This window comes from Elephas maximus, chromosome 23 (genome assembly GCF_024166365.1).
Source record: "Elephas maximus indicus isolate mEleMax1 chromosome 23, mEleMax1 primary haplotype, whole genome shotgun sequence".
NCBI classification, from domain to species: Eukaryota; Metazoa; Chordata; class Mammalia; order Proboscidea; family Elephantidae; genus Elephas; species Elephas maximus.
This window is the reverse complement of record NC_064841.1, coordinates 18,826,955-19,980,387: the sequence shown is the minus strand read 5'-3', so window position 1 is coordinate 19,980,387 and position 1,153,433 is coordinate 18,826,955. Positions and strand designations below refer to the sequence as shown.

At 43.6% G+C, this 1,153,433-nt stretch overlaps 2 protein-coding genes and 1 pseudogene across 2 annotated transcripts; all 3 read left to right on the top strand.

Moving 5' to 3' along the window:
* Window positions 1-234,814: 234,814 nt before the first annotated feature.
* CLSTN2 (calsyntenin 2) lies at window positions 234,815-947,208 on the top strand. Its single transcript, XM_049867339.1, has 17 exons — window positions 234,815-235,080; window positions 522,740-522,862; window positions 799,960-800,155; window positions 801,182-801,390; window positions 808,810-808,959; window positions 834,122-834,307; window positions 846,600-846,848; window positions 853,152-853,273; window positions 898,171-898,333; window positions 916,281-916,447; window positions 928,214-928,362; window positions 930,677-930,894; window positions 942,003-942,173; window positions 942,665-942,810; window positions 942,940-943,063; window positions 943,819-944,003; window positions 945,883-947,208. The coding sequence occupies exons 1-17, from the start codon at window positions 234,969-234,971 to the stop codon at window positions 946,075-946,077; spliced, it is 2,865 nt and encodes a 954-aa protein (XP_049723296.1). The 5' UTR covers window positions 234,815-234,968; the 3' UTR covers window positions 946,078-947,208.
* LOC126066210 (eukaryotic translation initiation factor 4E type 1B-like) lies at window positions 839,851-841,769 on the top strand (annotated as a pseudogene).
* A 98,461-nt stretch (window positions 947,209-1,045,669) lies between the features above and the next one.
* On the top strand, window positions 1,045,670-1,071,580 carry TRIM42 (tripartite motif containing 42). Its single transcript, XM_049867340.1, has 5 exons — window positions 1,045,670-1,046,010; window positions 1,049,101-1,049,801; window positions 1,055,049-1,055,869; window positions 1,060,635-1,060,859; window positions 1,071,494-1,071,580. The coding sequence occupies exons 1-5, from the start codon at window positions 1,045,670-1,045,672 to the stop codon at window positions 1,071,578-1,071,580; spliced, it is 2,175 nt and encodes a 724-aa protein (XP_049723297.1).
* Window positions 1,071,581-1,153,433: the final 81,853 nt, after the last annotated feature.

Sequence of the window (1,153,433 nt, the reverse complement as noted above, 5' to 3'; positions counted from 1 at the left end):
AGAGACCAGTGAAGTAACCTGCTCATGGTCAAACCTATTAAGTGGCAAGACCAGGATTAGAAAGCAGGCAGTCTTGCCAGAGAGCCAATGCTGGTTCACTGGCTGTTGCCAGTGTGCTCTCTCTCCTTTGTGCTTTCCTCCCCTCCTCCTCTGATAGGACCTCGGGTCTTTCTTCTCCATCACCATCAATCCATGCAGAGCCTCCAGAGGTCTATCTGCTGCTCCCTTGTTCCTCCATCTCTGATCTCCTTGCTCACTCCCGCTCCCCTGCAGGCCCTTACTCTAATAAGTTTTATATAAAAACTTAAATTGCATGCCTCCTTATAAAATATCTGGAGTTGCTTTATGCATGCTTGGGTTTTAATTTATATAAAAAGTACTACGCCATAAAAACCACTCTCTTTCTTACTTTTCCCACTCAGATATATGCTTTTAAGATCTATCCTTGTTGATTTGTGTACATCTACTCCCAGCTTCTCACTGCTGCCTGGTCTTTTATTCTCCAGCACATTTCACTTAATTATCCCTCTAGTGATGGACCCGCAAGTTTAACTCCCTGCTATTACAAATAATAACACTGTTGACAAACATCCTCATACTGGTTCCCTTATTAGATCTGTGAGAAATCACTGGGTTATATAAACGGAGGTGGAATTGTTGGATCACAGGACATAAATACCCATAATTTTACTAAATTCTGCTAAATTGCTTTCCAGAACAGCTGTACCAACTTAAAACTCCCACCAAGCAGTGCACAAGAGTTCTCATCTTCTCATGTCCTCACCTGAACTACAAATCACCCACTTTTTTAAATTCTGCTACTCTGATGGGTATAAAGTACTGTCTCATTCAGGATTTGGTTTGCATATCTTTGATTACTAAGGAGTAAGAGTATCAACTCATTATTCATTTGGCTTCCCATTCTGTGAATTGCCTATTTATATTGGGTTTCCCATCTTTTTCTCGATGACTCAGAGGGGTTCCTGGTAGAGCCTAGACTAGATATTAATCCATTACTGGCATTTGATATGCAATATCTTCTTCCAGTCGGTCATTGGTCTATTGACTGTCTGTGGTACTCTTGGAACCCTGGTGGTGCAGTGGTTAAGATTTAGGCTGCTAGCCAAAAAGTCAGCAGTTCAAACCCACCAGCTGTTCCTTGGAAACTCTATAGGGCAGTTCTACTCTGCCCTATAGGGTCACTAAGAGTTGGAATCAATTCAATGGCAATGGGTTTGGTGTTTTTGGTTTTTGGTGGTACTCTTCGTTGGACCTCATGACTACCAAGTTGTGAGAGCTACCTCTTCCTTCCTTCCTTCCTTCCTTCCTTCCTTCCTTCCTTCCTTCCTTCCTTCCTTCCTTCCTTCCTTCCTTCCTTCCTTCCTTCCTTCCTTCCTTCCTTCCTTCCTTCCTTCCTTCCTTCCTTCCTTCCTTCCTTCCTTCCTTCCTTCCTTCCTTCCTTCCTTCCTTCCTTCCTCCCTCCCTCCCTCCCTCCCTCCCTCCCTCCCTCCCTCCCTCCCTCCCTCCCTCCCTCCCTCCCTCCCTCCCTCCCTCCCTCCTTCCTTCCTTTCTTTTGTTTCTTATGGCTTGTGCTTTCGGGTACTTGTTTATAGATATTTGACTACGTTTTCTTCTATGTGGTTTAGTTTTATTTCCCATGCTTAGGTGTTTATTCCATTGGGGATTTTTGGCATAAAGTGGGCATGCAGCTTTATTTTTTACCTTATATGAATCAGTTTCCAAACATTACTGGCTAAACAATGTTTCCTTTTCCTTGCTCTGTGGTACCACCTTGACTATAAAGCTCCTTTATGCACAAGTACATTGCTTTATTGGGTAACGCTGGTCTGTTTCTGCTCCTGTGCCAGTGCCATACTGTTGTTGCTACTATTTATTTGTAGTATGTTTTACTATCCTAGGGTGAGTCTCCCTTCTTTGGTCTTTTTCGTTTTTTTACTTAGCTATTCAGGGTCCTTTATTTCCCCTTATAAATTTTGGAATGGGTTTGTCATATTGGTCTAAAATCCAAGTGCAATTTTGATCAGCATTGCTTTGAAATTTTTATATTCATTTGGGAGAATTAACTTACTGTATTTTTAATCAAGTAACACATGCCTTCTACATTTGTATGCCTACTGCTTCCTTCCCCTGTGAGGTATTTTTGTAAGCACTGCTATGCCAATTTTTTTTTTACATGTTGCTGTAAAAAAATATTAGCTTAGTGGTCTTACGAAATTACTTCAAGGGGAGGGAGCGGTTGGCAAACAAACGCAGAAGGCGCACGTTATTTGCATAAAAATACAGTATTTATTATACTCAACTGTCTCAACCATAATATTGTTTACCTCTTCAACTATACATATCTTCGTGTATAGAGTAAAAAAAAAACTCTATACAGGTCTTATTGAATTCAGAGATACTTGAAAGTTTTTGATCTTATCCTGTACAATGTCCTATTTTTTGAATTATGTTTCATAATTGATTATTGCTGATGTGGATTGGGATGCTGTTGATTTTTGTGTGATTATCTTATACTAGTCACCTTGCTAGGTTCTCTTAAAGTTATAATGGCTAACTAGTTTTTTTGTTGTTTTTGGCTACTTCTATAACAGGTATATTATCTTTACAAAGTGGCAGCCATATATTTTTCTTTTTTATTATTATTCATATTCTTTTCCTTTTTATTTCTGGTCTTTAGCATAGGCCAGGACCTTCAGTGCATGGTTAAACAGTACTGGACAGCAGCCTACACACTTTTCTCTCTGCACAGAAAGCTGTAATGGCATTGGCCCTTGGGCTTCTTTTCAAGTCTACGGCTGAAAGCTTACAAGATCACAAGCTGCCCCTCCCTCCCCTAAGATTTATTTGCAACTTATGAAATCTTAGTGTTTTTTACTGGGAAAATGGATCTCACTTTATTCTTGATTTTTAAACTTTGGCCTTTTATCTAAGCTGCACAAAGTGTCCAGCAAGTAGCCAATGGGAGAAGGAAAAGATGAAGGAGGTATAGGAAAGAGCAAAGGACAACAAGAAGCACTGTTGTTGCCCCTAGAGAACTCTGTCTCCATCCCTGCTTGTCCAGAAAGCTTTATCTCAAGTTTTGATTTTTCTGGGCTGGGGGGGGGGGTGGCGGGGAAAGACTCAGAGTAGAATTCTGGTATTAAAAACGTCTTTGGATGCATTTGCATATTTAAGCATCATTAATTCATTCAACACTTACTGTGCTAGGCACTGGATCTGATTTATGTCAAGAAGTTTTCACTGGAGTCACTTGTTTCCATAAGAAAAAACACATGCTTACAACACCGAAAGTTTAAGCAATACAAGCATGGCTTTGAGGAAGTGAGCCATGGAAAGTACAAGAGCCTACTTGAAATAGGACAGACCACACCAGCAAATATACTGCCCAGTGACAGTAATCTCATATGAGGTAGAGATAGTGAAAGCTTTTTAATACTTTGGCCCTACTTCTTCTGAGCTCACACTCTAGTTAGGAGCACAGCAGGCACAACAACACAGTTTCTGCACAGCATGGTTGATACCCAACTAGAGGTATGAGCAAGGCACATGGACACATGGAGGAGAGGATGGTTGGCTGTGGCTAAAGTGAGGAGGGAGAGGCAGGGATGGCCTTGCTGGGGAACAGACTCAAGTTGGGCCTGGAAGGGTAAGTAGGAGGCTTAGAGAACACATGTGCATTGAGTCAAGGAATTTCATAAAGGGCTTAGGGTTTATTTATTTATTTATACTATCATTGTTGATTTCTTTATTTTTTTTTTATAATTTTTGTTGTGCTTTAGGTGAAAGTTTGCAAATCAGGTCAGTCTCTCACACAAAAACCCATATACACCTTGCTACATACTCCCAATTACTCTACCCCTAATGAGACAACCTGCTCTCTCCCTCCACTCTCTCTTTTCATGTCCATTTCACCACCTTCTAACTCCCTCCACCCTCTCATCTCCCCTCCAGGCAGGAGATGCCAACATAGTCTCAAGTGTCCACCTGATCCAAGAAGCTCACTCCTCACCAGCATCCCTCTCCAACCCATTGCCCAGACCAATCCATGTCTGAAGAGTTGGCTTTGGGAATGGTTCCTGTCCTGGGCCAATAGAAGGTCTGGGGGCCATGACCACTGGAGTCCTTCTGGTCTCAGTCAGACCATTAAGTCTGGTCTTATGAGAATTTGGAGTCTGCTTCCCACTGCTCTCCTGTGCCCTCAGGGGTTCTGTTGTGTTCCCTGTCAGGGCAGTCATCGGTTGTAGCCAGGCACCATCTAGTTCTTCTGGTCTTAGGATGATGTAGTCTCTGGTTCATATGGCCCTTTCTGTCTCTTGGGCTTGTAATCATCTTGTGTCCTTGGTGTTCTTCATTCTCCTTTGATCCAGGTGGGTTGAGACCCATCAATGCATTTTAGATGGCTGCTTGCTAGTGTTTAAGACCCCAGACGCCACTCTTCAAAGTGGGATGCAGAATGTTTTCTTAATAGATTTTAGAATGCCAATTGACTTAGATGTCCCCTGAAACCATGGTCCCCAGACCCCTGCCCCTGCTACGATGGCCTTCGAAGCATTCAGTTTATTCAGGAAACTTCTTTGCTTTTTGTTTAGTCCAATTGTGCTCACCTCCCCTGTATTGTGTGCTGTCTTTCCCTTCACCTAGAGTAGTTCTTATCTACTGTCTAATTAGTGAATGCCCCTCTCCCACCTGCCCTCCCTTCCCCCTCTCGTAACCACAAAAGAATGTTTTCTTCTCAGTTTAAACTATTTCTCAAGTTCTTATAATAGTGTTCTTATACAATATTTGTCCTTTTGCAACTGACTAACTTCACTCAGCATAATGCCTTCCAGGTTCCTCCATGTTATGAAATGTTTCACAGATTCCTCACTGTTCCTTATCGATGCATAGTATTCCATTGTGTGAATATAACATAATTTATTTATCCATTCATCCGTTGATGGGCACCTTGGTTGCTTCCATCTTTTTCCTATTGTAAACAGTGCTGCAATAAACATGGGTGAGCATGTATCTGTTTGTGTAAAGGCTCTTATTTTTCTAGGATATATTCCAAGGAGTGGGATTGCTGGATCATATGGTAGTTCTATTTCTAGCTTTTTAAGAAAGTGCCAAATCAATTTCCAAAGTGGTTGTACCATTTGACATTCCTACCAGCAGTGTAGAGGTGTTCCAATCTCTCCACAGCCTCTCCAACATTTATTTTGTGTTTTTTGGATTAATGGCAGCCTTGTTGGAGTGAGATGAAATCTCATTGTAGTTTTGATCTGCATTTCTCTAATGTCCAATGATCGTGAGCATTTCCTCATGTATCTGTTAGCTACCTGCATGTCTTCTTTAGTGAAGTGTCTATTCATTTCTTTTGCCCATTTTTTAATTGGATTATTTGTCTTTTTGCAGTTGAGTTTTTGCAGTATCATATAGATTTTAGAGATCAGGTGCTGATCAGAAATGTCATAGCTAAAAACTTTTTCCCAGTCTGAAGGTAGTCTTTTTACTCTTTTGGTGAAGTCTTTCGATGAGCAAAGGTGTTTGATTTTTAGGAGCTCCTAGTTATCCAGTTTTTCTTCTGCATTCTTTGTAATGTTTTGTATACTGTTTATGCCATGTATTAGGGCTCCTAACATTGTCCCTATTTTTTCTTCCATGATCTTTATCGTTTTAGATTTTATATTTAGGTCTTTGATCCATTTTGAGTTAGTTTTTGTGCATGGAGTGAGGTATGGGTCTTGTTTCATTTTTTTGCAGATGGGTATCCAGTTATGCCAGCACCATAAAGACAGTTAAAAAGACTGTCTTTTCCCCATTTAACTGTTTGGGGGCCTTTGTCAAATATCAACTGCTCATACGTGGATGGATTTATGTCTGGATTCTCAATTCTGTTCCTTTGGTCCATGTATCTGTTGCTGTACCAGTACCAGGCTGTTTTGACTACTGTGGTGGTATAATAGGTTCTAAAATCAGGTAGAGTAAGGGCTCCCACTTTGTTCTTCTTTTTCAGTAATACCTTATTTATCCAGGGCCTCTTTCACTTCCATATGAAGTTGGTGATTTGTTTCTCCATCTCATTAAAGGATGTCATTGGGATTTGGATCGGAATTGCATTAAATGTATAGATCGCTTTTGGTAGAATAGACATTTTTACAATGTTAAGTCTTCCTATCCAAGAGCAAGGTATGCTCTTCCACTTATGTAGGTATCTTTTGGTTTCTTGCAGATGTGTACTGTAGTTTTCTTCGTATAAGTCTTTTACATCTCTGGTAAGATTTATTCCTAAGTATTTTATCTTCTTGGGGGCTACCTTAATGGTATTGATTTGGTGATTTCCTCTTCGATGTTTTTTTTGTTGGTGTAGAGGAATCCAACTGATTTTTTTTATGTTTATCTTTTATCCTGATAGTCTGCTGAACTCTTCTATTAGTTTCAGTAGTTTTCTGGAGGATTCCTTAGGGTTTTCTGTGTATAAGATAATGTCATCTGCAAATAGAGATACTTTGACTTCTTCCTTGCCAACCTGGATGCCCTTTATTTCTTTATCTAGCCTAATTGCTCTGGCTAGGACCTCCAGTGCAATACTGAATAAGAGCAGTGATAAAGGGCATCGTTGTCTGGTTCCTGATGTCAATGGGAACGTTTTCAGGCTCTCTCCATTTAGAGTGATGTTGGCTGTTGGCTTTGTATAAAAAAATGCCCTTTATTATGTTGAGGAATTTTCCTTCTATTCCTATTTTGCTGAGAGTTTTTATCATGAGTGAGTGTTGAACTTTGTCCAATGCCTTTTCTGCATCAATTGATAAAATCATGTGATTCATGTCTTTTGTTTTATTTATGTGGTGGATTACATTAATTGTTTTTCTAATGTTGAACCATCCCTGCATACCTGGTACGAATCCCACTTGGTCATGGTGAATTATTTTTTTGAAATGTTGTTGAATTCTATTGGCTAGAATTTTGTTGAGGATTTTTGCATCTACATTCATGAGGGATATAGGTCTGCAATTTTCTTTTCTTGTGGTGTCTTTACCTGGTTTTGGTGTCAGGGATATGGTGGATTCATAGAATGAGTTTGGTAGTATTCCATCCTTTTCTATGCTCTGAAGAACCCTTAGTAGTAGTGGTGTTAACTCTTCTCTGAATGTTTGGTAGAACTCTGCAGTGAAGCTGTCCAGACCAGGGCTTTTTTTTTGTTGGGAGTTTTTTGATTACTTTTTCAATCTCTCCATTTGTTATGGGTCTATTTAGTTGTTCTACCTCTGTTCATGTTAGTTTAGGTAGGTAGTGTGTTTCCAGGAATTCATCCATTTCTTCTAGGTTTTCAAATTTGTTTAAGTATAGTTTTTCATAGTAATCTGATATGATTCTTTTAATTTCGGTTGCATCTGTTGCAATATCGCTCATCCCATTTCTTATTTGGGTTATTTGCTTCCTCTCCTGTTTTTCTTTTTTCACTTTGGCCAATGGTTTATCAATTTTGTTGATTTTTAAAAAAAATCAGCTTTTGTTCTTGTTAATTCTTTCAATTGTTTTTCTGTTTTCTATTTCATTTAGTTCAGCTCTAATTTTTATTATTTGTTTTCTTCTGGTGTCTGAGGGTTTCTTTTGTTGCTCTCTTTCTATTTGTTCAAGTTGTAGGGATAATTCTTTGATTTTTGTCCCTTTCTTCTTTTTGAATGTGTGCATTTATTGATATAAATTTGCCTCGGAGCACCACTTTTGCTGTGTCCCAAAGGTTCTGATAGGAAGTGTTTTCATTCTCATTGGATTCCATGAATTTCTTTATTCCATCCTTAATGTATTCTATAATCCAGTCTTTTTTGAGCAGGGTATTGTTCAGTTTCCAAGTATTCGATTTCTTTTCCCTGCTTTCGTGTTATTGATTTCCACTTCTATGGCCTTATGGTCAGAGAGGATGATTTGTAATATTTCAATGTTTTGGATTCTGCTAAGGCTTGCTTTATGACTTAATATGTGGTCTATTCTAGAGAATGTTCCTTGTGCACTAGAAAAGAAAGAATACTTGGTTGCTGTTGGGTGGAGTGTTCTGTATATGTCTACGAGGTCAAGTTGGTTGATTGTGGCATTTAGATCTTCCGTGTCTTTATTGAGCTTCTTTCTGAATGTCCTGTCGTTCACTGAAAGTGGTGTGTTGAAGTCTCCTACTATTATTGTGGAGCTGTGTATCTCACTTTTCTATTTGTTTTATGTATCCTGCAGCCCTGTCATTGGGTGCATAAATATTTAATATGGTTATATCTTCTTGGTGTATTGTCCCTTTAATCATTATGTAGTGTCCTTCATTATCCTTTCTGATGGATTTAACTTTAAAGTCTATTTTGTCTGTAATTAATATTTCCACTCCTGCTCTTTTTTGATTATTGTTGGCTTGATATATTTTTTCCAACCTTTGAGTTTTAGTTTGTGTCTCTAAGTCTAAGGTGTGTCTCTCGTAGACAGCATATAGACGGATCTTGCTTTTTGATCCATTCTGCCACTCTCTGTCTCTCTATTGGTGCATTTAGTCCATTTATAAAAAAAAAAAAAAAAAGTCCATTTATATTCAGGGTAATTATGGATAGGTATGAATTTAGTGCCATCATTTTGATGCCCTTTTTTTTTTTTTTATAATTTTTATTGTGCTTTAAGAGAAATTTATGTCTTTTTTTTTTGGGTTGTTGACAGTTTCTTTTTCCCACTTGATTTTATATGCTGAGTAGATTTTCTTTATATATTGTCCTTTCCTCATATTTGCTGTTGTTGATTTTGTTTCTGCTGAGTCTGTATTTTTCCCTTGTATTTTATTTCGATGAGTAGGATAGTTTGTCTCCTTTGTGGTTACCTTATTATTTACCCCTATTTTTCTAAATTTAAAAGTAACTTTTATTTCTTTGTATTGCCATATCTTCCTCTCCATATGGAAGGTGTAGGATTACTTTTCTTAGTCCCTCTTTTTTATTTTAATGTTGTCTTCTTTTATATAATAACATCACCGTTACCCTGTTTTGGGCTTTTTTTTTTTTCTATAATCTTGCTGTGTTTTTTTGGGTTTCCCTGCCTGGGCGGACTTCTGGTTGCCCTGTCCAGTGTTCTAGTCTTGGGTTGATACCTGATATTATTGATTTTATAACCAAAGAACTCCCTTTAGTATTTCTTGTAGTTTTGGTTTGGTTTTTATGAATTCCGTCAACTTGTGTTTATCTGGAAATGTCTTAATTTCACCTTCATGTTTAAGAGACAGTTTTGATGGATATATGATTCTTGGCAGGCAATTTTTTTCCTCCAGTTTTTTAAATATGTCATCCCATTGCCTTCTTGCCTGAAAGGTTTCTGCCGAGTAGTCTGAGCTTATTCTTATTGGCTCTCCTTTATAGGTGACTTTTCATTTATCCCTCGCTGCTCTTATAATTCTCTCTTTATCTTTGGTTTTGACAAGCTTGATTATAATATGTCTTGGTGACTTTCTTTTAAGATATACCTTATGTGGAATTCGTTGAGCATCTTGGCTAGATATCTTCTCATCTTTCACAATATCAGGTAAGTTTTCTGCCAACAAATCTTCAACAATTTTCTCTGTGTTTTCTGTTATCCCTCCCTGTCCTGGTACTCCAATTACTCATAGGTTATTTCTCTTGATAGAGTCCCACATGATTCTTAAGGTTTCTTCATTTTTTAAAATTCTTTTATCTGATTTTTCTTCAAATATATTAGTGCCAAGTGATTTATCTTTGAGTTCAGAAATTCTAGCTTCTACTTGCTCAATTCTGCTCCTCTGACTTTCTATTGGTTATCTAATTCTGTAATTTTATTGTTAATCTTCTGAATTTCTGATTGCTGTCTGTCTATGGATTTTTCCAGCTTATTAAACTTTTCATTATGTTCCTGAATAATCTTTCTAATTTCTTCAGTTGCTTTATCTGTGTGTTCCTTGGCTTGTTCTGCATATTGCCTCATTTCCTTCCTGATGTCTTGAAGCTTTCTATATATTAAACTTTTGTATTCTGTATCTGGTAATTCCAGGAATGCGCTTTCCTCTAGAAGATCCCTGGATTCTTTGTTATGAGAGCCTATTGAGGTGATCATGGTCTGTTTCTTTATGTGACTTGATATTGACTGTTGTCTCCAAGTCATCTATAAGTTATTGTATTCGTTTATGCTTGCCTACTGTGTCATAGCTGCTTGTTTTGTTTTGTTATACCCCTATGGGTTGCTTGAGTGAGCCAGCTTGATTATTTTCACCTTTGGAGCTCTGATGTCCTGTCCCCAGCTGGCTAGAGCTGTTATCAGGTATATTAGTCTAGGAGTCCATTCAGTTTTCTTGTATGAATTCAGCTCAGATTTCCAGGCAGCTGATCATCAAGTGTGTGGTACAGGCTCTGTTCTACAGTCTTAGAGGGTCAGGGGTGATTGGCATATTTACCGGTATCTGATTGCAGCAGGGCTCATGCTCTGAATAAGGCAGGGGGCTGAGAACCGACCCCCAAGTGTCTCTGAGGATAACGTGCCTCTGTTCCCTAGAGTGTGTTGGTGGGTGGGTTTTGAAGAGGGGCCATGGGCACCCAAAGTTTTTGGTTGTAAGGACTGGGAGGTACCAGTTACCTTTGAACCCCTGTCGCGGGTGGCTGGGTGACCTGAGTGGAGCTACCAGTCCTTAGGTGCCTCTTGTGGGTAGGTGAGGACCTTGTTTAATAGGCAAAGCAATGTCAAACATCAAACACCCACCTCTCCACCGCACTGCTGAAATGGTTGGAGTTTGCCAGCAAGGGCCTAGCCTCCCAAAATAGGACCACACAGGTCCGTGCAGAAGGGAAAGGTACTCAAGGTCCATGGATGGTTTATGCCTGGACAGGAGCTACTTCTGTCCTGAGCTCCCCCAGCTAGTGGAGCTAGCAAATTATCTTTTCCCCCAGTTGCAAAACTTTTCCTTCCCCAAGGCCAGGAGGATGGCTCCAGGTGCTCACCAGGGTCTATCTCAGGCCTAGGTATTCAGGCACTGAAGCTGGCTGGGGGCGGGGGGGGTGCGGTAAAATATATGCAAGTGCTTAGCTTTTGTCGAGAGCACCATTCTCCTCAGGCTCTGGGGATGTGAGCAGGCTGTGTGGCTGACTGCTTCTTCCTGAGGAAACTGCAGCCGAACGCTAGTACCAGCCCACTGCTGCTGCCGCAGCCCCAGGAATGGTGCCTGAGGGCTCCCTGTGATTCAGGTCCCGTAACTCCTCTCCACTTCTGAATGGTCTCTTCCTTCCCCTGCCTCTCAGTTCTTTGTCTAAGCCTGCCTTTGATGCTCAGGGCTCCCAGCTTGTCACAAATATACTCATTTCACTTGTTTTTTTGGGTCTTTATTGTAAAGAGGGCTCTCCGGAAGTGTCTGTCTATCCTGCCATCTTGGCTCTGCCTCCTGAAGGGCTTAGGGTTTTGAGTCAGGCAGAACAACATGTGAGTCAACTCTTCACTTATAAATTATGTAGCCTTGTTGAGCTTCTATAAAGTAGTGTTAACACTACGAACAATCAGGGTTTTTAAGACCTATTAGAGATAATGTATGTAAAGCACTCAGTAATGGGCATAAAAGAAGTTCAGATGGCTGTAAGTGAACAAGATGGAGATGGGTACAGCATTGTAAGGTTCTAATTGTGTCTTGGAAAACCAAGGCAAGGAAATATGGCCTTGTCCATTTCCTGGTGCCAAAAGAAAAGACTAAATGCTTGCCTCCCACCTCCCAACTTTGGGGTTTAGGAGCTTGTGATCATTAAGGTTGTGTGTCAGCTTGGCTGGGCCATGATTCTCAGCAGTTTGGCAGTTATGATGTAGTTTGGTAGTCATATGAAGATCTGGTCACCTCCATGATGAGATTTGATATAATGTGATCACCTCCATGATGGGATCTGCTGTGAGTAGTTAATCAATTGAAAGGGAGTTTCCTTGGGGGTGTGGCCTGCATCCCATATAGGTGGACTCTCTGGCAAAGCTCACAGGCTTTGATTGCTCTGGATCCTGCTGCTGGCTTCTGTTCATCTGACCTCTGGTTCTTGGGACTTGAGCTAGCAGCTTGCCTGTGGTCTTGCCTGCTGATCTTGGGATTTGTCAGCCTTTGTGGCCTGTGAGGAAGAGCCCTGCTGTCTGACTTGCTGATCTTAGGTTTGCCAGCTCCTGTGGCTATGTGAATCAGGAGAAGCCTCTCTCCTGACCCACAGACTGGGGACATTCCAGCCTCTGCAACTGCGTGAGACATTTCCTTGATACAAATCTCTTTCTCTGTTTTTTTTTTTACACTTTACTGGCTTTGCTTCTCTAGGGAATCCAGCCTAAGACAGAACTCTCGAGCCTTGCCAGAGAGTCCACCTATATTGGTACAGGCCATACACTGAACTGATTGGGTGGTGGGGCTTAAACCTAGGTCTTGTCCTCCTTATAGGCAGGAGGAATGGCTGAAGTCAGGAGTTACTCTAGGGTACCTGGAGACTAAGAACTTCTGACAAGCAGGAGCTATCTTTTGCAGAGTGTCCCTCCTGATGCAGACCAGCACTTCTGTATCTTGCCCAGCAGTGCAGGAGAGATCTGGACACTGATGGGTGATGGGTGCCATGCTTAGAAAGGATTGCTCTCCAGTGGGGTTGCTCACCTCCAGAGTGCTGAAGAACACATTGGGATAAGGACCCCTGGGCAGCCTTAGTCCCTGGCTCAAACCTGGCTTCAGAGGAGCAGTCTCTATGGTATATATGAGTATGTGTAGAGGCTGACTTTGATTACATTGGTCTGAGTTTGAAGTCCAGTTGAACCACCTCTAAGTTGGGTGACCTTGGGAAAATCACTTCATTTCTCTGAGCCTTAGTTTTCTCACTTGCAAATGGGACTAACAGTACCCATGTCATAGAGCTGTCAAGAGAATCAAATAAAGTATGAAGTTCCATGCACATTTCCTGGAAACTTAGTGAATGTTTCCCAGAACATAGTGAGTGCTTAATAAATGGTAGCTACCTGGGTGTCAAAAAAAGCCTCACAGAAAAGGTGGTGCTTGAAAGATGAATGGACGCTTGCTAGGCAGCTATGCTGACAGGGCTTCCAGGTGGGAGGGAGTAGTCCAACAAAAGGCCCTGAGGCGTGAAATAGCCTGACATTTCAGGAAGCTGTAAGTGGTTTGGTTTGGCTGGAGCATAATGTAGAGGAGAGGAGGAACAGCATAGTCTGTGGCATACACACAGAAAGTTAATTATACAGATGGTCTTAGGTGGTTCTCTAATTGCTTTGTGTGTGTCTGGTCATCTGGAGCAGATGGCTATTTCCTTGGTGCTGGGAGCTCCTCTCTGGGGCCCTGCTTGGTGGCTGAAAGAGGCCGTGCATCCTTGAGAAGGGCTGCCTCTTCAGATTCTGGGTTTAGCTCTCAGCTCATTGAGTCGTGCTGGTGGGGAGACTGGAGACATCTTGGTCTGGGGTTGTTGTTGTTAGCTGGTGTTGAGTTGGCTCCTGATTCATGGAGATCCCATGCACAATGGAATGAAATTCCATTGTCCTGCCTGTCCTGCTCCACCCCCCATGATCAGTTGTAATCCCTGACCTGAAGAGACTCCAGCCCACCCCCAGCCAGAGCCCTCTGCTGTCTCTCTGCAGGCTGGAGGTAGGTTGCACTTCTGGGCATCCTCTCTGCTCAGCTGTCACAGCCCTATGGCTCCTTCTAGTCTGTTGCTGCAGCTGGCCTCCCCTGACCCCACTACTTCTCCAGCTGCCTCCTGCCACATGGTCCCAAAGCCAATGGCACTTATTTTTATTTTGTTTTGTTTTCACAGCATCATCTCACTTCTAGTACCAATTTCTATACTGAGGTTCAGTCAGAACTGTGTATTCACTGTGTGTATTATGGTATTATGGGATAAGGGGTGTATTATAAGAAACAGAGCTTTTGCAATTGTGGGAGAAGCCGGGAATGGAGGTCTGGAGGGGAAGTCGGTGGATCAGAAAGAGTCACTAACATTCTTCTGAAGCCCTGACATGGGTGGGCACGGTGGAGCTTGCAGGGAAAATCTAAGCGGCCAGGCAGGTCCAACCACTGAAGGGGAAATATGGAGGGGGAATTCATGAAGAGGTCTATAGGAAGCTGTTACTTCTGTGTAGTTACCACCTCTGTGGTAATCAAGAGTATGGTGGTAGGCTTGGGGCTAGAGCTAGAAATTAGAAAGAAGAGCTAGACACAGAGTGACGGAGAACAAGAATAAGTTGGAACCCAACAGGCACCTCTGTGTCTGTCCGTCATCCTATGTGACCTTGGAGACCTTCAGAGTGAAATGGTCACTTCTTCAATTCCACTTGTCAAATCTCACACAAGTTCCACTTTTGGCTAACTTGGACTTGGGACCACACAGAGAGGAGGATTCTAGGAAACACAGCTTTCAACTTGACCCAGTCGCCATTAGAACAGGACAGCTTATTAACCCTTTGAGATACTCTGGGCAAAAAGGGAGATCTGAGAGCTAAAATATTGTCTAAATATTACGTTTTCTAACCTTCTAGGAAGTCTTACTGAAAAGAAACCAAATTAATTTTGACCAAGCATTTCCCAAACTTCTTTGACCACTCAACCTTCTTTCTCCCAGTCACAGCAACTATTAATGACCTTCAAGTCTCAGCACAGATTTTGCGAATTGCTACCAGGGCAGCTCTGTCAATCAGCTATCCAGCTTCTGCTTAACCGCCTTTCTGTCTATGCCTTACCTCCTAGACAGCAACTCCTCCTTCAGACAGCTCTTCCACCCCAAATCCTCCTTCACTTCCCCTGCTAGTTCCTGCCTTGCCCCTTGGGTCACACAGCACTAATCTCCAGCATCAAGTCCATCATGTTCTCCTCTCACTCACCATTAGCATGTTGAATGGGGCAGGAGGGTGGAGTGGCAGTGGTGGGTGGTCAGACAGAGTGTGGTGATGAAGGGACTCTGGAGGTACTTGGCCAGTGAGTTCCTTGCTATCCACTCTTCATACAGTCTCTTTCTAGTAATTGTTATTTGTGGTTGATTCACTTTTTGAACAAATTAGAGTAGATTTCTTGCTATCCTCATAACTGCATCATGCTTACCCCCTTGCATGACAAAAATGCTTCCTTGAGGGACAGAGAACAGCTTGGAATGGAGTTAGGAGAGGACTCATGCACAGCCCAGGGAAGGCCCATGGGAGTGTGGCACATACGTGACTATCCTTTGTCACGTATGTCCAAGTGCATACATTAAGCCCAGCTGTTTCAGACAAATGATAGGGATTATTATCCAGATGTTTCCAAATCTATTATCTCCAGATCCAGGCTATTGTGATGCTTACACTTTGTCCTACCAGACCTGCTGGATCTGAGGAAATACATCTCCAATATTGGAAATACCAGAAATACCGTCTGTCAGCCCAGAGAGAAACCAGAAGAGAGGTGGGCATTGCACTGTGTGTTGATGCTCCTTTTCTTTCTTTCTTTCTTTTTTTGGCCAATTTAAGAATTCATTGAAGACTGTAAAGCTAAGTTTTACTCAAATCTAATTAGGTTTCAGTATTGGAAAAATAAAAATAAAAAGATGGACATATTTCTGACAAGAGTGCAGCAATTGGTTAGCTTGACAGGGTTTTAAATAGCTATTACTGGGAAAGAGCTAAAGAGTCTAAAAAGAGCGCATTCCATTTCTTGCCTCCTGAGCCCCCACTCCCTGAGGTCAGTGGGCAGAGGAGCTATAATTACTCCTCAAGTGGTTTTAATGACATGGGAGAGAATTCTGAAGCCCTAGGTTGGAAAAAAAGCAGGGGCCTATGATCAGATGGGCATAGCTCACAAATCTCCTAGCTTTCTCCAGATAAAAACAGGCCTGAGAATTCCCAAGAGACAGAATTCCCTGGAGGGGGCCCAGAGATGGAAATAGATGCATTTATTTCCAGCAGCTCGTAACCCGGGCATCAAAGGCCATCTCTTCTCCACTCTTCAACTCTATGCAAGTTAGGGGTCTATTGGGTAATTTCCCATAGTAGTCTTTGGGAAAACTGCTCTGTAAGTGAAAATTCCCAGTCTCTCCCTGAGGAACCAGGATGTTCAGAAATGTCCCCTGTGCACGTGTGTGTGTGCGTGTACATGTGTGTGTGTGTGTATGGTGGTGGTGGGGTCGAGGCAGTGTATCAAAATGGTCACCCTGGATCAAAACTACACCTCCTGCTTCCCTCAGCCTTCTGCCTCTCTTGCTGGGGCATTGACCCGGAAATCTGTGAAGGTCACCCAGGGGACCCCATGGGAGAGCTGGAAAAGAAAGAAGACATTGTGAAAGCTAGTTTTTCTAACATGGAATGCTTTCCGCCAGGCCATTTCAGTCCTAGCATAGATACTGGCCAAGTAGACATATTTTCCAAAGAACCAGCAGAGGGAGCTTGGAGTGGCAGCCAAGAGCCTCCAAGAGCATCAGACAAGAGTATTAGCAATTCTGATTTCCATCTGTTTCCCTCTGCTTATGACACCAAACGAATAACAAAGAGCCCCTCCTCAAAGTTGTAGGTGGATTTATGTTCCTCTGCTGATCAGAGGCGCTGGGTCCCCCACTTTGGGCAGTGGGCTTCCAGCAGAGAATCTGCAGCCTTGATGAAGAGCAATCTGTTCACCCCCGTCCTTGCTGTGAGATTCCTCTGCCTGCGGAAGTGGGGGCAGCTACCCTCACCACAGTGGAGGGATGTGACGCACTGTCACAGTCAGACACCTGGGGGACAAGGTGGCCTCTCAATAAGGAGGTTGCTCCGGTAGAAATATTTTCCAGGACCAATCTGAACAGAGCAAGGTGAGAAAGGCTCAGACCCTCATGGGAAGGACGACAACTTAGACAACAGGATGGGCTTTCTGGCTAGTGATCATGGGTCATAATGGAGAGAAGTTTGGGAAAACATTCACGTGGGAGTTTTATGTTATTATTACTTTTTTTCCTTTTTAAGGTGTGATATAAAAAAGGTGTGATATACAGACTGTAAAATACATAGAATGCAGTCCTTGGACGGTAAAAATGGTCAGCGCACTAGGCTGCTAATCAAAAGATTGGAGGTTTGAGTCCAACCAGAGGTGTCTTAGAAGAAAGACCTGGTGATCTTACAAACTATAAGTCACTGAAAACTCTGTGGAGTGCACTTCTGCTCTGTCACACATGGGGTTGCCGTGAGTCTGAATCAACTCCATGGCAACGGGTATAAATCTTGAGTGTACAGCTCGATGACTTTTTACACATGTGCATACCAGGCAGCTAACTGAAGGGTTGGTGGTTGGAATACACCGGGGGCTCCACGGGAGGAAAGATCTGGCCATCTGCTCCTGTAAAGATTACAGCCTAGGAAATCCTATGGGACAGTTCTCCTCTGTCCTATAGGGTCGCTGTGAGTTGGAATTGACTCTACGGCACACAATAACAACAACACACCCATGTAATACCACCCATATCAAGATATTGAACGTTTCTAGCACCCCCAAAGGTTCTTTTGTGCCTCTTCCCAGTCAGTATCTACCTTCCCAAAGTAAGCGCTATTTTGACTTATCACCACTGATAAATTGTGCCAGTTGATGGACTCGTATAGTGTGTTTGGTTTTGCTCAGGACTGCTTTTTCTCAGAATAGCATCTGTGTGATTTGTCCACGTGGGTTTGGGTGCCAGGGATTCATTCATTTAAATTCCAGAGTGGTATTCCATTGTGTGAATATACCACACATTGCTTATCCATTCACCTAACAATGGACATTTTAGTTGTGATCAGGTTTTGGCTACTGCAGATAAAGCTGCTATGAAAATACATTCTAGTACAAGCCTTTGTGTGGACATATGCATTCGCTTCTGTTAGGGATATATCGAGAAATGGAATTGCTAGTTACAGTGGAGGTTTATGTTTAGCCTTAGTAGATACTGCCTAACGGTTTTGTTGAAGCAATTGACTCTCCTGTCAGCAGTGAGGAGAGTTACACCAGAAAGCTTTTAAACAAAGATTGTCACTGCCACACCTCTAGCCTGACTCCACAGGTTTGCACGTTCTCCTGTGGGCTCCACTTGGGGCAACACCCTACACTGGTAATGACTATGGTTATGACTAGGGTTATGGCTAGGGGGCCATCTGAGTGACTCTTAGGGGTCAGTCATTGGCCAAGGGGTCAGCCTGTGGCCGAAGACAGGACAAGACCATCTTCTGATTCAGGGACGGAAGCAGGATTTTTCTTGATGCTAGGTTGTCTTCACTCTCGTGTTGTTGATCGTGATGGTTGTGACTGTGAACAGCACTTATTGAGCCCCTCGCATGGGCCACTGTCTCCTCCAATCCTTACAATAATCTGACGTGGTAGATAACATTATTTATGTTGAGAGAACAACGACACCATGGTTCAGCGAGGTTAGACAGCCTACTCCAGGTCACACAGCTAATAGGTTCATGCCCTCGTCTGACTATAAAACCCTTGCTTTTCTTTCCTTTTGTAATAGTATTTATTCTTTGAAATATAAATTTGACATGAATTCAAAAGGTTAAAAACAGGAAACACAAAGGAGAACAAGCTGTCCTTCTACCTCCTATTCCACCTAATTCTTCCCAGAACCAACCACTGGTACCAACCTGTGGTGTGCCCTTCTGGAGACCATCCAAGCCTTTATAAACAGACAGATACTCAGTACAACCTTTCCCCCCACACTGTCCTGCTCTTTGCTTTCTTCATTTAACAAAATGTGTTGGCTAGTTTTTCCTCTCAGTACACACAATGACTTCTTCTTAACAGCTATACTATAATTTATTGAACCATTCCATTTTTGATGGATGCTCGATTGTTTCCAAGTATTTGCTATTATGAACAATGCTGCCACAAATATCCTGGTGCATATGCCACTTTGCCCATGTGCAAGCATATCTGTATGATAAATATCTAGAAGTAAGATAGCTGGGTTAACGGGTGTGTGCATCTTAAGTTCCAGAGATATTGCCAACTTGCTCTCCATAAATGAAAACCAGAGCATCAACCCCAGAGAGTCCAGGAGACATCAGATCTTACAGCATTTGAGTATTCATCATACAGCCACTGGGCAGGCTTGGTACACACTGTTTGCTGAATGTGTGAATGAAAGAACCCATCCTTTGGCAAAGCATTGCAAGTGGTTCTGGGAGCTTCTTGTGGTTCCAGTCACCATGGCAGCTGGCAGCCTCCCTGTGCACTCCTCTGCACTGTGGCTATTCCTAAGTTCTCTCTACTGGCTGTGCCGTTGTGGGGTTGTCTTCCAGATTAGACAGGAAGATCTAAGCCTGAGACCTCTTTTCCACCTTCCACTGTTACATTTCCTCTATGACAGTTAGAGGCTGGGGTTTTTTTGGTCCATGTGTGACTGTTGTTTAATTATTAAGTAGGACCATGTCAAAAAATCAACTTTTCCAGGCTCTCAGAAGAATGCGAAAGCACTTGGTGCTTTTTCCATTCCCCCCCTGCCCCGCCAGAAAAAAAACCTTCTTAAATTCTCCCAAACTAGGGACTGAATGCAAAGGCATTCGACTGTGTGGATCGTAACAAATTATGGATAATCTTGCAAATAATTGGAATTCCAGAGCACTTAATGGTGCTCATGAGGAACGTGTACATAGACCAAGAGGCAGCCGTTCGAACAGAACAAGGGGATACTGCGTGATTTAAAGTCAAGAAAGGTGTGCATTAGGGTTGTAACTTTTCACCATACTTATTCTATCCGTATGCTGGGCAAATAATACCAGAGGCTGGACTAAATGAAGTAGAATGTGGCATCAGGATTGGCAGAAGACTCATTATCAACCTGCGTTATGCAGATGACGCAACCTTGCTTGCTGAAAGTAAAGAGAACTTGAAGCATTTACTGATGAAGATCAAAGATCACAGCCTTCAGCATGGATTACACCTCAACATAAAGAAAACAAAAATCTTCACAACTGGACCAATAAGCAGCATCATGATAAATGGAGAAAAGACTGAAGTTATAAAAGATTTAATTTTTCTGGGATCCACAATCAACAAAGGACGCATTGCACTGGGCAAATCTGTTGCAAAAGACCTCTTTAAAGTGTAAAGAAGCAAAGGTGTTATTTCAAGGACTAAGATATGCCTGGCCCAAATCATGGTATTTTCAATGGTTTCACATGCGTGTGAAATCTGGAGAATGAATAAGGAAGTCCAAAGAAGAATTGATGCCTTTGAATTACGGTGTTGGTGAAGAATATTGAATATACCAGGAACTGGCAGAAGAAAGAACAAATCTGTCTTGGAGGAAGCACAGCCAGAATGGTCATTAGAAGCCAAGATGGTGAGACTTTATCTCAGATACTTTGGACATGTTATCAGGATGGACCAGTCCTTGGAGGAGGACATCATGCTTGGTAAAGTAGAGGGTCAGCTAAAAAGAGGAAGACCCTCAATGAGGTGGATTGACATGGTGGGTACAAAAATGGGCTCAAGTATAACAATGATTATGACAGTGGCGCAGGCCAGGGTAGGGTTTCATTCTGTTGTACATAGGGTTGCTATGAGCTGAAACCAATTCAATGGGACCTAACAACAACAAAGGGGCTAACTAAGTCTCAAAGGCAGGGTTAGGTGTGAACCCTGAGGGAGGAGCCAGCTGAGGATAGGAATGGATTGAGCCATTAATAGTGAGATATCAGGCACTGTATCAGATGACTATAAGAGATATTGGGATGTGAGGGCTTCTCAGTGCCCCTCAGACGTCACCTGCAGATGGCTGTCTATGTATAGACCCAGTGGGTTCATCCCTTCCTCCATCCTGAGCCTGTCCCTAAATAGAGCAGGCTGCAGGTGGAAGAGATGCCTCCTTTTCCAGGACAAAAGGCTCCTGCCAACTCAGTCTTCATTTACATTTTGTTGACTTATTAAAATGAAATCCAAATGTTTCATTGCCCTCAATTACATTTATTAATGGAATCTAAAAACTTCTGAGTGTGAAGCTTATTGGAACATATGGTCAACCTCCCATTTCTGAGAGCCTGGGGGGCTGGAGCACAGGAAGGCAAGAGGCTGGGATTATAATAACCATTTGTTTTTTTCTCCCCCTCCAACTATTAAATAAAAAGAGCTCTCATTCTTACTCTCTGAGGGAGGATTGACCAGTTCAATGCCAAACAAAAAGAAAATAAACTTGCTGCTGTCAAGTTGATTCTTACTCATGGCGACCCCATGTGTTACATAGAAGAACTGCTCCATAAGTTTTCTTGGCTGTAATCTTTACAGAAGCAGGTCACCAGGATTTTCTTCTGGGAGCACTGCTGGGTGTGTTTGAACTGCCAACTTTCAGGTTAGTAGTTGAGCACAAACCATTTGTGCCATGAAACTGAAAAGAAAGTTTAAGCTAAGAGATGAACTTAAATATTATTAATAACTTCTAAGGATGCAGACTTACGAGTTATTTCTGAAACTTTGCCTTCATTCTGAATAGTTTTAATACTTGGTGGGAAAAGTGTTGTGGATACTGGGCTCCATAAAAAGACTGCATCAGTGCTAGGTTCACAGATGAAGAGGCCAAGGCTCAGAAAGATAAGCCCAGGGTGATCGTGTCTAGAGGGAAAACTCAAACTGTAAGGGGTGAAGAGAGAGAGAGAAGCTGATGGATTGGCATCATCAGGGAAGGCTTTTTGGGAGAAGGTAGGTTTTGGGCTTTGATGTGAAGGGTGGATAGTGTTTGGTCTTGTGGAAAGCAGGGAGAAGGTACCGAGGTAGGGGAGGCTAAGGGACAAAAGATGCAAAAGCAAGAATAGATCAAATGTACTTTGTAGAGAGTGAGCAAGATAGTTTGGCTTAAAAGAAAGGGCCAGATAAGGTGGTAGGAAATGAAGCTAGAAGGGAAGGTTGAGATTTTGAGGAGATGGCTAAGATATTTGTACTTTATGTTTGAAGAATCCTTTGGGATGAATGCCTTGAAGAGTATGGGACAGAGTGGTGTTTAGGAAAGATTACCTAGGAGATTAGAAAGGCATGGAGCTTGATCTGGTCCAACAAACATTCACTGGGCACCCACCATGTGCCAGGCATTAAGATTGGTGCTGAAGACACATTTAGGAAAATGCCAAGTCCTGGCCATGAGGAGCTCACAATCACTTGGGTGAGTTTTGGGAGCCAAGGAACATCAGTTAGAAGATAGGAAGAAGGTCCCAGATGTAAAAAGATGCGAGCCTGAATCAGAGTATTTGCAATGCAATGGGAGGAAGAACAGATGGGGAAATGATTTTGAAAAAAGAAGCTAAGGCCAAGGGGAATGATGGAATTTTGATGATTAGGTGGGGGAAATGCTAATATTTATTGAGGGCTCTACAATAGCCCTGTGAGCAGAATCTGTCAACCATGGCAATATTCACATTTGGAACTGGATAATTCTTTGTTGTGGGGGGGGGGGCTATCCTGTGGATTTTAGGATGCTTAGCAGCATCCCTGGTCTCTACTTGCTGTCATTAGCTATCCTTACCATCAGTGGGACAACCAAAAATGTCTCTAGACATTGCCAAGTATTCCCTGGGGAGCAAAATGGCCCCTGGTTGAGAACCATTGCCCTATAACGTAGGTATATTATAATCCCCATTTTATAAGTGAGGAAATTGAGGTTCAGGAAAGTTAAGTAACTTCCCCAGAATTCCTCAGCTAGGAAGCGTTAGAACCAGGCTTTGTACGCAGGCAGTCAATCTGTGGAGCCTGCATTCTTAACCACAGGTGAGGCTGGATGAGCCAGGGAAAGAGAACCGATTTCAGCTAGGAGATGAGGAGAGATGGCTGCAGAGCCTGGCGCCTCCTGGAAACAATTCCTTGTCAGTGCTCTGGGAATGGGGCTGGGTGCCAGTAGGAAGTGGCAACAGTTTAACTGAAATTCTCTCAAGCCAATAACTCTCTGAATATTAAAAAGCCAAAGAGGGAATTTTTTTTTTTCCCCTATAAAGCTGTGCTCTCAGGCTACAGGGACCCTATTACTGATATGTTGCAATATTTCAGAAGTGATTACCCAGCCTTGGATTAAAATGCATTTTGTGGTTAAAAAGTTGATAGGCTAAAAAAAAAAAAAAAAAAAGTCTAAATCTGGAGACGTTTGTTTCTCCCCAAATCTAATTCGGGCCCCACACTGCCAGTGTAGAATCTATTGTTCTGTCAGTTCATCTCACATTGGAATAATGTAAAGCGAATTTATAAACTCTAGCACCTGGTGAATCGGTTAAAAAACACATTGCTTCTCAGAGCATCTTCCCTGTCTCTTTCAGCTTGTCTGATGCTGCCTCTTAACGTTCCTTCATTTATTTAGCAAATGTAATATTGTGAAATGTGATAGCATTCAGATTGGAGCTGGGGATATGAGGATAAAGATAAGATGCAGCTTCTGACCTCAAGGAGCTCACACTCTGGGTACAAGCGTGTGCATCGTAGAGGGCTTCCAAGAACAGCTTTGAAGCATGGTAGGAACTGGGTATAGGAAGGGCTGTGAGGCACTCTGGGTAGTGGAAACAGCATATGCAAAGGATGGGGCATGGGGTTTTAGAGGAATTGCAACTTGGTTTGGATAGCTACCAAGTGGAGTATAGGTAAGGATGTGGTGTGGATTCCAGGCAAGTTGCACCCCCTGTTGTTGTTAGGTGCCATTGAGTCAATTCCAACTCATAGTGACATGAACCGCCCCATAGGGTTTCCTAGGCTGCAACCTTATGGGAGCGGATCACCAGGTCTTTTCTCCCACAGAGTGGCTGGTGGGTTTGAACCACCAACCTTTAGGTTAGCAGCTGAGCACTTAACCACTGTGCCATCAGGTCTCCTTTTGCACCCCCTACAGACCTTGTTTCTTTTCATTCTGGCCTCTGCTTCTGTTTTGTGGGCCTCCTCCAATCTACCTCCTAGCCCTTGACACCTTAAAAATGCCAAGTTCCTTCTCCACAAAGCCTTCCGTAAGTACTGCCCTGTTCCCTGCTTTCTCTCTGCCCCTCACATCTCTCAGGGTCCATTTCCCTCATTTTAGTAATAACAAAATTTTTATCAATAGACTGAGGTGCTTTGAGGGCAGGTGTTGTGTCTTGATAATTCTGTGGTTCTTCTGCTGACATTTGAGAAGGGGCTGGTACTCAACGATCATTCCGTTGTTCATTTCTTCCAGGATTTCAGAGCTTTTGTTGAAGAGCTGACGTTGCTCATTCTGGGTAAATCTGACTGAATGCCAACCTCTGGGGACTTCAGCTCTCCTGTGCATCACTTGACACTGGTCTGTCCTGGGTTTCCTCCCATGTCTTTGGTTGATCCTTCATGATCTCCTGTGAGACTTTCTCTGCCTCTCTGTGCCTGGTATCCTCCAGGTTTGCCCTTGGATCTTTGATCTCCTCACTGTCTACGTGACACTCGGCCAAGCTCCCACCCTGTGGTCTTAACTACCACCTAGTTGCTGACAACTCAATCCAGATGAGAGCGCCACTGTGTCCCAGACCTATCTCTACCAGGAGATGACTGCCCACCCACTGCCTTCCAAACTCCCCATATCCCAAACAGAATCAAGATCCTCACCTCTCTCTCCCCCAAAGCCTGCTCCTCCTTCTGTATTTTGTAGTCTAGCGAATGAAACCAAGCTTGATTCAGATGCCAATCAGAAATCTAGGCAACGTTCTAGAATCCCAGTTCCCTTCCCAATCCTATCAGACACTAAGCCCAGTAGACAGTTCCATCAAATTACTTATGAAATCTACTCTTTCCTCTCCATACCTCTTTCACTATTATTTCAGGCTTCATTCTCTCTTGCTGAGATATCTTTCCTTAACTACTCTCTCTATCTCATGGGGAGCCCCACTATCTTTCTGAAAACCAAGTCAGATCATGTCATTCTATTTAAATTCTTGAGGCAAGTTTTAGGGATGATATTTTAACCCTCAGGTGAAAGCTCAAGACCCTTCATAACCTCACTCCTGCCAACCCACTCCAACAAGTTCCTTGACGGCAGAGACTACAGAACAGAGGGACTCTATAGTGTCTGTCAAACGAATAGCAGTGTTTTGACTCTACTGGATGTGATGGGGTATGTTTTAAGCTTTAAGTTAGATAAACAGTTTCCTACCCAGTGTGATCTCTGGGGCCTGTTGTTCAGATTAACAGGGTCTGGCCTAAGAAATTGCTGCATGTCCTGGCACATCACTACCTGACCCAGAGAAGGCAAGTTCCCTGCCCTGTCATTAGGTCATTGTTAATGTCTTACCTTATCACTTAAGATGTACCAGGGATGAATGTTCTTAAAAGGGAGTTGTCCTTTTTATTAATAGGCTTCACTAATTCCACAAAAAGAGGACTTAGATCTTTATACAACAGTTATTTGTAAGAGAATCAGAACTCTAAGAGATTTTTATTTGGTAGGAATAAATCTGCCTAAGTTGACAATGCTTACTGAGCTATTTATTACTTTACTGGCAATAACAATATCTTATGTGTTAATGCTTTCATGAAACCAGAATGCTTTTTTATGCAGTCTCTGGTTTTTAGTCTTAATCTCCGTGAGATTGGAATGGCAGGGATTACTACCTAAGGAGCAGAACTGGATTTGGACTCAAGTTCAGTGGACTACCAGTTCAGTGCTCATCAGACCATGGCCACAATGTCTTCTTTGGAAATCAAGCCACCTTTGTGTCATTTTTGTTTCCAAAGTGGTCTTGTGTATGTTTTTTCCAGTTTATTTTATTTAAGTAAAACTTTCTGTTTTCTGCCTCTAGCCCCTTGCTTCCCGTATCACTTTCAGATGGCCAAACTACCATTTGGCCACGGGTAAGCTAGTTGAATAATACGATATCTAAGGTTCTCTTTTCGATTTAACATTTCTGATGACTGACGAGAAACTACTGCTCTGGGTATTAGTATTTCAGCACCCTGGACAGCACCCTCACCCACTGCTGGGAACTCAAGTCTCTGTCTTAAAGTTACCCTTCAAAGCACTTAAGGGTATCCCTGTTATATTTGGAGACCAAAAAATCATTGTAACCCAGAGAACCAGGACAGGGACTACACTAGCTTTAGAAGACACTACTGCACTTTCCAATGACAAAAGTGAGGTCTGCTGGAGAGCTTACAAAGCAAGAGTCAGGCTGCACCAATGGTGGGCACATCTGATCACATGGGGCTTGGGTTCATGGGGCTTTGTAATACAGGCATAGCCATGTAATGATGAGAAAAACATTGCCTGGTGTACATAGCCAGAGAGAATACCAGAGTAACCACTTATTCTTCTCTGGTGGCTCCTTCCACCTTGAAAGCTTTCTTTGTCTTCCAGCTCTGCTTACAGAACCTGTACTTCCCCCTAAGGATGCAGCTCTGATGTCTTCTTTGGGAAGATCATGCTTATCCCTTGGAGTGAACCGTTCATGCCTAGGTGCTCCCATAATACTTCGTAAACTCTTTGTTTTGCCTTCTAGAAGGAGACAGTGTAGGGTAGGCTAAAAAACCTGGACTCTGCAATCATACTGCTGGGTTTAAATCCTGAATCTACCACTCACTAACTGTGTGACCTTGGGCAAGTTACTTAGCCTCTCTAGTTTTCTATCTATGAAATGTGGAGGTTGATGAAGGTGATGATGAAGAAGTAGATCATGATGATAACACCTACCACACAGAGCTGTTGCAATGAACAGTGCTTGCCATATAGCTATCACCATTATTGTGATCAGCATAGTTTGGCCATAGTTAGAGTTACCTATCTGTATTCTTCTGCACTGGGCACATAATCAGTTTGGTAGGTATCCATTGAGTTCCACACTGTAGATAATAAGTGCTCAATAGATATTTGTTGAATTGTTTATTGAATTGAAGTAAATCAAGACTTATACAGGAAAAACAGTATTGAATTAGTCAACCAATCAATGAAAATTTTGTTAAGTGCTGACCATAGGACCAGCCTGTACTAAGATTCATGGGCCTTAATATAGTATACAACATAGCACTTTCTGTAATATAATATTGGTGTTTACTATAATTATAATGCAATAAATTCCTTTAAATATCAAACTACAGAGTCTAGCATAGAGCAGAATCCTTAGTGGATATTGAACAAATGTCTAGTGAATCAAATTTCCTTCTTGAATCTAAACTAAAAGGATTAGTTTACACAAACCCAAATTACCTCAACCTTTTCAGGAATAGGTTCTCTATGGAAGGTGATGACATCCCCATCCCATAATGTGCCATTCACAGCTCAGAGAGTACCCTTCAAGATTCAGTGTCTCCCTCTGAAGTTTTTAAACCTTTTATTTGGTAATAGTTATAGATTCAAAGGAAATTGCAAAGATGGTACAGACCCATCCCTGTACTCTCTGCCCAGCTTCCCCCAATAGTTATATCTTACATAAGCGTAGTTATGGTTGTCTTTAGGTACCCTCAAGTCACCTCCAATGCGTAATAATCTTACGTATAACAGAACGAAATGTTACCTGATCCTGTGCCATCCTCACAATCGTTGCTATGTTTGAACCCATTTTTGTAGCCACTGTGTCAATCCATTTCATTGAGGGTCCTCCTCTTTTTTGACGACCCTGTAATTTACCAAGCATGATGTCTTTCTCCAGCAATTGGTCCCTCCTAATGCCTTGTCCAAAGTAAATGATACGAAGTCTTGCCATCCTCGCTTCTAAGGAGCATCCTGGCTGTACTTCCTTCAAGACTGATTTGTTTGTTCTGCTGGCAGTCCATGATATATTCAATATTCTTTGCCAACACCACAATTCAAATGCATCAATTCTTCTTCAGTCTTCCTTTTTCAATGTCCAACTTTTGCATATATATGAAAAAGAAAAAAAAAAAAGAAAAACCAAACTTCTTGCCTTTGAGTCAATTCCGACTCATAGCAACCCTACAGGATAGAGTAGAACTGCCCCATATGATGTCCAAGGAGCAGCTGGTGGATTTGAACTGCTGACCTTTTGGTTGGTAGCCTGAGCTCTTAAGCACCGTACCAAAAGGGCTCCTAAATGCCATGGTTTGGATCAGGTGTACCTTAGTCATCAAAGTGACATCTTTGCTTTTTAAGATCTTAAAGAGGTTTTTTTTGCCACGGATTTTCCCAGTGCAAAACATTGTTTGATTTCTTGACTGCTGCTTCCATGGGCATCAATCGTTGATCTAAGTAGAATGAAATCCTTGACAACTTTAATTTATTCACCATTTATCACGATGTTTTTTACTGTCCCAGGTTGAGGATTTTTGTTTTCTTCATGTTCAGGTGTAGCACAATATAAAAACTCAGACATTCATAATATACGTGTGCAGTTCTCCCTCTGAATTTTAACTTCGCATCTCTGTGAGAAAGCCAGGAAAAGGGCTTCAGTGCAGAGAGTTCAAAGGCCTCCTGAGTAGCCAAGGGCCCAAAGGCAGATGGAGTAGGGGTGTCTTAGCCCTTCCCATCCACAAGAGGCCCCTGCAGGAGACATGTGAGGGAGTCCATAGGTTGTCCAGGCTCTCCACCACCAGGTAAGCAGACATGTGGATTTGGAAGAGGAAGGAGTTTTTAGACCTTGAGATTTATATGCAGGTATTCCTAAATCCTGTCTCAATTTGCTTTTTTCCCTAGCTGAGAGATTACCCCTACTCTAGGACAAAATTCTTCAGTGGATCCCCAGTCCTAGGCTGGGTCTAGTACCTTCTGCTAGACTCATAAACACAGTGTTCCAAGGGTCCAATCCACATTTATGAGAAGAAATAGAGGTAGAATAGCCAAATGTGGCAAAAACACCCACCATGTAGCCCTGTTTATGAAGCTGCAAATAACTCGCTTACCAAGGTTTCGTGATGGTGTTTTACGGGGGTTTAGAGCACCTCATAAAGGCCTTTTATTCAGCATGCTTAATTTTAAATAGGTCCTTAAATTGTAGGGCATCTAAATGTCAGTGTTCTTTGAATATTTATACACCTTCTCTGAGGAGAAAAACAGCAGAAATGGCCATGACAGAGGGAAAGTCCAGGTCACCATACCCAGCTGCTTCAAAGGGAAAGGTTTCAGAATAAGTGGAGGGAGGGTGCTCTCTTATTAGCAGGGCTAGGAGAGAGATGTGGCAATTAAGATTTCTCTGGCAGCTGTGTGCTGAGACTGTAGTAGACAAGCCTTGCCGTGTAAATAACATGGCAGACCTGGGTGAGCAGGCCAGCCCACAGACTACGCAACAAAATTAATACAAAAGAGCCAGTGTGTATTGAGGGCTTACTATATGACAGGTTCCTTTCAGAACTTTATTGGATCCTCACTACCCAAATTTTTTTTTTAACCCAGTTAGGCAAATATTTTAATTACTAGTCTTTTTTAGTCAGTACAAGATGAAACTGAGGCTCAGTCAGTTGAGACTCAAAGGCATGGGGCTAGTATGCAGTGAGCCCAGAATTCAATTTCTCTTTGACCTTGGGGAATCACTCCAAGCTTGTTCATCAACATAAGCACAGCCCAGTGCCAGGCGCATAATAAGTGTTTGATTAACGTTCACACTCATTTTCTTAGACTGGATTCTCTAGAGAAGCAAAACCAGTAAAGAGTATAAATATATACAGAGAGGGATTTATATCAAGGAAATAGCTCACTTGGTTGTAGAGACTGGAATGTCCGAAGTCCGTGGGTCAGGTTGGAGTCTTCTGATTCATGTAGCTGCAGGGGCTGGCGAACCCAAGATCAGCAAGTCAGAAAGCAGGGCTGTTGTTTACAGGCTTTGAAGATGGATAAATCCCAAGACTAGCAGGTAAGACCACATGTAGGCTGCTAGCTCAAGTCCCGAAAACCAGAGGTCAGATGAACAGGAGCCAGCAGTAGGATCCAGAGCAAGTAAAAGCCCACGAGCCTTGCCAGAATGTCCACTTGTATTTGATGCAGGCCGCACGTCCAAGGAAGCTCCCTTTCAACTGACTGGCTGCTTACAGCAGGTTTCATCATGGGGGTTATCACGTTATACAAATGTCAGCATGGAAGTGATCACATTATACGACTGCCAGACTATTGAGAATCATAGCTCAGCCAAGGTGATACCCATTCTTAACCATCACACCTATCATTTTTTATTTTGACTAGCAAACACTTATAGAGCACTTACTATATGCTAGGCATGCTTCCAAACACTTTAGAAATCTCAATGCATTTGATCATCAGAACAACCCTATGAGGTGTGATTCTTATCATCTTACTGATGGGGTGTGGAAGTTTAGTATAGAACCAAAACCAAAAACCAAACCCATTGCCGTCAAGTCGCTTCTGACTCATAGCGATCCTATAGGACAGAGTAGAACTGCCCCATAGAGTTTCCAAGGAATGTCTGGTGGATTCGAACTGCCAACTTTTCGGTTAGCAGCCATAGCTGTTAACCACTAGACGACCAGTGGTTCCGTAGTATAGAAAGGTGAAGGTCCATAAGTCTGAGTCAAGGTTCCAACTGGGAATCCCTTGGAATAGAATGTAATGCACACTCCTCACATGGTCCATTTTCTCATTCATACATTCATTTATTCATTCATTCAACAAACTTTTACTGAATAATGATGAGATTTAGGAGCAGGGGATTGGAGATGATAAGACAAAACCCCTCACACAGAAGGATTGGGGCAGGTAAGACAATTGACAACTAGACAATAGTGTGGTGACTGCTATAATATCCCTATAGTATAGGGATAGGGATAGCAGGAAGCAGGGAGTGGTGTGTTCAGCCCTCACATCTGCCATCCTTCCCTCTGTAAAAATCACCGGTGCTACCAGAGGAGTCACTGTATGCCGATCATCTATAGGGGAAAGGGAAAGTGCGTCCTTGGACCAGGCAGAGTCAGTCCCCCGGGTTCTCACGGGCTCAGCGGCCTCAGCCTGCTCTCAGACTATTCCACAGCCTCTCCTCCTTTTTCCTGTGAGTAGATGAAGAACAGGAAGAAGAGCATCACTAGAAAATTGCTTTCCTGAGAAGAGCGTAAGCTAGCCTTCCCTTCCGAGTAAAAGATGATGGCACCCTTACAAGAAAGTCCAGGAAGTTTTGCTCCCAGGTGAGACCCAGCCTGAGAAGGTTATGGACCTCCTCTCCATGCAAAAAACAGAGAAAGGCAGGGGACTCTATCCTAGACTCTCTTTTCTCCAAAAGTCATTCATAAGAGTCATTCTTTAAATATGGTGTGCGTTCAAGCAGCTAAAGTGAACTTATCGTTATAAAAATATATACACCTGTTAATTCTTAAATAGAAAAAAAATTTCTAAGTAAAAACTTGGATATGGAGAAGCTGATTTAAAACAAAAGAATGGACTGTGTGTTTAAGCTCTATGGCTAAGTCTCAGCATTAGTCAGCTGTAAACATTAGCCCCCAGCTCTCAGGAGTTTAACACAATGGAAGCTTATTCCTCCCATGGGTAACCCAAATCCAGTGCTGTCAAGTCGATTCCGACTCATAGCGACCCTATCCATGGGTAGGTTACAGTTCAAAATTGGTGCTCAGGGTGGAGGTGGGGAACCTTTCTAGAGGCCCCTTTGCTGGGTCAGCTGCCTCTACACAGCAGATGGGACGAGGAGGGTTACATAGGCTTGGCCTAGAAATGATGTGTGTCATGGCCATATGTCACTCAGGGACAGGGCCTTTCACCTAAATAAAGGAGGGTGGGACTCATGGCCCAGCTGTGTGCCCAGCGCAACCATCAGCCAGCCTCTGCCACAGGTACCTTATGTCCTGGGAGGTTGCCATACCCATAAAAAAAAAAAAGTGCAGGAAAATTGTCCAAGTGAAAATTGGTAGCCTTTTGAGTATAAAGCTTGGAAATTCAAAGAGTGTGTCAGGGACTGTAACGATGAGAGAACAATGTCTCACTCTTGGAAGAATGTGTCTTAGTTCCCGTTGCCTTTTGCATGTGGTAAGACTTTGGCTGCCTTTGTCGCCCGTTAATTAGCTCATTTGAAAACACTGCACTGAATACTTACAGATGTGTCAGGACTTTTTGCAAGTGCCCGGGGCTATAGCCAGGCCCCTGGGCCCTTTGCTGCCTTGAGCAGCTCACAGGCCAGTGGGGAGTCGGAGCATAGGTGCCGTGAGGTATTTCACATGCTCTGCTAGAAGTCTGCCTGAAGTGCCAGGGCGGGGCCACCAAGGAGCCAGAGAAGCTTCTAGTAGGGAGCATAGAGGCCCTGAAAGACCTCAGAGAGGAGGGGGAGCGTGAAATGAATCCTGACAGAGAGAGAGCCGGGCACTGAAGTGACAAGTTTTTCCGAGCATTACATATTTAGCGAAAGAGATCTCAGGTCAAACTCCTAGCTCGGCCCCTTACTAGCTATGTGACCTTGTGACCTTGGACAAGGTACTCAATTTTTCTAAACTTTGGTTTCTCATCTGTAAAACAGGCACCCTAAACCATCCTCTGCAGTAATATAATACAGGTTTTCCATACGTGGTATCTAATGTGATAATTCGCGGGGAGGGGATGGGGCAGGGCTGGCATCCTAGATGTGGGAGCAGTGTGGCACAGGTGAGCAGTAGTGAAACAATTGGATGTTGTCAACTGCGAATGCTTCAGTGTGGCTGGATCGTTTGGAGTAGAGATGAGGGGTAAGGTGGGGTGGAAGGGAAGGAAGTGGACAGGAGGGTGCTCTTACAGGACCCTTGGGACAGGGGGTCTTCGAGGGATTTTAAACAAAGGGGTGGCAGGATGGCACGAAGCAGTGCCACCTCTCTGTGCTAAAATCTTATCCCTTTTGGGACCTTGTGTCCTGGCAGCTGTAGCTGTAGTGAGAGGTTGAAGTGAGGGGAAGTGCTGCATCTTTCCCTCTCTGCTGCCATTGGCTTTTCACACTCCTCTCTCTGGGTAGCACTTGGCAGCCACTTGGCACATCCCCGGAAGGGCAAATGGCATTACAGCATTGACACGTATACCAGGAAAACTCTCTAATGGAACCACTTAGTTAAAATTGAGCCAAGAGCTGGCACAGAAAGAGAAGCCAAGCCCAGTTCCCTAATTATACTAACTTCAAAACAAACAGAGGATACAGGCTCAGCAAACAGCATGGGGAACCATCAACATGCATAAACATGAAGGCATAGGAGCCATATGTTGGCCACACTCCACCCACACAGCTTCTCCAGACACTGTCCATTCATCCAGTGCCATCTGAGAATGACTGGCAGGGACATGGAATTACAGATTAGAGGCTCGTGGGGCAGCAGAGTAAGGAAGGGACGGCAGGGGTGGCAAGGCTGCAAGCTGTGAGATCAGTTAGGAGGTATCAGTGGACCCTATTCTGTGGAAGGTTCTGTGCACAGTGCTATGGGGAAATAGGTTTAGAATGTCTTGGTCCTACCCTCAGAGAGCTGTGAACCAAACCATGGTGATCCCACATGTGTCAGGGTAGAGATGTGATCCACAGGGTTTTCAGTGGCTGATTTTTTGGAAGTAGATCACCTGGCCTTTTTTCCCAGAAGCCTCTGGGTGGAATCAAAACTTCGAACTTTCAGTTAGGAGCTGAGAGTGTTAACTGTTTACACCCTGGATGGTACAAAATCCCTGCTAGATGCTCTAATATAGTTTGTTAGATTAGTCAGGGGAGAGGTAAGAAGAGACATGCAAATGCAGATGAGAGACAGCATATATGATCTGGGAGACTTCATGAAGGAGTGAGCATTCACACTGAGTGCTGAAGGAAGGCTTTGGTAAATCGACATGGGTAAGGTGAAGCAGGGCAGGACAAAGCTACATGGAAGGGCAAGGCGCAGGGGTAAGCTATGTCTAAGATTATCAAGGCTTTCTCTTTGGCCTGAGGAAAGCCAATGGAAATGAAGCTGGAGAGGAGCCTGGGCATGGGTGTGAGAACTGAGCCTCAGGAAGGCACTGAGCACTATGGGTGTGTTATGGGAGAAGGAGCTGACAGAGGTGGCCAGGTGGTGGGCACTGGATCAGACTGAGTGCTGTATGCAGATTGTCCAGACAGACTACACCACATAGTTTGGTGGTGCAAATTTAACATGGTAGAGCCATTAGCAGGTTTCCTGGGTGACACTTAAGTGCTCGACTTCTAGCTGAAAGGGGTTAGCAGTTTGAGACCACCCAGGGGTGCCTCAGAAATAGGCCTGATGATCCGCTTCCAAAAGGCCACAGCCTTGAAAACTCTACAAAGCAGTTCTACTCTGCACGCTTGGGGTCACCGTGAGTTGGAATCCACTCCACGGCAACTCACGACGACAACACTATTAGCAGCAGCAGGCAGCCACAGGCACTGGCTACTGGGTAGTGGGGGCGGAGGGACGAAGAGAAGTTTGCGAGAGCCTAACTCAGGGCTTCCCACCGGGCTTCTAAACCACAGAAATTAGGCTGCCATTGCTGGAGATGCTACCTGAAGCAGAGAGCCAAACCAAACCCATTGCCATTGAGTTGGTTTCGGCTCACAGCAACCCTATAGGACTGAGTAGAACTGCCCCATAGGGTTTCCAAGGCTGTGATCTTTACAGAAGCAGATTGCCACATCTTTCTCCTGCAGAGCGGCTGGTGGATTCCACGCTGACCTTTTGGTTAGCAGCTGAGAGCTTAACCACAGCGCTACCAGAGCTCCTTGAAGCAGAGAGAGCAGGGAATATATACCCTGGCTTCTCCATTCCTCCTGCCCTCCTCATTGGCCGAGCCAGCCAGAAGCCAGCTGCAGTGTGATGGATCGCTTTTTTTGTGGCCTTTCTTGCCATGGTCTTGTAACTCCCATCCAGGTGACTGGGCAGGACTGTGTGATAGGGTAATCGTGGCCCACCAAAGGGATTGCCATCCCACTGGGCTTGTAAAGAGCCGCCCCAGAGGCAGGAAAAAGACGGGATCCCACCACCACCAAGAAAGAACACCCAGGGGTGGAGAGCACATCCTTTGGATCTGGGGTACCTGTGCTGAGAAGCCCCTGAAACTAGGAGGCTGAGAGAGAGAGAGAGAGAGAGAGAGCTGTAACCCTATAGGCAGCGAGAAGTGGCAGCAAAGACTTGGCAGCCGAGACCGAGCAGCAGGAGGTGGCGTGGTGGGTTTCTCGGCCCACAGAGGGAGAAAGCTGAGTGCCTTTGGGCACAAGCCTGGGGCCAGAGAGAGGCGTGCCTGTGAGCACAGCTGAGAAGAGTCTGTCCTGATGGAAGAACTGTACCCTGAGTGTTCCTGAGTCTGAGCTGTAACCTGTTACTTCCCTGGTAAACGCCATAATCGTCAGTATGGTCTGTGAGTTCTGTGTGACCATTGCAATGAATTATTGAACCCAGCAGAGAAATCGTGCTGTGGGAGGGATGGTTGGTGTCAGAATTAGTAAAGATGGCAGAGAGAAGAGGCTTGTCTGACCTCCACCTCTTAGGAATCAGCCTTGGGATGTTGATCTTGATTCTCCCTCTCTCTTGTGAAGTTAGAGGAGGTCAGACACCCTCCCTCCCCCCGCCATGTTGCTTTTACACCAGCAGATCTAGGAGCTTTGGAAATGCTGCCCACAGGGGTCAGCCTCTCTGTTCTACAGAGCAGAGGGAGGGCAAGTAATGGACCTGAGGGAGAACAGTCTGGGGCCAACAGGACCAGAGAGGGGTGTTTTGTGACCCCTCCTCCCAGCTGCTACCTGTAGCTCAAGGCTGTCCATATGACAGGTCCTCTAGGGATATGTGGACTGAGGGCTATCTTGACTCTGGTCTTTGTGTGCTGTCTTTGAGGGCCATGGATCCTGGGGGGCAGGTTCAGCAGCTGGGTGGTAACAAAGGGCATGGGGGACGGCTTCTGGGGCAGGACGATCGATGAGAGCCCTCCTGTGGGCTCCTGGCTTCACCTCCCCACCGCCTTCGGGCTCCTTGCTCCACACCTCTCACTAACTTTTTGCCCAGTCAGCATTTCTCTGCTCCTTCATGGTAATCACCATTGACAGCTATTGACTGGAGGTGACAGGGATGAAAGCCGAAGGTGAAGGAGTGAAGAATTTCCTCCTGTTCTGGTGGTGCTGCAAGGTGGGAGATTATCTTTAGCCCAAAGTCTTCGTCATAAAGCCTAGCACTGCCATGCTCCCTGTTTCTCCTCCAACTAAATGGGAGCTCTCTGAAGTCCACATAGGAAACACCTTCCTCCAGAAAGGCTTCCCTGACTGCTCCAGCCCATGGTGGCATTTGTACCTGCCTGGTCCTGAAGCTGGAGCCCTGGTGGCGCAGTAGTTAAGAGCTACGGCTGCTAACCAAAAGGTGGCAGTTTGGATCCACCAGTTGCTCCTCAGAAACCCAATGGAGCAGTTCTACTCTGTCCTACAGGGTTGCTATGAGTTGGAATGCACTCTACAGCAACGGATTTTGGTCTGATAGCAGGTATGATTGGTATCAAATATTTGATGCCAAAACTAGGATAGCTTAAAGCTGAAATTGTCAAACTCAAGTGTCACATGAGAATTACCTGGAGCGCTTGTTGAAACACAGACTGTCTATTCTCCCCATGAGTTTCTGATTCCTAGGTCCCGGGGGGGACCTGATAATTAGCATTTCTAACAAATACTGACACTGATGCTGATAGAACTATTGTCTAAAATGATAATTATGGCTTAGTGGGTCAATGCCCTATTTTCCTCATGATCCGATAAGATCCTGTAGGAAGGGACCTTACTTAACAAGTGCCTTCCTGTGCTTTGGTAAAAGCAGGTGCTTAATAAACGTTCTTGTTCTTAGTTCCTGTTGAGTCAGCTCTGACTCTGGGTTACTCCATGTATAACAGAATGGAGCATTGCCCAGTCCTGTACCATCCTCCAGTTCATTGTTGCAGCCACGGTGGTTTTTGAATGCCTTCTAACCTAGAGGGCTTATGTTCCAGCACTAAACTGAACAATGTTCTGTCATGATCCACAAGGTTTTCGTTGGCTAATTTTCAAAAGGAAACTGCCAACTGTTTCTTCCTAGTGTGTCTTAGTCTGGAAGCGCTGCTAAAACCTGCCTGCTGTGGGTGACCCTACTGGATTGTGGAATACTGGTGGCATAGCTTCCAGTGTAATAGCAGCACCCAAGCCACCACAGTACCTCTAACTGACAGAAGGATAGCAGGCTTAATAAATAGTAGCTCAATTATTAACTAAAAAAAGAAAAACTAATTATTATTTTTGGAGTGGCAAGGTTATTGGGCTGAATTTTCATGATGCTGTAGCATCTCTGGAAACCCTGGTGGCGTAGTGGTTAAGTGCTATGGCTGCTAACCAAAAGGTCGACAGTTCGAATCCTCCAGGTGCTCCTTGGAAACTCTATGGGTCAGTTCTACTCTGTCCTATAGGGTTGCTATGAGTTGGAATCGACTCGACGGCAGTGGGTTTGGTTTTTTTTGGGTAGCATCTTCAAATTTGCCATATTTAATTGGCTCTTAAGTGAGCTAATGTGTAAAGTGTTTAGAATAATGCTGCAACATGTTAATGCTACAAAATGCTTGTTATTATTCATTATTATTCTGTGTGTTGGGGGAACATTGGAATTCTGCTGGACCACTTGTCCTGAGGTATAATCTCTGTACCAGGACATGTGAAGAGAAGGCAAGTGCCACTTCCAGCCTTGGGCTACTCAAGGCTTTCTCTTTCCTGGGAAGAAATACACTCAAGTTTCAGCAATGGCTGCCTTTTTAGGAGAGATTGTTGGTGACTTTTCATAGCTTGTGTGAATCCTGTGCTTGGATTCCAAGATACAAAGGGAGTGTAGCAAGCAGGTAAGGGCATGGCTGTGGCGTCAGCAAGGCCCAGGGTCAGACCCAGGGTCTGCCACCAGCTTTCTGTGTAATTAGACAATTTACTTCCCCATGGCACGCATCAGTGTCCTCATCTGTAAAATGGGGATGGTGATGCTACCCTTCCTTACATTGTCTCTGTGAGGGTAAATCGGGGGAAAGCCCAGTGCCTGGCATGTGGCCAGCACTCGTTGGATGTGGCTGTTATCGTTGTTGTTGTAGTTCTAAGACATAGTTCCTGTCCTGGTGGTGTGGTAACATCAGCAATCACAGGACATCCACATGGATGGTCTTCTCCGCTCTCACCACCCTAGGTTTGGTAGAGATTTATCATTCTCATCTTTGAGATGGGGAATGTAACATACAGAGGATTAAGGGAGAGACTCAGAGTGCCACACAAGCCCCCAAACTCCTGACCTGATGGGACCTCTGTGTCACACCTCTGTGCTTGTAGGAAGACACAGCATGACCAACCTTCCCAACTAATGGCTTGGTTTTGTGCTTTGGATTAAGGAGCTGAGTCAATTTTGCTCCCATTGGTGCACATTCTCCAGCTCCAGTGTCCACTATACTCAGGAAGACCTTCTTTTCTAAGGACTGAAGGCCAGGAGGGTGGTTCTAACTCAGCCCACAAAATGGGGACATGTGACATGTGCCGTGGTAGCTTTGAGGCCCCATGGTGTTGTATTAAGTAAGGCAAGCTGCAACAAGACCCTTAGGAGCTGAAAGCTGCCACCTGCAACTCAATATTTCTATCTAGGGAGAACACAGAAACCTAAAACACAAATGAAAACATCCTTCAACATTAATAATGTGATTAGGATAAATTGGATAGTGATGGCATGCTGAATGAGAGAGTGGGTGCCTGGGGAATGTGAGTCGATGAATTCTGGGAGGTCTGCTTGCTTCATGCGTAACAGGCTGTTTGGGAGATGATAGAGAGACCTGGTGAGTCCATCAGAGGCCATTGGTGTCCTTCCCAATGAGGAACCATCATGGATAGAAGGAAATCCAGCCTTTCTGCAGGGGAGGTGGGAGACCCAGGCTGTGGTCCAACCTCCCTCCAGCTCTGTGACCTTAGATAAATCACTTAGCCTCTCTGAGATGCAGCATTTTCATATGAAAAATGAGAATAATAGTGGTCTCTTCACAGAGCTCTTGGGAATAACAAATTAGAGAAAATGTAGAAAAGTTTCTTGAAAGCTAGGAAGTGCTATATTAATGTGATTTTTGTTTTTAACGATAAATAAAGAAATGGAAATTTAGTGAAGCTCTATTTGTAGTGATGTTGGGGGTAAAGTCCTTTAGAAATGAAAAGTTTTAGATAGGTGGAACTTGTGTGGGTTTTGTGGTTCAGGTTTTTATTGAGAAGGCTCTTTTTACAGTCCGTTACGTACCTGTGCCTTCTTAGACACACTGTACTGCTTTTTGCCTTTTTTTTTTTTCCTGCCTCTCTTCACTCTCAGGTGGTCAGCTGCAATTTTTTTTCCTTTATTTTTTATTACGGAATATTTCCAACATACATAAAAGTAGAAAACGTAGTATAATGTACCCCCATTTACCCATCATCCAGCTTGAATAATTATCAATTCCGAGCTAGTCATGGAAACCCTGGTGGCGTAGTGGTTAAGAGCTATGGCCCCTCTCAGAAAGGTCGGCAGTTCGAATCCGCCAGGTGCTCCTTGGAAGCCCTATGACTTGTTATGTTTCCTCTGTACTTTCTATCTACTTCCTTCCCACTCTGCTCCTGGGCTTTTCAAGCGAATGCCACGTATTGTATCATTTTATCCCTAAATATTTCAGGCTATGTCTCTTTAAGATAAAGACCCTTAAAAAAATCATAACCACAATACAATTATCACATCCAAAAAATTGGCTGTAATTTCTTAATTTCACCAAATAACAAATCTGTGTTCCAATTTTCCTGAATGCCCCATGCTTTTTTTTTTTTTTTACAGGTTGTTTGAGTCAAAATATAAATAATGTCCATGCGTTTGGATGGATTGATATAACTCTTAACCAAACCAAACCCATTGCCGTTGAGTTGACCTGACTCATAGCTACCCTATAGGACACAGTAGAACTACCCCATAGGGTTTCCAAGGAGGGCCTGGTGGATTTGAACTGCCGACCTTTTGGTTAGCAGCCAAACTCTTAACCATTATACTACCGGGATTCCTGATATAACTCTTAAGCCTCCTTTAATCTATAAGTTCCGCCTTTATCTTTTTTTTCTCCCCTTGCAATTTATTTGGTGGACAGTCTGAGTCATTTGTCCTGGAGAGTTTACCACATGTTGGATTTTGCTGATTGTATAGTTTTTTTTTTTTTTTTAATAGTATAAGGAGCTGTAGTGGCACAGCGGTTAAAGCACTTGACTGCTAAGCAAAAAGTTGGCTGTTCAAACCCACCAGCCACTTCGTGGGAGAAAAGACCTGGTAATCTGCTCCCGTAAAGATGACAGCCTAGGAAACCCCATGGGGCAGTTCTACTCGCATAGGGTTGCTATGAGCTGGAAACTGCCTGATGGCATCTAACAACAACATACCCATAGTTTAGTTTAACAAGTCCCTCTGTCCTCTACACTTCTTGTAAACTGGTAGTTAGACTAAGAGGCTTGATCATATTTAGGTTAGTTTTTTTTTTTCGTAGACTACTTCGTAGGTGGTACTGTGTACTGCCATCAGGAGGTTGTCTCTCTTCTTGTGATGTTGGCAGACACTGATGCTCATTGCCTAGATCTATGGCTTCACTGGGGGAGGCAGACTGTTGATACGCTGGTTTTATCCTGCCTCCTTTGTCTATTAGCTAGAATACTTCTATGAATAGCTGCTTCTCTTCACCAACTCTGCAGTTACTCTGAGGAACAGCTCATTTAGGAAGAGCAGAATAAAGGCTTGATTGTTTCTCCTCTTCACCAGCTTTCAAGGTAATTAGTTGGTTCATTTGTGCCCTCCAATGATGACTACATGGCTTTATTTTGATTTTTATGAACTCATGGATTTCAACATATTTGATGTGCCTTAATCTATTACAGTTACTATCAATATTAAAGCTTAAATGGTCTCCCCCTGGTCAATGGGAGCCTCTTGAAGTTTGCTCCAAGTCCTTTTTGGCATGACCTGGGAAGCCTTTAATAGTTTCCCTTCTTCTGCGGGTGACAAGATGTCCCAGATTCATCTATGCAATTCCTGCCCCGGACTTGTAATCAGATATTTCTTTGAGGAACACTGATTTCTTTGAACAGGACTCAGGCATTGGGGAGCTCACTGTCACTGGGTTAGGCATGGATTCTAGGCCTTTTCAGTACATAGAGATAGAAAAGAGAAAAAATATATATATACATGTGTGTATGTGTGTGTAGGAGACCATGGGTGATGCAAGTGGTTAAGTGTTGGACTACTAACTGAAAGGTTGGTGGTTTGAACCCACCCAGAGGTACGTTGGAACAAAGGCCTGCCAGTGTACTTCTGAAAAGTCACAGCCATGAAAACCATATGGAGCTGTTGTACTGTGCACACATGAGATCACCATGAGTCGGAATCGGCTAGATGGCAACTAACAACAACAACATACGTGTGTGTGTATATATGGATCCTTGAGTAGTGCAAACAGTTAACGCGCTCCGCTGCTAAGCTAAAGGTTGGAGGCTTGAGTCCAACCAGATGTGCCTCGGAAGAAAGGCCTGGAGCTCTACTTCCAAAAAAGCAGCCGTTGGAAAACCCCACGGAGCACAGTTCTATTCTGACACCTATGAGGTCACCACGAGTTGGAATAGACTTGACAGCAACTGGTTTTTGGAAGACAGGTATGCGCATGTATCTGTCTATATACGTGCAAACAGGCGTATATTTAAGATGAAATACATTGTGAGTTAATACTCCTGCTTCCAGTTCAGATTTAGGATTATAGAAGTTTACTTAACCTCATCGATCTTTTATCTATATACCTTTTCTCCCTTGCTGAACATATTATTTCTCAATGTTACCAGATAATAACTCATTTGCCTTATTGCACAACACACACAGAGCAGTCTAAGAATAACAATAAAAAAAATACAAATACTATTATGGACCTTATGATTTAAACATTAACCATGGGTTTAGGAATATTTTGCAGTTCTTTTTATCCTTAGAATACAGATCTCTAGCGAATAAAAGTTAAATTACTGCATTTTCAAATTGCTTTGCATAATTCCTCTCTGTGTGGCTGTGCTATCACATGAACACACTTCATTTTGCTTTTGATTTTAAAGAGTTGCTTTTCTAAAAATTAATTGTTTTATACTTATGTAAAATATTTACATGGGTCCAAAACTCAATCTATAAAACAAGGTATATTTAAAGAAGTCTAGCTTTGATCTACTTTTAATATAAACAATTAAGTTTTTATATATATTATAAATCTTCCTTTCATAGATAATTGGTGCCATGCCATATATTCTCTCCACTTTGTGTTTTACACTTAATATATCCTAGGGAAGAGGTCCCTGGGTGGCACAAATGGTTTGCACTCGGCTGCTAACTGAAGGGTTAATGGTTTGAATCCACCCAGTGGTGCCTTGGAAGAAAGGCCAGGCGATCTACCGCTGTAAGATTACAGCTATTGAAAACCTTGCGGAGCACAATGCTACTCTGACACACATAGGGCTGCCATGAATCAAAATCAACTCGAGGGTGATGGGTTTGGTCTTCTTTTTTTTTTTTCTCAATAGCTTAAGGATTCCTACATAGTAGGATATAGATTTATTCCTCCATCCTTCTTACATCTGGCAGCATATCACATTGATATCACTACCTCTGCCTCTAGCAAGCTACCTTCCAGTTTAAAGCAGTGAGGCTCTGTGTAGAGACCTCCCAGCTAACAAGCATTGTGTGTAAATAAGAGTCGGAAGTTCTGAGCAAGGCCCCGAGGAGCTCTCCAGGGAGGAACAGATCTGGTCTTTTTGGCAGGTACCATGACTTTTGAACGTGGAGCACAGGCTTGTTAGTCAAAAAAAAAAATTAGCTGAATCCAACTGCTTCCAAATGTTTTAGACATCTTCATGCTGATCGGAACAGTCACGACGGCAATGGAAACCACTACATCCATACCAGATATATCCGTGGCATTTGGTTCTTACAATTGAATCCTTGTGGCTGGCAAAGACAGTGGTGTCTGAAAATCATTACTTTGCTATTTGGAATTTCTTCTGAAAACCTGTAATTTCTGGGGAGCATGCAGGCTCAAACAGAACAAGGGATACCATGCTGTTTACATCAGGAAAGGTGTGCTTCAGGGTTGTATCCATTCACCATACTTATTCAATCTGCATGCTGAGCAAACAATCCGAGAAGCTGGGCTGTGTGAAGAAGAATGCAGCACCAGGATTGGAGGAAGACTCATTAACAACCTTGCTTGCTGAAAGTGAAGAGGACTTGAAGCACTTACTGATGAAGCTCAAAGACTACAGCCTTCAGTATGGATTATACCTCAACTTAAAACAAAAGTCCTCATGACTAGACCAATAAGCAGCATCATGACAAATGGTGAAAATATTGAAATTGTCAAGGATTTCATTTTACTTGGATCCACAATCAATGCCCAGGGAAGCAGCTGTCAAGAAATCAAATGATGTATTGCATTGGGCAAATGTACTGCGAACGACCTCATTAAAATGTTAAAAAGCAAAGATGTCACTTTGAGGACTAAGGTGCACCTGACCCAAGCCATGGTATTTTCAATCGCCTCATATGGACGAGAAAGCCAGACAATGAATAAGGAAGGCAGAAGAAGAATTGATGTCTTTAAATTGTGGCGTTGGTGAAGAATATTGAATATACCATGGACTGCCAGAAGAACAAACAAATTGGTCTTGGAAGATGTACAGTCAAAATGCTCCTTAGAAGCAAGGATGGTAAGACTTCATCTCATGTGCTTTGGACATGTTGTCAAGAGAGACCAGTTCCTGAAGAAGGACATCATGCATGGCAAAGTAGAGGGTCAGTGAAAGAGAGTAAGACCCTCAACGAGATGACACAGTGGCTGCAACGATGGTCTTAAGCATAGCGACGATTGTGTGGATGGTGAAGGACCAGGAAATGCTTCGTTCTGTTGTACATAGGGTCGCTCTGAGTTGGAACCAACTGGACGGCACCTAACAACAACAACAACAGGTAGGCTTAAGGATGAAAAACATCATTGGGTAGGATTCATCTTAATGAGAGGTTATTCTGTAAACCAGGATGGGGCTTATCACTTTTCTTCATTAACATTATTTGGTTGGTTGGTTGATTCATTCATTCATCCATTCATGTGTTCACTTTATAAAATAAACAGCTTTCGAGCACCTACTTATTCTCAGTCCCAGAATACCGAATTCTTCTTCCTGAGAGGCATGTTTGAACCCAGGCAGGGGTGAGGACGGGGCCTGTGTCTACAAACATTTGTTCAGATGTAAAGAGAACACGGGATGTTTTCATTTGTGTGCCCTTGGTTCATCCTGCTGAAAGCATCAGTGTTTGATAGTTAAATCTGGAATGGAGTCAGGTCAAATATATTCAGGTCTTCATAAAGTACTTCTGCAATTTTTTTTTTAAATGGAAGCTTTTATTGGTTGAGCATTAATAATGTAGTTGTGGAATAGAAATAATTGGCCCCTTTTCTAAATATAAACTTGGCTCTGTTTTCTCACAGCTGACAGGTCTTCAGCTCCGTTAGCTGGGGGCCACGGTTTCCTTCTCTGCAGAAGCTGCCTTTCCCTGGGCAGAATACGAGCAGGTTAGGCGTAGTACTGCGGCCTGATGCGGCAGTCCTCTGCTTAAAACAATTTGCTTTTAAAGGCTGTTATGAGTTGCTCCACATACACTGTCAACCTGCCATTAAGCTACCACTTGGGGTTACTCTGAGGATTGTGCCAAGGAGCTAATGTAAACGACAGCCCCTGAAGGAGTGGACAGGCAGGAGGCAAAGCGCACTTAGGACAGTGTGACACGCAGGACACCTCAAAAATAGTACACAGAATGCTTGCACCAGCACAGACATGCACGCCTGCTCTCATGTGCACACAGCTGTATGGGAACTCGTACCCAGGTACACTTACACCTATGTACACACACTCACATGCATACGCGTATCCATGCACCTCACATATACACATGCATACACACATACTCACACTTCTCTCCACCCAGGCATACACACTTACACACTTATACACACAAACTCTCACAGGCACATACTCCTATACAAGCTCCCATAGCTACTTATAAGTGTGCTTGCAGACAGACACAAAATCTCACACACATCCACCCACTCACATCCACATTCTCACATATTCACACACACACTTACAAAAAAGACTCACAAAACACACACTCATATATACATACACACACATTCCCATAGGCATGCACTCACACACACACACACACACACACACAGGCTCAGATAGACGCATACACTTTTGCCATTTTCTATCATTGAAGAAAGTTTAAGCGGCCATTTAAGGTGAAAGCCTTTCCATTTTTCCACCGCTACCCTCTCCACTGTGTTCAGAAACCAGACATCTGGTTGGAACGTCACCTATTGCCATTATTTTCCCCTGAGCGTCCTACTAGGCGAATAGGCTCTCAATGGCTCAGACCCAAGGGAGTGAATTTGGGGGCAAACCTTAACCCCAGAACCAATGTCAAGACTCAATGGGGCAGGTGTAATAATCTCTGCTCCCCAAGTTGGGACAAAGAGGCAGAAAGAGGGGCTGGGATTACCCAGGGTCACCCAGGGAAATGACAGGTGACTGAATGCTGCCTGGAAGCTGGCTCCCCCAGATAACTTGGCCCACTTAGGCTTTAAGCTGGGTTGACTCATGAGATACCACCAGGAAAAGATGCTTGTTTTTGGTTTCTAAACAATTTCCACCATTAATGAATTCCTTAATCACACTCATTAGTTGTGTTTTTCATTATCCAGAATGACCCCAGGAATAAGTCTCCCTACATTGTTCAGAGGAAGGAGCTGTGTATTTTGCATCTCATTTTTCAAACTTTTATGAAGCAGCAATTATGTGAATGCTTCATGAGCCAGGCACACTCTGAAATTGCTAGGAATGTAATTTTTCTGAGCACTATTTCATTGCTGCCTCTCCGAGTGACAGAAAATGAAGCTGATTTTAAAAGTGAGACTCTGTCTTCAGAGAAGAAATTAAAAAATTGCTCTGTTAACGCAGGCCTTTTCCCTGGAAGACGCAATTTACAGTGAGGTTTTTCTCTGGACGACCTGTTGCTGTCGAGTCAATTCTGACTCATAGAGACCCTGTAGGACAGAGTAGGACTGCCCCATAGGGTTTCCAAGGCTGTAATTTTTATGGAAGTAGACTGCCACGTCTTCCTCCCGCAGAGCTGCTGGTGGGTTCAAACCACTTCGAGTTAGCAGCCGAGCACTTAACCATTGTGCCATCAGGACTCCTTTTCTCTGGACAAAAAAAAAAAAAAAACAAAGGGGACCTAAAATTCAGACCCTCAAACCCTGTGACTGCCTACCTTCCTGTGTCAGGTCGTGAGCCATGGCCAAATCAGACTGCTTGACCGCCTGACATCCTTCATGTGGAGCCTCTCTTTTCAGCCTCTCCTCGTGGGCCTTCAAGGATTAAACTGTTGTCCTCTGAACTTTTTTTTTTTTTATTATTGTTATGGTGAAAATATACTCTTTGTCTTCGTCATCTAGTGCTGCTATAACAGAAATACCACAAGTGGATGGCTTTAACAAAGAAAAGTTTATTCTCTCACAATCCAGTAGGTTATAATTCCGAATTTGGGCATCAGCTCTAGGGGAGGTCTTTCTCTCTCTGTCAGCTCTGGAGGAAGGTCCTTGTCATCAGTTTCCCCTTGGTCTGGGAGCATCTCAGCGCAGGAACCTCAGGTCCAAAAGACCTGCTCCTGGCACTGCTTTCTTGGTGGTTTGAGGCTCCCAACTCTCTGCTTGCTTACCTTCCTTTTTATCTCTTGAGAGATAAATGGTGGTGCAGACCACACCCCAGGGAAACTCCCTTTACATTGGATCAGAAATGTGGCCTGAGCAAGGGTGTTACATCTCACCCTAATCCTCTTTAACCACAGGCAGAGATTATGGTCTATAACACATAGGAAAATCACAAAATGGAGGACAGCCACACATGCCCTAACCAAGCAGACACGTATTCTGGGGGGACACAATTCAAGCCATTACACTCATCAAACATTCACCAACACAACAACTTCCCCCTTCATGATTCAATGACATTGATGACATTTTTCATGTGGTGCCACTGCTATTGCTAGCCTTTTCCAAAATATTCTCACGCCATTAACATAAACTCAATGCCCCTCCCCCAACAAAAACTCCACCTCTCCCACTCCCTCCCACCCCTAGTAACTGCTAATAGTCTTTGGTTTCTACATATTAGCTTATTTATATAAATGAGATCATATAGTATTTGTGCATCGGTGACTTATTTTGCTCAGTATGATGTTTGCAAGCTTCATCCATGTTGTGGCCTGCGTCAGGACTTTGTTTCTCTTTCTGGCTGAGTAATATTCCATTGTATGTATATGCCACATTTAATCCATTCTCCTGTTAACGAGCATTCTGGTTGTTTTGGCCTGTTAACGTTTTGTTAAGCCATCTCCGTTCCTTCCTTCATGAACGATGCTTCTCAAAGTGTGACGCCTCTACCAGCTGCAGCCTCACCTGGGAACATTTAGAAACACAAATTCTTGGGCCCGTGTTAGACTTGAATCAGAAACTCTGTGGGGTGGGGCCTAGTGATTTTTTTTTTTTTTAATTAAAATTGTATTTATTTTGTTGTTGTTAAGAACCAGTGTTTTAACAAATCATGGAGGCGATTCTAATGCTTGCTCTAGTTTGTGAACCACTGCTGCGGAAAAATTCTCTTGAAGTGGAAGTTGAGGGGGTGAATGCCAGCCCAATGAGTGTCTTTAGAGCTGGCCTCCGCTCAGTGACGAAGGAGAAACAGCGTTGTGAGCTGCCCTGGGCAGGCAAGAAAAAAGTCCACAAGCTGAACCATGCTGGGGGTGCCAGGTAGGGGGAGAATGACAGAGAGGAGGAAGGTAAAGCCCTCCGCCCACCATGGGGGCATGGCACTCTTCACGGTAAGAGGGGCCAGAAGGGTGAGCAATGCCTAACCCAGTGGCCTCGGTGGTCAGAGTTAACCACAACAAATGCACCAAGCTCATCCATTATAAACATAGCTTTTAGTGGCAGGAAGAGGAGGCAGAAAAAATGCTTCTGCTTGCGAGGTTAGGGAAGTATCAAGTCACCTGGAGAGATCCTGGCACGAGGCAGGGCACCTGCGTGCACCCCTTGTCTTGGTTTTCAGTGTTACCATAACAAAATGCCTCAAGTGGGCGGGTTTAAAGAACAGACGTTTGTTCTTTCACAGTTCCAGAGGCTAAAAGTTCAAATCAGGGTCTGGTCTCTGTCGATTCCTCCTGTAGGTCTCTCTCCTAGTTTCTAGTGTCTGCTGGCTATCCTCAGCATTTCTTTGCTGACAGACAGGTCCTGACATGGTGTCTGTCTTCCCCTGTGGGTGTGTCTCTGTGGCCATCCTGCTGTTTTGATAAGACACCACTCAGGAGTGATTAGGTTTAGGACCCACCCTACCGTGGTGTGACTTCATTAACAGAGAAAAAGAAAACTCCTTTTTCCAAATAGAGGCATATTTACAGGTACAGGGGCTAGGATTTTCACACATCTTTTTGAGAAACACTGTTCAATCCATAACACCCCTGTCATAGGACAGCTACAATTGTCCCCAGATGGTCCCAATTATTTGTTTTCTATCAAATATCCCCAGTGGTGCTGTGGTAGCTTGTGAAGATTGAAGGCTCTGGGGTCTCTCAGATGCAGGCACCCACCCTGCTGCTTCGCTTCCCTGAGCTGCATGGCAGACATGAGGATAATAAGGCCCCCTTGTGAGGAACCCCGGTGGTGCAGTGGTTAAGAGCCCAGGCTGGTAACCAAAAGGCCAGCAGTTCAAATCTACGAGCTGTTCCTTAGAAACCCTGTGGGGCAATTCTATTCTGCTCCGTAAGGTTGCTGTGAGTTGGAATCAACATGACAGCTAGGAGTTTGGTTTTGGTTTTTGGTTTGTGTGTCTGTTGTAAGGATGAGTGTGAGGCTCCATGATATCTACAGGGCACCTGGCCAGCTCCTCCACACCTGTGTGCCATCCCCTTGCTCTAAGACTGTGCTTACCTGAGAAGCTAATTGTCACCAAGATGTTGGTGTGAGAGCTATCATCCTTAGCTGCACATGGCAAGTGCATGGGAAGTTGAAAACCCTTCTATGCCTGAGTCCTTACCCCAGAGATTCTGATGTAATTGACCTGATGTGGCCTGGTGCTGGATTTAAAAAAGTCTCCCGAGGTGTTTTTACTGCACGGTCAATGGTAAGTATTCTTGAGCTACTAGAATGTAGTGACTTCCCCTGGTGGGCTCCACTGTAATGTCTGAATAAGGACCCTGGGAACCTTTGCTCAGAGGGGTAAATAAGGGCAGCGTCAAGCTCTGAGGCAGGCTGGGGGCCTTCCTGGTGTACCCTTACCCCACCTTCGATCCCAAAGGCTTCCCAGAAGGCCAGCCTTGGCTGAAGTATCGCTGGTTTGAAGCCCGATTCTATGCCCACTCTCACATTCCTCAGCTGCCATGGATATATTATCTCAGCAGCCTCAGCAGCCAGCTTTTCACAGGGCACCGTTTCTGGTGGGTGGGAGGTGCTGGCACACCTCCATCCACCAGAATTCCCATGGCCTTGCCAAGTCTCCTCTTCCCAGCTGTCCAGCCATACTCTTCCCTGGGGAGAGAGGTATTGCTCCCTTTATTTCTCCGTTTCAGACTTCACCATGATGGTTCATTTTTGGTTCTAAAAGAATTGAGCTTGTTTAGACCAGGTGATAAAAGACTACGGAATGGCATGAGGAAGGACAGTGATTTAGACACTTTCCAATAATAAGATTACTTGGATGAAGTCAGCACTGGATAAGAGCGGTAACCAGCTGCAGCCGAATTGATTCTAACTCATGGCAACCCCATGTGTGTCAGAGTAGAACTGTGCTCCAGGGGGTTTTCAACAATTGATTTTTCAAATGTAAATCACCAAGCCTTTCTTCTGAGGCACCTCTCTCTGGGTGGTCGTGATCCTCCAGCTTTTTGGTTAGCAGCTGAGCATGTTAACCATTTGCACCACCCAGGGACTCCTATTATTCATTCTTTGGAGCACTGGTAGTGTAGGGCAACTTCAAAGTATAGTTATAATAACTTTAAAATCATTGTTAAGCAGGAAGAATCTTGGGAAACTTTTTTAGCACTTGGAACTGGGTATACCACAGATGTCAAACGAGTCCTAGTCCAAGCCTAACACAGAGGATCTTACCAAGTTGTTATGAGCCAAACTTGCTGGTTCTCTCCCAACCTCACCCCCTTCCCAGCACTACCACAGATCTGCCCAAGACGTCCTCACTTTATGACAGGGAGTGTGGAGGAGTGGAGGAGGGAGCAAGATTGGGGGCTGATTCATTACCTTGCCATAATCCTGCCCTTCCCTAGGTGGGGCTCAAAGGTTGGGTATCTTCTAACCTTTGAAATTCCAAAGAGGTTGTGTTTGAAGGCCTTGGTGCCTGCAAATAAAACATCTACATCCTGCATGAGCCATAAAGATGTGCACCAGATAGGGGAGGCTGAGCCTATGGCCCCCGCCCCTTTCTCTTGTTCACAGGGGCCTATAACTGGCCCCTGGGTCTGGGATGTGCTTGCCTAACAAGAGTGTGAACCCTCAGTCCATTAGCAGGGGAGGGAAGGACAGAGAGACCATGAAGATACCTGGCTCTTCCAAGAGAGTCTGCACAGAGACAGTAGAAATTTTCTGATTTGTTAAACTTCCTAATAATGACCCGCTGACTTTTGTATGAATGGGAACGTTATGCCAGCACTGTATAGATTTGGAGCCCTGGTGGCGCAGTGGTTAAGAACTTGGCTGCTAACCAAAAGGTTGGCAGTTTGAATCTACCAGCTGCATCTTGGAAACCCTGTAGGGCAGTTCTACTCTATCTTATTGAGTTGCTATGAGTTGGAATTGACTCAATGGCAGTGGGTTTGGTTGTTTTTGTTGTGTTTTTTTTGGTATAGACTTAAATTTTTTTCTTTTTGAAATAATTTCAAACTTACAGAAAAGATGTGAGAATAATACAAAGAACTTCTTTTCTTCCAGAACCATTTGTTATGTTGCCAACGTGATATCGTGTCACTCTTCGGTGTGCATTTCCTGCAGACAAGGACATGCTCCTACACAACCACAACATGATGAGCAAAATCAGGACGTTAACAATGACGCACCACAACTATCCAATCCTCTCGTCCCATTCAAGTTTTTTCAGTTGAGCCAATAATGTCATTTACAGCCAAAGGATCCAGTTCAGTGCCAAGTGTTGCTGTTAGTTGTCAGGTCTCTTTAGTCTCCTCCACTCTGGGACAGGTCCTCTGTCTTTTCTTGATGCTTCTGACTTTGACACTTTTGATGATTACAGTTCAGATATTTTTCAGACTGTCCTTCAATTTGTGTGTGTGTGTGTGTGTGTTTGGTATTTCCTTATGATTAGATATTTGTCAGGAGTATGTCCCGGAAGTGATACTATGTTCTTCTCATTGCATCCTATTAGACCGTACAAGGTTTTGATTTGCTGCTTCATGGGCCTATTCACTTTGATCACTTGATTAAGGTGGTATCTCTCATCTTTTCTCCATCGTCAACTTACTCTTTTCACCTTTATAATTAATAAATATTTTGGAAGTAGGTACTTCAAAGCTACATAAACATCCTATTACTCGTCTGACTTTCACCACTAATTTTAGCATCTGCTGATTCTTCTTGGCTCTGTTAATTATTACTATTATGGTTGCCAAATGGTGGTTTTTCTAATTTCAACATTGCTTTCTCCATTTATCTGCTGGTTTTCCTCAATAAGGAAAATCTTCCTTTCCTCCCCATTTATTTATTTATATCAGTATCAACTCACAGATTCCTATTTTAATTCAACAAGTTATAATACATTACTATCCTGATCAGTGGGAGCTCTTTCAAGTTGGCTTCTGTGTCCTTTTGGGCCTGCCCCCAACATGCTTTGAGCACTTGCTTACTCTCTGCCACAGAAAAGATGTTCTAGGATCATCTTTTACTTTCCTGCCCCTGCCGTGGAATCAGTCATTTCTCCAAGGAGGCCTGGTTCCTTTCAGTGGAGAACGGCATTTAGAAATGTAGATGAGGATGCGAAATATACACTTTGACCCTGAGGTGTTGCTGATCCCAGGCCCTCTCAGTGGGTAGAACTACGGATTGTGTATGTGTGTGTGTGACATATATGTATACACACACACACACACAAAGACACTCATTTATATCTCTATTTATTCCTATGTTTATCTCCCTAGAGTGAAAACCATGAGTTCACTCTGATACTTTGGATTCCAACCCAATAGCACAAGGCTTATTCTAGTTTTTTCTCTTTCAATATTCATGACCCCCTTTTCCAACAGTGAGAAACCTGGCTCCCATTCTCCTTAATAGTTTAACTTATCTGAGCAATCCCTTGTGACCAATGTCTTATTGACAATGCCCCCCTCCACCCCCGTGTGAGTTCCCTTCTCACTTCTGTCTCTGACACCTTATTCTAGCCACTGTCTCCCCATTGCCAGGCCACTGTCACCCAGTCATGTGGGTGGCTTCTCACCCTACTCGGGCCCAGGCACCCTGCCCCAAGATGCAGTCACCCCCTTCCATCGCCCCCCACACATGAGATGTCCTCCCCACCCTATTAAGGCTCTGTCACCCATGCCAGGCCACTGCCACTTTTGTGGTTCCCTCCCCTGAGTGCATGCTGTTCTAACCACACTCAGGCTCTGACACACAGTGCTGGGCTCTGTACCTCCTGCACCCCTCAAGTATGGATCCTTATCTTACCTAATGATTTTTGGATTGAATTAGGAAAGGAGGAAGACATTGTATAGTTAACTCTGTATAAACCAGTAACGTTGAAACCCTGGTGGCGTAGTGGTTAAGTGCTACAGCTGCTAACCAAAGGGTCAGCAGTTCGAATCCACCAGGCGCTCCTTGGAAACTCTATGGGGCAGTTCTACTCTGTCCTATAGGGTCGCTATGAGTCGGAATCGACTCGATGGCACTGGGTTTTATAAACCAGTAGGGAGCCCTGGTGGCACAAAGGTTAAGCACTCCACTGCTAAATGCAAGGTTGGCAGTTCAAATCCATCCAGTGGGTCCGTGGGAGAAAGACCTGGTGATCTGCTTCCATAAAGATTGCAGCCTAGAAAACACTATGGGGCAGTTCAGCTTTGTCACATTGGGTCACTATGGGTTGAAATCAACTTGACAGCATCCAACAACAGCTATGTATACCCAGTAGCCCCCTTGATGCCCACAGTGCTGACATAAGGTTGGTAGGGAACCTAGATCTTGAGAGGGTGAGTGGGTTGGCAGCAGGCCGCCAGCTTGCTACTGACATGGCTGGGACCTCAGCCTAGGTCTCCTGACAGGCAGCCTGACCTTCTCTCCACTAATACAGCACACTTGTCAGACAATGCTGCTGGAAGGTATGTAGATGGCTATGGAGTGCTAGGAGGCGGGATTCCCTGGAAGAGTTCAGATTTCCCCCATTGGCCTGTTAAAATGTGGTTTTCATGAATACAGAAAATGAAAAGCAGGAATGTTATTGTTGTTTGTTGCCATCAGATCAGTTCTGACCCATGGTGAGTTTATGAAAAACTTTTTGCAATGGTTAATCTTTCGTGTCAATTATACTATGCTGTAGAGTCAGAACTGACTTTGCCGCAACTAACAACGACAACAACAGTTAGGCTAAGGTCTCTGGGTGGTGCAAACCGTTGGCTGTTTGAACCTACCTAGTGGTGCCACAGAAGACAGGCCTGGTGATCTGCTTCCACAAAGACTAAAAACAAGGACAACAACAACAACCCCATTGCCGTCAAGTCAATTCTGACACATAGCAACCCTATATAAAAAAAAAAAAAAAAAAGAGTAATACTCCACCATACAGTTTCCAAGGAGCGGCTGGTGGATTTGAATTGCTGACTTTTGGTTAGCAGCTTGGCCTCTTAACCACTGTGCCACCAGGGCTCCACACAGCCAAGAAAACCCCATGGAGCAGTTCTATTCTGTAATGCATGGAGGCGCCATAAGTCAGAATCACCTTGATGGCAATGTGTGGGGGATGGGGTATGGCTATGTTATAAAACTTGTTGCTAATCTCATTAAAAAAAAAATGTAAATTAATTTCATCGACCCATGTCTAGCTATTAGCCCTGCCAGTGGTAAAGGCAGCGCTGATGGCTCTCAGAGTTCTGTTTTCCACCCTCTTCTTATCATGGTCTAATGCAACATCTGTACAAGGGAATTTCACATCCTGGGAGACCTTATATCCTGTCAGTCAGACCACCAGAAACAGCCTTTCCAAGATCTGGGATGGATGAGAAGGTACAGATAGGAACAAGCAGGTGTGGAGCACTGCCTTTCCTTAACCATGAATCTAGGAGACATCAGGTTTAGAAGATAGGGAAGGTTAGGAAAGAAGAGAAAAAGAATATTGGCAGCTGGGGGTAGTAAGTGGAAAACCACTGGGGTCAGATAGATCTGGATCCAAATCCTAGCTTCGTGCCTTACTAGCTACATAACCTTCAACAATTCATGTAACTTTTCTGAGTCTCAGTTTTCTGCTGTAAAATTCTGTACGGTGGGGTAATATTTGCCCTGTAGAGAAGAACCTGTGCTGTTGTATGTGTGATGCCTGATGTAAAGTGGGTTCTCAGTGGCAGCTTGTGCTATCTTTCTGGCTCAAACTCTCCCCGTGGGTTTTGCCTTTCCTATCTGGCTGCTCACACTGCTGGCAAAGCCGTTGATTCTGAGTGGCAGGGCTACAAGTTTCCCTTGATCATGGGTTAGAAGATGAGGCTCCAACCTCATGGAGAATGGCTGCTTGTTTTGGTATCTCTGAAGTCTATTCAGTTCACGTGAGCCAGCGCTCTGGGTCCTGCATTGCTGGAAGTCCTCAGATTCCTTCTTCATTTCCCCTACAATCCACTCAGGAGAGAAGAACACCATGACGGAATGAGGCCAGATGGTTGGTCCCACTCTCCTGCCCCACAGTCTGCAGCAGCTGCTCTCCAATTAAGTATCTTGGTTCAGACGAGGCCACTGACCCTCAGTTCACCTAAGTAAATGTATTTCTTCAGGAATGCACACAGGCCTCATCAGGTTTCCACTGGGGCATCTGAGCTTTAGAGGCTTTTTATGATCACATACTGGCAGCGTTGGGCATTAGGAGCAACTATACCCCAGAGCTGTGAAAGTGGGAGGGCACACAGGTATTTCCCCAACAGTTGAACTATGGCAGACTATGAGTGAAACTTCTTCATCAAGAGTGGGTTATCCTCTGGAGGGTTGTTCTGACCTGCCTTTCTGACAACCTGCTTCTTCATGCTAAGTATCTGGAGGCCTCTCTTCCCAGCCTGAGATGCCAATGAAAAGAAATGTCCTACACCAGGGGTTAGCAAACTACTGCCTACTGGCCAAATGTGACCTACTGCCTCTTTTTGTAAGCAAAGTTTTATTGAAACAAAGCCATGCCCGTTTGTTTACATATTGTGCATGGGTGCTTTCACACTAAAACAGCTGAGCTGAGTAGTTGCCACAGAGATCATATGGCTTGCAAAACCTAAAATATATACTATCTGGCTCTTTCTTAAAAAAAAAAAAAAGAAAAGTTTACATACCCCTACCCTACACCATCTAAGTAGGCTTAAGACCAGACCCTGTGGTAGGACTTGGATAGACAGAGATTGGTTCAGGGTAGGACCGGGCCGGGGCTTCCCTTCTACCAAAAGCCCCCTTTTCTGGAACATATTCATAAATATGGCAGTCTGAGGCTATATAATGCATGTTTCCAAGGCATATTCCATGGGATTCTATTCCTGAAATATGCCCCCAGGTAAAGGGTCCGGAAGTCACAGATGCTTGAGACACACATTCCTTGACCTTCTCTTGAAGATTCATAACATTAGTATATTAAAGGCTCTGAGAAGTCCTGTGGATAACAAATCTATTTACTTTGTCTATCAATGTTGCGCTAATGGAACTTGATCACAGAGTGCCTTTTACATCTGTACCCCATCCACAGCCCACAAAATCCAGACAGATTTGGGAAACAATAGGCTTACAGAAAGCCAGTTTCATGAATTTTAGAAATTATTTATTTGATAACCTTAGTTCTAGAAGAGGGTAGGAAGACCACGAGTCAGGCTTTCCCTGCAGAGAGGCACCTTTGTGAGTGCTGCAGAATCTGGGGTGCCAAGAGTTCCCCTTCCCATCTCCTAATGATCTGGGCCATTGAGATGTGGGTTGTACAGGAGCTAGAGAGGGACCCAGACATCAGCATAGTGGAGAGTGAAGTTGGATGGAGGAAGAGGCCTATACCTGAGGACATTCTGGGCCTTCCTGGTGTGCTGAAGTTGGCATCAGTCAAGAGGGAAGCCTGCCTCAGTGGGTTTACCTTGTAGCCTCAGGCCCTGAGAAGGATGGGCATGTAGAGGACAGGCACCCCTAATAGAGAGAGCCTGACAGTATGTCTTCAGCTGTGGATGTGCCCAGTTCTTGCCAACCACTCTCATCTCACCTATGGGAAGGGAGAGTGGATGGGTACTGGGTTAACTGGTGCTTCTGACGGGAGTAGGGAGCCCAGGCTCATTAACACAGAGAAAGAAAGGGAACATTCTGTCCTACAGTGAGATCTAATGGATGCAGTTCCTCAAACAGCTGACTGTCGAGCTGGAGAAAAAGACTTATAAACCATCAAAATACACTGCCCTGGCTGCCAAGCCCTGATGTGAGGATGCTGTCGTGAAAGCCTATGAAGACCCTGAGTCTGCAAAGGAAAAGTTAGACTCAGCCACAGGACAGTGGGCCATGGCAGGAAAGTGACAGGAACATATTGCAACATTTGCAACATGTGCCAGAGACAAAGGGATTATGGTTCAGTTCACCATTGTGGGTTCAGGCTTTGTCTCTTAGGAGGTTAGATATAAAATATGGGTTTATGAGATGGAAAACAAGCAAATATATCTGCAAGGCAGAATTAAACCCACTACAAAAATAAGCAGAACACCTAACAAGTAATCAAGGAAACAACAATGAGAATCTATTTTATCTGGTTCAAAATAGCAAGATTTTTTAAAAGGAAAATAATTAAAGGATAGAAAGACTGTGGGAGGTTGGCCCTGTCCCACACTGCTGATGGGAATGAAAATTGCTGTGACATTTCTATATGCCACCAGAGCCTCAAAATCTTGCTACCCTTTTGACCAGATGGTTTCACTTCTAGAAATCTGTCTAAGGCAATGATCAGAGATGGAGAATAAAAAACCTTCACGAACAAAGATTATTTATGTAACACGTATCAACACATTGGAAGCCTTCTAAATGTTTAACAGTAGGAGACAAGTAAACAGATCAACCACTGCATGTTGTTGTTGTTAGGTGCCAATGAGTCAATTCCAACTCATAACAACTCTACGTACAACAGAACAAAACGCTGCCCTCTCCTGTGCCATCCTCACAATAGTTGCTATGCTTGAGCCAATTGTTGTAGCCACTGTGTCATTCTGTCTCATTGAGGGTCTACCTCTTTGTCATTGACGCACTACTTTACCAAGAATGATGTCCTTCTTCAGGGGTTAGTCCCTCCTGATAACATGTCCAATGTACATGAGACAAAGTCTCTTCATCTTTGCGTCTAATGAGCATTCTGGCTGTACTTCTTTCAACATATTTGTTTGTTTTTCTAGCAGACCATGGTATATTCAATATTCTTCACCAGCACCATAATTCAAAGGCATCAATTCTTCTTTGGTCTTCCTTATTTGCTGTCTAGCTTTCGCATGCTTACAAGCCAACTGAAAATATCATGTCTTGAGTCAGGAGCACCTTAGTCCTCAAAGTGACATCTTTGCTTTATAATGCATGAAAGAGGTCTTTTGCAGCAGATTTGCCGAATGCAATATGTCTTTTGACTTCTTGATTGCTGCTTCCATGGATGTTGATTTGGATTCAAGTAAAATAAAATCCTTGACAACATTAATATTTTCTCTGTTTATCATGATGTTGCTTAGTGGTCCAGTTGTAAAGGTTTTTGTTTTCTTTATGTTGAGGTGTAAACCATACTGAAGGCTTCAGGTCCTTTTCACTTTCAGCAAGGCTGTGTCATCTGGTATATCGCAGGTTGTTAATGAGTCTTCCTCAAATCCTGATGCCGTGTTCTTCATATAGTCCAGTTTCTCAGATTATTTGCTCAGCTACAGTCTGAATAAGTATGGTGAAAAGATACAACCCTGATGCACACCTTTCCTGACTGTAAACCATGCGGTATCCATTTGTTCTGTTCGAACGACTACCTCTTGGTCTATGTACAGGCTCCTCATGAGCGCAATTAAGTGTTCTGAAATTCCCATTCTTCAAAATGTTACCCATAATTTGTTATGATCTGCACAGTTGAATGCCTTTGCATAGTCAATAAAACACAAGCAAACATCTTTCTGGTATTCTCTGCTTTCAGCCGAGATCCATCTGACATCAACAATGGTATCCCTGTTCTATGTCCTCTTCTGTATCCAGTCTGAATTTCTGGCAGTTCCTTATCAATGTATTGCTGCAACTGTTTTTGAATTATTTCCAGCAAAATTTTACTTATATGTGATATTAATGATATTGTTCGATAATTTCTTTGTTTTGTTGGATCGCCTTTCTTTGGAATGCGCACAAACATGGATCTCGTCCAGTTGGTTGGCCAGATATAGGTGTTTTCCAAATTTCTTGGCATAGAGAATTGAGCACTTTCAGCGTTGCATCCATTTGTTGAAACATTTCAGTTGGTATTCTGTCAATTCCTGGAGCCTTGTTTCTCATTGACGTCTTCAGTACAGCTTGGACTTCTTCCTTTAATACCATTGGTTCTTCATCATATTCTACCTTCTCAAATGGCTGAACATCAACCGATTCTTTTTGGTAAAGTGACTCTGTATATTCCTTCCATTTTCTTTCGATGCCTCCTGCATCCTTTATCATTTTGCCCATGTAGTCGTTCAGTATTGCAACTTCAGGTTTGAATTTTTTCTTTAGATCTTCCAGCTTGAGAAATGCCGAGCAAGTTTTTCCCTTTTGGTTTTCTAACTCCAGGTCTTTTCATATTTCATTATAATACTTTCCTCAGTCTTCTTGAGCCACTCTTTGAAATCTTCCGTTCGGCTCTTTTACTTCATCATTTCTTCCTTTTGCTTTAGCTACTCATCATTCGAGAGCAAGTTTCAGAGTCTCTTCTGACATTCATTTTTGTCTTTTCTTTCTTTCCTGTCTTTTTAGTGACCTTTTGCTTTATTCATGTGTGAAGTCCTCGATGTCATTTCACAGTTTGTCTAGTCTTTGGTCCTTAGTGTTCAATGTGTCAAATCTATTCTTGAGATGATCTCTAAATTCAGGTATGAGTTGGAATCAACTCAGTGACAACAGGTTTTTTTTTTTCTTTTTTTTATACTCGAGCCTGTACTTTGGCTCTCATGGGCTTGTTTTAATTTTCTTCAACTTCAACTTGAACTTACTTATGAGGAATTGATGATCTGTTTTGCAGTTGGCCCCTGGCCTTGCTCCGACTGATGATATTGAGCTTCTCCATTGTCTCTTTCTGCATGTGTAGTCGATTTGATTCTTGTCTATTCCATCTGGTGAGGTCCATGTGTATAGTCACCATTTATGTTGTTGAAAAAAGGTATTTCCAGTGAAGAAGTTGTTGGTCTTGCAAAATTCTATCATGTGATCTCCAGCGTCGTTTCTATCACTAAGGCCATATTTCCCAACTACTGATCCTTCTTTTTTGTTTCCAACTTTCGCATTCCAATTGCCAATAATTATCAATGAATCTTGATTGCATGTTTGATCAATTTCATACTGCAGAAGTTGGTAAAAATCTCCAATTTTCTTCATCATTGGCTTTAGTGGTTGGTGAGTAAATTTGAATAATAGTTGTATTAATTGGCCTTTCTTGTAGGTGTATGAATATTATCCTATCACTGACAGCGTTATACTTCAGGATAGATCTTGAAATGTTGTTTTTGATAATGGATGTGATGCCACCCCTCTTTTATTTGTCATTCCCGACATAATAGACCGTATGATTGTTCTACTGAAATTGGCCAATACCAGTCCTTTCAGCTCACTAATGCCAAGGATATGAATTTTCAAGTGTTCCATTTCATTTTTGACAATTTCCAATTTCCCTAGAGTCATACTTTGTACATTCCATGTTGTGATTATCAATGGATGTTTACAGCTGTTTCTTCTCATTTTGTGTCGTGCCACATCAACAAGTGAAGGTCCTGAAAACTTTACTCCATCCACATCAGTAAGATCAACTCTACTTTGAGGAGGCAGCTCTTCCCCTTTCGTATTTTGAGTGCCTTCCAACCTTGGGCGCTCATCTTCCAGCCCCAGTATCAGACAACATTTCATAGCTATTCATATGGTTTTCACTGGCCATTATTTTTTAGAAGTAGATCTCCAGGTCCTTCTTCCTATTCTGTCTTAGACTGGAAGCTCCACTGAAACCTGTCCACCATGGTGACCCTGCTGGTATTTGCAATATCGGTGGCATAGCTTTCAGCATCATAGCAACATGCAAGCCACCACAGTAGGACAAACTGACAGATGAGTGGTGGAAACTTTGCATACAATAGAATAGTTTACAGACCGTAAAAATGCTATTTATGAAGACATCTATAACGACATGAAATTCTTTTCACATAGTATTAATGAAAAAGAAAATGAAAAACTGTAAAGAATTATCTTAACTGTGTGTGTATATGATGATAGATAAAAAAACGTTAAAGTATGTGTTTATAAATGGTGAGATTATGAGGAATTTTGATTTCTTAAACTTTTATGTATTTTCCTAATTTTCTACACTGACCATGTATTATATTTATAACTAGAATATTTGAGAAAATTCTTTACAAGTTCAGAGATAGAAGAGAACATTGGCCTGGGGTAATCAAAAGATGCTTCCTGGAAGAGCTGAGAATTCAAAAAGGCACTTTTAAAAAGGACCAGTCTTGTGTGTGAGGTCAGCTGGATGGGTCTTACTATTCCACTAGACAGCTGGGGAGGGAGCATGTGACCTGGAGGGTCAATGCCATGCTCAAGGTCACACTGTGAGCATTAGCAGTCAGAATGAGCACTGACCTCCCAAGTCAATGCACTTTGGTTTTTCCTCAGGCCCAGCAGCCTGGTGACCGGAGGCACCTGTGGGTATCTGCTTGCTATTTCTTAGCCTTCATTCTCTGGTTATTTATCTGGAGTGACTCTGCAGAAGCAAGCCTGGGACACTTGCCCCAACCAGGCTGCCTCATTCCCAGTTTGTTGTACATCTCAGATTCACTGGTGAAGCCTCTCGGAGCTGGTAGCCTCAGGGAGTCCATCACCACTGCTCCTGGGTTTACTGAGATGAAATCACCACCATGGAGTGAGCACAGAAACAGGCAATGTCTGCTCCCACTCAGGTGTCTCGTGCTGGGAATTGCTTCACAGGCCCTAGGACGCCTTCCAAAAGCAAATATTTAAGCCACACTTGATCAGAATATTCATTCTGGATTCTTTACAGGTTTCTTGGGGGAGAATAGCAGCAGGAACTACAATCAGGAAGCGGAATGTGCGGTAAAAGAGGGCACAGAGAAACAGTAGGTGATTGGGTATGGAGCACAGGCTATAAGGTCAGGTAGACTTGGGTTCAAATCCTACCACTCTCACCTTCCAGCTGAGATTCCTTGGCCAAGTCACTGAATCTTTTTGAGCCTTGATTTTCCTCATATGTCAAATGGGCAAGATGATACCAATCTCACAGGGTTGTTGGGAGAATTAAACAATATGACAAGGATGTGCCATGATGTACTAGTAACAATGATGGCTTTATTAAAAAACAAAGACAAAAGAATGTTGCTATTTATTATTAAATATAATTACGTAATATGTTATTAAATTTTAAACATGCTCTAGCCAAAAAGCCCAACGTGGGACATGGAGGAGCAGTTGGAAACTGTTGGAGGTGTTTGCCTGAGAGACTAGAAGAAGGATGAGCACATTGCAGTGGCTTTTAGGAGGACAGCATTGTGAGGTAGTTGTTAAACCCAACACCCACCGTTGTCAAGTCGAGGTGCTGTCAAGTCGATTTTGACTCATAGAGACCCCATGTGACAGAGTCGAACTGCCCTATAGGGTTTTCTAATCTGTAATCTTTATGGGAGCAGATTGCCAGGTTTTTTGCCTTTGGAGCCACTGGGTGAATTCAAACCTCCAAACTTTTGTTTGGCAGCTGAGCACTTAACCTTTTCACCACCAGGGCTCCTTACCATCCTTCTAGATCTGCTCAGAGCTACTCTTCGCCCACCTACTGCTGGAGCCACCATCAGGAGTCACCAAGTCGGTCATCACTGTTTCCTCCACTCTCTGTACCACTCTTCCTTGCACCTCTGTCTGTGAGGTTGTGCGGAGTAGTGGGAGAGTGGTGGTCCCGGACAGAGCTGAATATGAGCTCTGTTTCTGCCACGCATCAGTTCTGTGGCCAAGGACAAGTTGTAACTGCTCTGAGCATCAGTTTCATCATATGAAAATGTGAATCATAATTATAGTTGTCAACTTTTGAGCATTCATGTGTTCTAGGAGTCCCTGGGTGGGGCAAACAGTTAAGCACTTGGCTGTTAACTGAAAGGTTGGTGGTTTGAGTCCACCTCGAGGTGCCTTGAAAGAAAGGCCTGGTGATCTACTTCCAAAAAAATCGCCAATTGGAAACCCTATGGAGCACATTTCTACTCTGACACACACCACGAGTCAGAGTCGATTGATGACAATTTTTTTTTGTTTTGTTTTATTTTGTTTATTATGTTCTAGGCACTGTGCAAAGAGCTGTAAAGACATTATTTTCCTTAGTGTCTATATCTATGAGGTAGACAGTGGTTTGCTGGTGAATATTTAACAAGTAGTTCTCCAAAAAAAGATAAGCTCTAATTTTTAGTGTTTGCCCATTCCTATGGTGTAAATATTTTTGCCATGGTTAATTTCAGCCTGCCAAGGTGACACCACCGAATGCAGAGTTGGAAAGTGGTACACACAATCATTTTGCACAAACCATGAGAGCTGGCGTAAGTTGGCTCCAACATACCATTGGTGATAGGTGCCATCGTCCCTTCTCTACGGGCAAGGAAACTGAGCCTCAGAGGGGTTAATCAACCTGCCTAAGCTCAGCCAGACGTTAAGAGGAAGAGCAGCAGCTCCAGCTCAGCTGTCTTCCTCCACAGCCTCCGTTCTTTCTGCTTCACCCAATGTGGGGTTGTTATGAGGACCACACATAACGACGGTGCTGTTAATGTGGCACAGTGCTTGGTACACAGTAGGTGTTGGATACATTATGGCTGTTGCTGAAATTATTGTCAAGATAATGCCACCGGAACTGGGGTGGAGGATTCTGAGGTGGCTCCTTCCATTTCCATCTCTTTCCTGTGAGCAATTCACATCTTCCCCTATTTCCTTGGTGAGAACATTTGAAAAATGCCTTCTCTGTTAAATGATGACCTCTGCCATTGCCAGAGGGCAGGTTGTTATTCCACACCATTTAGGACAAGGTTTCAGAAACACCTTCAAGATTGTCCACGTCCAAAGGCAAAGAGTGGTCAGTAATCTTGAGCTGATCACTGTCTAGTGGAGAGCAGAGTTCATGTTTCTTTGGGGTCATTGGCTAGGGATAGAAGCTTCTAGAGAATCTGTGTGATCTGCAATCACCCTTGGTCACTTAAAAAAATCTGTCTCCTTAGCCAGGTTTATGCTTGTGTGTGCACATAAACACACACACACACACGGTCCCATTTTCCAGAGTCAGGAATGCCAATTGCAATATAGACAAGAAGAGGGTTATAAATATGGGCTGAGGGTTACTTTTCTGGTGGTGCAGTGGTTCAAGCGCTTGGCTGCTAACCAAAAGATTCAAAAGGTTGAACCCACCTGCCACTCCACGGGAGAAAGTTATGCAGCCTGCTTTCATAAAGACTACAGCCTCGGGAGCCCTATGGGGCAGTTCTTCTCTGTCCTATAAGGTCGCTATGAGTTGGAACTGACTCAATGGCAATGGGTTTGGTTTTTGGTTTGAAGGGTTCCTTTGGGTATCACCAAAGGGAATATTGCAGGATATGTTTATATGTTTTCGTATATGGAGGTGTAGATAGATGGACACAGCTACCTTCAGGGCACTGGACAGGAGGTGGAGTTCTCTCCACCGTTAGGGTCAGCCCCTGTTCTAGTATCTCAGTGGGAGCAGCTTCATCATGGAGAGCAGTCCTGAGTCTAGGTGTCCAAGCAATGGTGAGAACATCAACAATAAGCACACCAGGTACTTACCATGTGGATCACCTGCTTTAATCCTCACAGCAATGCTGTAACGTAGGGGTTAATTTATCCCTACTTCATGGCTGAGGGGACTAAGGCTGAGGGAGGTTAAGCAACTTGCTCAAGGCCAGGAACTCAGCTAAGATTTTTACAGAATAATATCTCATTTTATTTACCCAGCCATCCATGCTGTTGGTGCTGTTGTTTTTCTCTTGATAGAAATAGGGGCTCAGAGAGGTTTGGTAAACTACTCAGAGTCACAGAGCTAATAGTGATAGAGTGAATGGGGACTCAAAAGAGCCCTTGGCTCTGGAGTCTGGGATCACAGCCACTAGACAGTAGCCCTCCCTGGATACTTGAGGTTATTAACCCCACCTGAGACCTGGACCCCAGTCTGTTCTGGAGGGGCAGCCCTGGAGCTGCCTGTTCAGTATCCAACCTCTAGCACTGGGGAGAAGTTTTTTTTGTTTTTTCATTTATCAGTGTTAAACCTCAAATGCCTTCTCATTGCTTACAGGTATGGTTCCTTCTTTCTCTCTCCCAATGAATGCCCAGTGGGTAAGAACTATCTTCTCTTGCTTGGAAGTATATTTCAGCTCAGTTAGCTGGAGACCATGCATTTCTTCTGCCTCTGGACCCCTTGTCTGAGTCCACCTAGGATTGTACCGGACCCACCACAATCAACTTTTTGCAGCCCCAGCTCCTGTTCCTAAATGGAGGGTGCATAGGACTTTGGGGAGCTGGAGAAGTACCGGGTAGTGCTTTCCCAGTGAGAAAGGTGATCCCTCTGTTCTCGGTGCCACTACCCTGGTTTAATCTCTTACTATCTCTCATCCAGGATCAGCTACATAATTGTGGGGCCCAGTTCAAAATGAAAATACAGGGCCCTTTGTTCAACAATTATTCAGATTTCAAGACTGTGACAGTACAGCATCAAACCAAGTGCCAACCCCGTCTAAGTGTTGGGCCCTGGGTAGTTGTACAGGTTGCATGCCCATGATGCCAGCCCCACTCTCACCTATACTACGCCAACTGCTTCCTAATTGGTTTCCATGTCTCTCTTCTCTTGCCTTTCTTCAAGCCGTTCTCTGCACTGCAGCCCCAGTGACTTTTCTTAATTGTAATTCCATGTAAGTCAATGCATGGATTTATACTCCATTTTTGGCTGCCTTACAGAGTGAAGCCTAAGTGACCATGGTAGGTGCTCCAGAACTCTACTCTGGAGTTTCTCAGTTGCACCACTATTGACATTTGGGACCTGATAATCCTTTGTTGTAGGCGTCTGTCCTGTTCATTGTAAGATACTTAACAACAGCCTTAGCCTCTACCCACAAATGCCAGTAGCGCCCTCCCATGGTGACAATCAAAAATGTCTCCAGACATTGCCAGATGTCCTCTGGTGGGACAAAATTGTCCTCAGTTGAAAACCACTGCTCCAGGCCCAGTCTCTAAGAGGTGCTGAGCCAGGGGCAGAGCCCATGGGATGCATGAGCAGCAGGTGTGTTGGGAACCACACACTATTTGGTCCTAGGAGTCGGACCGTGCAGGCTGGACGTGGCTCTCTGGGGGTTTGGAGGCAGAGTATGGTTGTCCTTCCTGACACCTTTCTCTCTCTCCCTCTTCCCTGAGACCTAAACACATCCAGGTAAAACATCAGGTATGACTCACTAAAACTTTAAAAAAAAAAAAATCCATTTTACTTTTCAGCTTAGGTCAATCTTCAGGTATTTTAAGGGATTTTAAAGATCACCCAGACTGGGAAATCACCTGCAATATAGATGAGAAAACCAAGCCCCAAGGAGGTTTGGTCATTTGTCCAACATGGTGGACCTCTGTTGCTCTGTTGGCCTAGTCCCCACCTCCTTTTATAAGGTACATTGCTCTAATTTTCTTCAAGGAAACACTCCTCCAAACTCTCATTCCATGTGATAGGCTTGAGCTGACCCTGTCTTCCTGCTTTGGGGGGCCATCACATGACCCCAAAGTGGCCAACCAGGTCTTGGGATTTGTGCTGCAACTCTTAAGAGAGAGGTCCTTTCTTTTCTTCTGGAGTTTCTGGGTTTATAGGGCGGAGGCCTGGATTCTTGAGGCCTCCTCATGCAGGGAGGTGGGATGAAAGCTCAGGCAACATGGAAGATGCCAAGCTGAGGGATGGGGAGCCTGAGTCCCAAAGGCCTCCTTTGAGTTCCTGATTCTAGTCAGGTCTGCTGACAGACACATCCCCGAACATTCCAATTTTGTGAGCCCATAAAGTCTTTTTTGTAGTTCAGCCAGTTTGATTTGGGTTCTTGACACTTGTACCCAGACGAGTTGTGACACATTTGGAGTTGTGAGTGCATGAAGGCCTCGTGTCCAGATCTCTCCTGACTCCAAGCTCAGGGCTTATTTGCAGTAAGATGCTGCTCTTAAAGGTTTGTGCCAGAGTTTTGACAGGGCTGATTTTGTACTGGAGGACCCCAGGAATCAGCCCCCATCCCTGGCAAGGGTCACGATGGGACAGCTTTCTGGTCCCTGGTGGCACATACTCACCATGCCAGTGTGAGGTTTCTTTACTGCTCATTAATGCTTTCATACGGAACAGCTACCCAGAGATGCAGTGAGAGGCAGACCTCATAAATCTTTTAAACTGATATGAAAGCCAGGCTTTGATTTTTTTCCAAATCCAGGCTAGAAAGGGTAGCTTCTCTGTTTCAAAAATATTTATCTTTTAAGCATCTTCAGGCCCAGGGTTCATCAAGTGAATCTTTCTTTTAGCCATTAAAGTGAACAGTTAAAAGCAGCCAGAATGGAGATCTATTTCTCTTTTACTTCACTACCCCATGGCTACCAATCTTACAATGGGGTCCCTCCTTTACCGGGCACCCAGGACTTTGCACAAACTTGAAGGTTGCAGAGCAGGTCATATTCAGTGGGAGACTGACTAGTGAAGAGGAAATGATAAGACAGGGTGCTGAATGTGTGACAGAGAGAAGCATGGGGGCCGTGTGGGCACAGCGAAAGGGGACCCAGTTCAGCTTGGGGATCTAGAAACTTCCTGGAGGATGTGATCTCTGACTTGAGTCTTTGTGAATGAGTAGAGATGAAGTAACTGAAGGGGGAGGGAGTGTTTCAGACAAAATAAATGTTAGAATAGCATTAAGTGGTGTGAGGAATTTGTGGCACTGTGAGCTATTTGATATGGTTGGAGCTCATTGTGTAGCCAGCTCATATGTCACTTCCTCAGAGAAGCCTTCCCAGATCGCCCTATGGAAGGAGCCTGTCCTACCCAGCCACCCATTTATACGCCAACATATCGACCTATTATTTCCTTACAGTATTTGTCACACTCTGAAATCATCTTAGTTTTTGGAGGTTTTTTTTTTTTTTTTTTTAATTTTTATTGTGCTTTAAGTGAAAGTTTACAAATCAAGTCAGTCTCTCATACAAAAATTTATATACACCTTGCTATATATTCCTAGTTGCTCTCCCTCTAATGAGACAGTATGTTCCCTCCCTCCACTTTCTATTTTCGTGTCCATTTGGCCAGCTTCTGACACCCTCTGCCCTCTCCTCTCCTCTCCAGACAGGAGCTGCCCACATAGTCTCATGTGTCTCGGAGGGTTTATTTTTAATTATACGTCTTGCTACTGCTGTATCCCCAGCACCAAACACAATACATGGAATAAACTGGGCCTTCAATAAATACTGTTGAATGAATGAGGAGAGTGTGTGTGTGCATGTGTACACATGCATGGGTTGTGGGGCTGGAGATGAGGCTGAAGAGACAGAGAGAGTTCCCATCATAAAGGCTCTTGAAATAGCAGTGGTTAAAACTCTATGGAACAACATTAAAGGTTAAAGCAGAGTTGAGGGTCATTTGTGTCGTTTTGTCAACGCATCCAGCCCTTGATCTCACGCCGTCTTTCCCACCAGACCAGGGGGTAGCAAAGTGTAGCCCCTACTAGAGAAGGAGGCTGAGCCTTGTCCAGGAGACGTTTGCATTAGAGGCCATTGGGAGCAGAGCTAAGCTAGGTTGAGGGGTGGGTGTGGGGTCCGAATTGAAACTAAGGAGAGAAAAGCTCAGCAAGGAAAGTGGAGCCATATATTGGGTAAGCAGGATGGGACAAGGCTGTAACCATGGCAAGAGATTAAAGAAAAATCTCTCCCTGACCCCTGTCCCCCAGAGGTATTTTATGTATTATACAAGCAAATGTGTGGTATGTATATTTATGCATATCTAGACACACACACACACACACGCAAAATCATCCCCTCCTCATACAAACGTAGCATAGTATATGCTCTATTCTAAGCCTTTTTGCCACTTAATAATACATAATGTATTCTGAAGATCTTTCTATATCATTACATCAAAAGTTTCATACAAGTCCTTTACATGTGTCTTAATTTATTTAGTTCAGTCTACTGTTGATTTTTTTACTGTTGATGGGTATTTAAATTCTCTAATTTTCTGCTATTACAAACAAAGATATATACATATATACATACCAAACCTGTTGCTGTTGAGTGGATTCCAACTCATAGCAACTGTATAGGACAGAGTAGAACTGCCGCATAGGGTTTTCAAGGAGCTGCTGGTGGATTCGAGCTGCTGACCTTCTGGTTAGCTGCCAAGCTCTTAACCACTGTGCCACCGGGGCTCGCTCTCTCTCTCTACATATGTAGATCTGAACTGGCTTTCATTATGAGTGTACCAATTTCTGCTCCTACCTGTAGTGCGTGCAAGCGTCTATTCCTCACACCCTCATCAACACAATGTGTGATCAAACTTTGCGTTCTTTGTCAGGCCAACAGGTAAAAATCGGTATTACGTTCTGATTTTCAATTTCCGGTTCTTTTAATATAAGTGAGATTGAGCATCATTTTAAGATTTAATAGCCATTATCTTTAAACCATTCCTAGACATTTCTTCTTTTTAACCTTTTTGTCTTTTTTTCTCACTGACTTTGCGGGGCTCATTATATGCTAGGAGCCTCAGTGGTGCAGTGGATAAGAGCTCGGCTGCTAACCAAAAAGTTGTCAGTTTGAAACCACTGGAGTTCCTTGGGAACCCTATGGGGCAGTTCTACTCCATCCTATAGGGTTGCTATGAGTCAGAATTGACTCAACGGCAACAGGTTTGAGTTTTTTTGGTTTATTATATACTAGGAAATTAGCCCCTTATCTGTAAATAAATTGCAAATATTTTTCCCAGTTTGCACTTTGTCTGCTGACTTTGTTCTTGGTAAGCCCCATGCCTTGCTCATCATAGTACCTGCTGTGGTGCTGGGTCCTCACCCACACTCAGATGAGGAGGAGAAAGCCATAAGAGTTTGGAGGCTTAGACTGAGCCAAAAACCCAAGTAGGTGCCTTCCTGTTAATAGATCCCAGGATGCCCTGGGAGCTGCCCACCACATGAATGTTGCAGAGACAGATCAGAGGTGAATATGTATTTGGAAGAGGGTGGGAAGGAAGAGCTTTGTTTCTTCAGCCTCTTACAGAAAACACCCTTGTCCAAAATGCTTGGAGCCAAGTGAAATCAATATTTTTGAGGTCATAGCCTCAGGCCCTGGGCCAGAAATAGCAGGTTACAGCATTAAGACAAATCTGATGGGGCAGAGGGTACATGCAAAATGGGCAGGTGACAGCTGGAGGTACAGGCGGGTGGCAGGTGGTTCATTTGTGACCGCTGCCAGCCCACATTTGTCACAGTTCACCCTGAGCTGGTCCCTCGCTGGGCCCTGAGGACACAGAGTCCCTGCTTTCTAGGAATTCTCAGACCAGATGGGTAAACAGATGATCCAGCACTGTGTGGTGAGGACTCTGGTAGAGAAAGCACAAGGAGTTGTGAGAGCCACAACAAAAACACCCCAATCTGCCTGGAGAAGTCTAGGAAGGCTTCCTGGAAGAGGTGGGGTCTAAACTGAATCCTGAAAGACAAATAGGAGTTACCTAGTCTAAGAATAGTGCACAGAGGGAAACTTAAAAGATGGAAGGGACATGGAGGGTAAAGTCCTGGAGAGGAGAGAGAAAACTCTTCCTTCAGGAAATTAAAAATGGCTCAGTATAGATAGCAAGAAAAAATTAGAGTTGTTGATGATTTCATTCTACTTGGATCAACAATCAACATGCATGGAAGCAGCAGTCAGGAAATCAAATGGCATATTGCACTGGGAAAAATCTGCTGCAAAAGATGTCTTTAAAGTTGTAAAAAGATGTCACTTCAATGGCTAAAGTATGCCTGACCCAAGCCATGGTCTCTTTCCAGTTGCCTCATAAGCATGCAAAAGCTGGACAATGAAAAAAGAAGACCAGAGAAGAACTGATACATTTGAACTGTGGTGTTGCTGAAGAATGTTGAATATACTGTGGATTGCCAGAAGAACAAATAAATCAGTCTTAGAAGAAATACAACCAGAACGCTCCTTAGGAGCAAGGATGGTGAGATTTCTGCTCACTTACTTTTGACACATCATCAGGAAAGACCAATCACTAGAAAAGGACATCATGGTGGGTAAAATAGGTCAGCAAAAAATAAGCGAAACACTCAATGAGGTGGGTTGACACAGTGGCCAACACAGTGGACTCAAACATAGCAATGATAATGAAGATGGGGCAGTACCAGGTAAGTTTCACACTATTATAATAAGGTCTCTTTAAGTTGGAGCTGACTCAACAACTAAAAACAACAACAAGAGAATAGCTGGAGGGAAGGGTCCATGTGATGGGTGGGGTGGTAAGATGTTGCCAGTGGGGAAATAGGCCGGGACAGATCATGAAAGACTTTGTAGGAGCAGAGATGGGGAGAAGGATTGAGAAATGCTACACTGGTAAAATTGCAGGGCTAGGTGGAATATATTTGATTGTGGGGAGAGGGCCTTGTTGAGAGCGAGAAATAAACCAAAGGTTTCTATGCTTGATAATAAGGAGGGGGAGGTAGGAGGAGCAAGTATGGGGAAAAGCTGATAAAGTCAGTATCATCATGTTGAGCCTAAGATGCCTGTGGGATATCCCACAGGGGTGGTTGGATCTGTGGGTCTGAAGCTCTGTGGGGAGACCAGGGCTGGTTCGAGAAGTACGTGAGTCATTGGCAGGCAGTGGAGGTTGAAGGTGTGTGGTCAGCTCTGCTCCCTGGGCTGAAGGTGGGTGTCATGGATTGAACTGTGTCAGCCAAAATATCTTTCAACGTGCCTAGGTCATGATTCCCTTGTATGATTGTCTACCATTTTATCTTCTGATGTGATTTCCCTGTATGTTGCAAATCCTATTACTATTATGTAATAAGACGGATTAGCGGCAATTATATTGATGAGGTCTACAAGAGTAGGTAGTGTCTTAAGCCAATCTCTTTTGAGATATAAAAGAGAGAAGCCAGCAGAGAGACATGGGGACCTCATACCATCAAGAAAGCAACACCAGGAACAGAGCTGAGATGCTCCCAGACCAAGGGAAGACTGATGCGTCACAAGGACCTTCCTTCGGAGCTAACAGAAAGAGAAAGCCTTTCGCTGGAGCTGGAACCCTGAATTCGGACGTTTAGCCTACTGGACTGTGAGAGAATAAACTTCTCTTTGTTAAAGCCATCCATTTGTGGTATCTTTGTTATAGCAGCACTAGATGACTAGGACAGTGGGGGTACATAGGAGGGGGCCGCTGGCCTGGCAACAGATCTCTGCCATCAGCAATAGTGAAGGGCTGGCTCAAGAAGATCAACCAGAGAGAAAGAGAGAGGTAAAGAAGCAGGAGCAGGGTGACAGAGGCCCAAAGAGGCTATGTTCTGCAGTGTCCACAACCACAGAGAAAGGGACTGTGGGGTTTGGGTTGAGTAGCATGCGTTTGCTTGGCAGACAGACTGGCATCTGGGGTCTAGCGACAGGAGAAGGGAACCTGCATCACAGCATGGAGCTTGGACGCAAGATGAGATCCAATTTCTAAAATATGTGCAAAGATAGGCAGTTAGCTGAGTAAGAGCTGAGTCACTGTGGCACCTGGGGGGGGGGGGATAGGGAGTGTGTTGAGGGGGAGCATTTATGCTTTTTCACTCTTTCCATTGCTCTTCTCCCACATCAGGGCATCCAGGGTGGATTGCATCTCTCTTTATACTTCGTTCATTGGATTCCTCACCTGTAAAGTGGGGATAGTAAGAGTACCTGCCTATACCTTTGTTGGCAGATTAAACGGAATCATGCATGTGGAGGGCTTAGAACAATGCCTGGCACATAGTAAGGGCTCGATACATGTTAGCATTGTTATTATTTGTCATTCAGAATTGTTGGTGATTGTGGCAGACACACCCTGAGTGACTCTCTATGAGTCACTTGTATAAGCCCCCTCCCCCTGGGTTCGGGGGGAACCTTATGTTACATAAGATTCCATCTTAGCCAACTAGAGAGAGAGAGACATATTCTCCTGCTGGTCTTGAAGATGCATCTGCTATGATGTTGACTACTTAACCTGGCAGACAAACGCGAGTGGCCTCTAGGAGCTGAGTCCCTCGGTCTGACGACTGCATGAGCTCAATCTCTCTGCCAACAACCACATCAGCTTGGTGCAGGACCCCGGCTCCAGACAGGAACACAGCCTGGCTGACGACTTAACTGGAGCCTCACGGGACCATGTGCCAAGGATTCATCTAAACTGTGCCCAGACTCCTGACCCACAGAAAATGAGCTAATAAATAGGTGTTGCTTTAAGCTGCCAAAGTTGTGGTTATTTGTTATGCAGCTATAGAAAATGAATACATTGATATTCACTCATTTAACAATTATTGAGTGCCAACTGGCACAGTGTTAAGCTCTGTGTAGGGGAGTAGATACAGTCTGTCCTTATCTTCAAGGGCTCCCAATGAGTTCTCAACGCAGAACTTGCATGGTAGGGGGAACAATGAGGGGGAACTTCTAGACAGAGGGAACAGCATGTGGCAAGGCTCAGACACCTGTAAGGGGGGAGCATCCTGGTAGGTGAGAAAGTCAAAGGAGAAAACTCGGTACTGGGAGTAGAGGCGAGTGGATGTCACACAGGAGATGCTGAGAATTCTGAGTAGGGGGATAACCACAGGGAACTGCTCTTGGCCCGAGGGTAGGTTTACCAGACTGTGTTAATGGCAAGGCTTTGAAAATGCCAAGGGTTTGAACTGGTTCATTCTCCCTTCTGAGAATTTGCATTTCTAACAAGTTCCCTGCTGAAAGTTTGCAGGAAGTTACACGAAAGAGTCACCTGTGGATCTTGTCAGAATGTAGATTCTGATTCAGTATATCTGGGGTGGAATTGCAAATTCTCAGCAGGGAACTTGTTAGAAATGCAAATACTCAGCAGGGGGTTGAACCAGAAGGAACCCAGTTGGAAGCCCTGGAATGCCAACAGGGCATTGATGTGCTTTTCCTAGGAGCCTGCTGGGCAGGAGGTAGCTGAGGTCAGCTGGAGGCTGGAGTACTACCTGTCAGGGTACTCAGTCTCAGATGGTGCCTCCTCCCAGAGCTTAGCCTACGGACTTTGTGTGGTTTCAGAGCACTCTCACTTGCTGGAGAAAAATGCCTTGCTCCATGGTACAGAGGGGAGGGAGGGGAGTTCAAAAAAGCTTTCTAGAAGAGGTGACATGGAGTCATCACTCTGCCGGAGCCATGTCTTGGGACCTTCTCCCTTTTCTCCCATCAGCCACCCACAAGTCCAGAAACCAGAGACACCCAGGCTAACTTCTGAACTCAGTGTTTCTTCTCTACCCAAACCTTCCCTGCAAAGATGAAACACTGACACCGGTGTTTTGAATTCGGCACCCGCTGAGTTCTCCTACAAGGAAATGGTTTACTTTATCTCAGGACAGGAATGGAGCAGGGCAATGGGTTGTCATGGGTTTTTCCTGGGAAGGTGGTGGGTGTGGGCTCCACACTTAGATCAGATGCCCTTCTTGGCCTCTCCAACAGCAGCTGTGCCGGGTGGTACCTGGTGGATCAGGCAACCCCGGAATGCGAGCAGAAGGGCCTGGCCGCATGGCCGTGGCCTCATCAGCCCAGAGACCTGACAGGCAGTTGTTATTTTCGTTCAGGCAGGCAGTTGTTATTTTCATTCAGGGGCCTCAGCGCAGTCCTCCTTGCCTTGCATCTCAGCATGAGCCCTGGGAATCACGTGCTCGGTGGCAGCTGTGTTGCTGTGGATGTGACAGTAAATATCCAGAAAATTGAGTGTTTTCTGGTCCTCAATTTAAGAAGCCATTTGCTGGCTGGTGCTAATGACCAGCAGTCATTAAACTTGGGAGCACACTCTTCTGCCTCACTCCTTAATTAAAGGGAGAAGGAACAAGGCCCTGCCTTTGCGGAGCCCCAGGCTCTGAGCTGAATGCCAGCTAGGGAGGAGACTCAAAGGGATGGTGGTGTGGTTTCTTTCACATGTGTGTGCCTGTGGGCATGGGGAGGGAGTGGCCATACACACCCAGAGACCTGAATGCACCATCATTTCCTTCCAGGAATCAAAAGGCAGGGGTGGGATGGGAAGGGGCTGTTAAGAAAGACTGGAAGAAGCAGCTGGCCAACCCTGATGTCAGCGTAGGTAGGGAAGCCGGTGGGAGGGCAAAGTTCAGAGGCTCAGACCAGTAAGGCTCCCTCACCCCATCGCTCCATCCGGTGGAGGAGGATAAAGGCTTAGGTAGCAGGAATGGAGCTTTTGTTGTGATGGGCACAGGCTTTTATGGCTCTAATTTGCAGGAGGTATTGCTCAGCTTGGATTTCCCTCACTTGAGTAAGTCTTCTTTTTGGGCCTGCCTTCTTTTGGATGCTCTCCTCTGGCTTAGCTAGTGTGTAAGAAGAGACCAGGGCCCTTTCTGCTTGGCAGCACAGATTTCCCCCTTGCTTCCCTCTGGAAAGCCAGGAGGAACCAATTCAGGCAACACCTGTGCAAGCTGGCCTGGGTACGTGTCTTAGGTCAGTGGCCCTAGGCTGATGGGAGAGTAAGAAGGCCCTGAATGTCGATATTGAGCCATGAGTTTGAGGAAAGGGGTGATGGACTGCTGGAGCTGGTTCATGTCTGTTTGACTTAGGCCTATCCCCAGTCCAGGTAGAAGGAATCCAGCTCCATGGGGCCAGGCCACATAGGGGCTTAAGGCCAAAACTCTAGCATGATAAACAATGTGAGTTTGCCTAGAGTGTCCTCTCTGCCCATCTCCCTCAGGAACCCTTGGAAGTGGTGGGCAGCTGGGGAGGACACGGGTTACCTGTCCTAGCCATGTCTACTTCTTTCTAACGTACAGTTGTGCTTAATAGTCTTGGTTGTTAGTTACTGCTGGGGTCAACTCTGGCTCATGGCAACTGTATTTACAACAGAATGAAATGCTGCCCAGCCCCAAGTCATCTTCAAGATCATTGGTGTGCTCAAGAGTCCACTGTTGTGGCTACTGCGTATTTTAAGTGCCTACCAACCTAGAAGGCTCATCTTCTAGCACTATATTGGACAATGAGCTGTTGTGATCCATAGGGTTTTCATTGGCTAATTTTTGGAAGTACATTGCCAGGCCTTTCTTTCTAGTTTGTCTTAGTCTGGAAGCTCCACTGGAACCTGTCCATCATGGGTAATTCTGCTAGTATTTGAAATGGTGGTATAGTTTCCAGCATTATAGCAATACACAAGCTGGTTTGAAAACAGTTTCTGCCAGATGGCATCTTGACAAATACTGTGAACTTGGGCATTTTCTTAACCTTGTCTGGTCCTCAAAATGAGGATAATGCAGTTTACCTCAGAGAGATGTTGTTGTTGTTAGCTGGCATCGAGTTGGCCTCTGACTCAGAGTGACCCCATGCACAACGGGACAAAATGCTACCTGCCCTTTCGCCATCCCCATGGCCGGTTGCAGATTGGACAATTTTTTTTTTTTATTGTGTTTTAAATGAAAGTTTACAAATTAAGTCAGTCTCTCACACAAAAACTTATATACACCTTGCTACATACTCTCAATTGCTCTCCCATAATGAGACAGCCCGCTCCCTCCCTCCACTCTCTCTTTTCATGTCCATTCTGCCAGCTTCTAACCCCATCTACCCTCTCATCTCCCCTCCAGGCAGGAGATGCCAACCTAGTCTCAAGTGCCCACCTGATCCAAGAAGCTCACTCCTCACCAGCATCCCTCTCCATCCCGTTGTCCAGTCCAATCCTTGTCTGAACAGTTGGCTTTGGGAATGGTTCCTGTCCTGGGCCAACGGAAGGTCTGGGGGCCATGACACTCGGGTCCATCTAGTCTCAGTTAGACCATTAAGTCTGGTCTTTCTATGGGAATTTGGGGTCTGCGTCCCACCGCTCTCCTGCTCCCTCAGGGATTCTTTGTTATGTTCCCTGTCAGGGCAGCCATCGGTTGTAGCCAGGCACCATCTAGTTCTTCTGGTTTCAGGCTGATGCAGTCTCTGGTTTATGTGGCCCTTTCTGTCTCTTGGGCTCGTAATTACCTTGTGTCCTTGGTGTTCTTCATTCTTCTTTGGTCCAGGTGGGTTGAGACCAATTGATGAATCTTAGATTGGACAATTTTGATGCTTAGGTTTTTGTTGGCTCATTTTCAGAAGTAGATTGCCAGGTCTTCCTTCCTAATCCATCTTAGCCTGGAAGCGCTGCTGAAGCCTCAGAGCAACACGCAAGTCTCCACTGACAGAAGAGTAGTGGTAGTACATGAGGTGCGTTGGCTGGTAATTGAACCTGAGTCTCCTGCGTGGAAGGCAAAAAGTCCACCAGTGAACCACTACTGTCCCCTCAGATAGGGTGTGGTGGGGATTAGATGAGCTGGGACATGTCAGTTCATAGTCCCTGGGGCTGAGTAAGTGCTCAAGTGGTGAGTCTGCCGTGATTATTATTAATATTGCTGTACCCACAGAGCCATGTTTATGTTCAGCATGTCTCTCTGTCTTTTCTGATCTCTCTGGCATTTGTAATTGGCCGTGGTATCAGTTCTCCCTGGATCTACTTACTACATCTTTGACATCACTGCATCACACACAGAGGGGTCCAGCAGGGAGCTCAAGTGCTGACCCTCTTTCCATTCCTGCTCTCCACTGCCCACCGCTCTAACCATCCACGCCCATCTTACCTGGCCTCCCCAGCCTCCTAAACCCCTCAGAGGGACCGAAATCCTTCTTTCTTACGTCCATCATGTCCCTGAAAGACCTGTTCGCTTTACTATTTGGATATGTTCTTCTCAGCAGAGAATCCATTATTCCAACGTGTTTAAACAGGTTCAGTGTTCTGTTTTAAACTGTATTGTGTAAAAAATTTTTAGGTAATAATCTGTGGACCAATGAACACTACAAATTGAGTGTTAAGTCTTTAGAAGTGAATTTTGTGCTTCTTGATAATAAGCTTTGGGTAATAAAATGAAAGTTTTCAAAAAATTAAAGCAATAAACCCAAAACCCAAACCCATTGCCATTGTTAATTCTGACTCGTAGCAACCCTATGGGACAGAGTAGAACTGCACCATATTGTTTCCAAGGAGTACCTGGTAGATTCGAACCTCCGACCTTTTGGTTAACAGTCATAGCTCTTAACCACTATGCCACCAGGGTTTCCACATTAAAGTAATAGGTATATATTTATGGGTGAAATGTCTTGATATCTGCAGCTCACTTTCAAATAGTTTAGCCAAGCTATTACAAAGAGAGAGAGAGAGAGAGAGAAAGAGAGTGCAAATATATGAAATTATGTGGCAAAATATACCCTAGGTATCAATGGAGGGTATTGGGTGCTTTTAATGCTATTTGTTTTATATTCTTTAGGATTAACACTTTCTAAATAAAATGTTGGGAGAAAAAAAAAAAGAATGGGTAAAAACCATACAGTGTGACACAAAGTAAAAGTGGGTAATGTTAACTGTCAATAAACATCCTAAATCAGGTGTACATATATTTTGAAATTGACACATTTTTTATTAGGCATTTCAGGTATTTTTGTCAGAACCATCTGGCATCTTTAGTCACATTCTCAGTGTTCATAACTTTTGTTCTAAACAGTTTGCCCTGACCCATTTCCACACCTGCTGTTTCCTGCCTTATCAAACCCCTGGCCATGATCTGACGGTTCATCCTTCTCTTTCTATCCTTTCCCTCCAGGACCCTGAAGCTGGGTCGTTGGGAGAACGGATCTAGCTGTCCGGCTGACCACGCTGTCTCTGGCAGCCTTGGGTAAACCTCCCTCCTGGTGGTGGAAATTCCCCTGTTCCAGGGGGGCCTCCTTATGCTCGGACAGAAATTGCACTGGAATTTATATAAATAAAACCACGTTTCTCTGTGCTTATCTGTTACTGCAAAACATAAAAGTGGTTGGTTTGGTTTTTCACAAAGCTTAGCAAGTAGGTTTAGGATGGCTTGGCTCAAAGTACAGGCCATGTGGCCTCTGTGGATGCCTGGGCAGTCCCGGAGGGTACACAGACAAGCTGAAATGAGGTACAAGGAGAGCCCTGGGGATTTTCACCCGGAAGACACACACCGTGCATATTAACACATTGTGGGCCCGGAAAGCAAACATAAGGTCCAAATAAAAAGGTACCCCAAATAAAGAAATCCCAAGTACAGATCTTTTCAGTACACAGTTTGATTTGCAGTTGGCCTTGTTCCCACATGGTCAACTTTATGCAGCATGCCCCTAGGTCAGTAGCAGAAGAGGTTTAATTATTTAAATTTGTGGGTGAGTCATAAACGGAACTGGGTAAAGGCTGGAGAGAAATAAATAGCTAACCTGGGCATTCTACAGCACCTCCTCTCAAAACTTAGCTTTCAGGCCCAGCTGAGGTTCTCCTGTTCCCCAGAATCCTTGTCTGCCTTGTCAGCCCACACGGAGCCATTATCAGGGTCCCTTGCTTCTGTCACTCATGTGGCCTTTCCCTGTGCCCTGCCTTGTATAGAATGACTTATCTGTGGTTTTCTATCTGTTTCAAGCCTGTTGGTTGAGCAAGCTTCCCTGGATGTCTCTGAGAAGTTGACTTGTCCGTGACAGGGCCTTCACTTTGCACAACTTCCGGGGGTTCCGTTGACACAGAATACAATGTTAGGAAGCAAAAAAGAATAGGCAAAAGCCACATGCAACATGGCATGTGCAATCTGGTAGCCCTAGTGCTTGACGTATAACATCTTACCTCCCAAACGTGGTGTACAATATTGAAATCTTCAACTGGTGGCAGTGGAGGTCTCACATTGGTTGGCTGATCTATCTTCAATATCTACTCATCAGCAAAGCCTAAACTCAATTAGACCAGAACCAAAGCAAAATCTTCAAATGGAGCCAGGGGAGAGGACCTCAACCCTGGAGGAGGTCATGAAGCCTAGACCTGCAAGGCTCCATTCTTCTCCCCAGCATGGACCTACTTGAGCCTGGCTGGGGACCCACTCTGTGGAGCCAGCTGCCTCTCCAAGGCAGGTAGCCTTGGGTTGGAATTGCCTGTGGAGGATCACCCAGTGTCATGGTGAAGGCCATTCATCCATGTGGGTGGGTACTCTCTCCTCACCAGAGCTTCTGAGACTAGAAAAGACACATGTGGATGACTCTGGAGAGAGGAGTCCAGGACTGGGATTGTTCTCTCAGTAGCCATATTTTGGAGGGAACTATGAGCTTTGCTCAGAAAACAAGGATTGGGAGAAGATTCTCCTCCAGCATCCTGCACAGTATAGAAAATTAATCTGACCCACCAGGGCAGACTTAAACTCCTCTAGATCTGCCCTCAGGAGGGGACTCTTGGGTCCTTCACTGGCTGAGAAGAGAAGCCTGGAAAGGGATCCCTGGCCCTGGCACCCAGAAACCCCCCAGCAAGGCTAACTAGGACATTTCCTTTATTAGGTGGTATACTAGTATCTTGTGGCTGCTGAAAAAATTACCACAAACTGGGTGGCTTAAAACCACAGAAATTTATTCTCTCACAGTTCTGGAGGGCAAACCCAACCCAACCTAACCCGACCCAAATCAACCTGACCTGACCCGACCCGACCCAACCCAACCCACTGCTGTCGAGTCGATTTCAACTCATAACAGCCTGAAATGAAGGTGTCAGCAGGACTGTGCTTTTTCCAAAGGCTCTAGGGGAGTTCTGGAGGCTCTAAGCATTTCTTGGCTTGTGGTCACATCCCTCCAATCTCTGCCTCTGGTCTCATTGCCTCCTCTTCTCTGTGTGCCGCTCTTAGAAGGACATATGTGACTGCATCTAGCAACCACCCTATAATCTAGGATAACCTTCCCATCTCAAGGTTCTTAACTTAATCACAGCCATTTGTCATATAAAGTAATATTCACTCCTTTGCCATGTAAAGTAATATTCACAGGTTCTGGGGATTAGGACATGGACATATCTCTTGGGGGTTGACCACTCAGCTCACTACAGGTGCTAAGCTGCTGGAGGAGTCTGCATCTTATAGTCTGCAAGAGTGAGCACGAGACCTGCCACATCAGGAGTGCTCACTCAATGCTGTCAAAAGGAGGGATGGAATGGCTGCACGGATGGAATGCACACACGGTGGCCGTGAATCTTAAGAGGTGTCAGTGGCTGGAAGGGAGATTGTGTAAATTTCATTCCTGTTCCTGTCCCTGGAAAAATAGCCTTTTCTCCAGGTAACAGATTTTGAGACAAAACTTAGCTTGCATCTCTCAGAGCTATGCCAGAGCAGGGCAGCTGTATTGCATTCCACAGGTCATAGATATTTTGGGAGTACGATCGATTCCTGCGGCAGTGGTGGAGGGACAGTCAGCTGGGCATTTGACTTTTATTCATTTGGCTCAATCAAGAGGATGGGCATGTGTTAGAATGGAATGTTTCTGTTTTTTTCCCAGCAGGGTGATTGTTATTCTTTGATACAAGCCAACTACCTTATGGCCACCTGAGGGGGATCAAAGCCTAGCCAGGAGGCAGGGCTTCAACCCTGGCCATGTAGCTCCCGGGTGGATAGAGATGGACCGCTGTGAGAGCTACTGGCCCTGCCAGCCAATGGCCATCAGGGAGGACACCCCAGGTCTGAGGTAGTTATGACCAGGAAATCTGGGGTGGAAGTGGGTTTCCCCTTGGTGCTCTAAGGGTAGGTAAAGCCTGAGGAAATGAGGGTAGAACCAGAGGCGAGACAGCCATATCCTGCGAGGCAGAGGCCAGTGGGAAGATAACGCCCACAGGAACAATTCCTGCAAAGCCCTGTGGCCCAAGAATAAAGTTTACCCCCTCACTGAGCCTTGCTGGGTCTCTCCTCTGCACACAGCAGCTGGGTGTGATGGGGAGTGCTAATTCAGGGGCTCTCCCTGCAGCCACGCTGAGCTGCCACTTGGGATCTACGGTGGCCTCCCCTAGTTGGTGCATGACCGCCTGAGCCCTGAACAGGAGGCTGTCCCCTTAGCCTATGTGAAATTCCTCCCTGTCCCTGGAGGGGATTCAGAACAGGCTCTCACCATAAACCTCTTCTTCCTCTGTCTCCCTTTCCCTTTTCTCTTATCCATGGAGGATAGGAAGGTATGGGATTTCTCCTTGGTTTTTCTGTCTTGGGCAGGTTAACTGTTCTGTGTCCAGTTTCCTTCTGTGTAACATAAGAGTAAAAACAATAGTCCCGAGATCACTTTTTCATACGCCATTTTCCCTCCCTCCTATCCTGGCACTGTAAAGGCTGGCTGGATCCTGGCTACTGAGAAACATAACTTATGTGGGAGAGGGTGAAACATGTGAGTTTCAGGCTTTCAAAAATATTAATTCTATTTTTCTTATTTTATGTACAAGCAGGTGTGACTGTGCGGTTTGCAGGGGCGTAGTGAGGGTAAGGAGTGCCCAGAGACAATCTCTAAGTTGTGCATCCCCCCATTTCAAGATAAGTAGATGTTGACAGGATCAACAAGTCAGCAGAAACACCTTTCCCCCCTCTTGTCCGGTGCGGTGACCTTAGTCAGGTGCCTTTCATATTTGTGGCACCTTGGAAACTCATTCCACCCCTTGTCTGGCACTCCCTTCGACTTGTGCTGGGAGGCCAGTGCTCCCTTCTTACACTGCCCCTCGCTACGCCTCTGGTGGTTTGCATAGAGTTGTGTTAATAATGATTTCTTTCCTTGAGGAGATCACACTTATGAAGGAAGAACTTTCAATTAAAAAATATGAAAAATTACTAAACTTGTAAGAAAAACCAACAGCAAGAGCCAAGCATGCTGAACAAGGAGGAAAGCAGAGCTTCTGGCTTAGAAGAGCAGCACTCTTCTCATATCCCTGGAGCAGGGGACTTTCCATGTGGGATAGACCTCGTGGTAAGAGTTGAAAAAAGATGGTGGCTTCTGGGCTGAAGGTCACACTAAATGTTTACCATATGAAAGCACAATAACTAAGACCGTGTACTATGGGATTACTCTCGTGTGTGGCCTTTCTAGCCATGGTCTTGTAACTCCCACCCAGGTGATTGTGTGATAGGGTAATTGTGGCCTACCAAGGGGATGAGTCAGTTTTGCCTTAAAAGAGATCCAATTCCAGAGCAGAACGGAGGAGCCCACCACCACCAATGAAGGAGAAACCAGTAGGAGAGACCCAGAAGCAGATACCCAGCAGGAGGAGACAAAACAGTGGGCTTCTTGGCCTACAGAGAGAGAAAGGTGAGACTGAGGGCCAGGGAGAGGTGTGCCTGCGGGCATGGTTGGGAAGAGGCTGTCCTGATGAAAGAACTGTATCCTGAGTGTTCCTGACCCTAAGTTATAACTGCTACTTTCCTAATATACCCCATAATAGTGAGTATTGTCTGTGAGTTCTGTGTGGCCATTGCAATAAACCCAGTAGAGAGTGCTGTGGGAGGGACAGTTGGAGTCAGAATTGGTAGAGATGGCAGAGAGAGGAGGCATGTCTGACCTCTGCCTCATAAGAATCAGCCTTGGACTGTTGATTTTGGTTCTCATCCGCCCTCATGGGGTTGGAGGAGGTCAGACACTGCCCCCGAGCTGTCTTTACAGGGTTAAATTGTGTCCCTTCAAAGTATGTGGAAGTCTAACACCTGTACCTGTGAATGTGGTCTGGTTTGAAAATAGGGTTTTCTTCTGTTATGCTAATGAGGGTATACAAGAATAATGTGGGTCCTAAACTAATCCCTCTTGAGTTTTATAAAGGGGAGTACAGACACAGAGAAGGTCCCTTGGTCCAAAGAATTTGCACTCAAGTAACCAAAAGATTGTGGGTTCGAACCCACCCAATGGCACCGTAGAAGAATGGCCTCATGATATGCTTCTGTAAAGGTGACAGTCAAGAAAACCCTATGGCGCTCAGTTCTACTCTGTAACACATGGGGTCACCATGAGTCAGATGATGGCAACGTGACCTGATGGCAATGAGCTTGATTTTGATTAGACACAGAGCTAGACACTCAAGGGGGAAGACAGATGCCATGTGATGATGAGGCAAATACGTCTAAAGCCCAGGAAGGCCAAGGATTGCTGGCAGCTACTAGAAGCTGAAAGAGACAAAGAAGGACCTGCCTCTACAGCTGACCCCCTAAATTTGGACCTCTAGCCTCCCGAACTGTGAGAAGATAAATTTCCATTCTTTAGAACCACCCACTTTGTCATATTTTTGTTATGGCAGTACTAGGTAACTAAGACACCATGTGTTGGGGTTCTTCGCTATTCTGTTTTCACGGGGAATCATTTTTTCCCATTGTGTTCATTAAATGCATCATTGCCAATATATATTTAATAATGCATTTGTCTTTCCTAGCAAAGATTCAAGTTCAGCCTGCATTTTCCTGTGGTACAAAATTTGAGGTCTTACTTAACCTGATAAATATCTGACCTTCCTAAGGAAAGTATTAAAAAATTCTGACTTCTCAGTATCACGATTCTTGCTGGAGACATGAATTTGACCAGCATACCAACCTTGACTATTAGAATCTTCTGGCACCACCAGGAGAGCTGGTTTTCAGGTAATTCAGCCAGTTATGAATTCTTAATAAGCAAGGTTTGAGCTTTTAATCTGCTGCCATATCCATCTCCTGCAGTTTTAAGATGGTCCACTGATTTCACTACCTTAAAAGTTGCACATATTTGATTGATAACTCAGAGCTCAAATGTTTCCAAAAGGGAAAAAAAAGTCATTTCATGAATTTCCTCAACCGTTCAATTTTTTTTTTTTGTCATGAGTTCTCAATTCCACTACCAGAGTTGAATCATTTTCTAAAAATTTATTCTCAGATTACAACATCTGAGAAACCAAGCGTACTCCTGAAAATAAATGTCAAAATAGCCTTTTCATGTTTCTAATTATTTGCATTTATTTTAATAAGTTTTTCTGATTAAAAGGGCAAGTTAAGTATTAAAAAAAAGTTGCATTGAGTTGGTTCCAACTCATAGCTGCCCTGTAGGACAGAGTAGATCTGCCCCAAGGGTTTCCAAGGAGCAGCTGATGGATTTGAACTGCCAACCTTTTGGTTAGCAGCCATAGCTCTTAACCACTGAACCACAAGGGCTTCAAGGTATATATATCATGGACAATTTTTAACCATACAAAACACAAACAATAAGGGGAAAATCCTTTCAAAATCACAATGAATAGATATCCACAAGAAACATTTTTTTAAATAATTTTTATTGTGCTTTAAGTGAAAGTTTACAAATCAAGTCAGTCTCTCACACAAAAACCCATATACACCTTACTACGTACTCCCAATTACTCTCCCCCTAAGGAGACAGTCTGCTCTCTCCCTCCGCTCTCTCTTTTCTTGTCCATGTCACCGGCTTCTACCCTCTCATCTCCTCTCCAGGCAGGAGATGCCAGCATAGTCTCAAGTGTCCACCTGATCCAAGGAGCTCACTCCTCACCAGCATCCCTCTCCAACCCATTGTCCAGTCCTATCCATGTCTGAAGAGTTGGCTTCAGGAATGGTTCCTGTCCTGGGCCAAGAGAAGGTCTGGGGGACATGACCACTGGGGTCCTTCTAGTCTCAGTCACACCATTAAGTCTGGTCTTATGAGAATCACAAGAAATATTTTGATGTACACCCATTGGGGCCTCTTCCCCCCCCCCATTAGGTTGTACCATATGGAATTGCCAATATTCACTTATTTTCGGCCTACAAAATAGCAGTTTCATATGGTTGAGCCTAATATATATATACATACACATATAAGCGTCTACTTTATTTCAAAATTTGGTTTATTTTTTTGCCTAATGTATTTGAAACAATGCCTCATGTTAAACATAACTTATAAAATATGTTGTTGTTAGGTGCTGTCTAGTCAATTATGACTCATAATGACCCCATGTGACAGTAGAACTGCCCCATAGGGTTTTCTGGGCTATAATCTTTGTGGGACCAGGTCTTTCTCCTGCAGAGCAGCTGTGTGAATTCGAACCACCGACTTTTGGTTAGCAGCTGGGTGCTTAATTGTTGTATCACTAGGGTTCCTTACATTATGTGGATTTTATTAAATAAGTCTATTGCAATTTTTTTTTTTTAAAGCCCTGGTGGCATAGTGGAAACCCTGGTGGAATAGGTGGGATAGTGATTAAGAGCTATGGCTGCTAACTGAAAGGTTGGCAGTTCCAATCCACCAGGTGCTCCTTGGAAACCGTACGGGTAGTTCTACTCCTGTAGGACAGGGTTGCTATGAGTTGTAATTGACTCAACAGCAGCGCATTTCCCCTGTTATTAGACTTTAAGCTGTTCTTTCCCCACACTTTTTTTTTTTTTTTGTAATATTTTGTTGTGTTTTAGGTGAAAGTTTACACAGCAAATTAGGTTCCCCTTTAACAATTTTCTATACAAATTGTTCCACGCCATTGATTACATTTTTACAATGGGTTAGTGTTCTCACTATTTTTATTCCGTTTGTTCTGTTTCCATTGATCTAGCTTTTCTTTGCCTCCTTGCCGTATTACCATGGAGCCCAGGTGGTGCAGTGGTTAAGAGCTCGGCTGCTAACCAACCAAAACATTGACAGTTTGAATCCATCAGCTGCTCCTTGAAAACCCTATGAGGCAGTTTTACTCTGTAAAAAAAAAAAAAAAAAATGTTTTTTTTATAAGGTTACTATGAGTTGGAATCCACTCGAAAGTAAGATGATAAAGTCTTTTGATGAGCATAAGTATTTAATTTTTAGGAGGCTCCAGTTATCTGATTTATCTGTCATCATTTGTGCTTTTTTAGTTTTGTTTAATAGACTATGCCAAAAATCAGGTCCCCTAGTCTTACCCTATGTTATCTTCCAGGCACTTTATAATTTTAGATTTAACATTTAGGTCTTTGATCCATTTGTGAGTTACTTTTTGTGCATGGTGTGAGGTATGGATCCTGATTCATTTTTATGCAGATGGATATTCAGTTTTGCCAGTACCATTTGTTAAAGAGATTTGTTTCTTCCCCATTGAATGGAATTTGATCCTTTGTTGAAGATCAGCTGCCCATAGATGGGTGTATTCACTTCTGGGTCCTTAATTCTATTCCATTGGTCTATTGAACCAGTGCCAGGCTGTTCTGATTGCTGTGTGAGGTCTCCTACTTTGTTCTTCTCCATTATTGCTTTAACTTTTTGGGACCTCCTTAGTGGCATAGTGGTTAAGTGCTACGGCTGCTAACCAAAAGGTCGGCAGTTCGAATCCACCAGGCGCTCCTTGGAAACTCTATTGGGCTTTCTACTCTGTCCCATAGGGTTGCCATGAGTCAGAATCAACTTGACAGCACTGGGTTTGGCCTTTTGGTTTCCTTTCCGTATAAAGTTGGAGATTAGTGTTCCCATTTCATTGAAGAATATTATTGGAATTTGGATCGGGGTTGCATTGTATCTGTAGATTGCTTTTGGCAGTACTGACATTTTCACAGTGCTTTTTAAGTCTTCCAATCCATTTGCACGGAATGTTTTTCCATTTATGTGGATCTCTTTTAGTTTCTTGCAGTAGTGTTTTATAGTTTTCCTCGTATAAGTCTTTTATGTCCCTGGTTAGATTTATCCCTAGGTCTTTTATCCTTTTGGGGGGTATTGTAAATGGTATTGATTTCTTGATTTCCTTTTCAGAGTCCTCCTTGTTAGTGTAGAGGAACTCAACTGATTTTTGTGTCTTGACCTTGTACCCTGCCAGTTTGCTAAATCCTTCTATACCTTCCAATAACGTTCTTGTGAAATCTCTGGGATTTTCTATGTAGAGGATCATGTCATCTGCAAATAAGGATAGTTTTATTTCTTTCTTCCTCCCTCGACTTTTAAAGTTTGGTATTGTAAATAAGACTACAATAAACATTCTTGTGCTTATCTGATTATTTTCTTAGAAATCTTTTTTGAAGTAGATTTCCTGGGTTAACAGTTTCGCATGTTTTAAGTAATATTGATGATGCAGACTAAAAAGGTCATGAAAAGAGCACTAGACAGGGCTTCTAGCAGGGCTGGATTTGAATCCTGCCTCATACTGTAGCTTAATCCAACTTCATCCTTTGGTAAATGGAGTTATATTGACTTTAAAGAGTTGATATAAAGATTAAATAAGATACCTTATATAAAGTGCCCATTCCTGACATCTAAAAGAAACTCAGGAGTGCTTTTCTGCTAACTAAGAAGTCAGCAGTATGAAACCTCAGGAGAAAGACGTGGCACCCTGCTTCCATAAAGATTACAGCCTTGGAAACCCTATGGGGTTGCTATGAGTCGGAATCAACTTGACAGCAATGGGTTTTTTGGAAAAGAAGCTCAAAAGAGCTTAGCTCCACTCACACTAAGGCTACATAACATAGACTGAGAAAGTTTTTCTCCAAAGGAATATAACTTAATGGTTGGGACTTCAGGCATTATGGAAGCCAGTAGGGGTCTTAATGCCTTTCCTCTTCCTTCTCATTTCAATTTCTCTCTCTTATCTCCCAATCCACAAATCCCAGGGGCCAAAGAGTTCATCTCTTTCTGCTCTACCTCTTGGAAGGCTTCCTCCTAAATTCTCCACCATCAGAATCGATTCAACAGCATACAACAACAACAACAATGTGAGGAAGAGCCAAGAAGCAATTCAGTGTAGGATTCACAGCACAGGGATGCCTGGGACCAAGTTCCGGTCCACCCACTTACAAGCTTTGCAATCTTGGGCTGGTTAATCTACTCTTCTGTGCTTAGTTTTTCCCTTTGTAAAGTAGAAATAAAAACAACTGTCCCAGATCACAAGGAGAAATTGATATAGGTAAAGCACTTAGAACAGTGCCTGGCATACAACACTCAAAAAATATTAGCTATTCCCACCCGCTCCACCAGAAGTCTTTATAAGAGCAAGATTCTGACTGTCTTGTTGACCGCCGATTCTCCAGTGCCTAAAACATTGCCTGGCATGTAGCAGGCAGTCAGTCAATAATTGTTCAATGAATGACTATTTTTCTCAACTCCTCCATTAATAAACATGGCTACGGATGTTGTTTGTGCCACTTCTTCATTTTGTTTTTTCTCTCATGGGAGAGCCATTCTAGAGTTTGCTCCTAACTTCTTTCTCTGTGGGATAAAATGCTACAGTTTCTTGGGCATAAATATTTAATGCGACTTCAGCTGCAGAGGCATGTTCCTTTAGTGCATTTGGAGTCCCTCCTGTGTTGACACGATCCACCAGGCACTTGCTCTATGCAACAATGCTCTATGCAACACATATTTATGGATCTGAATCACACTAGGCAATGGCTCAGGCATTCTACCATGTAGCACCATGTGGGAGGGCATTCTCCAGCCATCAGCTGCTTGGTTTCCAGCACGGCAGTCATGCACATACATACACTGCTCAGATTCCCCATCTTCAACTGGGGCTCTAGGCTAGTGAGACACATTTCTCATCTGAACCATAAGTAGATGTTGAGATCAGGAAGACAGCAGTAGAGAGAATTTAGAAGAAGGCGCTGATGCTAGGCAACATCTCAGATCACTTCAGCTCAACAAACTCTTTACTGAACACGTGCCATCCACTAGACATGGGGCTGGATATCAAGAAAACGATATGAATGAGGCGCAAGGACAATAAATAAACTGTAAACTTCTCAAGGGAAGAAACTCTGTATCCCCAGGGCTGTTGCAGGGTCCAGCACAAAGCAGTCAGTAAATGTTGAATAAATGTTCCAATGGAAAATTAGTGCTCAGCTGCAGCTGAATTTTATGTGCTCCCTAGGGTGTTGGAGTGGAAGGAGCAGCTGTTTCTAAGGGGATAGAGATGGAAGATACCCATGGATATGCCTACAAAGCAAGGCTTGAAAAGAAAAGTATCTTTGGGTTACAAAGAGTTGTTTTTCTAAACCCAAAATAATTGGGGTGGATGGTTTCCCTCAAGAATAGAAAATCTGAATCTGAGATGTCTTGGAAAGTCTGAACATAACATTTTTTTTTTTTTATATATGTGTCATACAAACTGTTTCACCCAAAGAATAGGTCTGCTAAGGAAGGGCTCCCATGAAGTTGGGATATCTAAGCTCAGCTACATAGGCTAGGTTGGTTTTCAAAGGACAAAGATTGAGAGATGAGGGGGAGGAGGATTTTTGAAATGGCAGAGAAGGAGAGGAGGGAAGAAGCCAACAATATTGAGAGAAGTACTAGCCTTTCATTACTCAGATGCAGGGATCTTGCTGGGGAGAACTGAGAGATGGAACTGGAGAGATGGGTTGAGAATCATTACTGAGAACAATAGATGCTGGGCCAGTATTGAGGAGTTCGTTATAACAACAACCTCTCATTCTCTCCAAAGTTAACCCCAATTGGACTGTCTTTCCCACCATTCCACCAAACGGCTCTTATCCAGATTACCAATGACTTCCGTGTTGCCAGGTCCACTCATTAATTCTTTTCTATCTTGAGCTATCAGCCTATCAGCAGCATTTGGCCCAATGGATCATCACCTTCTTGAAACTCTTTATCCACTTGATATCTGGGACACCCCACTTTCTTGGGTTTCCACCTACTCCCTGCATGATCCTTCTCATTTCTTTTTACCAGTTTCTCCTTACCCTGATGATGTCCCAGGACCTGGGTCCTAGTCCTCTCTTCTGTCTTCACTCACAACCTAAGTGATCTCACCCAGTTCCATGATTTAACTACCTGCTGATGACTTTCAAATTTTCATCTTTATCTAAGACCTCTACCATGAAGTTCTGGTTCAAGTGCCCAACTGCCTACTGGATGCCTCTACTTAGACATCCAGAAGACATTTTAAAATTAAAATGCCTCCACCAAACTCTATTCCTACCCTAAACCTCTTCTCAGTCTTTCCCATCTCAGCGAAGTCCAACTCGATTATTCCAATTACTCTGTTCAAAAATCTAGGAGACAGCGTTGGCTCTCTTTCTCACATCCTACATCCAATTCATCAAAAATGTTTACAACTCTGCCTTTAAAATACATCCCAGAATTTTATGACTTAGAAAAAAAATTTTTTTTTTATTGTGCTTTAGGTGAAAGTTTACAGCTCAGGTTAATCTCTCATTCAAAAATTTATACACATATTGTTTTGTAACATTGGTTGCAATCCCCACAATGTGGCAGCACATTCCCCCTTTCCACCTCAGGTTCCCTGTGCCCATTCTTTCTATTCCCATCCCTCTCTGCCTTCTTGTCTTGTTTTTGGACAGGAGTTGCCCCTTTGGTTTTGTATATTTGATTATATCAAGAAGCACATTCCTCATGTGTGCTATTTTTTGTTTTATAGGCCTGTTTAATATTTGACTGAAAAGTAGGATTTGGGGATGGTTTCAGCTCTGGGTTAGCAGAATGTCCGGGGGCTATGAGTGTTGGGGGTTCCTCCAGGCTCTGTCAGACCAGTAAGCCTGGTCTTTTTTTCATGAATTTGAGTTCTGTTCTGCATTTTTCTTCCATTCCATCTGGGATTCTCTGCTGTGATCCCTGTCAGAGCAGTTGGTGGTAGCCAGCCAGAAGAACTGGTCTCAGGCTGGTGGAGTCTCTGGTTCATGTGATCCTTTAGTCTTTGGGCTAATATTTTCCTTGTGTTTTTCAGTTTTCTTCATTCTCTTTTGCCTCAGATGGGATGGGACCAAGAGGTGTATCTTAGATGGTCACTTGCAAGCTTTTGAGACCTCAGATGCTACTCACCAAAGTGAAATGTAGAACATTTTCTTCATGAACTATGTTATGCCAATTGACCTAGATGTCCCCTAAGACTATAGTCCCCAGCCCCAGCTACTTGGTCCCTCACAGTGTCTGGATGTGTCTAGGAAACTTCTGTGCTTTTGCTTTGGTCCAGTTGTACTGACTTCCTATATAGTGTATGTTGTCCTTCCCTTCACCGAAGTTGACACTTAACTAGATAGTAGACAAGTGTCAACTTCGGTGAAAGAATTCTATAACTTTTAATGATCTTCCCTCCTACTGTTGTAGTCCAACCTACCATGCTTCCCCCCTCCTCCCGGGCTATCATAAAGACTCCTAGTTGTTATCCCTGCTTCTAAGCCTCTTCTTCACACAACAGCTAGAGCAATTCTTCCAAAACAAGAAGCAGATCCGTGAGCGCTTTGCTCAAAATCTTCCAACCTCTGCCATTTCTTACCCAAAATGGCATATAATGTACTACATGAACCGGTCCCCACTAGTTCCCTGCTCTCACCTCTCAGCTCTCCCCGGCTTACTCTGCTGCAACCACACAGCCTCCATGTTCTTGCTCAGACACACCAATATTTTAGGTTTCGAGTAATGTCCCTCTGTCTGGCATATTCTTCCTCCAGCCATCTACCTGACTTTTTCTTTTCTTCGTTTAGTGTAAGCTCAAAGGTCACCTTCTCTGGCCTCCTGAATAAAATAGCACTCCCCTGTCATTTCCTATTTCCTTATTGTGCTTAATTGTTTTCTTCATAGCACTATTGTCATCTGATATTTATTTGTGTACTTACTATTTTCTCTTTGCACTCTATATAAACTTCATGAGAACAGAGACTTTGGCTCACTCCTTATCTCTAGCTCTAGACACAGTAAAATATTTAAAAAAGTGAATAAATGAGTGATGTTAATAATAGTGGCCATTCATCCACCATCTTCAGTTTGCCAGGCAAAGTGTTAGGTCCTTTGGCATAATTTCATTTTCTTATTTTATCCTCACATCAAGTCTGAATAAATAGGTAATAATGATCCTATTTTGTATGTGAGGAGAAATTTCATAGGAAATGGGGAGCCACCAAAGGTTTTTGTGCAGAGAAGTGATACTTTAGGACAAGGCAATTGAAACTGACAGACAGAGGGAGTAGGTCTGGGCACAAGGAGTACTGTGGTCAAGTCATCCCCATAATCTGGCCATGGAGGACAAGGCCCTGAATTGGTCCCTGTGAATGAGAAGACGGGGTGGAAATCCAAGTCATCCCAAAGTGAGATTAATAGGGTTTAGAAATACAGAGATCAGAAGATGTTTCTGTGAGGGGGAGGAAGGGGGCTCTGACTGCTGACAGAAACAGGGAACCTCAGAGGGAAAACTGATTTGAGCTTGGATTGAGGTAGGTTGAGTCTGAGGGGCCTGAGGGCCATCCAGGAAGACATGGGTAAAACACAGAGGACAATGAGGCTCTGATGCTCAAGGAAGGGGTCGGGGCTAGAGGTATAGGTTTGGGGAGTTTCTGTGTATGCAGGAGGCGAGCAGCTCTGTGGAGCTGTGGTGGGGGCAGTTGGGAGTGGTAAGGAAGAGGTGAGGTGGTGAGATCAGTCTAACCAGGCTGAGGTTGTCCTGTCCTCTTGATCAGGAATTTGGGCTTCAATCCTGGGCCATGAGAGCATTAGAAACAACATCTCTCCAGATGCTGCTGGAAGGACCACGGGAGGGGTGAGAGCCAAGGCCAGGAGACCAGCAAGGAGGTTGCTGCAGAGACCCAGGCTGTGAAGTGCAGAAGCAGGACTGTCTGAGGGAGTGATAAGATGTGGTTTCCTTGCAGATCCATCCTCCAGATGGCCGTCCCTGTGAACACCTGCTATAAATAAACTCCCTCTGAGCACAGTGATTAACAAGTCTTCTTAACTAAGGATGGGCAGGCAGCAGCCAGGTGAGGATCAGGTAGCATCTGAGCATGCTGGGGTTCTGGGACTCTGGGATCCAAGCAGCAGCTGGAATTGGGCTCAGATCTGCCTAGAGGTCTGGGCAGGACACTTGGGGCCCATTCTGAGGATGGGCTACATCTTGCATCCAGCTGTGTTATCTTTGTATCTGCATCTTCAATCCATAGCAGCCGGAGGTGAGCTAAGGTATTGTTTCAGAAGCTAGCAGAGGTGCAATGGGTACAAAAATCTCCTCCCACTTTGGTCCATCAGTGGCTGGTAAAGAAAAGAAGTAAGAGCAAGAGGGAAGGAGGAAACCAGCAACCCTCCCAGGAAAGGGCTGGGTCATTAGATGCAGCTGTGCTAGGGAGGGACTTCTGATGAGGTAAAATGGAGTCTGAGTGAGTGATCCTACAATGTCAGAAAAGAGAAACCAGGTTTTCCAAAAGCCACTCAAATCCTAGAGAGGCCATTGAGGCTAGAGGAGAGTGCACTAGGCTTGGTGTAATAGACCTTCACTCTAGTACTGACTCCTCACTAGCTGGCCTACACCATCTAGTCATTCATCAGAGGCAAGTGGATGGCCCACTGTGTATCAGAAAAGGAAGGAAAACAAAGGTAAGGCCTGGACACTGCCCTAAAGCATCTCCCAGTCTAGTGGAGGAGAAAAGCATGTAAAGCGAAAACTGCATTATGGGAGGTATCATCAGAAGGTGCTCTGAGGACAAACCTGGACATCTAACCACCTGGGTATGACCAGTGATAGTTTCCTGTAGGAGATTATTGCTGACCAGAGTCCTGAAGGATACCTTAGGAAGAGTGTATTAGGTATCCATTATTGTGTCACAAGTTCCCTCAAAATATAGCGGATTAAAACAACAAAACACATTTATTATATCACACAGTTTCTGTGGGTCAAGAATTTGGAAGCCACTTAGCCAAATAGTTCTGACTTGGGGCCTCTCATGAGGGTGTAGTCAAGATGTCACCCAGGCCTGCAGTCATCTGAGAGACTTGGCTGGGGCTAGAGGATCTGCTTCCAAGATACTCACTCACATGGTTGCTGGCAGGGGGCCGCAGCACATTGCCAACTGTACCTCTCCATAGGACTGCTTGAGTGTCCTCATAACATGACAACTGACTTCCCCCAGAAAGAGTGATAAAAGAGAAAGCAAGGCAGAATGTACAATATCTTTATGACTTACCCTCAGAAATCACATACTGTCATGTTCATAATATCCTATTGGTTTTATACAAGTTAACTCTATTCGGTAAGGGAGTGGACTATAGAAGATTATGAATATCAGGAGACAGGAATTATTGGGAACCATCTTGGAGGCTGACTACTATGAAGAGCATTCCAGGCAAGGGTAACAGTGTAAGCAAAGTCATGAGGCTGAGGCACAGTGAGGATTAGGTGAGGAACGAGATGCAGCCTGCTTTTGGAACAAAACATACAATTAGGGTAGATGGAGATGCAGGTAAGTTTGGCCCAGGGAGGGGCACAGTGTGCTCAATGAAAGAGCTTACTGCATCCTGTAGGTGACAGGGAGGGACCAACAGAGTGACATTTGTGATTGGGAAAATCATTCTGACTGTCCTATAGAAGGAGCCCAGCTGGAGACAGGGGGACCTTGGTAGAGTTTGAGGGGGTGGACACAGGCATCATATTTAGTAGGGAGAAGTGACAGAGTTTGGGGGCTAATTGAGCATGGAATCAGAAGGATGGGGGAGACAAAGAAGGTCTTCTTTTCTCTAGAGGGCTATCTGGGTAGATGGAAGTGTCATTAACTGAGACTGAGTATCCATGGAGGAGCAGGGCAGGGAGCAGAAGAAGTGGAGATGGCGTATCTGTTATTTTGTTGTCGTTGAGAATATAGACAGCAAAACGTACACCAATTCAACCATTTCTACATGTACAGTTCAGTGACATTGATTACATTCTTTGAGTTGTGCCATCATTCTCACCCTCCTTTTCGGACACATTCCTCCCCCATTAACATAAAATCACTGTCCCCTAAGGTTCCTGTCCAATCTTTCGAGTTGCCGTTATCACTTTTAGCCCGTGTAGACAGTTCTTAAAAGAGCATAATGCTCAAGGCAGATACTTTTTACTTGTTCACTAAACTATTGTTTGGTTTTAAGAACACTTCAGGGGATATTTTTGGTTTAAGGTTTAAAGATTATCTTGGGAAAATATTTTCAGGGGTTCATCCAGCTACCGTGGCTCCAGAAAATCTGAAGTCCTTGAGAATTTTAAATTCTGTTCTGCACTTTCCTCTTTTTGATCAGGATCCTTCTGTAGAATCTTTGATAAAACGCTCAGTAAAAAAAAAAAAATTTTTTTTTTTAATGGTAGCCAGACACCATCCAGTTCTGGTTTCATGGCCAAGGAGGCAGTTGTTTATGAAGACAATTAGCCACACATTCCATATCCTCCTTCTATTCCTGACTCTTCTTCTTCCTCTGTTGCTCCAGGTGAATAGAGATCAGTTGTTGTGACTTGGATAAAGGCTTGCAAGCTTTTTTGACCCCAGGCATTATGTAACAAACTAGATGATAGAACAGAAGCACTAAACACATTGTTAGGCCAATTAACTGGTATGCCCCAAGAAACCATGACCCTGAATCCCCAAACCAAGGAACCAAATCTTTATCTTAGCTATTCTAAAACAACAACAATACAAACCCATCGCCTTCAAGTTGATTCTGACTCATAGCGACCCTACAGGACAAAGTAGAACTGCCCCAAAGGGTTTTCAAGGAGTGGCAGGTAGATTCAAACTGCCAACCTATTGGTTAGCAGCCAAGTTCTCACAGGTATAGGGGAGCCCTGATGGCACAGTGCCCAGCTCAGTCATCCTAGTGTTAGTGAATTCGATCTCATTGTGTTTTTGATTTGCATCTCTTTGGTGGCTGATGACCGTTGGGCATCTTTTCATGTGTTTGGCGTCCATTTGGCTGTCCTCTTTGGTGAAATGTCTATTCAAGCCTTTGCCCATTTTATGATTGGGTTATTTGACTTTGCGTTGTTAAGTTGTTGAAGTTTTATATATATATTTGTTTATTAGATTCTTGTCAGATATATGCTTTCTGAAAATATTCTCCCAGTTGGTACTTTGTCTTTTCACTTTTTTAGTAAAGTCTTTTGAAGAACAAAAGTTTTTAATTTTTACAAGGTCTCACTTGTTTATCTTGTTATTTTGTCATATTCGTTCTTTTTAAACACTTTATTTTGCTTTAGGTGAAAGTTTACATAGCAAATTAGTTTTTCATTCATAGTTCATACACAAATTGTTCAGAGACAATGTTTGCAATCCCCATCTCCACCCTGGATTCTCCATTTACATTCGTCCAGTTTCCCTGCCCCCGACCCCCCGCCTTCTCATCTTTGCATTTGGACAGATACTGTCCTTTTGGTCTCATAGTTGATGGTTCTAAGGAGCACATTCCTCACAGGTGTTATTCGTTATTTTGTAGGCCAGTCTATTTGGCTGAAAGGTTACCTCTGGGAGTGGCTTCTGTTACAAGTTAGAAGGTTGTCTTAGGTCAATAGTCTTAGGGATTCCTCCAGTCTCTATTAGACCAGTAAGTCTGGTCTTTTTTTATAAATTTGAATTTTGTTCTATGTTTTTCACCCACTCTAACTGGAACCTTCTATTATGTCCCTGGTAAGAGCTGTTGGTAGTGGTAGCCGGGCACCATCTAGTTCTTCTGGTCTCAGATTATAGGAAAGTGTAGTTCATGAGGACCATTTGTCCTTTGGACTAATTGCTTCCTTGAGTCTTCAGTTTTCTTCCTTCTCCCTTGCTCTAGATGGGAAGAGACCAACAGTTGTATCTTAGATGGTCTCTCACAAGATTTTAAGGCCTCAAACGCTACTCTCCAAGCAAGGATGCAGAACATTGTCTTTATGAACTATGTTATGCCAGTTGACTTAGATGTCCCCCGAGACTATGGTCTTTAGCCTTCAAACTCAGTAGCTCAGTTCCCACGAGGTGTTTGATTATGTCTAAGAGGTTTCCATAACTGTGACCCCTATGTGCTCTATTATACATACGAATATACATGCAGTACTTACAAATATGTATGTAGAGATATCCACAACCACATCTATATATGCACACAGGTGTACTCACGTATGACCTCCCACATCTATTTAGAATACATATCTATCTTTGTATCCACTCACAAATTATTGCTTGCTATTACTGTTTTTTTTTTTTATTACTGTAGTTGCAGGGTTGGGTATGTTACAGAATTTAGCCTAATTGCTCTTTATTTTGTGTCTTCGTTTGCCTTTGTCATGTTGTGCTGACTTTCCCATATTGTATATTGCCTTTTACTCCAAGGCTGCTAACCAAAAGGTCAGTAGTTCAAATTCACCAGCTGATCTTTGGAAATCCCATGGGGAAATTTTACTTTTTCCTATAGGGTCACTATGAGTTGGAATCAGCTTGAAGGCAACAGGTTTGGTTTTCTTGTTTGTTCGTTTACTGTCTAGTTAGTGATTTACCCTCCCTCTCCCATCCCTGGTAACCATCAAAGAATGTTTCTTTCTCTTTGTAAACCTGTTCTTGACTTTTTATAATAGTGGTCTCAGGCAATATTTGTCCTTTTGTGATTGACTTGTTCCACTCAGCATACTGTCTTCCAGATTCATCTATGTTGTAAGATGTTTTGTGAATTCGTTGTTCTTTATCGTTGCATAATATTCCATTGTATGTATGTATCACATTTTGTTTATCCATTCATCCGCTGATGGGCACTTAGACTGTTTCCATCTTTTTGCTATTGTGAATAATACTGAATAATAATGAACATGGGTGTACATATGTCTATTCATCATGGCTCTTATTTCTTTAGGATATATACCTAGGAGTGGGATTGCTGGATCACATGGTATTTATATTTCTAACTTTTTAAAGAAGTGCCATACTGTTTTCAGTAGTGGTTGTACCATTTTACAGTTCCACCACCAGTGTATAAGAGTTCCAGTCCACCCCCAACCTTGCCAGCATTTGTTCTTTTCTGTTTCTTGATCAGTGCCATTATTGCTGGCATGAGATTGTATCTCATTGCAGCTATCTAATGGTTAATGATCATGAGCAACTTTTCATGTGTGAGCTGCCTGAATGTCTTCTTTGGTGAACTGTCTGTTCATGTTGTTTGGCCATTATTTAATTGGATTGTTTGTCTGTTTGTTGTTAGAGATCTAAGTTTTCTATAAATTTTAGAGATTGGACTCTTATCAGATGTCATTGCCAAAGATTTTTTCCAAGTCTGTAGTTTCTCTTTTTACTCTTTTGGCAAAGTATTTTGATGAGCTTGTTGTTGTTTAATATTGTAATATTTATTAATATTTAACATTAATTACATTAAATATTAATTAGTATTAATTAACTAAAATATTTTCCCTGTAGAACCCTTCACTATTGCAACTTGAGGCTTGGATTTTTTCTTCATTTCTCTCAGCTTGAGAAATGCTGAGTATGTTCTTCCCTTTTGGTTTTCTATCTCCAGCTCTTTGCACATGTCTTTATAATACTTTATCTTCTTGAGCTGCCCTTTGAAATCTCCTGTTCAGTTCTTTTACTTCATCATTTCTTCCTTTTGTTTTAGCTACTCGACTTTCAAGAGCAAGTTTCAGAGTCTCTTTTGACATCCATTTTGGTCTTTTCTTTCTTTCCTGTCTTTTTAAAGACCTCTTGCTTTTTTCTTGTACAATGTCCTTGGTGTCATTCAACTACTCGTCTGGTCTTCAGTCATTAGGGTTACAACATATCTAATTTATTCTCGAGGTGGTCTCTAAATTCCATGGGATATACTCATGGTTATACTTTGGCTCTCATGGACTTGCATTAATTTTCTTCAGTTTCAACTTGAACATGCACATGAACAATTGATGGTCTGTTCCACAGTTGGCCCCTGGAATCCAGAAAAATTGGAATTGTCAAAAAAGGAAATGGAACCCACAAACATCGATATCCTAGGCATTAGTGAGCTGAAATGCACTGGTATTAGCCATTTTGAATCAGACAATCATATGGTCTACTATGCCGGAAATGACAACTCGAAGAGGAATGACATTGCTTTCATTGTCAAAAAGAACATTTTAAGATCTATCCTGCAGTACAACACTGACAGTGATAGGATAATATCCATACGCCTACAAGGAAGACCAGTTAATGTGACTGTTATTCAAATTTACACACCAACCACTAATGCCAAAGATAAAGAAATTAACGATTTTTACCAACTTCGGCAGTCTGAAACTGATCAAACATGCAATCAACATGCATTGATAATTACTGGTGATTTGAATGGGTAAGTTGGAAACAAAGAAGAAGGATGGGTAGTTGGAAACTAATGGCCTTGGTAATAGAAATGATGCCAGAGATTGCATGATAGAATTTTGCAAGACCAATGATTTCTTCATTGCAAATACCTTTTTTCACCAACATAAATGCAACAGTACGCGTGGACCTAACCGGATGGAACACACAAGGATCAAATTGACTACACCTGTGGAAAGAGATGATGGAAAAGCTCAATATCATCAGTCAGATCTTGATGAGCATTTGTAATTTTTAGGAGGTCTCAGTTGTCAAGTTTATCTTCTGTCATTTGTACATTTTTAGCTGTGTTCGGTAGTCTATTTATGCCATAAAATTAGGGTCCCTAGCTTTGTCCCTATGTTTTCTTACATGAACTTAATAGTTTTAAGTTTTACATTTAGGCCTTTGATCCATTTTGTGTTAGTTTTTGTGTGTGGTGTGAGGTATGAATTTTGTTTCATTTTTCTGCAGATGTTGTTAGGTGCCATTGAGTCATTTTGACTCATAGTGACCCTATGTACAACAAAACGAAACACTAGTCAGTCCTGCACCATCCTCACAATCATTGCGACCACTGTTGCAGCCACTGTGTAAATCCATCTCATTGAAGGTCTTCCTCTTTTTCGCTGACCTTACCAAGCATGATATCCTTCTCCAGGGACTGTTCCCACTTGAAAACATGTCCAAAGCACATGAGATAAAATCTCTCCATCCTAGTTTCCAAGGAGCACTCTGGCTGTACTTCTTCCAAGACAGACTTGTTTATTCTTCTGGCAGTCCATTCACTATTCTTTGCCAACACCATAATTCAAATGTGTCAATTCCTATTCAGTCTTCCTTATTCAATGTCCAGCTTTCACACGCATATGAAGTGGTTGAAAATATTATGGCTTGGGTCAGGTGCACCTTAGTGTTCAAGACGATGCTTTGCTTTTCAACTATAAAGAGGTCCTTTGTAGCCGATTTGCCCAATACAATACTTCATTTGATTTTTTGACTGTCTCTTCTGTGGGTGTTGATTGGGGATCCAAGTAAAATGAAATCCTTGAGAGCTTCAATATTTTCTCTGCTTATCATGATGTTGCTTACTGGTCTAGTTGTGAGGACTTCTGTTTTCTTTATGCTGAGGTGAAATCCATACTTTAGGCTGTAGTCTTTGATCTTCATCAGTAAGTGCTTCAAGTACTCAAGTTCACTTTCAGCAAGCAAAGCTGTGCCATCTGTATATCACAGGTTGTTAATGAGGATTCCTCCAAATGTGAGGCCATATTCTTCTTCATACAGTCCAGTTTTTTGGGCTATTTTGTTCAGCATACAAATTGAATAAGTATGGTGAAAGGATACAAAACTGACACACACCTTTCCTGATTTTACACCATGTAGTACCTCTTTGTTCTGTTCAAATGACTGCCTCTTGGTCTATGTACAGGTTCCACATGAGCACAATTAAATGTTCTGGAATTCCCATTCTTTGCAAAGATATCCATAATCTGTGTGATTCACACAGTTGAATGCGTTTGCATAGTCAATAAAACACAAGTAAACATCTTTTTGATATTCTCTGCTCTCAGTCAAGATCTACCTGACATCATTAATGTTATTCTTCATGCCATGTCCTCTTCTGAATCCAGCTTGAATTTCTGGCAGATCCCCGTCAACGTACTGCTGCAACATTTTTTGAATTATCTTCAGCAAAACTTTACTTACATGTGATACTAATTTCGGTAATTTGAAATTGTTCAATAGTTGCTGCATCCTGTTGGATCACCTTTCTTTGGAATGGGCAAAAATATGGATCTCTTCCAGTCATTTGGCTGGGTAACTGTCTTCCAAGTTACTTGGCATAGACAAGTGAGCACCGCTAGCGTTATATCTATTGGTTGAAACACCTCATTTGGTATTCTGTCATTTCCCGGGGCCTTGTTTTTTGCTAATGCCTTCAATTCAGCTTGGACTTCTTCCTTCATTACCATTGGTTCTTGATCATATGCTTCCTCCTGAAATGTTTGAACATTGACCAATTCTTTTTGGTACAGAGAATCTGTGTATTCCTCCCACCATGCATCTGTCAATTCGTCATACAGTGGTGGCTTAAATATTGTGGTGGTGCTGGAAGCTATGCCCCAGGTATTTCAAATACCAGCAACCTGGCTGATGGACAAGTATCAATGGAGCTTCCAGACTAAGACAGATGAGGAAGAAGGACCTGGCAGTCTAACTCAGAAAAAAAATTGACCAGTGAAAACCTTATGAATAGCAATAGAACATTGTCTGGTATAGTGACAGAAGATAAGCCTCTCAGGTTGAAAGGCACTCAAAATACCACTGGGGAAGAGCTGCCTCCTCAAAGTAGAGTTGACCTTAATGATGTTGATGGAGTTAAGCTTTTGAAACCCTTCATTTGCTGATGTGGCACAACTCAAGATGAGATTTCTGCAGCTGGATGTCTGGTTTGCCAACACCGTTTAATGGACTTCGACGCTTTTTTTTTTTTTTGAAGATCAGCTGCCCATAGCTGAATGGATTTCTGTCTGGAATCTCAATTCTGTTCCACTGGTCTATATGTCTATCATTGTACCAGTACCAGGCTGTTTTGACAAGCATGACCATGATTGTCAAAACAGCCTGGTACTGGAACCAAGTAGGTTCTTAGATCAAGAAGTGGGTTGCCTACTAGTTTGTTGTTCTTCTTCAATAATGCTTTAGCTGTCCAGGCCTCTTTCCTTTCCATATAAAGTTGGGGATTAGTGTTTCCATTTTGTTAAATTATGTTGTTGGAATTTGGATTGGAATTCATGATTGCACTGTATCTACAGATTGCTTTGGGTAGTATTGACATTTTCACAATGTTAAGTCTTCCAATCCACGACCGTGGTATGTTTTTCCATTTACCTAAGTCTCTTTTGTTTTCTTGCAGTAGTGTTTTGTAGTTTTTTTTGTATAAATCGTTTACACCCCTAGTTAGATTTATTCCTATGTATTTTATCCTTTTGGTGGCTATTGTAAGTGGCATTGTTTTCCTGATCTACTTCTTGGAGTTCTCTTTGTTAGTGTAGAGGAATCCAACTGATTTTCATTTGTTGATCTTGTAATCTGCCACTTTGCTGAACGCTTCTATTAGTTCCAGTAACTTTTTTGTAGAATCTCTGGGGTTTTCTATGTATAGGATCATGTTGTCTGCAAATAAGTATAGTTTTAATTCTTCCTTGACAGTTTGGATGCCCTTTATTTCTGTTTCTTGCCTTATTGCTGTAGTTAGGACTTCCAGTACAATATTCAATAAAAGTGGTGATAAAGGGGATTTTTGCCTGGTTCCTGTTCTCAAGGGAAATGCTTTCAGTCTCTCTCCATTGAAAATAATGTTAGCTGCTAGTTTTGTATATGTCCTTAACTATGTTGAGGAATTTCCCTTCTATTCCTATGTTGGTGAGAGTTTTTATTAGGAAAGAGTGTTGGATTTTTTTTAAATACCTTTCTGCATAGATTCAGATGATCAAGTGATTTTTTTTCCTTTGTTTTATTTATGTGGTGAATCACATTTTTGATTTGCTGATGTTGAACCACACTTGCATCCGTGGTATGAATCCCACTTGATCATGATGTATTATTATTATAATTTTTTAATGTGCTGTTGAATTCTATTGGCTAGAATTTTGTTGAGAATTTTTATGTCTTGTCATGGATTGAATTGTGTCTTTCAAAAATATGTGTATCAATTTGGCTGGTCCACCATTCCCAGTATTATGTGATTGCCACCATTTTGTCATCTGATGTGATTTTCCTATGTGTTGTAAATCCTAATCTCTGCCTGTGGTTAATGAGGCAAGATTAGATTAGCTCTACTCTGTGCTGTAGGGTCGCTAAGGGTCAGAATCGACTTGACAGCAACAGGTTTCGTTTTTTGTTTTTATTGATCTGTAGTTTTCTGTTTTGGTGGCTTCTTTGCCTGGTTTTGATATCAGGATTATTCTGGCTTCATAGAATGAACTGAAGAATATTCCTTCCTTTTCTATATTCTGGAATAGTTTGAGTAGAATTAATGTCAACTCTTCTCTGAATGTTTGGTAGAATTCTCCAGTTGAGCCGTCTGGGCTGGGACTTTTTTTTGTTGAGTGTTATTTTTTTAATGATCTCTTCATTTTCTCCTTTTGTTAGGAGTTTGTTCAAATTTTTGACTTCAGCTTGCGTTAGTTTAAGTTGGTAGTGTGTTTCTAGAAATTTGTCCATTTCTTCTAGGTTTTTTGATTTGTTGGAGTATAATTTTTCATAGTACTGTGTTATGATTAAATGAATAAGATCATATTCGATCTTATTCATTTAACCCACATTTATTGAACTGACTTCAACACCATAGACACAATGATAACTAGGGCAGACATGATCTCTGTTTTGAGGAACTCCCAAAGCCCTAGGACGTAGGTTGAACAGACACATAATCACATTAATAAATACAACATCTGAGATGAGCCAAGAATGACAAGCAGAAGGTACAAAAAAAGAGTATAACTGGGAGGTCAGATTTCACCTGGGGAGCGTGGTCAGAGAAAGCTTGTGGAGGACCAGATGGAGATGTGGGGAAGTGCCTTCTAGAGTACAGGGAGCAATGTGTATAGGACATGAGGAGCTGAGCAAAGGGCTATATGGTAGGCGGGCAGGTAGTTTGAGAAAGGGAAGGAGAACAAACTTCTGTAGTATGGGCAGGGACCTGTTCACCCTGTACCTTGGAGAATGTGGGAGGGTTTAAGCAGGGAGCAACCTGATATGATCGATGCGTCCCAAAGGCCACTATGGTGCTGAGTGTGGAGATCCCTGTGGAGGAAACAGGAGCAGGTGGGGGGTGGCTACTACAGTGGCAGTTGCAATCATTTAATGAGAGAGGATAGGAGCAGGAGAAGGAAAAAAGAAGTTAAGATGTATTTGGTGGTAAAATCAACTGGACACTCTGATTTTTGTTTCCATTAAATATTATTACTTGGGATAAGCCAAGAATTACTTCCTGCTCCTGGCCACAAAGTCCACAGTTAGACTGGATCTGGACTGAAAGTGATCATTTACTCTTCAATATCCCAACTGTTGTGGATCATTTTGCATTTCTGGGAGAATCCCTCTGACCTTGCTGCACCCAGAAGTCTCATGAAAGGTAGCCTGATTGTATACAAGTTAACATTTGCTTTTCTTAGCCAAGTGGTTCTCAAGCACTTAAGACCTCTTTCCCCAAGGTTGAGTCCTGGGTGGGGGGACACAACAGAGACTCTCTACTCATGAGTCCTAGGAGAGTAGTGATAGTACCTAGCTTATAAAGTGCTTGGCACTGTTCTAAGTGCTTTGCATAAAGTTAACCAATTTAATCCTCACAACCACTCTACGAGGATGGTACTATTATTATCCCCATTTTGCAGATGATGAAATTGAGGCACGTAGAGCTTAAGTAACTTGCTTTAGGCAAGCATGCATGTAGCAAACACCAGTGTGGGGAATGGAGCTCAAGGAGTCCCTTCCAAAGTCCATTCACTGAAGAACTGTTCTATCATGTGAGCACAGCAGAGTGGGTTTCAGGTAGAGGGGTGCATCTACGCTTCATTCTGCATTTCTGTGAAAGACTGGTGAAATGACTTAGCCCATAGTATCTCCATCAGTCCCCACAGCAATGCTTTGAGAGAGCATTTGTCCTGGACATATTTGCTTGGTGTCTGCATGCCCAGAGTCCTTCTCCAGCCATGGGTGCTCTGCCCTAAACACTGGTTCAAAGAATCAAGTTTTACCTGTTCACATGACCCAGGGACAACCAACAAGCATCTACTGGTGACTGTTACAGGCTATGTGCTAGGTACTGGGGCCACAGAGAACTTCAGACTCAGGTCCTATTCTCAGGGAGCTCAGCTGAGTAGGTGAGACAAGAAAGAGCACAGGGAGGGGTCCTCAGGCCAACAAGGTACAGTCAAAGCTTACAGAAGGAGGTAGTGTACCTGAGTCTCTGATAACAAACAGTATCACAACCAAACAGGGGCCCAAGCCATACTGGGAATATGATGGGTAATTAATATACATTGTTGCAGGATGGACTGAGCTCCATACTCAATGTAGTAAGTGCTTAACCATCACTTTCTAGTTTAAGGGGGAAAAAACTATGGATTTTGGTTTCAGCAAAAGCACCTTTAACGATTAAACTATAGACATTTTTCAGGCTCATTGCCTTTGTCATTGAGAAACCAGCGATTTGGAAGAGCCACTGAAGACCCCTACACAAAACTTACTGACCTGTTTCTGACTTCACTGGAGCATGTGGAGTTGATGCTGCCAAGGGCCATGTTAGAGTGGACTGGATGGAGAGCCTGGCACAAACACGTCTGTCTACCATTGCAGAAAGTGAGCAGATGGAGGGAGAGGCTTATGTTTTCTGGACAGTTGTTGATAAACCACTTAGAAACTGTCTCAATTCTCTCTGAAAAGAATCAATTTCCTTCAAGTGTGCAGGACAACATTTAATATTTCTTGACACCTACTGTGTGCCTTGAAAACCCTGGTGGCATAGTGATTAAGAGCTACAGCTGTTAACCAAAAGGTTGGCAGTTTGAATCTACCAGGCGTTGCTTGGAAACTCTATGGGGCAGTTCTACTCTGTCCTATAGGGTTGTTATGAGTCAGAATTGACTCGATGGCAATAGGTTTGGTTTTTTTGGTTTTACTATGTGCCTTTACCAAATATGATGTCAAACAAAAAGCACAATCCATCATGTTTGGTAAAGGGTCAACAAAAATGAGGAAAACCTTTAATGACGTAGATTGGCACAACACCCACATGAAGATGGTGCAGGACCGGGTAGCATTTTGTTCCGTTATAAAGAGGCTGCCAAGAGTCAGAGCTGACTCATGGTAACTTACTAACAACAACAATGACACTGTGTGGCTAGCACAGTGTTAGATGTTTTCATGCAAATTATCTCATTTAATCTTCCTAAAGATTCTATGGAGAATGGGATATTATGTTCATTTTGCTTATGAAAAAACTGAGGTTTGGAGGATTAGTGATCTGCAAGGGGTGTGGCTAGGATTCACACTGAGGAACATTTGAGGGCAGGTCCAAATTCACCACACTATTTTAGTGTCTCCTCATGATATGAAGCCCCAGTAGCACAGTGGTTAAAGTGCTCACCTGCTAACCAAAAGGTCAGTGGTTTGAATCCACCACTGGCTCAGTGGGAGAAAGATGTGGCAGTCCGCTTCCATAAAGATTTATAGCCTTGGAGACCATATGGGGCAGCTCTACTCTGTCCTGTAGGGTTGCTATGAATTGGAATCGACTTGATGGCAGTGGGTTTGGCTTTTTTTTGGTTATTGTTTTTGTTTCCCCATGATATGGGGATGTGAGGGCCGCCACAGATAAAACTCTGACCCATACTTCCCTGAAGATGTGGACCAGGTCTACAGTGCTCCTGTCTCTGCCAAACATCCTGAGTCCTGAAAGCCCAGGGCACAGACTCTAATTTCTCACCCACTCATGAATGTTCCATTATGACAAAGAAGAATGTCTCCTTGTCCCTACCATGATTCTTACCAAATTTCACCTTGACCTGTGAGGAGATTCCTTCTCCCAAAGTCCCTCTAGACATCAAAAGACCATCTTCCTCAACTGTGGGGTGACTGTTTTATTAGTATTTAGTGGAGAATGTAGAACCTATTAGAGCCCTTTCCACAGCTCTCTTCTTATTTACCATCTCTGGAAGGCGAGTGGTGTACCTTTATATTTAGCATGCTATTAAAACTAATTACACCTCTGAATCAAAGACGATCATTCAAATTAAATGGGAAATGATTAAGTGCAGCGGAGTCTGATTTTCTAGTGAGATGGGGCCCAAAAGAAACCTAAATGTAGAATTGGACTTCGCTTCAGCTGGAGAGAGGCAGGGCCAGCCCACTCCCTGCCAGGCATTCCTTTGGGTGAGCAGAGCTGTGAGCACTGTCCTTGGTGCTGAAACATCTTTTCCGTGGTGAAGACTGTCGGGTGAGGAAACCAGGTCATGGCTCTAGCACCATCCATGAGTTTGGGTCCTTATTTCTCCTCTAAAGCCACAGGCTCAGTTCCTTCTGATCTCAATGCATTATTCCAGGATCCATCAGCATAGCTGAATGGCAGGAACAAGGAGGCTCTGAGTGATTCTGGGACTACAAGGGATCACTCTCCATCAGTGAACTGCCTCTGTACTTCCAATATGGAGTCACGAACTCTGAGAAGCAGATCCCACACTAGGAGCATTCTTTTTGTAGGTTATTATGTGCAGACTCTGTTCTCCTCAGCAATTCTCTGAGCAGTCATTGCTGCTACTGCTTCACAAACTCTAGTTTACCACACAGGAATAGAACTTTCCCCATCATACATTTCCAGAGGGCACAGACTCTGAGATAGAGTTTCCTGGTTTAATATTTTCTGTTTGTGTTTAGATGCAGAATATTTTATTGAAAATCTTCAGTGGATTGCCAAGATGTATAATAGATTAAAGGTCACTGCTCTGGTTGAAGTAGAAGCGTATGAAATGAAGCCCGTCCTGAGTCTATGTGGGGTCCGTGGTGCAAAACTGAAAACCATTAATTTCAGTCCAACTGTTTCCTGGCCCTTGATGACTTCTTTCATTTCTATTTTTCCTTTGAAATTCAGCTTAGGTCACCTCCTGCAAGAAGTCTTCCACAACCCCTGGACTGAGTCAGGAGCTGTGTTTCCAGGAGCTGTGTTTCCAACACTGATCACTATGTTGGATAGTTGTGTGTCTCCTCCACTGGACCCAGAGGTCTTTGAGGGCCGGGATCATATGCCTGGAACATTGTAGGTACAAAACGAATACTTAGAGAATGATTTTAATGAGCTTCCCACTCAAGAAAAAGCAAGACATCATTTACAATGTTCTTAAGAAATAACTGCATAGGCCCTGCATCAACACATCTGAGAACTGAGGAACTCACTCACACTGAGCCAGTCCATTTCACGTTGAGACTACTGTGATAGTAAGAGAATTCCTCTTCATTTCGAACCAAAACATTTCTCCCTGGAGCTTCCACTTTCCAGAGCTATATAGAATGTCTTACCCTTCTTCTACAGTTGGGCCTTCAAGTTCTTGAGGAAAGACAAAAGCCTCTTTTGTAGGCTAAACTTACCCAGTTCCTTTATCCATCCCTCATGGGACATTATCTTTGAGTTCTTTTACCTGTTTGTTTTTTTCTCTTTACAGGAAAATTTGTATATATCCCTCTTAAAACCTGGGGCTGGGTTTTGAAGGCTATGTAAGTGGCCCACATTTAACCCTCTTAGCTTGTTAAATTATTCTTGAGTTTCATCCCATTGCTCCAGTTTGGCCTCCATCCTAGGTTTTCTTCTCCACACTTCTAGAATCCATCTCCAGCTCATACTGGGGGGTTTTTAAACTCAAAGGCAAGTAGATGCCCCAGAGCCCTTTCACTCTTATTTTAGCAAAGTGACTTTTGGTGTAAATATAATATTTCTTTTAGCTAAATCACCTTGGGCTAGAATTAAAAAGCAGACTACATGAGGGCAGGGAGTTTTGTCTGTTTTGCTCACCGCTGTATCCCAGCACATAGAAGAATTCTGATTATTGTTGTTGTTGTTAGTTGCCATTGAGTTGGCTCCAATTCCTGATGACCTTATGGATAACAGAACAAAATATTACCCAGTCCAGCACCATTATCATGACTATGGTAGGTGCTTAACATATGTTTGTTGAAAAAATGAAAGATGCCAGACTAATGCTGGCATTTCCTAGACCAAGACACAATGGAGATGACATCAGAACCGGTGACAGAAGAGTAAACTGATTACCACTTGAGGGTCCTCATATTTCAATAGACGAGGTACATTGCCCTCCACCCTGTGCTCATGATTGTAGGTGGAAGATGACAGGGGCAAAGTTAATTTATTTCTAGTAAATGCTGTCTAATAGCACAGGAAAGCCAAATGGAGCCTTACAAGGGGAAATAAAATGGGCAGGAATGTTAATAAAGATATCAATAATAGTTTATATTTATTGAAGGCTCACTATGTACTTAGCACTTTACAAATATTATCTCTCTTGAATCCTCACAACAACCTTATTATTTTAGATCAATTCTAATCCACAAGCTTATAAATGGCACAGATTTCCTCAATTCCTGTCAGTGATATAGGTTCTCAAAGTGCCTGTCAAACATTAAGTTCCCTGCAGGCACTTAATTCCCAGGCTGAGTTGCTGCTGTGTCTATGCATAAAACAGAACTTGGGGAAGATCCGTCTGCCTGAGACAGAGAAGATTGATGGGAGCAGGGGCAACCAGAGACAGTGACCAGCTGAGAAGCTATTCATATTCCTGATGTGGAGAATGGCATGTTAACATGGCAATGGAGAAGATATATACATATATTTAATAATGAATGCAATGTGGTTTCTTAAAAAAACTGGTTTTAAATAAACTGAAGTTTAATGGTTTGAAAGCCAGAATTTTCTTCTTTGTTCTTTTTTTTTAAAGTCAGGGTTACTTAGGTATAATTTAATACAGTAAAATTCACCTCTTCTAAATGCGTAGTTCAATAAATTCAGGCAAATGTATACAGTCACAACCACCACTACAATCAATTTACAGAAGAGTTTCATCACTCTTTTGCATTCAATCTCCTCCCCACGCACTCAGCCTGTGGTAAATACAAATTTGATTTCTGTCCCTATAATTTTGTCTCTCCAGAATGTCATATAAATGAAATCATACAGTATGAAGCCTTTTGTGTCTGTCCTCTTTCTCTTAGCATAATGTTTTTGAGAGTTATCCACGTTATTGCATGTATCAGAACTTTTATTACTGCCTCTTCTATTTTCTAGACGAGTTTGTGTAATTGATATTATCTATTAAAAAAAATTTTTTTTTTTTTTTATTCCTTAAATCTTTGGTAGAATTCTCCAGTAAAGCCATCTGGGCCAGAAAGATCTATTATAAACAGCAGGATGTCGTTGGATATTTTAGATACTTTGACCTTGGGTGCAGGGATCAATCCCCCTTTCTTCCCTCACTGGGGGGGGGGGGGGCGGGCACTGGATTGTCCACACGTGTCAGGAGACTCTCGACTGGCTGTTGGGTGGGTGTAGATCAGAATGTGACAGAGTGGGGGCTGGGAAAGAGGGAAGGACAAGGAGCCAGCAGTGAGCAAGGGAGGAAACTGGTGGGGGGAGTGAAGCATCAAAGATATGGCGTCTGGGGGTTCTAGGACAGAGCCTAGGAAATAGGAAAACGATGGTGCCTCCATCCTCCTTGTGGACTATTTATTTAGGAGAAAATCACATCATCAAGGTCTCTTTTGTTGTTTGTTTGTTTCCAACATCCTTAGAAACAGAGAAAAAACAAGCTTCAGAAACAGGCTGCTTCTCAGGAGATTTCCAGCCTTGTGTCCAGACCAAAGTGGTTTGGACAAGCTTAAGACAGAGATCTGATTTCTTTTGCAAGCTTGGTGAAGCAGAACTTCCAGATGCTTTGAAGTGTCCCTGGTGCTACTGAAAATTCTCAGAATTTACCACCCCAGAATCTTCCCAATGGGAGCAGTATCAATTTGATCATCGGTAGTCTCACATCCTAAGGAAGAATCTTCGTGGTTGTCTTCAGGCAAGTTTACTAGGCCACTGTGAAGCCTTTCTTCAGCTAGAACTTGGGAGGACATGGATTTTAAAGGATGCAAAACTTGAGGGCTCACACACAACACACATTATTGGTGTGAACTAAAGCATGGCTGTCACTGACAGTCCAATTATAGTACACTACTCTGGATGGCTGGGGCTTTATCCTGTAAACCAACAAAGAGGGGTCTGGACATAGAGGAAGTCAGCTACTAGGAGTAGTGCTACAGGGGGCACGTTGGGTGCCAAGGGCCAGGTGTCTTAGAAGGTTTTCCAGGGAGCCTGCCCCACCCCGACCTCATACCCCATCCCTTACTTTAGAGCCCCACCTCCTGCCATCAGCCTCCCACACACTCCACCTTCCCAGCTTTTCAGTGTGTCCAGTCTGGGTTTCACATTTTTCTGATTTTCAGCTCACCTCAAATAAGTTGCTTACTCATGCATTCTTTTAACAAAGTTTTGTGAAGCAGCCCCTATTTGTCCTACCCACAGTCAGTAAGGGGCCTCATCTTTATGCTCTCACATCATCTTCAGCTGATATCTAAGGTTGACCTCTCCCAGGTGTACCCGCTGGCTGGAGGATGGACTATTAATGGTGAAAAATCAATACACACAATCATCCTCTCCTCCCTACACAAGATAGAGTAAAGGCAGGCTTCCCAGGCAGCTTCTAGATGTTTGTTGGGAGCATCAATAAAGGTAATAAGTGGGATGGATTAAAACATGTCAAATATATTTAAATCTATTAGTTCACAATAGTACAAACAACCAAACAAACAAAAACCCCACTAATGCTTATTGGTCACCATTGGAGTTGTGGTGACTTAAAGATAGTTGGAAACTTCTTGGCATTCGTCAAGAGAGATCGAGTATATCTCCTTTCCAAGAATCTGGACAGGCCATGGGCTAGTTTTTACCAGCAGGATGTGGTAGAAGTGACACAGTTTAAGCTCTGATACTGGGACTTAAGGGCTCCCCAGATTTCAACACTTGGATCTCCCGTCTCAGAACTTAGCTGTCATGTCAAAAGCCTGACTACCTCAAGACAACCATTCTGTGAGGAAGATCAAAATAGCCACATGTGGAGAAAGAGATCCCAGCAAGCTCCCAGGATCCTAGCCATCCCAGCTGAGATATCAGCCAAGTGAGCGAAGAAGCCATCTGGGATGTTCCAGCCCCAGCAAACACCACATGAAATAGAAGAACGACTCAACTGAACACAGGCCAGATTGCAGAATTGTGAGGGATAATAAGTGGTTGTTGTTTTAAGATGCTAAATTTTAGGGTGAGTTGATACATAGCAATACATAACTGAAACACTTGGGAACCAACTCATTATTTTGACAACTGAAAATTAAAGAGAAAGAATCAAGTGTTTATCTTGTATTTCGCTTATGAAATGTACTACTGGGTAATCAAATAGTAGGTGAGGGTAAATTACTCTTCATTAGTAAATTCCAACAAATAAATGAAGAAAAAATGATAGAAATAAAATGTGATCATTTGCAACCCCTATTTTTTTTTTTAATGAATGAATGGATCTAGGCATGGAGCATTAGTAGCTGCTAACATTCCAAAAGATAGATTATCAGATATATGTGGTTCCTAAAGAAAGAATACAAAACCAGCCATGAAGTAACCTTGCCAAAAAAAAAAAAAAAAAAATCAAACCTGAATCTGATTAGGTCAGTAGATCCAGTTACCATTTAACAAGGAATACAGAGAACAGGGAAACAAGTCATGCTAACCCAGTACCGTTGAGTCAATTCCAACTCATAGCAACCCTACAGGACAGAGTAGAACTGCCCCGTAGAGTTTCCAAAGAACACCTGGCAGATTCGAACTACCAACCCTTCAGTTAGCAGCTGTAGCACTTAACCACTACGCCACCAGAATTTCCAAGCCATGCTAGATAATACAATTAGACAAATCTAGACCATGGCAAACTTCGCAGGAAAATGACCCAGTTTCTTTAATGATTAAATTTCAGGAGGCAAAAAAGGAGAGAGAGGGAGGAGGAACCTACAAATCAAGTGAGATCTTAAAAACATATCAATCGATTATAATATTCAAACTAACGTGGATCTTATTTGGATGCTGATTCAAATAAACAGTATGTAAAACTAGTGTGAAATTTATGAGACAAATGGACCTTTAAACATGGATTGGATATGTGATGATATTAAAGAATTATTGCTTTTTTTTCAAGGTGTGGTAATGGAATTGTGATTATGTTTTTAAAAATATTCATGTATTTTAGGAATTAATACTGATGTGTTTATGGATGAAACAATGTGAAGTCTAGGATTGGCCTTTCAATAAGGGAGGGGAAATTGGCGGGGGTGGGTAAGGCAGGATTGGCCAAGAGTTTGTTGAGGTTGGGTGCTGGCTATATGGGAGTTCATTATTCTATTATGTCTAGGATATGGCTAAACTTTTTTGTAGTAAAAGTTTTTCAGAGTTATGTAAGTAGCCTTAACCAGTGTGCTCTAGCCCCCTTCCTCTCACGGCAGGCCACCTATGTCTTTCTTCTCACACACTGCCTGTAGTGTTGACTGTTTAACGGGTATGTAAGTATACGGGGACACATAACAGCCATGTTCCTGAGGCCACATCAGACTGAAGTGTGGTTGCTTGACTCTGCTCCACCCACTCTGCAGGAACTTCAGCCACTTCCAATTCTTCTGCTTTCTTCTCTCCTGTTCTGATTGTGCTGCCATCTCCTTTGGTTGGAGTGGTAGGGACATATGTCTGAAATCTGCTGTGGCTGTCCCCGCTGTGCCACCCACTACTGTGTGTGTCCATGGGACTGGAGCCCGGCTTCTGTACCCAGCAGACTCTCTTCCTCAACACCCACAGCTACTGCTAAAGTGGTGCCTTCCCCTTGGCTCAGCCCCCATGTTTCTGATGCCTTCTGCGTACAGTGGGCTCATGTCAGGCAAAGTAGAGGATAGCTTTTGGGATGCCTGCTCAGCTCGCTCCAGCTGCCCTGATTGTACCATGCAACCTGCCCCAGGTGGGGTCCAGGGCCATCATGCTGCTACAGTGTGACCCCTCCCCTTGGCCACTGATGATTGGATCAGGAGTAGGCTTCTGACACAACCTGAGCCAGAAAGCTTCCATGGAAAGACAGAAATGAGAAAAAGAGAGAGTTTGTATGGTTGGAATTATACCGTGTGACCTTGGACATCCATTTAACCTGCAGCCACATGGACGGAGTAGCAGAAATTATCTAGTTTTCTGAGAAACAGTGTCTCCTATGTGCTGAGAGAAGAGAGATGGAGAGACAGTATACTCTTAGTCTCCTGCTAGTTTTTCATTCCTGGTTATAGACCTTTCTTGGCTCCAACTGCATTCTTCTCCTTAATCCTTCATCCTTTAAATAAATTCTCCTTTTCTGCTTATTTCAGCCTCAGCTAGTTTCTGTTACATGCAACCAGTGGGTCCTAAAGAACATGGTAGAGCCTCTCCTTGAATTTCTGCTCACTCTTTTATTGCACTTTCCTCTGCCTGGGCTTCTGAGTGAGCTCTCTCCACAATAGGAACCACGCTATGGAACCAGGCTTTGCTAAGAACCTCTCACTACCCCCTGTCCTGTCCTGGTCACTGTCCTAAAACCACACTTGTGGGCTTTAACTTGACCCTTCTTTTGGATGGGTTGTTTCCTAGGAGGCTTCCAGGCCCTCAAGTAAACATGACCCTGCTGGGAAGTGACCAACTGCCCTCCTTACAAGCTTAAGGGGAGCATGTTTTAGGATCAAGTTGTGGCCCTAACTAACCATGTCTCCCCAGTTCTGTGGTAAACCCAGAGAATACAGGGCCTGAACCAGCCGCTTTCTGCCACCTGATAGGGCCTAGCATGGGGTAAAGGCTTACAACGGTATTTAGAGACTGATAAATTGATTGATGGTTGGAGAGACAATGTTACATTTCTTATTCTTTCTTTACAAAATAGATCCCTTGACATGATAAGAAGTTATATTAATTTAAAGTAATTGCTTACGTTGTTCAAATTGCTCTGCTTAATTGCTTCTAAAAGTGAATAGAACTCGAGAAGGGAAGAGCTATAAAATCTGAATCTGTTCTCCAGCTGCATCCTGATATGAGTGGCTTCTCCTTTACAAGAAGCTGAATGATAAAGCACAGCCTGCATTACTGGCCCTGAGGATAATGGAAAAAGGGAGGTGTCTTGGCATAAAATAAACTTGTGGTTGCTTTGTCTCTTATTATTAAACTAAATTCTCCAACCCACTGGTGATACCTCCCACCAAAACCAAAACCAAAACCAAAAACCAATATTATATTTGCATATTACCCACCCTTCTGTTGTTTCTTTATATCCCTCCGGAGTTAGAATCTAGGGGAAGCTGGCCTTCAAAAATATTATCTATCTATGTATCTGTCTGTTTCTCTGCCTGTCTATCTATCTATTTATCACCTATTTTAATGTTTAATCATCTGAAGTAAATTAAGTCATCCCACTGAGAGGTGAGGCATTGGGCATTCTAGAAGAGAATGAACATGCAAATTAGGAAAAGAGTGAGGAATTTTTGTGTTTTTAGTTCAAGGACTCTTGATCTCAAGATGTAATAAAGATGAGAAATGTATCTAGGAATACATGAGAAAACAATAATTATCTCCTATAATTGGAGAGAGCTGAGGCATAGACAGGACCTCCCAGAAATCAGCCTTCATCAGTTTTTGATGTCATTACGTTGGAAGGATATTAAGAAAATTGGTGGCGATGGTTGGTGGGGGTGGTAGGAAGACAATGTTGAGAAGCATTAGGACAGAGGAGAGTGGGGAAGGCAATTTCACAGGCTTTTCTGTGCAGTCTGAATGCACCTCCTGTTTTCTCTGCGTGATGATCAAAGAGAAGATTCAGGGAAAAAAAGACCTAACTTTTCATCAAGGGCTCTAGGCTGGTGATAAAAGATTCAGTGGCCAGAAAATGGCAGAGGTGGTCAGCCCAAGTCCTTTTTATCAAAGTCACAACATAGACGTTCAAGAGAAAAGGATAGGATAGAGACCTCATCAGAGGATACAGATCCCATACCTCATCAACCATCTACTGGTCATGGACATGCTTTCATTTTCAGAGAGAAGCTGGGGCTGGGGGTTCACCAGCCAGAACCACTCTCCCCTTTAGCTGATGGAGTGGCCAGAGAATGCCTGCAGCCATACACAAGGAGAATCTGATGGGGCTGTAATTTTGGATGGGTCTGTTAGAGATTGAATTGTGTCCCCCTAAAAGTCCTAACCCCTGGTGCCTGTGAAAGTGACCTTGTCGGAAATAAGATATTTTAAGATGGAGTATGGTAGATCCTAATCCCATCAGAGTGGTGTCTTATAAAAGAGGAGAGCAGACACAGATACAGACAAAGATATGATGATGAAGGCAGATGTAGCTATAAGACAAGAAATGCCACAGATTGCCAGGAGCTACCAGAAGCTAGAAGAGAGGCATGGAACAGTTTCTCAGAGACCTTAGAAGGAATTCAATATGCTAATTGGACTTCCAGTCTCCAGAACTGTGAGACAATACATTCCTGCTCTTTAAAGCCATCCACATTGTGGTATTTGTTACCACAGCCCTAGAAAACTAAGATGGGGTCTAACAACAATCATGTAAGCTTGGAAGGAGGTGCCTGCCACAGAAGCATGAAAGACAGTATTATGGGGCACAGGGTTTTGGGGGCTGACTCAGAATCTTTCAGAATTACCTAGCCACTCCCAAATTAGAAATATTTCCTGAGAATAACAGGACTCCAACTTTGAATGTAAGCCTCAGTTTCTGTCATCTGTAAAATCAGGGTAACAATTGTGCCTACTTCATAAAGTGAGGAGTAAATGAGACAATGAATCTAACACCCTTAGCACAGTGATTGACGTATAGTAAGAGCTCAGCAAATTTTAGGTACCAGTATTATTAATGTTAGTATAAGTATTTAGAGGCTCCCTATCAGGCATTAAAACAGAAATCACACTAGATATTTCAAAGAGATGAATTTAACACAGGGAAATTGGTCACACAAATAACGAAAGAGCTGAGAAGCTAAGCCATGAAATAATGAGGAAATCCAGAGATTAGCAATGACAGGGAACTGCTCTCACTTCTAGTGCTGTAAGAAAAAAAGGGGGAGGGAGAGCCCAGAGGTTAGGACCAGAAACCGAGTAGGACCTGTCCAGTGGGAACTGGGACCACAAAGGAAGGGTCTGATTGCCCAGAGCTAGAATCACATGAGAAAAGTAGCCATTGCTCTATCCCTTGCTGAGATACCACCAGAGGTAATACAGGAAGAAATGCTCTGGTTTCTCCACTCTTTCCACAACATAGGATATCTCTCCATTTTTCATGTTCTTTGGTAAAGTTTTATGGCTTTATTCAAGTAGGTCTTGCACATTTCTTGTCAGATTTATTCCTAGACTTATTATAGTTTGGTTGCTGACATAAGGTACTTCCTCCCATGGCATTTTGTAATTGGTTATTTCTGATGTGGAGCCCTGGTGGTGCAGTGCCTAAGCTCTTGGCTGCTAACCAAAAGGTCAGCAGTTCGAACCCACCAGCTGCTCCACAAGAGAAAGATGCGGCAGTCTGCCTCTTTGAAGATTTACGGCAGTAGATCTACTCTGTTCTATAGGGTCACTATGAGTCAGAATCCACTCTACAGCAGTGAGTTTTTTTTTTTTTTTTTTTTGCTTTAGTTCACTCTCCTGAATTTTCTAGGCAGGGAATCAGATTGCCTGTCTTCCCTACCATGCTTAAGCTGTTCTTCCTTTTATGCCTTATTCCTCCACAAGCACTCTATAGCTTATCTCATTGCCTTTATATTCTGTCTTGAGCTGTAGTAATTCTGTGTGTTTTATTGTCTTTAGTAGGCTGTCTGAGAGTAGGACTTGTCTTATTTATCTTTATTCCATCTCTTCCCATTCCCCAAAGACCGTAGCATATTACCTGGCATACAGTGTGTAGTAGATTCTCAATAAATGTTTCTGTAATAATTAGGCATGTCTTTTAAAGTAGTAAATTATGTATATTAAATTGAGATTAGATTGGGTGGTAAATTAACATTTCGTTCTAAACAATTTATCTTAACCTGACTTCCTTGTATCCTAGGGCATTTTCCCCAGCCCTGGCAACTACTGTAAGTTGGAATTATCACTACCCTGGGGAGGGAGGGCCTCAGAGTACAACAGCAAACAAAGATACCAAGTTTTTGGTTTTGGAGTTCAAAAATGTCAGGCTCAAGCGTATGCAGGCAAGCTTTGTGGTCTAATGGAGCCCATTTCCCTTCTCATCCACCCCAACACATACACACACACAAGCACATGCACGCACAGACCACTAAGATTAGATAAAGATTCCACCAAGACAGAAGCGGAAGGACTGTGAAGTTGCAGTCAAATCAGTGGGAAGAACCCCATCCCTGGAGTTCCATCTGAGCAGGGCCCACCAGTGGCTCAGTGGAAGCTGAGTCAGTTTTCTCCGCAGGAACACAGTACATTGTCCCAGCTGAAAAGCCATGTTAGCTGTCCTTTAAGATGTCAGCCAAAGGTGACCACCCTCCCTGCACCCTCCCTGTGGATGAGCTAGTAGGAGTGATACCTTCAGAGGTCCTGAGACTTTTCTGTGCCTCCATTCTACTTCCCCCTCCTCAGGCCAACACTCTGCTCTAAATGGGCCAGGGCACTCCTAAGCCCCCAGAGACGAGAGAGGACCTTGAGTGGTGGTGGTTGGCTAGGAAGAAAAGCCCTTCCCTCTTGTACCCACCCAACCCTTGGCAAGGTAGGCCCGGAAGAAACCTGCTTCAGGTTTCCCACCAAGTAGAAGCAGAGAAAGAATATCACTTGGTTACAGTAATTCCCTTGAGGGCAGAGATTGGCTGATGCAAGTGTGACTCCTCCTCAGCCCCCACCCACCACCCCATTGACTGTCAAAGAGCCCAGGATCGAAGGATGTTCAGTAGATGTTTGCTAGATGAAGGTGGAAATTCAGGCCGGGGGGTTGTCCAGAGATGCTGGCAGAGGCATCTCTTAGAGCAGCAGGACTGGAGGAGGTGCCTCCCTCTCAGCCGTCTCAGACCAGCCACCAGCCCCTCACTCCCACCTACGAGGGACCCGTCAGAGAAGGAGGCTGCTGGCTGTCTGCTGGAAAGGCCTTCCTGGGGAGACTGCTGCAGTAACGGTTCCAAACCTCAACCTACTAATCTCCTCAGCCCTGTGGAGGAATCACCACAGAGTACTGCGCCTGGGTTTCCAGGCAACAGAAGTGCTTCAAGGCTGATGTCCAAGGCTTGATAGCCCAGAGAGGCTGCCTTTTGTGCATGTCCACATCTAGGATTCAGAAGCAGAGGAGGTGCCATGTCACGCAGTCTGGAGAAGTGAGTTGGCGTCATCAGGGTGTTTCCAGCTGGTCCACAGCTCTGAGTAGGGTGACTTCAGAAAACCTGAGAACGTCTAAACTGGGAGGACCTAGGGATGCTAAATCCAACTTCCTTCTTGTACTGCTGAGGCCTCAAGAGGGGCATTGGCCGGCCCGTGGGCCCAGCTGGTTGCTATTACCTCTATGTGTCACCCCCCAGGCACTACGATTCCTTCCCATCCCTTTGTCCACAAAAGAGCTTTGACTGCTTATCTTTTCATCCAATCCACATGTGTTACATATCCATTGCTACCTTCAAAGTGGTCATTCATGAGAGTAGGGATGTCTTCCCCTCTCTCCCGGAATCCCTGGCATGTGGGCTGGTGAACAGCTGGCTGGTGGTCCATAGCAGTTTGTTGAGTGACTATATGAACACCACCTGCTCACTGCTGAGTCAAAACAGACGGCTGAAAGATGAAAACAGAGCCATTCTCCCACCCCCCCCAGCTCTGTCCCCACAGGTGTGTGCCCTGGAGTAAGCCAGGTCACCCCTCGAAGCCTCATCTGCTCGATGGGAGGACTAATGGACGATATGAGAGCCTAGTAGGATCATGTACTTGGAAGTACTTTGGAGCTGCAAAGTCCTCCACAAGGTCAGTGTGCACTTCCTTCCCTTTGCTAATTCCCTTGGCGCTCCTGAATTTGTATTCGTTTCCTGGGGCTGCCATAACAAAGGACTATAGATTGGGTATCTTAAAACAGTAGAAATTGAGTTTTCATGGTTCCTCATGAAAGCGCCAAGTGAGAATCTGTTCTGTGCCTTTCTGCTAGTGTCTGGTGGTTGGTCGCTGGCAACCTTTGGTTCCTTGGCTTGGAACTGCATCACTCTGAACTGCCTCCATCTTCCCATTGTCGTCTTCTCTGTGTCTCTGTATGTCCTTTTCTGTTTCTTGTAAGGACAAGCTTACTGGATTAGGGCTCACCCTAATCCAGTATGTTCTTGTGCTGATACTTAATTACTTCTGGAAAGACTCTCTTTCCAAATGAAGTTACATTCTGAGGTTCCAGGTGCACATGAATTTTGGGGGGGACACTATTCCACCCACTACAGATCTGTATTCCATTAACGAGATTTGGTTCTTTGTTCCAGTTCATTCAGCCACTACCATTGAGTGATAATGGCTCACAGGTAACAGTACCAAATCCTGCAAAGGAGCAGAAGGGGGAAGAGAGAGGCCACCGTTTGCTGAGGCCCCACTAGGCCCTGTACAGTCCTGACATCATTTACTCTTCCTAATAGCCCCTATGAGATATCATTTGTCCTCACCATCCCAAAAAGAAAACCACAGATCTGGAGGAGTTCAAAGGCTTACCTGAGATCGTGAAGGGCACGAAAGGGTTCAAACCCAGGACTGTCTGATCCAAAGTCCATTTCTTTCTGTTGCACTTGTTATACATGAGTGAACACTGGGCACTGGGGAGACAGCAGTGAACAGGACCCCATACTTTAGACCTTGATTGCTGGCTGGGGAGATAGACAATAAATACACAGGACAATATTAGGAAGTGTTCTGATGAAGATAAACTAGGGTGATGTGACAGGGGCCTAAGAGGGTGGTGATCAGACGAAGCCTCAGTCTAAGAAGAAGCCAGCCGTGGGCACTGCCCTTGTGGGGTGAATGCGAAGTGCAAAGGCCCTGAGGTAGGAATGGATTTGGCAGGTTAAAAGAATAGACAAGCCAGCAGAGCTGGGGTAAAGCAGAAGTGGGGATGTGCCTTAGTTTTCTAATGCTTCCCTAAGAAAAAATAGCACAAGTATATGACTTTAAAGAGCAAGAATTGATTGTCTTATAGTTTTGGAGGCTAGAGATCCAAGTTAGGGTATTGGCTCTAGAGGCAGGTTCTTCCTTGTTGGTAGCTCTGGGCATTCCTTGGCATTGGTTGGTATGTAGAAGGATCTTCACATGATGTCTGTCTTCCCCTGTGTGTGTCTGTATCTAGTCTGCTCTTTTAAAGAGCCCTGGCTTGGGTAAAAAAAAAAAAAAAAAAAATTTTACCTCATTAATATAACAAAAGCAAACCCCTATTTCTAAACAGGACCATTCTTACAGGTACAGGAATTATAGCTTCGACTTGACTTTTGGGGGGACACAACTAAATCCATAACAGGGTGGTATGAGATCAGAGAAGTAGACAGGGGCTAGATCAAGCAGGGCCTTACAAGGCTGGGTAAAGTTCTTCCATTTTCTTTGAGGTATGGTGGGCAGCCTTAGGAGGGACTTGATCAGGGGATATGATGTGCTCTGATGTGTGCTTTTAAAAGATCGCTCACATTCTTGTAAAGAACTGATTGTACTAGGCCAAGGGGGAAGCCGGAGACCCATTAGAGGCTATTACAAATTTCCAGGAGTGGGATGATGGAGACTCAAATCAGGATGGAGACTGTGGAAATGGATAGAAGAGGGTGGAGTGAGGGAGTTTTGGGATAAAGCTGGGTTTGGTGATGGATTAGATGTGAGCTTTGATGGGAAGGGGGAAGCAAAGGTGGTTTCCCTGTCTTTGACTTGAGCAACCTGATAGAAGGAGATGCTCCTTACCAAGCAGAAGTGGGGTATGTCTTTGTTTGCTATGCTTCCATAACAAAAACTGCTTAGTGAGAGTAAAAATGTCATTGTGTATTGTGTAGGTGGGATGAGAATGGGGAAGGGAGCCATTCTGCCACCCCTCCATACTTGTCTATCCACTCAGGTAGCAGGATGTTAGTCACCTTTCACTTCCAAGTGAGCATTAGGCTATCACATTATGTTTCTTTCTGTCAGATTCCTGAAAGTAGAGCCCAGGGGGAAAATCCAAGATGGTGTTGAATGGAAGGAGCAGAGAGGGAGAATTCTGGAGCCTGGCACAGCCACAGAAAGTAGCTTGAGGAAAGCAGGGACACTACCGGGGCAGCTTGAGGGCAGGCACTGGGGCCTGGAAAACTGACGAGAGGGGCCCACAAAGAAGAAATTGAGATGGGAACGGGCAACAGTCCCCAAGTGAACAGTGGCAGGAATGGCAGCCTGAGCAATGGCATCAGGTCTGGGAGGGCACAGAGCAGGCTGGAGGTGGTGAAGAAGGTGTTGGAACCAAGTCCAGAACCAACACTGTGGTTATGGAAAAGCAAGGCAGTGCTCTTTGGTGTGAGGCTAAGCCAAAGGACCACTCAAGGCTGCCACAGCCCCTACAAACCCAGGCCCCTGAAGAAGGATCTGATGAACAAAGAAAGGCAGAAGGTGGGCATGTCAGAAACCAGCTTTGACATGGTGTGGCACATTCTTTTATCCACCTTTCATATTTCCTGAGGGACTTCGAGTTTAATGAGTAACAAATACCTTAAGCTAAACGGGTGAAATTCTCACAGTGGTATAGTAGGTGTCACCCAGGAGTAGAGAAGTATCATCTCGGACACGTCAGGCTACTACACGCCCTTCAGATCACACCATGGGCACTGCCAGCCTCCTATTCTACTTGCAAGTAGGGCCTGCTCATCTCTCAAACCACCAGAATATTCCATTAATCAGAATATCTCACTCCCCAACAGCACATTTTCCATATTAGGGTGCCTTGTAGACAGGATCTAAGTTTAAATACAAATATTTAATCTTTGCTATTTGTTCTCTATCTACTCCAAAAAAAATATTTGAGGTAGCTTACCCATGAATTAGGGCAGTTAAGACAAAAGATTTTTTAGAAGAGCTCACTGAAAGTAGAGTAGAGGAAATTACATCAGGAAATCAGAATAAGAGAGAGAGAAAAAAGGAAGCATGCTGTTTCACTCTCTATGGCTGGAAAATGCAAGCTCCACGGAAATAAGCATCTGGTGATGCGACATGGCACACTGGAAGGGGAAGAAGTGCCTTAGCGACAGACAAAAGGCTAAGGTCCGGGCTGGGCAAGGCATTGATTATTTTGAGCACCAGATTTCTTATCTGTAAAATGAAGGTGGTTATTTTAAGTGGGGAATCCCTGGGTGGTGCAAACAGTTTATGTCCTTGGCTACTAACTGGCAGGTTGGAGGTTCAAGTCAACCCAGAGGAACCTTGAAAGAAAGGCTTGGAAACTACTTCCCCCAAATCAGCCATTGAAAAACCCTGTGGAGTACAGTTCTACTCGGACACACATGGGGTTGCTATGAGTCAGAATTGACTTGATCACCGCTGGTTTATTGTAAGCAGGGTGCCTAGCAGGCAGTCTCCCCATTCCTGGCTCACAATCCTGAGGAAATGTGTCATCAGACCTTATATAATAACCAGTGTCTAACAGAAGAGACAGTGCCATCTGGTTAAATCTGGCTCTGCTCTGGCCTCATGGCCCAGCTTTCTCTTGGAAGAACACTCTTTCAAAGGAAAGAAGAATACCCCCTGATCCCTGGAAGTACAAACAGACAGGCTCTCCTCTGCCTGGGACTGACATATCGGGGACCCAACTCCTGTAGTAGGTGATACTGTCTGCATTTGTGACTTGTCTGAGAGCAAAAAGCTGGCAGTACCATAGGCTGCTGAAGGTGGCCACATGCCTTAGAAAGCTCAAAGGGAACTGTACTGCTCTGAAGCTGGCTGAGTTTCTCTCGTCTGGGCCATCCCACCATGTTCTGTGAAATGCTGCTCTCTCTGGCACCTCTTCAATGGAACCAGTGTCCTCATGGGACCCCTCTCCCGTTCCCTGTCCCATGTCAGCCCTCCCAGGGCAGAAACACAGACTGAAAACTTATTTCTCCCTGCTTACTCCTCATTACAGACATGTGGTGGAGGGACCAGTCCCTGGAGAAGGACATCACGCTTGGTAAAGTGGAGAGTCAGAGAAAGAGAGGAAGACCCTCAAAGAGATGGATTGGACACAGTGGCTGCATTAGTGGGCTCAAGCTTAACAACGATTGTGAGGATGGCACAGGACCGGGCAGTGTTTTGTTCTGTTGTACATAGTGTCACTATGAGTCAGAACTGACTCAACGGCACCTAACAACAATAAAAACTACCCCTCATTAAAACTTCAAGGTCTTGTTCTCTGCTAAGGGCAGTGAGAAAAGGAACAGAAATAAATTCTCAATGAGGGTTACCCTAGCAATAATAATAACGACAGCAGCCAACACTTACTGAATATTCCTGGTGTACCAAGCCCTTTACAGAGATTGTCTATTGCCTTGTTTAATACTCAGGACAATTCTATTCATCTCCATTTTACATAGAAGGAAATTGAGGCTCAGAGCAACTTGCCACCCAGCTGACATGTGGTAAGGATTTGCGCAAATTCTTAAGCCTTATCAAAAAATCTCTCAACTTTTATCCTGTAAAGGGATGGGCCGATGGTAAAATTAGCTATTAGCAGAAGAGATATTTTGAGTTAAGAAGTACCTTCCTAGAGCCCTTTGGGTGACATCATGGGTATTTCACTTACCTGTGCCTCAGTCTTTTCATCTATAAAATAGGCATATGAATATATATGTTAGCATTGTGTATATTACTCAACTTTAAGCACTACTGAGAATGATCAAAGACTACAGCCTTCAGTATGGATTACACCTCAACATAAAAGAAAAATCCTCACAGCTGCATAAGCAATATGATAAACAGAAAAGCAACATCATGATAAATGGAGAAAAGATTGAAGTTGTCAAGGATTTCATTTTACTTGGATCCACAATCAATGTCTACGGAAGCAGCAGTCTAGAAATCAAACTGCATTGGGCAAGTCTGCTGCAAAAGACCTCTTTAAAGTGTTTAAAAGCAAAGATGTCACTTTGAGGACTAAGGTGTGCCTAACCTATGGCATGGTATTTTCAACTGTCTTATATGCATATGAAAGCTGGACAATAAATAAAGAAGACTGAAGAAGAATTGAAGCTTTTGAATTATAGTGTTGGTGAAGACTACTGAATATACCATGGACTGCCAGAAGAATGAACAAATATGTCTCGGAAGTACAGCCAGAATGCTCCTTAGAAGCAAGGAGGGAGAGAATTTGTCTCACTTACTTTGGACATGTTATCAGGAGGGACCAGTCCTTGGAGAAGGACATCATGCTTGGTAAAGTAGAGGGTCAGTGAAAGAGAGGGAGACCCTCATAGCAATGATTGTGAGGATGGAGCAGGACCAGGCAGTGTTTCATGCCGTTGTACGTAAGGTGGCTATGAGTCGGAACCAACTCCACGATATACATATATACTTCAGAGGTTGTCATGAGGCTTAGATGAGTTACTGTGTGTAAAGCGCTTAGAACAGTGCCTGGCCCAGGGGTAGGTGCTACATGAGTGAATGATTTTCACAGTTTTTATTATCAGGGCAGTAGTTTCCCCCTCCATCTATCTCTGCCTAAAGATGGTTGTCCTACAGGGGGGAGCAGGTGGGCTCCTGGAGAGGGAGATCAGCAGGCACCATCTGCGTGCCCCTGTTCTGTGAAGTCAGCTCCTCCGCGCAACCAGACTTTGGCTGCTGAAGAGAGGGACCAAGGATTCCGGCCAAGCACAGGTGAGATAGCTTCTCCCAGTCAGGGAAGAGGAGAGGAATCCCTACCCACATCATGTTTCTTAGCATCCTGGGCTGCAGGCCTCTTGTGGTGATGATGTTGGACCAGCTGGACCAGGCTGGGTGTTGTTACTTTCTTTAGGAAGAGGAGAGATGGGTTCTCCAACATTCCATGTGTGTGAGGGGGAAAGGATCAGACTGTTCACAGAGCTAGCCTCAGCAGACTGCCAAGTGTTGCCTCTTGGGTGCCAGCTTAAAATGCTGCCTGAGATCTGTCTCCTCTCATCCGTCTGTTCTTAGTTGGGTTGTTTGTTGCCTTGTAGACAGAGAATGTGGCCAGAAAGCATGGAGAAAGGAGAGTTTGTTCTTGGTGTAGTAGCATGCACCCTACCACTTGGGTCTACGAGTTTTCCAGTTGTGGCTTCCTTCCATGCTGAGCAGGGGTCCCACACAGGTGCAGCCCTTCTGTGATATTCTCGGGGAGGCTTCTGCATTCACTTACATCTACAAACAGACCATCAGCTTCTGGAGGGCAGCAGTTATATATCTGATTCCCACCCTGTGTACAACCTGTGCCAAACACCTAGCATTACAGGATGTAGAGAACTTGTAGAAGGCCAGGACTGCAGTGACCATCAGCATTTCACCTCCTGGGGAGGCTTGACAGTTCTCACTGAATCATAAAATCAAAGGCCTAAGAAAATGCATAGTCATTCAGTGGGCACAGATTAAAAAAAAAAAAAAAAAGCATGTCACAATTTCCAGATACTCCTAATTGACCTAACTAGTGAGCTCAATTCAGGTCAACCAACCACTATGCCAGCTCTTTACTTGTATTGTTTAACTCAGGGAGTGCTTACTGAGCATCCACTCTATGCCAAGCACTGTGCTAGGTGTCTACAATACAGAGAAGAATCAAAGAAGTGTGGACCCTGTCTCCAAGAGACTGAGACCCAGAGGAGTGAAATTTAATGGAAAGATAGTAGTGTTCTCAAATAAAGACAGAAAAGTGAGGTGAAGGTGAGACAGGGCCATGTGCAAGGCAGGCACAGTGGTTAGTGCAGGCGCTTTGGGCTCATGTCAACTGAGAGATGAGTCCAAGCTCGTCGAGTAGCTAAGTGGTCTTGTCAAGTGAGACGTCCTCTCTAAGCACCTGTATCTCACCTGTAAACCTGAGCTGATGCTCCCTGTGTCATAGCATTGTCGTAGGGATTCTGCAAGGGGATGTACTTATAAGCATTAGCTGACTTAAATATCACAACAGACCTATGGCCCAGGTACTGTTACACACTTTGTTATACACTGTAAGTGCTTGACAAATTTTAGTTGCTTTTTTTTTTAATTGTAGTTATTATTATTGTCAAAGTGGCTCAAATTATCAGTTGCCATCCAGTTAATTCTTTCAGTCTGTGTGTATCAGAGTAGAACTGTGTTCCACGGGGTTTTCAATGGCTGATTTTTCAGAAATAGATCATCCAGTCTTTCTTCTGAGGTGCCTCTGGGTGGACTTGAACTGCCAACCTTTTGATTATCAGCAAACCACGTTAACCGTTTCACCACCCAGCGACTTAGCTCAAATTAAGAAATGACTAATTTTGCTGGCAGATGGCCAGGAAAGATTACGCAGAAGAGGTGACATCTTTGCAGGGTATGGAAGGGTGAAAAGATGTTCACCAGGCAGTCGACAGGGAGAGGGGCATTGAGGCATTGAGATTAACATGTGCTAAAAGTATGGAGGTGTGACTCAGTATGGCATGTCCAAGAATCTAGGCAGTACCATGTTAGCCCGAGTAGAAGATAGGATACCCGACTGCTCCCGTGAGCACTGTAGTCCTTCTCCTCAGGCTTGTGGAATGGGAATGTGGAAATATCCTCCTCTCCCCCTCCTACAGGAGATGTTACATTCACCTTATCCTACATCAGCTCCAGCAAAGGTGGGCTGATGGGTCACCATACTCGTGACATTTCAGTCCCATGTGTGGCTCTGGCTCCCCCAGCCTGGAGAACCCACTCAGCTAGTGTGGGAGAGCTAATTGACTGTTGAGGCCTTTCAGGAGGCCCGTCCTTGCCCCTGGCTGTCCCTGACACTGCAGCAGATGGCCTGCCTTCCCCAGTGCTTCAGAGACACCCTCTTGCAGTTACTGCTCCGCAGCTGCCATGTGCGAAGGTTAGCTTGGTGCTTCCAGTGCGTGCCTGGAAGATTATGTAACCCACTGACAGAAGAAAGCCACCACACTTGGCGAGTTTAGCAAGATTAAAAGTGTCAACAGTCGGCTTTGAATATGAAATAATGCAAATGTTTCTTTAGTCCCATTTGAATTAAAAAAAGTCAAGATTTGTTTAGTTTTTTTCTGAAGTGCTGTACATTGGGAATATGTTTAACTCATTCATTCATTTATTCAACAAATATTTATTGAAGACTTACTAGGTGCCAGACCTATGTGATATATTGGAGATCAAAGAAAGATTCCAGCCCTCAAGAAGTTTATCTTCTAGTAGGGCAAGACAGGCAATAAATAATAGACACAAAAAGTACATAAGTTATATAGTATGACAGAAGCTGGAAAACATCACAGAACAAATAAAAAGAGTAGAGTGGAGGGAGGAGATCAGAAGTGTGGGAGGGTGATGTTACATATTAAATGGGTGGTCAGACAGGTTTTCAACAAGAAAGTAGATTTGAACATGGACTTGTATGGAGGTACATTTTCACTCTTTTGGTTGACAAGGCAGGTCTGCCTGGAGTGGGTGAAGTTGCTCTGGAGTGCCTTAAAGGATCTTCCCAGCTCCTCATGGGAAGCCTCCTTGGGGAGGGCTGGAGAAGCCCATCCTCCCCATGTGGGGTGACTGTCTCGGTCTGTCCAGGACTGAGGGAGTTCCTGGAATGTAGGGACACTCAGAGCCAAAACGAGGAAAGTATCCCGCAAACCTGGGCTAATTAGTCTCTCTGTCCCCATACCAGTGTCTCAGTAGATTCTTATTATTGATCAAGCCTGGGTAATTCACCAGCCTGTTCACACAGAGTAGGCACTGGCTGTCCAAGGCCTGAGTCTTATCTCTCAAAACCAGAAAAACCAAACCCGTTGCCGTTGAGTTGAATTCCAACTCCTAGTGACCCTATGGGACAGAGTAGAACCGCCCCATAGAGTTTCTAAGGGTCTTGATGGAAGCAGACTGCCACATCTTTCTCCCACAGAGTGGCTGGTGTGTTTGACCTGCCAACCTTTCGGTTAGCAGCTGAGCGTTTAACAACTGTGTTACCAGGGCTCCTATAGTCTTGACTTACCCATCTTTAAAATCTTCCTGGTGCCTAGTTAAAAAGCATTTCTTCATTTAGATGCTATCATTTCATTTCATAGATAAAGAGACTAAGACTAAGAGAGTTTATGAATTTTGTCAAGATCAAATAGCACAAGTGCCCAGGCCCCAGGTCCCTGCTTTCTCCTTTCCTTTTGTGATTTTTTATCCCACCTTTGAGGGCTAGAGGAAGGGGAAATGAGCACCCATTTCCTGTGCTCTTTTGGAGGTTTCCAGGGAAATTTTGTGTGGTGCCACTGTAAAATTGGTAACATTTGCCTCAAGTAAGATTAGAAATTCCCCAAAGATTTTGGCTGTTGAGACGCCTCTGGAATCACAGGCATTCATAGACTGGTTGAATTCCAAGCTCCTCCAATACAGGGAATACCTTATTTAGCCAAGTGTTCCTGGCACTGAGCAGAGGGCTTGGCCTCTGGTATGATGTCAGTTGATGCCTCAGTGGTGTTACCTTCCTGCCTATCACCCAGGTACCTCAAACTCAGCTCGAGGAGAACCAAACTCACAATCTCCAGCTTGCCCAGACACAAATGTGTTCCTTCTCCCAAGCTCCCACTTTCTTCATGGTCCTACCATCCTCTAATCAAACAAGCCAGAAAAAGCTGGCAGACTCTTCTCTTTCTCTCTCTCACTCTCATGACCTATGACTTACCCAGCTTTACCTCTTCACTAACTCCCAATCCAGTCACCGTGTTCTTATCCCCATGGCTACAGCTGTTGCTCTAGCCACCACTGTCTGGCAGTTGGATGACTGCAAAGCCTTCTCATTGGACTCCCTACTTCTCCCCAAACTTTCTTCCATACCAAGAGAGGGGTCTTTTAAACTCACTCACCTGATTCTATCACTCTATTCCATCCATGGTTTTCTATTATTTTTTGGACAAAGTCCAAGCTCCTTACCATGGCATGTTGAGGCCTTCAGGATCTGGTCCCTGCTTACCTGTCTAGTCTCAACCCTTTTGACATGCCCCACTCCCTCCCCCAGCCCCTGTTTCCTACCATTCCAAGCTCCGATTGTTCTCAGTAACGTGACATTCCTTAGAAGGCTTTGTCACTCTGTATTTGCTCACGCCACTCTCTCTGGAGGACTCTTCTCATTTCCTATCTTATTTCAAGACTCAACTGATACGTCAGGCTGATAACCAATGCCCTTCCTGTCCGTCTAAGCTTGCCTCTGTGTCACCAAAGGCTAGAAGTCTAGGAACTGCATTGTCATTATTATTACTTAATATTCCCTTAACCAACAGAGTTCCAGTTTAAATTCTTCAAATGAGAGGCTTGTGCATGAGATTTGGAAGTATCGAATCTCTTGCAATACATCTTTCTCATCTTGACATATGTAGAGTGGTACTGATATGTGCGCCCTCTGTTTTCCCAGGTATAATTTGTCTTTGTATACCTAGCACCTAGCCCAAGGTCTAACACTTAGTAAGTACTAATCAAGTGTTGTTGTTAAATTAAGCTGAGTGATGAAAAGAAATATCTATACTGTGGGTGGTTTCATTCACCAAGGCAACTCCAGGCAGCATGGGTTTTTGTTCATCTTGTTGCATCTGTTTCTCTCCATCCTTCTTCTCCATATTTGTAATGTCAGGTTATGTATGAAATGAAATGCAATGAAAAGAGAAAGAACCTTTGGAGTGTGACAGTTTGGGGTTCAAATACCACATCCACTACTTACTATCTGTGTTGATCGTGAGCAAGTTATTAATGTCTCTAAGCTTCCATTTTCCAATCTGTAGAGTGAGAACAATTTTGGTTTCTGGAGTATTTGTGAAAACAGATAATAAATTAGCTCCTTTTCCCTTCAAGGTAGAAAAAACACAGAATTTTTGAGGTGCAAGTGGCCTTAGAGATTATTTAGACCCTGATTCCCTCACTTTACAGATGAGAAAACTGAGGCCAAGAGGGAAAATGGCTGGTACAAAATCATATAGTCATTAGGTGGTGGAGCCAGAACCAAGATAAAGTCTTTTGGCTCCAAGTACAGTTCATTTTTCTATTATAGGCACAAATAATAATAATGTCAATAGTAATTGCAAGGGTGAGCCATTATATCTTCCTGTCCATATTTTCAGTTCTACTCTGTTCTATAGTGTCGCTGTGAGTTGGAATGGACTCAACAACATCCAACAACAACAACATAAATATGGGTGTACACAAAGGAGGAAATGGAACCTCAAGAAAGACCTGGAGGCAGGGGGCTGCTGTCTAGAAGAATGCCAGTCTTCTTGGCAATTCTAGTGAGTCTAAAACCTGGAATATTTTCTTTCTACGGCTCCCATTTGTTTTCCCCACCTTCCTTCCCCCAGATGTCACCAACCATCTGCTCCATCCCATGGCTGGCAACAGAAACAGGGGTGGCAAGAACACAATGTCGCTTGGGCTAAATGTGGTGGGTATGGGGCCGAGGCTGGGATATTTTCGTGTGCTCTATTGACTTTTTCACTCTTTGAAAAACAGGAAACACCGGGGATTTGGGATTGGATAAATCCGACCTCGGGAGCCACACCCATTCCGGGTAGACAACTCAGAGAGCAGCTGCTCCTGGAGGAGACGACTACGAGACTCCATCTGGGGAAGCTCCACTGCTAAGACGGCCGTGAAATGCAAATCTGGGGGGAGGGTTTTCATTTCTTTGGATTTTAATTTGCAGAAGGAAGGAAATTCCAATTTTGAACTTTGTTTTCTCTCTAGAATTTAATAATGGGGAGGGGTCCATAGGGCTCAAATCCAGGGTATTTTCAGGTTGCTGACATTGTGCTACTTGAGGTATTTTTATGCTGTCATGTGGTGTTTGTGTTACAACTTCCTGGTGAGCTATATTGGTCAGTGTGGCTTGTAATTTGAGATGGGGAATACAATCAGGGTGAATTTTTGGCCTAGGGTGTGATTTTACTTAATGCCCTGTTCTGGCCATTTCAGAGGCTTCTGGGGGTGACAGCTGAGCTGCTCCCACAGGGCCCCGGGTAGTAAGGACAGGCATGGCCGCCAACTGCGGGGGAGGGCTCCTCTGCTGGCCTCTGGAGGACAGAAGTACCCTGGCTGACCAGAGGTTTGGCTCTTTAGCCCAAATTGGACAAATTGATAAAACCTGGGTAGAGCTAGGTTGACCCTTTATCCCACCTGCCTTCTATTTCCACAGAGAAAAGGTTTGTCCTTCTCTACCATCTGCTAACTCAGTCCTCTCAAGGTCGTGGAGCTGTGAACATTCAGGAGGCCACATGTGACCAGGAAGCAAGATGTTAAAGGTACTGTTCACAGACAGCAAATTAACCTAGAAGGTGCTCTCTCTGGCCGGCAGGCACAGGGTTGGTGAGTAGATGACATACTCGTGCAAAGACGAATGTACGCTTTTTGCTTCAGGATATTTGGTGAGTGGAGCTCAGGTGGAGTTTTTGCGCAGTGCACAAACCGCACAGCCATACACAGCAGCCCTGCAGACCCTTTCTTGCTCCTGCACTGGCTAACCCCCAGTCACCAGGACCAGGTCCACTTGCACCTACCTGGAAGTCTCCACTCAGCAGGGAAGCAGTAGGCAAGGCCTGCCTTTGGGAGGCCCAGCCCTCAGACATCTGCTCTCTCCATTCAGCTTCTCAGGCCTGTGACCTTTGAGTGGGGTGAGGGTGGTGAAGGAGAGTCCTCTTCAGTCCAGCTTGGTTAGGAGACTTGTTCTTGTGCTTTGGGGGGTTGCTGGGCACCTGTCTGAGCCATGAGTAAAACTGATCATCAGGTCCTTTTCTACCTAGCATGTCTTATCCCTTATGGCATCGTCTGTGTACCAGAACTTTCAGGGGCATGAGGAGTGAGGGGAAGAATGGATGATACTCCACCCCAACCCCTAATGATAATAATAATACTGTAATATTTGTGAGCCGCCATCTAAGATACCCCACTGGTCCCACCCCATCTGGAGCAAGGGAGAATGAAGAAAATCAAAGACATAAGGGAGAGATTAGTCCAAAGGATTAATGGACTACAACTACCACAGCCTCCACCAGACTGAGTCCAGCACAACTAGATGGTGCCCAGGTACCACCATTGACTGCTCTGACAGGGATCACAGTAGAGAGTCCTGGACAGAGCTGGAGAAAAATGTAGAACAAAATTCTAACTCACAAAAAAAGACCAAACTTACGGTCTGACAGGGACTGGAGAAACCCTGAGAGTATGGCCTCCCGACACCTTTCTAGCTCAGTAATGAAGTCACTCCTGAGGTTCACCCTTCAGCCAAAGATTAGAGACTAAAGGAGCTAGGACTAGAAGGCAGGAGGGGACAGGAAAACTGGTAACTGGGAACCCAAGGTCAAGAAGGGGAGAATGTTCATGTATTGTGGGGTTGGTAACCAATGTTACAAAACAATGTGTGTATTAATTGTTTAATGAGAAACTAATGTGCTCTGTAAACCTTCATCTAAAATACAATAAAAAAATATACTATAATATTTATTCCTTATATAGACATCCCCTGCTTTCCAAAAGTTCACTTTATGCCACTTTGCTTTACGAAAGACCTATATTAATACCTGTTTTCACTAAGGAAGGATTTCTGCTTTTTATGAAAAAGGCGCAAAGCGGAAATAGCATTCAGCGTTTGTTTTGCGGCAAACCTTTAAAGAGGCAGTGCGCACCAGGAGCAGCGGGCATCGCCAACTCCTTCCCAGGGAACTACACTCCGTGCCTCAGCATCAAGCTGCCATAGCTTTGAGCTGTGTCTGTGAGCATCTGTGCTTTATTTTGATTTATTTTGTACATCCATTAGCAAGATGTGTCCCTAAGGTATCAGAAAAGCCTAAGAGAGCTCGGGAGGGTTTTGTGTGTTATTTGGTAGGTTATTTTATGGGCCTGGGAATGCTCAAAAAATTTTCCCACATAAACTAATGGTAATGCTTCTTCACTTTACGCCATTTCTGCTTGTGAAAAATTTCACAGGAATGCTGTACTTTTGGTTAGCAGGGGAAACCTGTATAGGAACAGGAGCTCCTAGGTGGTGCAAATGGGTAATGTGCTCAGCCGCCAACCAAGAGGTTGGTGGTTCGACTCCACCCAGAGGTACCTTGGAAGAAAGATCTGAAAAACCAGCCATTGAAAACCCTACGGAGCACAGTTCTACTCTGACACACATGGAGCCGCCAGGAGTCTGAATCGACTCCATGGCCACTGGTGATATGATAACAACATGGAGTCTTGTGGTGGTCAATAAGCTTTTTTTTTAAAGTTAATTTTACATTGTGGCTGAATGTTTCACACTGTGGCCTCTGTTAGGAGCGAATGATGTATAAACTCACCTTTTTATCTGTTAGAGGAATCACTCTTGCCTCTCCCTGAATCCCATCATTCTGCCCGGGGCTGTGAAATCCTACTTGGATAATAAGGAACACACCTGGACTGCATCAGTCTTGTTAAGATGGAACTCTGTAAGGGAGGTTGGGGGGGGGGGTTGGTGTAATTAACATAGAATTTTAACTGGGAATGGTTACTCCAATAGCCGGGCACGCCATCTCCAACCAGGTAGTCATCTATATCATGACCAAGAAGGCTCCTTTAAGGACTTTGTGAAGTAGGCAAAAGAATGTATTGAACATGACGGAGCCCAGCTCACACATAGACAGCAGAAATAAATGCACTTGGGATAGTTCTGTGCATAAACTCTGAGAGATACTTAGTGGGTTCTGATCACCATTTCCAAGTCCTGCAAGGAACTTAGTGGAATCAGTGTGCCAGCCCAGGCACATCTTTTTCCAGCCTCTGCCTGTGCCCGTCTATGGGTCTCTGTGGTCCAGGGCTGCCTGCAATGGGAAGTCCACTTTCCCTCAAGACATTCAGGGTCAAGACCTTGGCCTTTGCATCTGCAAATCCTCAATCTTCATTGTAAGCACTGCCTCTGGAGAGGCTTTCCCTTTCCTTGAGCTTTGTGTGATTCTGCCTCTCTGGCTTGTTTAATTCAGGAATGGTTTTGAGGCTGCAGCTTTCTGCTTCTCTCTAAATTGAGTGCCCCGTTGCTAGTAGCTTTGCTTCAGATGTGGGCTTTCAGTTGATAACACTTGGGAAGTTCCAGGCAAACTGGGGTGAGTTGTTCATCCTGCCTAGTGTCCTAATTCTCCCTCCTTTCTAGCCTCTGTCTTATCTCTGTCCTGATGGGAATTCTCTGTTTGTTCTAATGCCACCCTTTTTACCTTCTCACCTTCCCCACCAGCCAGCAGCTGAGGCCTGAGCATACTGCAAACTGAGCTTACCCAGGAGAATTGGGTATGAACCTAAGTTACAATAGACAAACTGAGCTTTTCGTTTCTTTGAGTTTGGAGTCTGTAGAAGAGTCCCTAGGTGATGTAAATGGTTAGTGAGTTCAGCTGCTAACTGAAAGATTGGCAGTTCAAGTCCACCCAGAGGCACCTCAGAAGAAAAGCCATTGAAAACCCTATGGAGCACAGTTCTAATGTGACACATATGGGGTTACCATGAGTCAAAACTGACTCCACGGCAGCTGGTTGGTTTGGCTGGAGTCTCTCGGTAGAGAGCGCCTCACAGAGACAGGCATTCTGTATTGTCTGCAGGGCTTTGCCCGAAGGCCTCATTCCAGTGTGTCCTGGGTCTCAGCTGAGCACCCAGCTCCAGGATACGCAGAAGTTTGCTGTTTCTTTGGGTTAAAATAGCATCTCCATTTCTCCTATGTCGTTGTTGTTAGGTGCCATGGAGTGGGTGCTGACTCATAGCAACTCTGTGTACAACAGAATGAACACTGCCTGGTCCTACACCATCCTCACAGTAGTTGTTATGCTTGAGCCCATTGTTGCAGCCACTGTGTCAATCCATCTCCTTGCGGGTCTTCCTCTTTTTTGCTGACCCTCTACTTTACCAAGCATGATGTCCTTCTCCAGGAACTGATCTCTCCTGATAACATGTCCGAAGTATGTGAGACATAATTTCACCATCCTTGTTTCTAAGGATGAAAACATTGTGACTGAATAAATACACTTGGGATAGTTCTATACATAAACTCTGAGAGCCAGAAAGATGTTTACTTGTTTCTCCTATAGAAAACTGCATTTGTTTCAGATTTATTGCATGCCAAACATTCTGAAGTTTGCCGAGGAGTTGTGTCAGCTTCCCCAGTTTCTCTTGTTTCCATGGTGCTCACATGGCCAGCACCAGATCAGTAGAATGTTTTCAGTTATTGTTTTGGTTAGAAGATTCTGGAGTGTTGCCACGGCACCTACAGCCATAGGGAGCCCTCCAGCAGTAACCATGTGAATCAACGAGGTTGCCAAAGTGCAATTATGGAACAGTCTAGAAAAGTCACCTGGCAAATCCACGCATACAGGTTTGGCTAGGGTGGGTGATGTGCTGATACCACAGACCCCAGGCAGAGGTAATCTGTTTGCAGTTTCAAACTCATGATTTCTTTATTTGCACTCAGTATCGAAAAGCCATTCACGAGAAACGCATTGTTACTATAAGATTTGTTAAACTGAGTGTAAACTATCAGCCGTACGGTCTGGGGAGTTTTTTTTTTTTTTTTTCCTCTTTCTTTTTTTTGGGTTTTTGCTTTTTGACTGCAACATTATTTCACAGCTCCCTGGCTCCTGGGTTGGGTCGCCAGTTAATAATGCCTACCTTGGAATGAGGCTCCTGGGTTGGGTCGCCAGTTAATAATGCCTACCTTGGAATGAGGCTCCTGGGTTGGGTCGCCAGTTAATAATGCCTACCTTGGAATGAGGCTCCTGGGTTGGGTCGCCAGTTAATAATGCCTACCTTGGAATGAGGTTGGGCTGCTGCCGGCTGTTTTGTGAAGAATTAGGCTGCAGTGACTTTTTCAGTCCTCATGGCTGTGGCAGTAAGCAGTGTATCACCATTCTGAAGCTCTCTTTTTTACTTTATCTTGTGCTATCAAGTGTAATCAGAGGAGCAGAAGGGCCTGTGTTCCTTGGAAGGAGATCTCAGGCACAAAAACATTTGGTTTACCGGTCTCGGGGGAGCCCTGGTGTTTCTTACACAAGAGAGATAGCTTGGCACAGATATTACCCATATAGCAGAGATGCTCTTGCAAAGAAGGACCTTTCAAAGGATAGAAACAGATTCCTGTTTGGCTGACAGCATCCTGAAGTTAAAATGGCTTTGACCTTTGACGTCATTCTGACGTTGTAACTTTTTTAAGTTTAGATAAACAAGCTTAGGATTCAAAGATGAGTTTGATTTTTTTTCCCAGGCGTGTCCTTTGCAAGTGGCATACAGACCATCACCAGAGAAAAAGAAATGGCTTGTGTTCAGAACAACTAAGTATTTACAAGTAAGTTTGGTTAAAAGAGAGGAGCAACCTGTTATCCATTAGGCTCATCTGAGTTTGAATTCTTTTTTTTTTTTTTAATTGTGTTTTAGGTGAAGGTTTACAGCTCAAGCTAATTTCTCATTCAAAGATATATATACATATTGGTTTGTGACATTGGTTGTAATCCCCACACTGTGACAGCATGCTCCCCCTTTCCACCCTGGGTTCACTGTGTCCATTCGTCCAGTTCCTGTTCCTTCCTGTCTTCTCATCTTGCTTTTGGCTGCATCTAGGTGTCTGACCTTAGACAAACTACTCAGCTTCCTGGCTTCATTTTCCTTATTTCCAAAATAAGACACTAATGCTTACCTTAAGGAGCCCTGGTGGCACAACAGTGCTCAACTGCTAACTGAAAGATCGATGGTTTGAATCTACCCAGCAGCTTCAGGAGAGAAAAGACCTGGTGATCTGCTCCTGGAAAGATCACAGCCAAGAAAACCCTGTGAGGCAGCTCTACTCTGTCACAGGGAATCGCTTATGAGTAGGAATCGACCCCACAGCACCCAGCAACAGCAACGATTACCTTAGAGAGTCATTGTATAGATTAAAAGATAGACCATATATAAAGTTCAGTAGAGGTTATTTGTTAGTATTATTACTATTTTAGCTGTTTCTAAAGCTGTTACCTTTGAGGAGACTCAGAGTGTTTGTGGCTTTGCTGTGGAGATCAGTGTGTAGTTAGCCAGAAGAGCAGGGCTGTGAGGACCATTAATATTCCCTACTGATGACACAGAAACCGTGGTGGTGTAGTGGTTAAGTGTTACAGCTACTAACCAAAAGGTCAGCAGTTCAAATCTACCAGGTGCTCCTTGGAAATTCTATGGGGCAGTTCTACTCTGTCCTATGGTGTCACTATGAGTCAGAATCAACTTGACTGCAATGTTTTTTTTTTTTTTTTGGTATTGATGACACAACTGCCTCATCGAGCCTACTCTTTATCTTGTACCATCTAATAACCACAAAAGGGTATTAAAAACCTGTTTTGCCATCAAGTTGATTCCACCTCATAGTGACCCAATAGGACAGAGTAGAAATGCCCCATAGGATTTCCAAGGAGCAGCTGGTAGATTTGAACTGTCAACCTTTTGGTTAGCAGTCATCCTCTTAAGCACTGCCAAAGAGTATTAGTCTATCTTAATTTTTGGTATAAGCATTCAAATGAATATTTCTAAACACAAATGTCTCTGCCTCCAGCCCTGTGAGTAGGCCAGAACTGGTTATCCACATAGGCATAAAGAGAAAACATCACTTTGGGGAGGGAGGTAGATTTTATAGGTCATTTGGAAAGCAGTTACAGCCAGATAACAACTAGCTTTACTTTTTGCCTGCAGTTTGAGGAAGGGCCCTTGAGGAGAGCATTCTTTACGCTCATGATCTTCAAGGAGTTCAGAAATGGAACGCTGGCATTTCTGCTGTCTGTGGGTTGGTGGGAGGTGGTGAGGGGCTCCAGACTTAGCTATAATTGCCAGCCCTTTGTGGAGACTGGCATCACTCCAGGATTCGCATCTTCTAGTTCTTCTCTACCTCCAGCAGGAAGGCAACTGAAACTCATTTGAGTAGAGGCAAATCATAGTCCCAGGGTCAGTGTTTGGGTTCTAGGCAGGCTCATAGGTTGGCTGAATCTTTTTTTTTTTTTTTAAGTAAATACTGAACTTCTGTTCCCAGGACCTTGGTTGCAACACCATCTCCCAGTCAGTATACATCCTGAGACTTGCCTATGATGTGGTAGTTGTTGTGCAAACTACTAGGGGACCATGGTCCCTGCCGTCAAAGAATTCATGATCTGGTGGAGGAGACATGCACATAGATATATAATTAGCATGCAGTATGGCAAATGCTCTCATAGAGGGCATGTTATATTATGAAGGCACCCAAAGAGGTCCTGAGAGATGAGAACAAGCCTTTTAGAAAACAAGGTTTCTGAAAGGTAAGTAGGAGTTTCCTAAGAGAACGTAAAGGTGTCATGAAAGGGAAACAGTACATGCAAGTTTCAGGAAGTGGAAGAAAGCATGGTGTCTTTGAGTGATTGAAATGAATTTGCTGCAGTCAAAGCATAAGTGCTTGCTGGGGTTTGGAGTGGTGAAGTCGCAAGGATATGTTACGGAGAGGAAAGTTAAGGTCAGATCATGTATGACCTAGTAACACAGAGAAAGCAGCTTGGAGTTTATTCTGAAGATGGTGGGGATCCACTGAAGGATTTTATGAAGAGGAATGATACAATCAAACGTACAGTACAGAGAGTTCAGGTATTCTGTGGTGTGGAACATGAAGCTAGGAGAGACATGAAGTTGGCCTGAATTACAGAATGGCAGCAAGTACTGGATAGTGAAGTGGCAGTGTATCAATGGGCTAAGGAAGATGAAGGAACCAAAGACAAAATTGGTTTCTAGACTGAGCTACCGAGAGAAGGAGGTTAACAGGATTCTCATTTGAACATTTCTTTTTGTTAAGATTCTAATTCTCTGGTAAAATGCTTATTTTTATATCTATTTTCTTGAAAATAATAATTATAGTTAAAGTACATGTCTGATAACTCCCATATCTGGATCACCTGTACATCTAGTGATATTGACTCTGCTTTTCTTTTGGGTTTTAGTGATATGGTCTTGTTTCCTGGCATGCCTAGTAATTTTTTCTTCAATTCTGGACATTGTGTTTAAAAAGTCAAAGAGGCTTGACATGATATTTTCTTTCTCCAGAGAGGGGTATATTTTATTCTTGAAAACAGATGGGATATGGGAAGATTAGTTGGCTTTTCTATTTTTGGTCTGCCCTAATTTCCAAGACAGAGCCCTGCTGGGGTTTCAACTGAAACCCTGGGTGTTTATCAAGGCCTTACTTGGAGACAGCCCTGAACTACAATTTTTGTCTTTCCAGAATTGCGAGGCTACAAAATTCCATGCTTACATTTTTCCCAAGCTTCTTTCTGGTTGGCATCTCATCCAGGACGTAGCTTAGAAATCATGCAATGACTCAAGAGGAAATTAGAGGTGGAATATCAGCTTTACCTCTCTGTTGTTTCTTTGTTTCCAGGATCTTGAGCCTCAAATCTTGCCTTCATTGTAGCCTGAACTCCAGTTTTTTTCTGTCCATACCAGTGAAACAGCTGAAAGCTCTAGACCACTGCTTTCTCTTTGGCCTTTTTGCTCCTTGACTGGAATTCATAAATGGCTCAAGGAGGAAAAAGCAATATTGAATGAAGGATTTACCCCCAAAGCAATTCCATTCTTTCTGGGACTTCAGCCCTGTAGTTCTCGTATGCTTTGATTGTTTTCTGATGCCATCAGACAACTTTTTTGGGGAACATTATCGAGCTCTTATAGTTTTTCTTAACAAGAGAGATAGTCTGATATCATCTACACTGTTTTAACTGGAAGTGAAAGCCTGGACTTAATTTTAGTATATTTCTTAAATATGTATAAACATAAAACTAGATTCCAATTTTTATATTTATAGCCTTATGTAAACAAATAAAAATAAAATACAAACAAAAGCAATAGCATTCAAATTGTCATTAATTTAATTTTATGGATGATGGACTGAGATATGCAACTATATCCTAATTTCAGATTCTTATTGCCTTGTGTTGTGTGATGATTCAACTCTCTTTTCTCTATTCCAGCAACTAAAGAAAAATTTCAATTCATACCATGTGCCATGACATTATTTGTCCTTTGTGTAAATGTATTTATGCATAGGATTCAAATATGTTCTTTTCTGTTTGGCTCTGAGCACTTAAAATTGTGTTCTTTGGTACCAACGCAATGACAGAAATGAACACAAACATGGGCACTGAAATGGCATGGCACTTCCGTGTCTGGGTGGTCATCCTAATGTTTCAGAACGTTAATATTCTTAAATTACAATTGAAATAAAATCACAAATTTAGAAAGTAACCCTTATTCAGGCTTTCAAGGCTCTATGAATATGGCGTGGAACCTAGTTGTTAAAACTGCCCAGCCATGGGACCCAAAAGAGTGTAGGTCCCAATGCTCCCACCCAGTTCTTCTCAGCCTTTTCTCAGCCACAAGTGAGAAATCAGACCCGAGAACCTCTCCTTGAAATCTCCAGGATCCCTTGGCAGCCCTTTATACTCGTGGACAACTTCCCCCAACCTTTAGTCAGCACCAGTCACTCCTCCCTCTTACTACTAAGGAGCAGGTGGCCGAGACACTGTGTTTCTCTTCCTGAGGACACCTGGGACACAGGGATCCCCAGTGACATAGGTGTAGCCTCAGCCACAGCCTCAACCTTTTTTTGGGTAGATGTATGTTTGTGTGTGTGGTGGAGGGGTGGGGGGAGAGAAAGAAAATGAAAGAGAGGAGGAGGAGAGAGACAGCTCAAGCATGCAGATTTTATCAAGGTGGTAGATGGGCATAGGCAGTAGAGGGCAAGGCTGAGGGCACATGTCAGTCTAGCTGTTTCCCACTCCTTAAGGGTCTGTGGTTTCAAAGAAAACAAGACACTGTCTAGAGGGCTGGATTTGTATTCTGGGATCTGTAATACAACAACAGCAAAGAGCAGCAGGCAACCTTGCTTTCTCTTAGCTCAAGTTCTCCTTCCTGGGCCTCGCTGACCCTGGGATTGAACAGGCAGAATGGAAAAGCCAAAAATTCATAATTTGACCAGGAAGGAGAAGGGAGAGAGTCTGTCTTTCAGACCAGGGGGCTGAAAGAAAGCAGACTTGATCCAAATCCAAGTACCATTAGCAAAATCTTAACACACACACACACACACACGCAAAGTTTCCACAAGTTAGCAATCAGTGTGGGATAGTGGAAAGCATGTTGGACTTAGAGTCAAAGAAACTTGAATTTAAATCCCAGCTCTATCACTTACTTGCTGTATAAACTTGGGCGAGACACATGAACTCTCCAAACCTGTGTTTTTGCGTTTGTAAAATGGAGAAGCTCACATGTGCTTCACCACACTGTTAGAGAATTAAATGAGGAAATACATGGGAAGGGACTTGACCTAGTGTCTGGTACATTGTAAGACTCAACAGACATCATTTTTTCCTTCAAGCAGAAATGAAGCCTTTCTTTTCACCATACAAGTGCAGAGTCTAAAGAAGAAAGAGAAGTCTGGGAAGGTTGACTTCATCTTGTGATTTAGAACAGCCCCCAAAGGGGTTTGCAATTCAGAGAGGGAGCGAAGACCAAGAGGTCCTTTGAGACTCCTGCAGAAATGCCACAGGGCATCTCTGGAGGTGGAGCAGGCTGTGGTGAGTCAGGTATCTCCACCTGGGCCACTGAAGGAGAAATTTCTGGGTAAGGAGCTAAGGTGAGCTCAAGCATTAACTGTTCAGTACAGGTAGCGGGCATGATCTGGGGGGACAGGCTGTTCTCTTCATGTGGTTTCTGAGACCTGGTGAAATGCTAAAACCAAGAGAGACAGACCCTCTCTATAAAAGCCTGGGCATAGAGACCAGGCAATGTTTCCTCTCTGTCTTAGTTACTGTTTCTCACCAGCTAATCGCAAACACAAACATTAACTAAAGGAAACACCATATGCAGGCAAAAACATTTAAGGCTTTTGAATATCACAATTGTCAGTGTAAGAAGAAATCCATATTAGTTTACTGTGGCTACTGTAACAAATTACCACAAAATGGGCGGCTTAAAACAATAGAAATTTATTCTCACAATTCTGGAGGCCAGTAGTTCAGATTCAGGGTGTCAACTGGAACACCTTCTCTCTGAAGGCTCTAGGGAAGATCCTTCCTTGTCTTTTCCAAGTAACCCCAGGTGTTCATTGGCTTGTGGCAGCCAAACTCAAATCTGTCTTTATTGTCACACGACACCTGTGGCATGATAAACCCTTACGTACATTTGCTATCTTCTTCAAGTGTTCTGTTTTACAATAAGGGAGGCTGAAAATGGTGAAGTCACCAGAACGAGGCCACACACTGTTGATTTTAAAGTGGGAACAACCTCAGGTTATGAATGTAAGACCCTCAAGCATGGGTAGGTTTGGTGTCTACTCCGGTGTACATCAGTGTGGTGTTTCTGTCCTGCTGTCCTAAATGAGAAGACCTCACACTGTGATCAGTTAGAATTGCTTCTAGTGTGGGGGTGGGTGCGGGTGGGGGGGTGCGGGGGGTTGGGCATGGGGACCATAACATCCTTTAATGCTATTGTGTCTTCCCTGTTGCCTAGCCTAGGACCAGGAACTTGGTACATGTTCAACACACAACGGTTGAAGAAAGAAAGGCGGGGGAGGTAAGGAAGTAAGAAAGGAAGGAAAGAAAGAAAAAAGAAGGAAGGAAGGAAGGAAAACGAAAGAAGAGAGCGAGGAAAAGGAAGGGAGGAGGGGGAAGGAAGGCATAAGAACGGAAGGACCAAAAAAGAGACATCATTAGAATAATTAAGATTTACATAGTGCTTACTATGTATGATGTTTTCCCAAGAGTTTTCTGTTTACTAACTCATTCAGTCCTCCTGTCATATGCATGAGGTAGTTGTTATTATTATCCCCATTTTAGAAAAGAGAAAACAGAGGCATAGGGAAATTAAGTGATTTGCCTAAGACCTAGAGTTGCCAGTAAAATACAGGACACCTAGTTACATTTGAATGTCAGGTAAACAGTGAAAATTTTTTAGTGTAAGTATGTCTGAAATATTGTATGGAAACATTTGTACTGACAAATTATTTGCTGTTTGTCTGACATTCAAATTTTAGCTGGATGTCCCATATTTGTACTCAGGAAATCTGACAGCAATACTAAGACCATACAAGTAATGAAGGGCAGAACAAGGAGGGAACCTAGAGTTTCTAAACTACTACATTACACATTTCAAATGTGCCAAATATCTTTTTTCAGAGATATATCTTTGGCTACTTAACTTTTTCTGTGGTTCTTGGTCTGTTTAGGTTTTCTGTTTCTTTTTGAGCCAATTTTGATAATTTATGTTTCCTTAGAAAATCATCCATTGCATGCAGACTTTCAAGGTACTTGGCCATGGTGTAATGTCTTAAAACTTTTTTAATTTTCTCAGTGTAATTTTGTCTCTTTTGTCATTCCTCATGGAATGTCTTTTCTCTTGAGAAGGGTTAGCCTTCTTATTACTTTAAACCATTTCCCAAGAATAAAGTTTTTATTGTATTATGTATAATTAAAAGGTTTTTTTTTAATTTTCTATTTTGACTTCTGCATTTATTGTTATTACCTTCTATCTCGTTTAGGTTTATTCTGTACCTTTTTTATTATCTTTTTAAATTGGATGATTAGTTTATCATTTGAAATTATGCTTGTTTCCCAATAAACCAAATTCCTTTTGTTTACCTTACTAATAAACAAAATTAAGGCTACAGTTTTTTTTTTTTTAACCCATTATTACTCTTTGGCTGATTCTTTCAGATTTTAATCTGTAGTAGTCTTAATTTCTTCCTAATTAAAATTTCAGTTTTGATTTCTTCATTAATTCATAGATTATTTAGAAAAAGACTTTTCAAAATTTCCAAGCAGATACAGTTTTGTGTTTTGATTTGTTTTCTTTTCTTGGATTAACCTTTTCTTGATGTTTTCTGGTTTTATCGTATGATTTCTATTTGTTTTGGAAATGACGTTGTATTTGTGCCCTAATACATGGTCAAGGTTTTAAGGGTGTATGAAAAGAATGTGTGTTTTCACTTCGCTGAGTATTAAGTTACGTGTATATGTGTGTGTGTGTATTAAGCCAAGTTTGTATTATTCAAGTCTTCTAAGTTTACTTCGTATTTATCTACTAGATCTGATAATTGCTGGGAGAAATACATTAAGGTACATTAGCATTTGTTCTTATTATTGTGTCTTCGCCCATCTGTTGTATTTCTAGAAGTTATTGCTCTGCACATTTTGAAGTTATGTATTGGTGTATTAAAGCTTTTTGACTATGAGAACATCTTCATGGATTTTACCTTTTATCATTACAAAATACCTGTATTGTTTTGCAGCACTTTTAGCTTCCAAGTCCCTTATATTGCCACTCTTATTTTTATTCATTTGCACTTTCCCGATTTGAGTTTTCTATTCCCCCTTTTCAGACTTTTTAATGTCATTTTTAGATGCATGTATAGGGCATATGATTGGAGTTTGCTTTCTCACCAAATCTTAGAATCTTTTTTTTTTTTTAACAGCTTTATTGAGGTACAATTAATGCACAATAAACTGAACATATTTAAAGTTCACAGTTGTGCACCCGTGAAAACATCACCACGATGGTCATTTTTAATGATTGCCTTAAGGATTTAATTTTTTAATGATTGTTTAATGGCTTTTTTTCATCATTGTTAATAAATTAATAGGAACATTAAATACAATCACAACAATTGAAATGCAGGACCTTATTTTGTGTTTTTTGTACTATTATGTGTCATTTGTTCCTGATTTTTCTCTTGCCCTTTTTTACTGCTTTGATTGAGTTTTCATTTTTAATTATTATTTTTACCCTAGGTGATTTGGAAGTTTTTCTAAATGTTTCTATTTTTTAGTGGGTATGTATTTTTTTTTATGTATATTTTGAAGAGATATTTAAGCTTATTTCTCTGCACTGATACATTAAATTTAAGGTAATAATTATATCCGCTAAGTGCTGTATGTAGGTAAGCCTTTGGCTGCTAACCAAAAGGTCACTAGTTCAAATCCACTAGCCACTGCTTGGGAACCCTATGGGGCAGTTCTGCTTTGTCTTGTAGGCTTGATAGGGTCAGAATCAACTCAATGGCAATGGGCATGTTCCAAGAAGAGAATTTTTATTCAATTTCAGCCACATACCCCACGCCAAAATGAAGAAGCTGTTAGAATGCTGTTACTTCTGTATTCCCTCCAGCCTTCCTCATTCAATTCTTAGGTTTTGTTGAAATCCTTTGGAATATTGGTTTACCCCATTTTTTTTTTTTCACAGAATGTCCTGTCCGTTTAAAAATCTCTCTTAATCCGTTATACTGGAGTTGACAGTCCTCTTTGCTGTTGTTTTTGTTGTTGTTAGCTGTTGTCTTGTCGGCCACGACTCACGGAGACCCCATGCACAATGGAATGAAATGCTGCTGAGCACGCCATTCCCACACTTGGTTGTGGAACAAACTGTTGTGATCCACAGGGTTTTCATTGGCTGATCTCGGAAGTAAATTGCCACGCCTGATGGATGTTTCTGTGACAGAATTCTTGCCTTCCATGTGGGAGACCAGGTCAGCCTGTTTAGATTTAATTATAACTTTAATTTGTTCAGTCCTTCTAATTACTGTCCTGACCCCTTGGTCCCGCCGCTCACTCACTGATGCCTCTGGCACCTGATTGACTGTCACCATCTCCCAACCGACTCCTGTCATCATTTGGACAGTTTCATCATCCATGTTTAAGACAGAATCTCAAACAGCTCTGCATTAAAATCCTGTTTCCTTTGTTTGGCCTCCTCCCCCACAGCTTTGCCTTAAAAATCCTACTTTCTTTGCTTGAAAGTTATATGTAAACCCCATTTGTACCTTTGTAGTATGATTAAGAATGTTGCTGACATAATTTGTATGAATTTCCTACTTGTAAACCCCTTAAAAGTACTTTCTCCTCTCACCATCTGGGAGCAGTCTTGGTGGCAGCAGCTCCGACTGACTCCTTTTCCTTGTACACTGAAATAAAGGTGCCTTTCCTGCTCTCGCACCTTGGTGTCTCATTTACTGGCCAATATGAGTCATGCGGAGCAAGAACCTCCCCCTAAGACTATGCCAATGGCCTCTTGATTGATAAGGAGTCCTGCCCTTAAATCCTAAAGTATAAGTCTGTTCATGTCACTTCTTCCCTGAACTTCCCCTTACTCTCCACAAGCACCCAGCACTTCTCATTGCACATGGAGTAAAATTCAGACTTTGAACTATGAGTCCACAAGTCCCTGCCTACCTGTAATGGTCAGAGCAAGCTAACTGCTGTAACAAATATACCCAATAATCACAATGGCTCAAATGGTGGAGATTTTTAATTTCTTGCTTGTGTAACAGCACTGAGGTAGGTGAACAGGTTGGTGAAGTTGTTCTCTACACACAATCGTTCAGTGACCCAAGCTAACAGTCATCTTTAACATGTCATTTTCTTTCAAGATCATCTTGAGGCTTTTCTCCATTCTAAGCAGCAGAAAGGGGGAATTGAGTGTGTAGGAGTGCAAATAGGTGGTGTTCATGGGGTAGAAGTGAATATCACTTCTGCTAATATTGCAGTGGCTGAAAGTCTCATGATCACACCCAATGTCTTGGAAAGCCAGGAAATGGGGTCCAGCTATAGGCCCTGGAATAAGAGAAGAACCCGGATTTCAGGAGTTGATAGTGGTCTTTGCCACATTGCCTTCTTGACCTTATCTTCCTCCACACCTGTCCAAGTTCCCTATGCCCAGCCACTGTAGCTTTCTTTCTGAATGAGCTGAACGTTCCAAGCTTATTTCCTTCTCGGAGGCTGTGTTCATATTTGTTTCTGAATGTTCTTCCATAAGAATGCAAGGTTGCCTCTCTCTTATAGTCAAGTCTCAAGTAGCATCCCCAACTCTGCCCTCAACACCAGTATATCAGTCCCTCTCCTCCTCATTACCCCCAGGTAATCTGCTTCATAACGCTTCCTACCTAATACAGTATCAGCTTCTGGAGGGCAGGGGCTCTGTCTTGTTCACTACTACTGGGACATAACAGGGGCTTAATATTTTTCGGACTGACACCTGCTCTTTGAATATTGTGTTCCAACAGGTCAGGTACTGTGAGATTTTGGTTCTGTTTTTTTTTTTTGTTTTTTTAATTAGAATACTGGGGTCACTATGAGTCAGAATTGACTCGATTGCAACAACATTCCCTTAAGTAACTTAGAAAGTATACTTGGGTGGTGTACGTTATGAATCTCCTCGGAGTGAATGGATAGTGTAAGATTCTTGGATCACAACGCTTTTCTCTCAAACAGCTAAATATCTATTGTTCCATTGTCTTCTAGTTTCTAGAGGTGCAGCTGAGAAATCTTTGTTAGTCTGATTTTCTTGCCTTGAAATTAACTTGTTCTTTTTTTTTTTTTTTTCTGTGTTTGGAGCCTGTAAGCAAATCTCTTTATCCTCAGAGTTCAGACATTTTACCAAGTGTATCTTTTTTTCATATTCCTGCCTGTTATCATATGTGCCTTTTCAATCTGAAAATGTATGTCTTGATTTAACTCCAAGTTTTTTCCTTCTTTTTACATTGTTGTTTCTTCTAGGTTTGTTGTTTATCTCCTTCTGAAACGACTGCATTTTGCATTCTTAGATCTCCTGAATCTGTCCTCTCTGTCTCTTATTCTTTTCACTGTTTTTTTTTTCTGTGTGTTTTTTGCTCTTATGTAGTAAGTAGTTCTTTTACTTGATGTTTTAGATTACTAATTCAGTTTCTAGTTGAATCAATTTTATTTTTCAGATCTTCAACTGAGTTTCCAATTCAGAAATCATGTTTCTTTTTTTTTTTTCCTTTTTAAAAATTTATCTAAGCTCCTTTTTTTCTTCTCCAATTGCATAGCTTTAAGCATTTTCTTGTGTCCCTGGGTGGTGCAAATGGATAAAACACCCGGCTGCTAACTGAGAGGTTGGAGGTTCAGGTCCACCCAGAGGTACTTTGGAAGAAAGATCTGGTGATCTATGTCTGAAAAATCAGCCATTGAAAACATTATGGAGCATAATTCTACCCTAACACACATGGGTCACCATGAGTTGGAATTGGCTTGACAACAGCTTTTTTTTAAAAGCAATTTCTCTGGATTTTGTTTTAATTTCCTTCTGTTTCAGTCACTAAAGCTCCCTCATTAGGAATATGTCTGGATCTTTGCTCTTCTCCCTTCATGCTACGAAGTCTCTTGCCTTGTGATTGTTTATTCCACGTCCGTGTCAGTAGTATGGCTTCCACTAGCACATGTCCAGGTCAGGCTGATGTGTCTCTCAGACAGTGGCGGATTGAAGCCAGCAAGAAGAAGGAGGCAATGAAGAACCTGTGGTTTCTTTCAGTGATGCGAGCAGTGATAGGTAGAGCAGCAACTCCCTTCTATGCCTAGAGCTGCTAGCAGCTCAATGTTTTCATGGTCACATGGCTTTATGACAGGAAAGAATTCCTATTCCATTACCACTGGGTCCACAGAACAGAAGTTGCCTATTCTCCAAACCTTCCCAGACCCCTTGGAAACTGAAGCCACAGGTGTGTGTTGGCATCTCTTTAGAATTTAGCATCAGATCTATCTCCTACCTCTGCTGTTTATTTTACTTTCTTGTTCAGTCACCCTTGCAGCAAGTTGGGTGATAGAGGGTATCAGAAATATGGGCTAAGGCATCCATCTTCTCGGAACATCTTCTTGACCTTGATTTATAAATCACTAGTCTGTGACCCAGTGATTAAGCACCTGGCTGCTAACCAAAATGTTGTCAGTTTGAACCTACGAGCTGTCCTGTGTGAGATAGATGTGACAGTCTGCTTTTGATAAAACCTAAGGGCCAGTTCTATTCTGTCCTATAGGGTCACCATAAGTTGGAGTCGACTCGATGACGTGGATTTTTTTTTTTTTTATTATGGGAGCTAAGGTATGGATCAAGGGCCCATGTAGAACAAGGGCTCCAAGGAACTATAACCTTCTTCCCCAGGAAGGTGGAGTGGGGTTAAGGGCAAAAATGGAAAGGGGGAGAGATAGGCAACATCTATTTTCTACCTCCTAGGGGCACTTGGTGGCTCAGTGGTTAAGTATTTGCCTGCTAACCAAAAGGTCAGGAGTTTGAATCCACCAACTGCTCTTTGGAAACCCTGGAACCCTCTGGGAAGTGAACTGCCTACCTTGTGGTAAAGGAAACTGTGATATTATCTTTATGTCAGAAAACAATATGCTGAAGAGACTATGGTCAGTGTTTGAATCCTGGTGGACCAGGGCTAGGGCAATGTACTCCTGGGTGACCAGGAGTGGTGGGCCAGAAGACAAAGGATAGAGAATAAAAATCCAACTGCACCCAGCAGGTCTAGACAGCAGGAGTAGGGCTGGAATGAGAGATAGAACCAAGGTTTCAGGGCTGGGGGTTTGAAGGGGAGCAGATTGGGGCAGAGATGGGAGCATCTACAATGACAGCTAGTATGAAACTGAGAAGCCACACTCTCTAGGTATGCAGCAGTCCAGCTGGGAAGATGACTGGGTCTGAGCAAAGAAGGAAGAGTGGGCTGGGTGGTAGTTCCATTAAAAACTCGAAGGGGAAGGGTCACCCCCAGGAAACAAAGGGTTTCCAAACATCAATTTTAATAAAATTCCTTAAACTTAAAAGACTGCCTAGAAGACCTTATGTATCCCTGGCTTCACAATAAGATTTTCCAAGTTTCAGAAAATATTCCCAAACTTCAGAACTTTTGTCAATATCCTGGGGGGTACTTGTCACAGGGAAGAGTCACTGAGTATGGGGCTCCTCCTCCTTCTCTCGTATTGTTTTGTTGGGGTATAATTGACATACAATAAACTGACATGTTTAATGTGTCAAAGTTAATTCATTTTGCCATATGTATACACCCATGAAATCAGCACCAAAGTTTCATGATACCCTTTTATGATGCCTCCCTCCCGCCCCGTCCGTCTCCAGACTACCACCATTGATCTGCTTCCTGTCACTCCACATTAGTTTTCATTTCCTAGAATTTTATATAAATGAAATCATCTAATATGTATTCCTTTTTGTCTGGCTTATTTGACTCAGAATAATTATTTTGAGAGTCGTCTATCCATGTTGCATTTATCAATAATTCATTCTGTTTTATCACTGGGTAGCATTATGTTGTATGGAGATACAGTTTGTTATCAATTCATCTGTTGATGGACATTTGGGGTGTTTCTAGTTTGGGGCTATTACAAATAAAGCAGCTATAGCCGTTAATGTGCAAGTCTTTGTATGAACACATGCTTCCTTTTCTCTTGGACAAATAGCTAGGAATGTAATGGCCCATGTGGTAAGTATAAGTTTGATATTTTAAGAAACTTCCAAGTGGATCTACCATTTTACATTCCCATCAGCAGTGTATGAGGGTTCTGATTCCTTACCAACACTTGCTATGGTCAAGCTTTCTCATTTTAGCCTTTCTAGTAAGTGCGTAGTGTTTTTAACATGTATTTCCCTAATAACATTCCCTAATAATGAATGATGTCGAGTACCCTTTCTATGTGTTTCTTAGTCGTAGGTATATCTTATTTGATGAAGGATCTGTTCAACTCTTTTGCCTGTTTTTATAGTTGGGTTGTTTATTTTCTACTTAATGAGTTTTAAGAATTCTTTTTATATTATAGATACAAGTCCTTTATCAGACAAATGATTTGCGAGTATCTTATCCCCATCTTTGGTTTGAATTTTCTTTCTCTTAACCACGTCATTTGATGATCAGAAGCTTTTAATCTTGATGAAGTCCAATTTATCAACGTTTTTTCTTTTGTGGACTGTGCTTTTGGTGTCATATCTGAGAAATATTTGGCTAACCTAAGGCATAAGTCTTATTTGAAGGAGTTTTTGGTGTTCTAGTCCTGTACAAAAATTGAAGCTCAAATGCATTATTCAAGGAAAACCCCAAGTCTCTGATTTATTCTTATTTTCTCTGAAACAATTACATTCTCTCGAGACTTGCTTCACAGTCTATGCCAGCCTATGGAGCTGTCACCCAGAGTTATTGCCTCCCAGAGGCTCTGTTCTATTCCAGGTTGTCAAAGGAAAATGTTCTTTCATAAGGGCCAGAATGGGGGCCTCCCTGGGCACTGCTCCTGCCTTCCTCTATCCTGTCCACGCCCAGGGCTCCGATCGGCAGGAAAAGTCTCATATAGCAGGGGATGACTCAAGGTCTGGTTGCTGTGCCTTGGGTGTTCCAGGTAAGGGCTTTCTTCAGATCCCAGAGAGAAGAATAGGCAAAGTATGCTCCCAGCATTACTAAGGCTTCTGTCCCAAATCATTCACAGAAAGGGAAAAGGGAACCACATTACTAAGTACCTACTCTGTGCGTTGGCTCACTGAATCCTTGCTACAACCTGTGAGGGTAAGCGTTACTGTCCCCGCTTCACAACTAAGTATGTAGGCCCAGAGGCATGACATGATCTGTCCAAATTACCCTGAAATTAAGTGGCAGAGCTGGGACTTGAACCTGTGTCATGCTAACTAGAAAGCCTCCTTCTGGACCCACCAAGCTTCCTCTAGAGAGCACTAGTTGGTTTGCACTTGATTCATTCAAAGTATTTATTTAAAATCGCCCTCAGGGGTAGGCCTGTGGTTCCTACAGTGTGGGTTTTGTCTCTGACGGGTCTTTAGGCACAGTATGGAGAGGGATCACTCCCTGCCATCTTCCTTTAGAGAAGCTGAGTGCAGTATGATTAGTTACTTTTGTATGTAGCCTTTCTAGCCATGGTCTTGTAACTCCCACCCAGGTGACTGGGCAGGACTGTGTGATAGGGTAATTATGCCCTACCAAGGGGACTGGTCAGTATTGCCTTGAAAGACAATTCCAGAGTAGAGAGGAGGATCCCGCCACCACCAAGGAAGAACAGCCAGAAGCAGAGAGCGGGTCCTTTGGACCCAGGATCCCTGTGCTCAGAAGCTCCAGAAACCAGGAGACAGAGAAAGAAAGCAAGCTATAACCCTGAAGATGGTGAGAAGCAGTTGCAGGAGAGACCCAGCCAGCAAAGTCTCGCAGCAGGAGATGGAGAGAAGATGCATGTCTGACCCCTGCCTCATAGGAATCAGCCTTGGGCTATTGGTCTTGGTTCTCCCTCCCCCTTACGAAGTTAGAGGGGGTCTGACAATTCCCAGAAGCCATTTTTACACTGAGAATACTGGGAAGAGCCATTGGTTGGAACAGTGGCTAATGTGTAGCTGCCTCACAGTGGAGGTGAAGTGCTGAGAAACAGGGAGGGGCTAGGCCAAGCTGCCTGATAGCTTGAAAATATCCAAAATATTGCTATTGGACAAGGACTGTGAGAAGCCAATGTGAGCCCTGGCCTGGACAGGAGGTGAGTTCAGAAAGAGAGGTTAAAAAACAAATGAACAAACAAAACCTCTTCTGTTCAAGGTGAGCCTGTGAATGAAATTTCCAAAGCCTAAGAGAAAATCTCGTGCTTAGAAGGATTGACGAGTGTTAGCTCCTTCCGGGTGAAATAAAAATAACAAACAATGTGAAAATTACTTTTAGAAAGGTATATTTAGGATCCTCAAAGAGATAAAGAAATGACATTCATGGAAAAATAGGAATTTATGAAATAAAAATAAGCAAAAAGGAAACAGGACCTGTGAATATGAAAAAGAGCAATTTAAAATCCTGGAAATATAAACAAATATATTAAAATGAAAATATTAGTGGGATAGATTTTAGGTTGGACTCTGTTAAAGAAGAAATTCATTAGTTGGAAATTACTAGACATGAATTCATTCAGTACATAGCAAAATAATAACAATAAGTTGCATTTAATAGATGTGAAGAGAATTTGAAGGGTGCCAAATATTTCAGAAGAAGAGATTAAAGGAAATGGTGGAAAAATTAAGTATATATGTTAAAAAAATTTAAAAAGCTCAAGAAAACATCGGCATACAAATCTTCATGCTTTTGGATTAAGCAATGTTTTCTTAGATATGATACAAAAAGCAGAAGCAATAAAAGAGAAAATAGATAAATTGTAAGTCATAGAAATTTAAAATGTGCTTCAAAGGACACCAATAAGAAAGTAAAAGACACCTCACAGCAAGAAGGGAAATTTTTGCAGATCATGTATCTAGAATATATGTATGTATATGTATAAAACTCGTATGGCACAAAAATAAAAAGAAAAATTACCCAATTTAAAAATGGGCAGGGATCTGAATAGACATTTCTCCAAAAGAAGATACATGAATGGTCAAAAGCACCTAAAAAGATATTAGCCATTCCAAACCAAAGCTTAACCTGTTGCCATCGAGTTGATTCTGACTCATAGTGACCCTATAGGACAGAGTAGAACTGCCTCACAGGGTTTCCAAGGAGCACCTGGTGGATTCTAACTGCCAACTTTTTAGTTAGCAGCCAAGCTCTTAACCACTGAGCCACCAGGGCTCCTGATTAGCCATTCCAAACAAAACCAAACCCACTGCTGTCGAGTCGATTCCGACTCATTGAGACCCTATAGGACAGAGTAGAACTGCCCCATAGAGTTTCCAAGGAGTGACTGGTGGATTTGAACTGCCAACCTCTTGGTTAACAGCTGTAGTAATTAACCACTACGCCACCAGGGTTTCCATTAAATCAAAGCCACAATGAGATACCACTTCACCCACATTAGGATTGCTACGATTAAAAAGACAGATAATAACAAGTGTTGGTGAGGCTGTGGAAAAACTGGAACCCTCATACACTACAGATGGGAATGGAAAATGGCATAGCAATTTCCCAACAAGTTAAACATAGAGTTACCAGATATCCCAGCAATTCTACTTCTAGGTATTTACCCAAGAGAAATGAAAACATATGTCCACATAAATAACTTGTACATGAAAGTTCATAGCAGCATTACTTATTCCCAAAGTGGAAATCACCAAATATCCATCAACTGATGAATAGATGGAATGTAATACATCCATACAAAGGAATATTATCTGGCAAAAAAAGTGCTGATACATACTGCAACATCAATGAACCTTAAAAACATTGTACTGAGTGAAAGAATCCAGTTATAAAAGGCCACGTATCATATGATTCCATTTATATAAAATGTCCAGAATGGGCACATCCATCTGCGACAGACAGTAGATTGGGTTTGCCTGGCATAGGGTCGCTATGGGTCGGAATCGACTCGGTGGCAGCGGGTTTAGGGGGGTTGAAGGGAAAGGGAGAGTGACTGCTAATGGGTGTGGTGTTTCTTCGGCGGGAGGTGATGAAAATGTTCTAATATTGACCGAGATGTTGGTTTCACAACCCTGTGAATACACTAAAAACCATTGGATTGTATACTTTAAATGAGTGAATTATATGTGATTTATATCTCAATAAAGCCTTTTAACTTAAAAAAAAAAGAAAAGTAAGGGCAAATAGAATAAAAATTAGTCTATAGCTTCCAAACCAGCTGAGGGAAAGAAGAGAAGACTAAAAAAACCTTAGTAATTCAATAGAAAGAAAGGAGAATAAGATAAAGAAAGAAGCAAGAACAGGGAAAATGACCCACTAAAAAGAAGGTTAATTATGTCAGAATTCCTGTTTAAAATCACGTATTGAAATACAGAGACAATTGGATTGATCACAAAAAATGAAAATCAAGCTTATTGTCATTCATTAAAGACATTCCTAATGCAAAATTACATAGAATATTTGCAAATACAGAGATGGGCAAGATATGCCTTTCAAATACAAACTGAAAGAAAGCGGCATAGAATTTCTAATATAAAAGACAACTGATTTTAATGGAGAGAGTATTAATAGGAACAAAAAGGGACATTACTTAATGATCAGATATCCTACCAAGACCTATAACACTCATGAATATAAAAGCCATGATCTATTTTTACAATGGAGTAAGTAACAATGATTAAAATGAATGAGCTATATCCTGAATGTATCAACATGGATAAATATGAAAAGTACTTTATTCAGTGAAAAAAGCAAGATCTATTCTGAAACAAAGAATGACACTTTTATGTACACTTACATAAGTTCTAGAAATAGAATAATGTATATTGTGTATGGCTAAATAGATAGTACTTGTTTTTATAATTTTATGAGAGTTTGAAGGAATGCTTGAATCCAATTATTCTGCCCCTTTAATGGAGGAATTGAAGGAAGAAGAGTTTTTTTCTCCAGGGAATCTGAATTTGTATAAATTTTATGAATAACCTAGTTAAATCCACACTTCAAATTCGTATGGAATGTCTCCCAAGATCCCTGGCCTGCTGTTCTACCCTGGGGAATGGAGGATGAATGACTGTGAATGATGAATGAATGACCATAGCTCCTGCCCTGAGGGACCTCCCAGCCATCATGGGTGAAAGAAAGGTAAACAACCGTACAGTATGATAAATGGAGGGCTGCTAGTCAAAAGAAACCCACCTATTCCTCTCTGTAGTTCAGGGAAGTCTTTCTGGAAGAGGTGCCCCCTGCAAAGAGTCTTAAAGGATGAGTGTAGCCCTCCAGGGGCAGGAGGTGGGGGGGCTAGCATCAACTAAGACATGCGGCTGGAACAGCATGGTTTGGTGCCCCTGGGTTAGGGATGCAATATAAAGTGCAGGTACCAGAGACGGGGAACACCTGGCCAGAGAGGTATGCAGGGGCAGATCACTGAGGATCATGTGGGCAGGCCAAAGAACTAGACTTGAACTTATGTGTGAAGGGAGCAGCCACATGGCTTTTAAGCAGGCCAGGGCCAAGGCCAGATGTGTGTTTTAGATATCTTGCTCAGGCAGCTGTGTGGAAGGGCAAGACCCAGAGACAGGTGGTAACTTAAAGAGGTGGAAAGGGTCTGAAACAGTGCAAGAAATTTTGGAGAAGTAGGTAAACTTGGTAGGATTAGGTAGACTGGCTAAGAAGAGAAGGAGGAATCTGGAAACACAGTCAATTTGGGGCTTGAGTGGCTGCTCGAGGGTGTTCACAGGGTTTGGAGGTGGGTGATGACCATGAGATCATTTTCTGATACTTCACAGTCCTGAAGGCCATTGAGGAGTGCAATCAACCCCCTTCCTACCGTGGCTGCTGATTGTGCAGTGTACACAGGTCAGTGACAAAACACACGGGAGAAGTGATTTGAAACGTATTATCAGCTTGAGGCTTTTTGATGTTTCCTTGTAATAATTATCTTGAATTCGCATTATCCCCTTTATGACAAGGAACACTGACACAAGAATGGCAGTGCAAATTTAGGCAACACTGTATGGCATTGAAATAAGGTTGTTAGTGTGTGTTCCTGACATTTTTGCAGTATCAAATCTGATTTTGTTACATTTCCCAGGTACCGTGAGCTGAGATCCAGAGGCGGTGTGTTATCACCGCCTAACATAGTGTTCCTTAATTATCAGCGCTCTCACACTTCCTGCAGAGCAGATTGGAATTGCTCAAAATAGCACAAACTTGAAAATTAGCGTTTTTCTCTTAAATAATCAGGATGTTCTATTTATAGTGTTCATGAGGTTGTGTCTTAACGAAGGTAAACTAATTTCACACTCAAAGGTGAGGTCTTTTTTTTTTTTTCTCTCCTCTCTTACTGTGTGATTCCCCCCTTTCCTAGGGTTTATTTTTTTCATAGTCTCTCAGAATTTCCATAGCATGAATAATCCTCTGCATTTTCCCTCTCCCCAAAGAGGTGTTTCTCCACTTGGCTTGCCCTTGTGATAACTTACCATGTTGGCGAGAAGCCCATGATAGAATGGAAGGTTTTATTTTTCTTTACGGTTACCAGTCTGTGACATTAGCAACACTTGATCACATGAACTGCACGATTTTTAAACTTAAACAAAAGTCCAAATGCCTTGTCTAGGTCACTGAGCTCTAAATCACCTGTAAACCACTGCCCATCAACTGGAAATTGAGTCAGAGAAGAAAAGAAAGGAGGAAGGAAGTTGAACAAGGGAAAATGGATGAGTGGAACTCTGAGTGGTCCTTGGCACAGACATGAAATATACACAGCTCTTGGGGGGTTCTTCCCCAGCTGGGTCCTCATTTCTCCTCTGGGCCCACGTTATCCTGCCACACAGGCACACCGTACTCTCTGGGAAGCCCCATGCAGGCCTACCTCCCACAATGGATGCCAGTGCCTGAATCCCTCCCCACACTTCAAAACTGCCATCTCACACCTAGGTTGATGCTACCTGTCTTAAGAAGAATGTGAGCTTTTTGAACTAGTTCATCTTCCAATATAAATGCTGAAAAGATGCTAAGTCCCTTAGTGTTCGGGATCCTAGTGATTCTCAAATTATGGGAATTTCAGGGAGTGTGAAGAAGTACAGCGAAGAATTTCAAGCCCTGGGAAGAGCAAGGTATTCTGGGGCTTGGGTGCTTTTCTGGTGTTACAGAAGCTTTCAGCTACGCTGTCTGTGCACAAGGCCAGCCTGGGGGGAATGCATAACCTGTACCACCAGCATCACTCATACTGCACTTACGTGTTAGATTTTGTGGTAAGCTTTGCAATGAATGATTAGTTTTTCTTGGCAAAGAGATTGTCAACTTAAGGGAAGGGATTGTAGCTAATGCATCTTTGTTTTTGCAATGTTATAGCTGTGCACAATGCCTGACTTTGTGTGGGTGTTCTGTAAATGGCTGCTGACAACAGAAAGGGAGAGAGAGAGGGAGACAGAGAGAGCCAAAGAGCTAGAGAGAGACAGAATGCCAGACAGACCCAGAGAAACAGAACAGGGAAGGGTTCTGTCTTTAGAATGAGAAGGTTAGAGGAATGTTAAAATAGAGAATTGCTGAAAAGAAGGAATGGGAGACTAAAAAGAAACACAAGGAAACATAAAACAGGAATTTACAATTCTAGGTTCCTAGGGCGAAGGGTTAGCAGTTCAAATCCGCCAGGCGCTCCTTGGAAACTCTACGGGGCAGTTCTACTCTGGCCTATGGGGTCGCTATGAGTCGGAATCGACTCAAGGGCACTGGGTTTTACTGGGTAGGGCTGGAAGGGATCTGAGAGGCCACTGAAATCTGATTCCACCTGAAGCAGAAATCACGGGAAGCTTTGTCTGGTCATCTGTCTGGCATCATTAAGAACTCAGCAAGGCCAAGTGGTCAGATGTGGTCTCTCTGTAGGTGGTAGACATTGTAGGTGCTTGTCTGCAGATGACATGGGGGCTTCACTCAAGCAATCACAACCCTAATGGAATCCTGTAGTGAATATTGGCCATCTTTTCCAACTGCTATCATATCCCTTTCCAGGAAAATTACCCCAACTAACTTCTGGAGACCCACTCCTCTCTATTCTCAGCCTCAGTCCTCTGGCAGCAGACTTTCTTCTCAGATGCTGAGGGGAGGCACTGGAGCTCAGGCTTGGCCAATCACAGCATTACAATGCTGCTGGCCACGGTGAGACCCAGTCAGAGACAATAAACTCCAAATTGTTCTGAGCACAGAATAGAAACAGGCCTAGTGACTTCTTATTTGGCTGAGTAAAGAGAGGGGCAAATCTCCTCAAAATACAATGATAAAACTGGAAAAAAAATTGTCAAAAGAAACCCATTTCAGAGCTCTAGAAGTTGACCAGAAGCCATCAACATAAGTATGTATTCACGTAAAAAGTGCTGAACTTTAGGTAAGAACATTGGGAGCCTGTGGTGGTCTTGCTTAGAACTATCCTTATTCTTCACCTTCCTCCCCGCAAAGTCAGTTGCCACAGTAGTTTTGTGCAGTAGTGCAGAGCGGAGTAGGGCATGAACACTAGCAGCCTTATCTTAACTGGGAGAAAATATATGCAAATTGTATCTACGGTAAAGGGTTTGTATCCAAAATATATAAAGAACTCTTACACTAAATAATAAGAAGGGCAGCAACCCAATTAAGAAATGGACGAAAGATTTGAATAGACATTTCACCAAAGGATATATACAAATGACTAATAAGCCCACGAAAAGATGTTCAACATCATTAGGAAATGCAAGTCAAAATCACAATGAGATATTACCACAAAAACCCACTAGAATAACTACAAACAAAATGATAAAACCAAGTACTGGCAAAGATGTGGAGAAATAGGAATCCTCAAACATTGCTTGCGGAAATGTAGGTTAGCATAGCCACTTTGGAAAACAGCTGGACACTTTCTTAAAAAGTTAAACATAAACTTCCCATATGACTCTGCAATTCCACTCTTAGGTATCTCCCCAAGAGAAATGAAAATATGTGTTCACCCAAAGACTTGCACACAAATTTTCATAGCAGCATTATAACAGTCCGTGGTAGAAACAATCCAAATGCCTATCAACTGGTGAATGAGTACACAAAATGTAGTATATCCATCCAGTGGAATATTCTCCAGCCATAAAAAGGAGCAAACTACTGATGCATGCTGCGACCTGAATGAACCTTGAAGACATTGTGATAAATAAAAGAAGCCAAGCACAAAATCATACAAGCATATTGTATGATTCCATTTATATAAAAGGTCTTAGAAGCGAAAATCTAGAGAGACAGAAAACAGATCAATGGTTACTTGGAGTTGGGGTTGAAAGCAGGGATTGATTACAAACAGGTCTGAACGAACTTTTTGAAGTGAGGGAAATGTGCTAAAATTGGATTGTGGTAATGGCTATACATCTTTAAGAATTCACTAAAAAACCTTTCAATTGGGTCAGTGTTGTGGTATATAAATTTACCTGCAGAAAAGGAAAAAAAAAAAACTCAGCTTCATTAGTGATCATATACACAAAAAGAAAGTCCTAAGAAATAACATTAGTCATTTATAAGATTGGCAAAAATACTAAAGAGGTAAATTATGAATCACTAAATATGCAGGAAAAAGAATGGGAATAATTGCTTTAGGTTTTTTTTCTTTTTGGTAAAGAAAGATGGAAATAATTATTAAAATCAAGAACACCTATATACTCGCGCTTTGCAGTCCCACACCTAGAAACCTATACTGTAGGAATAAAGACACAGCATTTCAGTATATATTTTAAAGGGTTTTGTTGCAACATTACATTTAGTAGGAGGGAGGGAAAAAAACTGGAAACAAAATGAATGTCTACCAACGTAAAATAAATGAATAAAGTGTGATACCTCCATATAGTATGCAGAGTTCCATTACAGTAAATTAGAGGAGAAAGTGAGCTGCTATGGGGGATCAGGTAGAACACAATCCCTGGAAGGACTGGAGGAGCTGGATCTAGGTTGAGTTTCCAGGAATGACTCTCAGGACACCACACAGAACTTGCCCACCAAGGTTGTTGCTCTCACTGGCACAGTAAGGGGGCACACAATGGCAGATCGTATTATTGTTCTCAATAATTTGCTCCCTTTCCCTGTAAGAGGGTTATATTCTCCACCCCATTAATATAAAGCCTGGCCATGCCATTCGTTTAGACCAGCAAAACGTGAATTGGAGTGATATATGCCAGTCCCAAATAAAATCTTTAAGTACTTTTGCATGGTTCCAGCATCTCTCTTTTCCCTTTGTCATGAGAATGGTATGCCCCAGAAAAAGGTTGCTCCTTCATCCTGGATCCCAGAAGAATGAAGGTGCAAGGAGTAGATTCAAACCAAACCCATAACTAATATGCAAAATCAGGGAGAAACTGCCCTTTGTCATTATCCACTAAGTTTTTTTTTTTTTTTACAGCAGAATAACCTAACAAAAGCCAACTTAGTAAGGCTACGATGCAGAAAGTTGCTGCCCCAATTACTGGATCCAAGATACACTGCATCGGTCATTATCTAAAGCAGCAAAGCAATGGCCTTGCAGCCTGGTTCTTGATACCCAGGCAGCTAGGCACTGGGGTTCCTGCTACAGCTCCCAGAGAGCAGCTGCTATGACTGCAGTGGAGATGAGAGAAGCAGCTAAAGCAAATTCTTCCACATGTCTGACTTCAAATCTGAAATGCTTTTTGGGCAGAAACCAGGTCAAATGAGGAATTGTAGGTCTAGGAGAGGCAGGAGCAGGCAGCCTGTAGCAGGCAGCAAAACACGCTCCAACAGGAATAGAGTGCAATTAAGTGAGTGTGCCTGCAGTATCCACCGCTCATACATATCGTGAAATATTCAGGCTTTAAAAAAGAGTGAATTAACCTCTGTCACTTAGGTTGTGGTCTCCAAATGGCATTTCATGCTGAAAGGAGGCAGTCAAGGGTAATGTGGCTAGTCAAGATAACATAGGCCCCAACTCATAGGGACACCCATTGGCTAAAGTTGGGGAAACTTGAGCAATAAGATAGTAATAATTGAAAAGGATGAAAACATATGTGCCTTTAGTCATCTAGTGCTGCTATAACAGAAATACCACAAGTGGGTGGCTTTAACAAAGAGAAGTTTATTCTGTCACAGTCCAGTAGGCTAGAAGTCTGAATTCAGGGCATTGGCTCCAGGGGAAGGCCTTCTTTCTCTGTTGGCTCTGGAAGGTCCTTGTCATCAGTCTTCCCTTGGTCTGGGAGCATCTCAGCACAGGAACCTCAGGTCCAAAGGATGTGCTCTGCTCCTGGCACTGCTTTCTTGGTGGTATGAGGTCCCCAGCTTTCTGCTTACTTCACTTTCCTTTTATCCCTCAAGAGATAAAAGGTGGTGCAGGCCACACCCCAGGGAAACTTCCTTTACGTTGGATCAGGGATGTGACCTGGTAAGGGTGTTAAAATCCCACCCTAATCCTCTTTAACATAAAACTATAATCACAAAATGGAGGACAACCACAGAATACTGGGAATTATGGCCTAACCAAGTTAACAAACACATTTTGGGGGGACATAATCCAATCCACGACAATATGCAAGTGAGTTTTAATGATACCTTGAAACGTGTTCATGAAATAATGATGTTAGGCTAATTGACTCCAAATATCATCAGGTGAAAGGCTTTTGGAAATCTTTACGAGGATATGTGGGCTGACAACACCTTAACCAGCAATCAATGTCAATCTCACTGGAAGTAGACCAACCCGATGTAATGCAATAGGAAGCCAAAAGATTTTAATCTAAATTGTATCAAGCCTCTAGATACAACAGCCAGTTTATAGGAAATACAGAGGATAGAGGGACATGTTAATTGACACCACGAGACTATAGTCAGCTAAATTCAGAATGTAGTCAATTCTACCAGGCAAATGACCTGGGTTCTTCACGAATAAATGGCCTGTTTAAAAGAGGAGAAACTCTTATGAATTAGAAGTAACCAAAGAGAAATAGCAATCAAATGTAACTTGAGGGCTTTCTTTGAACCTGGTTAAACAAACCAAAAGTAAAAAAAAAAAAAAAAGGAATTCTCATTATTGGATGATATTAAACAATTATTGTTTGTTTTGTAAGGTGTGATAGGCTTTGTGATTATTTTTTAAGCTTTCATCTGTTAAAAATATAAAAAGAAAGTATTTATGTATAAAATGCTACCATAGCTGAATTTCACCGTAAAATGCTTTAGCTCCCACTAGAAAGAGAACTACAGAGTGAGGGGAAGAGGAAGGAAGAGAGTTGTATTAGTTTCCTACTGCTGCTACAAAATAAATTACCACAAACTTCCAAAAAAACCAAAACCAAACCCACTGCCATCGAGTCGATTCTGACCCTTAGTGACCCTATAGGACAGAGTAGAACTGCCCCATAGAGTTTCCAAGGAGCACCTGGTGGATTCGAACTGCCGAGCTTTTGGTTAGCAGTTGTAGCACTTACCCACTACACCACCAGGGTTTCTACCACAAACTTAGTGGCCTAAAAAAAACACATTTGTTATCTTGCAGTTCTGTAGATTAGAAATCTCTGACACGGGCCTTCTTTGACTAGAATCAAGGTGTTGACAGGGCCGCATTCCTTTCTGAAAGCTCTAAAGGAGAATCCATTCCCTTGTCTTTTCCAGCTTCTAAAGGCTGTGGTTCATGGCCCCCTTCCTCCATCTTCAAAGGTGGCAATGGAGCATTTTCCTGACCATTCTTCCATAGTTACAGCTCTCCATCTTTAACTAACTACAGCTGGGAGAGGTGTTCTAATTTTAAGGGGTCACATGATTAGATTGAGCTAGTCTGGATAATCCAACATGATTTCCCCATCCCAAGGTACTTAACCTTAATCATATCTGCAAAGTCATTGTCATGTTAGGCAAAATATTCACAGGGGATTAAAAGGTGGATATTTTGCGGGGGGTAGGCAGTATTCTGTTTACTGCAGGAGATATTAAGGAAACAGGATTGGTAAAGCTAAATATTCATCATTGTTGAAGCTGGATGATAATTACGTGGGTGATCACATTTATTCACTCACTTCCTTTGTATATGTATAAAAAGTTCCACAATAAAACTTAAAAAGATTATATACATGCTTTCAATTAAACAAATAATACAAGTTCATTGTAGAAAAATGGGAAAATATGTATGAGCAAGATGAAAAAATATCCCATAACTCCCCACCCAGATAGGAATAATTGCTGTTGATATTTTGGTATTTCCATTCAGACTTTCTTCCCCAATGAACACATACACATATTTTAGACCAGAGACAGATGAAGGAATATTTCATTCTGAAAACGAAGGATTGAAAAAAAACATTAACATGACTGATGCGTACCATGTGCTGTCTCAATAATCCTTGTGAGTGAAACTCAAACAATACAGAGTGATTACTCACTCCACAAACAGCTCGTTGGCTTTGCAAAACAGTTTTCCACGGTGCCTTTGAGTAATGAGCCCCTTAGTGAATTCTGCACAGGGCACCTGTTCCAAGGTGTAGCTGGCATCTGCTCTGGGCCAGGAATTCCTCAGGGGAAGGCACCCCTAGCTTGACAAGCTTTGCTTCTTACAGAATGCAGCTAAGTTAGTTGCCTGTAGCTGGTGATGGAACCCCAGCTCTTGGCAGGCATTGTCACCAGGCTGTACACTCCAGGTGCCACTAGGGAACCAGGGGCTACTGGCACCCCTCAGTTTGCTCCCTGAACTGCTTGGTTATAGGGTTGTTAACCCACTGCTGGAGCATTTGCAGTAATGGAACCGGAGAGGGTTATGGTTATGATGCTAGCCTTGGCGGGTGGCACCTGGCAATGAGGGGGAGGCCTTTAGAGTCCCCTGTGGGCAAAACACTATAAGCTAGAGAGAACTTCTGCAGAGTGGAGAAAGCTACACAACCAGACACGTTTTAACAGGGTTTCAATTAAATAACACAGGTTCACTGTAGAAAAATAGGAAAATAATGATAAGCAAAAAGAAGGAAAATATCCCGTAATTCCCTACATAGAGATCATTGCTTTTAATATTTTGATATTTTCATTCAGACTTTTTTTTCTTTTTTTAATGAATCTATGTATATACGTATAGGTGTGTCGTTTCTTAACAGAAGTAGAATCATACAATCAGCTGTTTTTCACCTAACTGGAGGAAGTATATATTTTTTGTTTACACACACACACACACACACACACACACACACACACACACACACACACAATATTCCATCGTACGGAAGCAGTGTACTTTGTTTCATCTGTCTCGTCATATTGGAATTTAACTTGATTCCAATTTTACCTATTGCGCTGGGTGTACTTGTTTGACCATCTTGGCATACTCTTCTGACTGTTTGCTTAGGATAAATCCAGAAGTGTTATGTCCAGGTCATAGGGACGGCGTATTTGCCAAATTGCCATATGGAGAGATTTGCCGATTGATCCTCTCTCCAGCAAGTATGAGAACACTCCATTCCGTTTCACCAGCCCTGTGCCTCAACATTTGCTTAATCTTTCCAGGTTGATAAGTGTAAAAGGTATCTGATATTTGCTTTCGTTTGGATTTATTTGATGACGAGTGAGACTGTGCATTTGCTCATTGGTTCATTTCCATACGGAGTGCTGTGGAGGAAAAGAACAGGGTGTTAGAGAGAGAGATGCAGGGGAAACAAATTCTAACTGGATAGCTTGAAAAGACTAACCTGAGAAAGCGAAGTTGAGGCTGAGACCGGCAGCATGAGTAGGACATGCAAGGAGACAAGTGGGGAAAAGTGTTCCAGGCTAGGGCGGGCAGAGTGAGTGATGACCCTGAGGTGAGAAAGAGCCTGGCACACATACGTGGAATGAAGGGGAGACCAGTTCTTTGAGGGAAAGCCCAGCATGTGGATTAAGAGCTAGACTCTTGACTTCTGGCTCTGCCACTTACTAGCGTGTGATCTTTGGGAAGAAACTTCTCTGTACCTCAATTTCCTCGCATAGGAAATAAAATCATTATTTTTTTATGTGTTGGGGTTGCTGTGAGGATCAAATTTGTTAATATTTATAAAGTACTTAAAACAGTATCTGGTAAAAAATAAGCAGCATAAAAATAATTGTTAAATAAGTAAGGGTGAGCAGAGAGGTACACAGAATTCCTGTACACCGTATTGATTTAATCCTCATAGCAGTCCTTGTGGGGTACGTGTTATCATTCACCCTTCAGAGATGAACTCAGAGATCAAGCAGGAAAGTATTGGATGTTCTGAGCTCTTAAGACTCGTGCTTTTGCCGTTGCTGAAGTGTGGAGATGTGCGGCTTGGTGAGGAGATAAGGGAACACCGGAGGCTTTCATAGTCTTCAGGCTAAGTTTTGTGGGAACAGAGATCCTAGGTGATCTCCCCAAAGGTAGTGTCTGTGGGTGAGTTCAGAAGGTGAGAACCAGGCCTTGGATTTGTCGATGTGCAACAAAATGAAACTGAATCCAGCTGGTAATAAACCTTATGTAGAGCAGTGGGTGTTGAGTGGTAGAATTCTCACCTTCCATGCGGGAGACCTGGGTTCAATTCTTGGCCAGTGCACCTCATGAGCAGCCACCACTCATTTGTCAGTGGATGCTTGTGTGTTGCTATGATGCTGAACTGGTTTCGGTAGAGCTTTCAAACCAAGATGTACTAGGAAGAAAGGCTTAGCTATCTGCTTCCTAAAATCAGCCACTGAAAGCCCTGTGGATCACAACAATCTGACCTGCAACTGATCATGGACTGGATAGTGTTTTGTTCCATTGTGCGTGACTCGATGGCAGCTAACAACGGCAGCTAACATGACTTGATGGCTAGCTCTTTTCTAGTTTCTGAAGTGACTATGGAAGTAAAATCCCATCCAAGCACTCAGCCCTTGTATGATGATGGTGCTTTGTGTTTGAGTCAGGAATAAGACTCCAGTTTCTTAAATAGGCAGCTGCCCCCAAAGCAGAAACATGACCCAGCCTCCATTTTTTTCCACATCCCCTTTGTCTGGGCTCCCACTCAGTCCTGAGGAGACTCTGCAGTTTACTCAGTCTGAAGGGTGGAGAATTGTCACCTCCACCCTGAAGGTGAGGGTAACTAGAGAAGGTGCAATGTGAGGAAAGATGCAGGGCCAGGCCTGATTCTGAGGCAGAGGCAAGTGTGGGCAGGACGCTTAAGGGGCTGTCCCTTTAACTGAACTCTCCATTAGAGGTGGGATGGATCACTGCCTGGCCTCCTTCTCCACGGGCACCACAGGAGGCTGGTACCACAGACAACACCCAATTCTTGAGAAGTAACACCCTGTTGCTCAAATTTTGCTGGCTTTGGTATGAACTCTTATTTCTTGTTTTCATAAAACCTTAATTTGGGAACTAACAACATATAATTACTTACAGTACTTGATTTTCTCTAATAAAGAGGATAATTTGACTTCTCATTCCACCAGTCTCATGGTCTTAGGAGACAGGTGAGATTGCCCCATATCTCTCAAGTCTCCTAGTTTTTTCTAAGTGTGTCTTGATAAGCAGAATTGTACCACCCCTGACCTACTTCTGCTCTTCCTCTCACCCCTATGTGAAGCATTCTTTTCTTCCATATAATCCCCTCCACTAGACTACTAGAGGACAGGAGATAGTCACTGGGTACCTGACTTCAGGTTCCAGAAGCAAGAAGCCATCCGGAGGAGAGGAAGGTGAGAGGATGCTAAAGAAGAATATGTCAAAGAGCAGCTTCTCAAACTTTAGCAAGCATCGGAAGCACCTGGAGGGGAATCCTTTAGACACAAGTTGCCAAGTCCCACCCCCAGAGGTTCTAATTTAGTAGATCGGGGTAGCAAATTGAATTTTTAACATGGTCCCAGGTGGTGCTGATGTTTCTGGCCCAAGGACCACCGTTTGAGAACTATTACCTAGACCTAGCCCTTCCTTCAGGCAGTCCTAGAAGCAGCAGGCATTGGGTTGTCCATAGTAATGGGATGAAGTAGCAGGTATGTTTAGATACAATATGGCTGGGTTGTTGAAAATTAAATATCTGGACTTATTTATTTCCCAGCTACTTGGTCTAGCATGAAGGTCATTCCTGAGGAAGGAGGGACAGGGCATGAGGGCAAATGAAACTAAGTGCGTCATCAAATTTAGTATACTTTCTCAGTACACCATTACCCTCTCATAGATACTTCTTATCTCCTACTTACTATTTGTGTGTTTTTCCCCTTCCTACCCTAATTGTGAACTCAATGAGGACAGAACTTGGCTTTATTATTTATTTATTTATTCATAAAAATATTAACAAAACACCTACCTCATCCATTATGTGTCTGATACTGTGCCTAACTTCAATTAGTTAACCCTGTAACATAGAGTGACATTCTTAGGCAGGCTCTATCCCCAGGGTGGCAATATGGTTGCCAGAAGCTCTGGACTTATATCCTCACAATTTCAAGTGCCTAAGAAAAGAGAGCTTTACACTTCCTCTTCTGCCAATTGCAGACTAGCTTGTTTCAGAGTCAGAGGTGTAAATTAGGTATGGCAGGTATTGCACTGGCCCTGGACACACGGCATCACTGAGTAGTTTCTGTTAACCTAGTACAGCCAGCAGTGAATCTACAGAAAACGGTGCCTATAGCAAACACTGACGTCACACCCTTGTCCAAACCTCTGAAACCCCTCTTTTAGATAACTTTACCATAATATCAGCTCAAAAATACAAGCCAAGGTCATTAATTTTTTAATTAACACATTACCATTCTTAAGAAAGGATGTTGGGCCATAGCAGGTTAGTAGAAACTGCTCAGTGGCACCACACAACCAGAGCCAGTGCAGTACCATAGATATGCCACTGTTCAGAGTTAAAAAACTGAATAAATATATATTTTAAAAATTTGTTTGAAAGTACTGAAAAGTTATTAAGCCAATGAGGACTTGAAGGGCCAAGATTCTAGAGAAATGCGAAGTCCAGAAATGTAAACCTGATATCTGGCACTGTTTTTCTCCTGGACATGTTTGGCAATTTGAAAGGTCATATAAAGACAGAGAAGATAAGCAAAGCTTTAGTCACTCTCATAAGGATGAATGTGAGGGACAAAAATATAAGTTCAGAGCCCACCAAGGGGGAAGGTGCTGGTAAACATTCAAGGCTTTCCATGAGGAATCCTAAAAGTTTACACGCTATGAATAAGAGTAAAGTGAAAGTAGACCATACTTAACAAAGATGTGAGCCTAGCTGTGAATCATTTTAATTTCTGACTAGATTGAGGTAATCTGGGCCCTTACAAAATACCTGATAGAAGAAAGTCCTAAATTTTTTTTGGAGGAATATAACATCATCCAGTGCCTCAAATTATTTCTTCAACTTTTCAGATATATCTGGAAAAATAAAACAAAAATACACATGCAAAAAAGACAAAAATGAAAAGACTGAAGATCAGGATAAAAAAAACGATAATGCAAAAGGCCTATAGGAGACCCAGTTATTGCAGACTTTAAACTATGATTTGTATGTTTTAGAAAATAAAGAAGAGTAATAATTAGAGCTAAGCCCATGCCCAAGCCCAATGCTGTCAAGTCGATTCCAACTCATAGCGACCCTATAGGACAGAGTAGAACTGCCCCACAGAGTTTCCAAGGAGCACCTGGTGGATTCGAACTGCCAACCCTTTGGTTAGCAGCCATAGCACTTAACCATTACATCACCAGGGTTTCCAATAATTACAGCAGACAACTTAAAAGTATATGTAAAATTCTCACTTGCTTTTTTATATATATACTTTTAAGTTGTCTGCTTCCAATAATTACAGCAGACAAAAGAATATATAAAAAGCAAGTGAAAATTCTAAAACTGAAAAATATAATAAATTAAGAACTCAGTAGTTGAACTTAGCATCAGATTAGATCAGGCAAAGAGAGGAAATCAGTGAACTAGGAAATATCTTAGAAGAAGATAAGTGAACTGGAGCATGGAGAGACAAAAGGATGAAAAATTAAAATTAAAAAATTAAAAGGGCATAAAACATATGCAGGACATAATGAAAAGGTCTAACATATATGATATTAGAATCTAAATATGAGAAATAACAGACAATAGGAAGAGGTAACATCTAAAGCTATAATGACTGAGAACTTTTCAAAGTGATGAAAAATATCAAGCCACAGATCTGAGAAGTTCTAAACTTAAGCAACATAAACACAAAGAAAACTACACCTAGATACATCATAATAAACTGATGGAAACCATAGACAAAAGAAAAAATCCTGAAGCATTCAGAGGGTGAGATGAAACTGAAAGCTGACTTCTCAACAGAAACTATCAAAGCCAGAAGATAATGGAATGGCATCTTTAAAACACTGAAAGAAAATAAATGGCAATCTAGAATTTCATACCCTATGAAAAATATCTTCAAAAAGGAAGGTGAAAAGAGGACATTTTGAGACAAACTACTAAAAGAATTAATCACTATCAAATGACATACACCTAAAGAAATACTAAAGGGCATTCCTGAGGCAGAAGGAAAATTACCCGAATGAAAACATCTAGATATGTGGAATATGGCCTAATAAGGTCCTACCAGACCTAACTCTTTCTCAGATAATAACTATAAACTCTGGAAAATAATACAATAAAATTACATACATAAACAAACAAATGCAGTGACCTGGTAATGAATAGTGAACAAAAGTAGGCAGATTCTAGAGAGTTGAAACATGGAAGAAGGGGCTAGTATGGGATTCATAGAAGCTCAGTGAAAAATAAAATAAAATAATAAACTGAGATTTGAACTACCCAAGGGACAGAGTTTTCAGTTTGAGTCTAAAAACTTTTCTATTAAAATAAAAACATGACCATTCTTCAGAAGAATATAATAGAATACACAGACTCCATATTATATCATTCACAGTGTCTAGGATATTACCCAAAAGTACTCAACATCTGAAGAGAAAGGAAATGTGGCTTAGTCTCAAGAGAAAAGACTGTTAACCGAGACTGATGCTGAGATAATCTAGGTGTTTGAATTAGCAGACAAGAATTTTAAAGCAGCCAACTCTGGTCAATGAAATAAATGAAAATATGTTCTCAATGAATAAAAAGATAGGACAATCTTATCAGGGAAAAAAAAACCACAAAAAAGAACCAAAGGAAAAATTTAGAACTAAAAAAAAAAACAATATCTGATATTAAGAATTTAGTAGGTGGGCTTAACAGTAGAATAGAGTTGAGGAAAAAAGTGAACTTGAGGATATATAAATAAGAATTATTCAATGAAGAATTACTCATTCAAATCTAAATGAATAGTGACTGTAATTAAATAAAAATGATGCATTATTGACTTAAAATATCTAGAATTAAAATATAAGACAATGATAGCATAAAAGTATTCCAAGTTCCTTGTTGGAAACCCTGGTGGCATAGTGGTTAAGTGCTACGGCTGCTAACCAAAGGGTCAGCATTTCAAATCTGCCAGGCGCTCCTTGGAAAGTCTTTGGGGCAGTTCTACTCTATCCTATAGGGTCACTATGAGTTGGAATCGAAGGCACTGGGTTTGGTTTTAAGTTCCTTGTGTTGTTTAGGAGTGACAGAAATGCTAATTAATCAGACTTAAATAAATCAAGGCTGCATGTTGTAATCTCTTGGGTAACAATAGAAGAGAAAGGATTGAACAAAAGTCCCTGTGGCTCTCTTTGGCTTAAACAATAGCTGAAAGAATGCCTGTGGCTGGAGGGGAGAGGTAGGCTAAGCTCTCATTGGCTAGTCCTGAGTTACATGCACATTCTAGAGGAGGAATGGGGCCAGTCGTTCCTGAACCACTTGAACTGCATGGTAGATTGTAAAAGCGGCCCCAGTTCTTTACCCCTCTCTGTATCCATATCTTTTGCTATATAACTTAGTAGTATCCTCCCACTATAACTTTGGACTTGACCATGTGACTTTCTCTGACCAATAGAAAGAGGCAGAAATGACAGTGTGTCATTTCTGAGCCTACAACTCAAGAGATTTGTGTGTTTTTGCATCTCTGCAATCAGCATGAGCACATATCCTGGCTAACCTGCTAATGGACAGACAAATGAAATGGTCAAATCACCCCAGCTGCCCTCGCAGAGGGTGGCTTAGATTAGCAGTCACCTGGCCACAGAAATGTAATTTTAGTCAAGATCAACCCATAGGTATATGAACAACGAATGCTTATTGCTGTGCACGCTAAGGTTTTGTGATTGTTTGTTATGCAGCATTATTACAGCAAAAAGCTATTAGATACAGACTACAATAGTTACCACAAGAAAATAAGGATGTGTGTGTGTGAGAGATATGGAGTTACAAGAGGGGTGACTGAACACATGCAGGAAAAGCAACAGATGCCCATTACACTGTGGCATTAAGAACTTGTATCTCTCACATTCAACTTTCACATTTTAAATGCAGACCTCGAAAAGGGCAATGTTTAACTTAAAGAAATGAGTCTATGAGGATGGCATTTCAAGGGTGCTGGAGGGTAAATAGCTCAGTCTTCTTTTGCAGGCCAGAATGGGTTTGTGGTCAGGCCAGAGTTCTTCCAGGGCTCCTAATAACACCATTTAGTGGGGATGAAAATGAATAGTGGGTGCGCTTTCAGTAGAAGGGCCATAAATTGTCTGAAAAAAGAATTGCTCTCCTTCCTACCAAGGGCTCTCTCCTCTTAGTGGTCCTGTCAATAGTGTCTCTTTGGGGAGACATTCAGTAAGTGTCATTTTTATGGAAGCTGATTGCCGAACTCAGCCCTAAAAGCTAGGTTCTGAGAACTAGTTGGGATTAACAAGAGAGATCCAATTACAATCCAGGGTAAAATCACCTATTCAAGTTGAGTAAATGATGGTGGATTTTCATAGCACTTTACTCCCTGTTTATTTCTTGATTATATAGTACATTTCTCTGAGGAAACGGGTTGAAATTGCAGCAAGAGAAATTTACGCCTACAATAAGGATGGATTTTTTTTTTTTACTGTGATGGTTGTCAGACTTGGGAAAGGAATTTTGCAGGGCATGGTGATATCTCTCTCCCCTGAGGGTCATTAGAACAGTTTCAGGCACTGGCTGATCAGGGAGCAGGGAAACTGGTTGGACAGTTTGTTTTCCATCTTTTCTGGGGACAGAAACAGAAAGGTCAAAGAGACTTGACTGTAAAGTCTCAGGGCCTGCTGCTTCCTCTGTGTGACTCCCACGTGGTTCAGCCCCCTTAGGTTCTGAGATTTCTCTCTCTGACCTTCACACCTGCTTCCTAGTCAAGGGTCACATTCATTGGCATTGTCCCCATTTGCCCCATGCCCACATCCTCCAGTTTTGTTTGGGAGCCATGGGTGGTACCACTGAGAAAAGAACGTGGGCTCCAGGCTCAGGCATCCAAACCCTCACCCACATACATTGAATGGGGGCTCTCCACAGGCCAGGCATTGTGCAGAGAGTCTGAATTAAAGCAGTGCCCTGTCCCCATTCTCATGTGAGAGACAAAAGTATAGGTAATGTGCAGTCAGGTAGGGAAAAGTGGTAGAAACAAAGCAGGGTAGGGAATAAAAAATGACTGGGGTGAAAAATGGTGCATTAGAGATAGGTGGTCAGGGATGATCTTTCTTCAGAGGTAAGGTCTGGGCAGAGCCCTGAGTGAAATGATGTAGAAAGCTGTGTGAAATTGGGTGAAAAGGAAGGCTAGTGCCAAGGCCCTGAGGCTGGAATGTCCTGGGAGTGATTAAGAAACAGCAAGGCGGTCAATATGACTGAGCTGAAAAAGCTAGATGGAGAGTGACCAGAGATGAGACTGGAAAGCTAGACAGATGCCAGGCCATATGGGTACTTGTAGGACATGGTAAGCATTTTGGATTTCATTCTGAATGATATGGGACTAGAACAGCCTTGGAGGGTTTTGAGAAGGGAAAGGACATTGATTTTTAAGGGTCGCTCTAGCTGTTGTGTGGAACAGATTGTAGAGGGCGCGGGTGGGAGCAGGGACGCCAATGCAGATGCTATTTAAACAGTCCAGGTGAGAGAGGATGTCGGCTTGGGCCAGGGTGGTAGCAGTCAAGTGATGACTCATTTCGACACTGAGTCGGAATTCTGGCACTGTTTCTTACAAACCATGACCTTGGGCAAGTTGTTTCACTTCCCTGAGCTTCAATTTCTTCTCTAAAAAATTGAGGATGCAGATACTTTCTTTGTAATTACTTGGTGCATTGTTGAGCCCCAATAACTTACTGACTTCCACAGCTCGCATTATCCTTTCTGGAATTGTTTCTCCTCTGTCCCCCTGAAGGGATCCCAAATGCCAGTTTTTTAGCCTTGGGTGCAGAGGGTTGAGTTAGATCTCTTCATCAGTTTGATCACTGGGAACCATGACCAAGACAGAAACTTCATCACTGGTCCATGCGCTGTTCCCCTCCTATTTTATTTATTTCTTTCTTCTCCTTTCCCTACTCCCGTTGCCCTCTCTCTTCCACCCCAGGCAATCATTCTACAGGGCTTAACATATATCCTTTTGCAAATGGCGTATTGTTGTTCTGTGTGTGTATTTTAAATTTATCTGAATAGTATGTATTTCATTCTTTTTTATTTTATTTTACTGAGCTCGTGTTTTTCAGATCCATCCTTGTTGCCATGCACATATTTGGTTCATTGCTTTTAACTGATACCTAGTACATACTCCATGGTATATACCTAGCCACTTTCCCAGTGAGGAGTACCAGATTGCTTCCAACCTACTGCAGCCTGAGACAACTGAGCATCCTCATGCTTGTGCCCTTTGGACCTGCGTGAGAATATCTTGGGGTTATGTACCCAGGAGCATTGTAGCTGGGTCATAGTATGCAGATACCTGATTTAACTGAGTATCACCAGACTGCTTTCCTGAATGGCTGCTCCACTCCCACTAGCAGGATGTGGAAATTTTCATGTCTCCATGTACCCACCAGCACTTGGCTTTATCCAGTTTTCCAAATTTACCAGCTTAATAAATGTAAAGAAATGGTCATTATTAGATAACTACCATTCTTTCATTACTACCGAGTTTGAGCATCTCTTCATATGGTTATTAGCCTTTTGGGTTTCCTTTTTTCTAAATTGCTTACTCGTATCCTTTGAACATTTTAATTTGGTGTTGCTATCTATTTTCCTTTTGATTCATAAGAGTTCCTCGTGTAGTCTAAATAATAAAATTCTTGTCAGTATTAAATACAGCAAATATATTCTTTTACTCTGTCATCTTTTTTTTTTTTTCAAAATGTCTTTCATTAAACCAAAAAATATTTAGCTTTGGTAAGATCAAATTTATCTATTTTTTTGCTATGTAGCTTTCACTTTTGAAATGTTGTTTAGGAAGTTATTCCCTCCCTCTATGTCAGAGTATTCTTCTACATTTTATTCAATCCAAATTCCAGGAGACTGTTTAAAAGAAATTGAACAGGTGATTCTAAAATTCGTTTTAGATATTAATCTTACACACTTAGATCTTTAATCCATTTGAAATTCTCCTTTTAAAATGGTATTATATAGGAATCCAGTTTATTTTTCTAACACTGTCTATTAAATACTATTTCCTTTTATTTGTAATGTTATTTTACCATATACCTGTAAAGTACATACGTGTACATATACACATGTGTACAGATATGGCTCTCTATTCTCTTCTATGGGTCTATGTTCTGTTTGTGTACCAATACAATACTGTTTTTATTACTACAGCTTTATCGTATATTTTATTACATGATAAAGCAAGTTTCTGCTATTTACTCATCTTTTTTTTTAATTAACTTTTATTAAGCTTCAAGTGAACGTTTACAAGTCCAATCAGTCTGTCACATATAAGTTTACATACATCTTTCTCCCTACTCCCACTTGCTCTTCCCCTATTGAGTCAGCCCTTTCAGTCTCTCCTTTCGTGACAATTTTGCCAGCTTCCCTCTCTCTCTATCCTCCCATCCCCCCTCCAGACAAGAGTCGCCAACACACTCTCAAGTGTCCACCTGATATAATTAGCTCACTCTTCATCAGCATCTCTCTCCCACCCACTGACCAGTCCCTTTCATGTCTGATGAGTTGTCTTCGGGGATGGTTCCTGTCCTGTGTCAACAGAAGGTCTGGGGAGCATGGCCGCCGGGATTCCTCTAGTCTCAGTCAGACCATTAAGTATGGTCTTTTCATGAGAATTTGGGGTCTGCATCCCACTGATCTCCTGTTCCCTCAGGAGTTCTCTGTTGTGCTCCCTGTCAGGGCAGTCATCGATTGTGGCCGGGCACCAACTAGTTCTTCTGGTCTCAGGATGATGTAGGTCTCTGGTTCATGTGGCCCTTTCTGTCTCTTGGGCTCTTAGTTGTCGTGTGATCTTGGTGTTCTTCATTTTCCTTTGCTCCAGGTGGGTTGAGACCAATTGCTGCATCTTAGATGGCCGCTTGTTAGCATTTAAGACCCCAGACGCCACATTTCAAAGTGGGATGCAGAATGTTTTCATAATAGAATTATTTTGCCAATTGACTTAGAAGTCCCCTCAAACCATGTTCCCCAGACCCCCGCCCCTGCTCTGCTGACCTTTGAAGCATTCATTTTATCCCGGAAACTTCTTTGCTTTTGGTCCATTCCAATTGAGCTGACCTTCCACGTATTGAGTGTTGTCTTTCCCTTCACCCAAAGCAGTTCTTATCTACTGATTAATCAATAAAAAACCCTCTCCCTCTCTCCCTCCCTCCCCCCTCGTAACCACAAAAGTATGTGTTCTTCTCAGTTTTTACTATTTCTCAAGATCTTATAATAGTGGTCTTATACAATATTTGTCCTTTTGCCTCTGACTAATTTTGCTCAGCATAATGCCTTCCAGGTTCCTCCACGTTGTGAAATGTTTGACAGATTCGTCACTGTTCTTTATCGATGCGTAGTATTCCATTGTGTGAATATACCACAATTTATTTACCCATTCATCTGTTGATGGACACCTTGGTTGCTTCCAGCTTTTTGCTATTGTAAACAGAGCTGCAATAAACATGGGTGTGCATATATCTGTTTGTGTGAAGGCTCTTGTATCTCTAGGGTATATTCCGAGGAGTGGGATTTCTGGGTTGTATGGTAGTTCTATTTCTAACTGTTTAAGATAACGCCAGATAGATTTCCAAAGTGGTTGTACCATTTTACACTCCCACCAGCAGTGTATAAGAGTTCCAATCTCTCCGCAGCCTCTCCAACATTTATTACTTTGTGTGTTTTGGATTAATGCCAGCCTTGTTGGTGTGAGATGGAATCTCATCGTAGTTTTAATTTGCATTTCTCTAATGGCTAATGATCGAGAGCATTTTCTCATGTATCTGTTGGCTGCCTGAATATCTTCTTTAGTGAAATGTGTGTTCATATCCTTTGCCCACTTCTTGATTGGGTTGTTTGTCTTTTTGTGGTTGAGTTTTGACAGAATCATGTAGATTTTAGAGATCAGGTGCTGGTCGGAGATGTCATAGCTGAAAATTCTTTCCCAGTCTGTAGGTGGTCTTTTTACTCTTTTGGTGAAGTCTTTAGATGAGTACAGGTGTTTGATTTTTAGGAGCTCCCAGTTATCTGGTTTCTCTTCATCATTTTTGGTAATGTTTTGTATTCTGTTTATGCCTTGTATTAGGGCTCCTAGGGTTGTCCCTATTTTTTCTTCCATGATCTTTATTGTTTTAGTCTTTATGTTTAGGTCTTTGATCCACTTGGAGTTAGTTTTTGTGCATGGTGTGAGGTATGGGTCCTGTTTCATTCTTTTGCAAATGGATATCCAGTTATGCCAGCACCATTTGTTAAAAAGACTATCTTTTCCCCCATTAACTGACACTGGTCCTTTGTCAAATATCAGCTGCTCATACGTGGATGGCTTTATATCTGGGTTCTCAATTCTGTTCCATGGTCTATGTGCCTGTTGTTGTACCAGTACCAGGCTGTTTTGACTACTGTGGCTGTATAATAGGTTCTGAAATCAGGTAGAGTGAGGCCTCCCACTTTCTTCTTCTTTTTTCAGTAATGCTTTGCTTATCCGGGGCTTCTTTCCCTTCCATATGAAATTGGTGATTTGTTTCTCTATCCCCTTAAAATATGACATTGGAATTTGGATCGGAAGTGCGTTATATGTATAGATAGCTTTTGGTAGAATAGATATTTTTACTATGTTAAGTCTTCCTATCCATGAGCAAGGTATGTTTTTCCACTTAAGTATGTCCTTTTGAATTTCTTGTAGTACAGCTTTGTAGTTTTCTTTGTATAGGTCTTTTACATCCTTGGTAAGATTTATTCCTAAGTATTTTATCTTCTTGGGGGCTACTGTGAATGGTATTGATTTGGTGATTTCCTCTTCGGTGTTCTTTTTGTTGATGTAGAGGAATCCAAGCGATTTTTGTATGTTTATTTTATAATCTGAGACTCTGCCCAACTCTTCTATTAGTTTCAGTAGTTTTCTGGAGGATTCCTTAGGGTTTTCTGTGTATAAGATCATGTCATCTGCAAATAGTGATAACTTTACTTCCTCCTTGCCAATCCGGATACCCTTTATTTCTTTGTCTATCCTAATTGCCCTGGCTAGGACTTCCAGCACGATGTTGAATAAGAGCGGTGATAAAGGGCATCCTTGTCTGGTTCCCATTCTCAAGGGAAATGCTTTCAGGTTCTCTCCATTTAGAGTGATACTGGCTGTTGGCTTTGCATAGATGCCCTTTATTATGTTGAGGAATTTTCCTTCAATTCCTATTTTGGTAAGAGTTTTTATCATAAATGGGTATTGGACTTTGTCAAATGCCTTTTCTGCATCAATTGATAAGATCATGTGGTTTTTATCTTTTGTTTTATTTATGTGATGGATTACATTAATGGTTTTTCTGATATTAAACCAGCCTTGCATACCCGGTAGAAATCCCACTTGATCATGGTGAATTATTTTTTTGAGGTGTTGTTGGATTCTATTGGCTAGAATTTTGTTGAGGATTTTTGCATCTATGCTCATGAGGGCTATAGGTCTATAATTTTCTTTTTTTGTAATGTCTTTACCTGGTTTTGGTACCAGGGAGATGGTGGCTTCATAGAATGAGTTGGGTAGTATTCCGTCATTTTCTATGCTTTGAAATACCTTCAGTAGTAGTGGTGTTAAGTCTTCTCTGAAGGTTTGGTAGAACTCTGCAGTGAAGCCGTCCGGGCCAGGGCTTTTTTTTGTTGGGAGTTTTTTGATTACTGTTTCAATCTCTTTTTTTGTTATGGGTCTATTTAGTTGTTCTACTTCTGAATGTGTTAGTTTAGGTAGGTAGTGTTTTTCCAAGAATTCATCCATTTCTTCTAGGTTTTCAAATTTGTTAGAGTACAATTTTTTGTAGTAATCTGAAATGATTCTTTTAATTTCAGTTGGTTCTGTTGTGATGTGGTCCTTCTCGTTTCTTATTCGGGTTATTTGTTTCCTTTCCTGTATTTCTTTAGTCAGTCTAGCCAATGGTTTATCAATTTTGTTAATTTTTTCAAAGAACCAGCTTTTGGCTTTGTTAATTCTTTCAATTGTTTTTCTGTTCTCTAATTCATTTATTTCAGCTCTAATTTTTATTATTTGTTTTCTTCTGGTGCCTGATGGGTTCTTTTGTTGCTCACTTTCTATTTGTTCAAGTTGTAGGGACAGTTCTCTGATTTTGGCTCTTTCTTCTTTTTGTATGTGTGCATTTATCGATATAAATTGGCCTCTGAGCACTGCTTTTGCTGTGTCCCAGAGGTTTTGATAGGAAGTATTTTCATTCTCGTTGCATTCTATGAATTTCCTTATTCCCTCCTTGATGTCTTCTATAACCCAGTCTTTTTTCAGGAGGGTATTGTTCATTTTCCAAGTATTTGATTTCTTTTCCCTAGTTTTTCTGTTATTGATCTCTAGTTTTATTGCCTTGTGGTCTGAGAAGATGCTTTATAATATTTCGATGTTTTGGACTCTGCAAAGGTTTGTTTTATGACCTAATATGCGGTCTATTCTAGAGAATGTTCCATGTGCGCTAGAAAAAAAAGTATATTTTGCAGCAGTTGGGTGGAGAGTTCTGTATAAGTCAATGAGGTCAAGTTGGTTGATTGTTGTAAGTAGGTCTTCCGTGTCTCTATTGAGCTTCTTACTGGATATCCTGTCCTTCTCCGAAAGTGGTGTGTTGAAGTCTCCTACTATAATTGTGGAGGTGTCTATCTCACTTTTCAATTCTGTTAAAATTTGATTTATGTATCTTGCAGCCCTGTCATTGGGTGCATAAATATTTAGTATGGTTATGTCTTCCTGATCAATTGTCCCTTTAATCATTATATAGTGTCCTTCTTTATCCTTTGTGGTAGATTTAAGTCTAAAGTCTATTTTGTCAGAAATTAATATTGCTACTCCTCTTCTTTTTTGCTTATTGTTTGCTTGATATATTTTTTTGCATCCTTTGAGTTTTAGTTTGTTTGTGTCTCTAAGTCTAAGGTGTGTCTCTTGTAGGCAGCATATAGATGGATCGTGTTTCTTTATCCAGTCCGTGACTCTCTGTCTCTTTATTGGTGCATTTAGTCCATTTACATTCAGCGTAATTATAGATAAATAAGTTTTTAGTGCTGTCATTTTGATGCCTTTTCATGTGTGTTGTTGGCAATTTCATTTTTCCACATACTTTTTTGTGCCAAGACGTTTTTCTTGGTAAATTGTGAGATCCTCATTTTCATAGTGTTTGACTTTATGTTAGTTGAGTCGTTACGTTTTTCTTGGCTTTTATCTTGAGTTTTGGAGTTGTTATACCTTTTTGTGGTTACCGTATTATTTACCCCTATTTTTCTAGGTAAAAACCTAACTTGTATCATTCTATATCGCCTTGTATCACTCTCCATATGGCAGTTCAATGCCTCCTGTATTTAGTCCCTCTTTTTGATTATTGTGATCTTTTACCTGTTGACTTCCATGATTCCCTGTTATGTGTATTATTATAATTTTTTAATTAATCTTAATTTGTTTGTTTTTGTGACTTCCCTATTTGAGTTGACATCAGGATGTTCTGTTTTGTGACCTTGTATTGTGCTGGTATCTGATATTATTGGTTTTCTGACCAAACAATATCCTTTAGTATTTCTTGTAGCTTTGGTTTGGTTTTTGCAAATTCTCTAAACTTGTGTTTATCTGTAAATATCTTAATTTCGCCTTCATATTTCAGAGAGAGTTTTGCCGGATATATGATCCTTGGGTGGCAGTTTTTCTCCTTCAGTGCTCTGTATATGTCGTCCCATTCCCTTCTTGCCTGCATGGTTTCTGCTAAGTAGTCTGAACTTATTCTTATTGATTCTCCCTTGAAGGAAACCTTTCTTTTCTCCCTGGCTGCTTTTAAAATTTTCTGTTTATCTTTGGTTTTGGCGAGTTTGATGATAATATGTCTTGGTGTTTTTCTTTTTGGATCAATCTTAAATGGGGTTCGATGAGCATCTTGGATAGCTATCCTTTCGTCTTTCATGATGTCAGGGAAGTTTTGTGTCAGGAGTTCTTCAACTATCTTCTCTGTGTTTTCTGTCCCCCCTCCCTGTTCTGGGACTCCAATCACCTGCAAGTTATCCGTCTTGATAGAGTCCCACATGATTCTTAGGGTTTCTTCATTTTTTTTAATTCTTTTATCTGATTTTTTTTCAGCTATGTTGGTGTTGATTCCCTGGTCCTCCAGATGTCCCAGTCTACACTGTAATTGCTCGAGTCTGCTCCTCTGACTTCCTATTGCGTTGTCTAATTCTGTAATTTTATTGTTAATCTTTTGGATTTCTACATGCTGTCTCTCTATGGATTCTTGCAACTTATTAATTTTTCCACTATGTTCTTGAATAATCTTTTTGAGTTCTTCAACAGTTTTATCAGTGTGTTCCTTGGCTTTTTCTGCAGTTTGCCTTATTTTGTTTGTGATGTCTTTAAGCATTCTGTAAATTAGTTTTTTATATTCTGTATCTGATAATTCCAGGATTGTGTCTTCATTTGGTAAAGATTTTGATTCTTTTGTTTGGGGGGTTGGAGAAGCTGTCATGGTCTGCTTCTTTATGTGGTTTGATATGGACTGCTGTCTCCGAGTCATCACTGGGAAACTAGTTTTTCCAGAAAATCCGCTAAAAAAAAAATGCAGTCAGATCCCTATCAGAGTTCTCCCTCTGGCTCAGGCTATTCAGATGTTAATGAAGCTGCCTGGGGAGGGTGGGGGAGAAGTCAGAGAGATAGGAGAGTAGCACCTCAGAATATAGCCAGAGTTGCTTGTCTTACTTGGAATGACTGTTATATCTGAGATTTCCGCAGGGCACGTCGCCTATGTGTGCTGGCTGTGTGGAGATTGCCCCCGGGGGGTCTGGCCCGCTGGAGTCACGGTCAGATCCTCCGCTGCCAGCCCCACGTCCATCATCAAGGTTCCCCTACTGGGACGGTGCACTCCCGACTCCAAAATTTGTCGCTGCCTCCCAGGGACTCCCCGACCCGCCAGCCGCGTCGCCGCGCCGCCTCCACGAATTGGCTGGGCTCCCCCCCCCGGGGTCAGCTCAGGCGAGCGGAGCAGCTCCCCGCGCCTGAGCCGCGACCGCGCGTCCCGGCTGGGATGCCGCTCTCCCCGCTCCAAGACCAGTCGCTGCACCCCAGGGACCTCCCCCACCAGCTGCGTCGCCACGCCGCTGGTGAGAACCGGTTGGGCCCCCCCCGGGGCTAGTTCAGGGGGATGGAGCAGCTCACCGCGCCTATGCCGTGCCTGTGCCCAGTCAAAATTCCGGCGGGATGGTTCACCGGCTGGGACGCGGCTCTCCCTGCTCCAAGACCTGTCACTGTCTCCCAGGGACTTCTCCCACCGGCTGTGTCGCCACACCACCCACGCGAACCGGCTGGGCCCCTCCCCGGGTCAGTTCAGAGGGCTGGAGCAGCTCCCTGTGCTTGTGCCGTGCCGTGCCCCACCAAAATCCCGGCGGGATGTCTCCCCAGCTGGGATGCTGCTCTCCCCGCTCCAAGACCAGTCGCTGCCTCCCGGGGACTTCTCCCACCGGCTGCGTCGCCACGCTGCCTGCGCGAACCAGCTGGGCCCCGCCAGGGTCAGTTCAGGGGGGTGGAGCAGCTCCCCGCGCTTGTGCTGTGCCCGTGCCCCACCAAAATTCCAGCGGGACAGCTCTCCGGCTGGGACACTGCTCTCCCTGCTCCAAGACCAGTCACTGCCTCCCGGGGACTTCTCCCACCAGCTGCGCCACCACGCCACCTGCGTGAACCGGCTCGGCCCCCTCCCGGAATGATTTCGGGGGCCAGGGCTGGGCCCCCTGTTTGTGCCGTCTGCCCCCCTGGGCTCTGCCCCAAATCGGGCTCCGAAGGTCACCTGGCTGGTACGCTGGCTCCAGGCTCTGAAAACAATCGCTGCCTCCCCGTATTTGTTCGTTCTCCGTCTCTAAATCTGTGTTTGTTGTTCAGGGTTCGTATATTGTTATGTATGTGATTGATTCACTTGTTTTTCCGAGTCTTTGTTGCAAGAGGGATCGGTGGTAGCGTCCACCTAGTCTGTCATCTTGACCCCGCCTCTCTATTTACTCGTCTTTTTTAAGGTTGTTGTAGTTAACTATGGACTTTTAGCCTACCATATAAATTATTTAGGTATAATTTAGTATATCAAAAATTTATATATGTGATTTTCAAATTCATCAAGCTGAATATTTATGTTCCATTTTGCTGTGTGTAAATTATATCTCAATAGCTTATATGAAAAAATTAAAAATCCAGAATTAGTTAAGACAATCTTAAAATGTGGGATATTTTCATTATCCCTAAAATTTTCCTTACACCCTCCCATTAATCCCACTCCCCAAGATTATACTTGACCATATGTATGGGTATATTTCTGGATTTTCTATTCTGTTCCATTGAGCTATTCATTCATCTTTATGTCAATAACACACTTTCTTACTTACTGTAACTCTACACTAAGTCTTGACATCATATATTCTTTAAGTTCTATAACTGTTCTTTTTCGAAAATTGTTTAGGGTATTCTAGATCCTTTCCATTTCCATTTAAATTTTAGAATCACCTGTTCAATTTCTTTTAAACAGTCTCCTGGGATTTTGATTGGGATTGCATTAAATCTATAGGTCAATTTAGGGAGAATGGGCAATTTATTAACTTTGAATTTTCTAATCCTTGACAATGGTGGCATATCTTTCCATTTATTTGTGCCTCTGTGCCTTAATTTTTCCTAGAACTATTCTATAATTTCTTGGATTGAGGTCTTACATATTTACTGTTAGATTATCCTAGGTGTTTGATTTTCATGACACTATTGTGCATGCTTTTTAACATTTTATTTTCTAATTGTTCATTGCTAGTATACAAAACTACAATTAATTTTTTAAATACTGACTTTGTATCTTGTAACCTTGCTAAAGTCACTTACTAAATTTAGGAGATTCCACACAAAATTATGAATAAATTGTATCCATAATACATTTTATCCATTATGAATAAAAATAATTTTTCTGACTTATTTCCAGTTTTTATTCCTTTTAAAATATTTTATGCCTTATTATACCAAGGAGGATTTCCAGTATAGTGTTATATAGAAGTAGTGAGAAAGAAGATGTTTTTGAACTGTTTCCAATCTTAGGGAAAAGTGTTTGATATTTCCCTATTAAGTAAGATTTTAGTTGTATGTTTTTCACATATCACTTATTAAATCAAGAAAGTTCCTCTCTGTGGAATAATGGCCCTCCAAAGCTAGCTACATCCTAATCCAAAGAGCCTGTGAATATGTTAGGTTATTTGGCAAAAGATAATTAAGGTTGCAGGTAGAATTGTTTGCTAACTAGGTGATTTTATGATAGGGAGGTTACCCTGGATTGTTTGGGTGGGTGTAACAGGATCCTTGAAGGTGGAAGAGAGGCAAAAGCAAAGAGTCAGAGGAAGATGTGACTATGGAACAATGGTCAGAGAGATACATCGCTGTTGACTTTTGTGTTGGAAGAAGGAACCCATGACTCAATGACTGGGGTAAGGTTCAGGGTGCTTCAAATGCTCCCTGCTCTCCTGCCTTGTACCCAGCTGACAGTACCACTCTTGTATAGTTTGTGAAGTCCTGAAGTGCCTCAGAGGAAATTCTCCCAGTTCTCCTGTTTCCAACGTAAATTATAAAGGATGTCTATAAAATTTCTTTAAAACACCATTTGGAAAATTGATTGGAATTGCATTAAATTTGTAGACTAATTTGGGGACAATTGACATTCTTATAATATTAAATTGTCCCATTTGTGAGTTTGGAATAGATCTACATTTATTCAAATCATCTTATGTATTTTTTATTAGAATTTTAAATTTTACCCTCTATAACCAAACCCATTGCCATCAAGTCAATTCCAACTCATAGTGACCCTATAGGTCTTTTTAATTACAGTATATTTTATGATTTTATTGTTGTTGTCAATTGTATCCTTTTTAAAAATTACATTTGCTGGCTTTTTATTATTGGTGTAAAGAAATATTGATTTTTGAGTTTTCTCTTAAATTCAGCAGCTTTGCTAAGCTCTCTTAGTCTACTAGCTCTGTTCTGCTGGTTTTTCTAGGTACATGTTTATAATGTTTCCAACTAATGAGGGTTTGCCATGAATTGAATTATGTCCTCCAAAAAATACATGTCAATGTGGCTAGGCCATGATTCCCAGTATTGTGTGGTTGTCCACCATTTTGTCATCTGATGTGATTTTCCTATGGGTTGTAAATCTTATCTCTATGATGTTAATGTGATGGGATTAGTGGCAGTTATGCTAATGAGGTAGGACTCAATCTACAAAATTAGATTTTGTCTTAAGCCAATCTCTTTTGAGATATAAAAGAGAGAAGCAAGCTGAGAGACATACCATGAAGAAAGAAGAACCAGGAGCATAGCAAGTCCTTTGGACCTGGGGTCCCTGAGCTGAGAAGCTCCTTGACCAGGGGAAGATTGAGCTGACAGAGAGAAAAACCTGGAGCTGGACCCTGGATTCAGACTTCTAGCCTTCTAGACTGTGAGAGAATAAATCTGTCTTTGTTAAAACCACCCATTTGTGGTATTTCTGTTATAGCAGCACTAGATGACTCAGCTGGGGTTTTATCATTTTTCCAAGTCCTTTCGCCTCTTTTTTTTTTTTTTCTTCTTCCTATTGGCCAGGACTCTGTTGATCAGTAGTACACAATCATTTTAATACCACTTAATACTAACCACCCCCATGCCTTTCTGACCACAGTTGAATTGAACTGAATTGAGTTGAACACCTGATCCAAGTTATGCCAATCAGACACTCTCCCCCAAAAAAACCAGAAAAGAAATTCAGAGTTGGCGTTTAGTTAGGCAGGTGAGTTGAGAAATGTTGTAATGGCTGGAGGGTGACAGCCAAATATAGCCACTTGCACAGAGAAAAGGGGGGGGAGCAAATGTGTCAAGAAAGACTATTTAAGAGACAGTGCAGACAGAGAAAGAGAGAGAGAGACAGAGACACACAGATCATCCAAAACAAACGAGGAGAAAGAAAGAGAAATCATCATGGAAACAGAAGACACGAGATGTACGCCCCCCCACACACCAGCACACGTTCAGAATGAGAAAGAGACACACACAGGGAGAAAGGCACGGAAAGAAATACAGAGACAGACACAGAGGAAGACAGACAGATGTGGAGTCCCTGACTCAGAGAGAGGCCTTGTGACACTATCACATCAGCGGTGGAAAGGCTGCCTCAGGTCCTGGGGTCTCCAGGGCTTCCAGATGTAGCTCCTTGGAAGGCCTGGCTGTGATTTCTCTCCTCAGGTTTGGTGACATTCCTCTGAATCCTCATAACAAATCCCATTTTACTTAAACCTACTCAAGGGGCTTCTCCTTGACGTTAAATCTATAATTCAGTCCAGAGCTCTCTTCTGTTCTCTAGTGTTGCACATAACTGACTGTACCTAGAAAGTTCAAAAACATCAGGCATCTAACCCTCCCAAAGTGGAATTCTTAGTTGCTCTCAACAGAACGTGCCTCCTCATCCCCTTCTTGCATTCCCCAGAGATGTGAGAGCCACCTTTGATTCCTCCCTTTCCCTCGGACTCCACAGCCAATTCAACACTTTCTTCGGTTAGTTGTGTCTCTAATCTGTCCGTGTTTCTCCATTTCTGTGGTCACCATCTAAGTCTAGCCACCATCATCTCTCACCTGGATTACCACAGCAGCCTCCTAACTAGTTTTCCTGCTCTCACTTTTGGCCCCTCCCATCCTTTCTTCACACAGCTTCTGGAAGATCCCTCTTAACGTTTAAATTAGCTTATAACATGCCCCTGACTTAAGCCCTTCCAAGGCTTCCTATTTCACTTGGCACAAAATCCAGCACCCACTGCAGCTTCACAGGCCTGTGTGATTTGCCCCTGCCCATCTTGTTCTCACCTTGCATTTCCCTCCATTAGTCACTGGGTTCCACCTCGACATGCCAAGCTCATGCTTACCTCAAGGCCTTAGCACATGCTGTGCCCTCTACCTGAAAGGACACTTCCTGTGGCCAGTTTATTATCGTTTAAATCTCACCTTGATTGTTACCTCCTCAGAGAGTTGGAATCGACTCAATGGCAATGGGTTTGGTTTTGGATTGCAGTGAGAAGGGAGGGACAACTAACTAACTGCTGCTTCTCCTGGGCACTCCTGCAGCCAGCTCAGGAGGAGGCTGGTCACCTCCCAAGCAAAATTTAAGACTATCTAAAGTAGATCCTGCCCCTTTCTTCTTGTGCCTTAATAATTTCTCTTACAGTACTTTTATATCTTAACCTTTCTGGTATACTTACTGTGTGTGTGTGTCTGTGTTTCTGCTCTCATCACATATGAACGCCATGAGGAGAGGAACCATCCAGCTATCTATTTTGACCTTACGGTCCTAGTTCAGTGCTGACACATAGTAGTAGTACAACAAATATTTGATGAAGGAATGGGTGAAGTCAGGGAGGAAAGAATGAAGGAAGGAGCCTTTACTAAGGTGAAAAGTGGGAAGGTGAATGAGGATCGAATGGCAGTGGCCAATCAAGCATCGCCTCCTACAGACCTTGATCCCAGGCTGCCACCAAGCACCTTCACAGCTATAGAAGATCAGTTCCAGCAAGGCTAGTCATGGAGGTAGTGAGCGTGGTTGAAGGAGTACTGGGCAAGGAGTGTGAAAGCCCTGCCCCATGTGACCACCCTCAGGTTTCTGTAGTTCGACTGGAAGATGTCTACAGTTTCTTCTGGGTTCCAGCCTGCAACAAGCTTTAAGATAGCTTCAGTCAGTGAATACATGATCCATCCTTTTGGAATTAAAGGCCATGGAGTCAGTTTAACATTATAGCTTCCTTTCCTCTATGCTGGGGCCTGCATTCTTTACAAGCTCCTGGGAAAAACGAGGTCTTAATAGTGGTCCAGTAGGTCCAAGGTGGACCCTCTGGGGGCAGCAACAAGTCTTAGGGCCCTCCTGCAGATGGCTTAGGTAGAGCTGGATCATCTCCCAAGCAAAGTGTTACAACAGGATGCCTTGTGCTGTGGGCCATGGACCCAGCTCATTCTGACTTTGCTCTTTAGACATTTTTCTCTTTTTTTCACCCAGTGGAATGATGCAAAGAGCCTGGTGTCGTATAACTTATGAAGTCATTTTCTGGTTTTAGTCTTTTCAATTTATTTGTGGAAATTAGCAGCCCGCACATGAACAGAACAACATTTCAGTTGTTTATGAAGAGAGAAAGCTATAACCATTGGATGTAGTGTAAGTTCTTCCCTTACCAATCCATCTTTGCCAACGGGTGTTTTCCCCTCATTTGGGATGCACTGTCACATAGCTGAAATTTTAAAGCCTGTGATCTTTGATGCTACAGCACAAAGCCCCTCCCTTCAAGGAGGGTTCCAAGAGCTCCCCAGCTGTGATAGATTTTATCCTCCTCTTGTCTCCGAGATCACTTTCTGTCTAAACTCTTAAGATCACATTGGCAAGGAAGATATGTTTTGGAGCACCTGTCCACCTCACATTTGTCTCCTGTATCAACAGACTGCCACCCCATAGCCACAAGGGAAGCCTCCAGTACCTATGTTTATACCATATAACCCATCTCCACACACTTCCTACCACCATCACAGTTGATTGGACAAGGATAGACAGCTGACTCAAGCTGGGCCAGTTGGATTTTCTGTCCTAGAAATTTCACTTTGGGCTTGAGAGGCACTGATTTCATGTAGTGTTTTGGAGTGTGGCTGAAACTAAGGCATTGTGGGTCAGCATGTGACATGTGCAGTAGAGAATGCTGGCCAAGAGAGAGGAATGAGGCAGAAAGAAGAAAGGGCAGGGGAGAGCTTCTAGTCTCTTATGCCAGCCCTTGGGGAGGGCCCAGATGCTTTCTGCTCTATCCAAGGGTTCCTTGAGTCACATCTGTACCTTTAGAGTAGAAACTTCCATGGTTTGTGTCTGTAGCCAGTGTTGGCTAGTTTGAGTAGGTTTCTGTTGTTTAGCATCACAAGAGTCTTTGTGGTAGTGTATTACAGTTACCTGGTCTTTCTTCTGAGCTTTATGTTTCTGGAGGGCAGGAACCTGATTCCACACATTTTTGTACCCTCCTAGTGCCTTTTTTTTTTTTTTTTTTAGTGCCTAGTGCTATGCAATTTATGAATCAGTAGGGATTCAACAACAGATTTGTTGAACGAATGGACTATTCCCGCTAGAAAATACATCCAGATGACCTCATTTATATTATCTGTGGAATAGATAATACAAATTCAGTAACAGATTTTTCAAGAAACAGTGGTTTATCTTAAAACCTCTCAGTATTCAAACAATAGATACTGAACAAAGCTATAAATTTAGTGCAGACTTGGGCAACTATGTCTTGTGAGTAACAATTTTTGTCAGAATCCTCCTGTGCTCCAGAACCTTCATTCAAAACCTCCCCCCCACCCCAGAATATGGTCTTATATTCCTTTCTGTTAGCACTCCTACCCCAACGAAAAAACCAAACCTATTGCCATCAAGTCAATTCTGACTCATAGTGACCACATAGGACAGATTAAAACTGCCCCCATAGGATTTCTGAGGAGTGGGGTGGTGCATTTGAACAGCCAACCTTTTGGTTAGCAGCCTGAACTCTCCACCACTGTGCCACCAGGGTTCCCTCCTACCCCATAAAAAAATAAAATTTTTTTTTCATACTTCTGTCAAATAAGACCACCTCCTTTCTATTCCTTTCTCTCACCCTTTTGCCAGATTTCCTCTGCCATTTACAATGCCCACCCCTACTCTTCTAAAAATCTTTACTTCCATCCCTTAATAAAGCCTTTTGTGATTTTCATCAACTCAACCTGCTTTCTTTTTTCCTAGAACGTCTTGGAGCTGTGGGCAAAGGAGCATGGTAGGGAGGGAAGGACACATACACAGAGGCCTGAACTCAGAACCAAGGAGGCAAGAGGTAACTCCGACTAGAAATAAAATCAGTGAATTAATCAAATAATTCTAGCAAACTTCCCGAATCCTTGTAATTTGCCGTTCCTGTGCCAATTGCAATTAACCTTCCAATCAGCTCCCTTTCTAAGCAAATAATTGTTGGCATGAGCACTTGGTATTTCCTCAATCCATTGTAAAGGCGTAGGGAACTGTAGCTTCCAGTAGTCCTTACCCACCAGATTGACACCCATTAACCCAATTTTGCAGCCTTCAGTAAATAAGAGCTTAAAGGGTTTAAGCACTGAAGGCTGTGGGAACACAGAGAAGAGGACCCTCCTAAGACTAGGGTTGTCAGGGAGAACTTGTTTGAGGAGGCACCTAGTTATGTTTGAAAAGTATGGGTGTGCTCGCTAAACTGCTGTTGTGGTCTTCTGAATCCATTCTCCTTCCAGACCTGGAAAGGTAGCTGAAGTTTGGCTGGTTCTCCTGCATACCCTTTAGATATACCAAAAATACAACAGCTACTTAAATACCCCCAAACCCTAAAAAAAAAAAAAAAAAAAAAAATTTTTTTTACCCTTCTGCACCTTATTTGACAAAGAGCAGCATCATCCCCTCATTTATTTCTGGTGCTAATTCAAATTTTCAGAAATCGAGTTTGCCGAAGGTGAGGGGTCGCCAGACACAGGGTGACAGTTGGTCCATATCAGCATTTGCTGTTTTCTATATTCAGCATCTTATCGCGGCTGGCAAAAATCCATACTGCGCGGCTCGCGCTTGCTGCACAAGTCTCTTTGGGTCATAGAAAACTCTATAATGTTCATTTTTCAGAAATCGAAGGTTTCCTTTCAGGTAACACATCAAGCTTTACAGTTCCTTGGACAAAATTAGGGCATTGGATTAGGAATTCAATGCACGAGAATCTATCTTCCTTCCAGGAAGATATTGTTGCACAAATCAGAAAATTACAGCCTGGCTGTATAATCAACAACATTTCATTCCAGAAACCATATTATAGCTGGAGTGATAAGGCCTGTTGAAGCCGTGATGGCATTTCTTGAGGTTTCTGAAAAGCCACGCTGTCTGGAAACCCTAGTGACTTTTCCAAACACATTCATGAGTTTTCAAGGCAGCTCTGTTCTTTATAACAGGAGCTGACATGGTCAAGGTCGTGGGTTCATTTCAACAAAGGGCAGCTTTCCTCACTTCCTACAGTTATATCTTCAATCTTGAGACATGCTCCAGTGAATCTACTCCATGTTAACAACAACAAAAAAAAAAAATCCACTTCCCATCTTATTTTTCAAACCCTTGTAACTAAATAAAAATAAAAATAATAAATATCATATTTGCTATGATTACCATTTCTTATACACTGACTATTTGTCAAACAAACAATGTTTTACTTAATTATACTTAATTACAACAACCCTATAGGATTAGGTTGAAGAACGGAGGTCCAGAGAGGTCAAGTATGCTGTTCAAGGTGCTACAGCAAGGAAGTGGCAAAGTGGGGATGAGTTTTTCCACTTCTTTCCACTTACTCTTCAACCGACTGCAGCCTGGCTTCCTTTCCCATGGAGCCACTGCAATGGCTCTCACCAAGGTCACCAGTGGCTCTTGATTGCTAACTCCAATGGAAAGTTTTCAGTCCTTGCCTTAGCTGACCTCTCTGCAGCAACCAACATGGTTTTTTTCTCTCAGCATCCAACACACCATGTCCTTGAGCATTCCTTCATCTCCTCTGGATCCTCCTTCTGTCTCCTGTGTGGATTTTCTAATCTTGGCCATTTTTATTATTGATATTCCTTGGAATTCTGTGCCAGGTCCTCTTCTCTTCTCACAGTGCCCCTGACCTTGGATGGTCTCATGCATCTCTATGGCTTCATTGACCATCTGTAGGCAGCCATCTCCCAGGTCTGTATCTCCAGCTGGTTCTGTGGCTCCTACCTCCTACTGGACCTCAACATCCTGGATACCCTGTAACACCTCAAGGTCAGTACACTTCAAACAGAACAGATGACACACCAGTGCTTAGGGACAATCAGGATTAATTCCATCAGGCCTTACATCACTATGGGCCTCAGTCACTAGTCTCTTACCTTATCCACACAGCTCTGTACAGCTGTGTGGCTCATGTTCTTCATTGGCCAACCTCTATACACTTTTCTTGTGCCCTCTGGAATGCATCTCTGCAATGCATATACTTTTTCCCAGAATGATCCTTCCATATTGTTGCTCTAACTGAAACCTGATTTTCCACTAAGGACACGGCTTTCTCAGCAGCGTTCTCAAGTGGAGATGGTCTTTTCTCCTTCAGGACCTAGACTTGAGGTAGGTGTCCTTCTTGCACCTTATTACTATTTTCTGATGATCATTTCTTCCTTCTCCCTAAACAAGCCTCCAGCCTAGTTTTTTTTTTTTTTGATGTGCATGTCATGAGGTTGTATACTCCCTGTTTTCTGTATTTATATATTATATTATATAAATATATCATATAAACATATAAAGTATTTATGTACTGTCTTTTTACTCATTCTTCTTCAGTTATCAGTCATCAAAGATTTTAATACCTGGCTTATTGTATTTCCCTCCTCCATTACTCTTGCCATCAATTTTAGCGACTTCAGCATCCATGGAGATGATTTATTCAACATCCTGGCCCCTCAGTTGTTTAACCTAACTTCCAATGATGTCTTCCTCCATTCAGCCTCAGCTACCTCTCCCAAGGTCATGCCCAAGATCTTCTCATTACTAATTACCGAAACTCTGTAAGTCTTAACTTTAAGCAGGCCAAACTCTGGCCTTCGCCAGCTTTCTAACTTACTTCCCCTAGTGCCTCTGCCTTCATGATACTTTGACTCTCCGGAATGTCTAACATTGAGCTTGCCACATTTTTACTATCTACCACTCCTATTTCTCTTACTTTCAAGCTTATATTTCATAACTATATTCACCGTCTTGTATACACACTTGTTTCTCTCTCCTTCTGCTGTACTCTCCTGGAAAAACTTTACTGCTGGTTAAACTCAATTTTCCATTCATTCTACACCTGAACCTAAGAAGCTAAACATAAAAAAAAAAAAAAAAAAAAATGGCTGGAGAAAAACATCAGGTCTCATTTTAAATTAGTCACCAAAGATCTCAAGTAGGTCCTCAGCTCTGGACAACTAGTTTGTACTTCTCCTCTTAGAATCTACTTACTCTATGCTCATGACCTTGCTTCTTCTTTCGCTAAGACAATAGAAGAAATAAGAAAACTTCTCAGCTTCCACCAGCAGATCCATCAACCTACCTGCATTTGTGTCCAATGCTCAGCCTCCCCCTTTATCCCTAACTCTCCCTGCTCCTAAGGCCAACTTTGTACTGGCTTCCCTAAAGGTTTTTGTCCTATAGTTTTCCATTTTCTCTTCCTATAACATTAAAATTTCCTTCTCTATCTTATCTCATTCTCATCAGCATACAAACATGCTTTAATTATCTACCATCTTAAATATAAAACCTTCCTCGGCCCTATATTCCTCTCTACTGCCCTATTTCTTTGCAGAAATGTTGGGAAAATTATACGAAAACTCTTTGAGTTTATATTCACTGTCTTCACTTCTGTACCTTCCATTTTTTTAGCCCACCACAAATAGACTTTTGTCTCTGCTACTTTATTGAAACCATTCTTGTGAGATCACCAACCTCCATGTTGCCAAATCCAATGATCTATTCAAGGTCCTTTTTTTAATCTGTCAGCAGCATCTGCTAGTTCATTACATCTTCTTTCTGGAAACCGTTTCTTCACTTGGCTTCCAGGACACCAGAGTTGACTTCTCCCTTGAAATTTAGACTCTAAGTATCTATTCAATATTTCCATTTGTATGCCTAAGAAGCATTTCAAACTTAACAGCATTGTTAACTTCTACTTAACCCAATGTTTGAATCTTGGCTCAGCTACTCACTGTTGTGGTTGTTGTTTGCTGTTGTTGAGTCAGCCCTGACTCACGGTGACCCAAGCAGAAAGGAACAAAACATTGCTCAGTCCTTTGCCATGCCCATGATCGGTTTCAGATTGAATGGTTGTAATCCATAGGGATTTCATAGGCTGACTTTTGGAAGTAGATCACCAAACTTTTCTTCCTAGTCCATTTGCTCAGCTACTCACTGGTTTTAGGAAAAAATATTTTGTATCTCTGTTACTCAATATCTTATTTGTAAAGCGGGCATAATTACATCAAATTTATAAAGTAGTGAGGAGTAAATGAAGTTGTGGTTAGGTGCCATTGAGTGGCTGCTGACTCACAGTGATCCTACATACAACAGAAGGAAACACTGCCCAGTCCTGCGCCATCCTCACAACTGTTGCCATATTTGCGCCAACTGTTGCAGCCACTGCATCAATCCATCTTGTTGAGGGTCTCCCTCTTTTTTTCCAACCCTCTGCTTTACCAAGCATGATGTCCTTCTCCAGGCACTGGCCCCTTCTGATGACATGTCCAAAGTAAGTAAGATGAAGTCTCATCATTCTCCTCTCTAAGGAGCATTTTGGCTGTATGTCTTCCAAGACAGATCTGTTTGTTCTTCTGGCAGTCCATGGTATAGTCAATATTCTTCACCAACACAAAAATTCACCAAAGGCATCAATTCTTATTTGGTCTGTCTTATTCATTGTCCAGCTTTCACATACTTATGAGGCAATTGAAAATATCATGGCTTGGGTCAAGCACACCTTAGTCCTCACAGTGATATCTTTGCTTTTTCACACCTTAAAGAGATCTTTTGCAGCCCATTTGCCCAATGCAATGCGTTGTTTGATTTCTTGACTGCTGCTTCCATGGGTGTTGATTGTGGATGAAATCCTTGATAACTTAAATATTTTCTCCCTGTATCATGATGTTTCCTATTGATTCAGTTGTTAGGATTTTTGTTTCCTTTATGTTGAGGTGTAATCCATACTGGAGGCTGTTGTCTTTGATCTTCATCAGTAAATGGTTCAAGTCTTTTCTTTCAGCAAACAAGGTTGTGTCATCTGCATATCACAGGTTGTAATGAGTCTTCCTCCATTCCTGATGCCATGTTCTTCAGATAGGCCAACTTCACAGATTATTTGATCAGAATACAGACTGAATAAGTATGGTGAAAGGATATAACCCTGACACACACCTTTCCTGATTTTAAACCACGCAGTATCCCCTTGTTTTGTTCAAACGATTGCCTCTCGTTCTATGTGTAGGTTCCACATAAACAAACTTAAATATTCTGGAATTCCCTTCTTTGTGTTGTTATCCATAATTTGTTATGATCCACACAGTTGAACACTTTTGCATAGTAAATAAAACACAGGTAAACATCTTTCTGGTATCCTCTACTTTCAGCCATGATCCATCTGACATTAGCAATGCTATCTCTCCTTCTGGGTCCTCTTTTGAATCTGGCTTGAATTTTTGGCAGTTCCTGGTCAAAGTACTGCTGCAACTATTTTGAATAATGTTCAGCAAAGTTCTACTTGGATGTGATATTGTTCGATAATTTCAATATTCTGTTGGATCACCTTTCTTTGGAATGGACACAAATCAGGATCTCTTCCAGTCAGTTAGCCAGGTAGCTGTCTTCCAAATTTCTTGGTTTAGATGAGTGCGTGCTTTCAGCGTTGTATCCTGTTGTTGATACATCTCAACTGGTATTCTGTCAATTCCTGAAGCCTTGTTTTTCACCAATGACTTCAGTGCAATTTAGACTTCTTTCTTCAGTGCCATGGGTTTTTGATCACATGCTACCTCCTGAAATGGTTGAAAGCTGACCAATTCTTTTTGGTACAGTGACTCTCTGTATTCCTTCTATCTTCTTTTGATGCTTTCTGTATCACTTAATATTTCCCTGTAGCATTCTTCAATATTGCAACTCAAGGCATGATTTTTTTTCTTCAATCCTTTCAGCTTAAGAAATACCAACTGTCTTCTTCCTTTTTGGTTTTCTAACTCTAGGTCTTGCACATTTCATTATAATACTTTGTCTTTTTGAGCTGCCCTTTGAGATCTTCTGCTCAGCTATTTTTCTTCATCATTTCTCCTGTTTGCTTTAGCCACTCTATGTTCAAGGGCAAGTTTCAGAGTCTGCCTGACAACCATTTTGGTCTTTTCTTTCTTTCCTGTCTTTTTAATGACATTTTGGTTTCTTAATATATGATGTCCTTGATAGCACTCCACAACTTGACTCTGGTCTTCAGTCATTAGTGTTCAAAGTGTCAAATCTATTCTTGAGACAGTCTCTAAATTCAGGTGGGATGTAATCAAGGTTGTATTTTGGCTCTTGTGAACTTGTTTTAATTTTCTTCAGCTTCCACTTCAACTTGCATATGAGCAATTGATGGTCTGTTCCATAGTCAGCCCCCGACTTTGTCTGGCCAATGATACTGAGCTTCTCCATTGTCTCTTTCCACAGATGTAGTCAATTTAATTCCTGTGTATTCCATTTGGTGAGGTCCACATGTATAGTCACCATTTACATTGTTGAAAAAGGTATTTTCATTGAATAGGTCATTGGTCCTGCAAAATTTTATCATCTTTTGCATCATTTTTATCACTGAGGCCATATTTTCCAACTACTGATCCTTCTTTGACAACTTTTGAATCCCACTCATCAGTAATTATCAATGCACCTTGATTGCAGTTTGATCAGTGTCAGACTGCAGAAGTTGGTAAATTTCTTTATCTTTGGCATTAGTGGTTGGTGTGTAAATTTGAACAACAGTCATATTGACTTGTCTTACTTGTAGGCATATGGATATTATCCCATCACTGGTAGCACTGTACTTCAGGATAGTTCTTGAAATATTCTTTTTGATGACGAATGCGACACCATTCCTGTATAATGTCTCACTTCCAGCATTATAAACTATATGTTTATAGAATTCAAAATGGCCAATACCAGTCCATTTCAGCTCACCAATGCCTAAGACATCGATCTTCAAAAGTTCCATTTCATTTTTGACAGCTTCCTATTTTCCTAGATTCATACTTTGTACATTCCATGTTCCAATTACTAATGGATATTTGCAGCTGTTCCTTCTAATTTTGAGTCATGTCACTTTAGCAGATGAAGATCCATGTCACTGAGGTCAATTCTATTTTGAGGAGGTGACTCTTCCCTAGTTGTACTTTGAGTGTCTTCCAGCCTGGGGGGCTCATCTTCTGGCACTATATTAGACAATGTTTTGTTGATGTTCGTAAAGTTTCCACTGGCCAGCTTTTCAGAAGCAGATCACCAGGTCCTTCTTCCTAGTCTGTCTTAGCCTGGAAGATCCACCGAAGCCTATACACTATGGATGACTCTGCTGGTATTTGAAATACCAGTGATATAGCTTTCAGCATTACAGCAACATACAAGTCACCACAGTATGACAAACTGACAGATGAGTGGTATTAAATAAGGTAATGACATGAAAATCATTGATCTTAATGCCTGGTGTATAGTAGGTGCTCAATAGATGATATTTCTTACTGTGTCCCTATCCCATACTGGTGCCTTTTCTTGGGTGTTCTCAGTTTTGGTGAACGCATCACCCAGTCACCTAAGTAAGAACCTGCTATCACCTTTGACTCCTTCCTATTTGTAAACTTCTACATCAATCTGTAACCAAAAACTTCAAAGTGTATCTTTTAAATATTTCTCAAAATTCTTCTGTTTTTCTCCATTCCTGTTGCCCCTATTGAAGTTCGTCTCTTGCATGGATGACTGCTGTAGCTTCTATGGTTTCTCCTGTCCCTCTCCCTGCTCCAGACACAGTGATCACTTTAAAATATGTATCTGATCATGTCACTCCCCTTCTATTTCTCCTCACTGACCTCAGGAAAAGGTATGAATTCCTTCGCATAGTATACAAGACACTTAGAAATTTGTTCTTATCTCTCCTTTCTAGTTACCCCTCTTATTGCTCCCCACCCTATCCCTAAATCCATTTTCTGAACCACCTGCCATCTCATCTTTTCCATGAGCTTCTAACTTATGGCTTTTTTATATGTGTTTTTTTTTTTTTTTACTGTAGGACACTACCCACTCATTGCCCACCCTCTTTACCTAGCTACCCACCCTCTTTACCTGGCTAAGCCATACCTGATGTCTCAGTCTAGTTCTTTATCTCTCCAAAAGACTGAGGCTTATTCCCCATGTTCTGAGTTAGCTGCCCCTTCCCACTAGTGTTCACATAGCTTCTTGTACTTTTCCTAGGGTTGTCCATTTAAGCAACCTGTTCCCCCCACCCCCCCAGATTGTGAGCTACTGGGAGGAGGGAACTCATGCCCAAAATTCTTGGGAGAATGCATTTTTAATCCCTTAATCTTCTTAGAATATTCTTAGTTCTTGATATTTTAGGTGTGCACCTAATTGGATGCAGCACGCAGTTAAACGGACCATTAGTTTTCTGATCTCTGAAATGAGGTCTCTAAGATTCTTTATCATTCTGAAATGCCAGTACATTCTGTATTGGGCTCCACGGGGCTGGCATGTCACCTACTAGACTGGAAGGGCTGAAGATGTTGGAGGATTCCAAGTCCATCTCTACCTAGTCTAAAAAAGCTGGGCAATTTTCTTACTTTCTGCTTTTCCATCTGGTTGTTAGGAACCATATAGACACTGTCAAAAAGGAAAGCTATTCAAGTGTTTTCTTGGGGGAATGACTCAACAGTTTTATATTCATTTTCTGCCCCAGTATCTTAGAATAATAGAGACAGCAAGATATAACAATTAAATGGTGTTATTCCCCAAAGGCCACTTGCTCCAGTTTATAATTCTGTTCCTGCCACACTATAGCAAATAGTCTTTCCTATGGTGACTTTTCCCCTTGGTGTGTTAATTAATCCTCATGCTTGGACGCCAATGCTATTGCAGGCCTCGTTGACTCTTTGGAGGACGCAAGAGTTGAACAGTTCTCTAGCATCTAGATGAACCCAATAACAAGGAAACAAATGCAGTCATGGGTTTTTAGAGAAATTAGCTTACCCATTATGGAGTACCTGCTCCACAGTGAGTCTCTGTGCTAAGTAGTAGGGACATAAAGATGTGTAAAATGCAGTGCTTGGTTTTAAGGAACTCACAATCTACAGAAGGAGACCCAAACCAAACCAAACCCAGGGCTGTCGAGTCGATTCTGACTCATAGTGACCCTGTAGGACAGAGTAGAACTGCCCCATAGAGTTTCCAAGGAGCGCCTGGTGGATTAGAACTGCCAACCCTTTGGTTAGCAGCTGTAGCACTTAACCACTATACCACCAGGGTTTCCAGAGAAGGAGACAGCAAGGATAATACAGAGTGGGACATGCTATGAGAGAGGGAAGGAAGCACAGGTGTGGGAGCTCAGAGGAGAGATACCCAGCCTGAGGCATCGGAGAAGGTTTCTGGAACATTCTGGAAGATGTGACTTTTAAGATAAGTCTTAAAGAATGAGTAATTAATCTAGTAGTCTCTTGATAGTGGAAATGGTTAAGTGCTCCACTACTGGCCAAAAGGTTAGTGTTTCAAACCCACGCAGAGGTGCCTCTGAAAACAGGCCTGGTGATCTGCTTCCTAGAGGTCACAGCCTTGAAAATCCAAAGGAGCAGTTCTACTTTGTACATATGGGGTTGCCATGAGTCAGAATCAACTCGACAGCAACTAACAACAACAGTAGTTAGTCTGGGGGGAAAAAAGATGGAAGGGCATATGGGGTAGAGGAAATGCATAGATAAAAGTCCAGCGATGTGAGCAAAGATGGCATCGGAGACCTGAGTTCATTTTGCAGTTCTCTGAGGAATGGGAGTGGGGTGTGATGAGCTATGAGATTAAAAAGAGAAGCAGGGACCACACTATGAAGGCCTTGCATGAGGCAGGGGATTGGTTCTCTGGTGTCTAAGAGCTTTTCCATTTGTGAAATTCTAGAACATTCTGGTGCATGGTAATCTATGGGGCTAAGGTATCACCCAATAGAAAGGAGGGACTGAAGATACAGAAGGATTCTGAGACCCTCTCTTCCTATTCTAAAACATCATGTAGTTGACTTTACATCTTCCTTTTCTGTTCAGTTATTTGGGAACCATGTAGACACTATATGAACCGAAAGTTATTAATACCCCACTGAGGAGATTTATTTGAATCCTGAACACAATGGGGAGCCACTGAAGATTACTAAGCAAGGAAGCAACCTGGTTTGCATAGCCTTTTAGAAAGGTCAGTCTACAGGAGCAGGAAGGAAGATGGATTTGAGGGCAGGGGCAGGGGGTGGGGAAGCCAGTTATGAGGTTGTTTTCAATGGCACAGGGTCATCTCAGGCCTGGGAAAGTCGTGATGCCATCACATTATTGCAGGCATCCAAAGCCAGAGCCTTTGCAGCTGGCAGAGGGCCAGGCATGCCTTAGGAGTCCTGAGAGAAGGCAGACTTCTGCCCTTCCTGCTTGGGCACTCTGTCTGCCCAGCTATCCTCTGTAGCCCCCATTGCTGTGGCCACCTCACCCTGTTTCCTGACTGCTTCACTTCCAGGCCTTTAAGCTCAACCCAACTTGTCCCAGACTCAAGCTCCTTACCTTTCTTCCCAAACCTGCCCTCCTTCTGCTTGCTCTATTTCGGGGACTGGTACCACCATCCATACAGCCTCCAAATCTAAAAACCCAGCCTGAATTTCCTCCTCCACAGTCCACATTCAGCCAGCCTCTGAGTTCCGCCAATTTTCCTTCCTAAATATTGCCGGATTCTACTCCCCTCAGTCCAGCCTCCTTCCCTCTTGCCTGGATTACTGCCTTGGTAGGCCCTCTCCCTCTGGTGGGGGCTTGTCACCAATACCAAAGAGTCCCTCTAGGATGCAGATTCCACCCTTGACTCCCTGCTGCCCCCAGGGGGCAGTACCAGTCACTTAGTGCTCCTATAAAACTCCAGCCCCAGCCCAGCTCACAGCTCAACCATTCATACTCCATGCCTCACTTGTAACATCCCCACGGCCATCAGCTTGTTGTCTTTCTTCTCCAAATGCTGTCTTGCTTATCATTTCCCACTCTTGCTCTTGCTGGGTCCTGTTTCTGAGAGATACCTTTCTGATCCTCTTTCTCTTCACCAAGTCAGTTTCCACTCTCCTTTTAAGACAAATTAGGAATTGTTATGGATGGAACTGTGTCCCCCCAAAAGATATGTTGACGTCTTAGCCCCTGTGTCTGTGAATGTGACCTTGTTTGAAAACAAGGTTTTTCTTTTATTAAATTAACAGGGTCATACAGGAGTAGGGTGGGTCTTAATCATAATCCCTTCTGAGTGGTGTCTTATAAAAGAGAACAGACATGGAAACAGAAGCACATGGGGTAGACACCATGTGAAGATACATCCACAAGCCAGGAAATGCCCAGGGCTACCAGTAGGTGGAGGAGACAAGGAAGGATCTTTCTTTTAAGCCAACAGAGAGCACATAAGCTCTGCTGACTAGTTGAATTTGGACTTCTAGCCTCCAGAACTGTGAGAAAGTAAATTGTGCTCTTGAAAGACACCCACTTGAAGATGCTTTGTTATGAAAGCACTAGGAGACTAAGACAGGGATCAAACCCTCTGAGAAGACTTGCCTGTTCCCAGGCCGGGTCAGGCGACCTTCCTCCACAGTCCACCACCTTCTAGGCTTCCTGTCTCGCAGCATTCACCCTGCTGTATTATAATTGTCATCTACTCACTTGGCTCTTTCTCCCACTGATTTACATGTCCCCACAGGACAGAGATTCTATTGAGTTTATTTCTGTGACACAGAGCTTGACACATGCTTAAACCAAAAACCAAGCCAATTGCAATCAAGTCAATTCCCACTCATGACGATCCCATGTGTGTCAGTGCAGAACTGTGCCCCACAGGGTTTTCAGTGGCTGATTTTTGGAAGTAGATCACTAGGCCTTTATCGAACTTTCAATCCTTCAGTTAGCAGCTGATGATGTTAAACGTTTGTACCACCCAGGGACTCCTGGCATAGACTTAGTAAGCACTTAATACATATTTATTGAAGAAACGAATAAGTAACATATATTCGGTGCTTCTCATGTGCCAGGACCTCTGCTTACTTGTCTTCAATGACCTCATTTGGTCTTCCACCACCCCTATTCCAAAAACCAAACCGAACCTGTTGCTGTCAAGTCGGGTCTGACTCATAGTGACCCTGTAGGACAGAGTAGAACGGCCCCATAGATTTTCCAAGGAGCACCTGGTAGATTTGAACTGCCAACCTTTTGGCTAGCAGCCATAGCGTTTAACCACTACACCACCAGGGTTTCCTCACCCCTATTGAAAAAAAAAAAAAAAAACCCACTGCCGTTGAGTCGATTTTTAGTACATCCTCCTTTACAGATGAGGAAATAGAGGTTTAGATGTATAAGTGGTAAAAAAAAAAAAAAGTATAAATGGTAAAAAAAAAAAAAATTTTTTTTTTTTTTTGTAGAGAAGAATTAATCCCAGGTTGGTGCATATACTCCAGAGCTTGCGCTCTTTATCACAAACGCAATTCTTCCGCTATGACAACAAAGAGTGGTGACCCTCAGGTCATTATTCCTGTGGAGAAAATGCCCTGGGAAGGAGCCACGGATGAGCTGAAGGGGAAGTTGCTTTCTCTACTTGGCCTTCAACAGCTGGATGACAGTATTTCTAACTCCCCCTCTCTGACTCCCAGGCTACAAGCCTGACTGCTCAGACCAGGTTCTGCCACGTCTCACCCCTTCACTTCCCTCTGCCTCTGGACTGGGGTTCTGAATGTGGTCACTCCTTCTCTGTTGCCTCCTCTTAAGGCCTCTGATGTAACTGGCCACAGATGCTGGTTGGATACTGGATGGTTCTCACCTGGGAAAATAAACTCTAAATAAAGGCTGACATCCCAAAGCCAACCCCTGCAGCTTACGGCGGAGCACTCCCCGCAGCCTGGACCATCCTACTTTCTAGCTGGAGCCATCAGTCCAGCATGACCGGGGTCGGGGGGACGATGGCTCATCTCCATCTTTCATCTTATCCCTGGCTTTGTCTTGCTCAGACCTGGGGCACAGCAAGGAGTTCAATGAATACTTGCTGCATTCCTTTGAAAGCCATCCTGCAACCAGGGACCTGTGATTTGCTGCCCAGCCTGCTGGGGGATGTTCCGGCCACTCTCAGAAGGAGGGTTTTGTGTAAGACATCCACTGGCTCTGCCTTCCAGAGTCCAGGCAGAAAAACTCCCTGTGAGACCCAGAAGATTAACCTGCAAGAACAAATCATCACGATACCTTTTTTTGTGTTCCTATGGAAGCCATTTTCACATGCGGTAGTCTATTAAGAAGCAGGATTGAGTCGTGTTTATTTCCACATCAGTGAATCAAATCTTAGTTTTTATAAGACCTGGGTATCCTGGAAAAAATAGTTTGAGTGTGTGTGCATGTGTGTGTGTGTGTGTGATATTTTAAGGCTAAAGGGATTAGCTTCTCTGGGAGCTCAAAATTCTTTGGAGGTTTTGTGTATATAAGTCTAAGATTCCACAATATCTGGAGCCCTGGTGGCTCAGGGATTAAGAGTCTGGCTGCTAACCAAAGGTCAGCAGTTTGAATCCACCAGCCATTCCTTGGAAACCCTATGGGGCAGTTCTATTCTGTCCTATAGGGTCACTGTGAGTCAGAATCAAATGTGATTTTCTCTTCAATACCTAATCAGTGGTCTTTGTACTATCTCCTATCTCAGACGTTTGTAATTCAGTCCCCTTAATTTCAAATTTCTTTTGAAAAGCAAAAGCCTTCTAATTGAGAGAGATTTCCTATATATGTTGTCTTCAGCCCCCTTTGGAGTGACATGCATTAGCCATGACTTCTTTTTAGGTATAGGAAAAGGCCAGCTGTCCACACTGCCGATTGGTGTGCTTCCATTTGTTTCCAAGCTGCCAAATGGCGTGGGTAGAGAGCTTTGAACACAAGGCCAGGCCAGGGCTTCTCATTTGGGAGAGCAGAGAGCCTGATGCTTGGCAACGTGCTTTCTTATGGACTTGTCCAGGCTGGCAAGGCACAGAGTACTCGGCTTGGCCAGGCCAGGAGGCACTGGGTGAACAGAGAATTTGATGCTTGGCAAAGCACATTATGGTCTGAGACAGACCCACAGTGTACATTCCAAGCTGCCCACTACCAAAGGCTTGGGTAGAAATGGCCAAATCAGACATTTCCTCAAACATGGCCAGCATCTGGTCAGTTTAATTTGGGGATCTTTGTTCATGCCACAAGAGCACAGCTTGTCCATATCTTTTCTGAGTTATCAGTTTTTACAGGATGTAGACATGTGCCCTGTTCTACAAGAGCTATTTGGACCATGTTCTATTGGTCAGAACCCCTGAACTCATCCTTTTTCACAAGTCTATTTTCATTTTGATCATTGGCAGTTCCATTTTATTTTTATGAGGAGTGAAAATTATGTGCTTCTTTTGAGCCCATTTCTTATGCATTGAAGCGTGTTTTCCTCTTTACTAAGATATAGAGTTTCTCCCCAGCTGGGGCTATCTTCACTCCACCTTTAGTAGATTTGGTCTGGAGGTAGGGGCTTGGGCAGGAATTGAGTCAAGACTTTCTCTGCACCCACTCTATTCTACTTAACCTTCATCTCCTCAAACACTTCAGGAGAGGCTTCCATCTTTCCCTGACCAATCTGGTCTTGCCTGTGCAAATATACCAAAACCCATTTCGGTCAATTCCAACTCATAGTGACCCTATGGGGCAGAGTAGAGCTGCCTACGCAGTTTCTGAGACTGTAATCCTTAGCTAATCTGCTGCTAACCAGAAGGCTGGAGACTCTAGTCCACACAGAGATGCCTCAGAAGAAAGGCTTGGCAATCTACTTCTGAAAAACCAGTCATTGAAGCCCCTGTGGAGCACAACAGGTCTACTGTGACACAAATGGGGTCACCATGAGTAGGACAGAGTCAACTAAATGGCAACTTTTTTTTTTTTTTAAGCATAACTTCAATTACAGTTTTCAAAACAATGTGCCAGTTTGGATATTTCCAGATTTATAAGACCATCTCTCCCAACCATTTCATTTTCCTAAAATCCCACTTTGTAGTTGGCTAAGATGCACATGGAGAGGCAGTGCTTGCAGGGATAATCTGGGACTGGAATCCCAATGCTGTGTTGTCATTTTTTGGATTGAAAATCCAGCTGGCAGGAGGAGATCTAGGATCAGTAACGGAACCACACTTGATAAGCTTTTGGCTCTGCAGTGATGGCAGCAACCTACCTCCAAATGGCATGTGGCTGCTCTCCTTGGTATTTTAAGAAGCTTCCTGTCCTGGGCTCTATTTAATCATTATTTTCCTACAATGTAAATTAAACTGGCAGGAAAAGATGATGTCTTCTTTCATAACCTTGATTGCATGTTGAGCCTGATTCCAGGACATTGGCCCCTGGACTGTGGAATCAGAGTCTGGAAAAGGAAACGTTCTTCCTCTGAGCCCACCTAAGCTACGGAAGGCCCCAGGTTCATATCTGAGTTGTTTGTTGTTGCCCCTATAACCTAATCCAGAAGCTCAGCTTACCCCCTGTTCTTTGGGGAGTCCTGCTTGGCTGGAAGTCTCTCTTCTATGAACTGGTTGAAAGCCACACAGTGCACAGCTGTGACAACACAGCAGCAGGATCTGTTAGTCTTAGAAAATCTCTCCCTCAGAAAGCGACAAGGCAGAGACTAAATCCGAACATGCCCACACTTGCTCCCTGACCTGAGAGTGACAAATTAGGCCTCAGAGGGAGGTTGGCTTTTCAGACAGTTCTCGCCCCCTGTCTCCACATCTGTGTCCCCTGGAGCCACCAGCAGTTGTCTCAAATACCCTTTGAGATATATTTGGACAAGAGATCTTTACAGGCCCCATCTGTCCTGCTGAAAAAAGCATTCTCTTCGATTGTGACCACCCAGTATGCAACTTACTGGATATCTCCAACTTCTTCCTGCTTGCTAGGGAAATGCAGTCTCCTAGGAGCCCTGGTGGCACAGTGGTTAAGAGCTCGGCTGCTAACCAAAAGGTCAGCAACTCAAAACTACCAGCTCCTTCTTGGAAACCCTATGGGGCAGTTCTACTCTGTCCTATAGGGTTGCTATGAGTCAGAATCAACTCCATGGCAACGGGCTAAGTTCCCTGGGTGGTGCAGTTAATGCACTTGGCTATTAACTGAGAGGTTGGAGGATGAGTCCGCTCAAAGTTGTCTTGGAAGAAAGACCTGGCAATCTACTTTTGAAAAATCAGCCATTGAAAATCCTATGAAGCACAGTTGTACTCTGCACACATGCGGTCACCACGAGTCGATGGCAACTGGTTTAGTGATAAACAGAATATCCCTCAGCCATGCTATACTGGCCCAAATGGAAAGCAAAGCCAGCTGTCCAGGCAAGGCAGAACCTGCTGACTGTGTAAGAGAACCAAGCTAGGGCTGGTCAGGTTGGCAGAGGAAGGAGATGCTTTTCAAGGGTTGGGGTGGGTGACTGGGCTTTGTTGCCTTGAGTCCCATTCTTTTTTATTTTTATTTTTTATTGTGCTTTGGTGAAAGTTTACAGCTCAAGTTAGTTTCTCATTCAAAAATTTATACACATATTGTTTTGTGACATTGGTTGCAATTGCCACCATGTGACAGCACTCTCTTCCCTTCTACCCTGAGTTCTCTGTGTCCATTTGTCCAGTTTTCCTGTCCCTTCCTGCCTTCTTGTCTTGCTTTTGAACAGAAGCTGCCCATTTGGTCTCGTATATTTGATTGAACTAAGAAGCACGTTCTTCATGTGTGTTGTTTGTTTTATAGGCCTGTTTAGTCTTTGAAAAGTGGGCTTTAGGAGTGGTTTCATGTCTAAGTTAGTGGAGTGTCCAGGGGCCATAGTCTCTGGGGTTCCTCCAGTCTCTGTTAGTCTAGCAAGTCTGGTCTTAGTCTTGAGTCCCATCTTCTGATGCCCAGCTTCCCCTAGGAGACCCCTGGCAAGTCATTGCTGCCATCACCACAGTGACCTTATGGAATGAAACTCTCCTAAATCCTAATGACCTACAGCTCTTTGCTTATTTCCCTGTGGGTAGCAGCTGGCAATAGGCAGGAACATTTAACCAAGACTCGACTGTAAGCAATCTCCTGGATAACACAAGGGAAGTAAATGCAGGTGATAACTTGCAGCTCAATCCATTTGGGACCCCAGTGGGAGGCCTCCCGGACCATCACCGATAGCCAGAGGTCTCCTCCTACCTCTCTGGATAGCTCATCACATCTTTCGAATCCAGGCCCCTCGGGGATACCTTTACTCATCAGACCCAAGTCCTCCTTCCAGGGTACAATTCTTGTCAGAGGGCCATCACCTCTATGGACGATCCCCCTCAGTCTTTCCTCAGGATGCCTGGCCCCCTACCCACATTATCAGAACCCCACACAACTTTCCCAGCTTTGCCTGTTTCTACTAACTAGTGGTGCTGGGAGAGGGGGTAAAGGGCAGGTGAAGTCAGCACGTTTAGAACTAGTAAGATTTAAGAATTCCAGAAAATCTCTCCTCCCTTCCCCTATCACTGACCAAACGATCTCTTACAAACCTTCTCTGATGAGTGCCTGGCTAAAGGGCTGAAGACTCTTGTTGAAAATAATTCATTTTCGTTAGTGATTTGACATATTCAGTCATTAACGGTGTGCCATAAATCATTCCATCCAATTGTCAGGCACTTAGCAGGATTCTGAAGAAATGGGACTTGGGACTCATAGGTTTTGAGGGAGAAAGTGCTCTAGCTAGTGCATGGGGCAGCGTCTGGGGGAGGAGGTACTTGGGTGGGAAGGTATTGTGGGACCAGGGGCCCACAGGTGGAGAGACTGGGAATGCAGGACTGCAGAGCGAGGTGGCTACACCACAGTGGGCTGAGGAGCTGGGGAGCCTTTGCAGGACGGTGTGCGAGGCAGGCATTGCCCTTGGAGGCAGAGTCTGGACCCTGACCTTGCGTGGCCATGAACCGCCAGTAACCCAAGGAGGTAATTTCTCCTTTCTAAATTTTCCTCATCTGTAAAGTGAGGTTTCTTGAATAAAAAAAGGGAGTCCCTCTTCTTTTAGAAAGATGGTTTCTGGGGTCTCCTGTGGCTCTGGTGGCCTTAAACAAGCCATAGTTTTATTTGTAAGCCCCTTGCCTGGGTTGAACTCTGCCCAAGCTCTGTGGTCAGGCCAGGTAGACTCTCTGCCTTGAGCACCAGCAAGCCGCCCAATTCTGCTCTCTTTACCTGTGCGGGTCCTGACTACAGGGTGTCACCAATAGGACTCAGACTCGCAGGAAGCTGCAGACCCCTCAGCACCCCCCAGGCCCAGGCCAAGGACGTTGAGTGCTGCCAGAGCTCACCAAGCTGGTCTACTCATAGGCCTGGGCCCACCTCAGCCCAGCCTCCTCCTCCTCTGTGGCAGTCTGAGACCGAGGGCTGCCTTCATCACTTCCTCTGAAGAGTCAACAGCCTTTGGCCAAGTGACTGTTTCTTTCCCCCTCCCCAAAGCTGTAAAAGAGTAGCCAGCTTGCTCCATTTCTGAATATTTTAGCAGAAATTAAGGCATGTGAAGTGCAAGGGCTGCCTTCCTGTTGGGGCTTTTCATTGCTAAATCTGCCAATTTTCCTACTGTTTTTTTTTTGGGGGGGGGGCTTTAAAGAACCTTTAGCCTTCTGTGCCTTGTTCTTTTTCTCCTTCACTGGGACCTTTCTGGAGACACGTCTTCTGCCCTTCGGCAATGTTTCCTAGCCAGGAATAGGTTCTGCTTGGCTGGCAGCTGCCAACTGGAGGGATGTAGGAAGCAAGGCCCATCTGGTGGATTGAGTCTGGGCTACTTAGTAGGTCTGCTGTTTAGCAAGCAAATACAGATATTCTCCTATATTAGCTTCTAAAACCTTTATAGTTTGGCCTTTCCCATAGCTGCTAACCAAAAGGTTGGCAGTTCCAATCCACTAGCTGCTCCTTGGAAATCCTATGGGGCAGTTCTACTGTGTCCTATAGGGTCACTGTGGGTCAGAATTGACTTGACGGCAACAGGTTTGGCTGTGGTTTTTGAAACTGATTTATGTGCACGGTGTGAGGTAGAGATGGGATTTCCTTTTTTGTTTTTCCTTACAGAGATCCAAAATTGGCTCAATACAATTTATTGAAAAGGCTTTATGCCCTCTTGGTATCCCGTGCCTCTTCTGACGAATGTATATGGGTCTGTCTCTTTATACTCTATTCCGCTCCACTGGGATGTTTGTATGTCTTGGAGCAAACGGCATTCTGTGTTAATTACTACAGTGTTTTGAATCCTGATCCAAAGTACAGCAAGGTCTCCCACCTTGTTCTTCAAGAGTGCTTTGACTTTTTTTGGCTCTTTATGCCCATCTGTCGGTTCATCAGAATATGGTTGCTTGTGTGTTGCTAGGATGCTGGAAATTATGCTACCAGTATTTCAAATACCAAAAGGTTAATTAGACTTTTAATCCAATTACTTGGTATCTCTAGTCATTTATTTAGGTTTTGTGTCTTAATAATATTTTATAATATTATCTATAGGAGTTTTTTTTTTTTTTGGTTAGGTTTATATTTTCCTAGATTTATTCCAGGTTATTTTGTATTTTTTGATGTTTTTAAAAATTTTTTAAAATTGTTTCTGCCTGGTATATAGAAAGGCAAATGATTTTTGCATATTGTTTTTGTATCTGATATTCTTGCTAAAGGCTCATATTGACTCTAATGATTTAGCTGTAGTTTTTTTTTTCTACATTCACAGTCATATAATAAGCAAACAATAATTTTTGTTTCTTTTATTTCCCATCCTTTTTTTTTTTATGAAAGATCCTGTGAAGCAGATGGTTTTTTAAAAAATTTATTGTGTTGTTATTGAGAGTGTACACAGCAAACCATATACCAGTGCAACAGTTTCTACATGTACAATACAGTCATTCTTTTGAGTTGTGCAACCTTTCTCATCCTCCTCTTCTGAGTTGCTCCTCATTAACATAAACCCGCTCCTCCCTAAAGTTCCTATCTAGTCTTTTAAGAGTTGCTGTTGTCAGTTTGATCCCATATAGACAATTCTTAAAAGAGCATAATGCTCAAGGCAGACCTTTTTTTACTAGTTAAGCTGTTATTTTATTTATTTATTTTTTTAAATAACTTTTATTAAGCTTCAAGTGAACGTTTACAAATCCAATCAGTCTGTCACATATAAGTTTACATACATCTCACTCCCTACTCCCACTTGCTCTCCCCCTCTTGCGTCAGCCCTTTCACTCTCTCCTTTCTTGACAATTTTGCTGGCTTCCCTCTCTCTCTATCCTCCCATCCCCCCTCCAGACCAGAGTTGCCAACACAATCTCAAGTGTCCACCTGATATAATTAGCTCACTCTTCATCAGCATCTCTCTCCCACCCGCTGACCAGTCCCTTTCATTTCTGATGAGTTGTCTTCGGGGATGGTTCCTGTACTGTGTCAACTGAAGGTCTGGGAAGCATGGCCGCCGGGATTCCTCCAGTCTCAGTCAGACCATTAAGTTTGGTCTTTTTATGAGAATTTGGGGTCTGTATCCCACTGATCTCCTGCTCCCTGAGGGGTCCTCTGCTGTGCTCCCTGTCAGGGCAGTCATTGATTGTGGCCGGGCACCAACTAGTTCTTCTGGTCTCAGGATGATGTAGGTCTCTGGTTCATGTGGCCCTTTCTGTCTCTTGGGCTCTTAGTTGTCGTGTGGCCTTGGTGTTCTTCATTTTCCTTTGCTCCAGGTGGGTTGAGACCAATTGCTGCATCTTAGATGGCCGCTTGTTAGCATTTAAGACCCCAGACGCCACATTTCAAAGTGGGATGCAGAATGATTTCATAATAGAATTATTTTGCCAATTGACTTAGAAGTCCCCGCAAACCATGTTCCCCAGACCCCCACCCTTGCTCCGCTGACCTTTGAAGCATTCGTTTTATCCCGGAAACTTCTTTGCTTTTGGTCCAGTCCAACTGAGCTGACCTTCCATGTATTGAGTGTTGTCTTTCCCTTCACCTAAAGCAGTTCTTATCTACTGATTAATCAATAAAAAACCCTCTCCCACCCTCCCTCCCTCCCCCCTTCGTAACCACAAAAGTATGTGTTCTTCTCAGGTTTACTATTTCTCAAGATCTTATAATAGTGGTCTTATACAATATTTGTCCTTTTGCCTCTGACTCATTTCGCTCAGCATAATGCCTTCCAGATTCCTCCATGTTATGAAATGTTTCAGAGATTCGTCACTGTTCTTTATCGATGTGTAGTATTCCATTGTGTGAATATACCACAATTTATTTACCCATTCATCCGTTGATGGACACCTTGGTTGCTTCCAACTTTTTGCTATTGTAAACAGAGCTGCAATAAACATGGGTGTGCATATATCTGTTTGTATGAAGGCTCTTGTATCTCTAGGGTATATTCCTAGGAGTGGGATTTCTGGGTTGTATGGTAGTTCTATTTCTAACTGTTTAAGATAACGCCAGATAGATTTCCAAAGTGGTTGTACCATTTTACATTCCCACCAGCAGTGTATGAGAGTTCCAATCTCTCCGCAGCCTCTCCAACATTTGTTATTTTGTGTTTTTTGGATTAATGCCAGCCTTGCTGGTGTGAGATGGAATCTCATCGTAGTTTTAATTTGCATTTCTCTAATGGCTAATGATCGACAGCATTTTCTCATGTATCTGTTGGCTGCCTGAATATCTTCTTTAGTGAAATGTGTGTTCATATCCTTTGCCCACTTCTTGATTGGGTTGTTTGTCTTTTTGTGGTTGAGTTTTGACAGAATCATGTAGATTTTAGAGATCAGGTGCTGGTCGGAGATGTCATAGCTGAAAATTCTTTCCCAGTCTGTAGGTGGTCTTTTTACTCTTTTGGAGAAGTCTTTAGATGAGCATAGGTGTTTGATTTTTAGGAGCTCCCAGTTATCGGGTTTCTCTTCATCATTTTTGGTAATGTTTTGTATTCTGTTTATACCTTGTATTAGGGCTCCTAGGGTTGTCCCTATTTTTTTTCCATGATCTTTATCGTTTTAGTCTTTATGTTTAGGTCTTTGATCCACTTGGAGTTAGTTTTTGTGCGTGGTGTGAGGTATGGGTCCTGTTTCATTTTTTTGCAAAGGGATATCCAGTTATGCCAGCACCATTTGTCAAAAAGGCTATCTTTTCCCCAGTTAATTGACACTGGTCCTTTGTCAAATATCAGCTGCTCATACGTGGATGGATCTATGTCTGGGTTCTCAATTCTGTTCCATTGGTCTATGTGCCTGTTGTTGTACCAATACCAGGCTGTTTTGACTACTGTGGCTGTATAAGAGGTTCTGAAGTCAGGTAAGGTGAGGCCTCCCACTTTCTTCTTCTTTTTCAGTAGTGCTTTGCTTATCCGGGGCTTCTTTCCCTTCCATATGAAACTGGTGATTTGTTTCTCTATCCCCTTAAAATATGACATTGGAATTTGGATTGGAAGTGCATTAAATGTATAGATGGCTTTTGGTAGAATAGACATTTTTACTATGTTAAGTCTTCCTATCCATGAGCAAGGTATGTTTTTCCACTTAAGTATATCCTTTTGAATTTCTTGTAGTAGAGCTTTGTAGTTTTCTTTGTATAGGTCTTTTACATCCTTGGTAAGATTTATTCCTAAGTATCTTATCTTCTTGGGGGCTACTGTGAATGGTATTGATTTGGTTATTTCCTCTTCGGTGTTCTTTTTGTTGATGTAGAGGAATCCAAGTGATTTTTGTATGTTTATTTTATAACCTGAGACTCTTCCAAACTTTTCTATTAGTTTCAGTAGTTTTCTGGAGGATTCCTTAGGGTTTTCCATGTATACGATCATGTCATCTGCAAATAGTGATAGCTTTACTTCCTCCTTACCAATCTGGATACGCTTTATTTCTTTGTCTAGCCTAATTGCCCTGGCTAAGACTTCCAGCACGATGTTGAATAAGAGCGGTGATAAAGGGCATCCTTGTCTGGTTCCCGTTCTCAAGGGAAATGCTTTCAGGTTCTCTCCATTTAGAGTGATATTGGCTGTTGGCTATGCATAGATGCCCTTTATTATGTTGAGGAATTTTCCTTCAATTCCTATTTTGGTAAGAGTTTTTATCATAAATGGGTGTTGGACTTTGTCAAATGCCTTTTCTGCATCAATTGATAAGATCCTGTGGTTTTTGTCTTTTGTTTTATTTATGTGATGGATTACATTAATGGTTTTTCTGATATTAAACCAGCCTTGCATACCTGGTATAAATCCCACTTGATCAGGGTGAATTATTTTTTTGATGTGTTGTTGGATTCTATTGGCTAGAATTTTGTTGAGGATTTTTGCATCAATGTTCATGAGGGATATAGGTCTATAATTCTCTTTTTTTGTAATGTCTTTACCTGGTTTTGGTATCAGGGAGATGGTGGCTTCATAGAATGAGTTGGGTAGTATTCCGTCATTTTCTATGCTTTGAAATACCTTTAGTAGTAGTGGTGTTAACTCTTCTCTGAAAGTTTGGTAGAACTCTGCTGTGAAGCCATCCGGGCCAGGGCTTTTTTTTGTTGGGAGTTTTTTGATTACCGTTTTCAATCTCTTTTTTTGTTATGGGTCTATTTAGTTGTTCTACTTCTGAATGTGTTAGTTTAGGTAGGTAGTGTTTGTCCAGGAATTCATCCATTTCTTCTAGGTTTTCAAATTTGTTAGAGTACAATTTTTCATAATAATCTGAAATGATTCTTTTAATTTCATTTGGTTCTGTTGTGATGTGGTCCTTCTCATTTCTTATTCGGGTTATTTGTTTCCTTTCCTGTATTTCTTTAGTCAGTCTAGCCAATGGTTTATCAATTTTGTTAATTTTTTCAAAGAACCAGCTTTTGGCTGTGTTAATTCTTTCGATTGTTTTTCTGTTCTCTAATTCATTTAGTTCAGCTCTAATTTTTATTATTTGTTTTCTTCTGGTGCCTGATGGATTCTTTTGTTGCTCAGTTTCTATTTGTTCATGTTGTCGGGACAGTTCTCTGCTTTTGGCTCTTTCTTCTTTTTGTATGTGTGCATTTATTGATATAAATTGGCCTCTGAGCACTGCTTTTGCTGTGTCCCAGAGGTTTTGATAGGAAGTATTTTCATTCTCGTTGCTTTCTATGAATTTCCTTATTCCCTCCTTAATGTCTTCTATAACCCAGTCTTTTTTCAGAAGGGTGGTGTTCATTTTCCAAGTATTTGATTTCTTTTCCCTAGTTTTTCTGTTATTGATCTCTAGTTTTATTGCCTTGTGGTCTGAGAAGATGCTTTGTAATATTTCGATGTTTTGGACTCTGCAAAGGTTTGTTTTATGACCTAATATGTGGTCTATTCTAGAGAATGTTCCATGTGCGCTAGAAAAAAAAGTATATTTTGCAGCAGTTGGGTGGAGAGTTCTGTATAAGTCAATGAGGTCAAGTTGGTTGATTGTTGTAAGTAGGTCTTCCGTGTCTCTGTTGAGCTTCTTACTGCATGTCCTGTCCTTCTCCGAAAGTGGTGTGTTGAAGTCTCCTACTATAATTGTGGAGGTGTCTATCTCGCTTTTCAATTCTGTTAAAATTTGATTTATGTATCTTGCAGCCCTGTCATTGGGTGCATAAATATTTAATATGGTTATGTCTTCCTGATCAATTGTCCCTTTTATCATTATGTAGTGTCCTTCTTTATCCTTTGTGGTGGATTTAAGTCTAAAGTCTATTTTGTCAGAAATTAATATTGCTACTCCTCTTCTTTTTTGCTTATTGTTTGCTTGATATACTTTTTTCCATCCTTTGAGTTTTAGTTTGTTTGTGTCTCTAAGTCTAAGGTGTGTCTCTTGTAGGCAGCATATAGATGGATCGTGTTTCTTTATCCAGTCTGTGACTCTCTGTCTCTTTATTGGTGCATTTAGTCCATTTACATTCAGGGTAATTATAGATAAATAAGTTTTTAGTGCTGTCATTTTGATGCCTTTTTATGTGTGTTGTTGAGAATTTCATTTTTCCACATACTTTTTTGTGCCGAGACGTTTTTCTTGGTAAATTGTGAGATCCTCATTTTCATAGTGCTTGACTTTATGTTAGTTGAGTCGTTACGTTTTTCTTGGTTTTTATCTTGAGTTATAGAGTTGTTATACCTTTTTGTGGTTACCTTATTATTTACCCCTATTTTTCTAAGTAAAAACCTAACTTGTATTGTTCTATATTGCCTTGTATCACTCTCCATATGGCAGTTCAATGCCTCCTGTATTTAGTCCCTCTTTTTGATTATTGTGATCTTTTACCTATTGCCTTCCATGATTCCCTGTTATGTGTATTTTTTTTTTTAATTAATCTTAATTTGTTTGTTTTTGTGATTTCCCTATTTGAGTTGATATCAGGACGTTCTGTTTTGTGACCTTGTGTTGTGCTGATATCTGATATTATTGGTTCTCTGACCAAACAATATCCTTTAGTATTTCTTGTAGCTTTGGTTTGGTTTTTGCAAATTCTCTAAACTTGTGTTTGTCTGTAAATATCTTAATTTCGCCTTCATATTTCAGAGAGAGTTTTGCCGGATATATGATCCTTGGGTGGCAGTTTTTCTCCTTCAGTGTTCTGTATATGTCATCCCATTCCCTTCTTGCCTGCATGGTTTCTGCTGAGTAGTCAGAACATATTCTTACTGATTCTCCCTTGAAGGAAACCTTTCTTTTCTCCCTGGCTGCTTTTAAAATTTTCTGTTTATCTTTGGTTTTGGCGAGTTTGATGATAATATGTCTTGGTGTTTTTCTTTTTGGATCAATCTTAAATGGGGTTCGATGAGCATCTTGGATAGATATCCTTTCGTCTTTCATGATGTCAGGGAAGTTTTCTGTCAGGAGTTCTTCAACTATTTTCTCTGTGTGTTCTGTCCCCCCTCCCTGTTCTGGGACTCCAATCACCCGCAGGTTATCCTTCTTGATAGAGTCCCACATAATTCTTAGGGTTTCTTCATTTTTTTTAATTCTTTTATCTGATTTTTTTTCAGCTATGTTGGTGTTGATTCCCTGGTCCTCCAGATGTCCCAGTCTGCATTCTAATAGCTCGAGTCTGCTCCTCTGACTTCCTAGTGCGTTGTCTAATTCTGTTATTTTATTGTTAATCTTTTGGATTTCTACATGTTGTCTCTCTATGGATTCTTGCAACTTATTAATTTTTCCACTATGTTCTTGAATAATCTTTTTGAGTTCTTCAGCAGTTTTATCGGTGTGTTCCTTGGCTTTTTCTGCCGTTATCCTAATTTCATTTGTGATGTCTTTAAGCATTCTGTAAATTAGTTTTTTATATTCTGTATCTGATAATTCCAGGATTGTATCTTCATTTGGGAAAGATTTTGATTCTTTTGTTTGGGGGGTTGGAGAAGCTGTCATGGTCTGCTTCTTTAAGTGGTTTGATATGGATTGTTGTCTCTGAGCCATCACTGGGAAACTAGTTTTTCCAGAAAATCCGCTAAAAAAAAATGCAGTCAGATCCCTATCAGAGTTCTCCCTCTGGCTCAGGCTATTCAGATGTTAATGAAGCCACCTGGGGAGCGTGGGGGAGGGGTCAGAGAGATAGGAGAGTAGCACCTCAGAATATAGCCAGAGTTGCTTGTCTTACTTGGAATGACTATTATATCTGAGACTCCCGGGGGGGCGCGTCACCTATGTGTGCTGGCTGTGTGGAGATTGCCCCCCGGGGGGTCTGGCCCGCTGGAGTCACGGTCAGATCCTTCGCTGCCAGCCCCACGCCCAGCGTCAAGGCTCCCCTACTGGGATGGTGCACTCTCGACTCCAAAATCAGTCGCTGCCTCCCGGGGACTTCTCGTCCCTCCAGCCGCGTGGCCGTGCCGCCTCCGAGAACCAGTTGGGCCTGCTCCCGGGGTTAGTTCAGATGGGTGGAGCAGGTCCCCGTGCTTGTGCCGTGACCGAGTGTCCCGGCTGGGATGCTGTTCTCCCTGCTCCAATACCAGTCGCTGCCTCCCAGGGACTTCTCCTACCGGCTGCGTCCCACGCCGCCCGCGCGACCCGGCTGGTCCCCTTCCCGGGGTTAGTTCAGGGGGGTGGAGCAACTCTCCGTGTTTATGCCATACCTGCGTCCAGTCCAAATCCCTGCGGGACGGTTCCCCGGCTCGGACGCTGCTCTTTCTGCTCCAAGACCAGTCACTGCCTCCCGGGGACTTCTCCTACCGGCTGCGTCCCACACCGCCCGTGGAACCGGCTGGTCCCCCTCCCGGGGTTAGTTCAGGGGGGTGGAGCCGCTCTCTGTGCTTGTGCCGTACCTGACTGGTACGCTGGCTCCAGGCTCTGGAAACAATCGCTGCTTCCCCGTATTAGTTCGTTCTCCGTCTCTAAATCTGTGTTTGTTGTTCAGGGTTCGTAGATTGTTATGTATGTGATCGATTCACTTGTTTTTCCGTGTCTTTGTTGTAAGAGGGATCCGAGGTAGCGTCTGCCTAGTCCGCCATCTTGGCTCCGCCCCCTTATTTCCCATCCTTTTACTTTTTTTTTTTTACCATGCTCATTAAGTCCTCTAGTTCGAGGCTGAATGAAAGTGGTGAAAGCCGCAACTTTGCCTGATTCTCAGTCACAGCACCGAAAGCTTTCAGTGTTTCACAATTAAACATGATATTTGACACAAATCTAAATATATCTATATCTTTATCTACGTGTATATATACATATAAAACACCCAATGCCGTGGCATCGATTCTAACTCTTAGCAACCCTATGGAACAGGGTAGAACTGCCCCACAGGGTTTCCAAGGCTGTAAATCTTTACAGAAGCAGACTGCCACACCTTTCTCCTGCATATATATACACATATAGTTTATTTATAAGGTTGGGGAAGTTTTTTTTCTAGTCAGAGTTTGATGAGATTTTTAAAAAATCATGAATATGTCTTAAATTTCAAAGATACCTTTCTGCATCTTTAAATTGGCATACCACTTATTTCTTTTGATCTGTTAATGTGGTGAATTATATTACTATATTTTCTGAAAGTAAATGAATCTTGCATTTTTGAAATCAACCCCAATTTTTAATATTCTGTTAGATCAGCTTACTAATTTTTTTTTTTCTGGGAAAAGAAGATATTTATATCTATGTTCATAAGTGAATTTGCCCTGTCATTTTCTTCTTTCTGGATTGTCCTTGTCAGATTTTGTTATCAAGATTATGCAACCTCACATAATCAATTTGGAACAATCCTTGCTTTTTCTATGCTTTAGAAAATTTTGCATAAGATTGAAATGATCTGTTTCTTTAAAATTTATTAGAATTTTCAAGGAAAATCTTTTGAGCCTGGTGTTTTTATGAGGAAAAATTTTTGATTACTGGATCAATTCTTACATTTTTTTAAGTCAAAAAACCAAACAAACCAAACCCAGCGCTGTCAAGTCGATTCCGACTCATAGCTACCCTATAGGACAGAGTAGAACTGCCCAATAGAGTTTCCAAGGAGCGCCTGGTGGATTCGAACTGCCGACCCTTTGGTTAGCAGCAGTAGCACTTAACCACTATGCCACCAGGGTTTCTTTTAAGTCAATATTTTTAATTCTGTTTTTATTGTATTGGTAATATTTATTGGGTTAATTAGGATTTAAGTTGTTATTTTGAAACTTTTCAAACTTTCTGAGTGGTTTCAAGAATAGTTCAATGAGTACTCATATACCTTTCACCCAGATTCACCAGTTGTTAACATTTTCCCATATCTGCGCCCTTCCGCTCACTTTTGTCTGCTCTCTCTCTCTTCCTCTCTCTCTCTCACATACACATACAAACACGCCTAACTATATATACACATATTCTTTGCTCTATGAGTGTTTAGTTGTTTATCTTTAAATTTCCAAACACATAAAAATTTAAAGCCATTTGTTTTCTTATATTATTGCTTTTGTTTTGTAACTTGATTACATTATGGAGAGAGAATATGGTGTATATGGTATCAATCTTTTTAATTAAATTGAGACTACCTGTATGACTTAATGGAAACCCTGGTGGCATAATGGTTATGGACGCTAACCAAGAGGTCAGCAGTTCAAATCTTCTAGGTGCTCCTTGGAATCTCTGTGGGGGAATCGACTTGATGGCAGTGGGTTTGGGTTTTTTATATGACTTAACATAAATGATTCCTGTGTGCTTGAAAAGAATACGTATTCTCCAATTGTTGGGTGCAATGTGCTATAAAATCAATCAGAAAACCAAACTCGTTGTCACAGAGTTGATTTCGCCTCATAGTGAACCTGTAGGATAGAGCAGAACTGCCCTATAAGGTTTCCGAGGAGTGGCTGGTGGATTCAAACTGCTGACCTTTTGGTTAACAGTCCAGCTTTTTACCACTGTGCCATTCCCTAAAAATCCATTGCTGTCAAGTCGATTCTGACTCATAGCGACCCTATACGACAGGGTAGAACTGCCCCATATGGTTTCCAAGGAGTGCTTGGTGGATTCAAACTGCTGACCTTTCGGTTAGCAGCTGTAGCTCTTAACCACTACACCACCAGGGTTCCCATTGTGCCACAATATCCTTTATATTCAGCTTATTAATTTTGCTACTCAAATCTTATATATCTTTACTTATCTTTTGGCTACTTAATGTCAGTTACTAAAAGGATTGGCAAAATTCCTCAGGAAAAAAGCAATCTTTGTTGCTCACATACTTCCCAGATTCTCTGGTTTTATTTCATTTTGTGTTTTTCAGAATCTTTAATTTTCTGTCAGCTCAGCAATATGTTTATTACTATCGAATTTTGTCTACTATTTTAATATCTAATCCATCATACCGTTGAAAATGGAAACTTCCAACCGGTATTGAGTACTCATTATCATGTGTTTTGGTTTTCCCGTTTGGTATGAGCAGTTCTATTTGATTTAATTAACTGGTATGTAATATTCTATTGTATGACTATATCATAATAAACTCATCTTCAGTTGAAGGATATTTATGTTCTTCTATAATTACAAAAAATACTGCAATGAGCATTTATATACATGTTTTCATGTTCTTCTGTGGAAAATACGTAACTAATAATTAGGTCATCTCTCTACTTTGAGGAGGCAGCTCTTTCCCAGTCATCTTTTGAGTGTCTTCCAACCTGAGGGGCTCATCTTCTGGTACGGTATCAGAAAATATTCCAACACTATTCATAAGGTTTTCACTGGCTTTTTTTTTTTTAACTGTCTTCATCGAAGTAGAGTCAACCTTAATGACATGGATGGAGTCAAATTTTCAGGACCTGGGAACTTCATTTGCTGATGTTGCATCTCAAAATGAGAAGCAACAGCTGCAACCATCCATTAATAATCAGAACCTGCAATGCATGAAGTACGAATCTAGGAAAATTGGAAGTTGTCAAAAGTAAAATGGAATGCATAAACATTGATATCCTAGGCATTAGTGAGCTGAAATGGACTAGTATTGGCCATTTTGAATCAGACAATCATGCAATCAAGATGCATTGATAATCACTGGTAATTGGAATTCGAAAACTGGAAACGAAGAAAAAGGATTGGTAGTTAGAAAATATGGCCTGGGTGATAGACATGATGCCAGAGATCGCATGATGGAATTTTGTAAGACCAATGACTTCATTGCAAATACCTTTTTTTCACCAACATAAACAGCAACAATACACATGGGACCTGGCCAGATGGAATACAGAGGGATCAAATCACTACATCTGTGGGAAGAGACGATAGAAAAGCTCAATATCATCAGACAGAACAAGGCCAGGGGCTGACTGCAGATCAGACCATCAATTGCTCATATGCAAGTTCAAGTTGAAGTTGAAGAAAATTAGAACAAGTTGACAAGCGCCAAAGTACTAATTTGAGTATATCCCACCTGAATTTAGAGTCCATCTCAAGAATAGATTTGACACAATGAACACTAGTGACTGAAGACCAGACGAGTTGTGGAATGACATCAAGGACATCATACCTGAAGAAAGCAAGAGGTCATTAAAAAGACAGGAAAGAAAGAAAAGACCAAAATGGATGTCAGAAGAGACTCTGAAACTTGTTCTTGAACCTAAAGTAGGTTAGTGAAAGGAAGAAATGATGAAGTAAAAGAGCTGAATGGAAGATTTCAAAGGGCGGCTCCAGAAGACAGTCTATTATAATGAAATGTGCAAAGACCTGGAGATAGAAAACCAAAAGAGAAGAACATGCTCAGCATTTCTCAAGCTGAAAAAACTCAAGAAAACATTCAAGCCTTGAGTTGCAATATTGAAGGATTCTCTGGGGGAAAATACTGAACAATGAAGGGAGCATCAAAAGAAGATGGGAGGAATACACAGAGTCACTGTATCAAAAAGAATTGGTCTACATTCAATCATTTCAGGAGGTAGTGTATGATCAAGAACTGATGATACTGGAGGAAGAAGTCCGAGCTGCACTGAAGGCATTGGCAAAAAACAATGCTCCAGGAATACCAATTGAGATGTTTTGACAAATGGATGCAGCGCTGGAAGTGCTCACTTGTCTATGCCAAGAAATATGGCAGACAGCTACCTGGCCAACTGGCTGGAAGGGATCATATTTTCACCCATTCCAAAGGAATGTAGAAAGTATCGAAAAATATCATTAATACCACACACAGGTAAAATTTTGCTGAAGATCATTCAAAAGCAGTTGCAGCAGTACATTCACAGGGAATGGGCAGAAGTTCAGGAGAGGTTCAGAAGAGGGCATGGAATGAGGGATATTATCGCAGATGTCAAATGGATCATGGCTGAAAGCAGAGAATATCAGAAAGATGTTTACCTGTATTTTATTGACTATGCAAAGGCATTCGACTGTGTCAATCATAACAAATTACTGATAACATTGAGAAGAATGGAAATTCCAGAACACTTAATTGCACTCATGGGGAACCTGTACTTAGACCAAGAGGCAGTCATTTGAACAGAACAAGGGGATACGGTGTGGTTTAAAGTTAGGTTGTATGCTGAGCAGATAACCCAAGAAGCTGGATTATGCGAAGAAGAATGTGGCATCAAGATAGGAGGAAGACTCATTAACAACATGAGAATGTGGATGATGCAACCTCGTTTGGTGAAAGTGAAGAGGCCTTGAAATACTGACCACAGCCTTTGACTTGGGTTACACCTCAACATATAAAATAAAAAAAAATTCAACATACAGAAAACAAAAATCCTCAAAGCTGGACCGATAAGCAGCATCATGATAAACAGAGAAAATACTGAAGTTGAAAAGGGTTTCATTTTGCTTGGATCCATAATCAACAGCCATGGAAGCAGCAGTCAAGAAATCAAATGACACATTGCATTGGGCAAATCTGCTGCTGCAAAAGACCTCTTTAAAGTGTTAAAAAGCAAAGATGTACTTTAAGGGCTAAGGTGCACCTGACCTAAGCCATGGTGTTTTCAAATGCCTCATGTACATGTGAAAGCTGGACAACCAATAAGGAAGACTGAAGAAGAATCGATGCCTTTGAATTACGGTGTTGGTGAAGAATATTGAATACACCATGGACTGCCAGAAGAACAAACAAACCTGTCTTGGAAGAAGTACAGCCAGAATGCTCATGAGAAGCGAGGATGGGGAGACTTTGTTTCACATACTTTGGACATGTTATCTGGAAGGACCATTCCCTAGAGAAGTATGTCATGCTTTATAAAGTAGAGGGTAGATGAAAAGAGGAAGACCATCAACGATTATGAGGATGGAGCAGGACAGGGCAGCGTTTTATTCTATCGTACATGGGATTGCTGTGAGTCGGAACCAACTCAATGGCATCTAACAACAATAATTATGGCTGCTCAGTTTTAGTATATTCTACCTAATTTAAATAAAATTAAATTACATTCACACTAGCAGTGTATTAACATTCCCATTGCTCTTTATTCTCATCAATGTATGGTATTATTAGACTCCTAAAAGTTTTCTGATTTGAAAAGGGTGAAATAATATCTTGTTTTTAATTTCTTTTGCTATTGTAATTTCTATTTCCTTGACTGCCTGTGATATTGAAACTTGTGTGTGTGTAAACTTGTCTTTCAGGGTCACTTTTCTGTGAATCACCAGTTCATAAAAATTTTTCTTCTTAACTGCTTAGTTTATTCTTCTTGGTTTGTAGGAATTCTTTATATATTCTGGTAGCAATCTTTTGTTAGTTACAAGGGTTGAAAATGTCAATTATGACCTCATGGCTTCACATTTCACTTTGTTTATGGTGTCTTTTGATGGATAAAAGTTCTTAATTTTCATGTGCTGTATATATTAATACCTTTCTTCACGATTTTTGTTTTTTGTTTTATGTTTAAGAAATTCTTCCCTACTTTGAGGTCATAAAAACGTTCTCCTAAATTTTCTTCTGAAATTCATAATCTTGCATTTTTCAGATTAAGTATTTGTGCCATCTGGGATGTTTTTAGTACCATTGATTGAATAGGCCAACCTTTTCCCCACTGACTTACAAGCATATATTAATTTTCTATACATGTGTTGACCTACTTCTGGTCTATTTTGTTCCATTTCTCAGTTTGTTGCTGCCCCAGTATCCCATTGTCATAAGTACTATTGTTCGTTTTCTAACTTCTTCTGTTGGATGCTCAACTGAAAAACCTTCAGACTTCTGTCTTTTTCAAGATAAGCATGAGAGGCTATTATTTCTAAATAACATTTTAGTTTCATTCCATAAGTGTTGATATGTAGTCTTTGCGTGATAGTTCAATTCTGTTTTCTAATTTTTATTCTAATTTTATCTTTGATCCCTCAATCATTTAGATGTTTTTTCCCTTCAATTTTTACATATGTGAGCTTTTTAAAAGAATTTTATTGCTTTTAATTGTATTTTAATGGAATGATGGTAAGAATATACTGTTTATATGATGTGAATTCTTTTGTGTTTCTTGAGACTTGCTTTATAAATATCTAGTTTTGTGACTAAAATAAGTTGTATTATTTAATTGTGGGTTGCTGGGTATGAATTTGTCCATTATTTTTTTTTTTGGGTATGAATTTGTCCATTAGGACAGAATTGTTAACAGTGTTGCTCAAATTTACTTTATTCTTACTATGTTTTATTGGTTTGATCTACAAATTACTCAAAGAAGTATACTAACATTTCTCATTATGACTGTGAATTTGTGACTTTCTTGTAATTCTGTAAATTTTTGTTTTTTTGAGATTATGTTACTAAGTGCATGGAAGATTAGACCTGTTTTAACTTCTTGGCAAATTGAACATGTTATCTCTATATAGTGACCCTCATTATTTATAATAATATATACATCTTTTTTGCCATAAATTGTTTATCTGGAAAAAAAAACAAAACACAAAACATCTAGGAAATACACACACACACCCAGAGGAGCTTCCAAAAGGTCACAGCCTTGCGAACTCTATGGAACAGTTCTACTCTGCACACAAGAGGTTGCCATGAGTCGGAATTGAGTTGACTGAAACTAACAATATGTTTTTAGGCATGTCATTTGTTAATCATACGTGGCAGGGCTTTAAAAAAATCTAACTTTAGAATTTCTATTTTTAGTAGATAAGTTTGTCTTCTCATATTTAGTAATAATATATCTGGATTTATATATTGATTTGTTTTGTTCTAGTTAGTCTCCCTTTTCTATGCCTCTTTTTTTATTCTTGTATCATTGGTTATTGGATTGATCAAGTTTTCCTCCATCTGCCTTTTCTCCTTAATTATTTGTTCTATATCTAGTCTTTTACTGCTTACTCTTAAAATTTTAACGAGAACACTTGGATAAACAAAGCATAAAAGCAGTCTATATTTCTACTCCCCTTTTGAAAAATACTGGGAACCTGGAACATTTTAATTTTGATCGCACCGTTCCACTTTGCATGTTATTTTTGGCCAATATTTTGCTGCTATTTTGTTAATATGCTGCTCAAATTGCTCATTATTTTAACTATTATCTTTATCTTATACAGTCAATGCTTATTTAGATCTATCCACATATTTTTATTATTCATTATTTCTTCTTTCGTCTTAGGGTGTTTTCCACGAGGGCCTGTTGGTGGTAAACCAACTCTGGGTGTCTGAAAATATCTTTATTTCATATTCACTTTCAAATAACATCTTAGCTATTTAACTAATGTACTAATTATGGGTCTATTTTTAAGCACTTGGAAGATAGTGCTCTCTCATCAGTTTCTGTGAAGAGTTTAAAAGAAGCCTTAATCTCTGTTTGTAAAGTACAACGTTTCATATTCATGTATATTAATTGTATCATATAATCCACAAAATCCTTATTCATTGTTTGCTTAGTTACTCTTTGAAAAAAATCTCTCTCTGCTCTCTCTTCTTTCTCTCTCTTTCTCCCAGGTAGCCACAGTATTAAATCAACCTTTAAATCAATTTTAGGAAAATGGATTTAGTTTGGATTTTAGTAGTAAAGAGTATTCATCCTCAAACGCTAACTTCAAAAAAAAAAAAAAGCTCAATATTTTTTACAATAAAGTCAGCCTCAAAGATTCAGTCACTCATGGACTAAAGCAGGAGCAGAGCCACACTTTGCCATTTAGCCAGAACGTCAGGTTTTTCATGTCCTTCAATCCCTCCACTGGCAAATACACACCATTTATCATGTGCCGTTCACTCTGCGCTGCTTTTGACATTCCCCAATGTTGTAGAAGGTAGTGTGAAGGTGATACAATATATCCTGTTCTCTTTGGACACATGATTCACTACACATAACCATGCCAACCTGGACAAAAATTTCTTAAATACTCAGAAATCGAAAGACATAAAACTTTAAAATGACCTAGGTGAAATGATTTCCTCAGAGCAGTCTAGCAAGTCACCTCACCACCCTTAAACTGGAAGGCTGTTAAAGAGGGAAGAGCAGGCAGTGATAGACTCTTCCTTTGAACTGGGAAAGCAAATGAATGTTTATTCCTGAGCTTTTTTTTTCCACAGAGACCTCAATGGGATGTTTTCTGTGGAAGGCATGTCCTAGTCCAGTCAGTTCCAGGCATTTTAAAAGTAATGCTGGTGTTTGTATGCATATTGACTCTCATTATGTACCTTGCCGGATGTATTCCAGACTCCGTGGAGAAAGAGTTCTTGACCAGGACTCAAGAGAACTAGAATCTAGCTGAGGCTGTGTGACCTTAAGCCAGTGATGCTAGCTTTGTTGGTTTCCTCCCCTTCCTCAATAAATCATAGGTTCCTTTCCATCTCCCTTGGTGGAACAAAGCCCTGAAATGACACAGCAGATAGATTTAGGTTCTCACACCAAATATGAACTGCTCTGACCTGTGATGTGGGAAGGTGCTTCCTGTGTAGTGCTGGCAAAGGTGCTGGTGAGGCTGGGGCTGGTGTGGCTTTCTGTATGTCCATGTCTGTCCACAATCCGCCTGCAGAGAAAACACCAGATACTAGGCTAAGATTCAGGGAAAAGTCCACCGGCAACTTGTGTGGTGCTGGGTGAGTTTCCACTATCACTATTGTGCCTCTATTTACTATGTTGCCACCATATGCAGGGGATAGGATTCAGCTCTTTGCTTTTCATTTACTGCTAAAACAGACTTGTTTCACAAGTCCAAGTTTATACATGAGGAAACTGAGGTTCAGAGTAAGTAGCTTTCTTAAGTCACGTTAGCTGGCATGGAGTTGACTCTAACTCATAGCGACCCTATGTACAACAGAACAAAACACTACTGGGACCTGCTGCGCCATCCGCACAATTGTTGCTATATTTGAGCCCATTGTTGTGGTCACTGTGTGAATCCATCTCATTAAGGGTCTTCCTCTTTTTTGCTGACCATCTACTTTACCAATCATGATGTCCTTCTCCAGGAAGTAGTCCCACCTGATAACATGTCCAAAGTATGTGAGACAGTCTCACCATCCTTGCTTCCAAGGAACACTCTGGCTGTACTTCTAAAACAGATTTGTTTGAATAATACTTATATTAACTGGTCTTCTTTGTAGGCATATGGATATTATCCTATTACTGACAACATCTTACTTCAGGATAGATCTTGAAATGTCCTTTTTTCAATTTGTTGTTCTCGCATAAAACCAAAATAACAAAGCCAAACTCGTTGCTTTTGAGTCGATTCTGACTCGTAGCAACCCTATAGGACAGAGTAGAACTGCCCAATAGAGTTTTCAAGGAGCAGCTGGTGGATTCGAACTGCCGACCTTTTGGTTAGCAACCAAACGCTTAACCACTGGCTCCACCAGGGCTCCATTCCCGGCATAGTAGACCATATATTTGCCTGATTCAAAACGGCCAATACCGGTCCATTTCAGCTCGCTAATGCATAGGATATCTATCTTTAAGGATTCCATTTCATTTTTGACAACTTCCAGTTTTCTTAGATTCGTACTTTGTACATTCCATGTTCCAAATATAAATGGATGTTTGCAGCTCTTTCTTCTCATTTTGAGTCATGCCACATCAGCAAATGAAGGTCCCAAAAGCTTTACTCCATCTTCATCATTAAGGCCAACCCTGCTTTGTGGAGGCAGATCTTCCCCAGTTGTATTTTGAGTGAGTTCCAACCTAAGGGGCTCAACTTCCGGCACTAAATCAATGTTCCGCTACTATTTGTAAAGTTTTCGCTGGCCAGTTTTTTCAGAGGTAGATCACCGGGTCCTTCTTCCTCACCTGTCTTAGCCTGCAAGCTCTGCCGAAACCTCTCCACCATAGGTGACCCTGCTGGTATTTGCAATATCGGTAGTATAGCTTTCAGCATCACAGCAACATGCAAGCCACCACAGTATGACAAACTGATGGATGAGCAGTGGTCTTGAGTCATACATAATTAGAAAATGATAGAACTGGGTTTGGAAGCTAGACCTGTCTGATTCTAGAAGCCATTCTCTTTCCAGGAAGCACTATTGATCTTCTTTCTTGGCCTCAACTAGCCTCAACACTTGAGCTTCAATATGGGACTAATTATGTATACCTTACCTCACCAATAGGAGCTCTGGTGGTGCAGTGGTTAAGAGCATGGCTGCTAACTAAAAGTCATTAGTTTGAACCCATCAGCCATACTGTAGGAGAAAGATGTGGCAGTCTGCTTCTCTAAAGATTACAGCCTTGAAAACCCTATGGAGAAGCTCTGTGTCCCATAGGTTTGCTACGAGCTGGAACTGACTCCACGGCCACTGGTTTAGTTTTTGATTTTGGCACCTCATCATACTTCCTTTTCCCCAGGCTTTGTTGTAGGGAGCAAATGAGAGTAAGTGTGTTCCAGTTACTCTTCATGTGCTATAAACCACCCCAAAACTTGGTGGCATGAACAACCATTTTACTACACTCATGGATTCTGTAGGTGAGGAATTTAGGCAGGGCATAGAAGGAATGGCTTGTCTCTGCAGGCCTCAGCTAGAAAGATCCAAACACTGAGGGTGACTCCTCAGCCATGAACTGGAGTCATCGAGATGTTCCTCATTCATGTCTTGTACCTGAACTGGAATGACTCAAACATTAGGCTCAGCTGGAGCCTTCAACGACACCTACAATGTGACTTTTCACATGGCTTGTGCTCATAGCAACATGCAGTAAGGTTGTCAGCCTTACTACCAAGAGGCTCCAGGCTCCAAAAGTGAGCAAGGTGGACGTTGCATCGCCTTTACAACCTAGTCTGGAAAGTCACATAGCATCACTTCTGCCAAATTCTGTTGGTAGAAGCAGTCAGAAGTCTGCTCAAATACAGAAGATGTAGATCCCATCTCTTAATGGGAAGAGCACAGCTCTGAATTTTATGACTGTTTTGTTAAAAAGCCACCACGAGGTATAAAGGTCTGTCCTGGTTATATAGTGCTGCTATAACAGAAGAGCCATAAATGGATGGCTTTAACAAAGAGAAGTTTATTTCCTCACAGTAAAAGAGGCTAAAAGTCCAAATTCGGGGCGTCAGCTCCAAGGGAAGTCTTTCTCTCTCTGCCGGCCTTCTCATCAATGTTCCCCCAGAATAGGCGCTTCTCCGCACAGGGAACCCTAGGTCCAAAGGACATGCTTTGCTCCCAGCACTGTTCTCTTGGTGGTGTGAGGTCCCCATGTCTCTCTGCTCGCTTCTCTCTTTTATATCTCAAAAGAGATTGATTTAAGACACTACCTAATCTTGTAGACCTCATCAATATAACTGCTGCTAACCCATTTTATTAACATCATAGTGATAGGATTTACAACACATAGGAAAATCTCATCAAATGACAAAATGGTGGACAATCACACAATACTGGGAATCACGGCCTAATCAAGTTGACACATATTTTTTGGGTACACAATTCAATCCATGACAAGGTCCAAGGAAAATCTAGGACAGTGCGGAGGAATAATAACTTGCCGTGATCAATGGAGGAGCTGTAGCAGTTAACCACACAGCTGCTAGCCTAAAGGTGAATGGTTCAAACCCACCAGCTGCTCCAAGGAAGAAAGATGTGGCAGTCTGCTTCTGTAAAGATTTACAGCCCTGGGAGCCCAAGGAGCAGTTCTACTCTGTCCTACAGGGGCACTGTGAGTTGGAATCAACTCGTTGGCAATGGGTTTGGTTGGGTTTTGGATAATCAATGGCATCTTTGTTTTCAGTCAGGGCACTCCACTTTGCCAAGCATAAAACACCCATGTCCAAAGGATGTTGAACACAAATTGGATTTGGTTGTGAACAAGCTTTTCTTGCTTTTCCTTGAAGACAAATGCCTAAATTTAATAAAAGCTCCTTTGGTCCCAACAGAACAACATCTACACTGGCACCAAAACATCTGAAAGCAGCACGGAAGATTCTATAACCTGTCCTGACACTCGTGGGTCATGAAGACCCAGCTTCAGAAGCCAAGGTGGCTGAGGGGCAACGAATGCCTCTAGTTCTTCAAGGATTAACTTTTCAACCTTTCTTTTAAAGTTAAGTACTTTTAGATGAATTATATGTGCGTCATATAGAAAGCCTTGGTTTCATTTTCTTTTTTAAAATAAATTTCCATAAGCAGGTATAATTTGTTTATTTTCTTCGCTTACCCAGTTTAAACTCTTTAGGGGCTATGTTTTGGTGCTTAATTTGGCGAGACATGAAGACCCCTGGTGAGAATGAGAGGAATGGTTGTGTTTATGGGAGAGCTAATCCTGTTAGATTCTATTCTCTGGAACAGGGGAGTTATTTATTTATTAAAAACTATAATAATATTATTATTATATTGACCCAGATAAATTCCCCAAGATTTATTATGGTGTTACCAGGTGGGGCCCAGGCCTTGGGATTTAAAGTGACAAAGGTCTCCCATCATCTTGCTCACCACTTTTTGACCAAGTTCTTCAAAGGACTATGCCTCAATAGAAAACCAAGAATAAGGGGTATAGCCTCAACAAATTCAGAGATTTGTATCACCACCTTGGTGACAACTGGTTACTTAAATGGCCATTATTCAGTTATTCAGAGGAGATGATAAATTAAAAAAAAAAAAACAAAAACTTAAATTCCCAAAGCTACCTTGCCTGACTTGAAACTATTTTTTGTCACTGACTTACTTATCCTACATGCCTCTCCCAACACATGATGTGTGGGAGAAAGATGGAATTTGGAATTAGGCAGGTATGAATTCGAATTCTGCACCATTATGTGAACGTAGACAAGTTACTCAAACCTTCTGAGTCACTTGCTTGACTTTAATAAGACAGAGACAATAACACCTATTATTGTAAGGGTTAAGGAGCCCTGGTGTTGCAGTGGTTAAAGCACTCAGCTGCTAACCAAAAGGTTGTCGGTTTGAACCCACCAGCTGCTCCTCAGGAGAAAAATGCGGTAATCTGCTCCCATAAAGATATACATCCTTGGAAACCCTATGGGACAATTCTACTCTGTCCTGTATGGTCACTAGGAGTTGGAATTAACTCTACAGCAGAGGGTTTTTTTTTTTTAATATTTTATCTTTTAAATTTTATCGTGTTTTAGCTGAAAGCTTACAGCACAAATTAGTGTCTCATGGTGCAGTAGTTAAAAGCTTGGCTGCCAACCAAAAGATCAGCAGTTCGAATCCACCAGCCACTCCTTGGAAACTCTATGAGGCATCTCTACTCTGACCTATAGGGTCACTATGAGTTGAAATCAACTCGACAGCAATGGGTTTGGTTTGGGTTTTTTGTGACATTGGTTGCAGTCCCCTCCCCACAATGTGTCAGTGCTCTCCCTCTTTCCCTTTATGCCCTGGGTTCCCCATGTCCAGGTTTTTTTTTTTTTTTTTTTGGCTTTATTGTAAGGGTTAAGGAAGGTATGGAATGTAAAAGCCTGGTATCAAGTTAACCCATTAACTGTTGGGTTGCTTTGCCCACTTTTTGCACCTGCAATGGCCCAGCAGAGGCAGAGAACTCAGCAATGTTCCATACAAATAGCATGGACTTGTGGCCCGAGTATTTCCAAGGCTGAACTTACTACCTTCATGCCCTCTAAGCCAGATTGTTGGCATTGTGACTGGCATTTCAGAGACTTGGGAAGTAGGGATAAGTGGAAGGCATTTTTACATTTCTTAAATGTTGATTACGTGTCAGGGCACATACTGAACATTTCGCACCCGTTTTCCCACTTATTTCTTATAATGACCTTATGAAGTATGTGTAATGCTGCTTAGTCAACCACCCCAAAATCTAGTGGCTTAAAGCAACAACCATTTACTATTATTCATGAATCAGTTGGGCAGTTCTGATGTGGGACAGGCTTGGCTCATTTTGGCTGAGCTTGCTCACGTGTCTGTGGTCAGCTGAGGGTCTGCTGGGGCTGACTAGCCTAGGACAGCCATGGCTGGCTGGGATAGCTCAGCTCTGCTCCACAGGGTCTCTCACCCTCCCACAGTTAACCTGGGCTCCTTCTCATGGTGGTGGGCTGGGGCACAAAGGAATGAGTGGAAATGTGTGTTTTCAATCATCTGCTTGCATCCAATTTGCTACTGTCTCACTGCCCAGAGCAAATCATATGGCCAGGCCCGAGTTGGTGCAAGAAGGCCAAAGAGAACAGATTCAGGGAGGTGTGAACACATTGGGGCTATTGATGCACTCAGTCTAGCACAGGAGACATGTCATTATCCCCATTTGTGGAGGAGGAAATGGAGGCTAGAGATGTTGGGTTGCTTGGTCACTGGCCTGCCCCCTGGTGTCTCTCTCTGCTGTGTTCTTTCCTGGGAGCTGCTATGGGTAGGTGCTTTTCAGTTAGCTATATTCCTCCCACCCCTTCATCATTCTTTGGTCTGCATTTGAAATTTTGGAGACCAAGCAACTAGACTTTAATAAAACCCAGTAGAATGACAATAAGGGACAATGCAGAATAAATAGGGCATCAGAGAAGCCAGTGTTAGAGGAAATGGGGGTGGCAAATATATAATTGGATGGGGCATAAATAGAAAAGGAGCCAAATTTACATTTCTCTTCTATTTGCTGGTTTCCCTGATTTTGCCTGGGTCATCCCCACCCCCACTCCTGCCATCCTTTCTGGATCTTGATACCAAGGTAGGCCATGGCCAACTTATCAGATCTGGGAAAGGCAAGGTCTTGGCATTGGCCTGAGGCATTTATGAGTCTGTGACCTTGGGCAAGGAAGTTACCTAACTTCTCTGAGCCTCTATGTCCATGTCCTCAACTGTGAAATGAGAATAATAGGATCTGGTCTTGTGCTGGTTAATGGAGACCTCTAGGTGAAGTGTCAGCCTGGTCTGAACCTGGGGCAGCCACCATGATTCACAGCTGTGCCCCAAAGCACCTCTTGGCATCTGGAAATGCAGCCGTGTTGGCTTTCACAACTGCAGAGGCTCTGGGTGAGCTGCCAGCGTGGCTCAGGGAGGCTGAGCAACATGAGGGCTGTTAATGGATTTTATGGCTTTGTTGAGTACCCCGAACTACAGTTATTAATTATAGGATGCTGTTTAGACACTGTTGCAATATATACATTTTGTTAATTGATTTGTATAGGCTCGTATCTAGCAACATAAAGAATGTGCAAGACCATAATGCTTACAAGGGATTGTAATTGCCTTTTACCGCCCTCTCTCGCTTCCCAGGCAGGGAACAAAGACCCTGAGGATGGAACTGAAAAGTCTCCTCTGTCTCCAGTGCCTGATCCAGTGCCCAGTGGCAGGGTTACGCACCAAGTGTAGGTGCTCAATAAATGTGTTGAGTCTATGAGTGAATGAATAAATAATTCGTTTGTTTCTATATTTCTCTATCTGTCCTTTATTCCTTATGAACTCTGAATTGTGTGTGACATTGGCACCCTATACATGCAATTAAGGTTAAGGATTTATTCTGCACCCTAGTTAATGTTTATAGGGTACCTGTATGATCCTTGTGTGATATTTGGGGTGGTGGGGATGTCAAGATGTGCATGGCCCCTGCACTCTGGGAACTGACAGTTACTCAATGGCATGGGATTTTACAATGCATGTCAGGTGGCCTGGTTGTAGAGATGTGGATTGTCAAGATAAAGTTGGTAACGTTTTGCCTGGGCACCATACAGCAAGGAAGCTTAAGTGTGGACCCTTATGCAGCCTCAGGAGCCCGAAATCCCAAGTTTGCTTTTTCTGATCCTGCTGTTCCATAAGTCCCTGACAGCCGTGAACTGCCCCTGCCCTCTCTGAGAAGGCGCGGAGCCTGGGCATTGCCCTCCAGGTGCACGGCTATCTACCCAGCCCTACAACTCAGCAGCACTTGCGCTTGCCAGCACGAGTGTGAGCCGGGCGCCCTCCCCAGACCAGGCGTCAAAGAGCGCCCAGAGACTGGGCAAGGGCAGGACCCACAGCGGCGCGCGCCTGCTCGCCCCCTCCTCTCAGATGCTAGCTCAAAGGGCGTGGCACGGCAGGGCCCCCTGCGCCCCTGCAGTCGAGGCTCAGGCACCAGGTGACCGCTGTCTTTGGGCACCCGCTGTCCCCTGCGGCAGCTGTTTAGAGAGCCGGAGCTGGGGCGACCCGTCGGAGGGCTCCCCGGAGCCACCCACCAGGGTCCTCTGGGAGTCAGGTCTCGACAGGGGCAGGAGCACCCGGAGAGCCCGGGAGAACATTGAGACCCTGGAGGAAAGTTGGGGTCCGGCGCCGTGGGGCGGGGAGCTGGTGTCCGCGTCTCATGAATATGCACGAGTCCCTCCCTCCCTCCGTGACGTCACGGGCCGTCCCGGGGTGAGCGCCGGAGCCGCTCCGGGTCCGCGCCAGTGAGCGCCGTGCTGCCGGCGAGTCAGCGAGCGGCGGCGGACACCGGAAGCCGAGCGCGGCGGCGGCGGCGGCGCCCGAAGCGCACCCAGCAGGCACAGCGAGGCGGTCCGAGGCGCGGCGGGCACCGGGAGGCGAGAGCCGGCGCGGGCGGCGGAGGCGGCGGCTCGTTGGCGGCGAGGATGCTGCCTGGGAGGCTGTGCTGGGTGCCGCTCCTGCTGGCTCTGGGCGTGGGGAGCGGCCTCGGCGGCAGCGGCGGGGACAGCCGGCGGCGCCGCCTTCTCGCGGCTAAAGGTGGGTGCTGGGGAAGTTGCATCCTCCCTGGGGAGAGAGGCAGGGCAAGCTTGAGGGTGCAAGCGGCGGGGACCCTGGCTCACGCTGAATATACCCCCCTTCCCCTGCCGCAGCTCCTCTGGCCTCTGTGCGCCCCGACTCCCCGAAGTGAGAGCCCTGCGCCCTGGACCGAATGGGTTCCATCCGTGGGCGCCGGCCCTACCCCTAGGCGGGAGCCAGGGACTTGGGGAGTCCGGACAACTTTGGGGGTTGTCTGTGCCCCAGTGGGAGCATAGTGGGTGAGTCGTGAGCTCTGGTCCAGGAAGAGCTCGGGTCAGGGCGTTGGCACGGGGAGGAGAGGCAGGTGTCTGCTCCTGCCCCGGGGGGTAGGAATTGGCGGCGGTGCCTTCAAAAAGGGAGCTGAGCTGTGATTTGTCTCCCAGCTCAGGGGTGGGGTGGAAACTTGTAGGCTTCAGGGAAGCACAGTTTGAGCTCCCCCAGCGCGGCTCTGGCTCCCCTGGGAACGCGCTCCCTCTGGGTGGGCCACGGGGTCCGGAAGGAGAAGTGCGGGATGTGATGCCCCCCCCCCCGCCCCGCCTCTCCGGCTCCTGCGGCCAGAATGTCGGAGCCTGGCGCCCCGCCCCCGCCCACTCTCTGTGTCTGAAGATCTTGACCTCCCCACTCTTGCCCCAAAGTAGCAAGATCCTATTGAACGCCTGACCCTGTCAGAGGATTCTGGAGCCTGGCGAACCCCGGACTTTTATAGCTGCTGTGGAGCGCTGGGTGGGGGCGCCTGGAGGGCGGGACTGAAACAAAAGGTCACATGCTGGCGGGGTGGGGGGGAGGCAAGGGAGGCAGGGCAGGGCGAGGTGGGGAGGGGGGTGTGGGCGCCCAGGAGGCAGTGGCAGATACTGGCTGGAGTGCCCAGCTTAGGGATGGATAACTTGTTGATTCTCCGCGCTGTTCACAAGGCGAGTGTGCGCCTGGTTTGAGGGCTGTGGCGAAATCGGCCAGGTGACAATGAGAAGGGCACCTGATGGTCATCAAGCAATGGTCATTGGAATCTCGCCTGGCGATCATCAGAAGGCGGAGGTGTTTGAGGCTGTCAGAAAAGAGGCTGCCTATTAGAGGCAACCCGATTTGGAAGCAGGCTTTGAACCGTAGCTTACAACAGTGACTCAGGGAAGGGAAGAGTGTATCATATCAGGTAATCATTACTCTCCGTAGGTGGGGAGAGCTAGAGGCAGGCAGTTCACCTTGTCTGGGCTTTAGGGAACTGCCCCTCCCACAGCTTGGGGGAGAGAAATGTGAGAATAGGGGGTTTCTGTTTATCCTGTAATCTTTTATGTTTTTGGTGACATGGTTTCTTATAAGCAGGCATCCTGTTTTTACCTATTTTATTTCAGCGATTTTTTTCCCTAGTGTATCCATGAGAGGCAGTTTCTTTTTTAGGAAGATGAAGAAAAAATCATTATGACAATGTCTCAGGCGTGTTGTGATAAAGGAGATGCTGGTAGGAAGGGGTCATTCAGAAAGACTGTTGTTTGGGTGAAAACATGAATAAAATGCAATGAACTTCCAAACCTTTCACCCTCCTTCCCAAACATACACACTTCGTTAGGCAGGCAAATGACATTATTTTGAAGGTTTTTCATCACGCTGTAGCTAAGCAAATGGTGTATTTATAAGCAGATGTCTGCACGCAGGGAGCTCGCAGCAAGTGAAGACCAGAAATCGTTTAGGAAGAAGACTGGGTGTCTTTTACTCCATCTGTGTGTGCATTGCTGAGTTCTTAGGTTAGGATGTAAAGCTTTGTAGAGATAAGAAAGGGACAGAAGTAAAATAGAAAAATTTAAACAAAACAAACTTTCAGTTATTCACACTTAATGTGAATCAATTGTGTTCATTTTAACCAACAGCCTTTATCTTTCCCATTTATCAACATGTCCATTTGGTGGTTAAAACAAGTCGTTTGTCTTTCAGTGTTAAAAGTTTATTGGCCCTGCAGAGTGAGAGTTGCTGTCTGAATCTCTCCCTCTCCCCCTCCCCTTTCTTTCCACTTCCATCCACTAGAGGTCTGCAAAGCACATGTTTGCTGCATTTTTTTTTTTTAGACACATGTATAATATTTGACCAAAACAGAGACGTTTATTATGACACTTTAGTTGTTATTTACAGGACTGACTTTCCTTATTACAGTGGACGTGCATTTTACATTTCCAAATCTCAGATAATCCCTGAAGGTGTGAGATAATAAAGCTATATTTCATATATAATGCACCCTGCCCTGACTTTGGCATTTTTAAGGTTCATAGCATTATTATTTCCATCACTAAAAAAGAGTAAACTCAGGAAGGCATGGGAAGAAGAGTGAACGAAAAATAGCTTTCTTCTTGCATGCAATTCTGTATTCACATGTAGAAGAAAATAGGGAGTGTGGTGCCTGGCAGAGTTGAATGCACCCTCTGGACAACTGTCTGGAAGTGCACACTCCCAGCTTCGGGCCCGTGTAAGATGTCACGTCTGTGGTGCACACCTTGTTCTACCTTTGTGTTCCTCACTTCTTGCCGTAGGAAATCGAGCAGCTAATCCCCGACAACTATTTGGAGTTTTCATAGGATCACTGCGCTTGTGGTACAAATGTATTCCTGATTTCAAAAATAATACAGTGGCCAGCCAGTTATTATAACCAATTCCCTTTACCCTCCTGTACCTTGGCTATTCAAAAAAGACTCCTCTTGGATTCCTTGACAAGACCAGCTCAGGTGCACGTGGTTTATGAGCAAAGCTGGGAGGGTATTACAGACCCAGGGAGGCTCAGGGGCAGAGAAAGGCATGTCTTATCCAGGGAAAAGAAGAAAATGTGATCTAGACAAATGTCTCGTGGTTTGTGCTACATTTAGGGAAATATCAGTGGTTTCAAGGACGAGGTACACAGTGTCTTTTCGGTTCTCAATATCCAGGCCTAGAGGTCACTGGGGACTATGCTCGAGTGTGGATCGTCAGCTGTTTTAGTGCTCATCTGTGTACCCAGAGCCTGGCTCAGTGCTCTAGAAGATTCTGGCAGGTAACCCAAGACCAGCCCCCTTCCCAGCCCACCTCCACCTTTCTTTGAGAAACTTTTAATCTAGCGGGAGAGAAAATATATTTACGTGGGAATTTTAAGAGAATGCCAGCAGACAATCTGTCTGAACTGTAGCACTGTCTATATGATAGAGGTGCAGACAGGGGTGATGGGGTAGGGAAAGGGCTGGCAAAAGTAGCATTTGGTAAAATAGCACAGAACAGAATTGGGCGTAAACCGGCTAAGCACTTCACTACTAGCCAGAAGGTTGGTGGTTGAAACCCACCCAGAGGCACCTCAGAAGACAGGCCTGGCAATCTGCTTCCAAAAGGTCATAGCGTTGAAAGCCCTATGGAGCCTCCTACTGTGTACACAGTGGGTTGCCATTAGTTGGAATTGGCTTGATGGCAACTAACAGCAACAACAAGCAGTATAATAGTAGTAATTAAAGTTTATTGAGCTCTTCCTGGGTATGTAGCAGGCACTGTACTAATCCCTTTTTGTTGGCTGTCTCTAATCCTTACGACCCATGCAGGGATGGTGTTAGCCAGTCTCACAAATGAAGAACCTGAGTCTGACACAGGGTAAATGACTCATCAAGACCAACAGCTAGATGCTGTGGTGTTGGGGTGAGAATAAGAAGGGTTACCAGGCCCAGCATCTTCGGACTATTAGTCAGATAGTCTCCCCTGTTCCCCCTTGGGTTTTAAAAGCAGATCTTGGGACAACAGGGAAGCTCCACAGATTGTATCTCTGAGTTACCCAGGAGCCCATGGGTCTTCTCACAGCCGAGTGAGAGTCCAGGGCTGTTGTTGAAAAGGGGCCTGGTGGTGAGGTCAGGGCAGTGGGTCTTGCTCTTATCTGTGGAAACCAGTCTTCTCCTGGCTTGGAGCAGCAGCCTCATCCTCCGTCCCGTGGATTCAAAAACCGTCCTTGAATATTCCAGATTGCACACTGCAGAGCTTCCAGCAGGGGTGAAGGTGGTGTGGAGTTTTTAGGATGAAATGCCCGAAATCAACTTTGGGCAGGTAGCATGTGTCTCCCAGGGGTGTGGCAGAGTGACTTCCTCAACCACCGAAACAAACAGCAGCCGGCCCTCTCAGCAGCGCAGCAGAGGCTGCACCCTGGCCTGCTGTCATCTGTAGCACCTGTACGTCCTGGACCAGGTAGTGCTTTTGCCCTGCCCGGGCCCTCTGCTCTGTGTCTGCAGGCTAGAAGGTCTCTATCCTCAGCCCTTCTTACTAACTCGAGACACAGTCAGGCTTGGACGTTTGTCCTCCCGGGGAGTCTTCCCTGCCTGGCCCCCAGGCTGGTCACCCCAGGACTGTGCCTCTGACTCTGGCATGTCTGTGACCCTTGTATGACTCCAGCACTGGGCTGTGATTCCGACGGGGCAGGTCTCTCACCTGGACTCTCCGGGGGTCCCCAGGGCCACCCCTCTGCCTGGCCTCAGGATATGAGATGAGCAGTAAATAGTGATTGGCTTACTGAATGCACCTGTTTGTAATCCCAACAGCTACCATTTCTTGACATAAACATTTTGGGTGTTTTCTCCTTGCCTATGTAAAGTAATATTTGGTCTTTGAAGCCAGAGAAACTCGGGTTCCAGTCCTGGCCCTACTGCTTTAGCTAGGAAATCTTGGGCAAGTTAGCTAGGTAACCCTTCAGGGCCTCTGTTTCCTCCTCTGTAAAGTGAGGATCCACTTTGCAAGGAGATTGTCAGGATGGCACTTACATGCTCAATTTATGGCATGTAGACGGCACTAAATACACAGTGAGTGTAATTACTGATCACTTAAACACTTAGCTGTAGTGTCTGGGATTTCGTGAAATTCCCCCTTCTATCCTTTTGGAAATTCAAGAGCTTTGTTCTTACCCACATTTAGCCCAAATTATTTTCTCTCTCTCTCTCTCTGTGTACACATATATATTTGGCTTGAGTTGTTTGTGAAAACGTGTTTCTTTCACTAGTCTGTGAATGCCTTTGAAGTCAGAGCCTCTGTCTTGTTCATCTCAAAAGGCCTGACACTTAATGCAGGACCGGCTCAGAGTAACGATCCAGTGATGTTTGCTATGAAAATAAACAAACATGTCTACACGTGCCAGCCCCACAGGCCTGGAGGAAGAGCTTATGTGGGTGATTTGGGTGGTAAGGAAAGGTCCCCTGCCCAGCTAGTTCTTTCTCCCACAGGCCTGGAGGAAGAGCTTATGTGGCTTATTTGGGTGGTAAGGAAAGGTCCCCTGCCCAGCTAGTTCTTTCCTCCCAGCCCTGCTGTCCCAGAAAACAGAAGCGTCCTTTTGTGTTTAAGACATAAGCCACTGACAACCTTTATGATGATGTGTGTTTACAGGGAAGGGAGTGACTGGAGCCATGATAGCCAGATAACAACTTGGAACAGGTTATTATTTCCTTATTTGGTTATCTAGCCCACCACTAATTGGACTCAGTGGAAACGGTTCCATTGGACCTTTCGGTTCTGAGGGTGGACCTGTGAAGGACTGAGTTGGGGGAAGAGTGGTGAGATGCAGATGCTGGCACTGAGTAGGAAGAGGGTCATGCTGTGAGCTTTGGGGGAGAAACAGGCAGAAGGCAGGAGGAGGGATTGGTCAGAGGAGGATTCAAGGGTGAGAGGCCAATCCAAACATGCCTTGGGCCCTGTTCTTTAGCTCTATCAACCAGTAGCTGCTTCTGAGCCTCCAGTTATTCTCGTTAAGGGGGAAAAAGATAAAGTTCCAGATATCAGAGAGCTCACACTCTGTCTCGGGGAACCCCTCACATGACACAAACTTTTGGGGAACTAGATAACTTGTGAGAAAATGGTAGATCCTGCAGGGCAGATTCCAAATAAGGTCTTGTAGGAAAGGAAGAAATTGCCAAGGGTAGGAGAGGTCACATCTTTCTCCCATGGAGCGGCTGGTGGGTTTGAACCACCAACGTTTTGGTTAGCGTCTGACCGCTTAACCACTGCACCACCAGGGCTCCTCTCTTTTAGCCAGGCAGGGTTCGTTAAGGACACACACACACCTTCATGTATCTTAGATGACTGGACCCTGGGGAGATGGGGAGGGGATGCTGAAAGGTGTGTGCTGAGGGTGGGAGGAGATGCTATGGAAGGAGCAGCAGGCACCTGACCTGCTCGTCGAGACTGCCTTTTCTCTTAATGTCAGTGCAGAATTTTATGCAGTCCAGTTGTTTCACAGATACCCACTTCTGTTGTTGTTGTTAGTTGCTGTCAAGTCATCTCCAACAGAACAAGACATTGCTTGGTCCTGTGCCATCTTCATCGTTGGTATGCCTGAGTCCATTGTTGCAGGCGCTGTGTATTTTGAGTGCTTGCCAACCTAGGGGACTCATCCGCCAGCACTGTATCAGACAATGTGTGGTGATACATAAGGCTTTCATTGCCTAGTTTTCAGAAATAGATTTCCAGGCCTTTCTTCCTAGTCTGTCTTACTCTGGAAGCTCTGCTGAAGCCTATCTACCATGGGTGCTCCTGCTGGTATCTGAAATACCGGTGGCATAGTTTCCTGTATCAAAGCAACATACAAGCCACCACCGTACTACTAACTAACAGACGGGTTGGCAAATGGACCCCACAGAGCATGTAGCGGTAGGGTCAGGAATCAGGCCAAGGGGTCAGACTTGCAGCTGGTTGTAGTTCAGCACCAAGGAGCTAGTGTGGTGGGCCAGGCGACATCATGGACATTGGTCACCAAAGCCCACTTTTTCTGCTTCCTAGCAGTTTTCTAATTTTTGGAACAGACCTTTGTGTCCAGCAGTTCCTCAGGATCTTGATTGTCCCCAGCCCAGCGCCCTCTGCTCACAGCAGTCTTACCTGATTTTTCCGCTAGCTGGTCTCCAGCTCCCTTCTCAGAGGCTTACTCGATGTCATCCTCTCTAGGTTGTCCAGGGACACCACCAGCTCCATGAGTCCCAACCCAAGCCTTCATCTTCCCTCAAGAACCTGCTGCTTCCTCTGTGGTATCTGTTTGGGTGACAGGTATACCATATGCCCACTCACCCAAGCCAGAGCCCTGGAGCCTTCTGCCATGCTTACTCTCCCTGCCCAACATACCCGATCCATCGTGTCCAGTTGATTCTATCCATAAAGACTCCAGAACCTGCCTCCTCTCCTCTATGTCCATTACTGCTTTGTTTGGTGTCTCTTGTGAATGAAAGCACTAGATTCTAATTTTGACCCCCTGCCTCCCCTTCCATCCCACTGCTGCCAGGATAGTAGCATGAACTACAGTCCCAACAGGCCTGTGAGAAATCCCATCCCCGTCATCAGTGAGCTCCATCTGTTCTCACTACCCATTCTGGGGTCTGGAAGGGCCCCATTTTTCTGTGAATAGCTTAACACTCTTGGAATTGCCTCAGGCTTTTGGTCCTCACAGGTTACCACTTGTGATGCCCATTGTTATAAAGACCATAAACAGCATGATCTTTTGTGGTTCAGGGCTCTCTACTTCCACAGGCACCAGAATCTTTGCCACCACTGTGGGTCCCAGCACCTGGAGTCCATTGCTTATGTCACTTTCCACAGCCATTGCCCCAAGGGTTCTGCCACTCTCTGGGAATAGGAGAGGAACAGGCCACCAGACCCATCCTGGAGGAAACCAGCCTTCCCAGACTTAAGACGCATGTGCCAGTGCCTCCCATTTTCCATGTCTCCCCTCCCTGCAGTGACCCTGTCAAGGAGCTCAGACATCCATACAGCAAAGACCAGGACAGGAGGTGTCTACAGAAAACTTCTGCCTTTACCCTGGCAACCCAAACCTCCCCTACAGCAAGGGTGGGCAGGGGCCCGCTGCCTTTGTAGGACAGAGAGCCACACCCCTGCTTACACGCCTCCAGGGAAGCCTCAGTCCTCCCAAGAGAGTCTGGTGACTGTTCTGCCCCCTAGCTTCTTAAAGGCATCCTCTTGTTGCAGTGAGCTTTCTAGCAATTTCCAGATAGTAAATACTGCCATCTATCAAAAGCTAACTGTGTACCAGGCGCTGTTCTGAGTGCTTTACGGGTATTAATTCCTTCAGCCCTCACAGCTACCAGGTCACCAATGAGGTGGATACTCTGATTATTCTCATGGGTGAGGAAACAGAGGCAAGGAAAGGTTAAGCTACTTAGCCTCTTCTCCAATTAGTAAAACAGTTCTTGTTATTAGCTGCCCTTGAGTTGGCTTTGACTCATGGCGACTCCTTGTACAACAAAACAAAACATTGCCAGGTTCTGGGCCACCCTCACTATCGTTGGAATGCTGGAGTCCCTTGTTGCAGCCACTGTGTATTTTGAATGCCTTCCAACCTTTGGGGCTTACCTTCTAGCACTATATCAGATAATATTCTGTTGTGATCCATAGGGTTTTCATTGGCTAATTTTGGAAGTAGACTGCCAGGTCTTTCTTCCTAGTCTTAGTCTGGAAGTTCTACTGAAACCTGTCCACCGTGGGTGACCCTGCTGGTATTTGAAATACCAGTATCATAGCAACACACAAGCTACTGCAATATGACAAACTGACAGGTGGTGGAATAAACACAGTAGAGCTGAAATTTGAATCTGCAAAGTCTATTTTCTGAGCCTACCGTCTTACCCATGAGCCAGTAACTCTCAACCCTGGATGCATGGTGGACCCACTTGAAAGAGTTTTAAAATAACACCAGTGCCCAGAACCTACCCCCGAAGATTCTGATGTAATTGGTCTGGAGTAATGCCTGGGATGTTTTTCTAAAGCTCTCTGATGACTCTAATGCCCAGCCAAGGTTGAGAAGTGCTCCACCATACTGTGCTGCTTTTCCAGGTTGCTAACAGTTCCCCAGGGAACCCTCTGTTCCTTTGCATGGCTGCTGCTCCCAGATGGGGGCAATGGTCCCTGAATTTCCACTCACTCCTCGCTTCCCCCATCAAGGTGCCTTCCTGTCCCCCTGGCAGACCGTGAGCCCCTTGGGGGGAAGTGTCCTGTCCACCTCTGTGTGCCCAGTGCCCAGCACTGTCCAAGGCCCAGAGTGAATGCTGAGTGTTGAGGGAGGGACTGTATGCAAGGTGGTGCCACCCACCCTGGCTGCACATCTGTCAGGACACTGCATCCATGCACACTTCGGGTCAACACCACCTTCTGCACTGGTGCACTGGTAAGAATTTTGGAAGTAGACCTTTCTCCTTTAGTTACCTGCCAGCCTGCTCACACCAGCTTGCAGCATTCATTGTTAAGGCTTAAAGTATTCAGCTCTGCAGATGAGTGAGGAGAACACTAACAACTCGAAAATGGATTAGGGCGTCAGGCCAGCAGATGCTGCTGGGATGCTCACTGGGAAAGGTGGCGAAAGCCTAGCTCATTGTTTTCAATACTACTTAATTGGCTGAAATTTACCTTTTCTGTATGGAACCACTGTATCAGCTTGTTACCTGAAGATTGCCGATTTTTAAAGAACACATCATTTTTGTGACTTCTGCCACTCTGTATGTCTGTTGTTTTATACAGTAAAACAAATCTGCAGTCTTCAAGTTTGAGTAGAAAATCACTATGCAGCTATCAGGGAAGAGACGTGGTATCCCAGCCATGCAAGGTGGTCCATGGGTCTGCAGGTCAGCTGTGAGCCTTGGGCCCACACTCGGAATCTCAAGGGAGCTACTTTTCCGTATGCAGAGACGGTACAAGTGCACCCCCTTCTCAACCTGAGAAAGTTGGGAGTTTCCGAATAGGAGTGACTCTGAAAACCCTGTGAAGGGATAAAATGCCGAAGGAAACAAGGTGATGAAATTTAGAAAATTGGGTTTGGGACTCAAAAATAGAAAAAACAAACTCCCCCCAGCCCTAAACCAGACCCTACCTATTTCTGCCTTTATGCGGTTTTATACATTTAGTTAATTATGTTTTCAGGAGAAGTTTGAATTTACCCTAAGTCCCTTCCCGGTTCTTTGATGTACAGCCTGCATCTGTCACACAGCTGGTGGTCACCATGGTTACGCAAAGCATGCAGCAGTTGCAGGCCCATACATTTTCAGGGAAGAAACAGTCAAAACTGTTACTATTGTGTCAAGTTGATGTGTCGTTTTCCAATTTGCGTGGGTAACTGCATTGCAGCAAATTAATTAAAACAGATAAATGTTAATCTAATGCATGTCTCCTTGTAATTAATGAAAGATAGCCATTACCGGGGTGTTGGATTTATTATTTTAATTTGTAAAATGCTGAATTCTCCTATAAAGTTAGATATGGGACTAGGAGAAGCTGACCCATACATCGCATTAGGAAAAATAATCGCATTTGTATAAATTAATCACTCTCTAAAAGGATATAGTTCATTAACACCATGAACTGAAAGTGTTAGATGTAAATTAGATTAACCTTTTTAGTGACACTTCCATTTATATTGCGCATTTTCTTCAAACTCAAAGCACTTTACGTATATTAATTCAATTAACCCTCCCCAGACCCTTGTTAAGTAAGTACATATATCAGAGTTGGAGGGGAGGAGAAATGAAACCCTTCAAGAATATTGAAGTCCCGGTATTAGGATGCATTATTTATGACTCCCTCTGCAGCGGTACCATTTATCCTCACTTAGGAAGCCCGAGAACATGGGTGGGTATTCAGGCCTTCTCTCTTGCTGCCCAGAAACACTTAGCGTATCACTCCATACCTGAAGCCAGAGAGGCTCTACCTGATGCTTAGGTCAGATGCTGTAAGGACACTTGTACCTTTTTAAGGAATATGCACCCCAGCTCCTCTGGGTTTGGCTGTGGAAAGGGCATCACCACGCAGGTCCTGGTGGCTGGGCTTTAGTGTCCCACTTAGGCATCCAGAGAGTGGTGTTCCCTTGGGCAAGCGGCTGCGTCACCTTTAACCCTCGTCACTTGACACCGTGGAGCACTGAGGATACTGGACACATCAAACAAGGCCTTTGGATGATAATGGGGAATAAACAAGGGTGGCAGGAAGGTGGGAACAGGGCTATCTTGTTTACCTAGTGCTACTGTAACACAAATACCACAAGTGGGTGGCTTCAAAGAACTCAAACCAAAAAACCAAACCCGTTGCCATTGTTACAGTTCTGACTCATGGTGACACTATAGGACAGACTAGAACTGCCCCATAGGTTTTCCAAGGTTGTAATCTTTACGGAAGCAGATCAACAGATCTTTTCTCCCACGGAGCCACTGGTGGGTTTGAACTTTTGACCCTTCAGTTAGCAGCTGAGTGCTTAAACATTGTGCCACTGGGGCTCCCTTTAAAGAACAGAAATTTATGTCCTCACAGTTATGGAGGTTGAAAGTTCCCAATCAGGGTCTCAACTGTGTCAATTTCTTCCTTGTAGGTAGTCCTGGGCATTTCTTGGTTCTTTGGTTCCTTGGCTTGTACACATTCCTTAACAAGTTGTCTGTCTTCCCTGCACCACCCCCGACCCCCGACCTGTGTGCATATCTCTCTGTCTTATCTGATCTCTTTATAACTCAGAAGTGATTAGATTTAGAACTGCCCTACTCCAGTATGATTTAATTAACTTAACAAGGAAAACTGTATTTCCAAACAGGATTACAGCTACAGGTACACAATTTAATTCATAACAGGGGCTTAAACCTGTTCAGCTGGGGCCTTCCTTCAGGCCTGCCTTGGTGAAGGGCAAGGGCCGCTGTTCTCTTACCTCTTGGGCGTACTTTTGGAGAGTGAGATGGAGAACAAGGGCTGGAGAGAGGAAGGATTCACCACCCCTTTGTCAAAGAGCTTGTCTTTCAAGGGCGGTTTCCTGAGTGAGGCTCTGGGTCTTCTGCTATAGCTTGCCACTGGGAATGCTCCCTCTCATCTTCAGTGGGGTCGTACCTCTACGCAGGACTTACTGTCATTGCCCAGTCCTCCTGGAGATATACATACGAGAGGAAGGGGCTGAAGGGGGGACTTGCATTATAAAAACTTACGAAGACTCAGGCGAGGAAACTCTGCAAGCATTTCCTTAGCTTGACTGCACAAGTTTTTGATGACTTGAGGTTCTGAAGGTTCATTTTCCAACTCTTCGTGCTCCTTCAATTTCTCAAACCCACAAATGCTCTCCTAGGGGCATGTTTTCAAGATATTCCACAAACCAGGCCCCTTTGAAATGCATGTTTCTGGATATCAGTCTGCCTTGTAGCTAATGATTTCCAATTTACCAAGGGTTAAAGGGGCCTTGGTGGTGCAGTGGTTAAGTGCTCGGCTGTTAACCGAAAGGCCAGCAATTTGAACCCCCCAGCCGCTCTGCAGGAGAAAGATGCGGCAGTCTGCTTCCATAAAGATGACAGCCTTGGAAACCCTATGGGACAGTTCTACTCTGTCATTTCGGGTCACTGTGAGTACCGGTTAACAAAAAGAATGATTCACTAATGGTTAGGCATGAAATCGTGTGTAGGAGAAACGTTTTGGTGTGTGGGTTAATTCTCTTTGCCTCTGGAATTAGAAAATCACTACTCTTCAAGCCAAGCATGCTGAGGACAGTTTAAGCCCACGTAACCCTCTAGAATCTCAGTTCACCGTGCTGTGCCAATGATTTTTAGCGTTCATCTCTTTGCTGCAAAATGGTCCCAGCTTCTCCCCTCTCGACACTGCCTGGGAGGGACTAAGAATCAGGCCTTGGAACCAAGAACCAAAAGACGAGTCACCACTCAGGAAAGTCACAGCGATGCTGGAGAAAGTGAGGAAGTATTGAGTTTGCAGTTCATGGTATTTTAAGAGTTTTCTCCTTTTTGTTTTTGGTGGGGTATTTTTTTTTTTTTTTTTAGATTCTGTAGTTTTTTTGTTTTTTTCATTTTTTTTTAATTGTGATTTAGGTGAAAGTTTACAGAACAAATTTGTTTCTCATTAAACAGTTAATACAGAGATTGTTTTGTGACATTGGTTGTCAACCCTGCAACGTATCAACATTCTCCCCTTCTCCACTCCAGGTTCCCTGTTTCCATTCGTGTAGTTTTCCTGTCTCTTCCTGCCTTCTTTGCTTTTGGGCTGGTGTACCCATTAGTCTCGTATACGTGATTGAACTATGAAGCACGTCCCTCATGTGTGTTATTGTTGGCCCTATAGACCTGTCTCATCTTTGCCTGAAGGGTGAACCTCAGGAGTGACTTCAGTACTGAATTAAAAGGGTATCAGGGGCCATACTCTTGGGGTTTCCCCAGTCTCTGTGAGATTTTTGGTGGAGTTTTTGTTTGCGGGGTGGTGGATGGTCACTTGGAGCAGGAAAGGAGGCAAAAGCCATCATAATCAGAGTAAAAAGAATTTCACATTCAAGGCCTGATTTCACCTTCTTAGTTTCTCCTTGTTGGTACCCTCCCCAGCTCAAAGGAAGTCAATTATTTTAGCTTTACTGTACCATCATCAGAAATGTCAAGGTGGTTGTATCTTGTTTGATTACTAATTTTAAATTACATTTAAGACTTTTTAGTGATTTACACTTCTTTTAATTAGATGTCACAACTAAGGCACCTTTTATTACACTTGTGTTTTTTTCCTCTTTGCACAGTCTTCTCCTTCCCCTTAACCCCTATTGTCCAAAGGTTAAATTCTAGCCCTTCTGAGGAGAGGAACTCCAGTTGGGGGCTGCCCAAGAATTCTTTGCTTGAAGCTGCAGCTTTTCCTGGAGTTTTACTTTCAGACATGTCCTACCACAGTCTCGTCCCAGAGCTCACTGCGGGGACAAAGAAGAGGGCTGCGGGAACTGTCAATTATGCTTTAGCACATCTCACATCCCACTGTCCCCTGTCCTGCCATCTTTCTCCCCACCCCCTTCTCCTCATGACCTCTCTCACCTTTTTCTTGGTGGCACCAAAGACTGATTTTGGAGATGGGGTTTGGGTGCTCTCCAGAAGCCACCCTTAAAATGCTACCAGTAATGATGATAATAATAAGTATTCTAATCTTACAGTTTGTGTGTCTTCAATCCAGTGGAAAATGTGAGTAAAAGCATTTTTAGGAAACGTTCCTGTTTGTGTTGATCAGAACCCCAAGTCTCACTGAAGGCAGAGGGCTTGTAATACAGCCACTGCTTCAAAACGAGTTGCCTGGTTCATGCTTCCAAACAAGTGTGGCCTCCTCTGTAGGAAGTTTGGGGCTGTACAAGATGCTGAGGCTCTAAAGCTCAACTTACATCCTCTTATCAGGGAACAAATATCTCTGACTTTCGCACAAACTAGGTAATGAGGATACGATGCCATGATCCCATCTAGCAGTGTTTGCGTTTATAAAGAGAGTGCTACCCAGCCCACAGGGCTAGGCGTTCTCACATGGTGCCAGTTCAGGCAGCGTGGCAGGGTGTTTGGGGGGAAGATGTGTGTGGATGTGTGAGGCAGATGTGCCTCTGTTGTGATGCTCAAATCATATTAGAGTGACATCAGCTCTTGTGCCCAAATTGTGAGGAGCACAGCCTATGCTGACTGACAGCTCTGTTGGGTCTGATTGTCTTGATCAGCTTGAGCCCTGGTATGAGACAACCTGGTGCCTGGCCTGGGCAGCACCTGTGACCGTGGGTGAAGATGTATGCTTTGGTGTCCTCTCCTCCCCTGATTGAGGCAGTCTCAATTTCCTGGGGTCCTTGAACCGTGCCAATCCCCTGTCCACCCACCTGAACACCTAATGCAGGTACACTTCAAGAGGCCAGGAAGGGCATGGCCATTTGTTGTGGTATAAGAGTGTCAGATGGGCAGGCTGGTGGTGCTCAGACCCAACGAGAGAAGCATCACCTGGATACAGGACCTCCAGCTGATTCTCCTCCCTTGTTTAACCACAGGGACTCACGTGGTTCATCAAATTAACTGCTTGAAGGTGGGACAAGGCTTCTTTGGGGACCCGTGGTACTTCACACCTGACTCAGCAGTTTCTAGAACACTGATCCTTCTGTATTCTGTATGTGTTCTTCAGTGTGTTGGGAAGTTCCTGTTTTTTGTCTTTGCTTCTTGTGGGCACAGGCTGTGTATCTGATTCCTGCCTTTCCTGAGCCATTCAGCCAGCTGGGGACAACTGGGTTGCCCCTCAGGCAAGGGGTAGCACGTATAGCAAGGGTGCTGTGTGGGGGTCCCTCTGCTCAGAGTGCTCTTAGTAACTTGGATTCTCCTTGTCTCTGCCTGAGGGTCTTATATCCCATCAGCTTCTTGAATGATCCCCCTTCAACCTAATTCTACACAATCCTTGTTGGATCTTCACACACGCTCCCAGCCAGTTACTCCCTTGCTCAAAATTCCTGTTTCTTCATCACTTTCCGGACAGAGTTCACATTTATTGGTTTATCTCAGTAGGCTCTTAATTGGCGCTCACATATTCCATGACTAGAAGGTAAGCTTCTTGTAAGCAGTGCCTGCGGGAGAGAAAGAGTGAATCCTGTCTTCACACTGTCTCCTCATGCTTTAACTCCAGCCTGTGGAAGTCTCCAGTCCCCTGCCTCATGGGGCTTTCTTGTGCCTCTGTGCTTTTCCCCTGCCTGACAACATCGCAGCACCACTTACAATGCTGGTGCCTCTTTTGGGAATCCATCCTAGGGCAAACCCTGGCAGAGGGAGGTACCTTTTCCCCCATTACGTAGCTGCCCCTACAGACCTCCACTGTGGCACTTACCAGGTTGTGTCACCATTGCCCACCTGCCTGCACCTTACTAGGCTGTGAGTTTCTTGAGGGCAGGGTCCGTGACTTTCTCATTCTTGTGTCCTCAGAAATTTAGGGTCTAGCACAGAGTTGGTGGATGAGTGATGGATGGAGGTCCCTGAAACCTAGCTCTTTACCTTTTGGGGGATGCAAGGCTGGGATGAGGTTTTCCTTGATTCATCATTCTCCATCATCCCCCAGGACCCCAAAAGCCCATCTTCCCAGTGCAAGCACACCAGAGTGGCACTGGCAGAGCAGGAGGGTTTGGTTGGGAGAGGTCAGCATCCAGACAGGACACTGCTGGCTTGCTGGCATGAGCTGGTGCATTCAAGGATGGGGAGATGTGGCCAGGGGACCTGTGCGATATGAGACTAGGTTAGAGAGTGGGGAACTAGACCCTCTAAGGCTGATGATTCTGGGGGCATTTCTGACCACGGCTTCTGGATATGCATCTTTCTTGGGTGACTAATGTAAACTAAGTTTCCCATCAGTGAAATAGCTTCAGCTATGAGCTTCCCCTTAATATGTAGCGTTGAATACCTGCACATTTTGGGTGAACGTCTTCTGTCACTGTACTGATAAGAATTGAGTTGTAACCTTCACTCCTGCAGGCCTGACACTGTCCCCAGCACACTGTCTCCTGTGCGCCTTGGATCCTCCTTGCTCCTGTCAGTCTTCTGTTGAACAGACTGTAGAAGTCCTAAATGTGTAAAGCATGCTTTAACAAGTTGTTAAAGCTTTATGGTTTCTGATAGCAGATGCATGTGGGGATAGGGATGAGGTTTTCAGCTGGAAAAGCTTCGTCATCAATTACAGTGAGGTGGCCCCATGTGATGGTCTACGGAGCTCTGCACGCATGACTAAGAGCATGGGAGCGGGAAGAGGTACAGAATTCGGGCTGGACTGAGATTTCTAGCCCCTATTGTCTGCAGAAGAAATGGAGCAAACAGGGAACCTCCCTGAAGTCAAAACATTTACTTCTGGATCTCAGGGTAGAGTAGTTCACTTCTAAGCATTAAAGCTTTGACACTATGCACAGGGAAACACCGCCTTCCTCAACCAAACCAAAATCTCCTGGGAGATTGGGAATCTCCTTGGGGAGGGTCATCAGGGGCTCAGGCCATGAGGTGGGGCTGGAGGGCAGGTTGCTGAGAGCCCTGACTCTGTCCCTGAAATTCCCCTTCTCCTAGGGGCAGGGATTTTGCTGTAAATGCTGCTGCCACCCACATAGGCTGAAGCAGGGGCAAGACAGGATAGACCTACCGGTACTTTGCTTCCTGTAACCCTAGCTCAGGTGGAACAGTATTTTCCTTTAGATATCAAGGATGCAACTTGGACTAAGTAGAGTTTTACTAAAGTCTCAGGGTGGATAACAGGGAAACAAACAGAAAGGATCGTGACTCTAGACTACTGATTTTCAATCTTATGAGAACCAATGGCTCCTTTTTACAATAAATAATATAGTGTTCCATTGTTATCTTAAAATGAAATTTACTGATAATATTCCTTACTTATATACATAATTTAACAGATCAATAGAATGTCTTCTGTATACATTTATCCTCTATAATGGAATAATATGTATTTCAACATGTAAATAAATGCTTGGGCCCAACTATTCTAGAGGAGATAGAAAATTAGATCCTCGCTAATGAATTCAACAGCAGCAGATGTGAACATACCCAGGTGTGTTGTATCGGCAATTCAAATATCACCAGCTGTGTTGTGGTGATGTGACTTTCAGAAATGGTGAAAGACTCCTGGTAAAGTTCTAAATAAGACAAAGTACTCTCTGACCTCAAATTCATACCATGGTTGTAGTCCTGAAAATCCTGGGTTTATTAAAGCTATGCAAAGACTATTTAGCCAACCCACTGCAGTACTGATGATATAAGGAAGAGACGGGGAGCTTTAGATAATGTGCTGGGGTGGTTCAGGCAGAGCAGTGCCTGGTCACCCCCCACTATACACACAAACGCACATACGTACTCTCATGAGTTCCTGGTTCTAAGAGGGTGGATCTCAAAAATGGATCTTATATGTACTTGCAGGCCTGAAATTGCCTTAGAGATAGATAACTTCTGGAACTTTAGTCTTTCTAGTGATGTCACCAGCTGGTGGTCAACTGATGGTAGTCTGATGGTAGTATTGGTGGTAGTCTGACTTCCTAAGAAGAGCCTCGTCAGTGGGACACGTTGGAAACGTATCTGCCCACACCGAGCCCATAAACCATGTGTTAGGACATCATTTGTTGTTGTTAGGTGCCATCCAGTCAGTTCCAACACATAGCGACAGCGTGCACAACTGAATGAAACACTGCCTGGTCCTGCGCCATCTCAGTCATTGCCACATTTGAGCCCATTGTTACAGCCACTGTGTCAATCCATCTCCTAAGGGTCTTCATCTTTTTCTCTGACCCTTCACTTTACCAAGCATAATGTCCTTTTCCAGGGGCTGGTCCCTCCTGATAACATGTCCAAAGTACATGAGACAGTCTCACCATCCTCGCTTCTAAGCACTCTGGCTGTACTTCTTCCAAGACAGATTTATTCTTTCCTCTGGCAGTCCATGGTATATTCAGTATTCTTCGCCAACACCATAATTCAAAGGCGTCCATTCTTCAGTCTTCCTTATTCATTGTCCAGCTTTAGCATGCATATAGGCGATCGAAAACACCATGGCTTGAGTCAGGTGCACCTTAGTCCTAAAGGTGACATCTTTGCTCTTCAAGACTTTAAAGAGACCTTTTGGAGCAGATTTGCCCAATGCAGTAGCTTGACTGCTGCTTCCATGGGTGTTGACTGTGGATTCGAGTAAAATGAGATCCTTGACAACTTCAGCATTTTCTCCATTTATCATGATGTTGCTTACTGGATTTTTATGAGAATTTCTGTTTCTTCATGTTGAGGTGTAATCCATACCAAACTCTTTGACTGTCCTCAGTAAGTGCTTCAGGTTCTCTTCATTTTCAGCAGGCGAGGTTGTATCCTCTGCATATTGCAGGTTGTTAAGGTGCCTTCCTCCAACCCTGATGCTTATATCTCCAATGAATTAGACTCGTCAACAAACTGGCTAGAGGATTTATTATTGTTAGTACTGATATTTTAGAGATAAAACACTATTCTCTTGGATGGAAAATTACACCTTAGTGTTCTCATTTTTAATTTAGAGGGATAATAAGGTTTTGCTTTTTTTTTTTTTTATCCCTAAGTGCCCTTTCTCGTCTGCTTCACCTGTGCTCGAGGCTCTGCTAAGAGTGAGGCTGGGCTGCCAAAGAGAGTTTCTATAACTTTGGGATGAAAGCACGTTTTAATATTTTGGTTTAATGGGGTATGGTATGGTATATCCCATTAATAAGTAGTTCAGTGACATTTGGTGGTTTTGTAATATTTGACTTGGAGTTGAGTTTATGAAAATTTCAGCCCAACGGTAACTTCAGGGTACTAAGGGATGTATGAATTTCTGAAATGAGAAGACCTGGTTGACATTCTGATGCTAAAATCAACATCATCTCTTATGCGTCACCATATTTTCAGTTATAATGGACAATGGGCTGTGAATTTAAAAGCGGCTTTCCTGCCAGCACCCGCACAGCCTTGGCTTGTGTGGAATAAAGAGAACAGCTTGGGTGGGAAGGGAGATTTCTCACGCCCACTCTTCCGACTTCGCTTACTAAAATGCATCCTTCGCCGAGACCACGTTTTGTTTTTCCATGTTAGCTCCTTGGTATTATTTAGAAAGCGGAGTCTTTTCTAACTTTGTGAGCATTTTGCATACTGGTTCACTTGAAATGGTTGAGCTTGGGAAAGGTAAAATCATCGCATTAAAAGCTTGAGATTGTGTGAAATCTTTCTGACAGCCAGACATAAGGGTTTCTAAGAAAAATTTGCGGCGTGAAATAGATGCCTGGGTGTAGATGTTCTGTCATGACTTTAGCATTTCAGGATAAATTCCGGCCTTCTGTACCTGTTCATTTCCCATTTTACCATCATCCCATTCTCCATGTAAAAGATATCCTAACTGGATTGTATTGAGTTCCTGATATGGCACTCTTGGGTAAAGATTGAGATCACACAGTGGTCTTGTAAGGTGCTGTTTACCTATTCATCTATCCGTCTTTCCATCTGTCAATTCATCTATCCATCCATCTACCTACCTGCCTACTTACCTACCTTCCTCCCTCCCTCACACCCACTCACCCTCTTACCCATCTACCTACTAACCTACTTACCTGCCTACCTACTACCTATCTGCCAGTGTGCTCAGGAGCAGACCTCCCTATACCACAGGCTGGTCACAAAACTAGCTTTGAGGTAGACCCGTATTCTACCCATAGCCAGGTCAGAATGGAGAAGGGCTGACCCTAACACCACGCTCCCACCTCCCCTCAGTTAGGTAGGGCTGGAGGAGAGGAATGTCTGTTGAGTTGGGTGGAACCTTCTAACTACGACTTAGAATTAGGGGCCTCCTTTTTTTCTTTTTTTCCACAAAGGGAATGTAAACTCCGGGCTGGGCTTATAGCCGGTCTTGACCCGTTCTCTGGGATGTGTTTTAATTAGGCTGAGTAGGTTGGATAAAGGCTAGATAGTCACAAGGATGTGTGTGTGGGTATGTGTGTATGGGAGGTGATTGTAACAAGGGCTGTAGGTTCCCTACTCGTATCCTCTCTGCTTTTACCACTTTCACACATGCAAACGCAACTTCTTCTGTCAGCACCAGCAGCTTTTTTGCCTGTGGGCCCTCTCTGGCCAATAGAGCCCTCCCTGCCCATGTGTGTGGCAGGCCAGAAGTACAGGGAATTAACTCCCCCAGGGGCAGTCCTTAACTAATAACCAACAGCAGTTGATGGATCAGTGTTCCAGCTCCCTCTTCCCTCAAGTGGAAGAACATATGAGGTATTTTACAGTCTCCCAGAATCCCCCAGGAATTAAACTCTAGTTGCCTATGGTGGCAGCTTGCTTCTACCTTTTTCTGGCTTCCTTCCCTTCCTGAGTCACTTCTCTAACCCCTATAGTTCTTTCCTGGGATCACCTCCCAAATAAACTTTCTAGTAGCTGTCAAGTCCATTCTGACTCATGGCGACCCCATGCGTGTCAGAGTAGAACAGTGGTCCATACGGTTTTCAGTGGCTGATTTTTTGGAAGTAGATGGCCAGGCCTTTCTTATGAGGTACCTCTGTGTAGATTAAAACCTGCAACCTTTCGATTAGCAGCCAAGTGCATTAACCATTTGCTCTGCCCAGTAAACTACTTGCACTCAAATCCTTGTCTCAGGAACTCGTTCTCAGGGAACTGAATCTAAGGCAGGGAGAGAACCAGGGCTGGTGCTTTACAGACAGGACTTGGTGTTTATCTTCTGCGCAGAAGTCTTATATTTCATGATTTTAATGCTGGGATTCCTTTGGATTAGTTTTTTTTTTAGTTGCCATCAAGTTGATTCCAAATGCATAGCGACCCCAGGTGTTGGCAGAGTAGAACTGAGCGCCAAAGGGTTTTCACAGCTGTGACCTTTTCAGAAACAGATTGCCAGGCCTTTCTTCTGAGATGCCTCTGGATGGGTTCGAAAGGCCAACGTTTTGATTAGTAGCCAAGCACTTAAATCATTTGCACCATCCAGGGACTCCTGCTGGGATTCCTTTGGATGTGCCGTCAGACTGACTTGGCAGTTTTGAGGTTTTGTGGAACAGTTGGAGCCCTCTGGGTACCCTGACAGCATCTTTCTTCATTGAACTGAGTGTCCATGTGCAGTACTTACACTGGCCTCCACAGCCACCCTGAGGTCAGGAGGTTTTGTTGCCCAATGTTCTGCAGCCAGGGTGGGCACTGGTCCTGGCAGTAGTGGCAGTATGTACTCTGGTCCCAGGACTCTGATGGCTCCTTGAAGGCCGGGTTGCACCAGCTCCTTTCCAGAGATCTGGGCTAAAGCAGGAATTCACTCTCCCGAGGTGAAATGAGTTGAATTCGGCTGAGTGCCTGAAACCCACATAATCCAAGTGTCTGGGGGAACACCTGGCACCTCTGATTGTATCCAGATTTCTCGTGTGTCTATTTGTGGCATTTTCCCAGTGCACCTAGAAGGGAATTTGCAGAGCAGTTACCTCTGTCTGGAGCGCTTCCGTTGCTAGCATGGGATAGCTGGAGCACTAAAAATCTCTCCGACACCCACCCCAGCTTGTCCGTGGGTCTGACTTACTGTGGTCGTTCAGTTATTTCAGGTGACGCATTGGCAAATCTGACGGATACAAATTCTACCCTTTCTCTGAGAGACTGAATTCACTGAGCCATTGTCACCTAAATAGTTTGCTGTGAATTAGCCCATCGGCTTAGTAGTCACATGGCCCAGCTCAAGTGGATAGGATTTAGCGTTTCTTTATTTTTGTTGACAGCCAAATGACTTTATTTCACAAGTGAGTGCTATCAGCATATAGAATATATGTAAATAGGCAATTGCAGGTGCAGAGTACAGCATCTGATTTATGTTAAAACTTCCCTTAATTCGGGATTGCTGGTTGATGGTAAACACGAGCGGCGGTGGATGAATCTTGATTATGCCACTTAGAAGGTGTGGGATAACTTTCCTGAGACTCAGATTTCTCATCTCTAGAATGGGTATGGAAACTCTGGTGGTGTAGTGGTTAAGTGATGCTCCTTGGAAACTCTACGGGGCAGTTTTACTCTGTCCTATAGGGTCACTATGTGTCAGAATCGACTCGACGGCACTGGGGTTCTGGGTAGAATGGGTATATTAAGTCCTAGTTCAAGAGAGTGTTGTCCAGATAAAGTAAACCCAACGAGGTACTTAACTTGGCATACAAGAGGCCCGGGTTTTGGTTATAGATTGCTGCCTAACAAACCACCTCAACACTTAGTGATGTAAAACAGCAACCATTTTATTATGCTCATAGATCCTGTGGCTCAGGAGTGCAGACGGGGTGTAGAGGGGATAGCTTGTCTCTGCTCCATGGTGTCTGTGGCCTCAGCTGGGCAGACTGGAATGGCTGGGGGTTGGAATCGTCTGGAGGTTTCTTCAGTCACATATCTGCACCTGGGCTGCGATGACTCAAAGGCTGAGCTCAGATGGGGCTATTAACTAAGAGTACCTGCACATGGCCTCCCCATGGGGCCTGGGTTCCTCAGTGCATGAACACCTTATACTTGATACTTAGCAGCTGAGGGCTTCATGAGTGATGGCCTGGTGCACAGCCTCATGAATCCTGCTGGATAGATCCCTCTCTTAAGTCACCTGGATCCAGGCCCTTCTCAGCTCAAGTATTTCTCTCCTAGCTGTTCGCAGACATTTTCTCCTTGGTTCTATTTGTTCCTGATCTTGGCCTTAGCTAGAGTGGTGCCTACACTCTCATGCTCCAAGAGAGGAAGGGCAGGGACACTCATTTCCTGGGCAGCAGGACTGGAGCTTACCTTATGAAGTGGGTGACATGCACATTGGGAACTCCAGAAAAAAATAGGTCCCTGTAGATTAGACCCAAAGGCTGGAAGGAAGTGGGGCCCTGAGAATCGTTGTTCAACTTCACGAAGTTGCATTCACCCAGCCGCAAGGCTAGGCCTTAATGAGCACTTACTAGGGACTGCCCTGCTCTAGGTACTTTACACGCTCATGTCATCATCATAAGGACTCTGTGAGGCGGGGCTTGTCATTTGACCCACTTTATAGTTTTTATAGTTGAGGAAGCTGAGTCTCAGAGAGGTTAAGTCCGTATATAATGGCTCCAGGGCTTGACCCCAGATCTTGCTGGCTTCAAAGCCCCTGCTCTTAATATTGCTGTGATATACTGCCTCCCACTTGCTGACACCTTTTTGTATTTTGTTCTCTATTGTACATTAATCTTTTACGCCAACTCCATTCTATACTCATTGAGGGCAAGGGTGTGTCCTCTCCTCTTGTATCCCCCTCCCGCACACGTGGGAGTCCTCAGAATATAGGTTTGGGGTTTGACAGAGAGGCCACCATCCCTTTCAGGGATCTACATGGTAACTGTTTTGCCAGCCACACCAGGTGGGCCTTGGGTCAATTGTGAACAGGGAGAGCATTGTTGCTCATAGTCTAGTCTCCAAAAGAAATTTTGTTCTAGCTTATTGTTGCAGTATTGGTTTTGAAATTGAAACACAAAAGGTTTATTAAAGGGATATCCCATTTGGAACGAGCTGTCTTCTTTCCTGTTTTCATGTTAAAAGCAATAACCATGAAGCAAAGAGAAAAACCCTCCAAAGAATGTTGTGAATGGCTCTGACAGGTTAAAGCTGCTGAATAAATACAGAATTTACATGACAAAACCCCTGAGCACAAAGCTGATTGTCATTCTCTAGTAATAGGATTCTCTGAAAAGCTAAAAATCTCAATTAAAAAAAATACATAATTTATTTTTTGCTGGCCAATGTCCTTTTGCCTCATGAACTACTCAGGCTAGAGTGCTGCTTTCCCGGAACTAAACTTGACCAAGCCTATGTCTACTTCATTCTTAATCCTCCACGATTAGCACCTCTTCTTGAGTTTAGCAGGTTGCATGGGGCATAGAAAGAGCCAGTGAAAGTTGTCAGACTGAAAGACAATTTTAATATTTCAATTAACTTATTTTCCATTGTAGTAAAGTACATACAAGAAAACATTTGCCATTTTAGCCATCTTTTCGTGTAAAATTCTGTGTCATTAATTACATTCACTGTGTTGTACAACCAGTACTACTATCCATTTTTAAATGATTTTCAACTCCCTAAACAGAAGCTGACTCCCTGGGGCTGTAGTGGGTCAGAGTTCTACTGCTAACCAAAGATGTAGGCAGTTCGAATCACCAGCTGCTCCTTGAAAACCCTATGGGGTATTCCTACTCTGTCCTGGGGGGTTACTATGAGTCAGAATCAGCAATAAATTTTTTTTAAACAGAAACCCACTACCCCTTAAGTAATAACTCCCCATTTTTCCCTACTCCTGGCCCCTGGTAACCACTAATAAACTTTGTCTCTGTGCATTTGTTTTAGCTATTTCATATAAGGAGGGTCATGCAGTGTTTGGTCTTTTGTGTCTGATATATTTAGCTCCGAGTCCTGGTGGCACAGTGGTTAAGCATTCGGCTGCTAAACCAAAAAGTCAGCAGTCTGAATCCGCCAGGCACTCCTTGGTAACTCTATGGGCAGTTCTACTCTGTCCTATAGGGTCGCTATGAGTTGGAATCGACTTGACAGCAACGGGTTTCGTTTTGGTTATTTAGCTGAACGTAATGTTTTCAAGGTTTATCCATGTTGTAGCCTAAGTGAGAAGATAGTACTTTGCTCTCAAGAAGATATAAGTTTTGATGGGGAAACTAACAAACTGACAGATGGAAAGATTAAACTGGGCAGGAGGAGTAACAAAGATACCCAGTGGGGTTAGAGCACCAGGTTGGTGGAGGAGAGGAGAGGTGATGACCACCTCAGCAGGAGGCCCTCCATGCACTAGCCACACCTGGCATTGAGAGCCTGGGGAAGGATCCAGGCAGTTCACCCCTCCAGGCAGGACCATCCCTCTACCTGCAGCACCTGGACTGCTGTCATCTCCTCCTACCTACAACCTCCAGCCCCAGAGCTCCAATCGGTGGTGAGAGATTAAGTCTCCTCTCACCACTTACCTCACCAGTGATGTTTCCTATGAAGCTTTACCTTCCTGCTGTCAATGTAGGTGGAAATGAGACCTCCCACAATTGTGTCTTGACTCTAATCTGCGTATACCTCAAATATAGTTCATGCAGACTTTACCTTTTGTCTCAGGCTGGGTACACCAGAGAAGCAAAACCAGTGAAGTGTGTGTGTGTGTGTGTGTGTATGGAAACTCTGGTGGTATAGTGGTTAAGAGCTATGTCTGCCAGCCAAAAGTTTGGCAGTTCGAATCTACCAGGTGCTCCTTGGAAACTCTATAGGGCAGTTCTACTCTGTCCTGTAGAGTTGTTGTAAGTCAGGGTTGACTCCATGGCAGTGGGTTTTTATATGTGTGTTTGTGTGTGTGTGTGTAGAGAGAGAGAGAGAGGGGAGAGAGATTTATCTCAAGGAAATGGCTCACACAGTTGTGAAGGCAAGCAAGTCTCAAGTCTGTGGGTCAGGCATTAGTCTGGAGGCGTCTCTTGACTCCTGTAGCTGCAGGAGCTGATGAACCCAAGACTGGCAGGTAAGAAGACAGCAGGCTGCTGGCTTGCAGGCCGCCAAGGCTGACGAATCCCAAGATAGGTAGGCAATAAGGCAGGAAGCCGGCTCAAGTCGCAAGAACTGAAAATCAGATGATGATGAGTGGGATGCAGGATCCAGAGCAAGTAGGTGAGTTTTGCTAGAACGTCTATATAAGTTATTAGCTACAGGCCACACCCCTGAAGAAACTCCCCTTGCAACTGGTTGGCTGATCGCATCGTGGAGGATGACTACATAGTTACATAACTTCTGTATTACTTCATTACATAACTGCCAAACCACTGAGAATCACGGCTCAGCCAAGTTGGCACACAACCTTAACCATCACACTTTTTTTTTTTTTTCCAGTTTGTAGGGCCCACTTAGCTTACTAGATCATGAGCTCTGTGAAGGTCATGTCTTAATTCATCCCTGTTTCCCAGCACCTAGTAACTGTTGATTATATAGGTAGACAAAGAGGTGAATGACTGCCTTGGAGGACTCTGATGGGCCCTGAAGTTGGAGAGGGCTCTGGAGAGGGAAAATGATATTGGTTAAGGACTCAAAGGAGAGGAGGGCTTGTGCTGTGTGGGGTACACATTGAGACCAGCCTGCTTATCACGGGCTTCCATTGAAAGCCTGGGGAGGGCAGGGACCCCCTCTGTTTTAATGCAGGACCCTCTGGTCTTGTGCTGGAGGGGCTGGGCTAGCATAGGATAAGTTTTCAAGGGCTTGCAGCCTCAGGATCACCACAGGATTCCCACGTGTCAAACTTGCCAAAGGCAAGCACTTGCCCTTGTTTTTCTGGTTATTTTTTCCTGCTGAGTTCCTGCCTGTGTGAAAGCAGCTGTTGATCCCCCAGTGAGGGAATCCCTTGTTTGATATTGATCCACAGTGCAGATGAAGCCAGGGCTGTACAGAGCAGGGCTTAGGCAGGGCACCCAGGCTGCCTGCTCTCCTTCACCAGGAGGGTCTGGGGCCAACTCATACTTAGAGGCAGGTCAGAGCAGATCCCTGTACTTTCTTGATCTACAGCAGTCAGTCTGGGTAGATTGTGGCCCTGGTTATGGTCACCAGAACCTTTGCCCCCATAGTGATGTCTCCTGGGAGCCTGGCGGTGTGAGACTGTTAGTAAGGACCAAGAATATTGCTGGTCCATTCACGGTTCTTAAGAAGGCTTATCAGCCCCCTGGTGTGTACATGCCCCACCTCCAGCACTTCTCCAGGCAGTACGTGGGGAGAGTTATATGTGTTCGTTTTTTCCCTAGCTTTATCTTTCTGCTGCCCATCTTTAGCCTGCCTCAATGATTATTTTTCTCCTTTTGCAGAGCCTGGATTTCTGTACAAACAACTCAATTCAATTGTGGAATGTGTTGCGGCATCAATGAGTAAAATAACAAATTAGATTTCTGTGCAGGTGACATGATGAACATGAAGATGTGGCTGGCTGTGATGTTCCACCTGGGCTGGGGGAACAAGCACTGGGGAAGGGAGATCAACTAGGATCCTGCAGAGAAACAGAACCTTCCAAGGGGTCACTGTGTGTCTCTGTAGTGTCAGGACTACAACTGTCTAGATGCAAGGGAAACCCAATTTGTCTAGGAAAATGATATAACACCAGGCATTGTGCCATCTGATCGTGCCTCCACAGGTATACCTTATTTCATCAGTTCTAGGATGGCTGTTTTTCAAATGGTAGTATCTTTGAAATCATGATGGGACTTATAATCGATGATATCCCAGATGTGATGAAATGTGATCAATGACTGTCATTCATTGGCCTGTTGGCTGTCAGGTTTATTCCCACCCTTCTCTTGCTTTGCCCTGTACGTAGGGAACTATATGTATGCTCCAGCTCCCTTGCCAACTTGGTTCTGGCTCATTATAACCAATGGGAGGCACTGGTGGAAGACCAGATGCTGGGAGGAAGGGAGAAGCCAAGGTGTTTCTCCCGGTCCTTCTCTGCCCTGGGCGATCTCACTGTCCTTGGCTGCATGTCCTCCTCTGTATCTCTAGCTACTGCCGCACATCTCCTGCCTCTTATTCCCCTCCTGTAGGCAGCTTGCCAAGGTTCCAGTTTCTTTACATGTGACTCCACCTACTGGGATCTGAGAAACCCTGCTCTTCCTCTTGTCCCTCCAGACCTGTGGTAGTAGTAGCTTCCTGCCTTGCCATTGCTGTTTAGCTTTCCAGTTCTCCATCACTTGGATAACCAATTATTAGTATTAAATTTCCTGCCTTGGAAGTACCTAGTTGCTGTTTTCCTAATTGGATTCTGACTGATACAAGGATATATCATCACCAAATTAAACTGATATTTTTAGTTGCTGTCAAGTTGGCTTCAACTCATGGTGACCCTATATACAACATAAAATGTTACTGGTCCTGCACCATCTTCATGATCATTGACATGTTTGAATCCAATTTTGTGGCCATTGTGTAGTGCCTTCCAACCTGGGGGACTCATCTTCCAGCACTGTATCAACCTATATTCTGCTGTGATCCGTAGGGCTTTCATTGGCTAATTTTCGTAAGTAGATTCCTGAGACTTTCTTCCTAGTCTTAGTTTGGAAGCTCTGCTGAAACCTGTCCACAGTGAGTAACCCTGCTGTTACAAATTGGAAATACTGTTGGCATAACTTTCAGCATCACAGCAACATATGAGTCACCATCATATGACAAACTGACAGATGGATGTTGGAACTGATGTTGAAGAGGCATTATTCCTCTTTCCCTGTTCTTCACATTCCACTGAACCTGGTCTAGACACCAAAAACAAAAACAAATCTACCACCGTTGAGTTGATTCCAACTTATAGCGACCCCATAGAACAGAGTAGAACTGCCCCATAGGGTTTCCAAAGCTGTAAATCTTCATGGAAGCAGACTGCCATCTTTCTCCCGTCAAGTGGCTTGCAGGTTCAAACTGTCGACCTTTTGGTTAGCAGCCAAGCACTTTAACCACTGCACCACCAGGGCCCCAAACTCATAGCCATTGAGTCAATTCCAACTTATACTGACCCTGTATGAGTATGATGGTCTAGACAAGGTCACCAATAATCCCTTTGATGCCAAGATCAGAGAATTCTTTGAGGTCTGTAGTATCTGACAGTGTAGTTATCTCCTTTTGCTAAATCCCCCTTTCCTTGTTTCCTGGGATGCCACCCTTTCTCTCCTTTGGATTCTTGAATGTTTGGTAGTCTCCTTTGCCAAGTCATCTCTTCTACAGGTCCCTTCAATGTTGAGTTCTGAAGTCCCGGAATCAGCCCTCTGCCCATTTTTTAATCCTACCTGTGCACACCCATGGCTTTAAATGCCAACTCTCTCTACAGCACAGAACTCTCTCTGAAGCTTCAGACACAGAATTCCTCTGCCCCCAAGCCACGTCCTTCAAGTTGTGTTACAGACCCCTTACACTGAAAATGTCCTTGTGTAAGGATCAATTCAATTCCATTCAGGTCCTAATCAATCTTACTTCTGTTCCTTTTCTGTTCTGACACCAGCTGTACATGCAGCACTTCTTCCTCTGACCCTAACTGCTCAGAGCTAGATCAGAGCTCACAAGTCAAAGGACACAGTCCTGCAGACTGCCAAGCCTGCCCAAGATTCAGACACCAGGTACAAGCTTGGAAATCCCCACAATACCCTCACTTCTGACCTGCTGGCTACAAATTCAAGGTTTTCTCATTACCCTTTCAGGATACCAGACAAAAGCTCAGGGGCCCCCAGCCCCTCTTACTTCGGAGCTGCTGGCCCCCACTACTCTCTCAGGTTCTCTAATTCACTAGAGTGACTCACAGAACTCATGGGAATTGCCATACTTAACGTTTAAAGCTTCATTCTAAATGATACAAATCAGGGTCAGGACAGAGGTGAGACACTTAGGGTGAGGTCTGGGAGGGTTCCCAATGTGACATTTCCTTGTCCCAAAGGGGGCACATCACCCTCCCAAGAGCAGATGTCTTTTCCCAGCCAGGAAGCCCATGGAGCTTCTGTGTCCAGAGCTTTTATTAGAGGTCTTATTGTTTAATTCAAACTCCAGCCCCTCTCCCCTAAGGTCGGTCAGTATCACCAGATGATTACAAGGTTGCTGTCCTGTGGTAGGCCTTTCTGGCCTAGCCAGCTCCCACCCAAGAGTAACCTATTAGCTTAGGTGTGGTCTAGAGCCCTCATGAAAGACATTTATGATTACTGGGGAAATTCCAAGGTTTTAGAGGTTATCTCTCAGGAACCAAGGACAAAAACCAAATTCTTTGAGTTACAGTAATGTAAACCCCACACCTTGATTAGACTCACCTTTTCTACTCTTGACTCCAGACTTGATCACTGTTCTGTGTTCCGCATATGAAGGGATGAAACCTCATCCATCCGAGACCAAGACTGGACACATCAGGGGGTCATTCTGGACTCTTCCTTCTATTTCCCTCCCTAATCCAACTGGTTTCTAAGCTGTATATCCAGGGATGTGCATAAATGTTTAACAACCAGCTTTCCAAGGGGGAAAAATCCTCTGATACGTAGCACTTGCCAATTTCCATGGTGTAAATACTCCCATCATGGCTGATTTCAAGCTACTAATGTGACATCACTGAAAATAGACTTGGGAAAATTTGTGTTCAGCCAGCCCTTGTGAGCTGATACCAGCCAACTCCGGCCACCACTGCCTTATGTGCGTTCTCTTTTTCCTATCCTTTCTGTCTCATCCTAGTTCAGACCCCACCGTTTCCCTCTTGGACTATTGAGATGTGCCCTCACTATACTTTTAGTCTCTTCATCCTTCCAGGTATTTTTGACCAGATCTGAGCATATCAGCTCCTGATCAAAAAGCCTCAGTGGCTTCCCATTGCTTAGAAGATAGAGTCCAGAAGATATAACCTTCTTGGTATTGATTCAAGAGAGCACAGGCCATATCATTTCTCTTCTCTTATCTTTACTCCTGGGCCTAACACTGAGCTTGAGTCACCAGGGAGCCAGAATCTGCTTGCTGACTTTCCTGACATTTGGCCTTTATTTTTCTTCTGTACCTTCTATCATTTCAGCCATCTTAAGCTGAAATAAATTATATTTTAGAATGTCCTATCTTTGGGATATGACAGTCAGGAAATTATTAAATTTTGAGAAGTGTAAGATTCTCTTGGATATAGGTCACATTACAGAAAGTGGATTCAAGTGCATAACCATCTCTTTGCCTAATTGCTAACCCTTACTTAGAGAAATCATTCAACGAGAATTTACCAACCGCCTGCCTGGTTTGGGCACCCGAGATACAGAGATAAGCAGGACATGGCTGAAGACCATAGAGTCCAAGTACTTCTGTCTGCTGTTCATATAAAGAAGTCAAGAGAAGTCTTCCTAAGTTAGTCTCAGCCAAACTGAGTACTTTGGGCTCATTTTTCTCTTTATAAAGTGGGGCGAAAATCCCAACAACCCAGTCATTCACCTCCCAGGACTGTTGTTTTTTTTTTTTTTGGGTTTTGATCAAAAAGGGAGATGACTCTGGAAAGATGACTGTGTTATAAGAACATGAGACGTCATTACTATTCATTTATGGTATTACTGTATGTGAGTGTGTGTGTGTGTGAGCGCCATCAGGTCTTTCCTGGTCACTGGGTGGGCGGGGGAAGGAATGGAGGGGAAAGCATAAATGAAGGCAAAGATCCAGCTTTCGCCTTCAGGGAGCTTACACTCAAAATGTGGGCAGAAGTGACGTTTTAACAAAATGTAGAATAGAATTAGGCGACAATTACGCTTCTCAAGATTTGCTCAGCCAGTTTTCTCGGTGGCCTAAAACTAGAGAAAGAAATGTGAGCGTAAGTTATAGAGTTGCGGTATATAGTAAAGACATTCCTACATTCTCACAGATGCAAGAATTAGAGAAATGCAATCTGGTCCTTACTTTTATTGCAGTGCTTGCTTTTTCAAGAAACCAGAAAGCCCAGAGGATTTACTTGAGTATCGTTTATTTTATAACTTAAAAAATACATTCGCATTGTATAAAATTAAGGAAATACATAAAAAATAGTAACAAGATTTTAAGAATTTGCATTAAAAGATTAAAAATCACCCGTACCTCCATCAATCACAGATAATCCTAGAGGTATTTCAGAGATTTTTCTATGCATATTTTTCCATAATTTAGTTCATACCATATATACAGTTTATACTTTGCTTTTTTTTAAACTCAGCCTTATTGCGTAAGTATTTTTCCAGGTTATTAAAAACTCCTCATAAGCGTTGCTTTTAATGGCTACACAATAACTCAATATGAGAGCGTACCGTAATTTGGTCTGTTTCTGTCAGTTGTATCAGTGGTTTCCTTGTTGTTGTTGTTGTTGTTATAAATAATCCTGCAGTAAATATTTTGCATTTTATTTTATGTCCTTAGGTTATAGGTCTAATGGAGGTATAAAAGGAAAAGAACATTTTAAGCTTCCTGATACGTTTTGCTAAACTGCATTCCTGAAGGGATCTATTAGTTTATATTCCCATTTATAGCCCTCTCGAACATGTGGTATTATCATTTTCTTAACAACTATAATTAACATACAATAAACTTCCCATATTTAAATTATACAATTTTATAAGTTTTAACATATCTATACTCGACAGCACTGGGTATATCTGTATATACATCTGCGAAACCATCATTATAATAGTCAAGATAATGAACATGATATCTGTGTCCCTTTGTAGCCCTTCTCTGCTGCTGTTTCTTAGCTCATCCCCTGCCTCCGCCACCACTGTTTACTTTCTGTCACTGTAGACGAGTTTGCATTTCCTGGAATTTTATCTAAATGGAAATAGACAATATGCATTCTTTTGTTTTGTCTGGTTTCGACTTGTCTTCCTTGCTTACTGTCCTTGGCATAAGTAGTCATTCAATAAGTAATTGGTGAATGAATGAATGGACATAGTAATCAGTGATCAGAGGAGTGAGTAATCAAACCTGCCTACCTTGGGCCATCAGGAGTCTTCCTGGAGTATGTGGCACACTTGTGAGTAACTGAATCATTAAACAATGCAAGATAAAATATAAAATGTTGGATTGTGTGGTTTGTAGAGTGGGAGTAGAGGAAGGGAGCCAAATTTGCTGAGGGCCCCGTTGTAAAAACTCTCCGGGTACCATAACACTGAGTGTTCATAACAAACGCGTGAGGCTAGAATTATATTTGGTTACCGGCTGGAGGCCCCTCAGCTAATAGGGGCTGGGCTATTAGAACATACACCCTCTTTGAATGACTGGTGTGGGCCTAAAATGGCAGGGAAGGGATCAAATTTTGGTCTCTGAATGGTGTGAGCACCACAGGTTATTTCATGGGCCCTACAAACACAAACCCTTGTGTCCCGCAAAGAAGCTTGCTGTGGCTAAGAGACTCTGATCCCCCTCTTCCCCTCTTCCTGGGTGTGCATTACCTGCCTAGACGTGGGCTGTCACCATCCCCTCTGTTTACAACCCAGCACCTTCACCCAGTGAGCTGAGCTCTGCTAGCAGAGGCAGCCAAGGGTGCCCACCTCACGCTGACATCCTAGGGCCCTGCATCCGCCATCTCTGTAATTATGTAGGAGCCAAGATAATGGGCAGAGTTTGGTATTGTCTCCGTACTAGTCTTCCCTCATTTTTCTGAGTTGTCTTCTGCTTGGAGTCACTCACCATATCAATCCTAAAGAGACACATTTCTGATACATCCGATAAGGTCTTTTTTCAGTTCTACGGACTGTTGTTTGCTTGCTTGTTTGATTTCAAACTGCAGTCAAGCCCAGAAGGCCATGATCCCTGGCCTCACATTCTGGGACGTGAGCAGATAATGGAGCTGTGACTGATGAGTCTCTCAGTAATGTTTGTTAAGGAATACTTCTGGGGCAGCATCTTGCATAGTCGCTGGGCCAGGTGTTGGAGGCAGGCTCTTGTCAAGAAGGCATTCTGCGTGGGTCCAGCGCACATAGTAGGCGCTCAGTGTGCTGGACTGAATCAGGCAGGGCAGACACCTAGCACTGGAGGTGGGCTTGGCCAGAGGCAGACTGGAAGTTGTTCTCCCCAGTCCTACACTCGCCTCACATTAGGACAGAGATTCCCCAACTTTCTCAGCTCACAGCATCCTTGATGCGTCTCTGTAAATTTTCTCATGCCCCGAGACCAAAGGAAATACCTAATAGTTCTGTTTGTTAAATAGTTTGGTCCAGAGAACTTAGTAAGTACTTACGTTCTAACAACTTAGCACCTGTAGGGCACCGTGCAGCTTCTCAAATCTCGGAATCAGATTGGACAGTGCCGCCCTTGTTTCTTGTTCCACATTGATTTTCAGGCATGACTTGACTTTTATGACTGTGATGCTGAAAACCAGAGCTTGCAAAGATAAGGCATCATTGAGGAGAATGCAGCAATCTCCTGTGGAAACCGTATACTACCTCGAGCCAGTGGTTTGCACAGCATCAGACAAACAGCGCTGGATTTCCCTTGAAAATTGAAAATATCCTATGGCACCTCTGTGAGTTTGCTGTGGCTCCCTGGGCTGCCTCAGCACCCTGTTTGGGAACCGCAGCTCACCCTGGGTTCATTGAGTGTTGACAGTGACTTCTGTCACAGGATAGAGACATGCAGAAAGTGCACTAAGCTTCTCCTGGTCTAGTGGGCGAGAGGGAGGTACCAACAGTCCAGTCCAGGCAAGTCTGGGCCGCACTGGAGGTGGGTGTAGGGTGCCGCGTGTCAGGTGTGATGACATCATTTCCTCTAACAGGGTACATGATGAGGTGAGGTAAGGATGAAACATGGGGCAAGCTCTAATCCAGCCTGGGGAGTCAGGGAAAGCTGCAGGGAGGAGGTGGTACCCAGGGTTGATCTCAAAGTTCGAGCTGCAGGAGGAAGAGGAGAAAGGGCATTCAGGTTCACGGTCATGGCCAAGGAAGCTGCTGCTGTGCTGTGTCTCCTCTCAGATGGGACCCGGCCTCCCGGGGTGAGGTCAGGGAAGGGCTGAAGCTCTGCCTCTTTGGGCCTGGGCTGCCTTTTGACAAGGGAGAGAGGCAGGTTCATACCCAGAAGGGCTGAGTCTGTGTCTTCTCCCAGGAACCCAGAGCTACCCAATCCCAAACCTTTTCTGTGATGCTTGTTGTCTCTTTATTTTTATTTTAAACAAAACAGAGACCCTTTTGCCAGTGCTATGAAATGCTATTTCCAGCAAGTTTAATCGCTCCTCCCAGCCACACATCTCTGGCTCCTCTGCAGTTGCTTCGCTTCTCTTTGATTGGGAAATGACCTGCTTTGTCCTTCAGAGCAGCGAGTTGACAAATACCATGTGATGTTTCTGCCCGGCACCCCCATTCATCTTGATGTCAGGCTTTAGACAACACCGCTGCGGCTGATATTTTATACTTTGGGAGTTTTCTTCAGTGATTTCACTTAATGTGCTTTTGATTTTCCTGCTACCCTCCCTTGGTCCCTAGGAAGTTTCCACGATGTCATTTGGCAAAGAAAATGCTTTTCCGCAATTCTATTCACAAGCTGTTTAAAAGAATTAACCAGAGGCTCTGTCATTTACCCAAGACTGGTTGGAGGCGGAGGTTCTGCAGGTGAGGGGATGGTGTTGATTGATCCTTTGACAACAGAGCCGTCAGAAGCACCCCCTCTGCCCTGGTGTATCAGGCTGTCACCCTTTGTAGTGACTTACAAGAAAGACAAAGGGGCAGGAAGGGGGCATTTGTACTTCTGAGCAAGCCACGTCATCCTGTGGAGCTCTGGGGGCTGAGAGCTGGCTGATCTGCCCTGACTCTCCTGCTCCTTCCGGCTGTGGAGTGGGCATGGCATGGCATTGTCCACACCTGGGGCCTGGGCTTCTGGGCTGTGGTGAAGAAGGAGGACAGGTAATACCCCCTCCAGACATGAGGTGGGGTGGTCACCGAAAACCACACCAAACTCTTTGCCTTGAAGTCAATTCTGACATACAGTAAAGCCATGTGTTACAGAGTAGAACTGCTCGATAGGATTTTCTTGGCTGTAATCTTTAAGTGAGCAGATCACAAGGCTTTCTTCCATGACTCTCCTGGGTGGGTGCAAGCCGCCAGCCTTCAGGTTAGCAGATAAGTGCAAACTTTGTGCCACCCAGGGATGCAAGTGGGTCAAGAGACCCTCAGAGGACAGGGAGGCAAACATATTTCTCTCTCAGGGTGTGGACCTCAGGCGGGCTTAGGCCTGTTGAGAATCAAGTGAGGTGTCAGAACTGCCTGGCCTACCTTTAGCCTAGATTTCTTTCACTCTGGGCCCCCCCCCCTCGCTCTTACAGGGGTCCAGGGCCCACACATAGTCTCTTGGCTTCTCCAGTATCCTCCAGCATCCTCCACTGGCCTGTGCTCCTAAAGGCCCAGCGTGTTCTGAAGCATGCCCTCTAACTAGCTACCCGGTAAACCCAGGCCTTCTGTCTCACTCCTCTTTCAACTTGCCCTGTCAGCTTGTTTGCGGGCAGTTTGATGACTGGCCCACTGAGATCGTGTTCTTCTCTTTGCCCTTGGAGTATGCTGGAACTACATCAGCACTGGCCAGTGAAGGGCAGGAGGGGGCTGGAAGAGCTGCAGCCAGGGCCAGGAGAACTGACCAGCTAGGTGAAGGATGCTCTGGGGTCTGACTCACTGTGACCAAGGGACAGAGGAGGAGCTGGGCTCTGCAGGGCCAGGTCTTAGCTGTGGGTGGGGAGGACACAAGCTCCTGGGGTGACTGCAACCTAACCAGCTCTGGCTGTTTCCCTACAATCTACAACCTACAACCCGCCATCCCCTCTTGTTCTCAAACCCAGATCTGACCAGATGACCCTCTGGTGTAAATGCCTTCAGTTGTTGTGATCACATTAAGGATATAGTCAAAGCTGCTTAACATGTATCAGCGCTTCTTCATGATCAAGTCCCAGCTTAATACTTTACCCTGCAGTTGTCACTCATTTGTGGTTCCCACATGTGCACCATGTGGTTTGTCATCCTGCCCTTGCCAATGCTGTTTCCTCTGCCTTGGATGGCCATTTGTTCCCTTCCGCCTCCCACCCTGAATTGCCTGATAATCCTTATCCATCTTTTCAGACTTGGCTCAGGCTGTTCCCCCACTTCTCTCCTGGATGCTGTGGTCTGGATTCTGAGTCTCCTCTCTGAACCCCCATGACACTGTGTTGTGTCCCTGGGAGCAGGCACCACACTGCATTCTCATTGCCTATTTATGTATTTGTCACCCTCACGGGAACATAGATAGTTGAGGTCAACTAATGCCATCTTCATAGGCACATAAGTGATTGTTGATGGACTAAGTGAGTGAAGGGAACGTGCTCAAAGTCAGGCCTGTGGCTGAATTGTTTTTAGGTCTGTTTGTGTGAAGGACCCAAGCTAGAGGCAGGGGGATCAAGGGCAGGTGTCACCAGCAAGGATGAGGCAGGATGTCAGTACTCCACCATGCAGCCAGGGTTCCAGGCTGTTCCTACTGGGAAACCAGAGTGTAAACTGGGAGAGTAAAGCCAAAGCATATGTCTGTAGACACAGTGGGGGTAGAGGAAGCCTGCATCTTGACGAATTGCTGTCATCCCTGGCACAGGATCTTGGTGGGGCTGGGCCTGAGGCCAACGCTTTTATGGCCCTGCCCCCTAGTCATGGCAGGAGAAGTTAAAGACTGACCTGGAAGCCACAGGGATAATGGATGAATAGGGTGGATTTTAGGAGCAGGGGCACAAGGGCTAGTTTGTAGGGACATTTGTGAGTGGGAGGCCTTCTGCTCTCCCTTCTCTGCCTTCTTCATGACTGGCCAAACAGCAGCGTGCAAGACGGCCTTGGGTTTTAAACATTGTACCCATTAGGGTATGATTAATTTAGTTGGTTATGCCTCCCCCCTACCACCTGGGGAATGAGGTCAGATAAAAAGTTGTCAGTGGGCACTGTCATCATCCAGCAGCACCTCAGCAATGTCCAGGCTTCCCAGGAGGACAACCAGACAGTGGCTATGGCTGGCAGCACTGTGTGTCCTTCAGGAACAACCCAAGGGAATTTGTTATGTGGGACTCAAGGGGGCTATAGGAAAAAGTCTCATACATTCCCTGGGAGCTGATCCCGTTCTGTCTTCCCTCCTGCTTTAGAAAAGACTGTTTTGTTATTAAAAATGGCTGCCAATTTATTCTTTTCCTGAAACTTGAGAACTCTCAGCTTCCAAGAGAAAAATATTCCAATTGTGTGTTGGGTGTTTGAAGTCACAGCTAATAGCTGTTTAAAAATGATGGAACAGCTCCCCGTTTTTATATAGCCACACCAATGTTTACACGTGATTATGTGAACACAGATACCACCCGTTAGCCAGCCTTCTAAGTGGTCCTGATGGTTGTGTTGGAGTGAAGAGACCCACACAAGATGGTTCACACTTCTTACGCCCTATAGTCCCCAATTCAGGTTCTCTGCATGTGGAAAAAGGAATCGGGGTGCTGTTGGGTATGCTAAAATATTTTGAAACATAGAATCCATTCTGTGTGACCCTTGGCGAGTTATGTAACCCCCCTTCTGAAAAATGGGTGATAATTTTAGTTTGTTGTGAAGATAAAATGAGTGTAAACTTATGCATATATACATACATAGCTGTGTAACCACAAACATAATTTAACATTTGGCATAATCAAAATACTGAATACAGTTCTTCGGTTGAGAAAAGGTTGAGAAACCCAAATGAGACTTTCCACTTGAATAGCATATACCTCTTATTGAACATGGAAAGTCCTTGTAGAATTGAACACTCACACTGGGACCAGAGACTTAAGTAGTGGCCACAGAGCGAGCTGAAGTCCAGCGTTAACTAGAATTCCACATTTCCAAGCACTGGTCTCCTTGGTGCTGTGGAACACTTGTTAATGGTATTCTGGGGCTAACTGAGGATTAATCATCCAACCTGTTCTCTTCTGTGATCCCTATTGTGTATTACTAAAATTTCAAGAAATATAATTAATTGATTGAAAACCCAGGGCCTATGCATTATGAACCTCATGGCCACCATCTTCCCAAAGCCCCAATAACGAGTTGGGGCAGAAGGTAACTTTTTCATGACTTTGAGCGTTCTGGTTGGTTTGCATCTTAAAGTATTCCGGAAACTCAATAAGTAGAATATATTGCTGTATAAAATAAGGGGGGTGGGGGGAGGAGTATAAAAAGAAATTAAGTGTATTTTAAGAAACTCAACCCCCAAAATATTGACATTTTAATTCAAATTCATGTTGGTTTGTGAGTCCCCCAGAAGCAGCAAAAGACATAAACTCTTTTTATTTGTTCATAACTTTGAGCTATAAAAGACATCATTATTAACATTTTTCTCATATGGTAGCACAGCCTTCAAGTTTAAAAGCTTGGAAAAGCATAGAGAACATGCAGAGTATTAATAACGTGGTGAAATTGTGTAGGACTTTGTACGTATAATGCTTGTACTCCCCCCATAGGTGTTCACCTGCAGTATCTTATTTGAGACTCACAGCCAATCTCCTAGATAGGCAGGGAGCATTTTGTTATTCCAGATTTTTAGAGCGGAAAACTGGGGCATGGAGAGTTAAGTGACTTGCTTAAGGTTGTGCAGCTAGTAAATCTCAGAGCTGGTACCCAAAGCAAGGCCTCCCACATTGTCAGTCACTGTTAAGTCTTATCCATTTCTGCCATCCCCGTGGCTCTTACTCCTTGGAATTTTGCCGCATTAGCCCTGGGTCAGTTCTTAATTCCTGGCAAGGTTGACTCATCCTCCTAATTGATCTCACATCCTAATCCATTTGATCTCTCAATCATTTAATTTTTCTATAATAGACCATGTTAGGGATTGAATTGTGTCCCCCCAAAAGATATATTGAAGCCTTGATCTTCAATACCTGTGAATATGACCTTGTTTGGAAATAAGGTCTTGAAAGATCTTTTCAGTTATTATGAGGTCATACCGGAGTAGGATGGGTTCTACTCCAATATGCTAGTGTCATTAAAAAAAAAGGAGAAGAAACCTGGAAAGACGTATAGGAAGATTGCCACATGACGACCAAGGCAGAAGTTAGCCAAGAAATGCCTGACCACCAGCAACTGGAGGAGACACGGAAGGAATTCTACCTCCAAACTCTGACGTGGAAATTCTGCTGCACTTCCAGCCTGCCTGCCTGATGGGTTTTGAACTTGCAAGCCCACACAATCACACAAGCCAGTTCCTTAAATAACTCTGTTCTGTCTTTCCTCTCTCTCTCTCTGTTGTTAGGTGCCATCGAGTTGTTTCTGACTTATAGCGACCCTATGTACATCAGAGCGAAACACCGCCTGGTCCTGTTCCATCCTCACAATTGCTGCTGTTTGAGCCCGTCGTTGTAGCCACCATGTCAATCCATCTCATTGAGGGTCTTCCTCTTTTTCACTGACACCCTACCAAAGATGATGCCCTTTTTCAGGGACCGGTCCCTCCTGATAACATGTCCAACGTATGTGAGACAAAGTCTTGCCCTCCTTGCTTCTAAGGAGTATTTTAACTGTATTTTTTCCAAGACAGATTTGTTCATTCTGTGGCAATCCGTGGTATATTCAATATATATTCTGTAGACATATTTGTATAGACACATGTATATACATATATAATATACACACACACATATATATGTACACACACATATATTCTGTTTCTCTAGAAACAGAAACGCTGACTGGTACAGATTGCAGCTGCCTCCCCTGTGCCACACCAGATGATGTTTTCCAGAGTATACCCACAGCCACAGCATTGCCGGTTGGACAATCTCCAAGGTTTCCTGTTGCCAGCCACATTAATCGCCACCTCCTCAGTCTGACTCTTAGGCCCTTTCAGTGCCACACCCACCTGTCCTACCTGTGCCTCCTCCCAGTCCCTGGTGGTCTTCTCACCTGAGGGGTTGCCTTCACTTAGAACCGGCCTGCTCTCCTGCGTTCCTGCTTTGCATATGAGATGGTATGTGTGAAGCGACTGGTGTGGTATGCTTCCTATATGCTGCCAGTATATGGTGGTCATCATAATTATGCTTCAATTTTATAACCTCCACGACAACACCTGACACAGTGTCCTGAGCTCAAAGCCTAGCTCCAAAATATTACATATAGGGAATGTGCTTTGGTGACAGAAGTGAGATCTGGGGATAACCTCTGGGAACTATTTCAGTGACTACTCTTGTCACAAGTGGTCTTTGCACTGACCATCCTGCACACAGCAGCAGTGAGCCTCAGTGGGCTCCCGTCCCTGTAGAGGCATTCAGGATTTCCCCATGAGGCAGCGTCCTGCAGTCCTGTTCAGAAGGAGCTGACTTGGTGCTGACACTGTTGTTTCCAAGGGGAACTGTGGCCTCTTTTGTCACCAAGTTGTGATGGGCCAGTGGCTGGGAGAAGACACACAGTTTAGAGATAGCTCTTAAACGTAATGACGGGGTTTAGCTTCCAGGAAAGCTAAAGGAATGATGATGGGACCCTTGTATGCCTGCCCTTTGCCCAGGGTCAGCTGCATCATGTAACGTTATGGAGGGCTGATGGTCTTTGCAAAAACTTGGGTAGGCAATGCTGCCTTTAATGGCGAATTTTTGCCTTGAGGAAATTAGTCGAAGGGAAGATTATGGTTTAGAATCATCAGACTTTCTTCTTTGCATTCATTTGCTCTTCTCAGGACCGAATAGCTATTAGTAGTCTTTTCTGATGCCAGAGAAAAGAAATGACCACTGAAGATTTGGGATTTTAGTGCTGTTAAATGAAATGCTTATAGAATAAATAGTACCTCTGATTATGAGGGATATTGAAGAGCTTCAGTGCTCTGCAGGGCTGGAGAGAAATGAGATGAGAGACCTCATAAAAGACCAGTCAATTATTTTAAAGATGAGTTGGCATTTTTTCATTCCTCGCCAGATAATGAAATATCTATCTGAGCCCGAAGCTGTTGTATCATTTCTGGTGTATTCAACAAAATTTATTCAACAATCATTTATTGAGCGCTCCTCTGTGCCCGGCCCTGGGCTGGGGGCTGGAGAGACACAGGCATGAGCTCCCATTGATGCTGTCCTTGGGAGAGAAGTTCAGGATGGAGCCCAGTGTGGACTCCCTGGAGGAGGTGTGGCCAGAGCCAGGCTTGGAGGAAGGGAGGAAGAGTGGGATGAGTTGTTAAATAGGGCAGTCGCCTGCATCCATGTGAGCCAGGACCACACAGCTCCTTCGTGGACAGGGAGTTGCCCTGAATTCTGAGCCCACCCACTGCTGCAGAGAGCAGACCAGGCCCGAGCCACAGTGAGAGAGGGAAGGGTGATAAGACTGAGGCTCCATGGTCAGCTAGATAGCAGAGTAGAGTATGGAAGACAGAAGACCTGGAATCTAGCCCAGCTCCCTGTCATGTCTAGGTATGACTCAGCCATCCTGGGCCACCGGACTCTGGTGTCTCCAGGTGCAAAATGCACTTCTGATGCTCTCTAAGGAGTCCCTGGATGGTGCAATTGGTTAAGTGCTCAGGTACTAACCGAAAGGTTGGTGGTTCGAACTCACCCAGAGACACCTGGGAAGAAAGGTCTGGTAATATACTTCGGAAAGATTACAGCCGTTGAGAACCCTGTGGAAGATTTAAAGGGCATCTTTTATGTGTTAAGTGCAATGAGCATTAGTATAGAGACCTTATGCATCCATTTTTTGGTTATTCTGGGGCTGATTTTGCTTATTTCTTTGTTCTTAGTTGTTTTCTGGATAGTTGATAATTTGCAAGTAAATGTATACTGTGGCAAAAAAAAGATATTGGTGTATCGCAATTATAATATGAAAATTAAAATCGATGATAAATAAAAAAAACCTGGAGCAGTTCTACTCTGACCCACATCGGGTCTTCAGGAGTCGGAGTCAACTCCACAGCACCCGGTTTGGGTTTTTGGTCGGTACTCTCTGAATCCGGGACCATAGGTACCGAGGGGAGTTGGGAGGCTGCCAGAGACTACAGTGTCCCAGGTAGAAGGGCTTGAGGGGTCCTGGGGGACATAGGTTTCCCAAGTTGGTAGGTTCTCATTTATTCTTCGTCAGCCTTTATAGAAGCATTCAGTCCTCGGCCCTTCCCCCAGGCTGCAGGCTGAGGTTGCAGGGACGAGGAAATGATGATGTGATTATGAGCATCTCTCTGAGGAGATGAGTTCTTTGTAAGTTCCAAGTCTGGTGCAGAGGAAACAGCAGGAGTGGTGGAAGCTGACCTGGGGCTGTGCTGACAGCATCACTGGCTTCTCGGAGCCTTGGTTTCCTCATCGATAAATGAGGGTCAGTGCAGTTACTTGCTGGCTTGTGGGGGCTCCATGAGAGCATCTCTGAAAGCCCTTAGCAGAAGGCTTGGCTATTCTAGGTGCTCTGTAAGTGGTAGTCAGCAACATCCATCACAACGTGACCATTCCCTCAGTGAAGGGGTGCATGATGAGGAACGCGAGGGCCGGTGCTGGAGACACCCAGCCATCTCCATCCAGGACCAAGGGTGTGTGGACTGTAGACGGTTGCTTTCTCCTGCCTGGCCCACAGTCATTTCTCAGTAATGTTTATTGAATGGATGATTGGATGGATGGATGAATGAGAAACAAGAACTAGCCTTCAGGTATTTTTTGCTAGGAATTTTGTCTGCATGTCTGTATTGTTAAAAATGAATTGTTTCTTTAATCCACCTTGGAAAACAAAGAATTTCTGGAAAGTTTTATATAGGGTGAGATGTAAGATAATCGGGTTCTTGACCAGCCCATCAGAGAAGGTGTCCACTGCGAGCTGGGCACTCATTCTGAGTAAGGGCTTTCCTGATGGATGCTTGGTGTGAGATCTTGAAGCCGAGACTCCTGTCTGTGTCTGGCAGGGGTATGGTCTGCCAAGAGCCCTCCCCACACCCATCAGTTTTCCCTCCTTACTGAGGAGCCACATTTCTGTGGCCAGCTAGGGTTCAAGAGAAGCACGTGGCTGAGAATTAAAGCAGAATGTCTGATCCTCCCAAGCTTAGAGTTCTAGCTCTTGTCTCATTTGTGCCTGGCTCAGGTTAGCGGTGAAGTCCCTGGGTGGCACAAACCCTTAAGTGCTCAGCTACTTACTGAAGGTTGGTGGTTCGAGTCCACCCAGATGTGCCTGAGAAGAAAGACCTGGTGACGATCCGTTTCTGAAAAATCAGACACTGAAAACCATATGGAGAACAGTTCTGCTCTGACACACGTGAGGTCACCATGCGTTGGAGTCAACTCAGAGGCAGCTGGTTTAGTTTTGGTTAGGTTGGTGGCCTGAGCTTAGAAACTCAGCAGAGGACAAGAGAGCCCATCTCAGATTATGTCTTCTAGAGCTGGACTTGCTTGGCCTAAATGTGTGTTGCTGGAGGTAGAGGACCGAAAGACTTGTCCTCAGGCATAAGGGGCCATCAGCTGGTCTGCAGCGCCTGGCATTGGGGTGAGTGTGGGCAGAACGGGGCAGGAACTTGGGGTTCTTTCTGAGCCTGCCTGACTGGGGATGAACGGAATTTTCAGGAAGCTGGTTTAGCCCAGTCTGGCAGAGTTCTATTCGATATCAACATCCTGGGAGAATATTGCAGTGACAGGGTGGAGCTGTAGGCTTTGGGGCCTCAAGATGGTACTGCATGTCTGTGGGAACCAGTCTGGGAATGGGAGCCATGGGGCAGGACTGGACTCTCCAGTCCTCGACTCAACCAAGACACCATATACCTTCAGCCATAAGAATCTCTCTCTCCAGTTCTGCCTACGTCTAGACATGGTCCTGCCCAGAGGGAGGTGATATATTGGGGTTACTTTGGGCTGCCTCTCTCCACTTCCCTGGAGGTCTCCCCAAAACTCTGTGAAGGAGGAATGGGGTGTCCACAGGAGAGCGGCAGCGTCCTCCAGGGAGCTGCATTGGTTGGATTTATGCTCTTTCTAAATGTTTTACAGCGTGTGTCTCACTGAGTAAATTGAAATTGGGCAGGAAGGTTTTTAACCAATTCATCAGCCCAAGTAAATCCCTGTTAAGAGGTAGAAATGAGCTCTTATGGGGATAATAGCCATAGGAAAACAAAGTACAATAATATTCTTCTCTTTCCAAATTATTTATAAAATCAATTGCTGATTCCCTGCTAAAGAGCCTAATGTCTTGTGCTATAACTTATTTTGGGAGATCAGGCCCAAGGGGTATTGGCAGCTGGTGGCCCTCTCTCCAGCAGGGTGGTCTAAGATACTCATCTTAGAGATACGAGCTGAGAAGGATTTGCTGGACTCAGGGGTTCCACAGGGCTGGTAGCATATGACTCAGGAATGAAGAGCTCTAAGGAGCAGGTGGGGGCGCTACCCCTCACCCCACCAGTCACTGCCAAGGCACCATGCATGCCTTATCTCCCTTCATTCTAGGGACAGCCCTGCAGAGGAGCTCTTGTGTCCCTGCAGACACTGAAGCTGAGGTCCACATGAGGATGTACATTCTGAAATGCCTCACAGCTGGGTTACAGGCGGAGCTGGGAGTGGAAACCTCCGCCCGGACCGGGCTGTGAGTGCTCCTGCTTCCTAGCCCTAAGGAGAAGAGTGAGCAGGCACATCCTGAAGAAGCTTAGGAGGTAGGGCTGAGGACGTCTGTTAAGGCCACACCTTGGGCAAAGGAGAAAGGCCAGATGGGGCAGGTGGGGGGTGCAGTGGCAGGACTTGTGCTGGGTTCTGCACCCCTGCAGAGCAGAGGCCACATCTGTCATGGGTCCACATCTCTGTAGTGCCAGTGGCACAGTGTTGTTCTTGGTTGCCATCGAGTCAGCTCTGACTCATGGTGACACTGTGTACAACAGAATGGGACGCAGCCATCCTGGGTCATCATTGTATGCATGAATCCATTGTTGTGGCCACTGTGTATTTTGAGTGCCTTCCGACCTAGGAGCTTCGTCTTCTAGCAATATCGGACAATATTTTGTTGTGATCCATAGGGTTTTCGTTGGCTAATTTTCAGTGGTAGGTTGACAGGTCTTTCTCCATAGTCTCTCTCAGTCTGGAAGCTCCACTGAAACTGTCCACCATGGGTCACCCTGCTGGTATTGAAATGCTGGTGGCATAGCTTCTGGGATCATAGCAACATGCAACCCATTACAGTACAACAAACTGACAGGGGGGATGTGTTGGCACAGAGCAGGTGCTCATGAATGGATAAATTATGCTCATTAAGTGTTATGAATGAATGAGTAATATTATTCCTGATATTAATTGCAAATATAAAACAGGCCTATGGGTAGAGGTCCTTCTACTTAATTGGGGTTTTAAGAGACTGATGGAGACATCGCAAAATAAGTTTCAGGAGGTCTTGATTCTAAGAAGGAGCCTGTGATGTCTGACCTTCAGACACGTGGTGATGGGAGTGAAATGCCTCAGGCATCTGAAAATACAATTTCATGAAGACTGTGAGCTCCTCGCAAGGGCAGAGACTAGTTCCTGCTCATGGTGTGCCCCAGCATCCAGGCCAGGCAGACAGACATGTACATAGTGGGGGCCACTGAGCATCTGTTGAATGAATGAGTGAACACACAATTCCCCATCACCTTTCTTCAGAGAGTACATCAGCAGATGAGTCAGAATGGCCCTGACCACTATGAGTGGAGACTCTTTACCACAGCCTCTGGGGACACAGCTGAGTTATGACCACAGCCAACGCAACAGCAGCCGCAGCACGAGAGCTCCCATGAAAACAGTGCTGTTAGGGATAGGCTGAAGTTTGGGCATAGCATTAAACTGACTTTCCCGTGGAGTGAGTTCATATCAAAAGGCTGAAAAATGCCATCTCACCAAATTCCCATGACTCCTATGGGCAGATGGTGGCAGTGTGCAAACTGTTGAAGTTTCAGAACCTGTGTAAGAGTCTGTCCCCAAACATGTTGGCAGAGCCATCATCGTGGGCAGCCCAGCCTGTAAACTTCAGGAAAAGTCTGCTCTGCTAGCCTGGGATCAGGTGCCTCCTCATGGGATGCACCCTGGTCTCTCCCTGGTGCACCCTGACCCCTCCCCTTAGCCTACCCAGGAATGAAGGCTCTTCCAGGATGGATAGAGAAATCTAAACATGCCACACATTTGAATATTAAGTCTAGAATTACCAACATCTGCCATTCAAGGGAGGAGCCCTGGTGGCACAGTGTTTAAAGGCTCAGCTGCTAACTGAAAGTTTGGAGGTTTGAACCCACCAGTTACTCCATGGGAGAAAGATGTGGCAGTCTGCTTCTTTAAAGATTTACAGCCTTGGAAACTCTGTGGGGCAGTTCTACTCTGTCCTACAGGGTTGCTGTGAGTCAAATCAACTCAAGGACAGTGGGTTTGGTTTTGGTTTGGGCATTCCAGGGAGCAGCTGCTGTGTGTGAGGCAGCGGGCCAGGTGCTGCATGTACGGGATTGCAGAGAATCTTTAATACTGGGAAGTGGTACTATTCTCTGCAGCCTAAAGACGAGGGAAACTGAGGATCCGAGGGCAAGGGCATCCAGCAAATAAGAGGTAGAGCCAGGATTCAGAGTCTGCCTGAGGCCAAAGTCCCCATCTTTCTCACTGTGCCCAGAGTGCCAGTCAACACTACGTGGAATGTATTCACAGGGGATTTCATGGGTCAGAAGAAAGAACCACATTTTAGGGGTCCTTGCTCAGAACCTAGCTTGTGGCATGTTCGTGGACAAGCCATCTTACTGCTCCAAGCTTCCACCACCGTGTCTGTAAAATAAAGGCACTGAACATGCTGGAGGTTGATGACTCTGGATGCGTTTGGGTACTGCTAGGAGCTAGTGGCACAGTGGTTAAGAGGTCTGCTGCTAACCAAAAGGTCGGCAGTTTGAATCTACCAGCCTCTCCTTGAAAACCATGTGGGGCAGTTCTACCCTGTCCTATAGGCTTGCTATGAGTTGGAATGGACTCGAGAGCAATGGGCTTATGTGTGTGTTATTGTGAATGTGTCTGTGTGTGTGTTGGCAAGTTAGAGACCTCCAGCTGACAACAATGTATATATTGACATGACTGCGTGTGTATGTTGGCGAGTTGGAGACCTGCAGCTCTCCCTGGCAGTCATGCTCCCTAGAAGGCAAATACGCAGTCTGCTTCTTTGTAGACCTCCAATAATGAAATGCCCGCCCCTTCCACCTGCCTCCTATTCCTGCTCCAGTCAGTTGCCACCTGGGCCCAGGGCCTGGTGAGGACCAGCAGCCACTCAACTTGCAAATAGGAATCAGTGGGGGAGAAGGGACAGAACCTCAAACCCCAAGGCCCTGCCTTACAGTGCTAACGTTTGATTTGCAGGTGAGAATTCGAATCTGTGCTACTTCTGCTGCTTACTGTCTCCACCATATCTCTTTCTCCACAGGGCAGGGCAGTGCACTGAGCCCCACAGGCAAACAGACTGGAGGCATGGACAGGAAGACAGAACGGATAAAGGAGGAAGGGACAGGGAAGGGAGAAAGGAGGGGTGTCAGAGAAAATCAGCTACGGTGGGGAGATACCATGAGCGGGGGCACCTCTTGCCCAGCACCCTTGGACCCAGGCCACCACCAGACCTAACCATGCTGCCTGTGTTCTTTTGTTCCTTCCAGAACCCCAGACTGGGCATGAGGAAAATGAAGGTGTTAGCCATAACCAGTGTCAACTAGTGTGAGTTTTTATACGTACACATTTTTTCCCTCACCCAGGAATCTCCAAGGAGGTTAAGTATTTTGACGTCAGGATTACTGGATCTGGGTCAGCAGCTGTTCTAATTCACATGCTTTGCAGCATTTTGGGGACCCTCACTCCTTTTCCTTGTGCTGACTTTCCCCAGGTCTCTTTGGCCTGGAGGCTGGGGCACTGCCCCTGACTGAGTAGCACGGACACTGGCAGGAGGGAACTGCCACTGCTTCTGCACACACTGGCAAGGGCAGAGGTCAACTGCATTATTTTTTTATTTTTATTCTTCACCTGCTGAGAAAAATATAGCTTTGGAATTGGGGTTATCTCCCCATGTTCTCTGCTCAGCAGGCTATTAATATGTTCTTGCTGGTCCATTTCCCTGACACATGGTGACCTGGGAGAGAATGGAGAGTTCTAATTTTGACAGTGGGAGGCGGCTGGTTCTGAGGAAGCCCTCCCCCGACAGCAGCAGCTTCTGGGGAGCCCTGTGTCAAGTACCAGTACGGAGAAAGGGCTTGTGCAAAGTTGTGGGAAGACCAAAAGGGGCATTTTGTCTCAATACAACCAGAGCTGGATACAGAGAAAAGCAAGGGATCTTTTGAGATTATCTGTTCAGTAGGTCAAGAGTTGAGTTCAACAGCACCAAATAACTGCAGTTGCCAGGTCCTGTGCTAGGCAGAGAACGTGGAACTGAGTGAGAAATGATTGAATTTTGTTCACCATGCCTGAAAATTGGCAGCAGGATGAGCAAATCTTCTATAGAAAATTTATTGAAGCTATCTTTCTAAGCATCTATTCATTTATTCATGCTGTCTCAGTTTGAGTTCACCCCAAACCAGACCCTGAGACAAGGGTTTGGGAGCAAGTGTGTGCCTTAGGAGGTGATCTCGGCAAACACAATGAGAGATTGAGGAGGTGAGACAGGAAAGGAGATAAGTCAGTAAAAGGGTGCACTAATGAGAGGGTTACCTCTGTAGGCAAACCCACTGGGGACCCTCTGGGGGACTTTGTAGAGTGTGCTTCAGAACTGTCTCTCCAGGAGTGAGAAAGCAGGAGTATTTAGCAACTCCCATCCCTCACTGGTTGAGGGCCGCTCCTGGGCCGTTTAACCTCTGAGCTGCCCTGCATGCACACAAGTAGGCTCTATGGCTACAGAATGTCCGTAGGGTGTATGAGACCTTAGGGCGTAGGTGACCTCAGGTAGGGCCTAGGGCGTATGGGCAGGAGCCCAGAAGCATCTGCTCTACACACATTTACATGTTCCTTAGTGTATTCATTTATTAAATACTCTGCTAATTTTCTCCGTCAGTCAGTCATTTATTCAATCATCAGAAGCACAAGAAACATTGGCTAAACAGGAGTGAGTAGATAGGACCTCGGAGAGCATGGATATTTAACAGTCAGATGTAGGTGCTAGTGGTGGAGTGGTTAAGAGCTTGACTGCTTACCAAAGGGTCAACCCTTCAAATACACCAGCCGCTCCTTGGAAACCCGATTGGGGCAGTTCTACTCTGTCCTATAAAGTTGCTATGAGTTTGGTTTGGGTTTAGATGTTGGCAAGGTAGCAGGTCAGCAGTCCAGCAGAGAAATCAGGGCCTGCGACACTCCCAGGAACCTTAGGAGGCCGGGATTCAGCATCCAGTCCTGGCACCCAGATATTGCCAGAAGGTTCACTATAAGCCTTGACTTATACATGTTTTCTGCTAAGACAGAGCCCGATCTTAGGCACTGGGCAGCCTGAAGCCTGCCCTGGAAGCGGCAGAGAAGCCCTGGTGCCTGGGGCTAGCATTTGGAGCTACAACCTGACTTTTAGAGCTCCAGGCCAGTTTCCCCTAGTGTGCCGTCTAGAGGACTGGGACATAGTAGGACAGGAAGCAGCAGATTATGACCAGGGTAGACAGGCAGACTCACCAGCCTGTGCCAGCCAACCACCCCCCCCCCGCCAGGTGCCAATGCTGTCGGGATTTGCTGAGCACTACCAGTGTGCCAAGGCCTCTGCCAGATGCATGCCAGTGACCTGGACACAGCCTCTGCCTTCAGTAAGTTTCCAGTCTGATGGGGGAGACAGATAGACAGACAAAGTTGATCACAGGGACTTGTGGGCGCTAGGCCTCTAACCCAGCCTGGGGTTGGGAATTGTGTTAGATGGTCACTTTTAGAAACGCCAGATGGGCAGAAGGGAATGCTATCCTCAGAGTATTTTTATTCTCTAGAGAGCTATTGGAAACCCTGGTGGCATAGTGGTTAAGAGCTACAACTGCTAACCAAAAGGTCAGCAGTTCGAATCTACCAGGTAGTCCTTGGAAATCGTATGGAGCAGTTCTACTCTGTCCTATAGGGTCACTATGAGCTGGAATCAGCTCAACAGCAATAGGTTTTTTTTTTTTTTTTTGGTTTAGGGAGTTACTGGAGCCCTGGTGGCACAGTGGTTAAGAACTTGGCTGCTAAGCAAAAGATCAGCAGTTCAAATCTACCAGGCACTCCCTGGAAACCGTATGGGGCAGTTCTACTCTGTCCTATAGGGTCATTATGAGTCAAAATTGACTAGATGGCAACAGCTTTGGTTTTTTTTTTTTGGGGGGGGAGCTGATAATAGGTTTTCTGGGAACAAAAATCTCTATGACCAGTTGCAGTTAAGCTACAGCTGCATGCTGAATTCACAACACACATCTGCCGAGTAGAGGCTCTGACAAGTCCTACAGTGGTGGAATCTGCTTCGCTTTGGTGAAACCATCCTTTTCCAATCCTATTGATTTTAAAACCCTTTTCTCATAAGATACCTGTAAACTTGGTTTTGAAATCCTCCCTCCCTGAAGAGAATATCTCTTTTCTCCTAAAACCTCCCTGATGTCAGTGTGTGGGAGAGAGCGAGAGGGAGCATGTGTGCGAGAGGGTGTATAAACTTCAAGTCGAGGTTGAGCTGCTGCTTCATCAGTTGTATCGTTTTGCATAGGAAGTAGGTAGAAAACAAGCAAGACACAAATTGAGGTAGTTATTAAGTTTTAGAAGCAGAAAATGTTGTGTTTCCAAACATACAATGCGTGGAACCCAGAATGTTGTACACAAAAGGGAATGTGATTAGAGGCAGTTGGGTGCCCTAGCTGTGAATGGTGTTGACAGAATCACAACCATATAAACACTGAATATTGAACTAACCAAAGTGTAACATAATAACTGTTTTGAAGGATAGGAGATTGTGTGTGTGTGTGTGTGTGTGTGTGTGTGTGTGTGTACAGAAGTGAGAGAACAAGAGCAAAACTCTCGTCTTCCGAAGTGGAAAGTCAATAGACAATGCCTGGAGGTGAAAAATGAGGTAGAAACATGGGACTGTTATTTAGAGATATGGAAGGTAAACAGTGAAAGAATCAGCTAAAATAGTTAAACACAGTTGCCTCTGGGAAGCGGGAAATGGGGCGGGGAAGGCGCAGGATAACTGACGTTTTTTGTAACAAGCCCTGTAAAACTATTTGACTCTTTATATGCACGTAGAACTTTGATATATATATAAAAAAAACTATTCAAAATTAAAAAAAAAAAAAAACTATTCAAAAGTGGGCATGTAATACCTAGTGGATCTCTTGGCTGTATCTCGGGGTCCATGCACCCACCTTGGAGGTGGCAGGCCTGGAGAATTGTGAGCACCTGACCCTCTCATTTCTGAGGCCCCCACAGCAGTGGCCCCCTCTCCATGATCAATGACCAGAGTTCCAGGCCAGCCTGTGACACCTGCCCAAGGCTCCTGCCATTCCACACTGGTATCCCTGCCTGCCTGTGAGGGCTCCATGAACACTGACCACCACCCAGCACAGCAAAGCCCTTGGAATTTGTCACTTGGTCACGAGGGTGTCCAGGGTAAAGCTGGAACAATTTTGTTGTCATTCACCATTTCTATTTCTTAGTTCACAGAACACAAAATGACCTTGGCTCATTTCTTTCCCTTCTTGTGTATTAGTTTCCTGGGGCTGCCGTACGTAGCGTATACCACAAATTGGGTGACTGACAACAATAGAAACATATTGTCTCTCACAGTTCTGGAGGCTAAAAGTCCATATTAGGGTATCTACTGCCTTGATTCCTTCCAAGTCTTTGAGGGAGGATCTGTTCTGTGCCTCTCTCCCAGCTTCTGGTAGCTCTTGTAGTTCCTTGGCTTGCAACTGCAGTGCCACAGAGTGTCCTTCCTCTGACTGCCTGTCTCTGTGTGTCTTCTCTATTATAAGGGCACCAGTCATGGAGAACTAGGACCTAGTATGACTTTGTGTTAACCTAACTGATAACGTCTTCAGAGACTCTATTTCCAAACAGGGTCACATTCACAGGTACAGAGAATGTATCTTTTTGGAAGGTTGATCCATAGTACCATGCAAGTAGCTGAAGTTTCTACAGAGAGCTCAGGAAGGAGTTGCTTGCTGGTCTGTGAATACTACTTTTAATATTTGAAACTCAAAATGGGTTCCTCACTCTGTCTTCAATATTTATTTTCCAAATATTGAACTCTTGTTTTTAGCCCCAAATCCCTTCCTCCCCCAGTGTTCCACATCTCAGTAAATGGCATTTCCATTCACCTACTTGTTCAGGCCATAAACCTTGCAGTCCTCTTTGGCTCTTGCCTTTCTCTCTCATGCCACATAGCATCCATTAGGAATTCTGTGAGTGAGCTCTACTTTCAGAATACATCCAGAGCCTGTCTACTTCTCTGCCTGTAGTCACCACCCTAGTCCAGCCCACCACCATCTCTCTGTCTGCAGTAGTCTCTAGACATCATCTCTGCTCTTACCCTGGTCCCCCATGATCTGAAAATGCAAATCGTGTCATGCTCTGGATTAAAACTCTAATGCTTTCCTGGGGCACCTAGAGCAGCATCCAGAATCCTCATGATGCTTAACAAGGCTCTACGTGATCTGACCCTCACCTGTTTCTCCAGCTTCATTTCCAGTCATTCTGTCTCCAGTTCTCTCATCTTTGACCACACTGCCCTTATATTACATTTCCTCAAGCATTTCAAGTTTGCTCCTGCCTCAAGGCCTTCATACTTACTTTCCCTGAAAGACTTTTCCCCCAGATATCCATGTCTTGCTCACTCAATTCATTTAGGAATCTGCTTAAATGTCAGCTTATCAGAAAGGCCTTCCATGACTATCTCATGTAAAATTGTACCCCCTTCCCCTGCACAGCGCAGTCTATCCCCTTCTCCTGCTTTGCAGTTCTTCACAACACTTGCCGTTTCCACACCATATTATTTGCTTATTTGCGGTCTTCCTCAGTATGTTATCCTGGAGAGCAAGGATTCTATCATTTTTGGGGGAAGGGACTGTTCAGCTTATCTTTTTATTAATTTTTTTATTGAGATATAATTCACATGTAATAAAATTCTCCCCTTTAAAGCGCACATTTCAGATGTCTTTAGTATATTCACAAAGCTGAGAAACCATCACCATTATGTAATTCCAGAACATTTTTATCACCCCAGAAAGAAACCCAGTACCCATTAGCAGTCACTCCTTATTTTTCCCTTCCTCCACTCCCCTAGCAACCACTAATCTACTTTCTATCTGGATTGATTTTCGTGTTCTGGACATTTCACATAAATGAAATTACATAACACACGGCCTTTTGTGTCTGACTTCCTTCACTTAGCATAATTCATCCATGTTGTAGCATGTATCTGTACTTCTGGCTGAATGGTGATGGTTGAACGTAATTAATGCCACTGCATTGTGCGTGCAAAGGATGTTGAAATGGCAAATGTTTTGTTCCATACACAGTTACCACAATGAAAAGAATAAATAGATATACAAGGGACTTTGTCATTTTGATCCCCCAGATATACCTGCAGCCCCTGAACAGTGCCTGGCACACAATAGGTACTTGGTAGATATTTGTTGAAAGTCCAAGTGGATGAAATGTGCCCCATTGTGGGCAGAGCACCGTGTTAGGCAACACAGGACACAGAGGCATCAACCTGTACCTGCATCAGGTTCATCATGCCCATGGGTAGTTACATGACCACAGGGCTTGGCCCACACTGACTTCCAGCAGGAGTTGCCGAGCTCCACTGCTGCCCTCTTAACACTGTCTTGTAACTCTTGCCTAGATGGTTAGAATGAATGGTGCCTGGTGGTATGGAGGATGGGGCAGAGAATGGAGCAGAGGGGTGCCTGCAGTTAGGAAGCCTTCATATGTGGGTTTGATTGGGAAAATCAAAGCATCACAGCACATTTGGGTCTTACTGATGTATCACAGAAGCATCATCTCTTTTCTCTTAGCATTTTGGAAAGTGTTATGCCTGCAGCTGACATTTTGAGAAAGTTTGGTCGTGCGCTTGGGGACTGTGTTGCCCCCGCTCCCAAGTTGTCCCATTTGTGAACGTGTAGTGATACTTAACAAATATTTTTGAGCATCCACTGCATTCTCAGCTCTGTTCTAGGCAGTGGGCATACAGATGGGATATCGCCCTGGGTTTTCATCCTATTCAGAGGGGCAAGAGTAACCCACCGGAAATTGACAAGAGCATAACTCTACTTTGCTGTTGTAGCGTTAGCGTCTGTCTTAGTTATCTAGTGCTGCTATAACAAATACCACAAGTGGATGGCTTTAGCAAACAAGTTTATTTTTTCACAGTAAAGTAGGCTAGAAGTCCAAATTTGGGATGTCAGCTCCAGGGGAAGACTTTCTCTCTCTGTCAGCCTTCTCATCAATCTTCCCCCGGACTAGGAGCTTCTCTGCACAGGGACCAAGGATACGCTGTGCTCCGGGCACTGCTTTCTAGGTGGTATGAGGTCGCTCCTCTCTGCTCGCTTCCCTTTCCTTAATATCTCTTGAGAGATAAAAGGTGGTGCAGGCCATACCCCAAGGAAACTCCCTTTATATTGGATCAGGAATGTGACCTGGTAAGGGTGTTACAATTCCACCCTAATCCTCTTTAACACAAAATTACCATCACAAAATGGAGGACAACCATAGAATACTGGGAGTCATGGCCTAACCACGTTGATACACACATTTTTGGGGGAGCATAATTCACAACAGTGTCCTTTGGCAGTATAGGCCCCAGTGTAACTTTTATCATTGAGTACAATTCAAGATGGCTCTGCTAGGTTTCCATTACTTAGACTTTCTTCTTCGACAAATGGAATGCCAGACGTTAATTAAATGTCAATGACTGTTCCTGCCAACTCAATTTTCTGGCTCTATCTAATTAGAATTAAATGGTTAGAGAGGTTAGGCAGACCAAATCAAAGGAACAAAAAGAGTTCCAAAGTGTGTTCCTGCATTTGCTAAATCAATTTCAATTAGCTGTATAAAGCCGTTTGGCTGCTTTGTGAAGCAAGATGGCTACCTTTTCCGAGGGAGCCTTCGCTCTTCCCAGTAATCCACACTGACTTGGGGCCACTGTTTGGCCCTGGGAATCCCTGTCTCCCTTGGCCTTATGTTTCAAGGTAAGCAAGTGAAAAGGTGGATTAAAGTCTGGGAATCAGGTGGAGAGGGCTGTGTCTCTGGCCCGCCCCTCCCTCTTTGGCTAGTCTCCTGCCTCAGTGTGCACACAGCTGGGTGGGAGGGTTACCATGATTTGTGCATTCGCCTGCCCCTATTGGCAGAGCAAGGAAGAATAGACTTGAGAGATGAGGAGCTTGCTAATTCAGCTAATAATAGTTTATTTGCTGTTCAGGAGAAGCCAAATGCACTGTGGACGAATGAACTGAATTAAGTGTTCATTAGCAAATTAAGACATGCTGCCGATTGCTTGTCTATTTGCGTGTTTGTTTTTGGTTGAATTTTTACATTTTCAGGTATTACTATTAATTTATTTCTAGACTGCAATTGGCCAGGTGACTTACCATATGTTCCAGTTATATTTTGGAGGGGTCGTCTTGTTTTTCTTTTTTATGTTTGTACTTGTAAATGATAGCTACATTTACAAGGTAGTGCATCATATTAATATTAAAAAAGTCTTAACATGTTTTAGTTACAGAATTTTCCTAGGCTTTCTTAAACTAATGTAAAATCCTTGATATTAAAATGCTTCTGTGGGACTTAATTTCTGCTGAATGTGGATAGTTGGGAACACTAGAAGGTCTTATGCTCAGAGAGGTTTCTTTATTTGGCATCTGTCAACTTATAAACTTTCATGGATCTGAGAAAGTTGTGCAACTGGGCAAAAGTATGCCAACTCCGCCCCCCACCACTAGGGGGTAGTATTCAGAACATCGCTTGTTTATGAGTAGAGGTCCCCTCTATAGTTTCACTGTATTGCTGCTAAAAGCCCTTCTGGGGGGTATTCACACCATGTCGAAAGGTGGTACAAATGATTAACATGCTTGGCTGCTAATCGAAAGGTTGGCAGTTCAAGTCTACCCAGAGGTGCCTCAGAAGAACCACCTGGTGATCTACTTCTGAAAAACTGGCCATTGAAAACCGTACGGAGCACAGTTTTACTCTGACACAGGGTTGCCATGAGTTGAAGTTGACTCGGCATCAACTGGTAAAGTCTACAACTGGCTTTTGGTGGGTCATGTGAGGAAAAAATGTGCGTGCAACAATTAAAAAAATTAAGGACTTGATAAAAATTAATAGAAACTAGATGTGACTAGATGATATTGAGATAAGTTGGCTTATATGGACAGATTCCCTACACATCGGTTTAAACAAAACTATTTTTGTGTGACTTTATGGCTGAGTATGAGGGTTGCATATATGAGCAGTACTCCAAAGCGTTCACTGATATCTCAGAAACAAAAGCAGCAAATAAAACCCTCAGAGATTATCTTTTTCGAAGTCTGCCGCTAATCTAGTCTTTTTCTCTCTATTACTGAGGCTGGTTTTGTCATATTATATCCATGTGTTTTGATTGGTGAGCCTTGATTATGTAGGTGTTACTTAACCTTTAATAAACAGCCACTCATGTGGAAATCTGAGTAGACTAGGGAGGAAAAAAAGATGGGAAAGATGGTTTTTATCTGATTTAATATAATCTAACCACGTTATGTTTTTAAGCCGTGGGTCACAGCTGGAGAAGTATGCCTGAAAACACTCCTAAGAGAGAAATGAGCTTTTACCTTAATTTACTATCATAACTTAGTCCATGTATTTATTCCAAGGCCTTAAAATAATCCCCTGTTTTAACTTCACAGCCCTGTAAATCCATATGTCATTATATTATGAACTTTGGGGACTAGAGAAGTAATTTCATATTGCTAAGATGGCTATCTATTGAGTTTCTGAAAGTAAAATTATATGTGTAAAGCCCGTTTTTATTAAATCTGAAAATACCCACATGACTTAAATTTCTTGGAGAATCAAAACGCCACTTTCCTTTCACTGTGTTATAGTTCTAAACTGCATTATAGTTTAATATGTAATTTTGAGTATAGCTTAAAAATCTAATTTCATATTATTTAGAAGACATTGTATATCTTATTTTGTTTTGTGTCAAGTGTTTTACATTGTAAATGGGCATGTATCAGATCAATAGTATATTATTAACTTTGCATATTTGTAATAACATGAAATTAAAACCCAGGAGTCCAATGCCTTCTAAAAAATGAATATATAAAGACTATCATTTCTTAATTATTTGTTATTTGACTCAGCTACCCAAAATGTTCTCCTTTCATTGCTTTTTTTTTTTTTCTCTTGGTTCTCATAACCAAAAGTAAAACTTACTGGAGTCACAAAATTGATTCATTTCTTTAATCAGTCAAGCAATTATTTGTAACAATGGTGTGGTTGAAAATACTCAGAATGAGAGCAGAGAGGGAGCGTGAGAGGGGACTTGGGGAGAAACGTGTTTGAGGAATCAGTGGAGATGTGGAGTTTCAAGAGTCCATTTCTTGGTGACTCCTGGTGGCGCAATGGTTAAGTGCTAGGCTGCTAACTTAAAGGTCAGTGGTTTGACCCCATCAGCTACTCTCCATGAGAGAAGAGACCTGGCAGTAAAGATTTACAACCCTAGGGCAGTTCTCCTTTGTCCTATAGGGTCACTGTGAGTCAGAATCAACTCAATGGCACACAACAACAACAAGGAGACTAACAAATTCTAATCTTAGCCAAGTATTGGCTTCTTACATTAGTAACTGTTCTCTAGGACAATCCATGGTCATGGAGGCTGAAGGTGGTCAGTGTCCTCACAAGCAATGAGTGTCCAAGGGAGTAAAACACTACCAGAAAGATGTGCTCCCGTAGCCACATACCATGACACTTTCTTAACTCATACCCAATCCAGTGGCCCCTTCTCCCTTACATTAGTGGATCTCTCAGCAACGTTTAATGTAGTGACCGCACTAAAACACTGCCTTCTCTTAGCTTCTAGAACCCCAGATTCTGTATTCCTCTTACCTTCCTCACCACTCCTTCATGGCCTTTCCTCTTTCCTACTCCTTTGACTTTTTACTTTGGAATTTCCTTGGGCTCTGTCCAAGGTGCTTTTTTCAGCTCACCTTCCTCCCTCCCTCGGTGGTCCCATCCACTCCTGTGATGAGATGTTTTAAATACTGTGAATAAGATGAAAACTTCCAAAAGTTACCCCTCTAACTCCAGCCATGTATATCCAACTACCTTCTTGGTATTTCCACTTGGTTCCCAGTTGAATATCTCAAAGGTCAAAACAGAGCTTGTGTTCCCCTTTTGCCCATCCCAATCCCCAGAAAACCTGTTCTGCTTCAAATCTTCACCACCCCATTGCTCTAGCCAAAAAAGTTTCTTCACCCATTACGTCTTAACCAGCTGTGTTTCTATCAGCTTCCCCTCCAAGATATGTCTAGGTCTTCCCACTTCTCCCCGTCTCCACTGCTACGATTGAGTGCAAGGCAAAAACCAAACCAGACTCATTGCTGTCAAGTCAATTCTGACTCATACTGACTGCACAGGACAGAGTAGAACTGCCCATAGTGTTGCCAAGGCTGTAAATCCTTAGGGAAGCAGACTGCCACATCTTTCTCCCATGGAGTGGCTGGTGGATTTGAACCGCCGACCTTTTGGTTAGTGACCAAGCAGTTAACCACTGTACCACCAGGGCTCTTCAACCAAGTATAAGGCATTGTTATCTGTCACCTTCTCCTGAAATAACCTGTTTTCTGGTCTCTTGACTTCTGCTTTCAATATCCTCTCAACAATTTGTTCTCCAGAGCCAATTCTTCATTTAACTTTTTTTTTTTTTAAAGCAGATAAGATCATATAATCTCCCTGCTTTAAACCTTCCAGTGGCTGCCCATTGTCCTCTACCTGAAATCCAAACTCAGTTGTGATCTACAAGGCTCACTAGTCAAGGTGGAATGGATTGGGGCTGGCAGTATGGAGTTTTATCTAAGTAGGGGGTAAGGAAAGCCCAAAATAAAGTGATGTAGATTAGAAATAGGAAAGTTTTTTGAGCTTTGTTTACTCATAAAACCCCTTAGCTATTCCTTCCAGCTTTATACCAGTCAACCATCAGAAAAACAGGCCTTTTGGGCTGTTATCCAGATTGAGGTTCCTAATCGGGGGTCTTTGGGTGTGTACATCCTGGAACTCTCACATGTATGCGAAATTGTGTGTGTGTGTTCTTGTGTACGTTATCTTTCCTGGAGAGAGGATCCATTGCTTTCCTCAGCTTCTCAGATCTGTAATTACTACTAAAAATAGGTTATTAGAATACAAAGATTTGGGGATAAAACCAAGAAAAGAAAAGCAGTGGAATCTTGGTTGCTCTGAGATTCCTTTGGCATCTGTGTTTAGGGCCTGGTTTTTACAAGGTCTGGTTTGTGTTACCTAGACTACAGCACTGTCCAGTGTGTTGATGGAAATCATGACCAAAGACTACCCAGTTGAGCAGTGCACATCAAAGCCTCCTTGTCCAAGTGTAGCTGGATATCCATCCATTAATTATTCCTGACGTTGTTTAGCACTTTAGGTCTTTCCAAACTCCTCAATAACTCTTCTCTCTTGCCTTCCTCACCCTGGGAGAGAGGTTGGACGTATTTTCTTCTATAAAATTGTTGGGTCGTGATTACATGATTTGTCTGAGTTTCTAGGGATAACCCTGAAGTTTTGTGGAGTAAGCTCCAAAATATGTTGAGAAATTTAAATTATTATATGTACATAAAGGTTTTTGTTGTGAATTGTTACTGAAATTATTAATAAGAACAGCTAACCTTCATTGTGTGCTTTCGTTGCATGCCTTCTGCTGCACAAGGTATTTTCCTCTGCTATTTCATTAGTTTTCATGGCAGCCCCTTGAGGAAGGTATAATCTGAGCTCAGAGAGGCTTGGCATTTTGCCCAGTGTAAATGGCAGAGCCGGGCTCCTCACCTCCCGCAGGTGTTCCCAGCCCCCACTGTCCTTCGCTTGACAAGGGATCAGCAGACTGTGGGGAAGGGGTTTGTTCAGTCCATCCCTGCTGCCGCCCTCTTGGGAAGGATGTTAAACTTCCCATCATGTCCAGTAGCAGGGACTCCGGTTTGCCCTCTCTTTCAGTCCTGAAGCTCCAGAGCTTAGATTAAGCTTGCTCTGTTGCTCTGGTGGGAAAATGAAAGCACCAGGCCCTGCTTTTTCTTATGGACTTGTGCATCCTTGTATTGTTTTTTGTGCTCAGCTAGGCTGTTTGGCAGGCAATGTCTTATGTGCTTTTCCCTGGCTGTACGGAGGGCTCTTCTCAGTTGCACTTCAGTGGGTTAACTCCACTCCAGCACCAGAGCTCAGAGCACTAGAGAGAGAGAGAGAGCTGAGTTTGTCAGCAGCATTCATTGGCACACTGGGGAAGTGGCCATGGATGGTATTACTGGGTCATATTTGAAAGGTGCCTGTGATGCCTGAGAGACAGGGTTGGTATGAAGGCAGAGTATCTACAAAGAAGAGTACATTTTTTTCTTAACAACCTCAGGACTGTCCTTATCTACCCTTTCTGGCGTAAGAATGTATTGTACCTGCCTATTATCTAGCTTGAGGTTGGCAGTTCGAATCCACCAGGCGCTCCTTGGAAACTCTGTTGGGCAGTTCTACTCTGTCCTATAAAAAAAAAAAAAGGGTCGCTATAATTCGGAATCGACGATGGCAGTGTGTTTTTTTAGTGGGTATCACTCCTAAGATGATGAATGCCCCTCAGTGACTTCAGTTCTTGTGTCTTTTGGAGAGTCAGGTATTTTTGATAATCTAATTGCCGCAAACTGAAAGTATAAGACCCTTTTCCTTTCTGCTTACACACTTTTAGAAGATATTGGATAATGGCCAGGTCCAATGTGGGTCCTTATAAACTGCTGATGGCAGGATGCTTTGGCAGTATGTGTCAGACGTCTTAAAAATCTTTATACTCCTGGATTCAGTAACTAGAGTCATAGGAGTTTACACTAAGGAAAGATTATGAGAAATGGGCAAAAATTTACATTTAAAATGTTCATTATACATTGTTTATAATAGGAAAAACTGGATAGACCTAAACATCCCTACAGCCCAGTCCCAGCTCAGTGCCTAGCAGTGTGCAAATGATTAACCGATGATATACATATATGATGGGGTGTTGTACAGCCACTGAATAATCAAGTTTTCAAAGAAAATATTAATGTGGGAAAATGCTCATGATTTTAATGTTGGTTAAAAAAAGCAAGATGACAAATGGTATAAACAATATCCCATTTTTTAAAAGAAAACATTTATACATCTATAAGGAAGTAGATCTACATGTTAAATGTTAACCATTATTTGTGAATGGCTAGATTCTGGGTGATTTTTACTTTATTTTATATATGTTTTTCCTACTTGTTCCAGTGTACCTGTGTTATGTATATTATTAGAAATAAACTTTATGTTTTAAAGAGAAAGTGAGCCAAGCCTCTGAAGTTGGTCATGCTCTGGCCATCAGCAACGATCTCCTTGCCTACCTCAGCCTGAGGCCCACCTTTCTGGGCCATGTGGCCTTGGCTTATGATGCCAGGACTCAACCTAGTATGTGCTACTCACCTTTTGTGTTTTTCATAGCACCTGGTTTAGCCCCCAAGGCCCGGTCTGTGTCTTGCTCGCTATTCCCCATGCCTCGTATAGTGGATCACACAGAATAGGTGCCTAATAGGTACTTGCTGGATGGGTGGGGGGGGGGGGTTGGGTAGGAGGATGGATGGATGGATGGATGAGTGGATGGGTGAGTGGGTGGGTGGGTGGGTAGGTGGATGGGTGGGTGGGTGGTTGAATGGATGAGTGGATGGATGTTCTCAAGTTAGCTCTGCTCACATACAGACATGTTAGTTGATATAGTATGTACATGTATGGGGCTGGAAAAGAGGTGAACATTCATGGCCTTGGCCTTACAGCGAGGGCTTCATGTGCATAAACCCAGGGTTGCTCTGTCATTAGTACGCTGTCCCATTTTTAAGTGCCTGTTGAAATGACTGGTTTTCCTTGTGCTGGAGCTCGAAATAGGTAAAGTCATAGAAACTACATTCATTTGTACTTGCTCATTGATTGCTACTTTATTTTAAGATAGTAGACTGATGCGCTAGCAAACTTGAAGTGTATCTTGACACCCTGATATTGGCAGAATTTGCTTATAACTTGTCGATCACGGATTGATCCAAAATACTATGGAGTCGTGGATTGACTCATTAAACCCCATCAGTGTCTGAGGAAGGTTAGATTCTCATCCACATTTTACAGAGGTGGAGCTTGTGACACAGAGAGGTGAAGTTTTTCATCCAAGGCCACCCCTCTGGTCAGGCGGGAGCTGGGATTCGACTTAGATGGAAGGATTGCAGACATTGCCACTTAACATCATGCAGAAGCCAGAGTCCCAGGGGAATGATCTGTGCTGCCTCTCTCTCTGCCTTCACAGGGGCTGTAGAGTCTTACACGTTGTGTCCTGCATAAGGTGGGTACTTGGGAGCTGAAATCTAGCCATACTCTGCTTACCTTGGCTGGCGGAGCATCTACCTGGAATGTGTACTTTTTCCTAATTGCATGAAGGTACCTGGTGGACTAGCAGCAGGCCCTGACTGGAAGCCCCCCATTTATTGGTTGGTGGCTATCTGTTTGCATTTGCTGAAAGCCTGGGAAGAGCAGCCCAGACCCCTCAGATGACTTTTGGTGGTTGGTGAATACCATGATGTGGGCCTTCTTGCTCATCTGAGCAAAATGCAGAGTGAAAACAGAGTCCCAAAAAGAGGCAGCTCCAAAGCACGCTGAGCTCATCAGTTCCAACTTTCAACTTGACCCCCAAGTAGGCCCACCTTTCTCCCTGGCCATTAAGCCACTGGTTTGGCCTTCTGTCTTATAGGTAAGAGAGATGTTAACTGGAAAAATAAAAGCACTTCCTTGAAGCTACTTTTCGGTAAACCAATGAACAGCTCAGGGCTGTTGCTACTGGCAGTGGGATTTAGCCCGCCTTGGTGGTACGTTTCTAGGTCTCTTATATCCAGTGTCCCTGACCCTCCTGGCAAGGATTTGTTGAGGTGTCAGGCACACTAAAAACCACACTGCACACCTTGAGGGCAATATGTTAGTCACCATAACCCTGATGGTTCAGCCTCTGAGCTGCAGAAACTGGAATAATTTAAATAGGTTGCCTTCGATTTTGTTCTTGGAAACATCATCACCTCTAGAGCAGCTGCAGTTACTACTCTGAACTGCAGTGAAAGTTGGTTCTCACAGGGATTGAGAACAGTCCATCCAGACTCTCAGAAATAGATAATGCACTGGGAGAGCAGAGTTATTTTCCAGCCTCTCTGATTTTACTAGTGTGGTAAAATGGGCACTTTCTAAATACAGCTTAATGGGAATACTGCTTTTCAGACTTAGTGGCATTTGCTGAGCAGGGAATGGAGCTGACTTAGCTCCTGTCTTCACTTCCTTGCATTTTCCATCTCAAGAAAGCTCTGAATTAGAGCCACCGGCGAGGACTGTAAAACATTTCCTTCATCTGTTTGGGCCCAATTAGACTCTCTCTTTAAATTCATGCAATTAAAAACAAATAGTATTTCTGTTTGTGGCAGAGTAATATTCCATTGTATGTATGTACCACATTTGTTTTCATCTGTTGATTGATGAACACGTAGTTTGTTTCCACTTTTTGGTCATTGTGAACAGTGCTGCGATGAACACTGGCGGACATGTATCTGTGTTTCTGTGTTCGCTTCTTCGTATATATACCTAGGAGTTGAACTGCTAGATCATATGGTAGTTCTGGGCTCAGCTTCTTGAGGAAGTGTCCGAACTTTTCCAAACTTATCCAGACTGTACCATTTTACAACCCCACCAACAATGGATAAATGTTCCAATTTCTCCATATCTTTGTCAACATCTATTGTTTTCTGTTTTTTTGATCATAACCATCTTAGTGGGAGTGAAATGATATCTCATTGTGGTTTTGATTTGTATTTCCCTGATGACTAATTATTTTAAGTATCTTTTCATGTGCTTCTTAACTATTTGTTTATCTTCTTGGTGAAGTGTCTATTCAAGTCTTTTGCTCATTTTTAATTGGTTTGTCTTTTTGTTGAATTGTTGATGTTCTTTATCTATTCTGGATATTAAACCCTTATCTGGTATATATCCTCCCCGCCAATCTGTAGGCTGCCTCTTCGCTTTGTTGACAGTCATTTGATGAAGCAAAGTTTTTCATTTTGATGAACTCCCCAACCTTGAAAACATTATGCTGAGTGAAATAAATCAGTCACAAAATATTGTATGGTCTCATTTATGTGAAATAGGCATGAGGAAAATGTATAGAGACCAATGTTTGTTCGTGGTTGCTAGAGGTGAGGAAGGGAGGAAGTCATTGTTTAGGGGGCCCTGAGCTTCTGTTTGGAGCCCTGGTGGTGCAGTGGTTAAGTGTTCAACTGCTAACCAAAAGGCTGGCAGTTCGAATCCACCAGCTGCTCCCTTGAAGCCCTATGGGGAAGTTCTACTCTGTCCTATAGTGTTGCAATGAGTTGGGTTTGGTTTTTTTGGTCTGAGCTCCTGTTAAGGGGAAAATTTTGAAAACAGATAGTGGTCATAGTTGCACAATATAATGAAGATATTTAATGTCACTGAATTGTATATGTAAAAAATATTGAAATGACAAACGCTTTGTTTTATATACACACACACCACAATAAATATTTAATTTAGAAACAAAGAAAACAAATGAAACAAACAAATAAAAGGAAGATTTCCACCAATGACTTGAAACAGATTCTGCTCCCTTTGAAAGCATTCATTTTGCTACAACTATTAGAAACATTGCTGTATGCTGCACCGAAAGCAGCAATAAAGTTTCAAAATCATTTGAACAAAGCATGTGCCTAAACCACCATGAGATGAAACAGCACAATGCGTGTTGCCTTTCTAATATGAATACCCTTACCCAAAACCCTTAGGTATCACTTAAAACAAAACAACCAAACCCAGTGCCGTCGAGTCGATTCCAACTTATAGTGACCCAACAGGGCAGAGCAGAACTGCCCCATAGAGTTTCCAAGGAGTGCCTGGCGGCTTCGAACTACTGACCCTTTGGTTAGCAGCCATAGCACTTAACCACTACGCCACCAGGGTTTCCTAGGTATCGCTTAATAGTTTTAAAATACTGTGGTTTAGTAAAGTTGATACCTGGTTATAAATATTGCGCCTTTGTTTTTGGTTAGAAGAAGAAGTATTTTTAGCCTCATTCTTGCTATTGCCATTCTCTTACCTGACTGAAGGGATTCAGAGCTGTATCAAATGCTTTGCATTGAAACTTGTTTTTAAATGTTAACTGGCACTGTGGATTCTACTGTAAAACAATGGTAACTTACCCAGGTTTGCAGCTTGTACTGCCTGGTATGTCTGTGTAAGATCCCAGCTTTTGTGTATTGTTATGATATAGGTTATTTATACTTGATGTTTTGTAAAACTCAAATGGGCCTATAAGATACTATACTGGAACCAAATAAATGACAGCTGCTTCCTTGTTAAAAATAAATAATGAAGAAACAAGAAGAATTTTTAAAAAGGCAACAAACCATGCCCCCTTCAGTGAGACAGGAAACCTTCAGCTGGTTGGAATTTTTAAGGCACAGTATTGAGAGCAAAGCACCAACGTAATGAAGTGAATCCCCCAGATACGGTGACTCCTGGGTCCATAACCCACAGCATTTGTGGAGCATCAGTTTTGTATCCAGTTTCCATTTATTAAATGTTTATTGAGCACCTACTGTGTGCTAGTTGTTTAAGAACTGTGGCTGCTAACCAAAAGGTCAGCAGTTCAAATCGACCAGGCATTCCTTGGAAACTCTATAGGGCAGTTCTACTCCGTCCTATAGGGTCGCTGTGAGTTGAAATTGACTTGATGGCAGTGGGTTTTTTATGTGCTAGTTGTTTTGTAAGATAGTGAGCTACAAGGTGAATAAGATGCAGTCCTTGCCCCTAAAGATTCCACAGTTGTCGGGAAGAGACTAAGAAGTAGACAGACCCCTGGAGGCGTTGAGAACACCAGGAGAAGCATCTACCCTGGTCTGTAGGGTTAGACAGGCTTCCTGAAGAGGCCAGGTGTGGGGTGAGAGATGGGAGAATGTCTAAGCAGAAAAAGTTGCGTGGAGTCTTTAGAGAGCACGGAAGGGCGTGAGCACTGGGGAGCTAAGTATTGTCCCTGTGCCAATAAAAGTCCACTGCTGGTTACTGGGGCTTGCTTGGATTCGGAATTTTTTCTTTTTTTAATGGATAATATCCTATCAGGGGTCTGCTTCCCTGAGGCTTGTAAAGGAGATGAATTTGCATGGTGGTTACTTGGTCACACCTGGTAAGATCAAGAGTGGAATGCGGAAAGCATGTGTCATCTCACGTCTGTGATATAGACAGGAGTCCCGCCACAGTCCCCCCTCAGCAGGTGCAGGAAAGCCTCCACCTGGGGACAGTGCTTCCCATCGGCTTTTCACTTTGCAGAATACACAGTAGCCTTTGAAAGCAGAACGACAACCAGCCCAGGTTGCAAGGGCGAAAAGTGATTGAGTTGGGTCTGGCTTCCTCTTTGAAACCCCTATCAGTACCCTCCTCCTCTGCCCATCTTAGGCGTGGTGTGGGCCTCGAAGTCACGTTTGCAGCCACCTAGGGCCCTACCTTACCACTGCAGGGTTGGGACGCCCCTTTTCCACAGCCCATCACAGACCCACGCTTTGTATGCTGCTCCCTTTTCCCCCATGGCCTGGGCTGCAGTTTTCCTCTCCCCCTGCCATTCTGAGGGCTCTCACCCCAGTGTAGTTTTCTGCTGCCCACTTTCAGAGAGCCCCAGCCCTCTGCACACAGCTGTGCTCCTTACCTCCCTGTGGCCTGCTGCTAAGTCTTCCCATTCTTCATCCCTCTCTGTCTTGCGTGGCCCTTTGCTCTGGCTGCCTCATTTCCGCATGCCTGAGGTAAAGGATTCTCTGAGTGGTACAAGCAGTTAACACATTTGGTTGCTAACCAAGAGATTGGAAATTCAAGTCCACCCGGAGGCACCATGGAAGAAATGCCTGGTGATCTCCTTCCAAAAAAATCAGCCACTGAAAACCCTGTGGAGCACAGTTCTACTCTGACACACAGTTCTACTCACCGTGAGTTGGAATTGACTCGATGGCAACTGATTACTGGCTTTTTTGAAGTTAAAGCTGTCTTTTCCTGGGGTTGGGGCTTTGGAACCTGCACAGGTGGACAGGTTTCTTAACTCTAAAAGCAGATGTGAAAATTAAGGGAGATAATGTATCCAACAGGCCCTCACTGAGCCTTACTGCATCTTGGGTGCTGACAAATGGCAAGCTCCTTCCCTTGATCCAGCCCTCTGCAAACCTCCTATAAAACACAACCTCAAGGCTTCTTCCCTCTCCACTGCCCGTCCATGGTACTTCCCAGTTTTCCCTCTTCTAAAAAGTCTTGGCCAGCAACAGCGTACTCACCTGCAGTTGAATTAGCAGATTTGAAAGATGCGATATGAAAGTTTTAAAACAGTGTGATTTTATGCATAAATTAGGAAATATTTCGACCCTCTCATTTTTTTTCTTATAAGTTGCATGATTTCAAAGCCAGATGACTGAACCATAAACTGCTCACCCTTTAACTGATAAAGAGAAATACTCCATCCTTTGTCCATATCCTGTGAACCCTTCTGTGCTTGCATTCGCTGGAAGTCTGTGAGCCGTTTGGTAACTACTGTGCTGTTATTTCACCGTTCACTGTTATGATAATTGGAAATCCTTTTTTATACCCTATAACAATGTCATCTAAGCATTCATTAAGGAGCACTGCTAGTGCTAAAAATTGTACCCGAATGTCAATAGATGTGCTCCAGATGTTAGACGTGACAAAATGCCACGAAGACCAGCTGACCGCCATGATACAGTACAGAGTAATGTAGCAGCAAGCAGTCTGTGCAGCATTAGGGCCAATGCTGAGAAAAGAAAAAAACAACTTTAAAATATGCACAAGTGCTTGAGGATTTCCGTGCTTCTAGGGTACATACTCCTTGCCTCACATTTGTCCTGAGGTCTCGAATTGTACCTGTTTAAATTGTCTGAGACCTTCAGAAGCGCATCCTTTGCTTTACAGTGCAATTGCCTGGCAAGATCACAGCGTCATCCACCACGTAAAGATGATTTGAACTTTTATATCCAAGTCTCTGATCTTTCAACGAATAAGTAAATGCTTATAATGAAGAGGAGAAGGCTCACTACAGGGAGGTTCAAGGTGGAGGCCCACATGAGTTATGTTCTAGCTTACCTGGTAGGTGCCATGTGTCACAGGTAGACTTAGGAAGGGACTGGGTGGGTGACTTTGGAGTTCTCATTGGAATTGTTTAACTCACATGGTTTCCCCAGATGGTCCATGTCTATAGTTGTTGGCCTGCAGAATGGCATTAGATGGATACAAAGAACAAACAATTTTGTGTTAATAGTTATATCTTTATTTTAACATTACCTTAAAGCATAACTAGCATATCAAAATCATGATATAAAGGGTCCTTTATAAAATAACATTATTTAAATGAACAAAATGGGCCTAAAGAAACATTATAAGTAGTAATACAGGTGTTACACGGCTGTAACAGAACTCATGAAAATATTATGCGAATTACTGAAATTTGGAAAATGTGGGTTTTAGCTTATTTAGGTAATTATGGGTGTCCCGTTGATGAAAATCCTGCCAAGCATGTATTGTTCTTTTGGGGCAATATATTGCATTATTGGTTGCAGTCCTATTTTATATGCAGCTAATTTCAGAAGCGAAAAAAACCATATCTATTAAATGCTATTTTATTTGATTAATAAAAATGCTAGATTGTTTTAGGATTGGATAAATATAAAATGCTAATTGGATATAAAAATACTTATTTATGTGATCATGGGCATTGCCATAAAACTATAAGACAGCTATTACTGTTTAATATTGCTTTAATTGAAATGCTCTTCCAAAAGTTAGAAGACAATAGGTTTCTCTCTGTAGCAGTTTCTGAGGAGCCGAAGTGATGTTGCAGTGATATCAGGGGTTAAAATAGGACAGGGAGATTTTTTGTTCCCAAGAAGGCATAAGGTGAGGTTAAGTTGTGCTTTTGGAGGCCAGAGCTTTAATAGACTTCCACATCATTGTTGAATTTAAAATTTATTGAGTGTCTACTATGTGCCATGCTCTGTTTAGGCCCCTGGGGATATGGTGATGTGTATATTTGCCAGGACTTTTTCAGGTGCAAGTGGTAGAAAACCTGACTCAAACCGGCTTAAATGGAGAATTCATAGATTCACATAATGAACAGTCTAGGAGTGGATTTCAGGCATGGCTGCATCCAGGTGCTCAGGCAGCATTATCAACTCATTTGTTGTTGTTGTTAAGTGCCATTGAGTCGGTTCCAACTCGTAGAGACCCTGTGTGCAACAGAAAAAACACTGCCTAGTCCTGCACAATCCTCGGGATCATTGCTATGCTTGAACCCACTGTTGCAGCCGCTGTGTCAATCCATTTCGTTGAGGGGCGTCCTCTTTTTTGCTGACCCTCTACCAAGCATGATGTCCTCCTCCATAGACTGGTCCCTTCAAATAACATGTCCAAAATATATGAGATGAAGTCTCACCATCCTTGCATCTAAGGAACATTCAGACATTCTGGCTCTACTTCTTCCAAGACAGATTTGTTCATTCTTTTGGCAGTCCAGGGTGTATTCAATATTCTTCGCCAGCACCACAAATCAAAGGCATCAATTCTTCTTCAGTCTTTCTTATTCGTCATCTACCTTTCATATACATATGAGGCCATTTTTAACACTTTAAAGAGGTCTTTTGCAGCAGATTTGCCCAATGCAATGTGCCTTTTGATTTTTTGACTGCTGCTTCCATGGGTTGATCATGGATCCAAATAAAATGAAATCCTTGACGACTTCAATCTTTTGTCTGTTTATCTTGATGTTGCTTATTGGTCTAGTTGTGAGGATTTTTATTTTATGTTGAGGTGTAATCCATACTGAAAGCTGTAATCTTTGGGCTTCATCAGTAAGTACTTCAAGTCATTTTGACTTTCAGCAAACAAGGTTGTGTCATCTGCATATCGCAGGTTGTTAATGAGTCTTCCTCCAATCCTGATGCTGAGTTCTTCTTCATATAGTCCAGCTTTTCAGATTATTTGTGCAGCATACAGATTAAATAAGTATGGTGAAAGGATACAACTCTGACAAACACCTTTCCTGTCTTTAAACCATGCAGTATCCCCTTGTTCTGTTTGAATGGCTGCCTCTTGATCTGTGTACAGTCTATGTATCAACTCATGGACACCTCTATTTCTCAGCTCTGCTTTTTTTCTTCTCTATGATATCACCTGGAAGTTTGAGGTCAACATGCATCCAGCTTTAAGTCTAATAAAAGAAGAGCTTTACAATAGTTTGAACATCAATCTTGGAATTGAGACTCAGTGATCTGGCCTGCTTGCTCTGACTTAGGCTGGTTGCTTGAGTGGACTGAGGGTGGAGACAAAGTGGTTTTCCAAAGGAAAACAGGGCACCTGCTACCAGAAGTAGGAGCTGTGGTGGCACACTGGTTAAGTGCTTGGCTGCTAATGGGAAGGTTGGCAGTTGGAATCCACCAGTGGCTCCATGCGAGAGAAGACCTGGAGATCTGCACCAGTAAAAATTGCAGCCTAGGAAATCCTATGGGGCAGTTCTACTCTGTCACATAGAGTCATTATGAGTTGGAATCGACTGAGGGCATACGACACCTGCTTCCAGAAAAATGTAAAAGGACAACAAATGTTCTACCCTCAAGGGGTTCACTGGCAATTGCAAGATACCCTTTAGCAAGACTTTTCCTAAGTGGACAAGCATGGAGAGGGCATTTTAGAAAGGGGATCATGAAGGTATGAGTGAGAATGGAGTATTTGGGTAACTATAAGAATCAGAGTTGCCGGTACAGTGACTCTCAAGGATGGGAGGTGTGAGCGAAAGGTCATATCACAAATTTCTGGGGATTAAAAGAATGTACCTTCCTGTTATTTCATAGCCCCCACACTCTTAACTTGAGAGATAGTGGGAGTGGTGGGCAAGGAACCTCAGCAGGAGGCCTTAAGTCTTCCTATAAAAAGCTCAGAGGAGAGGACTCACCAGAGCCAACACCCTCCTGCAGCAGTGCCAGTCTTTTATACTATTATCCCTGTGTGCAAAATAGAGAGCCTCAGTCATTCATTCAACATGTACTTATTGAGCACTTACTATGTGTCAGGCACTGTGCCAGACACGTTAATCAAAACAGAGCTTTGCTGACACTCATCTGCCGCACCAAGTATTTACTGAGCACCCCTTGGATACCAAGGATTCTATGAGGCACCATGGAAGGATCAACCTACACAATCAGGGGATCTGCTCTCAAGAAGAAGTGGGCAGTGAAGATACACAAGGGACTGTGAGGAGCTGTGGAGAGGAGAAGGGGGCTCCTGGAAGACTCAGAAAATTGGGGAATAGAAGGGCTGGAGAGTTGAAGGCTTCTCTCCTCTGGACATCCTTGTCTCCTGTTCTGGTTGCTCCTCTCCTACACTTCCCTGGAGAAGACCAGGCTACACTTGAAAGAGGTCGTTCAGAGACACACTAGCATCTGTAAGGGCTCAAGACAGTTGTGGCCCAGGAAGGTTCTCATGTTACTCCTCTGCACCTTCTCTTCAGGGCGCTCATCACCGTTGCTTGCATCAACAGGAACAGGAAATGAGTACTTTATTTTTATACAAATAATGCGTACCTTCTTTTTCCTATGTTTGTTTGCCAGCATCGCTCTCCCCCCACGAGGTATTTTCCTAAGCACTACTATGCCAATGCTTTTTTTACATGTTGCTGTAAAAAAAAAAAAAAAAAATTAGCATAGTGCACTTACCAAACTATCTTGGGAGGGGGCGTGGTTGGCAAACAAACATAGAAGGTATGTGTTACTTTTGTAAAAATATGGTAATTTTATGTTCTCTTTTTGTAGCCCTTCCCCTCTTCCCAAGCCCATGTTTAGCTCCCCTATAAAAAAAAAAAAAAAAAAAAAAAAAAAATTTTTTTTTTTATAAGGGAGGAGGACTGATTGGTCTGTGTCTGAGACCTGAATTGGGCACAATTTATAGTGTGTCTGTGGATGGGGCAGTCACTGTTAAAAAACTGGGACCCAGGTCTTCTTTCTCTCTTATGCTCCCATAGAGGGAGGTCCAGCCTGGTTCCTCTTTCTCTTCTAGTCCAAGAGTACCTCTTGGTGGATAATTTGAGCCAAGCTCTTCTTCTTAGGTCTGGTGTTCTCTCTCTTTCTACCTGCAGAGGTTTTACAACGCACTGGTCCCAAGATACAGATTCATGTGGCTCTAGTGGCCAAAGTCCCATGTCCCAATTCAGCCTGCACCACAGAGCTCTGTACTGGGGGATACTGAGTGAGCCTTTGTTTCCCCTGCTGACTGCTTCTTCCATCAGAATCTGCCAAGAGGAGAGGCTAATGGATGGCCAGTGTCCAGTTAATCCTGAGCCTGGGGTTTAAAAAAGATTAAATGAGCACCAAAACTTTAACTCCCACTACACAGTCTCTTAAAGTGCCCTTTTCCTTAAAGGTGTGCCTTTTCCCGCCACCCCACCGCCTCCTCCCCCCCCACCAAAAAAGGAAGAGAAACTCATAAATTGAGCTGCATGTGCCTAGGTATTGATCTGATTAATTTCTCAACCCTAATGTTCAATACAGTGTACAGAAGTATGGCCTTTGTGGACAAGCAGATCTTGGTTTAAATCCTGACTTTGCCATGAAGAGTTGTGTGGGATTGGGCCAGTTTGAGTCTCAGTTTCCTCATCTGTCAAATGGGGATAAAAATGGAGGGGCTGGGAGAGATCGAAGTGTGTGAAAATCGAATGGGATGCTGCAGAAATAACAACTGTGACTGAATGAATCTGTGGAAGTAAGGGCTGGTCCCTGGGAGCTGCTTGCTGGGGGCTTCCGGGGAGAGGGGGTGGCTATTATTAGCTGTTGCCCAACCCACTGGACACCTGGGACAGGATCTTCCCAAGGACTTAGGGATGGTCTTCCAGTCCCCAGGTGGCTTTTCTGCCCTTCACACCTGCCAAGGTGGTGGGTGGAGTGAAGCCCACTCACCAAGGTCAGGCAACCCAGCCTTTTTCTGCAGTAACTGAACCAGTCTAGGTTTTGGGTTTCAGCATTGTGTCTTCCTGGGCGAAAGTGCATTTGTCTTCAAGAGATTTCAACCTACCTATACCCAGTCTGGGTTATACCCAGTCACGCTTTGAGTTGAATTAGCAACCACCAGTAACCTTCCCTTGTATTTCCGTGATGTTTCATACCTTTCATCATACTTTCTCATCCATATTGCTTCATCTTTATACAACATTGGTAAGCATTATACCCATTTGATAGATAAAGAAACTGAGGCATGGAACCTTTTTTAGCTCTCCTAATCTCTAATCTCGTGCTCACTCCACTGCTGTGTGCCACCACATCTGTAATTCTCCTTTATTATCTCTACATGGAGACAGTTTATTGCGGGGTCTTAATGCTTTTATTCTTCCCTCCTAGTTGATATTCTGGGCCTCAAGCAAACCTTCCAGGATGCCCTAGTTCTCTTGAGAGGGTTACTCCCCTTTGCCTCCACCTTGACTACCACACCCCCTGCCTCTGCTCCTGTTCAATATTACATGATAATATAACGCCAAGTGCATCCTTCCTTCGAATATTTCCTATTGCTTATTTCCTGGTCCCCTTGGATTGGAGAAACTGATTAGAAAATCAACAGCATTTATTGAGAATATACTCTGTCCCATATAGGATGCTGAACAGGCTTCGGCAGAGCTTCCAGACTAATATGGACTAGGAAGAAGGACCTGGTGATCCACTTCTGAAAATTAGCCAGTGAAAACCCTACAGATCATAGTAGGGATGGCATAGGACCGAGTGGCATTTCCTTCTGTTGTGCATGAGGTTGTCATGAGTTGGGGGCTGACACAACGGTAGCTAACAACATGCATTGTTAGGCAGTGAAGGTGAAGTAAAGAATTACGAACAATTTCCCTCGCCACTTAGGAGTTTACAAGGGAGAGATGGTCTCCCTCCTCATAATCTCTTCCTTTCCTTACTTAGAATCCTAATATCCTTCCTGAATGACTTAGATCTCAGGCTCCAAAGACTTTGCCTTTGAGCCAAAAGGAAGACTTAAGTGTCCCTAGCATCTTCATCTCACTAACATTTGTTCAGGTGCCTGTTCTGAGCTGCGGCATTGGCTTGGAGGTGCTGTGGGGGGCATTTGGAGAGTTGAAGGCAGCTCATGTCAGCCACGGCCCTGGGTCCATCTTGGTATCCATCCATCCAGGTGAAGGCTTTGCTTGCAGTGAGCATTCAGGGATGCATTGAAGGAATCATATTTCTTTCCTGAGTTCTCAGCATCCAGTTTTCCCTCAGGGACCCCAAATGACCCAGTCACCCATGAATAGAAATATTTCTTTGGAAATTGGTTTTCATTTCCAGCCTCCACACCTCACTGCATAGCATATTTCCCATGTGTCAAGTGAAGTATGCTGTTGTCCCTCCTGATTTTGTCTCTCAGGACCCAAGGAAGGCAGAGGGCTTGTGCCCAGCATTTTGTCTATCAGGGGAGCCACATAGCAGCTTTCTGGACTTTTCATCCAAGTCCATCAGCAGACTTTTGTCCTCTCCCCTTCCCTGTGACCCCTTAAATATTTGTTTTCTAAATCGTCTGCAGTTCTGTAATCCTTATTGAGCGTCTGTGCATAGAACTCACCCACCGCTCCACATGCTTCATCTCAGGCGACTATTGAGAAGGAGTTTGAAGCCTTAGCAGGTTGATTATTGATGTCTGCCATGGCCATGACAAAGGAAAGTGGTTGTATGGTTAAAAGGCTGCACGTTTCTCTACTATCCATGTTCAGGTGTTGTCTTAACCATCTACTGCTGCTATAACAAATACCACTAGTGGATGGCTTTAACAAAGAGAAGTTTATTCTCTCACTGTCTAGTAGGCTACAAGTCCAAATTCAGGGCATTAACTCTAGGGCAAGGCTTTCTTTCTCTGTCAGCTCTGGAGGAAGGTCCTTGTCACCAATCTTCCCTTGGTCTGGGAGCATCTCAGCACAGGAACCTCGGGTCCTAGCACTGCTCCTAGCACTGCTTTCTTGGCAGTATGAGGTCCCCAACTGCATGCTTGCTTCCCTTTCCTTTTACCTCTTGTAAGATAAAAGGTGGTGCAGGCCACACCCTAAGGAAACTCCCTTTATGTTGAATGAGGGCTATGACCTTAGTAAGGGTGTTACAATCCCACCCAAATCCTTTTTAACCATAGGCAGAAATTGTGATTTATAACTTATAGGAACGTCACAGTATGGAGGACAGCCACACACGGTCTAACCAAGTTGACATATATTTTTTGGGGACACAATCCAATCCATTACAGGTGTAAAGGGAGAATGTGGAGGCTTCTGACTACAAGTCCTTGGTCTGCAGCTGTGTGGACTGTACCCAGGTGTTCTTATAAGTGCTTTTTATAGATGGCAGTGTCTGAACAATTGGCAGCATTCAATTGCACCTGTATCACAGATTATTATTATTTTTATTGGACCTCAGATACACAAAATTGGATTAATGATAATTCTTTTCATGACACACTATTATCATTGTCCCTCTTTTATCTATTTAAAAATATTATAATAAACACTCAGGAATTCGCAAGCTACATAGTATACTTACAACTGAAGAATAATATATTAGCAGTAACTTATATCTACCTCCATCCCATCTGTCTGCATCTCCCGCTCCACAGAGATGACCAGGATATTTTGTCTTTTTAGATTTTTTAATCATGTGTATATAAGTACCTATACTACAAATTGTTTAGTTTTACTTCTTTTGAATTTTATAATAAGGTATCTTACTTTGGACAGGAACCCTGGTGGTGCAGTGGTTAAGAGCTTGGCTGCTATACAAAAGGTCAGCAGTTCAAATCCACCAGCTGCTACCTAGAGACCCTATGGGGCAATTCTACTCTGTCCTGTAGTGTCGTTATGAGGCAGAATCAACTTGACAGCAATGGGTTTTGGGTTTTGGTACTTTGGACATGTGGAGGGACCAGTCCCTGGAGAAAGACATCATTGCATGGTAAAGTAGAGGGTCAGAGAAAAAGAAGACCGTCAATGAGTTGGATTGACCCAGTGGCTGCAACAGTGGGCTCAAGCATAATAACAATTGTGAGGATGGCGCAGGACCGGGCATTGCTTCATTTGTTGTCTATAGGGTTGCCATCAGTCAGAACAGACTTGATGGCAGCTAGCAAGAACAAGTGGATTGTTACCTTTTGGGATTTTTTTTTTGTCAATATTAAGATGTTAATATTAAGATGTGTATATCTGTATCATATTCCAGTGTGTGAAATATCCACTTTATTTGTCCATTCTGCTACTGATGGGTCTCTGGAAAGATGACTGCTCAAATTTACAAGAAAATGCCAAATTGTTCTTCAAAATAGTTTTATTAGTTTACATTTCTATAGCAATGCATAAAATATTCACATTAAATCATATCCTCCAGAACATAGTACCATCAGACTTTTTACTTTTACAGTTGAATGACTATACAGTGAAATATCATGGTCTTGATTTTCAATTTCCTGGTTCCTACTAAGGCTTAGCATTTCTTCATATGTTATTGGCTTTAAGTGTTTCCTCTGCTGTGAAAATGCCTGGTCATATCTGTTGTTAATTTTTTTATTGGATTGTTCGCACTTTTCTTATTTTTTGTAGGTGCCTTTTATAGCTTCTTTATACTAACTCTTTCTTGGTCATACATTTTGGAGATATCTTTCCTGAGTTGTAGTTTGTTCTTTCTCTCTCTCTCTTTTTTGAGTTATCTTTTGATGAATAAAAGTTTTTAATGAATTCAAAGGTACCCATCTTTTCTTTTATGACTAGAATTTTGAGTCTTGTTTAAGAAATCTTTTCCTATCCCAAGATCAGAAAGAAATGCACACACATATTTTAAGTTTTAGAATTTTGCTTTTGTCATTTATACTCTTAATTCATCTGGAGTTGATTTTTTTGTGTGAATGATGTAAGATAGAGATCCGCTTTCAATTTTTACACATGGAGAACCAGATTTTCCAACTCCGTTGGTTGAATTGTACCTCATTTCCTCTGTAATGATCATACCTCCTCTTTCATATTTTAAAGTTCCCTACATGAAAATCTCTTTCTGGGTTCTCTATTCTAGATTGTTTGGCAATTTTCTACTTCTGTGCCAACACCATTCTATTTTAATCAAAGTAACCACCAGCCAGTTGCCGTTGAATTGATACCAATTCATGGCAATCTCATATGTTGCAGAATAGAACTGCACTCCATAGGTTTTTCAATGACTGTAATCTTTTGACCTAGCCCATAGTATTTTCGGTTGCCTCATGTCATGGATAGAGTTGTGTCCCCCCAAAGTATGTGTCAACTTGGTTAGGCCACGATTCCCAGTATTCTGAGGTTGTCCTCCATTTTGTGATTATAACTTTCATATGTGTTATAAATCCTAATCTCTGCCTATAGTTAATGAGGAAAGATTAGATTATATTAAAGAGGATTAGGGTGGGATGTAACACCTCAGGTCACATCCCTGATCCAATGTAAAGGGAGTTTCCCTGATATGTTACCTGCACCACCTTTTATCTTAGAAGAGATAAAAGGAAAGGAAAGCAAACAGAGAATTGGGGACCTTATACCACCAAGAAAGCAGCATGGGGAGCATACCACATACTTTTGGCCTGGGGTCCCTATGCCTGAGAAGCTCCTTGACCAGGGGAAGATTGATGACAAGAACCTTCCTGCAGAGACAACAGAGAGAGAAAACCTTCCCCTGGAGATGACACCCTGAATTTGGACTTGTAGCCTACTAGACTGTGAGAGAATAAATTTCTCTTTGTTGAAGCCATCCACTTGTGGTATTTCTGTTACAGCAGCACTAGATAAGTAAGATACCTTATATGTGTGCAAAAGCTGGACAATGAATAAGGAAGACCAAAGAAGAATTAATGCATCTGAATTATGGTGGTCATGAAGAATTTGAATATATATCATGGACAGGCAAAAGTTGAACAAACCTGTCTTGGAAGAAGTACAGCCAAAATGCTCCTTAGAAGAAAGGATGACAAGACTTTGTCTGACTTTGTTTGGACATGTTATCAGAAGGACATCATGCTTGGTAAAGTAGAGGGTCAGCAAAAAAGTAGAAGGCCTTCAATGAGATGGATTGACACAGTGGATGTAACAATGGGCTCAATCATAGCCATGATTGTGAGGATGGCGCAGGACCAGACAACGTTTCGTTCTGTCGTACATAGGGTTGCTATGATTCGGAGCTGACTCAACTGCACCTAACAACAACAAACTCATGGATCAGTTTGGAGAACATCAACATTTTTTTATTATTAAAACTTGTTTTTGTGTGAATATGGTATATTTCTCCATTAGTAACAGAGTTTATAGTTTTCTTAAACCACCCAACCTATTGCCGTCGAGTCGATTCCAGCTCATAGTGACCCTATAGGACAGAGTAGAACTGCCCCATAGAGTTTCCAAGTAGCGCCTGGCAGATTCAAACTGCTGACCTCTTGGCTAGCAGCTGTAGTACTTAACCACTATGCCACCAGGGTTTCCATAGTTTTCAGAGAGAAAGAGAGAGTTTTCTTAGGACCTTGGAATTACAGGAAACATCCTTGCCAGTCAGAGGTTTGTAGAGTTGTTGATTTAAAACAGAACGAAATAAAACAAAAAGCCTTAATGGACATCTGGTCTAGCAAAAGTTTTCTTTCCCACTCAGAGGGAAGTTATGAGAATTAGGGTGAAGTAATGTCTATGAGCATCTAGTGCAGTGTCTCGTTCAGGGCACTGCCTCAGTAGTTGGAACAGAGTAGAAAGTGTAAGGAAACGAACATTCCTAAGCTTAGGAATCAGGCAGACCTGCTTTGCATCCTTCCACCTACCAACTCGGAGCCCAGAGCAGTGACTCTGCATCTCCCAACCTCTTCAGGAACTGCATGAGCCCTTCGCATCAGAATCCCATCGCCTGCCCCGGCCTGGCATAGAGCAGACTCTGAGACAGACAGCCCCATTCCCTCAGCAGATTTCCTGACTTACATTTTAATCACACACAGAGCCTGCCCAAGATCTAAAGAGGTTTCTGGAAGCCTTGAGGCCAAGTTTAAAATAAGATTTACCTCTCGTGGGAAGACAGGAGCTTCAGACTCAGCTTTCTTCTGCTTGGACTTTATGACTTTTTTGTTTCAAGTCCTCCAATGATCCCATTATGTTTGGCTGTCCCCAAGGCCTTCTCTGCCTGAGGGCAGACACTCTGCTGGTGCTAGGCTTCTGGAGAGGTGCTGTCTCCAGGCAGCATCCACTTGGGGCAGTCTCTGTGGTGATGGCCTGAGGTGTCCCAAAGCATTCTAGTCCTGACTCCAGGGGACCTGGGGATGGGGAATAAAGCCAGCATCCCATACCTGCCTGCCTCAGGCCCCAGGGCTGTTCTTTCACCTGTGCGGTGGTTTCAGGATCAATCTGAGACTACATTGGGGCTCCTGTGGCTTCCTACTTGGTCGTAAGGGGCAGCTTTCCTGGGGCCTTGAATCAACCTCACATGGGCTTGACAGGGTTGGGGCCTACTGAGATCATGGTTCTGATTGTCTATGTCCCAGTAAGCTCTAAAGTTCTAGCTTGCAACCCTAAACCTAAATGGAGACAGGCACATTTATTATTTATTTAGTATCCATTAAATACATTAAAAACCTATAACAGAAAAAGTAAATGTTCTCAAGTTTCATTCTCTGTGTGAATTATATGTATGGAACATTTTAAATTTCAGATCTTTCCTTTTTTTTCTGAGATCTTGGTTGTCATACAAATGAAAAGAAGTGATGGCTTGTTTAATGAGCGTTGACAATGTGCTGATCACTGTGATGGGTACTTTATTTAATCATTTTCTTCAAGCTTCATAGCAACCCTGTGGGGTAGCAATGGTTAAGAATATAATTACGTTTGTAAATGAAGAAGCTGAGCCTCAGAGGTTGCTGCCTGGATTCAATTAGACAAGTATAAAAAGCTCCTAATGTACAGTGGGCGCTCAACAGATATTACTCCTATCCCATGGATACCACTTTAGAATCAATGAAGAACTTGGCTGGTGGCCTTGAGAAAGATGTTTAGCTAGTAGTTACTGTAGAAAGTTGTCATGATAAATAAGTTAGTATACATATGAATGTTTAAGACCAGTGCCTGCACATAGTAAGCACTCAATAAATATTAGTATCAGTGTAATAATATATATAACAAGTCAAAGAATTAATGCAATTATGAATAATAATGAGTATTGTAGTTACAGGTAGCCCCCGACTTAGGACAGGGTTCTGTTCTGACCAATCGGCGGTAAGTCGGTTTTGACGTAATTCAAATACCTCCTTTTTTTTTAGTGAGTGAACGTCTGAGAATCATAACATCGGCAAATTACACACTGCAACATTGTGTGTAGTACATATTACTAACAATAAGATGCACACACACTCACAAAACCCCAGATGGTCATTAGCGTGGTTCATTGTAACTTGAATGCGTCGTAAGTCAAGGACTACCTGTGTTACCTTATTTTTTCCATGGCTTGAGCCATGAAACGAAGGTTGCCTTAGTGAAGAGGGTCAGGTGGGGGACTCGACAAAGTGTTGGGGCCTAGCTGAGCATTGTTCCTGCCAGTCCGTAGGTTGTCTTATCTCAGTGGTCATCACTGGGTATGTCAACAAGAAGCATCCCTAATAGCTGAGCTATTTTCATGTGATTCTAGGTACCGGCAGGTAATGATGCCTGCTAAGGTAAAGAAGTACAGGTTTCTTACCTTGCTCTTCCCTGGCCTACATTATCTCTTCTTTCTTCAGTTCCGCATATTGTACTGCCTCTCGTCTTGCCTGGGAGACAGGAAAAGCCACTCCCAAGTCTAGATCCTTATCTTTGCATTGACCAAAGTTTTGTGAACCTGAGAGTCTAGTATCAGAGGCTTGTATTCCAAGTTCCTATAGTATGTGTCTTGATTTTGGGGCTATGAAGTGAAAGGACTTGTTGGGCTACAGGGGTGGCTGGGAGAAGCACGTGGATAATAGTTCAAAATACCCTGCCTCACTTAAAAAAGCCTATAATGTTGGCATATTTGTTCCCATTTCGCACATGCAGAAGCTGAAACTGAGAGGAGTTAGGTCGTTTACCAAGCACACCACTCACTCATTCAGTAACTGAAGAGGCTAGGGTTGAATCTAGGTCTGTGTGATGTTAAAATACTGCGTGATTATAATTACATGTATGTTAGAACTTTTGGTTGTATCCCACATATCTCTTGTGCTCTTTTCTTCCCTGCCTTCCCCTCCCCCTGCACTGTAGTATAGCTATTAACTAATCTTGTCTTCTTGTATTTCCAGTTTGCTGTTAAATACACTTGTGGAATTCTTAATTTGACATATACCTACTCCTCCTTATTGACTATCTTCTCTAACATTTTGCATTTTTGACAATAGTAAAAGTCTGTCTGACTATTTTGCATACTAACAACATATATTTGGCAATAATGAGTGCTGAGGCGTGAGGCGAGGGTAAGGCTGACTGTGATGGTTATGTGTCAGTTTGGGTGGGCTGTGATTCTCAGTGGTTAGGCAGCTATGTAATGATGTAATTTGGCAGCTGTGTAATTATGTAGCCATCCTCCATTTTGTGATCTGTTGTGGTCATCCTCCATTTTTGCATAATGCCTATTTTCATGTAACGATCTGGTCTTTGGAATCTAACTATGTCAATAAGTGAGGAGTTGGGTGTATTACATATTTCAATTCTAAATGCTTCTTAAAATTATTTTGTACGTTCCAATTTCTGTTGCAATTTTCCATGTTTTTATTCATTTTTGTTCATTTTTTTCTTTTTAAATATCAGTCACAATTATTTTTGTGAATCCTTGTCTGCTAACTCCTATATCTGGATCATCTGCAGATCTGTTTCTATTATGTTTCTTCCCTTAACTATTGGTGACATTTTCTTGCCTCTTCCACATGTCTGGTAATTTTTTTTATTAGATACTGGTGATTGTATATAAAAATAACTTTAAAGGCTGTAGATATTATTTTCTACTAAGGGCTTGTGAACTAGAGAGGGCCCCCTTTCCCTCAGTAGTGCAGATAGGATGAGGAAATGATTACCTCAATTCAATAAAAAATACTCATACCTTGTAAACAACTCAGTGCTCATTGCATCTTTGTGATTTCCATAGTTATACAGCCTTCCTCATGGCAAGGATGAAGCTGCAGTTCCTCTTACCTCAGTTAATTAAAGGAAAGTTACATCCATTAATATGCAGTCCTCTTGTTTATTCATGGAATTAAAACCAAAGAGAGCGAGAGAGAGGTAGTTAATCATTTGGAAGGTGGCTTTCTTAATGTAAACAGAGGGCTCTGCTAACCCTGGTTTTACTTATAACCGGTGCCATCTAGAGAACCCTCCACGGGAGGTACAGGTATGATGCCATAGGTTGTGGTAAACGCCAGTGCATGTCTACCTCTGCCCATTTGGATCCTAACAAGGAAACCACATGCAACAGTTAGCACCAAGAGCCATGGGGCAGCAAGGAGGGTGAATCCCTAAGTATATTTTAGAGGTCCTTCTTTAGGAACCTTCTCTGTTGCAGGGTCCCTCTCAGGGACTTAGTTCCTTGCCTCTCCACTAATTTACTTACACAGTATAGCTCTTCATCTGGAAGCAAAGGTTTGGGGCAGATGTGTGAGTTGGGAAAAAGAGGCCAATTTCTAGTCAGGAAGATCTGACTGGATTATTTAGTTAAGTGCTAAATGCTGCAGCACTGACCCGTGCTAGAGAGTGTCTGTTAAGAGAAGAGTTAATGTGAAGTGGGAGAACTAGATCTTGACCTGGAATGTGTATTCTAGCCCTACTTCTGGACTTTGGTCACTGTTCCTCATCAACCGGTGGGGATGTCTGTTAAACAAAAACAACAAAATGAAATGATATTCAGAGCTGTAGAAAGGTACCAACCCACACAAAACAGAATGGTGATAACTAATGGTCTCTAATGTTGACAGCTTAGTCTGAACAATATTGCATATTTGACCTAGTCTAAGATTTAACAAATCCAAGTTCACTGATGCAACTGCTAGTATTAGTAAAATTATGGTTCGGGAGCCAGAGTTGGTATAGTGATATTTAATAGAACTTACACATTCTTGAAAAAAGAGCTCCCGGTTAAATCCGTGTTGAGATTTTGTGGTTTCTCAGTGGGGTTTCCATGGTGTTAATAAGAATGTGATATTCATGAGCAGATGAAGAAGGCTGACCCATGGCTTTAAATCAAATGAGGCTTTTTTTTTTCTTTGAGATATTTTATTTCTGAAAAAAATTAAGTTGCAAGAGAAATACTTTTGGCCAAAGATTTCATAATTTTCTTCCTCCCACAAATCTAAAATAATCTTATGAAAAATTCAAAGCCTGGATTTTAAAATGGCTTCAAAACTGGTTGGTTCTGATTCAAACCCCTGCTGAGAATTTACATTTCTAACAAGTTCCCAGGCAATGCTAATGATGCTGGTTAGGGACCATTTCTGAGGACCCCTAGTACAGCAGCGGTTCTCAAAATTTATTATACATAAGAATCACTGGGAGATCTTGTTAAGCTGTATATTCTGATTCTGTATCTTTGGGGTGGAAATGCAAATTCTCATCAGGGGTTTGAACCGGTTTGAAGCCCTGTTTTAAAATACCTATCAGGCTTTCTTCTGTGTGTGAATCATCTAGCAGGTAAGCCTTTCCTTAGTCTTTATGCAAATATCCATGGAAGCAGTGGCCTACATAGCCCTCTCCAAGTCCCTTGGAACCTCTGCAGGCACCATGGGATCCATTCTAAGTCTAATCTTCGTGTAGCTGTGGAGTGCTTCACCATGCTTTCCTCTCATCATCTCTTACCTGAAGAGGACACACAGTAGACTGGTGTTTTCTAATCAAAGCTGGCCGTCCTCACTGAATTTCTATTTGCCACTACCTTTCACCAGCTGGGTGATACTTGATTTGTTATTTACTTTTCATGCCTCAGTTTTTTCATTTGTCAAATGGGAACACTCCTAACTACTTATAAGAGTATTGGAAATCCTGGTGGGATAGTGGTTAAGTTTTATAAGAGTATTGTGAAGGTTTTATATATATACTTTTTAAAAATGCATTGTCTAGTATATTGTTAAAAAAAAAAATTGGCACTCAATAAATTAGTACATAAATAGGGGGAATCAGTCCCTGAGCGGTGCGAACAGTTAACGCGCTTAGTGGCTAACTGAAAGGTTGGAGGTTCGAGTCCATCAAGGGATACCTGGGAAGAAAGTGACCTACTTCTGAAAAATCAGCTGTTGAAAAACCTGTGGGGCACAGTTTTCCTCTGACACACATGCAGTTGCTGTGAGTTGGTATTGACTTGATGGCAACTTTTTTTTTTTTTAAACACACACTCACACACATATAGGGTGAGGTACTCATCTCAGGTGCAGAATTTAAGAGGGGACTAACAAAACTCAAATCAAGATAAATATTTTAATACAGTATTTTTTAAAAAAGAATGCAAAAAAATCCGTGATGAAGAAAATGTCAAAATTTTAAATAAAGACAGGATCACTATTAATGATTTTTCCTTTTGCGTTGGGCTACAGTATGGCTCGACCCTGCAAGAAGGGCAATATATAACCACACCAATCCTGACTCCACCTTTTTATTCCTGCTTGGCCCACGAAGAAGTCCTTTCTCTGTTATCCACTAGGGATCTAAAAGTAAGATGGAATGGGGTGAGGAGGTGTCTATCTCGCAGGGGTGCTTTCACTGAGCTGTTGGGGTCACTGAAGAAGTAGCCTTCAGAAAGCTGTGGATGTGTCCAGGAGTGGGCAGGCCTGAGTTGAGACCGAATAAGTAGGAGCATGAGCCTAGGCCAGGGGCCCATTAGATGGCCATGGGAAGAAGATGCAGAGGAGCAGGAGAGGCAGGTGTGCTTACGGCTGGTGTGGCTAGCGAAGGCATGCATGATGTCAGTGAAGGCTTGCTGGCCAGGGCTATGTTTTAATAGGGCAGCCTTTTCCTTCCCCTATCCCTGTTTCTTTCCGAGCTTAAGGTAACCCAATTAGAGGAGCAAAGTTGAGTCTCATCAGATATTAATTTAACTTATTCATTTATATGTGCTACCAGCAATTTCGAAAGGAGAGAAAAAGAACGGTTTAAATAGTGATGGGGATTCTACCCACCATTCTGCTCACGGGGGTGGGGCTGAGTCAGAGTGAACATGTAAAGGGTGATGGGAGGCTTGGCCTGGCTCCCAGTGGGCCTTGCTTCCCTGTACCCTCCAAGGTGTGAGGACCTAGCAAGTTCAAGCATGCTCCTTGTGTTTGGGCACTTGGGGTGTGTGTGTGAGACTGTGCATCATGGGAGCACTATGTGAGCCGGTTAAACATGTCCTCTGGTTCTCAACAGAACCAGTGACCTGGTCCAGTGATGAATAAAAGACACTGGCTGGTTCTGTATGTACCTTCTGGACAACTCAAGAAACCTCTTGCAGGTAACTGTAACCATCCATGATTTTCACAACACATGTTGACTTAGAACCTAGCCTTTGTGTAAGCTGCAACTGTATAAGATATAATTTTATTATTTTATGCATTCATCTTACTTCACTTATTTAACTGCCATTAGTTACTGAGTGAAGACGATTGGTCAGACCATTGTGCTAGCTGCAGGGATGCTAAGCCTGGTAGGAGATGGTCCCAGCTTTAGGGGTTCATGTTCCAGAGGAGTGATGGCCCTTCTTCTGTCTTGAGTCCTTGAGTTTGTCCCATAAGTGAATTTGTCCTATGCTTCTTCAAGGGAACATCTGCGAACTGTCCTGCTGTCCTCAGGAGCTACCATTTAGGACTTTGCAGTGGCCAGCACAGCCATGCCCCAGCTGGTGTCCTTGCCTCTTTGGTCAGTACTCCAAGGCTCAGGCCACCTCTTGCTCCTGTAGGGTCTTTGCTGACCTTTTCAGCCAACTGTGACTGCCTTCCATGCCATGCTGAGTGAGAGGGCCGTGGCCTGGTGGGTGAGGCGACCCCAAGATGGTGGGAGCCGTACTGCTTGTGTGGGGCCTGGGAGGCCATGTAGGGTATGCGTAGCTGTTCTTGCAATTTGTGGGGTCCCCAGGGGCCCAGAGCCCACCATTTGGCCAGGTCACCTGTTATCTGCTCTCCCTTCAAAGCTGCCAGGATCAGAGCCAACACTTCGCCTCCATCAGCGCTTCCAGAGTTTCAGAGTTAACAGAATTTTCCTAATGATATGAACAATCAGAGGGTTATAATTTGGCTGCAAAAGCATGTCTGAGAGTCAGTAGTGCTATTTGCCCAGCACTTGCTTTTAGTGATGGCGACGGCGTAGCTGGCTGTGTTTCTGCCCAGCCACTGGCTTGGTTGTCTGAGGCCGCATTCTCTATTATGCTAAAACATCTGGGAGAAACACGGACCAGGCAGTCAATCACTCCAGAAATTGATCCAGATGGCCTGCGTTTTGCAGATTTTCCCAAATATTTAGATGTTTGGCATACGTAGACTATTTTTTAATGCAGTTTTTTTTTTTTTTTGGCATCATGCAAGTACAAGCCTAGTTGACTTCATTTTTGCATCAATGTAAATGTTTTTCTTTACTAATATGTAACTCATGTGCTGTGTTACTGTAGTTGAATAAATATGAAACATGGAATGAGCTCGTGCTAACCTGATTTTGGCTGTGACACTGAAGAAAAGTTTCTCTCTCTTCAATATTGGTAGAAGGAGTATTTCCTTGTCCATGACACTCACCCAGCCGTGCTGTTTTCTGTTCTTTCCTGGGGTCCCATTTCTAATTATAAGTACCTATCCTTTTTTTTTTTTATATCCTTAAAACTGACCTTGGTAAGTCATTGGCTGATTTTGATAGATTTTCCTATTTATTCCTTTTTACTGCACAAGTAATTCCTGTGCCTTGCAGAAAAAATTAGATAATCAGATAAGCAGATATAGAAAAGAATCTAAAATCACCAATAATCGCATCATCCAGAAATAATGACTGTGAACATTTTGTTTGGTGTTTGTTCAGATATATTTATTTGCCATTCATTCAGTAAATATTTATTGAATTATTTTGTACTCAATACATGAATCATCCTGTACATATATTTTGAGACCTGCTTATTTCTTCTAGTCATGTACGTTTTGCCGAGTCAATAAATATGTGTTTATGTTATCTTTTGAAAGGCTTTTCCATTTATGGGTATACATTGACATATCTTGTTATTTTTAAGGTTCTATTGTAAACATTGCCACAACAAAAGTCCTTGTATATATTTCTTTGAATGATTATCTGATTAGTTTGGGAGGATTTTTTTTTTTCTGTATTTACATCCAAACTACAAAAGAAGATGTAGAATTCATTTGTTTTCCACTCTCCTAAATGCACCAGTATCCGTGGGTCACTGGTAATGAAATGTGCTTTCTTGGCAACGGCTTTCCCCCTGTGTGGTTGTCTCTCCCCCCAGACCTCGCTTCATGAAGTTTGTGCTTGACTGTCTTCTAGTGTTCAATTTAAATGTGATATTCTGAGGAAATCTTTTCTGACCTTCCTGGGACTAAGTTTGTGTTATTACTGTGGCTGCCCCCAAACCTCCCATAGTGCCCCTCACTTCTCTGGTTCTATTAAGATCACTGAAGACAGAGATTCCGTCTCTTTGGCTCACCTTTGTCCTTGTAACCCTTAGCGCAGTGTTGCCCCATGGTCCTTGACCCATAAATATTTGTCAAATGAGTAAAAGTAATTGTTGAGTGGGTCTAGAGTTGGAAACATATGCTTATCCTTGATTTTCACCTCTGTCTTTTGAGAGATTTCTGTGCCCTGCCATCAATGAGGGGGCCTTGATTTGATTCTCTGTGTTGGTCTAGATCCTTGAAGAAGGCAAAGGCTACTGTGACTTGGCACGGATTGATTAAGATATGTGAGGCAGAGACTCTTTCTGGCTTCATTAACCCAGTGCCGCTGAGTCGATTCCAACTCGTAGTGACCCTATAGGACAGAGTAGAACTGCCCCATAGAGTTTCCAAGGAGCGCCTGGTGGATTCGAACTGCTGACCCTTTGGTTAGCAGCCATAGCACTTAACCACTATGCCATTAAAAAGAGAAAATATTAACTCATGTAAGTGAAAATGCCCGTGGTAGGACTGCTTCAGGCAAGGCTGGATCTGCGTGCTCCATGGTGTTACCAGGAATCCATCTTTCCATTTCTAGTGTAGGTTTTTCTCTAAGCTAACGCATGCTCTGGGACACATTCTTCGGCAGGGAAAGAGATGGCCCCCATTTGTTCCAGGCATTTATCTTGTTTTCTCTTGATCATTCCATCAAACACTTGAGGATTCTGAATGGCCTGACGAGTGTCACAGGCCCTTCTCTTTACCTTTTACTATGCCCAAGGAGATGGCCTTCTCTGCACACTCGGGTCACTTGAACCTCAGGAGATGGGGTTTCCCAGAGGAAACCAGAAGGAAGGAGAGGATGGCAAACTTGATTGGCATCCCGTCAGCTGTACTCTAATATTGCTGTGAGGTCTTCAGCATGTCAGACCCCTTGGAGCCTTGCTTTTCTATTGTGTTTGATAATGTCCGTGTATAAAAATAGGAAAGTAATACTGGCTTTACTGTTGTGAGGACCCAATGAAATAATGGATATGAAAGCACTTTAGCAATTATAAAACAGTTTGAAAAAAGAAGGGCTCTTCATATTCTATATCTGGAAATCCTTATGTCTTTACCCTTCAGGTGCAGCTGAGCAGCCTGGGTGCCCTGGGGGTCTCTGGAAAGTGTCAGCTAGAGGGGTGGAGTTTGAACACAGGCTGAAGCCAGGTTCCCCTACCACCTGTGGAGGGCGCGTCACTTCAGGTAGCAAGTGGGCTGACCACCACAGGCTGGCTGCTTTAGCAGGACCACACAGGGACAGACCCTGGGAACCTGTCCCCAGTGACTCTGGACTTGAGCTTGGTGCTGTTAACTTGGCACTTGTGAGAAAGCAGATGTTTCCAGGAATCTATAATCCCTTGACTGGTGTTTTGTTTACAAAGTAACAACCCTGGCAGTATTAGAGTCAGATCTGTTCTGGGTTCTCTGCTGTGTTTGGGGGGTGCCTGGCTTTAGGAAGGGGCCTTAGCAGAGCTGGGGAGCCAGTAACAGAGTACAGGGGGAGAGGGCTACCCTCTGCTCCAGGGCATGCCTGCTTACAGTCTTGAGCTGCAGAAACAGCTCCTTCAACCCCATTTCTCAGTTCTTAACCTCTAGTGAATGACCTGCCCATTATTGGCTGTGTGACTTCAGATCCACTGCTGAATCCCTCTGAACTTCAAAATCCATTCTCTGTAAAACTCTTCTAAATTTACACTTTAAAATGAGATAATACATGGAAGCCACCTGGCTCAGGGCTTAGTACCTAAATCAGCTGCCATCTAGTCGATTCTGACTCATAGTGTCAGAGTAGAACTGTGCTCCATAGGGTTTTCAATGGCTGACTTTCAGAAGCAGATTGCCAGGCCTTACCTCCAAGGTGCGAGGTCCCTCTAGGTGGATTCAAACTTCCATCCTTTTGGTTAGCAGCTGAGGGTGTTAACCATTTGTATCACCCAGGGACTCTAGGGCTTAGTGTATATATATGAAATCTGAAAACCCTGGTAGCATAGTGGTTAAGAGTTCGGCTGCTAACCAAAAGGTTGGCAGTTTGAATCCACCAGGTGCTCCTTGAAACCCCTATGGGGTAGCCCTACTCTGTCCTGTAGGGTCACTATGAGTTGGAATTAACTCTACGACAACAGGTATGTGTGTGTATACATATATATGTGTGTGTATTTTTATATATATATATATATATATATATATATATGGAAACGCTAGTGGTGTAGTGGTTAAGAGCTATGGCTGCTAACCAAAAAGGTCAGCAGTTCAAATCTACCAGATGCTCCTTGGAAACCCCGTGGGGCAGTTCTACGCTGTCCTGTAGGGTCACTATGAGTTGGAATTGACTCTACTGCAACAGGTATGTGTGTGTGTGTATATATGTGTGTGTGTGTGTGTGTGTGTATGGAAATGCTAGTGGTGTAGTGGTTAAGAGCTACGGCTGCTAATCAAAATGGTCGGCAGTTCAAATCCACCAGGTGTTCCTTGGAAACCCTGTGGGGCAGTTCTACTCTGTCCTATAGGGTCACTAGGAGTTGGAATCGACTCGATGGCAATGAGTTTATATAGTGCTTCTCATCACTCCCCACAGAGTTGCTTGGCTGTGGATGGTATACCAGAACTTAAGCCTGGTCTTTCCTAAGTCTTTGCCTGCTGGGTCCCTGGCAATTGGCCACTCTTGTAGCAGAGTTTCACTGAGTCCCTGCAGGAGTTAATGTCTGGGGAAGTGGAATTTAAGCACTGAACCCAGGATCCAGTGGCTAGAGCAGTGGGGTTAGTTTAAGAACTGGTACTGTGAAAGCGAGGACCCCAGCTCTGGGGTGCAGAATGGTCTTAGTTTGGAGAGTGAGGCCAGAGAACCCTCTGTGAGACTTCAGAGTCACTGCAATGCTCAATGGAGAAAACCTGAGATTCTAATTTTGCTAGGGGTTGTAGGAGACCCTTTGTCGTGAATTGAATTGTGTTCCCCCTCCCCAACCACCAAATATCTGTCAACTTGGCTAAGTCATGAGTCCAAGTATTGTGTGATGGTCTACCATTTTGTCATCTGATGTGATTTCCCTATGTGTTGTAAATCCTATCACTATGAGGGAATGAGATGGATTAGTGGCAGTTATATTGATGAGATCTACAAAATTAGTGTTTTAAGCCAATCTCTTTTGAGATATAAAAGAGAGAAGAGAGCAGAGAGAAATGGGGACATCATGCCACCAAGAAAGCAGCACTGGGAACAGAGCACGTCCTTTGGACCTGAGGTTCCTGTGCTGAGATGCTCCCAGATAAGGTGAGATTGATGCACCACGAGGACCTTCCTCCAGAGCTGACAAAGAAAGAAAGCCTTTTCCTGGAGCTGATGCCCTCAGTTTGGACTTGTAGCCTACTAGACTGTGAGAGAATAAACTTCTCTGTGTTAAAGCCATCCATTTGTGGTATTTCTATTACAGTGGCACTAGATGACCAAGACACCCTTGAAGAAGGCAAAGGAAACTGTGAGACTTACCAGGCTTGGCATTGACTAAGGTGTGCAAGGTGGAGGGAGGAGGTGAAACCTAGGCTGGAAGCTCCCCGTGGTTGGCTATGTGAATGGTTCATCTTTTCTCTCCAGTATGCAGTATGGAGCCTGCCCAGAGTAGGTGCCCAAAAAGTATTTGCTAAAAAAAAAAAAAAAGTGACAGGAGGAGGGAGAAAGGAAGGGAGAGAAGAAGAGGAGAGAGCAATTGAGTAAGAAGATCTATGTGTGAGAGTGAGGAAAAGTGGAGGGAAGAAAAAATAAAAAATGAATTGAGCGCATCAGTAAGGATGCCTTCACTGCCAGTAGCAGGAAATATAATAAAATTGTGTATTTATCTTACGAAGAGCCCTGGTAGCACCAAAAGGTCAGTGGTTCAAACCCATCAGGAGCTCCACGGGAAGAAGATGTGGCAGTCTGTTTCCATAAAGATTTACAGCCTTGGAAACCCTACCGTACAATTCTAGTCTGTCCTGTAGGGTCACTATGAGTCAGAATTGACTTAATGGCGATAGGTTTGATTTTTATTTATCTCACTGTCTAGCTGTCTGGAGGTAGGCTGTGCAGAGCTTGAGTGGCAACTCAAAGTCCCCGGATTTTCTCTTCTTCCTCCCTTCCACTCTTAGCCCATATGCTTGCCTTCCCCAGTTGTCCCAGGTCTGCTGCAGTGGCTCTAGGGAGCACATCAGTGTGCGGGGGAAGAAAGCCAGAAAGGGAGAAAGAGTCACCAGCTGCATCTGCCCGTATTTTCAGGAAAGCACAAGCTTGCCCAGAAGTCCTCGGCAAACTTGTGTTTCCAATGAATTGAAAGAATTGTGTCTTATGACCACTCCCAGTGGCCAGGAAGGCGCGTCATTAGCTTTTGCAGCCTATATAGTGAGGCAGGCAAGTGAGGGTTGGCAGTAGGTGTGGGATGAGCCCCAGTAAGTTCCACTGATCCCATGGGGTTAAGCCTGGGTAAATGAGGGGCTGACGGTTGAATTAACACCATGAGTGAGGTTAGGAGGCAGGAGGGACTTTAGAGGGAAACTGATGAGCCCAGAAGTCCCCTCCCTGCCAAAAAATAAAGTTGCTGTCTAAGTCAGTTTTGATTCATGGCAACCCCATGTGTGTCAGAGCAGAACTGTGCTCCGTAAGGTTTTCAATGGCTGATTTTTCAGAAGTAGATTGCCAGGCCTTTCTTCTGAGGTACTTCTGGGTAGACTCAAACCTCCAACCTTTTGGTTAGCAGCTGAGTGCCATAACCATTTGCACCATCCAGGGACTCCCAGAAATTCCAAGGCACATCTAAATGGAAGCACAGCTGGCGTTGGGAATGCAGACTGGAGGTGGAGCTAGAGTATGAGGCAAGGAGGTTGCAGGTACAACCATTGGATGAAAGCTACAGCCATGTGAGCAAGAGTGTTATCCTGGTTGCAGGCAGGAGGAGGGAGGGTAGCTGGAGGGGCTGTCAGGACAGCAGCATGATGGAGGCCAAGGGTGGGTTTGGGGGTGGGGGCAGCCCCAGGATAGTGGTCAGGGTCACCGCACTGGGGGTGAGTGTGTGGGACCATGGAGGCAGCAGGAAAACCAGGTCAGTTCAGGCAAAGATGTAATGTAGCTTCTCTATGCTAGGAATTAAATCCAGAAATGGTTTAGAGAGAGCCTTGTTGGAAATTGATGAGTCTAATCCTGGGTGCTACCACCTGTCTGTCAGTTTGTCGTACCGTGGTAGCTTACATGCTGCTATGATGCGGAAAGCTATGTCGCCGTATTTCAAATACCAACAGCGTCATCCGTGGTGGACAGGTTTCAGTGGAGCTTCCAGACTAAGACAGATAGGAAGAATGGCCTGCTATCTGCTTCTGAGAATCAGCCAATGAAAACCTTGTGGATCACACCGAAGTATCGTCTGATATAATACTGGAAGATGAGCCCCCTGGGTTGGAAGGCACCCCACAATAGCTGCAGCATACCAGCGATCACGAAGGTGGCTCAGGACAGTAACGTTTAGTTCTGTTGTATATAAAGTCGCCATAAGCCGGAGCAGCCTAGATAGCAGCTAAGAGCAACAACAATTCTGGGTGAGGGAAAATCAGTAGAAGTATCTGCAGCTCTGGAGGTCTGGGGCTAGGGCCAGAGTCTGCTGAGGCCGGCGTCTGCTGGAGGCCGGAGTCTGCTGAGGCCGGAGTCTGCTGGAGGCCGGAGTCTGCTGAGGCCAGCGTCTGCTGAGGCCGGAGTCTGCTGAGGCCGGAGTCTGCTGGAGGCCGGAGTCTGCTGAGGCCGGAGTCTGCTGAGGCCGGAGTCTGCTGAGGCCAGAGTCTGCTGGAGGCATGATCCTGGGCCCATGTGAGGCTGAGACATGGGAAACTACAGCCGTGCTCTGTCTTTGAAGGAAGTCTTTACCTCTCCCAGAGATTTGTTTTGGCTTTCAGCGATCTGGGGGAGGGGGGTGTCTCTGAGAATGCAGGAATAGAAAGAAGTGCATGACAGCGTGTGGGTGATATGGAAACAAGGGTGTTTGGGTGCCAAATATTGAAATATCTCTTTTCTGAGGCTTTTGCAATCCAAATATAAAAACAGCATATATGAACACACCACGGTGCATTACAGCTAATCTAATACTTAGGTCTGAAGTTTGCATTTAAGAAAATTTAATTGCAAAACACTAAAAACAATCAGAAACATGAATAGCAGGCCAGACCTGTCATAATTGCCAAGCTCAAAATCAAAACTTAAAAGAGTATAAGATTCTGTAGAAAATGTACCAGCTGAAAATCACCTGACTTTTCCAGATGTCACTCACCTGTGGTGTAGAGGTTAGGGAAAGAGTCCAGGTGCACTTTGAATGTCTAAATCACTCTAGTCTGAGCCTCCTTCCAACCTGACTGCTAGGAGCTCAGCCCTGTGCCATGCCTCCCTCCCCAAGTATTTCTGCAGCTCCCCAGGGAATGCTGACATTTATACCGACCAGTGCCAGTCACCCCTGCCAGCTCTACCAGCCACGAGGACCATGCCCACTGCTTTGGTCTTTTGCTGAACAGGAGGCTACTTCCTTCTAACTGTTGCCATGTTCCCTGGTGCCGTTGTCCCATTCCACAGCTAAGAGAACCTTAGTGTCTATGTATGGCTGTGACCAGGTCAGTTTTGCTGTTGTTTTGGGTGACGGTGAGACTTGTTGAACTGACAGAAGAAGACCACCAGATGATGAGCACGTGGCCCTTTGGGAATACAAAGGCTAGGGGAGGTGGTGTTGAGGGCCTTTGATGGCAGGATGGTTGCAGTTTTAAATAGTAAGCTTAGCTGGTCTCACAGAGAAGGTGACATTTCTCCCCATATCTACAGGGCTCAGTTGGCTACCTCCTCAAAGACCTGAGGAGGTGAGCAACTGAACCCTGTAGATATGGGGGAAAAGCAGCCAGGCAAATGGAACCGCAAATATAAAGACCCTTAGTCAGGCATGTGCCCAATGTGTCTGAGGAAGAGTGAGGAGGCCAGTGTGGCTGGAGCAGAGTGAAGGATGGTGAGGGGAGCAGGAGGTGAGGTCGGAGAAGTAACGGGATGGGGGCTGGGGATCATGCAGGGCTTTGAGACCCTTGTAAGTACTTTGGATTTTGCTTTGGGTGAGATGAAGCCATTACAGGGTTTGAAGTAGAGGAGCAAGATGATCTGACCTAGGTATTGAGTGATCACTTTGGCTGCTGTGTGTCAAAAACTGTGAAGGGTCTACTTACAAACTAATAAGTTTTCCTGCCATAGTTTCATAGATGCGAGCAGAGACATGAAACTCCTGGTCAGAGACAAAGGACTTTATTCCTCACAGCACAGCAGGCAGCATGGGCTTCTTGTTGCCATCAGTCCCCTTTCCTGCAAAGCTCATGGGGGTGATGCTGTGCACACAGTGAGTCTTTATCATAGCTTGGGAACCCTGAGCTTAGGAAAGCCCCAATCTTATAAAGGGCTATTAGAAAATCTGCCAAAACTTTGCACTGGATTAAGAAATTATCTTTATTATCGCATCAAGGAAACAAATCTGTCCTCTTCCCCAAAAGGAGATGATGTCTCTGTCTGCCAAGGCTGTTGTGTATAGAAACATCCTTGAAAAGATAGAGCAGGACAAACACTGTCACAAGATGGGCAGAAATGCCGTGAAGAACTCCTCCAGTGCTGTGATGACAACAGTCTGGGAGAAGAGGGAAGAAGCAACATGACTCATCAGGAGGCTGTGCAGTGACCTGAGATCGAGATAATGGTGCTTGGAGGCAGGTTGCAGCAGTGACATTGTTGGAAAACAAAAGCCAAATTCAGGGCATTGAAAGTAAAGCTGACGGGATTGCCTGAAAGAATGGATGAGGGTGTGTTATGGATTGAGTTGTGTCTTACAAAAAGATATGTTGAAGTCCTGACTCCTGTACCTGCAAATGTGACCTCGTTTGGGGAAATAGGGTTTTTTTTTTTTTGTCAGATGTTATCAGTTAACACCATCATGCTGGAATAGGGTTGGTCCTAATCCCATCTGAGTGGTGTCTTAGAAAAAGGGAGAACAGACATTGAGACAGTCTCACAGAGGGAAGACAGATGCCATGTGAAGATACATCTAAAAGGGAAGGAACATCAGGAGTCAACTGGGGCTACAGAAGCTGAAAGAAACAAGGAAGGATCTTTCCGTAGAGCAGACAGAGAGCATAGCCCAACTGATGCCCTGAATTTGGACTTCTACCTTCAGAACCAAGAGAAAATAACTTTCTGTCATTTAAAGGCCTCCACTTGGTGTATTTTGTTATGGCAGCTCTCAGAAACTAAGACAAGGTGTGAGAGAAGAAAGGAGCGAGGACTCCAAGGTATACAGTCTGAGCAATGGAAGGATGGAATTTCTGTCAACCAAACTGTGGAACATGGTGGGAGGATCAGGTTTGTTGGAGGAGCAGGATGAGTTTGATTTGTTGTTAGGTCATTGAGTTGGTTCCAACTCATAGTGACCCTGTGTACAACAGACGGAAATAACTGCCCAGTCCCACACTATCCTCACAATCGTTGTTGTGTTTGAGCCCATTGCTACAGCCACTGTGTCAATCCATTTTGTTGAGGATTTTCTTCTTTTTCATTGACCCTTTACCATGCCTGATGTCTTTCTTCAGAGACTGGTCCTTCCTGATAAAATGTCCAAAGTACGTAAAATGAAGTCTTGCCGTCCTCCCTTCTAAGGAGCATTCTGGCTGTACTTCTTTCCAAGATGTATTTGTTCATTCTTCTGGCAGTCAGTATTCTTTGCCAACACCATAATTCAAATGTATCAATTCTTCTTCGGTTTTCCTTATTCATTGTCCAGCTTTCACATGCATATGAGATGATTGAAAATACCATGGTTTGGGTCAGGCACACACGTTAGTCCTCCAAGTGACATCTTTGCTTTTGAACACTTTAAAGAGGTCTTTTACAGCAGATTTGCCCAATGCAGTACATCATTGGATTTCTTGACTCCTGCTTCCATGGGTGTTGATTGTGGATCCAACAACTTCAGTATTTTCTCTGTTTATCACGATGTTGCTTATTGATCCAGTTGTGATGTGAGGATTTTTGTTTTCTTTATGTTAAGGTGTGATCCATACTGAAGGCTATAGTCTTTGATCTTCATCAGTAAGTGCTTCGAGTACTCTTCACTTTCAGCAAGCAAGGTTGCGTCGTCTACATACTGCAGATTGTTAACGAATCTTCCTCCAATCCTGATGTCGAGTTCTTCTTCATGTAGTCCAGCTTCTCGGGTTATTTGCTCAGCATACAGATTGAATAAGTATGGTGAACGGATACAACCCTGACACATATCTTTCCTGATTTTAAACCACGCAATATCCGCTTGCTCTGTTTGACTGATTGCATCTTAGTCTGTGTATAGGTTCTGTGTGAGCACAATTAAGTGTTCTGGAGTTCCCATTCTTCACAATATTATTCATAATTTGTTACGGTCCACACAGTCGAATGCCTTTGCATAGTCAATAAAACACAGGTAAATATCTTTCTGGTATCCCCCGCTTTTAGCCAAGATCCATCTGACGTCAGCAATGATAGACATCCCTCGTTCCACATCCTCTCTGAATCTGTTTGAATTTCTGACAGTTCCCTGTTGATATACTGTTAAATTTGTTTATGAATTATTGTCAGCAAAATTTTACTTGCACATGATGTTAACGATAGTTTGAAAATTCCTGCATTCTGTTCGATCTCCTTTTTCGGGAGTGGGCACAAATATGGATCTCTTCTAGTCAGTTAAAAAAAAAAAAAAATTTTTTTTTTTTTCTAGTCAGTTGGCCAGGTAGCTGTCTTTGAAATTTTCTTAGCATAAGCGAGTTAAGTGCCTCCAGTGCTGCATCTGTTTGTTGAAACGTCTCAGTTGGTAGTCTGTCAATTCCCGGAGCCTTGTTTTTCTGCAGTGACTTCAGCACAGCTTGGACTTCTTCCCTTAACTACCATCAGTTCTCGATCATATGCTACCTCTTAAATGGTTGAATGTCAACTAATTATTTTTGGCACAGTGACTGCATTCCTTTTGTCTTCTTTTGATGCTTCCTGTGTTGAGTATTTTGCCTGTAGATATTTTGCGGTCCTTCACTGTTGCAACTGGAGGCTTGAATTTTTTTCCTTCAGTTCTTTCACCTTGACAAATGCTAAGCATGTTCTTCCCTTTTGGTTTTCTAACTCCAGTTCTTCACACATTTTATTATAATACTTTAGTTGTCTTTTTGAGCTGCCATTTGAAATCCTCAGCTCTTTTACTTCACCGTTTCTTCCATTCACTTTAGCTACTGTACCTTCAGGAGCAAGTGTCAGAATCTCTCCTGACATCCATTTTGGTCTTTTCTTTCTTTCCTGTTTTTTAATGACCTTTTGCTTTCTTCATGTATGATGTCATTCCACAACTCATCTGATCATTACTACCAGAATTATTAGTGTTTGTTGTGTCAAATCTATTTTTGAGATGGTCTCTAAATTCATGTGGGATATACTCAAGGTTTGATTTTGGCTCTTGTGAGCTTGCTTTAATTTTCTTCAGCTTCAGCTTTTGCATATGAGCGATTGATGGTCTATTCCACAGTTGGCCCCTGGCCTCGTTCTGTGATGATGCAGAGCTGCTCTTTTGTCTCTTGCCACAGATGTAGTTGATCTGATTCCTTTGATGCCATTGTAACTTATCTTGCTTTCCAGTTCCCTGTTTGACACCTAAGCCCCAGCACCTGTCCCAGGAAGGCCCTTTTGGGGCACAGAGTTGAGGAAGACATGGTCACAGCTCCCAAAAGGCCCCCAGGCCAGACAAGCCCTTGGCAGTCACCATACAGTGTGATAAGGGCTGTGCCCAAGGTGAGGTACACAGTGCCAGGAGGTACAGAGTGGGGGCCTTGCCAGAACTGGAGGTCACAATGGCTAGAAAAATCATCCTGATGATGTGGTGGGTCTGGAGGATTTAGGCTGTTACCCATGGGGAGTGGTGAGGAGGACTCCCAGACCACGTGCCTTGTTCAAATCCTTGGAGGGAAATGAGGGTTAATCCATTCAAGAGCTTAGGGAGTAGTGAAGTAAACCAGGTTTGGCAAGAAATGAGGAGGCTGGGGTTCGCCTCGGGATCTCTCAGTATGCCTTGCCAAGACTTTTAGAGTTTATTTGGTGGCCCAATGATTTTTAAATTGTGGCTCAAGATTCTTTGATGGGTTATACATTCGAAGTAATGGGATATAGCCAGCAATTTTTAAAGGAGAGGATAGAATAGAATAGGCTATCAGACAGCATTATATATAGTTAGGGTACTCTTTCATGAAAGTTGTCTTTCAGTAATGTAGGTGGGCTGTGTACTGGTCCCCACGTCATTGTGTGGCTCTCTGCGAGGCCTCTTAAATGTTTATTTAACAGTCGAATCCTGTTAAAGCCCTGTTAGCATGCTCTCAAACAATAACAGATGTGCTGATGTTGACTTCGCAGCCCTGGGGAGGGCTGAGCCTCCAGCTGTGGGTAGCCTTCTCTGTTTAAGCTGCTGCCCCATACAGATGTCATTGTCTTCCCTGAGCAGCCTGAGTGGGAAGGTTGGGAAGCACTGAGGAAGAGGGGCAGGCACTGAAGCGCTTTGAGGGCAAGAAAGCTGGGGATGGATAGGAACAGTTTAAAGATGACTGTAGCTGTAGGATAGAAGCTGGCCTGGAAAAGGATGGATCTGGAGACAGGGAGGCCAAGATATACTCCCATCATTGACCTCCTAGGAGCACTGACCATGTGGCTATTTAACATTCATCCAGCATCTCTATCCCATACTGGGGAGATCCTTGAGGGCCTGTGCTGGCCACTTTGCCCTCCATCTCCCAGGGACTTGTCTAGGGTTGTGTGTGCAGTGAGGTTCCACTATCCCGAGGCACTGTGCAGGACTGCAAGGTGGCAGTGACTCCCATTGGCCTCTAGATCCACAGGGTGGACACAACTCCTTCCCAGGATGAGGGGCTGTTGTTGCCAGTTGCCCCTGAGTCAACTCCAGCTCATGGCGACCTTATATATAAGAGAACAAAACATTGCCTGGTCCTAGGCAGTCTTCATGATCCTTGGTATGTTCAAGTCTATTGTTGTAGCTAATGTATCAGTCCATCTCACTGGGGTTTCTGGAGGGAGGTGGTATCCCAGGGACAAGAAAGTGGAGAGGAGACCCAAACTGTGATTTTCATTATTGCTGGAGCCTCCTGCAACAACAGAGACTGGCCACAGGTATGACTCAGGCCTTTGCTTTCACCTGAGAGCAACAGAGACAAGTGCCCCTGTAGGAGCCCGACCGGTGTCTGGGGAGCTGCTTTCCTGCCTAATCCTGGAGTATTTACGAGCACACAGCCCACGCCAGAGGTGGTTCTTCCTAAGTAACTCCAAGTGTGGTGCAAGATGCTCGTCTTGGTGCCTCTGCAGAACTGCCGGAGTACAGTCTATTTTTGCTCTTTTTGTTTTTTAAGGAAGAATGGAGTAGAGCTGACTCAGTCTTAAGAAACTGAAAAAAAATGGACCTAAAATTATAAACTGTAACTCCAGGGCATCCGTTTCCTCTATGTTTTTAAAGAAAAGAAGTTATCTTTCTTTCCTTGCATCCCATTATGGTAGCTGAGTGATTCGCTGTGGTTTCTGCATGTGTAAGACTGGAAGATGCTTTTAATCTGGCAGAATGCTCCATTTATTTTTACCTAGTTGCTAGATAAAAACCCGCCTGCAGATGCAATGTGACACTCCTCTAAAAGAGTCCCCAGGTCTGAGGAGACACATTCTGCCATAACTACGGGAACGGTAGTATATTTAGCAGTCCTTGCTGATGCAGACGCTGGGAAGAGGTTTGATCTGAGTAGGTTAAATACATGCCCTTTTCTAGGCCTGCAGCCTGCTCTGTAGGGCAGCGTGTGAAACCCTTAAGAGGCTGTGGGTACTAGGGAACTGTGTGCTTTTGTGGCTTCTGTGAGGGAAGGGTAGACTACAGAAGGCAGTCTGTGGATCTTCTCGGGTTCGAGGCTGTGCTTCCCACCTACCTCCTGTGTGCCCTTGACCATCTGTGCCTGGTGTTCTTCATCTGTGGAGTAAGACCTAGTTTTTGTGTAGATAGTGGCAGGTTCAGGCTCGAAGGGGTCTTAAAGCCAAACCAAACCTTTTGCCATCGAGTCAATACCAACTCATAGCGGCACTATAGGACAGAGTAGAACTGCCCCATAGGGTTTCTGAGGAACAATTGGTGGATTCGAACTGCTAACCTTTTGGTTACCAGCCAAACACTTAACCACAGCACCATCAGGGAGTCTTATGGGCGGACAAATGAAGATTAGAAAGGGAGTCCCTAAGACTCCTCCCCTGCCTGAACCTGTCACTATTTACACATAAACTAGGTCTTACCCCACAGATGAAGACTACCAGACACAGGTAAGCAAACAGCATAAGTAGAAATTGTGTGCTAACTATGGAAACACACCTTTAAGACACATCTCCAGCTACCTCCATTCCCATACCCTTCCTACTGAATCACTGCCCTTAGCCCCCTCTGCCTTGTAGGCACTCTGCTTCTCCTCCCTGCCCGACTCTGTGTCAGGTGGAGGGCACAGGGCCTGACATTCAGGCTCAGTAGGTGTTGTGTTCTGCTCAGTGACAAGTACTGCCAGTAAGGAATTAGGGCATAGGAACTCCAGCTTTTTTTTTTTTCATTTCTTACTGAGGTGAGATTCACATAACATAAAATTAGCCATTTTAAAGCGAACACGTTAGTGGCATTTAGTACATTCACGATGTTATGCGACCACCGTCTCTATGTAGTTCCAAAACATTTTCATTGCTCCCTAAAGAAACCCTATCCTATTGAGCGGTTGCTTCATTCTCCTTCCCCCTGCTCCTGGTAGCCACTAATCTGCATTCTGACTCTTCACTTGCTCTAGACATTACATATAAATGGAATCATCCAATATGTGACCTTTTGTGTCTGGCCTCTTTCGCTTGGGCCCTGGGCTTTTATCTTGACTTGTATTTTAAATCCTTGCCAAGCTGAGGGAAGACACACCTCCCCTTCCCGATTAATGGTTACATGTCTAGGGGCTCAGGTCAGACGATCCTGGGGGTCTTTGCAGCTCTGAGGGTCTGGTTTCCTCTGCTTGAAGCCACTCAGAGGTGTCTGCACTTGTCTCAAGCAGGACACAGAGAAGTGCTTGCTTCTTCCACCTGCTACTATGGAAGAGAGATGGCAGTCATTCCCAGGCAAGGCAACTTGAGTGTCTTTCTGATTTTGGTGAGAGTCACTGGAGAGTTTTAAACTGAGGAAGGACGTGACTGAATTGGCAGTTTAGAAGAATGCTGTGGAGGGTCAGACAGTGGGGAAACGGGGCTGGGGACCAGTGTACTTATCCAGGTGGGAAATGATGATCGGTGGCAGATGTGGGATGGAGAGGGGGAGCCCGAGTGGGGAGGGATGTAGGCAGAGTAACCTATGGGAATTGGGACCCATTGTATGCGGGGTGAGGGGGGAGCCAGGGGGAGTCTGGCCCCTGGCTCTGGGACCTAGGGCATGCCATCCCTGATGACAGTCAGGAAGGAGAATTAGGTTGGGCAGAAGGTGGGGAAAGGTGAGTTTTCTGTGGGGTTTGTCATTTTTGAGGAGCCTCTGGAACGTCCTGAGGGAGACGCTGCAGGGAGCATAGCTTTGGGAGATGTCAGTAACCAGGAGGCATTTGAAACTTGTGGAGTGTGTAGGGGTTTGTCCGTGTTTTCACTAGAGTGTGCGTCTCGTGGAACCGCTTTTGGGAGTGCCTCACCCACGTGTCCCTCAGCCAGAGGCTGTCACCCAAGAGCTCACAGACACGAAAAGCAGGCTGATCATACTGAGGAGGGAACGTTCAGTACCTGTCACCAGAATTCAGCAAAGGTGTTAAACATCAGCTGGAGCCAGACAAGAAAAACAAATAGGAAAGACTGGGAAAAGATCCTGCACTAAAGGGGAGAAGGCTTAGTGCTTCTGTAAGAGGGGATGGCAGAGGGGGTTCCCATGTGTGTGTATGTGTGTGTGCCTGTGTTTACATGTTCACACGTATGTGTGCACGTGTATATGTGTACATGTATATGTGCGTGTCTGCACGTGTGTGTGTGTACTGAGGCAGAACCCTCATGCAGGTATACGCATACATTAATGAATACTTAAATCACTATAAACCTACCATCATGTATCACGTTTAACTTCACGATACCCTGTGGGGCAGCCCAGACAGCCACGTGATTCCTATTGACAGGAGAGTGAGGGAGACGCCTGCAGGTAGGCTTAGCGTGCTGCAGAAGGAGGCAGGCATAGCTCTGGCCCAAGTCTTCCCTTTGGATGAGTGTGGGGCCCTATTCTGGGGGGACAGACCCAAGGCTGGATGAGCTCTGACCAGGAAGATGTCCCCCCGTCCCCAGGCTGACTGGCCTCTGACACCAGGTTTTAAATGCATCTGTCTGAGCACATTATCTAAATTGTTATGTATCACCCTGGGTAACGGCAAAAGTAAAAACCGCTGTTAGGTCAGTGTATAAATCCTCGGTGTTGATCAATCATTGCACGGCGCAGACCCTTTTAACAGGCACAATTTACGCGGAGGCTTGGCAGACTGCTCCATCTTCTAATTGCAGATGGAAAACGGATGCCAATCTCTGCTGCGCCGTAAAAACGTAAACTATAAATGACTTAAATGCCTGCATGCTCCCTTCTCCACCCAGCACTCATTTTCACCTCGTGTTTAGACACAAATCAGAGGAAAAAATGACTCTCCTGCGAGATAATAACTTTTATGATGTGGGGTTCAATGCTTCTCCCATCTGATGCCCCAGATGCTTCCTGGAGCCGCTGTTTCCCCAGGTCTCTGTCCACGGGGGAAACATCGTTGGTAGCTGTAGACAGTCCCCAGCCTCTTAAGTGCCATGATGTTACTACATAACTCTTAAATACTTGGAGTTACTGCCCCCTCTGCTCATTAATGCTCCTGTGGGCTAGAGGGACCTGGCTCACCAGCCTCCAGAAGAACTTGACTCCAGCACAGAGCTCTGGAGAAAGTGGATTCCAATGTCAGGTGTGTGCCAATGATGGGCTCAAAACAGGTCAGCATCACCACCAGGTCAACACAGGTGACTCAGCGCAGTGGTCTGCCTGCAGCATTGTGATGAGCCAGTTTGCTTCACTCTAGGCTTAGCTCTCAGATACTGGCAGGCCCTGTTCAGTTGGAAAGTGCCCCCATCACGGGTAGCGCCATGGGTGTGTACCTGACATGATAATATGATCTTGGTGGGTTGCATGCATGTGTGTGTCTCTGTACATTGGGGGTGGTTTTCACTCATGTACCAGGAACATAAAGGAAGTACATGTGACTACTATAGGATGGTTTGGGGAGATATCATAAAGTCCTTTCTTCATGGGTCCAAAAATTTTTATTCACCTTTTTTTTTTTTTCCAGGCACTGTTTCTGATATTCCACTAATAAGAGACACGTCTCTCTTTTTTTTAAATATGATTTTAGTTGTTGAGAATATACACAGTTGAACATACACAAATTCAGCAGTTTCTACAATACAGTAATATTGATGACATTCTTTGACTTGTGCAACCATTCTCACCCTCCTTTTCTGAGCTCTTCTCCCATCAATATAAACTCACTTCCCCCTAAGTTCCTATCAAATCTCTTGAGTTGCTGCTGTCAATTTGATCCCGTATAGATAAGTCTTAAAAGAGCCCCATGCTCAAGGCAGACATTCTGTACTAGTTAAGCTAAACTGTTGTTTGCTTTTAAGAAGACTTCAGGAAATATTTTTGGTTTAAGGTTTAAAGATTATCTCAGGTCAATAGTTTCAGGGATCCATCCAGCCTCTGTGACTCCAGGAAGTCTGGAGTCCGTGAGAATTTGAAATGCTGTTCTGCATTTTCTCACTTTTGATCTGGATTCTTCTGTAGATTCTTTGATCAAAATGTTCAGTAATGGCTGCCGGGCACCATCCAGTTCTTCTGGTCTAATGACAAAGGAGGCAGTTGTTCACGGAGGCAGTTAGCCACACATTCCGTTTCCTCCTCCTATTCCTGACTCTGCTTCTTCATCTGTTGCTCCAGGTGAATAAGGACCAATTGTTGGAAGTTGGATGGCCGCTTATAAGTTTTTAAGGCCCCAGCCACTACACAACAAACTAGGAGGCAGAACACAAGCACTAAATACAATATTAGGCCAATTAATGGCATGTCCCATGAAACCATGACCCTAAACCTCTAAACCAAAGAACCAAATCCCATAAGGTATTTGGTTGTATGTAAGGAGCCTCAGCAGCTTTTTTGTTGTTGTTGTTGTCATTATTATAAATAAGTCTATCACACAGCTTTTGCCAGTTCAACTTTTTACGGGTGTATACTTTATTGACTGCAATTATATTAATTGGCTATGTAATCCTACGCTTAATGTGATTTTTCCATCACAGTGAACTGAAACTCAGTATTCCATAAGCAATAATCCTCCCCCTACCTTCCTTCCCGCCTCCCACCCCTGGGAACCACTAATAAACTTTGGTCTGTATATATTTGCCTATTCTTGTCTTTTTAGATAAATAAGGTCATGCAATATTTGTCCTTTCGTGATTGACTTATTTCACTCAGCATAGTATCTTCAAGCTCTGTTCATATTGTGGCATGTATCAAGACATCAAGGAGCCCTGATGGTACAGTGCTTAAAGTACATGACTACTGACCAAAGGGTTGTCAGTTCAAACCCACTGGTCACTGTTCGGGAGAAGGATGTGACAGTCTACTTCTGTAAAGATTTACAGCCTTGGAAACCCTATGGGGTAGTTCTACTTTGTGCTGTAGGGTTGCTATGAGTCAGAATTGACTGGACGGCAGTGGTTTTTGTGTTTGTTTTTTGGTATGAAGACTTCATTTCTCTTACTGGCTGAGTAGAATTCCAGTGTATGTATGTATCACATTTTATTTATCCTTTCATTCCGTGATGGGCATTTAGGTTGTTTCTACCTTTAGGCTATTGTGAATAGTGCTGCAATGAACATTGGTGTACAAATGTTTGTCTGAGTTTCTGCTTTCAATTCTTTTGGTTATATACCTTTAGGGTTGCGATGAGTTGGAATCCACTTGAAGGCAATGAGGTTTTGGTTTTATATGCCTAGGAGTGGAATTCCTGGGTCGTATGGTAGCCCTACTTTTAGTTTTTTGAGAAACTGCCACACTTTTCCTCAATGGCTCTGCCATTTTACATTCCCACCAGCAGTGGGTAAGGGTTCCAATTTTCCCATATCTTCACCAACATTTGTTATTGTCTTTTTTCCCTTAATTACTCTGTCCTACAGGGCCACTGGGAACCCTGATGAAATAGTGGTTAAGTGCTATGGCTGCTAACCAAAAGGTTGGCAGTTTGAATCCACCAGGTGCACCTTGGAAACTCTATGGGGCAGTTCTACTCTGTCCTATAGGGTTGCTGTAAGTCAGAATTGACTCGATGGCAATGGGTTTGGTTTGTGTTTTATAGGGTCACTATGAGTAAGAATTAACTTGATGGCAGTGGGTATCTTAGTGGGAGTAAAATAGTATCTCCTGGTTTTGATTTGAAATACCCATTCAAGCCTTTACCTGTTTTTGATAGGGTTATTTGTGTTTTTGTTGTTAAGTAGTCGAAGTTTTATGTATATTTTGGTTACTAGAGTCTCATCGGATATATGGTTTCCAAAGATATTCTCCCCGTCGGTAGCTTGCATTTTTACTTTTTTTGGTAAAGTTTTTCAGTGAACAATGGTTTTTAATTTTATGAGGCCCCATTTATTTATTTTGTCTTTTGCTTTTTGTGCGTTTCTTAGAATATTAGATAATTCATTGTTAAAAACTAGGCCAGACAGCCTTCTCCTGCATTTTCTTCTAAGAATTTTATAGTTTTCGTTTTCACTGTTAGGTTTTTAATCCATTTTGAATTTGTTTTTGTGTATGGCGTGAGGCATGGATCCTGTTTCATTTTTCTGCATGTGGAAATCCAATTTTCCGAAGAGCATTTATTGAAAAGACTCTTTTTTCCCCTTCAAATAGACTTAACACCCTTATCAAATAGCAGTTGACCATAGATGTGTGAGTTTATTCCTGTACTGTCAATTCTGTTCCTTTGGTCTATGTGTCTATTGTTATGCAGTAGTCTGTTTTGATTACTGTAACTATATAATATGTTTTAAAATCAGGATGTGTGAGCCCTACTTTGTTTTTCTCTTTCAACATTGCTTTACTGTTCCGTATAAAGTTGAGGATTGGTTTTTCCATTTCTGTAAAGAAGGCTGTTAGAATTTTGATCAGAATTGCATTGAATCCATACATTGCTTTGGGTGGTGTTGACATCTTAACAGTATCAGGTCTTCCTATTCATCAGCGCGGACCGTCTTTCCATTTATCGAAGTCTTCTTTAATCTCTCTCAGCATCGTTTTATAATTTTCATTGTTTAAGCCCTTCACATCCCTGGCTAGGTTTATCCCTAGGTATTTTATTCTTTTAGATGCTATTGTAAATGGAATTGTTTCCCTAATTTCCCTTTCAAATTTCTCATTGCTGGTATTTAGAAACCCAGCTGATTTTTGTTTGTTGACCTTGTATCCTGCAACTTTGCCAAATTCCTCTGTTATCTATAGAAGCTTTCTTGTGGTTTCTTTGGGTCTTGTGGTTTTAAGGCGAGGAGATCTTTTATAAAATCCAGATGAGAGGACTACTCCATAAACCATTCTCCATTTTTAACATAGTAGTTCAGATTAGAAGCCAGGTCACTGAATGCTGAAAATGAGTTAACTCCAGTGACAGACTCATTTCTGTGGTAAGAAGACCACAAACCAGAGTGGGTGTGAGGAGTGCCAAGCCAGTCAGTAGGCAGAGCTGGGACCTGGGCACAACTCCTCTGACGGGAAGTCACCTGGAAATGTGCTAAAGGAGTGTGGCTCATGCCAGGGCTGCTTTGATGGAGAAAGCAGAGGGAAATATTGGGAGCTCTGGGCCCAGGTAGGTTGGAGTGGTCACTGGTTAGCAGTGGGAATGGGGAGTAGCTTGTGGCTGGGGTAGCAGCCCAAATGCCCAAGAGAGTACTGAAGGAGGAGAGAGGGCATGGAGGTGCTGGGGGACCCTGCAGCTCTATACATGGCCCCTCAATATTCCAGTGATTCAGAAGGAGCCTGGCAGCCCTCTGGGCTAAGATGGGAAGGAGCCCAGGCTGAGAGGGCCTGAGTCACCCATGTGCAGATGAGAGGGGCTGAGAGGGAACTGTGCCTTCTATATAAATAATGATCTGGCCCTTCTGTCTCCCTCAAACTGTGTCCATGCATCACATTGGTTCCAAACATTCTTTCTAGTGGCTTCTAGCTCCTGCTAGGTACAGTCCTCAGTGAAGCAGGACAAGTAGGTGGGAAGAGAGCAGACCTCAGTGGACTGATCACCTTTTGTGGGCCATTGGGTTGTTTTACCTAGACTGATGTAATGGTCCATGGGTGATCTGTCAGCAAAAATAGCTCCAAGTCATTTTTAAGAAAGATTTTCTAGTACATCAGATGATTAAACGTAGACATAATTGAGGAGCTTCATTAGAGAAATACAATTGATTTTCTTGTGTGTTTTATATGTTTCTGTAAAGCCCCCAAATGTTTGTCAAGCTCAGTTTGTCCTTGGGCCCAAGCCTCTCTGATAGTCTCAGAGCTGAACTGGGCTCAGGCTCCATCTTCAGAGAGCTGACTGTAGGGAGGGACAGACAGCCAGGCAGAGTCAGCAGCATCACCAGGTAGGTACCAGGACAATTGTACACACAATGTCTCCAGGAAAGAGGGATGGACCTCACCCTGGAGATGGAAGCAGGTAAACCAGAAGAGGTGACAGCTGAGCAGGACAGCAAGGGGAAGGAGCAGCCCAGGCCGAGGGAACTGCATGTGCAAGGGCCCAGTAGCTGGAAGCAGCGTGGCAGTGTGGACAACCACATGCGTCATAAGGCTTAAATGTAGGGTACGAGACACAAGCGTTAGAATATTAAACCTGTAAAACCAGCTGCCGTTGAGTCGACTCTGACACACAGTAACCCACGTGTGTCAGAGTAGAACTATGCTCCGTGGGGTTTTTAATGGCTGATATACCAGAAGTAGATTGCCAGGCCTTTCTACTGAGGCACCTCGGGGTCGATTTAAGCCTCCAACCTTTTGGTTAGCAGCTGTGTGTGTTAACTGTACCACCCAGAGAGGTAAGGTGAGGGCTGTTCGGTAAAGGCTGTAGTTGGCTGTGCTGAGTAACATGAGTTTTATCCTGGAGGTGGTGGGGAGAGTGTGGGGAGGATCTTAGGTAGGGAGTGATAGCATTTTAAAAAGATAATAAACGGCACTGCTGCATGGAGAATGGTTTGGAAAAGGGAGGGGGCGTGGCAGCCAAGTGTTACCTAACAGTGCAAAACCCCTTTGTAAAATAAGATAAATGTCTGTGTGGCTTGTAGAGTCTTAAAAGATTTTATCGCTACCATGATGCTACCCCTTGGGCAGGCCAGAAAAATACCGTCTGAACAAGACATATGAAAAGCAGAAGAGCCCCTTTCTCCCTCTTTTAGCACCTCAAGACCCCACTGTCACATCCCTAATGTAGGAAAGGTGTTGGGTGGGTGAGGAATGGATTGCATAATTGGGAGAAAAGGCTCAGCCTTCCATGGTGACCTCTGGCTTTCAGTGGGAGATTCTCATGTCCTAGGAGGCTCCTGCCCCCCGGTCCCACTGACTACCTTATCTTGGCTCCTGGGCACCACCACTCACCCAACGTCAACCGGCCAATGGGCAAACATCTGGAATTTCACAGATCTCACCCAGGCCGGGGGCAGGGAAACCACACCCAGGTCAGCGAGAGGAGAGGTTGTCACCAAGGTAGGTTGTCACCTTCAGGGGCAGGAGACCTTGTATAGGATGGCTGCTGCTGCAGTCCAGGTGTGTGACACGGGTAGCATGAATGAGGGGGTGTGACCCAGGAAATCGGTCCCTGAGGGGAACTCCAGGCTATGGTAAGCATCACTAGAGTAAGTGTACAATCTCACAATGGGTCCCCTTTGTAGAACCACTCATTTGTGAGATGATTTTCTGGTATGGTTATGAAAAGGTTGTCTCAAAAAATATTTGTTGGCTGTCTACCACGTGCCAGCACTGTAGGCACTGGGGAAACGCCTGGGGATATGACAGACCTTCCGTGGCCTTCCTGGAGCTAACAGCATGGTGGGGAAGATGGAGGGTAAACACGTCCCACAGAGTGATCTCCTGGTCACCCTGATACGCACCGTGAAGGAGAATCCTACAGTCTCATTATTTCTAAGTCTTATTAAGTTTCTTCCTCATTTCTTGCCAAAACAGGGAGTCAGGGAGGTGGTGCATAGACAGAGTAGGCCCCAGAGTTGAGAGTGAGGAGCCCAAAACCAGGCTCTAGGGTGGCCACTCCCTCCCACGCAGGAACTGGGCTGGGTCCTATCCCTAGTCTGTCCCCTGCAACTCATTACTGAAATGCAAACACATTGAGGAGAACAAGCGGAAATTTCTCCGAGGAAACTTGGCTTGTTTTTCTCAAGTCTTAAAAAAGTCACTGCTGCTAGGCCCTGGACCGGGCTGGTGCTCTTTCTGAGCCTGTTTCCCCATTTGTAAAACCAGAGATGGTCCTCCAAGTGTGGACCTGCCCCAAGTCTGACTCACCTGCACTGCTACTCACCTCCTCCATTCCTGGAACAGGGTCCTGTGCCTACACCTACAACCTCTGCCCAAGAACAGCTGGGTCGGGGGGTCGGCTGCTCTGTCCCGAGGGTCCCAGCCCGGTCTTCACAGGGCTGAGAAGGAGCCTGTTGGTCCAGCCTTCAGTGTGTGAGCTGAATCTGCTGCCCCATGAGGTTCTCACAAGCTGGGTGCCTTCATGGTGGCAAGGATCCCAGGGGAGCTCCGAGCAGACTCCTTGTTTACTAGGCAGCTGTCCCTGAACGTTGTAGGTCTCATTGCCACCTCCTTGCCCTGCTCACCTCATGAGTCTGATCCCAAGAAAACAAGCGCAGGCTGGAAGCACTAAGCCTAGGTGTGACCTCCATCTGACACCAGGCAGGGGGTTCTGGGCTATGCTCCAGGCCTCAGCACCATCCTCTTCTCGGTCTCCCAGCAGCAATGGCGGGTCCGTAGGGGACTGCAGTTGTCTCCAGGCAGTCAGCAGGAGGTTAATCACTCAGCTTCTGAAGCCTGACTGCCTGGGTGTGAACCCAGCTTTGCTAATTGTGTAACATAACCAATCTGGGTTTCAGTTTCCTCATCTGCAAAATGGGGATAAATAACGATATCAAGTTTGTAGAGTGGTGGGTATTCAATGTGGGAGTATATATAAAGCCCTTAGCACACATCCTGATACATTGTTACCTGTAAACCAATCTCATTGCCCTCAAGTTGATTCTGACTCATAACGACCCTATAGGACAGAGTAGAACTGCTCCTTAGGGGTTCCAAGGCTGTAATCTTTACAGAAGCAGACTGCCACATCTTTCTCCTGAGGAACGGCTGGTAGTTTCGAACTGCAGACCTTGGGGTTAGCAGCGGAATGTTTTAACTGCTGTGCTGCCATCATAAGCAATCATAAATGCCACTTGCTTTGTGCCAATTAACTAAGAAGGCATTATAAAGGCTTTGCATGGAGGCGGAAGGGCTCCGCAGTGCACCCACCTTTTGTCTTCCCTCTCTCGCTCCCTTACACATGTGGCAGTCTGGGGAGTATATTGCCCTGCCCAAGGGAGCCCCTGGGCTGAGCCATGAACCGAGCCATGTCAGCTGGGTTCCTTTTTTCCTGTGAAACAAGATTTTCTTTTCCTTGGAGAGCACCAAGGGCATTTAATGAGCTTTTCTGTGCCCCTCTGGGCCTGGCCCCGGTGGCAGGTTGGTACCTGTGGCTCAGACTTGAAGGCTAGAGCTGGGCAGCACACATACCACATAGAGCTGGCTCTATGTGATGACTTGTTTTGGTACAGGACTATTGGTTTTCAGTCTCATAGTGGTCCTTCTGGTGGAAGAGACATAAACTGTGGACTTAGATAGAAGCCCAGATATCTGCTGTGCAGCTTAGAGGCAGCCACTTAGACTTTTTGAACCTCAGGTTTGTCTGAGGACACAACACAGCTGCATTCTGTGCCAGGCAGATGGAAATTCCTGCCGTGTCCCGAGTGGGCCATGCTGTTATTGCCACAGTGCCTTTGCGTGTGCTGCTCTCTTTGCCCTGAACTCCGTTTGCTCCTGCAGTTCTTCAAGACTCAGCTAAAGAGTCAGTTCTTATAGGAGCCCTTGAAGCTCTCGAGCTTCTAACATTGATCACATAGTACAGGTAGTCCCCAAACCACGATGGGGTTCTGTTCCAAGGACTCTGTCGTAAGTCAGTTCTGATGTAAGTCGAATACCTCATTTTTTTTTAGTTTTCGTTATTGTTGCCTTTCAGTATCTTTATAAATCCAATTTTCATTTGTCTTCAGAGGTTGGAAACACTATATATAAACTTACAGATCTACTTTAATACATACATTAAAAAAATACACAAATACATAAAAAATACGATGAAGCAGAGTTGGACAATATCGGCATGTTGTCAGTTGTGATAATAACTCTGCTTGTGGAAGGATCATCCGGATTGACCCTGGGAATGGAAGGTTCTGGATTATCCCTGGAAGTGGGGATGGCATTTCTAGTCAGAAAATTAATGAGAGTTATCTGTTCAGTCTTTCTTTTTTTTCCTTTATATGTTTCGTGGTAACATTTCACTGCTTCCCAAGTCTGCGTATCAGATTTAGCAAAGCGATCAGCATTTGGGTCCATGTTTTCGAACAACTGAAGCCCCAATTCAGTTTAGAAAACTAAATCAATATGACAGCGTTTTGAACAGTGAATCATAAAATTGAACATCTGCGAGTGAACATCTCAGAATGGTAACATCCCCAAATTGCGCGCTGCAACGTTTTAGGTAGTGTGTATTACCAATGATAAGATGTACCAAAAAAGACAGTCACTAGTGCGGGTCGTAGTAACTGGAATATTGTAAGTCGGGGACTCCTGTATTTAAAATGGCTGCTTATGTGGCAACCTCCCTTACAGATAGAAGATTCCCGCCTCCTAGCAGCACCCAGACTGTAGGAATTGCTGCCTGATTATTATTATTTTTTACCAGTTGCTGTCAAGTTCATTCTGATTCATGGTGACCCCACGTGTGCCACAGTAGAACTGCGCTTCATAGGTTTTCAATGGCTGAGTTTTTGGATGTAGCTCACCAGGCCTTTCTTCCAAGGTGCCTCTGGGTAGACTCAAACCTCCAAACTTTTGGTTAGCCTTAACTGTTTGCACCACCAGGGACTGCCAATAAATAGTAGGTGCTGCTGTTTTTGTTGAATTAATATACTCCATGCCAGAGATTTGACCCTTTAAGGACAAACCTTAAAGATGACTAGACCCTAAGAATTTGAAGGAATTCTGGTGGTGCAGTGGTTAAGAGCTACTGCTGCTAACCAAAAGGTTGGCAGTTTGAATCTTCCAGGTGCTCTTTGGAAACCCTGTGGGGCAGTTCTACTCTGTCCTATAAGGTTGCTATGAGTCAGAATCGACTTGATGGCAAAGGTTTTTTTTTTTATTTTTTTAAGAATTTCAGAGCTAGAAAATACCATAGTCAAATTCTTCCATTTCACAGATAAGAAATAAAGGTCCGTGGGGAGCTGGTAATTTGTCCAGGGTCTCACTGGTCAGGAACCTTGCTGTTTCTCAGATCCTTTCCTTTCAGCTCTCATTTATTTATAAACAGGAACTTTGAAAGCAATTGCAATTTTGTTCCCCAAGTAGTTTTGTTTCTATTATTTACTATCTTGGATACACTGAAATTTTTTCTTGGCAAAACTTAATTCATGGGTGTGTGGTACCCAAAAAAACAAGTTTTTTTGTTGCCACTGAGTCGGATTCCTAGTGGCCCTATAGGACAGAGTAGAACTGCGCCATAGGGTTTCCAAAGAGTGGCTGGTGGATTCGAACTGCTGACCTTTTGGTTAGCAGCCCTAACTCTTAACCATTGCACCACCAGGACTCCCATCTAGTGGTAGGTCTTAAATAAACAAAATAAATGGAGGAGAGATCTTGACTCTGCTATTTGTCTAGCTGTGTGACCTTCAGCAAGTTATCCATCCTGTCTGCGCCTCAGCTTTCTTGCCTATAGAGGTGAAAACAAATCAATAGCACAACCAAAACATACAGGGTTTTTACTACTGTTAATATTACAGAGCAGCCCCTGGGCAGCGCAAGCAGTTGACGTGCTTCACTGCTAAGTGAAAGGTTAGAGATTCGAGTCCACCTCAGAAGAAAGGCCTGGTGATCTCCTTCTGAAAAATCAGCCACTGAAAACCCCGCGGAGCACAGTTCTACCCTGACACGCACGGAGTCACTATGAGTTGGAGTCAACTCAACGGCAGCTGGTTTTACCATTTTAGATGGTTATGTCTCATCTCCCACTGCCTCCCAGTGGCAGCTCTTGTGGATGATGGTCAGGGAGTCATATCGCCCTTTATACACAAAATAGGAGAGGGAAGAGAGAGAGAGATAAGGCAGCTGATGGCCAGAGAGATGTCTGAGAAGGATTTAAGAAAAGCTTTCAGTGTGATGGGTGATACAGTCCTCTCCAAAATCTTCAGTAAGGTCTCTCTTACTGGGTGTACTATGTGAGGCTGGATTTCCTTTAGGGGATCAGGATAGAATTGAGTCCTACTTCAAGATGGTCATGGGATGGGGACAGAGGTAGCTCATGGGGACCATGTAAGGATTTCAAGATTGGCACAGAGCTGGGTGCTAGTGGAAAGTGAGGAAGTAGTGTATGCCCAGAGGCGTGTGTGGTCAAGGGCCAGCATTTACTGATAGTAATAGGGAAAGTGACCGCTCACGCCCACCGTGCCTGCGGCTCAGTTCCTGCCAGTTCCTAGAGATGGGAGTGAGGGGAGGTGTTAGCAGGTCCATCTTCTCTCATGGCTCACCCCTTCAGCCCCTGCATCTGTCCAGTGAAGTGGCAGTAGATTAAGTTCCTAACCCCACTCACAGGGTATTGAAGAGTTTTCTTTGATGAATTCAAGCCTCAGCCCTTCAGTATTCTTGACACGAGGATAGATTTCTATGGAAAATATTGGAGTTGGGAACTATTAAAGTGTTTTCTGAAGTCAGGCTGTGGACCGCAGATTTATAGGGATGGGCTTTGTTACGAAGAAAGTGCCGAGAGCAGGAAAGCCAACCATACCCAATATCTTTCCCAGACAGAAATGATATTTCTGTAGGTAAAATAAATAGTCTGCAGAAGTGCTGGCAAATACATCACCAATCCCTTTATGTACCATGTGGGGTGTGGACGTGCTAAACATGTCCCAAGGCTTGGGAAGCAGAAGAAATGTAAATGGACACAAAAATTTGCCTTCACATAGAGGACCATCTTTTCTGTGCTTCCTCTCTCTGTCATGGAATTCTGTGGGGTTTGGGGAATTAAATTGCCACTCAGTGCTTATTGGATTGGTCACAGGGACAGGAAGGGGAGGTAACTGGAGTCCAGGCCTAAAGTGGACCAGGCGCTGCCTCTCTCTTAGTTCATTGTTCCAACAGTGGCCAGGTTTCCACAGTGACCAGGGCTTGGTGTGGCCATTTCCACAGGCAGGCCATACCTGAGATCCAAGAACTGGCTCCTCATTTTACAAATGTGAACAGGGGCCTATGGAGGGAGGGGGGAGGCCCCTCCTCCACATCTCATAGGCTCCAGCATCACTTGACACAGCTTGTGCCTTGGGTGGCCACACTTCCTCCCAGCTGAGAGCCCTGACTCCTCAGTGAAGGAGCCCTGACTCCTCAGTGAAGGTGTAAGAGTGACCCCTGGAGCTCCTCCATGCAGCCATCAGGGCTGAGTGCCTTCCTTTGGCTGAATGGAGCTCCGAGAATTTCCGCCAATGCAATCCCAAATTAGATCCCTGGCTGGTGCTAAGACTTCCCTTTAAGCTACGTATTTGGTAGAACTTGAAAAGACAAGCATCAGCCCTTCTTCTGCAGTTATGCTTCATCGGGGCTAGAGGAACAGCTTTGCCTCTGACCCCACGACTGGCTTTCACTCCCTCTGTCAGTGTGGCGCGTCATCCAGAGAACTTGGGTTCACGTTTGGTATCTGCGCTGGTGGTCTCTGTGGCTGCGTCAACCTTCAGGTCCCAGTGTCATCCATGGTGAAAGAAGCTGCCACAGATGATGTTCTCTTAATACAAACCCTTGGGTTATAGGAATTTTGCTTCCACAATGATCGTTGCTCTAGAAGGGAAGGGAAGGGACACAGCGGGAACAGCTCACCCAGTGGTCACAGGTGGGGGCTGTGGCATCACTACTCACTGTGAGTCCTGGCCCCATCACTGACTTGCTAGGCAACTCTGGGGCAAGTAATTTCCCCTCTCTGCACCGTGGTTTCCTCACCTGTAAAGTGGAACAGTGCTGTCACCTTCCTGGGTGTGCCGTGAAGAGGTAATGCTGTGCTTGGGCCGGAGCAGACGTGGGAGATGACAGCCATCACTCTTAAGGAGAACATCCCACCTCTGCGGACTCCACGTCAACCATGGTAACGATCCTCAGGATGCCCTGGTTTCCCAGCATGTTGGGAGCGAGGCAGCAGCCTGGTGGGGAGGTTGTGTTTCTTAGGTGGGAGTTTGTACTGGTTGCAAGGTCATGCTCTCCATTCCCAGCAAGAAGCAGGTGTGCATGAGGGAGAAGATGCAGGTAGACACACCGCCAGGCTCTGGAAGACAGGAGGCACCTCTCCTCACTGATTCTGGAGCTCTCATGCACAAGAATGCTTGGCTGTCTTTCCCTTTGTGCAAACTTCCAAACTCCAGGGCACTTCCCTGAATGTTCAGTGTGGACACGTGACCTGAGCGCCTCTGGTTGGAAAGGCGGTACTGTGAGAGGATGGGGAGAGGTTCCTGGGTTAGGTAGGATACCTGCAGAGCTACTGCACAGTATTTTGCTAAGATTATCTTATATTTCAAATACAAAGACAGAAATGGAAAGTGGAGGTAGGAAATTTGTGTGGCTACCAGTGTGGGTGAGGGAATCATAAGATTGGACTGAGTGGACAGGTGCCCGGGGGTATGAACTGAGGGGTCGTAGAAAGCCCCCCTCCCCCACCCAACACTGTGATGGTGCTTGAGTGTCCTCCATTAGTGCGTCTCTAGGTTTTCTTATTAAAGATCAGGCACCATGGGAGAAGTAGGCAAGGATTAGCATTCCATTAAGATGAATGTCAGAAGGACAGGATCAGGGCAAACCAGACTGCCCTGTGAAGACTGACCTTTTGACTTTGACCACAAACTAACGCTCTGATCCCTGGCCACAGACCAGGCCACACTCCCCACTGACAGCCATGGAACAGCTCAACGATAGTGTAGCTCAGCAAGAAACCTGTTGCGTGTGCCATGTAGAGAGGAATTGGTTCTGGGCCAGCCTCCTTGACGGGGGCAGGTGGCAACCTGGGGAACTAGTAAGAAGATTGAGTTTGAGAAAACAGTGTTCTAAACTGCATTTTCCATCTCAGCTATTCTCGAAAAGCATGTAACTCCTACAAAGTGAATGACAAAGCTTCAGTGTTACATTGAAAAATACCACTGATTATGGTGGGGTAGCTTGTGAAGAATACCAAGGCCTTCATCCTGGACTTACGCGATGGGCTCTGGGGGCACATCTGTATTCATGCTGATGTTTTGTCTTAAATTTCTTACCATTTCCTCTTCTCTCTCCCTCTTCTCAACACTCTCCTAGGGTCTGGAACATTCCCACTCTGACAATCCAGTAAAACCAAAAGAAAAAAAAAAAATCCAAACCCACTGCCATCAAGTTGATTCAGTACACTCTTCTAAATTTCTCTCAGATTGTCGGGGGTTGGAGGGGTGGGAGGATTTGTCTGGAATAAATGGGAAAAGGAAGAACTGACTTTTGAAGAGAAATGAGTCCCATCCTTTGTTGATTCTTTTCTTACATTTTAAGGATGTCAAAAATGATGAGTTTTGTAACTAGAAGTCAAGTACACATATGGTATGTGTGTTTTCTTAAACACACACTTGACTTTAGATCTGTAAAGGATGCTGGGGGGGCAAAACAACAGAACAACTGATGGCGGTGTCTGGCCCATATGTTACAAGGCTTGCACCCCACATGTTGATTTTTAAATTTATTGTTTGAAATTTCAAGTCATTTCTCATAAAAGCACTGTAAAGCCTTCAGAGCAGTCTCCCTGAAACTATTTTGACTCAATGAATTAAGAACTTGGTAGGGAATTTGGGTTTGGGGACTACCTATAGCTAAGAAATACATAGGAGCAAACATACGCAGTGGTGAGAGGTATCTATACTACAGATGTCTAAAATTTTGTAAATTTTAAAATTAGATTTTCCCCAAAGCTTTAGAGCTTGGGGGTGTTTTTCATTTCCTTCACTGGGCAATTATCCTTCCCCAGGTCCCTCTAGGGTTGCTTCTCATTTCCAGTCCCTGTCTGGTGATCTCTATGCATCACTTGGTTAGTCAAACACTAAGACCTCTGAAGAGTCAAGTTGGTGACATCACTGAATTTCAAAGTTTCAAGGGCAGAGCAGATGCCACATAGAGCCCCTGGAGGCTGAGTTTGGGGAACCCAAAACTACATCCGGGAGGTCGTGGTTTCAGCTGATTCTCTCAGCATTCCACCTGGGCCCACATTTTCGGTTTTTTGTTCAGTGGTTAAACAAACTGTCCACCACTACATTTAACTGCATCCAGTCATTTAGGAGCTATGTGCAGGCAAGAGTGGAGGACTTGGTGGGAGTAGGGGGCAGGAACAAGCACCATGGAGAAGAAATAGCTGTTTTCTCTCTGGAGGGCCTACTATATACCAGGCACAGTACTAGGCGCCTCACATACCCTATGGTACCTCATCCTTTGTGACCATCTTGTGAGGCAGATAATAGTATGCCCATTTTACAGACATGGAAATGAGATTTGAACAGTTAGCCAACTTCCCTCAATGTTGTACCCCTGGGGCAAGGTAGAATACACCCATCCCAGGCTGGCTGGCCCCAAAGCCCCCGCTCTTTCTTTTTTCCCTGATACTGACTCTTTCAAAACTGGGTATATGGTCAGCTGTATCCTTGGGAGGCTAAAAAGCAAAGGGGAAGAAAGTTAGGGGGTTCACACAGGCAGCCTCTGTTTTCCTTGGCTTCTAATGAGACCAGGTGGCCCACTCTAGACCACTCACTAGCCAGGTGGATGACTCAGGGAACATCAGGGCTGGAAGGGACTGTGGAGAACTTGTGGTCCCCCCACATTTTACCACTGAGGAAACAGAAGCCCAGGGTGGGGAGGACATAAGGCTAGTCAGGTACCCTAACTCAGCTCAGCATTTTTCCACAGCCCTCCTCAGTCCCTTAATGAGAAAAATGGTTAACCTACCTCACTGGAGATACTTTCACTGAAGTCAATATTCATTAATATATTAATACTTTCAGAGTCATTAATTAAAAAAAGAACGGCCCGCCCAACAACATTTTCACTAAGTACTCAAATGGCAGATAAATTGCATCTTCTGCCTTGAATTCCCTTCGGTGGGACACAGTATGAAAGCCAGGGAAACAGTGTAACAGCTCTGCAGTGTGAATTAGGATGAAGGAAAGAGAAGCCACAGACGATGGGTGTATGGGTGCTTTCCCGTCCCTTTTTCATGCTGGGCTTTCTGTTGGGAGATTTATCTGCTGTGACTCGGCCTCCTCTGGACTTTATTCCCCTTGGAAAATCTTGATGGTGCCATGTCAAAAGTTTAGGATGTCCTGCCCAAGACCTCAACATACACTCCTACTTTTATTAAAGATGTTAAATAAATCCAGTTAAAATACTGGCAGCAGCGTTCCAAGGGAGCCAGTGTGGAGCCATGTTTTGGTTGTCTGGTTATATTGCAAATGCAAACTAGATTTCACATGTGGCACATGGTAGGAAGACATCCTTGGACTGTGAAGAGCCTTGTTCAGCCATCCTTGGTTCTTTCTTTCTTTTTTTTGAGAAAAGACATGAAATTCTCAAGTGGTAGGGGAAAGTAATAACCACATCCCTAGAGAGGTTGAGATATTGGCTGTCTAAATCCTGGAGAGGAGTCCCTGGATGGTGCAAATATTTAAGCACTTGGCTACTCACTGAAAGTTTGGTGGTTCGAATCTACACAGAGATGCTTTGGAAGAAAGGCCTGGTGATTTCCTTCCTGAAAATCAGCCATCGAAACCCCTCTGAAGCACAGTTCTCCTCTGACACACATGGGGTCGCAATGAGTTGGAATCAGGTCCATGGCAACCTTTTTTTTTTAAGTCTTGGAGGTCACTTGGAGGGATCCCGGGGGGCATCCTTCACTCTCCGCGCTCTCACTGCCCAAATTGAGGAGATTAAAAGATTTAGATGAATGTTTTGAGTTTGGGCTGGTATCCGTCACTATCCAAATTCTTGCTACTTTGCTATCCAACTTTCAGGAGCTAAGTGGATTCATATGATGAAGTATCTTTCTATATTTGGAAGACGCATCCAAGCTCTCACCATCCAACGGTGTAGATTGTTATAGTTTCCTTATCCAGGTGTTTCTCAACAACAGAATAATGTGCATGAGTTGGAACTGGGGAGAATGGAGAGGACAGAAGCTGGTTGTTTGAGTTTGTACCCCACTAGGGCAGCAGAACGGGGTGATGCTGTCCAAAGCCAGCCTTAGGGAGAAATCCGGTGGCTGGAGTCTCATGCGATTTGCGATGTGCTGGGGAAAATTCCTGTGTCTGTGAGTTGTCTTGCACTAGTTAGTAAGAGGTAAAGCTGCTGACCAGGCAGTCTGGCTCCACTGCACCATGGACTTTGTGACCTTGGGCAAATGCGTCCCCGCCTTGGACCTCAGCATCCCTCTGTAAAATGGGGAGGTTGGACTTCAAGACTCCAAACCACTCAGTTCTGTGACATGCTGCCTTGTACCCAGAGGAAGCACAACTAGAGATGGGGGGATCCCTGCTCCTTCTTTCCCCCCAGACAAAAAGAGGGAGCTTCCCCTGGACATACTGCATTGCTCTTGTTGTGAAAATTATATCTGCTCAAGATGAACAGGCTTACTGGGAGAACGGGCCCATAAATTTACTCACAAAAATTAATTTGTTAAAAATATATTTCACATGTAGCCTTTTTATGAGCCTGTCTAAAATTTATTCTTATTCTGCTCTCTCTTTACTCCCACAAAGCCTAGGTTCTAGGGCCAGTGTCTTCACTGGGTGGACCCAAGCTGTTGAAGGCTTGCAGAGATATGGGTGTGTCTTCCTGCTGGCTGGTCAGCAGGTGTGCTTCAGGGGTCTCAGCGGCCCAGGAGTCAGGAAAGCTACCTTGGCAAGTCACTAGGACTCACTGCCCTGACCCTCAGGTTTCCCATCTACAAATGGCAATGGAGGGTAGCACAGTGCTCCCCTGGATTCGTTTGTGAAAAATAAGTCAGTGTGTCAGCAAAGTGAAAAGTGCCGTGAGATGGGAGAGGCAGCCTGTCACCTGGGGGAGAGCAGGGATGTTGTGGTCAGACAGTCCCGTGTTGCATCCGCCTGTACCTATTACTAGCCGGTAAGCCAGTATGAGTCCCTTCGCCTTTCCAAGCCTCAGTTTTCATATTTGTAAAATGGGGGTAGTGACACCTACTGCAGAGAGTTTTTTCAAGATTAAAAGTGAAATAGGCTTAGCACATAGTACTCATTGCTGTCAAGTTGATTCCAACTCATAGCAACCCTGTAGGACGGAACAGAACTGCCCCATAGGATTTCTAAGGCTATAATCTTCACAGACGCAGACTGCCATGTCTTTCTCCCATGGGGTGACTGGTGAGTTTGAACTGCTGACCTTTCAGTTACCAGCTGAGTGTTTATCCACTGGGCCACCAGGGCTCCTTGGCATATAGTAGGTTCAAGAAAATTGTGATATGCTCTGAGACACATCTTAAGAGAACACTAATACTGCACAGGCCTCCTGCGTAGACTAAAGGGATATAAGCATGGGGGCAGTGTCAATCTAGCTGCCTTAAGAGGACCAGGCAGGAGTCAGTCTGTGCCCTGAAGACAGTAGCTTCATACTCATCGTCTAGACGTTGTTATTGAACACTTGCCTTGTGCCAGGCACTGAGCCTTGGAGAATAGCCTTCCTCTTCATTGTTCTTCACCTTGATGCCAGGCATGACTTTTTATTTTCCATTGCAATGCTGCATTTATCTAACTATCCTTTCCAAAGGCTGATAGCACATTTAAAAAGTGTGTGCCAAACACCTGATAATTGAGCTTGGGAGCAGAAAAGTGAATATAAATACCGCTTAATATTCTGCAAGCCTCCTTTATTCAATATCAATACCACTAATGAAGCAAGCAGCTGCCAGTTTAATAAACAAATTGGTAGAGAGAAGAAGAGAAGTGGCATATTCTTCAGGGTCCCTAGGCTCTCATGGGGTCCAGGATAGATCTGACATTGTGTCTTATGTAAGTGCAAAATTATCTTTTTTGTGTATATGGTATGCATGCGTGGGTACATTTATGCATTTCCCTGGGGAGAGAGTCCGTAGCATTCTTTGTATACTTAAAGGGTGAGGATCAAAAGGGTGCAGCTTACTCATTTACTGAGTTATTATTTTTTTTAGACAGAAGAAGGTTGAAATAATTAGTTTTCCCATAATATATGGGAGAAAATGTCTCTGGTCAGCCCGTTTAAGAACTTGAAAGGGTGCAAGCTTTTAAGACTTCCCCAATGAGCATTTTCAATTAATAGCGGGTAAATTTGCATTTTGTAAATGTGACCCAGTGTGTATGACTGTATATTAGAAGCCTCTCTAGAATCTGGGAGGAAGCACAAAGCCAGAGCACAGGGTTAGCACTGACAATCCCGAGTCAGCTCTCTATTTGTTTTAAAGACGGCTCTGCAGCGCATAGAAATTAATAAGTAATTTTCTTGGTGACAGCCTGAGGCAACTGAATGAATGCTTAAATCCAAGTCATATGCAGTGCAGAGAGGAACAAATGATGCTCAAGGAGGGCATCTATGGCCGTGGGGGGAGGGCGGCGATGTCGGGAGGCATCTAATGGGAATTCTCATGTTTCAGTCATTAACCTAGAACCAGGATGTCATCATCCTGTCAGAGGAAATGGGAATAACAATCCCAGAGCAGGAGTCTGTAATGCCAAATTGGAATCAGGGTTTGAAATGGGTTTGCTCTCTGCACAGGGAAAGCCTGTGCTGTTGCCTGGGGGCAGATCCCACCCGCTCACAGCTTTCCAACCTGGGCAGCATCCCGGCCAAAGCTGGACTTGGCCACACAGGGCCTGTACACCTAGAGGAGCATATACAGCCTCCCTCTCCTTCACCTGAGCAGCTGCTTCACCTGAAAGTTCAGCCTGAAGTGCCAAGGGAGTGAGGAGCGTGGAGAGGGGCAGGATATGGTTTGGAGTTTGATATCAGCGTCCTCTTTTCCTCCGACCCCCTCATTCAGTAGTGTGAGGACGTGACTCTTAAGTCAGATAGACTTAGATCCTATGCGAATTCCTCACCCATAAACTGGGATCACAGTGCCTACCTCACGAGGTGGCTAGAGGACATACTGCTTATGCAAAGCCCAGGGTACATAGTAGGTACAGAATAATAGTTAGGAGTAAGGCGTTTTTATCCCGTTCTGGGCAAGAGGCAATGTATCCACACACAGAAATCTCTCCTAGACTTTAGTGTCCTGTTCTTGAAGACCCTCTTGTGCCCTTAGGAATTCCTTGGAGGCTACCTTTAGCTGGTTTAGGGATGACTGGAACACCACAGGAAACCCTGGTGGCGTAGTGGTTAACAGCTACAGCTGTTAACAAAAAGTTTGGCAGTTCAAATCCACCAGGCTCTCGTGGGAAACCCTATGGGGCAGTTCTACTCTGTCCTATAGGGTCACTATGAGTTGGAATCGAGTCTACAGCAACGAGTTTGGTTTGGGTTTGGCACACCACAAACATTGGTTTCTACCTAATAATACGTGTTGGAACTCTTCTGAAATAAATGCTTTCCTTGCACAGTTTTAAATTCTGGCCTGCCAGGTGCCAGCCCCATGGTCTATATCAGCTAAGGAACTTTTACTGAATGTCTGCATCCTTAGGAATTCTCAACAGCCCCATGATGGGAAGAGGGCTTGTGGATCCCAGTGGTACCTTGTCAAGGGAAGCACTGAGTGTGTAACCATGGCATGTGAGTTGGAATGTCTTTTTTCCTCGTGCAGTAAACTTTTAATAAAGCATGTAGGGCAATAGGAGTCCCTGGATGCTGCAAATGATTAACTTGGCTGCTAACCAAAAGATTGGCCATTATAGTCTATCCAGAGGCACCTTGGAAGAAAGGCCTGGCGATCTACTTCCAAAAACTCAGCCACTGAAAATCCTATGGAGCACAGTTCTATGCTGACACACTTGGGGTTGCCTTAAGTTGGAGTCAACTCAATGGCAACCATTTTTTTTTTTTTTAATAGGACAATAGGAAACGGTGAACACAGTATCCTCCTAGATGGTCTTCCTGCCCCACGCCCCAGCAATCCACACAGTGCCAGTGCGACTACAGAGAGGTGACATAGCAGTGTAGTCAGAGGGTGGACTTTGGAATCAACCACCTGGGTTTGAAGCCCAGCCCCATTTCTTACAACCTGTGGGAACTTGTCAACGCTATCTGCCTCCCTCTGCCTCAGTTGTTCCATCTAGGATACTACTACTATTGACCTTCTAGGGTTCTTATGCAGATTAAGTGAGAGACTCCTTGTAAACCCCAGAATGGTACCTGATGCCTGCATGTGCTCCGGGATGGGAGCAATTATTACTATTTTGTCACTTGTCTGCCTCAAACACTTCACTGACTCCCGTCTATCCTTAGAAGTGAGAACAAAACTTGTAGCCTTTAAGTCCTGCAAGATCTGCCCTCTGCCTGCCTTTCCTGAGCCGTGGTTTGTGATCCAGTCAGACTTGTTTTCTTTTTGTCCCTGGGAAGTACCACCTCTTGCTTTCGGGACATTGCACAGCTGTCTTCTGCCTGGTGCGTTTTTGTCGCCAGCTCACATCCCTAGTTGCGTGAGTGATATCCCACTACTTTGACAACATTCTCATCTCAGCTTGAAGAGTCTGCTCTGAGCACCAGCCCTGGGCAGGGGCCTCTGCCACGTGCTCGCTCATAAAGGAGCCTGTTCTCGTGCTTCATGGTGCCTATCACCATTTGTAATTATATGTTTGTATCTTTATTTGATTAAAACCTGTCTCTCGACATGGTGAATGCAATTAATGTCACTGAATTGTACACTTAAAATGATTAAAACAGCAATTTTTGTTGTTGTTTATATTTTACCACAATTAAAAAACAAAAGTCCTTCCCAGTAAAACCATGAGCTCTACAAGGACAGGGACAGTGCACTCTTGCCTGCCCTTATTTCCCAGGTGCCTTGCCTGGCATTTGACACCAACCAGATGCCGCTAGATTGTATTTGCTGTTTGTGGCTGGATATTTACCTTTTGAAGCAGTGGCAAAACAACAACAACGACAACGAAAACCAAACCAGTTGCTGTCAAGTCAATTCTAACTCACAGTGCCCCTGTGTACAGAGTAGAACTGTGCTCTGTAGGGTTTCCAATGGCTGATATTTTAGAAGTAGATCACCGGGCCCCTCTTCCGAGATGCTTCTGGGTAGGCTCGAACTTCTAGCCTTTCAGTTAACAACTGAGCGTGTTAACCATTTGCGCCACCTGACGGCCCCTGGCAATAATATACATCCTACTTATGTTCAATTTCACCTTTTAAAACAGTTTCCATTCCAGTATCTAAAATAATGATAGCGCAGCCCCAAATCCATAGAGTGAGACACTGCTTTAATTAGCACTAGCTCTGAGACAGCTGGGCTCAAGCCTGGTAGAAGCCCATGGCCTTGTTGGGCGTTTGCTCTAAAGAATCAGATAGCCTTGTTCCTTGCTACCTTTGCTGGATGATTCTTTTGTTTGAAGTAAGTGGGAGGTAATGATATCCTACAGGCACTGTCTCATAAAACAGATGTGTAGGTTAAAAAGCCCCAAATCTGGGCACAGCTCAGACATTTGGCTTTTCACTTTAAGATTCCACGTTTCTTCAGATTGTGCACGAAGTGAAGGGCATGAATATCCAAATGACATCACCATGTTGAATGCCTGGCTGGCAAGCAGCATCTCCATCCCCACGCCCGTTATTCTGAGCAAGTCAGTGCAGACGCTAAATCTGTTTTTGCAGAAGGCTGAAGATCAGATATAATGCAAGGCATTCTGTCAGTCATCCGAATGTTCCCACTACTTGGCCTGCTGTCATTAATTTCTGACCTACATTTCACGTTATATTTCTTTAGGGCTGGGGCACACATAATCCAATTCTTCGACCTTCTGTTTACTGTTAGATTTACAAAGCAATAATGCATGTTTGACTGAAATATATGTGATAATTATAAAGAATGCGTAGAATACAGAAACGTATAAAGAAAATAAAAATCTTCCACAATTCCTGTACCCTGAGATGATCACCGTTAGTGTTTTGGAGTGTATAATTTCAGGCTTGTGCTATGTGTACAACTGTATTTATATACCAAATTGGAATCACAGAGTACCTGCTATTTTGTACCATCCATTTTCTAAAAACAAATACATCAGTGATACCTTTCAATGTTCTTAATTATTATTTTCAAACTTTAAAAAAAACCTTTTGAGCCTGGAACTTTCCAAACATATCTGAAAAGAAACCAGACCCTACAATAACCTCTGTGTATCTGTCACCCTGTATCAACACTATCACCTCATCCGCCGCTGTGGAGCCATACTGAGGCAATTCTTATGCCGTCATATCGTTTCCTTTATGAATATGTGAGCCCGAATCTCTAAAAGATAAGAGCTTCTTTTATTGAATACACAACCACAGTGTGGCATTATCTCACCTAAAAAAAACTAATAGTAATTTTTACCATCATGAAACATTCAATTGCTGTTCACATTTCTCCAATTTTTCTTATAAAAGTGTTTTTTTTTTTTTTTAAAGTAATTATTCGACTCAGGATCCAGATAAAAGTCTGTAAATCACAATTGGCTGATATATCTCTTAAGTGTTTTTTTTTTTTAATTTTTTTTTATTAACTTTTATTGAACTTCAAGTGAACGTTTACAAATCAAGTCAGTCTGTCACATATAAGTTTATATACACCTTACTCTGTACTCCCACTTGCTCTCCCCCTAATGAGTCAGCCATTCCAGTCTCTCCTTTCGTGACAATTTTGCCAGCTTCCAACTCTCGCTATCCTCCCATCCCCGCTCCAGACAGGGGATGCCAACACAGTCTCAAGTGTCCACCTGATATAATTAGCTCACTCTTCTTCAGCATCTCTCTCCTACCCACTGTCCAGTCCCTTTCATGTCTGATGAGTTGTCTTCGGGAATGGTTCCTGTCCTGGGCCAATAGAAGGTTTGGGGACCGTGACTGCCGGGATTCCTCTAGTCTCAGTCAGACCATTAAGTATGGTCTTTTTGTGAGAATTTGGGGTCTGCATCCCACTGATCTCCTGCTCCCTCAGGGGTTCTCTGTTGTGCCCCCTGTCTGGGCAGTCATTGGTTGTGGCCGGGCTCCAACTAGTTCTTCTGGTCTCAGGATGATGTAGGTCTCTGGTTCATGTGGCCCTTTCTGTCTCTTGGGCTCTCACTTATCATGTGACCTTGGTGTTCTTCATTCTCCTTTGATCCAGGTGGGTTGAGACCAGTTGATGCATCTTAGATGGCCGCTTGTTAGCATTTAAGACCCCAGATGCTACATTTCAAAGTGGGATGCAGAATGTTTTCATAATAGAGTTATTTTGCCAATTGACTTAGAAGTCCTCTTAAACCATGGTCCCCAAACCCCTGCCCTTGCTCCGCTGACCTTTGGAGCATTCAGTTTATCCTGGAAACTTCTTTGCTTTTGGTCCAGTCCAGTCGAGCTGACCTTCCATGTATTGAGTATTGTCCTTCCCTTTACCTAAAGCAGTTCTTATCTACTAATTAATCAGTAAAAAACCCTCTCCCACCCTCCCTCCCTCCCCTCCTCGTAACCACAAAAGTATCTGTTCTTCTCAGTTTAAACTATTTCTCAAGATCTTATAATAGTGGTCTTATACAATATTTGTCCTTTTGCCTCTGACTAATTTCGCTCAGCATAATGCCTTCCAGGTTCCTCCATGTTATGAAATGTTTCACAGATACGTCACTGTTCTTTATCGATGCGTAGTATTCCATTGTGTGAATATACCACAATTTATTTAGCCATTCCTCCGTTGATGGACACCTTGGTTGCTTCCAACTTTTTGCTATTGTAAACAGAGCTGCAATAAACATGGGTGTGCATATATCTGTTTGTATGAAGGCTCTTGTATCTCTAGGGTATATTCCTAGGAGTGGGATTTCTGGGTTGTATGGTAGTTCTATTTCTAACTGTTTAAGATAACGCCAGATAGATTTCCAAAGTGGTTGTACCATTTTACATTCCCACCAGCAGTATATAAGAGTTCCAATCTCTCCGCAGGCTCTCCAGTGTTTCTTATTTTGTGTCTTTCGGATTAATGCCAGCCTTGTTGGAGTGAGATGGAATCTCATCGTAGTTTTAATTTGCATTTCTCTAATGGCTAATGATCGAGAGCATTTTCTCATGTATCTGTTAGCTGCCTGAATGTCTTCTTTAGTGAAGTGTGTGTTCATATCCTTTGCCCACTTCTTGATTGGGTTGTTTGTCTTTTTGTGGTTGAGTTTTGTCAGAATCATATAAACTTTAGAGATCAGGCGCTGGTTGGAGATGTCATAGCTGAAAATTCTTTCCCAGTCTGTAGGTGGTCTTTTTACTGTTTTGGTGAAGTCTTTAGATGAGCATAGGTGTTGATTTTTAGGAGCTCCCAGTTATCTGGTTTCTCTTCGTCATTTTTGGTAATGTTTTGTATTCTGTTTATGCCTTGTATTAGGGCTCCTAGGGTTGTCCCTATTTTTTCTTCCATGATCTTTATCATTTTAGTCTTTATGTTTAGGTCTTTGATCCACTTGGAGTTAGTTTTTTTTTTTTTTTTTAATTTAAAAGTTCTCCCCTACATTCCTTTTCTTTTTGTTCTGTATGGTTTCCCACAATCTGAAATTGTGTAGTTTACTCTTAGTGACCCTGTAGAACAGAGTAAAACTGCCCGATAGGGTTTCCAAGGAGTGGCTGGTGGATTTGAACTGCTGACCTTTTGGTTCGCAGCCAAGCTCTTAAGCACTGCATCACCAGGGCTCCCAGCTCTACGGCAGTGGGTTTGGTTTTTTTGGTTTATTGTAGTTTAACATGTTCCTGTCTCTTCTGTATTTCTATAAATTACTAGGTTCTGGTTTGAAGTTTTGGCAGGATGACCTCACTCGTGGTATAGCACATTTTCGTCAGATTATATGTAATGCCTCATTGTCCCTGCTTTTGTGATGTTGGCAGCCATTGATGATCATGGTCTAATCCCTTGGTGATATTCAAATTCTATCATTCCTTCTATACTCATTAGCGGAAATGCTTCTAGAAAGATAAACTTAATCAACTATTTGTTAGCAGTCTTCAAAATAATGAGTTGGTCCCTTAATGTGTATCTTTCAAAAGTAACTAAACATATTTGATAGCTTTCAGTTCCTTTCTGTTAATACTTCTATTGATTCTCAAATTGTCCTGTCTTCAGTCAGCGGAAACCTCTTCAGGCTGGGACATGCTTTCTCTGAGACACAATCCCAGTAGTCTTTGATGACATCCTTTCTAGCATGGCAAGATATTTTAGACTATTGTACATTTTCTGTCCCAGACCTAGAATTAGCCATTTCTCCAGAGTCTTTATTCCTTTTATTGGAATTTTTAGGGGTGCTCATTGCTGCTGGATTTTTCATTGTTTCTAGCCTTCTCATGGAGCTTTGGTGGCACAATGGTTAAGAGCTTGGCTGTGAACCAAAAGGTCAGAAGTTCAAATCCACCAGCTGCTCCTTGGAAACCCTGTGGGCCAGTTCTACTCTGCCCCACAGAGTTGCTATGAGTCAGAATCGACTCAATGGCAATTTTTTTTTTTTTTTGGCTTTTCATTGGCTAAAGCTAAGGACTATTATAGGTTAAACTATAGGAAGTAAAAAAAAAAAAAAAGTAGCCATGTTTAATTGTTAAAATGGCCCAATATTGGCAATGTCACATGGTTTAACTCATTTTTAAGAGGAAACACATTTGAGCCCAAACTGATATATCCGATTTAGTTTGTTTTTACATAACTTTATAATCTTACAAGTACAAGTGTACCTCCTTTTTGTATTCCAAAAATAGTGGTTCTCAGTGATACCAACATGATTAGTCATTTGCTAAATGCCATAATAAACATAAAATGGTCTTAGAATAAAAATACCAACATTACCAACAACAATATGATTACTAAAATAAATGTTTTAGGTTTTTTTTTTTTTTCCCCTTGCTATTCTTCATTGTCTTCAGGCCACATTCCACAAGAGATGGATAGTCAAGTAACTGTGTTTTAATGGCATTTAGAATACAGATTCCTCTCTGTGTGGTTATACCATTATACCATCAACTCAGTACAGTTCAGTTCATTTGATTCATCATGCTTTCGATTTTTACAGATTGCCTTTGAAAATTAAATTTTGTTTTATAATTATCCAAAACATTTGTATGGTTTCAAAGTCACTTCTGGGCAGTTATACTCAAAGTGCGACTTGCAGACCAGTGCTGATCCACACATTATTTGTTACTGGTCTGCGAGGAGATAAGAACAGACGTTGAAAGCAAGCATTTGAATCCTTCAATGGCAATTTGAACACCCATGCACATGGATTTACTTTATGAAAGTTTTAGTCAGCAATGGATTAGGAATTAAAAATACAAGACTTTCAGCATAAATAGTTTGAGAAGCCCTGTTCTAGAGAGCCCTGCTTCCATTAGTGGTAGACTAGTTGTAGCTGACTAAATCTCCCCCTCCCTCACCTCTACGTCCATTGTGAACAACTAGAAAAGCTGGATTAAAGAATATCTTTGAAGGTACTGGGGAATTACTAAGTCAGTCAATACCTAGAGACCCAAGATCCTGAGATGAGTGAGAAAAATCTACCTACTTTTCTTCTTGAAACTTTGGCCAATTCAAAAGTTTTGTGGTAGAAGGGCTGAAAAACCAAGTAGAAAGTGTCTGCTGAGAGGCAGAAGAACTGTGCAGAGCACTTTCCAACTTCCCAGGGCTGGAGAGAGGAAACATGGAGTTTAGGGCTACTGTAACAACTAGGGAAAGGCAGACAAATAAGCCTCCATCTAAACCACTTATCCTAGAAATCTGGTGGGGCTAGTCCCCTCTTAGTAGCCTGGGTGGTGCAAATGGTTAAGCGCTTGTCTGTTAACCAAAAGGTTGGCTGTTTGAGTCTACCCAGAGCTACCTTGGAAGAAAGGCCTGGCGATCAACTTCTGAGAAATCTTCCATTGGAAACCCTACGATGTACAGTTCTACTCAGATGCATAGCATCACCGTCAGAGTTCACTGAATGGCAACTGTTTTTGTTTCATTTTGTCTTGTTTTAGTCCCCTCTCATCACTCTTATTCTCCTAAGGGTTTCCTGGCTATTTTTGATTTGGGACTCATTCATTCATTCATTGAACCCTGGTGGCACAGTGGTTAAAGCATTTGGCTGCTAGCCTAAAGGTCAGTGGCTCAAAGCCATCAGCGGCTTCATGGAAGAAAGGTGGGCAGTCTGCTTCTATAAAGATTTACAGCTTCAGAAACCCTATGGGGCAGTTTTACTCTGTCTTATAGGGTCACTGGAAACTCTGGTGGCATAGTGGTTAAGCGCGACAGCTGCTAACCAAAAGGCCAGCAGTTCAAATTCACCGGGCACTCCTTAGAAACTCTATGAGGCAGTTCTACTCTGTTCTGTAGGGCCGCTGTGAGTTGGAATTGACTCGATGGCAGTGGGTTTGGTTGAATAGGGTCACTATGATTCAAAATCGACTTGAGGGCATCGGGTTTGGTTTTTGGGTTTTCGTTCATTCGTTAGTTGTGGGTCATCATTTATTTGCATGTAACATCATTTACTTCACCATTTCCTTTTCCAGAATATTTTGATGCCAGTTTTTCTCTATCATAAATATGACTGTGGTGAACATACTTGTATATACGTTTTCGTTGTAAATCTCTGATCATCTCCTCAAGATAAACTCCTAAGATGGGGTATTTCCGGGTGAAGGGGTAGAGACCCTTGTAAGGCTTTTGGTACGTGTTGCCAAATTGCTTTCTTCCCCTGCTTCTACCACTAATTATTGTTCTCTTTTTCATCTAATTCTCTACTCCTCGTCATATGGCTATTTCCAGTTTGAACTGCCATCTGTTGCATGTTAGCATTTGTGTTATTAATACCAGTAATATTAAAAGCATGCTGTACTGGGTTAAATAGCACCCCCCTCCCCAAATTCCTGTCCACCTGGAATCTGTGAATGTGACCTTAATTAGAAATAGGGTCTTTGCAGATGTAATTAAGTTAAAATGATATGTTTAGGTGGGCCCTAAATCCAATATGCAGTTCTGCTCCGTACTATAGGGTCACTATGAGTTGGAATCGACTTGACAGCAACAGGTTTGATTTATTCATTTTTTTTTAATCCAATATGGCTAGTGTCCCTATGAGAAGAGGGAAATTTGGGCACATAGGCACAGGCTCACTGGGGGAACACCACGTGACAACAGCAGTGGAGATTAGAGTAACGCAGCTGTAAGCCAGGGAACCCTGGGGATTATGGGCAAACACCAGAAACAGAGAGAGGCATGGAGCAGATTCTCCCTCAAAACATGCAGAAGAGGCCAGCCTTGCTGACACCTTGATTGTGGACTTCTGGCCTCCAGAACTGTAAGAGAATGTATTTCTGTTTATTTAAGTCTCCTGACTTGTGGTAGTTTGTCACAGCAGGCCTAGGAGATTAATATACTTGCTGAACTATTTGTAAATAAATTAGGGCTTTTATTTTATTTTATAACAATGTGTAGCATTCCTTTAGCTAATTCAGATTTAGGGCTTGTCCTAAAAACACTATTGATTTCATTCTCCACAGCCATGCCTGATGTTTCTCTACTGCCACCGGGGAATTTGTGGGGTGAAACAACCTGAGGGTGGGATCCTAAGATCTGGGTGAAAGTCCTGTTTTACGTACGTATTATATGTGTATGTGTGTGCACACGCGTGTGTGTGTGAGCACAAGTGTATAGACTATAAAATAATTAACTTATTAAACAAGTATTAACAGATGAATTAAATAAAATCAACTGGATTAAAAACAATAACAATTTGTTTTGCATTAGATAAGTTGGACCTTTTCTTCCCTTATTTTATGCTGTTTTAGGAAACCAAGGCTCCAATATTACCATTTTGCAAATTAAAACTCATTGTTCATATTCTCCAGAACAGGCACTGACAGATGAGCTTACAGTTTATAACAGTTTTGCTAAATTGCCAAAGCCACAATATTTTAAATTCGCTTGGTCCAATTCACCCATGTTTGGCACATTGGTCATGTTTGGCAGTGTGCCTTTCATTCCTAGGCACCATCCCTTTTGGTGTCTTTCTTCAGCAGTGGTCCCCTACATGTAACTGAATCAATTCTCATGCTGAAACAGACCCCGCTACTCAAGTCGTGTACTCTTTTGCTTTTCTTTGCCAGTTATCATAGATAAATCACTCAAGTTTTAGTCAACACTCTTCGGGTGCTAATGTGCAAAAAAAAAGGGAAAAGCTTGAACTTTTTCAGGAGTCAGACCATGCATTACAGAGGTACAGTGTCACCAAATTATGTAACAGAAATGTTTCGAAGTGTGTTACAGACAGGAGCAGATTTTCCCATCCCAGTAGCATCCTTATATGCTGTGTCTCTGCCTGGGAGGTAGAATGAAGAAGGCCAGTGACTAATGTCTCCCACATGTGCCCCTGTTAGTATTCCTGGTCTGACCTCAGCCAGATTCTACCAGGAGTCTAAATGTTTTATTCAGCAGTTTTCCCATCAGTGCAAAGAAAGTACCAGTAGCCAAGCAATTTGAAGAGATTAAAGAAAATGGAACACTTCCTTAGAAATGTTCCTCTACTTCTTATTTGATGTGAACCCAATGGCAAGAGAGAAAAAAGAATAAAGCCTTGGCATGGAGGCCGTCGATAATACAGTGCAAGTGACAGCCCGCATTGAAGGCGAGAGAGTATTTTTCACGATTACAGGGTGGAGCATGCTGGGTCTGGCTGTCAGTCGGGCTCAGCAATGAATCAGTCATGTCTAGCATGATGGCGGGATGAGGAAAGAAAATGGGGCTTTGACATCCAACTCATGTTGCTGATGGCAGTGATAAATGAAGGAAATAAGCGCCCTCCAAATCAGGTGGCTGAAGTGAAGGAGAGACGCCATAATAAAGATTGGGGATGCCTTCCACCAGCGCTCGCTTGAGCTCTCCCTACAATATATTACCCCTTCCATTTATCACATTAAAGCCAGAGAACGGGGGAGACACAGCTGCTTACTGTTATCAACTTGAGATATCGAAGCTGTGATGGTGACTTTAACTGATTCAAAGCAAGTTTATTTAGAGTTTCTTCCCAAGGCCGTATGACGGTCACTTGGCCATGGAAAGCCACCAGCTCGTGGTTGAGAGCACAACTAGCCATTTGGTTCACCTACACAGGGTGTTTATCATCCAGAGGCAGCAGCAGAAGAGGCTTCTAAGCAGGCCCTGGTCTCTCCATGTGTAGGAAGTCAGGAGTCACCAGGAGAACACAGCTCCGCCTTAGAAAAAGCCTGTGCAGAGGACAGTCTCAAAGGCAGTGCAGATTATTCCCTTTATAGGTTATGGGAGAGGGTAGTTGGTGCAGGAGAAGGGATGGGAAGGTCCATGCCTTTTCATGCCCCTGTTGCTTCAGACTCATGTCCTTTCACCCCTTACATGATGCACAAACCTATTGCAGTTCCCCAAAACCTCCATCTCTCTGGCCTCCAAACTTCTGTACGTGTTGTTCCTTATGAACACCTGAAAGACATTCCCCCACCTTCTGGACCTGACCAGCTCCTGTGAAGCTTTTGAGGCATCTCTGTGTCATTTTAAATCATCAGTGTTATTGTTTCTCTAACCCACCAGGCAAGAACCTGCACAGAGATGAGGACCATGTCTACCTGGTCCTCAAGGTGACTGCAGCATCCCAAGGAATAGCTTCCACAGAGTGGGTGCCATAAACCTGGGGGGTGGAGAGGGGCTTAAGCTGCACTCCTTCATGAGCTCTCTCCCCTGCTCCATCCGTACCCCAGACCTGAGTCTTTTTTTTTTTTTAATAATAGCTGTACTGAGGTACCATTCACATGCCATACAGTTCACTCATTTAAAGTACACAATTCCATGTTTTTAAGTATATTCAGAGTAGTGCAATCATTACCACAGTCAATTTTAGAACATTTAATAAAATCCTGGACCCACTAGCAGTCAATTCACACAGAAAAAAACCAACCCATTGCTGTTGAGTCGATTACAACTCATAGCGACCCTATAGGACAGAGTAGAACTGCTCCGTTGGGTTTCTAAAGCTGTCATCTTCGTGGAAGCAGACTGCCACACGTTTCTCCTTCAAGTGGCTGGTGCGTTTGAACCACCAACCTTTCGGTTAGCAGCCAAGGCCTTAACCAATGCACACCAGAGCTTCTAGTTAATACATGGTAAGGCACATTTGATTCACATGCTTTTGAAACCATAAAGAAACATCGTACCCACTGGCAGTCACTCCCCATTCCCCTGACCTCACTCCTCCAAGCTCCTGGCAACCATTAATCTTTCTGTCTCTGGATTTGCCCATTCTGGGCATTTTGTGTTAACGGAATCATACTATAAGTGGTCTTTTGTGACTGGCTGCTTTCACTTAGCGTAATGTTTTCAAGGTTCATTTATATTGTAGCACGTATGAGTATTTCATTCCTTTTCATTGCTAAGTAATATCCTATTGTATGCATATACCACCTTTTATTCATCCATTCATCAGCTGATGGATCCCAGTTTCAATTCTTAGTGACAGCTCTGGTGTCACCTCCTCTAGTAGGCCTTTCCTGACTCTGTCACAGAATTGTCAGATTCCACCACTCAGGCATGACCACTGAGGGCAGGGACATGTCTTTCCTTTCTGCGTATCTGCACTTGGCAAGCACCCTAGCTTGGTGTTGCCCATTTTCAGCTGCCCCCTCTGTGTGGTTTTTGCCACATCTGTATACTATCTGTATTGCCATTTCTGTCAAAAGGTTTATAACAATAAAAGTAAGAGGGGGCATTGAGTTTATGTTAAAAGGGGAAGGGAAGAACAATTCAGAAAAAGAGGGTGAGAATGGGTGCACAACTTGAAGAATGTAATCAATGGCACTGAATAGTACATGTAGAAATTGTTGAATTGGTGTGTGTTTTGATGTGTATATTCTCAACAACAAAAAATCAGTTATTAAAAATAATAAAAGGACAAGAATAATTTAGTAAACATCCATGTTGCTTCCATTGAGATTCCTTACAGTGAGTCATTTTTCCATCTAGTCACTTCCTTTCTTTAAAAAAAAAAAAAAATTTATACTTTTAGATATGTTTGTGTCTCGTTTGATTACCAGTCTTAGCCATAGTTTCTCCTCTTTTTCTCTTTTACCTTCTATTGGAAACAGTATCCTTCTAGTCAGTTTTTTATACTTTCATAGATACATACATGTAGTCAAGAAGAATATCAGTGGTAGGATTGGAGGTACATTCCAAGTGCTTTATAAACGGTACCACAATATGTATGTTGCTCTACAACTTTCTTTTTTATTCAGCTGTATGTCTTAAATATCTATCTGTCTGGATATATAGATCTAGTTCATTTCTTCTAACTGCCAGAATATTCCACTTGTGCTTTTTAGTTATGTGTTTTTCTTTTAACTCACTTCTTATGTAAATTAATTTAAGAAAGAAACTTTATGTCAACACTATAATAGGAAATGAATATAACTTCCCTTAAATATTGATACAAAGAAATAAACACATGGCTATTAAAAGTAAAGTATAAAGAAGAGAAAAACGACCAGGAAAATATTGTTCCCATGGTGACTGAGAGGAGATAGGAGGAGGAAGGAACATGGCTAAAATGTTGATCAAAAGGGACATAAGTTTTATTTGAAATTGCCATTATTTAGTTTACCTGTGCTATCTCGTTTCATCTTCTCAGCCTCTCTCTGATGGGGGATGATTACCTCATGGGAGGACATTGAAGTGTAAGGAGACCAAGTCAGGTGTCCAAGGTGTGGAGTTAGAAGGTGCTAGAGCTCAGGCCCAGTCTATCTGGATCCAAAGCTTCCTGTCTACCACATATTGTTGTTAGGTGCTGTCAAGTAGGTTTTCAACTCATTGTAACCCAATGTGACAGAATAGAACTGCCCTATAGGGTCTTCTATAGGGTCTTCTAGGATGTAATCTTTAGAGGAGAAGATTGCCAGGTCTTTTCTGCTCCAGAGCTGCTGGGTGGTTTTAAACCACCAACCTTTCTGTTAGCAGCTGAGCGTTTAGCCATTTTGCTACCAGGGCTCCTTGTCTACTACATAAAATAGAAAACCACATTGAGGCCCAAGTGGCTGGACGTGATTTTAACAGGGTGAAGGGATAGAGAGGTAGGCTGTGCCCCGTGCAAAGCCTCAAGGCAGTGGTGACCCCTCGAAAGGTGACCCCTGTCCAGCAGTCCAACCACCTCACTTGACATCGTCCAGGCCTAACCACTCTAAACTGTTGCACTATTGCCTCCTAAAGGTTCATTTATTTACCACTGATTATGGACCCAATCAGGGGACAGCAGTGGTTCAGTGGTAGCATTCTTTCCTTCCATGGAGGAGACCCAGGTTCAATTCTAGGCCAGTGCACCTTGTGCACATCCACCACCCACTGTCAGCAGAGGCTTGTGTGTTGCTCTGATGCTCAACAGGTTTCAGCAGAGCTTCCAGACTAAGACAGACTAGGAAAAAAGGCCTGGTGATCTGTTTCTGAAAATCAGCCAACGAAAACCCTATGGATCAGAACAGTCCAGTCCTCAACCAATCGTGGGGATGGTGCAGGACTGGGCAGTGTTTCATTCTGTTGAGCTTGGGATTGCCAGGAGTCAGGAACTGATGTGATGGCAGCTAACAACAGTAACATGGGCCTAATCTTGTACTTAATTTGTCAGGGCCAGCTGGGGGAGCGAGCAGGCAGGATGAAAATAGCAGCGTTATTATTTCTTAGTGAAAGGCAGTGCAGTACTGGGTAAAAGAACATGGGCAGAAGAAGCAAACAGACTTGGGGATAACTGGGGCTTTGGTTAAGAGTTTGCAGTCCAACAACCTGCCCAGTTAGCACCCGGGCAGTGCTGGGCCCTTGTAGGTGATCTTATTTTATCTTAACCAAAGCACGTGGGCTTGTTACTCCCCTTGTCCCTCCAGACCCTTTAGCCACCTTTCCTGTTTCATATGTGCCTGGGGGACTGACCTTTACGAATTGCTTACTTCAACTCATTCCCCTGTTTGCTTCTGGCTGGGTTTGACCAAAGGAAGATCCCAAGGTCAGGTACCAGGGGAAGGTTACTCTGAGCCTACCCAGGCCTCGGTTCCCTTATTGTCAAAATGGTATAATAACAGTTCCTATCTCAGGGTTTTGAGGATTAAATGAGCAAAACTGTATAAATGGCTTAGCCACAGTGCCTGACACACAGTAAACTCTCAAAAAAAATACTTGTCTGTATTTTCTCTAGCACACCCTGGATGACCTTGGGCAAGTCAATGAAGCTCTTTGAGTCCCTCTGTTTCCTTATGTGTGAACAGAGAACAGTAACATCTCATCATGCCTGCTGTATTGGTTGGGCAGAAAAAGGGAGACCCACTCAGAGGAGGTAATTGAAGAGAGTTTAAGGAAGGGATTATTTTTAAGGTTGAATTCTAAGTAATTGCCAGTATTTGTCCTTTTTTGACCTATCAATACAGCAGTTTCACATGGATCAAGGTAAGGGACACAAGCAAGGAATAGTGAAGCACCCAGTTCTTGCAACATGGAAGCTATTACCTCCGCTAGGCTACAGAGGAGGGGTAGGAGCTATTGCCAGGAACAGTTACTGGGCCCTGCCTAGGGCTGTAGTTCAGAAGAGGGGCCAGCCTACAGGAGCCGTGGTCCTCTATCGGGGAACACAGCCAGTGCCAAGCTGGGGACCAGCAGGGATGGAGCAGAGGAACAAATAACCCAGCCTCTCTCTCCTTCTGCTTTTCAGTTTTCACTATGGTCAAACCCAGCGAGAAGCAAGATGCCAAGTGAGATTCACTGAAGCAGATTATAGAGGTCAGCCCTATGCCCTCCCCCAGTGTACCCCCACCCCCCACTCCCGGGCACAGGCAGAGCAGAGAAGGGTGGAGGAAGGGTCTGGCCATACAAGGGGGAAGTAACAAGTCCACGTGCTTTGGTTTAGATAAAAGGAGGTGTCCTACAAGGGCCCAACTCTAGGCCTGGTGCCAAATGAGTACTTCTTTGCTGTTATTGCTATTATGGGGAGGTTTGGAAGGCCAAGTAGGGGTGCAAAGTTCAGGAAAATCAAAGACAGAAGGAAACGGCACTGAAACAACCACGACAAGAGCACACAGAGAGGGCATCTTTGCTGGCTGTCCCTGGCCGGGACTGAGGCTGTCCTGCCCTCTCCTTCTCCCTGGGCCCCCACCAAGCCTCCTTCAGCTCCAAGGGAACAGGAAGCAGCCTCAGATGCCTGTTCACAGCCCAGGCTCCGCCGATGGTGTGAACAGCCTCGAGGTCTTTGGAAGAACTGGGGTTTAAATGGCAGATTACATCAGGGAGAGGCTGCTGGGAGAAGCCATCAATTTTGTGGCATGTGCAATTTGCACAAGTTTGCAGACCTTTGGGACTTTTTCTGATGAATGAAAAACAATCAGAGCTGGATGAAATATCACGGACTTTTATGAAGCCCATTAAACCAAACTTGAAAACCCTCTGTGCCTTCTGTCCATTCTGCGATCTATCCTCGGTGCGGCCACAGTACGTCTTCCCCAGCAGCTTTCATCATTCATTTGTACACCTCCATCACTCATTCATTCTTTCCTGCCTGCATACCTCCTGGGCCTGCTCAACAGGCAAGAGGACTAAGGCCAGTCTGCTGCCTGCAAGGGACAGCAGAGGGACCGTTTACGTGGGTTTCCCACCAGTGGTCTTGTTTCTGGCTCTCCACTCCCTCTGAGGCCTTATCATCTCCATGGAGCAGTGGCTTTCACCTTGCTGCACCTGGCGTCACCTGGGAGGCTTCAAGAAAGAAACTTATGAAGGTCTGAGTCTGACCTCAATAAATTGGTCTGTGTGGCCTGGGTTCTGGGATTATTAGAAAGGCTGTCCAGGTGATTCTAAGTGCAGCCAGATGTGGGTACTACCGGCTCAGAGCGCGATCTCAACCTTGAGCTGCACCAGAATCCCCTGGAAGGCTTGTAAAACAGAGATCACTGGTCCCTACTTCCAGAGTTTCCGATTCACAGGGTCTGGGTTGGGTCCCAAGAATTTGCATTTCTAACAAGTTCCCAGGGATGCCGATGCTGCAGGTCCAGGGACCACACTTTGAGACCTGCTGCCTTAGTGGAAACTGAGGCTCCAAGAGTTTAAATGACTTGCTTAAGATCAAACAGCTCTCCCTTGGTGGATAGTGAATTGAAGACCATTTATCCCTCTCCAAGCCTGGTTGCAGAGAGACAATGTTTTCAAATATTTCTGGTGTCACATTATCAAGAGGGTCTGAACCTGCTCCTCACTCCCATTCTAGGTTTAACCTTATAGGTATGTGTTTACTAGACCTGCCAGGTCGTAAGTACCCCAGGGCAGGGTGAGGAGGCCCTTGTTTAAAATATTTATTTCTAGTCAGTTGTATCTCCCACCTGAAAATGGGCTTGGGTTTAGAAATACCCGCCAAGGTAAGTGTTGGCCTCCTGAGCTTCTCTTTTGAAGCATTGCCTCCATCTACCCCTTGTAAAGCCATCCCTGCCTAGCTGGTCAGCATGAGAAAACCCATCGCCCGACATGGGCTTTGGAGCCCAGCAAACCCAGCAAACCTGGGCTCCAACACAGCTTGATACATTCACAGGCTGTGTGGCCTTGGACACATTACTTAACCTCTTTGTGCCCTGTTTTCCTCTCTGGAAGCTCCACATCTATAAAATGAAGATTTTCACATTCTCTTGGAGGGATTTTGAGAGAGTTCAATAACATACCTTGGTTGTGGGCATAGCACGTTGTTTCTTCCTCCCTGGCACAGAGTGGAAGAAGGCTGTGAGGTAGAGACAGACATGGAGCAGCCACCAAGAAAGCATGGGCAGCATGGGCCTGCAGGGGTGAACACTGACCCCTCCCGGGGTTGGGGGTTGGCAGTCAGGACCACAGTGCATCCATCCAAAGGGCCAGAACCCTTGGGCTCCCTGTCACTCCTGGATGCAGGGAGGATGTGGGGCATGAACACAAGTGGGCCGCCGCTCACAGTGGGCAGCTCCTGCTGTGTTCCTGCCATCCGCTGGGTGCCAGGCAGGAGGTAATTTCATGCCCCTGGCTCTCTGTACCCTGATGATGGATGTGTGTAAGTGACCTTGGCCCCTCCAGTCAATTACAGCACACGATGATGTAATTGAATTTGTATACACTGTAAATTTTATTAGAGGAAAGCAATCTAGTTCCAATTCTGGCTCTCCAGAGTTACTGGATTGTATCTCAGGATAAACGCCCTGGTTAGCTGGGTGGGGACAGAGGTCAAGGCCACAGTTACTCTCACTAGCTTTCACTGGGAGTGATAAATGAAGGTGTGTAACCAGTCCCGAGCATCCAGGCACCTCCAGCGTGGTGGTGAGCCCTAGGGAAGGAGTGCAGAGGCCGGTAGAGGGGCCTGCTCAGGCATAATAGGAGCTCTTCATAGAGCAGAGATTAGTTCTGTCTTCCTTTTTGTCTCTGTTGCTCTGTCTTCCCCACTCTTCCATCTCCTTCGATCCCTCCCTCCCTCCCTCCATGGTTCCTTTTTCATTTCTGCCCCTCCAAGCTATGAAGTTTTGAGAAAGCTACTTACTTCGATGAACCTCAGTTTCATCTGTGAAATGGAATCAATAATACCTATAACCTAGGGTTGTCCTGGGTGTGGAATGAGATGATTTATGTAAAGTGCTTGACACTTAGTTGAGACTCAGCAAGTGAGTAACCTTTCCTTTGGGTGCTTGAATGTTTGTAGACACATATTTAATAATTCTGTACTCTGAATAAAGTATGGGATCCAACACTATGGGGGTCCCCCATAGTCAGCATACATAGGCAGCTACGGCCCGACCTGGAAGTGCTGGCATACAGTACATATTTATCTCACAGGATGAGGCTGTGAATAGCCACTGACTTGAGGTTGATGGTAACCAATAATACCATAGAGCTCGGGGTGAGGGGGGGGCCTTTGGGGACCCATATGGTCAGGGATGGCTTCCTGGAGGAAGTGAGGTTGAGCTGGGCCTTCAAGAATGGGCTGTATTTGGGGAGGGTGAGCAGAGCGAGGAGGCCAGGCATTATCAAGTGCTTCTCTATGCCAGGAACTTTGCACTGTCATTTTATTTAATCCTTATCCTAAAATAGGCATTCTTTTACCTCTTTGATAGACACTGAGACATCAGTAATAGAGAGGGTAAGTGCTTTGTTCAAACCAGGGCTCCGATCCAGTTCAAACAGGTTCAGTCATGGCCGATGAAGGGAAACCAGAAAAGACGTGAATTTTTAAAATTTGGATGATCTGGAATCATAATTGGAGCAGGAAAAATTATAGGTTGAGCCCCTGGAATGGGAAACTCAGAAGAGGCTCAGTGAGCCCTTTCAGGATCCTCATGAGTGAGACCTGATTACTGTCAGGACTGAGGAGAGCAACACATACTCAAAGTGGTGCCGTCGGGCGCCATCTTTGAGTGGGGCGCTGCTGTTTATGACTGCTCAAAATCCAAGGGGCAAGAGATTTGGTTGTTAAGCAACACGTATGCTGCCCTTATTTTCTAAGAGGGGGGTTAAGTTTGTAGCAGGGCTTTGACTTGTAATTCTTTTGTGTTCCGGTTATGGTTCTGATTCACCCAATTTTTTAAAAAATTGGGCATGTTCTGGTGTTGCTTCTTCAGCCATGATTGAACTGAGAAGAATCGGTTCGAAGCCCTAGTCCACACCTATGCATCCAGGAAGTGGTTTCAAACTTAGGTCTGTCTGACCTCAAAGCCTTTGTTCATAACCACCTCTCCTACTTCTTATACTTCCAACGGCCTCCCCATTTCGGCCAGAGGCCCTTAGCCTGGTGAGGAGACCAAAGTCCCACTAACCCAAATGACTAACAGAACATGGTGAGTTCATCTATAGGAAAAGCCATCATACAAGAGTCTGCTCTGTGTGTGTGTGTGTGTGCGTGCGTGTTTGTTCATGGATGAATTTATTAGAGGAATTCAGTTCACTGAGTGTTCCCCCATGCTGTTAAGAGTCTGTTGACTACTATTGACTGCCAATCAAGGGTGGCCTTGTATGGGGTGGGGAGGAGGGGAAAGAGGGAGGTTTAGGAGGAAAACCTAAGGCTGAGACCTAAGAAGCACGATTCCTGTTCGGCCCCTCAGCGACAAAGGCAGCTAGCTCTCCCTTGCCCAGGTAGTGGGAGCTGGTTCACCCTAAGTTTGATTTCCACCTGCCTTCTCAGAAATGTGGCTATTTCTGGAACACACCTGGGAAACACCTGTAAGTTTATGTACTGTTGTTACTGAACTTGACAGAAAAATTGGCTTTGATTTTGTTGAAGGTTTTCTGTTTTATTAATGTTGGGTTTTCCCTCTAGATAGGAAGGCAGGTCAGTGATGTGTAAAACCTCCATTTTCATCTTTTTTTTTTTTTTCCTCTGAATTTCATTCCATTTCATTGCCTGCTGTTCCCTATCTGAGGCTTCCCGGAGATGGATGGCAGTGTCCAGAAACCATTTTCTTAGTCCACTTATCTTGTTTGCTTAAACCCCAGCTTGGAGGGGTCTACCTCTCCCTTGAGGAAGCCCAGGATTTTCACCAGATTCTGAGCCACCATCACATAGCAAACAAGCTCTGTTTATCTTTCCAGATTGCAGCATTTAAACAGGTCTTAGAAAAGGGCCTGTGTCCTTGGTGAAAAGCTTGGTGGAAGAAGACCTTAGATTTCAGAATCACATAGCTTTGTGTTTAGATCCCTGTTTGGCCACCTACTAGCTGTGAGACGGTGGACAAGTTAATGAAGCTTTTTACACATTGGTTTCCATACATGCCACATGGAAATAAAAATGCTCACTTTATTGGGTTGTGGTGGGGCTAACAGAATAGGCTAAAGTATCCAGCACAGTCCTTAACATATAGTAAGTATTCAGAAAGTGCTTTCTTTTATCTTCTGTCTGCTTGTACGAGAAACAAAATGTGCCCTGGCTGAGCTCCAGTCTAAGAAAGGTGGTAATAAGGAGGAGGAAACATCCCACTTTCAGAGCCTAGTTTGTCAGCCTCCCAGACTCCTCGCTGTTTAGAGTTGTCCTTGACACAATAAGGTATGAAAGAAGAAGGAAACAGGGTCCCAGCTCAAAGATACTTAGAGTCCAAGTAGGAATATAAGATGTATGGAAGAGAAATAGCTGGGGTCCCTGTCATGTTGGCCCCATCAAGAGCTGATATGCAGAGTGGCACTGTCATCAATATAAAGAGAACTAGCAATGGTTGTGCTAAAGTCTTGGAAGAGGCTCAACCTGAGGGTGCCAAGGGCTTAGAGTCGGATATGAGGGCGTGCCTAGAATGGAGGGGGCATTCTGAGGAAAAAGATGGCTTGTCCACTGGCGGGATTGGGAGCATATTGGGGAAGTCATGTCAGCGCAGCAGAAGAGTTTAGAATAGACACTAGAGTTAGTGGCTAGAGAGAGCCATTGTGGGTTCATGAGTAGGCAGTGCCATTCAAGTGATGTAACCTCAGTGTCTAGCATAATGCCTGGTACATAGTAGGTGCTCAATAAATAGTTGCCTGACTACTGGCTGGATGAATGTCTGGTTGGATGACCAAGACGCAGCTCAAGCATCACCTCCCCCAGGAAGCCTTCTGTAACCCTCCTGCCACCCTCCACACTGGGTTAAGTGACCCCTCTCAGTGCCTCCAGGCCCCTAGGTGATTGTCATAGACTGTGCCTCATCATAGAACTTGGCCTTGTCTGTTTCTGGTTTTGACCCCCCACTTGACTGCAAGCTTCCTAAAGCTTGAGTTGGGAACGCGTGGGTTGGAGGAATGACCACAGGCATGGTTGGAAGACCAGGGACCAGTTCTTGGGTGGGAACTGAGAGTAAGAGGAGACAGGACATTTTCAAAACTCAGAAGCGTTTCAAGGGTATAAGTTGACGTTTTAATTGCGGTATAATTATGGGTACCTAGACCTGTGGACCTAAACACAAATCAGTTGACAGTATGTCCTATTTGGAAAAATTCAGGCTATTTAGTAAGAAAATATTTGAAAATAAATATGAAATATTTTGTAGCATTAGATTTTGAATCTAGAACAATACCTGAGAAATCATTTAGGGAAATGCTGCCATTTTACAGATGTTAAAAGCATGACACCAGTGCCCAAGATCCCAAGGCTTGAACTCACAGGCCAGCATCCTGGTTCTTGAATCTCCCTTGCTAGGGCCCCCTGTTTCATACCAGGCCCTCCCATCCTGAAGCCGTAATGGCTATTTCTCCAGCACACACTGGCCTGCTCTTCTCTATACCAGGCACTTTACATGCATTAGCTCATTCAGTCTTCATAATCCGTGAGGCAGGTGTCATTATTTCCATTTTAAAGATGAAGAAACTGAGGCCCAGAGCAAGGGCATGACAGATCCAAGGTCATTCAGCTGGCACTGGTGGAACTGAAACGTGAACGAGTTAGTGCCATTCTAGCTGTGCTATGCTGAAAAGAATTGCTTGATTCTCTTGCAGCAGTCACTGCTGGGAACATTGGCAAGAGCAGATGTTTCATAGCTGGGCAGATCCAGCTGGAAAGAAATGGGCACCTTTCATGGCTCCCTCTGCCCTCCTTGATTTTTCTTAACAATAGAAATGTCTTTTCTTCCCAGATCCCTTCAGGCACTGATGCCACCAAACTGAATTTCTTAGCATGTAAATTATTCCTTCCCAGGGATCAATATTCCTGCATAAGATTTCTAGAAAAGTCAGTTGCCTCACTAGTCATATTTACATTCTGTTTTAATTGTATTCTTGAGAGCAAATATATTCCTTTTTCTCTTATGTGATAGTTCTCACTTTAACAACCTCTTAACAATGCAGAGATACGATGAGAGCACATGAAAGTTACCTTGCTTTCTTAAAATACGCCACCTCCCAAAAAGGTAGATCCAATTATCGCTGCGGTTATAAGCTAATTATACAAAATATGGATCAGAACTAATTATCAGGTCTGACCTTATTTCAAAGCTATAGATTCCTATAAACTAGGTTAACATTACTAAAGAAATAGAATTCTGAGTAGGGACTCAAAAACTATAGTAATGAGTGGGTATGAATGTCTGTGTTTCTAACAAGTGGCATTGGCAAGAGATGGCTTATGTCTGGTGAAATATTCAATGAGTCCACTTTCTGCAAGGTCTTATTAGTGGGGCATAGGTGATTAGAAATCCATTTCATTAGCATCCTAGAATCTTCTATTTGGGAATAAAAATGGCTCCTTCCACCTCTCAGTTTTTCAAAAACTGCACACTGAATTCTGCTGTATGCAGAGCTCTGTGCTAGGTGGTGTGATTGTGCGATGACTAAACCAGTATTCCTGCCCTCAAAGGGTCAAATTGAGTGGCTGGAAATGAGACATGGTCCCAAATTCCAGGCAGCAGGACACGGACATCCATGTGGGTAGCCGTGAGTGAAAGGCCTCAAGGAAAGGTTCTTGTCTGGTCTAGTGACATTGGGAGTGGGTCACTAGGATCTCATTAGGTAGATGGAAGAAATGGCATGAGAAAATGTTGAGAGGGAGGAAGAGAGATTCATCCTTTATCTAAGGAAGTAAGCAATAGTAGTAAGGCTGTGTGTTTATAGCAAGGGTTTTCATGGTGACATCATGAGAGAGCTGGTAAAGCCCAGAAAGGGTCTGCCAATGCCCTGGATAGTATAATCGGTTAATGTGCTTGGCTGATAACAAAAGGTTGCTGGTTTGCGCCCACACAGAGGTGCCTAGGAAGCATGGCCTGGTGATCTACTTCAGAAGAAGCAGCCATTGAAAACCCTATGGAGCACAGTTCTACTCTGACACACGCTGGGGCACCATGAGTCAAAATCAACTCCACGGGAACAGGTGAAAAAAGGAAAAAACTTTGGGAAGAGCTTACACAGGTTTTATTTTCCTGGGGAGGGATGGTGTATAGCTTTTATTAGCTTCTCAAAAGAGCCAGTGGTTCCCTAAAAGTTTAGACCTACTGGCCTAGAGAATGATTTTGTGAACTGGGCATTGAGAAATGGCGGATAGGGCCGAAATGCACTTTAGGCTGGAGAATAGAGGGCTTTGAAAGCGAGGGTTACATGTTTAGATGTCATTTGGAATTCAGCTGGTGAGAGACATGTGGGGTGGGATGCAGGACGAAGTGGAGGTAAGAGAGGCTGGGTGGGAATAGGGTCACCTGCTGTAGGAGGTAGAAGGCCAGAGGGAGGCTGCTGTGTTTGTAGAAGAGAAGGAATGAGAGCCTGAACCAGAGGGAGGGGAGCTAACAGCAGAGAGCAAGAGAAGACTTGGAGAGGCTGTGGAGGAAAAGTAAAATGTTTTGGCAGCTAATAGCAGTGGGGAAGGGGGTAAAGACAAGCGGCAGCAGGGTAATACAGGGGTGTGGGCTATGGCGCAGACTTCTGGGTTCAAACCCTGATCCCTGCCTAATAAATGTTGGAAGAGTTCCCTAAACATCGTTATGCCTTGGTTTTCTTATCTATAATACTAACCCCTGCCTCAGAGTTTTGTGGGGAGGATTAAGTGACCAAATACTCTAGCAGTGTTAGCTGTTGTTCCCACAAGACTTGATGTTGTGTGTACTGCTGTCTTCCCAGGGCTTAAAACCATGCTTAGCACATAACATACCAAACCAGTTGCCCAGTTGCCATCAAGTTGACCCTGATTCATGGCAACCCCATTAATGACCTGACCTCCATATGACCTCGCTCTGACTGGTGGGCCACAGCGACATTTTGGGTCCCCTGGAATTAATGTCAGTTCAGAACCCGTATCCAGTTATTCCCCAAAAGTCTGATTATTGTCATTGTCCCCAGTGAACACTCTCATAAAGGCCGTAGATCCCTTTGGGGAAGGCTTGGTGAAAGGTTAACAGTATAAATTTTTGGCAGTGCAGTGTGGTCCTTCCTCAGGGAGAACCAGGCTCCCCTTCATTCGAGGTGTTGTGGGGTGTTTTGGTTAGCAGCTGAGCACTTAATCAGCATGTGAATTCCAGAAAAAAGCCTCAGGGTGGGTCCCAGCTCCGCCACTCCCTGGCTATCTGAGCTGTCTGAGGCTGGGTGATGGGAGACCAGGTGGGATGACTGGCATAATAGGGCAAAATGGAAGCCTGGTCCAAAAGATGTGTCCTGTCTGATTGTTAGGGCAAAGCCCTTCAGTGCTTGGGTCCATCACCAGTGCGGCTTCCCTGTGTGGGACGTGGAGTCATAAGGCCTGCACTTAACCCGGATCACTGGTGTTAACCACAGCGGCGGGCGGTGCAGGGAAGCATTTGGGCTTCTTGACATAGACACCGACTTCTCAATCTGAGTTTCATGTGTGTGGCATTTCTTTCATTCATCACTACTGAGCATGTCTGAGGGCCAGGCCCTGTGCTAAGCCAAGGGAGCCTGGGGAAGGATGAGTTGTGATCAGGGACGCATTAGGATTACCCAGTAAGCAAGGTAAGCACGTGTTTACGGCATCAATGAAACAGATGCACCAGTTGTCCAAAGCAAAGACTCATAGATGCCAAGCAGAGAGGACACAAGGAGAAGTGAGCCTTGCAGTGGACAGGAACTGGCAGGGCGCTAAATGAAACCGATATCAGCTCCAGTGCGTGAGAACGTGCAGCCAGATATAAAGTTCGCACAGGGTCATGAGGGCGCCCACACACAAGGCTGTTTAAGCTATGAGGCCCCTAACACTTCAACATTTTCATTGACATCTGTCTCCTATGGTCCCCTCCTGTGTAATAGAAACTCCTTATCTCATCAGGTCTCTTGGGAGTATACTATTTCTTTCTAATAAACAACAGGTGGGGTGGGGCTGTCCAGTCTAACTGTTGCTACACTCTCCCATTAAAAATCTTCTAATCCAATTCATCTCGTTCCGCTAAAATGGCATACCCCACTTCTGCATTCAGTCCCTAATATTGTAGTCACATTTAAAAAAGTCATCTCATGGATAGCTGAGACACACACACACATATATATACAGGCATATGTATAATTTACATATCCTGTTCAACTTTGTGAGTAAGCAGAGGAGGGAGTACCACAGGTCATCAGCGTTTAGGGCCCTCACATACCTTAATCTGGCCCTGGTTGTGAACCTTAGTGAGTTCCCAGCCTGGAGGAGGAGCCGAAGGAGTATTAGGCCAGGCAGACCCTGAGATCAGTGCTGTGAAGGAGGAAGCAACCCTTACCCAGCTGGGAAGGAAGATTTCCCAAGGCTTTTGTTATTTGTCTTAAACCCCAAGACTCTAACCTCAATTCACATGGCAACAGTACTGCTGATCATTTTCTTAAAGTGAGCTTTTCTGGATCAAATTCTATCTTGCCACCAGTGTGGTAGGTAAACCTTCAAAGAGTGGAATTAAAAGGCAGGTAGATGAGTGAATGTGAATGGAGACCTTTCCTTTACCTGGAGCATTAGTCAGTTGCTACAGGCTGCATCCCCCACGTGTCTGTCAGTTTGTCGTACTGTGGAGGCTTGTGTGTTGCTGTGATGCTGGAAACTATGTCACTGGTATTCAGATACCAGCAGGATCACCCACGGAGGACAAGTTTCAGCTGAGCTTCTAGACTAAGACAGACTAGGAAGAAGGGCCCAGCAGTCTACTTCTGAAAAGCATTAGCCAGTGAAAACCTTATGAATAGCAGCGGAACATTGTCTGATAATAGTGCAGGAAGATGAGCCCCCCAGGTTGGAAGGCACTCAAAAGATGACTGGGGAAGAGCTGCCTCCTCAACGTAGAGTCGACCTTAATGACGTGGATGGAGTAAAGCTTTTGGGACCTTCATTTGCTGATGTGGCACGACTCAAAATGAGAAGAAACAGCTGCAAACATCCATTAATAATCGCAACCTGGAATGTACGAAGTGTGAATCTAGGAAAATTGGAAATCATCAAAAATGAAATGGAATGCATAAACATCGATATCCTAGGCGTTAGTGAGCTGAAATGGACTGGTATTGGCCATTTTGAGTCGGACAATCATATAGTCTACTATACTGGGAATGACAACTTGAAGAGGAGTGGTGTTGCATTCATCGTCAAAAAGAACGTTTCAAGATCTATCCTGAAGTACAATGCTGTCAGTGATAGGATAATATCCATACGCCTACCAGGAAGACCAGTTAATACAACTGTTATTCAAATTTATGCACCAACCACTAGGACCAAAGATGAAGAAATAGAAGATTTTTATCAGCTGCTGCAGTCTGAAATTGATCAAACATGCAATCAAGATGCATTGGTAATTACTGGCGATTGGAATGCGAAAGTTGGAAACAAAGAAGAAGGATCCGTAGTTGGAAAATATGGCCTCGGTGATAGAAACAATGCCGGAGATTGAATGATAGAATTTTGCGAGACCAACAACTTCTTCATTGCAAATACCTTCTTTCACCAACGTAAACAGCGACTATACACATGGGCCTTGCCAGAGGGAACACACAGAAATCAAATTGACTACATCTGTGGGAAGAGATGATGGAAAAGCTCAATATCATCAGTCAGAACAAGGCCAGGGGCTGACTGTGGAACAGGCCATCAATTGCTCATATGCAAGTTCAAGCTGAAACTGAAGAAAATCAGAGCAAGTCCACGAGAGCCAAAATATGACCTTGAGCACATCCCGCCTGAATTTAGAGACCATCTCAAGAATAGATTTGACGCATTGAACGCTAGTGACCGAAGACTACACGAGTTGTGGAATGACTTCAAGAACATCATCCGTGAAGAAAGCAAGAGGTCACTGAAAAGACAGGAAGGAAAGAAAAGATCAAGATGGATGTCAGAGAAGACTCTGAAACTTGCTCTCAAGCGTCGAGCAACTGAAGCAAAAGGAAGAATTGATGAAGTAAAAGAACTGAACAGAAGATTTCAAAGGGCCTCTCAGGAAGACAAAATAAAGTATTATAATGGCATGTGCAAAGAGCTGGAGATGGAAAACCAAAAGGGAAGAACACACTCGGCGTTTCTCAAGCTGAAAGAACTGAAGAAAAAATTCAAGCCTTGAGTTGCAATAGTGAAGGATTCCATGGGGAAAATGTTAAACGACGCATGAAGCATTGAAAGAAGATGGAAGGAATACACAAAGTCATTATACCAAAAAGAATTAGCTGATATTCAGCCATTTCAAGAGGTGGCATATGATCAGGAACTGATGGTACTGAAGGAAGAAGTCCAAGCTTCTCTGAAGGCATTGACAAAAAACAAGGCTCCAGGAATTGATGGAACATCAATTGAGATGTTTCAACAAACAGATACAGTGCTGGAGGTGCTCACTCGTCTATGCCAAGAAATATGGAAGACAGCTTCCTGGCCAACTGATTGGAAGAGATCCATATTTATGCCTATTCCCAAGAAAGGTGATCCAACCAAATGTGGAAATTATAGAACAATATCATTAATATCACACGCAAGCAAATTTCTGCTGAAGATCATTCAAAAACGGCTGCAGCAGTATATCGACGGGGAACTGCCAGAAATTTCGGCTGGTTTCAGAAGAGGACGTGGAACCAGCGATATCATTGCTGATGTCAGATGAATCCTGGCTGAAAGCAGAGAATACCAGAAGGATGTTTACCTGTGTTTTATTGATTATGCAAAGACATTTGACTCTGTAGATCATAACAAACTATGGATAACACTGAAGAATGGTAATTGCAGAACACTCAGTTGTGCTCATGAGGAACCTTTACGTAGATCAAGAGGCAGTTGTTCGGACAGAACAAGGGGATACTGATTGGTTTAAAGTCAGGAAAGGTGTGCGTCAGGATTGTATTCTTTCACCATACCTATTTAATCTGTATGCTGAACAAATAATACGAGACGGTGGACTATATGAAGAAGAATGGGGCATCAAGATTGGAGGAAGACTTATTAACCACCTGCGTTATGCAGATGACACAACCTTGCTTGCTGAAAGTGAAGAGGACTTGAAGCACTTACTAATGAAGATCAAAGACCATAGCCTTCAGTATGGATTGCACCTCAACATAAAGAAAACAAAAATCCTCACAACTGGACCAACGAGCAACATCATGATAAACGGAGAAAAGATTGAAGTTATCAAGGATTTCATTTTACTTGGATCCACAATCAACAGCCATGGAAGCACAGTCAAGAAATCAAAAGACGCATTGCATTGGGCAAATCTGCTGCAAAGATGTCACTCTGAAGACTAAGGTGCGCCTGACCCAAGCCATGGTATTTTCACTCACATCATATGCATGTGAAAGCTGGGCAATGAATACGGAAGACCAAAGAAGAGTTGATGCCTTTGAATTGTGGTGCTGGCGAAGAATATTGAATATACCATGGACTGCCAAAAGAACGAACGTATCTGTCTTGGAAGAAGTGCGGCCAGAATGCTCCTTAGAGGCAAGGATGGCGAGATTGCGTCTTACATACTTTGGACATGTTGTCAGGAGGGATCAGTCCCTGGAGAAGGACATCATGCTTGGCAGAGTACAGGGTCGGGGGAAAAGAGGAAGACCCTCAACGAGGTGGATTGACACAGTGGCTGCAACAATGGGCTCAAGCATAACAACGATTGTGAGGATGGCACGGGCCTGGGCAGTGTTTCATTCTGTTGTGCATAGGGTTGCTATGAGTCGGAACCGACAGGACGGCATCTAACAACAACAACACAGGCTGCATGCTTCCAGATGCTGTGTGTTAAGAAGAGAAGCCAAACCAAACAGCCCATGATGCAAAATCTCAGTGAATGCCCCTCCTGCCCAATGTCCCTGACTTTGGGGTAGAGCATCTCCACAGGTCGCCCTGGGGGCCACATGGCTGAGGATAACACCCAGATACCTGTGCGTACTACACTCTCCACCCACCAGCCCCGCTTCTCCCCAGCTTGGGGGCAGGCCTTCTCTACCAGCTGGAGGTGGGAAGTCCCTGTACTGCTCTCTCTGGTCTGGAGCCCCTATAGGAATACTCTCTCCACTTTTCCTCACCTATCAGAACCCTTGCCATGCTTTAAGACCAGAGAAGTCCCACCTCTCCGAAAAAATCCCACCCAGACTGTTAAAGCCTACTGAGGAGACACACAGTTGCATTCAGCACTGTTGTTGTGTGCCATTGAGCTGATTCCAACTCATCATGACCCCACAGGACAGAGGAGAACTGCCCCATAGGGTTTCCTAGGCTGCAGTCTTTATGGGAGCAGATCACCAGGTCTTTTCTCCTCTGGAGTCACTGGTGAGTTTGAACCTCCAACCTTAAGCCGAGCCTTTAACCATTGCACCACCAGGGTTTCTTGCATTCTGCACTAGACAGATGGAAATTCCTGCCGTATCCCGAATGGGCTGTGCTGTTATTGCCACAGTGCCTTTGCATGTGCTGTTCTCTTTGTCTTGAGCTCCTTTTGCTCCTGTACTTTTTCTTCAAGACTCAGCTAAGGAATCAATTCTTGTACCTGCCCTAGAAGCTTAGGCTTACCTCTCTTGTAACATCGCTTCAAACCAGTTAGTTCCAGCTCAAACCTCTGCTGAGAATTTACATTTCTAACAAGTTCCCTGCTGAGAATTTGCATTTCCACCCCAGATATACTGAAGCAGAATCTACATTTTAACAAGATCCCCAGGTGATTCTTATGTGTAACTTCCTGGGAACTTGTACTTGAGTAGACTTCAGGAAAACAAGTAATAAATATTTGTAATTGCTGCACTGAGACCTCCCTGGCTGAGCTCACAGGACTGCAGACCACCTCTGCTGGCTGTCCCCTTGCCCTGGTCCCCCCTTGGCTGCACCCCACCCCACTCCCACAGCTATTGGGGATCATTGAATGACTGAGTTGCGTGTTCACTACCCATACCCCAGCCTCCGTGCCCCTCACTTTTTATAAGCTCATGATATGCTGGTAGGGTCGGAAGACTTCAGTTCTGGTCCCAACTCTGCTGTGTCATCTTGGGTGACTCACTCCTTCTCTCTGGACCTATTTCCTCATCTTAATTGTGTTTTTACATGAACCTTTGTAGCAGTCTTATGAAGTCTACAGACTCCTCAGAATTTTTTTCCACCTCAGAATGTTTTTTAATGAGTAAAATAAAATACATTGGATAATAAGGGAAACTAATATAGAGTTATCAAAATATTTAAGAACTATGATATTTGAATACATAGGCTTATTTATTACCACAGTAAATAATAAGATCTAGCTGCGAGTATAATGACTCTCATAATTCTGTAGTAGTGATGAATGTAAGCTATATGTTGAGGTATCTGTGATAGCTGTAATGTGCCGTGCAAACCCATGGGATCCGACTGGTCACAAAGTCCCAGGTCCACAGTCTACAGCTAGGACTGCTGTGGTGTGTTGCCTCCCTGCATAGTGCAGGAAATCGTAAATTGCTGTGATGTTCATGAAGATAAAGATGTAATTGTTTTCTATCCAAATTTCAGAACCCCATGAATTCTAGCTGTGAACCCCAGTGGTGAAACCCTGGAAAATATGGTCTCTCTGGGCTCTTCCAGCCCTGGCACTGTACTGATAGCTGCTTCTGCAACAGGTCAGCCACCATGTCCCACATCAAGACCCAACTGCCTAAGGGAGAGAGAGAGGAAGGAAAACTTCCACCCCCACCACATTACTGGATCCCCAGTATTATAGTATTACAGTCCCAGAGCTTGCAACCACTCTGTGGGGTAGGTAGAATCACTCCTCATTTTAGAGACAGAAAGCATACTTGAAAAGAGTGTTGACAATAAATTGTTTAAAAGTTAAACATGTAAATGGAAGTTCAGAACCCTGGAAGGTCTGAAGCTTAAACAGTCCCTCTGAAATTGTGTTTTTTGCTGAAATAGATGAGGACCCCTGGTGGCACAGTGGTTAAGGCACTCAGCTGCTAACCAAAAGGTTGGTGGTTCGAACCCACCAGCTGCTCCGTGGCAGAAAGATGTGACAGTTTGCTTCCATAAAGATTACACCTTGTGGGTCAGCTGTATTCTGTCTCATAGGGTTGCTATGCGTAGGAATCAACTGGATGGCAACAGTTTTAGCTTTGATTTGGTTTCTGAACTAGATATTTCTGAATCTTCATTTTCCACTGTTTTTTACTCCGTATTAATGCTACATCATGTCCTTCTACAATATCTTTTCACCTTTTTGTAGGAAGTGTTATTCACCATGAGCATTGACCTAAAGTAAGTTCCTTCATCTTTCCGAGCCTCTGTTTCTTCATCTGTAAAGGAGGCTGATAACTATTTCATAGGATTAAATAAGTCAAGCATAAAACTCACCATTGAGTTTTATGTCTATCACCTGGCACAATGTGGACACTTGGCTCCCTTTGGACAACTCTATCCCTGACCTCTGAATGCTGGATCTTACTGTGTAGCATCTGGAGAGTTTGTGTCTAGTCACAGAGGACCCCACCAGGGCCTTCAGTCTTGCTACTCTGGCCTTGGTTTGAAAGATGGAGCATTAACCATTTGCTCCCTGCCCAGTGAACAGGCATGAACAGGAGCAAAGCACTCTGGGGAGGCATTCTCTTACTGTAATTCAGGAAGGCCTCCCAGACCTCCCTCTGCCTGCTGAAAATCCTTCTAAAACACCCAAATTCCTGCCCTCCCACACACCCCTTGAAATGGCCACCAAGAGTCTCGTGATCTCTTTTGCTGAATAAAGATCTTGGGGGAGTATCTACTCATATAAGGGTTTTGCTTCTCATTACCCCTTTTCTGATTTCTTTGCTAATTATCCCTAAAGTTTTGGGTGGGTCATTAACCTCAGGATGTTTCAGGTTCTTTCTGTCTAAAAAGTAGAGTGAGAATGTGTTCTGCTTCGGAGAATCATGTTTTGGCACTTAAAATTAACATCAAAGCAAGATAAAACCTAATCACTTAGGGGGAAAAATAGCTTTTTTAAATGACGTTGGGTACAAGCAAAAATCAAAACTACGATTACCAAGTATTAATAGAGCACAACTACCAAAACTTACGGGATGTGACCAAAGCTGTACTTAGAAGCAAATCCATAGCCTTAAATGCTCTCATAATCAGTGAGAAAGAATGAAAATAAATAAAGCATATAACACAAGAAATTAAAAAAGAGAAATCTGAGGAAATTAAGAAGAAATAAACTATAAATAGGGTAAAAATTAATGTATTAGAAAATAGAAAAACATTAGGATTTATTAGTGAATCTAAAAGCCAGTTCTTGGAAGAAACCAGTAAAATAGACATGTTTTTCTCAGATATAACCAAGAAAACAAGTGAGAAAGCACAAATACACAAGATTAGGCATAAGAAAGGGCATAAAATCATAGATATGGAGTAGATTAAACCAAATTACAACAGGATAATACATACAGCTCTATGTTAAGATATTGGAAAGCCTCTGAAATTTCTGGCATTCTGAGAAAATAGACATTATCAGATTTGACTCAGAAGCTTAACTTGGCTAACAGCCATGGAAGCAATTTAAAATGATATTAGAAGAATCCTCAAAAAAAAAAAAAAAAAAAAAGAAATGTGTTTCAGAGAAGGGTCAGAAGAGATTTAGTCAGAGTTTTACTGGAGCAGGTGAATGGATGGGGCAAGATGATCAGCAAAGCGAGGTCCAGCGGCACAGGGGGATCAGAATTGAAGTCAGAAGATCAGGGCCAAGGGGAGGGTGTGTGAGAATGAGACCATGTGGGCCGAGGACCTGGGACCAGCAGAGGCCTGGAGGCCAGTCCACAGAGCCTGTTATTCTCGTAATGGCCTTCTTTTAAGACTCATGTTTGGCCTCCTGGGCCCTGCGGTTCTCTGTTTTCCTGGTCAGCCAGGGACATGGCCCCTCATCCGCTACTTACCGTTGAGTTTTGCGAAGATCAACGGGAAAGCGTTTTGGGAAGCCTGAGAGCTCGTAACATGCTGTTTGAGTAGTAACTTGAGGGAAGGATTATCATCACTGTCAGGATGTTGATCCCTGGATTGTTTTGATAACTCTGAAACTTCAGGTCCTTCCTCTGGCTTGAATGCATTACCCTGAGAGAAGAGGCCAAGGGGGTGGGGAAGAGGGAAATACCTTGAGAGGACAATCCTACCTTTCTTTCTGGGTCATCACTCAGCCTTAACTGGCCTCCCAGACTCTTTATAGGCTCCCTGGAACCAGAAGGTCAGAAGATGTGATCATAAAATGCACCATCATTCATTGCTTCCTTCATTTAAAGGACGAAGTTGGCAAATATACCCTTGGGAGTGAGGGGCACCAGGCCCAATGAGCCATAAAATGCTGGCTGGGGATATTAAACCTCAGTTGGCTGCTTTTATCATCCCATGGAAGAATTAATCTTATATGATCTTCTCAACTCGTGGTAGGGAAAGAAGGGCACTGACAGTTATCAAGTTCTCAGGATTTGCCACACATTTAACAATCACTACTCCATATAACTCTCAGCATCACTGGTTGATATTCAGGTCCTGCTATCCCCATTTAATAGACTAGATAACTGAAGCTTTAAGAAATTAAATAACTTGCCAGAAGTCTTTCAGCTAGAGAGTTGCAGATACAAGAGACCTTGATTCTATGGTCTTCGATTTTTCCACTCTACCATCCTACTATTTTTCAGGCTATTTTCCAGGCAGGCACAAGCCCACACGGAATGTTTTCTGAAATGTTTCACCCTGTCCTCCACGGTTTCTGTCTAGGAGCCCCCCAGCAGCCTGTCTGGAGATGCTGCCTCCCACTTTCTCTTCCTCCTGGGGAGGTGACACAGCCTCCGCTCTGGTGTTTGTCCAAAGTGCTTGTCTTAGTCATCTAGTGCTGCTATAACAGAAATACCACAAGTGGATGGCTTTATCAAAGAGAAGTTTGTTCTCTCATTGTCCAGTAGGCTGGAAGTCCGAATTCAAGGTACTGGCTCCAGGGGAAGCCTTTCCGTCTCTGTCGGCGCTGGAGGAAGGTCCTTGTCATCAGTCTTCCCTTGGTCTGGGAGCAACTCAGCACAGGAACTTCAGGTCCAAAGGATGCACTCTGTTCCCTGTGCTGCTTTCTTGGTGGTATGAGGTCCCCAACTGTCTGCTTGGTTCCCTTTCCTTTTGTCTCTTGAGAGATGAAAGGTGGTGCAGGCCATGCCCCAGGGAAACTCCCTTTTCATTGGATCAGGGATGTGACTTGCTAAGGGTGTTGCAATTCCACCCTAATCCTCTTTAACATAAAATTACAATCACAAAATGGAGGACCACTACAGAATACTGGAAATCACGGCCTAACCAAGTTGATACACATGTTTTTGGGGGACACACAATTCAATCCATGACAGCACTCTTCCTAATCTCTCTGTGATGCCTGAAATTCTGCTTGCAGGCACCAAACCTTCTGTCCCATGAGAGAAGAGGCCTTAAAGGTAAATACCTCTGGGAGAGAAGACAAGTGGCTTTATATTCATATGAAAGTTATATTGATATGAAAACATGACTAATTTTTTTTTAATGTGCCTTAAATGAAAATTTACAAATCAAGTCAGTCTCTCATACAAAAACTTATACACACCTTGCTATGTACTCCTAGTTACTCTTCCTAATGAGACAGCACACTCCACCCTGTATTCCTCAAGTCCATTCAGCCAGCTCCTGTCCCCCTCTGCCTTCTCATCTGAGCTCCAGACAGGAGCTGCCCACATAGTCTCATGTGACTACTTGAGCTAAGAAGCTCACTCCTCAGCAGTATCATTTTCTGTCTTACGGTCCAGTCCAATCCCTGTCTGAAGAGTTGGCTTCAGGAATGGTTCCAGTCTTGGGCTAACAGAGGGCCCGGGGACCATGACTTCCTGGGTCCCTATGGTCTCAGTGAAAGTGTGAGTTATTTCTAAGAGCTGCTCCTTGGGAGTAGGTCTAGGCAGGGAGAGGGTTAGAGCTGAAGTTACCAAATCTTTTGTACATGAATGTTTCAGTCAGAAAGGAAGAGGCACAAAGAGGAGATGCTGGTGATTATAAAAGACTGGCTGTAACCATTTTACAGCTTTGCCACCTCGGGAGAAAAAAGAACCAACCAAAAAACCTCTACTCAGGCTCCTGGTATATTAAGCCAAAGCAGCTGGTTGTTGGCTTACTTGTGACCACTGTGATCTTCAGATCCTCTTCTAATGCCTCAGGTGCATTGCCCTTTACCCACAAGTACCCACAGATGTTTAGTAGTCATAAAATGATGGCAAGGAGGCAGACTGTGCATCACTGTTCTTCCGCCCACCTTCCGTGATGATCACCCTGGACCAGTTGTCAGTAGCATTCCTGTCACTCACATCTCCATGTCAAGGAGTTTGGTCATTTATCATCAGTGTATTTTAATCAGAGCAAGAGATGCCTGAAGTGGATTTCATCAGTCTTGAAGGAGGAGAGGCTTCACCCCTGACCTTCCCTCCACCCCCTAGTCTATGTGACTCCATGATGGGTTAAATACAGAGTAGTGGGGTAATGGGGAAGGCATCTTACCAGGTGAAAGTGGGACGTGGTAATGTTGTACCAGCTCTCAGGGCCCCGGTCTCCTCTCTGAAACATTGGGACCATCTTGGCAAGACTGTTCTGCCGGTCACGTGTGCACAGCTCCAAGTGTAGTGCCAGCACGCGGTTGGGGCTCAGCGGGGTTTGGTTCCCTTCCTCTCTCATTTTGAAAATAGCTATTGCCATTAGTCTGTGAAACTATAAAATTCCTGCTCAGTTATGCAGCTTTATCGATAGGGTGATTGACAGCCTTCATCTGCTTTGTGCAATTGCCAGACAGATCCTTTCCCACTGATCTCTGCAGTTCTCTGTCCACAATGCCACTTCAGCTCAGAGCAGGGGACTGTCATACCGAGAACCTGCTTTGTGCTAAGCATGTTACACACGGGATCTAACTTAAACCTCAAGAAAGTCCTATAAGATAGGCAGTACACCCGTTTTAGAGGGAAGAAGATGGAGTCCCAGAAGGTTCAAGGAGTTCTCAGAGATCACCCTGTTAAAGAGGTGGGTGGGGTCGAGATTTAAACTAGAGTGTGTCTGATGATTAAGTGCTTGGGTCTTAGGACCTGTCCCCACTCTGATCACAAGGGCTCCCTTGTCAGGGGCCATTTAAGGAAGGGCAGTTTCCTGGGAGGAATGGGGCTTCTCTGTCACTTTGATGTTGGTGTCTTTGTCTCGTTGGCGCCAGGTAATAGGTTTCGTGAAATTGCCAGTCTCTTCACCTCATCCTATGTCTTCCCTAAAAGGGTAAAAACTAGTGATGTGTGTTAACTTGCCTTCCCTCTGATTGGCATGAAGTTGTGTCTGCGCAATGCTGACACCATTTGTATGAGACTCTTTCAGTTCTGTTCCAAACTCTGTGCTGGGCGCTGAGAAAATAGCTGTATTCTTCAAGGACTCCCAACCCCAGGGGGAGTGGCAGACAGGTAAACTCACGATACTCCTTGGGGGATTATTGAAAGGACAATGAAAGAGTCTGCTCCAGAGCAGGGCTTAGCAGAGCAGAAAGTCTACCAACTTAGGTAGACTACCCTGAGACCCCACAAGGGCTCTTTGTGTTGAGAACATGCCTTTGCTTTCTTTCTCCCATCCAGATGGACCTGAAGAATCCCTGAGTACTTGGGTAGGGAATTTGAAAAACTGATACTAGGTTTCATTCAGAACAGAGATCTGGCAAAGTATGGGTCAACCAAATCCAGCTCACTGCCTGTTTCTGTAAGTAAGATTTTATTGGAACATAGCCACCCTCATTTGTTGATGTATGGTCTATGGGGGCTTTGAATTACAAAGGCAGAGTTGTATAGTTGCTAAAGCGATCATATGGCTTACAATAGCCGAAAATATTTACTATAAGTCCCTTTAAGAAGTAAGTTTGCAAACCTCTGGTGCAGAAAATTAAAAACATGACAATATCCAGGAAAATACAAAGAAAAGATTGATAGGGACAGACTAGCCTTACAAAATTTCAAAATGTTTTATAAATACACACTACTTAAATCAGTTTGGTGCTAGCACTGGAATAACAAATAGTTCAAGGCAACTGAAGAATCCAGAAATAGGCCCAAATATTGAGAGAATGTACATCTAGTATATGATAACGTGGCATTTTGAATCAGCAGGGAAAAATGGATCATTCAATAAGCTAAGTTGATATTTGGAAAAGAGAGGAAAAAAAAAAAAAACCTCAATACTTTCCTGTTCTTTGTATGAAATTCTAGATGAATATAATATTTAATAGTAATCAGTGATTTCATAAAAAGGCTAAAAAATAAAAGCTGCTAAGAAAAGAGGGTTTCCATATTTTACTTAAAAAAATTTTTTAAAGCCTACTCAGTACATGTAATATAGCAAAGCCAAAAGACACATGAAAAACAAGATAAATTATCTTCCATAGGAGAAACAAAGAAATGGGATATAAAGCGTGCAACAAATCAATGAGAAAATAATAAAACAATCCAATAGAAAATGAGCAAAGGGCATCAACAGGCAATTCACACATACATACAAAAAGGACATGAAACACCTCAAATATATGGAAAATGCTCATTCTTCTCAGAGAAGTATAAATGTAACTAAGATCTTTACCTGTCAGATTAAAAGATTAGCAGAGATTTAAAAGGTGACAAGGGTGTGTGAAAACGGACGTTCGCGTGTAATTTGGAAAGAATATGTTGCAAACTTGTAGGAAGGTAATTTGACACGCACTTATGAACATTGTAAATTCATCTACACTTTGACCCAGAATTGCCATATTTAAATATTTACTCTTCGGGCATGCTCAGATACACAAAGATACTTTCTCAAATAAGTGCAGCCATTAACCTAAGTATAAACCTCATGGGTGTATGAGAAAAAAAATTTTTTTTTTTTGTATAGTTCTTATAATTCTGTAAATCAATAACGAATATATAAATTACATGCAAGTTAATCAAAAACCAGTAAAATTCAAGTTGTTGTTAGCTGCTCTTGCATCTGCCCCTGACTCCTGGTGAGCCCATGTACAACAGAAGGAAACACTGCCCAGTCCTGCGCCGTCCCTGGATGGCTTGTGGGTTACACTGTTGTGACCCACAGGGTTGTCTTCGGGTAATTAGCCAGAGCCTTCTTTCAAAATTCAGTTACCAGTATTAATTTTATAAGATGTATGGTATGTTCTGCTGAAGCTAAAGGGTAGATGTATCAAGAATGGGATTGTATTAGATACAGACTCAATTTCACGTATAAAATCTATACCTTCAGTGCTAACGAAGGGAAGATTGGTTTATATAAATATGCTTTAAAAATTAGATTAATACATTTAGTCTTTGCTTGTTAGCTCAAGATGTTCAGATTTGTGATTAATCGAAACCCTCAAATGCCGGTTTTAATGAGCTGCCATTATAATTGTGTGAAGCTACCCGGTTTATTTGAAAATGAGGTTAGCATTGTGGCTTATTGAAACGTGTGTTAAATAGTATTTAATCTAATTATCACCGGAATTGAGAACAGAAACATTCTTCCTGGTGTATTTAGCGCCATACTTATTGCTAATGAGCTGCGGCACATTGTACAAACACCAAGGCATGGACTGCTGCAGAGGAGGTTGACTTCCCTGTCTTTCCTTTTCTACTAAGAGGATTGGATTTCCTTCCTCACTCGTCTCTCTTCAGATTACTTTGAAACCACAGACTGCCATGTCATTTGGTCTTGCTTTGCAGTGGATATCCTGGTAAACACCAATACAGATGGTAGTGTTGAAACCCTAGGCAGTGCTTGGTTAAAAGATGGTCATCCAGATGGCCCAAAATATGACTTTGTTACTCTTTTGCTTAGGAGATAGCAGCTAAGGTCTTGCCAGGCTATGCTGCTTCATGGTGTCATTTGAAAGTTACAGAAAAGGAATTGGAAGAAGGGGGGAAAAAAAAAAGCTCAACTCTGAAAACATAGCCACAGTTACAAGTTGGGTGTGCTTTCTGGGTAGACTGTGTGGTGTGCCTGTTGAAAAAGTGCCTGAGCTTTGGAACCAGGAGAAAATGTATTGGAATCTGGGCTGAACTACTTAATCCCCAGCTGATTGATTGGGGCTTGCAGAATGGTGAGAACTAGAGCCAGCACTGCGGGCAATTGGGCCCTCAGCTCAGCCTCTCCCCTCCACCTCCCTCTGCCAGTCCTAATTGCCCTCCACTCTGCCCCTGCAAAGCCCCTATCTGTGGGCCAAGGATGTGCCAGGCTTCATGGGGCATTGGGCAGGGGCAGGGGGCAGGTGCATCACGGCCCTCCTGCAAGACCGCAGCTTTGGGTGGTTAAATAGACGTTGGCAGAAAACATTTAAAATCCTTACATCAGATGTGTTCATGCACTCCCCTGCCAAGAAGTGCAAAGGGTGCTTGGTTTAACTGTGGTTATTTACAGCCAGAAGAAAGTGGCTGGCAGTTCACAGGAAGCCAAGGGTTTTATTTCTCGCTCCTGTTTTCCATTTCCGTGATTTATGGTCCTTGGGGCTGGCAGAACTTGCTTGAAAAGCTCTGAACTCAGTCCACTCCTGCCCTGCCCCCGTGGAAAGCAGGCCTGCTGTCTAACTGCCTGGGGCAGGCATAAGGGGTGTGCTTTTGGGGCGAGGCGGCCCACACGCTGGTCCTGCTGCTGCTGGCTGGTCAGCCAGGCTGCCCTCCACCAGGAGCCCTGGGTGCACCAGCACCATAGTTCTTGGCATGAACGCTGAGGTCAAAGCTACAATGCGCTGTTATTTTTTCCCATCTGCCATCTGACCTCTGATTTTCCTTAGGTAAAATGTTTATTTTTGAAAAATCGCCCACTTCTGCTCAGGGTTATTGTTATCCATTTTTGTTTTGATCTTTAAGCTCTTTAGTATCTGAGGGGTATTTCCTCACTTCACTCCCCTTATGATGGGAGGCCCAGCTTGGAGAGTGCATTGATCTGGGCATTGGCCAAAGTTGCCCACTGTCTAGGTCTCTCCACAGAAGCATGGTGCCCCTTGCCTGCCCAAGTTGGCACACTGAACCATGTCAATAGAAGTATAAGATAACGATAGTACTCATAATACAACTGAAAATGTACTATGTGCAAGGTATGATGCTAAAAACGTACACAATCTCTTTTCATGCTCACAATAACCTTATAAGAGAGTTACTATTACTACTACCATTTTACAGATAAGGACATAGAGGCACAGAGAGGTTTGCACAAGTTCACAAAACTAGTTACTTGCAGAGATGGGATGCTAACTCAGTTCCATTTGACTCCCAGCCTGCTCTTGTGACCACTCGGAGATGCAGTCTTCTCTCAGGGCATCTGGGTCCCCTGGGCCATTAAAGGCTGTCATCGTAGGAACCGGCAGGGGTTCTACCCCCACAGAAGTACCTTCCCTGACTTACCCAGACAGAACTCTCTCCTCTGAACCTTGCGCGTGGGCATTCACTTGACCCAAGTTGCTTCCTGATATTTTTCATCAACGCATGTCTTGTCTCTTCCCCTGCATTTTCAGCATCACGAAGCTGGGGCCAAGGCTTCACATCTCAAAGCACTGATTGTGCCTGTCAAAATGCCTTCAGCAGTAACCCCTGGGACTGGTTATTTGGTCCTCCCCTTTTTGTCAGCTTCGCCAGAAACTTAGCAATTTTATTAGCCTTTTCAAAAGACCTGCTATTGGCTTTCTTGACCTTTTGTATGTTACATTGGTTTTACTGGAAACACTGGTGCCGTAGTGGTTAAGTGTTACGGCTGCTAACCAAAGGGTCGGCAGTTCGAATCCGCCAGGCGCCCTTTGGAAACTCTATGGGGCAGTCCTGCTCTGTCCTATAGGGTCGCTATGAGTCAGAATCCATTTGACGGCACTAGATTTGGTTTTTTATTGGTTTTACTGTCTTATTAAGGAACTCTGGTGGCACAGTGGCTAATTGCTTAGCTACTAACCTAAAGGTTGGTGATTTGAACCCACCAACCTCTCCCAGGAAGAAAAATGTGGCAGTCTGCTTCCACAAAGATTACAGCCTTGGGAACCCTATGGGATAGTTCTACTCTGTCCTCTAGGGTCACTATAAGTTGGAATTGACTTGATGGCAACAGGTCACTATATTATTACTAGCTACTCTAATCTTTATTATTCTTCTTTTATCTACTGTCTACAGATTCGTTTTACTCCTCTTTTTCCAGCTTAGGAAGATGGTTGCCTTTATTATTCTTCTTTTATCTACTGTCTACAGATTCGTTTTACTCCTCTTTTTCCAGCTTAGGAAGATGGTTGCCTTAGCTCAGTAATGTTTGTTCTTTTTTTTAGTATGTGCATTTAAGGCTCTGCATTTTTCTCTAAGTGCTGCTTTAGCTGCATCCTACACATTTGAGTAGGTAGTATTTTTTATATTATTCAGTTCAAAATATTTTCCTTTTTATTATAGTTTTTTTTGACTCATGGGTTATTTAGATGTGTGTTTTTAAATTGCCAAACATATGGGAATTTTTTTGGTTTATTATTTTGATTATTGATTTCTTCTTACATCAAAATAGAAACAGTCTCCCAATTATCACTCCAGACCCTGTGGCAGGAACTTAATTCTAATTATCACAACTCATTAAATGTTAGTACCTCCATTTCACAGATGCAAAAAATTTAGGTTAATGATTTCACTCAATGTCACTTAGCTAATATGTATGAATTGGAGTTGTGAGAGGACCAATCAAACCCATCTCTTTCCGGTTCCAAATGTCAGCTGTTTCACAGTCATTGGAACTATGAGCAAAGTGTGAACTTAGTGTTGGTGGAGGAAATATGAGGGGTCCATGTCCTCATCACTCAGACAGATACCAGCTTCTCCCACCCTGCAGTTTCTCTTTTGCTTTCTGTCTCATGATCATTTTTACTCATTAAAAGCCTCCTCCTAAAATTTCTAAGGAGCCCTGGTGCCGGACTGGTTAAACTGCCAGCCGAAAGGTTGATAATTCAAACCCACTAGCAGCTTGGTGGGGGAAAAAAGTAAAAACAAAAACTGGCAGTCTTCTCCCATAAAGATTAAAACCCGTTGCTGTCTAGTCGATTGTGACTCATAAAGACCCTATAGGACAGAGTGGAACCTAAAGATTACATCCTAGGAAGCCCTATGGGGCAGTTCTGCTCTGTCCTATAGGGCTTCTAGGAGTTGGAATCAAATCAACGGCACCCAACAACAACAACAACAAACTTCTTGAGTGATCCTTGACAAACTCCAGACTCTGGTCACCAGCTCCCCTCATTTCAGCCACCCATAGCAAGAAGCAATTCTCCTACAGTCAAAGCAGCACAAAATGAGTTATAAAAATGCAAAAATAGCTTGGCTGAAAAGGCCTGTCTTGGGATGTGAGTGACATCTCATCTGAGCTGCTGATGGGTGTCAGCGCCAGCCTCCCACACTTTGCCTGATGGGCAGACCTGTCTGCGAGCAGCACCTTGATGATTCCCATCATAAAACAAGCCCCATTCAGTGGTTCATCCTGAGCAAATATTAAGGAGAAAAATGAGGACTCTGGTCGTTATTTGGTACACAGGTTTTCATTATCGTGTTGTCCCTCAGCATGTTTTTATCTGCTCTCCGGCAGGTAATCTCTTTGCTGTCAAATTACTCAAGGCAGGCAGAGAGAGAATTTGCTCTAGCACATGTCCTTTCCAGAGATTATCAATAAATAATAAGTAAACTTGGGGGCTCCTGGAGCCTTCTGTTTCATAATGAGGTCATTTGAGTTTGATGTGGCAGGAGAGAGAGAGGAGATGGCCCAGATATTTTGAGCGTTAGAGGTCTAAGCTGCCTGGTGTCAGTTCTTTAAAAGACTATAAATGATGTAGTTTAATGCTGAATCCACAACTAGCCAAGGGTTGGGGAAGGCTTGGGGCAGGTGAACCCAGCAGCAGGGGTCTCTCCAGGCAAGATGGCCCTAATGACCTTGAGTCTTCACTGGCTCCACATGAGCCAGGTGGGCAGAACGTTTTGTGGTGTTTGTTCAGTGTGAATTTGAGGGTGAAGGGACTATTTTTTATTAAAATAACACTTATTTTTCCTACACAAAAGCCATGCATGTTCATCCTGGTTATGTTCCAGTTAAGGAAAAGAAGAAGCCTTCCTGTAATTTCAGCATTTATAGATAATCGCTTTAACTTTGAGTGTATTTTTTCAGATATTTTTTAAGGAAAATATATATTGGTGCAAAAATGGGATCATATTGTGTGCATTTTCTTTTGACTCCTGCTTCTTCAGGTAACTGTACATTGGAGACGTATTTCCATGTCGATAAGTATTCTGGCATAGTGTGTTAATGACTGCATTGTATTTCGTTGTATGGGTGCACCATGATTTGTTTAACCAATATTGTATTGTTAGGCCTCTTTACTTTTTCTTTTTTTCAATTTTTCCTTGCTGTTATAAACAGTGCTGCAATAAACAACCTCAGTGTTAATTTACTCTTTGCTTCTTAGGATAAATCCCTAGAAGAATTGTGAGGTCCAAAGATACGTCCTTCTTTTTAATGCTTTTGATCTGTAATGCCAAATGGAGGTACACTGGAACTGAACCATCTATGTTGTCACTCACATGGTTCGAATGTGAAGGGTCTCTGTGTCTTCTGTTCCCAATATATGATATGACAAGCTGGATGGATATTCCCAGGTCTGGCAGCTGTGCACATCTGGAACACAGCTTCATTTTAGCACCTGGTACCCTGAATTAAAATCATCTGCTTACTCTTCTGTCTCTCCCACTGGACCGGAAGCTACTTGAGGCAATGGATTCTTATTTATCTTTGCATTTCCAATACCTAGTGCATAGTAGGGAAACCCTGGTGGCATAGTGGTTAAGTGCTACAGCTGCTAACCAAGAGGTCGGCAGTTCGAATCCGCCAGGCGCTCCTTGGAAACTCTGTGGGGCAGTTCTACTCTGTCCTATAGGGTCTCTATGAGTTGGAATCGACTTGACGTCAGTGGGTGGTGGTGGTAGTGCATAGTAGGAACTCAGTAAATATTATTTGACTCATTCAGTTAATAAATATTTATTGAGTGCCTACTGTATGCAAGACACTCTTCTAGGTAGGCCCTGAGAACACTGCAGTAAACCAAACCCAGAAAACAGTTGCTGTTGAGTAGATTCCAACTCATGGTGGCCTCCTGTGTAGCAGAGTAGAGCTGTGCCCTACAGGGTTTTCCATGGCTGATTTTTTGGAAGTAGATCTCCAGGCCTTTCTTCTGAGAAATCTTGGGGTAGACTTGAACCTCCAATCTTTTGGTTAGCAGTATGTTAACTGTTTGCACCACCCAGGGCCTCCGTTGTAGTGTACACAGCAGATGAAACAGCTTACTCTCCCAGCAGTGATTTTTCCGTACTTCAAGGCCCAGCGGCTCTCTGAAGTCTTCACCTGACCACCCCAAGCCGGACTGTGTTGCCTGTAAGCTCTGTGGCAGCTAAGGCCTTCACTATTTATTTGGCACTTAGCCTGTGCAGTGCGAATTGTTTTCTATATTTTTATAGCTCGCTCTCTGACCTCCCTGTGTGACAGAGGACACCTTGAAGGGTGAGAACACCATGAAAACCAAGACCACGTTTTCTGTGTATGGGTGCATAGCTCCGAAGGCTGCTTTGCTCTGAGCTGGCTTATGCAGCGGTGCTCTGCACACCAACCAGGCCCTGCCATGAGCCGTTCTTTGACGCTGCCAGTTACCTATCTCCTGTCCTCTAGTTCCCCCAGCATTGATGCCTGAAGGACTTTTTCCACCGCTCAGTTTATAAAGATGGGGGCAGCACTGGTTCAGTGGTAGAATTCTCACCCTCCATGCAGGAGACCTGTGTTCGATTCCTAGCCAGTGGACCTCATGCACAAGCACTGCCCACCTGTCAGTGGGAGATTGCGTGTTGCCATGACGTTAAACAGGCTTCAGCAGAGCTTCCAGACTAGGACATACTAAGAAGAAAGGACTGGCAGTCTATTTCTGAAAATCAGCCAGTGAAAACCCTATGAATCGTAACAGTCCAAGCTCCAACTGATCACAGGGATGGGGCAGGACTGGGCAGTGTTTTGCTCCATTGTGCATGGGCCTGCCATGAATCAGGGACCGACTCAGCGGCCGCCAACAGCAACTCATAAAAACAACTAACTCCGAGATAAGTGGAAAAGTCCATATCCTCTCAATGAAATGAAAAGCATGTAGAACTCACTAAAAGCAAACTTAAACAAAAAAATGCATTCTGGTCAACTACACATGATGTCTAAGAGAGCCTCAGTGTGAACCTGAAGTTCTATTAGAAATTTGTAACTAAGAGAACTTCAGGCCAATTAAAGCTGAACTCGAGGTCCTACCTCTCCTCCTGACGTTTTCTGCCCTAGCAGTTCTCTGCCAACCACTGCCTCCTCCTTTGTTCTTTGCCAGGGTACACTCCCCTCCGATCTATCCCAGGCCAAGTAGGGTGATTAGTTTCATATCACACAGCTCTCATACACATCGCAGGCCTCTCAGCCTGTCAGCACTTGTTCAAAATTTACTCCTTAAAGTTGGGCTTTTGAAGAGTCTGAGAGATCTACTGATGTTTCTAGTGCTCCAATTATTTCCATTCCTATTGGTACCATGCAGGTGTTTGCAAATGTAAGAGATGTGGAAAAGACCTTCTCAGTGGGAAGGGGCTGTGCCGGTGTCCCCCCATAGTAGGGTCTGCTCTACACAGTTGGTGGGGGTTTCCTACAAAACTCCATTGTGCCTGGAGTGGAAGGAGTTTGGTCAGCCTCCCCTCCATTTAGTGGGAAGAAAAAAAAATTCAAACCTTATGATACTCAGACCTAGAATGCTCTTCCTCCTACTGCCTGCATGGCCCTTTCTTGTGTCCTTCCATTTGCTATCAAATGCCCACCTGGCTGTAGTTACCAGCATTTGGAATGGCTCCCTCCTCCCCTCTAGGGGTTTAGCTGTTTCATGATTTACATGTGAACTCTCCTGGAATCCAATTCAGATTTGATTGTGATTATTAAAGCTTTGCAGCTCCATCTCACAGGAAGTTGTTGGAACTGGAGGGGAAAGAATCAACCATGAGAAGCTGCTGGGATTGGCAGAGAAATGTCCAAACAAAAGGTCAATGGGAAAGCTTAATTTTGGGCAGCAGGAGTAGAGAGACAGGATGGAAAATGGAAGGGGAAAGCAGGGGACTACATGTGTGCTGATGGCATGGGGGCTCTCTCCAGCCCACTTGAGCTCCATTTTGGGGGTCACAGAACACTCGCTTCCCACCCTTCTTCGGCTCAAGCTTAGGAGGTGCCTGCATCTGGTCTTCTGTGACAGCGCTTTTTCTGGACTTTGCATCTGTGCTTGCCTTGTGTCTGCAACCAGGTGGTAAGTACAGAGACACTTAACTAACATCTGTGGGTTGATTGGTTGATTGACAAATTGGGAATTAGAGTCTGGAGCTGCTGTCTGTCCTAAATCACAGCTGTCTGGTCACTGTGGTTTAGGAGAGATGATTTGGATGAACTAAGCCATATTTTTGCCAACGTGGAACCAAAGCGTGATGTACTAGACTGCTGAGAGCATTACCAACCTAAAGGTGGCTTTTTAATTGGGAACTGCAAGCCGACAGCAGCCTGTCTCAGGAGCTCCACGTAATGAGTCTATTGTCTCCAATAGGAGGCCTGGATGACTGATAGGTGAAGAGCTGCACCACAGCCTGGAATTATTATTCTCACACACAGAAGAGCATGACAGTGACAGCATGGCAATCTATTAGTACTGTCTGTGGGGTTAGTGGTAAGCATGCCTGCTGCTAGTGGTCTATAAAGACAACAAAGAAAAAGGAAATGGTGTGGAGGGAAAATCAATAGCATTAATAGAGTCATGGTAATAAATGCGGTCGTTTAGGATGGTTTTTACTGAACTTTTTATGAACTTGATACTTTTTAGTTTATAAGTTGGTGAAAATGAGACTTTGGGGGGAAAAAAATTCCATTTTCCGGTAGACACAGCAGCCATGTTGAGTTGACTAAAGCTAGGGACTTCACAGTCTTTGAAAAGGAAAATCAAGAGATGACTGTACATCCAGAAGCAGGAGACCATGGGAATGTGAGCTGTGATGTCAGGAAGACCTGTTTTTGAATCCTGCTTCTGCTTGTTGTTAGCTGCATGGTCATTGCCAATTTCTTCATCCATTAAAGAGTATATCTCCCTGGCCAGGGTTGTTATGAGACTCAATGACATCATGTATATTTGTAAAGGTGTCCAACATGGTACTGGGTACAAAACAGCTTCACATTAAGCCGTGGCTATGGCTGGCTGATGGCATTACCATCTTAGCTTTTTAAACTTCATTATAGTTTCCCAGTTCAATGACCTCTGAGCCACAGGCCAAGAAAGAGTGTTGTGAGGCAGGTGGCCTTTTGAATCTGTCAGTTAGCAAAAATGACAATAGTATCAACATTTTAAGGAGAGAACTTATGTCTCTAATAGGCACAGAAAGTTCATTCAAAGATGACAATAAAAACAAAACAAAATTAAACTAGCTGTCATCGAGTTGATTCTGACTCATGGTGATCCCACATGTGTTAGAATAGAATTCCCTCCATAAGGTTATCAGTGGCTGTGGCCTTTTGGAAGTAGATCACCAGGCCTTTTTTCCAAGGCACCTCTGGGTGGATTTAAACTGCCAACCTTTTGGTTGGTAGCTGAGCGCTTAACTCTTTGCATCCCTCAAGGACTCCTAAAGATGGCAATAAAAACCAAAAAAACCAAACCCAGTGCTGTCGAGTCGATTCCGACTCATAACGACCCTATAGGACAGAGTAGAACTGCCCCCATGAAGTTTCCAAGGAGCGCCTGGTGGATTTGAACTGCCGACCCTTTGGTTAGCAGCCGTAGCATTTAACCACTATGCCACCAGGGTTTCCAAAGATGGCAATAAGCCCTGTGAATACCCAGGCAGACATTGTAGGGTCATATATCATACACACTGTAGAAAAGATTACCGGGGCCAAATATATTGTTTACTCCAAAATCAGTTTCAAATAGTTCTTTTTTAAAAATTACAGACGTTTTGAGGACAAATGCGCTGGTTTTCATGTTTAGCTTTTCAGATCACCCCGTGCACGTAAGTCTGACTATCTGTGGGTAATTGGCAGGGAGGAATTAACATATACCTGTTTTGAAGCAGTGGTACTGATATGCATTATTTTTAAAAATTCAGTAATACAAGGCATTTTATCCACATTTTAAAAATGAGGGGACTGAGAACAAAACATTTAATGTAGACTCAAGTTGTATAGCTGGAGTGAAGCTAGAATTTACAACATTTCAGCCTCAAGATCTTCCTGCCATCTTCTGGTAGAGAGAATATTGGCACCTGGGAAGCCTTCCCTGAGCCTCTTTCCCCTCTGAGGCTCATTGGATTTGCTTCCTCTAGGCTCCAGCAACGGTTGGGCTTCCCACTGTCACCCCACTTGCTTGTCTGCTCGCTAGTCTTTATTTCTAGAGTGAACTCCAAAATGCAAAAACTGTCCTCTCCATCTTTGAGCCTCCAAGACCTTAGTAGAGGTGGCTGGAATATACTAGGTGCCTGAGGAGTATTCTTGGAATGACTATTGGAAGATGGCACCCTGGTGTCTGCCTCTCTGCTTGGGACCTTTCCTTTGAACCATTCTAGCACCCAAGCTCATCTAATCATAGTCATATTTGGGCTCATATACATCCCAAGCCAACCTTCTTTTCCTGGTCCATGAATCTCTATTCATCAAGACTGGTGCTTTCCTAGACCATGACTCCTACTGTCTTCTAGGATCCTCAGCACATGCCCCCTCCCCACCCATGCTTCCCACCAGCTTCCCTCTGGTGTTCTGCTCTGTCCAAGGTGCTACCTTCACAGGCTTCCACAGTCCCATCTACAGGTCCAGCTTCTTGGCTGTCTCTGCTCAGTCTCCACCACTGAGTACTCGAGGAAGCCATCATTCCAGACCCCATCTAACCTGTACTCTCCCACTCTGTAAGCCCACACAGGCTAGGCAGGGTCTCAGATTTGCTAAGGATAAGACAGGTTCAAGATGTGCAATAAGAATAAGTACAGTGATGTAACGGTGGCGATTTCAACCCCACTTATGCGTTATGGGACACATAACCCCTCTCAGTCTCTGTTTCCTTATCTCTACAATAGACCTAATGATAGGTATCATGTGGCAAGCTTGCCAACACACAAATTTGGCCCCACCACAATGAGGATGTTATGCCCTAGTGAGTCACTAAGGTGAGATGATGGCTAGCCGACCTCCTAATATCCTCAACTCCGCAACATACACAGTGACTCTAGTGATGTGGTAAACCCTCTATTGTGGAAATTGGACCTCCAAAAGAAAGGAAGATTCTGCTCTTGATGACAACATGCAACAATAGGTGACAATGTGTAAGAAAGTGGTAGTTTTCAGTAAGAAAAGATATTCAGTGAGGGAAATTCTGTACTATGGTGGCATTTGTCAATTCGGTTGTTTTTTCCTCGGGGTAAATCTCTCAAGAATGTCAAGAGACTACTAAAAATGAACAATAGAGAAAAGATAGAGAAGACGAAAGTATTGAAAGCATTGAGAATTTTCATTTGTTCCTTTGTTCGGAAAGATGGATTTCTTTGTGCCAAGGTTGACGTTTCTCCTCTTTTCCTCTTTTGCATGTTTGTCATTAATATTCTGTGTGAAAAGTTAGACACTTGAAACGGATAAAGATTACCTGCCAATGCTTTCCCCATGAATCAGATTGAAAATGCAAACCACGACATGAGGCAGAGACATTTATTTTATTTAGTAGGGAGTCTAGAGAGGAAATTGCTTGATTTCTGTGCTGCAGCCCCAGGCACTGGTAGGTCACACTGCATAGTTCCCATCCTCCACCCACCACTTATGTCCTCCACTTCCTACTCCCTTCTCTCCTTCCCTTTCCCTTTTCCAAGCCGCGCCCCCATATCATACAGGTGCCAGTTGCTGTCCAATAAATTCCAACTCATGGCGACTCTGTGTGTGTCACAGTAGACTGTACTCCATAGGGCTTTCAATGGCTGAATTTTTGGAAGTAGATCTTCAGGCTTTTCTTCCCAGACACCTCTAGGTGAACTTGGACCTTCAACCTTTCAATTAGCAGCTGAGAGTGTTAACCATTTGCATCCAGGGATTCCAATATCATACCAAAAAAAAAAAAAAAAACTTTGCCATCAGGTCAATTCCAACTCATAGCGACCCTGTAGAACAGAGTAGAATTGCCCCATAGAGTTTCCAAGGAGTGGCTGGTGGATTTGAACTAATAACCTTTTGGTTAACAGCTAAGCTCTTAGTCACTGTGCCACCAGGGCCCTAAATCATTTAGTAGCACTTCTGAGCTCCCCAAAGAGAAAAACTACGAGAATCTGTCTGGCATAAGGGGTAGAGCCTTGCTGATTCTCATCTGCTGGACTGAGCCAGCATTCTGTCCTAGTGATCAGAGAGAGCTTGGAGTTGAATTCCCAAGGTCTGAACTTCATATCTTTTTGGCTGTCAGCACGTTGCTAAACCTCTTGGGATTTAGATTTTTTTTTTTTTTTAGATCAAATGCAGATATAACCACCTGTTGGCTGATTTATTTCACCAATGCTTGCAGCCCCTTACTCACTTGCTCACCCTCTTCCTTGCTCACCATCCTGTCCCTCACTAAAGTTAGTGTCAGTCAGGGCATTTCTCCCCAGCTGTTTGGAGACAACAAGCCTATTAGGAGTGCTGCAATGACTAATACACCTTAAATTGAACAGCAGGTGTACAGCTCCTGAGTCACAGCAGGTGGATGCCCAGTGAGAGGATTTGATGGCGTTATGTGAGTGTTGGTCTGTGCTCCAGGGCAGGAGACTGATGCGGGAATGCAATCTGTTCTGCTCCACTCTGTGATCTTTCTCCTAAGTATCTGAGTGCTCTGGGCCCCTCTCTGTGGCTGGCTGGTTTTGTTTTCTCTGTAAATCCTTGACCTCAGAGGACTGTGTGCTGTATCTGGAGACTTGGCAGAGGGTGATGATGGGACTGCATGGTGCTTTTTGAATTGGGGTTTACTTATTGAGAAACTGTGAGTTAGGCCACTTGTAGGCCCCAGTCCAATCCTTCTAGGCTTTGTTTTGCAGGTGGCAGGCAGAGGAGGCTGGGAAATGCATCTTACAATAGACATGTCTCTGCTGTGCCTCATTTCTGGGATCAACTCCACCTAAGTTTGTCCTGAATTTTAAGAGCCTCCATAACCTGTCCCCTGCTTACTTCTACAAGCCCCTCACTACAGTCTAATGCTTCCAACCCTCACCTCTTCCACACACCCTGAAGCAGAGAAATTGCCTCCTTGTCCCTCTCCACCCCACACTTGTGCCTACCTTCAAGCGTTGCTCCTGCCACCATCCCCTTTCTGGAATGCCTTCACCACTTTTCTTATACCACTTCAAATCTCTGAGCTCAATCCATGAACCTCCCCATGATCGAGCATAGTGCCCTTATCACTTATGCTGGAGCTTGACCTCATTCAGTTCTGTACTGTTTATTCCATGTTGTTTCTGGGTCTTGACTACCCTCATATCCCCTTGGGCAGTAACCAAGTAACATAGTCACTAATGATTCCTCATCTGTTTCTCTGAGAACCTACTTTGCCAGGAGCTGTGTTAGGTGCTGGGGAGAAGGCGAAGAATTGGACATGGCCTCTGGCTGCAAAGAACTCGCATCCAGGATGTATCTTTTATATAATTCCCCATCTTTGTCTCAGTAGCAAGCACAGGGCTTGACCTCCAGGAGCATGCAGAAAATGTGTGCCCTTTCCAAATGGAAGCAGCTATTGATATCATTCTTGTTCCCACTAGAGGGCTGTTGCGTATGATATTCCCTCTGCTCTGCTGTGATCGGTCTTTTCACTCCCTTGGACTAATGAACTCCATTGTGTCCTAGCTGAAATGTTACTCCCTCAGGAAAGCCTTTCAACTGCTAAACACTATATAGGGTCATTTTTATAAGCATTCATTGCTTCTTAAACTTTTAGTTCATAGCATTTATTACAGTTTTTAATGATATGTTTGTGTGATGATTTGATTATGCATCCCTCTCAAGATTGTAAGCTCTATGAAGTCAAGATGATCTGATTTGCTAACCACACTAGGCTCAGTACATCAAACAGTGGCAAATCTACTATGTTGGTATTTGATTAATTTGTATTGTCTAAATGGATGGCTGGACGGATGGATGGCTGAAAGGGTGAATGGATGGATGGATGGATGGATGGATGGGTGGGTGGGAGGGTGGATGGACGGACGGACGGAAAGACGGACAGACGGATGGATGGGTGGGTAGATGGATGGATGCGTGGATGGGTAGATGAATGAATGAACAGGAAGTTGGGTGAATGAATGATTAAAAGAATAAAGCTGGGCCTTCCAAAGCATTGGCCTCTGGCCATTCAGAGACATCCAGATGTTTACCCTGCTCCTTTTTTTCCCATCCAACCTCTGGTCCATACTTTGTCCCTCCAGTCTTTCATCATCCATGGATCCCTTATTCCTGTGTGTCTTTGCATTTCCAGAAGCAGAACCTGGTGCTCATACCTAGTGTTGCATGACGAGTTTGTATTTTCAGTGTAGAATTTCCCGTTCTCTGGCTTTTAAGCCAGCTGTGCCTGGGGAGCCCTCAGCACTGTGATACTACACCTTTCTGATGGTAACACGCCTATGGGGCATCTGTGGGCAGGACACAGCCCTGAGTAATAAGATAGGAGTGAAACCATCAGCATCCGTGGGTCTTAAGATCAGCTCTCTTTTTGAGGGTTTTTTCTTTCTTTTTTTAATGGTTTACTTTGATCCTCTGCCTCCATTCAGTAAGCATCAAAGGTGATCCTTATATTTTTGATATGATACATGAACCACAGAGATCAGTGGAAAACAGTCCTCATTGCCTTTAGAGGGTTCTCACAGAAAAGGAGTAATAGGTTCTCTTGATCTGGGAATGTAGGCTTTTCATGCTGCTGTATATGACCCCAGAGGAACGGGAGGTCAGATCTCAATGAATCAGCATTTTCTGCTGTTCTCTTTGCCTTGCTTGTGGCAAACCAGGACCACGTGCCTCTCCTACCTGCCTTCCTGAGGGGCATGGATGCACGCTTGTAGCATCAGTGCCCTGTGCTGGTGACCAAAAGCCAAAAAGGTTTGTAAGTGGGGTTACAATTGAGGATGTGACTTCATTAAATAAACACAGCCTCCTTTTTTTTTTAATTGTGCTTTAATTAAAAATTTGCAGTTCAAGTGATTCATACAAAAATTTATACACGCATTGTTATGTGACCCTAGTTGCTCTCCCTATAATGTGACAGCACACTCCTCCTTTCCACCCTGGATTTCCTGCGTGCATTCAACCAGCTCCTATCCCTTTCTGCCTTCTCATCTTGCCTCCGAACAGGAGCTGCCCATTTAGTCTCATGTATCTACTTGAGGTAAGAAGCACAGTCTTAATGATTATCATTTTATGTCTTATAGTCCAGTCTAATCTTTGTCTGAAGAGTTGGCTTCAGGAATGATTTCGGTTTTGAGCTAAAAGAGAGTCAGGGGGCCATGGCTTCCAGGGTCCCTCCAGTGTCACGCAGACCATTAAGTCTGGTCGTTTTACTAGAATTTGAGTTTTGCACCCCACTTTTCTCCTGCTCCGTCAGGGACTCTCTGTTGTGTTCCCTGTCAGGGTGGTCATTGCTGGTAGCCGGGTACCATCTAGTTCTTCTGGTCTCAGTTCTTCAGCTTCTGGTTTATGTGGCCCTTTCAGTGTCTTGGGCTTATATTTTTCTTGTGTCTTTGGTGGTCTTCATCCTTATTTGTTCCAGGTAGGTTGGGACCAATTGATGCATCTTAGATGGCCGCTTGCTAGCTTTTAAGACCCCAGACACCACTCACCAAAGTGGGATGCAGAACATTTTCTTACTAAGTATCATTAAGCCAATTGACCTAGATGTCCCCTGAAACCGTGGCCCCCAGATCCCCGTCCCTGCTACTTTTTCCCTTGAAGTGTTTGGTTGTATTCAGGAAACTTCTTAGCTTTTGATTTGTGCTGACTTCCCTTGTATTTTGTGTTGTTCTTCCCTTCACTTAAGATAATTCTTGTGTACTATCTAGTTAGTGAATACCCCTCTCTCTTCCTTCCACCCTCATAATCATCAAAAAATGTTTTCTTCTATGTTTAAACCTTTTCTTGAGTTCTTATAATAATGGTCTCATACAGTATTTGTCCTTTTGTGACTGACTAATTTCACTCAGCATAATGCCTCCCAGATTCCTCCATGTTATGAGATGTTTCGCAAATGCATCGTTGTTGTTTATTGTTGCATAGTATTCCATTGTGTGAATATACTGTAATTTGTTTATCCATTCTCCCATCCGTGGGCACCTGGGTTGTTTCCATCTTTTTGCTATTGGAACATACCCTCCTTTCTTACTAGCCCAAACAAGTGGAGGGAGTACCAGGCAGGGAATGGGAAGATGGGGTTTCTGCTCAAGAAAAGCCCTTAACCCACTATGTAACCTCGGGCAAGTCATTAACATCTGTGGGGTTTAACTGAGATGAGGAGTAGGGACATGTACAGAAATATGTGCATTCGTATGTATTCCATCTGCCTGACAAAACTGAATTTCCTACTTTAGCTGAGGGTCTATTAAGTCTGTCACAAACCAAGTCCACAAAAAACTGCAATAGGCACATGCTGCTGTTTTTATGGTTATTTTACGCAGGTTCAAGGAGACAATCTTCAAGGGTTCTTTTACACACTGCACTGTGTAGAATACAATCCATTGCTGAACGTTAGCGAATTCCAGAATCACAAATTCTAGGGATCTGAGGGAAGCCTAAAGGCGACCGTCCCATCAGATACTTGTGTCTTCCTTCCAATATCTGCAAAAAGCATTTTCTAGTCCTGCATATTCACTTCCAGTGACAGGGAACTCAGTACCTTCCTAAGGAAGCTCAGTTGCTCTTGGAACTGAGACTCAACCAGTGTGTATGTATGTGTGTGTGTGAGAGAGTGTGAGTATGTGTGAGAGAGAGCATGTGAGCATGCCTGCGAGTGTGTGTGAGCATGACTGTGTCAGCATGAGTGTGTGTGTGCACGTGCGTGTATATGTGTGAGTGTGAGGGTGGTGTGTACACAGAATGTGTAACCCAGGAATTTGTTTCCAGTGCCTGTGGCTGAATCTTCCACTATTTAATTTACCTCTCCAACATTTCTAAAGAGAAATAGAATTTTCTGAGGATTGTCAGATATTTTGGATTTTTGCAACCTACCTCCACCAATACAGTTAATTGAGGGCTAATTTTGTTTGCAAATACTATGCATTATTCATCCAGCGTCTCTGTGGATACCTTATTTCCTGCCTTACAAAAGAAATCAGCAAGCAGATGGGTATCATTGCTGTTGCATTGTTGTGCTAAAAGAGAGAAGGTGGGTTGGAGCCTTTTGTTCCCCTGCTTGCCCACGGAGCCTTTTCCTCTCAGTGCTGGAAGGCTGTTCTGCCTCTCAGTAGCACTCTCTCTGACTAGTGCTAGACCTTTTTACTTTCCTCATTACATGGATACAGGTAGGATTGTCATATAAGATAATCTTGCTCACACTAGGGACATTGACCCAAGCCTTCTGCTCAGAGGCACCCTCCTGGGGATCATCCTTACCTTGAAGCAGGGAGAGGTCAGTTAGGCTATAGATACCTTTCATTAGAATCTAAGTGCTCTCAAGGCAACTTAATATGTCCAGAGGGCTGATACAACTAATTGTCTATGGCTAGGTGGTGGGCTCCATCTGGTGGGCCTTAGGTGTCATCTTTGGTCCATTTGCCTGGCTTTCTACATCCTGGCCCTGGCTCTGCCTCCTCTTGTGCCCCTCCCTGCTTTGCTGCCCCCAGGAGCTCATGCGAACCTGGGTGAATAGAGGCTCAATAAAACCACGTCTAGAGACTGCAAACTTGGCCTTTGGAGACTCCCTGGGATCAGTAACGTCTCGGGAGGTTTGAACTGCAGTCCGCTCGGTGCCACAGCTGTGCATTCACCAGCTCCTGTGCTTTCGCCCTTTATCCTCGCCCTTGATAGCAACCCCGTGCCCAGCAGAACAAAACACTGCCTGGTCCTGTGCTGTCCTCGCTGTGACTGCTATGTTTGAGCCCATTGTTAAGCCAGTGTGTCAGTCCATCTCATCGAGGGTCTTCCTCTTTTTCGTTGACCCTCTGCTTTACCAAGCATGATGTCCTTCTCCAGGGACTGTTCCCTCCTGACAACATGTCCGAAGTATGTGAGAACATTCTGATTGTACTTCTTCCAAGACAGATTTGTCCATTCTTTTGGCAGTCCGTGGTATATTCAGTATTCTTCGGTAACCCAACTCAAGGTGTCACTTCTTCTTTGGTCTTCCTTACTCATTGCCCAGCTTTCACATGCATATGAGGTCATTGAAAGCACCATGGCTTGGGTCAGGCACACCTTAGTCCTCAAGGTGACGGTCTTTGCTTCCAACACTTTTAAAGAGATCTCTTGCAGCTGATTTGCCCAGTGCAGTGCTTCTTTTGATTTCTTGACTGTTGCTTCCATGGGTGTTGATTATGGATCTAAGTAAAATGAAATCCTTGACAACCTCAATCTTTCTCCATTTATCACGATGTTGCTCATTGGTCCAGTTGTGAGGGCGTTTTCTTTATGTTGAGGTGCAATCCATACTGAAGGCTGTGGTCTTTGATCTTTGTCAGTAAGTACTTCAAGTCCCTAGAACCAGCTAAAGTACCGATCACTTGGGGCCACTTTTGGAGACCCCCTCCAGATGGTCATTGATCCATTACTGAGAAGTATGAAGATTTTGGTACCTGTCTTCAACCAATTACAAATCTCATCTCGAGGCTTTTTACCCCACCTAATTCGTGAGTCTAGCGTAATCTAAAATGAAAACAAAACAAAAAACAGTTGCTGTTGAGTTGATTCAAACTCATGGAGACCCCGTGTGTGTCAGGGTAGAACTGCGCTCCACAGGCTTTTCAATGGCTGATTTTTTGGAGGTAGATCACCAGGTCTTTTTGCGAGGCACCTCTGGGTAGACTTGAACTGCCAACCTTTTGGTTAGCAGCCAAGCATGTTAATCATTTGGATATCTCTTGCCATTGGTAGAAATAGCAAAGGGATTTTCTATGGCATGACAATGGGAATAGATTAGGTATAGTCCTTTTGAAGTGTTATCTTGAGAAGAATGTTGAGGCTGCTCAGTGACGATGTCTGCTGGGAACGATTAGCAGTGTCTGCTGTGGAAATGGGATAGCAGGGTTTAGTGTAGTGTTTGAAACACAGGTTCTGGAGTCCGACTTCTTAAGTTCAAGTTCTGACTCTGACACTTCCTGTAGTTGTGTCACCTTAGTAATTTACTTAAACTTTCTGTGCCTCCGTATCTTCATCTGTAAATTTAGGATAGTGCCTGCCTCCTAGGGCTTTTCTGTGGATGGAATTGTCTACTATGCATAAAGTGTTCAGAATGGTACCTGGCACATAGTAGGTGCAATATAAGTATTTGCTATTATTCTAATTGTTAACGCATACCCTTGACCTTCAATCCAAGAAAAGAATTGAGGTTAACCTGGTGTATTTGCCATTAATAAGGCCATTTTGGGTCCTCAGGCTCACCAGTTTATTTTCTAAGTGTTCATAAACCATCTCTTTTAGTTTCGTTTGTTTGTTTCTTTTGTTTTTATAATCTTCCTGGGCATCACTGAGTATCTCACAGGCATGCATTTTTTTGGATCCCTGTTTTCTCATTTCTTAAGAATCAGGGCTTTTGGCATTTTCTAAGCTTCAGGCATTGCTCTCATTCTGTTATTCGACAGCTGTCTTTGAGAGATCCTGGTGACATGTTTGAGCACTCACCGTGTGTCGGGGTGGTTCCAAGAACTTCTCACTCATTTTCTCATTTACTCCCCACAATAGCCTGTTTAAGTCTGCACTATAATCACCTCTAATTTATAAATAAGGAGACTAAAGTTTAGAGAATGTACATAACTTGCCTGGGATTACTCAGCATTAAGTAACAGAGCCTGAATTTGAATCCAGGTAATCGCTCACATGAAAGTTGGAATGAAGACCTTTTGTCCTGGGAAGAAGGTTTTAAAATGGAAGGAAGAGGATCCCAGCTGATATACGATTCAGGATTTGTGAGCTGGGGTGGAGAGTGGATCAGGAACTGGTTTTATTATAGACCAAGAAGACAGTTATGTCCATTTTGCGTTCGTTGAACTTAAGGAAAGGGGATAGAAAGAAGACCCTGATACTGGATTAAGTTTACTTAGTAGGTCAAGGGGTAGGTTATTGAGATATCAGCACACGCTCCAGGTAGAACTGTGGGTCGAGGATTAGAAAAATGAGTTAAACACTAAAAGTATAAATTGTAGCTATCCTTCTCCTTGAATTTATATTTTAAGATCCTAGATAAATTTATAATACCCACTGTCTTAGCTGATTCTTAGTGTTTTGAGGTTGGAAGAGTCCAGTTTCTATGCTTCAGCATCGTTCTATTGGTATGATTTCATCCTTCCACCCAACTATCCACCCATTTATCCAACTACCCATCTGCTCATCCATCTGCCCATCCATCCACCCATCCACACCTTTGTCCATTCAATCATACCTGTACTACATATTATAAAATCCCCTGTTTTTGAGAAATACATTTTTTAAGTCAAGCAGGGAAAACAGAAAACTAAATACACCTAAACAGGGAGATTGAGGCCCGTATAGAGATAATGGTGACCCTCTATGGGGTCCCCCAACCCAGCCTGAGATGGGAGAGGACTATCACTGAAGGCTTCTCAGAGGAGATCAGTAACCAGGTGAAGTAAGTGGGTTTGTAGTGGGGGAGGCGTTGAGGTAAGGAATTTTGGGCAGAGGAAACCATACTGTGGCAAGGCAGGGAGATATGATAGTGTTTGGAACATTTGGGAAACTTGAAGATGTTTGTATGCTCATAGTTAAGTCTCATGGGTAATCGTGCTGTGGGGCAAGAATCAGGGCATATCCCCATCGGTCTTGGGGATCAGGTTAAAGAGTCTTGATATTAAGGAGTTTGGAGCCACTGAGCTCAGTAGGCTGGGCAGAAGGCTAAAGGCAGGAAAGTTTGGTGCCTCATCAGCCCTTCATTATGTCAAGAGATCTTTAACATGTTGGATTCTTTTGTGGCCCATTATTCTTTTCCCTGTAAGAAATCCAGATGCAAATACAGTCACTTGGTTAAAATAAGATTTAGAACACTTTTATCATAGAAGAGATGGTGCTATCATAAAAGTCTCTGTCCCACAGGTGACATTTTCTATTAACAGTGTAAGATTTAACAGATGTCCATTATTGGAGAATGGGATTTGTTCTGGTAATGGCCAGACAATGAGTTCCAGACACAGTTTATAATCCAGAGTCTCCTTTATTCTTGTGCAGAACACATCTATCAAGGTTGACTTTTATGTGACATCTGGACATGCCATAACTTGTTGGGGGAGGCATTTTCCTGAAAGTCTTGTATTTTTAATCTAGAATCCAGCTGAGCCACAATCCCTCCACTCCCCACCCCATCCCATGTTCATGGCCACCAAGTTTACATTGACATTCAAGGTCATTTGAGCTGACCTTCACAGAATTATAACCGTGGAAAAACAAAGAAGGCAGTTCTCCATGGCAGCTGTCAGTCTACCTCTGCTCCCTTCAAGTACACCTCCCCACCCAAAGTCTACCACCCCGGTGTCCTGGAGGGTCCCAGGAGACCTTCTAATACCAGGATGTTTTGGCTTGACGATGAGTGTGGTGACATCATGCATACTCCCTGGATCTCTTCCTGGGCTCTTTGGGAAAGGCCTTCAGAGTTTGCAGTAGGGTATCAGGCAGACTCCGCAAGTCAAACTTCATGAGGCTTGTCCCAGTCTCATATTTTCTCAGTCTCTCTTGTCTTTGTCCCAGCTTCCTAGAGACCCATCAGCTTTGAGGCCACTCCTGCATGACAAAGCGAGAACTCAGTTAAACAAGTCAGCTGGCCTGGTCTTTGCTCACCCGTCTCATCTTGTGTCCCACTTGCCCAGATCTCTTGGGATTCTGACTTGGGGTTGGTTTTCCTGTGTGTGGCCTTGGGCACCCTGCAGAAACCAGGCTTGGCTGTTCTGTTCCTTTGTGGCTGATGTCTGGCTTCCCTTCTTGGCCAAGGTTCAGATTCGCCCTTTGATCCTGTGGCTTCTGAGTGCCCTAATTGAACACCTGAGATGGTTTCCCTCAGCGCGGGCCCTTGACTCTGTGCCCCAGTGGGGATCCTCCTGCAGAGCACTAGTCCAGGGCCAGCTCTTCTGAGGTGGCCAAATTGTTGTCCTTTATCCAAGAGAAAGTAACGTATTTGTTTCCAAAAACCCATTGCCGTAGAGTCGATTCTGACTCATAGTAACCCTATAGGGCAGAGTAGAACTGCCCCATAGGGTTTCCAAGGAGCAGCTGGTAGATTTGGACTGCCGACTTTTTGGTTAGCAGCCAAGCTCTTAACCACTGCACCACCAGGGCCCCAAACCACACCCGTTGCCATTGAGTTGATTCCGACTCATTGCAACCCTATAGGACAGAATAGAACTGCCCCTTAGGGTTTCCAAGGAGCAGCTGATGGATTCGAACTGCGGCCTTTCTGCTTAGCAGCTGAGTTCTTAACCACCCAAAGCATTGAAGGAGAAGTGAAGTCCTGTATTTTCAAGGCTGCTCTCTTTCCATGGTCTTCCTCTTCAGCTTCTTTATTTGATTACTCTTCTCCATCTGGGATGCATGAGAAAAAACAAAGGAACTATCAATGGATGAAAAAATACAGGTCACATGCCTCCCGGTGACCTGTAGTGTAGTGTCAGGTGATGTGGAGAAGTACAATGAAGGCATGACTCCTACGCTCTGGGAACTTCAGTCCTGTTGGAGACACAGCACTAATGCAGAGAAATGTATTAGGGAACAAAGCATTCTCACAGAAGGAGCTGGCTAAAGCAGCCAGGGAAGGCTTCCTGGAGGAGAAGAGGCTGGATGTGATCCTTGAAGGATAGGGCAAACTTAGTCTAGGAAGAAGGGTGAAGTATTCTGAAGAGGGAAAGGTAGGCTTAGAGGCAAACTGGGCATAATATAAGCAAGAAAGACAGGTAGGGAGGTGGAGGGAATACAGGACGCTGATCAGGTTGATGGCACAGAGCTTCGTGGTAGGAAGTTGTTACGTGCCATTGGAATTGACTTGGGAAGACTTTTGCCTTCCAAGGAGCTATGCCAGTGAATAGGTTTTCATATTTTTCACCCCCTGGCTAGTGGCAGCTTCCAAGTTTCCTTGGGGGAAGGAATTCTTAGAAAACATTAGAGCCTGCCTGGGCAGGCATGTGGCAGTCGGAGAAGCTGAGAGCATTTCATTACCAAAATCTGTTTACATTTTGAAGACATTTTGAAAACGTTTATGGTGAGTTGCTGCACTTCTCTTTGAAATCATTTTCTGAAATCACCTAGTAAATGAAAACGTTTCCTCATCTTCTGATGTTGAAATGCAGCAAGCATGGGCCATCCATAGCTCTGGGCCTTCTGTGGTTCCTTGGAGCCCAACACAAAGCCCTAGAAACAAACACAAGAAGGAACAATGTCCCGTTAGGGATTCTGTTGATGATGTGCTTAGAAGTTATAGTGTGTTTTTTAAAGTTCTATTATGAATGGGAACACTGGCCCCCAGTGTTCACCTTTATTACCTCACCACACAATAAAGCAGTTTCCACTGGCTTTGTCTGAATCCTTCCATCCTTTTAGCTTTCCCAGTCCCCAGTCAGGGCCCAGGACCTAGTAGATGCTCAGTAAGTATTTTTTAATAAACAAAACAAAAACAAACAAACCCCTTGCTTTGGAGTTGGTTCTGACTCATGGCCACCCCATGTGTTACAGAGTAGACCTGCTCCATAGGGTTTTCCTGGCTGTAATATTTACAGAAGCAGTTGGCCAGGCCTTTCTTCTGCTGTGCCACCGGGCAAGTTTAAACCGCCAACCTTGTATCTCAAAATCACTCAGGGAGCTTTTACGGAGAACATGCTCTGGGCCCCCCTTCCAGCCTTCTGGATGAACAGCACCCTTGAAGCCTGTCTGCAGAGGCTACTGTGAGAGTGATTCAGAACTGGCATCACTGATGAGGCTTTGAGGCTTCTGGGCAGTACAGAGTGTGCCCCTCATACCTCCTGGCCCTATTTGAAAATGTTGAAACCAGGGATGCTCTGTAGCTTTTCAGTTCACTGAGGAATCTTCCTAGCATCATCCCCTGGGAACATGCTTTTGGACAAGCTGGGTAATCTGTCAGGAAAAAAAGCTGAACCTGGATAAGAAGCTAAAGATAACACTGATGCCCTGTTTTGCTCAGAGTTCCCGCTGGACACGGAGCACTGAACGGTTCATGGCAAGAAGCTGGTGTTCACTGAGCAGGTGCTCACTGCTTCGTAGCGTTCATCTCCTCTGTAGGAGCCAGAGAGGGAGGTATTATTATTTTTTCTCCTGGGGAGTCAAGCCCCAGTGAGACTGAGGGGTCCTTGAGCTGGGAGGCAGAACCAAGCCTGAGGTCGTAGACATGCAGTGTACTCCAGGCTGGCAAGGTTGGGAAACCATCAGATGAAGTCACTTTACTGAGAGCAGTGAATGGACTGGGAATCCAAGGACCTGTGCTTGATTCCTGCCTCTGTGGCCCAATCAAGCTAACTACAACATGAGGGATTATGCTGATAACTGGTTTCCTGTTAGCTCATTCAGCAGCGCTCACCGCACTGCGGCACAAAGGGAAAGAGAAGGGACAGAGCCCCAGAGAGGACAGTCCTTATGAAGGCCTCCTCCCCACCTGGCCTTCCACAATGTGTCTCTGATGATTTCCAGAGAGATGCAGGTGGGTGCTGCCTGGCAGGTGAGGGCCTCCTAGCTCATGGGTTCTCCTCTCTGAGCCAAAGGGTAAAGAACCAGCAATGAGGGGTGGCTGGCGCCACTTCTCTGCTTTTCTGAAAGCCCCTAGAGCCATCCTTCTCCACAGTCTGCACACACCACCAGGGTTCCTATGAGAATTTAAGCCCCATTTTACCCAAGGTGGCACAGTGGTTAAGTGCTACGGCTGCTAACCAAGAGGTCAGCAGTTCAAATCCTCCAGGTGCTCCTTGGAAACTCTATCAGGCAGTTCTACTCTGTCCTATAGGGTCGCTATGAGTTGGAATCGACTCGACGGCAGTGGATTTGGGTTTTACCCAAGGTGTTCAGATGTGAGCTACAGAGTTGGACAGAGGGCAGAGGGACAGAAAGAGGAGAGAAGGCTGGAGATAGGGGCTAGAAGTCACTGAGAGGGTCCAGCATTGGGCCTGTTTGGCTACTGACTCCAACAACATCACCATCCAGCCTTCCCCAAATGGAGGCAGGGTTCCTGCCCTGTATGGTTGCTTCCCCAACCATTATTTCACAGACATTATACCTTAAAATAAGGCTAAATGAAAAACCTGAGTCTATTTAAGGTCAAGTAAAGGATAGTTTTTTTTTTTTCTCTTAAATGATAGTTGCAATAATAAATAATGGTACAACTTCAGCCAGCCAGGAGGTGGCCGAGCTGAGCTACGTTCCATACCCTCTTAGCCTGAAGGTGTGTTCACTTCCTCTTCCTTTAACCTCTCTCACACCTGTACCGTGAGTCCTTTCCCTCCTCTTTCCCTCTCATCTGTAAATAATGGAGTCCAGTTTCCCCTTGATCCTCTCTGGGTCATGCACATTTCTTCTGTGTTGAATCTTCATGCCCTGACGACCAGTGGCTGAGACTTGGCAGAGGGTGTGGTGGGCTCTGCCTCAGTGTTCTTCAACGGGGAGGGTGCACATAGGTCTGATCATTTTAAAAAGGGGGGTGGGAAGAAACACTGATGGTCTTTCACTCTAACTCTTCCCTAGAGAAGTTATTACCAGTGAACAGTGGGGCATGACATCAGATGGCAAATTGGAGTCCCTGGGTAGTGTGAACGGTTAACACATTAACACACCCAGCTGCTAACTTAATGATTGGTGGTTCAAGGCCACCTAGAAGCACCTCAGAAGACAGACCTGGCAATTTACTTTCAAAAAATCAGCCATGGAAAACCCTGTGAGGAGTTTCTACTTTAAAATGTATGGTGTTGCCTTGGGTCAGAGTCAAGTTGATGGCAACTGGTTTTACTGGTATTTAGCATGTCAAATCCATTATTCCTCAGATATAAGTAATAATATCTTAAGACAAGAATACATCAATAAACTGAGTTTATTTAAAGTCAAGTAAATGATAAAAACATGTAGTGAATAGAAGTACTAGCAGTGCCTAGATAGGGCAAGAACTAGTGAAGGGAATATATGGGAACGAATAAAGTATTGGAAACACTGCCCTAGGGCATATAAAATAAAGGATATCACCACTGAGTGGATGCACTTCCTTCTGAAACCAGCCCATCTATTCCATATGAGAAATCAGATTCTTCTCATTAACGGAGCTTTGACTCAATTTTCTATCACAGATACTAAGCTGCAGCAATGGACTGAAACATGCCAGTGATCCCGAGGGTGACGTAGGACCAGGCAATGTTTCGTTCTATTGACAGAACGTTGTCAGGAGTCGGAGCCAACCCAGTGGCAACTAACAGCTCGACAACGTTAAGTCTTCTCATTTTAAAAGAGACACCAACCCGTATCACCAACACTGAGCTAAAGCAGAAGAAAATGCTGCTTGAATTTGACAGTCAGACCTTCCAGCTAACAGAACATCTTCCTAAGCCAGTGGCGGTGGTGGGTTTATCCTCCACAGGAGTACTTTTCCTTGTCTGAGGTCACAGATGCAGGAAGGGCAGAGTGCTGCATCAGACCTCATCTGTCCGACTTCAGAGCCAAGGCCCTTTCTCTTACTTTCTTAAAGGAACCGTAAAGTCTCTTCAAACTCTAAGGAATCTATGACTTGAATTAAGGGTATTTTAATTTCTCTCCATGAGCTTTGAAAAATAAAACTGACCTTACGTTTTCCTGGGGCTATCTGATTCCTTTAACTCTCTCAGGCATTTTAATTAGCATCAATTCCATGCATTCAAGGAAATGAATTTCTATTTCAAATGGTACAGGAGCCTCTGGAGGGAAGAAAGGAAAAGAAAAAAAAATTAGCAAATGAAATTTTCAGCGCCCAGAACTCTTTCTCATTTAAAAATGCAACATCCTAAGTGCCTAAATTAAGAGGCTGGAACACTGCGCAATATTAATACTGTATCCTTCAGTCTGCAGCTGCGTCGGCAGACAAATGTTGGGAAAAAGCAGACAAAAGCTTCCCTCCCAATGTCTATGCCCCCAAGTTACTCTGTTTGGAGGCTCTTTTTGAATATGGAAATTGGCAATTTTCTGAGGTCTCTTGAGCGTGCTGTCTTCCACTTATGGCAGGTTTCACTTGGAGCAAACTAACTTTCCATGAATGAATTTCTATTGTGTTAACGATCCCACTGCAGCCAGGACCTCATAGTCATTGCTAGAACCAGCCGGTCTATCAGTGCCTTTTTGACGTATTGAAGTGACTTAAATTAAAACCAAGACTGTTTACAGGATGTTAAAGAGATTTTATTGACAGCACCATGCCCCCGTGTTATAGGAGGCAGGGGGTACCCTTAGTGCTATGACACAGACTTTCACAAAGATGTTATGAGCTAGATTTCTCTGTCCTTGTTCTATTAGTTCTGCCCCCCTCACAACACCACCCAATAACTGCTCATATATCAAGGGTGGCTGGGGGTTGGAGCCGTGGTGGCGCAGTGGTTAAGAGTTCAGCTGCTAACGAAAAGGTCAGCAGGTGGAATCCACCAAAGCTGCTCCTTGGAAACCCTATGGAGCAGTTCTACCCTGTCCTATAAGGTCGCTATGAGTTGGAATCAACTCGATGGCAACCGGTTTGCTTTTTGGGTTGGGGGATGGGCAATGACAATGGAGAGGATATTAATGGGAGTGACAGAATAAATTAACTTGCAACGCTGACTTTTGTTCTAAAAGTTCTCCACAATTTACCTCTACATGGGAAGGACAGTCTTTGAAACTGTCTTGTCATGAAGACATGTTCCTTGTTTTGATATTCCAGATTGCTTGACCATATTCCTTGATGCTCTCAGGCCAGACATTCCAACTTGGAAATTATATATCTTTTGTCTACAGAACATTCTATATGGAATCCCTAGGTGATGTAAACAGTGAATGCACTTATCTGCTAACTGAAAGGTTGGCAGTTCAGATCCATTCAGAGACCTTGGAAGAAAGGCCTGGCAATCTACTTCCAAAGAAATCAGCCAATGAGAACCCTATGGAGCTTAGTTTCACTCTGACACTCATGGGGTCACCATGAGTCAGAATTGACTTGATGGCAACTTTTTTATTTTTTGGCTTGTATGTGAACGTTTAACACAGGAATCCCAGTGCCACTAGTGGAGAAATGGAGGAACCAGTTGTTGTTCACAGATATTCCACTCCTGATAATGGCAGCTAACGAAGGGCAAGTGGTCTGTGTTTTCTGCCTTGTATAATTAGCATTAGGCCTTGGCATGGTGGTTAATATTATCCTATTTCAGTGTCACTATGAGTTGGACTCGACTCAATGGGAGTGGGTTTTCAGCTACAAACACCCCCAATTCTCATAAAGCATACTGAGAATACTGCCTGGTATCCTGAAGATGAGTGCTCTATCAGTCACACTACCCTATAATTTCTGCACACCATAGGAAAGGAGGAGTGAGAAGCTGGAAGCAAACACTGAGGGAATGGGACCATGTCAGTGACCAGTGACAAACATCTGTGTCTCTTTAGTGCTCTATGTTTTCCAAGGACAGCAATAGCCACTCCAAACCCCATAAATTAGCTTTAGGACTTGAAGTAATTGAGTTACAAGCTGCAACCGCACTGTTGGTGAGTGGGTTGCTGTTTACTTATCTGGGGATGGACTCTTCTTTCTAATGGTTGTGCAGTTGTGTGAAATTGCTCTCCTAGGAGATAAAGCACAAGGGGTAGATGAAGACATTTAAGGACACTGGATGATGATGTAGCCAGCTTCCTGGGGACGGGGACAGGGGAAGGAGCTTTCCTGGAGAAAAGATTCCAAGGGAAAGCAATTTGATGGGAGCTTTGATGGCACAGTGGTTAAAGTGATTGACTGCTAACCAAAAGGCTGGTGGTTCAAAACCACCAGTGGCTCCTCAGGAGAAAAATAAGGCAGTCTGCTTCCATAGAGATTTACAGCCTTGGAAACCCTATGGGTTGCTACGCACTGGAATCAAATCAACGGCAGTGGGTCGTTTTTTGTTTGTGCCATTATATATCTTCTAGTACCAACTACATCATTATCTTCACTTTATACGTAGAGAGTCTGCGTGTCAGAGGGGTTAGGTCGCTTATCGAAGATCACAAAGTAGAAGTCCTGGGGCTCCAGTGTGCCTGGCTCCAAGTGCAAGGATCCTTTCCACTTGTCACGCCATCTTTGAACTGGAGAGATCCAGCCACCCGGTTTAGACTGGGGCTTCGAACCGGTGCATTCCAGTTCAAACCCCTGCTGAGAATTCACGTTTCCACCCCAGATATCCTGAATCAGATACTATGGTTTAATAAGAGCCCCAGGTGATTTTTACGTATAATAACGTTTTAGAACCACTGCTCTACTAGTGGTGCTCAGACCTGGTCCTTAACCAGCATCATTAGCATTGCCTGGGGGACTTGTTAGAAATACAAATTATCGGCAGGGTTTCCAACTGGAATGAACCAGTTTGAAGCCCTGGTTTAGATTTTCTACTTCTCTGCCAAAGTACTTACAACCTTACTTAGGGACTACAGTTTCTTTTGGGATCACCATCATAATCACCCAAAAACCCATTGCTGTCGAGTCGATTCCAACTCATAGTGACCCTATAGGACAGAGCAGAACTGCCGCCTAGAGTTTCCAAGGAGCGCCTGGCAGATTCGAACTGCCAACCTCTTGGTTAGCAGCTGTAGCACTTAACCGCTACGCCACCAGGGTTTCCATCATAACCACAGCAGCTAATATTCTTCAGCCCTTACTATGAGGAGCTTGCAGTTAACTTTAGGAGATGAGGCATATTTATATGAAACATTTAGGTCAAGATTCACAAGTTATTCAAATGAATACATAGTTGCATGTTAAGCCATGTTGGTCCCATGCCCTATGCTTGCAAATTTTAGAGAAGCAATGGATGGGGTGGTCCAGAGAGTGCACACGTGCCCCGCCCTTTCCCATTGTCCTCAATTCCAGTGCAGTTATGGGACTGGAAGTCTCTGGCATTAAAATCTACAAATGGGCTCCATTCAGTAATTTGTGTGGTTATACATTTTCAATGTCCCAGGTGTTTGGGATTTTCAGGAAGTGATTTAAGATCAGGAGATAAAAAATGTAATTATTTCTCCAAAATGCAAATGGCGGCTTTGATTACATTGGATGTGAGTCCTCACATTTTTTGTTTCCATCTAAAATATGATGAAACTTCATGTGCTGTTATTTCTCTGGGAGAAAATGAATCTCTTAAAGGCTTAGCACAATGCAGTGATAGAAGACATTGGGCAGAATATTCCAGAAAACAGCATTGAGAAGATAATAGAAGCTGAATAATTTTGTCTATTCAGCTTAAAGGCCAGTGATGGTGAGAGTGTAAAATGAAGAAACAGAGATCATGGAGAAGAGTGTGAGCCAACTGGAGGTTTTGAGAAAACTGCAAAGGAAAACACATTAAGTGTTTCAGCTCTGGTGCATACCTAGTTCTGCAAACTCTCGTCATTTTTACAATTGCTCTGGGCCTTCCTCAGTCCAAGTTGGTATTTTCTACCAACTTCCACAAAGATGTTACAATTCAAAAACTTAGAATAAGCCTTTTCCACACCATTAAATTTTAACATTTCACATTTCCAAGTATTTGGCTACTAACACAGCATTACTTTTAATGAGAAATCTCAAAGCTGATTTCTCGCCAGCTGTCACCATTGAATGGTTTGGTGTTAAATCCTTCAGCAAGAGGGAGGGAGAGGGAGAGAGTACTATAAAGTGATATTAATGACTTAATAAAAGTATGTTTGTTTGGAAATGTATAGACACTACATATTTACCATTTTGAAGGTAGTACATTACTTTTTTTTCTGAAAATTTTATTTATTCCCCAGGCTTAGGAGACAATTACTAAATACTAGAAAACATGTAATCTTCCCTGAATGTAGTTTCCTGCTTTATAATACACATGAAGTCCCTTGTCTTCCTCCCACTGGGCTTCCAAACATCTTGTTCTAGAGGCCCTGAATTACTGAACTTCAGACTTTGTGCTTCTAAATGTATAACTATTCTTTTTGTCATATGAAAAGGAGCCCCTGTAGTGCAATGGTTAAGCACTGAAAGGTGAGTGGTTCAAACCCACCCATTGGGAAAAAAGACTTGGCAATCTGTCCCTGTAGAAATTATAGCCTAAGAAACCCGATGGACAGTTCTACTCTGGCCTACGGCATCTCTATGAGTTGGAATCAACTCTACGGCACACAGCAGAGACACCATATGAAAACATTAGGAGCTTGAGTGGCCCCCAGTAGCAAGATGAGAGGTACATTTCCTTGGACTTTCATGTTAAAAAGAGAAGAGCAGACACTTCCCAGGCCAGACCAGAGATCCAAAAGCACAGATTCAGGCCATACTTAAAGAGGTGTGATTGTACATGGACACCTGAAGTGAAGAGAGTTGAGTGCTGGGACAGACAGAGATGAGTGATGGGTGTGTCAAACACCACAGCCCAGAGAAAAACTCAGAAATCTCTTGGTCCACCTACAACCCAGGCAATCTTGTCCAATAACAACTTTCTCGCTAAGGAAGATTTTAATGAACAGAAGGGTAAAAGAGTGCTCGTCAACTTTTAAGAGTTCTCCCAAAGGTCCCACTGTATTAGTTTCACGTGACTGCTGTGAAATATTAACAACAGAAATTTATCCTCTCGCAATTCTGGAGGTCAGATATCCAAAATCAAGGTGTTAGCAGGGCTGCACTACATCCAAAGGCTCCAGGGGACTGTCCTACCTTGACCCTTGCAGCTTCTGGTGGTCCACGCATCCCTGGCCTGTGATTGCGTAGCTCCAATCTCTGCCTCCATCTTCACATGGTCTTCTCTTCTGCATGTGTCTCTCCTCTGTGTGTCTCTTAAAAGGACACTTCACATTGGACTTAAGACCACCTAGACAATTCAGGATGATCTCATCTCAAGATCCTTAGCTTAATTACATGCAAAGACTCTCTTTCCAAATGGGTGTGGACATACCTTTTCTTTTTTTTTTTGGAGGGGGTGGACATTATTCAACCCATTGCACCCACCAAACCACTACTTCCATCTCATTGGCAAGAACTGGGTCCACGGCCATCCCTGTCTACATGGGAGGTTGAGAGAGATGTGCATTTTAGCTGGGTGCATGTCTGCTGCAGAATTTCTCTCAGTGTGATACTGCAGGTTCAGTTAAAGCTGGCAGAGCAGATGAAACGTGTTTGCTAATCCTGAGGAAAATATCTGTCACTGTTTAATAGTAAGACGAACATAGAGCCAAAGGTGTATTTAGAAGGCTGGGTCAGTCTCTGTTGGCCAGGCTCTGGGTCACTCTGTAAGGAGATGCTCCTGAGGCAGTAGCAAACTGCTCTCTGCCTAATTTACTTGACAATTGATAATCACATCTTGCAGAGACATGTGTAAAGGCTGGCAGTGTTGACTTTTCCAGTCCCTTTTCTCCTTCCTCCTCCTTATAGGAGGTTGCACAGATGGCTTTCCTTCCTATTTCCCGTAGAAAGACTTGCTTGCATACACATACAGTCATCCTTTCTACAATCCCATTTTCCTTCTAGATCATCATCTTCTGTAGGCAAATTGGATTTTATTTTTCTTTTTATAACTGCTTAACTTCTGTGAACTCTTTTTTGGGAAGTCCTTGTCGTTGGTTGTTGCCAGCAAGTTGGCTCTGACTCGTGGCAACCAACAGAACAAAGCATTGCCCAGTCCTGCGTCATTTGTTGTCTTTACAACTGTTGGTATACCCGAGTCCATTGTTGCAGCCACTGTGTGTTTTGAGTGCCTTCTAACCAGGGCTTTGAACCGGTTTTAACCGGTTCACTATGGCCAACAAAGCAAAACCAGAACAGACTTCAGTTTTTAAAATTTGGATGATCCTGGAACCATAACTGGAATGGGAAAAATTACAGGTCAAAGCTCTAGGATGGGAGACTCAGAAGAGTCATGGTGAGCTTTTTGCAGAGCCTGATGCATGAGATTGGGTTATTGCCAGGACCAAGGAGAGCAACACACATTCAGAGTGGCACAGTTGGCCGACATCTTTGAGTGGGGCACCGCTGTTTCCAACTCTGCACAAAATCTTTCGGGCAAGAGATTTTGCTGCAATGAAACATGTTTGCTGCCCTTGTTTTCTAAGAGAGAGGTTAAGTTTCTAGTAGGGCTTCGGCCCATAATTTTTGTTGTTTCAGTTATAGTTACTAGTTCACCCAGATTTTAAAAGTTCAGGTCTGTTCCAGTGTCCCGTTCTCAGCCATGACTGAACTGGGAAAGACAGTATGAAGCCCTGCTTCCAACCTTATCTTCTAGCACTATATTGGGCAGTATTCTGTTGTGATCCATAGGGTTTTCATTAGCTTATTTTAGTAGATTACCAGGCCTTTCCTCATGGTCTGTTTCAGTCTGGAAGCTCTGCTGAAACTTTTCCACAATGAGTGACTCTGCTAGTATTTAAAATATCGGTGGCATAGCTTCCAGCATTATAGCAACACAAAGCCACCACAGAACGACAAACTGACAGACAGGTGGTGGTGGAAAGTTCTAGGTTTTTTTGATTTACCCTGTTGCTTCCTCTCACCCTTGCTTTAGCCTCATTTCCCTTCTTGACTTGGCATGGAACCATTTTCTGTTATATCCGTCCTCCACCCATGTGATGTGGAGTTGGCTCCCTGCTGAAGACACCTGGCTATCTGTAAACTGTACCAAGGCATTAACATTACTGTCTGCATCTCTAAGGCAGTGCCACCTCACACTCCACTTATTAACATCAGGTAGTGATGAGACTGGGCACTTTTTTCTTAAGCAAAGGAAAAAGATTCAAGGTATTGCTTTCAAAATTTACTTTTAAACTCTGAAGATGAAAGGAGGGAGTAGAAATTGTGATTCTTCTTTAGTTCTGTTCAAAACATGACCTTGTGATAGGAAAATACACATTTTCAATCACTAATGGTTTTCCTTTTTGAATATTTTTCTAATTACCCAGCCTCCCACTCAGCCGACCCAGACACAGTATAGGAACACAGGCACAGTCCTGTCTGTGGGTAGAGGGTAAATCTATGCACATACACAGCAGAGGTGAGCTGTGAGACCCACATTCTAACAAGATGGAAATCGCATCTTTGGCCAACGAGTTGCCGTAGAGAGCTGTGAGACTAATAGAAACCCTGAAGTGATACTTCTTGGTACATCGATGACCATGTGTGATTTCAGTTCCCCCCTTCTACCCTCATCTGGGGCCCTTGTGGCTCAGTAATTAAGTGCTCGGCAGCTAACCAAAAAGTCAGCAATTCAAATCCACCAGGCGCTCCTTGGAAAACTTATGGGGCAGTTCTACTCTGTCCTATAGGGTCGCTATGAGTCAGAATCAACTCGATGGCAACAGGTTTGTTTTTGTTTTTTACTGTCATCTAGTACCCTTGATGCTCCTAGAGAGGAAATCACGACAGCCTTTACTGGGAGCTTTTTTTGTGGTACCCCTTGTGGTCAGGCTGTATCACTGCAGGCTCTGTGCAAGGCAAGGTTGGTAGGAAAAGGGCAGCAGGTACACTGGGGTCAAACCTGGGTTTCACTTCTGATGTTGTTTCATTTCCGATGTTGAGGACTGTTGATCACATGTCCTTGAACCCCTCTGTCAGTTTTTCACTTGTAAAATGAGGTTGATATTATCTGTTTTATTATGAGGATAGTTACAAGAATTAAACAAGGGAAAAAAGAATTAAATGAAAAAGTGTTCTTGGCACATAGTAGACACTCGGCAAGTATAAGTTTCTGTTCCTCCCTCAAGGACTGTATGGCTTCATACTGGCCATGGTCTGACCTTGGTTTGCCATTTTGTCCTTCAGTCCCCAAACAGCAATAGTGGTATTAATCTTAGTGATCTTTGCATTTGGTAACTCCTGAATGTACCAGTGTACATGTGCAGTAAAAGCTTTTTAAAACAATTATTTTGGTGAAAATATACAGAACAAATCATATGTCATCTTAACAATTTTTACATGTACAATTCAGTGGCATTGGTTACATTTTTAAAGTTGTATAACCATTCTTGCTATCCTTTTCTGAATCATTCTGCCACTGTTAGTATAAACTCACTGCCCACCAAACAAAATCCCCCTTTCCTCCTCCCTCTTACCAAGGGTAAAAAAAAAAAAAAATTTTTTTTTCTTACCTTTGGTAACCACTAATAATCTTTAGTTTCTATATAATCGCTTATTTCACATAAGTGGAATCATACAGTATTTGTCTTCTTGTGACTAACTTATTTTCCTCAGCATAATGTGTTCAAGACTCATCCATGTTGTGGCACGCGTCAGGAATTCATTTCTCTTTATGATTGAGTAGTATGCCTTTGTGTATATATACCACGTCTTGTTTATCCATTCGTTTGTCAATGGACATTTTGGATGCTTCTGCTTTTTGGCCATTGTGAAAAGTGCTGCATTGAATATTGGTGTATGGCTTATGTTAAGAGCTTTATATGCACCAATTCATTTAATCCTCACCCCAACCCTGTAAAGTAAGTACTTTCATGATCCCCTTTCACAGATGAGGAAACTGAGTTCCAGAGAGTTTAAGACATATATTCAAGGCAGTAGAGATAGTAATGCAAACCTGATTATCTAACTGTGAACCTCATACTTTTTCTTTCAATAAATTTTATTGTGCTATAAGTGAAAGTTTACAAATCAAGTCAGTCTCTCACACAAAAACCCATGTACACCTTGCTACACACTCCCAGTTACTCTCCCTTTAAATGAGACAGCCCTCTCCCTCCCTCCACTCTCTTTTTTCGTGTCCATTTCTCCAGCTTCTAACCCCCTCCACCCTCTCGTCCCCCCTCCAGGCAGGAGATGCCAACATAGTCTCAAGTGTCCACCTGATCCAAGAAGCTCACTCCTCACCAGCATCCCTCTCCAACCCATTGTCCAGTCCAATCCATATGTCTGAAGAGTTGGCTTCAGGAATGGTTCCTGTCCTGGGCCAACAGAAGGTCTGGGGGCCATGACCACCGGGGTCCTTCTAGTCTCAGTCAGACCATTAAGTGTGGTCTTATGACAATTTGGGGTCTGCATCCCACTGCTCTCTGGTCCCTCAGGGGTTCTCTGTTGTGTTCCCTGTCAGGGCAGTCATCGGTTGTAGCTGGGCACCATCTAGTTCTTCTGGTCTCAGGATGATGTAGTCGCTGGTTCATGTGGTCCTTTCTGTCTCTTGGGCTCATAATCGCCTAGTGTCCTTGGTGTTCTTCATTCACCTTTGATCCAGCTGGGCTGAGAGCAATTGATGCATCTTAGATGGCTGCTTGCTAGCAATAAACCTCATACTTTTAACCACTGAGCCATTTGCTCTGCAAAAGGTACTGAGGAAGGGCCAAAATAAATAAGAGTTTGTTTCTGCCTATTGTGCTCAAGAAGCTTGACATCTTTGTGAAGAGACAGAACGCTGACCTCTGAAGAGTTTCACGTAACCCTGCCTGAATCAAATTCCCTAGGAGATGAAGCAACATGGAAATGCATAAATGCATGAAATGTAAGTTAAATGGCAACATGAAGCCTGGCACAGAGGGTCTGGGCTGCATAGCCAACCCATTGCTAATGGACTGGTGGACCATGTTGATCGTGGCGGGAATAGAGCCAGAGTGAGGACTGACACCACACCCTGATTCCCAGTGATGGGAGAGAAGGCATCTTGGGGCACAGACAGTGGCCTTTTGTGATCCTAATTTTTTTTTTTAGTTTTGGAACCAAAGCAAGATATCCAGTCAGTGGCAGTGGCCTGAAAATTATCTGATCGCTGGAAAAATACAAAGCTTGTCCTCCTTTCTCTTTTCATTTCTAGCTTATTTCTTCATCAGCAAGCCAGCTTAGTATGTTGTTGACTATTAGATAGATTGTGTTTGTGACACCCACCCCCACTGAGCTCTCTTCAGATTAAGGACAATCCTTTCTCTCCATGAAGCCCTGGTGGCATAGTGGTTAAGAGCTCGGCTGCTAACCAAAAGGTCAGCAGTTCGAATCCACCAGCTGCTCCTTGGAAACCCTATGAGGTAGTTCTACTCTGTCCTACAGGGTTGCTTTGCTATGAGTTGGAATCGACGGGACAGTAACAGGTTTTGTTTTGTTTTTGTTTTTTCTCTCCATGAAGAGTTGTGTTGTGGCTCACATTCAGGATTGGCAGCCAGTAGACCCAAGAAACCACATGCCAATGAGTACATGCTGTTTTCTAGCCCATTGAGCATTATCCTGACAATGACTTGAGATTAACATTATTTGGGGGATTACAAATACTGGGAGAAATATCTGAGAACTCTTGGCACTTCTGATACATGTGGGTAGAAGTTCTATAAACTTGAGTTTAGAAAAGGAGCAGTTCGTTTCCTTGGGTGTTGGGATGGCATGGGAAAGGCAACTCCTAGAGTGGAGGGACGCCACCTCTGCTGAGACATGAGTGACCTCATCCCAGTCCTGTGCTTCTGCTAACTCGCCAGGTGATTGTAGACAAGGTTGGCCTTCTCTTTTCTGGATCTTTGTATGCTCTTGTTTGGAAGATTAATTAGGGGGTTTTAATTAGGGCTTTTCTGTTGTAAGGAAAGAAACCTACTTACTGCTGGGAAGGTGTACAAACATAAGAATTCAGGAAAAGCTGAGTCACCACCAGACATTAGATGGACAGATCATGAGTTTGCTTAATACTTATGCCACTTTCAGATGCCTATCTTTTTCTCGTGGTTTCTAAAATTCTCTTCGTGTACCTGTGTCTTTCTCCTTTTTCTCCGAATTGGCTTTCTTGTATGGGGCCCCTAATGACCTGGGCCCTGTGTGTTAGTCAGGTTAGACTAATTTATGCTGTATGACGATCAAATTCTCAAATATCAGTGGCTATAATTAATAAAAGTTAACTCTTCACTCTTACAAAGTTTTGCATGGGTTGGTGGTTTTCCAAGACAGCTCTCTCCTAAAGAATGATTCAGGAATACAGACTGTTTCCATCTTATAGCTGTGCCATCTGAAATATGTGGTCAAAGAAGGTGATAGAATGGAAAAGACACAACTGTCTTTAACTGCCTTGTCCTAGAAGTCACACAGCTCAGTTCTACTCACAGTCCATGGGAAGGAACTAGTCATGCAGCTTCAAATTAACTGCAAGGGAGCCTGGAACATGTAGGAAAGCACGAGCATATTTGGTAAAGTCTATCTCCACCACACTCTGGGTCTACAAAGTCTTTCAGATTTGGGGTTCACAGCTCAGTGTTAACTTTTCTGAGTATTTCTTAGTTCAAATTCTTGATAAAGAGGCTATTGTTCCAGGTCATCATTTCAAGCCAGACTGCATATGTCATGTACAGGTTGCTGGTCACTCACTGAGCTCCCTACAAATAGCCATCTGCCCTTGGGCCAGTCACGTCACCTGCTGCCTCCTTTGGCAGGTGCTATGGTTAGGAGCATGTTCTCCATCAAGAAGATGCTGATGGAGTTGCCTTCCTAAAGGGAAGTCATGTCAGGAGCCTTGGTCTGATCTCCTCAGGATGATCTAGGACCAACAGTCTATGATTTGGGGACAAAAAGCTTGTGCGTAGGACCATTTCTGCAAACCAAAATTTCCATATCCATTGCTTTGGGTCTCTAGAATGACTGAGCAGGCTACTTCAGGGCAGGGGGCAGACAGAGTGACACATTTCAGAGAATCTTGCCTCTGATTCCAAGTAGAAACTTTCAAAATCTTACTGTAGGTTACCAAACAAATTTCCCATAAGTAGGAAGTAATTTCTCTGTGTAGACAACAAAAACTCACAACTGAAAGTCAGCCTCTTCCCTTTACCCTTACAGAGCTCAGGGATTATTTAACATTCTTAAAGATATTGATATTAAGGACAAGGAAGCACAGAAACCTCAACTCTACCCAACAGGTAGTGATGGAATTACCCTGGAAAGAAAATTGCGATGTATCTCTTCAAAATGGCATATGCAATAAAGCAAGAATGAATAGAATAGTTACAGGATGACCAGTAATTGAGAGTTAGGTTGAGGTCCAATATCTTGGATCCAAAATTTACTGCGTGATGAACATTTATTCAACCCCTCTGAGCCTAAGCTTTCTCACCTGTCAAGTGAGAAATCTATGTTTGTTGTGTACATTTTTTAAAATAATATTTTATTGTGTTGTGGTGAAAGCTGACACAGCAAATTAGGTTCCCATTTGAAATTTTCTGTACAAATTATTCAGTGACATTAGTTATATTTTTCACAATGTGAATTTTTCACATTTTCTAACTGCATTTTGGTTGTTCCACTTCCAGCTCCAGTTTCCCTGCCCCCTTATCTTCTCATCTTTGCTGACCTCATATAGATGGTTTTTTAATGGAGCACCATACTCATGGGTAATATAATTTATTTTGTGTGCCAATCAGTTATTTCGCTAAAAAGTGACATCAGAGGATAGTTTTGGTTCAAGGTTTAAAGAATATCTCAGGGTGATAGTCTCAAAGAGTCTTCTAGTCTCAACTGGTCCAGCAAGTCTGGACTTTTTAAGAATTTGAGTTCTGTTCTGAATTTTTTTCCCACTCTGTCAGGGTCCATCTATTGTGGCCCTTATCAGAATGGTCAGTAGCATTAGCTGTGCACCATCTTGTTCTTCTGGTTTCTGGGCAGATAAGGCCGTGGCTCGTGTAGGCTATTGGCCTGGTTGACTAGTTTCTTCTCTGAAACTTTGGTTTCCTTCTTTCTCTTTTGCTCCTAATGAATAGAAACCAATAGTTGTATCTTAGATGGCTGCTCACAAGCTTTTAAGACCCCAGACACTACTCACCTCACTAGGATGCAGAACATGAACTTTGTGAACTACATTATGCCAATTGACTGAGTTGTCCCATGAGACCAAGGTCCTAAGCTGTCCAACCCAGAAAACCAATCTCACAAGGTGTTTGCTTATATCGAAGAAGTATCTGTAACTGTGTCCTCTATGCATATATATGTGTGCACACACATATGCTATCTGTATGTACATGTACATATAGCTACTTCTGTCTTTGCACACTTATGTACACACCTATAACTACCCATACACATACATATATGCCTATACACATAAATAAGTGACCATACACTTGTTTTTTCATTATTGTTGGTGTTGTTGCCAAATTATATATGTCATATTCTTTAGCACATTATTGTCTCTTGTGCCCTTCTTAGTGGCATTGGTTACTTTGGTCAAGCTGTCCTCATTGCACCCACATTCGGTGCTACTTTTCCTGTCACCAAAAATAACAAGTATTTATGATCTAGAGAGTGATTTCCCCTCCCCCTCACCCATCCCTGTTAACCGATCTTCTCTGTGTATGTATCTCTTCTTGACTTCTCATAAAACTGGGATAGTACGATATTTTTCCTTACGTAACTGACTTATTTAAGTTAGCATTGTGTCCTCCAGATCCACCTATGTCGTAATATGTTTTGCAGACTCATCCTCATTCTCTGTGGTTGTGTAGTATTCCATTGTATGACAATTGTGAGGATACCGCAGGACCAGGCAGTGTATCGTTCTGACTCGACGGCACCTAGCAACAGTATTCCATTGTGTATACATACCACATTCTGCTTATCTGTTCGTCAGTTGAAGGGCACTTAGGCTATTTCTTCTTTTTTTGTCATTGTTTTACGATTGTGAATAGTGCTGCAGTGAACTTAGGTGTGCATACGTCTGTATTGTGAATATTTTAAAATATAGAATTCACCTAGCTCAATGCCTGAAAGTGAATAGCTGCTCAGTTAAAGGTAGCAATTAGCATTGTTATTTTAACAGTCCTTTCAAGGCAGACCTCTCCAGGACCCAAGCACACTCACAGTGCTGGCCCTTAGATATTGCTTAGTCTGTGCAGTTGGCAGCAGCTGGATGGAACACCTTCTGGAGATCTCTTCTTTCGATGAGATGCTGATCTATAACCTCAGGCAAACCAGGGGTTGCTAACATCTGTGCCGCCTTCACTGTCTTCTGCACTGTCTGCTGCAGAGATGAATGAAGGTGCACAGCTGTGCTACTGTGTGGCCTCGGGGAAGCCGGGAAAACCCTGTCCAGTTTTCTCCCAACCTCTCACAGCTGCCACAGTGCCTCTAATTCCATCCTCATGGGGTCTTTTTGGCTTTATTAGAGAGCCTACATTCATCTCTCCATCAGCAGCATGAGTTTAATACATTGATATGTTTTCCAGGGTCCTTGAAGAGAGTGTTTTTGCTGTGATCTCTGAATCCTAGTCATGATACATCAAATTAACTCCAGAATGTCCAAGTTAAAACACAGTGTAGATTTCAGGGGGGATATATTATTTTCCCTTATTCTCCAGGCTTTGCCAAAGCCCTGGAGAATCATATCCAATGTGACAGGCATTTATAGAATACCTTTTTTTTACTGTGTACCCAGCCCCACTTGGGCTCTCAAGGAGTTTCTGGACCAGCTGGGGAGAAAATAAAAACACTTGAAAAAAAGGATTCATAGTTCAAGGATTGTTCAACAATAGGGAACAATACCTGTCAGTAATTGAAAAACGGGTATTCTGATCTCCAGAGAACTAGGGCATGATTGACGGAGAAGGTAGAGGGAACTGTGAGAGCTGATTAGAACTTTATCTTCACCTTGTTCTTATCAGGGAACAAGGAAATACTTGTTCACATTAAAGGCTGGTAAATTTAGCTGGAATAGAGGGACTTGTATAGCTTTAATCACAATATTGCCAACTGGTCTGATTCAGTATCATGAGATTAGTAAGGATATCTTCCCCCTGTGCTGACTCCAATGGTAATAAGGGTCGAATGGCACCCTTCAAAGGATGACCTGAATTCTTCCAAAGATGGTCCCTCTCTCCTGCCCTCTTATTCACAGAGCAGCAGGCTAGGGGCACTGGAAGAAGAGAGAAAACCTCTGAAATACACACTTGGAAGATCATGGTTCTTCTCTAAGCAAGAGCTGTCAGCAGCGGAAGTTTCTATTCTGTTCCCAGCACAAACATCAGAAAAGACGCAAGTGTTTTTATCTGATGCCAACTAAGCAGCTCCCAGCTGAGAGGCGCTCCCACTTTTCTTGCTTCCCACCCCCAAGTCCACTGACCTGACAGTATGATCGAGTTCTTGGGGCTGACTATACAGTTAGGAAACTGTGCAAAAGATAAAAAAAAAAAAAATACACTTCTAGCTCACGCCAAATGCCCACTGAGTTACCACAGAAAAAGTGGTAATAGAAGTGGAAAAAGAAAAAGTTGCTCATAACTAAGGCAAAACACAAAGTCAGGACAGGAGAAAAAGAGAAACTATTGCTGAGATCGAAAACCAAGAGCCAAAGCTGATTTTCTGCTGCTAACATGGAAGGAGTCTTATTTCAGTGCAAAGATTTAGGGTGGCTTAGAAAGAAGCATTCTAACGAGTCTTAAGATATTTCCAGGTTTGGATTAAGTAGTGACTAATAGTTAAGTTCTACTCTGTCCTACAGGGTCGCTATGAGTCAGAATCGACTCGACGGCAGTGAGTGGTTTTTTTTTTTTAATAGTTAAGAATTAATGAAATAAGTACTATCTCAGGGTTCTCTTGAGAAACAGTGTATATATAGTTCTGTTTCTCTAGAGAATCCCAACTAAGACAGTAGTTACATATCTATACGAAGAAAGAAAGAGAGATGAGATTGAAATTGACTTCTAGGAATTGGCTCACACAATTGTGGGAGGCTGACAGGTCCAAAATTCATACATCAGGCAACAGGGTGCAGGCTTGCAACCCAAGATCTGTAGGATAGATGACAGGACTAGTGCAGAGTGATGCCTAAATATCTGTTTATAGTCTGGAGGCAGAACCCACCATAGGGAACTCCCTCTTCAACTGATTGGTTGCATCATGTTAGATTACGTTATGGAATATGATCACATTATGTTACAGTAAGGTCATTACATTACATCACACTATAGAATGTAATCTGCTGTACCCAAAGCCAACTGATTTAATCACATGTAACTACTTCTTGACAGCAACTAGACTAGTGTTTAGCCAAACCCCTGGGAATCATAGCCTAACCAAATTGACACATACAAATTAACCATCACAAGTACCAAGTTTATCCAGAGCTTATTTCTTTCAATTCATCCTCTTAAGTTGTATCATCTTCAAGTGCTTGGTTTTCTCTGAGTTTGGTAGTTTTACTAAATATTAATGGCAAAGTGAACTCATGTGGCTATTAATAGCCATGCTTATGACAAACCTTGGTTGAGCATCAAGGCTTTTGCAAGGCTTATGTCCCAAGTACATGCATAGTACCTGAAGTGAAGGCATTATACCCTAAGTCAGCCCTAAACTCTCAACCCAAACATTTAAAGGGACATCTATAACATGGCATACATTTTGGTAGTTTTAACAATAACAGGGTCACTATGAATTGGAATTGACTTGATGGCACACAACAGTAATAAGTAGGAGTTGGACAGTAGCCTCTATTCCTCCTCTGCTAGGCCTGAAGTCTGTCACTGAAGGATTAAAAAAAAACCAAAAAAACAAACCTGTTGCCTTCGAGTCGCTTCCGACTCATAGTGACCCTATAGGACATAGTAGAACTGTTCCATATGGTTTCCAAGAAGCACTTGGTAGATTCGAACTGCTGACCTCTTGGTTAGCAGCTGTAGAACTTAACCACTATGCCACCAGGGTTTCTCATTGAAAGATAGCACATGTCTATTTTCTCCCAATTGCTTGGCTTTGTATCCTCCTCCCTCTTCAAAGAATGAAGAATTTGACCACCAACTCCCCAGCCCTGAGTATCTGGGCCAGGCAACTTTTTAGAGTCATTTGTCGGATAAATATTCATTGAGCAGCTAGTCTGTGTCAGGCATCTTTGATGATGTAGGTGTGTTACCTGGGAATATGAGGCAATGTGGAACGTGATTTCATCAGACCCTCAGGTACCCTGGGCCCCAGCTTGCTTGAGACTGTAAAATACAGCCAGCCTCGTCTACACCTGGGAGGATATGCCCTGTGTCTGGGGACAAGCACCTCAGCCTCAAGGACCTGCTTTTGCCTCGCTCCCTAACTTCTGAACCATCCCTGAGGGGGCTGCCATGGGTTGGTTTGCTTCCATCCAACACAAAGGGCTTCCCTTGAGCAGAAGCCATGCTCAGTGACCTAAGAAGTAGTGGTGGCCACTGAGTCCAGTCTCCTTCAGTATGGGAATCACCCTGATTCAGCTGCAAGGGCTGAGATGGTGGGTCTGGCTTTACCTGCAAATTACCCACAGAAGCATGGTAACGTCTGCAGAAAAGACAGGGTGGGAGGGGGCCTTCTTTCTTTTCAAATAGCCATGTATATGGTTGGTATGTGAAAGTGCCTCATATTGTCAGATCTGATTTTAAAGTTCCCGCTTGTTCTTCTACTTCCTTTTACAGTCCAAATCTAAGTGACTCACCTTCCACATATACAGATCCTTTGAGTAATAGGTGACAAGGACCCATTTCTGTTCTAGAGAGATCCTCCCTAAGTGACCTACATCTTCCTTAATATGTGCTTTCCCCAAGGGCCAACCCCAGGAAACCTCCCAGAACTTGTGGTAACTCTTCCAGGAAGGGGCAGAGCCCATCAAAAAGGGCTTTCTTCCTGTCTTAGTTATCTAGTGCTGCTGTAACAGAAATATCACAAGTGGATGGCTTTAACAAACAGAAATTTATTCTTTCACAGTCTGGGAGGCTAGAAGTCCAAATTCAGAGCACCAGCTCTAAGGGAAGGCTTTCTCTCTCTGTCAGTTCTGGAGGAAGGTCCTTGTCACCAGTCTTCCCTTAGTCTAGGAGCTTCTCCTCGCAGGAGCCTCAGGTCCAAAGGACATACTCTGCTTCTGGTGCTGCTTTCTTGGTGGTATGAGGTCCCTGACTCTCTGCTCACTTCCCTTTCCTTTTATCTCTTGTAAGATAAAAGGAGGTGCAGGCCACACCCCAGGCAAACTCCCCTTTCATTGGATCAGGAATTCGACCTGAGCAAGGGTGTTATATCCCACCGTAATCCCTCTTAACGTAATCTAACCTTGCTCATTAACCGCAGGCTGAGATTAGGATTTATAGCACATAGGAAAATTATATCCATCACAAAACAAAGGACAACCACACAATACTGGGAATCATGACCTAATCAAGTTGACACATATTTTGGGGCAACACAATTCAATCCATGACACTTCCCATTGGCGAGGCCAGCATCGTGGCAAGGTCCTAGCTTGGGTCCTGCAGACCAGATGTCCACGCCTCCCCCTCAGAGGTGACTTCCTGACACACAGAACTGGGGAGAAGGTAGAGTCTCACCTTCATCCCCAGCATCCCACATCCCTCCCTGTCCCCCTGGGTGGGGGGCAGTACTCACAGCCCCACACAGCCAGTTTCTGCCCAGAATTTTAGGCAGTGGCTGATCCCAACAGACAAGGTCCTTCTCCATGATGGCCTGTAAGGAGATGGAAGGGTCACTTAAGTCTTCCCAAAACCACCACACCAGGCAGGACAGCATGCAAGGCCCTCACTCTTCTAACATAGTTTTTATAGAAGAACGACCACTTACAAAGCGAATCTCCATAAAAGCAAGATAGCGGAATTTCATGGTAGATCATTGGAACACTGTCATGAAAAATAAAATAAAAAATGTTGAAAGCATGTTAATTTTATCTTACATTTAAAAAAATTTATGTGTTAATTGCACCTATATGCTACTTATGTTGAGTGGAGTGTTGATAATTTTGTCCCAAACTAGAGGTAAGCAGCAAGGGGTACATTTGAGTGGGAACTCACTTTATAACAGATCATTCAACTATATACTGTTGCCTTCCAGAGAGGGAAACCCTTCAACCCAAGGGACCAGCATTCGTTGTGCCATTACCAGGTGCCAGTCACTGGGAGAGTGTCACTTATGCAGTCTCATAATGTTGGGAGTCGTGATCCCATGCTATAAGCTGGGAAAGTGTACCTCAGGGGCATCAAGTAACTTGCTCCAGCCAGGCATCAATGAAGTGATAGAGCTCAGATCTGGATATAAGAGACCATGACACGTGAAACTCTTATGGTGGAATCCCAGGTCCTGTGGTTCGTGCCTTAAGGTGTTAGTTCTGGGCATTGGGTCTTTCTTGGGTCTCAGCGTGTCACTTTGTGAAAATGACTTCTTTCTTTACCTTTCCCAAATATAACAGGAAAAGACCACCTGTACCATTGTCCCTTCCCAAGCCTGAGGCTGCTGACCCCAGGCCTACTTTCTCTTCCAGAAGTCCAGGTGTTACCATGGAGGATACCATTCACCTCTTGGCAGGGCCATTTACTGTCTCTGCGTTGCTCCTCGGGAAAGTCTGAGACTCCTGCTTGGGGGAAGCCTTAGTTGGACCTTTTACCCCAGGAGCCTTGGTTTGCTCTAACTGGCGGAGGTGTGCTTCTTGACTGAGGAATAGTTGCCCCAGGCTTGGGTAAAAGTGAAGGGAGTCTTCCTTCTTGCTGGCTCTGGAGGCTAGCGATGGATATGGTGGGAGCATGAACTTTTTCTGGAAGGACTACTCTTAGATCTTTTCAAGTCTACTTGAGTTTAGGGAAGCCCTGCTCAGAGACCTTTGGAAGGGCTTAGAGAACTCTTAAAGAATTGAGAATTTCCCAGGGTTGGTAGAGAGGCTCATTATATCCAGCAGAAGAATTTTAAGGCAGCACAGAGAAGGGACCAGAGAATCAGTAGAGCAAAACTGACCAGGAGGACTTGGGTTTCATGTGACCTAGTCAGGAGGCCACGGCTCAAGTTCTGGTTTTGCAATCTATATCTTTGTGGCTGAAGGGAAGTCATGCTTCTCTTTGGAGGTGACTTTCCTCATCGGTAAATTGAAAGGAAATTGTTAGAGATCTCCACGTTTCTTCCTAGTTCGACCATTTCATCATGGTTACCTCTCCAATTTTGTCATCATGCTAACCCTCATCAGTCTGTCCAGAACCATGATTCTCAGAATGGTTTGCCTAGATTTTGGTAAAATATTTCTTTATTTTAAAGGGCTGTCAATTTCACCACTCACCTAAAATCTGCAAATACTGGAGCACTTCCATCTTAATATTCAGGTTTTACCTTGAACTTCTCAAAGCTTTTATTTTGAGCAACATGCTATTTAGATGAATCAGCACTTCCTCGGGCTTTTTAATCAGAGTGAACTTCTTGATTTCCAAATTGCTGTTATAGTGGCCTGTATCTTCCTTATAGAACTTCCCACTCCCAGATCTTTAATACAGGAAACTTTCGGGGACTGGGGGCCCCTGTAAGAGAAAACTCCTAGCATGTTTACATGCTAATATTTTGGTAACAACAGAGAAGGAAATGTAAATTTAAACACCATATGGTGTCTTTTTATCAAATTAGGAAATTAATTTCTACCCTTCTGTAGAGAAGATACAACTTTGATTCTAACGTCAAGGCTTGTCACTTTGCTGTTGCTTCAAAAGCTTTTATTCATTCTTTATTATTAGAGTAAAATCAAAGAGCTGACTGTGGATGTTCTAAAATAATTCCCTTGAGAGGTAGATATGTTGCTATAATTGGTGTCAAGTTTATCTTTATTTCTCTTATAGGTATAGGAGTCCCTCAGGTTCAATGACCTCATGATCAGGTGGGAGTAGTGGCTTTCTAAATCTCAGTTCTGGGTCCTCTTGTCACACCTCCACCTCCAGTGTGACTCATACCTGCTCTTCTGGGAGCCCTGCCTCCCTAGCCAGGCGGTCAGCCTCTAGAAGGCTGGATAATGATTTCTCTCTCCTCTCACTCCCCTTATGTCTCCCCTCCTACTCTGGAATTTCCAGTCAGCTCCCAGGGAAGAGGAGTAGGCCAGTTGGATTCCAGCGTCGTTGTCTAATTTCTGGTTGTGCTTCTGAAGGGATCTGGTGGCTCCTCGACTCTGTTCTCCTCGTGTTCATAGGGGAGGAAGCTGCACATCATGGAGTCTAATGTTTGAGGTCACTATTCCAAGGAGGGACAGTGGTTCCGTCACACAGATAGTCTCTAGTAGTCCTATTCCTGGTGGTGACACCTGTTTTCAGCTTCGATAGCCCCTTTCCTGTTCTGTGGGTCCATTCTGCCTTACCCTGTCCTCTCCAACTGAAATTATGTTTCATCGTTCATATCTTTTGCCCAGGTCTCCCAGTTTATGCTGAAGAGCTCATGGGTATGGGCTCAGAGGGTAACTATCTTTGTCACCTAGTCACCTAAGCCAGAGAGGTGATCTCTCCAGTGGAAACCTGGGCCACCAGGGAAAGCTACCTGGGGAGAGCCCTTTAAACAGGGGCTATCCTGAGACAACTCCTGAAGCCATGTGGTAGAGGAGCAGGGTCCCTGTTGAGGCCTGAGCCAGCAAAGCACCTCACCTCCACAGAGGAGATACCTCTGCCCTCCATGGGGCTTTCTTCTTGTCATGGGGCACAGTCTTTGCTTTTATGCCCATGTCATGATTCCAGAGTACATCCATCCACAAGACCTTGCTTAGTACATATTCCCCATGTGTTCATGGAACCTACAAGAGGAGAAAACATGACCCACTGGTCCAGTGTTTGGAGCAGCTCGAGAACGTCATCACCAGCATTAACATTTATTGGTGCCCACTCTGCACCAGCCCGTGCTGAGAGCTTTGTGTGCGCTATCCCGTTCAGTCCTTAGAACTTCCCTGGAAGACATGCTAACACTACAGATGAGAAAAAACACGGCTTAGAGGGTACTCGTGATTTGCTCAAAGCCGTACAGCTAATGCACAGCGGAACTGGGCTTCAAACCCCAAGTCTGACTCCAGGGCCTGTGTTCTTAATCCCATACTCCACCCCTCTGAGAATATAGAAGTATGCTCTACGTGTGGGACTGTAGATGCCACTTATCCCTGGTATGACTCAGCTCAACAACCCCGTGAGAAAAGTGGAAAGGATTCTTTCATTTTGTTGAAGCCAACACCTTTCTTCAAAATAGAGCCTGCTTTTATTTCCTGCTTAATAAGAAAAGAAAAAGACATCTTAGACAGAATTTTCATTTCTTTTCTGTGAGGAAACGGCAAAGAGAAATCATCTTTTGATGCCATGTCTTATAAGCGATTTCAGGAACATTATTATTTTTGGATCTTACTTAGCCTTTGAAAGTACAGATGAAATGTGGTAACAGGGAAGAGGAGCTCATTTTACATGTGTTTTTCACTACATTCTGACTACTTTTACCCTAAATTTCCAGGCATAACATAAATTTTTAAAGCCTGTAATAAGGAACCTTTATAATTCCTAGTGTGTCCCTTGGTGGCACCAACAGTTAAGCACTTGATTGCTAACTAGAAGATTGGAGGTTTGACTCCACCGAGAGGTGCCTCAGAAGAAAGACCTGCTGATCTTCTGAAAAATCAGCCATTGAAAACCCTGTGGAGCACAGTTCTGCTGTGACACTCATGGGGTCCCCATGAGTCAGAACTGCCTTAATGGCAACTAGGCTGGTTTGGGTTATAATTCCCAGGAGTGCGTCTTCATGGGGAAATCCCATGAGCACGTGTGTAGATGCAGACAGCTACATGTTGTATGTTATACATGGTGCCATAGTTTCCTTCATAAACTCAATAAACGGGAAAGGATTATTCACCCCCCTGTCCAATTTGTATGCATCCGAAGGTGGGAATCGCTCTCACTGCTGGCCCCTCATAGATGCATACGGTCTAGGAGAAATGTTAGGTTTCAAACAAAGACAAGATGAGGCCACGCTAAGACTGCACGTCTGACCCGGAGAAAGTGCGGAGACCCTGCCCTTTGGAGCTCTAGGCAAACCCTGCTTATTGACGCTACGGAAAGGTAAAATTAGAGAACTTCTCTCTGCTTTGCAAACGCCTTTGGAGACAGAGCAAGAGAAAAACACCATAAAAATCCCTTAGCGGCTGATTTTCATTTAACCAAACTAAAGTGCAAATGCTTATTATAGAAAATGGCTTGTATCTGTTTGTAGTAATTTCCCGGAGAGGCCCTAAGATGCTAAGGCCATCCTCATGGCTGCTCCGTGTTGTGCAGGAGCCAGCTCCTGCCAGCTCCTGGGGCCCGACTGTTAAATATTCAGGAATTTTTGGAGCCAATTGTTAAGTCTTTAGTGGCTTGGAATTGGCCATGGTGGGAGTTTTTACAGCAGGGAAACTGGCAAACGCCACAGAGTTTGTTTCTTTTCCCCCTATCGCAGAGTCTGTTTACCAGCTCACTGCTGTGCCCAATTGATGTCAAATTCATAACATTCAGCAGCACCTGTGCTGTGCTTCTCAGGCATCTTTAGGGACCCTCTGAGTGCAGGGGGTCCAGCCACAGAGGACCTGCAGGCAGGGCGCAGGCCCTACCTTACGCGGTTATGCTTACAGGGCTCTGGGGTCCTCACCACAGCTGCCAGGAAGGGAGCCGCTCCCGAATAGGCAAGGCCGCTTGTCACACAGCACTCGCCTGAGAGCACACCTCATGGCCTCCGCTCCTCCTGGTGTCCTTGCTGGAAAGCCCTTCCTCCCACCTGGCCTAGCTCAGCAGTAGCATGTTCCTCTCCACTCCCTTTCCTACCATGTGCCTGTCCCTTTCACGTGGGGGGAGTGGAGCTGTGGGGTTTAGGGTTCTAGTCACATAATTCCATTGCCTATGGTTATATTGGAAACCCTGGTGGCGTAGTGGTTAAGTGCTACAGCTGCTAACCAAAGGGTGGGCAGTTCAAATCTGCCAGGCGCTCCTTGGAAACTCTATGGGGCAGTTCTACTCTGTCCTATAGGGTCGCTACGAGTCGGAATCAACTCGATGGCACTGGGTGGTGGTGGCGGATGGTTATATTTCTCAAAGGTGCCTGAGTATCACCTTCTTTACCTCTGTAATAACCCTCCATGTTAAGTTGGGCATGATCACTCCTATTTCACAGATAAGAAAACTGAGGCAGGAAGCAGTTGGGTAAATTGTGCAGATTTATAAAACTCATTGGTGGGTGGGTAGAACTATTGTCAGCTGCCATTGGGTAGGCTCCGAGTCGTGGAAGCCCTTTGTACAACACAGCAAAACATTGCCTGGTCTTGGGTTATCCTCGCCATCGTTGGCATGTCTGAGTCCCTTGTTGTGGCCGTTGTGTAGCATCTTCCACCCTAGGGGGCTCGTCTTGCAGCACTGTATTTCACGGTATTCTGTTGCGATCCATAAGATTTTCAGAAGTAGGTTGTCAGGCCTTTCTTTCTAGTCTATCTTAGTCTGGAAGCTCTGCTGAAACTTGTCCACCACAAGTGACCGCGCTGGTGTTGGAAATACGGGCAACATAGCTTCCGGCATCATAGTAACGTGCTAGCCACTACAGGAAGACAACCTCGCAGCCGGGTAGTACAGGGAACTATTAGGCTGAGCAAAAATATTTTTTAAATAAGAAAGTGAATAAAGCAAATGTGTAGGAATAAATGACTTGAAATGTGGAGTTATTTGGAACTGTGGAGAAGTCACCAGTTCCATGGGATAACTGTGACCTAGATTTTCAAGCTCTGGGGGTCTGTGATGGCCTGCGATGACTTACCAGCTGTCTCCGAGTAGACATCACTAGTTAAAATCGGTCAAAGTCTCGTCACTGCCTTTAGGCTAAGGTCCAGACTCTGCCCCTGCCAACAAGGCCTCCACCCCACCCTTCCAGCCAGATCTCAGTCCCTCTCCCTGGCCTTTGGAGTTCCCATGTCAGTAGCCGGGCTTCCCATTCCTCCTGGCCACTGTCCAGTCATATTGAACTAATCTGAGTCCTCAGGATGTGTCTTGTTCTTCCCACCTTAGTGCTTTGCATATATTGGTTTCTGTGCTAAGGATGCCACACCCCCTCCTACCTGATCTAACCCTGGGGCTGGGTTATAGCTGCCCTGTGGTGCTCCCACTACCCCTGCACTAATCCCCCTCGTGGTCCTGATCACATGGCCTCCTGTCTTAGCTGTCTTCCATTGTCTCCCTCACTAGCCTGGGAGCTCTTGGAGAGGGGGTTTGTGTGAGGCTGGCCTCTGAGGCTGTATCACCCAGCCCCAGCTTCTCAGTAAGTGTGCACAGGAAGAATGCAGGGATGGTCTTAGACAAAGGGATCATTGCTGTCACTGTGAGATCTAACTGGTTGCCACAGTGGAACGTGTGCGTTCACATGAGGGCTTTCCTTCAAAGGGGCCACTACACACCTGTTGCAGATGGATCCTAAGGGTCTTGGAGACAGGGGTTATTTCTATCATTTCTGTTGCGGGCTCCTGACATACAGTGGGCACACAGTAAATATTCGCTGAATGAACAAAGAAATAATAACAAACTAATTGGTATTGCACAACCACCTTCATTCCCTGCTGCATTTCTCCCCTGCTGACATGGCTAATGTTCGCAGATGCCTGATGTCAGCTTTTCCAGGAGGCGTTCTTGGAACCTTCTCTGTAGCAGCTCCAATCTCCTTGACCCCACCCACCCTAATGTGACTCACACCTCAACTTTTCCAAACCCACACCCTTTCTAGTATGCTTTTTGATGACTGCTTGAGTTTGAGTTGGTCCCTGAATGTGTAAAATGGGAGCATTAGCCCACTTTACAGTTGAGGAAACTGAGGCTCCCAGATTTTCAAGGCTTATTCTGAGTCACTTGTCATGAGAAGAGGATCTGGGAGCTGTACCACGTTCTTCTGCCTGAAGCCTAATGACTCTCTGCCCATGATTCTGCCTTTGCCTTCCCTACCATCAACATTGTCGTGGGGAGCACAAAATTTCCTTAAAATATACCCAGCTTTTCTTTGTGTGTGTTTTCACAGTGGTCAGAGTTATAAAATCATGACACTCTGTGCAGCTTCTTTCCTGGCTTGGTGGGGGAGGGGAGTCACATATTTCCGGTCCCTCATCCCTTCCCCTGGTTCAACAGGGTCAGAAAGAGACCTCCCCACTCTGCTCCTCATGGGCACAGGGTCTGAGCCGGGAAATGTGAGCAAAAGGTTGCCTGCAAAGGGTAAGCAGAAAAAGTCCCTGTATCTGATCTGATTTTCTCCCTGAGCCAGCTCTTCCCCTTCTGAACTTTGCACCTCTGCAGGGCAGTCTGGGCCGAAAGCTTTTGAGTTTGGAAATCTTTTGAAGTGAAGCCATCAGAGGCAGATTGCCGTGGGTCAGCAAGGAGTCATGCCACACAAGATGGGTTGAAACATGAAGGAAGTTTTTCCCAAGGAATCTTCCCCACCCTGTTCTGCCTGCAAATTGGCATGTCAGATTCTCTCATTCTTCTGGACATAAAAAGTGGCTACTTGGTTTGATCAGAAATCTTCCGTGTACAGGAGCATGGCATCCCAGAGAGGGCTCAGTTGTTACAGTGAGAAATTCTGGGAAGCAGCCAGCACCGTGCCCGTGCTAGATCGTCAGTTTGGAGCCTCCCAGCCTGAATGTGACATGTGAGCCTGGTGTCTCTGCTGGAAACGAGAGCTCTGTCCTCTGTCCTGGGCAGGAGGAATGGTGTCTGGGATCGGTGAACAGAATGTTTGTTGGGTTGTGGCCCTCTGCACAGCCCTGGTGCTTCATGCCGAGGGAGATGCTCTTTTTCCTTCTTTCTCTCAGACTAACCATGTCACAGTCAAGAGCAGTTGAAATAGAAATGTCTAGAGCTTCTCCACCTCAGTCCTGCACAGCCCATGGTCACAGTGTTCGCCTCACCTGCGCCTTAACCTATTCTATTATTTTCTTGATATTTTTCTTCAGTGAAGCTTATGGTTTTTCACTCAGTTAAATTTATTTTAAAAGTCAACCTTATGTTTCTACCACCAATGGAAAAGTAATATCACTGGCTATAAAATCTGTGAAAGTAAATACAGCAAAATAAGAAAGTCAAAGTAATGTTATTAAATTCTATGTAGACACTGTTGCCTGTAGGAGGCTCTGAGCTCGAGGCTGGCTTCCGGCTGCAGGGGGCACAGCCAGGTTTGAAGACATATTAGCCTTCTCCTTTTTTTTTTTTTTATAGAACTCATAGGGATTTGACCTTGAGTGAAAAGGGACTGACTTTCACCCCATGAACAGGGCCAGGATTAGAATGAGACAGGGAAGCTCCTAGATCGCAGAAGTTAAGGAGGCCGACTGTGAACTTGCACCCCATTTGTACCACCTTTTTTACTGTGAGCACCTCAATTGTCTTACCGTACGCTCAGCCCACTCAGCCCTCCATGAGTCAGTGTCATTCTTGACCAGGTCCCTGCACTGTCTAAATTCACCCGAGGAGCACCAGGTGCAGCCTTGGGAAGCACCAATTTTTTTCAACTCCCCCCCGCTCCCCGCCCTGGTGGTGTAGTGATTCAGAACTTGGCTGCTAACCAAAAAGTCAGTAATTTGAATCTACCAGCCACTCCTTGGAAGCCCTATGGTCCAGTTCTGTTCTGTCCTATAGGATCATTATGTGTCAGAATCAACTCAACGGCAGTGGGTTTGGTTTGGTTTTTGGTTACCCAATTGGAAAAGAGCCCTAGTGGCATAGTGGTTAAGCGCTTGGCTGCTAACCAAAAGGTTGTTGGTTTGAACCCACCAAGTGCTCCATGGAAAAGAGATGTGGGCAGTCTGCTTCCATAAAGATTACATCCTTGGAAGCCCTACGAGGCAGTTCTACTCTGTCCTGTAGGGTAGCTATGAGTTGGAATCAACTTGACGGCAATGGGTTTCTGCTTTTTTACCCAACTGGAAGAGAAGCTCAATTTGAGTTGGCGTGTTCATGCTCAGGTAGACTTTAGTGATGACTGAACCTTCTTCTAAGTGGGCACTCTCCATCTACTTACTATTCTACTAGCAAGTGAGCTAAGAATTTTTGTCAAGTTTTCTGTGCTCTGGTTTCCGGAATCTGCCACCCTGCCCTTTTGAAACCTGAGTACCATTTGCTTTTGGTCTGTTTTCTGAAATGGTTCCTGCTGATTCCCCCTCTTTCACCTGCTCTGGTGTTCCATACTGGCAGGGAAATAGTTTTGTTAGAATAACCCTGAACACACCATGCTGTTTTCTCTGTCTGCCTTCTTACTCAGCTTTCAGAGCCCTGTTTAGGGGTCCCCACTCCCTTGCTGAGTGTCCCTCTTTCCACGCATCATAAAGAATGAAAGGAATGACCCCTGTTCTCTCAGTTTCTTCTCTCCCTTATTGTGCATCACACCTTGGTCGCCTCTCTGTACCCTGCCCCCACTTGAAGCCTGTGACCTCCTTGAAGGCCAGGATGTGACTTACACAGCTTATTAATCAGTGTTTGGTCCAGCACAAGGCAAAGGCACAGGCTCTGGAATCAGACAGACTGGGTGTCTTACTTTCCTTCTGTTGCCATAATGAAACATCACAAATTGGATGGCTTTAAAGAAGAAAAATTTATCATCTCATAGTTTTAGAGTGTAGAAGCCTGAACTCAGGGTGCTGCAGATGTTGGCAGGGCTGTGCTCCCTCTCTTTGGCTTTTGGGGAAATCCTTCTGTGTCCCTTTCAGCTTCTGGTAGTCCTGGGAGTTTCTTGGTGTTCCTTGGTTTTTAGATGGACTCCCACCCCCTTGTGTGACTCTCTGTGTCTGGTCTTCCCTTTTATAAGACACAACTCAGAAGGGATTAGGGCTAGGACCCGCTCCACTCTAGTATGACTTAACTAGTATTATCTTCAAAGAAAGACCCCCAACAAGGTCACATTCATATGGGGGTTAGGACATAAACGTATCTTCTCGAGGGATACAATTCAATCCTTAACACTGGAGTTCTGCATTCCCAATCCATCAGTGAACCTCCTGGAGCCTGCTTTTCCCCATACAATCAGAATTCTCCTTAGAAATGAGGATAGAGAGACTTTGGTTTGCTTACTACAAACACATCATCAGGCAAGACCAATAGCTAGAAAAGAACATAATGTTTGGTAAAGTAGAGGGTCAGTGAAAATGAGGAAAGCCCTCAGTGGGATGGGTTGACACAATGGCCACAATAATGGAGTCAAACATACCAGTGATCATAAGGATGGTAAAGGATCAGGCAACGTTTCTTTCTGTTATATATAAGGTGGCCATGAGTTGGAGATGACTTCATGACAACTAACAACAACAAGACAAAGCTAACAGTACCTTCCTCACAGGGTAATGGTGAGGATATCATGAGGTAAAGTGAACAAGCAAATCCTTTGACCAAGAGCCAGCTGGAGACCTGCCCCCATGACTGCCAGCCACATGGAAGGGAGCTAACTGAAGAGCCAGGTCTCTAGTTGAGGCAGGGGAAGCAGAAATCAATTTTCTGTAAACAGCACTTATCACTTTCTGCCCCTTTACCTGTTAATGAGAATTTTAACAGTCTCCAAGAACTTTCACAGCCATAGACATAGGATTAGCAGAACAACCCTGGGGCAGAAGGGAAAAATGTAGTTATGCCCGTTTTACAAATGGAAAATCAGGAAAGTAAAGTGACTTGCCAAGGTCACAAGGAGAGTTCAAGGCAGAGTCAGGCCTGGGACCCAGGCCCTCAACTGGACCCCATATTTGTCATATTTAGTCCCCTTTGCCGCTCAGTAACCTTGCCATCAGGACACCCTGCTGTTAAATGCCTCCTTCTTAGGCCACAGATTGGAATTGAAAGACAAGGGGGGAAAAAAAAAAGAGAGAGAGAGATAGGTGGATGAGGAGAATAATAGAAAAATGTCCCAATTCCAAGAAAACCAACTCATTGTCATGACTGCTGGGACTTGCTGAGGAGTTTTAATACCGGGTGCTCTGAGCACCTTGGAAATGCTGAGCGTTGAGAAGGAAGCTATGAATTATGTCGTATTGTGGGCATAATTCAGTGTGGAGGAATCTGGGCCCTCTCTTAGAAGTTAGGGTTAAGTAAAAGGACTGAGGGGTAGCAGAATTTGGAGTGAGTTCTGTTTGCATTAGGAAGGCACATGGTTCAATGTCAGATACTCCTGGGTTTCAATTTCAGACACTGGACAAGTTACTTAATCTCTCTGAGCGTTAGTGTCTGTCCTGGCTTGAATTGTATCCCACAAAAATATGTGTTGAAGTCTTCATTTCTGTTGTTGTTAGGCGATGTCGGGTTGGTTCCGACTCATAGTGGCCCTATATAAAGCAGAACGAAACACTGCCCAGTCCGGCGACATCCTTAAAGTTGTTGCTGTGTTTGAGCCCATTGTTGCAGCCACTGTGTCAATCCATTGCATTGAGGGTCTTCCTCTTTTTGGCCGATCCTCTATTTTACCAAGCATTGATGTCCTTCTCCAGAGACTAGCCCCTGCTGGTAACATGTCCAAAGTACATGAGATGAAGCCTCACCATCCTCCCTTCTAAGGAGCATTCTGGCTGTACTTTTTTCAAGACAGATTTGTTTGTTCTTCTGGCAGTCCATGGTATAGTCAATAGTCTTCATCAACACCATAATGCAAATGGATGAATTCTTCTTCAGTCTTCCTTATTGATTGTCCAGCTTTCACATGCATGTGAGGTGATTGAAAATACCATGGCTTGGGCCAGGAGCACTATGATAGTTAAGGTTGTATGTCAGCTTGGCTGGGCTGTGATTCTCAGTGGTTTAGCAGTTATGTAATTATATAGTTTGGCAGTTGTATAATATAATTTGGCAGTTATATAATGATGTAGTCATCCTCCATCATGTGACCTGATGTGATCAGCCAATCAATTGTAAGCGGAGTTTCCCTGAAGGTGTGGCCTCCATCCAATATATATGGATGTTCTGGCAAAGCTCGCTTGCTTGCTGTGGATCCTGCATTTGGCTCATCATTATTTGACCTCTGGTTCTTAGGACTTGAGCTAGGTGCCTGCTGTATTGCCTGCCAATCTTAGGATTCATCAGCCTACACAGCCTGAGAGCCAGTGGTCTGCTGTCTTACCTCCTGAACTTGGATTCGTCAGCCTCAGCAACCTGTGAGCTGGCGGCCTACCGTCTGACCTGCCGATCTTTGGTTCATCAGCCCCTGCAGCTACTTGGGACTTGCCAGACTCTACAGCTTGGAACTTGGAACTTGCCAGACCCTACAGCTGTGTGAGCCATTTCCTTGAGATAAATCTCTCTCTCTCTCTCTCTCTAGAGAACCTAGCCTAATACATGCACCTTAGTCCTGAAAGTGACATCTTTGCTTTTTAACACTTTAAAGAGGTCTTTTGCAACAGATTTGCCCAATGCAATGGGTCATTTGATTTATTGACTGCACTTCTATGGGTGTTGATTGTGAAACCAAGTAAAATGAAATCCTTGACAACTTCAATCTTTTCTCCATTTATTCTGATGTTGCTTACTGGTCTAGTTGTGAGGATTTTTGTTTTCTTTATGTTGAGGCGTAACCCATACCGAAGGCTGTAGTCTTTGACCTTCAACAGTAAGTGCTTCAAGTTCTCTTCACTTTCAGCAAGCAAGGTTGTATCATCTGCATAATGCAGGTTGTTAATGAGTCGTCCTCCAATCCTGATGATATGTTCTTCATATAGTCCAGTTTCTCAGATTATTTGCTCAGCATACAGATTGAATTAGTGTGTTGAAAGGATACAACCCTGACAAACACCTTTCCTGATTTTAAACCACACATTATCCCCCAGTTCTGTTCAAACAACTGGGTGGACCCTAATTCAATATGACTAGTGTCTTTATAAAAAAAGAGGAGATACAGACACAGAGGGAAGACAGCCTTGTGGAGCTGGAGGCAGGTGTTGGAGGGATGCATCTATATGTCATGGAGCACCAAAGCTAGGAGGAGGCAAGGAAGAATCTTCCCCTGGAGCCTTCAGAGAGAGCATGGCGCTGCAGACACTTGATTTCAGAATTCTAGCTTCCAGAACTGTGAGAGAATAAATTTCTGTTTGTGGTAATTTGTTACAACAGCCTTAATAAATTAATATGGTATCCTCATCTTTAGAAAACGATAGTACATTTTCTGCTAAGGCATAAACAGAGGTATCATGCTGGGATATAGAAGGGGCTTTCTAAGTGTTGCTTGCAATTATTATTATCACCTTTTTACTTACAAGTCCTCTGGTAGTGGTCTGCACTCCCAGGACATAGAGCAGGAGAGGTAGGGCTGAAGGTGGGGAAGAAGTCCCAGAGGTTGAACAAACAGGCAGGTAGTAGCCAAGTAAGGCATAAGGAAGAGAGAGAGGACCTAGCTCCCTTCTAGCTATGGGACCCAGAAGGGGCAAAATGCTTGCTCAGGAAGTAGAGGTATCAGAGCTCAAAGTTCTAGCAGGTCATGATCATGTTTCTTCCCCTTCCAGCTACTGCCTGCCTTTCTGAACTGCTTTCCCCTGGATTAGAAATAGATAAGACTTGGTAGGACTCCATGGCCCCCATGCAGTAGAATCCCAGAATAAGTCAACCCAGGGCCCATCAGTAATTTGTAATGAACCCCCGATGTGTGCACAGCCTTGAGCTAGAAACGAAAGGATGGAAGGAAGGAGACATCTTAGTTTCTGCCGTTACCCTGTCTAGACTGGTAAGATGTACGGACATGACACAGTACGGACATGACACAATTAAATGAACAATTGGACGCAAATCACCCAGCACATAGTAGATGTTCAGTGATTGTAAACCATTAATTAAAAAACAAAACCCAGCTGCTGTCAAGTTGATTCTGACTCATGTCAATCCCATGTGTGTCAGCGTAGAACTGTGCTCCGTAGGGTGTTCAATGGCTGATTTTTCAGAAGTAGATCTCCAGACCTTTCTTCTGAGGCTCCTTTAGATGGACTGCCAACCTGTACCTTTTGGTTAGCAGCTGAGCACTTACCATTTGCCTCACCCAGGGACTACAAGCCATTAGTTAGAGCACAGTTAATTGCTAAAATGTGTGGGAGAAAGCAGGGAGAATTAGAGAGAGCACTGACTTTGGGGTCGTCAGACTAGAGTTGGCGTTCTTGGTGGCTACTTAGGTGCCGAGTAGAGGCTCCCTGAGATTTGATTTCCTCTTAGATGCAGTGGGTGGCATCAGAGCTTCCTCACTGGGCTGTGAAGTATCCTCAGTGAGAATGTTACTGGCCTCTGGACACAATTCCTCCTTGCAGGGGATGGTCCTATGCCTTATAGATCCTTTGGCATCCCTGTGCTCTGACCACTAAATACCCCTGGTGGACCCTAATCTTTGTGACTATATTAGTTTCCTGTGGCTGCTGTAACTGGATGGCTTAAAACAAGAAAAATTTATTCTCTCACAGCTCTGGAGGCCAGAAGTTCAAAATCAAGGTATTGGCAGGGCTGCACTCCCTCGGGGGTTCTTTGAATCACTTACTTGCCTCTTCCAGCTTTTGGTGGCTGCCAGCATTCCTTGGCTTGTGGCTGCATCACTCTAATATCTGCCTCCGTGGTCACATTGCCTCCTCCTCTTCTGTTCCTGTGTCAACTCTCTGTCTGCCTCTCTTACAAGGATGCTTTTGATGGCATTTAGGGCCCACCAGGATATCCTTATCAAGATCCATGACTTGATCACATCTGCCAAAATCCTTTTACTAAATAAGGTAACATGCACAAGTGCCAGGGATTAGGAGCTGGTATCTGTTGCTTGTTATTCAGGCCACTGCAGTGACACATACAAGATCCAAGTGTCCCTTAAAGGTTTTGGAATCACCACTTGGAAACTGAGATAAAGCACTGAGTCAATCAGAGTGGTGAACAGAGAGCACACTCATATGAGTTCATCTGAGGGGAGTTTCATAAAAGGGCTCTTCAAATGTATGGGTGGGGCTAGAGGAACCCAAGAAATAGTGCAATATCTCAGGGCTGGTAATGGTAGCTGTTAACTGCTCCTGAGCCAAGAGTGATAAGGGGATGAGGATGAGGTTACAGGGAACTCAGAGAGGGCTCTTGACAGAGCTGTGGCCGTTGGTGGAGGTAGGCAGCCAGCCCAGAGTGTGCCACAGGGAGAGAGCTGAAGACATAATACCCAACCTCCTCCTTCTTCTGCTCAAACCCAAGAGAAGCAAGAGGCAAAGAAGGCTGCTTATGCAGCCCAGGGAGATGTACCTGGGGGCCTAGAGCAGGTGGATCTGGGCAGAGAGAGGTTCTGAGGGTCAAAGTGAAGATGCCCAGTGCAGACATTCAGCACTGTGCCTGATGCCTAGTGTAGACACAACAAGCATGAAGTGTCCTCTCCCATTAAGGAGAAAACCTTGCAGGGATTCAGAAAAAAGAGACCACAAAAGCAGAAGTTTAAGAATAAACTAAGTGGAGCCTCGAATCTCCGAAGCAAAGGTCATGAGGTGCTGGGACCTTCTGCTCCATCAGAGCCGTTGGTCTGCTCCTCAGCACGACAGGGGTGTAAGCGGATGCTACTGCAGCGGGTGTCTGTGGACAGAGAGAAGCAGCACAGGGATTTGCTCGGCCGTGAGAGGGAGCACATCTCTTGCCATTGGGACTGTCTACAGCAGGGGACAATCAGCACAGCCCCAGGAAGAGCAAGGTGCGGAAGAGGGCAGTGCTGTCAACACGGTTATTCTGAGGAGTGGGCAAGCCTGGGAAACCTGAGGCTTGGACTTCCCTTCCTTCCTGAGAAAACCAATTCCAACCAAGTCTGAATTGAATTTGTGGGGAAAAGCACAACCTTGCTGTGTGAAGTTGATACCAGCAATAGCTTTGGGAGGGTGAGGAAGGGTAAACAAGCAACTAATGGAGGGATCATGCATTACATATATTTTTAATTGCTGTCAAAATATAAGCACACATTTGGCAATTCAACATTTTTTTACGTGTACAATTCAGTGAAACGATGACATCGACCATGTGTGCAACCATCACCAATATCTGTTGCCAAATTTTCCATCCCCATGAACAGAAACTCAGTGCTTTCTAAAAAATGCTTCCCCCCCCCCCCCACTTCCGCCCCGGTAACCACTGTGAAAGGCTCATCTCTGTACATTTGCCTACTCTGGGTATTTCATATTAGTGAGAGCAGATGATATTTGTCCTTTAGTTTTGATCCAATCAGGAGCACAGACAGGAAAGCTGAACACCTCAGCATCTCCCCATGTTCTCTCACCACTTGTTCTGCCCCGTGAAAACACTCAGGTTTTCCTACGAGTCTGCCTCTGATGGGAGCACACAGGCTTTCAGCACACATTTTGAGGTGGGAGGACGCCCCTCGCCACTGCCCAACCTTGTCAATGTCTCTTTAACAGTATAAATCTATTAGCTGCGCAGCTTTTCATTTATGAGGAGGCAAGCCTGGATGGTTCCTCTTAACTTCAAAGCCAGCAAAATGCAGTGGGTGGATGTGAGGGGAAGAACATCTTGGTACACCGCAGAGGCTAAACAATGAGGAGTGGCGGCAACTGCTAATGGAATCGCCTCAGCTGAATCGTGGACTCCGGGTTCGCAATATAACTATTTTATTAGATAATAAAGAATGTCTTTACTCTCAAGAAATGGATTCTTAGAAAATCCCCGTGAAGAAACCTCTTGAGCACTCTGCTATGTACCACATTAGCTCCGCTAACGGGCTAGAAACCTGGTATTAATGGTGCAGGAAGCCTGCACGCCAGTCAGGGTCCTATGGGGTGGGAGTTGTCCCTTTGAGGGTGCCAAAGCAGCGAATCACAGCACCCTCTCCCCGGACCCCCAAGGGTCCACACTGCCTCCTGTCTTCTGGGTGTTCTAGAGCAGGGGCTGCAGACTTTTTCTGTGAAGGGCCGGATCATAAACGTTTTAGGCTTTGGGGGTTATACAGTTGCACAGTCCCTCCCTCCTTCCCTCCCTTCCTCCCTTCCTTCCTCCCTCCATTCCTCCCTTCCTCCCTCCCCCTCCCCTCCCCTCCCTCTTCCCTCCCCTCCCCCTCCTTCCCTCCCTTCTCCCTCCCTCCTTCCCTCCTCCCCACCATCTCTTTCTTGCTCTCTATTTTTCTCTCTCTCCTTCCCTTCCTCCCCTTCCCTCTCCCTTCCTTCCTTCCTTTTTCTCTTTTTCCTTCCTCCCTCCTTTCCTTCTTCCATTCCTTTCTCCTTTCCTTCTTCCCTTCCTTTCTCCTTTCCTCCCCCCTCTTTCTTCCTTCCTTCCATCCTTCCTCTCTCCCTCCCTCCCTCCCTCCTTCCCTCCCTGCGCTTTAAAAATGTATGTAAATTTCAGGAAATAGAAACTAACCTACAGTGATGGAAAGATTAGTGGTTGCTTAGGGTCAGGGTGGATGGGAGTGTTCTCAGGAAACTTTTAAGTATGCTGAATATGTTCCTTTTCTTGATTGTGGTGATAATTTTATGGTTGTATACATATGTCAAAACATTAAATTTTATACTTCAAATAGGTGTAGTTTTTTGCATGTCAATTATACCTCAATAGTTCTGGTTTAATAAAATTCTTAAAAATGTAGAAACCATCCTTAGCCCTTGAGCTATACAAAAACCCAGGCTGGGTTTGGCCAGGGGGCCGTAGTTTGCTGACCTTTACCTTAGAGTCTTAGAGAGGCAATTGGTTCATAACCCTTGAAGACAGAGAACACTGGACACAGGAGTTTGGCTTGAAGGTCAGTCACACGGAGTAGGTCCCCACTGAGCGCCTTCGCAGGCCAGGCACTGAGAGGCCATGCTTATGAAGAGACCATTTATTCCCATGGACACCCAAAACGAAGATAAGAATGGTGATGGGCAGGAAGACAGGGAGCCAGGTCTGAAGTCATCGGTGAATGGCGGCGTGGAGAGTGACTGGGAAGTTGAGAGATGGCAGCAGTGCGATGATGTGCTTCAAAAGAGCTAGAACTTTCGAATGAGAAAGACAAGGAAAGGGTTTGAAAGTGGCAGTGGAGATCCAGGAAGACACCTGCCCACCTCTAGACCCTGAGCTATGAAAAATCAGCCTCTTCTACTTAGAAAAAAAAACTTAGAAAGGACTGTATGAAATACCCTAAGAGACTTCCGGTTTCTGGTAGAACAAAAAGGCAAAGAAGCTGTTCAAAGCTGAGACTGGAGATAGAGCTAAGTATGCTTTTGACAGTCTCTGAGTTCCAGAGGACCCAGATGATGGGTTTGGAGACCAGAAAAGGGTATTGGGTCATCTAAGGGAAGGCAGTTCAAACCTACCCAGAGGTACTGCAGAAGAAAAGACTTGGTAACCTGCTTCTGTTAAGATTACAGCCAAGAAAACCCTATGGAGCAGTTCAGCACATGGGGTTGCCAGGAGTTGGAATCAACTCGACAGCAATGAATCACAACAAGGGGAGGCTAGTATGGTCTTCATCATGAACATGTCACTGCTGTCTTCCCCAACCCTTTTGCCAAAATTTTTTCTAATTATCTGGGTTTTTAAGACTTGAGGTCATCCCTCCCAACTTCATTCATTTATGCACCCTTCCATGCCATCACTTAAAAGTTCACTGAGAGCCTGCTCTGGGTCAAAGTGTAGGCTGGGTGATGGTCAGATCTGGCCCCTGCCAACCATTGCAGGCCCCTGTCACTGCGTATAGGCACACCAGTGGACTGTAATCCATCAGGAACTGGGTCGCAAGCACTATTTTCCTGACAACAGTTAGTTAAAATGAATTAGCAAATTACTGACTTCAAAAAAAATTAGAGAATGTTCAAAGTTACCACTATCATGTCATTCCGTAACACGTGCATGCCGGAATGCATTCTTACATGGAAGAGAATGCAGTGATCTTAAGGCCATGAGGTTGGAATTTGTGAGAGCATCTCACAGCATCATCTTAGCCCTTGAAGGCACTACCATCTAGGAGTGTTATGGTTTGAATCATATCCTCCAAAATATATGTTGAAGTTCTAACCTAATTGTGAATGTGATTCTGTTTGGAAATAAGGCTTTTCTTTCATTATGTTAGTGAGGACAGCCAAAGTTGGGTGGGTCCTAAACCTAATCCCTTCTGAATGATGTTTTATAAAGGGATTTACCAACACAGAGAGATAGACACACAGGGGAAGACAGAAGTTTATGCTTGAATAAGCCCAGGAACTCCAAGGATTGTAGGCAGCTACTAAAAGCTGAAAGAGACGAAGAAGAACCTTCCCCTAAAGCCAACACCCTGAATTCAGGCTTCTAGCTACCAGACTGTGAGAAAATAAATTTCTGTTCTTTAAAGCTACTCACTCAAGGTATTTTGCTATGGCAGCCCTAGGAAACTAGAATCAGGGGCAGTTTTTCAGTGTTCACATTCTAGGTCCACTGTTTATCAGCCATTTTATCTTGGGCAAGTTGTTTAACCTCTCGAAGCCTCGAGTAATCTCATTCCTGGTAATAGAATTGTCACGAGGATTACCTGAATTATAACGCCCATAAAGCTCTTAGACAGGGCCAGTCCAGTATATCAAAAAACAAAAAACAAAAGCTCTCAATAAAATTTAGATTTAGATATTATTACAGATATGCTGCAGTCTGTTATATCTCTGGTGGCGCAGCGGTTTAAGCTATCAACTGCCAACCAAAAGGTTGGCGGTTCCAAACCATCAGTGGCAACTAGGGAGAAATGTGTCAGTCTGCTTCCTTAGAGGTTTACAGCCTTGGAAGCTCTATGGGGTCGCTATGAGTTGGAATCAACTCCACACAGTGAGGTTTCTGTGTTTTTATTGTATCTTCTGTGTCAAGTGTGTCACAGGGGCAAGAAGTTGAAACCACTGGTGTGGTGCCAGAGGCTGTGCACAAACAAGTAGCATATGGCAGACAGCTGGGGAATGGCAGTGCCAAGGCAAGGTGCTGTGGAAGTGGGAATGAGAGGGCTGTCAGGAGCCACAGCTCACTCAGACTCTTCCTCAGTGTCATTTCCTAGTCAAGAGGGATTTCCCTGACCCTTACCGATGGACAGAAAGAGCCAGGCTAACCTCAGGAGGAGACTGAAGAGTGTAGGTAGAATAAGAATAGGACTGACTTCATGGGTGCGTTGTGGGTGTTAAGTGAATTAATATTTGCAAGACACAGAGTAAGGGCTACATAAGTATTCCTGTTATAATTTTTCTTTTCTGTCATTTAGGATCCTTTACAATTTTTGTGTATCACACCAGATCCTGGCAATACCACACTGAATTGTGAACCCAAGTGCCTTTTCCATTTAAATAATAACAAAGCCATTAGAGTTGAATGTCTTAGCTTTAGGAAGGAAATAACGTGCACCTTCTGCATTTGTTTTCTGCCCCTGCCCCCCCCTCAGGTATTTTTGTAAGCAGGCTATGCAAAGTTATTTTTTTTTAAGGCAACATGTGGAAGAGGATTGGCATAGTGGGTCTTCTGAGCATGCCTCACCGGGGTGGGAGAGGCCACAGCTGGCAAACAAGCACAGAAAGGCACGTGTTATTTGAGTAAAAATACATCACTTCCATTATAATAGGAGTCTGTGCTTTAATAAATAATGGATGCATTGCAGGGGTTCTTAACCTACAGTTTATGAACTGCCTGAAAATTTATGCAAAATTTTACGAAAACATGCATTTGTGTATTTTTCTAGGTTGAGGGTCTGTAGCCTTCATTAGATTTCCTTAGAGATCTGTGCCCCCAAAATAGGTTAAGAAACATTGAGCTCCACCAATTAGAATAGAATTCCATTTGCAAATTAAAAAAAAAGCCATTTAACTGAATTTACCATAAGCCCAACTCTTGGATGAGCTAGGAGTTATCCAAGCAGGCAGTTTCCACCCACTGTGGGCCTGACTCTGCTCTGCGGTAGATACCATAGATGATGAAACAATACATTAAAGGTGGTTTCCGCTCTTAAAGATGGTATTCAGTCTCCTGGCAGGAAACAGATGGCACATTCAAATTAGGTAGTTTGAAGAGAGGTTAATGAGGGAATTGTTTACAAAAGTGTAGGCAGGACGTTGGAAACCGCAAGAGGTAGTATAGCAGCTTGGAGCTGAAATGGCAGGACACAGTGACAGTATTAGTTTGCTAGGGCTGCTATAACAGAAATACCGCACGTTGGTGGCTTAAAGAACAGAAATTTATTTTCTCACAGTTCAGGAGGCTAGAAGTCCGAATTTAGTGTGGTTTATATGGAGAGGTACTTGTTTGTCCATTGTGCTTCTGTAGCTCTGGCATTCCTTGGCAATCAGCACGCAGCATCTGTCTTCCCCCTGTTGGTGCTTGCTTGTCTCTGTGTTTAGGCTGATCTTTATATCGCTTAGATGCGATTAGGTTCAGCACACACCCTATACCCGTATGCCCTCATTAACATAACAAAGAAAACCCTGTTTCCAAATGGGATTACACCTACAGGTATAAGGGTCAGGTCTCCAACACATATTTTTTAGGGACACAATTCAATCCATAACTGTGACCATCCCTATACCTGAAGGGGGAGAGAATGATTACAGGAACCTGAAGGCATGGCTGATTGCCTCCACAAACAACTACCTCCTTTATCATCAGACCAGGAGAACTGGATGGTGCTCAGCTACCATTGCTGAATGTTTTGATCTAAGATGCTGTATATGCATCCTGATCAAAAGGGGGAAAAAAAAAACAGAACAAAATTTCAAATTCTCAATGGAAAACCCGGACCTTCTGGAGCCATTGAGGCTGGATGAGCACCCAAAACCATTGCCCTGAGATAATCTCTAAACCTTAAACCTCAGACTGAAACTATCACCTGAGGTCTGCTGGGATCAAACAAAAGTTTAGGTTCATTAGTAAAGGATGTCTGCCTTGAGCATTGGGATCTTTGAAAGAATTGTCTATGTGTGACCAAATTGACAACAGCATCTCAAAAGGTTAGGTGAAAAGGTTAAGGGGCAGTGAGCTTATGTTAATGGAGGATACTGAGAGTGATACATGGCTTGAAGGATGTAAACAGTGTCACTGAATGGTTCATGTAAAATATGTTGAAATGGTGCGTATTTTGCTGTGTATATTTTCACCAAAAATAAAACTTAAAAAAATGTTCCAAGTAACGGTAATGCTTTTATGAGTTATGACTTATTTTTCTAATGGGCAAAGGGAAGCATCAAAATATGTTCCAAATCTGCAAATCCTGGGAACGCATGCCACTTAAACATTGATTTTTTTTTAGCAATAAAATTAGCTACATCTCTGGCGTCTGTGGTCTTAAATGCTAACAAGCAGCCATCTAAGATGAGTCAATTGGTCTCAACCCACCTGGATCAAAGGAGAATGAAGAACACCAAGGTCACACGATAACTATGAGCCCAAGAGACAGAAAGGGCCACATGAACCAGAGACTTACATCATCTTGAGACCAGAAGAACTAGATGGTGCCCGGCCACAACCAATGACTGCCCAGACAGGGAGCACAACAGAGAACCCCTGAGGGAGCAGGAGAATAGTGGGATGCAGACCCCAAATTCTCATAAAAAGACCGGACTTAATGGTCCAACTGAGACTAGAGGAGTACCGGTGGTCACGGTCCCCAAACCTTCTGTTGGCCCAGGACAGGAACCATTCCCGAAGACAACTCGTCAGACATGGAAGGGACTGGACAATGGGTTGGAGAGAGATGCTGATGAAGAGTGAGCTACTTGTATCAGGTGGACACTTGAGACTGTGTTGGCATCTCCTGTCTGGAGGGGAGATAGGAGGGTAGAGAGGGTTAGAAACTGGCAAAATTGTCACGAAAGGAGAGACTGGAAGGGTTGACTCATTAGGGGGAGAGCAAGTGGGAGTATGGAGCAAGGTATATATAAGCTTATATGTGACGGCCTGACTTGCTTTGTAAACGTTCACTTAAAGCTCAATAAAAATTATTAAAAAAAAAAATTAGCTACATCTTTTAAAAAAAAAAAAAACTGGTAGGGAGGGCCACCTGACAGGAACTGTGACCTTTCTTTCGGTGGAGGGACTCAGTCATGCTACGGTGACCCTATAGGAATGAGTTGGGGCAGTAAATACCCAGACCTCTTTCTCCTCCCTTCAGCCCCCTGCAGTGTTCCCCATTGCTGAGCCCAGCCAGAACAGGGAGGGCAAGAGAGGTCATTGGTGTGGTCCATATGGCCACAATAGAAAAGGGTAGACAAGGAGAAAGTCCCTCTCATGAGGCAAATGGAAGGTGTCCAGTTCAGAGACCTTGGCAGGGGACAGGGATGGAGCTGTGTGGCTCATATGAGATTAACACACAAGATAATCAGAAATGCAGACATGGCGCATAATTAAATTCTCAACTGGAAAAAGTAGATAGTGTTTGATAGCAAGCAGGTTTGAGAGCTTGGAGTCATCACATTTTAGCAGATGTGAATCTTGGTATATCTAAAAACCTGTAACCCTGAGCTCCTGGAGACTGAGAAACCATCTCAGTTTCTCCTGACAGTCACAGAGTTGAGCCCAATTTGTTGTTCAGCAAGTCTTTGTCAAACTGAGTTGATTCTACTGTTTTGTTTTTTTTTTTGGTAACTTATTTCGAACCAATTATGGACTAAGTTGGAATCGCCTCAATGGCAATGGGAATGGAAAATGGGAATGAACTCATAAGAACTTATGAAAACAGCACAGAGAAGTCCCGCTTACCTCTCTCCCTAGCCTCAGTAATGACATCTTATACAACTACAAGTGCTGTCAAAACCAGATTCTGACCACCGTTGACGGTGTAACTTCTGCCATGCATGAGGGTCACGTTTGGTGAGGGTGTTTACTTTGTACATCGAAGGCCTCCCCTTGGCACTCCCTTGGTAACCTAGTGGGGGTCTTGGGAGAATTTATGATGTTCAACGTATAGTTTCCAATCTCTGAAAAAGTTGTGTGTCCTTAGTAAAATCCTTAACCTCTCTGGACTTCCTCATTTGGAACGGTTTCCTCATTTGAAAAATTAGGAAAATAATACCTACCTTATGAAGTTGTTGTGAGGATGAAGACAAAGTATGTAGAATGTCTGGCACATGGTAGGTACCCCTTGTCAGTAGCTATCTTTATCCATATAGCTGCAGAAGCCTTAATATCAGGGACTCTGGGATCAGATTAACCTAAATAGAAATCCAGGTTCTTTTACAAATTAGCTCTGATGAGCTCAGGATTATACCTACCCCATAGGAAAGTTGTGGAGATTCAATGAGAAGATGCATGTAAAGTGTCTGGTACACAGAAGTGCTCAATAATTGATGCTCTGCTCATTAGATGGTAGACGATACCTACCTTCTGTATCTGCAGCATGTAGCAAGCACCTGGCTCCAAAAAGGTGCTCAGTAAATTGTTGACAAATGAGTGAATGTATGAGTGACTAGATCTTGAATGAGTTTGTGTTCTTGAACCCCTAATCGGGCACTAGATCAGCCGGGCCCATGTGCTGAAGCTTGGCGCCATCCGGGGCCCTTCCTCTTGGAGCCCCATTCATCACTCTTGGCTTCTGCATGCCGACACAGGGAGTGATGTATCGCTGAGCCCCTTATCATGCTTAGGAAGCCTGCCCTCCAGTCCCTCTTGCATGTAAATGCAGCTGGGACCCCATTCATCAAGGGGACACACCGTTCTTCTGGTAAACTAAACTGCCTAATGGACAGTGAACGCGGGCTCCCTTCCCAGCATACTGAGCAACCTTGGCCAGGCGCCAGGTGGAATGGCTGCTGCATTTGGCCCGCTGACATTCAGGAGATAAAACCCCCGTGTGTCATAATATGGTTGTGTCTCCCCCAGGTTTCCAGACTTGGGAGAGGGTGAGGGCCAGAAAGCAGAGGCAGAGCCTAAGCTTGACAGTCAGAAGGACCTAGTCAAGCTCTAGCTTTACTCCTTTTCATGGAAACTTGGAAACATCATGCTACCTTTGTGAGCATCAGGTTCCCCATTTGCCTCATGGGAGTGGCAATAAACTCTCAGAGTGGCTGTGAGCACCGCAGCACTTAGTAGCCATTGCACTATTACACAGCTGCTAGGCAGCTTGCCTGGTAATGCACAAACAACTGTTTTTCGCTTTGTTTTGTTTGTTGTTTACAGGAGACATTTAGGGAAGCTCTGAGGATGCTCAGTTGTTGCTGACACTGCTGCCACGTGTGAGCTGTGCTTTTCTGTGTGTAGATTCAGGTCCTATATTTTACATCTCAGTTTTCAAGAAGTTTTGGCATTACAATTTTATAACCCAACTCAAAGTGAAACTTGTACCGTGTTTAACTGGTTCCAACACGGATAGTCCTTTTACACCCTAGTTTCCTATTTCTGAACTCATAGTATTTTACTTATTTTATTTTTTTTTGGTGAAAGTATGCATAGTCAACGATACACCAATTCAACAATTTCTGCTTTCACAATTCAGTGACATTGGATACATTCTTCAAGTCATGCAACCACTCTTGGCCTCCTTTTTCGAAGTATTTCTCCACCGTTGACATAAACTCACTGCCCCCTTAAGCTTCCCACCCAACCCTTCGAGTTGCTGTTGCCAATTTGATCTTACACAGGTAATTGTTTAAAAGAGCGCAATGCTCAAAGCAGACATACTTCTCTAATAAAGATAAGCATTATTTTGGGGCAAAGGGTCTGAACTCTTAATTTTGCTTCTCTTCGATTTGATTGGTCTGAGTTCACTCCAGTGCACGTCCTTTGCTACCACTGGAAAGGGCACGTTCAGGGCGGGCTTTCTGAGCCTTTCCAGAGTTCAGACATGTTTGCAGTGTCTTCATCAATGAAGAACAACTTGGCTGCTACAACGCCCATTGGGTCATAACCACTTTGTCCCTCAAAACTTGGCAGATCTGTGCCATGGCACTTAGTGTACCAAAGAAGAAGACTAAGGGCAGCGTGACTCCATTTCTTTGGTAGTAAGCCCATTTTATAATTTCTTTCTGAGTAATTAGACCACATTTTGTCCTTTCAAATCAAAATTTTGCAGAGGGTTCTTAAGAGTATCTTCAGGGTTTCTTTCTTTCTTTCTTTCTTTCTTTCTTTCTTTCTTTCTTTTTAACACAGTGATTCTTTCAGGTCATTTTTTGACTCAGCACATATTTTTTCTCTTATATCTTTGTTGCTTCAGTATACTTGGTATTAGTGTTTCGTTTTTGGTTTCCTGGAATATAGATTGTGTGTTGGATGTTTGTGGTCTTCTGTGTTTATCTTTTTTCTCTATCATGACTTTTACCTTTTTGTCCTTCTGTCTTCTGAGAGATGTTGTCAGGTTTGCAGTTCACACCTGAGTCTAGTTGTGCCAGTTCTAGCTGATCTTAACTACTTCCTTTGTGATCCACAATTTGGCTTCTACCTCACGATGGCAGTGGAATGGGAAGAGGTTCGATGGGCACAAAATGAGTGGATCACGAGAGGCCCTGCGTCCTGGTGGTGATGGGGAGCCATTCAAGGTTTCAGGTAGTGCAGGGCCCAGGCAGCTCTGTGCTTTAGAAGGCCCAGTCACGCAGCCTTGCAGAAAAGGAGGGATTGGAAGAGAAGACAGGTAGAAAGACTGGCTCAGAGAGGGGCCTGAAATTGCCCTACAATTGACCAGTATCTTGTCCGAACTGGCTGGCGGATGGAGAATTAAAGTAGACACAGGCAGTGATGTTTAAAATGTTGAAGACTATATAGATCATTGCAGCTACACTTGTGTGTGATTTAAAAGCAGGTGATACAACACCCCCAAAGTAATAAGCTTCGCTCAGAGATGAATTAGGATTCAGTCTGGCAATTACATTAAGGTTTCTGATAGATAACTCACATGGAGGGCTGCAATTATGATACATATCGCTACTCTGCATGGTGAGTTCACATAACTCATCATGTTGGTTTGAAGTTTAACAGGAGGAAAGAATGTAAAAGGCTCCTCACTTTAAGGGGAAATGTCTTCCTTTGATTTCTGTGATCTTACCAATAGCACTTAAATAATTGATTCCTTTTTTTCTGTGTTTGAAGGTGAATAATAAATCGATCTATATGTACCTACCTACAGGTAACCTCACTTAGAATGCATAAATCTTCTAAAAATACTTTGCAAATCAACTTTCATCTCCCCTTGCAAGAAAAGAAGAGGAAATTATTCTCCTGCCCTAAGAAATAAAGAGGAGAGGCGGCATGGAGTAGGAGAAAGTACATGGACTGTGGGCTTTGGTAGACCCAATTCTGAGTCCCAGCTCTGCCATTTTCTAGGTGTCGGGAGTTATTTAGCTCAGTTTCCTGCCTGGAAGTAGAGCACAACAGGAACGCTAAGAGAATTAAATGAGATAACACTTGAAAATATAGCACCAAATAGGTACTCCAGAGAAGTGAGTTCTTTTTAAACATTTTTGCATTTTACATTGCTTAACATTGAAATGGAAACCCTGGTGGCGTAGTGGTTAAGAGCTGTGGCTGCTAACCAAAAGATGGGCCGTTCAAGTCCACCAGGTGCTCCTTGGAAACCCTATGGGGCAGTTCTACTCAGTCCTGTAGGGTCGGTATGAGTTGAAATCGACTTGACGGCAACAGTTTTGGTTTTTGGTTTTGGTAAGGTTGAAGGAAGGAGCCCTGGTAGCACAGTGGTTAAGACCTCTGCTGCTAATCGAGAGGTCAGTGGTTTAAACCCACTAGCCGCTCCTTAGGAGAAAAGACCCGGCAATCTGCTCCCGTAAAGATTACAGCCTAAGAAATCCCGTAAAGATTACAGCAGTTTTACTCTGTCCTACAGGGTCACTATGAGTTGGAATCAATCAACTCTATGGCAACAGGCTTTTTTTTTTTTCGTAAGGTTGAAATACATTGTTAATAGCAAAGGGCATCCAAAACAGTTTTTACAAGGGCAACTCCACTCATATTCTCAGATAGAAAATGATCACTTCTTGCAATCACATTCTTGTCCTTGTGGGCGATAGCAATACCTATCCCCAAGTCTACTTCAGGCATCTCCCGTAACTAAGATCTTGTATTGGAAGTGTGTTTCCAAAGTCTTTGAAAAATGCCATATTTTAGTATTCAGTTTAAAGGATTTTGAAATGGAGGTGGACTGCATTCTTTAAATATTTGCTTCATGGGGTAGGGATCTGTCTGCTGACCTTGAAACCACATGGAGGTTCTGCTGCCTCAGCTCTTGCTTCACAGGCCAGGTCCTGATCCCTGCCTAGGCTACCTGTGTTTATACCCAAAGCTCCTCCAGAGAGATCAGCCAGGAGCTTGCTTTCATTGCCAAGTTGAGGAACATTCACAGATGAGGTCGTTGAAGAGACAAACCACACTACATAGCGCTGGAAATGCCCGGGAGGCAGAATAGGAGTACTCAGTGGAGGGCAGAAAACTTCAGACATTCTCCCTGGAAATGCTAGTGTCATGACTGCCCTCCATACTAGAATATTCACAGCGCAACTTGGAGGCAACAGGACAGACCTGGGTGCAATTTGGACCCGGGGAGGTCAGAGCTTTGCTGAGGCATCCTCCCCCCTACCCATGGTCCTTTGGTAACCAACTTTAGTTCAAATGGAATGAGCTAGTGACTGAAGTTAGAGTTAACTCTCACCCGGCTTGGAGTCCCAACCCCATCACTTACTTGTGAGACCTTTAGGACGTATCTGCACCTCCTTTGATCTCTGTTTCCTCATTTATCAATTTCTCACATAGTGGTAAGCACTGAAGATGCCCCACTTCCCCTTGCTTGTACCCTAAGCTGGGTGTTTCCCTTCTGGTTATGAAAGAAATCTTTTAAGTCTGTTTTCCAGACTCTGCTGCCCGAGCCTGCTTGGCTGGCTCTCTGCTCTCTGGCTGACATTAGACGGGGTGGCTCTTCTGTAAGATCTGGGGCTAGTCCCCAGCCCTCACCCCACCTAACTGGCTACTTGAGAAGAGCAACCATGCTCTGCGCTCAGAAGGCCATCCAAGAGATCCGGAGAGCTAAATTAAGATATTTCCCTTAAAATGAGGTTTCCATAGAAACCCAGCCTGTGCCAAAGCTGAGAAAGCTTGGGTTTTTAATCAGGCCTTTTTGGACTGAGGGAGTTATCACTTGCACATCAGCTTAGGAGGAGATAGCTTGACACTTGCTGGGGCCCTCCATGCAGATTCCTCACAACGCAGCACAGGGGCCACCAGGTGATACACTGTGCAACACTCATCCTCAGTGCGCAGCTGGGCTGGGGGAAGGAATATAGGGTGGAGGGAGCAGCTGTCACTTTGTGCCCAAGATGCATGAGCTGTCATTCCTCCAATCCATCAGGGAACATCATTTTCATCAAAAGCTGCACCTTACATGCAGGAACCCTGTAGATGATGACTTGCAAAGAATTCCCAAAGCTGGGTTGTAAAAAAGAAGGGTGGAAGGTGAATACCAGAATATACCTATTGTTACTTTTAGAATGGAGAGTGCATAGAATTTCTTGCCCCAGGATATTGTTCCTTTTGAAAACAAAATGGGTTCAAGAAAGGTTTAGACAGCATTCCCAAGAGGATGTTGCACACAGCAACAGTCCTGGATGATGCTTCTTGAAAGGGCCAGATATTATCAGGGATAGGCTGAGTATCATAGCCATCTCCTGGAGTTAGTTATACAGTGTGTATTTACATATCAAAGGTTCTGAGATGTCCAGGGGTAAAGATATCTGTTTAATTTTGCTTTACCAGTGTTTCACAAACCCATTGATTCTGGAACTCTTTTGATGTACTTAATAACATTTCATCCCCCTGTGACATGCACTTTGGAAAACCCTGGCAAGTTTCCATCACACTTTTCCTCCATTTGCCTCTTGTGGCCATCCTCAAAGGCAGGACCTAGAACTGAATGGAAAATGAGGTTGACTCAATGTGCATTTCTTCTTTTTTTTTTTAATTGTGGCATAAATATACATACCAAAACCCTTGCCAATTCAACATTTTCTACATGTATAATTCAGTAACATTGATTACATTCTTCGTGTTATACAACCACTGTCGCTATCCCTTTCTGAATTATTCCTTTTCTGAATTATTCCACCAATAACTCCCTAAACAATACCTCCCCCTTTTACCCTCTCTCTCGCCCCGGTAACCACTAATAAACTTTGATTTCTATACATTTGCCTGTTTCATACAAGTGAGATCATATGGTATTTGTCCTTTTGTAGCTGACTTATTTCACTCAGTGTGATGTTTTCAAGGTTCCTCCAGGTTGTGGCAGACCTGATATGTCTTTCTGATCTGTAATGATGAGAATGCCTCTTCTCAAATACTCTCAAAACAAAATAGCTCAGATAGGAGAAGTTTATGAGCACCTAAACCACTAGGAACATCAAGAAAATACAGGAAGACAATGAGAGCTGAGAGTACAGGGCCACAAGGACAGTGAGAGTAGAAACATAGAACACACGTGATCACGCATGGAAGAATAACACTTTGGGTCTTTTGACAAATGGACACGTTAATCTGTTGGAAATAATTTTCACAAATGGAGTTGAATTAGGAAGCCCTGGTGGCATGGTGTTTAAGTGCTCGACTGCTAACTGAAAGGTCAGTGGTTCGAAGCCCCAACTGCTTCCTGGGAGAAAGATGTGACAGTCTGTTCCCGTAAAGATTTATAGCCTTGGAAACCCTATGGGGCAGTTCTTCTCTGTCCTGCAGGGTCGCTGTGGGTCGGAATCAGGCTGACGACAACAGCATTGGGTTTTTTTATTTTGTGTTGTATAGGACTTTTTAGGAGTCTGGCCTAAACATAATCTCTAAAAGCTTGTAACCCTACATTAAGTCCTATTTCTGCTATTCACCGGGAGAGCACTAGTGGGGGCAGACATATGCTTAGGAGATTCAGGTCTCTGTCTTGGGGCATTAATATGAGTAAGTCATTATTTAACTTGGACTTGGGAAGATTTGGGGGCTTTAGATCCAGGAAGGCAGAGCGAGGGTCACTTTCATTCTTAATGAGCAGTTCTTTCAGAGCTTACTAAATGATGAGGGTGCTTATGCCTATCAGCCACATCTTCCCTGAAATGATTTGGATGAATAACCGTGTTCTAGTCATTAGAATATATATATCACCCTTAGTCATCAAGCCCCAAACAGGATCTTAGATTCCTACTGAAGACAGTAGGCAAATCTCCCCCTCAATTCTTGCTGTGCTTATTGTTGGCAGTAACATGGTGAGAGGACAGGCTTTGGAATTTGGTAGGCTTAACTCCATTGCTTGATAGCTGTATCCTAGAGAAAGTTCCTTAACCTCTTTCCACCACAGGATCCCCATCTGTAAAATGACGACAGTGGTACTTATGGGAATTGTATGGATTAAGATGGCAATTAGTATGAGTGCTTGTCAGTGGGAGACAGGCACTCAATATATCATAGCTCTTTTTGTTGCTTCTGTTTTTATTATTATTCTCTGAACTGTGGTCACATGCCCAGACTTTATCCAGGAGGTAGCTTGATCACAGTTGTGGCATGGTGGAAAAAATACAGGCTTTTGGGCCAGAGGGACCTGGACTGGAATCATAGTTCATTAACCATCTACGGGTTTATGTGACTTGGGGCAAATCACTTGGCCTCTCTGAGCTTCAGCTTCTTTATCTGGGAAACAAAGTGATGCTCCGCTGCCCTGCAGAATTGTCAGGAGGATTGAATGAGGAAACTTAAGGAAGCTCCTGAGCACAGTCCTTGCAGGGAATGGGTGGTCAATGGACAATAACTAGTCTGACTTTGGGTTTTGAGGAGGGCGGGTATTGTGGATGGAGAGAACAACAAGGATGGCTGGCTTTACCTTCAAGTATGGACTGTGGGGAATGGTGGCAGAAAATATGGCAGGCTACTGAAGAGATAGCTCAAGTCAGCTTAGAAATAAAATGGCTATAAAAATGTGAGATTTTTTGGTACTCTGTGGTTATTTTAATCATAACCATAGCCTGGTGCCTTTATGGTAGTTGACGATTATTTATTCAACAAGCATTTATCGAGACTCAACCATGTGCCAGGACCGGGGCTAGGTACTGGAGGTACATTGCTTTATTCTGATGCGAGAATGGTTGAAGAGGGCTAACTCGGTAATGAGGGGTGAGGAGAATTCCACCTCCCTCCTTCCCAGCCCCAGCAGGGCTCAGGTGCCCAATGCAATGAAACCACTCAGGCAAAGAGCTGAAGACCTTTGCAGATATCAAATTATTGGAGTTCCAAACAGCGTGTTTGCTCTTTGCTCTGTTTCATTGCATATGCCTTTACTTTGCTTCCCTAGAAAGTTCTCACCATTCCCAGCCTCCCAGGCTGCATCACTCTTATACATCCTTTTGGGCAGTGCTGAGGGGTCACCTCCTCTATGAAGCCTTCTTGGACCACAAGCTGTGTTAAGCGCCCCTTCTCTGGAACCTGTAGCCCCTGCCCAGTGCTTCCTTCCCTGAGTTTAGCACCCACACTCAGTGTTGTCTTTGGCTTTGGTTTTGAGAGTCTTTCTCCTAGACCACAGCTCTTGATGTCAGAGACTGTGTCTAGGCAAGGAACTGGAATGTGTTAGGGGTAGTGATGATGTGGTTTCAATGTGTATGGATAGCGTACTTGCAAATCACAAGCAGATGTAATAATATTAACTGTTATTATGACTATGCTATATTTACATAATGCTTTGCAGTTTACAAAGCACTCCCTCGGTCTTTCCTCACTTAATTTTCACCCAGCCCCATGAGGCAGGCAGCATCGGCAGAGCAGGCACTGCTTCGTTATTCCTCTTTCAGATGAGGAAGCAAAGTCGGAACGATTGTGTGGGTTGTACAGGGTTGGAATTCAAATCTAGAGCTGAGTGATTCCAAATCCTTTTGCCTTCTCTCTTACACAATAGGTCTTTTGTTACTTTGCTTGCTTGTTTAACAGAAACTCTAAAGAAAGAGGGACACATACAAAAATATATGATCTAGGCGTGTGGATATCCCAAATGCCATTGGCCAGTGCAGCAAGTGAAGGGCTCTTCAGTTAGAAGGCGCTTAATTGGAGGGCTCTCCTCCCCTAAATTACTTACCCTTGCACAGTTTCTTGTGGCCTGACATCTCTCTACAGGGGCAAAAATCTAACATAATACAGTTTGGGCTTAGATTGTGAATACCCAAGATAGCAGATACTGGATTTCTGCTGAGACCCATGTACTTGAAGGGAGGACAGAGTACCTTGCAAAAAGGGACAAGGATAGGTAGTAAAGGAAGCAAGTTTTTTCTGCCCTCACCACCCTGGCTTCCTATGGGTTTTTGCTGTATCAGCCCACCTATCTGGTTTTTATCTGGTTTCTACTTGCTGGACCAGGGTCAGCAAGGTGGGAGACCCATGCAGCTATGAGGCCAGTGGTGGGGAGGAGCGTCCTTCCTGGGTCACTGTGGTGAAATGAGTTCCTTTATGTGGCCTTTTGCCTTGGTTGTTTGGAAAAAACAGCTTGAGAGATTTTCCCCTTAGGCCCAGAGGAGTTACCTTTGCCCTAGTTTTCTACGCCAGAGGGTTTGTTCCTTTTATCCAGGTTGATTGACATTTCCTGGGTAAACTGTAAACAACTTGGTTTTGATAATTTTGTCTGGTCCTGAGCCATAGCCTGCCCTGTGATTGGTATTTCCCTTGCAGGGATTGGTCAATAGACTGTGCAAATGATGTGAGTTGTCGCCTACTATGCCCTGATGGCACAGTGGTTTAAGAGATTGGCTGTTAGCCAAAAGGTCAACAGTATGAATCTACCAGCTGCTCCCTGGAAGCCCTATGGGGCAGTTCTGCTCTGTCCTGTAGGGTCACTGTGAGTTGGAATTGACTTGACGGCAATGGGTTATGCAAATGAAGTGTCTGTGGCCTACCAAGAGGGGATTGGTCAGTTTGTGGCCCTTCTGGGAGGGCATGTGCCTTGAAATTGACAAGGAGCTTTATATATATATATACATGCAGCCAGTTCCACAGAGATTTTTAGAGATAGAAAGAAGCAGAAAGGGAAACAATGGAAAGAAGCAGAATGAAGAAAGAAGCTGCAGAGAGAGGCAAGGAACCTCCTAAAAGAGCTGTAACATGGGTCAAGGCCTATAATACTGGATGCAGTGACAGGTCCAGAAGGGACCCTTTGTGGCCGAGTGAGTAGTGACAGACAGCAGGACCAAGAGGAGCCTGTCCTCAGGGAGCCGAGAGGAGGCCTACACAGTGGAGAGTAGCTGAGAGAGCTGTCCTGCACTGAAGAAGGGAGACCTTGCCCACGTGCTTCCCGACCCTGATCCTGAGTTGTAGCCTGTTGATCCTGATCCCGAGTTGTACCCTGTTCCTTAATAAATCACTTAACTGTAAGTATGGTCTGTGAGTTCTCTGTGGCCATTGCAATGGATTAGTGAGCCCAGGAGAGAAGTAGAGAGTGCCGTGGGAGAGACAACCAATGTCAGAACTGGTGAAAAGGTTGGAGAGTGGCAGTATGTCTGACCTCCACCTCATAGGGATCAGCCTTGGGCTAATCTTGATTCACGTCATCCCCCCTGAGGTTAGACAGGTTTGGACACTACCACTACTGATGCTAATACCACTACTACTTCTCCTCCTGCCGTTTCACAGTCGTGGTCCACCGGAGGTAGGTCCTCTGAGACAGCACAGCTGCTTGGAAGGGCTGAGACCAGGGCTGAGTAAAGTGAGGTAGATGTGGTAACCACAGTCTGAACCTTGAATCTGAAGAACAGATTCGTCCGCGTGGGACACTGGAAGGCATGTTGCTGCCTAACCATGGAGCCTGGTGAGCCCTGAACACACATGGACACTCCCTCTGAATGGTTTTCTCTTTGAACCATTGCAGATCCCTGGGCTGCTTCCTACTCCCACCAGGGTCAAAAAGACCTTCTGAAGTCAGTGCAGTCAGGCTTTGTACACAGAGGTATGTGTAAAATTAGAAGTAGTAAAAAATGTTTTTCTTTCTGGCTTTGGGTTACTTTGCTGTGATGCCTCCAAATCGAAGTCCATTATAAGAGGCTAGGTTGGCATTTTCTCATGTCCTCTCTCCAGGAGTGGCGGTATGGTGTATTAGAAAGCACTGCAGATGGAGTATAAAAATCCAGATCCAATTCTAGCCCCACTATTTGCTATCATTGTGACACTGGGCAGGGTATTTACTTCTCTATGCTTGGGTTTTCTCTTAGTAAAATGTGGACAATCCCATGATGTCAAGTGTCTGCCACGTAGTAGGTGCTCAGGATAAGGCAGCTTTCTAGGAGAAGGGATGGGGGCAGAGTATCTTACAGTGGGGTGAGCTCTTGCCTTGTAGAAACCAGGGTCAGGGGTCAAGTCTTAGCTCGGTTCCTGACCACCCTAGAACTCAGGCAAGCTACTGAACACATTTCAGAATCTCAGGAGGCAATGTTTTTTTTTAATGCACGAAATTGAAACAATAACATTTGCCCTTCCCTTTTCCAAAGGTTTTTGGAAAGTGTAAAGGATTTACAATTCATGAGCCAGCCTCCTTTTTCTGTGGTAAGAATGGCTGGGTATGTGACCTGAGAGGTGGCAGGTCAAGGGGAATAAAGACTGGCTCCACTTACTGCCTCCCTGAGGGTCACCAGCATCACAGGCTCACCCACCTGGTCAGTGGCTCACAACCATGGACTGCACAGTGGCATCACCTGGGAACCTTCCAGAACTATTCATGCCTGACTCTCACTCTTTGCAAAGATACTAATGTAATTGGTCTGGGATGCAGCCTGGATATCGGGATTTCTCAGAACTCCCCAGTTGATTCTAACATGCATCCAGGGTTGAAAACCACTGACTTAGGGGAAAGCAGACCTAAAGAAATGTAAGCAGCAGCCTACATTAACTAGTTCTGACTCCAGCATGTAATGAGTGCCTGCTTTTAAGGTGAGTTCATTACTTTGTATAATACAAACCACTCAGCTTCTTACTGGATCAGATTGAACTGGACATGTTCTTGGCTCATGTTTAAGTCGGTGGGACCACACTCTCCTCTACCACCCAATGTCTTGTCCCAAATGACCAAGATTGTGTCCCTGACTGGCTGGGCCACTGGCTACTTTCTTGCTTTAACTTTGCATCTGAAAGCCAGTGGAGATGAAGGGACCTAGCATTTCTTGAGAACCTGCAGAGATTCTAAAACTTTAGGTGCGTCAGAATCACCCAGAGGGCCTGTTAAAACACAGGTTGTTGGGTGCCATCCTTAATTCAGTAGACTTGAGTTGGGGCAGATAATTTGCATTTCTAACAAGTTCCCAGATGATGATGATGATGCTGGTCCAGGGACCACACTTTCAGAACTACTGGTCTAGGCCCTTTTATTATTTACCTTTGATCTCCCAAACCTACTTGAGTAAATACTACTACCCCCATTTCAGAGAGCTCAGATCTCAGATTGTCAAGTGACTTGCTAAGGGCACAGCTTAAAAGTGACAGAGTCAGGATTTGAACTCAAGGCTACCTAACTCCAAGATCCAGGCTTCTCCACATACCACTCTGCCTCCTGACAGGCCATTATTCAGTTCCTGCCATATTCTCGGCCATGTTCCAGGTGTCACTGAAATGACGAGACCCCTCCCTGACTCAATATCTTTTTTGGTCCCCATTATGGAAGGAAACTCAGAGAAGCTCAAGGTATGCACCAAAACAATAGCAGTAGATTGTCAATGACCCAGGGCCCAAAGGCTCCTTCCGTAGAACACCTTCTGTTGGAGTTGGTCAAGGATAGAGGTGACTGTGGGCTGCAGGGGTCCTGAAAGGCCTCTTAAAGGAGAAGGAGGTGAAGTGGGCCTTAAGGACTTGGCTAGAGCATATTAAAGAGGCTTTCTAGGCTCTGCACCTGACTTAGTTCTGGCTTTTGTCACAGGTTGAGCCAGAGAGGAGGTGGCATAGAATGAGCATTTCTTGCATTCACCTTCTAACCTCCTTTTTACAACCCAGCTTTGGGAATTCTTTGCAAGCCATTGTCTAGGGGCTTCTTGTATGTATGCTGAACTTTTGATGAATATGCTGCTCCCTGATAGATTGGAGGAATGACAGCTCATGTATCTTTGGTGCTCAGTGACAGCTGCTCCCTCCACCCTAGATTCCTCCTCCCAGCCCAGCTGTGCACTGAGGATGGGTGGCTCCTATGCTACATTGTGAGGAATCTGTAAAGAGGATGCTCCTCAAGTGTTCCAGATTCAGCCTCATCCCCACTCGGGGGGACCCCATGATTCTGGGAGACCCACCCAGCCTGGTGCAGTCCTGCTTGCCTTTGCTTTGACTAGGTGGGTCCTGTTTGCCATCAGCAGGATGAGATGGTGTCAGGGACCACACTGGAGCTGCTTTGGGGGAGGGTGCAATATGAGTAACAGGGATAAACTCCTCAAAGGGATTATTTTAAAGGATGCGTGGCTGTGTATTCTGGAATACACAGTCAATCCCATTGGCCTTCTGGGAAACTGGCCTATTTTAGGAGAATAATGGTGCTAATAACAAGCGAGAAAACCTCCTGGCCCAGCCAGCAGAGGGGACAGCTGCTAACAGAATCCCCCATTAATCAAAAGAGGTGATCCCTGTGTTAGAGGGCATGCAGAGTCCCAAAAGTCCAGCCAGTCAGCCCAGCAGCTTCTGCTGCCTAAAATCCCAGCTGATAGTCCTGCTCAGACTTGGCACGTGTGTGTCACATAGCTCACCGTGCAAAGTGATGGGGCCCTGTGGCTGTGATCTATGCCTTGTCTTCACCTCCTCAAAATGAGAAGCCAGTGTCTACGTTCAGTGCAGCCCCACTGTCACAAAGGAACTTGTCTTGACCCTCTGATATCTGTTCCACTGGTTTCAAGACTGTGCTTGCCCCAAGAAGGGGACTTGTCCTGAGTAGTTTCTTAACCTTGTCTCCCTCAATTAATATATAAACCAGACAAACAGAAGAGCTGTTCCACTGGAGTAAAAAGAGACAAGGGCTCCCAACTCTAGAGCCCACTTAATAACATCGAGGTTTTAAACATCACTTAATTCTTCTTGGACTCAGTTGCCTCATTTGTGAGACTCATGTAAGAATTTGTGATATACGTAAAGATGAATCAGCAAGGAGGCGCATGTTATTCAGTGAGCCTTGACGTCCAGATGTGTGCAAAGTCCCAGTTTGGGTTATGTTGGATCATGGTTTCATCGTTAATATCATCAAGACTAATGGAGGTAGGTCCTGGGGAAGGGACACTCAAAGAAGGGATCACTTAAGTATAGGAAGGCCACTAGAGGAAGCCACATCTGGAGTGCAACTCAGAGGGCCATAGGGCTTTCCAGGCTGCACAGTCGAAGGCTTCACCCAGAGATGTGAGGGAGCAGATGGCCTTGGTGAGTGCCAAGGAATTGTGCAGAGCAGGCCCACCTATCGAACCCACCCCAGGCATCAGAGTCACTCAGACTCCACCTCCATAAATTATGGCAGATATCACTAGTGATGAAGTTAGGCATCTGGATTCTGTGATAGTTTTGTTCTTCTTTTCAAATTTCCTTTCATGTGATGAGAATTCTCGTTCTTTCTCTTTGGGTCATTCTTGCTCAGGTGGTGCCTAGAGGGAAGCCCTTGGTGTCTCAGTTTCCTAGTCCTGGTGTAATAAAAATACTAGATGTGAGTGGCTTTAAAGGACATAATTTATTTTCTTAAAGTTCTTGGAGGCCATAAGCCCAAGCCAGGGTTTCAGCCATGTTAGTTCCTTCCTTGTTGGGCACCCTGGCTGTTCCTGGGTTCCATGACTTGTAGACAGTCCTCATGTGGCATCTGTCTTCCCCTCTTTGTGCCTGCATGTCTGTGTGTCTACTCTGCTCTTTTTATAAGTCAGAAGTGATTAGATCTAGAACCCACCTGTCATGGATTGAATTGTGTCCCCCCCAAAATCAGTATTGTGTGGTTGTCCTCCATTTTGTGATTGATATAATTTTCCTGTATATTGTAAATCCTAGTCTTTGCCTGTAGTTAATGAGGCAAGATTGGATTATGTTGAAGAGGATTAGGGTGGAATGTATCACCCTTGCTCAGGTCACATCCCTGATCTAAAGTAAAGGGAGTTTCCCTGGGTTGTGGCCTGCACCACCTGTTATCATACAAAAGATGAAAGGGACGTGAATGGAGAGGTGGGGGGACCTCATACCACCAAGAAAGCAGAACCCCGGGGTTCCTGCGCAGAGAAGCTCCTAGTCCAGGGGAAGGTTGATGACAAGGACCTTCCTCCAGAACCAACAGAGAAGGTCTTCCCCTGGAGCTGACACCCTGAATTTGGACTTCTAGCCCACAAGACTGTGAGAGAATAAATTTCTGTTTGTTGAAACCATCCACTTTTGATATTTCTGTTATAGCAGCACTAGATAACTAAGACACCACCCTTCTCAAGGAGGAAGTCCCTGGGTGGTGCAAGCAGTTAGGGGCTCAACTGCTAACCAAAACGTTGGCTATTTGAATCCATCAAGAGGCACCTCAGAAGAAAGGCTTGGTGATCTGCTTCCTTGAAAACCCTATGGAGCAGTTCTACTGTGTATGCATGGGGTCACCATGAGTCAGAACTGACTCTGTGCATTTTTCCTCTACTTGGATATGATCTAATTAACATAACAAAGAAACTCCTATTTCCAAATAGGATCACATACATAGGTATAGAGGTTAGGATTCCAACACATATTTTGGGGAGACATAATCCCATCCATAACACCAGGTAATAAGCACCTTATCTCTTTGGGTCTCAGCTTCCCCAGCTGTAAAATAGAAATAGTACCTGTTCCATCCACCTCATAGGAAGACGGAGGTAATGATCCATTTGAAAGGGCATTGGGCAGTTGTGAAAACTGTAAACTCTGCAAAAGTAAGGATAGCAGATTAACCTGAACTTGAAAGCACCTGTGTTGTGTTTACTATGATTGTGACCAGTGAGTCCTCAGAACCCGATTTCTTCATCTGTCTAACAGGGATAACAATACCCTCATCACAGCAGGAGTGCTGGGCTGTTAAGGGTTAAGGCGATATGTATAAAGTATCCAACACAGGCCTGGCTTATAGAATACAACCCTGGAACAGCAGCTGCTGTTACAATAATTATAATCATCATATATATGAACACAGATATTTCTACCAGGTAGACCTAATTCTTTAGTGAAATTCTCTTCCCTTCTCTTTCACTACAATGGTTCTGAAAACCTCAACTGAGCCTAGAATCAGCCTTACTAAATATCATTTCCTAGAGCTCCAGGGCTTGCTTTCTCTGCATTTCACCCCATTCCATCAATTTTGGAAGGAAGTTTCTCTAGGCTGGGTGTTCTCAGCCCTGCCTACAAGCAGAACTGGCTTCAGCCGGGAAGCCTGTCTCCTTTGTGTAGGAACTTAGGATGTCCTGATGACAAACTTCCAATTGCTTCTTTGTTTGAACTCTTTGAAAGAAGAGTGTAGAAAGAAATGTTATGATCCCAGCTTTCCTAACAAATTAAAGTGCCCGGGGGGCGGGGGGTGCTGGGGTAATTAGCATGCTGTCTCCCTTCACGAAGTGTCTTTGAGCTGTCAGCTTCCGCTTGGTAGATACTAAACATTGTTAAGGCAAATGATATCATGACTGACAACTTAATAGATGTCTTTTTGAGCTGAATGTGCTTCCCAGCACTCCAGTCAGATAAAATTAACAGAAGACTTCAAGATCATCCTTTTCAAACGGAGGTTTGTGAGAGAGACGTGCCAGCAAGAGCCTCCCCACTTGTGTGAAAGGCGTCGGATTCAGTCTGAATGAAGATGGGGGGATTGGATATTTGTCCACAGGCTGCCATCTGAATTGCTAGAGAACTGCTATGTCCACCGTTATTTCTGGTGACAGGTAGAAATTATGAGGGTTGGGACAAAAATGACGCTTGTTAGTGTGAGCAGGCATCTGAATAAGGGTTGATGTTAAAAGTAGTCCCCTTAGGAGACAGTGCACTTATTACATTGAAGGTATTTAAAATATCTTGGAAAGAAGAATAAAGACGATTGCTTTCAGAGTCCTTAAAACCGAGAATATCAAAATAGTGCCCCTCAGGTTGATCAGAGTAGGCTGAAGATGCTGTTTGTTCTGGAAGTCAGTGATACGGGGCTCCTCCTTTCCTCCATGGCCCCATATTACCTTGCACCTGAAATTCAGGTCACACTAAACCATTTTTAGTAGCCGGACAGGCCATGCATTCTCCTGCCTCTAGGCCTTTGAGTGTGGTTTTTCTTGTCCCTGAAAAAACTTCTCTCTCTTCGGAGGAAACATTTTTGACGAGACATTTCAACTCAGATTTTCTGTGAAAGAGGTCTACACCTCTGATTGCCCCCCAAGAAGGTTATTTCCTGCCTCCCCAGTGTCCTTGTCCACACCTTGGTCATTTTACCACCTTGGAAAAGTTGAGTTATGGGATTGTTTCCCACACTGTGATTTCTTTTAGGTAAGAGGACATATTTTTACCCCTCTCTAATCTGGGGTTTGGGGAATCTGCCTCCTAAGGAGCCCTAGTGGTGCAGTGGTTAAGCACTTGGCTGTTAGCTTAAAGGTCAGCTGTTCGAACTCACAGCCACTCTGTGGGACAAAAGACTCAGCGATCTGCTCCCATAAGGATTACAGCCTAGAAGACCCTATGGGGCAATTCTGCTCAGTCATATAGGGTTGTTAGGAGTCGGAATCGACTCGATGGCACACAACAACAACCTGCCTTCTAGAGGGCAGTGGGGTTCAGTGGTAGAAATCTCTTCCTCCATGTGAGAGTCCCAGGTTTGATTCCCTGCCAAGGTACCTCATGCACAGCCACTACCCATCTATGAGTGGAGGCTTGTGTGTTGCTGTGGTGCTGATGAGCGTTCAGCTGAGATTCCAGGCTAAGACTAGGGAAAAAGGCCTGGCAATCTACTTTAAAAAAATCAGCTATGAAAACCCTCTGGATCACAATGGTCTGATCCCCAACCAGTTATGGTTATGGTGCAGGACCGGGCCATGTTTTGCTCTGTTGTGCTTGGGGTCCCCATGAGTCAGGGACTGACTCAATGGCAGCTAACAACAAAAACAACTTGGCTTCTAGCGTAGCACCTGGCGCATGATGTCACCTCAGTAAATATTTATTCCATAATATAGATATCTGTAGATACCTGCATCTACAGGTGGGTGAGAAAAGTTCAGACTATGATGTCAGAGAGCCCTGATTTCAAATTCCTGCCCCGGAGCATAGGAGCAGAGGAGACATGAGAAAACCCTCAACATCTCTGACTCTAATGGCTCCCCATCTGTATAAGGGAGAAAGTGATTCCTAAGGCATAGGGTTTCTGAGATAAATTAATGACATGGGCCAAGTGCTCTGCCCAGTGCCTATGAACTTTATAAAATATTCACTGGAAGGACCAGAGCTTCTAAAGGCAGTTTCCAGAGAGAAGTTTTCCAAATGGTTTCAGCAAGGCTGAATGGTTGGAATAAGCATATAGCCTCCCAAGGGTGTACTTTGAAGAAGTCCCTCTCAGTGGTTTCAGTAGACACTGTTGTATGAATTACCCCAAACCCCCAGCCTGAGAGCCCTGATGGCAAATTCTAACACATTCCCGGCTTCATCTGCTTGCTCTGCTCAACCTTCTGCAGTTTAACAAGTTCCAGGCAAGATTCCAGGGCCTCTTCCTAGCACAGGGGTGTTTCTTGGGTTAAAAAAATATCATTTCTGGAGCCAGCAAAATGATCTTTCTGACACGTCCATGTATGTGGCACAGATGGCGTTCTGTAAAATTCCCAGTGAAAATCAGGGCCCATGAGCAAGATTTGCCGAGCCTCCATGATGGCCTGCCATTTCAAAACACTTTTCTACAAGAAGCCTGCCTTATTTCTGGGAGTTGGTTAGATGAACATATGGCACCAAAACAAGGAAACTCCCAAGTCCCACCAAGACCTTGCAGCCACAGTGAAGACTTTGAGAAGACCTTTTCCCAAGGACCCCCATGATTCCACCTGTCATTCTCTGATGAGATGTAACTCCCTGTGGCCCCCTCTGCTTCATAAAACCTGTTATAAAATATATATGAAGAGGCACAGACTCACTCCATTGCAGAAATGAAAATAAAACTGAAGACAAGTAGAATTTAATAAGTTCAATTAAGTATATAATAACTTACAATAGCTGGAATGCCCTAAAGTCACTGAACATACAGTAAGGGAGGAGGAATTTAACTGTAGTTAAAAACACAGGTTGTTTTTATTGGGAGAAGGATATTGTAGAAACAGCAAAAGCTCAGCAAGGCATCGTTGGGTTGTTGCTGAAAAGAAAGAGGAGGAGATAGCTCAGACAGAGAGAGAGAGTGAGCAGCCATCACCCAGGGAAGTGAAATGAAAGGGTTTTCTGGCATAGGCAGTTCTGCAGAGACAAACTGGAAGCACTTCTCTTCAAGGGCTCCTTGACATTTTCTTAAGCAAAGCAGATAGGTAATTCAGAGGACGCTCAGTTGGGAGAAACTAAAATCTGAAATAAGTTGTGTTGCACCTAAAGAGTGGCAAGAATAACCTAGAAAACATTTTACCAGTATCACACAGAAGAAAATGTCTTAATCCAAAAGAGTAACAGTGTTGGAATGAAAGAGTTTTCATGGGCTGGGATGGCCCAGGGAGGTCGCTGGAGGCATGTGTGTCAGTCCAGAATAGACTTCAACCACAGTGGTATCATCACCTCCTTCCCCCTTCAACACCTTCTCCCATCTCTCCAGCAATATGGCTATCTGGGCATGGAGGACAAGTTCTTAGTCACTCATGCATTTATTTACTGACATTTATTTAGTACTTACTTGGTGCCAAGCTGCATTTCAGGTGCTGCATATACCAAGACAAGGTGATCACCTAGTACCGTGAAAGGCATGTGTTGACTCTCAGCCTGTTGAGTGAGTTAATGATCGGATGGATGGATGGATGGATGGATGGATGGATGGATGGATGGATGGATGGATGGATGGATGGATGGATGGATGGATGGATGGATGGAAGTCAAAATGAATACTCCCCTTCTCTAGTAGAGATCAGACTCTAATAGGTGGAATCAAGGGTGCACAACCAGACTTCCCTGTACTCTGATGGCAGCCTATGCAGGACCCATTGGGTCCCTGTGCAGAGTTGGCTACTCACCTTGCAGAGTCCCAGAGGAAGATGGAAGGAACCCTGAGGCCAAGCCTTCAAACATGATCTTCTTTTCTTATGCCCACCTTGTTCCTTACCTCCAGTGCCAAGCAGAGGCCCTACCCTTTCTCTGAGGGATCTTGGGAGCATCTCTGCTGCATCTTTGGCCCAACTGCTTGCACAGTTTGCCATTTGCCCATTGACACAATATTTCTGGCCGCTCCAGGGTGATTTTCTCACCTGATCCAGCCCTTAGTCAAGGACCCAGCCATGGTACCCTGACTCTGGCCCATGTGATTGACCCACAACCCCCACATCCCCCATAGACAAGCAGAGTCCACAGCAACTCAACAAGCTTGATCACCTTAGAATTACCATGTGTTAGTTAGCTGCCTGGTTTACCCTGAAGGTAAAGCTAGGGGAAGCAAATATAGCTAATTCTAGAATAGCCTGGTACTCATAAAGAGGATCACAGTAAAACAAATGGATGAATAAGAAAGGACAGGATAAAATTACACAGGTTGAGGGCCCACCACACTGTTCATATGGCTGTCCATTGTGACCCACTGTGGCCTCTGAGCTACCTCTGAGGAATCTCAAAGCTGCCTGGTGAGGACTGTGAATGAGCCTCTACTTCAAGCTGGAGACTGGGTGGGGGAGGAAGGACAGGAAATGTGGCCACAGGTCACCAAGGAGAGCCAGAGACTGCTCCCTCAGTTAGCTGGAGAGATGGAGTAGACCTCCGCAGTTCCTTAAAACCTTTAATTGCTCATGACTTTGAGTGGGATTTGTTAAAGTGATTCTTTGTGTTCATCCTTTTTATTCAAAGTCATTACTCACTGTGGTTAGTTTGGATGTTTGAGACAGCCCAGCCTGGCATATTCCCCATCACAGCACTTTATAAATATTCATGCTAATCAGAACTTTTATTTTTCGTAATGACCCGCTAATGTAATGATAATGCAAGTAATAGTCCATATCTAATGGCTTCTTGTCCAAGGGCTGAGGGAATTCGTTTAATGTATTTAGTGCCAAACTCCTAAAAGAAAACTATTGAAGCTGCATCTTTACTTCTACATCTTTATGAATCTCTGGGTAATAATGGGGAATGGCTTGCCTGTAAAGTTAGGAGAAAAGGCAGAAGTTGAGGTCGCCTGTGACGACATTTTGATAGTCTACACAGCGTTTCCTTATAGCAGGGCTGCTAAGAAACCTCATGTTCCAGGCCCGTGATAGGATGACAGACCCTGAGCAGGAAGCTGGGGTTTTTGCAGTACCTGGGACTGTTGTGGAAACCATGGTGACGTAGTGGTTCAGTGCTACAGCTGCTAACCAAGAGGCTGGCAGCTTGAATCCACCACGCGCTCCTTGGAAACTCTATGGTGCAGTTCTATTCTGTCTTAGAGGGTCGCTATGAGTCGGAATCGACCCGACGGCAGTGGGTTTTGTTTTTTTTTTTTTTTTTTTAGGGGACTTTTGCAGACGCAGTGGCACTGGGCAACCAGGCTTCCTGGTAGCCCATAAGCAGGCCATGGGTCTAGCTGGTTGCTAGCGGGTAGGGCTTTATTATGGGGGAGGGACAAGGGCTACCCTTCAGGCCAGAGAGGAGACCCTGAATGCCTGCTGAGCAGTCCTTATGGACTGGAGCCTCCTTGTGGAGCAGACTGAGTAAAACGGCAAAGCTCACATGGCTTCTTCAACCCCCACAACCTTCTCTTCTCACTCTGAACCCTTTGCCCCCATAAGTCAGGGCACAAGGGCATCAGGATTACTAGTATATCCCATGTCTGGCCATCCCTCCCCACTATCTGTGCTCTCTTGGGTATATTCCTCAAAACCTGCTCTCAGTAACACCCTGGTGGGGGGGAGTAAGTATAGCTCTTGAGTCCACTCCCAGCGGTGCTGGCACAATAATCATTAGCTTTCACCTGTGCAATGAAAACCTTTGCTTGCAGGTAAATGGATTCCAGACAGCAGGTTGGGGAAGAGTTTGGTCTGAGAACCTTCCATCCGTGTCCCTGAAATCACTTTGTAGATAGGGGTGGATGCCTTCCTCTTCACTCATGGGTAGGGCTGCCAGATAAAATACAGGACACCTAGTTAAATGTGAATTTCAGATAAACAACAAATGACTTTTTAATAAAAGCATGTCCCAAATAATTCATGAACAAAAAATTGTTGGTTGTCTGAAATTCACATTTAACTAGGTATCCTGTATTTTTATTTGCTAAATCAGAATTCTAGCCATGAACGAACCCTAGCCCTGATACCATCTCCTGGGTTCCTGAAGGGGTCAGGATATCAGGCATAGATGAGTACAGATGGTGGTAGACTCTACTCACTCCCCCTGCTGACCCCAGAATGCTTCTCCCTTTTTGTCAACCTGGTTCTCTCAACTAAGAGTTACTCATGGTCTAGGGTGTGCCCAGGCTGTGCTAGGTAAGAAGGCACAGTTTGAGCCCCAGCCCACTTCCTTGGAAGGAAGGAGCATCAAAGTAACACAAGCATAAGCTGTGGAATCAGCACTCAGTTCAAATCCAACTGCAAGGCTTTGGTCAAATGGCACACTCTCCAAGCCTTAGTGTCTCATCTGTAAAGTGGATATAATGTCTACATCACTGGGTTGTTGTGAGTTTTCAAGGTGATTATATATGAAGCACCAATATGGTATACGCTGTTATGTGCCTTCTAGATCCTCATTCAAGAAAGTACTAGTTGCCCCTGCTGTGGGGAGATCAGTTGGCAGAAACACCATTCAGCTGCCAGCCCCTTCAGGGATTGCCTCAGCTGCAGAGAGGCACCTTGCCCACAGTTAAACTTCTTCTGGGATGGGCTCCTGCCAGTTACTGATCCGTGGAAGAGGATAAATGCCCATCCATCTCAGCCTAACTCAGGGCAGCTCTGGAAAGGCCATTAGAACTCTTGAACATCGCCAGGTTCATCGTCGTTCTTGCATTACAGCTTGACTTCTCTCTCTGTCCACTCCTGCTTCTTTTCCTTCTGTCCACAGGTGTTGATCCCAGAGCACTCCTTAGTAAGCATCCTGTATGCTAAACTCTATCTTAGATTCTGATCCTCCAGGGAACCCAACATGCAACATGATACAGTTCCTGACGCATAGTATAGGTACTCAACCAATGGAAAACATTATTAGCAACAGAATTGACAACAGTAGAGTCAAACGTATAACATTTAATTTAACATGGCAACCCCTGCACTTTCTTCTCTGAAAAGGCTTCCTTCCTTATGGTGAAGTCACTGACATTAATTAGATTGTGATGCTAGATCTTGTCCCTCACTTGGTGACTGTCGTGGGAAACACAATAGTTGCTCAATAAATGTTTGGGTAATGTTTAGTTACTTGGCCTCAGAAGATCAAATGGAGCAGTAAGATACCTTTGGACAAGTCATTACAAATATAAACGTCTTCAGGAGGGTTTGCTTATGCAAAGGAGATACAATAGAGGTTGTAGGAGGAAACTGAGTGTTTGAGGATACCCTTGGACAATGAAACATGACCACATAGGAAACTCCCCCCTCCCAGGGGTTCACCCAGATCCTGGGGAATGGCAGGAGAGAAGCTCTGGGCTTGAGGCAAGGGTGCAGAGAACAGGACATACCCAGGAAACTGGAAGTAGCACAAGGTATTGGGGGAGATTAGGCAATAAGTGGGAGTTAGAGACAGTAGAGGTTATATAGAGAAAAGTCTCGTGTGCGAGGCCAAGGAGGCTGATGGAGAGCTACTGGGAAGATTTAAGCAGGATGGTGGTGTGATCTGATCTGAGTTTTACAAAGGCCACTGTGCCCACGTTATGGAGAATGCATTGGAGGGTGCAAAAATGGAAGATAATCAAGAAGCAGTTGCAACACTCCAAGGGCAATGATGGGGACTTGGCCTTGGCAGTGGGGATGGGAAGTGGATACATAAAAGATACATATGTATGTGTGTCTGTGTGTATGAAATGTGTATATTATTATAGTAAGAATAAAGCATTTGCCAATTCAACAAATTTTACATGTATAATTCATTGATCACAATCTTAATTTTGTGCAACCATTGTCACTATCCTTTTCCTACTTATCCCACCACCATTAATGTAAATTCCATGCCTCTGAACAGTAACTTTCCTTTTCCCCTTCCCTTCCATCCCTGGTAACTACCAATAACCTTTGGTCTCTATGTATTTGCCTATCTCATGTAAGTGACATCATACAGTATTTGTCATTTTGTGACTGACTTATTTCACTCAGCGTGATGTTTTCAAGGTTTATGCATGTTGTGGCATGCATCAGGAGTTCATTTCTCTTTACGGTTGAGTAATACTTCATTCTATGGATACACCGTGTTTGGTTTATCCTTTCATCTGTTGATGGACATCTCAGTTGTTTCTACCTTTTTGCTATTGTGAATAGTGCTGCAATGAACATTTGTGTACAGGTTTCTTTGGGGTTCTGATCTTTCAAATCTTCTGGGTATCCACCTAAGATTGGGATTTCTGGGTCCAAAAGAGATACTTTTGTGTGGTCCAATATATAGACACACAGACAATATACAATGTAGAGATATTTTTCTTAGGTACAACGTAAGTACAATTGACAGATGAGAGAGAAGGGAGGAGTCTAGATGGACATCAGGTTTTTTACCTTCCTTCACCTTTCTGTCTACCCAGCTCATCATGCAAGACCTGCCTGAAGTCTAGCCTCTACTTCCGTAAAACCTGCAAGGATTAATTCATTACTGACCTTCCTTTCCTCTGAAGTTCCTACAAAATTGCCTCTGATATACTCAATTACATAATTAGAGTTTCATATGGCATTGGGGTTTCTCCAGGCAGGCTCATCCCACCACATGCAATAGGTTGTGTCTTTATAATTCTCAAACGACCAAGCTCCTGCCCCTCTCAGAGGCTTCTTCCACGCAGTTCCCTCTACCTGGCACAGACTTCCACCCCTCTCACCTGCGGAGGTCTCAGCTTCCTTGTCACTTCTGAAGGGTGATTCCTCCAACACCCCCAATTAGGACTTTTTCCCTTGACATACAGTATCCTGTACTTCTCCTTCTTAGAACTTATTTCAATTATACAGGCATACCTTGTTTTATTGCATTTTACTTTATTGTACTTCGTAGATACTGCGTTTTTTACAAATTGAAGGTTTGTAGCAAACCTGCATCAAGAAAGCCTATTGGCGCCATTTTTCCAACAGCATGTACTCACTTAATGTCTCTGTGTCACATTTTGGTAATTCTCACAATATTTCAAACGTTTTCATTGATATTATTTCTGTTATGGTGATTTACGATCAGTGATCTTTGATGTTACTATTTTGTTTTGGGGCACCACGAACCATGCCTGTATAAGACGGTGAACTTAATTGATAAATGTTGTGTGTGTTCTGACTGCTTCCTGTCTCTTTCCCTTTCCTGGGGCATCCCTATTCCCTGAGGCACAACAAGGATGAAATTAGGCCAATTAATAACCCTACAATGGCTGCTAAGTGTTCAAGTGAAAGGAAGAGTCGCTTGTATGCCTGTAATTATCACTGTAATTACTTAGTGTTGTACCTTCAATACCTGACATAGTGTCCCCACACACACACATACACAAAACCAAAAAAAAAAAAAAAACCCATTGCTGTTGAGTTGATTCAGACTCATAGTGACCCTATAGGACAGAGCGGAACTGCCGCATAGGGTGTCCAAGGCTGTAATCTTTATGGAAGCAAACTGCCACATCTTTTTCCTATGGAGCAGCTGGTGGGTTTGAACTGCCAACCTTTCAATGAGCAGCCCAGAAGTTTAACTGCTGTATCACCACACAATAGCTCTCTATTAAATAAATATTTGCTGAATGAAAGAGTTGTTTGGGGACTACACTGTGTACATGAGCAGTCGGTGTTCACATGCCATTAGCCTGGCCCTGATTGTGGGTGTGGTTCAAATCCACCAGCCGCTCCTTGGAAACCCTACGGGGGCAGTTCTCTGTCCTGTACGGTCACTGTAAGTCAGAATTGACTCGATGGCAATGGGTTGGATTGTGGATGGAAGCCATTTTGAAACATCATGTTCAATGGAGATGAACCTATGGCCTCCTTCAACCACTTATCCCAGGACTTTACATCCCCCATATCATAAAGTTTTGCCTTACAGCTAGTCCCCTTCCTTGTGCCATAGGAAGTCCCATTTTTCTCCTGTCCGTACTCAGTGGAGTTGAAGATAATCATACCCAAGACATAAATGTTTCATGAATCGAACAGATGCTTAACAAGAACCTGCTATGCGCAAGCCCCAGGGCTGGGTTCTGGAGCCAAGGTCTGTCCCCACACGCACTGAATTCAGCTTAAACATTCCCAGCAGAGACCTGATTTACCTGTGACTGTTGGAACACTGGCTGTGGAGCCTGGATGCCTGCCTGCTTTATGTGGAATCTCAGAGCTTAGTTTATGAGGACTTTAGAACTGCATGCCAGGACACGGCGTGGGGCTTGTTTAACGTGTGAGGTTTCAGCTTCCACTGTTGAAGGAGGGGGTCCTGGCATCTTAGCCCCTGCGTGGCTCTTCTCAGCTCCCAGGCTGGGCACTGTCACTCCGACTGCGTAGGAGGGGCTGCTTTATGAAGATGTGGGAGTGGAGGAGCAGGTGCATCCGCTGGCACAGGGAATCCAAGAGGCTGCCAGACAGTTAAGACAAGCAAATCACCCTACACAAAAGCATGGAGATGCTCTGCTTTTGGCTCTGTAACCCTTCAGGGATGGAGCCACCTACCTGTAGCAGGAAATTGGTGAGAGCTCTGGCTTGGAGCTTGGGCATTCTGCCTAGGAGCAGCAGCACAGAGGGGGCTGTTCCTCCTCCTGACTGTTCTCCACCAGCTCAGGCAGTACATGAAGAGGGAAAAGTTATAAGGGCTGGGTATACCTATGTGTGTCTATGTGTCTCAGGGGAGGGAGCACTCTGAAAGGAAATCAGGGTACGGGTGAATCAAAGGTACCATACTCGAAATTGTTACCTAGCCCCTGAATGCCTTTTCTGAAAACCTCATTCCTTTTGAGGTTAAAGGGTCTTTGGGCTTCTCAGATTTCCTTCATAAGAAAATGAGAGCCTTGAAATATGTCTGAGCACGAGCCACCATTGATGCCTTGGGGGCAATGGGGCTGTGTTGAGCAGGAATCTGAAGTTGTGTTCAGGCTTAGTGGGATTGATGATCCATATCTGCCCTGGGTATGATAGGAGGACAGGTTCGGTCCACTTGTTCCAAGATGTTTTGATTACATTTTACTCAGCCATTTCCAAGAATGTGCTTCTTTCCTGTTGTTCATGACATCGTAGGTTTTCAAAATATTTATTGAACAAAAGAATGAGTAAGTGGTACTTGGAAATTGTTTTTTTTGTTTTGTTTTTCAATTAACCTTAGGAAAAAGAGTTGGGATATGGGAGCTGAGAGCATGACCAGGCACCTGTGTGGCAGCCCTGAGAAAACATCTTGCTGACCTCCAACTAAAAAAAAAAAAAGCTGCTAGGCTTTGAAATATGTTGGCAGCAAGGCCATACTGGTTGCAGCCAATGACTGAGTGTGGGCATATAAGGAATATCAAAGTAGACCTGCTCCTGGGAGGCAAGTCACTCTGGCTGTTGACCTTTGCTTGAGGACCTCCTAAGGGCTTTGGCTTTGTGGGGTTCTCCTTAGACTATACAGCACTCTAGGACACTTTCACCCAAGCTTCTCCCCTGGGGTGACACTTGCATCAAGTTCTAATTTTCTAACCTTTTCTGGTTTTCTCCCAATTGTCTTTCACATGGGCATTTTCCCTAATCAAATTCTTGCATGTTTAATCTCTATGCCTTGGACTAGCACAGACTGCTAACATCATAGGGTGGGAGGTCTCTATTAACCCTGCCAGATGGCTAGCTGGGCAGCAGAGGGCGGTCTTACCCCTGCCCTTTGTAGAGGATACAGTGTAGAGTAGATTGGGTTCCTGAAAACATCCAATGGAGGGAGGCATCACTGTTGAGTTCAGTCCTTATCTAAATAAATACACATGTACATATACACAGACATGAACAGCCAAACAAAATAAATAATTGAGGAAATGATGTTAGGAATGAACTTACGGCAACTTTAGTAAATTATCTCCATTTTCATTAGCGTCTTGCACACCAAATAAAAAGACTATCAATTACACAGCAGCCATCTCAATTTCAAAATAATGAGCCCAGCACAATTAATTCCATTTACCATTCCTTGTCAATAAAAATCTAAAAATCTCTTATGAGGGTTAACCCTAAATCAGTTAATTGCCAGTCCATTTATGTGTCTTGTTGCAGGCAATATTCCTGTCTTGTTCCACTCAAATGTGCAGTGACAGTCTGATTTCATGACTCAGGAACTGCTTTTCCTCCTTACCTTCTCAGCCCATCCCTTTGATGGGAGTCTCATTCCACACTGTCGTGGTCCAGGCCCGTGTTTACCTTCTGCCCATTTCCTTTATCTATCCACCTTGTATTTCTCTTGTCTCTGCTTCACCCTTGTTTAAATACCCCCAGAAGAATTGTTGGTGTCCATGGAAACCACAATTATTTTCATTAACCAAAAGTTATTTGGAAGTAAGTATGCCCAAACCAGAATTGTTGGTTAGGATGATTTATATTTGGGGGGAAATCATGATAAATGGGCCTTCGATCAGACAGTTGACACCAGCCCTAAGAGCTTATTCATTCTCTCCTGGTTTTTTAAGATACTTTTATTGAGCACCTAGTCGTGCTTGCCAGCCCTCTCCTCCGCATGCCAAGCCTTAGGCATGAAGAGACTTTCCAGCCGGAGAATACCTGTGTTACCTCCAGGAGAAATTGATACCTTTCAGTTTTGATGACAGAGGAGTTACCCTGTAAAATCGCCAAGATCCTGATCTCTCTTTTGAGACACAATAGTTGCCTCCCAACCACTCTGAAAATTCCGAGTCCAGATTTATTTCAGTAATTCATCACAGTGCTTTTAACCTTTGATGCCTTTTGCAGGAATGATTTATGAAGTTTGTTTTCTTATGGCTGTTTCTCCAACCAGGCTGGAAGAGCTTGAACTGTGATTTCAGACAGTTGTTCTTTTGACAGCATGAGCTCACGTTCATACAACAAGAAAAGACGCTCTTGTTACCTACCCAGCATCGTGACAATTGGTGTGCATGCTATTCAGTTAATCACTTGCTTTGCCTTCACGTCCAGAACCAGAGAAAGGACTGGTTTTGTCACTACATTGATCGCCTTTCCCCCAGCTGAGCTGAATCTAAGAACTGATTGATTATGCAAGTCTCATCTGGACAACTTGAATATCTTTTCTTTCCCTCTGTTCTCTCCTCTCCCTGCTGAGTTCCTTCACTCACCCCCTTCTCTTTCTTCCTAGTGCACAGTGTGCACTATGCTTCAGGTCTTCACCGGGTCATACGGCAAAGTTCTGATCTCCAAAAAAAAAAAAAAAAATTTATACTCTTACATATTATTAAAAACCCTGAAGACCCATTGTTCTTGTGAGTTATACCCACTGATATTTGTTGTATTAGTAATGAAAACTGATAAAGTTTTAAAATGTGTATTCATTAATTAAAAATAACATGTGATGGGTTTATTAAAAATAATAATAATAAAGCCATCACAAGTTGACAAAAATAGCATGCTTTTTATATTAAGCAAACTGTATTATTTAAAAAAAAATTGTGAAGAGAGTGCCATTGTTTTACATTTTTGCCTGTCTATTTCATATCTGGCTAAATAGAAGACAGATGGATCCTGCTTTCTGCTTCTGCAGTCGGTCTGTCGCGCTATCACGTTCTATAGCCTCTGAAATCTCCTCCAGAGAGAATTAGACCAAAAATTGCAGATAGTATCTTAGTATTTTTATCAAAATAGCTTTGACCTTGTGAACCTGCAAAAAGTTTTCAGAGACCCCTAAGGGTCCCTGGGCCATACTTTGAGAACGCTTGTGCTGGATTAGGGATATAGACATGACAGACCCAGCACCTTTCCCACCATCTGATAGGGGAAAGACACTAAAGGACATTTATGCTCCAGTGTGGAGACCAGCACCGGGAGCTGTGGGAGGGCAAGGAGAGGGGCCTGGTTCTGCAGGTTGGGAGCGTTTGTACGTGGAAGGGCAGAGCGGCGTCAGAGAATATGCTTCCTGAAGTCAGTGGTTCTTGAGCTGACTCTTCAGTGATGAGCAGGCTAGAGTGCAGATATTTTAAACAAAAATGGAACTATCACGGGGAGGGGAGGAGGGATGAAATAGGTGGACCACAGGGCATTTTTAGGGCGGTGAAACTCTTCTGTATGATGTTTAATGATGGACACAAGACAGTATGCATTTCTCAACACCCCTAGGACTGTACAACACAAAGAGCGAACCCTAATATTAACGTAGACTGTGGATTCTGGTTAGTCATGTTATCTCAATACTGGTTCAGCAATCGCAACGAATATACCACACTAATGCAAGATGTTGATAATAGGGGAAACTGAAACTGTGGGGTGGGCATGGGGGCATCTGGGAATTCTCTGTACTTCTGCACAATTTTTCTGTAATCCTACAAAACAAAGCAAAACAAAAACCTGCCGCTCTACAGTCGATTCTAACTCCTCGCAACCCCGTATGTTACAGGGTAGAACTGCTCCAAGGGGTTTTCTTGACCGTAACCTTTACGGAAGCTGATCTCCGGACCTTTCTTCTGTGGCGCCACTGGGTGGGTTCAACCACCAACCTTTAGGTTAGTAGTCAGTATAAACTGCTTGTGCCACCCAGGGGCCTTTCTGTAAACCTAAAACTACTTTAAAAAATAGTCTATTAAAAAAAAAGTAATCACCTTGCCTGGCACCTGTGTACTCAGGGCTGATCATAAGGCTGACCTGGGGTATTTGGCTTGTGGCTTTATTATGATTGTGTATTTGCGGGGAGAGAGAGAGAAGGGGCCTCTGTTTGCCTATCCTCTACTGCTGATGTTCCGCGAATTCCCAGGAAGGAGCCAGGTGCTGGAGAAACACAGATAACAGGCCACATAAATAAGAAGTGAAATTGGCCTGCCCGTGCTTTCTTTCTGAAGCACTGAGAAGCAGGTGAGCATTTTTGCCGTGAATAGACTGAAAACCAGATAATTGCCATCAGTTGTTCTGAACATCTTGGGATCTAAGGCATGAAATGGAATTTGCAGTAAAAATGCATCATACATTTGCAACCCTGTAGAACAAAGTTGATAGCTTAAGCCACAAAGGTTTTATTTATTAGTTTGCTAGTCGAGAAACAAAAATACAGTGTTTCTGTCTGAGGTTAAGAGGAATTTTCATTGTTACGTCTAATCTTCTCACTCATTTTGAATATACAATTTTAAAAGTTTCTATGAAGGGAGCAGCTGTTTTGGCTCCTCATGTACTCTCTAGGGAAACCCTGGTGGCATAGTGGTTAAGAGTTATGGCCGCTAACCAAAAGTTGGCAGTTTGAATCTACCAGTGTTCCTTGGGAACTCTATGGGGCAGTTCTGCTCTGTCCTATAGGGTCCCTGTGAGTTGGAATCGACTTGACAGCAATGAATGGTACTCTCTAGAGCACATGTTCCCAGGCTTGACCCACAGGAGATGGAAGCAAATGCTTGCTGTCATATCAGCCTCTGGTCAGGGGGAAGAATGACCAACCAGAGTGGGAATTTCATTTCTTCCATCTCGTCTGATTTTCTTAGTCTCTCTGAGCCTCCAGTTTCTCACCTGTGCAATGGAGTGGTAGTGACCTCTCAGGGGGGTTGTTGTGAAGATTTAATGAGATCCTGACTGTAAATCCTGGCACATAGTAGGCCCTTGGGAGTCGTAGCCACGCGGTGGTTGTGGTCAGACAATGGTAATTACAGGAAGAGTTTTAGATAATTGTGTTCTATACCATAATTTCTGTACCATAAATTCCAAAGTAAGCTTAAGGGCTGGTTTGAGGGGTTAAAAATGTTTAAAATGCAGTGAAGTATGAGATAGTGAAGTAATAACAATCTTGGGGAATTATAGATACAACAATTTAGTACACACTTCAGGTCAATAACGTTGTTCAACGTTGTTCAGTAAGTAAGACATTTTGTGTGAAAAAACGAGCTGGTGCTAGAACTGAAATAGGGATATTAAACCATCACAGTCTTTTTTTTTTTTTTTTTCCTGTTCTAAATAATTTTTCCCTGAATGGCTTTCAGTCTTCTCTACAGACTTAATCTAATCTTCCTGGCCCCTGGAGTTAAGCCTAGGGTGTGGTTGTGTCTTCAACCCAACAATGGATATGCTCGGTAATTGGGCATTATAGATGTGGAGTGCACTGGCCCTGTGTTGGTCCTGCTCCCAGACTGAGGATGTTGAGATTCAAAATGGAAGAGTCTTTACATGGGGCCTACGAGGTGACGATCACTGCTGAACTGGCTCTCACTCAGGATCTCTCTTTATCCTCCTCCCGACAACCCTGTGGGGTTGGTATTACCTCTGTTTTATAAAGAAAAAGTGGAGATCTGGGAAAGTCAAAGGGTTGAAAGACTTACCCAAGGTACATTGTTGGTACATGGTAGCCTTTGGGCCCAGTACCCCTTGCACCCAACCTCAGAGTCTGCCTTAGGACAAGCTTTAGGAGCTTGGCTTTACCCAATTGGTATATGTAGAGACAACACAAAATCTCACTTTTGTAAGACTATGCAAAAGCCTAGTGCTCAGCTCTTCCTAGCTTCACTCCTGTCCCCATGCCAGTACACTATGGGCTAATGGCACATTGTCCACCCTAGGCTGGAGAAATTTAGTAAATGACCTTGAGAATACCTACACTCAAAACTATTGAGCACTTATGGATGGCAGAAGAAAATATGGATGGTGGGTAAATGGAAGGATGGATGGGTGGATGAAAGAATGGAAGGAAGTAGGATGAAAGTAGGAAAGGAGGGAAGGAAGGAAAGTGATGTCTGCCCTCATAGAAAACATTTATCAAGCAATAAGGACTAATGACACAGTCATCTTTTTCTTCAAATACTTTTTCCACCCAACTAGAACAGTGAAATCTAAGCCTCATCTTCTGTGAACCTTTACATGTGTGAGACACACACGTGGAGCTTGTTTTTGGGAGTCTCTGATTGGTACCTTTAGTGAGGGATGCACGTTGTCCCTAATTAAGTGATGGCAAATGCTACCCTAAGATGTGAGAGATATTCTTTGTATTTGGGTGATTTAGTAATACGTATTCATTGGAATCAAAGCACTGTTAACTGCTTAACGCATTGGCGATGCCATTAAGGCAAGGATGTGCTCATCTCATTTATCAACGACTTACTGTGTGCTGGGAACTGTGTTAGGGACTGTGGATATCATCATGACTGTGATCCTGCCTCCCCTCAAAGGGGCTTATAGCTTCCTGGGATGAGAGACAGAGAAATAGCTAATGGCATTGCAGTGAATCTGTGGCATGAGGCAATACGGGCGCACAGGGGAGGGCAACTGGAGAACATGAGGCTGGAGCTGAATCTGGAAGGATGAACAGAGAGGAGCTAGGAGAAAGGAGTGTGAGGATGAGGGAGACAGTGTACTGAGGGCAAAGGCATGGGCAATTGAGGGAGCACAGGGCCTTCGGATGGCACAGCCACTAGAATCATATGTTTACTAGAGTGTGTAGCTAACCTCACCACAGTGTTTTATAATTGGTCAAGCATTTTTTTTCTCATAATTTGCTTTTACCCAGGGAGCGTTATTGGAGTTATGAAGATCCAAGAGTTAGCAATGGCCAGAAGGGTCAAATTTAGGATGAAAGGAGAAAGGTCTGGAGGGCAAATCATCAGCCACTTAGCCCTGCTGCTTGGGTGGAGCATTAATGTACTTTTTCAGAGGTGGAAGCAAAGAGAGGAGAGCCAAAGAGCTCTCCTGAAAAATGCATCTGTGCTCTAGTTAAAGATGCATTGGATGGCAAGACCTAATTTCTCCGTAAATGGAGCAGAAATATCACACTGGTGTTTCCTCTGCGTGAGTGCAAATACACAGGCATTTTCCAGATGCTAAAACATCATGAAAAAGAGACAAGACAGAGACAGGAAGCAGCCCTAAAGGGCCATGGTAGGAAAGAGGCTCAGGCTCAGGAAGGAGTGTGCAGCAAGGAGGGACAGTCTTATGAAGAACTGGTAAAAGGTCAGTTTTTCTGAGGTTACATCCAAGTGGAGTAATGCGTGGGCTGCCTGGCCTAAGTCTGGAACAAAAACCAAAGCATTTGTCTAGGGAGAGAACAGGTTAAATAAGAAATAACAATCAAGCTACCAACATCAACACCTATTGCTTCTTTCTGAAAAGGAAATGGCTCCCAGTGTCCCATGAAGCCAGGGTTTGGATGTGACTCCTGGTTGATTTTGTATGTGCCGATAAGTCCTAGGTGACGTTGTCTTGGTCATCTAGTGCTGCTATAACAGAAATACCACAAGTGGATGGCTTTAACAAAGAAAAAATTATTTTTTCAGTCTAGTAGGCTAGAAGTCCAGATTCAGAACGTCAGCTGCGGGGGATGGTTTTCTCTGTCAGCTCTGGAGAAAGGGCTTTGTCATCAGTCTTCCCCTGGACTAGCAGTTTCTCCACACAGGAATCCCAGGTCCAAAGGATATGCTCTGCTCCTGGCACTACTTTCTTAGTGGTATGAGGTCCCCAACTCTCTGCTTGCTTCCCTTTCCTTTTATCTCTTATAAGATAAAAGGTGGTGCAGGCCACACCCCAGGGAAACTCCCTTTACATTGGATCAGGGATGTGACCTGAGCAAGGGTGTTGCATTCCACCCTAATCCTCTTTAACCACAGGCAGAGGTTATGATTTATGATATGTAGGAAAATCACAAAATGGAGGATGACCAAACAGTACTGGGAATCATGGCCTAACAAAGTTGACACATATTTTTGGGGAACACAATTCAGTCCATGACAGATGCTAATACTGCTTACCAGCCCAGACTTGTGGTTGCCCTTGGCCTACCTCAAACTTTGTTCTCCAGACAGATCTAACTTCGAATTTTACCCAAGTGTACCAAGTATTTTTACCATTGGGCCTTGCCCACTCAGATTCCTTTGCCTGAACCTCTCCACATCCATCGACCCTGATTAACTCCTCCTGCTCATGACTTCAGATCTGCTTTCTGCAGGAACCAATTCTGGATAGACCATGACTGGGTTAGTGCCTCTCCTCCCTTCTTCCTATTTTACCTACCTCTTACCGTGCCAGTTGTCATGGATCGCCCTCTCTAGTCTGAGAACTAAAGGGTAGGGATTTTGTTCTTGCCCCATTTATTGAGGTATAATTTACATATAATAAAATTCATCCTTTGTAATTATGCGTTTTGATGAGTTTTGATAAAGGCACAAGGAAGAGTGGCCCCTACCACAATAAAAAAAAAAAAAAGAGAACATTTCCATCACCCCAGGAAGTCCCCTTAAGTCCCTTTAAAATCAAACCCCACCTCTGCCCTAAATCCTGGGAACTACTGATCTATTATCTGTCCCTATACTTTGCATTTCCTAGAATGTCATATGGATGACATCAAGAAGCAACCCATCCTTTGTGTCTGGGTTCTTTCACCAAGCAAAAATGCTTTGGAAATTTACCCATGTTGTTGTCTGGATCTATAGTTGATTCCTATTACTGAGTAGGTGTCCTTTGTATGGATACACTGAAAATTATTTATCCGTTCACTAGTTTTTGGGTTTTAGTTGGTGGCCATTTGTGTTGTTTACAGTTTGGCACTTATGATGGTTAATGTCATGTGTCGACTTGGGGAGGCTATTCTCAGTGGGTTCCCCTGTAGAGAACCCAAACTAAGACAGCACTATTCCAGACAAAGGTTCTATGACCTTTGCATACACATTATTGTGTGGAAATTATGTAGCGATATCCCATTGTGGTATTAATTTATATACCCCTGATAACTATAGATGTTGAGCATCTTTTCATGTTCTTACTTGCCATTCATATGTGCACCTATTTTTAATCAAAAATCAGATTGTTTATCTTCTTATTATTGAGTTGTAAGAGCTTTTTATATATTTGGGATACGAATCCTTTATGAAATATGTTTTAGAAATAGTTTCTCCAAGTCTCTGGCTTTAAAAAAAAACATTTCTTAAGGGTGTCTTTCAGAGAGCAGAAGTTTATCATTTAGACAAAGTTTGATCTATGTGGTGTGATGAATCGCTTTTTTAGGGCTTTCCTTATCATGGACTTATAACTCCCATCAAATGATTGGGTAGGAGTATGCAAATAAGGTGCTTGTGGCCCACCAAGGGGATTGAGTAGCTTGCTGGTGATCCAAATAAGATACATGGGAGGGACAGCTGGTGTCAGAATTGGTAAAAAAGTTGGAGGGTGAGGGTATGTCTGATAGGAATCACCCTTGGGCTGCCGATAATGATTCTCCTCCTCTCTTGTGAATTTAGACAAGGAGATCCTATGCCCCCAGGCCATGCCATTTTTAAAAAATTTATCTTTTTTATTTTTTGTGGTTCATGCTTTTTGTGTCCCTTCTAAAAATGTTTGTCTAACCCAAGGACATTAGGATTTTCTTCTATGCTTTCTTTTAAAGGTTTTATAATTTTAATTGTTGCATTTAAGACTATTATCATCCATTTAGAGATAGTTTCGGTACATGATGTACAGGACATATGGAGGTTTTTTTTTTTTTCCCTTGCATATGGATATTTAATTTTCCCAGCTGCATTTAGTGAAAAGACTATCTTTTCCCCCACTGAATTATTTTGGCACCTTTGTCAGAAATTAACTAACCATATTTATGTGTATCTATTTCTGTACTCTTTATTCTGTCCTATTGATCCATATGTATGTATGTCTCATGTCAATACCATACTATCTTGATTAGGGTAATTTTACAGTGAGTCTTGGAATGAGGTAGTATGAGTCTTTCAACCTTACTCTTCTTTTTCAAAATTATTTTGACTACATCAAGTCTTTTTCATTTTCATATAAATTTTGGAATTAGCTTATCCATCCCTACCAAAAAAAAAAAAAAAAAAAATCCCTGCTGGGATTTTGATTGCAATTGAATCTATAGATCAACTTGAGGAAAATGTACATCTTAACTACATTGAATATTGCAAATAATGAAGACTGTCTATCTCTCTGTTTATGTAGGCCTTCTTTAAATTCTCTCAGCAGTGTCTTAGAGTTTTTAGTGTACAGATCTTACACATGTTTTGTGAAAGTTATTCCTAAGTGTTTCATGTGTTTTTGATGCCATTGTGCATGGTATTTTTATATTTAGATTTCCAGTTGTTCATTGATAATACAGAAATGCAATTAGTTTTTTTTAAATATATATTGACTTTGTATCCTTTGACCTTGTTAAACTCATTTATTAATCCTATGAGTGTTTTTTGTTTGTTTGTTTTTGTGGAGTCCATGGAATTTTCTACTTTGATGATTATGTTGTCTGTGAAAAAGACAATTTTTCTTTTTTATTCTCAATCTGTATGTCTTTAATTTTTTTCTTGCTTTATTGCACTGGATAGAATCTCTGCTATAATGTGGATAGGGTGGTGAGAGTAGGTATTTTTGTTTTCTTCTGCTGTTAGGAAGAAAGCATTTACACTTTATTAAGTACGTTACTTGTAGTTTTTTTTTTTTTTTGGTAAAAGTTCTTTATCAGGCTTAAGTTCCCTTTTTTTCCCTAGTTTGCTGATAGTTTTAATTATGAATATGTGTTGAATTTTGTCAAATGCTCTTTCCAGGGACGTGTTTTTTGTTTGTTTATTTGTTTTCCATTTTACCCCCAATGCTTAGAATGTTTTCTGCACAATTTAGATATCCCATAAATATTTGTTAAATGAATAAAGCTGGGCTTAATGCCTCCGAGATTGCAAGACCACAGCTTAGCAACTCAACAGCATGAGATAACTAGGGGAATAAGAATATTTGAGTGCCTACTCTGTGCTTAAGTGCTCAGCTGCTGACTGAGAGATCACCAGTTCACCCCACTAGTGCCTCCACAGGAGAAAGGACCTGGCAATCTGCTTCCATAAAGATTAAGCCTAGAAAACCCTATGATGCAGTTCTACTCTGTTATATAGGGTTATTATGAGTCAGAATCACCACTCATCTGTCAGTTTGTCATACTGTGGTGACTTGGTGACTGTTGCTGTGATGCTGGAGGCTATGCCACTGGTATTTCAAATACCAGCAGGGTACCTATGGGGGACAGGTTTCATTGAAGCTTCCAGACTAAGACAGACTAGGATGAAGGACCTGGTGATCTACTTCTGAAAAATTGGCCAGCGAAAACTTGATGAATAGCAGTGGAACACCATCTGATATAGTGCTGGATGATGAGCCCCTCATGTTGGAAGGTATTCAAAACATGATTGGGGAAGAGCTTCTTCCTCAAAGTAGAGTTGACCTTAATGATATGGATGGAATCAAGCTTTTGGGACCTTCATTTGCTGAAGTGGCATGACTGAAAATGAGAAGAAACAGCTGTAGACATCCATTCATGATTGGAATATGGAATGTACAGGTATGAATCTAGGAAAATTGGAAGTTGTCAAAAATGAAATGGAACACATACAGAGCAATATCCTAGGCATTAATGAGCTGAAATGGACTGATATTGGCCATTTTGAGTCAGAAAATTACATGTTCTGTTATTCCAGGAAAGACAAATTGAAGAGGAACAGAGTCACATTTATTATCAAAAAGAACATTTCAAGATCAACCCTGAAGTACAACACTGTCAGTGATAGGATAATATCCATGCGCTTTGTTTAGTTTTCTATTTATTCACCAACCACTAGTACCACAGATAAGGAAATTGAAGATTTTCTTTCAACTTCTGCAGTCTGAAATTGATCAAACATATAATCAAGATGCATTGATAATTACTGGTGATTGGAATGTGAAATCTGGAAACAAAGAAGAAGGATTGGTAGTTGGAAAATATTGCCTTGATGATAGAAACAATCCCAGAGATTGCATGATAGAATTTTGCAAGACCAGCAATTTATTCATTGGAAATACCTTTTTTCAACAATATAAATGGCGACTATACACATGAACCTCACTGGATGGAATACATAGGAATCAAAGTGACTACATCACAGGAAAGATATGATGGAGAAGCTCAGTAGCATCAGTCAGAACAAGGCCAGTGGCCAACTGAGGGATGGACCATCAAGTGCTCATATGCAAATTCAAATAGAAGCTGAAGAAAATTAAAACAAACTAACGAGAACCAAAATACAACCTTGAGTATATCCCACCTGAATTTAGATACCATCTCAAAAATAGAATTTGACACATTGAACACTAATGACCAAAGACCAAACCAATTGTGGAATGATATCAAGGACATTATACGTGAAGAAAGCAAAAGGTCATTTAAAAAACAGGAAAGAAAGAAAAGACCAAAATGGATGTCAGAAGAGACTCCGGAACTTACTCTTGAACATAGAGAAGATAAATCAAATGGAAGAAATGAGGAAGTAAAAGAGCTGAACAGAAGATTTCAAAGGGTGACTTGAGAAGACAGAGTAAAGTATTATAACGAAATGTCTAAAGACCTGGAGTTAGAAAATGAAAAGGCAAGAAAATGCTCAGCAATTCTCAAACTGATAGAACTGAAGAAAAAACTCAAGCCTCAAGTTGCAATATTGAAGGATACTGTGGGCAAAGTTTTGAATAATGTGGGAAGCATCAAAAGAAGGTGGAAGGAGTACACAGAGTCACCGTACCAAAAAGAATTGGTTGATGTTCAACCATTTCAGGAGGTAGCATATAATCAAGAACCGATGGTAGTAAAAGAAGAGGTCCAAGCTACACTGAAGACATTGCAGAAAACAAGGCTCCTGGAATTGACGGAATGCTGAGATGTTTCAACAAACAGATGCAATACTAGAAGCACTTAGCCGTCATTGCCAAGAAATTTGGATGACACCTACCTGGCCAACCAGCTGAAAGAGATCCATATACGTTGCCATTCCAGAGAAAGGTGAGCCAACAGAATGTGGAAACTATTGAACAATATCATTAATATCATAAGCAAGTAAAATTTTGCCAAAGATAATTCAAAAATGGTTACAGCAGTACGTTGATAGGGGATTGCCAGAAATTCAAACCAAATTCCAAAGAGGACATGGAACAAGGGATGTAATTGCTGATGTCATATGGATCTTGGCTGAAAGCAGAGAATAACAGAAAGGTGTTTGCCTGTGTTGTATTCACTATACAAAGGCATTCAACTGTGTAGATCATAATAAATTATGGATAACATTGCGAAGAATGGGAATTCCAGGACACTTAATTGTGCTCATGCAGAACCTGTACAAAGACCAAGAGGCAGTTGTTCAAACAGAACAAGGGGATATTGCATGGTTTGAAATCATGAAAGGTGTGTGTCAGGATTGTATCCTTTCACCATACTTATTCAGCCTCTATAAAAAAAAAAAAATTTAACTGAGCAAATAATCCAAGAAGCTGGACAATGGAAAGAAGAACATGGCATCAGGATTGGAGGAAGCCTCTTTAACATCCTGTGATGTGCAAATGACACAGCCTTACTTGCTGAAAGTGAAGAGAACTTGAAGCACTTACTGATGACTATCAAAGACTACAGCCTTCGGTATGGATTATATCTCTACATAAAGAAAACAAAAATCCTCACAACTAGATCAATAAGCAACATCATGATAAACAGAGAAAACACTGAAGTTGTCAAGGATTTCATTTTATTTGGATCCACAGTTGCCGTCCATGGAAGCAGCAGCCAGGAAATCAAAGACTATATTGCATCGGGCATATCTGCTGCAAAAGATCTCTTTCAAGTATTAAAAAGCAAAGATGTCACCTTGAGGACTAAGGTGTGCCTGACCAAAAAAAAAAAAAAATGCCATGGTATTTTCAGTCACCTCATATGCGAATGTTTGGTGGGTAAATTTGAACAATAGTCTTATTAACTGGTCTTCCTTGTAGGCGTATGGATACTATCCTACCTCGTATGGAATAAAAAAGACCGAAGAGTTGATGCTTTTGAATTATGGAGTTGGTGAAGAATATTTAATATATAATGGACTTCCAGAAGAATGAACAAATCTGCCTTTGAAGAAGTACAGCCAGAATGCTCCTTGGAAATGAGGATGGCGAGACTTAGTCTTACATACTTTGGACGTGTTATCAGTATGGGACCAGTCCCTGGAGAAAGACATATGCTTGGTAAAGCCGAGGGGCAGTGAAAAAGACAAAGACCCTCAATGAGATGGATTGACCACAATGGGTTCAAACATAGCAACAGTTGTGAGGATGGCACAGGACTAGGCAGTATTTCATTCTGTTGTACATAGGGTCACTATGAGTCAGAGCCAACTCGATGGCACCTTAAGAACAACCATATGAGTCGGAATCAACTCAACGGCATGTAACAACAACAATCCTAGGTATACTAGGACTGACAATTTTCCTACATTATCTCGTGAAGTTCTCACAACAGTCCTATGAAGTATCTCCATTTTACAAATGAGGAATGAGTGATAGATGGAATGATTAAAATGCTCTAAGATGGTAAAGAGGTGAGGAAGAAGCCCCATGTTTTGTAACTTAATAGAAGTAAAAAGTCTGTCCTGAAGTTCAGAAAACAAAAAATATGCAAATGAGGGTGGTTCTAAATACGATGCAAGGCAATTTAGAGCGTGATTAAGCCATTTGGTGGAATGAAAGACTCAAGAATCCAGTTTGTCTGGATGCAAGGAATGTTGTCCTTGAAATGACCGTTGAGCCACTAAGAAAGAATACTAATATTTGCACAAACTTGATTCAGACGTGAACGATATCCTTATAGTCAAAATAATATATATCTAGTGTATTGGTTTTTAACCCTGAGGACTTGACCTATAGGCAAAACACAGAAGATTTAATTTTGGTTACATATTAAAACGCAAATGTTTGTCAACCTCAACAAAGCAAAAGTTGAGATAAATCTGAGGGAAGTTAGTGGAAGAAAAATGAAAACAAAAATGAAAAACAGTAAGGATATTAACATTCTTTTTTGTTCAAAATGGAAACATTTAAATGCCTCTGAGCCCCAGTTCCTCATCTTCAAAATGAGACCTAATGTCTTACCTAATGGAGTTTTTGTGAGGATTAATTAACGTACGTAGATTACCTAATATCTGGTAGGTACCTTCTCCCCCTCAGAAAACAAACCCATTACCATTGATTCTGACTCATGGTGACTCCAGGTGTTACAGAGTAGAATTGTTCCATAGGGTTTTCTTGGCTGTAATCTTTATGGAAGCGGATTGCAAGGCCCTTCTTCCATAGCACCACTGGGTGGGTTTGAACCACCGACCTTTAGGTCAGTAAAAAAAAAAAAAAATTTTTTTTTTTTAGTCGAGTGCAAATCATTTGTACCATCCAGGGACCTGATAGGTGCCCAACTAACTGTAGTAGTGATGGAGGGGAGTAAGGAGAGGTAGGCTTGAGGATAGAGAGAAGTAAATCTGTCCCCACTTATGAGGAAAAATCCTCGACTTGAAGGTCTGTAAACCGCCTCTCCTGCGAACGCTGTTACTGCCCAGGGGGCAAAGTGGTGAGTCTGGGTGTTGAAAGGAGAGAGACAGTGCATTCCCCATAGGATATGAATGACAGGACGGCACTCAAGGTGTCCTTATCTCATTTTACAGTTGAAGGAGTTAAAACTCTGTGAGGCCTACTGGCTGCATAGGACCAGCCAGGATGTGGCTAAGCCAGGGCTGAAACCCAGGAACTGGGATTCTAGATTCCATTATCTGCCACAGAGCCAAGTGGCACAATGAATCTAAAATACTGGGTGAATTCCTGGTGTATGCTCTGTAAACATTTCTAATGAATAGACTCCTAGGTTTAATTAAGAGGAAAATAGATTAATTGTTTCTCCCAACAGCTGCAAATTATTTACATTGTATTTGTGTTGGTGGCTAATAAAAGAGCAGAGGAGTGTGGGGACAGCCCAGGGTGGCTGTAATTCTTCCCAGGTCCATAATGAAGCACGAGTCTGAATGTCAAAATGTGAGCAAGGATGAGCTGCTGCCCCATTCAGAGCTGAAGCCAGCAGAGCTGCTCCCTGCCCTGGGCCTGATGCATTCTGCAGAATGGTTCCCAAGGCCAAGGCCTGAGAATAGCATACTTCCTTGTCCCACTAAACTGCCTCTCAGTCCATGGTTGCTGTGAAATGGAGAAGTAATAAAATGGTGGCCCAGCCTGAGGCTACCACCAATCCTGGCCATTATTGACCTTTTGAAGGATGATGGGGTGGGATGGGAACAAGAGCCACCAGAACAGAGCTGTTTTCAAGTCTATAAATCCTTGCTTTGCCAAATTTTTTTTTTTGCCATGGCTATTGAAAAAAGGTTTTATATATGCATGTGTGGGTGTGCATTTTAGATATCATGAAGTGTGAAAGGGGTCTTAATAATTACTATTCATAATGGTCTTGGGAAAGTCACACCTTGTAAGAAGCAGATTCTTCATCATTTTCATAAGGATCACACCCACCTGATGGGGTTGCTGTGGGGATCCTTATGTATGAGATGGCACCTTTTAAACTGTGAATTGAGGTGTGAGGTTTAGCATCAGGACACCTTTGGTTATTCTAGGGCTCTCTCTAACCTGTTATTTTGACTCTATAGCACCTGCTCTGCACCTAGACCTTTATGGGGGAATAAAAAGAATAAACTAAGGAGCTCAGGATTAAATGATTGGATTAATATCTTAGATCACTTTTTAATGCCTGTGTGGGAGATGGAATGGTAGTTGTCGCCGTTAGTCCTTTGGACTAATCTTTCCCTTGTGTCTTGAGTTTTCTTCATTCTCCCATGCTCCATATGCAAGACCAGTGAAGTATCTTATATGGTCACTCAGAAACTTTTAAGACCCCAGATGCAGCTCATCAAAGTGGAATGTAGAACATTTTCTTTATAAACTATGTTATGCCAGTTGAGCTAGATGTTCCCCAAGATCATGGTCCCCAGCCCTCAGCCCAGTAACTCACTCCTTCAGGGAGTTTGGATGTGTCTATGGAGCTTCTATGACCTTGCCTTGGTCAAATTGTGCTGGCTTCCCCAGTATTGTGTACTGTCTTACCTTTCACCAAAGTTACCACTTATCTATTGTCTGTTTAGTGTTTTTCTCTCCCCACCCTTCTCTGCCCTCATAACCATCAAAGATTGTTTTTCTTTTTTTTTTTAATTAATTTTTTATTAAGCTTCAAGTGAACATTTACCATTCCAATCAGTCTGTCACATGTAGGTTTACATACATCATACTCCCTTCTCCCACTTGCTCTCCCCCTATTGAGTCAGCCCTTTCAGTCTCTCGTTTTGTGCCAATTTTGCCATCTTCCCTCTCTCTCTATCTTCCCATCCCCCCTCCGGTCAAGAGCTGCCAACACACTCTCCAGTGTCCACCTAATTTAATTGGCTCACTCTTCATCAGCATTTCTCTCCCCCCCGCTGACCAGTCCTTTTCATGCCTGATGAGTTGTCTTTGGGGATGGTTCCTGTCCTGTGCCATCAGAAGTTCTGGGGAGCATTGTCTCTGGGATTCCTCTAGTCGCATTCATATCATTAGGTATGGTCTTTTTATGAGAATTTGGGGTCTGTATCCCACTGGTCTCCTGCTCCCTCAGGGGTTCTCTGTTGTGCTCCCTAGCAGGGCAGACATCGATTGTGGCCGGGCACCAACTAGTTCTTCTGGTCTCAGGATAATGTAGGTCTCTGGTTCATGTGGCCCTTTCTGTCTCTTGGGTTCTTAGTTGTCGTGTGGCCTTGGTGTTCTTCCTTTGCCTTTGCTCCAGGTGGGTTGAGACCAATTGATGTATCTTAGATGGCCGCTTGTTGGCATTTAGGACCCCAGGCGCCACAATTCAAAGTGGGATGCAGAATGTTTTCATAATAGAATTATTTTGCCTGTTGACTTAGAAGTCTCCTCAAACCATGTTCCCCAGACCCCAGCCCCTGCTCCGCTGACCTTTGAAGCTTTCATTTTATCCCGGAAACCTCTTTGCTTTTAGTCCAGTCCAATTAGGCTGACCTTCCTTGTATTGTGTGTTGTCTTTCCCTTCACCCAAAGCAGTTCTTATCTACTGATTGATCAATAAAAAACTCTCTCCCTCCCTCCCTCCCCCCTTTGTAACCACAAAAGTATGTGTTCTCCGTTTTTTCTGTTTCTCAAGATCTTATAATAGTGGTCTTATACAATATTTGTCCTTTTGCCTCTGACTCATTTCGCTCAGCATAATGTCTTCCAGATTCCTCCATGTTATGAAATGTTTCAGAGATTCGTCACTGTTCTTTATTGATGCGTAGTATTCCACTGTGTGAATATACCACAATTTATTTACCCATTCATCCGTTGATGGACATCTTGGTTGCTTCCAGCTTTTTGCTATTGTAAACAGAGCTGCAATAAACATGGGTGTGCATATGTCTGTTTGTGTGAAGGCTCTTGTATCTCTAGGGTATATTCCGAGGAGTGGGATTTCTGGGTTGTATGGTAGTTCTATTTCTAACTGTTTAAGATAACGCCAGATGGATTTCCAAAGTGGTTGTACCATTTTACATTCCCACCAGCAGTGTATGAGAGTTCCAATCTCTCCGCAGCCTCTCCAACATTTATTATTTTGTGTTTTTTGGATTAATGCCAGCCTTGCTGGTGTGAGATGGAATCTCATCATAGTTTTAATTTGCATTTCTCTAATGGCTAATGATTGGGAGCATTTTCTCATGTATCTGTTGGCTGCCTGAATATCTTCTTTGGTGAAATGTGTGTTCATATCCTTTGCCCACTTCTTGATTGGGTTGCTTGTCTTTTTGTGGTTGAGTTTTGACAGAATCATGTAGATTTTAGAGATCAGGCGCTGGTCTGAGATGTCATAGCTGAATATTCTTTCCCAGTCTGTAGGTAGTCTTTTTACTGTTTTGGTGAAGTCTTTAGATGAGCATAGGTGTTTGATTTTTAGGAGCTCCCAGTTATCGGGTTTCTCTTCATCATTTTTGGTAATGTTTTGTATTCTGTTTATGCCCTGTATTAGGGCTCCTAGGGTTGTCCCTATTTTTTCTTCCATGATCTTTATCGTTTTAGTCTTTATGTTTAGGTCTTTGATCCACTTGGAGTTAGTTTTTGTGCATGGTGTGAGGTATGGGTCCTGTTTCATTCTTTTCCAAATGGATATCCAGTTATGCCAGCACCATTTGTTAAAAAGACTATCATTTCCCCAATTGACTGACACTGGTCCTTTTTCAAATATCAGCTGCTCTTACATGGATGGATTTACATCTGGGTTCTCAATTCTGTTCCATTGGTCTATGTGCCTGTTGTTGTACCAATACCAGGCTGTTTTGACTACTGTAGCTGTATAACAGGTTCTGAAATCAGGTAGAGTGATGCCTCCCACTTTCTTCTTCTTTTTCAGTAATGCTTTGCTTATCCGGGGGTTCTTTCCCTTCCATATGAAATTAGTGATTTGTTTCTCTATCCCCTTAAAATATGGCATTGGAATTTGGATCGGAAGTGCGTTAAATGTATAGATGGCTTTTGGTAGAATAGATATTTTTACTATGTTAAGTCTTCCTATCCATGAGCAGGGTATGTTCTTCCACTTAAGTATGTCCTTTTGAATTTCTTGTAGCAGAGTTTTATAGTTTTCTTTGTATAGGTCTTTTACATCCTTGGTAAGATTTATTCCTAAGTATTTTATCTTCTTGGGGGCTACTGTGAATGGCATTGATTTGGTGATTTCCTCTTCGGTGTTCTTTTTGTTGATGTAGAGGAATCCAAGTGATTTTTGTATGTTTATTTTATAACCTGAGACTCTGCCAAACTCTTCTATTAGTTTCAGTAGTTTTCTGGAGGATTCCTTAGGGTTTTCCATGTATACGATCATGTCATCTGCAAACAGTTATAGCTTTACTTCCTCCTTGCCAATCCGGATACCCTTTATTTCTTTGTCTAGCCTAATTGCCCTGGCTAGGACTTCAAGTACGATGTTGAATAAGAGTGGTGATAAAGGGCATCCTTGTCTGGTTCCCGTTCTCAGGGGAAATGCTTTCAGGTTCTCTCCATTTGGAGTGATATTGGCTGTTGGCTTTGCATAGATGCCCTTTATTATGTTGAGGAATTTTCCTTTAATTCCTATTTTGTTAAGAGTTTTTATCATAAATGGGTGTGTTGAACTTTGTCAAATGCCTTTCCTGCATCAATTGATAAGATCATGTGGTTTTTATCTTTTGTTTTATTTATGTGATGGATTACATTAATGGTTTTTCTGATATTAAACCAGCCTTGCATACCTGGTATAAATCCCACTTGATCATGGTGAATTATTTTTTTGATGTGTTGTTGGATTCTATTGGCTAGAATTTTGTTGAGGATTTTTGCATCTATGTTCATGAGGGCTATAGGTCTAAAATTTTCTTTTTTTGTAATGTCTTTACCTGGTTTTGGTATCAGGGAGATGGTAGCTTCATAGAATGAGTTGGGTAGTATTCTGTCTTGTTCTATGCTTTAAAATACCTTCAGTAGTAGTGGTGTTAAGTCTTCTCTGAAGGTTTGGTAGAACTCTGCAGTGAAGCCGTCTGGGCCAGGGCTTTTTTTTGTTGGAAGTTTTTTGATTACCGTTTCAATCTCTTTTTTTGTTATGTGTCTATTTAGTTGTTCTACTTCTGAATGTGTTAGTTTAGGTAGGTAGTATTTTTTTAAGAATTTATCCATTTCTTCTAGGTTTTCAAATTTGTTAGAGTACAATTTTACGTAGTAATCTGAAATGATTCTTTTAATTTCATTTGACTCTGTTGTGATGTGGTCCTTCTCGTTTCTTATTTGGGTTATTTGTTTCCTTTCCTGTATTTCTTTAGTCAGTCTAGCCAATGGTTTATCAATTTTGTTAATTTTTTCAAAGAACCAGCTTTTGGCTTTGTTAATTCTTTCAATTGTTTTTCTGTTCTCTAATTCATTTAGTTCAGCTCTAATTTTTATTATTTGTTTTCTTCTGGTGCCTGATGGGTTCTTTTGTTGCTCACTTTCTATTTGTTCGAGTTGTCGGGACAGTTCTCTGATTTTGGCTCTTTCTTCTTTTTGTATGTGTGCATTTATCGATCTAAATTGGCCTCTGAGCACTGCTTTTGCTGTGTCCCAGAGGTTTTGATAGGAAGTATTTTCATTCTTGTTGCTTTCTAAGAATTTCCTTATTCCCTCCTTGATGTCTTCTATAACCCAGTCTTTTTTCAGGAGGGTATTGTTCATTTTCCAAGTATTTGATTTCTTTTCCCTAGTTTTTCTGTTATTGATTTTTAGCTTCATTGCCTTGTGGTCTGAGAAGATGCTTTATAATATTTCGATGTTTTGGATTCTACCAAGATTTGTTTTGTGACCTAATATGTGGTCTATTCTAGAGAATGTTCCATGTGCACTAGAAAAAAAAGTATATTTTGCAGCAGTTGGGTGGAGAGTTCTGTATAAGTCTATGAGGTCAAGTTGGTTGATTGTTGTAAGTAGGTCTTCCGTGTCTCTATTGAGCTTCTTAGTGGATGTCCTGTCCTTCTCCGAAAGTGGTGTGTTGAAGTCCCCTACTATAAATGTGGAGGTGTCTATCTTGCTTTTCAATTCTGTTAAAATTTGATTTATGTATCGCAGCCCTGTCATTGGGTGCGTAAATATTTAATATGGTTATATCTTCCTGATCAATTGTCCCTTTTATCATTATATAGTGTCCTTCTTTATCCTTTGTGGCGGATTTAAGTCTAAAGTCTATTTTGTCAGAAATTAATATTGCTACTCCTCTTCTTTTTTGCTTATTATTTGCTTGATATATTTTTTTCCATCCTTTGAGTTTTAGTTTGTTTGTGTGTCTAAGTCTAAGGTGTGTCTCTTGTAGGCAGCATATAGATGGATCGTGTTTCTTTATCCAGTCTGTGACTCTCTGTCTCTTTATTGGTGCATTTAGTCCATTTACATTCAGCGTAATTATAGATAAATAAGTTTTTAGTGCTGTCATTTTGATGCCTTTTCATGTGTGTTGTTGGCCTTTTCATTTTTCCACATACTTTTTTGTGCTGAGACGTTTTTCTTAGTAGATTGTGAGATCCTCATTTTCATAATGTTTAACTTTATGTTTGTTGAGTCGTTACGTTTTTCTTGAGTTATGGAAATGATATTCCTTTTTGTGGTTACCTTATTATTTACCCCTATTTTTCTAAGTAAAAACCTAACTTGTATTGTTCTATATCGCCTTGTATCACTCTCCATCTGGCAGTTCAGTGCCTCCTATATTTAGTCCCTTTTTTGATTATTGTGATCGTTTATCTATTGATTTCCATGATTTCCTGTTATGTGTATTATTTTGTTTATTTATTTATTTTTTAGAATTAATCTTACTTTGTTTGTTTTTGTGCTTTCCCTATTTGAGTTGCGTTGATATCAGGACGTTCTGTTTTGGGACCTTGTATCGTGCTGGTACCTGATATTATTGGTCAACAGGCCAAACAATCTCCTTTAGCATTTCTTGCAGTCTTGGTTTAGTTTTTGCAAATTCTCTAAACTTGTGTTTATCTGTAAATATCTTAATTTCACCTTCATATTTCAGAGAGAGTTGTGCTGGATATATGATCCTTGGTTGGCAGTTTTTCTCCTTCAGTGCTCTGTATACGTCGTCCCATTCCCTTCTTGCTTGCATGGTTTCTGCTGAGTAGTCTGAACTTATTCTTATTGATTCTCCCTTGAAGGAAACCTTTCTTTTCTCCCTGGCTGCTTTTAAAATTTTCTGTTTGTCTTTGGTTTTGGCAAGTTTGATGATAATATGTCTTGGTGTTTTTCTTTTTGGATCAATCTTAAATGGGGTTCGATGAGCATCTTGGATAGATATCCTTTCGTCTTTCATGATGTCAGGGAAGTTTTGTGTCAGGAGTTCTTCAGCTATCTTCTCTGTGTTTTCTGTCCCCCCTCCCTGTTCTGGGACTCCAATCACTCGCAAGTTATCCTTCTTGATAGAGTCCCACATGATTCTTAGGGTTTCTTCATTTTTTTTAATTCTTTTATCTGATTTTTTTTCAGCTATGTTGGAGTTGATTCCCTGGTCCTCCAGAAGTCCCAGTCTACATTCTAATTGCTCGAGTCTGCTCCTCTGACTTCCTATTTTGTTATCTAATTCTGTAATTTTGTTGTTAATCTTTTGGATTTCTACATGCTGTCTCTCTATGGATTCTTGCAACTTATTAATTTTTCCACTATGTTCTTGAATAACCTTTTTGAGTTCTTCAACAGTTTTATCAGTGTGTTCCTTGGCTTTTTCTGCAGTTATCCTAATTTCATTTGTGATATCTTTAAGCATTCTGTAAATTAGTTTTTTATATTCTGTATCTGATAATTCCAGGATTGTATCTTCATTTGGGAAAGATTTTGATTCTTTTGTTTGGGGGGTTGGAGAAGCTGTCATGGTCTGTTTCTTTATGTGGTTTGATATGGACTGCTGTCTCCGAGCCATCAGTGGGAAACTAGATTTTCCAGGTAATCAGCTAAAAAAAATGCAGTCAGATCCCTATCTGAATTCTCCTTCTGGCTCAGGGTATTCGGATGTGAATGGAGCCGCCTGGGGAGGGTGGGGGAGGGATCAGAGAGCTAGGCGTGTAGCACCACAGAATATAGAGCTGATCCCCGCGTTCACGCTCCGCCCCCGTCTGCCAGAATCCCGGCAGGACGGCTCCCCGGTGGAGACGCTACTCTCCCCACTCCAAGATCAGTCACTTCCTCTGGGGGATTTCTCCCTCTGGTGTGCCGCACCGCTCGCGCAAACTGAGTGGGCGTGGCCCTCACGAACAGCTGGGCCCGCCCCCGGGGTCTATTCAGGGGAATGCGCTCACACCCCGCCTGCTCTCTCCAAGATCCCAGCGGGATGGCTCCCTGGCTGGGACGCTGCTCTTCCCGCTCCAAGACCAGTCACTTCCTCCCGGGGGTTTCTCCCTCCGGTGCACCGCACTGCTCGCGCGAACTGGGTGGGCGTGGCCCTCACGGACAGCTGGGCCCGCCCCCGGGGTCTATTCAGGGGAATGCGCTCACACCCCGCCCGCTCTCGCCAAGATCCCAGCGGGACAGCTCGCCAGCTGGGACGCTGCTCTCCCCGCTCCGAGACCAGTTACTTCCTCCCGGGGATTTCTCCCTTCGGTGCGCTGCACTGCTCAAGCGAACTGGGTGGACGGGGCCCTCACGAACGTCTGGGTGCCCCCCCGGGATCACTTTAGGGAAATATAGGTAATCCCCACGCTCGCGCCTCGCCTACCTCCCGCCAAACTCCCGGCGGGATGGCTCCCCGGCTGGGACGCTGCTCTCCCCACTCCAAGATCAGTCACTGCCTCCCAGGTGTTTCTCCCACCGGCTGCACCGCTATGCCACCCGCGCCAACCAGCTAGACTTCCTCCCGGGATGGGTTCGGGGTGGGGGTAGGGCTGGGCCCCTTGTCTGTGCCGTCTGCCCCCCTGGGCTCTGCCCCAGCCCGGGCTCCGAAGGTCACCTGCCTGGTACGCTGGCTCTTAGTTCTGAAAACGATCGCTGTCTGCCCGTATTTGTTCGTTCTCCGTCTCTAAGTCTGTGTTTGTTGTTCAGAGTTCGTAGATTGTCATATATGTGATCGATTCACTAGTTTTTCCGAGTCTTTGTTGCAAGAGGGATCCGCGGTAGAGTCCACCTAGTCCGCCATCTTGGCCCCGCCTCCAGATTGTTTCTTTTTGTGTGTAAACCTTTTCAGGAGTTTTTACGGTAGTGGCTTCACATAATATTTGCCCTTTTGTGATGGACATATTTCACTCAGCGTAATGCCCTCCAGATTCAACAGTGTTGTGAGATGCTTTACAAATTCATCGTTGTTCTTTATCGTTGCATGGTATTCCATCATGTGTATGAGCCATAGTTTTTCTATTCTTCTGCCAACGGGCACTTAGGTTCTTTCCATCTTTTTGCTATTGTGAATAATGCGGCAATGAACTTGGGTGTGCATGTGTCTTTTCATGTGACAGCTCTCATTTCTCTAGGATATATTCCTAGGAGTGGGATTGCTAGATCATATGGTATTTCTACTTCTAGCTTTCTAAGGAAGCACCATATTGTTTTCTGAAATGGTTATACCATTTTATATTCCCACCAGCAGTGCGTAAGAGTCCCAGTCTCCCTGCAGCCTCTCCAACATTTGTTATTTTCTGGGTTTTTTTTTTTTTTGATTCATACCAGTAACATCAGGTTGTTGAGATGGTATATTATTGTGGCTTTGATTTGCATTTCTCTGATAGCTAGTGATCTCGAGCATTTCCTTATGTGTCTGTTAGCCACCTGAGTGTCTTCTTTGGTGAAGTCTCTGTTCATATCCTTTGACCATTTTTTAATTGAGGATTATTTGTCTTTTTGTTGTAGAAGTGTTGGATTTTCCTGTAGATTTTAGAGATTAGACCATTGTAGGATTTGTAATACCCCCCAATTTTTTTCCTAATCCGTAGGTTCTCTTTTTACTCTTTTTGGTGAAGCCTTTTGATGAGCTTAAGTGTTTAATTTTTAGAAGACCCCAGTTACCTGGCTTATCTTCTGATGTTTGTGTATTTTTAGTTATGATTTGTATCCTGTTTATGCCTGTTTATATCCTGTTTATGCCTCTAACACTGATCCTATTTTTTCTTCTGTGATCTGTATAGTTTTTGGTTTTATATTTAGGTCTTTGATCCATTTTGAGTTAGTTTTTGTGTATGGTGTGAGGTATGGGTCCTATTTTATTTTTTTGCAGATGGACATCTAGTTTCGCCAGCACCATTTGTTAAAAAGACTGTCTTTTCCCCATTTGACGGTCTTTGGGGCCTTGTTGAAGATCAGGTAACCACAGGTGGGCAGATTCACATCTGAGTTCTCAATTCTGTTCCATTGGTCAATGTATCTGTCGTACCAGTACCAGGCTGTTTTTGACTATCATAGCTTTATAGTAGGTTCTAAGGTCAGGTAGTGTGTCCTCCTACTTTATTCTTCTTCTTCAATAGTGCTTTACTTATTGGGGGCCTCTTGCTTTTCCACATAAAGTTAATGATTAGTTTTTCCATCTCTTTAAAGAATGCTGTTGGTATTTGGATTGGGATCGCATTATATTTGTAGATTGCTTTGGGTAGAATTGACATTTTCACAGTGTTGGTTCTACCTGTTCATGAGCATGATGTTTTTCCATTTATGTAGGTCTGTTTTCGTTTCTTGCAGTAGTGTTTTGTAATTTTCTTTGCATAGGTCTTTCACATCCCCGGTTAGATTTATCCCTAAGTATTTTTTTTAATGGCCTATTATAACCCAGTAACCAGTTATATATGGTATTATTTTCCTGATTTCCTTTTTGTAGTTCTTTTTATTGGTGTATAGGAATCCAACTAATTTTTACATGTGTATCTTGTGTCCTGCTACTTGGCTGAATCTGTTAGTTCTAATAGTTTTCTCATGGAGTTAGATAGTCTTTAAATTATCAGAAAATAGTCAAATATATATATACATGCACATATATGTGTGTATGTGTTGTCAGGTGCCCTCGAGTTGTTTTCAACTCATAGTGACCCCATGTGACAGAGCAGAACTACCCCATTTGTTTCCTAGGCTGTAATCTTTATGGGAGCTGAATGTTTTTATCTCTCATGTGTATATATATATATATATATATATATATATATATATATATATATATGTACACCCATGGTTCTTAGATGAAAACCTATGTAAGAGACACACATAACTGTAAAAACATACCATGCTCATGGATAGGTAGACCGAAGATTGTAAAAACATCAATTCTACCCAAAGCAATCTATAAATACATTGCATATATATATGTATACATATATACACACACACACCCATGTGCATGTAGATACATGTATGTATATAAAATGCAGTGACAGCTCCTAATGATGGATTAGATTAAATCCCAGCACATTATCTGCTAGTCTGTTACTCGATAATGGACTTTAACTCTGAAACAGTGACATCTATTAATGGATTGTAGTATGTGAGAATTAAAGTTTTTGATAAATTTCCAATAACATCTATCTACATTGGGCATCTAGGAATATAAATCATGAGCTTTTGGTGAGGTAATGACTCATGGTCTTGAGAAAACACCTGTGTTTGAGTCTCAGTGTGCCCCTGACCTTATGAGTGCCTCGCGCGAGTAGTTGAACCTTCCTGAACTACTCTGGAGCTTCCCTGGTTGTAAAATGGAACTAATATGCTCTGTATCTGCCATGGGGATCTTGGATGAGAGCCTATGATTTGGAAAATACAGTATTAATAGTATTATTTTGAATTAGTTATTCAAGTGATGATATTAGAAGTCAATCTTTTTGTTCGTTGTGTTTTTTCTCCTGTTTTCTAGTCAACAAGCACAAGCCCTGGATCGAGACTTCGTATCATGGAGTCATAACTGAGAACAACGACACAGTCATTTTGGATCCACCCCTTGTAGCCCTGGATAAAGATGCACCAGTCCCTTTTGCGGGTAAGATGATAGCTTAGTATACTTGAGCTGGGCTTACTTTGGAGACATGTTGGGAAACCTTCATGAAGCTGAAGCTAGGGCTTTATAGTATTGTAAGCACCCATGTATCTCATAGATGAGTTTGTATGTGACAGCTGTGTGCCTCTTCTTATTCTGGTGTGGCTTCTTTATCTCCTTATGATTTTTCTCCTTGGCATCGCCTCCAATACAAGACACTTTTATCTTCTACTTCTGAGGGATATTAAGTTGCTGAAATGGCCCCTGGAGTTGGAGAAGTTGGGCCAGTAAGATTCTGAAGGGATTTCCCCCTAGAAAGATGACTCATCTATATGAGAAATTGTGTGGTCCGCTGTCCCTACTGCGCACATGTCAGGGGCAGGTAGAGACTTGTAGCTTGGTAGATTAGCAAGAAAAAATGGGGGGAAGAAAAAAGGACCAGGAAAAATTTCCCAAGAGTAGGATAGGGTTCAGCCCTTGAGCTTCTATGGAGGTGTGGCTTTTGGAGGAGGAATCCAAAGGGCAGTGGCATTCTGTTCTCTGCAGCTTGTGGCTAGAGAGCCTTCTCACTGTCATAAGGACCGCCACCATCTTCTCCTCTGGTTTCCTGGAAGGGCCAGGCACCGGGAGGGCTGTGTGAAGGATATGGATATGTCACATGTTTCCGTAGATGTTGGCAAAGGCAGGGGGAAGAGAGATTGGACAAAGGATTTTTGAAGATGCTTGGATCATGAGTAATATTGTTAACATTTTATAACTGTCAGGAGAAAGACAGGAAATTTAATGAAAGTTTTCAAGATTTCTAGAAGATTACTTTATGATAGATGGGTGCCAGGCTGAGGTTTTCACCATAATGAAGTCTATTTTTTCTGACAGTTTGTCTGCTACATTATGAGCTACTTGGGCAGAAAAAAACTGGCTCTTTTGAACATCTAAGAGATAAGCCCTGTGAAGGCCCATATTTCATTACATAATATTATAAAGTAAGGAGCGAAGGGGTAGGTTAAATGGGAGAAATTCAGCCTTATGTGAAGATAAACCCATAAGCATTCTTGCAGAGCGTGGGGAGATACTCTCAGCTCTCAGAAGAAGGCTTTATCTTTATTTTCTGTAGAATGATAACCACTAACTATGACTTCCCGTGGTGTTTAAAGTTGGGGAATCTTCGTACATTTTCCAACCATCCTCAGAGGTCCCAGCTCAGCCATACTCCACTTGGAAGGGTAAATCCTATGCTGTCTTTTCGGCAAAGGATTAGGTATCTTCCTGAAGCCTAGAAACACTCCAGTCCCTGCCTTTATTTGACATACCCAACACAGTACTGGGATCTATTGGCAAGCCTTAGCAACCCCCTGGAAATGAGATTTTTTAAACAAATACTGGAAAAAATATTTGGGTCATGGAAATGTTTGGCTTGGCATGCACCGTGTGCTTAAAAAAATAGAGTCAACATTTAGAAATTGGGAGATTTAGCATAAAAATGTAGGATTCTGGTTTATCTTGATGCATCAGATCTGAAATGCATAGCTGAGTTATGCCTTCTCCTGTTAGACTGAGCTTGTGCTCCCAGCTTCCCTCAGCCTCTTCCTTCGCTCACAGCTGGTGTGCAAAGGTCCTTCCACCAAGCCAGGGCCCCTCACACACCTTTCCTTTCAAATGTGTGGCTCCTCTTTAAAACATAACGGAGAAAATCAATGACAAGTTAAATGGGAAGTAAATGGATGCCATTAAGTCATTTCAGTGTAGTGAGACTAGCACTTGAAAAGCTGAGAGATATGTCAGATTACTTATTATGCCTGCCCTTAATGTGGCCTTCTTCTCATCTAGTGGTGAAAAAGGAAACTGAAGTCATTGAATAAGCTGATCTATTTTTTTTAGTAAAGTTATAAGCTCTCTACTGTCCAGGGAGGCCAGAATAGAAACAACCCATTTCAGGCAGGTCTGGTATTTGAAAATTTGGATTTACAAAAGATGATTTACTTTCCTGGGTTGTAGGACTGAAAGACAATTAATAGCATCACCTAAAGATTCGCCACAGGATTTCTATCGACGACTGTAAACACATCCAATGTATTTAAACTGGAATTTGCAGTCTGGCCATCACAAGTGCCTACAGGTTTTTTGGAAGCTAAGGTTTGCTTCTAAACTAAGCCCAGAGTAGTTACTTCCATCCGAAGACAATTTCTATACTCTTCCTGATATTCGCAGGTGCATTAAAAAAAAAAAAAAAGGTTAGCTTAATACATCAAAATATAATCTTCCAAGCTCTTGAGAGTAAAAAATAAAAGTGCTTTTCAGAATGGTCAAAGCTATTTTTCTCAGTGTTATTTATGATGATCTCTAAGACAGGACAGCGGCACCAGCCATCCATCCATGCCGCGGGCACTTATTTTAAAACATTTCTCTTTAAAAGAAAATACTGAAGATTTATTTCAGATCCCTATCATTCTCATAAAATTGAAAAATTCATATCTGCCAGTTCCATTCTAAAAGGCAATGGAAGCTTTTAGCACCACCACCCCCCCCCGCCCGCCCCCTGCCCTTATCAACTACTCTTGAATCCTGTGACAGCTTTTCTACCCCTTTCTCCAAAAAACCAAACCCTGTGCCATTGAGTTGATTCTGACTCATCAACTCTACAGGACAGAGTAGAACTGCCCCATAGAGTTCCCAAGGAGCGCCTGGCGGTTTATTTCCAGTTCAGCCCAGGAGGTGAGCTATAGGCTTGTAGGAAGACAGTTCCATCCATAACATTTTTTTCTCTGTTTGGTTTCTCTTGCTCCTCCCCCATTTTAAAACTTTTAGAGGAATTATTTCCTACACTTAGATTCTGCTAGGATATCATTCAGAAATCATATGTGATTTCAAGTACATTTTTATTGAAATAAAAGTCATGATCGTATTCCATATACAAATGCCAAATCCAGAGAGAAAAATATAGCTTTCATTGTATATCTTCTGATTATGACAGTGATAAGTGTTTATTGTAGAAAATGTAGAGAATATAGCAAAGCAGAAAGGAGAACTTACAAAGTATGTATTTTTCTACCCTCGGAGAAAGCCTCTGCTAACATTTTAGTGTACTTCCTTCCAGTCATTTTTCTATTCTTTTTTCTTCAAAAATTTTGAGCATATTCAATGCTATAATTTAATTTTCCCATAAATGAATGAAAATAACCCATTGCATTAAATATTCTTCTGCAGTTGATTAAATGGCTGTGTAATTTTTCATTCAATGGATGGTTCTCTAACATTCTTTTATTGATGGACAACTTATTTCCAATCCTTTTATTATAATATGTGTCCGCATTTCAGATTCCATCTTTTGGATGGGTTTCCAGGATGGGGATTAATTAGTCAAAGATATGACCATTTTAAATTTCCTAAAACATGCTAAATGGCTTCTCAGAAACATTGTATGAGTTTGTGCCACCAGCCATACCACAGGAGTCCCTCATTCCCTGGCCCCCGTATGGCTCAGCCCAGTGGTATGATTTCAGGGCAATATGGAAGTGTAGGTGATTACACTGTCTTCATCTATAAAATAATGTAAGTTGTCCAGGGCTGTTGTTTTGATTAAATTGAGAGAATGTGAAGCGTTGTGCTTGGGTTCGATATAGTAGAAGCTTAATAAATTCGAGTTCCCTTTTTCAGACCTTCCTCCTTACCTGTTTCATAAGTGAGATAACTAATTCACAGAGAGTCCAAGCAGTTTCCCCAGGATCCCAGCAGCAATGGGGCTGGGCCGAGCCATTTGCTCAGACTTTCTTTTCCCTGTGACATTGCCTTTTCGTCCTTGCCCCACTTAATTAGTGAAGCTGGTGACTCTCAGTCAATGAACCTCTCTCAGACAGACCTCAGTCAAGTCCATCAGACTTAACTCAATTCTCAATCCAGTGTCTGAACCCTGTAGACATGACCTTCTTAGAGAATCAGATACAGACCAATCCTTGAGTAATAATGAAAATCCTGTCTATTGCATGGCAAAAAATGATAATGAAAGCAAGCTGGGCACACTGTGAACTTATTAATTTCTACTTGAGTCCCACTGAGGCTTGTTAGGAGACTGTGGAGACTTTTAAATTTGAAAGAAATTAGATTGCCTTTCAGAGATAATAGAAATGCTCATTTCTCTACATTGGGCCAGTGTGGACTTGTCTTTTATAAGGACAGGGCTTCAGAGAATGATCAGGCATAATTGGCTGGCTTCTCAGGCTGGGTGACTCTCTGAAGACTTCCCAGAAAATTGCCTGGGATGTGATCTGGCCTGATCTGATTAGCTGGTTACTGTGCTGGTTGTGGCATGGGACGTCATCTCCTCCATGGTTAACTCTGTCGTCCCTATTCTGCTCAATGCCTGCCCATCTGTCTGCTTCCTTGTCTTTCAACCTGCTCAGGTCCTAGTTCATGCTCAAGTCTGATAGTTGCCCCATGGCAGAGACCTTCTCAGGAGGCTTGCTTAGCCATGATGTCATCTGGTAAGAATGTAATGCAGAGGTTGTGAATGGTCACAGGCTCTGAGCTCTGCCACTTACTAGCTGAGTGATCTCAGGTAAGTTACTTAACCCCTCTGAGCAGTAGTTCCCTCATATTTAAAATGGTGATAATCACAGTACCTACTTCTAGGGTTATTATGTGAATTAATTAAGATATTAATACAAAGTGTCTAGAACCATTTCTAGCAGCCAGTAACCTAAAAACCGGTTGCCCTTGAGTCGATTCCAACTCGTAGCGACCCTATAGGACAGAGTAGGTTTCCAACCTACTGCTGACCTTTTGGTTAGCAGCCGAAGAAGCCAATAAATCATGGCTCTGATAATCATAGTAAAGGTAATAGTGATAGTAATCTTAATTCTTATCATCAATAACCCATAAGTGTTCTATTCATTTTAGGTTATGATAATGTAATTATAATCTGTAATAATGATGTTAAGAAAAGTTGCAAAGTTAAGTTTGGAGTTTGTTCTAAAGGCTTGATGCAATCACCCACTTGTACCATCAAGCTACCTTCCCTCGATTGTTTGGTTATACTGTAGTATGGAGATACTCAGTTAAATAATGCAGGTGAAAATGCTTTGTGAATTGCACTGCACTATAAATATTAGCTAGTTGAAGAGAAGCTTTCTTACATTCTAGGTATTACTTCTCATGGAGTAACTGGAGCCCTGGTGGCACAGTGGTTTAGAGCTACAGCTGCTAACCAAAAGGTCAGTAGTTTGAATCCACCAGCCACTCCTTGGAAACCCTATGAGTCAGTTCTACTCTGTCTTATAGAGTCACTATGAGTTGGAATCAACTTGATGGCAATGGGTTTGGTTTGTTTTTGGTTTGTGGAATAATCTATTCACTGCAAGATATACTTTCAGACTATCAAAAACCATGTACATATGTCATTTCACTACACACACACACATTTGTGCAACCCACTAAAAAAAGAAAAAAACCTACACACAGATAATTATATCCAAGCCTCACACCAGCCTTATGAGACAGGTAGGCCAGCTATTATGACTCTATTTTGCAAATGAGGACATAGAAACTTAGAGGAATTAAGGAAACTGTTCAAGTTGTCTAGCTGCTAATGGATCATCCCTGTCACTCAATTCCAGACACCCAGACTCCAAGTCCTACATTCTTTCTCTTTGGCCATTTGTCCATAGTATGAGAAATATCTCATGGACAGTAGATTTGCAGGGTACCTGGACATGGAGTTTAAAAATACTGAATCTCATGGTAAGACATTGCCTTTTGAGTTATTTTTTAATCTTGCTGATTATGTCAAGGATAAAGCACAGTTTTGGAGGTTCAAGGTGTCTTGAACGCCTCTCAAATACTTGCTGATCTCTTTTTTTTGACAAAACAGGAGCAAGCTCTGTCTCAAAGCCTTCCACAGGAAACAGCATCGAGCTAGAATTTTAATAACATCCTGTTGTGTTTTATTTAGGTTTTTTTCTATTTAAGGCAAATATTGCTGGTGTTTCATTTCCAGTCATTTTCTTTTTGAATAAACTGATTTGAGTTTTTTTTTTTGCTTTTAACTCAATTTAAATAAAAATGTTAAGCAAGTAGAAATTTAGATAGTATAAGGTAACAATAAAAACTATGAAAGAGTTATGTGACTGAGTAACTTGTGGGGCACCATAGAATAACCACATCTGGGCATCACTCCTTACCCACATCCCTCAGGACCACTAGCTCTGGACTCAGCTTCCTTCAGTTGGTCCCACCCTACCGCTCTCTGAGCTCCAGCCCCGAGAGCAGATAAGCCACATAGGTAGATGAGTCGTTGCATTCCAAGTTGATTGGTTTGGGGTCACTCCTGAGAGCCAGAGGCAGGGTGCCTCCTGGTGTGCCCACCTTGATCTCTGAGCAGTCATCTGGCCTCAGCCAGAGTCAGTCCATAGCTGTCCCTGCAGAGAAGTAGGTTCAGCCTCCCCTGGAATCTGGGCTACTGCATCAGACCTCACAGAGTTGAAATCAAGGATAAATAGGAAGCAGGAAGACATGGAACAGCTTCTCTTCATTCTAGTGCATGTGAGAATTTCTAAAAGGTATGAAGAATATAAAATAAAAATCACCCACACTCCCAAGACAGTCACTGCTAGACTTTTTCTATTCACACACACACATAAATGTACACATATATATTTACGTATTTATTTTTTTTATGTATACATACATACACACACACATATTAAGGGGCCCTGGTGGTGCAACAGTTAAGTGCTTGACTGCTAACCAAAAGGTTGGTGGTTTTAACCCACCCAATAGCTCTGCAGGAGAAAGGCCTTGTGATCTGCACTCAAAGATTACAACCTAGAAAATCCGGGGCAGTTCTACTCTGCCACGTAGGGTTGCTGCTGTGAGTCAAAACTTGACTCTATGGCACCCAACAACAACAACAACAACGTGTATATAAATTTGGATCATGGTGTTTTATAGTATATTTGTTTCTGTGTCTGCTTTTACTTACTACAAACATTTTCCAAGCTGATTAAAACTTTTTTGAATGTATTAAGTGTTAGCATAATCATTTTATCATCTACATATGCCATAATTTATGTGACCATTCTCATATTATTGAATATTTAGGTTGTTTACAATATTTTTTCAATGTTTTAAATAACACCTCAACGAGCAACTTTGTTTGAAAATGTCTTTCTGATACAAACATAGGTGGCAAGATTTTATTTTTGTCATTTCGTTCATAAGTAGTAGGTAAAAAAAAAAAAAAACAACAGATGTGTTCTTTTTTCAGTGACAGATTGAGACTGTGTTGTCAAATGTTTTGCTGATATGATCTGTGACTGCCCAATTTCAGAGCAGATGGTGGGGTGCAGATTAGATGGAGGAGAAAGGGCTCACATTTCCATACCTGTCTGGAACCTGTTATGGACATTCCATCCAAACATCCTCAGGCTTTGGGCCTCCATCCCTGGGATCCTCACTCCGCTCCTATTACAGTGACTCTAACCCAAGGGGCTTCCAGCTATAGGCAAGGTGTGAATTGCAGACTCATAGGAGCAATATAGGAGTTTCCCAAAGGCTGAAAAAAATTGAGAAGTCAGGGAACTGTACCCAGTAAATGAGCCAAGAGCCCCAGTTAAATTGATGCTTATGATCTATGGGTGGATAACAACGAAAGTGGTCCATTTGTTGTACCCTTGGCCAGCAAGGCCTTTCAGGCTCTGGACTTGATTCTGTTGGCGCTGGAGGGGTCTGCCAGGCAGGCTGGAGAAAGGCGGCCTTCATGCATGTGTCACTTTGGTATTAAACTGTATTTTTGGCTATGTCCCTTGGTCCCCTTGCTTCTGACAGTTTTGGCAGATTTCAGCTTGGATGGTGATTGATGATGGGGTTGGAGGTATTAGGTGGGTTTTCTCTTGGCCATCCCACCAAGGGCACTGCATTCACCCCAGTTTTTCGCTTTCACGCCTTTTACTTCTTCCTCCTACCTGCTGTTGTCTGACCAGTTTGGGAGGTAGATCTCAGCTCCACTGGGTGGACAGGGAACCTTCCTGCTAAGTCCTGCGTCCCAGGAGCCTGGGTCACAAAGCCCTTGCCTTGCTGAGAAGAGGACAAAACGGTTTTCCAGCCACAGAGAGGGTAGGGGGCCCCTTTCTGGGGTGGAAACCCTCTGTTTGGAACCATGAAGAGCTCCCCATCCCTCTGCTGCCTATGAGGAGTTTGCGATCTTTGCCCTGGCCTTTCTCTCTCGGCTGTAACAAGTCCTTCAAAGCTTTCTTCTCATTAGTTATCTGCTTTCCTTTCCCACCAATAACTGAATCTTGGTGTCCCTGAAGCTGTCTGTCTGTGTATCCCTGGTGTTTTTAATTTCTCTGTTGTTGAAGGCCATGTGTATTTTTGCTGTATACCAGCTCAGCTTTGGTAGATTTAAGATGGCCTTTCTCATTTGAGTCCTTGGGTGGTGCAAACGGTTAACATGCTCAGCGGCTAACCAAAAGGTTGGAGACTTGAGTGCACCCAGAAGTGCTTCAGAGTAAAGACTTGGAGACCTACTTCTGAAAAATCAGCCATCGAAAACCTTATGGAGCACAGTTCTACTCTGACACGCATGAGGTCACCATGAATCAGAGTCAACTTAACGGCAACTGGGTGTTTGGTCGTTGGTCTCATTTGAAGAATTCTACTGCTGAATTTTCCATGATCATGTTGTAAGCCTGATGACCCAGTTCTTTTTGAACCCCTTTCTCTAAGTGGCAGTTCAAGGGAGCCTGGTTGAAGAGGGGTTTTTGGCAGCAGCTGGAGACCTCATGAGTATGGTCACACAAAGCTCCTCTTGCTACTGAGCAGGCAGGGATGGGAGCTGAGGGCAGGAAGTCTGAGGAGGAAAGCTGAAGGAGATGCCCCCAAAGGCAAGGCCAGAGGAGAGACTGAGAGCCAGAGTGCAGAGAAAGGAAGACAAGAGTCAGTGGAGGTCCATCAAGGGAAAAATAAATACCAGGTAAATACCTACAGCAGGAGCTGGGCTTTATGATCTGGCCGGTGATAAGGAAGGCAGCTGCTTTTATGAGGCCAGGTATGGGGCTGTTGGGGGTTGCCACACCAATTCAGTAGTGACCCTGACCCAGGGCTTTGGGCCCCTCTTGATGAGAAGATTCTGGCTAGACCTTGCTCTAGGTCAAACAAATGTTTAAGGGAGAACCAGGGGATACTTGTGTATAGTTCCACATCAGTAAGGTTGAAGAGGAAGGGACACATACAGAGGCAAACCATCCCCATTTGCCTGGGACTGACGGGTTATAGAATGCAACACTTCCAGTCTTAAAAACAAGGCAGTCCTGTCTTACCCAGGAATAAGGGATTTCTTGGAATGTGGGACTTTCAGTGCTAAACCCAGGAAAGTTCCAGACAAGCCAGAATGAGTTGGCTGCCTTACCAAAAGGAGCATGGAGTCCAGGTTAAAAAGCATGGGCATAGGCACTAGGAAATCACTGGAGAGAAGTCTTTGAACTTGAAGTCAGACAACTTGAATTCTGAAATTCTGGGATTCTGAATTAATGACAAGACTACCAGAACAAGATGGAAGTGAAAAATGAAATCAATAATAGCATGACTGCTGCCCGCCCAGATGGTAACTGTGCAAATTAGAAACAGGTGTCCCTTCTCACAGATGGGGACAGTCCCACACCAGAGCACACAGCTTGTCCAAGTAGGGAAAGGCTGATGTCGGCCCCCATTTGCTCCCTTGGTCATACATCTTTGTACAGAAAACAATTTGTGCACCACAGCACTGAAAAATAAAAAATCGCCAACATTTATTGGGCATTGACTAGTACCAGGTACTGCACCAGGTATTTTACATTTGTCTTTAATTTGCACAACAATCTTCTGAAACAGGCATTATGATTATTCCCATTTCTTAGAAGGAGAGACTGAGGTTAGGCCAGGTTGTATAACTTGCCCAGAACTCAGTAGAAATGGTTGTAATTTCAATCCAGATGTATTTGTTTAGTACTCCATAAAAAAATAGAAAAGATTACATGAGCCAGCCTGGTTTCAGAAACATGGACTTCTGAGAAGTCAAGCCAGAGAGGATGGGTGTTGCAAATGAAACATTAGTGAACCTGCAAATTGCAGTTAAGGGCTCTTAGCAGAGAAAGAGGAGGACAGCTGGTCCCAGGGAGAAGCAGATTTGCCAGGAGGGGAGAGAGTCCAAGTGGCCCCTGTGTGGGACAGGATCCTCAGTTTCTCCAGTGATCCCAATATCCTGGTGCCCCTGGATTTTCATGAGGTTCTCCTTGTTGTTGCACTTTTGTGGCCACTCTGTCTCCTGAGATGACAGAGTAGGTCCCTGTCCTTGGAAACCCAGAGGCTTATAGAAAACCACCAGTTAATACGGTATTCGAGACTGAATTGTGTCCCCTCAAAAATGTGTGTCAACTTGGCTAATGCATGATTCCTAGTATTGTGTGATTGTCTACCATTTTCTAATCTGATGTGATTTTCCTATGTATTATAAATCCTATCTGTATTATGTTAATGGGTTAGGATTAGTGGCAGTTATGTTAATGAGGCAGGACTCAATCTACGAGATTAGGTTGTGTCTTAAGTCAATCTCTTTTGAGATATAAAGGAGAAAAGAGAGCAGAGAGGCATGGGGACCTCATACTACCAAGAAAACAGCACCGGGAGCGTAATGCATCCTTTGGACTCTGGGCCCCTGCGCTGAGAAGTTCCTCGACCAGGGGAAGGTTGATGACAAAGACCTTCCTCCAGAGCCAAAAGAGAGAGAAAACCTTCCCCTGGAGCTGGTGCCCTGAGTTTGAACTTCTGGCCTCCTAGACTGTGAGAGAATAAGTTTCTCTTTGTTAAAGCCTTCCACTCGTGATATTTCCATTAGAGCAGCACTAGATAACTAAGACATATAGTTTTCTGTATCGGGACACAGGACATCATTTAAGCTATAAGAAAAAAAAGCCCAAGAAAGCTCAGATAAGGGGGCAGAATAGAGAAGAATGGAATCCCTGGGTGGCGCAAAAGGTTAAGCACTCAACTACTAGCCTAAAGGTTGGCGGTTCCAACATCCCAGAGGCATCTTGAAAGAGAGTCCTGGCAATCTGCTTCTGAAGGTGCACAGCCTTGAAATCTGTATGGAGCAGCTCTACTCTGAGACATACGGGGTAGCCACGAGTCAGAATCAAACTCAACAGCAACGAGTTTGGCTTAGCATAGGGAAGAATGAACTGGGAATTGGAAAACATCAGTGAAATCCTCTTAAAAAGCTGCAACTGGTGATTATCACAGTGAATTCAACGATGATTGAAAACCAGCTCCAACTGTCAGTAATTGGGCCATTTAATAGCCAAGCTTAGACAATACCAATTCAAATCCCTTCTCCAGAAGCCATTTCCGTGACTTACTACAATGACCATATTGACCAGGCCTGAGATTGGAACCCCCCATAAATATTAATTATGATCATGAGTTTGTGAGGTCAGTGGTTTTACTTTAATGGGACTTTGGGGCCTACGAATACAAGCCCTAAATGTCTTAGACTTGTTTGAAATTCCAAATCAAAGAACAGGAGTAGAACCTGGCATTTATAGTTCACTCTGCTTGGCTAAGTGTCCAGAGTGAGATCACTGAATACCTTGGCTTGAGTTCAGAGCTTGATTTTATTATCTTGTAGCTGCCTGTAATCACAGGCGAGGCATCAAAGGCCAGCTGTCCCCCATGAACCTTGACAGTCTATATAAACTAATTACTTTTTTATGAGCCATCCTTTCAGAGGTTTGGAGAGAGGGCCTATTAAGCCTAGTTCAATATGATCTACCAACTTTAAAAATTATGATTATTTATCTAAGTTCCAGCTGAGTGTCATGGTAAATGACATCCCTTGCAATGGTTGGCTTGGGTGGCTATGGACTTAACTAAAATACAGTCCTCCTTTTATTTATTTTTTAATGAAAGGTGAATCCCAGTATGGCAAAGTTCTTTCTGCACATTATTGATACTAATAGAAAATTTTGACTCGACACGTGAGATTACACTAGTGAATGGCCCTGTCTTGGTCCCATGAGGCGAGGCTCATAAATGGCCAAAACTTTGCACTCTCTGTCCCTAAGTCCATTGTGCAAAGAGCACCCCTTGGCCCTTTCCTTTTCTTGTTTCTCTTCCTGGTTGCTCCTAAAGAGGTGAGATAGCAGATAAAACACTTGCCACAGCCTTCTCCTCTGCTGTGCCTCCACCTTGACTGCTCCTTGGACCACTCCGCCTTGGCAGTTGTCTGCTGTAGCCTGTGGTGTCTGCAGTGGCCCCTGGGTGCAGCAAACAGTTTACACTCAACTACTAACCAAAGATTGGCAGTTCGAACCCACCCAGTAGCACCAGGAAAAAAAGGCCTGGCAGTCTGCTTCTGGTGAAGATTCCAAAAACCAGAGACCAAACCTGCTGCTGTAGAGTTGATCCCAACTCATAGTTGAGCCACGTAGGACAGGGTAGAACTGCCCCATAGGGAGTGGCTGGTAGGTTCGAACTGCTGGTGGGTTCAAACTGCTAACCTTTTGGTTAACAGCCAAGCTCTTAACCACTGTACCAACAGAGATCCCTGTAAAGGTTATAGCCAAAAAAAAAAAAAAACCCTATGGAGCAGTTCTACTCTGTAACAGATGGGTTTACCATAGAGGCAGAAGTGACTCAATGGCAACATTTTTTCCCCCCTTTTGGTTTATGGTGTCTGCACTGAGGCCTTCTGTGCTGATCTGCCTCACTGCAGATGTGCTACGCCAGCCTCAATGTGATGGGCTGACCATACCATTTGGAGTTATTCTCTCTCAGCCTCTGCCACATGGTGCCTTATCACTGCTGCCTCTGGATGCTTATTAATCTAATGTTGTCCTCATTGGTCCACCATGAACTGATATGCCTCTGGGTGGGCCCACATGGAGAGGCAGTGAGCCACTGCTGATGTTTCTTAATCACCTCTCTCCCCAGCTCAGAAAATGGCTTTCTCTTCTTCTGGCCCACTCTTGGTTGGGGGTTACCACAGAAAGGTTGTCTGGACTCCTAGTGATAACAGTTTTTTATGTTTTACCATAAAATTCTTTCTTCCCCAAGATGGATGGGTGCTCTCAGGCTTTAGATATGAGTGATGGGTTCAAATACAGGGCTCACCTGTACCTTCAACTCAGTCTCAGCTGTTGATTCTGACCTCTGCTATCTCCATTCTTTCTCTTTTAAAGTTTCATTTGTTTTTCTTTTTCTTTTATCTCAAGAGCTCAGATAGTCCTGCCTACAAGCTGGTTTCCACTGTCCCTGACCTCTCACTGCTCCTCTCCTGCCCACATCCACCCCATCAGACAAGACTTTGTATGCCTGAACTTAATTTACAAAGAGGGTTCTGAGCCAAATGCAACCCACTGCATGCAGCCAGCTAGCAGGGAAGTGGTGAAAGGAGCCATATAATTCCACCCACCCCATATCAGAGTTACATCTCCACCCCAACCACAACACCTGGTTCAGAGCTCCTCTACACTGTCATTAGAAATAGACTCCTCTCTGCTGCTCAACACCCTCATAGCTCCCAACTCATGCAGTCCTTTCCTTTGGTTCATTCCTGATATTGATCATTTGTGTCTTCTCTCTTTTTGTATTTGCCAGTCTTCCTAAAGGTTTGTCAATTTTACTAATCTCTTCAAAAAATCAGCTCCGTATTTCATTGATTTTCTCTATTGTTTGTCTTTTTTATTTCATTGATTTTGTTCTTATTGTTTCCTTCATTCTGCTTGTTTGGGTTTATTTTGCTCTTCCTTTTCTAGGTTTAGAGGTCGGAGCTTAGAGTACTCATTTGAGACATTTCCTCTTTCTTAATGTGTGCATTTAATCCTATGAATTTTCCTTTCAGAACTGCTTTGGCTGTGTCCCACATATTTTGATAGGCTTTATGTACTTTTAGTTTAATGTTTTATTTATTTATTTTTTCCATTGAGACTTCCTCTTTGAGCCACTGGTTGTTTAGAAGATTGTTGTTTAGTTTCTAAATGTTTGGAGATCCTGCTGTTATCTTTCTGTTGTTGATTTCTAGTTTGAGTCCATTGTGGTTGGAGAATACACTTTTTGCATGATTGCAATTCTTTTAAATTTGTTGAGATTTGTTTTATAGACCAGGATATGATCTATCTTGGTATCTAGTCTCTGGACACTTGAAAGGAATGTATATTTTTCTGTTTTGGGGTGACATGTTCTATAAATGTTGATTAGATCCTGTTGGTTATAGTGTTCTTGAGTTGTTCTTCTGAATCCTAGCTGATTCTCTCTAGTTGTTCTATCAATTTTTGAGAGAGAAATATTGACAGTTCTAACTCTAATTATGGATTGATCTATTTATTCTTTCAGTTCTATCAGTTTTTGCTTCATATATTCTATAGGTCTGTTATATAGTACGTATGTATTTAGGATTGTTATGCCATCCTGGTGGATTGACCTGTTTATCATCATATAATGCCATTCTGTGTCTCTGGTAATTATCTTTATTCTGAAGTTTATCCGATATAACCACATCTTTCCTTTCATTTCGGTTCATATGATAGTTTGGTTTTTTGTTTGTTTGTTTTGCTTCTAACTTGCCTATATTATATTTGAGGTATGTTTATTATAGACTGTTTATAGTTGGGCCATGTCTCTTAATTCTCTCTGCCATACCTATCTTTTAATTGGTGTATATAAAACATTTTGTAAAAATGTTGCTATCTGTAAAAATGAAGTGGCAGCAGCGTCGTTGTCGGACCTGTTCATCTGACTTCACAAGGGGAAGGAGAGAGAATCATTACCAGCATTAACAACCCAAGGCTGATTGCTATGAGGCAGACATCAGACATACCTTCTCTCTCCAAACTTTTTACCTGTTCTGACATAAGCTGTCCCTCCCACGGCACTCTCTACTTCTCTGCTGGGTTCAATAATTCATTGCATAGTCACAGTTATGGGGTTTATTAGGGAAGTAACCAGTTATAATTCAGCATCAGGAATGACTCAGGATACAGTTCTTTGGTCAGGACGGCTTTTCAGCCATGCCCATAGAAAGGTCTCTGCCTCGGACCCTCGGATCCTTGGCCTGGCCTCCGCCCTGCTCAGGCAAGTGTTACAAAACTCTTTAACTCTGTCAATAAGTGCCTGGGGGCATCCTACTCTGCCAGCAAGCCTCAGCCCTCAGGCATTCAGCTCTCACTCCCTGGGTCAGCATGCCCACTGTAACTGTCTTACTCTGGGCTGGGAAGCCTACTATGTTGTTTCTTTCTTGTCTCCTGGTTCCGCTGCCACCAATACTCACCATCTTGCACCATCTCTGGTGTGACAGCACTCTCTCTTTCTGTCTCCTGGGTCTAGGAAGTTCTTAATGCAGGGACCCTGGGTGGTAGTGGTAGGACTTCTTCTTACTGCTGGCTCAGGGTGGTGGTTTCAGCTTCCCATGTGGTCTCCAGAGTCACTGTGGTGAAGGTGGCCTTGTTTCAGCTGGATGATGGTACGAGTCCTGACTCTCCACTAGGCCTTCTCTGACCATCCCAGCAGGTAGGTGGGAGAGTGCCTCCTTAATGCCAGGTGAGGCTGGATGTCCAGACTCCACATGTGGTCTCAATTGACACTGTGCATGTGTGGGTGGGAATCCTCATTACAGGCTGTTAGGGACGAAACTCCCTGCGCCCTACTTGACCTTCTCTGACAACACCCCAGCAGAGGTGTTTGGGTACCACATTACAGCCTTTTTTTTTTTTTAGTGTTTATCCAGAGTAGAGAAGTTATTGTTTAAAAGCTTTATTCCTAGACTGTCCCTTTCCTGGTTCTTTGGTAGGGAGAACAGTCTTTGGTTGGAAACTTTTTTTGTCTGCACTTGTTATTTCTGAGTTGCTGGCTTTTTCAGCTCCAGGTCTGAGATACATGAGGCAAAAATAAAACCCAGGAAACCCACTACCATGCCATTCCTCAGGTCCTGAAATTCCTACCTGGCCTGCTTTCTTCTCTTCACCTTTCAGAGTTTACTTACATTTGTTTTGTGTATCACATATGCAGAGTTTTTCAGTTGTACTTAGTGAGAAAAATAGCTAAAATTTTTTGTTTTGTTTTTTCATCCAGAAATGTAAGCCTAAGTTTGCCGGGTCTTGTCATTCAAAAGAAGCTAGAAATTTAGAGTTTTGTGTGACATTTTTGAACACATAAAAAAAAAACAACAACAACAAAAAAACAGACAACTAATTTAATTTTATTTGTTAAGCACTGTGTAGACAGACACTCTGCAGATTAAACAGCACTGCTAGCTGAGTTTGGCCTCAGATCACCAGTTTATGATCTCTGGTTTAAACAACTCAGGCTATGAGGGCTGAAAGACTATACATTTGGTACACTTGGTGGTTTGTACACTGCCAAAGAGGGGTGTTTGCCCTATTTCACGTTCACTCATTCACTCATTTATTCATTCACAAGGTATTACTAAGTATACTGTGTGTGAACCAACCACAGTGGTGAATGAGACAAACAAAGGCTACTCACTTACGGAATTCACATGAAGACACACACAGTATATGTTCCACAGTGGGGTGTCTTGGTCATCTAGGACTGCTATAACAGAAATACCACAAGTGGATGGCTTTAACAAAGAGAAGTTTATTCTCTCACAACCAAGTAGGCTACAAGTCCAAATTCAGGGTGCTGGCTCCAGGGGAAGGCTTTTTCTCTCTGTTAGCTCTGGAGGAAAGTCCTTGTCATCAGTCTTCCATTGGTCTGGGAGCATCTCAGGTGCAGGGACCCCAGGTCCAAAGGACATGCTCTGCTCCCCGTGCCACTTTCTTGGTGGTATGAGGTCCCTAACTCTCTGCTTGCTTCCCTTTCCTTCTATCTCTCGAGAGATGAAAGGTGGTGCAGGCCACACCCCAGGGAAAATCCTTTTACATTGGATCAGGGATGTGGCCTGAGCATAGGTGTTACATCCCACCCTAACCCTCTTTAACCACAGGCAGAGATTATGATTTATAATACACAGGAAAATCACAAAATGGAGGACAACCACACGTGGCCTAACCAAGTTGACGCATATTTTGGGGGGACACAATTCAATCCATTGCATGAGAGTTATAATGGAGAAGAGATTTTCAGATATAGATGCGACTCCATTGGCAGCTTCTTCAGTGGGCCTATTTTCCTAGGCAGATTTCCTCAGAATCCAAAGCATCTTTCTTTCTTGTCTAAGAAAAATGTCTGGGGACAGCCCCATTGGCTCTGATGGCAGCTAGAAGGGAAAGATCAGGTGCCACTTACCTACATCAGGGCATCCTGTCCTGGTAGGTGGCCGTAGAGTACCAGAGCTTTTTCAAGCCTCATGGTAGGAAAAGGCAGGGAGTGGGATGGGGTAAAGAAATCCAGAATCATAGTTATGAAGGTCAAGGAAACAGGAGGGCTGAAATCCTGATGTAGAGTTGGGTATGAGCCATCACTACCTGAAGAGGTCCTGAGATAGGATACAAGGCCAGGAAAAGTTGTTTCACCATGGGTTTGCCTGGTCAAACCCATGCTGGAAGGGGCTGGAATGGAATGAGTACCACTCATCATTTCCAGGGAGAAAGGAGGCAGGAATGGGCCCAAGAAGTATCCAGAACACATTCCTTTAACCCTTTTTGGTCATCAGGATGGGTAAGAAATAGTCCTGACTCTGACTATAGATACGTGTCTTCAAGTTCCCCGTAATCCTAACCAGCATAAGTGCCTATAGGTGAGATGGAAGTGGAGAGAGGCAGCCTGGACAGTGAAAGCTGCTCCACACTCCTCTACTGAAAAGCTTTGGGTTTCTACACACACAGGTTTTGTCATGAAGCCAAAGTTTGAAAACCCCAGAATTTGAAGTTTCTGTTTATATTCCTATCTGTACATTATCTGTGATCACAACAGCAACATGGTTATTTTGTTATGAAAAATATTACTTCTGTCCTCCCCTTATATTCAGGCCTTTTCTGTCTCAAAACCTTGAAGTCTTCAGAGGTCTTTGGCGATTCCACATTTTTTATGAGTTTCAGCAATAAAAGCAGTTGACTTACTCAGCTAGGAAAAGGATGATAAATACTAATTGAATTTTACTTTGCAGAACCCTGCAACTGGAGATAAGGAAGCTTAAAGACATGGCAAAAACAAAAAAATGGCACGTAATTTGTTTTGCTGCATGGTCAGTACAACCCTGCCTGACTCGCAAGCACTCCCCCTTTTCTCCAAATGTGAGAAGGCCACAGTTGCAGCTCAGTGCTGCCAAGGTAGCTGTCCCCACTATGAAATGATTGTTCAGTGGCATTTACAGCCCACTGCAGAGAGGAGAAAGAGCTAGTTGGTTATAGACAGCCTGGGCCCTGGTGTCAAACTATCACATCTTGTAAAAATAGTCATCATTGCCAGCCTACTGTGTGCCTCATACTGTACCAAGGGCTTTACAGATGTCATTTCATTGACATCCACCAATCACCAACCATGTGAGCTTGTGAAGCTGGTATTACTTTTGCTTTAAGATAAGGAAATGGAGGCTCAGGAAGATTAAATGACTTGCTGAGATCACGCAGCCAGGTAAGTGTTAGAGGCACAATTCACATAGAGCATGAACATGGATGTAGTATTTATCCAGTTTACTGGTTCTCAACCAGGAGTGATTTTGTCCCCACGAAAGACATTCAGCAGTGTCTGGAGATATTTTTGATTGTCATGACTGGGGAGCTATGTGCTATGGTCAGCCTAGGGGTGCTGCTAAACATCCTACAATACACAGGACAGCCCTCCACAACAAAGAAGTGTATAGACCAAAATGTCAATAATGTTGAGATTGAGAAACACTGGTCTAGAAGGTAGGAAGGTCCCTGGTTGGAGCAGTTAGGTGCTTGACTACTGTCTAAAAGATTTGTGGTTCAGATCCACTCATGGGCACCTCAGAAGAAAAGCTGGTGATCTCCTGAAAAATCAGCCATTGAAAACAAACCCTATGGACAGCTCTACTCTGAGTTAGAATTGGCTTGACAAAAAAGCCATAGTTTTATTGTAGTTTTTTAAGAAGGCAGGAGGCCAGAGTGTTAGTCTCTTTTCTGCATCTACTTCAGGTTGTATCCTGGGACAAATTATTTGTTCTCTCTGATACAAACTGATGAGATTCCCTCTGTATAAAATAAGGGTCTGGACCATTCAACAGGAATATCTCTAATTCCAGCTTTAATACCCTGTGGATCCTGGGGAACTTTAGAATTTCACTTGTGGCTCTTGAAGTGGTCTTGAAAGCCCTTATAAATTATGATAATGGTTTGAGCAAAACTGATTGGAGGGCTTTTGGAAGGCATCACTGAATGCCATGGTGAGGACATACATGGACCCTCTACTCATGCTGCAATAGGCAAAATGCCTTCGCATCACTTTGTAGTTGAGTTTTAGTGGATGGTCTGGTTCAAGTTTGACTTCCTGCTGTGACTAGGTTGCGCATTCTGAACTGACCAATGATTGTGTTTCCATGGGGCTGGCCTAGCTTGGTATTTCATGGTGTATTGGTGTCTGTCTTAGTTACCTAGTGCGGCTATAACAGAAATACGACAAATGGACGACTTTAATAAATAGAAATTTTTTTCCTCACAGATTAAAAAAATATATATTAGGAGGCTAGAAATCCGAATTCAGGACGCCGGCTGTAGGGGAAGATTTTCTCTTCTTTGTTGGCTCTGGAAGGCTATCCTTGTCTCTTTGAGCTTCTGCTCCTGGCTGATCTTCATGTAGCTTGGCATCTCTCTTCCCCCATCTCTGCTTCTCTGGGTTGCTTGTTTAACCTCTTTTATATCTCAAATGAGATTGACTTAAGACACACTGTACACCAATCCTATCTTATTAACATAAGAAAGAAAACCCATTCCCAAATGGGATTATAACCACAGGCATAGAGGTTAGGATTTACAACATATATATATATATTTTGGGGGGAACACAATTCAATCCATAACAGTGTCTTTGGGGAAGGCCAATCAGCCAAGAGCAGGACTGAGATATTTGCATTACCAACAATTGTCTGTGTTATGGATGTACAGACTCCAGCAACCACAAGAGCAGCTGAACCCTCAGCGTGGACAGACCACAGAAGCCCCTACGATGGCTTGATTCTCCTGGCATCAGCCCAGCTGGCCAGTGGAGATCAGAGGGAAAAATTACTCAAAAACTAACTCAAAGGCCAAACATTATTTCTTGGCCACACACACAAGCACATACCTATATAGACGCAGCTTAACCTTCACATTTGGCAACAGGTTAATTCTTTCAACCACAGGTGTTGCATTTATGAGGATTTAACTTTATTCATTGTTTCATAATTGTGGAAAACAGACCTTCAGTGCATTTAAGATTCATTGCTAATGCTTTTGTGAAGGTCAGTGAGAAGAAAGTGGGTGGGAATTTGCTTGAGAGAGGAGGGCATTTGAAAATTGGTAAATTAAATTCTCAACTCTCTGAGTCATGGGTGGGATGTAGGCGTGAGCATGACTCAGTGCCTGCCTTAAGGACCTGCTAATCTCTTGATGGGGAGGTACTAGAACTGGGTTGAGAGGTAGATGACATTGTTATAGCAGAGGAGATGCTGTGAGGCTGGGCCTGAGTAACAAAGCCATGTGAGCTCCTTGCAGACTGAGTTACTTTTGTGTTGTCAGGGCTGAGCACAGTGTTGAGCACACAGAGGCCTCAGAGAATGTTGCTGAGCACAACAGACCCAGCACAACCCACTCTTGTAGCTCTACTTAAGCCACATTGGAAGTGTTGCCGTGCCCTGTTCAGCCCTAGACTGGAGAACTCCATCAAGGCAGGAATCCCATCTTGTTCATCTCAGCATCCCCTGTGCCTGGCACAGAGCCAGTGCTCACGGATACCTGAGGAATGGTTGAATCCACTAACAAAAGAGTTGCGTTGACAAGGCCCTGTGTTCCAAGGACTTCAAACTCATGATGGCTAGATGTAGTAAGGTGTAGGTTCGTGGGTAATAGACCAAAACCAAACCCATTGTGGTCGAGTTGATTCCTACTCATAGCAACCCATGAGGTTTCCAAGGAGCACCTGGTGGATTTGAACTGCCGACCTTTTGGTTAGCAGCTGTAGCTCTTAACCACTAAACCACCAGGGTTTCCCCGTGGGTAATAGAGAACCTGAAAGATAAGGCAAAGAGAGTTCAGGAGTATGAGGGAAAGTAGGAACGCCTTTATCGGGTGAGAATTTGTAATGGTCAGCTTTTTGGTGTCTGAACACCTGTATGCATTTTCTTTTGTTGCGTAACAAATTGTCACAAATTTTATGGTTTAAAACAACACCCATTTATTATCTCAGTCTTCCCTTGGGCCAGAAGTCTGAACATGGGTAGTTTCTGTAACTAGAAAATTGGTGTGCGTTTAGATTCACAGGTATTTTATTAACTTGCCTCTTTCTGCTTAACAAATCATCATGAATTTAGCATGAAACACCCCCATTTCCTATCTCACAGTTCCTATGGGCCACAAATCTGGGCATAGCATGGTGTGTCCTTTGCTCGGGATCTCACCTGGTGGACATTAAGGCATCAGCCAGGCTGCATACTCACCTGAAGCTCAGGGTCCTCTTCTGAGCTCACTGGTTGTTGGCAGAATCCAGTTTCTTGGACAGTAGGACTGATGTCCCTGCTTTCTTGCTGACTGTCAACTAGGAACTGTTCTCAGTTTCTAGAGCTCTCCCACCAATCCCTGCCATGTGGCCCTCTCTACAACATGGCCGTTTGATCCCTCAAGGCCAACAGGAGACTCTCACTCCAGTCTCCCCATGATGGAGCCTGATATAATGTAATCACAGGAATGACTATCCCATTGCCTTATCTTGTATAACCCAGTCAAGGGAACTACTCCATCATTTCACAGGTTCTGCCCACACTCAAGGAGAGGGCATTATATGGAGCATGTACACCAAGGAACAGGAATTGTGGAGGCCATTTTAGGATTCAGCCTACCGCAGTCCATCCTTTGGCCCCCAAGTTTCCTGCCCCCTGGTGTGTAAACTCTGTGTCACCCTCTCTGAGTGTGGATGCACCTGACCTTATCACATGAGCCCTTTAAGAGAGGATCAAGAAGTAAGATACAGAAGAAGTCTAAGAGATTCTAAGGATGACAGAGAAATTCTTCTGCTGGCCCAAAAGAAGCAAATTGCCATATTGTGGAGATGGCCATGTAGCAGGGACCGATAGGCAGCCTCTAGTAGCTGAGAATGACCTCTGACTGAGAGTCTGTTTTAAATAATCCCATTAGGCTGATGTTAATATATCATCTCCACTTTAGAGATGAGCAAACTAAGAGGCAGGGCCTTTAGGTAACTTGCCCTCATTCTCTCAGTGCCCACGTGGGTCTGCTTCCAAGGCTCGGCTCCTAACCCATGTGTGCAGTGATTGTCTTCTCCTAAACTCATCTTCCATCCAGATGCTAACTCCCTTCCTTTCTCTCATCCCCATAAGGGTCGTTTTTGTTAACTGAGGGTCTCCTTCATTTTCACTGACCCTCTACTTTACCAACTACGATGTCCTTTTCTAGCAACTGGTCTTTCCTGATGACATGTTGAAAGTAAGCAAGCAAAAGTCTCACCATCATTGCTTTTAAAGAGCATTGTGGTTGTATTTGAAGACTGATTTGTTCATTCTTTTGGCAGTCCACAGTATATTCAATGTTCTTTACCAATGACATGGTCAGAAGGTGGGAAATCATAGTCCACCATGTGCAGGTTGTGTGGTTTGGGCCTAGTCCTTCTATGTTTGAGCCTGTTTCCTCATCTATAAAATAGGCAGAACATTTTCTCAGAGTTGTTTTCCCCCATTGGCCAGGCTGATCACTGGCTGGTGGGGGTTGGATGAGGGTGGTTAGGGCTACCCTCAAGAGTCAATGAGAGAAAAGCTTTGTGGATTTCCAGGCATACTCTGTCAGAATAATCATTTAACTAATCATCTATGTTAGTACCTCCATCCTTGCCTGAGTATTAGAATAACCTGGGGAGCTTTCTAAAAAACATTCCTGGGCTTCATCTCCAGAGAGGTTAATTCAGTAAATGTGGAGTAGACCTGGGAACTAGAGTTTTTTTCAAGACTTCCTGGGCAATTCTGAAGCAGACAGATTCAAAAGCTGCTAACTAGATCAGTGTTGCTCAAACTAATCCTCTCTGTTAATAAGTAACATACGGGATGCTTATCAAACTTTGTCATCAGGAATTATTGGAATTCACTGGACATCATTTCTTTCAATTTCCTTTTACCCCAGACAGTCTGTACTTGCCTGCATCTGGTTTAGTGAGCCTGGTCTGGGTTCTGGATATCCATATGTCTAACAAGCATGATAAGTGAATCTGATGTTCTCCAAAGTTTGGGTACTACTGGGATGAGCAAACAAAATAACTGTACCTGGCCATCAGGTGGACTCAGTAGCATTAGGTGCTAGCAATCACTTAATTAGACTTTACTGACATTTAATCCAAGTCAGACAGTGGGTGTTAGAAATTGCAAAAGTCTTTTCAATTTAGTGGCACCGAACCCAAACACTGCACACAAATAGAGTTCATATTCTGGCTGAAGGGCATTATTTACTCTAGGATTAGAGCAGCCAGTGGCTCTGTGTCCAGGTACCTCCTAGGAGACCTTTGGTCCAGGCAGAAGGCAGTTCTGCTCAGAGGAGTCAGTATTCTGCATGTAACCACATGCTTCTTTCCCCTGGAGGCTTCGTTCTAGGAAGGGACTGTATAAACCAGCCTCAAGATTGCCCTTGGTCAAGGTCATCATGAAAACCAAGATTTCTCTGGTCCTTCTAAATAGCCTTAGTTGTGATATGATACTTTTATAAGCGGAGTTTCTTTGAAAATCTAGTAAAAGATACAGAAGAACAGACAAAAATGTCTATTAAACAAAAAGTTAGATAAATCAAAAGTGCTTAGGGTTTTCCACATGATTTTCAGGGGACCCAAGGAGTCCCTAAATCACTTCAAGAAACCTATCCTTACACTCCAGGAAATGAGCCCTAAATGGAGCAGAAAGTCTTAGAGGGGACAAAAAGGGCCTGTGTTTAACCACAGAATCAGCTGGCCTGTCAACGATGGTCCTTGTCCCATATGGCCTTTCCAAGCTTGTTTCTAAATCTGTGAAACGGGAATGCTAATACCATGTTCTTTATACCTACAGGATAGTTGTGAAAAGCAAAATACATCATGGATATGAAAACCTCCGGAAGTATTAAAAAGGCTATTTTGACATGCAGGATCCTTTTTTTATGGTTTAAAAAAAAAAAAAAAGTATTTCTGGTTCTAAAGAGGTTTTTCCTCAGACTCATTAAGACACTGTGCATATATAACCAGGTGTGTGAAAGAGCATCAAAGACAGAGCATTCCTTAGTGAATCTATTGAATTTAATAAACATCAACCAAAAAACCCCAGTTCTCATCAAGTCAACTCATGGCGACCCCATGTGTGTCAGAGTAGAACTGTACACCACAGGGTTTTTGTTGGCTACAATTCTTCTGAAGTAGGTGACCAGGGCTTTCTTCGGAAGTACCCCTGGGCGGACTCGAAGCTCCAACCTTTCAGTTAGTAGCTGTGCGTGTAACCATTTTCATCACGCAGGGATTCCATTATTGAGTCCCTACTTTGTTTCTATTCTAGATGCCTCTTCTCTCCCAGCTGCCTTTTCTTTTAAATACCTATCCATTCTCTGCATCTTAGCTCTGGTGTCCCCTCCTGTGCTACGCTTTCCCACCTTCTTCCCCTCCCGTCCATGTGGACACATCAATACTTGCCTCTACAGGACCTTGATAACTCTACCCTGAAACTGCTTATTCACCCAACTGTCTCCTCTCCCATACTGTGAGCACTCTCAAGTCAGAGAATGTGACGTACTTTAGGTCCCCAGATCCTGGCACAGAGCAAACATGTTTGTTGAATGAAAGGCTAGATAAAGGAGTCTAAAGACCTATGCTTACTGATTGGAATAAAGAGATGAATACAGCAAAGCTCCTTTCTTTAAAGGGTTTACTCTGAGAGGAAGCTGGCATTAGGGACACACTGGAGCACTGTGGTGTTTAAAGGTTGGTATGGTCTCTGTTCAGTTGGCAGCATCAGAGAAGGCTTCAGTATGGGAGGTCATGCTTGAAATGGCCATTGGAAGATGACTGAGTTCCAGAGGCTGCATTCAACAGAGATGGAAAGTCAGGAGCAGATACACAGAAGGAGAGAAATGTAGCCACGTCAAGGTACCGGCTGTCAGTTACTTTGCCAGGCCTCATGTATGGGGAAAGTGGGAGCTACAGTGGGGAAGGAGTACTGAAACCAAAATGTGGAAGATGCTCACTGTGGCCTTGGGGATCCAAGGATGGTTTCAAAGAAAAGGAGTGATGTGCCTGTAACTAAGACGTGGAAATCAAAGAAGCACGTCTTGGCCACTAAGAGAGCAGCTGTGAATACTCTGCAGATACTTTTGATGGTACAAAATACAAACTATTTATTCAACAAATATTTATTGAGCACTTACTATGTTCTAGAAACTTAGGATACATCAGTGAACCAAAGAGAGTCCCTCTGCCCTGGTGAAGCTGACATCCTAGCAGAGGCAAGAGGAGACACAGGCAATTAATGATTGATGTAATAAATAAGTAAATTATGTGGGAAGGTAGGTCTCACTGTGAAGGTGACATGGAGCAAAGATTGAAGGGATGGAGGGAATGAAGCCTGTGCCATGAGGGGTTGAGGATGTTTTAGGCAGAGGGGACCACCAGGACAAAGCCTCGGGTGTGGGAGCTTGCCTAACTGTTCATGGGAAGGCATGAAAGCCAGTGTCCTCGTTCCTTGGGTTGCCAGAACAAAGTTCCACAGAGTCAGTGGCTTTAAAGGACAGAGATGATTATCTCACAGTTCTGGAAGCTAGAAGCCCAAATCAGGGTCTCAGATGTGTGGATTCCCTCTGCGGGCTGCCAGAGGGGAGTTAACTGCCCCATGCCTCTCTCAGCTTCTATTGGCTGCTGGCAATCCTGGAAGTTCTTTCGTTGCTTGTAAATTGTACCTTCATGTGGCATCTCCCCTGCGTGTGACCCTGTTTCTATATCTTGTCTCTCCTATTGTAAGACACCACTCTGAAGCAATTAGGATTAGGAGCCTCCTAATTTCACCAAACCCCATTTCACCAAACAGGGCCATTCGCAGGTACAGGGTTAGGACTTCAACATACCTTTCTGTGGGACACGGTTCACTCTCTAACAGTCAATGTGGCTGGAATGGAATGTGAGATTCCCCCACCGAGAGGCCAGAGGTAATAGCATGGTGAGAATTTGTGGGCTGTGGTCAGAACGTTCGCTTTTTCTTTCAGTGACGTGGGAGTCATTGCAGGATTGCAAACAGAGGAGTGCCATGATCTGACTTACATTCTAACAGGGCCTCTCTGGCTGCTGTGTTGAGATTAGATTTTAGGGGAACAAGGGCAGTAGCAGAAAGGCCAGGTAGGAGGCTACTGCAGATAAGAGGTGCTGGTGGCTTATAGCAGGGGGTGAGAAGTCATGGAATTCTGGATATGTTTTGAACGTAGACCATTCATGGTACAGTCAATATATTTGAGGTGTGAGAGAAATAAAGGAGTCCAGGAGTCCCTGAATGGTGCAGAGGGTTAAGCACCTGGCTACTAACTCCAAGCTTGGCAGTTTAAACCCACCCAGAGGTACCTCAGAAGAAAGGTCTGGTGATCTCTTTCCAGAAGGCCACAGCCTGGAAAGCAGTTCTACTCTGACACACAAGGGGTCTCCATGAGTCAGAATTGATATGTTGGCAAATGGTGGTAGTGAAGTATGACTCCAAGGCTCTGGCCCAAAACAACTAGAAGGAAGGAGGTGCCGTTGTTTGTGTGTGGAGTGGGTTTGGGAAGGAAGACCGGTCATTCACTTTAGCATGTGCCGTTTGCTATCACTTCTAGACATCCAAGTAGAGCTTTCAAGCAGGCCATTGGATACCCAAGTTTGGGATTGGTGAGAAAGGTCTGACTGAGGAAATGAATGGGGATTCAGTGGTATAGAACTGGTCTTTTAAGCCATGGGGCATTAAGATGGTGGGAAGAAGAAACGGGACCAGCGAAGGAGATTGAGAAGAAATGGCCGGTCCGTTAGGAGAAAACCAAGAGAGTGGTGTGTCTGTAGGCAAAGTGAAGAACGTATGCAGACGCATGGGAGAGACTGGTGAAATGACCACCAAACCAGTTCCTCTTTTTCCTGGATACATATCTAGTCTACATTTCTCACATTCCCTTGAGGTTAGGTACATCCATGTGACTAAGTTCTGGGCAGTGAAATGTGGGTAGAAGTGGTGCATGCCACCTCCAGGTCCGTCTAATAAAACCTCCTGCTCTCTTAGAGCAGTGAATGACCCTAGGGCCCCAGGGGATGGTGGAGCCTCTAGATGGGAGGACCTGGTCTCTTGAATTACTCTGTGGAGCAGAGTCACCCCCACCCCCCACTGTGGAATGTGTCATGGGTGAGATAGAAACCTTTGTTATTTTAAGCCACTAAGATTTGGGAGTTGGTTGTTATAACAGGTAGTGAAATCTGACAAATATAAAATAGAGGGAGTGATCAAATGCTGCTGATAGGTTAAGCAAAATGAGGGCTGAAAATGAGCCATTGGATGTGGTGGTCACTGGTGACCTTGAAAAATGTGGTTTCAGTGGCAGGGTGAATCAAGCCCTGATTGGAGTGGGGTCCATAGAAAATGGGAGGAGAGAAATTGGTAACAGTAAGAACTCTTTTGGGGGCATGACTGCAAAGGGGAACAAAGACACGGGGCACTGGCTGATGAGGGAGGAACAGTGAAGAGTTTTTGTTTGTTTATATTTTGAGTTGGGAGAAATAAGCACACCCTCTGCCATTTGTTGGTGGAAAATGCCAGGTCTTTTTCCTGAGACTGTGGTGCAATTTGGCACATGGCCCATGTTTCTGAGCCGCTCACCTGGGATAGTTATTTGTTTCCGCCTGAATGGCAAATGATATCATTTTGAAAGGCCTCCTGGTGCCTGATTGATTTGTTAGGGAGCCTGACAGCCTTAATGGACTTTTTTGACAAGACAATGGCTTCTCCTGGCAGTGCTTGTCTTGGAGAAGTTCCAGGGATGGTAATGAACGGCATTGAGCAAGAAGACAGAGGAGAAGGAGGAGAAGGAGAAAGAGGAAGAAAAGGAGTCTGCAAAGATTTTACTTAAGGTGGAACCTGGAGCAAGGGAAGGAAAATAACTCTAAGGTCTTGGCTAACTGGCAGATTCTGGAGTAGGGAACAGAGATGCAGGGGACACCCGGCTCTTCAGGGTGTGGGCTAGGCTACCCCATGAGATGTTCTCTTACAGTAAACCTTGCTGGATCTCCCCTTTCTGCCCCCCATTTTCCTATGGAATGATGTCCTTTGGGATGTAGTGTGTTAGGTTAGGAAGGTTTGACTTAAATTCCTGCATCACCCATATCTACCTGTGTGATCTTAAGCAAGTCACCTAACTCTTCCAGTCCTGAATTTCCACCACTGGACTATAGAAATAGTGATATGTGAAATAGCTTATGGCATGTGGTAGGTGTTCACAAGTGGGAGCAGTTGTTATGTGGGACCATCCAAGGAGATGTGATAACCTAGAGAGCCAGCCTAGGCAGCTGCTCAGTCTCTGAAACCAGATTGCCTGTGTTATCATCTGGTGCTTTCTCTTGACCCGGCACAAGTTACTTACCTGTCTGTGTTTCTGTCCCCTCATCTGTGAAGGGAGGGTAGTCACAGTACCTACCTCACAGCATTGATGGAAGTGTTAATGAACGAAGACGTGTAGAATACTTAGTGCTGGGCACAGAATAATGTCTCAGTGAATTACCTAGTAGGGTTGTTTGTGTGTGTGTATGTGTGTGGGGGGGGTGATTTTGTATTAATTTGGGAAAGGACACATCCCTTGGCTGGTTGGTTGTGGAACTTGGTGGGGGGGTATGTGTGATCTGGAACAAAGGATAGCAGTGTGACATTCAGCCTGTCACTTCTGATGTGCCCAAATTTCCCTTCCTGGGGGAACTGGATTGCTGAGGGGAACTCCACCATCTGAGGGCAACATGAGCCACCTTGAAGGGGCTGGCAGTAGTCTTAGTACCCCCCAGGCAGCCAGGTCGCAGTGATGGTTGTGATTACTCAAGTCTGCCATACCCATCCTGGGGCTGCCTCTGAGCCAGAGACCACTGGGAATCGCGCCACGCTGGGGGACCTCATAACATTATTAACCTGCTGATGATTCTCGTTGTTAGCTGCCATTGAGTTGCCCCCACAACTAAAGGCAACTGCATGTACAATGGCACAAAACAGTGCCTGGACCTGTGCAATTTCCATGATCAGTTGCAGATTGGACCGTTGGGATTCACAGGGTTTTTCATTGGCTGATATTTGGAACTAGATGGCCAGGCCATTCTTCCTAGTCTATCTTAGTCTGGAAGCTTCACTGGAACCTGTTCAGCATCGTAGCAACACACAGGCCTCCACTGATAGATGGGTAGTGGCTGCACGTGAGGTCCATTGGTCAGGAATTGAACCTGGGTCTCCCACAGAGAAGGCGAGCATTCTATATCACTGAACTACCAATGCCCTCAGTGATTCTTTCAAAACCAAAAACCGAACTTGTTGCCATTGAGTCATTTCCCACTCATGGCAAGCCCATGTGTTACAGAGTAGAACTGCTCCATAGGGTTTTCTTGGCTGTAATCTTTATGGAAGCAGAGACTAGGCCTTTTTTTTTTTTTTTTTTTGGTAGCACCACTGGGTAAGTTGAACTGCCAACATTCAGGTTGGTAGTCAAGTGAAAACAGTTCGTACTGCCTAGGGACCTTCAGTGATTCTTAGGGGACTACAAATATATTGAGGAGGGAGGAGATGGAGAGGGAGCGTGAAAGTGGGAGCAAAGTGAGAGAGGGAGGCTGTAAGAAGAGAGCGGGAACTTTCTATAAGTTGATGTGGTGATTTTACTCATGATACCCTCTGTCAATGAAGTGCTTCTGACTCATAGTGACCCTAAAGGACAGAGTAGCGCCACCCTACAGGATTTCCAAAGCTGAAATCTTTATGGAAACTGACTGCCACATCTTTGTCCCATGGAGCAGCTGATGGGTTCCAATTGCCCACCTTTTGGTTGGCAGTCAGGTGTTTTAACCACTTCATCTCCAGGGCCTCTTACCCATGATAAGGTAGACCTTACTATCTACATTTTAAAGTTGAGGAAATTGAAAGTTAGTGAGGTTAAGTAACTTGCCTAAGATCATATATCACCCGAAGCAGTTGGCTGGGATCTGAATGAGGTCCTCTGATCCCCAAATCCTATGGTTTTTATTTCTTTTCTTTATCATTATGTGTATTATGGTTCAGCTCAGTTCATATACTCACTGAGTTCATGTTGTGTTCTCGCTGCCGGAAGAGGGGGTATACCCAACAGAGGCAGAAAGCATGATGCCTGCTTGTGAGGGGTATGCAGTGTAGACAAGGGAGCATGCAAAACAGACGCTCATAAAGCACCTGGACCTGTGCTAAGTGTCCAATGGTCAGGCCATGTCGTGAAGCAGGAGTCTAGAGAAAGGCGATTTTTGGTTCTGCACTGGTCATAAAGGTGGGATTATTGGAGCAATATTAAAATGAGCCTGAAGAGCAGGTGGGGTTTGGAGAGCCACAGAGGAGAGGTGAGGAGGATTGGGAGTAATTATGGATTGGACCTGACCTCACACAGAGCCGTGTTCTGTGTAAGTTCATAGTTACGTGTCTTGGTGAGTCAAGGAACTCGCCAGGCAAACACCTCCTCCAGCCCCCCACCCCACCTCCAACCAACTCTTCAGGGCTTCCTTTTTGAAATAATGAAGCATCTCTGTTGCCAAGTGGATTCAGAGCAGCCAAGGGGAGAGGCTAAGACAGGTTTAAAATCCCAGTGCTGTTCCCCTACGAACTCTCCAGGGAGGCATTTGTACTTGTTCTGTTAGAAGCTCTGTTTAGGGAGGGTCTGGGGATTTTTCCTATAAAAAAATATATATATATATATATATTTTTTTTTTTTTGAGTGCTTAGAGAGTGCTGTCCAGGGTCCTGCCAGAGAATGCACAGAGCAAATAAAAAAATAGAAAAAACTTGTTGCCCTTGAGTCAGTTCCAGCTTACAGGGACCCTATAGGACAAAGTAGAACTGCCCCATAGTGTTTCCAAGGAGTGGCTGATGGATTTAAACTGCCAACCTTTTGGTTAGCAGCCAAGCTCTTAACCACTGCTTCACCGCTTCTTAACCACAGCAAATAATGAAAAAAAAAAAAATTTTTTTTTTTTTATGTTATTAGCTGCCATCAAGCAGGCTCCAACTCATAGTGACCCATGTGCCAAACCAAAACCATACCTGTTACCATCAAGTTGACACTGACTCATAGCAGCCCTGTAGAACAGAGCAGAGCTGCCCCTATGGGTTTCCAGGCTGTAATCTTCATGGAAGCAGACTGTCACATCTTTCTCCCACGGAGCCACTGGTGGGTTCAAACTGCCGACCTTTCAGTTAGCAGCCAAGTACTTAACTATTGCACCACCGAGCCTCCTTACCCCATTTACACCAGAATAAAATGTCGCCTGGTCCTGTGCTGTCTTCACGATCATTGGTATGCTTGAGTCAATTGTTGCAGCCACTGTGTATTTTGAGTGCCTTCCAACCTACATGATTCATCTTCTGACACTACATTTGACAATACTCTTGTCGATCCATAGGGTTTTCACTGACTCATTTTTGGAAAGAGATCACCAGGTCTTTCTTCCTAGCCTGCCTTACGCTGAAAGTTCTTCTCAAACCTGTCCACCGTGGGTGAACTGCTGGTTGTTGAAATACCAGTGGCATAGCTTCCACCTTCACAGCAATACCCAAGCCACCGCGGTATGGCAGGCTGACAGATGGGTGACGGAATAGACACCTGGTGGGCCAGAAATAGCAGGTGTGGGATCCACAGCACCATTCCAACCATCTGCCTGAGGCTGGAATTCTAATCCCAACAGGAATCAGAGCCTTTCTTGGCCTGATTGGTGATTAGGCAGTTGCTATTGGTTCCCTCTGGCTCTGATTTTCCTCCCTGTTTACCCATCCAAGTATTCACTGTCTACCCAGAGCCATACTGGGTGGGGTGGGAGGCTGGAGGGATTACCAGACCTTCCTCCAGGCCTTCTTTAACTTGCTATTTACCCATCATAGATCACCCATCACCTGTCCCATTTCTAGTACCTCAGGGGACAGTAACTTCCCTAATGGACAACAACAAATACCAACAAAGATAAGAACTTTGGGTGTAGATCCGCATGGTATTCCTTCCTGGGAATGTTCACATTTATAAAGGCACGATGAGTTAGCGCAAAGAACGGAGTGGTTAGCTCCTGATATACTGAGGTATGAGTGACAAGACCCGGTTAGAATCCCAGAGTCAGTGTGTGAACCTCAGTAAGAAACTTCCAATCTCTGAATGCCAATTGTTTAGTTTGTAAGAGGAAGGAGTTGGTCTAAATGATTTACCTTACTGTTGGATAATTCTATTTTATGTCTTAATGGCACAATTTCAGATGTCATAGGACATTTTCTGTGACATTTAACTCAAGTGTACTTGGCTCACCTTTTTTGCCTTTCAGTGAGAGCATTGTAATAATGCTTTCTTCAGGTAGTTGCTTTAAGAATTAAATCTGACACTTGTGAACATGCTCCATAAATTCAGAAGTTCAAACACTTATAAGGACTGATGTTGATGGTGGTTTTTAAAAATATAATGTCCAGCTGAGACCAGGGTAGGTACAATATCTCGTGCTTGGCGAAACCTTCATGTGTATGTATCGGTGCACTTGTTTGATTGTTGCAGAGAATAAATTTCCAGGAGTTAGACTGGTGGGTCAAGTCCATGTGCTGTTAATGACCTTGGTATCCCATGCAAAACTGGCTTTCAGAAAGGAACCAGCTTACCAACAATTAGTAGACCTAGTAGACCTGCTTCTCTCCTCTGCCTTTGCCAATTTATAGGCAAAATTGCCATCACATCTTATTTTGCATTTTGTTGAGTATTGGGTAAGTGTGAACATTTTCAAAACAGTTATGGAGTATATGTGTTTTCCTGTTTTCTAAGTTTAACATTCTTATATTTTTATAACTGAAACGATCATTGCTTACCTATTAAAATACACAAATAACTATCTCTAACTTTCTTCATAAAAGTAACCCATGGTCTGCCATTTTTTTTTTTTTCTTTTGTCAAAAGAATTTCTCTGTTTGGTGCTTTCTAATTTGGATTAGGTTTTTCTGATAGAAGTTTTAAACTGTACAAGTCAGGTCCATTGGTAGTTCCTTTTTGTGCATTTTCCCATTACTTTTTGCTCTAATGGTATTGTTTAACCTTTTTGAGTAGGTCTTTTTTTTGTTTATTTTTAGTCAAGGAAGATTTACTGTGTCATGATTCTGATTAGTTTCCATTTTTCTGGTTTCCCACAAATACAGATAATGCTTAGAGTTTCTGTCCCCCGTGTTTATCATGTGTTCTGACATTGTCATTTGTTGCTCTGGCATTTCCCTGTCTTCTTAGCCATTTTCTCATTTTATTCTTTGCATCTCTGATTCAGCCTTCCAGTGTTCATTTTGCTACCCATGTGAATTTTAATTCAGATGCTACATTTATGGGTTCTGTTACAGTCCTTTTTATGTCATTCATCTTGGTTTAGTCTGTTCTGTTAAGTTATATTATTTGTTGTCTCTTAACCCAGTTCTGCCATTTATAGGCCATGTGACTTTGAGTGAGTTGCTTAATTAACTTCTTTGTTCTTCTCAGAGGGTAATTGAGGGAATGAAATGAAACAATTCTTGCAAAGGACTTATAACTATGCCTGGCACACACACAGTTAAGGGTTCAATAAATCTTAACTATTGTTAGTAACATCCCCCACCATCTAGTTATTTCACATTCTGAAAAGATACAGTCTATAGAAAAGGACAATTCCCAGTTTGAAGGGCTCCCAAGCTTCTTCCCATCTTGGCCACCATCACAACACCTTTCTATGAGAACCACATATTTAAGGAAAAAAATGTGTCACTACCACTTAACAGAGAAGATATTAAAGTTGTCGAGGATTACATTTTACTTGGATCCACAATCAGTGCCCATGGAAGTAAAAAAAAGAAATCAAACAACATATTGCGTTGGGTAAGTCTGCTACAAAAGACCTCTTTAACATGTTAAAAAGCAAAGATTTCACTCTGAGGACTTAGGTGCACCTGACCCAAGCCAGGGTATTTTCAATTGCCTCATATGCACGCGAAAGCTGGACAATGAATAAGGAAGACCGAAGAAGAGTTGATGCCTTTGAATTATGGTGTTGGTGAAGAATGTTGAATAGACCACAAACGGCCAGAAGAACGAACAAATCCATCTTGGAAGAAGTACAGAGACAGTATGCTTCTTAGAAGCAAGGATGGTGAGACTTCGTCTTGTGTACTTCGGACTTGCTATCAGGGGAGACCAATCCTTGCAGAAGGACATCATGCTTGGTAGGGGGTCCATGAAAGAGGGGAAGATCTCAAGAAGATGGATTGACACAGTGGTTGCAACAATGGGCTAAAACAGCCCATGTGAGGATGGCGCAGGATGGGGCCTTGTTTTGTTCTGTTGTACCTAGGGTCTCTATGAGTTGGAACCTGCTTGATGCCACCTAATGACAGCACCACTTAGTCTACCTTATACCCATTTCTTGCTCTCAGACTTTTAAAACTTAGAGACTCCAGCTATCTATCAAATAAAAAAGCCATGCCATGTGTACTGTAGTGGTTGTAAGCAGGAGTGAGGGGGAAAGCTAGGGAAATGATAGGTGGTGCAGTGTTCAACCTTCTCAAACCAGCAGAGAAAAGATGGCTCAGTGTTTGGGTAGGTGCTGACTTTGCATTTCTGGATTGGGGGTAGACAGATGGAATGAATGGACTTGAATCCATCATACTTTCAGATGAGCAGACTAGCCTCATAACTGTGGTGGCCATTGCTGGATTTTTTCATTTCCATTTCATTGGCAGCAGATAGCACTTTCCTTTTGATTTGGGCAGTAGGTTAACCGGTCGGGGCCAGATTTGGGTGCTTTCGTGAGTTGTGGTCTTTCCTATTAGTGCTAAGGGAGACTGAGTCAGCTAATGCTAAGCAGGGTCCACTTCCAGGCCAGAATGCAGACCCCCTCAAAGTGTAGCACTGTCTGCATTGTTGTCTGCTCCTGTAGCACCCAGGCTAAGGACGCAGAGCACCCAGATAATCAGTGACTGAGAAGGTGACAAAGCCCCTGCCCTCCACTCTCTCCCAAGGTCTCGAAGCTGGAAAGGACAGATGGCATGAAGAGGCCAGCATGATGAAAGAAAATGAACTCTCAGTTCAGGTGGCAGCAGAAGAGAGCTGTTGAGTGGTTTAACTCTGAAGTGGTTCTGACTTTTTGTATCTATGTTGGAGCCTTAGTTAATCAAGTTCTCCCTGCAAGCATAGATTTCAAGGACTTTTCTAAGCACTAAAAAACCAAACCATACCCATTGCCATAGACTTGATTCCAACTCATACTGACCCTATCGGACAGAGTAGAATTGCCCCCATGGGATTTCCAGGGCTGTAAACATGGAAGCAGATTGCCGCATCTTTCTCCCATGGAGAAGCTAGCAGGTTCAAACCTCCAACTTTTCAGTTAGCAGCTAAGTGCTTAACCACTGCACCACCAGGGCTCCTTACAGGGCTGCAAAGCAGAGACTATTCAGGTGCTCATCCATTCACTCCCTTATTCATATTTATTGAGTTCCTGTCGTGTACTAAGTGCTGGGGATATAGTGATACACAAGACAGAACCTTCCCTCTCTTTTCCAGGAAAACCTGTTCTTCATTGCACACCTACAATATAAAAAAAAAAAAAAAAAACACAATATAACCTTATTTATTTAGAGCCCTACGTGCATCCCTGCGCCTGTGTAATGATCCCGGGAGGTTGCAGCCATTGTTCCCAATTCACAAGTGAGGTATTGAGGCTCAGGGAACTTGCTGTTTGTGACTGTGGAGAGGCAGGATTGAGCTTGTTTCCCTGACTGTGAGGTCTTTGGCTCAGTCTTCCTAAATCCACCAGTTCCCACATCCCATGAATGGTAAGAATGTTTGCCAGGATGTGACTCCAGAATTAGAGACACAGTGCTCAGCCCGATGCAGTACTAGCTGGCGCATACCGTACACCTGGATGCTAAGAAACATCTGAAGGTGGGACACACTTTTAAGTAGGTGTTTGGCGTCAATGAGCCAGTCAACTAACATGCTACAGACCCAGTAGGAAGGAGATGTTCCCAACTGGAATACAGACTCCTGAAGCCTGAGAGTAGTTTTGCATTTTTCTCTTGTAATCCTCATGGAAATCATGCACAAACATCGAGCTTTGTCTCCTTTGGTTGGATAATTCGTCACAGTGAAGCCCCACAGTGCTCTGACCATTCCCAGGGGTGGTACTGCTTGCCAGGGTGTTTTGTCTTGGGTAGGTATTGGTGGCCCCTAGCTGTGCAGTGGGTTTGCAGGAGGAGGGTCTTTACAGAAACTTGTAAAAGGGACCTGCCTGAACAACTGTTGAGGTGAGATCTGGGGACAGGAAGGGGGTGGTGACAAGTACTTACACCTCATGGAGCTGAGGATAACTCAACATTCCCTCAGCTTCCTAGGAAACTTCCAGTCTCCAAATCATAATAACATTTCTCTCCCCACCCCACCACCCTCAAGTATGCAGCCAACAGTACCCAGAGAATCTGCTCATTACATTAATATGAACATGATTTTTTCAAAAAGTTTTGTAGGCTTGGGGTTGGGAGTGTTCGTATCATCTCCTGGGTGGACAGAACCAGGCCCCTGTGGAGGGTCAGCGTGCTGGGATGGAAGGTGCTCTGGCTGGGTGTTAGGAGAGTGGGGACCTAGTCCCAGCTCTGCCACTCACTAGCAGTGTGGTTTTAGCAGATCTTTCTTATCCCTGCTCTTGGCTTCCTTCTATGAATTATGCTCTTCAGATTAGATTATTTTAAAAACTCTTCCAGCTCTAATTTTTAAGATTCATTCTAGGATGCTTGGTCTGCAGGAATGAGTAATCAGTTCTCAATTATCTGTGACAAATAGGCAGAAGGAGAGGTCGCAAATCACCTAGCACGTGCTAGATACTCTACCTAATCTGTGTCTTTATCTCTATCTCTGTGTCTATCGTCTTTGTTATTTTTGTTAGCTCCCATCAAGTCGACTCTGACTCATGGTGTCCTCCTTACAACAGAACAAAATATTACCCAGTCGTACATCATCCTCACATTGGTGGCATGTTCAAATCCATTTTACAGCTATTGTGCCAATCTGTCTCACCAAGGGTCTCCCATGCTCTCACTGACCCTCTACTTAACCAAACATAATGTTCTCCTTTAGCAACTGATCCTTCCTGATGACATGTCCAGAGCAAGTGAGTCAGATGATGTTCTGTTGAGATCCATAAGGTTTTCACTGACTAATTTTCAGAAATAGCTCACCACGTCTTTCTTCTTAGTCTGTCTTAGTCTAGAAGCTCCACTGAAATTTGTCTACCATGGATAACCCTGCTGGTATTTGAAATACCAGTAGCATAGTTTCCAGAATCCTAGCAACATGAAAGCCACCACAGTATGACAAATTGGCACACTTGCCATGTCACCCTAATTTAAGAGCTTTATATGCATGACTGTGTCTTGTGTAATGACCCTGGAAGGTTGCGACCATTGTTTCCAGTTCACAGATGAGGCACTGAGGCTCAAGGAACTCTGTTGTTTGTGACGGTGACGTCTAGGAATCAGGAAAACATGGGGAACAATAAAAGAAATGGAATCTTGGTCTTCCAAGGACCTGGTGCTCACAGTTTAGAGATTTTGAGGTATATTTTTTTCAAGTATACTTTTGGCTGTGCTTGACTTTTAGCTCTCAACATGCCTGCTGACTTTTGTTCCCTCGACTTACATAGATGTGATTTTCCCTGCATCATCTATTTTTAGACATCGGATGAAGAGACTGATGCCCAGGGATTAAGTCATCTACCAGACACCGTGGATCTAATGAGGAACCAAGATTCAAATGCAGTTGTACCAAATGACCAAGACCATTCTCCGTCCCCCACTTCTTGTGTGGCTGCGCCCAGTCACTGATGTGGACATTCTTTCCGCAGCAGGAACACAGTAAATGCTGGTGTGGTTACTCCCTGAATGAGCAGTCATTTACACTTGGCTTTCTCATGCATTATGCTAATCATTTTTAGCAGAGATTTACCTTCTAGATTTGGTTTGGCTCAATTCAGTGTTAAAATGAGTTTGCAGGCCTAGGGGAACCGGTGACTAATGACATAAAGGCAGCCATCAGTGTCCTGCACAAGAATGGAAAATCAGTTTGGGATTAGCATTCTTCATTTGACACAGGTAATCCGCAAAGCAATTAATCTGCATACAGACAATTACAGGTTGAGTCTGTCGTACTTCTTTGAAATCAGAACTGTGGTGTATATAGGAAGAAAACTTTGTGTTGTGTTCTGAGAGCCACGCAGTGGCACCCGGGCCCAGAAAAGCCCCTTAGCTATCCTGAAATTCCACCATTAATCTCTCGTTTGCTTATAATAATTCAGTTGTCTCCTCTCCCTCTGCTTTTTAAAAAATTTTATTGTGTTTTAGGTGAAAGTTTACAATGAAAATTAGTTTCTCATTCAAAAATGCATACGCAAATTGTTTTTTGACATTGGTTGCACTCCCAGAAGTGTGTCAGCAGTCTCCCTCTTTCCATTTACACCCATGGTTCCCTGTGTCCATTCATCTAATTTTCCTGTCCCTTCCTGCCTTCTCATCTTTGCTTTTCTTTCAGCCTCATATACTTTATTGGACTAAGAAGCACGTTCCTCACTTGTGTAATTGTTTTATAGGCCTGTCTAGCCTTTGACTGAAAGGTGAGCTTCGGGAGTGACTTCACTTCTGAGTTAGCAGGCTGGCTGGGTGCCATAGTCTTGGTGGTTCCTCCAGTCTCTGTGAGACCAGTAAGTCTGGTCTTTTTTTGTAAATTTAAATTTTGTTCTACCTTTTTCTCCTGCTCTGTCCAGGACCCTCTATTGTGATACCTGTCAGAGTGGTCGGTGATGGTAGCCAGGTACCATCTAGTTCTTCTGGGCGCAGGCTGGTGAGGGGTGTGGTTCTTAAGTCCATTAGTACTTTGGATTAATATTTTCTTTGTGTCTTTTTTTTTTTTTTCATTCTCCTTTTCTCCAGATGAGATGGGACCAATAGATGTATCCTAGATGGCCACTTGCAAACTTGTAAGACCCCAGACACTATTTACCAGAGTAAGGTGTAGAACATTTTCTTTATGAACTATGTTATACCAGTTGACTTAGATGTCCCCTGAAACTATGATCACCAGCCCTCAGCCCCAGTAACTGGGTGCCTCAAGATATTTGGATGCGTCTAGGAGGCTTCTATGACTTTGACTTGGTCAGGTTGTGATGACTTTCTCTATATTGTGTGTTGTCTTTCCTTTCATCAAAATTAACGCTTATCTACTATCTATTTTGTGATTTCCCCTCCCTACTGCTCCCCTCTCTCATAATCATCAAAGTTTTTTTTTTTTCCTGTGTGTAAACCTTTTTTTGGGTTTTTATAATAGTGATCTTATACAATATTTGTCCTTTTGTGTTTGACTTATTTCTCCAGATTCATCCATGTTGTGAAATGTTTCACAGATTTGTCCTTGTTCTTTATTGTTGCATAGGATTCCATTGTGTGTGTACCATAATATGATTATCCGTTCATCTGTTGATGGGCACTTAGGTTGTTTCTATCTTTTTGCTATTGTGAATAATGCTGCAGTGAACGTGGGTATGCATATGTCTATTCATGTGACAGCTCTTATTTCTCTAAGATATATTACTAGGAATGGAATTGTTTCTAAGCAAGGTGCTACTCAGTTTCCATGTATTTGATTTTTTTTTTTTTTCCTTGCTCTTCCTATTATTGATTTCTAATTTTATAGCACTGGACTCAGAGAGAATGCTTTGTGTTATTTCAATGTTTTGGATTTTATTAAGGGTTGCTTTGTGGTCTAAAATGTGGTCTATTCTGGAGAATGTTCCATGTGCCTTGGAAAAGAACATATACTTCACTGCTGTTGGGTGGAGTGTTTTATATATGTCTGTGAGGTCAAGTTGGTTGATTCTGGCCTTTAGATCTTCTTGTATCTTTGTTGAGTTTCTTTCTAGATCTCCTGTCCTTTACCACGAGTGGTGTGTTGAAGTCTCCTATTATTATTTTGGAACTATTTCTCTTTTCAGAGCAGTTAGATTTTGTTTTATGTATTTTGGTGCCCTGTTATTGGGTGCATAGATATTTATTAAGGTTATGTCTTCTTGGTGGATTGTCACTTTAATCATTATAAATGTCCTACCTTGTCTTTTATGGTTGATTTTACCTAAAAGTCTATTTTATCTGAGATTAGTATTGCTACTTCTTTTCTTTTTTGGTTACTGTTTGCTTGATATATTTTTTAATCTTTTGATTTTTCATATATTTATGTCTATGTGTCTAAGGTGTGTCTCTTGTAGACAGCATGTTGATGGGTAGTGCTTGCTTATCCATTCTGTCACTCTGTCTCTTTATAGATGTGTTTATGCCATTTGCATGCAGTGTGATTATCAATAGGTATGAGTTTATTGCTGTCATATTGTGCTTTTGTTTTGTGATGCTGATGTTTTCTTTGTTCCTCTTACTATTCTGTGTTGAGTTCCTTTTATTTGTGGATTTTCTTTTCTTTCATTAATATAGATTTTGTGACTTTACGCTTTTCTTCTTTTCTATTCTGATGAGTAAGTTTGGTAACTTTCTTTGTGATTACCTTGAAATGTACCCTTGTCTTCCTAAGTTTGAACCAGTCTTTTATTACTTGGTATCGCCTTGACTTCCTCTGCATTTGAAATTTCTACACCTACACACTTTATTCCCCATTTTAGTGTTTTGACATTGTTGCCATTTACAGATTGACATCTCTATTTCCCTGTTTTAAGCCTCTTAGCTTTGTTTTATCACTGACAGTTCTTTACCTAGGTTGGTATCTGGCTGATGCTGTCCTGTGTCCTAGATTCTGTTTGTTGTCTCTAACTGAAGGACTCCCCTTAATATTTCTGTAAGTTTGGTTTTTTATGAATTCCTTTAATTTCTGATATCTGGAAATGTCCTAATTTCACCATCATATTTGAGACAGTTTTCCAGGATATATTATTCTCAGTTTGCAGTTTTCTGTTTTTTCTTTCAAGCTTTTATATATATCATCTCATTGCCTTCTTGCCTGCATAGTTTCTGCTGCATAATCAGAGCTTAGTCTTATTGTTTCCCCTTTGTAAGTGACTTTTCATTTTTTTTTTGAGCCGCTCTCAGGACTTTTTCTTGTCTTTGGCTTTGGCAAGTGTAATTATGATATGTGTTGTTGACTTTCTTTTGGGGTCTGTCCTATATGGGGTTCGTTGAGCTTCTTGAATGATCAGCTTTTTATCTTTCATGATATTTGGGAAGTTTTTTGCCAGCAAATCTTCCACAATCTTCCCTGTGTTTTCTGTCTTCTCGCCCTGTTCTGGAACTCTGATCATATAGAAATTTTTGCTGTTGATTGTGTCCCATGTAAGTTTTAGGCTTTCTTCATTCTTTTCTCTGATTTTTCCTCAAACAAAGTGGCATCCCTAGATTTGTCTTCAATCTTACTGGTCCTTTCTTCCATTGTTTCACTGATTCTGTCTTCCATTGGTTCAAAATTTCTCCTAAAACCTTCTATTGAGTTGTTGATTTCTGAAATTTTGTTTCTTATCTTCTGGATTTCTAGTTGCTGATTTTGTGTGATTTCTCATTGTTTATTTATTTTGACTTTGTGTTTTCTTCTAGCCCTCTATTGCTTTGTCTGTGTTTTCCTTTATTTTAGCTGTGTTTTCTTTGGTATTGTCTGTGTTTTCCATGATTTTGTCTATTTTTTTCCTTGGTTTTGTCTGTGTTTTCCTTGATCTCTTTCCTAATCTCTTAGAGATTCCTAAATATTAGTCTTTTGAATTCCATATCTGGTATTTCTACTGCCTTTTATTCTACCAGAAGGTCATCTGATTCTTTATTTTGGTCACTTGCTGGAGCCAGCTTGTCCTGCTTCTTTATATGGTTTGATATTTTCTGCTGTCTCCAAGACATTAAAATATTATTTATTGATTGATTATATGTTCCTTTGTTTCACCCACTTTCTTTGTTTTGTTTTGATATGTTGGGTGGGTGGGCCAGGCATGCTTTGCTGCTTCCTTGTCTTTGGGCACAATAGCTCTCACCACCTTGTCTTAGTGGGCAGAGCAGCAGCAGGCAAGCTGATCCTGCTTCACTGTACACTGGTTTGACAAGGTAGTTAAGGGAGGACTGGGTGGGCACTGTCTGCCTCCTGATGTTCCAGCAGTATGGAAGCATTCACAGCCCCTTGCCAAATAAGCAGGGCTATCAGACGAGGAGTGGTTCAGGCTCACTTCCCACCATTCAGCAACTGGTTGAGTGGCAGGAGGGGACGGGGAGTGTGGGCCTGGTACAGCAGTGGACTTGAGCACTAGGGATGCTCTTTCCATGGTGGCACAGTGGGGGCCGGTGGGAAGGGGAGTGGTATACAGGTCTAGATGGAGGGAAAAAGAAAAGGAAGAAAGGGGAAAAGAATTGCAGCACAGTGGAACCCAGTAGGTAGGGTGGCGGGCCTGTGACTCTAGGCGAGGCAGCATGGTGTGTCACAGCATAAAGGGGTGGAGGTAGCTTATGGGCTAGATGAAGGGAAAAAGAAAAGGAAGAAAGGGTGAAAAAAGAAAAATATATAAATAAAATAAAAAACTGGCATGATGAGAGCTGGCAGGTGGGGGCAGGGCAGATTTGGGGTAGTGGTGGGCCAGTGGCTCTGAGGCTGTGATTGTGCAACATGGCCCAGTGGAAAGTCTCCCACTGCTTTTAGGCCAAAGTATACCCTTTAACCTGACCCATAAGACCTTTTACTTTTTGCCTATACCTTCATCTCTCACCATGCCTCCTACCTCCAAGTAGTTGTGACAAACTGATTTAATTGTCTCTAGTAGGCCATACAGGGTCACTATGAGTCGGAGCCAACTCTATGGTTTTGGGTTCTAATAGGCCATATGTCTCTTCACTTCAGATCTTGGCACATACTGTTCCTTGCACCTGGAATACTTATATACACTATAAGACCTCTAACCTTGGTAACTCCTACTTGCCTACCAAGCCTCAGCCCTCATGTTCTGGAGAGGCTGCCCTGATGTCCTCTCCACTTCATACTCTACTATAATGCCCTCTATCATGAAATTCTTGAGGGTAAGAACTCTGTCTTTCCACTATGCCCTGTGTTCTTACATAACATCTGGTACACAGGAGGTGGTAAATGGATACTGATGAATGAATGAACCATCATCAATCAAGATTAAACTTCAAATTCTGTATCTGGGAGAAATAGCCTGATAGCCATTAGCACTTTTCATTTTTAATTCCTGAAGTAGTATATTAATATATTCCTCTTGTTAAAAAAGAAAAGAAACAACACAGATGAGACTAAACTCCTCTCTTATTTCCATTTCCAATCCCAAGCCCTCCCCTGTATTTAGTGTGATATGTGTGTGCATGTATGTGTGTATTTACATGTTTGTATTCATGTACCCACATATCTGCCAAGGAAATTATATAGTATTATATGGAAATATCTATCAGCAACTTGCTTTTACAAATTTATAACATGTTGTAAATTAGATTCTGTGTTAGCAACCATAGCTGTAATTCATTATTTTTAAAGACTGTCAAGGTTTTAGAACATGGATACAACAGTTAATTCAGCTACTCCCCTATTGTCCATCAACATTTAAGTATGAGGTAATCCTGATATCTTTAAGATAGAGGAACTTCTGGGATCATAGGACCTGGTCTTCCCCCAAAGCCTGGAGTCCCTCCAGTAGCATCCCTATGCAGATGTCACCCACTCTTGCTTGGATAGTTAATGAACAGGTAGTTCAGTACCGAAGGCAGAAGCCCTAATTAGAACATTTGTTCTCACACTAAAGTAAAATCTGCCCCCATTAACTCCCACCCTTCTTTCTTAGTTCTGTCCTCTGGATGTTCAGCCACCAGGTATACCTCCTCCTCATTTACATGCCCGCCTTCCAAATGTGTCATGAGAACTGTCATGTCTCCCACCAACCACGCTTCTTAGTCCTTTGCCAAATTCTTTGTGACTTGGTTTCTAGACCATATTACTCTTGGAACACCCTCTGAATGTACTTCAGTTTGGAAAATCTTAAAAGTGTCGCTCTTTGGATACAAGGCACCACACCAAATATGGGCTAGCTAGCCCTGGGCACTATGAGATTATCATCTCTCTCAGTCTAACCAGTATACTCCTATTAATGCCATCATTTATCTGCTTAGCTTCAGATAATGGAAAAGTAAGGGGCAGAACTAGTAGATTTTGGAATGGACTGGGAATGGGCACTAGTCTGATCTTGGGTGAGGGCTGTTCCCTTTGAATAAAGACCTGGGCAGGGCTAAGGAGCAATGAAAGAATCCTGAATATCCCTGGAAAATTCCAAAATGAGCAAAGAGACAGAGTGCATAATCCCTCCTGATCATTTTGCTTGGAGTGATCTGTGGGGGATTTATTTCTAAGGAAGCTAGGACTGCAGCCATGACAATAGATTCTTATCAGAGTAAAGTGAGGGGCCCATCAATCCAGAGCAGCTAGACCTGCAAGCGTTGGCAGGGAGGCAGCCCCAGAGCCAGCACAGGATACTGGGCAGGAGCATTGTGCTAGGCAGTAGCTACTAGTGGCCAAGGAAGGTCCTCTCTTCTCTGGCCAGTCCAGAAGGGTGCCTGTTTTACTTCACGGACCTATTGGAAGTCCTGACTTCCTGACTTTGTGATTTGGATTTCTGGACCCCTGGATGGGATCATGAAGAGGGTGGAGTCTCACTTCCCTTCATAGAGATTCTATGAAGCCTAGCATGTGGCTTTAGGGAAATCAGGGCATAAATCTAGCCCTGATCTCTATCAGTCAGGAACACTTTGGTTCCAAGCAACGGAAGCAGAACCTGGATGAGTAAAACAGAAGGAGATTTACAGAAGGATGTGAGGGCAGGGTTGCTAACAGGCCCCATAGGATGTTGAAGACCCAGGTTTAATTTCTGTCCTTGAGCCAGCCATTCAAGATTCAATGATCTGGAGAGAAAATTCAATTGGCCTTGCACCTTTATTTATAATTCTCATCTAAAATAAAGAACAATCAGTGCCAGGCAGTTCGAATGCAACCATTCCAGCTCTGTCTTGGATAAAGTTATCCAAGCATCAATTTCTTTATCTACAAAATAAGGATCAATATGCTCATCTTAAAGGTGTTTATTGGGTCGCTATGAGTCGGAACCGACTCGACGGCGCTGGGTTTTTTTTTACATAGAGTAGGTGATTGATATTCTTCAGCTTCAAAATATCCCATGGACTAGAGTCTTACCCCGTGACATATCAAAGTAACCACAGTATAACACTACCCGGTTTGTCTCACTTCTTTCTAGCACATCCTCACTGCTTGTAGACCTTTAATAGTCTGCTAATTATTTGAATAGTTTCTTCGAGGACCACTTCCAGTGGTGTTGGGAAACTTCCCACCCCAAGTAATTGCTCATGTGGCAGACAGCTTTGAAAACAGAAAGAGTACAGCATAGAGGAAGAAATTCAGTAACTGCATAATTTAATGAAAGCAATCTTTCTTTGACTGTCTAAAGCCTTATCTGTTGTCACTTTGGGAAAGCACAGACACCATATATTTTCAAAGTCTTTATACAACATAATAAGACTATTTATTATATGTGCGTTAATCAGAACGTATCAAATTTTTATCAAGAAACTAAAATAACTAACACATAGATTGTGCCTTATGATGTAAATCTAGGGCAAGGGGATAAATATTTTAGTAACCCTGCTTAGTAGCTGCGATGACAAAACTGGATCCCCTGATAGAAACAGGAGGCTGGACAATCTCTTTTCTTCCCGTACTTTTATGTGTGGCTGGTGGGCTTGATGATCAGAAAAAGGTATCTGTTGCTTTGCTCTCCTTCTTCTTTCGCCCTCCCTCTTCTTTCCTTGTCCTTTTTCCTTACCCTTCTCCTTCTCTTCATTACTCTTCCACCTCCCTTTTCTTCTCTTCCTTCACTTCATTCTCTCCCTCCTTCTCCCATATATCCCCTTACTTTTAATTTGTATGGCAACGCCAGACTATCCCTGTGCCTGAAGAGCCATCATTACCGGCTTATTCTCTGGAATAAAACGGTTGCCTTGGTAAAATATACTATATTTTTTCTGCAAATAACGTGCCCATGTAAATAACATACCCATGCATATGGGTATGATGAAATTAAGTAAAACACTTCCAGCATAGCATACCCATGAGTATACCACACATGTCTTGTGACACTTCCAGAAGTGAATTTTGGCCTTATTTACCTATCCTCTCATATTATAAGTAAATCATATCATTCTGTTCATTTTCTTTTATTCAGTTCATTTTCTTTACTCTCCTGCTTAGGTGTATAAGAACAGTCTAAAAATGTTACTTTTAGTTGTAATTGTGTAATAAAGATTTAAGCTATGATCAAGAAGTCATGGATCAAGTTTGGCAGTCCCCCAATAATCAGAAAATAAACAGTTGAAAATATGCATTTGTTTCTATTAATTTAAGTTGATAATTAGAATGTACTAGCTCAACAGTTGATTGTGAAAACCTTATCAGATCGTCTTAAGTGGAACCATTAGATTATATTAAGTCTGCTTATTTCATAGTTTAATTGTATCTTCTTAGTGTCAATTAAAGTCAGCAACATGTTAAAAAAATTGGCATAGTGCACTTATGAAAATAACATGCAAGGGGCAGTTTTGCACAGTTTGGTAAAAAAAAACATAAGAGGTGTGTTATTTGCAAAAAATAAAAAATACGGTAAAGAGCACATAGAACAGGAGGCAGCTAATTTGTTATTAGTCATGTTCTCTTTAACTCTAGTAGTGTATCTGTCCTTTCTCCCGTGATAACTGTCTACATGCAAGAGGCATCCAAGGTTTTAGAGAAAGAAACGTTGGGTATGGAACTAAAAAGGGATGGGAATCCCTGCTTGGCTTTTAACTAGGTGTGCAACCTTGGGAAAATCTGAGGCTTATTTTTCATATAAGCATTTAACACCATGCCTGGCATATAGTAAACATTCAATACATTGAGAGAGTCAGTGGAGCAAGAGTAATACTCTTGGACAGGTAACTTAACCTTTCTATACCTTGTTTTCTTACCTATAAAATCAAGATAATAGTGCCTTATTTTTAACTGAGTTGCTTTAAGGGCTAAATTAGTTAATTCATACAAAATGCTTTAAAGAGTTCTTGGCATATAGTAAGCACTCATTGTACGTTATCTAATAGAAAGTGGATAGATCAGTCTGGGTTTAATCAGGGAAATGAAACACACAGTAGGTATTTCAAGCAGGAGGGGATTTAATGGAGGGAATTAGAAGATACAAGGTCTTTAGGGAAGCTGAGGGGACGAAAGAACAAGAGAGCCACCACTAGCATTTAAGAAGTCAGGAATTATAGCACCAAAGTGGATGATTCTTAGGAGGAGACGGAGATGCTCCTGGCATCATTTTATATCATTTGCCTTCTGCTGAGCAGCCCATAGGGCGGCCCGCCGCTGCTTCTCCTCCTCCTTCAAACTGTCCTACATCCAGCTGAGGCAAACTTAGAGGAGAGAAAATAGTACCGACTTGCCCAAAAGAAAGCAATCAGGCAGAGGGGGTATGATACTCAAGATGGATGTGAAGATAACGTGAGATCTAGAATGTACAAACATTCCGTAAACTTCGAAGTTGCACTTAGATATTAGGTTTTGATGGTAATGGGGGTGAAGTGGGAGGAATAGACCCAGAGAGTGAATCCAAGACCAGGCAGGAGAACCTGGGAAACTAGGTGAGAGGATAATGAGAGGAAGTTCCACAGATAGTTGGATACATTTAAAAGTTTACTATTTTCCCAGGTCTGTTATAAATGCTCCACGTGTATTAACTCATTTAATTCTTATGAAAATGCATTTGGTAGGTACTATCATATCCACATTTTACAGATGAGGAAAGCATGGTTCAGAGAAGTTAAGTAACTTACTGAAGGTCACACTGCTAATAAATGATCAAGCCAGGATTTGTAGCACAGCAGTGTGACTCCAGGGTACGGTTTCGTAAGTGGCACATCCTGGTAAAGGACTGGGATACTCAAGCTACAGTCTGCCGGCTTTACACTGTCCCTGGGAGCTGGCTCTGGCTGTAGCCAAGGGTCGGTTACATCTACCAGCATTGTGTTTATATCCTCAAAGATTATTTTAAGAAACACAGGTTCTTATTTTACTCTTCTAGAAGTGATTCTGTTCAAAGGTTGGGAGGTTTTCTCCTATCAAGAAGAATTTGACAAAGTAACTAAGCAACACTACCCGAGACTGGCCCAGCCACAGAGCTGTGATCTGCCCAGGGTCCTGCCTTTTTTTTTTTTGTAGAATCGATCATTGTTCCTCCCATAATGGCACCTCCTCCATGGTTCTCCAAGATCCACGTGAAACTGATTGTCATTCAACAGTCAGCATCCCCTCCCCAAATTTTTTTTGTTAATTATTTTGCACATGACAAAAATAGGGAACTGAAAAATGCATTAAGCAAAAATAATCCTTGCCCTACAGTGTGATGATAATATTCTCAGCACCTTTTTAAGACCAGGGAGAAATAGAAGTGGTTGGTATCTTGAGGGTTGTGGCCCTAGGGTTTGTAGCACATAAGATGCATTTTTTCTAATATTCTTCCTTCATCCTTGGTTTTCTCCCAGTCAGCTGTTTCTAGAGCTGAAAGGGGTAGATTGGCCTTCAAGAGCCAGAGCATAGTTGTTGGGCAAGAAAATGAAACTATTCAAGAAATGTCAAGTGCAGAGGAAGCTTGGAAATTATGGCTTTAAATTTTTAAAGTTCTCTGAAGCAGAAAGGAGGGAGAAATCAAGCCATCCTCTGCTTCAGCTCAGAAGCACACTAGCAACTCCTGTGGCCCTGGAATGAATCGGATCCACCCCAAAGCCTTAATATGATGACTCAGCAGACATGGACTGGTCCTTTTTCTATCTGCCCCAGGAGAAGAATGCCTGGGAATAGGTCCCTGGGTCATTTTCCACAGACTCGTCAAGGAAAACTAAATAACAAAACTCTCCTGAGTCACTGTGTTTGTTGTTGTTTTGCTTATATTAATCTGCAAACTATGTGAGCAACATGCAAACCCCACTTGTTCCCTTAGTTGCAAAGTCTTTCTGATGCTCCCAAGGCAACCCAGACACTAATAAACCTTTGCACACTTATTTTTCCTTTATTCCTTGGGTTAGAAAGATCTATCCAGGGCCCACAGTGACTGAAAATGAGCGAGCCAGCAGGGTCTAAGAGGAAAGGGCTGGCGAGACTGTGGTAAACTGGAGAGGACCTGCTCTTACTAAAAGAAATCGTTGTTGGTTGCTGTTGAGTCGATTCTGACCCGTGGTGACCCCACGTGTGCAGAGTAGAACTACTGCATAGGGTTTTCAAGGCTGTGATCTTTCGGAAGCAGATTGCCAGGCCTGTCTTCCGAGAAGCCTCTGGATGGGTTCAAACTCTCAACTTTTTGGCTAATAGTTGAGCATGTAACCATTTGTGCTACCCAGGGACTCCTCACTAAAGAAGAACCCATCCAACTGTTGCCTTGTTGGAATGTTAGCCCATGTTGCTAGATATTCTGATTGTCAAGAGGAACCTGGACAATGAATAAGGAAGAAGAACTGACTTATTTGAATTATGATATTGGCGAAGAATATCGACTATACCATGGACTGCCAGAAGAATGAACAAATCTGTTTTGGAAGAAGTACAGCCAGAATGCTCGTTAGAAGCAAGAATGGCAACACTTCGTCCCACATACTTTGGACATGTTAACAGGATGGACCAGTCCCTGGAGAAGGACATCATGCTTGGTAAGGTAGAGGGCCAGGGAAAAAGAGGAAGACCCTCAACGAGATGGATCGATGTAGTGGCTGCAACAGTGGTCTCGAACATAGCAAGAATTGTGAGGATGGTACAGGACCAGGCAGTTTTTCGTTCTGTTGTACATAGGGTCACTATGAGTTGGAACTGATTTGATGGCACCTAACAACAACAGGAAGAACCTGGGTTAGTACATGAAAACTTCCTGGTTTTTAAATATTAACAACTAGTTAATTTTTTTAAAACATCGTGTAGGTCAAGCAAACATGCTTTGGGGCCAAGTTTAGCCCATAGGAACTTTCTCCCCAGCAATCTTTCAAGGCAGACAGAAGTTGTATAAAATAACTAAAGTCCCATGAAACCTGGAGTAAAGATATTGTTCAGGGTAGGAGCTATTGAGGGAAATGTTGGCCTGAATATACTTCTAATAACAGGGTGTGTAGAGTGCCTGGGGAACAAGGCTATTGGGACAGCCTTCACAGACATGGTCATGTAAGGCAGGGCGAAATGGTACAACCATTTGAACCATCTCAATGAACAGCATGAGCTGCTTAGAGGTGGCTCTGTGGAAACAGAAAGGAGCCAAACCTGGATGGAGTGGAAAACCCCAGTTGGCCATGTTTGGTTCACACACAAGATTATTATAGATGGTATATGTACTTGGTTTTGTCACTTACTTATTTTAATAATTAGGAATTTATTTTACTATAACTAGCCCATTAATTCCGACCATGCTGTGGCCCATCTGGGTACCACCACAGCAATCTGTCAAACGTGACCAGCATGTCTGATGGGCACCCTGCTCAGATGCATTGGTGTCTGGAGAGTGGGGCCCACAGGCTTCCAGTGGAGTGGGGAATGAGGGCAGAGAAGGCCTCGCTGAGGACTTTGGAGCTTCTCTTCTCATCAAAGACCTTCTCTGGCCTGCCTTCCCCGAGGGCACACAGAGGACCTCTGGGCTCACATAGTAGTTGCGCATGAGTGAGTTTTAATTAAAGCCCCAGGCTTTAAAAGCTCTAGATTTCCCGAAGGTAACCTTTCAAACCACAGTTCCTTAATTCAGAGACTCCAAAGCTCCGTAGTAAAACAACAAGGTGGTTTTTTCCTGGGAGCCATCTTGTTTCCAGTGTTCTTTTACTGAACATATTTTTTACTGTTTTATTGTTGCAGCTGATCCTTCAAAGCATGTCCTGTGTTGGCATCCAAGGGCTACAAGGCCTGTTAGAAGGCTCATGGTCTCATGATTAAGGGGCAGCAACCAGTCCTTCCAGGCAACTAGGTGGATTTAGCTCTGGCATTGGGGGGCGTCAGCAGGACCTCCCGCACATTGGTAAAGTGAGTTCTGAAGACACTGGTTTGGAAGCTTTGCTCCTTCCAAGCTTCCTGGTTGATGTCGGCACCTCCCTGGGGATGTGCCATGTCAGGCAGTGTGACATAGGAATGTCTCCAAGAGACATCATTGTCACTATCAAATCTACTGCTTACCAGCACTGTTCTGAGTGTTTTGGCCATATTAGCTCACTGGACATCACTCGTCTACCCCAGAAGGGATATGCACTGTTATTGCTCTATATTATAGATGGGGGAACGGAAGAGGGGAGGGGTTAGGTTGTGTCACAAACGTCTGTAAGTGGCCGAGTGTTCTTTCAACCCCAGGCAGTTCAGCTCCAGATGCTGTGCTCTGAACCTCTATGTTATCCTGCCTCTCATGGTTTCCCTGCAGCCAGGAAAATAACAAGCAGATGAAACCAATCAAGTGCATCAGTTCAGCTTTCAGCATCACAAATGCACTTTGTGCTCCATCACCTGTTGCTGGATTTCTCTGAGGCCAGCAGTCTTATCTGCCCCACAGCGCCCCCTGGTGGACATCACCTCCCCTTCCCGGTGCCATCGCATAATGCTCATAATACTATCTGGTCACTAGCGTGTAACACTGGCAAGGGTGAGGAGTGCAAGTTCCCTGGGAGAATAGAATTATGGGCATTCTCAGGTCTGCCATGTGGAATTTGGTCTAACTTCCTCCTACCTGAGCCCTTTGGTTAATTTACATTTTCGGCTTACGGCCTTAAATTGATGTAGATGTCTTTAGCTTGGAAACCCTGGTGGTGTAGTGGTTAAGAGTTTGGCTGCTAACCAAAAGGTCGGCAGTTTGAATCCACCAGGTGCTCCTTGGTAACCCTATGGGGCACTTCTACTCTGTCTTATAGGGTCACTATGAATCAGATTCAACTTACTGGCAACTGGTTTTTTTTGTTTTTGTTTTTTGGTCTTTATCTTTGGAACCTGGCCACCTTGCCTTGGCAGCTTATCAAGCACCCCTCCCGTGTCTGTTATTATTGACCCCGTAACTCATGAAGAAGATTCTGGGTGCATTCAGAGGGGATTCACCAAGGGCCACTTCCATTTGATTCAGTGGGCATGTCTTCAGTGCCTATAACGTGCCCATCCCCATGCTGAGGATACGTGAGCAGAACTGTTGCCCACTTCCAGGATACTTTCCATGTAATTGAAAATCCAAAAGCAAAATCCCGTGAACTTAAAGAATGAGACCAAATATCATGTTGTGCTGAGTTGTGATGGAGACCAGGCATCTTCTGCTGAGTGAAAGGAAAATGAAACTTCCAGATGCCTCTGCATACCTGGAACTGTACGCCCAAGACTTTCAGCTACACCGTGTCTTTGGATCCTTTCAACCAACTGGGGGGTTAAATATTATCATGCACATTTAATAGATGTGGCCACTGGGGCCCAGGAAGGACAAGTGAACTGTGGCACTGGCTCTGTGACACTCCCAAGCCCATCTTCCTCTGCATGTGAGTTTGGTACTGGGGGAGACCAGGCTGGGAGCAGAAGGAGAGTAGGGCACAGATGAGAAGTCAGGCAGACTCAGGATTCACGGTAGCCCAGCCCCACGCTGAACCTGACTTCAACTGCACAAACGGTGAAAACAGAAATCATGGCCGAGACTTGTTCTTTATGTCTCCACAATGTTGGACTTTTACTGGTTGCTTGAAAAAATGTGTTTTATATTAGTGAATGAATTTATCAATAATATCATTTGAGGGCTCTTATGGACCAGAAATATGGTGGATACTCAGAAGGACAATAAATTTAAACTCACGACCTCTGTCCTCAAATCTTTGCCTTTGCCTTTCATTCTCAAGGGTCACTCCAGCCATTCCTCAGTGTGTGTCTGCAGCTAAGAACTAAGCTTCCCATCAGAATATGGGGCAAATGTTGGGACTTGTGCAACTTGAGAGCAGGCCAGATTTCAGGGTTTGCTATTGTAAACATTTAAAAAGAGACAAAAATTATGGAGTACTGTTTCTATATAAGGAGACCCTGGGTGGCACAGTTAAACATTCAGTGACTAACCAAAAGGTTGGTGGTCTATATCCAGCCAGACGTGCCTCAGAGGAAAAGCCCAGTGATTTGCTTCTAAAAGATCACAGCCATTGAAAACCCTGCGGAACACAGCTCTGCTCTGACACACCTGGGGTCATCATGAGTCGGAATCGACTTGGCAGCGACAGGTTTGGTTTTTTTGGTTTGGAGGGTCTCATTCTAAGCCCAGCAGATTCCAGCGATGCCTACATCCTTCAGGTTCTGCATGATTAACTGTGCTGAAGGCTGGCATGCCTGTGGCTCATGGGCTGACTGGGTGCTACAAGACTGCAGCCCATCCTACAGCCCCAGAAACTTGAATTTATCAGCGTTCCGGAGTAAATCCAACACAACAAGGCTGCCTCCCACTACCCAAACACATGAGACTGACGTGAAAGCCGGAAGACTGCCAAGACATATAATTATGCGAAGACAAGCACTGTTGGGCTGACCAGTGAGCCTTCTCCTTGTAAAGAACAAAAGTATAACTAGACAGCTGAGGATCTGACACCAGGGTCAGGAGGAAAAGTTAGACAAGGTTGTCAAGGTTTTACTCATTTTGAAATTCCAATGTGCCCATCTTAACTCCAAGGGCAGGTGGTCCACAGGGGCTGAAAGGGCATTTCCTAGGGAGGGGGGAACCCTCTTTCTCAGTGGTTTCTTGGGTGGGTGGTGCTGTCTCTTATAGGTTGGCCCATTTCTTTCATGAGCAAAGGTTTCAGCCAGGTTTGTGATTCTAGCTCAGGAAGCATTTGATTGTTAAATGCCTTTTGCAACCATCTTTCACAACATGATTGATGCAACTGGTGTTACTGAGTTGTACACCTGAAAAATGTTGAATTGGTAAATGTTGTGTTATCTATATTTTTATAATTTATATTTTATAATTAAAAAAATGTCTTTTGCGTCTCTGTGATCTCAGCAGTATGTGTTGTCTTAAGTTGGGTCAGGCTCAGTTTTAGGAGCACCTTGTTGTCTCTTTCTACATAAAGCGTGGATCTGTGATAGATTCCCCATGGCCACCATAGGCATGGCTGGAGAATGCTCTCAAGACCCCACTGTGTTCCTGACCCCCAGAGCCACCCCTGACAGTTCAGGTGGGTGTGATGGAGCATCCAGACGTACACAGCAGCCACTGTGGCTCGTAGTCTGAGGCCAGGGTAGCAGACCTCCCCCCACAGACCTCCCAATGAGTGCCACAGGCCAGGTGAGCTCATGTGAAAGCTCAAGCTGGAGTTCCAAGTCTAAATTTTCTTTCCCAAAAAGTTATCTGGACTAAAAGCCATACCCCTCAGTATTCCACTGCCGTCAAGTCAATTCCTACTCACAGTGACCCTATAGAACAGAGCAGAATTACCCCATAGGACTTCCAAGTCTGTAATCTTTACGGAAGCAGACTGCCACATCTTTCTCCTGTGGAGTAGCTGGTGAATTTGAACCGCTGACCTTTCAGTTACAGCCAGACACTTAACCACTGTGCCACCAGGGCTCTTACCCCTCAGTATTGTTGTCGCTAGGTGCTATCAAGTCAATTCTGACTCAGAGCAACTCTATGTACAACAGAACAAAACACTGCCCAGCCCTGCGCCATCCCCATGATCATTGGTATGCTTGAGCCCATGCTCGCAGCCACTGTGTCAGTCCATCTCTTTGAGGGTCTTCCTCTTTTTTGCTGACCCTCCACTTCACCATCCATGATGTCCTTCTCCTGGGACTGGTCCCTCCTGACAACCTCTCAGTACAGAGGTAATAAAAACAAAGGCTTTGTAATTCCACAGATCTGGGTACAAATCCCAGCTCCTCCGTCTAATATCCACACATCCTTGTGTAGGCTGTTGCAATTCCCTCCTTCTTATTTTCCCCTGTATAGTATGGAAAAGCAGCATCAACTTCAGCAGGTAAAGAGTAAACAACATGCTGTGTGCAAAACACAGAGCCCAAGGCTGGGCTGGAAAACTGGCCGTTCTTGTGGTCATCGTGACCACAGGAGCAGCCTTCGGTGTCTCCATGGACTCCCCGTCTACTCTTTCCTCAGCACTTGAAAAAGCAAAAGCTGTGTGTGTTGAATGACAGGCTGTGCCCGGGGGGGCATGACAAGCGTGGGGGGGGGTGCACACTGAGTACCAATACTATAAGGAGGTCCTAGGAGAGAAGCCCATCCTTCGCGCTGCCCGCCTGCCCTCTGTTTACCACAAATGGTGTCCCAAGGGCCCTAGGCCTCCCTAGGCAGGGGGACGAATTGATGATCCTGGACAGGGCCAGGCTTGGTCACTCCAGGCTTCTGCCGCATAAATCGCCACATCTTCGAAGCATTTTCGTTTAGTTCAGGGGAACGAATACTGGCAGACGAGTCCCTGCTTTCCATTCCAGCTAACTTAGGGCTGCTGTGGCAACCAAGTCCTGGACTGAGGGAAAATACCTCTTCATGGAGTATGAAGAATCTCACAGGGACTACTTTCCAGGGTTTCAGAGCCAGAACCCCTGGCCTGGGAAAGAGGGTTCAGATAGCTTCCTCCCATGGCCTCAGGACGGAGGGACAGAAGAATCCGCTCGGCTGGTTGGCAAAGTACAGAGCAAAGTGCTTGGCACATTCTGAGTGCTCAGTCGCTGGTAGCCATTGCTGTGGCTTTCTGGGGACCCCTGGTGGGGCAGGGTCTGGTAGGGGGCATGCACAGTAGGCATTCAGCAGATGTTTACCGTTCAGCCCTCACTCAGCTGCCAGCAGGTCTGGGATTTAGAACCTCAAGAGAGAACTTGTTTGTTGACTCTGCTTTTGCCATATCCCCGGTGTTGGTGTGAGACGGGATCAGGCTGCCTGTATGAGTGATAGGAGCGTCTCTGTACAGGGGACCAGCTGTTAGGTGCGATCCATCACTAGTCCATCGCTCATACCAGGCACTGCCCACACAGTATCAGGAGCCAGTAAGCAGCGCTGGTCAGGTACCAGGCAGGTACTCACCGGATGGGAGCCTTGACCTTTCTGTTCCATTCACAGCTCCCAGGCTCAGCCTAGAGGTTCCCTGGAGGCTCATGGGTAAAGTCTGAGTGGGAACCTCCAGCTTGTGGAATAAACAGTCACAGCCCAGGGGACCCAAGCAGAGGTAACATCCGCTGCAGTATACACAGAGCAACGGCTGCAAGGGTACCAGTAAGAAATCTGAACGATCCCTTACCTGAAGTCCAAAGACTCTGAAAACTGAAAGTCTTCTCATAGTTTGATGCTGGAAGTCATTTGGCGATTATGGGGTACCTTAAACTGTACAGGGATTGCTATGGAATATACATTGTATACACCATGCTACCTTTCTAAATTCCAAAACATTCTGTATTCTGGAATGCATCTGGACTCAAGGATTTAGGATAAGAAAATGCAGACCTGGAATAACAATAATGGCAGCTAACACGTATCTGCCAGGCCTTACATCTAAACGCCTTCTATCTATTCTCTCATTTCATCCTTGCCAGAATCTTAAGAGATGAGTGTTTTTTTTTTTTTAGTCAAATTTAATATTTTTTTATTGTGATTTAAGTAAAAGTTTATAATTCAAGGCAGTTCCTCACACAAAAACTTATACACACATTGTTATGTGACCCTAGCTGCTCTCCCTACAATGTGACAGCACACTCCTCTCCACCCTGTATTCCCTGTGACCACTCAACCAGCTCCTGTCACCCTCTGCCTTCTCCTCTCGCCTCCAGACAGGAGCTGCCCACATAGCCTCATGTGTCTACTTGGAGTGTTCTTACTTTTATCCCTATTGTAGCGATGGGAAAGCTGAGGTCCAGAAAAATAAAATGACTTGCTCCAAGTGGATGCACTTAGTAAGTAGCAGAGCTAAAGGGCAAACCCAGGCAATCTGGCTGAGAACCTGCCTTCTTCATCACTGTTCTGTGCTGAGATGAGGTGATGGCAACTCAGAAACGTCCTGCTGACCCAACTGCCCTGCCTCCCTGGGCCAGAGCTGCATCTTCCCTGCAGCCAGTAAAGGTCTCCATCTTTGGCTTGAACACAAGAGGCATGAAGATATGATTCAGCCATAAAGAGAAATGAAGTCCTGATACATGCTTCAAAGTAGGTGAACCTTGACAACATCATGCTGACTGAAAGAATTCAGTCACCAAAGGACAGATATTATATGCTCTCACTTATATAAACTATCTAGAATAGGCAAATGTATGCAGACATAAGCTTATTGGTGGCAGGAGGGAGGAGAATAAGGGGACTCACTGCTTAGGGGACAATGAACTTCTGTTAGGGGTGATGGAAAAAGTTGGAAGTGGATAAGAGTGATGGTTGCGTACTAGTGATCAGTTACCACCAAGTCGACCGACTCATGCAAACTCCATGTGTGCCAGAGGAGAACTGTGCTCCATAGAGTTTTCAATGGATATGGTCTTTGGAAAACAGAGCACCAGGCCTTTCTTCCAAGATACCTCTGAGTGGATTCACACTGCTGACCTTTTGGTTAGTAACCTAGCATTTGACCGTTTTTTGCCACCCAGATACTCCTGTTGTTGCTAGGTGCTGTCGAGTCAGTTCTGACTCAGCGATCCTGTGTACAGTAGAACAAAACATCCTGAGCCATCCTCACCATCATTGCTGTGTTTGAGCCCATTGTTGCAGCTACTGTGTCAATCCATCTCATTGAGGGTCTTTTTTACCGATCTGCTACTTCACCAAGCGTGATGTCCTTCTCCAGGGCCTGGTCCCTCCTGATAACATGTCCAAAGTAAGTGAGATGAAGTCTTGCCATCTTCACTTCTAAGGAGCATCCTGGCTGCACTGCTTTCAAGACAGGGACTTCTGGCACATAATAATACTTCATACTAGCAGCAGCTGCTTTTCCTCAAGGCGGGGCCTTGTCTGACTAAGTATTGATTGAGAGGGGCCCCAAAGCAGCCAGCTCACAGAACCCGGGCCAGCCACTTGCAGGGACTAGAGCCCGTGGTTAGCCTCTGATCACAGCCAAGGGAGGCTCTTAAGTGCTAGGGCACGAATTTAGCACTCTGTGAAAAGCTGTGCTTCCAATTTCCGAGAGGTCCACAAACAGCCTCTTTGCACCTGACTTTTTATCGTATCAAATCCGCTTTCTGAGGGTTGTTCATTACTTATCGTCAACCACATTGCTGCGTAGAAGTCTCTAAGAGACATGCTAGGAACATTGAAAGGTTGCAGTGCCCTCTTTCTCAAGCCTATATTTACTGTGCTAAAATAAATATTTCTAATTTCTTGTTTAGAAGCTGTAGCAATTACTTGATTGCTTCAAGGACTTTCATCCTCGCCCTTAACTACTTTTCCTACTTTTTCCCAAATGCTTCAGTGTTCTGTGTTGACTCTTTCAAAGAGAATTATACACAATGAAATGAAGATAGAGTCACTGTTTGGTGCAAAGAGTTAACATGTCCGACTGCCAACTGAAAGGTTGGAAGTTTGAGTCCACCCAGAAGTGCCTTGGAAGAAAGGACTGGCTATATTTCTGACAAATCAGCCATTGAAAACCCTATGGACATAGTTCATAAATACATTGTTCTACATCCTAGTTTAGTGAATAAGTGCCTAGGGTCTTAAAAACTTATGAGCAGCCATCTAAGATACAACTATCGGTCTCTATTCCTCTGGAGCAAAAGTGAAAGAAAGAAACCAAAAATTCAAAGAAGAAACTGGTCTACAGGGCTAATAACCCATACGAACCTCAGCCTTATCTATCCTGAGACCAGAAGAACTAGATGGTGCCCAGCTACCACTAACCAGGGGTTCTGTTTTAAGCGTTTTTTTTTTTTTTTTTTTTTTCAGTCTTGATTTATTGTTTTGTTTCCCTGTCTAGGTTGACTTCTGATTGCTCTGCCCAGTGTTCTAGTCTTGGGTTGATACCTGATATTATTGATTTTCTAACCAAAGAACTCCCTTTAGTATTTCCTGTAGTTTTGGTTTGGTTTTTACAAATTCCCTAAACTTCTTAAACAGAGGAGAAAATATTCTTTGATGGTTACCAGAGGGGAGAGGGTGGGAGAGGAGTATTCACTAATTAGATAGTAGATAAGAACTACTTTAGGTGACGGGAAAGGCAACACACAATACAGGCGAGGTTAGCACAACTGGAATAAACCAAAAGCAAAGCAGTTTCCTGAATAAACTGAATGCTTTGAAGGCCAGCGTAATGGAGGCAGGGGTTTGGGACCATGGTTTCAGGGGATGTCTAAGTCAATTGACATACTAAAATCTATTAACAAAACATTCTGCATCCCACTGTGGAGAGTAGCGTCTGGGGTCTTAAACGCTAGAAAGCGGCCATCTAAGATGCATCAATGGGTCTCAACCCACCTGGACCAAAGGCGAATGAAGAACACCAAGGACATGAGGTAATTATGAGCCCGAGAAACAGAAAAGGCCAGATAAACCAGAGACTATATCAGCCTGAGACCAGAAGAACTAGATGGTGCCCAGCTACAACCTGACAGGGAACACAACAGAGAACCCCTGAGGGACCAGAGAGCAGTGGGCTGCAGACCCCAAATTCTCATGAAAAGACCAGACTTAATGGTCTGACTGAAACTAGAAGGACCTCTGTGGTCATGGCCCCCAGACCTTCTGTTGGCCCAGGACAGGAACCAGTCCCAAAGCCAACTCTTCAGACAGGGATTGGACTGGACAATGGGTTGGAGAGAGATGCTGGTGAGAGGTGAGTTTCTTGGATCAGGTGGACACTTGAGACTATGTTGGCATCTCCTGCCTGGAGGGGAGATGAGAGGGTAGAGGGGGTTAGAAGCTGGTGAAATGGACACGAAAAGAGAGAGTGGAGGGAGGGAGAGGGCTGTCTTATTAGGCAGAGAGCAATTGGGAGTATGCAGCAAGGTGTATATACTTTTTTAGTGTGAGAGACTGACTTGGTTTGTAAACTTCCACTTAAAGCACAATAAAAATTAAAAAAAAAATTTTTTTAAAGGGGGAGCAATAATGAGACCTAGTTCTCAGAATCATTTTGAGAATTAGGTAATACCTGAAATATGTTTAGCACAATTCCTGGCACCCAAGAAATAAAAATTATTATTTTTAGCCATTTAACCAGCATTCACTGAGCACCTATTATGAGCCAGGAGCTGTTCTAGGCAGTGGAGATAAGGAACAAAATGGAAAGAGCTGTCAACATGGAGCTTATATCCTTGTGTTCACGTTCATATCAGCTTAATATAAAACAAGCAGATCAGTAGTTCTCAAACTGTGACCCAGAAAACTTTACTATAGGTAAAGCTTCACAAACAAATGAGGCCTCCTGGTCAAATAAGTTACAAAGATACCAGTTATAACCTTATAACTAGTAATTATACCCTTACAATCTTACAGTAATCTTGTAGATCCCCAGTGCACAGCCCTGTTTCAAAGGGTCTGAGAAGATCTGCAGTAGAGACACCGTCTTAGTCAGCTAGTGCTGCTATAACAGAAATACCACAAGTGGATGCTTTAACAAAGAAAAGCTTATTCTGTCACAGTCCAGTAGGCTAGAAGTCCGAATTCAGGGTGCCGGCTCCAGGGGAAGGCTTTCTCTCTCTGTCGGCTCTGGAGGAAGGTCCTTGTGATGCATCGGTCTTTCCTTGGTCTGGGAGCATCTCAGCACAGGAACCTCAGGCCTAAAGGATGTGCTCTGCTCCAGACGCTGCTTTCTTGATGGTATGAGGTCCCCATGCCTCTCTGCTCGCTTCTGTCTTTTATATCTCAAAAGAGATTGGCTTAAGATACTACCTAATCTTGTAGACCTCATCAATATAACTGCTGCCAATCCATCTTATTACATCATAGTGATAGGCTTTACAACATATAGGGAAATCACATCAGAAGAGAAAATGGTAGACAATCATACAATCGTACAAGGGAATCGTGACCTAGCCAAGTTGACAGATACTTTTGGGGGACACAATTCAATCCATGACAGACACCTATTTGACTTTGATTAAACCAGCATTCCCCAAGCTGAGATGACCACATAATCCTTGCTGGATAATTCCTACCAGACTCCTGTGGCTCTGTGTTCTGAGGACTACATGAAGGAGAACACTGAGCTGTAGATTATAGGTGAGAGGCATTGGTGGTTCAGTGGTAGAAGTCTTGCCTTCCATGCGTGAGACCCAGGTTCCATTCCCAGCCAGTGCACCTCATGCTCAGCGAGTACCCATCTGTCAGTGGAGGCTTGCATATTGCTGAACAGGTTTCAACAGAGCTTCCAGACTAAAATGGACTAGGAAGAAAGGCCTGGTGGTCTGCTTCCAAAAATCAGCCAGTGAAAACCCTGTGGATCACAGTGGACTGATCCTCAACCGAGCGTGCAGATGGTTTTATTGTCGTGTATAGGGTTGCCATGAGTCAGGGGCTTACTTGGTGGCAGCTAACAGCAACAACTACAGCACGGATTATAGAGATTATTAAAAAAACAAGCCCACAACATAGTGAGAAATACCAGGTGGTTTGAACCTCAGCCAAGAAGTCTGAGCAGTGGGCAGCCTTGCAGAAGGGCTTTCACAGCTCCCTGGGACCGGTGGGTCTCACCACCAGTAGGGGCCAGCCCTCCAACATGTCTGGGCGGGCATATCCCAGGTTGACCTGCTGGTGTGGATTCAGTAACAACCTACAGATGAGGCATCAGCCCTGGCTGGTCTGCATCAGCAGCCTCACGACTCTGGGCACAAGCTCACACTCCCACTGCAGAGCTCTCTCTCTGCAGCAGCCTTCTCTTCCTTCACCAGCTTTATGTAAGTAGCTTTGCCATCCTTTTAAAGACAGGATCCTCTCCTTGTGGCAGGCCTGCCTTTCCAAGTGAGGTCAGGGAGACACCTTCTTTCATCAGTCCCAGTTGCTCCCATCACAGTTCTTCCCCCTGAGAGTTCTTCCTGTGGAGATGTGGATGGCAGAGCTTGAGCGCTAAATGCTAAGTCTCCACAGGATTCCATAAATCTCTGGCTGGTGTTTGCCCTCTTTGGAATAAACTTCTAATTGATTTCTAAAGATCGCTGTTTGCAAATTAAATTACACTTCTCTTATATGTTATATAAAGAAGCATAAAGCAGTCACCTCTCCCGGGCACACCTCTCCTCCTCTGGCTCCTGGGTTGTGATTACGTTACTTCATTGGCAGTGCCTCTATTCAACTCAAGCTACATGAATTGTTTCTCTTGCTTGTTTAATTGCCCATGTCTTATTACAGAGACAATTTATTGTTTTAGTGCAACATAAAGTTCAAATATTTTATGCCAGATGAATATGGCCACTGACATTTTTATGCCCTTCTCAAATTCACACACACAACAATCACACTGGAAACTTTTCAAAACATTTGTGGCCAATAACCACCCAGTGTCAAAACCTCCATAAGTTGATTGTTTTAAAAAGGAAAGCCTCTAAAGAATATGTTCTCTTCTGTAGCGCTGCTAGGGATTTTATTGGGTGATATTGACACAAGTTCATAAAGAACTTCCCCTCGGTGTGAAAACACCTTTAAAAACACATTGGTGATGAACTATTGCTACACACGACAATCGGGGTGAATCTCCAGAGAATTATGCTGAGTGAATAAAACCCAAAACCTAACCAAACCCACTGTCATCAAGTCAATTCCGACTCATAGCAACCCTATAGGACAGAGTAGAACTTCCCCATAGAGTTTCCAAGGAGCGCCTGGTAGATAAAGCCTATCCCAAAAGGTACCCCTACTGTATGAGTTTGTTTATATAACATTCTTGAAATGATAAAATTATAGAAAAGAACAGATTAGTGGTTGCCAAGGGTTAAGGAGGTGGTGGGTGTGAGAGGGAAATGGGTGTAGCTACAAAGGGCAACATGAGGGATCCTTGTGGTGATGGAAACGTTCTGTGTCTTCACTGTATCAATGCCAATATCCTGGTTGTGATATTGCACTATAGCTTCCCAAGGTGTTACCATCTGGGGGACACTGGGTAAAGTATACACAGGTTCTCTCTGTATTATTTCTTATGACTGCATGTGAATCTACAAATATCTCAAAATGTTTAATGAAAAAAAACAAAACACATTTGAAAATAAGGTGGAGTCATGGCTAGATGAGAGATTGTTGATATGTGATAAAGCTGGGTATTTGGTTGTTTGCCGTACAATTCTTTTAATTCTCCATGTTGAAAATTTTGAAACTTTTCTCTTTTATGGATATTTTTACAGTAAAAGGTTGGAAAAAGAATATACTGGACATGTGAGCAAAAGTCTAGAGGAGAATAGATACTGGACCAAACTATACAGTGTTGGAGATCCAAGCTGATGACCTGGCCCTGGCATAGAGCAAAGACAGACACATCCCAATTCTGTGTGTGAGCGAGGAAGAGAGCAAGCCCCTGAGAGACTGGGGGTTCAGTGGGCACAGCCGTCTCCTTGTTCCTCCCAGTAGCCAGAGAGAAGAGCCCGAGTCCCACCATGGAACTCTGCCTGAGGAATCCTGAGGAGCGAGCCATTAGCTTTGGCATAAGTTGCAAGAGTGCAGGAGTCTAGATGGGCCCAGGACAGGAGCCAGCCACCATCTCTGCCAGGATTCCCAAGGGCTAAGGGTTTGATTAAGAACAAACCACAATGCTCAGGATGTTATTTGCATGATATGTATTTGCAAACAAGGCCCACACCCAGTGGCAGTCAATCAAAATCAAGTTCCGACAATTTCTCAACAATGGGCAAGTTGTTGCTTCGTTATCAGAGCAGTAGGACGGCAGTGGGTAGTGGGTTAGAACACAGCAACAGTTCACCAACCCAAATGACTCCGGGGCTCTATTTAAAGCAAGACCTTCAGAGGCTGGAGCTGCTGGCAAGTCTGAGATTCTGTATCACCACATTCCAGGGACCACGTGACCCAGATCCCCTGCCCTCTCTCCTCTTCTTCTTCCTCCTACCCTTGGCTCCTGGACTACATGTCTCTAAGCTGTCTTTCTTTTGACAAAGCAAAACCCATATTGATGCTTTTCATTTGGTTACTCAGGAGAGCTGAAACCATTCAATTAAGGAAGTGAGTGTCAGTGAGTAAACAGGGAAAGCCCTAGTGGCAGAGTGCTTAAGCGCTCAGCTGCTAACTGAAAGATCAGCAGTTCGAACCCACTCAGCAGGTCCTTGGGAGAAAAGACCTGGCATTCTGCTCCCATAAAGATTACAGCCTAGGAAACCCTATGTGGCAGTTCTACTCTTGTCCTACGGGGTCGGGGTCGCAATGAATCAGAATGGACTTGATGGCACACAACAATAACAGCCATGCTTGCTGTGATGGTTTTAAGATGCTGTATCCCACTCTTACCTCTTCCTCTGGGCTCCTGTAGACCCAGCTTTCCAGTCTTCTCCCTGTCAAGATCTTCTCTTAAAGAGACAAATAAAACTCCTGTTCCCTGAAATGTACTGACTGCTCAAGGGTTCCTTTCTGCTCTTTGGAGGCATAGAGCCTTTGGCTGGCTAGTTCTCGCTCTCTCAAAAGTGTCACTTAGACAAGAATGTGAGGTAGCTTAATCATTTTTTTTTTTTTTAATGCACGATCATCATAGAATCTATAATACTATGTTGAAATTCTTGCTTTCCTATCTGTCTAATAATCTGTCAACAGCTTGAAGGGTATATTTGAATCATCTCCTTACCCCCAAGGTAAGGCTCAGTAGAGGATACATGCTTAGCCAGTGCTTACTGAATGACTGGGATGGATGGATGGGCAGATGGATGAATGGGGCACTGATCAAATATTAGGCCTCAGTGTGCAGGGGCAGTAGGTAGTTTTCCCATTGTTTTCTGATGTATGGGACATTACATACTGACAGCAGTGACATGAGGCAAATGTATTTGTTGGAGAGGCTTCACGTGTCAGTACAGTGTGGTCCAGTGGACAACCAGCCTAAGGACAGAGGGATATGTCAAACCCGTGAGTATTTCAGACCTACCTGTAACACTGTCAATGAGTAGAGTTGGTCTAGTGCTTGAAGCATGTCTCAAACAGCGTATAATATATTCATCTCAGAAGCCACCTTTGCATGCCTCGTAAACCCTATTAAGGATGCTCACCTGTTTTCCGTAGAAAGCATCTCTCTCAAACCTCTCCCAGAATATTGTGGCTCCCCTGAGATCTCAGATAACACCATGAGGATAAAGAAAGTAGGTTCTCAGGAGACTGTCTTGGCTCGGTGAGGTCAGTCCACAGCTCCTGGAGGCAATGTGGTGTCTCAAGCTTGGCTTTTAAGGGGTGACTAAGTCCCCACTCCCTTTTTTTTTTTAAATGTTTTCTCCACATTGAAACATCTTTTGTAAATCTCTCCTAATTCAGACATTTATCATTGTCATAGAAATCAAATCCCACATTGAGCATTGGGGGAAAGGGGAAGCAGCAAGAGATTGAAAGGTCTTTATTAAGAAGCAATAGGAGTCTCATCTTCTTGGGGACTCCCCCATCTCATGATGTCACTGTTATGCATTGGATTGTGTCTCCTAAAAATATGTGTTGTAAATCCTAACCTCTGTGCATATGGTTGTAATGCCATTTGGAATGGGTTGTCTTTATGTTAATGAGGCAGGATTAGTATAGGATGTTACCTTGAGTCAAGCTCTTTTAAGATGTAAAAGAGATTAAACAAGCCAGCAGAGGAGAGATGGGGTAAGAAAGATGCCAAGACACATGGAGGTCTCCAAGGAAAAAGGAAGCAGAAACTAAAGAGACAAGGACCTTCCTCCAGAGCCAACAGAGAGAGAAAGACTTCGCCTAGAGCAGTCACTCTGAATTTGGACTTCCAGCCTCCTAAACTGTGAGAAAATAAATTTCTGTTTGTTAAAGGCATCTACTAGTGGTATTTCTGTTATAGCAGCACTAGATGACTAAGACAGACACCAAGAGTCCTTCCCATCTGGATGGAGACATACTTTCTCCCCTTCCCAGCACCAGGGTTGTCAGTATCCTTCCTGTTGTCTCACACTGGACGAACCCCAGGATTCCATGAATTCTAACCTTCAAAGTTATAAATTTCTTACTCTATTCCCGTCACATGTGAGGTTGTAAAAAAGCCCTACAATCTAAAAAAACAAAAATTCAGGCTGTTTCATGAGTAGCGAATTAACTATCACAAAAATACTTCCCACAGGAAAAAACAAGGGTAGACAAATTCAGGTCAAGGAAAGTCTGAAATATACAGTGACTATGCCTCTTAAACTACTTTGTCCAATATAATTCATTTCAGGTGTAGCAAAGGACTCCACAGTGAGGCAGTCAATAGATAAACAAAAATACAAAACAAACCATTGCCATCAAGTTGATTCCAACCCATGGCCACCCCATGTGTTACAGAGTAGAACTGCTCCATAGGGTTTTCTTGGCTGTGATCTTTATCAAAGCAGATTGCCAGGCTTTTCTTCCATGGTGCTGCTGGGCGGGTTCACACTGCTAACCTTTAGGTTAGCAGTCAAGAGCAAATTATTTGTACCACCTAGGGACCTTGAGGAGGCATGATGGCTCAGTGGTTAAGAACTCAGCTGCTAACCAAAAGGTCGGCAGTTTAAATCTACTAGCTGCTCCCTGAAACTCTGTGGGGCAGTTTTACTCTATCTTGTAGGGTCGCTATGAGTCAAAATTGACTTGATGGCAACAGGCTTAGAGACCTTGAGGAACTCAACAGAGGCTTGTATTTCCTTTGAGTGGTCCCCAGTTTAAGTCTTCTTCACACTCTGCCTCTCTTTTGTCTCTTAATTGTTTTTCTTTTCTGGGTAAGATTTAGAATCAGTTCTAGGAGGCATTTGACTGTAAGTTTGGGTTGGAACTGTGATTTTTTTTTGTTTTTATCTTACTTTTGTTTTGCAGTACCTAACACAATGCCTGGTATGTGATAGTCACTCTGTTGGCTTTTGCTGAATGAAAGACTTCAGACCAATTCAAGCTCTATAGTGTAGTGGCTAGGAGCACAGACTTGGGAGCCAGACCACCTGTGCTCACATACTAGGTCTTCTATCTTCTAGTTATGTGATTTTGGGCAAGTTCTTTTACCTCAGTTTCCTCATTTGGAAAAAAAATGAGGATAATAATGGTACCTATCTCACTGGATTATTGTGAGGATTCTGAAGAGTTTAGAACAGTGCCTAGAGCACCAAAACCAAACAAAAACTGTTGCCATTGAGTCAGCTCCAACTCATGGCAACCCCATGTGTGTCAGGGTAGAACCATACTCCATAGGGTTTTCAATGGCTGGTTTTCCGGAAGTAGATTGCCAGGCCTTTCTTCCAAGGCACCTCTGGGAGGACTTGAACTTCCAACCTTTCAGTTAATAGCTGAGAGTTTACCCATCTCTGCCTAGAGCACAGTACATATTAAAGAAAGGTTATGTATTTTATTATCGAAACCTGTGATTTAGCTTGTGGGATAGAAGTACATAGGCTTCGAAGAAAAAAACAACAGACATGTCAATCCCACCTCCAAAACTTACTGGTGTTGCAAACCCAACCAAGTTGCTTTAGCCCACTGATTCCCAGTTCCCTTATCTGTAAAATAAGAATAACCATACTGTCTTAGGCTGGGTTCTGTAGAGAAGGAAAATCTGTATGTGTATATATATAGAGAGAGAGATTTATATCAAGGAAATGGCTCATGCAATTGTAGAGGCTGGAAAGTCCCAAGTCCATAGTTCAGGCTAGAGGCTTCTCCTGACTCACCTAGCTATAGGGGCTGGTGAACCCTAGATTGGCAGGTTGGCTGCTAGCTCAAGTCCTAAGAACTGGAGATCAGATGAACAGGAGCCAGCTGTAGGATCCAGAGATAGAAAAAGTCAAAGACCTTGCCAAAAAGTCCACCTATATTGAATGCAGGCCACATTCTCAAGGAAACTCCCTTACAACTGATTGGCTACTCACAGCAGATCCCATCATGGAGGTGATACTGTTATATCAGATCTCATTATGGAGGTGATCACATCATTATATTACTGCCAAACTACACCATAACTGCCAAATCACTGAGAATCATGGCCCAGCCACGTTGATGCACAAGCTTAGTGATCACACATACCTAGCCATTACATGAGATAGTCTGTGCACTGTCCTTGACAATGTATATGATGCCACTCTCTCCCGGTCCTCCTCCTCTCCTCATGGGTGTCCTTCCCCTTCCTCCTTGTGGGTTTCCCCTCTCTGCCCATCTCTAACCAAAGATCCTACCTGGACCTTCTGCTGTCCTTTCTCTGTCCCTTCTTTGTGTGATCTCATGGGCAGCTTTGGATGTTCCAAATCTCTGCCTCTTGCCCAGATTTTTTCCCTACACTTGAGTCCCATATACCCACCTGCCTCCTGATAATCTCCACTGGTCTGTTCAACGGACACTCAGTCAGTGTGTCTAAAGCTGAACTCATTACCTCTTCTCCAGACCTGACGCTCCTCCAGTATTTAATATCGGAGTGAAATACGCCAGTGCCCACTCAGTTTTCAGCCTGAAAGTTGGGTGCCTTTTTTAACTCCTCCCTCTCTCTCACCACTGGTGTATCCTGACACTCACCAAGCTTGATGAGCCCTACCTCTATAATTCTTTTTTCTAATACCACCCCCTTATCTCAGATCCCTGTGACTAGCTTAGCTCAGGACACCAGTTCTTTCCTGGGTGGCCACCAGAGCTTCCTCACTGGGCTCGCACTGCCTTGCCCACCCGCCCCTCAGTCCATCCAGGTTCCACGGTGAATCCTTAGTAAAGTTTCTCCATATTTTTAAAACAGAATTCTGTATGTCATTTCCCTGGTTTAAAAGGTTTCAATGTACTGCCATTGTCCTAGAGATTGAGCCCAACTCCTTCAGAGTGTGTAAAGGTCTTTGACATGCTGGCCCCATATCCTCCCTCACACCATCACTCTCTGTTCCCTTCTCAGATCCAACTCTCTGGCTCTGCCTCCTGCCTGAAGCCTTTGCACATTGTTCACTCTGCCCCTCCTGCTTCACTTGGTTGACTCCACATCCTCCAAACCTTCCAGTCTTACCTTTCTCTAGGTAGCCACTCCTTTTCCCCTGCTCCTGGTCTGTGTCACGTGTCCTGCTCTGAGCTCACAGAGCACTCCATTGTTATCTCCATTTCAGCATGTACAAGGCCGGTTTTGGCTGGCTGGCTACGTTCTCCTTCCCTATTGAACTATAAACCTTTTGGGAACAGGCATACTGGATCATTTGTCCTTTATTTCCCAGCACCTAGCACAGGTCCTATCTGCTACATATTGGGCATTCAATAAAGATGAATGTATGAGAAAGAATTGGTAGAGATTAGTTGTCATTTCTTTTTACTCTATAGAGTCCACCTAGAAAGAGTTCGGTGTGAAAAGACAGGGAGTCTTTCCTGCCATAAATACTCTGATATCTTCTTCATTCTGTTAGTACTTTTGGTGTTTATCCTGGACACCCAGAATCCAAAGCTTTCTTGCCTCCTCTCTGAAATTTCTGGCATCCTGGTGGCTATCAGAAGAGGCTACCAGGAGGCTTGCTCTGCTTGAAACATATTTTCTCACCTGCCCCTTCCTTCCACAGCCTCTTTTCCAAAGAGAAAGAGCTGGTACTCTAGAACAGGAGTGGCAAACTATGGCCTAAGGGCCAAAGTTGGCCCACTACCTGTTTTGTAAATAAAGTTTTATTGAAACAAACCCACACTTGTTTATGTATTGTCTGTGGCTGCATTTGTAACACATTGACAGAGTTGAGTAGTCATGACAGAGATCATATAACCTGCAAAGCCTAAGATATTTACTCTCTGGCCCTTTATGAAAAAAAACAAGGAAAATGCCAGTGCTTACTTTAGAATTTTTTTTTACTTTAGAGTCTTCCTCAAGAGCATCTGGGCCACATTCTGCTCTGTGCTGGGATTCAAATATGCAAGGCATAACCCAAGAAATGGTCACGGTCTCAAATTCAATTTCCGTGGCTGAAAGGCATTTCTAATACCTTCTCTTTGATAATGCCTTATGTTTTTCTGAGTAGTTTCATATTCATTAAGGAAAAGGTCTTCAAATACAAATACTACTGCTCCCAGGGGAGGCCCAGGCTGCTGCTTTGCAGACCACACTCTAGAAGCTGACCGCCTAGGCCGAAATATGGCTTGCTACTTACCAGTGGTTTGAACTTGAGCAAGTCAAGGTACTTAACTCTCTGCATCTGAGTCTTCTCCACTGTAAAATGTTGTCAATGATGGTAACACCCAACTCCCAAGGCTATACTGGAGGGTGGATGGGACCACGTAAAGCTCTGATCACATTGTTTGGTGTATTTAAAGTGCTTGATAAATGTCAACTGTTATGGCCATGTCCCATTGTGTGCTACTACCATGGCGAGAAGTTGAAAGGAGATCTCCCTGATCTTTGCATTCCCTTTCCCAGCCACACTTCCCACAATAGCCAGATGCCTAAAACTTTATTTCCTCCATACTACTCCCCTGCATAAAATCTGTAAATCTCCGTTGCCTGTATTAGAAGGTCACAACTGGGATCCCATCTATTTCATCCATCTGGCTTTCACTCAGCACCACCTTCTGCCCCCATCAGTGGGTCTTCTCACTGCCCTGGCCAGTCTTGCTTTTTCACTCTATCTATGCTATTGCCCCAAACTGACACGCTCTCACTCCCCTCTCTGCCTTCTCTGAAGACCCAGCAGCAGCTCTGCCTCCTGCAGGACGCAGCTTATGACTACTGCCACTACGCACAGGGCTCACCTCTTCCTGGAGTTCTTATGACCCCAGAAGAGATGCCTGCACCTTCTGTGAGATTTGTCTTCTCAACTTTTCTATGGCTATGTTTCTCACTTAACCTCTCAGAGCCTCAATATCCTCAACTATAAGATAGAAATAATGGATATATATTTTTTTTCTTTCAGGGTTGTTGCAAGAATTTCTTGCACATAAAAAAAAAGTTGCTGTCTAGTCAATTCCAATTCATGGTGACCACATGTATCTCAGAGTAGAACTGTGTTCCATAGGGTTTTCAGTGGATAATTTTTTGGAAGTAGATAGCCAGGCTTATTTTCTGAGGCACCATTGAGTGAACTTGAAACGCCCATCTTTTGATTAGCAAAGAGCACATTAACTGTCTCATGTCTCATGGACTTCTTTCTTCCGCATTAAAAACAAAAAAAACACCATTGCTGTTGACTCAATTCCAACTCATAGCAACCCTATAAGAGTAGAACTGCCCTACAGGATTTTCAAGGCTGTAAATCTTGACGGTAGCAGGCTGCCACATCTTTCTCCCATAAAGTGGCTGGTGGGTGCAAACTGCCGACCTTTCAATTAGCACTTTAACCACTGTGCCACTAAGGCTTTTCTTTCTTGCACATAGTTGGTTGAAAATATATTCATTTTGTCCTCCAGGCTTATAGCACATGGGTGGGCACAAGGACTGATTAATATACGTTGCCCCAGCCAGCAGCACTACTCTCATTGATTGGTTTCTAAAGGCTAGAGTGAGCGCCCTGAGAGTTCCACACCAGCCCTGACTACCCTCCCCTTTCCTTAAAGACTTTCCAGGTCAGCAATATAGCCCTCCGAGCAGAAGAGTGGGTAAGGGAGCGCTGATGTGCTGCCAGGTGTGGAAGCAGAATGGTGTGTTTGGAGAGAAATTTTAACACATGCTTGGTGATTGGTGGATTCAAACTACCAACCTTTTGGTTAGCAGTCAAGTTCTTAACCATTGTACCACCAGGACTCCAACCGGTAAATCAGGGCCTAAGATATGTCCAGTGCCTTGCAACTCTGTGGACACGTCTGTTGTTCTGAGTGGCTCTGACTAATCTTCTAGTTTGCTGTGACTGAAATGGACTGGCATTGGCCATTTTGAATTGGACAATCATATGGTCTATTATACCGGGAATGACAACTTGAAGAGGAATGGCCTTGCATTTATTTTCAAAAAGAACATTTCAATATCTATTCTATAGTACAACACTATCAGTGGTAGGTGAACATCCATGCACCTGCAAGGAAGATCTGTTAATGTGACTATTGTTCAAATTTATGCACCAATCACTAAGGCCAAAGGTGAAGAAATTGAAGTTTTTTACCAACTTCTGCAGTCTGAAATTGATCGAACATACAATTAGGATACTTTAATAATTAATGGCAATTAGAATGCAAAAGTTGGAAACAAAGAAGAAGGATTAATAGTTGGAAAATATGCCCTTGGTGATGGAAATGATGCCGGAGATCTCATGATGGAATTTTGCCAGAACTTCTTCATTGCAAGTACTGTTTTTTGCCAACATAAACAGCGACTATACAAGTGGACCTCCCAGATGGAACACACAGGAATCAAATTGACTATGTCTGTGGAAAGAGACGATAGAAAAGCTCCATATCATCAGTCAGAACAAGGCCAGGGGCCAACTGTGGAACAGACCAGCAGTTGCTCATGTGCAAGTTCAAGTTGAAATTGGAGAAGATCAGAACAAGTCCACGAGAGACAAAGTATGACCTTAAGTTTATCCCACCTGACCATCTCAAGAATAGATTTGACACATTGAATGCTAATGACCAAAGACCAGAAGAGTTGTGGACTGACATCAAGGACATCACACATGAAGGAAGCAAGAGATCATTAAAAAGACAGGAAAAAAAGAAAACACCAAAATGGATATCAGAAGAGAGCCTGAAACTTGCTCTTGAACATCGAGTAGCTAAAGCAAAAGAAATGATGAGGTAAAAGAGCTGAACAGAAGATTTCAAAGGGTGGCTTGAGAAGTCAAAGTAAAGTATTATAATGACATGTGCAAAGAGCTGGAGATAGAGAACCAAAAGGGAAGAACATGATCAGCATCTTTCAAGCTGAAAGAACTGAAGAAAAAATTCAAGCCTCAAGTTGCAATAGTGAAGGATTCTATGGGGAAAATATTAAATGATGCAGGAAGCATCAAAAAAAAGATGCAGAGAAAACACAGAGTCACCATACCAAAAAGAATGGGTCGGTGTTCAACCATTTTAGGAGGTAGTGTATGATCAGGAACTGATAGTACTGAAGGAAGAAATCCAAGCTGCACCGAAGGCATTGGCGAAAAACAAGTTTCTGGGAATTGACAGAACACCATTTGAGATGTTTCAACAAATGGATACAGCCCTGAAAGTGCTCACTCGCCTATGCCAAGAAACTTGGAAGACAGCTACCTGGCCAACCAACTGGAAGAGTTCCATATTTATGCCTGTTCCCAAGAAAGGTGATCCAACCAAATGTAGAAATTATAGAACAATATCATTAATATCACATTCAAGCAAAATTTTGCTGAAGATCCTTCAAAAGCAGCTGCACCTGTACATCAGTAGAGAACTGTCAGAAATTCAAGCTGGATTCAGAAGAGGATGTGGAACAAGGATAGACCCTGGCTGAAAGCAAAAAATACCAGAAAGATGTTTGCCTGTGTTTTATTGACTATGCAAAGGCATTCAACTGTGTGGATCATAGCAAATTATGGATAACATTGCAAAGAATGAGAATTCCAAAACACTTAATTGTGCTCATGAGGAACCTGTGCATAGATCAAGAGGCAGTCCTTCAAACAGAACAAGGGGATACTGCATGGTTTAAAGTCAGGAAAGGTGTGCATCGGGGCTGTATCCTTTCAACCATATTTATTCAGTCTATATGCTGAGCAAATAATTGGAGAAGCTGGACTATATGAAGAAGAATTCGGCATCAAGATTGGAGAAAAACTCATTAACAACCTGCGTTATACAGGTGATAAAACCTTTGCTTGCTGAAAGTGAAGAGAACTTGGGAGCACTTAATGATGAAGATCAAAGACCACAGCCTTCAGTATGGATTACACCTCAACATAAAGAAAACAAAAATCCTCACAACTGGACCATCATGTTAAATGGAGAAAAGATTGAAGTTGTCAAGGATTTCATTTTACTTGGATCCACAATCAACACTCATGGAAGCAGCAGTCAAGAAATCAAAAGACGTGTTGCATTGGGCAAATCTGCTGCAAAAGACCTCCTTAAAGCGTTGAAAAGCAAAGATGCCACCTTGAAGACTAAGGTGCACCTGTCCGAAGCCATGGTGTTTTCAGTCACCTCATATACATGTGAAAGGTGGACAACGAATAAGGAAGAATTGATGCCTTTGAATTGTGGTATTGGCAAAGAATATTGAATATACCATGGACTGCCAAAAGAACAAACATCTGTCTTGGAAGAAGTACAACCATAATGCTCCTTAGAAGCAAAGATGATGAGACTATGTCTTACATACTTTGGACATGCTTTCAGGGAGGATCAGTCCCTGGGGAAGGACATCATGCTTGGTAAAGCAGAGTCAATGACAAAGAGGAAGACTGTCAACTAGATGGATTGATACAGTGGCTGCAGCGATAGCTTAAGCATAACAGGGATTGTGAGGATGGTGCGGGACCAGGCAACATTTTGTTCTGTTGTGCATAGCGTCGCTATGAGTTGGAATCGACTTGATGGCACCTAACAACAACAAGCTGTGAATGACAGAAAGCCTGGTCATCACCTGGCTTTCCTTTTCATTATGCTCTGACCAGTGAGGAGTCTCTGTTGTTTACCTCATCTGTGCCAGTATGCTCTAGATCTCCTTTGCCGGTGGAGCTAGGAGAGGTGAGGGGCTGGAGGGGAAGGACCAGAAGATATTCAGGGTTCCTAACCACCTTCCCAGTGAGTAGACCAAGGCATTCCCAAGCTGGTGGTGATGGCGGACTTGTTTTCATGCAAGGTTTAAACCTTGCCTTGAGCTAAATGACATGAGAAGGTGAGGGCCCGTTATTTACTGGAAGGAAGGGAATGAAGAATGCATTGTTTGAGAAAAGCCACGGATGTGGAAAGAGGTGATCAATGAAGAGGAATAGTGGGAATGTGCTGGGGAAAAACAAGTGGTTGGGCGTGGATGATGACTAAGGCAGATGGTGCTGAAGGTCGCATGAGGTGCTGGAGTTCTAAACTTACTTCTGCCTGCATCTCAGCATGTGTCCTTAGACAAGTTCATCCCCATTCTGTCCCTCAGGCATCAATTCTGTAAAATTATAGATTGAATTTGTTGATTTCTAAAGGCCCCTCCACACACCAAAGATTCTGGGATCCCTTGGGAAAGGAACTCTACAATTTTTTTTTTTTAATTTAGCAAATACTTAAATAATACTTAATGTGGGAGCCCTGGGGGCAAAGTGGTTAAGAGTTTAGCTGCTAAACAAAAGGTTGACAGTTCGAATCCACCAGCTGTTCCTTGGAAACCCTATGGGTAGTTCTCCTCTGTCCTGTAGGGTCACCGTGAGTTGTAATCAACTCAAAGACAATGGGTTTTTTTCTTTTCTTCTTCTTCTTTTTTTTTTTTTTATGGGAACCCTGCTGACAGTGGCTAAGAGCTCAGCTTCTAACCAAAGGGTCAGCAGTTCAAATCCACCAGATGCTCCTTGGAAACCTCATGGAGCAGTTCTACTCTGTGCTATAGGGTCACTGTGAGTCAGAATCGACTCAACGGCAACAGTTTTGGTTTGTTTTTTAATGCGAGGTCTCTAGGGAGCCCTGAAGGCACAGTGGTTAAGCACTTGGCTGCTAACCGAAAGGTTGGAGGTTCAAACCCACCAGCTGCTCCATGGGAGAAAGATGTGGTAGTCTGCTTTTGTAAAGATTACAGCCTTGGAAGCCCTATGGGGGCAGTTCTACCCTGTCCTGTAGGGTCGCTATGAGTCGGAGTCAACTTGATGGCATACAACAACCCCTGGGGTCTCTAGGTGGTGCAGACGGTTTGGGCTCAACTGCTAACCTAAAGATTGACAGTTCAAACCCACCCAGAGATACCACACAAGAAAGGGCATAACGATACTTCCATTAAGATTACAGTCAAGAAAACCCTATACTCTAACACACGAGGTCGCCATGAGTCAGAATCGGCTCAACAGCAACTAACAACATGTGCCATTTTATGTACTTTAAAATAAAAATATTTCTTCTATTAATCCTTTTCACAGCCCTAAGAGTTAGCTTCTATTTTTTAAACTATACTTTCTTCTGACTTACATTGTTTCTGATGAGAAGTCTGCTTTCATTCTTATCTTTGTCTCTTTATGTTTAATGTCTTTTTCCTTTGACTGAAGATTTTACTCTTTAACACTAGTTGTTAGCAAGTTGATTTAGATGTGCCTTTATATATATATATATATATATATATATATATATATTATTTCTTCTGCTTGTGGTTGGTTCATTGAGCTTCTTGTGGGTTTATGGTTTTCATCAAATTTGTTAAATTTCCAATCATTATTTCTTCAAATATTTTTTCTGGTACTCCAATTACATGTATGTTAGGTTGCTTGATGTTGTCCCATAGTTCAATGATGCTGTGTTCATTTTATTTTTAAATCATTGTTTCTCTCTGCATTTCACTTTTGGTACTGTCTATTGCTGTCTTCAAATTCACCACTCTTTCTCCTCCAGTGTGTAATCTGCTGTTATTCCCATCCTATATACATGTGTAATATGGAGCCCTGATGGCACCATGGTTAAGAGCTATGGCTGCTAACCAAAAGGTCGGCAGTTCGAATCCACCAGCTGCTCCTTGGAAACCCTATGGGGCAGTTCTATTTTGTCCTATAGAGTTGCTATGGCTTGGAACCGACTCGATGGCAATGGGTTTAGTTTTTAGTTTTTTATACACATATATACTCAGATGCACACTCATGCTTATTTTTCTGTATTTTCTTGACTGTACGGGATGTATTTTTAATAATTGCTTTAATGTTCTTGTCTATTAATTCTATCATCTGTGCTACTTCTGGGTCTTTTTTTGTTGGCTGGATTTTTGCTCATCATGAGTCATGTTTTCTTGCTTCTTTGCATGCCTGATTATTTCTTATTATATTCTGGACGTTTTGAATTGTACATTGTTGATTTGCTAGATTTTTTAAATTATCATTATTCATTTAAGTATTCTGATACTGTGTTCTGGAATGCAGTTCAGTTACTTGGAATCAGTTTGAGCTTTCCAAGGCTTGCTTCGCAGCATGATTAGGTGGGACCAGATCAGCTGTTAGTGGAAGGACAATTTGTCCCCACTACTGCGGCAGTGCTCCACGCTTCATGTATTACAAGGTTTTTCCCCACTGGATAGTGGGAACAGAAACTATTCCCAGCACTGTGTGAGCTCCGGAGATTGTTCTGCCTGCTGCTTTTCAGTAGTTCTTTATTTAGACTTAGTCATTTTCTCATAGGTATGTTCTGAATGAGTACTATGATCAGACTTAAGAAGAACCCTCTACGGCTCTCCAGAGCACTCTCTCTGCCTGTCTGTGCATCTCCATCCCCTCTGGTACTCTGCCCCACGAACTGTAGTTGCCTTGACTTTTCCTAACTTCATATTCTGACTCCTTATCTCAGGGAGACTGCTGAGCTCTGCCTGGGTATTCTCTCTCCCTGTGCTAGAGCCTAGAACCTCTTGCCAGTCAGTAAGCAGGGGCATGAGGCTCACCTCATTTGTTTCTCTTCTCTCAGGCCTCACTTTCCTGTGCTGCCTGTTTTACAGTGTCTGAAAAACATTGTTTTATATATAGTTTTCCAGTGTTCTGATGGCTTTAAGGCAGTAGGCTCCTATCATTCCATCATGGTGGGAAGTGGAAGTCATATTAGATATTATTTTTATCCTTGCTTTATAGATGATGAAACTGAGACACAGAGAGGTTGGATAATTTCCCCAAGGTTGTATGGTTCACAATTGGAAGAGTCAGGGATTTGAACTCAGTCAGTTTTGACTACACGGTCTGTTTCTTAAACTTTAGGCTCTGTTGTCTCGAAAGTATTTCTGTGAATCAAGTCAAAATCTTTACACGTGATAATTTTGTGTTTTCCAATTACAGAGGAAGAAAACAAACATGTGTTTTCACATACATAGACCCAGCATTCAAAAGGATAGGCCCGTTTCCCTCATCCCTGTGCTCAGAGCTACACACAAATGCTTTTCCAGGAGTTTATGCCAATGCCATGTTTGTATCCTGCCTCGGATGACAGAAGACATTTCTCCTGACCCCTTGAGGCCACAGGATAGATTGCCAGAGCCTCCGGTTGTGACAGACACTTGTATTGAATAGAAATATAATCTGACTTTTCACTGCTATCTGGAAAGTTCCCATTTTCAGAGCACAAGCCATTTACCCAAACAGTGTAAAGAGATTACGGTTCACTCTGTACGTTGAATTATGCATGGTTTTCAGCTAGGTAAAGTTCTCTGTGTTCTATTTTAGGAATATTTTCTGCACAAAGCAGAAAAAATTTCTGTACTTTCCAGAAGCAGCTACTCTTGATATATGTTACTTCTACCAGGAAAAAGAAATGTCTGAACCTCATCTGTTTTTCTTGAATCTCATGTTATAATTTGTTATCAGAGATTTCCCTGCAATTTCAAAAGTGGAACTTTACCTTCATGCTCCAAGATGTTAAAAGGGAAAAAACAGAAGCAAATTTGGCCCAAATTTTAAAACATCTATTGCGGCATACTCATTATGGCATCTTTTTAGAATTAGGCTGACTAATCCTGCTTAATACTCGAGGAGTGTCTGGTGTTAAGTGCTGTGCCTTCTCAGAACTCCATGTCAAAACCATTTTCATTTCATTTAGGGGTGATTAAAAAATGTCATCTTTAAAAGGACTATGTGAAGAATGCCTCAGAGCCTTGGGTTCAGCTACAAAGAAATGTGTGATGCATTGAAATAATACAACGATTAAGCCAAGGCAGGATTTGAATTCCAGAGTTTTAGTTCAGCATTCGTGGTGTAAAATACAGTAGATGTGGATCTAAAAGGAAAGTTAGATTGCCCAAATGAATTGAAGGCATTCACCGGGGGGAAAAACTCAAAATGACACATGGAGAGAATATTTCTGTACATTTCTCAAATGTGCTCTGCATCTCATCATCTATCCCAGCAATCTTCTGCTACATTTAGGTTGTACAAAGACCTCAATAGATGCAGTTTTTCTGCCTGTCTCCCCAGATATTGGTTGTGAGGATGGAGGCAGGGTGGTTGGTGGCATGAAAAGCAAAATAAGATAACTATACAATTTTGATTCAGTCCAGACCTGAAATTAATTTTTTTCTTTCTGGTTCCAGAATACACACACACACACACACACACACATGAATACATACATACACAATACACATGTGAGTTCACTGAATCTAAGATGCCATCAAGCATAACATATACCATTATTTTATCTACTGCTAAGAAAGAAAAAACTGCCAGCTAACCTATGGCCTTAACCTATGGCCTATGCTTTCTTAATACGTGGAATCTTTATTTTATACTTATTTAAAAAAAATTAAAAATAGAAGAATGTTAGCCCTCTTATGCATACATAAAAAGCGTTAAAAAAAATTGCTGTCAAGTTGATTCTGACTCATAACAATCCTATAGGACAAAGTAGAACTACCCCATAGGGTTTCCAAGGAGCAGCTGGTGGATTCAAACTGCTGACTCTCTGGTTAGCAGCTGAGCTCTTAACCACTCTGCCATGAGGGCTCCAAAAAGGATAATACAATACAGTTAAAATTAAATGGTTGAGATACTCGGAAATCATCGTCACATCCAGAGGCTGAATTTTTTAGCCACCTGTGGCTCAGAGGTATCCAAGCTGTGTTTTTCCACACAATAGAACTGCGTGCCATTAAGAGCGCTGGTAATATAACATTTCTTAAAAAGTGCTCCATTATTACATCTAGGACTTTCTCCAAGTGCTAAAAGCCATTCTTCAAATTTTGATGTGTACACGCTGGCAATAACATTTACATCATGACTGCAGTTTGGCCAGCAATTGTGAAATGCCATCGATTCATTGATTATAAGATGCATCACGATATCATTGAGGATGAAGTATGAAAAACATGCATCTTAGAATTGATAAATTATATGTGTGAGTGTGTATAGATATAGAGGTAGATGGAGATAGAGATCTTGCAGGATCTCATTCTAGATACATAGACTTATATCTATCTGTCGTGTAGGATCTCATTCCAGAGGATACCTTTCCTGGGCATAAGCATTATATCTGTGCACCTACCTCTGGCCTCGGCATTTATCCAAACCTCTAACCATAGAGCTCTACCTCAATTGCGTTTATGGTAGTACATAGGCAATAACTCATAAAGAACAAAGACAATAAGCGTGGGGAAATGAGTGGGACTGTGGAAAGAGAATGAGATTTGGAAGCAGAGCAACAAGATTCGAGCCCCAACTTGCTCTAATATTTACCACCCGTAAGACCTTGGGCAAGTTAAAAAAACCTTGGGCAAGTTACCAACCTATTATTTCCTCATTTGAAAATGACAATGCAACAATACCAACTTGACAGATTGTGTTTAAAGGGTAGATGAGATAACATTTACACAAATGTAAAATGATGCACACATGAATCTCACTTATGCCACCAGTGTACTGACAATTCACCCAGGCCAGGAGGCAGGGCCTTGGTTGATGTAATTGACCCTTGACTTAGCTACTAGCCAAGTAGAATAGTTTGGGAGTAAGCAAGACTGAAAGAAGCAAGCTTGAGAGGTTGAAACAATGAAGACTGATCAGAGGGCAAAGAGTATTCTGAAACTGGGGTTAAAGAAGCCAAAATTTTATGTGGCAATACTAGGTCCCTGGAGTTCCTGATGGCACAAATGGCTAAGCACTTAGCTACTAACAGAAAAGTTGGTGGTTCAAACCCATCCAGAGGAACCTCAGAAGAAAGCCCCAGCAATCTTCTAAAAGGTCACAGCCATGAAAACCCTATGGAGGTCAGTTCTACTCTGACACACGTGGGATTGCCATCAGTCAGAATCAACTTGACAGCAGCTGGTACTAGGTCCCTGACTCTGTACTCCCCATACCACCAAAGAACTTTCCTCTTCCCAGGCATTGTGATGACCATTATCTGGATGTCCAGAGTGGGGGGAAGTGATATATGTCCCCCTGTCATCATGATATAATGTACCAACATCCCAGGAGATGAGGGATTGCAACTGTTGACAATGTGACAGAACATGAAAAAATGATAATACATGAAATCAGCTGTAGAAATTATGGTTTGTAAGTTATGATTCTATTTGTTTAGTTTCATAATATTTTTAACAAGATAGTAAAATTTCAAAAAAATGAAAATAAAGGAAAACTGAGAGTACCATGTTATCAGGAAGAATCAGTCCCTGGAGAAGGACATCATGCTTGGTAGAGGAGAGGGTCAGTGAAAAAGAGGAAGACCCTCAATGAGATAGATTGACTCAGTGGCTGCAACAGTGGGCTCAACCATAACAATGATTATGAGGATGGCACAGTACCAGACTGTGTTTCGTTCTGTTGTATATGAGGTCGCTATGAGTCAGAACTAACTCGACGGCACCTGACAACAACAACAAGAGCACCATCTCATGGTGAAAGTTATACCTGTTATGTCAAATTGTGCTTGCTCATCCCTACCATCTGTAGTCAAGATGGTAATTAGGTTTCTTATCTCCTGTCAGGTCCAATCAATTGGCGGTAACTCCTGCTCCTTAGCTGGAGAAAGATGTGGCAGTCTGCTTCTGTGAGGATTTACAGCCTTGAAAACCCTATCAGGCAGTTCTCCTCTGTCCTACGGGGTCATTAGGAGTAGGAACTGACAGCAAAGGGTGGGATTGTGGCTGCTTGTAAGTTTCCCCATGGGAAGGCAATGGCTGAGTGTCAAAACCCTGGAGCTCCATAAAAATCCTGTAGTTCCCAGCCAAGTGGGAAGGCACTATTTTGGGTGCCCGTGTCACTGTCTCATGCTCCACGAGGTCAGGCACAGAGACTTCCAAAGGTAGAGGTTCAGGAAAAGGCAAGCCAGGCTTCTAAAACAATTTAAGTAAAAAAATATTAATATTAGTATCTGCCATGGATAAGGAAGAGGAGAGTGGACTCAGTGTTCCCTGAATCCACTGACCCTGCCCTTTGGTCCCGGCCACTAGTGCAGATCTGAGGAGTAAGCTGATCCTGTACTGAGCTCCAATCTTGCTATTGATGTCCCATGACTGTTAACTAGGCCTTCTAACTGGATTCTAGTTTCCCAGAGTCTTCTGGAGCATGTGATATGACCATGTATTCATTCATCCACTCACTCATGTAACAAGTTTTGATTGAGCACATGCTGTGTCCCAGGAATTGTGCTGGACCCTGGGAATACATCAATGGGCAAGACAGATGGAGTCAGCATTATCAGGAGTGAAGATAAGCCTTCAACAAGCAAGCACATTGTTTAATACAGTTGCCTTGTGGGTACAGAGGACCTGTGCAGTGTGTTATGAATACATATTCCAGGAGTCAGCAGAGGTTTCCTTAAAGACTTACAGAAACCACATTGCCATTTTTAAAAACATCCTCAATACTTCTTGGGAAAATCTGCATATGAGACTATGAGCAGAAATGTATTGGAAAAGGCGGCCCATGCCTTCTGTGGAAACCCTGGCGGAGTAGTGGTTAAGAGCTGTGGCTGCTAACCAAAAGGTCAGTTGTTCAAATCCACCAGACGCTCCTTGGAAACACTATGGGGCAGTTTGAATCTGTCTTATAGGGTCCCTGTGAGTCCAAATTGACTCCACGGCAACAGGTTTTTATGGTATGCCTTCTATAGGCTAGATTCTGAGAGCATTTTTTATATAAAGCACTGTTTTCGGAGCCTGGCTTGCCTTTTACCAAACCTCTACCTGTGAAAGTCTCTGTGCCTGGCCTCGTGGAGCATGAGACAGTGACCTGGGAGCTACAGGGTTTTTATGAAGCTCCAGGGTTTTGACACTCAGCCATCACCCTCCCATGGGAAACTTAAAAGCCACAAGAGCTCACAGAACCCTGAACTTTATTAGAGGACACAGCTCCCATTCCCCAAGCAGCCTGTGTCTGGTACTCACAGAGGCGATGGGACCTGACAGAGTCCTTGCTGCCCAGCAGCCTGTGGAGGAAAAGTGCTTATTCGCCAGGTGAGTGTCTCCCCTCGGAGCACTGCAACATTACTACCCCTTTGCTGGGTGAAGGGCCCGCGCTGACCTACGCCGTCCCTCACACCCAGGAGCTACCATCTCACCACCAGCGTCATCTGTACTTTTTACGTGCTTGTTTTTATCAGCACCCTCTCTTGTCCCTTCTATCTGATTTGTTCTCCATCCCTGGTTCCTACAAAACCCTTCCCAAGCCACTACAACCACTGCATTTTCTCCTTCTCTTGAAGCATTTGCTCCTTCTTTTGCAGCATGTGTTTGTTGACTGTGTACTTCCCATTTGTCAACCATGCCCTGGGGGCGAGGTCTTCTCGAGTCTCATGCCCACCCTACTCCCATCGTGTTCGAGGGCAGGAACATGGAAGGTGCACACAGTGAAGCTCATTAGTAATGGACAGGGACTAAAAAGTGCCTCGGTCTTCCCTTCCTAAGGTAGAATAAGATTACTCACTTTGTTGTTGTGTGCTGTTGAGTTGATTCCAACTCATACTGACGCTGTAAAAAAACCAAACGCAAACCCATCGCCGTCAATTTGATTCCAACTCATAGCAACCTACCAGGGCAGAGCACAAGTGCCGCATAGGGTTTCCAAGGAGTGGCCGGTAGATTCAAACTGCTGACCTTTTGGTTAGCAGCCTGAGCTCTTAACCACTGAGCCACCAGGGCTCCCTAGGACAGAGTAAAACTGCCTCGTGGGGTTTCCCAGGCTATAATCTTTAGGGAAGTAGACTGCCCCATCTTTCGCCAAGTGACTGGTGGGTTTGAACCACCAACCTTTCAGTTAGCAGCCGAGCTTAACCATTACACCACCAAGGTGCCTTATTGTGCCACTATCTAGGGGCTAACTTGACACTCAGTATTTTAATCCAGACATTTAAAAAAAGCCGTGGATGGGTAGATGAGCAGCTAGCAGCGTGCTTCTCCACAAGCGAGTGACCGGGGAGTCTCTGGTTGCTCTCATTTGCCCATTATTTAGCAGATGAAAGGAGCGCTTGGTGAACACAGGATGGCAAAGAGGGAGGATGCCTGGCATGTGGACATATGTGTGCATGATTGCAAATGAATGCGTGCTGCATGGATGCTTATTTGTCACTACACAGTAAAAGCAACCCGTTCAGGTTCAACTGCCCAAAAATCAGGTAGCAATTATCTGTATACATGCCCAGGGCCTCTGCAGGTTCCATAGTCTCAGTCTTCACAAGGGAATGATGAAAACTCAGATACACTGTAGACTCTCAGGGAGGGAAGGGAGTTTAGAGTCTTGCTTCTCAAGGTGTGGTCCATGGACCAGCAGAATTAGCATCATGTGGGAGCTTGCTAGACATGCAGGATCTCAGGTGCCCAGATCTACTCAATCAGATTTTGCAGCGTTACCAGACGGCAGGAGAGTCACAAACACACTGAAATGTGAGAAATGCATAGTTTATCTCCCCGCATTTTACAGGCGAGACAACTGAGGCCCAGAGTGAGGCCATACAGGCAGGCAGTGTCAGAGCTGGTCCACAGCCAGGCCTGGGGAAACGCAGAATACTCCTGGGCCCTCTTTGTTACAGCCGAGGCCTGTGTCCACCATTCTCCTGACCACTCTGTGGATCTTCTGAAAGGAGCTAGAACTGTTTGTCAGAAATACCAGAGGAAGAACGGAGAGCAAGGCTGTCTGGGTTGGGTGCCAAGAGAGGGAGGACTAGCATCTGAACTCGACCAGAAGCAGAGTAATCAGCCCACGATTATGTAGCTAACATGCCAGGGGTCTTCCTAGTACTTCCTATCTTCGGATGCCACCCTCAGGGAATTTACTGCCTGACTGATATGGCAGGGAACCAAATGGGTGTAGAGTGGGGCTACCTGAGTGGAGTGGGGTGGTTGTGAGGTCACAGTTATCAAGGAGGGAGTTACTTTAGTGTGAAGCCAAACTCTCACCACCACTGCTCAGGATATTCTGTCTGCCATGAGGGACCCCACCCTGTACTCTTCAAGAAATACTGTCTCCCTTTCTTTTCCTTCACTTTACATCTAACTAGTAGACATGTTTTTGTGGGCAGGGCCCCTGTCTTAGGCATACGGTACTCACGCACACACACACATTCCACACACACACACTCACAGCATTAGATACAGGCTTTATCCTTGATCCAGTGCGTGGTTCATCCCTGTCCCTAAGCTCCGTGACTGGCACATAATAAACCAAAATGCCTGTGCCATCAAGTCAATTCCAACTCATAGCAACCTTATAGGACAAGTAGAGCTCCCCCAGAGAGTTTCTGAAGGTTTACAGAAGCAGACTGCCACATCTTTCTCCCACAGAATGGCTGATAGGTTACAACCACCAACCTTTTGGTTAGCAGTTGAGCACTTAACCACTGCACCACCAGGCCTCCTCTGGCACATAATGGCTGCTTACTAAAAGTGTATTGTTGTAAACTCTGCAGTAAGAGAACAAAAGAATTCCTTTCTCCAAGACCAAGGCCTCGCTTATCCTCAAGAGAAGTAGGTCCTCTTGAACCCCTCTCCAGACATTTCTTTTTTTATTTATGTTTAGACTTTATTAGGCTTATAATTCTAGTTTGATGTTTATTGCAATTCGTTCTCTGTAACACTTGCTCCCACAGAATGTTAATTTTATTTTATATTTTTCAAAAAGCTCTGTAGCCCAATAGATGGTGAAGTGGCAGGATTTAAAAGGCTATGGCGTGTCTTGCCACGACGTCTTAGAGCTTCTCTGTGCTAACGTGCAAGGCGACTCCCCAAGAAGAGGAAATGTGCAGGGCTCCCCGGGCTTACCTGCCCACAGATCCTCTTTTTCAGAGAACGTCTTGGTTTCTCAGATCACTCTTTGGGAAACACTGATCTAGTTGTGGGTGGTACACATGCCATTTGTCCAAGCTGGCAACAACATGTCACAGAGCTGACAACGTGCTTTGTTCTTGGCTTTTATTTTTTAAGGCCATGGGTATAGTAGGTACTCAAGGGATGCCTGTTGAATAAATATCTAGATAAAAGTATGCCTGTGAGAAAGCTAAATAGATATAAGTTCCAGGGGGAAATAAGTCTAATCAACTTAATTTGAATTTGACTCAGTGAACATTTATAGATAACTGCTTCTGGGCCAGGCACTGTGCTAGGCATGGTGAAACAAATTCCTAACTCTTCCTCAAGAAGATCGAAGACTTAAAGGGAAGACCAAACTCGTTGCTGTCAAGTCAATTCCAACTCATAGCTACCGGATAGGACAGAGTAGAACTGCCCCAATAGGGTTTTCAAGGAGCAGCTGGTGGATTCGAACTGCCAACCTTTTGGGTAACAGTGGTAATTCTTAACCACTGTACCACCAGGGCTCCAAAGGGGAGACAGGAATTTAAATAAAGCAATTCCCAACTGTGCATAAATAGGACAAAGGATGAGTGTCCAAGGCTCAGACGCTACAAAGAAAAGAGAATGTTTAATCCTTTACCTAGATAATGGCTAAAATAGATTTTGGAAGGGTAACAGGGAGTTTACCAGGTTGACAAGGAGGGCAAAGTATAATCCAGGCAAAGGGTACAGTGGTCAAGGGTTTGCAGGTATAAACATATTGCCACATCTCAGAAACTATTAGCTTCCAACAAAGGAAAATGTAATGACTGGCAGAGGTTGGAGCTGAGAATACCGTTGGGCACAGATAGTACGTTTTTCCTTCTCCAGAGGCAGTGCAGGTCTGTGGGGACAGTGTCCAACTCTGATTTAGGAAGGTACCATACTCCTTGACTGCAGAAATCAATAGTGGTTGTGGACAGGTGGCTGCACCCTTAGTGACCTGTTGCCATCAAGTTATTCCAACTCATAGAAACCCTATAGGACAAAGTAGAACTGCCCCCACGGAATCTTAAGGGAAGTGGACTGCCACATCTTTCTCCCACAGAGCGAATGGTGGGGTCAAACTGCCAACCTTTCAGTTAGTGGCCGAGCTCTTAACCACTGTACCACCAGAGCCCCTTCACCCTTAGTGAACTCCGATTTAATTCTCCTGGAGCCTGAGGAATACCCCGCCCTAGATCATGGCCCCTACTCCAACCAGCATGGCTGCCGGCAGCTCGCTAGACATGTGTATCTTCCATAGCCATTTTTGCTTGAAGTTGTTTTCTTGTTATGCAGTGCAGATATGTGTTGCCTGATTTTTTTTTTAAAGCTTGCAATCAATAAACTGTGAATCTGTGACTGTAAATAAGACAACTTGTAAAAATACATTTACGTTGATACTTCCAACTTAAAATTTATTTTGCTCTTACTTTTTTTTTAGCTTATTTATGAGCCTAGAACGACACTGATAGAGAATCTGTTTCCATACTAATAACCCTAAAATAGATTTAGATGTGTATCAGATGGAAGCTGAGTGTCATTTTTAATTATGATTAAGGTGACATTTTATTATTTTTCCCCAGAAGAGTCATGAATTTTGACTCTGCATGTGAAATGCTAATTGAGTGCACCTCCTGCCCCTTTGGTCAGAGGGTCCTCCTGGTAAATAATGGTGGTTCTTAATGGGAAGTTGCTGCTGGGGGATGCTTCACTGCTGTGGGTTCAAACAGCCTTTCTAGAGCCCTTTCTCTTCCCTGATTCTGAGCCAGGTCAAAGGGTCAGACACGTGTGGATTTGAAACCAGCCAATCCACTTAGTAGCCCATACACATCAGTAAGTTACTTAACCTCTCTAAGCCTGAGTTTCCTCAACCGTACAATGGGCATAATACCTACCTCATAGACTGAGGATTTAATGAAACAAGGTTGTAAAGTGCATGGCAGACTACACTTAACACTAGTGTTACTGTTATCATTGTTTGTTGTTGCTATCATTATTATTTAATTGAAGTTCTGACCTAGAAAGTCTCAAATTAGCAAATGACTTGAAAGGCTGACCCAAGGGCAACTAGGGGACATCTTGGTGGGTAGGAAGGCTAGGGGTGAGTCTGGGGGAATTCTGGAGGAGAATGTTGGGCTCCGTCGCTCCTCTCTATGGGGCTTTTTATATGCCAGGCCACCCTTACTTCCTTCTAAGAGGCAGCCTGTTGTTGTTGTTGTTGTTAGGTGCTGTCGAGTCGGTTCCGACTCATAGCGACCCTATGCACAACAGAACGAAATGCTGCCCAGTCCTGTGCCATCCTTACAATCGTTATTATACTTGAGCTCATTGTTTCAGCCACTGTGTCAATCCACCTCGTTGAGTGTCTTCCTTTTTTCCGCTGACCCGGTACTCTGCCAAGCATGATGTCCTTCTCCAGGGACTGATCCCTCCTGACAACATGTCCAAAATATGTAAGACGCAGTCTCGCCATCCTTGCTTCTAAGGAGCATTCTGGTTGTACTTCTTCTAAGACAGATTTGTTCGTTCTTTTGGCAGTCCATGGTATATTCAATATTATTCGCCAACGCCACAATTCAAAGCCGTCAACTCTTCTTCAGCCTTCCTTATTCATTGTCCAGCTTTCATATGCATACGATGTGATTGAAAATACCATGGCTTGGGTCAGGCACACCTTAGTCTTCGGGGTGACATCTTTGCTCTTCAACACTTTGAAGAGGTCTTTTGCAGCAGGTTTGCCCAATGCAATGTGTCTTTTGATTTCTTGACTGCTGCTTCCATGGCTGTTGATTTTGGATCCAAGTAAAATTAAATCCTTGACAACTTCAATCTTTTCTCCGTTTATCATGATGTTGGTCATTGGACCAGTTGTGAGGATTTTTGTTTTCTTTATGTTGAGGTGTAATCCATACTGAAGGCTGTGGTCTTTGATCTTCATTAGTAAGTGCTTCAAGTCCTCTTCACTTTCAAAAAGCAAGGTTGTGTCATCTGCATAACGCAGGTTGTTAATGAGCCTTCCTCCAATCCTGATGACCCATTATTCTTCATATAGTCCAGCTTCTCGGATTATTTGTTCAGCATACAGATTAAATAGGTATGGTGAAAGAATACAACCCTGACGCACACCTTTCCTGACTTTAAACCAATCAGAATCCCCTTGTTCTGTCCGAACAACTGCCTCTTGATCTGTGTAAAGGTTCCTCATGAGCCCAATTAAGTGGTCTGGAATTCCCATTCTTTGCAGCGTTATCTATAGTTTTTTATGATCCACACAGTCAAATGCCTTTGCATAATCAATAAAACATAGGTAAACATCCTTCTGGTATTCTCTGCTTTCAGCCAGGATCCATCTGACATCAGCAATGATATCCCTGGTTCCACGTCCTCTTCTGAAACCAGTCTGAATTTCTGGCAGTTCCCTGTCGATATATTGCTGCAGCTGTTTTTGAATGATCTTCAGCAGAATTTTGCTTGTGTGTGATATTAATGATATTATTCTATAATTTCCACATTCGGTTGGATCACCTTTCTTGGGAATAGGCATAAATATGGATCTCTTCCAATCAGTTGACCAGGAAGCTGTCTTCCATATTTCTTGGCATAGATGAGTGAGCACCTCCAGTGCTGCATCTGTTTGTTGAAACATCTCAGTTGATATTCCATCATTTCCTGGAGCCTTGTTTTTTGCCAATGCCTTTAGAGCAGCTTGGACTTCTTCCTTCAGTACCATCGGTTCCTGATCATATGCCACCTCTTGAAATGGTTGAATATCAACTAATTCTTTTTGGTGTAATGACTCTGTGTACTCCTTCCATCTTCTTTTGATGCTTCCTGCGCCGTTTAATATTTTCCCCAAGGAATCCTTCACCATTGCAACTCGAGGCTTGAATTTTTTCTTCAGTTCTTTCAGCTTGAGAAACACCAAGTGTGTTCTTCCCTTTTGGTTTTCCATCTCCAGCTCTTTGCACATGTTATTATAATACTTTACTTTGTCTTCTCGAGAGGCCCTTTGAAATCTTCTGTTCAGTTCTTTTACTTCATCAATTCTTCCTTTTGCTTTAGCTGCTTGATGTTCGAAAGCAAGTTTCAGAGTCTCCTCTGACATCCATCTTGGTGTTTTCTTTCTTTCCTGTATTTTCAATAACCTCTTGCTTTCTTCATGGATGATGTCCTTGATGTCATTCCACAACTCGTCTGGTCTTCGGTCACTAGTGTTTAATGCATCAAATCTATTCTTGAGGTGGTCTCTAAATTCAGGTGGGATATATTCAACGTCATATTTTGGCTCTCATGGACTTGCTCTGATTTTCTTCAGTTTCAGCTTGAACTTGCATATGAGCAATTGATGGACTGTTCCACAGTCGGCCCCTGGCCTTGTTCTGACTGATGATATTGAGCTTTTCCATCATCTCTTTCCACAGATGTAGTCAATTTGATTTCTGTGTGTTCCCTCTGGCAAGGCCCATGTGTATAGTCGCCATTTATGTTGGTGAAAGAAGGTATTTGCAATGAGAAAGTCGTTGGTCTTGCAAAATTCTATCATTCAATCTCCAGCCTTGTTTCTATCACCAAGGCCATATTTTTCAACTACTGATCCTTCTTCTTTGTTTCCAACTTTCACATTCCAATCGCCAGTAATTATCAATGCATCTTGACTGCATGTTCGATCAATTTCAGACTGGAGCAGCTGATAAAAATCTTCTATTTCTTTATCTTTGGCCCTAGTGGTTGGTGCGTAAATTTGAATAATAGACACATTAACTGGTCTTCCTGGTAGGCGTATGGATATTGTCCTATCACTGACAGTGATGTACTTCAGGATAGATATTGAAACGTTCTTTTTGACGATGTATGGAACACCATTCCTCTTCAAGTTGTCATTCCCAGCATAGTAGACTATATCATTATCCAATTCAAAATGGCCAATACCAGTCCATTTCAGCTCACTAATGCCTAGGGTATCAATGTTTATGTGTTCCATTTCATTTTTGATGATTTCCAATTTTCCTAGACTCATACTTCGTACATTCCAGGTTCTGATTATTAATGGGTGCTTGCAGCTGTTTCTTCTCATTTTGAGTCATGCCACATCAGCAAATGAAGGTCCCAAAAGCTTTACTCCATCATGTCGTTAAAGTCGACTCTACTTTAAGGAGGAAACTCTTCCCCAGTCATCTTTTGAGTGCCTTCCAACCTGGGGGCTCATCTTCCAGCACTATATCAAACAATGTTCCACTGCTATTCATAAGGTTTTCCCTGGCTAATGCTTTTCAGAAGTAGACTGCCGGCTCCTTCTTCCTAATCTGTCTTAATCTGGAAGCTCAGCTGAAACCTGCCCTCCATGGGTGACCCTGCTGGTATCTGAATACTGTTGGCATAGCTTCCAGCGTCACAGCAACACACAAGCCCCCACAGTACGACAAACTGACAGACACGTCGGGGGAGGCAGCATAGTATAGTAAAAATGGTATAGGTTTTGAATTCATATGAGCCTGGGATCTAGTCCTAGGGTTATTAAAATGGGAATAGTAACACTATTATTAGTTATTGTGAGGATTATGAATAATGTATAAAAGCATCATCAAAGTGCCTGGTACTCAGTACTTGGGGCCATAATTAAGAATTGATAGCAGACAACAGAGAATCGGGGACACATCCACTCTAGTAGGCTTATGAAGCCCCCTCTTCTAATGAAGGATGAATGCCACTGAGGCTTTGGTTTTGGGTTTTAGCAAAGTGAGTTGGAGATAGTGAAGGGGCCTTGCCATAGGCTTTGGAGTTCTGACTTGACGGTAATATCTGTCGTACAAGGCTGTGATTCTTAACCCCATGTCCCCTTCATAGTCATATTGAGAACCTAGCCAAGTACCTGCTGCAGTTAGGACCTGATTCTTGGTAAGATGACCAACTCATCCAATTTTCTAGGGACTCTCCTGGGTTTAAGGAGCCCTGGTGGCACAGTGGTTATAGTGCTCTGCTACTAACTGAAAGGTTGGCAGTTCGAACCTACCAGCTGCTCCGAGGGAGAATGATGTGGCAGTCTGCTAGTCTGCTTCTGTAAAGATTTACAGCCTTGGCAACCCTATGGGGACAGTTCTACTCTGTCCTATAGGGTCACTATGAGTCAGAATCAACTTGACGGCAGTGAGTTTGGTTCGGTTGGTCCTGGGTTTAGTGCTGAAAGTTCTGCATCCCTGGAAACCCCCAGTCCCAGGCAAACTGAGATGATTGGTCACCCTACTTGTGACCTTCAGAAAGCTCCACATCCTTGCAGAGCTCAGGACAACATTTGTGTTAGGCCATCTTTATCCTAAGCTTTAAAAAAAAAAAGAAAAGAAACCTACTTCAAAATGGCATGTTAGAACAAATTTCCTTCATTTAAAAAGCAGGCACAATTACACAGAACACCTGGGTTTCTAAAGTAAAACAAGATGATATGAGTTATTTACTGCAGTTCTTCCTTCCTAATGGTTTTTGGCATCCTTGTTTATTTTTCTGAACAGGTATTCTTTGAGTGGGAAAGGCAGGGTATTTCCTAGGGCTGCCACACTAAGTACCACAAACTGGGTGGCTTTTAAGAACAGAGCTGAATTCTCTCACAGTTCTGGAGGCTAGGAGCCTGGAATCAGGATGTCAGCCATGTTGATTCCTTCTGAGGCCTCTGAGGGAGACTCTGTCCCATGCCTCTCTCTTAGCTTCCGGTGACAGACAGCGATGCTTGGTGTTCCAGCCTGTAACTTGGGCTTCACATGGATGTCTTCCCTCTGTGTGTTTCTCTGTGTCTCTTTCTGATCTTTTATAGGATACCACTCATATTGGATTAGAATCCATACTCTAGTATGACATCATGTTAACGCAACTGCTAACATCTTCAGAGACTCTATATCCAAACAAGATCATGTTCTCAGGTACTAAGGGTCAAGACTTCAACATATCTTTTGGGTGGGGCATAAGTAAGTCCACAACAGCAGGCACCTGAGAGTGTATGGTGGGTGCGGCACAAGGGACATGGGCAGTGATGACACATATGCCCCTCACAACCCTTTATGTGACAAGAGTTTTGGAATGGGGTCAATGCCAGCCAATAAGGAAAGGACGGTGTTCAGTGGACACTGGCCAGGATTTTCCCAGGCAAAATGAGACACAGGTGGCGTTTGTCTTCAGTTTTCTGTCCTATCAATTCAGAAATTTCTCTGCCTCCCCCTTGAAACTTCTGACACTTTTTTATAAACTGCTTATAAAACTGAATAGCATCTCGAACCCAGGTCTTTTAGCTCTTAGACTCCTCAACACCGAGGGGTCTCTTCCCTTATGAAAGGTTTTAAGGCAACGTGGTGGCACAAATGGTTAAGTACTCGGCTACCGGCCAGAAGGTTGATGGTTCAAACCCATCCAGGGGTGTCTAAGAATACAGGCCTGGTGATCTGCTTCTGATAGGTTGCAGCCTTGAAAATCCCATGGGGCAAGTTCTACTCTGCACATACGGGGTCATCATGAGTCAGAATCGACTCGGCAGCAACTAACAACGGCAGCAACAGCAACAATCTCCTATTAGCTATTTACAACTTCGTTCCAATGAAGGGCCTGGAAGCACTTTTTGATCAATTGTTAGAATTTCACTATTTCTGGTCCCATTGTCCTCAACTCTCGATACGCATTAAAATCACCTGAAGAATCTTTATTTTTCCCATAGGTATTTTTTACTGAGATATAACTTACATGTAAAAAATTCACAATTTGTGTACGTACAGATCTCTGGGCTTTTACTTACGTATATACTCAGGTAATTACGACCCAGATGAGGACACAGGGCATTTCTAGCATCCCGGAAGGCTCCTGCATGCCCCCACAGGTACCACTATTCCTGCATCAAGAGCTTTTCAAATGTCCTAACTCCCAGGGGCTCCCACAGAGACTCCGATTTAACTGGTCTGGATTAGGCCGGTGTGAGGATTTTTTAAAAGCTCTCCAGGGTGATTCTTACATGTTGCCGCTTTTCGGAGACTGATCACTTTTCTAGTCACGCAGGTCATGTGAGCAGTAGATGACCCACAGGTGCCAATGCCTTTCATACCTGCAGCCGCCTCTCAGGCCTCTAAGAATGTGAATTAATGGGCATATGAGAGAGGACCTTCAAGGTCCTGTCTGCAGTGTTGTGAGAGATGGGGCAGAACCCTGGACAGAACAAACCCTTAGACTTGACACTCCATAGAACAACGGGGTACAGCTTAAACTGAAAGGGGCCATTTTGAAGAGGCGGCACAAGCCGTACTGCCCAGGCACATCTTGAGGAAGCACACCTCATCAGGAATAAGACCCTTCTCCTGATTGCTGTAGACTGGAAGCTGCCCCAAGCTGGGAGGAGGAGGAGGCAGTTTAGGGCAGCAGTGGAGTATACGGACGTTTCTCCTCATGTGACCATTGGCCACCAGGCCTCAGTGAGGAGCCGGGGACCGGAGTGCATCAAGTGGAGTTGCCCTCAAGCACGTGTGGGACTCACTCTGAGAACTTGCAGTAGTAGGTACCTCGGAAAACACTTGCAGTCAGAATAGAGATGCTGAAATCCTACAGATAGGAGGGAGGGGCTAAAGGACTAGTGTCATTCAGGTGTTAGCTAATAGCAGGTCCACTGGGCTCGAGGCCTGGTGATCACGATCTTAAAAGTACAAACAACCCAAAGTTGGCATTGAAGGGAGATGTTCACACTGGTGCAAGAGCAGAGGGGTCCTTATAGAATTTCTTCAATTGAAAGCCCTGGTAGCGAAGTAGTTAAGAGCTTGGCTGCTAACCAAAAGGTCAGCAGTTGGAATCCACCACCCGCTCCTTGGAACCCCTATGAGGCAGTTCTACTCTGTCCTATAGGGATGAGTTGGGATCGACTCGATGGCAACGGGTTTGGTTCGCCTTGGTTATAATATGTTAGAAGGAGCCCCGGTGGTACGAATGGTTAAGTTCTTGGCTGCTAACCAAAAGTTTGGTGGTTCAAACCCACCCAGCTGTTCCGTAGAAGAAAGACCTAGTGACCTGCTCCTGTAAAGATTACAGCCTAGAAAACCTTATGGGGGCAGTTCTGCTCTGTCACATGGGGTCGCTATGAATCAGAATTGACTCAATGGTACCCAACACCAGTATGTTGGAAAATCATTTTATTATAAAAATTTTGCTTACCCACAAGAAATAGAAAGAACGATAGTCTACAGATATGGAGGCCAGGTTTCAATCTCAGTTGTTCCACTAACTGCGTGACCCTGGACAAGTCACTTTCCCTCCTTAGCCCTCCATTTAACAATTTTAAAATGAGAAAAGTGGATTAGATGACCTCTAGGAGATTTCTTAGCACTTATCTTTTTTGAGATGAGAATCTATGTAAACAGAGATACACCATTGAAGAAGGGGATGCCAGCGGGGTCCCTGATTCCTTTGCCCTAGCCACAGTCCCCTGCTCCCTCCATTTAACAATTTTAAAATGAGAAAAGTGGATTAGATGACCTCTAGGAGATTTCTTAGCACTTATCTTTTTTGAGATGAGAATCTATGTAAACAGAGATACACCATTGAAGAAGGGGCTGCCAGCGGGGTCCCTGATTCCTTTGCCCTAGCCACAGTCCCCTGCTCCCTCCCTGCTGCTCCTCAGCATGGCCTTCCTGCCCCTGGGCCTACACAGAGCTGGAGATGACAGCCAGCTTGGTGCAGGTATTATACTACCTCTCTGTGATGGATTAAATTGTGACTCCCAGGAAGATATATTCAAGTCCCAACCCCTGTACCTGTAAATGACCTTGTTTGGGGAAATAAGGTCAGTCTTTGAAGATATTACCATTAAGTCATACTGGAGTAGGGTGGGTCCTAGTCCTAATCCCTTCTGGGTGGTCTCTTGTAAAAGACAACAGACACAGAAATAGGTTTACACACGGGGAAGATGCCATGTGAGGATCTGTCTACAAGCCAGGGAACACCAAGAAATGCCTGGAGTTACCAGAAGCTGAAATAAACAAGGAAGGATCTTTCTCTAGAGCTGACAGAGAGAGGGTGCATGGCCATGCCAGCCCCCTGAATTTGAACTTCTGGCTTCCAGAACAGTAAGAAAATAAATTTCTGATCTTTAAAGCTACCCACTTTGTGGTATTTTGTTATGGCAACCTGGGGACATTAAGCCGTTACTCTGACAAACAGGGCCCAGAGAGAGACCATCCTGCACCTAAAGCTATTTTCCTGTTCAAACAACTCCAGCTGAAAATCTGAGCCACGACGAAGATAGATTGATACAGACAGATGTTCTGGCTAAAACAATTGTTCTGCAGCTCATGTGAGAACACTTAGTCAACATGCCCCGCCGAGAGCACAAGTCTGGCAAAGCTGTGATTTGAGCCAAGGCTCTGCAGAGGGCTGATCAGGTGCCATATTGCTTTTTGGGCCAGAGCTCTCAGGAGAGAATCATCAGAGGGAGTCAAGGGTTGTGAAGTGTGGCCTGACTAGCAGACATGACCTGGGCTATGTGCAGTCCTAGCACATAGGCTCTGTATTGATCACTATAGTGTTCCAGGTATAATATAGGCAACTTACACATTTTATCTAATGTAATCATCTTATTAACTCAAGGCATTATTGCCTTTATTATACAGATGAGAAAATTGAGGCTTATGGGGTGCCGATAAGAAGATTAGTTTGTACCCTGAGCTGTCTGACATGAAAGACCATTCTATCTCTGCTATTACATGTTACATCCTAGCTGTCCTCATTTTGCCCAGTAGTCTTGAAAATTGCAATAACTCACAGGGTCCAGCCAAGAGAACTTCGGGAGTGCAGGAGATGAGAGTCCTCAGGGAGGGATTAGGACAGTCACCAAAAACCCCTGCCCAGCAGGGCAACAGTCTGGCAGCAGTGTCAACACCAATGCAGCTGGACATCCCAGCTAATGCCCTATGACTGGCAGGGAGGAGCCTGGAAAGATAAGCAGTGTGACCTCAGATGCCAAGCAAAAATCTTGTCAATTTAAGAAATAGCAAGTGCCCTGTTTCAAGAGGGTCTTGCTTTATTTTTTATCAGACCTTGGGAATAACTCGTGCTATAGGGGGATATGCAGCCACCACCCATCTGTCAGTGGAGTCTTGCATGTTGCTACGAGGCCGAACAGATTTCAGTGGAGCTTCCGGACTAAGATGGACTGGGAAGAAAGGCCTGATGATCTACTTCTGAAAATCAGTCAATGAAATATGGATCACAATGGTTGGGTCTACAACTAGCCATGGGGATAGCACAGAACCAGGCAGTATTTTGTTCCGTTGTGCACAGGGTCACCATAAGTTGGGAGCCAATTTGATGGCAGCTAGCAGCAACAGCATGGGGGTATAGCACAACAAGACTAAGGACAATATATGGAGGAAGACTAGTGTTATTCACCAACCAAACATTTGGTGCTGGCAAACATGTTCTGAGTGATCATTCATTCACTCCTCACAAGTTCACTGCCATCCACTCTGTGCCAAGCACTGTTCCAGGGTCTGAGAATACTGAGTTAGCTGTATCTGGGTCCTGCCCTCTAGGAGTTCACATTCCCTTAGGGCTCTCCAAAAAACAAGACAAACCCTCCTAGTGGGATGGATCACTGGAGGCTCTAGAACATTCCTATGTTAGATAGCTACAGCTGTAACTCACAAACACTTGGCTGTACTTCTTTGGGGGTTTAGGGTTAATGTTTCATAAAGTTTTCATAGGAAAAAAAATGAGAAAAATCTATTTCAGTTACTTTTTAGAAGTCGAATTTGCATAGTCATTTGATGTAATGATGTTCATTATGGGTTTCCCTGGAGTGGTGTTAGAGCTGCTGTCCCTGCAGGTGTCTCAACCCCAGAGCAGAGCAGCCAAACACGTCTGCATAGGGAGGGTGGAGCTTAGCCCTTCACAGCAGAGCTGCAATTCCATGGGCCGCTGGCCAGCGGTAATTAAACCAAATGGGTCTGAACACCCACCCAGGGGAAGAAAAGAAAAGAAAACCTTCTCTTTAATTAATCACTTTTTCCCAACTTGAGAGTAAAACAATAAAATTGAAATCCATTTTAATAATATAGTCTTCATTAATGTGAAGTCTACTTTTTTCACTGGAAAAGAATATTGCTTTTTGTGTGACCTTTAATAAATCCGGAGCTGGGGATGTAGAATTGTAAAGGATTTCTTAAACAGCTGAGCCCAGAGAAGAGCCTTCTCCATGCTGACTGGTGGCAGCTGTGTTCATGCCATGACATTCGTGCCAAGCATATGATGGCAGTGGCTTCTGTGATCTTTTCATGCATGGGAATATATGAATGTGTACCCTCCTCTGTGAATGCTTGGAAGCCCCAAACCATGTCTTCTTTAACTGGTGATCTCTGAGGCTAACCTGGTAGACGTTCAGCCACTGTTTGTGGAAGGAACAAACGAATGAATGAGTGACACTGACAAGGAGTAATTATACTGTTCTCAGTAGTAAAACCTGGCATCTCCTCTGGGGCGAGACAATCATTTGGGTTGCCATTTGTGGAAAAAAAAAATTTTTTTTTTAAATAACAGTCATACTATGGATGTCTTCTTTCATTTAAAAATTGCTCTGGCCTATGTGATTTATTCAGTGTTTATACTTTGGTAGCATGCCTAGTCATTAAATGAATGTTTTGTGACTAAGAGTCTGAAGAGCTAATTGGCTTTCCTCGAACCTTTGGCAGGACAAGCTAAAAATGTTTCACGAAGTTTGGAGCAGAGCTTGTTCTTGTTCGAACCCCTACTGAGAATTTGCATGTCTAACAAGTCCCCAGGAAGTTATACATAAGAATAACCTGGGGATCTTGTTAAACTGTAGCTTCTGATTCAGTATATCTGGGATAGAGATGCAAATTCTCAGCAGGGAGCTTGTTAAATATGCAAATTCTCAGTAGGGGTTTGAACTTAAATGAACCAGTTTGAAGCCCTGGTTTGGAGATGACTGCTTCCCTCTAGCCTGGTGATTGACCCCTGGTTCCTTGAGTGGGGTGGCCAGGGAAAAGAAAAGCCAATCAGGGCAACTGCTGTACTTCTCCTTCCCCTCCCCTCCCTCCCTCCCTCACTCCCTCCCTTCTTTCCTTCCTTTCTTCCGTCTTTCCTTCTTCAAATAGTTACTGAGCCCCTGCTTTGAGCCAAGTCCTGTGCTCTGTACTGTCAACAGCAATCTATGTATGTCACAAAAAGACACCCAGCTCCTTCCTCCATGAGGCTCAGTCAAGTGAGGGAAACAAAGGAATAAATAGCACAAAAGGAGGAGCCATGTACTCTGAGACACCCAGCCTGGAGAAGGAGTAACAGAGAAGAGGGAGTAGGTTGGAAGTAGGTTTTGGATATACAGCAATATGCTTAAAGGCTAGAGGCCAGCAGTCATGACAAACCCAGGAACTGCAGAGTGGTTGGTTTGGTTGTAGCTCAGGATAAAGTAGCAATGTGGAGACAGGAGACTGTCGTGGGAAGACAGAGCCTAGATCATAATGAGCATAAATGTCATATCGTTGTTGTTGTTGGGTGCCATCAAGTCAGCTCTGACTCATAGCAACCCTACAGGACAGAGTAGAACTACCCCATAGGGTTTCCTAAGCTGTAGTCTTTATGGGAGCAGAACGTCAGGTCTTTTCTCCTGCAGAGTGGTTGGTGGGTTCAAATCGGTGACCTTTTAGTTAGCAGCTGCTTAACCAATGCACCAAGCCTAAAAAAATCCCAAACCAGTGGCTGTCCAGTCTATTCTGACTTATAGCAACCCTATAGGACAGAGTGGAACTGACCCATAGGGTTTCCAGAGGGTGGCTAGTGGATTCAAGCTGCCGACCTTTTTGTTCAGCATCTGTAGCTCACTGTAGCTGTTAACCACTGCACCACCAGGGCTCCACCACTGCACCACCAGGGCTCAAATGCGATATTAAGAAGTTTGTTTTCTAAGCATGATGGAAAGGCATTGAAGAGTTTTCAGAAAGGGAGTGACACAATGAGATATAAAACCATTTGCCATGTTGATTCTGACTCAAGGAGACCACTTGTGTGTCAAAGTAGAACTGTGTTTCATAGGGTTTTCAATGGCTGATTTTTCAGTAGATCTCCAAGCCTTTCTTCCCAGGCATCTCTGGGTGGGTGTGAACCACTAATCTTTCAGTTAGCAGCTGAGCCCGTTAACTGTTTGCACAACCCAGGGACAAAATGAGATATAAGTTTTACTTATAAAGAAAACTTTGGAGAAGAAATTGAGGGGAGCAGTGATGGACTAAATTAGACCAGAGACAAGGAGACCAATTAGGAGGCAGCTGCAAAATCCACATTTAGTGGCAGAGTGGAGGTGAAGGAGAATAGGGAGCAGATTTCAGAATGAGACCCAAAGCTTCTGCTCAAATCCTGTTTAAAGGTGTTTAGCTGTCCATGTTTACTGGAGGTCCTGTGCTAGCACTCGGAGACTTTCACTACTCAAATTGTGGTCCGTGGACCAGCAGCGTGGGAACCACCAGGGGTCTTGTAGGAAATGCAGAATCTCAGCCCCAGCCCAGACTTAGTCAATTTGAATCTGCATTTTAACAAGATCTCCCGGTAACATGGGTGTATGTGAAAACTTGAGAAGCGTTGCTGCAGAGGACCATGGGAAGGAGGAGCACAAACACTGTAAGGGCACTTGGCCTAAGGTGTGAACAGTGTGGTGCATGGATATATCTTGTTGAGATGATTATGTTGTTCAAGGCAAGTAGCAGCTACAGCTTAGAGATTTGAAGGGCCATGTGGGGCAGCTGAGAAACCCTGTGAGTTTCTCTTCAGCCTTACCCAACCCACTTTCTGAAAGCCAGTGATGGTTGGATCTGCTGGTCAGCGTGTCACCAGGGAAGCCAGGGCGATCAGGCCACCATGCCAAGATAATGCCAATCCCCGAGTATCCCCCCAGCTATTCACTGTCCACTGAATGTGCATTTCTGTCTAAGAAGATTGTCTAACGGTCTATACAACTATGAGCCAGATCACTGGGGTCAACCTGGCTGCCTGTGCACACCAGGTACGCCAGGGAAGAGGCAGGAACAGAGAGCAGGAGACAGATTCTGGGCAGCTAGGAAGGCACTCGTGGCCAGAGGTAGGATGCAGGAATCAAGTCGTGTTAATCTGGATCAGCCCTTGAACCCTGCTGTGGTCACTGCTAATTGCTTTGGTGGCTGGGAGGGTGGGCTTTGGGAACTCTCTCCACAGGGACCTACAGGAGTTGTCTCCATACTCAGGAAAACTGCTGTCAGCTCTTCTGAACTCAGCAGTCAGCTCTGTGCACGTGTCACCAGAGAACTGTGATGTTCCGTAATTAGTGTTGGCAGCAGTTACTTTTGTTTATGGTGTTACATAATCAAATTTGTATAATTGCTCTTTTATAACTCACTTAAAAATTTCAAAACACCACAGTGCAGGCAGGGAGAGCGCGGGCAGGGCCCCCTGGCATGTCAGCATTCCAGCCTCTCCTAACACAGAAGGTTGTGCTAACAGAGAATACAGTCTGGCCACATGAAGAGCTGTGTTTCTGGGTCTGCCAACATCAGGGATGGCTGTGTTGTCTAGAGCAGACCTTAGTTCATTTCTTTTCATTGCAAAGAGAAATTTCAGGATCCCAAGAGACAGGGATTGATTAAAGGGTTTTGGTCTTTGTGTTTTCCCTCTCAGGTAGAGCAACATCCAGATGTTGCTGCCGCCCTTTCACCCCTCTGACAGACATGGGATTCTTTAATTGACACTCCTTGAATTTGAAGCTTGCATGGGTTGCTTGGTGATGGGGGGTGGACCTTTGGAGCTCTGTTCAAAGCCACAGGCGACTGGGTAGCTTCACAAGAGCCGGGGAGGCATGCTCTGACCCTTTGGAGCTTTACTCAGGGCAGAAATCATAGGTCCATAATGGTACCCAACCCGTTACCTAATTTGGGGACATTTTTCCTCATTTTTTTGTAGAAATATTAAAACAAACAGCAAAGGACTCCTGACAAGATATTTGCAGATTTCACATGTCCTCACTTCTCATTGCAAATCCATGACAAATCTCCTGAGAAGGTGCATGTGGACCCTCATAAACTTTACCTACAAGCAATAGGGACTCCTCAAATTACTAATCTTCTTGGCTTCCTGGGAGAAGGAAAAATCATCCCATGTGGGGGTCATGGGGTCTTGGGTTCCATGTAGGGTACTCTTATGAGAATTTCCCGTATAAATGTACAAGAGAGGTTCTTAATCTAGAATTCCTCATGGCTTCAGGGATTCTGGGGACTAGCTGGAAATGTGTAAAGAATTTTTGTGTATGTGCATTTTTATGAAAAGTAGAACTGTACCATTCACAAACTTTCAAAGGTTGTGATTAAAAATAGCTTAAGAACTTACAGATTTTTAATAAGTTCAAGTTTATGAAGAGCCATCAGCTATATCTCATATTGTTTTGATGTGGGTGGGGCAGAGACCATTATCTCCACAGAAACTGGATCTAGCTCCTGTTCTTTTAACTCCAGCACAAGTTTTAAGAACAGAAATTATTGGCTCCATCTACATAATCCAAGATATTTGGACATTTTGAGACATTAAGATCCCCAAATCCAGAGCCTGGGACAATGGATTTCTGTGTGTACAGTTTTACCTAGTCAGGTCTCCGCCTACCTAAATAATCTCTTTCCCCACATTTTGCTGAAGTGATTTGCGTGGACAAAACTATTTCTAGGTCAAAGTTAGTTGTAGGAGAGGCAACTGTAGAAAAGAAAGTCTTTTCCTCAAAAATATCCACAGCAGCCTCCTTCCCATTTTTTATCCAGTCCTGGTGAGTTGGGACCTCTTTGTTCAAAGTGGTTCAAAATGCAAATGCCTGTGCCCTTTGATGAGGAAGACCTTAAACCATGTTTTCAGGCACACAGTTCCAAAAAACAACCTTAGAGAATGCTGTGTTTTTTTAATCTTTAAACTAATCCTCAGAGAAAATATATATATTAAATGGCTGCAGAGTTTTCCAGCATATGGATAGAAGTCTGATACTTCACTTCCCTGAGCTATAGTTTCTGTAAAGTGGGTGTCATTACATCAGCCTCGCTGGGTTTTTTGTATGGATTAAGATAAAAAAAAGAAAATTCCAGCACTGTTTCCGGCCCAGAGTAGAAGCTCAGACATAATTTACCTTGGTATCCTTCAGAATTAGTTTCAGGTGATTTCCATTCTCTGTTACCCCCCTTTCTAACCTAGAAGAACATATACTCAGCCTGACATTCTAGAAAAGAGGTGTTTCTCAAGACTTTACACCTCCCTTTTGAGCTTGTCTGGCTCCAGGTTAAAAATCTCTGGTGATTTGAGACTTCTATTTGGTTAAGTAGTATCTCCAGTCCAACAGAAAGGAGCCAAATAAATATCATTAGCTAAAATATAATCAGAGCTGTTTTACAGTTTGGTAATGTATTCAGTTTTGTTTCATCTTGTTTTGACTTTGGTTTTTGATACAAAAAGTGGGTGCCTTTCCAAATCAGTACACGCTGGGCATGTGCTCATTCAATGACTAACTAGTTGGACATCAACGCCCAAGTCTAGACTGGGAGAGGAGCTTAATACACAGGACACATTTTGGGAGCAATTTTGAGATCAGTGTATGTGGTATAGAAAGGCACATAGTGGGAACTCAATAAATATTTTTTTAAATAAATGAATTTATTCTTGAAACCGAAGTCAGTGTTCATGGCAACATTTGAAGAAGGGTAGGGAAGATCAGTTTCAAACTTTTTAAGCAAATATGCTTCATACTGATAACTACAGTAATTAAATGTATGCTCCATAAATAACCTTTGGTGTAGCTGCAAGGGGAAAAGTCTCTAGGGATCACATGGAAGATTAAAATGATTTAATAAGGAAAGATGATTAGGTGTGTCTTAGGCTGGGTTGTCTGGAGAAGCAAAACCAGTGAAGCATAATATATGTATGTGTGTGTGTATATATATATATATATATATATATACATATATATGGTGGCATAGTGGTTAAGTTCTACAGCTGCTAACCAGAGGATCGGCAGTTCGAATCCACCAGGCACTCCTTGGAAACTCTAAGGGGCAGTTCTACTCTGTCCCTATATGGTCGCTATGAGTTGGAATCAACTCGATGACAGTGGGTTTAGTGGGCTATGAGTCGGAATCAACTTGATGGCAGTGGGTTTGGTTTTGGGTTTTTACATATGTATATACACACACACATACTCACACACACATATGCTAACATATACATATATAGAGAGAGAGAAAGAGAGAGAGAGAATTTATCTCAATGAAATGATTCATATGGTTGTAGAGGCTGGCAAGTCCCAGGTCCATGGATCAGGCATCAGGCCGAAGGCTTCTCCTGACTCACGAAGCTGCAGGAGCTGGCGAACACAAGATCAGCAGATGAGACAACAGGCTGCTAGCTCGCAGGCTGTGGGGGCTTACGAATCCAAGAGTCATAAAGTCATATTTGCACAGCGGCACTCCATCATTAAATGGAAGTTGTATACATGAAATCAGGCTTGAGCAGGACCCAAAGGCACAAGTAAGTTGCGTGAGGAAGTGGCCCAAATGCCTGTGGTCTCCACTTCTGTTACATTACCTGCTTCTCACAGTCTGCATCTATGTCCTCAAGGGAAGTTCCTTATGATCAGTTGACTGAGGAAGAGAAGGCTCATGCCGGGTTTACAAATGGCTCTACGAGATATGCATGCACCACTCAAAAGGGACAGTGGCGGTACTGCAGCCCCTTTCTGAGACCTCCCTGAAGGACAATGGTGAGGGAAAATCCTCCCAATGAGCAAAACTTCAAGCAGTGCACCTGGTTGTTCACTTTGCTTGGAAGGAGGAATGGCCAGATGTGTGACTGTATACTGATTCATGGGCTGTGGCCTATGGTTTGCCTGGATGGTTAGAGACTTGGAAGGAACATGTTTGCAAAATTGGTGACAAGGAGGTATGGGGAAGAAATATGTGGACAGACCTCTCTGAATGGGCCAAAGAAGTGAAGATATTTGTGTCTCATGTGAATGCTCACCAAAGGGTGACCTCAGCAGAGGAGGATTTTTTTCTTTTTTTGAACTAATTTTTATTGTGCTTTAAGTGAAAGTTCACATATGAGGTCAGTCTCTCATACACCTTGCCATACAGTCCTAATTGCTCTCCCTCCAGTGAAACAGCACAGTTCTTCCACTCTCTCTCCTCATGTCCATTCGGGTAGCTTCTGGCCCCCTCTGCCCTCTCATCCCTCCTCTAGACAGGAGGTGCCAACATAGCCTCATGTGTCCACTTGATGCAAGAAGCTCATTCTTCACCAGTATCATTTTCCATCCCCTATTCCAGTCCAATCACTGTCTGAATAGTTAGCTTAGGGAATGGCTCCTGTCCTGAGCTAACAGAACAGTCTGGGGACCATGGCCTCCGGGGTCCCTCCAGTCCCAGTCTGACTGTTAAGTCTCGTCTTTTTATGAGAATTTGGGGTCTGCATCCCACTGTTCTAGCAAAGGGGGATTTTAACAACCAAGTGGATAGGATGACACACTTTGTGGAAACCAGTCATCCTCTTTCCCCAGCCACTCCTGTCATTGTCCAATGGACTCATGAACAAAGTGGCGATGGTGGCAGGAATGGGATTTAATCCTGTCAGGAATCCAATGTGGGGGTTCTGTGAGTTTCTGAGTATATCTATTCCTTTTATTCTGGAACTGGGGAAATCACTAAAGGATGGGTTCGGGGTCCCCCTGAACCTACTGTGAGACAAAACTGAACTTAGCCTCCATTAATAACCTGACCTCCATACATCCGCACTCTGACTAGTGGGCCACAGTGATGTTATGACATTTTGGATCTCCCGGAATTAATGTCAGTTCAGAGCCAGTGTCCAGTAATCCCTGAAAAGTCTAATTATTTCCTTTTCCCCGGTGAACAGTCACTCTCATAAAAGGCTGTAGATCACTTTTGGGAAGGCTGGGAGAAAAATCAACCTTAAAAATTTTTGGCAGTATACTGGGACCTACCTCAAGGGGACCTAGCCTCCCCTTCATTCAAAGAGTTCTGGGTCTATAAACTGGCTCAAGTCTGGGAATCTATTGAGGGGCCTTGAACCTCTATTCTGGCAATTCAAGTTAGACTACTGTTTACTTGACCTAGAATTATTCTGCTTGTACAGATCAAGTAAATATTTAGTAGATTTCCCATCTATTTGACTCCTAGGAGCACTATGACTGGCCAGCGCTATAAGTCCATATAAGCTGTAGCCAATGCCATAAGTCCATACAAGTCAGACTATTCTGATTACTGCTTTGACTCCATCATCCATTATGGTAACCATCCCCTGCTTGTCTTTGTTGATTGAGTGCCACCCTTTGGCCCCTACCACCATCGGGTCCAATCAGCCCCATTGTAGTTAGGTGTCTTAATTCAGTTAGGGCAGTTCCCACTGTCAAATCTGACTTACATAACATAGCAATCACAGCAGTTTTCAAGGATAATGGGACTCCCTTCACAAATTTGTTCTTTACCATTTTGGTAAAATGTGTGTCCTCTGGGCACTCCATGTGTGGGTCTGTGGGTCTAGCCTGATATATCCACTCTAGCATGCCAGTTTCCCTAAGCCTTTGAATATCTTCTTCTACGGTACACCAAAGCAGGTCTGATACTTCAACTTGATTTAGTGTTTACTGCATAATCCATGCTTCAGCAAACCAACCAAATAAATTATTTATCCTTTCCTAATCTCTCAAGCTGAAACTTTAAAGAATCTGTGCTTAGCGAGCCCATATCAATAAACTCTGACTGATTCAACGTTATATATCTTGCAACATTATTCCACACCCTTAATAGCTATTCCCACACGTATTCCCCAGGTTTCTGTTTGTAGATATTGGAAAAGTCAACCAGTTCTTTGGGAGTATAGCATTCCTCCTCCCAGGTCATGCTTTGTTCTTCACCTTTGGGGCTCACCGAGACTTTAGTTATAGGTCTAGAAACAAAAATGTACGGTGAGGATGGCTTTTGAGAACATTCATCAGTGTCTTGTTGGGCATCTGACTCGGGTGAAGCTCCAGACAATGCCCCAGGTGGCAACCCAGGCGACATCTCAGACTTTGTCTTGAGGTACAGCTGGGTTAATCTCATAAGATGGGGGTAAGAGAGCTGGTTCTGAGTGATTCAATGGAATTTAGGGGCTTGGTGTCTCCAGCTTCCAGATTGTCTGCCCAGATGTCCCCATCTCAAGTTTTAAGATCCCATTTCTACCCAGTCACTGCCCTCGCTTTAACTTTAGACACGATTTAAGGTTGGAATTCAATTGGCATTGTAATTCAGCTGCTCTTACAATAAGACTCTGGATTTGGTTTTCAGTAATACCAGCTCTGTTACCACAAGAAATAAGGCTTTCTTTCCAGGCACAAGTGGCAACTTTCACGTCTTTTATGTGGTTCTTGAGCTGTGACTCCAAAGCCCTGAGCTCTCGTCTTTCTTTCGTCACTTTGTCTAGTGAAAGTAGGATTAACCAACCAGCTTCCCTATACTTCTTATTCTGACAAAAGTGAGAAAAATATCAAACATGCAATCACCTAGAACTTCATCTCTCACCAATACTTACTTGATTTATTGGTAGTGATATTTTGTATATTAATATTTCCATCTCACACCATGATTAGCAGCATACTTTTTAATCCTGGAGGCAGTCAATCAGCACCTCTAGGACTAGTCAGACTTGAAAACCAATTTAGAAAACTCATCTTTACAATGTTGTTTCTCTAGAACCACTCTCAGTACCAAATGTTTTAGGCTGGGTTCTCTAGAAAGGCAAAACCGGTGAAGCATATATATATGTATAGACAGAAAGATTTATCTCAAGGAAATGGCTCACATGGTTGTAGAGGCAGGCGGCTATCAGATCACATCGTGGGAGATGACTATATCATTACATTACTGCCAGACTACATCTTTACATAATTGCCAAACCACCTTAACCATCACAAGGTGTAAAATGGAAAACCATGACGTAGTGGACAAGACATAATCAACTGTGACACAGGCGGCCATGTGTAATGAGGAAGTCTTGTGTTTGGAGTTCAAGCATTACTTGGTGAAATGATGAAAAGGATTTACTAGAGACCATATGTCATGGTAGTATCTTCTTGTATCTTAAATTCATTATTGCTCAGTTGTTTATAGAGAAGGAAAGCAAAATCATCTTTACTTTCGTTGTCATGGTGTAGCAAGCATTGTTAGTATCCTGGCCTATTTCTTTCCAGGGTTTGCTTCTGTCTCTCTCTCTCTCTTTCTCTCTCTCTCTCTCTCTCTGTGTGAGTGCATATTCTATGAGGTCACATTATTTGTACAAAAAATTACTTTTCTTTATATCAAAAAGTTCCCATGTCATTAAATGTCTTGAAAATATGCTTTTAAATGGCTGCAAACTGTTCTGACATATAGATGTATCATAATTTAATTAAAAATTCTCCTGCTGCTGGGCATATTATAGGCTGTTTCCAAACTTTTGCTGTTATAAATAATGAAAACAGTATTGCAATGATCACTTTTTTGCCTAAATATCAGTCCACTTCAGATTCTTAAGGTGAAATCTCAGTGGAAAAATTGCTGGGTCGAAGTATGTAAAAATGTTTAAGGCTCTTCACATATATTCTTTTCAAGTTTGTTATTCCACTTTCCCACTAACAGTGTTCAGGTACCCTCCATTTCACCAAACCCTGCCAGTATTGAACATTTTGTACTTTTTTCTATTTTGATAGCAAAATTATCTCATCTTTGTTTTAATTTATTAGTCTTTAATTATTGATCGAGGACTTTCTCCAATGTTTAGTGAGCATTTTTTATTTCCTCTTCTACAGATTCTCTGTTCAAAGCTTGTTCAGCCTCCTTTTATTGTGCTAAGCTCTCTTTCATAAAGTTATTTAAACAGACCTTGAGATTAAGAAAAGGCCCTTTGTGAAAACTTCCACCTACGATTTGCTAATTTTAGATGGGCATTGACTTCTTTGTAGACATATGAATCTGAAATTACTTTAATACTTTCTGCTTAGGTCATATACATAGGCTTTTTATTTGACAACTAATCCATGGCTCTGCTTTGGGAAGGCATTATTTCCTACCTGTGGCCATAAGATAATTCATGAGGTCATTTCCAATTCATTTGTCTTTTCCTTTTTCTTCTTCTGGCTGTCTTTAGTCAAATCCTTGGAAAAGCTGCAGCTGCTCCACAATGGGAATGACAAGTCATGTTTCTGGTAGGAGGTTTGTCATTTTCCATTTGCCTCTGTGGTAGGTATTCTGTTCAAAGCTGAAATGAGGACGAATTTTCTACTTGCAAGTGGTAAATTCCATTACTTCCTCTGTATTCATCTTTTTCCTCCCCTTTCTTTAATATCTTTTGTGGAAACTTCCACCTCTTTGGGTTTTAACAATATGTTGGAACTTTCCATCATCCTGACACTTGCCATATGACTGTTAGAAACTGTAAAACTCTCTGATGGCAGAGAGTACTTCAGATGGGTGTTCTGTGGAATTATCTTTATTTTCAAAACCTGTTCACAATATCTACTTTCTCACTGAGGAAAATCATGATATGTATATAACATCCTGATTCTTTATGTGGAGGGGACATTAAACAACACGTGGATGCATCCTTGGCAGTAAATGGTCACCTTCAGATTCAGTGTCTATACCATGTTATTGACTCACACACCTTTGGGTCAATCCCTTTTATAATTTCACTTTAGCCTTCACACATTTTTTACAGCTTAACTACCAAAATGTTTTTAGAGCTTGCTCTACCAATTATCATTGACATTAAAGGTTATTTCAAGGTCAAATTGAACAGACAGATAAATTAGCACAATGCTATAAAAACCCTATAGGTTTTACAGTCACAATGTTCTGCCTGATTGAGCTGTGTGACCTCAGCCAGTTCCTTAACCTCTCTGAGACTTGTTCTCTTGATTTATAAAGTGGAGATTGGAAAAAGAAAGAAAAAAAAAAAAGCTTTGCTGGGTTGTCGTATTTATATATTCTATGTTTACATGCTGTTGGAAATGATCCACTACAGTATGAAAAAACATATAATGTGGAAGCAAGATGGGCTGCTTGTTGGAGTGAAAGCAAGTGGGGATGAGACTCAGAGAGTGAGTGGTGAAGCTGGCCTTTGATAGGAATAAAGACACATCTTTCCCATCACAGGGGTGTTCTCCTGTACATTCAGGTGCAGGACTGGAGGAAGAAAGGAATTTATCTGTGAATGGGATTTGTCATGGAAAGGATAAAAGAGAGAGAGGGATGTAAAAGAGTTAAGGATAATGCAAATTAAATTATTTTTGTGATGGATTATGAAATCTATCTAACTAGTTAAAAGTGGAAGTAAAGATATAATATTGGTGATAGAGAATGAAAAAGTGACAAGATAAATGGCTTGGACATTTCTTGGGGCCCATAGAAAGTGAAGTGGAAGGATAGTAGATGGTGTGCAAAGAAAGAACTGCATTGTGTCCAGACTACATAAGTGGTGCAGTGGTCAGTGAAGACAGGATCTTTGGTATTACCGCAAAAATGGATGACTGGAGTTGAGTGAACACAAGAATGGGTGACTGGGTTTGGGTGAAGGAAGCAGTTAAGGAAGGAGTCAGTAGGATAGATCCTTTAGAAAGATATTGTTGTCACCAGGAATGGGGACAGAAAGGAGTGTGTGTGGCAAGGAATACAGTAAGTTGGGAACCACAGAGAATGCCAGCAATCATTTAAAGGTCAATAGTTTTTTTTAGTGACAACTACCAGAAGGATGATGAATTATATAGTTACCAGTCTCTGTTGAGTTGACTCTGACACATGGCGACCCCACATGTGTCAGAGTAGAACTGTGCTCCACAGGGTTTTCAATGGATGATTTTTCAGAAAAAGATTACCAGGCCTTTCTCCCAATGCATCTCTGGATGGATTTGAATTGCCAACCTTTCAGTTAGCAATCAAGAGTGTTAACTATTTGTACTACCTAGGGACTCCTAGCTATGTAGCTAGGTGGGATGAACTTGGAAATGGAGCTGGGATTTGTGTGTGTGTGTAAGTGTGTGTGTGTGCTTTAGGTGAAAGTTTACAACTCAAGTTAGTCTCTCATACAAAAATTTATACACACGTTGTTATGTGACCCTAGTTGCTATCCCTATAATGTGACCGTACATTCCTCCTTTCCACCCCGGATTTCTCATGTCCATTCAACCAGGTCCTATCCCTTTCTGTCTTCTCATCTTGCCTCCCAAAACGAGCTTCCCATTTAGTCTCATATATCTACTTGAACTAAGAAGCACACTTCTCATGGGTATCATTTTATGTTTTATTGTCCAGTCTATTCTTCATCTGAGGAGTTGGCTTCAGGAATGGTTTTAGTGCTGGGTTAGCAGAGAGCCCAGAGCCATGTCTTCTGGAGTTCCTCCAGTCTCAGTCAGACCATTAAGTCTGGTCTTTTTGTTAGAATTTGAGTTCTGCACCCCTCTTTTCTCCTGCTCTGTCAAGGGTGGTCATTGGTGGTAGCCGGGCACCATCTAGTTCTTCTGGTGTCAGGCTGATGGAGTCACTGGTTTATGTGGCCCCTTTTGTCTCTTAGGCCAATATTTTCTTTGTATCTTTGGTGGTCTTCATTCTTCTTTGTTCCAGGTGGATTGGGACAAATTGATGCAACCTAGATGGCTGCTCTCTAGCTTTTAAGACCCCAGACACCACTCACCAAAGTGAGATGCAGAACATTTTCTTAATAAACTATGTTATCCCAATTGACCTGGATGTCCCCTGAAGGCACGGTCCCCAGATCCCCACCCCTGCTACACTGTCCCTTGAAGTATACGGTTGTATTCAGGAAACTTATTAGCTTTTGGTTTAGACCACTGATGCTGGGGTTTTTGAAGAAGGAAGGAAAAAAAAAAAGGCCTGAAGGAACCTGACAAGAAAATGGCTTCCTATGAAGGGGCTACAGGGAAAGTGGTGTCCTCAGAGGGCAGCCTGGCTCAGTCAGAGAAAGAAGATGAAGAACTCATTCAGAGAAGAAGTGGAGACTGTAAGTGAATCAAGTGATGGCAAACCTGAATTGCGGAGACAACAATGGAAAGGTACAGGAAGATGGGGACTTACTTCAGGTTAGGAAATACCTGGAATTGCCGTATGGGGAATGCTGTGGGTAGAAAAAGATGACCTAGGATGTTTGGCCTGAAGTAAACAGGGCTGTGTGGAATGGTGGGATTGGTGCTGATTAGTTATGGGGACCCAGCTGGAAGACATGGAGGGCTCATTGGATCATCTCATGGGGCTCAGTGGTTGCTCACTTGTTTGTGGGGTGTGTTGGCCTATGGAGGAAACATAGACAGAGCCTTGGGAAATTGAGCCTCTGTAGCTTAATCTATTAAAAAAACAGGGAGCATAATTCTCAATTAACCGTGTTTATTGAGACCAGATGTGTAATGACAGTTGCTATTTGTAGCTCAGAGTGCTGTTGCCATCGAGTCGATACCAACTCACACAGAGATCCTGTAGGACAGAGTACAACTTCCGAGAAGTGGCTAGTGGATTTGAACTGCTGATCTTTTGGTTAGCAACCTGAGCTCTTAACCACTGCACCACCAAGGTTCACGGAGTAGACCCTCAAAAAATCTAATATTCCTTCCTCTTCATTTTGCTGACTACAAGTAAGCAAAAGTTGGAAGCACCAGGGCCTGGTGACTTTGAATAACTGGCTTAATCTAATTAAGTATTCTGCCTTATAGAATTGACTCCTTATAGAAAAACAACAAAACAACAACTAACTAATCATTAATAGTTACAAGGAGGAAAAAGAGCTCTTAGAGAAAGATTAAAGTGAAAGTCTGGTAGTCTGAGAACATTTGAGGCTGTGATCCTACAGGCATTCAATTACAAATGCCACACCAAGTATTTCCCTTCTGTGTCATATAATCATAGAGGTGATGATGATTCTCTTACGTTGTCGTCCGTTGACCTGTGAGCAAGCCGTAATTTCTGGCTTGTTAGGTAAACAACCCAGGGGTGCACAGCGGAGAGAGAGGGGAGTGAGAACTGGCCATTGTTTTTTAGGGCAGCTAAAATTGGTGGTTCTCATTGAACAATGGCTATTGATATCTAGACCTGTGAGAAGACTTGAGAGTACATACCTACTTCCATACACATTTTTTGGGGAGTTTTCTCTGTGCCAGACTAGATTCTGGAATTACAGAAGTGATTTCAGCAGGCCCCTGCCCTCCGGGAGCTCATGATCTTTTATTTCTTACCCCCCAATACTTGAAGAGTGTTGAGTCTGTGCTGGGCATTGTTGTAATGCATTACATAGCATAATCCGCTTAATCTGCACAATGACCCTAAGAGGAGCCACTATTACTCTTGTCATTTTGAAGAGAAGGTGACTGAGGTCAGGTGACTTGCTTGAATTCACTCAATACATGCCAGAGCCAAAAACTGGACCCAAACAGTGGAGCTGCAGACACCCAGGCCCTCAACTACAAATCTGCACTGCCCTTCCCAGTTGGGGAGAGAGATGCCGAGACAGTTCCAATTGTAGGTGCTTTCTGCTGGCGGTGCAGACAGCGGCTCTGGAGCACGAAGGAGGAGCCCTGAGGCCAGTCTCACCTCTATTACCACCGCCACCACCAATTGCGGTCAAGGCAACTCCAACTCCTGGTGACCCCATGAGTGTCAGAGTAGGACTGTGCTCCATAACGTTTTCAATGACTGATTTTTTGGAAGTAGATCACCAGGCCTGTCTTCGGTGGCACTTCTGAGCTAGCAGCCAAGCATTTAACTGTTTGCACAATGCAGGGATTCTAATTTCACCTCCAGAGGTTTAGAAATTAGCAGTAAAGAGAAGGTGTGAACCAACAATTTCTCGACAGAGCTGAGAAAGCTGAGACTCCGGAGGGCTAAACAGGCTCGATGGAGTCAGGGTTCTAAATCACAGCTGTGCAGAGGCCATCAGTGGTCCCATGAGGCCAGCCTTCAAGAAAACAAGCTTTTGTCAAAAAAAAGCAATCAGTCTGGCTGGCCTGTGCCTATTGAGTGTGATCAAGTGCAGGTTGAATGCACTTTTCATCAGCATTGACTTTTAAAAGTGATTCTCCTACTGCAGATATGAAATAAAACTGGTTTGATCTGGAAGAAAAATAAAGCCGTTAATGCTTCAAGTCTTCTTAGGAAAGGGCTAGATTGTCGTCATTTTTCCCACTCCCACACAGAGCTCTTGAAAAAGAAAGTTTATAAGTCAGCAAGAATATTGCACATCGAAGGAATATTCAGAGCTAGAGGCCATTTTTTTTTTTTAGAGGCCAAGGAAAACTAGGCAGATAGATTGTACTTCTAAGTATGGCTGGCACCTGTCTCTCTCCCAACCCCACGGCACCTTCCTACAAAATCAAAGCCTCTTTTCAAATTGACAGTCCCTGACAGGGGTGGATGACCCAGTAAGCAAGGTATGCACAGGCTTATTTGTGCTTACTTACTAATCTGTAGTGAACAATTTCACATCTGTAGTGAAACCCATGTGGAATTGTTCACTACAGATTAGTAAATAAGCACAAGCAAGCACGTGCTTACTTTGCTTGTTGGCTAATCCACCCCTGCTGGGCTCAGCCAGCTACTGATGGACCGGCTGTGGTTCATGGTGTTCCTAACACACCTTACAGCTCTGTACTCAACTCTCTTCAAAAGCTCAGCACCAGATGCAGAGGCGTGTGACCACCCAGGGTGACCTAGTCCATTATTCTACTTCGCACACTCTACACTCGTCGTCTGCTCAGCCCCAGTGTCCTTTGTTCCTCTGATTGCCAGAGGGAACAGTGAAAGCTGCAGAGAAGATGCCATTTCTCTAAGCAGAAGCTCCTAAATTCTTAATCTTGTAGGGAAATGAAACCAGTAAAAACATAAAAGGGCAAAAAAGAAATAAAGTAAAACAACATTGGCAATCCCACAGCAACAGTTAGATCCCTAACAAAGCAGCAGAGTTGAAAAAGTGTTGAATGATTATTATAGGAGGGTAGTTTTGGTGGTCTTATAAAACTAAGATGTTGTTGTTAGCTACCGTCTAGTCCATCCTCAACTTCTGGCAACCGCATGCACAATGGAAAGAAAGACTGCCCAGTCCTATACCATCCCCATGATCAGCTGCAGATCAACTGTTAGGATTCTTAGGGTTTTCATTGGCTGTAGATGGCCAGGCCTTTCTTCCTGTTCTATCTTAGTCTGGAAGCTCTTCTGAAGCCTGTTCAGCATCATAGCAACATGCAAGCCTCCACTGAGAGATGGATGGTGACTATGCAAGAGGTGCGTTGGCTGGGAATTGAACCTAGGTTTCCGGCGTGGAAGATGAGAATTCTACCATTGGACCACCAGTGTCCTCAAAACTAAGACAACATCTTCTAACTTTCTTTTATTTGAAGTTTAAGGGATGCCTTGCTTCATGGTCACATGTGCACATGCTTAAAGTAGAACAAATCCATCTCTCAGCTACTAGAGAGCAATCAGAAGATATATTCACTGGTATACTGTTTACTTATCTGTTGCTAAAGCTCACCTTTGGTTTTAGTGGGTTTTTCTGCCTTGAGTAGAGACTGAATAATTGAAAATATGCCTGGGTGTCCACTGCTATGTTTTGAGTTCATTCATCTTATTTATTCCTGGCATCGAAGTTTAGACAAATTACTGTTGGGCTAATGCATGTCACCAGATAGGATCTGTCCCCAACAAGTATCATCCTTCACATTAAGTTTAAATAGAGACCCAGTCCATCGATCCACTGGTTGTCTACCTGGCCATGAGCGTAAGGCGATGATTTGTCTTTGGCTATATTGCGAGCATGAACAGAGCTATGGTGTTTCATGTGCCAACTTGGATTGTTAGCTATTGTCTGGGACATTATGTTGGAAAGAATCCCAAGGCTAAAATTGACTCAGTAGAGAACATTATCAAGATCAATTATCAGTGTCTGCCATGAGTGCAGGTGGAGAGAATTGGAATAAGTGAGACCCATGTTTTTCATTCCTGGATTAGAGCTGTAAGATTTAAAAGAACAGCTATACCTAGGAATCCCTAGGAGGATGGAGAATGGATTGTGTTTCTCCCAGGCCATTAAGTTGAGTGGGTAACTGGGGAGAGACTGTGTATCTTCCTGTCTGTTACACCACTGCGCAATGACCCTTCAATCTACCAAGGCTTTTCTGAGCATCTATCACCCACCAGGAGCTTTAGACCTTTTTTTAAGAAGTATGATGAGGAGAATGCAACCTAAGGAGAAAATACAGTAAATAGAGATCTGTCCAGATCTCTGTTGCTACTCTGAGGTCTCCCTGATGTAGAATACTTCTGTCCTGGTCTAACAGTCTCAGTCCACATATTCCAATCCCTAAAGTCTGCTGCACTTCAACCCAGGATCCAGGCAACACGCTGCTGCTATTTCTCTCAGGGTCCCATGTTGGCATCAGCAGGGTCTTCCTGCTGACCCCCAACATTTTCTGGTTCCTTGACTATACTGTGGGATATTCAACCCATACCTCATTCCCCTCTCTTCACTTGCTTCCTACTATCCAGCCCGCTCATCCATTCTGGGCAGCCTTGGTCTCTGAGACTTCTACCTCTGATGTTCTTGGAACCCATTGATGACCTCTCCCCGAGGCTGACCCTTGGGGAAATAGTGTTGAGCCTTCACCCAGCTTAACATTGATCAAGAAGTTGACATTCTGGACCCAGTTCTGTGCCACCTACTCAGACTGCTCAATCTGACACTGAGAACAGGGAAGTGGACAGAGCCGGGCACCAGCAGCAGGGCTGGGGTTCAGGAGGAGCTTGGTCTCTACTCCAGTCCTTCCTGGTAGCTCCCTGTCCTAGCCTATCCCCTTCCCTCCACCCAAGAAAGAGGAGCCTAAGTCAAATGCTTTCATCCATAAGGAAGTAATTCCAGAGAACAGGTTGCCGTTGACTCCAACTCATGGCGACCCCGTGTGTGTCAGAGCAGAACTGTGCTCCATAGAGTTTTCAATGATTTTTTAGAAGTCAGTCGCAAGGCATTTCTTCCAAGGTGCCTCTGGGTGAATTCAAACAGCCAACCTTTCAGTTAGTAGCTGAGTGCTTAATTGTTTATATCACCAAGGGACTATCTACTGGTACTGGAAGTAAGTGGATAAATGACTGCAAGACCCGACAGGGAGGGACCGAGGGCTCTGGGTTTTCAGACAAGGGAGGGATCATCCAGCAGAGGGCTGGGCCAGGATTACGTAGCAAAAGGAGCACTGAACCTGCAGTCATGCATTCATGACCAGTCATTCACTTGGTGTTTTTACAAGCCCCATGTTGGGCACTGTAGACCGAGGTGAGGAGAACACAGTGCCTGCCCTCAGGAAATTCTAGAGCAGAAGCTCGCGTATGGAAAAAGATATGTACTTTACAGTATTTGGGGTGCTGTGATAGATCTGACGGGCAATGGAGTGGGTAGGCAGGACTGGTTGCTATAAGCCTGCATGTGGCGCTTTGGGGCACATCAGAGAATGGTGTCTCTTCCAGACAGACACCACCCATAGGCACACCCATTTGCGCAATGACCACAAGCAGAGGCTTCATTGTGCAAACTAGGAAAAGAGATCCCAGCGTCCTGGCTGACTCAGTGCCCAGCCATGATGTTGACTTGGCCAGTGAACTGTGGGAAGTCCCAGGCATCCTTGTGCAGAGTGCAGCCTGCACAACTGTACACAGCCCCCCAGTGGCAACAAGCTAAAGCATACAGCCCAGGTCTTAGCTTTGATGCTGTGCAAACTTAAGCAACCCACTTGACCTCTCTGAGTCTCGTTTTCTGTATGTGCAGGAAGAAATCACAATATGCACCTACCTTGATTGCGGTGAACAGCAGTCAAACGAGAAGATGTATGTAGTGGTGCTGTGGAACCCAGAAGACTCTATACGGATGTTAAATATTCTTATTCAATAAAGTCTTCCTTATTGACTAATTGATCAGAGAATTAATAAATTTGCTAGTGGATAAACCAGGCATTCCACGGCCTCTTCTCTTCTTGCTCCTGTCTTGCTCACTCAAACACACACTCGCATTCATACTCACACACTTAACCTTTTACCACAAGCCCTGCCGATTCACAGTCATGCCCTCTCTGTGCTGAGAGACCTCTGTCTTTGGGATTCTAGTTAAGAGGCGGGTTTTCCATGGAGTTGGAGAATCGGAAACTGCAACTTAAAACCTAACAGTATCCTGTAGGCCATATTTGGCTTAGTTCCTTGCAGAAAAGATTTTTTTTTTTAAGAGGACATAGAAAATAAACGGTCACAAAGTGTTTGTCCCCAGTAGCTTTACTGGAAAGCATTATTGCGACAAATGAACCAAGCTGGGCATTTGCATTAATTAAATTGACCATAAACCCAGCTTAATGTTTCATTTCACCTTTCTCCTGGCACGTGATGCCTGAGTGTTTTGGAACTCAAATACATACCCGCTGGCAGGGGTGGCTGAAAGATCAGCAACAATCAATGTTTGTAAGCAAAGAAGATTAAACTTGGTATTAATTAACGGAAATCTAACGGTCAACACTGATGTGGGTCAGTGTAGCCCAGGCCTGTGGTGAAGTCACAGAACCAGGCATAATTAACCAGTGGCCCCTTCTGGAAGAAAACACTTCCCTTACGGTTGAGATAAGCTTTGTGTGTGTAGCCCAATTCTTTTTAACCAATGGGGGACAGACCAAGTGTTTTAGAAATTGAGACTGTGTGAAATACAGCTCCTAACCTGCCCTCCCAGGATGCTTCTGGCCCCAGATGAGTTTGGAGATCTGTTGAGAGAGAGCCTTCCTTCTGAGTTCAAATCCCAGCTCCATCACTCTTTAGCTGTGTGATCCCAGGAAAGTTACTAAATCTCTCTGAGTCATGCCATCTTACTTTATCTGTTAAATGGCAGTTATAATAATTGTATGTATTTCAGAAGGTTTTGGTAAGGATTTGATGAGGTCTGCAGTGGTTGAGATAGAAAAACAGAAAGCAAGACGAAGCTGTTTGAGCAAATAGCTCTTTGCTGGGCACCCATCTTTACAGACAGGAGCACATTGAAGCCACAAAGCCAACATGCGAGGTAGATGTTATTAAACTCGTTGCCACTGATGAACATGGCCGCCCAGGAAGTTAGAAAAGAGCAAATACCGGGACTGCACGGATGCTCTAGCGAGTGAGGATTTGAGAGCTACCATTCGTGGAGAGGACCATCCATGTGGCCGCTGTTGAATGCTGCACATCCATTGCCTTGTCCACTCACCTGCGATATTCGGAAACTCTTGATACAGGGGCAGAGATGGAGATTCAGAGAGGTTGAAGAGTGCATGTGCAAGAATCAGTGCTGGAGTTGGACCCAAACCCAGATATATCTGGCTCAAGCCTGGGTTCCGCCCTACTCTACCCTGGGTCTGGTTGCTGGGAGTGTCCATGGGAGAGAGAGGCCAAAAGGAAGATGGCAGTCATCCACTGTACATGTCAGCCACCTTGGTGATAAAATGAGACAAGGTCCCAGTTGGGAGATGCCTACAGTCTGGTTTTGAGGACAGAATTCTGGAAGAAGCCAAGAACTGAAAACTAGGTGTGACCCACCATCTATTCTCCATTAATCATGGTGTCTCCTCCCAACGATTCACAGATTAAATCCATAAAGAGTGTGAATCCTCTACTGGGAGGCCTGATTTTGTGTGCGTGTGTGCGTCTGTGTGTGTATGTCGGGGTGGGGGTTTGCTGGAGTGGTGTCAGGCATTCATATTTCCTTTGTTGGTTCATGGATTTGAAGTTGGAAACCCTGATCCAAGAGGCAGCAAGTGTCATGGGGATGCTCCACATTTCCAGGTGATGAGCTTATGGGCCTCAGGATGGTTGGAGCTTCACCCTTACTCAAAAGGCACATGCGTTATTGATCACCTGGCTGCTACTAGCAGAGTTCTGAAACCCAAGGCCAGAGTGGTCCAGGGCTCCAAGGGAGGCCCTGCATCTCCTTCCCCATCATCCCTCCTCTCCGGCATACCCGGGAAGAGGTCTGAGTTTGACCTCTCATCCTAGCACCGAGATAATTTAGCACCATCCAAAAGTCTTGCAACAAAGTAATAATTTTAAAGGAATTACTCCCTGACATCCTTATGCCAGATAATTCTTTACAGCGTCTCTGGGTGATTTCCTTCCTGGGGAGCAACATAATCACTTTGCACTGCCTCACCAAACAGCTGATGGCTCAGTGCATCATTGCCCCCAATCGAATGGATTTAGAGCACCATTGTGTTCTGTGATCATTTGTCCCCAGATCTCTTGGAGGTCACCTCTGCTCACCGGGGCCCCGTATACATGTGAAGGCAGAAGCCTGAAAGCCAGCAAATGTTTGTCTAAGCAGGAGAGGCCAGGTAGCAGACTATTAGGTTATTAGGTGAGCTTCTCTTTGCCCTCCTTCCCTCCAGAGTAATTATTTATTTAATTGAAAGGCCTGCTTGTTTACTAGCACATCAAGTTGCTTGCTGGGCATGACTGCTTTCAAAAGAAGGACAGCTTTGTGAAATCCAAACTAAGCGAGCTCGTGAAATGCAGACACCCAATGTGTATGGGTCCCCAGCTGAGGCAAAATGTATTTACTTAAACCAATGAACACTTAGCTTCTCAAACAGAAATACAAACAGAATGGAACCCTGAGTTACTGAACCTCCTTCGGTATTCTTTCTTGTTAGCCAAGATAATAGCCTAGTGTTTAGAGCAGCTACCATGGCTGTTTCTTCAAGTGAATGCCATTAACTTTCTGCCATTCTAGAATCAGGGGAGGGAGATTCATAAAAGGCCATGGAGTGAGGTGGGGGAAGAAAAAAATAGCTGTTTTGAACCAGTTAAATCTCGGTCTGTATCCCAGCTCCTCCAAGACTAGCTGAGTGACCTTGGGTAGGTGACTTAATGTTGCTGGTCCCAGTTTCATCCTCTCTGAGACGAAAGAGTAACAATTTTGTCACTATCGTAGGACTTGAATAAGGTCAGTAATTAATACCCCACAGGGCACATATAAAATAAAATAAAATTCTCTATGGGGAGAGACCTGTACGGTCTAGAACACAGTAGCTAGCCCATCATTGAGATCACAGTCATTAGAATTATATAAATTCTGTAATTTAAAATTATATATATATACAGTATTTTATATTTTATTGTGTTGATTACTACATAGGGCCAGCAAGGAGGGAGGCCTGGCTCTCTGGGCTCAAACATGGTTTGTTAGAGAACCTGAGCACAAACTACAGAGACCTGCCTTTCCTATCCACCCAGAGAGCAAAGAAAGTACCTTTCTTCTCCCCACCTGACATGAACTGAATGGGCCAGCTGATAACTCCTTATCCACTCACAGATAACTGAGAAAGGAGTGGAAGGTGTATCCCCTTGACTTCCCCAATACGAAGGCCCTAAGGCTGTCCTCAGCTTCCAGCAGGCAGTCCTTTCTTTGATGTCCTCTCTAACTGCCTTATGAGCCCACACTCCTAACAGCCCAATTACAAGAAAGGATCTAAACAAGCAAGAATCAAAGAAAGGGAGCTACCAGGTAGTCAAGTACAATCCTAGTATAGGTTTCCCCAGGAGCAAACCCTGAGACAAGGACTTGGGTCCAGGTACTTTATGGGTGTTGGTCCCAGAAGCTCAAGCGCAAGAGTGGAGAACACGAGACTGAAAAGGAGAAAAGCCAATAAACGGTGCAGGCATGCACAGGTTATGCTGTGGGCATCTGGACTACATCCCACTGGGGATCCCCTGAACTGTAATTAGGGTGCCCAACTGCCCTGGTTTGGCCAGACTGATCCAGTTTTAACATTGAAAGTCCTGTATCCTGGGAATCCACTTAGTCCCTGACCAGGAGGGTTAGTCACCTGTATCATGTTGAATATGTATCAGGGGATGAGGAAGTTAGAATATCATTCCTCATTGGTTGAGTGCTGCCTCTGGGGCTTGGCACCTCTAAGCTGCCTCCAAAAAGGACCTGAGCAAGCTGTGTGGTACCAGAGAAAGCCCTCAGGTAAAAAAGCAGAGAGGTGCAGGCCCTTCAGATGAGAAGTGGCAACATACAGAGGGGAAAATCCATGCAGATGTGAGCCAAGGGGGCGTGAGGGCAAAATATCAATAACATCCGCTATGAGTTATTCCTCAGGTGCTTTATATATGTTAAACTCTTCCTAAAACTCTGCAAGGTAGGGCTGATGAGGTAAGTTGCAGGTCTGAGAAGCTAAACCTGCTCCCCCCAAGGTCAATGGCTTTGTGTCAAGGCAAGGTATGTCCAGCCTTTCACAGGCTGCCTCCAGGTATCCATTATCCTCCAGCAATCTCCAATTGCATCTGGCCTGCGACAGATTCCTTCAGAATAGTTCTGCACATGACTGCCACAAAGAGAGGCTATTGAAAGCCCTCCTAGAATTTAGTTAGTAATAGCTCACCTTGAAAAATAACAAGGTCAAGGCTGAAGAATCTTCTATTCAATTCTCTTGTAATTAAGAAAACTTTCCTGCATTGCATGGCACATAATTGAATTATACCACAGGTTATGTTTTTAAAATAATTATTTGTAGATTTATTTCCCCTACCGGTGTACTTTAAAAAAAAAAATATGTATATACATACATATATATACTATGCCACTTAGTAAAGCAGATAGATGCTGGGGAAGAGGCGGCGGAGGAGATATTGTTTGCATTTGGTGGTTCCGTCATTACTATTGATTGCACAGCCTTAGATTCACCTCGAAGATATTGCAATTAATAAAAATGGAAATGAAGGAATTTCCATGTTCCGTGACGCTTTATTGAAAGAGGAAATAAACAATACATGTAGACAAGTAATAAGTCTTTGTTGGCAATGACAACAGTTGCTTTCAGGGGAAGAATTAACTTGCATCTTAAACAGGCAGCCCAGACTAGAAATCAGGGCTTTCTGTGAAAATTCTGAAGTTTAAAATATTGACAACAAATTCAATTTTTTAGAAATACTCTACAGATGAAAGAAACTTATCTATAACCTTTTATTTATTTAGTCCAAAGACTTTCTCTTTCCCCCTCCCCCCAAGCATGATCTCTGTCTTCTTCAAAGAGCATCGTGGTGGTGTATACACCATGGAGACCAATGCACAGAGCTTCTGATTTGCCAAAGGCCCCAGAGCTAATGGCCAAAGGACCTGACTTTCAAAACTAGCTCTATCTGAGTTCACGGTGACTCACGTTCTTCTTGCTGTGCTATCTTACAGTGTGTGTGTTACTTTAAAATTTCCATGACCATCCTGACTTTTGCCATTGGCAACCTACTCTTGCCAAGCTGAACAGAGGACTGCTCCATTGCAAAGGAGTCCCTGGGCTGCTGTTTTCACAGGGAGAGTGGTTATCGCTCCTTGCTAGAAATGGCTTTCTTTGCAGAAACCGAGCTACTGTCTCTCCCGGCAATGAGGAGAGTACATGCAATGTAGGGGCTGTCCTCCAAGCTGGGAGTGAGACATTATCCCTTAAGTCATGGTGTTCAGAGCTCCTATTTTTCTATTGCAAGCTGCGATTTATCCCCTTGTCCTTCTTATAAAAATTATTAAAGATATATTTCATAATACAGAAGGTTCTAAAAACTAATATACAAAAGAAAAAATGAAAACCCATTGCCATCGTTCTGACTCACAGTGACCCCCTGTGTTATAGACTAGAGCTGAACTCCATAAGGTTTTCTTAGCTGTAATCTTTATGGAAGCAGGTTGCCAGGGCCTTCTTCCACAGCACCACTGGGGGAGTTCAAACCGCCACCTTTCTGGTTAGTAGCTGAGTATAAACCATTTGCACTACCCGGGGACCTAAGACAAATATAAACCAAAAAAAAAAAAAAAAACCTCTTGCCATCAAGTCAATTCTGACTCATAATGACCCTATAGGACAGAGGAGATCTGCCCCAACAGTTTCCAAGGACAAATCTAGCTGTCTTTATTTTCCTATTATCCAATATCACCTGTTCAGGCAAAGCCCTATGTGCTCCTCTCTGACCAAGTCTTCCAGAGGCATTCATCATCGTAGTTAGGGTTTGGCATTTCCTTATCTTTCTAACAGCCTAAGTCTATGCACATTTTTAGGTTACACACATGCGTGCACACATACCATGCAAGCATATTGGTGCGTCAGAATGTGAGCACATGTGTGCATACACCCACACCCACCCCTGATCTCCTCCAGCCTCTACGGTGGTCCTGTGGGGTCAAGGGGGCTAATACATGACCCTTATTTTATGGAGGAGGAATATGGACTTCAAGAGGGGCTAGGAGATGGACACAAGGTCACCCAAGCAGTGGCCAAGCCAGACTTGCACCCCGAACCTCTGTCTGGTTGCGGGACTTATCCTCTTTCCTGGGCCTTAAGGCCTTGGCTCCTATTTGCTCACGATTGTTCAGTTATGAGAAAAGATGGTTAAGTTCAAACAGAACAGCCATTGCTCCTCAGACAAAAAAATACCAAGCCTCAACTGGACTTTGTTTTTCCCATTTATTTCATGCAGCCTTTTTTCCTTTTAACATCTCTCACTAACTTATGATGTTCCCTGCCCAATCAGTTTCTTTGATTGCTTCTCCCTTTAAAGCTTGGGCTGGGAACTGGTTGGGCGGCATTGGAGTTATGACTTGTTTAGGAAATTGCTATTGGCACTTTCTGCATGACAAGGTCTTCAGTGAGTTACTTTGCTTTAATTCTCTGTTAGAAGCTGCAACTGTAAAGGAGAAGATACTGGCTAATTAAAAACTGGAAGCTGGTAAATTTCACCTTGGACAACTGGTATGTGCTTTTGGTAGGAATGGATGCAATTATTGATTAGATAAAACTGTCACCCAAAAGAACCAAAAAAAAACGAACCATCTTCTTTTCTTGCTTTTTTCTGAGAGAAAGCAGGAGGTATTTATTACCCCCAAAAGATGCAGCAATGACATGTAAAAACCGTGGAGGCTCTTGTCAAAAATGAAGAATTACATGTATTTTTGAAATCTGACTGATGTTAGATTTTTTTTAATGAAGGGATAAATTAAGCTTCTAATTGAAGGCTGGGCTAAAAAACACGGTGCTGTGCCCACCATAATTACTCAATAAATGCTTGTCAAATTGAACTGAACTGAAAAGACGTTAAAATAACATCAACCTTAACCAGGCTTCTCAGACACATCAGCCGCTTGTAGAGCTGTTTCACATGTATAATATTGATGGAGTAGTCCTAAGGAAAATGTAAGAGTGATTTTTTCCCCTAAGAAAATCCCATTATTCACAAGCTGTAGGAAATTGCGGGGATCAAGTTCTTGACTCAGAGCCGAGTTGCTCTTGTGGATTTCTAAGCTCAAGAGCCACTCCATCAAGATGTACCTGCCTCAGGCGCTATTTTTTGTGGAAAGAAAAGCTCCAGCAGCGCAAACCATCCCTCAAGGTCAATGCAAACCTCTGACAGAAGGCCTTGTTCTCCCATAATCTTCAAGTTACATTTCTCAAGGTAAAGACTCCCTCTGTCAACAGTCCGGGTCTGCTGGGCAGTCCGCAGAGCCTCCACCTATTGGACTGCTCACTCTGGCTCCGGGAACAGGGAGGATGGACAGAGTGGAGTGAAGGGCTGGGCTGGGAAAAAGGAGGGGGTTGGCCTACCATCCAACCCTTAATTGTAGCACTCTGTCCTAGCTTGCCCCCTTTCTTCAGCCCTAGAAAGCAGAGCCTGAGGCAAAGGCTTACATGCAAAGAGAAGTGATTCCAGGGAACAGGTTGCTGTCATCAACTCCAACTCATGGCGACCCCATGTGTGTTAGGATAGAACTGTGCTCCATAGGGTTTTTGGTGGCTGATTTTTCAGAGGTAGATCATCAGGCCTTTCTTCCAAAGCACCTCTGGGTGGACTTGAACCTCCAACCTGTCACTTAGCAACCATTTGCATCACTGAGGGACCGCCAGGGGACTAAAAAAAAAAAAAAAAACCCATTGCTGTTGAGTCAATTCCAACTCATAGCAACCCTATAAGACAGAGTAGAAGTGCCCCATAGAGTTTCCAAGGAACGGCTGGTGGATTTGAACAGCCAACCTTTTGGTTAGCAGCCCAGCGCTTTAACCACTGCACCACCAGGGTCAGGGAACTAGATAGTGTGAAATAGGAAGAAGGAAGAGTCAATACAAAGGTGTCCATGGCTGAATTAAAGTAGGGTTCAGTTTCTCTGGATCTTCTGGGGAGCTGTGTAGAACACAGCTGTCCAATAGGGCTTCCTGCTTTCTGGAAATGTTCTCTGTGCTAAAATCAGAACAATCCCAGAGAAACACAGACAAGTCGATCACCCCAGTTTGAGCACAGAAAGTGTCCAGTACAGTGACTGGGGCTTAGCACTCTGTCCCCTGTGTCTTAGTGACTTCACCTGCCAAACAGGAAGTGTAGCCACAGTCCTGCTCAGCCAAGGTGTTAGTGACTATCAGGGAGAGTCATTCTGTCCTTGCAACTTCAGTGTTGTGGCTTTAAGATGAGCTGGTAAACCAACAACAGGGAATCAAGATGGTGCCCGAAGCAACAGAGCCTTGATCTTATCCCTAATCTCTGAGCAGCCGCCCAGAGCTGCCACCCAGGTCAAGAACCAGCCTCTTTGACCATGTCTTGGTTCTAATGGTGGCAACGCTGGCAACCTGCAGAATGGACCATTGGCCAGAGCTTTGCCTGGGGCCTTGTGTTCATACCTGGTGGTGGTTTGCTTTCTTTGCCGAGTGTGATGTTTTCAAGGAGAGCTGGGAGACTCCCTGGGTTATTTCTCCTTCTTCACAAGTCAATTAGATACTAATTGATTGTCCTCTCTGTTCAGCCTTGAATGGATATGTTTACTTGGGAGGGGACAGGCAGGAGGTGTATAAAGCTTGCTCCCAGTGATAGCCCTGACAAACTGAGGAGAAAAGGATGGTTTGACGACACCCATCCCCAACTCCCAATCCAGCAGACAGACAGATGTATGTACTTCCTCTCCCGCTCTCACTCTACTCTCTGTAGTGTGATAGGATGCCTGTCTGCATCCCTCCCCAGCCCTGGACCAGGAGCCATGTCTCATCTCTCTCCCCTCCCCAGTTCTCAGCTCAGAGCTGGGGGGTGGCAATCAGGGTGCTTTGTAAACTGAGCTGTGAAGCATACTGGGGAGGTCAGGAACAGTGGGACTGGATGACAGCAGGGTCCTGGAGCAAGTAGGGTGGACACTGGACTATAGGAATGGGTAGGCTTTGTAGAGGTGGGAATGTAAGAGATGGAAGTTTTAGGCCAGGGTACAGAAGCTGGAGAGCTCCTGGAAAGAAAGTGTGGGTAAAACTTGGTTGGAATTATGGGATCAGGCTGGTCGGCAGAAGGGACAGTGATATGCTCAGATAATGGAGGAGATAATGAAGGGCCTTAACAGCCCAGCTGAGGAGCAGGCATCATGTGCGTATCAAACTAGAATATAATAGTAAATGAAGGCTTCTGAGAATTAGGGCCAATAGAATCTTCCTGACTTCCAGATTCTTGAAGATGTTGTAAGATTTATTAAGAACGCCTTAGATGCTGTCTAGTTAATGAAATATTGCTCAGCAATACAGAGCAGTTTACAGTAAACTGTTGTTACGTACAATAACATCAATGAAACTCAAAATCATTATGCCAAGTGAAAGAAGTCAGGACGAAAAAAAAAAAAGAACATATTGTATTATTCCATTTATATAAAATTCTAGAAAATGCAAACTAATCTCTGAAGACAGAAATCATTCAGTGGTTGCCTGGAGATGGAAGTGGAGGGAGAGGTGGCTTATAAATGAGGTATGGAAAAAACATTTGGGGTGATGAAATGCCTATTATTTGGTTGTGCTGGTGGTTTCACAGCATAGGCCTATGCCCAAACTGATCAAGACGCACACTTTAAGTGTGTGCAATTATTTCTACCTCAATTATACCTCACCAAAGTTGTAAACAGCCCTGGTGGGGCAGTGGTTAAGAGCTTGGTTGGTAACCAAAAGGTGGGCAGTTTGAATCCACCAGCCACTCCTCGGAAGCCCTATGGGCATTTCTACTCTGTCTGATAGGGTCGCTGTGAGTCGATATCAACTTGATGGCAATGGGTTACAGGTTAAAGTTGTAAAAGAAGGACACACACAAAAAAGGTTGTCCAGTTAATGTAAAGGTAAACCATAATCATGATGGAAGTTGAGGAAACATAGTTTCTTTCCTAAGGAAAAGGGAATACTTTTTACATATGTCATTTCATTTCATCCCTACAAACAGCCCGATGATGTAGATACTTAATTCCCGTTGTACAAATGAGGAACTGAGGCTCAGAGATGCTCAGTGACTTGTCCAGGGCCACACAGCTTGTTAGTGATAGGCAGAGCCCAAATTCAAAGCAGGTCTGTCTAATCCCCAAATCTGTGTGCTTCTCAAACCCCATTCTCCACCTGAGAGTAGGTGCCAGTGCTCAAGAGGAGAGGGAGATGAGCTGATGGGCCAAACAGCACATCAAAACCTCAGAGGACTCAGTTTCTCATTTTTCAAAACAGGTTTGGGGCAGGGAGGATCCTACCTTGTGATTATCAAGGTGACTGTAGCTCAAAAATTTTTTTTTTTTTTTTTTTTGCAGATGTGAAACGTTTGATTTATTGTTTCTATTTCATTCTGATAGAAAACTCTGCTTACCCTTCTTGGAAAGTCGAATGTGTTAGGTTCTTTAGCTAAGGTAGCTGTTAAAATTTATTTCACATTCAAGGAAAGGGACTCTTGTTATTCACCATGTTCCCATTTTAATTATGATTTCCCTGGCATCATTTTTTTTTCTTTTCATTTTTTTTTTAAAATACTTTTTATTGTGCTTTAAGTGGAAGTTTACAAATCAAGTCAGTCACTCACATATAAACTTATATACACCTTACTACATACTCCCATTTACTCTTCCCCTAGTGAGTCAGCCCGCTCCCTCCTTCCAGTCTCTCCTTTCGTGACCATTTTGCCAGTTTCTAACCCCCTCTACCCTCCCATCTCCCCTCCAGACAGGAGATGCCAACATAGTCTCAAGTGTCCACCTGATGCAAGTAGCTCACTCCTCATCAGCATCTCTCTCCAACCCATTGTCCAGTCTAATCCATGTCTGACGAGTTGGCTTCAGGAATGGTTCCTGTCCTGGGCCAACAGAAGGTTGGGGGACCATGACCGCTGGGGTCCTCTAATCTCAGTCAGACCATTAAGTCTAGTCTTTTTATGAGAATTTGGGGTCTGCATTCCCACTGTTCTTCTGTTCCCTCGGGGGTTCTCTGTTGTGTTCCCTGTCAGGGCAGTCATCGGTTGTGGCCGGGCACCATCTAGTTCTTCTGGTCTCAGGATGATGTAGTCTCTAGTTCATGTAGCCCTTTCTGTCTCTTGGGCTTATAATTACCTTGTGACCTTGCTGTTCTTCATTCTCCTTTGATCCAGGTGGGTTGAGACTCATCGATGCATCTTAGATGGCTGCTTGCTAGCGTTTAAGACCCCAGACACCACACTTCAAAGTGGGATGCAGAATGTTTTCTTAATAGATTTTATCTTGCCAGTTGACTTAGATGTCCCCTGATGTAGCTCAAATTTTTAACACAGCCAACTGATCTCAAATCATTTCCTCTTCTCAATAGGCAAGTCATAACCTTCATTTGAAAAGCAACTTTAGCAGAACAGGAAGTAGGATGGTCAGAGATGAATGTGGGTGACTTAACATTTCAAAGGTAGACCTATCATACTGTTGGAATGTTTAATCACTAACATGTTTATGTATCACATAAACAAATATAAAATTTTAAGCAGAGAAAGAAGGATAATAAGAAAGGTGGAAGGAAGGAAAGGAGATGGAGGGGAAAACTCTTATCTTCAGGGTCTATGACAGGATCAGTGTGTAGCTGGTTCAACTCTCTTGGGCCTTTCTAGCTCCCCCTAAAACCCTCCTGGTTAAGAAGTGATCACATCAGCTCCCTAAGATCCTTTCGGATAGCCAGTTGTTGAGAGAAGATTCCATTGTGATCACTGAACACAGTGTTCAGGATATTTTTTAAGTAGCCTTCAGCAGTGCTGGCTGAGAAAAAGTGTGACTGATTGCAACACTTTCATTCCCCTAATATTTCAGCGGGATTCAGCCTCCCAAGTCCAGGACATGGTTTCTAAGGTTTGTATATTGGATGGAGAAATGCTGATCAATTGTTTTGATTTTTCTTCTTCTTACCATGCCCCAATTAGCACCCTCTGTTTCTCATCAGCACCGGTGACTAATTATCACTTGTGATGCCGTTACTGCTGCTGTGGAAGGTCCCATTAATACTTTCTGAGGGATTTATATAAAATGGCTGTGAACCAGGCTTGGACACGAATGAATTAACCTATAAATCTGGAAAATCCTGCTGATTCTGAGCAGGCGCTGGTGTTCTCCACAGCCCCCTGAATGAATTGGATTAGTTTCTGTCCTTCCTTCATACCCATTTCGCCCATCACCTGTCAAGGCAGCATCCTCAGACACTCCTCCCCAATTCCAGTGCCCTGTTACCCCTCATATGGGTCACGCTTTTGTTGTTCCATTCTTACCCTGATTACCTTATGCTGAAATCCTCTGGGATCCCTACTGGCCACTCTGTGAAGAGAGGAACTATGGGTTTTCCCTTTTGTGTCCACAGAACCCAACACAGAGTAATCCCAGTATTGCTCATATCAGCTATACTATGCTTACTGTGTATCGGGCATGGTCCCAGGGACTTTACCTGTATCTAACCCTTTAATCTTCAAAACTATGAAATAAAGTGCATTATTATCTCCATTATGTAGATAGGGAAACTGAGGCACAGAGCAGTTCAGTTACTTGTCCAAGGTCACACATCAAAGATGTGGAGGTGCTCGGATTCAAACACAGACAGCCTAGTTCCAGAGCCCGATTTCTTAAGTTTGTTATATTCTGTTGAGTTGTATTTTTAGAAATGTGGTCCTTCTTTCAAGTACCTAGTTAATCTCTGTTTGCAGCTGGTCAAAAAAATAAAGCCAAAGGAACAGCAAACACCAGGGTCATAGCTTAATTCCATAGCCTAATCCCATCTGTGGCACAGTGCCAACCAGGCCTCCTATGGCTCCTCTTTTCGCTCAGAGTCAAGGCCAAACTCTTTAACAGTTACAGTCTTTTCTTTAACAGACAGTGACTGGCACAGCACAGGTGGCTTAATTCACATCTGATGAATGAATAAATGCACTAAAAGATATACCTGAATAAGGACACAGAATTTAGCAATTGCTACCTTTCTAAACCACATCCCAGCCAACCTGATCACGAACTGAAAATATAACCCTGTCAATAGTCTCATAGGTATGTTTCTTAAACATCAGACAAAGTTAAAAAACCTAAAACATTGGACTTTTCCTGGATCCTCATATGTGCTAAATGGTGACAAATTATTATATCGAGTCAGGTGATATTGTGTTTTCAGGTTAGAAACAGGGCTTGTAGGCATGTAAAATAGCCTGTGAAGTCTCTGACCAATCTACTAGATGCTGAACAACCATTTTTAGGGTTTTTAGAACTAGACTTTATGTAAGAGGTAAAAAAAAATAAGAGTCAAAAACCCCTTTAGTGTTTTCTAATTTTGCTAGTAGGCTAGTAGGCATCAGGAAAGATTATCATTATCTTTTTGCATTTTGAAGATAATGATGAATTCTGGAATTGCCTCTGGACACTGTTTTATGAAATGTTTTGAGCCTAGTTTGGATCATGTAATTAAGTGTCTTAGGCTGGGTTCTCTCTAGAGGAGCCAAACCAGTGAAATGTATATGTATAAATATATGTAGAGAGATTTAATTCAAGGAAATGGCTCAAGCAGTTGTAGAGGCTAGCAAGTCCCCAGATCCATGAGTCAGGGTTCAGGATGGAGGCTTCTCCTGACTCATGTGGTTTCAGGGGCTGATGAACCCAAAATTGGCAGGTCAGTTGGCAGGCTGTTGGCTCACCTTCCCAAGGACTAGAGGTCGGATGATGGTCCTCCGGTACAGGATCCAGAGCAAGAGTGAGCCTTGCTGGAACATCCGTGTACGTCCTGGAGACAGACCACACCCTCAAGGAAACTCTCTTTCCAACTAATCAGCTGCTCATAGCAGATCTCATCATGGAGGTGATTACATTATATCAAATCTCATCCTGGAAGTGATGACATCATATTACATTATGGAAGAGCAGTGTCTACCAAACCACTGAGAATCATAGCTTAGCCAAGTTGACACATGGCATTAACCATCACATTGAGTTTATCTTGAAATCATTTAGTGAGCAACTCCCATGAGACAGGCACTGCATTAAGCCCCAGGTCAGGGTGGCGGCTTAAGGGCTGGTGCTGGTAGTGCAGGGAGCTTCAAAGGTTAGTAAGAGGATTGGGCCCCACTTCCAGGAAGTATCCCATCCACTGGGGGAGAGAGGTCTAGAAGAGGGTACAGTAAGTTCTTGTTGTTGGCTGTGGTTGAGTCACCCCTAACTCACGACAAGCCTATGCACAATGGAATTAAGATGTTGTGATCTATAGGCTTTTCCTTGGCTAATTTTTGGAAGTACATCACCAGTCTTCCCTGAAACCTGTTCACAGCAGCACACAACCCTCCGCTGACAGATGGGTGGTGGCTGTGCTTGAGTTGCATTGGCGGGGAATCAAACTCGGGTCTCTGGCATGGAACATGAGAATTCTACCACTGAACCACCATTGCCCACAGCAGAGGAAGGGGAGCCTCCAAAGTACTTCAAAGCATCAGGAAGGGTGTGATGGATCTAGGCTATGGAAGACCAGATCAGTCCTCTTAGAGGGGGTGGTCTCTGAGGTAGGGTTGTGGGACAGGAGGAGAGGTTTCCACAAAAGGTGGGAAAGAAAGGGGCATCCTCTTATCTCCTAAGAATTCCATTGTCTATGGGGAAAACAGACACAAACCAACAAATGGCAGGCAGAGAAAGGCTTTTCCCTGATAGAGATCCTCTCAATATCCTGGATTACCTTCCACACTGGAGTGTGGGATGGATAAATCAATGTGTCAACATAAGTATTCTGATTCACACTTTCTCTTCAGTCCTCAAACCTGCTCTGGTCTCCACTCCTCTAGCCGATGACTGCACTTCACACTTCATTGTGAAAACAGAAGCCATCTGCCCATCCCTTTAGAGGAATGAGTATCCCTGCTCCTCTCAGGGCAAATTCCTCACCTGAGTCTGCAGTGATACCTTCCTCTGCATTCCCTGCTCTACTGAATCCTTCAAGTCAGCATACAAGCAGACTCATCTATCTGATGTTTAAAAAAAAAAATTAAAACTCTGTCTTTTCTTCACACCACCTTTAGCCACACCAAACCACTCTACCACCCTTCCCAGCAAAACTTCGCTCACCTCTCTGTTCCCCAGTTTCCTCATGTGGAAGAGGGTGAGTGTTAATAATCCTCTCATAGAGTTATTGAAAAATTAAATCAGCTAATCCACGTAAAGAACTTAGAAAGGGACTGGTCTGTGATAAGGTCTCGCTGTATGTTAGCGATTATTAATCTTTGACAAGTTCCCTTCAGTCATGGCCCCCGCTTCCTCACTGTATCATCCTTTACTCCCCTCAGTCTGTCCTCCCTTCCTAACATGTAGCTGAAATTGCTTTTGTCAGGGTCATCAGTGAATTACATGAAGCCAAATCAGATTAATGCTTGCCTGTCCACTCCCTACTGGACCTTTCACATCATTCAGCCATGGTGACTGCCCCTCCTTTTTGAAACACTTTTCTTTGTTGGAGTTTGTGATTCCATTGTCTCATCTCACTAGAAGTTTCTTCTCAGGTGCCTTGGCTCCCTCCTCTTCTTCAACCAGAGAGCCATATACTGAAGAGTACAGTACTCACATTTTTATGTTATTGTGATAAAATAAATATATCATAAAATTTGCCATTTCAACCATTTGTAAGTGTGCATTTCAGTGGCATAAATTACCATATTGTACAACCATCATCACTATCTATTTCCAGAAATTTTCCATCATCTCAAACAGAAAGTCTATACCTATTGAGCAACAGCTCCCCATCCCCGTTGCTCATAGCCCCTGGTAACCTCTAACCTACTTTCTGTCTCTGTGAATTTGCCTTTTCTTGTTATTTCATAGAATTGGAATCAAACAGTATTTGTCTTTTTGTGTCTACCTTTTTCTGCTTAGTATATTATTTTCAAAGTTCATCATGTTGTAGCATGTATCAAAACTTCATTCATTTCCATGACAATAATACCTACTTGTATGTAGGTACAACATCCGCCAATTGTTTATCCATTCATCTGTTGATAGACATTTGGCCTATTTCCACCTTTGGCTATTATGAGTAATGCTGCTGTGAACATTGACGTACAAGTATCTGTTAGCAGCCCTGTTTTCGATTCTTTTGAGTATATACCTAGGACCAGAATTGCTGGGTCATAAAAACCCGAAAAAAAAATCTGGGTTTTTTTTTATGGTAATGCTATGTGTTTAATTTTTTGAGGAACAGCCAAACTATTTTCCAAAGTGGCCGCACCATTTTACATACCCACCAGGAATTGATGAGGGTTTCAATTTCTTCACATCTTCACCAACATTTGTTATTTTCCTTTTTGTAAACAGTAGCCATCCAAGTGAGTGTAAAGGGGTTTCTCATTGTAGTTTTGATTTGCATTTCCCTGATGGTTTCGTGCTCACCTGCTAACTGAAAATTCGGTAGTTTGAACCCACCCAGTGGCTCTGCAGGAGAAAAAACCTGGAGATCTACTCCCATAAAGATAATAGCCTATGAAACCCAATGGGGCAGTTCTACTCTGTCACATGGGGTTATTATGAGTCGGAATCAACTTGATGGAACCCAACAACAACTGCAATGGCTAATATTATGTATCTTTTCGTGTGCTTATTGGTCATTTGTATATCTTCTTTAAAGAAATGTCTATTCAGGTCCTTTGCCCACTTTTTAAATTGAATTGTCTTTTTGTTGTTGAGTTGTGGAGTCCTTTATATTTTCTGGATATTAAACCCTTATCAGATATATGATTTGCAAGTATTTTTGCCTTTCCGTAGTAGTCTTTTTACTTTATTTATCGTGTTCTTTGATGGACAGTTTTTAATTTTGTTGAAGTCCAAGTTATCTTTTTTTTTTTTTTTTCCTTTTGTTGCTCATGCTTTTGGTGTCATATCTAAGAATCCATTGCCAAATCCAAAGCATGAAAATTTATGCCTGCCTGTGTTCTCTTCTAACTCTTCTAAGAGTGTTATGGTTTTAGCTCCTATATTTAGGATATTGACCTATTTTGAGTTAATTTTTATACATGTTGTGAGGGGTGTGTTTTATATTATATCAGGGTCCAACTCCATCTTTTGCATATAGAAATTCAGTTGTTACAGTAACATTTGCTGAAAAGACTATTGTGTCCTCTTGGATGGATTTGACATCCTTGTCAAAAATCATTTGGCCATAGATGTATGAGTTTATGTCTAGAGTCTCAATTCTATTCTTTTTGTACGTATGTCTATTCTTTTGCCAGTTCTGCACCATTTCAATTACTATAGCTTTGTAGTAAGTTTTGAAATCAGGAAGTATGAGTTCTCCTACTTTTTTGTTTTTCAAGGTTATTTTCACTATTTGGGGCCCCTTGCAATGCCATAGGAATTTGAGGATCAGCTTTTATATTTCTGGGGAAAAAAAGAGCTGTTGCAATTTTGATGGGATTGCACTGAACCCATAGATTGTTTTGGGTAGTATTAATCTGTTAATATTAAGTCTTCCAATCCATGAACTGTGGATGCCTTTCCATTTATTGAGGTCTTTAGTTCCTTTCATCAATATTTTGTAGCTTTCAGTGTAAAAGTCTTTCACCTCCTTGTCTAAATGGAATTGTTTTCTTATTTTTTTTTGCATTGTTCATTGTTGTGTATACAAACACAACAGGTTTTGTGTGTTGATCTTTTACCCCACAACTTTGCTGAACTTGTTTATTAACTCTAGTGGCTTTCCTATGGATTCTTTGGGATTTTCTATACGTGATATGTCATCTATGAAAAGAGATAGTTTTACTTCTTCCCTTGCAACTTGAATGCCTTTTATTTCTTTTTCTTGTTTAATTGCCCTGGCTAGAACTTCCAGTACAATCTTGAATAGCAGTGATGAAAACGGGTATCCTTGCCTTGTTTCTGATTTTAGGGGGAAAGCTTTCAGTCTTTCACCATTGAGAAAGATGTTACCTGTGAGTTTTTCATAAATGCCTTTGTCATGTTGAGGAAGTTCACTTTTATTTCTGGTTTTATGAGTGTTTTCATCATGGAAGGATGTTGGATTTTGTCAAATGCATTTTCTACATCAATTAAGATGACCATTTTTTTTCCCTTTTTTCTAATATGATGTATTGCACCATAATCTTTATGCTGAATCACTCTTTCATTCCTGAGATAAATCCCAGTTGGCCAAGTGTATGATATCTTTAATATGTGACTGAATCCAGTTTCCTAGCACTTCGTTGAGAATTTTTGCATATACATATAGAGGGGTTATTGGTCTGTAATTTTCTTGTTATGTCTTTGTCTGGATTTGGTATCAGGGTAATACTGGCCTCATAGAATGTTAGTATTTCTTCCTCTTCCATTTATTGGAAGAGTTTGAAAAGGATTGGTATTAATTCTTAAAATACGTGGTAGAATTCTGCAGGGAAGCCACGCAGCCTTGGTGTTTTCTTTGTTGGGAGATTTTTGTTAACCGATTCGATCTCTTATCATAAATGTGTTAAGATTTTCTATTTCTTCTTGAGTCAGTTTGTGTAATTTGTGTGTTTCTAATTTGTCCATTTCTTCTATATGATTTTATAATACTTTTTATTTCCGTAAGGTTGGTAGTAATGTCCCCACTTTTATTTCTGACTTTAGTTATTTGAATTGTCTCTCTTTTTCTTTCTCTCTCTCTCTTTTCCAGTCTAGCTAAAAGTTTGTGGTTGGTGTTCAGCTAGTGTTTTGACAGAGATGTCCTTGAACTCCAGGAGCTAAAACAAACCAAAACAAAAGCAATTAAATAAAAAATCCCCCAGTCTTTGCAGATTGGCTCTGTGTCGAGGCACCTCTTCACCACTTACCCAGTCTTATACCGATCCTAGAGATCAACCTGATGTGAAAGTTTAGGGACTTCTTGGGTTTTTTCTGAGCACGCATCTTGCCCTAGGTACGGGACGACTTTCTGAATTCCTTCATATATACAAGTGCTGTTGAACATCTTGATTCCCCAAAGAAACTTTCTCCCCCAGGCCTTCAGGGACCTATTTTATGTCCCAACCATATTCTTTTGCACTAGACAGTTATGAGTTGATCATTTGCCATATAATGTTTTCAAACACTGCCCACTTTTTAACCTGAGTGAGTTTCAAGATAAGTGAAATAAATACAAGAGCCTGCCACTCATGTTTCAGGTAGCCCCCAAACAGGTTAGAACAGGTAAACACAATAATTTCTGAATAAGACATGCTCTCCTCCCCCCAGAACCAGGGACTAGGACCCCATGTGGGATTGTGGGCTGCTACTTCCAAGACTGAGGGGATAGGGTCAGAACAAGTCAAACACACACACAAAGTGTTACTATCATTTTTTAGTTGTCTTTTTCTTGATTCAACATTCACTTGGTTGCTGTAAACCTTTGACTGTTTTCCAGAGTAATGCCAAAATTGGCTCCCATAGTTTCTGCTTATTTTTCAATGTTTCTGTTGGGTAATGAAAGCTTAGAGCTGCCTATTCTACCATCTTGCTGATGTCACTTCCCAGTACTTATTTTTATTCACTGATTTTACTCTTTCCCTCGAAATTATCATTTGGTCATATCTATATTGCTGATGCTTCCATCCTTTCCAGGCCAGACCTCTCTAATGAACTCCAGACTGGCATATCCACCTGTCTCTTGACATCTCTACCTGGCTGTCTCACAATCACCTTGAATCCAGTATATCAAAATCAAGACTTTGTGTCACTAAATTGTACATGTAGAAATTGGTATACGTTCTTCTGTGTATATTTTCAACAACAACAAAATAAATTATTTTTTTAAAAAGCAGAGCTTTGTCTCCTCCTCCCACCTACATGATTGGTCCCCAGTTCTCCCCATCTTCCAACCACTGAAACTCAGAATCATCCTTGAGTCCTTCCTGCCCATCCACACCATCATGCAAGTCTTATCAGTCCCAACTTCAAAATACATCTCAAGTCAGTGCACCCCTCTCCATGTACGTCATCTTCCACCTGGACAACCTCAGGAGCCTCCTAACTGGCCTTGCTTCAACCCTTGCTCCTTCTCAATGCACTATCCACTCAAATATGGGGTGATCTTTGGGTTGGGTTTTTAAAACAAAAACCATATCATGTCTTTCCTCTGCTAAAGTCCTTCAAAATGTCCCAATATTCTTAAGATAAAAGACAATCTCTGTCTCATAGCCTGTAAAGCCCGTGATGGCCTGTATGCCTGCCTTGAGCTCTTCTCTCACCACTCTTCCCCTACACTCCAGACCAGGGATTTGAACTAGCTTGAACTGGTTCAGTCATGCCCAACAAAGTAAAATCAGAATAGACCTGAATTTTTAAAATTTGGCTTAAGTGGAATGATAAGTGGAAAGGAAAACAATATGGGTTAAAGCCCTGGAATGGGAGACTCAGAAGAGGCATAGTGAGCCCTTTCAGAAGCCTGATGTGGGAGATTGGATTATTGCCAGAGTTGTGAAGAGCAACACACATTCAGAGAGGCACCATCTTTGAGCAGGACACCACTATTCCGACTCTGCCGGTCAAGGGATTTGGTTGCAGTAAAATACACACACTGCCCTTGTTTTCTAAGGGGGAGATTAAGTTCCTTACAGGGTTTTAACCTGTAATTTTCCCTGTTTCGTTTATCATTCCACTTCGCCCACATTTTAAAAATTTGGGTCTGTTCAGATTTAGCTTCATCAGCCATAACTGAACAGAGCAGAACTAGTTCAAAGTTCTACTCCAGACCCTTTGACCTTCTCTCCATCCCTCTAACAGCTTAGATGTTTGTACTTGCTTCTCCCTCTATGTGAATGCTGTTGCTTGTTTCCCCATGGTTATAGCTAGTTCCTTCTTATTATTAATATCTTGACTCAAATATCTCCTCCTCAATTAGATCTTCTCTGACCACTCTATATAAGTGGCTTCACCCAGTTGATTTATCATGGACATTTGTTTCATTTCTGTCTGTCTCACTAATTTGAGGGAACATTATCTTCCTTGAATACTGCTGTGCCCTGAGCAACTAGCATAGTGCGGTGCTGGACAAGAACTAACTCCTCCCTACATTTTTGTTAAGAATGAACAAATTGATACCTTGACCCTCAAGATGCAACATTAATCTCTCTTTACCTCAGTTTTTCTGAGTGCCTATTGTAACAACTACTACATAGAAGATAGAATCATGCAAAATTCAGAGTCAAAAGACTTGTATTTAAATCCACATTCCAACTTTTATTAGCAAATTGATATTAAGCAAGTTACTTAACCTCTCTCAGGCTCAATTTCATCATTTGTCAAATGAAGGTGAGAATAACAATATATCCCTCATGGAGTTGCTGGGAGACCTACACAGATAATATGTGTGGCTATGCTTTATAAATTATAGTATCCATCTGAAGTAGTCATTATGATTGAAGGAACCACAGCTTTCAACTTTTGATAACTACAAAATTGTTTAGTCATTTATGAAAACAAGTGAGGCTGACCTTCTGATTGGTGTTTCGCCTGCATCACCTGCATTCTCAATGCCCAGACGGTTAGAAAACTGTCCCTAGGTTTAGAGGAGACACTTACAGAACCCAGCAAGCAGAATTGGAATCAAGCTTGATTTCTCTTCCTTCTTTCTCCTTAACAGCACCATCACCAGTCAATTTCTCCAAGCTGAATCATCAGAGAGAGAAAATAATTAGGGTTTCCTGGAAAAAGTGGGTTTTGAAAAGGTACTTCAAGGTGGTTCACTGAGTTGATGAGAAATTGAAATCTCTAGTCTAGACCGAAGGGACAGATAGTGATTAAAAAGGGAGAGGAACAGCACTCACTTAGTAGGCAGAACTAAGGGGGTGGGGTGGGGTCACTTCCTAGTCTGCCCAACTTGACCACTCCCTCTCAATCCTACTTCTACCTTCAGGTACAAGTGTTGCCTCCAAAGCTACAAAGCCCTTTCCCTTCCTCATGGATAGGCTGTAGAGGTGGTCAGTTCAGTGGCAGGGAACCTGTCTTTACGTAACATCACAAATGCTTAACACTGGATATGTCAAAGAAAAGGCAGTTGAACTGAGCTGAGCTGAGGTGCCACGCAATGATGATGGCCTGAATGAGGAGTGGAAGGGATGGAATTAGGAGTGTCTCTAGGACTTCTATGATGAAGTAGATAAGGGAGAGAAGGAGTTAAGAGGGTCCCAGAACTTTCATCCTCAGAGATGAAGACAGCATTGATGCCATTTACTAAAGGATGGTAATCCATGAGGAGCTCTGTAGAATCCCCAACAGGAGACAGAGAAACTGCATTGACATACTTAGAATGAAGTGGGTGTGCGGGATATGAACCAGACCTAGGGAGGAAGGGTGTAGGAGGGTGGGCTAGAGCCCCAGGGATTCCAGCATCCATGGTGCAAGGAGGTAGCTGGGACCCAGAGACAGGGTGGCTTGCAAGTGTCAATCCCAGATCATTGGGATGAGTGACATATATAGAGTGACAGATCCCAAGAGTGTTAACAGGAGGCCTTCTACTTGACTAGACCATGGGCTTCCTCATACTTGATTGGGGCCAAGTCCCAAGTGCTGACTGCACCCAAGAGAAAGTGCCCAGGCACCCTCACCTGGTGACCTGAGGAGCACGCTTCCCCTCCCTCCAACCTCCTGGTGATTAAAGGCATGAACCCCCCCCCCCCCATTTCTGCAGCCCCCAACTGCCAGGGACACAGTCTGAGTCTCCCTTCTCCCTCCTCCAACCTCATCCACCATTCATCCCACCCAGCAGTGGGGCCTACCAGAACTAATAGGATTCAGCAAAACGGCAGCATACAAGGTTACCATACAAAAATCAGTTGGATTCCTCCACACTAACAAAGAGAGCACTGAAAAGGAAATCAGGAAAACAATACCATTCATAATAGCCTCCCAAAAGATAAAATACTTAGGAATAAATCTAACTACGGATATAAAAGATTTATACAAAGAAAACCTCAAAACACTACTGCAGGAAACCAAAAGAGACCTACATAAATGGAAAAAACATACCATGCTCATGGATAGGAAGGATTAACATTGTGAAAATGTCAGTACTACCCAAAGTGATCTATAAATATAATGTAATCCCAATCCAAATTCCAGCAACGTTCTTTAATGAGATGGAGAAACAAATCACCAACTTCATATGGAAAGGAAAGAGGCCCCGAATAAACAAAGCATTATTGAAGAAGAACAAAATAGGAAGCCTCACATTCCTTGATCTTAAAACCTACTATACAGCCATGGTAGTCAAAAGAGTACTGGTACAATGGTACAATGACAGGCGCATAGATCAATGGAACAAAATTGAGAATCCAGAAGTAAATCCATCTACCTGTGCACAGCTGATCTTTGACAAAGGGTTGAAGTCCATTAAATGGGGAAGAGAAAGTCTCTTTAACAAATAATGCTAGCAAAACTGGATATCCATTTGCAGAAAAATTAAACAAGATCCATGCCTCACACTATAAACAAAAACTAACTCAAAATGGATCAAGTACCGAAATGGAAAATCTAAAACTTTAAAAATCATGGAAAAAAAAATAGGGACAATGCAAGGGGCCCTAATTTATGGCATAAATAGAATATCAAACATTACAAAAATGCACAAACAGAAGATAAATTGAATAACTGGGACCTCCTAAAAATTAAATACGCTCATCAAAAGACTTCACCAAAAGGGAAACTATAGACCAGGAAAAAAATTTTAGTTATGACATATCCAACAAGGGTCTAATCTCTAAAAGTTATAGAAAACTTCAACATCTCAACAACAAAAAGACAAATGATCTGATTTAAAAAATGGGCAAAGGATGTTAGCAGACATTTCATCAAAGAAGACATTCAGGTGGCTAACAAAAACATGAAAAGATGCGATCATTAGCTATTAGAGAGATGCAGATCACAACTACAATGAGATACCATCTCACCCTGGCAAAAATGACACTAACCGAAAAAAATACAAAAGAACAAATGCTGATGAAGTTGTGGGTAGATTGGAACTCTTATACACTGCTGGTGGGAATATAGAATGGTACAACCACTATGGAAAATTGTATGATGCTTTCTTAAAAAGCTAGAAATAGAAATACCATATGATCCAGCAATCCCACTCTTAGGTTTATATCCTAGAGATATAAGAACCATGACATGAATAGCCATATGCACACTTATGTTCATTGCAGCATTATTCACAATAGCAAAAAAATGGAAACAACCTAAATGCCCATCAACAGATAAATGAATAAACAAACTGTGGAACATATACACAATGGAATACTTGCAATGATAAAGAATAATGATGAATTCGTGAAACATCTCACGACATGGATGAATCTGGAAGACCTTATGCTGACTGAAATAAGTCAATTACAAAAGGGCAAATATTGTATGAGATCACTGTTATAAAAAGTAAAAAAAATGTTTACACACAGAAAGAAACATTCTTTGATGGTTACCAGGGATGGGAGAGGGAGGGAGGGAAAATCACTAACTAGATAGTAAAAAACCAAAAACCAAACCCAGTGCCATCGAGTCGATTCCGACTCATAGCAACCATATAGGACAGAGTAGAACCGCCCCGTAGAGTTTCCAAGGAGCACCTGGCAGATTCGAACTGCCAACCCTTTGGTTCCCAGCCATAGCACTTAACCGCTACACCACCAGGATTTCCAACTATAAACACATGTTAATTTTGGTAAGGGAAAAGGCAGCACACACTACAGGGGAAGTCAACGCAACATGACCAAGGCAAGGGAAGACACTGAGAGGTATGCAAGAATAAAAGGTAACTATCTTTTTTTATGGTAAATACTGTAACATGTACAATCCTGCAAGGTGTGGCAGGGTGTATGGGAGCACATCCATATATAGGTTTGGCTATGGATATTTCTACATATATATTTGTACTGCATGTATATCCATATACATAATAGAGTACACAGGGGGCACAGTCATGGGAATTTTCTAGACATAACCAAACACTTCATGGGACTGAGTTACCGGGCTTGAAGGCTAAGGACCATAGTCTCAGGGGATATCTAGGTCAATTGCCATAACACAGTTCATAAAGACAATATTCTACGTCCTACTTTGGTATACTGCGTGCGCAAGCAGTCATCTAAGGCACAACTATTGGTCTTTTTCTGCCCGGAGCAAAGGAGAGTGAAGAAAACCAAAGGCTCGAGGAAGCAATTAGCCCAAAGGACTAATGGACCACAGGAACCACTAGCCTCCGCTAGCCTGAGACCAGAAAAACTAGATGGTGCGTGGCTACCATGACCGACCACTCTGACTGGGATCACAATAGAAGGTCCCAGTTAGAGCGGGAAAAAAAATATAGATCAAAACCCAAATTCTTAGAAGAAGACCAGACTTACTCGTCTGATAGACACTGGAGGAACTCCCTAAACTTTGGCCCTTAGACAGCCTTCTAACTTGAAACTGAAGCTACTCCCAGAGATAATCTTTCACCCAAATAATAGACCAGCATGTAAAATAAACAAGAACACCTGTAAGGAAAGTTCTCCTTAGAACAATCATCTGGAAGAGACCAGAAGGGCAACATCTGCTCAAAAACAAAAATGAGAAGGCAGGAAAACCAAGTGAATGTACACGGGGAGCTCAGGGTGGTACTGGGGAGGGTGCTGACGCATTACAGGAATTGCAACCAATGCCATGGAACAATTTGTATATAAATTATTGAATGGGAAACTAATTTGCTCTGTAAACCTTCACCTAAAGCACAATAAAATTTTCAAATTTAAAAAAAAAAAAAACACTGTCTCTGGGCTTCTATTTATTGATCTACAAAAAAGGCAATTGGACTGAGGGATCTCTAAATTACTGTCTAACATATTCTTCAGTTATAGCATAACAAATAAAACCGTTAATAAAGTTGAAAGTTTTTTTATTCTACTTTAGATGAAAGTTTACAGAGCAAATTAGTTTCTCATTAAACAATTAATACACATATTGTTTTGTGCCATAGGTTACCAAACCCATGACATGTCTACACTTCCCTTCTCAACCTTGGGTTCCCCATTACCAGCTTTCCTGTCCCCTCCTGCCTTCTTGTCCTTGCCCCTGAGATGGTATGCTCATTCAGTCTCATTTTGTTTTATGGGCCTGTCTAATCTTTGGCTGAATGGTGAACCTCAGGAGTGACTTCAGTACTGAGTTAAAAGGGTGTCTGGGGGCCATATTCTCGGGGTTTCTCTGGTCTCTGTCAGACCAGTAAGCCTGGTTTTTGTGTGTGTGTGTGTGTGTGTGCGTTAGAATTTTGTTCTACATTTATCTCCAGCTCTGTCCGAGACCCTCTATTGTGATCCCCGTCAGAGAAGTCATTGGTGGTAGCTGGGCACCATCTAGTTGTGCTGGACTCAGTCTGGTGGAGGCTGTGGTAGTTAGTTGTGGTTCATTAGGCCTTTGGACTAATCTTTCCCTTGTGTCTTTGGTTTTGTTCATTCCTCTTGCTCCAGATGAGGTGGGACCGGTGGAGTATCTTAGATGGCTGCTCACAAACTTTTAAGACCCCAGACGCTACTTATCAAAGTAGGATGTAGAACATTTTCTTTATAAACTCTGTTATGCCAGTGGAGCTAGATGTTCACTGAGACCATGGCCCCCAGCCCTCAGCCCAGCAGACACATCCAAACTCCACGAGGAGCCGAATTACTAGGTTGAGAATCTACAGTTTAACAAGATCTCCAGGTGACTCTCCTGTATAACTTCCTGGGAAATCGTTAGAAATGCAAATTCTCAGCAGGGGTTCTAACTGAACAAACCAATTCAAAGCCCTATTGTGAACACAGGGTACAAAGTGGGTCTTATCATTCCCCAACCCACAGGTGACGGGCCATATGTGACTATGTTTTTATCCCACACAACTAGTTGGCTGTATGACTGTATGCAAGTTACTAAATCTCTCTGTGCCTCAATTTCCTCACTTGTAAAATGAGCATAATAATAGCACCCATCTCACAGGCGTGATGTGAGAATTAAAATTCAAGGCTTTTGAAGAGTGTTAGCTACTATACTATGTGTCTATAAGCCTCCCTGAGTAAGCTGTACATTGCTTGAGAAGCCAAATCTCCTTGCATCCCCCACAGTACTGAGGGCAGGGCTGGATGCAAGAACACAGCTATCCCTGGAGGAGAGGTGCTATTTCAGATGGGTTCTCAGGGAGGACCTCCCAAGGAAGTCATATGGGAATAGAAACTTGAGTGAAGTGAGGAGTGAATCATAGGAATATCTGGTGTTCTAGGGCGTGAGAACAACAAATGCAAAGACCCTGAGGCTAAAATCAGCTTGACTTATTGATGGGATAATAAGAATGGCATTATGGCAGGAACTGCTGCAGAAAACTTAATCGTTAAGAGCCTGACTTTAGCACAAATATTGCACCCTCTCAATAACAGTAACAGTAATAATTCCTTGTTTGCACAAAGCACTTTACAGTTTCCCAGCCATTTCCAGTTATTCTGTCTTTTATCCCTCGTGATAATGCCGGCAGGTTGCTATTGCCAGTTTCAGTTTTAGCCAATGGGGAAGAGACTCCATGAAGTTAAGACCAGTTTTCATCCTCGTCCACAGTGATGAGTACGTCAATTCCCTGCCATCAGTGAGCATTCGTTTTGTCTCTCTGTTCCTTCTCTTTCCCTCCCTGTAAAATTTTCTAGCAACACTTGATTTTATACATGTTGTTTTGCCAATTTTCTAGTAAAAAAGGTAATATCTTGTTTTTCTTATTTTATTATAAGCAAGGATGATCTTTTGATCATATTTTCATATGTTTATTGGCAATTTATATTTCTTCTGTAAATTGCCTATTTGTTTTCTTTGTCCACTTTTTGTTGAGATATTAACCTTCTTTTTTTTAATTAACCTTTCCTTATGGCTTTGAAATCAGTTTGTATATTAGGGATTTTAGCCTTTATCTATCACCTAAGTTAAAATAAAAAAAAATACTAAGTTAAAATATGTCCCTTAAATTTTTTATTCATCTTTTAACCTTGATCATTGTGGTTTTTCCTTTATAGACTTTTATGCTAAAATCTAATTCAATGTTTTTTTGAGTGGCTTCAGCCTTTCTTACTTCAAAATTATAAAAATATTCATGCATATTTTTTCAGTGTTTGTACTTTATTATTTACATATAAATCTTTGATAGAGCTAAAATTTATTCTAGTATAAAGAATGACTTTGAGATATAGCTTTATTTTTTTTTCCCAAAGAGTCATACAGCTGTCCCAATTCTACTGAATAGTTTTTCCGCACTCCCCCATTCTCCCCACACTGATTTACAATTTACAGTTCAGCCTTTATATTCAGATTTATTTATGAATTATCTATTCTATTCTCCTGACCTATTTGTTTTTTCTTGCATCTAGCCAAGCCAAGCCAAGCCAGTTGCCATGGAGTGGATTCCAGCTAATGGTGACCTATGAGTCTGAGTAGAACTGTACTCCATAGGGTTTTCAATGGCTGTGACCTTTCAGAAGTAGATTACCGAGCCTTTCTTCCATGTCACGGGTGCACTCCAATGGCACCACTATTTTGATCACTGTGGCTTTAACTGTCTTAGGCTCTGGAAGGCTAATCACCCTGCTTGCTCTTCCTGTCCTGAGGTTTTCTGGAGTCCTCATACATTTATTCTTGAAGATGATCTTTAGAATCCTTGAGTCAGCTCCTAAAAAGCCATTTTGTAGGAAAGTTGATGGAGATGGGGTGTGTGCATTTAAAATGTTGATCCACACTGATAAACTGCCCTCTGGAAAGTTTGGGCTAATTTAGATTCTCACCCTTTCCTCACACCTCTGCCTAGAGTCAGGCATTTCCAGTCTTGATCTCCATTGCCATAGTGGAAAATGACATCTCATTGTCATTTTAATTTACATTCCTTTGATTACTGGTATTAAGGTTGAGCATCTTTTCAAATGTTTACAGCTCACTTGCTTATGTTTTATGGATTGCCCATTCACAGCCTTTCCTATGTTAATTGCGATGCTTATCATCTTCCCACTGATTTGTAAAAGCTGATTATAAATGAATGACATCAACCCTTTGTCACATACAATGCAAATATTTGTCTTAATTTATTTGACTTCAAACTTGTTTTCCCCGTAGAAGTATTTTAAGAGCTTATAAATATTAGTTGAACACATAATTAATAAAATCAAAACTACCAGTATTTTCTTCATGGTTTCTGGCCCTGACCATCTTTCCGGGGAGGAATGTGTTTTATTATTTTGAAGGTTATGCTATCACAGCCACTTTTTCATAATGTCCCTGTTAGGTAGAGAGCAAAGGTGTAACATAAGTTAATTTATAGATTTGGGACCTGAGGTTCTGGAGGGGAAAGGAGAAAGCTGAGGCAGAGCCAGCATGAGCCTCGGGGGCCTGCTTGCTCTGAGGGAGGAGGGCGGGGCTCCGGGGAGCCATTTCCGGGAGGCCCGGATTTCCCTCAGGTGAAATTTAGACCCTCCAGCTGTTCTTCTATGAGGAATTCTCTGGGCATTGCTTAATTAACTTCTTACTAATTTTTTGACTAATTAAGAAAGATTTGGACTCAATCTGATTTGTTTGCCAAGTGTTTCAGGTCATTTTGGAGTTTAGTCAGCCAGCCTCAGGCCTTGAAGTGTTCTTGCACCAACTCAGAAACCGTGAAGCCACTCTAGGGGCTGGAGGAAGCAGGATCTCATGCCCACTGCTTTTAGACAGATACAAAGGACTGGGAAAAAGGCCCGTTTCTGGCATCAAAACATTCATTAGTATTAATAATTAACGTACTTAGTGTACTGTATCGTCCTTTTCAGAGAACTTCTGCCAACAACGTTCACTTCATTCTCACAGTGAGATTGTGAACTAATCACTACATAGTGCAAACTTTTTTCTGTAAAGTCACAGATAGTAAGTATTTTTGACTTTGAAGGCCAAGAGGCAAAATTGAGCAATGGTTTACCAGAAAAGCTAAGAGTCCTTTGTACATTTGACATTTAAAAAGGTAAAAATCATTCTTACCTTGCAGGCCATGCAAAAATGGGTGGCAGGGTAGATCTGGCCCTTGGTCAGTTTGCTGACCCCTAACATGTAGTTGGAACCCTGGTGGCACAGCGGTTAAGAGCTCTACTACTAACCAAAAGGTTGGCAGTTCAAATCTACCAGCTGTTCCTTGGAAACCTTATGGGGCAATTCCACTCTGTCGTATAGGGTCGCTATGAGTTGGAATCGATTCAATGGCAACGGGTTTGCTTTTGGTTTATAGATAGTTAAGAAATGAAGAAACTGAGGCTTGAGGCTTGAGAACCTACATGAATTATCTTTTCTGAGAACGTAGAGCAACATGTAGGGCTTTTGAGTTCCATTTTTTTTTATGATGGAACTTAGCTTTGTATCATTCATCAACAATTTACTAAGCATCTGCTATGCTACACGATAGCAGCAACAATGAACTCAAACATATCAAAGATCATGGAGATGGCACAGGACTGGACAACATTTAGTTCCTTTATACATAAGGTCACCATGAGGAAGAACCGATTCAACAGCTACTGACAACAACAACATGCTAGGCCTTGTGTTAAGTGAGGTAAATAAAACTAGGATGATGTAAATGGTGGTGATTTAAAGTTCTTCATTCAAACAACTATGGGCTCTGCCACATGCATACTGTGTAACCTTGGGCAAGTCACTTCATATCTCTGAACTCAGTTTCCTCATCTGTAAAATGGGCATAATATAGTCCATCTGTAAGTACAATTTAGATCATCTTCCTTAATACTCTATTTGATATTATGTAGTGTATTGATATAACTATATACCAGTTGCCATGGAGCCGACTCCAACTCATAGGAACCCTATGTTTGTCAGAGTAGAACTTGGCTCCATAGGGATTTTGATGGCTGATTTTTCAAAAGTAGATCACCAGTCCTTTCTTCCAAGGCACCTCTTGGTAGACTCAAACCTCCAGCCTTTTGGTAAGCAGCAGAGTGTATAGTCCATCTATAAAATGCTTATAATAGTTCATAGGACTACTGTAAATATTTAATGAAATATTCTATATAACATCCTTTGAAGAATACCTAGAGTATTGTTGTTTGTTGCCATTAAGTGAGCTGCTCTAGTGACAACCACAGAAATGGGTATGAACATATCAGGCATGGTGACTCTATGATGAGGTGTTGCCTAGTCCTCCGCCATCTTCACGATTGTTAGTATGCTGAGCCCATTGTTTCAGCTGTTTTATCAGTCCGTCTCATTGAGGATTTCCCTCGCCTTCGATGGCCCTCTGCTTTACCATCCACAACACATGATGTCCTTCTCCAGCCACCAGTGATGGTGCGTCTAAGCGAGTTGAAGTCTGTGATTCGTAGGATTTTTGCTGGCTAATTTTTGGAAGTTGAACACTAGGCCTTTCTTCCCCACCTGTCTTAGTCCAGAAGTTCGGCTGAGACCTGTCCATAATGGGTGACCCTGCTAGTATTTGAAGTAGTGGTGGCATAGCTTCCAGCATCACAGGAACCTGCCAGCCACCACAGTACAAAAAACTGACAGATACGTGGTAGACCTGGAGCGTAGTGTCCACTGAATGGAAGGTAATATCAGTGATAACAGTAACCGTAGTTTACATTGACTTAGGAACCTTATGTGGTACGCAGTCTAGAGAGGGAGACAGCAAAGAAACATACAGCTGCGGTATGATAAGAAATGTCAAGAGCGCAGAGGGGCACAACGGAGGTCACAGTCACATTGGCCAGGGTAGGCCAAGGAGGGGGTCGATGGGGAGAAGCTGCTGGTAGTGAGCCTGGTGGGGTGAAGAGCCTTTCTGTCAGGAACAGACTGTGCAGAGGAGCACGAAGCACTGAGCAATTAAGCGGCTCCGGCTGGGACGTCTGCTTCAGGTTGGCAAGGCTGTGCTCAAAGCCCAGGTTTCATAAATGGCGCTTTGGAGTGTATGGTTCCACAAAAAAGATATGTTGAAACCCTAGTACCGATGAACTTGACTTTGTTCGGAAATAGGACTATTGTAGAGACTAGCGCAGGGCTTATTTGGGGACTAGGGGCTCTGAGGTGGCTTCCCACAGAAAGTGTCTTGGAGATGGTCTGAGGGATGGGTAGGAGCACCAGAGGCCAGTGCAGGGCTGAGAAATTTTCTAGAACAATGGTTCTCGTCCTTTGTACTTTTGATTTTGGGACCTCTTTATGCTCTTAAAATTTATTGAAGACCACAAAGAGGTTATTTCTGTAGGTTATGTCTACCAATACTCACCTTATTAAAAATGAGCACTGATGTATTTTTAAAATATTAATTCATTTTTTTAAATAACAATTAGCCAATAACATGTTAATATACATAACATCATTTATGAAAAATAACTATTTTCCAAAAAAAAAAAAAATCTAATCTCGTTAGAAGGGTGGCATTACTTTACATTCTTGGAAATCTCTTTTATGTCTGGCTTAATGCTGGATTCTCATCTCTGCTCTTTCCAGTCAGTCTATCTGCTGCAGCATTATATTTCACATAGCTTTTGTAAAACTTCATTGAGAGTAAGAGTGAGAAAGACAAAGAGCATGTTGATGTAATAATGAAAGTAGTTTTGACTTCATGAACCTTTCCCCCAAAAGGGTCTCAGGGAACCCCAGGGGTCCCTGGACTACGCTTTGAGAACTACTGTTTTAGGGATTAGGGAGCTAAAGGGTGTACCAGTTGTCTAGACTGCCAGCTTTGGACTTCTGCTGTGTACGCAGGGAGACCAAGAGCTTTTCCTGGAAACTGTAACTCTGTCAGGAGACCTTGGATCTCACAAATGGTTAAGGGCTGGGCTGCTAACCAAAAGATTAGCAGTTCAAACCCATCCAGAGGCCCCTAAAAAGAAAGACCTGTCAAACTGCTTCTGAAAGGTCAAAGCCATGAAAACCTTATGGAGCTCAGTTTCCCTCTGAAGCATGCAGGGTTGCCATGAGTTGGAATGGACTTCAGGGCAACTGGTTTGGTTTTTGTTTTGTTTTTTAAATAGGTCTGTCAAATAGGAGCCCTCGCCTCATCTCCCCCTTCCCCCCCCGCCCCCTCCCCTACCCAAACACACACACACAAACGCACACATACACACACACACACAGAGCTACCTTTCAGGCAATGGGAGATGTACAAGAGGTACGTCAGGACAGAGGTGGAATTTCCTCAAACACTTTCAGTTTTTTTTTTTTGTTTTGGAGAAGAGTCTTCTATATTGGGGTGCTTAGACGTGGGCAAAAACTTCACTCCCCCTTTTTTTTTTTAATACATTTTTAAGAAGGAAAATATAAAAATATTTTGTGCTTGGATGGGACTTTGTTTTCCATGAGTGACATGTTTTTTATGCCATTATGTAGAACAGCATTATCATTTATTTGATTAAAAAGCCACTAGGTCCACATCTTAGTATTCGGAACATTGTGATCATTTGAGGCTTGGTTGAGTTTTGCTAGTTTTTTTTTTTTTTTTTTTTTTTACTATCCCTCTTTAAAAAAAGAAAAAAATCCCAGCTCCACAGCCATGACTGTTATTGCAAGGCTGGGTGAGTTGCCAGAAGGCCCTGACACTGGAAACCACTTGTTAGCTGTGCTGACACACAGGGGCCATATTTATGAGCTATGTAATTGAATAAAGATGGGCTTAAAGATGGAAGAAAAAAACAGAGAGAGAGAGAAAATGGTAAATAACTGTGTCCATTTAGCTCCCTTGGGATTGGACTTGTTTTCTGCTTCCTTGCTATTAATGAAAAGAAATCCAATTTGTTCTACATGGTGAGATTTGTAATTTAGATGCTTATTAATTCTGGGTTTGTGTAGGAGCTCTTTGAAAAATATGGTCTTCAAAGCATTTGCTCTCAAAGGCTAGCAAACCTTGGCTGAAAACAACCTGCAGTCGTGTGGCCAAAATGTTTTCTGTGTTTAACACACGTTTATTGAGTACCTGTCATTTGCAAAACCCTGATCTAGATTTTGGTGTGACTGGGGGTACAAATGAACTGAAAGAGACATGGTTCTCGCCCTTGCTATGGTGTGCTGTCCAGGTGGGGGAGAAGCCAGGTGTGCAGAGCAGACAGGGGAGCATACGGGCTGTGATAGACCAGAGGGTGAGGATGGAAATGGGGAAAGATGGCTTGTAGGGAGGGTTGAAGGGTTCCTTTGTGAAGCCAGGCAGGCCCAGGGTTCCAAATATGGACTTTGGCATTCTGACGTGGGCCAGAGGAGATGCGGAACTGTGATTCCTCAGTCATTCTGAGTCCTCAGGCCCCATGCAGCCCTGCAGTGCCTGGATCAGGGTCTATGCCCTTAAAGAGCATGCAGTCTTTGGGGGGATGCAGGTGAACACAGATGAAGTAATGACGGGAAAACCTGAGACATTCTTGAATGAATTCAGAATCTCAGGAGACATTTTAGGTTCTCAGTGTCCACAAGAGGAAGCAGGAGTGTGAACATCAGCCATTCAATTCATTGAATCGGTATTTCTTAAGTGCCAAGCATACCACTTAGCTTGGGAAACCAGAGAACATCAAGATATGGCTCCTCCTGTCCAGGGACTTGTGTCTTCTTCTTCTATGTGTCTAGCAAGATGTCGAGTGTACACTAGGTGTCCAAGTAGTAGTTCATTGACTTGATCCAACAGATAGCTCAGGCTCTAGTCCCAACTCTGCCACTGCCCAGCCTTGTGATCTCTGACAAGATACTTGGATTATTTGGACAGTTTTTGTTTCGTTTTGTTTTTCTTATATGTAAAAAGAGGATTTGGTCTAAATAATTTTTCCAGAATTTCTTTCCAACCGTGATTATGATAATAGTCTCCAAGCATGAAGAGATCTCTACAGTTTGCAAAAATCTTTTACTTTGAAAACTTATAATGAACCCAGCTGAAGGTCAGTTGGGGCAAAAGGGGTGGTGATGGTTTCCAGAGACATCTACAAAAAGTATCAGAGCAAATTTAGCCTGAAGAGATAATTCAGTGTCGCAGCCTGTTCCTTGGCCACTGTGACCTGGCTCCAGTAGTTCAGAGGCCCTAGAGGAGAAAGACACTGGCCCTGGGTCCTAGGAGGCAGGTTTGGGTGCCCTCCTCCAATCTGCTCTGGCCAGACACATGAGGAGATCAGCCAAGTCCAAGAAGCCTGCTCTGGACTTAGTTGGGGTCACCATTCACAGGGCAGGACTTGTGGTGATGGCACCTTAAGAATCTGGAATCTTTGGAAAAGTGAAGTTCAAAGTAGCATTGTGCCACTTCCTCCCCATGATCTTTAAGCAAGTTACTTCTCTCTGAGTCTCCTTTGTCTTTGAAATGGTGGTCGCAAAACCTACTCATTAGGGTGGTTCTATGGATTAATAAATGAGACAGTATACGCAATACTCAGATAGTGTATGTTGGAGCTAGGTAGTTACCTCAGAAATTGACAGAAGATTAAACAGCCCCTTGGCTGGAACTACGTGAAAACTTCATATCTTTTTTGTTCTGGTAACTGTGGCTAACCTGAAAGAAATACCTGTTTCTCTCATCATCACTGATGATCTTCTGAAATGCTGGGTTCCATTCTGAACAGACCCATCCTGTTGTTGTTGAATTGATTTGGTTTGTTTTTGACTGCAGGGCTCTGAGTCTTCGTCTGAAGTGCTGATGGCTCTCCAGGGCTGTGGTGGCCTGGAGACAGGAGGAGGCCTCTTTGTCATTGAATCATTGCAGGAGGGTGGGGGTGTGTAGTGGAGAGAAAACTGGCTTTGGATCCAAGCAGATGTGAGCTCCGTCCACAACCCCATCCCACACAAGCTGCGTCATCCTAGACTAGATCCTCAGCCTCTCTGTCTTGTCCTGTAGGAAAAACTGCCAGTTATTTTTTCTTTGCCTATTGTTGTAGTCCAGAGCAAAATAATCTATATGAAGGGACTGGTGCCCTGCGTGTCATGTAAGAGGTGAACTATATGTGCTGGTTTACTTCTCCCTGGAAGACAGGAGTAGGCTGTCAGACACACACACACACACACACACACGCACACACGCACACACACACACTATGGAGACCCTCCCTTGCCCACCTTCAGTTCTAATCTCTAGAACCCTCCACTCTGTGCTGAGGATCCTGTAAATGGATTCAAGCCGTCACCACACAAGACAGGGTCAGGAGGAGCTCCATTGGTATATTAATAGACAGATAATATTCACATCCAACAAGGAGCTGAATTAGCAATTGCATTGCTTAATACTTCCAGAAACCCAAAACAGATTACTTTAAACTCTATTATCTCTAGATAATGTCTTCTACAATCCTTTAGGTGCTGTGTTTATAAATGTGGTGGAGGAGAAAGCCTTATAGGTCTCTTGCCTCCAAAGGGAAAGTACATTCTTCCCTTCATTTCCTTTAGACCACCCCTAGCAAGGCCGGAGGCACCCTGAGGGGAAGGGGACACTTTCAGATAACAATGAGAAGGTTGTTGTTAGGTGTCGCGGCATCAGCTCCAAGTCATAGTGACCCTATGCACAATAGAACGAAATACTGCCCAGTCCTGTGCCATCCTCACAATTGTTAGTATGCTTGAGCCCATTGTTGCAGCCACTGTGTCAATCCATCTCATTGAGGGTCTTCCTCTTTTTTGCTGACCCTCTACTTTACCAAGCATGATGTCCTTCTCTAGGGATTGATCCCTCCTGATAACATGTCCAAAGTATGTGAGACATAGTCTTGACATTCTTGCTTCTGGGAAGTATTCTGGTTGTACACTCGGTACAACCAGAATGAGAGGGTTAGTGGGCCCATTTGGAAGTGTCTCAGAGGAACCAGAAGGGGTCTTGGTGAACTTAGACAGCCATGGTCCTCATCTCCCAGGTCTGATCAACATACTCCCAGCATTGAAGAAGCACATCGACAGAGGCCATTAACCAAGCCCCATGCAACCATCGAAATCCAGATTCTTGAAAAGTATCTTAGAGACTCAAATGTTCTCAATATTCTTTGAAGTAAGAAGTAGGCCAGGGGATTGATATACAGTCTAATCATGAATTTGCCTTAAAACACACACACACACACACACACACACACAACAAAGCCTAGCAGGATAGACATGAAAAGGAATTAGTCATTCTCGCTCAACGGGAGGCCGATGGATGATTTTTTAGTTTCTTCTTCGTACTTCTGTCTTTTAAAGAATTTTTGCGATCATCATATGATTCTTTCATTATAGGAGGGGGACATGATAGTTTGAAGTGTTCATCTCCTTACTTTATGGGGGCAGTTATGGGACATTGGTGGCTCAGTGGTAGAATTCTTGCCTTCCATGCAGGAGACAAGGGTTCAATTCCTGGTCAATGCAGTTCATGTATAGCCACCACCCATCTGTCAGTACAGGCTTGCGTGTTGCGATACTGAACAGGTTTCAGTAGAGCTTCCAGATTAAGATGGACTAGGGAAGAAAGGCTTTGCAATCTACTTTCAAAACTCAGCCAATGAAAATCCTATGGATCATGACGGTCTGGTCCGAAACCAATCATGGGGACGGTGCAAGACCAGGCAGTTTTCATTCCATTGTGTAAGGGATTGTCATGAATTGGGGCAACTCAAGGGCAACAACAACATCTCCTTACTTTGAATAAGAGCTGGCCTGGTATACTGTAGTCATCCCCACCACTCAGGCTATTTCTCAGGCTGTGTCCCCTGCTAACCCCCTGTGGAAAGTTCTCCTCCTTTCTACTCGTAACCATATTTTATACATGTGTCAAGACTCAGTCTCATCCAGATTGACCTTGCCAAATACACTCACAGCATTCATTTTGCACATCACCTTTATTCCCATGTGGCTTCCATTGTGTTCATGTTGAATACAACATGCCTAGGACAGTTCTGTGCACACAGATGGTGCTCATCAATTTTCTTTGAATCAATGAATCACATGCAAAGGAGAATGTCTCCTATTTTAATGTTCCCCTTTATTACAAACATCCATCATTACCTCTCTCATTAGAAGGCATCGTTCTTCCCCACCTCTTCATAATTCTAACAGGACAGCAGCATGTTTAGGAAGAAGAGCTGCAGACTTTATGACCAGCTGTATTGGCTCCACCATATTGTGGTCTTGGGCAAGTTGCTGCAACTCTGAATCTCAGTTTCCACATCTGTAAAATGGAGGTAAAATGCAGAACCTGATTTGCAGGACTTGAGAGTAAGAGAAAATGCATGTAATAAAAGCAATGCCTGCCACATAACTGCTTCACCAATTTTTGTCCCAGCCTCCCTCTTTGTCCTACCCTTAAATAACTTGTTTTCCCTGGTTGACTCACTGTGTTTCAGACACCGAATCCTATTACTGCTTCGAGACTCTGGACTCAGCCCCCACACGAGGTGGCTTTTCCAGCAAATTTATGTCTCAGTTGCCAAAGTGGTTTTCTGCTTACTCCACGCAGTTTGTTTCACCCCCACCAGATTTCTGGTGTCCCGGGATCCATTTTTGTTATTTTTTTCAACAACAACTGTTGTTTCCACATAAAACAAGCTTGAGTAACTCAGAGCCCATTCCCCTCTAGTACATCTCTCCCACCCTCTCTGACTAGCTTCCTGCTGCATACCCCGCAGGACCCCTCCCTGACTCTACTGCCTCAGGAATCCTGGCCCCTGTGTTTCCCTGACCTCTTTGGCAGGGGGAGTAGCCCATGTTCACTTTACAGCTTTACATCCACACAAAAGGCTGCTCTAATAATCTGAATAATCCTCCAGTATTTGGCATAAAGTATGTGGTATTTAGCAAGTTCATATACTCAAGTCTGTTGTTGCGGTCACTGTGTATTTTGAGCGACTTCCAACTAGGGGCCTCACCTTCTAGCACTGTATTAGACAGTATTCCCTCGTGATCTGATGTAAGTTGATGCAGGGCCAGAAAATGTTTTCTTCTATGAGTTGGAGCTGACTCAACAGCAACTAAACAAAAACATTTAGAAAGTGCTCAAAAATCTTAGGGAATTCAGAGGCCGAGCTTAGTCATCTCCACGTGACTATGCCTTATTCAGGACATAGCACAGAGTGGATGCTCCATAAATGCTTGTTGACTGAATGCTTTTTATTGGCTCATTGTCTCTTCCTCTTTCTTCCTCTCTAGCATTCCCTCTGTCTTGGTGAAACCAATTTCCTTAAAATGGCTGGACCCTATTTTTTAAAACTATTCTGCCTTCTTTAATTCTGAAAGATAGCCACTTGCCTTTAAATCTCTACTGTTCATGTGGGCAGAGGGATCTGAGCTACTTCCATTGCTTGAGGCTTCTGGTATATTAAAAAATAGAGAACTGCCAAACCAGTCAACAACACGGTGGTACCTTTAAATGCTTACGTTTAACAATTAGAATTGCATGGTTAAGCCTTCCTTTGAAATTGGCCAGAGTTTACCTTTAACAAGGTCGGCAGGTATAACCCATGCAGACAGAAGAGTGAGTCTCAATCTGAGGCTCTTCTTGAATGTCAAGGGTGGGCCAAAGTACCTCTCCAACACCACCACCTCCACCTCAATGAAAGACTGTATTTGCTAAACTTTTAGCCGATCAACTCCATCTCAGGTCTTTTGGGAAAGTGCACCCAGGGTGTGGTCTGTCACTCTTGGAGCTGGCCCTTGGCATCTATGGAAACCTATTGTTGTTAGCTGCCATTGAGTTGGCTCTGATTCATGGTGGCCCCATGCACAACAAAACAAAATGTTGTCTGCGGATCAGATAATGTTCCATTGTGACCCATGGGGTTTTTGTGGGCTGATTTTCAGAAGTAGATGGCCATGCCTTTCATCCTAGTCCATCTTAGTCTGGACTACACTGAAAGGCTCAGCATCATAGCAACACACACTTAACACTGACAGACAGGTGATGGTTGTGCATGAGATACACTGGCTGGGGATCAAACCTGGGTCTCCCATATGGGAAGCAAGAATTCTACCGTGGAATCACCAAGACATCTTAATTCTGGATGACTGAAGGGACCAGTATCAACCTGGACAAAATGAGACTGGAGAACGAACGCAGGCTTCGGGGGCGAGAGGTCCTCAGATACTCAGGCCAGCTCCTCTTCATATTAGAAGTGGAGCCCCAGGAAAGTCAGTCACAGAAGTAGATGTAAGGCTCAACAACTCAGAGAGCATTGTTCAACACTGGGAAGTTGGTGTGAGTGAAGGACCTGCACGGTGCTGGCGCATAGTAGGCTCTTGATAAATGATCCTGATTGTTATAAATCCTTGCTGGAACGTGCTCTACATTCTGATAAATCAGTGCACGCTGCTTATTCAGGATTCTGCATCTCCTTTGGGAGAGTCTACCTAGTTAATTCTAGGAAGCACATTATGAAGTGAACGAGCGCAATTTCAAAGCATTGTGTGAGGCATTAAAATCAGATTATTTAGCTTTCCCCAAGAGAACTGGTGAATTTTTCAAAACCACCCCTGCTTATTTCTCAGCCAGTTGGAGTGCTACATGTTTGAGGTTGACAGAAACCTCTCATAGTACAGTGCCAAATTATTAAACAATGTTTAATATTTCAGAACCCAACCTTTGCTTCAGTGTTATACTAAGCCATCTAGTATTCTCAGAAAACCAACGTTCTTTAGCTTGTTAGAATCTCTTCCCATCCTCTTCCATTCCGTTGTCTCCCTAAGGGCCATCCCTAGGGTACATTGGCCATTAAAAATGGCTTCCTTGCTCAGCTGGCCTGGATTCTAGGTGAGTAGGTGATTTGAATCCTGACTCAACATCGTGCTAGCTATGTGTTCTCTGAGTCGTGGTTACACCGGCCATTCATTCATTTGTTTGTTCAACAAATATTTATTGAGCACATGCTGTGTGCTTGGCTCTGTTTTAGCTGCCCAGGATACAACAGCGAACAAGGCAGATCTAAACTCTGCCCTCATAGAACTTATAGTCCAGTGGGAGAGTCAGGCATTAAGCACATGATTAATCAACTAATTATTTGAGTTATAATCTTGAGAGGTGAGACAAAGCAGAAGTACTGGGTGCTGGGAACATGTAACCAGGGGTCCTGGGCTAGCTGGAGTCCAGGAGAAAGCTCATCTAGGACAGCCCATTTGGGTTCAAACTGAAGGCAGAGTAGGAAGTGTAGGCAGGAGAGGCATGAACAGCCTGTGAAGGACCTGAGGCAGCAAGATGCTTAGATGCAACAGGAAGAAGTCTCGTGTGCCTGCTGAGACTAGGCCAGGAAGTGGTCCAAGTTAAACAGGCCAGGTGAGCTCTGACCAGGTCTGTGATCTGCATTGGTGAATTGGCTCTGGGCTTTCTGAGATACAGGAAAATGAGAAAGAGCCTAGACACTGAGTGAAGAGGACAAGGAGGTGGGTGCCCCTGAGGGCTTTGAGGGTACAGTAGGGTGAAGGGAAGGCCTGGAGACTAGTCCTACCAATGATGTCACAATAATGTGGAGGGCAAAGGATGTGGCAGGGCAGGCAGAGGAGGCAGGGCCTGGGCATGATGCCAGCAGACCTGTTGGGTCCACAAGTTTCCTTGAGGATTAAGGCATTCAGGGAAGTGTTTTAGGTCACCAGAATTACTTCACATTCCCTACCAGGAACCTCCCTAGTGTCTAAGTCTCTCCAGCCCCTCCATACCTCCCACACTGTGGGACCCAAATATCTGCATCCTGCTTTGGCAATGGCCCTGTCCTCCTGTATCCTCAGGCTCGGGCTCTGTCCCCTCTTGCCCATGCGCATGCAAACACACTCAACCCTTCCAGAACTGCAGCCTCAGGTTCTAGGCCTGAAGCTTCTGACCTCTGCTCCTTGCTGCCTGCGTGCCCTGCTAGGGCCCCTCTGCCCTGTCCTCCCTGTAGCGCCCCCAGGAGAGGTCTGGTCTTGGGGTTCTAGCCTTCTTTTCCCTTTGGAGGTGACAACTGTCTTAACCCCCTTGCACGTGTGCTGTGCCTCCTCTCTTCAACTTCCCACCTGGTGCCTCCATCTGCTGCTTCCCACAGACTGGCCCTCCCATGCTCTTTTTAATTTTTTTTAAATTAAGATATAATTCATATACCATAAAATTCATCGTTTTAAAGTGTACAATTCAATGATTTCTAGCATATTCACAAGGTTGTGCAACCGTCACCACTGTATAATCCTGGAATATTTTCATCACCCCAAACAGAACCCCTGTACCTGTTATTGGTCATTCTCCATTCCACCCTCCCACCTCTCCCGGGCAACTACGAATCTACTTTCTCTCTCTCTGGATTTGCCTGTTATGGACATGTCATGTAAATGAAATGATATAATATGTGGCCTTTCGTGACTGGCTTCTTTCACTCAGCATAATGTTTCCAAGATTCATCCATGCTGTAGCATTTATCAGTACTTCGCTCCTTTTTATGGCTGAATAATATTGCATTATGTCACTATACTACGTTTTACCCATTCTGCAGTTGATGGACATTTGGGTTGTTTCCAGTTTTTTAATATTTTGAACAATATTACTATGAACATTCTTGTACAAGTTTTTGTGCAAATACACGTTTTCCATTCTTTTTGGTATATACCTAGCAGTGGATTTCTGGTTGTATGGTGATTCTATGTTTAACTTTTGAGGAAGAGCCGAACTGTTTTCTACAGTGGCTGCACCATTTTACATTCCTGCCAGTGCATAATGGTTCCAGCTTCTCTACATCCTCTCTGATACTTATTATTGGCCATCTTTTTCTCTTTTTTTTAATTGTAGGCTTCCTAATGGGTGTAAAGTGGTATCTCCTTGTGGTTTTGATTTTCATTTCTCTGACCTTCCTCCTTTTTTCAGACAAGCCATCATCTGGAGAGTCAGGACTGGCAATGTAACCGTGGTGGTCAACCTGGTGTACCTAACAGCCTCATCAGTATGTTCATGTGAATGTCACGTGGGTACTTCATATCAACGTGTACAATATTGAATTCATCACACCCACCCCCAGCCCTGCTTCTGCTGCTAATTCTCTCTATTGGCAAAAATCATCATTATTTATCCACCTAGTTTCCCAGGCCAGAGACCCAAGAGTTGTTTGAGGCTCTCTGTATCTTTCACCCCTCATATCTAATTGGTAACCAAGTCCTACCAATTTGACCTCAGAAGTGAATTTTTGGTAGTAGTGGTTTATGTTTTGTTGGGTTGTTTGGTTGATTGGTTTTATATTAGTTATCTATTGCTATGAAACAAATCACCCCAATGCTTAGCAGCTTAAAACTGCAATAAGCATTTATTATATCTCACAGTTGCTGTAGGTCAGGAATTCACGTGGATGATAACAAATTATGGATAACATTGCAAAGAATGGGAATTCCAGAGCTCATGAGGAACCTTTACATAGATCAAGAGGCAGTTGTTACAACAGAACAAGGGGATACTGAATGGTTTAAAGTCAGGGAAGGTGTGCATCAGGGTTGTATCCATTCATCATACCTATTCAATCTGTATGCTGAGCAAATAATCTAAGAAGCTGGACTATGTGAAGAAGAACAGGGCATCAGGATTAGAGGAAGACTCATTAACAACCTGCGTTATGCAGTTGACACAACCTTGCTTGCTGAAAGTGAAAATGACTTAAAGCACTTACTAATGAAGATCAAAGACTACAGCCTTCAGTATGGATTACACCTCAACATAATGAAAACAAAAATCCTCACAACTGGGCCAATAAGCAACCTTATGATAAACGGAGAAAAGACTGAAGTTGTCAAGGATTTTATTTTACTTGGATCCACAATCAACAGCCATGGAAGTAGCAGTCAAGAAATCAAAAGACGCATTGCATTGGGCAAATCTGCTGCAAAGGACCTCTTCAAAGTATTGAAAAGCAAAGATGTCACCCTGAAGACTAAGGTGCGCCTGACCCAAGCCATGGTATTTTCAATCGCATCACATGCATGTGAAAGCTGGACAATGAATAAGGAAGACCAAAGAAGAATTGACACCTTTGAATTGTGGTGTTGGCGAAGAATATTGAATATAGCATGGACTGCCAAAAGAAGGAACAAATCTGTCTCGGAATAAGTACAACCAGAATGCTCCTTAGAAGCAAGGATGGTGAGACTGTGTCTTACATGCTTTGGACATGATGTCAGAAGGGATCAGTCCCTGGAGAAGGGCATCATGCTTGGCAAAGTACAGGGCCAGCGGAAAAGAGGAAGACCCTCAACGAGGTGGATTGACACAGTGGCTGCAACGATGAATTCAAGTGTAGCAACGATTATAAGGATGGCACAGGACCGGGCAATGTTTCATTCTGTTGTGCATAGGGTTGCTATGAGTTGGAACCCACTCAATGGCACCTAACAGCAACAACATGAGTCACAATCAAGATGGAGCTCCAGTCATCTGATGGTTTTACTGGTGCTGGTGGTCTCAATTCCAAGATGGTTCACTCACAGACTGACAATTTGTGATGGCTGTCGGTGGGAGGCTTCAGTTTCTCACCACATGAGCCTCTCCTCAGCACTGCTTGAATGTCCTAATGCCATGGTGGCTGGGTTCCCCCAGAGTATGTGATTCAAGAGAAAGGGCCAGGCAGAAGCTCCATCTTTTCTTGACATAGCCTTGGGAGTCATATAACATCAACATCTACCACATTTTGTTAAAAAACGAGTCACAGTGTCTAGTTCATGTTCAAAGAGAGGGGAATTGGGTTCCAGCTTTCCCAGGGAGGAGTGGCAAAGAGTTTACATATATATTTTTGAACTATCACCATTTTTCTTCCTCCTCTTCCATCTTTGCTCTTTCCTTCTCCTACTCTTCCTTGTCCTCCTTCTTTTCATTTGGCCCTTCCCCCCACTTACTGCTATGGCTGCAGAAGCTCAGGTCTGATTATCTGTCCTCTGGACTGTTATAGTAGTCTCCCAGCTCTTCTCCTTGTCTCTTACGTGGTCCCACCTGGCCTAAACTCAGTGCTGCAGCTAGACATATGTTTATGAAATATACATCTGGTCCTTCGCTCTAAAGCATTCAGTAAACACTCAGGGCCCACAGGCCTCCCTGATCTGACCGGCCCCACCTATCTCCGCAACCCCTTTCCTGTATCTTGTGGGCATATACCCTCTGACCTGGTCTTACACACTGATGGTGTGCCAGGCTCTCCCATGCTTTTATGCTTTTGTAACTGCTGTTCCCTCTTCCTGGAAGGGCCCCATCCCCTTCCTGGAGACAACTCCTACTGGTCCTTCAACCTTATTTCAGTATTTGGTCTCCTTTGTGAGACCTTCTTCAGCATTTACAAACATGGTTGGGAATACTCTCTCTAATCATGCGCTTAACTCACTATTAGAATGGTCTCCCTCCCTTAAACACTTAAAAAAAAAAAACCAAACCTGTTGCTATAGACTCAATTCCAGCTCATAGCAACCCTATAGGACTGAGTAGAACTGCCCCATAGGGTTTCCATGGAACAACTGGTGGATTCAAACTGCTGACCCTTTGGTTAGCAGCCAAATGTCTAACCACAGTGCCACCAGTACTCACTTAGGCTAGGATCATCTATCCTATCCTATCTCATTGCATCCTACCTCACCCCACCCCACCTCACCTCATTCCACCCCACCCCACCTCATCCCACCCCACCCCATCTAATCCCATCTCATCTCATCCCTTCCCACCTTATTCTATACTATCCTCTCCCAATTCATTCCGCTCCAAATCTACTTCACTCCATCTCATTCTATTTTATTTAAGTCAAGACTGAATGGATATGAGATAATATGTGAAAAATGCTTAGAACAGTGCCTGGCGCAAAATAAATGTCAGCTATTTTCATGCCTTGGTATCGTCTGATTTATTATTTTCATCTTTCATTTATTTATCTATTAGATCAATGAATATTATTTGGCACCTACTACAAACCAGCCTCTGTGTTAGGTGCTGTGGGTTCAATAACAAATACAAAGAGATACTGACTCTGTCCTTTTAGAGTATTTCAGGCCTAGGGAATAGCCTGTACAAAGGCCCTGTGGAGGGTGAGCATGTCTGGCCAGAGGGACTAGAGGGAGGCCAGGACTGCTGAAGCAGATAAAGGGAAGCCATTGGATCAGGGCTAATGTGATCTGATTTGCCTAGCCCGAGAATCAGGAACAATGAAAATACCAAGTAAATGCTGTTTGAATGAATAATAGTTACATTAATGATAATTATTATTACAAATTATGATAGGAATAACTAATAATAGTAGCAACAACTAAGGGTTATTGAATAGTTACTATGTTCTAGGCATTCTTATAAGGGTTTTGTATATAATAACTCATATAATTGTCATGACAGCCTATATCCTGCTGTTGAGGAAAGGGAGCCCTGGTGGCACAGTGGTTAAGAGCTCAGTTGCTAACCAAAAGGATGGCAGTTTGAATCCACCAGCCACTCCTTGGAAGCCCTATGGGACAGTTCTACTCTGTCCAATAGGGTCACTATGAGTCAGAATCAACTCAATAGCAATGGGTTTGGGTTTTTTGTCGGGGGGGGCGGGGGGATAGGAATGAGGAAAGAGAGACACAGGGAGCTAAGTAACTCGTCCAAGGCACCCAGCTAGGGAGCATGGGCCAGATTTCCACCCAGGCACTTTGTCTTAGGTGCTGGGCTCTGGGTGGATGGATAGATGGAGGAACAAACTTTTGCTGACAAACCACCCAGAATGAGAAGCTTTATCTTCAGTAACTTTTCTAACTATGAGGATTTTTCCAGCTCCTTCTCTACATGTGTGTCATCAGTGTTCTTTAGTTCTCATTAGAATCACCTAATTAGAGATAATCCAATTAAGCCAGTTTCTGCTTTACGTGGTTCCTTGAAACACACAGCGTTTTCTCTTTCTCCCCTACAGTACGTGGTTGCCTTCCCAAATGCTCGGAAGCACTGTAGACATTTATTTTTAATGAAAGGGCCAAGAGTTTCATTAGAATGTGAATCTAGGATCTCCTCCCGGCCGCTGTTTGCTCTGTGCTAGTTTTTCTAACAAGTAATTGGTTTCAGATCTCTAGGTGAGCATTACTTTACAAATCGGTATCCCAGTTACACGAAAATAAACAATCTCCTTCCTTTGAGCATGTATGTGCTTTGCAGGGTGTGACCTTCCGGGGGAGTGGCCCGTTTGGGGAGCTGTCAGCTCTGGCCCCTTGACCTGTTCATCATCATTGCATCTTAGGAGTCTGACTTTTTTCCTCTTTATTTTTCTTTCAAGTCATTTTCCACCAGGGAAGTAAGCAAACTGTTTTGACAGCCATGGTTATCACCTTCCATTGACAACTATTTCTGTGGAGTTTGAACTCTGAGCTTGTTAGAAGTAATTGGCCTGTATCAGGAGCATACAAGAGAATTTTAAGCTCTCTTTTAAAATAATGAGAAATTTGGAGGCTGGACACCTTCTAGGTCTCTCTACCTGCTGTGTTGTTAGCATTGTCAGGAGCCAGGATAAGCCAGTGTGTTGTAATCTGCAGTGAAGTGAACTGTATAAAATCATAATGAAACTGCAATTAATTGGGGTCAAGAAAAAAAAAAGGGGAGTATTCAGAGGAACACATTTTGGTTTGCCTTGGTTTAGGAGTCTTGATGATGGGTACCTGGGAGAAATAGAGGTGGGAATTTGCATTTGTTTTAAAAATTGAGAGCAAAACCTCTTAAGGGTTGACATTTTCAGCAATTGGGTTATCTGTTAGCTTGCCTCCAAAGGTTCCCACCCTCATCTTGGGCGATTTTGATTTTGTGCTATTGGTATATTTGTTAATTTCTTTTTTAACATAAAGAAAACAGCAATGCAAGGACTCTGGGGTGGGGGGAGTTCAGGCAGTTACGTTTAATGAATCCAATAATGGAGCCCTGGTGGCATAGTGGTTAAGAACTTGGCTGCTAACCAAAAGGTCAGCAGTTTGAATCCACCAGCTGCTCCTTGGAAACCCTGTGGGGCAGTTCTTCTTGGTCCTACATGGTCATTATGAGTTGGAATCGACTCAGCGGCAGCAGGTTTGGTTTTGTTTTTTTTTTTTTATGGCATTAGTTTTTTAGGTACTGGAGTTTTAAATCTGGATGATTAGACACCATTCTCACCATCTAGGAGCCTGGACTCAAGTGGAAGAGAGAAAAGCAAGTGCAAGAAGCTGTTTCACAGCTCTTTTTTGAAGCCCTCTACATGCCAGATGCCATGAATTTCATGTTGCTTCATCTTCATCGTGTTCCTGCCAATTAGGAACTGTTAGGTCCTTTTACAGATAAGGAAACTGAGGCCCAGAGAGGTCGGCCAGGGTTCCTTGGTGAGGTATGGTGGATGCAGAGCTTTCTACCTCCAAAGCCCGTAGTTCTTTCCAACTGCAGCTCCAACCGGAGGCCAAGAGGGGAGGAATCCTTTCTGCCTATGAAGGGGCCTCACAAAAGGCTTCATGGAAGAGATGGTGGTCCAGCAGAGCGTAGTGTCATTTTGAATTATATGACAAATTACCGCTGAGAGCAGAGGAGAGCTGAGAGTGCCTAGAGGAGGTGGCAGCTGTGGCCAGGGCTTTGGAAGAAGCACAAATGGGTTATAAAGTTGTAGCAGAGGGGCATAATGACTCCAGGAGTGCGATGACTCAGAGATTGACGGGGAGGCTTTTACAGTTTTCAAGTGCTTTGGTGCCAGCTACTCAGAGGCTATTTCTATACTCACAAAGTGAAGTGTGTCATTGGTAAAGAAAAAAAAGTTCAGACATCATAATGGCTTTGTGACACAAAGCACAGTGCACACCAATCTCCAGATCACAGCAAATGCATCAGCGACTCCCCTGCCATTGGTCCTTGGGCCTTTGGGGAAGTGACAACTGTCAGTCTGGGAATATTGAGGGCAGGTCAAAGTGGACAGAAGGAAACTGGCCTCACCTTCTGGGGTTGCCTCCTTGCCCTTTTACCCACACCCACACACACGTATACAGGCCAGATTATAAAGCTCAGGAGGCCTTCCCTGACCCAAATAAATGAGAGCATGTATAAAATCATGAGAAACCTTTCCAGTAGGCCCTTGCAAACGTCCAGTTCTGAACACCACCTACGATTTCCCAGCCAGTCATGAGTGCTGCAATCAGGAAAGGAGAAAGCCTACAGGATTTGCTGGGAAGAAGTCACATCAGGCCTAATTAATGACCCCAGAGCAATCAACCCAGCTCCTCTGACTCAAAGCCGCACAGACCATTCCACATTAATTGGATTTGACTGTATTTGCTATTTTAATTAGTAGGCAAATTATGAAAATGTTTATTTGTTCATGCAGATCCAGTTATCTTTCAGGAAGGTGGCATTTTGCCTTCCCCATAGACCAAATATGAGGTCTTCCATTGTTCTCTAGCTCAGGGCCTTTGCTTATGGAACTGGTTTTCGGTGGAAGAAAGATTAAAAGGTTAAAATGTCTTGGAGATTCTGCATGGAGTGGCCATTTTCTCAGTGTGGAGGCTCCCCCAGGAACTGCCTTCCAGGGGGACCCAGGTGCCATTTCTCTCTGAGCAAAAGTCGCAGGCCAGGAAAAGGTGTCTTTTTTTTTTTTTTTTTAATTATAATATTTTATTGTGTTTTTGGAAAAAGTTTACACAGCAAATTAGATTTCCATTTAACAATTGCTATTTTTTTAATACATATTGTTCAGTGACATTAGTTACATTTTTCACAATCTGTCAACATTCTCATCACTTCTGTTCTGATTGTTCCATTTCCATTAATCTAGCTTCCCTGCTTCCCCCTACACCCCAGCTTACCTTCTCATCTTTGTTTTAGGGTCACTTGGTCTCATATAGATTATTTTTTAAAGGAGCACAGGACTCCTGGCTGATATTGTTTATTATTTTCTAAGCCAATCTGTTATTTAGCTGAAAGGTAACCTCCAGGTGTAGTTTCAGTACAAAATTTAAAGGGTATCTCAGGTCAATAGTCTCGAGGCTTCCCCTAGTCTCTACCAGTTCAGTAAGTCTGGCCTTTTTTAAGAATTTGACTTTTGCTCTACAATTTTCTCCCATTCTATCCGGGACCATCTATGTGTCCCCGGTCAGAAGGTTCGACAGTGGTTGCCGGGCACCATCTCGTTCTTCTGGTCTCAGGATAGATTAGGCCATGGTTTGTGTAGGCAGTTAGTCCTGTAGACTAATTTCTTCTTTTAGTCTTTGGTTTCCTTATTTCTTTTTTTCTCCAGATGAGTAGAGGCCAATGGTAGTATCACAGATGGTTGCTGGCAAGCTTTTAAGACTTCAGGCGCTATTCACCAAACTAGGATGTAGAACATAAAGTTTATGAACTATGTGGTGCCAGTTGGCTGAGTTGTCCCATGGTTAATGTCTTTTTAGTAAGGTCACATCCTACCTGTTACCAGTTTCTGGAGCACGTGCTATGAGCTCAGCATGATGCAGTGTCTGGGTAGAGGGCAAAACCAAACCAGTTGCCATTAAGTCAATTTCAACTCATGGCAACTCCATGTGTGTCAGAGTAGAACTGTTCTCCAAAGGGTTTTCAATGGCTGATTTTTCAAGGTAGATTGCCAGGCCTTTCTTCCAAGGTGGACTTCAACTGCCAATCTTTCAGTAAACAGCCTATCATGTTAACTGCTGCTAACCATTTACACACCCAGGGACTCTACAGTAGACAGTAAGAAAGAGGAAAAAATGGGGAGTGCGTGGCCGCTGCCCCAGTGTGCCTTCTTTTCACTGAGGCAGCAGGCAGGGGCCTCTCAGCAGAAGGAGGACGAGTCAAGATGGGCTTCCAGAGGAGGGTGGATTTACTCGGCCCTGGGAGCACTGGAAGTCTATGGACTCAGTCATTCACTCTGTAGGCATTTGCTGAGTGGCAGTTGTGTCGGGCTCTGTGACCAGTGCCAGAGGGATGGCGATAGATGAAACCAAACCACGTTCTCCACAGCACAGTTGGGGGACAGACCAGTTAGCATATGATTAAAATTCAGCTGGAGTAGTGGTGTGAAGGAGAGAAGCCCCCATGCAGTGACAGCTGAGGGAATGACATTTAACCCATCCTGAGATCATCAAGGGAATAGCCCTGAATCTCAAGTCCTGGAGGAGATGGAGAGCTAGGCAGGCAGAAATAGGTGGGGAGGGAAGGCAGCAGGAACAGTTTATGCAACGGCCTCCTCCATAAGTCCCCTGGTTCCCTTCCCTCCCTCATTCAGGTCCCTGCTCAGTGAGGCTCAAATACCACTCCCCACCTCCATCTCCTGTTCTCTCTTGTGCTACTTGACTTTCCACCATAGATCTATCATGTGACCACCTTAGGTTATATATGTGTTCACATTTCTATTTTCCATCTCCCCCACTAAACTTGGGTGCCATGAGGACTAGGAAGTTGTCTACCATTTTTGTGGCTGAATCCCTGGGCCCCGAGGACAGGCCCTGGCAAGTGGTTGGCCCTCAGTAAATATGTGTTGAAGGAATGAATGAATCTTTAAATGAATACATTTTCCTCGTCTTGGAAAGCCCTTCTTCCCTACTCTTACAAGCCAGCACACGCTTGCTCTCCACAATTCTGTTAAGGAGCTGCCCCTTCAGGAAGCCTTCTGGGGAGTCATATTTTAGAGGGAGAGATGGGTAAACAGACAACCACATCAAAGTGATAGCTGCTCTGACAGATGTGTGAGCGATTATCTTAGGACCACGTCATTCAAAAGGAAAGACGTTCATTCTCCTGTCTACCCAGGCAGCTGGCTTGGCACGCAGAAGGCACTTGGTAAATATTTTCAAGCTGGTCATAACGTTGTCTTCTCTGGGCTCGCAGCCCCCCCCACCCAACACACTCTCTTTGGACTTGCTACCATACCTTTACTCATGCAGTGCTTCTTTCTCATTCCTGAAAACATTCTCCTTCCTCTCTACCCCTCTCATGCCATCCTTCAGTCAAGACCTACTCAATGCATTACCCATAGCAGAGGTAGCAGAGCAAAGTGGAAAAAAATCTAACAGACCAGGGTTATGGAAACTTCAGCAATGACCAGCTGTTTGAACTTAAGTGAGTCATGCAGTTCTCTGAGCCTCAGACTTACAGAGTTGTGATCCTGTCAGAATCCAATAGCGTGTATCAGGTGCCTAGCATGGTGCTTGTGTAAATTGTTGTTAGCTGCTATTGAGTTGGCCCCTGACTCATGGTAACCCCATGTACAATGGACCGAAATGCTGCCCAGTCCTGTGTCATCCTCATGATCATTTGTGGATTGGGCCCTTGTATAAGGAGGAACTTGCTCAATGGTGCTTACCACCAGTTGCCATCAAATCAACTCCGACTCATGGTGACCCATGGGTGTCAGAGTAGAACTGTTCTTTATAGGGTTTTCAATGGCTGATTCTTCAGAAATAAATCACCAGGCCTTTCTTCGGAGGCCCTGTGCATAGACTCGAACCACCAACCTTTCAGTTAGCAGTGGGGCACGTTAATCATTTGCACCACCCAGGGACTCCAACAGCACCTACTCTCTTGCAATTATATTATCTTTTCATGGAGCCCCTTCTTCAGCCCACACTTAACCTCCTTTTCTCACTATCTCTTGATGTCTGGACACCCATTTTGCCTCTCAAGTGCATATCATTTTAATCCCTAGTTAATTCTGCTAGTGTGTTAGCTCTGTAAGGCCAAGGACGGTGTCTCAAATCTCTCGGAGCAGAGTGGGACCCAATCACGGTCAATACCTGTGAGGGAGTGATTGCCAGCGGGGCTCATACATTTCCCAGGGGCCATGGGGAGGTGTGATTAGAAGCTGTAATTGCCTTGGAGGCAAATGATACTCTAATCTGTCACCATGTTAGCAAAGTTAATATTTCGTTTCACATAGTGGAGGCATTGCTAAATTGTTATACCACTCAACTTTTGAAGAGACACCTCATGTTAATCTCATCAAACTACTCCAAGTTTTAAGCTCACTGTGAATGCAAATCAAGTCTGCCATGGAGTAATGCAGGCTAGGCTGTCAGAGTGCTGATAGGAAAATTGTCTCACTTTAGAGACAATCCAAGGAAATAAAGAAAATAAGTTCCTGGTGCTGGTGGAGTCATAATAAAGTAAGTTATCAGAGGCATTTCCATTTGAGGGTTTCAGTGATTTCCCCGATTAGTGGGTCCTCTGGGAATAACGCATCTTTATAATGAAGCTGAGCCTTTAAAAAAACAAAGAGAGACAGTCTCCGTAAATTACACCAAAGAAGTGTTGAGTGGACCATATGGCTCAATTATAAGCAGGGTTGTTGCTCTTTGCATCATCCTTTGAAAGCACAGGTTGGAAAAGTTCTGGGAATTTTATGGGAGAGCGCATTTAATAAGTCGCCTCAGGTGGTTGGAAGCCAAAGCTTACTGATGCAACCTTCAGCCCCAAAGGGGGAGAGCTGGGAGTAAGGTGTTAGAGGGAGAGACCTCTGTTGGCGGCCTCCTGTCCAGGCCTGTCTCCTTGCAGAAGACTCCTAACCCCCTCACTTAGCCCCAGCCCATGGGAGGAGCCACCTTCAAGATAGACCTTACAGCCTGGTGGTCACATGCTTAAGATCTCAGTATCACACCCACTAGTACCCAGGCATGTTGGGAGTCACCAGCTTCTCCAGACTGTTTTCCTCACAGGTAAAGTAAAATCTGTCTGCCTTGATTTCCTTTCAGGGCCACTAAGGCTCAAATGAGACAATGTATGTGAAAACCCTTGGGCATGTAACCTCCTCACCAAAAAGTGTGAGGGCCTGTTACTGTGATGTGGCACAAGCTACAACCGTTAGAGAAAAGAGAAAACGTTGAAATCCATGTGAGATATAACTGTGCTCCCCTCATGTTTAAGATCCGGTTTGTTGGTTCCTTAGGAAGTGTCACCATGCCTCCCACAGTTTTGTAATTCTTGTAATCAAGGCTTCTAGAGACTGCATCTTCTTGGTTACTCTGAGATCCCTGCCAAACACAGCCTCTGAAGGTCTCTCATCCACTCTGCCCCTTCTGTAGGGACATAGCAGTTAGAGGGGCAGCTGGGACGATATGGATGACATCTTAGGCTGGGTTCTCTAGAGAAGCAAAACCAGTAAAGCATATATAAATACTTAGAGATTTATATCAAGGAAATGGCTCATGCAGTTGTAGAGGGTGGAGCATGGATGGGCTGGAGGCTTCCCCTGATTCACGTAACTGCAGGAACTGGTGAACCCAAAACTGGCGAGTCACACAGCAGGGCTGTGGCTCACAGGCTGCGAAGACTGACACATCCCAAGACCAGCAGGCAAAATGTCAGGTAAGCTGCTAGCTCAAGTCCCAAGAACGGGTCAGACAGACAGAAGCCAGCAGCAGGGTCCAGTGTGAGCAAGACCTATGACCTTTGCCAGAAAGTCCACTTATATTGGATGCAGGCCACACCCCCACGGAAATGCCCTTTCAACTGCTTGGCTACTCACAGCAGATTCCATCACAGAGGTGATCACATTATATCAAATCTTGTCGTGGAGGTAATCACATCATTATACGACTGCCAAACTATATCATAATTGTCAAACCACTCAGAATCATGGCCTGGCCAAGTTGATACATAACCTTAATGATCACAGATGGCAAGGATGGACCCAGGAAACTCATTCAATAATAGTAATAATAAAAAATAATATATAGCATGTATTAATTGCTTGTTTCATGCAAGGTAGGACCATCTCTGACTGTTGTTCAGGCTGTGCACCGTATCGATAGGGCCTTCTGAAGTTGTGACCCTGGCGCAATGCATAGTACCTGCGCGTATGTGTTAGGAACTATTACAATGCCCGTCTTAGATGAGGACAGTGAGGTACATTACTACACCCATCTTAGATGAGGACAGTGAAGTACAGAGGAATTAGGTGGCCTGTCCAAAGTAACTCGTGTCATAAGTGATGGAGCCATGTGGTCTGGCTCCAGAGAACATGCTCTTAACTCCTGCACTGTGTAGTCTCTGGGGAAGTCTCCCGGGAATGGTGATGGTAGTGGTGGTGTGTGCTTCCAAGTTGATTCTGACTCATAGAGACCCTATAGGGCAGAGTAGAACTGGCCCATAGGCTTTCCTAGGCTATAACATTTATGGGAGCAGGTCTCTAGGTCTTTTCTCCTGCAAAGCAGCTGGTGGATTCCAGCAGCCAACCTTTTATTTAGTTAGCAGCCAAGTGCTTAACCACTGTGCCACCAGGGCTTCTTGGGAATGGTATTGCCCGTGCTCACCCGAAGTGCCTTGGGCAGAAGTAGATACGGGGGCCAATGACTGGCCAAGGTCATGAAGTAGGCAGATGAGGGCATGACCTATGGTGAAGGGACAGGAGGGAGCTTAGAAGGACTAGTGTTGAGATGAATTCCAAGGTTGTGGGGAAAACAGAGAGCAGGGTCAGGTTCAGAAGAGACAGTGCAGGGGAATCGGGAATTCAAGTTTTCGAACAAAGGGTGGGTGTCAGGATGCTGTGTTTATGCAAAAGTTGACGGATGGTACCTAAAGGTGCTGAATAGAAATTGAGGGGCCCTTTTGGGATACCCACTCCTAGGAGATTATTGTAGGTCCCCTAAGTCTCAGTTTGTGATATTCTGAGTATTAGTGATTAATTGTGAAAACTTCACTACAGCTGAGAGCTCATGATTTCTTCATGCTTCTGAACAAATGGACCTTGGCATGAATGTTTCCAAGTGCTGGGATTCCAGGGACTTCCTGTGATGGGGGAAAGGCTCCAGGAACCTGAGGGCATGTCTCAGAGCCACCGTTCCTACTGGGGGCCTTACCTGTGCCATCTTCATCAGCACCTGTTCAGTACCTACTTGTACCCAGTCTTGTCCTCCATGATGGGGAGGAAGCTGGAGAAAAAGTGGAAGATTTGAACTTGAAAAGAATTTTTTTTTGAGCAGTTCATCCTGCAAAATGATCTGAGTCCTTGGAGGATAATATTGTAAATTTAGTGTATTTTTCTTCATTTCAATGAAGGTGAAGGGCAAAATGTTCATATATTAATTATAAGAATGTCTGTGTAACAGTAATTAAGAGTGTGGACTTTGGAGTCAAATTATCCTTGGATTTTACATTGTTTACTAGCTGAATAATCTTGTGTCCATTAATGAATCCTTTAAGCCTCAGTTTCTTCATCAGTAAAATGAGGGTAATGATAGTCCTGGATCTATTAGATCTTTCCCAGGTGTAGGAAGAGTCGTTACAGCTAACCTTGAATCAGGAATTCAGAAAATGCCTTATCGCACATTATTACAGGAAGCCCGGAGCAGGGTGGGCAGACCCAGCAGGTCTCCCTCCCTATCTCCTCTGCCCTGCCTAAGGCCCACCCCCCTGTACTCACAAGATGGCAGCCAGGGCCACTTGGGTATGTGGGTGACTGTGCACACCCAGCATGAGAGAGCAAGAGAGAATCAATCCCTCTAACCATGGCCCATGCTGACTAGTCATGGGTCCCCCCACCAATAGTGGCCAGGGGAATACCGTGCACAGATCTACTTCTTAGGTAATCAGGCTGTGCCTTGGGCTGGGAGAGGGCTGGTTACAGAACAAATCGGGATCCAGGTGCAAAGAGAGAAGGGAAAAGCGATGCTGGAAAGGCAGCTGACGGCAGTGTCTACCACAAGCACCGTGATAGAGGTTTGTCATGAAGAATAAAGGGGTGACAGGTGGAAAGTTCCGAGCGTCGTGTCTGGGCGTGATTGTAGATCACTTTAATAATAAGAAAAGGTGCAAACCCTTCTAGGAATTTCTGTCTGTTTCTATATCAAATAATCTTTGCTCTTTGGAAACACGCCCCAGGCACCGCAGTTCGTGGATGGATTGGGGAAGTGGCAACTCAGCCGCCTCCCTCAGAGAAAAAGCCACTCTCGCTGCACACACTTCACCACTGCTTTATGGCTTTTCCATTTTATTTCAAGTGCGTTCCCAGCAGTCTACGAACACTTTGTTCCAGCACCCTAAATAAATGGCCTTGTTCCAGCCGTGAGATGCGTTTCACATCTGAAGTGTCACCTCAGAGCGTGATGTATGTCCAGGTGGTCTGAGCTCAGCCCTGCTGTTCTGACAGCCTTTGTGCTCAGTATTCTTTAGGAACATGCACAATGCAAACCCTCCAGGAGCTCCTGAGAATGTAACAACTTCCTGAGTAGGGGGACATGGCTGTCAGGACCAATGCCCACCTGGAGAATATCATGGGAAAGGAGCCTGGGTAGCATAAGCGATTTGCAATCGGCTGCTAACCGAAAGGTTGGTGGTTCGAACTCACCAAGTGACACCATGGAAGAAAGGCCTGGAGATCTACTTCCCTAAAGATTATAACCAAGAATACCCTGAGGGGAGCAGTTCTACTCTATAACACATGGGGCCGCCATGAGTCAGAATCGACTAGGGAGCAGCGGGTTCAGTGGGGTGTCAGGGGCTTTATCAGAGTTCACTCTCATTTGTACTTGCTGGGTAGGTAAGGAATGGCGAAACTGAGCATGGAGGAAGACAGGGAAAGGAGCCTTAGGGGCAGGTCCCAAAATGGAAATAACAACCCAATCACCTTCTCGCGAGAGGGAAATGAGGACGTGATAGAATTCATAAGGAGAACGATTTAGTGCTTGTTAGACGCAGGTGTCACCTTGTCCTGGGCACACTCCTCCCCTGTTGGCAGTGAGTGTACACCTCAGGGCATCACACACAGCTGTGTCACTGAGAGCTGGAGACACCAAGCAGGCCCTGCCTCTAGCCAGCAATGCCACGCTTCTTTGAGGGGGCTCAAGGTGTTTTCTGGGTTATACAGGATTCAGGAGCACATTCATTATTGGTGGGGGCCCTCAACCATGTCAAGAGAGGAAAAAGGTCATTATAGAGCTGCAGGTGGGGCCTCAGACAGCCCCAGAAATGTGAGACTAGATGGCAGGGTGGGGAAAGCAGATATAGAAAGCAAACGCAGTCCCTCAGAGGCTGGCGTGGTCAGGTTTGTTAGTTTGATGGGAGGTGAGCAGAGGTGACAGAAAATAGGATCTGAAGTTATTTTTACTGGGTGCCCGGAACAACACTCCACCAAATGGTACCGTACAAAGAATACACTGAGAGTATCGCCTCTTATGCTTTGGTGGATGTGGGACTGAAACCAGTGGTCTTGGTTATCGAGGGAAAAGAGCAAGGGTGTCCTAGGTGACTGAGGGATTGTGGTCATTGTGGAAATGGCGGCTTCCCTTGACTGTGCATGTCTCCCTTATACAAAGCGCAACTTATTCCTGGGGTGGGGCCCTCAGGGACTTGAGGAGGTTAGATGGATCTGCCCCAGGACCCTCCATGTCCTTAGGCCCAGAGTAAGTCCAGCCTCCTTGCTCAGGCCTCTTCAGCCTCCCTCTTCTTGGACAACACCTTCAACACTCCTGACTGGCTAAAGCCATCTAGTAATTGTCTGCTAGCTGAGCTCCGGCCCAGCCTGTCTGTGAGTGTCACCCCTCGACCTACCCTGTCTGAGAATTGTCCTCTGCCCAGCCTGTGAGTGTCACCCCTCGGCCCAGCCTGTCTGTATCACCCCTCGGCCCAGCCTGTCTGTGGGTGTCGCCCCTCAGCCCAGCCGGTCTGTGAGTGACACCCCTCGGCCCAGCCTATCTGTGGATGTTGCCTCTCTGCCCAGCCTGTCTGTGAGTGTCGCCCCGTGGCCCAGCCTGTCTGAGTATTGTCCTCTGCCCAGCCTGTCTATGAGCATCACCCCTCAGCCCAGCCTGTCTGTGAGTGTCACCCCTCAGCCCAGCCAGTCTCCTCCCGCTCTTGGAACTGTCACAGCTCCCAGCAGTGGCCTGTCCTGTCCAGTCTTGCTCCTATTCCCTGGTGTGTAGATTCATGCTCAGGCCCACTACCTTTCAGCAGGGCTAGGTAGAGACCATCAGGGACCCTAGAAGCTAATCACTTGACGCCCTCCAAACTGACAGCTCTTAAACTGTTCTACACATTTAGTTAGAGTTGAAGATGAGGGCAGGTAGGGGAAGGAACTGAAGAGGTGCAGGACCCAGCTTACAACGCCCATCCCCACTCCCGAAAAACCAGAGCCCTCGGATAACCAGAGCTACCCTCCCTAGAAGGCAGTCAGGAGATGCGGACCATTCCTCAACCCCACATCTGCCCCTAAGTGTGTATCAGAGTGCTCTCCCTGAAGAGAGTTCTGGGAAATACGTGTTTTCCATTTCTATTAATTTGGCGTTGAAGATTAGGCATTGATGATTCAGTAATAGAATCCTTGCCTTCCATTCAGTCAGCCGGGGTCCAGTTCCTGGCCACTGCACCTCATGCAGTCACTACCATCTGTCAGTGAGGGCTTGCATATTGTTATGTTGCTGAACAAGTTTCCGCAGAGGTTCCAGACTAAAACGGACTAGGAAGAAAGGCCTGGCAATCTACTTCGGAAAATCAGTGAATGAAAACCCTACGGATCACAACTTCCTTCCATTATGAATGGGGTCTCGCCACAAGTTGGGGGCCGATTCAACAGCAGCTAATGGCAGGTGTTTAATACAGATGGTACACAAGGAACCAGCCTCGTTCTCAGCGTCCCTGGGAGTACAGAGTTTGAGGACAGGAGGGCTGTAAGCCTGCGGCCTTGTACGGTACACGATCAACACTTAGAACAAGGTAGCCTGGACTTGTTCTTAGCTCAGGGCAGACATCAGAGCTCTGTCACCTTCTCCCACCTCCTGTGGCTCTGTCTCTTCACTCCAGACCCCCAAGAGAATGGAAACCCTGGGGCAGACACTGTCCACAGGAGCAGAGCCTTAAAATTAGCTAAGTTCACAGGGCAGGAGCTGTGCCAGCAGATAGAGACAGAATTGCAGTGTCAGGGAGAGTTGGGGGCTGCCCCTGACTGTGTGTGTTATACGCTGCTGGTCTCCTTCGGGCTGCTCTACCCAGAATCTGAGATAACCTGGTTATAACCTCCCTACCTGAATGCCGAGGTGTGAAACAATCCCGAGTCCTTTTCCTGCGTGTCATTTTGGAGTCACTGAATAAATAGGTATTGAGCGCCTATCCCTGTGGCTAGTCCCCAGGTGGCTCAAATGGTTTGCTTTCGGCTATCAACTGAAAGATTGGTGGTTCAAACCCACCCAGCGATGCTGCACAAGAAACCTGATGACCTGCTTCCGTAAAGATTACAACCAAGAAAACCCTATGGAGCAGTTCCACCCTGTAACACATGGGGTCACCATGAAACGGAATCGACTTGGCGGCAACAGGTTTGATTTCGAGTTTTATCCCCATGCCAGATTCCGTGCTGAGGACAAGGCACAGACACAAATATGATACGGTTTCTATTTAAAGGTCCTCAGATTCTAGTGAGGGAGATGGATGAGGAAAGAGTGAAACGTGAGGCAGAGTGATAGATGCTGAGTGAGAATCACCTCAAGGGAGTGATGGAAGATAGAGGAGGTGCCCCAAAGGAGCCTGAGGGTGAGCAGTGTTCAGGGAAATTTTCTAGGGCAGGCACCAGTGAACTGACCCTTTTAGAGTGATCCCTCATGTTATTATTTCTTGTTGAACCTTCAAAGGAAATGAACAAAAAGGTTTTCCCAAATGCAGGTTGTAAAAGACACAGAGTGTCTGAAAGAGAAGGCTTGTTGGGTCTCAGACTCACACATCCACAGAACGCTATCCCTCCTGGAATCTCCGCGTCCCCACTGTAAAGCCTCCGAGGATTTCTGGGTTACACAGTTCTCATAGAATCAGTGAATCTCAAAATAAATCCCCCATTTGCAAACCAGCCTCCCTGCCATGCCAAATCCCGTTGCCCTAAGTAGAAGTCTCTCACCCCCCAGAAAATCACATACATTATCTGAATTAAAATCTGAAGGGGCAAATAAAAAGCACACCTCACGCTGGGTTGATTTTCTGTAATGATCTGATCCATGCCCGTTTTTTGGGTGGGAAGTTATTACAGCCATAAATATTTGTAATTCTTTCTCTGATGTATTATGTTTGTTAACAGCACCACAGGGTAGATGCTGCACTTGATAAAATAAGATCGTCTACTGGTGGGGACTAAGATACAACTAGGAAAGGGCCTCCCCAGCAGTGGGCTTCCTAGATTCTCTCTGAGTGCTTGGGCAGAGGGTTTCAGTGGAGGAGGCTCTTAGCCACTGCTCAGCCTCCATCCCCAGCTAGGATTGTACCTTGGGGTAGGGCTCTTAACCTCTCTGGGCTGTTTCCTCTTCCCCAAGATATTTGGGGAGGTTCCAATAAATTAATAAATACAAAAAGGATTATAATGCAGAAAGTTCCACACGTCTCAATAAAGGGGACAGGAGCTGGGGAAGCTACCCACTTCCTTGTCAGCCTCATAGACAATGAACTTGACAGACTTCACTTCTCTAATCTACCCAGGAGTAAGTTTCCAGATTCACACAGATATGGATTCATACCCCAACTTCATGACGGGGCACATCCTATAGCTTCCCTGATATTCCATCTTTTCATCGGAGTTACTATTCAATTAAAGATAAAGTCTATAAAATGCTTCATAAATGGTACCCATTATTATGATATGTATTGGTCATCTTTAATTTGACAGCTAGGATGCTTTTAGATGCAATTAAAAAATCTAATTCAACTATAAAAAACAATGAATAAAACATATTTTCTCATTTAATAAGTCTGGTACTAGAAGAGACCCAGGGACGAGTTAAATAAGAAGCTCAGTGACATCACCAAGGATCCAGGTTCCAGTGTCAGCTCCTGTCCTAAGACTGGTCTATTCTCTTCATCACAAAATGGCTGCAGCAGTTCCCACCATCACAGCCTCACCCAACAGTGTTCAAAGGTCATGCACAGAAGCAGATGTCCTCATGATGTCAGTAGAATGGGAAATCCACAGCAAGGAAGATGAGTGGATCTCTGAGGGACAGCCAGATAAAAATATCTGTCACACCCCTTCGAATAAAGCTCAGAGGGTGTGGACGTGGTATTGTACCACCAGACCTCTCCCACACTGCCTTAAAAATACTGTGCATACAACAGGCTTTCCTGAAAGGGTTGCTGACCAATTAAAACAATTAACAGACAACTCAATTATTCAAAAATGTTCATGCTTTACAATGTTTATCCTTTGTGTAGAAAGCTGTCCAGTGTGAAACTTCTAAAAGAAAGAACAAAAGGAGCAATTGCCTAACAATGGAAGGATGAGAAAATAATCAATGGTATACTCCTCTAATTCTACAATGTTAAAAATAATTTTTAAATGACATATAAAAAAGCTACTATATACTGTGTATATACCACATTATTTCCACGAAGAAAAGCAAAACGTGTACAAAATAAAATTATGTATAGGGAAAAAATTCGCTAGGAGAAAGCAGGACAAAATGTTGGTAGTGATTTTCTAGGGTTCTAGAAGTCTGATTGACTGGTTTTTCTTTTTCCTTTCTGCAGTGTTCCAAAATTTCTGTAATTCACATGTTTACCACTTTAACAGCGAGAAAAACAATTAAAAAAAAAAAGTAATGGTGCTTAGCCTGAATGCAGAGAAGGCCTTCTTGGCATGGGTCTGCAGGTATATTTATATCTTTCCATTCTATCCAAATACATGTGAAAAGACAGCCCAGACTGTGTGGGAAAGTCCCTGCATCTCATACATTTTGAACAGATTTGTTGAAACAAGTGAGAGATGAGGGAGAAGACCTCAGTGCCTCGAGAACAGGTTATGTAAACTAGAAGCGATACTGTGGGGACGGTGACCACAGAAATGCGGGCTAGGGGAGACTCCTGGGGCTGTAGATGCGTCAAGAAAATGCTGAAGGTTTGGGAAACCACGGTTCATGTTTGTAACAAATTCAAGAGGATTGGCATGCATCCTTATTAAGAGATTTATTCTGATTATGAAGAAATTAAAGAGCTGAAGGTGCCCCCCAAACAAGACATTCGATAAGGCAGATGAAGAAGCATAAGGTGGGCTTGCCAGAGGACCAGTTTGCTGTAAAGTAGATGATTGGACGATACAGTTCACCCCAGAATGGGTGGGGTGGTCATGAACGCCCTCTCCAAACTCCTCCTCCATCACTTCTCACTGGGTCGAAACTTTTTTTTTTTCAGTCGTGGTAAAAATACATATAACAAAACATTTGCCAAGTCAACAATTTTTACATGTATAATTCAGTGACGTTGATTATGTTCATCGTGTCATGCAACCATCACCACTATCCTTTTCCAAATTATTCCACCACCATTAACAGAAACTCAGTGCCCCCTAAGCAAAGACTCTCACTTTTCCCCTCCCTCCTATCCGCGGTAACCACTAAGAAGTTCTGGTCTCTATACATTTGCCTATTTCGTGTAAGTCTTTTTGTGATTTACTATACTCAGTCCCATGTGTTCAGGGTTCATCCACGTTGTGGCATCCATCAGGACTTCATTTCTCTTTATTCTATTGTATGCATACACCACATTTTGTTTATCCATTCATCTGTTGATGGACATTTAGGCCATTTCTGCTTTTTTGGCTATTGTGAATAGCATTGCAGTGAACATCGGTGTCCAAGTATGTGTTTGCGTTCCTGCTTTCAGCTCTTTTGGGTATATACCTAAGAGTGGAATTGCTGGATCATCTGGTAATTCCGTGTTTAACTTTTTGAAGAACCACGGAATTATTTTCTAGAGTGGCTGTACTGTTTTACATTTCCACCGGCAATGGATGAGGGTTCCGATTTCTCCACACCCTCACCAATACCAGTTGTTTTCTGGAGCCCTGGTGGCACAGTGGTTAAGAGCTTGGCTGCTAGCCAAAAGGTCGACAGTTTGATTCTACCAGCTGCTCCTCGGAAACCCTATGGGGTAGTTCTACTGTGTCCTATAAGGTTACTATGAACTGGAATCGACTCAAGGGCAACGGGTTTTTGTTTGTTTGCTTTTTACCTTAGTAGATGTGAGGTGATAACTCACTGTGGTTTAATTTGCATTTCCTAACAGGAGTCCCTGCATGGTGCAAATGGTTAACATGCTCAACTGCTAACCAAAAAGGTGGGAGATTCGAGTTCACCCAGACGTGGCTAGGAACAAAGCCCTGGCAAACTACTTCTGAAAAACCAGCCCTTGAAAACCCTATGAATATAATTCTACTCTGTCACCCATGGTGTTGCCATGAGTCAAAGTTGACTTTACAGCAAATGGTTTTTAATGACTAACGACATTGAGTATTTTTTCACGTGCTTGTTGGCTTTTTGTATTTCTTCTTTGGTAAAATGTCTATTCAAGTCCTTTGCCCTTTTTTTTGATTGGGTTGTTTGTCTTTTTTTGTTACGTCATAGGAGTTCTTTGAATATTTTTTATATTAAGCCCTTATCAGGTATATGGTTTCCAAAAACTTTCTCTCAATCTGTAGGTTGTCTCTTCACTTTATTGTTAGAGTCCTCTGATGAACAAAAGTTTCAAATTTTGATGACGTACCATTTATCTCTTCTTATTGCTGTGCTTTCAGTGTCATATCTAAGAATCAGTTGTTAAAAAGTAGGTCCTGAAGCATTATCCCTGTTTTCTTCTAAGAGGTTTACAGTTTTAATTCTAATCTATTTTGAGTTAATTTTTGTGTATATTGTGAGGTACGGATCCAGATTCATTCTTTTGTTTGTGGAAATCCAGGAGTCACAGTACCAGTTATTAAAGAGACAATTCTTTCCCAAAGGACCCCTGGTGGCACAACCGTGAAACACTCAGCTGCCAACCAAAAGGTCAGTGGTTTGAGCCTATCAGCGGCTCCACGGGAGAAAAGACCTGGTGATCTGCTCAAATAAAGATTACAGGCTAGGAAACCCTATGTGGCAGTTCTGCTCTGTCCTATAGGATCTCTATGAGTCAGAATCAACTCAATGGCACACAATAACAGCAACAAAGTCTTTCTCATTACATGAACTTAGCACTCTTGCCAAAAATCAGTTGACTATAAATGTACAGGTTTATTTCTGAGCTCCCAATTCTATTCCATTGGTCTGTGTATCTATCATTATATCAGTATCAGACTGTTTTGATTACTGTAGCTTTGTAATATGTTTTTGAGATCAAGAACTTTGAGTCCTCTGACTTTGGTTTTCTTTCTCAAGATTGCTTTTGTAATTCAGGGGGAATTTATGAGAAAACCACAGCTAATATCGTATCCGGAAACACTGATGGTGTAGTGTTAAGTGCTACAGTTGCTAACCAAAGGGTCAGCAGTTCGAATCCTCCAGGCACTTCTTGGAAACTCTATGGGGCAGTCTATTCTGTCCTATAGGGTCGCTATGAGTCGGAATAGACTGAACGGTACTGGGTTTTTTTTTTTTTTTTTGGAATATCATATCCAATGAAAAAAGACTGAGAGCTTTCCCTAAAGATCAGGAACAAGATAAAGATGCCTGCTCTCACCACTGCTAGTCAACATTGTACTGGAAGTTGTAGCCAGAAGGAATTGGGCAAGAAAAGAAATAAAATAAAAGCTATCCAAATCAGGAAGGAATAAGTAAAACTATCCCTTTTTGCAGATGACATGTTCCAATATATAGAAGACCCCAAGGAATCCACAAGAAAATTGCTAGAGCTAATAAACTAATGCAGCAAAATGGCAAAATACAAGGACAACACACAAAAATCAGTGAAGTTTTTAATATATCAACGATGCACAATCTGAAAAAGAAGTTAAGAAAACAATTCCATTTATAGTAACATCTAAAAGAGTAAAATATCTAAGAATAAATTTAACCAAGGAAGTAGAAGACTCATACACTGAAGACTATAAAACATTACTGAAAGAAATCAAGGAAGACTTACGCAAATGGAAGGACATTCCATGCTCGTGAATTGGAAGACTTAATAAGTAATAAGATGTCAATACTACCTAACGCAATCTATATATTTAATACTAAAAACAAAACAAAACCCACTGCTGTAGAGTCGATTCCAGCTCATAGCAACCCTATAGGACAGAGTAGAATTGCCCCATAGGATTTCCAAGGAACAACTGGTGGATTTGAACTGCCAACCTTTTGGTTGGCAGCCAAGCTCTTAACCATGGTGCCACCAGGGTTCTTTATATTCAACACTATACCCCTCAAAATTCCAACAGCCTTCTTGGCAGAAATGGAAAAGCCAATCCTTAAATTTATATGCTACAGCTTTTGTTTTGCTCCTGCACCTTCAAACAAAGCTTTACCATTGATCTGTGCAGTTTGGTGCGACATTTCCCCAAGTACCCTCTACAACCATATTTGCTCTAAGTATCTCTTTTAAGACTGAAAGGTCGACATCCTGTATGTGAAATATTGTATACATGACCTTTTATCTGTCATTTCTAAGATTAATACAAACTATTTGCCCTGAAGAATAACTAAAAATGTGATCAAATAAGATTATCCTTTGCACAGACAGAAAAATAACACCTCGTTAAAGTGACTGTGTGGTAGCTCTTGGCAAACAGGTCAGTCTCGTTAAAGCAATGCTGGGAAGCACATGGAAGACAAAGAGGACAAGTCTAATTGCGTCTCATCCCTGAATGAGCCAGAGTTAATTCTTAGAGGGAAAATTGTGAATCGCTGGAGTGGAAGCCAAGCTTACTGGCGCCCAATGGTAGTCTGATGCTCTGTCGTGCCTTATGGTAGCAGATGGTAGGTCTGCTCTTTATGATATAGCCCTATCCTGTACTCCAGAAGGACGATGATGGGGGAAACAACCCCAAACACTCACCACCTGCCCCCTGTCCCCAGCAGGATGAACAGTTTGTGAAGTGCCTTCTTGCAGAGGAGGAGCCCCAAAGCCTGCTTGTCCCCACGTTTTGCTGGACTCAAGATTGGAATGTAGGTCCCGTGATGACCTTCCTCAACCTCTCTTCAAACTCCAGAAGATGGAGTCGGAGAATTTCTGGACATGCTGCCTGGTGCACTGGAGAGAATATGTGCATTAGAGTTAGACAGCTCTCTGTCCAAGTACGGGCTCCACTGTGTGATCTTGGGCAAGTCACTTCACCTCCATGAGCCTCAAATTCCTCATCTATAGCGTGAACCCAACTGTGAAACTTACCTCCTATGGCTTTTGTGGGGATGAATTGAAGTGAGTACCCTGCACTCAATAGATGATGGTTTCCTTGTCACTGTTTTATGTTGTAGGAAGGGAAGAATGCAATGTAGCGTGATAATTTCTAACTATACTTTTCAAACATATTTAGCTAGTTCAAAGTTAGGCTATATGGATGGGAGACCTGGAGTCCCAGCATCTCAGGCCCATTGCCATTTAATCCCAGCTTTTTTTTTTTTTTTACCCTGAGGGTGTCCCAGAAGCCCTTGGTAGTCCCAATTTTTCCATAAACCTAAAGCTGCTCTAAAAAAAATAGTACCAGTTGTTCTGGGTAATCACTGTGCCTTCTTTCATTCACACTGGACTTGCCACTGGTTTAACTTCTCCAGAGGGAAACTAGGTGGCTTCTCCAGCTACAGTCTAGAATGTTTCTGGAGCTGGACTCTGTTCCCCCCACCCAACCAGCATAGACAGACATTTTCCACAGCGTTGGAAAGTAGATAAATGATGTCTGTTTCTTGATCTTCCCCAAAGTTCCCAGGATGAGACTTACACATTTAGATAATCAACACATGAGCCATCTCATTAAGCCAAGTCCTTCTCATCATTCAGAGTTCAGGTAAAACACACCTTCCACGTGAATGCTTCACTGAGCTTCCCAGTCCACACAGACTTCTTCCCTCATCAACCTCCTCATTGGGTTGTAAAATATCTAGGCTTTTCTGGATAGTGCATGTTTGTTGTCTTCCTGTGGTTCTCACTCCTTTTCTTTTCCCAATTGTACTTTAGCTAGAGGGTCTAAAGGAATTCAGCATATATACAATGAATAGGACTGAAATATGTCCTCACCATACAATTCTTCAGATTGTTTGTAGGTGAGAAGGCATCCCTTGAAACACAGGGTGTGAAGAACCCTGAGGAGAAGAAATACACTAGTTAAGACAGTGGACTCTGGATTCAAATCCTGACATTTTCACTGGGTAACCCTGGGCGAGTTACTTAACCTTTCCCTCTCTCAGTTTCCTTATATGTAAAATAATGACAGTAGTTCTTTCGTTATAGGGTTGTTGTAAGCATTCAACAAGTTAATCCATGTGAAGGCCTTAAGCAAGGCTTAGCGTATAGTAAGTGTTCAATAAACATCTCATTGACGCTTTGCCTAAGTGTTTCGTGATGAAGTAAGTCAACATGGGGTTTTCAAAAGAGCACTGTAGGCTCAGCAACTATAACAAATGTACCACATGAATGCAGGGTGTTAGTAAGAGGAGAAACGGTGTACAGGTTGCAAAGGAGATATATGGGAACTCTGCCTTTTCTGCACAGTTTTCCTATAGACCTAAAACTGCTCTAAAAAAATAAAAACTATTAAAAAAAAGGGCACTGGATTGAGAGCCAGAGATCTAAATTCTAGTCTTGGTTCCCTCATCAATTTGATGTGTGACTTTGAGCAATTACCTTCTGTCTGTGGGCCTCAGTTTCCCCCATTTGTATCTAGTGAGTCGGGATAGATCATCAACAAGGCCGCTTCTCTTCTGTATGTTGTGACCTCATGATTTTATACCTGATGTGGCAAAAATGGCTGAACCTGGGGTCTGTTGCCCAGCCCCCTGCTTGGTGCCTCCTTCCATGGCTGCCTCTTGCACTGTGTACTAGGTAGTCACAGAATGATCTCCAATCATTTAGAGAAAGGGTTTTGATTTGGCTTATAAATACATGTGATGCACATCTTGAATTAAAAAAGAAATTCAGTCAACCTCATAAAAAAAAAAAAAATCAAACTCATTCCTTTGATTTTATAGGAGTAAGCAGTTCGGGTCATATTTATGGGGTTAAGATCCAAGCTCTGATGGATGGCCTCTCATCTGGCGTCCTGTATTCACAGCATGGCCCCAGCAAAATAGGCCTGGGGAATCTATGGCCGGGTGCCACTAAAATATAAATGTTCCTTCATTTCTAATGGATGCAGAAGAAGGCAGCTTATATCATTATACCTGTCATAAAATATTAAATGTAAGTAATTCAGTGTTGGCCAAGAGCCAGAGTCAAGCCTGGTGCCTTTTCTTTCCCCTGTTTGTGGAAGAAGGGCCCTGAGTACCCAGCCTGGCCCCAGGTACCAGTGGGGTATTGTACCAGACTCTTTTCTGTTCCTGGCTGGAGGCTGCCTTTTTTAGGGTCCCATGATGCTGGCGACTGAAGCCAGAATGAATGACAGAGAGCCAGGCCTTTGCCCTACATCCTTGGCTTCTCCTGGGGGAGAAGGCCAGAGAGGCAGCTCCCCTTCCTAAACTCTTCAAATAAAGAGGGCACCCTCAGTGTTTGATTTAGCTTGAGGACAGGCTCCAGCAGCTAATTTTGTGCCCCACGTGACACCCCAGGGCCACCTGATTTTATGAAGTTGTGATGGGTTCAGTGACACTGTCAGAACCTCCGTAACCATTGGGGACCACTCAGCTCACGGTCAGATACCGCCCAGAAGTGCGAGGGAGTTAATGCTCACTGTGGCAACCCTGCACTAACTGGGTGAGAAAACCAGAAACCAAATTCATTGCTATCAAGCTGATTCCAGTTCATGGCTACCCCGTGTGTTACAGAGTAGAACTGAGTGTGCTATAGAGTCTTCTTGGCTCTACTCTCTACAGAAGTAGACCGCCAAGCCTTTATTCCACAGCACCACTGGGTGGATTCAAACCGCCAACCTTTCGGTTAGTGGTTAAGCACAAATCATTTGCACCACCCAGGGACCTAACAGGAGGTGGGAAGTGGTGAAGAAATGTCCCACCTGCTCATCCTTGGGAGGGCAATTCTGATGAACCTCTAATGCTATAGCCAGGGCAGTCTCTCTCCCCTGCTCCCGACAGCACTTTTGTTTCTGCGTCTGCCCTTAACTCGTGCTGATTCCCTCCCTCATTCTTCTCAAAAGGCGCTCCCGTTTTCTCCAGTGCTTGCTCTTCAAGCCTCCATCATTTCTCATAAGCTTCCAAGCTCGCTTGTGTCTCTCCCCTCCTACACGATAGTGCTTATTGAAATCCATCCATTAGGTCATTTTATTCATACATTTATTCTTCAAGACTGCATTCCGTGTTTTCTAATAGTGTGTTTGCCTTTAGGTCGCAGACATGAATCAGTCCGATCTCTGCATGGGGAAAACAAGTGGGGAGACGAACACAGTGATAGGGGCAGGAATAGAGGGGGGTGCAGGGGCTGTAGGAGCCGGAAGGGAGTCCCTTCCCTCGCCTGGGGGTTAGTGGAAACTTCCTGAAGGTGGTGATTACCCACCTGAGCTGTCTTCCAGCTAGGTGAAAGGCGGAAGGTGGGAAGGCATTCCAAGAAGAGAGAACAGCAGGTTCAAAGACAAGGGAGATGAGAAATGCATACGGGGGACTCAAAGCTTTTTAGTGTTGTTGGAGTGTAAAATTGGGGGCAGGGAAAAGGGAAAGATGAAGCCCAGCCCTGTCCTAGAGGAAAAGTTCACTTGGGTGCTTATGCTCAACACTGGTGGGAACAGGGAGACACGCCAGGGTGTTCAGCAAGGTCTTTGCTCTCCCTTAAGTTTTACTAACAGTAGAAACTCAACGCATTTTTCAAAATCTACCTGTTTCTGGATGGAAAGCCACATAAAGTGGGGATGCATTGGGCTAGGAGGAACACTTGGCTGTAACGAATGGATCAGACATGTTGTGAGTATTGCCTTGGTCTCCTGAAAGTGGAAGGTGCTGAGTCAATAGTAAGTTCAGAGGCTGCAACTGCTGAGTCAGTACAACTAGTCAACCCCCCAGTCTGTTCATGTAGAGGACATTGGGTTTTCTGGTGTACACATCTACCAGGGGAGCTCAATTATCTTTTCTGGCAAGAGGGTCTGTGGAAAGAACCCCTTTGGCCTTCTTTTGGAGACAGGCATGAGTACCAGGGCAGGAGCAGAAAGAGATAAAGCAGGCAGCAGCTACAGTGGGCTGGTAACCCAACTGGTAGAGGGGTTCAATCTCTGTTCCTTTCCTCCTGATTTTAGCAGGTCTTTGTAAAATTTGGGGAAGCTCAGCTGAGCAGAAAGAACTTGGGTCTTGATATCTAACTGACCTGAATTCAGAGTTGGGTATTTGATCAGGCAACTTATCAAACTTCTCTGAACTTCAGATCCACTTTTCAAGGAGGCTCACGATCCCTTCCTTACTAGGCTGTTAGGTCAGTTAAGGGAGACAATTCAGCATAAAGTGACTGGCACGGAACCTGACTCTGAGTTTGATGCCAGACCGAGCTCACTGAAGGTTGGTTCAAGTGCATGGGCCCGATGCCAAAGGATGTCAGCATTGGCCTTCTCCTTCACCTCTCTGCAGGTTATCCCCCTCATGCCATCACCGGTAAGTATTTCCTGAATGAGAACTCTGATTATGTACTTCCTTTACCAGTAACTCACCATCTGACTTTGGACAAGTCACACTTCATTCTAGGCCTTAGTATGTTCATCTGTAAAATGGAAGGGTAGACCAGATGATCTCCGAGAGTACTTCTAACTCTAACAAGGATTTTGTGATGCCATGGCTCCGCAGTGTCTAGAAAATAAAGCCCAAATGCCTTAATGTATAGCAAGCAAGCTCTCCTAAGGGTCTCCCCCAAATACCCCAGCCCATGGACAGACTACAGTTTTAGTCTCATCACCCCCACAGTTTCTCTTTCCCACTGCTCAGGTCCCCAACTCCCAACCCAGTGGAATCCTCTGCTACCACCTTGGACCCCTGCCTCACTTGTATCTTACCCTCACTCATCCTCTCATATCACCTAACAGGATTGACCAGAGAGGAGACATACAGTAAATATTTTGTGGAATTGATTTGAAATTTCATCATGAGAAGAGATGACTGTGGAAAAGACTAAAAAAGCTTTGGTTTATAAGCATAAATATGGTTGGAAAATTAGACTAGGTCAGAAGACAATTGTTAAGGAAAAACACCAGCCTCAAAGTCCTTGCACCTCCACATTAAGCTGCTGTTGAGGCTGTTATGAGATCAGGTAAAAGGCTAAGAAAATGTAAAAAAAAAAAATTACACATGGATTTTATGTCTAAATGATATGTCATTTTGATCAAGAGAGGCAGGCTGGTATTGTAGAAAGCAGCAGAAGAGGGCAGGGGATGGGGCTTCATTTCAGCTTTATCCTAGCTCTCCCTGTGACCTTGGGTCCCGCTGCTTAATTTCTTGGACCTCAGTTTCCTCATCTGCAAGATAAAGATGCTCTTATCCCTGGAGCGGTATAACACCTGATTAAGATACTGCTCGTAAAGGTGCATCGGGAAAAAAACATCAACATGCTACCCCCAAAAAGGGAGGCAGTATTATCATGAAGTCATTGCTTATCATCCATTACAGAAAGACTTCCTAGAATGAGCAAAACCAGTCACCCACTCCCAGCCACTGAGAAATGACTTATTCCCACGGATGTGACCTGAATACATGAAGGAAGTGTGGCGGCTCTGAAATACTAAAATGCAAGAACGGCTTGGTGGCCTCATTCGTTACTACCTGACTGAAGGTTCTGTTCCCGTGCTACTTGTATATTTACTATTCTGTGCTCATCCAGTGAGCACACCACAAACGTTTGCTAAAAACTTGCTTTGTGCCAGGCCCACGATAGACTATGGAGGCATGAATGGAACAGCATGTAGGAGGCCCTCATGAACAAAAACAGTTAAAATACTCTGATAGATACAGAATGCAGGGACATTCCACATGAGGCTAGAAGAAGGATCACTAAATCACGTTGGGTGAGTCAAGACAGCTTCACAGAGGAGATAGTAGTTAAGAGGAGACTTGAAGGGTGGGTAAGGCATTTGCTGAAGGGTAAGGGGGAGCCCAAAGGTGCAGATGAGATGAGCCTTGGAGTTTAGGCTGAATGCTAACAGGCAGAATTTGGAGGGAATGTGCAGGAATCAACCCACAAGCAAACCTCAAGCCAAGCCAGCAGTCTGGGAAGTTGACCTGAAAAGCAACCTTTTCTTTACCGTAGAGCCTCAGGAATGTTCTGTCGTGTTACCATATGTTGCTACTTCTTTGGAAGGCAAGCCCAAGACCAGAGTCTCCAGGGGAGCTGGTTAAGTCCAGGAGGGTATAAATTCCCATAGGGGAACGGCAAACGGGGATTCTCAAAGGAGTGGCTGACTCCTTACCCTGATTGGATGTTTCTTTGGCTGAGGGTTGCCTTGGTGGAGACTTTAGGCCGGGAATCTTCTCCTTCTAATTGGGAAAATGCTGCTGCTGAGTCTCCTGCTCTGTGAGGAATGAGTTGCATCCTTTCCCTAAAAGCCACTCCTAAATTCCCCCTCTGTTTGGTGATGGCTCATTAGGTTGACCTCTCAAAAGGGTGCCCAAGCTAAAAAGCACAGCAAGGACAAAGGCAGAGAAGATGGAAAAAGATAGGCACACGAGGAGACAGTGATTGCCATTATGACATCTTGACAGATGATTACATCTTGAGTTTCCTAGAAACAAACTAAGTTTCTAGAATCAGAAAAGAGAAGCATAGTGGTCCCAGGGAAGAGCACAAACCTAATTCAGGAGGGCATGGGTTCTATGCCTTGGCTTCAATACCTGTTCTTTCTCCTTCACCGCAGCTAACAAATGGGTTACCAGGTCCACAGGTCCCAGAGGCAGCTTGCCTGTCTCACACTTGAATTTTAATCAAGACAAAGATCACTCAGCCTAGTCAGTTGTGGGAAGTAGTCTCATTGGCTTTTGTCTATTGCTGAGAGTTTTGAACATGGATGGAGGCAGCATCAAATAGTAGAAAAATCTAGTGTTCTAAAGTCACACAGACCTGAGTTCAAATCTTGCTTCTACCATGTACCTTCTTTATAAACTTGGTTAAGACGCTGAACCTCAGTTTCCACCTCTGTAAAATGGGAAGACAAACCTCTTCTTTGTGGTTATTATAAGGATTACATGAGATCAAATGTTTAAAGTACCTTCACAGTGCCCAGGCAAACAGTTGGTACTCAGTGGCAGCTATTATTGGCCATCATTAACTCATTCACCAATAACCTAATTCCCCAGTACTCAATCCACAAATAACTCTACCAATTGACGACAGACTTACCAATAATCCAAAGACCAGTAATTGACATGTCCAATCTAACTCCCCAGTTGCTTCCAGTGCCCCAGCAATGACACTGTTAAAGACTAAAGAGAAGTTTCCAGGCATCTGGCTGCCTTTGTTTCCTAGTGCTGCTATATAACAGAAATACCATAAGTAGATGACTTTAACAGACAGTTTATCTTACAGTGTAGGAGGCTAGAAGTCCAAATTCAGGGCACCGGTCCTGTTGCTGATAGGTACCGTCTAGGCAATTTGGATTCATAGTGAACTCATGTGACAGAATAGAACTGCCCCGTAGGGTTTTCTAGGCTGTGATCTTTATGGGAGCAGATTGCCAGGTCTTTCTCCTGTAGAGTAACTGGGTGGGTTCAAACCACCAACCTTCAGGTTAGCAGCCAGCGCTTATCCTCATCTGGTATAGGAGAAGACTGTCTCTCACCGGTGGCTCTGGGGAAAGGTCCTCAGTTCCTTGGCGTCTTCATGTGCCATGACATCTATCTTCCCCTCATTCCTGCTTACTTGCTTCTGTGCCTAAATGGCTCCTTTCATAGCTCAAAAGTGATTGGTTTCAGACACACCCTACACTGATATTGCCTCATGAACATAACAAAGAAAACCATATTCCCAGATGAGATTATATCCACATGTATACCTGTTAAAAACCCATTGCTGTCGAGTCAGTTCCGACTAACCCATAGCTACCCTAGAGGACAGAGTAGAGCTACCCTGAAGGACAGAGTAGAACTGCTCTGTGGGATTTCCAAGGAGCGGCTGGTAGATTTGAACTGCTGACCTTTTGGTTAGCGGCTGTATCACTTAACCACTGCACCACCAGGGCTTCTCTGCATATATAGGGGTTAGGATTTACAACATATTTTGGGGGACACAATTCAATTGAGAGTACTGGTTCTACTTAGACTCTAGTGTGGCCTGGAGCCCCAGCTCTATGCGGGGTTCTGAAAGCAGCGAAAATCAGAGGAGAGAAGGCCATTAGGGACTCCCCACCCCTTCCGACCACAACACACGCCCACAGCCAGATTCTAGTCTCCTGATGGCTCATTTTTTTTTCCTCCTCTTGGATAGATTGACTTCCTAAAGTTTGAAGCCCCAAAATTATAGATGTATGATTAAATTAATATCAGCATTGGGGGAATAAGCAGCCATCTAAAAAGATCTTTTAAAGTAATTGTATTCTCCCTTCTTTCTTTATTACAAATTATGACAATCAATGACAAATGTAGTCTCTTAAGGCTTCCAATCCAATTTATCTTGGTTTTAACTGTCTTTAAGGCCTGGCTGACTCAATCCAGGGGAAATCAGACTGCAGGCTTCTATGTCCTAGAGCCTTGCAGACACAGGTCCCGTGGAGGAAGGAAGGAAGGGTCTTGCCAGAACTGGGGGTGCACTGAGCCCTTCTACTCAGCAGGGAGAAGCCATGTCAAGTCTCAGTGGGACTTTCCTTGCCTTTCATTTATTCTGAGCAAGTGCACACAGCTCTGAATTCTCCCAACAACTTCTGCCCTGCCTGATGCCTGCCATAACTGATCTTTTTGAAGAATCAGGAGGTTATACCTAAGTGCATATTTCTTAAATGATTACCACCCTAAGAGTATATAACCTTCCATGTTTACCTATTTTATCTCGAAGTGCCATTTTGTAAAAGCATAAAAAAAAAACCCAAACCCATTGTCACTGAGTGATCCCAACTCATAGCAACCCTATAGGGCAGAGTTGAACTGCTCCACAGGGTTTCCAAGGCTGTAAATCTTTTTGTTTTTATTTTTTATCGTGCTTTAAGTGAAAGTTTACGATTCAAGTCAGTTTCTCATACAAAAACTTGCACACACATTGTTATATGACCCTAGTTGCTCTGCATACAATATGACAGCACGCTCCTTCTCTCCAATCTGTATTTCCCGTGTCCATTCAACCTTTTTTTTTTATTCAACCAGCTCCTGTCCCTTTCTGCCTTCTCATCTTGCCTCTGGACAGGAGGTGCTCATTTAGTCTCATGTATTAAAAAAAAAAAAAATTTTTTTTTTTTTTTTTATCTACTTGAGATAAGAAGCACACTCTTCACAAGTATCATTTTATGTCTTAGAGTCCAGTCTAATTTTTGACTGAAGAGTTGGCTTCGGGAATGGTTTTGGTTTGGTGCTAACAGAGAGTCTGAGGGCCATGTCTTTCAGAGTCCCTCCAGTCTTAGTCAGACCATTAAGTCTGGTCTTTTTACGTGAATTTGAGTTCTGCACCCCACTTTTCTCCTGCTCCATCCGGGACTCTCTGTTAATGTTCCCTGTCGGGATGGTCATTGGTGGTAGCCAGGCACCACCTAGTTCTGGTCTCAGTCTGATGAAGTCTCTAGTTTATGTGGTCCCTTCTGTCTCTTCGGCTCATATTTACCTTGTGTTTTTGGTGTTCTTCATTCTCCTTTGCTCCAGGTGGGTTGGAACCAATCGATGCATCTTAGATGGCTGCTCACTAGCTTTTAAGACCCCAGACACCACTCACCAAAGTGGGATGCAGAACATTTTCTTAATAAATGTTGTGCCAATTGACCTAATTGTTCCCCAAAACCATGGTCCCCAGACTCCCACCCCTGCTACTCTGTTCCTCAAAGGGTTTGGTTGTATTCAGGAAACTTCTTAGCTTTTGGTTTAGTCCAGTTGTGCTGACTTTTTCTGTATTAAGGCTGTAAATCTTTATGGAAGCAGACTGCCACATCTTTCTCCCGTGGTGGATTTGAACCACTCACCTTTTGGTTAGCAGCCAAGCACTTAACCACTGCACTGCCAGGGCTCCTCTATAAAAGCATAATGGGTGGAAAAGCTGTATCTCATAGAGGACCCTACACTAATCAGAGGCTAAACTGTGGACAGAGGAGCATAACTGCCTTTGAGGGTGTTCTATGATGGACGAAGGATCTGTGAGAAAAAATAAGCAGCCACCTGATCTCTATCACCAAACCCAGATAGGAGTAGGGAGGGATGAAATAGTTGTGTGTCAATCTAAAACCAGTTTTACTTGCACCAAAGTCACTCTCTATTGAAAAGGAATGCTCGGTGGACTTTGTAGGAAAATACGAATCCTCCACCTTTCCCCTTAAATGACCTGAGATCAAAAACCAGACTGCGCACTAAACAAACCATGCCCATGGAGGGACCTGGCCAGATCACTACTAGATTTCCCTCCCTGGAGTGACTCCCTAGGACTGTTATGCCTGGCTGGGTGCAAGGGTGGCTTCGTAAATGGTTAAAAGTGTATTCCAGGTAGTACATTCATAAACCATTTCTCAGCATTCGCTCTGTGCCAAGTTCTTCCCTGGGCTCTAGAAATAAAGAGAACTGGGTACGGGGCCACCCTTGAAGACCTTTGTCTGATGGGGGCACACGTGTGTACAGTCGATGACAAGGGCAGGGTACCCAGGTGTTAGAGAGGATCTCCAGGAATCAGGCTGTGGAGAATGGAGAGGAATTACTGAGGAAAATAAGAGAAAGAAAGACACGGCCAGGCAAAGGAGCCTCACATGCAAAGGCAGAGGCAGGACATGGCCTGGCATGGTTGTGGAGCATTTCTGGAGACTGAAGTACAAGAGACAAGGACAGGGATGAGACTGAACTGCAGTTGGAGATGGGACACGATGGGCTTGAATCTTCCAGTCGGGGCATGCAGACTTCCTCCTTTCTGGTTTTTCAGGCTCTGCCTGTGGGCTGGCCTCTCTCAGGTGGCCCCTGAGATACGGACAGAGATCTCCCACCATGAGCGTTTCTGCTCCTGGGCTCCAGGACTCTGTGGCTCAGTCTGGTGCAGAACACCGCCCCCCCACACACCGACCCGACTGAGGTGGAACTGGGAACTGACCCTCTGCCAAATGCACAGGCACCCCACCTTTCATCAGCCTGTCAGAGCCAGTGTAGACTTGCCAAGATTTTGTTGGAAGTCAACAGCTTTTCATGGTATTAAAATTGAAGCCCTGGAGGGGGAGGGCTTTTGTGTTTTCTTTCATGGAACCATTTGCTGCTGCTCTGTGTGAATTGTGCTGCAGAGAATCAACTGCCAGGGGCTTATTGCTGGCGTTCACTGGACAGTGGCTAATGGGGCTGCTGAGGACCGCTCAGTCATCGTGAACCAAATCACACAGCTTCACAAGCGAGGGAGGGGCTGGTGGCCATTACTGTACTCATCCCTCCCCCTTAGAAGATGCACACTTGAGAGGCGAACCAAGCAGCTGCCTCCTACCGATCAGCCCCAATGCTGCTGCCTCCAGATGGCTATGGCTTCAGTTGGTGCTCAACAGGCCGGACTCAGGAGCCAGACTTCAGGAATGTGGGTTTGACTCCTTGGGAGCTGTCAGCCAGCTCTGAAGTTCTGGAGCCCCAGTCACTGCCTGTTCTGGGTTGGCTGTGAGGCTGCCTTTCCATCTGAATCTGCAAGGGGAGGGGTGCTGGTGTTGACCATCATGGTAGTGAAGACACACCCAGGTTGTGGGACTGGCCTTGCCAAGACAGAGACTATAATCACCTTCACTCTGACCTTTTTTTTTTAATTGTACTTTATAACAAACTAGTTTCTCATTAAACAGTACACATATTGTTTTATGACATTGGTTAACAACCCCACAACATGTCAACACTCTCCCTTTTCAAACCGTGGGTTCCCTGTTACCAGCTTTCCTGTCCTCTCCTGCCTTCTAGTCCTTGCCCCAGGGCTGGTGTGCCCCTTCAGTCTTGTTTTGTTTTGTGGGCCTGTCTAATCTTTGTTTGGCTGAAGGGTGAACCTCAGGAGTGACTTCATTACTGAGCTGAAAGGGTGTCCGGGGGCCATACTCTCAGGGTTTCTCCAGACTCTGTCAGCCCAGCAAGTCTGGTCTTTCTTTTTGAGTTAGAATTTTGTTCTGCATTTTTCTCCAGCTCTGTGTGGGACCCTGTATTGTGATCCCTGTCAGAGCAGTCAGTGGTGGTAGCCGGGCACCATCTAGTTGTACTGGGCTCAGTCTGGTGAAGACTGTGATAATTGTGGTTCATTACCCCTTTGGATCACTCTGACTTCTTGATCTCTGCAATGAGCCCTGTGATGAAAGCATCCCCACTGGGATGTCTCAGAGCCTGACACTCCACCAGTTGACTTCAGTTAGCACTGGACAGTAATCAGTCTCTTATTTTGGCCTGGAACTAGCTTAAGGAGTTTGTATATTTTAACCTATTCAACCTTCCTAACTTCCGGCTACTAACTGAAGGATGGGTGGTTCAAACTCACCAGCCACTTGGAGGGAGAAAAGACCTGGCACTCTGCTCCTGTAAAGATTACAGCATGGGAAACCCTATGGAACAGTGTCCTATAGGGTTGCTATCAGTCGGAATTGACTTGACAGCATCCAACAACACTAGCTTACTGACCATTTTACAGGGAGAGCAGGTAACTTGCTCAGAGCCACTGAGCTGGGAAGGGACAGAGGTGGGGTGAAAACCAAGGCATTCTGGCTTCAGAGCATGATCTTTTAATCCCAAAGTTCTGAAAATGCCAGTGTGTAGGCTTTTCCTCCAGAGCTTCTGATTCAGTAAATCCGCCATGGGCCCCAGGAATCTGAATTGTAAGAGCACCTGCAGTGATTCTGATGCAGATGGTCTGTGGACTATAGATTGATAAACAGTTGTCCCATTGGGTTTTCCCTTGCCTGCAGGCCTCGGGGCAGCTCATGCATCCTGGTTCTCCAACTGCTGTCTCTCTCCTGTCAGACACTAAGTGATGGCTTTCCATCTGCTTCCACTCCACTTTCCTCTCTGTCCACCAGCCAGGAGAATACACTTGAAATGCAAATCTGGGGCCACAGATTTGTAACTCCATCACTCTTAGAATAAAACCTGGATCCATAACACTGCCCTGGGCCTTCTGTGAGCTAACCCTTGCGCAGGACTGGGTTCAAGCCCCTGCTCTGCCAATACTCTGGAACAAGCATCGTCATTTCTCTGGGCCTTGTCCATAAAGCAGGAAGAATTACTATGCTCATCCCTCCCCCTTAGAAGATGCACACTTGAGAGGAGAACCAAGCAGCTTTACCACAAGGGGGGCTGCAAGGATGAAATGAGACAATTTGTATAAAATGTCCAGTTCTACCTTGTCCTATGTCAGTAAGTACTAACTTTTATAATAAGTGCACCCTCGTAATTGCCAGGAAAACTGTGTGGGGTCCCTAAATCGTGCAAATGGTTAACATGCTAAGCAGGTAACTGGAAGGTCAAAGGTTCAAGTCCCCCCAGAGGTGCCTCAGAAGAAAAGCCTGGAGATCTACCTTCAAAAAAGAAGCCATTGGAAACCCTAAGAAGCACAGTTCTACTCTGACACACGTGAGGTCGCCAAGAGGTGGAATCGACTCAATAGCAACTGGGTTTTTTGTTTGTTTGGTTTGGTTTGGCATTAGACTCATCAGAGAGCTCTTATTTGTGGAGGCCCTGTGAGGATGTCTGAGAATTGTGCAGAGGTTGGCATCCTTTCTGCACAGTCTTGGGCACTAGTCCCCAAACTCCTTCCTTGCCCAGGATCTAGGGGAACCTGCATCCTGTAGAACAGATGGGAAAGTGCGGGCGGTCCTCCTGCAAGGTCTGAGAAGCCCAGTGCACAGACGCTGAGCCCACTCCATGGCCTGGCCAGCTGCTCTCTTAAGCTGATTTTCCCAAACAGACAGTGGGGCAGGCTTTATAGGCTCTTATCAAATGAGGTGGGGGGCAGAGAGCAGGGTTCTGGAAGCCTGACACAGACCCACATATGTTGCTCTATTAGGAGGGACTGGAAATGTGTCATGCGATGCAGTGGCTGTCTCAGCAAAGCTGTCTTGTGTCCGTGGGCATGGCCAGCAGCCACAACATCTGCTCGTTAGACAGTGGTTCGGGTGTGGACTGAAGGTGGGCGGTCCAGGGCTGAAAGTGTCCTTGCAACCTTGGTGCCTTGTCAGTAACATAAGAGGTTGGACTTGAAGGGTCTTGGGGATGTTTTTCCCATTTGGACAGTTTATGCTTTTTTTTTTTTTTTTTAATTGTTTAAGTGAAAGTTTACAATTCAAGTCAGTATCTCATACAAAAACTTATACACACATTGTTACGTGACCCTAGTTGCTCTCCCTACAATGTGACAGCACACTCCGTCTCTCCATCCTGTGTTCCCTGTGTCCATTCAGCCAGCTCCTGTCCTCCTCTGCCTTCTCATCTCACCTCCAGCAGGAGCTGCCCACATAGTCTTATGTGTCTGCTTGAGCCAAGGAGCTCACTCCGCACCAGTATCATTTTGTCTTATAGTCCAGTCTAAACTTTGAAGAGGTAGCTCCGGGAATGGTTTTAGTTTTGGGCTGACAGAGAGTCCAGGGGCCGTGACCCCTGGGGTCCCCCCAGTCTCAGACCATTAAGTCTGGTCTTTTTTTAGAATTTGAGATCTGCATCCCACTTTTTTCCTGCTCCATCGGGGATTCTCTATTGTATTCCCTCTCAAGGCAGTCATTGGTGGTAGCCAGGCACCATCTAGTTCTTCTGGTCTCAGGCTGATGGAGTCTCTGGTTTATGTGGTCCTTTCTTTCTCTTGGGTTCATGTTTTCCTCGTGTCTTTGGTGTTCTTCATTCTCCTTTGCTCCAGGTGGGTCGAGGCCAATTGATGCATCTTAGGTGGCCGTTGGCTAGCTTTTAAGACCCCAGATGCCACTCACCAAACTGGGATGTAGAACATTTTCTTAGTATACTTTGTTATGCCAATTGATCTAGATATCCCCTGAACCATGGTCCCCAGACCCCTGTCCCTGCTACTCTGTCCCTTGAGGTGTTTGGCTGTATTCAGGAAACTTCTTAGTTTCGGGTTTAGTCCAGCTGTGCTGACTTCCCCTGTATTGTGTGTTGTCCTTCCCTTCACCTAAAATAACTGTCTACTATCTAATTAGTGAATACCCCTCTCCCTCCCTTCTTCCCCACCCTCATAACCATCAAAGAATGTTTTCTTCTGTGTTTAAGCCTTTTCTTGAATTCCTATATTTGTCCTTTTGTGACTAATTTCACTCAGCATAATGCCTTCCAGATTCATCCATGTTATGAGATGTTTCACAGATTCTTTGTTCTTTATTGTTGGGTAGTATTCCATTGGGTGAATATACCATAATTTGTTTATCCATTCATCCATTGATGGGCACCTTAGTTGTTTCCATCTTTTTGCTATTGTAAACAGTGCTGCAATGAACATGGGTGTGCATATACCTATTCTTGTGAGGGCTCTTATTTCTCTAGGATATATCCCAAGGAGTGAGATTGCTGGATCGTATGGTACTTCTATTTCTAGCTTTTTACGGAAGCACCAAATCGATTTCCAAAGCAGTTGTTCCATTTTACATTCCCATCGGCAGTGTATAAGTGTTCCAGTCTCTCTACAACTTCTCCAACATTTATTGTGTTTTTTAGATTAATTCCAGCCTTGTTGGGGTGAGATGGCATCTCATTGTAGTTTTGATTTGCATTTCTCTAATAGCTAATGATCATGAGCATTTTCTCATGTATCTGTTAGTCATCTGAATATCTTCTTTGGTGAAGTGCCTGTTCATATCCTTTGCCTATTTTTTTAATTAGAGTTTATGCTTTTTTGAAATCCCAAGGGAAGGACTGTGGTTCTCCCTTTTGTGTTCCCGTTGTCTCTCACTCTCTCTTTCACCTTTTCTGTCTCTCTTTCTCTCTCCTTTTGTTATGAGCTAGATACTGTCCCCCTCACAAAATATTTTGATGCCCTTACCACTGTATTTGTGAATGTGGCCCCGTTTAGAAATAGGGTTTTCCTTCTTTTGTGTTAACAAAGTAGGGTGGGTCCTAAACCATCACCTCCAAGTGATATTTTATAAAAAGGGAACACAGACATGGAGAGCCACACACACACAGAGGGGAAGAGACCATGTGAAGATCAGCCTATAAGCCAAGGAACACCAAGAAACATCCGGGGCTACGAAAGCTGAAACTGACAAGGATTTTCCCCAAAAGCCAACAGAAAGAGCAAGCTTAGCCCTACTGAAGCCCTGGATTTGGATTCTTTCCTCCCAGACTGAGAGACAATAAGTTCCTCTTCTTTAAAACCTCCTACTTGTGCTATTTTTGTTACGGCAGCACTTGGAAACTAAGGAAACTTTTCCCTCTCCCACACCCCTTCTCTCTACCTCTCTCCCTTTCCTCTAAGGAGAAGGTATTAAGAAGACCAGAAGAGGCCCTTTGGAATTACAGTGAGATTGTGAAGAGTAATTACAAGGATTTAATTTGCTAATCGATTGCTCTTAGAATATCAGAGCTTAGAGGGGAGCAGCCATCGTAGTGGTTTCCAAATCTGGCTTTGCATTAGGGACACCTGGGAAACTTTAAAAAGATACCAATTCCCAGGCCATAAACTCAACTTACTAAATGAGATCTCTGGGGTCAGGGCCCAGGAATCTTTGCATTCAGGCTGTCTTTATGCTTCCTCAGAGCTGTGGGGCCTTGAAACAGAGGCTTAGGCATTTTAGTCATTAGCTGGGTTGCATTCGCCCTGTGGCACAGTGCTGCTAACCACAAGGTCAGCAGTTCGAATTCATCAGCTGCTCCTTGGAACCTCTGTGGGGCAGTTCTACCCTGTCAGAATCTATAAGTCAGGATCAACTCCATGGCAACAGGTTTGGTTTTAGTTTTTTTGTGGTTCCCCAAGATACACATAGAGCCACATGAGCTACTCAGGTATTCAAACTATGCAAAAACAATAACTTGGCACACATTACATGCATAATGAACATTGTACTAGCTGGCTGATCAGCAGTTAGTCCACAGTCAATCCTGGCCTTAGTGTCTTCAGTTTTAAAAGCTAGAGCTCGTCCAAGCAACAGTGCTATACTATGCAGGAGAAAGAGCCTGAGTTTGGGAGTTGGACTTGGGTTCAGACACAGGCTCCACCACTTATTAATTATGTGACCTTGGGCAAGGTACAAATGTCTCCCAGAGCCCCAGATTCCTTTCCTGAAAATGGAGACAATTAGATGGAACTTGCAGGATTTCTGTGAGAATCAAGACAGGGTGGTTGTGAAGTGAGTGGTGTGTAATAAGCTTGAGTTCTTCTCCGACTCTCTCTCCTCCTGGTAGAACCCCTTACAATCTTGTTTAAACTAGCACTTGCCTAGCAAATACCTTCCTAACCCATGTGCTTTATCTTGGCCCAGGCTAATGTGTGATGAAGGCCTGATTTTAAGAAGTCATGACATACTTCTTTCAGGTATTTCACCTTCCCCTGGATATGCTAACTGGATTTATAAATGAGGACCAGAGTGGAAATAAAACCCACTGCTATAGAGTCAGTTCCCACTCATAGCCACCATACGGGACAGGGTACAACTGCCCCATAAGGTTTCCAATGAGTGGCTGGTGGATTCAAACTACCGACCTTTTGGTTAGCAGCTATAGTTCTTAACCACTGTGCCACCAGGGCTCCAAAGTGGGGATAAAAGGTTAAAAGAACTGAAACTGTAGAATAATCCTAGTTTTGTGTAAATAAACAAAATCTATATACATAGAAGGGAACCTTGGTGGCACAGTGGTTAAGAGCTATGGCTGCTAACCAAAAGGTCAGCAGTTTGAATCCTCCAGGCATCCCTTGGAAGCTCTATGGGGCAGTTCTACTCTGTCCTATAGGGTCGCTATGAGTAGGAATCGACTCGACAGCACTGGGTTTGGTTTTGGTTTGTTTATTTGGTACAATTAATGAACCAATATGGTACATTGTTGTTAGGTGCCGTCGAGTCAATTCCGACTCATATCGACCCTATGCACAATGGAACGAAACACTGCCCGGACGTCCTGAGCCATCCTTACAATCGTTGTTTTGCTTGAGCCCATTGTTGCAGCCACTGTGTCAATCCACCTCGTTGAGGGTCTTCCTCTTTTCTGCTGACCCTGTACTCTGCCAAGTATGATGTCCTTCTCCAGGGACTGATCCTTCCTGACAACATGTCCAAAGTATGTAAGACACAGCCTCTCCATCCTTGCTTCTAAGGAGCATTCTGGTTGTACTTCTTCTAAGACAGATTTGTTCGTTCTTTTGTCAGTCCATGATATATTCAATATTCTTCGCCAACACCACAATTCAAAGGCGTCAATTCTTCTTCAGTCTTCTTTATTCATTGTCCAGCTTTCATATGCATGTGATGTGATTGAAAATACCATGGCTTGGGTCAGGCACACCTTAGTCTTCAAGGTGACATCTTTGCTTTTCAACACTTTGAAGAGATCCTTTGCAGTATATTTACCCAATGCGATGTGTCTTTTGATTTCTTGACCTTTCCTTCCATGGCTGTTGATTCCATGGCTTCTTCCCTCAGTACCATCAGTTCCTGATCATATGCCACCTCTTGAAATGTTTGAACATCGACTAATTCTTTTTGGTATAATGACTCTCTGTATTCCTTCCATCTTCTTTCGATGCTTCATGCGTCGTTTAACATTTTCCCCATAGAATCCTTCACTATTGCAACTCGAGGCTTGAATTTTTTCTTCAGTTCTTTCACCTTGAGAAACGTCAAGTGTGTTCTTCCCTTTTGGATTTCCATCTCCAGCACTTTGCACATGTCATTATAATACTTTATTTTGTCTTCTCGAGCCACTCTTTGAAATCTTCTGTTCAGTTCTTTTACTTCATCAATTCTTCCTTTTGCTTTAGCTGCTTGATGTTCGAAAGCAAGTTTCAGAGTCTCCTCTGACATCCACCTTGGTCTTTTCTTTCTTTCCTGTCTTTTCAATGACCTCTTGCTTTCTTGTATGATGTCCTTGATGTCACCCCACAACTCATCTGATCTTCAGCCACTAGTATTCGATGTGTCAAATCTACTCTTGAGATGGTCTCTAAATTCAGGTGGGATATACTCAAGGTCATATTTTGACTCTCATGGACTTGCTCTGATTTTCTTCAGTTTCAGCTTGAACTTGCATGTGAGCAGTTGATGGCCTGTTCCACAGCCGGCCCCTGGACTTGTTCTGACTGATGATATCGAGCTTTTCCATCATCTCTTTCCACAGATGCAGTCAATTTGATTTCTGTGTGTTCCCTCTGGCAAGGCCCATGTGTATAGTCGCCGTTTATGTTGGTGAAAGAAGGTATTTGCAATGAAAAAGTCGTTGGTCTTACAAAATTCTATCATTCGATCTCCAGTGTTGTTTCTATCAAGGCCATATTTTCCAACTACTGATCCTTCTTTGTTTCCAACTTTCACATTCCAATCGCCAGTAATTATCAATGCATCTTGATTGCATATTCAATCAATTTCAGACTGCAGCAGCTGATAAAAATCTTCTATTTCTTCATCTTTGACCCTAACAGTTGGTGCATAAATTTGAATAATAGTTATATTAACTCGTCTTCCTTGTAGGCATATGGATATTATCTTATCACTGACAGCGTTGTACTTCAGGACTGATCTTGAAACGTTCTTTTTGGCGATGAATGCAACACTATTCCTCTTCAAGTTGTCATTCCCAGCATAGTAGACTATATGATTGTCTGATTCAAAATGGCCAATGCCAGTCCATTTCAGCTCACTAATGCCTAGGATATCGTTGTTTATGCATTCCATTTCATTTTTGACAATTTCCAATTTGCCTAGATTCATACTTCGTACATTCCAAGTTCTAAATATAAATGGATGTTTGCAGCTGTTTCTTCTCATTTTGAGTCGTGCCACATCAGTGAATGAAGGTCCCGAAAGCTTTACTCCATCCACGTCATTAAGGTTGGCTCTACCTTGGGGAGGCAGCTCTTCCCCAGTCATCTTTTGAGTGCCTTCCAACGTGGGGGGCTCATCTTCCTGCACTATATCAGACAATGTTCCGCTGCTATTTATAAGGTTTTCACTGGCTAATGCTTTCCAGAAGTAGACTGCCGGGTCCTTCTTCCTAGTCTGTCTTATCCTGGATGCTCAGCTGAAACCTGTCCTCCATGGGAAACCCTGCTAGTATCTGAATACCAGTGGCATAGGTTCCAGCATCACGGCAACACGCAAGCCCCGACAGCACGGGAAACTGACAGACATGTGGAGGATTGGTACATTACCATTAACTAAAGTCTGTAGTTTATTCGAGGACTCCTAGTGGCACAGTGGTCACATGCTCAGCTGCTAACTGAAAGGTTGGTAGTTCGAACGCACTAGCTGCTCCTCAGGAGAAAGTTATGGCAGTCTCCTTCTGTAAATATTTTTGGCCTTGGAAACCCTATGGGGCAGTTCTACTCTGTCGCTCTTCAAATTTTCCTCTGTTCCGGGATCTCATCCAGGATACCACATCACATTTATTAGTTGTGTTTCTTAGGCTCCTCTGATTTGTGACAATTTCTCAGACTTCCCTTGTTTTTAATGACTTTGGCAGTTCTGAGGAGTCCTTGTCAGGTCTTTTGTAGGATGTCCTTCTACTGGGATGTGTCTGGTATTTTTTTCATGATTAAGCTGAGGTTATCGGTTTTGGGGAAGAAGACCTCAGAGGTAAAGTGTCATTTTCATCACATCATACCACGGGCCCGTACATCAACCTGACTTACCACTGTTGATGTGGACCTTGATCACCTGGCTGAGGTAGTGTTTGTCAGGCTTCTCACTGTAGTTATTCCCTTCCCTCCTTTCTGTGTTATACTCTTTCATTTCCTTTTATTGTGCCTATATTTGTACCCTAGAGCTTCTATTAAAAAAAAAAGAAAGTACCACAAATTGGATGGCTTATAAGGACAGAAATGTATCATTTCACAGTTCTAGAGGCTGATAATCCAAATTCAGAATGTCGGCAGGGCCCATTTCTCTCTGAAGCCCCTAGGGAAAGATCCCATCTTGTCTTTTCTGGCTTCTGGTAGCCCCAGGTGTTGCTTAGATTCATATTGTGTAAATGGCCATCTTTTCTCTGTGTCTCTCCACCTTTTTTATATGAACACCAAACCAAAACCAAACCCATTATTTTGGAGTCGATTCCGACTCATAGCGACCCTATAGGACAGAGTAGAACTGCCCCATAGAGTTTCCAAGGAGCACCTGGTGGATTTGAACTGCCCAGCTTTTGGTTAGCAGCTGTAGCACTTAACCACTATGCCACAGGGTTTCCATATGAACACCAGTCATATAGAATTAGGACCCACCCTACTCCATTTCACATCTTCAAAGACCTATTTCTAAACAAGGTCATGTTCATAGGTACCAGGGGATAGGACTTTAACATAAATTTTGGGAGGGCACAATTCAATTCATAACAGCCCTATATTATCTGAAGTTGTTTACAGTGGTCATAATTACCAGTATGATCCTTGGGTAGCGCAAATGGTTTGAGCTCCACTACAGACCTAAAAGGTTGGTGGTTTGAACCCACTCAGCAGTATCACAGAAGAAAGACCTGGCAATCTGCTTCTGAGAGATCACAGCCTTGAAAACTATATGGACCACAGTTCTACTCTGTATATATAAGGTTGCCATGAGTCAGAATTGACTTAATGGCAACAGATTTGGTTTTTCAGGTTTAATTACCTCTATAGTCCGTTAACCTCAAGTTGATTCTGACTCATAGAGTCCTTATGGGACAGAGTAGAACTGTGGTTGAAGGCTGTAATCTTTATGGAAGCAGACTGCCATATCTTTCTCCTGTGGAGTGGCTGGTGGGTTCGAACCACCGACCTTTTAGTTAGCAGCCAACACTTTAACCAGTGCACCGCCAGGATTCCTTCATTTCTTGTATAATCGGGGGGAGGGTGGGAAGCTATTTTTATTTTGGAAAAAGAAATGGCAAGGTCTCATAAGACCTTTGTCCTATCTTTATATGTTGTTTTTTTTTTTTTTTTTTTTTTTTTTTTTTTCCCAACGATATTGCACACTACTCCAGAAGTCACCATTGGGAATTTGTGCGGTTCCTGGCACAGTTCCTGCTGAGCCTGAGTCCTGCCTCGGCCCCATGCCGCCCCCTTGTGGAGTGTGTAATGGGCATGGGAAGTCCGCTAGTGCCACCTGAGTAATCCCATAAATCAGTCCAGGAGGCTCCCCCTGCTGTGCAAAGGGGACACTCAGCTGCACTTTCTCCTTGCTGCCGAAGGTAAACAGGGTGTAAATCTTGCTGAAAGAGAAGGTTCTTCTCCAGCCACCTGAGAACACCCTGGCAGTTTGGAGGACAGTCTGCCTCACACCTCCTTCCACTCAGCTCTGGGCCAGGCACACAGCATTCGGTTACCAGTGGTTGAACGTGTGTATTGGAGCCATGGTTTCCCCCAATGGCTTTTTTAGTCAAAGAAGCTTGTGCGAGTGATACATTGAGATCAGGTAGCTTGTGCTACAGTGACAGTTTCCTGGCCAACTGCAGCAGACACACTGCTTTAAATTTACTCTTCCCAGTGAATAATTTTGTTTTCCAAAGAAACAGTTCTCCAGAGTGGAGTCTGCGAGCAGGTGGCTAATTGCTCTGCTTTAAGGGGAACCTAATGTGGAAAGCGAGGTTCAGAGAGGGCATTGTGGGGGCTGGGCCCCTTGGAGCAGACAGCTCTGCAGAACAAGGCTTCATTTATTTAACACCTGAAAGAAAAGAAAAGAATCTTCTATCATACCTTGTCATTACCTTGTCTTCCTGGCAAAGATAGCATTCCTATCTGAAAATGGATCATTCTTAGTAAATTATGCTGCTTTGAGGGGATGCTGTCTTGTAAAGTAAGATTTCTCCACCTCCGCGCTATTGGCATTGTAGACCAGATAATTCTTTATTGTGGGGGCTGTACTGTGCGCTGCAGGATGTTTCACAGCATCTCTGGCCTCTCCCTACTAGATGATAGTAGCACATACACACACACACCAGTTGTGACAACGAAAAAATGTTTCTGGACATTGCCAAATGACCAAACTTGCCATCAGTAGAAAACCACTATTCTAAAGGGATGGGTCTCTCTCTAGGTTCTGTAAAATGAAACACATTTGTACCCTTTTAAAACACTTGTAAAGAGCCCTGATGGCTCAGTGGTTAAGCACCAGGCTGCTAACCAAAAGTTTGGCAGTTCGAACCCACCCTCACAGCGGCTCTGAGGGAGAAAGACCTGGCCATCTGCTTCCATAAAGATTATAGCTAAGAAAACCCTATCAGGCAATTCTAGTCTGTCACACAGGGTCACTATGAGTCAAAATCAACTTGACGGCGCCCAACAACAACCACAACATATTTGTAGTTCTGCTTGAGGATCTGGGAGATAGCAGCAGTTTCTGCCTGGGTAGGGCAAATCACCTGCTAACCATTAACTGTGGAGAGTACGAGGGGGAAACCAGGAAGGCAGTCCCATCACGGCTCCTGTTCCAGTTATACACTGTTGTGTAACAAACCAACCCAAACATAGTGAGATGAAGCAGGAACCATTTTCAATGTTCACAGATTCTAACAGCTTTAGAAGAGACATAGCAAGGATGGCTTTCCCCACTCCATAATGTCTTCAGCCCCCGCTAGGAAGACTCACGGGCTGGGGGTATCTTACACGTGGATCTTGAAATCATCTAAAGTCCCCTTCACTCACATGTTTGGCAGTTGATGCTGGCTGTCATCTAGAACTAAGCTGGGGCTATGACCAGAACATCTACCCAGGGCCTCTCCCTGTGTCCTGGGCTTCCTCACAACATGGCAGCCTCAGGACATTTATATGCTTGCGTCGTATCTTAGAGATCCAAAGGTGTTAGCCATGACCAAGCCTTGGAGGTCACATAGTGTCACTTCTGCCATAGCCAGAGTCCTCCCAGATGGGAGGGATGTCACCGTCACATTGCAAGAAGAACACCTGATGCAGGACATGTTGTGGCTGTTTTTAGAAAAAATAATCTGTGCCAGTCCCCCATTCCCTCACCGCCATTCCAAGGGCCTTGGCTCCTGGCTCTCTTCTCTCAGGCTCTCTGTTCTCCTTTCATTCATCACAGAAGCTCCCCTGTAATCAGAGCTAATTATCATTACTAACTCCTGACTCTGCAGGGCCTCTTTACACATTGGCCAATAACTGAGGCTTAGTTGGTACTGTTTCATGAGGGTCTACTGTGAGCCCAGCCTTCTGACAGGTACTGTGGAGAAGGTGGTGGAGCGGCAGTATTGTATTGTTGAAAGAGAATGGACTTCAATGGAAAAACAAAAAACAACAAACAAAAACCATGGAATTCAATCCTAGCTCTACAATTCACAAGCTATGGGTCCTTGGGCAAGTCACTGTACCTTAAAAGTAGAAATTTCTATTTCACAGAGTTATGAGTGAATGAGATGTGCCAGTCCCATAGTAAAAACTCCATAAATGTAAGCTGCTTTCCCTTCTCTGATTTTACGCCAAGAAGTGTGCCATTAATGATCTTGAAACTAATCTGCCCATCAGCCTGTAGAGCCCTGACTTTACTATGTGTTCTCCCGGCAAGAGCCTTTCACAGCATCTGTCTGCACATGTGTGTAAGATGGCTGGTTGAAGCTGACATCACCCGGGCTATGGCCAGGGCTCTGGATGGGGCTAGGAGTTGCACAAGCAAGAGTCAAGAGTCAGCTCATGGCTGGGATTGAGACACTGTGTGTGATGACAGCCAAGGATAATCAGTTGAACCAAAGACAGACATCTAGGGATCTGGGCTTGAACCATCCCAGGTGCATGTTCCCATACACCCACCAGTGGCTCTGCCATTATTCAGACCATAAAATGCAGAAGCTGTTCTTACTCAAGACGCCATCAAGATTGAGAAGCCAGCCTCTAAGCCAAACTGGTAAGCAATTTACCTGCCACGGTCAATTTACCTGCCAAGGTGAAAGAGAAGCTTTTGGGCTCCTCACTTCTGCAACAGTGAGGTATCCGTATCTGAAGGTGGTAGTAGTGTCAGCCTCTTCCTTTTCTTATTGACTTCCTTTTCTTATTGACAGAGACAGCCCTCTCAGTTTACCCTCCACCTCTGTCAGAAGGTGAGCCTGGGTTTTTGTTTTCATTTGCTTTATACCCTCTGAATATCCTCAGTGACTTGGAAAACCTTTTGATTCTCGCTTCTGGAGACTCTAAGAGTAGCAAATTCCATTTCATCTTGAGAAAGCTCCTTTCAAGGCCAAACCATAGGGCTGGTTACTATGAGTTTAGCCAAACAAAGAATTGTGGCACTGATGTACTTGAAATAAGACTGCACGTCAATCTTTACTCTTAAAAGACTATTTCAAAGAGCTGCTAACCAAAAGGTCACCAGTTCAAACCCACTAGGCGCTCCTTGGAAACTCTATGGGGTAGTTCTACTCTGTCTTATAGGGTCATTATGAGTCGGAATCAACTCAACGGCAATGGGTTTGTTTTTTGGTTTATCTCGTGGTGAACTAATGCCTTCCAGGGCCTGCTTATGTGTAATGCACACACTAAGTCCTTAATAAATGTTTCTGATCCCAGTCACTGGACATTTACTTGTACCCAATATTGCCTATACCAGAGGTTTTTGAGATTTTTCTTGAACCTGGAAGTTCTAGGCAAGATATAATTAGAATATGATTGCGAATCCCTATTACTCTTCGTCCAAATTCTGGTTCCTTTGCGCAAATTCATATGATTATTCTGTTAACTGAAAGCTTTCTAGGATGTGGCCTTAGCTGTTTGCCTGTGATAATTCTGATCCAGTTTTGTAAGTGGTCTGTTGTTGTTGATGTATTGCATCCCAATGTTTGTTGCTGCCCAAGGACTGATTGGTTTGCTCATTCGACTGTCCTTACTGAGTAGCTGCTAGGCACTTGGATTTGTGCTAGGCTCCAGGCGTGGGTGACCATTCAGAAGAAGTCAGCCACGGCCCTCAAGTCTCAGGTCTGCTTCTTGTTTCCTTTGGTTCTCTGCCATGTTTGTTTCCGGTTGGTTGTAACTGGCAGATTCTTCCTTCTCTAGCCTCTCTCCCCATACCAGTGCATCAGTCTGCTATATTAGTAGTAATGCTACATAACAAACTACCCTGAAGCACAGTACATACAACAATAAGCATTTGGCTACCACTCACTTGTCTGCCATCATCCGGGGTTTGGCTGATTTAGAGTGAGCACAGCTGGGATTAGGATTGGGGGTGGTGGTGATTCAGTGGTAGAATTCTCGCCTTCCATATGGGAGACCCAGGTTGGATTCCCAGTCAGTGCACCTCGTATTGCAGCCACCACTCATCTGTCAATGGAGGCTTGTGTTGCTATGATACTGAACAGGTTTCTGTGGAGCTTCCAGACTAAGAGACTAGGAGGAAAATCTGCCAATGAAAACCCTATGGATCACATCACCTGATCCCCAATCGCTCATGGGCAGCATTTTTTTTTTTTTCATTGTACATGAAGTTGCCATGTGTCGGGGGCTAACTCTGTGGCAGCTAACAACAATAACAATAGTTGGGATTGGGTTCAGGTCTACTCTACACATATTTCATTCTTGTGGGACCTGGAGCTGTCAAAGCTGTGTTCTCATGAGGAAAGACAGGAGCACGAGAGAGCAAGCCTGAGTGTGCGAGCGCATTTCAAGGCTCTGTTCACATCCACCAACATACAAATGGCCAAAACAAGTCTTATTCCTAGCCCAAAGGTAGGTTGCAGGGAAGCAGACTCCTCCCAGTAGGCAGAAGGAGAGCGAGCGAATACCCCCTGAACAGTAATCTAGTCTGTCATACCCGATACTGTTTCTATAAGTGCCATGCTCTTTCTGGCCTCTGAGCCTTTGGTATGCTGCCCCCTCTGCCTGAAATCCCCTCCCCTCAGGTATTAAACTACCCCAATCCCAACTAATCCCTACTCACCTTCTGATATTCCAGTCAAAGGCCACCTCCTCTAAGATGCCTTTCCTGATAGCACACTTAGAGTTCTTGCCTCTCCTCTGGGTTCGCGTAACATTCTGTACACTTGGACCCTATTATATTCACAAAGTGAAGTTATCCGTTTGTCTTCATCTCCCCCACCACTCCGGGTTTGCTGAACCACATCTTGTTCGCCATCATTTCCCCAGCATGTGCACAGGGCTCAGAAGTTTTGAAAACCACATCTATCTGTGCTAGTGGCTTTGGGTCAGGGGACGTGACCGCCACATACTCTTGGCCCTGGGAAAGCACAGACAGCAGTGGAGCTTTGGCATTTCCAAGCCAGAGGGCCGTGTCGAATGCACTACATATACCGTCTGGGCACATGTGACTGTGTCCAACAAACACCATCTGCTTTCAAGGCATGTGGAGACTGGGAAATCAGTGTAGACCATGTGGCTTAAGATCTGTTCCGACTGCGTCAAATCCTCATTTGCCCTGTTTGCCTTTTGTTCTGTCTCTTTTGCCTTAGGTGATGAGCAGGCCTGATTTGCTGCCAGTTTGGTTCCCAAGTAGCTGTTTTGGGGAACTGGACACTGGGAGCTCCTTTCTGCAGTATTCGTCCTGGCATCCATGTATTGATTGCTTGGAAAGGGGGCGGGGTGGGAGCATGAAGCAGAAGGACGTGCGTGTCCCAAAAGGCAGAAGCATGTGTGGCTGCCACTCACCTCTGTTTAGATTTTTCCAGAGGCAATGGGGAGAACGGAGGGGATAGACATGCTGGCTGCTTTCAATCCACTCCAGACTCCAGTCTTTTTAGAACGAGGCTGGAAATGGGAATTTATGTTTGCCGAGTGGTACTTTAAAGACACAGCTGCTCCTCATTTGAAGGAATCCAAAGCCTTTCACTGTGAGTGAGTATTTTGAAGGTAACTCAATTATCTGTGTTTGCCAGTTCAATATGGTACTCTTTGATATAACAGCCTATCATCTCAGCTTACTAAAACCATGCGTGGCTTCCCAGGCCGGGTCTTCATCCAGAGAAGTGAGTGAGACATTCAGAAGCCTTTTCCAAATCAACACAGAATAGGAGAGATGGCACGGGATGGCAGAGCCCCAAGCCCCACTGTCTCTTCTTTGCCATTTCTCACCCACTAAGCACACAACCATGCAGATGACTTTCATCGTCACAGAGGTGTTTTTCCCATACCAGTTAAATTGACTGTAAAATTTCTCAGATATCACACCATTTATTAAATTTCACAATTTCATATTAGCCAAGCCCACTCAGCCACTCCACATATCATGGTGCAAACAAGCTCTTTCAAGCACTCTCATTTAAACAAGGGCTGTGTTGTTTTGAGCCATCCATTTGATCATGACTCATAGCAACCCTGTTGAACAAAGTAGAACTGCACCATAGGGTTTCCTAGGCTGTAATCTTCATGGAGAGCCTTGGTGGGGCAGTGGTTCAGCTCTCAGCTGCCAACTGAAAAGTCCGCAGTTCGAACCCACCAGCCGCTCCGTGGGAGAAAGATGTGGCAGTCTGCTTCCATAAGGATTACTGCCTTAGAAACCCTATAGGGCGGCTCTACTCTGTCCTATCGGGTGACAATGAGTCAGAACTGAGTTAATCCTTATGGAAGCAGATCAGCTGGTCTTTTCTCCCACAGAGTGGCTCCCGGATTCAAACTGCTGACCTTTCAGTTAGCGGCTGAGTGCTTAACCATTCCTCCACCAGAGCTCCTTAGACAAAGGCTCTAAGGAGCTAGAATAAGAATTACTGCGTAGGCATAGTGCGTGTCTGGTACTTCCATCTTGTTTTCAGGGACCCACACTCTGTCTTGTTCCCCTTCAACTCACTCCATGCATCCACGCCCCTCCACTCTGCCTGCCTGTGTTCCCAGGTCTGTCCATCCAGATCATCCTGGACAATGACATCTGCTGGCACAATGCTTCACATAGAGCAGGTATTCAATAAGTCTGTGACATCAAATTATGAGAATTAAGTGAACAAATTTAGGAACAAGAATCAAATATGCAGAAACTCTGAACTATGTCATGATGAATCCCTGTTTTTCCAAAATCGGGCCTGAAAACTTCCTTCTCTTTGTACATTTAGCCTGCCCCTCTTTCCCGGGCCTCATCTTCTGGACTGCTGGGGAATCAGATTGGCTCACTGAGCCTCACCTACCAACCTGCTGCCATAATTTAAGAGTCGAGCATGCTTCTGCCTCTGGAGGAAACACACGTGGCTCCTTTTCTCTCTAGCTGTCACCTCGCTGGCACTTGGAATGTCTTATTTGTGACTTTCTACTTACTCTCCACCAAATAGGACCTCAGTTGATCTTTTTCCTCTACTACCATTCTTCTCCTTAGGTATGATAGATGAAGCAATTATCCAGCATTCCTACATTTTCCTTATCTGTTCCTTCTGCAGAGGGAATAGGCTTTACTTATACCTCGTTGCCATCAAGTCGATTCTGACTCATAGTGACCCTATAGGAAGGAGTAGAACTGCCCTATAGGATTTCTAAGGCTGTAATCTTTAGGGAAGCAGACTGCCACATCTTTCTCCCATGGAGTGGCTGGTGGGCTCGAACTATCGGCCTTTTGGTTAGCAGCCCAGTGCTTAGCCACTGCACAACCAGGGCTCCAAATAGGCTTTACGGTTAGTTAATTATTCTTTGTTTGTTTTAACCTTATTTGTGCCACTTGTCAGCCTTGTGATGTTGACCAGTGACTTTATCCTCAGCCTGTCAATGTGCTCACCTACAAAATGAGATAATGTTGAACTTGAATATGATCGTGAGGATTATGGGTAACAGAGAGTGAAGTGTATGTGGGCCTTGGTAGATTCTCCAGAATTTGGAGTAATGGTGAATTAGGACCCTGCAGCTACCAATGCACTTAGCCTGCGTAAGCTGGTAGCAGAGACTCCCTCTTTGAGTGCCTTAGGCCCCCATGTTTCTCTTTTCTTCTAATAAATCGATGGTAAATACTGGAAGAATATCTTTTCTAAACTTTATTTTTCACAACTTCCATCTCTTAGGAGGGATTTCACAGCTCTACTAAAGTTTTGTTTTATTTTCTTTAAAAAGGTCCAGATTCTGTTTTCTCCTGAGAATTATACAGACATTTTGAACAGAATCGTTTTTCTTGATGCTTTTCTCACCAAACAGTATTGACTGAACCATTGAGCAAAATGTGTTATTTGGCATTTCCTACTAGGAAAAAAAATTTTTTTTTTTTTTTTTGCTATTGAACATTTTCTTGTTGAACAAGAGGGGTTTAGTAATTACCAGTGACATGGAATCTGAGAGAGTTGAAGATGCCAAGGAGGCTTCACAGAACGGTTAACGCTTGAGTCCACTGTGGTCTTGTTTAATGGCTCAAGTGGTTCTCTGGAGTCTGCCATATTGGTGAGCTCCAGTCACTTTCCTGGAGACCTAAACCAGAGAGTGAGCAAAGGTGAGTGGTTACCTGGTACGGATAAATGAACTCATCACAGTTAAAACACAGGGTACATTTCTTTCTTGTTGAGCATGTCGGGAGCTCAGTAAGATATTCCCTCCATGGGTCATTTCTTCTTCTTGAAGCAACAGAGAGTTAGCAATCACAGCTAAGTGAGTTGCATGGTCCCCAGCTAATGCTTCCTTTCACCTGCCTCTCAGGAATTGTTGTTAATGGGTACAGTGTGGTTTCTTGTTTTCATCAACTGCCATAGACCCACTGCGTATCTAGTACAGTAGCCTACTCCGAATTGCTTCTTCGGGGGAAGAAGCACAGAGATGACACCTTTGGAGATTTTTTTTTTGTGGTACTTTTTCATTGCTTTTTTATTTTTTTCATTATACTGATACACATATAACAAAACAAAACATTTCATCAGTTTCTACATGTGTACTTCAGTAACATCGATTCCATTCTTCAACTTGTGCAATTTTCATCACTTTTGACCAAGAAATAAAAATAGGTTTTGATCTGAGAACCAAGGCCGAGCATTTAATTCTGACAACCTGGAGATCTGGGTTAGGAACGATTTTGAGGCCTATATCTCTTTAGTGGGAAGGAGGCTCTGATGACTACTGGATAGTGATGGCCAAGGTGAAGTCATCAGAGCCTCCTTTCCACTAAAAAAATAGAAAGGGAGGCTGGTGGCTCAGGTATCAGATACTGGATCTATCTCCTTGACTTGCAAAGTTTACCAACTGTGGCCAAGTTACAGAGCTTTGACTCTTGGGAAAGTTCTTCTCCCACTCTTGAAACCACAGAGTTACCAAAATGGGCTTCGATAGACTCAACTCTGTAGTTTCATTTCTTTGTGCACTGGAGCCAAAAACCAAATTTTTAAAATACGTGTTTCAAGTTAAAAGGATTTGTTCTTGCTCTAACCACCCTTATGCACACGCCCCAATTTCGGGTCAATCAGCAAAGACTGTCTTTGATTGCCTTGCATTCTCCTTTCTCTGTCCTTGGGTCTGTGTCTCCAGGGCTCTTCTCCTCCGCAGCAGGCATCAGTGGCAATCTGCCCTCTGAAAAAGATCTGCTACCAGTCATTTACATCTCAGCATGAATTTCATTTTTTTTTTTTTTTTCCTATCTCTCAGAGAATCACAGTTTGGGATTTCTCTTATGACTGAAAGTTTCCCCCCATGACAGGAAGGTAGGCCCAGGTAGTGAGTGGGAACATAATTTCAGACAGAAAGACCTTTATATTATGCTCCAAGTCACACTAAATATATAATAGCCTTACCTGTCTGTGTATGAGACCTGTACTGGAGGTTATTCCTGCCCCTGAAAATTCTACCGGGTCAAAGACACATGCACACACGTGTAAGTACGTTCCCTGAGGTCCAGCTAGGATTCCCCTGCTCTCCCAGCCCCCTCCTCCTGCCTTCCCCCTCTCCTCTCCCTACTACAGCACACCCTGCCAAGACTGGCTGTCAGTCATTTCTGTGGTTGTCTGTGTTGTCTTCACTTTACACAATGAAGGTGCACTCTACTTTTTCATCGGGTCAGAATCCAATTACTTTTAGAATGCACCGAAGGAATTTAGTGTAGCAAATAAAAAGTCCATGTTCCCTTTTGCAAAATGAATAATCCATTTATTCATTCCAGAAACATTTGCTGATGGCTGTCTATATAATCCTATAGATTCATCGAGAAGACAGGAGATGGCATTTCAGTGGGGTCAAAACTATGGCTGCCATAGTGAGCGTCATAAGGGGGTGTGGATGGCCGGACCTGAAATCTGTGAATCCACGAAGTCTTTGGAATGTTTGCTCATACATTTGAGAGTCCAGGTGCTTAAACCTAATTGTACGGCAGCAGGACTCGGGACAGAAGCAACAGATACCCACTTACCGTTTGCTAGATATTTTTACACCTTCTCTAACAAGACTCTTCAGATGGTTAAGGGGGAGTGAGCAGCCACATGTTTCCCCATCACTGTGCCAGTGGTTGGCTTCTGAACAGAGGACAAGCATCCTGCATGATGGAGCCTCTCTCCAAGGTCTTCCCAGGCTCTCCTGCCTCCTGCCTTGTTGACATCTCCCAGATGAGGGAGTCATTTAGATGACAGTTTTTGAAACTTTGCCTGAAGTCCAGGAAGGAGAGCCAGGAAGTCAGGAGGGAGCTGAAGGATAGTAATGCTCTTTCTACTACATGTGCCTTGCTACCCCTGGGGAAGAGGAGCAGGCGCCAACAGCGAGCATGGTTCCACCTCTCTGCTTGGGGCAGGTTAGGGTGGGATGGACGGAAAGAAAGATAATAACTTTGGAAAGCTAAAAGGAACACATCCCAGAAAACCACATCTTTCTTTAATGATGCCAAGAACACTACCTGCCAGAAATCCATGCTAATCTCAAAAGGAAATAATGACTAGAGGAGTTTTGCTCATGCAAAACGAACTTGCAAATGCAGGTAGTATGTGGACACTGAAACCCCAGCTACCGATTTCTATCTCCAACCCAGAGCTTTGCCAAGGCAGTTGGGTTCCTGAAAGTTCTGTAGTGAGAAACTAGATCTAATGGAGAAAATGGGATGGGGGGAGGGGTGATTTGTGAAAACGCTTTATACATGTTTTGTGTTTCCAAAAGTAAATATTTAAGGATGCAACAACAAGAAAAGAGCATATTACCATCTCAGAATGTGATGACTGGGTTCCATTTACCCACCTAGTCCTTGCTTATTAGAAACTTCTGGGGCTTTCTCTCTTACCGGATGTTTTAGCAATACAATTCTAAGTTCATGTTTGCTTTTTGCAGGTGGTATGCATGTAACGAAGCATTTATGTTGGTCTCTTCCTCCATCCAGGTAATAAGTGATGTTCTGCCTTCGACTCCTGGCTACTGATGCCTGGGGCCGGAAAATTGGAGATTAGATGCATGAAATGGAGGAAGTCATTGAGCAAAGTTATGAAATGACTTTGACCCCTTAACACCAACCCCCACCCAGCCTCCCCAAACCAGACACTCTGGTCCATACCCAAGCTCTATTTTCTCTCAGATCCCAAGAAAGTTTAGTCCTTGCTTGCTCAACATTACTTGTATGAGAGACAGAAAGCACTTTGGGCTTAGTTCTTGCCTCCTGAATGCCTGAGGCTAATGAGTGGAAGTTGGCCACACGAGAAGACCCCCTGGTACCTCAATGTTGACTCACTTTGGAAGGCATGATATAATCTACCATGACCATGTGGTGAGGCCAATAAAGACACTGAGCGTCAAGGCTCAGGGGACTTCCTGGTTGGTGAGAATATCTGCTCCCAGGAGGGTGGTGGAAGCTTCATGGTGGGAACCCTCACAGACCTCACCCTATGCATCTCTTCATTTGTATTCTTTTTTGGCTATAATAAATCTGTAGTCATAAGTATGATATACTCTCTGTGAGTTCTGTGAGTCATTCCAATGAATTAGCAAACCCAAAGGAAGAGTGGGAGCTAGCAAGTCAGAAAGTAAGGGTATTGTATGGACTCCTGAGCTTGTGGCTGGTATCTTGAAGGGTTAATGGGAAACCAGCCCTGAATCTGCAACCAACAGGTCAGAAGGTTGGTGTTTCAAGTGTACTCCCCTATTTGGGAGTCTGAAGGGCAGCGTCCTTCTAACCTGTGAGTTCTGACCCAGCTCCAGGTATGGGTGGCTGGTGATGAGAATGGAGAAGTAGAAAAGTGAGGACAGGATCAATCCCACCTTTTGGAGATTGAATCTATGCTGTTCCTCACCATGCAATTGGCAACGAAGGTAGGATTTACCTACTTGGTTCCTTACTTAGCACACCTTGTGTCACTGAGAACCTGGGAAAAGGTACTCAGAGTGCACGCAGAAAGAGAGGCTGGTAACAAGGACGAAATGAAGGGGCACCATCAGGGAAGATGTCCCAGAGAAGGGGATGACCCAGTTAAGAATTAAAGTATGATTTGAAGTGAATGGAAGGACTTGTCAAAATAAGATTTCCAAAAATGTAAAGACAGAGAGAATTTTATTTAACTTTTTAGTAAAGGAACCAGCAGAATGACAAAATCAATACAAAAGAGAATATGAGACCTGGGATTTTATATAGTCTGTGAAATAAAAAGGAGTGCTGAAAAGAGGTAGATAAGTTAGATACAAAACTGGGTAAGTCCTACAGGGTAATAAAACTGTAACTTTAGAAATTTTTATTCCTGCCACCATCTCCCCTTATCTGTTTTTTGTGAGTTAACTGCTAACCTTTGCAAAATAAAAAATGTTAGTGCTCTAATTAATAGTAAATGGTAAGTCAAATCAGTCACATCCCCCAGAGCAGAGGTAGGCAAACTTTTCTTGTAAAAGTACAAATAGTAAGTATTTTAGGCTTTTTGGGTCTTAAGATCTCTATCTTAACTATTCAACTCTGTCGCTGTAGCACAGAAGCAGCCTGAGACAGTGCTTCCATGATTGAGCATGGCTGTGTTCCAGTAAAACTTTATTTATAGAGACACACCATTGGCTGGATTTGGCTGACAGGCTGTAGTTTGCTGACCCCTGCTCTAGGATGACTTTAAAGGGTCATATAATTTTCTTTTTAACTTATTTCCAAGTTTTTTGTTTTGTCTCATTTTATTTTTTTCTTAATAGTCTTAAAGCAAAGGCAACAGCAAGTGCAAAGGCACTAAGGCCTGAGGTCAGTGGAGAGCTAGTGGCACAGTGGTTAAGAGCTTGCCTACTAATGAAAAGTTTGAATCCACCAGGCACTCCTTGGAAACCCTATGGGGCTGTTCTACTCTGTCCTATAGGGTTGCTATGATTTGGAATCGACTTGACAACAACGAGTTTAGTCTGGGTTTTTTTTATACACCCCCCCAAAAAAAAAGTCCCTAGCTGGTTGCCATCGAGTTGCTTCCAACTCACGATGACCCCATGTCTACAGAGTAGAAATGCACTCCACAGGGCTTTCAAGGCTGTGATCTTTCAGCAGATTGCCAAGCCTTTCTTTTGAGGCACCTCTGGGTAGGTTCGAACCACTAACCTTCTAGTTAGTAGCCAAGCACTTAACCATCTGCACCACCTAAAAATCCCTGGAGCACCAATGTGGGTGTGTTAGAGATTGGGAGTGCGATAAAGCTGGAAAATGAGAGAGGAAATCAGCCCTGTTTTCATCTGTAAGCGTAAATGTATCTGAGTAATACACCTGGGCAAAACGGGATCCCAACTGTGATCCCGATGACCTGAGACGGTTGAGCTAATCATACTAAACTCTGGTTTCCCTGCCTCAAAATAAGGATAAAAATTGGACCTATCCCAGAAGTTTGTTGTGAAAGTTAAAAGTGATGATGCATTTCCTAGCACTCAATGAATAATAAAGCCAAAAAAACCAAACCCACTGCTGTGGCATTGATTTCAACTCATAGCGATCCCATAGGATTTCCAAGGCCGTAAATCTCTGTGGAAGCAGACTGCGATGAATGATAGCTTTTAATTATTAAGTTGTTCTTAATTACCAAGCATTTATCATTTATCAGCCAAAGCCAAGGGCAGGTTCTAGGCCTACAGATGATTTTTTGGAAAGGGTACGTATTGGGATCGCAAAGGGTGACTGAAATTCCTATGGCTCACTTCCTTCCCACTTAGGGTCTTCGGGCCATAAAACTTTGTCCCAAAACAGACTCATTCATTCCCCTAGAACACCTAACCAGCCTTCCCAAACCAAACCAAACTCATTGCTGTCAAGTCGATCCCAACTCAAACCGACTCTGTATGACAGAGTAAAACCGCTCCGCTCCATGGGGTTTCCAAGGTTGTAACCTTCACAGAAGCAGACTGCTGTATCTTTCCCCTGCACAGCAGCCGCTAAGTTCAAACTGCTGTCCTCTCTGTTAGCAGCCAAGCTCTTAACCACTGCACCACCAGGGCTGTTTCCAACCAGGGTTAGAAATCAAGAATTTTCTGGAATTGCTCTTAAGAATCCCCTTCTTCCCTCCCACCCTAGTAGCAATTAATAGTCAATAAGGGTTCTGGAAACAATTACCTTGTGAACAAGGACACAGGGTGCTTAGGGTTAAGCTGCTGAGGTTAGCAGCTGTGTTTGCGTTATGACAATGGACGTGCTAATTAACAATGATTCCTACCTGTTCATTAAAGGCTTAAAAAGAGTCTCTAAGAAATATAGCAGCCCCCTTCATTTATGCCCTTGTGCTTACTCTGAGCCTTTCCTTAAAATAATACCTATTACTGGGATTTTTTTTTTTTTTTTTTCCTAAGTGGGACCAGTTATCCCCTTCAGGGCAGGGAAATTTATCTCTCTCCACCCAACCCCCTGGCATTCTCATCCAGGCTTCATCTTTGCAGGAAGCAGTCTTTGCTTCACTCAAAACCAGACCAAACCCATTGTCGTCAATTTGGGCTCACAGCAACTGCATGAGTTACAGAGCAGAACTGCCCCGTAGGGTTTCCTTGGCTGTCATCTTTATGAGGACGGGGCCCTGGTGGCACAAAAGTTAAGCACTTGGGTGCTAACCTAAAGAAAGGTTGGCAGTTCAAACCCACCCAGTGGCTGTTCAGGAGAAAGACCCGACGTTCTGCTCCCATAAAGATGACAGCCTGGAAAACCCTATAGGCCAGTTCTACTCTGTGACACAGGGGGTTGCTATGAGTTGAAGCTGAACCAATGGCACCTAACAACAACAACAACGTTTACAGAAGCAGATCACCAGGCCTTTCTTCCGAGGTGCTGCTGGTGGGTGTGAACAGCCAACTTTTAGATTAGCAGCCGAATGCAAACTGCTTGCTCTACTCAGTTGCTAGTAATATCTGCCCCAATTAGCAGCTTAAAGCTTACTGTGACACCCACAAAAAAAAAATAGCAATAAGTAATGATGATAAAGTACATACTCTGGGGCACTTCTGTATTTTTTTCTCACTCGTAATTAGTAATACCCAAAGAATAATACAAATGCTATGTGGTGCTTTCCATCTTTGAATTCAACCAAAAAGGCTTCCATGAGGCCTGGGCAGAGTGACAGCCCCAAAGTGCAGGGTGCTAGGGCTAAGTCCTGCTGCAGAGATGCTGAACTACAAGCACAGACCTAAGGCAGGTCTGAAGGCTGAGCCCACTGGAAAACATTCAGCCTGGGGAACCAGCCTCCAATTCATCCATCACGCTCTAAACACTCAGAAATGTGCTGGCTTGCTTTGCAATGGCTCCTTGCATTTGGAGAGTAACCAGACACATATCCTTGAATTCCATCCAGAAGAGGAGAGGGGTGGAGGAGGTGTGGGCGGACAGAGTTACAAAAGATCCTCCTGAAAATGTCAAGTGGAGCTTCTTTTCTCTGAAGGCACCCTTCCTCCACACGCTCATATCACCCACAGCTGCATGGATCAGGACCGAAACTTTGGGCCAGTTGAGGACACTGTACCTGCATCAGGGAGTGGGCTGTATTGCCTTATGTTTGACTGTGGAGCTTTGTAAGATTCCACATCTCATGTAGTTAAGAAACTTTGTCGTCGTTGTGTGGCAGGCAGTCGCTTCTGACTCAGCAACCCCACGTGTTACAGAATAGAACTGCCCTGGAGAGTTTTCTGGGCTGTAATCTTTACGGGGAGCAGATTGCCAGGTCTTTCTCCCCAGGAGGACTGGGTGGGTTCCAGCTGCCACCCTTTCGGTTTGCAGCCAAGTGCTTAACTGTTGGGCACCTAGAGCTCCTTGAAGAAACCTTACATCTTTTAATTATTAGTTGGTGGTACCTTGTGACATCCAGGTAAATTATTTCTGTGTCACAACCCTTCGTAATTGCATACACAGGGAGTAATCATGTCACTTCAGACCCACATTGACAAATTTCCTAGAGCTGTGGGTGGCACTGTTGGGGGACGAGACTTTCCACCTGTTCCCGATCCTCCCTCCCTCCTCTTCCTCAGATACCCCAAAGACACTGCCAGAAACCATTCCCAAAAGGATGCAGACCCAGCCTGAGCTCTAGCTAGTGGTAGATCCGTGTTCTGACAAGGAACGGTGGCTGGAGTGGACCTGGCTGAATCAGATGGATTCACCCAGGCCCACTCCACGGATGGTGGGAATCAAAGGCATAAAAAGTCACCCTTTTTAACTCCTTTCTGTATAAGACAGACTGAGAGAGGCTTTGCTTTCTCACTACTTCCTCTCCTGGATTTTCATCATCATCTTCACAGCCATCAGGTCAACATGTTGCCTTAACGAGGCGGTACCTCTGGAGAATGTGGCCCCTGCTCCCGGCATCAGCTGCCTTCCTGTTTGTTGACAGGAACTGTTTAGAGATTGAAGCAGCTCTTCAGTCACAGTTGTTTGCCCCACTCTGTGCCACTCTGGAGCCCCTGGGTGGGACAAACGGTTAACACAATCAGCTGGTAACCTGAAGGTTGGAGATTCGAGCCTACCCAGAGGCATCTCAGAAGAAAGGCCTGGCTACCTGCTTCCAAAAAATTAGTCATTGAAAACCCTGTGGAGCACAGATCTAGTCTGACACACGTGAGATCACCATGAGTCAGAAACTGACTCGATGGCAACTGTTTTTTGTTGTTGTTTGTTTGTTTTGGTGCCACACTGTAAGAAGTGTCTGGGAAAACATGGCACCTAGTCCCTGTCCTTGTATGATCTAGAGTTAGTTGGTAGGGAGAGAAGCCACACCCAACTCTCACCATGTTGTGTGGGAAGACCAGATAAACTGATGTGCAAGTCTGGGGCCTTTTACAGAAAGAAAGTGGCTTTGCTGTTAAAGTGTGCTCGGGTACAAGAGTTACATGAACTGCTGCAGAATATTGTTAGCTCTGATTTCACTTTTTCAACTTTACTATCAACCTTTAGTCTCCTGAATAAATACTTTGACTCAGGGAATTTGTCTGCAATTTCAGGTACTTTTTAGTCATTTGAGCCTCACTGTATCTGTTAAATGTTGTTAAGTACCGTCGAGTTGGTTCCAACTCATAGCGACCCTGTGTACTAGAGAACGAAATAGTGCCTGGTCCATCTATTAAATACGAGTATTATTATCAATCTCAAAGGATTGTTGGGAAGCTTAGATGAGAAAATGCCCTTAGCATTTTGCATAAGGAGGGTGTTCGGAAAACTCCTCAGTAGGCTGTATCAACATGGGCTTACCGGACAACGCTGGGGCATTCAGGACATGTTGCCGAGATTCAGGGGTGAAGGGTCAGTGTGGGTTGGAGCAACCCAGGAAGGCATCCTGGAGAAGGAAACGAGTGTGCTGTGCCCTGCGGGTCAGGGAAGTTTGAAAGGCAGCCTGGCTGGCACCGAGAGTGGGCAGGGACTGAGAAGGCAGGACCGGGCCAGTCCTGCTGGCCGTCTCCACTGGCAGCACCTCCCACCCTCCAGGAGAACTGGGGGTGCGTGGCCACATCAGCGGCTGCCTCACAGGACCACTCATGGCAGTCGCAGTCTACAGACAGACCTTCCTGTCCAGGACGCCGCCGGGGAGAGGTTTTATTTCATCCAGTGACTGCACCATTTCCTTAGGAGGAGAAACATCTGTTTGTTGCTTTTCAGTAATATAAGTTAGTGTAAACTTTTGTCTTTGAATAAGAATGACTGAAAAATAAACATACGAATGAAAAATAAATTCCCACCGCCCATCTGTCAGTCTGTTGTACTGTTGTGGCTTGCATGTTGCTATGATGCTGGAAGCTATGCCACAGGTATGTCATATATCAGCAGGGCCACCCACAGTGGATAGGTTTCGGTAAAACTTCCAGATTAAGATAAATCAGGAAGAAAGTCCTGGCAACCTACTTCTGAAAATTAGCCAGTGGAAACCTTTTGGATCACAACAGAACATTGACTGACCACTTGCTTTGAATACCTCATCAGGAGGGACCAGTCCCCAGAGAACGACACCGTGTTTGGTGAAGTAGAGGACCAGTGAGGGTGGAGACACAATCGCTCCAACAGTGGACTTGAGCATGCTGGCAGTGGTGAGAATGGCGCAGGACTGGGCAGCATTCCATTTTGTTGTACGTAAGGTCACCACGAGTCAAAGTAGACTCGATGGCAGCTAACAATGGCAGCAAAATTCACGTTCGTCAAGCCATAGCTCCGCATCACCACCTCCTCTGAGAAGCGTTCCTGGTTCCATAGCACCTCTGTTAGAGCACTTGTCACCTGGATTAATCTGTTCCACCAACCATCAGCTCCCCTAGGGGAGAGGCTGTGGCCAGCACCTAGGATAGCCCCTGACCCATAGCTCAATAAATATGGGAACTTAAAGGGAGTGTGAGCATGGGCCAGACCATCAACAGAGGAAGTAGAAAGCGTGGATGAAGTGGTCTGGGAGTCAGCAGGACAAAAGATCACCCCAACGGGCAGCTCTGGAGTGGATTCCAAAGCAGAGCTTTTTCAGGTCTCTTTGAACCTAATGTCCTATGGCAGACAGACTTCCCTATGACCTAAGGTGAGATCAAGTACTTTTCCCCTACGTTGGCTTGAGTTTAGGTGATGACGAGAAATAATAGTCTTCAATTAAAAAGAAAACTTCAAAACATATTGCACAAATGTTTTCTGTTATCTTGCCATGGACGGGGTTCCAATTACCCTGTGCTATAGATTGAATTGTGTTACCCAAAGTTATGTTGAAGTTCTAACCCCTCAGACTGTAAAAGTGATCTTATTTGGAAATAGGCTTTTGTATTACTATGTTAATGAGGTCTTAAAGGAGTAGGGTGGGTCCTAAACCTAATCTCTTCTGAGTAGTGTCTTGAAGTGAAAATAAACACGAGAGAGACACACATACAGAGGGAAGAGGCCATGATAAGAACCATCTACAAGCCAAGGAATGCCAAGGGATCCCAAGGGCTACTGACAAGGAGAGACCCTCCCCTAAAGCTAATGCCCTAATTTGGACTTTTAGCTCCCAAAACTATAAGATGATACATTTCTGTTCTTTAAAGCCACCCGTTCATGGTATTTTTGTTACAGTAGTACTAGGTAACTAAGACATTCGGTGACAGCCACGTTATTTAGTCTTGACAATATACCAGTGATAGAGTTGGCATTCTCTTCCTTTTTCAGGTGAGGAAACTGAGGCATACAGAGGATAGTGACCCAAAGCCACACAAGCAGAGGAAGAGTGTGGAAGGCAGATCCAGGCTTGGCACTCAGCTCCACTGTCTACTAGCTGTGGGGCCTTGGGCAAGCACCCTGTCTGAAGCTCAATCTGGAAAATGGAGATGAAATAAGATATTTTATGTTAGAGTTCCTGGCAGAGGGTCAGGATGGAGTAGGTATCTAACAGATAGATTTTGTTAATTTGCCTGAAATGCTACCAATTAAATCCATTGGATTCCACAGATCTTCTAAATGGCGGCAGTGGATTACTCCTCAAAGGATTTATTAGATGGTTACAGAATGTCCTAGCAGAAAGGGGCCAGAAAGATTAACTGATCCTGTGTTTCTAAATGCTGCCTCTGGACCAACAACGTGAGGGCCACCTCCACAGACACCGTATCCCACAGACACACGCCCATGTGGTCTCAGCAGACACACAGATGTGGGGCCAAAGCCCTCTCCCATCCCCAGCAGAGAAACTCTGCAGGAGTCCAGCAGTAGATAGCAAGCTGGGCCAACTCTCTTTGGAGTGTAGTGGGCTGGGCCCTCAGCCACCATGCCCCCTAGTCTCCCAAAGGAGCACCATGAGGTCCCAGACACTGCAGCCTGCTGCTCCCAATCAGGAGAAGCCTTAGCTGAGGATGAATGTGAGGAGAAAGTGCCTTACCAGCCCTCCCAGGCAGGCAGATGTACAATCTCAGTGTTCAGCAGGCCCTGGCCAAAAACCTGAATGGTCTGCCAAAGAGCAGGACCTGGTATAAACACGGAGCCCCAGAGACTCCTAAAGCCCAGTCCTGGGGTTTGCAGAAGACCTCACCCCTGCCCCAACCCAGATGCTGGCTGTGGGTGAAGTGACTCCATCTGCAGTTCCTGAAGACAGAATAAAATCTTGTGGCCGTCACACGGAGCAGGGGAGACCTCAGCCAGGAGGCTGCCGTAAAGCCGCATGGCCCCTTCCATCCCTTGCCAACGTTCATGATGCACCCACTGGGCATGCCCCTGGTGCTCAGTCATCTTCTCCTCCGGGAAGTCTTCCCTGGCCTGAGGCTGGGCTGGGGGCCCTGGATATGTGCTCCTACAGCATAGAGGTTTTTATTTTTTCTGTCATTTTAGCACTCACCTCCTTGACCCAAGATGGTCTCTTAATGGGCTAGAGAGAGGCAAACGTGGACAGACGGAAATAGACTGAGACTGAATCCTGGCAGAGCAAAGGATACCTGGAGACACTGCCTGCAGGGACGAGAGCTATGCAGGGATTTGATGGTCTATTCCACTTAATACTTTCCCAGTGTGCCTTTAAATGAAGTACAGAAAAACCAGAACCAAACCCATTGCCCTTGAGTTGATTCTGATTCATGGCAACCCCATGGGTTACAGAGTAGAAGTGCTCCATAGGGTTTTCTTAGCAGTGATGTTTATGGAGGCAGATTGCCAGGCCATTCGTCTGCAGTGCCACTGAGTGGGTTCAAACTGCCGACCTTTAGGCTAGGAAAACCCATTGCCATCAAGTAGATTCCAACTCGTAGCAACCTTACAGGATAGAGTAGAACTGCCCCGTAGGGTTTCCAAGGAGTGGCTGGTGGATTCAAACTGCTGACCTTTTGATTAGCAGCCAAACTCTTAACTACTGTGCCACCAGGGCTCCATCTGGGCAAGTAGCTGAGCTCAAATTATTTGCATCACCCAGGGACCTTGAAATGAGGTTCAGGGATGGAGGTATTTGGGGTCCAGATTATCTCATGCAGAGCACATAGGACTGTGGTTTTAGGGCATTAGAGGCCATCATTTCCACCATGGCCAAGGGTCCCCAGTGTGCATTGGAGGCTCAGACTTCTCCATCTGAGCAGTTAAATCATTGCTGAGCTGGTCAGCCTCAGTGACTTAATACTTAGAAAAAATGATAAATTTCTGATTAAACCAAAAAAAAAAAAAAAAACCCAGAATGCAGACACTTTTATGGATTCCGACAGCCCGTTAGCCAGTCACAACAGGTTAAGTGCCAAGTGCCCTGACAAGAACCGCTCTCACTGTTGCAGTGTGAGCCAGCTGACCCAGCAGGAGTCTGGTCACACCACACACTTGGGTTACATTGTCTTTGATCCCCAATCAGAGCTGATGGATTGGCAGAGGGCCTGCTGAGTGACCTAGGGCTCCCCACACCCTCTGGGTCAGCAAGTGACCCCAGGGGTCTTCTCTGCTCAGAATCCTGTGAAACCTGGCTTTCCAGCCTGAGAGTGTCAGGGCCACACACATCACGCCAACCCTCATCCCCTCACCATTGGAAAATCTTTCCAGAAACTTCATGGCTTTAAGGGAGCAGCTAGGGTTTCTGGGGGTAGCTCTGAGCTGGGAGTCAGCAGCCTGTCTGGTTCCTGGTCCCAGAATGTGGTGAAATAGCCAATGACCTTTGGAAAGTCTCTGAACTGTTCTTTTTTGGAGGAGATTTTTCATCTACAAAGTGCTTAATATATCTATCTGGCTATAGAATTAGTATTTAAAGATCAATTTCTTAATGAATATGAAAGTATTTAGAAAAACATAATGCATTACCAAAGGCAAGGTGTTGGATATGCTTTCAGCCAGGGAGATGAGATTCGAGACTGTGACCCTTTCCTAGATCGTGTCTTGCATATTTGAATCTTAGCACAGAGCCGGAAGGGACCCAAGATCTTTTTCTAGATTACTATTCTGGTTCTCAGCCCTAGCAGCTCATTATAGTCACCTGGGGAGTTTTTTCAAAAATATCAGTCCTTTAGCACCACCATCCCCTGTGAGGGGCAGATGATCCAATAAGAAGGTAAGCACCATGCTTACCATGCTTAGGAAGTCACCTGTAGTAAACAATTTCACTACAGATTATAAGTAAGCACCAGTAAACACCACTGTGCCTCTACTCTGCCCAAATTTCCTGTTAGGGATTATACATTTAAAAGGAGGCCTTGATTCTGTAGGAAGGCACTGTGGGGTTGGGAGACAGATGCCAGCCATACCTAGAAGCAGAATCTTTGATGTGGTGAAAAAATGTGAAATTGTTTACTACAGATGATCTGGTAAGCAAGATAAGCGCCATGCTTACCTTGTCTATTGGATAATCCACCCCTGACCCCCCTGAATCACCCCAATCCCCCAGCTCCCAGATTTTGATCCCATTAGGCTGGGAGTGAGAGCAAAGCACAGGTGCTTTTTTATATTTTTCAATGGGCTCAAGCATAGCAATGATTGTGAGCATGGTAGGACTGGGCAGTGTTTTATTCTGTGGTACGTAGGGTCACTATAAGTCGGAACCAACTCAACGGCACCTAACAACAACAACACAATAGATGTGTGCAGTTGGACTAGGAAAGCTTGATTTGATCCAGCCCTTCAATTTGTGGGTGATGATTCACTGAGGTCCAGGAGGGTGGTGATTTTTGCATGGGCACACGCCTAGTTAGCCACCAAACAAACGAAAAAAAACCACTTTGCTATTGAGTTGATTCTGACTCATGGTGACCCCAGGTGTTTCAGAGAAGAACTGTGCATAGGGTTTTCAATGGCTGTGACCTTTTGAAAGTAGGTCACCAGGCCTGTCTTCCAAGTAACCTCTGGGTAGATTCAAACTACCAACATTTTGGTTAGTAGTGAAGCACCTTACCATTTGTGCTACCCAGCGCTGGTCAAGTTAGCCACTAGACACCGTCTCAGGCAGGGCTGGCAACCATACCCTCTTCTCCTGACATCCAGGCCTCTCCACCAAGAACATAGATCCTGCCATTCAAAGGTGTCATCTCTGAGTCTGTGATCACCCCGTGATCTACCTAGTATCTGAATCTGCCACAAATGCTGTCCTGTGGATTGTTGCCAGGGCAGGAGACAGCAGTTTGTTGGCATTTGGAAATGAAGCCTTTGTTCTAGCTCTCCTTCCAGACTCTGAGCACTTCAGGGCAGGGGCTGAGTCTTGTCAGCTCTACATCCCCTAATAGAGGAAACCAGAAAAACATGTCTGATGGGTGAATGAGTGAGTCAACCAACAAAAGGGTTGGAAGTGTGTCTTAGTTATCTAGTGCTAATATAAGAGAAATACCACAAGTGGATGGCTTTAACAAAGAGAAACTTATTCTTTCACAGTCTAGGAGGCTAGAAGTCCAAATTCAGGCCTTCGCTCTCTCTCTCTCAGCTCTGGGAGAAGGTCTTTGTCATCAGTCTTCCCCAGTCAAGGAGCTTCATCAGTGCAGGGACCCTGGGTCCACAGGATGTGCTATTCTCCTGGCTCTTGTTTCTCGGTAGTATGAGGTCCCCCTGTCTCTCTGTTTGCATCTTCTCTCTTTTGTATCTCAAAAGAGATTGACTTAAGACACAACCTAATCTTGTAGATTGAGTCCAGCCCTATTAACATAATAGAGGTAGGATTTACAACACATAGGAAAATCACATCAGATGACAAAATGGTGGACAATCACACAATACTGGGAATCATGGCCTAGCCAAGTTAACACATATTTTGGGGGGACACAATTCAGTCCATAACAAAGTGCTCAAGTAGAAGACTTAAATTTGGACCGTGTATGTCACATAAAGAAACCATTTCTATGCTTAATTCTCTCTTCTGCCCTACATTTTAATTGAGTCAGCATAAAAATCATTTTGATAGTTAGCTAAGTCTGTGCTGACACTAAACAGCATGTGTACTCATCCTAAGAAAGGAAAAGGAAAACAGAGTAAGGTTTTGATTCTCTGCCTAACTCACAGTAAACCATCAATGACATTAATTGTTTATAATAATTTAATGACATAATTACTCCTGGGTAGGTTGCCCAGGCCAGTGAAAACATCTGGAGGATCTTAGATCCATTGAACTATATTTAAGAGGTGTGTTGGCTAAACCCTTTGCCAGCTGGGTGAGCTTGGTCACGTTGCTTAACCTCCGACACGCAGCACCTTCATCTTTAAAGGAGAACAATAATACCTAACTTGCTGAGTCGTGATAGAAGAGACATAACAGACTTACTTCCGGCTACATTGTCTTGGCCAGAATTAGTCACTTGGTCACAGCCTAAAGACATGCATAGCTGAGAAATGTATAGTAAATGTCTGTACCCCACTGTTACATATACAGGCACTAGAAGCTGAGTGTGAGGCAGTGGTGGCTCAGTGGTGGAGTTCTCCAGTTCTGTGCAGGAGACTTGGGTTCAATTCCTGGTCAGTGTACCTCACACACAACCACCACCTGTCTGTCACTGGAGGTTTGCTTGTTGCTATGATGCTAAACAGGTTTCATTGGAGCTTCTAGACTAAAACAGACTAGGAAGAAAGATCTGGAAATCTCCTGAAAATCAGCTAGGAGCAGGAGGCAGGAGTGAGATAAGGAATGCTCATGACTGCAGTTGGGAAAAGGGGTTAAGAGAATCCAACCCCTAGGGCATGTGGGGGATAAACAAGGTAGTAGAAGTGGATCAGTATAGAAGCAGAGGCCCACTTCTGGAAGGGTGTGTAGGTGATCCTTGATTCAAATTTCATACCATCACCATCTTTTGAGAGAAATGCAGATTACAACCCAAGTGAAGTCCATTTATGCATTCATTCAGTTAATATTGAGTGCCCACCGTAGGCCAGGCTCTGCTCTGGGTACTGGGCACACACTGAGGTCACAGTGATGAATAAGGGCAGGCAAGCAAGAAAGCCAGTAATTATTACATGGTACAGTGGTGTGCCACCCACAATGCTGGGGGAAGCCCAGGGGACTGAGGGATCACTTATTCCAAACCTGAGGAGAACTGGGAAAGGCTTCCTGGAGGTGGTGACATGCCAGCTGAGACCTGAACAATGAGTATGAGTTACAACAGAATGGGGAAGAGAAAGAGAGGAGACCCTCTGCATGAGCCGATGTAGAGAGTGAGAGGCAAATCCTGCAGGGTAGATCATCTCGGGGAGAAAATCAACACACTCATCAATATACCCGTGAATAAATGGCTGCCCCTGAAATTGGGAAGGCCAAAGAGTATTTGGCATTGATACAAGTATGCAGATGCCTGAGTTCCTTGAGCCAAGGAATCCTTGAAATAAGCAGAGAAGGGATGCTTCGGGATCCTGCAAAGGGATACCCTACAGGGTTCCCAAGCCAAGGATTCTCTTAACCAAAACCAAACCAAACCCAGTGCCATAGAGTCGATTCCGACTCATAGCGACCCTGTGGGACAGAGTAGAACTGCCCCATAGAGTTCCCAAGGAGCACCTGGCAGATTCAAACTGCCAACCCTTTGGTTAGCAGCTGTAGCACTTAACCACTATGCCACCAGGGTTTCCAGGATTCTCTTAAAAACCACCACTGCCATCGAGTCAATTCTGTTAGTATCTTTAAAATGGGATGTGACTTACACAGAGTTTCAGAAATCGATCAACAAATAGATGGTCTTGTTTGCAGAGTCCTTTACCATTTATTCAATTGTACCTCCACGTGTTATCTCACATCTCCTTCACCTAGCCCAGGGAGGACGGCAGGGCTGGTCCGATCATGCTCATAGCAAGTTTATATGGGGGAAACTGAGGCCCACAAAGGGGTAGGGAGTAACTCAAAGCCACACAGGTGGTTAAAGATGGTGCCAGAGCTGTTGTTATTGTGTGCCATTGCATCAGTTCTAACTCATAACAATCCCATGTGACGGAGTAGAACTGCCCCATGGGCTTTCCTGGGCTGTAATCTTTATGGGAGCAGATGGCCAAGCTTTTTCTCCCATGGAGCTCCTGGTAGGTTTGAACTGCCGACCTTTTGGTTAGCAGCCAAGTGCTTAACCATTGTGCCACGAGGGCTCCTTGGTGCCAGAACCAAGTTCCAAAATCTGACTCCTGAATTCATGGCATCCTCTTCCCATTCTTTTGTTTGTCCACTCAGCATTCACTGAGTGCCTGTAGCATGCCAAGGCGCTGTCCTAGGCCCGGGGCTTTGGAGGTAGTGGGGGACAGGGGGAGCTGCGCATTTGAAACAACCACCCCTTCTTTTATGATTCACAAAGCTACCCCAAGGGCCTGCGGACCATCTGGAGAGACAATGAGGTACCACCCAACACCCCGGTCTCCCAAAGAGCTTGTGTTCCCTTCCACTGCCTGGGGGACCGTTCCCAGGACACCTCCATAAGGAGATTCCCAGAACTGGGCTGACACCCACTGGACCAGTATGGCTCCCTCTCGACTCGCTGCTTGTCTACTAGCTGGAGGAGGACAAGCTGACCCAGGAGAGGAGAACACAGCACCATGGCTGTGGCAGCCTGACCTGCCCCTCAGCCCGTGTCACAGAGGCATACTCATACGCTCTCCTCTATCGTCCTGATGCACAGGGTGATGGGACACTGTGTCCCCCCTGCCCCCTTCTACCTCCACCTGCCCAGAAGGCACTGGTTATGTTTCCTGCTGGAGAGACCTTGCGGGGTAAACAGGAGGAGAACGCCGGCACTCTGTGTGGGCAGCGGGCCAGTCTGCAGCGGTCAGTCTAATTTCTTCACCTCTCAAGCAAACCACTTGTGAGCCACAGTGGACAGGGGTTTGTTCTGCCTTAAGAGCACATTTAAGAAAGTAGGCACTGGGTATTTAGAAAGGAAAATACAAGTGAAACCCAAGACACTTAAAATACCTGGTGGTAGCCAAACTGCTCTGGGGCTGATGTCAGGCCCCACGTAGCTAGAACAGCACTGTCATTAACTCCTTGCCCTTCTTCTCTCCTCTGCCTGGCCCTGCATCCTGGGCCAACCTGGGGCCACAAGGCTCCCTTTGCTCCCTCCCAGATCTCCTCCACCCTCAGATGCTTCTGGAGTGCCTGTAGAGCGCTCAGCTGAGAGTGGCCACTTCCTTCTCAAAACTCCAGCCGAGGTTGTTTCCATCTGAGATTTGTCCCTGGCCCTTGGGACCTTTCTTGCGTATTTGGCTTTTGCCCTTCCAGCCCCAGGGGCTAGCTAGCGACAGAGGACAGAGAATGGTTGAAGATGGGGCCAACCCCAAGTAAAGCCAGCACTGGGTGAGGCCTGGCCAGTGTCTGTAGGAAAGAAGGCAAAGCCACACTCAGATGTGACTGCCTGCAGCCAGGCCGGGGATGATTCTGAGGCCATTTCTGGACCAGAAGGAGCTCCTGCAGTGGTTGAGAGCCTACTGCTGGGCCCACCACCCAGATGCCTGCCAGCAGGCAAAGCAAAGGGATACACAAAAAAAGGAGAAAAGTTCAGCTCTAGGGAAATGTAGCCAGAACTTCAGAATTACTTCCATCATCTGTATGAGTTTTGTGTTAAAGGTTTGTCTTATTTGTTTACGTGTTGGATTGTGAAGGCTGTGGGGCTCCATGAGATCCCCGGAAGTTCTTATCCAGCCCTGTTTCCAACACTTACTACACTTGCAGCCTCGGTCACAGTTGTGAACCTGAGCCTGAACTTCTTCATTCGTGAAACTAACATGATAGGAACCACCTCATAGGAACGTCTGATTAGATTAGGCCAGCCTGTAAGTTCCCATCCCAGTGCCTGGAGCAGAGTAAGTGCTCAGTAAATATGGCCACCGTTAGTTCTGTCTTGGGTGTGAGGAGGCAGTAAGGGCACATGTCACATTGCCCTCCAGACCCTGAAATCTAAACCAGGGAGGGCCTTGGAAACTTCTAGATGATTGTTTTTAAAAAGAAAAGAAACAAAAAACAGGTATATCCTGATTAAGCTAAAGAAATGTCAATATACGAAACTTTTTACCCGAGTTTGAGAGTTTGGCGGGAGAGCGACAGTCACTGAAATGTAAAAAGATGCATTCACACATTCCCTTAAGCAAATCTTTACTGTGGGTGCCTAAAATGAGCTGGTCACTGACTGCAGGAGCACAGAGCGATGCCGCAATTAGCTTGGAGAGGGGGTGGTCCAGAAGGCCTCCCAGAAGAAGTAGCCTGGCTGGATGTTAGAGGGGGAGCAGCCTGCTCTCTTGGTGTCCATCTGCACTCTAGGTCCACTCTCTGTCCTTTCCTGCCTTGCTCTGTGCCCTGGGCAGTGACCGTCAATAGGCTCCTTTGCCCTCTGGCTTCCAGTTGGTTCAGCCAATGGTGCCAGGCAAGACTCAGAGGAAGCTCAAGGGCAGGAAACAGAGTAAAAAACAAAAAAGCCTTCAGTAGCTGTTGACTCCGACTCATGGGGGCCCCATGTGTGTCAGAGTAGAACTGCTTCATAGGGTTGTCAGTGGCTGATTTTTCAGAAGTAGGTTGCCAGGCCTTTCTTCTGAGTTGCATCTGGATGAGTTTGAACCCATCAACCTTTCAGTTAGCAGCCAAGCACTTAACCATTTGTGTTACCCAGGGACTCCGGAAGGAAAGTGACTGGTTATTCTTTGCCCCTGTGCCCTGACCTTGACCAAAGGTGACTCTGTCTTCACAGCCTCTGGCTTCAGGTCCTTGTAACGACTTCCTCACCTACCCCCTAGGCCTAGAGGTGGCATCTGTGTGCCTGGTTCCTGCCCCATCCCCTCTGCTTTCTCTACACGTGAACCTCACCTTCAAGAACAGTCCCTTTACCCACCTGTCCTGTGTCCTGCTGGGACTCTGACTGGTAGCGGAGGGATTAGACAGAGAGGAGGCGGAGAGGAATCTACCACATGTGAAAATGCTAAATCTAGACTTGGGCCCTGCAAGGCATTCTGCTCCAGAGACTGGTGGGTAGTTAGGCTGGAGAGGTAGGCAGGGACCGGATGATGGAAGGCTTTTGTACTAAAAGGTCAGAATTTATTCAGAGGTAAATGCTAACCACCTACCAAAGGACTTCAAGCACTGGGTGGAGTGATCAGCTTGGCTTTACAGACAGAACTTTCTGGCTATAGCGTGGAGGATGGACTGCAAAAGAGCCAGATTGGAGCCAGGATGCCAGTTAGGAGGCTTCTGCAATACTCCAAGCGGGAAAGTACGAAGAGAGGCCAAGATGTATCGATGAGATGATAAGGGGTGTAGGAAGTCTAGGGATTAATTATGCGAGGCGTGAAGAATGAGGGAAAGGGAAGAATCTAGGAAACTTCCCAGATTTCTGGATCAAAACACTTAGTAGATGGTGGTTCTGTTTATAACAACATAAAAATATAGAAAAAGAATACATATCAGGGAAAGGATGAATTCTTTAAAATGGCCTTAAAAAATCTAGTTTCCTTGTATGCAGTATATCTGTTCCTGAAGGAAATGCTGAAAGAAGTACCCTATAGAAAATGATCCGTCTCCTCTCCCTAACACTCCCAGCCCCATGCCCACTAGCATTGCATCATCTGACTCACTCCCATTCTTCTTTCCAGACCCAGTCCACCTGTTATCCCCTCGGATAGCTCCCCAACACACAGCCCTCATTGTCTCCCCAGTTTTGCGCTCTCAGAGCCCTGTTCCCACTATATGGGGATTATCTGCAAGGAGTGGAAGAAGGAGAATATGCAGATTCCTGATCTACCTCTTAGTAGCTGCATGGCTCCATGCCCAGTGCTGAAATTCTCTGACCCTCTGTTCCCTCATCCATAATAGAGGTCTTTATTCAGGGTTGTGATGCGGATTACAGATTAATAGATAATGCACCTAGTGCATGGTAGACAATAAATGCATGTGTGCAAGTTTCCTGAAAGGGCTGCAGTGGATAGGAAGGGCTACCTGGGAGAAAAGGCTCCATGGGACTAAAGCTGGCATGAGAGGGAGATAGCTTTGGGGAATGTGCAGAGGACAATGTAGGGAACTGTGATTCTATGAGGAAAGGCTCAAGTGTAGAAATAGTCCAGGAGAAGGACGAGTTCACCCTGGCTGGAGGAGACAGCTTTTGGGGAAGGCTGGGTGGGACCGTGAGCATCGGACCCTGTAGGAGGAGACTATCTTTAGCCTGAAGGAGCGCCCCTTCTCCTTGGGGCAGAGCCAGAAATTCTCATCTTTCCCACTGTTTCTAAGTTGCCTTTCTTTCTCAACTGGACCCTTCTCACCTCTGCGAAAGGGCCCCCAAGTTGATGCGTGGCGTTCACAAACCAGCCACGCCAGCGCCCAGCAGACCCAGGTCTGTAAGCTCTGCCTCCAGCCTTCTCCATTCCCAGCCCCCTTCCTCCAGAGCGCCCGCTGCCTGCTGTTCACTTGCTGTGGAATTTTCCGAATTCTTTTATGGCGTCGTCATTAATTGATTTTCTTAAGTTCTGGGTGAGCCTCACAATGAAAGCCATCTGGAAAGCAGTTAGAAAGAAGGTAGTTGGAGCCTCCTTGTACCACCAGGGTTGGCTTACCTCCCTCTCGGACCAAATGGAGGTGAGGGAGGCATTTTAACTGCCCTTTTATTCTCCTCTAGTTGAATTTGTAGGAAACCCTGGTGGCGTAGCGGTTAAGTGCTACGGCTGCTAACCAAAAGGTCGGCAGTTCAAATCCACCAGGCGCTTCTTGGAAACTCTGTGGGGCAGTTCTACTCTGTCCTACAGGGTCACTGTGAGTCGAAATAGACTCGACGGCAACAGGTTTTTTGGTTTTTCAGTTGAATATGTACTCCTTGAGGGCGGGGACCGCACGTCCCTTCTGGGTCACGGTGTGCCCCTCTTGGCTAGGTTGTGGCAGCTGTTAACCTGGCAACTCCTAAGACCACTTGGTTAGGTGAGGAAGGATAATTAGCAAATCCATCAATTGGATTCTAGCCATTTCTATGGTTACAGCTTACTGTTTCACCGTCTGGTGTAAAATTCATCAACGGCCGTTATAAGCCAATACAGAGTTGGTGCGAGAGCTCTTTATGTCATGGTTCTTCATGAACTTCAGACATGCGTTCCACAGCGTGCGGCTGAGGGACACAGCTGTACAGCTTTCCTGCCTCTAACATCGCTAGTTAAATGGAGGCCAGCTTAGGACAACAGGGGTGATCCAGCACAGAAGGTCTGTCCCTGGAGCCCCGGCTGGGCAATGTGCTTGGTGTCCTTCCAGATCTGGAAGCCGAAGCTGGTCAGTTGACATATTTGTTTGCATTGTCCAATATGTTTTTTAAAAAAAAAATTAAAAAACTGATTACCTTTAAACATTTAAACTCCAGCAATTTCACATAAAAACCTGTAAAATTTCTGAAGATCTGGCACCATGGGTCTTCAGTTTCTACCTGGGCACAATCAGCTGGATCTAAATGATAGCCACCCACTTTGGTGCAAATGATTAACGCGCTCAGCTGCTAACCTGAAGGTTGGTGGATCGGTTCCACCCAGAGGCACCTCTAAAGAAAAGCCTGGCAATCTACTTCTGAAAAATCACAGCCATTGGAACCGCTAAGGAGCACAGTTCTCCTCTGAAACACAAGGGGTCACCATGAATCAGAATCAACTTGATGGCTCATGGTTTGGTTTTGGTTTACTTTGGACCTGGCATTCACACTCCTGGGGCCACAGCCCCCACCGCCACTTGTGGTCCTCCGCTGAGCCTGCTTCATTCAATTTGTTCCCTAGGCTTGTACCAGGCATTGACATCCCTAACCTCAGGTTGCGGAGGATCGTGTCTACAGATGGACCCATGTTCCCCACCATGTGTAGCACGGCGCAAAGCAGACAATAGGCCCCCTATGAGTTGTTTCTGGAGATTATTTTATATTACAGGTGTGTAGTACCTATCAAAATGTATAAGTACCTATTTATCCTAGGAATTAGTAAGGATTCCTTTCATGGAGCTGTGGGATTATGTCTTCAGCCTGAGAGTTCTCCCTTCAGAAGGGTTGACTCCAGTTTCTTGTCCAGAAACACCTTCTGCCATTAATGGGCACTAACCAAGGTGGATTACAGGTGAGAGGATGTGTGAACAGGTTGTCTGAAAGGGTGGCCCTAGAAGTGATCCAGAGCAAGGCTCTCAACCCAGGCTCTGTATTAGAACACACGGCCTGAACCCCTCCTACAGAAATTCTCATTGAGTCGGTCTCAGAGGAGGCCTGGTATCAACAGATATAAAATCTCCCCTGGTGACTCTGATATGCAGCCAGGGTTAAGAATCACTTGTCCCAGTAGGTGACTAGGTCACAGGATTGAAGTGCAGTCCTGGATCTAAGGCTTGGGGCCTCTGCCTGCTCCACCAGACCAAAGACCCAAAAAAGGCTTTTGCTTACCCTACATCTTTCACCCAGCATAGTGTCTGGCACATCGTAGATGCTCAATAAATAGTTATGAATGGATGGATGGGAGGGTGAAGGAAGGAAGGGAGAGTGAATTGTCATGGAAAGCTTATGGCCCTGCTTGATATGGATTTGGCAGTTCTAGTATATGGTTGTTGTGTCAGTTTTGAAGGAGGAGAGAAGAAACCCCAGTACAACTCAGCTGGCCTGAGAGAACTGTATTTACTCAGCGTGCTCTCACTCCAGGCAGTCTGGAGTCAATCTTCGGTGGGAAGTACACACATCTGAAAAAGAAAGCCATTAGGGCCTGCAGGAGAACAAATACACATTTCAACCATGAGTTGTCTTGTGAGTGCAATACTGCTGTATCCCATGACCAGCTCCTAGCAGGGGCCATGGTGGACCCATGAGCTTACTTTATTTCCTCCATCAGAATTCCAGCACACACATACAGACACACCCCCCATCCCACACCTCTAGCTGCTTGGGTGGGAAAACATGGTAAAACATACCAAACATGGGAAACATACCAAACATGGGAAGACAACAAACAGCCACCTGAAAGTCTGTGATTTCTATCTAGTTTGTGTCTCATAAAAACTTAAACACCTGCTAAGTGAAAACAACACCTTTTTCTGTCTTTCTGGCAAACACCTTCTGCAGGAATTTTCTTACTTCTCAAAGGTGACATATTTCACCAATTCCCCTGGCACTGAGGCTGCTGAAGGATAAATGGAGCCAGGTGAGGCATGCCTCCAAGAGTCTTGGCAGGTACTGTGGAGGCAGGAAACTGAGAGGGCTTTGGGAAGCAAAGGGGTTCGGGGCCACTCGTGGCATTTAGGTTGGTCATTGAAGGGAAGGAGCGAGTAAGTCTGGAAGAGATGGCCCTGGAGGTAGTTGCAAGAATCCATAAAGGACTAAGGAAAGTTATGTTCAGCTGGAATGCAGGGAATTGGGGAGTGGGCAGGGGTAGGAGGCAAGGGGCTGGCATGTACTAAGGACCTGCCAAGTGCCAGACACTCTTGTATACAACCAATTTTCCCTAGGCCCCACCAATTTTTGATGAAAATGGGGCCCCAGTGCTAATAACACACCATATGTCCAAGCTGTTCACATTGCAAGTTCTGCATTTCCCAGAGTGTCTCCTATGACCTTGCAGGGGTCATCCCACATTCCTCCTCAACCCTGACTTTCACTGGGCCTCCGAACCCTTTATGCAAATCAGCCCCCAAGGCCCGACCTTCCAGTTGGCCACCTATGTCCGGGCATATTGAATCCCAGTTTAGGTTCAGTCTATCAGACTAGAGCCTTAACATTCTCCACCCCGTGTAATCCTTCCCAAAGAAAGTCTGGGACAGAAATTATATCCTTATTTTTAGCTGAGAAATGGCAACTCAGGGAGATTATAGGACTCGCCTAGGGCTACTTATTCATTAATTTCAAGATTTCTTCACCAAATCAGTTATGATACGGCAGCTGAGTAGCATGTGTTCAGCAAATATGTTGTCACACAGAGCTTCACATTGAACAATGGCACTGCCAGTAATTGGCCATGCTGTCTGAACCTGACCCTAACCCTAGGGACACACCACAATATCCATCTCTCCCTTCTTGGACAGACATCGATCTGTTGTAATACATTGATGTTTCACAATGGACCTGAAGTGGCTGGAGAGAGCAGGCCTGTACCTCCTGCATGGAAAGCCATTTATAATAGGGAGATCTGGGGGGAACAGGGGGAACTTCAAGGACCTAGGGTGAATTTGCCGAGGGATGTGCAGCTGGTGGGGACGTCTCAAACCCAAACATCCGCAGGGCAGGGAGAGCAGGAACTCAATATACTGTTGTTCTACCTAGGAGTCCACACTTAGACACTCGTGCCTTTATTCCTGGTCACAGCGCTCATCACAATTTCCAGAATGAAATCCACAGTCCTCAGTTCATGAGAATATCCTGATCTGGCCTCTACTTCCCTGTGGGCCTCATGTTCAGTCTGTCCTCTAAAGTCATCCTTTCAGCCATGCTGGGCTGCCCACAATTCTCCTAACCATAACATGCCACGTCTCTCCATCAGCCTTTGCTCATGTTCTTTGTTTTGCTGAAGCATCCCATGTCAGGTGTCACTTCCTTCGGGAAGTCATCTCGAGTGCATTCTGGGAAAGGTGTCCCTCATCTGTTCCCACAGCACTTGGTTCTTCTGTCTTCCTTAGCATATTGCCCAGGAGCTTAATTATCTCTTTAGTTCTTTGCCTCTCCCCCTGGGCTGTGATATCCTCAAGGGCAGGGTCAGCATCATTTTTGCCTGCATCCCAGTACCTCATACCGTCCACGCTGAATGTTTTTGAATGACTACATGAGTAAATAAAAGGGCACTCGTATGGGTCGGTGACCAGTGAACAGCCATCAGCCATTTAAACCTTAGTGTGAATTATTTACCCACTGAGGAGAACAGACTTCGTCTGGAGTGACCATAGAGCACTTGGGGAAAGAAAGAGTGAAAGGCAAGGTGGGGAAGTGTAGAGAAGCCCTTAACAACACATTGAGCTGACTTAATAACTCTAGGCTATTTGGCGTCACTGAGGTTCAGTGAGATTCTGTTCTGGAAGCAAGTGAGGGAGAGGTGTGTCTGAACACAATCCTCAGAATGTAACCAGCTCCCGTCAATATGCGGGTGACATAGCCATTTAACTGTCTTGCCCATAGATACCCTGTGAAGCTCTGGTGTCATAAGAAGCTGTGCAAAACAGAGGTTTCCAGGAACATTCCTTCCCTTAGGAATTCACAATACAGTTAGCATATTAAAAAAACCCTTTGCCCTCCAGTTGATTCTGACTCACAGTGACCCTATAGCAGAGAGTAGAACTGCCCCACAGGGTTTCCAAGAAGCGCCTGGTGGGTTTGAACTGCCCACCTTTTGGTTAGCAGCCAAAGTTCTTAATCACTATACCACCAGGGTTTCCAATTAGCATACTAAAGGCTCTAAAAACTTTGCAGGTGAGAAGCCTGTTTGGTTTTAAGCCCAGCATTTTTCAAACATCTGAGGCTGTGAAAGCAACAGCGAGTGTGTGTGATATCCACTAAGACACTGCAGAATATACTCCAGCCAATATAGTCGCAATGCTGTTCCAACATTGACAACATAATCACTTGGGGACTTTAGGCACTGTTGTTCCTAGTCTGGGGAGATGCACAGCTCAGCCATCAAGAAAACATGACCTCCTTCCCCTACTACTGCTTGGGTGACCACCAGGCATAAAAACGTGCCACACACTGACAGCTACATTTTCAAGTGGAAAATTATCAAATTTCTGCTTCACGGTGCTTCCACAAAAGGTCCACTCTGAGTGCTGCTCTGTAGTGTGCTGTCTGTCACAGTGAGCTGGACAATCAGAGGCCAAAAGGCCAGAACAAAGCTCGCCCCCCACCCCGACTTGGTTCAATCTGTGGGCTGCCCAGTCAGGGTGTGGGGCCAGTGTAGGGGAGGATCTCTCTAAGTACACAGGGCACACAGGCAATCAATATGTTTGACTCAGGAGGGAGAGAGCTCTATTTTAGGGCAGGGGAACAATCACCCTGACCTACATACATCGTCACGTGTGAGGCTCGGACAGTTGGAAAGCCAGGAAAGCATATTGGCCTCTTTTAAGAACAAGGTAGAGTCTGTCTTCCCAGTCAGCAGGAGTGAAAGGGACAGAGCAAAGAGGCTTACTGCCAGCACTAGTGTACTAAAATGTACTAAAATTCACACCTGCCAGAACTTTCTGGAGCCTTCCTGGTGGAGGGCCCTCAGAGTTGCCCTCAGCTCTTCTCTTCCCTTCCTGACCTCTCCAACTCCAGACCCCTCCCCTCCAACTTCTCTGCAGGCTTCTTGCTGCAGGCCCTTGCCCACGAGCCTGGATAACCTCGATGGCCTTTTAGACAATCTTCCTGTCCCCACCTCCTTCCCCTCTGATTTCCTGCAGGCAGGTCCTCCTACTAGACAGGCTCTTCATCCACCAGACGCCTTCAATGTCTGCCCACTAACATCAGGATGTGCCCCAAACTCCTTTCCATAGCTTTCACAGCCCTTTAGGATCTGGTTCTTGTGTACTGTTAAACTTCACGACCTTTGATTCTATGACAAAATTAGATTGATCAACCTGTCTGTTTTACACCGTTGCTCAGGCCTTTCCCTCCTCCTCCTCCTTTCCGCCTGTCCAGATACTACCACCCTTTGCAACCCCACTCAAGTTCCACATCTTGCTGCCTGGTGTGCCGTAGCAAAGTAATCTCTGATAGGATCTAATACTTAACACTCTTGTGACATGTAGCTTTCCTCTCCTGTTTTATTAGCTAATTTTTATAGCTGATTTTTTTTTTTTTTTTTACGCTAATGATCCTCTCTACTGCATATTTATTTGCTACTTCACTAATTTCTATTCTTTGGGTTTGCTGGTTATTTGAAAACAGTAATAAAATCGATAAACTTCTGTTAAGGATGATCAAGTAAAAAAGAGAAAAAACAATCTATAACAGGAATGAAAGGAGGATATCAAATGTTAAATGATAATTAGATGGTATCATAAATGACTTTGTGACAATAAATTTGAAAATTTAAATGACAAGCAAATTTCAAAAAATACAGCTTATCAAATTGATTCAAGAAGAAACAGAAAACCTAAATGATCCTATAACTCCTAAAGAAGTGGAATCAGTAAGTTTTCATAGTCAGTTACCCGTTTTCATTGACCATGTTGGCAGCTCCTTAAAAGCTCTTAGCATGGCCTTGCATCATAATATATTTCTATATTGCCTGATTGATGTTGATCATCTGACCCTTTTCAGCACCCTGGTGAGGGTTGAGAGAAGGAGAACAACTGGTTATAGACAGCTCTATTTGCTAACTCAAAGTCTCTGTGTATATTGCAGAATTTCAGACTGGCAATTTCCCTAGGCTGCCCATTCCCTTTCCCCATCCAGGAAGTCAATGTGCAGTTCTGAATCTTGATACTTGGTCTCTGTAATGTACTATATGTGTGGGCACTGCTCTTGACTATTCACAAAATATAGTTGAGGGACAGAGACCAGATGATCTGGTCAGTTTGCACTGAAGCAGGAGTCATGTTTTCACTCTGGAACATTAAAGTCCACCACTCATCTGGCAGTTTCTCATACTATGGTGGCTTGGGTGTTGCTGTGATGCTGGAAGCTATGCCACCAGTATTTCAAATACCAGAAAGGTCACCCATGGTAGACAGGTTTCAGCAGAGCTTCCAGACTGATACAAACTAAGAAGAACGACATGGTGATCTACTTCTGAAAAAAAAATCGGCCAGTGAGAACCGTATGAGTAACAGTGGAACACAGTCTGATCCAGTGCCAGAAGGTGAGCCCCTCAGGTTGGAAGGCACTCAAAATACAACTGGGGAAGAGCTGCCTCCTCAAAGTAGAGTCTACCTTGATAATGTGGATGGAGTAAAGCTTCCAGGACCTTCATTTGCTGATGTGGCACGATTCAAAATGAGAAGAAATATGGAGCAAAGGAGAAAGAAGAAAACCAAAAACATAACAAAAACATTAGTCCAAAGGACTAATGGCCCACATGAACCACAGTCTCCACCAGCCTGAGCCCAGAACTAGATGGTGCCAGGCTACCACCACCAGTCACTCTGACAGGGATCACAATAGAGGGTTCCAGACAGTGTGGGAGAAAATTGTAGAACAAAATTCAAATTCCCAAAAAAAAAAGACCAGACTTACTGGCCTGACAGAGACTGGAGGAACCCAGGAGACTATGGCCCCTGGATACCCTGCTAACTCAGAAGTGAAGCCACTCATGAAGTCCACCTCTCAGCCAAAGATTAGACAGGCCAATTAAGTAAACAATAACCCATGTCAGGAACGCACTTCTTAGTTCAATCAAGTATACGAAACCAAATGGACAACTCCTGCCCCAAAGCAAAGGTGAGAAGGCAGGAAGGGACTGGAAACCTGGACGAATGGACATGGGGAATCAAAATGTAAAAGGAAAGGGGGAGAGTGTTAACATATTACGGGAATTGCAACCAATGTCACAAAACAATTTGTGTATAAATTTTTGAATGAGAAACTAATTTGTACTGTAAACTTTCATCTAAAGCACATTAAAAATTTTTTTAAATGAGAAGAAACAGCTGTACACATCCATTAAGTTACACAGCTAGGAAGAGGCAGTCAGGCTCCAGACCCAGTCTGTCTAACTCTCACGCACTTGCTCTTGCAGGGTACCAGTCTAAAATGAAGCCCTTCCTATTGGATCCTCACAGCCACCCTGCTGCTTTCCCCAAAGCCAGGTTCCAATGGACAATAGGATCCTAATACCAATGAGAAAGCCTAGGTCTCACTCTCTGCCAGACAGATACTATATCCCCAATGATAAATAAACAGATCAAAGTCACTGCATTTCAAAACCCTCCTTTCCTATTCCAGTAGAGCACTCGTAGTCTTTGGAAGAACTCCTGAAGTCAGAAAGGTCATGATCACCGGCCTTATACAGCCTAAGTATGTGAAGTGCTTGGAACATAATAGATATGTGAAGATATTAGTTTCCTTTCTCTATTACATTAGGGCCAGCCAGGTGGCTTTATAGTTAGCTCACTAAATATTTACTCAGCATCTACGATATGTCATCCAGAGTAGGATGAAGGATTTTTTTGTTTGTTTTAAACTATGTTCTTATCTGTCTTTTAAGGATCTTCTTATATTTAAAAAACAAAGCAACCTAACAGGGAACCATCTCGGCTCTGGCCAATTCCTATACAGACCTACAAGGAGGAGAAAGAAGAACAAGGGAGTAATCACAGCAAGAGGGTGTTCCTTTCCTTAACCCCACCCAGCAGGAACATGGCTCCCACCACTTTTAAGGTCTCATCAAGATATGTTGATAGATGAATGATCCCAAATGTAGCTCATGGATCTTTCACTATGCCTTCTTCCAACGAGCCTTACTAGAATGGTGGCTTATTTAAATTAAACCTAGACACTTCTCTGCTGTTAGCAGCCCAGACATTGGATTTAGAACCAACTCCTTGTAGAGACCAGATAGAATGTGGTATGAAGGAACAACTTGGTTCCAGCATTTAAAAGCAAAATCCATGTAGGGTTTTTATTCCTTAGGATAGGACTTGGAATTTGGTCAGTTCTTTATCGAATTGCTCAACTAAATATTTTTAGAGTTACAAGACATAGAGAGATGATGAAGAAAGAAGAGGAATCTTGGGGGGAGGCTGTGATGCTGCTGCAAAATAATCTGGAAGGAAGAAAGCACCCAGCCCCCTTTCCTTCCCTGTCCATCACTACTCGTGGCTGGGGAACCTTCCTGCCACAAACTAGAAGGAGCAGCTTTGAGGACCTCTTGCTGCCGTTCCACCCTGGCTACAGCTGATGGAGATGGGACGACAGTTGAAAGTTGAGTCAGGCTGACCATTCAATCAGATCTGCTCTACTGCACATTTGGAACTGGTTGGCAGTGACTGAGTGAATTAGATAGTAACACCTTCTGGGGTATAAGGCGTGCAGGCTTGAGCTTGGTGGTTAGGCTGTGCCTTGGGAAAGCAGACCTCAACTGCTTGGAGAAAGTATATGAAGCAGAAGAGCAGATAGGAAGAAACAAGGGACCCCACAGTGAGGGACAGATGGAAAAGGTAGTTGTTGGTCATAATCGTGCGTTTCTAATGAGGCTTGGATATCCTTAATGTACTGTGTTTCCTTGATACTTGCCTGTATCCTTCTAATAAACCTTCACTGTATGGAGTTAGCACTAGTGGCTCCTGGCTCGTCGTTCCTTACTGTGCAAGATGTACTTTCTAAGACATGCATCTGGTTGACTCACAACTCTGCTTCAGACTTGCCGCTTTGTAATTACAGACCATAAAAGACAATCACATAACAGTATGCTATCCACAAAAAGATGAATCAAGGCAAAAGTCATTTAAGACAGCATAAAAGGCAAACAACAAGGCTAAAATAAAAACGAGCAAGATAAAAATAAAGCCCAAAATAAAAGTCAAATGCGAGGAGAGAACTAGCTAAAATATAAGCCGTGGAGAAAAGTGAAAGAGAGATAAAAGAAAGTCATTAAATCGGAAGTCAGCAGAGAACAATTAAAATGAGAGAAACAAAACAGCAAAATGAATACTGAGAGAACGTAATCTACAAACTATAAAACTAGGCTAATCAGGCAGTAAAACAAAATGGATGAGAAGATAGAGCACTTTTGGCTACAGGGCATATACCAAAGGCTGCAGTCCCCATGAGCAAAGACCGTTAGGGCTTTGGCAGATACCCTCTATGAGCTGCAGTTCATTCTAAAACTTGGTAAAGAGAACTCTCTCTCCTGAGTGTAGCCAGGGTTAAGTGTGCTATGCCTGCTCTACTGCTTGATGTATACCAGATGCTGTTATAAATCCTTTACTCTTTCCTCCTTCCCTTCCTACTGCCACCAATGTGACTTCAATCCCAGCCTGAGCCCGCCAGCAACCCCCTGAAATGGGCTTGAGGTCTGAAGCCTTCGGCTGCTGTTGTTGACCGTTAGCATGAGCTTAGCCATTGGCCTTCCCCTGCTGTAGTACACCTGGCTCTCTTCCATTCCATTCCCTTCCTGCTGTGTGGTGGGAGAGGTGCTAATTGAAACCTCCATAGGGCCCCCCATTTTGGGAGAATGAAGAGGCAGAGATGAGTCACTTTCCCCTTGAGTTGCTGCTTGGTGTCTACCAGTAGGAGCTGAGGCCATCTCGTTTGGCAGGCAGGAGCCTGTTGCTTCTCTGCTGTCAGTTCCAGGTCCCAAAAAGCAAGGAGGAGCTCCCTGGACCATACTGAGAGAGGAGCATGGGAGTGAGGGGAAGTGTTCCTGGTGACTGTAGGGGGAAGTGGGGAGAGAGAGGGGAGTAGTGACTCTTCAGAGTAGCTCATTGGTTGGGACTTGCAGTGGGTCACAGGCCAGTGATTTAGGATCCACCCCACAAATGGGAAGGCTGGCTCCAGTCCCTGGAGGGTCCCCATCAGAGCAATGGGGTATTGCTGATACATTGTGTTCTACTAGGAAGGAGGATGGATGGCTGGATTTTTTAAATAAAATAGCAGAATATATCATGAATTTTAAAATATTCATACTCTTTTACTCAGTATTTCCACTTCCAGAAATTTGTCATCATTTTATCAATGATAAAAAAAAAAACTATTAATTGCAGCGCTATTTATGGTTCTAAGAAATTGGAAATGATCTACATTTCACCGTTTGGATATAGGCTAAATATGTTCTCCATGTCCAAGAACGGAATTTTGTGAAGCTATTAAAAGTATGGAGCCCTGGTGGTACAGTGGTTAAGAGCTGTGGTTGCTAACCGAAAGGTCAGCAGTCTGAATCCACCAATCCTACAACAGGGGCTGATTCTGATGGGATCTCCTGGCTCTGTGACGGGCAAGCACAAAACATCCCAACTGTCCCTCACAAACACTTCTGGTTCTCTTTCCAAAATCCGGCATTGTCAGAGCTTGCTCGATGGTCAGTTCTATAGACCACTGCACAGGCGGGGTCACTCTACAGGCACTTGGAAACCCTATGGGGCAGTTCTAATCTGTCCTATAGCATTGCTATGAGTCGAAATCGACTTGATGCCAATGAGTTATTAGAAGTGTATTTGCAAGGTGTGTTTACTAAGCTGGGGAAAATGCTCTTATAGTATGAAACAAAGGTACAGGATACAGAATTATACATACAGTGTGAGCTCTACTGCTTAACAAAAAGGTCACTAAAAGAAGATTGGAAATAAATATGCCTAAAAGTTAATGTCCATTGCCTCCCAGAAGTAGGATTACCATTCTTTTTTGCCTTATTATATTTGTAAATTTTATCTACGGAACATAAAGTTAAAATTAAAAACAAAACAAAAATAAAACCAAGAAACACCAGTATGGGTGACACTGAGCCCCAAGAAATGGAGCACTAATGGTGGAATTCAGGCACCACCAGGGGGAGACTTGATGGAATAAAAGCCATCTTGTGCCTGTAGAGTGACCCCGCCTGTGCAGTGGTCTATAGAACTGACCATCGAGCAAGCTCTGACAATGCCGGATTTTGGAAAGAGAACCAGAAGTGTTTGTGAGGGACAGTTGGGATGTTTTGTGCTTGCCCGTCACAGAGCCAGGAGATCCCATCAGAATCAGCCCCTGTTGTAGGATCCTGCTGGAGGGGAAGAACAGGCCCTACAGTACCTGGCCCTACTTCCTGAGAAGAGCAAAGGAGGCCTCCAGATGTGATCAAGACTGGTCCAGCCAGGAGTAAGTTGGAATGCTTGTCAGATCGGCCTCCTCAAGGCACTGTACGTAGCAATGAAATAATAACAAGTTTATTTATATCACTTTTATTGACATATTTAAGTTTTGTTCTCTTTTTTTTAATCCTGCAGTCCCTCCAAGTTTTGACAGGATTATTTTCATTCCTCTTGAGAACATCTGGTCAGAGGCATGAAGCCTATTTAAACACCTTTGGCAAATCTGGAGGGCATTTCCTGCAAACCTGAGCTGCCCTCACCACCCCAAGCACCCACTTCTCTGAGCTCACTGACTCAGCCTCTGTGGCTCCCTCACTGATTTATGTAGGAGGCACGCTCTGAGCTCCTCCATGAGCTATGACCCCTGCTTGTCTCACAGAGCACGGGGACAGAGACAATCTGGGCCAGACTGTGCATTCTTTCTGGGGCATTCTCTCCCTCCCTCTTCATTCCCCATGGCTTCCCATGTGGGGCCAGCATGGACTTGAGGAGGCACTGAGGAGAAATGGGTGTGGGCACCATGTCCTGAGGCATGGAGTGTGTCTGCCTCAGGTTTGGTTTCTAAGGTGAATTCCACTGCCCACCATCTGTGTGACCTTGGGAGTCATATGACCTCTTCAAACCTCAGTCACCTCCTCTGTAAAATTAGTGTAAAAAGAGCACCTTACTCCTAAGGTCACTGCAAGGTCTAAATGAAGTAATGCACCTAAAGCACATAACATGAAGCCTGGCTCATCCAAGGTGTGACTTCTTGTGAAGATTTTTCTCCTCTGAGAAACACAGCAGAAGCTTCCACTTACAGGCCTCACAGTTACTCCATCCAGGGCAGAGTCTGTGTACTGAACCATCCAGGCCTGGCACTTCGACCTTGACTCTACAGTGCAGAGGGTCCAGACAAGACATGCTACCAGGGACATCCCAGGCTGATCAGCTCAGGGTCCACAGCAAGAACGTGGTACCAGACACAGGCTGGTGATTTGTCAAAGTTTGCTGAATTAAATAATCAGAGTTCACCATTTTAAAACAGCTTCTTGGTGGCCACATTTGCCATGAGGCCAAGTGGAAACAGGGGACTTCAGGGTATATAGTTGGGGTTAGACTTGAAAGCCTTGAATCGGAAAGCATGATGTGTCCATATCTACCTCCACAACTCTTCTTGTGCCACTGACCCCTCCCTCACTTGTACAGGTCCCCTTTCTATTGCATAAGAGGAGCCTCACACTCTTCTGCCTCAGGGCCTTTGCATTTGCTGTTTTCTCTTCCCTGGAGCCCTGGTGACTCAATGGTTAGCCACTTAGCTGTTAACCAAAAGCTTATTGGTTCAAACCCACCCCAGCCGCTCTGCAGAAAAAAGACCTGGCGATCTGCTCCCATGAAGATTACAGCCTAGGAAACCCTATGGGATAGTTCTCCTCTGTCGCATGGGGTCACTATGAGTAGGAATTGACTCAATGGCAACTAACAGCATCAGCAAGTACACTGTGCAGCTACCTTCCACCTGCTTCCCAACCCCCCAATTTGTCTAATTTCTTCTTGTTCTTTGTTTACCCAGCATCTTATCCCCAAGCGGCCTAATCCAGTTTGTAGCCATATCTTCATGCTTACGTTTTCATTTGTGTGTCTTCATTCTCCATGAAGCCAGCCCCCAGACTAAAGGGACAATATCAGCTTTATTCTCCATAGACTACCCCATACCTACCTCAGATCCTGCACATAGTAGGTGCTTGGGGACTGCGGAAATCTAAATGGATGAAACAGTCACAATTTCTCTGAGACAATGGGTGGCTCCATGAGGCTGAGGGAGGCTGTTCATCCTATAGTTGAATCCAATTTAATCAGTGGGATTTGTCAAGGAAGCTGGCTCATTTTTTATAGATGTCAATAAGCATCCCTGCAGCCAGCGCAATCTTTGTTGTGGCTGGGGAGCTGTGCTCTCCCTCATCCATGGGGAAGGGGTACAAGATAATGGGAACATGCTGCCGAAATCCTCCGTTCCACAAAGAACGGATGCCAGGCAAGGAGGAGGCACCAAAGACTGCTCTACCTTGTGTAAACGCCAGCAGTCAAGCATACCTCAGATACGCTCTGGGGGAGCAGTGAGGTGACTCTTTTCCCCAAGGAGAAGAAATGAAGGAAATTCACCTAAAAGCTTTGGGGTATTATCCCCTATGTGACAACCAGGTGATCCAGAAAGGGATTTTTCATTGCAGAGAGGCTGCTATAGCCAAGTCTCTGAGCATGAGCCCTGTGCCCTTTGAAGATTGTGGAGTTCAGGGCAAGGTAGAGAGATGGGACTTTTGGCCTAAGTTAGAATCACAGCCTAGAGAAATTAAGAGTGGTCTTAAATAAATCACAACCATCAAAACACAGGGGAGTTGCCGAGAGTAAGAAGAAGCAACGTTTTAGAATTGTTTCATGAAAGGAATGCTCAGATTATATCCCTGCAACTGCCTAAGCAGTTTGAAAGTTGCTGTTACAAATCAATTTTGAAATCTGTTTTGGACTGAATTTTCTGCCCCCCAAATTTATGTTGAAGTCCTAACCCCTGGTACATAACTTGCTTAGATATGTTGTTGTTTTGGGGAGGTACCGTCAATTTCAACTCATAGTGACCTCATGTGACAGAGGAGAACTGCCACGTGGGCTTTCCTAGGATGTAATCTTCACAGGAGCAGATGGCTACTTTCTCCTACAGAACCAGTGGGCGGGTTCAAACCTCCAGCCTTTTAGTTAGTAGATGAATGCTTAACCGTTGTACCATCAGGGCTCCTGTTTGGAAATAGGGTCTTTGAAGATGCTATTCGCTAACATGAGGTCATACTGGAATAGGCTGGACCCTAATCTTACTTGAGCGATGTCCTGTAAAAGAGGAAAAGGGACACAGAGAGAAAGACAAAGGAAAGACAACCATGTCATGATGCATCTATACCCCAAGAAAACCCTGAAGCTACCAGAAGCAGAGAGAGACAAGAAAGGATAGCCCTCGTAGAGCTTTCAGAGAGAATGTGACCCTGCTGACACCCTGAATTTAGATTACTTGCCTCCAGATCTGTGAAATGATAAATTTCTGTTGTTTAAGACCATCCATTTTGTGGTATTTTGTTGTGACAGCCCTAGGAAACTAATACATTGTCCCTGGTAGATAATCAGTAATTTACTATCTTTGCATTGTTCTAGAGAAGTTGTTGTTTTTAGGTGCCAATGAGTCAGTTCCAACTCATAGCAACCCTTTGTACGAAAGAATGAAATACTGCCTGGTCCTGTACCATCCTCACAATCATCGCTATGCTTGAGCTCCTTGTTGCACCCACTTTGTCAATCCATCTCGTTGAAGGTCTTGCACTTTTTCGCTGACCCTGTACCAACCATTAGGTCCTTGTCCAAGGACTGGTCCCTCCTGATAACATATCCAAAGTATGTGAGACAAAGTCTTACCATCCTCACTTCTAAGGAGCACTCTGGCTGTACTTCTTCTAAGACAGACTTATTTGTTCTTCTGGAAGTCCACGGTATATTCAATATTCTTCGCCAACACCATAATTCAAAGGCATCAATTCTTCTTTGATCTTCCTTATTCACTTTCCAGCTTTTGCATGTATCTGAGGTGACTGAAAATACCATAGCTTGGGTCAGGTGCACCTTAGCCCTCAAAGTGACATCTTTGCTGTTCTAGAAAGGACAGTTGCTAAATTAACACAAAGACATTCCACAGCCACAAAGAAGACCACAAGAAAATATGGAAATTTTTCTTGTCTTTATGAAGAACTCTTGATCATCCTTCCAGCCTACCTTAGATGTCTCCTCCTCCAGGAAGCCTTCTTTCCCTTACCCCTGTGGCTTTTGGGTTGTAGTCCATTAATTGCTCCCTCCTCTCTGCTCTCTCAGTTACACTGAACACGCTCTATTTCAATTAAATGGACACATGTCTGTCCCTCCATTATGCAGATAATGCTATTAAACTAGAAAGAGTATGTAAGTAGTGCCTTTTCTTTCTATCTCGTGCTGTTTTTCCTACTATGTCATCATTGGGTGGCATCAATTTGATTCTGACTCATAGGGACCTTACAGGACAGAGTAGAACTGCCCCATAGGCTATAATTTTTACAGAAGTAGATCGCCAGGTCTTTTCTCCCACGGAGCAGTTGGTGGGTTTGAACCACTGACTTTTGGTAACAGCCAAGGAGCATTTAACCATTCCACCATCAGGGCTCCTTTTTCCAACTATAGTCATTATTAAAGTCTTCTTTATAAATAATTCTAAGTAAAAACAAGCAAATTTAATTAAAGAAAATTATGAAGGAAATATTACAGGTTGTCCTCAAATATAGCCAAAATCATGAAGGTGATCCTTGGCAAATTGAAGACTGGGCAACATTAGAATACAAGCTCATGAGATCTTTCTCGGCCCTAAAACCCCTGGGTGCTGTGTGTACCCAGATCGTCTTTCTACAGAGATGTCAGCTTGGAGGACAGGGATGGAACCCATTTTGCCTCCTTTGCCGTGTCTGGTATATAGCTGGTGCTCATTAACTAGTCCTAATATCCCATGCATGAATGTGATTGACCAGGAGAAGGACAAGTGACAAAAGATACAAGTGGCTGAATTCTAAGCTTATCATGGAAATTCTAGGCCAAATACCATTTGCCAAACAGGAGTAGGATGAAAAACAACTGCTGATAAATTTGTGCAGAAACACACAGTGCAGACTTCCCAATCAATACAAACGTTGGCAGTTCCAAGGAGCTGCCGAAACGACTCCTTCTGATGATATTATTTCTCTGGGGTTTGCAGAATTTGGTATCTCACTGAGGGTGGTATAATCATATGACTTTTGCTGCTGGAGACCAGGAAATTAAATTCTACTAGGTATCATTCAAATACCCTCTCCACAGGAATTCTATCTCCCTTCCCAGTTCTAGGAAACCCTGGTGGCGTAGTGGTTAAGTGCTACCACTGCTAAAACAAAAGGCTGGCAGTTTGAATCCACCAGGCACTCCTTGGAACCTCTGTGGGGCAGTTCTACTCTGTCCTAAAGGGTCTCTATGAGTCTGAATTGACTTGACGGCAGTGGGGTTTTTTTTTTGTTTCCCATTTCTAGGCAGCCATGGAAAGTAAGAACCAGCGCAAGGGTACTTACTGTACAGTGAGATGAATCATGAGGCTGTAATTTATCTTGCATTGGCCCAGGGGGGAAATGAAGCGTCCTATTAGCATTGCTCATCCATGCGTATCACAATAGGCAAATTAGAGCCAGAGCAAAGCACTGATCAGACAAATATCCACGTGCTGCGAAGGAAAATGTCAAAGCAGAATTTGGCTCTGCTGGAAATGGGTTACATTTAGAACACATTAGCTCCTGACACCCAGGCCCTGGATAATCTACAGCTTTTTCAAGTTATTTACTGTAAACTCGGAAGCAGCCAACCTTTTGAATTTGAGTCAGCTTTCTATTGGCAGCCGAAAAATGGACCATGAAAAGGCAATGAGTGAGTTGTTGGGAGTCTGTCTGCTGATGGGCTAGCTCAATGACGTGCGCGTCCGTGAGCTGGGAATGCCCGTGACCTTGGCTTTCAGCCTGGGAGAACCTCAGCCCCGACACCGCGTTCCTGCTCCAGCTGATTCCTTGGGAAATCATGGTTTCATTTTGCACCAGAATTAGCAAATGAAGCCGTTGGAGCTGGGAGTTACAAGTCTTAATTATCCTCCCTGGCCTTTTCTCCAGGAGCCTAAAAATTGATTTTTCAAATTTCTCTTCTGAGTTTAACATTTTAATCTGCATGCTTTCTCGGGGGGCTTTGCTGGTGGTATCGATGATAAGGAAACGAAGAATTAGCCAGCCATGTTGGATGCACTCATTCTCAGCGGAGCGGTTCTGGCCTTGTTGAGTGGTGACCAGGGTCACATGGTCTCTACATAAGAGAAGCCCTTCACCTCCACTCACCTTGACCGGCTCGAAAGCTGGAGCCACGCCCACCAGGCAGCAGGCCTCTGAACTTTGGTTTTAAACTATGAAGCCGTCCCCTGAGATGCTGACTTATTAGCTCCAGGAATTGATAGAACAATAAAAGAGTCCATATACTTTTGTATTATTGATTGGACTGCCATTTCTCTTTATTCTCCAGCTCAAAATATGGATTTTCCTGACACTTACCTTAACTTGAATTAAACATTTAGAATATGCCTCTGCTCCCGTTGGGGTTCCCCACCTGAATATTTGGGAACTTGACTACAACATATGGATTAAGGGTGAGACTTGTCAGCGAGTGGAAATATGAGGTGTCGTGTACCTACGGTTGTTCATTGATTTCCAGGGCTTTGCCGTACAATCAGGCAGCTTGTGTACAGCATGGGCACCAGAGCCAGGAAAACATGGGGTCAGATCCCAGTGTGACCTTAGCAAGCCATTCGGTTACTCTGTTTGCTCATCCATCAAATGGGGTGAATGCCCTGGGGCAGCAGGATTATTGATGGGTGAAAGAATATGCCGGCAGAGTGTCTTGCACACAGCGGGGGCCACTCACAAGGCCATGATTGTGGGAATGACTGAGCAGAGCATCCAGCGGTGTCACTAAGGGGAGGATGTGTGCCAGGGGATGTCACCATGCTCAGGGGTGAGTAAGACAGGAGATGTGCCCTGATAGCTGAACCTGGGCCCAACAGAGATGGCTCAGTGGGCAGGACCCAGGAGCAACCAAGGCCTGGGGCAGCAACAGAAGGACCTAGAAAGACAGGCTGGTTAAAGGAGCTGGGGCTTGAGAACTCAGCAAGGGAGAACCTTGAGGGCATGGCGGGGGGGGGGGTAGGTCCCAGCGATGGCCTCATTGGGGTACCCCAACACTGGATGGCAGCCTTCTCTGAGGCACTTTCCTGGGAGAGCAAACCGTTTGCCCTCAAGTCGATTCTGACTCATGGTGACCCATGGGTGCAGAGTAGAACTGTGTTCTATTGGGTTTTCATGTCTATGACCTTTTGAAAGCAGATTGCCAAGCCTTTCTTCTGAGGTACCTCTGGATGTGTTCAAACCACTAACCTTTCAGTTAGTAGCTGCCCGCTTAACTATTTGTGCCACCCAGACTTTCAACCTCAGCATGAAGGTGCCACTGCTGAGGTTAGCAATCACCAGCATGTACGTGTACTTTCTCTAGGCCAGCATTATACGAAGCACTCTATGTACTTTGCCTCGTTGATTTTAAGCTTCACAATAGTCCAATAGGGTAGGATCTGTTATCACCCCCCACCTTATGAATGAGGAGATTTAGGCTTAGAGATGTTAACACAATCTGGACAAGGCCACAGAGTTAGTAATGTCAGAGCTGGTACTTAAAGCCAAGCCATTCTAATTCCAAATGTCTTAACCATTATGCTATACTTCCTATGAGTTGATTGAGACTTTATTTATTTGACAGTGAACAAGCAATCCACGAGCACCTATCTTAAGCCAGACCATAAGCGAGGTGGTAAAGTCAGGGAGATGAGTCAGTGCAGATCCTTACCTGAGGGAGCTCAAAGGGGAAGAAGATGTCTGGGCACAGCTGGCAATGCAAGAGGAAAAATGCAGAGGCAGAAGGAAGCATGGAGCATGGTGGCGCATGGAGCAGGTACTGCCTATCTCAGCTTCAGAAGCCAGAGCAGGCTCTTTAGTGGAGGTAATGCTTGAGCTGGGTTTTGAAGGTTGTATAGGAGCTCTCTGAGTAGATATAAAGGAGAGTCATCTGTTAGTTGACCAAGAGCAATTAGAATGGGTCATTTTCTTGGCAACAAAGACAGCTGATGGCAATTACAGCTGTTTATTAACCTCTGAATCAAGCAGCTCTCGAACCTTGCACAGGTTTCTGTTTGCAGAGGAATTGCAAAAGCTTACTTATTAGGTTGTCTTTGGTGGGGGGTGGGGGGGACTCTTCCTTAATTTCTAGATTAAAAGTTAATTGCAGATTGGGTCCCTGCTGGTCTAACCTTCAGCCAGCAATTTCAGAGCAGGGCTCCTTTCAGCTAGAAACAGCCCTGGTCAAGCAGATACAGAGTCCCCAGATAAACAGGACACGTTTTCCTGGAATGCTAATTCTACTTGAAGACACAAGAGTAAAATAATATTAATTCCATATTAAGAGAGATTTAGGTATTTTAAGAAGTGAATTGCAAAATTAGCAGGAAGCTTAAAAAATAAAGCATTAGCTATCTTAGAACCATCACAGTCGACAGGGGCCAGTTTTTGGCATAGCAATTCCTTCTCCATCGTTAGGAGAAAATAAAGTTGCTGAGTGAGTGCAGGACTCAGGTTTCTTGTTTCTGGTGAGTAGACACTGGGTGTCCGTCCTTCACCTGCCCAAGAGCCGGACACTCCCACTCTGCCGGTTGCAGGAACCAGGGTCGGTTTCCTGGTGTATATTCTGATAGTGTCTGCTCTTTCATAAAGACAAATACCACAATTGTTCCTCACGCTTCACCAGCAACGGCTGAACTCTTACGGAAGTTTAATGTCTTGCTTGGAATTAAAGTAATGGGAGACACAACTATAAGAATCCCACTAAAGGCCATGTCAAGTCATAAAACAGTGATGCCGTGAAAATACAGCAGCGAGAAATCACCGGCGATGTGAAGGGAGCGAAATAAATATCTGCTGGGTTTTTAATTAACTGCCTCTAAATAACGAAAATGAACAAATTAGGCTCGCTTTTAGTAGCCAAATGCCATTGTAATTTGAATATTCCTATTGATGGATAAAACGGGGGCTTTGATGGAGATGTGTAAATCAGGCGGCAGCTCCCTCTAGCAGCACCCAGAAACCGTGCACTAACTATTTAGCCTGTGTCTGCTTTGCCCCTGGTGATGGTAGTTAACAGTTATTTTTGCCTCTGGGTCTGTGGGAGGGGAACGTGTGAATAAGGAACCAACCACAGGGGTGCCTCTAGATTCCTATAATAATACTTACTATTATACTACTGAGAAGACAGTTACGGTTAAGAGCTGGGCTCTGAAGCCAGGGAGATCTGAATTCAAATTTGGGCCTATGATTACTGTGTCAGCTTCCTGTGACTACTGTAACAAAGTACCACAAACTGGGTAGCTGAAAATAGCAGAAACTTATTCCTTTACAGTTCTGGAGGCTAACAGTCTGAAATTCACCTGTTAGTAAGACCATGCTCTCTTTGATGGTTCTAGGGAAGAATCTGTGCCATGTCTCTCCCCTAGCTTCTGGTGTTGCTGACAACCCTTGGCATTCCTTGGCTTCTAGATGTGCCACTCCAGTCTCTGCCTCTGTCTTCATAAGGCTTTCTTCCCTCTGTGTCTGTGTCTTCATGTCTCTTCTCTTCTTCTTCTAAAAACACCAGTCATATTGGTCCATCATATTCCAATATGGCCTAATCTTGACTTATTACATCTCAGTGACCCTCTTCCAAATAAGGTCACATTCTGTGGTTATGGAAAGGACGTGGATTTAGAGAGGACCCTATCCAATCTAGTACAATTACTTTGTGACACTGGGAAGATTTCTTAACCTCTCTATGCTTCTATTTCTTCATCTGAAATAATGGGAGAAAAGTTGGTACCTGCACGAAGAGTTGCCCTAAAGTCATTGGTACAGTACCTGGCACATAGTAAGTACTCAGTAGTGATTAAGGTGCTCAACTACCAACTGAAAAGGCGAAAGTTCGTGTCCACTGAGAGATGCCTTGGAAGAAAGGGCTAGTGATCTACTTCTGAAAAATCAGCCATTGAATACCACATGGAGCACAGTTGTACTCTGGCACACATGGGGTCGCCATGTGTCAGAATCAACTGGACAGCAACTAGTTTTACCGGTCGTCTTTCTGGTGGTTCACAACATACAGAAACACCAGTGAACAATTGAGAATTTTAACCTCCAAGTATCCCAGACCCTTGGTGTCACCAACTTTTTCTTAAAATTAACTTTATTGATAACGGACCACAACTATCATGGCCTCCAGCAAACTAAGTCAAGTACAACTAGATGGCGCTCAGCTACCACCACTGGCTGCTCTGACAGGGATCACAATAGAGAGCCCCAGACAGAGCTGGAGAAAAATATAGGACAAAATTCTAACTCACAAAAAAATACCAGACTTACCGGCCTGACAGAGACTGGAGAAACCGTGAGAGTATGGCCCCTGTAAATCCTTTTAGCTTAGTAGTAAGGTCACTCCTGAGGTTCACCCTTTAGCCAAAGATTAGATAGGCCCATAAAACAAAACAAGACTAAAGGGGCACACATCCCAGGGGCAAGGACTAGAAGGCAGAAGGGGGCAGGAAAGCTGGTAACAGGGAACCCAAGGTCAAGAAGGGAGAGTGTTGGCATGTCGTGGGGTTGTTAACCAATGTCTTAAAACAATATGTGTACTGGTTGTTTAAAGAGAAGCTAGTTTGTTCTATAAACCTTCATCTAAAGTACAATAAAAAAAAATGAACCTGAAAAAAAAATTAACATTATTGAGGTATAGTTTGCATAAAGTTACATATTTCAAGGTACAGTAATGTGTTTTAAGTATGAATTTGACAGATAAAACCATGTCCACAATCAAGATACAAACATTTCAATAACCTCAAAAGATTTTTGCCATTTGCTATTCATTCTTCCCTTGGTCCTCGGTCCCAGGCAACTACTATATATATTTAAAATAAAATTCTAGAAAAGTATATTTTTACACATATTTAAAAAAAATTTTTTTTTACATATATATATATACTTTTCTAGAATTTTATGTAAAGAAAATCATACAGAATGTACTCTGTTATGTCTGACTGGTTTCACTCAGCTTAATGATTTTCAGATTCAGCCATTTCATGATGTATGGATAGCTGGTTTTTATGTCTGAATAATATTCCATTGTATGAATATACCACCTTTTGTTTATCCATTCATCTGTTGATGGATGTATGGGTTGTTCTCAGTTTTATTTTAAAAAAGTTCCTATGAACATTCATGAAGAAGTCTATGTGTAGACATGTTTTCATTTCTCCTGGGCGTATATTTAGGAGTGAAAAGACTGAGTTGTATGGTATGGAAAAACAAACTCATTGCCATCAAGTCGATTCCAACTCATAACAACCCTATAGGACAGAGTAGAACTGCCCCATAGGGTTTTCCAGGAGTAGCTGGTGAATTCGAACTGCCAACCTTTTGGTTAGCAGCCAAATGCTTAGCCACTTACGCCACCAGGGCTCCGAGTTATACAGTAGGCATATATTTATGTTTTAAGAAACTGTCCAACGGTTTTCCTAAGAGGTTGGCCCAGCAGTGCGTGAGAGTTCCACACGTTCTACATTCTTGCCAACACTTGGTCTGGTCGATCTTTTTTAAATTTAGCCATTACAGAGAGGGGGTAATGGTATCTCGTTGTAGTTTAAACTTGCATTTCCCTGATAAGGAATGCTGTTTAGTATCTTTTTATGTGCTTGTTAGCCATTTGCGTATTTCCTTTTGTGAAGTGTCTGTTCAAGTCTTGTGTTCATTTTTAAATGGTGTTATTTGACTCACACTTCACAAAAGGAGATATACAAATTTATCATTTTATTTCCTTTATGGTTCATGCTTTTTCTGTTATCAGGCATCTTTGCCTAACCCAAGATCACAAAGATTTTCTCCTCTTTTCTTCTAGAAATTTTACGGTTTTAGCTTTCACAATTCAGTCTGTGATCAATTTGGGTAAATTTTGTATACAATCCAAGGCAAGGGTTGATGTTCCCCTATATACCCAGTTGTTACATCACCATTTGTTGACAAAATTTTACTTTCCTGAATGACTTGCCTCAGAACCTTTGTTGAAAAGCAATTGTCTCTGTATGTGTGGGTCTGTTTCTGGATTCCATTTTGTTCCATTGATCTGTAGGTCCATCCTTTTACCAACACCACCCTGTCTTGATTACTGTAGCTCTTGAAACAAACTAGTGTGTCCGTCCTCCAACTTCATTATTCTTTTTCTTTAAATTGTTTTGGCTCTTCTAGTTAATTTGCATTTCCATCCATTATCAATTTTTACAAAAACAGCTACTGGAATTTTGATTTAGGATTTTATTGAATCTATAGATAAATTTGGAGAGAACTGACATCTTAACAGTATTGAGTCTTTCAAGCAATGTACATAGTATATTTGTCTATGTTTTAGGTCTTCTGTAATGTCTCTCAACAGTATTCCGTAGCTTTCAGTGATGAGGTCTTGCACATCTTTATTAAATTTATTACCAAGTTTTACGTTTTTTACACTATTAAAAATAGAATTTTTACTGTATTTTCCAGTTGGGTTCTATTAGTATATAAAATACAATTGATTTAACATTGCATCCTGTGACTATCATGAATTCTCTAATCTGTTCTGATAGTTATTGTATAAATTCTTTAAGATTTTCTACATATACAATCATGGCATCTGAAAATGGTGGCAGTTTTACTTCTTCCTTTGTATATTTTCCTTTTATTTTTTCCCTTCCTTCCTTTCTCCTTCCCTTCCTTTCTCCTTCCCTTTCCCTCCCTCCCTCCTTCCTCCCTTCCATCTTTCTTGAAAGATTAAGTAGAAGTGGTGAAAGTTGGCCCCCTTGCCTTGTTTCCAGTCTTAGGGAGAAAAGATTTTATATTTCACCATTGTGTGATATTAGCTGTAGATTTATCATAGATGCTCTCTATCAATTTGAAGAAGTTCCTTTCTATTTCTAGTTTACTGAATGATTTTATTATGCATGGGTATTGAATTTTGGCAAATTTTTTCATGCATGTGTTGTTGTTTTCTTTTTGACATATACTGAAATGATCATAGTGTTTTTCTCTTTTGGTCTGTCAATATGGTAGATTACATTGGTTGATTTTTGGCTATCAAACAAATTTTGCATCCCTAGGATAAATCCTACCTAGCCATAATTCTTTTTATAGAGTTGGATTAAATTTGCTAATATATTAAGGGTTCGTTTCCAAAGAGTGGCTGGTGGATTCGAACTACCAACCTTTTAGTTTGAACAGCTGAGCTCTTAACCACTGCACCACCAGGGCTCTTCATGACAGATAGAGATCTGTAATTTTCTGTGTCAGATTTTGGTATTAGGGTAATGCTGGACTCATAAAAAGGATTAGAAAATGTTCTCCTCCCCTACATTTTCTAAACAATAATTATGTATAAATGGTATTATTTCTTCTTTGAGTGCTTAATAGAACTCACCAATGAAACTATCTGTGCCTGGAGTTTTTTCTGTGGGAAGGTCTTTTTTTTAAAATACTTAAATTTTTTAATATGTGGTTTAAATATGGTAAAAGTGGGTTTTTTTTTTAATTTACTTACTCTGACTTTATTTTGACCTTTTTCTAGCTTCTTGATTTTAGATCTTTCTTCATTTATAATACATGCATTTAAAGCTACAAATGCCCCTAAGCACTGGCTTAACTATCTCACAGATTTTGGTATGTTGTATTTGTATTACCTTTCAGTTTAAAATCTTTTTAATTTATCTTTCAATCTTCTTGGATCCATGCATTATTTAGGTGTATATTATTTAATTTCCAAGTATCTGGGTTTTTTCTAGATATCTTATTGTTAAATGATAGTGATTTCCAAATTAATTTGTTATTGTGGTCAGAGAAAGGTCCCTAGGTGGTACAAACAATTTGTGCTAGACTAACTTAAAGGCTGGTGGTTATAACCCACCCAGCAGTGCTGCAAAAGAAAGTCCTGATGATTGGCTTCTATGAAGATTACATCCAAGAAAACCCCATGGGGCAGCTCTACTGTGTAACACATAGGGTCGCCATAAGCAGAATCGACTTGAAGGCAATAGGTTTGAGGGTTTTTTTGTTTTCTTTTTTGGGTAGTCAAAGAACATACTCTGTATGATTTCAGCCCTTTAGATTGATGACAACTTGTTTCATGGCCTAGTGTATGGGTTTGGAGAACATAACATGTGCAGTTGCAATGAATATGTACCCTGCAGTTGGATGTATTGCTCTATAAATATCACGACTATGTAGTTGATAGCATTTAGATTATCTACGACTTTATTGATTGTTTTGTCTTGTTCTATCAATTACTGAGAACATGGTGTTAAGAATCTCCTACTAAGAGTGGAATTGTCTATCCCTTTGACTCTGTCAATTTTGCTTCATGTATTTTGAGGCTCTTAGGTGCGTATACTTTTATAATTGTTATGTCGTCCTCACATATTTATAAGAACTTATAAATAAGAACTTACTTAATATACTTGTTTAAGAATTTAAATATTCGTGTTATCTCAGGGTTGGGCTCTGTTGTCTTTTTCCATAAGAATGGGTCACGTTTTCCTGATCCTTCATATGTCAAGTAAGTTTGGATTGTATCCTGAACATTTTGAATGTCATGTTGAGAAGACTCTGGATTGTCATGTTCTTCCAAAACATCTTGATGGTTTTTTTTTAACAGGTAATTAACTTGGCTAAACTCAAACTGCAAATTCTGCCTTGCCTGCTATGGGTGTCAGTTCGGCTCTCAGCTCACACGCAGTTTTCAGTCTGCCCATACATGCATAGTTCTGGGGTCAGCCAGAGACTTGGGTGGAGTTTAGACATAGAATGTGGGCTTCCCCTCCTTGCTCTCTCCTCTTTGGGATTCCCCTCTCACACTCCAGCAGTCCTCTTTGGCTCAGGCCCCCTTCCCCTGGTTCCTCTGACCAGAAAAACAACAGAGTTTTTATCAGGGTTTTAACCACTCTGTACCTCACTGTGACCACAGCTGCCTTCAACATAAAGGCTCAAAAACAGAAAACTCAACCACTGCTAGTGGCTTCCCTCGAGTTTTAGCTCTCTTACAAAATCTGTCTGTTTTTAATCCCTTTCCAGAGCCATTACGTATTTTGAGGTGTTCTTTCCAGTTTATGGATGTTCTGGTGAGAGGGTCAGGGTGTTAGGTGCAGAACTTCCAAGGTACTTTTACATGTGCCTTTTGTAATCCTAAATTTTCTATCCTCCCATTGAAGAGAAACTAAGCACAGTACATTGCATTTTGTGTGAATATGAATTATTCTAGTTAGAAATAGTGCAATTAAAATATCAATAAAGCATGACTTGACATGCAAATTTTTGAAACAATGTTAATGCCTCTCCCCCAAGTGCTGACATTTTCCTTTATAAAGAAGTACACGTTTTCTTTTCTGGTGACCATGTGAATTATAAATGTGAACCTTATTGTTGAAAGTCTTCCGCTTTAGCTGATAGTCAGTAAAAGACATTTGTCAGTGCAAGTGACCCATGTGCTATTATTTTAATATTCAATGTTACTAAAATTTTTAAATATCTTTATATCCTATAACAATGCCATCCAAGCCATCATTAAAAGGTAATGTTCATTTAAGGACTGACATGCAGCACTTTAGGAACTCAAGCTAAATGTCACTTAATCTTCTGAAGAAGTCTAAATGGGTGGGGTCTTTTTTTGTTGTTTATTTTTAAGAGGGAGTACTTGCCTAAGTATTAGAGATAATGCTGAGAAAATAAAAATCAGCATTAAAGCAGAATAATTGTACAAAGTGACGGTAAAATACCTTTTTTTCTGCCTTATGTTTATTTCTGTGGGAAAACTAGCCTTTAGTCCTGTGAATTATGAATTATGCAGAGCAGGCCTGTTCAATAGAAACGTAATTCAGGTCACACACATAATTGTGTATTTTCTGGCAACCAAAAAAACAAACCAAACCTGTTGCCACCGAGTTGATTCCAACTCACAGTGACCCTATAGGACAGAGTAGAACTGCCCCATAGGATTTCCAAGGGGCACCTGGTGGATTCGAACTGCCAACCTTTTGGTTAGCAGCCATAGCTGTTAACCACTACGCCACCAGGGTTTCCAAAAAAAAAAAAAAGCACTGTAGATAAGAAAAACTCAGAATCAAGTTGAGAAAAATAGTATGTGCATATATATTTAATTGGTTGGGGACAAACAAAGCCTTTATGTAGCCTCTGACTGGTTCCTCTGTCGGACCCCTGTTTGAATGCTAAGAAAGACAGGAAGGGAACAGATTCCAAAGATTTTACTTAGCATAATTCCTACCAAGTCCATTGAATATTAGTCCTTCCTCTGGTTAGCTGAGGTGGCTGTGATATGCAGCCTCTACATCTTAAGAATTTATCAGCACTTATTAACTGCAAACACTCTTAATTATTGGGTCGTATACAGGGTCGCTCTGAGTCGGAATCGACTCGACAGCAGCTGGTTTTTTTATGGAGAGTTCCTGTTCCTGAAACCCAAACCTAAGCTGCTGGAGGGCAAGCACAGAGTCTTGGGTTTCTGGGAACCTAAGCATCACCTAAGATCCCCTGCCTGCAGGAGGTAGAGGCTTACAAAAATTTCTGTTGTTAGAGATAATTGTAGCAGCAGTTTAAAAAATAAACAAACACAGTTGCCGTTGAATTTACTCATGTTCCAACTCCTGGTGACCTCATGTGTGTCAGACTAGAACTGTGCTCCATAAGGTTTATAATGCCCTGTTTTTCAGAAGTAGATCACTATGACTTTCCTCCAAGGTTCCTCTAGGTGAACTCAAACCTCCAACTTTTCAGTTAACAGCCAAGCACGTTAACTGTTTGCACTGCTCGGGGACTCCGTAGCAACAGTAAAGGCCCGTTATATCTGTATGGGTCTTTGTCCACTCTTCAAGGTACTTCAACATCTATTATTTTCCTGAAGGACAAGTAGGAGTTAGCCAAGGGTCCAGATAATGATGATGGATAATGTCTGAACTGTAATCCAGCAGGTGCAGGCAAACAAGATCCTTACCCACTGCACCAGCAGGGCTCCTGTCTTGGAGTAAAAAAAAGCTCTCAAATGCCATTAAAGAGAGGGAGACATGACCTTGTCTATAGGACTGGGGGCTTGTGTCAGCAGTGTTGTTTAGCCTGGACTTCCTTCTTTTTTGTAGCTACCACATTCCTTTAGCTTCATGACGCGAAACAACTGATTCTAGAAGTATTTAGGAGGTGAGATTGACTGATCCATCATCATTTGTGTTCTCACAACACCCAGAACAGCTGCCTGTTACAGCCTTTGCAGTACTTCATTGCACTTAACTCTTTGCCCATCTGCCTCTTTCTTCCGTCCGTGAAGACAGAGCTAGTTTTTCTGACTCATCTAAGTGTCCAGTCTCTATCCAGGCAGGTCAACACATACAGCAATGGAGACTGTTTTCGCTGCCGCGCTAAATAAACGCTCAGTAAATATAAGCTGCAGTGATTTTTATAGACTACTACCATTATTCATTTCCTTCTTACTGTATTATTTATGCCCAAGGAAAGCTTGCGAGAGAATGAGCACAAAATGTTTTTGTACCTAAAGTCCTTCGAGTCAAGAACCATTGGGCATCAGTCAGGCCAAATGACCTCTTTATATTTCTTCAAGCTGTACTTGACCTAGTTGTGACTGGCTGAGCCATGGGGACCTTGCCAAGTCTCTCAGCCTGTATGTAAGTTGTTACACCATTTATTTAGCCAACAAATACTGCCAAAGAAGAAAAAAAATGTATTGTTATATATTGGTTTTTCAACAACATAATAACTGTGCTCTGTTAATCTTCCAAAACGAGGGAGATTTTAATCTCAGCACAAAGCTTTACAAAAACTGACTTTTAAAATAGAAGAGTATGTGTTATTTTGCTCAATACTAAGTAAACAGAAAGCTACAAATTGTGTCCGCTCCCTTTTGGTTTCTAGTGGAAACAAGGTAAGTTGCCAGTATGCATTTAGCTGCTTGCAGGCTAGAAGGGAGGGTTTATTATAATTCAGTAATAAAAAGTAGACAGACTGTTATGCTTTCTAAAGCCCTTTACATTTAGTGTGTCATTTCAGCCTCATGGTACTTTCAGGATTAGGCATGGCTAGTATCCCTAGTTGTAATGAAAAGGAATTTGGGAGTTGTCAAAGGTCACACAGCTAAGAAAAACAGATATGGGACTCAAACCAATTGTTTCCACCTGCCAAGCCCAAATCCTGTCCAAGCATCCCCCTGCCACCTGGATGGACATATAAGGGAACACCCAAAGTGATAACCCACCAACCTTTCCCTTTAGCTTTCTACTTTTGAAAATGTTAAGTTTTTATCTGAAGTGGGAAGGTTTAAAGTTTTTTTATTTTCAGTATAGATTTATTTCTTACTGAGTCCAGCCCTCATTTGATATCCTGGACATGCTTACCTCTTGATGTGCTTAGCATTTGTCATTTTCCATTTTATTCTACTCAGAGTGACTACAGATGATGCCAGGTGGAGGTGTACAGTATACTTTACAAACTGCATTTGCCCAGCCCTGTGACAGTATGGCCAGAGAGTTAGCTCTGCCAAGGGTGTCCCAGGGAGGACAGAGTGTGCAGCTGACAGCACATGGTATCATACTTGGTCTGGAGGGCCCTAACCAGTCTGGAGGGGAAGCCTTTACAAGAGCCAGCTTCTCTTCAAATATGGAGGCAGGGCGTGGTCTGATGCTTACTCCAAGAAGACTAGCTACATGTATGGGGCCCAGTGCTTCTCAAGAGAGTAAGATAGCCATTTTGGGTGAGATGGTTCTTGCTCCCTTCAGGACAGGATAGCTCACATCTCTGGGACTTGCCCAATAAAGCCCAATAGCCACCCCCTGTCACTGTGATGAGCAAAAACATCCTGCACTAAACTCCCCACGGGCAGTCATTGATCAATGCTGTAGTCATTGGCCCATGATGTTCAAGGGAAAAAAAACTATGTGTAAGCTGCGACTGACAGGTAGAAGGGGCTTCATTGAGCCAGATTGTGAATGACACATGTGATGTATACTCAAAATATTTATGATGGTGAAATGATTTCCATTTCAGCCTCTTCAGTTTGCAAACAAGAGCAGGGAGCTTGACAAACGTGTGAGACTAGTCTTCAATATAGTGTTAGTGATAAGAGCTAATACTTAGTGATTATTTTATGCTGGACTCTGTGTTAAGTGCTTTGCATCTATTAACTCAGTCCTCCCAGTGACCCTATGAGGTAACCATTACAAATAGTATTCCATTTTACAGGTGAGGAAACTGAGGCACAGAGAAGTAAGTAACTTGCCCAAGATCACATAGTTAATCACAGAGCTGGGATTTGCACGCAGGCAATCTGGCTTTAGGAAAAGATTTGCATTATCCAGGTGAATGCCTGGAAGAAGAGCTGGAGGTGAAGTGCCCCACCACCAACACTCTGTAGACATAAAGCCCCTCAGTTATTCTCACTACAGCTGTCCCAGCTGGGAGACAGAGAACGAATTGGGCTGCCTAAGTTTGGGAGCTCTCTCACAGGCTGCTATTTTAAGCAACAGAAACAGGCTATGGAATCATAATCTGGGTGTCTGCATACAGGAGTTTCATAGATGGAAACGGGTTGGCAAATTATGAGAACAGCAGTTTGCAATCTTTTTGGTCTCGTGACCCCTTTACATTATTAAACATTATTAAGGACTCTCAAGAGCTTCCGTTTATGCGGGTGATATCTACTAATATTCATTGTATTATTTATAAAGAAAATGTTCTATATCCAACCGTGCTCAGTAGCATCCGAGGTCTTAAAAGCTCATAAGTGGCGATCTAAGATACTGGTCCTATCGCAGCGGGAGCAAAGGAGAATGAAGAAAACCAAAGACACAAGGGAATGATTAGTCCAAAGGACTAATGGAGCACAACTACCACAATGTCCACTAAACTGAGCCCAGAACAACTAGATGGTGCCAGCTACCACCACCGACTACTCTGACAGGAATCACAATAGAGGGTCCTAAATAGAGCAGGAGAAAAATGTAGAACGAAATTCAAATTCACAGAAAAAAGAACAGAGTTTCTGGTCTGGCAGAGACTGGAGAAACTCCAAGAGTATGGCCCCCGGATACCCTTTTAACTCTGTACTGAAGTCACTCCCGAGGTTCACCCTTTAGCCAAAGATTAGGGAGATCTATAGGGCAAAAAATAACACACATGAGGAACGTGCTTCGTAGTTCACTCAAGTATATGAGACTAATGGGCACAGCAGCCCCAAAGCAAACACGAGAAGGCAGGAAGGGACAAATGGCAACAGTGGACCTGGGGTGGAGAAAAGGACTGTGTTGATACATCAGGGGCTTGGCAACCAATGTCATAAAACAATTTGTATCTTAATTGTTTAATGAGAAACTAATTTGCTCTGTAAACTTTCACCTAAAGCACAATGAAAAATTATATAGATTCATTGTAATGGAAACTAAAACTGAGAAATTTTTAAATGCTTACTTAAAAATAGCAATAGTAAACCCATTACATGTGACCATATATAATTTTACAGAAAGTAAATAGATCTTTCTAAAAAAAAAAAAATTAGCAACAAAAGTGGCATTGTTTATACATTTTTGCAATCTCATTAATGTCTACGTTAGTAGAAAACAGCTAGATCCTCACATACCTGCTTCTACCTTCAATCTATTGTGATATATTGTTGAGACTGAAGTATGTGAAGAAAATCTGTCCTCACCCAGTATGTAGTTGGAGAAGAGGATTATTTTAATAGCCTTTTCAGATAAGGATAGGTATTATTCTCTGATTCTCTACTAGAACCTGACAAGTAATAGTTTTTTAAGGTCAGTTACAATAAGGCATCTGAAATCACATTAATGAATTTTTCATGTTCTGATATACTAAAATTCATTGGTGTATCTTGTACTTTCAATGGGCCTTTTACCCATGCCTGCCAGTGTAACATTATGCGTTAGTAATTTGGAAGATATTGGTTCATTGTTAGTCCCTGATTGGTGCAGATGGTTAAGTGCTCTGCTAATAACTGAAAGGTTGGTGGTTTGAATCCCCTCAGAGGTGCCTTGGAAGAAAGGCCTGGTGATCTATTTCAGAACGGTCACAGCCTTTGAAAATCCTATGCTCCTTTCTACTCTGAGACACATGGGGTCACCATGAGTTGGAATTGACTCAACAGCAACCAGTTGGTTCATTGTGAAGTAGATCTTCCAAAAAGTTAATATATGTCATCAAAAAGTCACATCTGTTAATATTACTTCTCATCTCATGAGGAAAGCATTTACATTCTCGTGAACTGTCAAACTCACTGTGGCAGACACAGGTTTTCCAAAACTGAACGCTTGAATTTTATCATTGGCAACAAATGCTGTCTGCTCCTTTCCTTGAAGTGACAGGCTCACTTTAAAAAATGTCTGCCACACACTCAAGTCTGAATATACATAGCCTGTCTGTCAATCCTTCTTTCCAGTAAAAACGGCATTCCGTGAAAAAAGCACCTAGCTTACCCCACAACTCAAATTACATTGCACAAATGCTTCTCCTAAACGCAACCGTCATACTTTGCTTTATGCGTACCTCTCACTTGATCACATGGGCTATTAAAAAAATGAACACTTGTTTTCTGAGATTTAATAAGTCTGATCATTGTTATCATCCTTTTGATGTGAAATTGGCTTTTTCTTTTTTTACGTATATTTTTACGTATGCAGTTAGGTGCTACTAAGGTTATCCAACATTGCTTTTATATCATCACTGCAAATGTCAACACAGTTGAAACGGAATTTGATAGTAGTTTTGACTTTGAAAGAGACTTGTAGCTCCTGGGAGTCTATGAGCTTAACTTTGAGAACCATTATCCTAAAATAACGCACTCGCCCAGTGAGAAGCCACATGAAAGAAGAAGGAGGGTGCTGGCTTTCGATTCAAAGAGATCTAGCTTTCCGTCCTTGATCTGCTCCTTACTATCAAAGTAGTGCTGGATGAGACACTCAACCTCTCCGAGGCTCAGTTTTCTCATCTAAGAAAGGGAACCAACACACCCTGACTAGGGCACTCAACAGTAAGAACAAAAATATACTCTAAAAAAATGTCAAAATGTTTTCTCTAGAATCTTATACAGGGAATTAAGAGACAGCTGCAGGCATCAACTGGTGTATTGTTGTTGTTAGGTGCCATCAAGTTGGCTGTGACTCATGGTGACCCCATGTACAACAGGATGAAATGTTGCCTAGTCCTGTGCCATCTTCACGATCGTAGGCTTGTTACAGTTATTGTGTCTGTCCATCTCATCGAGGGTTTCGCTCGTTTTCACTGACCCTCTACCAAACAGGATGTCCTTTTTTTTAGCGACTGGTCTTTACTGATGATATGTCCAAAATAAGCAAGCCAAAGTCTTTCCATCCTTGCTTCTAAAGCATATTCCAGTTGTATTTCTTCTAAGGCTGATTGTTCATTCTTTTGGCAGCCCCTGGTATAATCAATATTCTGTGTACCACAGTTCAAATGCATGTTTTTCTGGTGTGTTACTGCTGAGGAGAAAGTAACTGTCAGATAAGGACAGGTGATTGGAGCCATCCTGTCCCACGAAGCACTACAGGGGTTCATATTTTGGTCTAGCCTCTCGAGGAGGCTCTTGGTGAAGCTGAGTTTAGCTCCTTAGGCTGCAGCCAGTGTGAAATAGTGCCCAGATACCTAGAAGCCTGGAGCTGTTGACCGCAGGTCCCCATGCAGCCTGTTGCTGCCTAACACCAATGTCCGTCTGTGTGTTGCAACCCCATACATAATTCCTGGCATGCCAGGTCTCCCATCCAGGAAACTATATTGCAAAGCAAAATTTTGAAATGACAGTATTATGTGGAAAACATTGGATATGATCTCCTACTTATAAGTACACCATCTTCCCACTGCCCCCAAAACCAACCCACTGCTGTCTAGTCGATTCCAACTTACAGCGACCCTATAGGACAGAGTAGAACTGCCCCCTGGGGTTTCCAAGGCTGTAATCTTTATGGAAGCAGACTGTCACATCTTTCTCCTGTGGAGTGGCTGGCGGGTACAAACCACCAACCTTTCAGTTAGCAGCCAAGTGCTGAACCACTGCGCCGCCAGGGTTCCTTCTTCCCTTGCAGTATTTTATAATTAGTAACAAAGTCTAGGGACAGGCCTCGCAAAAGGGCAAGCAAGTCCAATGTGTCATGACACTAACGTTGGGAACTGAAGTTTTAAGCACCCTTCCTCCTCAGGACTCAATTCTGGGACCTTTCTTTCACGGTCTATCAAACTGTGGTGGTGTTTTTTATTTACTACTTAACATCATTTTAAGTCAAGAAAAATTAAAATTTTAAATTATTAACATATGTTTTACCATTGATCTTTATATTATGCAATGTCAGTTTTAAATGCATATAAAAGAATATTTAATTGGTGTGCAGGATCACCAAAATTAACAATTCATAGTTCGCAGCTCGTGGCTACATATATATTTCATTCTTCCCAAAACAATATAAATACTGCACAAAACTACCTCACCTGTTTTTATTTCATTTCTTGATATGTACACATTCCACCAACGCTCTCTAGCATTGATTTACTGATGAGTAAGAAGGCCTGAAAGGAAAGGAACTATGAGTAGTAGCCTTATCTTTTCTTCCCTGCCATCTTTTTCAGCATAAGTGGTTGGCCAATACAGAGAAGTAACACAAGGAAGAAAGGATGTGTTAGGGTTCCTTGATTGACGGTGTTTCTTAAAACATTGCTGCCTGCTTTCTGCATTCAATGTAAGTTATAGTTTGAACAGAAAGTATGGCCTCTTGGGACTGTCACGACCCTCCCTTATTCAGTTTAGATGGAGTACCCTTACCTGGTACGAGGTTTAAATCCTGCTGAACTCCCACATATCTCACAATTGCTATTCTTCATTTATGTATGTAATTATTCGATTGCTTACTTCCCTCCCCGACTGGAGTGCAAGCAGCACATAGGCCAGGACTGGTTTGGTTTTGTTCACCATTGTTTCACGAGTATCTAGCACATAATAGGTTCCTAAGACGTACTGGAGCCCTGGTGGTGTAGTGGTTAAGAGCTCGGCTGCTAACCCAAAAAAGTCAGCAGTTCAAATCCACCAGCTACTCCTTGGAAACTCTGTGGGGCAGTTCTACTCTGTCCTATAGGATCACTATGAGTTGGAATCGACTCAACGACACACAACAACAATAAGTATTTATTAGATGAATGAATGGATGAATAAATGAATGGCTTTCTGTTTTGCAACCTGAATACTAGTGTCAGGTGAAGAGGTGGGATAAGCGAGGGCAATATGAATTCTAGCTTTTGTTCAGAGGGCGCTGAATCCTGTCACAAGTCTGGAAAACTAAGCAAGCATGGTACTGCCTTTGTTTACCTGATTGTCTTTCCTACTAGTTAGTAAGGATAATGGCCAAGTCTTTGTATCTCCGGCCGGGCACAGTGCCTGGCACTTGGTTGCCTCTTAGAAAATTTTGGCTCTTTTGAATTGAATTAAGCAAAATTTAATTTGAGGGAAATATGATGCCCTGAAGTTTACACTGTCTTGTCCTCCCCTTCTGTCTCCTCTTTCTCCTTTCCCTTCTTCCTCTCCTTTTGACTTCTTAAAGATCCCTGAGTCTTGAGAACGATTGTAGTTGTGATCAGATGTTTCCAACAGAAAATTGCGCTCATCTATTTTCAGTTAACTTGATTCTGATTGGCCTTGTAATCATGGCAGTAGCACCCCTGAGAGAATGCCCCGAACCAATCTGGGCACATAATTTGATAATAATATCCACATGTCGACATTGGTCTTGGGATAGAATCACAAGGCAGGCACTTCAGAAGCTCATCTGTTCAACTCTAGCTAATTCAGAGAAGAAATTAACTTGGGGATTGGATGAAATCCACTCTCCTGCCCGGAAGGCCACAGCTAACCTTGTCAGAATGGCAGTATAGAAATGCCAGAGATCCCGAGCATCGGCTGCTTAATGGGAGCCAGCCTTCTTGTTAGAACTTGGTCCACAATCTATCCGTCTTGTCCATTACCCTACGACTACATTTGAGAAATGGCCAGGAGGAGATGTAGTAAAAACAGAGTGTTCATAATGAAATTGAGGATCGATGAAATAATAAAAAACAAAAGCCTACAGGTGAGATTGGTATTGATTGACCATCTTAGAATACATTGTTAGTAAGCGATCCGAACATGCTTCCAATATGTAAAATGGGGGATTTCTCTCCTGAGTGAGCCTCAAATTGAAATTGTAGAATGTCATAAGAAGAAATTCCCGGGATGGTCCTCTTAGAAGTTAGGGGGCTGTAGCGGCGTGCAAAGGGCATGGACTTGGGAGCCAGCCATACATGAGTTTTGTACCCAGCTTTAGCTCTGTGTGACCTTGAGCAAGTAATTAACTTGTCTGATTTTTTTTTTAATTGGTATAAAAGACATTCCTTGTAGGTTTGTTTTGAAGGTCAAATGAGATCACCAGGGAGAGGTATGAAGCTCAGCATCTGGCATAGCACAGTCATGCAACAATGCTATCTTCTCTCCTCACCATTTCAGCCCTTTGGAACAGCTTGGCAGGGCTTGGACTAGGGTAAAGCAAGTGAGGGGTCCAGGTCACCCTGAGAGTGAGCACCTCCTTAAATTCTGCACCCTAGGTACTCTTCTTGCCTCACCTTAGTCCCAGCCATGTACCTGGGACAATGTCAGAACAGGGTTGAGGAAGGCTTCTTCTCTCAGGGTAGATGCCCACCCCCCACCATCTCCTGGATCATCTTACAAATGACAAAATTGAGACCCATGGGGGTGATATAACTTGACTAAAGCCATCAGTTAATAAATGGCAAACCTGGAATGTGAATCCAGGCCTCTCAGCTCTAAACCGCTGTGTTTTACTCCCCAGAAGCCTCTAGCTGAAATCTTTGGAGCCCATATCGCTTTTACTGACCCGCATATACTCCTTTATGCCAAACATGATCTTTCTGAGCATCTCCACATTGTCTCCCCAAGGAGTCTTGAAGCTCCATGAGATAGGAAGAATGCATGTCTCCACTGTTTGGGACTTCCTAAGGCATTTTGTACAGGCTTACTTGCAGTCATGGTTCAGTAAATATCAATTGATTGAGAAAAAGGACATATTCTTATAGCCTTGTAATTTTAATGCAGAGAAAGAGTTATAATAAACATGAACCCAGCTGAGGGGGAGAAAGGCATTAATTTCACCACATGTCCAGGTCTTTAAGAAGTTAGCTTTTCAGGCTCCACAGGGACTCTGGAACTCACGTAGACTCCTACTCAGTCTTTCAAGAGAAGAAAATTGCAACTTCAAGGGGTACCCTTCAAGCCACAGGGAAGTGGTAGGGGGAGGGATAGAAGGAGGGATGGGAGGTAGAGGGATCTGACTTCAGCAACGTTGGATGTTTAAAGAAGGACTAAAGGAGAGATAAGAGTAGGGCTGCTCAAACTTACATGAGCAAACACATCACCTGGGGGTCCTGTTAAAATGAAGATTCTGAATTAGGAGGTGGGCGGGGGGAGCCTGGGATTCTGCATTCCTGCCATGATCCCAGGTCATGCCGATGCTCCTGGTTCAGGGACCACACCCCAGGAAGTGAGGATGTTGTCATGGGACAGAAGATAGTGAAAGCGTTGGCCGTTCACCTCTCTCCACTGCAGCCATTGGCCTTTTGATGGTGGGCAAGTTCCTTAATCTCAGACTGGGCAGAGGGCAAGTGAGATAAACTGAGACAGGCAGCCTGCCCCCCCAGCCCAATGACTCACAACTTTTTTCCACCAGGATACACTTGATGAGTGACATTTCCATGCGTGAAACATTTCAATTTCACCATCCATGAAATGGATGTTCATGTTGGTCTGTATCTCTGGGGGCCTCTTCTGGTTCGAAAGTTCTGTGCATGTGGGGAAGTTGCACGGAGGTTTTACGTTTGCAAATCTGGCTCAGTGGAAGCACTGCTTTCAGTCTGAAAGTTCTCAGGATTCCCACTTACTCAGGTCTCCTATCTTTTTGCAGGGGAAATCTGTGCATTCAAGATCCATGGCCAGGAGCTCCCATTTGAGGCTGTGGTGCTCAACAAGACATCAGGGGAAGGCCGACTCCGTGCCAAGAGCCCCATCGACTGTGAGCTCCAGAAGGAGTACACGTTCATCATCCAGGCCTACGACTGTGGTGCTGGGCCCCGGGAGACAGCCTGGAAGAAGTCGCACAAGTGAGTGGCCTAACTCAGCTCCCAGGGCCTGCCTCCAGCCCTTTGCCCACCCTGCCTCCATTGACATGCAGTTTTTCGGAGGTGTTTGACTTTTGGCTGCACCATGGTGTTCCAAGCACCTGCAGACATATGTCCGGGCTGTTTTCTACACCTGGATGCTCTACCCTTCTCTTCACTCGCACCAACTAGTTGCCATCGAGTTGATCTGACACATGGCAACCCCGTGTGTGTCAGAGTAGAACAGGGTTTTCAATGGCTGATTTTCAGAAGTAGATCACTAGGACTTTATTTTGAGGCATCTCTTGGTGGACTCAAACCTCCAACCTTTTAGTTAGCAGCCAAAGATGCTTCTATTCCAACTTCAGGACCTAGTTCAGTTGACACTTCTTCCAGGAAGCCTTCCCTCAGCTGATCCATTCCTGCAGACCTGGTTGGGTACTTTCCTTGGGTTTCTGCAGGACTATGTGCTTCTCTCTGTCACAGCACTTTTCATTTGGGGTCATTACTGTTCTCTGCCTCATGAAGGGGTTCAGAGTCTAACACAGATTAAGGAACCTTGGTGTCACTGTGGTTCAAGGACATTCTTAAGCTCGACTACTGACCAAAAGGTCACCATTTCAAATCCATCAGCTGCTCCTTGGAAACCCTATGGTACAGTTCTACTCTGTCCTATAGAGTTGGTTAAAAGCCATTAAATTCTTACTGAATGGAGGACTGAATGAATAGAGCAAGGAATGAATAAGGGAAAGAGGAGAAGATCATGAGGAAATGGATTTCCTAAACCTGGGTAACAGGGAAGGACAAGGAATGGGGAGGCTTCCTGGTGTGGATTCATCTCAGAGGAGCAAGGGAAGGACAAAGGGATTTCCAATGGGAGGAACTGATAGAAGACTCAGATCACATCTGTGACTGGCTAGTGGTTTCTCTACTCACTTGGCCTGAGGCCTGAGTTGGTGCCTGGGGCAGTGTGGGAGGTGGTGTGACCCTTCCTTTATGCCATCTCCCTCTTCCTGTGTGTGGTCCCAGGGCTGTGGTCCATATCCAAGTGAAGGATGTCAATGAGTTTGCTCCTACCTTCAAAGAGCCAGCCTACAAAGCCGTTGTCACAGAGGGCAAGATCTACGACAGCATTCTGCAGGTGGAGGCCGTCGATGAGGACTGCTCCCCCCAGTACAGCCAGATTTGCAACTATGAAATCGTCACGACTGATGTGCCTTTTGCCATCGACAGGAACGGTGAGTGCCCTGAGAGCACCCCAGCATAGCACAGGGAAACAAGCCTACCACCTCCACTCTGAAGGCCAAGGGGGAGCTCTGAGTGTACTTGGAGAATTATGCCTCCCGTGCCATCCTGGATCTGGGCCCTGTAACCCAGATCTCAGCCCTTCACTCCAGGGAATGGCCTCCCATTAGCCGCAGCCCAGCCAGGTCTAAGACACCCTAGGTAACCTCAGAAGCCTACTCGGTGAATGCGTTCTGTAGAAATCACAATACCACACATCTGGGTACCAAGGGTGGGTTGATTTTCTGGTACAATTTTCCAGTTGTCATCCAGATATGAGCCATGCCATCAACTCGGCCACGCCGGGTCCCTTTCCTATGTGATAAGTTGTAGCATTAGGCCACGCCACAACAATCTGCTTCCTTCTCCAAGCTAAAGACGTGCTAACAGAGAAGGTGGGGATTTTGAAACACTTTCTAAACCACGGATCCATTCAGAAATCTTTAGAGTTCTTGCCAGTAATGTCTCTTGAGAATTTTAGCCCTAATGAGAGTGATGAATGAAAGAACCTTCCTACTACACTTCAATCCTAGATTGAACTGAACTAAAAACAATCCTGTCAAGTCACTTGGATAGTTCCCCATCACCATTAGTGCAAACAATACAGCCAGAAACCCAATCAGGTCAGCCCCATTTGACTATAATTTTCAAAACACTGATTATAATCAAATGATAATTATTTGCCAAGTGTATTGTTTAATTATTAGCAGGAATGTGAGGGTACCTGGATATTATCCCTGCTTTCTTTCGAATAGGATTTAAGTCATACAAAGATGCAAAAGTTGCAGACCCTGAAATTCATCCACTCTGCAATGATGTATTAAAGTGCCAGACTCTGGGAAAGGAGATAGGGTAGAACTCTGCAGTGCAATGAATTACTCAATATGACCCTTCTAGCCATAGTCTTTGAAACTCCCACTAAATGATTGGGTGAGACCATTCTAATAAGGTATATAGAATCCTAATGAGGGGATTGGTCAGTTTTGCCAACCCACTTGGCTTAAAATGAGCCATCTCAGAGGCAAGAAGAAAGGATCTCATCACCACCAAGAAAGAAGAGCCAGTGGTGGACCTGGGATCCCTGTGCTGAGAAGCTCCTGGAATGAGGAGAACAAGAGATAAGAGCTCTAACATTGAAGATGGTAAGAAGCAGTGACAGAGAAATGGTGGCCAGAGAGACCAGCAGGAGACGGCGTGTTGGGCTTCCTAGCCCACAGAGCAAGAAACCTGAGTGCCTTTGGGCAAAAAGATTGCTGGAGGAGTAGCATGCCTCCAAGCACTTGGTGGAGCTAGGTTTACTGACCCACAGAGATAGAGCTGAGCATTTTCGGGTAGAGGCTTGCTGGTGGAGTGGGATACCTCAGGGCACTTACGGGCTGAGCTCAAAGAGCTTTGTAACACTTGCCTGAGCAAGGCAGAGGCTGAGAGGTATGCCTGCAGGCACAGCTGAGAAGAGGCTGTCCTGATAGAAGAACTGTATCCTGTACATTCCTGAACCTGAATTTTAACCCCATAACTATGAGTATGGTGTGTGAGTTCTGTGTGGCCATTGCAATGAAGGTTTGGACTCAGCAGAGAGGTAAAGAGTGCTGTGGGAGGGATGGTTGGTGTCAGAATTAGTAAAGATGGTGAAGAGAGGAGGCTTCTCTGACCTCCTCCTCAAAGGAGTCAGCCGTGGGCTGTTGATCTTGATTCTCCTTCCCCCTTACAAAATTAGAGGAGGTCAGATGCTTCAGCCATGCCATTTTTACAAACTCAAAATATATGTGATCCCTGCCCACATGGAGCTTACCATCTAGTGGAAAAAAATTAAAATAGAAACCAGGTGACATCAAGGGTGCAGTTGATGTACAAAGTATTCCATGAACCAGAATGAGGCAACAAATTAGCTCTGAGCCTCCAGGAAGCCAATGCCTAGAGGGAAATACCATCAGTCACCTGCTGGCAAATCTTCAGGAGAACCCCAGCACTCCTGGATGTTGAGACCAGGGAGAACTTACTCTGTGATGTAGTCTTCTGTCATCCTGACAACAATAGCAGATTCCACAGAAGATGGAAGCCCAGGAGACAACCTCATTCCTGACCTCAAGTAGTTTACCTGTCTTTGGAGATGGGATTAATTTTCATAAAACAGGGAAGAAGTAAGGAGGCAGAAAGAGGGTCATCATAAAATGGTAAAACACATGAAAAGTATGTTATATACCTGGACACTGCTAGATTCTAACTGTGCAGAGTGCAAGATCCATGCACAAGAAAGTAAAGAAGGAAATACTGGATTTCGGTCAAAGTTTGGTTCAGGACTAAGAAGAGGGTAATTTCAATTAGTAAAGACAGTCAGACCTGCTGCCTGACGGCTTCTCTCACAGGCCCTGTGAAATGACTTGCCTGCCCCCACCACACAATCACACATACACATGACACTCCCTAAAACATAAAACAACTGCTTTGTCCTTTTCTCCTTGGGATTTCTGTTCCCTATGATCAACCATAGGGTCTGCCCCCAAAGAAGTTTTGGAATTCAGGGAGTGACGAGTCCTTGATAAGCAGCAGGGCTAGGTCAGTGAATGGATCTGTGAAGAGGGCCCAGGCTCCACTTGACCCCCTGCTCTCCTTCTGAAGAACCACTGCCCAAGGAGAGGTAAGATGCAAATTCCTTCATCGGAGGGTAAACTGCCCCCATCAGGAAAATGATTACTCACCTTGATGAGCCATTTTGCTAACATATGCCAATTTATTTCCCTGACTGTCTCATTAAAAGTGAGGAATGGTCCTTCTCCAGGTCTCTGCCTTTGACTCTGGTTTACAACCTGAGATGAAGAGGACAGTGGGCACTCCTGGGAAGTATGGGTACCCGGCGGTGAGGTTTACAAGAGCAGTTCTCCCAGTAATGAAGGCAGGACCTGGGGCAGACACATGACCAGTTCCGTTCTAATGAGCTTCCCATTGGCCCTTATCCATCACTTCTCCCAAGGACCTTCAGGCTCCTTGCAGAACTTCCTTAGCATACAGGTCAGGGAAAGTACTGCTGAGTTTGGGGCCCATTCCTTGAGGCAGATGGTTTCTGGCCCCTGCAACCTGCCAGGCTCTTTGCCTGTGGAGGAAAGAAGGGAGGCAGGACAGCAGGAGGATAGAAGCACAGCATGTGGAGTCAGCCTGCCTGCCATTGACTTACACACTCAATGTCTTCCCACTGGAGGCCTTCAGCCTCCTTGCTCTTAAATTCTTCCCCTGTGAGAACACAGCAGTGACACTTCCTACCTTGTTGTGAGGTCTCGGGAGAGGCAGTGTGTGGTATGATGTTTGCAGGGTACCCTGTATATGGGGAATGCTCCACCAATGATGCTGTGATTTTTATATATTTACCTGGGAGTTTGGGAGGTGAGGTTTCTTTACCCCTCGTGGATTTCTGGGCTGAAATTAGTAGCAGGTAACTGAGTTGGGGACACCACCTCACTCTTGAGAAGCCCTGGATCCATTTCAGATGGCTTTCATGCCCCATCTCCTGGCACTTGGCCCATCTCTCTGAGATAGACACAGCCTGGATCCTCATTTCCATTTGACAAATGGAGAAAACAGTTCTAAAACGTAAAGAGCTGACCTAATACCGCCTGTCACACTGGTGGCAGAGTCAGGACAGGAAATCATGTCCCCTGACTGTTGGTCCCAGAGTCTTTCCACCAGACTTCTATTCCTCGATGGTATTTGACAGGCTCCCATAGCAAGGGTATTTAGGTTCATGAACACAAAGTTGTGTCTTGATCTATAGCCACTTCTTTGTGTGTGTATGTATGTGTGTGTGTGTGTGTGTGTGAGCATGTGAGCATGAGACGGAGAGACCTTTGACAAGTTACTGAAGTCCTGTTGCAGTTCCTCATCGGTAAAATGGGGATTATGTCATCGGGTGGACGTGACTGTTATCTGAACCAGGGCAAGCAGAGCCCTCACCAGACTGTCTGGTACAAACAGGCGCTCAACAATGATAGGGGATGACAGCAGAGGTCCCCAATGATACCAAACTACCACCTGTCAGATTTTTCTACTTTTCGAGCAATTGTTTGGTTTTCACACAGTCTCAGCTGGCCTGTGTCATTGTCAGAAGGCTGCCCCAGAAGTAAGAGGACTCTGATGCTTCAGAGAAGTCTGCATAATACTTAAAGTAAATGAAAATACTTCTTTTCTGTCTGAATATAAAAGTAGTGCATGCCCTTTGTGGGAAATTTGGAAAGCACAGAAAAGCATGAAGGAGAGAGTAAGTCACCCATAATTCCACCAGAGATAACCACTATTGACATCTTCTCATACTTCCAATATTTTTTCTATGTATTTTTAAATTAAGGCCACCCTACCCTTGCCATTCCTTATCTTCCCCTTTTTACGTAACATTTCATTACTTGTATTCTCCCCATTCTTGAAAACACTTCATAATCACAGCTTTTAATGCCAAATAACATTCCACACTGTATATAAAAACCAAAACCAAACCAGTTGTCGTTGAGTCAACTCTTGTCGACAATCCCATGTGTGTCAGAGTAGAGCTGTGCTCCATCGGGTTTTCAGTGGCTGGTTTCAGAAACAGATCACCAGGCTTTTCTTCCAAGGCACCTGTGGGTGAACTTGAACCTCCAACCATTTGGTTAGCAGTTGAGCTATTTAGCTCTTCCATTACCATTGGACACCAGTTTCTTTCCTGTTTTCCAGTGTAATAAATACTGCTTAGATAAACATATTTGTACATATATCTGTCAGTTTTATCATTTTCCTAGAATCAATTTCTAGACATGGAATTGCATGTATAAAAAATACGAACATTTTCAAAGCAACTGTTGTATATTGCCGGGTGCCATTCCTGAGGGGTTGTTCTTATTTAAGCTCCACCAAAATAAGGGTGCTGTTTAGACTGCTCGTCTTCCTCACCCTCCTTCCCAACTCTGAGTAGGGGAGTTTTTAAAAAATGTGTTCACCAACATGCAAGGTAGGTGTTGATCTTTGAGAGTTAGCCTCTCAGATTCACAAATTTAGACCTGGAGAAACAAGCCCAGGGACCGCTGCTCACCTGGGCTAAATGGAACTCAAGTTTCCTAAGAAGGCGGTACTAGGAGAAATCATTCAAGTGTAGAAAAACTGCAATTGGGATAAAAACCAGATGGGTGGCTTTGAGCTTTAAAAAAGCTTTAAATGTGTGTCTTATCCAAATCTGAGCCTCCTCCCTGCAATAGTTGCTCCCAATATTATATCCTCATTTATGACCTAATGCTTCAAATTCTGTGCTTTGGAATCCATTCTGACATTCATGAAGTTGATGGTGGTGGAGAAGGTGAATTATTTTCTCAGACGGTTTCATTAAGACTTGTTATGGAAGTGGAGCTGCAAACAAATTGAGCCATGGATTCAGCCGGTGTGTTTATTTTTCTACCACAATCAATAGTATTTGGTCTGCTTAATGTCATGCGGATTGTAAACATGGAGTCTTCCCCGTCGAAGAGGACTATCTTTCCAGAGCCATGGAACTTTAAAGAAAGAGCAAGTTAAAACTTTGTTGTTCAAAATTCAACCTGATGTTGCGGAAACATACCTCTTGTGGTTACATGAAAGTGCTCGCACCAGCCAGAATTCCTCCCCCTGTGATGACCAGAACCACAAACAAGTGGTTAACAGAATCCACTGGGAATGTTACCAACCCGATCCTGAGCTGTTGCAGAGCTGTGCAGGCCCTGGAATGGAGAGTGAAACAGATATTTGGGGATAAACAAAAGGGATTCTCAACGCCAGCCACAAGAACCAGAAATACATCAAACCTGTTTTTCTTCAAAGATTTTTCACTGACTATATTAAACTATTTTTATATTAAACTAAATTCTACTTCAAATTGGTGGAAGCAGCACATTTTTTAGAAGCAGTCCAGAAGCAGATAGCTGAATAACCAAAACCAAACCCTTTCCCAACCCCATGCGTTACAGAGTAGAATTGCTCCTTAGGGTATTCTTGGCTGTAATCTTTATGAATGCAGATTGCCAGGCCTTTCTTTTGCAGTACCACTGGGTAGGTTCAAACAATCAACCTCTAGGTTAGTAGTCAAGCAGAAATTGTTTGTGCCACCTGGGGACCTAAGTATCAGAATAAAAGAGTCTCATTCTTGCCCTAATGTCTTGGCCAACTTTGTACTAAACCCTCCCCCGCCAGCCTCTACCTCCCCATCTTCCCACTCCCAGCACTTACTCACATATATAGCCCCTGCTCAGGACTAGGATTGAGTACTGGTTTACTAATATTGGATGATCAATGGATCAACTTTTCTAATTTTTAAAACATTACCTGACTTTCCTAATCTTAGTCTATGTTGTCTCAATTTACATGAATGGAAAGAAAGCCCATTAGGTATTTTCCCTCCATTTTGATGAAATAAAAAAAAAAAAAAGACAAACCAACAAAGAACATGTGTTCGTTTATTTGTTCGTTGGTTTGTCTGTTTTTTCATTTCTATTTTCCTCATTTCACTTCTGGGAAAAGATGATAATAGCATTTGAGTTCTAATTTGCTCTCAACTCCTCCATCAAAAGAAAGCAGGAATGAAATTCTTCTCAGCAAAGGAAGACTTTAATCTCTTGGGATTGAGAAATAAGAAAGTATTAAATGCATGTTGGACCTATATTAGTTCCTGGGGACCAACATTGCATTTCAGCAAAAGTAGTCAATTAAAAATATGCTCATTAATTAAGGATATTTGTTTCTGCATTATAATAGCAAACCCACGGGAACAAAAACACACAAGTGGCTCAGAAAAATTGTTCAGTCCCTCTTGAAGAAGAAAGATGTCTTTGCCACTAGGGCAGGGAATCAGTTATTCTGTGTCACTTTCAGAAGGGAGGTCACAGATTTTCTTATTGATTTTACTTCCTATTTGGTAGCAAAATCATGTGAGAAGCAGCAGTGAGCATTCCTGGCGACAAGCCCAGAGGTTAAAAAATATGTGTCAGGACATTTTCTGAATTCCGTCCTTTTCCCAGAGATTGCATGGCAGATAAGCTCTTGCAGCCTACATCAGGGACACAGCACCTGAGTCCCCTTTGGGAGGATGTTTTCAGTAACCCATTACTCATAAACACAAACCCATTGGATTCCAGTTGTGTGTTCAGAGTTCCCTAGCAGCACAGTTGCATAGCCAGGGTCCCTCTAATCAGTGGTGACAGGTGGAATGCAGGTCACGAGTGGAAGCTATGCTCCTGTTTGCCCCCTTTTTTTTTTTTTTACAAAGAGATAAGGAAGAAAGGGCCATTTAATTCGTATGCAGTTTGGTGGAGTAGAGAAGCGATTTTGAGAAAGTGTACTGTGGTTAACTTGATCTGAGATGATTTTGCTCATTCCTGTGTCCTCAGGAAACATCCGGAACACAGAGAAGCTGAGCTACGACAAGCAACACCAGTATGAGATCCTGGTGACCGCCTACGACTGTGGGCAGAAGCCAGCTGCTCAGGACACCCTGGTGCAGGTGGACGTGAAGCCAGTGTGCAAGCCTGGCTGGCAAGGTGGGTGCTGCTTCCATCAGAACTGTCACATGAAGGTGGCTGGTAATGGCGTAGAGAAGGTGCTTAGCTTTGTTCTCAAATCATTGCAAAAGACAACTACAGGAATTGTAAAGTACAGTTACTCTGCCACAAAACAGAGGCGCTTATTTATTCTCACAACTCTTACACGAGGTATTATCCCCATTTCACAGCTGACAACATCCGAGGCAACTCGTCTAAAATAATGGGCTTAGTTTATCCAGTGCTTCCTTTCTCAAATCCCGTGACATCTTTGGATCAAGGGTAATTAGCCCACTGTGCTCAGGAGAAATTACCAGCAAGCCCATTCACTTTATCTAGAGGTATCGAGACTAGCTTTGCTTCAGCACTCAGCACCTGGGGAGACTGTCAAGTTCCTCACACGGAGGGTGTGCACACTGAGCTGGGAGATCCAGAATCCAGCCTGTCTATTAGAGGGTTTCATAAGTGTTGACTCTGAGAATCAATGGCCTGAGATGGAGGTGGATATTTCTGTTAGTTTTGATCTTCTAGGTTGCAGACAGAGCACATTCTCAGGTTCCCCATAGATGATGATGATTTATTACTGAGCTACCAGGGACACAAGGAAGGCAAGTTCAGTTGCATAGATGGATCTTGCAGAGAAGTGTATGGTTTATGGACTCACAACAGTTCTGTTCGTGACAGCAGTTCTGGTGGCCAAGCAGGGGTGCTAGAGTTGTCCCTGTGCCACCAGACTACTCTTGTTTCATGTGTTGCTGCTGCTGTACGGTCCTGCTTACTCATGGTACTTCATGGAGTCATCCACCTGTGGCCTCTGCTTACGGCTTTCTCTTAGTGTGTCTTCTAGCTTCTGGCCTCCTGTTGGATTCCTTCCTTCCTTCATTCTGTGTGTGTGTGTGTGTCCTTGTCTCACTCTTTTTCTGCATCTTTCATTCTTAAATTCCCCTAGAAAGGGTCTCACTAAGTCTTAGTCACACGCATCTCTACTGGGCAGACTAATGCCAGACCACCATATAGTTCACTGGTCAGGCTTTGAGTGGCTGCCTTTTGGTCAGGAGTCCCTTCCTGGTCTAATTCATCATGGTCAGAATGGCAGGACCTCATGGTACAAAGCAAGGAAACCTGTGCCTGAGGAACCACCTAGAGCACCCCCCTCAGAAGGTAGCCCTCAAAGTGGTCCTCTCCAGCAACTTTATCTCCCTTAAACTAGAAAGAAAGGAGAGTAATTAAACCCACCTCTGGAGGAGTCAGAGTCATTGCCCTTTAAACAAAATTCAAAAATTGTTCAATAGAGGAGCTACAGGCAAGGCACAAGAGAGGTAAAGAAAAAAAGTAGAGTCGTTTTGTGTTTAAGATCAAGCAAGAGCCAAGGGTAATGGTTGCACAGCTAATTAATGTAATTGATGACAATAATCTGTAATCCCGTAGAAAGTTAAGTTGGCAAATGTTGTATGTTTTTTTTTTCAACAACAGAAAAGAGCAGCTGCTGAGGCTGCTTATGTATGACCAAATACCTCATGGGATTTCTTTTCTTGGTTTGGAGATTTAGGGTCATGGTTTCATGGGACATCCTAGTTAATTGGCCTAATATCATGTTTAGTGCTTCTGTTTTACCTTCTAGTTCAGTGCATAGTGCCTGGGGTCTTAAAAACTTGCCACTCCCATCCAAGGCACAACAATTAGCTTCTATTTACCTGGACCAACAGTGGAAGAAGAGAGTCAGGAACAGGAGGAGGAAATGGAATGTGTGGCTAATTGTCTCCATGAACAACTGCTTCCTTTGCCACAAGACCAGAAGAACGGGGTGATGCCTGGCTACCATTACTAAAGGTTTTTATCAAAGATTCTATAGAAGAATCCTGATCAAAAGGGGGGAAATGAGAAACAGAATTTCAAATTTTCATGAAATCCAGACTTTCTGGAGTCATTGAGACTGGTTGAACCCCCAAGTCTATTGCCCTGAGATCATCTTTAAAGTTTAAACCAAAAATATCTCCTGAAGTTTTCTTTAAACCAATCAATAGTTTAACTTCACTCAAGACTGTCTTCCTTAAGCCTTGTGCTCTTTTAAGATCTACCCATATGGAATCAAATTGACAACAGCAACTCCAAATGTTAGCGTGTAAGGACTGGCCCCAATGAAGGTCTGGCCTTTGAAAAGAAAGCCTGAAATAATATAAAAGGTTTCTAAGCATGGAATATACTCACAGTGGGATTTTAAGTGGGAAAAGCAAAATAAAAGTGCATATCTGGAGTGTGGTAACAATGTGTTTTGTCTTTGCCAAATAAGGCACCTATAGCTTTGGAATTATATTTCAGTACTTATATTTAGGTGTAATTTCCTAATGGAGTTTGCACTTGTTTCAGGGTTAAATATATACAAAGAAAAACATTAATAATGTTTAGTTCTGTGAGTGAAGAATGTATTGAGCACCCACCTCTGGGGCACACTGCTATTTGTAGCTCTAGGTAGCAAGCTCCTAGGAACAGAGGATTGGGCCCCTTCACTGCTGTGTCTCCAGTACCCAGCAGAGGGCAGTTCAAGACACAAGAGTTGAATGAATAAATACATAGATGAAGTAATGAATTATGAGTGAGACCTTATTAAAATATGTAGGAATTTTCAGCTGCTAACACAACAAAAAGGTTGGCAGTTCGAATCCACCAGCTGCTCCTTGGAAATCCTATGGGACAGTTCTTCTCTGTCCCATAGGGTTGCTGTGAGTTGGAATTGACTCGACGACCACGGGTTTGTTTTTTTTGGTTTATGGGACAAAGAAGAGGGCCGTGGTGGGACAGTGGTAGAACTCTCGCCTTCCATGTGGGAGAGTCGGGTTTGATTCCCAGCCAGCACACCTCATGCAGATCCATCATCTGTCTGTCAGTGGATGCTTGCATGTTGCTTTGATGCTGAACAGGTTTCAGCGGACTAAAATGGATTAGGAAGAAAAGCTTGGCAATCTACTTCTGAAAATCAGACAGCAAAAACTCTACGGATCACACAGCCTGATCCACAGCCGATCACGGGAATAGTGCAGAACTGGGCACCATTTTGTCCCATTGTACAGAGGATCACCATGAGTTGGGGACTGGTTCCACAGCAGCTAACAACAAGGAACAAAGAAAAGAGGGAAGAAGCAACACCTTGCATCAGTTAACCCTGTCAGGCAAAGGGACTGAAACACGCATAACATCAGAGTCAACTGCCTGATGGTGGCTTCCCTGTCTAAGCAGGCCAGCCTGGGATGGCAGAGGCTGACACCTGATACTGCATGGCAGTCCTCCTCCCTCCAGTTTATCCCTATAACCCATTGCCGTTGAGTTGATTTTGACTCATAGCAACCCTATAGGACAGAGTGGAACTGCCCCATAGGGTTTCCAAGGAGCGCCTGGTGGATTCAAACTGCCGACCTTTTAGTTAGCAGCCACTTAACCACTGCAAAGTCCCCTCTCCCTAGCTATTGCCCCGGCTATAGCCCCAGCTAGCTTGCAGATCATAGACTGGTCCTCTGGATTCTCTGACATCTGTAGTAGCCAGTGGACAAAGTGCCTTCTGGCCACTCCTGTCACAATATTGTCCCCACACCTCCTTCCAGCACACTGCTCCATTTTATTTCTCCACTTGGCATGCCCGCACCTCCAACTGACCCTCCCCAAGGCCTGCTCTGCCTTCCTCCCTTGGCCAGGCCTGCAGCCTCTTAGCTGGAAGTACACCTTTCTCCAAGAGAGCTTACCACCCGCCCCGTCCCAAACGTGCAGCTCTTCTCTGGCCCCGTTGGGTGTTGTAGGACAAGTTGGAGTGAGCCACATTTTACCAGATTTCCCTACTGACCGCAAGTGAAGCAGGATGCGCCCTTACTGTGAGAGGTCTTCGGGTACCCTGGGGAAAGGGCGGCTCTTCTGGAAGCCAGTGTCATATAAAGCCTGTGTGGTATAGGATGGGAGAGGAGCAGAGACAGGAGGCCAGTTAGTCCACCAGGAAGCAATGTAAGGAGACTAGCCTGGCTTGCATAAAGAGTTGGGCCTGGGGAGAAGTGAGAAGCAAGATTGGAAAGGCTAGGGGCAGGGTTAGGTGGGCAGCGGAGATTCTGTACGGCCCTGAATAGCAAGGTGAGGAGCTGCCTTAATCCTCAGGCCCCTCTAGATCCAGCTGTGAGGGGTCTGTGTGCATGTGCCAGACGGAATCCCCCAGGAGATCAGAGTCCACTCCCTGAACTGACTTCTCACAAGCAAGGCAAGTTACCAGGCAAACACAGTTTGGCAGTTTGAATCCTTGTACTTGTTCTTAGTCATTTCCTTCCAGGCAGGATGGAATTGCAGCACCGTGAAAGCAATCCATCACACTCAGGAGCCCCCGCCTTCTCCAAGCATAGCCACTCAGCACTGTCACCCAGCCGTCACTGCAGGCAGCTTCTCCCAGTGAGCTGTCTCAGAGCAACTGAAGCCGCCCACAGCTAGAGCCTCCCCTCTCTTCCCAGAGCCCCATAAGAGAGTAGCTCCCAGGCTCCAGGGATGCCCCAGGGTAATGCCCCAGTTTTCCATCATAATAACCCCCTCCATGTGCAGGGCTCTGAAACTTTCCCTACAAGATTCTGGCCCTTCCCTAGCTAGGCACAGGAGGACATCTCAGACCCTGGCCTTTCAGTCCTTGGGCAAGGCACGTTTCTACACAGGCTATGGTTTTCCATTCTCTGCCTTTTTTCCTTGGGTTGGTCTTGTCTTCCCAGAAAGGGTGTGGACTCCTTGAGGGCTGAGCTGCACTTCTTGCAGCCCTGGTGCTGAACTTTCCATACATTACCTAGGCAAAAACTAAAGGCTTGCCTGCTAGCATCACCAACCAGTGGGCAGAGTGGGGTTTATCAGGGATTCAGCTGGCCCCAAGGGGAGGAGGGAAGGTTTTGCATCCATAAAACAACCCCAGGTTGCCAGGCACACGTGTCTTGCTCTTGTATTCGGTTATCTTCCCTGCTGTGTTCTGAGACTGTGGTTGTGATAGGTGGAAAGGGTCAGGTCACTCTGCAGGGGAATGTGGAACTTTGCCAAAGGGGACATCACTTCCATTCTCGGTTGCCCATGGAAGAAGATGGTCCTCAAAGCATCAACCCAGACTGTGTGACTGGAAGGGAGAATGACGTCTTTGAGAAGTCAAGGTGTCCTTATGTGCAGCCTTTTTTCACAGAGATGAAAGATTATATTAGGAACCAGGAAGGAGGTAGACCTACAGGAGGCCACAAGCTAAAGACAGGTTTATGTCCTGCCTCTCATGCCAGGCGTCTGAATCTGCAGTCTTCTTGGTGTTTGTTTCCCTATTGCCAACCAGATATAAATATCCACACCTGGGCCATCTGCTATGAGGACTCAGGGAGAAGGCTGCACCATTCACGATCAGAGCACTAAAGAGGATATAGTGTGCTTCCACTGCCGAGGCCCTGGTTCCATTCCCAGTCACATAACCCTTTTTTTGAAGCCCTGGTGGTACAGTAGTTAAGAGCTTGGCTGCCAACCAAAAGTTTGGCAGTTCAAATCCACCAGCTGCTCATTGGAATCCCTATGGGCAATTCCCCTCAGTCCTATAGAGTCACTATGAGTTGCAACCAACTTGACCGCAAATGGTTAGTGTCCTTTGAGGCTATTAGGGTGATGGTGGCAATAACAGCAGTGGACCCAGTCAGAGATGGAGTTGGCCATGTGACAGTGTTGTGTCCTCCTATTTGTGAACTGACCCTCCCCCTAGAGGATGCTTTATACATCAGTTGCTAGTTCTGGGTTCTTTATTTGTTTAGTTTTTATTTTATTTTATGCTATATTTTTTGGAGAAAGGCATCCTTTTTTTATCCTTTCCTGTATTGTTCTTTATAATCCCTCGGCCCATCTCTTTCTGTGCTTCAAGCTGAAAACATTGTCTTCCACAACACCCATTGGTACATTTTCCCATTTATCTCTGCAACTCAGATTTTATAGTTATTATCTGCCCCTGCCAATCTGGACCCAAAGTTCAGTATTTCACTGTCCCTTTATGTAAAGTGGAGCCCTGGTGGCACAGTGGTTAAGAGCTTGGCTGCTAACCAAAAGGTCAGCAGTTGGAATCCGCTGGCCACTCCTTGGAAACCCTATAGGGCATTTCTACTCTCCCCTATTGGGTTGTTATGAGTCAGGATCGACTCGACAGCAAAAAGTTTGGTTTTTGTTTTTAATGCAAAATAATTCCTCTTGGAAGAGAGAGCCACTGGAGACTTTCCTGGTGGCCCTTCACCATGCCTCCCCTGGGATATGCCACTGACCAGCCATCCCATTATTCTGGATTAGGGGTTCCCATATCACAGAATCAGCTCTTGAGACTCTGGTCCCTTCAGAACCCCATCTTTGTTTGCCTCACTCCTGAGCCCCATCCCACAGCACCGAACTACACTCGCCCAGCAGCAGCTCATCAACCCACCAGTTTGCCAAGTTTCTCCCACAGACCCAGCTCCTGCTCCTGTCACTTCCACAGTTAGTTGTCCTGTTTATAATGGAAAGAAGGGGAGATGCAGCCACATAATTGAATGATTTTCCCTCTGTTCTTTAGGTTCTGGATAATTCTCTAGATGCATCAAAGAGTTGTTTCTAACCATTCCACAAATCAGATCTTCATTAGAAAGGAAGGGTGGTAGCTTTCAGAAGATTGCTTCTCAAGCCTGAACGTGTAGATAAGTCACTTGGGGTCTGAGTAAAATACAGATTCCCATTTAATAAGTCTAGAGTCAGTCTGGATTCTGCTGGTCCATGGCCTTTAGTTCGAGTGAAAAGTTCAAGTAGAAAATGTTGACAGAACACCTACAGGATATTTAATATATTTAACAGTTTTGTGTTGAAAAGACAGCAGCCTAAATGCCACAGCTTAATTTTTCACTTAGTTATTTGCATTCTGAAAGATAACTGAAATTTGTATACACATTACACAGTAGGAAATGCTTTTGGGTTGAATTCATTCACCCTTTATTGAAGTCCCACTATGTGCTGAAGGCTGGTGGTACAGAGGCAGATGTGAGCAGCGAGGGCTCACAGAGAGAGGGAGATGATGGCAATACTGAGGGCAGAAGTGAAGGCGGAGGAGCACAAATGAGAGGCATTTAGCTTTTTACAAGGCAGTGGCCCTGGGCAAAATGCCACCTGGTCCAAATATTGTAGGGTAATAGGCGTTAGCAAAGATAGGAAGAGTCTTCCAGGCTAGGAAACAGGGAAAGAAGGGAGGAAGGGGCATGATGTGGCTGGGACATGGGAGAGATGACTGGACAGATCCAGATTACAGAGGGCCACCTATGTCATCCTAATAGCAGTAGGGAACCCTCAGGGGCTTTCATGCCTCAGTGTGATGAGGGGAGATCTTGGGGAAGAAGGACTCCTTGGCCAACCACATAGACAGTGGCTGGGATGCAGAGATTGGGAGCAGGGAGATCAGCTGAATAGGATGATTATTCCTGGGTACACTTTTAAGTGGTACACATTCTAATAAGCATCCAAAGTCATGTCTTTATTCCAAAGCCAATTTAAAGTTTTATGTAGCAAAGGAAGTTAAATTCGCAATTGAATCCTGTGAGACTCCATATGCAACGGAACAAGGCTGGCGGTCAAGCACATCTGGAGTAGAGGAGGCCCCTGCTAGCCTTGGCAAGGTGTCCCAGTCCCTTCTGCAGCCGTCCACCCACCTGCCACCTGCTGGGGGGAAAAAAAAAGCCCAGGCCCCAGTAGTCAGCCAGCTTCACCCTGTTCCTTCCAAAAGTCAGATCAATTATTGACCAAGTGAACTGAAGAGCTGGCTTAGGTTTTACTTCATGAAAGGCATTGATTTCAAATCGCAGCATGGTAAGTCCAGGAAGGTGCCCCGGTCTGCTTGGGGAAACAGAACCGTGTGGGGCTCAGAAGGTGGAACTGTGTCTGTGTCTATCAACTGTGATGACGTTACCCCTACTGCAGGCTGATGCCCAAGGGCATTGCCAGAAAGACAGAGTGAATGGGGGCTCCTTGCTATCAGACCTCTCCTTCGCTGTCCTGCCAGCATCTGTGATTCCACCATGAGAGTACCAACCTTTTGTCCTAAAGGATAATCCCCACTTAATGTAAATGCCTCTTGCAGGAGTAACATTTTAAGCCAAGGATCAGCAAAATATAGTCCACAGGCCAAATCCTGTTCATCACCTATTTTTATGCAGCCCATGAGCTAAGAAATGTTTTTTACCTTGTTCAATGGTTGAAAAAAATAAAAAGAATATTTCATAACCTGTGGAAAATCATATGAAATTTAAATTTCAATGTCCCGTAAAGTTTTATTGGAGCACAGCCACTCTCATTTGTTTACATTTTGTCTATGGCTGCTTTTGGAGTCCCTGGGTGGCACAAATGATTAAGCACTCTACTACTAGCCAATAGGTTGGTGGTTCGAACCCACCCAGAGGTGCCTCGGAAGACAGGCCTGGTGACCTACTTCTGGAAGGACACAGCCTTGAAAACCCTATGAAGCAGTTCTACTCCGCACACATGAGGTTGCCATGAGTTGGTACTGACCCAACAGTATCTAACAACAACAACAACAACATGGCTGCTTTTGCATCGCAGCAGCAGAGCTGAGAAATTACGACGAAGATGGTATGGCCACAAAGCCTGAATATTTACTATCTGGCCCTGTGCAGTAAAAGTTTGCCCCTACGTTAAGCTATCCATTGACTCCTTAGTAGGAATTAGTTTATTGAATTACATGACATAACCTAGAAAGACTAGGATACCAAATGGATATATTTAGACAGAGGTAAAGGAATTGAAAAGTCCAAACCAAGGATCACTGCACAGAGACAGACAGGTGTCAGACAGCCACGGGACACAGCTAACATCAGCTGAATGCCACAACCTCTCAGACACTGGGCTCAGCACCTTCACAGGATGTCAGAGTTACTCCTTACCAGGGCTCTGTGAGACCAGGAGTCCCAGCTCATCTTACAAATGAAGAAAACTTGGGCCAAGAGAAATTAAGTGCTTTCCCAACATCTCCCATCTGTAAATGGCAGAGATGGAACTCAAATTCCTGTCGGTCTATCCCAGAGGGAGGGCACCGGGGCGTAAGGAATAAGGAGATGGAAAAAGGAGGCTGAGAAGTTCCGAAGAGGCATGTTACCAGCTTTACAAAAGAGGATCTCATAGCAGAAATACCACAAGAGGGTGGCTTTAAAGAACAGGAGTTTATTTTCTCACAGTTCAGGAGGCTAGGAGCCCAAATTCAGGGCATTGGTTTGAGGGGAAAATCCTTCCTTGTCAGTAGCCCCACAAATTCCTTGGCATTCCTTGGTGTCTATCTTCCCCTTGTGTGTGTGTCTCTGTGTCTATTCTGCTCGTGTTATAATTCAGAAGTGATTAGGTTTAGGATCACCCGACACTGGTACAGCCTTATTAACATAACAAAGAAGAACTCCTAATTCCAAACAGTGTCATATTTATAGGTACAGGGGTTAGGATTTCAGCACCTATTTTGAGGGGCACAATTCAGTCCACAACAGTGACCTTATTTATAAAATGTGCAGCAGCCTTATCTTGAAAGGGTGGCTAGAGTTTCTCCCTGCCCTGCCTAACCTACATTTCCTTGATTGAGCCTAGTCTAGTGAACTTTGAAATTACAACTCATTCCAAAATAAATCCAGGCTTGCAGACTTCCTCTCTCTCAGTCACTATGTATCAAATCTAAAGTTGCCTCTGGTCACCTCATGGGGCCAGGGAAACTTAACATTCACCAAAGAAATGGGTGTTAAGCCTCAAAGTCAAAGAGGCTGGGCCCAAGCCTGGCTCTTTGCCCAAGAGCACACAGACTCTACCCTTTTTCAAAGGTAATTGAACATAAAAAATGACCTACTATCTATTCTTTTGTCTAACAGGATATTACCTGACCTTATTGAGGTTCATCCTCAGGGGCTCAGCCTCCCCAGCCTCCTCTGTCCTGTCCACATTCGGTTTTCTCCTCTTGACGTGCCCCTTGTCAGCATTCTCTGCTCTCTTCACTCCTTCCCTGCCTCCTCACTCTTTACTTAACTACCCCTGCCCTTCATTCCCCCTGCATTCTTCCTCCGATTCCTTTCCCTCTCCTCCCATTCCCAAGCATATGTCCTGAAGAGAAAGGCAAAGGGGCGTGGGGGATGCAGGCGTTAGGTACAAACCAGTGAAGACAGAGCTGAGGTCTGGAGTAAGAAGGGCTGGACCCCAAGGTTAGCTCCCTCACCATCTGGGCCAGAGGGACTTTGCCTAAGCCATTTTTCCTGGCTGAGTCTTTGTTTCCTTGACTATAAACTGAGAATCATAATTCTTGGCTGAACTATTTTATAGGATTGTTAATAAGACCAAAAGTAGCTCTATATGTAGAAGTGTTTTACAAAATTTAAATCACTGTGCAAATAACGTTATGATTACAATTGAGAAAATAAGTACTGTCACGTAAATGACAAGTGCTTGTCATATACATGTGTAGGTCCACACATGAACACACATATTTAAATTCATAGAGTGGGGTAAGGCATGTGGCTTGAACATTGTGTTCTGAAGTTTAGTGCTTAAGATGGGGTGGGGTGGAAAGAGCACAGTCCAGGGGGCCCTGGCACCCAGATTCAGTCTCAGGTTGGCTCTGGCATATTCTGTAACCTCAAGAAAGCCACTTCTGCCTGGGCTTCGGTGTCACCCTTGCCAATGGGACAGTAACACCTTCTCATGAGACCTCAGTTAATGGCTGCCAGTGGGGCCCCTTGCACTGGAACCACACAACAGTGAGGTTCAATGAACAGCAGCTCTTTATTCTCTTTATTCTGATTGCTTTAAAATCACAATGCAGCATTTTCCCCAAATGATTGGAAAAGCCATCACTGAGGCCTGAACTGCCTGACACCCACAGCATGACCCGAGGCAACTGCTTTGGGGTTAGCCCTGATCTGCCTGGCGGGCCAGCAGGCCATATTCCTGGCAGTGGCCTTGTGGGGCTCCCCTTCGTGAATAACGACTTGTTTTGACATCACTGACATAGCCGATCATTAAGGTGCAACAAATGGCTCTGTGCGGGACGCTGATTTACCTACCCAGTGGCGTCTTAATGTGCTTAAAGACCCTCTGGATAAAAGCACACACACTCAAGCCGGCTCAGCGGGAGCCTAGAGAAATGGGGTCTTGGAGGTTTTCTGCGTCCAATAATCTCAGCCCTGCAAGGGAGTAGGGTGGGGTGAGAGGGAGTTGGGGGGTGGTAGGAAGTGGCTGACTGGTAGACTGCTCTCATCCCTAACAATAATCAGTAATAATAATAGTTAACCCTGACTGAGCACTATCCAAGAACATTGCTTGCCCTGTCTCATTTACCCTTCTCCACACCGTAACAGCTGTTGTTGACCCATTTTACAGATGAGAACACTGAGGTTCATACTCTTGCCACACAGCTAGTAATAGCCAGGACCAGCCTACAACCCCAGTTCCATCTGTGTCCAGACATGGACCTCCTGGCCAGTAATCCACAGTGTGTCACATAGCAAAGGAGAACACTGGCCATCTCTTGAGATGATTGGATATTTACTAGGTTGACCTATTAAAGGAAAATTCTGCAGTTAGAACCCTTTGCTCATATTATAAGGAAAATGTATAATTGGACGGCAAGGCAAACTTGAGAGGGAACCATGGCTTACAGGGAACAGGGGCGGGGGTGGGGGGAAAGGACTGGAGAAAGATATCACTCCTACCACACAAGCCCACCACTCAGACCAGCCTGCATTCATGACACGGTCCTTTTATTTAAAAAAAATAATGTTTGAAGCCAGGTACAATGGAGCTATAGGTTAAAGGAATTTACATAACTGGAATATGAAAAGTATATATAAGCCATCTTTATGAAAAGACAGGAAATGTGTACATGGAAAGCGACACTCTTCGATTGTAAACGCTCTTCAAAACTATAAAAGATGCTTGAAGAACAGCTGCTTCGTCTTACACCAACAACACATTTGGCCCAAGATAAGAAAACTCCCTGGAAAACGCTCATGTTTATTGGACATAAGAGAGAAGGGTTTCTATAAATTCTAGGGAAAGTACCCTGGCTGGTTGAGTTAATGATTTCCCTGTTGGGAGGATTATCTTTCAGAAAGGCTGCTCTTAAATTGCCTGGCTTCTGCACCTTTCCAGCATCAATTTTGCTGGAGATTTTTCTCTTGGGAGCTGAGAAGCACATGAGCTCAGGGTCTGTGGGGATGAAGAGTTGGGCAGAAATCAGTAGCAAAGCTTTTAGTGGATGTCCTTGTTTCTGATCACTGTTGCAGTTAATGTCAATGGCAGCATTGGCTATTGACCATACTGTCCACCAGAGGGCTTAGACCTGGGGTTCTCAAGGATGGCACAGGATTTAAAGAGGTGATTCCAACACTAGCAAGTTTATAAGATTTATTGGGGAACTAAAGCACTCACACCAGCATCAGAGGACCATGCAGAATGGAATTATTCCTCCTCGAGGTAAGTGGAAGGCCAAGGGCTGGCTGGGATTGGCATGTGGTCTCTCAGGTGCCTGAGCCAACATGGGTTTAGAGCAGATCCAGGGGCCATGGGCTGGCTGGGATTGGCATGTGGTCTTTCAGGTGCCTGAGCCAACATGGGTTTAGAGCAGATCCAGGGGCCATGGGGAAGCAGCATATGGCATATACTCCAAACCCAGGCCAGCAGAAGAGGCAATGATGTCTTCAGTTCAGAGGGGCTGGGACCTGTGGGAGAATCCACAGGAGATGCAACAAGAAAGTCCTACCAGAGCAAGAGAGCCAGGGGCGTTCCCTGATCCCCAAGACCTGGACATAGGCACCTTTCATAAAGCACCATTGCCATTCATCCTTCAAATATTTATTAGCAACTGTTATAAAAAAAAAAAAAAAAATTTTTTTTTTTTTTATTATGCTCCAGGAACTGCACCAGGCACTGGAGATTTAAAAACTAACAAAATAGACGCACTCCTTGTTCTTGTGGAGCTTAGGAAGGGGGGTTGCAGACATACAAATACTCACCGAAGTAAATGAATAGTTAAAAATGAGTGTGGTGCCATGAAAGACAGACAGTGCTAATAGAGGGTGGGAGATTTAAGTGGTCCAATCTGGCTCAAAGTCGGCATTGAATTTTATTTATGTAACTGTCTTAGGTAATTAGTGCTGCTGTAACAGAAATACCACAAGCAGATGGCTTTAACAAAGAAATTTATTCTCTCATAGCCTAGGAGGCTGGAAGTCCAAATTTAGGGTGCCAGCTCCAGGGGAAGATTTTCTGTCTCTGTTGGCTCTGGGTGAAAGTCCTTGTCATTAATCTTCCCCTGATCTAGGAGCTCCTTAGCACAGGGACCCTGGATCCGAAGGATGCTCTCCCCTCCTGGTTCTTCATTCTTGGTGGTAGGAGGTCTCTCTCCTCTCTGCTAGATTCTCCTTTTTATCTCAAAAGAGATTGATGCAAGATACAATCTAATCCTGTAGAATGAGTCCTGCCTCATTAACATAACTGCCTCTAATCCTGCCTCATTAATGTCATAGAGGTAGGATTTCCAGCACATAAGATAATCACATCAGATGACAAAATGGTGGACAACCACATAATACTGGGAATCATGGCCACACACATTTTCGGGGAACACAATTCAACCTGTAACAATAAAAAACTAAAAATAATCAATGTGTGTGAGACATAGAGCACAGCTAGGTGGGAATAAAGCTCAAGAGAGTGTTCCAAAGGGAGCTCCTCATCTGTCTAACCTATTTGGAGCCTCAGAGCCTTACAGTGGTCAAGTAGGTTTAGAGATGGCTCTGCAGCATCTTTCTCTTTTCTTTGATTCCTGGACTTTTCCTCCAGCTCCAGGTAGACACAGGATGAGCTGGGAGGACTGAGCCCACTTCATGGAAAGAGGAGAAGATCCAGTTTGCTATGTATTAAATAAATACAATTACTTTCTACAACCGCTGTAAATGTTACTAATAGAAACTTCCCAGACTACTTCATTAAGAAACTAATGAGAATTTTGGGCCAATTTAGCTCATATCCTGTCTCTTGGAATCCTGACCTCCCTACCCTATCCAAATTCCACTGACCCCCAGTTCTTTGTCCACACCAGTCTTGGCCCATGTCAATAGTTCCAGGATTGCTCCCTTCCTTGGTTCAGAATCTTTATTCCTCATCTCTACCTAAGCACATGCTCTAAGTTTCCTACAGAAAATTTCTTTGTCGGTGGTGTTTTCAGAAGTTCCATCTCTCCAGCATGGTTGGCAAGATCCTGGTGACCACTTTGCCTGGACTATCCTGAGTGATTCGTCAGTTTCTATTAGGTTATGCTGTGTAACAAACAATCCCCCAAATCTCAATAGCCTACAATGAGGATTTATTTATCATTCACTATTACTTGTGACCAACCTATGGATCTCTTCCAGTCGGTTGGCCAGGTAGCTATCTTCCAAATTTCTTGACATAGATGAGAGAGCACTTCCAACATTGCATTTGTTTACTGAAACACCTCAGTGGGTATTCCGCGATTCCTGGAGCCTTGTTTTCCGCCATTGCCTTCAGTGCAGCTTGGACTTCTTCCTTCAGTACCATCAGTTCCTGATCATATGCTACTTCATGAAATGGTTGAATGTTGGCCAGTTCATTTTGGTATAGTGACTCTGTGTATTCTTCCTATCTTCTTTTGATGCTTCCTGCATCATTCAATTTTTTTTTTTTTTTTGCCCGTAGAATCCTTCAATATTGCAACTCGAGGCTTGAATTTTTTTTCTTCAGTTCTTTCAGCTTGAGAAATGCCAAGCATGTTCATCCCCATTGGTTTGACCTTAGCAGACATCTAATTCAGAAGTAAGAGGCCCTAATGTCCCTTTGGATATATAGGGCAAAAGGCTTTTGAAGTATATTTTAGAAAATAGTATGAGCAAGAAACAGGGTTTCTCAAACTATCTGTGGTAAAGGACAAGAGCTGGGGTTTTTGTTGTTGTTGTTATTGTTGTTTTTGGTTGTTTGTTTGTTTTGTTTTTGTTTTTCCCAATCAGTCATGGAGCAATCTTTCATAAAATATAATAGAAATAAATTTCTAGAAAAGTAAAAGGAACCTTAAAGAAATATAAAATACAAGCCCATTTTTAAATTATTAGATTTGACAGACATGAAATTACCCTGTCAAATTGCTGTAAAAGTTTCTAAATGCTTACTCTCAATTTCTGTACTTACCATAGACCTGTGGAAACATTTCAAGTACTGGCACCAGGCTGTAAACCACAGTGAGCAGCACTGTTCTAGAACATGTCCTTGGTTTTACCCTGCATGAATCCTGAAATGTCTTAGGCTTGAATCATCTCTCAAGTTTAGTCGGTTCAACAAGCCATGTTTATCCTCACCTTATTGCCACCAGTTCTGGTTGTCAGTGATGGGCCAGGAAAGGGGGCATGATACAAGCCTCAGCCTTCAACCAGGCTGTTGGGAGGAAGCTGCTGCCTGCTGAGCTTCTCAGGTGCTCTCAGAATAAGGCCTGCCAGTGTCTGTTGATGAGGTGACTCTGAGGCCTGCCAGGGAAGATGTGAGGGTTTCCTCAGGCTGAGGAGTTGGTAACGACGGTGTTGATTTGGGACAAAATGAAATCCCCTCTCTGTCATCAGGAAACTGGAGAGAACTTCATGAACAGGACAAAATTTGGGGACAGATTTTTGATTGTTTCATTTGACATTTATTGAAACATCAAAAGGAACTAAAAGGGTTGAAAATACACAAGGGTTTCCAAGTGTGGAGCCATGTAAGTGTACTTTCATCACACACACTTGCCCAAGGAGGATCAAACCCAGGGAGTTTGTGCCTGGAAGTACAGTGCCTGGTACATAATATGTGCTCAAGAAACATCTTTAAAATCAGTGAGTCACTGGATAAATGAAAATCGGAAAACACACACACGCCAGCCCTGTCATGAACCGCTCCCTCTTTAATGCCTAGAAGCCTGTCATTTTGTACCTGGTGAGAGCTTGATGACAGATAAGCTAGGTCGTCCCATGTGGCCAGTACAAAGACCCTCTGGGTTCCTAATGACAGACATGCTAGGCCATCCCATGTGACCAGTACAAACACTCCCTGGGTTCCAGATGACAGGCAAGCCAGGCCATCCCATGTGGCCAGTACAAGGACTCCCTGGATTCCAGATGGTTGATGACTGCCTTTCTCACCTTGGCAGCTGGCTTTGGAGTGTGTGTGTGTTTTCTGATTTGCGTACATCTGCTCACTCGTGCATTTCACAGATATTTATTGAGCACCTATTATGTGTCAGGCACTTTTCAGTGATGAGCAAGACATGCTCTGGAGCAGGAACAGGCCAGAAAGAAGTAAATAATTCCCAGGGAGAGATAGATAGGAAGCAGTTGGGGTGGAGGGAGGGCCTCTTCATCAAGGTGAGGCAGAGGAGGCCTCATTCACAAAGAGGTGTGTGTGAGAGGAGACCTGAGGGAAGAGAAGGAGTGGTACAGGAAGGACAGGGACCAGCATCAGGCAGAGGGAACAGCAAAAGCAACCAGTGATAGGAGCAAAGAGAAATTTCCTCCTCCTCCTTTTCTTTCCTAGTCAATTAAGCTATCCCTTTTAAGTAGGAATTAAAGGGTAATAAGGAAACCCTGGAAACCCTGGTGGCATAGTGTTTAAGTGCTATGGCTACTAACCAAAAGGTCGGCAGTTCGAATCCACCAGGCGCTCCTTGGAAACTCTATGGGGCAGTTCTACTCTGTCCTATAGGGTTGCTATGAGTCGGAATCGACTCGACGGCAGTGGGTTTGGTTTTTTGTTTTTTTTTTAAGGAAACCCTCGTGGCGTAGTGGTTAAGTACAATGGCTGCTAACCAAAAGGTCAGGAGTTAAAACCATCAGGCGCCGCTTGGAAACTATGCGGCAGTTCTACTCTGTCGTGTAGGGTCGCTATGAGTCAGAATCGACTCGATGGCAACAGGTTTGGTTTTTTTTTGTTTTGGGGTGTGTGTGTAATTGTTTTTAATTGGAGAAGAGAAAGACACATGATTTAATGCTTACAAATGTATGTGTCTATTATGTGTCAGACATAGGCGTAAGTGGTTTACAGGTATTATCTCGTATAAACCCTTAAAAAGAACTCTGAAATGGGAAATATTTCATGTTTGCATGATTCAACTCAGATGGAGACAGAGGAAATGACTTGCCCAAGGTATGTGACACCAAGTGGCAGAGCTGAGACTCAAATCTGGGCCTGACTCCAAGTCCCTGCTTCCTGGCAGTTAGTTCTGCGGCCTCCCTTTGGGGTAGTTGATGAATACCTGCATTCTACAGATGAAGAAACTGAGGCTCAGAAAGGCTACGGAACATGTCCGTAGTCACTCAGCTGGAAAGGCAGGACCAACTATTTCATTCGTGTGTCCCAGTGCAAAATGGAACCCTTGTTTAAATATCATTAAGAATTTCAAGACACCCATAGCAGAGCATTAAACCAAGTGTGAGGCCCTTCTGAGCATGAAGCTGGACTTGGTGCCAGGATTGGATGCTCAGCCTTCCTACTCCTTAGCACCTTCCTGCCTCTTTCCAGCTGACTCTCCCATCTCACAGTCGTAGACCCACGATAACAATTGATAAAATGTAAATATACATCTATGTAAATTTAAAAAGGCAAGAAACCACTTTTGGGATTTGGCTTTGGAATCAGGTCGACCTAGCACAAGTCTTGGCTGTACTAACAACTGGCTTGTGACTTAACCTCTCCCCAAATCCCTTTTCCCTTCAGACAGTTCTTCCCTTACAGAGTTGCTAGGGCCAAGCAGTGGGGAGTCGGGGTGAGGGACCCATGAACTGTCCTTCTCTCACTTCCCCTGAGAGCAAGGGGAGGTGCCCATGGTTTTGCCAGAGTGTAAGGATGGCAGAGTTCAGCTTTCAGACACCCCGTGGATTTACAAGAAGGAGCCAGAATTTGAAGCCTAATGTGTACTGAGCACTCACTGAATGCCAGGCACTCTGCTAAGCATTTTACATGTATCCTTTCACTTAATTCACAATACACCCACACGAGATGTAGATGTAGTTGTTGTCATTTTGCCCTATTTTACAGATGAGGAGACTGAGACACAGAGAGGTTAAGTAACTTGCCTGAGGCATAGTAGTTGGTAAGAGGAGGAGGCAGGATCTGAACGCCTCGCTCCTAACCGCTGTACTCTGCTCTCTGAGTTTCACCTTGCCCTATGCAAGTCAGGCTTCGACACTGAGGAGCTCATCCCTAGGGGCCGCTCAAGGAGAGGAGAACCCCCAAAAAACAAACCCATTGCCCTCCAATCAATTCTGACTCATAGCAGCCCTATAGGAGAGAGTAGAACTGCCCCGAGCAGAATGCCACATCTTTCTCCTACAGAGCAGCTGGTGCGTTCGAACTACCAAATTTTCTTTCAGTTAGCAGCCTAGGGCTTAGCCACTGTGCCTCCAGTACTCCTCTCAAGAACAGAATTGAGCAGGCAAATCTCAAAAGTCAGCTTTTGTCAAGCCCTTCCACAAAGGCCTGCAGGAGTCTATTATCTACTTAATAAAGGAAATACTCCCTGGCCCAGCACTCAAGGCCCTTATAACCTGGCCTCATCTCACACTGGAACCCCTTGAGGCCCTTCCCCTGGCACAGATGTCTACACTTCCCGAACTGAGCCGGGTGACTAAGTTGTACAGCTCTAGGGAGGTGGGAGTGGGGACCAGGCACATTATTTTCCATGTAAATGGCACCTCCTGGAGTTGTACAGCCAAGGAGAGGCCCTGCTGGAGACATCCCACATTTCTCTTTTGCCCTCTGGCAGTCCCCTCATTCTAAGGAGTCTCCTCAGACCCCCCTTGTTAGCATAAATTGTGCCTTCCTCTCCGTTCTGAGGGTCTGTTCTTTGTCCCTCTGTTTGCCCAACTGTGCCAGACTGAGAGCTTCTTTGGCTTAAGGGTCATGCTTATCCTCCTCTCCCTCCTAGGCCTAGGCCTCTGCCTGGTGTATAGTAGGTGCTCAATAAATAGAAATAGAAATATAGTTACTACTATTCTCTCAGCTTTTAGCAGCTGAAGAAGCATCAGGATTTTTAGGAAATTTCTGGATGAGCTGAGACCAGGAGGAGCTGGAGGCACCTGAACACGCACAGTTAAGGAAAGACGAGTGTCTTGGCCACACCTGTGTCTTGTTCCCTTCACAGCATTTCTGAGTGGAAAATTGGAAGAGTGGGCTTGAATTTCTTGGATTCCAAGGGCCTCCAAGCTTGTTCTTTCCAGAAGTCTCGACTTAGCTTTTTCCCACCTCCGGGCATCTACTATGAAAGTTCTAAGTGCTTAATATTCTTCTGATAAAAAAGCATATGTTCCCCCAATTTAACTGGAGTTACAATAAAATCATCATGTTTCTAAATCCTTAATCTGCAGAGAATGAGTCCAAATCCCAGTGGCATCCAATGTTAACATCTTCTGAAATACTTATGGTACAATTTAGGCCAGAAAATTAAATCAGAAGGCCTGCTTCCTTCCTCTTCACTTAGGAAAAAAAATTAAATCACAATCTGTAAACTAGTCTCCAGGCTCTTTATAAAGTGAGAGGATTTTGTTGTTGAGTAGAACAGAGAAGTTTGGGCAGCTTGTAGTGAAGAGGCCGGATGTTGCTATAATGAGGCTTCAATGGGGAGGTCTCTGTTAGGCCTTTGGTATGTATTGTTTCCTTTAAAACTCAAGACAAGCCCCTGAGAAGGTGTAATGATCTCAAGTATACAGATGAGGCAGAGTCCCTGGGTAATGCAAACAGTTATCACTCAAAAGCAAGCCTGCTAACTGAAAGATTGGTTATTCAGGTCTACCCCACAGCACCTGGAAAGAAAGGGCTGGCAGCCTACTTCAGAAAAATCAGCCATTGAAAATCCTGTGGAGCGCAGTTCTACTCTTACACACGTGAGCCACCGTGAGTCAGCATTGACTGCACAGCAATTAGTTATAGATGAGGCAGAGAGGAAAACTGCTTTGCAAAGTTCATGTGAACTCCATCTGGGCAGGGGAGATTCAGGGTCAGCGCTCTCTGGTCTTTGGTGTCAAATAACCCCCACCCCATCCCTCCGCAAACTGCATTCACAGTAAAGCAAGATGAGACTGCCAGCGCTCCCTAGTCCTTTGTCAACATCAGAGATTATTATCTTTTCTTTAAAAAAAAAAAAAAATCAGTGAAAACCAAATGTTCAAAAGTAATTTGTAAGAGAGATGGTGCTTCTCGAGTCTGGCCAATCCTCAGAAGCACAGAGGAGCTTTCATAAAAGGGCTGTGTGGCCCTGGGAGAGTCACACCACCTCTCAGCCATGGTTTCCTCATCTGTGCAGATAAGAGGACGCCTGCTCCCTGGGTCACTGGGTCATACACGAAAGAATAGATGTAGAGGTGCTTGGCACCTGGGCGGGGGGAGGTGGGGAACAGTTGCCGTCAAGTGGACTTCGCCTCACGGTGACCCCATGTGTGTCAGAGTAGAGCTGTGCTCCATGGGGTTTTTCAGCGGCTGATTTCTCAGAAGTAGGTCACAGGTTTTTCTTCTGAGGTACCTCTGGGTGGACTCAAACCTCCAACCTTTCTGTTAGCAGCTGAGCACATGAACCATTTGTACCAGCCAGGAACTCCTGGCCCCTTGTAAGTGTTTAATAATGGTTATCTCCTGCAATAAATGTTACTGAATAAATGCTGATTTAACAAAAAATACATCCACTGAGCGCTACCTTGTGTTCAGTGCTAAAAAGACTTTGTATTTAATCCCCCCCAAAATCCTGGGTGGTAGGGACTAATTTTACAGAAGAGAAAACTGAGGCTCAGGGAGCGTTAAGTGACTTGTCCAAAGTTATACAGTAAGTGGCAGGGCTTGGATTCGAACCCACATACGCTGAATTTAGACACCACACTTTGAACCAGCATGCTATCCTACCCTTCAGGAATTGAGGCTGAATAGACATTTCACATGACAAAGAATGAATTTGATGACTTACCTTTTGCTTTCTGAATCTCCATCCCAACACCCTCTCAAAAAATGGTAGGTGTTTGAGCTTTCCATTCTCTCAAGGATACAGTGCTCAGAAAGCTTCATCGATTTCTTTACTATGTGGCTGCAATTTTGCCTGCTCCTCATAAACCCTCAAAAGCAAGCCTCACGAGGTCACCAAGGCAACTGGCAGTTGTCATGTTCCTCAAACTCTTAGTACTCGATTTCTCCCCAGCTGGTCAGAAGGGGCCATGCCCTCCCAGCCAGGGCGTCAGTGAGGGGAATGAAACCTCTACCAGGACTACGCCTCCGCTGACTTTTTCCCTTCAGTACTTCTTTGCTTGTTTATTTGCACTTCTTTTAAAAAAGCATTTGGAGAGGAGTTTCTTACCATAGATAAGCACCAAAATATCTAGGTGAGGAGGAGATTCCCGCTCTGAAGGAGGCCCCTCCATCCCCAGCGTTGTCCTTCTTGGCACCTACTCTCTCTGATGTTGCAGCCCGTATTTATTGTCTGCTCCTCACCCCCAGCTCCACGAGACCGAGGTCTTTCCTGGCTTGTTCACTGCAGGGTCCTCAGCACTCAAAGCAGAACCTGCCACACGGAAACCCTGAGTAAATAGCTGCTCAGTAAATGAAACTGTCTGCTGGCCCCGAAGCCTGGCAGTTTCCACTATACTGGTGCGAGGAGTTTAGGTCAACTGTGAGTTAGCCAGCTGCAGTTAGAGGGTATGCTGTCCTCCACAAGACCGCCTTCATTTACGACAGCAATTGCAAGTTCAAGAGGTTCACAAAACCACCCTCAGGTCTATTAATTTGCTAAAAAAGATTCACAGAACTCACCGAAAACTGTGATACTCATGGTTAAACTTTATTACAGGGCAAGGATACAGATTAAAATCAGCTAAGGAAAACATCATAGGGCAAAGTTCAGGAGAAGTACCAAACACAGAGCTTCCATTGTCCTCCCCCTGTGGAGACAGGGCACGTTACTTTCTCAGTATCTATGTGGAACACATGCATGGAGCATTACCAACCAGGAAGCTCACCCAATGTGATGGTTACGGTTATGTGTCAACTTCCCTAGGCTATGATTCTCAGTAGTTTGGCAGATATTATGTAATCATCTTCCATTTTGTGATCTGATGCGAGCAGCCAATCAGTTGAAAACCAGTCAGTAGAAAGCCAATCAGTTTTCTTGGGGGTTTGGTCTGTACCCAGTATATATGAATGTTCTGGCAAAGCTTTCTCTGGATCCTGCATTTGACTCATCATCCTCTGACTTCCAGTTCTTGGGACATGAGCCAGTAGCCTGCTGCTCGACCTGCAGATCTTGAAATTCCCCAGCTCCTGTAACCCTGTGAGCCAGCAGCCTTCTGTCTGACCTGCTGATTTGGGTTCATAAGTCCCTGCAACCACATGAGTAAGGAGAAACCTCCAGCCTGATGTCTGACCCATGAATTTGGGACTTGCCAGCCTCCACAACTGCATGAGCCATTTTCTTGCAATAAATATTTCTCTCTCTCCCTCTTTGAAGAACCCAGCCTAAGATAACTGAGCCTCAGGGTTCAGATTTTTATTGGGGTTTCATTATGTAGGCTTGACTGATTGCCCATTTTGTTGATCTCGGTCTCCAAGTCAACTGATGCCACATGACCCAAAGCCCCCACCCTAAGTCATATTGTTGGTCTTTCTGGCATGGCCAGTCCCCACCCTAAGACTACACATGTGTGGCCAGCCTCCACCCTAAATCACATTATTAGACTATCCACTGTGACCCAAGGCCCCAGGCAAACAAAGACACTCCTATCAGGTATAGCATTCCAAGGGCCTTGAGATTACCTCCCAAAGCCAAGGGCAAAGGCCAGACTTTCTCTCTGGACAAGGCCAATTCTTTGCTACACAACTGGTATTGGCCATGTTGATGGTCAGTGGTCCACTAGGAGTTTGTGAGGAACCCCTCATGTCTACCGACTGACCCATAAATGCACGGCTTTTTGGGTTTCTCATGGGTGAGTGCAGGAAATTCCATAGATTTTCGTTTTTACTCAGCAAAAGGCTACCTTCTAGCAATGTTCTGTGTGACAAACATTTGGGATTGGTAAACTAATAGTACCCATAACTCATGTTTTTTATGTTGCAAATTCACTCTCCTAGCCTTAAGTCTACTTAGAGCTGTGGCACAGCTCCTCTCAGGCAAATGTCTGCACAGAGCAAAGAATTCTCACTGTTGTAAATAAAACAAGGTGTAATAACTCGCCATGAGTTTTGCCTTGAATTGGCTCTGATTTTCAGTTGCCATCTATTATGGTGTCGATCAATTTATGTGTGCACTCGCTCTTAGTGTTTATTTTTGTTGATTGCTCTGTTCTTGTGTAGTTGCATTTTGATTGTGATTTTGTTCCTCTCCAGTGCTTTATTGTCTCCAAATTCATTTTCCACTAAAAAGCAGTGGCAGGATCATTAGCTTTACTTAACTGAGTCACAGTCCTAAATGTTTGAGAAAGAATACTTACACCTCACCTTGTGACCTCATATAATCCTTGAACTACTGTGCTCTTTTGTCTTGTGACAAGACATACGCATTACTAAAAACCATTGCACTCAGCAATAAAAATCACAGGGCTTGTGGGGGAAATGGAGTTAGAGGCACAACACTCAAAATGTCATCAGTGAACATAGAAAGGAAATAAGGAAAGAAAAAGATGTTTCCCAGTCCTGTGTCGTCTTCGTGATCATTGGTATGTTTGAGTCCATTGTTGTGACTGTTGTGTCTGCTGTTACTTCTCATTTTGAGTCGTGTCATATCAACCAAAAGAAGGTCCCAAAGGCTTTACATCATCCACCTTATTACAGTCAATTGTACAGTCACGTGCTGCATAACGTCCATTCAGGCAATGTCTGACCGTGTATACGTCCTCGGTCCCATAAGGTTTTAACAGAGTTCAGAAATCCTGATCAGAGAACAGGATGTAGGGGATGTAACCAGATGTAGCAAATGCAACAGCTCCCCACACGCAGCACGTGTATCTCATTTCTCTTGTATACAAAGCAATTGTGGTGCCAGGCGTAGAATGGCATAATACATATATAACCTGTAATACATATGTCTTGATAGTCATAATAAATGCCTATGTTAGTAGCTTCTGTATATACTATACTGTGCTCTCTATCATTATTTTAACATGAACTTTCCCTATTTACAAATAAAAAGTTTACTGTATAACAGTGTATGCTTCGACTCGTAGATGGAAGCATCCAATCTCATGTATCACATGTCTCTTCAGTGTTGTAGCGTTATTTCTCTGTTTAATTTTCTTTTGAAAATATTACCATGAAGTGCATCATGGCTCCCATATGCAGCAAAAGTAGTGCTAGTGAGAGCAGTATCCCATATAGCTTTGCTAAGTATGTAATGTGGTATTTGCACAATGCCCAAATCACATAACATCCTATTTCATGGAACACCTCGTGGACGTTAAGCAACGCATGACTGTACTTTGACATGGCAGTTCTTCTCCAGTTGTATTTTGAGTGCCTTCCAACCTGGGGGACTCTTCTTCCAGTACTATATTGGAAAATACTCTGTTGTAAGCCGCAGGGTTTTTTTTTTTTTTCCTTGGGTAATTTTCAGAAGTAGATCTTCAGGCCTTTCTTCCTAGCCTGTTTTAGTCTGGAAGTTCCACTGAAACCTGTCCACCATGGGTGACCCTGTTAATATTTGAAATACCAGTGGCATAGCTTCTAACATCATAGCCACCCTAATGTGAGAGAAGTGGTGTCTCATTGTGGTTTTGATTTGTATTTCCCTGGTGACGAATGGTATTGAGCATCTTTTCATGTGCTTATTGGTCATTTGTGTATCTTCTTTGGAGAAATGTCTATACAAGTCATTTGCCCATCTTTTAATTGGATTGCTTGTCTTTTTGTTGAGTTGTAGTAGTTCTTTATCTATTCTGGGTATTAACGTTTCTCAAATATATTGTTCCCGATTTTTTTTCCCATTCTGTGTGTTGTCTCTTCACTTTGTTTTGACCAAGTCCTTTGATGCACAAAGATTTTTAATTTTGATAAAGTCTATTTTATCTATTTTTTTCTTTTGTTTCCTGTACTTTCGCTGTTAGATGCTTGATTTTTTTAAACTCTATTCTTATTTATTCAGATTGGGCCAAAAGGATTGAGTATCAGCCTGGTTCGGGGAGTCTGCCCTTGTTTCCCAGCATCCACCTGGAGACATGCGATGGACCCGTGTCCTCCATCCAGATCACCACAGAGCTGCAGACCAATTACATCGGGAAGGGCTGTGACCGGGAGACCTACTCTGAGAAATCCCTTCAGAAATTGTGTGGTAGGTTTTTTCCTTGTTGTGGTTTTTCTTTAATTGATGGCTTATAAAAGATATATACAAATAAAACATGAGGGATGATGTTGGACACTTGAGGAGAGTTTGGTCTCCTCTTCACAGGACTAGCTATGTAATTTGTGGGACCAAGTACAAAATGAAAATGCAGGACAGCTTGTTCAAAAGTCAAGAATTTCAAGATGGTGACAGCAGAACATTAAACCAAGTAGGGACCCACAGCAAAGCACGAGGTCCTATGCAACTGCACAAGTCACACACCTGTAAAGCTGGTCCTGGCTGCCCAGAAGTGAGAAGAAGAGCTTGGAGTGGGGGTGGAGGTGGGGCAAGGTATCCACCTGTGTAGGAGAAAGAGGGCTTCCTGTCAGTGGACAGTGAGATGGTGCAACCATAAAGGAGATGGGCCAGGAACTAGGACATAAAGAATGGAGGAGTATAATGAAGGTGGGTATGGAGGAAACAGCTTTACTGAGCACCTACTGTGTACATTCTGCCAGGATCTCTACATGCATTACATTATTTCGTACTCCCACCCTCCTGGGAGATAGGTGCTATTCACCCAGTCTTAGAGAGGGGAGATGACTTGTTCAAGGTCACACAGAAAGTAAGTGGCAGCCAGAATATGAAGGTAGGTCTACCTGACTGAGGGCTCTTTAGCCCAACACCTACAAAAGTGGGCCAGACCTTTGGAGCTAGAATGTAAATCTCTGAAGTGAGCTGTGGAATGAGAGGATGGATGCTCAACAAGGCAAGAATGGTCCCATGTGCTGGAAAAACCAGGTTATTGGAGTTTTGATGGGCCTCTTTCATCCCCACCCCCAGGTACATTTCATTTCTTTCTTGTTCTTTTCAAGAATATTCAGGAAATCACTTTAGACTCTCCATTTTCCTCTCTGGCTGTGCTGTGGAAAGCCTAGGAAAGGGCTTTCTCTTACATTTGGGTCTGTATTTGCGGGTAACAATATCTCCCCAAAGGAGCCCTGGTGGTGCAGTGGTTAAGCGCTTGGCTGCTAACCAAAAGGCCGGTAGTTCAAATGAACCAGGCACTCTGAGAGAGAAAGATGTTGCCGTCTGCTTCCTTAAAGATTTACAGCCTTGGAAAACCTATGGGACTGTTCTGCTCTGTCCCATAGGGTCACTATGAGTAGGAATTGACTCAACAGCAATGGTTTTTGTTTTGTTTTAGTATCTCCTCAAAAGGAAGGGGAGGCTTTTAGTCATCAGTCTAGCCTGCCATCCCCTCCTCCTCAGCAGGGTGCTCTACTACTATCTTTGGGACACTTTTCCTCCCGCAGCATTGCCTTACACATACACTGTCACTCAGTGTATATAAGGCTCTTGCCCAAAGAACGAAGAGAAAATTCTAGAACTGAATATGAAAGAAACCCTGAGTGGATACCATCATGTCCCATTGATCATGACACCAGGCTGTCAGGGGAGGGCCTGTGAAAACACAGACCCCCCTCATCCCCCACCCAGGGAATGGTGCAGTAGATTGGAGAAACACCATGGCTTCAAAACCCCAAATATCTCTTGCAAAAATGGATATCAGGGACCCGCGATATTGAGAAAACTGCCTTCAGTGTTCTCCTTCACTTTGGTTGTGGAGAAGTCATCAAAGACTGTATCTTACTCGGAATGAATATCCCATCCTGCTCCCCACATACCTGAATTATAAATCAATTCGACCCCGTGCCACCATGGGTTACAGTCATTTCCTAAACTCCTCCGGGTTAGAAGGAGATGGTGGAATCAGCTTGCGAAAGATCAGATGGGCCCAAGGGCAGGCGCTTGTGATTTGATTTTGAATGTTGCCAGGGAGAGATGAGGCGATACGGAGGGTGAGAAGGATTGTCTGAGGAAAGAAACTTCAGAGGAAGATTGCATCCGGTGTGTTCACAGAACTCATTCCACCTGGCTGCCAGCCTCACCTTGCAGGAAGGCAGGTTAATTCAGTCGGGAAAGCAGTTTCCCCCAAGATGCGACCTTATCTGGTGCGGGGAGCAACCCTTTGAATGAGAGACATTTGCATTTCTCTCAGGTAGACTTCACTGATGGTACACCCTGACCGGCAGGGCCACTCCTGCCTCCATATTAGGAGCCTGATTTTTTAATTCCACTGAGGAAGAGCTCAGATAAAAGGGCAGGAGCAAGTGAGTGAGACCCAGACGTGAATCTTGTGCTCAGATCTGCTTCCGTGTGTGGTGGCTCGTAGGAGCCCCAGGCTGTCTCCAAACTCCAAGTGAGATGCAGGCTGGATTGTTTCCCAGACAGGGTCTGAGTTATAATCCCTCACGTCTGTGGGCAGGAGCAGATTATCCAACAGCCAGGGTAAGCAAGGTGCTTACCTTATTTACCAAATCATCTGTAGTGAACAATTTCACATTTTTTCACCACATCAAAGATTTTCTGCTTCTAGGTTCTGCATCTAGGTGTGGCTGGCATCTGTCTGTCTCCCAACCCCACAGCACCTTCCTGCAGAATCAAATCCTCTTTTCAAATTTACAGTTGCTGACAGGAATGGATTACCCAGTCAGCAAGGTAAGCACGGTAAGTGTTGTTCACTACAGATTAGCAAGTAAGCACGAGTAAGCCCGTGCTTACCTTGCTGACTGGATAATCTGTCCATCTGTGGGGCACCTTTGGCTCTGAAGACAAGCTTCTCTGTGTTTCAAATGGATGGTAGAAAAGTTGTCCGCTGGGCTTCTCACCTAGGGCAGCATCATACCACTTCAAGCCTCAGCATTCATTCGTTTTTCATTCTTACAAATCTTTATTAACTTTGGATGGAAACAGAGAGACTAATTATGACATTATTGCAAGAGCCTGGCAAAGAGATAATGCATTCTGAACCAGGGCAGTGGCAGTGCGGATGAATTTAAGAGAGATTTAAGAGGCAAAATCAGCAAGATTCGATGACTGATTAGCTGTCAGGGATGAGAGAGAAGGAATCTTAGAAGACCATGACGAAGTGGTAATTCAGTGGTAGAATTTTCACTTTCCTTGCGGGAGACGTGGGTTGGATTCCTGGCCAACACACCTCATAAAAAAAAAAAAGGGAAACCCACCTGTCGGTGGAGGCTTGTGTGGTGCTACGATGCTGAACGGGTTTCACCGGAGCTTCCAGACAAGGGTGGACTAGAAAGAAAGACCTGACGATCTCCTCCTGAAAATTAGCCAATGAAAACCCTGTGGATCACAATGGTCCTATCCACAGTGATCATGGGGATGGCATGGGATCTGGCGGCATTTCCTTCTGTTGTACACAGGGTCATCATGAGTTGGGGGCCAAACTGATGGCAGCTAACAGGAACAAGAACGAAAAGACTCCAGCATAAGCATCTAACTGGACCTGGGAGCCAGTAACCAAGACTAGGAATCTAGGAGCAAGAGCAAGACAGTTACCCGTCACATACCCAGGTGTGGGTACCAAACTCTGTCCTGAGTCTCCACACCCTCCAGGATCTGCCTCCACCCTGCTGATTCTTTCTTGTCCATTTATTCCTGAAGTTCTTCCTCCTCTTGGTCAGGCTGCCTCCTTGTGGTCCCCATGCCTGGCGCATTTTCACCCCTAAGCCTTTGTTCATGTTTTCCTCTTCCTGGGATGCTCTCTTCCCCTTCGCCTTTCCAAACGCTCTTCTTCAGTCAATATTCACTGCCCTCTCATGTACATGGGAGTGACTCCTGTGGTGCTTCCTCGGTGTTTTTGAGTTCTGGAGTTTTCTTCTCTGATGCTGTAGTTGTGCGGCAACCTAGGCAGGAGTGTCTCCCCAGCAAGTCATTGTCGATGTCTCTTCACTGGCCACCGGCTTCCTATTCCCACAATGTAGACTCTTTTAGAAGCAGCGATTGAGCCATTTGTAAGGGCAAGTGGAACAGTAGCTAGCGTAAAGCCTGCTGTCCGGAAGGATGTGAGCAGATGCAGCAGCGCCTGAAGTAGCCTCTTTGGGCCTAGTGAAGCATCGGACGTCAGGTATATCGCATCCTCAGGCTTACGCACTGAGGCACTTTCATTCTACCTGGAAACAAGAGATGGGGGCCCTGATCTTGTGTCACCTTTAGCCTGTGGGACCAGACATAGTATAAGATGGTCTCCCACTGCCCGTGCTATGCATAAAGCCAGGCTTCTTGGAGGAGCTGGGCAAACTACTTATTACTTTCTCTGAATTCAGAGATTCGGATGAAGGGCCCCACCATTTCAGAACCCAGAATCTGGGCTTGCCAGAGGTGAAGTGTCCCAGAACTGCCTTGAGTATGAAATGCACAAGGACCTCAGTGAGGCCTCTTGGCCAATTAAATTTGACATTAACAACAGCCCAAGGAAAGGCTGGCTTCAATGACCCTGTGCCACTACATATTACAGTAAATAGAAAAGTAGTTTGTGATACACATGCCCTTCCTAGTACAGAGGCCAGGGGCTGTTCCTCTAGGGATCAACAGTGCTCCTGGGAGCTGGACAGTGTCTCCTGCATGCAATGCCCAGGTCAGCTGTTTTGTACGTGGAGCCAAGAGCTCCAGGGACAGGTTCTGTTGAAGGATAGGCCACAGAGCAGGAGCATGCCATTAGAACCAAGTGATTGAACTGTCAGAGCGGTTCAGATCACCCGACATGAAGTTGTCCTCAGGGATCATATACCAGTGAGCACAGGAGCTTTCTCAGCAAGAATTCAGGCAAGTGATCATTCATTCATGCACGCATGTATCTATCCATCCATTCATTCATGTGTTTATTAATTCAACAAATATTCATTGAGTGTCCTAATTCTATGCTAACCCATGAGGTTATATAGAAATTCAAAAGATCACTTAACAATCCAGTTTCCCAGGGAAGAAAGACATGCTTAAAAAATTACATTGCAACTTCTTTTAGGAGCTATCCAAGTCCGTGGTTTTTTCTACTATACCTTGCAGTTTAACAGAACCTATTCTCATTGAGAATTCGTGTCAGAGGTTGTCACACCCTTAGAATAGCCCAACTAGAGGGAGCCATTGTTAGTTTCTCTAAGACACCTCTAAAGAGTTGAAGCTTTCTTCAGACAAAGATTAGACTGGAGACTGGACTATAAGACATAAAATGATACTTGTGAAGAGAGTCCTTAGCTCAAGTAGATGCATGAGATTAAATGGGCAGCTCCTGTCTGGAGGTGAGATGAGAAGGCAGAAAGGGACAGGAGCTGGTTGAATGGACATGGGAAATCTGGGATGGAAAGGAGGAGTGTGCTGTCACATTATAGGGAGAGCACCTAGGATCACATAACAATGTGTGTGTAAATTTTTGTATGAGAAACTAACTTGCACTGTAAACTTTCACTTAAGGCACAATAAAATAATAATAATATTTTTTTAAAAAAAGAGTTGGTGCTTCCACAGGTGCCATTATCCATCCCCATTTTTTTAGTCATAGCCAGTGCACCATTCTCAGAGAGTTGAAGTGGGCCTCTTACTTCAAGGAAAATAGTTGAACACCATTGGGAATCAGATTAAATTAAACTATCAGTCATACATCAGCAAAGGGCCATACACACTGAGTCATGGACGGTGACAGTGAGCAAGGGGCTCCTCTCTGGATATGCTTATTTCTTCAAGAGCATTTAAGTAGCTGCCATGCCACATGCCCAGCTATGTTGGGAAGAAGGTTTTGCCTGCAGTGGCATTTCCCAAGCTGACCAGCAGCTGTGTGTCCGTGACCCTGCCCCAGGAGCCTGACTGACTGTCCCTCATCCAAAGTCCCCCTTGCTTCACCTAAAGATCGTAGTTTCTAATTCCTAAGCCTTGGGGAACCCCTCTTGCCTAGGGCATCAGAAGTTCCTCCTTGTTCATACTTAAGGTGTGCTGCAGATGGAGAAATAGGAACTGCAGCTGCCAAAGTCAATCACTTATGTGGGTTATCAGGCAGCATAGGGTAGGTTATGCTGCAGTAACAAATGACCTCCAAATCTCATTGGCTTAACATAACAAAGTTTATTTATTATTCATACCACGTGTCCTTCTTTGGTTGGCTGTGGCTATGCTCCATGTTGCCTTCCTACCAGGGTCCAGGCTAATGGAGGAGCCTCTGTCTAGAACAGCTTTTTGTTTCATGGCAGATGGGAATGACACATGGTGAGCCATGCACTGACTCTTAAATCTTCTGCCCTGATATGACAAGTGTCACCTCCACTCACATTTCATTGGTCACAGCAAGTCACATGGCCAAGCCAGATATCAGTGGGACAGAAAAGTATGTGGTGAACTGAATATATTCTACCACCACTCAGCCCTAGTGATCAGAAGGGTGTTTGTCATGATTGCCTCCCTGGTTTCCCCTGAGATTCTCTACCACTGAACTGCTCTACCCACTGAAAATAAAAGACTTTCTACTGAGTCTGTGAGGGTAGGGCCCATTTCTGTCTGGTTTGTTTCTACATTCTCATCACAGTGTCTGGCGTACAGTAGACATTATGTAAATATTTACTGAAATAATATGGGGTTGATATTGTCAATGTGAGAATACAGAGTGAGGCCCGATTCCTTGATCAAAATGGTTCTTCTCTGAGACCCCCACTTATCCATCCCTTCCGAGGCCCCATGGTATATCATCAGGGAGGCATCACCTGAAGTTTCCATGTCAATCACCATTGCCAAAGGCCCACCTTGAAGTGCCAAGGACAGTGTTCCCTCACCAAAGCCATCTAGAGCAGAGAGCAAACTCTTCAGTTAAGAAGAGCAGGGAGTGACCGCTGACCCCAGGCCCCATTTGGGCTCTCATACCACAGTGTACCCCAAAATCTGCCCATTCACTCCAGTTCTGCCTCTGGAGGAGGCAGCGGTGGGGGTGTTGGTGGAAGAAGAGAAGGGGGCTCTGAACTCTTCCAGAGCTTTGCTGCCTCTGAGGAGGAAGAGCCACGATGAGGGCCCCGTGGAGGTAGCAGAGGTGGAGCTGGAAGTACACCCTGTGCAGAACAGGTGGGCTCTATGGTTCTTCGAGAATGACTTCAGCTGGGCCTGGCGGGACAACTTGTATCTGGTTACCAAGTCTGACACCGTGAAGAGCTTCTGGGTGATATACAGTCACATCCAGCTGGCCAGTAAGCTCTCTTCCAGCTGTGACTACACCCTGTTCAAGGATGGCATCCAGCCCATGTGGGAAGACAGCAGGGATAAGAGGGGTGGCCACTGGCTGGTCAGCCTCACCAAGCACCAGCACTATAGCAAGCTGGACCTTCTCTGGCTGGAGACAGGGAGAGCTTTGAGGAACACAGCAGGAATGTGTGTGGGGGCTGTCATCAACATCCACATCAAGGGGGACAAGATCTCGGTGTGGACGCAGGAGGTAGAGAACCAGGCCAGCATACTGCACATTGGGCGTGCATACCAAGAACACCTGGGCCTCTTGAGAAAAGCTATTATTGGTTATTAAGGCCACACAGACACAGCTGCCAAGAGCCCCAGGAACAAGTTCGTGGTGTGAAGTGGTCTTGGCACCACTCGTATTTCAGTTTCACCACCTGAGGCCTATGTGTGTGTGTGTGTGTGTGTGTGTACATGGTGGGGGTAGAGCGCCTACACAGCTGCTCCTGGGCATTGCCTAGGAGGCAAACAGCCTGGATCTTCCCGTGTAGTGTTCAGGGCCCTTGAATCAGGCTTCACTGGTCCTTCCATGCCACCCATGCTCAAGCTGCAGGTGCTGTGCTGCAGAGCAGCGTAACTTTCCCCTGGAGACCTACAGGCAAAATTCCAAAGGAACGTCTTAAACACCCTGATGTGCAGCCGATGTGGCACCATCTCTGCAAGTGATATGTCTTGTTTACCAACTGCCTTCCCAAGGGATCCCTGGGGGAGAGGAAAGAGAACTTCAGAAGAAAGTAAATCTCAGTTTTTAAGTGCACCAAGAAATGAAATACAGTCCGTTAAATTTATGCAAGTCTGCACCATCTGGTTAAGTGTAGCTTAACGTTTTCCGGGAGGCAACATCTGTGAGTTAGGAGGAGGCCTGCTGCTCCATCTCACCAGGGAAGACACAGGAACCTGCACTCGGTGGCTTTGCCAGGGCATCATGGTGTCTTCAACAAGCCTCCCTATGGGAGCAGCTGCTTTTGTAGGGAGGTGGAGTCCCGTAGGACTGGGCTGTGCTTAACAGGTCAGCTAGTTGGCCTGCTGGACACTGTAATATGTGGAAAAAAAAAACATTTGGCTGGGAGAGCTGGATTCTAGACTGGGATCTGCCTCCAAGTAGCTGTTTGACCTTGGTCAAGTCATCTCCCTTCTCTGGTCCTCACTTTCCATATTTGGAAAATGAGCAGGAGGTGACAAGAGCTCCCTCCAAGTTCACCCCAGTGGTGCATAGGGAGTGTGGGTATTGGAGCTAGATCATCCTGATGGGGTCAACTCCCTAGCTGGTTGTGATCTTGGGTTCATTAAGCCTGGGTTTTCTTATCTGTAAACTGGAATAATAATAGTATTCACCTCATAGAAGAGTGTCTTAGTCATCTAGTGCTGCTGTAACTGAAATACCACAAGTGGATGGCTTTAACAAAGAGAAATTTATTTTCTCACAGTCTAGTAGGCTAGAAGTCCAAATTCAGTGTGTCAGCTGCAGGGGAAGGCTTTTTCTCTCTGTCAGCTTTCTTATGAATCTTCCCTTGGACTAGGAGCTTCTCTGCACAGGGACCCCGGGTCCAAAGGACGCGCTTTGCTCCCAGCACTGCTTTCTTGATGGTATGAGGTCCCCAACTCTCTGCTTGCTATGCTTTCCTTTTATCTCTTGTAAGATAAAAGGTGGTGCAGGCCACACCCCAGGGAAACTTGCTTTACATTAGATCAGAGATGTGACCTTAGTAAGGGTATTACAATCCTGCCCTAATCCTCTTTAACAGAATGGAGGACAACCACACAATACTGGGAATCATGGCCCAGCCAAACTGATACACACATTTTTGGGGGGACATAATTCAATCCATGACAGGGAGTAACTAAGGGAAAGCATGCAAAGTACTTAACACGGGCTGGCGCCCATAGTAGGCAGTCAGTTAGTAATTATAATTGCCTTACTCCCTCCCAGTGTCCCATGAGATGCTTTGAGCCATCTACTCAATGCCAACTGACCTGCTCGTGCGGCCTCTTGCCCCTTCTCCACACCTCTCATCTGTACTAACCTGTTCTGGTGTTGTGCCCCAGATCCTTGTTTGGTATTCATTTTACTTATCTGATAAACTAGAAAAATAATAGTAAAGTTCTATAACTATGAATAGAAAAATTATGTAAATATGGAATAGCCCTTACCAGGGCTGACCTTTGAGAAAAATGTAACCAATTTTGCTCCCCTAAACTTCTCTTTGAAACCCTGGTGGCGTAGTCTGTAAGTGCTACAACTCTGTCACATGGGGCCACCATGAGTTGGAATCAGCAGTTCGAATCCACCAGGCACTCCTTGGAAACTCTATGCTGCAGTTCTTCTCTGTCCTATAGCGTAGCTATGACCATTCCACACCAGTACTTGCTCTACACCTCTCCCTCTATCCCAACTATTTTGGGAGATATTTACAATAAACACTTGCACTAGTCTAAGGTATTAATTAAGACTCCCTAGTGGCACAGAGGTTAAGCATTTGGCTGCTAACCGAATAGCTGGCGGTTGGCAGTTGGAAACTACCCAGCAGCTCTGTGGGAGAAAGACCTAGCAATGTGCTCCCATAAAGATTACAGCCTTGGAAAATCCTGTGGGGCAGTTCTACGCTGTCACATGGGGTCACCATGACTTGGAATCGACTCCACGGCACACAAGGTTTTAATTATTGTATGAACATTTGCTCTTTAACTCTAGCAATTTTTTATACAAAAGAAGAAATCTCAAATGCTGGAGTTCCAAGCCCTTTGAAACCTGCCTGGTCTCACTGTGCGGAGGCCTGCCCATTCAGTATGGTGGCAGAGCTGGCTTCGGCAGCCTCCTATCATGCCTGTGTAGTGGGCCCTGCTAGATTGCATTGGCCTCGTTGGTCTGAGCTAGAAGTCAGGAGCCCTGGCTGCTCAGCCTGCATCTTTCTGACAACCCCAGATTCCAGGAAATGGTACACACTCTGTGTGCCCCAGTCACTGGGCTGTCTTCACTCTAGACAAATCCTGGTGTCCAACACAACCTTACTTACAGGTTAGCGAAGCTACTGCCATGTCATATTATTCTGGGGGTGCTATATATCTCCTACCCGTAAACCACTCACAAATCTCTACCTGCTAATAGCAAGATAGGTTTATATTTTTATTTATGATTCAAATACCTATGGAAGGTGATGTGCTTAAGACTTTGTTAAGTCATTGAAACAGGAGTGTGAATTAGTTTATCAGGTAAGTAAAATGGATCCGAAACGAGGATCTGGGGCATGGGATCAGGACAAGCAGTACTGATGAGAGGCGTGGCACATGGACAAGAGGTTGCATGGGCAGGTCAGCTGGCATTGATGGCTTGAAGCATCTCATGGGGACACTGGAAGCGGGGAGGGCAATTATAAATGTTGATTGACTGCCTAATATAGGTCAGGCACAGTACCAGGCAAAATCTCCAGGAAATACTCAGGCAAATAATGCAGCCAAGTTTCCCCACACTTTTCCTTGGTTGGCACAAGCTATAGAATGAGCATGGATGGAAGGCCTGAATCTCCCACCCCCTCAGACCCTGCAGTTCCTGGAGGCTTCTTCCAGGGTGAGCCTCTCACACTGCTAAGTGAGCATCTGAACTCTAAGGAAACATTTGCCACATAACATAACCTTGGATTGCAAGCCAGTGGGTGCTAAGGCTAGACCCAATGATCTGTATCAAGGTTGGAAGGAAAACTGGCTGAGTTGAACTTTTCCAAAGAACTATATAGGTTTGCCATATGGCACCTTCCTGTGGGATTTTCAAGGATCATTTTGACTCTATGAGATTTTTGTTGCAGCTAACTTCAGGATCCAACCCCGGGATGAGATTAGGCTCCAGCAGACAGAATTCAAAAAGCCAACGTTCCTTGACAAATGGCAGGTGATATACACAACCACTGCCCATTAAACCCATCAGAGTTTATGACCGATTAGTCAGTGCCTGTACCAGGAGGCAGCCCCATACACCCAGCCCCCAGCACAGCGCACACCTTTTCCCTGACTCTAATTACCTGAGAGTAAAGGGAAGCCCCCTGGCCCCCTCTTTCCTGAGTAGCTAAGCCCTGCTCCTATATGGAACATAAGGATGCAGGGAGCTCTGCTGGCAGCCTTTGAGCTTCTAACAAATGACAGTGGAGCCCCAAGGATCCTCCCAGCAGGAGAATCCCTCAGCTCCGCCCTCTATAAAGCTGTCATGATGCTCCTAAAACACAAATCTGCCTGTGACACTCCCACTGCCTTCAGTTCTTGTGCCTTAGCCTGGAATGATAGTACTAGCAGAAATAATAACAGTAATGATGATAGTAATGGTATAGTTACAAGTAACATTAAGTGAACACTCACAGTGTGGCAAGCACAGTGCTGACGGCATCAATCCGTTATCACGTTCAGTCCTCACAAAATACCAGGAGCTATTATAGAAGGAGATGGGAAATCAGAAAGGTTAAGTACATTGTTCGCAATCATAAAGCTAGTAAATGGCACTGCCAGGTGTCAAATTCAAGTTTTGCTTACTTCAGAGCCCATGTTCTCAACCACTGCAGCATTTGGCCTAAATGAATTGTTTAAAAAAAAAAAAAAAGGGTGAGGAGTACACGGTGGCTCACACTCCTCGTGGGATCAGCACTTGAACTCTAGCCCAGTTGCAGCTGTGATCACACCGTGTAACAACTGTTGGCTCTGATCCCCAGCCCCTGGATCAGGAACTATGTCTGTCACCTCTATATTGCCAGCACTTAGCAGGGGTCTTGGCACATGGTTGGTGCTCAATAAATGGCTGTCGGGTTAATGGATGAAAGAATGAATGAATCAGTCCTTTAACCCTGGTCTTCTCCAGGAACCTTCCCTGCTTATAAAAGCCCCCAGTGTTCTGCCCGTTCTCTAAATTCCCCCAGCACTTTTTCTTTATGTAATTACCACACCCTATCTTGCCCATGCAACGTTTTCTGGTCTGTAAGTTACTGAAGTCTCCCCACATAGACCATAAACAACTCAGAAGCCGGGATGGCATTTAGCCCTTCTTTTCCTCAAGTCACTTAGCTCAGCAATAGCCAGAGACTTTCTTAGTAATTGAGAGGTTCATTCTGACCCAGGGGCAGAATACAGAAGGTATGGACACTCACCTCATGAGGAATGACCTATTTCTCTTTATGTCTCTTGTCCCCTGCAGGAGCCTCTTCCGGCATCATTGACCTCTTGCCATCCCCCAGCGCTGCCACCAACTGGACTGTGGGACTGCTGGTGGACAGCAGCGAGATGATCTTCAAGTTTGATGGCAAGCAAGGTGCCAAGATCCCCGATGGGATTGTGCCCAAGAACCTGACGGACCAGTTCACCATCACAATGTGGATGAAGCATGGCCCCAGCCCAGGCGTGAGAGCTGAGAAGGAAACTATCCTCTGCAACTCAGATAAAACAGGTGAGTCTCTAGCCCAGCCTCCTCATGACTGCCCATTGCATCCAAGCTGGTTGGCCACAGACACAGTCACAGAGGATGCAAAAGAAAATCAAGAGCGTGAGGGAATATATTCTTATCTCTGGTTTTCTAACTGCTGATTTCCTGGGCTTGGGATAGAGCAGGAGCAGAAATGGGGAAGAGTACAGGTACAGACACAAAGACAGCAAAAGGTGGGAAGTTTATTAGGGAAGTAACAGTTACAACTCAGGTTGAGGAATGCTGAGGATACAGTTCTTCCATCAAGATAGGCATGCTGTTCTCTGGCCCTTGGCCTCTGCCCTGCTTGGGCAAGTGTTAAAAGCTCATTTAGCTCTACTGATAAGTGCCCAGAGGCACCCCAATCTACCAGTAAGCCTTGGCCTGAAGGTTCTCAGCTCTAGTGCCATGGGTCAGCAAACCTAACTCCACCAAGTGCCTGGAGGCACCCTACTCTGCCAGCAGACCTCCTGCCTGAAGGCACTCAGCTTTCTCGCTCCATGGGCTGGGAAGCCCACAATTCCATCCCCTTCCATTCTCTCCTGCCACTGTATCTTTGAACCACTTCTCTCCATCTTCAGTGTTACAGCTTTCTCTCTTTCAGTCTCCTGGTTCCAGGAGCTTCTCAGTGCAGGGACCCCAGGTACAAAGGATTCACTCTGCTCTTAGCTGCTTTTCCTCAGTGGTAGTAAGATCTTCTCTTTCCCGTCTCTGGCATGGCTCATTTGAAGCCCAGCAGATGCCAAAACTGACTAATCCCCTTGGTGGGCCACAATTACCTTATTAGCACAGTGCTACCCGCTCACTTGGGTGGGAGTTACAAGACCTTGGTGAGAAAGGCCACACAACAGTGATCCATCGCACCGCACAGCTCTAGCTCCTACCTTTCTTGGCCTCTACCTCTCCATTCCCTGGTGTAAGTGAGGCTGTTCCCAGTCAACCCTCCATGACTCCTCCTCTGCTCCTGCCCTCTCTCAGTAACTCCCTTCCTCTTGCACACTCCTGCTCCTCCTACTGAGATCCCTCTTCCTAGCATGCAGCCCTCTTGTTATCTCTGAATTCCAATGAGAACAACACATAAGTGGCCACCTTCAGTGCTAGCCACTTCCCTACAGGGCTTGCCAAGAGGTGGCCAACTTGGCCCAGCAACCTGACCCAGGTGAGAGGGGCAGAGAGACAGAGTTGTTGGCCTGGTTACGGAGTGCTGTGATGGTCCCTCTGCCTGGTGGGAAAGGGAAGGGGTGCTTCTTCACTCCTAAGCCAAGTGAAGGCTGCCCAGAACACCACTTAGAAAACTGAGGTTGCCTGCTGTAGAGGGGAAGTTGGAGCCTCACTCCCAGCGGCATGCCAGATAAGCTATGAAAACTCTTAGGTCTGCTCTGGGTTGGTGTCAGAGCAGAGCCCAAGAGAGCTCTGGGAAAGTTGGACTTGATCCCCAGGAATTTAGGGTGCTTGAAAGCTGGGTCTGACTCTTATGCACAGGGTCTGAAGGCAAGAGGCTCCCTGGAGCTCACTCAATGATGGCCGAGGAGAGAGGAGCAGCAGGGGAGGCAGGTTTCCTACCCAGTTTGGTAGGATGCAGGTGTTCTTAGTCTTGTGGACATCCAGAAATTGGCAAGATTAGAGCCAAGAGGGCTGCGTGCCAGGAAGACGGAATTCCAGCAGGAGGAGCAGATGTGTGAGTTACTGAGAGAGGGCAGGAGCAGAGGGGGAGTAATAAAGGGTCAACTGGAAAGAGCATCACTCATACCTGGGAATAGAAAGGCACCAATAAACCAGCCAAGTTGATTCCTGCTCATGGTGACCTATGTGTGTCAGAGTAGAACTGTGCTTCATAGGGTTCTCAATGGCTGATTTTTCATAAGTATATCTCCAGGCCTTTCTTCCATCGTGCCTCTGGGTAGACTTGAACCTCCAGATTTTGTTAGGAGCCAAGCACATTCACCATTTGCATCACCCAGGAACTGCAGCAGAGAGGTGTTGTTGTAGTTGTTAGTTGCCGTTGATTCCAACTAATGGAGAGGTAGGAGCCAACAAAGGTAGGGGTTGGAGCTGGCACAAAGGCCCCATGCCATCCAGAAAGGGACTGTTATGGATTGAATTGCATCCCCCAAAAATGTGTGTCAACTTGGCTAGGCCATAATTTCCAGTGTTAGGTGGTTGTCCAACATTTTGTGATCTGATGTCATTATCCTATGTGTTGTAAATCCTAACCCCTATGATGTTAATGAGGCAGGATTAGAGGCAGTCATGTCAATGAGGCAGAACTCAATCTACAGAATTAGGTTGTATCTTTAGTCAATCTCTTTTGAGATATAAAAGAGAGAAGAGGAGGGGGACCTCATACCACCAAGAATGAAGAACCAGGAGGGGAATGCATCCTTTGGACCCAGGGTACCTGCTCTGAGACACTCCTAAACCAAGGGAAGAATGATGATAAGGACTTTCCCCGAGAGCCAACAGAAAGAGAAATCCTTCCCCTGGAGCTGGCACTTCTAGCCCCCTAGACTCTGAGAGAATAAATTTCTGTTTATTAAAGCCATCCACTTGTGGTATTTCTGTTATAGTAGCACTAGATAACTAAGACAGGGACTGTACCACTTGCCACTTCAATTCTTGTGTAAAGATTTGTAGAGAAGAAGGCTGGAAAATATATTTTACTAGGACTCAGACTTCCTTTGGTGGTCCTGGGTACAGTGGGGGGATCTCTCCAGGGCTTCTCCAAACTGCAGCTAATGCCGCTGAACAAATCCATTCATGTAGACACCTGCCATGAAAGAGGACGTTTGACCTCCATGAGAAAATGACAAAGGTTACCAGCTTTATAAGGATATTATTTTGCTTCTTTCTCTCTTGTCCCTCTTCCTCCTGCCTCTGATGGTGATTGGAATCAAGAGCCAGTGGGGGGTTGAAAAGGTGGAATAAGAAGAATGAAAGAATAGACCTTACCCCATCCTTTCCCCACTGTTGGCCACCAAGCCATGGGTCAAGACAGCAGAGGAGAGGAGCTTAATTTTTTTTTTTAAATCATAATTTATTATGCTTTTGGTGAAGAGCTACATACCAGTTTAGGTTCCTATTCAACAATTTCTATACAAATTGTTCAGTGATATTGGTTACATTCTTCACAATTTATGAGCAATTCTCAGTATCTCCATTCTGGTTGTTCCATTCCCGTTAATCTAGCTTCCCTGCCCCCTTACATTCTTATCTTTGCTTTAAAGTAATTGCTGACCATTTGGTCTTACACAGATGATTTTTTAAAAGAGCACAGTACTCAGGGGCGATATTCTTTATTTTGTAAGCCAATCTGTTATTTAGCTAAAAGATGACTTCAGGGGCAAGAGGCTTAGCTTTTAATTGGATGAGAGATTGATGTTTTGATTTGGCTCTAACCATTCAATACTGCTCTAATATCTGAAGGTGATTAGAAGGCTTTAGGATCTACTAGAGACGTGGACAAAGAAAGAATTTTTCAAGAAAAAGCGCCTTAAGACAGGAAAAGAAATACAACTGTTTCCTGAGTGTAATCTATCACCAGCCCATTCACCAAACCAGCTTGCCCCGGTGTGTTACGTGACTCCAGTTGTCTAGACTAAAGGAGGTGGGTGGAGGAAGAAGCCTAAGCTAGAAGATGCTCTAGCAGAGTAAGGTACAGTCTTTCATTTTTCTTGTTCCACCTCTTCACCCCCAGCCTCCTCCTGGCCCCAAACAAAACTAAAGGCAAAAATTCTTTCTTTATACATTTTCCTAACAGTTAGTTATCCACAGGAACTTCAGGAAATCAGCTATGAATATATGCTAGTGAAGGGGATAAGAAAGATTTACTGAAATCTCCAAAACCAGGTCTAGGTGAGTGTTTTGGTAGTCCACAGGAGAGGAGGCACCGAGACAGTTGCCTAGGCCACCCCTGCCAGCCTTAGCATCTGACCGTTCTCCTTCCTGCTGTTCTTTGGTTAGGTGCTGAAGAATGGATGACGCTTTTGTGAAAACAGCATCTGACATCGCACTGTTACATTGCTATGGCCACAAAGCAGTGTAATGGTCCTTATAATAACTAACAGTATCGAGCATCTGCTCTGGGCAAGATGCTTTACACACATTTTCTCGTTGTATCAGTGGAAAAAAAAAAAAATTTTTTTTGTTTTTAATCAGTGAAGATGCTTTTGGTTACACGCAACAGGAAATACAGATCAAACTGGCTTCCATAATAAAGGGAATGTGGGCTTCTCGTTACTGAAAATGTTCTGAACTATAACAGCCTCAGGCAGAGTTTGATCAAGGCTTCGACTCCATTACTCCACAATTGTCTCAGATCTACCCCATAAGTGGATCGATTTCATGTTATTGAGTATCGCTGTAGCAGCTCCAGGCCTCCCAGAAATACACTACAGCTTTCAGAGGGAAAGAGAATGTCCCTCCTATTCACTTTCTGCTAAAAGAGAGGTAGGTGCTTTCCCAGAAATGCTCAGAAGGCCCCCCATCTCATTGACCTGAATTGGATCACTTTCCACTTCCTGTCCTGTGCTGCTGGACTTGGGCCTGGGTCTCCTGAACCAATCTCTGTGGCAGAAAGGTTTATATGAGCCTGTTTGGCCTGGACAAATCAGGGCCCATCCCTAGAAGTAGGGTTAATTCCTCCCACCCAAACCTCATGGGCAAAGAGTGGATCAATGCACAGGAATCAATCATAATATCCTATTCTCATGATACATTAGGATAATCCGACAGCCTTCCCGTAATATATTCAAGGAAACAGAGACTCTGAGAGTCTAAAGAACTCTGTCAAGGTGCCCTAGAGACTCTGCTCAACCCAAAGTCTATCTAAATCTCAGACTTATGCTCCCTCCATCTCACCTGTTCATTCAGCCAGCATTTATGGAGCCCGTACCTGGTGGTAGTAAATGCTACAATGTAGTAAAATGTGAGTATGGGTCAAAGAGCAGTTCCTCTCTGCCCAATGGGTAGTATCTGTGGCTACAGGCATCATGGCTGGGACCCATGACACGAAATTCCCTAAACAGGAAAGGAAGTTTTCATACCAGTGGGGAAGGAAGGGTCTCAAGGACTGCTTGCATATGGGAAAGGGGTGGTTAGTCATTGCTTTGGAAAGTTACTGAGCTATGTCTGATGCTAAAAAAATCAATCTGTTCCCTCTGTCCAGCTGCTAAAAGTGAGGCAGCTCCACTTATCCCATATTAGGTAGAGGAAGGAGACGTAGTCTATGGGTACCATCAGCAAGCCTGATGAAAGAAAAGTCCAGAATTCTAGGAGAAGCCAACTGTATTAAAGGAGCCCAGAATGGCTGATGTGATAGGCAGTGAGCCTTCTTAGCCCTTCTGGAAGCATTTGCACTTAAAAAAAAAAAAAAAAAGACTTAATTTAAGTAATTTTTATCCTGGGTCTGATGTAGTATCTGAGTATCTCAGTATTTGACGTTTTTTAATTAATTATTAATTTCATTTTATTTATTTGAAGGAGATTGGCTGCAGTACTATTTAGTTATACTGCTAACTGAGGGGCCCTGGTGGTGTGCTAACCAAAAGGTTGGTGGTTTGAAGCCATCAGCTGTTCCTCTGAAGAAAGACATGACAGTCTGCTTCCGAAAAGATTACAGCCTTGGCAACCCCATAAGGCAGTTCTACTCTGTCCTATAGGGTCCCTCGGAGTTGGAATCGACTCGAAGGCAGTGGGTTTGGTTATTTTTGTTTTTTATACTGCTAATTAACCTTCAACTATTTGCATAAACAAAAAAAATTTGCATAGCACATAACAAATAACACCGCTCACATATGTAAAAGAAAGTAGGCCAAAGAAATGTGCGCCCAAATGGCTTTTTGACAGAAGTTTTGCTTTGGACTTTCTTGATTCTGCCTCTCCCATTTCAGTGAGCTCCACCATGTGTGTTCCAGAACATTCATCAGAACTAATTATAAAAGAGAAAATGAGAATGTTCACTCCTTTGTTTTGTCTTTGAGGTGAACTCAGTTGATGTGGAGTCCCTGGGTGGTGCAAATGGCTAACGTACTTGGCTGCTAACCAAAAGGTTGAAAGTTTGAGTCCACTCTGAGGCACCTTAGAAGAAAAGTCTGGTGATCTACTTCCCAAAAATCAGCCACTGAAAACCCTGTGGAACACAATTCTACTCTTCGACACACATGGGCTCATCACGATTCAGAGTCAACCCAGTAGCAACGGATTTAAGTGATGTGGCAGGAAGACCCCACTGACACAGGGAAATTGACACAGAGAGTCTGTCACTCCCCAAATCCTCTCTCTGCTTTTCAGAAATGAACCGGCATCACTACGCTCTCTATGTCCATAACTGCCGCCTTGTCTTCCTCTTGCGGAAGGACTTTGACCAGGCCGACACCTTTCGACCTGCAGAATTCCACTGGAAGCTGGACCAGGTATGGTGCTCCCTTCCACCTTGTCTCTGCGCACCCCTTCGTAGGCTTAGGTTGCTTGCTCCAGTGATGATGGCCGTGGGTAAGTACTGGGTTCTTTCACTTGGCGATTTTTGGAAAAATCAGCCCAGGAAGAGAATAGTGTCTTAGTTATAACCCTTTCATTACCAAATTTTAATTAATTTATTTTTAGTTTTTGATGGCATATGTTTTCAGTATTGGAATGCATTCTTACTAAATGGAGTGTGTTTAGATTTGGGGCTGGTAATATGGATTTCTAGAAATAGGATCTGGCAGTACAATCTGTCAATGAGAGAGTAGCACTTTGGTGCCATGGATCTGTGACATGACAGTGTGTCACTGAGAACTAGGTAAATAATTTAATGCAGATGCCTTTCCATGAGGTTACCTGGGGAACCTCTGGTTTCCAAATATGACACAGAAAAGCCAAAACAAACCCATCAGAGCTCCCTAACGATCACACAGGAAAGCCATAATTATGCTTACAAGCCTGATCTCACAAAAATAAGGGGGGAAAAGGCAAAAGTTTATAAAACTAAAACATCCAGGAAGCATCACCCAATAGAACGCTCAACCTACACAACAATGAGGCTCCAACTCCCATCTGCTGAGCTTCATGCGTTTGGAAAGGGACCCACCTTGAGGCTAAATGTATTAGAACCTGAGTAACGCCTTACCTCTGAGTCCCAGAGGCATAAGAAGTGGCTGGCATACTGTTTAGGCCAATGGTAAGGAAAGGGTTTAAAGTCAGGATGGAAACTGTCCATCTCCCCACAACTTGGAGTTGGGTAGGACCAGAATTTCCAGCACTGGTCAGTGGACCTGCCAACTTAGAGCCCATCCATTTGCACTACATTGAGCTCAGGGGAAGCTAGTTCCCTTGGCTGCCTCACCTGAGTTCATGATCTTTGTTAGCACATCTCTACATCAGTGTCTTGTCTCCGATGCTCCACTATCTTTTCTGAGTGACAGTGCAGCCTTGGTTGTAGTGATACAAGGTGGAGAACAGGGCCTGAGGACTTTGAAGAAAACAGTGACACGGTGCTGGCTGTGAGCAGTACATGTTCCTTTCTGAAGTGGATAATCTATGACTTACTCCAGAGCCTCATGATTTTTGATCACAAAGGCTACAGTGTCACACTTGTCAATGACAGATGAAGTGTCTGGTTTGAGTCTGAAGCTTTGAAGTAACGATTTCTGAGTGCCGTGCAGTGTCGAGGGTGGCACTAATTGCACAGGGCGGCTGCGCTCCTGAGGAAGCATTGACCTCGGCACGCCTGGAGTTGGCCTTCATGTCAATTTGGGAGAGAGTTTTTTAAAGGGTTTTAAATTATCAAGAAGGAGAATGGAGGCAGGCAGGAAAGGTATCGTAGAATGAGTGTTGTTTAATGAAGCAGATGAAATAGTGCCATTCTATGGTCCTCATTGCCTGAGTCCCCCAGCATTCCTTCCTGGTTCTTTCTGACCCATTCATATCCCTTCCTTCCTCCAAAACCCACTGTGTATACTACCTCCCTTGCCTTGTTGAGGGCTGGATTTTTCATAATCCTTTCCCTTTCTCTCCTAATTACTCTCTCTCTGCCCCATTCTCCCTCCCACCCCCCATCACCACCACTGCCAGTTGCCAAGTCGATTCCGACTCATAGCAACCCCATATGTTACAGAGTAGAACTGCGCTCCATAGGGTTTCCATGGGTTTTTAGAAGCAGGTCGCCAGGCGTTTCTTCCAAGGCGCCTTTGAAAGGGTTCAGATGGCTAACCTTTCATTTAGTAGCTAAGTGCTTGACCATTTGCAGCACCCAGGGACTCCCTGTACTACCTAAATCCCTACACCCCCGGTGTAGCTGATTTCAGAGAGAGTTACTGTCAGTTTATTCCAGGGGGAACTAATTCATGTTGAGATGTGAATGGTTGCAGACCCCTTTCATCCTCACAGAAGTACAGATAAAGGCTCTTTAAAAGAGAGATCCATTAACCCCGGGGGATCATTCAGTGGTGGAACTTCAGGCAGTGTGGCAAGGTCAAGGATGCCAAGCCGACAGGGAAGATGTTAGGGGGAGCCTAGGGCAACTGCCTAATTCCTTCTCAGTAAACCCCAGCCTCCTGGATCCCAGCGTTCTGCAAATGTGGCATCTGGATTAGTACATATTCCTCTAAGTTAGGAATTCCAGGTCTTGCAGGAATTGTGAAATCTTGACATTGTTTATTTGATTTCCCAGCAATCTCTCGTCTACCTCCTAAAGTGCCATATGGCTTATATGGGATGTTTTTAAATATGTAATAGGGATGGGAGTGAATTAAAATAAATTCCATGTTGTGAGGGCTTTTTTTTTTTAATAAGTGCATCACTATACTGGTTGAGATAATTACAGATACCCTGCAGCGTTTCTGAAGATGGGATTGAGAAGCACTGATAGAAGCAAAGGAAGTCACAGAGTTTGAAAGTCACAGAGTTGAGGAAGGAGTTCTGGTCTACAGAGAAAGATACAATGAATCTAGTAATTCTAAAAGCTATTCCCAAAGCCATGAGTTTAAGGACGGGCTGAGATTCACTGAACGCCTTCCAAACTACCCTGATGACATTGACTACCATGTACCAGTGTCTGCTCTGGGCCAGGTACACAGGGGTGCAAGCTCACCCACAGCTCAGCCACAGTCCTAACAGCTGGATATCATGAGGTAGGAAACCCAGGTCCAGGAACTGACCCAAGGTCACACAGCCAACCAGGCTAGTGCCAAAGCCCTTCCCTTTCCACTCTGCCATGCCTCTTCTTTGGTGAGCTTACTAATCTAAAATCTAAAAAATTTTAATTCAGAGTTCCCAACTATCTCTGAAATGCGAGATGCTTATAGTCTTGATGGAAACCCATGAAACTGTCTTCACTTGGCTCAAGCTCTGTGTCTTTCCTCCATTAGAAACAAAATATGTATACAGTATTTAAAACCTTTTTGAAAGCCTGCCTACTGGTGACCAGGAGTTCCTGGGTGGTGCAAACTATTAACATGCTCGGCTGCTAACCGGAAGGTTAGAGGTTTGAGTCCACTCAGAGGTTCCTTAGAAGAAAAGCCTGGCAGTCAGCTTCCGAAAAAGCAGCCACTGAAAACCCTGTGGAGCCCAGTCTACTCTGACACACGGAGTCGCCAGGAGTCGGAGTGGACTTGATGGGAACTGGTTATGGTGGTGGATTGATGACCAGGAGCCCAGCTAACCTGGATGGTTGTCCTCCCTCTGAAGAGAGCCACAGTGGATAGGATATAGGACACCAAACATACCCGTGGTGGCAATCCAGTGAGACACGGAGACCAGCTCACAGGTCCCTCTCTCCCCTTCTTGGCGCCCTATGTACCAGAAGCTTCTTGGATGTAAGTAACTTGATGCCCATCATGTGCACAACCGTTAATATCTCATCTCCCAGGAAGCCCTCCCAGATTAGCTAGTAGGGTAGCTTCCTCCCCGCTGTGCCACCTAGACTACATCCTAAGGCTTAGTTACACCATAGTTACCCATTTATCCTGCCTTCCCTGGTGGCACAGTAGATAAGAGCTTGGCTGCTAACCAACAGATCAGCAGTTTGAATCTACCAGTTGCTCCTTGGAAACCCTATGGGGCAGTTCTACACTGCCCTATCGGGTCACTATGAGTCGGAATTGACTCAACAGCAATGGGTTTGGTTTTATTGATTTTGTGCTCACTTGGCAATGAGCTCCAGGAGGGCAGGACTGTGTCTTACTTCCAACTCCTTAGTCCATATTATAGCCCTAAGCATACAGTTGGTGCCTGGTAAATAATTGCCTAACAGCGAATGGATATTGAGACCAAAAGAAGGGAGAAATGGGATGAGGGAAGAAAAGAGAGAGGAAGGAAGAGAAGAAACAAAATCCAGAGATCTTTTAAAACCTCCTGGTGATTAATTGATCTATTGATTAATTTTGTTGAGCATTTTAAAATTAAAAAATATTGTCATTTTTTGCTCTCTGTGTCTTTGATTGTTGTTCAGCTTTGATCTTGATATCTTGTTTCAGACCTCTTACTGTATGTACCACCAATGGCTCTGTAGTTGTTACAGGGCCTCGGCCAGAAAGGATTCAAGCTGGCCAAATATATTTCTGTGTTTTCAAGCTCTCTGCCCACCTCGGAAATTCCAGAAGCATCATATCTGTTCTAATGCTTGACGGGGAATTTCAGAAACATCAGATCTGTTTGTAATGCCTGATGCCTCATTTGTACTTCATTCACCAGACATGTTCTGAGCACAAACTCTATGTCAGGCTCTGTACTAGGTACCAGGGAACAGCAGCTAAAATGGGAACCTCTGCTGTCCAGAAGTTTCCAGTATAACAGGTCAAACAAATATGTAAGCAGACAGTTTACAGTCCCATGCAATGGGCGCTCGGACAGAAGGTGGGGGCAGGCAGGGGATGTCTGTGGGAGACCATGGTGGGGGCATCTGGCACACACTTGGGGATAAGGTCTGGGAAAGGCCCGGGGGGGGGGGGCAATTTTGGCAGACTGGAGGGCTCAGTGGTGTGTATCCAGGCAGCCACGATGGCAAAGGGTGAACAGAAGGGTCATCTTTGGGGAACTGTCAGTTTTCAGTGTGGCAGAGAATAGGGATAGAGTGGGAGGGGAAGGCTTTGGCAGGTGTTAGGAGCCAGCTTTGGAGGATCAGGTGGGAATTAAAGCTCAAGTGGCTTTTTATAATATGTTATTAAGTTGGTCCTTTATCCCCAAAGTAATAGGCCACAATTGAAACATTTCATTATTCAATAAAAGACTTCCTTTAGGGATAAGTTAAAAAGAAAGGTCTGGCAATCTGTTGTCAAAAATCAGCCAGTGAGAACTCTGTGGATCTTGACAGTCTGATCCGGGGGCAAATTATCCAATACGCAAAGTAAGCAGTGAAGAATTTCACATTTTTTTCACCACATCAAAGATTCTGCTTCTAGGTATGACTGGCATCTGTCTCTCTCCCAACCTCACAGCACCTGCCTACAGAATCAAATCCGCTTTTTAACTCTATAATCTCTGACAGGACCGAGTGGAGGGCTCAGGGCTGTGTAAACCATGGGCTTACTTGTGCTTACTTACTAATCTGTAGTGAACAATTTCAGTCTTTGATGTGGTGAAACCCACGTGAAATCATTCACTACAGATGATCTGGTAAGCAAGGTGAGCACAGTGCTTACCTTGCTTATTAGATAATCTGCCCCTGGTCAGATCCCATTGTGTATGCATGGGGTTGCCATGAGTTGGGGGCTGAAGAATACTAGTAGGACATTGATAAAATGTAAGTAACTATAACTCAGGCCAGACCACGCAATGGGGCCAGTGTCAGGAGCCAGTTTCTCTCCCATTCCTGTATCTCCATAGCCGAGCTCAGGACCAAGCAAACTGGATGTGTGTGTTTGGACAGACAGAGCCTCATGGGCACTGAAACCAGGGTGTGGTCTACAGGAGAATGGTTTGCACATAGCACCCAAAGAGTGTGCCCACTGAGTGAGGCGTTGCCACAGGTGAGCTGCGTGCTTTTGGCAGCCCAGCCCCTTGGCCCCACGCCTCGGAAGGCTTCTGCCAAGGTGGGCAGACAGCCTGATAAATCCATTACCAGGCAGCTCCAGGAAATGCCTCTGACAATCCAGTGCACCTCACTAACGCGATCATAATGATGAGGAGAATGTCATTTTAATGGGATTTTTACTTTTGATCTGCTAATGCAAATCCCTCAAGCTTGCAGTTAGTCATGTGCAAACCCAGACGAGAACAGAGGAGAGCGCCCAGCTGCCAGCAAACACAGGAAAGGTTTATTAATTTCAGCCCCTCCCGGCTTTAATATTATTTAGATATGGTGGACTCAGTGTCGTGAATTTAATGATGTTCCCTTTGGACCTGTTGGGGTTTGGAGGGAAACCTGCTGTCGTTTTACATGTTCTACTTATTGGAAGTCACAACTTGAGTGACAGCCTTAACCAACCAGCAAGAGGACAGATGCTCCCACTTACTACCAGGAAAAAAAAAAAAAAACAATTGCATCTCTGAAAAATCAAAAGAAGCACAAGATATAAATGTCAGTTTCATTCAGTGGGCCATTGTCTTCTCTGTGCCAGACCTTGTCGTAGGCATCAGGGGTAGAGACAGGAGGGTATGGCCCTGACCTGAGGGAGCTCACAGCTTGGCCGAGTTTACACCCAGCATATGTTCCCTGGGAAGCATTCTGCTGCAGGAGCCCCAAACTCTAATGATTATGGGGGAGAGAGGTAGCAAGAATGAGTGAAGACATCTGGCTGGGTGACGGTGGGTCTGCGTTAAAGATTCAGCCATTATACATCTCCAAACCATATGAGAATCTAAGCCCGGTGCTGCACTTTTAGTTGTTCAAAAGTTAGACATTTTTAAGTAAAATCTTCCAATTTTTAGTATTTCCTCAGTTTTTTAGAAAAATTCTATCAGGCCCAACAAAATGTTCAATAGTTCACCTTTATCCTCTGGTAGCCAGTTTGAGAAAACTGATAGAAAAAATGATCTCGATACAACAAAGCCATGCAATAATGTTTCTGTTTGGAAAGTCTGGATCTTCTTAAATGAGGCCCACAGTGGTTAAGAGCTTGGCTGCTAACCAAAAGGCTGGCAGTTCAAATTTACCAGCCACTCCTTGGAAACTCTATGGGGCAGTTCTAATCTGTGCTATAGGGTCGCTATGAGTTGGAATTGACTCCATGGCGATGGGTTGGGTTTGGTTTTTGTCCTTTGTGAACACTTCTAGTTCTCCCAGTCCCTATCCCCCCATATAAGATTCTGGACTGGGGTAGGGAGGGATCTGGACCATGTCTGGTCCCCAAGAGCCACTAGCCACACCCAGAGGGAAGAACAGGTATGAATGGTCTAGGCCCTCAAACCCAGGCCCTGGTACTGATGGTGGCCTCCCTTCCTCCTACATAAAAAAAAAAAAAGGAGGGAGTAAATTACAGGCCCAAGTTCTCCTAGACAACAAATGGCAGAGCCAGGATTTGCACATATTTCTCTTAGGCTAAAGTCTTTGCCTATCAAGTCCATTCCATTCGCATAGAATTCCAGAGCTCCTGGTGGAAGCTCAAAGTACATAAATCCTTAGACTTGTGAAGAAAGAGTAGAAGAATGATGCAGAGTCGGTTTACGTATTGGGAGTCAGATGGGTTAAATCAATCATTATTATAGCCAAGTGCCAAGGAGTTAATTGGAGAATGGTCAGTCCAGCCCAGAAAAGTCATCTCAATGAGCAAAATAATTGGGCATTGTCAGCACTCTAATTCTGCTGTTAAAGACTAACTCTTGGATATGTTGGCCCTGTTTCTTCTGATACAGTAATGTGGCCCTGTTCAGCACCCTTGCCCTACACTCTGGCCTCCAGTAAGATCTGCCTTCCTTTAGGAACACATCCTAAACAGAGTGGGAAGAATTCCCAGAGCCTCCTTTTTCGTACTTTTAGGCAGAATTCCAAAAGACTTTTTCTAAGATGCCCAGTTTCAGGGTTAAGGTAAATAACATCCATGGGGAAGACACAATTACTGTGACTCTCACTTGGATGTGCAAAGAAAACCTAGATTCTTTATTTCTCTATAGCACATATGGGCTCCCTGAAAAGCCCTCACTTGTCTCGGAGTCCCCCTCCCTGCCTCTTTCCTCCCCAAGAAAGCTTCTAGGTGTTTGGGGAGAGGTGGCTTACATGACTTCACAGTGTTCCAGAGAAGGGTCCTCAGACACACATGGTACACTGTGGGACCGGTTGCCTGCTCTCTGGAAAGATCGCTGCTGACATGATGCATTAGTTCCCTGGAGCTGCAGTAACAAAATACTATAAACCCTGTGGCTTATAAGAACAGAAATTTATTATCTCATAGTTCTGGAGGCTTCAAGTACCAAACTCAGGGTCTCCATGGGGCCATGCTCTCTCTGTAGGCTCTAAGGGAGGATCTTTCCTTGCCTCTTTCAGCTTCTGGTGGTTCCTGGCAATCCTTGCCTATTGCTAAATCTATTACTCCAGTCTGTCTCCTTCTTCACATGGCAGTCTTCCTTCTGTGTTTCTGTGCCTCTTCTCTTTTTAAAAGGGCACTGCTCAGACCGGATTAGGACCCACCACTCATGTCAACTGATACCATCTTCAGAGACCCTATTTCCAAACAAGGTCGTGTTCACAGGTCCTGGGGTCAGGATTTCAACATAAATTTGGGGTACACAGTTCAATGCATAGCACATGGTTAGCCCATTTGTTCTGTTTTCTTTGGGAGAGGGTGCCAACATGCTTGCACCCACCACTACACATAGGGCCATGTTTCCACTGTCTTGAAGCCCCTTTCATAACTTTTCATCATGGCCCAAGTCTCTGCTTCACTGCTGTCCCTCATTACCTCCATGCCACCTCACCAGGGTACTTCTAGGTCCCCTGTTAGGCACTTGTGGTAGACAGAATAACAGGCCTCAAAGATACCCATGTTTACATCCCTGGAACTTGTGAATATGTTACCTTACATGGCAAAGGGGACTTAGAATATGTGATTAAGTTAAGGACCTTGAGATGGGGAGATTATCCTGGATTATCCAGGTGAGCCCAATGTAATCACAGGGATCCTTATAAGAGGGAGGTAGGAGGGTCAGAGTCAGAGAAGATGTGAAGACAGAAGCAGAGATCAGAGTGACATGGGGCCACTAGCCAAGAAATATGGGCATCCTTCAGAAGCTAGAAAACACTGAGAAACATATCCCATCCTAGAGCCTCTAGAAGGTATGCAACCCCTCCAACACCTTGATTTTTAGCTCAGTGAAACTCATTTCAGGCCTTCAGAACTGTAAGATAGTAAATTTGTTTTAAACCACAAAGCTTGTGGTAGTTTGTTACAGCAGCTATTGGAAACTAATACATCACTCAGGGCTTTGGGGAGCCCTGAGAGCTTCCTCAGGCTCATAAATTCAGGCATCTGCCATTACTCCACAACTTGTTGATGTGTCCCCAGGCCAGGCTCTTTCAGAGAGAGCTATGAACTCCTATTAAAAAAAAAAAAAAAAAAAAAAACAGTTGTCATGGAGAGATTCTGATTCATGGCAACCACATGTGAGCCAGAGTAGAACTATGCCACATAGAATTTTCAGTGGCTGATTTTTTGGAAGTAGATCATCAGGTCTTTCTTCTGAGGTGCCTCTGGGTGGTCTTGAACCTCTACCTTTAACCCCATTTGTACCACCCAGGCACTCTGAACTCTTCTTTACCTCCAGGGAATAGTACCTCTCCCACAGCTCTCTAAAGAGCCCCTGTCTTTTGAAGTTTGGCCCTAGGAGGAAGGAGGAGGAGGCACTGGCCTATGACCTTCCTCTTTCACAGCCTGTTGCTCGATTTTCACCAGGCCAGCTTCCTCCAAAATCTCTGAGCTGGGGTCCTGAAGGGCAGGCTTTGGCCTTATTTCATCTCTAAGCCATATTCTTCCTACAGCCTAGCACTGTGCCTCCTCACCAGCCATGATAAATGGAGAGAGTACCTTCTCTGCCTGAAGGAAGAAACACTGAGTCCTCTGTGCTTGGTTCTGGAAATGCTAAGACAAATGGAGGAAATCCTCTGTCTCTCTTGACAGAGCCTCACCTGAAAGCTTAAAGTTGATAAGAGAACTCAATTCTCTTGATGATGCATACCTTCCCCTCATCACAGAGACCTCTGCATCACCTAGGCAGACCCCCCCCCAAGTTCTCACCACACTCCACTATGCCTTTCAGCTTTCTGCCCCAAGGAAGGCAGCATGAGTCCCCTTAGCTCCAGAGAGCACAGTCCAGGGTATGATGGGCTATCGCCCCCGGGAGCAAGGGACATTCTGGGCAGCATCCTGCCCTCTACCTAGGAGGTCCCAGTTGAAGGCGCTCCCCACTGCCCGCAGCAATGATCTCCACAATGCCTTTCATGTTGGCTTTTCCTCCTTCCCTGACTCACTATCCCTACTCCCTTTTTCTTCCTTCCTGCAATCACTTCCCAAATGAGCTCTGCTCTAATCCACCTCTGTAGCCCAGGTGAAGTTTCTGGTCTTTGTCGTTAATTGCTCTTCTGTCACCCTCTACTCACAGCAACCCCATGCACCGTGGAATGAAACACTGCCTAGTCCTGCACGATCCAGTGACGGGCTGGCTATCAGACCATTGTGGCTGAGTTTTAGAAATAGATTGGGACTTTCTTACTAATCTTAGTCTGGAATCTCTGCTGAAACCTGTTCAGCATCATAGCAACACGCATGTCTCCACTGACAGACAGGTGGTAGTTTCGTATTAGGCGCATTGGCCAAGAATCAAACCCAGGTTTGCTGCATGGAAAGCGAGAATTCTACGCTGAACCACCACTGCCCTCATTTCTTACCCATGAAAAAGTTGCCATCAAGTTGATTCCCACTCATAGAGACCTCACTTAGTGGGCAGCTAACAAATAGTGACTGCTGTTATTATTGTTATTGGGAAGAAGGAGACTTCTGCAGAGTTCCAGAGGCAGAACCATGACTAAAAGGTGGATGTTTCTAAGAGACCACGGGGCACTGAATAAAGGAAGAGAGGGACGTTTAGTGAAGTGGAGGACAGTGCTGCCAAATGTTAGTGGAGTGTATCTCATCTCTACCCAGTGGTGCGATCTGATGATTACTGGATCATTCCACTTGTGTCTGTTGTGGACGTATTCTCCACAAACGCGCTGAAAGAATTCTGTAGCTCTATTTATCAACACATTTGCTTGAAGAGCTGATTTCTCAGGGCTTTCTTGGATTTACCTTATTACTCAAAGGATTTTCCTTAATTTGTCATCTGAAAGTCTGGTACTAAGGAGAATCCAAATTCTGGGTGAAGGCAAAGCTACAGGGATGTTATTATTCTCTTCCCTGTGACAACCTTGCTCTCTTCTGCTGATGTCTCCTTCTGACTTGAAATTTAAGGCTATAAAATCATTAAATGTAAACCAATCAAAAGTGCTAATTATTCTATACCTTTCTGCCTTTGGTGGCAGACGTGGCTGCTCTCTAGTCTCTCTTCCCAGATGAGTAGCTGCCTTTCCTGTGCTCCTGTGAAATCATCATTTGTGTTTTAGCCTGTACATCTGCCCAGAGGCAATGAATGCATTTTGTCAGTAGACATTCTCTAATACATATTTAATAACAGTGTCTCTCATTTTACTGTTAAAGAGAAGGAAATAATGTCAACACAATTAAAAATGCTCAGTAAATCAAATAACCTCTTCAATAATAAATTAAGGAGCTCTCAGCCTTTGGGGAGTCCCAATGGGAGCAGCATTAGCGAGGTCGCTGCACTGCCATGCCTGTCTCCTACTTTTCTAGTCTCCTTTGGAATTGGGTGCCAGTAGCAAGGCAGGGAGACTCCTGGTTGGCATTGAACCCAAATGTCAGAATTCTTTATATGAAAGATATTTTTCTCTGTCACGTCCATGCTATAGAGAGGCAAGAAATGGCTGAATTTAAATTCTAAAATAAAACGGCAAATTCTAATACTAACTCCCATTATTTAGAGGACCCGAGGCAAAAGCAGTAATCACTGTGAAGTTCCCGTGAAGTCAGAAAGAGAAACGGAACCTGCATTACTTGAGTTCTTACTTTGTGCCAGACACTTTCTTTTAATTCTAACAAAAACCTTGCAATTTAAGCATTGCACCCAGGTTAGCTACCACCCGTCTGTCAGTTAGTCATTCTGTGATGGCTTGTGTGTTGCTATGATGCTGGAAGCTATGCCAGCAGTATTTCAAATACCAGCAGGGTCACCCATGGCAGACAGGTTTCAGTGGCACTGCCACACTAAGATAGACCAGGAAGAAAGTCCTGGTGATCTGCTTCCAAAAATTAGCCAATGAAATGTTATGGACCACAACAAAGTATTGTCTGGTATGGTGCTGGAAGAGGAGCTCCCTAATTGGGAAGGCAACAATGTACTCAAGCATGAGGATGGCACAAGACCAGGCAGCGTTTCCTTCTGCTGCATGTGGGCTCACCCTGACCTGGAGCCACCTGGATGGCAACTAACAACAATCTAGGCTAGGAATGAAGAATGGGAGACATGGCAAGGTGCTTCTCACACCTCTCATCTGATAAGTGGGAGAACCTTGAACCTGACCTCAAAAAACACATACCCCAAGATGGTAAAAGGCCCCATTCTTGACATGGGAGAGTTTGCAACCTTTGTGAATACACAAGATGATGACATCTGGTATCCATGCTGTTACTGAAGTGTTTGGAACAGAGTATGGATGTCTATCCAGAAACATATTCCAAACTCAGCTCCTCAGGAATCATGTTTTAGCATCCTTTTAAGCAAAGATCAGCTTGCTACTGAGGCACGGTGATGAGCGGGCTGTTCATCGCATAAAACAAGAGAAGACGGTGGAACGGTTTCCCAGGGAAGACCGCTCCTTTGAGCGTGTTTTCAAAAGCGATAACCCTGGAGGCCCAGCGGTGAGATTAATTTGCCCCACCTTCCCTGCTTTTCCCCGATCTCCTACGAGTCATCTGTTTCTATCCTTAATGTCCAAACATGCAAATATTGCTGCGCTTACTGCTCATTAGTTTAGCTAAAGGAAGTGCCCTTTAATTATGCCTTTAAGTAATGAACCTCCTCCATCACCTTGACAATCAGTGCATATTTAGAAGAAAGGCCTCATTTTGAAACTGCATCCCTTGGTTACTTAGAAGACAGTAGCTTTCCTGAGGCAATAGAAAGAGGAGTCAAAAGAGAAACAAGTCTGGTGATTGCATTAGCCCTTGTGGCCTGGGGTGCAAGAATGGCAGCCAGCCAGTAATACATTACATGTGAGGGAGAAAAGGAAAACTAGCATTTTTGAGAGGCTGTTGTGTGCCAATTTCCAAGCTGTTTGATTTACATACCTTAGATCTTGGAGTTATTTCTTAACTCCATTTTGCAGATACTACAATTGAGGCACAGACAGATTAAGGTATTACACTAGGCCCACCATTCTCATGTTCTTTTCCATGTTTTGATCTTGTTGAGAAGTGACTGCGTAGCTTGGTGGAACTGGGTTTCCACCAAGTCGTCACTGTGTTTCTTCATCTGTTGGTCTCAGCAGGAACTCACAGAGATAATTTGATTCCATACAATTTCCCTTGGTGTATGTCAAGTACTTACACTGTGACAAGCTAACAATGTATATGAAGGAAGGCCTGCTTGAGGCTAAAGACCACGTGGTGTAAGGGATGCTTAAGCACGGAATCCAAATTCAGGATTTTGTAGTTTTCTGGAAGTGGACAGAGAAATAGCAAAGAACAGTTGGTGGTGCATGGGCCACAGCTAAGAAGGGAGAAACTGAGCCTGGAATTTCTAGACAATGCTGAAGGAAAGTGCTCCAGACATGTCATGAATGATTTAGAAGGACCCCATATCACCTTCCAACTCTGAATTGGATGTTGGGCACAATACTGAAGAATGTAGTTTTGTGTGGGGAATGAAGCCAACGTCATGGAACACTTTCTGTGCTAACTATTGAATGAGAAGCCAATTTGCCCTCTAAACTTTCACCTAATACACGATAAAAAATTAAAGAGAATGAAGATTCACTTGTTTACCATGGAGCAGGGTTCTAAAGGGCCTAGAGAGGAAATTCTGAGGTTCGGATGTGGGAAAGAAAGCAAGAGGACCAGCATTTGTAAGTTCAAGGGATTTTGAGAATGACCTAGGAGTATAAGGATATAAACCTAAAAAACCAAGACAGAGTAGAATTGCTCCATAGGGTTTCCAAGGAGTGGCTGGTGGATTCAAACTGCTGATCTTTTGGTTAACAGCCAAACTCTTAACCACTGTGCCACTAGGGCTCCACGGAGATATAAAGCAAGAAGGAATTTATTGCTGTCAGAATTACACATAGTGACATCAGCCTTGTCTCAATGTGGGCCCTTCCTAAGACCCCAACAGGGCTGGAGGCCTGTGTGGTCTGTACAATCAGCTTACCTGGGATGGAATAAGGAGACTTTTTTCCTCTGTAAACAGAAATATTACTATTATTCAGTTAGTTCATGCTAGTATAGACACGAATTGAGTGAAGCGGTCTGCAAAAGTGATGGTTCTAGCCGTAAATTAGGGACTTCAAAGGGAAATTTTAAGTAGTGTTCCTTGCCTTTGTGTTGGGGCAGCCCTGGAAACAGCTTGGTATCAGCCTTCTAATGTGGTCTGCATGTGTTTAAAGGATGACATACCTTTCCATCAAACAAACACAACCTTGTGAAAAGGTTTCATTAGAGTCACAAATGCAAGGGGACAATGAAGCTATAATTATATGGACACAAAGCAAAGAAAGACCTATATACCTATTATCTGGACTCAAAAAATGAGGTCATAATTGGAACATAAATGTGAATTGAGAATTGAATTACTTGAAAAATTGTTGGATTTAATCCACTTATTTTTGCATCTGTATACATATGAATAGGGTGAGGCTTACAAGCCAAGAACAAAAATATACCTTCAGGTTTATTTCAGAATACTGAACATATCCCTCGGCCATATTTAACAAAAATACGTCACATTGGGAACCAAAAACGCTTTCTTTTTAGTGGGTCAGAGTGCAGACTTAGGCATGTCTACATTCTGCCCTATGAAAGGCTCACTCACTCATTCATTCAGCAAATCTTGGTCAAGATGAAATTTCTTATTTAAAATCAATTAAAATGAACATACTCATATGGTTGTTATTGTTGTTGTGTGCCTTTGAGACAATTCCAACTCATAGTAACTCCAGAGGACAAAGTAGAACTACCCCATAGTGTTTCCAAGGAGTGGCTGGTGGATTCAAACTGCCAACCTTTTGGTTAGCAGCTAAGCTCTTAACCATGGGGGCACATATTCATGAAGGAGCTGGAAAAGGCATACAGGCCTTGGTGTCTCTCAAACCTGAGTTTATAGGTCAGCTCTGCCTTTTATTATCTGTGTGATCCTGGGTGAGTCACTTCACCTCTCTGAGCCTCTGTTTCCTCATCTGTAAAATGAGAATAAATATAAACATCTCAGGGGTGACTTTGAGGATGTAATGAGATGAGCCTAATGCGGTAGTGACACCAGGACATTGACCCATGGAGGTGTTTTGTTGAGCCAGCACAGTCCTACACACACACAAACACACGCACTGTAGATGGAATGAGAACTTCCCTGCTGATGAATTCATTTAACACACGATTTTTAGCAGGTGCTACATACCAGGCACTGACCTGGGAGCTGGGCATAGAGTGTCGAACAGAATTTTGACAGGTCCGTACTCTCATTACCCAGATTGTGGTCTGGAAATACCATTTGTACTAAAAGCAATCAGGGATTCTAGAAGGAATAGCTGATTCTAGGCTTGGAGCAAAACATGAACAAGGTGAGCCTGAATCCAGTTGCCAATTTGCAGGAAATACAAGGGACAGAGGAACGTCTAGATGAGTGTGCAATTAGCCAAGTTCAGATTGGAAACTCCATAGGCCAAGTGTCCTGGTTCTTCATCAGATACACTGTAAGGAGAAGCAGATGATGGAGGGGGAGTCTGTGGATGAAAAAATACTTAAAAAACATAACAGGTGATTTTTTTAATGGATAAAACTGTAACCTCTAGGGATGCAGATTTGAGTGATAAAACTCCAGGGAAGTGAAGACTATAAAAGTCAAAATAGTGGATCCCCTTGGAGGAGGGCGGTAGTTGTGGTTGGGGTGGAACACAGGGAAGGGGCTTCCAAGCAGCTGGTAAAGTTCTGTTTCTTGGCCAGGGTGGAGGCTGTACAGATGTATACTCTATAATAGTTCCTTAAGTTCTGCACTGGTTTGTTACAATATAAAGTACCTCAAAAAGGAAGCAGCAGCAGCATGTATTGAGGGCCGCTGTCTTCTAGAGATTCAGTTAGTTGCTAAGGGCATAGCAATGAATGAAATCCCATCCTGGACCTGACAGAACTTAGAGTTTACAATGCTATGATCAGCTAACGGGCAGCCTGTGGCATCATTCACCGCCCAAGGGCTGGGGGCTTCCTGCTGACTCTCAATCCCGAAACCTGGGGCTGAGCCTCAGCGAAGGCTCTCATCTGCACTGCCATTTTCCCAGTACTGGTGCAGAAAGTGGCACAACCTCTTAACGACTGTGTTCTGAGCAGGCTCTCGGCTTCCAAGAGCAGGATTCTGTGGTTTCCGATCTTTCAGTTATGGGCAGCCTGTTCACCAAGCAGAATGGTGGGCTGAACCTTCATACCATCATCTGCTCTGCAATCAGCAGCCAGACCCTACCCCTCAGGAAGGTCCCACTGCCCCGCCTCCTGCTGGGAGGTCCAGAGCAGGCTCAGGTGTAGCTGGAGAGCATTCATGGTGATGGCCAATTTGAGAAGCGATGAGGCTTCCTCATTACACTTTATTACTTGGGCTGCTCCATTTCTGCAATTCACCTAATAGAAGCTCATCTAGGGAGAGAGAGACAGGACATTTAAAGCCTGTTCATTTAATAAGATTTTTGCACAGCCTTAACCCCCCATCAGACATTTGTCCCTAATACACTGAGACTTTTTATCTGTGGCGTAAAGCACAACTGGTCACTTAAAATCTTGAAAAACATACTTAACATTACACCTGGAGTCGAGTGTTAATTCATCTTTCCGTGTCTCCGTGGGTCCTGCCATCTGGCACCCTTCCAGCCTCTTCTCCACTCTGCGGCCTCTGTGATCTTTCTAAGAATGTAACTAGGGCCCTGACATTACTGTCTTGCCTAGGCACATTTCTAGAACCCCCATTTCACCCTTACACCCCCGTTTGCCAGCATGACTCACAGACCACAGATGGTGTATGGGAAGCTAATAGTAACTAATGGGTAATGAGCATTCAAGTGCTCCGCTGGCATCAGTTCATTTAGTTGGGGGGATATTAGCATATCACCAATGACATAAGGGGGAAATATTAGAAATACATGAATGAACTTTAAAAAAATTTTAATAATTACCCATTTATTTTAATGTATATTAGAAAAACTGTAACTTGCACATTACAACCAGGATTTCACAGCTATAAACTGATATAAAGTTACATTTTGAATCAGTTCCTTTAAGTAAAATGAATTGAGTAAAAGAAAACTACGAAGGAAACGATAGTAGAAGAGGCATATGAATTTACTTGTTTATTAACAAATACTTCTCTGAAGCGCCTACTACGTGGCAGGCCGTGGGCTCTGAGGATACAACAGGGAACAAAGCAGACACAATTCCTGACCTTCCAAAAGACCCAAACAAGCCCTTCACAAAAGACATTATCCAAAGGGCCAGTAAACATATGAAAATGTGCTTAGCTCTGTTAGACACACCAGGAACTATGAATGAAATCCACAGTGAGGTATACTAAACATCCACCAGAATGGCAAAAAGAAAAGGGGAGGGAGGGAGGGGGAGAGAGAAAGGAGAGAAGGAAGAAAGGAAGGAAAGGGAGGGAGAGAAAAGAAAAGAAAGAACAATACCAAGAGTTGGAAGGAACACAGAGCAATTGAAACTCATATATTGCCCATGGGAGTGTAAACTGCTACAGTTTGGTGGTATCTACTAAAGTGGACCCAGCAGTTTCACTCCTTGGTGTCCACTCAACAGAAATGCACACATATGTTCACAAAAAGACATGTTCGACACTTTGGAAATGAAGGGGGCGGGGGGCTCAGAAAATGCTAGTTGAATGAATTGAAGCCTACCTGGAGCACTCTTTGTACAAGCCAGTAAGACGTTGTCCTCTCCTTGAGCCCAGAATAGATCACTATAACTGAATATACTTATTCTGAGTGCACACTGCACTCTGGGTCTCATGCTAGGCACAAGGAATGCAGGACTAAATCAGAGATGGCCCTTACCCTCTCAGGAAAACACAGTTGCTTACTTGTACAGTCAGGACATACATGCTTTTGGCACTTTGCTCAAGGAAATTTGGTTGAATGAATATCAATACAGGCAACCCTGGTTCACATATATAATCATGTAATCTCGCTCGGTGAAATCAGGACCTTGTCTATCTTATTCTCTGCCATATCCCCCGTACCAGGAGTAGCGTGTCTGACTGATAGTAGGGACTCAGTAAGTACATGAGTATATGTCGGAGGGGTGGATGAGTGCATGCAAGCGTGGATGAAATTGACCATTGCTGGGAAGATACCAGGATTTTGTAGGTAAACTCTGCCACTGCTGGCAGGAAGGGCTTCCTGCAGTGGAACACACAAAGGGTTTGTCTCTGCCAAGGACACTCGCCAGCAGTTTGACTTGTTGTAATCAACCACGGGGTTTTACTTAGGACGTAGATTAATATTTCAGGAGAACAAGATTGTAATTTACAACCAAGACCTTTGCTTTCATCGGCAAAAGAAAAGAAGAAGATGCCAGCGAACATCACTGCCTTGTGCGTGTTTTCCCTTTGCACCCCCGGCCGGGTTGACCTCTTTGGCCTTGAATCATTCCATCCTCTCACATGGCTTTATCTCTGACACTTTGGGGTGAAGATGTAGTTTTGCCGTTCAGAGCTTTCAGCGAAAAGTACACTCAAGTCAGCAAACTGAGAGTCTGATGAAGGGACAGAGGGTTGGGGAAAGGCTTTGGGAGGATGCCTTTAAAGCTCTTTTTGATTAAACCTGTGTTATTATTTAGGATTGACTCGACGGCGGTGGATTTGGTTTGGTGTGATATTATTTAGGATGGTGGAGAATCGAATCATCTACGTGCATTAAGGGTTCGTTTGGAATCTCAGTGGTGCTGTTGTTGTAACTAACATTAGTCATGGAACCTAAGGACAATGTGACAGGTTTACTTCTTTAGTCAAAAATTTTGTGAGAAGCACCTACTGTGTATACCTACTTTATATGAGGCACTAAGCTAGGTGCTATGAGGGTCACAAAAATGCTTGTCAAAGCCCCTGAGCCAGGTCAAATCCAGGGGCTGCATAACATAGCAAGGTCATAATACAACAGAGGAGCAAGAAGAGGGTCAAAAGAAGGAAGTCACTGAGCTTCTCTACCGATCTGCTCTAGGTGCTTCCTCTGCACTCACTCTGCTAATCATCTCAGCGGCCTGTAAAGTAGAACCGTTACCCTCATTTCACAATTGGCACCTTGATGCTAAGTGAATTGAAGTGGCTTGTCTTAGGTCACACAGCTTCTTAACTGGTCTCTCTAAAAACTTGTGTTCTTTCCACTCAGCACGCTGCCTCCTGGGGGTCCTTACTCAGAGCTGTGATGTGTTCCCATCATCCTACTCAGAGGAGGGAGGCACGTCCAAAGGCTCACCCCCCTGCCCAGGAGTTCCCTGACAGTTTTTAGCAAGCCTTCCCTGACCCTTAGACTAACAGGACCCCCTATAAAAACTCAGTCACTCCCTGTTCTTTCCTTTCAAAGCATTTATCACAGTATAAAGTACATAGTCTTCTGTATGATTGTTTGTTTAATGTGTGTCTCCGCTACAGTCTGTGAGCTTCATGAGGTCAGAAACCTCATCTGTTTGGTTTATTACTGAATCTGCAGCACCCAGCACAGTAATTGGAACAGTATTTGTAAAATGAAAAAAGAAAGAAAGCAGAAGGAAGGGAGAGAGGAAGAGAAATAAGACCTTCTTCCTTTAGGAAACCCCTGTGATTGCTTAACTCATCCCAATATTCTTTTCTCTGTACTTCTTTGGCATTTGTAGCCCATAAAAACAAGCACCCAAACAGAGCCTAAAGTTTGGTTATTCTCCACTCTTTCTGAAAAGTAAACGGTAAATTTCCGTTTTCAGGATCCCCAAGCCACGGACCTCAGAGTTACTCTGAAGGGGTCTTGAATTCCTTGCCCATCAAAGTACCTGACACACAGCCTGTGTGTACTTCTGGCTTTCAAATGCTATGGTCCTTAATTAAATAACATATTCATATAAATATAAACGGTAGCTTTAGGTTATTTTTTAGGTTATTATAGTACAGTCTCAGTCCGTGAATAACAACTATTATATGTAAAGCCTGAAATGTTTGAAATTAAAAAGAGATCTTCATTGATGAAAAAAATGGAAACTACAATGAAAATACTCTCTGCTTAGTCCCTGAATTAGGGCAGACCATCCGAGAACCACACTGCACCCGGGCCTTGTCCCAGGGCCATCTGCAGAACAGTTTTATCAATAGCGGTTTCTACTGAGCACTCGCCCCACTAAGAAGCTTCTACGGTGCTGGGTGTCACATTGAGCATTTTTCATGAATGAACTTATTTATTCTCACCTCAACTCATTTTACAGATGAAGAATACTGAAGACTTAGGGAGATGAATTTGGCCAAGGTCACACAGGTAGTGGCATAACTGGGAGTCATCCTAGGTCCATCACACCCCAATGCCCATGTTATTAACCTCTGCACTATTCTACCTTGGAGCCCTGGTGACACAGTGGTTAAGAACTCGGCTACTAACCAAAAGGTCGGCAGTTCAAATCTACCAGTTGCACCTTGGAAACCCTTTGGGGCAGTTGTACTCCGTCCTACAGGGTCACTTTAAGTCGGAGTTGGGTTATACTACCTAGGGTGTACCTTGAGCCTAAACTTTCAGACGTTATAAAAACCAGCCTCGCCTAACTCATTATTAGATTAATAAAGGGTGATATTAAGGGCAATGGTCTCTCCATCATACAGTTTCTTCTTTTGAGGACCCATAAGAGAGATTCCCGTCTGGCCTCAGTGGGAGAAAAAGCTCTGCTTCTCTTTAACAATAAGTATCTTTTCATTTTATGGACGTGATAACATGATAGGACTCATCAAGTTTCTTCTTTGTAGTAGCTACTACACTGCTTTGAACCAGCTGGCTCCCCCTTATGGTAAAGAATGGAGAACCTTTCAGCATACATTTGGGGTACAAACCACATATCCCCCTCCAAAGCTTCATCTTAACTTTCCATCTAACTTTCCATCTTAGCTCGAGTCCCTAAAAAGCAAAGCCTCAGGCGAAAGTCAATGAGCCTCGTACAAACCCAGGGAAGCAGGAGTGAGGGGGGAGGGGAGCGAGGCAGGGAAGGAGGGAGGTAAATAAAAGGGCGTTCTCTCAAGCCGAGGAGCCCTGACTGCGTGGTGGATTAAGCGCTTGGCTGCTAACCGGAGTGTCAGCAGTTTGAACCCACTAGCACTCTAGGGAAGAAAGATGTGGCAGTTTGCTTCCATAAAGATTTACAGCCTTGGAAACCCTACGGGGGCAGTTCTACTCTGTCCTATAGGGTTGCTGTGAGTCGGAATTGACTCGACAGCAACGGTTTTTGGGGAACTATCAAGCTAGACACTGCTTGTGTCCAGGTTCATCTGATTGCTCTTCGAAAGCAATTAACTGCTAATGATTAGCTGCTGTGTGGACCGGAGAAAAGGAGAAGAACTCACCCAGTGGCACCTGTCTACATTGGCCTGAGGCTGACCCAGGAGCATTAGCGCCTCTGCCTCTGGGTGGCACGTGCATGGTCCTGCTGTGTCTCACGTCTCAGAGATGACCGAGGAGCCCCACCGTGGGCGTCGGGGCTCAAGGCATGGCAAGAGGTGAGGTGAGGTGCTGTTGCATTGTGCCCTTGGGATGTCAGTCCCTGGGCAGCGGCTGGGTGAGCCCTGCAGTGTTGTTTGCTAGAACCAAACAAGTGGCCATCGCCTCTGACATGGCGCCAAGAGGATGTGAGGTAGCCCAGAGAGGGGTCTGATAAATGTTCCTACCCACATCTTCCCTTCCATGGCTTCTTATTTCCTGCTTTTTTTTTTTATTATTATTCTCACAAGCCACATTCAGTTTTGGATAGGTCAGAGTCTAAATGAAAGTCAACAATTAATTGTTGTGTGTTGTCCAATGACAGTCTGTATTCTCAAGATAACCTTTCCCTTTTATCCCCTGGAGTGACCACAGTAGGTGCTTGAAGATGAACTGACACAACTACTAGCCATCATCACCACCTCTCTTTATACAAGGTAGCCTTGAACTCACCATATCGTGCCAAATGTATTAACTCTGAGCAAGCATCCTTTTGTTTCCTGAAGTGTTTCCTCTCAGCCTCAGTTATATTTATCATTGGAAACCCCAAGATTGTGCAAGGACAGCACGTCTTTGGCATCCCCAATGCTGAGCACTGTGTCTACCATTGCGACCACTAAGTAATTTTTGCACTGAACAAAAAAATTAGCAATTATATATAATGTATTACAATACATTATTGATAATAGTGTATTACAATGTATCATTACAATATATACTTAATAACATTATAATAACTATATTATAGAACACTTACTATGTGCCCAGCATTGCAAACTAGTTTATCTTGTTTAATTTTCACACAACTCCTAAAAGCTATGGCTCAGTTTTATAATCTGATGAGGAAATCTGATTTCCATGATTATGGACTTTGTAGGAAAAAAAAAAATCGTACACCTCTCTGAGTCTGAAAAAGTCCAGAGCACCCACTAATCCAATATCGTGCCCTTCAAGAGCTCACTGTCTTGAGATACTTTGTCTTTCCCCAGATTCCCTTGGTCTCAGGAAGACTTGTCTTTTCACTGCATGACTCATAGCCCCATCTACTGATTGCAACAAAAACCATCTACCTTTCTTGAACTTAGCAGCCAGGCGGCCTTTAATTACCTAATGTCTCCAAGTCCCTAATATGTAATTAGTTTGATTGGACCTTGTAATTAAATGGTCAGCAAAGCACTTGGGAGGGTGCCTTTGGCTTGGGCATCCTTTCTTTTTCTGGGCTGAGGCCCTGAGAAGTGCAACCTAAAAAACAAAGACCCTTCTTGGCGCTGAGCCACCCCCAAGCCTGGGATGCTGGGGTAGCATTTGGGAAGAGGGAGGCTGGTCTTTGCATGAGGCAGTTCTTCTCAAGGACAGAATGGGCAGACAGTAAAATTACCCTATTCTAGAATATCTCTGCAGAGGGTCTCTGATGGGCCTGCCCAGTGCCTGAAGTTCTCACTCTTCATGCCGTGGGATATGGGTACCTAAGACTTCTGTAAAATGCAAAGGGGAGGACATTTCGTGGGAAGGTCAGGGAGGCTCAGATTAGGAGACTGAAAGTGGGATCTTAGGAAGTCAAAGGCAGCTTATGGCCCCGGGATTCTGGGCATAAATATCTCCTTCACCCACTCAGGAAACCCTGGTGGCATAGTGATTAAGACCTACAGCTGCTAACCAAAAGGTCAGCAGTTTGAATCCACCAACCACTCCTTGGAAACCCTATGGGGCAGTTCTACTCTGTCCTGTAGGGTTGCTATGAGTCGGAATTGACTCGACAGCAACAGGTTTGGGTTTTTTTTGTTGTTGTTGTTTTCATCCACTTAGCGTCACACAGGTGCTGCTTCGAATTGAGTATCAGATCCTGGCCCTACAAGCGGCCTGGCTAGTAACTGTTTAAAGGACCCAGAAAATATCAGAGAATCCAAGAAAACAAACCAAACATATTCACTTACATATGACCACAGAAGAAAAGCCTATTTGAAAATTAGGAATATACTCAGAATAACTATGAGGAGACAAACTTTCCAGTAGATATGAGCAATCCCACCATGAACCAAACCCAACCATTCCACTGCGATTCTACAGTCATAAATCCAAAACATGATTGTGTTAAAGGAGGAGAAATTGGAATAAATGTTCCTACTGAAACCATTCTGGTCTCTGCTGCATTTGATTTTCGTGTTTGTTTAGTTGGTTGGTTTTTGTGTTTGTTTAGTTGGTTGGAAACAGCCAGTCAAGGAAGAAATACTGACCCTGGTGGTGTAGTGGTTAAGAGCTATGGCTGCTAACCAAAAAGGTCAGCAGTTCAAATCTACCAGGAGTTCCTTGGAAACCCTATAGGGCAGTTCTACTCTGTCCTGTAGGGTCGCTATGAGTTGGAATTGACTTGACAACAACGGATTTGAATTTTGTTTGTTTGTTTGTTTGGGCTCTGATCCCAGTCCCCTTCTCCTCCCTGCCTCATGAACTGGATGCTGCTGATGGACTCCTCATATTTCTGTGGGTACTGATCTCAGGTTTACACCAAAACCCCCATAAGCTAGGTAAACCTCTGATGAAATCACTGTCCTTCTGCAGACCTGCCTTTTTTCCTTTGTAGAATTCACATAATACCCATTTCTCCTGCCGGGGACGCTGAGGAAAGTGGAGCAATTATTGTGGAAGTACTCTGAAAATTATTAAGTATCATTAATGGAAAATGATTAGTGCTGTTGCTATTAATGATGGTTATTAGGTATCTGTTATTAATAGAAATTAAACCTAAATCAGCTGAGGAATGAGGTGGGTATAAATAAATACGATATAAATTAATTGGCTTAAAGGCAGCTAGGATTATGATTAAGGTGTTGCCCCTGCTGAGTGCTGGGTGAAGGGGTTGTTGGTGCTGTTTAATGGAGTGAGTCTGGGTGTGGAGGGAGCCAGCCTTTCACTCACAGTTCGCAGTGCACACAGCTCCTCGTCCCCAAGTCAAGCTCTCTCTCCCCACCCAACCTTGCTTTGTCCTCTTTCTCTGAGCTTCCACCTTTGCTTCCTCCTGGGCTGAGACTGAAGATTCCTTCCCGACAGGGATGTTTACAAGAAGCAGCCCCAGTTGTTCCCTGTGGCCAGCATGTGAGGACAAACACAATAATCTAGCAAACCTGGCCAAGCAGTCTTCACCTACCTGGCAGAGGTGGAGGAGAGGGGGCCGAGTGTGGGAAGAGGGTCACTCCCTAGCTCCTTGCTTAAACCCCATTGCCATCAAGTCAATTCTGACTCAGAGTGACCCTATAGGACAGAGTAGGACTGCCCCATAGGGTTCCCAAGGAATGGCTGGTGGATTCAAACTGCTGCCCTTTTGGTTAGCAGCTGAGCTCTTAACCACTATGCCACCAGGTCTCCTCACTAAGGGATTGAATAGAATCTTTCAGGAAGCCTCTTGTTTCCCCATCTTTTCTCCCCAGACCCACCAGCCTCCCACTGTGTCTAATTCAGTTTGACTGGCAGGAATCCCTACACAGCCACGCTATTCAAATTCAAATCCGATAAATGATTGTTTTTTGCTTTTTCTCCATGAGTGATAGTACCACAGTGGTTCAGAGCTGTGCTTCTCAAACTTTAATGTGCCTGCCAATCACCTGGAGAGTTTGTTAAAATGCAGATTCAGGTTTGATTCAAGTGGCCTGGGGAGGGGCCTGATGGTGTGCATTTCTAACAAGCTCCCAGGCCATGCCAATGCCCCTAGTTGATGACCCGCCCTTGGAATGGTAAAGCCAGTTTCAAGCACAGGTTCTAGACACAAATTCATTGTATGACTTTGAGCAAGTTATTTAACCTCTTTGGCGCAGTGGTTAAGAGCTTGGCTACTAACCAAAAGGTCAGCAGTTCCAATCCACCAGCTGCTCCTCGGAAACCCTATGGGGCAGTTCTAATCTGTCCTATAGGGTCGCTGTGAGTCGGAATCGACTCGACTGTAACGGGTTTGGTTTTGTTTATCTCAGTTAATGCAGAGGGTCATTTATATCTGAGTTTTCCAGCATCTACACACAACCAGACTGAAGCTTGTAATGGACGAATACTTTGCATCATCATCAAATAGACACTTTGCTAGGAAGTCTTTACTGAGTGATTAATCAAAACCTGGGCATTGAGGTGATGGAGCCATCCTCAGCTTCTCTCCCAAACGAAGGAAGGCTGGTGTTGAGTGCTGGGGGCAGAGGATAGGTGTTGCTGCGTTTTAGCCAGTTCCCGAAGCTTTATGAGACCAAAACCCAGGTGTGAAAATTCCCCTTGGCAAATATCCATAATGGCCTGGTCTTAAGATCTTGGATGGTCTAATGGATTTAAAACTGCAACATTTCCCCAAAAAAGATACCTACAAATTCCCTCAAACTTAATGGGCTGATTTGTAGTTCAAAAAAAGTACACAATTTATCTGCTGTCAAATTCCAAGCAGAAGCAACCTGTTTGCACGCCTTCCCAGGAGGCCCTGTGAATTGCAAATGGGCCTCTTCTGGAAAATCTCTCTGCCAGGAGAGCAGGTGATCCAGATGTCTCGAGAACAGCTCATCTCTTCTGGAGCAGTGATGTGGTGCTCCTGGACACTGCCTGCTGACAGCCTTTCATTTAAATCAATTGTTAGTTGCCCTAGGGTGGATCTGGACTCATGGTGACCCTGTGCGTGCAGAGCAGAACTGCTCCATAGCGTTTTCAAGGCCGTGTCCTTTCAGAAACAGATCACCAGACCTGTCTTCCGAGTGCCTCTGTGTGTGTTCCAACCACTGATCTTTCAGCTAGTCATTGAAGACTTAATCGTTTGTGCCACCCAGGGACTTCGAATTAAATCAGAGGCACTCCATATTCCACCAGAGCAAGCTCAATTTGGGAAGCCCATGTGGTGAAAGATCTGGGCTGAAGACCCAAGAGCTCCATTTATAATGTACATTCCTCTTTCCAGCGGCTCCTCCGGAAAGCAGATAGACACACCCCGCTGGCCTCTGGCTGAAGGGGAGCCCCGTTAACCAGGCTGCGGACTACCTTGCAGAGCCTGTACCTGAGCAAGCCCCGGGAGCTTTGAGATGCAGTACGTGCTCTCTTCCCAGCACGTGTGGTGTATTTAGAAGTGGAAACACTTAACGAATTCCATTTCAGATCAGTTCAATTTTCCAAGGGGACAGAATTTATTATTTGAATTATTCAAGGGAGGTTTAGTCATCGGCACAGAGATATGAGATACGTCAACTAAATTATAATTACGTTTCTCTAAAAAATATCCACTGAGATCTTTTTTTTTTTTAACTTGTAAGGAGGAGTCCATCCCTGCTCACTTACTTCAGGGGCAGACTCTATTTATGGATAGCCAACCTCAATATTCTGAGTGACAGAATGAAAAATTAATTTTCTTCAAATACATTACTGACTAGTTACCTACATCACAGTAATCTATTTAATATACTGTGGTAAGAAGCCTCGGGGGAGGATAGATGGGGAAGCTTTGTAGAACATGGCCACTGTTCTTCATCCATCCAGCCATCCATCCATCCATCTATCCATCCATCCATTCGAGTAACCAGCATTTATTGAGATCCTATTGTGTACCTGGAGGTTCTTGGTAGTCGTGGTCCTTGCCTTCATAGTCAAGAGCTGCCCTAACCAACACCCTAGCTACTAGCTACATGTGACTATCAACCACTTGAAATGTGATTAGTTTGAATTAAGGTGTGCTGTTTGTGTAAAATATACAATGGGCTTGTGAAGACTTAGTATGAAAAAAGAATGTCAAATACCTTAATGAATTTTTGTATTGATTACATGTTGAAATGATAAATGAATGTATTGGATTAAATAAGGTATGTTATTGAAATTAATTTCCCCTGTTTCTTTTTAAATTTTTAGTGTGGTAACTAGAAAATTTAAAATTACATGTGTCTTGAGTGTGTGTGTAAGGGGCTGGATGGAGGGAGGATGGCGCAGGAGGCCAAGTGTCATGGTAGGAAGGAATAGCAGCATGGGGGCAGGGGAGGTTCCTGGACTCAGTGGGGTGAGAGCGAGGGCTCATGCAAGGAACAATATAAATAATTTAGGGTAATGGGGAAGAGGGGAGAAGACCAGTAGTAACAAGTACATTTTTTTTTTTCTCTCACTGTGTCAGGCACTGTTCTAAATGTTTTATACATGTTAACTCATTGAATCCTCTCAGCCCCATGAGGTAGTTACTATTGTCATCCTTTCCATTTTACAGATGAAGGAACTAGGCACAGAGAGGGAAGGTGATTTGCCTGAGGGCACATAGCCAAGGAATAGTAGTCAAATCAGGATTTGAATCCAGGAGGTGTGGTTCCAGAGCCTCAGTGTTGAACTGTACTATATAGTCCCCCTCTGGCTCTGGGCTGAGAAGTGAGCACTTTGTGGGGAATGGGCATCCCTATAGGTTCTGGACAGAGAAAAGTCCAGTGGGAGGAGGTGGGAAGACTAATCTAGGGGTGGGGTGTTTGGGGTTGACCCAAGAGAGCAACTGGTGGCAGTGGGGGTAGGGGAAGGAGAGAGGCTGATGCTTCCCTGAACCTGCTTGGTCCAGGTCTTCTGCCCACCATGTTCCACTCTCTCCACTCAGCCTGTGTGCCCTAGCCATTGGACATCCTTTCCAGTTCTCAAGTTCTTGTGCTCCGTCCAGCCACAGGGCCTTTGCCTGTGCTGTTCCCTTTGCCTCGAATGTTCTTATCCCCATTGGCCCATTTACCACCGTCCCTTCCTTTACAGAGTATCTCCACCATCACTTTCCAATCTTCATACCTAAGTCAAATCTCCCCATTACAGGCTGACATGGCACCTAGTACCTTCCCGCCATAGTATTTCTTATAGTTATAATGTTACATGTATTTATACAACTATTTTATTTTTGTCTAATCCCTAAGGGAAGAAACTGCATGTATTTTTGTTCACTTTACATACTCAACACCTAGCGTAATGCCTGACCTATAATTGCTACCAATAAACGTCTACTGAATGAATGAATGAACAAAGTTTCTTGCAAGATGGGTGTTATACCCATTTTACAGATGAAGACATTGTCACTCAGAAAGTTTAAAAAGCTTTCCCAGTGGGTAGAACTGAAATTTCAGCAGAGCCGATGCATTTCAAAGCCACTGCTTCTCAGTGGGAACACAAAGAGGTGTTGATCCCCCCAGGATGTACATCCAGACCAAAGGCTCATGAGAAGGCCCACAAAGCATGTGTCGACTCTTTACCCCAGCTCTTATTGGGACTTGCTTGTATCTGACAACCTGCACCTTCCTCCCAATGAGGTGCTCACCCTCTGCCCAGGCCCCTCACACCCACTAGGGTTTTGCAACAACTCTTTCTTAAGCCACCAACCTGGGAGGGGTGGGGGGTTGCTAAGCATTTGACACAGATAAGCCCTTATCCATGGGACCATGCTCCAGTTCTCTAAGCTAAACCCTCATGTCCCCGTTTTCTAGAGGAACCATTTCCAGTATTCCTGTGCTTACTGCAGTCATTCCTTCCTTCCACCCTCATTAATTCCATCAGTAAACTAATTATCGAGTGGCTATTGTCAAGTTGTTTTTATTGTCAAGCTTTCAGGACCTTCATTTGTTAATGTGGCACAACTCAAAATGAGAAGAAACAGCTGCAGATATCCATTAATAATCAGAACATAGAATGTACAAAGTATGAACCTAGGAAAATTGGAAGTCGTCAGATGAAATGGAATGCAAAAGCATCAATATCTTAGGCATTAGTGAGCTGAAATGGACTGGCATTGGCCGTTTTGAATTGGACAATCGTGGTCTACTATTCCAGGAATGACAATGTGAAGAGGAATGGCGTTGCATGCATTGTCAAAAAGAACATTTCAAGATCTATCCTGAAATACAGCACTGTCAGTGATAGGATAATATCCATACGCCTACAAGGAAGACCAGTTAATGTGACTGTTATTCAAATTTACACACCAACTACTAAGGCCAAACATGAATAAATTAAAGATTTTTACCAACTTCTGAAGTCTGAAATTGATCGAACTTGCAATCAGGATGCATTGTTAATTACTGGTGATTGGAATTTGAAAGCTGAAAACAGAAAAGAAGGATCTGTAGTTGGGAAATATGGCCTTGGTGATAGACACAATGCCAGAGATTGCATGATGGAACTTTGTAAGACCAATGACTTCTTCGCTGCAAATATCTTTTTTCAACAGCATAAATGGTGACTATACACGTGGACTTTGCCAGATGGAATACACAGGAATCAAATTGACTACATCTGTGGAAAAAGACGATGGAAAAGCTCAATATCATCAGTCGGAACAAGGCCAGGGGTTGACTGTGGAACAGATTATCAATTGTTCATATGCAAGTTCAGGTAGAAACTGAAGAAAATTAGAACAAGTCAGTGAAAACCAAAGTACGACCTTGAGTATATCCCACCTGAATTTAGAAACCATCTCAAGAATAGATTTGACGCATCGAACACTAATGAATGAAGACTCCATGAGTTGTGGAAGGACATCATACATGAAGAAAGCAAGAGGTCATTAAAAAGACAGGAAAGAAAGAAAAAAACAAAATGGATGTCAGAAGAGACTCTGAAACTTGCTCTTGAATGTAGAGTAACTAAAGCAAAAAGAAGAAACGATGAAGTAAAAGAACTGAACGAAGATTTCAAAGGGCAGCTCGAGAAGACAAAGTAAAGTGTTATAATGACATGTGCAAAGAGCTGGAGATAGAAAACCAAAAGGGAAAAACACGCTCAACATTTCTTAAGCTAAAAGAACTGAAGAAAAACTTCAAGCCTTGAGTTGCAATATTGAAGGATCCTACTGGGAAAACATTAAATGACACGGGAAGCATCAAAAGAAGATGAAAGGAATATACAGAATCATTATACCAAAAAGAACTAGTTGACGTTCAGCCATTTCAGGAGGCAGCATATGATCAGGAACCAATGACACTGATGGAAGAAGTTCAAGTTGCACTGAAGCCAATGGCGGGAAAAAAAAAAAGAAAAAGGCTACAGGAATTGATGAGGTATCAACTGAGATGTTTCAACAAATGGATGTAGCACAGGAAGTGCTCACTCATCTATGCCAAGAAACTTGGAAGACAGCTAGCTACCTGGCCAACTGACTAGAAGAGATCCATATTTATGCCTGTTCCCAAGAAAGGTGATCCAACTGAATGCAGAAATTATCAAACAATATCATTAATATCACACGCAAGTAAAATTTTGCTGAAGATCATTCAAAAATGGCTGCAGCAGTATATTGACAGGGAGCTGCCAGAAATTCAAGCCGGATTTAGAAGAGCATGTGGAACTAGGGGTATCATTGCTGATGTCAGGTGGATCCTGGCTGAAAGCAGAGAATACCAGAAGGATGTTTACCTGTGTTTTGTTGAGCATGCAAAGGCATCTGTGTGGATTATAACGAATTATGGATAACATTATGAAGAATGGGAATTCAAAAACAACTCTGCTCATGAGGAATCTGTACATGGATCAAGAGGCAGTCGATAGAACAGAACAAGGGGATACTGATTGGTTTAAAATCAGGAAAGGTGTGTGTCAGGGCTGTATTCTTTCCCCATACCTACTCAATCTGTATGCTGAGCAAATAATCCGAGAAGCTGGACTCTATGAAGAAGAACAGGGCATCAAGATTGGAGAAAGGTGCATTAGCAACCTGCATTATGCAGGTGATACAACCTGCAACCTGGCTTGCTGAAAGTGAAGAGAACTCGAAACACTTATTGATAAAGATCAAAGACCAGAGCCTTCAGTATGGATTATACCTCAACATAAAGAAAACAAAAATCCTCACGACCGGACCAATGAGCAACATCAGGATAAATGGAGAAAAGATTGAAGTTGCCAAGGATTTCATTTTTCTTGGATCCACAATCAACACCCATGGAAGCAGCAGTCAAGAAATCAAAAGACGCATTGCATCGGGCAAATCTGCTGCAAAAGACCAATTTAAAATTAAGTATTGAAAAGCAAAGATGTCACCTTGAAGACTAAGGTGCATCTGATCCAAGGCATGGTGTTTCCAATCACCTCATATGCATGCAAAGGCTGGAAAATGAGTAAGGAAGATGGGAGAAAAATCGACACCTTTGAACTGTGGTATTGGTGAAGAATATTGACTATACTGTGGACTGCCAAAAGAACAAACAAATCTGTCTTGGAAGAAGTACAGCCAGAACGCTCCTTAGAAGCAAGGATGGCAAGACTACGTCTCATATTCTTTGGACATGTTATCAGGAGGGATCAGTCCCTGAGAAGGACATCATACTTTCTAAAGTAGAGTCAGTGAAAAAGAGGACAGTCCTCAATGAGATGGATTGACACTGTGGCTGCAACAATGGGCTCAAGCATAACAATGGTTGTGAGGAAGGTGCAGGGCCAGGCTGTGTCTCGTTCTGTTGTATATTGGGTTGCTATGAACCAGAACTGACTCGACGGCACCTAACAATAACAATGCTATATCCCTTGGAGTCCTGCTGGTATGGTGGTTAGAGCTTGGTTGCTACCCAAAAGGTCAGCAGTTCGAATCTACCAGCTGTTCCTTGGAAACCCTATGGAGTAGTTCTACTCCGTCCGACAGGGTCGCCGTGAATTCGGAATCAACTTGACAGCAATGGGTTCGTTTTTTTGTTTTTGTTTTTTAATATCCCTTGGTGGAGCAATGGTTAAGCGCTCGGCTGCTAACCAAAAGGTTGGCGGTTCAAACCCTCCCAGCACTCCATGGGAGAAAGACCTGACAATCTGCTCCCATAAAGATTACAGCCTAAAAAACTCTATGGGGCAGCTCTGCTCTGTCCCATGGGTCACTATGAGTTGAAATCAACTCAATGTCCCTTAACAACAACCTTCTGTCTCTTATACTGTACCCGGAGCAGCTCACAGTCTTTTACAGGAGGGAGTAGAACCCACAGGACGAGACTCTAACCATCTCAACCTCATCCTGAAGCGACTTCCTTTTCAAGGCAATTCCTGTTTCAAGGCAAGCAATCTGCCTGGGCTTTGTGCAGCTGATTGTGCTCAGGGAAGGAACAGGAGCTTTTCATTGGAGGAGAGATAGTCCCTTTCCTAATTGTCAAATTGAAGACATGTGCTTCCTGGCCTGTTAAAATATTAAACTGTCTGTACATGGGCGCTTACAACCTACAACAAGCAGGCTGTGCCACAGCCCTTCCAGATCTGTGCCCCAGGGCCCTGACAGATGTCAGCCAGTTCAGGAAATGCAGGCACGTCCTGGAAGCCAAAAACTGGGAGGAAAAAGAAAGCTTGGGGAGCTTAAGGGAGGCTTTTTTTTCTTTTGGGGGGGGGGCGGGTTGGCAAGAGGAGCCCTGGTGGCACAATGATTAAAGCACTGGACTGCTAACTGAAAAGCCAGCAGTTCTAAACTACCAGCAGCACCTTGGGAGAAAGATGTGGCAGTCTGCTTCTGTAGAGATTTACAGCCTTGGAAGCCCTATGGAGTTACTATGACACAGAATCAACTAGATGGCAGTGGGTTTGGTTTTTTGGTAAAAGGAGCCCTAATGTTCAAGAGGGGTGGGGTTAATGTGGGGGGCAGTTGAAGGTTGGGGGGGAAGGAGCTATGGCATATGCTGGAAGGTGACCAAAATCTCTGTTTTATTCATTGTTCCATTCCCAGTGCCCAGAAGGTATCTGGGGCACAGTAGTTACTCCATAAATACGTGTTGAATGAATTGAATGAATTTAAAAGCATGTGTTTTCTAAAATTTTCTTTCGTTGTTCCAGGTGATGTTCATAGATGCCTAGCAAGAAAATAATAAACAAGGGCAAAAAATTTGGTAAATTAGCCTACTTTTTTTTTTTTGTCCCCGGCGGTAGCACATTAAATTCCCCGAAGCAATGATTCTAGCATTTTGGCTGCATTAGAGCTACCTGGCAGGCTTAATGAAATGCAGACACCCCCAGAGTTGCTGATTCAGCAGATCTGGGGCAGGGCCTGGGAATTCACATTTCTGACAATTCCCCAGGTGACCTTGAAGCTGCTGGTTCAGGGGACATACTGATCCTAGGAGGCCTGCTGAAAGAAACCTCCTTAACTGTGCCAAGTGAAGACTTTTCTAAAACCTCATTGACCCTGGGCACCTTTGTTCATGGTACATCTTGCAGAAGAGTGCTTTATAGAACACCAGTTGAAAAACGCCCGGAAGGTTCTGAGGAGAACATTTCCCAAAGTGATGGCTGACAAGGGTTCTCGTCTGCCCTGGTGGTTCTGTTCCCTCTTCCCCACTGCTTTGGGGACAGAGTCCCCACTGCATTTAGAGCTGATTTTCTGCCAAACCACTGGCTCCCACTTCAATACCACCAACCTATCTCTGTAGAGCTTTGCCCTTGAGCCCAGGCTGGGGAAGGGGAGAAGCTTTGAACTGAGTAAGAGATTGAACTGGACTTTCTAATATATGCAAGTGAGCCCATTCATTAAGACCTGAAGGTGACTGGAAAAGTCAAATGGTCTGCCCCAGTGACATCGGGGAAGGGAGATCTGATGGACACTGTTTGCAGGCAATGGTGAGAAGGAATAAGCCAGCTGGTCCAATAAGCCATGACAGGGCCCATTCACAGCATGGCGCCAGGCCCATCATCAGTGCATAGTAAAGGTGTGCTGTCTCTCCCTATGATGAGTTTGGATCCTGGATGCTAACAGTTGTTGATGTACATGCTCCAAGCACAAATTGCAAGGACAGTTTTTCAGGATGGTTTTGGGGATTCGTCCAAACGTTGTCTTACCAGTTTGCAGAGGGGTAGTCCCTTTGACGAGGCCATCTTTCATGTTTCCTGCCCCCTGCGCTCCGCCGCCCTAAGTCAGCAATTACCTTTTGACACAACGCCCAGCAGGTGCTTTCTGAGCTGTCATAATTACCTTCCACTGAAAACTTCTCCCTGCCAGTTTGGAACCACAGGCGACCTCCTGGGAAGATCTCAAACAGAATTACAAATAAGAGTGGCATCTTTGCTTTGGCATGAGGCTGGTGTTGGTGCTGACCAAAACCTCATCTTCTAATGTTCCCAAACAGTGGCCTGAGGCCAAGCAGCCTTGCACGTCTGCAGCGAGAGGCTGATTTGCCTGGTTTCAATCCAATCGGATAAAATAGCACTACTCCATTTCATAAAATGAAGTTCAGCTTTGGCCTCCCCATCAAATACATTCAGTGGAGCAGGGGTTTATGTAGCTCTATGTGTCTGACTTTAACACTAGTGATAAGGCTGTTGAAATAATGGCTTCGGTGGTACAAATGGTTTATGCTCTCGGCTGCTAACTGAAAGGTTGGAGGAGTGAGTCCTCTCAGAAGCACTTTGGAAGAAAAGCCTGGTAATCTACTTCTAAAAAAAACAGCTATCGAAAACCCTATGGAGCACAGTTCTACACGCATGGGTTGCTATGAGTCGGAGTCAACTCCATCCAACTGGTTCTAGAATGCAAGGCACTAAAATAAAGTGACGCCCTCCTTAGCAGGGTACCTGTTGTCTCCAGAGTCTAGTCTCGCTGCGTTCAGCCACCTCGCCTCCTGCTGCACACATCTTTCAGGACGTTTGTTGGACCTATCATCCATATTATCCATAAACACTATCAAATTTTCCATTTTGCTATAATCTGATCAGTCTCCCAATTCGTTACTTCTATTTTCAGCTTGCTCATCTAAGTTGAACCTGTTCATTGATTTATTTTTATTTTAATGACTTTTTTTTCCTGGAATTTTTATTGAGCTCCTTTTCAGATCTGCCTCCCACCCCCGGCCCCCCCATTCTCTTTCCAATTGCTCCGTTTTCTGTGGTTCCTGGAATATGAGTTTAACCATTTGTCACCTGCTTTGTCTCACACTCCTGGTTTTGTCCTTTGTTATTCTGCGCTCAGCTCTGAGAGGAATTTTCCCGCTCCTGCCCTAGCTTGTGGGTACATCTCTATGCAGTCGGTCTGAGTTTATCTTTTCTAAGGGTCCTCAAGATTTCATGGACACATTTTTAAGTTCGTTTCTGAGCTCGGGATTCCCACACCATGTGAGCTGTATTCATTTGGATCTGGTATACCTGTGCAGAACAGGCATGGAGGTCCATCTTCTCGGAGGTGACTCTTTCCACCCTTTGCCCAGAGTGGCTGCCTAGCTTCCACCCTGCATCCCTAGGTCGATGCCAGCAGTCATCCCAGGACCCAGTGCTCAGACAGCCCCTTGGAAGCTGCAGGCTTCATGAAGACATCCTAGCTGGAGTTTTCTTAGTGCAGAGGGCCTGGGTCTCCATTCCTCTCTCCTCAAGGGCATTGAAACCACCACTGATAGGGTGGGTCACAGCTCCTCAACAGCCGTTCAGTTTCACCCCCTAGTCACAGCTTTAGTTTCTTTGTTTTTTGATACCTGAGGAGTTCCTCTCTAGCTTTCTTATTTTTCGATTCTTTTGTTGTTCTGTTGTATTTTATCCAACAACTTAATGTATTTGGAACAGAAAAATGGCCCCCATATCTGCTCAGGCTGGGCTAAGCACTGTATATGATTATCTGAATCTATACAACAGCCCAATGATGTGGATCCTATTGTTAACCTCACATAACAAATGAGGCAACCCCAGATTAACCAGTACTGGCTGCCATTGGGTTTTTTTGTAGTTGCCATTGAGTTGATTCTGACTCATGGCAACCCCACATGGGTCAGAGTAGAACTGTGCTTCATAGGGTTTTCAATGGCTGATTGTTCAAAAGTGGATTGACACAGTGGCTGCAACAATGAGCTCAAGCATAACAACAATTGTAAGGATGGCTCAGGACCGGGCAGTGTTTCGTTCTGTTGTGCATTGGGTCGCTATGAATCGGAACCAACTCGACGGCACCTAACAACAACTAACAACAGATCAGCAGGCTTTTCTTCTCAGTCAGAGGACTCGAACTGACAAACTTTCAGTTAGCAGCTGAACACATTAATGGTTTGTACCACCCAGGGACTCCAGCCGAGGATTAGAAAAGTTTAATACGTTTTCCAAAGTCCAGAACGTGAGTCTCCAGAAATTTATAGAGCAGATGTGATACCCAACCCATTAGCCCACAGACTTGGCCTACATTGACTCCCTCCCACCCCACCTGTTGCTGCCCTGCCCAGCTCATTCTGTGGCTGCCTCCAGCCCCAGGGCAGCTGGTCACTAGCAGGCTGTTCACTCCATCTGTCACACGCACCAAAGCTCTCTTACCATTTCCCCGCTACAGATGGTCCTCTCTGTCTCCTCAAGTCCTTTCTGCTTTGCACCAGCCTGTTCCAGACACACTTTCTCAGTCAGTTTGCCCTCCCCCCATCTCTTTCCCCACCTAGTATATACCGTAAGTTCTGAGTAGGAGTGAGGCAGGAGAAGTGAGAATGGATAAGAGAAAAGCATCATCAGAACTCAGCCATAAACTAACAACCCAAACTAAACCAAACCCACTGCCGTCAAGCTGATTCAGACTCATAGTGACCCTGTAGAACAGAGTAGAACTGTCCCATAGTTTCTAAGGAGTGCCTGGTGGGCTCAAACTGCTGACCTTTTGGTTAGCAGCAGCTCTTAATCACTGCGCCACTAGGGTTTCCATAAACTAACAGGAGGGAGGGAAATAGTGGTAATTCAAAAACAATGCCCAGTGCTCTGGCTTAGATAACAAGAGCAGATGATGGAGCATTTGCTGAGGCAGAGAGGACAGGAGTAGGAGCAAGTTAGGGTACAGATGGGGGTGCTGAGCTCATGTTGGACATGGTGAGTTTGAAGTGCCTGTAGAACATCCAAGTGGGGTCATTCAGGAGACAATGTGACATGGAAGTCACCACTCAGGTGATAAGTCTCTGCTGGAGATCCACACAGGGCAGTAAGTGTGATGCTGAGCCACTGGCTGTGTGTGAGATGGAAAGACGGTGGGTCCAACATGAACGAGGCCTGCAGCTCACGCCCAATAGGATTGTAAGCTCCTTGAGGCAAGAAACCACATCGTTTCTTTTATCATATAAAAGTGCTCAGGACAGATCTGGCACTCCTATTTCATAGGGTGGCAGCGAGGATTAAATGGTGTGAGGAATATGAAAAGCAGCTTCAAAATTTGAAAAGCATGGTCCCAAGATTGATTGTTGTTATGACTACCATCCCCCTCCTTCTGTCCAGAAACTTCTAGACCTCCGGTTGCCCACAAAATAAAAGCCATCCAACTCCTCAATCCTCCATTCCAAATCTGTTCTTGCAGTCTCATCTCTCATTCCTCACCTTTCCCAAACACAACCTGACCCTTCCAAGCTCTGTGTCTTTGCTGCTTCCCAACCTCCCAGTGCCCCCTGCCACAGGGTGAATGTGGCACCCCACACATCTGTGATGGGCAGGAGTCACAGTCTGGGATAGGCCTTTTTGTCTCTTCCCCAATTGGACTTAAAGATCCATAAAGACAGATGCTTTCTTATATCCACAAAGTAGGATATGCAGATATTAATAAATATCTGCAGGAATGAATGAATGAATGAAAGATTCTCTATATGCCCCAAACTTAGTACCTTCTTTGTCAATAGAAAAGACAAGATGAATGAATAAAGGAATGAGGGGTTGCTGCTCCATTTGCCTGGAATTTAGTCCTCACCATTTATTCCTAATGAAAGATTAACAGTCTTTCAATACGAAAAAACCAAACCCGTTGCCATTAAGTCCATTCTGACTCATAGTGACCCTATAGGACAGAATAGAACTACCCCATAGGGCTTCCAAGGTTGTAATCTTTACAGAAGCAGACTTGCCACATCTTTCTCCCACACAGTGCTGGGTAGATTCGAGCAGCTGAGCACTTAACCATTGTGCTCCCAGAGATCCTTAACAGCCCTTCAATATCCAACCTAAAAGCCACCTCCTCCCAGCCAGAAGTAATCGCTCCAGTCTCTGAGTTCTCCCAGTGCTTTGTACCTGGTCTATGACACTCAACTCAATTCTCATTACATTTGAGCCTTTTGTGCACTTGATAGTCCACCAGACTGAAAGTCTTGACAGGAAAGGATGCAACTTGTAAGGGCTGCATCTCTTCAAGCCCCTAGCACTGCCTGCCACACAGTAGTTGGTAGGTAAACATATCTTACATTGAATAGTCACGTTCAAAAATACCTGATTTACTGGTATTTTTGAAATGGCATTTGGATGAGTATGTCAGCAGCCTACATAGAGAAGTTCTCACCTGATCTCCTACTGTCAGGAGAGCCTTCTCTGGCCCTGGAGCACCAGCCTACTCCTAACTCAGACCTCCTTGGCTTTGTCCCTGCTGCCTTTTCTCAGCATTTGCCCTGGGTCTTTGGTCTCTATTCTCTCACCAACTGAACGGCAGCCACAACTGCCCACCTAGAGAACACATCTTCAGGTTTTCAGAGAGCCAAGTGTGTCTGGTCTCACTAAGGCCTTGGGCATCTTCTCACGCTTGGTGCCCATGGGTTCACCATGATTCACGAACAGCTCAGGAATGAAAGTTCTTTTCTCCCCCTAGGAAAGGTCACTTTGCATAATTTCCTTCTTCCTTTGACATATTTATTTTTCCTGCCCCTGGTTTGATCATTTTTCAATTACAGTGTGTCCCTGCAGCTCTAACAGAGGGTTAATGTGGGTCTCTTCATGACCATAGATCCACGTCTGTGAAGCCATAATTAGGCATTTCCTTTAGCTGTGGTCATAGATTATATAGTGCAGGAAGTCTACAGGCATAAGCCTGAGTATGAGGGGAAAACCTGTTTGGATGCCCATTGGGAAGGTAACTGGGGAAGTTCCCAATCATTCCCACCTCTGAGTCTTAGCTCCGGCTGTTTCCCATTCCCAGAATGTCCTCCCTATCTATCTTGGAGAGTTTAAATCTTACTATCTTTTGCGACCCATACTAAAATGAGATAAAAATGTATCCCCTTTCAAATTGCCAGGAGTTCGCATTCTTAATACTCAATGAGGTGAGGGTGTGGTCTGTGAGCACTCTCGCACTCTGCTGGTAGGAGTGTAAAGAGACAATTTCTTGCAGAAAAAAAATAAATTGACAATATGTATCAAGAGCTTTAAAGATATCCTTACTCTTTGACCAGTGATTCCATTCTGAGGAATATTTCCTAAGGATATAATCAGAAACAGCCAAACACTGATGCACAAAAATATTCATTACAGCATCATTTCTAGTAGCTGGTACATAGTAAATGGCTGATAATGAGGGGTTTTTTTAGTGGTTTAGTTAAGTATATTATCCCCACCACTGTAAAAATGGTGTGAGCGAGGCATCTGACCTCCTCTAACTTCACGAGGGGGAGGGAGAAACAAAATAAACAGCCCAAGGCTGACTCCTATGAGGCAGTGGTCAGACATGCCTCCTCTCTCCGCCATTTTTACCAATTCTGACACCAACTCTTCCTCCCACAGCACTGTCTACTTCCCTACTGGGTTTGATGGTTCATTGCAATGGCCCTGCAGATCTCACAGACAATACTCACGATTATGGGGTTTATTAGGGAAGTAACAGGTTACAATTCAGGTTCAAGAATGCTCAAGATACAATTCTTCCATCAGGACAGTCTCTTTTCAGCTGTGCCCACAGGCACGCCTCTCACTGGCCCTCGCCTCCGCCCTGCTCAGGCAAGTATTACAAAGTTCCTTTAGCTCTGCCAATAACTGCCCTGACTTACTCTGCCAGTAAGCCTTGGCCAGACAGCGCTCAGCTCTAGCTCTGTGACTCAGCAAACCTAGCTTCACCAAGTACCCAGAGGACCCTACTTCTCCAGCAAGCCTCCTTCGCAGAGGCACTCAGCTTTCTCGCTCCATGGGCTAGGAAGCCCAGCATGCTGCCTCTTCCTGGTCTCTTCTGCCAACATTTCTCTGCCACTGCTTCTTACCGTCTTCAGTGTTACAGCTCTCTCTCTCTCTCTCCATCTCTCTCTGTCTCTTGCTCTGTGTCTCCTGGTTCCAGGAGCTTCTCAGTGCAGGGATCCTGGGTTCAAAGGACACACTCTGCTCCTTGCTGGTGGTGAGATTCTCTCTTCCCACTGCTAGGATGGCTCATTTTAAGCCTAGCAGATGGCAAAACTGACCAATTCCCTTGGTGGGCCACAATTACCTCACTTGCACAGTCCCACCCAATTGCTGTGTGCGACTCACTAAAACCATGGCCAGAAGGCCCACATTAAGTAATTCATTGTACCGCAACCACCTTCTGTCCATCTGTCATATTGTGATGGCTTGCATAGTGCAGTTATGCTGGAAGCTATGCCACTGGTAATTCACATACCAGCAGGGTCACCCATGGTAGACAGGTTTCAGCGGAGCTTCCAGACTAAGGCAGGGTAAGAAGAAAAGACCTGCTGATCTACTTCCGAAAATTAGCCAATGAAAACCTTATGGATCACAACAGAATGCTGCCTGACTCGCTACCTTTGGACATGTCATCAGGAGGGATCATTTGCTGGAGGGAGACATTGTTTGGTGAAGTAGAGGGCCAGGGAAGGCAAGGCAGAACCTCGGTGAGATGGATTGATACAAGAGTCACAACAATGGAGTCAAACATGCCATCAATTGTGAGGATGACGCAGGACTGAGCGATATTTCATTCTGTTGTATATAAGGTCACCATGAGTCGAGGTCTACTTGACTGCAGCTCTCAGCATCGTCATCAAATGTATTATAGTACACCCATATTATGCAGCCTTTTAAAATGAAGTTTGAGAGGCATTTTAATGTTCATGTTAAGTGAAACATGCAAACTTTCAAATTGTGTTTACAGTGTGATCCAAATAGACCTTTTCCAACTGTTGTCTCACAGGATGTTCATAGGGATGCTATAAATAGGAAAGTTCCATTTTCCAGCAAGGTTGGAAAGTTGTCACATACACTTTGAAGCTTCTCAGAGCCTTGGATGTGCTAATGAGAACAGGAAACCCCCAAGAAGAAGACTCAACAGAGTCATTGTTTCAGTGTGGAGCATCACAGGGGCAGCTGTTCAACTCTGCACACTTGAGAAAAAGCTGGGGGGGAGTACCTAAGAAAATACTGCAATATTGAGAGAGGTTATTGTTGCCGTTGGATTATAGAATTATTTGGCTGCTTCTTATAGGGTCTCTATGAGTCGGAATCGACTCGACAGCACTAGGATTAGAATTTTTTTTTTTGTCCTACAAAAATGCAATGTTGTTGTTGTTGCTAGTTGCCATCGAGTCGAGTCTTACTCATTGTGACCCTGCATGTGCGGAGTAGAACTGTGCTCCATGGGGTTTTCAAGGTTGTGATCTTTTGAAAGCTAACTGCCAGGCCTTTCTTCCGAGGCACCTCTGGGTGGGTTTGAGCTGCCAACTTTTCAACTAGTAGTCGAGCACTTAAACATTTGTGCCACCCAGGCACCTCATAAATGCAGTTGTTGTTGTTGTGTGCCGTCAAGTCGGTTCCAACTCATAGCAACCCTATGTACAACAGAATGAAACATTTCCTGGTCCTGCACCATCCTCACAATTGTTGTTATCCTTGAGCCAATTGTTGCAGCCACTGTGTCAATCCATCTTATTGAGAATCTTCCTCTGTTTTTGCTGACCCTCTACTTTACCAAGCATGATGTCCTTCCCCAGGGACTGGTCTCTCCTGATGACATGTCCAAAGTATGTGAGATGAAGTCTTGCCATCCTTGCTTCTAAGCAGCATTCTGGCTGTACTTCTTCCAAGACAGATTTGTTCATTCTTTTGGCAGTCCGTGGTATTTTCAATATTCTTTGCCAACGCCGTAATTCAAAGACATCAGTTCTTCTTTGGGCTTCTTTATTCATTGTCCAGCTTTTGAATGCATATGAGAAGATTGAAAACATCATGGCTTGGATCAGGCACATCTTAGTCCTTAAAGTGACATCTTTGCTTTTTAACACTTCAAAGAGGTCTTTTGCAGCAGATTTGCCCAATGTAATGCGTCATTTGATTTATCGACTGTTGCTTCCGTAGGCGTTGGTTGTGAATCCAAGTAAAATGAAACCCTTGACAGCTTCAATCTTTTCTCTGTTTATCATGATGTTGCTTGTTGGTCCAGTTGTGAGGATTTTTGTTTTCTTTATGTTAGTTGTAATCCATACTGAAGGCTGTAGTCTTTGGTCTTCATCAATAAGTGCTTCAAGTCCTCTTCACTTTCAGAATGCAGTTAGTGTTATGAAAAAAAGGAGCCAAAGGGTCACTGTCCATCCTCCTGGAGCAGACTAGGAATGCTATAAGGTAGCATCCACAGAAGCAACATGCCAGGCACATCAGAGAGGAAGGCTGCTTTCAGGGTGGCGACTGAGAGCAGGACATTCCTGAGTGCTGTAGGTGTGGCTCTCAGTGCTCTGCCTACATTCTGTAGGACGTGGGCACGGTCAGGGTCATAGCACTGTCACCCTGACTCTGACTACCTACCCACCATCTCCCCTCCCCACCCTGGGCCTGGTCAAAGGTTTCAAGATGCCTCCAGAAACACCCCCAGGGTCTGTCTCGTGGACCATATCCCAGGATCCCTTTGCTTCCTGGCTATCCTTAATGGCAAACCCAAAGTCCAGCGAGTACTAGGCCTCCTTGGATTGGGCATTTCATTCAGATACCTTCCTTAGCTCCCTACTTTTCCATCTCCCTAGACTCAGTCTTCAGGTCTTCCTTTGTGCCATCCCTATACACCTGGGTCACCCCACTTCAGTCACAAGCCCAGCCCCAGAGCCCTGCACCCAGGTGGGTCCAGGAAGGGAGTGTGAACTGGTCAGTCCCTCTCACTGAGTGTAGCAGGACTTTGGCGTGATCTGCTTGGACCCTCCTGCTTACTTTCCAAGGTCCCCTAAAATATTTATCAGCCTTTATCAGACTAATGGGCTTCAAAAGGAGCAATTTTCCGAGACATGAGACAGGACAAAATAAAACGAACATTAAGGAAAAAATTATTATTCCAAAATGAAAGGAGAAAGATCATTTAGCATCCCTGTTAGTGTTATCTATTCATGAGAAACAGAACATTTAATCCAGAGTGGGGGGGGGAGGCGGGAGGGCTTTGATGCCCTTGCCTTGGGGTCACCTTCATGCTAACTCATCTGTCTTCCCTGCCACAGATAGCAGGGATGATGGAGACAAGAGGATGCAAATGAGAGACACTTTAGAGGTGGACACCACAGGGTGCAGAGAGATTAGAGGGGGAGGAGGGAATGTGAGGGAGAGAGAATCCAGTGTGACTCCCAGATACTTGCTTAGGGGATTGGAGGGGTGGTGGCTCCATTCCCCAGTCTTGCCACCTTTTATACTTCCTGTCTCCTTTGCATGCCAGGTTTGGTTCCTGTTTTGAATCATGCTTTATAGGTTTAGTCCCTGAGGTCAGGAATTCTGAGTCCACCTAGCCCTCCAACATCTCTACCAATCCATAAGGTTTGCCTTTGGTTCCCAGCCCTAAGACCAGACATCTGGGGTGCAAAAGGTTGTGAGAGGACTTGTGTGTTATAGTGGTCCACACAGAGTCCGGGCCCATGGAAGTCATGTATGACCCTTCTCTACCTCCGCAGGTATGGGGGGAAGGGCAGAGCTGAGATCTGCTGAGAAGGCTACCTCCTCAGGGTTCACTTTGCTTGAGTTGAAGAGGCCATGATTTTATACCAGCTTCGCTGGCAACCCTTAAAATATAGACAAAAGAACGGGAGGTTCCTATTCTTCTGCATCTCTTTCTTCTTTTTCCTATGCTCGTTGCCTTCTCTTTTACCACTTCTGTGGTGCAGTGGTTAAGAGCTTGGATGCTAACCAAAAGGTGGGCAGTTCGAATCCAGCAGCCGCACCTTGGAAATCCTATGGAGCAGTTGTACTCTGTCCTATAGGGCCAGTATGAGTAGGAATCAACTCAACAGCAACGCATTTGGTTTTTCGGTTGGTTTAACTCCTGATCCCCTCCTTTTGCATTTCCTTCTTTCCCCTTCCTTTCCTCCTCTCCTCCTTCTCATCTTCATTCCTACTTTCAATCTAGCAAATTTGTTTTTTTTTACAGCTCCATCTATCCCCAAACTTAGAAAAATATTTTCAACTTAATGCTTTTCTCAACCAAAGAAGTAAGCGAAGTTCCATACAAAGCAAATTTAAGCTGACACCCCACCTACTCACTAAGAGCTTGTCAGCCAAGCCAAGTTGGTAATTATGTGACCGAGATCACCTGGCCAGAATCAAATATATGCCCCATGATTGGATCCTCAGGTGTTCTTCTTCCCCATGGTTTACCCCATCATATTCCATGATGGAACATCTCTAATCTCAGTTTGTGTCAACCATTACATTCATTGAGTTCTTTGCGGGAAAAACTGTTGACCCGAAATGTCTTTTCTTCCTCTTAAAATTAAAATGCAAGTCTGTTTGATTTTGCATCACACATTCAATTTTGAATGTTTCTTCTCTTTTCATTAGATTTGTGACAAGGAGTGGCATTACTATGTCATCAATGTGGAGTTTCCAGTGGTAACCTTATACATGGATGGAGCAACATATGAACCGTACCTGGTGACCAACGATTGGCCCATTCATCCATCTCACATAGCCATGCAACTGACAGTCGGTGCTTGTTGGCAAGGTAAGACCGTCAAGGACAGGGGACCTAACTCAAGCCCTTCTCCCTGACCTGTCCGTGTACATTCCATGAAAGATACTTAGAAAAATGAAAAGCATGTGGTGTGACAACTACTCTTCCTTGCTTAAAAAGTAGAGTATCTGGATGGTGCAAATGGTTAACGTGCTCAGCTGCTAACCAAAAGGTTGGAGGTTCTGATCCACCAGAGTCTTCTCAGAAGAAAGGCCTAGCAATCTACATCTGAAATATTAGCCACTGAAAACCTTATAGAGCACCGTTCTACTGTGATACGCCAGGGGTCTCCATGAGCTGGAGCTGACTTGACAGCAACTGCTACCAATAAAGTAGGACTTATAAAAAAATTTATTAGTCCAGACACTAAACCTGTGCAATGATAAAGCGCTTGACCTGAGACCAGACTTTTAGATCAACATGAGCAGTTTCATGGTTGTCTCTGAGTTACTAATGCCTTTCATTTTTCTGGAACCTTATTCTGTTCCAAACTGGAGATATATAGAGAAAAAGCTGAACATAGACTCTTATATCAAAATTCCCAGTTGGCTCTGTTGAGCTCCACTTTGGTCAGGAGCCAAGGTTTTCCCTCCATGTTTCCCACACAGGCTGTCGAAGGCCCCAGCCCACCCTTCCGTTCAGGGGACTCACAAATGCCCAGGACTGTGGGGGGCAGGTTGTGCATAGTCCGTGAGTCCATGGAGGCCACTCTCAAGGTCAGCTCAGCTCTGCCCTTCCCATGGTCTCTAAGGACTGAGCTTCTGTGTTACATCCCCACATCCCCACTTGAAGGTCTCTGCTCCCTCCTCCCTTCCTCTGTCGTAGTCTCTTTTACAATCCCTCAAACCCAGGCTGATCTCCTCTTTGGACACAGGAACAGTGGCTCTCCAAGCTTGTATGTAACCTTTCTGTCTCTCTTCCAAGTCTTTGTTTCTGCTACCTTAAGGGCTGGGGATGCTTTAAAGAGCAGATGGGGAGGAAAATGTTCCCCAAAAAAGCAGATTAGTACTTTGAGATATAAACCAACCTCATCTTGATGGATTCTATGAAAGCTACTAGAATTTGTGACTTTGACCATTCGGCGTGCGGAATTCAGGGGGAGGTGGTCTGCAGTATAAGAATATGCCTTCAGAGAGCTAGCTAACCCAGGAGTGAACTAGGCCAAACACCAGCTGCTCTGGGTTCGGACAAATAGTGAGTCCTGTGCATGAGAAAATGGAAAAAAGTGCATATAGTGCAGCCCTGGGAGCACTACAGATAAAACCCAGGGAGGAAATAAAGCATGAACAAGTCAGGGAAGAGAATGTGTTTTTTAGCTGAGGTCACTTACTTGACATCTGACATGTGTCATGTGATAGTAAAAAGTTCATTAAACATTTTCATAGAACTTGGTGATGAGAGCTCCGTCAGTATCTCGGGCTTCCCCAGGGTAACAGGAAAGGGTGACCATGTCATCTGGCAAGAGTCCATGAAACTAACTAGTATAGCAGTGCACTGATTGAGAGGTTGCGCAGGAATCATTAACAGCTGAACACAGCTGTGCTAAAAGTAATGGCTCTCTAGTGTGGCTTGATGCTTCAGCCAGACACCACAGCTAGCCTGTGGCTGTTATGATAGAACATAGCCTGCATAATGACTGTCTTGGTCTCCTAGTGTTGCTGTAACAGAAGTACCACAAGTAGGTGGCTTTAAAGAACAGAAATTTATTTTCTCACAGTTGAGGAGGCTAGAAGTCCAAAATCAGGGAGAGGTCCTTCTTTGTCTCTTTCAACTTCTAGTAGCCAGCAGTCCTTGGTGTTCCTGGGCTGGTAGGTTCATCTGCCTCTCTCTGTCTTCCCTCTGTGTCTGCTTGCTTGTTTCTGTGCTTAATCTGCTCTTTTTAGATCTCAAAAACAATTAGGTTTAAAACAGACCCTACATTGATGTGGTCTCATTTACATAACAAAGAAACCCCTGTTTGTAAATGGGATTACATATGCAGGTATAGGGGTTTGGATTCCAACACATTTTTTTTTAAGCTTTAAGTGAAAGTTTATAAGTCAGTCTCTCATACAAAAATTTATATACACCTTGAAAAAAAATTTTTTTTTTATATACTCCTAGTTGCTCTCCCCCAATGAGACAGCATGCTCCCTCTCTCCACCCTGTATTCCCCATGTCCATTCAGCCAGCTTCTGTCCCCCTTTGCCCTTTCATCTCCCCTCCAGACAGGAGCTGCCCACATAGTCTCATGTGTCTACTTGAGCCAAGAAGCTCAGTCCTCACCAGTATCATTTTCTATCTTATAGTCCAGTCCTATCCCTGTCTGAAGAGTTAGGTTTGGGAATGGTTCCAGTCTTAGGCTAACAGAAGGTCTGGGGGCTGTGACCTCCGGAGTCCTTCTAGTCTCAGTCAATTAAGTCTGGTCTTCTTAAGAGAATTTGAGGTCTGCATCCAACTGCTGTCCTGCGCCATCTGGGATTCCCTGTTGTGTTCCCTGGCAGGGCAGTCATCAGTTGTAGCCAGGCACCGTCTAGTTCTTCTGGTCTCAGGCTGATGTAGTCTCTGATTTATGTGGCCCTTTCTGTCTCTTGGGCTCATAATTACCTTGTCTTTGGTGTTCATTCTCCTTTGCTCCAGGTGGGTTGGGTTGAAGCCAATTGATGCATCTTAGATGGCCACTTGCTAGCATTTAAGACTCCAGATGTCACTCACCAATGTGAGATGCACAATGGTTTCTTAATAGATTTTATTATGCTAATTGACCTAGATGTCCCCTGAAACCATGGTCCCCAGACCCCTGCCCCTGCTACTCTGATCTTCGAAGTGTTCGGTTTATTCAGGAAATTTCTTTGCTTTTGGTTTAGTCCAGTTGTGCTGACCTCTCCTGTGTTGTGTGCTGTCTTTCCCTTCACCTAAAATAGTTCTTGTCTACTAATTAGTGAATACCCCTCTCCCTCCCTCCCTCCCCACCCTGGTAACCATCAAAGAATATTTTCTTCTATGTTTAAACTATTTCTTGAGTTCTTATAATAGTGGTCTCATACAATGTTTGTCCTTTTGCAGCTGACTAATTTCACTCAGCATAATGCCTTCCAGATTCCTCCATGTTATGAAATGTTTCACAGATTCATCATTGTTCTTTATCGATGTGTGTGTGATTATACCATAATTTATTTATCCATTCATCCATTGATGGGCACCTTGGTTGCTTCCATCTTTTTGCTATTGTAAACAGTGCTGCAGTGAACATAGATGTGCATATATATATATATATATATGTTCGTGTAAAGGCTCTTATTTCTCTAGGATATATTCCGAGGAGTGAGATTGCTGGATCGTATGGTAGTTCTATTTCTAGCTTTTTAAGGAAGCACCAAATCGATTTCCAAAGTGGTTGTTCCATTTTACATTTCCCCCCAGCAGTGTATAAGAGTTCTAGTCTCTCCACAACCTCTCCAACATTTATTATTTTGTGTTTTTTGGATTAATGCCAGCCTTGACAAACCCTATTTCTAAATGGGATTGCATACACAGGTATAGGGGTCAGGATTCCAACACGTATTTTTGAGGGACACAATTCAATCTATAACAATGTCCATGTTGTTATTGTAAGTTGCCCTAGAGTCAATTCCAACTCATGGTGACCCTATGTGTTACAGAGTAGAGTTGCTTCATAGAATTTTCTTAGCCGTAATTTTAATGGAATGCCAGCCTTTTCTCCCACAGTACTACTGGGTGGCTTCAAACTGCCAACCTGTAGGTTAGCAGTTGAGTGCAAACCATTTCTACCACCTAAGGACCTAACAATGTCCATAAGATGGCCCTAGTCATGTCCTCATTATGAACGTTACCGTGATTGTTCCTTTGAGGCCCTCAGAGACCACATCTGGATCCTTATTATCTCAGTCTACAACTGCAGCCTGCCCCCATCTCTACAATGCCAGCTACAACCACTGCTTCCCCAGTTACATGCCTACTGGGCAGGGAATTCATCCCACCAAAATAAAAATTGATTTTATAAAGAATTAAGATGATCTCTTCAGATCTGTCGGAATAGGCTAAGGTGTGCTGCAGTAATAAACTAGCTCCAATCCTTAGTCACTTAAAACAAATCACTGAGGGCTCTGCCCTGGTTTGTCCCCACTCTGGGATCTAAGCAGACAGAGCAGCCACATTGCTGGGTACTGAGGAAGAAGAAAGAGAAAGCATGGAGAATTGTGCACAAGCTCTTCAAGTTCCACCCAGAACTGATGCCACTAATTTTATTCACATTTTCCTAGCCAAAGCAAATCAAATGGCCACACTTAAGTCCAACAAGCCAGGGATGTGAAGCCTACAGTGATGTCTAGAAGAAGAACTAAAGACATTTTGATGTATAACACTGATGAACACCAGTGTGCCCAACAGGTCATCACCTAGCCCTTCCCTAATTGAGACAACTCAAAAGTTCCATCTGGTACTGGCTCCAAGCTCAAAGTCCAGCTCTCTGGGTGATTCCCCATGACCTGTGATCTCTTCTTCAGGGTGAGATGCTCAGGCTCTACATCCAGCCCAGATGTGCTCCACTTGACCTGGAGACTGATACGTTAATAGAGTTACTTGCCACCACAACCACCATTCCCGTCAACACACACACACGCTACACAACAGTGGAACCAGGAAGAATAACCACACAAACACTTCCACTAAGCAGCAGAAGAATGAGAGAAATATAGCTGTCATTGGTCCACAGCAATTCTGAAATCCCTTCCGGCAGATGTTGTAAAGGTCACTAGAGGGCAAGTGTTTGTTGTGGCCTTTGGCTCCATTCTGGGAGGTGTTTCCTTCCCCAGTATTCTCCTTGGCCACATCTGAAGGCAGCATTGTTGCTCCATAAATAGCAGCTCTAATATTATATAAATGATTATAATTTATTTTAAAGCTATTTCACAAAAACACTTTCCAAATGTTAAACAAAAGTATAAATATATATTTACTCTAAATGAATGTGGTGGTCATTAAGGCATTCACAGAATATTTCTGGCTCTCATTCCAGGTATATGCTAGGACTGCTCTTTTCTACACCCTTGGAGTTAGATGTGGCCATGTGACTTGCATTGGCCAATGAAATGTGAGTGGAAGTACCATACGTCACTTCCTGGTTAAAGCTTTAAGATCCAGTGTTACAATAGGGCCCTTCATATATGTGGGAGTGTTTACAGTCCTGTAAGAAAGTGTCATTAGGCCCAATTTATAGATAAGGAAGCTAAGGCTCTGAGAGGTAAAATAGCTTACCTAACGTCACCCAGCTCAATCTGCCCCACCCCACACTTCCAAAATCTACACTCTTTTCACTGGCTCACTGCCCTGTGTTGTTGGTTGATCATTTTTTGATGTAATTATATGTTTGGGGAAATGCAGGAGCTGATGCATATTAATACAAATGCTAAAAATCCTTTACCCCTGGAGATACTTGAAAGCTCTGTGATTAAAAAAAATTAGGAGCTCTGATTTCCTCCTGCCATATACCTCCTGTGACCCTCCATAAAACAATGAAAGAAAGTTTAGGCACTGGAGTCAGAAAATTTTAAATATGAGTTGAATTCCAGCTCTGCCACTTACTAGGCGTGTGGACCCAACAGGATGCTTAACTTTTCTGAGCTTCTTCTTCTTTTTTTTTAATCTATAAAATAATAGCAATACCTACTTCATAAGGTTATTATAAGCATTAGGTGCTGCGCCCATGGAATGTGCTTGGCATGTTCCTGTTGAACGGATGTGTAAGGTATAAAACATCCACTGGTTCTCTCCTCTACCCCCTTCTCTGTTCCTTTCACCTAAGCCCAACACTGCAGACAATCTGCAAGACCTTGGCACACTCTGGCGTCTGTGATTCCAGGTTTCCCATGGTTCTCATGGCTCCCACATTTCCCATGGCTCTTTGCATGTACTGACTTTTCTCCTTCCCCCCATGGCTAACCCTTGCACACAGACTCTGCCCTTGAAGATCCACCCATGAGACAAAAAGAAGGTCAGTGAAGCTGGAGAATAGTCAGGAGACATGTATTGGAAGATGGAACTAAAGAAGTAGGCAGGAACCTTGTCATGCAGAGAATTTTTGGCCATGGTGAAGATTTGAGTATTTTCCATAAGAGGAAAGACAACTCATTGGCAACTTTTCTGCAAAGGAGAAAATTCTTAAAACTGGGCTTTGTAGGGTGCCTAAGAGTTCACTAAGAAGGTAAAGGATGCAATATTATACTATATGGCAGAGACAATTAACATAAAAGGCTGTGCTCAAGATGTGCCCAAGGTCCCTTATCACTGGAAGGTACATGGACCAGAATGAGTAGAGAAGAGGCTGGAGAAAGGAGTTGAGACCAGACCATAGGACACATATTCCTTGTTAAGAAGCTTGGACTCCCATAAATACTTATATCCTCCTTGGATCCAGGTCTTTTGCCTTGAATGGAGACATCAAAAGATCTTCCAATAGGCCATGGCACTGTGAAATTAATGGCCTGTAATACATCCCTTATCTCTGTATGTCCCTAAATCTTCTGGGGGGAAAAAAAAATGTCATCCAGTCGATTCTGACTCCTAGTAACCCTATAGGACAGAGTTGAACTGCCCCATAGGGTTTCTAAGGAGTGGCTGGCAGATTCAAACTTCCAGCCTTTTGGTTAGCAGCCATAGCACTTAACCGCTGTGGCACCAGGGCTCCAAACCTTCTGAAATCCATATATCTCTGTATTATTAGCCCTCTGTGTGTACCTCAAATTGCCTCTGGGCTGGAAATTGTGGGGAGCTTCTCAGGTGCTTTTGAGGTTGACAAAGAAACCGATTTCCATTTGTGAAATTTCCAACTGGGGTGAAACGATGGGAATAAAAAATGATTTGCTAGCAGCTGCTTATTGGGCTCTCCCAGGAATTGACTCCAGCCCTGTCACTGGGCAGTGTTCTGCAGCCCCAGTTACCCTAGCGTGTCCTGTTAGCCAAATTGAAAGCTGAAGTAATCAGTGGTATTTCATTTTTGTTAGTATTTTTTCCAGTCATTTAAAAAAAAAAAATTGAGACTTCATTTACACGTAAGAATAGTTGCTAGTAAGGCCTAGAGCAAGCAGTGTATCTTAATTGTAGGGAAAGACTTTGCAGTCAGGATGGGCCTCGCATCACAAGAGTTCTGCTTCCTCTGTATGGACCACAGACACTACCTTCCATCATTTGTGTATTTGGGAGTATCACAATACTCTCAGGATGGAATCTGACCTTCTCACATGGCGGCAACTCAGTCTGTGCTGACTGACTCAGAAACTGCTGCCTTTAGACAAACACCAGGTTCCTTGGAGTCCCTGGGTAATGCCAGTGGTGAACGAGCTCAGCTGCTGACCAAAAGATTGGAGGTTCAAGTCTATCTAAAGGCTCCTCAGAAGGCAGGTCTGGCAATCTACTTCCCCAAAATCAGCCATTGAGGACACTATGGATCACGGTTCTACTCTGACACACACGAGGTCACCATAAGTCAGAGTCGACCTGACAGCAACCAATGGTGGTGGTGTCTCTCTATCGGTCATGACATGGAAGAAGATGATTTAAATGACTGTGTCAATTCTTTCTTTTCCTTAGATTTCCTACTTATGTTATTCCTGAGAATAAAAATCCAAGTTCTATTCATAAATAATAAAAATTATACACTCACAACTGCTTCACCAGCCCTCTGAACTGGGCCCAGCCACTCAGGAACAGTAACCCAGCTGTCCATGGAAATGAGTCAGGAAGGCTGCAGATCGCTCCAGACTGGTGCCTTGGGGAGCTCCTGGGGTTTCAGGAAGATGCCCCAGTGGCTGCTGTAGGGGTCTCTGTGCTGGTGGGTTGTTGTTAGATGCCAGTGAGTCCGTTCCAACCCATAGCGACCCTATGTACAACAGAACAAAACACTGCCCAGTCCTGTGCCATCCTCACAATGTTTGAGCCCATTGTTGCAGGGGACTCTAGCAGGTGGGAATCCAGAGCACCTGCCCACCGACACTACAGTCAGAGCAGTTCTATTTTACCTGTTTTGCGTTAGGCACCTGGGCAGTCATTCTTTTGATGAAATGGCTAATCTTGTTTGAAGAAACACAGTTCTAGTCGCTCACTCAAGAAGCCACCACCCTGCCCCTTGCTCAGTCCTCATCTGTTCTTGGTGGATCTCTTCACTGGGTTCCCTCCATGAGACTTTTCCCCCAGAGTTACCTTATCCCTCTACTGCAGTGTTCTCAACCTTGGCATTCCTCCAGTGTCCAGTTCTCCTACTTCTGACTGTGATGTCCCCTGGCCTTGGATAAGGAGCACTTCTACCCTGGCTTCTGGTCTTGCTGAGTCCTATCCTCTGCTTAACAAATAAGCCAGCAAGAGATGGAAAAGAGGATGGTTCTAAAAATCAGACCCTGTTAAATGACATACAGAATCCGTACTTGTGGCTTTTGGAAAGAGCAAAGGAAAGAAATAGTCAATAAAAAAGATAAAAGGGCAGAAATAACCCCTGAGAGTTACAGTAATCAAATAGTGTAGGATCTTCAGATATAGGGGATTATATATGCTCCTGTGATCCTCTGTATATTTTCAGGTCATTTTTCTGTCAGATACTAACATTAGTGCAGAGACTTGGAGTACAACCCTTCACTTAATAAGCTTTGTCTAATTTAGTGCAAATTTCACTTAATAAAGTCTGTGTTGAAATTATTCTGCATCCCCAGGGTCTCTGCCAGTGGCAGAAAGAGGTACTACACTAGCAGAAAGTAGTCTGCCTGACTTCCAAATGGTGTTTCCCAAGGGGGGCTTCATGAAGCTCCAGTCCCACAGGATGCCCCTCCACCAGGATTCCAAGGTCAAGTTTGAAAAAAAATGCTACATCAACCATCCCCATACCACCACGCTGGAGAGTCACAATGCACATTAGCTTATGAAAGGCCCTCAAAAGGCCACCAGTAAAGAACCCCGTTTGACTTTACATACCTATATTCCCCAAACTTACTTCACCTCTCTTCGTGAAATAGTGTCCCCAGAGCCCTTTTTGGGAAACGTCCTGTTGGAGTTATTAACACAGGTCTCCATCCCCTACTAGGTCGTGAGTTCGTACAGGACAAGGACTGTCTGCCCTCACAGATTCTCCTCTCCTTCCCTTCCTTCTCTTTTAGGGCTAGAAAACCAAAACCAAACCAGTTGGTGCTGAGTTATTTCCAACCCGTGACGACCCCATGTGCACAGTAGAACTGTGCTCCTTAGGGTTTTCAATGGCTGATTTTTTGGAAGTAAATGGCCATGCCTTCTTTCTGAGGTGCCTCTGGGTGGGTTTGAACTACCAACCTTGCAGTTAGCAGCCAAGCCCTTAACCATTTGCACCACCTATGGGAGCTCCTAAAGAAGGTAGATAATTAAGGTTTGTTGAATTGCATCTCATTTTTGAGGTTGTTTTGACAAAGGTATGTGGCTCATGGTCTGACATATATGGAGGGGTGACTAACAGGGTGTCTCTTAGCACTGTCTGTCTTATAAAATAAAGGACAGATTGCTCTAGGCCCTGGAGTCAATTTGACGTGGGGATGTATTGGTTTAATTACGACCCAGATGAAATTGCTTTAAAATTCAATGATTCATGTCTGGAAGCACAGTATAACTGAGTGATGCTTCTAATTCTGTATTTTATCCTGAAGATTATATTAATTGGATAACTTGACAAGGGTCTTGGAGCAAAAACTGTATCATTTTAGATTCTTTGAAAGACACACTAGAGGGCAAAAGGGAAAGAGACTACCAAAAAGAGAGACAGAGAAAACTCACATGATATAATCCTGTCTTGGGGTTCCTAGGTACCTTCTACCAGTATAACTAGCTCTCAGTATACGCCAGGCACTGTGCTGAGCACTTTACATGTGTTCTCATTTCATCCTCCCAACAACCCAGTGGGGCAGGCATGACTACATACCCATTTTGCAGATGAGGAAACTGAAACATACAGAATACAGGTACCTGGCTGAAGGTCACATAGAGCCTGGATTTGAACCCATGTCTGTAACACCAAAGCCCTCACCCTTAATTACGCTAGCTAGACCACCACTGCTTCTGCTGTTGTTGTGTACCATCAAGTCTATTCTGACTCATAGCAACCCTGTAGGTCAAACTATATAGGTACCTATCTAGGGTAGTCATCTACCCGGAGGTAGGGTTTTCTAGGCTGTAATCTTTATGGAAGCAGATCATCAGGTCTTATCTCCCACATAGCCGCAGTGGATTAGAATTGCCCCCCTTTGGGTTAGCAGCCAAGTGCTTACCACTGAGCCATCAGGACTTCTAGGGGTACAAAAAATCAGGTGGCATTTTCACAGCCAAGACAGACCAGGGAATTTTGGAATATGGGGTCAAGTCAGTTCCCCAAATTCCCTTGGCATTTCCTCCACAGATTGGAAAAAGTTAAGCTGAAGCCTGAAGATGGCCATCAGCCAGAATGGTTTGGTGGGGAGGGGGAGCAGGATTGAATTTGGAGTCAGAAGAGGCGAATTCTGGACCCTCATTGCTGCTGCTTATTTGCTCTGGCTCTTTGAACAGTCTTGCCTCTCTGCCCCTCAGCTTCCTCATTTGGAGAATGAAGGAGATAGCCTAGATGATATGCGAAGACACTTCCAACTCCATGAATTAGTCCTCAACCCAGAGAACTGACTTTTCGGGTCATCACTAGGTTGTATATTTTAGTCACTTAGAACGTGCCATCTAAATGTTGGCTGGAAAGCCTGGAGAGATAGATACACAAAATCGGGAAGGGCTGACATAGACTGCTGAGAGATGTGTCCCAGCCAGCGGCCATGTCTGTCTCCACAAATCACCTGCAACCTGCAGCTGCATGAGCACCCCCGGGCTTGTGTGAACAGAGTTTGAGAGCTGCAGCTCATGAGGATTTACTACACACTTCACTTAGTCTTTGTTTTCTGTGGGTGCCCCCATCACTGAATGAGGAAATGAGTGAAAGTGAGATTTCAGATGGCCTCGCCATTTGCATTGCTCAAAATTGATACCCAACCATCCATGAAATTGTGTTCATTGAGGGGCGTCCCCATCAACAAGCCATGCACAGAGCAGGATCCAACTCAAGCCAGGGGGAGCATGGCCCCCTCCTCCTTTCCATGTGTTTTCTCAGACTAAGTAGCTGTGGACAGCAGCAAAGGCCGGCGTCCTGCACACACTTTGCAAGGGGAGGAGACTGAGTATATTCACACTACATAGATCTTTTCATTAGAGAAAAGTGGGCATTACTGATTCAAATGTTGTATCTATTGTGGGTGGGCCCCAGCCTTCAGATGAAAGAAAGCAGAGGCACAGTGGATATGCAGCTCTGCATTCCCGATGCACCCCTGGGGCTCAGAATGAGATAAAAACACCAAACCCATTGCCATAGAGTCGATTCCAACTCATAGCGACCCTATAAGACAGAGCGGAACTGCCCCACAGGGTTTCCAAGGAGCACCTGGTGGATCGGACAGCTGACCTTTTGGTTAGCAGCCATAGCTCTTAACCACTGCACCACCAGGGTTTCCTAGAACGAGATAGGCTACATTATATCATGTTAGCCAAATACTACTGCTTTTCAAGACAACGGTGTTTCCCAGCGAACTTGACACTGATAATTTAGAGTTGCTGCTGAAGCCCTTTAGTGCCCACAAAACCAAGTATAAATGGACATTCGCCCCAAGTGTCACGTCAGTCCCAACCTTTATCTGGGCAGATGGACCACATGGAAACCACATGCACAATGGAACAAAATGCCTGGTCCCGCACCAACGCCACGATCGGCCGAGGATCGGACTGTTGTGATATGCGGGGTTTTCATTGCCTGGTTTTTGGAAGTATATCACCAGGCCTCCCTTCCTGGTCTCTTAGTCTGGAAGCTCTGCTGAAACCTGTTCAGCATCACAGCAACACACAGGCCTCCATTGACAGATGGGCAGTGGCCGTACATGAGGTTCATTGGCTGGCTGGGAATCGTACCCGGGTCTCCCGCATGGAAGGCGAGAATTCTACCACTGAACCACTAATGTCCCTTCCACCTTTACAAAGCAGCCCAGTTATTACATCCTCCAAGAAATTCTCCTTGATCCCTCCCACCTCATCTCATTGTAGGATATGCCGGCGAAGGCTTGGGACCACGTAAAACCTGAGTTTAAAACTTGACTAATTTGTGGCTGTGTGGGCTCGGGCAATTTATGTAACTTTCAAAACCTCATCTGTAAAAGGAGCTGTAAGTATAGCAGGCAAGAATCTGAATCCCCCCCCCCCCAAAAAAAATCACTTTTTCTGTACCCATCTTTTACTTTCATTTCAGGCCCCCTTTCCATCTGAGTGGAGGCAATTTAGCCCAGTAAACCTGGAATTCTCCCATATCCTTATTGTGATGCTTTATACAGTGCCAAGGTGCTGAGCAGGCCTCCTGTCCATGCAGGTGTCCACTGAAATGGTCTTCACCTGTTTCGCTCTTCGGTCTCAACTGGTCCTTCAGGATTGGCACCTCTCTTAGTATTTCCTTGCCTGAATTAGGGACACAGAAAAATTTCCACTGCTTCTCACGCTCTCTCTGTAAGACCACTTGTGGTCCATCTGCCTAGATGTGCCAAGCCAGCATTCTCTCTCTGGCATCTCGCAGCCCTGCCAGGCCTCAGCCCAGGAGGCAGGTTTCCGGTGCACTCTCTCTGAATCTCTGATGTCTTATCCCTTCTCATCACCCACCCTAGCACCCCCAGTTGGGGGCATCATTCTCCTAGTCTGGGAGAAGCCAGATTCTCTTCCTCTTAATTTTTCCCCAAATGCTGATCCCTACCTATTATCTTTCCTTATCTCATAAGGATCTAGCTAGTTGCTGTCATCTCGACTCCAACTCATGGAGACCCCCTGTGTGCCAGAGTAGAACGGTGCTCAGTAGGGTTTTCAATGGCTGATTTTTCAGAAACAGATCACTAGGTCTTTCTTCCAAGGTGCCTGCCATGTCTTCAGGACCTAAGAAATGATGGCTGTTATGTTTTCCCTCTAACCTGTTGGACACATGGTATCACTTGCCTTAGAATGTCTCTTGTACTTGCAATTTACTCTTATATTTTTATTTTACATTCCCTGTGTCTATATTTTTGTTCTTCAACTACATGTAAATTCCTGGAGAACGTGGTCCACATCTTATAATTAACAGACTAACAGAAGGCGAGGGATACACCAAATGCTTTAAAAATGGGCACAGATCTGGCCTCAGGAATACAAAATCATGCTCACGGACATTTAAAGAAGGTTCTTTGTGGAAGAAATCAGGTTTTTTTTTTTTTTTTTCTTAAAATGATTCATGAGAGGTTTATGTCTAAATGTTAACAGCAGAGCCATGTGGTGTATGTATGCAGACACCCTAGATATTAAAAAGAGACTTTCAATTTACCTTTTATTTTAATTGTACATCTGAACCACTCCTGAGTGCAAATATATTTCAAATTTTATGTTGGCCTCCTATTGCAGAACATTAATTGAATCAATTTCCTGGAGTTGTGTCATTAATAGGGTACATCACAGATCTGGAAAGCTAGAGTCAAAAATGTAGAACATGAATGTTTTTTGCAGAGAGAGAACAGTGTGTAGGAAAATATCTTAGTATCCTAGAGAGTCACAAAGGTGGGCCTTGGAGGATGGAGCTGTGGAGTGAGGGGTTGAGAGGGAGTAGGTGGTGGACTGCTGTGGGCTTTCTCTCAGCCTCACTGTCATCTGGGCTTGCTGGGCCCATAGCACGCACCAGCTGGTCCCGTGCGTGTATGGATCTACCCACGCCGTAGGCCCGCCTCCCCACTTCCTACCAGTGTGGCCTTGGGCTACTTATTTCTCCTTTTTTTAAGCCTCAGTTTGCTCCTCTGTAACTATAAAATGAGAACCTACCTCCAGGGGTTTTATGAAGATGCAGTGAGATGAAGTACACTGAGGACTTCACGTGGTGTTGGGTACATAGTTCATGCCCAGTAAATAATAGTTGTTGCTGTTGGATCTGCCACTCCAAGGTGGGGGCGGGGAGGGGAGGGAGCGTGTACAGACAAGTCAGGAAAGAGATGACCATCTGGGTGCCGTTGAGAGTGGCAGCTCCACCATTCACACCCAGGCTCACACCCTTCTTCCTACAAGTCTGCAGAGATGTCCCTTTGCTGGCGCAGAAAAATACTGATGACTTAGGGGAGCCCCATGACCTCAGGCCATGGCCATCTCAGGCCACTCCGGAAAGCCAAATCTGTTTCGAGTTCCTTGTGAACTGCCCCTCGAGAGAGGCTTCTCCTTTCTCAGGGAAGACGCTTTCAATGGCAAGTAATAAGAACATGAGTCAAGTGGCTTAAACCACAAAGATGGATGATTGATTCCATAACTGAGGGCATCCCAAGTAGAGTAGTGATGAGGTCCCCTTGGGGCTCTGTCCTCCTGCATGCATGCTTTGCCGCTAGTCTGCTTGCACATGCTTGCTGTAGCCCTTGGTCTTCCATCTTCACATACAATCTCCAGGGAAAGAGAGTTGGTTCCAGAAACTTTCTGGAGAGAAAATGGAAGTTTTTTTTTTTTTCTTCAGAAGCTACCAGTCATCTTCTCGCATCTCACTGGCCTAAACTTGGTCTCATTGCTTATCCCTGAACCCTGTGGCTTGTTGAATGCTAGGTGCTGATTGACTTGATAATGGTACTGGGTCCCAGGTCCACCCCTAATCAGTCGCTGAAACAATGCTGATGGGGTAACCTGCTTTAAAAAAAAAAAAAAAAAAAACCTGATTAGCTTAGGCTAAATCAAGTCCATCCTTGGTGCTGGAGTCAATCCCCCAAGCCTCAGGGTTGCCATCGCAAGAGGGAACTGTGGGACAGAAGTTGGATGGACAACCATAGTGTCTACTGCTTGTTGACATTCAACTCAATATCTCATTCAATCCAGCAAGTAATTATAACATGCCTGCTGCACGCCAGGCAGGATGTAGTATGCCAGGACGACACAAAGGGTCCAGTGTTGATGAGAGCAATAAATAAGCCACTTACGCAAAGTGCCTGGTGCAGCGCTCGGCCCCCAATACCTGCTCAGTGTTGTCTTCATTAAAATGAATAATGCATGAGTGATCCCTGCTACTCAGGAGCTTGTGGTGTGGTAAGACAGAGAGAGAAACTTAAATAAATTACAGCAGCTGCCAAGAGTGACAAGAACATAGAGGGATAGGGATCACACAGGAGCATGCTAAAAAACCAATCTTAAGAGCTTATAGCCTAGTGGTTCTTAACCTTAATTTTGCATTTGATTCACCTGAAGAGCCTTTAAAACTCCTCACACCAATTAAATCAGACTCTCTGGGGGTGGGACCCAGTACCAGACATCCATTTTTTCTTTTGAAAGATTCCCAGATGATTAAAATATGCAGTCAAGGTTGAGAACCACTGTTATAGCCTATTGAGGACATAAAACATACACATGTAAACCAGTGGTAACAATGCCAGGCTGTGAGAGATACGTTTAAAATGAACTGCCAATATTCCAAGGCTCAGGAGAGTGAGAAGGCATGGTGGGCTGGGAAATCTAGACTGGGAGAGGGCTCATGAGCTTAGGGGGCTTAAGGAGCCTTGAAAGATGGGGAGGATTTGCCCAGTCTGGGAAGCTTGGAGGGGAGGATTTCAGTATGAAGAGGAATGAGGCAGAGGGGGTGGAAGAAGTGTATTAGTTTAGATCTAATCAGGAGAGAAAGCTACAGTGATTTCAACAGGGAAATATAAAGACTTATTAACTATAGTAGGAGGCTGGAGTAACAAGGGATTTGCTAGTCAGAAAGAAAGGGAACTCTAAATAATATAGGAATATCAGGTGTAAGGAGCAGCGACAACCCCTAGGACTGAGACAGAGCACTTAAGGGAGCCTCCCACTACAGATCGAGGTCCAGATTTTGTTGGCACTGCCTTGGCTCACAGTGGCAGAGAAACTGCTGTGGTGTTGTGTTGCCAGAACTGGCTGGAAATCTGCCCTTTCAGACGTGGGAGAAGCTACTTACAGAGAGGTATCTCATCGTGAACTATTCAGCACTCTACTACAAAACCACACAGGGCCAGAAGTGCTGGGGGAAGCTGCTGGCTGCAAGGCACTGGGGACACCACACCACTGTCAGAGCCTTCAGGGAGAGTGCAAGAGAAGCAGGGAGCAAAACCCAGAATGTCTCCCTACAGCAAACAAAGCCTCAGAGAGGTTACAAAAACCTTCCCATGGAATTAGCAAAGCTGGAATGCAACCCAGATCCATCTTTTCTATGTGCTCTGCTGCCTTTCTGAACAAGCTCCAGTGTAAGATCAAGGCCAGGTCTGTCAGTGTAGGCTGCCCAGAGATGGAAGAGTTCTATGTTCAGGGAAGTCAGTGGTGAAGGCCTCCTGAAGGAGGGGGGCTTCAAACACACCTAAGGGGAGACATGATTTGGAAAACCAGGGAGCAAATGGGAGAGGTAGCCTTCCAGCCTGGTTTTGCAACATGAGCCTCATTGAACACGTTCCCGTGGGTGAGACTGGACCTGAGCTCAGACAGGATTCAGCACAGGTGGTGCAAAAACAACGGGAAATGAAAAGCAGGAGATGAACGTTTTGCTGTGCCAGAGGTAGAACGGAATCAGGGAGGTCTTTATATGCCAGTGGCCCTGAATATGAGCAGATGTGAAATCAAGTCATTGCAAGAACCCCAGCTTAGGGAAATGGTGCTTCTAAAATTCCTCAGTTGCATGCCAAGGTCTTAGCAGAACATAGGGGAGCAAGTACCCACTTTGGAATCAGACAGACCTGGGTGAGACGTCCAGCTCCAATGCCTAGTTGTGTGGCCAGAGCAAATATGTCAACCTTTCCTTTTTTTTTTTTTTTAATATCATTGAAAATAAACACAGCAAAACATACAATTCAACAATTTCTACATGTACATTTCAGTGACACTGATTACATTCTTCAAATTGTGCAGCCATTCTCACCCTCTTTCTGATCTCTTCCTCCCCTGTTGACATAGACTCACTTCCCCCTAGGCTTTCAATTCAACTTTTTGAGTTGCCATTAACGATCTGATCCCATATAGTAAGTTCTTTAAAAGAGCACAATGCTCACCGTAGACATTCTTTACTAGTTAAGCTAGACTGTTGCTTGGTTTAAAGATGTCTCAGAGCAGTAGTTTGGGGAGTTCATCAGCCTTAATGGTTTCAGAAAGTCTGGATTCCATGAGAATTGAAATTCTCTTCTGCATTCTTCTCCCTTTTGATCAGGATTCTTCTTTAGAATCTTTGATCAAAACGTTCAGTAATGGCAGCCGGGCACCATCCAGCTATTCTGGTCTCATGGCAATGAAGGCAGTTGTTCATGGAGGCAATCAACCATGCATTCCATTTCCCCTTCCTGACACTTCTCTCTTGCTCCAGGTGAATAGAGACCAATTGTTGTACCTCGGATGGTCGCTTGCAAGCTTTTAAGATCCCAGACACTACACAACTAACTTGGAATTGCCTCAACTTTTCCAAGACTCAGGGCTCCTAATTTGCCAGTTGGAAACAATAGTACCTTAATTGCAGGCACGTTCAGATGAAGTTCCTGGGAGAGAGCCCGGCACACAGGAGGCCTATAATCAATACTAACTTCCTCTGCCTGCTATTTTCACACTGTAGGTCCCTCTCCCTCCTGTCTTCTGAGAGAGTTTATGCCCCTGAGAGTAACTGTTTTGAAGTTCAGAAATTCCAGGATTCCTATATTCGGTGCAGCTGGGGACTGCCAAAGTATTAGTGGCATATACCATCCTCTTGTTGAGATCCTGGTTCCTGAGTTCACTCAAAAGGAAGAGCTCAGGTTTTGGGGACACACAGATTATCCTTGGCTCCATGATAAGATGGTACCTGGAGGTAGTATTTCCTACTCAGTCTCCACAGAGCAAATAACACTGCTTCTCTTTCTTTTAGGAGGAGAGGTCACCAAACCCCGGTTTGCTCAATTCTTCCATGGCAGCCTGGCCAGTCTCACCATCCGCCCTGGCAAAATGGAGAGTCAGAAGGTGATTTCCTGCTTGCAGGCCTGCAAGGAAGGGCTAGATATTAATTCCTTGGAAAGCCTTGGCCAAGGAATAAAGGTAAGGGATGTGGCTTCACCCCTTGTCTTAGTTACTAGTGCCGCTATAACAGAAATACCGCAAATGGATGGCTTTACAGAAATTTATCTTCTCACAGTTTAGAAGGCTAGAAGTCTGAATTCAGAGCCCCAGCTCTAGGGGAAGGCTTTCTCTCTCTGTCAGCTCTGGAGGAATGTCCTTGTCACCTCAGTTTCTGGTTCCTGGGAGATTTCCATGTGTCTTGGCATCTGTCTTACCCCATCTCTCCTTTTCTCCCTTGTTTAAGCTCTTTTATATCCCAAAAGAAATTGACTCTAGATATCCAAAAAATACACCCTATATTAATCCTGCCTGATTAGCATAACAAAGACAACCCATTCCCAAATGGGATTATAAACACAGGCATAGAGGTTAGGATTTACAACACATTGGGTTTTTTTTGAGGCGGGGGGGGGGGGGTGGTGAGGGAACAATAATTCAATCCATAACACCCCTGAGAAAACAGAACAATGGAACATTGATTTATGAGGCTGAAGCTGTCCAGCACCAGTGTGCTCCAGAAAATGGAGTCATGTCCTGTAAAGATGCATAGAAAGGGACCATGGCAAAGGTGCTGCCTCAGGGGGAGATGGCATTAGTAACCTTGACTTCCACAATGGACTTCTGCTGCTATCTCCTGAAACTACTAGATAAGCCCTGTGTATAATCAGTTCACCACACAAAAGTAGGCCCATATTCAATGTCAGCCTGGAGGGACTTGTCATACTTCATTTGTTCATGGGTTGGTTGGTTGTGTTGTAGGGAAAAAACATTACGAAGTTTAATAAAGCAAAAAGAGAGCTTTATTTAGCATATATTTAAAAAGGCAAAAGTGAGAAGCAGACAAGCATGCTACTAGAGCCATGTCTGGCCATGTCCAAAGAATATTATAGACTAGACAGGAATGGGAAAACGGCCACAGCTGTGTCTGCCCGAGTCCAAGCAATACTACAGAGCGATCCATACATATCAACATTACAAAATGGGCAAAACCAGCGAAAGCTTCACCTCCTCACAGATCGGCTAAAAACTGTAATCCTACATTTTGAATTGCCTTTCTTAACAATCATTAGTACAAGTTTCAGTAACGACAGTCAGGAGGGTCTTCATTGGTCCAAGAAATTTTCTGTTCACTAAATGCTACTAGAAAAAACAGTGGAAAGTCTTTTGTGTTCTGTTTTATGAGAAAGTTTCCCTAAAAGGTATTTTCCAAGATTATCCTATCTGTTGTCTTTATACCTCAGGGCCCAGTTGATGTGTCCTTGTGAGCCCAGCTCCAGCTGGGTCACATTCTCTGTGCTCAAGGTCAGGGAATAATGACTCCAATATTATTTCCTGAATCAGTTGCTTTATTGTTTATTTGCCTAATAAAACTGAGGCAGCATGCAAGAACTCATTTCAACAATACAAATAAAAAAAAAAAGGGAAAGGTCAAAACAGGGGTGGTGTGGAATTAGCAAGTAGATATGGAGGTCACTTACTGGGCCCTACATTGTTAAATTGAGGTACAGATTAGGTTATGAGCAATCTCTGATAGTCAAAGGGAGTGGGAAGAGATTCATGATTTGTATAGTCTGTGAAGATAAAAACACTCAAGTTAACTACAAGAATGAGAGGTTCCTTCTGAAGAGTTCCTTCTTAGGCGGACAGGAAAGGATGTGGTCACCTCAGCAAGAACCCTCTGATAAGCAGGGGTCAGTTCTGCCCTCACCTGACTTAAGGAGCACCTGGAGGCATCAGGTCTCTGGTGTCCAGAGCAAAATACAGGGTGAAGGAGGCCCTGGGTGGTGCAAATGGTTAAGCGCTCGACCACTAGCTAAAAGGTTGGTGGTTTCAAACTCACCCAGTGGCGCCACAGAAGACAGTCCGGACAATTTGCCTTTAAAAGGTCACTTCTATTCTGCACACACGGGGTTGTCATGAGTCGGTATCAACTCAATGGCAACTAACAACACACACAAAACACAGGGTAAAAATCATCCACGAAGACTGAGCCCCACTCAATTATAACGGACCCAGGTGTGAGAATCAGTCACTCAGTCTTCTCTCTGGAAGTTGGGGTGGCCCATGCTTGGTCCCTCGGAGCACAGGACGTCCCCCACAGAGCCCCCAGCAGCTGCAAGGGCTTCCTTTATTGGTGATTCCCCACAGATGTTGTAGCCAGAGCAGAGGTTTCACCCCCTCACCTCCCCACCCCGTGCCACACCCTGGAGCTCAATCCTGCCCTCCTGGACGGGTGATCCCACTGTTCCAACAGAAAGTCCCCTTACTGACCCTTTCAGAGGCCCACTACTTGTGAGGCTCTGATGCTGGGTAACCGGGACGGCATACTGGTCTGAGCACGTTGTGGTTTTCTTTTAGCTGCAGTCACCTCAGCGAACACACCACGGACACTGATGTGTCCACTTCTGGGCTGGACATGGGATACAAAGTGAATGTCACATGGTTTCTGTCACCCAGGAGCCCAGTGGCCCAAGCTGACATTTGTAATGCAGTGTGATTATGCCACGATTATATGAGCACTAATGCTTCCCGAGAGCTCCTGAGTGCCAAGCGTATTCCCATTTTGCACATGAATTGAGGCCAGGAGGGGAAGAAAAGCAACTTGCCTAAGATCCCAGGGTTAGTAACAAGCGGAGCCAGGGTTTGAACTCAGGTAGCCCTGCTCCAGACCTGGGAGCAACAGTCAGGGAAAGCTCCTTGCAGGAGGCGAAGCCTCAGCAGAATGTTTAAGGATAGGTAGGGATTTAGCCAGGAAGAAGGCGGGGAGAGGGGATGGAGAGAGGGGACTGTCTCCATCCTCAGGGCATCAGTCATGGTAAGGGGCTGAGGAATAGCTCCGCCTGCACTGGCCAGGGTCACAAGTGCACGCTGCAGGGGGAAAAGGGTGGAAAGAGTGACCAGAGGGTAGGGAGTAGCCACGTTATTAGGATCTCATTAACCGTGTTTGCTGTAGACGTTTTTATTTATTTTTTTAACAGATTTATTGAGACATAATTCACACACCATATAGTTCATCCGTTGAAAGGGTACAATTCAGTGGTTTTTAGGATATTCACAGATATGGGCAATCATTACCACATTCAATTTTAGAACATTTTTATCACCTCAAAAAGAAACCCCACTTTAGCTATCCTGTACCCCCCATATACCCATTCCTCCCCAGCCCTAAAAATCTACAAATTTACTGTGTCTCTTTGGATTTCCCTCTATTGGACCTTTCATATGAATGGAACCGTATAATATGTGGCCTTTTGTAGACACTTATTTCTGCTGGCAACAGGAAGCCATTTAAGGGCTCCAGGCAAGGAAGCGTGATCTCAGAAGGGGCCAGAGGGTGAGATGGGAGGAGTACACCAGACATGGTAAGGCAAGAACATTTCTATTTTTTATTGTGCTTTACATGAAGGGTTACAGAGAAAACTAGTTTCTCATTAAACAATTAATACACATTGTTTTTGTGACACTGGTTGTGTCACACTCTCCTCTTCTCGACCTTGAGTTCCCCATTTCACTTGTCCAGCTTTCCTGTCGCCTTCTCATCCTTGCTCCTGGGCTGGTGTGCCCATTTAGTCTCGTTTTGTTTTATGAGCCTGCCTAATCTTTGGCTGAAAGGTGAACCTCAGGAGTGATTTTAATACTGAGTTAAAAGGGTGTCCAGAGGCCATACTCCTGGGGTTTCTCTAGTCTGTCAGACCAGTAAGTCTGTTCTTTGTGAGTTAGAATTTTATTCTGTGTTTTTGTCCAGCTCTGTCTGGGACCCTTCTATTGTGATCCCTGTGAGAGCAGTCACTGGTGGTAGTCGGGCACTATCGAGTTGTGCTGGACTCAGTCTGGTGGAGGCCATGGTAGTTGTGGTCCATTTGTCCTTTGGACTAATCTTTCCCTTGTGACTTTGATTTTCTTCATTCTCCCTTGCTCCAGATGGGGTGGGACCAGTGAAGTATCGCTTTTAAGACCCCAGATGCTACTCACCAAAGTAGGACGTAGAACATGTTCTTTATAAATTATTACTGCAGAACATTTTAAAATGTGGATTCAGCACACACACACATGCAGGTGCTTTTTTAAAAATTTTATTTTTTTTGTTGAGAATATATACAGTAGAACATATACCAATTTGACAATTTCTACACGTAAAATCCAATGAGACTGATTACATTCTTCAAGTTGTACAACCATTCTCACTCTCCTTTTCCAAATTGTTCCTTCCCCATTAACGTAAACTCACTGCCCCCTAAATATACTGGTACTTTTGATGGCCAGTCACCTGGCACTGAAGGCAAAATCACATGATCATCTTATATTGGAAAAGCTGGCAGAAAATCCATCCTCCAACCCTTCTTAGTTTCCTAGTGCTGCTGCTGCCGTAACAGAAATTGCCTCACAGTTCTAGAGGCTAAAAGTACAAGTTAGAGTCTCGGCCATGTCAGTTCCTTCTCTGGGCCCCTCCTAGTTTCTGGGGTCTGCCAGTAGTCCTTGGCAATTCTTGATGTTCCTTGGCATTTCATGAGATTCTTTGGTGTCTGTCTTCCCCCTGGTGCCTGTCTTCATATGCATCTTTTTATAATTCAGAAGTTATTAGGTTTAGGAGCCACCCTACTTAAGAATGACCTAATTGGCATAAATAAGAAAACTATTTCCAGATGGGATCATGTCCACAAGTATAGGAGTTAAATATTTCTACACATATTTTGCGGGGACAGAATTTAGTCCACAGTACCTCCCCTCTCTGATCCTGGATTCACTCCTTGCCTCTGAGTAAATCTTCTCTGCTCTGGACCATTTTGTGGAGCCATAGTTTCAGGGTTCCAGGCCCTATAGAGCCACTATAGAGCAAATAAGCCTAAGACGCTGGACTTAACAGTCACAAACTCTTAGAATTATAAATAACCATAGCAGTTTCTGCACAGCAGTAAATAGCCTATGAAAAGACAATGTGCTAAAATAAGTAGCCCCCCAAAAACCTGTGAGGGATAGGGAGGTTAATCACCATGCCACCTTCTCATATCCGAGTCACTGCAAATGATTCCTTTCCATCTTTAGGTGTGGCCGGTAAGAACTAGAGCACTTTGTCAAAAGCTAATAAGAGACACAATTTATGGAGCACCCACTGGGTATTATTTTACATTCATTATCCCTGCTCTTCACAAACAAATATGACCCTATTTCAAAATTAAGGAGATTGGGGCTCAGGGACTTGCCCACAATAAGTCCATGCTCTTTCCTCCACACCAGCAAATCAGATTAGAAGACGTTCTTGAAAAGTATTAAACCTTCCTTCCTTCCCTCCCTCCATTTATCCATCGCATTCTCAATGATGACTGTTAGTTTCTTAACCAGTTGCTGGCCTTCTCCCATCTCTCTGGCTAGTTGGAAAGAGTGAGGCTCTCCTGCAGTTAAGGGACGTTAACTTCCTGTCTGCTCACAGGGCTCCTTTTCAGGATCATGCATGTTTTGTGAGTTGTTCTCCATCATGCCTGGTTGGGGAGACTGCTGTTTTACAAGATACTGTGGAATCATCAAACTCGTGAAGAGTACCACATTCCGATCTGCATAATCTCTGCCAATTTGTCATCTCTACAGTGTGTAAGAGCTAGAAGGATCAAAAGCTTCGGAACAAGATAGTCCTAGGTTCAACTCTGAACACCAATATTTACTAGCTGGGCAGCCTTGGGCAAGATACCTAACCGTTTGAGTCCCCATTTCCTGGTCTATCAAACGGACTTGATGCTATGTATCTTGTAGTGATGTTGTGAGAAATGAATAAGACTACAAAGGCCCTAGCAAACATAGTAGGCTCTCAACAAATCACAACTCCCTGCTGGGTGGCCCGGTACTTCACGTTCCTGCTGCCCAGGCTCCTATCGAAAGGCAAGCCTAGGTGACAGTTGGGGCAATGGAGCCTCTAAAGTGGCAAATCTTCATCTGGCCCTGCCCAGTAGGGCTGGCAGATGTCCAAGGGAATGGTGGGTACCTGGAGTGCCACGGTCAGCCTGTCTTTAAGGAACAGGCCAGCCAAGCCACTAGGAAAGTTGACCATTCTGCAAAGCCCATTTGTCTAGCACCTTTTTAGCTCAAAGAAAGAGATCACCTTGGACACAGCACAGCTTCTCAGGCAGAGTGAGCACTCATCTTTTGCTGAGGCCCCAAGATGCCACCATCTCCTGCTTCTGTGGTGATGCCAGGACAACCACATCTTCCATGTGACCAAAGGCCAGTTCAGTCAATGCTGCAGGGCTGGGAATACTACAACTTAAAAAAATAATTTGGTACAGGTTTTGTTTTTGATCCTGCAAGACCTATGTCTTTATGCCAGTGCCCACCTTCATGCCCTTTGGCAGCCAGCTCAGGGTATTAACTAGAGAGCCAACATGTAACCTAGCCTGTCCTCTCACTGGATAGGTACAGTGGGAATGTGCTCTCTGCTGATTGCCACGGATGCTGCCCATCTATCCTTCTAGAAGAATCTCTTGATTTTCCTACTCAGCCTTCATGCAAGGCTCAGAGACCAGTCCCCTCTGCAGTAGCTCATCATCTTGTTTCATGCTTCTCATGCCCTAGACCCTATGGCAGTGCTGAGGAAAAGTCACTACACCCTGCCCTCCAGGCGCTCACAGTCTGCTCAGGAAGGCAGGCAGACATACAGCACCACACGATGTCTGCTATAGCAGGGATGACTCAGGACTCAGTGGGGCAGAAACCCATCTTGGAACATAGGTGGTAGTTTTTGAAGGATGACCTGGATGCTGCTCAAATTAAAAATGGATGACCTGTGAAACACGTCAAAACTAATTGACCCACTAGAATGTGGCAGCTCCTTGGCTGAGCACACTAAGCTGGTGAGTTACCCAAGAGAGAAGCCAGTCCCCTGCCTGGGTGCCCCAGAATCTAGCACAAGGGAGTGGTCCTTGCAACCAGATGTCACAGCTCAGAGAGACCCTCCTCAGGGCTTCCAAGGACAAGAGGGAACTGAAGCACAGGGGAAGAAGAGCGGTGAAGGCAGGGGCACTGAGCAAAGACCCAGTGCAATTATTTATAATAAAAGCACCTTTAAAGTGACAGATACTTTATATACATTATCTCATTTAAGCCCCAGACAGGTAAATATTAATATCACCATTATTTTAGTTGAGGAAATGAAGTCCAGAAAAGGGAAGTCAGTAGTCCAAGGTTGTACAGCTAATAATCCTGGAATTGGAGTATGATAGTCCACACAGCCTTGGAGAAGTGAGAGTCGGAGAACTCACCCAAACAGGCAATAGCAAATGACTCCGTAATCACTATGGCTTAACACTTAAAAGTTATTTTTCTCTCACACAAAGTCTGGTGCCTATCAGGGAGGTGGGTTGGGGATTCCACACAGAATGCTGCTGATTGCAAAGCCGAGGAAGAGGCTAGACCATCCCATAAGACTTTTCGCTGCCTCAGCCCAGAAGTGCTCACTTCCTCTCACATCTCATTGGCCAGATGTAGTCACATGACCCCACCCACTGGTAAGGAAGCTGGGAAAGAGAGTCTTCAGGGTTCCCAGGAAAGAAAGAATAGGGTATGGTGAGTACTGATAATGACTCCCACAGGGGCCTGACTGAAAGGATGAGTAAATGAGGAAAAAAAGTCCTTCGAGGGAGTGACAGTAGATAATACTGAGTAAAAGGTGGGCCAGGAGGTAGCATTCACTCATTCGTCTCACAGGGGCTTTCAGGTTCTGGGATTCAGGGATAAGAGTCAGGGTATCTCTCCTCAGTGAGCTAATGGTACCTGCACCAAAGTCTAATGGGGCCTCAGTGAGGGAATTTGGGGAAATCTCAAGGAAAAGATAACAATAAAATACTCACGTGATAGTCTGAGGAGAAAAAGATGGAGCTCTCAGTTGGCCAGGAGCCAAGATGCAAGGGATTCATGTGGTTCATCATCAGTAGTGCTCATGAGCCACCCACCTCTCGTCAAGGTTCAGGCACAGGACAGGGCACTCTTACAAAGATAGTCAAGTCAAGGCAGGGAAAAGTGAATATAGAGAGTTTTCCTTAAACCTTTGAAAAGATACTCAGTCTCCTTCATGGTAAAAGAAATGCAAATTAAAACTACCCTGAGATGGCATTTTATCACCTATCAGATTGGCAAAAATCCCAAACTCTGGCAGCATACTCTGTCATTGAGGTTTTGAGGAAAAAGGAGCTCTCATACACTATTGAAGGGAGTTTATATTGATGAAGCCCTGTTGTTAAGTGCTGTCGAGTCAGTTTTGTCTCATAGCAACCCTGCTTATAACAGAGTGAAAGGCTGCCCAGGTTTGCACCATCCTCACAATCATTGCTGTTTGAGCCCATTATTTTAGCCACGGTGTCATCCATCTCATTGAGGGTCTTTCTCTTTCACTGACCCTCTGCTTTACCAAACATGATGTCCTTCTCCAGGGGCTGGTCCCTTCCTGGTAACATGTCCAAAGTACATAAGACTAAGTCTCGCCATCCTCATTTCTAAGCATTCTGGCTGTGCTTTTTCCAAGATGGATTTGTTCGTTCTTCTGGTAGTCCACGGTGTATTCAATATTCTTCGTCAACACCATAATTCAAAGGCATCAGTTCTTCTTTGGTCTTTCTTATTCATTGTCCAGCTTTTACATGCACATGAGGTGATTGACAATATCATGGCTTGGGTTAGGCACACCTTTGTCCTCAAAGCGACATCTTTGCTTTTTAACAGTTTAATGAGGTCTTTTGCAGCAAATGTGCCCAGTGCAATACATCATTTGATTTCTTGCCCGCTGCTCCCATGGGTATTGATTGGATCCAAGTAAAATGAAATCCTTGACAACTTCCATATTTTCTCCATTTATCATAATATTACTTATTAGTCTCATTGTAAAGATTTTTGTTTTATGTTGAGGTGTAATCCATACTGAAGGCTGTGGTCTTTGATCTTCATCAGTAAGTGCTTTAAGTCCTCTTCACTTTTGGCAAGCAAGGTTGCGTCATTTTGCACATCACAGGTTGTTAACGAGTCCTCTTTCAATCCTGATGCCACGTCCTTCATACAGTCCAACTTCTCGATTATTTGCTCAGCATATAGATTGAATAAGTATGGGGGAAGGATTCAATCCTGATGTACACTTTTTCTGATTTTCAACCATATAGTATCCCCTTATTCTGTTCGAATGGCTGCCTCTTGGTCTATGTACAGATTCCTCATGAGCACAATCAAGAGTTCTGGAATTCCCATTCTTCACAGATACAATCCCTAACAATGTGGAAGTTGTCGACTTTATTAAAATGAAACACTCTTTCATCTAGATATCCTATTTGTAGGGATTTATAAAAAAAAAAAAATTTTTTTATCCTACAGATATACTTGCACACTTATGAAATGGTGTGTGTACAAGATTATTCATTGTGCCATTGTTAATAAAGACTGGAGACAACTGAAATGTCGATATTAGAGACTGGTTAAGTAAATTACAGTTTATTCATACAATACAAATGACTTAAAAATCTCACTGGCTTATGCGACAAAACTTTTTTGTTTACAGTTCAGGTCCATTATGCATAGGCTGCAGCTCTGTTCCCTATGCCATCCTCACTGTGAGACCCAGGCTGATGGGTCAGCCCCTACTTTGCTGGTTTCATGGCAGAGGAAAGGGGACATTGAAAACCATGAACTGGCTGTTAAAGCTTCCACATAGGTGTGAACCAAACAGTATTTTTGCCCACATTTCTCTGACCAAGCAACTCCCATGACCAGTACTGAGTTCTGCAGGGAAGAATGTGTACCCTGCAGGGAAGGGTACCACAAGTCATCAGGCTTGTTGACAATAGGACAGGGATGTATAGTCCTCCCACAGGGAGGGGAAGCAACTAATTACGGACAAAAATAAAAGTTGCCATTAAGAAATTAGTAACAGTGATTACTCATGGGATGGGATTGTGAAAACTGGGTAGATGGGAGATAGGAATAGCTTTTCATTAAGAATATGTGTGTGTTATCTACTCAAGTAAATAATTGTTAGGCCAAGCAGCTACATGTCTTCTATTTCTGTAACATGAGCAGAGCATTTGGTACATAGAATCCATAACTATGTTCCTGATATCTTATCGATAGCAGTTCCTAAAAATTCTTGCTCAAAAGTGTGCCAAGATCAGTAACTCAGAGCAGTACAAAGGCAGTTCTCTGTGCTCCATTCAATGATGCAGAGCTGCTGGGGGCGGGGGGGCAAACAGGAAGTCTATATCTAGTTTGATACAGTGACCCAAATGACTCAGTGGGGAGCATCCCAGCCACACAGACCTTCACTGAATGTGGGTAATAGGGACTCAGGATGGAGATAACAAACCTAGGGACGCTGATAGTCAGGTAAGCAGCAGGTGAAATAAAACCCATGGGAAACCAGAGTTTAGTAACAGAAAAGCAAGACCAAGTATGAGATCTGGGGCAAGAACTGAAAAATGAGCTTTAAGGTTGGTTGCTAAGAAGAAGGGGCATGAATCAGGAAGTGGGATGGATGAACTGAGGAGCAGTCCAAGACCAAAGACAAGAACAGTGACAGAGCCAAAGTCCCGGGTTTCCATGCTGTTAGCTGAGGGAGCAGGTGGTCTAAGGACTAAGAGTTGCTGGCCAGGGCCACACAGGTAGCATAGACCATGGACCACCCCCTCAGCAAGGGCTGAGCTGCAACAGCACTGTGACTGGGTTTTCTGAATGTGATCCTGTTGTTCAGGCTGATATTACCAGGAGTTTATAATTCCTGGGGCAACTTCCTAGGAAAGAGTCCTATCTTAGGCTGGGTTCTCTAGAGAGGCAAAGCCAGTGAAGCATATGTAGAGAGAGAGATTTATCTCAAGGAAATGGCTCACATGGTTGTAAGGGCTGGCAAGTCCCAGGTCCATGGGTCAGGCTGGAGGCTAATCCTGACTCACATAGTTGCAGGGGCTAACATACCCAAGATCAGCCTGCCAGATAGCAGGCTGCTGGCTCACAGATTGCAGAGACCAAAGAATCTGAAGATTCCCAGGCAACAGGGCAGAATGCTGGCTCAAGTCTGAAGAACCAGAGGTCAGATGATGATGAGCTGGATGCAGGATCCAGAACGAGAAAAGTCAGCAAGCCTTGCCAGGATATCCATACACGTTGGATGCAGGCCATACTCCCAAGGAAACTCCCCTTAGAACTGATTGGTTGATCACATCAGCTCACATCGTGGAGGTGATTACATTGTATCACAAGAGAGAATAAATACATCATTACATAACTACCAAACCACTGAGAAACACAGCTCAGCCAAGGTGACACACAATCTTACCCATCACAGGTCCCAAAGCCCACCAGGGAGCAACAGGAACTGCTTGAGGGGTTAAAAACAATCATCTGTGCACGTAACTACTTTACTTGCTGATGCTTTGGAGATGACTATAGTGGCCTTAAGAAGTTTCTGGGTGGCACAAACCATTAAGTGCTTGACTACTAACTGGAAGATTGGTGGTTTGAACCCACCCAGAGGTACCTCTGAAGAAAGGCCTGGTGATCTGCTCCCAAAAGTTCACATCTTTGAAAACCCTGTGGAGCACAGTTGTACTCTACACACACATGGGGTCACCGTGGGTCAGAATCAACTTAATGGAAACTGGGTTTTTTTTTTTTTTTTTGGTGTGATGGTGGCCTTAATGGTCTTTTCATGGAAATGGAAGATTTCCATGGGACTGTGTACATCATTGCTCACTCTCTCCATGATTCCCAACCTCCTCTGTCTTCTAGTATCACTTCAACCCTTCACAGTCTGTCCTGGTGATGGAAGGTGACGACATTGGGAACATCAACCGCGCTCTCCAGAAGGTCTCCTACATCAACTCCAGGCAGTTCCCGACAGCGGGTGTGCGGCGCCTGAAAGTCTCTTCGAAAGTCCAGTGAGTGGTCACCCTGGGGTCCAACCAAGACAATAGGGATGGTTCCTTGAAGATATTCCCTCGCAAAATAGACTTCCCTTTTTTCTGCTGTCATTAGTTTTTCTACCTTCCCTGTGAGGACACCTCAGTGGGTCTGTGTTTTTATTTTGTTTTCTTCTTAAGGAAAATGTTCTATTATTTTGCCAACTCAAATCCAACTTTCTTTATTTTATACTGTATCTGTTCTAATGCCTAGAAGGTATTGTTTCCTGTAAAATTCCAGAGAGCTGGGTTTTAAGTGGTCTGATTTAAGGTACAGGGTCTGGTGCTTAACAAACATTTATTAAATTGAATTAAACTAACCAACCCAGCTTTTTAGAGCTCCTAAATCCAGCAGATATGCAAGAGAAAGTGAGGCTATGGTTCTTGCCCTCGGAGAGCAGAGCTAAATGAAGGAGATGAGACTACTGCAGAAGCTTTTGGATAACTCACTTGCTGGCCTGTCGTATCATTTCACAGCCACAGCATGTACCTGGGAGGGCAGCTAGGCAAGGGATCCCAGAGGAACTCCTGGGAGGTGGAAGCAGCATCTCCAGGTACCTGGAACCAGGTGAACAATTTCTAAAGGGAGGAATAAGGATGGGGAAGATGAGCTTTTTGCCTGCCACTTTGCTGGCACCTGGGAGAAGGTAATGATAATGCCCACAGGTGGTCATTACATTCAGTAGTTCTAGAGCAATGGAGAAGGGGCACCCACCTCCACATCAGCTCCACACTGGAGTGAAGAAGAGGGTCTCAGGCTGGCCAGTCTCCAGCTCTGGGACCAGGCTTCTGTAAACTGGCCAGAAAAGTGTAGTGCTCTGGGTTGATGTGGCAGAGACCCAGAGGAGACTGGGAGCAGGAGCCCACCACAACCCCAGCAATCTCACCCACCCCATAGAAGGGGATAGAGTGGCTCAGTATAGGGTCCAACTAGACTAGCCTTCCCTCAGGAATTTTCCCAAGGGACACGAAAGGATGACTGCCACCATCTGGAGCCTACCCAGGATTCCCAGAGCTTCACCTGGACCCTGGGATTCCCCACCTTAGCCTAGGTCTTTGGACTACAGGAGCAGCAGACAGTGCCAATGGCACCCACACCCTAATGCGATCTGATGAGAGACAGTCAGATCCTAGGGACATTTACTGAGCTCAAACTATGATCCAGGCCCTGACTCATCTTCTGTATATCATTTGCCTTTAATCCTTACTATTATAAGCTGGGAACCCTGATGGTGCAGTGGTTAAGAACTACAGCAGCGACTCAAATCCGCCAGGCACTCCTTAGAAACCCCATGGGGCAGTTCTACTCTGTCCTTTAGGGTTGCTATAAGACAGAATAGACTTGACAGCAAAGGTTATTATAAGATAGAAGGAGCCCTGGTGGCGCAAATGGTTTAGCACTCAGCTGCTAACTGAAAGGTGGGCAGTTGGAACCCACCCAGACAGGCCTGGTGATCTGTTTCTGAAAGGTCACAGTCTTGAAAACCCTATAGAGCAGTTTTACTCTGCACACATGAGGTCTCCATGAGTTGGAATCCACACGATGGCAACTAAAACTAACAACAATTATAAGATAAGCAGTATCTGAGTAGTGCAAATGGTTAACGCACTCAGCTGCTAATCAAAAGGTGGGAGTTTTCGAGTTCCCTCCGGAGGTGCCTCAGAAGAAAGGCCTGATGATCTACTTCCGAAAAATCAGCCGTTGAAAACCCCATTAGAGCAGAATTCTACTCCAACACGCATGGGATCAGTATGAGTTGGAATCAACTCCAGAGCAACTGTTTTTGTGTTGTTTTTTTAATCAGGAAAGGAGTGTGATTACAATCACACCCTGGCCCACACCTGGGAGGGGCACACTTGTGTGAGATCCTCGTAGACACAGACACACTGAGGAAGGAGAGTCTTGCCGTGGGGTCTCTGTTAGTAAGATGGCTGTAGTCAGCCAGTGAGACAACAATTCGCTTACCAAAGACTAACGTGCAAGCCATCGCTACCTAATTAACGTTGCCATTGGTTACTTGTTTAAAGGATAATTAAAGGTTTAGCACTTACTTGTTGCTCATATAGAAAATTCCCGTCTCTCCCAAGAGCCAATCTTTTTAAGTCCCTAGATTACTAGTAGTTTTGACTAGAAAGGCGGCTTTGAATTTGAATGTCTGCTGACATCCTTGGAGACTCTTAGGCAGTCAGGATGCCCCATTAATGACTAGAGGTGGCAATTCTGTGACCTCAGCTGTATGACGGAGGGTTTCACTGCTGGCTGTTCCTGCTGTGATGGAAGCTGTTTTCCCAGGTGCTTTGGAGAAGATGTGTGCATTAGCATCCCCGACCTGGACGCCTATGTGATGGTTCTGCAGGCCATCGAACCCCGCATCACCCTCCGGGGCACAGATCACTTCTGGAGGCCTGCCACCCAGTTTGCAAGTGCGAGAGGGGTGATCCTCTTCCCAGACATCAAGATCGTGAGCACGTTTGCCAAACCCGAGGCCCCCAGGGACTTGAAAACCACAGGTACAGGTTATCAATGGGGCTGTGGGCCTTAACTTCCTACAGTCTTGTAAAATCATACTTTGGGACAGTAGCATTATTCACCATAGCAGGGTAATTTAATAATAGCAGAAAAAAAAAACTCTGGAAACAACCCAAATGGCCCACAGGAGAGGAATGGCTTAGCAAATTAGGACACAGCCATGTAAGTGCTATGATGTTGGAGGGAAGGTGCTGAGCTAAATGATAAGCACAGAAAGCTAGGTGCCAAACGACATAGTATCCACACATAGAGTGATCTCAACTGTGTGAAGGAAAAAGAATGCCTAGATATATGCCTAATGCAAACAGTGATACTCTGAGAATCGTGACAACAGCCAATCTGTCTCTGCCACCCTCCACTTTCCCTGCAGCTGTAAAAAATGTTCTATAATGACCAGGTATTATTTTGATAATCAGAAGAAAAGCTAAAGAAGCCCAACCAAAGGGGGAAAATATATATATATATATATCTGTATCTCAACTTATATACCGTAAAATGTATGTGTCATTTCAGCAATATTACTCGAACCTCCCAGGAAACTTTTAAGTTCTTTCCCAGAGTTTCATTACTGGGAGGGCTGTTCAGTGAAAGTAATGAACTATCTGCCAGAGAGAAACACTTAGTTGCACTGAAACCCATAATATATGCTGGTAGGGGAGAAAAAGAAATGATGGAAGGTAAGGAAAGAAGGGGAGGGAGGAAAAACCTTTCTTTTGTCACTCAGAGGGAAATAACCTGTTTGAGAACTGTCCTTTGTGGCCTTTTCCAAGAAAATACTTTCCCTCTTCCCTTCCAAAAGCTGCTGCTAATGACGTGCTGGGCCCGAGTCCTTGAAGGGCTGCTTCTGTAATCATCCCAATTACCCACTGCCGTAAACCACCCTGGTCCCTAGTGAATAGGGTGCCTGGCAAGGCAGCCCTTCTCAGCTCAAAAATAGATGGTGTTTTACCACCTGTCCAGGCAGGATGGGTTCCTACATACACACCAAAGTGCATTAGGTCTGTGATCTTCCCTCTTCCCCTGTCCTCATTTGTAACTAAAGTCAGAGCGTTAAAGGAAGGGCCTCCAACCTCAGTGGTTGTGAGTGGTAACAGACCGCATGTGGATTCACTCCACCTGACTCCAGCACACAGACAGCACAGGGAAAACCAATGATCTGAGCCCACATTTCACTCTCCCTTTGTGAGAGGTGCTTGCAGGGCACAGAGCCAAGTGCCCTGCAGCTATTATTAGTTCTTTAAATTTTACTCTCATTGTTGTTAGAATCATCATTATTATGGGTGTCTTAAACAAGCAGCCTGATGGCATTTGCCATGAGGCTTCGGTGACCTGCCCTGCATCCTCTCCTGCCCCTCCTGTCTCATTCTTTATGCTTTCAGTACACCCTTTGATTGCCTGCACACCCCACTCCTGTTCACAGCTCTGTGCTGGCACACACCTTTGCTCGTGCTGTACCTTGGCCTGGAAGGTCCCTCTCCCTCCCCCTCCTCTTCAGTGCTGACAAATATCTCCTTCTTTAGGACCTCCTCCTCCTGAAGGCTTCCTGGCTACTGCCTGTCCCCCAGGCAGGTGAGGTCTCCTGCTGTGTGCTCCTTCCCTCTAACACAGAACATGTTCTAGTCCTGGTGGTTTACTTGAGCCAGACTAGGAGCTCCCTAAGGGCTCAACCATGGCTGATTCGCCTCTGAGCCCCTGGGCCCAGCACAGTCCCTTCAACACAGTGGGAATCAAGGAAACTGCAGATGCAAGATAATGGCCATCATGCAAGCACAGAAGAACAGTGAAAAAACTACAGCAATGACACGAGGCATGAACTCCCAGTCAGCCACCATGCGGCCAGAAACAAGCATGCTTAACCTGACCTGATAAGAAAAAAAAAAGGTGGCCAAAAAAACTCAAAAACTATGAGCGGGCCATTTGAAATGGAGATATACATACACTCTTGTCAGTGATAGGCCTTGCCTCAAGTATGTATTATTCTGGTTTTAGATTTTGCTAATAATAGCACAAAGTCATTGAAATTAGCAAGCACTTAAAAATTAAGCATACAGAACATTGTTTAAAATACATGTCTACTGAGAGCAAGGGTAGCAAAGTGTTTAAGAGCTCAGGCTGCTAACCAAAAGGTCGGCAGTTCAAATCCACCTGCCCTGGCACTGGTTCCTGGCCCGCCCTGTCGGCCCTAGTATGTGCCACAAACAACCCATCCCAGCCCTTCCCCTTCAGCTAGACCAGCCCTGCTGCACCATAGCTCAGTGACTGGCCCTGCCCATTGGACAAAGAGGTGAATAGTATTGGAACTACAGACAAGCAAAAAAACGCACAACCTGCCTGCTCAGAGATAACCAAATTAAAAAAAAAAAAAAGGACAAAACAAATCTACAATCAAGAAATGAAGAAAATAACTACTGAATGCCCTGAAGACAGCAGACAATATCAAAACATTAAAAAAAAAAAAAAAAAAAAAGACAGGATAGTTCCAATAGGTGTGCAAAATAAAACACCAGATGACTTTCCAGTAGAAGAAAAGGCACTAGAACTACCTGACAGGGAATTCAAATCTCTAATATTCAGAGCTATTCAAGAGTTGAAGCAAAAAGCAGACAAAAATGCGGAAAAAAGACAAATTCATGGAAAATACAGAAAAAATGGAAGAATTCAGGAAAATAATACTGGAACAAAATGCCAAAATAAATTCACAACTAGAAATCATACAAAAACAGCAATTAGAAATCCAAAAGATAAACAAGATTTCAGAAATGAACAGTGTCATAGAAGGGCTGAGGAACAGGTTTGAAACGATGCAAGACAGGATCAGTGAAATTGAAGACAAACACTTGGATACAACTCTGAGGAAAAATCAGAAAAAACAAAGAAAATGAGTAAACCCTGAGAATTATGTGGGATACAATCAAAAGCAAAAATTTACCAGTAATCGGAGTTCCACAACAGGGAGAGAAAACAGAAAACACAGAGAGGATCATTGAAGAATTGCTGACAGAAAACTTCCCTACTATCATGAACGATGAAAATCTGACCATCCTAGAAGCTCAATAAACTCCATATAGGATAGACCCCAAAAGAAAAACACCAAGGCATATCAAAATCACACTCGCTAAAACCAAAGAAAAAATCCTGAGAGCAGCTCAAGAAAAATGAAAGGTCACATACAGAGGAGAAACAGTAAGACTAAGCTCTGATTATTCAGCAGAAACCATGCAGGAAGAAGGCAATGAGATGACATATATAAAATCTTGAAAGAAAACAATTGCCAACTACGAATAATATATCCTGCAAAACTTTCATTCAGATATGATGATGAAATTAGGACATTTCCAGATAAACAGAAATCAAGGGACTATGTAAAGACCAAACCAAACCTACAAGAATTATTAAAGGGAGTCCTTCAATCTGAGAACAAACATCAGACCACAGCGTGAATCTAGGACACAAGATTATACCAGCCAGATAGCAACATAGGAAATGAACTCTCAGGGACTATCCAAATCCAAAAGAATTGCAACAGGGAACCAGAGAGGTTAATCTGTAAATGACAATGTCAGAACAATAAAAGAAGGAATAAACGCTATACGTATAGAACCTTCTAATGGAGAGGAAGGCAAGGTGATACCAAGTAATAGACAGGTTCAAACCTAGGAAAATAAGGGTAAATTTCAAGGTAACCACAGAGAACATTAACAAACTTACTCCTCAAAATAAAGAAGAAAAACAAAGTCTTAATAAAAACAAAAGAAATCCACAAACAAAGGAACTCAGCACAGGACAGTGAAAAGAACAAAGAAAATGTTAGCACCACAAAAAAAAAGCACTACAAAATGAGAGCAATAAACTCACACCTATCAATAATTACACGGAATGTAAATGGCCTAAATGCACCCATAAAGAGGCACAGAGTGATAGAATGGATTTTTTAAAAATGGGATCCATCAATATGCTGTCTACAAGAGACACACTTTAGAAACAAAGACATAAATTTATTAAAAATCAAAGGATAGAAAAAAGCATATCAAGCAAATAACTACCCAAAAAGAGCAGGAGTGGCAATACTAATCTTAGATAAGATATTTTAAAACAAAATCCACCATAAAAGACAAAGAAGGGCACTATATAATGATTAAAAGGACAACCATTCATGAAGACTTAAGCATAATAGAGAGTTATGCACCCAATGACAGGGCTCCAAAATAAACTCTTACAGCACTGAAAAGAGATACTGACAGTTCCACAATAATAGTAGGAAACTTCAACACACTACTCTTGGTAAAGAACAAAACACCTAAAAAGAAACTCAGCAAAGATACTGAAGAGCTAAAGAGCACAATCAGCCAACTTGACCTCATAGACATATATAGAACACTCCACCCAACAGCTGCAAAGTACACATTCTTTTCTAACGCACATGGAACGTTCTCCAGAATAGACCACATCTTAGGCCACAGAGCAACCCTCAACAAATTCCAAAACACTGAGATAATACAAAGTATCTTCTCTGACCACAATGCCATCAAAGTAGAAATTAACAACAGGAAGAATAAGGAAAAAAAATTGATTACATGGAAACTGAATAGCACCCTGCTTAAAAACCACTGGGTAATAGAAGAAATCAGAGATGGAATCAAAAAATTCCTAGAAATCAAACAAGAATGAAAACACATCATACCAAACAAAACCTTTGAGACATAGCAAAGGCAGTCCTCAGAGATCAATTTATAGAAATATGCACACAACAAAAAAAGAAGGGACAAAATCAGAACATTAGCTACACAACTTGAACAATTAGAGAACAGCAAAAGAAGCCCACCGCCACTAGAAGAAAGGAAATATAAAGATCAGAGCAGAAATAAATGAAATAGAGAATAGAAAAACAATAGAAAGAATCAACAAGACCAAAAGTTGGTCTTTGAAAAGATCAACAAAATCGACAAACCACCAGCCAAACTGACAAAAGAAAAATAGGAAAGGATGCAAATAACCCAAATAAGAAATGGGGTACATTGCAACAGATTCAACTGAAATAAAAAGGATCATGGCAGAGTATTATGAAAAACTATACTCCAACAAATTTGAAAACATAGAGGAAATGAACAAATTTCTAGAAACATACTACCTACTCAAACTAAGACAAAATGATGTTGAAAATCTGAACAGACTCATAACAAGAGAAGAGATTGAAAAGGTAATAAAAAAAATTTTTTTTTAAACTCCCAACAACAACAAAAAAGCCTCGGCCCAGCTAGCTTTAGTAGAGAATTCTACCAAACATTCAGAGAAGGGCTTACACTGGTACTACTCAAGTTATTTCAGAACACAGGAAAGGAAGCAATACTTCTGAATTCATTCTATGAAGGCAGCATAATCCTGATACCAAAACCAGGCAAAGACATCACAAAAAAGAAAATTACAGACCAATACCTCTCATGAATATAGATGCAAAAATTCTCAACAAAATTCTTGCCAATAGAATTTAGCATTGTATCAATTTAGCATACCACCAAGTAGGATTCATACTAGGTATACAAGGATCATTCAACATTAGAAAATTAATCAACACAATCCACCACATAAATAAAAAGAATCATATGATCATCTCAATCGATGCAGAAAAGGCATTTGACAAAGTCCAACATACTTTCCTGGTAAAAACTCCCAATAAAATAGGTATAGAATGAAAATTTCTTGACGTAATAAAGGGCATATATGCAAAACCAATGGCCAACATCATTCTTAATGGAGAGAGGCTGAAAACATTCACCTTCAGAACAGGAACAAGATAAGGATGCCCTTTATCACCACTCCTATTTAACATTGTGTTGAAAGTCCTAGCTCGAGCAATAAGGCAAGAAACAGAAATAAAGGACATCCAAGTTGGTAATAAAGATGTTAAACTCTCTCTATTTGCTGATGATATGATACTATACATAGAAAACCCAAAAGACTCCACAAGAAAACTACTTGAACTAACAGAAAGATTCAGCAGATTAGCAGGATACAAGATAAACATACAAAAATCAGTTGGATTCCTATACACCAATAAAGAGAATGATGAACTCAGGAAAACAATACCATTTATAATAGCCCCTAAAAAAATAAAATACTTGGGAATAAACCTAACCAGGGATGTAAAAGACCTCTACAATGAAAACTGTAAAACACTACTGCAAGAAACCAAAAGAGATCTACATAAATGGAAAAACATACCATGCTCATGGATAGACTCAACATTGTGAAAGTGACAAGTCTACCCAAAGCAATTTACAAATACAATGCAATACCAATCAAACACGAACAACATCCTTTAAAGAAATGGAAAAACTTACCATTAACTTCATACAGAAAGAGAAGAAGCCCTGGATAACTAAAGCACTACTGAAGAAGAATAAAGTAGGAGGACTTGCGCTACCTGACCTCAGAACCTACTATACAGCTATGGTAGTCAAAACAAGCTAGTACTGGTAAATGACAGATACATTGACCAATGGAACAGAATTGAGAACCCAGATGTAAATCCATCCACCTACGGTCACCTGATCTTCAACAAGGGCCCAAAGTCCATCAAATGGGGAAAAGGCAGTCTTTGTAACCAATGGTACTGGCAAAACTGGATGTCCATCTGCAAAAAATATGAAACAGGACCTATACCTCAAACCATATACAAAAACTAACTCAAAATGGATCAAAGACCTAAATATAAAGCCAAAAACCATGAAGTTCATAGAAGAAAACAAAGGTCAACACTAGAGGCCCTAATACATGGCATTAACAGGATACAAACCACAACCAAGGACACACAAGCTCCAGAGGATAAGCTAGATAACTGGGACCTTCTAAAAATTAAACAATTATGCTCATCGAAAGACTTCACCAAAAGAATAAAAAGAGAACCTACAAACTAGGGAAAATTTTTTGGCTATTACAAATCAGACAAAGGTCTAATCTCTAAAATCTACAAGAAAATCCAACACCTCTACAACAAAAAGACAAATCACACAATTAAAAAATGGGCAAAGGAAATGAACAGACACTTCACCAAAGACGACATTCAAGTGGACAACAGACATGATTTCTAGCCATTAGAGAAATGCAAATCAAAATGGAAATGAGACACCATCTCACCCTGGCATTACTGGCATGAATCAATAAAACAGGAAATAACAAATGTTGGAGAGGCCACAGGGAGATCTGAATTCGTATGCACTGCTGGTGGGAACGCAAAATGATACAACCACTTTGGAAAATGATATGGCGCTTCCTTAGAAAGCGAGAAATAGAACTACCATATGATCCAGCAATCCCTCTCCTAGGAATATATCTGAAAGAAATAAAAGTCATAACACAAACAGCCACATGCACACCCATGTTCAATGCAGCATTGTTCACCACAGCAAAAAGATGGAAACAACCTAGATGCCCATCAACGGACGAGTGGATAAACAAACTGTGGTACATACAATGGAGTATCATGCAAAGACAAAGAACAACGATGACTCTGAAACATCTCCTAACATGGATGAATCTGGAAGGCATTATGCTTAGTGAAATAAGTCAATCACAAAACAACAAATAATGTATGAGGCCACTACTGTAAAAAGTCATGAAAAGGTTTACATACAAAAAGAAACAATCTTTGATGGTTACGAGGAAGGGGAGGGGTAGGGATAGAAAAACACCTAATAGACAATAGATAAATGGAATCGTTGGTGAAGGGGAAGCCAGCACAACCTGTACAAGGCAAAGTCATGGAAGCTCCATAGACACATCCAAACTCCCTGAGGGACCGAATTGCTGGGCTGAGGGCTGTGGGGACCATGGTCTAAGGGAACATCTAGCTCAATTAGCATAACATAGTTTATAAAGAATATGTTCTACATCTACTTTGGTGTGTAGCATCTGGGGTCTTAAAAGCCTGTGAGTGGCCATCTAGGATACTCCACTGGTCTTACCCCTTCAAGAGCAAGGAAGAATGAAGAAAACTAAAGATACAATGGAAAGATTTGTCCAAAGGACTAATGGACCACTTCTATGATGGCCTCCACCAGACTGAGTCCAGTAAAACTAGATGGTGCCCAGCTACCACCACTGACTGCTTTGACAGGGATCACAATAGAGGGTCCTGGACAGAGCTGGAGAAAATTGTAGAACAAAATTCTAACTCAAAAAGAAAGACCAGACTTGCTGGCCTGACAGAGACTGGAGAGATCCTGAGAATATGGCCCCCAGACACCCTTTCAACCCAGCTGAGGTTCACCCTTCAGCCAAAGATTGAACAGGCCCATGGAACAAGACTAAAGGGGTGCACCAGTCCTGGGGCAGGGGCTGGAAGGCAGAAGGGAACAGGAAAGCTGGTAATAGGGAACCCAGGGTTGAGAAGGGAGAGTGTTGACATGTCGTGGGGTTGTCAACCAGTGTCACAGAACAATGTGTGTATTGTTTGTTCTGTAAACCTTCATCTAAAGTACAATAAAAAAAAATTTTAAAAAGCAAAGATGTCACTTTGATGAATAAGGTGTGCCTGACCCACACCATGGTATTTTCGATCGCCTCATACACATGTGAAAGCTGGACGATGAAGCAGGAAGACAGAAAAAGAACTGATGCATTTGGATTATGATGTTGGCGAAGAATACTGAATAGACCATGGACTGCCAGAAGAATGAACAAATCTGTCTTGGAAGAAGTACAGCCAGAATGCTCCTTAGAAACGAGGGTGGTGAGACTTGGACTCGTTTACTTTGGATATGTTAACAGGAAGGACCAACCTCTGGAGGATTATCATGCTTGGTAAAGCAGAAGGTCAGCGAAAAAGAGGAAGACCCTCAACCAGATGTATTGACACAGTGGCTGCAACAATGGGCTCAAACATAGCAACGATTGTGAGGATGGGGCAGGACTGGGCAGTGTTTTGTTCTGTTGTACACAGGGTCTCTAGGAGTCAACAGCACCTAACAATAGCAGACATTTAGAAAGGACTTTAAAGATAGATGAATGTCCTCATTTGAGAGGTGAAAAAAATCAAGGTCCAGAGAGGCTTGAGACTGTATTTCAACCATTATAAAACACACATCATTTTTTCACATATAGACATCTCTGAAAACAGAACGTTTCTTTTAACTGACAGGATCTCACAATGACTGTTGGTTGGCCAGGCAGCAGTTAGATGTGGTTGACCCATATGCATGAACTTGGTCGTTACTGGACAACTGTATGAACTTGACGGCGTGACTAGACAAATTTAACTTCACATTTCAGTCAATAAACCAATTAAGGATTGTTTGAGTAAAGCATGAATCCTGATTGTGGTCCAAAAACTTGTGTTAATACCTTTTGGTAAGATATAGAATGTATAACCGTTAAAACTCATATAACGGATGTCAGTGGCTTGGAAGAAAATCCTGGATTTAAGAGTGAAGCATTCGTTTAAGAAAAGTTGCAACACCAATGCCAGGATGGCACAGGAGATAATAATGTTTGGGAAAATACGTACATCACCTATTTTTGGTCAAAAATTGATTCAAAGGAGCTAGTTCTGACCCTCTCATATTTTTGTTTTTATATATGTATAACATTGATATATGAAAAATCTGTCTAAATAAGTCTAAAAGAGCTTTAAAACATATAAAATAAAAAAATTCTAAGTGATAAGGAAAAATATATATTCAAAATTATTCTCATCTTTAATACCTTTTAATTTCCATTTTCATAAATGTTTTATAACCTCCAAAATATTTTAGTCCATGTATATACTCTATAAACAAATATATCAAAAGCCTGGGTTCACAAATCTTCCAATAAAGAGGTACAAGGTCAAAGACATTTGAAGACTTCTGGCCCGGAGGTTAAGAGTTTCCAAAGCGGAGTCAGAAGAACATGGGTGCTATCCTGCTTTTTTATTTACTACTATGTGACCTTGGGCATTTCACCCCTTTAACCTTCTATTTCCTCACTGGTGAAGTGGGGTTATAATACTACCCATTTTAAAGTTTCTTGGAGTCCCTGGGTTGTGCAAACAGTTAACGCGCTTGGCTGCGAAATTAAAGATTAGAGGTTCGCGTCCACCCAGAGGCACCTTGAAAGAAAGGCCTGACGACCTACCTCCAAAAAGTCAGTCATTGAAAGCCCTGTGGAGCACAGTTCTACTCTGACACACATGAAGTCACCACGAGTCAGAGTTGACTCTGTGGCGACTGGTTTTAACATCTGCTGGGATCGTGTTTGCCTTGACACATAGCAAGCACTCCATAAATATAAAGCACTTTTATTTTAAGGTGGGATTTTAATTCAGGACTACCAAACTCTGTTCAGCATTCAAACGCTCTGATATTCCATCGTGGCATTTGGAGCCTCAAAATCAGACAAGGACAACTAGACTGACCAACTCGCTAATGTGCACTCTGGGTAACATATTTCCTTCTAAAAAGAAGTTTCCTTAATTATTTAAATATATTACCAATCCAGCTCCATTTGAGCAATATGTATTAACAGCTGCTCCATGGCAGCCCCTGGATCTAACACTGAGGACTGAGTCATAATAAGATGGTGCTTCTGCCCTTGAGGACCTCAGAGTCAGGTGGGAGGGATACATACATACATACACACACACACACACCATGATCACATGGAGAAAGCCACAGGGACATGGTGGAAGAGCATTTATCTCTGCCCCCAAAATAACACCTATTGCTTATTAGGCAACTTCTATTTGCCAGACACTGTTTTCAATCCTCTCAAGACCCTTGCCCTCTTTATGAGTGAGGAAACTGAGTGGTAGATAATTTCTCTAACACTATACAGCTTCTCATAGCAGAAGCTAGCTTTTCAGTCACATCTGTTTGACTACAGTATTCATACCCTTCCCACTAATTCATACCACCCAACCTCAGGGGCTGCCTGGACATACTCTCAGCCCATAGTAACATCAATGATGAACATTTAGGCACTACAGCCAAGCAGTGGAGCCAAGCAGAATCACCCTGCCTAACCCAGGGTATAACAGAGAGGATGGTGCTGAGAAAGAGCTGGTGTCTGAGCTCTCGCTCATGCCCATGTTTCCCACATGTCTGTCGTCCCACAGCCCCCAAATCCACGGTCTTAGAAGAAATGCTTCACAACTTAGATTTCTGTGATATTTTGGTACTTGGAGGGGACCTGGACCCAAGACATGAGTGCTTGGAGCTCAACCACAGTGAGCTCCACCAGCAACACCTGGATGCCACCAACTCCACTGCCGGCTACTCCATCTATGGTAAGTCCATGCTTGGTGCCCCAATGGCCTCTTTTCAGAATGGCTTTTTCCAAGGGGTGATGAATATGATGGCAGCCCTATCACCCATGGAGATGCACTGAGAAGGCCCAGGAATCAGCTTCAAATTCTTGACCTCAGAACATAAATTTCTAGACCTTCTTTTGGTGAGTTGCTCCAAGATCCTTAGTACCTGTCCCCTATCCCATCTCTTGGGGAAATCTGTAGAACTAGGTGGGTGCCTTCTCTCACAGTGTTTGACCTCAGTAAACGTTATAGCAATGTTTGGCACACTGAGGCCGAACATTCCAGTCAGAGCTCAGTCTATGTAGGAATGTCATGCATGGATCACTTTAATTTACTCCTTGGAATTTCTGCTTCTGCACATTGTCTGCCTATCAACAAGCTGTTACCGATGATGCATTTAGGAGGTACACAAGCCCCAGCCTGGCTCCCCTGGCTCCTCTTCCTTCTCCTCTACCTCCTGATAACAGGTGTGGGCTCCATGAGTCGCTACGAGCAGGTGTTGCACCATGTCCGCTACCGCAACTGGCATCCGGCTTCTCTAGAGACCCGGCGGTTCCGGATCAAGTGCTCCGAACTCAATGGGCGCTACACCAGCAATGAGTTCAACCTGGAGGTGAGCGAGTCCTGCTTTTGTCAGGGAAGCCCAGGTTCGCCCATTCACGCACTCAGTCATTCAGGAGGGCTGCTGCAACTGGCCTGCCTGCCACTCCTGGTCAACAGCACCTCTACCTGATCTTCCCAGGTCAGTGTCCTCCATGAGGTCAGAGTCTCAGACAAGGAGCATGTCAACCACCTTATCGTGCAGCCTCCCTTCCTCCAGTCTGTCCATCACCCCGAGCCTCGGAGCAGCATCCGGCACAGTTCAGGTAGGGTACCTGGGAGGAATGACCTCGGGACAACAGGTGGCTATTGTGACTCAAGAAGATCCACTAAACAGACAGTTATGGTGCAGCAGCCATGGGTGCCCAGTGCCAAGGGAGGGAACTCAGGGATAGAGAAAATGTAGGTCCTGCCTCTGAAGCACTCAGCCTCGGTAGAGCCAGGCAAATAAGGAAGAAATTACACACAACGTATAATAACAGAGTTGTACAAAGGGCTGGGGCAAAATCTTACTAGGCCTTTCAGGCCTAATTCAAGCCACATCCTGTATGAAGTTCTCCCTAAACCCCTTACACACACTTACACATAGATGTGCACGTCATATTGTAAAGCCCCTGCCCATAGTTCTGTTTGACCCCTTGCCATAGTGTCAGTGTTGTCCCTACTGAACTCCATTATATCTGGCGTTTGGTGGGTGCTCTCCTATAGTTTGAGAAAAGAAGCAAGGGATAGAAGAGAACTAGCATTAATTGAGCACCTATTATGTGCCTAGTCATGAGCTTGGAAAGTCACATAGGTTATTTCATTTACTCCTCACAAGTACCCCTGGGATAGGAATTATTAAGTCCATTACATAGATTTTGAAAGTGAAGCCCAGACAGGGGAAGCTGCTGAGCTAGAGGGCTATAGACAAGAAGTGGCAGGGCAGACTTTAACCTACGCATAGATGTTATGTCACTTATGCTCCATCCCAAGAATGAGCTTTGTTCACATGCCATGAGTGGTTCCTTCCTTGTTCCAGTGGTCCCAAGCATTGCCACAGTGGTCATCATCATCTCCGTGTGCATGCTGGTGTTTGTCGTGGCCATGGGTGTGTACCGGGTCCGGATTGCCCACCAGCACTTCACTCAGGAGACTGAGGCTGCCAAGGAGGCCGAGATGGATTGGGATGACTCTGCGCTGACTATTACCGTCAACCCCATGGAGGTAAACCTCACCCAAGGGCTGGGGAGCTCTGGGCAGGATGTCTTCCCCTCTTTACCCAGCTCAGTCCTTCCTGTGCTTGAAGCCTAGCTTTAGTCCGCTCCTAGAAGCCCTTCCTCAACTATCCCAGCCCCGCTGGGTTTTCCCTTCTCTGTGTTCCTCCAGCCTTCTCAACCTGAAGGGACTATACTTTCCCACCAACTGCAGTCACTGATTAAAACGTGTGAATTGCTCTCCTTCCACAAACAGATCCAGAAATGTCTTAAGGCAAGCAGTCACATGGTGTCTCTCCCTTGCCTCCCCTGTAGGAGTTCGCTCAGAGCTAAATCACACTAGGAATTCAGTATTAAATTTCTTGATTAACAGTGTAAATGAGATGACTTTGCTCCCTAACGTCTGCAGAGCTCACTTCAAGGCTTGGAATAGCTTAAAAACAACAATACCTGCTATTTACTGAACACCCATTATGCCAGACACTATACAGTGTGCCCTCTATACACCCCATCTTTTAATCTTCCAACAACCTATGAAGGAGGAGTCATCACACCCGTATACCAACTTGGGAACTGGCTCAGAGATTGGAAGTAAATTGGGAAGTAAACACAGGTGGTAATGGCAGAGTCAATATTCAAACTTGAGGTGGTCTAATTCTTAAGCTCCTATCCTTCCAGTTAGCCAACAGCCCCCAGAATCTATCCATGGGTGTCCAAGATCTCTGCTCTAAACATGTGGAATCCCAAGGGAAGCCACTTGTACCATCAGTAGGATTTGGGAAAGGCAGAGGTAGAAAAGAGGGGATGAAGCGGAGTGAGGACGCGTGTGTCATTATCACCTGGTTCACCAACTCAGAACATAAATCCAGATGTAAGATTTGGCTGCAAAGGGTCTCAACCACCAAAAAGCTTGGGGGCGGGGGGGGGGGAGTCGGGGAGAGAGGAGGAATATGACTGGAAAAGAGGGAGGTAGGCTTTGAGGACACGAGACAGGGGGTGAGGGACAGGTATGGTGAGTCAGGACCATGAGCTTTTCTTTTCCAAAAAAAGTACTTTGGAGTGGCAGCACATGTTGGGTCTTGGCTTGAAAGGTGTTCTGCTCCCGGGGAGATTATATCCCCACCTGGAAAGGGGTACAAGCCTATATCATTCTCTCGCTGAGAAGCAAACACTTAGACCTGGGCCGGGGGCGGGGAGGGGACAGTTGCCATCAAGTTGATTCTGACTCACGGTGACCCCATGTGTCAGAGGAGAACTGTGCTCCAGAGGGTCCTCAATGGCTGACTTTCTGGAAGTAGATCGCCAGGGCTTTCTTCCATGGCACTTCTAGGTGGACTCAAACCACCAACCTTTTGGTTAGCACCCAAGTATATTAACCGTTTTTGCACCCCCCAGGGATTCCTAGACTTGGAAAAAATCATGAAAATAGGCTCTTTAGAAAGTTCAGAAAACACACTTTGGCCTGAAAGGATCACTAAATGACAGATGGGATTGGCTTAAATGTCTAGTGTTTAAAACATGGAACATTTTACCTCGAGCCGATGTCTTAGAATTTGCTGCTGTTGTGTTTTTGTTCTTAGCGCTCTGATTTCCCTTTCACCAGAGAACTTAACTTTCATAAAAGCCTTAAACGGAAAGGAAATCCAAACCAAACCAAACCCACTAATGTCAAGTCAATCCCAACTCATAGCGACCCCATAGGACAGAATAGAGCTGCTCTATAGGGTTTCGAAGGCTGTAAATCTTTAAGAAAGCAGACTGCCACATCTTTCTCCTGAAAGGAATTCCAAGGGGCCATAAATGTTTCCTTAATGAAGGGAGAAACATAAGATCCCAAGTAACCTCTGCTCTGCCCTGATGAGTATGCATCTTCTCTCCCGGCAATCCAGAAACATGAAGAACCAGGGCGTGGAGAAGAGGAGACTGAGGAAGAGGAGGAAGAGGAAGACATAAGCTCCAGCAGCAGCGACTCAGATGACAGTGAAGATGAGGAGGAGGAGGAAGAGAGGGGCCGAGGCAGACATGGGCAGAGAGGAGCCAGGCAAGCCCAGCTGGAGTGGGATGACTCCACCCTCCCCTATTAGTACCCCGGCTGTCTGTGCTCAGCCCATGTGTCCCTTTTGTAAACCCCAACTCGATGTCTGCCTGAGTCTATCACACATCACCTCTGGTTTCTGTGACAGGTCTGGGAAGGCCTTCCCCAGCCCCTTGGAGCACACCCTTTACTCCTTGGGTACTCCTCATGTCCCAGCCCTGGGGCGGTCCCAAGAAGCCCAGCATCATCATCAGGGGGGTCTTTAGGCTGGATTTCATCCTGTAGCCCCCACTTCTCCTGCCCTGGGTTCATCCAGCATCCTGTCACCAACTGCAGAGTTCTACCTTTGCTCTTTTCTGCAGGGGAGAGCTTCAGCTTGTCTGTCACTCATCTCTCCCAGGCTCAGTGTTCCCAAGGCCCTTGGGTTCTAACTCACTGTCCGTGTACCTGACTAAATTGTCTCCATCCACACAGACCAACAGGTTCTCCTTACGCTGGCCCTCCAGGTTTTTATACAGGGAGGGTGGCTGAACTTCATGCACCTAAGGTCTTATTACTCAACACTTTGAAGGAAAGTCCTTGTTGAGGCTGAATTAATTTACAGGAAAAGGTTCATATGCACATGCACACATACATACAACAATTTGGAAGGCCTCTCCTTTTGCTCCTTTCTGAGGCCACAGAAGCTTTTATGAAAAGTCAAAAACCAAGAAGAGGTCTTTCAGCACAGCAGGGCCTGGTCCACAGCCAAGCTGTCTGAGCTGGGCTGCCTGATCAGCTGAGGGCGCTCACCACACGAAATCATGGGACCCAGGAAGTGGCCCACACAGGCACTGTCTGAGGTGACAGCCTAGCAGCCAGCAGTCAGAGGAAAGGCTGATGTTATAACACAGCAGGGCTTCACCATGGGAGCAGATCAGGGAATCAGAGGTAGAGGTGGCTGGGCTCTCTTCCAGGCTGGATGGCAGCCCGAGGTTGACAAGGCCCCTCACCACCTCATCTCATGCCCCTCATCTCCTATTCCACACTGTTTTCCTCTTGAGAAAATACATTCCTCTCAGATGTTGTAGAGCTCAAGTGTGAACTGCTCTGAGTCTACACTGAAAGTTTGGAAATTTCTCTGCTAGGAATTAGAAGCATATTTGAGATAATAACAGCCTCTTTTTTTTCCCTTCGTTAAAGGAGCAACTCTGGGTAAAAAAAAAAAAAAAAAAAAAAAATTTTTTTTTTTAAGAGAACAAATATATCCAAAACCAAATTTCTTTCTTCTTCTTTTTTTTTCTTCTTTTTTTCCCATCTCCATCCTAACATGGACACCTTGTGATGAGAACTGTTGCTATGGTAACTGGTCTGTGATCTTTGGTGACCAAGAGACTAAGAAAAAAAAAAATTAGCTGGCAAGAATTAAGCCTTCCGTGAGGCTCTGAGATCGTCTTTGTTTCAAATGTCTCGGGTTCCTCTTTACCCTATGTATAGTCTGTTCCCATCCCCCTACCCTTGCACCAAGTCCATCCCATATTGGCTTGGCACAGGCACAGAGCTGGTCCCTGGTCAAAGTGGCATTCAGGTTAAAAAGAAATTTCAGAGTCTGCTCATTCTAGTCCTTGTGTCGTCAAATCAGGGAGGGCTTAAGAAGCGAGGGAGAGTCATCAGTGTCCTCCGGTCTGACCTCCACCCCGTGAGGATCCATGGCAGGTCTTTGTAATCTTCTGATCTAGAAGAACCACTTTCTGCAGCTTCTTCCATCTCCTAAAGTGCTTTTTGTGTCTGTTCTCTCCTTAGAGCCTCACATGATCCTATGAGGTAGTTGGCACATCTGCTGTTAGACACATTTTTATGATAAGTAAGCTGAGGCTCAGAGATTCAGTGTCTTCTCAGAGTCATTCACAGGTATAGACAAGCCTGGCCTCCCCACCTTCCACTCCTGCCCACCACCCTGATTCTACTTATGTACACACAGAGTACCTAACAGGCACTGCTGAGTACCTACTATGTGCTAAGCACTCTCCTGGCAACTGTGTGAAAGGGAGGAAGCTGAATAAGATCAGAGAATCAGACAGTTGCAGAGGGGAAACTAACAGTCAGAGAAATGATACAGAGAAAAATGAAGAGGGAGGGAGATGAGAAGTCACAGGAAGTAGTGGGGCACCTTCACAAACTCAACTGGTGTTCTCATTTTCCCTTCTTAGGGAAGAACACCGGAAGAGGTGTGGAGTTTATACTCACTGACTGGTTACAGACACTCCTGTGAAGTCCTCCCAACCAAACAGCCCTTTTCAATCAGGCTGTGTCTCTACATCTACAAGAAGAAAATCTGCAGGATTGGTTAGTCCTCGAAGTCTCCTTATTTAAATAAAGTGAGGTTCTTCAGCTGAGCGTGTAAGAGCTAATTCTTCAGAAATTAGGGCAGTGAAATGAACACTTTACAGGCTTAAAATCAGTTCTCTTTGAATTATATTTTGACTTCAAATATTTAAGTCTAGTATTTTTAAGGGCACTTTCTGTGTGGTCTTTTAGGTTTGGCTGAGGTGGGAAACGCGTTCCTCATGCCCTTTGGCCGCCTCTGATGCTGTATAACCTATTCATTGTGAGGGAGTTATTTGGAGCATTGTGAAATCTGTATATGGTTTCAGGTCTTTGAGGGAAGAGGAGAAAACAGGCGAGAGTGGCACTTGGCTAGGGCAGCAAAGATGAATCATTTAAGAAGGTCTGACTGCACTCATTTGTAGAGGAACAATGGTGACAATAGTCAAAAAGAGCCCTTTCCCTCAACTCTTGCTGTGAGACATCATACTCTGTGTGCCAGCTCCAACTACAAGACACTAGAACAATACTGTTGCATCATGTTCCCAATATCATACTCATCACCATGGTGAGAACAAGATGGGGACCGTTATTTAAAAAAGAAGTTTCTAGGAGTATCCAGGTGAGTGATAGGTAATGTAATTTGCCCTCCAGGAACTATTCTGACCACAAGTGAAACATGTCATTAATCAGCCTGGCATTTTCCAGCCTCCATATGGCTGGCATCCTGTAACCAAAATTCCCAGATGGTCTGGACAACCTGCGACCGCTCATCCAGACGTCAGCAGTCAGGCAGATGCAGGCTCATGCCAGGGAGGAACAGCTGACCAGTTTGGCCGTAGGCCAGTCCATTAGTTGTCTTGCCAAGTTGACGACCAGATTCTGCTATCCAGAGCTTGAAAAGAGATAGGCTGAAACCTCTTGGGTGACTCAGATGACAGTAAGGAGGAAGAAGGGGAGGTTGAAATTGGAAAAGTAAAACAATCAACTAGTTAATGATCTGTCTTAAAGACTACTAAAAATATATTCTAGTAGATTTAACCAAATGTCATAAATCTAACCAAGGTCATCTAAACTAACCTGTTATTAACCCGTTGCCTTCAAGTCGATCCCAACTCACAGTGACCATATAGGACAGAATAGAACTGCCCCTTAGGGTTTCCAAGGAGCAGCCGATAGATTCAAACTGCCAACCTTTTGATGAGCAGCCAAGCTCTTAACCACTATGCCACCAGGCTCCAAGGTCATCTAGATACCAAAAAATATGATTTCAGTGGGATCTCTTTAGACTATCACATTCTTGAATTCACTCAATCGTCCTATCAATCAGAAGGTTAGACAGATACCCTTGCATGTAACAAAGGGGGCACCTTGTGGACCTTCCATTCCTATACACCAGGGGGCGGCAGACCTTTTCTGTAAAGAACCAAGTAGTAAATATTTTAGATTTTTGCAGGGCTTAAGGTCTCTGCCGCAATTACTCAACTCCGCCATTGTAGTGTGAAAACAGCCACAGACAATACATAAATAAATAATATGTCTGTGTTCCCATAAAACTTTATTTATGGGTAATGAAAAAGCAGGCAATTTGAGTCGTATAATTTCCACGTCATGAAATTTTATTCTTTTATTTTCAACCATTTAAATAGGTAAAAACCTGTTACACAGGCATACAAAAACTAGCAGTCGGCCAGATTTGGCCCAAGGGCCAGACCTTGCTAACCCCATGCACTGAAACCAGCCCTGTTTGCCAGGAGAAAGTAAATTGCTATCTTGAAGGTCTTTGCCTCCAAACTGAACTACATGAAAACTCCACAGTCTTAAATCAAGTTCTTTTAAAGGGCTGTGGTCTAGGACAGAAACAAAAAACAAAAAACACTTGTTACTTGTTGAATTGACTCAAACTCAGACGAACATTCCTCAAGAGCTGAAAGCCTTGGATCCCGGAAGGTGACCGATTACTGAACACTAACTCTGTTGAGCCAACTGCTAACTCTCCATTCTCAGCACCTCCCCAGCCCTGCCGAACCCATGATGACTTCTGAGCAGGAGTGTTCATTATCTCAGACCAATTTTCATTTCAGCCCTGCTCATGCTGGTGCCCAAAAATGACCCTAAAGTCTCATGACTCTTTGAACCAATAGCAACATAATCAGTAGAAAGCCTGACCCAGCACACATTACAATTAGCAGTCTTCTTGGTTCTGTGACTCAATATTAGCAAGAGAACAAAGAGGACTTTTCCTTAACTTTCCCTCACTTACATGAACCGAATAGGTTTCATAAGAAAGTAAGGGAGTAGGTCTAATTCTTTGAAAGAATTTGCAAGCAAAGAGTAGATGATTTTCAGACCTTCTGGGCATCTCCAAAGCCTCTTGCAATGTACTCTGGCGGGCTAGGATGGTACAGGAGTCTCTCTGCATGAGACATTTATCGAGGCTGACAAGCCAAAGCCCTTGGCACAATTTAATTTTCATGTAACCACTTCCCCTTGTCCAGCTGTAGGCATAGGAAATGAGCAATGAATGTTTTGAAGTCTACTCCAGCACCCTCATTTCCCTGTCTGTATTTGCTCTGCTTTATAAATGTATCCTGTACAGGCTCTATAGCTTTTGCTCTAGTTTTCCTTTTGGCATCAACTGGAAAAGGAAAGTTGGCTTTACAAGGGTTGTGAGTTAGGAAACAAGCCTGGTTCTCTCCCAGGGAGACAAAGAGAGACAGAAAAAGTGACCTCCACCAACACCCCAGGAAGCAGTCAGATGTTCCCTATGTGCGGTCAGTGAACAGATGGGATTTGGTGTTTGCAGCTAGGCTCAAGGTGATTTGGCAAAACCTCACTGGGCACCCGTGGTATGCCAGGCCCAGTGCCAGGAACAGGGGAAAGGAGGATGAATGAGGCCTGGCCCTGCCCATGAGGATCCCTTGTCTCGTGAGCTGCTGAGATATTTCCTCTGTCATGCTGGAGGCTGTCTGGGAGCAGTCAGGACTGCTGGGGGCAGAAGTTTGGGACTGGGAAGGTAGGATTGCTTATTTTGGCAGCTCTCCACCCTAAATCAGGTGGTAGGTAAAGTTCTAGGGGGCCTGATGTGTTGCTGAGGCAGACTGAAGAGATCTCTGGGGAAGAAGGCAATGCATCCCTTGTTGTTGTCGGGCGTTGTCAAGTCAATTTTCAACCCACATTGACCCCATGTGACAGAGTAGAACTGCCCCCTAGGGTTTTCTAGGCTGTAACTTTCATGGGAGTAGATCTCCAGATCTTTACTTCCATGTAGCCACTGGGTGGGTTCAAATGGCTAACCTTTCAGCTAGTAGCCAAGAGCTTAACCACTGTGCCACCAGGGGCTCCTTATGTAGCCCTTAATGTTCTTTAATTTTCCTGAGGCTGGCTTAGTTCATCTATAGATGAAAGTCAGTCACCCTGCCCACTGGGCAGAAAGACATGGCTAACGTCATGTGACACTGGGCCAGAGGAAGCTCTTAAGTATGAATAGCAGCCAGCCAGACCTGGAAAGTTAGGAGGGTAATACAGAGGGGACGGCATCAGCAAAGGTCCAAAGGCATGAAACAGCCTGCTGTGAGGGAGAACCTTTGAGGCCCAAAGTCAGAGCTAAAGGGAGAAGATGGGCCTGACTCTGAGGACCTGCTAAGGGGCCTCACTTCATGCTGTGGAGCAGCGGGTCTTAAAGTGTGCTCCTGGGCCAGCAGCACTCAGGGCTTGTGGGAGTTGCAAATTCCTGGACCCCACCTCAAACCTACTCAATCAGCTACTGTGGAGGTGGGGTCCAGCTGTCTGTGCTTCAACGAGCTTTCAGATTTTGATGCAGTTCAAGTTTGAGAGCCACTGATGAGGAGGATGGGGAGAGTGCCTTGAGCTGGCATTGGAAGGGGCTATTAACTAGCAATGTAAATAATTAATTACTAGTGTATTGATGAGAGGGAAGCACAACAGAGTGCCCACCCCACCCTCCAGGGCCCTCCAGGCTCCAGTTCCCACTCACTTCAAACAGGGGTTTCAAGGAGGCCAAACCCTGGTCCCAGCTCTACTCCTCCCCCCAAGCATGTGAGCCATTTCCTGCAGGCCTGGTTCCTTTCATCCTGGAGGCAGACCAGGCCAGGAGATGCTCTAGTGAGGCCACCCATTGTCGAGGAGCCCGCCCTCCAGGTTCCTCAAGCTAGAGCAGAATCCTCAAGGGCCATATTTTATAGGGAGACAATGTGACCAGGCAGTGGCGATTCTGGATCATTAGAAAAGCTGGTCTCCACACAGCCATTACGTGGGTGGTACTGTACCAGGCCTGGGAGAGAGCGGAGTGCAGTCATTTAAGAACACCAGCAGGTTCCTGCTGCAATGCTCCATTTGTATTGGGACTAGGACCTACAGTGTCACAACGCGAATACTAAATTGGATAGGGAAGAAATGGTCTTTCTTGGAAGGGCAGTAATTCATTCTGGATGTTTACTAAAAGCAGAAAACCCAAAACAAACCTGCAGTCTTATCAACAGACTGAATCTCTGAGTGTCTGGGCATGCTGACTTCTAAGGGCTTCAAAGGTGCTAGGCTCTACCAATGCCCCACCCACTGCTACCCCACCCCTAGATCCCTGAGGTCCTGTGAGTATTGATTTAGTTCTTTCATTTAGAGCTTAAATGGCGAAAGTTCCCAAACCTTCAGGATGAACTGGTTGGCGCTTTAGCAGCCCTTTATACATAAATGTAGTATAAATCTCTGCTCATATAAGGATTTTCAAGATTAGAGGTCAGAAGACCAGGGCACTGGGTCTTGGGGTGAAAGGACAGAGGAGGAATAGACTAAGGAGGAGTCTGGACACATGGCTTAGAAGAACTGTTGTTGATTCCAACTCAGAGTGACCCCATGAGACAGAGTAGAACTGCCACATATGGTTTTTTGGGCTGTAATCATTACAGGAACAGATCGACAGATGGGTCACTTCGAACCGCTAATTTTTCGGTGAGCAGCCAAGTGCTTAACCATTACACCACCAGGCTCCTAGATAAAAAAAAAAAAAATTTTTTTTTTTTAGAACTAGCACCTAGTTTTTATTTCCTAAGAACTCAAACTATCTCTTGGTCCTCTCAATGGTCTCCTCATTGAGTACCTTGAATGCATAAAGAAAACCCCTGTCTCCAGGCCAGCTTGGGAGATCTTCTGATTAAATGCCCAACCGATGTCCTGAGACCATGTCGAGAATAACTCTTCTCTAACAAATTAGAATACGCTGAAATGTAAAAATAAGGCTTGCCAGTTGTTTGCCTGTGCAATAGCATGTAGAAAGCCAGAGAGACCCCAAAGGTGAAGGTAAAGTATTTCTTCATTTCACTTAGACCCAGAAGAGACTTTCTTTAAAGCCTGAGCTCTCGTAGTCAATTCTCTGATGAAACATTTCTGTCCCAAGACCTTGAAGCAATTTTATGTTTCCCTTAGGGGTTAGTTGTTTATTACAAAAGTTGCCTGCGGGACAAAAAGACAAGGAATGGGAAGGCAGGAAGTGGGTCAAGGAGGCCTTCAGTAGTTCTGGAAGCAGGATGGGTCCTGTTCTCTATGGCAGGCCTGGGTCTGTATCAGGTCAGGAAGGACAGGCAGAAATTATGGCTTGGAGGCTAGGAGCTCAGATCCAGCCAGGACACCAGGTGGTACGAGTGAGTAGGGGCATCCAATGGGAAGGCTGGGCACAGACGAGGGAGACAGAGTGGATCATTGGGCAGACCATACCAGCCATTTACATTTGTCAGAAACAATGATGGGAGAGGGGGTCATTCCTGGAGAGAAGTGCTCACAAACCAAGCTGGGGAGTCTCCTGGCAGTTCCTCACATTCTGAAGAGCAGAGAGAGCTGATACCTCAGGACTGCTGAGGCAGTACATGAGAACTTTTGGTAAAATAAAATGGAACAGCCATCTTTACTTTCCAGGCATCTGATGGGTAACTGACTTATATCCATTGCCATCAAGTCGATTACGACTTATAGCGACCCAAGAAGATAGAGTAGAACTGCCCCTTAGAGTTTCCAAGGAGCACCTGGCAGATTCGAACTGCTGACCCTTTGGTTAGCAGCCATAGCACTTAGCCACTACACCATCAGGTTTCCAGGTAACTGACTATGACCCTGCAAAACAGAGTGGTATGAGACTAACATGGAGCCGCGACTCTTGCCTCCCCTGCAGTCACAGGTTACGCCCTCAAGGCAAGAATAATTTACCTATCTTAGCACCTTGGGTGCTCAGCACTATACTTGGACCACAGCACGTGCTTGATAAGTGTCAAAAAAGTGTCAAGAATAACTCTTCTCTAACAAATTAGAATACACTAAAACGTAAAAATGGGGATTGCCAGTTGTTTGCATGTGCGGTAGCATGGGGAAAACCAGAGAGACCCCAAAGGGGAAGGTAAAGTGTTTCTTCATTTCACTTAGATCCAAAAGAGACTAGGTGACCGCAGAGGTCACCTGACCTCAATGAATGAACTTGTTTGAAAAATTAAGATGCCCCCAAAAGACTCTTCCATGTTCTTAGTTTGTAAGTTAAGGTCCTTTACAAAATTGGATTGAGAAAGGAAGTGGAAGTGCAGTGGAAGGCGGACCACACTCCTGTCACCCAAATGGAGAAAGAACAGGAGTGGGGTTGTCCCAGATACAACCAGTGAAAGGAGTCCCCAAGCAAAGAGTTGAGTAGATGAACCTTGATGAGCCCCACTTGCTCCACCCTGTAGGTCAAGGGCAGGATCTGACTGAGGAGAGAAAGCCCTAATTTGTTAATGACCCCAGCCCCTGCTGCTCTCCAATCCCTGTTATCAGATTTCCTGCAGAGAAGGTGCATCAAGACGAAGCTCAATTCCCAATAGACTAAAGAGGCCAACAGATGTGACAAGAACCAAAATCCAGACAGTGTGTGTTAATCACCGACAACAGAAACATGTTGGCTTTAAGGTCTGTTTGCTTTTATCTTTAAATGAAAATGCAACTTTCTGCCTGGGCACTTTGTTCCTGAGCATTTGAGAACAGAAATGGGCCACACACACACACACACACACACAGAGAAAGAGATGTTGTAGGTTCTTTGGCCCAGCAGAAAGAGCTATCAGAGAAATGAGTCAATGAGTCCACAGGTTGTATGGATCTTTAGAAGCAGAGAATACACCCACAAGTCTCAGCTGCAGATGCCAGAACCCATGGAAAAGGGAAGGGATGAGGAGGCAGTATCTATATCAAGAGGGATTCATTAGGGCTCAGCGATGAGGGGTTCTGCTTGTGCTTCTGGGTCACAGATATGAATGCAATGCACATATTCACCCCTGGAGACAACATTAGCCCTATCCTAGTCAGCTCGGAAGACAAGGACCTGGGTCCCACCCCCACCCACCCTGAGCTCCCTTACAACTGCTGGAAGAAGCACCAGATATGTGGGATTTAGAAGACCTCGTGCTCATTTCCACTAGCCAATCTTCAGGTGGTGGAAATAAAGCAAGAGCTTTTTTGAGGGGGAGGAAGTTAGACTTGATACCTAGGGCAGATCACTGAAAAAGAGAAGAGAGATGGAAAGAAAGGTGAGTTAGAGTTGGAGAGGGAACAGGCAAGGTTAGGTAGGAGTGATAGCAACAGACACAACACCCTCAACCCAGAAGCCAGAACACTGCTGTGTATTTAAAGCGTACCCAACTTTCAAAAATTACAGATATGTCTGGCCATGTGACCAAGGAGGCAGTCAGGGTTGCTTGAAAGGTGATTTCAGTTCTTAATTGAACTAGTTGTGATGGATCTCATCAATGAGCCACCTGATTGCTTCCAGCCTGAACTCAGTGGTTTCCATGAAGGGTTGTTGATGTCCTGGGCTGGACAGACTTGACAAGAGATAAAAATCACTTGGTTAGTTTAGAAAAGAAATGGAAGTGTAGAAGTTAGTTGTTTCCAAAGAAATCTGTAGGTATTAGAGTTGGGTTGGTATGTTATTGGCCTGAACGTTATAATGTCAGTAGGGAAGAAAGTCAGAATGATTTGGTAGGACGTTAGTTTGGGAGATTAGCGAGTGCATTAAATATAAATTATCAGAGATAAGTAAGCTAAAGACAGCTGATAAATATCATATATAAGGAATAGGTAGAATGAAGATGTCAGTAGTCCCAACACAGTTTAAATTCCTCAGAAGCACTGGATTAGATGTCACACTTTTTTCTTGTTTACTTTTAGCCCCCAAAACTGGGAACAGTGCCTGGCACATAGTAGAGGTTCAATAAATATTGGAAATTGAAGGTCTAGCTTGTCACTACTTGGTAGGGACCCAAGAGTACCCCTCTACCCCCAAATTAAATGAGCCACAAAAATCAGTTCGGCCACATCCCCTTCTTCCATAATCACAGCCTAGCTGAGGAGACCACTGGGCGAATTCACACACTCGGTGCAGTACTCAGCCAGCTGTGAGCCCTGGGTCTGGCTGTCTGGTACGGGGCAGTGACCGGCTGTGGCACACAGTTGGTTTGTATACACTTAGACCACATCTACATAATCCCCAACAAGCTATTGCTACAGGGAACGAGTCTGGGGACTCCTCTGCCATTGCCTCTGCCATTGCCTGAGCAATTGATGAAATGCTCTTAAATTTTTCCAACTCCAGCCACGATTCTGAAACTAAGTGCGAAGCTTCTGGGTTCAGCTAGTCTCAACGGTTTAGCAATTTCTTCTCTCAGCCTTCCCCTTCTCTCATGTCTGGGGATGTCACCACCATTTAGAAGCCTCGGATGGCTGTTTATTCCCAGATGTTCAACCACACTGGAGTAAGTGTCTGAGTTAAAGGAGAAGATGGTTCTCCTTCTCTTCGGAGCCTCTGTGGTGTTGGCACCGCAGAGCGAGGAAGGAGCAGCAGAACAGTCCTACAGAACTGCCTTCACTCTGCTGCTGTCAGACCGTTCTCGTCGGCCTGCCCGAGCGGCTCCTGGTGGCCCACTGTGTGCCTGACGCAGGTCAGACTGCTGAGCCCTTCAGGCTGCCTCCAAGAGTGAATCTTTCCAGCTAGAAAATGTGTTTATTTGCAAAATGTACTATCGTGTGTGTATGAGTGAGATATAATGGGAACTTTGGGACTCTCGTTATAAGGACTGTGTGCATTTATAGGAAATTGAAGCTAATTTTAGAAGAGCACGTTATCATCTTGCTCAATGAACGAGGTTGTCCCAGTTGCAGAAGATCAGAGAAAATGCCCTTCCCCTCCCCACTCCCTCCCCTAACTCGGCCATCCTATCTGATCCAGACTGACACAGAGTGGTGTGCCGAGAGTCTACATGTACATAAAGAAATAGGAAGGAAATTAGGACCATGACGGGAATCTATTGGGCCTCTTCCCATGACTGTGATCTTACCCACGTTTGAATTACAAACTTTAAATTTCTAACTACTAAGATCCTTTCAGTTTCCAAGTACTTTGTTAAATGCCTATTCAACAAAGACAGATATTTATTTTCAGCCTTGGCTTGTAAATGCCTACAAACTGATTCATGTTGGTGGTCATTATGACACTTTCTGTGAATTGGTGAATAAATATGATTTTAGAATTTCACAATAAAGATGGCCTTTGAGAGTTTTTGTTCTTCAGACAAAATATGATAAGGTGGGATGCCGAGAGTTGCTTGGGTTCGGTTAGGGTTCTCTGGGGCTCTGTCCTCATTTCATGCTTGGGGAAGAGACAGATGTGGCACATGAGGGGTGGTGGCTTGGCAAATAGATCCCTATCACAGCCCTAGATCCGGACACCCTGTTACACGCCGGGCTGAACGTGGCAGCAGAGTTATTGGAGACCAATAAGAAGACAATCATAATAACACTGGGCATCTATTGAGCACCTAAGAAGTGCTGGAATTCTAAATGTGTGATCCTAATTAATCCCTAAATTAAAACACAAAAACCAAACCCACTGCCATCGAGTCATAGTGACCACACAGGACAGAGTAGAACTGCCCCATAGGGTTTCCAAGGAGTGGCTGGTGGATTCAAACTGAGCAATTGATGGTTAGCAGCTGAGCTCTTAACCACTGTGCCACCAGGGCTCCACAATCCCTCAAGTAGGTAGTTATTATTTAAAATGAAGAAGAGACCTAGAAGTGATGGGCAGTGGCCTCTGAGCACAGCTCTGTCCCTCTCTTAGCCAGTCCCTCCTGCTCCCGCAGGCTGATCTTCCCTCACTTCCAGAAGCCACCCAGGACCACCTTGCCCGAGGTCCATGAAAGTATAACTTCCTTCCCCATCCAAAGGTGGTGGGGATGCAGAGCCCTTCTTTAGGATTCTGGGAGTTCCTGGGAAGGACGCGTGTGTTCATAGTTGCTGCTGCTTCTCCCTCATGTTTCCATACTGGGTGTACCCAGGGGTTAGCCACTACCCTTGGCTTGATTTCCAGAGGGAAGAAGGAGAAATTCAAACAAAGGGCTCTTGGAAGAAGTGTTGGGGTCATGGAGAGAAGTCACATTCATATGATACAGCCAACAGCTGAATATCACGAGAGGCATTCTTGGTTTTATAACTCCTCTTGGCTACCTGCCCACCCTCTCCACCCCTCTTTTCTTCCCCTGCTCTCATCTCCCTCCATCCCTTCTCAGAAGTAAAAATCAAGTTCCTTTCTTTTTCTCTGCAAAGAGCAGCTTCCTCCTCTTTTCCTCACTGCCTGGTCTCCTGCCAAAACCCATGCCCATTTGTCTGTCCCGAGCAGTTCATCAAGATCTTCTCCCAGATACACATCACTAACACCCTAAGTGGAGCCTGTCTACCACGTGTGTTAAGACAGCACGTTTATCATATTGAACTATCCATTTTTTTCTTTTTCATCTCAGGGTCAGCAAGGAGCCCAAGATTTTGTCTATCTGGGGCTCTTGCCATGCTTCACCTTGACAGCTTACACACACACACGCACACACGCACACGCGCCTATCTATCCTTGAGCCTTCCTGGAGACCCATGTAATCATTCACTCCCAGACCGCTGACAGCTCACACATATCCCTTATCCCTAGAACAATCTGGGCCCACGTTCTCAATGTCTGCTATCAGATTCCTCGTTTTCTTTCTGTGCCTACACCGTCTATCTAGTCTCTTTCAAAAGCATCATCTTATCTCGCAGCTACCACAGGAGCTCCCTCCCTGGCTTTCCTCTCTCAGGCTCTGAATACTGACTGCCATGAGGCTGGCATCGCCAACGCTTCTGGGAAGTGCCTTCCTGGTCTGACAAGCTACAGAGACCCCTAGTAACTTACGCTTTCACAAAAGGCCCCTGGAACTCTAGGGATTCCCCAGTCACATCAGGTAAAAACATCAGGTAAAATGAGCTTTAGTGTTTAACCTGAGAAAGCCCTGGTTTATCTGGTTTGAATACAAGGCTTCGTATTAGGTCAAGCTAATAGAGGGCTCATGGCAAAAACTTATAAACCACTATAAAAACAACTTTGCAAACTACTTCACTATGGATAAAAAGTACTGGGCAGAGGTTTCATCTCAGTCATACCTGTGTTCATGCCCTTGTGCAGACCTTGGGACAGCAAAGGCTCAGTAAAATTTATTAAACTGAACTAAATTAAATCTCAAATCTAAGGTCGTCTATGACCTGGCCTCAGCCTAAGTTTTCACCTTTGTATCACCCAACTCACTAGCGTGAATCCTGGGTGTTGGTGTTCCCGAAGCACACGGAGAACCTTCCCATCTCTGTACTTTTGCTCCTGCTGGTCCTGCTACCTGGAATGCCATCCCTCCTCCCATATCTTAGATCATGGGAACTTACCTCACCTGGAGGTTCCACTCCGGAGCTATTTACCAGGATGTCATCCTTGGTTTTCCCAGTGGAATATGATCCTCTTATCTTCTGCAGCAACAGGGCATGTTCTGCCTCATTTTTAAAGTACCCTGAGGAGAGGGTGGGGGTAGAGGGTAGGGAGAGCCGAGCACAGGACGTGGTGTTCCCTGCCAAACTCAAATGGCTACAGTGAAAGTGAGCACAGCTGTTTGGGTGGGGCCCACAGTGAAAAGAAAAATACATGCCAAGTCCACAGGGGGCGCTGTCCCTCAGCCTCCAGTCGACTGTCAGTGGCTGCCCATTACTGCCAGATATTCTGGTGTTCCTTTTCAAAAGGCGTCAGAAACACAGATCTTTAGGTGAAATTCACCAGGTTTTAAATTTTGGCAATGCATTTACATTTGTTAACAAGTGCTGAGTGGGCCAAATTCAAATGGTTTGACTGGCTGAACTCAGCACACAGGCGACCAGTTGGTGACCTCCTCAGGCTGTGTTAGTATGGACCAGGTCAGTCTGCCTAATCAGAAAAATAAAATCGTCGCAACATCTTCAATTCGGGTTGTTTGGTCGTGTGGGTGGCAGGTACTCATGCGTGCCAATTCAAGGGTGGCTGAAAGACTAGAGGGAGAATCAAAGGTAAGCCAGGTGGGAGTCTAAAGGTGGTCAAAGTGAAGAGGCTTTGGGGTAATGGTGTGCTGGTAAATGGTTACCAATCAGCTCTCTGGGGGTGAGGAGAGAAAGCCTAGGGGTAGCATTTGCTGATTTCTGTGGTATAAATACTCCCACCATGCCTGACTGCAAGCTGCCCATGTGATATCACTGAATGCGGACTTAGGAATTGACGCTGACATTTGGCTTTTGGGAGCGGCTCCAGCCCACCACTGTTTATAGGCCAGGTCTGAAGAAAAACCCAGGAGCACCTGTGCGCACGAACAGATAAAGCTGCTACCTTGCTAAGGGATCAACCTGGTATTGGGAAGGCTCTGTGACCTCCATCAATTTCTTCACACCACCAGGCATGAAATACCGCCACTTTCATTTAGGGCTGTAATCCTTAATTGCCAAATGACCTGAGTGTGTGCTGCTGGTTACATTAAGTAAGCTGTTATTACCATTTAAGACCGAGTATGCGGGGGAAGAGGAACCAGAATAGAAAAGGGGTGCTTTCCATTAGTGTGCTCCAGAAGACAGAGGGAGCAAGCCCAGGTGAGGGGAAAGGACAGGAACAGGGCCGGGCTGCTTTCTTCTATCAAAAACCGTTCAGCCTGCACATCCTGGCTTTTCAGGACAGAGAAGCAAGCAGACCCAGGGGACCTGGAGGAGTGGGAAGAAAGGAAAAGAACACAATGATGGAGACCTGAAATGAGGATATTCAAGTGGAAATAAAATCAGCAACACCAGGTCTCCACCTAAGAGGGTGGAGGATTCTCAGTTAGGGCCTTGACTTCTCTGCTCCCTTGTGCCCTCCTTTGGGAAACTGTAAGGGATTTTAAAATCTTCTTTGGAACCGGTATTTCCTCATCTAAGGCCAAGCTTGAGATGTGGAGTCAGGCTAGTGGTGTCACTAGAGTGGGGGGGTGGTGCAGACTGCATCCCCTGACACTGTCAGAGAGGGTGACACCAAAATGACCCCAGGGTCCATGGCAGCGTGGCAGCAATGGGTGGGCCGCTGCTGTTGGGGGAGGGGCCACTAAGGCAGTGGCATCACTAGGGTTGGTATCACTCATCTCCCCCCTCCCCTTCCCCCCCCACTTCACCTGCCAGTCTCTGCTTTGGCCAATGGGAGAGGGGATGAGCTATGGGGAGCCGCAGGGGGCAGAACTGTGCTGCCTGGTGCTGGGCCCTGTGAGGGGGTGGAGCAGGGCAGAGTCACTGGGGGATGGGATGCCAGCACTACATACCCTGGAAGGGGTGGTGACACCGTGAGTTACCTCCTGGGTGACACTAACCCTAGTGACAGCACTGGGTCAGACTACACCAGAGGCTACCTGTGTTCACCAGGATTCTCGTGGTGGAAACCCGGATAAGCCTAAGCAAGAGGCTACACGTTTGGGCTCTCGTAACCTAACAGTGAGAACAGCTGGGCCCCACTGACGACTGTAGCCTTCGGGTTCACTCCCTCCACCCCTCATGTCTGCTCCTTTTTCCTTGTGGGTGGATTTTCAGTACTAGGTGGGATCTGTGGCTGCTGGCAACTCCCAGCCTCACATCTTCTCTGCTACACCTTCAGAAAGGAAGGGGCTCATTTGTCTAAGATCAGCTCAAAAGTTCTTGGTTAAGGACTATTTTGGCCCACCATGGCTGGGAGTGGGGTGTCCCTGAGTGGTGCAAACAGTTAATGTGCTCAGCTGCTGTCCAAAAGGTTGGAAATTCTCAGTCACCCAGGGGCACCTCAGAAGACAGACCTGGAAAGCTGCTTGAAAACACCAGCCATTGAAAACCTTATGGCGCACAGTTCTATTCTGACACACGTGGAGTCACCATGAGTCCCAGTGGAGTCACCATGAGTCCCAGTGGAGTCAAAGGCAACTGGTTAATTAGCTAGGCTGGGCGTGGCAGTGGGGTCCATGTTTGACAGCCCTCCCTCTCCCCCCACACCCCCCCAGAGCAATAGTTGGGGGACAGGGGAGGAGCATTCCTCAAGGAAGACGCAGAGTATCACTGCCAGAAGAGGGGAGGGGGCTGGGCAGATCAAACAGGTAACTCCTCATGGATTGCTTCTGTTGAAGAATTCCGTGAGCCTGGATTTCCCACCGTGTGCTGCACAGAATACATATTCCACAGGCTGTTCCTTAACAGGTTCTATGAAAAAGAAAGAAAAAAGGAAAAAGAGTGCCCTCGTAAAGTTCTCTTCTTGGAAATAATGGATTAAACAGGTTTCTCCGCTCCAGGAATTCTCAGAATGTGCACTGTGAATTGTCCAGAGGAGAATATAGGAAAGAGTGTCACAGACCAATTCCACTATGAAGCCCCTTACCTCATAAAGAGTCTTCTGGGACAAGCATTCACTCCAACGTGGTTCGGAAAATGTTGCCTTAAGCCTGAGATAAGGACCTGGGGCTGAGGCCCACACGTCTTCCCTTTGTTAGCGCCTCATCCGAGGAGGAAACCATCCTCAACCAGACAGCTAATATCATTCTAGATATGACTTCCCTGAGACCCTACTCTTCTTCCTCACCTCAAGGCCTCTCTGCTCGGACAGCCCACTTAATATTATGCTTTAATCTCCCAGTTTGTCCTCACTACCTTGCACATGAAGACAAGATCTCAGGTTCAGTGAATCCACTTCAAAGGCTTCGGAAAATGGGGCTGTCCGAGGATGCAGGAATTGCAGCTGAGAGGCGGTGGAGCCTGGGCGTGGTGGCAGCAGCAGTGACTGCATGGAGTGGTGACTCCAGAGTGCTGGAACTGGCTAGTGTCATATGCACCAGGATGCTTAGCTGCTGAGGGGAAATCACAAAAAATAAAAGACCCAACATTGTCTTCCAAGGCCCAGTACCAGAAGCAGCACACGGCATCATTGGGAAACACCTTCCTTTTTTCTCTCCACGCGTTGCTCACTGTGTTAAAGTCCTGGCTTACAACTCACCCTGGGCTGATCTCACCAAACTGTGACCAGAACATGTTTGCAAAGTAAACTAAAGCTCAAATCTCCCAAAGAGCCTCTGTGTGTCTTTTTAATGATCTTACAATAAAGCTGGAGGTGAATGGACTAAGGCTTGGAAATGTTTTTATTTTAACAGTTTTCTTCATATATACTTTATTATTCACTAACTAGGAGCCAGAAACTTTGCTGTGCTGTACATGCATTATTTCATTTTAACCTCATAGAAACGTTTATGAGAAAAGTAAAGCACAGAGAAGCTAAAAAAATAATCCCAGGGTACCTGATGCCACACTTCAGGGTCACCCGGGCCCATCTGATTCAAACCAGTTTCCACCTATATACTCACTCAAGACAGACTACTTAAGTGCAACTCAAAATGTGGGTATCTATATTCCATCAGATACCTGGGTGACACAAATGGTACACTTGACTACTAACCTAAAGGTTGGTGGTTCGAACTCACCGAGCAGCCCTGCAGAAGAAAGCCCTAGCGATCTGCTTCTGTAAATATTACAGCCAAGAAAATCCTATGGAGCAGTTCTACCCTGTAATACACGGAACTGCCAGGAGTCAGGGTCAACTCGATAACAACTGGTTTTAATTACAACAGCAACTAGACAAGTGTTTTACCAAACGACCAAATACCATAGTCTAGCCATGTTGATACATAAAAGTAACCATTGCACACACATATATGAGCATGTAAATATACATATATCTGCAGAGACATATATGCACACACATACATATCTCTGGCCATCTACTTTCATGATATCATAGTAAAACCACTTAACAGTCATGGTACCACTGTTACGTGACATTCTCACTGAGCTTTCATTTCCTCCTTGGTAAAATGGGGATAATGGTACCTTTCTTAAAGGACTACTGTGATAATTAAATGAGATAATCTCTGTGAAGTGTCTGCTACAATGTCTGTCCCTAGGCACTCACTGACTGGATTACTATCGCTGCAGCTATTACTGCTACTATTCTGACACTCCTTGGAATAGACAGCATAGGTCACCCCCTTATTCATTCGGTCCTTCACTCATTCACTCAGTAACTCTGGAGTCTAGCATGGACACCCGTGTCCCTGGGTGGCCTCCTCTTCATCTTCGCAATGTTGACTTCCTCAGAAAAAGAAGAAAGGGAAAGGACAGGCAGAGAGAGGAGCAAAGCTTTGCAGAGCATTAACTTTGGACCAGGCACTTCACCAGTGTTTTCTAACTTAATCCTGCATGGAGAGTATCCTTATCCCCCTTGCATAAATGAAGGAAATGAGTCCCAGAGCGATTAGGTCTCTCCTCCAAGGTCGTACAGCTGGTGAGTGGCAGGGCCCAGATTCCTCCTCAGATGTGGTGTTCTCAATACTGTCTTGAGCAGCTGAGCCAAATGTCTGCCCACCCTGCTGGGGAATAACTAGCCTTGAAGAGTGAAATTCCACCTTTGAACAAGGAGAGCATTCTGGGGGCCAGAGCCCAGTGATGAAGGCTGTTTTCATTTTTAGCACTTTGGGCTACAGTCAGTCCCAAAGCACATACCAGATAAGAACTGAGAAGCCAGGGTTAAACAACTAAAGTTCCTAAAATAAAATGAGTGTTAAAAAAAAAAAGTAAGCCAGAGTGAGACTAAAAATCACCAGGAAAGCAAATAATGTGGAAATATGCACCTATAAACAAATGCAAACAGATCACCTCTACTGGAACAGTAATGGGAAGACTATCCCCAAGGTCTCTGTCGACCTCTCCATGTCCTGGAACCTACCATGATCTTGGAGACACACAGCAACTCAGACACCTTCATTCATTCACTCATTGTCCAAAGATCTTCTACTACTACTTAGTGCCTCCTATGAGTTCATACACTGTGCTAGGACAGGGGACATCAGTGGAGCAAAAACATGGTTCCTGTTCTAGTGGAAGAAGGAAATATAACTACTAAATAATCCTATGAGTGAGTTGCTACAGAGTCGCTATGAGCCAGAATCGAGTCAACAGCAGTGGGTTTGGTTTGGTTTTTGGTTTAATCCTATGAGTAAATGTAAAACTGCACCTATGATGAGCACCACCAAGGAGAGATATCTGGAGCCACGAGCATCTATAGCAGGGTGACTAGCCATAACTGGGAGGGTCAGTGTTATCCCTAAAGAAGTGATGATTACGTGGAGAGAAGAGGTAGAAAAGGGGTGGGGGGTGTATCAGTCAGAGTTCTGAGCTTCAAATAAGAAAGTCCCCTCCAGCTAGTTGAAGATGGAAGGCATTTATGAAGGGATATTTGATAGCTCACAGGCTCTTTGGGAGGAGCTTTCAGCCTAGACTCCAGAGGAAGGGAACCAAGGCATGAGTACAGAGATGGGCTGGAGGTCCGGGAGGATTTCCACCTTGCTTTTTCCTCTTTTTGTTTCTTTCCCTAAGACTTTCACTCCTAAACTCTGTGATTCTACATCCTGAAACACCGTGCCTCAGCTGGGATGAGCCACCTGAAGGAGAGCCAGTGAGTATATAGAGTAGGCATGTGGATATTTCCAATGGGCTCAGATTTTATCAGTCAAAACTAGGTAATTCCCCTGCTCAAAATCCGAGAGAGCTCCATTACTCCAAGATAAAAGTGAAACCCATGGGCATGCCTCACGCTACCATTAATGACCCTAAAAAAAAAAAACCCGCTGCCATCGAGTCAATTCCGACTCATACAACCCTACAGGACAGAGTAGAACTGCCCCATAGAGCTTCCAAGGAGTGCCTGGCAGATTTGAACTGCCAACCTTTTGGTTAGCAGCTGTAGCTAGCACTTAACCACTATGCCACCAGGGTTTGCATTAAAGTCCCTGCCACCTCCTATATGCAATGGACACATGTCTGCCCACACTTTCCTCATTCCAGTGCTCATCCCTGTGTCCCTCAGATGTAGCTGAGCATAGGCTAAGCCTGCTGGAAATGGAGAAGTGATTGCAAGAAGCAGGCTGCTTTCTGAAAAAGGTAGCTACTTATCTCTAACACCAGCACTAGGCAGCCACAATCCTTCTTCGACAAGACGTTCCAAAAAACTGGAAAGCTGAATGATATCTAGTTTTTTCTGTTAATAAATGAGAGAGTAACTTCTCACATGATAAAAAAATATGTCACCTGTGTCACTTGGCAGGAGAAAGCTTTGATTAGAAAGACCCTCTGGCACACACACTCTCTCTCATCCAACAATAGCTATCAGGAAAGTGTGCGGCTAACAGATTTTGACCCAAACACAACCTGAAGCTGGATTCTTCCACTAGGAGGTACCTGACTCAGAGAGGCTGTGTTTGACAGAAAGGCAGTGGGAGGACTCCCTACTAAGGAACTCGGAGGAGTGTGGTCAGCGCAGCAGCCCTGATCAGTTTTGCTGCCAGAGTCTCCCATTCATTCAGGTAAGAAGAGAGTACATATGCCGTCTATACTCCAGGAGTCATCCCTGGATGGTGCCAATGGGTTACACGCTCAGCTCCTAACCAAAAGGTTGGTGCTTTGAGTACACTCAGAGTGCCACAGAGGAAAGGCCTGGTGATCTACGTCTGAAAGATCGGCCATTGAAAACTCTATGGAGCACAGTTCTACTCTGATGCACACGGGACTGCCATGAATCGGAACCAACCAACAGCAACTACGGTTTTTACACTCGAGGATAAGTGTGGTGGCAGTGAGCGTGTCTCCCCAGGTGCACTGAAGAATACGCACCTCTAGCTGAGAAAATTAATGTCAGGTGAGAGTTTCAGAACTCTCTGCTAGCTGAGGTGGAACCCCTGAACTCTCCTGGGAGTGGAGGAGTACCTGCAGTCTACATTGTCATCCCAGTTTAAAGGCAGCCTGGTCTTCCACAAGAAGGACCCCTGGAGGATTTGAAAGCAAACATCTTAACCCAAGACAAATAGGTCTGAATGTATTCTTCCCCTCACTTCAAACTCCCCCTGGGGAGAAACTAAAGGGGACTAGCCTGGGGGTGTTTCTCTCCCTGTGGGAGCTGAGGTACGAAGGTGGAACCCAAGGATGCTTCCCCGCAGGATAATGGCGCACACTGTGTGGCTATAAAGACTATCTTCTGAGATAAGAAACATTTCCATCTAATAGGGCCTTCTGTTTTAGACAAATCGTGTAACTTAAAAACATCCTCAAAAGCAGAGAACTCAGGGCTTCCAGGACTCTTATTTTAACTAGTATAACAAAGAGAGAGGGGGGTGGGGAGAAGAAAAGGAGAGACAGAGGGAGGGAAGAGAGGAGGGAGCTGGAAGGAAGAGAGGAGGGAGCTGGAAGGAAGAAGGCCAGGCCTGCTACCTTCTTCAGCTCTTTTAATAGGCTCAATTGGCTGTAAGACAAGAAGACAGGCATTCTATCACAGAAATGGTAAAATATTCGGTAAGTTTTCTATAAATTTAGATATAAAAAAGATTAATAGCAGGCACAAAGAAAAAAGTAAGAATTTAAAAAAAAAAATCATCCATTCCAAAGAAATCCTCAGTTAAAAACTAACTGGACAGATTGTTACATCATCAAAGTGATAATTGCTTCAAAACTGCTTCATGATAAAAAGGAGAGTGGTGTGTATGAGAGAGAGCGAGACAGAGAGAGGAGGAGTGGTTAGTTAACGTTTGAAATACTCTGAACAGGAATCCACACTCCAGAAATGGTTGCTTGTGCTCTTCGGATATCATTTTATAAATCTATTCAGGAGGATTGTTTACCACCCACAAAGAGGCTGGAAGTAGTATTTCAGATCTGAATAGAAACATGGACAAAGATATAAACAGATGTTTCACAGGAGAAAAGCGAGAGGCTAAAAGCATATAAGATATTCCCAAACTCGCTAGTAATTAAAGAAAGACAAATATAATCCAAAACCAGGCATCCTAGATGTATCAGATTGGCAAAACTTAGCCAGCTAGCACCAAACGCTGATGGGTCGGTGGGGCCCAGGAAGGCTTGTGCTGGTGGTAACATAGGCTGGGGCAGCCAGCTGGAGGGCAGTCCAGCACCACTGTCCTATGACCCAGGAATTCCCTTTGTGAGCAAGCCCCTAGACAAGCTCTCTCAGCGTCCATGTAATAAATACAGATGCTTGTTGTAGCATCACTTGTGGTACCAGGGAGTTGAGGCGGTCCAAGGAAATGGATGAGTAAATGTGGTGGGACGTGGAGAGGAGGTGAAAAATATCAGACTTGACTTACCCAGAGTAGCAGGTATTAATGGTGTACCGCCCTTGCCCACTACCTTTGAGAATTGAGACACTCATTCTCCCAGCTCCTGGAAATGTTGGCCACGACAGCTCTCAGCTGAGTGCCCTTCTGAAAACTGGTCTCAGTCAAAGCAAGCCCCTCACACCTCCAGAGCCGCTCACATCTAATAACTGGCAGGCAGGCCAACTCTCTTGAGCCACGCCAGCTCCAGACTTCCCATGTGGTCACTGAGGCCTTTGTTGTGACTGCATCAGGGATCAGTTCCTCCCTCTGCCCAGGCCTGCTTCCCTCACTCCCTCCTGGGAGTTGGTCCTGAAGCAGAGCAGTAAATTCCTTCATGCTAATCTTTATCTCAAAGTCTGTTTCCTGGGAAATCCAACCTAAGGCACATAGCAACATGGCTAGATCATGTAAACATATTGATAAGGAAACAAAAAAGTAACAAAGTGAGATCTCTAACTCCATGCTGTTGTTGTTAGGTGCCATTGAGTCGGTTCCAACTCATAATGACCCCAAGTACAACAGAACGAAACACTGCCTGGTCCTGCGCCACCCTTACAATCATTGTTTTGCTTAGGCCCACTGTGGTAGCCACTGTGTCAATCCATCTTGCTGAGGGTCTTCCGCTTTTCTGATGACACTCTTTTCCCAAGCATGATTTCCTTCTCCAGGGACAAGTCCCTCCTGATAACATGTCCAAATTGCATAAGACGAGGTCTCGCCATCCTTGTTTTAAGGTCTAACTCAATAAAAAAAAAAAAAAATTTTTTTTTTTAGCACGTATAAATTAACAATAGATGCACACAAAACTACACATTTTAAGAATACAAACAAATAAAAGAATATACATCAAATGCATAAACTGGATTGTCTACGAGAGGGAGGGGGGAACAGAGTGTGAATGGGGAACAGAGACCAAGGATGGCAGTGTGACATGAATAGTAGAAGGGGTTCATAATTAACTCATCCCTTTTTCATGTGAGGTCCAAATTAGTACTACAATAAAATAATTGTAATTGATAAAATGAGTGGCGGTTCTGGATATGTGGCTGCCTACAGACACAGGCGGCATGGATCTCCCTTGTATTACAAACAAGTAAGAACATAAGCGCAGCAGCCCGCTTTCTTCAGAACAGCCCTAAAGTCTAGAACTGCACTGGCCCTGTGAGCCCCCACTTTCTAGGGTATTCCATCATGGCACTCAACTTTATGGCTAACTGTTCCGCCATCAGAATATCTTTGAATCTGCCCTGGAGTAAACCTGAATCTGCCCTGGAGTAAACCTTTATTCAAGGCACTCATTACAGTGACTAAGGATAGAGAGTGGGGACTTCCTTGTTTACAGGAATAGATTGGATGGCTGTTTTGGTAACTGTTCATACATTTAGCAAAATTTAATTTAAAACTTGGTTTTATTCTGGTCATTTCTGCAGCAAAATTGTGGAAGAGAGAAGTATAGCCCCACTAACTTCTAAGGAGCCCTGGTGGTGCAGTGGTTAAGCACTCAGCTGTTAACCAAAAGGTTGGCAGTTTGAACCCACCCATCAGCTCCACGAGAGAAAGACCTGGCAATCTGTTTCCATAGAGTTTACAGCTTAGAAAACCCTATGAAGCAATTCTACTCTGTCACATGGGGTCACTATGAGCCAGAATCAACTCAAGGGCACCCAACAAAAACCACAGCCTCTAGTTGCCAGACCCAACCAGTATTTGCCAGAAGAACCTGATGATTGTTGAAGAGCCAAATGGGCTGTGCCAGAGGCCAGCTAGCTCTTCACCAAAACCCTCTTCCTCTTCTTCTTGGCAAGCAGTTCCCAGCCCCCTCCTTGCTACTGGGCTACAGTTAGTGTGGGCCTGTGATGGAGTGCTAGCCAATGGGATGTGTGTGGACGTGACACCAGCCATTACAAGTCTGGCCCTTGGAAGCTCCCTCCTGTGAACAGTCAGTCCTGTTTCTGCCCATTGGCTGCAGATCAGCCTGCAGCCTTAAAAGGGGGTGTTGAAGATGATGACCCAGGAGATGGAATCATTGGAAGGAACACTTGTTTTGGACTTTACGCAAGCAAGTTCAAAAGGAATTAAAACATATTACACAACAAAGCCAGGAAGTGAAACATTTCTTAGTATAGTACTCATTACATATACACACTTATATTTAAGTGTTAAGGCGTCTAGCATTTCCTTAATTGGGTCTGTTTACACTTGCCTGCTTACCCCACAAATTAACCAAAAGAGTTCTCCTCATTTGAATTTTAAAATAACCAAAAGTCCTTTTATTTAAAAATATAAATAAATGGCCAGGGGTCAGATCTGGAAGGTGACAAGAATGGAGCTGAGAAATATTCTAACACGGCTCTCTTCATAGGAAGAAAAACATAAAAGAAGGACAATTAAAGGAAATTTAACATGGCCCCTACACTGGTCAAGTATATAATTATTATTTTAACTATGTCCATAACTTTATTGTAACTCATGTAAGTTCAGCAAACCCTGCTAACTGGCTGTTCAATATCCATTCCCACTTCCTCGCTTACTAACAGAGCAATTTCAGCTGTTCAGTCCCCCAGCCAACCTTGCTGCTGTGCACGGCGATGTGACAGCTTGGCCAATGAGAATTGGGTGAAAGGCACTAAGGAAGACGTTCCTGTCTTTAAAGTTTAAATCTCAAACCCACACGCTTCCCAGAAGTCTGCTTTGAACCAAATAACCGTTTAGCCTAATTAGTAAAGCCTGTCTGCCTTGAGCATGGTACTCTCTCAAAGATTTATTTACGTGGGATCAAACTGACCATAGCATTTTGATGGGCTAGATAAGAAGCTTAGGGGACAATGGCTTTCGGTTAATGGCGGTGGGGTAATTCAGAAAAGGATAGCAAGAACAGTTACACAACTTGAAAAATGTAAACAATGTCACTGAATTGTACATGTGGAATTGGGTGAAACGGGGTATCCTTTGCTGTGTATATTTTTGCAAAAAATAGAATTAGAAAAAAAAAAGCAAAGCATTGTTAAGATATAGTCTTTGGCCCCTCCCTGCCTGGAACATGGATGAGATGATTTGAAGGGCAGTAACATGTTTGTTTTTTTTTTTTAACATGTTGTAGTCATAAGTCACCAAGGCTGAGGGTGACAGAACAGAAAGATGTGAAGGAGTGTGGACTCCTGGCGGCTTTGATGAGCCACCAGGACAGGCCAGGCTCCCTACCCTTCCCCACTCCTGACTTCTTATTATCCGTTGAGCCAGTATTGGTTGGGTTTTCTGTTATTTGCAGACAAACATATTCCCAATGCCATATTTAATCTTTCAGTACAAGGACTTGTGTTTTCTAAACCTGAGCTGTGAACTTAGTGCTCTATAATTTATATAAACGTCTTGTAAAGTAATTTATAGTTCTCAAATGATGTTCAGAGATTGTGAGTCTCAAACGAGAGAGAGAGGTTGTCTGATAAGCCACGTTCCTGCAGAATATCCAATATAAAACATGTGATAGAAAACCCAAAGCCCCATTTGGAAAAATGTTTTTTATCAACTTCTTTTTAAAAGTCTGTTTGAGGAACAAATATGCTCTTATCAGGAAAAAAACGAAATACATGTAAGTGCTTGTAAAGAGCTACAAGTTATAACTTATACCAGTTTTAAGATAAATTCTAAATCAAAAGATAAAATACTACTATGATTAAATTGTGTTTTATTTTTAAGCATAAGCTTTCAATAAAAAGAAAAAAAACTTACCGTATTTTTATCCAAATAACATGTGCCTTCTACGTTTGATGGCAACCATACCCACCCCCCCATGAGGTATTTTTGTAAGTGCCACTATGCTAATTTTTTACATGTTACTGTTAAAAAAAATTAGCATATTGTGCTTAGGAAAATATCTCGCAGGGTTGGGTTCAGTTGGCCAACAAACATAGAAGGTGTGCATTATTTATGTAAAAATACGGTAGATATTGTAAAATTATATAGATGCAATTCCATTTATTTTGTTTAGATAATTTTCAGAAAAAGAAATTTACTAATAGTTGTCAATGTTAATTATAAGGTATTTTATTATTGATTTGCTTTCATTTTCTGATCTTAGTAATTGGCCTTTGGGACTTTGGAGTGCCAGATACAATATTGAATGTGGTAAAGACATTTACTGCTCACCATATACAGAGGTACTCCATATTTCCCAGCTCCTTGCGGTTAGAAGGGGCTCCACAGCTAGTCCTGGCCAACTGGCTATGAATCAAAATGGTTATGTATCCCTTCAGGGACAAAACATTTTAGAGCCAGGAAGTACAACAGCAGCTCTCTCCTTCCCTGCTGAGGTGACTGAGGAAGCCACGTGTTCTGGATGGTGCTGCTCCAAGATGGTGGACCTCCCGTCAGCCTTAGTTCCTGGGTGATGAGGAGCAGAACTCCCACAGGCCCGTGGCAGATATTAACCACGAGTGGGAAATAAATCCTTGTTGGTTTAAGCTACATGGCATTAGTCAGACTAATTTACTGAGATCATGAATATCTGTATTCATTTAAATAATTAGATTTTTCAGAAGTGATCACCAAATCTTTCTTCAGGAAGATGACCTGAAGAAATTAGCATGGCGAAGCTCCTACACAGTCAGTGTATGTAGTATAAACGTTGGTCTCACACTTACATAGCAAAATACAAAACAAAAACAGTTGCCGTAGAGTTACTCTGACTCGTGGTGACCCTATGTGTGTCAGAACAGAACTGTGCTCCATGGGGTTTTTTTTTTTTAATTTTTATTAAGCTTCAAGTGAACATTTGCCATTCCAATCAGTCTGTCACATGTAGGTTTACATACATCTTACTCCCTTCTCCCACTTGCTCTCCCCCTATTGAGTCAGCCCTTTCAGTCTCTCGTTTCGTGCCAATTTTGCCGTCTTCCCTCTCTATCTATCTTCCCATCCCCCCTCCAGTCAAGAGTTGCCAACACACTCTCCAGTGTCCATCTGATTTAATTGGCTCACTCTTCATCAGCATCTCTCTCCCCCCCGCTGGCCAGTCCTTTTCATGCCTGATGATTTGTCTTCGGGGATGGTTCCTGTCCTGTGCCTCCATAGGGTTTTTAACAGCTGATTTTTCAGAAGTATCTTGCCAGACCTTTCTTCCGAGGCACCTCTGGGTGGGCTCGAACCTTCAACCTTAGTTAGCAGCTGAGCACTTTAACTGCACCATCCAAGGACTCCTAGTAAAACACAAGGTAGTGGTACTTAAAAATGTACTTTGAGTTTCTTTGGTGTGTGCCTTAGCTTCAGATAGATTTTGTGTGTCTTCTTTGAGAATTAACGATCTCTCCAAAATCCAAATATGACAGAAAGACAGTATCCTGGGGAAACAAAATAAATAACTGAAAGAAAGACTAGGAAAAGCTTCAAGACATGAAAACCTCTTACATCAGAACAGATTAAACACGCTGATGGTCCAGACGAAAATAAGGAAAAGAATCATGATACCAAAAAATACATAGGTGACGAAATGATAACAGAAGAGATAAAAAGATTATGAGAATCAAGACACTAACAAACAAGAGACAAAAGAACAGAGAAACAGAGTATACAATTCACATACTGGAGACAGCATTTTTTCCCCATATTTACAACTCTCACATTTACATGATAGTACTATAAAGATACATGGGGATGAAAGAAACTTTTCCAAATTACCAGTAATACAAAGCAATTTTTGATAAATTATGCAAGGGAAAAGGCTGAATCATCTTTCTATCCTCCTTAGAAAATAACGTTACAAAATCATTGTCATAAGACGGGATAGTCAAAGAGGATGTAACCAAAATAGAGATGTGTCTAGTTGTTATGTAATCCAAGTACAATAGTATTTTTCTGGCTTTGTCAACTTTTTAAAATATGTAATTTGTTGCAATTTTTTCATTTTCTTAATATTTACTTTTTTTCCTAATTTTATTTTCATAACCTTGTATTCTATTCAGTAAAAGGACCCACAAAAGCTGGATCTACTCTGTTTTCCATATTTCCATCCCTGCCTCTGCCCTCAGGCACCGTTGTGCCTGGAACCTCAGAGTTACTCAGCAAATGTTTGTTGCATGACTGGAGGAGGGGTGAGCTTGTGAGTCTGCTGTGTTGTTGTCCTGCCATATTGCTAACTGCCTCTGGGACTCCCTAAATCACTCTCCTCCTCTACCGGTTACTGTTCAGTCAATTCCGACTCATGGAGACCCCACACGTGTCAGAGTAGAACTGTACTCCATAGAATCTTCAGTGGCTGCGCACCCAGGGATGTGCCTCAGGTTGGGAAACCCTGGTGGCGTAGTGGTTAAGTGCTACAGCTGCTAACCAACGGGTTGACAGTTTGAATCTGCCAGGCGCTCCTTGGAAACTCTATGGGGCAGTTCTACTCTGTCTTATAGGGCCTCTATGAGTCGGAATCGACTCAGTGGCACTGGGTTTGGTTTTGGATTTTTCAGAAATAGATGGTCAGGCCTTTCTTCCAAGTCACCTCAGGGTGAACTAGACCTCTTACCTTTCTGTAGCAGCCAAGTGCACTAACTGTTTGTACCACCCAGGGACTCCCTCTACTTCTCTAGACCTCAGTTTATCCCTCTGTAAATGCAGAGTCCTTTACTGCCCAAGGAGTTACTGGGTGGTGTAAACAGCTAATGCACTTGGCTGCCAACAGAAAAGTTGGAGGTTTGAGCCTACCCAGAGACACCTGGGGAACTGCTTCTGAAAATCAGTCATTGAAAACCCTATGAAACACACATGGGGTCGCAATACGTTGGAATTGACTACAAGGCCAACTGGTGGTTATTGTCCAAAGGGCTATCATACCTAGGGCTACAGGATCGACCTCAGATTCTGCCAAGTCAGTCAGCAGCCCTGCAGAAGCAGCCTAAGGCACTCCACACAGAGGAACTGCCCTGAGAATGCTGCCTGTGATTTACGCAGCCCAGCGAAGGGCCCCGCCTCCGTGGTTAAGTAGTTGTTAATAAGCCAGCATTGTAGGGATGGATACTCACCTGAAATGGAATGCCACTCTTTGGTGTTCCTATTCTGTAGACAGCCTACAGGTTCTTTACCTTGTACTTGAAATGGAGACATTCTCCCTGTCCTCTAACATGGTAGAGAAATCTCTCGTCCCCTCCCCGGCTGGTTCCTTGGAAAGGTATGCTCAGTAAGGATGCTCAGGCTCACAGTGGCCCAGTATGGCCAGGTCTTCGCTATTCCCGGTGGCTGCCTGAGTCCAAGGCAGGGGCTGTTGTTATAAATCCTCCCGTTTCCAGGCTTTAGTAGATTGTTAAAGGGATTTTTCTCCTGGCTACATTTACACAGTTCTGGGGCGCTGTGGTAATGGCTTTCCTCAACCAGTCCCTTCCAAAGGCAGGCTGTCCCATTTGATCATTTCTTTAAATGTCCAGAATCTGCTGCTAACTCCCACCCACCCAAGAGCTAAGCAGGGGTCATGCATTGGAGCCAGGCCTGCACCACGTGGACATCCCCCACCGCCCCCTCCCCCCGCAAGAGCCCTGTGCATAAAAGGACATTCATGCTAAATGTGCGACTGTCAGAATACACTGCAGGCTACACGCCGAAGGGCACCTTTCCTGCACTAATAAAAATAACGTAGGCACTTCTATGTGACAAGCACTGCTCTAAGTGCTTTATTTCTATAGTTACTCGTCTCAACAACCTGTAAGTTTGTGCTATTATTCATCTTATTTTGCAGATGTGGAAATTGAGGTGCAGAGACTCAGCGATTTTCCCAAGGGCAAGCAGCTAATTATGATATTAAAAGAAACAATTAGACCCTGTGCTGAACACCGTTTTCTTAGCTGTGAAAATAACGGTGGTGACAGCAACCACATTTGATTGCACACCTACTTGGTGCCAGACCCTGTGCTAGGTAATGGGGAGCCAAAGGTGAAAAAAAACCCATCTTCTTCTCCCGCTGCCCTGAAGGAGCTCACAGTGGGAGTGGGGTAGGCAGGGGGTGGAGACAGACATTTGAACAGGAGAGTGACAACACAGTGATAACACATACATAATGTGGGTGTTATGGTTTGAACTGTGTCCCCCACAAATATGTGTGGTAAGTCCTAGCCCCTATACTTGTGGTTATAACCCTACTTGGGAGTGCATTTTCTTTGTTAGGTTAATGAGACAGTATCAGTGTAGGGCACGTCTTGAGTCTATCTCTTTTGAGATATAAAAGAGATTAAATAAACAAGAGAGTGAAAACGGGGGAAGACAGATGCCGCACCACGTGAAGATTAACAAATTTCTGTTTGTTAAAGCCACCCATTTGTGGTATTTCTGTTACAGCAGTACTAGATAACTAAGATAGTGGGCAATAGAGGGAAGCCTGGGAAAGACAGGAAATGTTTGCTAATAGGAGTCCAAAACAGAACTGTTTTCTTCCCAAAATATTTTTCTATGGAAATCTTTCCAAATCACATTTGAAATAGAATTGGTTTTAGAGAAGGATGGGAAAATAGAGGTACAGCATCAACACAGAGGCTTCATTTCTATGCACCAAGTACCTTCCTGCCTTTCCATATTCATCTTCATAGCAACTCCCATTATATTATATATCCCTACTATTTTTTTTTTTTTTAATATTATATTATATCCACTTCTCAAGTGAGCAAACTGAGGCTCAGAGAGATTAAGAAACCAGACTCTTAACCTCAGGTCAGAGAGTAAGGCCCAAATCTGAACGCCAGTCTGTAAAAATGCAAAGTCCACGGTTTCTCCAGAGCCCAACAATGCCTTTTTGGAAGTGCAGCTGTGGCACAACCAAGGGGCCACCAGGCAGGACCTGTGACCCAACAAAATCACTGGCTGAGCTAGAGATTCCAAGCTGTGTTTCCCTCTTCCTCCTCCTGTCCACCACGGCTGTCTCAGCTTCAGCTTACCAGGCCCAAGATTCATTGCCACTGGCGTTCAGGCCTGAGCTTAGCTCTCTGGGGACCGTGTGCGAGGAGCTCGGTGACTCGGGGCCTGCACTCTAAATTCCTATTAAGCACTCTATATTTAATAGCTGCTATTAATACCAATTATGCTTCATTAAGCATGAAGCTAAGGAGAGCTGGGCTCAGAGGCTCCAGTTCAATACCGGGCTGAAGGACAAACAGAATGGCTATTTTTAAGCCCAGCAATGTCGGTGGGGAGAGAGCACCCTGACACTGCATGTGCCTGGCGGTCGCTACCTCTGCAAATGGAGTTTTTCACATTTCATATAAACAGCCCCTGTTTCCAGCTCGAGGTGTGCGACAGGGGTAAAGCTTTCCAATCCCTGAGAGATGATAATACCCAAAGCATTTTTCCCTTCAGAAAACTTTTTTTTTCTACAATTCCTGAGAAGGCGCAGGGAAGGAGAAGCTATCAACAGGTACCCCAAGCAGGGGCTTCTGTTAGGAGCAGGGCTTCGAACCGGTTCTTCGTTCTGGTTTGAACCTCTGCTGAGAATCTGCATTTCTAACAAGTTCCCTGCGGAGAATTTGCATTTCCATTCCAGATATACTGAACCGGAAGCTACATTTTAACAAAATTTCCAGGTGATTCTTACGTATAACTTCCTGGGAACTTGTTAGAAATAAAAGATCCTCAGTAGGGTCCAGACTGGAACAAACTGGTTCGAAGCCCTGGTTAGAAATATTTCTGCAGACGCCTGCTTCCACACTTTGGTGGAGGCTCCGATTCTCACGTCTGGGCATTCATAATCCTCACCATGCTGCCCTCATTGTCACCTCGCAGGTGTTACAGACGGTGGCACGTCCAGAGGCAGCTCATGAACAGGCAGAAATCATATCTCTGACATTCTTCTGGATCAAGGGTCAACGAATGTTTTCTGTAAAGAACCAGATAGAAAATATTTTAGGTTTTATGGGCTCTGCGATCTCTGTAATGACTCGCAACCCTGCCATTATAGTGCCAAAGCCGTCATTAAAAAAAAAAAAAAAAGTTGCCATCGAGTTGATTCTGACTCATGGTGACCACGTATGTATTAGAATAGAACTGTGCTCCACAGGGTTTTCAATGGCCGATTTTTCAGAATTAGATCCCCAGGTCTTTCTTCTTAGGTGCCTCTGGGTGGACTTGATCCTCCAACCTTTCTGTTAGCAGCTGAATGCATTAACTACTTGCATCACCCATAGACTACATGTAAAGGAATGTGTGTGATTGTGTTCCAATAAAACTTTATTTATAGAAACAAGTGGTGGGCCGAATTTGGCCCATGAGTCATAGTTTGCCAGCCCTATTCTAGAGTCTCCCGATTCTTTACAATTCAAATTTTCTGCCCCATCGTAGAATAAAAATGACCATGTACTATGTAAAATATAAAAACATGCAACCTGTTTTTTGCAATGGGTATAACTTTGGTCTTTTAAGAACATGCTTATAACAGCTATGTCTATTTGCCAACAAAGTTGTAACAGGTGGCCTTCATTAAAAAAAAAAAAAACTGTGCATGACAGCAGTGCAGGATTATGGTATTACCATGTCTGGGTTGGTTGAATTTACTTATTATTCTCATGATGCTCAACCCAGTCTGTGATACACATTCATGGGGGACAATTTGGAATAAGTACTTTCCCTGAGAAGTCAGGTTGCATGCTTTTGTATTTTACATAGTACATGATCATTTTTATTTGTTCAAAGTATGTGATAATACACAGTGTAATGACTGCTACTAATGAGATGCCCCAATTTACCCATTAGGTAGGTTAGATAATTTTTCAGCTAATATTCATTCCCATGTCCTTTTGAGACATCCCTGCCCTAGACTTTACTGGGATTTGCTTTGGCCAATGAAAAGTTACAATATGTTATGGAAGCAGAGGCTTGAAATTACAGGTTTGGGTTTGCCTTTGGGTTACCACGAGAAATGCATGCTGGTAAAATGGGAGAGCAGCTTCTAGGAGACTTTGAGAAGCAGGATTTATACAGCCCGCCAATAAAAGGCATTTTTTAAAAAAAGAACATTTGAATAGGATTGCTAGGTCAGATACAAAACTATTTTCCATTTTCTGCCCCACAGGGCAATAAAATCATAACATTTGAGGTTGTCTTTTCTACTGGACAGAACTAAACGTTAACATGTAACTTTAAAATGTCTGGACTCCAATAAAATAGCAAATAGCAAAGTCAAAGATAGGTACATTCTCACAGATAATTAAATTTTAGTTGAGCCCATTAACCATTAAAAGGATATGCTCCTAGATTTTTGCCTTATTTTCAAGTAATTTTTCTTTATAGTCATGTGAGGGACACATAGAGATCATGGAGAATGGTCTTAAGATTGTAAACAGAAGAGTTCCCTGACCTGCACTGCAGAGGCATAACTAGAGTGTGGCAAGTCCAGCAGGTATTGCACCAGCCCTGGTGCCTGGTGCCACTGAGCAGTTTCTATTATCACGGTACGGCCAGTGTCATATCTATGGAAAATAGCGCCTATGGCAAGCACTGTAATTGTGCCCCTGTCCAAACATCTGACCCCTCTTTTAGATAACTTTACCATAGTATCAGCTTGAATATAAAAGTCTAGCTCATTAATCTTTTAATTAACACATTACTGTGCTTGAGGAGGGACGTTCAGTCATACCAGATTAATAGAAACTGCTCAGTGGTGCCACGCACCCAGGGCCACTGCAATACCCTAGATACCCCACTCCCTGTGTGCTCAGGAACATCTTAGGTATAGCAGACCTGCTGAATCTCCTGCTGGTATAGCTAATCAATGAAAATAAGCCACGTTTTGTGAACCATGTTGCTTCAGTTGTTCCATCTAAGTGGCAAGGACTGAATGGACAGAAAACCCAAGATGAGGAAGGCACAGCTCATTCCCCAAGTGTGGCTGCTTTAGTGGATTGGTTTGGACCGGGAACAATTACGGTAGCCCACGGCTCTGCTTGCCTTCCCTGACCTAGAGGCCACCAAGGACGTTTGAGTCATCCAAACTGAAGATGAGAGGCTAGAGGATTTTACTCACCTCACAATCTAACCAGATATCATCAAAGCAAATAACGCACTACCCCAAAACCTTCACAAAGATGAAAATAATCACAAATATTTTATTGTTGTTGTTGCTGTTGTTGTCAGACACTACTGCCTCAGTACCAACTCACAGTGAACCCACGTATAACAAACAGAATGAAAAACTGCCCAATCCTGTGCCATCCACCCGGTCCTGTACCATCCTCACAACCATTGTTATGTTTGAGCCCATTGTTGCAGCCATTTTGAAAATCCATTTCATTGAGGGTCTTCCTTTTTTTTGCTGACCCTCTACTTTACCAAGCATGATGTCCTTCTCCAGAGACTGGTTCCTTCTGATAACATATCCAAAGTATGTGAGATGAAGTCTCACCATCCTCGCTTCCAAGGTGCATTCTGGCTGTATGTCTTCCAAAACAGACTTGCTGGTTCTTCTGACAGTCCATGATACATTCAATATTCTTCACCAACACCATAATTCAAAGGCATCAGTTCTTCTTTGGTCCTCCTTATTCACTGTTCAGCTTTCACATGCATATGAGGTATTTGAAAACACCACGTCTTGGGACAGGCACACCTTAGTCCTCAAGGTAACATCTTTGCTTTTTAGTACTTTAAAGAGATTTTTTGCAGCAGATTTGCCCAATGCAGTGTGTCTTTTGATTTCCCGACTGGTGCTTCCATGGGTGTTGATTCTGGATCCAAGCAAATTGAAACCCTTGACAATGTCAATCTTTTCTCCATTTATCATGATGCTGCTTATTGGTCCAGTTGTGAGGATTTTTATTTTCTTTATGTTGAGGTGTAATACATACTAAAGGCTACAGTCTTTTATCTTCATCAGCAAGTACTTCAAGTCCTCTTTACTTTCAGCAAGCAAGTTTGTGTCATCTGCACATCACAGGTTGTTAATGAGTCTTCCTCCAATCCTGATGCAACCACATTCTTCTTCATATAGTCCAGCTTCTCAGATTACTTGTTCAGCATACAGATTAAATAAGTATGGTGAAAGGATACAACCCTGACGCACACCTTTCCTGATTTTAAACCATGCGGTATCCCCTTGCTCTGTTCAAACAACAGCCTTTTGTCTATGTACAGATTCCTCATGAGCAAAATTAAGTGTTCTCAAATTCCCATATTTCACAATGTTATACATACTTTATTATGATCCACACAGTCGAATGTATTTGCATAGTCAATAAAACACAGGTAAACATCTTTCTGGTATCCTCTGCTGTCAGCCAGGATCCATCTGACATCAGCTTGAATTTCTGGCAGTTCCATGTCCATGTACCCCTGCAATCACTTTTGAATGATCTTCAGCAAAATTTTACTTCAGTGTGATATTAATGATATTGTTTGACAATTTTCACATTCGGTTGGGTCATCTTTCTTTGGAATGGCCAGAAGTAAGGATCTCTTCCAGTTGGTTGGCCAGGTAACTGTCTTCCAAATTTCTTTGCATTAATGAGTGCACACCTCCAGCGCTGCATCCATTTGTTCAAACATCTTAATTCATATTTAGTAAATTCCTGGAACCCTGTTTTTCACCAACGCCTTCAGTGCAGCTTGGACTTCTTCCTTCAATACCATTGGTTCTTGATCATATACTGCCTCCTGAAATGACTGAACGTCGACTGATTCTTTTTGGTACAGTGACTTTTATATTCCTTCCATCCACTTTTGATGTTTCCTGTGCCATTCAATATTTTACCCTCAGAATCCTTCAGAATCATAACTCAAAGCTTAATTTTTTTCTTCAGTTCTTTCAGCTTGAGAAATGCCAAGTGTGTTTTTTCACTTTTGGTTTTCTAATTTCAGGACTTTGCCATTTCATTATAATATTTTACTTTGTTTCTTGAGCTCCCTTTGAATTCTGTTCAGCTCTTAATTTCTTCCATTCCCTTTAGCTACTCTACGTTCAAGAGCAAGTTTCAGAGTCTCTTTTGACATCCATTTTTGTCTTTTCTTTCTTTCCTGTCTTTTTAATGACCTTTTGTTTTCTTCATATATGACGTCCTTGATGTCCTCCCACAACTCCTCTGATCTTTGGTCGTTAGTGTTTAATGCGTCAAATCTATTCTTGAAATGGTCTCTAAACTCAGATGGGATATGCTCAAGGCCATATTTTGGCTCTCACGGAATTCTTTTAATTTTCTTCAGCTTCAACTTGAACTTGCATATGAGCAATTTATAGTCTGTTCCACAGTGGGTCCCTGGCCTTGTTCTAACAGATAATATTGAGTTTTCTGTTGTCTCTTTCCACAGATATAGTCTATCTGATCCTGTGCTTTCCATCTATTGAGGTCTGAGTGTATAGTCATCATTTACATTGTTGAAAAAAGGTATTTGCAGTGAAGAAGTCGTTGGTCTTGCAAATCCTATCACACGATCTTCAGCATCATTTCTATCACCAAGGCCATATTTTCCAACTGCCAAGCCTCCTTCCTCATTTCCAACTTTCACGTTCCAATAACCAGTAATTATCAATGCATCTCGATTGTATGTTTGATCAATTTCAGACTGAAGAAGTTGGTAAAAAAAAAAACCTTCAATTTCCTCATTTTTAGCATTAGTGGTTGGTATGTAAATTTGAATAATAGTCATATTAACCGGTCTTATTTTTTTTTTCCTTATAGACATATGGATATTATCCTATCACTGATAGCACTGTATTTCAGGATAGATCTTGAAATGTACTTTTTGGCAATGAACACGATGCCATTCCTCTTCAAGTTGTCATTCCCAGCATAGTTGACCATATGATTGTCTGTTTCAAAATGGCCAATACCCACCCATTTCAGCTCACTAATGCCTAGGATATCGATGTTTATGCATTCCATTTCATTTTTGATGACTTCCAATTTTCCTCGATTCATACTTCTTACATTCCATGTTCCCATTACTAATGGATGTTTGCAGCTGTTTCTTCTCATTTTGAGTCGTGCCACATTAGCAAATGATGGTCCCGAAAGCTTGACTCCATTCATGTCATTAAAGTCAACTGTGCTTTGAGGGAGCTGCTCTTCCCCAGTTATATTTTGTGTGCCTTCCAACCTGAGGGGCTCACCTTCCAGCACTATATCAGACACTGTCCTGCTGCTATTCATGAGGTTTTCACTGGCCAATTTTTTTGATGTAGACTTCCAGGTCTTTCTTCCTTACCTGTCTTAGTCTGGAAGCTCTGCTGAAACCTGTCCACCAATGGTGACCCTGCTGGTATTTGAAATACCGGCGGTAAATCTTCCAGTATTACAGCAACACATAAGCCCCCACAGTATGACAAACTGACAGACCCATGTGGTTATTGTTCTTAGCATTATAATATCTTCTGTAGTTGCCTATGGATTCTGTCCTTTCTTATTAACGTAACATCTTTTGTTGTTGCGTGCTGTGGAGTCAATTCTGACTCATAGTGACCCTATGGGATAGAGAAGAACTGCCTCACAGGGAATTATAGGCTGTAACCTTTATGGGAGCAGAGTGCCAGGTCTTACCCCTGCGGAGCTGCTAGGTGGGTTCAACTGCCAACCTTTTGGTTGTGCCACCAGGGGTCCTTATAAAAACCTATAGAGTGGATTGGAGCCCTGGTGGCACAGTGGTAAAGGACTCAGCTGCTAACCAAAAAGTTGGCAGTTCAAACCCACCAGCCACTCCCTGGAAAATATAGGGCAGTTGTTCTCTGTCCTATAGGGTTGCTATGAGTCAGAATAGACTCGCCAGCAACACTTTGGTTTTTTGGTTTTTATAGAGGGGATGAATGAGGCATAGGAGCTATGGAGCACCCTCAGGCTGTCAAGCACAGGCAAAGGAAATTAAGTGCAGTTAGATTTATCTTAGAATATAGGTAAGCACTACCCATACACCATATACACAGAACAGATATAAAGGTGCCAGAAAAATTTCAGAAATGTTCCAGCATCCCTCGGAGCTTTGCCGGAAGTCTCAATTTTCTTCTACTCAACGTACTCAAGACCAAGCTTGGCAAACTTTTTCTGTGAAGGTTCAGACAGTAAATAATTTGAGCTTTGCGAGCCATATGGTCTCCGCTGTAGCTACTCAACTCTGCACTGTATTAAGAATGCAGCCATAGACTATGCATAAACAAATGAGCATGGCTGTGTTCCTGTAATCTACAAGAATGGATGGCGGGCTGGATCTGGTCCATGGGTGTAGTTTGCTGACCCCTGCTCTAGACTATAGTAGGCTCCCTAAACCAACATGACAAAGATCCTTCCTGGGGTTCAACAGCTCTGATATGCTCCCTCCCTACAATGCTGTTTCTACATCCTTAAAGCAAAGTAAAGTGTTGGTTTACTCTTCACAGCATCTGCATGAGTGCGATCATTTACATGCAGCTAGCACAACCGTCCCTGCCCCTCAGCAGCTGAGGAGCTGCATGCAATAACAGCTCCTAAAATGAGGACAACTGAAACGTGGAGGCTGAGAGACAATGGGTTGCTGCATGAGACAGAGCTGAGGCAGCTTTCAGCTAAAGCTCAATTCACCTGAAGGAGGCTGAACCTGCAGCTGATGGTTTCAAAGACCACCATCTCAGGTGAAGGATGAGGAGGCAGGACAGGGTGTGGCAAGTGCTTGTGGGACTCACAGAGGAGCTCGGGGTTGAGGCAGTCCTTGACTAGCCCCAATCTAGGCTAGAGGTCACGATGGACATGGGCATGAAGGTGGAAGTGGGCACAAGTAGAGATGGGGCTGGAGAAGTGGCCAGAGCTGAAGAGTTGTGAAGCTGGATGCTGAGTTATGAGGTAGGGGCAGGGGTGGGTTAGCTAATAGGCAAGGTAAGCATAGTGTTTACCTTGCTTACCAGATCATCTACGGTGAACAATTTCACATTTTTTCACCACATTAAAGATTCTGCTTCTAGGTGTGGGTGGCATCTGCCTCTCTCCCAACCCCAAAGCACCTTCCTACAGAATCAAAGCCTCTTTTCAAATTTACGATCCCGTTTTTTGACACGGGCAGATGACTCAGCAAGCAAGGTAAACATGGGCTTACTTGTGCTTACTTACTAATCTGCAGTAAACAATTTCACATGGGTTTCGCCCATCAACGATGTGGCCAGAAGTGACAGGCCAAAGCCCAGTTCTGCTTCCAGCGCAGCAGACGGGGAGCTGGAGAAAAGCTGGCAGTGTAGGCTTAGACGGCACTGTTAGAAGCTGCCATCTAATATATCAAAAACCAAAAAACTAAACCCAGTGCCATTGAGTCGATTCTGACTCATAGCGACCCTATAGGACAGAGTACAACTGCCCCATAGAGTTTCCAAGGAGCATCTGGCAGATTCAAACTGTCGACCCTTTGGTTAGCAGCCATAGCACTTAACCACTAAGTCACCAGGGTTTCCCCATCTCATATACCCTTAGAAAAACTCCTTTAGTAAACTGTAACACTTTTACTCTTTGAAAAAAAGCAGGAAAAAGAGATTCCAAAAACAGGCCTTTGAGAAACTGAACTTCAATACCCTTGGGAAAAAAGCTAGCAAAGAAACTGTATAGAACTAATTTTTTGTATCCCTTTGGAAAAAAGAAAAAAAAAATGGGTTCTGAAAACAAAGCCTTTGAGAGAAAGACTTTGAAACAACCCACCTCCACTTCAAGATGGGTCCAGCCAGTCTAGAAAAGCTAATGATAACAAGTAGGTGTACCCACTACCACTGCCGTCGAGTCGATTTCGACTCATAGCGACCCTATACAGCAGAGTAGAACTGCCCCATAGAGTTTCCAAGGAGCCCCTGGCGGATTTGAACTGCTGACTTCTGGGTTAGCAGCCATAGCACTTAACCACTACGCCACTGGGGTTTCCACAAGTAGGTGTAATTAGAGCTAAATGTGCTATTTGCTTGCTATTGAAACTTATATGAAAAATATGTCCCCCCTAGACAGAGAAATAGAAACAGTCCTCTCATCTCCCACCCGCCATCCCTGTCCTTTACCACCACATTATGAGGTACAAATAAAGATCCTGCTGGGCAGGCCAAAGGCTTTAATGGGTGAGGGGTTGATATCCCATCCTTATTGTTCCCAGTTGGGATCACTGGTGGTTGGTTCAGTTGTAGAATTCTCGCCTTCCATCCGGGAGACCTGGGTTTGACTCCAGACCAGCGTGCCTCAGGCACAGCCACCACTCATCTGTCAATGGAGGCTTGCATGTAGCTGCAACACTGAACAGGTTCCTGTAGAGCTTCCAGAATAGGAGACTAGAAAGAAAGGCCTGGCTATCTACTTCTGAAAGTCAGCCAGTGAAAAATCTATGGATCACAACAGTACGATCCACTACCGATCCTGGAGCTTACACAGGATTGAGCAGCATTTTGCTCCATTGCGCGTGGAGTCACCATTAGTCAGGGGCCGAATCAATGGCACATTGTTCCCAAGAAGTAAATCACACTCCAGTTAATTAACATGAAAATTAACCAAGACTAAATATTGATACCCTCCAAAAGTGCCATAGTGTAGTTAATTCAAGATTTAGGTAACAGAAATTGATGGATCCGGAGCTGATTTTGGAGTATATATGGAAAGCATAGCTGGGCTACAAACTCTGCCACCCTCCAGTGGTAGGTAGCTGAATGTGCACAGGTGTGTCTGGTTAAAGTTGAATACGTATCTCATTAAGTTGAAAGTGAATATTTGTGTCTTGCTGTTTTGAGCCTCACCTGTGCCTCACACAGAGCCCTGGTGGCACAGTGGTTAAGAGCTATAGTGAGTTACAGCTGCTAACCAAAAGGTCGGCCGTTCAAATCCACCAGCCGCTCCTTGGAAACCCTACGAAGTTCAGTCCTATAGGGTCGCTATGAGTCAGAATCGACTCAACAGCAACAGGTTTTGTGCCTCACACAACCAGAAGGGTTATAAAAGTAGCCCTATATAAAAGTGGCCCTCTCCTTACCACTGTGACCCACACCCCTTAAGCTAAGTAAACTCTATCTCCATTAGCCGTATCAATTTTATCATTTACCCAATATATGACTCATAATTTAAACCAGTAAGGAGAGTGGGACTTGGGTCAAGATAGCATTATAAACACATAATTAGAAGGCTCCTTCATTTCCTCCAATCTGAACACACAGCAATGATAAATGAAATATAAAAAGAAAACGCAAAAATAGCCAAGCTCAAAATCAAAGTGACCATGCCTATGGATGTTAAATGGAAGAGATCCAAAGTGGTGAGTGGAGGCTGAAGCTGCTGTCTTGCTAAGCTCTCAATTAGTCTGCAAGAGCTAAGAGTTTTATTTTTGCAGGGTAGGTAGGGAGTTTATGTGTTAAAAATCAGATGAGGGACCCAAGTCAGGCTCACTGTTTGGGGATTCTAGGAGAGATTTTCTTCTAAATAATGAAGACATTTGTTGGGGGAAAGTACCTTTTTCTACCTACACCTCCCTTCTTACCTGATATGCTACTGTGTTTTGCCTGGATGCCTGAAGCTGAAGCAGCTATCTTGCAGCTATCAAAGAAAAGGAAAGAGAAATACTGGCCTGGGGCTCTGACATTGCTGACACTCAGCCTTTACAATTCCAAAGCAAATAATAAATATCATTATGGTTTTAAGCTGGGGTGCAATGGTTATGCACTTGGCTACTAACTGAAAATTTGCCTATTCAAACCCACCCAGTGACTCTGGCAGTCTGGCAATCTGCTCCTATAAAGATTAAAAAAAAAAAATTTTTTTTTTTTTTTTAACAGCCTAGAAAACCCTATGGGGTAGTTCTGCTCTGTCACATGGGTTCCCTATGAGTTGAAATCAACTCGACAGCACCCAACAACAACAACAGTTGGATTTCCTCTTACATTAAACCAAATGCATCCTACTTGGAACAGTGTGTGTGTGTGTGTGTGCGCGCGCGTGTGTGTGCGTGTGTGTGCGCGTGTGTGTGTGCGCGTGTGTGTGTGCGTGTGTGTGTGTGTGTGCGTGTGTGTGTGTGGGGAGATGAAGGAAGACCTCCCTCTTAAGATGAGCCCACGAACCAAAATTACAAAACATGAGGAAATCAAATGTAATGAAAAACAGAAAACAAGATAAGCTAATAATCAAATATGAGTTCTCTTCAGATGAAAGTAAAATTATAGACAATTTGACAAAGACTTCAAATAAACATGCCTAAAATTCTTAGTGATAAGAGTATCATCAATAAAAAACACAAATTCTGAGACAAAATTAGGCAAAAATTAAAATAACAAGAAAATATTTAAATCTTAATTAGAAATCTTAAAAATTAAATATATAGTTATGAAAATAGATTCAATAGGTGAAGAAGTACACTTCGGAATGGACAAAGTATATGAGTTTACCCAGAGGAAATGGCCCAGAGGACAGCCATATAGAGATAAAAATTATCAGAGAAAACAGTTAAGATAAAAGGAAGATACTGAAGAAGCAATATTTGAAGAGATAAAGGTAGAATATTTTTCTAGGATTTAAGAGAGACATAAGTCCACAAATTAAAGGTCACTCTGAGCACAAAGCTTGACAAATACAAATCAATCCAAAATTAGACTGGTCATAGTGAAAATGATAAAGGGAAAAATCTTAAAAGTAGTCATACAAAAAAAGGTAGCTAATGAAATAAAGTGTGCCAAGTACATTGCCCTGGAGTAGGGCTGGAAGCCCTCACCCCTCTTCCTTAGCTACCCTCCTCACTGCACTTGACTTCAGCACATTGTCTTTGCTGACACCCTCTCAAACATTGTAGCCCTGGTGGCACAGAGGTTAAGAGCTTGGCTGCTAACCAAACAGTCGGCAGCTCAAACCTACCAGCTGCGTCTTGGAAACCCAATGGAGTAGTTCTACTCGGTCCTACAGGGTCACTGTAAGTTGGAATCAACTCAATGGAAATGGGCTTGGTTGGTTTTCTGAAGGCCCCTAGGTGGTGCAAACAGTTTGTGTTCTGCTGCTAACCTAAGGTTAGTGGTTCAAACCACTCAGCAGTACCAGAGAGGAAAAGGTCTTGCAACCTGCTTCCATTACGCTTACAGCCAAGAAACGCCTGTGGAGCAGTTCTACTCTGTCTCCATGAGTCAGAATTGACTCGACAGTAACTAACAACAAGAAGACATTACTTCATTCCCAGCATTTTCCTCAATATTCAAAACCCACTCCCCTTACCATCTTAACTCTTTAATTCACAGCCCATCTCCATCTCATTCATTCCCCCTCCAGAGTATCGCATTTCTTTTATTTATACCTCTATTATTTTTCCACATGGAATTTGCAGAGCCTTTCAAAGCTGTATGCAATACATGGAAAAAAAAAAAAAAGAAGGAAGGAAGGAAGAAAAGGATTAGCAATCATTAGACTAAGGCATTGAAGCCAGAATTCCAAGAAACGCAAACCACGTGATGCTTCATATTTACGAAGATCACATGGTTTAATGTGACCTTCCAAGTGGCCAAAGCAAAAAGAGAAACACATTCCACAATATTTATAGTTTCCATAACATAGAAGTATGCCAGCTGGTAGGGAGAACATCAGTTTTCTATACAAAAGTCTGGGAGATGGGACCCTATTGCCAGCTCTCTTACTTTCACCCTCAATACCATTTCTAGGGCTGCCAGAGCAGGTTGGGCAGGGATTTTGAAACGGAAACCCTATTCTCTGGTGGCCTGTTGAAGCCTCTGAAGGATGCAGGCTGAAAAATAGGGCATGATGAGGTATGTGCTTTTCCCATCACACCGGCCGCAGCTGGTCAAGGTAGGCAATTTGCCTAAATGTGCATCTTTGGTAAATAGGTATTTATCATATGCAGTTCTTCATATTCAATGTGGTCTGTATAGCTCCTTTTAAAGCTTTTATTTATTTATTTATTTATTTCTGTTTTGCCTATTTCTAAACAATTTAAGGATGCTTTAGTCAATTCCTCTAAGGACATATCAATTTTTTTTTTTGGCTAAAATTCCTTGAAAGATTAAAAAAGGCGAGACAGAAAGAAATGCCTCGAAGCGTGCACAAACCACAAAGGACCAAAACTGTCTAATTGTATAGGAAACATCACCAATATGATACACAGATATTTTAAGCACATGTGTCATTACTTGGAGCATATATGAAAGAAACTTAATGGACGGTTTCCCAAATTTGACAACCCTAAAAAATTACATGATATTTCCAAAATGAATTGTGAGCCCAAAAGAACCATTTCTAAAACCACCAATAATAAAAAGCAATTTTGGATCAATCACATGGAGGAACGACTGAACTGCCATTCAATTCTCTCTATATAAAAATGATATTACATAATTACGGATACATGAAAAGGCAGAGTATGCAGTCAAAATTGTAACAAGACCAGGTCATACAGGAAACTCTCCCATGTGTTAGGTGAAGACACTGAGGGTCCCAGTAGCTGTTCCAGGCCCCCAGCACCTAAGGAACTACCCACAACTTAGAACCCAAATTTCCAGCCCTCAGCACAAGCCCTTGCCCCTGACCTTGCAGAACCTCTGTGCCCAGGGACACAGCACGGATTCTGAGCACTAGTGATGCATCCAAACCTAGCACGACACCTTGTTCTCCCCTACCACTGTGCCTTCCTAGGCAGCTGCATTTTCCATTTGAAGCCTGAACTAATAAAGGAGGATTTCTTTGTCTTTGACTATGCAGAGCAAGGCTTTCTGTCCATTTGCCAAGCATGACAAATAGACCCATAGCCAGGTAAAATCTCCGTTCACTGAATCAGAAGTTTTCGCTTCAATTTCTTCAGCTCTCTGACTTTTAACCCCGAGGCCAGTACTGATTAATGAAGTTGTTCCAAGAGGCAGCAAACAGCCACAAATGGCACCTCTTCAGCCTTTCCCTTGAAAGCTACTTTATTTAGGCTGCCAGGGTCTTAAAGACAGGCTATTGTTCCCATTTCCCAGTTCCCTATGGGTTTTGCTGGACTGTGTTTTATGGACGGCTCATATTGAACACAGTCCCCATACATAAACCAGCTGATCACAGTTCAGATAAGCACCACTCCAGACCCCAAAGGAAGCCCGGCCCTCTCTCTTAAAATTGCCCCTCAAAGATCCACATCACTGACCAAGACAGTTTACAGTAGCACTTCATCCAAAAATCCGATAAAATATGCCGGATCTTTTAATATAGCCTATGGCAAATTTTCTTCTCTGGTTCTCAATCTTACATTAAAAGAAAATTATATAGACCAAATGTTGCAAACTCATGGGCCAAATGTAGCCCACGGATGTGTCTGCTTTGACCAGCACAAATTTTTTGTTAATTTAGAACACTACTGACATTTAAAAATCTGGGTATTTAACTTCTAAATTCAGATTCCTGCTTCTCTTGGAAAATCAGAGGAGCTGGCCCTGCTGAACGGACACTCCTGCTTGGCAACAAACGGCCGAGGCTGAGACGCTGCTGCTCTCTTTAGATAGGGCATGTTCCCTGCTGGAGTCTCTGGGTGATGCACATGGTGAACACACTCGACTGCTAACCAAAAGGCTGGAGTTCGAGTCCACCCAGAGGCACCTCGGAAGAGAGGCCCGATGATCTATTTCCAAAAAATAAACCATTGAAAAACCCATGGGGCACAGTTCTAGTCTGACATACGTGGGGTCACCATGAGTAGGAATTGACTCCAAAGCGACTGATACTTTTGCTCTTTGTTGCTCAGCTGCCCATAGTCCCCACCAGCCCTCTTGCCTGTTCTACATCACCTGCCTGGCTGTACGCTTTTGGATTTGTGAACCTTGATAACCGACACGATTATAGCCAAGCCAGCCTAAGTCTAACTAAGAGAAAAAAATGACCTAGAACCCGCCTTTCTAACTGCCTTCCACAAAAGTCAGTGCCTACTGGTTGGGTGACTTGACAAGTGACATAACTTTTAAAAGCCTTAGTTTTCTCATGGGTAAAATGGGACTAATGATACGTATCTTCCACGGTGTTTATGAGGATTAAATTGTATAAGATTTGCATGGCACCTGGTACCTATTATTTTGATTAGTTTATTCAGACACAAAGCCATACTCCATTTGGTAAAGGTGGGCATAAAGCCACTTAGGGCTCAGGAGAGACAAGAAACATACTGTGAAGACCGCTTCATTATGCAACTTGGGCAATACAGAGTTTGAAAATGCATTTTTAGGTATTCCATTCATTCCTCACAATGATCTTGAGGGTTGTTATGGTTATTGCTTATATTTAATAGGTGAGGATGTTGACACTCAAGTGAGTCCCAGCCCAGATATTATCCCAAATCCATCTTTATAGCATGGCACTTGCCAAATGCGTTATCATTATTACTGATGGCTATGTCTGCTTTTCATACTAGGCTGTGAGATCCTTGGAATTAGAGACAAATTAGAAAAGAATTAGAAATTGGAGTCATCACTGTAGTCCCAGTGGACAGCAGAGGGCCAGACATAGGAAAGTGCTCAGCCAGTCTCCATGAACAATGAGTTCCTCAGTGGGGTAAAGCCCTAGGGTCAGAGAATCAGCGAGTGGCCACAAGCCAGGTGTACCCCTGGCCTGTCTGACCCCCACACCACTGTTCCCTTCACTGTAATATTGATACTTTTCCTTTCACTTCGTTAAACTTTTTGTGCCCACTCTTCCTTTGAATCTGGAAGTTGGGAGTTTCACCTGTGCAATCGAATATGGGTTCCAGGTTACCAATGGGGGCTGTAGCAGAAAGAAAGGTGATGGCTCCTTCTAGGTACTACAGGAAGGAGGTGCCTTCTGTAAGGCTTCTGGCACCTCCACAGCCCACACTCCTCCCCGTTCTTCACCATGCTCCATCCAACACTCCATCTCAGGCCCTCGAGCACTCCGATACCTGAGCCACCGTCAGTAACATGGGAAAGTTGGAACTAACACAACAGCAAGCACCGTGACAACTTTTCAACTCAGTTTTATACTCACATACAAAAAGTCACCCATTTTAAGTACACAGTTTGATAAATTTTGACAATTGTAACTACCAGTACAGTCAAGTTATAAAATATTTTCAGCATCACCCCATGAAGTTCCCCCATGCCCCTATCCTAATCTCCTGGCTCAGGCAACCACGGATCTACATAATGTCAACTGGCCTTTTCTAGAATGTCATATAAATGGGATCATAGAGTATATAGTCTTTTGTGTCTGGCTTCTTTTATTTAACACAATGCTTTTAAGATACATCCATGTTGTTGCATGTATCATTAGGATGTTGTATAAATATACTACAATTTATCTGTTCACCTGTTAATGCGCCAAACACCAAAAAACCAAACCTGTTGCCATCAAGTCAATTCCATCGCATAGTGACCCTACAGGACAGAGTAGAACTGCCCCATAGGGTTTACAAGGAGTGGTTCGTGGATTCAAATTGCTGGCCTTTTGTAGCAGCTGTAGCTCTTAACCACTGTGCCACCAGGGCTCCGGTTAATGCATATTTTTGTCTATTACGAATAAAGCTTCTATGAACTTCTACGTACAAATCTTTACGTGGAATATGTTTCTTTCTCTAGGATAAATATCTACTAGTGGAATGGTTGGGTCACATGGTAGGTGTAGGTTTAACTTTATAAAAAACCACTCAACTATTTTCCAAAGTAGTTGCATCATTTTCCTCACTTACTGGCAATTTACAAGAGTTAAAACTGTTCCCCACTTTCTCTGACATTTAATATTGTCAGTCTTTTTTAGTTAGTCAACGGCATACAGCAATAATCAGGTTTCGATTTGGATTTCCACTAAGACAAATGATGTTAAGCATCATTTCATGTGTTTATTTGCCATTCATGTATCTTCTTTGGTGAAGAGACTTTTCAAATATATCTTTTGTCTATTTTGTTGGAAAATTGGGTTGTTTGTTTTCTCAATATTGAGTTTTGAGAGTTCTTTATATATTCTGGATACAACTCCTTTATCCGATACATGATCGGCAAATATTTTCTCCCAGTTTGAGGCTTGTGTTTTCATCTTCTTGACCGGGTCTTTCAAAGAGCAACAGAAGGTTTTAATTTTGATGAAGTTAACTTATTAATTTTTCTTTTAGCTTTTGCTTTTTGTGTTTTATCTAAAAAATTCTTTGCCTAAGGCAAGGTCACAAAGATTTTCTCTTATGTTTATTTCTAGAAGTTTTATAGTTTTAGCTTTTATATTTGGAGCCCCGGTAGCACAGTGGTTAAGCACTCGGCTGCTAACCAAAAGGTCAGCAGTTCAAACCCACCAGTCACTCCTTGGAAACTCTATGGGGCTGTTCCACTCTATCCTATAAGGACACTATGAGTCAGAATCTACTCGAAGGCAGTGGATTTGGTTTGGTCTTTTTAATAAGGTATTATTTTTTTTATCCATTTGTGGTTCATTTTTGTATATGGAATGAGTTTGAGATCAAAGTCCATTTTGTTCCATATGAATACCCAACAATCTATCTTCATTTGTTAAAAAGATTAGCCTTTCTCCATTTGATTATTATAACTCTTTTGTTGAAAATCAATTGGCCATATATGGGTCTATTTCTGGACTCTTTCTTCCTATTTCTATTCCATTGAGTTGTATGTCTATCCTTATGCCAAATCCACATTACCTTGATTACTGTAGATTTATAGTAAGTCGAGATCAGGAACTGTGAATGTTCAAATTTTATTCTTCATTTAAAAAATGGCTTTGGTTACTCTGGTTTTTTTGCATTTCTATACAAATTATAGAATCAATTTCTAAATTTTTACAAGAAAGCTAAGGCTTTTATTGGGATGGCACTAGATTTATAGATCAATTCTGGGAGAACTGACATCTTAACAGTATTAATTCTTCAAATCTATGAACACAGTATATTACTCTATTTCTTAATTCTTTTAAAATTCCTCCTGGCAATGCTTTTTCAGTATACTGAAAATATATTCTGTATATGCAGATCTTGTGTGCATCCTTAAAATTTCCCCTAAGTATTTTATATTTTTCCTAAGTATTTTTATGTATTTGATGCTATTTTAAATGGCATTTTAATTTCAATTTTTTGTTGCTATTATATAAAAAATATATTTTTGCATATTGGCTCTGTGTCCTGCAAATAGGTAATTATTAGTTCTACTAGTTTTTTAATAGATTCATTAAGATTTTCTATGGAGATAATTATGCCCTCTCTGAATAAAGATAATTTTACTTTTTTCCCAATCTATACTCTTTTTTTATTTTTTTCCTGTCTGATTGCACTGGCTAAGGACTCCAGTACAATATTAAATAGAAGTGGTGAGAATGGCTTGCCTTGTTTTCCAAACATAGGAGAAAATCATTCAATCCGTGACCATTGAGTATGATTTTAACTATACATTTTGCCTAGATTCCCTTATCAAGTTGAAGAAATTCCATTTTGTGTCTAGTTTTCTGAGAGTTTTTATCATGAAGTGGTATGAACTCTGTCAAACCTTCTGCTGTATCTACTGGGATGAACACAATTTTTTCTGTTACTATGGTGAATTATATTGATAAATTTTCAAATAATAAACCAGCCTTGCTTTCCTTGAATAAGCTTCAGTTGGTCGCGACATATTTTATATATTGTGGGGTTTAGTTTGCTATTTATTTAAAGAAATTTTGCACTTGACAGTATAAATGCTCCTCTAAGCTTTAGTGGCATCACATGAGCTTAAAGTGTGGTGTTTTCGTTTTAAGTTGGTTCAAAATATTTTCTTTTCTCTTAAGGTTTCTTATTCAACCCTTGGGTTATTTAAAAGTAAGCTGTTTAATGTCCAAAATTTATTGTTATATTTTCATGTTATTGATTTTTAGTTTAATTTCATTGTCATCAGATAATATACCCTATATGATTGCAGTTCTGTGACATTTATCGTGTCTTGTTTTATGGCTCTGAATAGGGTCTATACTGATGAATGTTCCATGTGCTCTTGAAAAGAATGTACATTCTGCTATTGTTGGATGGAGTGTTTTGGAAATGCCAATTAGGTCAAGCTGGTTGTTATTAAAATATTCTACATCCTTACTGATTTTCTGTCTTCTTAGTCTAAGAATTAGTGAGACAAAGGTGTTAAGATTCTCTAGCAATAACTGTGGATTTATCTATTTCTTCTGCCAGTTCTATCCATTTTGTTTTAAATATTTTGTAGCTCTGTCATGGTGCAGTGGTTAAGAGCTCAGGCTGGTAACCAAAAGCCTTGGCAGTTCGAACCCACCAGCCACTCCTTGTAAATCCTGTGGGGCAGTTCTACTCTGTCCTATAGGAGAGTCCTTATGAGTCGGAATCGACTTGAGGGCAATGTTTTTTGTGTTTGATTTTGATTCTCTGGAAGGTTTAGAAATATAGAGAGATAAAGGATGCATTGTATGTTGCCATAGGAATCTAAAAAATGTCAAACAAATAAAATTCAAAGAAAGTTATGAGCAGAAATCAATGACATAGAAAACAGACAAACATTAGAGAAGATCAATAAGGCCAAATGTTGGTTCATTAAAAAAAAATAATAATAAAACTGGGAAACCCTAGAATTTCAAGAAAAAGATAAATATTAATTACCAATATCAAGAATAAAAAAGAGATCATCACTGTTAATTCTATAGTTATTAAAAGAATAATAAGGGAATATAACAAACAAGTTTATTCTAATGAATTTTACAACTTAGATAAAATGGACAAATCCTTTGAAAGACACACCAAAATGACACTAGAAGAAGAAAATCTAAATAGTCACCTATCTGTGAAAGAAACTGAACGCATAATTAAAAATCTTCCCTCAAGAAAACTCCAGATCCAGGTGGCCTCAGTGGTTAATTTTATCAAGCTTTTAAGGAAGAAATACGTAATACAATCTTCCACAGTCACTGAAATAATAGAATATGCAGGAATGCATCCTTACTCATTGTTTTAGGCCATCATAACCTGGTACCAAAACCTGACACACACACTAAAAGAGAAGAAAAGTACAGACCGATAACCTTCATGAACATAAACACAAAAATCCTTTTCAAAATATTAGAAAAAGGTGGGAATGTAAAATGGTACAACCACTTTGGAAATCTATCTGGCGTTTTCTTAAAAAGTTAGAAATAGAACTACCATACAACCCAGAAATCCCACTCCTCAGAATATACCCTAGAGAAATAAGAGCCTTCACACGAACAGATATATGCACACCCATGTTTATTGCAGCTCTGTTTACAATAGCAAAAAGCTGGAAGCAACCAAGGTGTGCATCAACAGATGAATGGTTAAATAAATTGTGGTATATTCACACAATGGAATACTACGCATCGATAAAGAACAGTGACGAATCTGTGAAACATTTCATAACACGGAGGAACCTGGAAGGCATTATGCTGAGCGAAATTAGTCAGAGGCAAAAGGACAAATATTGTATAAGACCACTATTATAAGATCTTGAGAAATAGTATAAACTGAGAAGAGCACATACTTTTGTGGTTACGAGCGGGGGAGGGAGGGAGGGTGGGAGAGGGTTATTTACTGATTAGTTAGTAGATAAGAACTACTTTAGGTGAAGGGAAGGACAATACTCAATACACGGAAGGTCAGCTCAACTGGACTGGACCAAAAGCAAAGAAGTTTCTGGGATAAAATGAATGCTTCAAAGGTCAGCGGAGCAAGGGCAGGGATTTGGGGACTATGGCTTAAGGGGACTTCTAAGTCAACTGGCAAAATAATTCTATTATGAAAACATTCTGCATCCCACTTTGAAATGTGGCGTCTGGGGTCTTAAATGCTAATAAGCGGCCACCTAAGATCCATCAATTGGTCTCAACCCACCTGGATCAAAGGAGAATGAAGAACACCAAGGTCACACGATAACTATGAGCCCAAGAGACAGAAAGTGCCACATGAACCAAAGACTTACATCATCCTGAGACCAGAAGAACTAGATGGTGCCCGGCCACAACCGATGACTGCCCTGACAGGGAGCACAACAGAGAACCCCTGAGGGAGCAGGAGATCAGTGGGATGCAGACCCCAAATTCTCATAAAAAGACCAGACTTAATGGTCTGACTGAGACTAGAGGAATCCCGGCGGTCATGGTCCCCAAACCTTCTGTTGGCCCAGGACAGGAACCATTCCCGAAGACAACCCATCAGACATGGAAGGGACTGGACAATGGGTAGGAGAGAGAAGCTGATGAAGAGTGAGCTACTTGTATCAGGTGGACACTTGAGACTGTGTTGGCATCTCCTGTCTGGAGGGGAGATAGGAGGGTAGAGGGGGTTAGAAACTGGCAAAATTGTCATGAAAGGAGAGACTGGAAGGGCTGACTCATTAGGGGGAGAGTAAGTGGAGGTATGGAGTAAGGTGTATATAAGCTTATATGTGACTGACTTGATTTGTAAACGTTCACTTAAAGCTCAATAAAATTATTAAAAAAAAATTAGCAAACCAAATCCAACAATACATAGAAAAGATAATACACGATGATTAAGTGGGGTATATTCTAAAAATTCAAAATTGTTTTAACATTTGAAAGTCAGTGTCATTCACCATATTTATAAAACGGATGTAGAGAAATCATTGGAAAAAAATTCAGCATCCATTCATAACATATTTTTAAAAACAAAACAAAAAACCTCAGCAAACAGAAGAGGATTTCTTCAACCTAGTGAATGGCATCTATGAAAAACCTATAGCTAATCACATACTTAATAGTGAAATATTGAATGTTTCACCCCTAATACCAGGATCAAGACAAAAATATCTGCTCTCACCACTTCTATTCACATTGTCCTGGAGGTCCTAGCTAGTGCCACAAGACAATCAACCATTCAACCAAACAATAAAAAAAAAAAAAAAAAAAGCATACAAATTAGGAAGGACAAAGCCAAAGTGTCTTCTCTCCAGATGGCATAATCATATATGTAAAAATCTTAAGTGATGCCATTCTCCCAAAAACACTAAAACTAATAAGTGAATTTAACAAAATCAGTTGAACTTATTTTCTAGCAACAAAATACTGGAGTATAAAATTTTCTAAATCTCATTTAAAATAGCATCAAAAAATATCAGATAGGTAGAATAACTCTAACAAAATATAGCAAGACCTCTATACTGAAAACTACAAAAGAGATAAATTTTAAAATGCCTAAATGAATAGAGAGACAAACCATTTTCACTGATTGAAAGATCCAATATTGTTAAGATGTCAATTCTTCCCAAACTGATCTATAGATTCCATACAACCCAGTCAAAATTCCACTGGACATTCTTTAGAAGTCAATAAGTAAATTCTAAAATTTATAAGGAAATGCAAAGAACTTCGAATAGCCAAACCAATCTCAAAAAAGAAGAATAAAGTTGGATGACTGACGCTATCTTAATACTTAGATAAGAGTCTAAGTAATATACAGCAATCAAAACGGTATGGTCTTAGTAAACAGAAACAAATCAACCAATGGAATGAAACAGAGCATCCAGAAACAGCACGTACATATGGTTGACTGATTTCCAACAAAATTACCAAAGCAATTGAATAGGGGAAACAGAAGTCTTTTCAACAAATGGTGCTTATTCAACTGGTTAAGTGTATGGAAAAAAGAAATAAACATCAACATTTACTTTGCACTTTGCCCAAAACTGTAAGTCACACACACACACACACACACACAAAAAGAAATCGTTGCCATCGAGTCGGTTCTAACTCCTAGTGACCCTATATGACAGAGCAGAACTGCCCCACAGGGTTTCCAAGGAGCCGCTGGTGGAGTCAAACTGCTGACATTTTGGTTAGCAGCCCAAAACTTAACCACTGCGCCACCAAAACCAAAACCAAACCCCTTGCCGTCAAGTGGATTCCGACTCATAGCAACCCTGTAGGACAGAGCAGAACTGTCCCACTAAAAAAAAAAAAAAATTAAGTCACAATGGACCATATATCTAAACCTAAAACTATAAAAGCTTCTAGAAGTAAGCTTGGCAAATATCTTCACAATCTTGGGATAGGCAATGATTTCTGAGGCATGAAATCATGAGAATTAAACATAAAAGAAAGAAATCATAAATTGGATTTTGTCAAATTTAAAAGGTCTGCTTATCAAAAGACAAAATTTAAAAAATGAACAGGTAAGTCATGAACCGGTAGAAAATACATGTATCTGACAATATGTATACCCAGAATATATATATAAACATGTTGTTATTGTTGTGTGCCGTCGATTCCAACTCATAGCAACCCTACATGACAAGGTAAAAATTATAGAACAATAGCCTTCATGAACATAGACACAAAAATCCTTTTCAAAATACTAGAAATCAAATCCAGCAAAATGTAAAAAAGAAAATACACAATGATTAAGTGGGGTATATTCTAAGAATTCAAAATTGTTTTAACAGTTGAAAACCAGTCAATGTAATTCACCATATAGTCTATAATCTCTAGAGGAGCAGATCTCCAGGTCTTTTTTCCCGAGGAGCAGCTGGTGGGTTCAAACTTCTGACCTTTTGGTTAGCAGCCGGGCGCTTACCCAAAATACATAATGAACTCCTAAAATTCAGTAATGAAAAGAAAACAACCCAATAACAAAAATGGAAAAGGCCTTAAGCAGACACTTCACAAAAGAAATTATAAAATGAAAGGGTGCCCAACATCATTACTCGTGACGGAAATGCAAATAAAACCATAGCAAGAAACCATTCACACCCACTAACCAAAACCAACCACTGCCATCAAGTTGATTCCTACTCATAGCGACTGTATAGGACAGAGAACTGCTCCATTGAGTTTCCAAGGAGCGCCTTGGATTCAAACTGCCAAACTTTTGGTTAGCAGCTAAATAGCTCTTAACCACTACACCATCAGGGTTCGCACCCACTAGGATGCCTAAAATTAAAAAGATTGAAAATATCAGATGGAGTAACTACAGTCCTCATACATTACTGGTTGGAGTGAACGTAAAATGGTGAAACCTCTTTGAGAAAGCGTCATGAAGTTAACCATACCCTACGACTCCGCAATTCCACTCTTAGGTATTTATCAAGTGAAATCAGAAACACTTCTACAAAGGCACTGTACAATAACGTTCATAGGTCCTTTATTCACAATAGCCACAAGGTGGAAATAACCCATATGTCAGCAGGACAATAGTTAAACAAATTGTGGTTTACACATACCCTTCTCCAGCAAAAAGAAGAAAATCTAAAATAATAATAATAAAAACTAGGTAAATAATATGGACAAATCACAGGAAGGGAACCCCAAATTGCTAATGAGTATAAGAAGAAATTCTCAGCCTCACTGGCAATCGAAGAACCTCATTCGAAAATTATAAGAAAATATTCCCCACTCAATTATTGACAAAAATTAAACAGTCCATCAAGTGCCCAGCTAGGGGAAGAGTAACTGGTGTCGCTGTGTTTGAGATCAGTCTGGCAGGTACCAAGGACAGCAAGCAGCCCCATTCCCTAGTCTGCATCTGGAAGAAACTCTAACGGAAGTCCACAAGGGGCGCATGCCAAGGTGTTCATCACCACCCTGTTCCTGATAGCAAAGAGAAGAAAGCCGTGAAGGTGTCCCTCTGTCTGGAGAAATAATTATGGAATCTGCAAGTGATAGAATGCTATGCAGGAGGAAGAAGTAATGAATTTAACTTTCATACAGCAACATGGGTAGACCTAAAAGATATATTATTGAGTAGAAACAGTAAACAACTGAATGAGGTATAGAACATAGAGCCATTTATGTAAATTAAAACACACACCACGTTATATATGTTTAAGAATACACTTATCTGAATAAACCTGTGGAAGGTGGATTGCAAAAATGCACATAAAATATTCTAGAATGTGTTCCTATGGAATAAACCGGAGTGGGTTTGTGGAATAATGGATGAAAACTGAAATAACATAAACAAGAGGGCCTTGCACCAAACAAGCGATGATGATATGCCTTGTGCTGATATATATGACCAACTAGTTCTGAGTATCTGAAAGTTACAGGGAAACCCTGGTGGCGTAATGGTTAAGTGCGAGGCCTGCTAACCAAAGGGTCGGCAGTTCGAATCCGCCAGGCACTCCTTGGAAACTCTATGGGGTAGTTCTACTCTGTCCTATAGGGTCACTATGAGTGTTACAGAGGAGTTCCTTTGTGGTGCAAATGGTTAACACACTCGGCTGCTAACCGATAGACTGGAGATTCAAGTCCACCCAGAGGCACTGCCAAAGAAAGGCCTGGTGATCTACTTCCAAAATATCAGTTATTGAAAACCCTACGGAACACAGTTCTCCTCTGAAACACAGAGGGTCACCACCAGTTGGAATCAACTCAATGGCAACTGGGGTGTTTTTGTATTGTTTTGTTTTTTTGGAGTCTTACAGGACAAAAAAAAAAATAAGTTTCAATTTGAAATGAAAGTTCAGTTCCTGAGACAGGCCAATAAGGTGAAGATTTGGGATCCCAGGACCCTCCCCATAGCCGTTCCACAGACTAGACAAAAGCAGCCATGTTCTTGACTAGACCAAAAGCTACAAACTTGCAAACCACATGGTCTGGGTGGCTTGTTATGCTTTCTGGCCCTAGGATATAATTTAGTCCTGTCTCTTCAGATGTGTTATCTTTACTGATGTTGATAATTAAATCCTAACATTATGAACACTGAATATTTTGCACACTCCCCAGGGACTTAGAAATCTAACACCATCTCACATTCCTCTCATTCTGATTCCCTCAGAGATGTAAAGGAAGCCCTCTCCACACCCCACACCGACAGGAGGAAGCCTGTCCTGACTTCTCCATTCTGCTGAAGGAGTGAGGGAATTGAAGTGTGCCCTCTCTTCCTTCTGCTGTGGCTGTGGCAGTGAGTTGCCCTTCCTGTTTCAAATCACCGTGAAGAAAAAGAGAGCAAGGAAAACCTACTGGTTTTCAAATTATTTTTACATGGAGAAACACTGCTCCAGTTTGCGACTCCAGTGGGTGACTAGTTGGCATCAACTCTTTTGTGTCCCATTGAGAGGGAAGCAACCAGAAGCCTGTGTCTGTCAAGATCACTGGAAAAACATGAAAAAGGCAGGAATCCACCTTTATCTCTTTATCTTTCTATCACCTATTTATTTATCTATCATCTATCTATCTGTCCTTTACCTACCTACCCTACCAACCTACCAAATGCTGTTGAGTCAATTCCAACTCACAGCGACCCTATAGGACAGAGCAGAACTGTCCCATAGGGTTTCCAAGGAGTGGCTGGTGGATTTGAACTGCTAACCTTTTTGATCAGCAGCTGAGCTCTTAACCACTGCACCAGCAGGGCTCTGTATCTGTACCTATATATCTGAATCTATATATCGCTGTGACAAGGCTATGGAAATGTCCTAAAGTAAATGACTCTGTAAGTATTGCCTTTGCCGCAAATGATATGTTTCTGTGGCAAATATATATTTATATATACTTTATTTTACAGTAAATTTTTGTTATTCACTTTCAGTACTCAGTTACTTGGCAAACGCCATTATATACCCAAGTAAATAGCTTGCCTTGAACAAGCAGCACATTTATAAATGCAACATTCGGACAAACTTTTTAATGAGAATTTCTAGTACTATATTTGTAAGACAATTGGTTAATTTAAAAAAGAAGTAGTTGTCCACTGCATTCCATCGCAATGGCATACCCATTCCAGGTGTGCCCCCAGCTATGCACTGTTGTTATAAAGGTGGCTCTCTTTCTCCCATGGATATACCTGTCCCTGGACCTGGAGAGGACATTGTACCCCCCATCCCCCACATTCATCCCTCACCACCCCCACTGTGTAGCAGGCACAAGGTCTAGGTGCAACTGGCTCACCATCCCTATTCCTTCCATTGGCCCCCAATATCCTAAGTCAATCAGCATAATCCCTTCCTCCTCACCAGAGTAACTGGTCCAATTAGAGGAAAAATTCGGACTTTTGATGTTTTGGAAAAGAGAAGCTCTCTTGCCCTGAGTATAGTGGTATGTGGATGAGAAGTCTACAACTGCTACAACCATCTTAAACTCTAAGTGAGCCAGCCTGGGAATGAAGCTGACCCACAAGATGGCAGAGCAGAGAGAATGCCAAAGAAATGGAGCCAAAGCCCAGGTCAGATTGTACCTGAAGGCTGATCTTTTTATCTCTGGATATTTTAGTCATGTGAGTCAATGAATTTACTATTTGTTTTAGCCAGTTGTTTTATTTATTTTTTCTTTCTGTCACTTGAAAGCCAAGTGCATCCTTACCATAAAACCAAACCGAACTCATTGCCATTGAGTCAATTCTGACTCATAGCGACCCTAAGGACAGAGAAGAACTGCCCCATGGGGTTTTCAAGGAGCAGCTGGTGGATTTGAACTGCTGACCTTTTGGCTAGCAGCCATAGATCTTAACCGCTGTGCCACCAGGGCTCCATCCTTAACGTACCGTCCCCAAAATGCTAAAGGTAAGTCGGGAGTGGGATGGAGTCCATTTATATTTTGGAACCCATCCCCCATCTGTCTATCTAGAATGTCATCTTGCCTCTAGGAGTTTTCTTTGCTCATTTATGACATAGTCCAGCAAATACAGAACCACTTTTGCTTTCTAAACCTACTTTCCTCCACTTCCAATATCTCCCCCACATTTAATACAAAGGTCTTAGTCTGGCCATAATTTGGCTGTGGGGACTCTGAGACACCCCTCAAGAGCCTTTGCACTCTCAAGTTCCTCCAACCCACAGTGCTGAGAGAGGGGTGCTGGGAACTGCACCTCTTTAATCATGGACCCGCAAGCCCCTGAGAGCATGGAAAGAGTCAACAGCACAACCTTCTCAGTAGCAATGATAGAAATGGAGTCCAGTGCGTGGGTCTGTCTCTGAAGAAGTGCAGGGAGATCACTCAGCGCTGACCACAGTGGCCACCAGGTTCCTGTTCCTCACACTCTGCTGCCACCATATCCTATGTCTACTCAAACCTCCCAAAATATTCCATCCACCTCTCAAAGACCAGAGCCCCTTCCTGGTCACCATTTCTCCGCCATGACTTTTCTATTACCTCTACCCTCAAGACCTCCCAGTTCTGGCAAGAGAGGTGCCCTCATTCACCCTCCCACCTTCCACCCCACCACCCCTAGTGCTTTCTCACCCTTGTGCTTTTCTCCATCTCTTTGCTTCTCTAACGTCTGCCTATTCCTCATGGCCCTACTCCTGGATTGCAGAAGCTTAGGAAAAAGGGCACAAGCTTTGATGGCAGACTGACCGATCTGGTTTAAATTCTACCTAGGACAGTCATAAATGATGGAAAGAGGCTAAATTTATCTGGAACAAGGGCTCCAAAGATTCAGGATTTACTTCTGCCACAGCCTCCTCTCCCCACTTCCCTTCCTCCTACATGGGAGTCAGATATACCAAGTACAGCCACCTGCAGAGACACCCTCTGTGGTACCATGAGCCACTGGTCCCAAACTCCATGCTAAGCCATGTGGAGGGCTTCATTTACCTCAATGAGAAGCAGCTGTAGCCAAAGTCATCCAGGTGGCTCCCTTTCTGGATCTTACCTCTCCAAACAAGAGGGAAGGTAAACCCAAGGAAAAGCTCCCCCAAAAATAGGAGGAAAGGAATTTCTAACACCAAGAGCATAGCTGCCTTTCTCAGCCCACCTCCTGGGCCTTTTCCAAGTGAGGCAATTTCCATGTAGAAGGTGCTCTGATATATACGTATCAAGCACATGGGACAAAAGAGATGGAGGAAAAGAGAGAGAAAACCCAGTTGGTACATTGGGTCTTGCAGTTCTGGATCAGATAAGACCACTGAGCTTTTATGCTTCCTGTTTCCCTCTTGGTCCCCAAGCTAGTCCCTTAGAAGACCTCAGGACCATTGACCTTTAGCACAAAATCATTCCAAAAGGTAACATATTATGTTAATTTAATTTACAAAAACCTTTCCAAGAAGGAGTCTGGGGATGTATAGGAACCAGAGAAGTTCCATCCACTGAGCTGATGGGACTTCCAGTGACTTTACCACCGGAGACGCCAATGCGCAAAGTGTATGGGTCCACCTCAATTCCCCAGAAGGTCACCATGGTTTTGTCTTCAGTGAATTTGCCCAAATACTTCATGGAGCTGGCAGTGAGCCCCTGCATCCGCTGGAACAGGAGTTTCCCCTGGAAGTCCTTGATTTTGGCTCAGAGGTTAAGGGGCTCTGCCACTAACCGAAAGGTCTACAGTTTGAACCCAACAACCACTCTGCAGGAGAAAGATGCGGCAGTCAGCTTCCATAAAGATTACAGCCTAGGAAACCCTAGAGGCAGTTGTACCCTGACCAATAGTGTGGCTATCGGTTGGAATTGACTCAATGGCAACAAGTTTGGTTTTTGGTCTATATCCACTGTCCTGCCACACAGCTTTCCCCTCAATGCAGCCATAGCTTCTCTCCCCCAACACTATCAGACTATTGTCCTGGCATAGCTTCACTGTTCTGTGTTTTCCCTAAAATATGTACAATAACAATTATGAATATTTTGCTTGCCTTTCTTGGAAATTTGAAGAGCTTTTGGGGAATCACTTGCCTAGCCCGAGTCTGTTAATAACAGATGCCCATAGAAATTTGTGCTGAGGTCTCTTTTTCACTCTGTAAGTTTTGCTCTATAAGCAGAGGCCTCCAACGTCTTTGAAGCGATGGGTATTCCCCTTAAAATTACAATGATGAAGGTGGCATCTCTCCCACTGAAACCATTAGTAAAGGGTTTGCTCAGCATTTCCTCCCTTTATCCTCTCCTGCCTCCTTCCTCAGGTCAGCTGCTTAGATTCAGATGGGATGTAAGCTAATGGGAACAACAGTGTCTTTTTTCCAAGGCTCTCTTCCTTTCTCTGTCAATGAAACTTGACATTTTGTTGGCAGCCTACATAGCACTTCACACTTCTCTGGAAAATGTTGGAAGCAATTTATAGGTTTTCAGCACATATCATAATAGGTTTTCAAAACAATCTCTCTCAAAATTATCAATAGTATCCAGACTGGGCAAGACACTATTTTTTCTACCTGTTGTTTTCCCTTGGGAGAGATTGCTGAATAATTATAAAAACCATAAGAATTGAGGCAATCCAGTGACCATAAATCATGGATTTTGTGTGACAGGTTTGTCATTGCCCAAAAAATATGTTCCGGAAATTACAATACAATGACATCATATTACTTCTTTCAATCTGGTTTTTTTTGTTTGTTTTTATTTTTAAATATTTTATTGTGTTTTAGGTGAAAGTTTACATAGTAAATTAGATTCTCATTCAACGATTCATGCACAAATTGTTCCGTGACCCAGATTACAATCCCCGCAATCTGTCAGCACTCTCACCATTTCTACCCTGCTTGCCCTGTTTCCATCTATCCAGTTTCTCTGCCCCTCCTTGCATTCTCATCTTTGCTTTTGGGTATATGTTGACAGTATGGTCTCGTATAGTTGATTGTTTAAAAGAGTACATTCCTCACAGGTGTTATTGTTTATTTTATAAGCCAGTCTATTATTTGGCTGAAATGTGACCTCAGGAGTGGCTTTAGTTCCACAGTGATAGTCTCAGGGGTTCCTCTAGTCTCTCCAGTCTAGTCAGTCTGGTCTTTTTTATGAATTTGAGTTTTGTCCTACATTTTTCTCCCATTCTAACTGGAACCTTCTATGGTGTCCCTGGTGAGAATGGTCAGTGGTAGTAGCCAGCCACCATCTAGTTCTTCTGGTCTCAGGCTAGAATAGGCTATGGCTCACATGGGCCATTACTCCTGTGGACTAATTTCTTCCTTTATGCCTTTGGTTTTCTTCAGTCTCCTTTGCTCCAGATGGGAAGAGACCAATAGTTGTATCTTAAATGGCTGCTCCCATGCTTTTAAGACCCCAAATGCTACTCAAAAACTTAGGATGTAGAACATTATCTTTATGAACTAAGTTATGCCAGTTGACCTAGTTGTCCCACGGGACTATGGTCGTGAGCCTTCATACCCAGTAAGTCAGTCCCACAAGGTGTTTGGATATGTCTAGAATCCCAATCTTGTTTTATGCCCAGAAGGTCAAAATTTTTTGGTCAAACCAGATATGGTAAACATCTGTAGCTTTTGCCTCCCACTGTCCATTCACCATTATGCTGGTAAGTGACCACAATCTCCCTCTGGGGAACCACCCCTCCCACCCATGTGGTCTGAGTATCACATGAGTTAATCAGTTCAAGCCCAACTCCAGGGGTGAGCATGTAACTTAGGCCTAAACCAATCCGCACACTGAAATTCCTTGGTCACAGAGATTGGTTTAGAAATGGTCACATGACCCAACCAGAGCCAATGAGATACTGCTGGGGCTTCTGGGAGAAAGCAATGTTCTTCCTTTCTGGGTTGAAACCTGAAGGAGGATAGACTGTGCAACTGTAGCCGCCATCACAATACCACATGAAGCCCAAGACTGTAGCTAAGACAGCAAAAGGTATTGCTGAGATGCGAGAGAAAGAGTCCTGATAATATTTTTGAGTGCTTTGATCCAGCTGTGCCTGAAATTATCTATACCACTGGACTTTTCAGTTAAATGAGACAAAAAGTTTCCTTTTAAAATTTCTGCTTAAGCAACGTTTGACTGTGTATTCATTTACTTACAAAACACAACAAACAAAAACCCTGAATGCCCCCACCAGGTACCCTAATTTTAGGTTTGAAAAATACACTCACTGAAGATAAAAAGTAAACTAAGTGGTGTGCCAAACAGCCTGTATTTCTATAATTCCTAAAGTAGCTAGCACACACCTGGGCATACTCTAGCTTCCCAAGATGGTGCATGAGTGTTCAATGCATTGGATGAATACAGAAGGAAAGTCAAGGATAATTCATGTCAAGTGCCAGGGAATCTCTGGGTTTCAATGCAACAACCTCCTGAGTACATATGCAACTGCCAATCAATTTTTAATGAGTTCTTATCTTTGGCTACCACTGAGTCAGCCCTCAACTCATCATGACCCCAGGCACAACAAAACAAAATGCTGTCCTGTCCTATGCTATCCTCATGAGCAGTTCCGAATGGGACCCGTCTGTCAGCAGATGCTTGCATGTTGCTGCTATGATGCTGAACAGGTTTCAGAAGTAGATAGCCAGGCCTTTTTTCCTACTCCATCTTAGTCTGGAGCTTCCCGACTAAGATGGAGTCGGAAGAAAGGCCTGGCCATCTGCTTCTGAAAATCAGCCAATGAAAGCACTATGGAACACAACGGTTTCAAACAGTAGAGCTCAGTAAAGGCTGAGCCACAGAATAAAATGCCTGTAAGCACAAAGGCTCTCACTGACCAGGCTCCCTGCCTGGCCTTGGCAAAGCCATCTGTCCCCTTGAGGCAGGAAACAGACAAAACCTTAGGGAAGGCTCCTCTTCCCCACCCCGCCCCCACATTGCAGATACACCTTGGAGCAGTAAATGGTCAGATTCAGTGTCTCACAGTGTCCCCATCCCAAAGAGGAAACAGGGGTGTGGGCTGAAAGGGGCAACACGAATTTATGGAATTCAAACACCTGGAGAGCCTGTGGTCCATGGCAGGAAGGAGCTGGTTTCCTCCTGACTCTGGCAAGTTAAATGTCCCTGGTAACTCTGAAAACACTTTCAGACCAAGACTTCAGGAAAGAGTAAGAATTTCCACAAGTCCTTGAAAGGAAGAAGAAGCTGAGTCATAAGAAGGAACAGCATTAAAAAACCAAAAAAAAAAAAACCAAAGCCAGTGCCTTCGAGTCTTTTCTGACTCATAGCAACCCTATAGGACAGAGTAGAACTGCCCCATAGAGTTTCCTATGAGCGCCTGGCGGATTTGAACTGCCAACCCTTTGGATAGCAGCTGTAGCACTTAACCACTATGCCACCAGGGTTAGCAAACTGTAAATTGAGCAAAGATCTGTTCTCATCCACTGACCGCTATGTCTCCTCCCAGCACCTTCCTCCCAGAGGTCCAGGCCTCTTCTGTGATTCTGGCCCCTGAACCCAGTCCAGAGGAAATGGGCCAAAGGTTCCTTTGCACAAAAATAAATAAATAAATAAAATAAAGGAGCTGTGGATTAGTGTGAGCAAAGGGTCGTCAGATACAGAAGGCTCAGAATAGGGCCCACCTTCAGTTCAGCTCAAGTGATGGAACTTCTCAGGCTCTTCTGCACTCCCAAACCTTCTCTGAACAAAGAATGGAATTCCACTGCTGGAGTTTTATTCTTTTATCTTCTGACTTCAATCCCATTACAATACAAATCTCTTTGGAGAGAAAGTGGCTCAGACTTTAAACCATTGTCAAGTCATTTGTTCCTGTGTGTGAAGTTTTGCCACTAGAGAAGCAAGTGTGATAACTAGAATCTTAAATATGTGAAGAAGACAAGGAAATGGGAGACCACTGAGGGAGGAAGTGGTATTTGGGGTAATGACACAGTGGAGTGGGCAGAGCACAGGCTTCGGAGTCAGAAAGACCTGGGTTCAGATCTTGACTCTACCATCTACTAACCATTACTTTGGGCTAATTCCTTAACTCCTTGAAAAGTCAACTACCTTATTTGTGAAATGGGAACATAAATACCTATCTCTGTAGGGTCACTATGAATCAGGAACAACTCAGCAGCAACAGTTTGTTTGTTTCTTTTGGTTTGTCTGTTTTTTATTCCTTTGATAACTGCATCCTCTCTGTCTTGCCATCGAATCGATCCTGACTCATAGCAACTCTATAGGACAGAGCAGAACTGCCCCATAGAGTTTCCAAGGAGCAGCTGGTGGATCTCTGTCTCAAGTACCGACATATTCCTCACTATTTGGCTGGTAACTGCTATTCATCTATATGCCACCCTGGGCCACCTCCACAGGGAGGCTGGATTAGGGAAGTGCCCCTTGTCTGTGTCCCACAGCACCCCCCTACGCAGAGCAGAAACTTTTTGTTCTGTACTGTGACTGCTTCCTGCAACTGTCTCCACTAGACTGGGGGGAGCGGCCTTAAGACCTAGGGTCTTTGTCTCATTCGCTGGTGCATCCCCAGCACTAAGAAAACTTGAAGAAATAAGGAAGAGGAACGTGAAGGGCTCTCACCTAGGAGAGATGGTAACGTTGGACTTGTGTGAGCAACGGGAGAAGGAGGGACACCCTGCAGGAGGGTGTTCCTCCACAACGAGAGGAAACAACGTGGCAGGCTGACAGAGAAGGGCATTCACACCACTTCTATTGTCTCCAATCCTGAATCCTAACCTGAGTGAAGGAGGCAAGGCAAGAATCGTGACACTGGTATTAGACAAAGTTGAATTCAAGGTCAAAAGCATAGCATGGGAGCAGAAGTGATTGCTTCATAATGATGAAGGCTGCAATCCACAGTGGAGGTAATACTGTCATGAACCATTAGAAATCAGATAACAAAGCATCAACATTTGTAAAGCAAAACCACAGGAAATTTAAGAGAAACTCAGAAAAATATAAAAGTAATAAAAGGTTTTAATGCTCCTCTTTAGATCCCTGCCAGAACAAGTATATGAAAATAAGTAAGGATATAAAAGATATGAACCATATAATTAAAATTATGTCTTTCTAGGTTTCTACGGTGTATTTACAAAAATTAATCATCTTTAAGGCATAAATTCCACAAAGCTGATATAATACAAATGACATTCCCTGATTGTGATACGATAAAACAGTATACAAGCTGCAAACATAGAAAAGCCTTGGAAATGAGGGGGGAAACATTTCTCCTAATTAATTATTGAGTCAAAGATAATACATAAATTGCAACTGTCAGATATCTAAAAACTAAAATAATAGCAGTACATATTAGAATTGGGATACGTTCAAAATTATACCAAAAGGAAAATTCATAAGCTCAAACATTTTTATTATAAATGAGCAAGGATTAAAATAAATTAAATAAGTATTTAGCATAGAATATTAGCATCCAAGTGCTTGGCTGGTAACCAAAAAGTCAACAGTTCAAATACACCAGCCTCTCTGCAGAAGAAAGATGTGGCAGTCTGTTTCCATAAAGATTACAGCCTTGGAAACCCTATGGGAAAGTTCTACCCTGTCCCATAAGGTAACTGTGAATTGTAATCAACTTGATGGCAATGGGACTGGTTTTAGTATAGAATGTTAAAATAATAAATAAATAAACTGTTGCTGTTGAGTCGATTCCAAACCATAGTGACCCTATAGGACAGAGTAGAACTGCCCCATAGGGTTTCCAAGGGGCAGCTGGTGGATTTAACAGGCAAACTCTTACCATTGCACTGCCACAATTTAAGGAATGCAAGAGTTCAAGGAAAGTATAAACTCAAAAGAATAATGAGTGTGTGATCAAGAAATAATACAATTAAATATCTTAAGAGCAGATTCTTTGAAAAAAAATCAATACAACTAATATATCACTAGGTAGCCTAATCAAGGATAAATGTGAGAAAGTTTACATAAAATTATAAAATTAAGAATGAGTAAAGGAGAAAATACAAATCCAAAGGAAACCCAAAGATGTATAGGAGAACATTTTGTTCAACACTGTGTTAACAACTTTGAAATGTGAAAAAAAAGTATGATTTTTCAAGGAAAATATAAATTATCAAAACTGACAAAATAAACCCTGTGGCAGAAAATCTGTTCCATAGTAGGCCCAGAGGAAGCGGACATGGTCCCAACAACTAGATGAAACGAGTCTCAGGTTTACCTTTTAAGAAGAGCATGTGAGATGGGAGATATTGCTGTGGCCACAACTGGGAAATACAATCAGTCACACTCTCACACCCACTATGGTGGTCTCCTTCTCTAGCACCTGAGCTGTCATTCATAGGGCTAAAAAATAGACTCTTGACTATTTTGAGGACTCCATGCAGGAAATGTGCTTTATGCTGTCCTGCTGGCATGCTGTACTCACGGTCCCATATCTTTCTGATTGAAGCTGGGGTTAAGTGTGGCCTATTGTTGTCAGGTTGAGCCTAAGACCACTAAGATGGGCTTTTGCACTTCATAAGTGTTTTTAAGTTATTTTTCTACCTTTGACAAAATCCAAACTGGAAATGGTGGATGCACATACGCAAAGAAAACTCCACAACAAACCCTAGGTGAATTGATCTGCAATTATATACATTATGGTGAAATTTAAATTTTAAGATATGGGAATTTTGCTTTAGTAACAAAAGTCGCTTGTATCAGACAAAGTCTCCTATAGATAACAATTTTAAGCTGTAGTCAACATTGGGAAAAATTTATTTGATGATACTGAAGAGCAATCAAAAGCAGACAGTAACTATAGGCACTTAATAGAGGGGACAGCACTGATACTTGTTTCTGCAGATTTTCTCCTGCAGGCATTCCCCAATCCATACACAGTAGGAGTGCAAGTCAAGCATAAATTCGCAACCTGGCAGCCTGAGGACTCAGAGGACAGTGTTCCACGCTGCCAGTGGCAGGATGTAAGACAGCATCCTGAAAACAAAGGAACCATTGATGTGAAGCCCCACAATCTGCATATAAAGCTGACCCAAATCCTTGGCTGACCCATTAACTACACATACACCAGGGGAAACTCCAGGAGACACAGCAGAAAACATCAGCTGGAAGGCAAAAGTAACTGAATGTATATTTTAGCTGTTGCCCATCACAGGGGAAACAAAGTTTGGCATTTGAGTCCAACCAAGACAGCTGCCTCCTAAAGCAAAAATCAACAATCTTCAGAGGAAGATAAGAAAATTCAGAGCTTCAATCAGGTATCATTCACAATGTCCAGTACATAAACATATCTTACTTGATATATGAATAAACAGGAAAATATGACCCATAGTCAAGGAAAAAAATCAGCCAGTATAAACTGAATCTGGGATGACTCAGACATTGAAATTATAAGCACTTAAAAGTAGCTATATAAATATCTTCAAACACTCAAAAGAAAATATGGCACAGTGAATTTGTAGATGGAGATCCTCTGCAGAGAAATTGAAACTATATAAAAGAGCCAAATAGGACATCAAAATCTGAAAAGTATAATATTTGAAATTAAAAATTCCTGAATGGGCTTAAGGACAACTGGGAATGGGAAGAGACTGAACTTGAAAACAGATCAATATAAATTAATCTGAAGAGCAGGGAGAACAAAGAATTTATTTTTTTTAATTAAAGGATCTCAGTGGCCTGTGGTACAATACGAAACAGTCTAAAATACATGTAATAGGAGTCTCAGAAGCAGAAGAGAAAAAGAATGAGGAAGAAAAACGTATTTGAAGAAATGATGGCTGAAATTTTTCAAATTTGGTAAACTTCAACTTATATATCTAAAAAGCTCAGAAAAACACAAATACTAAGGATATCACGGTGAGGCACGCCATGATTAACTGCTGAAAACCAAAGTTAAAGTGAAAATCTTGATAGTAGTCAGACTCATAGCAGCCCCATAGGACAGAGTAGAACCGCCCCATAGAGTTTCCAAGGAGCACCTGGTGGATTTGAACTGCTGACCTTTTGGTTAGCAGCCATAGCACTTAACCACTATGCCACCAGGGTTTCCCTAGTCAGAGATTAGCAATACATTAATAAAAGAGAGCAAAAAATATGAATAACAGCTTGTTTCTCTTTAGAAACAACAAAGGCCAAAAGACAAAGAAATGGCATTCGTAAAATGCTGGGAAAAAAAAATTCTGGAAAAATATTCCTCAAAGAATAGAAGTGAAAAAGGGACTTTTTAAAGGTAAACTAAGATTGAAAAATTTGTTGCCATCAGGTACTTCAAAAAATACTAAATAAAGTTCTTCAGACTGAAGGGAACTTACATCACATAGAAACTCAAATGCACAAGAAAAATAGAATGAATGGGAAATGGTAAAGTGTGTGCAAATACAAAATGTTATAGAAATCTTAATTCCTTTAAAGGACACAAGATTATTTAAAGCAAAAATTATAACACTGTATTGTGGTATTTATAACCTATGCAAATATAATATACGTTACTTCTTGTATTCTTTCACAAAGGACTGGGGATAAAATGGAACTATACCATTGCAAGAATCTTATTAATGAACTAAAATAGAACACCAAAATATATTTGATTACCAAAAAAAAGAAAAAGGCAAAAACAAAAGAGGAACAAAGAATAAAAACTAAGATAAGACTAATAGAAACAATAAACAATATGGTATAAATAAATTTTTTTAAAAAAATCAAAATTGCATTAAATGTAAATGGGTTAAAAACTTCAATTAAAAGCCAGAGATTGTTGAATTAAATAAAAAAGCTGTTGACATGAGATGCACTTTAAATGTAAAGACACAAATAGGCTGAAAGCAAAAGGATGGCAAAAGGCACACCATCAAACACTGAGCATAAAAAAATTTTGACTCTATGGGACTTTGGGCAAAGGCTAATTGATTACAGAATTTTTAGAAATGAAAAAGGTGACCAGCCTACTAAAGAATTACTTCATCTACAAGACGAAATAGTATTTTAAAAAGGTCTATTAACAGATATAAAGAAGGCTATCATGATGATAACAGTCAATTCATTAGGAACTCATAACCATCATATAAGTATATGTGCCTAATGACTGAGCTTCCAAACATATAAATGAAATCTGACAGAACTAAAAGATAAATAAAACCACAATTATAGTTGGAGATTTTTTAACACATTCCTTTGAGTAACTGATACCAGAACTAGCAAAAAAAAAAAAAAAAAAAAACAGTTAAGGATATAGAGGATAAGAATACCATCAAGCACCTTTAACTAACTGACATTTATAACACAACTGAAGAACACACATTCTCTCCAAACGCACACTGAGTGTTCGCCAAGACAGACCACAAAACAAAGCTGAATATGTTTCAAAAGGTTGAAATCTTACAGTATGTTCTTAAACACGATAAAATTAGATTAGAAATCAATCACAAGGTATCGAGAAAAGCTTTAAATACAAATAAGGCATTTCTAATAATTCTTGGGTCAAAAAAGAAATCACAAGGAAAATTATAAATATCACATACACAATAATAATGAAAATACATGAACATTTATGGGATAAAACTAAGGAAGTGATTATCAGGAAATTCATAGCTTTAAATGCTTACACTAGAAAAGAATAAAAGGATTATATAAATAACCTAAGCTTCTGCCTTAAGCAACTAGAAAAAAATGAGCAAAATAAGCCAAAATGAATAAAGATAAGAATATAATAAAGATGAGAGAAGTCAATAAAATGCAAAACAAATAATAGAGAAAATCAACAAAGCCAAGAGTTAGTTGTTTGAAACAACTAATAAATGGAAAAACCCCTAGTAAGACTGATCAAGAAAAAAAGAGAGAAGATACAAATTACCAATATCAGAAATTAACATGTAAATGTCATTACAGATCTTATAAACATTAAAAAATAAGGGAGTACTATGAATAAGTATATCTATAAAAAAAAATTTTTTTTATATATATTCACTAAATTACAAAAAAAAAAATTAGACAAGCTCCTTTAAAAACACAACCTATCAAAACTGGCAAGCTTTAATAAAGTATATGAACATTCCTATAAGTATTAGAGATATTGAGTTTGTAATCTGAAGTTATCCCATAAAGAAAACTCAAATGATAGATGGTCTCACTGATGAATTAAGAAAATTTAAAAAATATTTATCACTTGATCATCTCAACTGAAGCAGAAAATCAGTTCCTAAAAACGAGCAACAGAAGAAACTGATAAAAGGAATATATGAAAAACTACAGTCAACATCGCATTCAATGGTAAAAGATTTCCCCTCAAGATTGCGAAGAAGCAAAGATGTTCAATATCACTACCTCTATTCAACATTGTCCTGGAAGTCCTAGCCAGTGTAATAATGATAGAAAAAATAATAAAGCCACAAAGGTTGAAAAGAAAAAAGTAAACCTTTAAGCACAAACGATATGACTGTTTAGAAAAGACTAAGAAACCTACAAAGAAACTATGACAGCTATTAAGTGAGTTTAGCAAGGTCACAAATTCAAAACACAAAAATCAAGTATAGCAGCAAACGACTGGGAAATGAATATAAAATTCCCAATTACAGTACTGTTGAGGAAGATAAAACACTTAGGAATAAATTTAACAAAGGATGTGCAAGACTGCTGTCATTTTAATGGTTTCATCATGGGATTCTGGAAATGGGATCTTGAAGTGGCAGAGGCCATGTGGTAGAACTTAATCACCAGGGACAAGGTTGGTATAATTACCGTACCGGGAAACTGAGATGAAGTGGTTATCAGAATGTTTTTACTCTATGGGACTTTTGGCAGTGGCTAACTGATCACAGAAGCCCTAGAAATGAAAAACGTGGGCAGCCTACTAAAGAATTACTCTATCGATATAACTGGAAGTACTCTAGGTCTGGCAGCAAAAAACCTGATGAATCGCCTTACAGAGAGTGACAGCCTTTCACCAGTTCTCAGACCCAAAGCTCCTTGAAGGTAAGGCTGGGCCCGTCTGAGGAAAGTCCCTGCAACACTTCCACAAGTATATAAATGCAAGTGTTTTTTCAAGCCTTACCCAGACAGATCTGTGGCCATTATTTATGAGAGGAAAATACAGGGAATTTTCAGGGATTACTAGATATTGGCTTTAAGTTGACGTTATTCCCTAAGAACCAAAAACTGTCATTGTGGTGCAGCATTCAAAACTGAGGCTTTTACAGTGAGTGTTTGTTTATGGTGACGGGAAATTTGTCAAAAGATTATGGGTGATGGTTACGTGACATGATTAATGTAATTGATAATCACTAAATTATACACCTGGAAAATGTTAAATTGGCCAATGACATTTTTGCAACAGTAAAAATAAGTGAATAAAAATTTTAAAAACTGAGGATATTGGAGATCGGGTTGCAAATAGAGTTTGACCTAAGGATGTCTCACAGTAGGTCTGGTGGATCCACAAACTCACTCTGTGCTTATTTCCATATTTCCTGAAATGTATTATCAGCATAAACATAGTTAGCAACTGGCAGAATCCCCATGCTGACTCTTTGAACTACAGAGTGAGGACTTTTATAGTAGCAAGAGTCTACTGGGAACCCCTAGAACTTTCCCTCTCTACCAGAATAGTTAATCTGAAAGCAATGTTGCATCCCACTGGGAACTGCAGAGATTACTGACATCAAACACTTGATTTATGCGGAGGTGGTGACTCTTATCACATCTCCACTTCATCACTTGTTCGGCCTGGAAAGAAGGGGGATGGATCTTGAAAAATGGCTATGGATTACTGTACACTCCATCAGGTGGTGGTCCAGATATTCAGTATCTTTTTAATAGAGCAAATCAATACACTCCTTGTCACCTGGTAGGCAGCTATTGATCTGACAATTGTTCTTTCTCTCTCTCTTCCAGAAATACGAGAATCCATTTGCTTTCACATGTTAGGGACAACAGTGCACTTTTACTCTCTTCACTCAGGGCTAAGTCAGCTCTCTTGTTTTCTTCCATAATTTAGGAACTTAAAGCATCTTGACATTCTTCAAAACATTACACTTATGTATTATACACTAGTGATTTTCATGCTGATCAGACACGACAAAAAGAAAGAGAAAATACCTAACTCTAACTGTGTGTGCTGCTGGGTAGGACGTAAATCTCGTAAGACTTCAGAGACCAACCAACCTGCACATTTTCTAGGGATTTAATGTTCTGAGACTCTGCTAGGATATTCCCTCCAAAATAAAAGTCAAGTTGCTGCTAATTGTACTGCCTACCCCTAAGAAAGGCCATATGCTTGCTAAGCCTCTTGGATTTTGAAGGCAATGTAGACCATATTCTCACAAGACCATATTTAGGAAACCCTTGTGGTGTAGTGGTTAAGTGCTGTGGCTGCTAAACGAAAGGTCGGCAGTTCAGATCCACCAGGCGCTCCTTGGAAACTCTATGGGGCAGTTCTACTCTGTCCTATACTCTGTCCTACTCTGTTGCTATAAGTCGGAATCAACCGACGGCAACAGGTTTGGTTTTTTTATAGACCGTAAGTGTGCTGTTCTGACCTATTTATTGAGTAACCCCTATGGCCTCCAGTTTTCTGTGGGGAACAGAGAAAACAAAGGCTTTTCAGAAGTTCTAGTGCACTACAAGCTATTATGCCACTTAGATCTTATGATCAGAAGACACAATGGTACTGAGGTTGAGGCAAATAGTGATACTGTATGAAACCTCTGGAATTTTTCAAAAGGAAGATCATAGCACAGAATCATGGAGGTTTGGAGCAAAGCCATGAATACTCTCTGCAGTTAACTTTTAAACTTCTGAGAAACAGCTTCTGGCTTGTACCCTGGGAGAGGCTGAATCCCTGATTATGAACCATCAAGTTATCATCCATAAACTGTCCTCCATGAACTGGGTATTATCTGGTCACAAAGCTGTAAGACTAGGCATGTGCAGCAGCTCCATAATGATGTGAAATGGTATAGACAAGATAAGATGTGAGCAGGTCCTGTGAACGTAAGTAAACTGCATGAGCAGTCATCTCAGACTTCTGTCTCTCCCTCTACCTAAACCTTTTTTAGCCTCATGGAAAATCCTATAACCAGTTGACAAGGAATAAAAGATTTAGGTCTGGTTATAGGGAGCCCTAGAGATGTGCGGTTAGCCAAAAACACAGCGGTTCGAAACCACCAGCAGCTCTGCAGGAGAAAGATGTGACAGTCTGCTTCTGTAAAGATTGCTGTTGTTTTTAAATGCTGTAGAGTCGGTTCCAACTCATAGTGACCCTATGTAGAACAGAAGGGAACACTAACTGGTCCTGCATTATTACAATCATTGTTATGCTTGAGCCCATTTTTGCAGCCTTGGAAATTCTACAGGGCTGTGAAGATTACAGCCTTGGAAACCCTATGGGAAAGTTCTACTCTATCCTATAAGGTATCTATGAGTCAGAAATGACTTGACGGCAACAGGTATTGCAAAATATGCTGGCACAAACAGGAAGTGGGCTGCTACAGAATTTCAACCCCAGTCAGGAGTACCCCAAATAATAGTACTAAAAGGCTATCTTCCCAGTATACAGAACATTGTTCAGTACATTTTGTTGTATACTTTGCCTGGAGTTAAGATGTCCAGAAATACATATCTATATTGGTTTATAGGCAGTGGTTAATGATTTCACTACCAGGTCAAGAACATGGAAAGAAAAGGATTGGTGACCAGGAGGTCTGGGGAAAATCATGTAGATAGACCTCTCAAAATGGGCACAAAGTGTGAGGGCATTTGTGCCCCATATGATTGCTCACTAAAGGGCACTCCACTTGGAGGAGGATGTTACAATCAGATGGACAAAATAAAATCTGTTTATGTCAGTCAATCTCCCACCTAGGCACCACAGTGTTTGCTCAATGGGATCCTGAATATAGTGACAGGGATGAAAGCTATGCATGAACTCAAAATAGACTTCCCTTTACCAAGCCTAATATGCCTCTTACCACTGCTAAATGGTAACCTGCCAACAGCAGAGATCAATGCTGGAAGCCCAGTGTGGCACCATTCCCTGAAGTGATACCCCATCATGTGGTGGAAGATTTATTACACTAGACCTCTTCCATCACAGAGGGAGCAATAATTTATCCTCACTGGAATAGGCCTTTCTACTGAATATGGATTGGCTTGTTATTGTTGTTAGGTGTGGCCGAGTCAGTTCCTACTCATTGCGATCCTACGCACAACAGAAGGAAACACTGCCCAGTCCTTTGCCATCCTCAGAATCATTGCTATATTTGAGCTCATTGTTGCAGCCACTGTGAAAATCCATCTTGTTATGGGTCTTTCTCTTTTTTACTGACCCTCTACTTTACAAGCATGACGTCCTCCTGTAGGGACTTGCCCCTCCTGTAACATATCCAAAGTCCTTGAGATGAAGTTTTGCCATCTTCGCTTCTAAAGAATATTTATTCATTCTTTTGGCACTTCATGGTATATTCAATATTCTTCTCCAACACCATAATTAAAAGGTATCGATTCTTCTTTGGTCTTCCTTATTCCTTGTCCAGCTTTTGCAGGCACATGAGGCTATTGAAAATACCATGGCTTGGGTCAGGTGCACCTTAGTCCTCAAGGTGACATATTTCCTTTTTAACATTTGAAAGAGGACTTTTGCAGCAGATCCGCCCAATGCAACAGGTCGTATGATTTCTTTACTGCTGCTTCCATGGGCATTGCTTGTGGATCCAAGTAAAATGAAATCCTTGCCAATGTCACCCTTTTCTCCATTTATCATGATGTTGCTTATTGGTCCAATTGTGAGTATTTTTCTTTTTGTTGAAGTGTAATCCATACTGAAGGCTGTAGTCTTTGATCTTCATCGGTAAGCACTTCAAGTCCTCTTCATTTTCAGCAACCAAGGTTGTGTCATCTGCATATCACATACAGGTTGCTCATGAGTCTTCCTCCAATCCTGATGCTGCATTCTACTTCATATAGTCCAGCTTCTTGGATTATTTGCTCAGCACACAGATTGAATAAGCATGGTGAAATGACTCGCTTACTCTAACCAAAATGTTTCTACCACTACCATCTGTGGACTTATTCAATGCTTAGTTATTCTCTTGTTACCCCTCACAATGTTGTTCTGATCAAATAATTCATTTCATAGCAAACGAAGTATAGCCATGGCTCATGCTCATGGGTTCCATCTGGTCTTACCACATACCCCCATTGCCTAGAAGCAGCTAGCCTGAATAGTAGAATTGCCTGCTGAAGACACATTACAGAGCCAGTAGGGAAATTACACCATTCAAGGGTGGTACATTAGCCTAAAGGCAGCTTTAAATCTGCATCCAATATATTCTACTGTTTCCCCCATAGCTAGCATATACAAGTCCAGGGATGAAAAGGTACAAGTAGAAGTCCCTCTCATTATTACACCTGGATAGCATAATTGCAGAATTTTTACTTCCTTTACCTATACCTTAGGCTCTACTAGTTAAAAAATTCTTAGATCCCAAGAAGAAAATTTTCCCATTGGTAACATGATAATGGCCTCATTAAACTGGAAGTTAAGATGGACACCTGGCCAAGTTGGACTCTGCATCCTAGTGATCCAGCAAGCAAAGAGGTGGATCAGTTCTCTGTACAGATAGCTTATTCTAACTATCAAGGGGAAATTGCACTGCTGTAGGCAGTGGCCATATCCAGAATGCAAGTAGTGCACACCTGCTACCCAGTAAAGGCAAGCCTTGCAGGGATGGTAGAGTAGATCGTTCAAGTAAATAATATTGAGCAGCAATTGTTAAAAAAAAAAAAAACTCAGGACTGCCATAGAATGAGGGTTCTGAATAAGAGCACCAAAGTTATCTTTCAAATTATTAGCACAAAAGAAACCTGAGGTTTTGAGCATAGCTTGGAGCTAATACAAAATAGGTTGTTTATTTTATTCAATCAAGAAATTACTTAATTTCTTGTGGAATTCAAAAACCTTTTTATTGCAAATTAAATATGCAAATATGTCACAGAAAAAAATGTGGCCAATCATTTAGGACTAGGAATGCCCCCCTACACACACCAAAATTGGTTAGTCAACATAAATCAATCAAAATGATTTCTCAAAGAGAAAACAATACTTCAAAGAATTTGGTTCCCAACCAGCTATATTTCCTTGAGCTTTATCACATATTAACTCAACTTAAGAGCTTCCCAACAGCTACCCAAAAAACCAAACCCAGTGCCATCAAGTCAATTCCCCAGCAGCTACAGACATCCCATACTGGACTGAAATGGGCTTCCTCAGGCAGAAAGGGAAGCTCCTCATCACCAGAGGATACAAAGAGCAGCTGGGAGCATGTTTGGGTCAGGGATGTTGAGGAGAGTGTTGCAGTGCCAAGAGGGGACTGGATCATATGACCTCCGAGATCCATTCCAGTCCTGCTATTGTGAGTCTCTTATTGGGAGGTATAATCAAACCAACTTCCAGGCCCCTCCTCTCACTTTTTGCCCAGCCACCCCAACCTGTCCTAATCACTAATAAGGTTCAGTAGTGCATAGAACAAGTGGTAGGAGATGGTCTGGAAACCTAAGATCCATCTAATACTTTGTTTTGAGGCAGCAACACAGAAACCACTTGCCTTATCCCAGATAAAATGCCACATAAATTTGTTTTCTTTAGAGGTTTGTTGCCTCTGGATGGTGGTCTCTAGAAAATCCTAATAGCGATTCTTCACATGTCAGACCTTGGGTAAGGACTCTGCAGCATCTCGTTTGTATGTAAAAACAACCCACATAGTAGGTACTGTTATCATCATCATCCCTATTTCACAGATGAACAAACAGCAACTTTGAGATTAAGTGACTCACCCAAAACTACACAGCTAATTAGTACTCAAACTGGAACTTGATCCCAGCCAGGGAGACTCAAAAGCCACACCTGTAGTGTGTAGCAGGATGACACTGCTGGCCCAAGGACTTCACTTGAAGTAACAGGCACTGCTCTATTTTGCCTCTCACTAGAGTGGTTCACTACTATCTAACAACTACTACAAGCCAAACATTGCACATTTAAAGATTTTGCTCAACAATTAGACTAAATCAAAAGGAAAGAAGTTTCCTGAATGCGACAAAACACTTCAAAGGCCAGAGTAGCAGGGACAGAGGTCTAGGGACCATGGTTTCAGGGTACATCTAGGTCAACTGGCATAACAAAATGTATTAAAACATTCTGCATCCCACTTTGGTGAGAGGCATCTGGGGTCTTAAACACTAGCAAACAGCCATCTAAGAAGCATCAATTGGTCTCAACCTTACCTGGAGCAAAGGAAAATGAAGAACACCAAAGACATACGGTAAAGATGAGCCCAAGAGACAGAAAGGGCCACATAAGCAAGAGACTCCATCAGCCCGAGACTGGAAGAACTAGATGGTGCCCCACTACCACCAATCGCTGCCCTGACAAGGAACACAATAGAGAATCACTAATGAAGCAGGAGAATAGCGGGATGCAGACCTCAAATTCTTGTAAAAAGACCAGGTTTAATGGTCTGATTGAGACTGGAGAGACCCTGACGGTCATGGTCCCCAGACCCTTTGTTAGCCCAAGATTGGAACCGTTCCTGAAGTCAACTCTCCAGACAGGAATTGGACTGGACTATAGGACAGTGATACTGGTGAGGAGTGAGCTTCTTGGCTTAAGTAGACACATGAGACTATGTGGGCAACTCCTGTCTGGCGGCAAGATGAGACGGAAGAGGGGGTCAGGAGCTGGTTGAATGGACACAGGGCATACAGTGTGGAGAGGAAGAATGTGCTGTCTCATCAGCAGGAGAGTAGCTAGGAGTACACAGCAAGGTGTGTATAACTTTTCGTATGAGAGACTGACTTGATTTGTAAACTTTCCCCTAAAGCACAATAAATAAATAAGGCCTTGTTCATTTTATTCCCACAACTATTCTGTTGTTGTGTTCCGTTGATTCCAACTCATAGAGACCCCATATGACAGAGTAGAACTGCCCCATAGGGCTTCCTAGGCTGTAATTTTTACGGGAGCAGATCACCAGGTCTTTTCTCCCTTGGAGCCTGTGGGTGGGCTCAAACTACCGACCTTTTGGCTAGCAGCCAAGCACTTAACCATTGCACCCCCAGGGTTCCTTTACAACTATTCTATGAATTAGGTATTATTATAAGTCCCACTTTACTGTAGAGGAAACTGAGGCCTGGAGAGCTGAAGTGCTTGCCCTAAATAACACAGATCTATTAGGCAGAGGCAGGAATCACACCCAGATCTGTCCACCCCTAGAGCTGTTCTCTTTACTCTTTGTCATGTTGCTCTGATCTACTCATCCCATAGGACCTGCTAGGTTTACTTACAGTGCAGTAGTTCATGGATCAGGGAATGAAATATTTCCCACGAAAATTAGGAGGCTCCAGCCAGTAATGACTACAGAAGAAATACTGCTGCAAACTGGCTCGATCCTGTGCTTTTGATAATTCTCTCAAGAGAAGATGCATTATGTTAGTTTATCGTTTTAAATAAATTCTCAATGAGCTATTTACCCATCAGTCTCTATCTGTGGGGACTGTTTTTGTAACATCAGATAAATGAGCAATTAGAGAGTTTAAAAGGCTCTTAAATGTGGTAGAGCTTGTAAACCTGATTTCCCTGGGATAGTAAATGTCACATCAAATGTCTTCAGTGTACACTTCCTGTCTACCCTTTGTTTCAACAGCTGTAATATTGCACTCTGTCCTCATTCTGAGGACACCTGCCTCCTAGCAGGATGTAATGGAAAAATTGAGAACCTCAAACACAGGGTGCTTAAGATTCCGGTCCCAGCTGTCCTTGGGTGATCTTGACCAAACCAACTTCTCTCTCCAGACTTAGTTAATTTATTAGTAAAACGTGAGCTGAAACTAGACTTTTTTTTAAGAGCACTTCAAGCTCTAACATTCTACGGCTTCACGAGTCTCTGACTTTTACTCTGCATAGCCTCCTTCTCCATAATTTCCTATGCAGTATCCTAAAAAGGGATGACTATTAGTTATTACTGTCATCATCGTGATGACTTGATGCATTAGAAAGCACTATATGTGGCAAAGGAGCCCTGGTGGGTTGGCGGTTAAGAGCTACAGCTGCCAAACAGAAGGTCAGCAGTTCAAATTCACCAGCCGATCCTTGGAAACCCCATAGGGTGGTTCTACTCCGTCCTATAGGGTGGCTATGAGTAGAAGCTGACTCAAGAGCAATGGGTTTAGTTTGGGTTTTGATATATGTAGCGAGACATTAGCAAAACCAGTAGAGCCAGAATCTGAAATTCCACCGTTACGGACTCATTGCTTTGGTGTTGCAACCAACCAGTTGCCATTGAATTGTGCCTCATGCAAACCTATGTGCATCGGAGTAGAACTGTGCTCTGTAGGGTTTATAATGGCTGATTTTTCAGAAGTAGATTGCCAGGACTTTCTTCTGAGGCTCCTCTAGGCAGACTTGAACTTCCAATCTTTCAGTTAGTTTCCAAGCGCATTAACCATTTGCTCCACCCAGGATTTTAAAATGTCTCAGACAAGAGGAATGCTTTAAGACAATTGATTTTATTTAAAAAATAGAATTTTTTTTTTTTTAAAATAAAATCCTTCAAGGAACCTCTACTTACAAAACACAGATGTGGAGGCACTCTGAATAAAGCAGGAGAATGGGATGGGCAAGGATAGCTGGGAATCCCTCCACTTAGCATCGCTTTCACCCTCATATGGGCCCCAACGCACCCTCTCAGAAAGCTAGCACTCCTCAGAAGACTACGTATAAACTCATTGTTTTAAGCCGCTAGCAGTTCACGCTCTATAAGGATTAGTTACAGAGCTGGCAAAGATTAAGATGAGTGGTTGGGAATATAGAAGTGTGGGGCGAGTGCAGGGCAGGGCAGATGCTAGGGAAAGAAACTAACATTTACTGAGGGCCTTCTGTGCACTAGATATTTTGCTGTTGTTATTAAGTGCCCTCAAGTTGGTTCTGATTCACACCAATCCTATGTACAATAGAATGAAACGCTATGGTCCTGTGCCATCCTCACAGTCCTTGTTATGTTTGAGCCCATTGTTGCAGCCACTATGAAAATCCATCTCGTAGAGGGTATTCACCTTCTCGCTGACCCTCTACCTTATGAAGCATGATGTCCTTCATCAGGGACCAGGCCCTCCTGATCACATGTCCAAAATTCGTGAGGTGAAGTTTTACCATCCTCGCTTTCAAGGAGCATTCTGGCTGTACTTCTTCCAAGGCAAATGCCTTCATTCTTCTGGCAGTCCATGGTATATTCGACATTCTTAGCCAACACCATAATTCAAAGGCATCAATTTTTCTTTGGTCTTCCTTATTCATTGTCCAGCTTTCGCACGCATATGAGGCACTTGAAAATACCATGGCTTGGGTCAAGCGCACCTTAGTCCTCAAAGTGACATCTTTGCCTTTCAGCACCACAAAGGGGTCCTTTGCAGCCAATTTGCCCAATGCAATGCATTGTTTGATTTCTTCACTGCTGCTTCCATAGGCGTTGATTGTGGATCCAAGTAAAATGAAATCCTTGACAACTTCAATCTTTTCTCTGTTATCGTGATGTTGCTTATTGGTCCAGTATTTTTGTTTTCTTTATGTGGCAGTGTAATCCACACCGAAGGCTGTAGTCTTTGATCTTCATCAGTGAGTGTTTCAAGTCCTCTTCACTTTCAGCAAGCAAGGTTGTGTCATCCACATATCGCATGCAGGTTTTTAATGAGTCTTCCTCCAGTCATGATGCCACAGTCTTCTTCATACAGTCCAGTTTCTTCAATTATTTGCTCAGCATACAGACTGAATAAGTGTGGTGAAAGGATACAACCCTGACACACACCTTTCTTGATTTTAAACCATGGCAGTATCCCCTTGTTCTGTTTGAATGACTGCCTGTTGTTCTGTGTAGACAGGTTCCACATGAGCACAATTAAGTGTTTTGGAATTCTCATTCTTTGCAATGTTATCCATAGTTTGTTATGATCCACACAGTCAAATGCCTTTGCATAGCCAATAAAACACAGGTAAACATCTTTGTGGTATTTTCTGCTTTCAGCCAAGACCCATCTGACATCAGCAATGATATCCCCAGTTCTATATCCTCTTCTGAATCTGGCTTGGATTTCTGGCAGTTCCTTGTCAATGTACTGCTGCAACCATTTTTGAATGATCTTCAGGAAAATTTTATTTATGTGTGACGTTGATGATATTGTTCAATAATTTCCACATTCTGTTGGGTCATCTTTCTTCGGAATGGGCACAAATATGGATCTCTTCCAGTCAGTTGGCCAGGTAGCTGTCTTTCAAATTTCCTGGCATAAACAAGTGAGCACCTCCAGTGCTGCATCCATTGGTTGCAACATCTTAATTTGTATTGTGTCGATTCCTGGAGCCTTGTCTTTTGTCAATGCCTTCAGTGCAGCTCGAACTTCTTCCTTCAATACCATTGGTTCTTGATTATATGCTACCTCCTGAAATAGTTAGAAGTTGACCAATTCTTTTTGGTATAGTGACTCTGTGTATTCCTTCTATCTTCTTTTGACACTTTCTGTGTTTTTCAATATTTTGTCCATACCCATTAAACCAAACCCACTGTTGTCAAGTTGATTTTGACTCACAGTGACCTTGCAGGACAGAGTAGAACTGCCCTACAGGGTTTCCAAGGAGCTGCTGGTGGATTCAAACTGCTGCTCTTTTGGTTAGCAGTCAAGCTCTTAACTGATGAGCCACCAGGGCTCCATTTTGCCCATGGAATCCTTCAATATTGTAACTCAAGGCTTGAATTTTTTCTTCAGTTCTTTCAGCTGGAGAAATGCCAAGCGTGTTCTTCCCTTTTGGTTTTCTAACTCCAGGTCTTTGAAAATTTCGTTATAATGCTTTACTTTGTCTACTTGAACTGCCCTTTGAAATCTTCTGTTCAGCTTTTTTACTTCATCATTTTTTCCTTTTACTTTAGCTACTCGACATTCAAGAGCAAGTTTCAGAGTCTCTTCTGACATCGATTTTGGTCTTTTCTTTCTTTCCTGTCTTTTTAATGACCTCTTGCCTTCTTCATGTATGATGTCCTTGATGTCATTCCACAACTCGTCTGGTCTTCAGTCATTAGTGTTCAATGCGTCCAACCTATTCTTGAGATGGTCTCTAAACTCAGGTGGGATATACTCAAGGTCATACTTTGGCTCTTGTAGACTTGTTTTAATTTTCTTCAGCTTCAACTTGAACTTGCATATGAGTAATTGATGGTCTGTTCCACAGTTGGACCCAGACCTTGTTTTTACTGAAGATATTGCACTTTTCCATTGTTTCTTTCCACAGATGTAGTCGATTTGATTCCTGTGTATTCCATCCAGCAAGGTCGACATGTATAGTCACTGTTTATGTTGCTGAAAAAAGTTATTTGCAATGAATAATGTGTTGGTCTTGTAAAATCTGTCATTCAATCTCCAGCATTGTTTCTGTCACCAAGGCCATATTTTCCAACTACTGTTTCTTCTTCTTTGTTTCCAACTTTCATATTCCAATTACTAGTAATTATCAGTACATTTTGATTGCATGTTTGATCAATTTCAGACTGCAGAAGCTGATAAAAATCTTCAATTTCTTCATCTTTGGCATTAGTGGTTGGTGCACAAATTTGAATAATAGTTCCATTAACTGGTCTTCTTTGTAGGTGTATAGATATCCTATCACTGCAGCATTGTACTTCAGGATAGATCTTGAAATGTTCTTTTTGAAAACGAATGTGACACCATTCCCCTTCAATTTGTCATTCCCAGCATAGTAGACCATACGATTGTCTGATTCAAAATGGGCAATACCTGTTCATTTTAGCTTACTAATGCCTAGGATATTGATCTCTATATGTTCCATTTCATTTTTGACAACTTTCAATTTTCCTAGATTCATACTTCATACATTCTACATTTCAATTATTAATGGATGTTTGTAGCTGTTTCTTCTCATTTTGAGTCATGCCACATCAGCAAATGACGGTCCCGAAAGCTTTACTTCATCCATGTCATAAAGGTCAACTCTACTTTGAGGAAGCAGTCATATTCTGAATGCCTTCCAACCTGAGGGGCTCATCTTATAGCACTATATCAGACAATGTTCTACTGATATTCATAAGGTTTTCGCTGGCCAGTTTTTTCAGAAGTTGACTGCCAGGTCCTTCTTCCTAGTCTGTCTTAGTCTTTAAGCTCCACTGAAACCTGTCCAGCATGGGTGATGGTGACCCTGCTGGTATTTGAAATACTGGTGGCATAATTTCCAGCATGATAATAACACACAAGCATTGCTGTCACAGCACAACACTATACAACAAACTGAGACCAGTAGTCAGATATTTTGCTAGGTTCTTTAAATATAAAATAAGGGAAAATAACTTAAATTATATATATCCATAAATGGCTAGTCCCCATGTCATGTCTTTCTGAAACCAATCCCTCTACCTGTACATCAAATCCCATTCCCACTTCTCTACCTGAGGAAATTACTCCACCAATTCTCCCCTCTCTCTCCTACTCTGGGTCTAATATCCTATCATCTCTTGCTGGGATCACAGCCATAGCTTCCTAACTGCTTCTGCCCTCTGCATCCATTTACAGTGTATTCTCAACACAGCCACCAAAGTGACTGGTAGGCAGAATAATGGTCCCTGAAAGGTGTCCATGTCCAAACCCTATCCAAAAGGATTTGATTATGTTATATTACATGCCAAAGGGACTTCATAGATGTGATTAAATTCAAAACTTTTATATGAGATTACCTTGGATTATCCAAGTGGGCCCAATGTAATCACAAGGGCCCTTGAAGTGAAAGACAGAACATAAGAGGAGATCGTAATAACATAATGAGAAAAGGACTCAGCTCACTGTTGGAGGCTTTGAAGATGAAGGGGCCATGGCCCAAGAAATGCAATCAGCATACAGTAGCTGGAACGGGTAAGAAAACAGGTTCCCTCCTAGACACTCCAGAAGGAAATACAGCCCTGACAATATCTTGATTTTAACCCAGTGAGATCCGTTTTGGACCTCTGATTTCTAAAACTCTAATAAATTTGTATTGTTTAAGTGACTAGGTTTGTGGTAATTTGTTATAGCAGCAAAAGGAAAATAATACAGTGACCCTTTTAAAAACAAACCAGATTATAGCTCTACTCTGCCCAGTACCTGCAATAGCTCCCCATTATACTCAAAGTGGAATCTCTAGTGGCATAAGGGTTAAAAGCTATGGCTGCTAACCACAAGGTTCGCAGTTCGAACCTACCAGGCACTCCCTGGAAGCCCTATGGGGCAGTTCTACTCTGTCATATAGGGTTTTTTTTTTTTTTATGAGTTAGAATCGACTCAATGGCAATGGGTTTGGTTTTGGTTTTATACTCAAAGTAAAAGCCAAATTCCTTCAAATGTCTCCAAGGGCCACTTGATCTGGGCTGTTCCCATCTGACCTCACCTCCTACTTGGAATCAGGATCAACAGGCTACAACTCAGGATCAGGATCAGGAAGCACACAGGCGAAGTCCTGAAGGGTCCTCTAAAGTGAAGAGCGCATCCCTCCCTTCTTCAGTAAGGGACAGCTCTCTCAGCTACTCTGGCTGAACAGGCAAGCAGACCCTGCCATGCATGCCCTCTCTCAGTCATGCAGCCCTCCTCTCCACCCCCTCAGAACAGGCTTCTTCTTGGCCCTTCAGAACAGGCATCCTCTCAGCCCCCTCAGAACAGGTCTTTCTACCTTTGACCTCCCTGCCATTGGCCTCTCCACTGAAAACTGACTCAGCTCATAGCCAGAGTAGCAGTTCTGTTCAGATCTTTTAGCTGCATTCCTAGCGGTAGGTTTCTACTGTCACCACCAACTTTAATGCAGGACCCTTTCTGGGCCTGTCACCAGTGGCTCTGCGACAAGACCTCTTCAAGTGTTATAGACCTTGACCTGTGTTACAGCTCTTTTAGGAGGTTCCTTGCCTCCTCCCTTTTTGCTTTTTCTCTTTTTTCTTCTGCCTCTTCTCTTTTCTGCTGCTTCCTTCTTTCTTCTCTCTGTCTACCAACCTCTGCAGTTGGCTGCATATATAAGCAAATTCCTTGTCAGTTTCAAAGCATGGCCTTCCCATCACAGCCATGAACTGACTGCCACTCTCTAGGCCACTATCACTTCATTTGCATAGTAGGCTATAGTTACTGCATTTGCATAAGCATTTTGACCAGTCCCTGCAAGGTATGTAAAATAGACCAATCACAGGGCAGGCTGCAGCCCAGGGCCAGATAAAAACTTTTCCTTTTCTGTTTTGCACTCTCTATCTTATCCATTTGTAAGCATATGGCCTTAGGTCTCTGGCCCCCTATCAATCATCTTGCTTAATCTTCTGGGCTTTCACCCCAAGCCACTCTAGATGCAGCTTTCCTATCCACTGCTACAGCATAACATCTCTTACTTTCCTCTTAGACATTACAGATAGCAATAACCAAAATAACCAACCAATAATCAAAACTTTCACTTCCAAGGCCCTATTTTGCTCTTTTAAGAAGTATCTATATGGGATCCAATTGACAATGGCAACTCGAATGATTAGATAGGAACCTTTGAGGGGCAGTGAGTTTATGTTAATGGGGGAGGAATAACTCAGAAAAGGAGGGTGAGGATGGTTGCACAACTCAAAGAAATGTAATCAGTGTCACTGAATTATACGTGTAGAAACTGTTGAATTGGTGTATGTTTTGCTGGGTATACTCTCAACAACAACAAAACAAATAAAATTACAAAAAAAAAAAACCACAAACCATTATCACATCTAAAAATTTAACAATCATTTCTTCTTGTCATCCAGTCTCCAGACAGTGTTCAAGTTTTCTCAATTGAATCATAAACGTTTTTACAGTTTATTCAAATCAGGATCCAAATATGATCCATGCATTACGATTGTTGATATGTCCCTTAGGTCTCTTGTAATCTATAAATTCCTCTCTCTCTCTCTTTCTCATACTCACACATACACCCTCTCTCTCACCCTCTTGCCCTCTATCTTTTCCTCTCTCCCTCAATTTTTGTTGAAGAAACACCACAGTTTGAATTTTGCAAACTCCATCACCATGACATCATTTAACATATTCCTCTGTCCTTATCACTTGGCATTAAGATCTAGAGGTTTGATCCAGTTCGGGTTTGAATTTTTTACAAGAATACCTTATAAGTGATGTAATGCAATTCCATTAGAGGGTATTCAATGTCTGGTTGTCTCTTGTGATATTAGCAGTCACTGATGATTATTACCTAGATTCACCTTTTCAGTAGGAGTTGCAAAAGGGTGATATCCTATCTTAGTTACTTAGTGTGCTAAAACAGAAATACCACAAGTGGATGGCTTTACAAACAGAAATTTATTTTCTCCACGTGTAGGAGGCTGGAAGTCCAAATTCAGAGCCCCAGTTCCAGGGGAAGGCTCCCTCTCTATTGGCTCTGGAGGAAGATCTGTGTCAATCAACACAGCCTCTTCTCAGACATGTCTGCAGGTAAGTTTCTCTCTGACCCTCGACCACTCAGCTCCTCAGCCCCTCGGCTAGGCCTCTGCCCTGCTCGGGCAAGTATTACAAAGCTTTTTAGCTTTGCCAATAAGTACTCAGAGGCACCCCACTCTGCCAGGAAGCCTTCTGCCTGAAGGCACTCAGCTATCTCTTTCTGGGGGGTTGGCTCCCACACCATCTCACACCAGTCTCCTAGTTCTGCTGCCACCATTTCTCTGCCACCACTTCTTGTTGTCTTGCATCATCTCTGGTGTTACAGCTGTCTCTCTGTGTCTTCTGATTCTAGGAGGTTCTCAGCACAAGGACCCTGGGTCCAAAGGACACACTCCACTCCTATCTCTTCTGCTTGGTGGTATTGAGGCCCCTATTTCTGCTTGCTTGTCTCCTTTTATCTTTCGAAAGATAAAAGGTGTGACTCAAGTAAGGGTATGACTTGAAGGGTGGTAAATGGGGTAAGGGTAGTGACTTGAGTCACACCTTGTAAGGCAGAGACTCAAGATACATCACACCCTAATCCTGCCTCATTAATGGACAATTCAGTCCCAAATGGGACCAGAGCCATAGGCATAGAGGCTAGGATTTACAAAACATAATTATATAAAAAAAAAAAAATTTTTTTTTTTTTTTTTTTAAACATAATTATACCAGATCACAAAATGGAGGACAATCACACAATACTGGGAATCATGGGCTAGCCAAGTTGACACAAATTTGGGGGGGGACACAATTCAATCCATGACATATCCTAATTCTGTCTTTATTTAATTAGCAGGAATACGTCTATAAAGAGAAAGTTTCCCTTACGAACTCACTCAGTGTCCTGAGGCACATTTCATATGAGAGTTGAGATAAATTATTCTTGCCCTTTATTTACCAGTTTTCAAAATAACAAGTTAGTTTCCTAGAATCCTCTAAATGAGGGTTGTTGTTTTCTGTTTTGAGTTATCATTAAGAACTCATACATTCTAAATGTGAATAGAGAGTTAACAAAACGTATTCTCTTCCTCTATGGAAAACAAATGACCATGAATTAACTTTCTAGCTCTGTTCCCCTGGAAACCTGATAAAGGTGAAGCGTCAGGTATGTTACCAAGCAGCACTGCTTATGGTAAAAATGACCCCTAATTAGTAACTATGCCTGGCCTGGGAGGCTATAAATTAACTATAAATACCTGGTGGGAATCCATAGTTTAAGCTTCTCTGAATACAGTGCATTCTTGTAACTAGGCAGGTCCCTTGCTGAGACCCCTGGATTGTATCCCCATGGGATACAATAAAAGATAATGGCTCCTCTGGGGAATGAGACTTTTAAATCAGAGAGGCTCCCATAACCACTTTCTTGAGAAGCATTCTCCAAGAAACAGACTATGGGATATATATTTGTGTACAAGAGGTTTACTGGAGAGTGTTCTTGAGTAGTGAGGGTAACAGGACTGGGCAGAGGAAAAAGCTGAACTATAATACAGCTGCAACTGGAAACTTAGCAAATTCAACAGGAACCACCTCAGTAGCTGGGACAGCCCTTTTGAGTTGCCCAATTTGAGGCAGGGCTAAGCCCTGAATAGGGGCATAATCTTGGGCAAGGCAATCTAAGACATATCAATACAAAATATATTTATGAAAATTAGTGTAAAAAATCTTAGATTATTAGTTAACTAAATCCAACAGGGATTTTTTAAAAATAATGAAATATATGATCAATGAGAGTTTACCCAGAATATACTCTACATCAGAAAATCTATTACTATCGGTTATCATGTTAATAGTTTAGTCTAGGAGAAAAATTAATATGATTATTTCAAGAGATACACAGAAATCATTTGACAAATTCCTATGCTGACTAATGAGGTGGAAATGGGAGAGTTAGAAACTTCTTACCAAAAAAAAGAGAGAGAGGCCCTTTCATAACATGGAAAAAGCTGTGTACCAAAAACTCCACACAACCTTCATCTATAATGAAAAAAAAAAAAAAGGCCTTTATTCTTAGTTTCTATCCTGAACATTTTAAAACAGGCACAAACTAGAAAGCACAGTTTGTTGTGTCCTGGTACTTCTCTCACCTACCTTCAATAATTAACATTTTTCCAATCTTGTTTATTTTACATCCCCATATTATGATCCTCTACAGACACATGATGGACCCCCCTCACCAAAAATTTGGTTTAGTTGTTGAGAATAATGATGTCACACATGAACCAAGAAGGTATAAGAAAAGTTATTACTCACATAATGAAGCTTTCTGGCAACAAAACAGGCTCCCGTGCAAATCAAAAAAAAAAAAAATGACTTGAGGAAAAGCAAAGATGGCCGACTGGCGTGGGGTTTTATGTTATCATTGCTTTGTTGCAGTGGTGGTTGTTTTTTGTTGGGTTTCTTTTCAAATCAAATCTCAGATATGATACCAGTTTACCCATGAACTTCCATATGCTTCTCCAACAGAGACGGCTTTTGTTTTTCTTTTTCATCACCATAGCACCATGATCATATGTAATATAACAAGCAATAACTTCTCAATTTCTAACATTTAGTCCACATTCACACTTTTTCTATCAGATCAAATATACCTGTTTTTTAGTTAATGTCTTCAAATCATGTCCCAAAGTCTACCCGTTGATTTTTTTCTTTAAATAATATTGTATTGTGAAAGTTTACACAAGTTAGGTTTCCATTTTATAATTTCCACACAGATTGTTCAGTGACATTAATTACATTTATCAGAATGTGTCATGGATTGAATTATGTTCCCAAAAAATATGTGTATCAACTTGGTTAGGTCATGATTCCCAGTGTTCTGTGGCTGTCCTCCATTTTGTGATTTTAATTTTATGTTAGAGAGGATTAGGGTGGGATTGTAGCACCCTTGCCAGGTTACATTCCTGATCCAATGTAAAGGAAGTTTCCCTGGGTGTGGCCTGCACCACCTTTTATCTCTCAAGAGATAAAAGGAAAGGGAAGCAAGCAGACAGTTGGGGTCCTCATACCACCAAGAAAGCAGTAAGGGAAGCAGAGCGCACCCTTTGGACCTGAGGTACCTACGCTGAGATGCTCCCAGACCAAGGGAAGACTGATGCATCACAAGGACCTTCCTCCAGAGCAGACAGAGAGAGAAAGCCTTCCCCTGGAGATGGCACCCTGAATTTGGACTTCTATCCTCCTAGACTGTGAGAGAATCAATTTCTGTTTGTGAAAGCCATCCACTTGTGGTATATCTGTTATAGCAGCGTGAGATAACTAAGACAGATCTTTACCTGTGTTTCATGCAAAGGCATTTGACTGTATGTCATAACAAATTATGGGTAACATTGTAAAGAATGGGAATTCCAGAATGCTTAGTTGTGCTCATGCAGAACCTGTACATAGACCAAGAGGCAGTTGCTCCAACAGAACAAGGGGACACTGCATGACTTAAAATCAGGAAAGGTGTGTGTCAGGGATTTACTCATTCACCACACTTATTCAATCCATATGCTGAGCAAATAATCCGAGAAACTGGACTATATGAAGAAGAATGAGGCATCAAGATTGGAGGAAGACTCATTAACAACCTACAATATGCAGATGACACAACTTTGCTGAGAAATGAAGAAAAAAAATTACATCCTTTAGTATGGATTACACCTTAACATAAAGAAAACAAAAATCCTCACAACTGAACCAGTAAGCAACATCATGGTAAATGAATAAAAGATTGAAAGACTTACTATTATAAAATTGCAATACTTCCCATATTGATCTACAGATTTAATGCAGTTCTTATCAAACTTCTAATAGCCTTCTGTGAAAAAAATGAAAAAGCTAGTCCTAAGATTTAGATTGGCAATACCAGAGACCAAGAATATAAAAAATAATGTTTAAAAGAAAAAGTTGGGGACTCACACTCCCAGTTTCAAAACTGACTACAAAGCTACAATAATCAAGACAGTGTAGTACTGGCATATGAAGAGACACATAGATCAATGGAATAAAATTGACAGCCCAGACATAAACCATATATCTATGGTCAATCAATTTTTAACAACCTTTTCAAGACCATTCAACAAGAAAAAAATAGTCTTACCAACAAATTGTGCTGGAGCAACTGGATATCCACATGCAAAAAAATCAAGTTGGAACCCTACCTCATAACACATATAAAAATTAACTCAATATGGATCAAAGACCTAAGTGTAAAAGCTAAAAATATAAAACTCTTAGAAAACAACATAGGTATACATCTTCACACCTTTGGATTAGGGAATGGATTCTTAAATGACACCAAAAGTACAAGCAACATCAAAAAAAAAATAGAGAAATTGGACTATATCAAAATTTAAAACTTATGTGCTCCAACAATACTATCAAAAAAGTAAAAAGATGGCCCACAGAATGGAAAAAATATTTGCAAAACATATATTGATAAAAGTCTAGTACCCAGAATATATAAATAACTCTTACAACGATAAAAAACGACAAATAACCCAGTAAAAAACAAGAAATGGATCTTAATAGACATTTCTCCAGAAAAGATATACAAATGGCCAGTAAGAACATGAAAAGACTCTCAACATCATTAGGCTTCAGAGAATGGAAAAATCTAAATCTCAGTGAGATCCCATTTCATACCCACTATGATGACTGTGGAAACTCTCGTGGCATAGTGGCTAAGTGCTATGGCTGCTAACCAAAGGGTTGGCAGTTCGAATCCACCAGGCGCTCCTTGGAAACTCTGTGGGGCAGTTCTACTATCCTATATGGTTGTTATGAGTCATAATCGACTTGATGGCAATGGATTTGTTTTTTGTTTTTTTTTTATGATGACTGTAAGGAACCCTGACAGCGTAGTGGTTAAAGTGATCGACTGCTAACTGAAAGGTCGGTGATTCAAAACCACCAGTGGTTCTGTGGGAGAAAGATGTGGCAGTCTGCTTCCATAGAGATTTACAGTCTTGGAAACCCTATGGGATTGCTATAAGTCAGAACTGACTCAACAGCAGCAGGTTTGGTTTTTGGCTGGGTTGACTATAATGAAAAAAAAAAATAGCAAGTTTTGGGAGGATGCAGAGATACTAGAACTCTCACGCATTCCTGGTGGTAATGCAAAATGGTACAGCTGATTTGTAAAACAGTTTGGCAGTTCCTCAAAAAGTTATAGTGTTATCGTATGACCTAGTAATTCCACTCCTAGGTGTATGTATACCCCAGAGAAATGAAAACATATGTTTACACAAAAACATGTATGTGAACGTTTATCGCAATATTACAATAGTGAAAAAGTGGAAACAATCCATTGCCCATCAAGTGATGAATGGATAAACAAAATGTAGTCTATCCATATGTCATGGATTGAATTGTGTCTCCCCACCACCACCACCAAACTATGTGTCAACTTAGCTAGGCTCTGATTTCCATTATTGTATGGCTGTGCCCCATTTTGTGATTTGATGTAATTATCCTCCATTTTGTGATGTGTTGTAAATCCTAACCTCTATATGTTAATGGTCAGACCAGACGAGTTGTGGAATGACATCAAGGATAGCATACATGAAGAAAGCAAGAAGTCATTGAAAAGACAGGAAGAAAAGAAAGACCAAGACAGATGTCAGAGGAGACTCTAAAATTTGCTCTCGAATGTTGAGCAGCTAAAGCAAAAGGAAGAAATGATGAAGTAAAAGAACTGAACAGAAGATTTCAAAGGGCTACTCAAGAAGACTAAGGGAAGTATTATAATGACACGTGAAAAGACCTGGAGATAGAAAACCAAAAAGGAAGAACACGCTCAGCGTTTCTCAAGCTGAAAGAACTGAAGAAACAATTCTAGCGTTGAGGTGCAAAAGTGAAGGATTCTACAGGGAAAATATGAAACGACGCAGGAAGCATCAAAAGAAGATGGAAGGAATATACAGAGTCATTATACCAAAAATAGTTAGTCAATGTTCAAACATTTCAAGAGGTAGCATATGATCAGGAACTAATGGTACTGAAGGAATAAGTCCGAGCTGCACTGAAGGCACTGGCAGAAAACAAGGCTCCGGGAACTGACGGAATATCAATTGAGATGTTTCAACAAACGGATGCAGCACTGGAAACGCTCACTCATCTACGACAAGAAATACGGAAGACAGCTTCCTGGCTGACTGGAAGAGATCCATATTTACACCTATTCCCAAGAAAGGTGATCCAACCGAATGTGGAAATTATAGAACAATATCATTAATATCACATGCAAGCAAAATTTAGCTGAAGATCATTCAAAAACGGCTGCAGTAGTATATCAACAGGGAACTGCCAGAAATTCAGGCTGGTTTCAGAAGGGGATATGGAACCAGGGATATCATTGCTGATGTCAGATGGATCCGGGCTGAAAGCACAGAATACCAGAAGGATGTTTACCTGTGTTTTATTGACTATGCAGAGGCATTCAACTGTGTGGATCATAACAAATTACGGAAAACATTGCAAAGAATGAGAATTCCCGAACACTTAATTGTGCTCATGAGGAACCTGTACATAGATCAAGAGGCAGTTGTTTGGACAGAACAAGAAGATACTGATTGGTTTAAAGTCAGGAAAGGTGTGCATCAGAGTTGCATTCTTTCACCATACCTATTCAATCTGTGTGCTGAACAAATAATTCGAGAAGCAGGACTATATGAAGAATGGGCATCAGGACTGAAGACTCATTAACAACCTGTATTATGCAGATGACACAACCTTGCCTGCTGAAAGTTAAGAGAACTTGAAGCACTTACTAATGAAGATGAAAGACCACAGCCTTCAGTATAGGTTACACCTCAACATAAAGAAAACAAAAATCCTTACAACTGGACCATAAACAACATCAGGATAAATGGAGAAAAGATTGAAGTTGTCAAGGATTTCATTTTACTCGGATCCACAATCAACACCCACGGAAGTGGCAGTCAAGAAATCAAAAGACACATTGCATCGGGCAAATCGGCTGCAAAAGACTTCTTTAACGTATTGAAAAGCAAAGATGTCATCTTGAAGACTAAGGTGCATCTGATCCAAGTTATGGTATTTTCAATTGCATCTTTATGCATGTGAAAGCTGGACAATGAATAAGGAATACCGAAGACGAACTGACACCTTTGAATTGTGGTGCTGCCAAAGAACACTGAATATACCGTGGACTGCCAAAAGAATGAGCAAAATCTGTCTTGGAAGAAGTACAACCAGAATGCTCCTTGGAAGCAAGGATGGAGAGACTGTGTCTTACATACTTCGGACATGTTGTCAGGAGGGATCAGTCCCCTGAGAAGGACATCATGCTTAGTAAAGTACAGGGTCAGCAGAAAAGAGGAAGACCTTCAGTGAGATGGATTGGCAGTGGCTGCAACAACAACCTCAAGCATAACAACAATTGTAAGGATGGCACAGGACCGGGCAGTGTCTCATTCTGTTGTGCATAGGGTCGCTATGAGTCGGTACCGACTCGACAGCATCTAACAACAACAAGAACATATGTTAATGAGGCAGGATTAGGTTATGTTAATGAGGAGTAGGTTATTTTTGTTAGGTTGATGAGGCAGGATTAGGGTCTTGAGTCAATCTCTTCTGAGATATAAAAGAGATTAAATAAGCAAGCGAGAAAGATATGAGGGAAGAGAGATACCACGCCACATGAAGATCGCCCAGGAGCAGAATTTAAGGAGACAAAAACTTTCCTCTAGAGCCAACAAAGGGCGAAAGCTTCCCCAAGAGCTGGCACCCTGAATTCAGACTTCTAACCTAAACTGTGAGAAAAGAAATTTCTGCTTGTTAAAGCCATCTACCTGTGGTACTTCTGGTATAGCAGCACTAGGTAACTAAGACACCATACAATAGAATATTATTTGGCCATGAAGTAATGAAACACTGATACATGCTACGACATAGATGAACCTAGAACACATAATGCTACGTGAAAAAAGTCGGACACAAAAGGTCATATGTTGTATAATTTCATTTCTATGAAATATCCTGAATATGCAAATCTACAGAAACAGAAGGTAGATTAATGGTTTCCAGGTGCTAGGGGAAGAGGGAACAGGGAGTGGCTGCTATTGGGTAGAGTTTCTTTTCAGGGTGATGAAATTAGATATGGTTCTGGAATTAGATATGATGATGGTTATGCAATCTTGTTAATATACTAAAAACCACTGAAATGTACGTTTTAAAATGGGAAACGTTATGGTATGTAATCATCTCAAAAAAAAAAAAAACAAGAGAAACCTTGCACAGACCAATGATGAAAATGAACCATATATCCAGGAGTAAAACTCAAACCTCTGTACCTGAAAGATGGGGAAGGATATTGGTAAAATTTAGTTTGGGCAAACGTGGGGAAAAGGTGTCTTCTCATACACTGGGTTGCTTTTTTTTTTCTTAATTGTGCTTTAGATGGAACTTTACAGAGCTAATTAGTTTCCCACTCAATGGTTTGTACATAAAGCGTTCTATGACATTGGTTGCATTCCCCCAATGTGTCCGCACTCTCCCCAATTCCACCCTGAGTTCCCAGTTTCCTTTCATCTGGATTTCTACCACCTCCTGCCTTCTCATTTTTGCTTTTGGGCAAATGTTGTCCTTTTGATCTCATATAATTGATACTTCTAAGGAACACATTCCTCTCAGGTGTTATTGTTTATTTTATGGGCCTGTCTATGGTTTGGCTGAAATGTGCTCTTTGGTAATGGCTTCAGTTCCAGGTCAGAAGGGTGTCTTAGGCCCATAACCTCAGATGTTCCTCCAGTCCCTGTCAGACCAGTAAGTCTGGTCTTTTTTGGTGAATTTGATTTTTTGTTCTACATTTTTTTCCCCACTCTGTCCAGGACCCTCTGTCGCAATGCTAGTCAGAATGATCAGTAGTGGTAGCTGGGCACCATCTAGTTCTTCCAGTCTTAGGGTCATGTAGGCTGTGGCTTATGTGGTCCGTTAGTCCTTTGGACTAATTGCTCACTGGAGTATTTGGTTTTCTTCGCTCTCCTTTTCCAGATGGGAAGAGATAATTAGTCGTATCTTAGATGGCTGTTCACAAGCTTTTAAGATCGCAGATGCTACTCACCAAAGTAGGATGCAGACAATTGTCATTATGAACTATGTTGTGTCAATTGAAGTAGATGTCCCCGAGTCTGTGGTCCTTCACCTTTAAGCCTAGGAACTTCATCGAGGTGTTTGGTTATGGCTAAGAAATTTCCATGACTGTGCCCCTTGTGTGCTCTATTGTCTATATTAACATACTTGCAGCACCTACAATTATATATGTAGAAATATCCACAACCAAACCTATATCTGCAGGGTAGGTGTGCTCCCTTACACCCCACCCCCCCACCTCTTTAGCATACTTATTTACCTGTGTATCCATTCATAGATTACTGTTAATACTATTGTTGCAGGATTATCTATGTTACAGTAATTACCGTAGGGGTCCTTAATTCTCGCATTCCTTTCAGTTTCTTCTTTTGCCTTGGTCGTGTTGTACTGACTTCCCTCATATTTTGTATTGCCTTTCCCTTCACCAATATTAACACGTGTCTTCTATTTTTCCCTCCTTCCCCCTCCCATCGGTGGTAATCATCAAAACAACGTGTGTGTGTAAATCTTTTCTTGTTTTTTTAACAGCGGTCTCATACGATATTTGTTCTTTTGAGATTGACTTATTTCACTCAGCGTAATGCCCTCCAAATTTATCCATGGTGGAAGATGTTTCGTGGATTCGTTATTCTTTATCATTGCCTAGTATTCCACCGTGTATACGTACCACAGTTTGTTTATTCATTCATCTACTGATGGGTACTTAGGTTGTTTCCATCTTTTTGCTATTGTGAATAATGCTGCAATGAACATGGCTGTGCATATATCTACTTGTGTCACAGCTCTTATTTCTTTAGGAGTGGGATTGCTGGATCATACGGTATTTCTATTTCTAGCTTTTTAAGGAAGTGTCATACTGTTTTCCATAGTGGCTGTACCATTTTACATTCCTACCAGCAGTGTAGAAGAGTTCCAATCTCCCCATAACCTCACCATCATTTATTATTTTCTGTGGTGTGTGTGTGTGTTTGTGTTTGGATTAGTCCCATTATTGTCGGAATGAGATGGTATCTCATTGTAGTTTTGATTTGCATCTAATGGTTAATGATCATGAGTGTTTCCTCCTGTGTTTGTTAGCCACCTGAATGTCTTCTCTGGTGAAGTGTCTGTTCATATCCCTCGCCCATTTTTTAACTGGATTGTTTCTCCTTTTGTTGCTGAGGCGTTGAAGTTTTCTATGAATTTTAGAGATTAGACCCTTGTCAGCTATATCACAGCCAAATTTTTTTTTTTCCCAGTCTATAGTAGGTTCTCTTTTGGAGAAGTCTTTTGATGAGTTTAACTGTTTAATTTTTAGGTCTCTCATACAGTGTTGCTGTCAGAATGTACTGGCACATACACTTTAACAAGCAATTTAATAATATCTATCAAAAAAGATAAAGTACATGTCCTATCACCCAGGATTTTTACTAGTAGGAATCTAGACTCAACATGTGGTTGGCACAGAGCACCCAGTGAATGCTCTTTCCTATTATGAATGTGATAATCATAAGAAGAGATAATAAATTATGCAAAAGACTCCTGCAGCTAAATTTCAACTCTTGCTTCTGCTTCGTTTTGGGAAAATAATAAGACAGTGTTTATATTACAGTGTGGTATAATCATGAAATGTCTGCTCTTTTAATTTCTGCAAGCTACATAAAGTAGAAATCTAAATTCTCCCCTATAATATAAGGTCTGGTTTCTAGGGATTCAGAGTATATATACTAGTAGAACAAGGAAACTTCAGCCCAGTTAAAGATTCTCATATGAAGTTCTAGTCTCTTGCTAATAGAGGTGCTGGGATGGGAGTAGACTGAGAGAAAGTAAACAGAGCTTGGGCCTCAGCCAGACTCCATCAAGCTGCAGAAAAACCAAGAAACACTCATAGTGACTTACACGTGAAACTAAAAAAAAAAAACAAAAAACCAAACCCATTGCTGTCGAGTCTGTTCCAGCTCATAGTGCCCCTATAGGACAGAGTAGAATTGCCCCATAGGGTTTCCAAGGAACGCCTGGTGGATGCCAACTGCCAACCTTTTGATTAGCAGCTGAACTTTTAACCATTATGCCACCAGGATTTCCGACTTATACTTGAAGCCTCATGAAAATCAGCAGCGATTATGCAGTGACTGACAAAACCATTAAGTATTGAAAGTGCCTAATTGTGCCTGTATCTGTTTTTTTCCTCTAATTCTTTCTCCAAATGATGATATCCCTTTAAGTGTGGCATTGCTAGTATTTGTAAACACTGTGTTCATCAAATGAAGAATTCTCTCTATGCAGAAAAAGCCCAAGGAGAGGAAAAACATGTCAGTCTACTTTCCCAATTAATTACACCCAGGCCTTGTAGCCCATGCAGACATACCTTGAAGTCAGCTTGCCCAAACTGCAAGCACAGCACTAAGCAAGGAGAAACAGCTTCTGAAATCCAGCCCATAAGCTGAAAGGCGACGAGTGACAGCTAAACCTTCAAAATGTCATTGTAACATCACTCCCCTGGAGCTGGTCTTGTGGAAGCATGGAGTGTCCATCAGTCCACCCGCTGCCATCCCCAACGTCTCACCCTCCTGCCCCACCTACACAGGGTGGTGAGATAATGGTGGGGAGACAGGGATTGTGACATAAGCAAAAAGCCTCAGGCTGATATGCGTAAATAACAGCCCATGAGCCTCCCAGTAGGGACATCACCTGTGAAGGCCTCCTAACAGCCAACCTGTTGCTGCCACCAAGCTGAAGCCTCATCAGGGGGAGGAGGGACCCCTCTACTGGAGAAGTAACAGCGGGACTCTGGTAGAGGAGGCGTCAAAAGTCCTAAGGGGCAGGCTGCCATCATGTAGGCACCATGGAGACTGCTATGTGTGTTTGCTCTCCATGTTGTACATGGCAGAGATGTTGTCCTCGGTTATGCTCCTGTCTGTGCTGCAAGTTCCTCTTCACCTCGGAGCGGAACTGCACCTGCTTCCCCTGCCCCTACAAGGACGAGCGAAACTGCCAATGCTGCCACTGCACCTGCTCCGAGAACCCCAACTGCCACTGGTGCTGCTGCTCTTGGGCCAACGACCCCAACTGCAAGTGCTGTTGCACGGCCAGCAGCAATCTCATGTGCCACTACTACGAGAGCCGCTGCTGCCGCAATGCCACCATCACGTTCAAGAAGGGCCGTCTCAAGAGCATCCGCACTTCGTAAGTGCCGGGCGTCTCCAATGTGGGGTCGCGCTGGCTCAGGACAACCAGGGGCCCTGTGCCAGCTGCGGGGCCCACAGGGCAGGCCAGGTACCCCCTGGGCCCACTTTTCCACCTGAAAAGAAAGAGACCAAGAATTTTGTAGTGATTAAATGTATCCTAAACAAGTGCTAACCACTTACAGACCTGAGTTCCAAATCCAAGCTCCACTAACTCCATGACCGAGTGCAGCACTGGCCCTCAGCCTCCTCATCTGTACACAGTGACAGTACCGTGGCTAATGCTGAGTGCGTCAGCAACTTGTCAGGCACTGCATGCAGGACCCCATTTAACCCTCCCATCATCTTCACTGTACCCATGGGGAAACCCAGCCTTTGAGAGGCTACGTTTCCCAGGATCATACAACAAGTAAGATGCAAAGTCAGGATTTGAACCTAGAGTCCATGCTCTTAACTTTTAAAAGGCCGTTCTGTAGAACGGAGAGAACAATACCTGCCATGATGTGGTGGGTATGAGGGCATGCTTTGTAACCTGTTATGTGATATAAAAACAGAAATTGCTCTTCCCCTTTCTCCTCTGAACTCTTGATATTGCCAACACTTACTGAGTAAGTGATGACTTTCAGCGGCCACTTTTAACTCCTATGGCTTATCTAGGTACCTTGGCACCTGTGACTCCTGCCAGCCTTTCCTTCTTTCCCATCCACAAGCCTTTACATTTAGGGTCTCAAGTACCCATCTGGGGTATTAACCCTCCATGCCAGGCATTCTGTATGTTCTTCTTAGTTTGGCCAAACCAGTCTTTTTATATCACAGATGAGCAGAGCACAGGGAAGTAAGGACAGACATCTTAGAGGAGGAAAGATGAAAGCTCATCCCTAGAAGGTGGCAGGACTTGGAGAGGCAGAGAAACGGGAGGCAGGATTGAGGCCTTTCAAGCCTGGAAAAGTACTTCTGTGCGCAAAGGTTCAGTGAATTCAGGGTAGAGGAGTGTGATCCATCTTGCAGTTACGCACATAGTAGACACTTAATGAACGTTACCCTTTACCCATGGACCTCTTATTGCTGTTTGCATGAATCCAGGGATTCTGCATGCAAGTCAGGAAGTTCTAGGGTGTGGAAAATTGTATCCACAAACCCCTTTCCTCTCAACTGCCCTGTTTTCTATGTATCAGCAAGAAAGAGTTTCTGAGCCCATTTCAGTGGAGTTGGGATGATATTGGCTGGTGCTTTGGGGAAATGACTCAGGCCAGTGACTTCCACACTTTGCTGTGCATTAGAATCACCTGGAGACAGGGACATACAGAAAATGCAAGAAGTCGAGGCAGAAAGGAACAGAGCCACAGGGTCAAGATCAAAATGTAATCCTTATCAATGTCAACGGGGGTAAAGGGATAGGTACAGCCACAAATTGTGTTTACCCCTCCATTCCCACAGCTAATTCATTTCTTTTCATACACTGCTTTTGCCCTGGTTGGAGCTTCTTAGAACACACACATGAATTTTACCAGTATGCTTTTACTTCACTCATAGTTCTTATGGTTAAATATAGGAAATCAGCCTCAGGCATTTGGCATAACGTAAGCAGACAAAGACTAAACACATACACCCAGAACAGTAGCAGCACACACTTTCCATGGACTTGACCACTGTTTTCCTCTACTGTGGACTTAGACAACTAGTAACAGAGGAAAGTAATTATAATGGGCACATTTACTGAAAGCTTACTACGTACCAGCAGTTCAGCACTTATCATGGATTATCTTATTTACGTTTTGTAAAAGTCTCATGACAGAAGCATTATTGTGAGCCTTGACTTACCAGTGAGGAAACTGAGGATGAGAGAGGTTAAGAAACTCATCCCAAAGGAGCAGCTCTAAGCTGGCACATTCCATCACATATAATCTTCCCCTAGAGCCCGGACTCTGAATTGTTACCTACTAGTCTGGTGGTTGGGACACACAGGTTCTTGGCTGTTGACGCCTGTCTACTACTGACCTCCTGATGTCCTGGGAAAAGCCCTTTACCTACCCTACTCTCTGTTCCATCCTATTGACAGTAATGATAATAATCTCAATACTCTCCAGGCAAAACCACCGATAACACACCTGTAGTTGTGGCGCAGTCGTTAAGCATTTGGCCACTTACCAAGAGGTCAGCAGTTTGAATCCACTAGCTGCTCTGTGGAAACCCTATGGGGCAGTTCCACTCTGTCCTATAGGGTCACTATTTGTTGGAATCGACTCGATGGCAACAGATTTTTTTAGCTGAACAAAAAATGGGTTTATTGACTCATTGCAACAACTGAGATCATATACCATGGGGAACTGTGTGGTAACTCCATAAAAGGACGTTAAAAAGTTACAGGATTTGGACTCATGTTAGGTGAGAACGTCGGTGTAAGTCTCTTATTGGATATCTTAATAAATCTTACCTTAAATGTGGAAAGAAGACAGCATAAAGCTGCAGTTGGGAAAGAAGTAGCAGTCACTCCACTCCTATTAGCCAGGGTAGGGGAATGTGTGGGCGTTTTTGTGGTTTGGACAATGTTGTTGGTTTTGTCTAAGTTCAGACATGACTGTGGAGTCGTCTTGTTTCTGTTTTGCTCCATCACAGTACCAGAGAGGCTTTGAATGATGTTGGTGCTCAGTGATATTATGTTCAACAGAAGAACACCAAGGTCTAACTGATAGCGCAGGCCAGGTCTGTTTGTCAGGGCCTGCTTTTCTCTTGTTCAAAAATAACAAGAGCAACAACAACGGCAGTTGTACAGCAGGCACTGTGTTCCAGGGACTTCTGTAAGTCCCTACGGGTATAAACTGCATTTCGGCTTTTCAAGAAAGGCTGTAACATGGTATTAGTTTTGTAATGAGGGAACAAGCAGAGAGGGGTTAACTCACTAACCTGAGGTCACCCAGCCAGCACGTGATGGAGGCATGTTTGGAACCCAGGCACTCTGTCCACTGAGTCCACGCACCTCACCTTCACACTGGACTGTTGTTCTGTGACCCCAAGGTCCTTTCAGGGCCCAAGGAACGGAGGGAGCTCTTGAGCCTGCCTCCTGAAGCCCTGTGTTTGCTTTCACTTTCAGTTCCAAGACCGCCTTGCGCATCGGAAGCAGCGATTCCCAAATTGAAGACATCACGAAGCAGATACCAGGAAAGAGCCACCTGGTCGACCATCTCACCTGCCCCATGTGCAACCGGCTGCGCCTGCACTCCTTCATGCTGCCCTGCAACCACTGCCTGTGCGAGAAGTGCCTGCGGCAGCTGCAGAAACACGCCGAGGTCACCGAGAACTTCTTCATCCTCATCTGCCCTGTGTGCGACCGCTCGCACTGCATGCCGTACACTCACAAGATGCAGCTGCCCGAGAACTACCTGCGCGGGCGCCTCACCAAGCGCTACATGCAGGAGCACGGCTACCTCAAGTGGCGTTTCGACCGCTCCACCGGGCCCATCCTCTGCCAGGTCTGCCGCAGCCGGCGCATCGCCTACAAGCGCTGCGTCACCTGCCGCCTCAACCTGTGCAACGACTGCCTCAAGACCTTCCATTCGGACGTGGCCATGCAGGACCACGTCTTCGTAGATACCAGCCCCGAGGACCAGGACGAGAAGATCTGCATCCACCACCCGTCCAGCCGCATCGTCGAGTACTGCCGTGGCGACAACCAGCTTCTCTGCCACTCCTGCAAGACTGCCTTGCACAACGGCCACGACACCATCAGCCTCATTGACGCCTGCTCCGAGAGGGCCGCTGCGCTCTTCAGCGCCATCGCCAAGTTCAAAGCAGGTCCTGGTCCCCTTCCAGTCCCCGCCCTCCGCCGGAATAACTAGTAGCTCAGGAACTGAGGGGGGAAATGGCTTGGGGCAGTCTGTTTAGTGAGAGATGTACCTCTACTTAGTGGAGCATCCCAAGTACTGGGAAACTCTGAGCTAACCCCAAATGCCACCAGCCATTTCACCTATCTGTGCCTGGGTTTTCCCATCTATGAAATGAGGACAATAGTAGTGATACCCTCGTTGGGTTGTTATATTAAGCTGGTTATCCTATGTGAAGCATACAGAAGAGTATCTGGCATATAATAAGCGCTCAAAATTCTGTCATCTTTGTTATTATCTTCATGTCCTCAGGACTCATTTTCCCCATTGAAAAATGAAGGGTTTGATCTCTTGGAACCTTGAGTTCTATAAACCTGTTGGAGGTAGGTATTTTTTTTACTAAAGTTGGATTTCTTCAGTACTTACCAACTTTGCTGGGGGAAAGAATTAAGTCAATGTTGGGAATTATCTCAACTTTAAGTTTTCCCCCATGAGTTTTTTCCCAAAAGTTGCAAACAAAGCAAGTGAGCCGGTAGCAAACATGTAATGACAAGGAAATTTGGAAATAGCCTATAATATTCTGTTTACAGCTTGTTTTTCCTCTGCATACCTGCTCATGGTTATTTCATGTTGTTGTTCGTTGTCATTGAGTCGATTTCGACTTATGGCAACCCGTGTATGAAGCAGTAGAGCTCCTCCAGAGGGTTTCCAAGACTGTGTGGCCTTTGGGAAGCAGATGACCAGGCCTGTCTTTTGAGGTACTCCTAGGTGGGTTTGAATCTCCAACCTTTTGGCTACTAATCAAGCATTTAACCATTTGTGTCTCTTGAGGACTCCTTATTTCTTATCAGCTATATATAATTTATTTAGTTTCTGTACGGGAAACTGACCCAAGTTTCCATGATGAAATCAGGTACAACAATATTTCACAAGGTTCAGAAAAGAGCTCCATGATTTCCAGGCACTTCTCCACCTGATTAATAGTCCTGAAGTACTACATCGGAATCCCCTCCATGAATAAGACAACCAGGGTTCAAAGAATTGGCACAAGGCAGCTAGTAAACGCCCAATTCAGTCTATCTAACTGTAATGCCCATGTTAGTTTCACAACATTCAATTGACAAACTGTTCTACAGTGGCCAAAACCTAAAGATAGATTAAACACACACAGAATCTATTTCCTTGAGGCATGGCCTAGAGTCAAGTGACCAAAGTGTACCAGGTCAAACCAGCCCTTCCACCTTGTCAGATATTTTACCCTCCATCCTATTAACATCCGTGAACGTAAACATAAAAGAGGGAGGAAACTTTTCCTTAAGCTTTGAATGCAAATATGTGTCAGAGACAGACTCTGCTAATTGTCATGTCATCGAGGACCTCTCACCAACATGAATATTTCAGGATTACCTTGATTTTCTCAATTCCTACTAAGAAATATCTGGAAACATAATTTGTCAATTGGCATTTATTCTGTTTTAGAACAACCAGAAAAGCTTCTATATTTTAAAAAAAAAAAAAAACCTACAAGAGCCAGGTTGCCAAGCAAATGGGTAACCCCATTGGCTCCTTAAGGTTTTTCTTTAAGTAGAACTTACTGTGTGCCCATATCTGGCTCTGCTGGATTCTCTGCAGCCTAAGCATGGGGAAAGGGCTGTGGCCCCCATGAAATTGCAGGGGGCCTGGGTCTTTAACACAGGAGAAGCCTACGATAGTTTTCTCAGAGTCCAGAAAACTTCAGACAGTGAAGTTCCATTCAGGGTAGGGGCCACTCCCACTGCTGTAGAGTCGATTCCGACTCATAGTGACCCTAGAGAACAGAGTAGAACTGCCCCATAGAGTTTCCAAGGAGCGCCTGGCGGATTTAAACTGCCAACCTCTTTGGTAGCAGCCGTAGCACTTAACCACTATACCACCAGGGTTTCCAAGGGTAGGGGACACCAGTACAGATCCCCAAGAGCTCAGCATTTAGGAAGGAGGCAGGGGTCATCTCCATGGCATATCCATTTAGATATAGATAAGGAATTTAGCCTGTCCATTTCTTTTTTTTATTATTATTGTTACTGAAGGAACAAAAAAAAAAAGAAAAAATCATTTAACCAGGGTAAAAATTTGCTCTTGAGGACTCAGTTCACTGAGGAGGTGCCCTGAATCTGCGTTGTAAATGAATCTTCAGGTAATTTCAAAAGCAGGAGTCTAAGAACGTATTTTGAGAAACTCTGAGCCCTGGAGGAGATCCAGTTGGGGCTGATTGTTTAGAGCTGAGGGATCAACCCTGGCTGCCCACTGGAGCCACCTGGGTCCCACCCCACAGATAAATTAGTTTGGTGCATCTTGAGCAATGGGTTTTTTTTTTTTTTAAAAGCTCCCCATGTGATTCTGATGTGCAGCCAAGGTCAAGACCCACTGGATTAAAGAGAGTTCAGAAGTTTAGAACCCTGTTGCTTAAAGCGTGGTCCACGGACCAGCAGCGTGGGCCTCACCAGGGAGTAGGGACAGATTATCCAATAGGCAAGGTCAGCACCGAGCTTATCTTGCTTACCACATCATCTGTAGTGAACAATTCCACATTTTTTCACCACATCTAAAGGTTCTGCTTCTAGGTATGGCTGCACCTATCTCTCTCCCAACCCCACAGTACCTTCCCACAGAATCAAAGCCTGTTTTCCTAGTTACAGTTCTGACAGGGATGGATTACCCAGGTTTACCTTGCTTACTGGGTGATCCCACCTGCCAGGGAGCTTATCAGAAATGTAGAATCTCAGGCCCCACTCCAAACCTGTTGCATCAGAATCTGCATTTTTAACAAAATCCCCAGGAGATTCCCTGGATTAGGTTCTAAACCTAGGCGCGAACTGTGTCACCTAGATTCCTGGGCCCCAACTCATACCAACGGAGTCTAAATTTCAGCAGGTGAAGTCAAGAGAAGAGATTTTTTTTAAAGCTCCCAGGTGATTCTCATGCTTCCAGAGAGCTGAGAACCACAGCTGAAACAATTAAGAACTTGGCCTTTGGAGTTAGATGAATAAAGTTAGGAACAGGCCCAGGTATCTTCTATTTAGTTGCTGTGTTACGCTGGACAGTCACTTAACCTCTCTGAGTCTGTTTTTGCAAATATAAATAGGAACAATATCTTTCTTATAGAAAATATGTATAATATATGATTATAATGGGCCTGGTCCATAATAAGGAGCTCTGGTGATACAGTGGTTAAGCGCTCAGCTGCTAACCAAAAGGTTGGTGATTTAAACCCACCAGCCACTCCACAGGACAAAGATGTGGCAGTCCGCTTCTGTAAAGATTACAGCCTAGAAAACCTATAGGGCAGTTCTACTCTGTCCTATACAGTCACTATGAGTCAGAATTGACTGGACGCCAACAGGTTTGCTTTGGTTTTTGGTCCATAATAAACGTTTACCAAATAGTAGCCAATTTTAAGTGTCCTGCCTGAAAGAGATCGTGATTTGACTTGGCATTAAGGCCACCTTTTGCAAAGCCGTCGTATTTGTAAGGTTTGGGGGTTGGGGGTGTTTCTGACCCCCTCTTTCTTGTTTCCTTTCTTGGTGCTGACTCTTCACCCATATCTAAGAGATTTTCGCTCTACCCCTCAAGACCTCGTTCTACGTAAACTTAACGAATTCCTTAGTAAAGCAAGAAGTTTCTTATCCAAGTATTTTTGACACTGAGTAACTATTAGAAAGTCAAAGACATCAATCCATAAAATGGAATTTTAGTTGCCATATGTCACAGTGTGGCTTGTCTTTGGGGAGGGTACTTCTCAGCACCACTGAAGTCATCTCTGCTGGTTTCCATCAGCCCCCACCTGCATCTCCTCCCATCCTTTCCAGGCCAGTGTGAGAGAGGAGGTGAGCAAAGGAATGGGGGTTTCGGGAAGTGGGCCAGGGAGTGATGCTGCTGACATTCACTCCAAAGATGTTAGAAAACAAGCCAGAATGGCTTTCACTCAACAAACACCTTTCAAGCACCTTCTACACATTCTAGTCATAGTGGTAAGCAAGACAGGCATGGCCCCTGCCTTTGTGGTCTGATGGAACTCTAGGGTTCATCTTATTCAAACAAACAGCATTATTACAATGACCACCACCGACAGAACTACAGACTCCTGTGGGCCCAGGACTATGTCAAGAGCCAAGTATAATAAGGCTTGGTCATCTCCACCCCTGAGTAAGATTTGGTGAGGATTATAGCCCATCAGTTCACTGCAGAGTTGGCCTTTCATGTGGAGGACCCTACCTATAGCATGACCCACAAAAGGTTGACATGTCTTCAAGCTGCTGCCTAATGCCTAAGACCCTTTAAAGCTAAGAAAGATGTCCATTTCACAGACAGAGATGTGCAGCATGTTCACCCTGTTATAGCAGCCTCCACACTGTAGTGTTGTGTTCATGAGTGCCCTTGAGAACAGTACCCTCTCATTTCATATCTGTATCCTTAGAGCCTAGAAAGGCACGTGGCACGTGGCAGTTGTCCAGTAAGTGTTTGTTGAATGACTGGCTGAGTAAACTTAAAATTCAAATGTCATCAGTTAGGATGCAGGATGAATTGAGTTCTCCTTGAAGTTTAACAGCAGATCCTTTCCTGAAAGAACGTGGATATAAGGCAAGAGAGAGAGGACAGCTAAATCACAAGAGAGATAGAAGTCCCCAGTGGAGAAATAACGGCATATAAAACAGCCACCTCAGTGAAGGAAACTTTGCTGATTTTCCACTGTTATCAAAGGCTGACTTCCTGGTGGATGAGGCAAGGTAGCATTTAGAAGTAGTCAACAGAAATTCTAGTTTTTTCTTAGACCCTGCAAAAGTAACTTGCCTTCAGGGAAAAATAGAGCTAGTCACTTTGTGACATCACAGCTTCTCGGGTCTAACTTCCAAACAAGTGAAATCAGGTGAAAACCAATATCAAGGGTGGCCTTGAGCTTCTAACCTGAGACCCAAGGCCTCAGAGATTACTATTACAGTATAGAAGTATGTCCAGAAGGATAGCTGGTTATACCTGAGGGAAGTATTAAGAGAAGAAAGGAAGGGTATATTGAGGAAGGCCAAATTCATTTTCTAAACCTGTTCCAGGGTGTTTTAGCCCAACTACGGTTCCTTCCCTCACAACCTTGGAGCCCAAGATAATTTCCTCTGCTTGGCTGCTGATTTTCATTTTTTTTTCAAGTAAAATTTTAACTGAAGTAACTAACTTGGTTGTTTTGCAGTCCGATATGAAATTGATAATGACCTGATGGAATTCAACATTTTAAAAAACAGCTTTAAAGCTGACAAGGAGGTAAAGCGAAAGGAGATCAGAAACGGATTTCTCAAGCTGCGCAACATTCTTCAGGAGAAAGAGAAAATCATCATGGAGCAGATAGAGAACCTGGAAGTGGCCAGGCGGAAGGAGATTGAAAAATACGTGTATGTCACCACCATGAAAGTGAACGAAATGGATGGCCTGATTGCCTACTCCAAGGAGGCCCTAAAGGAGACGGGCCAAGTGGCATTCCTGCAGTCAGCCAAGATTCTGGTGGACCAGATCGAGGATGGCATTCAGAGCACCTACAGGCCTGACCCACAGCTCCGGCTGCACTCCTTGCACTGCATGCCCTTGGACTTTGCTGAGCTCTCAAGTGCCATCCATGATCTCTTCCCCACGGGACCCAAGAAGGTATGCTCCTCAGGGGACTCCTTGCACGTTCCCTACCCCATGCACTCGGAAATGATGATTTCCAGGAAGGTCACGTTCAGCACCCACAGCTTAGTCAACCAGCAGATATACCAGCAAAGCTCGTCCTTGTTGTCCCTCAACAACCCCAGCGAGAAGACCAAGGGGGGTCTGGAGGCCCATGGGCGAGCCCAGTCTGCCGCACCTGTTAAACATACAGATGGCCTCTACACCTACTGGAGTGCAGCCCCGGAAAACCAGTCTGTGCATAACAGCAGCAGCTTCCACAACTGGTACTCATTCAATGATGGCTCTGTGAAGACACCAGGCCCAATTATTATCTACCAAACTCTGGTATATCCTAGAGCAGCCAAGGTAAGAAAGGTTCTGGGCCCCACCTGGTGAGGAAGGTAGGAGGGCGGAGAGGGGTGGGATGGAAGTGGGTATTTGGGAAAGGTTACACTTGTCTCTTTGACTCCTGAGGTCTGATTATTCAAATCTGCTCCTCTGGAGTCAGTTCATTCAAAAGGGATAAGTTCCTGAAATCTTAAGGAGCCCAAGATTGGGTTAAACTAAGCAGTCAATTTGTTTAACTATAGTCAGAAGTACATTTGAAAGCCCCAACCTTATCCAAAAGGCAGTAAGAAGATTCTCTTTCAAAAGGGAAGCCAACTTGGGAAGTCAAAGTAATTTGAAGGGACTGCTTGGGAAGTGTAATAGTTCCCAAAGGAAAGCCTGAAATAGTAGCAAAAAAAAAAAAAAAAAAAAAAATTTTTTTTTTTTTTTGAGCCCATAAATTGGAATTAGAAATACAGGTCTTGTTCTCTATCAGCTAAATTGTTGCCTTTCCTAAAGAAAATATCCAGACTCGGCATGATTTGGAAAGATTGGAAGGATAATTGCCAATGGAATTCCAACTCGTCTTTTGAGATTTAGTATTAGCGGGGGGGGGGGGGGAGGGGGGCGGGGCAGGGGCAGAAGGCAGTCTTTCAACCTGGGACTCAAAGCCTCAGAGATTATTATTACAAGATAGAAGTAATGCCAGCGAGGATAGCTGGTTATACCTGAGGGAAGTGTTAAGAGAATAAGGAAAGGAAGGGTATGCTGAGGGAGGCCAAATTCAATTCACTGTAGATCTCTACAACTGCTATCACACTGGCCTCGGGAGTCACACTCCTCCTTAACCCTCTTGACCTAACATGCACAAATGGCCTTTCCCTTAATGTGACTTTTCAACTCATAAATTGAACTATTTACAGAATACTTTGTTAACACTTAGGGAAGAAAAGAGATTAACATGCAGCTAGGTAGGGTTTCCCTACAGGGATGCCTCCCAGGCCAGCCCATGTGGCAGGGCCCATCATATGCCTCCACAGTATGAGAATACCCCCAAAGATTTTCGGGATCCTTGAAGTCTAAACTAGTGCTTCTCAAACATTAATGTGCACCTGGGGATCTTGTTAAAAGGCAGATTCTGTTTTAGCAGATCTCAGTGGGGCCTGAGATTCTGTGTTTCTAAGAAGCTTCCAGTTGTTGCCAATGCTGCCAAGTCTGCAGATCACACTTTAGTATCAAGGGTCTAAAATCAAGGAAATGAAGGCCAGAGACAGACAAAACTTTACTTTTCCTGAGACATCATAATCTGTTTTGGGGTCTATATAAGTCTATATAACCATACTTTGCAGGGTAGAACATACCCTTTCATGGGCTATCAGAACACAACAAAGTATCTCTGCTCTTCACGTAAGAGATGGTCATGCCAAGCAGTTGAACCTACATTTCCAAATGATGCTGGATCAGTGTAGTGACACTAGCTCAATGATGGCGTTCTGTGTCAACTCTGACCTCTTGGGAGGTTGGGAGGATTTGGCTCTGCAGAGAAAGGACTGGTGATGTCTGCCCTATACTTGAGCTTGGGGACTAGTCATTCCATGCCACCTATTAGTCATTCACGGATGAGCTCAAAATGGGCCTACACAGAAAAACCTAGTCAAGTCATTGTGTGTGACTCCTGGCTGTCAAGAGAGGATACCTAAACCTACCATCAAACAGTGGGATTCAATGTAGAAATATCACTGATCCTTATTTTAAGATCATGGAATGAAATTTATGAGTGAATCATACTGCTGAATAATACAAATGACTAAGTCTGTGGTGACATCATTCTCCAATGATGGTTGACTAACACTCCTCTTCAGGGTTTTGGCATAGGAAAATATTTTTAAAATTAGTCTTGTAACTTGTCAATATGCAATAAAAAATCTTATAGAGATTTCTTTAAAACCTATTAATTTTATTTCTAGAAATCTCTCCCAAGGAAATGGTTAAAAATTCAGATAAGGATTCACGCCCAAAAGTGTTCATTTCAGCATTATCTATTAAAGTAGAAAATCAGAAACAACCCAAATGTTCAACTATAGGATTAAATCATTTATGTGGTGCATATTAAAGCTGGTGCTTTAATGATACGGGAAAAAATATAAAATATAAGTAAAAGAAAGCAGGGTTCAAGCAATATATCCAAATTTCATATATTTGTGTGTGTACATGTATGTAGATAGACAGATCGATAACACAGATAGTCAGACATATCATATATACGTACACATATATACCAAAATTGGAAGGAAATAATAATGACTTATTAACTGAATACTGGGATTATAAGTGATGTTTATTTTTTTCTTTATGTTTTTCTGTGTTTCCCAAATATTTTACAATTTGAGTGTCTTGTTCTGATAATCAGGGGGAAAAAAGTTAATTTTTATGAATAGGATTTATAAATTTATAAAAAATACTTATATTGTAAATACAGAAAAGTCATTATAAATTATGTAAATTTATAAACATTTATCAATTTGTAACACTAATTATAAACTACTCTTATAAATTTATGACATTGAAATTTATTAAAATTTTAATAAAAACATGAGACATCTGTTTGAAAATACAATTATAAAATATTTATATGCCAGGCATAATCTGCTAATTGATATTTGTTCATTTATCTCCTCCCAGGAGTTGATATTCTATGCTTTGAGTGTGAACGTATATTCTCCATTAATTAAATAAGTCATCTTACCTCTCTGGAACTCTATTTCCTTGTGTATAAAATACATACATACACAGAGCATTGGAATAGATATATTTTTAAGCTTCCAGTATTCTATGGTTCAACTGGAACAGACTGAATATACACTTTTTGAGCTTCATTAATATCTATATTCTATAATAATATCTATATTCCAAGGGGCCACCATGCGTCTGTCAGTTTGTCATACTGTGGTGGCTTGCATGTTGCTGTGATGCTGGAAGCTATGCCACCGGTATTTCAAATACCATCAGGGTCATCCATGGTGGACAGTTTTCAGTGGAGCTTCTAGACTAAGACAGAGTAGGAAGAAGGACGTGAAAAAAATAGCCAGTGAAAACCTTATGAATAGCAGCAGAACATTGTCTGATACAGTGCCGGAAGATGAGCCCCTCAGGTTGGAAGACGGCAATACATGGACAGGGAACTGCCAGAAATTCAAGCCAGATTAAGAAGAGGATGTAGAATAAGGGATATCATTACTGATGTCAGATGTATCTTGGCTGAAAGCAGAGAATACCAGAAAGATATTCCCTGTGTTTTATTGACTACGCAAAGGCATCTGACTGTGTGGGTTATAAGAAATTATGGATAACACTGCAAAGAATGGGAATTCCAGAACGCTTAATCATGCTCATGCGGAACCTGTACATAGACCAAGAGGCAGTAGTACAAACAGAAGAAGGGATCCTGTGTGGTTAAAAATCAGGAAAGGTGTGTGTCAGGGTTGTATTCTTTCACCATATTTATTGGATCTGTATGTGAGTAAATAATCGAAAAAACTGGACTATAATGAAGAAAAACATGTCATCAGGATTGGAGGAAGACTCGTTAACAACCTGCCATATGCAGATGACACAACTTCGCTTGCTGAAACTGAAGAGGATTGAAGCACTTACTGATGAAGATCAAAGACTACAGCCTTCAGTATGGATTACACCTCAACATAAGGAAAACAAAAAGTCCTCACAACTGGACCAATAAGCAACATTATGACAAGTGTTGAAAAGAGTGAAGTTGTCAAAGATTTCATTTTACTTGCATCCACAACCAACGCCCACAGAAGCAGCAGTCAAGAAATCAAACGACATATTGCATTGGACAAATCTGCTGCAAAAGACCTCTTTAAAGTGTTGAAAAGCAAAGATGTCACTTTGAGGACAAAGGTGCACCTGACCCAAGCCATGATATTTTTCAATCACCACATATGCATGTGAAAGCTGGATAATGAATAAGGAAGAGTAAAGAATTAATGTCTTTGAATTATGATGTTGGCAAAGAACATTGAATATAGAATATTGAATATACCGCTATACTCAATATTCAAGATATCAGTATATTTAGTATTCAATAATATTGAATATACTTCCAGAAGAACAAACAAGTCTGTCTTGGAAGAAGTACAGCCAGAGTGCTCCTTGGAAGCAAGGATGGTGAGACTTCATCTCAGGTACTTTGTACATGTTATCAGGAGGGACTGATCCCAAGAGAAAGACATCATGCTTGGTCAGCAAAAAAGAGGAAGATCCTCAACAAGATGGATTGACACAGTGGTTGCAACAATGGGCAATGATTGTAAGGATGACACAGGACTAGGAGTATTTTGTTATGTTGTTCATGGGGTTACTATGAGTTGGAACTGACTCAACAGCACCTAACAACAACACAACAATTCCAAGGGGTTGTGAGAATTAAATGAATTAGGAAAAAGAATGACACAGAATCAAATGCATAAGAGGTGTTCAATAAATGGTAGCTACTTTCGTTAGTGTTGTAAGAGGACAATGGTCACCTCCAGGTTAACTGACAGTAACAGAACCCAGAGGGTCATTCTTTTGGTCTTGAAACTTATTTCACCTTCATGTAAGGCCTCATCACACAGTCTTCCAAGACTATTGTACACAGACTAATTCAAAGTCCTCAGCAGGTAAAGGGGATGAGATCAGCTTAAATCCTCCCTTGCAGATAGTCAACAATGCAAATCTTTATGGGAAGGAAAGCTGAACGGCGTGTACCAGTACCACACCAATAAGTTCATTCCTTCCATAGGTTTACTGGACATGCCCAACGGAAGACGTGGACTCTTTTGAGATGGAATTCTATGAAATCATTACTTCCTCTCCCAACAATGTGCAGACAGAGCTCTGTGGACAAATTCGGGACATAATGCAGCAGAATCTAGAACTGCACAACCTGACCCCGAACACCGAGTATCTGTTTAAAGTTAGAGCCATCAACGAGAATGGGCCTGGGCAATGGAGTGAAATCTGCAAGGTATGTGCATATTATTTCTCAGACAGATTTATAAGTTCTGGATGCTTCACAAGACTCTTCCTCTAATCCCAGAAAACTTGTTAACTCAGAGCCAAAGAGAGGACTGCTAGGCTCAACCAGACTTTGCAAATGAGGCCTGAGAATTGTTAATTCAATTTGGTTTTAAAAACATCTGGGCCAGGTGTTGTGTTAGGATGTAGAGATCTGGAGGAAAATGAGACCTAATTCTTGCCTTCAAGGAGCTCATGGTCTAGTAAACAAATAATTGTGTGTGGTACGAGAAGGACAAAAAGAGAGGTGTTAGCCCCCGCAGTGACTCAAGGCAAGAATAGGGTTGCCAGATTTAGCAAATAAAAATACAATGTGCTCAGTTAAATTTGAATTGCCAACAAACAGCAAATAATTTTTTTTTAATGTAAGTATGTCCTTTACAATATTTGGAACACAGTTAGGTACTATACACACACACACACACACACACACACAATGTATATCTGAATTTCAAAGAATAGCCACTGAACAGGTCAGGATGAGCATCAAAAACAAAGGAACTGATTATTCCTATCTTCTTTGTGACGCAAGGCTGATTCTTCTATATATTCCCACGGGACACACACTCATAAGTATAATTTTATTGCTATTAAAACAATAAAAAGAAAGAAAAACATCAAGACTGCCGAGAGCTATCTTACTGTACAACCATGATGGTGTTCTTCGGCATCAAAGTAGACTATGTAGTAATTAGAAATTCTTTAGAAGCAAAGAGGATAAGCCCATTCATTTTAGATTTAGAAAATGGAAATTTACAAAGTAGAGCTTTATGAGACCACTTTCAGGAAGTATATCTGATACCCAAGAGAACTGGAAAGTCATCAGAGTCTCTCTCTCTCTCAACTTCCATCTCTGCTTCTCTCTGAATCTATACCGATCATTTTCAGCTAGCCTTTAGTTTCTGCTTTCCTGAAATCAGCTTGCATGTGATCTGGGGATTGCCATGGCACAACTTCTATGCAACCGTAGAACTCCAAAGCCCAACAGCTTCTGACCAGCTACACTCTCTTTGTGTCCTTGGTCAAATGTTTGAAGAAAAGAATCTGGTTGCTACTTCTAGGGATAAAGGGGAAGCAGGAAGTGAGATAGGGTGGGGTGGAATTATACTCATGGTTGCCATGCCAGCAGCAGTCTTCTGGGGGTAGGGGCTCTCCACTCCATCCAGGTTGTCAGCCACTGGGGTCTGTGCTCTGCTTCTTGAGCCCAGCAACCATAGGCTCCCCACCCTACCCCCACCATTCCACAGAGGTAAGGCATTCACATGAGAAGAACCCCATTTCTGTCAAGTTGATTCCGACTCTTAGCAATGTAGAATTGCCCCCATAGGATTTCCAGGGAGCAGCTGGTAAATTGGAAACGCTGACCTTTGGTTAGCAGCTGTAGCTCTTAACCCCTGGTGGCTTAGCGGTGCCTGTCTGTCCAACAGCACTGCCCCCAGTCAACTATGCTGTCATTGACCCCAGGGTCTTTCTTGGTTGATACCCTTCTCGTCAGACCGTGGAACGCTCCAGGAATGCTACCATATTTTGCAACATGAGCTTTTGGCTATGAATTTTTCCTTCCATTAACTCCATCTGCTATTTTGAAGAATTAGTCAAAAATGTCTTACCCACAAAGGGGACTATTTTCTAGTATAGCTACTAATTTTTTAAAAAATCTACCTTCTGTGATTTTTAGGGGCAGGAGCAGAGAGACTAAACGTGTCATCAGTCTGCCATCTCACCCCCTCTTAGGCTGTTCTTACCAAAAAAAAAAAAAAAGAACATTGCCGTCAAGTCTCATAGCAACCCCCTAGCACTGGCATTGATGGTTCAGTGGTAGAACTCTGTCCTGCCATGTGGGAGGCCTAGGTTAGATTCTCAGCCAATGCAGCAGGATCTTTCCTTGGAAACCCTATGGAGGAGTTCTGTTCTGTCCTATAGGGTTGCAATAAGTTGGTGGAAACCTTGGTGGCGTAGTGGTTAAGAGCTATGGCTGCTAAACAAAAGCTCAGCAGTTTGAGTCCACCAGGCACTCCAGGCCTTTCTTAGGTAGAAGTTTTGTCATGCTTCTTAAACTATGAACTCCTCGAGAACAAAACCCATGTCTAATTCATCTGTTCATCTTTCTTTCTCCCACAGTGCTTACCACAGCACTTTGCCTACAGCAGGTTCTTAATGGTTATTGAATGAATACGTGAGTGAAAATGTGACCAAATAAATGAGTCTATGAATGAATGTCTAAATTAAAGAATGAAGAAATAAATTCATTAGTAAAATTAATAATTGTAAAGTACAATAAGATGCCTGAGAGCTGGTAAGTGTTTTATACAATTAGTCAAGAAATAACACTCCCCCTGAATTGTGTTTATGCGATTAATTCGCACTCTCTGTAAGGAAGGGAAACTCATTCCAGAGCCTTTGCTTTTTAACACCATTTCTAAATGAGCAAAGCCCTAATTAATGAGGTTTTCTGGAAGCTTCATTTTTATCTGACTTGCAGAGCTGAAATATAGGTTTTTCCTTCAAAAGTAATTCTTCCTCCCCTCCTTGTGACTCTATTAGCATTCCAGGGGAAACACTGGTTTCCTTAACATTTGTCATGATTTGCATAAGTAAAGTCTTCAGTAGCAAATGAAAATAAGATGGTGTGTCTGAATGACATTTATAAAGCTTCATAAAAGTAATAGCTTCAGCTCTTTCCTATAAAATCGAAATATATTTTTCTCTGGCATCAGTTCTATGCAGGTATCCCGGAAAGGTTCCATTTAAAATGCTACAATGAGGTAGCAGGATCATTTCTTATCCAAACGCAATGTTTCCATCACGTGTACTTTTGTAAAAAAAAAAAAAAAGAGAGAGAGAGAGAGAGAAATAACACCTTTTCTATTTGATTTTCATAGTCTGAGCCTTGTTGATTTTTTTTTAAGGGATTTTATTTGGAGTATAAGACATGATACATGGAAATTAACTTTAATGCTTTTTTAAAGGTCCCATTTATTGAAGGCTGACTCTCTGTCAGACACTGTGTTTTCACTGTCCCTGATCATCCTAACCACTAGGGAAGGGAGGTGTTTTTGTCTCCGTTGGGAAAGCGTCTGGCCTCGTATAACCCAGAGGAGTTGTTGGGTGGAACCTAGGTTCGTATCCAAAGCAGGAACTCTTTGCCCTTCTGCATCGTAATTAGATGCAACTAAGTCTGGGGCAGGGTGGGCTCATCCCTGGGGATATGGTGGTACCTCACATTAGGAGAATGATATCAAAGCCAACAGTAGTGAGAGCTGAACTTCTATTTTTTCAAAGGCAAGATTGCACATTGAAAAGAACACTGGATTTGGGCTCAGGCACCAAGGTCCAAGTGCCAACCCCACTGTCCTCATAGGCTGTAAGCCCCAAGAGGATAGGCACCAAGTCCACTCTGCTCACCCCCGCTTGCTTATGGTCCCCAGCTGACAGCCTCTAATATAGAAGGGGCCAATTGACTTTTTTTTTTTTTATTGTACTTTAGATGAAGGTTCACAGAACAAACTAGCTTCTCATTAAACATTTGGTACACATTGTTTTATGACATTGATTAACAATCTCACAACATGTCAACACTCCCTTCTCAACCTTAGGTTCACTATTATCAGCTTTCCTGTCTCCTCCTGCCTTCTAATCCTTGTCCCTAGGCTGGTGTGCCCCTTCAGTCTTATTTTTCTTATGGGCCTGTCTGATCTTTGGATGAAGGGTGAACCTCAGGAGTGACTTCATTACTGAGATAAAAGGGTGTCTGGGAGCCATACTCCCGGGGTTTCTTCAGTCTCTGCTAAGTCAGTAAGTCTGGTCTTTCTTTTGTGAGTTAGAATTTTGTTCTATATTTTTCTCCAGCTTTGTCTGGGACCCTCTATTGTGATCCCTGTTGAAGCAGTCAGTGGTGGTAGTGGGCACCATCTAGCTGTACTGGACTCAGTCTGGTGGAGGCCATGGTAGTTGTGGTCCCTTAGTCCTTTGGACTAATCTTTCCCTTGTGTCTTTAGTTTTCTTCATTCTCCCTTGCTCCCACAGGGGTGAGACCAGTGGGAGTGTCTTAGATGGCCGCTCACAGGCTTTTAAGACCCCAGATGCTACTCACCAAAGTAAATGTAGAACATTTTCTTTACAGACTATGTTATGCCAATTGAGCTAGATGCTCCCCAAGACCATGGTGCCCAGTCCTCAGCCCAGTAATTCCATCCTTCAGGGAGTTTGGATGTGTCTATGGAGATTCCTCATCTCTATGAGTTGGAATCAATTTGACAGCAACAGGTTTGGTTTTTGGTTTTTGGTGGCACTTCCATGACCTTGCCTTGGATAAGTTCTGCTGGCTTCCCCAGTTTTGTGTACTGTCTTACCCTTTAGCAACTGACATTTCTGCAGGAATGTAAACATTAAAATGCATTTAGGCAAGTCATGCAACCCTTTGGCCTCTTTGTCTCCTCTCCTCTTCCTCTAATCCTCAGTGTACCATTCCCACAATTGGAAATAGTCCTCTTACTTTGACTACTGTCTTCCTTTGATTTTAAAATCTCAGCTAAGGAATTGCCACTTCCAAGAGGTCTTGCCATGACAAATCTAACTTTTCATCTGTGTATTAGTTTCCTATTGCTGTGTAACAAATTACCACAAACTTAGTGGCTTAAACAATACAAATTTATTATCTTTTACAGTTCTGGAGATCAGAAATCTGAAATGAGCCTCACTGGGCTAAAGTAGAAGTGTCTGCAGGGTTGTGTCCCTTCAGGAGGCTCTAGGCAAGAATTCATTTCTTTGCTTTTTCCAGCTTCTAGAGGCTGCCCATTGCCCCTTCCTCCATCTTCAAATCCAGAAACACTGGCCCAAGTCCTTCTCAGGTTGCCATCTCTCTGGTTCTCTTTTGCCTCCCTCTTCCACTTTTAAGGACCCTTATGATTACATTGGGCCCACCTGGATGACTGAGGCTAATTTCCCTATTTTAAGGTCAACTGACTAGCAAACAGTTCTATAAACCAAAAAACCAAACCCAGTGCCGTTGAGTCGATTCCGACTCATAGCGACCCTATAGGACAGAGTAGAACTGCCCCATATAGTTCCCAAGGAGCACCTGGCAGATTCAAACTGCCCACCCTTTGGTTAGCAGCCCTAGCACTTAGCCACTACGCCACCAGGGTTTCCAAACAGTTCTACAGGCAAATCTTAATTCTCTTATGTTACCATGTAACATATCTTCAGGTTGTAGGGATTAGGATGTGGATATTTTGGGGCGGGGGCACCTTATTCTGCCTACAACAATCTATAAATTGGATGTCCCAGGTTACATTACAGTTGAGGGTAAAAATACAGGCACAATAATAGTCACAAACTGGTACTTTTCTGGGTCTTTCTCTATAGCTCATCAGGAAATGCAGTGACCCCTGCCCACACCCATGACCTCAAATTCCTTCTCAGTCTGCACTGGGAGACCTTACCGGGCATCTCACATGTGCTCATGAAGTAGACCTGCCATCTACATGAGTCTGCAGTGCCCCTGCCTTCCTGAACAGGTCACGCCCATGTTGGAAGTCCAGCCACAGAGCAGGGCTACCTTGCCCTCTGGGGTGTCTGTCTTATGTTGATTTCATGAAATTGCCCATCTGGTTTCTCCCTTCTCTACTGTAGACCTGCTCCGTAGGCTGAGACCAACATATTGAAAGGTTGGGGTTGGAGGACAATCTGAGTGACCAACATTATTCCACACTCGGATTAACTACCCTAAACCTACCCCCACTGCAACCCACACACTCACAGTGGCCTTCTGCCCTGAAATGAAATAAAATTGTTTGCATTCTCTATCTCCTTAGAATTCTTTTCCAAAGATCAACTTGATCTATCATGCAAATAAAACCCTATTGGTTCCTCCCTACCTGCCCCTCCAGATGGGCTTGAACCGTGGAACCAAGAATATGATTTAGGCTCATGCTGGACCTATTTTTTTAACCTCATTACGGAGGGTTGAACTCATCATATACCTCATTTCACGGTCCATTATCAACATTGGTCTATGCAAGGTCCTTGTTTATTGCTTTTTGTGACCATTCCTCCTTAGACAACCATTCTGATATATATCTTTTTGTTTTTATGTGTTCTAACATGATATGTATTATTGTTTTGAATGTGTTATTAATTTACACAAATAGTGTTGTGTTTCATATCTTACTTAGTTTTTTTTTTTCCTAAATACTGTGCACCATCCATGTTGTTATGCACATTTAATCCCTTATTCCTAGCACTGCCTCATCCTTCACAATGTGCATGTGTCAGCCAGGATGGACACCCAGGTGACCTCCAGTAATGCTGCAGTGGACAACCTCATACATGACATCTTGTGGGCTTGTGGTCAGGATGGGTATGAGGATGTCTCTGGGATATAGACCAGGGGTAAACTTTCTGGGTCATAGAGTATATGCATACTTGATTTGACTATACCCATGTATACTTCCATCAGGACTGGATGTTGTTGTTGTTGTTGTTAGGGAAACCCTGGTGGCATAATGGTTAAGTGCTACAGCTGCTAACCAAAGGGTTGGCAGTTCAAATCCACCAGGCGCTCCTTGGAAACTCCACAGGTCAGTTCTACTCTGTCCTATAGGGTCGCTATGAGTCGGAATCAACTTGATGGCACTGGCTTTGGTTTTTTGGTTTTTGGTTGTTGTTAGGTGCCGTTGAACCAGTTCTGACTCATAACGACCAACCCTACGGACAATAGAACAAAACGCTGCCTAGTCCAGCGCCATCCTCATAATCTTAATATGTTTGAGCCCATTGTTGCAGCCACTGTGTCAATCCATCTTACTGAGGGTCTTCCTCTTTTTTGCTGACCCTATACCTTACCAAGCATGATGTCCTTCACCAGGGACCAGTCTCTCCTGATAACATGTCCAAAGTTCATGAGAGAAAGTCTGGCCATCCTTGCTTTCAAGGGGCATTCTGACTGTACTTCTTCTAAGACAGATGTATTCGTTCTTGTGGCGGTCCATGGTATATACAATCTTCTTCACCAACACCATAATTCAAAGGCATCAATTCTTCTTTGGTCTTCCTTATTCATTGTCCAGGTTTTGCATGCATATGAGGCAATTGAAAATATTATGGCTTGGGTCAGGCTCACCTTAGTCCTCAAAGTGACATCTCTGATTTTAAACACTTTAAAGAGGTTTTTTTTTTTGCAGCAGATTTGCCCAACATAATATATCATTTGATTTCTTGACTGCTGTATCCACGCGCATTGATTGTGGATCCAAGTAAAGTTAAATCCTTGACAACTTCAATATCTTCTCCATTTATCATGATGTTGCTTATTGGTCCAGTTGTGAGGGTTTTTGTTTCCTTTATAATCCATACTGAAGGCTGTAGTCTTTGATCTTCACAAGTAAGTGCTTTAAGTCCTCTTAGCTTTCAGCAAGCAAGCTGTGTCATCTACATATCTCAGGTTTTTAATGAGTTTTCCTCCAATCCTGGTGCTATATTCTTATAGGATCCCTATAGCCCTAATCCATACCTGTATTTGGTATGATCCAGATTTCTACTATTTTACTGGTCCAATAGGTAAAATGTGATATCTCCTTATTGTTTTAAATTTCATTTTCATATGATTGTTAATTTTGAAGGTTTCCTCTTCTGTAAATAGCCTGTTCATATCCTTTGTCCGTTTTTCTATCGCATTTGTTGTCTGTTTTTGGATGATTTGCAGGAATTCCTTTTATATTCTAGATAATGGTTTTACCCATTGTCATGAAGTCAATTTCAACTCATAATGACCCTACAGGGCAGAGTAGAGCTAACTGCCTCATAGGGTTTCCAAGGAGTGGTTGGTGATTTGAACTGCCAGCCTTTTGGTTAGCAGCCAAGCTCTTAACCACTGTACCACCAGGGATCCACATAATGGTTTTAGATATTGTTAATCTCTTCTCCCATTCTGACACTTGTCTGTTAACTTTGTTCATAGCGTACTTCATGAAACAGCAGAAATCTTCAATTTTGTTGTGATCAAATTCCCCAATAATTTTTTTCCTTGTGGCTTAACCTTTGGAAATTTTGTTTAAAAAATGTTCCCCAAGCGTTAGATCACAAAGATAACCTTCTACACATTCTTTTATTAACTGTTTTAAATTTAGGTCTTTAATTCATTCGGGGAGCCCTGGTGGTGTAGCGGTTAAGAGCTTGGCTGCTAACCAAAAGGCTGGCAGTTCACATCTACCAGCTGCTCCTTGGCAACCCTATGGAGCAGTTCTACTCTCCTACTATAGGGTCATTATGAGTCAGAACCCACTTAACGGCAGCTAGCAACAGCAACAATCCATTCGGAGTCCACTTTTGTGCGTAGTGCTAGGTGGGGATGTACCTTCTCACCATCTAGTGAGCCAGTTTTTCTAACACTATTTACCAAGCAATATCTTTTCTCCATGAGTATTCAATAGGGTTATAACTTTGATCTTATATTAAAGCCCATATATTTAGGGGCCTGTCTCTGAGTTCTCTATTATATCCTGTTGGTCTATTTGTCTGTTCTTATGTCAATACCACCCTTGTTTTATTTATTTATTTTTTTAACATCAGCTTTGTGCTGCATCTTGACAAACTGCTGAGGCAAGTCTGCTCCTTATTTTTCTTTCATTTTTAATGTTTCTTTTGCTAAACATATAAATTATTTCTTCAAGTGAATTGTAGAGTAAATAAGTAAATTGAATTCCTAAAAAAAAAAAACTCCAGCTAGAATTTATTGAGTCTCTAAATTAATTTGGAGAGAACTGATATTTTTGTAATATGTCTGACCCTTTATTCAAAGAATCTTCTATGTGCTTTACTAGGGATTTTAAGTTTTTCTATTCAGGAACTATGTAACCTGCTGCCATCGAGTCGATTCAGACTCATAGTGACCCTACAGGACAGAGTAGAACTGCCCAGTAGAGTTTACAAGAAGCCCCTGGTGGATTTGAACCGCCAACCTTTTTGGTCTTTTGGACCTCTTAACCATTATGCCACCAGCGTTTCCAGGAACTATGTATTCCTGCTTAAATTAGATAATGTATAAATTTTATTGATGTTATAAATGTTATTTTATATTTGGTTATATGTTATAATGTATCATTGGTTTAGAATAAAAACTATCAGTATTTGTAGATTAATCTTGATTCCAGCAATTTCAGTAAACTTTCTTGTTATTCTGAGAGTCTATCTGTTGATTCTGTTTTTTTTCCAGATACATTGTCCTAATATCTATGAATAATGATCGCTTTCTCTTTCCTTCCAATCCTTGAACCTGAATTTCTTTTTCTTTCTTTATAACTTTGGCTGGGACCTGAGTATTACATAAAATGGTGGCAGTGATAGTATATTTCCATTGAGTTATGATTTTTACTTCATTTTTATGGTGTATAATCTTTATTAAATAAAGAAAAAGTCCTTCTACTTCTAGTTTACTAAGAAAATTTGCACATAAGTAGGCGAATCTTATGAGTTTGTTTACATTATTGAGATAATCATATCGTTTCTCTCCTTTAGGCCATCATTAATGAACTGAATTATATTGATTTGCTTTTCTAATGCTAAGCTCTTCTTGCATTCATGGAACAAACTCAATGTGATCATGATGTATTATGTTTTAAAAGACTTGGTTTCAGTTAGCTCATATTTTATTTTGGATTATTTCATTTATGGTCATAAGTGAACTGGACCTATTGTTTTTTGCTTATATTGTTTTTATCTGGTTTTAAAATCAATATTTCATCAGCTTCATAAAATGATCTGAGAAGCTTTTATTCTTTTCCTATTTCCTATTACTCTTTGTTTACGGTTTGATAGGAATCATTTGGATAATTCCTGGGGAATTTGGGAAGAAGAGGATATCAACTATCATTTCAATTGCTTTTATATTTCGAGTTGTTTTTCTTCCATCCTAGACCCCCTTGTTCATGGACACCCCTCAATCCTCAATCTTTACTTTTAGAGATCTTGATTATAAGGCAGAGGTCAAATCCCCTATTTTTTATGAGTCAGTTCCTGACCCCTCATGACCCCCTTCCTCATTGCCTCCAGTAGCTCTCTCTATTACACTATTACACTCTTTATATTACTATTTATATTACTTTTATCCAGGTTATCTCTTTTATGATCTCCATTTTTACTCAGCAATGGGCAATCTAATGCCATGCATATGACATGCTTTTTACCTCCCATGCAGCCATGTTTTCCCTACAACTGAAAATAAAGTTTGTAAAACTAAACAGCGTATGTTAATAGTGCCTAATTTTTTCACCCTTTCCCTTTGAGTACAAACATAGAAAGTTAAAAGCACTCAGTCACAGGAGCTGCCTTAAAGGAAATGGGACCTGATCTGGGGAATCCCAACCCCACCACGTATTAGCTGTGGGACTTTGGGAAAGCTGCCTAACCCTTATGAGCCTCAGTTTCTCATCTGTAAAATGGAGCCAATGGCACCTGCCTTAGGAGTTTTGCGTGAGGAGTCGATGAGATCATGTGTGTAAAGTCTGGCACACAGCAGGGGCTGGCTTCCTGGGGACTGCTGTTTCTCCCATGGCTGGTACCATAGCTCTTTGCTTCTGATTACAGGTGGTAACACCAGATGGGCGTGGGAAGAACCGAGCTAAGTGGGGCCTGCTGAAGAACATCCAGTCTGCCCTTCAGAAGCGCTTCTGAGTCCCTCACAGAACAAGCAGCAGCCTCTCAGAGACACAGCACAAAATAGACATATATATACACACATATATATGTATTTTTCTCACCACATTCTTCAGTGAGGTTGTAGACGAATGTTCCTGGGACCTCTGAGCTATTCCAACAGGAGTCTTCTAAGAACTAATAAAAGGAAATGCCTGACTTTGTTCGTTATGATGAAACTAAGATACAAAAAGTCATCAAGTCTGTATGTCTCATCTGCTCAGGCCTGGGCAATTAGTATAGGCATCCACCAAGCCTCTGGGTAGTAAAAAGAGCCCTCTACTTGCAGTCAGGACTCCTAGTGTGCATTCGGTTCCTGACCTAACTAGCTTTGGGTCGTTGGGCAGATTGACGGGGAGCTCATTACACACCAATGCAGTCTATTTTCATATTAAGCAGCCAACATTGTTAGAACACTCTTCCTATGTATTCAGCCTGAATTTGCCTTCCCACAACTTCACCCCATCTCTGAGATCTGCCTCTGAGCTATCAAGTATGACAGCATCTCCTCTTCTCTTCGCTCCCCTGAGCCTCAGAGCAAAGGAGGGGATGGTGGAATGCTTGGTCAAGGCTCTTCTAGCTAGATGGTTCTTTGAAGCAAGGCATGAAAGAATGGCTGAGTCATGGTCCATTCCATCCTTGCTGAACTCAGCCTGGCCCTCAGACAATATGAAGTCTGAGGATTTCTTGCCTCACAGGGCCCCCCATCTGCCTAGAATGACCTCTCTCCTAAACCCTATCTCATTTCTGCCTAGAAAGTGCCTACCTACCTTTCAAAACCTGGCTCAGCCACTTCCTCTGAGAAGCTTTTGCTGGTTCTTCAGGTTGGTTCCTCCTCTGGGTTCCCACCAAACTAGGCCCTCCTCCCCAACCCCTACTTCCCATAAAGATTCCATTCTAGCCCCTGTGACACTTAGGAGCCTTCATTTGTTACCAATCTCGAGGGTAGAGACGGTGTCTCATTCACCTTCGTACCCTCGGTGCCTGGCACAGTGAAGCACATATTACACAGTAGGAGGGAGGGAAGAACTACTGCCACAAGGCAGACAGAATGACTCTCCTCCAGACACCCCCCCCCCCCCGCCCACCATGTCTACTTGCACAATGAAGGTCTACACATGGAAGTGGGAATAGGCATTGAAAGGGACAGGCATTGAAAGGACTGGTCTCCACCTCCTCTAATCCCATCTTTTTATGAGCATCCCATTGGTTGGTATGACCAGCCCATCTAGCCTCACCAGCAGGACCACTGTTCTGCAACTCTTTACTTTTCCCAGAATCTTGGTGTCGGAGTCACTAGCGAGATCGCATAATGTGAGAAGATGATACTGAGCAGATTCCTGACCCTCCCTCCAACATATTACAAGAAGGGATACTCCAGGGAGCTTCATTACGATCCTATTACTGTAAATGATGGCTTGGATCCACTAGCAAATTTGGTATTACCATATAATCATTTCTGTAAAAGCCTTCAGAATCATTATTAACATGGGGAGAGAATTAAATGACATGCCAGCAGGGATTTTGCTACCAATAAACTGAAATGAAATTAAACTAAAAAAATGGAACTGAATGAATACAGCATTACAGTGATCGCACCCACTCATGGTGCAAACAAGGACGGCCAGAATTAAGCCACAGCACCTTGATCTTGCCTCTCTAGAGAACACATAAACTTGCATTCAGTGACCATGACAGTTTGAGGGATCCTCTGAGAGGCCCACTTAATCAGTAGCTGAGTCATTCTACCGAATGCAAGATGGGATTTCTTAATGGCTTAGAAGCCTCTGCTCATTGTTTGGTCCCCAGGGTTCTGATGCACAGGGAGTGCCCCCTCCTAAAACACCCTCAAGAGGTTTGAAAGCAGGCTAGGAGGCAGAGGACCTGAGTCTAACATTAGCTCTTCATTACCTTGCTGTGTGACCTTGAACAAGTCCCTCTCTCATTCTGGTATCAGCTCTCTCATATATACAATGATGTGATTTGATTAGAGATGTTTTACAGATAATCCTCAATAAGATGGGAATAATGCTCCTTGTCCTGTCTCTTAGGGTTGTTGTCAGGTTCAAATGAGGTAATATATATGAAAGCATGTTTCAAACTGGAAACTACTATTTAAAAGGGTAAAATTTTATAAGGGGTGTGTGTGTGTGTGTGTGTATACACACACCCCCTTCTTACTTATTGGTGGTTAGGTTCCACAGATCAGGTAGTTACATGAAAATCAGTGTTGTGCAAAAATGGAGGATGACCACATCAGATCACAAAATGAAGGATGATGACATCATTATAAAACTGACAAATTATATCATTACATAACTGCCAAATTACTACATAACTGCTGAACCACTGAGAATCATGGCCTAGCCAAGGTGACACATAATCTTAACTATCACAGTCAGCATTACTCTTGCCTCACACCTCAGCATTCATTTCATTACTGCCAGATGTATGCCATTAATACACAAAATATCAGATACTAGATTTTTTACTATTGTCATAAATGCAAAACGTCAGAAAATGAGATAACTGATAAGTGAGGAGTAGATTAGTACATATGTATATATGTATGTATGTCAAATATAATCAATAGATTCATAAATATATACTTACAAATATATTCCACTATGCTGAGCACTAATCTCTCTGTATAGCTACATATTTCAACACCCCTATCGGCTTGTTTGGAGTCCTGGTGGCTCAGTGATTAAGAGCTCATCTGCTAACCAAAAGGTCAGCAGTTCAAATCCACCAGCCACTCCTTGGAAACCCTATGGGGCAGTTCTACTCTGTCCTATAGGGTCAGTATAAGTTGGGATCAACTTGATGGCAACAGGTTTGGTTTTGGATTATCAGCTTGTTTTAGAGAAGGGTCTATGGCTACAGAAAGAGTTAATAACAGTGTCTATGTAAAAACACCTTCCAGCATATTAGTACAGCTGCTAGCTAAGTAAACATTAGTTTTCCTTCCTTTTTTATTTATTTTTTATATACATTCTAGATTTGTTCATTCATTTAGCACATCTATATTGAGATCTGGGGATTGTGCAAGGTACTGAGAACACAGTGGCAAATTAAACAGACGTGGTCCGTCCGTGTCCCACAGATCTTACAGTCTAATGAGAGAAACAAACTAAAAATGTAAATCTGTACATAACTGAGAACTATGGGAAGTGCTAGGAAGGAAAGGGGCTTGGAGTTGGGGTATCAACTCTAAAGTGGGCATCTGTGAAGGACTCCTCAAAGAGGTTAACGGGAAGGACCCAACTGGTGATGAGCAGAGGACAAAAGCATTCCAGACAGAAGGAACAACAGGTGCCAAGACCCTGAGACAGTAAAAACTCGCTGCTGTCGAGTGGATTCCGACTCATAGCAACCCTATAGGCCAGAGTAGAACTGCGCCAGTAGGATTGCCAAGGAGCAGCTGGTGGTTCTGAACTGCCGACCTCTTGGTTAGCAGTCATAGCTCTTAAACACTACACCACCAGGGCTCTGAGATAGTAAGGGCTTGGTATTCAACAAACAGAAACATGGTCCATGAGGCCAGAATACAGGGCACAAGGAGGAGAGAACAGGTCGATGGCCCTGGTAGGACCTGTAGGCTGTGACAGAGGGTTAGGGATTTTGTAAGTACATCCAGAATCTACTGAAGGATGTTAAGCAGGGCAGCATCATGATCTTGTTTATATTTAATAGTGTTATTTTGGGTTCTGTGTGGGAAATGAGTTGTAGGGGGACAAGAGAAAAAGCAGGAAGACTATCGGCCATTGCCTAGGCACAAAAGTAGGGTTACCTGAGCCTGGGGGGGTGGATTCAAAATCTATTTTGCAGGTGGAATTAACAGTTCTCTTTGACCAGTGGGGTATGGAGATGAGGAGAGAGAGGAATCAAGAGCCATGCCCAAGACTCTAAGCAGCTGGGTAGAAGGATGGATCTAGACAGGGGAGAATAGACAAGCTTAGGGGTAATGTCAGTGTTCTGCCTTAGATAAGTGAAGTGTGATATTCTTGAAGGATAGCTAAGTGGAATCAAATAGTGGCAGTTGGGTATGGTAGCAGTCTGGGTTCAGTCAGGAAAACAAACCACAGCAGTTATTTTAACAGAGAGAACTGAATATGGGGAACTGGTTAAACAGATATTGGAGGGCAGAAGAAGGACACTGAGGTTACACAGATAGCAAATGTGGGGAGCACGGTCCCCCCTAGGGCTGGGGGGATGAAGAGAAGAGGGTGGGTTATCAGCAGTGTGGGTTTACCCAATAAGCAAGCTACGCTCGGGTTTACTTGCGCTCACTTACTAATCTGTAGTGCACAATTGCACCTGTTTTCACCACGGCAAAGACGTGGTGAAACCCACGTGAAACTGTGAACAGTAAGTAAACACAATTAAGCCCGTGCGAACCTTGCTTACTGGGTAATGTGCCCCTGGCTGTCGGAAGCTGGAAGCACAGCCCTCCTCCGCTGGGAACCAAATCTCTGCGGAGAGATCCCTGCCTGGCTGGTGCGTCTGAGGAGGTTCCAAGCGGCTGGTTCTAGGAGCGTGGGGAAAAAAAGCTGAAAACTGAAAGCAACAACTGCTACAAGACCCCACTGTTACTGCCAGGGAAGGACTATTATGGCCGCAATGATCCCGCCCAGAACAGAGACCAAAACAGAAAAAAGCACCTTCTACCTCCCACCCGCCGGCTTCCAGTCTTCCTCTGGCGTCCCCTATTGGCTGAGCCTAAATGGAGCCGGCTGGCAAGGAAAAAGGCAGCCTGCAGAGCCCCAGTCCCAACTCTCAAATGTAGTACAGAAAGGATAGTCTGAGGAAGGATAGTCTGAGGCTGAGAGACAGCAGCTTAATAATCAGCACAAGGATGCAAGACCAGAGTTCAAAGGATAGGCCTGAGCCAGGGTCACAAACTGGGCAGTCAACAGTGGATGTGACTTTGTGATTCTTCTAAAATGACAGAGTGCCCCAAAAGCAGCTAAGCTCAGTGGGGTAGAACAGAGAGGCCTGAAGCTAGTTCCTGTCTTCAGGTGCTTCAGTCTGTGACTCTGCCTCTGGAGTGGTGGGTCCCAAACCCAGACGAGCATCAGAGTCTCCTATGGAGCTTTTACAACAGCAGATGGTGTCCCATCTCAGATCCACTGATGAGATTCTGCAGGGCAGGGCCTCTGGGTGATTCTGGTGAGCAGCCCTTTCCCAGACAAACAAGCACTTGGGAACCACAAGATGGTGGCTGGAGTTGTTGGAGGTGATATCTGGCCGCAGAAGGACCAGAGTCAGGTTTTGAAGAATGGGCAGGAATTGGACAGATGAAAGGCCACCATACTGACAGCTTGCAAAAGAACAGGGAGGCAGCAATGAATGGGGAAACAGGCACAACAGATACTCAAAAGATGCTCATTGATTCCAGTTGTTAAACTCTGAGTTTACCGTTTGCCATGCCTCCCTTTTTATTTTAAGGGATTATAAGTAGGTTTGTAGAGAAATGTTGGTATCATTTCAACAGTTGTACCACTCCAGAAAATAAAGAGATAAAACTGTTACAGATTGAATTGTGTCCCCCCAAAATGTGTTGTAAATCCTGGCCCCTAAACATGTGGTCGTGAGCGGTGGTGGTGCAGTGGTTAAAGCACTCGGCTGCTAACCAAAAGGTTAGCAGTTCAAACCCATCAGGCGCTCTGCAGGAGAAAGATGTAGCAGTCTGCTTCTGTAAGGATTTACAGCTGTGGAAACACTATGGGGCAATTCTACTCCATCCTATAGGGTCTCTATGAGTTGGAACTGACTCAGTGGCAATAGGTTTATACCTGTGATTATAATTCCATAAGGGAATGGGTTTTATTTGCTACATTAATGAGGTAGTATTAGTGTAGGGTGTGTCTTAAGTCACTCTCTCTTGAGACATGAGATTAAACAAGCAAGTGAGCCAGCAAAGACAGGGGAAGAAAGATGCCAAGCCAAGGAGATCTCCAAGGAACCAGGTAACAAGAGAGAAGGACCTTTCTCCCAGAGCCGACAGAGACAGAAATGCTTCCCCTAGAGTTGGCACCCTAAATTCAGACTTCTAGTCTCCTAAACTGTGAGAAAATAAATTTGTTTCTTAAAGCTACCCATCTGTGGTATTTCTATTACAGCAGCAGTAGATAACTAAGACAAAAACCAACTCAGATTCCACTCAGTGTGTGTGTAAAAATGTAAGAGCGCGTGGATTTAATCTGAAAGCTCTAGGAGAAAAGGAGGGAGAACCCGTGAGACGGGGTGGAGGGTATACCCAGGAAACAAGTAGGTCATATGAATCCAAGGTGGTAGGAGCTCTCCTGTGCCATCCTCTACCGGTATCTACTGCCATGTCTGCCTGGTAAAAGCCATCTGCAGCTCCCAGCCCTGTTTCCCCAGTTTTGTCACACACCCTCAGGCTCACACAAGCACGAGCACACACATACATCGGCACAGACAGACACTCATAAACACACATACACTCAAATACGTACACATACACACAGTCTCTGTTCACTGCGTCTGGACCTCATCATCCTTCCCGAGGTCAGAGAGAACTTCCTGAAACAACTGAGACCTGTAGTGTGCCTTGCAGGACTAGAAGATTAAGAAGACATGGTTCTGAGAAAATTCTTCAATATCTGTAACAGGAGACAGGAGAGAGAAAATTCTTCAATATCTGTAACAGGAGACAGGAGAGAGAGGATGGGAAGGGCTGATGAGGTGGAAGTGGGTGGGGTGAGGCATTTTCCTGTCACTGGATTTTCCAAATATTTTCAAGACCATTTAGGTTTGAAATCAAGGGGCTTCTTTGCCAGCAAAGCACCAGAAGAATCAGGTTGTGTAAAAGTTCTCAGAAAAGCTGATATATTCCAAGGCAAATAACTGACTGAATATAAAAAAAAGCACCATTTGGGGAGAAACCCAAGGAGGCACGAGCTACTGTAAAGATGCACTAAGCCCAGACGCTGGAATTTTTACACCAAGTTGTAGAAGTTAGCAAATAGGTTTTCACACAGAGTTCTTCAGATGCTGTGAATCTGTGCATGACTTCATTTCCATTCCTTTAATTCCACCAGGAGCCACAATTTCTAAATTTTCCTTCAGGAAGAAAAAAAAATTATTTAGCTCAGAAATAATGCTTTCTATATAAAACTGTAGCTGTTTCAGGGTTTATTTCTTTGATTTTTTTTTTTTCCTTTCAAGAAAATCAGAATAAAGGGAGTCTTTCATCTTAATAAAGCCAGACATTAGAAGTTTCTCTCAGTCCCAAAGCAGACAACAAATTTCATTCAATAAAAATTGACCGAGTGCTCACCAGCCTGACCTGAGCATATGAAGCCAATAAATCAGGCCCTGCCCTCCATGGGCTTACTCACATGAAACAGTAGGAGAAAAGCCAAGTCCTAGCCCTATGGGGTCGGCTATACAAGAAGGGGAGCAGTGCGTGCTTAGGCGACAGGCCAGTCTCTATGGAAGGAGTGGACTATCCCTGGGGTCCTGAGGAGCACGGACACCACAAGTCAGCATGTTAGGTAGGGGAACAGTATGGACAAAGGCTAAGAGGCCAGACAAGTACATCACCTGCAGGAGTGATAAGTCTGAACAGGGATTTTATGACCAGATTGTTCACTCCACGGCAAGTGGGGAGCATGTATATACATTGTCCGGCTAGAAATGAATAAGAATAGCAAAAATAACGATGATAGCGATTATAGTAGCAATAAAACCAAAAAAAAAAAAAAAAAACCCCGTTGCCGTCAAGTCAATTCCAACTCATATTGACCCTATAGGACAGAGGGTTTCCAAGGAGGGCCTGGTGGATTCCAACTGCCAGCCTTTTGGTTAGCAGCTGGAGCTCTTAACCATTGCGCCACCAGGGATCCCAAATAGCTAACGCTTGTAACTACGTTCTAGCACTATACCAAGCATCTTACACGTATGGGGTCATTTAATTCTCACAATAACCCTATAAGTTAGGCACTATTATAATCCCCATTTTACCGATGAGGAAACTGAGGCACAGGGATGACAGTGGTACAGAAAGGCTGAGGTAGAAGCCAGCGTCTGCCCTGGAGGCAGTGATGAGTGAAAGCCCCTCCCTGCTCCACCCTGTGCCCTGAACTCAGAGAGAGCGCCACTGAGAGAACGCAGCTGAAAGGCAGGGGCAGCTGAGGGGAGAGGCAGACAGGGGCCTGGCAATGTTCCAGCATCTGGATCGGATCCACCCTTGCCCTCTCCAGTCCTTTGAGGTCTAAGCTGGTTGCAGTAGAGGCTCTAACACTTACAACATGTTTTTCCTTCACTGCTTTATATGGTCAGACCGGGGCTTGTCCTCAGCAGGAAAGCTGTGTCTTCCTCAGGGCTGCTCAGTGGCAGCTCTGTTCTAAGCACCGACTCTTAGGTGCCGGACACAGCTGGTGCTGGGGACAGGAGATGTGCGAGGCACTGTGCCTCCCTCAGGGGCAAACCAGTGCAATAAGGGCCACACATACAAGGCAGGGTGGGGCCCACAGGCTCCGGAGTCAGAGGAAGGCTCTCAGAGGAGGCAGCCCTGGGTGAGGGCACAGAGTCTGCCAGGTGATTCTAGGGCACAGACATTGGAAGGAGGGACCTAGGGTCCCAGAGATTCCCGCCAAGTTCCTGTGACAAAGTCCAGACAGACCATTTCCCGGCACTGTTGCCTTGCCTCAAAAGTGGCTTTCAGTGTCCCTCCCTCTACAAAAGACAGTAAAAGAAAGGCCATCGATGCCCAGAGTCAGACATTCAATGTTCCTAATTAAAATGTTTGTTTCTGAGTCAAAAAGAAACTGCAGGTCTTGTATGGGCAAAAGTGAAGAGAAATGAAAGCGTCAACTTCTCTCAGGACAAGCCCACCGCCTCCATGGGTGGAAGGTGAGAACACGCCTCTTGGGCTGGAGGGACCTCCTCTCAGACCTTGCCTGTAAGCAGCACATTTTCTCAGTATGTTGGCTGCAACTAGAAAACAAGGTGTTACCCCTCCTTCTCCCAGAACAGCCAGGATGGGAAGACAATAACCCTGACCCACTTGCAGGACCTCCAGGAGGACACCCTGATTTGAGTAATTATCACCTCCCCACTGTGCTTTTTTTTTTTTTTACTGTGCTACCCTGAAAAGAACCCAGCATTGAAGTTCATGCCCCGTCCCTGCTGGGCTCTCTCCATAGGACCTGGCGAGGCATTCACCCTCTCTGAGCCTTTGGTCTTTACTCTGTTAAATGGGATGATTATAAAGACTAACCCACTGCCACTGAGTCAATTCCAACTCCTAACAACCCTGGAAGACAGAGCAGAACTGCCCCATAGGGTTTCCAACGCTATACATCTTTAGGGAAGCAGACTGCCACACCGTTCCCCTGCCAAGCCACTGGTAGTTTCCAACCACCAACTTTTTGGTTAGCAGCTGAATATTTTAACCACTGTGCCAACCAGGGCTCCTGATTACAAAGACTACATACACATAGTCTCAAGCACAGTGAGTGGCCCATGGCAGGTGCCCAATAATTGAGATTCGTTGCTACAGTTCCAATGATCATCAGTGCTACTGCCATTACACCTGTGCCTTATAAAAGGTGGGCCAAGTCTTCAGGTGTGTGGCCTGCCTCTCATAAAGCAGAGGAATTCTCAACTTCTTCTGGCTTATAGGACTGTTTTGGGGAATCTGCTGAGAATGACAGACCCTGGTGAAAATGACAGATGCTGCACAGGATTTCAGTGGAGTCAGGAAGACCCCAATCCCCACCTCCATGCCCCATACCACAGGGGTTCAGGGCCTCGGGTTCCGAGGCCCTGCATTCAGGAGAATGTACCCATCTCTGAGCTCATGATTTCAGGCTGATATCAGAGTGAGTGGCCTATTTATACTTTTTCCCAAGCCAGTTACCATCACTGCTGAGAACTGCTTACCGAGATCTCCTGGCCTAGACAGGCCCAACATGGAGGCCACAGAACAACCAACAAGCTCCAGTAATCAGTACAATCAAACCCTATTAGCAGACTGAAACAACATCAACATACGTCACACACGCACACACCCCCCCCCACATACATGAGTTTATATTTTTCACGGGTAAAAAAGCTGCTTTGGCTATATGCGTACAATAGGATATCATTCAGCCATAAAGACAAATGAAGTCCTGATACATGCTATAACACTGTGCTGGTGGAAGAAGTTAGATACAAAAAAGACAAATATTGTATGATCCCACTTGTATGAAATATCCAGAATAGACATATGTACAGAGACCGGAGTTTATCAGTGGTTACCAGGGGCAGGCGGGAGGAAGAGAGGGGGAATTACTGCTTAAGGAGCAATAACCAAACTTCTGTTAAGGGTGACAAAAAAAGGAAAAAAAAAAAAATGGAGGACAGTGATAGCTACATACAACATGACAAATGTAATTAACGTCATTGAATTGTACACGTAAAAAATGTTGAAATGGCAAATGTTTTGTTATACGTGTGTGTGTATATATATATATATATATATGGAAACCCTGGTGGCTTAGTGGTTAAGTGCTACGGCTGCTAACCAAAGGGTTGGCAGTTCAAATCCGCCAGGCGCTCCTTGGAAACTCCATGGGGCAGTTCTACTCTGTCCTATAGGGTCGCTATGAGTCGAAATCGACTCGACGGCATTGGGTTTGGTTTTTTTTTTTTTTTGGTTTTATATATATATGTATATAAAACCATGATAAAATAAAAAGAGAAGAAGCTACTACGGCAATGAAGAAAAACAAAACACAAAGAGTTACCAAAAGTGCAAGCACCAGCTTGCAGAGGTGCTGGAAATGTTTTGACATTTAAGGAGACCCTCAAACTTGACAAGGTCAGGAATCCCTGCTGTGGTCCAGCCACCTCCTCTCCCGCCCCGGCCCAGCGTGAGCATCTGTGACAGAAGGTTGCCTAGACAATGCCTAAGCAGTTTGCCTCCCGTGCAAACTAGTATCATTAAACGAGAAACCTTTTAGAGCATGGTTTAAACAGAAGAGAACTGTGTCACATACAAGGGTCCCTTTATTTAGCTCCTGCAAATAAATCCCATTCCCAGAGTCCATGGGTTACAGTCTCTGTTCACAGCCACTTTGCCAGTTTTCATACCTATAAGTCATATACACAAAGAGAAAGGTTTTGGTTGAGTTTGTTGTTTGTTTTCTTTTTATTCTCTTATCTTTCTCTCTTAAAGTCACAAAAGTTAGAAAAAAACAAAGATTAAATAATTTTGACTTATTTTTAAATTTTGGGAACCTGTGTTTCAGTTTTTACCACCGGTCTGTCAGTTTGTTGTGTTGTGGTAGCTTGCATGTTGCTACGATGCTGGAAGTTATGCCATCAGTATTTCAAATATCAGCAGGGACACCATGGCAGATAGGTTTCAACAGAGCTTCCAGACTAAGACAGACAAGGAAGAAAGGCCTGGTGATTTACTTCTAAAAATTAGCCAGTGAAAACCTTGTGGATCACAGCAGTGATACACAGCACTGACACAGTGTTGGGAAATAAGTCCCCTAGGTTGGAAGGCACTACACTACAGCTGCAGCAATGGACTCCAACATATCAATGATCATGAAGATGGCCCAGGACCAAGGAACATTTTGTTCTGTTTTACATAAGGTCACCATGTAGCGGAGAAGACTCAAAGGCAATTAAAAACAACAACATGTTTCAGTTTGCCCCCAAGCCACTGCTCAGTTAAAATGGTCAGTTTAAATTGTCTTCAACCTACTATAGTTAAGTCAATGAAAACATGGAGAAATTTAATAATAGTAACAAGCAGAGATGCCTCACAGCAACGAAGTTGAAAAATGGAATTTTTTTGAAGTGTTCTCCATCAACACTATGTGTTTCTCCTCTGGTTCTAAGCCCCTCCCTACCCTGTCCCCTCCTCTTTCTTTACTTAAGCTTCCAGAAGTTTTTTGTCTTGAAATAAAGACAAAGCAGTCTCTCACTCCCTTCTCTCCTTTGTATATAATAGATCACTTGTGTGACCTGCAATTCAGGAAGCTTCCACAAGAGGGTGTAAGTGTAAACCCAACAATAACGGGTATAAAGCAGACAGTCAAAACATCATCCCTTGTTCTGTAAGCCTCTGGGTGGTGGGATTATGCTTAAGTCTCTTTCTACATCTGTATGCTTGTCTCTAATATCAGAATAGAAAATATTGCTTTGATAATCAGAAAAGTTCAAATTATTTTAAATAATTATAAAAATACACAGTATTACTTTAAAAAGGCAGCTAAAGCAAAACCGTAATCAGAAGTATGATTTAAAGAAAGATAAAACCAAAGTACTGTCAACCCTGACTCTACGTCCCTACTTCTATATTTTCTTGTCTCCTTATACCTGCAGTTACCAGTGGTCCCTGTCCCCAGTATGCTAATCTCACCCCATTAAGAGTCTCTTTCTTCCCCCCGCCCATCCTCAGCCTAGTGATGTTTGTAAGTCACTTGCCCAGACCCAGCCCTCAGAATTAAAAGCCCTGACCCCAAAACCTGCTTCAAAATCCAGGAACTGTATTCTTGGGAAAGAGGAAGAGAGGGCAGCACCCTATAACCTCTAAGTTATCATGCCTTCCACCCCTCATATCGGCTCAGTTTGTTGACCTGTAAAATTCCATGCAGGCAGGGGATGTGTTTATCTTATTCATTCAGGCCTTCTTAGTGCTAGCAAAATTTCTGGCACATAGTAGATGCTCAATAATTGTTTGTTGAATGAATGAGTAATTGAATTAGTGCAAATAATGATATCTATATACTGTGAAATACTATACAGTTATTAAAAGTAATAATAGAAATGTTTATGTGTTGGCATGGAAAGGTACCCATTGATTATTGTTAAGGGGGAAAAAAGCAGGTAATACCAGAGGGATTATAGCACATTCCTATAATATGGAAATTTTCCTTTGGTTGGCTGAAGTTCCAAAGCTGAGAACAAAAGGTGATATATATCCACTCATTCTAAAGAGAAGCACAAGACACATCCCATGCAAGACTTGCTAAAAAACAGCAAAACTAGTCAAGTAAACACTACCCCATTCCAGTGACAAATAAGAAGATGAATCATTGAGAATTCATTAAATATAACCATAAGATTAGAGAAATTGTGCCTCCTCCCTTCCCTTGTGCTGGAGAACTGCTTGGAGGGTTGGAGGTGTTTACAAGAAGGGCTGGTGGTTTGCTTTCCAGCCAGAGGCTGAATCGCAGATACTGAATGTCATCTCAGTGGTTGTAGTAAACTAGATTTCTATTGAGCAGATATTCCCTCCCAATCAACCATCTCCATAGGAATATTCTCTTCCACCCCAATTATGTTGGGCTTTGTTATGTGACTTGCTTTGGCCCCATGGCGGGCAGAGTATACTTCCCTACCCTTGACTTTGGACTCAGTCATGGGACTTGCTACGGCCAACGAGATATTAACAGACATGCAGAAGTTTGAAATGTGCATCCATGGTTTGGTTTGTCCTATTGCACTTCTGTCAACTCCTGGGTGTAGCTTTCCCTGGGTATCTGCTTCCCCCTTTATCCTTGGCCCAGAAGGAACACACATGGGGCAGACCTTAGCCCAGTCAACAGTGAGAAGCCAAGCCTAACTACGACCACCACTTAAAGCAGAGCTGCCCAGGCAAGGCCAACTTGCATCAGTTGAACTGCAGCCCGAGGACTGTGAGAATAAATGCTTATTGTTACATGTCACTGAGTTTGGGGTCGTTTGTTAAATACAATCATTGCAGCAATACGTAGCTAACCAATACAACAGTGAGGGTTCTTCAGATCCTTTGATACTTTACTCCGTAAGTCTGTGACAAATGTGAGCCTGGAGACTCATGTTGATTCCCACCTGGAAATTATGAGAGCAGAGCCTGGCTAAGGCTCCCCACCGTGTCAACACAAGGAGAAACTGGACAGAGTTGGGTAGCTGCACTGAACCATTTGGTGGGGCAGGGACATATGAGATTCCCAGGTGTGAAGTGGACTTGAGACTTCTTGAAGCTCAAAAGCAGTGCCTGCTAAAGGTGAGGGAAATCCTGCAGTAAGAAGCTGTGAATGTATCTTCTAGAAGGTAGGCCTTCTAGGGCAGAAGTAGAGCGGGCAGGAGCCACAGGAAGGGATGTAGAAGGACAGGAGGGAGGAGAGAAAAAGTCACCTTGCCTGCCTTCCCCACTGCAGGTCCCTAAGCTTGGGCAGATCCTAAACTGGAGGGAGGAAAAAAGTGTAGAAGTAGAAATGATATTAAAGTTTCTATTTAGATGGGACTGGACCTTTTAATACCTGAAAACAGAATTCTTATAACTGAGAAGTGACCAGAAAGTTAAGGAATCTTTGGATAACATTATGGGGAAAGGTAGAGATCTAATAAAATATGTTGGAAGGCAGTGGTGGAGAGTTTAGACCATTTAATAAAATGGCTTCACCATTATATAAATTATATATATAGTTGTTGTTGTGTGTTGTCAAGTCTATTAAGACTCATAGCAACACTATAGGACAGAGTAGAACTGCCCCACAGGGCTTCCAAATTGTAAATCTTTATGGGAGCAGACCATTAGGTCTTTTCTCCCACGAAGCCGGTGGTGGGTTTCAACTGCCAACTGTTCAGTTAGCAGCTGAGCGCTTAACCATTGCACCACCAGGTTATATATTAAAGGATATATTTACTCTAGTTATAGTTATAGTCTAGGAGGAGAACGGGACAAGGAACAATCACCTCTCAGGTTATAATTCTATTATTTTAATTTTTTTATATTAAGCACATATTATACCACATTAAGCATGTAAATAGAGACATTTCTATTTTTATTTCTATTTTGAGAAAACAAGGAGCCAGGCCAGAGATCTGATCCAGGGCTCTCTTCTGGGCAGGTGGGCTCCTGCACTCATGGCAGACCCCAACCCCTCTCCTCTCCTTCTTTCTCTTGGCTCTAACAATAGGATTCATTTCTCAGCAAATTTCCCTTTGAATATTCAGCCTTTGGCAATGAGATATTTTCATAGCTTTTTATTTTACATTCCCCTGAAAATTACTGTTGCCTTTACAGTGTATTACCAAGGAACAAAGGGAACAAAAAACACATTTTAATTGTGCAAGCAGTTTGGCTCTTCCTCTTTCAGGTAATGGTGGAATCAGAGCCCTGCAAGGCAGAGAACTGCACCCCAGAGTCAGGAGAGGGATTCTTGTCTGGTCAGCAGCCTGGATTCGCTGTGTAAACTTAAGCAAGGACATCGACCTCTCTGAGCTTCCTTTTCCTCTGATGTAAAATGACTACATCCCTTGTACGATGTACCCAACCATCCTATATTCCAAGATATATTTTGTTATGGAAAAATCCTGAGCTAGGTTGATAGCTGGAGCAGTGGTTAAGTGTTCGACTGTTAACCGAAAGATCAGCGGTTGGAACCCACCAGCTGCTCCACTGGAGAAAGATCTGACAGTCTGCTTCCGTAAAGATTACAGCCTTGGAAACCCTACAGGGCGGCTCTACTCTGTCCTACAGGGTCCCTATGAGTCAGAATTGACTCGACAGCAATGGGCTAGATTGATAATCAGAACATTTCTGTTCTAGTCCTTTCTATTCACCAAGAGCACTATGACCCCAAGCAAAGGAATTAATGTCCTTGAGCATCAGTTTCCTTATCTTTAAAATAAGAAAATAAATCATGCCTTTTTTTTTACCTACCTTCCAGGCTTTGCTATTGTTTTTATATTTGGGTTATTTAGTGCTGCATAACATACTGTCACCAATCTTAGTGGCTAAGAACAACCATTTATTTTGCTCTTGATTATGTGGGTCAAGAATTTGGGGAAGGACTCAGCTGGGTGGTTCATCTCAGCCTTCTATCAAGTCCCTGAAGCTGGTGGATCCATTTCCGTAATGGCTTCTTCACTAATATCGTAGCTTGGCCTCCTCTCAGCATGGGAGTCTCAGACTAGTCAGAATTCTTATATGGTGGCTGGTTCCCAAGAGGTAGGAAGCAGAAGCTGCCAGCCAATTCAGGGCTACTCCAGAACTGGCACAGCCTAACTTCTGCTGTATTTATTCTATCAGTCAAAGTAGTCAGAGTCCCCGCCCAGACTCAAGGATGGAGAAATGAGCTCCACCCCTTGATGGGGGAGTGGCAGGTCCCATTGCAGAAGAGCATATGTACATATTGTTGAGGCCATCTTTGGGAAATAGAATCTGTCACACACAGCTTTGTTGTTATTCTGGGTGAAAATTACGACAGATATGAAAACTGTGTTACAAGTTAAATCTCCAGGCATCTATCAGGTGTCATTGGGATCCTCATTTAAATTTTCCATTTTTAATCTATTTTGGCTAGTGTGACTTTGAGATCAGCAACAGGTCCAGTCCAAATCCAACTACAGTGGCCTCCAAAGCAGTATCTGTCCCTCAGATCAGCTTCCAATTAGGGACCCAGGATATTTCCTTCAATAGTTAAACACAGGGCTTTTCCGGTTGAATGGAGATTTACTATATCAGTCATGACATGCTGGATTATGATCCAGTAATCAACAACCCCAAAATCAATGGCTTCAGACAAGACAGGTGTAACTCTCTCACTGCGTGTCTATCACAGGCTGGCTGGGGTTCTGGTGCCCTGGGACACAGGCTGCCAGAGCATCCGCCATCTGCAACCTCACAGGGCACCATGGCAAAGGGAAGGGAGCTTGGCAAATTGCATATTAGCTGGTAAAGGTTTCCACCCAGAAGTGAGACACATCACCTCCACTCACATTCCACTGGCCGGTGCAAGTCACATGGCTACACCCAACCCCAGGGGAGCAGGTGTGTGAAACTTTGCCATGCCCCAGAAGGAGGAGAACTGGAAATATCAGAAAACTGCATTCCTAACTACTACACTTGGATTGAACTTTTTCAGGATTCTGCCCGAGGACATTTTTCTGAGCCCCTTCTAAATGTACCAGCACCTGTACGAACAAAAAAAACGAACAGGCAGAGAGAAAATGCATGCTGTAACACTACTATATATATATATTTTTTTTTTTTTTTTTTTCTTCCCAAGCTTTTCTTTGCTGTTTCTTGTATGACATTTCCCAGGGGAGTGACAGTGGTTGAAATTCTAACCCTGCCTGGAGATTCACGAATAACAAAATGTCCCCAGGGGGCAGTTCCACAATAGTATCCATCTGCCAGCTCCTTAGGACACATGTGAGAAGCCACATGCAAGCCATGTTAGTGAGTCTCCACCTAGAGGGTCCTGTTCTTGGCTTGGACTGTGAACGTGTTAACAGGATTCAGCACAGCAGTGGCCACAGCTCAGGCAGTAAGAATCACCCTGGCTGGGTTCAAAGCTACCACTTTGTAAGGATGTGACTTTGGACACTTAACCTCATTGAGCTTGGGTTTTCTCAGCTGCAAAATGAGTTTAATTATTACGTAATGAGACAGTTCTGTGTAAGGTACAAGGAAGTAGTTATCCCTCCTACCCAAATGTATCACCTCTACTAACCTGCCAAGATACCTGATATTTTAGCTTTAGTGATTCATTCCTTTAGCGTGACCATTGCCTTGTCTAAGTACCTCACAAATATCCATTGAGTAAATGAAGTACTAAGAGCAAAGGCTTAATAAGGGGAGGAACCAAAACATTTCTAACATGCAACCTGAAGAAATGGGCTAGAAAGGTCTCTTTCCCAGTAATATTTTTCCAATCACTTAAGAAGAGTAGCTAAGATTCTACCACATATGTCATTTAAAATTCTCATTAAAATTACTTTTTCAATTTGTGTCATTGAAATGGTTTCTGAACTAGCATTCTCATCTCTACTCTGATTTTATTAAGGAGAGGGTATTACACATTTGGTCAGGGAGCAAGAATAATGTAAACCAAAGGTTCCCAAAGCCATATTCTTCTCCTACTTCCAATGTGAAGAGATTTACCAGCTGTAGGGGCTAAAACAGAAAAGGAAGCAGAGCCAAGTAACAAGGGACAGAAAGAGAATGGCTGACCTCATTTGCATCCGGTCAAACCTGAGGTGTAGTGACTTGAAAATATGTCCGCAAATTTTCTGCTAGTCTTCTCTAGAGGTGGAGGCTGATTTCCTTCTCCTCATGTGTTGGTTGGACTTAGTAACTGCCTTCTCAGTGAAGGTCCCTTCTCTGGACCAGACACTGGGAGATTACACCACAACCCTAGAGGGGCCAGCGACTAACTCACACAGTGGTACAAAAGCACAGCCCCGTCTCAAGGTAAGACAACTCTGAGGTGCTATTTATGCTTCAGGCCAAGGGTAGGCTCTCCTTGAGACTACATCCTCGGTCAGCTCTTTCCTCTTTCAGATCCAGCTTCCCTCCTTCTCTTCCTTGTCTCTCCTGAGAGTGCCACCTCAATAATCAGTGAACTCGAATTCCTACATCAGGTTCTGCTTCAAGGGAACCTGTACTAAGAGAGCAAACAGTTGTTGAATAAATGCATGAAGAAAATCCTAACAGCTCTAAGCCTCAGTTTCCTAGTCTGTAAACAAGGACAATAATACTCATCTTACAGAGTCATGGGAAACCCTGGTGGTATAATGGTTAAGAGCTATGGCTGCTAACCAAAAGGTCAGCAGTTGGGATCTACCAGGGGCTCCTTGGAAACCCTATGGGGCAGTCCTACTCTGTCCTGTAGGGTCACTATGAGTTGGAATAGACTCAACAACAGTGGGCTTGGTTTTCTTTTTGGACAGAGTCATGGTGAGAATTAAAGGAAATGGTGTTCATAGTGCCTGGTGCTGTGCTGGCTGCCATGAGAGCGTACATATGTCAGTTCTACAATTGCCCTCCCCACCTGAAAGCCCACTTCACGGGCAGTTCCCCACCCTGCCGTTAGGTGATCCGGGCCCTTCCCTCTGCTCACAGTGGCTGACAGCTTTCTGAGTCTGACCCATCCCATATGAGGTTGTTCCTGAATTTAAGGCCAGCACCATCTCTGCAGAAAGCTAGGCAAGGTAGACAGGAGTGACTGGCAAACCATCTGATAGCATGTTTGGGTTGAAAAACTGTTTGGTTGAAGCACATCTTATTAAGTTTCTTAAAGATAAAGCAGGGACACCAAGAGACTGCCAGCAGGGAAACATGGGGAGAGGAGAAGGAGGCGCCCAGAGTTTTCCCACTTAAAACCTCACCCAGTTCGTTTCCACTACTGCTGAAGAGGCCCCAAACGTGCATGGGATCTTGGTGACAGCAGCAGGCCAGCATAATGGGAGTGGACAGAGCCTCAGCAAGGTCAGGCAGCAGTACCGGTCCCAACCTGGCTGCCTGACAGGCACTTGCCCTTGCTAACTTGACCCCATGATCCACTGCCCTGGGAAATTCGGAGTTTCAGTGAGAATGGTAACATGTGCTCAGGTTGGAGGTTTAGCTGAGGAAAGACCCTTGACTTTGTTCTGGAACCATAGACCTCTGAGAGGATGGACAGGCAGGCCCTGGTCACAGCACTTGAAGGGATATAACCCAGTCCTCTACCACCCAAACATATGTGGCAGGTCTCTGGTGCCAAAGGGTAGCTCTTGGGATGGAGGAAGAGCTACCCCTAGAAAAACCCTCTGAGTCTCGGCTTAGAAAGACCCAGCTTCAGAATCAGGCAGAAATGGACACAAAGCCTGGTTATGCTCACACTGGCTCTATGACCTTGGGTTAGGTCATATCTGCACATCTCTGAGCCTTCATTTACTCATCTATAAAATGGGCATAATCACCTCTACTTCACAGGGTTGTGAGGAAAATTCACAAACACCGCAGCTGTAAAGCACCGGGTTCACCGCAGGCACTCATTACACAGTAGCTGCAGCCTCCTTGAGCCTGAGGAGTGAACGGGGGAGCTTGAGCCAGGTTCTGGGCCCACTCAGTCCAACTTCAGAATCCCCAAGCTGTCTAGTCTGTCCATCCCCTTTCCTCACCCACATAGGCAAAGCTTCAGGCTATATTGGACCCTAAACCTCATAAAACCTGAGGTAAAACAGATCTCGCATTCTAAAAATGGGAATTCTAGATAGGTTAATGTTTAACCCAAAGAAATGAATCGCTAATGGTAAAATTTCCACACAATAATAAATGTAGGGTCCTGATAGTTTTGGTTATTTGGTACTATTTGGGAAATCAACTCAAAACTTAGTGCTTAAAACAAACAAAAAATACTATCTCTCTTGGCACTAAGGGTTGACTGGGGTCTCTCCTGCAGCAGCAGATAGTGGCTGGGGCTGGAGTCATCTCAAGGCTCAACTGGACTGAATGTCCATGTTGGCTCGCTTGCACAGTTGGCAGCTGATGCTGGCTGTTGCCTAGGAGCTCAGCCAGGGTTGTCCACCAGAGCTTCTACACATGTCCTCTCCATATTACTATGGCAGCCAGGTTCTGAGAGGAGGGCATCCCAGGAGTAAGCATTCCAAGAGGCCCAGGGGGCAGCTACAAGGCTTCAGCTTCTAGTAACCTAGCCTGGGAGACCACACAGTATCACTTCCATTGCATTTCAGGGATTTGAATCAGTTTGTTCTGGTTCCATCCCCTGCTGAGAATTTGCGTTTTCATCCCAGATATACCAAATCAGAGTATACAGCTTAACAAGATCCCCAGGTGATTCTTCTGTATAATAAACTTTGAGAACCACTGCTCTAACCAGGAACTTGTTAGAGATCTAAATTCTCAGCAGGGGTTCGAGTCAGGATGAACCAGTTCGAAGTCCTGCTGCATTCTCCTGGTCCAGAGCTGAGGGCCAGCTCAGGTTCAAGGGTGTGAACATCAGGAGGTCCGTCTCACCGGGGCAGTCTTTGGAGACCAGCTACCACAGAGACATTGTCAGTTAAGGATGGAAGTGGGGAAATCAGCATTTATCCAGTGCCAGGCCTTAAGAAAAATATCACCCTACATATACGGTCCTCACAACAATCCCATAAAGAAGCTGTTCTTGCTACCCGTTTTGATATAGTCAACTGAGGTTCAGAGAGATTACGTATTTACCCAACATCATAAAACCACACAGTGTCCAGGCCAGAGTCTGAACTCAGATCTATGGGCCTCTGAGCCTGTAGGAAAAAAAAAAAAAATCAGCCTAGGCTCTGGGGATTCCCCAGCTGCCCGTTTCCTGACCCTTCTGCCTCAAGAAACCGAAGACTTCACATGCTGAAAATCCCCTTCTCCTTTCTGCTTGGACAAACTGCCCTTTCACTGGAGAGGGAAATGACTTCTGGTTCAATCCAATAAAGCCCCCAGCTCCCTGCTCTACCCATGGAGACAGTCTCCCCCCCACCCCACCCCCAGTACTAAGGTTTGCCTCGTCTCCCCTACCCTGCATATTAGCTCAGACCCCTGGGTCAGCCAGGAGCAGAGGCAGCTGTGCTCCTGGGCCCTTCCCTCCTTCCCACCTCCCTGACTGCTTTGAGCTGTCATTTCTCTATGGATCTCACAGTCTGCTGTGCCGACTGGCTTTGCTAAGGTTCCTTGGCTTCATAGACATGAGCCAGAGCTGGGTCATTAAGCCTGAGTCTTTTGAAATCCCAGAGATTCGTAGTCCAATCTAATATCTGCAGCGAGTGCGGGGAGAAGAAGGCCATGTGATTTGGCACCAAAGGCCTATAACTGGGAGTCTGAAGCAACCCTGAGAGGCCTGAATAATGCCAAGGGACCCTAGAAGCCAAGGACCAGGACACATCAGAGCTTCTCACTGAGTACTCCTGTGCAACCAGCTGTGAGTCAGGCCTGAGGGTAATGCAAGAAAAGAGTGAAGGGCTCTGCCTCCGAGATCTTTAAGGGTCCAGCAGAGTCCAGGCACATAAGTACTTGTTGATCAGTGCATGAATGAATGAGTGAATGAACTGTGTATAATACAACAGCTCATTTTGTAGGAGAACCTCAGAATAGCATGGTAGGGGAAAAAATTAGTTCTATTAATCTTAACTAGCATCTGTTTTATGCCTCTGCTATTAAAAATGACCAGGTCCTGACTAGTGGCCCTGAATCCACTTACCCACTGAACCATCTGAAACAGAGAAAGGACTGTGGTAGCCCTAAGTGGAGGAAGCAGGCCCGGCCAAGGCGAGCTTCCACATGAGCCACAGGCAGTGAGAGGGACCCACTGCCCTTGGACACAGGGCATAAAAGGCCATGCTCCTGCAGGCACTCAAAGGTACAGGAGCCCATGGCCACTAGTCAACATGGCTGCTGACTCAGGCGCTAGTTTATCACATGGCCAGAGGAAATCAAAATGGGATGGAGAGCAGGTTTGACATATTCCCACTCAGTGTCTCTCAAGTGGACAAAGGCTGGAATGTGATGTCAGGACCAGAAGCTCCCCCCAACCCTCACTGCACAGAAATGATGGCTGAACCAGTAGGTACCACAATGCTGAGGACTGTGCTCACAAAGGTGGCCTCCTCAGATGCAGACCTTGGAGCACATACTCATGGACTGAATGGTCCACCTGGTGTTTTGAAGTCATCAGCATCTTCAAGCAGTATCCCTCTTCTTGGGTTTGACCCCATGTCCCTGGAGTTCATGGGGAAGGCTTCCTGGAGAAGAAAGGATGCAGACCCTCCCATGGGCTCACTGCAGTCCCGGCTCCAGGAACCACTCTCTGTTTTCCCTGAGTTGGGGCACTGGTCCCTTGCTTCTTACCCTGATAGTCCAGGGACGTGGGAAGTAAAATCACCTCTCCTCAACCTCCTTCTTCCAGAACATGGACACCTTTCTACCTACCACGGCACATGTTCTCAGATTACCCGTATTATATGCAAATTAACACCAGTCTAGCTCACTCCCCTTCTCTGTTTGCTGGGGGCTTGAACTAAATAAAAGCTCCTCCCACGTCTTAAATCTATGATTTTTTATATCACAGTGATGGGATAAAGTTAGACTCACCCATAGAGAATTACCTTTAATTATCATTATTAATGGGATTCTCTGCTTCTTTCAATTCCAAGTCATTAACGCCTTGTCCGTACTGGTTTCAATCCCCATTTAGCCACTGTGTCACCTTGGCCAAGTGACTTAACTCGTCTGAGGCCTGGTCTCCTCATAGGAAAATGGGGCCGAAGTTAGCTGACTCACAATGTCAGTAGGAAGATCAGATGAGCTAATGTCTGCAAAGCACCCAGGTCTGAACAGACTCAGGAGACGCTCAGCAAATGTTAATTCTGTTCCAGTTGCTCCAATTTCCCCTGATGGGAAAGAAATACCCACACAAGCATTCCCAACCTTACCCGCTCCAGCTCTTTTGCTACAAGAAGCAAGGTTTCTTCTATGCCACCCAGGTTGTTTTGGAACCTGGCAGGCAGTGGTGGCCGGAACCAGCTCACACCAGCTTGTAAGAGCTGACTGACTGTGCTCATGTCTTCCCAACCCTGCGTTCAGTGACCTCATGTTGCTAGTCTGAAATCAGCCACAGAAATCAGCAAGCGCTACAAATTGACCCCGCCCCAGACAGGTTATCAGCACACACCTCTGCTGGCAGGCCACGCCTCTCCCCCATCCTTACCCACGCAGGCCCAGACACAGCTTTTCCAACTACTAGATAGAGTTTTTCCAACAGGCTGTATCGGGCCACTCAAAGGCCCACTGATGGCCAACCACCATTGGTTTTCCAGCAAGAGGGAAAATCGGCAAAAAGAACACGTGCTGAGAGGCGAGCCAGCCTTTCATAAGATCAGATGAACCCAACTGAAAAGCAACTACCATAAAGCTTTTGGCAGAGGACAGGATAATAGGGATGGTTTCTGAAATAAAACCACTTTGTTGTTTAAACGAACAAAGTTGACAGGTTCTTTTCTCTCCATGAGCTGGAAAGAAAATTTTCTAAAGAGAAAGAAAAAAGATAAATCATATGTAAGGAAATGGCAAAAATAATGAAAGGCTGCAGATTGTTAAAAATAATAACAAACAGACTTCTATGGCACTTACCCCTCCTCCAGGCCATGTTTTATGCACTTTACAAATGTTACCTCATTGAATCCTCACAAGAGCCCTGGGAGGGACACACTAATATTATCCCCATTTTACAGATGAGGAAACTGAGGCATCAAGAGAAAACTCTGTGAAATCAGGATCCACAACCTGACAAGGTAGCCCCTGACAAGCATTCTCCAACGTTGCTGAGGCAGGTGAAGACGAAGTGAGAAGGGGGTCCCTGATGGGCTCCAGCAACACAGAGCTGCTTGTGGTTCATGCCCTCCCCAAGCTGCTCCTTCTTTCTGACGGTCTCCTCTGCCTGGATCACCCACCCCCTCTTCAGTCTGGCAAACTCCTGCCCATCCGTTGCATCCTTATAAGCTACGGCAGAAGAAGGCTTGCTTTTTCTCTCTCTGCTTTCATTCCTTCCCAACTCCCTCATTCCTAGTAAGGGGACTAATTGTCATGATATCCCATCAAAGTTATGCAAGGAAATACTGTTTGTACAAGGAAGAGAGCGTTGCTTGTCTTGTGGAGCTTCCCAGAACTCTGAAAGCTTGAAGCTTCCCCCAGGGCTACAGAGAACTCAAGGTTCTCAAGTTGAGCCTCCAGGAAGGACAGGGCCCTAGAGGAGATGGTCAAAAGAAAGGAAGGGACCCAATGGTGAAGGGAGCTCCTGAATACCCGCACACACCCCCCTCCCCCCCCACACACAGACCTGCTAGACTAATTAGTAACTCAGAGAGGACAGTAGGGAAACATTTTTCATCGACACCCCTGAATCTGAGGGTAGACCTCACCAGCTAAGACAAAGACTCTTAGTTATGGGCATAACTAAGAGGTTATGTGACAAATTAAACAGGACAGCAGGAAGTAAAAAAAAATCTGAAAATCAAGAGTGCTCTCATGTATTATTCATGTCAAAAGGAGAAATAAAGTTGGCAGATCAAGGAATAAAAAACACATATAAAACCTTGGTAAGTTACCCAAACATTGATTTTTATACGAGTAAGAAAATTAATCTAAAAGAGTAATGGAAAAAGCAATATTCAATGATTGTGACTATAAGCTATGTTTTAAACGCTGAACCATAAGTCAAGAAAAATAGAAATAAATAACCTCATTTGGGCTTTTTCTTGATGACTGTGCTATTTTCATGAAATCAGTAGTGTCACTTAAGAATCAACTTTTGGAAAAATTATCTATAAAAACTGTAACTATAAAAACTCTAAAGAGAAAATGTCTATAATTTTTTAACCCCCCCTTTTTTTACATTAACAAATTCAATATTTTTCCATTTGAAATAAATAAATAAATAAACTTCCACTTTAACCCTGCCCTAATACCTAGAGTAATTAGTAACGTTCCAAGGCTACTTCAAATACATATGTGGATGCATATAACTTGGCTACTGTTCTCTAGAAACTTGAAATCAGACTGTATGTACTCATCTGTGCTGACTTAACGTCTTAGAGAATCTCCCTTTTGATACACATAGATTGATGAAAGTCTTGTTCACCATTGTATTGCATGTGATCCTTCCCTATCAAAGAACAGTTTCTGATTTTCCACTGATAACTAACTATGGCAGCGAACCTTGTAGCTGTATGTTTGTGCTCATTTACGCACTGCTGAAGGATAGGTTCCTAGAAATGGGATTGCTAAGTCAAAGGGTGTATACTTTGAAATTATAGTAGAAATTGCCAAATTTCTTCCCAAAAATGTGATAGCGATGAATCTCACGCTAATGATGAGTGAGAATTACTGAATTTATAAAATAATTTGAGGAGAGCTGTCATCTTTAAAACATTATTTCTTCCCATCCAGACACACGGTATGCCTGTCCATGTAATCAGGCCTTTGCTCGTGGGGACAGGTACTTTCCTTCCCAGGCAGACGCCAAAGCACTTACACTTCTGAACTTGCTTACTAGTTCTCACAGTTTCTCAACCAATTCTATTGAATTTTATATTTTAAAAATATCCATTTTGTTTCCTCTTTTCTTGTCTTATTGCATCGGCTACAGCCTGTGGGTGGTGCAAAGGGTTAAGTGCTCAACTACTAACCAAAAGGTTAGTGGTTAGAACCACCCAGGGGTATCTTGAAAGAAAGTCCTCGCCATCTGCTTTCAAAAGGTCACAGTCTTGAAAACCCTATAAAGCAGTTCTACCCTGCACACATACAGTCACCATGAGACAAAATCGACCTGATGGCAATGGGTTTGGTTTTTGGTTTTTGTCTTTAAATAGTCTCCCCCAGGAAGCCAGTGACTGTGCTAAGCAGTTCACAGCCACTGTGTATCTGGAGGAATTACTGGAGTCTTGGGTGGTAAAAATGGTTAAGTGCTTGACTACTAACCAAAAAGTTGGCAGTTTGAACCCACAAGAGGCACCTTGGAAGAGAGGCCTGGCAATCAGCTTCTGAAAGGTCTATAGCGTTTTATTCCACAACACATGGGGTCAGCCATGAGTCAGCATCAACTCTGCAGCAACTGGTTTGGTTTTTTGTTTTTTTTTTGAGGGACGTTATTACCATTCCCATCTCACCAACGAGGAAACTGAAGCTCAGACAGGTTGCATGGTTTCCCAAGCCTACACAGCTAACGAGCTGAGAAGCTGAAATTTTATCCCCATCTGATTGTCACAAGTCCCCACCTCCACTCTGCTCTGACACCTTGCTTAGGTCAGGAATTCATGTTATATTCATCTCTTCATCCATTCTTCTAGCACAGTGTATGACGCATTACAGATCCTTGGCCAACGTCACTCTCTTTAGTACATCAATTACCTTGGAAAGGTCCCAGATACTTCCATAATCTTGGGAAAAAACTATTGGGTCTCTACTTAAAATCTCCAACGTAGGGGAGATACTTTACTAACAACACAAGATTGAGGTTTCAATATCCAAAAAAGGAGGGTATTTTTAGTAGGATGATGTATCAGACACCTTTTGTGCCTCATCTCACATCCTCTTTGTCTGCTTTTTCACTCCAGCCACCAGCTGCAAGCAAATGGAATTGGACAGCACCTGCCTAGGTGGCAGCGTTTCTCTCTCTTTCTCCCCCAGGGGTCCTCTGCCCCCTGCCTGTGGAAAGCTCATGGTAGTGTTAGCATCCATTCTGAAGCACACTTACAATGGCAAAAGTAGGAAGTTAACATCCCCAGTAACTACTCCCTCTGGTGGAGCGCTCTGAAGCACATTCTATAGAGCTCTACTTAGCGTTCCCACCAGGACTGAGCCCAGCTGTCTACAGCAGTGGTCAGCTTGGTAACGTACCCAGGAGAGGCTTTCCCACCTTCTCTGTTTCATTTTTCTCAGTCCTCCACTCCTGTTTCCTGGAATTACTTGCCAAAATAAATTATCTGCATGCAAACTCTTGTCTTGGGCTCTGCTGCCTGAGGCTTCTTGTTCAAGTTAACAGAGGAGATGGTACACATGCCTGCACACGCAAGTACAGGCACACACATGCTCACTCATGCCCTCTCCAACTGGCTTCACAGAAAATGAAGAAGTTGTCCCTTCAGTATAATCAGAGCTCTGTTTTTTAACACAATTAGTACTTACATTACAGTAGATTACAATACTAAAGTCCAATACCTGCTTACATAATGTCAGTGAATTCTATGCCAAGCTCATCAAAGAACAATTTTTTTTTTCATTTCTGTATCTATCTATGCCTACATCCCAAGTCTGTCTCTTTATCTCAAAATCCGTAACTTAACCCCTACAAAGACTCTTTTCCATAGAAGGTAACATTCACAGGTTCCAGGGATTAGACCTGTGTATCTTTGTATATCCAGTCGACTATATCTGTGGAAAGAGATGATGGAAAAGCTCAATATCATCAGTCAGAACAAGGCTAGGGGCTGACTGCAGGACAGACCATCAAATGCTCATATGCAAGTTCAAGTTGAACCTGAAGAAAGTTAAAACAACTCCATGAGAGCCAAAATACACCCTTGAATATCCCAGCCCCCAGTGCTGTCGATTCAATTCCAACTCATAGCAACCCTATAGGACAGAGTAGAACTGCCCCATATAGTTTCCAAGGAGTGCCTACCTGAATATAGAGACTATCTCAAGAACAGATTTGACGCATTGAACACTAATGACCGCAGACCAGACAAGCTGTGGAATGACATCAAGGATATCAAACATGAAGAAAGCAAAAGTCATTAAAAAGATGGCAAATAAAGAAAATGCCAAAATGAATGTCAGAAGAGACCATGAAGCTTGCTGTTGAACGTAGAGTAGCTAAAGCAAAAGGAAGAAGTGATGAAGTAAAACAGCTAAACCGATTTCGAAGGGCAGCTCAAGAAGACAAAGTATTATAATGAAATGTGCAAAGACCTGGAGTTAGAAAACCAAAAGAAAAGAACACGCTTAGCATTTATCAAGTTGAAAGAACTGAAGGAAAAGTTCAAGCCTCAAGTTGCAATTTTGAAGGATTCTATAGGCAAAATATTGAATGACACAGGAAGCATCAAAAGAAGATGGAAGGTATATGCAGAGTCACTGTACCAAAAAAAATTGGTCGACGTTCCCCCATTTCAAGACGTAGCATAGGATCCAGAACTGATGGTATTGAAGGAAGAAGTCCAAGCTGCACTGAAAGCATTGGCAAAAAACAAGTTTCCAGGAATTGACAAAATGCCAATTGAAATATTTCAACAAACTGATGTAATGCCTGAAGTGCAAATTCACCTATGCCAAGAAATTTGGAAGACAGCTACCTGAGCAACTGACTGGAAAAGATCCATACTTGTGGCCATTCCAAAGAAATGTGGTACAACAGAATGTGGAAATTATCAAACAATATCATTAATATCACACACATTTAATTTTTTTTAATTTTTATTGTGCTTTAAGTGAAAGTTTATAAATCAAGTCAGTCTCTCATACACCTTCCTATATACTCCTAGTTGCTCTCCCTCTAATGAGACAGCACACTCCTTCTCTCCACCCTGTATTTCCATATCCATTCAGCCAGCTTCTGCCCCCACTGCCTTCTCACCTCCCCTCCAGACAGGGGCTGCCCACATAGTTTCATGTGTCTACCTGATCCAAGAAGCTCACTCCTCCCTAGTATCATTTTCTATCTTATAGTCCAGTCCAATCCCTGTCTGAAGAGTTGGCTTTCGGAATGATTCCAATTTTGGACTAACAGAACGTGCGGGGACCATGACCTCCAGGGTCCTTCTAGTCTCAGTCAGACCATTAAGTCTGGTCTTTTTACAAGAATTTGAGGTCTGCATCCCACTGTTCTCCTGCTCCTTCAGGGATTCTTTGTTGTGTTCCCTGTCAGAGCAGTCATTGCTTATAGCCAGGCACCATCTAGTTCTTCTGGTCTCACGCTGATATAGTCTCTGATTTATGTGTCCCTTTCTGTCTCTTGGGCTCATAATTACCTTGTGTCTTTGGTGTTCTTCATTCTCCTTTGCTCCAGATGGGTTAAGACCAATCTATGCATCTTAGATGGCCACTTGCTAGCGTTTAAGACCCCAGACGCCACTCTCCAAAGTGGGATGCAGAATATTTTCTTAATAGATTTTATTATGCCAATTGACCTAGATGTCCCCTGAAACCATGGTCCCCAAACTCCCACCCCTGCTACACTGGCCTTCAAAGCATTCAGTTTATTCAGGAAACTGCTTTTAGTTTAGACACACAAATAATATTTTGCTGAAGATAATTCAAAATGGTTGCAGCAGTACATCAACAGAGAACTGCCAGAAACTCAAGCTGGATTCAGAAATGAATGTGGAAACGAATGTGGAAAACGAATGTGACATTGCTGATGTCAGATGGATCTTGACTGAAGCAGAGAATACCATAAAGATGTTTACCTGTATTTTATTGACTATGCAAAGTCATTTGACTGTGTGAATCATAAAAAATTATGGATAACATTGCAAAGAATGGAAATTCCTGAAAACTTAATTGTGCTCATGGGGAACCTGTACATAGACCAAGTGGCAGTTGTTCAAACAAAGGAATACCGTGTGGTTTAAAATCAAGAAAGGTATGTGTCAGGGTTGTATCCTTTCACCGTATTTACTAAATCTGTACACAAAGCAAATAATCTGAGAAGCTGGAGTATATGAAGAAGAAGACAGCATCAGAATTGGCAGAAGACTCATTAACAACCTGCGACACACAGATGACACAACCTTGCTTGCTGAAAGTCAAGAGGACTTAAAGCATTTACTGATGAAGATCAAACATTACAGCCTGCAGTATGGATTACACCTCAACAAAAAGAAAACAAAAATCCTCACAACGGAACTAATAAGGAACTTCATGATCAATGGAAGAAAGATTGAAGTTGTTAAGGATTTCATTTCACTTAGATCCACAATCAACGCCCATGGGAGCAGCAGTCAAGAAATCACACAATGTGTTACACTGGGCAAATCTGCTACAAAAGACCTCTGTAAAGTGTTAAAAAGCAAAGATGTCACTTTGAGGGCTACAGTGTGCCTGACCCAAACCATGGTATTTTGAATTGCCTCACGTGTATGCAAAAGCTGGACAATGAATAAGGAAGGCCGAAGAAGAACTGATGCCTTTGAATTACAGTGTTGGTGAAGAATGTTGAATACGTCATGAACTGCCAGAAGAATGTACTTTGTCTCACATTCTTTGGACATGTTATCAGACAGGACCCATCCCTGAAGAAGAACATCATGATTGGTAAAGTAGAGGGTCAGCGGAAGAGAGGAAGATTCTCAAGGAGATGGATTGACACAGTGGCTGTAGCAATGGGCTCAACCACAGCAATGATTGTGAGGATGACTTAGGACCAGGCAATGTTTTGTTCTGTCATGCATAGGGTTGCTATGAGCCAGAGCTGACTCAAAGACAACTAACAACAACAACAATAACTTTGGGGGCTGTTATTCAGCCTATCACAGCCCAGTTTAGAGAAATTCTGTGTAGCTTTCTGAAGCCAAACAAAGTCAACAAAGTTTGGAGCCGTTTTAAGAAAATAATTGGGAAAACTGTTAACTGAGGCTACAGCCTAGTCAGTCACATGCATACACTTGTTGTTAGCTGCCACTGAGTCAGCCCCCACCTCATCGCGACCCCATGCGCAGCAGAACAAAACATTTGCCAAAACACTTTATCTTCTCTCCTCTGTCTCTTGTTGCTGGCAACATCTGCTTTGCTTGTTTACCAGACTACAGCATCTGGAACTCCAGCCTCAGGAAGCCGGGCTACACAGAACAGGTGAAAAAGGCTTTGTTGTCTCAATTCAAATGCTGGCTTCCTCCTGCCTGTCTCTGTCTCCACCTCCTTACAGGGTCCCATCAGTGACTCTCCACCTGCTTGCTGTCCTCATCACCAACCATGGAGGCAGAAAAGAAGGACCAAAGCTTTCTTGACCACTTTGCCACTTCCAGGCATTCACCCTTCTCCCAGATGGCCCTCAAATCATCCCTTGCTTGGTTTGGTAGATCATGGAGGATGTTGAGACACTGCGAAACATTTCAAACTCAAAGGAAATAAGAACTAATGGTGACATCTGGGGCATCAAAACATACCAGCAAGGGGGATATCTGGGGCAGGGAAGCCTCCCACGTGGTCTCCAAATCATACCAAGTAGGCAATGATGCACATTGTCGTACATGTTCTACTGGTAAAATATACTGAACTTCAGGTCTTGTCTGGTTCTTACTGAAGACAATATTGAGAAACCGGCTTCAATCAAGCTTCCCAAGATGAGCTGCTTCTGCCATCCACCAGGCCAGTTCTTCCAGCCCCATCACTCTTGATGCCCTTAAATCCTCTGAGAATCCAACCTGATTTGTGCAGCTCTGCATAACCCCAGCACTCACTGCAGAACTTGATCCAAAAAAGCAGCTTGGGCTTCTGAGCCCCAGTCTAGGGCTTGGCCAGCTCTAATTTAGAAACCTGAAGAGGTTACTTACTTTTCTGAGCCTTACTTTTCTTCATGTGTAAAATGGGAATAATGCCTCCTAAGGTTGTTGTGAGAACTAAATGAAATACACACGAAAAATGTGTAGCACCGTGACTACTGTATCTCAGGCACTCAATAAATGCACCTAATGTTAATATTAATTATAATAATACTACTAATACAAACTCACATACCATCAATCTATGGCTGAGAACAAGAGTAATGGCCCATAGAACTTGCTGTTAAACATCTCCCCAGCCCTCTGATAGGGAGCAATGTTTTCCTTTGTTCTTCAACATCCACAAATATCTACTGAGTGGTTGCTGTGTGCAGGTAACAGAACAAGCTCAAGATATAGAGCTTTTCCTCAAGGGAGTTACCACTTCAACAAGCAGTGAAGCCCAAACCCCCAGTGAAGAAACAACAGGTAAAGAAAAAGGTGGATCGCAGTCATATTTCTCAGTGCCCAGGAGATCAGAGGAGCTTCTAGAGTTCAAAGAAAATACTGCTTCTAGAAGTGGGAGGTACACAGAAGGCCTTTTTGGGATCTAGACCTTGAAGAAAGGGTAGGGTGTGAACACACAGAGATGAGTAAGGAGGGTGTCCTGCACCTAGGGCTTGGTGCAAGGGCTGCTAGGGAAGGAGTGATAGGAAATTTAGGCTGGGAATCCTTCCCAGGTGCCTTTTTGGCAGCACCCAAGATGGCACACAGGGGCTGAAGTGATCGGCGAGCTCTCTGCAGTTCTTATATATCAGCACCACAGTAAGCTGTGTGGGAAGCTCAGCCTGCAAGGACCCGCCAGCTTGTGCAGCAACTGCTCCTACCAGCACACCAGGCCCTTCTTAGCCAGCTGAGGGAAGAGATGGTCTTGGAATTTTGCTTTCTGAAACAGGTTTTCTCAATCCAAATTAGCTACAGTGGTGCTGCTAATCTCCTTGTTATAGGATTAGAACATATCATAGCATTGAAACTAGGGTCTGAAAGATATGTTGGAGGAGTTTGGATTCAACTCAAAGTTCCAAGCAACTACAGGGTCTTCCCAATAGGCTCTGTGGTCTTTGGTTGGAACAATGGCGCCACCTCATGGCTGGAATGGTCTCTATTTGGAAGAGTTTCCCTTCAGGCATATTACATCTCCTGAAGCCTTCTGTATGTTGGAGCTGGGGCTACGATTATGAATTAAAAAGACCACCTTATCCTTCAAAGGACCTGCAGGCTGGTGGGCATAACTAATGACAATACCGTGGACTCAGTCATCTATGACCCTTGGTGGGCAGCAAAGACTGGTCTTTCTGACCAGGGCGACCCTAAGTGCTGATCTTAACGCAAATGTTTACAGAGTGTGACTTCAGAGATATCAGGGATTTAAACAATGGCCTCTTGAACCCACCTAAGTTGACAAAAACTCCTGCTCCCCGTTTATTCACTCATTCAGCACATATTTACCATTTGCTTCTATGACCCAGACACTGTGCTTGGGACTGAAGGCAAAAATGTTTTAGGACCAGCCCCTACCTTCACTTGCCACGAGCATCAGCCATGGCCAAAGAGATAAAGATCAAGTCCTTCCATTGCCCCCTGCACGGACTAGGGAGGCTCTTCCAGGCTAGCAGAGCCATGCATCATCCTCCCTCTTGCTTTACCCAACAAAGATGCACCACTTTGTCCTGCTCCCCACAGTTCCTTGCATACCCCGCACTATCCTGCCCCTGTACCTTTTCTTGGCTGCTCCTTCTGGAGGAAATGCCTTCCCTTTCTCCTCAAAGAAGGCTGTTTCTGGAAGCTCCAGACAGGGAGGGCCAAGCTAACACTGCCAGAGAAAAATGAGTTCCAACAGCAGATAGTGATGGGGCATCTGGAAGCTGCAGGCAGCTACAGGAGGCGGATAAGGCTGGACCAGGGAAAATAGGAACAGCAGCCTCAGCGGGAGAGAGCGGCAGGGAGATTTTCATGAACAGATCTGTCCCACCCAGGGGCTACAAGAAGGTGTTGAGGATTTCAAGAAGATATGCACCTAGCAGCTATTAGACATGAGAAAATGAGAGGACCATGTTTGACCCTGAAACTCAACAGACAAGGGACAAAAAAGACAGGGGTCCTGGAAATGGTGAGAGGCACGGCAACTCTGTGGGCTGAAGGTGAGTAGAAATGTCCCCAGATGTGATGGCCATAAGGTCATGCAAGTGTGGGAATGACTAAGGTCAAACTTTGCACTGTCCTCTGCCCTACCTCTGGATTCTCAGGGAAGACCACTGCACTAACCTTAGTAAAAGCTTTGTGTGAATAGATTTTAATTAGCGTCAGGGCATCAATTGATAAAAGGAATGGGCTTCCATATCTGGGCTGATGCTGTGCCACATACAGAAAGCACCTACAGACCCAGGAGCCTGAGCTACAAGGTGACCACAAGCATACAGCCCCTTGGAATTTCACAACATCCCAGAGCAGGGCTGTGGGTTTCCACAAGGCAAGGAACAGGGCTCTAAGCCAATCTGAGATCGCAGTAGACGTCTGCCTGTGCATTTCTACATCCTTTCTCATAACAGGCCTATTCTCCATAGTTTCTCAGTATTTTCCTTGCCAACAACCTGGCCTTGGGATGGGTTGCTATGTGGAGGGAACAGTGTGGTGTTTTGTAATAAATAAAGGCTTTTGAGTCAAATGAGCCCTGGTGGCACAGTGGTTGAGAGATCAGCTGCTAACTAAAAGGTCAGTAGTTTGAATCTACCAGCCACTCCTTGGAAACAATTTAGGGCAGTTCTACTCTGTCCTACAGGGTTTTTATGAGTAGGAATCGGCTCGATGGAAACAGGTTTGGGTTTTGGTTTTCGAGTCAAAAATATATGAATGTCAGTCTCAGTTCCCTATCTTCCTCTCTGTGTGACCTTGAGCGAGTTGCTCAACCTCTCTGAGCCTCAGTTCCACATCAGGAAGACGGGATTTCGGGGAGATTTAGAGATACAAAAACAATATTTGGAGGGACTGCAGCTTCACTGGTGTGGCTGGAGTGCCTGGTCTGTGGTAGATCTTACCTAGTAAGGAGCCAGTGTGAGGAGGAGAGAGGGATGACACCCCCCTCCCCCAAGACTAAATCAACTAGAGAAGCTCTGAGAATGAGGTGGCAAGCATCCAAGGCTTAAGTCTGGTAACAGCTCCCCATGGAATCAGAAATATGTGTTCTATTTGTCCTTCACAACCCCATTTCATAAGTAGGTATTTATGGGTTTGAATTCCATCATAGCCAGAGTCACTGAGTTTGTGCTGAATTCAACGTGATGAATCTGGGCTCTTGCTATCAACATGTAGTGAACACCTCTTGGTTTATCTTCCTACTATTGCTTTTCTTTTTTTTAATGAGGATCAAAGACCACAGCCTTCAGTATGGATGACACCTCAACATAAAGAAAATAAAAATCCTCACGACTGGACCAATTAAGTAATATCATGATAAACAGAAAAAAGGCTGAAGTTGTCAAGGATTTCATTTTACTTGGATCCACAATCAACACCCATGAAAGCAGCAGTCAAGAAATCAAACGACGCATTGCATTGGGCAGATTTAAAGGACCTCTTTAAAATGTTAAAAAGCAAAGATGTCACCTTGAAGACTAAGATGTGCCTGACCCAAGCCACAGTGTTTTCGATCTCCTCACATGTGTGTGAAAACTGGACAATGAATAAGGACAACCAAAGAAGAATTGATGCCCTTGAATTATGGTGTTGGTCAAGAATATTGAATATACCATGGACTACCAAAAGAATGAACAAATCTTTCTTCAAAGAAGTACAGCCAGAATGCTCCTTAGAAGCAAGGATGGTGAGGTTACGTCTCACATACTTTGGACACGTTATCAGGAGGGATCAGTCCCTGTAGAAGGACATCATGCTTGGTAAAGTAGGTCAGAGAAAAAGAGGAAGACCCTCAACAAGATGAATTGACACAGTGGCTGCAACAATGAGCTCAAGCATAAGAACAACTGTGAGGATGGCACAATACTAGACACTGTTTCCTTCTGTAGTACATCGAGTTGCTATAAGCCAGAACCAACTCAACGGCACCTAACAACAACAACATTGCTTTTCTAGGAATGGGCTCTTTCTCACCCCAACCACATGGTTGTAGCAGTAGCTCTCCATTATAATGTGACACACCCCCTGGTTACCATGGACTGGCCCAGGAAGGGCACTGCATTTGGAAATTAGAAGGAGGTCGGATTCTCTGGGTAGCTGATCTGGTAATGATGACAGTATTCCTCCAGGGGCACTATGGAGCAGACAAGGCTGGACTACTTTAAGGCAGAACAAAGCTGAGAGAAACATGGGTAACTGGCCCAGAGTGAAGCCTCCCTAGCCTTAGATAGCACCCCAGGATAGCTCTGGTCCTCCTGCCTGGCTTTGTCTCTGAGCTCGGATCCAGTAACATACCCCAAAAACAAAACCAGTTCCTTTTTCATTGGAACTCAATCGAGTAGAATTTTCAGAGCTAGCATCCAGAAGAGGCCCAATGAATACGCAAACCAAGGTTTCATTTGGAGGAGAGGAAGGACAGTGATGTTGAATACATGTTTCCCCAGATGATGAACAAATTGCCTCCAAGCTCAGCAATTTGGAGAAAACATACTCCGTATTGTACACCTTCCGAGCTGATGCTTCCCGTGGATGGTAATTCCACTCAGGCACAGCAGTAACATTTTACTATTTAATGGGCTGCTTGTAGAGATTTCCCTCCACAATGAGAACATTTCCTATTACAGGAGCAAAATGAAAAAGGAGTCATTCATTGCACATGAAAAACAGGGACTGTAAAAAATGGAAACACTGTCAATCAGGCTGAATCACAAGCTGTGATTAAAGCCTCCAGACTTTTTCCCATTAGTGTGAGCACATTTGAATTTTCGCCCAACACCGAGCCTGTGTCATAATAATGTCTAATGTATTCCACTTTGAACATAATGCCAAACATGTCGTAAAATCCTTATAGCTGAAGTTCAAGCAAATTTTGGTGTTTTATTCAAGAAACATTCACAGAACCTCAATTACAACCTTGACTCAAAACTAGGGCTTCCTATCAGGAAACGAAGATAAAGCTGGAGTCTAGTATTATTGTTCTGCTGGTGCCTGACGAAGTACTGTTTTTGGAAGTGAAACAAGACACCCCTGTGAGAGTCAAGTTTCTCTCCCAAGCCCACTACTGCTGTGGCCAATCATGGGTTAGCGTTGGTGCATCCATCCAGATGATGAGTGGGCCCCCTGGGCTGGGGACAGAGAATACGAATGAAGCATGGTCCCAGCCCTCAAGAAATTTTTTCTCCGGCTCATGCAAGATGGCCCTCAAGTGAAGGGACAATTGTCATACCACCCAGGAGGTTGTAGGAACATAGGGGAGAGGCCTGGGGTGACAGGACTGTCAGAAAAGGCTTCTGTGTGGTGTTGGTGTCTCCACAAATGAGCAGCAATTGGTCATCAGAAGAGGGGGAAGGCGTTCCCTGCCCAGAGAACAGTGAGACTGGAGGGGTGAGGAGCCAGGCAAGCTTGGGGAAGACTGGGTCCCATGGGCAGCTCTCTACCTGCATGTGCTCATCCAGGGGCATGCAGTGACCCTGCCCTGTGCCTGAGAGGCCCCAGAACTGCAGGTCTGCGTGTCCTGGACTGTAGTAAGGCCTGAAGACAAGAGAGGGAGACGATAGCCCCGTGTTTCCTTGGTGATTTGAAGTGCTTCCAGAGCCAGCTCTGTTCCCACTGGCGGGAGAACTAAGAGCAGGTTGGAAGGTATTAGCCCAATGCTGAGATGACTGAAGGGAGGAGCCAGGAAAGGCCTCAGCTCAAGACCTATCAGCTTTGACCTCTCTGTGGCAGGTGGCTCTGCTGACCCTAGTCTGGGGCCTCTGCTGACCTCAGTGACGGCTGGATCCCCACTTCCAAGGAGATCAGGACATCATGCTCTCTATTCTTTTCCTTCTTCTGTACCCATCCGCAACATTCATCAGCAAACTCTCTCACTTTCATCTCCAAAATATACCCCACACCTGCCCATGGCTCCCCATCCTCTCCCACCACACCAGACCAAGCCACCATCTCTAGCCTGGACGACAGAGGAGCGTTTTATTCCTTATAAATCATATCACAATGTTTTCCTGTTCAAAACTCTCCAAAGATTTTCCTTCCCAATTGGAATAAAATATAAACTCTTTTCCAAGGCCTACAGGCCCAGCCTGCTGGGGCCCCAGCCCAGCTCTGCTGTCTCATCTTAGACCACCTGCCCTATGCTCACCACATCCTAGCTCTATCACCCTCCTTTCTGCACCCACCTTTGCCCTGGCTCTTCCCTCTGCCTAGAATGAGCTTCCTTACAAACTATCACTGCCTCAAGAAGCCAACACAATGCCTAATTGGTTGTCTTTATGGGACTTACCACTATTTTCTTATTGTTTGCTCTCCCAACCCTGCTACCTCGTAGGTCACCCACCTAACAGGAGGGACTTGTAAATCTGCACTCTTCATGACTGTGTTCCTGGAACAGGACCCACCCCATGATGGGTGCTCGATACACATTTGCTGAGTGAAGGAGTCAGTGCATCTACCAGTACCCCTCAAAGCTTCGGATACTGTGGAAGCCACAGGTCCCTGAAGTTTCCAGGCCACAGCAGTGCTGATCTACTAGGGGCCTGCACTGATGCCTGGGAGGGGGCCATCTGCCCCAAGGACTCTCAGGTGGTGGGATCAAAGGCCCACTTTCCTGTCTTGGTAGAGTCTTTGCGGCAGAGGACTTAGACCTCAGCCACCATACTGATCACACTATTTCGTAATCTTTTGCGTCTCTACCACCCACCTGTCAGTTTGTTGTACTCTGGTGGTTTGCATGTTGCTGTGATGTTATATTGTTATGTTGCTATGCCTCTGGTATTTCAAATACTAGCAGGGTCACCCATGGTGGACAGGTTTCAGCGGAGCTTCCAGACTAAAACAGACTAGGAAGAAAGGCCTGGTGATCTACTTCTAAAAATTAGACAAGAAAAACCTTAAAACCTTATGGATCACAACAGAACATTGCCCAACTCTCTTGATTTGGGCGTGTCATCAGAAAGGATCAATCGATGGAGGAGGACATCATGTTTGAAGAAGTGGAGGGTCAGTGAGAGCAAGAGAGACCATCAGTAAGATGGATCAGCACGATAGCCTCAAGGACGGACTAGAACATGCTAGAGATCATGAGGATGATGCAAGACCAGGCAACGTTTAGTTCTATTGTACATGAGGTCACCACGAGTTGCAGTCAACTCGAGGGCAGCTGTATCTTTCTATCACTTTTCTGTCTGTCTCCCCCACCATGTGTGACCAACTTGAGAAGGAGTGGGTATTGTTTATCTCTGAACCCCCAGAATCCGGTTTAGTGTCTAAAACCTGGTAGGTGCTTAACAAATGTTTGTGGAATGAATAAATGAATCTCTGATTCCCAACACCTGGACTCAGGCCTGGCCTAAGTCAAGGCTCATAAACTTGGCTCAAATCAAAGTGGCTCTTAGTAAGGGCCTGGATGATGATGATATCAAAGAGTGGACCATTAGGCCATCCAAAGGCTACAGAATATGTTATTCAAACAATAAGAACTCACCCATGGACCCCTGCAGAGGTGGAAGAGCAGAGAAGAGTGGTTTCAGAGCTTGGGCTCCAGGCTCTGAACACTTGGGTCCCAGCCCTGATGTCTCTGCCACTTACACACTGTAGCCCTGTCAAGGAGAACGATTCCTGCTGTCCTCAGTTTCCTCATCTTTAAAGTGAAAGTGATATTCGTACCTTCTTCATAGATTGCTGCGTAGATGAGATAATCCATGTATACCCGTTAAAACCTGTTGCCATCGAGTTGATTTCAACTCAAAGCAACCCGATAGGACAGAGTAGAACTGCTGCGTAGGATTTCCAAGGAGTAGCTGGTAGATTCGAACAGCCGACCTTTTGGTTAGCAGCTGAGCTCTTAACCACTGTGCCACTAGGGCTCCAAACCATGTATAAAAAATGTGAATTTGTTCATGACAATTGGGGGAACAAAGGCTTCTTTATTTTCTGAATCTCAGATAAATATGTCTTAGGTTGCAAGAAAATCAGATAAATAAAATAAAAGCATAATAACAGGAAATTAGGCCTTTACACCTTTGGGCCATCCAAGAATCCTGACAGCACACACAACTCAGACAATTTGGGAAAGACCCTTTGGCCTTTGGTCCTTCACTTACAGGTGTGGAAACCTGGACCCTGAGAGGGTAAGTAACTCACTCAGGGCCATACAGCTAGTGAGCTGAGCAGGGACTCAGCCCCAGCCAGGTCTACTCCAGGGCTCTTTACCATGGTGCTACCTTCTCTTGGCCAATATGTACCCCGGGTGATCTCGGGCAAGTCAACTCACAGGGCGATTGTAAGAATTACACGAGATAATGTTGTAAAGGCTTAACAGAGCACCTGACAGATACTGAACACTCAAAACAGGTAAAAGTAGAAAATTAAGCTCAAGCTTCTATGACTCCAAAGAAAGTATTCCCTCTTCTCGATAAAGGACTCAGATCAGAAAACAAACTCCAGCAGTCATATCACCAGAAGCTCTCTGTCAAGGTCAGTGACAGACAACCCATACACAGAGCTGATAAGAACAGTGAAAACCCTATGCAGCAGCACTGTGGGGCTCTCCACCCCACAGTCTTGTCTATCCACTCACTTAATTCTCAGAATGATCCCCAGAAATCAGCAGGCAGGTAGGATTAGATGTATCCAACAGCTGAGATCCAGAGAGGCTCAGAGTAATCATGGATCTACGACTAGGTCTGGGGTCTTCCAACACCCCTCCTATTGGCCTCTTTCTGTTAGGTCATTTTTCCTCCCAAGGACTGTGAACTAGTACCTGTAGTGAGTAATCCCCAAAACCAAAAAACCAAACCCATTGTTGTTGAACTGATTCTGGCTCAAGGCAACATCATGTATTACAGACTAGAACTTCTCCTAGGGTTTTCTTGGTTGTAATCTTTACACACACATCACCACACCTTTCTTCTGCAGTGCTGCTGGGTGGGTTCAAACTATCAACCTTTAGGTTAGTAGTTGAATACAAACTGTTTGCCCCACCGGGGAGCCTTTAACAGCCACAACTGAGTGCTGTTCTTGCCTTAGGGACCGTCAAGGCTCTATAGAGAAGCCCATTCACTGCCCCTGAGAATCATAGGATGTCAGTGAAGGTTCTCCAAGGAAATGCCACTCAAGCTAAGACCTGAAGGACAGGCAAGAGTTTGCCTGGCACAGGGAAGAAAGGAAGAGCATGCCAGCCAGGGGACTAGCATGTGTGAGGCTCTGGGGGCAGGAATGAGCCTGTAAGAATGGGAAGGGAGCCAGTAGAACCTGAGTACCGGAAGACTAGACCTGGTAGAAGCAAGTGAGGCTGGACGGAGGGGCCGGGCTCTGCGGGCTGCACTGAGAGTCCTCTACTTGATCCTAAGGGCAAGGGGACGCTTCTGAGGAGCTTTAAGCTGAGAAATAATGTTTCATCATTAGTACTGAAGCATACTTTATTCTCCACTTTATCAAAGTCCAAAAGCAGGACAGAGTTCAGCATGTTGTCCTCCAAAGACTCCATCACGTAAGTTCACATTTGAGATACGCTTTCCTCACCTCCAGGCCTTTCAATGTGCTGTCTTGCTACCCAAAGGTCTTCTGTTTTGTTTTGCTTTTGCCGTTGCCTACCCATCACCTCCTCTATAATGCATTCTGACCTTCCCAGGCCTTGACTGCAACTTTTACTCACCTCAGAATGTGTGGGCCAGTGGGGACCAGGGATGATCCCCAAGCTGTTTGTTACCCTCTTGTGACCAAGTACCGAAAGTGAAAGTAAGTATTCAAAAAATTTTAGAGCAATTTCACAGAACAATTTTATGACTGTTGAATCTAACAATAAAAGGGGGGGGCTTCTGTTGTGTATGTCTTTTTATTTGGGGCTTCTATTTTATACGTCTTTTTATTTCATTTTTTTCCAGGGAGTCATTTTTATTGTAGTTTACTAAAGTATTGATCCATGATGGATTGAAATTTTTAGAAGGGGAGCCTTAATTACAGACAGTTTGAGAAGGCCGAAAGGCCTTTCTCTGCTTCCTCTCCCTCTCTTCCACCTATCTACTGTGAATTCACTACAATAAGTCCCCAGGTTACGAAGGTTCGACTTCCAACTTACAGGATCACTGTACTTGCCCCGTAATGTTACGTAAATTTGCCCTCACTCTGGAACCATTGAACCAACCCGTATTCACAACAAATGGTTCACCACAATCCCCTTTGCTTGCTGCACGTACAGCTTTTACGTCACTGAAAAGGCTTCAAGTCTTTTCTTGCACTAAAACCAAAAACTAAACCCACTCTGTATGCTGAGCAAATAATCTGAGAAGCTGGACTATATGAAGAAGAACGTGGCATCAGGATTGGAGGAAGACTCATTAATTTGCGATATGCAGATAACACAACCTTGCTGAAAGTGAAGAGGACTTGAAGCACTTACTGATGAATATTAAAGACTACAACCTTCAGTGTGGGTTACACCTCAAAATAAAGAAAACAAAAATCCTCACAACTGGACCAATAAGCAACATCCTGGTAAACAGCGAAAAGATTGAAGTTGTCAAGGATTTCATTTTACTTGGATCCACAGTCAACACCCATGGAAGCAGCAGTCAAGAAATCCACTGAGACATTGCATTGGGCACATCTGCTGCAGAAGACCTCTTTAACGTGTTCAAAAGCAAAGAGGTCACTTTGAGGACTGAGGTGCAGTGTTTCATTTTGTTGTACATAGGGGTGCTTTGATGTGTAACCACCTCAACAGCATCTAACAACAACAAGAACATATTTTATTCCGATTTCCTTAGTTTTTACCTAACGTCCTGTTCTGGGATCCTATCCAGGATACTACATTACATTTAGTTGCCATGTCTCCTTAGGCTCCTCAGGGCTGTGACAGTTTCTCAGACTTTCCGTGTTTTTGATGACCTTGACAGTTCTCAGGAATATGTCAGCTTTGGGATTTGTCTGATGTTATCCTCATGATCAGACTGGAGTTACAGGTTTCTGGGAGAAAGGTCACGGAGGTAAAGTGCCATTTTTATCACATGTCAAGGGTAGATACTATCAACATGGCTTATTACTGTTAATGTTGACCTTTATCACCTGGTTTAAGGTAGTGTTTGTCAGATTTCTCCACCATAAAGTTATTCTCCCTCCTCCCCTTGCACTAAAGTAAGGCTAAATAAGAACCATGTGCACCTGTTCCAGCCTACCTACATATTTGACTTAAAGACAGAGTTTGGAATGGATCTCATTTGTAACCCAGGGACTACCTGTACTTCATTTAACCCACACAACCTTCCAGGGAAAGCAATTTCCAGCTTCTCCTCTATTCTCTCATTATATATGCTCTATCTGAGGCTAAGAGAGATAAAACGAAGTGCCTGTATTAGTTTGAAGGATTTTATTCTACTGGAAACCCTGGTGGCGTAGTGGTTAAGAGCTACAGCTGCTAACCAAAAGGTCAGCAATCAACACTCATGAAAGCAGCAGTCAAGAAATCAAACCACATATCTCATTGGGCAAATCTGCCGCAAAAAGACCTCTTTAAGCCTTAAAAAACAAAGATATCACTTTGATAACTAAGGTGCACCTGTCCCAAGCCAGGGTATTTTCAATCACTTCATATACATGCGAAAGTTGGACAACGAAAAAGGAAGACCAAAGAAGAATTGATGCATTTGAATTACGGTGCTGACAAAGAATATTGACTATATCGTGGACTTCCAGAAGCACAAACAAATCTTTCTTAGAAGGAATACAGCCAGAATGCTCCTTAGAAGCGAGAATGGTGAGATTTTGTCTCACATACCTTGGACATGTTGTCAGGAGAGATTAGTCCCTGGAGAAGGACATCATGCTTGGTAAAGTACAGGGTCAGTGAAAAAGAGAAGAGGAAGGTCTTCAACAAGATGGACTGACACAGTGGCTGCAAAAATGGGCTCAAACATAACAATGGTTGTAAAGATCATGCAGGACCGAACAACATTTTGTTATGTTATACAAAGGGTCTCTATGAGTCAGAACCAAATGGACGGCAGATAGTAACAACAGTTCCCTACTGCTGCTATAACAAATTACCACTGATTTAGTGGCTTAAAATGACATAAGTGTATTATTACACAGTTCTGGAGGTTATAAGGAAACCCTGGCAATGGGTATGGGTTCTTTATGGAGGTTATAAGCACTGAACAGATTTCACTGGGCCAAAATCAAAGTGTCAGCAGGACCATGCTCCTTCTGAATACCCTCAGAGAGAATCTGTTTCCTTGCCTTTTCCAGCCACCTTCATTCCTTGGCTCATAGCCCCTTCCTCCATCTTCAAAGCCAGAAGTGTAGCATCTTCCGATCTGTCTCTCTACCTCTGACCTCTGTTTCCATCATTACATCTTCTCTAACTCTCCTGCCTTCCTCTTATAATGACCCTCGTGATTATATTGGGCCACAGTGGCATCACTAGCATCACGAGGGTTGGTGTCGCCAAGCGTGGTAACTCATGGTGTCGCCACACCATGGACCTCCTCCCATACCAGACCATACAGAATCCTTAGTAATGTTTATTATAAATTTTAATCATAGAATAATATGTGATAAACATAGTTGTAAATTGCTTAAATATAATATTTCTTAGATTATATGAATACTAACAACAAAATTGTTTTGTAAAATCTTTCTACATTGAATCACAACATTATCAATTACGGAGTGGAAGCCTTTTTTTGGTTTTTTTTCTTTTCCTTTAATTCTTACTTTATTCTCAAAAAAAGTTATTGATACAGGTTTACAAATACTACTCACCACAATATTATAGCTAAAACACCAGAAAATCTGACAAAAAGAGCAACTGTAAAAACACTGGCAGCCATGAAAACATCAGCATGCGCTTGGAGCATGTGCAGACCAAACCATGTGATTTGAAGTGTCATTGTAACTGGTAATAATGACAGTTCTGACTACAGCACATTAGAAGATTCAAAAAGTAAATCAGGATAGAGTTTTAGCCTTGTAGGTATATTGATACATGTAAGCTGGGTTTACTAAAAATGTTTTTGCTGTTATAACTATAGGGATTTTTTTTTTAAATAATAAATTTCCGTTAAAACAGTGCAGAAAAACTTTATAGACAATCATTTTGGTATTACCCCCTCTGACAGTGTCACCCAGTGAGGTCTGCACCTCCTGCACCCCCCTAGTGATGCCGCTGTTGGGCCCACCCAGATAATCCAGGATAATCTCCCCATCTCAAGATCCTTAACCTAAATCACATATGCAAAGCCCTTTTTGCCATATACCAGAAACCAAACCCATTCCATGGAGTCCATTCTGACTCATAGTGACCCCATAGGACGGAGTCAAACTGCCCTATAGGGTTTCCAAGGAGCTGCTAGTGGATTCAAACTGCCGACCTTTTGGTTAGCAGCTGAGCTCTTAACCACTGCACCACCAGGGCTCCTTTTGCCGGAAAAGGTAATATATCCACAGGTTTCAGGGGTCAGGAAGTGGATATCTTTGGGGGCCATTATTCTGTCTATCACAATGGCCAGGATCACGGGGCTACTATGGCAAATACTTTGAGAATTCAAATCCCGGTGTGCCCCTCAGAATCCACGTCTTGTTTTGTTTTTCCCACTACTACACACTGCCTTCTGATACATTTGCATGTGTTGGTAGAAACACTTGGTTTGACAGAGCTAAACGATAGAATGAGGCCTGATGTTTACACAGAAAGAGGACTCGGACAATCACATCTCCTGAAGTGTGGAGACATTGAAGTCCCCTGCAGATAGTCGTGACAAACACAGAGGGAGCTGACCCATATAGCTCTAACCCAAAGGCAGAATGTTGGGAACGCAACCAGCAGCTGGGGGCCCAGGAAGACCTGTGCATAAATCACCCGGCGAGCATATACATGCACCTCAGAAAGACAGGGTTTCCTCCAGAAAGGACAATGTTCTTTGGCAGAGTTGAATTTTTATTCCCAGGCAGATAGATAAACAGATACACAATTCTTATTAGCAAGAAAAATAGTCTGCACGGAGTTGCCCCAGGAAGACATTAAGATAATCCAGCAGCAGCAGTCCACTGCCAGCCCCAATCAACTCTTCCTGGTAAACTTTTATAAATCAAACACAGAAGATTCCAGAATCCCTCAAGAGCTTGTTTTGTTATATGTTGGTTGATGCAAATGCTGACATAATCCACTGCATAGAGATTGTTAAAGCACAGAGTTTTCCCCACCCCATCCATTCCGGCTGGTTACACCTCGCCTCCAGGACCACCAGCCCCTCCAGGAGGCTGTGATCACCCCCCAGGGCAGCGCACAGTGAAAGGGAAGCAGAGATAGGTCAGACGGAAGTGCAGGACCTGCAGCTCCCTCCCTGCTTGGCCCCTTGGGCAAGGGCTGAAGAGCAGTTATCCCATCACCAGCCCCAATGAGTGGGGCCGGGGGTTCCAGGGCCTGAACCGGGCAGCTTGTGGTGTTTCCTAGCCTTAGACATAACACAAGGAGCTGAGGGGCCACGCCAGGGTCCTCAAAGGAGGACTGGGACCCCAAAGCCAGGCCCCCCACCCAAACAAAGTCAGGCAAGGGGCAGGACAAGATGCAAAGGCAGATGGTGTAGGCAGAGAGGAGAGGAACTGGGAGTTGTTCCTGACGTCTGAGAAGCTCTCTATAGACTCTAGAAGCCCCAGGCCTCACCAATCCAAGAGTATTTAAAGGGGCCACAGGAAGTAGTATGGGCACCGCCCTCTGTGCTCCTTCTCAGCACTGTGCTCACGTTCATCTGAGCACTTGCCATGCTGTTTATATCAACACGCCTTTTCTTGCCTGCATGGTGTTTTCAATCACCCCATATGCATGTGAACACTGAATGATGAATAAGGAAGACCAGAGAAGAATTGATGCCTTTGAATTGTGATGCTAACAAAGAATATTGAATATACCATGGACTACCAAAACTATGAACACATCTGGCTTGGAAGAAGTACAACCAGAATGCTTCTTAGAAGCAAGGATGGCGAGACTATGTCTCACATACTTTGGACTTGTTATCAGGAGGGATCAGTCCCTGGAGAAGAACATCATGCTTGATAAAGTAGAGGGTCAGTGAAAAAGGGGAAGGCCCTCAATGAAATGGACTGATACAGTGGCTGCAACAATGGGCTCAGACATAGCAACGACTGTGAGGACAGTGCAAGACTGAGCAACATTTCTTTCCATTGTACATAGGGTCACTAGGAGTTGGAACCAACTTGATGGCACCCAGCAACAACTATAATGACATACATTGAGCTCCTATTATGTACTATACACTGGGCTGAAAGCTTTATGTGCATTATCTCATTGATTCCTTATGACAACCCTACTGAAGTGCAAGTATTCTTACTTCCCCCATAGTACAGATGAAAAAACTGAGATTTGGGCATGAAAGTGACTTTTTCAATGTCTCATAACCTGCAAGTCAATTCAGACTGCCTTCTCTCCACACCAGGTGGGTTCTCTGTGGGTTGCCCCCATCCTGTCTGCTTGCACTTCAGGTCTACCTTGATCTTTGAATTTGGGAAAATTGGAGGCATAATTCATGTAGAGAAAAACACTGGGATGTGTAAGGATTTATCATTCCATCTGGGCTCTTCCTGGAGCCCTGGGGAGAAGGTTGTAGAAAGAACCAGAGGAGCCCAAGGTGTGGGGTGCATAGCACCCTCTCCAGCAGGCTGTAGTCAGATCTCCCCAAGGTTGGTTGGCCTATATTCCATCTCTGGAGATTCAATGCACTTCCTCCTTGGAAATCTCTGGCATAACTGAGAATATTCTCCTCCAAAACAGACCTCCTGAGCAGCACCATTTTCATTTCTCTCTGCCACAGCCCAGGCCAAGCCCAATTGACTTTAAAGCAATTTGCCTCCCAGAACTCTCCCTGTCCTCCCTGACAGCGTTCAGGTCAATAGATCATTTGAAATGTTTTTCTAACATAAATATTCCATCCTTTATAGCCAGCAATCAGCAGTCTTAAAATAATTACCCGTAAGTAAAGAGAAACCAAAGCAAGATCAAATGAAATCTGATTAATGGGTGGTAAAGACTCATGTTCTTTAAATAATTCTTTAAAATAAATTTCAATGGGATAACCACTCCATGAAGATATTCCTTTAGGGGCTTAAGATAAATAGACTTTTTTTCAAAGCACCTCACAACTAAATTACATAGCATTTTGGGGAGGTTCTGGTTATTTTTCCTAAATAGAGAATTTTCTGTGTGCTTTCATTTTCCCTCAAGGCTGTCACAGGAAGAGAATAAAATTTCATTTTCCCCCTGCAATTACATAGCTGTGTTATTTTTGTAATAGGCTTATGAAGAACAAGTTCCTTAAACAGAATTCTCCAGCTGAAGTTCAAAGGGTTGAAATCAAGAGACAAATCCTCTTTGCTTCTTTCTAGACTTTTTTTTAAAGGTCAGTTTTGATGACAATTGAGAAAACTCCATTTCTCCTCAGGTGCCAAGGTTTCTAAGACACATTGGTCGAAACTGAGAACAGCATTAGCCTGGTGCCTGAGTGAAACAGGGAACTGGAAAAATCTGTTCCCACCCCACTCCTTGCCCCTACTGGCCACAGAGAGGCAAGTCTTTCATTCGTGCCTCATGCCTTGAGCTCGTGAAGTCATATAACTCAAGGAGTGGAGGTCTTAAAGACAAGGAAACTGAGAAAGAATCTTGCCCAGCTACTGAAGAAAGGGATGAGAGAAGAGTGAACAAAAGATCCTTTCCAGATGAGCAGGGTGAAGGTGCTGGTTAGGTAGAAAGAACAGAATATGCAAACACAGGAGGGAAGAGTTAAGGCCCAGCTGGAGCAAAAGGTCTTTCACAAGAAGAGAGGTCTTTTTTCTGTGAGACCCAAAGCTGGGCAGGTGTGCAGGTAGTTTTGGAAGGTGGGGCAAGAATCCTTCTCTCAGCATCTACTTTTTTAACTCACTGGGAGGCCAACTCAACCTCCAATGGTAAAGGTATTGGTATAGGAGGTTTGAAGAAAGGGGAGAAAGTCTGGAAGAGCTTCTGAGAGGAATAGAGGAGAGCACTGGCCAAGAAACACTCTTTCCATGTAGAACTGAGTGCCTAACTCAGGTAGCTGACTATGAGTTTCTGGTGACCCAATTAGCAAAACTGTGGAAATGTGCCCAGCAGAACTTGGTAACCCAGGCAATGGAGCAAAGAAGGTGGATGGCCAAATTGAGCAGGTATGGAGGGGGCTAAGGGTGGGTGGTACTGAAGGACAAATAAAATAAGAGAAGACGCTAGCAAGAGAGAGGCTGAAGTGATGGACCCCTGGGTTGGGGATAGAATAAGAAGGAAATGAATAAATGAAGGGTGACAATAAAAGGATCAAGGGTTTAGAAATCTGAACCTGGACAAAAAGCAGATGCCTTAGGAGTAGCCCAATGATAGAAGATAGAGGGATGGTAGGTGGTGATCAGAATGGAACTTTTTAGTATCAGATGTCAGAGTAGAGAAGATCCAAGTGACAGCAAGGGTATGGCCATAAGAACAGATAGCTGAAATATGGAGGCGCTGAAGACTCATTGAGTTATGGAGTTCAAGATTCTAAGGGGGCAGAATACAGAATGGACCCTCCACAAGGATGCTGAAGCCCCCCAAAAAGACATCAGAACTTGGCAGGGGGAGAAAACTCTGCCCAGTGCTTTGGCAGAATCTTAGGACAATTCTCTTCGAGGGGCTGAGACCCACCCTCCCACCCTCCAGATCAATGAAGCAAATGGTGTTTTGTAACACAGCTTTCTCCTTTTGACCAACAAACTGAATCATAAATTACCTGAAGCCAAGAGGTCTTAAACTGAAAGAGAAAGGACACAATTAGGTAACAATGTAGGGGCTAGAATGTAAATTTAAGTGCTGTGTTTGAAATGTTACCTCCCAAATATCTCCTAAACTTACCAGCTTCTCTCCATTCTGTGTGTCCCCTGGTCCCTAGTCCAAGTTATCACCATCTGCTGCCTGAACAATTGCAATGGCTTCCTACGGATCCCCCATCCCCCCTACACCCCCACCCAAAAAAAAAAAAAAAAAAACCATCTCACGTCAGTTCACTCAGTCTTAAAATGTAAACCTGCTCATGTCCTACCATACTGGTGGTTCCCAAATGCCCCCATGACATCTTACGGAAAACTTACACATACAACATTATGAATATGTAATTTCTTGGTTGAAAAAGATGAGGGCTTCAGAGCTCTGCCCATCTGGTCTCCCTCAGACTTGGCCATCCACATCCCCATGAGCCTTTGTGCCTATTTTTATGTTCACTTACATAAAAAAAAAAAAAAAAAAAAGACCACGTTAGAAGAATAGCAATAATGTGACACAAAATAGTATAGCAAGTACTGTCCTATTAGGGTACAGAATAGTGAAGTAGTTACCAAAATAGGTTCAGGATACAGGCACTGGGTTTGAAATTTGGCTCATACGCTTATGGGGTGACCCTGGCAAGTTAATTAATCTCTTAGTTCCTAATTTTCCACTATACTAAAATGAGGATGATAACAGTGCCTGACTAATAAGATGATGCTAGTGAAGTACTAAATAATTGTTAACAATTGACATCTATCAACCCATGCTAGAAAATTCTCAGACCTTCCTTCCCAACAGTGTCTTGATAATACTGGTAGCTCTGCTTACTCTATAGGATGGAATGTGCATTCCAAGTGGGGCCTAGTTGGTGGTCCTCCTAGCAGTGCCCAGCACTCGCTCAGTGGGGCTGGCCCAATACTCTTGACTCCTCAGAGCCCCAGACAACCAGAGCTACCTGGATAAATGAGATGGAGGAAGACTTAGGGAAGACTTATTTGACTCTTATGAGAAATTTTTCTCCAACCCTTTTCCCCAAAGCTCAGAGTTCTGAAACCTTAATCAACTCGTCCCATGATCCATGCTGGTAGCTAACAGGCCCAGACTGCCAAGGACTGGGATTCATTAGCCTCTCAGCATCCTTTATCTTTCTTAGGATTTCATGGCTGGTTCTTCCCTTCCCTTCCTCTCCCTTTTTCCCCCAACCCCCTCCATCCTTCCATTACTTATATCACCCAGGAAAGGACTCAGTTATTAAACTCCAAATTCTCAAGATAGCTAAAAGTTTTTTGTTTTTAACACTGTCATCAAGTCGATTCTGACTCATAGCGACCAGGCAGAGGTAAAAAGTCCGCATCATGCAGTGTAAATGATAAAGCCAGAAAAGCACAGATCTAAAGTCACAAAGCTAGGGTGGGAGTCCCAGCTTGGCCATGAGGTAGCTCTGCATCTTTGGGTAACTCTCTTCATCTCTTTAAGTCTGTTTTCTCAACTGTGAAATGAGAGTAAAACTCCCTACCTCATACAGTTTCTATGAGTATTTAATGAGTTAGTACAAGTAAAGGGCTTAGAATAATGCCTAGCACACACTAACTGCCATCCAGGCTCCTTAGTAAGTGCTAGATAAATATTTTTATTATATTGTTGAAATGAAGGAGCTGTGCAAATGTCAGTGATAAATCAAGACAAAAAAATCAAAATGCAAGTGGCCAAGGTTAGCCTAATCCCTGACTCCCAGAAGGTATAATATCTGGGAGACACAGGCTAAGGGAGGCTAGCTTCCCACTTGTCTGAGTTTGGGTTGTCCCAGAAGCAGATTCTGAGCCAAGTATCTGTCCTGAGCCAAGTATCTGAGTACAAGCCATCCAAAGGGAGGTGCAAGGGACAGAGGTAGGAGGTGGGGAGGTAATTCGGGAGGCAAAGCCAACCAAGGAAGGGAACGTTATTAAGCCAATGATCACCCACCGAACCAAACACTGCCGTCAAATCAACCCTAACTCATAGCGACCCTATAGGGCAGAGTAGAACTGCCCCATAGAGTTTCCAAGGAGTGCCTGGAGGATTCAAACTGCAGACTTCTTGGTTAGCAGCCGTAGCACTTAACCACTACGCCACCAGGTTTCCTTCAGTGATCTCAGTGGAGGACTAAAGCTTAATCCTGCAGAGAACTGAAAAATGGCACAAAAATTATGGCTCAGAATTATCCTGGCCGGATGCAGGAAGTTGGCGTATTCGTGCCCTGACACCCATCCACCAGTAAGTATTTGCCGTCAAGTAGATTCTGACTCATGGTGATCCCGTGTATATCCAAGTAGAACTGTACTCCATGGAGTTTTCAATGGCTGATTTTTCAGAAGTAGATCATCAGGCCTTTCTTCTGAGGTGTGTCCGGGTGGACTAGAACCTCCAAACTTTCGGTTAGCAGTTGAGTGCATTAACCTTTGCACCACCCAGGGACTTCCAATGACTGACCCTAACCAAAACCAAAACCAAACCCAGTGCCCTCAAGTTGATTCTGACTCATAGCGACCCTACAGGACGGGGTAGAACTGCCCCATAGAGTTTCCAAGGAGCGCCTGGCAGATTCGAACTGCTGACCCTTTGGTTAGCAGCCGTAGTGCTTAACTACGACGCCACTAGGTTTTCCTGACTGGGGGAGGTTAATTCATACATACTTCCAGTCAGCTGTGCTCAGGGACCAAGGGGACTTCACTAGTCTGAGGGTAAGCCCCCAGCAAAGATGCAGACACTGGTTATAGAAGTCAGGCTGGCCTGGGCAGAAATGGTAAAAGGGTCTGAGGGGATATGGGAAGAGCACCCACAGCACGTATACTTGTCAAACTTTCTAGGCTTCCTCAATGTGGTGACAATTATGATGTCATTGCCATAAGGTCCTAATGTTCTTAACAATCAGCCCTCACCCAGCCTTTCCACTTCCCTTGGGACCAGTGTGGTTTAATTTGGTCAATGGTCTCATGGTAGCACTTGCTCTGCCCCAGCTATATGTATTGCTGAGCATGCTCAGTGTGAAAGCTCCAGGTAAAGGTGAGCATCTGTGCAAAGGACACTGCCCAACACTGAGACACAGGCCCTGTGCCTGGAGGTTTCAATGTCTTATTCTTTACAGTGCCAGTTGGGGGAGGTGGGGAAAGGGGCAAAGCAGGAAGGGAGAGAGAATCATCTCTGCTGAACACCTATTATGTGCCAAGGAGCCCTGATGGCACAGTGGTTAAGCACTCAGCTGATAACCAGAAGGTCAAAGGTTTGAACCATCAGGAGCTCTGTGGGACAGCATTCTGCTCCTGTAAAGATTACAGCCTTGGAAACCCTATGGGGCAGTTCCATGCTGTCCTATAGGGTTGCTGTGAGTTAGAACTGACTCGATGGCAGTGGTGTTTTTGTTTTTTATGATGTGCCAGCGCTGTGCTAGGGCTTTCCACCACACTGAACCCACAGCCAGTCCTGCAAGCAGCAGTGAGGGAGTGCCATGGGAGCCAGCCATCTCTCCCTTTTGTGCCGACCTGAAGGGTGACAACTGATTCATCTCGGTGTTGTTTTGACTTAAATTTGTTTGCTTACAAATGAGGCTGAACAGCTTTCCGTGTTTATCGTTCCCCAGCCTTTTACCCTGTACATCATCTCCTTCCTCAGCACGCACACACCACCCCTCGCCTGTTCAGAACATTGTTCTCCTGGGAAAGGAGACTTCTGATCCAAGACGCACTTGTGAAAACCCAGCTGTGTTCCATTCTGCCTGTGCTCACAGAAGAACCAGACTCAAAGTGCAGAAAAGAGAGGTGAAGGCAACAATTTCTCCTGTGTCTTTGGAATGGATCTCCTTCTACTTCTGACTCTGAACTTAGAGAAGATGGAAGCCCAGAGGCAGGGCTGACATTGCTGATTAGTCTCCATCACTGCCACCCTCCGCCCATTCTCTGCCCTCCTCAGTGCCTGGAGGCTGAGATCTAGGGACTGCACCACCCAACGCTCTCTTGCAATCTGGCTTCCAGTTGGGTCCAGCCAGTGAGAGCCACCATCATGAGATAAGAAGGACAGAGTTGAAGGAATCTACCTTCCCACCCCTACCTGGCCACAGTGCTGGTTATGGCTAATTCCTCCTAGCCACTGCACCTGTCTAGTGGTCTGGCTTTAACATCTCCACACGCCATTTCCTCCTTTTACCCTTTTAGGCCACGGTGCTGGTATCCGGGTACTTCTCTATCCTTTGTCCTTACCCTGCTCACCTGTCTCCTTAGTCCCTGCATTAAACATTTCTCAGTGCACTCTGAGTGCTGAGCTCTTGCTTGGCTGATGAACTGGCCCACAGCCAGATAGTGATGTCAAGAAAATTCAAAATGGTGGTGCAAGAACCATTAGGGGAATCTGACCTATATCCTCTGGCTTGTGATAGGTCCAGAGGCAGGTATAACACCCAAGTCTCAAGGAGTGTATGAGAGGCTGGCTAAGCAGCTTGGGGCCAAGTAAACCTCCACCAACAGTAAGTCAGGAGTGTGTCTTGTATTTTACCCCCAGGGCTTCATTATGGGGGCCCAATGAGTCATTTCGAAAGGAAAACCCAAGACTGCTTTCTACCTTAGGACAAAGCTACCTCAGCAGAAAAAAAGATTACACCTGTACCATCAGGTAAGGGTCTTCCTATTCCCTTACCTTTCATCCAATTCTGGAAGGCCAAGAGGCAGTCTGGGGATGTAGGCAGTAGGGGGGCGGGGGGAGAGTAAAAGAGCAAGACAGAGAAAGAGAGAAGATGCTGACTGTAATCCCAGTGCTCCTGAGACAGATAGGGTTAACTGTGCCAGCGGAACAAAAGAACTGTTAAAAAATTACCATCTAGAAGTTGGGTAAACAGGAATCACACCCTGTCAACACGAGATCAGGCTGAAACAACCAATGAATTACTATCTCCTTCTAAGTGTTTTTCTAGTCCCTTGCCCCTTTACAGGCTCCTGCATACACAGAAGAACAGAGTGTGACTGCTGTTTAACCTTCCTTAGCACTCCGAAGATGGCAATGTAGTGCCAAAGATCAGTGCGCTTGCACCATATCCCATAATAAGTGACGCCAAGGGCTGCCGAGAGGACTCCATCTTGAATAACAGCGTGCCCATCTTGGATTCCAGATGCGCACACAACCTAATTAACACACATTGCCATTCTGAGATGTACCTGCCCCTTGAAAGAAGCCTACTAAATATTCATTACTCTATTGTCTCCACCAAACCCATGTAAGCCTAGCCTGGCTTCCCTTTTTGAGTCCATCTTTTGAGAAGCTGAGTCCCCCACTGACTCCTTTTGCTTGACTCAAGCAAAATAAAACTTCCTGAAGGTAAAGTTTGTCTTTCGTGTGTATTCTTACTCAGGAAAAGACAAGGACCCTTTGTGTCAGATTGGCGACTGGTAACACTCCCTCCTTCCCTTGAAGGAGGTATAAATCGGGAAAAGTTTAATCTCGAAGGAATTTCCAAATGTTGGTTACTGCTCTGGAATGAACATTTTAATTACCAAAATGAGACTGTTTTCGTGATTGAAAATGAACAAAGGGTGTCATTACCTAAGAGTGGCCAGAAGCATTATGGAACTGCATATAACTTCACAAAGTGCAGTGAAGAAATGGTCCACAGAGCAGGTCTGATGGGACAGCGGTGGGGAAGAATATAGATGCTTGGCTCTTCCTAGCAACCTGTCAGGTTTCATCCATTCTGTGTACTTGACAGAAGGTGATACAGTTAGAGCTAGAGATATAAATTTAGATAAAATTAGAAAAGAAGAAATGTAAATAAAATAGAAAGATGAATCAAGGGACAGCATACATAAATATGCAGTCCACGAGTAAAAAAGTTGATTGCAAATATGGCTCTGAGCTTCCTGGCAGCCAAAGCAAGCCTATCAATCACAAAGTTGAATTTGTCCATGAGAAATGAAACATTGTAGCTCCTCAGACAAAACAATGCCTTTCAGGTACTCGAGCCTTAAATAAATTTTTCATGTAGTTCTTTCAAAAGGGTACACTGCATGATTTAGTGAACAATATCCCCACCTACAAGCTAGATAAATACTTAAAAAGGTTTTCACCCATCAGTTCCTTACTTCATTCATCTTAGGAAGCCAAGAGCAGGGTAGGAAAAAGTACATTTATAAGAAGTTAACACAACTGGCTACAAGAAGGTAGCTCCGTGGTCTGGCTTTATAGGTTTTAACTGTTTTGGTTTCAGCAGTCATGAGAACCAGGCCGCCTGATGAATTTCACAAACAGGAGATGGGGACAGGGGCCAATGGAAGGGCCCTGCACAAGCAGTAGGGTCACCATTTTTCATCAACCATCTTCTTCAATGTACAAGAAGGAAAATCCACCCATCACTCACTTTAGACAGTGCCCCGAAAGGCCTGACCTGCTTAGCTATGGAAAAAAATCTCAGGAATTCCAGGGTAACCAGAAAGCACTATATATAAGAAACCTATTTTCTTTTTTAGGCAGGCTTTTCTTTTCTTTCTAAGATTTGATTTACACAGCAAAATTAAGAGCTCATTCATGTTAATTCCAGCTACAACTGAACTCTGAAGCTGAATGGTGTCAGCAAATGGAATGATATTCCACCAAGATCAAATACATGTGTCCTGAAAGACTAAGTTTCAAAAGTGCAGGGTTATTCTAACAAGGAATTTATTTGGATGTACAAGTATACTATTATTCAAATAACTTTCAAACATAACGGAGCTTAGAGGAAAAATGCCCTTTTCTACCTCAGCAGAGCATGTAATGGTTTGTCGCTGCATGTAAAGTTTAATTTGTACAAAGGCTCGGTACATCTTCCTGCAGGCCTCCCTCTCTGAGATCCAGGTGGGGTTGGTTATCTGCGCCTCCTTTCTCCCCTTCTGTCTGCCTGTGAGGTTGCAGGATGACGGACAGGGTAGGAGAGAGGACATCACCATCTCGGATGCTCCCAAATTCACTTAATCTAAAGGAAAGACTTCAATTGGTTTTTGGGAGGCAACTCCCAAACGTCATGGGCTAGGAACCAAGTAAGAGTTATGCAGGCGGAAAGGGGGGCAACAGGGGCAGGTCTGCAGGTGGGAGCACATGAGCACCCAGGCTCAGAAAGCAGCATATGCCAAGGCCTAGAGACTGTGAAGGCATGAGAGCTCAGTGCTTCCGTGTAGGTGGAGAGCCTTGGAGCAACCAAGGGAGAGGAAATGGGGCTGGGGCCATGGGGTCAGACCCAAATGCCCTTCCTATATGTTCTCCAAAGAAGTGTGGGCTTTCTTTCTCCCAAAGGGAGCAGGGGAGGACTAGTGAAGGGTTTTGGGCAGGGGAGTGGGACTGACAGAAAGCCTGGAAGAACATGTCACAGAACAGCAGCCAGATATCTAAGACACCAGTCGTATCACACGATCTAGCACACCATCGCTGTTGGTTATGTCATTGCCTACACCTATTTTAGGTGTGTGGGATGTTCTCCTCATGTTACAGATTGAATTGTGTCCCCCCAAAATATGTATTGTAAATCCTAACCCCTATACCTGTGGTTAAGAGCTCAGGTTGCTAACCAAAAGTTCAGCAGTTCAAATCTACCAGCTGCTCCTTGGAAACCCTATGGGGCAGTTCTACTCTGTCCTATAGGGTTGCTACAAGTCAGAATTGATTCAAAAGCAAGGGTTTATATATATATATGTACCTGTGGTTATAATCCCATTTGGGATTGAGTTTTCTTTTTTATGTTAATGATACAGTATTCCTGTAGGGTGTGTCTTGTGTCAATCTCTTTTGAGATAAAAAAAAGAGCAGATTAAGCAAAGAAACAAAGAAGCAGAGGTGGGGGAAAAGAAATGCCAAGTCACATGAAGATTATCCAGAAGCAGAAGCTCAAAAGAGACAAGGACCTTTCCCAGGGCCAATAGAGAGAGAAAGCCTTCCCCTAGAGCCGGCACCCTGAATGCAGACTTCTAGCCTTCTAATCTGTGAGAAAATAAGCGTCTGTTTCTTAAAGGCACCCATTTGTGATATTTCCGTTATAGCAGCACTAGATAACTAATAACAAGAATAATAAATATATATGTATATTTATATGTATATTTATATAAATATATATGTATATTTATATAAATATATATGTATATTTATATGTATATTTATATAAATATATATGTATATATATATAAATATATATATAAATATACATATATATTTATTATTCTTGTTATTAGTTATCTAGTGCTGCTATAACGGAAATATCACAAATGGGTAGCTTTAACAGACATTTTTTCACAGTTTAGAAGACTAGAAGTTTGAATTCAGGGAGCCCTGGTGGCATGGTGGTTAAGAGCTTTGCTGCTAATCAAAAGGTCAGCAGTTCAAATTCACCAACCACTCCTTGGAAACCCTATGGGGCAGTTCTACTCTTTCCTATAGGGTTGCTATGAGTCGGAACCGATTCCATGGCACCTAACAACGACAACAGGTAACTAAGATACCTCAGTTGGATTGAAAGCTCCCAAATGGCAGGAGCCAGATGTCCCTTCTCCAATGGATACAGCTAGGGCATGGGGTTGGGCAACACGTCACAGGCTGGCTCTCAGCCCCACTCAACCCCTCAGAGTGAAACCTGCACAGCTGTGCTCAGCAGCCTGTCCCTCCAGGCCAGAGACTGTGCCCCTCATCTCCCTACCCTCATGGCAAGTACAGTGCCACACTCGGCCACGGACACACACAAAAATTTCAGAATAACTGTTCAAAATTCTTCAAGCCAGGACGGGGGAAATGATCTTCGGCAGCGGGGGAAAGCTGTGCTTTACCTGTGGTTTGGATGTATGTGTTTATATGTACATAAAACAAGGTCTGGAAGGCTAACAGGTCTCAACAGCAAACTGTTATCAGAGGTTATCCTAGAGAAGCGAGATGGGAGAGAAGGGAGTTTTATTTTATTTTTGTGATTGTTTTTTATAAGGAGCATATGTAACTTTTATAACATAGTTTTTTTGTTTTTTTTTTTTTAAAAATCCTTCAAGGCTTAGCTCAGGGCCTAATTCCTGCAGGAAAACTTCACAGACTCCATTTCAGCAGAGCAGAATCTCCCAAGCCAAGTCCATTGTCAAATGTTGTCTGATGTCATCCACTCATCTATGGGTGAACAGAGGGTAAATGAGATTTTCCTGCCTGGCTCAGAATCATAGCCCCATTTCTGAGGACCCTTTTGTGTTAAGTGGCTCCAGTTCTAAAGAAAGCACCAAGAGGCTGAGTAAGAAACAATCAAGTGCTCCAATGACCCTGACTGCCGCCCAACCTCCTTCCACCCTTATATACAGACTAGAAAATTGAAGAAGGTCATTGATGCAGGAGGGAGTCCCTAGAGGAGATGGCTGTGATTTTTGCCCTCTCCTATCCCTGGAAAGCGGGAGGGGGTGGGTGGTCCTGTCCTGCCCCACCCCAGGTGAGGAGGGCCCTTAGAGTACCTTTCAGAGAGGTGAAGAACACTAAAAAGTGCCTGGCTGTCCCTCTCCAGCCTGATGCTTGAAAGTTGAGAAATCCCCAGTTCAGAACGTGGGGAGAATATTCTTGGCAGGCGTGGAGTGGGTAGCATGGACTTTGGGGAAGTCTCCTGTGTCTCACCTGGAAGACTCTGAAGACAGGAGACCGAACAAAGCAGCCCACCAAAGTCTCATGAGATGAGAGAGCTGCAGAGTTTGGAGGGGCAAGGATGTACCTCCATAGGCCAGGCCAGAGCCACAGGAGGAAATGGGCTGGCCCCAACGCAGGGCAACCTGCCAGAGTAAGGGGCCCAGCAGAAAGAGACTGTGCATGGGCAGGGGCTGGCGGGAGGGTCACGAGAAGTCTCTCAGAAAGTGCCTCACCGGAGACCAGGGACCAGGCCCCTTCTGAGGGTTCTGACAAGCCCTCAGATGTACGCACTAGAGAGTGAGCACCTTCCTGCCTGTCAATGGAGAGCATGTCAGTCAGCCCAGTGAGCCAAAAAGAACCCATAATAGCCGGGCCACTAGGTAAAAAGACTTTGGCCCTTCTTGTAATTCTCCCTCCTCCTACCCACCCAGAAAAATCCTCAAAATGAAGACAGAATGGAAGAAGACCAAAGTCACAGGTCAGAGCTGCCTGAGCTGGGGGGCGGGAGAAACTTTGGATCAGAAGTGGGGCTGAAATTGTGATCTGACCAGAAAGGACTTCTTGCTGCCTGAATTGCTGTAATTGTCAAAATGACCATTTCTACAGCTAAAGGGACCATAAAATTACAGATATGCCTTAACTGTTGCCAAGGGGTGGGTAAGGAGAAAACACAACAGAACACGTTTGAAGGCTGTCACTGGAGAAAAATAAAGGAAGTTTTTGTTTTGTAGCCACAGAGTTCAAACTAATATTCCAGTTACAGGTAAATATAGATGTGTGTGTGTATATATATATATAGTCCCTGGGTGGCACAAACGGGTAAGTGGAAAGTTTGGTAATTCAAACAAACCCACCCAGATGTGCCTCGGAGGACATGCCTGGCTATCTGCTTCTGAAAGATAACAGCCTAAAAACCCTATGGAGCAGTTCTACTCTGAACTCACGGAGTTGCCATGAGTCAGAATCAACTTGACAGCAAATAACAAATATACACATACACATATAAAAAAAAATGTAAATGTATATCTGTACTTACATTTTCTCAACAAGACATGATCTGTTCATGGCAAAGGATTATTTTGTCTATGTATCTGGCATCATCTTGTCCAGCACTGCAAGTCCATTAAACGCCTAAGACATCTGTGTTGACCAGTGGTTAGTGGTCTGATTCAGCAAACCCCACAATTCAGATCATTTCCCTCCATTTGGAGACTCTGGCCTTGGTTACACAATATTTAACGTTTTGAACGAGAAGACCTCGCAGAGCCTTTAATATGCTAATACACATTATAATTTCCCTAAAGAGGAATGAAGTGTGAAACTTCTCCAAACTTAACTAACCACCAAACACTTCTTTTGTTAGAATCTTTAATAACTTATCAGAAAACAGCTGAAGAAGTTTAAAAAATACTGCCATAAGCATCAGTGACCCAACATCTGCCACTGACAGGGTCCATGCCCCCAGTGCCCAGCTGTGGGGCCCTCTTTTCTCCTCTTCATTCATTTATTCCAGAAATACTTTTGCATGAGAACTATACACAGACACTGTATGAGGTGCTGGAGATACAGTGGACAAGGCAGAAGCTGTTGTCCTGGAGCATACACTCTAGCCAGGGAGAGCTATATACACATAAATCACTCATGGGAACCATGACATAAGCCATGAAGGAGAGCAGGTGAGCTGAGGAGCCATGACAGGATGACCTGATTTAGTCGGGGTGGCAGGGACAGTGTCCCTGAGGAGGTGGCATTCAAGCTGAGACCAGAAAGATAAATACATATTAGGTAGTGGAGAGGAGATGGAACTGGCGGGAATGCCAGGCTGGGAAGCAGTAGGCACAAATATCCTCCCTGAGGCAGGAAAAAGCTTGGCTACTTTCCAAACCCATGTTTTACCACCAGCCCCGGTAGGATTAGACACCCTAGAGGAAAAAGGTACACAAAGAGAAATAGCACTTTAGAAGTTTCCTGGAAGTTAAAATACGCATCAGCAATCTCTTTGTTTTGCAGGAGCCCCTAACATTTTTGACAGTCCTCTTCTATGCAGAGTCAACTTTAAATTACTTCCTGGCTCCCTCTCTGCCAGTCTGGGCATCTAGTATCTCCTTGGGTGAGGAGGCATTGATGGATGTCCCATGGTTTTCCTTTATTGCTTGGTCCAATTTATCATAATGTGTTTTATAAATTAGTATTCTTAAATTCTCATTGTACGTCAGTGTCTTTTGATTTATATAATATGGATCTGATTTATGGATCATTGAAGTAATTTATAGCTTAAAGAACTAATTTGTCGACCCGTCACCAAAATGTGTAAGTCACCTAGCACTTTTCTCAGTGACACAGATGGGTCCTAAATGATTCAGGGGATTTATGCCAATGGGAGACTAATTCAGGGCATGAGGCCATGGAAAGCCCAAGCTTAGAGCTAAGGTTGTGACAGCCACCTCTGAAGATCACTCTTCTCCTCAAAGGCCCCAAAAGAACAGTCAAATGCCCTTTAACCCATATGCCTCACTCCCAGAAATCTTCCCTAAAGGCAATAGTTTAGAAGAAAGAAAGAGCTGTGGGCATGCCCTTATAACGAAAGTTAAAAAGACAAAATGTTGGAAACAGCATAGATGTGCAGTAAACAGATATAATTCGGCAAATTATGAGTTACCAACCAAGTATATATAATGTTAAACAACCAATAAAAATGAGTTCTAGAATTCAGTGGTTCTCAACTGGAGACAATTTGGACTTCCAGAGAACATTTGGCAAAATGTGACATTTTTGATTGCCACATCCTACTGGATGGTGGTTCTGGAATCTAATTGGTAGAGGTCTGGGATGCTGCTAAGCAGCTTGCAATGCACAGGACAGCCCCCCACAACAAAGAATTACATAGTGAAAAATGTCAGTGGTGCTGCGGTTGAAAAGCCTTGCAATAACTACATGCAACAAAAACAAAGTGTTTTACTGAGATAAGTAAGCAACAAGAACACAAAATTGTATCCATGCTATGACTTCAGCTATAAAAACTGCATATATATTTGGATAAGACCCAAAGAGGAATAAGATAAAAAGAAAACAGATATATTGTTAGGATGGTGAAACTATAAGTAATTTTTTTTAATTGATTTTATTGTTTTTTTCAAAGTAGTTTTCCAAAAAACAAACAAAAAAGAACAAAATACAGGTCTCAAACACCAAACAAGTGTTTCAGGGGAATGGTTCACCAGTCTGCCTGAACTCAGAATCCTTTTACCAAAAACCCAAACCCGTTACTGTCAAGTCAGTTCTAACTCATAGAGACCATACAGGACAGAGGAGAACTGACCTATACAGTTTCCAAGGAGTGGCTTGTGGATTCAAACTGCCAAACTTTTTGGTTAGCAGCTGTATCTCTTAACCACTACACCACCAGGGTTTTCCCAGAATCCCTCTAGAGGTATTTAAACCAAAATGCAGCCTCCTCATCATGAAGTGACCCCGTGTGGTCATCTCTCTGTATCTGGCAATGCTCCATGTGTGATGTTAATATAGCCACACCAATTTCTCTTATGCTTAGTGTTTGCATGGTATATATTTTTCTTCCTTTTACTTATATTTCAACTGTGTAACTTTTATACAGCAAAGGGTTGGATCTTGCTTATTTTATCCAGTCTGACAATCTCTGCCTTTTAAATAGTGTATTTAGTCCATTTACATGTAATATAATTCTTGATATAATTGGGTTTAAATCTACCAACTCTGTTTTCTATTTGTCTCCTTTGTTCTTTGTTCCTTCTTTCATTCTGGATTAATCAAGCTTTTTTTCTTTTTACTTCTACACTCTAGCTCCTCTACTGGCTTTTTAGTTATAACTCTTTTGTCTTTTGTTTTGTTTCTCTCATAATTACAATACGCATACTTTATTACAGCCTACCTTGAACTATTATTATACCACTTACTGTATGTTGAAGAACCTTATAGCAGTATAATTCTATTTATAAACTGTCTTTGTTTCTTAGTGCTGCTATAAAGAAATACCTTTACGTATTTAAAGTGGCTTTAAAGAACAGAAATTTATTTTCTCACAGTGGATCAATGGACCTTTATTATTGTAAGGGTTCTAGATTTTACATGAAATGGTACAAAATTAACTCTAAGTAGGCTGTGAAAAATTAAGGATATGTATTGTAAACTCTAGAGCACCCACTTAAAACAAAAATTAGTTTAAAAAGCCAAAAAGAAATTCTAAAAAATATTCAATAAATTCAAACAAATGAAGAAAGAAAGGAACAGAGGAACAAAAAACAGAGGCAACAAACAGAAAACACATAGAAAACAGGTAAAATAAAAAGGAATAAACTGTTGATACATGCAACAATATGGATGAATCCCCAAAACATTATGCTGAGTAAATTAAGCCTCACAAAAAAAGTACATACTGTATTGTTCCATTTATATAAAGTCTTAAAACAAGCAAACACTAGCCTGTGATGTAAAAATAAAATTGATTTTATTATTTATTTCAAAGTAGTTTTCAAAAAAACAAAAATGGAAAAAGTACAGATAAATGAACAATATTAGAAAGAAGGAAGATAGCTGAGAGCTGACAAGTTTTTTTCCAGCCTCTTGAAGGTTCTTTCTACTGTCTTCTTTATTCTGTAAGTAATGCATTGCTTTTCTCTGGATGCTTTCAGATTTTTTTTCTTTATCTTTTATATTCAGTTTACCAAGTGCTATGATGTATCTCAGTGTGATTTTCTTTATATTTATCCTGCTTAGTGAATGCTGAGCTTCTTGGATTTGTGAGTTGTTGTTTTATCAACTTTGGAAATTTTTCAGGCAATATTTCTGTAAAAACTTTTCCTGCTCCGCTCTCTCTAGGTCACTGGGTCTCTGTTTTCTTCTCTGACTTTTTTCTGTCTGTGTTTATGTTTGGATGATTTTTTATTGAAATGTCTTATTCTTCACCAATTTTTTCTTCAGTTATGTGTCCAATCTTCTCCTCCATTCAGTGAAATTTTTTTTCAGATTTTATATATTTCCATTTGTTCCCTTTTACAGTTTTTACGTCTTCTCTGATATTCCCATATCTTTACTTATTACATCTATCTTTTAATGTATTTATTATAATTACTTTTAAAGTCCCTGTCTGCTAATGCCAACATTTCAGTCATCTGTTGGTCTGTTTCTCTTGGCTGATCTGTCCGTGGTTCCCATTCTCCTGCTTCTTCATGTCTCATATTTTTTATGATATGCCAGGTATTATTTCCAACAGAAAAGTAGGAGCTGAAATGTATTCAAGATATATTTTGTTAGGTAGCTCAGATTAAGGGCTGATCAGTTTGAGCTGATTAGGAGTTGATCTAGCTTGGGCAATGTTGCATCTTTAATCCCTCTAACCAAAACAAACAAACAAACCTGTTGCCTTCAAGCCAATTCCGACTCATAGGGACCCTATAGGACACAGTAGAACTACCCCATAGGCTGGTGGATTCGAACTGCCAACCTTTTGGTTAGCAGCTAAGCTGCCTTGGAATTTAAGCACCATTGTTGTTGTTAGGTGCCGTCAAGTCGGTTCCAACTCATAGCAACCCTATGCACAACAGAACGAAAACACTGCCCGGTCCTGAGCCATCCTCACAATTGTTGTCATGCTTGAGCTCATTGTTGCAGCCTTGGAATTTAAGCACCATTAGGCTGCGGAAATCTCTCTTTGCTTTTCAGACCAGCTCTCACCTTCTGGGGCAGCCAGACTGCTGCCATTATTTATCTCAGCAGAAATTATATTGGACAAATGTTTGGTTGCAATTTTGATTAGACTCGATTCAAATCTATCTTCAAGCACTTTGAAGATGAGTTCAAGTCTCTTCCACAAGCACTATCAGACTACTAGACCTTAAAGCTATTAGACAATAAAATTATGACACTGCATATCACGACATTATGAAGTCTCAGAATTGCAGGACTAGGAAATTTCAAGACCACAAGACTGCAAGACTGTGAGACTCCAAGATCACAAGATTTTGAAACTGAAGAGTTCAAGATTACAAGATCTCTTTCTCCTTTCCAGACCTGCCACAAACTCTGCTTCCTCAGCAAATATCTATGTGAGGGAATTACAGGATAGAGTAGATTATCTCTGTGTTTAAGGCCATTCTAGACTCAAATCCAAATGCCATAGATTTGTCAAAAGTTTGATATGTTTCTCCTTATCCCAACAAAGACTGTTTCTCTGGCAAGCTTGTTCCTTTGCCCACAATGTTCCCAATATCAACAGCTGACTCCAAGTATGAACACTTATTCTGTCTCCTGCTCACCTAGGAAGGGCTGATCTCTCTGGAGTTAAATTCTACTAAATTTCTTTGCACCCACATCTCTTTGATGGCTTTAAAGTATTACATTATTTTATTTTATTTTTGCTTATCCCATGATTTCTTGTTGTTACAATAAAAGTGAAGATCTTTCTTATTCTTTGCGACTGCAATCAGGAGCAAAACTTCCAACCCTGTAGAGTTCTGCTACAAAACATTGTATACATTCTTCCCCCTTTCCTTCCCACTGCCATTAACCTAGAAAACTTTCTAGAATCAGTCCTAGGAAAGTGTTCTTAGATGCTGCTGACTGTGTAAGCACCATGCTTGAGGGGTGTATGGGGAGAGGATATAACTCAAAATCACAAGGCTGAAATCATGGCAGAACAGTTTATGCCCACACGACTTTGTCATCATCCACGATGCCAACTCCTCAGCCCCATTACTCATACTCTGTGACCTCTCAGGGGTCTGTTATCCAGGAATTTTGGTTCTTTTAAAATTATTTATATTACTGGCCTAAAATAATGTGTTTCTTGAGGAGGATCTTCTCTTTCAGTTCTAAATTTTTCTTTTTCAGTGTTTAAGGAAAACTCTCTAATCCTGCTACATTAGGATTCAATTTCAAACTCCCAAGCCATTATACAAAAAGGATCAACACTTGTGCAAGATGTGTACCCCCAAAGCCTTACTCTATTCCTTGACCAGGGCTGGTGGTCCCCAAGCCTGGCATGGATCACTTCAGCAGAAACTTCTTGGATTTGAAATCCAGTCCATCTACTCGAGCTAGCTTCAAAGCCTGTCTGTGTACCAGTTTTCTCATCTATAAAATGAAGATAAAAATAGTAACATCTACCCCTTAGTGTCATTCCGAGAATTAAATGAGTTATTATTTGTAGAATGCATTATATATCAGGGTCTATGCTAATCATTTTGCATCCTTTTTCTCATTTAAACTTATAGCAATACTTTGAGGTAAGTGCTATTACAATCCCTATTGATTTGATGAGAAGAATAAGATATGGACAGGTGAAATAACTTGCCCAATGTCATACAACTAATAAATGAAAAAGTCAGAATTCAAACCCAAATCTGACCAGAGGCTAAGCACTTAATCATTATGCAAATGTTCCCTAGGCTTGCCAGAGCATAAAAATCACCTGGGGTACACACTAAAAAATGCCGATTCCCAGTCCTAACCCCAGGCCCACTGAATCATCTTTTCTGTGATACGGCCTGGGAATCTGTATTTTAACAAGTACCCCCAGATGATTCTTATCAGTGAAGTCTGGGAGGCGTCCCATAAACTCTACACATAATCCCTGTACAACTCCCTCTGAGGGCAGTCTCCTATATTTGTTCAAACACTGGGTGCTACATAACAGCTCATGGAAAACCAGACAGGTACATATATAATCAATTCCATAAAATGGTTCAATTTCATTTATAGAGTTATTCACAAGGCATCCTGGTAGCACAAAAGAGGGACACTCAGCTCACTCAAGGGAGAAGGACAGAGGGGGAAGGATTCCCAGAAGAAACAGCGTATAAGCCGATTCTTAAAAGAAATGCAGAAGTTAGCTAGCAAAGAAGGAAAAGGTATTCCATGCCAAACTCACAGCACAGGTAAAGGTAAAGAAACCCAGAACTATGTTTCTATGTTCAGGAACCCTGTGTCCAAGGAACTACATGTGGCTCAGTGACTGGAAACCTGACCACAGCCATAGGTGACACCCAGACCTCCAGGGCCACTGACCTTGGTTTCACAGGGTCCGTGCCAATCTCTAGCTCTCTCAGACACTGTAAACACTAACAGCCTCTCGGGAACAAGGCCTACATTGTTTACTGTTGTTAACTCCCTCACCATCTGCTTCACCCTCAGCACAATCGTGTAGTTGATGGAATAGCCTTCATCACCCCTGCCTTCCCATCCCATATCAGGTCCTCTCTCTCTGCTTCCTGCCTGAGAAAAATACCATTGTGGGAAACCCTCAATTAAAGCCTCCTATGAGATCCTGTGCTATCCCCATGTTGAAATTTTTTCTTCCAACTTGGAAATTGATGGCATTAACAGGATCCTTTTTATTGCTCTTAAGCAGGATTCATCAAGGATCTGTGCATTCCCAGGAGACAAACAATGCAAACACAACACAGGAAAGGAGGGTATAACTTTGACAAAGTCCATGCAGGTGGTTCCTCCTTGGCTAGCAAGTACACCTGCTTGTGTTTTAGTTTTTCTATCATATAATAAGGGGGAGGGAAAAAATTTCTGTGCCCAGTGTCCAAACTAAGAAAGACACTTGTGATTAGATGTCATCACTAATGGGACAGGAGCATTTCAACTGGATATCACTAGTGACTCCAAATCTCTGCCCCAAAAAAGCAATAAGGGTGCCCAGGTACGCTGGCAGAGGCTCAGAGCAGATAGCAGGCACCCACTCTACTGTCCACCCATAGGACCAACAACAGTAACAGCAAACACTTACAAAACATTTACTAAGCACTCCACATATGCTAACTCTTTAATCCTTTTAGGAACTCTATACAGTAAATATGCGTCTATTTTACAGATAAAGAATGAAGACTCAGAGATTAAGTAGGATTCCCAATGTCACACACTAGTAAGTGGCAGAGCTGGGATTTGAGCTCAGGCTATCTGAGTTCCAGAGTCTCTACCCTGGGGTCCCAGACAAAATACTTAAGTGACCACCTGGCAGAATGAATGAGAGCCACGATTGTGATTACCACAGCAGGTTGTAGGTCTCTGTCCCTCAGGGTCCTGAGGCTTATGTCTCATAGCAATTAGAATGGTCAGAATGTGATACGGCCAGGAGAAGTGTTATGGATTGAATTGTGTCCCACAAAATGTGTGTCTTTTGGCTAGGCCATGATTCCCAGTATTGTGCGATTGTCCCCTTTTTGTGAACTGATATGATTATTCTATTGTTGTAAATCCTAACCTCTATGATGTTAACGGAGCCCGGTGACACAGTGGTTAAGAGTTCAGCTGCTAACCACAAGGTCGGCAGTTCGAATCCAGCTTAGAAACCCTATGGAGCAGCTCTACTCTGTCTGTACAGTCACTATGAGTCAGAATCTATTGGACAGCAATGGGTTTGGTTTTTTTGGTTTATGATGTTAATAAAGCAGGAGTCAATCTACGGGATTAGGTTGTATCTTGAGTCAATCTCTTTTGAGATACAAAAGAGAGAAGCGAACGGAGAGACAGAGGGACCTCCTACCACCAAGAATGAAGAACAAAGAGTGGAACATGTCCTTTGGACCCAGGGTCCCTGTGCTAAGAAGCTCCGACACCAGGGGAAGATTGATGACAAGAACCTCCTCCCCACAACCGACAGAGAGAGAAAGCCTTTCGCTACAGCTGGTGCCCTGAATTTGGACTTCTAGCCTCCCGGACTGTGAGAGAATAAACTTTTGTTTGTTAAAGCAATTCACCTGTGGTATTTCTGTTACTATTCTGTTACAGCAGCACTAGATCACTAAGACAAGAAGGGAGGTCTGGAGACCCCCACTGAGAGGTGAATGACAACAAACACCAGGGTGGAGAATTTGCTATTTAACAGGAGTAAAGGATGAATCTTGGCTGAAAGCAGAGGGTACCAGAAAGATGTTTACCTTGAATATGCAAAGGCTGTGTGGATTATAACAAATTATGGATAACATTGCGAAGAATGGGAATTCTGGAACACTTCACTGTGCTCATGAGGAACCTGTACATAGACCAAGAGGCAGTTATTCAAACAAAACAAGGGAATACTGCATAGTTTAATGTCAAGAAAGGTGTGTGTCAGGATTGTATCTTTTTACCACACTCATTCAATCTGTATGCTGAACAAATAATCCAAGAAGATGGACTATATAAAGGAGAATGCAGCATTAGGATTGGAGGAAGACTTGCTAACAACCTGTAATATGTAGATGCCACAACCTTGCTTGCTCAAAGTGAAGAGGACTTGAAGCACTTACTGATGAAGATCAAAGACCACGGCCTTCAGTATGGATTGCATCTCAACATAAAGAAAACAAAAATCCTCAGAGCTGGACCAATAAAAAACATCATGATAAATGGAGAAAATATTGAAATCATCAAGGATTTCAGTTTACTTGGATCCACAGTCAATGCCCATGGAAGCAGCAGTCAAGAAATTAAATGATGTACTGCATTGGGAAAATCTGCTGCAAGAGATCTTTTAAAGTGTTAAAAAGCAAAGATGTCATTTTGAAGACTAAGGTGTGCCTGACCCAAGCCATGGTGTTTTCAATCATCTCACATGCATGCAAAAGCTGGACAATGAATAAGAAAGACCAAAGAAGAATTGATGCCTTTGAATTATGGTGTTAGCTAAGAGTATTGAATATACCATGGACTGCCGGAAGAATGAACAAATCTGTCTTGGAAGAAGTACAGCCAGAATGCTCCTTAGAAGCAACAATGGCAAGACTTTGTCTCACATACTTTGGACATGTTATCAGGAGGGACCAGCCCCTGGAGAAGGACTTCATGCTTGGTAAAGTAGAGGGTCAGCAAAAAAGAGGAAGACCCTCAACCAGATGGACTGACACAGTGGCTGCAACAATGGGCTCAAAGGTAGCAACGATTATGAGGATGGCACAGGACCGGACAGTGTTTCCTTCTGTTGCACATGGGGTTGCTATGGGTCAGAACTGACTCGACAGCACCTAACAACAACAACAAAGGAGGTCTGGTGGCACAGCGATTAAAGCATTCTGCTGCTAACCGAAAGGCCAGCACTTCGAATTCACCAGCTGCTCCGTGGAAGAAAAACGTGGCAGTCTGCTTCCATAAAGATTTATAGCCTTGGAAGCCCTATAGGGCAGTTCTACTCTATCCTATAGGGTCACTTCACATTGAAACCACTCAACAGCGATGGGTTGGTTTTTGTTTGTTTATTTTGTTTTATTTTTAAGAGCAGAAAGCTAAAGTGATGGAAGGAATGGAGATATTTCAGGTTGTATAGGAAGTCTGAAAAGATTCAGAGTTGGGTGGGGGAGGGAATGGAGGCCTTACTGGGCCTACCAAAATCATGTCACATGGGCAGTCATCTACTCAGCCAACAGCCAGGTCAAAAGCTGCATACATGGGATTTTTCTATGTTCAATATACCTACTCACATTTACTGAGCATCTTAGAGACTGTATTATGTGTTATGAATACCCAAGTGAATAAGGCCTGGGGCACTGCCCACATAGAACTCAGAATCCAGTAGAAAAAGCAGGCATTCCAATAAATGGCACTTGTCTGTGTACCAAAATATGGGAAATAAACTAAATGTCCACAGATATTGATTAAATGAAGCATGGTAAACCTATGCAGCACTACACGGCCGCAGAAAAGGATAAGGATGCCTCCTACTCACTGGTCTGGAAACGGCTTCATGACATATTAAGCGAAAAAAACAAGGTACAGAACATAGTATGCCATCTTTCATGTAAAAATTGGGGAAAATTAGAATATGTTAATATTTGCTTGTACAAGCATAAAGATACTCTGGAAGGAGACCCAGAAAACCAATAATGGCTGTTCCTGTGCTTAGGGTTGGGGTGGGAGGAGGACTGCACAGGGGCTAAAGGTGAAAAAGGAGAGTTTTTATGTGTGCGTCTGTGTGTATAGATATATATAGACAGATACATATATGAGCCCTGGTGACACAGTGGTTAAGAGCTCAGCTGCTAACTAAAAGGTCGGCAGTTCAAATCCACCAGCCTCTCCTTGGAAACCCTATGGGACAGTTCTACTCTGTCCTATATGGTTGCGATGAGTCAGAACCAACTTGATGGCATCTAACAACAACAACAATATATATATTATTTTTTCTTGGAACTTTGAGATTTTTAGAACTATTAAAAAAATTCAATTAAAAAATACATGTGATTACAGTCAATGACCACAGTCTTAGTGTTGCCTCCCCATATGAAGAATGCACCTGTTTCTTCTTCCTTTCCCATCACATCGCAGTGCTGGGCTCCTGAAAGAGGGTAATCAACAGTTGTGGGGAGGAACAGTAGACAGCAGAGAGCCTGCCCTTCTCCTTGTGTGAGTGGCCCAACTCCCATCAATCCGACATCCCCAAGAAACTGTCAGTCTGAGATGACCTTGTGCCGGCTCCCTCAAAACCATCCCTGCAACTCCTCCTCATTAACCTTGCCCCCTGTCAACAGCATAAGAGGACGATTTCAAAGCAAATCCTCAGAGCCTGCTGGATTCTCAAAGGCAGGGGAGGACTCTGAAGGCCATGCTCAGCTAAATGTTTTTGCTTCTTCCTCTTTCCTCTTTAATTACAGCATAATTTGCATTTATATGATTTCATTCTGCCATTGGGTTGTGGGCAGTGTTGATGATGATCGACATTCCATAATTTCCCACCATAGCTAAAAAGAGTCAGGAGGATGGCCTCCATCGCCGATAAAATCCTTTCCAATTAAACAGTTCACTGGACATGTCATGGTTTGGGGTTCTCGTTATCCTCTGATGTGCACGTCTCATGGATATTTCTTTACACCCATTATTATCATAATAAGGTCTTGGTGCAGAAGACGCTCGGAGAATTACGCTCCCCCACTAAGTGACTGTACTGACATTGACTTGAAAATGGGTCTTCTTACATGAGAAGCAGTGCTTCTTTTCTCAATGGGTCACTGTGGGCTTTGCTTTCCCAAGTCTTATATTCAAATGGTATCAGATGTTCCACTTGATGAAATATGCCAAGGATGCTGACAAAATAATGTTGGACCACAAACAGGATACATTTGCTGAGGGTAAATGTGCCTTAAGATTTCTCTAATCCACACCCCAGCACATGGCCTCTAGGCTGGATGGTGTAGTTCACCTGGCCAACATGGCTCACCTGGCAGGCTCCCCTGGTTGAAAATATATGGTAAACAATTCAGAAGCACATGCAGGTAGTATAAGTGTTCACCCACCTGAAATGATTTCAGAGCTCCCAGAAGGTGGCCATGCCTGCCTCCAAACTCATGCCCCACACTGCTGCCAGGGATGTGCTCAAAACTGAATGCGTCACTTTCTAGTCCAAACTTCTCCATTCCAACCTCTGAAGAAGGCAGGACAGTTCCCTAAAATAGCAAAAGCTCTGAACAAGATAGGTCTGAGGTGAAATTGTGTCTCTACCACAAGTTGTGAGGTGTTAGGTAAGTTGCTTCACCTGATTTTCACTGTCCATGTCTATAAAATGGAAATAATAATATTAAACTGGCTGTTCTGTTATGAAAAGTAACTGAAATAATTTCATTCACTTTTGGTCAGCCTCAACAAATGGTCATCCCCTCTCTCCTTCCGTTTTCCTCAGCAGAGCATTCAAGCCCCGTCTTAATTTCCTAAGGCTGCCAGAACAAAATACCACGAAGTAGGTGACTTGAAAGAACAAAGCTTTATTTTCTCACAATTCTGGAGGGTGAAAGTCTACATCAGGGACTCAGCATTGTTGATTCTTTCAGTGGGCCTCTCTCCTAGTTTCTGGTGGCAGCCAGCAGTCCTTGGAGTTCCTTTGCTGCTTACAGACCATCTGCCTCTATGGTCACATGGCCCCCTCCCCCACCCACCCACGAGTGTGTCTCTCTGTATCCCCTTTTTATAAAAGACCACTCCGAAAGAGGTTTGGGGCTCACCCTACTCCAGTATGACCTCATTAACAGAGGAAAAACCCTATTTTCAAACAGGATCACATTCACAGGTACAGGAGTTAGGACTACAACATACATTTTGGGAGGACACGATTTAATCCATAACAGCCCCTCATCACAAGTTTTCCAGCCTCATCTCCCGGCATCTCCCCAAGCACACACGGAATTATACAGCACTCCACTGAAGCATTAACTTTCAGTTCTCTTTGACTTGGTTCAAATAGTTACTTTGTGAAATGTTCTCCTCTTTCTCTATCTGACAGTTCTTCAAAACTCACACTAATATTTTATGATCTGTAAACCATCCTCGCAAAATACACACTGCACATTCCTCCTCCCCACCCCAAACACCCTATATCTTGGCCACAGGGCCTGTCAGCAGCATTGAACAGCTGATCATTCCCTCATCCCTCTTCATTCAAGCACTCCTTCACTTGGCAATCTGAACACCAAATATCCTTATTATTCTCCTATCTCACTGGCTGCTTCTTCTGCCTCCTTTGCTGATTCTTCCTCATATCCCTCACCTCTTAACTTCGGGCTGCTCCACTGTTCAGTTCTTGGATATTTTGGATCTTTTCTAACTACACTCAATCCCTTAGTGTTGTCATCTACACTCATTGCTTTTCATGCCACCTACATGCTGATGACTCCAAAAATTATGTGTCCAACCTTAACTTTATGCCTAAACTCCAGACTCATGTGTCTAGATTTCCTGCTCAACATCTCCACTGGAAGTCTGATACCAGTAAAAAATCCAGTGCAGAAGTCTGATAGGCATACCAAAAGTAACAGATCCAAAATCAAGCTCCTGATTTTCCCAAAAAAAACTCTGCTCCTACACAAGTCTTTCCAACTCAGTTAATGGTAACACCATTCCTCCAATTGCTTGGACCACAAATATTAGTGTTATTCTGGACTCCTCTTTTTTTTGTACCTAGTATCTAGTTCACCAGCAAGCCCTGTCACTTCTACCTCCAAATCCAGCAACTTCTCACAACTTCCCCTACTACCACCCTGGTCCTAGCCACTGTCATCTCTCAGCTGCACTGTCACAATAACTTCCTATCTGGTCTCCTCACTTCTCCCCTACCCTCATAAGCCAGAGAAATTCTAGTACACGTAAGTCAGAACATATCCCTTTGCTGTTCAAAACATTCCATAGTTTCATTGTGCTGAGTAAAAATTCAAGTTGTTTCAGTAGATTACTTCCGACCTGACCTCATTTCCTACCACCCTCCCCGTGCTGTCTCTGCATCAGGCACACTGGCCTCCTTGCCATTCCTCACACATCCCAGGCACGCTCCCACCTCAAGACCTTTACACTTGCTATTCCCTATTTCTCCAGACACACATATGGTTTCCTCACTGTCTTGTTATTGTTGTTGTTGTCATGTGACATTGAGTCAATTCTGACTCACAGAGACCCTATATGACAGGGTAGCACTTCCTCATAGGGTTTCCTAGGCTGTTATCTTTATGGGAGCAGACCACCAGGTCTTCCTTCCACAGAGCCCCTGGGTGGGTTCAAACTGCCAATCTTTTGGTTAGCAGCCAAGCGCTTAACCATTGAGCCACCAGGGCTCCTTCCTCACTACCTTAGGTCTTAGAAAGACCTTCTCGGACAACCTTATTTAAAATTACAATTCCTCCCTACCCCGAGTCCCTACCCTTCTCTTGCCTTATTTTCTCTCTAGCACTTGTCACCATCTAACACACCATGTATTTTACTTATTTTGATCTGTTTGTCTCCCTCCACCCTCACTAGAATGTCAGCAAGAGAGGACAGGGATTTTGTCTGTTTTGTTCCTGCTTTATGTAATAGTGCTTAGAAGCGCCTACCTCAAAACAGGGCTTCATTAAATATTTTTAGAAAACAGGGCTTCATTAAATATTTTTAGAATGAGTGAATCCAAATAATTTCTTGAAAAAAAAATTGCTCCTTAGTTTAGAAAAGGAAGACCAAAGAAAAGGCTACCAAAATTCCAACATTTTTCTCTGGGTGGTCGAATCACTGATACATTTTTATTTTCTTCTTATGTTTGTGCTTTTCAATTTGTTGCTTATTACCGTTCAGCATCTTTTATTTTTATAATAAAATATTTTAAAGCAATACTTATAACCGTAAAAGGATAAAATGAACAAATCGAAAAATGTTTATTGACAATAGATCCTACAGCCACAACTGTGACAAAGAGAGGAGCCCTGGTGGCACAGTGGTTAAGAGCTCAGGTGCTAACCAAAAGGTCAGCAGTTGGAATCCACCAGCAACTCCCTGGAAATTCTATGGGGCAGTTCTACCCTGTCCTGCAGGGTCACTATGAGTCGGAATCAACGTGATGGTAATGGGTTTGGTTGTTTAGCATTTTTTTTTAATTGTTGTTGTTTTTTGTTTTTTTGGTTTTTTTGGTGACAAAGAGAAAGGGAAATAAACATCAAGAAGCCCTTGACAGTGTTTGGCTGGATCTTGTACCTTTAGGGTCACCTAACATCCTTATTACATTGTCATCTCCATCCCACCCCATCCCACTCCACCCTAGCCAATAAATCAAGCACCTCAATGTCCGAAACTACCCAGGATCACCCCCACTTTATTCCTGAACCACTTCCATTTCTTTCGCTTCAAGCCTGGCTCCTGATTGTCCACTCAGGCACCCTTCTTTGTCTGTCCCTCTGTGCCATGGTCTTGGTGTTGACTTTGACTCTCCTTGGAAACCCTGGTGGTTAAGAGCTACAGCTGCTAACCAAAAGGTCAGCAGTTCAAATTCACCAGATGCTCCTTGGAAACTTTATGGGGCAGTTCTACTCTGTCCTGTAGGGTCGCTATGAGTCAGAATCAACTCAAAGGCAATGAGCTTGTTTATTTGTTTTTGTCTGTCTGTCTGTCTGTCTGTTTTGGCCTTTGTACCTCAGATCACTCCAAAAAGCCTCTTCCCTGACACTGGTGCCCTTGGTTGGCACTCTGTTCTGTGGGGAAGGATTTTAATCTATAGATGAGATTGTGGCATGCTGTCTGGGAACCTGAATTAGTGAGCTGCTTAGTCAGAGAAAGGCATGAATGTAGCTTTCTTTAAATGTTCTGCTTCAAACACTCATTACAGCTCTCCTTTAAATTTGAGAAGTCATTGAGAATGACTACGACAAGATAGTGTTACCTCAGGTTGGGCCCCAGGGAGAGAATAAAAAGTTTGTGAGGGTTTGATATGTCTAATGCTTCAGGACCCACCTATCCTGGGGCTGTCCCTCTCCCTGGACTAAATGATACTGTAATTATTTTTAAGTACGGTAAAATGAAAATTTTCATAGTTCTAGGTAATAGATACTGGCCAAAATGCTTCACAGGCCGTTTAATTCTATCAAATACAAAATGCAAACAATATCTTGCCCTGTATCGTGCCCAACAGTCTACCTAAAGAGCAGAATATTCCATGATCTAAAAGTCCTTGGACCCAGACCTGACACTTCTCCCTCAGTGACTGAAGCTAGTGGCAGAGGGATTGCCTCCAACTTACAGCGGAATCCTCAGATATAGGAGAACACTACTGTCGCTAGAAAAGGGGCAACTCAGATATCATGACCCTTTGTTTTATTTTCTCTGGTCAAAAATTGTGAATTCAAGGCAAACTCCAGTTACAACTTCCTTTTGCCTCATTTGGGAGTCAAAGAAACAAATTTTCATTTATTTATTTCTGTACAGCAAAAATTTTGAGTCTGTGGTAAATGCCAAATACAAATTCCTTTTGACATACACTATGAACATATCTATGAGTCGGAATTGACTCGACAGCACTGGGTTTGGTTTTTTGGTTTATGAACATATCTAAAGATTAAATAAATAGGATTGCCAAATAAAGGGGCTTTAAACAAAACAGGAGCATTAGAACGATATTCTCCTTCCCCCACTGTGGACATGCAGCACACCTTCCAAGCTAGGGTGGAATGATTGTGCCCTACCTTACTTAAGAACAGTGATTATAAATTATTAATGATATTTATTCTCATAGGAAGGAAAAACATTATATGGTCATACGTGGTTCCAGGGATTTGTTAGTATTATATGGACTAAGGAGTCACAGAAACATTAGTCAACCATACCCCTTGGCTACCACAAGCACCAAATGCCATTTACTCTTCAGCAGAGGTCTTGGTTTAGGCAAAATCTCATTATTTCCAGGGTATCTGGGAGCAAATGGCATTCAATAGAAACTTTATCTTAAGTGATAAAGAAGGTCATTGCAAACCCTTCTCTATGGCACACTCACTCAGGGTCCCACTCACCAGCACACCAGCATGTTCTGTTTTCTGGTACAAAACATGGATAAATACACTAGCAGAATTTTTGATGCCTGTGATTCCTGTCTCTAAACCTTGAGTTCTTTAGGCTTGGAAGTCTTTGTTCTCCAGAAGGGAATGCTGCCACCAGAGCACACAACAATGGTTCCATTGAATGCCAGGTTGAGACAAGTCACATAGTCATTTGGACTCCTCATGCCACTGAAGCAAAGAAAGGGAGGTGACTATAACAGGCTGAAGTGATCCTCATAACTGAGCAGAAACTGGGTTACTGCCACTCAATGAGGGCAAAAAAGAGTATGTCTAAAACTCAGAGGATTCTCTCAGCCATCTCTTAGTACTTCTGTGTCCAATAGTAAAAGTCAGTGGAAAACTATAGAAACACAGCCCCCACCCAAAACAAAAAACAAACAAACAAACAAAAAAAACGCAGGACCACTGAATATTCAGTCCCTTCAGGAAAAAAGATTTGGGTCACCCCACCAGGTAAAGAACACACACTGCTGAGGTTTCCTGAGGACAAGCAAAACATGGAACAGTTAGTGGAAGAAAACCCATTCCCATTGCCATCGAGTCGATTCTGACTCATAGTGACCCGATAGGACAGAGTAGAACTACCCATAGAGTTTCCAACGAGTGCCTGGTGGATTCAAACTGCCAACCTTTGGTTAGCAGTCGTAGCACTTAACCAATATGCCACCAGGGTTTCCAACAGTGGAAGAAGGAAATTATAAATGTCAGTTAGAATACTGTGATGAATTACAGAAACATAAACTGTAGTGACTGTGTATATACCCTTTTCTCTTGCTTACTCTGTGTGCGTGTGTGTGTGTGTGTGTGTGTGTGTGGATGGATGATAGAGAGATTGCTCTGTCTCTCTTCTCTTTTACCTTATTGTCTCACAAGTATTAGTGGGGTTGGTCAGTTTTACAATTTAATCTTAAAATAACATTTTTCAGAGGAGGCCATGATTGAATTTGAAGAGCTGGATAAGGTGACTATCTGCCAGTGATCGTTGGAAGTTTGTGCAAAGGATAATTGAATCTTATTTGGTGGATGTTCACAGCAACATTAGTCAAAAACTAGAAACAACCCAAATGCCCAACAACATGTGAATGGATACAGAATGTGGTATGTCCATACAATGGAATACTATTCAATAATAAAGATCAATGGACTGGGACTTCCATTTTCAGGAAGATGGAGTAGATGCACTTTTCCTTATTTCTCCCACTAAGTACAGCAAAAAACTCTAGACATAATATCTAAGATAAACATAAGACTCTGAAAGGTAGAGAAGAAGTGACCTTGGGACTCAAGGAATGACATGGTTGGGAGTTCCTTGGGTTTTCTTTTTTTATTGCTGTAAAAACACATATAGCACAACATTTGCCAATTAAACATTTTTCAGGCGTACAATTTAGTGATAACGGTTACATTAATCATGTTGTCCAACCATTACCCTTAACTGAGGCCAAATTTACCATCATCATAAACAGAAACTCGCTGCTTCCTAAACTATGGCTACTTCTCTCCCTCTCCTCCCTGGTAACCACTAATAAACTTTGGTCTCTATACATTTGCCTATTCCTGTCATTTCATATACGTGAGATCATATAATATCCGTCTTGTGACTGACTTATTTCACGCAACATAATGCTTTCAAGGTTAATCCATGTTATAACATGTATCAGGACTTCATTTCTCTTTATGGCAGAGTAGTATTCCATTGCACGTGTGTATCACATTTTGTTAACCTGTTCATCCACTGAAGGACATTTAGTTGTTTGTACCTCTGACTATTGTGAATAGCGCTGCAATGAGCACTGGTGGACACGGGTCTATTTGCGTCACTGCTGTCAAGTCCCCTGGGTATACGCCTAGAAGTGGAATTGCTGTGTCATATGGTAGTTCCATTTTTAATTTTTTGAGGAACTGCCTAAATGTTTTCCACAATGGTTGTACCACTTTCCATTCCCACCAACAATAGATAAGGGTTCCAATTTCCCTACATCCTCCCCAACAGTGTTATTTTCCTTTTTTTTTTTAATTTTATTTTATCTATCCTAGTGGTTTAGTGGTAGTGAAATGGCACCTCATTGTGGTTTGCATTTACATCACCCTGATGGCTAAAGACGTTGAGCATCTTTTCTTTTTTACATTTTTATTCTTTTATTATCGTACTTTAGATGAAGGTTTACAGAACAAACTAGCTTCTCATTAAACAATTAGTACACATATTGTTTTGTGAAACTGGTTACCAACCCCACAACATGTCAACACTCTCCCATTCTCAACCTTCGATTCCCTATTACCAGCTTTCCTGTCCCCTCCTGCCTTCTCGTCCTTGCCCCTGGGCTGGTGTGCCCCTTTAGTCTCATTTTGTTTTATGAGCCTGTCAAATCTTTGGATGCAGGGTGAACCTCAGGAGTGACTTCATTACTGAGCTAAGTGTGTCCGGGGGCCATACTCTCAGTGTTTCTCCAGTCTCTCTCAGGCCGGTAAGTCTGGGCTTTTTCTGTGTGTGTGTGAGTTAGAATTTGGTAAGGAATACTAAAGAGCAGAAACCAATGAAATTAAAAACAGAAACATAATAGAGAAATTCAGTGGGACAAAGCCCAGGTTCTTTGAAAAGATTGATAAAATTGACAAACCTCTAGCAAGACTAACAAAGAAATAATAGAGAAGTCGCAAATCACCAATATCAGAAATACAACAGGGGATATCACTGCAGACACCCAAAAGATAATAAGGGAATAACGTGAACAACTCTACACACGTAAATCTGACACCTTAAATGAATGGACCAATTCCTCAAAAGCACATTTTAAATTTTGAGTAATTAAAGATTTCCATGAACAAAATGATCATAAAAAATACAGTTCATAATATACAAAAACAAAGTGTAAATTGATCTAATGAAATTCTATAAACTGAACATTTGAGGTTAAAGTAAACTATTTCATGAGGATCCAATGACTAAGTAATAGAAAACTCACTTTCGCTACCAATCAATCCACCCAATATGAAATAGAAAACTTGAATATTCCTATAACTATCAGAGAAATTGAATTTGTAATGAAAATCTTCCCCTAAAAAGAAATCTCCAGGCCTGGATGGTTTCATTGTAGAACTTTACCAAATGTTTAAAGAATTAACATCAATTGCACACAATCTCTTCCAGAAAATAGAAGTCGACTGACTCCTTTCCAATTCATTTGATGAAACTAGTATTAGCCAGATACTAAAACAAATACAAGAAGAAAACTCCAGACCAATATACCCCATGAACACAGATGCAAAAATCTTTAATAAAAATATTAGCAAATGGAATTCAGTAATATATAGAAAGAATTATATGCCATGGCCAAGTAGGGTTTATTCCAGTGATGCAAGCAAGTTCAATATTTGAAATTTAATCAATGTAATCTACCATATTAGCAGGCTAGAGAATAAATATCATATGGTCATATCAACTCATGCAGAAAAAGCTTTTGGTACAGTTCAACACCCATTCATGATAAAAATAAACTCAGCAAACTACGAATAGAGGGAAACTTCCTCAACTTGATAAAGAATGCTTATAAAAACCTACACCCAACATTACACTTAAATAGTGAAAGACTCCCAGGGCTGGACACAGGGCGAGGATGTTCGCTTTCGCCACTCTTACTCAACATAGTGTTGGGAATTCTAACCAAACACTAAGGAAATGGAGGCACTAGCATGAAAGGAGGATTTGGGCAAGACACTAAGAGTATCTCCTACAGTGACCTTCCTAACAAACCTATCTGATTCTATCAGTCTCTGATTAAGACTGTCAGATGCTTCCAACTACACTGGGCTGGGTGGGGTGGGGGGTTCGTAGCCCAAATAATCTTCCTGATGATCTCTCTTTCCCTTTCTCTCTCTCTCACACACACACACCATTTGGATAATGTGGAATATGTACCAGTCTTAATGCTAATTACTTTGTATATATTATCTAAGTTAAATAAGCAACTCTGTGATGTGGAAAATATTACCACAGTTTTACAAATAATGAAATAGAAGTTAAATGATGTGATTTGCTCAAGGCCAGAAGTAGAAAGTGTCAGAGATTAGCTAGGAAGCCATGTTTGACTTCAAAGACCAACAAATCAAAGTCCGTCCAAATGCTTTACCCTGGGGGTTAATTGATTAATTTCTT

Bases quoted from the DNA above. Each gene is read 5' to 3' on its own strand.
- TRIM42 (XM_049867340.1), top strand. From the start codon at position 1,045,670: ATGGAGACTGCTATGTGTGTTTGCTCTCCATGTTGTACATGGCAGAGA. The intron at 1,055,870-1,060,634 runs GTAAGAAAGGTT...TTCCTTCCATAG, and splicing joins TATATCCTAGAGCAGCCAAG to GTTTACTGGACATGCCCAAC. The intron at 1,060,860-1,071,493 runs GTATGTGCATAT...TTCTGATTACAG, and splicing joins AATGGAGTGAAATCTGCAAG to GTGGTAACACCAGATGGGCG.
- CLSTN2 (XM_049867339.1), top strand. From the start codon at position 234,969: ATGCTGCCTGGGAGGCTGTGCTGGGTGCCGCTCCTGCTGGCTCTGGGC. The intron at 800,156-801,181 runs GTGAGTGGCCTA...GTGTGGTCCCAG, and splicing joins GCCTGGAAGAAGTCGCACAA to GGCTGTGGTCCATATCCAAG. The intron at 808,960-834,121 runs GTGGGTGCTGCT...TTATTTATTCAG, and splicing joins GTGCAAGCCTGGCTGGCAAG to ATTGGGCCAAAAGGATTGAG.